This window comes from Mastigoproctus giganteus, chromosome 10 (genome assembly GCF_048544385.1).
Source record: "Mastigoproctus giganteus isolate SK-2022 chromosome 10, ASM4854438v1, whole genome shotgun sequence".
NCBI classification, from domain to species: domain Eukaryota; kingdom Metazoa; phylum Arthropoda; class Arachnida; order Uropygi; family Thelyphonidae; genus Mastigoproctus; species Mastigoproctus giganteus.
The window spans coordinates 98,341,944-99,495,376 of record NC_143584.1 but is presented as its reverse complement, the minus strand read 5'-3'; the positions used below and the strand labels follow the sequence as shown (position 1 = coordinate 99,495,376).

Here is a 1,153,433-nt window from a genome sequence, read left to right as displayed (position 1 = left end):
ACTACTCCTAAATTATGCTACCAAACAGTGGAACCCCTGAACTCATCCTGTATGGTCATATCACTTTGACTTGCAATAAAAAGCATTCTTTTTTTTTTTTTTTTTTGTTTAATAAGCTGTAAGCTCATATAAAATAAACCTGACATAATAAGGTGCCAAGAGCTAACGCAAGTTGGAATGTAGTAGTAGAAGAAGTGGCATGTGATGCAAGAAAGCAAGTGTATGAGCTTATGCAGCAGCATCACCCATAAAAAAAAAAAAAAAATCACACCATTCCCTCCAAATGCCTGTCCAGTTCCTCCTTAAATTTATTTAACCTATCAACTTCCACAATGATAGATGGAAGTTAGTTCCAGCAATTAACCACCCGCTGGCTAAAGGCAAATTTCCATACATCTATTATCTATTCTTCATCTGTCCTTTCTTAATTTGAATTTATGCCCCCTTAGGTTCGTAATCTGAACAAGTGGAAGGATCCCATCAGAATTCAGTGTGCTCAACCCATTCAAGGCCTTATACATCTCAATCAGATCACCACGCAGGTTCTTGGTCTCCAGCCACTGCAATTTGCAGAACTTAAGCCTCTCTTGGTAAGAGGATCCCTTCATTCCCCTCACCAATCTTGTTGCCCTTCTCTGTACACTCTCAAGCAAATCTACATCCTTCCTAAAATGAGGCCTCCAGACCTGTACGCAGTACTCAAGGCACGGCCTGACCATTGCCTTATACAGAGGGACAATCACCTCCTTCTCCCTGCTAGCAAAATTCCTATATATCATTGACAAAACCCCATGACCTACCCCGGCAGCCTGTCTGCATTGCTCAGAAAACTTCATATCTGACTGCACAATTACTCCCAGGTCTTTTTCATTTTATACCACCTTAAGTGTAGTACCACACAGTTGGTACGTTTCTCTGTGGTTACTTCTACCCATATGCAGTACTTTGCATTTGTTAAGGTTAAACTTCAGTTGCCACTTCTTAGCCCATCTACCCAAATTATCTAGATCCTGTTGCAGTAGCACACTGCCATTACTGTCATTAACAACCCTGCCAACCTTTGTATCATCTGCAAACTTCGACACTGAGCCTGATAAATATACAAATATCATTGTATATTTATCATTGATAAATATACAAAAACAACAGAGGACCCAACACCGAACCCTGTGGGACTCCACTAATAACATTAGTCCACGAAGACAGCACCCATTAATTACCACCCTCTGTCTTCTCCCACTCAACCATCCTTTTATCCATTGTAGCAACTTACCCTTAATACCATTCTGCTCCACTTTGTACAATAGTCTTCCATGCACAACAGTGTCAAAAGCTTTCCTGAAATCCAAATATATGATATCAAAATTATTTTTTGATATCATATATTTGCATCCAGTTCCTTTGTAACCACATCATAATATCCTATCATTGTCAGACAAGACTTTTCCTTAACAGACCCATGCTGTGTCTAAATTATTGCTGCAGTCTTGTCTAGATGATCCTGCAATGCATCTTTAACCAGTGACTCCAGGATATATATACAACTAGATATATTCCCAGAAATATCTGAACCAGATCCTCCATGCATTGTATCACCATCTTATAACTGTTTTTGTAAATGAGGAAAATAATTTGTATCAAATATGAATATCGAACAACTGAATGCAATACATGTAACACTAAATTCCTATTGTATCCAGATATATATTGATGGATCCAAAACAGATATGACTATATGTGCAGCAAGTCTTTCCTACTTTCATAATATGTACATCATTCCCAACAGAATGCAAGTAAATTAGTCCTAAATCATACCAGCGTTTTTCCTACTCTCCAGACAAATTTCCCACTTCCTATCCTATAATTAAAAAATCTGATCTTGAATTCAGCATAATGTGACTTGCCTAGCAGGGAAGTACTCGATTCAGAGCACAGAATTCCCAGAAATGATATAATGCAGATCAATCAGAAATGATATAATGCAGATCAATCAGAAATGATATAATGCGACTCATGGCAGAGAAGAAAAATGCCTGGGGTGCATATAAATTATCAGGCGACACAGAAGGTTATGATAGTCATAAGCTAGTCTGTAATCAAGTCACAAAGGAAGTTAGACAAGCAAAGGCAAATTACAAGAAACCTTTGGCAAACTATGCCAAAGGTTTCTTGTAATCTTTCTTGCAGCAAGGACTTCTTTAGTTTCTAGGGGCATTCAAAAAATAAGTTACACCTGCCGTCATCTCTTGATATAATTGCACAACAAATGTGGCACCTGTGCAAAATGGGCGCCTCCGTAGCCAGGTGGGAAGGAGCAGCAGTGCGTAGCACACGCTTCTTGATTAGACCGGGGTTCAAGCCCGTCACCACCAAATACGGAGGATGCAGAAAGGTCAGGGATTGACCACCGCATATCCCGGAGCAATATGGCCTTAGTTGCTAATGCTCCTAAAAACCAAATAACAAATAACCTGTACGAAATGGAGTTCATATCATGTGACCCCCTGGTAGGTGAGTTTCGTTGACGTAGCAGTAACAGTTGTGTAGGAGCAAGCGTTCATAATAGCATGTCATCTAGAATATTACTCCAAGTTTGAGGTACATGGAACCGTTTGATTTTTGTGGGTGAAATGTCTGAATTTCCAAGATTCATCGTGAAATAACAGCGGTGTGTGGGGGAAATGCAATGTTTCATCCAGCCATAGTGAAGTGGTGTCAGCAGTTTGAAAGTGGTCGCACAGATTTGACAGATGCTGATCGAAAAGGAAGGCCATCAACGTCAACCACTGCAGACAACATGATGCAGGTTGATGAAATGATTCACAATAATCGAAGACTGACAGTCGCAGAAATGGCAAAGGAGTTGGATATTTCGATAGGCAGTGTTCATTCCATTGTCCGCAAACATCTTGACTATCGCAAATTGTGTGCACGATGGGTTCCTCGTTCACTGACAGACGAACACAAAGGTCAACTTTTTTGTCTTCTCTAGCCTTCCTTCAATGCTCCTCTGTGGAAGGCCATGATTTCTCATTCTGCATCATCACTGGTGACGAAACGTGGGTGCACTATTTTACCCCAGAAATGAAGAGAGCATCTATTGAATGGAGAGACAACATCGCCTGTTCGGAAGAAATTCAGAGTTGCACCATCAGCAGGAAAGGTCATGGCCACTGTGTTTTTCGACTGTGAAGGAGATTTTTACTTGGAATTTATGGCAGAAGGCACAATAATTAATGCTGCCTCATACTACCAAACATTACTGTCTTTGTGAGCAGCCATGAAAAACAAGAAGCCTGGAAAGTTAAGCAAAGGTGTTGTTCTCATTCAGGACAACACCACGCCACACATTGCACGCAAAACACAGCACTTGCTCCAAAGTTTTCGATGGGAGGTATGGCAACATCTACCGTACATTCCTGATATTTCACCTTGTGAATATCACATCTTCAGCAAGCTGAAAGAACATCTAGAGGGACAACGACATGCAAAAGATGAGCATGTGCAAACAGCAGTTCGACAGTGGCTGAATGACCAAGGAGTGGATTTCTGTCATCAGGGAATTGAACGTTTAGTCACACGTTCCAAGAAGTGTTTACACCAACTCAGTGACTATGTGGAAAAGTAGTGCAAGGTATGTGTGCTTTCTATTGCATAATGTTACATACCTCAATAAATGTCTCTTGAGCTACAGTGGTCAAGTATAACTTATTATTTGAATTACCCTCATATTACTCTAGAAGGAAGGGGATGAATCAGATTGGTTCAATTCATATGAATGGGATTGACTGTAGATGATCATTCTCAGATAGCTGCCAAACTAAATGAGTATTTTGCGTCTACATTCACGCATCAGGAGTTATTCAAGGAGAAGAAGACCAGATGTTTATCAAACTCTAACAGGGAGATAAATATGATTTTATAATAACTGAGAGCAAAGTGGGGGAGAAATTGTGAAGTTAAACATAAGAAAGGCACCTGGAGTGGATAGGTTATCCACTCCAGTTATATTAAAGGAGGTGGCAAAAGAATTGAGCAAACCCCTAGCCATAATTATGAGAGCACCCTTGGACTCAGAGGAAGTCTCAATGGACTGGAGATGTGCAAATGTATCTCCAATTCACAAAGTTGTTTCAAAGTGTGACACAAATAATTACAGACCTCTTAGTTTGACTTCTGTTCCAGGGAAAATAATCGAGTCACTGGTTAAAGAAGCATTGTAGGATCATCTAGATACTGCAGTAATAATTCAGAAACTGCATGGGTTTCTTACGGGAAAGTCTTGTCTGGCAAATTTAATTGAATACTATGATGTGGTAACAAAGATACTGGATGCAAAAAAAATAATTTTGATATCATATACTGTACTTGGATTTCAGTAAACCTTTTGATACTGTTGCACATGGAAGACTACTGTACAATTTGGAGCAGTATGCCGTTAAGGGCAAGTTGCTAAAATGGACAAAAGGGAGAAAACAGACAGACAGTGGTAATCAGTGGACACTGCTCTTCCTGGACTAATGTTATTAGTGGTGTACCCCAGGATTGGGTGTTAGGCCCATTTTGGTTTTTTATATTTATCAATGATATTGGAGAGGGTATATCAAGCTTAATGTCAAAGTTTGCAGATGATATAAAAGTTGGCAGGGTTGTTAATAACAGTAATGACAGTATGCTGTTGCAACAGGGTCTGGAAAAGTTGGGCAGATGGGCTCAGAAGTGGCAACTGAAGTTTAATATTGACGAATGCAAAGTACTCCATATGAGTAGTAGTAGCCCTCAGAGAAATGTACCAACTGGTTGGTGTAATACTCAGGGTAATGGAGAATGAAAGAGACTGGGGGGAGGGTAATTGTGCAGTGAGATGTGAAGTTTTCTGAGCAGTGCAGACAGGCTGCCAGAGTAGGTCATGGGGTCTTGACCATATCAATGATATACAGGAATTTTGCTAGCAGGGAAAAGGAGGTGATTATCTCCTTGTATAAGGCACTCGTCAGGCCTCACCTTGACTAATGTGTACAGGTCTGGAACCTTCATTTTAGGAAGGTTGTAGAGTTGCTAGAACGAGTACACAGAAGGTTAACAATACTGGTGAGGGGAAGAAAGTGGTGCTCTTACAAAGAAAGGCTTAAGTTCTGCAAATTGCAGTATCTGGAAACTAGGCACTTGGAGGGTGGTCTGATTGACGTGTATAAGACCTCGAATGGATTGAGCAGGCTCAATGCTGATGGGATTTTTCCTCTTGCTCAGATTATAAACCTGAGGCATTATAAACTGAAATTGAAGAAAGGCAGTTGTCGAATAGATGTAGAATAGAATCGAATAGCGCGTAGTTGATTGCTGGAACAAACTTCCATCTGTTCTTGTGGAAGTTGATAGCTTAAATCAGCTTTTCCCAAAATTTTTTAGTCATGGTACACTTTTCATTTCACAATATATTTATGGAACACAAGTTTAGCGGGAGCCAAAGAACTCTTTGTTAATATTTTATTACATACGACGCACTGTGCATCAGGAGCATCTTTATTTCCAACACATGTAAAGCCAAAATTCAAAGAACTGTCATCATACTTTCATTTTGGTCTTTTATTAGTTGATTCCTGTTTTTTTCACTTCTGATTTTTGGGGACCAAATGGCTGCGATTGTTCATCCTCACTTTGACGTGTGACAATATTGTGTTCATTTTCATCGACCACAGTTTCACTAGTAGAATCTTGCTTCTCGTTTTAAAGTTTCAACCTCAATTTTTTAAACCACAATTCCATGGTCATTTATTTTAATAATAATATTTCAAAATACTAATAATTATCAAAAAAAATATTTATACAAGTAAGTTTAGTTATGCATTATGCGTTCTAGTTTTCCACACTACTACAGAACTAATCTCTTAATTGCGAAGATAGTCTGAACTGCACCACAAGCACTGTGGAAATGCAAAAACATATCAACGGAAGGCTACTTTGTTTCATCCACCCGAACGATGCATGATATCGGTTCGCTTCCCCCTCTCCCTCATCCTATGTACTCCAGGCTAAATTGCTTATGAATGGCATATTGGATCACTACTTTGCTACTTTTTCGTGGATGTCGTTATCTCTATGCATACTTCTGTATGCAAAAGCCCGCCAAAGTAAAGTTTTTCACAGTCTATCTGATTATTAGTCTATCCCAGTATATTAATAACCAAAAATAAAATAATGTTAAAAATTATAATGATACAAAAGTGGTGTACGCTACAAATATGCAAAATGTATTTATTTTTTTAATTATTAATTACAATTTTTCACATGATACTTGTCCACATGTCACGGAACACAGTTTGAGAAATGCTGGCTTAAATAAATTCAAGGAGGAAGTGGACAAACGTTTGGAGCAAATGGATGGGTGAAATTGGATTTTTTTTTTTTTTTTTTTTTTCTGGCTGATGCTGTAGATGTTTGCTTTCTTGCATCATATCCCTATACTAATGCTAAAAAAATCTGTTCACTTATGTGTTTACTTTTAATTAATCCCTATATCAGTTCTGTTAATAGCTTATGAACAAGTGCAATGCAATTTGGGTGTTGCAGCTAGGGTGACCAACTCTTGATCAGCCAATTTTGGGATATCAACCTTAAAAAATAGGGACACAACCAAAAAAATCAGGATTTTTTTCATTGGTACATCAGATTACAAAATACCTTGTAATATTAACATATGTACTTGTCCCTTCTTGGTTATTATACATATATAGGTATATCTTGACATATTAATTTTTAAAATAGGTAGGTTGAATAAATTAGATACACGTACTTAGGTAAGTAAAATGTGTATTCATTATTATGTCAACATCAAACAATCAACAGAACATAGCCTTCTATTATTTTTTAATATAAATAATCATTAGTCTAAAACTAGACTGATAAAATTCTTAAAATAAAATCAAAGATCAATCATCAACGGAACTTAAAAGTAATGGAAAACCAACGTAAAATCACACAAATAATACATAATAATAAAATTCTAGAGGTAATTATACCAAATTAAATTTGGCTGTGCAACATTAAAAAAATATGCAATCATGTTTAGAAAATTAAACAATTTCAATAAAAGAAACTAATATTTTTTTTTAATTACATAGGAACTAAAGTAATCACTTCTTTAATCAAATAGTAACTATAAAAATAGGTATATGAAATATTTCAAAGCTTGAAATTATATATTTTTTTGTGATTTTGCACATTTAAGCATATCCTTATTCTTTAGGACATATCAGTGGAATTTTTCGCAACTAAATGGATAATTTACCTTAACTTATAGTTCTGCCTTTACATTTTCTATAAGTAATCTATTTCTGTTATTGCTACACACATTATTTCAGAGTAGAAATACATGCTCTGCTGAAGCATTTGAAGCTGGAATTGAAGCTACAAATTGGAATACTTTGAGAAAGTTTTTTAAACCCTTGTTCTGTCTAAAAAGCTTGTGCCATTTTTTATACGAAAATTTTTCTTGGTTTTCAGAGTTTTCTTTTTCTGAAATCATAATATCCAAGACCTCTTTTACTCCAACAGTATTCTTCTTAAAGTTTGTCAACATCTATTATGCTATCAAGAGATAATTTAGTCAATGCTTCACGAAGTTCGTCAGAACTAAACATCTTTTTTAGGGAAAAAAATTTTCATTTTAGACAAAATGCTACCTTCAGAAAAATCAAAGCATTCTTCAATATACTTCAAAACATTTTTGTACCACATTAACTGGCTTTTAATAGAAGTTTGCTTGGATATCAGCAATCGTTTTAAAATATTTGAAGCTACAAAATCTATAAATTCGTTGGCAATCAGTTTGGTCTTTAAATTAGAAAGTATCGCAAATATTTCAGAACTTAGAATGTCTGCCTTTTCTAGTAACATTACAGGTTCATGAAACACTTTCAAAACATTGTGAAAGAAGGCTAGATAACATTTGGTTTTTTCAATTTCTGAAAAATATTTCAGCAAAGCGGTTGGACAGTTTTCTCCGAGTGACATAAAGTAAATTTTCAGAGCAGGAAGTCCCTTTAAAAGTCTTTCGATTTCTGGATGTAAAGAAAGCCAACATATAGTAATATGTCTAAGTATATTTTGATATTGTATATCAACTTTTCCACCCGCTTTGCTTGATAAGATAAATGACCATATACCTTCAAAACTAAATTTTTTATGTCAAAATTACATTTATCTATTGCAAATTTAATAAAATTATGAAGCATGTGTGCAGCACATTGAGAAGGATAGAGATTTACATTATCTTTCAATATTAGTTGATAAACAGAATCATGAATTCCAAAATTTACATTTGTATTATCCGCTGAATAGCTTGAAACGTTCTTTAAATCTAGCCCAATTTGTTCCAAGCAAGTTTTCAAATTTAAATGGATTGCTGTGGTGGTTTCATCAGGATCTTCATAGAAATTCAAAAGACAAATTTGTAATTCACGATCTGGCAAATAATACCATGCTAAAATCAGAAAAACTTTGACACATCTGTGATTTGTTGCATCAGATGATATACTAAAATATACACTGTTTCTCAAGCAGCTAATATGCTGTTCTAAAGAACTTGATCCCAACATGTTGTGTGCAATAGCTGCTGCTTTGGTTCTTCCAGTAGTAGTAGTTTTTACAGCAACCTTTGAATCTGAGAGTAAAATAGATGATAAATTTGCATGGCAGTCAAGAGATCTGTACGAAATCGTATGTTTCACAGCGTGATAAACTTGGATAATTTCAGCAACCACTACCTTTTCTTCTTCGGAAGTTAAAATATCTTTGTTCAAAAATTGTTGTAATGTCTGTTTTTTTTTTTTTTTTCTTTCAAGTTCCTCTCACAGCGTTGATTCTCTGATCCAACACAATGCTTTTTAACATCATTAAATCTACCATGAGAGATACTAAATGATTTCCTACACAAATTGCAATAATTTTTGTAACACGAGGAATCATCTTTCTTTATAAAATCGTATTTTTGCTACCATTCTTCTCTATAAACACACATTCTTTTCATTTTCTTTCTCTTTTTACCTTCATTGCTGCCAGACCTCTTCTTTCAACTTGAACAAATAAATAATTAATTAAATCAAAATAGCATCTTTTTAAATTTTACGATAACAATAAAACAAATAAATAACTTGAAAAAATTAAGCACAATCACTGTGTTCAAATATGCACATGCGCTTCTACCTTATGCTACTACTCATGTGACTAAGCTGACTGCTTTTGTTTCAATTCAACCCCTTCCCTCGCAGGCTACACCCAGACTACCACATTATCTGTACATGCCAGCGAACATATTTCATATATGTTGTTGTTTGGTTTTTAGGAGCATTAGCAACTAAGGCTATATTGCTCCGGGGATATGCGGTGGTCATTCCCTGACCTTTCCGCATCCTCCGTATTTGGTGGTCATGGGCTCAAACTCTGGTCTAATTTCAATCAAAGATAAGTATCCTGAAATTTCAAATCAAATTTTATTGAAGTTCTTCACTGCTTACTGTTGTGAGTTGGGATTCTCAACGTTAAAAAACTTTAAATCCAATAAAAGGAGAAAATTTATGTGCGCTGAAGATAGCACGAGAGTAGATTTATCATATTATTTAGCATACAGGAAATTTGTCAAAGCACTAAGCTCAAGTATCTCATTAAAATATTTCGGTGAAAACTTCCAATTTGTATATTTGGCAATTAAATAAAAAAATCTTAGGCTTTTGTTTTATTAAAATATAATGGTTCTTCCTTGATGGAATATATAGTATTATTTAGTTATAACCACACATAATTACGTATATTTGATAAAGTGTGCCACAAAATTCACATTATTTTACAAATGAGTCATAAGCCAAAAAAAAGGTTGAGAACCACTGCTTTATAGTACCTAATTACCACTTTCTCCAGCCTATATATTCAAAGTCTTTTTTTTTTCATATGGATACCCCTTGCCAATCTCATTTAGTGTATTGCACACTTTATGACCTTTCAAAAAAGCTTGATGACTTTGTTTAGGTGCAGTCCCCATACATGTATAACTTTATTAGTTATAACTTTGAATTTGAACAGTATTAGCATTAGTAGAGGCCTATGATGCAAGAAAGCAAGCTTATGCAGCATCAGCCAAAAAAAAAAAAAAAAACCTCCCATTTCACCCCTCCATTCGTTCCAAATGCCTGTCCAGCTCAGCCTTAAATTTATTTAGACTATCAACTTCCACAACAAAAAATGGAAGTCTGTCCACCAAACAACTACCCACTGGCTAAAGGCAAACTTTTGTGCATCCATTCTACAACTGTTTTTCCTCAATTTGAATCTGTGTCCCCTCAAGTTCTTAATCTGAGCAAGAGGAAGAATCCAAGGCTTTATACACCTCAATCAGATCACCTTTTAGGTGCATGCTCTCCAGGCACTGCAGTTTGTAGAACTTAAGCCTTTCTTGGCAAGAGCACCCCTTTGTTCTCCTCACCAATCTTGTTGCACTTCTTTGTACTCCTTCTAGCAACTCTACATTCTTCCTAAAATGAGGCCTCCAGACCTGTACACAGTACTCTAGGTGTGGCCTGACTATTGCCTTGTATAACGGGATAATCACCTCCCTGTCCCTGCTAGCAAAAAATTCCTATATATTATTGACAAGACTCCAAGACCTGCCCTGGCAGCCCGTCTACACTGTCAGCAAACTGCATATTTGACTGCACAATTCCCCCCAGGTCTTTTTCACTTTCCACTTCCCTGACTGTAGTACCACACAATTGGTGTGTTTCTCTTCGGTTATTGCTACCCATATGCAGTACTTTGCATTTGTCAATGTTAAACTTCAGTTGCCACTTCTCAGCCCATTTGCCCAACTTATTTAGATTCAGTTGGAGTGGCATACTGTCTTTACTGTTTTTAACAACCCTGCCAACCTTTGTATCATCTGCAGACTTGGATGTTAATCCTGACGTTAATCAATATCGTTGATGAATAGAAAAAACAATAATGGGCCCAGCACCGAACCGTGGGGAACTTCACTAATAACATTTGTCCATGAAGAGCAGTGTCCATTGATTACCACTCTGTCTTCTCCCACTCAACCAAGTCTTTTATCCATTGTAGCAACTTACCCTTAATGTTATACCTCTCCAATTTGTACAGCAGTCTTCCATGAAATCAAAGGATACGATATCAAAATTATTTTTGACAATTATTTGTGACCATATCATAGTATCCAATCAAATTGGTCAGACAAGATCTCCTATTAACAAACCCATGCTGTCTCTTAACTATTATTTCAGTCTTGTCTAGATGATACTGCAATGCTTCTTTAACCAGTGACTCCATTATTTTCCCCATTTAGACCTGTTAGTTTAACTTGTTTAACAAGTTAAACTAACAGGTCTATAGTTACTTGTGTCACCTTTTGAACCCCCTTTGAGAATTGGTGATACATTTGCACACCTCCAGTCCATGGTGACCTCCCATGAGTCCAAGTAAGCTCTTATAATTATGACTAAGGATTTGCTTACTTCCTTTGCTGCCTCCTTTAATATAACTGGATAGATCCCATCCACCCCAGGTGCCTTCCTTATGTTTAACTTCAACAATTTCTCCTACAGTTTGCTCTCAGTTATTACAAAATCACTTAGCTCCCTGTTAGAGTTTGATAAACTTCCTGCATTCCCCTCATTGAATAACTCCTCATGTGTGAATGTTGATGCAAAATACACCTTCAGTTTATCAGCTACCTGAGCATGATCATCAATAGTCAGCCCATCTATGTTAAGTGGTCCAATCTGATTCACCCCTTTCCTTCTAGAGTTTACATAAGTAAAGAACTCTTTGCTGTTTTTCTTCGCATCCTTTGCCAAAGATTTCTCATAATCCCCCTTCACCTGCCTAACCTCCTTTGTGACTTGATTACAGACAAGCTTATATCTGCAATAGGCTTCTGTGTCACCTGATAATTTATATGCATCCCATACATTTTTCTTCTCTGCCAACAGCCTCATTAATATTCCAGATGTGAGCTTGAGAATTGCTTTATACATTGGAATTATGACCTCTCTATCTCCACAAGGCAACCTTTGATAAATCAATATGACACAATTGTGCCCTAATTTCTGTTGGTCTATGGTAGAAATTTGTCTGACTGAATTGTAACATTTAAATTTTATTCTTCCTTTACCACTTATAATTTAATTCCTCCAAGTATATAAGTTACATTGGGATTATTGTTTCCCAAATGTAAGAGTGTTTATTGGGATATTTCTACCAATCCTTGAAGCCAGATATGTCATTATTAAGGAGTGCTACTTGGCAGATGATATTAGACTCAAGAGCCACTCTCTTGACTCTGATATCATCTGCAAATTTGACAACGTACCTTATATCCGTTAATTAGTGTAATTTACAAAAAATTAGAAACAATATTGATCCCAGTACTGATCCCTAATCAATCTTTACTTCTAACCTTAGCCTATGATTTAAAAGAAGAAAAAAAAAAAAAAAAATTTTTTTTTTTTTTTTTTTTTTTTTTTTGAACCAATAAACTTCACTCCATGTGTTTTTGTATTTCTCTTTAGCACTGCCTGGATTTTGGGAAGATGGATTTTTTGACCATGGTTCTTTTTTGGAAATCCTACAGCCTTGGGCACAGACAGTAATATGTGGCAGAGCAAGGTTAGGGGGCATACCTGTTGGAGTTATTGCTGTAGAAACTCGAACAGTAGAGATTGACATTCCTGCTGATCCAGCCAATCTGGACTCAGAAGCAAAGGTATATTTATGCCAGCTTTTTAATCTCTCTCTCTCTCTCTCTCTCTCTCTCTCACACACACACACACACGCAAAAAAATGGTGTCCAAGCATTTATTCTTTTTATCGAACTAAAATACAGTGGCCACCTTCAATAAGTAGATACAAAGAAGAGAGAACTGTAATTTTTCTTGAAATTGATTAGTATTATAAAGATTAACATTTAGTATTATAAAGTATTAGTATTATAAAGATTAAGTGGACAATTTAGTATTAACCTAAAATCTAAAATAATTATTGGTTTTTGGATTGTAATGGCATTTGTTATAAAAATTAATCAGTTTAGATAAATTAATTATTTATCACACAAGTATTACATATGACAGATTTTAAAAAATTCACCGTTTGACTATCTAGGAATTAAGATAGTGGTTTGAAATTTTATGTAATTAATATATGGAATGCCTGATAAATAACTTTGTTTTTATTTCAATATATATACCTCCTGAAACCAAAAAATAAATAAATAAATAAATAGTATCTTACTAATTAAAAGATTTTGTTGTTTTCCAGGTATAAAAATAGTTAATTGCTTAAACTATGTAATTAATATATGGAATGCCTGATAAATAACTTTGTTTTAATTTCAATATATATACCTCCTGAAACCAAAAAAATAATAATAATAATAATAAATAAATAGTATCTTACTAATTAAAAGATTTTGTTGTTTTCCAGGTATAAAGAATAGGTAATTGCTTAAATTTCAGGAATATGTGCAAGTTGCACAAGTTACAATGTAGGTGTTTGTTCATTAAAGTCCAAATGCTGGGGAGTTACATGGAAGATATAGTGTTGGACCTAAGAATAATTAAGAATTTTCATGCGAAGTTGTTAATCGTGTGCTCATTTAAAAATGGGAATAAATTCGGAAGGCCTTCACTCTCGTATATAGGAAACATGTTTTATCTGTTCATATCATGTTCACTCACAGTCCACGAAAATTTGCATGACAAGCTGCAAAAGAAGGTGGAACGACATACTGCACTAAAAAAAGAGCTATAATACCAAATATGAAAATCTCCTTATGTCCAAGAATTGTTTGCAGAAACTTCTGATAAGTACATGGAATTTAAAAGTTTCTGTTTATACTTCATGACAGCCACTTAATATCAGAGGAATTTACCAGATAGAGATTTTTACAATATTATCATATTTTGTACTATCATGTAGATTCAAACATGCATTGTACATAATGTTGTATGGGCAACCCTCATATAACTCAGTACTTCTACAACACAGTTTCGCTCTAACAAGATCGATAAATTGTGGCAATCCTCGCACAACACGGTACTTAAATAACATGGTTTAGAGAATTGCTGCAAACCTTGCATAACATAGTAATTTTGAGCTTTTGTGGAGGAGAAACCCTGCTATTATGTTGGTTGTAATTTTTAAACATTTCCGTTCTTTTTTGTGAATTCCCTCTTTTGACTCACTAGTTGTTATACAAAAAAAAAATTCTTTTGGGAAATCCCCATACTACGTTCTGTGCTATTGAACTTGTGCTTGTTTGAGACCATAAAAAATTGTGACTTTGAAGCAGCAGTTCATGACTTTTAAGATTTTTGTGAGGTTATTTTGGTTTTTATTTGATTGTTTATAAATTTTTTTGGGTATGTATTACTAAACTTTGTTCTTAAGAACTGTATTGGAATAATTTCATTGTTGTGAATTAAATTCCAGCTCTAAATTTTGCCTAAGGAAAGTAAACCTCCAATGGCATTGGAGGTAAACCAAACGCATCACTCAAAAGAAATTTTATTTCTCTAGAATCAGAGATACAAATTTTGGCTCATTTTAAAAAAGGGGAAAAGGTAACTTTAGTGACTCCATTATTTTCCCCAGAGCAGAAGTTAAACTAACTGACAGGTCTGTAATTACTTGTGTCCCCTTTGATTCTCCTTTGTGAATTGGAGATACATTTCAAAATCTGCCACCTCCTTTAATAACATCTACTTACATTAATAAAATATTTTATTTAACAGTGTGTTGAAATTCATATATTATTTCTAACTAAGAAAATGAAACATTGAATTATTACTGTTAACAGCCACATTAAATTAAAAGGAAAAAGTTCACAACTCTTGCACCTCAATGATTGTTTGTGAACAATATTTTATTTATAATATCAACGGATTCATTTACCCTAGGAGGAAAAAACATAATAGAAATATTCCATTTCAATCAGTTAAACTTTGGGTTGAAATATTGTTGCCACATGCAGCTAGTTATTTTTAAAAAAAGCCTTGTTTGTTGTTCTAAATAATTGAATCAACAGCACTTCGTAGTTGTCTGTATACACTGAGTGGACAGAAATCATGGAATACCTATCTAGTAATGGATAGGCCCACCTTTTGCCCGGATAAGGGCAATCACGTGGCAAGTCATTGACTCCACTAGTTCATGAAAGCATTCCACTGTTATTTCCATCCATGCTTGCAGCACCATTGTCCATAATTCTCTCACTTTCCTAGGTAGAGGATCCAAAGCTTGAACGGACCTTTCCACAATATTTCAAAGAAGCTCCACAGGGTTCATGTCCAGTGAACAGGGAGACCATTCCATGGTGGTAGAATCTGCAGAATGTTCTTTAAACCATGTTCTAGTCACCATGGCACAAATGTTGATGATGAGATGCATTGTCTATGACATCTATGATGAGATGCATTGTCCTGCTGGAAGAGTCCATTGCCCTGTGGGTGCACAATGACCATGAAGGGATGCAAATGGTCTGCAAGGATGGGCATGTAACCTGGACCATTCAGAGATGCGTCCACACATACCAGAGGTCCCAACATGTGCCAGTTGAACACATCCCAGACCATCCACCGTCCACCTGCCTGAACATTTCCTTGTTGATATAACAAGTGCATAGCTTCGTGCAGTTTCCGTCAGATACACATCCTCCCATCCTCTCAAAATAACTGGAAACTTGACTCATTGGACCAGGAGACCCATCTCCAATTATCCAATGTCCACAGCTGATGTTCTTTTGCTCAGTTGAGGCGTAGTCCTGTGTTGTGGTGTTAGCAATAGGACTCTGATGGGTCGGCGGCTCCCATAACCTTGCAGCTAATGATTGCCCGATGATCTTGGGGAGATGTTTCTGGCACCTTCCTCATTGAAGTAGGCAATGATTTGTGCCACTGTCGCTTTCCGGTTGGCTGAAACAATATGAGACACGTCGACAGCCACATTCATCAAACACCTTTCTCCCCCCCACAGCACTGTCCATGATGAGATGTTATTCTGGTAATGGGGAGAGAAAGGTGGTTGATGAATGTTATTGATGTGGAGGTGGTCCATTTCTGCCACCTCCCCGATAAAGTGGCCCATGCTTCGAGCACCCACTATCATCCCTCTTTCAAAGTCTGTTAACTCACAACATTTATCCATACTGACATCGAATTACCATCTACGTGAATGTAGTGATGCAGTGTACCTATATACCTGCCGTGGTGGTTCGTCCAATAGTGAGAGGGATGACAGTGTTCCGTTACCCAGGAACCAGGTAATCCATGAAGTCTGTACTTTCAGTGTAAAACCATATGTTTCTATCGGTGAAAAAAACATGTTTTTTCCCCTATTTTTTCTGCTTCTTCAGTGACCATAATCCTGCTGTTACACCATCACAAAAAATCAAAGACGAAACTAACAGCTATTGCCCTAACCTCTGATGGGTAGTATTAAATTTTTATTATACTATATTTAAATCGTATATAATCAGATTTTATCACTGAATTTATGATTTCAGTAATTACTTTTTAACTTAATGTAATTAGTTTTGAAATGGTTTATGATATTTTCATATTAGGTTATATCTCAAGCAGGCCAAGTATGGTTTCCTGATTCAGCATATAAAACAGCACAGGCTATTATGGACTTTAACAATGAAGAACTGCCACTGATTATTTTTGCAAACTGGAGGGGCTTTTCTGGAGGAATGAAAGGTCTGAGTTTTTTATATTATTATTATTATTATTATTATAAAAAAAAAAAAACTTTCTCCTTTATGGGATTTTTCCATCCTGTGATGGGTACTGGTACCAAGTGCATGGGGTGGTTGGTTGTGTCCGGTTACTATTATTATTGTTATTGTTTGTCAAGACTCTCTCTTATTATCGTACAGGCGTTCAGGATTGCAGCTTTCAGGATAAATGTTGTGAGTTCCATGTAAGTGTTCTCTGGGAGGTCTATTGTTTCTAGGTTCTTATGGAGGCTCTTTGGTGCCAAAGAGCCTCCATAAGAATCTATTGTTTCTAGGTTCTTATGGAGGCTCTTTGGCACCATGCTGTGATTAATGTGATGATCGGGATGATTGTTACCTGTTTCTTATGCCACATGTCCTTGACTTCCTGTTTTAGGTCTGAATAATTCCTGATATTTTCCTTATACGTTTTCTGGAGGTTGCTGGTGTTGGGCACTGCTATGTCAATCAGGTAGGTAGCTATTTCCTTCTTGTCGATGAGCATTATGTCTAGTCTGTTCTGCAGAATTGTCTTGTCCATCATTATGGAATAGTCCCAGTATAGTCTGTGAATAGAGAGGTCTGTAGTATGGCCTGAGGCTCGTACTTCTAATACTGTAAACTTTTTTTGATCAGCTGGTATTTTTGCAATGGCTTCTGATATATTATTATCTGGTCATGTCTGTGAGTGTAACCTGTCTGGGTCATCACCCTCCATCCTACAGTGATGTGCTGGATTATTTTTGGGGCTAGGTGGCATCGTCGACAAGTATCATCTGTTATTCTGGGGTCTTTAGTGATGTTTTTCCTGTACTTCCTAATGGTGATTGCCTGGTCTTGGATGGTGAAATGGATCCTTCGGTCTCGGGGGAATAGCCTTCTGTTCATGAGCCAAGCACAGCACTGGAAGCCATCTTATCCATGTAGTCTTGATGGAGGTCATTGTAGTGTCTTCTTCATCTATCTTTCTGTGTTTGTTTATTCTATATGTGTCAGTGTGGTCTCCTTATTGAGTTTGAGGGTTGTGTGCCATATGTCTCTATCTTATGGCTTTCTTGGTACTGTATTTTCCTGGAAGTAATCACACAGGTTCTTAATCCCATTCTTCTCTTGTTCAATGATTTCAGTCAGTCCCCTCCCTCCTCCTCCTTTATGGGCTATGGTCCCTTGACATGGGCACCTGTACATGGTAAGGGGACCTCCTAGTGATGCTGCTGGCCTTCCAGATTAGCATCACTGGGATCTAACACCCATACCTTGGTTCCAGGGTTGATTGCATCATTGAAATTCGGCATGTGCAGCCGTGCTCTGCAACCCATGGAAACTTGGAAAGGGTGATCTTGGTGGTTGAGGGGCCCCAGCCTTAATACACCACTTCGGGCCCCTGCTTCAACAAGACGGGCGGTCCTGGACTGGCCCGACTGGGATCAGTCAGCGGGTGGTTCTTACTGCTAAGGTCAATTGCATTCCAGGTCAACTTGATTCCATACCAGGACCAAAGTCAGGGAGGATAAATCTCCCTGACTTTGGTCCTGGTATGGGATCAAGGCTTATTGGAAACATGGGCAGGTGCTCCTAAGCAAATTGGTATCTCATTTGTGTATGCAGTACCTGCTAATTCCCGAGTGGGCATTCCCTCGTAGAGCTGTGTGGTGGGTGAGGTACTTAGGGCATCGGAAATTTTTATCTTAATCTATGAGTAATTTAATTCCTATTTCTTCTGCGGCCCCAACAAGACCCCTACCTAACCGATTAGATGAAAATGACACCAATTCTTTTAAAAGAGCCGGAACTGAGGATAAAACACCACTTTTCCTCATTCTCCATCCACCGGAGAGCAATTGGGAAAGTGTCACCCTTCTTCATCCAGAAAGGGTTAGAAGGGTTGGCAGGATCACCAAAATCCATAAAACAGCTGCATTCTAGTGACCTTTCATTTGAAGTTCCAAGGCAAGCAGAAAAATCCTGAAAGCTATATCCATAGAGCAAATACCAATCAGCGTAACACCCCACAAAACTCTCAACCCTTCACGAGGTGTGATATGAGTGGGACCTTCTTTGTGTCTCTGAAGAAGAGTTCTGCTCTGAATTGAAACACCAAGGAGTGACGACTGTCAAGAGAATATCGATGTGAAAGAATGGGAATCTCATCGCTACCCGAGTTCTCATCCTAACATTCAACACAACACACCCTCCAAGTTCCATCAAGGCAGGTAACTTAAACTGCCTGTCGTGGATTTACATACCAAACCCATTGAGATGATTTGAATGTAAAAAATACAGCCACTCACAAACAGCTTGTTGTGGTAATCTTGCCGTTGCTCAATGTGGTGCGAAAGACCATGAGAGCAAGTAATGTTCAGCTTCCAAACCGATCTGTGTAAATTGCCAAGGAGAGCACCCTGCCTACTCTAGAGTATGCCAGCGGTGGAAAGATGAAAAAGAAATCCAAAAATTAAAAATAGTGGGAAGCCTTCATGCACTCAGAAGGTTTCTGCGATGTGCACTATCAGTACACAAACTGAGATGACTATACCACCAAGAGAGTCATTCCTCTGATTGAACACTATTTATTGCATTCACATCCAAAGCCCACCCAAAAAACACAGTCAGCTGCCACTCCCATATCTGTACCTCCTAGTGCTCCACCACTACCAAAACCAAGTGCTAAAGAAAAGCCAAAAAGATCAGAAGAATCGCCAGTAATACTAGAAGCAATGGATATAGAGTATAAGGAGGTACCAGACAAATCAGTCTTGGAACTGTTTGCGGAAATGGACACAGGTCAGCATCCATACTTCGCCAAAAAATAAATCCAAGATTGACAAAAGTAAGCCCTCAGCACCACGGGAGCAGTCTGTTGGACCCAGACCCACCAAGCCAAAATAATGGCTAAATTCTTACAATGGAATTGTTGTGGATTCCGGTGAAATAGTTATGACATCAAGGCCCTTCTGGAAAAGCATGAGCCAGTTTGCTTTTTCTTGCAGGAGACTTACCTAAAAGCAAATTAAAACCCCACCATGCGTAACATCACAATTTTTCGTAAGGATAGAATTGCAGATGGTCCTGCTCATGCCAGTCCCCTCCCGCCTCCTTTACGGGTTGTGGTCCCTCCACGTGGGCACCCGTACGTGGAGTGGCTATCCTTGTGTGGCCCCAGGTGCCAAGCGTTATAGTGATCAAGCAATTTCCCTTGTGATTTCTAGAGCGTTTTCTCAAAGATATAGTTTCGTTTCAGTTATAAAAGTTTTCGTACTTTTCTATTATTAGGCAACTTAGTCTTACAAAATCGTAAGCAAGTTTAAGAAAGGAAAAACACCTTTTTTTCTTTTTTCCTTAAATTAATGTACTAACTTTTATACTGCTTGGTCACTCTAGCGGCACTGCTCCTGCCTCCCCATGGCGGGGCCAGTAACCTGGGAGAAGAAATCCACTCTTCCAGAGCTGAAAGGAGCAAAGATAGATAAAAATATGTATCCACTTTTAGAGCCATTGAGCTCAAGACGAGACAACATAAATGACAATGAAAATGATTTCTCTCAACCCAAGAGGCTGAGAACAACCCCTCAAGAGGAAATACCATCATTCCTCATTCTACACTCTCTCTCAGAGCAGCCTCTGAGTAAGTTATCACCATTCCTTATACAAAAATGTATTGAGTCTTCTGCAGGTTCACCGAAAACGGTAAGGCGACTTCAGTCCGGGGATATTCTTGTAGAGACCATTAAATCTCAACATTTTGCAAAGTTATTAAAGCTGACTACCTTTGGTGAACAACCAATAAAAGTCACTCCTCATGCCACCCTAAACTCCTCGAAAGGGATAATTGCAGAATGGGACTTATTAAATGTATCAGAAGAGGAAATAGTCCAAGAGCTTGGAGAACAAAAAGTAATCCAAGCAAGGAGAATCCTGACTCGGAAAGATGGTATTCTTGTTCCCACAAGGAGTATAATCCTCACTTTTAGCTCTCCTATCCTACCAACATCTGTTAAAGCAGGCTATCTTCATTTCTGTGTCTGTCCTTACATCCCGAATCCAATCAGGTGCTATAAGTGCCAAATTATGGACACTCCCAAACTGCATGTAGAGGTGAGGCAGTATGTCCAAATTGTGGATCAAAGGATCATAATCAATCTGAATGCACTGCTACTTCTCATTGCCCAAACTGTAAAGGTAATCACCCGGCTTTTTCCAAAATATGTGTGTTATGGAAACAAGGGTAAAAAAATCCAAACATATAAAGTCGAGAATAAAGTCACATACTCAGAGGCAAGAAGACAAATACTCAAAACAGAACCAAAGCATACATATGCCACTGCTGCTAAACAATTTCAGTCAGTAGGTATTCAAACAGATGTTACAGTTCCTCCAAATATATCCATCGCTGATTGGGCACGTTCCTTGCTCTCTGCTTCACAACAAAAAGCTGAACAAGCCAGTAACACCCCAATTACCATTCCAACCGACGTGCCTCAAACAGCAAAACCAAAAGTGGCAGAAACTAAAGTACTGAACCCACCAGTTTCAACGGGCATGGATGTTGACCAACGCAGTGAATCGGACGATGGTATATTAGAACTTCATTCGACTGATGAGATGGACGTCACACGTCCCTACTTTCCAAAGAAAGAGAAAGGGAAATTGGATCGATGCAAGCAAGTTTCAACTAAAAAGCAGTCAGAAACAAAAATAAACACCAAGACCACTTAATGGAAAGATTCCTCCAATAGAATTGTAGAGGCTTTCGCAATACAAAAGACGATTTATAATCTCATTGAATGGTATAATCTAGCAGGCATATCCCTACAGGAAACCTACTTAAATGCACGAGTGTGTCCACCATTAAGAATTACAGCATCTTCAGACGAGATAGGAGAATAGACTCGCCAGCCCGTGGAGGAGTGGCAGTTCTGGTTAGAAACAAGGTTCCATCGAAACATATTGCTCTTCAGACCCCTTTTGAAGCAGTGGCAGTGCGTATTGTAATTGGCATCACTCTTACAATAGCATCAATATATATTCCCCCTAATTTCTTATTCTCTTCAGACAACCTAGAAAATCTAATAGACCAGCTACCATCTCCGTTCTGCTTGCTTCAATGCACATCATTCGCTGTGGGGATCTCCAACAATTGACAAGAGAGGTAAGCTAATAGAATCCTTTCTTGATGCTTATCAACTCCCCATTCTAAATACTGGCGAGCCAACCAACATTCATTTTTCGACTGGATCCATAAGTTCAATAGATCTCTCGATCTGTTCTCCCTCCATATATACTATTATGGAGTGGTCTGTTCTTGAAAATCCATTGAACAGTGATCACCTGCCAATTCTCTACAAACTCCCCTTCACTACATCGCTCCATTTGGAAATTCCGTAGGGCACACTGGAGTGAATATGCCTCTCATGTTCAGTTAGATGATAAAATAATACAATCTCAGACCATAGAAAATGTCACAGAACACATTACTAGTCAAATATTACTAGTTGCTACCATTGCAATACCAAAATCTTTACCGGGGAAACGGAAACACAGTAACTGCTGGTGGAACCAAGATTGTATGCATGCAAAACAGGAAAAAAATAGATCTTGGAATTTATTTCGTAAATTCCCCACAACTAGTAACCTAATTAAATTCAAAAGACTGAAAGCCAAGTTCCGTAAAATAAGAAGAAATGCAAAGAAAGAAGCCTGGATTAGCTTTTCCTCATGTATAAATAAGGACACAGATAGTAGAATCATTTGGAGGAAAATTCAAATGCTCAATGGCAAATATGTTCAGTCCCCAACTACAATACTAAATTGGGAAGGGAAAGAGTTGTCATCACCGGGAGAAATAGCAAATGTCTTAGCGGAATCATTTTCCAGCATATCAGCAATATCCACCTTTAACCCAACCTTTCAACGAATTAAAGAATCTGCAGAAAAGCATAAGATTATTTTTTCTACGGCAGTTTCACACCCATACAACCAGCCATTCACATTAACAGAATTTCTAGGGGCACTCAATTAAACACCCAGTAGTGCTGCTGGGCCAGATGGGGTCTATTGTATAATGTTAAAACAACTTGACAACAGAGCAAAAAGAACATTGTTAAAATATTACAACCGTATTTTCTTACCTACCTTAGAAAATACCTACCCACTCTCCTGGCGGCACTCAATTGTTCTAGCCTTCCCGAAGCCAGGAAAGGATCGTACCTTTCCACATAACTATAGGCCGATTTCACTGACTAGTTGTTTAGGAAAAGTCCTGGAAAAAATGGTTCACAGGCGGCTAACATGGTTCCTGGAAACAAACAACTTACTAAACAGCAGCCAGTATGGATTTCAAAAGAACCGGTCCACACTAGATGTGATGATAAAAGCAGAGGCAAATATCTGAAATGCCTTCATACGAAGAGAACATCTAGTCATGATTAATCTCGATATTGAGAAAGCCTTCGAAACCCCTGGCGATATGGTGTACTAAATGGTGTACGATATGGTGTACGTCCTCGAGTCGAGGACAAGAGTTTCCTGTGCGGACGTGCCTTTCTGCCGCTCTTGTAACAGAGAAGTTTTTTCTGATTTATTTTCTGCTTTATTAGTTTAAATTGACATATTAACTTATTTCTAGAGTAGCTTTATATTCCTATTTACGGTACTTAAAGTTAAAGTAACTTAGATAGAGATTTGTAGGTATTACTTAGTATAAGAAAGGGTATCAAATCCACGTGTTTACCGTTCATAAACAGCCGCCATTGTTACGTGAAAATTAATCAGTAAAAGCTATTAATCTTGTCGAACTTCATTGGCAATTAAATTGTACTTTTAACTATACATATAACCACTTAGGTTACGGAACATAAATAATTAATACATAACTTGATACGGAAGTTATATAAAGGAATTTCGTAGATAACACTCGTTACTGAAACGCGATACAGCATATCCGGAATTCGATAGCATTAGCTTTGTATAGTATAGTGCATAATATAATATTGTCAATTAATCAGTAGATCTATTAATCTTGTTAAACTTCATTGTCAATTAAATTGTACTTTTAACTATATATATATATAACGACTTAGAGTACAAACGTAACAAATAATTAATACATACTTGATACGGAAGTTATATAAAGGGAACTCGTAGATAACACTCAATACTGAAAAATAAATATAGCTTTATAACTGTGTTAAGATACAAGTTTAAGGTTTTAATTTTGTTCTGAAATTGTAATTTTATTGACATTTAAATCGAAATCATGACTCTGACCAGAGCAGCAAAGCAAAAGGCTCAAGCTAATGGGAGTGCTGTGACTCAGGGGAGAACTGAGGGGGGCAGTTGCCCTCTGAATCACAGCCTTTTAAGATGCACTGTTTGCTTGATGTTTGCGGAGCAATCGGGTACGGGACATGATACTGCCATGGGGGATGTCTTTGTGTGTGCACGATGCAAGGAGTGCAAGGAAATTAGGCAACAACTCGGCGTTGTTATGGGCCTATATGAGACCTTGAAGGACAGGGTGGATGCCCTCGAAGGAAATAAATTGAGGGGCCCATCAAGCTCTCAGCTGCCCACATCAACGCCAGAGCTTGCACTTGGTCATCTTGCAACACAGAGGCAGCCCCCAAGGCAGAATGCGCTGGTCCCACAGGAACTAGTAGTTGTTGGTGACTCTATTGTCAGGGAAACGGGGAACATGCTTTGTAAAAAGGATAGGTGGAACAGGACCAGGGTATGTCTGCCAGGGGCAAAGGTTGATGACGTTGTAGAGCAGATATCATCTTTTAAGGGCACAAAAGGTGATATAATTGTACACGTTGGCACTAATGATATTAAGAGTAGGAGACCAGCGGAATTACTTAACAAGTACAGGTCACTGTTGAAAAAAAGCCATGAAGTAGGGTTGAATTTGAAAGTGTCTGCAATTCTGCCCAGACACGATAGGAGGGAGTATACGATGAGAGCCTTGTCGATCAATTCGGCCCTGGAAAGATTGTGCAAGGCTCAAGGGGTAGAATTTTTTTCAGCCTGGAATGTACTTGTTAACAGGAGAGATTGCTTCTACAGGGATGGGATACACTTAAATAGAAAGGGTGCAAGAATATTTGCTGATGCTATCGAGGCAGTGTTAGGTGGGTCGGAAAACTGCTAGCTTGGGGGGAGACAAAGACTAATGGATTAACAGTAGCCACTGGCAGAGGTGAAAGAGATTCTTGCACTGCTTCTATTGGAATAAGCAGAAGCCTGAAAAACAAGATGCAGGATATTTCAGAGACTGCTGGAAGTCATTGCGGTACAAGTAAACACATGGGTTGTGTTAGAGTAGCTAAGAATAGAAACAGGTGCATGTATACTTGCGTGTACACCAATGCTAGGAGTTTAGTAAATAAATTTGTTGAATTTGAGGTATTGCTCAAAACATCAAAGGCAGATATTGTTGGGATATCAGAGACGTGGTGTCACACAGATATAAGGAGTGCAGAACTGGAATTTGGGGAGTACAATGTGTATAGAAAGGATAGACAGGACAGGAGGGGAGGAGGGGTTATGCTATTAGTTAAAAAACACATAAAATCCAAGGAAGTGAAGCCAGTCGACATTGATGGACAGGGCAGTGTCGAGTCAGTTTGGTGTGACATAAGCATAGGTAAATCAAAATTGAGAGTAGGAATGTGCTATAGGCCTAATGACTCTGATGAGTATAATAAGATACTGTACAGGGAAATAGAATGGGCCAGTAAATCAGAGAGTCTTATAATGGGGGATTTTAATTTCCCAGATATTGACTGGAATTTGTGGGTTGGTCACTCACACACTAGCAAGGGTTTTGTGGAATTATTGGATGATTGCTTTCTACACCAGCATGTTCGGGAGGCAACTAGAGGGAGTAATACTCTTGATCTGATTATCAGTAGTGATTCATCATGCATTAGGAATCTGCAGATAAAGGAACCACTGGGTGGCAGTGATCACAGTGTGCTGAAGTGGGATTTACTCAAGGAGGTAACTACCATCAGAGGTAAAGGGAAGGGTTTTTGCTTTCGTAAAGGCGACTATGATGGTCTGAGACAGTATTTAATTTCTATACAGTGGAACCAACTGATGATGTTACCAACAGCAAATTCAAAATGGGAAGCATTCAAGGAACTAATCTTGGAGGATACCAGGCTTTACATACCAACCAAGAAATATTGTTCAAGGTTCAGGCCTAAATGGTTGTCAGATGAACTAATGAGACATATGGCAGAGAAGAAAAATGCATGGGATACATACAAATTAATGGGTGACATGGAAGCCTATGATAGATATAAGTTGGTCTGTAACCAAGTCACAAAGGAGATTAGGCAGGCAAAGGCAGATTATGAGAAATCCTTGGCAAAGGATGCAAAGAAAAACAGAAAAGAGTTCTTTACCTATTTAAACTCAAGAAGGAAAGGGATGAATCAGATTGGTCCACTGGATGTTGATGGTTCAACAGTTGAGGATCCAGCTCAGGTGGCTAACAATCTAAACGAGTATTTTGCATCTACATTCACACATGAGGAGTTATTCAGGAAGGGGAATTTCGTAGGTGAAGTAAACATTGGCATTGAGCTAGATGATTTTCTAATAACTGATAGGAAAGTGGAGGAGAAATTGTTGAGGATAAACATAAAAAAGGCACCCGGGGTGGATGGGATCTATCCAGTTATATTAAAGAAGGCAGCAAAGGAAGTAAGCAAACCCCTAGCCATAATTATGAGAGCTTCTTTGGACTCAGGGGAGGTACCCATGGACTGGAGATGTGCAAATGTAACCCCAATTCACAAAGGAGGATCAAAGGCTGACACAAGTAATTATAGACCTGTTAGTTTAACTTCTGTTCCAGGAAAATTAATGGAGGCACTGGTTAAAGAAGCACTGCAGGATCATCTGGACAAGAATTCAGTTATAGCTCAGACACAGCATAGTTTTGTTAAGGGCAGGTCTTGTCTGACCAATTTGATTGGATACTATGATGTAGTCACAAAAGAACTGGATGCAGGGAATAACTTTGATATTATATATTTGGATCTTAGAAAGGCTTTTGATACTGTTGCGCATGGAAGACTGCTGCACAAATTGGAGAAGTGTGGCATTGGAGGCAAATTGCTGCTATGGATAAAGGGATGGTTGAGTGGCAGAAGACAGAGAGTGGTAATCAATGGACACTGCTCAACATGGACTAATGTTATTAGTGGAGTTCCTCAGGGTTCGGTGTTGGGTCCATTGTTGTTTTCTGTATTTATAAATGATATTGATGATGGTGTATCAGGCTTAATGTCCAAGTTTGAAGACGATACCAAGGTTGGCAGGGTTGTTAAGGACACTACTGATACTATGCTGCTGCAACAGGATCTGGAAAGGTTGAGCAGATGGGCTGAGAGGTGGCAAATGAAGTTTAACATTGACAAATGTAAAGTACTACATATGGGAAACAGTAACCCCAGATCAACGTATCAACTCTGTGGTACTACGCTGACAGTGGTAGAGAATGAAAAGGACCTGGGGATAATTGTGCAGGCAGATATGAAGTTCTCTGAGCAGTGCAGACGAGCTGCAAGAGTAGCTCATAGTGTCTTGTCAATGATATACAGGAATTTTTCTAGCAGGGACAGGGATGTGATTATTCCCTTGTATAAGGCATTGGTCAGGCCACACCTTGAGTACTGTATACAGGTCTGGAGGCCTCATTTCAAGAAGGATGTAGAGCTGCTGGAACGAGTACAGAGAAGGGCAACAAGATTAGTGAATGGAACAAAGGATTGCTCTTACGAAGAAAGGCTTAAGTTTTGCAAATTACAGAGCCTGGAGACTAGGCATCGGCGAGGTGATCTGATAGAGGTGTATAAGGCTTTTAATGGCTTGAGCATGCTCAATGCTGATGGGATTCTTCCTCTTGCTCAGAATAATCACCTGAGAGGGCACAAATTCAAATTGAGGAAGGAAGGATGTCGGATAGATGTGCGGAAATTTGCCTTTAGTCAGCGGGCAGTTGGTTTGTGGAATAGACTCCTATCGCTTGTTGTTGAAGTTGATAGCCTAAACAAATTTAAGGCTCAGCTGGACAGGTATTTCGAACGAACGAGGGGTGAAATGGGAGTAGTGGTTGTTTTTTTTTTTTTTTTTTTTTTCTTGGCTGATGCTGAATAAGCTTGCTTTCTTGCATCATATGCCTCTACTAATGCTAATGCTAAAAGATCTCCATTCTTTCGGCTTGAGAGGTCAGTTACTGCAATTTATACAAACCTTTCTATGCAACAGAATGTTTCAGGTAAGGTATATGAACAATTTATCCAAATCATTTGAACAAGAGGAGGAGGAGGGTGTACCGCAGGATTCCATTCTAAGTCCAACATTATTTGCAGTAAGAATTACAAATATGACACGGGAAATACCAAATACAGTAGAATCGTACATGTTTGCCGATGACCTCATTATCTCTTGTCAATCCCAAACTATGAACACTATTGAAAGACAACTTCAAATTTCCATAGCTAAAATAGAATCGTGGACACTGCGGAATGGTTATTCTTTAGCAGAAAAAAAAAATCCACTGCAATTCACTTTTGTAAAAAACGCAGGCTCCACCCGGATCCAGAAATATTTTTAAAAAACAGTCTGATAACTGTCACTAACAATTTTCGTCTGTTGAGGTTACATTTAGATAATAAACTTAATTTTGCTTCCTATATATCTTACCTTCAAACTACATGTCTTAAAAAACTGAACATCCTAAGAGCCGTTTCCCCTATGTCCTGGGATGCTGACAGAAGCTCTCTTCTTCATCTCTATAGAGCTTTAATAAGATCACACTTAGATTATGGATCACCTGTCTATGACTCCGCTATTACGTTCGAACAGTTCGCTATTACGTCTGAACACCATACAGCTTAATGCCCTTAGGATAGCTATGGGAGCCTTCAGAACCCGATCCACAGCCTGTATATTGAGGCAAATGAACCTCCACTGCATCTAAGGAGAAAATCCTTATTATGTAACTATGCACTAAAGATTAAGAGTATTCCATCACATCCTAGCTGGCAGCACTTGTTTGACCCTCAAGCGAAATAGCAAATATGCTATATCAAAATCACTATATCACCATGCTATATCAAAATAAACCTAATGAGAATCACCCTGCAGGGCTTCGACTGCAAGAGCTCATGATCAGTTGGAACATTAATTTTTTAGAATGTCTTCCAAGACCTTGGTACTCCTGAACCTCCCTGGACTGAACTGAATTCGTACCTCTCTGTGACAATTTCTTTTGAAGATGGGAGAAGACATCCCTGGCTAATACAAATTTTCAACAGCTCCATAAATCGCATTCCTTGGAAAACTCAGGAGAAGTACATACCTATACTGATTGATGGCTCCAAAACAGATACAGCTGTAGGTGCTGCAGCAGTTTCTTCCACCTTCTCAGCCGTGTCTCTTTCCATTGAATGCAGTATCTATACTGCAGAATTATTCGCAATAAAACTGGCTCTAGATAATATAAACTACCATATCAAGGAATCTTTGATATATACAGACTCCTTAAGCGCAATCACTGCCATTCAGTCTAACTTTTCTCCTTCTCACCCCATTCTTAAAGAGATCCGATATAAGTTATTTCACTATAAAACAGTCAATCAGAAGGTTACCTTCTGCTGGATCCCTGGTCATATTGGCATCTCAGGTAATGAACATGCGGATGCTCCTGCAAAACATCCCGACTCTGGATCTTCCAGACAACTAAAAGTTCCCTACACCGATTACAAATCTGTCATTAAAACAACATGCAGGAAACAATGGTCTCTCCTTTGGAAAACTCAAACCAATAATAAACTGTTGCAGATAAAAAAAGAGCCACAACTGTGGACATCTAGTTCCAGGAGAAGCAGGCAACAAGAAGTGATTCTAGCAAGGCTCCGCATCGGTCATTCTCATCCAACTCACCTGTATTTGCTTATGGGAGAGAATCCTCCTCAGTGTTTCTTTTATCAGTTGCAGCTAACAATAAAACACATCCTCGTAGAATGTCCCCAACTTTCAACAGTCAGAAAATCAAGCTTTAGCTCGCTGTCCAATTTACAGGAACCCTTAACCTTATATCATATTCTTGGAAATGAAGCAAATTTCGAGGAACTATTTAATTATTTAAAACACATAAATCTGTATAATAGACTGTGATCATAGTGAGAAACAAATCATGAACAGGCACAATATGGCCCAAGAGGCCCTTGTGTCAAAAAAACCCAAATACAACAATAACAGCTGTCCTTGTGGGCAACCAGACCCCAGTTCAGCCTTTGCTACTTACAACCAGCATAGAGGCTGTTGCAATTCGCCTTACACTGGATTTTTTGCTAACCATCTGCTCTTTCTATTTGCCACCTGGGATTGACATCTCCCAGAAAGACCTTGATGACCTTGTAATGTAGCTGCCTTTTCCTTTTTTACTTATTGGGGATTTTAATGGACATAATATCCTATGGGGTGGTGCTAGCATCAATGGAAGGGGGACGAGTCATAGACCACATGGTCAATGACAATGATCTTTCCCTTCTAAATGTGGGAACAAACACCTTCTTCCATACTTTCCCATACACTTTCTGCCATTCATCTTTCTATCCGCTCCCCTTCTCTCACTTGGGAACTGGAGGATAACTCATATGGAAGTGATTACTTCCCTGTGACAACCTGCTTACAGAGTGGGATACTGTCTTCCTTTTAGGTTACCACAGTGGAAGTTTTGATCAGGCGGGCTGGAATGCCTTTCAGCATCAGGCAAATTTTAAAATCACTGCAGTCAATCAGAAGCCTATCACTGATGCAGTCATGTACATTGCAGAAAATATCATCCATGCAGCTGCAATTGCAATCCCAAAAACATCTGCCCGGTTTTCACCTTTTCCCAAATCACGTGGAATTCACAATGCAAAAAAGGCTCAAAACAAAGCTTGGGAGATATTCCGCTGATATCCTAACATGGCCAACCTTATAACTTTCAAACGGGCACAAGCCAAAGCACGCTACCAAACTAGTCTACCAGCACTAAAGGTGGTAAAGTAAAGTGTGTTAGTTGTCTGATGGCACCAGAGGTTCCCCCATCTCCACATTGTATTCTTTGTACAGATGACACAGAACTCTGTGGAGGCCAAAGATTTAAAAAGTGTGTGGGGGAGCAGTTTGTTGTATAGTGTTATTTCTGTTGTTTCTCTGACCATTTAGCTGTTGGGACCCACTGTTGCCCACACAGCTCTAAGGTGGTCTGCAATAAAATCCGGAAAATGAAGGAAAATATACACCTCACCCCTCATCAATCCTAGACTATAATGGATGCAGTATTGCAGAGCCAACTGCAATAGCCTATGCTCTTGGGGAAAATGTATATCTTTGGGATATCTTTTTATTCCCCAGAGTTTCTGGTCCTGAAATATAAAAGTGAAAAACAGGCACTAAATTTCACACTAATGGGCCTTTATCCCTACAATGGGCCATTACTGAACAGGAACTGAAAAGAGATTTTGTCATTTCTAAGGCAAATACTGTTGGACCAGATGGCATCCATTATGAAATGAATAAGCATCTTTCACTAACAGCTATGGATCACCTGCTCCTTTTATATAACAAAATCTATATTGAAAAGCAGTTTCTGGATTCTTGGCACATGGCAATCGTTCTTGCCTTTGCAAAGCCAGAAAGGATCGTAAAATCCCTACTACTTATCGTCCTATTGCTCTGACCAGCTGTCTATGCAAAATCCTGGAGAGAATGGTTAATTTTCATTTAATGTGGTATTTAGAATCAATCCGGCCTTCTCTCCAACATTCAGTGTGGCTTCCACAGAAACAGGTCCACTGGAAACATCCATCCTGGATGCTTTCCTAAAACATGAACATTTGGTGTCTGTATTCTTTGACATGGAGAAAGCATATGACATGACATAACTTGGAGATTTGGCATCTTAAAAGATTTGCATGACCTCCGTCTTAGAGGGCATCTCCCCATTTTTATTAAACACTTTCTAGCTAAATGGGCCTTCCAAGTTCATGCAGGATCCTCACTCTGTCATCCATTTTGCCAAGAGGAGGGAGTACCACAAGGATCAGTATTAAGTGTCACGCTTTTCGCCATCAAAGTAAATTCCATCACAGAAAACAACTTCCTCCAACAGTAAAGAGTGCCTTCTATGTTGATGACTTTAGCATATTTTCTCAGTCATGCAACGTGAGGGTTATTGAAAGACAACTGCAACAAGCTGTTGATCGTCTCTCTCTTCCCGGGCACTTGCTAATGGATTCAGGTTCTCGCTGCAGAAGACCGTTTGTATACACTTTTGTTGTAAGCGTAATATTTATCCTGAACCTGAATTTAAGCCTTGGAAAAAATGCTATTCCAGTAGTATCAGACACAAAATTCTTGGGACTCGTATTTGATGAAAAGTTGACCTTTCTAGGTCACATCTGTCAACTCTGTATAAAGTGCACAAGAGGCCTTGATATTCTTCACTCACTCACTCCAAATTAGACTACAGGTCCCAAGTTTTCAGATCAGCAGTGAACTTCGGTGGCTGGACTCTATCCATCATCAGGCTATCCTTATCGCTCCTGAAGCTTATCGAACATCTCCTGTACAGAGCCTATACGTTGAAGCAAATGAACCACCGTTATCGCTTCGACATAAGCAGTTGCCACTACAATATACTTTAAAACTGAAATCCCTGCCAGACCATTCTGCGTGGCCAACTGTTTTTGAGCCACAATAGGAAAGTTTGTACAACACCCATCAGATTGCCAGTTGTCCTTTTGGTATTCGTCTCCAAGAGCTACTCAAAGAGCTTAAAATCAAGGTAGACAAGGTTACTCAAACACCAAAGCAGCCCCTTCCATCCTGGCATGCTCACACGCCATCATGCGACTTTTCCCTTAAAACTGGGAAAAGTCAGACACTCCATCATCTGTCTACCTGCAGCTTTATTCAGCACACAGAACTGAACATTCTGACTTCATTCCAGTTTACACAGATGGCTCGAAGTCAGAATTACATGTAGGATCTGCTGTCTTTACAGACACCACCATCTCACAGCATATTCACTTCAGAGCTGCACGCTATAGAGTTAGCCTTGGATCACGTTGTAAATGTCAGCACCAACGGGTCTTTTTATATTCGGATTCTTTCAGCGGTGAGATATAATCCTCACCCAGTTCTATCTCAAGTTCAGCAGAAAATCCACTCTCTCCATGAACGTGAATACAATATCCGCTTCTGCTGGATTCCCAGCCACATTGGGATTAGAGGAAATGATTTGCCTGACACTGCAGCCAAATCAGCAATTCCCCCTAATAATTGTTGCCTGTCAGTCCTACAGGCCACAGACTACAGGCAAATAATACACCAAAGGATTCACTCCCAGTGGCATGATTCATGGAATAGACAGACTACCAATAAATTAAACCATGTAATTGAACCATGGCACTCTAATCTGTGCTGAAATTATAAGGAGGAAATTGTTCTTGCCCAGACCCACATAGGACAAAGTCATCTGACACATTCATATTTGCTGAGGACTGATGACCTTCCTATGTGTGAGTCCTGTGACATGGTTTTATCTATTACACTAGGGTTCCCAAATTTTTAGAGATTGCATGCCACGTATGAAATTTTGGAATATTTTGCAGGCTGGGGAAAATTCCTAATTACTGAAAAGTATATTCTCTGCATAACTTTGGTGTTATACAGAGAAACAAATTTCATACCTACCTATATCTACAGATTCAAAAATAAATCGATGGAAATGTAATATAAAATATACCAGTTTGTTTAAATCAAATTTTAATTATTATTTACTTATTGTGCTAATCACAAACATACAGTTAGTAATACAACAAAATTATAATTAATGCGATGAAAGCGATTGTAGAGTGCAACTTAAGTTTCATAATATCAGGTTTTAAAGTACTAGTTCCAATTCTTAAAAATTCATGTTAATGTGGATCAGTTAGATGTGATCGTATTTTTTAATTTTACATATTTCATTTTTAAAAAGGTCTGTTCACATATACATTTATTTCCAAAAACTAGTAGTAGTAGTGGCATGTGATACAAGAAAGCAAGTGTATGAGCTTATGCAGCATCAGCGAAAAAAAAAAAAAAAAATCACACCATTCCCTCCAAATGCCTGTCCAGTTCCTCCTTAAATTTATTCAACCTATCAACTTCCACAACGACAGATGGAAGTTTGTTCCAGCAATTAACCACCCGCTGGCTAAAGGCAAATTTCCGCACATCTATTCTACATCTGTCTTTTCTTAATTTGAATTTATTCAAATTAAGAAAAGATTAGGTTTATAATCTGAACAAGTGGAAGGATCCCATCAGAATTCAGCATGCTCAACTTGTTCAAGGCCTTATACCCCTCAATCAGATCACCGTGCAGGTGCCTAGTCTCCAGTCACTGCAATTTGCAGAACTTAAGCCTCTCTTGGTAAGAGGATCCCTTCATTACCCTCACCGATCTTGTTGCCCTTCTCTGTACACACTCAAGCAAATCTACATCCTTCCTAAAATGAGACCTCCAGACCTGTACGCAGTACTCAAGGTGGGGCCTGACCATTGCCTTATACAGAGGGACAATCACCTCCTTTTCCCTGCTAGCAAAATTCCTATATATCATTGACAAAACCCCATGACCTGCCCTGGCAGCCTGTCTGCATTGCTCAGAAAACTTCATATCTGCCTGCACAATTACTCCCAGGTCTTTTTCATTTTCTACCACCTTAAGTGTAGTACCACACAGTTGGTACGTTTCTCTGGGGTTACTTCTACCCATATGCAGTACTTTGCATTTGTCAAGGTTAAACTTCAGTTGCCACTTCTTAGCCCATCTGCCCAAATTTTCTAGATCCTGTTGCAGTAGCACACTGCCATTACTGTCATTAACAACCCTGCCAACCCTGGCTTGTATTTTCTCTCTTATCTTGTCGATTGCTATTGAAAATGCGTGAATTCACAATCTTTTTCTCCGAGTTGATTTTGAACATGACTCCGAAATATTAATTCTTCTTGATACAGTTGATGAAGATAAACTTACAGATGCAAAATTCTTTACTTTCTCAGGACATACTTCTGCATTTTACAAATTCTCCATCTGTAAAGACTCGTCCTTCTTCAGCAGTGATTTGGGAGGCTCGAAAACTAGCTCTAACTGCAGATAAATTTTGATGAGTAAAAGTTCTGATCTTCTGTTGTTAACTTTGAAAAGTTTGGGTTAGTTTTGGAGTTTTTTCTGCCCCAAAGCTCCTTGAAATTTATCATAATTTGAGACATGTTCTGTGGTGTAGTGACGTTTCACATTATATTGCTTGAACACCAACAAGGCTTCATTGCAAATAAGACACATGCAAGTATCCTTGAGCAGTGCAAAAAAGTAATTAATTGGCCACCGCTTATTAAAAATGCAACACTCAGCATCAAATTTTCTTTTTTAGGGTCCATAGTCTAACGAAGGACCCTTATAATGTCACTCTGTTGTCTGTCCATCTAACACAGCATTGTATCTCTGGAACCACTCAACCTATTGACTTGAAATTTGGCATGGGTTTGTACATCATGTGGGCCAACATAATGCCATCTTGATCATTGTTGACAAAAATTTGTCTGAGAAATGGGGGTAAAATGTGGGGGGATAAAAATATTTTCGACAACCTATAGCTTATTATACACCGTCGGAAAGAGCTTAACGAGTAGGTTTAAAATATAATTTTAAAATATTTTTTAAATTAAAAATGGCGGCACCAGACAGGAAAATGTGAGTAATTTTCGTGTCCCCCTCCCTATTTACGCTGCTAATGGAGCTAAAAATTTAAAAATCACATTAGCTATGCATTATTCATATATGCTTATCAAGGGAAAACTATTCCGATTGAAATCTATCATTTACTTTTTGTGTTAAAATTAAAAAACCTATTTTTTATTGCATTTCAATATCGCACTTCTTTGTACTAAGTAACTCTCCTTTTGGTGACGAAAAGGTTGCTAAATAGTTAGTTAATAATTTTATAAAGATCATTTATAAATTTTGCGAAAAAAAGTATTTTTTAACAATTTTCAAAGCTGGAGTTGTCCCAGCAAGGAAGTACTCAGAGAGCCAGTGTTGAGGCGGCGATGGTGGGGAGGTGTCTACACGGAGTCTTGCACGGCCTTCACCTGCCAGTCGCTTCTCCCCCAAGACTTTAATCACTTCTCCAGGAAAAAATTGGAGTCACTTCTCCCACCCTTGTTATTCACAACAACTGGGTGCCTGGCACTCATTAGTTGACCATTTATTTCACCATCAACTTTGCCGTGATTTTTATGTGGTCACTGGAATAAAAAAAATACTCATGAATATTGAAGTGAGCACTGATGTGTCTTAAAATTTTATGAAATATTTTAACATAAAGGTTATTATTTTATATCACTCTTATATCACATGAAATTAATCTTTATCTTCACCTTCTTCCCACGTTTATATGGGGTCGGCATTTCCGTCCTTACTTCTTTTCCTCCATTCCTCTCTCCTCCATCCTCTCTCTTTTAAATCCTCTGCCATTTTGTCCTTCCATCTCAGCTTAGGGCTCTTCCTCTTCCCTATTACCTCCAACTTTTCACACCTCTTCCCCACATACTCCTCACTTCTTTGTTCCGCATGTCCAAGCCACCTCAACCTAGATTCCTGCATTTTTTTTTTACTCAGAAGCCCACCTTAACCGTACCTCTGATGTAGTCAATTCTTATTCTGTCCTTCCTCGTCACACCACACATCCATCTTAGCATCCTCATCTCCGCCACTTCCATCTTCTTCTCCTGGGCCCTTGTAATCACCCATGTCTCAGCACTGTACATCAATGCGGGTCTAACCACAGTTTTATACACTCTTCCCTTCATTCTACAATTTACTTTCTCATCACACAGCACCCCAATCATCTTTCTCCAGTTCAACCATCCACATTGCACTCTATGCTCTCTTTCTGCGCTCAATCCTCCACCCCTCTCAATGTTCGATCCCAGATACCTAAATTTCGAAACTGATGGTAGCTTTTTCACCTGCAGTTTTATAAAACTCTCATCTTCTCCATTCAATCCCATATATTCTGTCTTTGTTCTACTTATCCTCATGCCTATCTCTCTTCCAACGCTTTCCTCCATTTCTCCAATTTCTTCTCTACCTTTCCTTGGGATAGTTCTCACAGTACGATATCATCCGCGAACAGCATACTCCATTGTGCTCTACTCTTCACTTCTCTCACCAACACATCCATTACCAGATCAAACAGATATGGGCTAAGAGCTGATCCCTGGTGCAGTCCAACTTCTACAGAGAACCCCTCAGTCATACCTACACTACTCTTAACCTGAGTCACCGCTCCCTCGTACATTTCCTTGACAAGCCTTACGTGCTTTTCTAATGCACCCTTCTCCCTCATGCATCTCCATACCTCTTGTCTGGGCACTCTATCATATGCTTTCTCCAGGTCTATGAAAACCATGTGCAACTCTACTTGCATCTCCCGGTATCTTTCCATCACCTGCCTTAAAGCAAAGACCGCATCTGTCATTCTTCTTCCCGGCATGAAACCAAACTGTTCCTCTCCTATTTCCATCTCCTGCCTTATCCTTCCTTCCACAATTCTTTCCCAGACCTTCATCGAATGAGACATTAACTTTATTCCCCTGTAGTTCCCACATGCGGCAGTGCATAGCACATGCTTCTTGATTAGACTGGGGTTCGAACCCATGACCACCAAATATGGAGGATGTGGAAAGGTCAGGGAATGACCAGCGCATATCCCCAGAGCAATATAGCCTTAGTTGCTAATGCTCCTAAAAACCAAATAACAACAACAACAACACATCACCCTTTCCTTTATAGATTGGCACATGTATACTTTCCCTTCACTCATCGGGTATCCTCTCCTGCTGCCACAGTTTTTCCATAAAGTCCCATAGAATATCGATCCCTTCTTCTCCCAGACTTCTCCATACTTCTACTGGTATCTGATCAACACCTACTGCTTTTCCCCCTCTTCATTTTTCTGAGTGCGCTCTCCACATCTTTCCTGCTTATGCCTTCCACTACTCTTTTATCCGTCTCTCTATCCTCGCATAATGCTCTTGGGGTTTCCTCATTTAATAACTTCTTAAAATAGTCTTTCCACTTTACCTTAACCTTCTCCTGGTCCTGTATAACCACTCTCCTCTCATCTTTTATCTGTTTTATTGATGAGAAGTCCTTTGTTGCCTTGTCCCTCGCTTTGGCTATTCTCACCGATTGCCTATCTCTATCTTTCCTTTCCAGTTCCCCATAGGCCTCGTCCACTGCCCTCGCCTTTGCTATTGCCACAGCCCTTTTTGCCTCCTTATTTTCTAATTTATATGCTTCTTTATCTTCCTGGCTACCTGTTAAATCCCATCTTTTCTTCATCTCCTTCTTTTGTTTTATCACCGATTGCACTTCCTCATTCCACCACCAAGCCTGCTTTCCTTCCAGCACCCCCTTTCCTGATGTTTTCCCCAACAACTCTTCTCTAACTTTCCTTATGATACAGCTATTTAACTTTCACCACTCTTGCACGTCTTCTGGTAACTTTATTCCTTTTAGCACCTTTTCCCTAAACTCCTTCCTCAAACCCTCCTTTTTCAATCTCCACCATTTTATCCTTTTCTCACCCTGTCTTGAATATTTCCTACTTTTGTCCACTGCAACCTCCCAATTGACCACAAGCAGTCTATGTTGTGCAGACACTTTCTCCATTTATCACCTTGCTGTTCCTCATTTCCTTTAGATGCCTCCTACAGCACATGATATACTCAATCTGGCTTGTCCTTACCCCACTCTTGTATGTTATCAGCTGGCTTTCTTTCTTTTCGAAGTAGGTGTTAACTATCGCTAGGTTGAATACCACTGTGTGTTCTACTACCCTCTCCCCTTCTCTATTTCTTTCCCCGATATACACTCTTTGTTCCTCTCTCTTGCTTCTTCCTAAATGTCCATTTAAATCGCCCCAACAATCAACCTCTTTTTCTCAGGTATTGCCATGACCACTTGATCCATTTCCATCCAAAAAATGTCCTTTTCTTCTTCCCCGCATCCTACTTGCGGGGCATACCCACATACTATTGTGGTCAAGTGTCCACCCACTTCCAGTTTGATGCTCATAATCCTATCATTCCTTCTGTTAACCTCACACACTTCATCTTTTAACTCCTTATCAACTACAATACCTACTCCATTTCTTCCTTTCTCATCCGCTCCCCTAAAGAACAACTTGTACCCTTCACCGAGCTTTTTTGCTTTATTTCCCTTCCACCTTGTCTCTTGTAGGCATAGGATCTTCACTCTTCTTCTTTGCATCAAATCCACAATCTTTCTACTCTTTCCATTCATCGTCCCAATGTTCAATGTTAATATTCTAACACTTTTCATCCTCTTCTTCTTCTCTTGCTGGACTGGCCACCTGTTAAATATCTATCATGAAATTAATAATATAGTTTAATAGGGTGGCATTTCGTATATCTTGCCAATGCCCATCATCAGACCATGCAGGGCAAGAACAGAAGGGGCTACAAATTTGAATATTTTAGGATATTATATTTACAATTTATATGCTTCTTTATCTTCAATAATACAATTGCAATTCCAATATTACAATTTGCAAATTGCAATTCTAAAGTATTAAGTTTTGAATTGCTATTACAATAGAAAACAAGAAAACTAAGGTAATACAAAGAGATTAAATTCATACCTGCTGACAGCCTCCTCTTGCCAATGCTGCCAGAAACTTTATGTGCATACAGGCTACCAGCAGTTAATTTATCCCAGAGGTATTAACTCCATTAACCAATAGGATAGTGACATGATTTTATCCTGGATCCAGGGTTCTTGTATAGTAAAAGCCAGAGGTGACCTTTGCTCCCATATTCTGACCATCAGGGCTCATGCGCAAGCTGGTTCAGGATCTTACCGATACCAATTATCAGTCCATGCTGCTGGTTCCAGGTTTTATCCTGATCTGGGATTCTTGTGTAGCGGAAGCATATGGTGACCTTTGCTTCCATACTCTGCACATCAGGGTTGGTGTGCAGGCTGGCAAGGGATTAGGAAATCCCTAATTACTGTGTCTAATGCCTATTGCTATTTAATGACAGGGTCAAAATTAATGGATTCTTTTAACAGTGTTTCAAAGAATATCTTTGAGTGGAAATAACAGAATTAATATCTAACAATACTAAGCTTAACAATACTAAGTTATAACGTAAGATCACTCATCAGTGAGTGATCTTACGTTATAACTTAGTATATTTGAGGATATACTCAACAGGATATTTGAGCTGGAAAAGGAAGTAGAAAATGTGAATTGGAATATCATCGGTATGGCTGAAACAAGAAGAAGAAATGAATCACTTATAAGTTTATCAAGTGGAAATCTGCTGTACACCAATGGATACAGTGAAAAGAGTGAAGGTGGAGTTGGGTTTCTGGTCCATAAAGATTTTAAAAACAACATTTTGGAATTCAAAAGTACATCACTAAGGGTGCAAGACTAATACTCAAGATTTCTAAGAGGTACAAGCTAAAGGTTATAATGATTTATGCACCAACATCAAGCCATGATGATGAAGAGGTTGAAGAAATGTACACCGAAATTGAGAGTCTTCTAGATGAGCAGAAAACCCACTACACTATTATTATGGGAGACTTCAATGCTAAGGTTGGAAAAAGACAAAACAGCACAGAAAGGGGAACTATAGGAAATTTTGGAATTGGTGAAAGAAATAAAAGAGGTGAAAGACTTGGGGAATTTTCAGAACCTCAAGGACTGTCAGTAATGAACACTTTTTTTCAAGAAAAGGGTGAACAAAAAGTGGACATGGAAGAGTCCAAATGGATTAACTACTAATGAAATCGACTTCACCCTCACTAACAGAAGATATATTGTGAATGATGTTACCGTCCTGAATAAGGTAAATGTTGGAAGTGATCACAGAATGGTAAGATGTACACTTGATATAGATGTAGGAAAGGAAAGGAAAAAACTGACTCGAGTAAATAATACAAAGGTCTTTCAGATAACAGAAAAGGAGAAAAAGCAGTATGTACTGGAACTTAAGAACAAGTTTGAGCTTCTGCAGACTGCTCTGACCAAGATATCAACGAGGACTATTACAACTTTCTGAAAGTGATAAAGTCCAAGAAACCTATAGGGAAAAAGAAATCCAAAGAAGAAAATATTAGTCAAGAAACACTTGTCATGATGAACTGAAGACGACAAATGAAAAGCAAGAAAAACACTGACAGGGAGAAAATTGAGTATACTGAGTTATGCAAAGCCATTAGAAAGTGACTCAGAGAGGACATAAGAAGATTTAACACAAGAAAAGTAGAACAAGCATTAAGGGAAAACAAAGGATTTAAATCAGCAGCCATGAGCAGTAATACAGAAAGACAAATGATACTGAAACTGAAGAATAGCGATGGTGTACTTATAAACAGCAGAGAAGGCATAATTCAGATAGCAGAAGACTACTATAGAGAATTATACAAGTAGCAGGGGAATGATGCCAGCAGTGGGGAAGATGGATTGCAAAGTAGCAACACATACGACATACCCGATATTCTTCCTGATGAGGTAGAACATGCATTGAAGAAAATGAAGAATCAGAAAGCCCCGGGGGAAGATGAAGTTACTGTAGAGTTGTTAAAGTTGGGAGGAAGAGACATAACACAAACTGGCAAGACTCTTCACAAAATACATTAGGAAAGGTGTGATGCCTAAGGAGTGGAATAATGCAATCATAATTTTTCTGCATAAGAAATAAGATAAATCAGAAATTGGAAATTATAGAACAATTAGCTTGTTGTCCCACATCTACAATTTGAGTTGTTCACAAGGGTCATTACTAATAGATTAGAAAGAATACTTGATGAGAATCAACCGAAAGAGCAAGCTGGCTTTAGGACAGGATTCTCAACTATGGATCACCTTCACGTAATATCGCAGCTAATGGAGAAAGCAAATGAATATAAAACACCATTATGCCTGGCATTTGTGGATTATGAAAAGGCATTTGACTCCATACAGCATAAGGCAATGTTTTGGGCACTGGAAAGACAAGGCATTGATACCCCATATATTATGATTTTGAAGAAAATATATGAGAGTGCTACCTCCTTTATTAGACTAGACAAAGACAGTAGGAAATTTATAATTGAGAAAGGATTTCGACAAGGAGACACAATCTCCTTGTCACAATCTCCGAAGCTGTTTACTGCTGCCCTTGAGGAAGCTTTCAGATTAGACTGGTCGCAGAAAGGAGTCAATGTGAACGGAGAGTACCTAAACCATTTACGATTTGCAGATGACATTGTGGTCATAAGCCACGATCCCAAAGAATTAGAGGAAAATCTTAATCAGTTATGCACAGCTAGTAAGGATTTTGGACTAGAGATGAATATGGCTAAAACAAAAGTAATTTTGAACAAGTATGCCACAGAAAAGGAAATAATGATTGAAGGAGCAGTAATTGAAGAGGTGGAGTCATATACTTATCTGGGACAAGTTATTAGCTGTAATAATGATAAATGGCTGGAAGTCAAGAGAAGAATAAATTTTGGATGGATAGCATTCAGGAAATATAGTCACATACTGAAGAGCAATATCCCAGTTTGTCTGAAACGTAAAATAATGAACCAATGTATACTCCCCACCATGACTTATGGAAGTGAAACTTGGGCACTCACCAAAAGAATGGAAGAGAAGATGAGAACTACACAACAAAAATGGAACGAATCATATTGGGAATCAGACTGTTAGATAAGAAGAGAAACACGTGGATTAGGCAGCAAACTCAAGTAAAGGACATTCTTATCAAAACTAAAGAACTAAAGTGGTCTTGGGCAGGACACATAGCTCGAAGACATGATGACAGATGGACTAAGAAAATAACAGAATGGTACCCAAGACGAGCTAGAAGAAAACCTGGAAGACAAAGGCGGAGATGGATAGATGAAATTCATGAGTTTGTGGGTAGTAAATGGATGGCCAGTGCTCAAAACAGAAGGAACTGGAAAGTTGCTGGAGAGGCCTTCATCCTGCAGTGGATTGAAAATGGCTGATGATGAATACTAAGCTGACGACACAGAGGCATCAACGCTATTAATCAACCGACGAATGTTAAAATAATCTGTAAAATGTGTTTTTCATAAATTTTATTGTGATAAACATTAATTTTTACAATCTAATTAAAATATCTGTGGGCCGGATCCAGCCCATGGGCCATAGTTTGAGGACCGCTGATTTAAAAATTAAAATATCTATTAGAGACATTAATATGAATTTTAGTCTTTTACAAATATTGTTTTTACTTTTGATATGCATTTCTCAATTTCTGGAAGTAATCCTTCACATTAGCTATCACTATCTTCTGTTGCTCAGTAAGATCTATCAGGCCCTTTCCTTCTTTTTTCCAAGCTATTGTCTCTCTCTCCCCATGGCTGACTTTGGGTACTTCTTTGGCAGCCCTTGGTCATCATTGTCCTTGTGTTTCTCTTGATATCCTCCAGCTGAATGTTAGTCCAATCTGTGATCCCGAAGGAGTATGTTAGTACTCGGACTGCATAGCGTTTATGGCTTTGACTGTGTTTCCTTTATTCAGCTTTGCTTTGAGCGGGCTTCTAAGTCTATGTTGTTATTTTTCGGTCAGGCATGCAGGCTTTGATCTCCTTGTGTTCTAACTGCTGAACCTGCATCATCCCCAGTTTGGGATTATTGGTAAGATTCTAAGATGGATTGCTGCATGGCTCCTGGGCAGAAGACAGAGGATTGAGATTAATGGATATTCTTCCGATTGGTATAACGTGAGGAGTGGAGTCCCTCAAGGATCAGTTCTTGGACTGCTGTTGTTTTTCATTTCCATAAATGACATCAACGAAAGGATAGAAGGCTTGATGTCAAAATTTGCAGTGACATAAAGATTGACAGAATTGTTATTGATCAGTGCCAGGCTCCTTCAGGATGACTTGAACAGACTTCAAACATGGCCAGAGAAGTGGCAGCTAAGTTTTAATTCTGAAAAATTCAAGGTCTTACACTTGGGGAATAGCAACCCACAAATAAATTATGCACTTGTTGGGGTTGAATTAAAAACAGTGGAGGAGGAAAGGGATCTGGGAATTACAATCCGGGCACATATTTCTGAACAGTGTAAACAGGCAGCCAGAAAAAGCCAATGGTGTCCTATCAATGATATATCGAATGCTATCCTGTAGAGATAAGGAAGGTCATGCTGTTGTTGAGCATGGTCGATAGCAGGTTGAGTGCTAGACAGAACCACAGTGTGCTCGGGGCATCTCCCTGAAAGATTTGATCGGATTTATCTGGTTGCGATATTCTCAACCTTGATGGTGGTACTCCATTTCACCATGATTGCTTCTAGGAAGTTTGTCACTGCTAGATTGACTTTGTAGATCTTCAGCATCTCTGTTAGCCAGTTGTGCAGCATGGAGTTGAAGGCCTTGCAATAATCAGTGTAGGCCGTGTACAGGTTCAGACTCTTCTTGTAGGCTTGCTCTATAACTGTGGCATCAATGGTTAATTGCTTCTTTGCACATCTGCTTGCATCCTTTCTGCTTTTCAGCCATGATATTCTGGCTCTCTAAGTGGTCTGATATCTTCTTGGTTATGCAGTTGGGCAGGATCTTGTACATCATTGAGAGACATGTGATCAGCCTGTATTTCGCCAGCTTTCTTGTATCTTCATCTGTAGCCTTCAGTTATGTGATTCCTTGAGTAAGAAACTCTGGGATTGTCTCTGGGTGACTTATCATTTGGGCGAACTGCTCCTGCTGAGTGCTTGTTTATGCAAGTGAGTTTCTTGTACCAGTAGTTGTGGACTTTATCTATTCCTGAGGTTTGCCTGCCAGTTGTGGGACTTCCTGATTGACCATTATACTTCTTCTTCTTCCAGAATTTCCCGTTCTCTCATCCCTTGCACTTCCTTTGTATTCTTCCATTCTACTTCTATCCAGGGGCTCAGCTGTTATGTCTTACTTCACTGCTCCCTATGTTGCCACAGAGCTCCTTGATTGTCTTCTGCTCAGGTGGTCCTTTTCTATCTTGTCCAATACTCCTATAGAAGCCTCTTTACTTTTCATCTATGATTCAGTTTATTTTCCTCTGGGAGTTCTTTTTGTATTGGTGAGTGCAAGGAGGTTCTGCTTCAGGATGTCTAAGTATTCTCCTATTTGGTTTTTGGTTTCGTGTTTGTTGTAGACTCTGTATCTCTTGAGGATGCTCTTCACTTTTCCAATCGGTTTCTTACTCCTGTTACCCCATTTGTACTTGGTCATTTGGCCCATCTTGATTCTTAATTCTTCTCTCTTCTGCTGAAGTCTTCTTTCACAATGGCAGTTCTATATATATATTTTTTTTGGTTCTTCTGCTGCTGGTCTCTCATTTCTTCCATTAATCCTAGTGGCTGCTATGCAGCACAATATACAGCTGTGTGAATGGCCTCCAGTGTTTCATCATTGTCGTTGAGGTAATATGGCATTATCTGCCAATTGAGGCGGTCTGTGACTCTCCACAGGATTCCATTGAGTCTCTTCTTTGGTATTGTGTGAGCGTTTGTGGGGTCCATTCCTTCCGATTCTGTTAAGGCCTTCTTCCACTCATTTTCTATTCTGGATATCATGACATCATCTCTCACTTAATCTGTATTTCTTCTTGCTCTTGCTGTTCTGGTTCCATGTCTGTATTCCTTGTAGCTGATCACTTACATCCTGCTTGATTTTTTCCAAGATTGCAGGAGGTATCAGATTCTTTGTGATGATGGTCTTTCTCTGGTCCACTTTTCACTGTTCCATGACCTGAATATCCGGGAATCGTTCCAGTCACTTGATATATAGTCTTGACTTGTACATTGTCACATCAGTCTCTAGCGTGCTTATTTCGTAGTATGTTTGCAGGATGAACCTATTCATTTTGATGCTCCCCTTAATGCATTGCCATTTTCTTCCTTTCTGGGTGCTCATTAGTGCAGTTGTACAGGAAGCACTTCTAGTTAGTTGAGCTGGATGATCTTGCTATTCTCTTGTGGTAGCCATACGTGTGACAGCACTTCTTGTTCCGCCATCTTCCTCGATAGACTGTATCCTACTTTTTGAACTGACCCCCCTCTGCCTAAGGCCTCAACAAAAGTGACTCTACCTTGCACCACACTCGATGCAGTATGATTATTACTTCTCTTTGACGTCATCATCCATCTATGCAGGTGGACCTGTTTAGCTTCAGGTTATATTCATTGATAGTGTTAGTTCTTGGGAGCAACATCAGATGGTGCCACTATCTGCTTCAGCCATCATTCCTTGGGGAAGGTAGTGCCGCTGAAGCGACTTTCATGTTGTTTATTATTATAATTTATCACTATTATTATACCAGTCTCTCATCGTGATGGCGACTCCTTCTCTTCCACCAGAGTGGGACTCGAGCCCGGGTCCATCAGGCTGGTAGTCCACTGGACCATTGCACCTCTTTATTATTATTATAATTATTTAGTGTACATACATGTGCTATTGTTTTCTGATACCGATGAGCGGTTATGGTTAAATTTGAAAGATTCAAGAGTGATAATCACCAAGAACTAGTAAGCATCCAAGGCAATGAGTACCATTACCAATAAAAATCACAGTTTATTATGATTTCTATTGGTAATGGTAATCATTGTCCCTGAAAACCATTATGAATTTTATGTTTGTGAAAAGATATTAGCTGCTTAGTAAACATTTGTGAAAGCAGTTGTTTAAATCTGCATTTATTATGTTGCATCACAAGGTATATATCACAATCTCAACACCACAATTTAATGCAGGAGCATACAACCCAAAGTCCACTGACTGCATATGGTCCGTTCTTTCACATTGTGCATCCCGCATCCATGTAAGTAACCTAAGTATTATGTGTCCCCTCGCGCCTCCATAGCCAGGTGGGAAGGAGCAGCAGTGCATAGCACATGCTTCTTGATTAGATCGGGGTTCGAGCCCATCACCACCAAATACGGAGGATGCAGAAAGGTCAGGGAATAACCACCGCATATCCCGGAGCAATATGGCCTTAGTTTCTAATGCTCCTAAAAACCAAATAACAAAAAACAACAACAAACATATGTCCCCTAAGTTTAAACTAGCATGTCACAAATTACATATTTTATACTTACCATATAATAAAAAGTTATTAGTGTAATGAATTAATTGCTGGATATTCCTGTTTAATTAATTATTAAATGTAAAAATAATTAACTGGGAATTTGTATATAAACACTGATGACAAAAGTTAACTTCCATTTTGAAAAACTGCATAATTCATGGAACTGTTTTTGCTGTCTGCAGCCCATGAGAACCTATGCAGACTGCAACCTTTGGCATTTGATCTGTTTTGGCTCTAGCTAAAGAAGGCTGAATGCTTCTGCCTTACTGTAATATGTATACTGCTATTTAGAAAGTAGAATATATTGGGCACCTTACAGTTATTTTCATACATATTTGTAAATTACCCTGTATATTGCCACTCCATTGCCATGTTAGTTATTGCTGTCCAGTACAAATTATTAAACTGAATAAACAAATAAATAATTTATGTTAGAATATTGAGAATTTATTTTTAGGTCACATTTCAACAAATGGTTTATTTATACAGTAGTGCTTTGCCACTGACTTCTCAAGATGAGAGTGCATGGTACATGAAAATTTCAAGGAATGAACTCAGTTTTAGTTAAGCTAGGTAGGCATCTTTGTGATAGGTAAATTATATGCAGTATAGCCACAGTTATTCAGTTCTTGGTTATTCCAGGTCTCATACTATGTGAGGTAAATGTTTGGGTATAGAAAAATTCTCATTAATAATAAAAATTATTTTGTTTTTACATTTAAATATCCATTTTGGACATTGTGCATAATATTTATGAATTTTTTATTGATTTTTAACTGTAAAAGTTTACTAACTTTTGTAGTGTTCAGCGAGACTTCAAAGTTAAACATAAAATATTGAATATGTAAGATATTCAATGACTGTGGCTCTGTAGTTGACATTGCCACTCATCATTCATTAGGAAAAGGTCTTAAGGTTTGCTTCCCATCATAAATTTGAATGGTTTTTATTAAAGTCTTTTCTTTTTGTAGTTAGGTAGTCTCATCCAGATACGTACGGTAAAACCTCACTAATTCAAACTTCAAAATTTCACAAATTTGAACCCTCTGTAATTTTGACTGCTTAATAGACATTTTATTGTTAGATAATGCACCAGTATAGCTTTCAGATGATATTTTATCAAGTGATGGAAATATCAAGTGCATTTTCTTACCTCTCAGTACCACAGCTCTGAGTTTCAGTTTACAGATCAGGGAGTCCATACACAGCTGTAAACATTTATTTACATTAAAGGAAAAAAATTGAAGAGCATTTATGAATTTGATTATATATTATTATTATTTATGGTTTTTTTTTTTTTTTTTTATAATCCTGACAGTAGCTAATATTAAAAAATTATAACATAAAATGCAAGTTGGAATGAAGTAAAATAAAAAGCTGTTAAATAATGACACTGTTCTTATTTATTTTCAATAGAATTAGGGGCAGACTAGCCTGGATGGTTTAAGCAGTAATTAGTGCCATTGCCAATAGTGTTTATAGTGTGTTGCTGCAAAAAAAAAAAAAAAAAAAAGGTCAGTTGGAAGTTGTGAGGCCAACTACAGTCAGTCTACCAATAATAGCCAAAAAGATATAAATTTGGATACTGTAAGAACATGACTGGAAGAAATTGAAATATCAGCAGCATTTCAAGGAGAAAAATCTGGAGATGAAGTGAAGAAAAAGAATATAGTAAAGAAGAAATGTCACTACTCTTATTAAATTAAGTAATTCTGATGGGAAATTCAAAAAATATTTCAGTGCTTTAAGAGAAATGAAGGGCAGTGATAATGAAACAGCATCTCAACAGAGAATTTTTGATTTTCATATAAAAGATAATACAGTTAGGAATGGACCATATATCTCCTGACTAAATATATAGTTATTAATATTTAACACAGTTAAAGTTTATTTTTTAAAAAAAATCATAGTATTTCTGTTATATTTTATTTGAACCCTTTAGATTCCATTCTGTTTTAATCATAAATGTTTTCATAAAATTATATCTGGGAATATAACATATGATGATAAATGTTAAATGCATTTGCTTGTTTCTATGACTTCAAAAATATTTAGGTAAAATTATATTTTGAGGTAGCTATTGTTTGTAACTCTATTATCAGGGATAGGGGGAACTGTATTGTGCAGTATGGATAGGTGGAATACCACCAGGGTATGTCTGCTAGGCAGCAAAACTCAAAAGACATTGTAGAACAGATATCATCTTTTAAAGGCACAAAAGGTGATATTGTTTTATATATTGGCACTAATGGCATTAAGAATAGGTCTGTGGACTTACTTAAAAAATGCAAGGCAATGTTGAAAAAAAAAACCTGTGAGTTATGGTTAAATTTGAAAGTGTCTGCAATTCTGCCTGGACATAATAGGAAAAAGTATATGAACAGAGTCTTGTCAATCAATTCGGCCCTGGAGAGATTGCACAAGGCTCATAGGATAGAATTTTTCCCCGCATGGTCTGTGCTTCTGGACCACTGCCAAACTTAACTGAAAGGTACTTAGAACCAAAGCAAGTTACATCTGGAAAAAGACTCCCTACCAATACAATTATAATTTTTTTTTATTCAAATATAAAGGAAAGCCATGCCTAACAAGAGAATTATAAAAAAAAAAAAAAAAACTTAAAAGGAATGTAAAAATAAAAGAATACAAACCTACAATAGCCATATTTTTGAGATAACATTGAAAAATAAAACGTATTAAAATATTCTGATCCCAGTAAGAGAAGGCTAAACTCAACTTAAGTCAATAGAATACTAAGACAAGCAATGAGTAAACTGAGTAAACTTCATCTTTAAACATAGGTAAACTTAAAAGTTATAATTTATACTTAAAGTTAAAGGAACGGCGGAAATGGATTTTGAATTAAAAGAAATGGTGGAAATGGATTTTATTTTAATAATACTAGAATAACCTGAACAAAAGAAATGTAGTAGATATTGCTATATTTTGAAAAGGAAGGAAAATATTAGTTTAGATATAATCTGCTAAATAAGAACCAATTTAGAAAAGAATATGTAATAATTACAGTAGTAAATTTCATACACCTCAAAAAGTATCAAACAATAATTGGAGCTTTGTAGACACAGAGAGAGAGAGAGAGAGAGAGAGAGAGAGAGAGAGAGAGAGAGAGAGTGTTCATGATTTTTCACTGAATTTTTATGGAGTGATAGATGAATGTTGGGTGCATCACTATGGTCGATAAATGGACAAACAATGAAAACATTCATCTTCAAACTCCCAGAAAAGCCAAGGTTTAGCCATTAGTCTTGATTCTAAAGATATATTCCTTCAGATTATCTCTCAAAAGCAACAGCATCACTGGAGAGTTCTACAGAAACTGCCTGGGAATGTTAAGAGAGGAAGTTGAAGAGATATGGGAAAAAGTGTCTGCCAACAATGCTCCTGCTCTCAGACTGATCTCACAGTGGACTTTGCAATCAGATATACCTTTGAAACTCTGCAGCACAACCTCTCACTTTCAGTTTTTTTCCCTCTTCTTATTCTTACAACCTCTCACTTTCAGATTTTTTCCTTCTTCCCTAAAATTTAGAAGCCATTATGGGTCAAAAGTACATCACCAAGGGTTTCAGGACTACTACCCAAGACTTCTAATAGATTCAAACTAAAGGTTGTAATGATATATGCACCAACATTGAGCCGTGATGATGAAGAGGTTGAAGAAATGTACACTGAAATTTAAGACTTCTAAATGAACAGAAAACTCACTACACCATTATTATGGTGGACTTCAATGCTGACTTTGGAAAACAGTAAAACAGCACAAAGTAGGAAATTTTGGAATTGGTGAAAGAGACTTGTGGAATTTGCAGACCCTCGAGGAATATCAATAATGAACACTTTTTTCACAATGTTACTGTCCTGAACAAGGTAAATGTTGGAAGTGATCACAGAATGATAAGATGTACACTTGATATAGATGTAAGAAAAGAAAGAAAGGAAAAAACTAAGACAAATAAATAATACAAAGGTTTTTGAGATAGCAGAAGGTGAGAAAAAGCATTATACTGGAACATAAGAACAAGTTTGAGCTTCTGAAGACCTTTCAGGACCAAGATATTGACGAGGAATGCAACAATTTTCTGAAAGTGATAAAGCCTGAGAAACCTATAGGTAAAAACAAATCCAAATAAAAAAAAAATTGGTGAAGAAACACTTGTCTTGATGAACGGAAGGTGAAAAATTAAGAGCAAGATAAACACTAACAAAATTGAGTACACTGAGTTATTATGCAAAGCCATTAGAAAGAGTCTCAGAAAGGACATAAGAAGATTTAACACAAGAAAAGTAGAACAAGCATTAAGGGAAAACAAAGGATTTAAACAGCAGCCATGAGCAGTAATACAGAAAGACAAATGATACTGAAACTGAAGAATAGCGATGGTGTACTTATAAACAGCAGAGAAGGCATAATTCAGATAGCAGAAGACTACTATAGAGAATTATACAAGGAGCAGGGGAATGATGCCAGCAGTGGGGAAGATGGATTGCAAAGTAGCAACACATACGACATACCCAATATTCTTCCTGATGAGGTAGAACATGCATTGAAGAAAATGAAGAATCAGAAAGCCCCAGGGGAAGATGAAGTTACTGTAGAGTTGTTAAAATTGGGAGGAAGAGACATAACACAAACTGGCAAGACTCTTCACAAAATACATTAGGAAAGGTGTGATGCCTAAGGAGTGGAATAATGCAATCATAATTTTTCTGCATAAGAAATAAGATAAATCAGAAATTGGAAATTATAGAACAATTAGCTTGTTGTCCCACATCTACAATTTGAGTTGTTCACAAGGGTCATTACTAATAGATTAGAAAGAATACTTGATGAGAATCAACCAAAAGAGCAAGCTAGCTTTAGGACAGAATTCTCACCTTCACATAATATTGCAAATATTATGTGAAGGTGAGAACACCATAATGCTTGGCATTTGTGGATTATGAAAAGGCATCTGACTCCATACAGCATAAGGTAATGTTTTGAGCACTGGAAAGACAAGGCATAGTTACCCCATACTTTATGATTTTGAAGAAAATATATAAGAATGCTACCTCCTTTATTTGACTAGATAAAGACAGCAGGAAACTCAAAATTGAGAAAGGAGACCCAATATCTTCGAAGTTGTTTACTGCTGCCATTGAAGAAGCTTTCAGAAGATTGAACTGGTTGCAGAAAGGAGTCAATGTGAATGGAGAGTACCTAAACAATTTACAATTTGCAGATGACATTGCTATCGTAATCCATGAGCCCAAAGAATTAGATGAAAATCTTAATCAGTTATGCAGAGTTAGTAAGGATTTCGGACTAAAGATGAATATAGCTAAAACAAAAGTAATGATAAACAAGTATGTCACAGAAAGGGATATAATGATTGAAATAGCAGTAATTGAAAAAGTGGATTCATATACTTATTTGAGACCAAGTCATTAGCTGTAATAATGATAAATGACTGAAGTCAAGAGAAGAATAAATTTCAGATGGATAGCATTTAGGAAATATAGTCACATACTGAGGAGCAATATCCCAGTTTGTCTGAAACATTAAATAATGAACCAATGTATACTCTCCCCATGACTTTGGAAGTAAAACTTGTGCACTCACCGAAAGAATGGAAGAGAAGCTGAAAACCACACATTGAAGAATGGAATGGAATGAATTATATTAGGAATCAGACTAAAACATCGATTAGGCAGGGCAAAGACAAATTAAGACATTCTTATCAAAATTAAAGAACTGAAATGGTCTTGGGCTGGACACATAGCTCGAAGATATGATGACAGATGGACTAAGAAGATAACAGAATTGTACCTAAGAGGAGCTAAAAGAAAACCCAGAAGACAACAACAGAAATGGACAGATGAAATTCCTGAGTTTGTGTAGTAAATGAATGGCCATTGAACAAAACAGAACAGAACAGAAGGAACTGGAAAGTTGCTAGAGAGGGCTTCATCCTGCAGTGGATTAAAAATGGCTGATGATGATGGGTTTGCAGGTTTCAGACTGATCAGGAGGTAATTAATGAAGTGGAAGCCTGGTTTTCTGCTCAAAGTGAGGAGTTCTGTTCAATATGACTGAAAAGAGCTTATCTATAGATGAGGAAAATGCATATCTCTAGAAGGTAGCTATATAGAGAAGTATAAAATTTCCAGCCAAATTTCAAATATCTAACAAATTTCTAGGGGAGAGTAAGTAATTATTAACTGCACCTCGTAATTTCTACTCTTGCTAGACACAGATTGCCCAAAACCACTTAAGCATCCTAAGTGGAAATCATAAACACAGTAAATAGGATCTCTGTACATGTTGTTAATATGAATGAGACCAGAACTTTCTGAAAGCATCATACTATGTAGGAAAATGTGCTAAGCATGAATACACTAATGAGATCCCACTACAAAAAGGGCTGTCATCTTGACCAGTTGCCTGTGCAAAAATCGTCAAAAAGATATCTTCAACTTGCACACTACCAAGGCTTTTGTGGATTTAATGGATGATTGTTTTCTGCAGCAGCATGTTCGAGAGGCAACTAGAGGGAGTATTACTCTTGATCTGATTATCATCAGTGATTCTTCAAGCTTTAAGAATAACCTCTTATAAAATAACCTCTTTGTTTTTTTCTGCACAATTTAGTATTCAGCAAATTAGACTAACCTTGGATATATTAGTAAGAATAGACCATTCAGAATGTATTATTTAGGTTGGAACTTCTTGTAACGGTTTGCTTTGTAAAGCATATGATTCCGGGCGCCTCCGTAGCCAGGTGGGAAGGAGCAGCAGTGCGTAACACACGCTTCTTGATTAGTCCGGGGTTCGAGCCCGTCACCACCAAATACAGAGGATGCGGAAAGATCCGGGAATGACCACTGCATATTCCCTGAGCCATATGGCCTGAGTTGCTAATGCTCTAAAAACCCAATAAACAAATAAACAATATGATTCCGTTTGGATTACATCACCATGGATTTTACATTCAAAGTATGTTGGGACTACCCCTGCACTTGGTGCTACCCTTTTAATGATTGTAAATAATACTATTATTTTTTATATAAACATGGGGTAGACGTTTTCTCGGCCTGGTCTGTGCTCGTTAACAGGAGAGAATTTTTATACAGGGATGGGTTACACTTAAATAGAAAGAGTGCAAGAATATTTCCAGATGCTACTGAGGCAGTGTTAGGTGGGTTGGAAAACTGCTAGCTTGGTGTATTCACGAACTAATAGATTAACAGTGGCTATAGGCAGAGGGGGAAGTGATCCTTGCATTGCTTCTATTGTAATGAGCAGCAGCCTGGAAAGCAAGATGCTGGAGATTTCCAGGATTGCTGGGAGTATCATGAAACAAGTAAATATATGGGCTGTGTTTAGATAACAAAGAGTAAGAATAGGTGCATGTATACTTGCATGTACACCAATGCTAGGAGTATAGTAAATAAATTTGATGAATTTGAGGTGTTGGAGAATTCATCGAAGGCAGATATTGTTGGGATATCAGAGATGTGGTGTCATACACAGATAAGGAATGCAGAATTGGAATTTGGGGAGAACAATGTGTACAGAAAGGATAGACAGGATAGAAAGGGAGGTGGGTCATGCTGTTAGTTAAGAAACATAAAAATCTAAGGAAGAATGTTCAGCTGACATGGGTGGACAGTGCAATGTTGAGTCAGTTTGGTGTGGCATAAGCACTGGGAAAGCAAAATTGAGAATAGGAGTGTGTTATAGGCCTAATGGCAGTGATGAGTACAATAAACAACTGTGCAGAGAAAATTGGTGGGGTAGTAAATCAGATTGTCTTATAATGAGAGATTTTAACTTCCACAATATTGACTAGAGCTTGTGAGATTAATCACTTGCACACTACCAAGGCTTTTGTGGATTTATTGGATGATTGTTTTCTACAGCAGCGTGTTCGAGAGGCAACTAGAGGAAGTATTACTCTTGATCTGATTATCAGCAGTGATTCTTCATGCTTTAAGAATATGCAGATAAAGAAACCACTAGTGGCAGTGACCACAGTGTGCTGATGTGGGATTTACTTAAAGATGTAATTACCATCAGGTGTAAAGGGAAGGGTTTTTGCTTTCATAAAGATAACTAAAGTGGTCTCAGACAGTTTCTAAATTCTTTATAATGGGTTCAATTGATGATATTACCAAAAAAATTCTAAATGGGAAGCATTCAAGGAAGTAATCTTGAAAGCTGCTAAGCTTTTTGTCCCAACTAAGAAATACTGTTCAAATTTTAGGTATAATTAGATGGCAGATGAACTAATGAGACTCGTGGCAGAGAAGAAAAATGCATATAAATTATAGGGTGACACAAGGCAAGATAATCTAGTCTGTAATCAAGTCACAAAGCAGGTGAGGCAAGCTAAGACCAATTATGAGAAATCTTTGGAAAAGGATGCAAAGTAAAACAGCAAAGATTTCTCTACTTGTGTAAACTCTGGAAGGAAGAGGATGAACCAGATTGGTCGACTTCATATCGAAAGTTCGATTGTTGATGAACCTGCTGAAGTAGCTGACAAACTGAGTATTTTGCATCTACATTCATTCATGAGGAAGTCAGTAGAGAAGTGGGAGCCAGAAGCTGATCAACCAGCAGGGAACTAATGATTTTGTAATAACTGGGAGCAAAGGGAGGAAGAGAAATTGTTGAAATGAAACATAAAAAAGGCACCTGGGGTGGATGGGATCTATCCAGTTATATTAAAGGAGGCAGCAAAGAAAGTAAGCAAACTCTTAACTGTAATTATGAAAGCTTCTATGGACTCAGGGAAGTTTCCTGTGGACTGGAGATGTGCAAATGTATCCTCAATTCATAAAGGGGATCAAAGGGTGAAATGAGTAATTACAGACCTGTTAGTTTAACTTCTGTTCCAGAGAAATTAATGGAGACAAGACTGCAGTTATAGTTCAGACACAGCATGGATTTGTTAAGAGAAAGTCTTGTCTGACAAATTTGATTGGATTCTCTGATATGGTTACAAAGGAACGGGATGCAAAAGATAATTTTGATATCTTATACTTGGATTTTAGGAATACTTTTGATACTGTTGCACATGGAAGACTACTGTACAAATTGGAGCAGTATGGCATTAAGGGCAAGTTGCTACAATGGATAAAAGGATGGTTGAGTGGGAGAAGACAGTGTGGCATTCAATGGACACTGCTCTTCGTGGACTAATGTTATTAGTGGAGTCTCCCGGGGGTTGGTGTTGGGCCCAGTGTTGTTTTCTGTATTTATCAGTGACATTGATGGAGGTATATGTCATTTATGTCTAAGTTTGCAGATGATACAAAGGTTGGCAGGATTGTTAATGACAGTAATGACAGTATAATACTGCAACAGGAACCATAAAGGTTGAGCAGATGGGCTGAGAGGTGGCAACTGAAGTTTAACATTGATAGTAAAGTACTGCATACGGGTAGCAAGAATCCCAGAGTAATGTACCAACTGCGTGGCACTACTTTGGGGTAGTAGAGAATGAAAAGGAACTGGGGAAATTTTGCACTGTATGAAGTCTTTTGAGCAGTGCAGACAGGCTGCAAGAGTAGCTCGCGATGTCTTGTCAATGATATACAGGAATTTTCCTAGCACAGATAGGGAGGTGATTGTCCCCTTGTATAAGACAATGGTCAGGCCACCCCTTGCGTAGTGCATACAGGTCTGGAGGCCTGATTTTCGGAAAGATGTAGAGTTGCTGGAATGAGTACAGAGAAGGGCAATGGGTTTGGTGAGTGGAACAAAGGGTTAATTAGCATTAGTAGAAGCATATGATGCAAGAAAGCAAGCTTGTGCAGCATCAGCCAAAAAAAAAAAAAAAACACTTCCATTTCACCCCTCCGTTCGTTCAAAATACCTGTCCAGCTAGCTGAGCCTTACATTTATTTAGGCTATCAACTTCCACAACAAGGGATGGAAGTCTGTTCCACCAACCAACTACCCACTGGCTAAAGGCAAATTTCCGCATATCTATCCTACATCTGTCTTTCCTCAATTTGAATTTATGCCCTCTCAGGTGATTATTCTGAGCAAGAGGAAGAATCCCATCAGCATTGAACATGCTCAAACCATTCAAGGCTTTATACACCTCTATCAGATCACCTCGCTGGTGCCTAGTCTCCAGACACTGTAATTTGCAAAACTTAAGCCTTTCTTCGTAAGAGCAACACTTTGTTCCATTCACTAATCTTGTTGCCCTTCTCTGTACTCGTTCCAGCAGCTCTACATCCTTCTTGAAATAAGGCCTCCAGACCTGTATACAGTACTCAATGTGTGGCCTGACCATTGCATTATACAAGGGAATAATCACCTCCTTATCCCTGCTCGAAAAATTCCTGTATATCATTGACAAAACACCATGAGCTACTCTTGCCGCACATCTGCACTGCTCAGAGAACTTCATATCTGCCTGCACAATTACCCCTAGGTCCATTTCATTCTCTACCACTGTCAGTATAGTACTACAGAGTTGATACGTTGCTCTGGGGTTGCTGTTTCCCATATGTAGTATTTACATTTGTCAATATCAAACTTCATTTGTCACCTCTCAGCACATCTGCGCAACCTTTCCAGATCCTGTTGCAGCAGCATAGCATCAGTAGTGTCCTTAACAACCCTGCCAACCTTTGTATCCTCTGCAAACTTGGACATTAAGCTTCATATACCATCATCAATATCATTTATAAATACAGAAAACCATAATGGACCCAACACTGAACCCTGAGGGACACCACTAATTAAATTAGTCCATCATGAGCAGTGTCCATTGATTACCACTCTCTGTCTTCTCCCCCTCAACCATCCCTTTATCCATAGCAGCAATTTCCCTCCAATGCCACAACGCTCCAATTTGTGCAGCAGTCTTTGATGTGCAACAGTATCAAAAGCCTTTCTAAGATCCAAATATATAATATCAAAATTATTCCCTGCATCCAGTTCTTTTGTGACTGCATCATAGTATCCAATCAAATTGGTCAGGCAAGACTTTCCCCTAACAAAACCATGCTGTGTCCGAGCTATAACTGAAGTCTTGTCTAGATGATCCTGCAGTGCTTCTTTAACCAGTGCCGCCATTAATTTTCTTGGAACAGAAGTTAAACTCACAGGTCTATAATTACTTTTGTCAGCCTTTGATCCTCCTTTGTGAATTGGGGTTACATTTGCACATCTCCAGTCTATGTGTACTTCCCCGATTCCAAAGAAGCTCTCATAATTATGGCTAAGGGTTTGCTTACTTCCTTTGCTGCTTCCTTTAATATAACTGGATAGATCCCATCCACCCTGGGTGCCTTTTTTATGTTTATCCTCAACAATTTCTCCTGCATTTTCCTCTCAGTTATCACAAAATAGTAGTAGTAGTAGTAGTGGCATGTGATGCAAGAAAGCAAGTGTATGAGATTATGCAGCATCAGCCAAAAAAAAAAAAAAAAAAAAAACACACCATTCCCTCCAAATGCCTGTCCAGTTCCTCCTTAAATTTATTCAACCTATCAACTTCCAAAACAACAGATGGAAGTTTGTTCCAGCAATTAACCACCCGCTGGCTAAAGGCAAATTTCCACACATCTATTCTACATCTGTCTTTTCTTAATTTGAATTTATTCCCCATTAGATGCATAATCTGAACAAGTGGAAGGATCCCATTCAAGGCCTTATACACCTCAATCAGCTCACCTCGCAGGTGCCTAGTCTCCGGCCACTGCAATTTGCAGAACTTAAGCCTCTCTTGGTAAGAGGATCCCTTCATTCCCCTCACCAATCTTGTTGCCCTTCTCTGTACACGCTCAAGCAAATCGACATCCTTCCTAAAATGAGGCCTCCAGACCTATACACAGTACTCAAGGTGTGGCCTGACCATTGCCTTATACAGAGGGACAGTCACCTCCTTTTCCTTGCCAGCCAGATTCCTATATATCATTGATAAAACCCCATGACCTGCCCTGGCAGCCTATCTGCATTGCTCAGAAAACTTCATATCTGACTGCACAATTACTCCCAGGTCTTTTTCATTTTCTACCACCTTAAGTGTAGTACCCCACAGTTGGTACTTTTCTCTCTGGTTACTTCTACCAATATGCAGTACTTTGCATTTGTCATGGTTAAACTTCAGTTGCCGCTTCTTAGCCAATCTGCCCAAATTATCTAGATCCTGTTGCAGTAGCACACTGCCATAAAATCATCTAGCTCACTGCCAGAGTTCACTTCACCTCTGGCATTCCCCTTCCTGAATAATTCCTCATGTGTGAATGTAGCTGCAAAATAGTTGTTTAGTTTGTTAGCCACCTGAGCAGGATCCTCAACTGTTGAACCATCAATATCCAGTGGACCAATCTGATTCATCCCTTTCCTTCTAAAATTTACATAGGTAAAGAACTCTTTTCTGTTTTTTTTGCATCCTTTGCCAAGGATTTCTCATAATCTGCTTTTGCCTGCCTAATCTCCTTTGTGACTTGGTTACAGACCAGCTTATATCTATCATAGGCTTCCATGTCACCCACTAATTTATATGTATCCCATGCATTTTTCTTCTCTGCCATATGTCTCATTGCGCCTCCGTAGCCAGGTGGGAAGGAGCAGCAGTGCGTAGCACACGCTTCTTGATTAGACCGGGGTTCGAGCCCATCACCACCAAATACGGATAATGTGGAAAGGTTAGGGAATGACCACTGCATATTCCCGGAGCAATATGGCCTTAATTGCTAATGCTCCTAAAAACCAAACAACAACAACAATATGTTTCATTAGTTCATCTGACATCCATTTAGGGATGTCAGATGAACTAAAACTTGAACAATATTTCTTAGTTGGTATGTAAAGCCTAATATCTTCCAAGATAAGTTCTTTGAATGCTTCCCATTTTGAAGTTGCTGTGTTTGTAACATCATTAGTTGGTCCCACTGTATAGAATTTAAATACTGTCTCAGACCATCGTAGTCGCCTTTACAAAAGCGAAAACCCTTCCATTCACCCCTGATGGTAGTTACCTCTTTGAGGAAATCCCACTTCAACACACTGATCACTGCCACCTAGTGGTTCCTTTATCTGCAGATTCCCTTAGGAGGGTTGCTCTTAAGAAGAAAGGCTTAATTTTGCAAAATTACAGTGCTGGAGACTAGGCACCTGCAAAATGATCTAATTGAGGTGTATAAGGCCTTGAATGATGTGAGTGAGCTCAATGCTGGTGAGATTCTTCCTCTTGCTTAGATTACTCACCTGAGGGGACATAAATTCAAATTGAGCAATGTCAATCAGTAGAATAGACGTACAGAAATTTTTATTTAGCAAGCAGGTGGTTGATAGTTGGAACAGACTTCCATCTATTGTAGTGGAAGTCGAAAACCTAAATAAGTTCAAGGCAGAAACTAGACAAGCATTTGGAGTGAATGGATGGGTGAAATGGCAAGTTTTTTTTTTTTTTTTTCTGGTGATGATATGTAAGCTTGCTTTCTTGCCTCTACTAATGCATGTGCTATTGACAAGAAACTTCCAAACACAACATCTGACCTCGGGGAAAACATTTGATTTGACCAAAAAATTTGATTAACGAGACCTTATAATTCTTGAATGCATAGTTGTATCTAATGGAATAAACAACAATATCTTTTTCACATGTGCACATTAACTTGTTATGTGCCAATCTAGTACAAAGCGACTTTGGCTGTATACTTATTTTTCTCATTTGTTGAGGTTACTGAAAATAATGATATTTGAACAATAGACAAACATTCAATTTTTGGATAAACTTAGAAGGTCAGCTACAAAATAAAATACTCATTACGTTCCATATTGATTCTATGAAGAAAAAAACAACTTTTAAACAAATTTATAGGTTTCATGAGGAAATTTTTTTCCTTGAAAATGAAGAGAGAACTAAAAAAGAAGTGTAATATCTCAAAACAATCAAAAATGCTGAACAATCATTCAATCAAATCAACAATTGACCCTTTCAGAAACTGCTGAGGAGACATCTCAGTTCAGGCCATTGAGACTGAGGAGTTGTATATGAGGTTAGTAAGCATCAAGTTTGTTCCCCACATTCTCTCTCTCGAGATCAAAGACAGCATTGAGTCCTCATTTCATCCAATTTGTTCAATAAGTTATGTTAGATCCTGCCTTTTTACATAGCATCATGTCATTTATGTTAAATGCAAAAATGCATTTTGGGACATTTAATTGGTGTAATTAATTACTATATGCAATACACTGCATCCCTTCGCTTGCATGTGCTGCATATTCTTTCACTCATTGGTTAATTATTAATCCAGTGCCTTTAGCCCACTACGTTGTTTTTAGGAGTGAGTGAGTTAGTGATTAACAATTCTCAAAATTTGACAATGCATTACTAGCTTATCTAATTGCAATCAGTTGTTTAAAAGTTACTTTATCCATGTATGTAAAATTATTTAGCTAATCTTTTTAAATTAGTTGTCTCTGTGTAATTTAAATTATACAGAAATATTATTTTTGTAATTCTTGAGATCCTTCATAAAGTTATTTATTAATACTTACTCTCCTAATAAGTAAAATATGCAAAAATCAGTGTAGATATTTTCATTTTGTATTTCTTTTTCCCTGCTTGGTATTTTTCTTAGATATGTACGATCAGGTTCTGAAATTTGGGGCACTCATTGTTGATGCATTACGAGAGTACAATCATCCTATTTTAGTTTACATTCCTCCATATGCTGAACTGAGAGGCGGTGCATGGGTTGTAGTTGATGCAACTATTAATGAAAAATATATGGAAATGTATGCTGATCCAGAAAGTCGGTAAGTATAGTTAAAATAGAATTTACATATTTTTATATTTTTTAATTGAGTAATATATTATCCATGTACGTCTACAGCTAGATTTATTGCAAATTATTACTGCTATTTTGCTTGCAGCGTTACTGCATCCATTTGCTTGCATTGTGCTACATATTTTTTCACTGATTTGATCACAATTAGCCCTGCCTCTGCATGAAGAGGACTGGAAATAAAGGTGGAAAGACCCTCCCAAGACTAAAGAACAAAATTATGAATAATGTAAACATTTCTGCGGGACCTCTTTGAGGACTCTACTCAACCAATCTGATGACACTGATGAAACAACCTCTGCTACAAAACAGAGGACTGATACTTATCCATCATTCCCACTTCCCTGCTGAACTTGATACATTCAGCAGGGAAGTAGGAAATTGGTAAGATGCTCACCCATCATCCAGAAAGAACTAGAAGGATTTACAAGACTCCCAAAGTCAGTGAAATGCTTATGTTCAGGACATATTTTCATATAGACCTATAATGTTAACATTCCAAATAGTTATTGAAAGAATACTACAGAATACCAAATATTATTACTCTGTACAAAATATATTATGAGCATATATACCAGAGCAGGAAGTTTGTATACCTTTTCTGTTGCTACGGGTCCTGTTCTATGGGTCCTATTGCTACACCTACTCAGACCCTTATCCTGAATTTTAACTTGCCACAGCCTCCTCCAGTTTTGAAATCTATCTCATGTTCATATTGCCATATATTATAAACTGCATTTGTAATTACTTGAAAATATATAAGACATAATAGAATTTACTGGAAGATTTCAAAACAATTCACAGACAGCACATTATTTGAAACTTAATTGAAACAACCTCAAAAAATGGATATATACATGCATATTCCTCAAAACCCACACACACAAAAAAAACCGGGTGTGTGTGTGTATATATATATATATATATATATATATATATATATATAAAAGTAAATTAGAATGATAATTAAAAAAATTAATAAAAAATAATGCCTGTAGTATGGCAAGAAAAAGAGCAAAATTGGTCAAAATTAAACATAACGATCAAACCAACAGGGAGGGAAGAGAAGGGTAACAAGAGTAAAAATATTGCTACAGAAACTCTCCAAGATAATTTTGAATGCCAATTAAATAGAAATTTAATGGCACCCCCTCTGATGGGCACCAAGTCCAAATTTATGTGAAATATCACCAGCAGAGGTGTAAACCAACTACAATAAAATAAAACAAAAATAGACTGACCATTATGCCCCATCTCAACAGAGGACCACAAGGCCAATAATGGTTAGGGAATCGCTGCATTTCAATCCCTATACAAATCGCCACAAAGGCTAGTCGATCAAAAGATCAGTCCACCATCTGATCCCCAGATCGAATTGTCAATGCAGAGGACTTGAATAGCGAAAATGCAGCGAAAATTAAAAATAGGACAGATACACACACTCCAATGCAAAGCCGCACCACTGAAAAAAAGTAATCTTAACCACATTATCATCATCATCATCATCATCCATTTTCAGTTCACTGCAGGATGAAGGCCTCTCCAGCAACTTTCCAGTTCCTTCTGTTTTGAGCACTGGCCATCCATTTACTACTCACAAACTCATGAATTTCATCTATCCATCTCCGCCTTTGTCTTCCAGGTTTTCTTCTAGCTCCTCTTGGATACCATTCTTTTATTTTCTTAGTCCATCTGTCATCATGTCTTCGAGCTATGTGTCCTGCCCAAGACCATTTTAGTTCTTTAGTTTTGATAAGAATGTCCTTTACTTGAGGTTGCTGCCTAATCCATGTGTTTCTCTTCTTATCTAACAGTCTGATTCCCAATATAACTTGTTCCATTCTTCGTTGTGTAGTTCTCAGCTTCTCTTCCATTCTTTTGGTGAGTGCCCAGGGTGGGCACTCACCAAAGTACACAGGGTGGTTGTTGTTATGTCTGGTGTTACTGTTGGTCGAGAAACTCTCTGATTATCCTACAGTTGTTCAGGATTGCAACTTTCTGGAGTTCCTTGTAGGTGATCGCTGAAAGACCTATTGCTGCTAGGCTGTTATGTAGGGGCTTTGGCACCATACCATTGGTTGACACGATGATCGGGATGGTCATTACTTGTTGAATATGCCACATTTCTTTGATCTCCTCTCTTAGGTCCGTGTACTTCTTGATTTTTACCTCATGGGTTTTTTGGAGGTTGCCAGCATTGGGTACCGCTATGTCAATCTGATAGGCAGCTTTTTTTCCTTCTTGTCCACAAGGGTTATGTTTGGTCCATTGTGCGGGATTGTTTTATCCATTATTATAGCTAAGTCCCAGTATAGTTTTTGGGTTGGGGTCTGTACTGCTGCCTGGGGTTTGTACTTGTAGTACTCTACACTTTCTTTGATCAACTGGTATTTCAGTGCTAGCTTTTGATGTATTATCCTGGTTCTGTCTACGAGAGTACACAGTCTGGGTGATCACCTTGCATGTCACGGTGGTGTGTTGGATCGCCTGTATCAGGCCAGGTAGCATTGTCGGCATGTGTCATTGGACACTCCGAGCTCATTGGCGATATTTATTATTATTATTATTATTAATATCCATATGATGCAAGGAAGCCTGAGGCTTATGCTACACCAGGAAAAAAAAAAAAAAAGTTCCCGAGTAACTTTAAGAGAGAGAGAGAGAGAGAGTCAAAAGTAGAAGGGAATCACCAAGAAAGAGAAGAATAATGATATCCAGCTCAGGACTCCGGGTGTGCCAAGCCCATACTCACCAGATGTGAGACCCCGGGGTTTTCTATAGTTTCTGGTGTTGATTACCTGGTCTTGAATGGCGAACACAAATTATTCAGTCTCGGGAAGAGTGTGCCGCTTGTGAGCCATGCATTGGAAGCAATTTTATCTATATGATTTTGATGGAGATCATTGTAATGTCTGCCATGGAATGGCTTCTTTGCCCATCTTTCTAGTTTCGTGTGTGCCTTTTGAATGGGAGGGAACTCGCTTAAGTTGAGTGGGGCGTATGCCGCTGGTCTACCTTCCTTATGGCCTGGTGGAGTGCTGCTGTGTGTTCCTGGAAGTAATTTATTATTATGATTATTATTAGCCATATGGTGCAAGGAAGCCTGAGGCTTATACTGCACGAGTCAAAAAAATTTTGAGTACCCTGAGAGAGAGAAATAGGAGGGAATCACAAAAAAAATAAGAATGGTGATATGCAGCTCAGGATCCTGGGTGTAAGCCCCTATGAAGATGGAATATCCCTTTCTACTAGATCTCTAGCCACATTGGGATTAGAGGAAATGATTTGGCTGATACTGCAGTGCTGACAAATAATCGTGACCTGTCAGTCCCCATGCAGACTATAGGCAAGTAATCATTGCATTCCCAGTGGCAAGATTTGTGGCATCAACTGTTTTGACATAGAAATTAGCAAGCCAAAAAAAAAAAAAAAAAAAACACCCCCCCCTTCTCATTTCACCCATCCACTCTCTCCAAATGTTTGTCTAGTCCTTTCTGCCTTGAATCTGTTTAAGCAATCAACCACCCACTGGCTAAAGGCAAACTTCTGCACATCTATCCTACAACTTTCTTTCTCAATTTGAATTTATAATCTCTCAGGCGATTATTCTAAGCAAGAGGAAGAATCCCATCAGCATTGAGAATGCTTAAACCATTCAAGGCTTTATACACCTCAATCAGATCACCTTGAAGGTGCCTAGTCTCCAGACACTGTAATTTGCAAAACTTAAGCTTTTTTTCGTAAAAGAAACCCTTTGTTCTATTCACTAATCTTGATGCCCTTCTCTGTACTCATTACAACAGCTCTACATCCTTCTTAAAATGAGGCTTCCAGACCTGTAGACAGTACTCAAGGTGTGGCCTGACCATTGCCTTCTTCAAGGGGATAATCACCTCCTTATCCCTGCTAGAAAAATTCCTGTATATCATTGACAAGACACCATGAGCTACTCTTGCAGACCATCTGACAGTTGATACGTTACTCTGGGGTTACTGCTTCCCATATGCAGTACATTTGTCAATGTTAAACTTCATTTGCCACCTCTCAGCCCATCTGCTCAACTTTTCTAGATCCTGTTGCAGCAGCATACTGTCATTAGTGTCATTAACAACCCTGCCAACCTTCGTATCGTCTGCAAACTTGGACATTATGCCTGATATATCATCATCAATATCATTAATGAATACAGAAAACAACAATGGACACAACACTGAACCTTGGGGGAATCCACTAATAACATTAGTCCACAAAGAGCAGTGTACATTGATTACCACTATGTCTTCTCCCACTCAGCCATCCCTTTATCCATAGCAGCAATTTGCCTCCAATGCCACACTGCTCCAATTTGTGCAGCAGTCTTCCATGTGCAACAGTATCAAAAGCCTTTCTAATATAATATCAAAATTATTCCCTGCATCCAGTTCTTTTGTGACTGCATAGTATCCAATCAAATTGGTCAGGCAAGACTTTCCCTTAACAAAACCATACTGTGTCCAAACAATACTGAAGTCTTGTCTAGATGATCCTGCAGTGCTTCTTTAACCAGTGCCTACATTAATTTTCCTGGAACAGAAGTTAAACTCACAGGTCTATAATTACTTGTGTCAGCCTTTGATCCTCCTTTGTGAATTGGGGTCACATTTGCACATCTCCAGTCTATGGGTACGTCCCCCGAGTCCAAGGAAGCTCTCATAATTATGGCTAAGGGTTTGCTTACTTCCTTTGCTGCCTCCTTTAATATAACTGGATAGATCCCATCCACACCAGGTGCCTTTCTTGTGTTTATCTTCAACAATTTCTCCGCCACTTTACTCTCAGTTATTACAAGATTTATCTAGCTTACTGCCAGAGTTGAATACACCTCTGGCATTCCCCTCGCTGAATAACTCCTCGTGTGTGAATGTCGATGCAAAATATTCATTTAGTTTGTTAGCTACCTGAGCAGGATCATCAACAGTTGAACGATTGATATCAAGCGGACCAATCTGATTCATCCCCTTCCTTCTAGAGTTTACAAAAGTAAAGAACTCTCTGCTCTTTTTCTTTGCATCACTTGCCAAAGATTTCTCGTAATCTGCCTTCGCATGCCTAACCTCCATTGTTACTTGGTTACAGATCAACTTATATCTATCATAGGCTTCTGTGTCAGTCACGTGTTAATTTATATGTATCCCATGCATTTTTATTCTCTGCCATATGTCTCATTAGTTCATCTGACATCCATTTAGGCCTAAACCTTGAACAATATTTCTTAATTGCTATGGAAAGCCTAATAGCTTCCAAGATAAGTTCTTTGAATGCTTCCCATTTTGAATTTGCTGTTGATAATGTCATCAGTTGGTCCCACCGTATAGAATTTAAATACTGTTCCAGACCACCGTTGTCACCTTTATGAAAGCAAAAACCCTTCCGTTTATCACTGATTTGTAGTTACCTCTTTGAGTAAATCTCACTTCAGCACACTGTGTTCACTTTCACCTTGTAGTTCCTTTATCTGCAGATTCTTAATGCATGAAGAATCACTACTGATAATCAGATCAAGAGTATTACTCTCTCTAGTTGCCTCCCGAATATGCTGCTGTAGAAAACAATCATCCAATAAATCCACAAAAGCCTTGCTAGTGTGAGTGGCCAACCCACAAATTCCAGTCAATCTCTGGGAAATTGAAATCCCCCATTATAAGACACTCTGATTTACTGGCCCACTCTATTTCGCTGCCCAATTGTTCATTGTACTCATCAGATTCATTAGGCCTGGGAATACTTTGGTGGTCGACGAAGTTGTCATCTGGTTGGGCGTCCAATCCATGTATCCTCAAAATAATCAACAACTTCTTGCGATTCTGGAGGAAAAACACCATTTTCACACAGTTGTTCAAAAACGACCATCACAATTGGAGTGGGCACAAATGCAATTTTTAAATATGCGAATTTTGCTGCCAAAATTCGCATATTTAAAACAAAATTAGCGTCAGTTTCATAACGTTGTTTCAATCCATTATTCTGAATGGAACAAAAAATACATTGTGAAAATTGGAAAAAGCAACTCCTTGCGAAGCATCAGGAAAAACTCTTCTGCAAGCATTCATCATCGCCGTCTCAAAATCTATAGTTATTGATTGCGGGGACATAGCCAGTTCCAATACTTTCAGCCGCTGTAGTATAGAGAGATACGTTTCCTCAGACTTGTTAGGCAATAATGCATAAACTAATGGAAGCGCTATTTTGTCCTTGAATCCATGTATCGTATACAGCTGATAAAAAAGTAAGGGAACAGTTTTGAAAGTCCCATCAGCATACCAGTGTTCAATTCGCGCTAACAACTGCAAATTTCTTTTCGTACTGAAAATTAACATACAATTGTCCTCGGGTCCAGAACCAAATTGTAGAAATAATTCTCCATTGCATGATGTTTTATATTCTTCGGTAAAAACTATGTCTCTACGATGCGTTGGAAGAACTGGGCCATCAAAATTTCGATTTCTTATATTTCAGATTGTTCGTTTCATTGTATCTACACTTGGAAGCTTAGGGGCTGCTGCTTGGCTACAGATTCTCGAAACATTTGAAATAATACTATGAGGCATATTATTTGTTGTTTCTGCATAAGTTCGAATGGTATTGAGAAGTTGTGCTGCCTCAACTCCTGCTGCGTCTCCACGATGATTGTGCTCCTTCCATGTTTTAACGATGGTGTTATCTACCATAGTAATTCGAGAGTCACATTTGGTTTTTCGGTAATTTTGACACTTCCAATGTATTTTTGTTTCATTTTGTCTGTCTTTATAAAACACATGTCCACTAAAGCACAATTTCGGTTTTCCTTTTTTCTGATTTCAAAAATTCCACCGACATGATGCATTCACAAACTAAAGGGATTAAGTAGGTACCTACCTAATTCCAATTTTTAAAAAATAACAGGCAATTAAATTAAAGCGCCTGCAATGGTATTTATTTCTATGAAATATATACCTAGCATATAACTTCCATTTTTAGCTGCACTTAATTCTTAAATAACACCTATAGAAACACGTTATTTTCAATTTAAAATGACCAATAAATTTATATAAATTATATGTATTGCCTGGCGATAAAATATGCTAGCCATCATTTGTAGGCTATAAATTGTTTATGCTATAAACTGACGTGGCGGTAAACTGCTAGCGATTAATTGCTGGCGGTGAATTGCAGGCGATAAACTTTCCTTGACTTAGTCTAGGAAACCGAAAAACCAAATGTGCCGCTCGAGTTACTACGGTAGATAACACATGGTTAAAACATGGAAGGAGCACAATCATTGTGGAGACGCAGTAGGAGTTGAGGCAGCACAACTTCTTGATACCATTCGAACTTATGCAGAAACAACAAATAATACCCCTCATAGTATTATTTCAAATGTTTAGAGAATCAGTAGGTAAGCAGCAGCCCCGAAGCTTCCAAGTGTATATACAATGAAACAAACGATCTGAAATGTAAGAAATCGAAATTTTGATGGCCCAGTTCTTCGAACGCATCGTAGAGACATAGTTTTTACAGAAGAATATAAAACATCATGCAATGGAGAATTGTTTCTACAATTTGATTCTGGACCCGAGGACAATCGTATGTTAATTTTCAGTATGAAAAGAAATTTGCAGTTGTTAGCACGAAGTGAACACTGGTATGCCGATGGGACTTTCAAAACTGTTCCCTTACTTTTTTATCAGCTGTATACGATACATGGATTCAAGGACAAAATATCGCTTCCATTAGTTTATGCATTATTGCCTAACAAGTCTGAGGAAACGTATCTCTCTCTACTACAGCAGCTGAAAGTATTGGAACCAGCTATGTCCCCGCAATCAATAACTATAGATTTTGAGACAGCGATGATGAATGTTATTTTGAAGAAGAGTTTTTCCTGACGCTTCACAACGGAGTTGTTTTTTTCACTTTTCACAATGTATTTTTCGTTCCATTCAGAATAATGGATTGAAACAACGTTATGAAACTGACGCTAATTTTACTTTAAATATGCGAATTTTGGCAGCAATTGCATTTGTGCCCACTCCAATTGTGACGGTCGTTTTTGAACAATTGTGTTGAAAATAGTGTTTTTCCTCCAGAATCGCAAGAAGTTGTTGATTATTTTGAGGATACATGGATTGGACACTCAACCAGACGACATCTTCGTCGACCCCCAAAGTATTCCCACGAAATGTGAAACATACGCCAGCTTGTTCTAGAAGGATTACCAAGAACGAATAATTCTGTTGAAGGGTGGCATAGAGGATTTGAGGAACAAGTCGCTGCTTATCATCCCAACATTTGGAAATTTATTGATGGCATTAAAAAAGAACAAAGTATTAATGAAATGTGCATTGAACAATATTTAAGTGGAAGTGATATGGGCAACAAAAAAAAGAAGTATCGCGATTGTGATGAACGAATTAAGAGGCTTGTTAGTGCATATGATGAACGGGGTGATATTGTTGATTATCTAAGAGGTATAACGCATAATATTTCTTATTAATAATTTACATACTGTGTTGTAAATATTAGTTTCTTAGTAATTAATTATCCCAATGTGACTGATTCTGAAGATTGCATAAACATTCATTTTGAATTTTTGCAGTGTACTATGACATACCTAATATTATAATTAGTTTAGTTTAAAATTAACCAATTGTTATATTGTTCAAATAATGGAGTTTTTGACTATTTTTGTGATACATGTAACTGCATAATCTACCTATTAAATTACATATTTCCATACAAGTGTTTTTTTTTTTTTATTTCCGTACTATTCCCTCACAGTTCATAGAATTCCAAAAATATGCTAATCATAGATTAAGGCAGAAACTTAAATAAAAAATAACTTTTCATGATTTGACCAAATACATCTCATTGCTTCTAGACGGTAAAACGCGATAAACTGACGCAGCGGTAAATTGCTGGCAGTAAATTTTTTATGCGATAAACTGATGCGGCGATCAATTTTGCGATAAACTGAAAATTTATCAGTTTCAGTTTATGCGATAAACTGAAAATTGGCGATCAATTTTCCTAGACTCATTTGGAACGAATGGAGGGGTGAAATGGGAGTGGGAGTTTCTTTTTTTTTTTTGGCTGATGCTGCATTAGCTTGCTTTCTTGCATCATATGCCTCTACTAATGCTAATGCATATAGCAATTGAAAATGCTGATGTGTGTTTAAGAGTTGCATTTTAAGCAGAGATTTATAATTTCATTTTTTCGTATAAAAGGAGACCAACTGATAATAATCAATAAACAATTTGATTATTATCAGCTAAAATGCTAAAACATAGTCACACATCTCTGGATGACAATTTACAACTTAGTGACTGACAGTTGTATTGACTGATTGCACGACATAGTATGTTGGTTTTGGCTATGTTCTTTCACGGCGGTCCTCAAAATAATCTGGATCTTACCCATGAATCTTACAGCCATGCATGTATGTATGCATATTGATATATCCACAAGGAGGAAATAAACCTTCTTCAAACTCACCATTTCAAACAGCTGGAAAATGGTTTCTTTTAATAGATAATAACTGATATCAAATTCTGAAGATGAATTGACCAAGTATTGACTGAGGGTGTCCTGCAATCACTATGAACCTGAGATTAAACATCAGCTAAAGGGAGACTTGAATTCTCTACATCTAAAATAGTTTAAAACACAGTTAAGCATCAATATTGAATGGTTGCTTGATATTCTAGAGAATTTATAGCCTGGAAGATTTTGAGCTGGTTGATTCTGAAAAAGTTCACACATTAATCTGACCATATATATATATATATATATTTGGAGTGAAAAGGGCTAGTGTCAAGTGTTAGCTTTCTGACGGCAACAGAGTTTCACCCATATCTATGCTGTATTCTTTGTACATGTGACACAGAACTCTGTGAAAGCCAGAGATTTAAAGGTGTATGGGGAATGGAATGATGTGCTAAATGGTCAGAGATACCATTGTATCTCTGACCATTTAGCCGTTGGGCACCTAGTGGGACCTAACATTGTCCACAATTTGCCACAGGGAGGCAGGTCAGGCACCCAGAGATTTTTAATAGTACTCTGGCAGGCCCTGCCACCTAGTTTCCTAAGATTTCAGTGCCTAGAGCCTATATAAAAAAAAATAAATAAATAAATGCTGAATATTTGGTTAAGGCCGAATTGGAGTTTAAAGTTAGGGTAGAGTTAAATTTAGACACTAAGTTAAGTTTAATTTAGATTAAGTGCAAGCATGGTGGTTGGGTAAGATAGAGTAAGGAAGAAGACTTGAAGGCTTGGGGGAACAGATAGAAGTATGGGGATGATAGGGAAGGCACCCCTATCATCCCCATACTTCTATCTGTTCAGTGGGCTGCTAGATTTTCAGTGCCACAGTTCCCAATGAGCAATGCATTTTTCATGGCAGTATACACCCTCAAACCCTTATCCCATCTTGTAACCATGCATAATAAACAGAACCATAACCACTCTGGTTATTTTAGAAATATTATGGTTCTTGCTGTTTTATGGGCATTCATTGAGAGATACTTGTGGATTTCCTGGAAACAGTCAACTCAAAATACTATAAGTAAGGTATTCCCAAGAATGGATATATAAACAATATACAACAGAACAAAATGCTAGTTCACACATATCAGCAAACATTAAAGCCACTCCAAAGATGGAGTCTGGTTTTTCTTCTTCAGTAGTTTGAATGTAATGAGGTCATGAAGGAAATTGTTTATCGCTAGATGCACGAACAAGTTGCAACTTTCTCTCACAATTAGCATAGTGAAACCGCTTCATTGTTGATACAAATGTGTAATACACAGTGCTTTTTTTGGGACGGTACACAACAGTACAGCGTACCGGCACCTTCAGGCAATTTAGGCAATTAGTGCTGCTGTATGTGTTAAGAGAGCTAAAGGATTTGCATTCTACAACTTAGTGATGCCTGGTAAAACCTGTCTGACCACCTGTCCCACATACGGAGGAGTCACGCTAGTCAAGAGTGAGCAGATCAAGGTGTATTCCCAATGGGCTCTGGTCCAAATTTTCCCGTACAGGGGCCATATTAAAAAAAAAAAAAATTCGAAGTTAGATTTCTTTATGCTGTTTTAGTTGATTTTCCGGGCAGGCCGTAGGTTGGACAATGCTGTGAATCAAATGTTAGTGCCCCGTTTGAGAATTAGGAGAGAGCGATTTTCTTTTACCCTGAAAAATAATCATCTGTTGTTTCACGGAAGTACATTATCAACATTTTTCTGTAAATTTTCCCTATCTCTAGTTTTTTTTTTTTTTTTTTATTAGTTGTTGGTACATTGGCTTCTGTGGCCATATTGTACCTGCTGAGGTTTTTGCATTTTTCTACTCTGATCCAAGCCCAAGGCAGGATTCGAACCTGCGACCTTTGGGTTTCCCGGCAGGCACTTTACCCACCCGGCTAGCCCAGTTGGCCTATCTCTATTTACATGGTCACGGTACCTGAATATCCGAATGATACTGACATTTTGGACAGTTTCAAAAAAAGAAAAAAGACAGAAAAGGAAAGAAAAAAAATTCAAATTTAAGAACTGATGACAAGGGAAGGAAAACGAGGACAACGAAGGTTGTCCTCGTTTAAACCTTCTAAATATGAATTGTCGCCATTTGATGAAAATGAAGTTAGAAAATTGCCAATTAGGTTACAGTTAAATGAAAGAGATAAAATTTTGGGGATTTCAGGAATGCCTAATTGAAAAATGGTTTCGGAAGAATTGAAGCATTTGATGGATGCTCTGAGTACGATACCAATTTCATCGAGTCAATGTGAACGAGGATTTTCACAAATGAATCTGATTGCCAGCCCAACAAGAGCTTCATTGAAAAATAGTTTCTTCACTTAAAATTGTAGGCCCACCGCTGACCCGCTTCGATCCAACAAAATATGTTGATTCGTGGCTGCTTCGGAAACATCATTCAGCAACAAAGACACAAAGAGGAAGAAAAGAAATCGAAACAGTGTGTCGGATGAGAACTTAATAAAATTTGGAATATGCTACAAAAACTTTATTGTGAAATTATTTTTATTTATTATTTTTAGGGTCCATAGTCTAATGAAAGACCCTTATAATGTCACTGGGTTGTCTGTCTATCCATCAGTCTGTTACAGCATTGTATCTCTGGAACCACTCAACCTATTAGGCGATTCCGTAGCCAGGTGGGAAGGAGCAGCAGTGCATAGCACACGCTTCTTGATTAGACCAGGGTTCGAGCCTGTCACCACCAAATATGGAGGATGTGGAAAGTTCAGGGAATGACCACCGCATATCCCGGAGCAATATGGCCTTAGTTGCTAATGCTCCTAAAAAAAAAAAAAAACCAAACTCAACCTACTGACTCGAAATTTTGCATGGGTTTGTACATCATGTGGGCCAACATAATGCTATTGATCGTTGTTGACAAAAATTTATCTTAGAAATTGAGGTGTAAAATGTGGGGAGACAAAAAAATATTGTTGACAACCTATATACACCGTTGGAAAGAGCTGAACGAGTAGGTTTAAAATATAATTTTAAAATATTTTTAAAATTAAAAATGGCAGCGCCAGACAGGAAAATGTGACTAATTTTCGTGTTCCCCCCTCTATTTCCCCTAAAAATTTAAAAATCACATTAGCTATGCGTTCTTTGATGCTTATCAAGGGAAAACTATTCCGATTGAAATCTATCATTTACTTTTTGTGTTAAAATTAAAAAAACAATTTTTTTATTGCACTTCGATAGTGCGCTTCTTTGTGCTAAGTAACTCTCCTTTTGGTGACAAAATTGTTGCTAAATAGTTAGTTAATAATTCTATAAAGGCCATTTATAAATTTTGTGACGATAAGTATTTTTTTTTTAATTTTCAAAGCTGGAGTTGTCCCGGCAAGTAGGTACTCAGAGAGCCAGTGTTTTGAGTCGTCAGTGGTGGGTAGGCATCTGCGCGGAGCTTTGCACGGCTCTCACCTGCCAGTCGCTTCTCCCCCAAGACTTTAAAAACTCAAATAGACAATTTTTTCGTTAGTTCCTCAGTTTTAGGTCAAGCTGGTGTACTAGAAACATTTTTCACTTACCATAAAGCTCTCTATTTGAGATACTACACTAAACCATTCATGACTACGGACCCCTCATCCTGAGTGCCGAACACTCAGTAGTTAACCGATTTATTTATTTATTTTACTTATTTTTTCATATACTTGAATAATAAATTTATGCTTAATAAACTGTGTTAAATACTAAATTTGTTGTTCTTAATCCAAAAACATTACTACTAAAGTAACAATATCTGGAAAAAAAATGTTTAGAGTACTTCATATCCTTTTAATTTTCAATTTTTCCTGATAGCAAAGAATGAGTACTGGCACCTTTTTTTTTTTTTTTTTACAAAAAAAGCACTGGTAATACATAATGGAAAAATAAGTGATTTTAGTATAGTATTAGTTTTTAGACACAGTATTAGTGACTTTAAACTAATACCACTAATACTAAAACTGACTAATACCTTGCTTCTTTCATTCCCTGAAAAAAAAGCATTTTTCAGAAAAAAAGTTAGAATCATTTTATGATTCTTATGATGTAAATTATATTTTATATAATTTATAATAATAATAAATGAATGAATCATTAATGATTTCTTAAATCAGCAGCAATGTTTTAGCTTCAAATGTTTTTTTATTATCTTGCAGTGGTGGCATTTTGGAACCAGAAGGTACAGTAGAAATAAGGTTTCGTAAAAAAGATTTAGTAAAGGCAATGCACCGAATTGATCTTATATGTCAAGAAGTTATAACACAGTTAAACCAATCAGAATTAACACAGAGTAGTAAAGCAGAGCTTGAAACATTACTTTGCCAGAGAGAGCAGCAGCTATTGCCTATATATCATCAAGTTGCTCTTACATTTGCAGATCTCCACGATACTCCAGTTCATATGTTAGAAAAAGGGGCTATACAGGTATGTGATATATATTATACCTGTCTTTCAAAGTTTAGTAAAAAATCCATTTCATTTGCTGGAATCATCTTTTTTTCTTTCTTTTTTTTTTTAATACCACTTCAGGGTTTGCAAGGTTTCCTCTCCAATCTACAAGAACCTCTATTGCAGTCCCAAGTCATGGACAGTAGTGCAAAATGTTCTGAATGAATTTTTTTTTCTTTCATTTAAAAAAGAAATGTATGACTGCTTGAGACTGATTTCTTTGCAGTCATCACCTCTTACTGCAGTTGCCCTGAAAGATACAATATGGCCTGGGTAGCCGTTGCATCCGTAAACCCCATAACAACAACAGGGTTTGCTGTGAAAGTATTCTTCAAATTATATAAATTTGAGATATACCATTTTTAAATACACTGAAAGGACAGAATTCATAGGATACCTCGTTTCTGAGCAACGCGACACTGTCACTCCTCTCACTAGTGGATGAACCCACCGCTTGGCAGGTATATAGGTACACTGTATCACTGCATTCACTAGACGGTGATTTGATGTCAGTATAAACGTTGTGAGTTAACCAGCTTTGAAAGAGGGATGATAGTGGGTCACTCTATTGTGGAGGATATTTCCATAATAACATCTCATCGTGGACAGCGCTGTGGCCGGAGAAAGGTGGTAGATGTATACATTGTTTCAGTCAACCAGAGAGTGACAGTGGTACAAATCACTGCTGACTTCAACGAGGAAGGTGCCAGAAACATCTCCACCAAGACCATCAGGCAAACATTAGCCACAAATAGGTTACAGGAGCCACCAACCCACTAGAGTCCCATTACTAACACCACGACACAGAACACTGCACCTCAACTGGGCAAAATAACATTGGCACTGGATCTTAGACAGTTGGAGATGGGTCTCCTGGTCCGACAAGTCCCATTTCCAGTTATTTTGAGCGGATGGGAGGGTGTGTATCTGGCGGAAACCACACAAAGCTATGCACCCATCATATCAAAAAGGAACTGTTCAGGCAGGTGGACGGTTGGTAATGGTCTGGAGCTTGTTCAACTGGCACACATTGGGACCTTTGCTATGTCTAAATGCATCTCTGAATGGTCCAGGTTACTTGTCCATCCTTGCAGACCATCTGCATCCTTCATGATCATTATGCACCCACAGGGCAATGGACTCTTCCAGCAGGACAATACAATGCGCCTCCCCACAGAGCCCCTCCACTCACTAGACATGAACCCTATGGAGCATCTTTGGGATGTTGTGGAAAGGTCCATTCGAGCTTTGGATCTTCTACCAGGAATGCAACGGAATTGTGAACAGTGGTGCAGCAAGCATGGATGGAAATAGCTGTGGAACGCTTTCATGAACTAGTGGATTCAATGCCTTGCCATGTGACTGCCCTTATCCCAGCATAAGGTGGGTCTACCCATTACTAGGTAGGTATCCATGATTTCTGTCCATTCAGTGTATACACAATTGTATTCTTAGGAAAATTTTGAAATATTTATGTGGTCTATGCTAAATCTGATTAGGACATGAAGCGTTTGGATTTTTTTCAGTTATGTATGCCCTTCTTTACATAGTAGACCGATGCTTTGGCTTTATCAAGCAAAATTAAGTAACTTTTTTTTTCCCAAGTTTAACCCTTAAGCATTTTTTTCATTTTGAGATGACATTGATTTTCATGTGTGGAACTATCCATCACAAAGGCATCTTGGTGTTCCTATCTTTGCCAACTGTATACCCTTCTATAGAAATGTAGGTTGCCATTTTTGTCTTGTACATTAAACCCCCGCTATTTGTGGGGGTTACGTTCCTGAGAAATGCTGCGAATACCGAAAATGCGAATACTGAGTTAAGGCTCCCATAGTAATAAAGGGGTTCCGTTCCAAAGTATGAAATATATAAGAAAAACTAGTCTAAAATTTTGTCTATGTATGTATTATATGACTTCATAATATGACTATGTACATAGACAGTACATAGTGAAATGCAAGCATATGGCATGGAAATGAAAATAAGAAACAGTTTAATATTAAATGTAATATTTATTAGAAATTTCAAACAAATCTTTCAAACCAGCGCCTTTGCTAGCTAAAAATCTTATCCTGCCAGTACTATCACCAGTTTCGCTAAAGTGTTGATAAAGGAGTTTTGCCTTTTCAAGAATAATGAGTGAACTTAACAGAATTTTATTTTGAGTTCGGTCTTATATCCACAGATTTAAAGCTTTTCCATTTTTTTCTAATTTAACATCATGAGTTACAGAGCATATTTTTGAAGCAATTAACGTGTTTTCACGGACACTACGGCGGATTTTTTCTTCTGATTTCTTGATTGATCGTACCATTGACTCATTGATTTTATAATGTTTTGCAACTGAGAAGACACTTTCACCATTAGAAATTTTGTCTAATAACTCAATTTTATTCGGTAATGTCATCACCTTCTTTGATATTTTCACATTTCTCTCGTTATTCATAGCCATAATTTTGTACAGGTTAGAAAGAACTTGTCCAAATAAAGTCACTTTCTTCCGTTAACACACTCGAAAAAGTCTGTTTTACACTGAAAAATGGTAGATTTATCAATTTTGTAAGCATATCAATTTATAAATTGATAAATTTATTCAATTTTAAAAGCATATAAATTAAAAACAAACGACGAAACCTTCCATGGCAAGCGCATAACACATACCGAGCGCTGTTTTGACCAGGAAAGATAATTTTAGCAACGCCCATGTTTTTTTATGGTGGAAAATGTTCACGGTGCTTTAAAATTCGCATTTTTTTAGGTTTCATTTTATGTTAAATCAGCGACCGCGAATACAGATACTGCAAATACCAAAAAAGCGGATTGGCAACGCTTCCTTGTGGAACTGTCCAGAAGGCTACCGAATGATGTTCCTCTACCGGCTTCACTCTCGCCAGATCACTGTGTACGCAATATTACTGCCATCATCAAAAGTGCCTGTGATCTGTCCATTCCGCGTAGGAGGCCATACCGCTATGCTGTCCCCTGGTGGAATACAGACCTTCGGGACTTAAGAAAGAGGGCACAACAAGCCAGGAAAACTTACCAATGTGCACGTGCTCATCTTCCCCCACATGAGGTTGAAGCTGCCCGGGAGGCATATCGGGTAGTTAGAAACATGTACACCAAGGAAATTCGTAAGTGTAAGAAGGAATCATGGCACACCCTGGTCTCTACTATTGGCAATGAAGACCCATGAGGCATCGTGTTCCGCATCGTCACCAACAGGCTGCCTAGAGGTGAGGTTCTTAGTACAACTCTCAAACCGGATGGCTCTTCAACCTTTACCTGGTCTGACTCAATAAACAATATTCTTGATTCCATTTACCCTACTGAATTTACAGCGATGTCACTGGAGCAACAGCAGTTCATCGACAGTAATCAAGCTTATCAGCCAGAGGCTACGGAACCGCCCTTCACTATGTTAGAGATGAATATGGCTCTGGCTAAAATGAAAGATGCCAAAACGCCAGGTGCTGACTTACTCGAAGTCGACGTAGTCAAGAAATTCGCTGAAGTCTATCCCACCACACTCTTGAGCCTCCTCAACAGGTGCCTTGCTGAAGGAACTTTCTCTGTACCCTGGAAGACTGCTACTCTCAAGCTGATCCTGAAAAATCCAGATAAACCACCCCAACTTCCTGCTTCCTACCGACCAATTGCTCTGCTCTCCGTTTTGGCCAAGCTTCTAGAACGACTTCTGCTGTATCGCCTTTCCATCTGCTATACCGATAAGCAACTCACCTCACCATGTCAGTTTGGATTCAAGACAGGCTCCAGCACTGAAGACGCTATACACAACTTGATTACCCAGGCCACACATACAACTTCAAAGTATACTCTAGCCATCATGGTGGACTTTGCTGGTGCCTTCGATCGACTGTGGTGGCCCAGTGTCCTTCGGAGGCTTCGGCAGGCAAACACATCCAAAAACCTATACAATAGTCTAAAATCCTATCTCAGCAATAGAAAATTACAAGTTGTAAACAAATATCAGACTATGACAAGATGCGTTCACCGGGGTTGCCCCCAGGGCTCTGTCCTTGGGCCATTCCTCTGGTCCATTGTTCTGGACGAGTTCCTGGGGTTTGACCTGGGTGGAGCCAGACCCTTAGCCTTCGCTGATGATCTTGTTCTGGTGATGCAAGGTGACACAAGAACGGCATTGGAAGTAAAAGCAAATACAGCTCTGGAAAAGTTCCAAAACTGGGCAGCACTCCACAACCTCTCAATTTCTGGTGAGAAAACAAAATCGATTCTCCTCAAAGGAAAGCTACAAATACGCAGGCCTCCAACAATGAAGTTAAATAACATCCCTATACGTCTCTACACAGAAGTCAAATACCTGGGAATCTACATTGACACCGGTCTTACCTTTCACTCTCATCTGAAGTACTTATCCACAAAAATCCAAAAGTATACGGCTATGATAAGAAGAGTCAGCAGAGCGGACTGGGGTTTGAAGCATAAAGCTTTGTCTCTCATCTATAAAGCGGCGTTTCTCCCAATTGTGTGTTATGGAGCCTCAGTTTGGTGTACAAAGGCTATCCTGGAAAAGAACAAGCGTAAACTTAACTCAATACAAAGATTCATGATGTTATCTATCTGCAGGGCATGTCGCACTGTCAGCACCCCTGCCCTACAGGTTATTACTGGATGCTTGCCACTCTATCTTGAGGTGATTAAAAGGGGACTTTACCATCGATTAAAGAAGGGAATTCCGACACAGTTGTTAAATCTTCAACTGCAACTTACCGATGACCTGAAACAAGAAAGAAAACGTATCTTCACACACCTTCAAGGAATTTGGCAGCATTCATGGGAAACCACGCCCAAAGGAGAAATTACCAGAAGATTCCTCCCATCCATTGACATGACTTTCCCGAAGTCTCCTTCCTGGTTTTCACCTGGTCTGCAAGTTACATTCCTGATCACAGGACATGGGCCCTTTCAACAAAAATTGACAGCAATGGGAATTGAAAGCAATCCATTCTGCCACTGTGGCGAAGAGGAGTCATGGGGGCATGTCATGTATGAGTGCCCTGCTTACGATGATTGTAGGCTCAAATTTTTTACTGAAATCCAGGAGAACCCTCGTAACCATGAAACATACCTGCTTCAGAATGAAACAACATACAAAGCCTTAACGAGTTACGCACAAGTTGTCTTTACCATCAGACGGGCAAAGTTTGCTGAACTTAGAGCTGCTCAGAACAACGACCTTCAAGTGCAAACACAAACTGGGGTCGGATAGCATTTTCCCAAACTGATAAAAGAGTAAGACTGAAGATTAAAATACTATGCTGGCATCATCATGGTTGGCACTCCTTGAAAAGCTGACTCCCAGAGAGTGCTTGGCCTTTGGCACTCGCACAGTGGCGCCTGCCCCTGTGACTTTTGATCCCTCTACCCATCCCCTATTTCTCCTTACTCGGGTGGACTGCCTTCTCTATCTGTCCACTTTAGCTTGTTCCTCACATTCAGATCCCTCTTCCTCTTGTTCCCCAGGCCTTCTCTTCTCTTCTTCTCTTTTTCTTTTTTTTTTTTTTTTTTTTAACTTGGTCTTCGTCCAGGATGCTCAGGCGACCCTGGCGGAGACCAGCCAGAGAATAATGGGCAGCCTGGCTACCTCCTAGCGGTGTGTGCGGGCAACGTGAGGTCCCACCAGGGGCCCTGCGGCCAAATGCCAGGACACCCAACAGAACCTAACGCAATATGTCATATACAACAGACAACACTTTTCTGGCATTTACAGTAGTTCTGTATTTCTTCACAGCGTACATATGGCGCAGATGTGAGAAATCACAGGTGGCGCCTGACCCTAACACTATGCACTAACACTATGTATTTTATATTCATAATAAAGTGATGTTATGTATACAGTGGATTCTGGTTATTTGGGACACATCTGGACTATTTCACTTTGGGCCGATTAAGCATCTGCCCCAATTATGCAAATTTTCACATAAATAGTTATAAATATATAAAAAAAGACAAATTACCATTTCACTGAGCAATAAATTATTATTCAAATAAATTTCAGAATATATTACAGCCAAATATTTATTATTTAATTATTCTTCATGCAGAACTTTCCATTTTCGCTCATCATCAATATCAACATCATTAATGACCTGACCAAGTCTAAGTATGTTGTCCTTATAGTCCTATCTACTCCTATTAAAGTGAAATACACAAAAATCAGAGAAAAATATTTGATATTTAAAAATTTAATATATATAACAAACATGGGCATACTTGCCCTTCAATTTTTAGTTCCTAATTGTCATTGATGGAGGAATTTATCCAGTATACCCTGCCACGTTATTTTGATTAACTGTGAGTGAACAAAATCAGCACAGACATCTAGTGCAGATAATGGACTGCCTTCCTGCATGAAATATCATCGTAACCCTTCAATGAATTCCTTGGCATCCTGTGCAGTCACTCGTTCAAGTTCAGGTGTGTCACCATCATCACTTTCCTCACCTTCTGATTCCTTGTCTTTGCGTTTTGGTAGAATGCTTTCAACGATTGCATCCTCACAATCTTCATTTTTGTTATAGCATTCAATATTATTGTTGATACCTTCAAATTCTTCATAGTTCCTAACTTTTTGCAGTTCTGAAATGGTTTTGCATTCACTTTTTACCGTTTTCGGCATCTTCAAGCTTGAAAGCTGAAAACTACAGTGAGAAAAACAGTTCTGAATGTCTTACTGCTTATTTCTCACCAACTATTGGCAACAAACTGTACCGCCTGGAGAAGGTTAACCTTTGCACCCACTTCCTTGGATGTGGAAGATGATGTCAGTATATTTTCTTCGATCACTTCTAGGATATGATTCACAAGCTTTCTGCAGTACAACGTCTTCCAATTTTTTATGATACCCATATCCATTGCCTGCACCAAAGATGTTTTGTTGGCAGGCAGAAATTCCAGCTTGATGTTTTTCAAAAACTCTGAACACTTAGGGTGTGCCCCACAATTGTCAAGAATCAGAAGAACTTTTCTCAAATTCCGTTGTAATTCCACATCCCATTTCGTTAAAAATTTCGGAAGTCATCCATGCATTGTTATTAGCGTAATACTCAACCGGTAAAGTGTCCATTCTTAGCCCCTTAAAGCATTGAGGCCGAGCACTTTTCCCAATAACCATCAGCTTCTTTTTATCAGTTCCTGACATGTTTGAACAACATAACACAGTTATGTGATCCATTGCTTTCTTTGAACCCAACATGTTAAATGACTGTAGCCCAGAGAACCATCTGGCACAGCATGATAAAACAGGCCGGTTTCATCTGCACAAAATTTCTGAAGTAAGATGTATAGTTTATTGGATTTCCATTCTTCTGGAAACTAAACACTTACATCATCGGCACTATCTGTCTCACCATGTGTTTGTTGAATTTAATCTCATGCCTACCTTTTCATCAAGACAACCAACCATTTGTTACTTTAAAATCTTCATGACCCAGCTTCTTAGCTAGCTCCTCTGCCTTCTTTTTCAACACTGAACCACTGACATGCACTCCTTGTCTGGTTATAATGGAGAACCATTGATTTAGGACATCTTCAACATCAGGATCGTTACCTTGGTTTTTACATTTTTGGGATGCTCCCTGTTTTCCGTACATCTATTCTTCTCCAGTTTATCTTGCTGGTATATCAAGCGTGCAGTTGTAGATTTTGGTACTCCAGTTATCTGTGCCAAACTACAATGACTGATATTGGGCTAATGGCATGGGCGCTGGCAGCAGTGGCATAGCCAGGCTAGGGTCAGCAGGTACATTGTACACCCCGATGCTGAAATCTGGTATTGTAGCACTTCTTTAGAAAGAAAATGCCACTTTTTGGTTGAACTGTCCATATCAAGTTGACCAATTTGTTATATCCCCTTCCTTCTAGTTTTTACATAGCTTTTAGCATTAGCATAAGTTAACGCATATGAAGCCAGAAAGCAAGCTTATACAGCCTCAGCCAAAAAAAAAAAAAAAAAAAAAACCTTCCCATTTCACCCATCCGGTCACTCCAAATGTTTGCCTAGTTCAGCCTTAAATTTATTTAAGGTATCAACTTCCACAACAACAACAGATGGAAGTCTGTTCCAGCAATCAACTACCCGCTGGCTGAAGGCAAAATTCTGCACATCTTTTCTGCAACTATCTTTCCTCGATTTGAATCTACCCCCCAGGTTCGTAAGCTGAGCAAGCTGAAGAATCCCATCAGCATTGAGCCTGCTCAAATTATTCAAGACTATATACACTTCAATCAGATCACCCTCGTAGGTGCCCAGTCTCCAGATGCTGCAACTTGCAGAACTTAAGCCTTTCTTGGTACGAGAACCCGTTTCCTCTCACTGATCTTATTGCCCTTCTTTGTACTCGTTCTAGCAACTCTACATACTTCCTAAAATGAGGCCCCCAGACAAGTCCTTGTCATTTTCCTTTGCATCTTTCACAACAGATTTCTTATAATATGTCTTTCCTAACTCCCTTTGTGACTTGATTACAGACTAGTTTATATCTATCACAGGCTTTTGTGTCAATTTATATATATCACATGCAATTTTCTTCTCTGCTACGAGGTTCATCAGTTCATCTGACATCCATTTAGTCCTATAACCTTGAAAAGAATTTTTAGTTGGTATGAAAAGCCTAGTAGCTTCTACAGTTCCATCCTTGAATGCTTCCCATTTACAATTTTCTGATGATAGCATCATCAGTTGGTCCCACTCAGGGCTGCCTTATCCATTAGGCACTATAGGCACAATGCCTAGGGCCTACGAAAACATGACTAACAAAACATTTTACAGGAATCGGGAAGAAGAAAAACAACATTTCAAAATAAAGATATTTTATATTTTCATACACAAAAATTGTAAACAAAAATTTTTAAAATAGAAATAGGTTTACTAAACAACAATCCTTGAAAACAAACAATCAAGAATCACATTTTCTAAAAAAACAAAAAAAAAAAAAAAAGAAACAATCACATTTGTTATATAAAAATCACATTAAACATATAAGATTGGTTATTAAGGTATATTTACTTTGCAGCATTTTTTATTCGCAAATTTTCTTATAATTTCATCAACTGGCAGTTGTTTTAATATTTTAGCAGTCTCTCCTGTTAACAATTGTTAAGAGGAGAGACTGCTTCTACAGGGATGGGATACACTTAAATAGAAAGGGAGCAAGAATACTAGCTGATGCTATCGAGGCATTGTTGGGTGGGTCGGAAAACTGCTAGATTGGGAAGGATTCAAAGACTAAAAGGTTCAAAGTAGCCGCAGGCGGAGGTGAAGGTGGTAGTAGTAGTAGTAGTAGTAGTAGTAGTAGTAGTGGTGGCATGTGATGCAAGAAAGCAAATGTATGAGCTTATGCAGCATCAGCCAAAAAAAAAAAAAAAAAAAAAAATCACACCATTCCCTCCAAATGCCTGTCCAGTTCCTCCTTAAATTTATTCAAGCTATCAACTTCCACAACGACAGATGGAAGTTTGTTCCAGCAATTAACCACCCGCTGGCTAAAGGCAAATTTCCGCACAAGTGTTCTACATCTGTCTTTTCTTAATTTGAATTTATGCCCCCTTAGGTTCGTAATCTGAACAAGTGGAAGGATCCCATCAGAATTCAGCGTGCTCAATCCATTCAAGGCCTTATATACCTCAATCAGATCACTGCGCAGGTGCCTAGTCTCCAGCCACTGCAATTTGCAGAACTTAAGCCTCTCTTCGTAAGAGGATCCCTTCATTCTCCTCACCAATCTTGTTGCCCTTCTCTGTACCCGCTCAAGTAAATCTACATCCTTCCTAAAATGAGGTTTCCAGACCTGTACGCAGTACTCAAGGCGTGGCCTGACCATTGTCTTATACAGAGGGATAATCACCTCCTTTTCCCTGCTAGCAAAATTCCTATATATCATTGACAAAACCCCATGACCTGCCCTGGCAGCCTGTCTACATTGCTCAGAGAACTTCATATCTGACTGCACAATTACTCCCAGGTCTTTTTCATTTTCTATCACCTTAAGTGTAGTACCACACAGTTGGTATGTTTCTCTGGGGTTATTTCTACCCATATGCAGTACTTTGCATTTGTCAAGGTTAAACTTCAGTTGCCACTTCTTAGCCCATCTGCCCAAATTATCTAGATCCTGTTGCAGTAGCAGACTGCTATTACTGTCATTAACAACCCTGCCAACCTTTGTATCATCTGCAAACTTCGACATTAAGCCTCATATACCTTCATCAATATCATTGATAAATATACAAAACAACAGTGGACCTAACACCGAACACTGTGGGACTCCACTAATAACATTAGTCCAAGAAGAGCAGCACCCATTGATTACCACCCTCTGTCTTCTCGCACTTAACCATCCTTTTATCCATTGTAGCAACTTACCCTTAATACCATTCTGCTCCAATTTGTACAATAGTCTTCCATGCGCAACAGTGTCAAAAGCTTTCCTGAAATCCAAATATATGATATCAAAATTGTTTTTTGCATCCAGTTCCTTTGTAACCACATCATAATATCCTATCAAATTTGTCAGACAAGACTTTCCCTTAACAAACCCATGCTGTGTCTGAATTATTGCTGCAGTCTTGTCTAGATGATCCTGCAATGCATCTTTAACCAGCGACTCCATTATTTTACCCGGAACAGAAGTTAAACTAACTGGTCTGTAATTACTCGTGTCACCCTTCGATCCCCTTTTGTGAATTGGGGATACATTTGCACATCTCCAGTCCATGGGAACCTCCCCTGAGTCCAAGGATGCTCTCATAATTATGGCTAAGGGTTTGCTTAGTTGCCTTGCCGCCTCCTTTAATATAACTGGATAGATCCCATCCACCCCAGGTGTTTTTCTTACGTTTAACTTCAACAATTTCTCTTCCACTTTGCTCTCAGTTATTACAAGATCATTAAGTATCCTGCTACAATTTGATAACCTTCTGCCATTTTCAAACCTTAATAATTCCTCACGTGTGAATGTAGATGCAAAATACTCATTCAGTTTGTTTGCTATCTGAGCAGGATCATCAACAGTCGAACCATCGATGTCAAGTGGACCAATCAGATTCATCCCCTTCCTTTTAGAGTTTATATAAGTAAAGAAATCCTTGCTGTTTTTCTTAGCATCTTTTGCCAAGGATTTCTCGTAATCTGCCTTCGCCTGCCGAACCTCCTTTGTGACCTGATTACAGATTAACTTATATCTGCCATAGGCTTCTGAGTCGCTTGATAATTTATATGCATCCCATGCATTTTTCTTCTCTGTTACGAGTCTCATTAGTTCATTTGACAACCATTTAGGCCTAAACCTTGAACAATATTTCTTAATAGGTATGAAACTTTTAGTAGCTTCCACGATTAATTCCTTGAATGCTTCCCACTTAGAATTTACTGTTGGTAACATCGTCAGTTGATCCCACTGTACAGAATTTAAAAACTGTCGGAGACCACTGTACTCGCCTTTACGGAAGCAAAAACACTTTCCTTTACCCCTGATCGTAATTAAATCTTTAAGTAAATCCCATGTCAGTACACTGTGCTCACTGCCACCTAGTGGTTCTTTTATCTGCAAATTCCTAATACATGAATGAATACTGCTGATAACCAGATCAAGAGTATTACTTTCTCTGGTTGCCTCTCGAACATGCTGCTGCAGAAAACAATCATCCAATAAATTCACAAAAGTCTGACTAGTGTGTGAGTGCCCAACCCACAAGTTCCAGTCAATATCTGGGAAGGTAAATCCCCCATTATAAGACATTCCGATTTACTAGCCCACTCCATTTCTCTGTACAATTGTTCATTGTGCTCATTTGAGACATTAGGCCTATAACACACTCCTACTCTAATTTTTGCTTTCACAGTGCTTATGTCACACCAAACTGACTCAAGAGTGCACTGTTCATCTATATCAACTGGATGCACTTCTTTTGATTTTATATTTTTCTTTATTAACAGCATAACACCTCCTCCCTTCCTATCCTGTCTATCCTTTCTGTACACATTGTACTCCCCAAATTCAGTTCGGCATTCCTTATATCTGGGTGACACAACGTCTCTGATATCCCAACAATATCCGCCTTTGATGTCTTGACCAACACTTCAAATTCATCAAATTTATTTACTATACTTCTAGCATTGGTATACATGCACCTATTCCTATTCCCAGCCACTCTAACACATCCCATATACCCACCTGTTTCACGATGACTGACATCCGTTCCTGAAACCCCCAACACCCCTCGCTCCAGGTCGCTACTTATTCTAATAGAAGTTGTGCAAGAATCACCTTCACCTCTGCCTACGGCTACTGTTAAACTATTAGTCCTTGTATCCCCCCAAGCTATCAGTTTTCCGACCCACCTAACACTGCCTCGATAGCATCAGCAAATATTCTTGCACCCTTTCTATTTAAGTGTATCCCGTCCCTGTAGAAGCAATCTCTCCTGTTAACAAGTACAGTCCAGGCTGAAAAAAATTCTACCCCTTGAGCCTTGCACAATCTTTCCAGAGCCGAATTGATCGACAAGGCTCTCATCATATACTGTTGTATATGATGGTGATTGTTGCACTACTTCTATTAGAATAAGCAGCGGCCTGGAGCCATGAGTGCTGGGAGTTTCAGGGACTGATGTCAGTCGTAATAAAAAGGTGGGTATATGGGGATGTGTTTGGGTAACTAAGAATAAGAATAGGTGCATGTATACCAATGCTAGAAGTATGGTAAATAAATTTGATGAATTTGAAGTGTTGGTCAAGACATCAAAGGTAGATATTGTTGGGATATCAGAGATGTGGTGTCACACAGATATTAGGAATGCAGAATTGGAATTTGGGGAGACAGGTGGACAGAAAGGATAGACAGGATTGGAAGGAAGGAGTGGTTATGCTGTTAATTAAGGAAAACATAAAATCAAAAGAAGTGCATCCAGTAGATATAGATGGGCAGTGTACTGTTGAGTCATTTTGGTGTGACATAAGCACTGTGAAAGCAAAAATAAGAGTAGGAGTGTGCTACAGGCCTAATAACTCGAATGAGTACAAAGAAAATTTGTACAGAGAAATAGAGTGGTGGGCTAGTAAATTAGAATGTCTTATAATGGGGGATTTTAACTTCCCAGATATTGACTGGAACTGGTGGGTTGGTCACACACACTATTCAGCCTTTTGTGGATTTATTGGATAATTGTTTTCTGCAGCAGCATGTTCGAGAGGCAACCAGAGAGAGTAATACTCTTGATGTGGTTATCAGCAGTGATCATTCGTGTATTAAGAAATTGCAGATAAAGGAATGACTAGGTGGCAATCATCACAATGAACTGATGTGGGATTTACTTAAAGATATGATTACCATCAAGGGTAAAGGAAAGAGTTTTTGCTTCCATAAAGGTGACTACAGTGGTCTCAGCCAATTTTTAAATTCTGTACAGTGGGACCAACTGACGATGTTACCAACAGCAAATTCTAAGTTGGAAGCATTCAAGTAATTAATCATGGAAGCAACTAAACGTTTCATATCTATTAAAAAGTATTGTTCAAGGTTTAGGCCTACATGGTTGTCAAATGAACTAATGAGAGAAGAAAAATGCATGGGATGCATATTAGTTATCAGTTGACAAAGAAGCCCATGGCAGATATAAGCTAATCTATAATGAAGTCACAAAGGAGGTTAGGCAGGCAAAGGCAGATTAGGAGAAATATTTGGCAAAGGCAGATTAGGAGAAATCTTTTGCAAAGGATGCTAAGAAAAACAGCAAGGATTTCTTTACTTATATAAACTCTAAAAGGAAGGGGATGAATCAGATTGGTCCACTTGATATTGATGGTTCGACTGTTGATGATCCTGCTCAAAGAGCAAACAAACTGAATGTGTATTTTGCATCTACATTCACAAATGAGGGGTACAAAGGGAAGGAAGGGAAGGATGGGGCTATGCTATTAGTTAAGAAACATAAAATCTAAGGAAGTACATCCAGTTAACATGGGTGGACATTGCAGTGTTGAGTCAGTTTGCTATGACATAAGCACTGGGAAAGGGAAAACGAGAGCAGGTGGTGTGTGTTTTAGGCCTAATGACTCTGATGAGTATAATGAATGGCTGTACAGAGAAATAGAAATATAAATATCAGATTTCCTTATAATGGGAGATTTTAATTTCCCAGATATTGACTGGAAGTTGTGGGTTGGTCATTTGCACACTAGTAAAGCTTTTGTGGATTTATTGGATGATTGTTTTCTATAGCAGCATGTTCGGGAGGCAACCAGAGGGAGTAGCACTCTTGATTTGATTATCAGTATTGATTCTTCATGCATTAAGAATCTGCAGATAAAACAGCCACTAGTAGCAGTGATCAGAGTGTGCTGATGTGGGATTTACTCAGAGGTAACTAACATCAGGGGTGAAGGGAAGGGTTTTTGCTTTCATAAAGGTGAACACGTTTGAGACAGTTTTTCAAGTCTATACACTGGGACCAACTGATAATGTTAAAAACAGCAAATTCTAAATTGGAAGCACTTGAAGAATTAATCTTGGAAGCTACTAGGCTTTTCATTTCAACTAACAAATATTGTTAAGGGTTTAGGCCTAAATGAATGTCAGATGAACTAATGAGACGTGGCAGAAAAGAAAACTGCATGGGATACATATAAATTAACAGATGACAGAGAAGCCTATGGAAGATATCAGCTGGTCTGTAATCAAGTCACAAAGGAGGTTAGGCAGGCAAAGGCAGATTACGAGAAGTCTTCGGCAAAGGATGTACAGAAAAACAGCAGAGTTCCTTACTTTTGTTAACTCTAGAAGGAAGGGGATGAATCAGATTGGTCCACCGGATATCAGTGTTTCCACTGTTGATGATCCTGCTCAGAAAGCTCCCAACCTAAATGAGTATATTGCGTCTACATTCACACACGAGGAGCTATTCAGGGAGGGGAATGCCGGAGGTGAATTAAACTCTGGCAGTGAGCTAGATGATTTTGTAATACTTGAGAGTCAAGTGGAGGAGAAATTGTTGAAGTTAAACATAAGAAAGCACCTGGGGTGGATGGGATCTATCCAGTTATATTAAAATATGCAACAAAGGAAGTAAGCAAACCCTTAGCTATAATTATGAGTGCTTCCTTGGACTCAGGGGAGGTACCCATGGACTGGAGATGTGCAAATGTGACCCCAATTCACAAAAGAGGACCAAAGGGCGACACAAATAATTACAGACCTGTTAGTCTAACTTCTGTTCCAGAGAAATTAATGGAGGCACTGGTTAAAGAAACACTGCAGGATCATCTGAACAAGACTTCAATTATAGCTCGGACACAGCATGGTTTTTTTAAAGGAAAGTATTGTCTGACCAATTTGATTGGATACTATGATGTGGTCACAAAGCAACTGGATGCTGGGAATAATTTTGATATCATATATTTGGATCTTAGAAAGCTTTTGATACTGTTGCACAAATTGGGGCATTGTGGCATTGGAGGCAAATTGTTGCTATGGATAAAGGGATGGCTGTGTGGGAGAAGACAGAGAGTGGTAATCAATGGACACTGCTTTTCATAGACTAATGTTATTAGTGGAGTCTCCTAGGGTTCTATGACGTGTCCACTGTTGTTTTCTGTATTTATTAATGATATTGATGAAGGTATATAAGGTTTATTGTCTAAGTTTTCAAGCAATACGAAGGTTGGCAGGGTTGTTAAGGACACTAATCACAGTACACTCCTCTAAGAGGAAGGATCTAGAAAAGTTGAGCAGATGGGCTGAGACGTGGCAACTGAAGTTTAACATTGACAAATGTAAGGTACTGCATATTAGCATTAGTTGAGGCATATGATGCAAGAAAGCAAGCTTATATAGCATCAGCCGAAGTCCGTTCCAGCAATCAACTACCCGCTGGCTAAAGGAAAACTTCCACACATCTATTCTACAACTCACTTTCCTCAGTTTGAATCTATGCCCTCGCAGGTTCTTAGTCTGAGCAAACAGAAGTATCCCGTCGGAATAGCCTGCTCAAACTATTCAAGGCTTTGCACATTTCAATAAGAGGTGCCTAGTCTCCAGATGCTGCAACTTGCAAAACTTAAGCCTTTCTTCATAAATGCACTCCTTTGTTCCTCTCACCTATCTTATTGCCTTCCTCTCTACTCATTCTAGCAACTCTACATTCTTCCTACAATGAGACTGCCAGACCTGTACACAGTACTCAAAATGTGGCCTGATCATTGCCTTATACAAAGGGATAATCAGCTCCACTCTGCTAGCAAAATTCCTATGTATCATTGAATAAACGCGGTGACCTGCTCTGGCATCCCATCTGCACTGCTCAGAGAACTTCATATATGACAGCACAATTACCCCCAGGTCTCTTTTAATTCTCCACCTCCCTGAGTGTAGTACCACACAGTTGATACATTTCTCTTGGGTTACTGCTATCCATGTGCAGTTCTTTGCATTTGTCAATGTTAAACCAGTTGTCAATTCTCAGGCCATCTGCCTAACTTTTCGATATCCTGTTGAACTTGCGTACTGTCCTTAGTGTCATTAACAACCTTGCCAACCTTTGTATCATCTGCAAACTTGGACATAAAGCCTGATATACCTTTATCAATATCATTGATAAAAAATATACAAAATAAAAATGGGCCCAGCACCGAATCCTAGTGTCCATTTATTACCACTCTCTGCCATCTCCAACTCAACCATCCCTTTATCCATTGCAGCAACTTGCCCTTAATGCCATACCACTCCAATTTGTACAGTAGTCTTCCACGTGCAACCGTATCAAAAGCTTTTCTGAAATCCAAGTCTGAACTATTATTGCAGTCTTGTCTAGGTGATCCTGTAATCACCTCTTTATCCAGTGACTCCATTAATTTCCCTGGTACAGAATTTAAACTAACAGGTCTATTAATTATTTGTGTCATCTTTTGAACCCCTTTGTGAATTGGGGAGACATTTGCATATCTCCAATCCATTGGGACCTCCCCTGAATCTAGATATGCTCTCATAATTATGCGAAGGGGGTTTATTTACTAACTTCCCACGCTGCCTTCTTCAATATATAACTGAATAGATTCCATCCACCTCATGTGACTTTTTTTTTTATGTTTTAACTTCAACAATTTCTGCTCTCGTTATTACAAAATCACTTATCTCCCTGTTAGAGTTTGATAAACTTCTGGCATTCCCCTCCTTGAATAACTCCTATTGTGTGAATGTGGATGCAAAATACATACTCATTCAATTTATCCGCTACTTGAACAGGTTCATCAATAGTCGCGCCATCTATGTTAAGTGGACCAATCTGATTTATCTCCTTCCTTCTAGAGTTTATATAAGTAAAGAACTCTTTCCTGTTTTTACTCTAGTCTGGGTCATGATTCCGTTTAAGTATAATTTTATTAACAATGAAACTTAATAAGATTAATAAATTTTACTGATTAATTGATAATACTATAGTAATCCAACAGATTTCTAATACAATTTTATGTTAAACCACACTCTATGAAGTTTGGGATTTACATTATGCTATTCCATATTGTATAACAATAATATGGGGGTAATTGTGCAGTCAGATTTTTCTGAGCAGTGCAGACAGTCTGCAAGAGTAGCTCGTTGTGTCTTGTCAATGAAATACAGGAATTTTTCTAACAGAGATAAGGAGGTGATTATCCCCCTTGTATAAGGCAGTGGTCAGGCCACACCTTGAGTGCTATATACAGGTATGCAGGCCTCATTTTAGGAAGAATGTAGAGCTGCTGGAACGAGTACAGAGAAGGGCTACAAGATTAGTGAATGGAACAATGGGTTGCTTGCTCTTAAAAAGAAAGGCTTAAGATTTGCAAATTACAGGGTCTTGTGACTAGGCACCTGTGAGGTGATCTGATCGAGGTGTATAAGGCCTTGAATGGTTTGAGAAAGCTTAATGCTGATGAGATTCTACCTCTTGCCCAGGGTTTGAGCCCATGATCACCAAATACGGAGGATGCGGAAAGGTCAGGGAATGACCACTGCATACCTCCGGAGCAATATGGTGTTAGTTGCTAATGCTCCTAAAAACAAAATAACAAAACAGATAAACCTCTTGTCCAGATTAATCGTGTGAGGTAGCATTAGCATTAGTAGAGGCATTTGATGCAAGAAAGCAAGCTTATGCAGCATCAGCCAAAAAAAAATAAAGTAAAATAAATAAATAAAAAATAACCACTTCCACTTCACCCCTCTGTTCGTTCGAAATACCTGTCCAGCTGAGCCTTAAACTTATTTAGGTTATCAACTTCCACGACAAGGGATGGAATTCTGTTCCACCTACCAACCACCTGCTGGCTAAAGGCAAATTTCCGCACATCTATCCTACATCTGTCTTTCCTAAATTTGAATTTATGCCCTCTCAGGTGATTATTCTGAGCAAGAGGAAGAATCCCATCAGCATCAGCAGGCTCAAACCATTCAAGGCTTTGTACACCTCTATCAGATCACCTCGCTGGTGCCTAGTCTCCAGACACTGTAATTTGCAAAACTTAAGCCTTTCTTCGTAAGAGCAACCCCTTTGTTCCTTTCACTAATCTTGTTGCCCTTCTCTGTACTCGTTCCAGCAGCTCTACATCCTTCTTGAAATGAGGCCTCCAGGCCTGTATACAGTACTCTACGTGTGGCCTGACCATTGCCTTATACAAGGGAATAATCACCTCCTTATCCCTGCTAGAAAAATTGCTATATATCATTGACAATACACCATGAGCTACTCTTGCTGCCCATCTGCACTGCTCAGAGAAACTTCATATCTGCCGGCACAACCACCCCCAGGTCCCTTTCATTCTCTACCACTGTCAGTGTAGTACCACAGAGTTGATACGTTGCTCTGGGGTTGCTGTTTCCCATATGTAGTACTTTACATTTGTCAATGTTAAACTTCATTTGCCACCTCTCAGCCCGTCTGCTCAACCTTTCCAGATCCTGTTGCAGCAGCATAGCGTCAGTAGCGTCCTTAACAACCCTGCCAACCTTTGTATCGTCTGCAAACTTGGACACTAAGTTTGATATACCATCATCAATATCATTTATAAATACAGAAAACAATAATGGACCCAATACTGAACCCTGAAGGACTCCACTAATAACATTAGTCCACGATGAACAGTGTCCATTGATTACCACTCTCTGTCTTTTCCCCCTCAACCACCCCTTTATCCATAGCAGCAATTTGCCTCCAATGCCACACTGCTCCAATTTGTGCAGCAGTCTTCCATGTGCAACAGTATCAAAATCTTTCTAAGATCCAAGTATATAATATCAAAGTTATTCCCTGCATCCAGTTCTTTTGTGACTGCATCATAGTATCCAATCAAATTGGTCAGGCAAGACTTCCCCTTAACAAAACCATGCTGTGTCCGAGTTATAACAGAAATCTTGTCTAGATGATCCTGCAGTGCTTCTTTAACCAGTGCCTCCATTAATTTTCTGGGAACAGAAGTTAAACTCACAGGTCTATAATTACTTGTGTCAGCCTTTGATCCTCCTTTGTGAATTGGGGTCACATTTGCACATCTCCAGTCCATGGGTACCTCCCCTGAGTCCAAGGAAGCTCTCATAATTATGGCTAAGAGTTTGCTGCCTCCTTTAATATAATTGGATAGATCCCATCCACCCCAGGTGCCTTTATTGTGTTTATCTTCAACAATTTCTCCTCCACTTTACTCTCAGTTATTATAACATTCTCTAGCTTACTGCCAGAGTTGAATACACCTCTGGCATTCCCCTCGCTGTATAACTCCTCATGTGTGAATGTCGATGCGAAATATTCATTTAGTTTGTTAGCTACCTGAGCAGGATCATCAACAGTTGACCCATCGATATCAAGTGGACCAATCTGATTCATCCCCTTCTTTCTAGAGTTTACATAAGTAAAGAACTCTTTTTGGCACCTCCGTAGCCAGGTGGGAAGGAGCAGCAGTGCGTAGCACACGCTTCTTGATTAGACCGGCGTTCGAGCCCGTCCCCACCAAATACGGAGGATGCGGAAAGGTCAGGGAATGACCACTGCATATCCCGGAGCAATATGGCCTTAGTTGCTAATGCTCCTAAAAAACTAAATAACAAACAAAGAACTCTTTGCTGTTTTTCTTCGCATCCCTTGCCAAGGATTTCTCGTAATCTGCCTTCGCCTGCCTAACCTCCTTTGTAACTTGGTTACAGATCAACTTGTATCTATCATAGGCTTCTGTGTCACGTGTTAATTTTGTATGTATCCCATGCATTTTTCTTCTCTGCCATATGCCTCATTAGTTCATCTGACATCCATTTAGGCCTAAACCTTGAACAATAGTTCTTAGTTAGTATGTAAAGCCTAGTAGCTTCGAAGATAAGTTCTTTGAATGCTTCCCATTTTGAATTTGCTGTTGGTAACATCATCAGTTTATCCCACTGTATAGAATTTAAATACTGTCTCAGTCCATCGTAGTCGCCTTTACGAAAGCAGAAACCCTTCCCTTTACCCCTAATGGTAGTTACCTCTTTGAGTAAATCCCACTTCAGAACACTGTGATCACTGCCGCCTAAGTGGTTCATTTATCTGCAGATTCTTAATACATGAAGAATCACTACTGATTCTCATGCATTAAGAATATTACTCCCTCTAGTTGCCTCCCGAACATGCTGATGTAGGAAACAATCATCGAATAAATCCACAAAAGCCTTGCTAGTGTGTATATGACCAGCCCCCAAATTCCAGTCAATGTCTTGGAAATGAAAATCCCCCATTATAAGACTCTCTGATTTACTGGCCCACTCTATTTCTCTGTACAGTTTCTTATTATACTCATCATAGTCATTAGGCCTATAGCACACTCCTACTCTCAATTTTGATCTCCCAATGCTTATGTCACACCAAACTGATTCGACACTTCACTGTCCAGCGATGTCGACTGGCTTCACTTCCTTGGATTTTATGTGTTTCTTAAGGACAGTTGTAGAATTGATGTGTGGAAGTTTGCCTTCAACCAGCACGTGGTTGATTGCTGGAACAAACTTCCATTGTTCTTGTAGAAGTTGATAGCTGAAATAAATTCAGGGCAGAACTAGACAAACATTTGGAGCGAATGGATGGATGAAATGGAAAGTTTTTTGTTTTTTTTTTTGACTGATCCTGTATAAGCTTGCTTTCTTGCATCATATGCCTCTACTAATGCTAATCCCATCGAGAACCCAAAAATTTGTTTGCATATTTTGTCTCGAGAGGTGATATGGTTGGCTTCAACTAAGAGTTTTTAATTAAGTGAAAAATTTCTTTAATAGGAAGCTACTTATAATTAATTGGTATACAGTGGCTGACGAAAAAACTGCATCCCCTTAAAAACAGTAATGTTGTAGTGAAAAGTATAAGATATTGTTTGATTATAGTCATTTTGTTTGTTGCAAAACAAAGGTATGGCATCAGATAACGCTTCCATTGCATCAGCCATTTCTATAAATACTGTGTTGGAAGGGTATACCCTCTCATTAGTATCCTGTTTTGAGGAGGTGTAAGCATGGCTCCGTATGTTCAGTTAACACCAAGGAAAAAAAGTATAGCTATTGCTCCGTCCCAGGAAGGGCTTTCTATGCATGATATCACTGATAAAATAGGCTGCTACCAGTCAACAGTATCCTGGGTCTGAAATTAGATCGTGAAACCAGTGATGTGAAGAGAAGACCTGGATCAGGCCGTAAGAGAGTAACTACTCCTTCCCAAGATCGATATTTGAAATGGCTATGCCTTCATAATCGTCATGCTAGGTATTGTGATCTAAAACTGGACTTTGAGATGGCCTCTGGTGTTGAAACAAGTGCACGAACTATCCAAAAATGGCTTTCGGAAGGTGGTCTGCATGCCTGTCAGCCCAAGAAATCTTTGTTGACCCAACAAATGAAGAAAAAGCAACTGCTTCGGCTAATATGCATGTTTCATGGACAACAGAGCAATGGGACACACCATCATCTTTTCTGACAAATCGAATTTCAACCTGCATGGCTCTGATGGGAAGAGATATGTCCGAAGATGAAAAAACTGCATTTTTCATCAGGACTCAGCATCTTGCCACACAGCAAAATTGGTACATTTTATGCTATTTAGATTTAATGATGATATTTTCTTCTTGTCTCACAAGGCTTAAAACATACTTATACACCAATGTTTTCCCTCGTTTTTTTCTCTCTTAAGGTGCAGTAATACCTCAAAAATTCTGGCATTACGTTGATGGACTGGCCCGGCAACAGTCTAGATTTGAACCCTTTTGAAAATAGCTGGTACATAATGTTGTCTAGAATTGCTCAGAAGTAGCCAACAAGTAATATTCACCTGCAGGAGAGCATTGTAAGGGTGTGGTACCACGAAATTGGGTAACCGCATATCAAGAAGTTGATTAATTCTATGCCAGTCGTTGCAAGGCTGTAATTGCAGCTCGAGGAGTAACAACAAAATATTAAGAACTTTTTTTGCTGATTTACAGTACATAATACTATTATGTTAACTTGCCATGACTTTCATCATCCGGTGAAATACCACCACTTTGCTTATTGGAGGCTTGAAGTGGTGAAACCCATGTTTAGTCTCTAGAGCAAAGTTTCCAGTACCCCCCCCCCCCCATACTTCTCTTTCAACCCATGCACGGTACTAAGTACTATAGGTTTTGATACCTTTCATGTTTGGGGTTTTTCATAAAAAAAAATTTCAGTTTGTACACGTAAATGCAATAAAATGTATATATGGTTGTCATGATTGCCATTTGCATTGTATAATTTTTCATATTTCCATTGATTATGCATTTTATCCTTTGGTAAGGTATTTATAGCAGTTAGGTATATCAGATGGAGTCTTTTTATTGGATTTCATTCACAGATATATATATATATCCCATCTAAAAAATGCATTTTGAACATTTCTTCAACCTACAATGCAGTGCAAAACACATTATTTATAAAATTCACAAGTGATGCAGTTTTTTGTCTGACACTTTAGATTTATTATTTAACATGTCCCAAGGAATAGAATGTGTGTTCAATGTTTACATTCATATATAATGAAGTACCATCTGGTGAGAATAAATTATCATTATTGCTGAATCTAGCATTATTAAGGTTATTAAATAATTTGTCATAGTTTTTTATCCTAAATTGTATCGCCTGTCTAAAGGGTTTTATAAAATTATATACATGTGTGGCTTAATATTAAAATGGCAAGTTTCTGTAAAAAACAATGGGCGAAATAGGAAATCTGATCTTATTCAGTTTTACCTGACCGAAAAGTGCAGGAATATTTTATGTTCTGGCCTTCAGTTCCTTTAACTGAGACATAGTAATGTAGTCATTTTTTTGATATGTTTTTAATGTTTTATTGTATTGATTGACCAAATTGGTAATAGTATTGAGTCTACTTCAAGATAAATGGAGGTATCTGATATAATTGGATCTAATTTATTTACAACAAAATTACAACTGTATCTCCTTTATCTGCCCTCAGAATATAATATTAATGCAAAATGATTACCGTAAAAAATAAATAAAGAACAATTAAAAAATCAATTGAACACAATTAAAAAATCAGTTGAAGACAAAAATTCATTAAAAACAATTAAAAACTGATTAAAAATTATTAAAAACTATAGTGTTAAACTTTTTTTAATAATTAATTTTTAATGTGTTCGATTGATTTTTTAATTGTTTTCAATTTATTTTTTTCAGTAATCATTTTGCATTATTGTTATATTCATTTTAATTTCTGCAGAGTATAATACAGAATTCTATATGTCATATTGAGGTAAATTTCTCTTATTCTTCTACAAATATTAAAATTAATATTGAACATATTGAGCATCATAGTTCTGGTTTATACTGTCAAATTCATATTTTAAACTCTTGTTGACTATTTCATTCACTTCCTTCCTCTCCAGGCATAACCTATCGTTCCACACAATTATGGGAGATTTTTGAAAATCTTGGTAAAAAATTATATTAGTTTACTACTAAGGTACTCACCCCAAATTTACCATATTTCTTTTCTAAAATATTGCCTTCAAAACAACATCATTCCGAAATTTGCCAGGGTCAATTTAAATCATAAAATTTCAGGCATAAAGCAACTACTAACACTTGCCACATCGCTTAACATAATTAAACTTGTCTTAAAATCTTGGTATTCTAACAAACAAAAATAACCTTTCCCATGTTAGGAACCTTTGCAACAAATTGAAAAATGAGGTCTGTATTGAAGACCTCCATAGATTTGCAACATTGAAGCACAGGCCACAGAAATAAAAAAACAGACACATTAACAAATTGAATACATTATCTCAGATATCAAGACAGGTTCATATGAGTTCAAACACATTCTCACGAGCTTTTTACCAAGTGCATACGAGTTCATTGACGACCCCCATCACATGTATACAATGCGCTAATGCACAATTAGAATGCTTCAGTTCTCGAACACCCCTTTGCCCTACATATCAGTCAACAGATTAAAAATCTTTCCTCATATATGCTATCGCAGAATCAGATTTCATTTTTATCCAACAATTAAATTATAATTTACCACCTTGCACGCTATGTAAAAAAACAGTTCATAGTAGATATTTTATTTGGAGTTCTTAATGTTCCACAAAAATATTTATTTATTCAACAAGTTAAGCAAATGGTGAATAACATAAAAGAAACGTGACTTCCTAAATTGAATCGACATGAAAGTTCAGCTTTGCATGAACTTTGGGAAAATAAAGATATTATTATTCAGAAGGCAGGTAAAGGAGATACAGTTGTAATTTTGTTGTAAATAAGTTAGATTCAATTTTATTCAAATTGTAAATGTTAGATTCAATTGCATCAGTTACCTCAACTTATCTTGAATAGACCAGATACAATTTTATTGTACTGATTTACCAGATACAGGTAAATCAGTACAATAAAACATTAACCACATCGAAAAAATGACTACATTACTAGGTCTCAGTTAAAGGAACTGAAGGCCAGACCATACAGTCCTTGAGGGTCCTTGAGGCTATCACAGACATTCTCTCAGATATGCCAAAAAAGCTGTACTTGCTACCTGGGAGTCTAAAACGCTGATGGAACTGATATTTGGGTGACACTCAAGTCAAGAGGACCTAATTTTGGCGAAGTCCGGACGGTCTGTGACAGCCAAATCCTCTGCTTGCAACTTCACGATGGTGAGACTGTTAGTAATCATGGGTATAACCTCCATGCACAAGTACATGGTGGGTGACCACCCAGGTATGAACCAACATAAGCAGGGGTCGAGGTGTGGCGCCCACACCACATGGAAGAACGCCTCCCCTCTATGTTACCAGGCAGTACTAGGTGGTAGATGACTCATCAACCGGTGCAGTACCACCACTTTGCTTATTGGAGGCTTGAAGTGGTGGAACCCATGTTTAGTCTCTAGAGCTAAGTTCCTGTCAACACTTCCCTATCTCTTCCATCATGCAGTATGATTGATGACTTTTGAGGTTATGATGAACATCATGGCGAGATCCAATATTCCTTACATTTCGAGGGTACAGCTCTAAAATGGTGTTCGCAGGCTGACCGCTAGTTCGTACACCGGACCGAACCTATTGGTAACTCTCTAGTAGGCTTCCGGATCAGCTAGTATATAAACGTGCTACCTCTACTCTGTCAGATAGTGACTGGAGGCAGTCTGAGTAGTGTGTATGCAGGGAGCATTGTCGAGGCCACGTTAATGTCAAGGATCTGAGTATATTCTTACCATGTGTACGCCATAACCAAAAATTTCATTACTTCATACAGCATGTCCCACCCACTTTTTTTTACTATTGAATACACCATGAATTGTCAAACTAATAGAGCAAGCTTATCTGTGAAAAGATCTAAATCTCCCAAACACTTCCTGATTCATTTCACAAATATATGTGGTCTCAATTCTAATCTCAATGATGTCCATTTCCACTTGCAGTCTGCCAAATCCCATGTACTTTTTCTGACAGAATCTCAGTTATCAGTTGATTTAACTACTGCTCATCTCAGATGCCCAAATTATTCGCTGTATGATTCCTTTCACCTCAAAGGTGGTACTTGTGCATATGTCCATTCTGATATTCCTTGTCAGAGACTTGGTAATTTGGAATCTCCTCTCTTCGATCTTCTCTGGCTTAAAATCTCTCTACCTCATTGTGTCAAATTCATCTGTTGCCTCTACCGTTCTCCCAACTCCACTAATCACTTGGAGCTCTTTGACTTCCTCTCTTTCCAACTTGACTTTCTCCAGTCCAACTTTCCTAACAGTGAGGTAATTTTCCATGGTGATTTTAATGTTCACAACTCCAGCTGGCTTCCGTTTTCTAGTCACACCGACCCAGCAGGCCGAGATGCTGAGGCTTTTGCAATTACTAATGACCTTGCACAGATTGTTCATTTACCTACAAGAATACTGGACAATCCTAACCATATAGCCAACACACTTGATCTTTTTCTCACAAACAACCCTTCTAAGTACACGGTCGAAGTGAGAGGTCCTTTAGGGGCTTCAGATCACAACTTGGTGATTGTCTCTTCTCCAATGGAGCCCTTTATCTCATGGCTATTCCCAACCTCATGTAGTTTGACATTACAAGAATGCAAAATGGGATGACCTGCGAGATTTCTTTTCTTCTTTTCCTTGGTTGTATTACTGTTTCAAAACTTCTGATATCAACGTCTGCTCAGATCGGGTCAGTGAAATTATTCTTCCAGTTATGGAATCCTTTATCCCACACTCCACTTTAAAATCTCATCTTTTATCTAAACCTTGGTTTTCCAATAAATGTGCTAAGGCTGTTCAAGGGAAGAGCGCCTCCGTAGCCAGGTGGGAAGGAGCAGTAGTGCGTATCACATGCTTCTTGATTAGACTGGGGTTCGAACCGTCTCCCACCAAATATGGAAGATGCGGAAAGGTCAGGGGATGACCACCGCATATCCCGGAGCAATGTGGCCTTAGTTGCTAATGCTCCTAAAAACCAACAACAACTGTTCAAGGGAAGAACGTTGCATATCTTAATTGGCTTGTTTCTAATTCTTCAGTTTCATTTTCTGCCTACACCAAAGGTTGCAACAATTGTAAAGCAATTATTAATCAGTCCAAACTACAGTTTGAACAGGCTAAGAGTAGAAAACTTGCTTCTTGCACTAATGGTAGCCGAGCATTCTGGTCTCTTGCCAAAGCTATTGGCCGCAACTTTTGCTCATCTCTGCTCCCACCTCTGTCCAAACCAAATGGTTCTATTGTCACTTCAGCCAAGGATAAAGCTGACCTGCTAGCATCCCATTTTTCTTCCAACTCGTATTAATGATTTTGATAAAACACCTCCCACCATTCCCAACACGCTCCATTCAATACCCCCTGTGGTCTTCCATCAAAAGGATGTCAGAAGAATTTTAACGAATCTTGATGCTAAGAAAGCTCCAGGTCCCGATGGTATTTCTCCACTTGTTCTCAAAACCTGTGCTCCTGAACTTACTCCTATTCTTTGCCGCCTTTTTTCACTGTCTTATTCCAAAGGTGTTTTTCCTTCTGTTGGAAATTTGCTCATATCCAGCCAGTTCCTAAAAAGGGTGACAAATCCCTCCCATTCAATTATCGTCCCATTGCAATTACTTCTACTCTTTCTAAAGTAATGGAGAAATCATTTAACCACCAACTTTTAAACTACCTAGAAACCTTCCATCTAATCAACATCTGCTCACTCTGTATAAATCACAAATCCACCCTACCATGGAATATTGTTCCCACATCTGGGGTTGGGCCCCCAAAACCTCTCTTAGGCTTCTTGATTCCATTCAGAAGAGGGCAGTTAGGTTAATTAATGATTCATTTCTAACAGAGTCTCTCCACTCGTTGCCTCATCAACATACTGTTTCTGCTGCATGCCTTTTCTACAGATACTTCCATGGGCACTGTTCTTCTGAATTGGCTTCTATAATTCCTGCTCTCTCTTTCAAAACAGTCCGAACACATGCAGCCAACATCCATTTACTGTCCAACTTCAAACTCACAGAACCAATTTTGAAAGAGAGAGTAGGAATTATAGAAACCAATTCAGAAGAACACAAGAGGTATTAGATTCTAATACCTCTTGTGTTTGGGGTTTACATTAAAAAAAAAAAAAAAAAAAAAACATTCCTGCCCTTTTCTGTCAAGTAAAACTCACCGAAATCCTTAGCCACATATGAATATAGTACAGGTCAACCATCACTAATCTTGCAGCGTTGGAACCTGTGGGGTGCCGGATTAGTGATTTGCCAGATCACTGATGGTTATTTTAGCAGATATATTTTACCCAACAGCTAACCACCTCCTTCTACCTTTAACACATTGACTGCCAAGACTGACAAAAAAATTCCCCAGGGGCCAAAAAATATATAGGGAATAATTTCATTAGTAATTCTAAAAATAAATATTGTAATGTCAGTGTTGTCATTTTTTTGCTTAAAATATATTAAAAAAAAAGTCTTTTTTTATGTCGCATAGATGCAAAATACCCATTTAGTTTGTTAGCCACCTGATCAGGATCCTCAACTGTTGAACCATCAATATCCAGTGAACCAATCTGATTCATCCCTTTCCTTCTATAGTTTTCATAGGTAACGAACTCTTTTCTGTTTTTCTTTGCATCCTTTTCCAAGGATTTCTCATAATCTGCCTTTGCCTGCCTAATCTCCTTTGTGACTTGGTTACCGACCAGCTTATATGTATCATAGGCTTCCATGTCACCCATTAATTTTTATGTATCCCATACATTTTTCTTCTCTGCCATATGTCTCATTAGTTCATCTGACATCCATTTAGGCCTAAACCTTCAACAATATTTCTTAGTTGGTATATAAAGCCTAGTAGCTTCCAAGATAAGTTCTTCGAATGCTTCCCATTTTGAATTTTCTGTTGGTAACATCATCAGTTGGTCCCACTGTATAAAATTTAAATACTGTCTCAGACCGTCGTAGTGACCTTTACAAAAGCAAAAACCCTTCCCTTAACCCCTGATGGTAGTTACCTCTTTGAGTAAATCCCACTTCAGCACACTGTGATCACTGCCGCCTAGTGGTTACTTTTTTCTGCAGATTCTTAATGCATGATGAATTACTACTGATAATCAGACCAAGAGTATTACTCCCTCTAGGTGCCTCCCGAACATGCTGGAAAGAACTAGACAAACTATTGAAGGGAATAGGCAGGTGAAATGGGAAGGTGTTTTTTTATTGGCATTTTCTGTATAAGCTTGCTTTCTTTCATCATTTGCCACTGCTAAAGCTAAACTTAAAAATGAACATGAGAGACCCTGGCCCTAGTGCCTTTGATTAAAAAATCCTGGGCATGTGTTTCTACATACACATGTGCATATTGTAGCAACACAAAACAGTTTTAGAACTACACATCATGTATAAATGGGTATTAAAAAAAAAAAAATTCCTGCCACACAACAGACACCAGCTGTCTTCTTTGATACAATTGTTTGTGTTTCCCTTCCCACTAAATGCAGCAGTTGCATGCCATTAAACTTGCCCCAGGAAATATATTCAATGTTCCATTTAAAAAAAAAAAAAAAAAAAAAAAAAAAAAAAAAAACAACAATCACAGAGCGCTTTTTTTTTTTTTTTTTTTGGAATGAAATGGGCACCTGTATACAATGAGAGAGATTTTCTCATTGTATACATCTAGACAAGACTGTCTACAGCAGCCTCTAGACAGTCTTGTCTAGAGGTTGCTGGTCCTCCTGATTAACATCAAACACCAGATTAAACTTCCAATTCCTATGTTCAGGCTAAATTAATAGGAATCCACTGTGATCCATAGAAATTCAGAAAGGGAATTTTGCTGGTTGAGAGCCCACTTTCAACACACCACTGGCCCCTGCTCCAACTAGATCGGACTTTCTTGGATGATTAGCCCAGGATAATAATAGAGGCATGTGATGCAAGAAAGCATGCATATGAGCTTATGTAGCATAAGCCAAAAAAAAAAAAAAATTCGCACAACCATTCTCTCTAAATGTTTGTCCAGTTCCTCCTTGAATTTATTTAAGCTTTCAACTTCCACAAATACAGATGGAAGTTTGTTCCAGCATTTAACCACCTGCTGGCTAAAGGAAAATTTCCACACATCTATTCTACAACTGTCTTTCCTCAATTTGATTTTATGCCCCCTTAGGTTCATAATCTGAGAAAACAGAAGAATCTCATCAGAATTCAACCCATTCAAGGCGTTATACACCTCATTCAGATCACCTCGCAGGTGCCTAGTCTCCAACTGCTGCAATTTACAGAACTTAAGCCTCTCTTGGTAAGAGGATCCCATCATTCCCCTCACGAATCTTGTTGCCCTTCTCTGTACACAATCGAGCAAATCTACATCTTTCCTAAAATGAGGCCTCCAGACCTGTACGGTACTCAAGCCATAGCCTGACCTTATACAAAGGGATAATCGCTTCCTTTTCCCTGCTAGCAAAATTCCTCTATCATTGACAAAACCACATGACCTGCTCTTGCAGTCTGTTCTACATTGCTCAGAAAACTTCATATCTGACTGCACAATCACTCTCAGGTCTTTTTCATTTACTACCACCCTAAGTCTAGTACCACAAAATTGGTACGTTCCTTTGGGGTTACTTCTACCCATATGCAGTACTTTGAATTTGACAATGTTAAACCTCAGTTGCCACTTCTCAGTCCATCTGCCCAAATTTTCTAGATCCTGTTGCAGTAGCACACTGCCATTACTGTCATTAACAACCCTGCCAACCATTGTATCATCTGCAAACTTCTACACTAAGCCTAATATACCTTCATCAATATCATTGAAATATACAAAACAACAGTGGGCTCAACACCGAACCCTTTGGGACTCCACTAATAACATTAGTCCACGAAGAGCAGCGTCCATTGATTACCACTCTCTGTCTTCTCCCACTCAACCACCCTTTAATACATTGTAGCAACTTACCCTTAATACCATTCTGCTCCAATTTGCAGTAGTCTTCCATGCGCAACAGTGTCAAAAGCTTTCCTGAAATCCAAATATATGATATCAAAATTATTTTTTGCGTTCCTTTGTAATCACATCATCGTATCCAATCAAATTTGTCAGACAAGACTTTCCCTTAAAAACCCATACTGTGTCTGAATTATTGCTGCATTCTTGTCTAGATGATCCTGCAATACATCTTTAACTAGTGACTCCATTATTTTACCCGGAATAGAAGTTAAACTAACTGGTCTGTAATTACTCGTGTCACCCTTCGATCCCGCTTTGTGGATTGGGGATACATTTGCACATCTCCAATCCCTGGGGACCTCCACTGAGTCCAAGGATGCTCTCATATTATGGCTAAGGGTTTGCTTAGTTCCTTTGCCGCCTCCTTTAATATAACTGGATAGATCCCATCCACCCCCATGTGCCTTTCTTATGTTTAACTTCAACAATTTCTCCTCCACTTTGCTCTCAGTTATTACAAAATTATTAAGCACCCTGTTATAATTTGTAAACTTCAATTGGATAGTGGGTTTGTGTGCAAGGGTGACAGTGTCAATGGCACACCCTTATGCTCTTGGTACAAAAGACACGATTTGGACTGGAGAAGGTGTAAGTATGACTGTATAGTCCTGGAATTCCACTCCCAAATGCATTTTTTTCTGCCAGTTAGTGAGTATCCCTGTGGGCTCTGCTTGCCTGCCAGCCTTAAACAAACTGAAGCTTACCGAAAACTATGAATCCTAATAATATAAATTCTTCTTAGTTCTCAGAAGGGTTCCTACCAGAAAATTATATCACTAACTCAGATATTGTCACCTCATCAAATATGGCCAGAACTAAAGACATATCAGGTTCACCTCAGTACCTGATAATACATTCCACTTGTGAAAAGCCTATGAGAAAAAACACCACCTTCATCGAAAAAGGTTCGGGAAGGACTGCCAAGCTTCCACAAAAAGGCTTCGCTTCATTCTGGTGATACCTTAGTTGAGACCAAAAATGATAATCATTCAGAACATCTCCTCTAAGCTGTTTATTGGGGAGGGGGAATACTAACCATAATAAAACCCCCCACAAGACACTTAATTTCTTCCTGAGGCATGATTTCCAAATACCATCTTCTGAGAGTGTCTGGAGGGGAAGTTTGTTCTGAATTGACAAAAACAAAATTTTGAGCTCTTTTAAATGGCTTTTGTTGATTTTGGTAAGTTAACTAAACATTTCTTTAGTGAATATGTGGAAAATTTTTATAAAGTTTTTAAAAAGTTTTCTTAAAAATAAAATTTAGAGATACTTTTTGTGCCAATAAGTACTGAGTGGGCCAAAAGTATGTGCACTGTACTGGTTGGGTCATGTTTAGTCTCTTAGATGCTCAAAATGTCCTCCATCAACCTTGCAACAATCCTGGAACCTGCCCCCGACACTGTGACACACACACACAAATTTTGGTTAGTACCAATGTCCATAAATGCTTGCAAGATGAACTCCTTCAGTTCATCCACTGTGTGGGGCTTCCTCTCAAAAAACCTTCTCCCAAAAACCTCTCTCAAAAAAGCCATTGTTCTCAATCTCTGTAAAATAAAAGAAATCATAATGAAAAATAAAATATCCTTCTTATGACCTGTAAACTAAAAAGAAACAATAATTAAAAATGAAATAAAAATGCCATGACCCGATCAGTACTGTATACCTACTATGACACTACAATTACCTTGATTACCTCTGCCAAAAATATTCCTTTGAGTAATGATATAGTTTCAAATTGAATTTATAAAATGGCAGATGTAATATTCAATGAATTATTAGGTAGAATCAGAAGTTGTGTATTTTTCTCACTGGCACTTGATGCATCGACTGATGTTTCAGGCATATCACAATTCATGTGCTTTGTTTGTTTTATTCAACATGATAGCAGTTGTGAAGAAGATTTTTGGATATTTTGCTGCTTACTGGTAATACAACTGGAAAAGATGTATATGACACACTTATGAAATTCCTCACAGTGCACAAAATTGATCTGAGTTAACTTGTATCAATTGTTTCCAATGGTGTGCCTTTCATGATTGGTAAAAATACAGGTCTTATTGCTTATCTTAATAGAGATGTGCATTATCACTGTTTGATTCATATTGAGGCCCTGTGTTCACAAATGAAAGATCAAAAAGAAATTAATTAAAGTTGTCAACCATTTTATTGCTAAATCCCTAAATAAGTGACTTCTAAAAATATTTTTGGAAGATCTTCGAGCACACATTCTGTCTTATTACCCATACAGAGGTTTGTTGACTCAGTCATCTGAAGGAGCTCTTCAGAATTTGGTAGGTGTTTGTAAATGCTTTTCTAATAGAGAGCAATGAAGAAAACCTGTTTAATGAAATTTTTACTGAAGATTTCAAGATTACACTTTCTTATATGATCTGAGTTGATATCTTCAGCCATTTAAATGAGTTAAATTTGAGGCTGCAGAGAAAAGATAAATGTGGTAGTTTTATATGAGGAGATTATTGCATTTGAGAATAAACTTCAAGTGTTTCAGAATCAAGTTTTAAAAGGAAATTTTCTTCATTTTCCTACTCTTAAAAAATGCCTGGAGGAAATTGTTGGGGAGTGCCCATTGTTTGTAATGAATGTAATCAAAGACCTTAGTGACCAGTTCCAAAAAAAGATTTGAATACTTGAAAGAGCACCTCTAGAAATTTGAATTGACAATAAATTACAGAAATTTTGAAATCGGTAACTTTGAACAAATTTTCAATCAAAATGAAGTAGCAGCTGTTGAGTTAGAACTTGCTGATATGCAGTCGTCTTTAGCTCTAAAATGTCTTTTCCAACACAAAACTATTTTAAAATTCTGGGATTCTTCCAACTGCAAAAAATTTCCTTTATTACAAAGAGACGCTTTCAAAGTACTTTCTATGTTTGGATCAACATGCACATGTGAAAGTGCTTTTTCATTAATGAACAGTATCAAAAACCAGAAAAGGATAAGATTTTTGACATCGCATTTGGAAGAAAATTTGTGATTATCTCTTCACAATGGAGAAATTGATTTCAAAGGTTTGGCATCATCTCTTCAAAGTCAAGGTCAACATTCCAATGTAGGAACAGATGACATTCAGTACGAATTGGTAAATGATTTTAAACTAAATCCTATGAATCATCTGCATTCTACTTTAAGAGAATCTTTCTTGAAGAATAGTTTCTATAAATTGCAACTAATTATCACCCTATTGCTCTCACTAGATGTTTATGCATATACTATAGAAAATGACCAACTTTAACTTAGAAGCAAACGACCAACGTATATGGTATTTAGAAGCAAATGACCACCGTCACAGCATGCAATGCAGCATCTTCTGAAACAGTTCAACTCTAGACTGATTTGAGTGAAAAAAAATCAGTCCAAGATGCTCTGGTGCCCTTCTTCAGTAGGGAAAAGCACATGACAACAACATAGAGATTTGGTATCTTAATAAACATTTCCCTGTCTTAGAGGTCACCTCATTTTTATTAGGAATTTTCTATCCTGTCAGTCTTTCCAAAGTTCATGTAGAATCAACCCCCATACTCCTACTTCTTCTTCTTCTTTGGTCCTTAGCTGGCAGCTGGGGGAGGCGGTTGGCCACGCAACCAGTATGCTGCTGTAGGTGCCGCAGGGTTTCGGACTTGCTCTGTGATGTTCTTCCATACCTTACGATCCATGGCTTCAGTCCTGGCCTGGTTAAGGTCGAGACGTCGGCTCTTCAAGTCATCTTCCACTTGCTTGGCCCACGTTTTCCTAAGCGCGGTCCGTTGGATGCTCCATTGGGTGGGTCGTTGTCTCCAAAGGAGTGTGGATGGTATTCTGTTCGTGCCCATTCTACATACGTGGCCAAACCATCTGAGCCTTCGCTTCTGGATTTGGTCGGCAATGGTTGGTTGCTGTTGGCATCTGGCGCGGATGGTATCATTAGTGATGCGGTCGCGAAGAGAGATGCCCAAGATCTGCCGCAGGCATCGCATTTGGAATACCTCAAGTTTGTTCAAATCTAACTTGAGACAAATCCATGTTTCCGATCCGTAAAGAAGAATGGGCAGGATCAAAGTCCGGAAGAGTCGGATTTTAGTCTTTGTGGAAATGTTGGTCCTCTTCCACAGACACCATTTGAGCGAGGCGAACGCAGTGGCCGCCTGTCCAATTCTGCTGTGAATTTCCATGGTGGATGCAACTTTCTTCTCCTGGACCAGCGACCCAAGGTATTTAAAGTCCTGCACTTGCTCGATCTGGACGCCTTCGAGATAGATGGTGGCTTGCGACCCATCTGTTGTCAGGGCCTTTGTCTTACCAGCATTGATCTTCAAACCGTATGGCTGGGCAATGCGGGCAATGTCGTAGAGGATTTCCGTGGCTTCAGCGTCGTTACCGGCAAGGATAGCACTATCATCAGCAAACATCAGGTCAGTCACATAGTGATCCTTGTCATATTGTATGCCCTGTCTGTTTCTGAATGCTTGCCTCATAATGGCATCGACCACGATGTTGAAAAGCAACGGGGAGGCTACATCCCCTTGGCGGACTCCAGTTTGGATGGTAAATTCCTCAGATAAATCGTTCTGGATGCGCACCTGGCTGGTTAAACCGTTGTATGCAGTTACTCCTACTACTAACTACTCTTAGTTCTTTTGCCTGGAGCAGGAGGTACTCCAAGGATTAGTTTTAAATGTAAGTTTTTTTTTCCATAAAAATGAATTCCATTACTGACCAACTTCCTCCAGCTATAAACAGTGTCTGTATCAATCACTTTAGCACATTTTCCAATCACATAACACGAGGATCAAACCTGAATTGAGGCTTGGGCAAAATGCTATTCATGCGGTACCCAAGACAAAATTTTTGGAATGCATATTGAATAAAAAGTTGCCCTTTCTTTAAAATATTCGTTAACCACACACACACACAAAAAATGAATGAGAGGATTAAACACCTTCCGTGCTTGCCTGTACTTTGTGGGGCGCACTGTACATCATATGTATTGCGTGCTTGTGCAACGAAAATTAGATTATAGATCCCAGGTATATGCATCTCGAAACAGTGTTCTTCAGTAGCCTAGATCCCATCCACCATCAGGCTTTTGTATTGTTGCTGAAGCATTTAGAATGCCTTCTGCCCAAAGCTTATATTTGGAAGCAAATGAACTGTGCTTATTGCTTAGACAAAAGCAGTTGTCTCTATAACTGCTCAACTGAAATCCTTCCAGAACACCCCACGTGAACATCTGGTTTTGAGCCACACATACTGGGAAAATCTGTAAAACACCTGACTGCCAACCATCCTTTAGCATTAGCATTAGTAGAGGCATTTGATGCAAGAAAGCAAGCTTATGCAGCATCAGCCAAAAAAAAAAAAAAACCCACTTCACCCCTCTGTTCGTTCAAAATACCTGTCCAGCTGAGCCTTAAACTTATTTAGGCTATCAACCTCCACTACAAGGGATGGAAGTCTGTTCCACCAACCAACCACCCGCTGGCTAAAGGCAAATTTCCGCACGTCTATTCTACATCTGTCTTTCCTCAATTTGAATTTATGCCCTCTCAGGTGATTATTCTGAGCTAGAGGAAGAATCCCATCAGCATTGAGCATGCTCAAACCATTCAAGGCTTTATACACCTCTATCAGATCACCTCGCTGGTGCCTAGTCTCCAGACACTGTAATTTGCAAAACTTAAGCCTTTCTTCGTAAGAGCACCCCTTTGTTCCATTCACTAATCTTGTTGCCCTTCTCTGTACTCGTTCCAGCAGCTCCACATCCTTCTTGAAATGAGGCCTCCAGACCTGTATACAGTACTCTAGGTGGGGCCTGACCATTGCCTTATACAAGGGAATAATCACCTCCTTATCCCTGCTGGAAAAATTCCTGTATATCATTGACAATACTCCATGAGCTACTCTTGCAGCCCGTCTGCACTGCTCAGAGAACTTCATATCTGCCTGCACAACCACCCCCCAAGTCCCTTTCATTCTCTACCACTGTCAGTGTAGTACCACAGAGTTGATACGTTGCTCTGGGGTTGCTGTTTCCCATGTGTAGTACTTTACATTTGTCAGTGTTAAACTTCATTTGCCACCTCTTAGCCCATCTGCTCAACCTTTCAGTATTTGCTTCCAAAAACTACTCAGAAATATACATATCATGGTAAATGAGGTTCTCCTGTTCAGAGCCTTTACACTGACGCTTATGATCCTCCACTATCTCATTCTACAGTGACAAATTTTACTGCTAAATTATGATGTCAAAATCAAAAGTCAACCCATGCATCCAGCTTGAAAACATCTGTTTACTCCAGATCGGAAGAACATGTATGCCATTTATCCATCAATAAATCTACTTACTGGCATAAGTTTTTGGGTTTTCTGTCCTGCAGCATGTGATCTGACTCTTCAAGAATGGAAAAAAAAATACTCTTTCTCCACAGAATATAAAACAGCTTCATAATTTCACTAACTGCAAAATATGAATCTTATACCAAAGTATACACATACATATTCAAAACTGCCCATCATGTCGATGCTGCTATACAATGGCAGTTAGCTGTGATAGTTGCTATTATATGTCCTCTTCTTAAAAGTGTTTATAAATATGGTTTTAAAGTGCTTACTTTAAATACTTTTGTGATACATGGATATGTTCTGATAAGGTCTATCCTGTTTGACAATTTTTGATCAAGGAAAGGTAATATTCAAGCTAGATTTACAATAAGTCTGTTTTGGCAGTTAGAGCATTCTCTGTTCTAACTGTCAGTTCCGGCTGTCTATGCTTTATTTAGCATAGCACTGGTATATCAAAATTTGAAGAGCTACTTTTTAAAATCTGCAAGGTATGGATGAAGGGGACTTCAAATAGGTGGAAGGGTATATCTGGCTGATTAGTTTCATCTCAGTTTGGAACAAAATATCTTAACAGAAAAGATATATAATTTTAAAGAATTTTATATTTTAATAGTAAAGGCCTATACAGCCATTGTTAACGAAGGAAGAAGGCTGGTAGTGCCTCCTATATGGTTATTAGTGTCCTCTCATAATAAAAAAATAAAAAATAAACTGTGTATCAAATGGAGTCAGATACACACAGGGTTGATCTCACATGTGAAAAAATTTGTGGCATTCAATTGAAAGAGGTTGCAAGTTCTACGAATCTTGAAAGTGGGGCTACAGAGACCACTAAGTCTGCAAATTTCAAACATAGATTAAGGAAGAATTGGAATTCTTCGCGTATGCTAGAATTTCAGGATCCAAGTATATCTTGAGGTAAATTTTCACTGAGTCAAAGAAAAGAATCTTCTGAGGTCTCTATCTCTGCAGGTGTAGGTGCAAAGATGTTGGAATAGGAGGAGGTTCTCTTAGGTAAAGCTATCACATTAGCAGAATTGGATAGTGAGGATAATAGGGATGATAAGGACATTGCACTTTTGACACCACGTCTTCTTCTTCAGTCACATAGTTCCCTGCGGAGCTGTTGTGGCCACCAACAAATTCCTTCAACTGCATTGATCATGAATAATATATAGAATATATACTATACGAATGGCATCACAAAATGTCACACCCAAAAGTTCACTGATCCCATCCTTTCACCTAGTTGCAGGTCTTTCTGCAAGTTGCAGTTGCCAGTTTTTGGAGTTGGTTTTGTTATGGTCTTTGTGGCATCAGATAATGTGGTGGTATGCCATTGCCTACCACATGGCCAATTTTGAAAGGGGCCGGCTTTAATCATCATGCATGCCACAAGATCCTCTTGAAGAGGAAAGGTGACTACAGCAGAGCCCCAATTAGTGCAGAAGACTGATTACAACTGGTTTTCGCCTGGTTTCCAGAGGTCGTCTATGTATGTAAACGGATATATATTATTCATTAGATTCACACAAGGTAGTTATTATATCTTCAGTCAATGAATTTATTCGTAAGGTGATGCTATTATCCCTCTTCTTCCTAATTCAATGTCTAATTAATGTCCAATATTTCCAACTAATTATATATTTTAAAATAATTTTCTCCCAAACCATAAAGCATGCAATGTTTCCTTACCATAAACATATTTCCATGCTGATTTGCACAGTCTTAACTCCCAATGAATACATTTCTTACATTTTAAATTATTTGTTCCTGTATTTCAAATTTACACTCCTTTCATATGACATTAACCACTGCATAATCTTCTGTATTCTTCGAACACAATAACCATTAAACTGTTATTTAATCTTAGAGCCTAAATATTTACCACACAGATATAACATATGTGTCTAATGAATCCTCTGTACCTCTTCTTCTGTATAGTAAGATGTTTTTAGTTTTTTATGCTTAAACCACCAAATTTTAATATAATTGAGAGCACATTTTTTAACACAGCCATTACATCATGTAGATCTGAATATTCCATCAAAATACATCGTCAAAAGTGGTTATGCTATGGTGATGAAGAAAGTTCAGTTGGATCACTGTGTTCATCATGCAGTAGGTCTCCCGTTTTAAGATGAAATAATAAGAGGAAAGTCGAGATCAATGCTCCTAAAAATTATTGGGATAACGAATTACGTAAAGTTAAGAAAAAATGTTCAGAGTGATACGGATTTGGCTGAGAAAAATGAAAATTCTTCAGCTAAAATTAAGATAGGGAACGACACTGAAGCAAGTATCTTGTCATTGTGTTCAAAAGAAATTAGGAATGAAAACATGAATTTTAATCCTGTTGTCCAAAACATGACTTCTTCGGGGAGAGAAACTGCCTCGCACAGATGGTGATTTTGGGGGAGATAATACTCATAGCTTTACAGAAATAACATTTAAATTACACAAAGATTTGGAAGATTTCCTTTTTGCCAAGGAATTTGGTATTAGCACCTATAGTACTTAGTACCATGCTTGGGTTGGAGGTTAAGAAGATGAAAGAAGATATTTGTTGACATTGGACTTGAACTTCTGTAGATTGTAATTTTCAGGAAATATGTATGAAGGAAGGTTGTTCCAGAAAACGGCAGTTGAATGAATAAATGAAGAAGATGAAAAGTTGGTTCTGTGGGTTTGAAGTTGGACAGTAAATGGATGTTGGCTGGTGGCGGCACATGTTCGGACTGTTTTGAAAGAGAGAGCGGGAATTATAGAAGCCAATTCAGAAGAACAGTGCCCGTGGAAGTATCTATAGAAGAGGCATGCAGCAGAAACAGTATGTCTATGAGAAAGCGAGATGAATCATTAATTAACCTAACTGCCTCTTCTGAATGGAATCAAGAAGCCTGAGAGAGGTTTTGGGGGCACCACCCCATATGTGGGAACAATATTCCATGGCAGGGCGGATTTGCGATTTATACAGAGTGAGCAGCTCTTTGGAAGAAAAGTAACACCGAGAGCGAAAGAGAAAAACCAAGTTTTTTAGATGCAGAGGAAGCAATATTTGAAATGTGCTTGTGCCAAGAGAGATTAGAAGTCGGGGTAATCGCAAAAAAAGAAATATATCATTTTGCCTAGAAATCGGAGTGTCACTAAAGATAAGCGTAGGAGCAGAAGAATCCTTTTTGTGAGATATAAGACAAGACTGAGTTTTAGAAGAGTTGAAATCAACTAAGTTGTCTTTGCCCCACTGGAGAATTACCTGAAGATCGGTATTTAAGGAATTGGTAGCAGATTTTCGAGAAGTTGAAGCTGATTGAGCAGGACAAGGTTTCTCAAAATGGAAAGTGGAATGAAATGTGCTATCATCTGCAAAACTATGGATAGGATTTCCAGTCAATGGAAGAAGGTCATTAATATACAAGAGTAAAAGAGTGGGGGAAAGAACTGAACCTTAGGGAACACCGGCATTAGTGGAGTAGTTAGAAGACAGAGAGCCATCTACCATCACCCTCAGTGAGCGACCAGAGAGAAAACTAGATAACCAATTACTAAAAACAGTTGGCAAACCATAAGATGGAATATTGTTTAGAAGAGCTTTATGCCAAACACGATCAAAAGCCTTTGAGATGTCAAGAGCAACTATTTGAGTTTCACCGAACCTTTCCATTGAATTAGTCCATAAATGGGTAACATAAGCCAGAATATCACCAGTGGATCAACACTGACGGAATCCATACTGGCGATCGTTGATCAGACAGAAGGTTTCTAGGTAGTTTAAGAGTTGGTGGTTAATTGATTTCTCCATTACTTTAGAAAGAGTAGAAGTAATTGAAATGGGACGATAATTGGATGGGAGGGATTTGTCACTCTTTTTAGGAACTGGCTGGATATGAGCAAATTTCCAAGCAGAAGGAAAAACACCTTTGGAATAAGAAAGTGAAAAAAGGCGTCAAAGAATAGGAGTAAGTTCAGGAGCACAGGTTTTGAGAACAAGTGGAGAAATACCATCAGGACCTGGAGCTTTCTTAGCATCAAGATTCATCAAAATCCTTCTGATATCTTTGACGGAAGACCACAGGGGGTATTGAATGGAGCGTGTTGGGAATGGTGGGAGGTGTTTTACCAAGATCATTAATACATGAGCTGGAAGAAAAATGGGATGCTAGCAGGTCAGCTTTATCCTTGGCTGAAGTGACAACAGAACCATCTTATTTGGACAGAGGTGGGAGCAGAGATGGGCAAAAGTTGCGGCCAATAGCTTTGGCAAGAGACCAGAATGCTCAGCTACCATTAGGGCAAGAAGCAAGTTTTCTACTCTTAGCCTGTTCAAACTCTAGTTTGAACAGGCTTTGGTTTAGGCAGAAAATGAAACTGAAGAATTAGAAACAAGCCAATTACGATATGCAACATTATTCTCTTGAATAGCCTTAGCACATTTATTGGAAAACCAAGGTTTAGATAAAGGACGAGATTTTAAAGTGGAGTGTGGGATAAAGGATTCCATTCCTGCAAGAATAATTTCACTGACACGATCTGAGCAAACGTTGACATCAGAAGTTTTGAAACAGTAACCCGACCAAGGAAAAGAAAAAAAGAAGTCTCGCAGGTCATCCCATTTTGCATTCTTGTAATGCCAAACAACACAAGGTTGGGAATAGTAGTAGTAGTAGTAGTAGTGGCATGTGATGCAAGAAAGCAACTGTATGAGCTTATGCAGCATCAGCCAAAAAAAAAAAAATAAATAAATAAATAAATCACACCATTCCCTCCAAATGCCTGTCCAGTTCCTCCTTAAATTTATTTAACCTGTCAACTTCCACGACAGATGGAAGTTTGTTCCAGCAATTAACCACCCGCTGGCTAAAGGCAAATTTCTGCACATCTATTCTACATCTGTCTTTTCTTCATTTGAATTTATGCACCCTTAGGTTTGTAATCTGAACAAGTGGAAGGATCCCATCAGAATTCAGCATGCTCAACCCATTCAAGGCCTCATATACCTCAATCAGATCACCGCGCAAGTGCCTAGTCTCCAGCCACTGCAATTTGCAGAACTTGAGCCTCTCTTGGTAAGAGGATCCCTTCATTCCCCTCACCAATCTTGTTGCCCTTCTCTGTACACGCTCAATTAAATCTACATCCTTCCTAAAATGAGGCCTCCAGACCTGTACGCATTATTCAAGGCGTGGCCTGACCATTGCCTTATACAGAGGGAGAATCACCTCCTTCTCCCTGCTAGCAAAATTCCTATATATCATTGACAAAACCCCATGACCTGCCCTGGCAGCCTGTCTGCATTGCTCAGAAAACTTCATATCTGACTGCACAATTACTCCCAGGTCTTTTTCATTTTCTACCACCTTAAGTGTAGTACCACACAGTTGGTATGTTTCTCTGGGGTTACTTCTACCCATATGCAGTACTTTGCATTTGTCATGGTTAAACTTCAGTTGCCACTTCTTAGCCCATCTGCCCAAATTATCTAGATCCTGTTGCAATAGCACACTGCCATTACTGTCATTAACAACCCTGCCAACCTTTGTATCATCTGCAAACTTCGACATTAAGCCTGATATACCTTCATCAATATCATTGATAAATATACAAAACAACAGTGGACCTAATACCGAACCCTGTGGGACTCCCCTAATAACATTAGTCCATGAAGAGCAGCACTCATTGATTACCACCCTCTGTCTTCTCCCACTTAACCATCCTTTTATCCATTGTAGCAACTTACCCTTAATACCATTCTGCTCCAATTTGTACAATAGTCTTCCAAGCGCAACAGTGTCAAAAGCTTTCCTGAAATCCAAATATATGATATCAAAATTATTTTTTGCATCCAGTTCCTTTGTAACCACATCATAATATCCTATCAAATTTGTCAGACAAGACTTTCCCTAAACAAACCCATGCTGTGTCTGAATTATTGCTGCAGTCTTGTCTAGATGATCCTGCAATGCATCTTTAACCAGCGACTCCATTATTTTACCCGGAACAGAAGTTAAACTAACTGGTCCGTAATTACTCGTGTCACCCTTCGATCCCCCTTTGTGAATTGGGGATACATTTGCACATCTCCAGTTCGTGGGAACCTCCCTTGAGTCCAAGGACGCTCTCATAATTATGGCTAAGGGTTTGCTTAGTTGCTTTGCAGCCTCCTTTAATATAACTGGATATATCCCATCCACCCCAATTGCTTTTCTTATGTTTAACTTCAACAATTTCTCCTCCACTTTGCTTTCAGTTATTACAAAATCATTAAGTATCCTGCTACAATTTGATAACCTTCTGCCATTTTCAAACCTTAATAATTCCTTACCCATCAGGTAAAGGTTCCATTGGAGAAGAGATAATCATCAAGTTGTGATCTGAAGTGCCTAAAGGACCTCTGACTTTGACCGTGTACTTAGAAGGGTTGTGTGTGAGAAAAAGATCAATTGTATTGGCTGTATGATTAGGATTGTTTGGTATTATTGTAGGTAAATGAACAATCTGTGCTAGGTCATCAGTAATTGCAAAAGCCTCAGCGTCTCGACCTGCTGGGTCGGTGTGACTAAAAAACGGAAGCCAACTGGAGTTGTGAACATTAAAATCACCAAGGAAAATTACCTCACTGTTAGGAAAGTTGGACTGGAGAAAGTCAAGTTGCAAAGAGAGGAAGTCAAAGAGCTCCAAGTGATTAGTGAAGTTGGGAGAATGGTAGAGACAACAGATGAATTTGACACAATGAGGTAAAGAGATTTTAAGCCAGAGAAGATCAAAGAGAGGAGATTCCAAATTGCCAAGTCTCTCACAGGGAATATCAGAACGGACATATGCACAAGTACCGCCTTTGAGGCGAAAGGAATCATACAGCGAATAATTTGGGCATCTGAGATGAGCAGTAGTTGAATCAACCGATAACTGAGATTCTGTCAGAAAAAGTACATGGGATTTGGCAGACTGCAAGTGGAAATGGACATCGTTGAGATTAGAATTGAGACCACGTATATTTGCGAAATGAATTAGGGAGTGCTTGGGATGTTTAGATCTTTTTGCAGAAAAGCTTGCTCTGTGGAATACAGAATGAGAAATTTAAGGAACAGATACAATGTATACATGAATCCGTTCAGAATTGGCAAGATACGGATAACCAACAAAATCTGAAACTTTATAGTGATGTAGTTAAGAGTTACATAACTTCTGTTGCAAAGGACGTGGGCTTGAAAGTGACTTCTTCAGATGATGAAATGGCTAAATCATATGATGATGAGCATGTTTTATTAATTCAAGCTAATGATGACTCTATACAGTGATGATGACTCTATACTTAAAATAGTGAAGATGTGCAAATTGCTGTGGATAAGGAAATGAGAAAATCATTGAGAGGGGTCAGGATATGGAAGGTAAGAAAAGTATTTAATCTTAGCATTGTTTTAGAGATTCAAACTAAAAAAGACATAGAAGAAATAAAAAAGTGCGAACAATTGACACGTCTTGGATTAGCTTTTGGATTTCCTAAAAGACCTGGAATGAAGGTAATCGTGTATGATGTTAGTAAGGAAGTTCAGAGCGATGATCTTGTATGTGACATGTATGAGAAAAATCTTTTGCATTTGGGATTGACGAAAGAGGAGATGGTTGCTGAGGTCACTGTTAGCTTTATAAGTAGAAACAGGAGTGATTCTGGGAATAACTGGATTTTGGAAGTTTCACAAAGAATTAGAATGTTTCTAATTTTTTTTTTTTTTTTTTTTTTTTTATGTGAACCCCAAACACGAGAGGTATTAGAACCTATAGTACTTAGTACCGTGCTTGGGTTGGAGGTTGAGAAGACGAAAGAAGATATTTGTTGACATTGGACTTGAACTTCTGTAGATTGTAATTTTCAGCAAATACGTATGAAGGAAGGTTGTTCCAGAAAACGGCAGTTGAATGAATAAATGAGGAAGATGAAAAGTTGGTTCTGTGGGTTTGAAGTTGGACAGTAAATGGATGTTGGCTGGTGGCGGCACGTGTTCGGACTGTTTTGAAAGAGAGAGCGGGAATTATAGAAGCCAATTCAGAAGAACAGTGCCCATGGAAATATCTGTAGAAGAGGCATGCAGCAGAAACAGTACGTCTATGAGAAAGCGAGTGGAGAGACTCTGTTAGAGATGAATCATTAACTAACCTAACTGCCCTCTTCTGAATGGAATCAAGAAGCCTGAGAGAGGTTTTGGGGGCACCACCCCAAATGTGGGAACAATATTCCATGGCAGGGCGAATTTGCGATTTATACAGAGTGAGCAGCTGTTTGGAAGAAAAGTAACGCCGAGAGCGAAAGAGAAAACCAAGTTTTTTAGATGCAGAGGAAGCAATATTTGTAATGTGCTTGTGCCAAGAGAGATTAGAAGTCAGGGTAATCCCCAAAAGAGATATATCCTTTTGCCTAGAAATTGGAGTGTCACTAAAGATAAGCATAGGAGCAGAAGAATCCTTTTTGCGAGATATAAGACAAGACTGAGTTTTAGAAGGGTTGAAATCAACTAAGTTGTCTTTGCCCCACTGGAGAATTACCTGAAGATCGGCATTTAAGGAATTGGTAGCAGATTTTCGAGAAGTTGAAGCTGATTGAGCAGGGCAAGGTTTCTCAAAATGGAAAGTTGAATGCAATGTGCTATCATCGGCAAAACTATGGATAGGATTTCCAGTCAATGGAAGAAGGTCATTGATATACAAGAGGAAAAGAGTGGGGGAAAGAACTGAACCTTGGGGGACACCGGCATTAGTGGAGAAGTTAGAAGACAGAGAGCCATCTACCATCACCCTCAGTGAGCGATCAGAGAGAAAACTGGATAACCAATTACTAAAAACAGTTGGCAAACCATAAGATGGAAGCTTGTTTAGAAGACCTTTATGCCAAACACGATCGAAAGCCTTTGAGATGTCAAGAGCAACTGCTTGTGTTTCACCGAACCTTTCCATTGAAATAGTCCATAAATGGGTAACATAAGCCAGAATATCACCAGTGGATCGACACCGACGGAATCCATACTGGCGATCGTTGATCAGACGGAAGGTTTCTAGGTAGTTTAAGAGTTGGCGGTTAATTGATTTCTCCATTACTTTAGAAAGAGTAGAAGTAATTGCAATGGGACGATAATTGGATGGGAGGGATTTGTCACCCTTTTTAGGAACTGGCTGGATATGAGCAAATTTCCAAGCAGAAGGAAAAACACCTTTGGAATAAGAAAGTGAAAAAAGGCGGCAAAGAATAGGAGTAAGTTCAGGAGCACAGATTTTGAGAACAAGTGGAGAAATACCATCAGGACCTGGAGCTTTCTTAGCATCAAGATTCATCAAAATCCTTCTGATATCCTTTTGACGGAAGACCACAGGAGGCATTGAATGGACCGTGTTGGGAATGGTGGGAGGTGTTTTACCAGGTTCATTAATACATGAGCTGGAAGAAAAATGGGATGCTAGCAGGTCAGCTTTATCCTTGGCTGAAGTGACAACAGAACCATCTGGTTTGGACAGAGGTGGAAGCAGAGATGGGCAAAAGTTGGGGCCAATAGCTTTGGCAAGAGACCAGAATGCTCGGCTACCATTAGGGCAAGAAGCAAGTTTTCTACTCTTAGCCTGTTCAAACTCTAGTTTGGACTGATTAATAACTGCTTTACAATTGTTGCGAGCTTTGGTGTAGGCAGAAAATGAAACTGAAGAATTAGAAACAAGCCAATTACGATATGCAACATTCTTCTCTTGAACAGCCTTAGCACATTTATTGGAAAACCAAGGTTTAGATAAAGGACGAGATTTTAAAGTGGAGTGTGGGATAAAGGATTCCATTCCTGCAAGAATAATTTCACTGACACGATCTGAGCAAACGTTGACATCAGGAGTTTTGAAACAGTAATCCGACCAAGGAAAAGAAGAAAAGAAGTCTCGCAGGTCATCCCATTTTGCATTCTTGTAATGCCAAACAACACGAGGTTGGGAATAGCCATGAGATAAAGGTTCCATTGGAGAAGAGACAATCACCAAGTTGTGATCTGAAGTGCCTAAAGGACCTCTCACTTCGACCGTGTACTTAGAAGGGTTGTTTGTGAGAAAAAGATCAAGCGTATTGGCTGTATGATTAGGATTGTCCGGTATTCTTGTAGGTAAATGAACAATCTGTGCTAGGTCATTAGTAATTGCAAAAGCCTCAGCATCTCGACCTGCTGGGTCGGTGTGACTAGAAAACGGAAGCCAGCTGGAGTTGTGAACATTAAAATCACCAAGGAAAATTACCTCACTGTTAGGAAAGTTGGACTGGAGAAAGTCAAGTTGCAACGAGAGGAAGTCAAAGAGCTCCAAGTGATTAGTGGAGTTGGGAGAACGGTAGAGACAACAGATGAATTTGACACAATGAGGTAGAGAGATTTTAAGCCAGAGAAGATCAAAGAGAGGAGATTCCAAATTGCCAAGTCTCTGACAGGGAATATCAGAACGGACATATGCACAAGTACCACCTTTGAGGCGAAAGGAATCATACAGCGAATAATTTGGGCATCTGAGATGAACAGTAGTTGAATCAACCGCTAACTGAGATTCTGTCAGAAAAAGTACATGGGGTTTGGCAGACTGCAAGTGGAAATGGACATCGTTGAGATTAGAATTGAGACCACGTATATTTGTGAAATGAATTAGGAAATCCTTGGGAGGTTTAGATCTTTTCGCAGATAAGCTTGTTCTATTAGTTTGACAATTCATGGTGTATTCAATAGTAAGAAAAAGTGGGTGGGACATGCTGTATGAAGTAATGAAATTTTTGGATATGGCGTACATGTGGGAAGAATATACCCAGATCCTTGACATTCTAATGCAACAGCAGCAGTGCTTGTTTGGTGGACTGATGTCATACAGGTTAAATGATTTCTATCTTGTGACTGTATGTTACAATTGTCAGGATTTTGGGTATACTACCAAAACATGTAGACAAAGAGATCCTATATGCAGCCATCGTGCTGGGAAAGGCCATACATATAAAAATTGCAAAGACATTAATAACAAAGAGGCTGCGTGTTCGAACTGTATTGCTAGAAGTCATGAGGGAGACTATTCTGTTCATGACAAAAAGTGTCCAGAATATCAAAGAGTACTGAAATTAATTAAACTACGTATGGTTGATTCCTTTCATAACTATGGCCAACAGTCCAAATTACTGTTAACTCAAATCAGTACACTCACAATATAAGTTCATTTAAAGGTTTGAAAATAATGCAGCTGAATGCACACCATTCTCGATCTGTTGTGGATGAAATAAAAATTGTATGTCAACTAGAAAATATCGATGTTGCTTGCATCCGGGAACCTTATTATGTGAATGATAAGATAGTTGGTTATCCCCGTTCCTGTAATAAGAGGGTCATATATAATCCTTGTCCAGAAGTGAGAGCTGCAATAATTGTTTTTTAAATTCTGATTTAGTATTAACCAAAATTGAATCCTTATGTAGCAGTCATGCAGTTTGTGTTAACATTCAGTCTACTGTTGGTGCATTTGTATTTGTTTCAATATATTTTAAATACAGCTCTGATATTTGGCCATATTTAGTTTATATGGATAATGTTCTTGATAATCTAGAAGATTTGCTTGTATTGTTTGCAATTTATTCTAATGCCAAGAGTTCACTTTGGTTCAATGGCACAACCGATCATAGATTTTCTTGGCGCAGTATAACCGTAGTCGTTTTTGTGCCAATAAAATCAAAATCAATCACCTGATCATAGAGGGAAGGCTTTAGATGATATGATAGTGGAGCGGAAGCTTATGGTTCACAATCAACCTGGGAAGGAGTTCACCTTTTGGACAGTAAATGGTGAATCAAACATAGACTTAACCCTTACAAATTCAATTGGCACTAGATTTGTCTTTGGATGAAAGTCAAATCTGACTGGTATTGTGATCATCATGCGATATTTTATGAAAATAATGTTGGCTTGAATCAATTACGGCGCTTTTCTTTTAAGCATGCGAACTGGGATAACTTTGAGAGAAGTCTTCAGTGGGCCATGATTGCAATCTCTGAGTTATCTAACATGACTGGTGATAACTCTGTGGGGTTTTTGTAAAAACTTATCTATGATGCAAGTGTAGTTGCTATGAAACAGAAACATATAAAACATAGACTAGTTAAATGATGGACACCTCAGCTTACTCTATTGAAAAAACAGGTTGTTATTAAGGCTAGGAAGCAATTTCAGAAGAGAAAACATAGGGAAAGTGCCTTGGAAGTTATTCGATTAAAGAAAGACTATAAAATTCATTGTAATAAATATGTCCATGCTATCGCTAAAAAGAAATCTGACTGCAGGAAAACTTTGGTGAAAACAACAGGAAATAATGACCCTTGGGGATTGGTTTATAAAATTTGTACTGGCAAATTCAAGAGCAGCTGCTGATGTTATATATTCTATTGGCAAGGGTGCCACTGAGACGTGTAGTTGGGAAGATTCCATGAGTGCAATCTTAATCACCTTATAGGTAATGATAACATTAGCATTAGTAGAGGCATTTGATGCAAGAAAGCAAGCTTATGCAGCATCAGCCAAAAAAAAAAAAATAAAGTAAAATAAATAAATAAAAAATAACCACTTCCACTTCACCCCTCTATTCGTTCGAAATACCTGTCCAGCTGAGCCTTAAACTTATTTAGGCTATCAACTTCCACGACAAGGGATGGAAGTCTGTTCCACCTACCAACCACCCGCTGGCTAAAGGCAAATTTCCGCACATCTATCCTACATCTGTCTTTCCTCAATTTGAATTTATGCCCTCTCAGGTGATTATTCTGAGCAAGAGGAAGAATCCCATCAGCATTGAGCATGCTCAAACCATTCAAGGTTTTGTACACCTCTATCAGATCACCTCGCTGGTGCCTAGTCTCCAGACACTGTAATTCGCAAAACTTAAGCCTTTCTTCGTAAGAGCACCCCTTAGTTCTATTCACATGGCTGATAACTCATGTGTTAATCTAGAATATCGTCATATGCAAGTGTTGGATGAGTTGTATGTAACGACATTGAAGAATTACCCTTTAGCATTAGCATTAGCATTAGTAGAGGCATATGATGCAAGAAAGCAAGCTTATTCAGCATCAGCCAAAAAAAAAAAAAAAACCCTCTCCCATTTCACCCCTCCGTTCGTTCGAAATACCTGTCCAGTTGAACTTTAAATTTGTTTAGGCTATCAACTTCAACAACAAGTGATGGAAGTCGGTTCCACCAACCAACCACCCGCTGGCCAAAGGCAAATTTCCGCACATCTATCCGACATCCGTCCTTCCTCAATTTGAATTTATGCCCTCTGAGGTGATTATTCTGAGAAAGATGAAGAATCCCATTGGCATTGAGCATGCTCAAACCATTCAAAGCCTTATACACCTCTATCAGATCACCTCGCCAGTGCCTAGTCTCCAGACTCTGTAATTTGCAAAACTTAAGCCTTTCTTCGTAAGAGCAACCCTTTGTTCCATTTACTAATCTTGTTGCCCTTCTCTGTACCCGTTCCAGCAGCTCTACATCCTTCTTGAAATGAGGCCTCCAGACCTGTATACAGTACTCAAGATGTGGCCTAACCATTGCCTTATACAAGGGAATAATCACCTCCTTATCCCTGCTAGAAAAATTCCTGTATATCATTGACAAAACACCATGAGCTACTCTTGCAGCTCGTCTGCACTGCTCAGAGAACTTCATATCTGCCTGCACAATTACCCCCAGGTCCTTTTCATTCTCCACCACTGTCAGTGTAGTACCGCAGAGTTGATACATTGCTCTGGGGTTACTGTTACCCATATGTAGTACTTTACATTTGTCAATGTTAAACTTCATTTGCCACCTCTCAGCCCATCTGTTCAACCTTTCCAGATCCTGTTGCAGCAGCATAGCGTCAGTAGTGTCCTTAACGACCCTGCCAACCTTTGTATCATCTGCAAACTTAGACATTAAACTTGATATCCCATCATCAATATCATTCATAAACACCGAAAACAACAATGGACCCAACACTGAACCTTGAGGAACTCCACTAATAACATTAGTCCACGTTGAGCAGTGTCCATTGATTACCACTCTCTGTCTTCTGCCACTCAACCATCCCCTTATCCATAGCAGCAATTTGCCTCCAATGCCACATTGCTCCAATTTGTGCAGCAGTCTTCCATGTGCAACAGTATCAAAAGCCTTTCTAAGATCCAAATATATAATATCAAAGTTATTCCCTGCATCCAGTTCTTTTGTGACTACATCATAGTATCCAATCAAATTGGTCAGGCAAGACCTGCCCTTAACAAAACCATGCTGCGTCTGCGCTATAACTGAATTCTTGTCTAGATGATCCTGCAGTGCTTCTTTAACCAGTGCCTCCATTAATTTACCTGGAACAGAAGTTAAACTAACAGGTCTATAATTACTTGTGTCAGCCTTTGATCCTCCTTTGTGAATTGGGGTTACATTTGCACATCTCCAGTCTATGGGTACCTCCCCTGAGTCCAAAGAAGCTCTCATAATTATGGCTAGGGGTTTGCATACTTCCTTTGCTGCCTCCTTTAATATAACTGGATAGATCCCATCCACCCCAGGTGCCCTTTTTATGTTTATCCTCAACAATCTCTCCTCCACTTTCCTCTCAGTTATTACAAAATCATCCAGCTCACTGCCAATGTTTACTTTACCTACATCATTCTCCTTCCTGAATAACTCCTCATGCGTGAATGTAGATGCAAAATACTCGTTTAGATTGTTAGCCACCTGAGCAGGATCCTCAACTGTTGAACCATCAATATCCAGTGGACCAATCTGATTCATCCCTATCCTTCTCGAGTTCAAGTATGTAAAGAACTCCTTTCTGTTTTTCTTTGCATCCTTTGCCAAGGATTTTTCGTAGTCTGCCTTTGCCTGCCTAATCTCCTTTGTGACTTGGTTACAGACCAACTTATATCTATCATAGGCTTCCACGTCACCCATTAATTTGTATGTATCCCATGCATTTTTCTTCTCTGCCACATGTCTCATTAGTCCATCTGACAACCATTTAGGCCTAAACCTTGAACAATATTTCTTAGTTGGTATGTAAAGCCTGGTAGCCACCAAGATTAGTTCCTTGAATGCTTCCCATTTTGAGTTTGCTGTTGGTAACATCATCAGTTGGTCCCACTGTATAGAATTTAAATACTGTCTCAGACCATCATAGTCGCCTTTACGAAAACAAAAACCCTTCCCTTTACCTCTGATGGTAGTTACCTCCTTGAGTAAATCCCACTTCAACACACTGTGATCACTGCCACCTAGTGGTTCATTTATCTGCAGGTTCTTAATGCATGAAGAATCACTACTGATAATCAGATCAAGAGTATTGCTCCCTCTTGTTGCCTCACGAACATGCTGATGTAGAAAACAATCATCCAATAAATCCACAAAAGCCTTGCTAGTGTGCGAGTGACCAACCCACAAATTCCAGTCAATATCTGGGAAATTAAAATCCCCCATTATAAGACTCTCCGATTTACTGGCCCACTCTATTTCCCTGTACAATATATTATTATACTCATCAGAGTCATTAGGCCTATAGCACACTCCTACTCTCAATTTTGATTTCCCTATGCTTATGTCACACCAAACTGACTCGACACTGCCCTGTCCATCGATGTCAACTGGCTTCACTTCCTTTGACTTTATGTGTTTCTTAATTAATAGCATAACCCCTCCTCCCTTTATGATGACCTTCTCACCATTGTTAAGTCCATTAAAAATAACAAATGTCCCGGTATGGACCTACTGAAGGGAGAGGTAATCAGAAAGTTCTCTAATCTTGATTGGAACGAATTGTTACAAGTTTTTAATAACTGTCTAAGAGATGGTGTATTTCCGTCTCTTTGGAAGTATGCACTGCTCAAGATTATCCTAATCTCCAACAAAGCCAACCAGTTTACCTGCTTCATATAGACCTATTGCATTGCTTACTGGTCTTGGTAAAGTTTATGAAAAGCTTTTAGCCATGCGGATTGCTATCTACCAAAGAAGTAATATTGGCATTTCTAACAAACAATATGGTTTCACTCCTGGTGTAGGTACTGAGGATGTACTTCACTCCTTAGTTCGCAATGTTCAGGAATTGAATTATAAATATACCTTGAGAATTTTTGTAGACTTTGCTGGTGCCTTTGATTCCATTAGTTGGGACAGTGTACTGATGATGTTGCACATGGCTAAATGTTCTTTTACTATTTTCTCTATAATTAAAGGTTACTTTAGGGATCGCACAGTAACAGTTAAGTCAAATTTTGAATCAATTACCCGTCGTGTGACTCGAGGCTGTCATAGTTCTGCACGGAAACACCAGAAAGGAGCTTGAAATGAGGTCTGATTATGCAAGTGGTGTAATTTACATTGGTTGACAATCTCTACATCCAAAACTAAAATCATGATGTTGAAGAGGTGGACAGGATGTTGGTACTCTATTTCCTTAATGAGTGGGTGTCCACTTCTGCTCCTGCCAATGCAGTTGGCAAGAAGCCTTAGTTGTTTTTCTTGGATTTGATCCTGCAATAACACCTTCTTCCAGCTTGGTTTTGCTGGTTAATATGAGTAACTTCTGTTGAGCTCTCTGGCTGCTGGTAGATGGCTGTTTGTTGAACTCTTTGTCTTTTGGAGAATACCGGTGATGATCAATCTCTAGAATATGATGCTTGTGCTTATTTGTGGACAGTGCCTCTTCATCGGTTTCTGCTGTAGCCTACTTTCCAGGTTGTTGTGCTGTATCTGAGGGGATGACCATTGCACAGTACAGTTGATTTGTAATGTGAATGTGAATTTGTATTGTAAATAATTGTATACTGTACTATACTATTTCTATATGTACGGTGGATTTTCCAGATTTTTTTGGCTAAGTGCCACTTTACTCAATAAATGAAAAAATGAATGAATGTTGTTCTTCTATCATCCATAACCTCCAGTCAGTTACCTCTAAAGGTAACTGACTGGAGTCATCTTTACTGCTATACAAATGTAGAAACTCTAAAACTGTACCAATTTACCCACAATGTTATTTTCACCAACTTCCTTAGTGCCCTTCTCACTTTACAGTAACAAAGAAATATCACAACTACCTACTTGGTAATATTCATAACTTGCTCACTGATCTAGCTAAGGACATGAAACTAGTAAAATTTTGCAGGGTTATTAGCCATGCCAGCATACATGACAATGAGAGTGCTCACCATTCAGGCCCCGGGTGCCAAGCGTTTCCGTGGCCAAGTGATTATTGTGCGTATATCGAGCGTTTTTCTTCCCAGCGACTAAGTTTTCCTTTGTTTTCTCTTGCATTTATTAAATTTTCTGTTAAGTAGCTTTAGTCTCTTATAAGAAATAAGAAGAGAGCCCAGAAAAAGGAAATCACCTTTTTCTTTAATTTAGATTTACTAACCGTACTAACTAACTCGACGCTTGGCCACAAAGCGGCACTGCTCCTGCCTCCCCGTGGCGGGGCCGGTAACCTGGGCGGTAAGGAGAAACCCCCAGGGCGAAAAGGAGCCAATATGGATAAAAATAATTATCCACCGTTAGAGCCTTCGAGCTCAAGAACAGACACTCATGACCCCAATCACGACTTAGAAAATGATCATCCAAAGAGACAGAAGACTAATCAGATGGAGCAACCCTGCCCATCCTTTTTAATTTTCCACTCGCTTACTAGTCAGCCAATGAGCAAACTGTCTCCCTTCGTAATACAAAAACATCTCGAAGGTATTGCAGGATCCCCTAAGACTGTCAAGAGATTACAATCAGGAGACCTGCTAGTGGAAACTACGAACCACAGGCATTCGGAGAAACTCTTACAGTTAACAAACTTTGCGGGCATTCCGGTAAAAGTATCTCCTCACGCAACCCTAAATTCATCTAAGGGTGTCATATCCAGTTGGGAACGGTTAAATGTCACAGAGGAAGAAATTACCCAAGAGCTGCAGGGACAAAATGTAATTCAAGCCAAACGTATAATGACAAAAAAAGATAATCAACTTATCCCAACCAGAAACATTATTCTCACGTTCAATACGCCCAACTTACCCTCCTCTGTAAAAGCAGGTTATTTACTTTGCCGTATCCACCCGTACATTCCCAATCCTTTAAGATGTTTTAAATGTCAAAAGTATGGCCACTCACAAACTGTATGCAGAGGAGTTCCTGTCTGCCCCAACTGTGGTTCCTCGGATCACATACAAAGTGACTGTACGACTACAAAAATGACCTGTCCAAATTGCAAAGGTGATCATCCTGCCTATTCCAGAACTTGTGAAAAATGGAAAACGGAGAAAAAAATTGTAAAATACAAGGTCGAGAACAAAGTGAGTTACCCAGAAGCAAGAAGACTAGTGGCACCTACTATTAATAAAAATATATCCTATGCTAATGCAGTTAAAAAATACCAAACAGTCTCTACTCAAACCAATGTAACAGTTCCTACTTATATTTCAATTTCAGATTGGGCTAGAACTGTCCTCTCTGAGGAAAAACCAAATGTACGTAAAAAAGAACCCAAACTCGCAGACCAAGCAAATAATACTCCTCTTACTATACCAGCGGAATCTCCTCCTTCAATGAGTCCTACCACACCATGTATTACTAATTCAAATATAATCAAAAATATTCGAGACACAACCATGGACATAGATGGCACATCTATAGAGAAAGATCCTCTTTTAGAGATCCATGCCGAAGAAGAGGAAATGGACACTGGTTGGCCAGTCTTCCAAAAAAAAGACAAACACAAATTGGAACGCCATAAACCAATCACTTTCAAAAAGCAGTCATAATCGGCTCCATCAACTAAACACAAATAATGCCTTGTATTTTACAATGGAACTGCAGAGGCTTTCGTTGCAATACAGTCGATATCCAAGATCTAATAAATCGATTTTCTCCAGTTGCCCTTAGTCTTCAGGAAACTTACTTAACTTTGCAAATTTCTCCTTCGATAAAGAACTATTGCCTTTATCGAAAGGATCGTAATACAGCAAATGCTGCCCATGGTGGTGCAGCAATCCTGATAAATTCAGTGATCCCAACTAAACATATTCCACTTCAAACTGAAATAGAAGCTGTTGCTGTGCGTATAACACTCCATATTGAAATAACTTTAGTATCAATCTACTTACAGCCAAACCGTACCTACTGTTTAAAAGATCTTGAAGATCTCCTTATACAGATACCTCCACCTCTCTGTATGTTAGGGGACTTCAACGGGCACCACCCCTTATGGGGCGATCCTAAATTAGATAGACGAGGTAGACTCATTGAGAGTCTAATAGAGGCAGCAAACCTCACTATACTCAATACTGGCACACACACTCACGTTCAGCTCCCAAATGGACATACCTCAGCCATAGATCTCTCCATTTGTTCTCCATTACTGGTCCCGACCATAGAGTGGTATGTTTTAAATGATATAATGGGTAGTGATCACTTCCCAATAGTATGCAACCTATTAATAGCACAGGCTCCTCCAGCTCAACCATGTAGAAAATGGAAATTTGCCCGAGCAAACTGGGCAAAATTCCGGTCATCAATATCTTTTGATGAGGAAAAAATCCGTCTCCAGCCTATTGATGATGTGACACAATACATCACGTCACATCTCCTAAATGTGGCTAAAGAAACAATACCACTATCGAATCCTTCGGTTCGTAAGCATTATAATTATTGGTGGAATGAGCAATGCACAAAAGCCAAAAAAGCAAAAAATAAAGCCTGGAATTTGTTTTGGCAATATCCAACAACACCCAATCTAATAAATTATAAGAAGTCAAAGGCAAAAGCACGCTTCATACAAAGGCAAGCCAAGAAAGAATCCTGGATCCGTTTTGCATCAAGCATTAACATTAACAAAATACACCAAAATAATATGGAAAAAAATTAGACAGCTTTCTGGTAAGTTTCCTACCGTACCTTCACCAATTCTGTCCTGTAATGGGCAAGATCTATCTAGTCCTTTAGATATCGCAAATGCTTTGGGCAACACATTTGCTAAAATCTCAGCGACAGAAGCTTATACTCCACTTTTCCAGAGAATTAAAAACACTGCAGAACAGCACTCTGTTAACTTCCAAACTGCTCTCCTTCTGCCGTATAACAAACCCCTACAATATTCCGAACTCTTGCATGCTATCAGAACAGCCCACAATGGTGCTGCCGGACCAGACGGAATCTATTACGTCATGCTACAACATCTTGATGACAGAGCTTTGCATCTCCTTCTGCTCTTTTACAATCGTATTTTTCTAGAAAATGTCTATCCAACTTCTTGGCATCATTCTACTGTTTTGGCATTCCTAAAACCTGGAAAAGATCCAACCAATCCCCATAGCAATAGACCAATATCCCTCTCAAGCTGCCTCAGCAAAATTCTAGAAAAAATTGTCCACTGTAGACTCGTCTGGATCATTGAGTCAGAACAGTTAATGAGCAATAGTCAGTATGGCTTTCGTCAAAACAGGTCATGCCTGGACCTTATGGTTAAGGCTGAATTTGCCATTTGTAATGCCTTTATTAAGCATGAACATCTAGTAATGGTTTCCATAGATATAGAGAAGGCTTTTGATACCACCTGGCGGCATGGCATACTAAGAGACCTTTACTCTCTTGGTCTGCGGGGCAACCTTCCTATATTTATAAAGCATTTTCTACACACTAGATCTTTTCAAGTTCGATACCAACATGCCCTCTCTGCAACTTACATTCAGGAAGAAGGTGTTCCACAGGGATCAGTACTGAGTGCCACTCTTTTTGCCCTAAGAATAGATTCTATCACTAAACAACTTCCAAATACTGTAGAAACTTACCTTTATGCGGACGACCTTGCTATCTCCTGTCATTCCCAAAATATGAGATCTATTGAACGACAGCTTCAGATATCATTAAATAAAATACAGCAATGGGCCAGCCTTAACGGCTATAGGCTATCACAACAGAAAACAGTTGCTATCCATTTTTGTAGACAACGCAAATTCCATCTGGAACCTGAACTTCACATCTCTAATATTTCCATCCCAGTCACTAGTAACATTAGATTTCTAGGTTTAATCATGGACAACAAGCTAAATTTTTTAGAGCACATTAAAAAAGTACGTACTGCCTGCTTAAAAAAGATAAACATACTCAGATCTTTATCTGCACAAACGTGGGGTGCAGACCGTACCTGCCTTCTTCAATTATACAGGGCATTAATTAGATCCCGTCTTGATTATGGAGCTCCCATTTATGACTCTGCCAGAAAGAGTGCTTTACGCTGGCTTGATCCAGTACAACACAGTGCACTGAGGATTGCACTTGGCGCATTCAGAACATCGCCAGCTCATAGCCTTTACATTGATGCTAATGAGCCGCCACTATCTTTACGTAGGAAATTGCTATCTAAAGTATTCTGTCAAGATACAAAGTTGTGCCTTGCATCCCATTCAGCCATATCTTTTCAATCCACCGTTAGAAAATCTGTACAGAAATAAACCTAGCATAGTAAAACCAGCTGGTCATCGCCTTCTTGAACTACTGCAGGTTTGGAATATATCCATCCATTCTGTACAACAAGTAGCCGCTTGTACCCAACCACCATGGGTTCAAACTCCTATACCAACCTGTGACACTTACCTCTGTCAGTGGGGAAAGAATATTTTGCAATCATCAAATATCAGACAAGTTCATGCTGTTCACACTCAAAAGTATATTGATTTTTTACCAATATACACAGATGGCTCTAAATCAAATTCAAAAGTTGGAGCAGCTGCAGTGTTTCCGAATACAATTGTATCAGCAGCCCTTCCTCCTGATTTCAGTATCTTCTCAGCTGAGTTATTCGCAATTAAACTAGCTTTAAAAAATCTCCCTCCTGACTGCTCATTAAAATCAGTTATTTACACGGATTCCCTCAGCTCAATCAACGCTTTGTGTAGTTCTTCAGATAAATTTCACCCTGTTATAATTGAAATTAGAAAATTATTACTAAATATTAAAGAACGTCACCAACTGGTCGCCTTCTGCTGGATACCAGCACATTCTGGTATTTTAGGCAATGAACAGGCTGATAAAGCTGCAAAAAACCCAACCAGCTTAGATTTCACCAATATCCCTGTCCCAGCCTCAGACTATGCGCTAATGATTCATGCTGCATGCCTAACAGAATGGACAGCACTATGGCACTCCCAAACGAATAATAAACTTTTGCAGATTAAACAGGTTCCGAAAATCTGGCCCTCCAGTGTCCGGACATCAAGACGAGAAGAAGTAATTCTTTCAAGAGTAAGAATAGGTCATACTTATCTAACCCATTTTCATTTACTCACAGGGGATGATCCACCACAATGTCCACATTGCTATATAAATATGACTGTTAAACACATTCTCATTGACTGCCCCCATTATAAACAAGACAGAATTTCCACCCTGCAATCCTTCAACAACCAATAACCCTAGAGAATTTGATAGGTGACAAGGCAAATATACCGGAATTCTTCCGTTTTCTGAAGCAAATTAGAATTTTTAATCTATTCTGATTAAGGACATTTCAGGCAGTACGATTCTTTCTCATAAATGAATAGGCGCATTATAGCCAAAGTTGCTTATGTGCCATGAAACCCCCACAACAACAACAGCTCACCATTCAGCCAAATTTACTGTGGAATTAGTTGATGCTTCTGTCAAAATCCCTTTCACTGACTATAAAAATCTTGTATTAAGCAGAAGTATAAATCACTGGCAAAACCAAGAAGGCAACAAACTCCTTAGCGCCTCCGTAGCCAGGTGGGAAGGAGCAGCAGTGCGTAGCACACGCTTCTTGATTAGACCGAGCCCGTCACCACCAAATACGGAGGATGCGGAAAGGTCAGGAATGACCACCGCATATCCTGGAGCAATATGGCCTTAGTTGCTAATGCTCCTAAAAACCAAATAACAAACAAACAAACTCCTTCAGATTAAACTGGATCTCCAATCTTGGACATCTAGCTTCCATTCGAATCAAAAGGAAGAAGTCACATCAGCAAGACTAAGAATAGGACATATACACCTTATTCACTTTTATCTTCTTTCTTCTTCAGCTCTGCCTTTCTGTCCAACCTGCCATGCTCAAGTCACAGTCCAACATCATAGTTCACTGCTCTGTGATAGAGTGGACATGTGTATATGTAAGGGCGGCACCTAGAACGTTTGTTCAACTCCGCCTCGTGCCTCTGTGAGGAACAGTAGCACTACAAATGGGCCAGATATGTGTGTGACGTATGTTTGTGTGCATTATGTGTGTGTTCTGTTGTTATGTTCTGGCCACTTGGCTACCCAGAAACATCAGTTGCCTGGACAGATGATTCTGGGTACTCGTCCACACCACGGGAAGGTGGGCCAGTGGTGTGGACGAGTACCCAGACCACGGGAAGGTGGGCCAGTCCCAGAAAAACACGTACTGTTTCAAGAGAGACTCTGACCCACCTAGTGTTGCCAGAAGGTGGAACAGATTCCTCTGGGGGCCCATTCCAGAGGGAGGAGATAAAGACAGAAGAGCCTAAAAAAAAAAAAAAAAAAAAACCACCCGTGGTGTAGTTAGGGGGGAAAAAAAAAAAGTAAAATAATAATAATAAATTAATTAATAAAATATATATATATATTAAATAATAATGATAAAACAAATAATAATAAAAAATAAAGAAATAATAATAATAAGAAGAAGAAAAAAACAATTTAAATAAATTGGCTGCACTAGAGTGGGAACTCAAGGCAGAACGTGTGAAAAAAAAAAAAAATAAAAAAATAATTAATTAAAAAAAAAAATAGGAATAAAAATAAAATAAAAAATAGAAATAAAAATAATAAAATAAAATAAATAAATAAATTGGCTGCACTAGAGTGGGATCTCAAGGCAGAGCGCATGAAGAACAAATTAAATAAATAAGAAAAATAATAATTAATTAATTTTTTCTTCACACACTCTGCCTTGAGATCCCACTCTAGCGCAGCCAATTTATTTACTTATTTTATTATTTTATATCTATGTTTTTTTTTCCACGCGCTCTGCTTCAAGTTCCCACTCTAGTGCAGCCAATTTATTTATTTATTTTATTTTATTATTTTTATTTCTATTTTTATTTTTTATTTTATTTTATTATTTTTATTCCTATTTTTTTTATTTTTTATAATTATATATATATTTTTTTTTTTATTAATTATTTTTATTATTTTTTTTTTCTGTGATAGAGTATGGCAAACCTCCTTTTTATCAAGGCATGCAGCCGAAATCACTCCTACTTTGCAACAAATTTTAGACAACAAATCTGACTTTAATGCAGATTTTGCTTCCCTAAAAAAAGATAAAATGCTATGACAGAATATAATGTTTAAATCCCACATAATACACATATCTCACTTTAACTAACACCTGTTATCCCCTACCATTGTTTGGTGCTTAATGGCCTTTAGCTGCCATTGTACTGTAAAACCTCCAATAACAATTAGTTGCTGATACTCCTAAAGCCCTACCACAACAACAACATCAGCCACCATGTATATTTTTTAGCAGACAGTTTTAACTTTTATTTGGCACACTCTTATGGCAACTATTAGCATTATATACTAGCTCAATAATAGTTTAGTGCTTTTCATGGATACCCACACTCGTAAATGCATCATCAGTTATTATACTTTCAAACCGACTTAATTATCTAAAATTCATATGTTTGCTAAAAAGCATAGCCTGTGGTAAACAGAATATTTTATGTTAAATTTTTTCTATTTTTTTAACAAAACTAACCTTGTTAAGAAAAATAATGTTTAAAAAAAAAAGAAAAAAAAAAAACAGAGCTATTCTCCATGATACGTTTCATAGTTTATAAATAAAAATCATGGTCATTTCAGATATGGAAATAAATTATATCATATTCAGTTTAATTCAGATAAAACTAAAAGTTATTTTTCAGTTTCATATATGCACTGTTCCTTTTGTTTATCTCATAGGATATTATACCCTGGGCAAAATCTCGTACACTTCTTTATTGGCGTTTGAGAAGACTCTTACTGCAGGATCGCATTAAAATGGAAATATTAGAAGTTAAACCAAATCTAAGTGATGGTGAAATTGAGTCAATGTTGCGTCGTTGGTTCGTAGAAGAACATGGTGCAGTAAATGTATGTATTTATCACTTGATGTTTAAATTTTTGATAGCCTACTGAGAATTTGTAAATCATTTATTCAGTACATGTTTTTAGGTTCACTACAGCAATTTTTCATTGGCATTAGATTTGAATTTTTTTTAAAAGTGACTCTCATGGATCATGTTTATTACTTTAACTTAATCTTAAATTTTCATCTAAAGTCACCACTATTTATTATGATCATCTGTTAAGAGTCAGTTTCACCACCGTGGGGGAAGGCAGAAATTCTTAACATCAACCTTGATCTAACTGGTGAAACATAGTACCTGTCATTTTCCTGGAACAGAAAAATGTCAGTATAGTGGGATGCAAAAACAAATGGTGCCATGAATATAAAATTTATCTCTCAAGTAATCTATGTAAACCAAGTAAAAACTGATAATTCTCCCAAAGGCACACGTGCTCACATCTGGTGAGTATGGGCTTGGCACACCCAGGGTCCTCAGCTAGATATCATCATTCTTCTCTTTCTTGGTGATTCCTTTCTACTTCTGAAAGGAATCACTAAGTAAATTATAAAGTATCACTTGGAGCTCTTTGACTTCCTCTCTTTGCAACTTGACTTTCTCCAGTCCAACTTTCCTAACAGTGAGGTAATTTTCCATGGTGATTTTAATGTTCACAACTCCAGCTGGCTTCCGTTTTCTAGTCACACCGACCCAGCAGGTCGAGATGCTGTGGCTTTTGCAATTACTAATGATCTAGCACAGATTGTTCATTTACCTACAAGAATACCGGACAATCCTAATCATACAGCCAATACGCTTGATCTTTTTCTCACAAAAAACCCTTCTAAGTACACGGTCGAAGTGAGAAGTCCTTTAGGCACTTCAGATCACAACTTGGTGATTGTCTCTTCTCCAATAGAACCTTTATCTCATGGCTGTTCCCAACCTCGTGCTGTTTGGCATTACAAGAATGCAAAATGGGATGACCTGCGAGACTTCTTTTCTTCTTTTCCATGGTCGGATTACTGTTTCAAAACTTCTGATGTCAACGTTTGCTCAGATCGTGTCAGTGAAATTATTCTTGCAGGTATGGAATCCTTTATCCCACACTCCACTTTAAAATCTCGTCCTTTATCTAAACCTTGGTTTTCCAATAAATGTGCTAAGGCTGTTCAAGAGAAGAATGTTGCATATCATAATTGGCATGTTTCTAATTCTTCAGTTTCATTTTCTGCCTACACCAAAGCTTGCAACAATTGTAAAGCAGTTATTAATCAGTCCAAACTAGAGTTTGAACAGACTAAGAGTAGAAAACTTGCTTCTTGCCCTAATGGTAGCCGAGCATTCTGGTCTCTTGCCAAAGCTATTGGCCGCAACTTTTGCCCATCTCTGCTCCCACCTCTGTCCAAACCAGATGATACTGTTGTCACTTCAGCCAAGGATAAAGTTGACCTGCTAGCATCCCATTTTTCTTCCAGCTCATGTATTAATGATCTTGGTAAAAACACTTCCCACCATTGGTAAAACAATGCCCCCTGTGGTCTCCGTCAAAAGGATATCAGAAGGATTTGGATGAATCTTGATGCTAAGAAAGCTCCAGGTCCTGATGGTATTTCTCCACTTGTTCTCAAAACCTATGCTCCTGAACTTCTATTCTTTGCCGCTTTTTTCACTTTCTTATTCCAAAGGTGTTTTTCCTTCTGCTTGGAAACTTGCTTATATCCAGCCAGTTCCTAAAAAGGGTGACAAATCCCTCCATTCCAATTATCGTCCCATTGCAATTACTTCTACTCTTTCTAACGTAATGGAGAAATCTATTAACTGCCAACTCTTAAACTACCTAGAAACCTTCCATCTGATCAATGATCACCAGTATGGATTCCGTCAGTGTCGATCCACTGGTGATATTCTGGCTTATGTTACCCATTTATGGACTAATTCAATGGAAAAGTTTGGTGAAACACAAGCAGTTGCGCTTGACATCTCAAAGGCTTTTGATGGTGTTTAGCATAAAGGTCTTCTAAACAAGCTTCCATCTTATGGTTTGCCAACTGTTTTTAGTAATTGGTTATCCAGTTTTCTCTCTGATCGCTCACTGAGGGTGATGGTAGATGGCTCTCTGTCTTCTAACTTCTCCACTAATGCCGGTGTCCCCCAAGGTTCAGTTCTTTCCCCCACTCTTTTCCTCTTGTATATTAATGACCTTCTTCCATTGATTGGACATCCTATCCATAGTTTTGCCGATGATAGCACATTGCATTCCAACTTCTCAAAAATCTGCTACCAATTCCTTAAATGCCAATGTTCAGGTAATTCTCCAGTGGGGCAAAGACAACTTAGTTGATTTCAACCCTTCTAAAACTCAGTCTTCTCTTATATCTAGCAAAAAGGATTCTTCTGCTCCTATGCTTATGTTTAGTAACACTCCGATTTCTAGGCAAAATGATATATCTGTTTTGGCGATTACCCTTACTTCTAATCTCTCTCTTGGCACAAGCACATTACAAATATTGCTTCCTCTGCATCTAAAAAACTTGGTTTTCTCTTTCGCTCTTGGCGTTACTTTTCTTCCAAACAGCTGCTCACTCTGTATAAATCGTAAATCCACACTGCCATGGAATATTGTTCCCGCATCTGGGATGGTGTCCCCAAAACCTCTCTCAGGCTTCTTGATTCCATTTAGAAGAGGGCAGTTAGGTTGATTAATGATTCATCTCTAACAGAATCTCTCCACTCGCTTTCTCATAGACGTACTGTTTCTGCTGCATGCCTCTTGTACAGATACTTCCATGGGCACTGTTCTTCTGAATTGGCTTCTATAATTCCCGCTCTCTCTTTCAAAACAGTTCGAACACGTGCCGCCACCAGCCAACATCCATTTACTGTCCAACTTCAAACCCACAGAACCAACTTTTCAGCTTCCTCATTTATTCATTCAACTTCCGTTTTCTGGAACAACCTTCCTTCATACGTATTTCCTGAAAATTACAATCTACTGAAGTTCAAGTCCAATGTCAACAAATATCTTCTTTCGTCTTCTCAACCTCCAACCCAAGCATGGTACTAAGTACTATAGGTTCTAATACCTCTCGTGTTTGGGGTTCACATAAAAAAAAAAAAAAAAAAATAGTAATGATCCCTGCCTATTAACAGGCCATAACTCAATGAATGCTAAGTCACTGATTTGGGGCTCTCCAACACACAGCTTGCCCCAGGTGCCAAGTGATTTTGTGATCAAGTGTCTTTGCCAGTGAATTTGCACTCTCTCTTTATTTAGCGTTACACCAAAAATCAATTAAATAAACCTCAGTAAAGAAATCACTTTACTTGATCAGGAGGAAAAGTAATCTTCTTTCTTCTTCCTTTTATTTGCATACTATTACTAATCCACTACTGCCTGGGTCACCTCCATAGCCAGGTGGGCAGGAGCAGCAGTGTGTAGCACAAGCTTCTTGATTAGACCGGGGTTCGAGTCTGTGCCCACCAAATACGGAGGATGTGGAAAGGTCAGGGAATAACCACCACATATCCCCGGAGCAATATGGCCTTAGTTGCTAATGCTTCTAAAAACCAAATAACAAAAAAAAAAAAAAAACTACTGCCTGGTCACAAAGGTGGCACTGCTCCTGCCTCCACATGGCAGGGCCAGCAACCTGGAGGGGAAAAGGTCTTCCTTCCAGGGTAAAATGGAGCAACCAGTTACCGAAACCCAGAAAACCACAGGGTTCACAGACGAACCCCGATAAGGCAACAAGAGAAGTCTGGTTCTGTCGTAGCAAAACATCAAAAGACTGATGTAGACAGAATCCGAACTCCAACTTTCCTGATTATACATTCAACTCAAGAACAACTAATTGGAAAACTCAATTCCTAGTGCAGAAATACCTAGAAAGCATAATAGGTACTTCCAAGCAGTTCGTCGATAAAGATCAGGAGACCTACTGGTTTGATTTGTCAACTACAACTACAAGTCTGAACAACTACAAAAACTAAAAACTTTTGATTACTGTTGTGCAACATGTTTCATTGAACATGTCATGAGGTGGAGTCATCAATGTAAGGCGAATTGTGACAAAGAAGGATGATATACTAATTCCTAAAATATTATCTGCACATTTGACAATCCCAAACCACCAACAGTGATCAAAACAGGTTACCTTAACTGCCAAGTTAAACCCTACATCCCAAACCCATTTTCCTGCTGAAAGTGCCAGAAGTTTGGTTACTCAAAGACAGTCTGCAGAGGAGCAGCTGCCCATGCCAAATGTGGATACACTGCACACACACTAGTACAGACTGCACAGTTGCAACACCAAACTATCTTAAGTGTGAAGAAAATCATTTGGCGTATTCAAAGGAGTGTCCCCTTTGGAAACACGAAAAAAAGATACAATGGTATAAAACTGAACATAATGTAACCTACCAAGAGACTAAAAAATCCATTTAAGTTCCAAATAATAACAATCCAACTTATGCTGAAATAACCACAAAACACATGCATCAATTACTACCCAAACAAAGGTAACTATACCACCAGCAAGCAAATCACTAGCCGAATGGCAAGGCATTGTCCCCAGCACCAACACACCAAATGAAAAGCAAACAAAGCAAATCTATAAATATGCCAATCATAGTTCAGCCAGATGCCATTCAACAGCAGAATACCACAATATCTACCACTCTTGACTTAAACCAAACAGACTACATGTATTCAGAAGATAATTTGCACCAAGATGAACAGGTTTTAGAACTGTTTACGGAGGATGGATACAGGAAAACCTTATTTCTCAAAGAAGGGGAAAGGTAAACTTGAGCAATGTAAACCCTCTGTCCCTCAAAAACAAATCAAGGGCTCCACTAAATCTAAATAATGCTTACTTTCTTACAGTGGAACTGTAGAGGCTATTGTAGTATTTTGACTGACATCCGCGATCTCCTTTCACAATATGACCCAATTGCCTTCTGTCTACAGGAAACCAATCTAACACCAAATGTAATTGTTTCCTTTTGGAAATACATAATACATCAGCAAGATCATGTTGCACACAATCCAAACAACCTTGTACATGGAGGTATAGCACTGATCATCAACTTCCAGATATTCTCAAAACCAATCCCACTAAAAACAAACCTTTTCAAATCAAGTTCTCATTTGAGAGTTATAAATATTTTAAATGAATCTAAAAAAGAACCTCTTACTACAGTGATTGATAAACTTACAGAAAAATAAATATTGCCATAACAAGCAAAATTTTAAACGTAGTTTACAGCTTAGTAAACTACATTGAAAATTAGAAACCAATCAATGTCAGATATAGAGGACAAAGTAGAGCTACAAATTAAGAATGAAATCAATTTAGGTAACAGCTTACATTCTAGATTTTCAGCCATTAAAGTCGTAGAACATATTGCTGAATTAATAAGAATACAAATTTTTAGTAAAATAATCGAAAATAATTCAAAGATTTTTATTATTATTGATAAAGCTGTTATATTATTATTATTATTATTATTATTATTATTATTAGCCATATGGTTCAAGGAAGCCTGAGGCTTATGCTGCACCAGCCAAAAAAAAAAAAAAAAAAAAAAAAAAAATTTCTGAATTACCGAGAGAGAGAGAGAGAGAGAGAGAGTCAGAAGTAGAAGGGGGAATCATCAAGAGAGAGAAGAATGATGATATCCAGCTCAGGACCCTGGGTGTGCCAAGCCCATACTCACCAAATATGAGCCCCTGGGGTTCACCAAGAAAAAGAAGAATGGTGATATCCAGCTCAGGACCTGGGTGTGCCATCTTCAAGTAAAATTGTGCTCGTAATTCTTATAAAATGTGAAAAAAATGTGAATTACAAGATTCTTCACCAATTTTTCTTGATTTAGTGGAATTAGAATGAACAAAAACAGAAATTATTTATAATGCTTTGAGTAATTTGTTAACTGATACAGGTTTTGACACAGAATATTTAAAGAAAAATTTAATCAGATTTTGTTATGGCACAAGCACCACGCTTAGACATAAATCTTGAGTTGCTACAAGCCTGATTCAAGATTTTCTAAATATTATAATTTGTTTGTTTGACTCATTGGCTACAACTGGCTTTAGATGATGCTATAAATGTTATCAATGAAATAAGCCATTTTAAAAAAAATTTCTAGAAGATTTATGCAATTTTTCATCAGTCAAATAAGTCTTAAAACTTAAGCAAGTTTCTGACATTGAAATCATTAAAATATGGCATGTGTTTGGTTCAAGATGGGCTTCTTGGCTTAGATCCATCAAAGTGGTCTGGAGAGCTTATCCAGCTCTTTATATTTACTTTTCAAAACATAAGAAATTTCCAGGAATAGGAAAAAGATTGAAAAACAAACAATTTTTAAAAGACCTGGCATTAATGATTGATATTTCAGATGAACTTGCATTATTATCAAGTGCACTGCAAGCGAGACTATTAAGTTTAGGAAAGGCAAATAAGCTAATCAAACAAAAAGAGTCATTTTTCCATACAATTAAAAAATAGTTTTGTTATTCACAAAAATAAAATTAATTAAATATTAGAAACTGATGCCTTTAAATGCATAGAGTTTAAAGATAAAGTAAGGTTTAAATCATTGCTACGAGACAAAGTCATAGATGGTATTACTGAAAAATTGAAGGCAAGGTTATTATATGAAAATCACAAGATTATTAAATAAAGAAGGTAATTTAGGTCATTCTAATGGGAAAACCACTAAGTTCCTAGAATCGAATATCATATGTTAAATCATGGAGGGAAGTCATCAATCTGCATTGGATAACAGAGTTTGTGTACCAACACTAAAGATTATGGAGAAGATCAAGAAGCTATTTGGAAGTTGCTATCTAATTATTAATAAAGTATATTTAAATGATCTTTAAAATAATAATTTCTTTCTTTCTTTCTACTTTTTTTCATTGTTATCTATTAAGTAATAAACAATGTACTTTAATATTCATTATTTTTTATTGCATTGTAGACTACAACATGATTACACTTGTTTAATAATTTAAATAGGTCATGTATAATATTTAATAATTCAAGGATGATAAGCATTTCTTTCTTAAACATTATTATGGTTTTCTTACATATGCATCTCTTTATGTTTTATTTCAAATGTACATATTTTAAATTTGTTTAATGAAGCAATATTTTTTTTATATTTTTATTGTTAAGTATGACTCCCAGTGGCTCAATGCATTGCCACTTCTTATGGAGAAAGGTATAAAAAATACATACTGTGTTTTCCCTTAAATCAGAACTTTTTATAGGGAACCAGTTGTTAAGATTTTGGCAGCTCATCTCAGCAACAGACCATTTACTATAGAAGAGCTAAAAAGAGTTTAGCCCTTACTAAGGTAAGTGCTGTTGGATCAAATGATGAAATGATTAACCATCTTTCACTGCAATGTGTGGATCACCTGCTTTTCCTGTATAACAAAATCTTTCTCATAGAGCAATTTACAGATGCCTGGTACAAAGCAACTGCCTTTGCTTTTACCAATGCAGGAAAGGATCCTAAAATTATTAGCAACTATTGACCTATCACACTGACCAGCTGTTTATACAAAATCCTGGGTCCCCAGATGCCAAGCAATTGTGACTGAGCAATTTCTCTGTATCAGTGTGAATTCCTAAAAGCGATATATAGTTCTTCTACATTCCTCTAATTAAGGCATCTATTTATTTAATTGCAGCTCCTGTTACAAAAATACTTATACAGAGCAAGAAAGGAAAAACACTTTTCTTTTTTCTCTTAGTTTTATTACTAATCCCTACTACTTTTTGCTTGGTCATACCAGGCACTGCTCCTGCCTCCCCGTGGTGGGACCGGTAACCTTGGCAGAAAAGTTCATCTGCCATGGACTAAAAGGAGCCAATATGCAACACAATACATTTCCATCTTTAGAGCTGACAAGCTGTCAGCCAGAGACAGAAAATGACCTTGATTCATCGCAACCAAAGAGGTTTAAAACCAATTCCTCGGCAACAGACTTACCTGCATTTTTAATAATGCACTCACTATCAGTAAGTTATTCCCCTTTCTAATCCAAAAACACCTGGAAAGTATTGCAGGGTCTCCCAAGGTGGTTAAGAGACTGCAATCAGGGAACTTACTTGTTGAAACTCTAAACTGCAGGTATTCTGAAAAGCTGCTCCAAATGACAAATTTTGCTGGAATTCCAGTGAAAGTAACTCCCCATTGCAACCCTAAATATATCAAAGGGCATTATATCTAGTTGGGACCTGATGAATGTGACAGAGGAAGAAATTAAAGAAGAGCTTCAGGAACAAAATGTAATTGCTGTAAAAAGAATTATGATCAAAAGTGACAAATATTCACACCTACCAGAAATATCATTGTCACCTTTAATAGTTCAAGCCTACCGTCATTAGTAAAAGCAGGATATTTACTTTGCCGCATTCATCCTTTCATTCCTAATCCATTGAGATGTTATTAATGCCAAAAGTATAACCACTCTCAAATGACATGCAGAGGGAACCCAGTTTTTCCCAACCGTAGATCCTCCGATCACATTCAAAGCAGTTGTTTGGCGAAAGAAATGATCTGTCCCAACTGCAAAGGCAACCATCCTGCTTACTCTAAGATATGTGAAAGTTGGAAAATGGAGAAAAAAATTGTGAAATATAAAGTTGAAAACAAAGTTGGTTATCGGGAAGCAAGAAAATTAATTTTACCCACTATACCTAAACCTATATTGCAAAATTGCAAAAAAATATCAAACAATAGCCACTCATACTGATGTTACCATTCCGTCAAACATACCAATTTCCTACTGGGCTCAGGCTGCCCTCTCTCTCAGCAACATTCAAATCCCCTTAAGCACTCAGACCAAGCAATTAATGCTCCTCTTATGATACCAGCGAAATCTCCTCCTCCACCAATGATTGCTGCTACTTCAAATAATCCTAGTTCAACTTCAAAAAAGATTATTCAGGACACATCGATGGGTGCAGAGTACTCATCCAAACAGGAAGATCCAAGTCTGGAAATATTTGTAAAAAACGATATGGACACACGGTCACACTGCTTTCCAAAAAGAGATAAACCGAAGCCTGAACACCATAAGACAGCCACGTCAGGTACAGCTTCTTCTAAATTCCACCGCAAAATATAAGTAATGCCTTATATTTTGCAGTGGAATTGTAGGGACTTTCGTGGCAACATTGACAACATTCAGTACTACTTAATTAACCACTACTCTCTGGAAACTGGTTGGTTTCTGCCTGCAAGAAACCTATTTAACTCCTCAAATGTCTGTTTCCATAAAAAACTACTTGATCTATAGAAGAAATTGGAATACATTCGATTCTGCTCATGGTGATGTAGCTATTTTGATTACCTTAAAGATTCCAGCTAGGCAAATCACTCTCCAAACCCAAATCTAAGCCATTGCTGTGCATCTAATTACTCAGATTGCTTTAACACTAGTTGCAGTCTATCTCCCACCAAATTATACTTACTCTTATAATGATCTTGAAGAACTTTTAATACAGCTACCCTCCCCTATCTGCCTACTAGGAGATTTCAATGGCCACCACCCTTTATGGGGATCATTTTAATTAGATAGACATGGCCAACTGCTTGAACCTTTACTGGAAAAACAAAACCTCACTCTTCTTAATAGTGGCTCACACACCCATATACAGCTACCTACTGGAAAGACTTCTGCAATTGACCTTTTGATTTGCTTGCCGATACTGCTTCCAGTCATGCAATGTTCTGCTCTGGATGATCCCATGGGCAGTGACCATTTTCCAATTGTTTGTAATCTGATGACTACGCAACCACCATTAGACCAACCCAGCAGGAAATGGAAATTCTCTAAAGCTAATTGGGACAAACTTCAGTCAGCAATCACTCTGGACAAAAAAATTATACAACTACAGCCCATAGATGAAGTTACCTATTATATCACATCCCACCTTTTATTTGCAGCTAAATGCTCAATTCCATTATCAAATCCCCAGATCCGATGGCGCTTCAACTATTGGTGGAACGAGGAATGCACAAAAGCATAGAAAGAAAAAAATAAAGCATGGAATTTATTTCGCTGAACTCCAACTACAGTTAATCTTATTAACTACAAGAAGCTAGGGGAAAAAGCTTGTCTCATTCAAAAACAAGCCAAGAAAGGTTCTTGGACTCAGTTTACATCAACTATCGATAAAAACACTAACCAAAGATTAATATGGAAGAAAATTAGGCAGCTTTCTGGGACGTTTCCAACTGCTCCTTCCCCAATTCTTTCCTGCAATGGGCAAGAACTCTCTGCTCCTCTGGATATAGCAAATACCTTGGGCAAAACCTTTGCTCAAGTCTCAGCTAGGTGGAAACCTACACTCCAGAATTCCACAAAACTAAGACCACCACAGAACAGAGACCCATCAAGTTTTGCACCTCACTGCTACTTCCATATTAGCATTAGCATGGGCACATGATGCAAGAAAGCAAGCTTATATAGCATCAGCCAAAAAAAAAAAAAAAAAACACCCCCTTCTCATTTCACCCATTCACTCACTCCAAATGTTGTCCAGTTCTGCCTTGAATCTGTCAACTTCTACAACGATAGATGGAAGTTTGTTCCAGCAATCAACCACCTACTGGCTAAAGGCAAACTTCTGCACATCTATCCAAAAGCTATCTTTCCTCAATTTGAATTTATGCCCTCTCAGGCGATTATTCTGAGCAAGAGGAAGCATCCCATCAGCATTGAGCATGTTCAAACCGTTCAAGACTTTATACACCTCAATCAGATCACCCCGCAGGTGCCTGGTGCCTAGTCTCCAGACACTGTAATTTGCAAAACTTTAGCCTTTCTTAGTAAGAGCAACCCTTTGTTCCATTCACTAATCTTGTTGTCCTTCTCTGTACTCATTCCAACAGCTCTACATCCTTCTTAAAATGACGCTTTCAGACCTGTATACAGTACTCGAGGTATGGCCTGACCATTGCCTTATACAAGGGGATAATTACCTTATTCCTACTAGAAATATTCCTGTATATCATTTACAATCAACCATGAGCTATACAGTTGATACGTTGATACACCACACAGTTGATACGTTGTTCTGGGGTTACTGCTTCCCATGTGGAGTTCTTTATATTTCTCAATGTTAAACTTCATTTGCCACCTCTCAACCCATCTACTCAGCTTTTCTAGATCGTTTTGCAGCAGCATTCTGTCATTAGTGTCATTAACAACCCTGCCGACCTTCGTATCATCTGCAAACTTGGATATTAAAAGGCTGTGATTCAGCGGACAACTTCCCCTCCCCCCAGTTCTCTCAGTGCTGCTCTGGTCTGAGTCATGATTTCGATTCAGTTTCAATACAAAATTATAACCTTAAACTTATATCCCAGTGCAGTTATAACACCATATAGATAATTTTTTTTTTTTTTCGGTATCGAGTATTATCTCCGAGTTTCATTATATAACTTCCGTATCTCCTATCAAGTAATATTTATTAATTAATAATATTATGTTTGTAAAATCTAAGTTGTTATATGTATTTAGTTAAAAAAGTACAATTTAATTGAGAATGAAGTTTAACAAATTAATAAATTTTACAGATTAATTGATAATACTATACTAAGCTAACAGATTTCTAATACCGCACTACATGTTTCGCTATTTAGTTTTACCTTAAACCTCACGCTATCTAGTTCAGGATATACGTTATATCATATAACAATGGAGGCAAGTTACGAATGGTAAATCTACGGACACCAAGTATTAATTAACTTTCAAAATAAACCAAGGAGCTTGACTAGGTCTATAAGCTACCTATAGAAAATAATTTAATATAACAATTAAGTCAATAAAACGGCTAAATATAAATAAAAACGTAGCATTCGCTGGAGCTGCAAAAACTTGTAAAACCTGTGAATTGGATACCCTTACCAATCATGTGAATTCTAATTCATGATCGCATGATCATGAATTAGAATGGAAATATCTATCCGAGATGCTTTCCTGAAACAAAAGTCTTAGTGTCTATTTTATTATAATATAGAATAAGTATATGACAATTTGGAGATTTTGTATTTTAAAAGACCTTTATAGCCTTGGTCTAAGAGGTTCCCCTTGCTGTTTTTATTCCATTGGTCCTTCCAAGTTCATGTAGCATCTCTCTCTCTCTCTCTCTCTCTCTCTCTCTCTCATACATTTTTCTAAGAGGAGGGAGACCTCTTAGAAAAAGGTCTCCCTCTTAGACACAAGGATCAGTTTTAAGTAGCAATCAAAGTAAATTCCATCATAAAACAGCTTTTTGGCAACATAGAAGAACTGTGTTGATGGCTTTGGCATATCAGTGAGAGTTATTTAAAGACAACTACCAAAAGCCAAATACTACCTTACTTCCTGGGCATTAGCCAATGTATTCAAATCCTCACCACTTTTATATATTTTTGTCATAAGCTTAATCTCCATTCTGAACTACACAAAGGACCATTTTGACTAAACTAGAGTGCTGATACAACTGGGTATGGGATGCTGAGATGCTATCACAGCATGGAATGTCTGCCAGAATACCTTGGCAGCACTGATTTGATGGGATCACAGGGAAACTTAGAGATAGATGAACCCTGAATGAATATAAAGGACAATAATGACTCTGTTTCAGGATTCAGACCCACTTGGCTAGTGAGAATAGTAAGTACCACTGGCCATCCAGGGTTAGACCACCAGGAGCCGCATGCCTATTGTCTAGAATGAATTGTTTAGTAGTTCTGGGCATCGTACTGGCATGGCCCCTGCCTTATTATCATATATGAGATGACTGAGGCACTGCAGACAGAAGCTGCAGAACACCCCTTAGGCCTGGAGATCTCCTTTGCTGGCCCATGTATTCCTAGGACCAGGATGTTAGTTTTTCTGGATGCTGCTGACACCCAACTGGGTGTGAGATATCCACATCCACATGGCAACCTCATGGGCTTTACCCATAACCTTTATTTCCCCTCTCCCCCAGGGGAAATGGCCTCCCAGATCCCCCTTCCCTATCTACCCTCCTTTTCAAATCCCTATGGTGGATTCTTCCACCTACATCCATCTCTTTGCCTCTACTTCCTCCCCCCCCCCAATTTTCACACCTCCTTTTCACTACTGTATGGATCCTTTACTCCCCCACAGGTCAACTCCCAAATCTCACTTTTCCCTGGTGGCTAGCTCACCATCACTTTAACTCCTTCCCTCTGCAGCAGGATGGGCTTCCTACTCCAGAGGTTCCCCCTATGGTCACCCTGTTTCAACCTGGCAGCCACCTTTGATACTGCCCCCGACTCTTCTCGCCCTCTTATATTCCCTACTCACACTATCTGTCCCATCATCCTTTCTTATTTTTTTTTTTTTTTTTTTCTGGGCTCTCTCTGGGAAGCTCAGGTGACCCCAAGGTTCACCTGGCCAGGTAACTTGGGGTTGGTGGTTTCCACAAGCCTCTAGGCTAAGAAGCTGGATTTTTTTTTTTTTTTTTTTTATGTGAACCCCAAACACGAGAGGTATTAGAACCTATAGTACTTATTACCGTGCTTGGGTTGGAGGTTGAGAAGACGAAGGAAGATATTTGTTGACATTGGACTTGAACTTCAGTAGATTGTAATTTTCAGGAAATACGTATGAAGGAAGGTTGTTCCAGAAAACGGAAGTTGAATGAATAAATGAGGAAGATGAAAAGTTGGTTCTGTGGGTTTGAAGTTGGACAGTAAATGGATGTTGGCTGGTGGCGGCACGTGTTTGGACTGTTTTGAAAGAGAGAGCGGGAATTATAGAAGGCAATTCAGAAGAACAGTGCCCATGGAAGTATCTGTAGAAGAGGCATGCAGCAGAAACAGTACATCTATGAGAAAGCGAGTGGAGAGACTCTGTTAGAGATGAATCATTAATTAACCTAACTGTCCTCTTCTGAATGGAATCAAGAAGCCTGAGAGAGGTTTTGGGGGCACTACCCGAGATGTGGGAACAATATTCCATGGCAGGGCGGATTTGCGATTTATACAGAGTGAACAGCTGTTTGGAAGAAAAGTAACGCCGAGAGCGAAAGAGAAAACCAAGTTTTTTAGATGCAGAGGAAGCAATATTTGTAATGTGCTTGTGCCAAGAGAGATTAGAAATCAGGGTAATCCCTAAAAAATATATATCATTTTGCCTAGAAATCGGAGTGTCACTAAAGATAAGCATAAGAGCAGAAGAATCCTTTTTGTGAGATATAAGACAAGACTGAGTTTTAGAAGGGTTGAAATCAACTAAGTTGTCTTTGCCCCACTGGAGAATTATCTGAAGATCGGTATTTAAGGAATTGGTAGCAGATTTTCTAGAAGTTGAAGCTGATTGAGCAGGACAAGGTTTCTCAAAATGGAAAGTGGAATGAAATGTGCTATCATCTGCAAAACTATGGATAGGATTTCCAGTCAATGGAAGAAGGTCATTAATATACAAGAGGAAAAGAGTGGGGGAAAGAACTGAACCTTAGGGGACACCGGCATTAGTGGAGTAGTTAGAAGACAGAGAGCCATCTACCATCACCCTCAGTGAGCGATCAGAGAGAAAACTGGATAACCAATTACTAAAAACAGTTGGAAAACCATAAGATGGAAGCTTGTTTAGAAGACCTTTATTCCAAACACAATCAAAAGCCTTTGAGATATCAAGAGCAACTACTTGAGTTTCACCGAACCTTTCCATTGAATTAGTCCATAAATGGGTAACATAAGCCAGAATATCACCAGTGGATCGACACTGACGGAATCCATACTGGTGATCGTTGATCAGACGTAAGGTTTCTAGTTAGTTAAAGAGTTGGCGGTTAATTAATTTCTCCATTACTTTAGAAAGAGTAGAAGTAATTGCAATGGGATGATAATTGGATGGGTAGGGATTTGTCACCCTTTTTAGGAACTGGCTGGATATGAGCAAATTTCCAAGCAGAAGGAAAAACACCTTGGAATAAGAAAGTGAAAAAAAGCGGCAAAGAATAGGAGTAAATTCAGGAGCACAGGTTTTGAGAACAAGTAGAGAAATACAATCAGGACCTGGAACTTTCTTAGCATCAAGATTCATCAAAATCCTTCTGATATCTGGCAAAAGTTGCGGCCAATAGCTTTGGCAAGAGACCAGAATGCTCGGCTACCATCAGGGCAAGAAGCAAGTTTTCTACCCTTAGCCTGTTCAAACTAAATTTTGGACTGATTAATAACTGCTTTACAATTGTCGTGAGCTTTGGTGTAGGCAGAAAATGAAACTGAAGAATTAGAAACAAGCCAATTACGATATGCAACATTATTCTCTTGAATAGCCTTAGCACATTTATTGGAAAACCAAGGTTTAGATAAAGGACGAGATTTTAAAGTGGAGTGTGGGATAAAGGATTCCATTCCTGCAAGAATAATTTCACTGACACGATCTGAGCAAACGTTGACATCAGAAGTTTTGAAACAGTAACCCGACCAAGGAAAAGAAAAAAAGAAGTCTCGCTGGTCATCCCATTTTGCATTCTTGTAATGCCAAACAACACGAGGTTGGGAATAGCCATGAGATAAAGGTTCCATTGAAGAAGAGGCAATCACCAAGTTGTGATCTGAAGTGCCTAAAGACCTCTCACTTCGACCGTGTACTTAGAAGGGTTGATTGTGAGAAAAAGATCAAGCGTGTTGGCTGTATGATTAGGATTGTCCGGTATTCTTGTAGGTAAATGAACAATTAGTAATTGCAAAAGCCTCAGCATCTCGACCTGCTGGATTGGTGTGACTAGAAAACGTAAACCAGCTGGAGTTGTGAACATTAAAATCACCAAGGAAAATTACCTCACTGTTAGGAAAGTTGGACTGGAGAAAGTCAAGTTGCAAAGACAGGAAGTCAAAGAGCTCCAAGTGATTAGTGGAGTTGGGAGAACGGCAGAGACAACAGATGAATTTGACACAATGAGGTAGAGAGATTTTAAACCAGAGAAGATCAAAGAGAGGAGATTCCAAATTGCCAAGTCTCTGACAGGGAATATCAGAACGGACATATGCACAAGTACCACCTTTGAGGCGAAAGAAATCATACAGCAAATAATTTGGGCATCTGAGATGAGCAGTAGTTGAATCAACCGATAACTGAGATGCTCTCAGAAAAAGTACATGGGGTTTGGCAGACTGCAAGTGGAAATGGACATCGTTGAGATTAGAATCGAGACCACGTATATTTGTGAAATGAATTAGTAAGTGCTTGGGAGGTTTAGATCTTTTCTAATCTTGGGAGGTTTAGATCTTTGGGTCCTTGTGGTTGTCACAGACATTCTCTCAGATATGCCAGACAAGCTATACTTGCTACCTGGGAGTTTAAAACGCTGATGGAACTGATATTCGGGTGACACTCAAGTCAAGTGGACCCAATTTCGGCGAAGTCCAGACGGTCTGTGACAGCCAAATCCTCTGCTTGCACCTTCACGATGGTGGGACTGTTAGTAATCCTGGGTATAACCTCCATGCACAAGTACATGGTGGGTGACCACCCAGGTGTGAACCAACGTAAGCAGGGGTTGAGGTGTGGCGCCCACACCACATGGAGGAATGCCGTCCCTCTATGTTACCAGGCAGTACTAGGTGGTAGATGACTCTCATCAACCGGTGAAATACCATCACTTTGCTTATTGGAGGCTTGAAGTGGTGCAACCCATGTTTAGTCTCTAGAGCTAAGTTCCGGCCAACCCTTCCCAATCTCTTCCATCATGCAGTATGATTGATGACTTTTGAGGTTATGATGAACATCGTGGCGAAATCCAATATTCCTTACATTTCGAGGGTACAGCTCTAAAACGGTGTTCGCAGGCCGGCCGCTAGTTAGTACACTGGACCGAACCTATTGGTAACTCTCTAGGAGGCTTCCGGATCAGCTAGTGTATAATCTTGCTACCTCTACTCTGCCAGATATTGACTGGAGGGAGTCCGAGTAGTGTGTGTGTGCGGGGAGCATTGTCGAGGCCACATTATGTCAAGGATCTGGATATATTCTTACCACGTGTACGCCATATTCAAAAATTTCATTACTTCATACAGCATGTCGCACCCACTTTTTCCTCAGTTTTTTCCACCTAGCTTTTCCTCAGTTTTTTTCCACCTAGCTTTTCCTCAGTGTCACACATTAGTTGAAACATATGCAAGAAAGCAAGCTTATGCAGCATTGGCCAAAAAAAACTCCCATTTCACGCATCCATTCACTCCAAATGCCTGTCTAGCGCAGCCTTAAATTTATTTAAGCTATCAACTTCCACAAGAGATGGAAGTCTGTTCCTCTGTTCCAGCAGTCAACTACCTGCTTGCTAAAGGAAAACTTCTGCACATCTATTCTACAACTGTCTTTCCTCAATTTGAATTTATATCATCTCAGGTGAGTAATCTGAGCAAGAGAAAGAATCCCATTAGCACACTGAGCTTGCTCAAACCATTCAAGGCCTTATACACCTTGCAAGTGCCTACTCTCCAGAAGCTGCCACTTCAACATGGGAAATTGTACATGGTGAGAGGACCTCCCAGTGATGGTCCTCCAGTTTAGCATCACTGGGATCCAATGCCCACAGCCTAGGTTCCAGGCTAGGATCAATGGAATTCGGCACATTTGCCGTTGGCTGCAACTCGTGGAAGTTCAGAAAGGGGAATCCTGGTGGTTGAGGGACCAAGCTTCAATACATCACTTTGGGCCCTGCTTCGACAAGACGGGTGGTCCTGGATGGCCCAGCTAGGATCAATCGGCTAGTAGGTTTGGCTGCAAGGGTCAATTGTGTCAATGCCATACCCTTATCCTCATCGTCCGAGGGATAGAATTTGGGCTGGTGGCTGTGTGGGTATAGTTTACCCAGACAGCCACCAGCTTAACCAAAAAGAGCCTGTTGTCCCACTACTGAGCCCTGGTGTCCCGCTCCTGAGCACATTTATTAGTGGGTGTGCCTTTGGGCTCCGTGATGGGTGGGGAGCCTAGACACTGAACCAATACAAAACATCCATGAATCCTAATAAACAGATTTGTTCCTGGTCCCTAACTGAAAATCAAACCAGTGAAAGGGACAATGCCAGCTTAACCAAAAAGAGCACGAACTGAAGAACCATCAGGTCCTACTCCAAGGTTCTTCATTATTCATTCACAAACTGAGAAACCTATTAGTAAAATGTTACCCTTCTTTTACAGAAGAAGAGTATAGAAGGGTAGCTGGTTCCCTTAAATCAGTTAAGAGGCTTCGTTCTGGGGACTTCTTAATTGAGACCAAAAACGACAGATACTCAGAGCAATTACTCCAAGCCACATCAATAGGAGGAATATCGATTACTGTGTCACCTCACAGAACACTAAACACTTCAAGAGGTGCCATCTCAGAGTGGGACTTACTTGAGGTTACTGAGAAGCAAGTCTGCACCGAGCTAAAGCCACAAGGGGTGGTAGCAGTTAAAAGAATTTCCATGCACAAGGATGGTAAGTCAGTACCCACTAGAAACATCATCCTTACATTTAGCTCTCCAAAATCTCTAATGAGATAAAAGCTGGGTATATCAACTGCAATGTAAGACCATTCATTCCAAATCCACTGTGATGTGTTTTAAATGCCAAAAATATGAGCATTTGCAGATGGCCTGCCATGGATCGCCTAAAGACCATATGAAAGCACTGCCTATACAGCCACTAAGCTCACCTGTGTCAACTGCGAAAGTGAATACCCTGCATACTCAAGGGCATGTCAGCAGTGAAAAGAAGAAAAAGAGATACAAAGGCTCAATCCAGAGCTGAACATATCCTATCAGGAGGCAAGGAAAACAGCCAAGCCAATAAATATCAAAAAGCCTACATATGCATAGAAAGTTGTAGGTAAACATTCTATTGCAACACAGACCAATATGTCTGTATTGCAATACAGACCAGTATGTCTATTCCATCAAGTGTCATTCACACCAATTGTGCGCTATTTATTGAGTTTTCAAAAACCCATGCTCAAAATCCAATCAGCTGCCATTCCAATATCAATACCTCCTAGTGCTCCCCCCCCCCCACTACTGAAACCAAGTGGGAAAGAAAAACCACAAAAATCTGAAGTGCCACCGATGATACAAGAAAAAATGGATGTCGAAGACAAGGAGGTATCAGGTGACTCAGTCCTGGAACTCTTTGCCAAAGAAGAATCAAATACCAGCCAACGCCCAGTCTTTCCAAAGAAAGACGAATCCAGGACTGAGAAAATAAAGCCCTCAGCCCTTCGGAAACCATCAGACAGACCACCAAAATCTAAATAATGAATACACAAAAATTTTTACAGTGGAATTGCCATGGACTCCATTGAAATTGTGAGGACATCAAGGCCCTCCTCTGTAAGCACTAGCCAACATGCTTTTGCTTACAGGAGACCTATTTAAAGGCAAATGAGGACCCTCACTTGCACAACAAAAGAGATGGACTGTCTACGGAGGAGTCGCTATCCTTGTGGGTAACTACATCCCCTTTCAAGCTACACCACTTATCACCAACTTAAAAGCTGTAGCAGTTCACCTCACTGTATTTTTCCTCTTAACTGTTTGCTCCATCTATTTGCCACCTGGGAATGACATCCCAGGCAGAACTTGATGATCTCATTAGGCAACTGCTGTCCCATTTTTTGTTACTAAGGGATTTTAATGGCACAATACTCTGTGGGGTAGTGCTGACATCAATGGAAGGGGCTGGCTCATGCTTGAAAACAATGATCTGGCCCTGCTAAATGTAGGACAAAACACTTTTTTCCACATGCCTACCTGTACATTTACTGCAATTTATCTGTCTATATGCTCCACCTCTTTCCTTCTTGTTTGTACATGGGAGGTTGAAGACAACCTTTACGGTAGTGATTGCAACCTTTGTGATGGGAGACCTTGCCACCCATCTAGGATACCACCCATCTAGGTGGAAGATTTGATCATGCTGACTGGAATGCCTTCAAAGATCTGGCATCATTTGATACCACTACAGTCAGCAAGGAGCCAGTTAATGAAACAGTAAAGCACATTACAGACACTGTTGTCCAAGCAGCAGCAATTACAATTCAAAGACCAACTCAGTTTCCGGCATTTCCAAAACCATGGTGGAACACTAAATGCACAGAGCAAGAAAGGCTCAAATCAAAGCGTGAGAGATATTTCACTGTTATTCCACCACAAATAACCTAATAGTTTTCCAACGTGCACATGCCAAAGTGCGTTACATAAGACATCAGAGTCAGAAGGAATCTTGGATCCACTTCATATCTTCCATCAACCAGTCTTCATCACCTAAGCTTGTGTGGGATAAAGTCCGCAAAATGAAGGGCAGTTACACATCACACCCTTCATCGATCCTGGAGAATCACAAATCCAACTGCAATTGCAAACACTCGGGGAGATATTGGCTAATGTGTCCGACAAAACATCTTATTCCCCGAGTTTCTGGCCCTTAAATAAAATGCTGAAAAGCAAAATTTGAAGTTGTCAAAAAATAACTGTGAAGAATGCAATCAACCCTTCGTGGAATGGGAAATGAAAGTGGCACTAGCACTATCCCAGGCAAGCGCCATCGGTCTAGACGACATCCATTATGCAATGATTAAACATCTTTCATCTGAATCCGTGGATTAGTTTCTCTGTTTGTACAAGAGAGTCTATCTTGAAGGTGAATTTCCGAACTCCTGGCATAAGGCAATCATTATTGCCTTTCTGAAACTTTCCAAATAATTGCCGTCCGATTGCTCTGACAAGTTGAATGTGTAAGATCCTGGAAAGGATGGTGAATGCCAGTCTTATGTGCTATTTAGAAGCAAATGACCTCCTTTCCAAAGTACAATGTGGTTTCCAAAGGAACAGGTCAACACTCAACCACCTTATAAGACTGGAAACATTTATCCGAAATGCTTTCCTCAAAAGTGAGCACCTGATGTCAATTTTTTTTGATATGGAAAAAGCATATGACATAGCTTGGAGATTTGGAATTTTAAAGGATATCTATGATCTAAGTCTTATGGCCATTTACCCCTTTTTATTAAAAACTTTTTAATGAACAGTTCATTCCAAGTTCATGTAGGTTCTGTCTCGATCTTTGTCAAGAGGAGGAAGTCCCCCAGGGATCAGTACTGAATGTTATGTTTTTTGCTATCAAAGTTAATTCTATTACTGAACAACTTCCTCCAGCTGTAAACAGTGCCCTCTTTGTTGATGACTTTACCATTTTTCTGTCAGTCATGCAACATGAGGGTTATCGAAAGATAATTGTAACACGCTGTTGATCGTGTCAAATCTTAGGACTTGGCTAACGGTTTCAGGTACTCGCCTCAGAAGATCATCTGCATACACTTTCGTCACAAATGGAAACTTCGTCCTGAACCAGAGCTCAAGCTCAGACAAAACATCATTCCAGTATCACCCGAGACGAAATTCTTGGGATTCGTATTCAATAGGAAGTTGACATTTTTACCACATATCTGTCAACTGCGGAAAAAGTGAATGAGGGATTGAACTCCTACGTACTTTCTCATCTGCTAAATGGAGTGCAGACCACTGCACTTTACTCCACCTTTATCGTGCACTTGTGCAATCTAAATTAGACTATGGGTCTCAAGTGTACACATCGACTAGAAACAGCGTACTGCTGTGGCTAGACCCACTTCACCATCAAGCCATCCATATTGCTACTGGGCCATTTAGAACTTCTCCTGTCCAGAGTTTATACGTCGATGCAGGTGAACCACCACTATCCATGTGACGAAAGCAGTTGTCACTAAAATATACTTTTAAATTGAAATCCCTGCCAGACAACCCTATGTAGACATCCATCTTCGAGCCACATTGGGAAACTCTTTATAACACCCATCAGACTGCGAACCGTTCCTTTGGTATCAGTGTCCAAGAGCTCAACATTATGGTAGAAAATGTTGCCCAGTCACCAATGCAACTACTTCCACCCTGACATGCTCGCCTACCATCATGCGACTTTTCCATCAAAAATTGGTGTAAGGCCACCACCCCACCATCTATCTACCTACAACTCTATGCTACCCACCATCCCCAGTACCTCGACTTCTTGCCTGTCTTTACTAATGGCCCAAAGTCAGAGTCATCTGCCAGATCTGCTGCCCTCTTCCCAGATCACACTATCAGGTAAGATTCCTCATGAATGCAGCATATATACAGCTGAGTTGTATGCCATACAATTAGCCTTGGACAACATTAAAATTCACAAGTATTAAAGGTGTATGGTGTGTATTGACTCTCTAAGTATACTGCAGGCTTTATTGGGGACAAGGTATAACCCTCATCCATTCCTGATCCGGATCCAGCATGTGTTACATTCTCCTTCTGAGCATTCTTTTGACCTTCGTTTCTGTTGGATACCAAGCCATATTGGGATCAGGGGTAATGAACTGGCAGATGCGGCGGCCAGATCACCAGAACCCCACAACACTCTTTGCCTGTTAGTCCCCTATGTAGACTACAGGCAGTTGATACACCTTACATTACACTCCCAATAGAAACAAACTTGGCATGGGCAGAATACAAACAAGCTTTATAAGGCAATGGTCAGGCTTTCAGGCCTGACTATTGCCTTATACAAGAGAGCAATCACCCCCGTATCCCTGCTAGCAAAAATTCCAGTATATCATTGACAAGACACCAAGACACCTTTCCAGATCCTGTTGCAGTAGTATACGATCATTATTGTCATTAACAACCCTGCCAACCTTCGTATCGTGTGCAAACTTAGACATTAACCATGATATACCTTCATCAATATCATTGATAAATATCGAAAACAACAATGGGCTCAACACCTAACCCTGGGGGACTTCATGGGCTAATGTCATTAGTGACATTAGCCCATGAAGAGCAGTGTCCATTGATAACCACTCTCTGTCTTCACCCTGTCCTTTTATTCGTTGTCCTTTTATTCGTTGTAGCAACTTGTCCTTAATGCCATACTGCTCTAATTTGTACAGTAGTCTTCCATGTGCCACAGTGTCAAAAGCTTTCCTAGTATATGATATAAAAATTATTTTTTTGCATCCAGTTACTTTGTGACCACATAGTATCCAATCAAATTTGTCAAACAAGAATTCCTTTTAACAAACCCATGCTGTGTCTGAATTGTAACTGGAGTCTTGTCTGGATGATCCTGCATCGCTTCCTTAACCAGTGACTCCATTATTTTCCCTGGAACAGAAGTTAGACTGACAGGTCTGTAATTACTTGTGTCACCCTTTGATCTGCCTTTGATCCGCCTGAATTGGGGACACATTGCACATTTCCAGTCCATGGAGACTGGAAATGTGCAATGTCTCCTGAGTCCAATGTAGCTTTCATAATTATGGCTAAGGGTTTGCTTACTTCTTTTGCAGCTTCCTTTAATATAACTGGATATAACCCATCCACCGCAGATGCCTTACTTATGTTCAATTTCAACAATTTCTCCTCCACTTTGCTTTCAGTTATTACGAAATAATTTAGCTGCCTGCCAGGGTTTGATAGCTTCTGCCCTCAACTTCCCTACATACCTCCTCCTGTGAATGTAGATGCAAAATACTCATTCAGTTTTTCAGCTACCTTAGCAGGTTCATCAACAATCGAACCGTCGATGTCAAGTGGACCTATCTGATTCATTCCCTTCCTTCCAGAGTTTACATAAATAAAGAAGTCTTTACTGTTTTTCTTTGCAATCTGTGATCACTGCCACCTGGTGGTTCCTTTATCAGCAGGTTCTTAATGCATGAAGAATCACTGCTGATAATCAGATCAAGAGTCTTACTCCCTCTGGTTGTCTCTCAAACATGCTGCAGTAGAAAACAATCATCCAATAAATCCACAAAAGTCTTGCTAGTGTACGAGTGACCAACCCATAGTTTCCAGTCTGTATCTGGGAATAGACAATCTGATTTACTGGTCCATTGTGTTTCCCTGTACAGTTGTTCATTGTACTCATCAGAATCATTAGGCCTATAACACACACTCCTACTCTCAACTTGGTTTTCCCAGTGCTTTTGTCACACCAAACTGACTCAACCTACGCTGTCCACCCGTGTGAACTGAATGCACTTCCTTCGATTTTACGTGTTTCTTAACTAACAGCATCAACTCTCCTCCCCTTTTATCCTGTTTATCCTTTCTGTACACATTGTATTCCCCAAATTCCAATTTTGCATTCCTTATCTCTGTGTAACACCATGTCTGATATCCCAACATCAGCCTTTGATGTCTTGACTAGTACCTCAAATTCATCAAATTTATTTACTATACTCCTAGCATATTTGTACATGCAAGAATACATGCACCTATTCTTACTCTTAGTTACTCTGACACAGCCCATGTATTTACTTGTTTCGTGATGACTCCCAGCAGCCCTTGAAATCTCCAGTACCTCGCTTTCCAGGCAGCTGCTCATTCCAATAGAAGCAGTGCAAGCATCCTTTCACCCCTGCCTGTGGCTAGCAGTTTTTGACCCACCTAACACTGCCTCGATAGCATCAGGAAATATTCTTCACCCTTTCTATTTAAGTGTATCCCATTCCTGTAGAAGTAATATCTCCTGTTAACAAGCACAGACCATGCTGAGAAAAATTCTACTCCATAAGCCTTGCACAATATATCAGTATACCAGTTAGTTTAACTTCTGTTCTTGGTAAAATAATGGAGTCACTGGTTAAAGATGCATTGCAGGATCATCTAGACAAGACTGCAGCAATAATTCAGACACAGCATGGGTTTGTTAAGGGAAAGTCTTGTCTGACAATTTTGATTGGTTATTATGATGTGGTTACAAAGGAACTGGATGCAAAAAATTATTTTGATATCATATACATGGATTTCAGGAAAGCTTTTGACACTGTTGTGCATGGAAGACTATTGTACAAATTGGAGCAGAATGGTATTAAGGGTAAGTTGCTACAATGGATAAAAGGATGGTTAAGTGCGAGAAGAAAGAGGGTGGTAATCAATGGGTGCTGCTCTTCATGGACTAATGTTATTAGTGGAGTCCCACATGGTTCGGTGTTGGGTCCACTGTTTTTTTGTATATTTATCAATAATATTGATGAAGGTACATCAGGCTTAATGTTGAAGTTTTCAGATGATACAAGGTTCGCAGGGTTAATGCCAGTAATGGCAGTGTGCTACTGCAACAGGATCTAGATAATTTGGGCAGATGGGCTAAGAAGTGGCAACTGAAATTTAACCTTGACAAATGCAAAGTACTGCATATGGGTAGAAGTAACCCGAGAGAAACGTACCAACTGTGTGGTACTACACTTAAGGTGGTAGAAAATGAAAAAGACCTGGGAGTAATTGTGCAGTCGGATATGAAGTTTTCTGAGCAATGCAGACAGGCTGCCAGGCAGGTCATGGGGTTTTGTCAATGATATATAGGAATTTTGCTAGCAGGGAGAAGGAGGTGATTGTCCCTCTGTATAAGGCAATGGTCAGGCCATGCCTTGAGTACTGCGTACTGGTCTGGAGGCCTCATTTTAGGAAGGATGTAGATTTACTTGAGCATGTACAGAGAAGGGCAACAAGATTGGTGAGGTGAATGAAGGGATCCTCTTACCAAGAGAGGCTTAAGTTCTGCAAATTGCAGTGGCTGGAGACTAGGCACCTGCGCAGTGATCTGATTAAGGCCTTGAATGGGTTGAGCACGCTGAATTCTGATGGGATCCTTCCACTTGTTCAGATTACGAACCTAAGGGGACATAAATTCAAATTAAGAAAAGATAGATGCAGAATAGATGTGCGGAAATTTGCCTTTAGCCAGCGGGTAGTTAATTGCTGGAACAAACTTCCATCTGTCGTTGTGGAAGTTGATAGGTTGAATAAATTTAAGAGGAACTGGACAGGCATTTGGAGGGAATGGTGTGTTTTTTTTTTTTTTTTTTTTTTGGCTGATGCTGCATAATCTCATACACTTGCTTTCTTGCATCACATGCCACTACTACTACTACAATCTCTCCAGGGCCGAATGTACTACAACAATGCAGTACATTTAGGACATTTTGATGTACATTCACTGGCCAAAAAATTAGAAACCTTAATTCAGTACTTGTAGGGCCACCTTTTGCCCGAACTATAGCCCATACACTTTGTAGTTTGGATTCCACTAAGTCTGTAAGGGAGTTTAGGCTCCGGCTTTGACCATTCTTCAATTAGGATATTTTTCTGCTGTTGTTTTATGGTTGGTAGAGAACTGCATACCTGAACTGCCTTTTCCGATATATCGCAGACATTCTCAATTAGATTCACATCTGAAGAACTGAGTGGCTAAAGTAGACATTGAAAATCTTGGCAATGGTTCTTTAAACATTGAGATACAGTTTTTGCACCGTGCATTGTAATCCAAGTAAAAATGAAGCATCAGGGTGATGTTGGTCCTATACAAGATATTCATTGGACCTTATAATGGTATGAGCTTATAATGACATGACCTTATAATGATATGAGCAGACCCATACCATAACAACAGAATATACCCCATACCATGAATAGCTCCTCCAGCTGCTTGAGGGGTAGATGCAGGACATTCTGGATGCATGGCTTCATGAGGTTCATGCCACTTTTCCCTACCATTGGTGTGCAAAAAAGTATAAATTGAGACTCATGAGACCACATGACCTTTTTTTTCTACTGTTCCACACTCCATTCTTGTTATTGGAAGCACCAATCTTTCTAATCTAATCTTTCGATATGACTACATATTTCACATAGCTATATGACTACCAAATCCAAAATTCTTCATTTTTCATAGATAGGTTGGAAATCCCTAAATTGAATTTTTGGATCATTTAGTGCATACTGGACTATCAATTCTGATGCCATTTAGTTTTCTCCTGCCAGGAAGTTTATGTGCTCCCTTTCCCTTTCATTAGGTGTTCTGGATTATTTCACTTTGTTAAACATACAAACCAGCAGCCTGGAGAATTGAGTGATATGGGCATTTACAGATATTATGTTATTCTGTGGGCTGTGAATAAATTATAAATAAAAATAAATTAAATATTTGGTACAAGCAGTAAATGTTATTAAATGTTCAAGAGAAGTTCATTTGCATTATATGTGAGAGAAGCAAACTGAAAGAGCAAAAAAATCCATTTTTTTCAGCTTAAAGAAGTGTTATGAAGATGATAAGCAGTAGTTTTGATAGTGTATATATGCTTATTTAGGGGACCAAAAATGTCTACCTATTTCTTTAAATAAAAATATACATACTGATAGTTCAGCTAAGCACTGCTTTAATCTCTGAATTTCACGTATGGTTTTTTTTGTTAGTATTTATTGTTTTTGTTAATATTCATATACTTAAAATTGATAACTTCATTTTTTTTATTTTTTTTATTGTATTTCAAATTTTCTACAGCAATACCTGTGGGATGACAATAAAGCAATAGTGGAATGGTTTACAACTCATTTAGATGCCTCAAGAGAACGTTCAGTCATTTTGGAAAATATTCATTGCCTCAAGCGGGACTCTGTTATATCTCAAATTCGCAGGTAATTTGTTCAGTGTGAAGCCTTTTAAAACTGCTATTGAATATGTGCATTAACATCTGGATATTTTATGTACATTTGATCTTATTTATTATTGCAAATGTTATTTAATCCAGGTGGAAATTAGGATCTAAAATATGAATAACATGTTTATAAATATTGTTCCATGATCAGTTGTACACATTTAATCTTCCCCACTTACCTTAAAGAAAATGCATACAGTAAAATGTTGTTTTAACCGTTATAATGAAATGTTCAGTTTAATGAATTTTTTGTAGTGTCGTCTCCCTGACTATACATCTTAGTATAAATGTTTCAGTTTAATGAGTTTAAGTTTATTTCAGTTTATTTCTCTAGCCAAGAAATAATGAAATTTTCAGTAATCATGAATGTTATTAGTAATACATTAATTTTAGTAATATATGGTGAGACTTCACAAGGCACAGTTACACTCCAACCCTTTTGTTTGTGTCTGTGATATTGACAGTACACTGTGCATTGTGCCTTTCTTCATTGTGCATTGTTCCTTTCTTCATTGTGCATTGTTCCTTTGCTGGAAATATAAATTTCTTTTTATTCATTTTTGTGGCCTTTGCGTAATGGATATAAAAAAAGAAACAGAAGCAATTTTCCCTAAAAGAAAAACACTTGATGAAATAGACAAAGGAATGAGAAAAGACAGTTTTGCAGAAAAAGTACGATATCAATTCATTGACACTGTCTACATTTCTCAGGGATAGAGAAAAAAATTATGAAAAATATTAATTCTGGTGCCAGTGGACCACAAAGAAGGAAAATCCGTACTGGTGAGATGGTTTATAGAGGTGCAATCAAAAAATTACTACTTAAGGCCCCATGTTATGTGAAAATGTTTGATTTTTGTCCATTCATTCTGCCTTGTGGAATTTGAAGGCAGTATGGATTGGAGTCACAGGCTGTGAGAATGCTATGGTATGGAACTTCTTGTGTAGAGCAGGGGTTTTTAACCTGTTGCTCCCAAGCACCATTATGCTCTTTAAAAAATAAATTTTACTCACAACCGATCCTAAAATGCGTGAGCACCTTTGCTTAAGCTAAAAAAATTATGTATAAATCTTTGTATTTAAAAAAAGTGCTTTCTGTTTCTCAACTTTCTGCAATATGTAAGAAAACTTTTTACAAAATACTTTGCTGAGAGTACGATCATTGTCGCCATAGTGTCACTGCAGACTGAAGATGTGATGTTATTCTCAGTTTCTGGTTTTAGCTCCTCATGTGATTCTCAATTTCTGGTTTTAACAGATTAGAACAGGTTTCCGCCAGGTTTTGCTCAGTTGCGCTGCTGTAATAGGTACCGTATATGTATAGTGCTGACTTTAAAGGTGATAAAAGTGTTATAGTAAGAAATCTTTTGATTTTGTGTGAAAATGCTTAATTGTATTTTCTTTTAACAGATTTAGCTAAAATTCCTAAAACCTTTTAAAATGGATACGTTTTTAAAAAGAAACCAAAACGAACATGATGAGTCAAAAAATGATGCATTAATACTACTTTGCAGTAGTCTGATTTAGACCTACACATTTCAAAAGCAAAGAAACAAAAAATTAAAAAGTATGCATTTTAGTCCTCTTAGGAATACAATTATTTGGTAATAGATAATAGTAGTGGCCTCCGTAACTGAGTGGTCAGGAGCGGGAGGGCAGTAGCACACGCTCTTTGAGTAGACCGGGGTTCAAGCCCCTGACTGCTAAATACGGCCGATCTACCAACCCACACTGGACCAGCGTGGCAGATTATGGTCCATTTCCCTCAGCATGAATTGTTGAGGAGGCTTCCATCCTGCAGTGGGTTGATAATGGCTGCAGTTTTAATAGTAGTGGAATTGGTGTAATTTGCTTACTATGTCAGGCGTGTTTGGCTGGCTATAGGAATTCGAATTGTGAACACACCATAGGAATTTTCATGAAGCTTTTCCCAAATTAGATATTAGAAAAGATAAACTTCAAGAAGAAAAAAAAGAAACTTGAAAGATAGAAAAATATTTAAAATTTAGGTCAAGCTAATGGTAGTAAAGTGTTAGCGAATGAAGTTTCGATTATTTTTATCAAATATAATTGCAAAGAATTCATTGCTTTACATTAGTGGTGAAATAATATAAAAAATTGTGTAGAGTCATCGTTAGAAGTGCTTGCTAGCGTCGTACCAGAAAAACAGAAAGCTACCTTGATTAGCTCAACCAAAAATATTCCTTTGAGTAATGATACAGTTTCAAATCGAGTTCATAAAATGGCAGATGTAATATTCAATGAATTATTAGGTAGAATCAAAAGTTGTGTATTTTTTTCACTGGCACTTGATCAGTCGACTGATGTTTTGGGCATATCACAACTCATGTGCTTTGTTCGTTTCATTCAACATGATGGCAGTTGCTTTGCCGCTTACTGGTGATACAACTGGAAAAGATGTATATGATGGCTGCTAGTTAGTACACTGGACCGAACCTATGGTAACCCTTTAGGAGGTTTCCGGATCAGCCAGTGTATAATCTTGCTACCTATACTCTGCCAGATAGTGACTGGAGGGAGTCTGAGTAGTGTGTATGTGGGGGACATTGTCAAGGCCACGTTATGTCAAGGATTTGGGTATGTTCTTACCATGTGTATGCCATATCCAATAATTTCATTACTACATACAGCATGTCCCCCCCCCCCACTTTTTCTTACTATTGAATATACCATGAATTGTCAAACTAATAGAGTAAACTTATCTGCAAAAAGATCTAAACCTCCCAAAAACTTCCTAGTTCATTTCACAAATATACGTGGTCTCAATTCTAATCTCAATGTTCATTTCCACTTGCAGTCTGCTGAATTCCATGTACTTTTTCTGACAGAATGTCAGTTATCGGTTGATTCAACTACTGCTCATCTCAGTTCCTGAAATTATTCGCTGCATGATTCCTTTCACCTCAAAGGTGGTATTTGCGCATATGTCTGTTCCGATATTCCCTGTCAGAGACTTGTTAATTTGGAATCTCCTCCTTTCGATCTTCTCTGGCTTAAAATCTCTCTACATCATTCTATCAAATTCATCTGTTTTCTCTACCGTTTTCCAACTCCACTAATCACTTGGAGCTCTTTGACTTCCTCTCTTTGCAACTTGACTTTCTCCAGTCCAACTTTCCTAACGGTGTAGTAATTTTCCTTGGTGATTTTAACAACTCCAGTTGGCTTCTGTTTTCTATTCACACCGATCCAGCCGGTCGAGATGCTGAGATTTTGCAATTACTAATGACCTTGCGCAAATTGTTCATTTACCTACAAGAATACTGGACAATCCTAACCATACAGCCAACACGCTTGATCTTTTTCTCACAAACAACCCTTCTAAGTACACAGTCGAAGTGAGTGGTCCTTTAGGCACCTCAGATTACAACTTGGTGACTGTCCCTTCTCCAATGGAGCATTTATCTCATGGCTATTCCCAACCTCGTATTATTTGGCATTATAAGAATGCAAAATGGGATGACCTGTGAGATTTCTTTTCTTCTTTTACTTCGTCGGATTACTGTTTCAAAACTTCTGATGTTAACGTTTGCTCAGATCGTGTCAGTGAAATTATTCTTGTAGGAATGGAATCCTTTATCCCATACTCCACTTTAAAATCTTGTCCTTTATCTAAACCTTGGTTTTCCAATAAATGTGCTAAGGCTGTTCAAGAGAAGAATGTTGCATGCATGCATGTCATAATTGGCTTGTTTCCAATTCTTAAATTTCATTTTCTGCCTACACTAAAGCTCGCAACAATTGTAAAGCAGTTATTAATCAGTCCAAACTAGATTTTGAATAGGCTAATGGTAGAAAACTTGCTTCTTGCCCTAATGGTAGCCGAGCATTCTGGTCTCTTGCCAAAGCTATTGGCCCCAACTTTTGCCCATCTTTGCTCCCACCTTTGTCAAAACCAGATGGTTCTGTTGTCACTTCAGCCAACGATAAATCTGACCTGCTAACATCCCATTTTTCTTCCAACTCATGTATTAATGATCTTGGTAAAACACCCCCCCACGATTCCCAACACGCTCCATTCAATGCCTCCTGTGGTCTTCCGTCAAAAGGATGTCAGAAATATTTTGACGAATCTTGATGCTAAGAAAGCTGCAGGTCCTGATGTTATTTCTCCACTTGTTCCAAAACCTGTGCTCCTGAACTTACTCCTATTCTTTGCTGCCTTTTTTCACTTTCTTATTCCAAAGGTGTTTTTCCTTCTGCTTGGAAATTTGCTCATATCCAGCCAGTTCCTAAAAACGGTGAGAAATCCCTCCCATCCCATTATCTTCCCATTGCAATTACTTCTACTCTTTCTAAAGTAATGGAGAAATCAATTAACTGCCAACTCTTAAACTACTTAGAAACCTTCCGTCTGATGAATGATTGCCAGTATATATTCCGTCAATGTCGGAATCCACAATGTCAGAATATCACCAGTGGAATCCACTGGTGATATTCTGGCTTATGTTATCCATTTATGGATAAATTCAATCGAAAAGTTCAGTGAAACACAAGCAGTTGCTCTCGACATCTCAAAGGCTTTTGATCGTGTTTGGCATAAAGGTCTTCTAAACAAGCTTCCATCTTATGGTTTGCCAATTGTTTTTTGTAATTGGTTATCCAGCTTTCTCTCTGACCACTCACTGAGTGTGATAGTAGATGGCTCTCTTTCTTCTAACTCTTCACTAATGCTGTGTCCCCCAAGGTTCAGTTCTTTCCCCCACTCTTTTCCTCTTGTGTATTAATGACCTTCTTCCATTGATTGGAAATGCTATGCATAGTTTTGCGATGATAGCACATTGCATTCCACTTTCCATTTTGAAAAACCTTGCCCTGCTCAATAAGCTTCAACTTTTCGAATATCCACTACCAATTCCTTAAATGCCGATCTCCAAATAATTCTCCAGTGGAGCAAAGACAACTTAGTTGATTTCAATCCTTCTAAAACTCAGTCTTGTCTTATATATCGCAAAAAGGATTCTTCCGCTCCTATGCTTAACTTTGGTGACACTCCAATTTCTAGGCATAAATGATATATCTCTTTTGGGGATTACCCTGACTTCTAATCTCTCTTAGCACAAGCACATTACTAATATTGCTTCCTCTTCATCTAAAAAACTTGGTTTTCTCTTTCGCTCTCGGCGTTACTTTTCTACCAAACAGCTGTTCACTCTGTACCTGTACAAATCGCAAATCCGGCTTACCATTGAATACTGTTCCTACAAACGGGGCGGTGCCCCCAAAACCTCTCTCAGGCTTCTAGATTTCATTCAGAAGAGGGCATTTAGGTTAATTAATGACTCCTCTCTAACAGAGTCTCTCCACTCACTGTCTCATAGACTTATTGTTTCTGCTGCATGTCTTTTCTACAGATACTTCCATGGGCACTGTTCTTCTGAATTGCCTTCTATAATTCCTGCTTTCTCTTTCAAAACAGTCCGACCATGTGCCACCACTAGCCAACATCCATTTACCGTCCAACTTCAAACTCGCAGAACCAACTTTTCATCTTCCCTCATTTATTCATTCAACTGCCGTTTTCTGGAACAACCTTCAGTCATATGTATTTCCTGCAAATTACAGTCTACAGAAGTTCAAGTCTAATGTCAACAAATATCTTCTTTCGTCTTCTGAACCTCCAACCCAAGCACGGTACTAAGTACTATAGGTTCTAATACCTCTTGTGTTTGGGGTTACCATAAAAAAAAATATATATATATATATATATATGATGCACTTATGAAATTCCTTACAGAGCACAAAATTGATCTGAGTAAACTCTTATCAGTTGGTACCAATGGATGGTGCACCGTCCATTAAAAAGCTTTTCTAACAAAAAGCAATAGAGAAATCCTTTTTAATGAAATTTTTACTGAAGATTTCAAGATTACTCTTTCATTCATGGTTGACATTTTCAGCCATTTAAATGAGTTAAATTTGAGGCTGTAGGTAAAAGATAAAATTTGTGGTAATTTTATACGAGAAGATTATTTCATTTGAGAAAAAACTTCAAGTGTTTCAGAATCAAGTTTTAAAAGGAAATTTTCTTAATTTTTCTACTCTTAAAAAATGTCTGGAGGAGACTGCTGGGTTCTGCCCATTGTTTGTAATGGATGTAGTCAAAGACCTTAGTGACCAATTCCAAGAAAGATTTGACTACTTGAAAAGGCGCCTCCGTAGCCAGGTGGGAAGGAGCACCAGTGTGTAGCACACGCTTCTTGATTAGACCGGGGTTCGAGCCCGTCACCACCAAATACGGAGGATGCGGAAAGGTCAGGGAATGACCACCGCACATCCCCGGAGCAATATGGCCTTAGTTGCTAATGCTCCTAAAAACCAAATAACAACAACAACTACTTGAAAGAACGCTTCCCAAAATTTGAATTAACGATAAATTACAGAAATTTTGAAATCAGTATCTTGGAACAAATTTTCAATCAAAATGAATGCTGAGTTAGAACTTGTTGATATATAGTCGTTTTTATCTCTGAAATGTCTTTTTGCAACACAAAGCTATTTTAAAATTCTGAGGTTCTTCCAAGGGCAAAAAATTTCCTTTATTACAAACAGAAGTATTCAAAGTACTTTCTATGTTTGTATCAACATACACATGTGAAAGTTCTTTTTCATTAATGAATGATATCAAAAACAAAAAAAAAGGAAAAGATTGTTGACATCACATTTGGAAGAAAATTTGCGATTCATAATGGAGAAATTCATTTCAAAGTTTTGGCCTCATATCTCTTCAAAGTCAAGGTTCACACTGACAAGCTAATAAATATTAGCACCCAAAATTTTAATTGAGAAATATAATTCTTGTATAATATGCCTAAAAAAATTCATTTTTAATCTTTAAGCAAAAAAATTTATATTTTAATATATAGTGTTCGCACGTATTATAAAATGCTGCAAAATCTTTCTTGCTTAAAGTAAAAGGTGTTGCTTCATCAAAAGCTGTGATATTATGGAGAGAAAAAAAAAAAGTTCATAATCAAAGCATATTCTCCACATGATATTCACAGTGCTGATGAAACTGCCTTATTTTATAAGTTAATACCAACCAAAACATTGAACTTTAAAGATGAAAAATATAAAGCAGCAAAAATTCAAGGTAAAGAATTACAATTCTGCTGTGTATGAATTCCACAGGTAGTGAAAAGTACTTCCATGAGTTATTCAAACACAAAAACACAGAGGTGTTTCAAAAATCTTCACATTTCCCTTGTACGTACTGAAACAATTCAAAAGCATGGTTGACTGGTAATATTTTTTATGATTGGATTTTGTCACTAGAACAGTGCCTGAAAGCTGATAAATGGAAAATATTACTACTGATCAACAGTTGTACCAATATAATCTTATTCCATGTCATTTGGAAAATATCAAAATTGAATTTCTGCTGCAAATTGAATTTCAGTGTATCATCCACTGGATCAAGGAATTATCAAAATTAAACAGATGGTAGGTAACATTTCCGTGAGTTGTGATACTAACATAAGTATTTTAGAGGCCATGTAAATGTTTAGTACAGCTTGGAATTCTGTAGGCACTTTACAATTATAAACTGTGTCTAATGTACAAGTTAGTCCATTTGCATCATTTCTAAACATAGCCAACTACATAAGTAGTTATGAATTGGCATCATTAAGTATATCTCATATTGTGAATACCTTCATGAGTTGCCATGATATTGCAGTACCTCAAATAAGTAATGCTTCACCATAGGAGAAGACTATTGTTATTTATTCTCAGCGGATGCCATCCTAAACTATACCGTAATCTAAATTACTCCACACCATCAGGCATCTCTTATATTGTGGATTTATACTTCGCAACTGGGTTATCATCATTGCAACACCAGGGTACCTGCCCACCTGACGAGAAGCCAATAAGCTCTGAAATGGTGCCATGTGGGTATAAGTAACATGAGAATAAGTAACAATAGTCTTCTCCTATGGTGAAGTGTTAATTATTCGAGGTAGTACAGTATCGTGGCAACTCGTTGTTGTTGTTATTTGGTTTTTAGGAGCATTAGCAACTAAGGCCATATTTCTCCGGGAATATGCGGTGGTCATTCCCTAACCTTTCACATCCTCCGTATTTGGTGGTGACGGGCTCGAACCCCGGTCTAATCAAGAAGCATGTGCTACGCACTGCTGCTCCTTCCCACCTGGCTACGGAGGCGCCTGGCAACTCGTTGTGAAGGTATTCACAATATGAGATATACATAATGATGCCAATTTATAACTACTTATGTAGTTGGCTATGTACAGAAATGCACTAACTTGTACCTTAGTTAAACTATTTACGTAACCCGAGGCTTCAGCCCTAAACTGTACTGTAATCTAAATTACTCCACACCATCAGGCATCTCTCATATTGTGGATTTATACTTTGCAACTGGGTTATCATCATTGCAACCCCAGGGTACATGCCCACCCACTGATGAGAAGCCAATCAGCTCCAAAACGGTGCCGTATGGGTGATGGTAGTTTAATCATGATGCCATTTGTGATGCCAATTTATAACTACTTATGTAGTTGACTATGTACAGAAATTATGGAAATGCACTAACTTGTACATTAAACTATTTATGTAACCTGAGACTTCAGCCCTAAACTATACCATAATCTAAATTGTTTTTTCAAAGTCATAATAGCACAATAGGACTAGCATGCAATAAAGTTTGATATTGACCATGTCATGGTCTATGACATGGTCAGTAACATATGCTATGACATAAAATGGCTAACATTTAATATCTGTGTCAAAAATTGAGTGTTGAAGTTCAGCTGGAAGAGTTTATCAATACTGATATAGTAGTGCAATACAATTACTTTTGAAGAGGACTCAGAAAAAGAAATTGTCTCAGAAATCATAAATGAAGGAAACAATGTGTCTGCAGAGGAAGTAAAAGAGGATAGTGAAGGGGATGATAATGACAATGAAGAAAATGTCATTACAATTTTAGAAGCAAATGACATGGTGCAGCATTTTTGGCAATTTTTAATGGCTGAACAAGACATTCCAAACATGAAAAAAAAATTTACTGGTTTATTTACAAAATAATTATAAATGTGTCTTTTAATTTTTTATACCATACTTCTTGAGTATTCCGGTATGTTCAGTTTAATGGAAATTTTATTATAACAAAAATATTTTTTTATTTGCCGTACATGTTCGTTATAATAACATTTCAATATATATGTTGAAATGCAAGTCAGCAAGAGAATGGACTAGCAATACAGTCTAAGTAACTTGAATGCATTGCATTCAGTTGACTTGGGTGACAAGTGCAATGTTGAATCAGTTTGGTGTAATATAAGCACTGGGAAAACAAAAGTGAGTAGGAGTGTGTTATAGACTTAATGACTGTGATGAGTATACCAAAAAGCTGTACATGGAAACTGATTGGACCAGCAAATCAGAATGGGAATTTTAATAGGGGATTTTAACTTTCCAGATGTTGACTGGAATTTGTGCATTGACCCACACAATAGCAAGACTTTTGCGGATTTCTTGAATGACTGCTTTCTACAGCAGCATGTTAGAGAGGTAATAACAAGAGGTTTAATGGCAATGTAATGTACCTCCTGGGTGGCAGCGATCACAGTGTACTAATGTGGGATTTAATTAAAGACATAAATACTGTCAAAGGTAAAGGGAAAGGCTTTTGTTTTCAGTAAGGATGACTACAGAGTTCTCAGACAGTTTTTAAATTGTGTGCAGTGAGACCAACTGATGATGTTACCAACACCAAAATAAGAAGTATTCAGGGAAGTAATCAAAGAAGCTACTAGTCTTTTGATACCAATAAAGAAATACTGTTTAAGGCTTAGAACTAAATGGTTGTCAGATGAACTATTGAGACACATGGCAGAGAATAAAGGTGCTTGGGATGCATATAAATTATCAGTTGATACAGAAGTCTGTGGTAGATATAAATTAGTCTATGAATCAAGTCACAAAGGAGGTTACGCAAGCTAAGGCAGATTATGAGAAGTCTTTAGCAAAGAGCATAAAGAAAAACAGCAAAGATTTCTGTGCTTATATTAACAATAGAAGGAAGGAAGAGGTTGAAACACATTGAGCCACTTGATGTTTATGGGTTAACTGCTCAGGTTGCAGACAAATTGGATAGGTATTTATAGGTATCTACATTCACACATGAAGAATTCTTTAGGGTAAGAGATGCCGGAAATTTATGAAACTCTAATGAGTAGTTAAATGACTTTGTGAACTAAAGGGAAAGGGAAGGAGAAGTTGGACATAAAAAAAGGCACCTGGGATGGATGAAATCTATCCAATTATATTAAGGGAGGTAGCAAAGGAGGTAAGCAAACTGTTAGCCATACTTATGAGAGCATCCTTGAATTCAGGGGAGGTCCGTATGGACTGGAGTAGTGTGAATATATCCCCAATTCTTAAAGGGGGGATCAAAAGGCAACATGAGTAATTACAGATCTGTTAGCTTAATGTTTGTTCCAATTTGAAATAATGGAATCAGGTTAAAGAAGTAATGCAGGACTATTTAGACATGCAATTATACTGCAATCACAGAATGGATTTGTAAAGGGGCAGTCTTGTCTAACCAATCTGATAGATTACTATGATGCAGTGACCAAGGAACTGAAAAATTATTTTGATATCATATAGATAAATTTGAGGAAGACTTTTAATACTGTTGCACATAAAAGATTTCTGTGCAAATTGGAGAAATGTGGCATTAAGGGAAAGTTGCTGCGTGGATAAAGGGATGATTAAGTAGAAGAATACAGAGAGTAGTTGTCAGTGGCAGTGTTCTTCATGTACTAATCTTATCAGTGGAGTTCCCCAGGGTTCAATGCTGGGTCCATTGTTGTTTTCAGTATTTATCAATGATAATGATGACGGTATATCAGGCTTAATATCTAAGTTTGCAGATATATACAAAGGTTGGCAGGTTGATTTTTTTTTTTTTTTAATACTCCAAAACAGCTTAAGCCTTACAGAGGAAGAACACTACATATTACAATCCATATACATTAAATATCAATAAAAAAAAGTATAAAATAGCATATATTAAAAATTGAATAAATTTGTATTTAAATTGGAGCACAAAGATTATAGAAAATAAATGATTTTCTAATATTACATTTGTTACCAATAGTCATCAGGGTGTGCTACTGCAACAAGATCTAGGAAAATTGGATCGATGAGCTGAGAAATGGCAGTTAAGGTTAACATTGACAGATGCAAGGTACTACACTCAGGGAAGTGGAGAATGAAAAAGACCTTGTGTGTTGATTGTGCAATCAGATGCGAAATTCTCTGAGCATTGCATACATGTTGCCATTGCTACTTATAGGGTTTTGTCCATGATATTCAGAAACTTTGTTAGCAGAGATAAGGAGGTTATTATCCTTTTGTATAAGACCATGGTTAGGCCACTTCCTGAATACCGTGTACATGTCTGGAGGCCTCACTTCAGGAAGGATGTGAATGTAGATTGGCTGGAATGGGTGCAGAGATGTGCAGCCAGATTGGTGAAGGGAACAAAAGGGGGAGGGGGGGTGCTTACCTAGAAAGACTTCAGCTCTTCTGCAAATTGCAGTGTCTCAAGACCAGGCGCCTGCATGGATATCTGATTGAGTAAGCTGAATGTTAATGGTATTCTTCAAGTTAAGGAGGATGGTTGCAGCATAGATGTGTGGAAGTTTGCCTTCAGCGGGTGTTTGATTGTTGGAACAGTCTTCCATTTGTTGTGGAAATGGATGGGTTGAATAAATTCAAGGGAGAATTAGACAAATACTTGGAGGGTACGGATTAGTGTACTGCTTTTGTTTTTTTGGCTGATGCTATATAAACTTGCTTTCTTGTATTATTTGCCATTACTACTACTACTATTATTACGTAATCGCAAGCCATAACGTTGTTGATTTTACTTTTTTTTTTTTTTTTTAACAATGGACAAGTTCCTCATAAGGAGTATTCCTTCCACGAGTGCAAGTCCTGAAAGTGACGAGCCTGAAAAAAAGAAACAAAAATTAGTGTGCAGGCAGTATAGTGATAATTATTTTTATTTATTTTTATTTTTTCTGGTGTGGTGTTAAAGCATGCCCAATCCCAGAGTGTATCGTGTGCAGAGAAAAACTGAGCAATGCTGCTGTGGTTCCCAGTAAACTGAAAAGACATTTCTCAACAAAACGTTCTTCTCTGGCATGCAAAGATATCAATTATTTTTGACAGTTGGTGCAACAAAACAAAAAACAGGCAAAGTTCATGACTTCATTGGTACGTGTTTTGGAAAAAGTACAGGAAGCTATCTATAAAGTAGCTGAACTTATCACAAAGGCCAAAAAGCAACACACAATAGCCAAAACTTTGTTAATGCCAGCTTATTGTAAAGAGATGGTGAAAATAGTCATGGACCCAGAAGCTCACCTTCCTTGAACATATAAAATTGCTCCAGATTTCCTGTCTTAAAAAGCTTAAAGTCTTAAGAGTTGCCTGAAGCAGATAACCTGAAGCAGAAGTTCAAGGATTATTTTGGAGAGAGCATTGAAGATTTTAACTGGGTTCGTGATCCCTTTGTTGCAGATGCAACATGGTACAACATGGGGACTGACCGTTACACACTAATATATCTGTACCATGCATTAATATGGTCACGCCTGGACTACGGTTCTGTAGTCTATAGCTCTGCTAGACCAAGTGCCTTATGTTGGTTTGATCCTGTATGCCACAGTGCTGTTCTTGCACTGGGGACATACTGCACATCACCGGTTCAGAGCCTATATGCCGAAGCGCATGAAACACCCTTGCAGATACACAGACAAATGCTTTTATTAAATTATGCAGCAAAACTCAAAGGGCATCCAAATCACCCCACCTGGAATGGACTTTTCTCTCCTAAATGGGAAAACCTTTATAGAGCTTACCCATCTATAAACCCATCTTACCCATCAACCGGTATATGTCTTTGCGCACTATAGACTGACTGGCAAATTGGCCTTAGTAAGATACAGCCTACTGCCTCTCATACAATCCCACTTGGATGTATCATATACCGCTGTGTGACCTTTCATTCACAGCCTGGAGAAAACACACTATGTCCCAACATAGTATACTACAAATACATGCCACATTGAGAACCCAGCACGGCCAGTATACACCAATCTATACAGATGGGTCTAAAACTGACAATCACGTTGGTGTAGCAGCAGCATTATTTCCCAACGTTGCCATATCCAAGCAGCTCCCCACCGAATGTAGCAGCTATACTGCAGAACTCTGTGCTATTCGTATAGCCTTAAATTGCATACTATCAACAGCCATAGTGCACAGTGTTATATACTCTGGCTCCATTAGTGCCATCCAAGCTATACAGTGGAATAAAAATCATGAAAACCCCTTACTCATACAGATCTGGAATACTCTGACTAATTTAAACCAGAAGAATCAACAAGTTCTCTTTTGTTGGATCCCTGGTCACTCTGGAATATCTGGAAATGAACATGCCGACCTATCTGCCAAAACTGCTATTGATCCTATAGACCAATCATTTACTACACCTGCATCTGACTACAAGTACATTATAAGGAAACGATGTCTTGAACAATGGCAACACATCTGGCAGAATCAAGGCAACAATAAGCTACTCGGTATAAAAAAAGATCTAAAACCTTGGAGCTCTAGCATATGGGAGCACCGACGTGAAGAAGTCGTGTTAGCCAGATTACGAATAGGCCACACGCATCTGGCCCATCTTTATCTTTTTGCGGCCACTGATCCCCCGCAGTGCACAAAGTGCAACGCTCAGCTCACTGTCCAACATCTACTTTTTGATTGCCCCAAATATAGTACTGAGCGACAAGCTATGTTTACCTCATTTTCCATGACAGACTGCCTCTTTCAGCAATTCTGACCTACTAGCATACATGCCACACGTGACCAAAATTTTGATTTCCTCAAACAAATAGAACTGTACAACACAGTATAAACTTAAATAACATCTATACAGATATAACTATGTATTTAACATCACCATAGTTAGGCACATTATGGCTTTGCTTCTCTTGCGCCATAAAGCCTACAACAACAGCACAGAAGCTGCTAATGAAATTTCAAAAATTCCACTCTCAGCTGATGCCATCAGTTGCTGAGTCAGTGATTTGTCCAGTGACATTGAAGACATTATGAAGGAGAAAATCAACAGCAGTCAGAAATTCTCACTTCAGATCAAGGAGTTCACAGATGTTAGGGGTCACGCTCAACTTCTTGCCAACATGCGGTTCATCGATGGAGATGTAATTGAAACAAATTTCTTTTTTGCAAAGTACTACCTGAGCTAGCCACCGGTGAAGAAATATTTTGTGTTACCAATGAATATATGCTCAAAATGAATTAAATTGGAAGTTATTGGATTGTGTTAGTGTTTGCACAGATGGAGCCACTTCTATGACAGGTCGAGTTAAAGGCTTTGTGGTTAAAGTGCACAAAGTTAATCCTGACATGCAATGGGACCATTGACTTATTCACCGTGAAGCTATTGTTGCCAAGTCTTTGTCATCAGATCTGAAAGTTGTGCTGGAAAAAGTAGTAAAAGTTATTAACTTCATCAAATCGCAGCCCCTCAATTCACTGCTTTTTTCTTTTTGTGTCAGGAAAATTAAATATGAACACACCACACTCCTACACTCCTGCCATATACAGAAGTACAGTGGTTTTCACCTGGTAAAGTGTTAATGCGCCTTTTTGAACTTAAGGAGGAGGTACAGACTTTTTTAACAGTTGAGGGGCATGAGTAAGTATGAAGATTTATTTGCAGATGATGAATGGGTGACCAAATTGGCATATCTTTTCGATATTTTCATTCACTTGAATGAGCTGAACCAAAAAATGCGAGGCAAGAACAAAAATCTTTATTCGAGTGTGGATAAGATTCAAGGCTTTCAGAATAAGCTGGATTTGTGGATACAAAGCATTGCAAATGGGTCGTTTGAGATGTTCCCAACTATATGGCTGCTTGCTGCTGGTAATAAAGTGGTGATGGACTTCATTAAAGAACATTTAGATAACCTGAATCAGAAGTTCAAGGATTATTTTGGAGAGAGCATTGAAGATTTTAACTGGGTTCATGATCCCTTTGTTGCAGATGCAACAAGAGGAACTAACAGATCTAATGGTGGACAGAACATTGCGATTAAAACATCTTGAAGTGCAGTTAGACACATTTTGGTTATCAATAAGGAAAGAATACCCGTCTAGCTCCGAGATGGCAATTAATATGTTATTATCATTTTCAACTACATATTTGTGTGAATTGGGTTTTTCGACCTTGACCGAAATTAAAACATCAAAGAGGGAGAGACTCAGACCCATTGAGGAAGAAGTGAGGCTTGCATTGTCAGTGATTCCACATGCATCAGCCATCTGTTTTCAGCAAAGCAGGCACAAATATCACATTGAATGTATGCATAGTTATTTGGTTTAGCATTAGCATTAGTAGAGGCATTTGATGCAAGAAAGCAAGCTTATGCAGCATCAGCCAAAAAAAAAAAAAAAAAAAAAAACCCACTTCCACTTCACCCCTCTGTTCGTTCAAAATACCTGTCCAGCTGAGCCTTAAACTTATTTAGGCTATCAACCTCCACCACAAGGGATGGAAGTCTGTTCCACCAACCAACCACCCGCTGGCTAAAGGCAAATTTCCGCACGTCTATCCTACATCTGTCTTTCCTCAATTTGAATTTATGCCCTCTCAGGTGATTTTTCTGAGCTAGAGGAAGAATCCCATCAGCATTGAGCATACTAATAAAATTTTCTTTTTTGGCTTTGCTTTTGTACAGTGATTTAGGGTTCATAAAATGTTAATATATGCATGAGCCAATTTCTGTTGAAACAATAATAATTGATTCTATTGTGACTTATAGCATATTTATATTAACATTGCCATAAACTATGCTTTTTGGGGATTAACATTTTGATGTGCCGTGTTGCAGAACTTTCGCCATAACTGAGGTGTACCACGAAGAGAAAAAGGTTGCAGAACACTGGCATTGGGTGTACCAACAACTAGAAAACATCCAACTAATGGCAGTCGTATGGTTGGATGTTTTCTGATTGTTGATGAAAGACTGATAGAGGGTGAAAAGAATTGTGCATCTAACAAATGAGCCACAGTTGGTAAAAATACAGCACTGTACAATGGGTTATATATCAGAACAAACTGTACTAGACTGTGTTACAGATGAGATATAATAACAAATAATGACCTTGCCAGGTTCCAATCTTGTCAACTAAAAATAACAGTAAGCTCAGGAACACTGATGCTGGATATTTCAGAAGTGGAAAAAGTTCAAAATCTGGTCTGAGGAATCCTGGTTTTGGTTGTACCATGATGATGGTAGAAGCAGAGTATGGAAACAGCATTGGATACATTGTGTCAGCTGTCAGTGGTGCTGCGTGGTGGCAGTGATAGTGTAATGGAATGTGAATTGTTTCTAGCACATAGTAGCCACTGTTGTTATGTTGTTAGCCACACTTACAATGATTGATCAGTGTCTAAAGGCCATAGCCTCCTTTAAGATTGTTGCAGACTAGGTGCATCCCTCCATTTTCACAGTGTATCCATCTGATCGTAGTTTCTTCCAGCAGAATAATGCACCAGGGGACAAATCACTGAGTGAATGGGGGGGGGAACAAGGGCGAGTTTTCTGTATTCTTTTGGCCTACTTACTCATTAGATCTCAACCTGACTCAGCATCTGTGGAATGTGGTGTAATAAGCTATTGGCAGCACGAATCTGTCCCCATTCAGTTTAAGGCAACTGCAGGATGTGATTCAGTCTGCATTGGCCAAAGTCCCTGTGGAGTTTTTCAGTACCTCATGTTGTCCATGCTCTGATGACTTTAGGTAGTCTAAGGTCTTAGAAAGTCTAGTCACTGCATAATTTTCATGGAATTTTAACTTCCTTATTGCATCATTCCTAAGTGGCACTTTGCAGGACATGAAAATAATGACAAATACAGTTGTATTTTATTAATATTATTTTTTTTTAACTTGATATATACTGGAGCAAATGTAAAAATCTGTAAAATCAGTGGTGTCATGCAATAATTCAATAGAACTGGCTGTTAAAGATTTAGAAAAACATTGATATTGATATATTTTGCTATCATATATCAAATGTTAAAACTTTGCTGCTTTCACAATAATTAATTATGCTATAGTTTACTGACCAGCTTGATCCCATTCAGTTTTTCTATACTGTACCAATGAAAAATATCCAAACCTTTCAGCTAATATAATATGTAATTCTGAGATAGAGAGAGTGTATATTAAATAATATAGTTAAAATTAGTGAAACAACAATTCAAGGCCAAATTAACCCTGTCTGGGAGTATCTATATAAGCCTCATGGTACTCAAAGAATAAATACATTACTGCCTGAGGAATGACATTTCTGAAAGAAGTTATAACAATGAAATATTACCTAGCTGGTTCATGTCCTGTGTTGTTCACCAGTCTACTTAATATAGGATTATTCACTCAAATAAAGATAATGACAATTAAATGATGTGCTCTGTTGGAATTATCTCTCATCACACAGGATCATCATCATTAACCATTTTCAATCCACTGCAGGATGAAGTTCTCTCCAGCAGCTTCCCACTCCTTTCTGTTTTGTGCAATGGCCATCCATTTACTACCCACAAATTTGTAAATTTCATCTGTCCATCTCCATTGTCTTCCAGGTTTTCTTTTAGTCCTCTTTGTTACCATTCTGTTATTTTCTTGGTCCATCTGTCATCATGTCTTCAAGCTATGTACCTTGCCCAAGTCCATTTCAGTTCTTTAGTTTTGATAAGAATGTCCTTTATTTGTGTTTGCTACCTAATCCATGTGTTTCTCTTCTTATATAACAGTCACAGTCTGATTCCTAATATAATTTGTTCCATTTTTCGCCGTATAGTTTTCAGCTTCTCTTCCATTCTTTTGGTGAGTGCCCAAGTTTCACTTCCATAAGCCGTGTGGGTAAAGTACCTGCCCGGCAACCCAAAGGTCGCGGGTTCGATTCCCGCCTCGGGCTTGGATCAAAGTACTGCAAAAACCTTGGGAGGTGAAATATGGCCACAGAAGCCGATGCGCCAACAACTACCAAAATCAAAAAAAAAAAAAAAAAAAATCACCATAAGTCGTGGTGGGGCATATACATTGGTTCATTATTTTATGTTTCAGACAAAAATTTGGGATATTGCTCCTTTCGGGATATTTGATTTTTTCCTGAATGCTATCCATCCAAAATTTATTTTTCTCTTGACTTCCAGCCATTTGCCATTATTACAGCTAATGACTTGTCCTGGAAAAATATATGAATCCATCTTTTCAATTACTGTTCCTTCAGTGATTATATCCTTTTTTGTGGCATACTTTTTCATCATTATTTTTGTTTTAGCCATATTCATCTTTAGTCTGAAATCCTTACTAACTCTGCATAACTGATTAAGATTTTCCTCTCATTCTTCAGGATCAATGCTTATGATCACAATGTCATCTGCAAATCATAAATGGTTTAGGTACTCTCCATTCACATTGACTCCTTTCTGCAACCAGTTTTATCTTTTGAAAGCTTCTTCAAGGGCAGCAGTAAACAACTTTGGAGAGATTGTGTCTTCTTGTCGAACTCCTTTCTCAATTTTAAATTTCCTACTGTCTTTGTCTAGTCAAATAAAGGAGGTAGTGTCTCATATACAGGGTGATTCACTACCAGTGCAACAAACTTGCAGGAGGTGTAGGAGGCACAAAGACGAATCGGAATCACATAGCATTGCAGGGTCCGAAATGCCTTCGTCATGCGGTAATACTTTTATACTTTTTTAAAATTTATACTTTTATATCTGAAAAAAAAGACAATAAGACAAAAAATATTATATACTAATAATTTAGTAGTAGTAATAGTAGTACTGCTATAATTAACGTGACGTATATTGTCATTTAAGAGAACATGCTACGGTAATCCATAGCATGTTCTTGTAGCATGCGAGCTGACCATGTCGTGAGTCATGGTCAGCTCACAAGTCGCAGCCAGCTCCAACCTGTCATGAATGGCATTCTGACGGAGCAATTCCAACTTGACTGAGCATGTGTAACACTCACTGTATCTGCCAGTCTATATGCTGGCAATGTACTATGTACTCACAGTAATTTATTTTTTTATTTTTCGTTTTCAGAAAGAATAAAAAACAATTTCCCGTCTACATAAGAATTTGATTATAAAAATAAAAGTAGATAGTTATAAAAACAATAATGGAAATAGGTAATTATTATTTTCAGATAATACATTTTGTACTGCCTGAAAATAATAATAATATGACTATATTTTGTGAATATTTGTAATAATTTGTATACATCACACATTGCAACTTATATGTTACCAATTAACATATGACACACTTGCCTTTCAATCGTAAGGTTAATTGGTAACACTGCAATGTGCAGTGTATACAAATTATTACAAATATATACAAATAATCACAAAATATAGTAATAATATATATATTTTTTTTCAGGCAATACAAAATGTATTATCTAAAAATAATAATTAAAAATTAATAATAATTTCCTATTTCCATTATTATTTTTACAACTATCTACTTTTATTTTTATAATCAAATTCTTATGTAGTCGGGAAATTGTTTTTTATTCTTTATGAAAACAAAAAAATAATAATAATAAAATAATAAATTACTGCGAGTACAGTACATAGTACATTGCCAGCATATACACCGGCAGATAGAGTGAGTGTTGTGCATGCTCAGTCAAGTCGGACCTGCTTGTCAGAATGCCATTCACAACAGGTTGGAGCTAGCAGTGACTTGCGAGCTGACCATGACTCACGACACTAAAGTGCAGGATTACCCATGCTACTACAGCTAATTTCAAGCAATGTAAACATCCACCAGCCAACGATAAAAGCCATTCCGATTTTTAATATTATATTAACATAAACTTTACCTTTTCATGATTCACATACAATATGTGATGCCTGATCTTTTGAATAGGCTTAGTCAAGCTGGCGATCATAGTTATCATCATTAGGCCACAAAAGTTAATAGATAAGCTATGAACTGTTGCAATAATGTGTAATATAGCAGTGCTTCCGAACCTTTTTCACGCCACGGCACACTTTGGAACTTATAATTTTTGTACGGCACACAGAGATAACCTGGAGCAGATTTTGGAGTGTCCATAAAGACTTTGTGAAAAAATGTATTACATTTGTTACATTATATGTAATTATGATAAGAAAAGTAAAATATAAATACTATGGAAGATATTAAATATTTAATGCTCAATTCATACAAAACTTCAAAATAAAATCTTTTCAAATTTTTGAAATCACAAAAAATAACTTTTTGAAATTCATATTTCATCTTTCTATAATCTCCAAATGATCCAGCAACAGGTTTTCAATAAAAAAAAATATTTAAACCAGAGTAACAACATTACAGATCATTCTGTGAAGTTGTAACAAAATGCAATGAATAGTAAAAAAAAAAAAAAAGAAATCTACAGCAATGAGTAACATTATTATCAAAACTGGACAACCTTTTGACTAATGCAGACATCAAGGATCATTCAACATTTATGAACAGAGGTGGACTGGGTCAAAAATTCTTACCGGGGAAAACTTTTAGCGGCCTCGCAACAGTGTTTATGGCCATGCAATTACACATTAGTCTCCAGCCTCTGACACCAGGGTTTCCCCGGTAAGTCAAATGGCCAGTCCACCTCTGTTTGTGAATTGTCCATCCTGTATAATCTAATGAAAACTGGAATAATAAATTTACTTACATTTTCAGCCTTTCTATCACAAGTTAGAAAAGAATGCTTGAATGGGTGAATTTTTTTCGTGCTCTGCTCTGAGAAACTCGAAAATGTAAAATCACTACACTTGACAATGCAGAATCTGCAGAAATTTCTTTCTGTGCCAATAAAGCAGAATGAAAATATCTGATTGACTGAATTTTATTGTTTCGTTTCCCACTACTATTCCACTACACTACTAGATACATCTACACCACTAGTTACTAGTGATATCTTACCACTAGTAACCTCATTGCTTTTGTCTTAACCATCACAAAAGACACTGATATATGGCTCATCTGGAAAAGGATACATGCTCTCAGTGGCAAATTTGCATGCTTGCCTCTCCAATTCTTCATTGCAAAGGGAAAGATGTGTCTACTCCTGAAGAAGTTGTTAAAATCCTGAGGCTGGATATCATCATTCTTCTCTTTCTTGGTGATTCCTTTCTACTTCTCTCTTGGTGCCTCCTTAGCCAGGTGGGCAGGAGCAGCAGTGCATAGCACACGCTTGATTAGACTGGGGTTAGAGTCCGTGACCACCAAATACAGAGGATGCGGAAAGGTCAGGGAATGACCACCGCATATCCCCAGAGCAATATGGCCTTAGTTGCTAATGCTCCTAAAAACCAAATAACAACAACAACTTCTCTCTCTCTCTCTCTCTCTCTCTCTCTCTCTCTCTCTCTCTCTCTCTCTCAGGGTAGCTTGGGAATTTTTTTTGAGAAACTCGGGAAACAAGAGTTTTCCGAGTTTCTCATTAAAGTAACTTTGCAACAAATTTTTCCACCCAAAGCGAAAACAGAACAGATACTTATAAAATGTATTAAAAGTGACGTCCAGTCTTGTTGGCGGTATAGAAAGAAAGCAATAGACAAGGTTACCAATGTTGTTGTGAAAATAGCAAATGGCCTCAAAACCATAAATTTAATGAAACTGCATGCTTTGGAGTGACATGTTGGACAAACAACTTGTGTGATCAAAACCAGCTAATTTTGGGGAGACTGAAGTAGACATTTTACTCTTCCTTGTTATTGTTTAATTTTCTCTCTGAACACCACGAATAAACACTAATTACATGAAGGGTTCCTCCCACTGCATCGGTCACTTACACAGAACATCATCAATATATGTGAGGATCAAAGGATCATCTGCAATTTAAATGTGACTCTACCTATAATAGTAATAACTTATTCATAGTCCTTGCAGTTTTTCATTTCAGATAAACAAAAAAATAGGAAAGAAAAAAAACAAATTTAAGGCACTAAAATGACAACACTAGCCATAGTTAGACTGTTACATGACAAAATTGTGTATTGTAAAATAAAACATATTGCCCAGCAACAACAACAACAGTCAGTGTACCCACACACACACAAAGAATGTAAAATAAATTCAGCACTAGAATAAAGTCAGATGTGATGTACATAATGTGTATATGTATATTTGGCACTGGTTTTGCTGAATATTTCACGACTGTCTTTTATTTGATACTATTTCTATAAGTGTGGCACAGTCAGAACAGTACTCATATGGCTAGTCACTATGATGATAAGAATGTGTTACATTTAATTCAAAAAAATTTTCGTTTATTAATGAAATTCATTAATTGCCTTAGAAATGAATCTGTCTTCTAAATTTAACAATCTCCTTTCAAGATAGTGCCCAAATGAAGCTACATTGGAATAGTTACGCCACTGAACAAAATCATTGGCGTACACTGAAAACCCCTTGAGAAAATAGAGAAGCAAAACGCTTCCTGCATTCTTTTTCTGTAATTTCGAATTTTTGTTGAAGGGAGGGCATATGCCCCCCTCTGCTCTCACTGAATACGCCTCTGTCCCTAACCTCTCGCAGCACATCAGTAATCTTTTTACGGCACACCAGTTGGGAATCTCTGTAATATAGGTTACAATTAATACTTTGGCTCCTGGGCCCAGGTACGATGTACTCCCTGCACACCCCCCCCCCTAGGCTCTGGCCGCATGTTCCAAAAGAAGCAGTGCAAAAGAATCACTTCACCTCTGCCTGCGGCTCTAGTTAATCTATTAGTCTGTGTGTCCTCCCCCCCCCCAAGCTAGCAGTTTTCCAACTCACCTATCACTGCCTCAATAGCATCAGCAAATATTCTTGAAACCCTTCTATTTAAGAGTATCCCACCCCTTCTATTTAAGTATAAAAACAGTCTCTCCTGTTAACAAGCACAGACCACGCTGAGAAAAATTCTACTCGCGAGCCTTGCACATTCTCTCTAGGGCTGAATTAAGTGACAAGGTTCTCAACATGTACTCCCTCCTATTACATCTGGACAGAATTGCAGACACTTTCAAATTCAGTCCTAACTTGCAATTTTTTTCCAACATTGCCCTGTACTTGTCCTCAGTTCTCCTACTCTTAATATCATTAATACCAATGTGTCAATATGACCTTTTGTATCCTTAAAAGATATTGGCTCTACAATGTCATCTATTTTTGCCCCTGGCAGACATACCCTGGTCCTATTCCATCTATTCTTCTTGCACGACATATTTCCCATTTTTCTAACAAAAGTCACTGACAATAACTAACTGCTGTGGGACCATTCTGCCTTGGAGATTGCCGCTGTGTTGCCTGATGGCCAGGTGTGAGCTCTTGCATTGAGTTAGGCAGCTGAAAGCTTGATGGGCCTCCACCCTACTGTTCAAGCCCTCATAAACACCCATCAAAATACTGAGTTTGCACCAATTTTCTTCACACTCTCTGCACTAGACACATACAAAAACATTCCCCTTGGCTGTATTGTATCCTGTTCCAGAAAGTTCAATAAACATTGCACAAGATACACCTTTTTTTAGGCCGTGATTAATAAGAGCATCATCCCTTTGGTTCTCCCTCGAGCCAGAACATTTCTGCTACTTTGTGCCTTTGCTTTTCTGCTGTAGTCTGAGGCATGATTTTCGTTTGAATACAATTTTATTGATTAACATTGGAAATTAATAAAATTAATCAATTTAATTGAGTAATTGACAATAATACACTAATCTAATAGATTCCTAAATGCAGTGATACATATTACACTATCAATTTTTACGATATACTTTACACTATCAGGTTCGAGATATACCATTATAATCACAGAGTTTTAATTAGATCCTTACTAAAAGTAAAATTTCTTAGCTAAAAACAAAAAAAAAAAAAAAAAATGCTTAACAAGCGATGAGATCTTTGTGCTACTTATTTATCAGAATTAAAACCCTACTATTCCACTACACTAGATACATCTACACTACTAGTTACTAGTGATATCATACCACTAGTAACCTCATTGCTTTTGCCTCAACCATCACAAATGACACTGACATATGGCTCATCTGGAAAAGGATGCATGCTCTCAATGGCAAATTTGTATGCCTGCCCTCTCCAATTCTTCATTGCAAAGGGAAAGATGTCTACTCCTGAAGAAGTTGTTAAAATCCTGAGGCTGGATATCATCATTCTTCTCTTCCTTGGTGATTTTTCTCTCTCTCTCTCTCTCTCTCTCTCTCTCTCTCTCTCTCTCAGGGTAACTTGAGAATTTTTTTGGCTGGTGCAGCATAAGCCTCCAGCTTCCTTGCACCATATGGCTAATAATAATAATGCACTAGCAGAAAGAATCGTTTGCTACAATCTCTGCCTCTGCTTCTTATGCATCATCCTTCCAGAGCATCAAAGCAGATGAAGAACAATATAAAATCATCATGCACCGCTTGTTCCCCTACAACCAACCCTTTACATTAACAGAACTGAAAGAATCATTAAATAGATCATCCAGTACTGCCGCAAGCCTAGATGGTATTTATTACCTTATGCTGAAGCATATACTTGAAAAGGACTTGTGTACCTTGTGGATTTTATTCAATCAGATCTTTTCTGAAAATGCCTATCCTTCTTCCCTGTGCCATTCTTTCATTATCTCCATACCAAACCCAGGCAGAGCTCTTTCCCTGGTTCAAAATTATAGGCCAATATCTCTCACAAGCTGTGTAGGTAAAATTTTTGAAATGATGATTCATCAAGGCTGACTTAGTTCCTTTAGTTACAGAATCTCCAGCCTAGACATGCTCGTCAAAGTCGAATCTCATATTAGCAATGCCCTTGTCATGAAACAACAACTAGCCATGGTCAACTTAGATCTTGAAAACGCATTTGATACTGCTTGGCTTTGTGGTATTATAGTGGATCTTTATCATCTAGGACTAAGGTGACAGTTGCCTGAAATAATTCAAAATTTTTTACGCTTGCGTTCTTTTCATGTCCAATACAAAAACATACTCTCTACATCTCACATTCAGGAGGATGGTGTACCACAGGGTTTAATGCTTAGTTCAACAATATTCACAATTCGAGTTAGCAGTATGACACAGGATATCCCAAAAACCGTCAAAATGTGCATCTCTTTTACCTTACAACCTTACCCCTTCCTGTCAGTCTAAAAGTATGAACACCATCAATTGGTAACTCCAAATAGCTATAACCAAAATAGAATTCCAAACTTCAAAGAATGATTATCGATTGTCATTCACTTCTGCAAGTTATGGGATCTCCATCCTGATCCTGAACTAGAAATAAACAAAACTCCAATCCCACTTGTTTATACGGTTTATACTTGTTTAAACTTCCAAGTTCACATCACCCATTTAAGAACTACTTGTCTATAACATTTGAATATACTTTGATGATTCTTGTCTGTGTTATGGGGAGCTGATCGGTATACCTTACTAAACCTCAACAAGTCTAATCCATTCACGCATGGATTATGGTTCTCCAGTCTACGACTCTGGTAGGATAAGCACATTAGAATGGCTAAACATTATGCAGCACAGTGCTGAGGACAACCCGGAAGCTTTCAAGACTTCTCCAGTCCATAGCCTTTACATTGAAGCACATGATCCCCCATTACAACATTGCAGATAAACATTGCTGTCTCACTATCCTGCTAAGATCTGAAGTCTCCCATCACATCCTGATTGGGAGTGTCTGTATAATACCCAGTGTGTTTCCTTTTATGAGAGTTAAGCCATATGAAAAGCAACCTTCAGACTTAAAGAACTTCATACTTGGAATGTTGATCTAAGTGACATTTCTGAGGATAACACATCTTCCATGATGACTACTTTTGGCAATGGGGGGAAGGATGTTTTTAACTTCTTCCAATATCAGACAGTTGCATGTGGCCCATACTAATCTCAACTGCAATGCCTGTACAATATACACTGACTGATTGAAAACTGACAACATGGTAGGTGCAACAGGTTTTACCTTCATTTAGAGTTACTGTCTCATTACCAGTGACATGCAGTATCTTCACTGCTGAGCTGTATGCCATAAAGCTAGCACTTGACCAGATTTTTGGACATCCCATTTCACTTGTCCTAATCTATACTGACTCTCTTAGTGCAGTGTTTGTTGTAACGGAGAATTTCTCTTCATATCATCCTACACAGAAAACTATTCACTATCAGTTACTCTCAGGTGGGTCGGAAAACTGCTAGCTTGGGGGAATACAAGGACAAATAGATTAACAGTAGCCACTGGCAGAGGTGAAAGTGATTCTTGCACTGCATTCTATTGGAATGAGCAGCAGCCTGGAAAACAAGATGCAGGATATTTCAGAGACTGCTGGGAGTCATTGCGGTACAAGTAAACACATGAGTTGTGTTAGGGTAGCTAAGAATAGGAACAGGTGCATGTATACTTGCGTATACACCAATACTAGGAGTTTGGTAAATAAATTTGATGAATTTGAGGTATTGCTCAAAACATCAAAGGCAGATATTCTTGGGATATCAGAGACGTGGTGTCACAAAGATATAAGAAATGCAGAACTGGAATTTGGGGAGTACAACATCTACAGAAAGGATAGACAGGATAGGAAAGGGGGAGGGGTTATGCTATTAGCTAAGAAACACATAAAATCCAAGGAAGTAAAGCCAGTCGACATCGCTGGACAGTGCAGTGTCGAGTCAGTTTGGTGTGACATAAGCATTGGGAGATCAAAATTGAGAGTAGGAGTGTGCTATAGGCCTAATGACTCTGATGAGTATAATAAGAAACTGTACAGGGAAATAGAGTGGGCCAGTAAATCAGAGAGTCTTATAATGGGGGATTTTAATTTCCCAGATATTGACTGGAATTTGGGGGCTGGTCACTCACTCACACACTAGCAAGGCTTTTGTGGATTTATTGGATGATTGTTTTCTACATCAGCATGTTCGGGAGGCAACTAGAGGGAGTAATACTCTTGATCTGATTATCAGTAGTGATTCTTCATGCATTAAGAATCTGCAGATAAAGGAACCACTAGGTGGCAGTGATCACAGTGTGCTGAAGTGGGATTTATTCAAAGAGGTAACTACCATCAGGGATAAATATAAGGATTTTTGCTTTTGTAAAGGCGACTACGATGGTCTGGGACAGTATTTAAATTCTATACAGTGGAACCAACAGCAAATTCAAAATGGGAAGCAATCAGAGAACTTACCTTGGAAGCTACTAGGCTTTACATACCAACTAAGAAATATTGTTCAAGGTTTAGGTAGGCCTAAATGGATGTCAGATGAACTAATGAGACATATGGCAGAGAAGAAAAATGCATGGGATACATATAAATTAATGGGTGACATGGAAGCCTATGATAGATATAAGCTGGTCTGTAACCAAGTCACAAAGGAGATTAGGCAGGCAAAGGCAGATTATGAGAAATCCTTGGCAAAGGATGCAAAGAAAAACAGAAAAGAGTTCTTTACTTATGTAAACTCTAGAAGGAAAGGGATGAATCAGATTGGTCCACTGGATATTGACTGGTTCATTCTGAGCATTGATGGTTCAACAGTTGAGGATCCTGCTCTGGTGGCTAACAAACTAAACGAGTATTTTGCATCTACATTCACACATGAGGAGTTATTCAGGAAGGGGAATGCCAGAGGTGAAGTAAACTCTGACAGTGAGCTAGATAATTTTGTAATAACTGGGAGGAAAGTGGAGGAGAAATTGTTCAGGATAAATATAAAAAAGGTATCTGGGGTGAATGGGATCTATCCAGTTATATTAAAGGAGGCAGCAAAGGAAGTAAGCAAACACTTAGCCATAATTATGAGAGCTTCTTTGGACTCAGGGGAGGTACCCATAGACTGGAGATGTGCAAATGTGATCCCAATTCACAAAGGAGGATCAAAGGCTGACACAAGTAATTATAGACCTGTGAGTTTAACTTCTGTTCCAGGAAAATTAATGGAGGCACTGGTTAAAGAAGCACTGCAAGATCATCTATACAAGACTTCATTTATAGCTCGGACACAGCATGGTTTGGTTTTGTTAAGGGAAAATCTTGCCTGACCAATTTGATTGGATACTATGATGCAGTCACAAAAGAACTGGATGCATGGATTAACTTTGATATTATACATTTGGATCTTAGAAAGACTTTTGATACTGTTGCACATGGAAGACTGCTGCACAAATTGGAGCAGTGTGGCATTGGAGGCAAATTGCTTCTATGGATAAAGGGATGGTTGAGAGGGAGAAGACAGAGAGTGGTAATCAATGGACACTGCTCATCGTGGACTAATGTTATTAGTGGAGTCCCTCAGGGTTCAGTGTTGGGTCCATTATTGTTTTCTGTATTTATAAATGATATTTATGATGGTATATCAAGCTTAATATCCAAGTTTGCAGACGATACAAAAGGTTGGCAGGGTTGTTAAGGACGCTACTGACGCTATGCTGCTGCAACAGGATCTGGAAAGGTTGAGCAGATGGGCTGAGAGGTGGCAAATGAAGTTTAACATTGACAAATGTAAAGTACTACATATGGGAAACAGCAACCCCAGAGCAACGTATCAACTCTGTGGTACTACACTGACAGTGGTAGAGAATGAAAAGGACGGGGGTAATTGTGCAGGCAGATATGAAGTTCTCTGAGCAGTGCAGACTGGCTGCAAGAGTAGCTCATGGTGTCTTGTCAATGATATACAGGAATTTTTCTAGCAGGGATAAGGAGGTGATTGCTCCCTTGTATAAGGCAATGGTCAGGCCACACCTTGAGTTCTGTATACAGATCTCGAGGCCTCATTTCAAGAAGGATGTAGAGCTGCTGGAATGAGTACAGAGAAGGGCAACAACAATAGTGAATGGAACAAAGGGTTGCTCTTACGAAGAAAGGCTTAAGTTTTGTAAATTACAGTGTCTAGAGACTAGGCACCGGCGAGGTGATCTGATAGAGGTGTATAAAGCCTTGAATGGTTTGAGCATGCTCAATGCCGATGGGATACTTCCTCTTGCTCAGAATAATCACCTGAGAGGGCATAAATTCAGATTGAGGAAAGACAGATGTAGGATAGATGTGTGGAAATTTGCCTTTAGCCAGCTGGTAGTTGGTTGGTGGAACAGACTTCCATCCCTTGTTGTGGAAGTTGATAGCCTAAATAAATTTAAGGCTCAGCTGGACAGGTATTTCGAACGAACGGAGGGGTGAAATGGAAGTGGGTTTTTTTTTTTGGCTGATGCTGCATAAGCTTGCTTTCTTGCATCATATGCCTCTACTTACTAATGCTAATGCTCTCTTGCAAAGAGTCCAATCAATCAGTAACATTTTTGTTGGATACCTGCACATTCTGGAATTCTGGGAAATGAGACTGCTAATCTTGCCACTAAACAACATCTTACCAGATTCTCATAAGTTCCTTATTTGGATTACCATCTTGTAATTCGCAAGGCTTGTTATGAAAACTGGCCACAGATCTGGAAAAGTAATACCAACAACAGACTTTACCAGATAAAGCAAGGTCCAGAGTTGTGGCTCTCTGGATTCAGATGAAACAGGCAAGAAGAAGTGGTATTGGCAAGACTGAGAATTGGGCTTACTCATATTACACACTTGTTTTTATTATTGGGAGAAGATCCACCACTTTCTTGTAGACTGTCCTCTTTATTTATCCATCCATTCTAGCACATTTTGGTCATTCAACAAATTTAACGAAGCCCAGATTTTATATAATTTTCTTGGAAATCATGCAAACATAGAACTCTTAACGTACTTAAATCATTTTGGTCTCTATGCATGTATATAATTCAGTTGTTAAAAGATATACAAAATTAACCATGAACTGACACAATTTGGCCTTAGTAGTCCTGGTGTCATTAAACCAACAACATCAACAACAGTTTATATGATGGCGCAAAGAATGAAAGGAATAAGTTGTTTTTGGGAGGCTTTGAATAGGGCACAATTATCTCATTCATTTATTCCTTTTTTTTCTGAGAGAGCTAATGATCAACAATATGCACCTGTTGTATGTTGCCTTAATAATACAGTATATAATAATAGACTGCCATTTTTGTTAATGGATACGGCGCCTCCGTAGCCAGGTGGGCAGAAGCCGCAGTGCGCAGCACACACTTCTTGATTAGACCGGGGTTCGAGCCCATGACCACCAAATACAGACGATGTGAAAAGGTCGGGGAATGACCACCACATATCCCCGAAGCAATATGGCCTTAGTTGCTAATGCTCCTAAAAAAAAAAAAACCAAAATCATCAATGGATGCCATAATCTTTTTACCACTTTTAGACACTGCTTGGAGACTTTGTTACTAGTCAGATATTAGCAATTAATAATGATAATATCCTAGACATCTTTTCCTTTCTATAAAGGAAAAATTTCTGATTTATCCTTTGTAGAAAGGAAAAGATGAAAACTAGATTAAATGGTTTTAAGTAAGTGATTGATATTATATTTAGCCTTTTACTTAATTTGTTTTTTTGTATCTTTCTTAGTCATATATCCTAATAGAATGTCTTTTACTTTAATTTCATGATGGAATTGTCTTATTGTGGCCTTAGCTGCCACAATAAAGCAACTCTAAAAAAGTGTTTGTAAAGTAAGACAACCAACTTTTCTTCAGTTTCAATTAATGCTGTTCTTTGTTCTTAAAATACTCTGCCAAACTACTAAATTTATTTTGTTCTGATTTTGGTTTGCTATATTTGTAGCCTGCTACAGAAGAACCCAGAAGTATCAATGGATTGTGTAGTTCATATTTTACAAAATATGACTCCCCAACAACATAGTGATGTTCTCAACACAATCAAAACTCTTGAAACTCAGTTACCAGAACAACCAGTAATGGATAAAGTTACTGTTTGATGATTATAAAGCATTTATTACTTGTAAATCATAATTAAAGACATTCATATTAATAATTTCCCATCCACACACACACACACACACACACACACACACACACACATATATATATATATATATAAAACTGTAAACTGTAAATGTATAAAATAATAAAATGAAGTCCAATAAGGTCTTATACAGTAAAAGGGAATAAATTCTCAAAAAATTGGAGAAAATGTGGAAACTGATTATTTTGTTAATATGATTGTAAAATTTTAATTTCAAATATATAAGACAAGCCAAGAGATATGAGTTAGCACTTACTTTTACTACTATTTTGCCAGTAGTTGAATATAAACTGTATCAGGTATAATGAACTCCCTTTCAACTATAACATTTAATATAAGCTGATTTAATATAAGGTTTATTTAATATAAGATTTAATATAAGATAACATTTAATATAAGGTTTATTATTCTACCAACTGTTGTTATTTTGTAACTATCATAAGGAAATTTGAAAAAAAAAAAAAATGTAAGGAAACCGATTAGATTCATTCTAGCATAAAATAGTTCAGCTAATTTTAAGAAAAGTAAGTTTCCATGATAAGATCATATCACCACATGATTTTATTGTATTAAAGTATAGCACTCAAAAATGTCATAATAAAAGGTCAATATTGATGCTGCCCTGTGAAGAATAGCAGATTCTCAAAAACTGTTAACATTAAATAGAATGCTTTTTTATCCCTGTGTCAATTTAATGTCACATAATCTAATTTTAACTAATAAACGAACAGTTCATTTGAATTGGTCACTCTTAAACCATAAGAAGCCAATAATGCTGAAACTATAACACATTACATATTTAGGTAACTATTTCTGTTACAGTAAAAAAAAAAAAAACTGACAAACAAAGTAACCAAATAAATTAAATTAAACAAACAAAATCCTACTTTCCCAATGTGAAGAGCCCCTCAGCTCTTTGTATGGTTGGCGTGATACTGCTGCCTTGTTATGCCAAAAAAAAAAAAAAAAGAAAAACTAATTAAATCCATTTCCAAAGACAAAAGCAGACTCCCAAATAAGAAATTAAATGAAGTCAAAAAAGAATAGGGACATCACAGACATGATTTCTTCTGGGGAGAATTTGCACCTGTCAACACCAAAATATTCATATTTCCATAGTGAACTGTTGAAAAGTAACCTAGCATTTACTGTGTCTCTGTACAATATAAGACAAAAGAAACTGAGAGAACTAACTACAAAAAACATGAACTCAAATATGGCTAGTCCCACTCTACAGGCTAACCTAAAACACCAAGCATATGAAATGTAAATTTTGAGTTGACCAAAGGTGACCAACAGAGCCAAAATAAGTGCTAAATAAAATTACCAAATCAAACTACTGAAAAAAAAAAATAAACTCAATAAAATAAACAATATCAGTTAATACCTGTTTGTAAACAACGTGTATAGACATTCTCTGGAAGAAATCATGCCTGGGGATACCACTGTTTTTTAAGATCCTTCTTATTATTTTTTGACTTTGGTTAATTTCTTATTTTGTGAGTCTGCTTTTGTCTTTGAGAATGGATTTTTGTAGGGTGTTTTTTTTTTTTTTTTGTTTTTTTTTTGCAGGACAACAACTTTGCAAAAGGATGAGGAGACCTTCTTGTGGAAAAGTAGGATTTAATTTGTTTAATTTGGTTACCTTGTTAATTAGGTTCCTTTTTTATAATACGGTAATAACAAAAGTAGTAATCTAAATATATAATGTACTGTAGTTTCAGCATTATTAATTTCACATGTTTTAAGAATGATTAATTCAACTGAACTGTTGCTCTGGTTAAATATATAATGTAAGTTTTTCTTTTCGTTTTTCAATTTGAAAGAATCTAATTTTTCTTTTGACATTTACATATAAATATTTGTCATTTATATGTTTTCCAGAAGTTATTGCTTAAATGATGTATAATTAATTAGGACAGAGCAAAGAGGTTGAACTGAGATGAATAAGATGAATATTATCATTCTTCTTTCTTTTAAAGCACTTTATTCCTTAAAGGTTAATGATCCCATTCAAAGCTTTCTTAAGAATTTGAGAAAATGTGCAACAGGAAGTTCTTTCTGTTGCACATTTTTCACCCTGACTTAAATTACCTTTCAATGTATTCTCGAGTGCATCATAAGTTTTAATATATCATGCATTTTATAGGAAGTTTAGAAATGAAGTTGCATTTATTGTGAAATGTCCATACATTCTTTTATTGCTGTTGGATTTTTTTATGAAAGCTCTAAATTTGTGATTTAGAGTTCACATGAGTATAATATGACCAGAACAAAATTCATAATAATAATAATAATAATAATAAGTTAGTTCATCTATAACAGGGCATGGTTCAGATGCATTAGCAAATAGTAATAATTCATGATTTATAACAAAAAAAAAAAAATAGGATCTAAAAACAGACTTTTGTACATGAACCAAGATCATTTCATTTTTATGCATCTTCTATATTGCCCATTCATTCTTCCAATTAGCATGATGCAACAAATGTAAAATCTAGTGCTTCTAGCATAAAATAGTTCAGCTAATTTTAAGAAAAGTAAGTTTCCATGATAAGATCATATCACCACATGATTTTATTGTATTAAAGTATAGCACTCAAAAATGTCATAATAAAAGGATAACCTTTTATTAAGGATAACCTGTGTAATTTGTACAAAAAAAATTGAATAATAATAATTGCTGGATTTCTTTTGTCCAATTTAATGAAATCTCTGAAAGCTCAGCAAATCATTTTAAAAAATCTCAATATAAAATTTCATGACACTTCATCCACTGAGCATCTGCTAATTACATGCAGATGGATGGATAAAGAAGTAATAATTTCCAGATTTTTATTGGTCTGATTTAAATGACATTTGGGATGGCTCAGCATATGTTTCCAAGAGAGCCAAATACAAAATTTCATGAAAATTCATCTACTGGGTGTTATTACATGTGGATGGACATACAAAGAAATATCAATTACCGAATTTCTTTTAGTCCAGTTTCAATGAAATTTGGAATGGCTTAACAAATCATTCATTTGAAAAGAACCAAATATAGAATTTTATGAAAATCCATCAATTAGGAGCCAAGTTACTACATGCAAATTTGATGGAGAGAAAGAAAGACATGTGAAGACAATAAGCACTTTACTCATATATGCTAATGTGCCTACAAAATTAACATAAATATATACCTGTGTTCAGAATTCTAATTAACATTGGCTAGTTGGAATAAATATACATTAAACTCATAAGATTTTAGATGTTTTAGAGAGGTATACCTCTAGATGTTGAGCAGTTTGCGGTACATTTCAGTAAACATTTGTAATGACTATCATGTTCTTTCATTTGTTTTTGCTGCCAAATAGGATTTAAACTGCACAGATAATACAATTGTCTAATTCCCACAGAAGGGCATATTTTCCTTTGTAACAAATTGCCCTGGTATCATGCTACTTTCAACAGATACCTATAGCTATATTCAGTGCTCTTTTTTTTTGTAAAAAAATAGGTGCCGGTACTCATTCTTTGCTATCAGGAAAAATTGAAAATGAAAAGGATATGTAAAGTACTGTACTCTAAAAATTTTTTTCCTGATATTGTTACTTTAATAGTAAAGTTTTTGGAATAAGAATAACAAATTAAGTATATTAACATACAGTTTATTAAGCATAAATTTATTATTTAAGTATATAAAAAAATAAATAAAATATGAGTAAAATATGTAATAAGTAAAAATAATTTCATAATAAAATTTTTATTAAGTTCTCATCCAACGCACCATGCTGACATTTTCTTGTTTGAATAACGTTTCCAAAGCCATGAATCGACATATTTGCTGAATCGAAGTGTGTCAGCAATGGGTCTACAATTTTAAGAAATAGGAGTGAAGAAATTGTTTTTGTCATCAACGAAGCTCTGGTTGGGCTGATGATCAGATTTGTTTGTGAAAATCCTCGTTCTATTCACTCGATGAAATTGGTATCGTACTCAGAGCTTTCATCAAATGCTTAAATTCTTCTGAAACCTTCTTTTCAATTAGGTATCCACGAATTGTATCTCTTTCCTTTAACTGAAGCGTAATTGACATTTTCTGACTTCATTTTCACCAATTACATTTCATGTTTAGAAGGTTTAATACCTTCATTGTCCTCATTTTCCTTCTCTCATCATCAATATTGTCACTAGTTGTTAAATTTGAATTTTTTTCTTTTTTTTTTTTTTTTTTGAAACTGTCCAAAGTGTTGGTGTCATTCGGATATTCAGGTACTGTGACCATGTAAACAGAGATAGCAAAAATTTACAGAAAAATGTGGATACAAAAAAAAAAAAAAAAAAAACGCAACTCCGCGAAACAACAGATGATTATTTTTCGACGTAAAAGAAAACCACTCTCTCTCTCTCTCTCCAGCGCCTCCGTAGCCAGGTGGGCAGGAGCAACAGTGCGTAGCACGCGCTTCTTGATTAGACCGGGGTTCCAGCCCATGACCACCAAATACGGAGGATGCGGAAAGGTCAGAGAATGACCACCGTATATCCCCAGAGCAATATGGCCTTAGTTGCTAATGCTCCTAAAAACCAAATGACAACGACTCTCTCTCCCTCTCCTAATTCTCAAACAGGGCACTTACAGTTGATTCACAGCAATGGCTGAGGACATTGAGACTGTCTTGTTCGATGCGGGTTGCACTTTACTTTACCAATGGCTCGCATGGAAAGTGAACTAAAACAGCATTTAAAATTTTTTTTATTATCCAAAAAATTCTCTCATTAAATATTGAATTGAATTTTGTTCAGTAAATGTAATTGTGAATTGTACTTAATAAAAATTTCCGAATATTTTAAATTTTTCTTTTACATGTAACAAGATATGGAAAAAGGAACACTAATTTTTCTCGAATCACTCCCGCAAAACAAATCTAACTTTGAACTTTTTTTTAATATGGCCACCAATACGGGAAAATTTAATTTTTGCGATCATCTGTACAATTTGATAGTTAAATGCAACTGTGATGATTATTGTTTTGCACCATAAATGTTTCAATAATGAAACATCACTCATAAGAAAGTTAGTGTGTAAGAATGCATATTAGAGCAACATTCCTCCAAAGAATAAACACAGAGACCTCTATATATATATATATATATATTTACATTTGTTTCAAGTGCTAAATTTCATTTACTCTGTCTGAATGTTAAACTATTTAATGTTGTGTATATTTGTAAAGTTATTTTGGCATATATGTGTAAAATAAAAATGGCTAAAGTTTGAAGTTTGTATATTTGCCTTTCTATTATTAAATAAAGATCACTTGCATACCTTTATTTTAAGAAGTTAGATTGACATTTTCTAAAAAATATATAGACATCCTAACCCTGGACAATCCAGTTTCTAATGTATTGTGAATTAACATGTTATGATATCACTAAGAAAACAAAAACACTGAGCAATACACTGAAAAATACTTTCTCTCTTACAGAGTATGGAGACAGCAATTTTTATTTTGCTGTGTAGACTTGTCTGCAGGAGTAGTGTGGGATGTAATTAAAGTCTGTTCTCCCCACTGGAAAAAGCAGGCTAATTTTTATGCATGTTTGGGTTTTTAGGAACATTTGACAACACACTCACATATGCATGCTGAAGATGCCCTCATATAACAGATCTGAAATATGCTCTTTCTCTCTGTAATATCTTATATAGAGTGGCACCAGAATGTTCAACTCCACCATGGTATTCTCTGTAAAATTTCCAGAAATGAATGTAGTGCTGTGTTTGCACAGAGTGTGTGCTGCTGTTATTTAGTTATTTCTGACCACTTTACTACTAGGAAGAAGCAATCACCAGGAATACTGCTTCCTCACCAACCATGGGTTTGTCAGCCACTGATTTAAAATAATGTGGTTTTGTATTTGTATACTAAAATTTTACAATACATATTTTGTTTTACAAATATGAGTTTGGTTTAGCTTCCTCCCTAGGTATGGCTCCAGGTGCCAAGTGATTGTGATCAAGTGATTTTGCTACTAAATTTGCACTCTTTCTTGAAAAGCTAAATCATTTCCTTATTTAAAGAATTAAAACTCAATTATATAGTGTGTAGTGATTCGTAATGCTAACCCACCACTGCTTGGTCACAAGGTGACATTGCTCCTACCTCCACACAGCTGGGACAGTAACCCGGAGGAGATAAAGTTCTCCCATCTAAGGCAAAATGAAACAAACAGATCCCAATTACCAGAAATCCACTGGGTTCACAGACCAGAATATAACAGTTCATTAATGAGGAGCCTGGTTCTGTCTCAGCAAAACGTCGAAAGACTGATGTAGACAGAATCCATGATCCAACCTTTCTCATAATCCATTCAACACATGATCAACCTATTGGAAAATCTCTCTTTTCTGGTGCAAAAATGTCTAGAAAGTGCGGTAGGGACTCTGAAAACAGTTGAGCACCTATGATCAGGAGACTAACTAGTCAGTTGCCACTGCTCAACAATCTGAGAAATTACAATAGCTCAGAACATTTGGTGGAACATATGTTACTGTTTTGCAACATGCCTTCTTGAATACTGAGTGGAACTTGATCAGTCTATCGGATGAATTACTAAGGCAATAATTGCAAGATCAGTAAGTAATTAATGTGAGACAAATCATGAAAAAACAAGATGGTAAGTTAGTTCATGTGTGGAACATATTTTTTACCTTTGATAATACAAGCTACAAACAATGATTAAGGCAGGCTACCTAAACTGTCAAGTTAAAGTTTATATTCCAAATCCCTTATGTTGCTACAAGAATCAGCAGTGTGTGCATACACAAGTAGTCTGCAGGGGAGCAGCTAAATGCCACATGTGAATCTAATGCACACATAACCTAACTGTACCACCACAAACCCCAAATGTCCTGCTTATTCCAAAGCGTGCCCCCCCCCTCTGGAAACAAGAAAAAAAGATACAGTACAGCAATACAAAACTGAGCATAACACAACTTATCAGGAAGCCAAAAGATCCCTACCAGCCCCAACCAGACAAACAAACTATTGCTAAAGCAACCATGAAAGGATATCAATTAATCAAATGGAAATAACCATCTCACCCAGTGAATTTCTAGCTCTGTGGGCTGGGTCAATATTGGTCACTATACCAATAAACCAAGCTTCAAGTAAAGCAGTAAATACACTGATAACCATACAACCAGCTGCCATTCCCCAGCTGGATACTATTGCACCCATGTCCCTGATACAAACTAAACAATATCAGGCAGTATGAATGTTGTTTGATTTGTATCATAAAAAAATGATATAAAGATTACCAGATTCTAGAACTATTTACCAAAGGGGAGATGGACTTTGGAAAACTGTACTTCCCCCCCAAAAGGGGGGGACTTAAAATTGAATGACATTGCCCCTCAGAAACAAACTGAGGTTTCTTCTAAATCTAAACCTAAATAATGCATACATTGAGCTCAGTGAACTGGGTCAATATTGATCACTGTGCCAGTAAACCAAACTCCAAGTAAACCCAGTAAAGCAGTAAATATACTAATAACCATACACCCAGTTGCTATTCCTTAGCTGGATACTGGTACACCCAATGTTCCTGTTTCAAACCAACAACATCAGGCAGTATGGAGGTTGAAGAAAAATCATATGAAGATGATCAAATTCTAGAACTATTTCCCGAAGAAGAAGAAGAGATGGACTCTGGAACTGAAGGTTTCTCCAAAACTAAACCTAAATATTGCATGCATTCTTGCAATGCAGCTGTAAACATTACCACAGTAACTTAAATGATCTTCAAGATCTCCTTGCATGTATGTCTCCATTGCTGTTTGCCTCTAGGAAACCAACATGACTCCAAAGGTTACCACCTCGCTCCAGTACTGTGTAATACATCAAGAAGATTATGCTGATGCATAACCTGAACAATATGGCACACAGAGTGGTAGAACTGATTATTAGCTATCTGATTCCCTCAAAACCAGTTGCACAAAAACACACCGAGGCCTCACAGCTCAATTCCTTAAAAAGAAAGGCTTGAAAGCCTTTTTTTTTTTAAGGAACTGAGATAATAAACAAATTCAGCATCAGAGATAATAAACAAGAAGTTATATTCTTACCAGACTACAGATAGGCCACACCCATCTAACTCATCTTCATCTGCTAGATGCCACTGATCCTCCAGAATGGCCAACCTGTAATACACAGCTCACAGTTTAGCATATGGCCCCAGGTACCAAGCAATTGTGACTGAGCAGTTTCTCTGTGCTATCAGTGCGATTTCCTAAAAGTGTATATATAGTTCTTTTATGTTCCTCTCATTAAGCCATCTATTTATTTAATAACAGACCTTGTTACAAAAGTACTTGTACAGAGCAAGAAAGGAAAGCTGCCTTTCTTTTTTCTCATAGTTTGATTACTAACCCCCTACTACTTTTTGCTTGGTCACACCAGGCACTGCTCCTGCCTCCCTGTTGTGGGGCCAGTAACCTGGGTGGTAAAGAGAGACACCCAGGATCAAAAGGAGCCAACATGGATAAAAACAATTATCCACCCTTCCAGCCTTCGAGCTCAAGATTAGAAACTTACATTGACCATGACTGCAGACACAATTCAGGAAATGATAATCCAGAGAGAGAGCGAGAAGACTGATCAGATGGAGCACCCCTCCCATCATTTTTACTTTTCCACTCCCCCACTGGTCAGCTAATGAGCAAATTGTATCCCTTTGTGATACAGAAACATCTGGAAGGTATTGCAGGGTCTGTTAAGAGACCTATTAGTGGAAACTACGAACCACAGACATTCAGAGAAACTTTTACAGCCTAAAAATTTGCTGGCATTCCAGTAAAAATATTCATCTAAGGGTGTCATATCCAGTTGGGACTTATTAAATGTCATGAAGAAAGAAATAAAGAGCTACAGGGACAAAATGTAATTGAAGCAAAACATATAATGACTAAAAAAAAAGACAATCAACTTACCTCTACCAGAAATATTATTCTCAACTTCAGTACTCCTAACTTAGAAATCTTTATTGCAATAATAATAATAGTAGTAGTAATACAATGGATACATTGCAATAAGCCCTTCACGGCCACAAGGCCAGGGGTTAACAGTGATATTACAATATGTAAGAAAGGAAATTAATAAATTAAATATAAAATACATATATGAACGAATCAAAAGTAAATAGAGCTCAACACTCAAAGTATAACACAATTATAAACATCACAATGTACAAAGAATATACAGGCGGAAAACTACAAGGTTGGTTGGTAAGCCATCTTCATGTCGCATTGCTGGATTGCGGCATTAAGGCGAGCTTCAAGGAGCAGAATCAGGGACGGGGCAGTACAATTTAAGGATGCGGCATCTATACTCCTTATCACTAGAAAACTTATTAAGGTCAGTATCCAAAGACTGGGCACATGAAAGTAGCTGATATGGCAGAAACCTGTCGGATAGGTGGAGACGGCTGAGATGTGGGCATAGAGTTGGAGTCGCTCTGAGGGAAGGCTGAGGGACTCTCCAAGAGCACAGGTCCCAGAATGATGGTGCCGAGATCTTTCCAGTGATCATTTTTACGGTTGGGGTAAGGTATTTCACCCTAATCAGCGTGGGAAGCCTGTGAATTTTTATCAAACTGGCCATTTCAGTTGTCCTTAACTGTGGAGGAAGTTTATGACCCATTTTAAAGCCAAAACTCAGTAGAAAAGAGTGGTCGAATTGTGCTAGGGGCGGCAGATGCCCATACTTCTGCAGCATATAGAAGCGGAGAGTATACCGTGCTTTTTATATATCTTCTGGTGGTCGTTACTTCATTAATATAATGCAAATGCTGTTTGACCATCCATCAGAGTCGAGCTGCCTGGGTGAGCAGCTTTTCCATGTGGTTACCAAAGCAGAGCTTAGGATCAAAAACAACCCCCAAATCAGTGTTTCTTGACAATGGGAATAGGGGAATTGCATAGTGTTGGATGAATATAGGAAGGCGTTTTCTTTAACGAGAATATCATAAATTCAGACTTTTCTGGATTTATTTTTAGTCCAAACTGGTTGAGGTAGTTTGCAAATTCCAGGAGTATATTGTTAATTGATGCTGTTATCACGATAAGACCATCATGTGGAGAAATCAATGTGAGGAGTTTCATATCATCAGCATAGCATAGAGTATCATGCCTGGACTCAACAAGCGGCGAGATGAGCGCTGTAAATAAGAGGCCAGATAAGACACCACCCTGTGGCACGCCTGAAGAGACACATCGCTCGTATGTTTGGCCGTGGACAGTAAGCCGGATTATTCTATTTTGAAGGAGTGAAGTGAGGAACTGTAGAGTGTCTCCCTTGATTTGATAATGGTCTGAAAGTAGCTTCAGCATTGCAGGAACATTTATTGAGTCAAATGCTGCTTCGAGGTCTACATAAGTGACTGCAAGCTCTGCATGAGATTCAAACGCAGAGAGGATAGAGCTGGTGGTGGCTAAGAGATTAGTCACAGTGGATCTATGAGGAAGACAGTAGTGAATTTGATGAGGCTGATGTGGAAGAAGTTTAGTTAAAATGGGGAGAAGTATCTTCTCTAGGAGTTTTAGAAGACCTGAGGCATTGGAGATTGTCCGGTAGTGCTTAAGAAGAGTAGGTGATTGAATTTTTGGTATAGGCTTCACAAGGTAGATGTTCCATTGCTGGGGAAAGAAATTACTTGACAAAATAGCATTAAAAATAGAAGGGGACCCAAAATGTATGGGCTAAGACATTTAATAATGAATTGGGGTATTTCATCTGCACCTGCCTTAGCAGAAGCCGGTATAGAATTTATGGCAGCAATAAGCTGTTCCCTGGAAATTGATACTGCAGAAAGCGTGTCATGAGGGGATTTCAGTTATTGGTGTCTCAAGATGAGCACATTGTTCCGAGTTCGAGGCAAATCTAGATATAAAGTCTAGCCACTGGTTAGGTTCAAGTTTTTGTGGGAAATCAGAAGGCCGTTCAAAGTAGGGAGTTTTTCCTCTACGAAGGGTGGTGTCCATATAATTCTTAATTGCTTGAGATTTCAGCCTGTTGAATGTTGCACGTGATCTAGAGTAGGCTATCCTGTCTTGAACACTTTGCGACTGCTTCCACATTTTGTGGAGTTGCTGTTTTAATTTGAAGCTCATATTAAGATGGGGAGTCCACCATGCTTTGGACCGAGGCATAATAGAAATTCTCTTTGATGCTGCAAATGTCGCAATCGTCTTAAGCCAATTAGTAAGCAGATTTACTGCAATTTCAAGATCACAGTTTTCTAGGACTGACCATGGGATGACAGAGGCAGCCTCAACACATTTACCAATGCTCAAAAATCTGGGACTAACTATTACTCTGGTGTTAATTGAATTCACAACATTGAAGTTTGGAGCAGGTATCTGTAAAAGAATAATTGGCTTGTGGTCCGAATTAAAATAAGTCTCTGACATGTAATCAGGTGTGCAAGGATGAGATCTAGTTGATTGTTACCTCTGGTTGGGAGGTCATTAATCATTTGTAACCCAGTACAAGATAGGTTTGACAGGAGCATTTGCTGAAAGTTAGCTAGTTGGGGAGGAAGATTAAAGTCTCCACAGACAAAGTGCAAAGCTGAAGGATGAATCTGGTTAATGATCCAGTTTGATATTTCATGGATGGCGTCATATGAAGGTGCTGGGGGTATATATATGGCAATTACATCTATAAGAACGCTATTGCAGCTGAGAGTAACAGCGAGAGCTTCATATGCTGTTGTTTTGCTAGATACTTGATGAACAAGTGAGGCCTGTGAGCTCTTAAAGAAAATGGCAACGCCGCCTCCTCTTTGGTCAACTCTGGAAGTAAACGCTGATTTATACCCAGCTGGAGTACAAGATGTGAAAAATTCTTGGTATTTATCAAGCCAGGTTTCTGTAACACAGAGAATATCGATATCACTAGCGAGCAGGATTTGATCAATGATATCCAGTTTGTTGCGGAGGCTTCTAACATTCTGGTACAAGACTCTGATTATGCAAGTTTTGTGGATCATTTTAAGGCATTTGTCTCTAGTATTTTTATTCAAGGCAGGCTTTCTAGTTTGTCGATTCGTGACCCATGGGATGAGCATTCCCGAACTGTTATTTATTGGTGGTTGAAGGCTGATGGTACCAATTTGATGATGCCGCTGTTTGTCACCACTTGTATAATTTTGAATTATACTGTGCACATTTTGAGAAATTGCCGGAATGTGGGGCATTCATGCTTGTTCCCTTGCAGCGTTGATTGCTATTGAGGAGGGTGAATTAGTTGAGGCTGTTGATGGGGGCTCTTTTTCTCAGAAAATGGTCTGATATATATACCTTGGGGCCAGGAGGCTGGATCTATAACTTTTTTATAGACAGCAGGAGAACACATTATAAGGAAAGAGGCATAGCGTGTTTGCCGGCTTTTAAGCTGTTTAACCTGAACTGAGAGGTTATGTTCTTCGTTAAACATTCTCATTATAGATTCAGATGTTCTAGGTCCAAATCTGGATGCAAAAATCTTGGCTTTGGTGGAAACTACCGAGATGTTATATTTCTCGGCCAGTGTCAGACGAGATTTAGAAGCTGTTACTAGGCGGGACAGGGAGATCTGGTTATGAATATTAGCGTGATGGGAAAGGCAATCAATATTGATATCAGAAAGGCATCCAGTGGAATTTGAGGCAGGGTTGGCTGTGGTAATTTCATTTTTTCATTTCATTTGAGTGAGCTTCCATCTCAGTTGCCACCCGGATTTTCATCCATATGCAACCAATTCTCATTTAGTATATCAGTCTCAACCTTAGTTGTAAAACCAATATATAAAGACCAAAATGGTCAACTCAAATCAAACAAACAAATTAACATTAATCGACCATTCAGCCTTGTGGTGGGGATGGGCAATCACACCTCTCACCACAAGTTACCATCCCCACCACGAGGAGGTAGGTCTCTACTACCACCCGGGCATCGCCCGGCAGCGACTATAAGCCAACTTAGAAAATCTTAAAAAAGAACAAAAGAATTCATAATTATCAAAAATATACATCAAATTAACTTCAGTGAGAGCCAGTGTCCCAAAGTCCAGCCTCGCTCTTAAATCCTCATATAGAGGACAATACAGCAAGATATGAAGGCCAGTCTCAGTCTCTCCACACTCACAGAACTCTGTAAGGGTCAACCCCAAACGAAACAGCCTTGACCTCAAGCCATGCCCAGTAATGACGGCAGCAGCTGCAAACCCAAATTGGAGCCAGGAGCATTGCTCCCTACTCACCATATGGACCAAGGGCATAAAGGTATACAAATGACGACCTTTCTCAGAGTTTGTCCATTGGAATTGCCATATGGTACTCAACTCATCATTGATTCGCCCCCGTTCCGCTGTTATATCAGGGAAACCAGCCAACCGCCCCACCGGGCACGACTGGACGCCAAAAATCACTCTGGTAATCCCCCGCTTAAGGGCATACCGTAAAGCAAACTGTGCCACAACCAACTCCGCAGGCATCTTCCCTGCAAGGACACACAAGGCATCTGTGGAAACAGTTCTGCAAGCCCTGGTTATACCTAAGAGAGCGAACCTCTGTGCCGAAGACAAGATCCTACGAACATGAGAATGTTCTATATACCCTCCCCAAGCCCCAGCAGCGTAAGTCAGAATCGGGATAAAGATGTTATCATAAAGTAAGTGGAGGGCACCACCCTTTATACCCCATTCAACACGCGTAACTCGCTGGAGCTTGGCATATAATCGTTTCACCTTATCTCGGACAAAGGCAGCATGAGCTACCATAGAAAGTCGCTCTCCCAGGACAACACCCAGGTACCTGGTCTTATTAACCACTCTAAGCGAGAGATCACCAGAACGACACAAAGGAGGGCGAGTTCCACTGAGGCGTCCCCTCAGAAGCACTGCTACAGATTTCTCTGCTGAGACCTCCAGCTTATGTTGAGCAGACCAATTCAACAATTGGCCTAGAGAAGCAGCTGTATGCTCCTCAAGCATCCGGCGGGACTCTCCACACACCAAGATGACTAAATCATCAGCATAAGCTATTCTGGTCGTACCTTCCACAGCTTGCATTTGTAGGAACTTATCGAGAACCCAATTCCAGAGAGTCGGCCCCAGAACCGAACCCTGTGGGCATCCTCTATAAACTCTTCTCTCACACTTCATGAAAGGAGTACAAATGAGCACATATCTCTCTCGGAGATAGTCCTCAAGAAGACGGTATAAATTTCCTGGACAGAGGGACGCCCTAGCCCTGCGTAGGACGCTGCCCCACCACAGAGCATCAAACGCCCCCCCTAAAGTCCATGAACAAGCCCAGGACATATCGACCAGGCAGCTCATTGACGCCTTTAATCAAATTGTAAATGGCATCCTCAGCAGAGGAACCAGCCTTAAAACCGTACTGATTGTTAGCCACCAGCCCCTGACCAGCATAATGAACCATCAGCCGACCAAGAACAAGCCGCTCCAACAACTTTCCGATAACTGACAAAAGAGCTATCGGGCGATATGAACGAGGCTCATCCACAGGCTTCTCAGGACTCTTGAGAATAACCCTCAAGTTAGCCGTCTTCCATACTGCCGGAAACACTCCTTCACGAAGACACGTGTTGAAAAGGTCTAGGTACACATCAGGACTCGCCTGACACGTTTTCCTCACCACAGCGGTATCAATATTGTCCAATCCCGGAGCACGACCTTCTCTGGTCTGCTGTAAAGCTAACTCGAGCTCAGCGGGAACAAAAGGAGACTCGCTCCCACTAGTAACATAATCTAAATTCTCCCGAACAATCTTACTCTGCAGCAAATTATCAGGAGAATCTTCAACTAAAATTGAATTGATCAATCAGGAGACAGAGTCAGCCCATCCCAAAGTCACTCTGTCCGTCGCCACAAACGTGGACATAATTTCACCACCACAGATTTTATCGGTGAATATTTTATACACAGAAGACCAAGGATCAGCCGACCCCCTCTCCTGCACATAATTTCCCCAAGAAGCCCGTTTTAATAACATAATCTTGTTCTTATATTCATTCCTTTTAATCTGATACTGCAACCGCAACTCAAATGATTCTTGAGAGTAACACCTCCTCTCATATTGATACTGCTTACGCGCATGTTGAAGATCTTTCCGCATACGCGTAAGTTCTGGTGTCCACCAAGGTACCGATCTTTGCGGCCTTCTCTTCTTTCGCAAACACTGTTTACATAGGTCCTGCAATACACTAGTTAATTTCCAGGCTTTCTCTGACGCAGTCAGATCATGCCACATCTCTAATTGATCAATTTTGGAATTCCATAGAGTGAGAAACCTGATCCAGTTCACACCACGCATAGAATATCTACCGACATCACTCCAGTGCCTCATTGGCTCCCCTGTAGTAATATCAAATGTGATCACTAGTTGTGAGACAATCCCGCACCCTCCAATTTTTAACCATCCTCAAGATGGATCTAGAACAAACAGTGACATCAATAAAGGACTCACCAATTACAGAGGAGAAAGTTGGCAATTGTTCTGAATCATTAATCACCTCCATGTCTGTAGTAGCCAAAAACTCTTCCAGCTCTATACCTCTGTCATCAGAGCTCTGGCCACCCCATAGAGTAGATCCAGCATTTGAATCCATACCAACAATTAAATGAACTGATCCAAGTGTACCTACAACCTGCTCAAGATATCTTATAAACACCGCCATAAATTCCGATGGTCTACAATACAAGGACACAAAATACACTCGACCAAATCCCCCTATAACCTCCGCACATACACCATATGATGTAATCAGAGTAGACACAACAGTTACTGTCAACTGTGGGTCAGCTATTATTATTGCAGCACAGGGAGATCTGGAAGCAGCCACAATTCTGTATCCTGATGGATAACAAACCACCTTATCTCGAAGCACATAAGGTTCTTGAAGTAACACTAAATCAGCTCGTTCCTCCTCTATAACTTGTGTCAACTGCGAGGCCACACTAATCGCTCTCTGACCATTTATCTGAATTATGGAGTAACTATTCTTACTCTCCATAATCTATTCTGCGTTTCAAAATATCTAAAGCCCTTGAATATTCTGGGCATATCTTATCAACAGCAGAATGGTCAGAGGGAAGTTTCCTCCTCCAGCAGTTAACACATTTCGGAGAGTCCCCTCGCTTGTCACAACTTCTAAAGGAGTGCCCCCTCTAAGAACAGTGACCACAGAACGACTCACCTTTACAATGTTTAGCAACATGGCCAAAAGCCATGCACTTATAACACTGCGTGGGAACAATAAGATCCCTCACCCTATGGACACTCCAATCCACAAAAATTCTTTCCCGGGCGATCAGAACTCGCCTGATCAAGCCCGAAGTTTCAATAATAAAATTATAGCCAGTTTTACCTCTGGCTTTATTTTTAGTCACTACAGCTGTCTCACTGCGAAACTGCTCCTCCGAAACCTCAAATCCACTAAAATTACGGGTCCAAATCTCCTGCAGGAGATGTTCTTGACTGACCTCCTGATCTAAGTCAAAAATAACAAGTTTCGGTCTGATCTTCAAAGATTTTTCCCCTACCAAGCCTAGTTCACCAAGCCGGGAGCACTCTTTGATCTTACGAATGTCTTGTTCTGTGGCCGCCTCCAAGGCAACTCGACGATCCCGAATAGGCCTCACACCTATCACTTTCGTGTCACTCAAAGCCGGACGGATAGTCTTCAGGAGCTCCAACTTCACGTCTTCACTGGTCCTGAATTTCTCCGTCGTAGCCTTAATGATCACAGTCTTTGTCGCTACTCTCTGTTCGGTAAAAGCCTTTACCGCATCAGAATATGTTCTTTCAGCTGATAGTCTACCAGCAGTCTTCTCTTTCAATAAAGCCTTCAGCACAGCGTTATCTACTAGAGTTCTTTGAACCACCTCTTCGAGGTGGTCCCAAAGCGTTAACATCTCATCTAACGCCGTTATCGGCACCTTATGCCGCAAAACTAAAGTTCGTAAGCTTTGCCTCGCTTGCTTGAGGTCCTCAAACCCATCACGGGGAGTACACTCTTGACTTTCTTCCTGAGTACCCACTTCCTCAGCTGTTTCTTTTCCTTTAGCCCGAGAGCGCAAGGATCTTGTGACACGAGATTCACTCACGTTTTCTTCATCCTGCACCTTTTTCTTAACCTTATGTTTTCGCTTTTTCTTAGGGACAACTCCCTCACTAGGCCCAGCAGCTTCTATCTGTTCTTCCTGAAGCTGAGATTTCATCATGAGTTCTTTCCGCTGTATAAAGTCACTTAATTCTTCATCACTATCACTATCAGAATCCCCACTATGGGGATCTGAAACTATTTTCTTTGAAGCCATAAAGATCAAACAAAACAAATGAAAACAACAATATAACTATATTAAACCTAAATTAATACTAAGACTAATCACTAAATGATATGAAAGCTCAAACAAGACTTAAACCAAAAACAAAAAACCAAAAACACGAAATTTTGAAATAAACCTAAAAAAGCTCACTCTGCCATCTGGGGAACCCCCCAGCTGCCCGGCCCAGACCACTTGGAGGTGGAGCTTCTTCAGAACAATTGAATAGCAGGGAAAAAGCAAGAAATAGTCGATTAAACAACCACAAAAAACACTCTAATCACCTTGCAAAAAACCAACTGCTATCAATAAACGCTCTGGCACCTGGGCTGTGGTAATGAGGGAACTTCGTTTATCTCCAGATGGGATGTAAGTATCGCTAGAAGGGCTGTTGATAAGCATACCAGCATATGACGTGGGGCTAGCCGGGTGGGTAAAGTACCTGCCTAGCAACCCAAAGGTCGCGGGTTCGAATCCCGCCCCGGGCTTGGATCAGAGTCTGCAAAAACCTTGGGAGGTTCATTATGGCCACAGATGCCGATGCGCCAACAACTACCAAAAAATATATATATATATATGACGTGGGCAGAGCTTGATGGGCGTTTATTGAATTACTGTTTAGTTCTGGGGCTTGTAGGGAGTGTTTACTATTTTCTGGTGGGTTCTCTGGTTGGGGTACTTCTTCATAAGATTGCAGCTGTGGTTGGTCACCAGCCTTCTGCTGAGGGCGTGATTGGGCCCTGCTAATGTGCTCAGTCAGAGTGTCTGGAGATCTATCTACTGATTGTCTCGAGTGAATTTGAACATGGGAGCCAGGCTTTATAAGGCTAGGAGGTTTGACAGTTTGTGTAGATTTTGTCCGTTTATTTATTATTGGTGGCTGAGATGTCAGCTTTCCATTTTCGCTCACCAAAGAGCAGAGGTCAGAGAGCATATGTGTGATATGTTTATTTTGGTTCCTCAGCGAGTAAACTTCATCCTTCAGATCCTCAATTTGGGATCTCAACTGGTGAATTAGGAGGACCAAGAAGTCTAAGCTGTCTGACTGTAGAGGAGGGGTCGACTGTAGCTTCGGCGTTAATTCTTGGAGATTCATCTTCACGTTGAAAAGTACCTGTTGTGACTAGCGTCTGGTTTGAGGTGGAGGACGCATTAACGACCGAGGCACAATTTTGATCATTAGTTTCCGGTGGAGACTTGGACTGATTAGCGCTGCATACATCGTGGTTGGCAATCCCGTCAGGTAGTGTTCCGTTGACCACTGTTTTGTCGCATGCGATGGTCATAAGTTCAGGCAAACCAGTATTTGAATGTTGAATGAGATCAGTTAACATCTGGTCGATAGAGCTAGTTTCAGTCTGGGATAGAGGAAGTTCAGATACTTCAGCGTCTTCTCTAAGGCATTTATCACATGCGAACCTTCTCCGACGTAGTTTAGAAAGATGTGCGATGTCTGTTTTAACTGAGTGGGCACAAAAGTTTAATTTGCATACATGACATCCAATGGTTGGTTCCTTCCCGTTGCGGCAGGCTAGGCAGACGAATTGTTGCAAGTTATTCTGTTTCTGTGATATGCCTGATTTCGGGTCTTTAAATTGCTTGGAAGTAGTGAACAATGTTCAGTTTTATTAGTTAGTTTTTAATTCCGAGTAGTTTGTTTGCTCTGGCACTATTAAGCTTGCAGCTTTTATATTCGCGTTTCCAAAAAGATTACTGAGAAAACACAAGAAAACATAAATGGTTGTGACAGGTGTGCTAAGCACAAAAGACAGAAGAGAGGGAGGATTTCCCTAGGGAACTTAGTAGTGGCGATGCTTTCTAACTTGGTCAAGGTTGACTCATTGTCCACTTAAGCCTTCAGGGTAGTGGGGCGTTTGCTAAATTCTTGAGGGCTAAAGCGCTGTGCATACATCGTAATGAAGAACTTCAAACGTGAGCAGAATAATCAAAAAATCAGAAATACCTGTTTATCATATCACGAAGATGATACCACATCAAGCTTGAGCAGAGGAAGAGGAATTCATTGGTAGGCGAATCATTTCATAACGTAAAGTATAACTAATCTAAAACTGAATTAATATGAGGAGCGTAAACGAACATCACATGCCACAATTCGCGCACGCGCACTACTTACCCACTTCTGTACAAGCAGATTATTTACTTTGCCACATTCACCCATATATTGCCAAAAGTATGGCCATACTCAAACGGTATACAGAGGAGACCCTGTCTGCCCCAACTGTGGGTCCTCGGATCACACTCCAAGTGACTGTTCAACTACAAAAATGACCTGCCCAAACTGCAAAGGGGACCATCCTGCATATTCCAAAACATGTGAAAAATGGAAAACTGAGAAAAAAATAGTAAGATACAAGGTCAAGAGTAAAGTCACTTACCAAGAAACGAGAAAACTAGTTCCACCTACTATAAACAAAAATATTACCAATGCTAATTGAATAAAAAAATACCAAACTGTTTCCACTCAAGCTGATGTCACAATTCTCACTAATAAATCAATTTCTGATTGGACCGTCCTCTCTGAGCAACAACCAAGTGTATGTAAACAACAACCCAAATTCTCAGACCAGGCAAATAATATTCCTCCTCCAATGAGTGCTACCACATCCCATATTACAAACTCAAATGCAATGAAAAATATCCAGGACACATGGCACATCTATACAGGCAGATCCTATTTTAGAAATTTATGCTGAAGAAGAAATGGAGACTGATCAGCCAGTATTCTCCAAAAAAGATAAACCAAAATTGGAACGTCATAAGCCAGTCAATTGGAACGTCAAAAAGCTCCATCAATTAAACAAAAATAATGCCTTGCATTTTACAATGGAACTGCATATGCTTTCATTGCAATGCAGTTGATAATAATGATCTAATTAACCGATAGATCCAGCTGCCCTTTGTCTTCAGGTAACTCACCTAACCTTGCAAATTTCCCCATCAATAAAAAACTATTGCCTTTATCGAAGAGATCATCATAATACATCAAATGCTGCCCATGATGGTGTAGCAATCATGGGCAGCATTTGATGTATTATGATCTCTTTGATAAAGGTATTATGATTTCTTCTGACAAATTCAAAGGTCCCAACTAAACATATCCCACTTCAAACTGAAATAGAAGGATGCTGTTCATATAACTCTACATATTGCAATAACACTAGTCTCAATCTACTTACAGCCAAACCATACTTATTGTTTAAAAGTTCTTGAAGATCTTCGTACAGATACCTCAACCTCTTTGTATATTAGGGGACTAATGAGGACCACCCCTTATGGGGTGCTCCTAAATTAGATGAGCCCCTGGTGTCAAACGAACTTCCTGTGACTTCTACTGCAATTACATTAGAGAGGTAAGTTTTTCTCTTTGAGTTTAGATGTTTTTTTCTTCTGTTATTCTAATATATAATAAGAGTATTCTTTCTTAAAGCATAAGGAAAAAGTTTCCAGAAAGGAAAGTAACCTTTTTTAATTTTTCTGTTTACTAACCTTATTTACTAGTTTGGTCATTTGGTTGCACTACTCCTACCTCCCCGTGGCAGGGCTGGATTTGGGCGAAAAGACACCACCCAGGACTAAAAGGAGTTTAAAATGGACCAAAAAACTAGCAACACACAATTGGAGAAAGTTAACTCAAATAAATGTGATGACTCATTATCAAGGCAGTCTTAGGTGGGTCAGAAAACTGCTAGCTTGGGGGGATTCACAGACTAAAAGGTTAAAAGCCGCAAGCAGAGGTGAAAGCGATTCTTGCACTACTTCTATTAGAATAAGCAGTGGCCTGGAGTGAGGGGAGCTGGGGTTTCAGGAACTGATGGCAGTCATTGTAAAACAGGTGGGTATATGGGATGTGTTAGGGTAACTAAGAATAAGAATAGGTGTTAGGGTAACTAAGAATAAGAATAGGTGCGTGTATACCAATGCTAGAAGTATAGTAAATAAATTTGAAGTGTTGGTCAAGACATCAAAGGAGGATAAGGTTGGGATATCACAGTCGTGGTGTCACACAGATATTAGGAAGGAAGAATTGGAATTTGGGGAGTACAATGTGTACAGAAAAGATAGACAGGATAAGAAGGGAGGAGGGGTTATGCTGTTAATTAAGAAAAACATAAAATCAAAAGTGCATCCAGTTGACATAGACAGTGCACTGTTTAGTCAGTTTGGTGTGACATAAGGCCTACTGACTCAAATGAGTACAACGAACAATTGTACAGAGAAATAGCGTGGGCTAGTAAATGAAAATGTTTTATAATGGGGGAGTTTAACTTCCCTAGATGTTTAACTACATCTACCCCTGAGACCAACTAACTCAGCCACAGAGTGAAAAAGGCCCACTAAAGTTCCTCGCATCATCGACGGGATTTGAATCCGGGCATTTTCCACCCAGTGTGGGGAGGACGGTGACGATACCACTGTGCTACCTGTGCAGACCATCCCCTGCATATAAAAACACTATTATTTTTAGGCCGCCCGAATAATTAAATTCATCTGCCGTGCTATGTGTCTTATGTCTGTTAATTGCGTGTGTTCTATGGTTGATTTGTCTGTTTTGCTTGACGAAAAATCCCAGTTTCTTGGGAAAAATCCTTGCTATCTATGCCTGACCGACTAACTCAGCCACGGAGTGAAAAAAACCATTAAAGTTCCTCGCGTTTCCCTGTCCTTTTCCACCCGGTGTAGGGAGATGTTGACAATACCACTGCGCTACCCATGCAGACAGCCTCTGTGTATATGTATGTATGTATGTATGTGCGTATGCTCCCTGTTTATGGCGGTCCCCAGGCATGTGCCCATCTCCACCTAATATCTCTGTGAAGCAAAAATCACTGTACAATCCTGAAATAGTATTAACACACTGCCGATAAATCTCTTCACAGCTGCATAAAAAGATACCTGAGTGGAAGAAGGGTCTTGATTCTGGCCCCCTGCTGCAAGGTCGAGCGCCAAGTACACCGGGGATGCCCACAGGGCTCTGTGTCGGAACTATGTGTTGGACGAGTTTCTCCACCTCGACCTAGGGGATGGACAAGCACTGGCGTATGCCGATGACCTTTCCGTGGTCCTAACTGCAGACTCAAGAGCTCAAATGGAAATTCGGGCAAACACAGTGCTAACCACACTCCGAGAATGGAAGGAAAGGCACCATCTCACAATTTCACCCACCAAAACTCAATCCGTCCTACTGAAGGGTTACCTAACAAAAATCAGACCACCACAGATTAGAATCCAAGACAGAACTATCACACTAATTACTGAATTGAAATACTTGGGAGTTATCTTACATCGGAAACGGTCGTTCACTCCACACCTAAAGTATGTGCAGAATAAGATTAAAAATTATGCAGCCATGCTTGCCAGAGTTACACGCCAAGACTGGGGGCTGAAAAGGCACACCCTGGTGATCCTCTATAAAGCAGCAATCAACCCGGCAATCACATATGCGTCTGGCGCATGGTTCCACAAGGCCTCAACCAGGGTAAATCGTCAACGGCTCAAAATTGTACATAGACCCATCTTATTGCGTGTCTCACCCGAGCATGCAAAACAGTGTCTACTCATGCACTCGTGCATACTGCAAGTGATTGCAGGGGCTCTCGATCTTGAGGTTACCCGAACAGGCATGCTGCAGCAGCTTGGATGGGGAAAGGATACAACACATCTGGACCACAGAACAGATCCGACAAGCAATTGAAAAGCAGAGAAGAACAAGCTTCAAATCTACCTGCAATTAATCTGGCAACATCGATAGACAAACTCTGACAAGGGTGGAAGTTACGCGAAAGTTCCTTCCAAATCTAGAGCAAGTGTACCCTATATTTCCGACATAGTTTTTCCCCGACTGCATGTCACCTACCTCCTTACAGGACATAGAGCGATCCATCACAAGCTTCATCTCATTGGAATCAAACACTACCTAGGAGTCTCAAACGCTGATGGAACTGAAATTCAGGTGACACTCAAGTAAAGTGGACCCAATTTCGGCGAAGTCCGGATGGTCTGTGACAGCCAAATCCTCTGCTTGCACCTTCACGATGGTGGGACTGTCAGTAATCCTGGGTATAACCTCCATGCACAAGTACATGGTGAGTGACCACCCAGGTGTGAATCAATGTAAGCAGGGGTCGAGGTGTGGCGCCCACACCACATGGCGGAACGCCGCCCTCTATGTTACCAGGCAGTAATAGGTGGTAGATGAGCCTCATCAACCGGTGATTATCACCACTTTGCTTATTGGAGGTTTGAAGTGGTGGAACCCATGTTTAGTCTCTAGAGCTAAGTTCCGGTCAACCCTTCCCTATCTGTTCCATCATACAGTATGATTGATGACTTTTCAGGTTATGATGGACATCGTGGCGAGATCCAATATTCCTTACATTTCGAGGGTACAGCTCTAAAACGGTGTTCACAGCCCGGCCGCTGGTTAGTACACCGGACCGAACCTATTGGTAACTCTCTAGGAGGCTTCCGGATCAGCTAGTGTATAATCTTGCCACCTCTACTCTGCCAGATAGTGACTGGAGGGAGTCCGAGTAGTGTGTATGCGGGGAGATTGTCGATGCCACGTTATGTCAAGGATCTGGGTATATTCTTACCACGTGTACGCCATATCCAAAAATTTCATTACTTCATACAGCATGTTCCACCCACTTTTTCTTACTATTGAATAAACCATGAATTGTCAAACTAATAGAGCAAGCTGATCTGGGAAAAGATCTAAACTTCCCAAGCACATCCTAATTCATTTCACAAATATACGTGGTCTCAATTCTAATCTCAACGATGTCCATTTCCACTTGCAGTCTGCCAAACCACATGTACGTTTTCTGACAGAATCTCAGTTATCGGTTGATTCAACTACTGCTCATCTCAGATGCCCAAGTTATTCGCTGTATGATTCCTTTCGCCTCAAAGGTGGTACTTGTGCATATGCCCGTTCTGATATTCCCTGTCAGAGACTTGGCAATTTGGAATCTCCTCTCTTTTGATCTTCTCTGGCTTAAAATCTCTCTACCTCATTGTGTCAAATTCATCTGTTGCCTCTGCCGTTCTCCCAATTCCACTAATCACTTGGAGCTCTTTGACTTCCTCTCTTTGCAACTTGACTTTCTCCAGTCCAACTTTCCTAACAGTGAGGTAATTTTCCTTGGTGATTTTAATGTTGACAACTCCAGCTGGCTTCCGTTTTCTAGTCACACCGACCCAGCAGGTCGAGCTGCTGAGGCTTTTGCAATTACTAATGACCTTGCACAGATTGTTCATTTACCTACAAGAATACCGGACAATCCTAATCATGCAGCCAATACGCTTGATCTTTTTCTCACAAACAACCCTTCTAAGTACACGGTCGAAGTGAGAAGTCCTTTAGGCACTTCAGATCACAACTTGGTGATTGTCTTTTCTCCAATGGAACCTTTATCTCATGGCTATTCCCAAACTCGTGTTGTTTGGCATTACAAGAAGGCAAAATGGGATGACCTGCGAGACTTCTTTTCTTCTTTTCCTTGGTCGGATTACTGTTTCAAAACTTCTGATGTCAACATTTGCTCAGATCGTGTCAGTAAAATTATTCTTGCAGGAATGGAATCCTTTATCCCACATTCCACTTTAAAATCTCGTCCTTTATCTAAACCTTGGTTTCCAATAAATGTGCTAAGGTTGTTCAAGAGAAGAATGTTGCATATCGTAATTGGCTTGTTTCTAATTCTTCAGTTTCATTTTCTGCCTACACAAAAGTTCACAAAAATTGTAAAGCAGTTATTAATCAGTCCAAACTAGAGTTTGAACAGGCTAAGAGTAGAAAACTTGCTTCTCGCCCTAATGGTAGCCGAGCATTCTGGTCTCTTGCCAAAGCTATTGGCCGCAACTTTTGCCCATCTCTGCTCCCACCTCTGTCCAAACCAGATGGTTCTGTTGTCACTTCATCCAAGGATAAAGCTGACCTGCAAGCATCCCATTTTTCTTCCAGCTCATGTATTAATGATCTTGGTAAAACACCTCCCACCATTCCCAACACGCTCCATTCAATGCCTCCTGTGGTCTTCCGTCAAAAGGATATTAGAAGGATTTTGATGAATCTTGATGCTAAGAAAGCTGCAGGTCCTGATGGTATTTCTCCACTTGTTCTCAAAACCTGTGCTCCTGAACTTACTCCTATTCTTTGACGCCTTTTTTCACTTTCTTATTCCAAAGGTGTTTTTCCTTCTGCTTGGAAATTTGCTCATATGCAGCCAGATCCTAAAAAAGGCGACAAATCCCTCCCATCCAATTATCGTCCCATTGCAATTACTTCTACTCTTTCTAAAGTAATGGAGAAATCAATTAACCGCCAACTCTTAAACTACCTAGAAACCTTCTGTCTGATCAACGATCGCCAGTATGGATTCCGTCTGTGTCGATCCACTGGTGATATTCTGGCTTATGTTACCCATTTATGGACTAATTCAATGGAAAGGTTCGGTGAAACTCAAGTAGTTGCTCTTGATATCTCAAAAGCTTTTGATTGTGTTTGGAATAAAGGTCTTCTAAACAAGCTTCCATCTTATGGTTTGCCAACTGTTTTTAGTAATTGGTTATCCAGTTTTCTCTCTGATCGCTCACTGAAGGTGATGGTAGATGGCTCTCTGTCTTCTAACTTCTCCACTAATGCCGGTGTCCCCCAAGGTTCAGTTCTCTCCCGAACTCTTTTCTTCTTGTATATTAATGACCTTCTTCCATTGACTGGAAATCCTCTCCATAGTTTTGCCGATGATAGCACATTTCATTCCACTTTCCATTTTGAGAAACCTTGTCCTGCTCAATCAGTTTCAACTTCTAGAAAATCTGCTACCAATTCCTTAAATACCGATCTTCAGGTAATTCTCCAGTGGGGCAAAGACAACTTAGTTAATTTCAACCCTTCTAAAACTCAGTCTTGTCTTATATCTCACAAAAAGGATTCTTCTGCTCTTATGCATATCTTTAGTGACACTCCGATTTCTAGGCAAAATGATATATATTTTTTGGGGATTACCCTGATTTCTAATCTCTCTTGGCACAAGCACATTACAAATATTGCTTCCTCCGCATCTAAAAAACTTGGTTTTCTCTTTCGCTCTTGGCGTTACTTTTCTTCCAAACAGCTGTTCACTCTGTATTAATCGCAAATCTGCCCTGCCATGGAATATTGTTCCCACATCTCGGGTAGTGCCCCCAAAACCTCTCTCAGGCTTCTTGATTCCATTCAGAAGAGGGCAGTTAGGTTAATTAATGATTCATCTCTAACAGAGTCTCTCCACTCGCTTTCTCATAGACGTACTGTTTCTGCTGCATGCCTCTTCTACAGATACTTCCATGGGTACTGTTCTTCTGAATTGCCTTCTATAATTCCCGCTCTCTCTTTCAAAACAGTCCGAACACGTGCCGCCACCAGCCAACATCCATTTACTCTCCAACTTCAAACCCACAGAACCAACTTTTCATCTTTCTCATTTATCCATTCAACTGCTGTTTTCTGGAACAACCTTCCTTCATACGTATTTCCTGAAAATTACAATCTACAGAAGTTCAAGTCCAATGTCAACAAATATCTTCCTTCGTCGTCTCAACCTCCAACCCAAGCACGGTACTAAGTACTATAGGTTCTAATACCTCTCGTGTTTGGGGTTCACATAGAGAAAAAAAAAAAACAACCCTGCATGTTATTGTGGTTACCCCGAGACCTGGGATCACCAGATGCACGAGTGTGAACTGTTTGATGACCTACGTGCCCAGCTGATCACACAAGTGCGTTGCAACCTTAAAGACCAGGAGCACCACCTGCTGGAGGAATGGGCAATCTACAAAACCTTAACTGAATTTGCTCAGAGCGTATACGCTAGATGACTAACCCTTCCACTTCCTGCAAACCATGAACTACTAGGACAAATTTAGTACTCCCCGCACTCTGAACCTGAAAGCTGTATGATTAGACGGAAACTTATAATTCCATCAATACCAGATTACTGGGGTAGGACCATTAAATATCCCAACTCATCACTAATTATAACCAAACGGAATACGTATCACAGGAAGAGTATGGGGAAGAAACCCCTGGCTTTTTGGCCATGAAGGGGGCATTAAAGATTCTCTCTCTCTCTCTCTCTCTCTCTCTCTCTCTCTCTCTCTCTCTCTCTCTAACCTCCGAATTCTACCCCAGTTGATAACGCTGGTTATCATGGCGGAACTGGAACTCACCTCGACCATACTCAATTCCTTTCCACCGCAAATTGACTCATGGATGGAACATGGCTCGCAATTCCCCTCCAAACAAAAAAGCAAGCACAGCCTCCGTCCACAATATACCACCCGGACTTGCATCTGCTTGACAGCTCCATTCTCCCAAACAACAACAGAATCTGCCCTAAGGCGAATAAATCCTACTCTTCCAAATATCCATGGACGGGACATGGGTCCCACGAGCGACTACTCAACAAATTCCTGCATTAACTGCACTGTATTGACTTGGACTTATAGAGCCTACATTTCCAGCATGAAATGGACTTGCTTCTTGAATACTCAATCCTGACCTACAGACTGAGTATACACCAAAAACGGCGAGCAGCCCTCTATACGTTATCCTATGGATGCTAAAGTATGTTCTATCTGGATGGGTCCCAGTTTCAATGAGCGAGCTCCAAACTTGGCTCACACAGACATCAGAGAAAAGGAGTTAAATCCTACAAGAGACTCAATCCTACTGTCTATACCAAATGTCACATGGACAAATTGCAGTCTGCATGCAGCGCTGTATTGGCAACCTGAGCCAGCTCCCTTGTCTGGCTCACCTTTTCCAGCCCTCCTCAGCAGGTGGGGGAAATGACGTTTCCGCCGTATTTCCTTGCATACAAGTGCCACCCCCATTCTTACTCTCTGGTGGGGTATGGGCATACCCCACTGTAAACTGGAGCTGTCTTCTCTATCGGCTCCATGTCTGCCTTCCCCCCCACTCTACCTGCACTGAAGTGAATGTGCCCAACACACAATCTAAATTAAACTATCTAAAATCACCGTTGCCCAGTACTTTTGGCCTCTCATTTCTAGCGCCTCCCTTTCATGAGTGCGCAAAAAGGGTATGTATGTATATATATATATACATATATATATTTTTTTTTTTTTTTTTTTTTTAGCTCCTAGCCACTGAAATCTCAGGAAATTAGGTGGCAGGACCTGCCAGAATAAATCTTAGTCTACTGGTGTTTCCTGGTCTGCTTCCACAGGGCGAAAGTGGGGCAACGTTGGGCCTCATTAGGGGTACAGCAGCTAAATGACCAGATGAACAATACGCGACACTACACATGTACATTATCCATACACTTTTGAATCTCTGGCATTTCCAGTAAACTGGCACACTCATCACAATGCAAGCAACGCAGAGATGGGGGAAACCCATGGTGCCGCTTGACACCAAACACACTTTACACTTTACCGCAGATCGGTACCCTCAGCCAAACTGAAGAGAGACAGGAAGAGGCCGAGGATCATAGACCATTTCCCAAAATAAAAAATAAAAATGGAACGATACCAAAATCTGACCGGAAAAACTACAGTGCCAATGAAATAAAGGATCAGCATGAACACCCAGGAGGGACATACGACCAACCCAAGCCATCAGAGAATACTAAACTCGATCCGACCCTATCAAAGGGAACCGTTCCAGAGCAAACATTACTGCTGCGAACGGCGTTAGAAAATCTGATGAAGGAAAACAGCAGTAGAATAACATCCCTACAAAGAGCAGAAATCGTACACCAATGGAATAAACTCGAAGCCATCTTAATGAACACATTCGGCCAACTACAGAAGGCAGAGGCAATACTGGAAGCACGAAACATGGATGGAGACAAACAATTGCTACAGTGCGCTCCATCATGTGCACAAGCATTGAGGACACCAGTAAGTAACTCGATAGTGGGCAGCTAAGCACCCGAACCGGAAAGATAGACCCTACCTAGACAATCACACTTAGTGGTCCTACAAGCAACAAAACCCGATGACATCCCGATGACAAATAATGACTAACCTGAACTAAGAATTTAAGGCAACAAGAATAAAGGCCGTAAGGAAAACAAGGAACGTTTTCCTTAGGCGTCAAGGAACGTCAGACTGTAGAGTGTAGAGTGTGTTTAGTCACTAAACTTTAGTGTCAAACGGAATCAGGGGTTTCCCCCATCTCCGCATAGTATACATTGTGGGTGTGGAACAGAACACTGTCAATGCAAGAGTTTTAAAAGTGTATGGGTTTTGTATGTGTAGTGTCATGTCCACACTCTGCCCCGTGGAGGCAGACCAGATACACCAGTATTATAGTTATTTACCTAATTTCCAGAGATTTCAGTGGCTAGGACCTAAAAAAAAAAAAAAACGCTACAGATAGGGGTTAGCCAAAAGAATTACTGATCATGCTACTAGACTTTATATACCGATTAAGAAATATCGTTCAATGTTTAGGCCTAAATGGTTATCAAATGAACTAATGAGACTCGTGACAGAGAAGAAAAATGCATGGGATGCATATAAATTATCAGGCGACGCAGAAGCCTGTGGCAGATATAAGCTAGTCTGTAATCAGGTCACAAAGGAGGTTCGGCAGGCGAAGGCGGATTACGAGAAATCTTTGGCAAAAGATGCTAAGAAAAACAGCAAGGATTTCTTTACTTATATAAACTCTAAAAGAAAAGGGATGAATATGATTGGTCCACTTGACATCGATGGTTCGACTGTTGATGATCCTGCTCAGATAGCAAACAAACTGAATGAGTATTTTAGCATTAGCATTAGCATTAGTAGAGGCATATGATGCAAGAAAGCAAGCTTATTCAGCATCAGCCAAAAAAAAAAAAAAAAACCACTACTCCCATTTCACCCCTCCGTTCGTTCGAAATACCTGTCCAGCTGAGCCTTAAATTTATTTAGGCTATCAATTTCAACAACAAGCGATGGGAGTCTATTCCACAAACCAACTGCCCGCTGGCTAAAGGCAAATTTCCGCACATCTATCCGACATCCGTCCTTCCTCAATTTGAATTTATGCCCTCTCAGGTGATTATTCTGAGCAAGAGGAAGAATCCCATCAGCATTGAGCATGCTCAAGCCATTCAAAGCCTTATACACCTCTATCAGATCACCTCGCCGATGCCTAGTCTCCAGGCTCTGTAATTTGCAAAACTTAAGCCTTTCTTCGTAAGAGCAACCCTTTGTTCCATTCACTAATCTTGTTGCCCTTCTCTGTACTCGTTCGAGCAGCTCTACATCCTTCTTGAAATGAGGCCTCCAGACCTGTATACAGTACTCAAGGTGTGGCCTGACCAATGCCTTATACAAGGGAATAATCACATCCTTATCCCTGCTAGAAAAATTCCTGTATATCATTGACAAGACACCATGAGCTACTCTTGCAGCTCGTCTGCACTGCTCAGAGAACTTCATATCTGCCTGCACAATTACCCCCAGGTCCTTTTCATTCTCTACCACTGTCAGCGTAGTACCACAGAGTTGATACGTTGATCTGGGGTTACTGTTTCCCATATGTAGTACTTTACATTTGTCAATGTTAAACTTCATTTGCCACCTCTCAGCCCATCTGCTCAACCTTTCCAGATCCTGTTGCAGCAGCATAGTATCAGTAGTGTCCTTAACAACCCTGCCAACCTTGGTATCGTCTGCAAACTTGGACATTAACTTGGCCACATCTTGAGTACTGTATACAGGTCTGGAGGCCTCATTTCAAGAAGGATGTAGAGCTGCTGGAACGGGTACAGAGAAGGGCAACAAGATTAGTAAATGGAACAAAGGGTTGCTCTTACGAAGAAAGGCTTAAGTTTTGCAAATTACAGAGTCTGGAGACTAGGCACCGGCGAGGTGATCTGATAGAGGTGTATAAGGCTTTGAATGGTTTGAGCATGCTCAATGCCAATGGGATTCTTCATCTTTCTCAGAATAATCACCTCAGAGGGCATAAATTCAAATTGAGGAAGGACGGATGTCGGATAGATGTGCGGAAATTTGCCTTTGGCCAGCGGGTGGTTGGTTGGTGGAACCGACTTCCATCACTGGTTGTTGAAGTTGATAGCCTAAACAAATTTAAAGCACAACTGGACAGGTATTTCGAACGAACGGAGGGGTGAAATGGGAGTGGGTTTTTTTTTTTTTTTTTTTTTTTGTTTTTTTTTTGGCTGATGCTGAATAAGCTTGCTTTCTTGCATCATATGCCTCTGCTAATGCTAATGCTAATGCTAATGCTAATTAAGCCTGATACACCATCATCAATATCATTTATAAATACAGAAAACAACAATGGACCCAACTCTGAACCCTGAGGAACTCCACTAATAACATTAGTCCACGTTGAGCAGTGTCCATTGATTACCACTCTCTGTCTTCTGCCACTCAACCATCCCTTTATCCATAGCAGCAATTTGCCTCCAATTCCACACTTCTCCAATTTGTGCAGCAGTCTTCCATGCGCAACAGTATCAAAAGCCTTTCTAAGATCCAAATATATAATATCAAAGTTATTCCCTGCATCCAGTTCTTTTGTGACTACATCATAGTATCCAATCAAATTGGTCAGACAAGACCTGCCCTTAACAAAACCATGCTGTGTCTGATCTATAACTGAATTCTTGTCCAGATGATCCTGCAGTGCTTCTTTAACCAGTGCCTCCATTAATTTTCCTGGAACCGAAGTTAAACTAACAGGTCTATAATTACTTGTGTCAGCCTTTGATCCTCCTTTGTGAATTGGGGTTACATTTGCACATCTCCAGTCCATGGGTACCTCCCCTGAGTCCAAAGAAGCTCTCATAATTATGGCTAGGGGTTTGCTTACTTCCTTTGCTGCCTCCTTTAATATAACTGGATAGATCCAATCCACCCCTGGTGCCTTTTTTATGTTTATCCTCAGCAATTTCTCCTCCACTTTCCTCTCAGTTATTAGAAAATAATCTAGCTCACTGCCAATGTTTACTTCACCTACGACATTCCCCTTCCTGAATAACTCCTCATGTGTGAATGTAGATGCAAAATACTCGTTTAGATTGTTAGCCACCTGAGCAGGATTCTCAACTGTGGAACCATCAACATCCAGTGGACCAATCTGATTCATCCCTTTCCTTCTTGAGTTTAAATAGGTAAAGAACTCTTTTCTGTTTTTCTTTGCGTCCTTTGCCAAGGATTTCTCATAATCTGCCTTTGCCTGCCTAATCTCCTTTGTGACTTGGTTACAGACCAACTTATATCTATCATAGGCTTCCATGTCACCCATTAATTTGTATGTATCCCATGCATTTTTCTTCTCTGCCATATGTCTCATTAGTTCATCTGACAACCATTTAGGCCTGAACCTTGAACAATATTTCTTGGTTGGTATGTAAAGCCTGGTAGCTTCCAAGATTAGTTCCTTGAATGCTTCCCATTTTGAATTTGCTGTTGGAATGTAATTTTGCATCTACATTCACACGTGAGGAATTATTACAGTTTGAAAATGGAAGAAGGTTATCAAATTGTAGCAGTGTGCTTAATGATTTTGTAATAACTGAGAGCAAAGTGGAGGAGAAATTGTTGAAGTTAAACATAAGAAAGGCACCTGCGGTGGATGGGATCTATCCAGTTATTTTAAAGGAGGCGGCAAAGCAACTAAGCAAACCTTTAGCCATAATTATGAGAGCATCCTTGGACTCAGGGGAGGTTCCCACGGACTGGAGATGTGCAAATGTGTCCCCAATTCACAAAGGTGGATCGAAGGGTGACACGAGTAATTACAGACCAGTTAGTTTAACTTTTGTTCCGGGTAAAATAATGGAGTCACTGGTTAAAGATGCATTGCAGGATCATCTAGACAAGACTGCAGCAATAATTCAAACACAGCATGGGTTTGTTAAGGGAAAGTCTTGTCTGACAAATTTGATTGGTTATTATGATGTGGTCACAAAGGAACTGGATGCAAAAAATAATTTTGATATCATATACTTGGATTTCAGGAAAGCTTTTGACACTGTTGCGCATGGAAGACTACTGTACAAATTGGAGCAGAATGGTATTAAGGGTAAGTTGCTACAATGGATAAAAGGATGGTTAAGTGGGAGAAGACAGAGGGTGGTAATCAATGGGTGCTGCTCTTCGTGGACTAATGTTATTAGTGGAGTCCCACAGGGTTCGGTGTTGGGTCCACTGCTGTTTTGTGTATTTATCAATGATATTGATGAAGGTATATCAGGCTTAATGTCGAAGTTTGCAGATGACACAAAGGTTGGCAGGGTTGTTAATGACAGTAATGGCAGTGTGCTACTGCAACAGGATCTAGATAATTTGTTCAGATGGGCTAAGAAGTGGCAACTGAAGTTCAACCTTGACAAATGCAAAGTACTGCATATGGGTAGAAGTAACCCCAGAGAAACGTACCAACTGTGTGGTACTACACTTAAGGTGGTAGAAAATGAAAAAGACCTGGGAGTAATTGTGCAGTCAGATATGAAGTTTTCTGAGCAATGCAGACAGGCTGCTAGGGCAGGTCATGGGGTTTTGTCAATGATATATAGGAATTTTGCTAGCAGGGAAAAGGAGGTGATTGTCCCTCTGTATAAGGCAATGGTCAGGCCGCGCCTTGAGTACTGCGTACAGGTCTGGAGGCCTCATTTTAGGAAGGATGTAGATTTGCTTGAGCGTGTACAGAGAAGAGCAACACGATTGGTGAGGGGAATGAAGGGATTCTCTTACCAAGAGAGGCTTACGTTCTGCAAATTGCAGTGGCTGGAGACTAGGCACCTGCGCGGTGATGTGATTGAGGTCTATAATGCCTTGAATGGGTTGAGCACGCTGAATTCTGATGGGATCCTTCCACTTGTTCAGATTACGAACCTACGGGGACATAAGTTCAAATTAAGAAAGGACAGATGTAGAATAGATGTGCGGAAATTTGCCTTTAGCCAGCGGGTGGTTAATTGCTGGAACAAACTTCCATCTGTCGTTGTGGAAGTTGATAGGTTAAATAAATTTAAGGAGGAACTGAACAGGCATTTGGCGGGAATGCTGTGATGTTTTTTTTTTTTTTGGCTGATGCTGCATAAGCTCCTACACTTGCTTTCTTGCATCATGTGCCACTACTACTACTACTACTACTACTACTACTACTACTATGCAACTGATGTTTTTATTAAGTTTTTGGGTGTAGGGCTCAGGCAATTTAGAAATGGTTCAGACGCTGGTTATAAGTTAGAGAAGGGGGAGGGAGACTGAAGGCTGTGGGGAAAAGACAGAGATAAGTGGTTCATATAGAAGATGATCCCCAAATCAGTGAAGAAGGCCCATGACCCACCAGGGGGAAAAAAAGGGATGGCGAGGGGGCAGGCATTCAGGGGTAACCTCCCCCCTGCCTGGTTGGTTTAGAAAAAGAACCACGCAAGGAAGTGTGGCAAAGTAAGCTTAATGGCAGCATCTGAGCTGCGCTTCGGAGTGTCATAGCTGGGACGAAGGTCCCTCCCATCTTGTCTTCTTTTTCAGAGTCTGACAAGGCTGTCACACTTGTGACTGTAAGTAATGTGTCCCGCCCGATGTATACTTTTCACTACGAGTTCGGAGCTTTCGTGTCTGGTCGTCAAGTCTGTGGTTATCACTAGACTGTGCTACTAATACGGGTCTCACCGCGGATTTGCCCTTTGTTAAGTCAAAATTAGAGCTGTATGTTCACTGCAGTCTGACTTAGGGGCAGTTTCAAGGCTTCTGTCCATTTGGTCACTGGAGCAGCAGAGCTGCCTAATATCATAATTTATAAAGAGTCTAAATCAGGAAGGTCCAAAACAGTGTTGTCATTCATGGAACAGAAGTTCCATTCCGATAAGGATGGTAGTCACTAACAGTCCAGCTTGAAATTGATTCAGCAGAGCTGCATAATATCACAGTTTGTAAAGACTCTAAATCAGCAAGGTCCAAAACTGTGTTGTCGTTCATGGAACAGAGGTCCCATCCCATTAACGATGGTGGTCGTTGACAGTCCAGCTTGAATTTGGGCAAGACGTGTTAATCAGGTGTACGTTCGTTCCAGCGGTAGGGAACTTCTTCTTGTGAAGAGCACCTGGCAGTATTGCGAAAAGGCCTTGTACTCTCTGTCGCTGTCCAACAAGTAATGCTCCTGGAGTTTTGAATTGAAGTTAATTCTGGTAATCAGAATGCAGCGAAGGTCCTCATACAAAGGGCAGTCATACATTAGGTGAGACCAACTCTCCAGCTCTCCACAATGGCAGAAGGGATCATCAATAATTCCAAGACTTGAGAGTTTGGCTCTGATGGATCTGTGACCTGTTAGCATGAAAGTTGTGTACAGGCCGGGAGAGAACCATGAAGGAGACTTGGGATATTCCTCGTTGATACGCGAAATAAATTTCCTACTGATATCTCCTTAAGTAGAGTTAGCCTATCTATCTTGCCATATCTGCTGTAAATGGAGGCTAAGGCGCTTCTTTTCAGCAATCAAGTTATTAGTGGGATCAATGGTACAGAGTACAGAGTACAGAGTATTTTTTGGGTCTAACGGCACCAGGGATTTACCCCATCTCCGCGTATGTTCTTTGTATCGAGGACAGTACGCTGTCAAGGCCAGAGGTTTAAAAGTGTGGGGATCATGTATTGTGTAATATGTTGTGCCCCTTGTTCCTCTGACTTGTTAGCCGCCAGGCCCCAGATGGGACCTGTAGTTTACGTACTCCGCCACGTGGAGGCCAGCCAGGTGTTCCCTTAAAGTTTGCTCTGGCAGGTCCTACCACATATTTTCCTGAGATTTCAGTGGCTAGGACCTTAAAAAAAAAAAAATAAATAAATTTTTAAAAAATAATAAAAAAAATAATAAAAAAAATAACAAAAAAAGATAATAACAAAAAAATAAAATAAAATAAAATAAATAAATAAAAAAAAAATTCTTCTTTTCTTTTGGGCACAGATGGTACATTACACGCAACTTAGAGGGGCTATAAGGGATAAGCGCTGGAGGTAATAATATTTCCTAATAGGTCGGGCATGAATTATGGTGTTTTAAATTTGGACGTGTGGGGGCAGGCGCTGTTGTAAAGAGAAAGAGATGGGAGGGGAGGTGGAAGACTGGGGGGGTTGGAAATTGGAAGTAAGGGGTTTATAGGGAAGATGACCCCTGTTGAAATAGTGGGGCATGCCCATGTCCCACCAGAGGAGAAAGAGGGGTGGCAGGAGGGGGAGGATTTTTTTTTTATTTTATTTTTTTTTTTTTTAATTTGGTAGTTGTTGGCGCATCGGCTTCTGTGGCCATATTGCACCTCCCAAGGTTTTTGCAGTACTTTGATCCAAGCCCGAGGCGGGAATCGAACCCGCGACCTTTGGGTTGCCGGGCAGGTACTTTACCCACTTGGCTAGCCCGGTCGGCGGAGGGGGAGGAGACAGCAGGGCGTCCCCTCCCCCCTGCTAGGGAAAGAGGAGTAAAAAGCAGGCTAGACAGAGCCGGGGCGCTATATGGCATCATAAGATGCAATCTTCAAGGTCCGAGTCCAAGTTTCAATCTTCGTCTTTGCATTAGTCCAGTGGAGGTCCAAGTCCAGTTTGTTACGTTCATGTGTTTTATCTGTTTCAGGTGGTCACTATTTCAGAGTTTCGCAGTCATCTCAGGTAGTTACGTCTGTTTTCATAGGTTAGTGATGATGTGGCATGGATCTTTGTCTTTCAAAGAGTTTGCGGGCAAAGATGGTGAAAGCCCGGTAATTATCTTCATCTTGCAATATTATTTCTTCTCGGTTTTTTAGCAAGGAGTTGATGCGTGTATATAGCTGACATCTGAGGTCCTCGTAGTTGTCACAGTCATGGATAAGATGTTCCCATGTTTCCTCCTGACCGCTATTACAGCTCGGGTTGTCAGAGATTCCCAGCTCATGGAGTTTTCCTCTGAAGGAGCCGTGTCCTGTAAGAAGGAAGGTGGTGTGCAAGCCAGGGGAAAACCAGGACGGGGAAATAGGATAAACCCTGCTGATATCGGGTATAAATTTTTTGGTGACTTGACCTTTTGTGGCAAGATTCCATCTATTTTGCCAGATAGATTGCAGGTGTTCCGTTAACCTCTTATTTTCTGAGGATTTGCTTTTCTATGGATCTGTTGTGCAGCCTAAATAAGTTGTGGTTCTTCCTTTTGAATGTGGGATCAATGGTATGAGGTATGAGGTATGAGGTATTGAGGGTCTAGCGGCTCCTGGGATTTCTCCCATCTCCGCGAATGTTCTATGTATCGGTGACAGTACCCTGTCAAAGCCAGAGATTTAGAAGTGTGTGGGTCATGAGTAGTGTTATATGTTGTGCCCATTGTTTATCCGGCTTATTGGCCGCCAGGCCCCTAATGGGACCAGACGTTGCCCATACCTCGCCACGTGGAGGCTAGCCGGGTGTTACCATTGAGTCAATTGTACTCTGGCAGGTCCTGCCACTTACTTTCCTGGGATTTTAGTGGCTAGGACCTAAAATAAAATTGGAACGACCACGGTTGATTTTAAATCACTTACATTAAAGCACTAATATGGGGTTTGACGCTGAAAGCCTGTTTCTAAAGTGCCTAAAAGGTTGGGCAAAATTTTTTGGTGTATTTTAAATTTGGACATGTAGGGCTATACGCTGTGCAAGAAAAAGTGCTGGGAGGGGAGAGTGAAGGCTGGGGGGTGAAATAGGAAGAAGAGGGTCGATAGGGTAGGTGACCCCCAATTTTTCAGTGAGGCATGCCCATGCCCCACCAGAGGGAAGAAATGGTGTGGCAGGGAAGAGAGGCGACAGCAAGCCGTCACCTCTCTCCCCTGCCGGGAGTGGGAGTAAAAGAATTGCACTGCACAAGAGAGTGCAGAGCATAGAGCCAATATGGCTCCGTTGAGGCAGCAACTTGGAGTTTCTCTATCTTCGTTGGTCTTCTCTGTCATTGATAGCCATATTTTTCCTCAGCTATGAACACTGGTCAGGTCCATTGTTGGTCTGTTAGCTATGGCTGTGGTTCTCTTCATCATGGGAAGATCCGCAGCTCCATGGGGTTATTCTTGCGATCGCTGGTTTTAGATGATTAGTAGTAAGCAGGTTCCTGGGCGAGGTTCTCCTTGAGTCCTCTCCACGCGTGTTCTGTGTCTCTTTTTTTTTTTTTTTTTTTATCTTCTTCTGTAGATGGCTATCAGTGTTTTACGCCTACCAAATTTTTTTTGGGCATATTCCTTTAGCTCCCTGTATTCCTCAAGTGAGTCCAATAGATGTGATTCCAAGTTCTTGGGGAGGTAGTGTATTGCAGTGATCAGTCTGCACCTGAGGTCCTCATAATGGGTGCAATCATACATAATGTGCTCCCAGCACTCAAGCTCCCCACAGGCACATCTCGGATCCACCTCAATCCCCAGCGCTGCCAGCTTGGCTTTAAAGGCCCCGTGACCAGTCAATAAATAGGTGGTGTATAAGCCAGGTTGAAACCATGTTGGGGGACTGGGGTACATCCTGTCGATGTTCGGAATGAATTTCCTGGTGATATTTCCCTTATTTGAGTTGGCCCAACGCTCCTGCCAAACTTGCATCAGGTGTTTTTACAGCCTTGTCTTTTCATTTTTTTGTGGTGCATTAACGTCCACAGTATAGCCATGGTATGTACAAGGTATTCCTTTCTCTATGTGGTAGTTCATTCCCCTACGCATGATCTCTAAGTCAAGGGGAAGAGCTCCGGCCAAGACCTGCAGCGCGTGGGTACTGGTTGTCCTACAAGCACGTGTAACTGTCAGTAGGATTGTTCTTTGCGTTGCATCAAGGATGCGTCGGTTTACTACAGTTCCTGTTTTGGAAAACCATATTGCTGAGGCGTAAGTGATGATCGGTAGGAAGGTTGTTTTATAAAACAATGACAGGGTGCGTTGGTTTAACCCCCAGTCCCGCCTGACGATCCTAGACACCAATCCAGAGTATCTTTTGATTTTGGCTCTGATATAAGTTAGATGGTGTTTAAAGGTAAGATTACCATCCAGTATAACTCCTAAATATTTTAACTGGGTCACTAATTTTATTGTGGTAGGTCCCACCTTTATTTGTGGCGGTCTACGTATATCAAGCTTGCCTTTTAGCAGGACGGAGGACGTCTTTGTTGTTGATATCGTCAGGCAGTGGGTTCTGGTCCAGTTTTGCAATATCAGCATTGCTTGATTGGCCTTTTCCTCTAGCTGGGCCCGGCTATCTGCAGCAATGGTGAGGACCAACTCATCAGCAAAGGCCTGGGAGCGCACATCACCGAGGTGCAAAGCCAAGAACCCATCCAAAACCATATTCCACAGGATCGGCCCCAGAACAGAACCCTGGGACAGCCCCTGTGGACATCACGATTCACTCTACCATAAGGTGCTTCCACGATGATGCGTCTCTCGGAGAGATATGACCTAATTATGGAGTATAAGTTGATCAGCACTTGTGCCAGCCTTAGTCTTGCCAGTACGCTCGGCCACCAAATGGTGTCGAACGCCCCAGCGAAGTCAACGGAGATGGCTAGAAGATATTTATTATTGCAGTTTGCTGCTAATTCCGATAGGCTACGCAAGGCTTCCACAGTAGACGAACCCTTCTTGAATCCGTATTGCGATGTCTCTGTGAGTTTCGCTGCCTGGTAATGCTGATGTATCCTTGTGCAGAGTAGTCTTTCAAGCAGTTTGCTTGCAACCGGCAGTAGGGCTATTGGCCGATAAGAGTTTGGCAGGTGGGGTGGTTTGTTCGAATTTTTGGCGATTAATTTTACCTTTGCTGTCTTCCATTTTTTGGGGAAGATGCCGTTAGCCAAGCAGCTGTTATATAAGTGTAAGAGGAGGTCTGGAACGATCTCCACGGTCTTCTTAATAATTTTGGGTTCTAAGTAGTCCAGGCCTGGACATTTATTATTTCTTATCAGGGTTGCCATTTGTTGTAGTTCATCCCGTGTGAAGGGTGGCTCCTGAGTGTCTGTTGAATAAACTTCATTATCTTGACAGATGATAAGTTGCTCTGGCAGTGTTGGCTCTATTGGTTTCGGGAAGATGGCATCCAATATATTGCTTATAGATTGTTGCCACGTGGTGGTATAATCACCTTGTGGTGTCTGGGTGGTTGAAATGACTTCCCCCCTGGGAAGTTTATTCGTCACTATCTTGTATACCACACCCCAGGGTTCGGTGTTCCCTGTTGTGCTAACAAAGGTCTCCCAGGCCTTGCGTTTGCTCTTGACGATCGCATTTGTGTAGCTGTTTCTGGCTTCTCTATATCTTTCCCTTAAAGCTTCAACCTCATGGGCCGGCCATGTGCGCCTTGCCCGTTGGAATTGTTTTCTTCTTTTAATTGTTTCCCGTCTGAGCTGTTGAATTTCCAGGGTCCACCACGGGACAGTCCCCCGGATCAGGCTTCTTCTTTTTATTGCTGCATTGCTGGCTTCTGTTATTATCTTGGTTACTTTAGTTTGGGTTTTATTGGGTTCCTAGAGCTGATTTGTCTCAGTTAGATGTTGGGCCGTTGCTGGTATTAGGATTTCCTTAAAACGTTCCCAATTTGCTTTGCGAATGGCATAGCGGCTTTGTATTTGCTTGGATATTGGGGCTCTGTCAAGTGACCTTGCTATCTGATAGGTAATCACTCTGTGATCGGACGTTGTCCACGAATCCCGAACAAGCCAATCCTTTATATAGCCTGCGACGTTCCTAGTGGACAGCGTGACATCGATCGTGGCCTCCCACAGTGTGTTACAGAACGTGGGCAGTTGGTGCGGCCGATTTAGTACCATGATCGGGGAGTTAGAAAGATATTCGTCTAGTATTTGCCCGTTCCGAGTTCCGCTTCTATCCGGAGTCAGGCTGTGCCAGGTGGCGGATCGGCAATTGACATCTCCCCCTATGATTATTTTCTCGTCCGGGAGCAAGTCTACCAAAACTTGAAGGTATTGTGTAGCTGGGGTAATGTCCTTCCCCGGTCTACAGTACAGTGCCACTATGTAGAACTGGCCTAGCGGCGTCAATACGTGGGCACAAGCTGCCCATGACGAGCATAGTTGTTTAACTTTCGTGACTGTGTAGTCTGGGTTGCGTACTACTACCGCCGCCCAAGGGGTATCTTCCTCTTCGTGTACTATCTTATATGTGATTGGGTATCCACATACCCGTTTAGAATGGGTGTACGGCTCCTGGAGTATGAGAATGTCTGCATTGATTTCGTCAGCTTTTATCCTTAGCTGTTCTGCCACTGCTCTGGCTCTTTGCGCATTTTGTTGGATGATCTCTATTTTGGATGTATTATATTTCTTATTGTTTGTCTCCATAGTCATTCTCTTTTGGTATTGACCCTTTGCTTTGATATAGACCGGGCAGTTTGGATCTCTGATCGAATGTGTGTATTCCATTTTGGCTGCTTTACAATTGGCACAGGTTGGATCCTGTTCCCTGTTGGGGAAAGTTTTGTACTCATGGCCCTTGCCAGAGCAATGGCCACAAGTAGGCGTTGTCTGAGTACAGGTGTGGGTTGTGTGTCCGAACTTGCAGCACCGAAAGCATTTCGGCACCGCTGCATGCTCCCGGAACCGGTGGGATCCCCATTCTATATATATTCTGTTGCATTTTTTCAGCTGTTGCCATGCAGATGGATCTAGTTCAACTACCCAGTTCCTATTGGTTCCCGATGTGGTACCGGTTGAATACCTTGGTGTTACCATGCATTTTTTTTGTGCGTCCTGGGCTAAATTCCTTAGATTTCTGGTGACAATTTCAGTTGCTAGTTGTTCAGGCGTTACGTCTTGGTCTACATTAAATATTATAATTGAAGGCCCACGCTTTTTTGGCGGCTCCGCTGTTAGCCCTAACTTGACAAGTTTTGGGTTTTCCATTATTGCCTGTATATCTTCCTTATTTTCTGTTTCTATTATTAATCCTGTGCTTCTTGTTTTTCTTATTGTTTTAATTCTAGTAGTCCTCAAGTCATCTTTCATCTCTTTCATAAATTTAACCTTCAGTTCTTCGCTGGATTTGACATTTTCAGTGTTTTCCAGGGTTGTCGGTCTGAGAACCACCAAGTTTGGTGTTTTCAAGAGTGGTTGCCTTTTTTTCTTGTTGCCCTTCTTCGTTTGGTTGTAACTGGTTTGAGCCATTCCTCAGCGCCTGGACATATGTGGGGGCACGCTGTTGCATTTGATTTGCCCCACATTGTTCGTACATTTGTATCTTCATGTTTGCCTTTCCATTTTCTAGGAAGGTCTCTATCAGCATGGCTTCCATCTTACTGAAAATGTTTGCAATCCGCGATCTAATACCTGTTGTAATTCTGTTTGATGGTTCTTTGAAAACATTCTCTAATGCCGTCTTCAAGGCTAGAGATTTTTCATACACTGTGCCTTCAGGCAAGGTAGGATCCAAGGGAACTTCTGTTGACTTCTCTTCTCCGGTGTCCTTTGTAGATGGCATACTCTCTGGTTGGTCCCTTGCTACAGTTTGGGAACATGTTCTCCCGCTCAGACTAGAGTCAATCTCAGAGCCTTCTGATGGACGAAAAATAACTATGTTATTAGTGTCAGACTGGAATTCAGGAGCCCCGCGAACAGAACTGCGAGCACTCTCACGATTCCCAACTGACTTCGATAAAACTGGTTCATCCTCTCCAATCAAACCACTTCCAACAACCTTTGCAAATGTTTTATATCTAGGATTCAAACTTCCTGACTCAGTCTGCGTCGTCAACAAATTACTAAAAAGTTCCGCACGAGTCTCATGCTCGGCTGAGCGTACCTTTAAGCGCTCATTGTCCACTAGTGGAGTCGTATTCACTGCTTCCACATCTGCCCAAAAGCCCAAGTTGCGACTAGCAGCAACAGCAGTAACCCCGCTGGATTCTGAAAACAAAAAATCTGTGAGGGCTTTTTTAGTCCTTGAAACCGCAGAACATATTCCAGAGACCTCCTGGACCTGTCCAGAAACGGGATCATCATCAAGTGGGGAGCTCAATATCGATTCCCATCTCTGTGTCACTTCTCTCCGATTCTTATCTGATACAAATGAACTGGAAGGATCAGACACGTCTACTTCCTCTAACTCCGTTAACGTGGATGAGTCCACAATTAGCTTAGGGGGACAAACTACATTATCTTTATCTATATTACTGATTATGTCCCTGTCTCCATGAGGCACCACCCTAGGGGTCAAAGGAACCTTACGACCTTTTAATGTTTTAAAAACCTCGGGAGATCTTAACGCTGATGACTCCGAGTCAGTAGAGGTACCTCCCTCAGATCGCGTTTACCTTTTTCCACATCAATAAAAACAGATTTTTTCCGTTTAGTTTTACTTTTATCACCCTTAGAACTTCCCTTGATTGATGTAACAACATTTTTACCCTTTTGTTTCTTACGGGGTTCTGGTTTATCCCCAGACTCGCCAGAGAACACCCCCTCTATATCCAAATCCCCAGCTATCTCCCTACTAGATTCTATATCCATAATGTATGTTTTGTTTAAAGAAAACTACCACGATTCTCCTTATCTCTAATAAGTCCTCTTCTTCCTGTAATAAAAGTTCTTTATTTATTTATTAAAGGAATCCACTTCTGCTTGACTGTCCTGTTATTCCTTACACTTACCTCTCACCTACAATAAAAATCTGGTTCAAAATATATATATTTTCCAAAGTTAACCAATGGGCAAAAATCAGCATAAAAGTTTTGATTTTGCCTAAACCTAGTTCCTGTATCTCAGCTCCTAATCACCAGATGGAGCTAGAAACAATCTTGAAAATAAGTAATTTCTTTAAGAACTCACCTACCAAAGATGAGAACCTCAATCCCAATAGTTAAGCAGATATTGAGTTTTAAATGTTTGCTAATTTTAGCCCAAAACCAGCCCACCATAAATCCTATGTTAACCTATGGGAAAAAGTCCATCCATAGGAAAACATTGAATTTTCAATTTTTAATAACAAAATTCCACCTGAAATTATATAACCACCACAGATAGGTGTCACTATCCCTGTCATAGTGTATCCCTGGACACTTAAAAAGAATTAAAGCCAGGCAGCCATCTTGTCCCATATAAACTCTATGGACCAATGCAACTTCTATGGGAAAATTCACTATAGGATTTCCACAATGCTTTTCCTATGGAGCAATGTTTCTCTATATGAAATGAAAGCACAAATTGTTGTAAAATTTAAATCAGTTATTTCTGTGTAAATATTCAACCCCAACTCCCAAAACTTAACCTCTAGACTCACCACCTCATATATTTTCACTGACACATATTTTTCCAGCTCAGGGGTTGCTAAAGACGCACAAACACATCCAAAAAGTAGGAGCACATTTTACTTGACTTCACACTAGTCGAGTGACCAACGGGGTATGAGGTATGAGGTATATTGAGGGTCTAGCGGCTCCTGGGATTTCTCCCATCTCCGCGAATGTTCTATGTATCGGTGACAGTACCCTGTCAAAGCCAGAGATTTAGAAGTGTGTGGGTCATGAGTAGTGTTATATGTTGTGCCCATTGTTTATCCGGCTTATTGGCCGCCAGGCCCCTAATGGGACCAGACGTTGTCCATACCTCGCCACGTGGAGGCTAGCCGGGTGTTACCATTGAGTCAATTGTACTCTGGCAGGTCCTGCCACTTACTTTCCTGGGCTTTTAGTGGCTAGGACCTAAAATAAAATTGGAACGACCGCGGTTGATTTTAAATCACTTACATTAAAGCACTAATATGGGGTTTGACGCTGAAAGCCTGTTTCTGAAGTGCCTAAAAGGTTGGGCGAAATTTTTTGGTGTATTTAAATTTGGACGTGTAGGGCTATACGCTGTGCAAGAAAAAGTGCTGGGAGGGGAGAATGAAGGCTGGTGGGTGAAATAGGAAGAAGAGGGTCGATAGGGTAGGTGACCCCCAATTTTTCAGTGAGGCATGCCCATGCCCCACCAGAGGGAAGAAATGGTGTGGCAGGGAAGAGAGGCGACAGCAAGCCGTCACCTCCCTCCCCTGCCGGGTGTGGGAGTAAAAGAATTGCACTGCACAAGAGAGTGCAGAGCATAGAGCCAATATGGCTCCGTTGAGGCAGCAACTTGGAGTTTCTCTATCTTCGTTGGTCTTCTCTGTCATTGGTAGCCATATTTTTCCTCAGCTATGAACACTGGTCAGGTCTATTGTTGGTCTGTTAGCTATGGCTGTGGTTCTCTTCATCATGGGAAGATCCGCAGCTCCATGGGGTTATTCTTGCGATCGCTGGTTTTAGATGATTAGTAGTAAGCAGGTTCCTGGGCGAGGTTCTCCTTGAGTCCTCTCCACGCATGTTCTGTGTTGTTTTTTTTTGCTCTCGGATATCCTTGTTTGAAACCATATTGGCTTGTAGAGGATATATTTGCTGCATTATAATGTACTGTAATTTTACAGTGTAGTAGGTATTCAAAAAGCTTGCTTAGCACTGATAACAAGGCAATCGGTCTATAAGAAGATCGGATTTCTGGAGGCTTGGTTGGGTTTTTCAGAATCAGGCATATGTTAGCTATCTTCCAATCGGAAGGGAAGACTCCTGTCTGCAGGCAGTGATTGAACAGGTCGAGGATGAGGTATGGGGAATGCTCCACAGTCTTCCTTATAGTCTCTGGTTCAAGTAATTCCAGTCCTGGACATTTATTGTTGCGGAGTCTGTCAGTTGCGGTGTGCAGCTCCTCAATAGTGAAGGGCGGCTCTTGATGTTCTTGACTGTATATACTGTTGTCCTGGCAGAGTTGTTGTTGTTGACTTGTACTAGGATCCATTGCTGGTTGGATATTTGTATCTAATATGTTATTGATGGATCTGTCCCATGAGGTTATTATGTTACCTTGAGGAGTTATTGTTGATGCCATTACCTCCCCTCTTAGAAGTTTGTTGGTTGTGATTTTATAGACTACACCCCAGGGATTGGTGTTTCCGGTTGTGGAAACTAGTTGTTCCCATGATGTTTGCTTGCATTTCCTGATAGAAGCCGTGTATATATTTCTAGTCTCTCTGTACACTAGAACTATATACACGGCTACTATCAGGACGGACCTGGCCACCTGCAGATCCCCTACCTCTGCAGCTGGCCAGGACCGTCGCGCTCGTTGGAAGGCTCTTGTTCTGAAGTTGATCTCCCTCCGGAGGCGCTGGAGTTCTGGGCACCACCACAGGACAGCACCAGGAATGGGTTTCTTCCTAGGAATGGCACAGTTGCTAGCTTCTATAATTATATTTGTGACTTTTCTTCTTCCGCTTCTCACCAGAAGCGGAAGACGAAAACATTGATGTAGTAATACTAAAAGAAATATATGTACATATGAAGGCTGTCAGGGGCTATCCCATAACATACAAAGTAGTCCAAACGGGGGATGACACCCCATGGGCAGCGATCTTGGTAAGAAACTCAGATATAACGGTGACCAAAATCACTCAGCTATGCACAACTTGGGCTGCATGTGCCTAGCTCACCACGGCCTTGGGAGCGTTTTATGTCCTAGCCCTTTACTGCCGTCCGGGTGAGGATATCGACTTCGCAGTAAGGTATCTAAGCCTGGAAATTGAGATGCTCACAAATGTAAAAATCATCGTGGGAGAAGACGTTAACTGCCGGTCGCCAATGTGGAACACCCATACCCCAAGTAGACAGGGTACGAGAAACGGGACCAGGTTGGAAGAGTTCCTGGCAACCTCAATATTACCTGTACTAAACTTACCCAACAATCTGCCTACATTCTGCAACACATTATGGGAGGCCACTATAGACGTCACCATGGCAACGAGAAATGCTGCCAACAACATTTACGATTGGACCGTCCGTGAAGCCTGGACAACGTCTGATCATAGCGCCATTAGGTTCAGTCTAAACAAATCACTGGCCACAGTACCTGTGAACAAACAAACCGCCCATAGATATGCTATAGCAACGGCAGACTGAAACTCTTCCAGACCACCCTACGGAATAGCATACAACAACGACAAAGAGAATTCCAACGTATCGAGGATCCAAGAATCCTACAAATTAAAACGACTGAAATCATAAAATATGCCAGTGACACAGCCATGAGGAAGAAATATCCGACACCAGAGGCAGTGACCTGGTGGAATCAAAACCTCCAGCAACTCAGGAAGGAGGTGCAGGAAAGAAGAAAGGCCTTTCAGCAAGCCAGGCGCTCCTGGCCGACGGTGGAAATTGAAACCCTACGATAGAGCTACAAAGAGGCGAGAAACACCTATACAGCACAAATTAGAGGAAGCAGAAACCAATCCTGGGAGCGCCTGGTCTCCACCACTGTAAACAAGGACCATTGGGGGCTTGAATACAAGTTTGTCACCAACAAACTCCCTAGAGAAGAATTAGTTGAAACTACTAAAACGCTACAAGGATACATGACCATCACTTTGGAACACACCATTAACAATATCTTTGACGCTGCCTTTCATCTACAGATACAAACAATGACAACAGAAAAGACACGAGTTTGCCAGGCCAACCAGACTCATCAAACAGCAACAAAAGGGCATCCTTTCACAATGGAAGAGATCAGCAATGCCGCAGCCGTAATAAAGGGAAATAGATGCCCTGGACCGGACCTTCTGGAACCCGAAATTATCAAAAAAAAAGGTACAGTACTCTCCGAACTTACTATTAAATCTATATAACCTCTTTCTCAGTGAAGGTACCTTCCCGACTTCCTGGAGGATGGCGAACGTTAAACTCATCCTAAAGAATCCAACAAAGCCACCACACCTTCTGGACACCTACCGGCCCATTGCACTTTTGACAGTTATCAATAAGCTATTTGAACGACAACTCTACACACGGATCCAACATTACTATGATGAGGTACTGGCCTCAGCTAACCAATTCAGCTTCAGGCAAGGAACCTCCGCTGTGGACGCCCTAACTCACCTCCTGACCAAGGTAAACAAATGTAATACAAAGTACTTCCTAGTGATAGCCGTGGACTTTGCTGGGATGTTCGACCCACTTTGGTGGCCAAGCATCCTGGCGAGGCTGCACGAAACCAACATTCCGGAAAACCTCTATAACACCATCAAAATTTACCTAAGCAAAAGAACCATCAAAGTCACCGCCCACTATGGTACAATCTCCAGGCATGTCCATCGGGGCTACCCTCAAGTTTCGGTCCATGGCCCACTACTGTGGAATATCGTTTTGGACACCTTTCTTAACATCGATCTCCATGAAGTACAATCTCAAGCATTTGCGGACAAACTCATTCTGACGATACAGGCAAACTCAAGAGCCGCGTTAGAGGTACTTGCAAATCAGATCACTGACTGACCACTCTCCAAGAATGGGAAAACCGAAACCAACTCAAAATGTCTCCGAGGAAAACAAACTCCATCTTACTAAAGGGACGCCTTGATCTTAGGCGGCTCCGCAAATAAAAATTGGGCAGGAAACAATCAAATTCTCCAACCAACTGAAATACCTAGGCGTGATATTGAACCAAAACCTGTCATTTCAGGACCATCTGAAATATCTTCGTGAAAAAATAAGAAGCTACGCAGCCATGGTTGCCAGGGTCACGTGTAAAGAATGGGGCTTGAAAAAGCGAGTCGTCCAACTTTTCTACAAAACTATCTTCACTCCGATTGCCACCTACGCATCCGGCGCATGGTTTCAAAAAACTACAACAGCAGTAAACAGACTTATCACAGACCAAATTCACAGATCCATCATCCTAACCATCACCTGCGCCTCCCACACGGTGAGCACCCATGCTCTGCAGGTGCTCGCCGGCATTCTCCCTCTGGACTTAGAAATCATACATCGCGGCCTACTGTACTACCTAGACAAAGGTGCCCCACAGACGTTTCTGGGTTCACTATTTACCTAACCAACAACAGAAATGTGGAAAAGAAGAGGATACAAACTTACCTGCAGCAGGTATGGCAGAAAAGTGGAGCAATTCTCGAAAGGGAGAGATCACAAAGAAGTTTCTACCCAATATTAAACAAAACTACCCAACCTCACCAAACTGGTTCTCCCCAGGTCTATAGGTAACTAACGTCTTAACTGGACATGAAGCGATTAATGCCAAGCTGTCTCTACTTGGGATCCAGGATGATCCAACTTGCACTTGCAGGGGACAGCTGGCCGCACCTCATGTATGACTGCCGGCTCTATGAAGACCTACGTAGTGTTTTATTCACCAGAATCCACTACTTACCACAGAGACAAGAATATCACCTCCTAGATGCGAAGGAGGATTATCAAGACTTCTCGGATTAGGCACAGGCACTGTTCACGAGGAGGAGAAACCAAATCGTCGTAGCCCACAACCCACTACCACTATAACCAAAGAACACCTGTTCTTCAGCTCCCTTGGACTGGGACACCAGAAATGACCCACCCCCCAAGAACTAGAAAACTCAGGAAAGAAACTATATCAAAGTACACTAACATGGACAGGACCCATGTCCCATGAATGACAAATGGAGATGACTACCAAACTTAGACACCCCACCAGCTGAGTCTATGTGAACAAGACATATTCCTGAGAACTGAAGGCTTAGGAAATAAACCACACCAAGGTAAAGGATTAACGAGGACGGGAATCGGTCCCACGGATGACAACTTGGACCCGAAACCAGATTGGACACGACACTTCAACCCTTCATCCTGAGTTCCCGGCAGTAGTTGACCGATTTATTTACTTATTTTACTCACATTTTACTTATCTTTTTATATATTTTAATAATAAATTTATGCTTAATAAATTGTGTTCATATACTAAATTTGTTGGTCTTATTCCAAAAACATTACTACTAAAGTAAAAATATCAATAAAAAAAATTTTTTTAGAGTAATTTTCATATCCTTTTAATTTCAATTTTTCCTGATAGCAAGGAATGAGTACCAGCACCTATTTTTTTTACAAAAAAAGCACAGACAGTTCTCTGAATATTAGCATTAGCATTACCATTACCATTAGTAGAGACATACGATGCAAGAAAGCAAGCTGATGCAGCATGAACCAAAAAAAAAAAAAAAAAAAAAAACGCTCCAATTTTCACCCCTCCATTCGTTCGAAATAACTGTCCAGCTCAGCGTTAAATTTATTTAGGCTATCAACTTCCACAACAAAAGATGGAAGTCTGTTCCACCAATCAATTACCCGCTGGCTAAAGGCAAATTTCCTGACATAAATCCTACAACTGTCTTTTCTCAATTTCAATTTCTGCCCTCTCAGATGATTATTCTGAGCTAGAGGAAAAATCCCATCAGCATTAACCATGCACAAATCATTCAAGGCTTTATACACCTCAATCAGATCACCTCGCAGGTACCTAGTCTCTAATCACTGTAATCTGCAAAATTTCAGCCTTTTTTCGTAAGAGCAACCCTTTGTTCCATTCATTAATCATATTACCCTTATCTGCACTCGTTCCAACAGCTCCACATCCTTCTTAAATCAGGCCTCTAAACCTGTATCCAGTACTCAAGGTGTGGCCTGACGATTGTCTTATACAAGGTGATAATCACCTCCTTATCACTGCTAGAAAAATCCCTGTTTATCATTGACAAGACACCATGAGCTACTCTTGCAGACCGCCTGCACTGCTCAGAAAAATTTCATATCTGCCTGCACAAATACTCCCAGCTCCTTTTCATTCTGAACCACTGTCAGTGTAGTACCATATAGTTTATTCGTTACTCTGGGGTTACTGCTTCCCATATGTAGTACTTTATTTTTGCCAATGATAAACTTCATTTGCACCTCTTAGCCCAACTGCTCAACTTTTCTACATCCTGTTGCAGCAGCGTACTGTCATTAGTGTCATTAACAACAATGCCAACGCTCGTATCCTCTGCAAACTTGGACATTAAGCCTGATATACCATTATCAATAACATTTATATACACAGAAAACAACAATGAACCCAACACTGAACCCTGAGGGACTCCACTAATAACATTAGCCAACGAAGAGCAGTGTCCATTGATTACCACTCTGTGTCTTCCCCACTCAACCATCCCTTTACCCATAGCAGCAAATTGCCTCCAATGCCACACTGCTCCAATTTGTGCAGCAGTCTTCCATGTGCAACAGTATCAAAGGCCTTTCTAAGATCCAAACATATGATATCGAAGTTATTCCCTGCTTCCAGTTGCTTCGTGAAGACATCATAATATCCAATCTTCTGGGAGGGTAGAACAGTGGTATCGTAACAGTCCACCCCACATCGGGTGAAAAAGCCCGGGTTCGAATGCCGTCGATGACCGGAGGAATTGTAATGGATTTGTTTCATACCGTGGCTGAGTTAATCGGTCTCATGTGTAAATTGCAAGGTTTTCCCCCAGAAACTGGGGTTTTTCGTCCAGAAAAACAGACAAATCGATCATCGAACACACGCAATCAAAAAACATAAAACACAGAGCAGGGCAGATGAATTTAAAACAGTATCTAATCAAATTGGTCAGTCCACCCCGTCCCCTTTAACAAAACCATACTGTGTCCGAGCTGTAAATGAAGTCTTGTCTGGATGATCATGCAGTGCTTCTTTAACCAGTACCTCCATTAATTTAACTGGAACAGAAGTTAAACTAACAGATCTATAATTACTTGTGTCGCCCTTTGATCCTCCTTTGTGAATTGGGGTCACATTTGCACATCTCCAGTCCTGAGTTCAAGGAAGCTCTCATAATTACGGCTACCGGTTTGCTTACTTATTTTGCTGCCTTTTTAAATATAACTGGATAGATCCCATCAAAAATGTTTATGAAGATAAACATTTTTTATGTTTATCTTCAATTTCTACTCCACTTTCCTCCCAGTTATTACAAAATCATGGAGCTCACTGCCAAAATTTAATTCACTTCTGGCATTCCACTCCCTGAATAACTCCTCATGTGTGAAGGTAGATGCAAAATACTCGTTTAGTTTGTTAGCCACCTGATCAGGATTATCAACAGTTGAATAACTGATATCCGGTGAACCAATCTGATTCATCCCTTTCTTTCTAGAGTTTACATAAGTAAAGAACTCTTTTCTGTTTTTCTTTGCATCCTTTGCCAAGGATTTCTCATGATCTGCCTTTGCCTGCCTAATCTCCTTTGTCACTTGGTTACAAACCAGCTTATTATAATAGGCTTCCATGTCACACATTAATTTCTATGAATCCCATGCTTTTTTCTTCTCTGCCATATGTCTCTTTGGTTCATCTGACATCCATTTAGGCCTAAACCTTGAAAATATTTCTTAATTGGTATGTAAAGCCGAGTAGCTTCCTAGGTAAATTCTTTGAATGCCTCCCATTTCGAATTTGCTGTTGGTAACATCATCAGGTGGTCCCACCGTAAAGAATTTAAATACTGTCTCAGAAAACCGCAGTCGCCTTTACGAAAGCAAAACCCTTCTCTTTACCGCTAATGGTAGTTACCTCTTTGAGTAAATTCCACTTGAGCACACTGTGAGCACTGCCAATTAGTGGTTCCTTTATCTTCCGATTCCTAATGCATGAAGAATCAATACTGATAATAAAATCAAGAATATTACTCCTTCTAGTTGCCTTCCGAAAATGCTGATGTAGAAAACAATCATCCAATAAATTCCCAAAAGCCTTGCTAGTGTGCGAGTGACCAACCACAAATTCCTGTCAATATGCGGGAAATTAAAATCACCCATTATAAGACTTTCTGATTAACTGGCCCACTTTATTTCCCTGTACAATTTTTTTTTATTATACTCATCAGATTCATTAGGCCTATAACACACTCCTACTCTCAATTTTTATCTCCCAATGCTTATGTCACACCAAACTGACTCAACACTGCAATGTCCAGCGATGTCGACTCGCTGCACTTCCTTGGATTTTATGTGTTTCTTAACTAATAGTATAAACCCTCCTCTCTTCCTATCCTGTCTACACTTCCTGTACACATTGTACTCCCCAAATTCCAGTTCTGTATTCCTTATATCTCTGTGACAAAACGTCTCCAATTTCCCAACAATAGCTGCCTTCGATATTTTTAGCAACACCTCAAATTCATGAAATTAGCATTAGTAGCATTAGCATTAGTAGAGGCATTTGATGCAAGAAAGCAAGCTTATGCAGCATCAGGCAAAAAAAAATAATAATAAATAAATAAAAAATAACCACTTCCACTTCACCCCTCTGTTCGTTGAAATACCTGTACAGCTGAGCCTTAAACTTATTTAGGCTTTCAACTTCCACGACAAGGGATGGAAGTCTGTTCCACCAACCAACCACCCGCTGGTTAAAGGCAAATTTCCTCACGTCTATCCTATATTCGTCTTTCCTCAATTTGAATTTATGCCCTTTCAGGTGATTATTCTGAGCAAGAGGAAGAATCCCATCAGCATTGAGCATGCTCAAACCATTCAAGGCTTTGTACACCTCTATCAGATCACCTCGCTGGTGCCTAGTCTCCAGACACTGTAATTCGCAAAAGTTAAGCCTTTCTTCGTAAGAGCACCCCTTTGTTCCATTCACTAATCTTGTTCCCCTTCTCTTTACTCGTTCCAGCAACTCTAATCCTTCTTGAAATGAGGCCTCCAGACCTGTATACAGTACTCTAGGTTTGGCCTGACCATTGCCTTATACAAGGGAATAATCACCTCCTTATCCCTGCTAGAAAAATTCCTATATATCATCGACAATACACCATGAGCTACCATTGCCGCCCGTCTGTACTGCTCAGAAAACTTCATATCTGCCTGCACAACCACACCCAGGTCCCTTTCATTCTCTACCACTGTCAGTGTAGTACCACAGATTTGATACGTTGCTCTGGGGTTGCTGTTTCCCATATGTAGTACTTTAAATTTGTCAATGTTAAACTTCATTTACCACCTCGAAGCCCATCTGCTCAACCTTTCCAGATCCTGTTGCAGCAGCATAGCGTCAGTAGCGTCCTTAACAACCCTGCCAACCTTTGTATCGTCTGCAAACTTGGACATTAAGCTTGATATACCATCATCAATATCATTTATAAATACAGAAAAGAATAATGGACCCAATACTGAACCCTAAGGGACTCCACTAATAACATTAGTCCACGATGAGCAGTGTCCATTGATTACCACTCTCTGTCTTCTCCCCCTCAACCACCCCTTTATCCATAGCAGCAATTTGCCTCCAATGCCACACTGCTCCAATTTGTGCAGCAGTCTTCCAGGTGCAACAGTATCAAAAGCCTTTCTAAGATCCAAGTATATAACATCAAAGTTATTCCCTGCATCCAGTTCTTTTGTGACTGCATCATAGTATCCAATCAAATTGGTCAGGCAAGAGACTTCCCCTTAACAAAACCATGCTGTGTCTGAGCTATAGCTGAAGTCTTGTCTAGATGATCCTGCAGTGCTTCTTTAACCAGTGCCTCCATTAATTTTCCGGGAACAGAAGTTAAACTAACAGGTCTATAATTACTTGTGTTGCCCTTTTATCCTCCTTTGTAAATTGGGGTCACATTTGCACATCTCCAGTCCATGGGTACTTCCCCTGAGTCCAAGGATGCTCTCATAATTATGGCTAAGGGTTTGCTTACTTCCTTTGCTGCCTCCTTTAATATAACTGGATAGATCCCATCCACCCCAGGTGCCTTTCTTGTATTTATCTTCAACAATTTCTCCTCCACTTTACTCTCAGTTATTACAAGATTCTCTAGCTTACTGCCAGAGTTGAATACACCTCTGGCATTCCCCTCGCTGAATAACTCCTCATGTGTGAATGTCGATGCAAAATATTCATTTAGTTTGTTAGCTACCTGAGCAGGATCATCAGCAGTTGACCCATCGATATCAAGTGGACCAATCTGATTCATCCCCTTCCTTCTAGAGTTTACATAAGTAAAGAACTCTTTACTGTTTTTCTTTGCATCCCTTGCCAAAAATTTCTCGTAATCTGCCTTCGCCTGCCTAACCTCCTTTGTACCTTGGTTACAGATCAACTTGTATCTATCATAGGCTTCTGTGTCACGTGTTAATTTGTATGTATCCCATGCATTTTTCTTCTCTGCCATATGTCTCATTAGTTTATCTGACATCCACTTAGGCCTAAACCTTGAACAATAAATTGATTTACCAAACTCCTAGCCTTGGTGTATACGCAAGTATACATGCCACTATTCCTATTCTTAGCTACCCTAACACAACCCATATGTTTACTTGTACCGCAATGTCTCCCAGCAGTCTCTGAAATAACCTGCATCTTCTTTTTCCAGGCTGCTGCTCATTCCAATAGAAGCAGTGTAAAAATCACTTTCGCCTCTGCCAGTGGCTACTGTTAATCTATTAGTCCTTGTATTCTCCCAATCTAGCAGTTTTCCGACCCTCCTAACCCTGCCTCTATAGCATCAGCAAATGTTCTTGCACCCTTTCTATTTAAGTGTATCCCATCCGTGTAGAAGCAATCTCTGCTGTTAACACGGATAGACCTGGCTGAAAAAAATTCTACCCCTTGAGCCTCGCACAATCTTTCCAGGGCCGAATTGATCGAAAAGGCTTTCATCATGTACTCCCTCCTATCGTGTCTGGGCAGAATTGTAGACACTTTCAAATTCAACCCTAATTTGCGGCTTTTTTTTTTCAACCGTGACCTGTACTTATTGACGTACATTATATTCTTTGGCACAGAGTAGTTATTTTACTACTCTGTGTTCTTGTGTATGATTTGTGCATGTTAGGCCGCCACAGCCACAGCCACCAGCCTTTTGCACTTATATTTAGGAATCAAGCTGACAGATAGAAATTTACAAAATACTTAATTTTTTTTTTTTAGTGGTAACCAACGTATAGATTATTTTTCAAAATATCAATACGCACATAAAATTATTTTCAGGTTTTACTAACATGCTGTCCTGTTTTTCACGTAGTTGAGGGAAATTTGCAACAAAATAAAAATTGTTTGAAATGTCTGTGGTTCACATACAGAGAGAAGCCTGGAATTGTCTGGTCAGTCAAGCCAATCACGTTGCGTTTTTCAGAACAACGACCCCACTGAAAAGAATTAATGTACTCCGATGATTCTTCTTCTCTTCTTCTTTGGTCCTTAGCTGGCAGCTGGGGGAGGCGGTTGGCCACGCAACCAGTATGCTGCTGTAGGTGCCGCAGGGTTTCGGACTTGCTCTGTGATGTTCTTCCATACCTTACGATCCATGGCTTCAGTCCTGGCCTGGTTAAGGTCGAGACGTCGGCTCTTCAAGTCATCTTCCACTTGCTTGGCCCACGTTTTCCTAGGCGCGGTCCGTTGGATGCTCCATTGGGTGGGTCGTTGTCTCCAAAGGAGTGTGGATGGTATTCTGTTCGTGCCCATTCTACATACGTGGCCAAACCATCTGAGCCTTCGCTTCTGGATTTGGTCGGCAATGGTTGGTTGCTGTTGGCATCTGGCGCGGATGGTATCATTAGTGATGCGGTCGCGAAGAGAGATGCCCAAGATCTGCCGCAGGCATCGCATTTGGAATACCTCAAGTTTGTTCAAATCTAACTTGAGACAAATCCATGTTTCCGATCCGTAAAGAAGAATGGGCAGGATCAAAGTCCGGAAGAGTCGGATTTTAGTCTTTGTGGAAATGTTGGTCCTCTTCCACAGACACCATTTGAGCGAGGCGAACGCAGTGGCCGCCTGTCCAATTCTGCTGTGGATTTCCATGGTGAATGCAACTTTCTTCTCCTGGACCAGCGACCCAAGGTATTTAAAGTCCTGCACTTGCTCGATCTGGACGCCTTCGAGATAGATGGTGGCTTGCGACCCATCTGTTGTCAGGGCCTTTGTCTTACCAGCATTGATCTTCAAACCGTATGGCCGGGCAATGCGGGCAATGTCGTAGAGGATGTCCGTGGCTTCAGCGTCGTTACCGGCAAGGATAGCACTATCATCAGCAAACATCAGGTCAGTCACATAGTGATCCTTGTCATATTGTATGCCCTGTCTGTTTCTGAATGCTTGCCTCATAATGGCGTCAACCACGATGTTGAAAAGCAACGGGGAGGCTACATCCCCTTGGCGGACTCCAGTTTGGATGGTAAATTCCTCTGATAAATCGTTCTGGATGCGCACCTGGCTGGTTAAACCGTTGTATGCAGTTTGGAGGAGTGTGATGACTTTTCGAGGTACATGTTCAACCTCAAGTAGTTTCCATAAGGCAGGCCGGTGGACACAGTCGAAAGCAGACTTAAAGTCAATGAAAACAATGACGGTTCGCTGTCCACACCGGATCCTCTCCTCCATCAGCTGACGAATGGCAAAGATTTTATCACAGCATCCTCGCCCGGGGCTAAATCCTGCCTGTTCTTCTCGACTGGTTTGCTCGCGATGTTTTTGCAGTCTTGACTGGATGATCTTCATAAAGACCTTTCCGATGATGGAAAGGAGGCTGATGCCACGGTAGTTCTTGCAGTCCCGGTTATCACCTTTCTTGTGGATCGGTACGATAATGGCTTTCCTCCATGTTAACGGAATTTGTTCAGTGCACCAGATGGTTTTGAGGAGTGAGTGTAGTCGGCGAAGCAGTACATCTCCCCCGGCTTTGATCGCTTCTGTGGTGACTTGGTCCACTCCTGGTGCCCTGCCATGCTTCAGGGATTGTATGGCTGCTTTCACTTCTTCTACTGTAGGCTCAACATTGACCATGGAGACCTCAGGGGGGTCGATCGAGAGTGCTGTTGCTGGCGGTCCCTGAGGTGGGTCGTGATTATACAAAGCTCTGAAGAATTCACTCCATCGTTGCAGGCGTTCGGATGGTGATCGCACGAAGGTCCCATCAGCATACTTGATGTTGTCACTAGTCAATTTGGTCTTTCCACTCAGACATCTGCGGGTGCGGTAGAGAGTGCGATACTCGTTTTTGGATGCCGCCACTTCAAGATCGTCTGCCACTTGGTTCCAGTATGCTTCTCTTTCTGCTGTCATTCTTTGTCGGACTTCTCGGTTTAGCTGCCGGTACCGTTCAAAGTCGACCAACTTTGCCTGTTTCCGTTTGTCCACGAGGTCGAGGCACTCGTCTGATATCCATGGTTGCGTTCGACGTCGGGCAGGTGGACATAGGGGCTTGGCACATTCCAGGATGGCATCAGAGATCTGCTTTTCTTCTTCATTTATATCCTCGGGCACGGCCAGCATCTCGAAGCGGTTGGATAGGGCGATCTGATATGCCTGTTTGTTGGCAGCATTCATTAGCTGCCTCCAGTCCAGCTTGGCTGACCGAGATGATCTTTTTGCATGCCGTAATTTGAGCTGCACCTTAGCCCGGATGAGGTAGTGATCAGATCCGCAATCAGGTCCCCTCATGGCACGAACGTCCATGAGTGATGAGCGAAATCTGGCATTGATCAAAATGTAGTCCAGGATTGCTGAGTCCTTGCCAGGTGGATTTCGCCACGTAAGTTGATGTTTTTGAGGGTGCTGGAAATGGCTGTTTCCAATGATCAGGTTGTTAGATGCGGCAAAGGACAACAAACGTAAGCCGTTGTCATTGATCTTCCCATGGCCAAACTTGCCCATTGTTGTTTCCCAACCAGATCTGTCCACGCCAATATGGGCATTAAAGTCCCCTGTGAGGATGATCACTTCTGTCTGCGGAATTGAATCCAGCGTATGTTGGAGCTGGTTGTAGAAGTCATTCTTGGTCGGGTCCAGGCTAGTCTCACTTGGCGCATAGGCGGAGATAATATGGGTCTTGATGGTGCCCTTGACAGTAAGGACTGCCAGGCGGTCCGATATTGGTTGGAAAGCGATCACACTACTGGTGGCCTGAGCATCGACCATAAAGCCCACTCCTGCTTCTCGTTTCTCACCACCAGAATAGAATAGCATAACGGCTTCATTAGGTGCTGGTGGTTGGATGATCATTGTTCCAGACCCGGTGAGCCTTAATTCGGATAATGCCGCGATTGATATCTTGCACCTAAGTAGTTCTTGGGGAATGATTTCCTTTTGTCCAACGTGGTGCCCCGTTCGAACATTCCATTCGCCAATGTTAATTGTCCTTTTTGGCGTAGTAAGCTTATTGCTGTGGCCAGTGATCCACTTCACACCAGCACCCTGGGTCCCCAGTGCTGGCGCATCGGCAACCCCGGATGCGGTAACATTGTTATAACAGCTTGTTCTGTGGCCAGTGGTCCACTTCACACCAGTACCCTGGGTCCCCAGTGCTGGCGCATCGGCTACCCCGGATGCGGTAACATTGTTGTAAGAGCTTGTTCCGAATTTCATGCGGTTTACCAGAAGAATATAACCAAGGGGGAAATCACCAGGAGATTCATCTCAGATGTTAGCAGAGTATATATCAAAAATCCCCAATATGGTTTTCTCCAGGCCTGTATGCCACGTATTTGCTTACAGGTTCAATAGAGGCAAAACTAACAACCTTTGGCCTAGAAGAGGACCCAACATGCACCTGTGGTGGAATTGAGGACTGGGATCACCTCATGCATGAGTGCCTCCTCTACGATGACCTCCGCTGCCAGCTTATCACAAAGCTGACTTATATACCAAAAGGCAAAGAAAACCACTTACTGGATACTAAAGGAAAAGTATCAAGCTCTCACCAACTACGCACAGCAGCTTTTCTTGAGGAGAAGACAACTAATTGAAGCAACATGATAACCCTCTACTAAATGAACCCAGGGACCCTGATGGTACTGGAACAAGGCAGCTAAACTTGACCAGCATTACCATTATTGGTATGAACTACCATACATTCTCCAAAATGTCACCCACCAAAAATAATTACCAAATAACTACCTTTGAATAGAGACAACCCACAAATTAAGACAATCTAAGAAAGACAAAAGGTTCTTATACTTCTGGACTTGACTCTCACGGATGTGACTAATAAGACAACCTCCTAGATAAAGACTGACAATGCCACCGGCGTGCCATTAGATGTCAACTGCTTTTCTTGGCCAACTAGCATTCCGAACCGGGTACCCTAACTTAGTTCACTTTAATACCCCATCCCCTGGTAGGGAGAGGGATGGGACGGGTTTCTGTCTCCTCCCCCTCCCTTCCACCCCCTTTTTTCTCCTGGTGGGGCCAGTCCCCACTGACCTTTCTGGGGTTGGCTTCCCTATCATCCCCACATTTCTATCTGTCCCCCTCTCTTCCTCAGTCTTCACCTGTACTCTAACTAAATATGCATTTTATTTTATTTTTATTTATTTATTTTTATTATTATTTTTCTTTATTTTTTATTTATTTTTTATTATTATTTTTATTTTTTTATTGATTTATTTTTTATTTATTTATTTATTTATTTATTTTTTATTTTATTTATTTATTATTTATTTTTTATTTTTTAAAAATTTTATTTATTTACTATTTTATTTTTATTTTTTATTTTATTTATTTATTATTTTATTTATTTATTATTTTATTTTTATTAATTTTTTATTTATTTATTATTTTATTTTTATTAATTTTTTATTTATTTATTATTTTATTTTTTTAAATTTTATTTATTTATTTTTTTTATTTTTTATTGATTTATTTATTTATTTTTATTATTTATTTATTTATTTATTATTTTATTTTCATTTTTTATTGATTTATTTATTTATTTTATTATTATTATTTTATTTATTTTATTTTTTTTTTAGGCCCTTGCCACTGAAATCTTAGGAAATTAGGTGGCAGGGCCTGCCAGAGTACTTACTTCTAATGCGATCCCTCTATGCCTGACCCTCCTCGGGGGCTAAGTGTGGGCAATGGGGGGGTCCCACTAGTGGGCCCAACGGCTAAAAGGTCAGAGGAACAACACAACATGACACTACATAACATAAACATGTACCTTACATCTACAGCCTGGACCTCAGCAGGAGGCCAGGAGTGCCTCGCTCTCTGGAAGGCTTTTCGGGCAGTGTGGACTTGCCGCCTTAGGTTTTCTAGTTCCCTGCACCACCTTACATAAACATCGACAACTTACCGGTACATTAAAGTAAAATATAAATAATTAAAGTAAAATATAAATAATTAAATAATCAATTTAACACAATTCAAAATCAATTCAAAACAATTAAAATTCAAATTAACGCAATTAAAAGAATCTAACGAAAATATTCAAAATATATTGAAAATCGTTTTGAATATTTTCGTTAGATTCTTTTAATTGCGTTAATTTGAATTTTAATTGTTTTGAATTGATTTTGAATTGTGTTAAATTGATTATTTAATTATTTATATTTTACTTTAATTATTTATATTTTACTTTAATGTACCGGTAAGTTGTCGATTTTTTCGTTTTTTCCGTTTTAATTTCTGGAGGGTATCATACGGAAGTGTTCCACGTACTATATTGAGGTAAACTCCTCTTATTAATTTACTAAGACATAATTATCATAGGGTGTCTTTGTTGGTTTTTAACAACTCGGGAATCTGGACTTTCGTACTTCGCTGTCCGGACTTAAAAGTCAGAATAGATTCACTTATTGTCTGTAGCTTAATTCTAAATGAACACCGCTCACACAGTAGGTTGAAATTGTCCAATCGACGTGATCGTGTTCACACAACGAATTTAATTCCATTTAACAGGTATATAGGTAATCGATAAAACTATGCTTTTGTAAATTTTATGTGTCTGTGTTTCTTTATTTTTAAGGATAAAAAGCGTTGACAGAATAAACTTTAGAATTAACTGCTAAACTTAACTGGTTTGGATAGATTCACAAAATAAACTTAGCTAGTTTGACTTTATAGCGATAACCAAGTTTGCACCGTGTATCTTGTGAACATGACAGTTGTTGCGAACTGATGATAGCATTCATTTACATAGTTTTCTTTAAATTTACATTTCTTAAAAATTATAATATCCACACCCGTGATGGCAAATTGTATAAAAATAATACTACAGTACTGCCTACAGTACAGATCTCCCGTTCAACGTCCTCTACCGCATGACGAAGGCATTTCGGACCCTGCAATGCTATGTGATTCCGATTCGTCTTTGTGCCCCCTACACCTCCTGCAAGTTTGTCGCACTGGTAGTGAATCACCCTGTATATACAGGGTGTTTCAGTTAAACGTTTCAGAACTTCTAAGAGGGGTAGGGTACATCCTGACAACTCGAAATCATATAGCAATGTGGGGTCGGAAATGCTTTCCTGAAGCGGTGTTGTACACAGAAGCACCATAAAGAAAAGAGACCGTAAGTGAGAAATCGTTTTAATAATACATGAAAAGAAGCAAAAGGTACATGGATTACCGTAGGTACATGGATTATCAAGTAGATAGGTCTAACCGGACCTATCTACTTGATCTTTCTGCAGCAAGTATTGCCACAACTTTTGAGAGATGAACAGATTTCTGCATCGACGCAACAGACAATGTGGTTCCAACACGATGGAGCCCCTGCCCATTATAGCGGAGATGTTCGTAACTACCTGGATGTCACATTTGGTCAACAGTGGATCGGACGTGGTGGTCCCGTGCGTTGGCCTGCTCGGTCACCTGACCTATCATGTCTTGATTTTTATTTCTGGGGTCATATGAAATCGCTAGTTTATGACACCCCTGTTGACAATGCTAAGGAGCTGGTTGCAAGAATCGCAGTAGCTGCCGAAGAAATTCGAAATTCGCCTGGAGTATTCCACAATGTTCGGATGTCCATGCGTCGGAGATGTGAGGCGTGCATTGTAGCCCGTGGAAGAAACTTCGAACACTTACTTTAATCCATGTACCTTTTGCTTCTTTTCATGTATTATTAAAACGATTTGTCACTTACGGTCTCTTTTCTTTATGGTGCTTCTGTGTACAACACCGCTTCAGGAAAGCATTTCCGACCCCACATTGCTATATGATTTCGAGTTGTCAGGATGTACCCAACCCCTCTTAGAAGTTCTGAAACGTTTAACTGAAACACCCTGTATATATAATTTTTCTTACTATTCTTTGCATTTTGTCTGCGCTTGTAGCACAGTGGTATCACCACTGTCCTCCCCACACTGGGTGGAAAAGGCCTGGGTTCGAATCCTGTCGATAATGCAAGGAACTTTAATTGGGCTTTTTTCACTCCATGGCTGAGTTAGTTGTTCTGAGGTATAGAGAGTATGGTTTTCCCCCAAAAAACTGGGGGTTTTCGTCCAGCAAAACAGATAAATCGACCATAGAACTCTTGCACATACCTCAAAAGTTCTTATCTGTTACCCCAACTGGACGTATTATCTAGATGTTCTGGGGGCACAAACGTTTCACGTGGGCGGGTAGCTAATGCCAGGGAAGAGAGCCTAAAAAACTTCAAGGGTTGTGTTAGGGTTGTTAAATATACAAGAACAGTAAATCTTAATTGTTTATACAGTAACGTTAGAAGTGTCGTCAATAAAATGAGCGAATTCGAACTGCTGGTTAAAACAAGTAACGCGGACATAATAGGGCTTACAGAGACGTGGTGCCACCCGGAAATTGGGGATGATGAGTTTCACTACGGCTTGTATAATGTATTTAGGAAGGATAGGTTAGATAGAAGGGGTGGTGGGGTAATGCTTCTTATCAGAAGCAGCCTGAGTGCGACGATAGCTTTCCCGGATTCAGACGTTTCACATGCTAGTATAGAGTCTGTATGGTGTGAGATAGTTGGAAACAAAGGTATAATGCGAGTAGGAGTAATCTACAGACCAGGTGATTGTGAAGATTATGACAAAAGCCTCTACATGCAAATGGAATGGGCAAGTAAGCGTCAATGCCTTATTATGGGTGATTTCAATCTGCCTCTAATTGATTGGAGTAAATGGGAAGGAAACTTGACATGGGGAACAAAATTTTTAAATCAACTAGATGACTGTTATTTGTATCAACATGTCAGGGAAAATACTAGAGAAAAGAATATCCTAGACCTCATCATCACACATGAATCAGATGACATAACAGGGATGAGAGTAGAGGAACCAGTAGCAGGAAGTGATCACGGAGTTCTACGGTGGATGATGACGAGAGAGGTAGCAGAAGTAAAAGGCAAAGGAATGGGTTTTAATTTCAGAAAAGGAAATTACGATGCCTTAAGGTACTACATGGCCTCTATTAACTGGGTAGATATCGCGCAGAGAATGAATACAATTGAACTGTGGTACGCTTTTAAAACATTAATCACAGATGCCTTGAATGCGTATATACCATTAAAAAAATACTCCACGAGGAGGGTTCCAAGTTGGATGACTAGTGAAGTTGCCGCATTACTTGAGCAGAAAAAGGTGGCATGGAAAGGTTACAGAACAATAAAAAGTACTGAAGCCTATAACAGCTACAAGGTGATGTGTAATAGAGCCACAGAAAAGATTCGACAGGCAAAGGCAGTTTATGAGAAATCACTAGCAAACAGAGCAAAGAGGGGGGATAAAGAATTCTTCACATATATAAATGCCAAGAAGAGCAGGACAAACCAGATCGGACCTTTATGTAAGGGAAAGGGGATAGTAATAAATACACCAGCTGCCGTTGCAGATGAACTCAACAGTTATTTTGCATCGATATTTACAAATGAAAAGCCTTTTGTGGCAAAGGGAAATTGTGGGAGCGAAGTTAAAAAATATGTAATTAATGATATTGAAATTTCCCAAGATTATTTAATGAAAAAACTTTCGAGCCTACAGACCAGTAAGGCTCCTGGAGTTGATGGAATATACCCTATAATCTTAAGAGAGGCGGCAAGCGAGTGCATTGAACCATTGAGGCTAATTATGCGAGCATCATTAGACTCTGGGGAGATTCCCTTGGATTGGAAAAGTGCAAATGTATCTCCCATACATAAGGGTAGCTCTAAAAGTGAAGTTGGAAATTATCGACCTGTCAGTCTGACTTCAGTAGTAGGGAAAATCATGGAGGCAATGATCAAGGGTGGAATTCAGGATCATTTGGATCGAATTGAAATTCTCAAGGATACTCAGCATGGTTTCGTAAAGGGAAAATCATGTTTAACAAATCTGGTTCGCTATTTCGAAAGGGTCACTCACGAGCTGGATTTAGGGAATAATTTCGACATTGTTTATTTAGATTTCAGCAAAGCTTTTGACTCAGTCCCACATGAGCGGTTGCTTTATAAGCTGGAACAGGTTGGAATCACTGGGAAAATCCTTAGATGGATAGAAGGATGGCTTCAGGGCAGGAGGCAGAGGGTTGTGATAAATGGCTATTCCTCAGATTGGGTTGATGTAAGAAGTGGGGTTCCCCAAGGATCAGTATTAGGACCACTGTTGTTTTTAATTTTCATAAACGACATTGATGAAGGGATAGAGGGCGTGATGTCTAAATTTGCAGATGATGTTAAAATTGGGAGAGTAGTTAATGATCACTGTCAAGCTGAGCTTCTTCAGAGAGACCTAGATAGACTTCAGGAATGGTCAGAAAAATGGCAGCTGTGCTTTAATCCAACAAAGTGTAAGGTATTACACCTGGGAAACAGTAATCCCAAAAAAACTTAATCACTTGGTGGAGTTCAACTAAAGCCAGTACTGGAGGAAAGGGACTTGGGTGTTACGATACGGTCGGACATGAAATTCTCTGAGCATTGTAAACAGGTTGCAAGGAAGGCCCATGGTGTCCTATCAATGATCTATCGAACTTTTGCAAGTAGAGATAGGGACGTGATAATCCCATTATATAAGGCTTATGTTAGACCACACTTGGAATACTGTGTTCAAGTATGGAGACCGCACCTAAAGAAAGACATCGAGCTTCTTGAAAGGGTGCAAAGAAGGGTAACTCGCCTGGTGAGATCGGCAAAAGGGCGTCCTTATGAAGAAAGACTTCGAATATGTGGGTTGCAGAGTTTGGAAACTAGACACCTTAGAGGAGATTTGATTGAGGTGTTTAAGGCTCTGAGAGGCATCAGTAAAATGAATGAGGACAAAATTTTCAAGATTATAAATGATGCTAGAACTAGGGGACATAAATTCAAGTTACGGGGGGAAATGTTTAGATTGGATTGCAGGAAGTTCTATTTTAGCCAGCGAGTTATAAATTACTGGAATAAGTTGCCTTCATGGGTGGTAGAGGCCGAGAGTTTGGGGAAATTCAAAGGTCATCTGGATAGTACTTTCGCGTAAGGGAAGCACATAGGATGATAGGTTTAATTTCCTTTTTATTATTTTTTATTTTATTAATTATTATTATTTAGTTATTTATTTTTATTTTTTTGTTTTTATCATTGTTTTGTTCGGATTTATTTTTTTATTTATTTTTTATTTTTTTTTGGCTGGTGCAGCATAAGCCATAGGCTTTCTTGCACCATGCGGCCGTTACTAATACTAATACTAATACTAATAGAACGTACGGGATTAACAGACATAAAACACAGATGAATTTAATTATTCGGGTGGCCTAATAAATATAGTGACATAGTGTGACATAGTGTTTTCTGACAAGCGGCACCGGTGCTTTCGCACAACTCCGCATTTGAATCTCTTGTGAAGTAAGACAGTACTGTCAAGGCCAAATATCATATGTTAGTGTATGTTCATGTTTGCTTAGTGCGGGTTATGTTGTTCATCTGGCCGCTTAGCCTAGGGTCTGTGGAACACCACAGACCGCTAGTTACCGTCACTGGCACTGGGAGCCGGACCAGGTATGTGGAAAGAGAACTCTGGCTGGCCGACCCTGGGGTTAGCCTGAGCTACCCAGGGAGGGCCGAAAAAAAAAAATAAATAAATAAAAAATAAAAAAATAATAAATAAAAAAAAAATTAAAAAAAAAATAATAAATAATATAAAATAAATAAAAAAAATAATAAAAAATAAAAAATTAATAATAAAAAAAAAAAAATAAATAAATAAAATTATAATTTTTTTTTTTTTGTTCTGCCATCACAAGGTTCTGCCATCTGAGTGAGGAGAAGAAAGAAGGTAAGCAGAAGAGAGAGGGTGAGGTAGGGTGGGCTCCCCCCAGGGGGAAGCCCACCCTACCTCACCGTTTCTCTTCTACCTGAGGTAGGGTGGGCTCCACCCAGGGGGGAGTCCACCCTACCTCAGGAAGAAGAGAAAAGGTTGTGAGGTCAAGTGACCCACAAAGTCAGATTGCCTAATAGCATGATCCTGCATTTGATAAGTCAAATGCCAGTCCCACTCCCAGAGGAGTATTTATATGAGTTCCTGCACAAGTAGGAAAATCAGATATTGTCATACACCTTGAAGAGAAGAGGTGCCAGCAAGTGAGTGGGTCCCACAATGGGCAAGGGGCCCAGGGTCAAGCAATTTAATCTTCATCCAAGGGTGACTTGTAGGCAATGAGCAGTGTCCCACACTGGGACTTGGATAATCTTCTCTTAGGGGATGAGAGGAGGCACATGGATTCGTGAAGCTCAAGGATTGCTTGGAGTTCTTGTGGCTATTGTAGAAAAGTCCTTTTTGGGTTCGTGGGTTTGTCAGATAGCTACCTTTGTGAACGTCGAGAGATTCCTGTTAGGTCATGACAAAGATCAATATTCTGTTTGTGTTTTCTTTGATTCCATTCAGGATATGTTCTGTGAATTGAGTTTTGGGTTCATTATAAGATGGGGGTGCGTTGAACAGTTTGCTGTAGGTGAATTTGACGCATTTCAAATACAGTCTGGGCAAAAGTAGTGAAGGCTTTGTAGTTGGTTTCGTCAATTATGTAGAGGTGTTCCTGCCCACTGGGTATATTTCCAGTTTTGGTGATTAGGAGACTTCTGGGTAAATCATAAAGAGGGCAATTATACATGAGGTGAATCCTCTCTGCACATGTCACCGCATGTGCAGAGAGGAGAATCGGTGAGACCCAGGGCATGCAGCTTGGCCCGAAACGATCCATGACCAGTGAGGAAGAAAGAAGGAGACGTGAAGGCCTGGTGAGTACCACGGAAGAGGTTTTGGTGCAGTTATCATAACTTGTGGAAGAAATCTTTTAGTTGTTTCACCTTTGGTTGTTTGCTCCCAAGATCTTTGCCAATGCTGGAAGAGCTTAGAGTAAATCTGTTTCATTTCGTTTTTTTGGATCGTTAGCTAGATCGAGTGTTATATCCAGAATGGTGGTGGGAATTCCTCTCTTTATGCGGTATGCAAGGCCACGACGAATAACTTCCAGGTCCAGAGGAAGAGTGCCTGCTAAGACCTGCAGGGCAGGATTACTGACTGTGCAGCATGCTCTAGTCACAGTGAGTAGGATATTGCGTTGAATTGTATGTAGATTTGCTTTATTACGTGCAATGATGGCACGAGGGAACCATATGGCTGCACCATAGCACACAGCTGGTAAGAAGATGGTTTTATAGAGTAGCATGAGAGTCCTCCTCTTCAAACCCCAGTCTGCTCTGCTAATTCTTACGATCATGGCAGTATAACGACGTATTTTATTGGAGAGGTAATTAAGATGAGGTAAGAATGTTAATCGGGAGTCGAAGGTTACTCCTAGATATTTTAGTTCTGTTTTGAGTTGCAATGTCTGCCCAGAGATTTTAATTTGGGGTGGTCTTCTTATGTCCAAGGATCCTTTGAGGAGGATAGTCTTCGTTTTTTCCCCAGAGATGACTAACTTGTGGTTGTTTGCCCAATTTTGGAGGATCGTTAAGGCAGGGGAGGCAATTTGCTCAAGCTGAGTTCTAGAATCAGCTTCGATAAGGAGGATGAGGTCATCTGCATAGGCCATGCAGTCCACAGGACCCAAATCCATAAGAAGAAATTCATCTAGTATCAAGTTCCAGAAGTAGTGCCCAAGAACCGAGCCCTGTGGACACCCTCTAACAACTGGTTGGGAGGTTTTCTGAAAATTTGTTTGAACAGTGACTGAGCGGTTGAAGAGGTAGTTCTGGAGACAGCGGTAGAGGTTGAGTGGAATATTGATTTGACGTAATCTCCTGACAATGCTGGGCCACCAGATGGAATCGAAGGCACCAGCAAAGTCAATGGAAATAGCCAGTAGATATTTTTCTGTGGTTGAGTTTGCTGTGTTGAGCAGATTGTTCATAGCATCTTCAGTGGAGCATCCTGGCTTAAAGCCATACTGCTTTGGAGAGTCTAAGTTGGCTGTCTGGTAGTAGGTGGATAATCTGGATTGAAGCAGCCGCTCCATTACCTTTCCCAAGACTGGGAGAAGAGCAATGGGGCGGTAAGATTTGGGTAGAGTAGGATCTTTATCTGGACCTTTTAGGATGAGTCGAAGCACTGCCTGTTTCCAAGAATCAGGGAAAATTCCTTTCGCAAGGCATTTGTTGAATAGTGCTAATAGGTGGTTTGGGAGATGTGTTGCTGCTTTCTTGATGACCTCAACCTCAATATTATCATGACCAGGGCATTTATTCATTTTTGTTCTATCAAGTGCTTTGTTCATTTCCTCAGAGGTGAAAGGAGGTTCTATTTTATTGTTGGAGAAGGCCTGGTTGTCTTGTTTAATTTGCTTTTGTTCATCATTGAGGGGACTCTCATCAGTCTGAAGTAGGGCATTCAGAATATTATTCATGGATTCAGCCCATGTGTGTGTTGGATTGCCATCAGGAGTCAGGGTTGCATTTAACATCTCGCCCCTGGGCAGCTTGTTCATAACAATGCGATAAACGACCCCCCAAGGATCTGCGTTACCAGTGGTTGTCACAAGGTTCTGCCAAGACACTTTCTTTTTCTGCCGAATAAGGCTTGTGTAGTCGTTACGATATCTTCTATATGCTTCCCGTAGAGCCTGGACCTCAGCAGGAGGCCAGGAGTGCCTCGCTCTCTGGAAGGCTTTTCGGGCAGTGTGGACTTGCCGCCTTAGGTTTTCTAGTTCCCTGCACCACCAAGGGACAGCTTTTAGGTGCTTCTGACGTTTTTTCATAGTTCTCTCACATGCTTGTTGGAGTGTGGTTGTTAGGAGGGAGAGGTGCTCCTGTGGATCGAGATGGTTTAGTTGGGATGTATCCATTTGTAGCTTTGATTTTATATTGTCCTTGAAGGCATTCCAGTCAGCTGTTTTGGTGGAGTATCTGATGATATCGTGGTAGGTGGGAGGAGTACTATCAAGTTGTCTAGATAGATGGAAGGAGATGGCCCTGTGGTCTGAGGTGGTCCAGGCCTCATGAACCATCCATGATGAGAACTTTTGTGCTATGGACCGTGTGGCGAGCGTAACGTCAATGTTGCTTTCCCACAGGGTATTGCTGAAAGTAGAAAGGTGATGTGGTTTGTTAAGGACTTCAAATGGGGAAGATGAAAGGAAATCTTCTAATTGCTGTCCATTCTGGGAAACTATGTGGCCATCCACATGGCTATGCCACAAGCGAGATCTACAATTGGCATTCATCGTTACTAGGATTTTGCTGGAAGGTAAGAGGGTTATGACTGACTGGAGATATTCAATATATGGTGCGATATCAGTTCGTGGTCGGCAGTACAACGAGACTACGTGGAGAGAGCCTTGTTGGCAGATAATGTGTGCACAAACACCAAAGGGGGTGCATAAGGAGTCGATCTTTGTGACTGTAATTGTAGTATTCCTAATAATGATGATGGCTGCCCATGGAGTATCTGTGGTTGTCTCAATGATCCTATAAGCGCGAGGGTAGCCCTGTACCCGTCCCTTGTGGGTATAGGGCTCTTGAACGCAAAGGATATCAATTTCTTCTTCATCCGTTTTCATTCTAATTTGTTCGACCACATTTCTGGCTCTTTGGGCATTCAGTTGGAGAATTTTGAGGACGTTGGTGGAATGGCGATTATGGTGTACAGCCATAGTCGGTTTTGTTATGGATGGTTCTCAATACCCTTAAATAGATTGGACATTTGACGTCCCGGACGGAGTGATTGGGATCCATTTTTGCTGCTTTGCAGTTGGCGCAGTTAGGGGCTCGATGTTTGTTTGGACAATTGTTGTAGGTGTGTCCGCGTTCAGCACAGTGGCCACAGGTGAAGTCTTGTCGGGCACAGACATGGGATGTTTGGACACACATCCCATCTCACAGACATGGGATGTGTGTCCAAATCGGAGACATTTAAAGCACTTGATGGTAGGTATGTGCTCCTTGAACCGGCAAGAGCTCCAGCCAATAAATATTCGTTGTTGTTGGGATAATATTTGCCATATCTTCGGGGAGAGTTCAACTACCCAGTTGCAACAATTACCCGATCTGGATTTGGTGGAGTACTTGACTTTAAGTTCACTTTGAGTTTCATGTCTAGTGATATAATCAGCAAGGTTCCTGTCATATATTTCCTCAAGGAGGTCATCTTTGGAAATTCCTTTTTCGACATCGAAGATTACAATAGATGGGCCTTTTGGTTTGGGTATCTCAGCGCTAAGACCCAGTTCATTTATCTGTGGGATTTGAATGATGTTTTCTGCATCTTTTTTGGAAGCAGTCTCAATGATGATTCCAGAATTGCGGATTTTTCTGAGGCTTTTATAAATATAATAGTTTTTTTTTATTGTCATCTAAAATGTCTGTGGACAGACTCATAACTAATTCCCACTGCATTTTCGATGAAATGAATTGTTGCACGTGTGTCACTCAGCACCAGCTGCTCAACCTTTGCAACCGTCTCACTGTCTGTGGATGTTGATGGCCTTCCTTCTCTTGGCTTGTCAAACGCACTTGAACTACTGCACTGGAACTCCAGTATCCAGTTTTTTTAGAGTGTCATAGGATGGACAATTCTGTCCATACACAGCTTTCATTTCTTCGTCAATTTCCTGAGCTTTCTTACCCTGTAAATGCAGGACCTTGATCACTGCTCGATACTCCAACTTGTCAACCACAGGGTCCTTTCTGAGATTCCGGGCACCACCTCTGGTGTACGATCACCTACGGGAATGAAATTTCAGATGTAGTTATTGAATATGTAAACAACGTATATTAAAAATGGAATCTTCCTACTGATGTTTTATCTTGGTCAGGGTACGAACATTTTGATACCACCCTCGTACTATTCTCATTTTTTGTGATTAATACGTATTCACAAGCTTTCCTAATATTCAAATAAAAATAATCAATAAAACATTATTTATGTGCGTGTATAAGTGTTCCTAGGTCTACCAAAAAAAAAAAAAAAAATTCAAATAACTCGTCGCCACGCCTGGTATGGCGACCATGCATGACCATAGCCATGCCTGCCCTTATGATGATACCTGGATACAGCAGTGACAACAGCATCAAACATCCAATGAAATAAATGGTGGGTTTGCCGAAGTACAGCGGAGCGGTTGTGCCCAGACACCCAAGGTTGAAATAATGCAATAACTCCTGGTACAGAGCCACTGAGACCTTATTTTTAGAAACTCCCAAAAATATGGTCAAATATGCATTGTGCTGCCACTTTATTAGGTACACCTACCTAGTAGTGTGTTGAGCCTCCTTTAGCCTTCAAAACAGACTGAATTCATCTAGGCATGGATTGAACAAGATGCTGAAAACGTTGTGCACGAATGGAGTACCATGCAGACATAAGTGTGTTACGCAGTTCCTTGAGATTCGACGGAGGTGTAGCCCTGCAGCGAATAGTCCTTTCCAGCTCATACCAAAGATATTCAATAGGATTGAGATCCGAGGAACTGAGCGGGCGACTGCAACAAAGAAAAGTCATTGTCATGTTCCTGGCACCATTCCATAGTGATTCGGGCTTTTATTTGTGCACTGGTGCATTATCCTGCTGGAAGTAACCATCTGACTGAGGATAAACTGTCAACATGAATGGATGCACTTGGTTAGCAGCGATGTTTAGATAAGATGTAGCATTCAGACGTGAATCTATGGGTATCGATGGACCCAAAGTTTGCCAAGAAAACATTCCCCACCATAACACTGCCCCCACCATCTTGCAGAGTAGTCGTCAGACATGACGGGTCCATGGATTCATGTTGTTTTCACCAAATTCTGAGCCTTTCATCAACATGATGCACCAGGAACTTCGACTCGACAGACCAAGCAACTGTTTTCTAATCCTTGATAGTCCAGTGCCAGTGTTTATGTGCCCACAGGGAGCGTGCTCTCCTGTTCTTCATTGATAATAAAGGTATGCGATTTGGCCGTCGGCTGTTGTAGCCGACGGCCAAATCGAGGGAATCGCAACGGACAACCAGATTAATTTTCTTAATCTCACTATTAATACAACAGACACAAATTTAAATACCAAGATTTTCAGAAAAAACACGCACACCGGTAAATATCTACATTTCACTTCAAACCATCCCCTTAGTACCAAAAAAGCCGTCCTACACAACCAAATCTACAACGCTATCATATTCACCTCTTCACAAAACGATTTACACAATGAACTTCAATACCTTACTGATAAATTCATAGCCAGGAGCTACCCACCTCAACTCATCCAACACAGTATATCCACCGTTAGAAACAGTATTAATAACACCACAGACACAGTCACAAGACAAATACTCGCATAGTTCTCCCTTACCATAGTGAACTCGGAGCACAATTCCGACGTACATTCAAAGATACCGACATCTCCCTCACCTTCTCCACTTACAATAAACTACGTTCCCTATTTAATTCTTATAAAGATACACACAAATATCCCATCAATTCCGAGCACAATTCCGACGTACATTCAAAGATACCGACATCTCCCTTACCTTCTCCACTTACAATAAACTAGGTTCCCTATTTATTCTTATAAAGATACATACAAATATTCAATCAATGATCTGAATAACATAATATATCTCATAAAATGCCAACCAAACTGCGACACCTGTTACATCGGCAGCACTACCACCAAATTCGGTTCCTCCACAACTTCCAATACCGCGCATAATACCACTTCAACAGTTTCAAGACAAGTCAATCCTACACTGAGTTAACAACCCAAGCTCAAACCCACAACCACACCCCCCTTGTTGACTCTGCCATCACTATTATTAAACTTAGATCGAGCTACAGAATTCTTCGATATGAAGCCCTCACCTTCGAATGGTACCGACACCATTCCGATCTCAACATTATTAACGCTAAACTTCCCTTCAACCTTTCACCGGTTTGGAACCTCTCGCGGCTAAAGTTCCCACGTGACAAAAATAGCATCATGGGAGTTTAGATAAACTTTAAATACAACACGCGCTCACTTCTCTTCCATTTTGCCAAATGATGACGGTTTACTCACGAAAGTCCCTCGTAACGACTATTGGCACCACCGGTCTTCTCTCTTTTTTTCATTTACGTCTTTTAACCTCTTTATGACAACCAAGGATTGGAGATCTGCATTTCTACTTCCTTGCGCTCATTTTAAAATCTGTTTAAAATATTTTCACCCCATTCCTTGCCTTAGTTCTTTTTAATGCTTCTTCCAACCTAAATTTAACCACCATCTACCAAAAAAAATTTATTGCAGATTTATACAAGGTGAGTACCGTTTTCTTAGCATTTGCAATTCATTTTTTAGTATGTTAATACAATATTTCAGACTCATGCAAGGTCAAATAACGTGAGAAAATACCTGAACCAATCACTCGTAGTAATCGGATCCAAAGAATGCGGTCAGGGAACATGATGCGTTCTCTTCATTACCCCAAATATTTTCTCTAGTTATTTACAATAATAATACAGATCAAATAGTAGTAAATATCTAATAGTAAAAGAATCATACTTAATTCATTTTTAATATTTGCCATGGATATTTTACATAAATTATTACCTCGTCCGCGATGCCCCTGGTAAATTATGGTGCCGCCCCTGAGCATCGCAATGCACAATTTGAGAACCATTGCTATAGAGTCTAGAAAAGCTCTAGCTAAAGCCGTTCTCACATATGACCTTCGTAAGTTCAGAACGCCTCCTTCAAGCAACCAATCTATTGACTTAATTTCCTACAACCTACAAGAGTTTTAATTAACGTTAACATCAGGAAGTACAAATCAGATCATGATCTGTTTTGTACTAGGAAGTGGTTTTCGAAAACTAGGAAGTGGTTTTCGAAAGGAAAACAGAACAGAACACAGGTTGATAAACGAGGAAAACTCAATTCCAAAACAAATGTTCTTGAAAAACAAAGAAAAAGTGAATTGAATTCCAGAACAGAAGGCACTTCGAAAAATGAGGAAAAGTCAATCCCAGAACAGAAAGTAGTTCAAAAAACAAGGGAAAATCACTCAAAATAATTCTATTCATAAAATCAGCCATAATTCTCAGACACCTCATGAGTTGTAACGGTTTCAATCAAAATCGATAGAAAAGCCTCAAATTGCCTCGCGGAAAAACTAGTGCAGGCAACTATCGTCCGAATCTCCCCAGCACTTCGGCAGAGTTGAATCCGATTGTGAAAACGGATTTAAAATAAAAAACAAAAAAGGGACCGTGTGGCCGCCCCGGCTATACATTGAGAATTTATTCATAAAATCACTTATTACAAAATCACTACAAAGTTGGAATTGCATTGCGCACATAAAGCAAATCAATGTATACTTCTCTATTCACAATGAATGCGTACCTGTGAAGGTACGCATTCACTGTTTACTGAGGGCAAAAGGAAAAAAAAAAAAAAAAAAGGTGCGGACAATAAAAATAACTTTTTGAAATTCATATTATATTTTTCTTTAATCTGTAAATGATCCTTCTACAGGTTTTCAATAAAAAAAAAATACTTACACCAGAGTAACAAAATTACAGATCGTTCTGATAATTTGTAACAAAATGCAAAGAATAGTAAGAAAAATAATAATAAATCTACAGCAATGAAACATTAGTATCAAAACTGGACAACCTTTGACAATCGTCAACATCACGGATCATTCAAAATTTGTGAATGGTCCATCATGTAAACTAATCAAAACTGGAATAATAAATTTCCTTACATTTTAAGCATTTCTATCATAGGTTAGAAAAGAATGGCTGTAATAGTAATGGGTTAATTTTTCTGAGAAACTTGAAAATGTAGAAACACAGAATAGTATATGATGTTTAATAATAGCTGCAGAACTTTCTTTCTCTGTCAATAAAGCAAAATGAAAATATTTGTGATTGGCCGAATTTTTTTGTTTTGTTTCCCATTCTCGTTTCCCCTTAAAGTAACTTTGCAACAAATTTTCGCACAACAAGCAAAAACAGCACAGATACTTATAAAATGGTTATGAAATGTATTAAAAGCGACAAAGTCCAGTCTTATTGGCTGTACAGAAAAAAAGCAATACATAAGGATAGAATTGCCATTTGTTGTGAAAATGGCAAATGACCTCAAAACCATAAATTTAATGAAACTGCATGTTTTGGAGTGACATGTTGGACAGACAACTTGTGTGATCGAGAGTTGCTAATTTTGGGGTGACTGAAGTAGATATTTTACTCTTCCTTGTTATTGTTTAATACGTTCTCTGAACACCACGGGATAAACGTTAATTACACGAAGTGTTCCTCCCAATGCAGTGGTCACTTACAGAACGTCATCGACATACGAGGGGATCAAAGGATTGAAAATTTAGCTGTGTCTCTGGTTGGCATAGTAATAACTCATTCATAGTCTTTGTAGTTTTCGTTTCAGATAAACATAAAAAAAAAAAAAAAAAAAAAAAAACAAGAAGCCAAATCTAGCGAAAGACGCAAAAACAATAACACTGGCCATAGCCAGACTGTTATGGGACAAATTTGTGTATTGCTCTCCGACAACAATCAGTGCACACACACACACACACACACACACACACACACATGTAAAATAAATTCACCAACACTATATTAAATCAGACGTGATGAGTATGGGCTTGCACACCCAGAGTCCTGAGCTGGATATCATCATTCTTCTCTTTCTTGGTGATTCCCCTCTCTCTCTCTCTCTCTCTCTGAGGGTAACTCGGGAATTTTTTTTGGATGGTGCGTCATAAACCTCAGACTTGCTTGCACCATGTGGCTAATAATAATAATATCTCTATTTGTTACTGGCTTTGCTGAATCACGACTATCTTTTATTTGTTAATACTGAACTGTACTTCTATAAGCGTGGCACAGTCAAAACAATACTCGGACGGCCAGTAGCTCTGCTCATAAGAATGTATTACTTTTATAATTTTAAAAAAATGCTCGTTTATTAATGAAATTCGTTGTCTTGAGAAATGAAACTGAATTCAAAATTCCACTGGCCCCTTTCATGCTCGGGCCCAAATGCAGCTGCATTGGCATTGTTATGCCACTAAACAAAGTCATTGGTTTTTATGGAGATTTTGTCTTTCAATTAGCTCTTAGTAGATTGAAACCCCTTGAGAGAATAGAGAAGAAGCGAAACGCCACCTGCGTTGTTTAATTTCGAATTTTTGGTTAAAGATTCGAATTTAAGGGAGGGCATATGCCCCATCTACCCCCTCCCGAATATGCCACTGCGCTGTGTTGACGTGTGATGCGATCCAGTGGGTATTCTAGCTGAGGCTCTTGGTAGATCAACCGGTCTGCTTGGCGAGTTGTTTTTCATCCAAGTTTCTTTTTGATAAACACTCAATGACTAAGGCTAAATAGTTACACAGTGGTTTTACGAGATGGCGTTTTGTTGTTTTTGTACATGTTGCGGAGGCAATGAGGTTTTATACGTGTGTTCGTTTCTTTTTATATGTTCATGGAGTAGTAAGATAGAGTAGTAAGTTATTACTACTCTGTGTTTCGTGTTATATGTAAGCAAAAATTTCAGCGTCATATCGCTTCAATAGTCATTTGTAATCTTATTTCGTACTGTAAGTTTCACTTCTATTCAAAATGAACTGTAAGCAGTACATGCGGTAAGAATTTTACATGTGATTTGTTTGTATTTCAGATCCTTTTCGTAATGCATTTGTCTTCTGGAAGATTAATAAAATATAGGTTTTTACATTGTGTTATACATTCTGCATTTAATAAGACTGAAATGGGTTTTTATTTTGTAGAATGGCATGAAATATAGAATTAACATAATGTCTACTTGAGGACAGTGCAATTTTACGCCTCCCTTTATCTAAATTATTTAAATACAAAAAAATTGTTTTATATAATATTAAAGAAAATTCAGAAAATAGCATTTTTATTATAAAAAATAAATGTAAAAATTCAGTTTCTGGTGCACCCTGCAAAATGACTCCGATTAAAAGAGGGGGAAAGCAGTGATTGGGGTGGAGATATCATCCAGTCACAGCTTTCCCCCTCTGGCATTTCTTTTGTGACTGCATCATAGTATCCAATTGAATTCGTCAGGCAAGACTTTCGCTTAATAAAACCATTCTGTGTACCAGCTATAACTGAAGTCTTGACTAAATAATCCTCCAGTGCTTCTTTAACCAGTGCCTCCATTAATTTTTCTGGAACAGAAGTTAAACTCACAAGTCTATAATTACTTGAATTATAGAGTTCTGTTCTGGGTAAAATAATGGAGTCACTGGTTAAAGATGCATTGCAGGATCATCTAGACAAGACTGCAGCATTAATTCAGACACAGCATGGGTTTGTCAAGGGAAAGTCTTGTCTGACAAATTTTTCAATGATATTGATGAAGGTATATCAGGCTTAATGTCGAAGTTTGCAGATGATACAAAGGTTGTCACGGAAGTTAATGACAGTAATGGCAGTGTGCTACTGCAACAGGATCTAGATAATTTGGGCAGATGGGCTAAGAAGTGGCAACTGAAGTTTAACCTTGACAAATGCAAAGTACTGCATATGGGTAGAAGTAACCCCAGAGAAACGTACAAACTGTGTGGTACTACACTTAAGGTGGTAGAAAATGAAAAAGACCTGGGAGTAATTGTGCAGTCAGATATGAAGTTTTCTGAGCAATGCTGCCAGGGCAGGTCGTGGGGTTTTGTCAATGATGATATATAGGAATTTTGCCAGCAGGGAAAAGGAGGTGATTATCCCTCTGTATAAGGCAATGGTCAGGCCACGCCTTGAGTACTGCATACAGCTCTGGAGGCCTCATTTTAGGAAGAATGTAGATTTACTTGAGCGTGTACAGAGAAGGGCAACAAGATTGGTGAGGGGAATGAAGGGATCCTCTTACCAAGAGAGGCGAAGTTCTGCAGATTGCAGTAGCTGGAGACTAGGCACCTGCGCGGTGATCTGATTAAGGTGTATAAGGCCTTGAATGGGTTCAGCGCTGAATTCTGGGATCCTTCCACTTGTTCAGATTATGAACCTAAGGGGGCATAAATTCAAATTAAGAAAGGGCAGATGTAGAATAGATGTGGGAAATTTGCCTTTAGCCTGCGGGTTGTTAATTGCTGGAGTAAACTTCCATCTGTCTTTGTGGAAGTTGATAGGTTGAATAAATTTAAGGAGGAACTGGACAGGCATTTGGAGGGAATGGTGTGATATGTTTTTTTTTGCTGCATAAGCTCATAGACTTGCTTTCTTGCATCACATGTCACCACCAACACTACTACTACTACTACTACTACTTGTGTCAGCCTTTGATCCTCCTTTGTGAATTGGGGTCACATTTGCACATCTCAAGTTGGTGGGTACCTCCCCTGAGTTCAAAGAAGCTCTTATAATTATGTCTAAGGGTTTGCTTACTTCCTTTCCTGCCTCCTTTAATATAACTGGATAGATCCCATCCACCAAGGGTGCCTTTTTTATGTTTATCCTCAACAATTTCTCCTCCACTTTCCTCTCAGTTATTACAAAATCATCCAGCTTACTGCCAGAGTTTACTTTACCTCTGGCATTCCCTTTCCTGAATAACTGCTCATGTGTGACTGTAGAAGAAAAACACTCGTTTAGTTTGTTAGCCAGCTGAGCAGGATCATCAGCAGTTAAAGCATCAATATCCAGTGAACCAATGTGATTCATCCCCCCCCTCCTTCTAGAGTTTAAATAGGTAAAGAACTCTTTTCCGTTTTTCTTTGCCTTTGCCAAGGATTTCTCATAGTCTCCCTTTGCCTGCCTAATCTCCTTTGTGACTTGGTTACAGACCGGCTTATATATATCATAGGCTTCCATGTCACCCATTGATTTATATGTATCCCATGCATTTTTCTTCTCTGCCATATGTCTCATTAGTTCATCTGACAACAGATGAACAGGAGAGATTGTTTACAGGAGAGACTGCTTCTACAGGGATGGGATACACTTAAATAGAAAGGGTGCAAGAATATTTGCTGATGCTGTCGAGGCAGTGTTAGGTGGGTCGGAAAACTGATAGCTTTGGGGGATTCACAGACTAAAAGGTTAAAAGTAGCTGCAGGCAGAGGTGAAGGTGGTCCTTGTACTGCTGCTATTAGAATAAGCAGCGGCGAGGGATGTTGGAGGTTTCAGGGACTGATGGCAGTGATCGTGAAACAGGTGGGTATATGTGATGTGTTAGGGTAACTGATAATAAGAATAGGTATATGTATACTTGCCTGTATACCAATGCTAGAAGTATAGTAAATAAATTTGATGAATTTGAAGTGTTGGTCAAGACATCAGAGGCGGATACTGTTGGGATATCAGAGACGTAGTGTCACACAGATATTTGGAATGCAGAATTTGAATTTGGGGAGTACAATGTGTACAGAAAGGTTAGACAGGATAGGAAGGAAGGAGGTGTTATGCTGTTAATTAAGAAAAACAAAATCGAAAGAAGTGTATCCAGTTGATATTGATGAACAGTGCATTGTTGAGTCAGTTTGGTCTGACATTAGCACTGCGAAAGCAAAAATAAGAGTAGGAGTGTGTTATAGGCCTAATGACTTGAATGAGTACAATGAACAATTGTACAGAGAAATAGATTGGGCTAGTAAATCAGAATGTCTTATAATGGGTGATTTGAACTTCTCAGATATTGACTGGAACTTGTGGGTTGGTCACTCACATACTAGTAAGACTTTTGTGGATTTATTGGGTGATTGTTTTCTGCAGCAGCATGTTCGAGACGCAACCAGAGAGGGTAATACTCTTGATCTAGTTATCAGCAGTGATTATTCGCGTATTAAAAATTTGCAGATAAAGGAACCACTAGGGGTGGTCTCAGACAGTTTTTAAATTCTCTACAGTGGGATCAACTGACGATGTTACCAACAGCAAATTCTAAGTGGTAAGCTTTCAAGGAATTAATCGTGGATGCTACTAAAAGTTTCATACCTATTAAGAAATATTGTTCAAGGTTTAGGCCTAATTGGTTATCAAATGAACTAATGAGACTCGTAACAGAGAAGAAAAATGCATGGGCTGCATATAAATTATCAATCGACTCAGAAGCCTGTGGCAGATATAAGCTTGTCTGTAATCAGGTCACAAAGGAGGTTAGGCAGGTGAAGGCAGATCACAAGAAATCTTTGGCAAAAGATGCTAAGAAAAACAGCAGGGATTTCTTTACTTATATAAACGCTAAAAAGAAGGGGTTGAATCTGATTGGTCCACTTGATATCGATGGTTTCACTGTTGATGATCCTGCTCAGATAGCAGACAAACTGAATGAGTATTTTGCATCTGCATTCATACATGAGGAGTTATTAAGGTTTGAAAATAGCAGAAGGTTATCAAATTGTAGCAGGGTGCTTAATGATTTTGTAATAACTGAGAGGCAAGGTAGAGGAGAAATTGTTGATGTTAAACCTAAGAAAGGCACCTGGTGTGGATGGAATATATCCAGTTTTGTTAAAGGAGGCGGCAAAGCAACTAAGCAAACCATTAGCCATAATTTTGAGAGCATCCTTGGACTCAGGGGAGGTACCCATAGACTGGAGATGTGGAAATGTGATCCCAATTCACAAAGTAGGATCAAAGGCTGACACAAGTAATTTTAGACCTGTGAGTTTAACTTCTGTTCCAAGAAATTTAATGGAGGCACTGATTAAAGAAGCACTGCAGGATCATCTAGACAAGATGTCAGTTATAGCTCGGACACAGCATAGTTTTGTTAAGGGAAAGTCTTGCCTGAGAATTTGATTGGATACTATGATGCAGTCACAAAAGAACTGAATGCAGGGAATAACTTTGATATTATATATTTGGATCATAGAAAGACTTTTGATACTGTTGCACATGGAAGACTGCCGCACAAATTGGAGCAGTGTGGCATTGGAGGCAAATTGCTGCTATGGATAAAGGGATGGTTGAGGGGGAGAAGACAGAGAGCGGTAATCAATGGACACTGCTCATCGTGAACTAATGTTATTAGTGGAGTCCCTCAGGGTTCAGTGTTGGGTCCATTATTGTTTTCTATATTTATAAATGATAGTGATGATGGTATATCAAGCTTAATGTCCAAGTTTGCAGACGATACAAAAGTTGTCAGGGTTGTTAAGGACACTATTGACGCTATGTTGCTGCAACAGGATCTGGAAAGGTTGAGCAGATGGGCTGAGAAGTGGCAAATTAAGTTTAACATTGACAAATGTAAAGTACTACATATGGGAAACAGAACCCTAGAACAACGTATCAACTCTGTGGTACTACAATGACAGTGGTAGAGAATGAAAGGGACTTGGCGGTGGTTGTGCAGGCAGATATGAAGTTCTCTGAGCAGTGCAGACGGACTACAAGAGTAGTTCACAGTGTCTTGTCAATGATATACAGGAATTTTTCCAGCAGGGATGAGGAGGTGATTATTCCCTTGTATAAGGCAATGGTCAGGCCACACCTTGAGTACTGTATTACAGGTCTGGAGGCCTCATTTCAAGAAGGATGTAGAGCTGCTGGAACGAGTACAGAGAAGGGCAAAGAGATTAGTGAATGGAACAAAGGGTTGCTCTTAAGAAGAAAGGCTTAAGTTTTGCAAATTACAGTGTCTGGAGACTTGGCACAGGCGAGGTTATCTGATAGAGGTGTATAAAACCTTGAATGGTTTGAGCATGCTCAATGCTGATGGGATTCTTCCTCTTGCTCAGAATAATCACCTGAGAAGGCATACATTCAGATTGAGGAAAGACAGATGTAGGATAGATGTGCAGAAATTTGCCTTTAGCCAGTGGGTAGTTGGTTGGTGGAACAGACTTCCATCCGTTGTTGTGGAAGTTGACAGCCTAAATAAATTTAAGGCTCAGCTGGACAGGTATATCGAATGAACGGAGGGGTGAAATGGAAGTCTTTTTTTGTTTCTCTTTTTTTTTTTTTTTTTGGTTGATTCTGCATAAGCTTGCTTTCTTGCATCACATGCCTCTACTAATGCTAAGTGTTTGGGAGGTTTTGATCTTTTTGCAGATAAGCTTGCTGTATTAGTTTGACAATTCATGGTGTATTCGATAGTAAGAAAAAGTGTGTGGGACAAGCTGTATGAAGTAATGAAATTTTTGGATATGGTGTACACATAGGTAAGAATATACCCAGATCCTTGACATAACGTGGCCTTGACAATGACCCCTGCATACACACTACTCGGACTGCCTCCACTATCTGGCAGAGTAGAGGTAACAAGATTATACACTACCTGATCCGGAAGCCTCCTAGAGAGAGTTACCAATAGGTTCGGTCCAGTGTACTAACTAGCAGCCGGCCTGTGAACACGGTTTTAGAGCTGTACCTTCGAAATGTGAGGAATAATGGATCTCGCCACGATGTTCATCATAACCTGAAAAGTCAGCAATCATTTTTCATTCAATTCATCAATCATTCTGCTCATTTTTATGAAATAATAGGGGTAAAATGCCCTAAAGGCAATAATTGCACAACCATTCACTACTGTATAAGATATCAGTCCTGCTAAAACATGTTGGTTGGCAGGGTTGCACAACATATGTGGTGCCTCGCCATACATATAGTTAATTTTCTAATAAACATGATTATCACCAATTGTGTAGACAGCCATGACAAACCATTTCTGGTCTGCATATCCAAAATTAGCTGAAACAAAAAGGTAAGAATTTCTTCATGGTATGGTATGGCATGGCATGGCATACCATGCAGAAATTGTTAAAATTTGATAAATAGTCTATTGATATTATAAAAGAAGTAAGAATAGTTGAAACTTAAAAGTGAATTTATGCATACCATTGGTTTGACCTTGCTTGTGGGGAGGGGGGGGGGTATGTTGTCCAGCACAAAACTCTACAACACATAATTGAGAGTTTCTTATACTTTGCTTAATATTAGGTTTAATTATTGAAACTAATTTAATCTAAATGAAAGCTGTGGTGGCATTGCATTTGCTTTTTAATTTTACTAAAACTACTTTAGCACTTTACAAATAAGTGTTTTGCTCTTTTAAACTAAGGAGTTTATTAAGGGGTTTAAATGGTAAATTGCATATGTTGATTTTTTTTCTGTTGCTTTTTTTTGTGTGTGTTTATATCATATGTCTTGTTGGAAATTACTAAGTTATATATTTTTTCTTGTTTTCTTTTATAGGTGCAGAACAGTTCCTGTGATTCTCAACAGAAAGTTTCTTTTTGAGAAGATTAAATTAAGTGATAATCATTCAGAACAAGTTATGAGTTTAATTTCTTTTCATTTAAAGAGGTCTTATCATTCTTATTTTAATCCAAGATTTAAAAATTTGTTAGTGCAAAGAAATGGCTGTGCATTGGAACTTTCCCAAGTACGTTCTATTGTTTTCATGTCACGTTTTCTTCGGAGTATATTGAAACTGAGGTACGTTATTTTGGGCTCAGCTGTTGGAAGTGGTGTTCACTTGTCTAAGGTTGGTATATTTTGCATTCAGTCTGAGACAATGGAAAAAATCATTTTAGACATTGGTTTCATAGTATATTTTTTATGTTTATGGTATAAGCAAATGCAAAATGACACTCTATAGTTAATATTAACTTCAAGGTGATAAATGTTTTTTCTTGAAAATGTTCCAGTGTTGTTAATATTTATTAAGAGTACTGATACTAAGATGTACAAAATTTATTAAGTTACTAAGATGTATTAAAGGCCTTATAAATATACAGGTATTCGGTAGCATTCTCAGTCAATCTCAAAGTGTTCTCTAAAGAGCTTTTGGACTGAATAGATTGTTTTGCTTCAAATACCATTTCACATATTTTTAACATTAGTTTCTTACTACAGAGGCCCGGAAAGGAAATTTACTTTTATTTTTCCTAACAATACTAACAAACTCAATTCAGCCATTTGGTTGGTCACTTAGTCACTTTTATGGTGCTGCATTGCCTCTTTTGAATTTATTTAAATTCACATTTATTACTGCTTCTTTTGAATTTATTTCAACTGTCAGCCTCAGCTACCTGTGAGGGCAACTCTTTCCAGCAATCAACAGCTTGCTAGATAAAAGAACTTCCTGCAATCTAATCTTAAACCTCAACCCCTGTAATTTGATTTTATGTCCCATATTTCTGGAATTCTTTATAACAGTGAAAATTCCACTTTCATTCATTTTACTAACCCCTCTGAGAGCCTTATAAATCTCAATGAGATCACCTCTCAGGTGCTGGGCTGCCAAGCTGTGTAGGCTAAATGATCGGAGTGTTTCCTCTTATGGTCACCCTTTTGCTGATTTCACTATGCGAGTTGCCTATCCTTGGATCCTTTCAAAAAGCTTAATGTCTTTTTTCAGAAAGGTCTACTTAAACACAGTATTTCAAATACGGTCTTACCTTATAGAGTGGGACTATCACCTCCATATCTCTACAGGATAATGCTCATGAGCTTTCCTTGCTGCCTGTTTACGCTGCTCAGAAAACTTCATATCTGCCCATATTATAACTCCCAAGATCCCTTTCTTCATCTACTATTTTTAATTCAACCCTATGAAGTGCATAATTTATTTTGGGGTTACTGTTCTCCAAGTGTAAAACTTTGCATTTTGCTACATAAAAGCAGCACAAAGCCAGAGCTGGAACTAGGGTGGGACAAGCGGGGAGTCAGCACCAGGTGCAGCATTTTAAGGGTGCATTCGACTAGTTATATATTTTAAAATTTTTAAATTTTTTATTTAATTACAGTCAGACCTGTGTTTAAAGAACTTCTTTATAGCGAATTTTTTGAATTCCGTTTGGTAATTACATTTAAAAGTTTTTGTAGAATGAAAAATTTCCATATTACAGGTTGTGAGAGACTTAACTTTGTATGCTTTGTTTTCTGGCCTTTAGGCATTTCAAGCAATTAGAAAGTGCAAATTAAGGTAAAGGGATTACCTAATCACAATGTAAGTGGAACGTAAAACATATGCAGCCACCTATCCCACATACCCAGAAGAAGTAGTAGTAGTGGCATGTGATGCAAGAAAGCAAGTGTATCAGCTTATGCAGCATCAGCCAAAAAAAAAATCACACCATTCCCTTCAAATGCCTGTCCAGTTCCTCCTTAAATTTATTTAACCTATCAACTTCCACAACGACAGATGGAAGTTTGTTCCAGCAATTAACCATCCGCTGGCTAAAGGCAAATTTCCGCACATCCATTCTACATCTGTCTTTTCTTAATTTGAATTTATGCCCCCTTAGGTTCGTAATCTGAAAAAGTGGAAGGATCCCATCAAATTCAGCGTGCTCAACCCATTCAAGGCCTTTACACCTCAATCAAATCACCGCGCAGGTGCCTAGTCTCCAGCCACTGCAATTTGCAGAACTTAAGCCTCTCTTGGTAAGAGGATCCCTTCATTCCCCCTCACCAATCTTGTTGCCCTTCTCTGTACACGCTCAAGCAAATCCACATCCTTCCTAAAATGAGGCCTCCAGACCTGTACGCAGTACTTAAGGCGTGGCCTGACCCATTGCCTTATACAGAGGGACAATCACCTCCTTTTTCCCTGCTAGCAAAGTTCCTATATATCATTGACAAAACCCCACGACCTGCCCTGGCAGCATTGCTCAGAAAACTTCATATCTGACTGCACAATTACTCCCAGGTCTTTTTCATTTTCTACCACCTTAAGTGTAGTACCACACAGTTGGTACGTTTCTCTGGGGTTACTTCTACCCATATGCAGTACTTTGCATTTGTCAAGGTTAAACTTCAGTTGCCACTAGTCAACTACTTCTTTCTGTAGCCAGTCAAAAGATTAAGGCATATTCCCGACATGGATAATAGCTTCTGATCAACTTGTCTTCTTTGTTTAAAATAAAAATAAAAATTTTATTAAAAGAAATACTGCATTATCTTTGTACGTTCTACTTATGATTCCAGAAATTTTTGTGAGAGTGAAAAAAAGGGATTTATAATCACTTATGGAAAAAAATATCAGGGAGGAATAGTGCGTTACAGATTTCGAAAATAACAGAGAAACTCCAATTACAAACTTTTGTAAAGTATGGCCCGTTTTGTGATGTCACACGTCTGAGCTTTTTGGTTTGTCCTCCAGTGCTAACCACTGGAGGACAAACAAAATTTTTCAAATATATCTGTTGATATTTCAATGGATATTTGAAAAATCATGTTTTATCAATTCTGCAGGATATAAAATCTGTAACCCCTTTACAACTTCACCAATTCGTTCATGAGTATTGTCTAATTGAATCTAATTATAGAAAAAGCGCTATGAATTTTTCTTACCCTGCCTGTAACAGTACTTTGACAGACCTTTCTTGTGAAAGGTCTTTCAAAGCAAGAAAAATTCAATTAAAATAATACACCATTCCTAATTTTAGTTTATGTTATAATGTTAAAAGTATTATATTTCGCAATAATTTGTTTCTATGATTTTATACTGGATATATAAACATAAACTATCTGGTTTTCTAATTTTTTTGTAGTTATATGTACTTTCTTTGTAGTTTATATAGAATTAAATTCTCTGTAGATATAAATGAATATTTGTAATTTTCTTTTTTTTTTAATATTTTTGTTTTGTTATATTCATTGTATTATTTAAATTATTTTACCATTTAAACTAATGGTTTGCTTCGATATCATTAAAGCTTATGATTCCCTGTGCAAGTATGGCATTCTCCGTGAATTTCATCACCATGGACTTCGAGGCCATCTGCCGATTTTCATACATAACTTCCTGTACCAAACGCACATTTCAGGTCCAATTTAAAACTTCCTTATTACAAGTATTTGTACAAGGAGGAGTTCCCCAAGGCTCTGTACTCGGCGCTACACTTTTTATAATTGCAATAAACACCATCGCTAAACAACTTCCAAAAACTATTGATACAGTACTATTTGTAGATGACCTTAGCATTTTGTGTCATGTGAAAAACATGAATACTGTTGAGAGATAGTTACAAGGGACAATAAATAAGATCAGTTCATGGACACAAACTAGTGGCTTTCAACTTTGTCCCCATCCATTTTTGCCCCAACATAAACTCCACCCACATCCGCAACTACTAGTGAATGGCCAATCAATAGCAGTTCGCCCCACCATATCGTTCTCAGGAATCACATTAGACCATAAACTTACCTTTTTAGAGCATCTTAAAAAACTAAGAACATCCTGTCAGCAAAAGCTAAATATCATCCGGGTTCTTTCAGCAACTAACTAGGGGAGCTGATCGTCTTACCTTGTTATGATTACATAGAGCCTTAAGATCGAAGCTAGACTGCGGAGCACCAGTGTATAGCTCAGCAAGACCTAGTGCCCTTTGCTGGCTTGACCCTATCCATCATAGTGGAATACGCATTGCCCTCAGAGCACGTTGCACATCTCCAGTACATAGTTTATATGCTAAAGCACATGAATCGCCTCTCTCAATCAGAAGACAACTGATACTATGCTATGCATATAAAATTAGATCTATGCCAGAACATCCAAATTGGCAGATACTTTTCACATCACAGCACACAGCACTGCAGGTTATACCAAAACTGCCCTACTGCTAACTGTCCTTTGGGTATGAGAATAAAACACCTCTTAGAAAAACTAAATTTAGCTTTAGACAATGTGGCGCATAACCTCCCATTCTCTCTTGCTCCTTGGAACATCACTCCACCTATATGTGACTTACACCTTCACGAATGGAATAAATCTACTTTACATAGGAAAAATTTCTTGCAACTATATTGTGCAGTAACTTGTCTTTAAATTAATTTAAAGTTTGTGTATGTTAAATCTCATCTAGTAGTGTTATGGTTACAAAACGTAAACTGATGGAATGGAGCCTGGAAATTAAACTGAAAATTAATCAAGAGGCTGATAGGACTTGAACTTAGCAAAATGGCCATTGCAGAGGAATACAGCATCCCTTTACCTACTTCATCTACAATACTGAAAAAAAAAACTTGAACTGGGTGACACTGGGCAAGAAAAAAAAACAAGGGAACGAATTCCTGTTTCAAAACACGGGGAGTTTAAAACAAAACGTTTCGAGTGGTACCAACAAATGCATGCATCTAATTTGCCAATATCAGGTCTAATTTTGCAAGAAAAGGCAAATTATCTGGCTCAGCAACATGGAATTAGCAACTTTAAATGCAGCAATGGCTGGCTCCAAAGATTTAAAGACAGGAATAACTTGGCTTCGCGTTTTGGGCGAGTCTGGATTGGTCGACAAGGAAAAGGCTACAGACTGGTTGTGGTCTGTATGGTCCATTTTTGAAAAATATGAGGCAAAGGATATTTTTAATCTTGATGAGGCAGATTTATTTTATAATTTGCTCTGCGTGGAGAGTCTTGTCATGGTGGAAAATTAAGTAAACAAAGACTCTATTCTGTTATTCTACAGTTCAAATGGCAATACAAAACTATGCCCACTGGTGATTGGTAAGTTTTCCAAGCCAAGATGTTAAAGAAGTTAACCAACTTCCCTGTGATTATGTGGCCAATAGAGGTGCTTGGCTTGCGGTCAAACGTTTTCATTCTTGGTTATCAAAAGTGGACAGAAGAATGGCTTCAGAAAAAAGGAACATTTGATGATTCTAGATCGTTGTACAGTACATTCTGCTAAGACACTTAAGTTGACAAATATACGGCTGTTGTTTTTAACTCCCCATTACCATCCGTAGCTGAGTGGTCAGGAGCGGAAGTGCAGTAGCACATGCTCTTTGAGTAGACTGGGGCTCAAGTTCCTGACTGCTAAATACGGTCGATCTGCCAACTCGCACTGGACCAGTGTAGCAGATTTTGGTCCATTTCTCTCAACATGAATTGTTGAGGAGGCTTCCATTCTGCAGTGGGTGATAATGGCTGCAGTTTACTTTACTTCTTTTTTTTCCCACCAGTTTTATGCAGCCACTGGATCAAGGCATTATTTATAACCACAAGGGAGCATATAGAAGGGAGGGAACAATTTGCAGCTAAATTGGAATTTCTTGGATTCTATCCAAAATCTTTTTATTGCTTGGGACAGTATTGCATCAACTGCTTCAGAAAGAGTGGCTTTGGAGAGAATATCATCAGAAAACATGGTCCAGCAGAGGAATGTGATAGCAACATTGAAGAATGGGGAAATTTGAAGGAGCTATGGATTTATTTTGCGAATTTGAAGAGTTTGTGAAGGTACATGTATTTTCTACCATAGCAATGCAACAACAGAAGACCTGTTAAGCACCAAGCAAAATGATGATGTTTTTGTTACCAGTGAAAGTGAAGAAGCACACACATTACCATCTAAAAAAAATGCCTAAAATGTATTGAGCATAATAGAGAATGTGTTGGCCTGCAGTAATGTTGATAAAGAAATAACTATTGCATTTTATAATGTCTGAGCTGTAGTTAAAAATGCATATAGGACAAAAATTGTGCAAACAACTTTGGATTATTTCTTTAAATTAGATTAATTTATCTAAAAGTTAATGGATTTTATGTCTCCTTTTATATTAAGATTAATTCTTTTACTGTAATATGAAAATATTGTATACATCAAAATATATATACTGCACAATATTTTCATTTCTGTTAATTCCTTTTCTCTTAGTTTATCTTAACAAATAAAATAAAATCTTTAAAAACTGTGATAAAAACTGTATTGTTAGACAAGGCTGTTGTTTTAATATTTTTTATTTTAATATTTTATTTTTTTCATTTATTTTTTTATTTATTTTTGATATTATTTATTATTATTCTTAGATGTATAGTATTGCCAAAAAAAAAAAAATAAAAAAATAAAGGTAAAATTAGCATTAGTAGAGGCATTTGATGCAAGAAAGAAAGCTTATGCCGTATCAGCCAAAAAAAAAAAAAAAAAAAAACCACTTCCACTCCACCCCTCTGTTCGTTCGAAATACCTGTCCAGCTGAGCCTTAAACTTATTTAGGCTATCAACTTCCACGACAAGGGATGGAAGTCTGTTCCACAAACCAACCACCTGCTGGCTAAAGGCAAATTTCCGCACGTCTATCCTTCATCTGTCTTTCCTCAATTTGAATTTATGCCCTCAGGTGATTATTCTGAGCAAGAGGAAGAATCCTGTCAGCATTGAGCATGCTCAAACCATTCAAGGCTTTATACACCTCTATCAGATCACCTCGCTGGTGCCTAGTCTCCAGATACTGTAATTTGCAAAACTTAAGTCGCTCTATGTAAGAGCACCCCTTTGTTCCATTCACTAATCTTGTTGCCCTTCTCTGTACTTGTTCCAGCAGCTCTACATCCTTCTTGAAATGAGGCCTCCAGACCTGTATACAGTACTCTAAGTGTGGCCTGACCATTGCCTTATACAAGGGAATAATCACCTCCTTATCCCTGCTAGAAAAATTCCTATATATCATTGACAATACACCATTAGCTACTCTTGCAGCCCGTATGCACTGCTCAGAGAACTTCATATCTGCCTGCACAACCACCTCCAGGTCCCTTTCATTCTCTACCACTGTCAGTGTAGTACCACAGATTGATACATTGCTCTGGGGTTGCTGTTTCCCATATGTAGTACTTTACATTTGTTAATGGTAAACTTCATTTGCCACCTCTCAACCCATCTGCTCAACCTTTTCAGATCCTGTTGCAGCAGCATAGTGTCAGTAGTGTCCTTGACTACCCTGACAACCTTCGTATCATCTGCAAACTTGGACATTAAGCTTGGGCATTAAATGATATTGATGATGGTATCATTTATAAATACAGAAAACAATAATGGACCCAACACTGAACCCTGAGGGACTCCAATAATAACATTAGTCCACGATGAGCAGTGTCCATTGATTACCACTCTCTGTCTTCTGCCCCTCAACCACCCCTTTATCCATAGCAGCAATTTGCCTCCAATGCCACACTGCTCCAATTTGTGCAGCAGTCTTCCATGTGCAACAGTATCAAAAGCCTTTCTAAGATCCAAGTATATAATATCAAAGTTATTCCCTGCATCCAGTTCTTTTGTGACTACATCATAGTATCCAATTAAATTGGTCAGGCAAGACTTCCCCTTAACATAACCATGCTGTGTCCGAGCTATAACTGAAGTCTTGTCTAGATGATCCTGCAGTGCTTCTTTAACCAGTGCCTCCATTAATTTTCCTTGAACAGAAGTTAAACTCGCAGGTCTATAATTACTTGTGTCAGCCTTTGATCCTCCTTTGTGAATTGGGGTCACATTTGCACATCTCCAGTCTGTGGGTACCTCCCCTGAGTCCAAGGAAGCTCTCATAATTGTGACTAAGGGTTTGCTTACTTCCTTTGCTGCCTCCTTTGATATAACTGGATAGATTCCATCCACTCCAGATGCCTTTCTTGTGTTTATCTTCAACAATTTCTTCTCCACTTTACTCTCAGTTATTACAAGATTCCCTAGCTTACTGCCAGAGTTGAATACACCCCTGGCATTCCCCTCGCTGAATAACTCCTCATGTGTGAATGTCGATGCAAAATATTCATTTAGTTTGTTAGCTACCTGAGCAGAATCATCAACAGTTGACCCATAGATATCAAGTGGAACAATCTGATTTATCCCCTTCCTTCTAGAGTTTACATAAGTAAAGAACTCTTTGCCGTTTTTCTTTGCATCCCTTGCCAAAGATTTCTCGTAATCTGCCTTCACCTGCCGAACCTCCTTTGTAACTTGGTTACAGACCAGCTTATATCTATCATAGGTGTCTGTGTCACCCATTAATTTATATGTATCCCATGCATTTTTCTTCTCTGCCATATGTCTCATTAGTTCATCTGGCATCCATTTAGGCCTAAACCTTCAACAATATTTCTTAGTTGGTATGTAAAGCCTAGTAGCTTCCAAGATAAGTTCTTTGAATGGTTCCCATTTTGAATTTGCTGTTGATAATATCATCAGTTGGTCCCACTGTATAGAATTTAAATACTGTCTCAGTCCATCATAGTCGCCTTTACGAAAGCAATACCCCTTCCCTTTACCCCTAATGGTAGTTACCTCTTTGAGTAAATCCCACTTCAGCACACTGTGATCACTGCCACCTAGTGGTTTCTTTATCTGCAGATTCTTAATGCATGAAGAATCACTACTGATAATCAAATCAAGAGTATTACTCCCTCTAGTTACCTCCCGAACATGCTGATGTAGAAAACAATCATCCAATAAATCCACAAAAGCCCTGCTAGTGTGTGAGTGACCAGCCCCAAAATTCTAGCCAATATCTGGGAAATTAAAATCCCCCATTATTAGACTCTCTGGTTTACTGGCCCATTCTGTTTCCGTGTAGTTTCTTATTATATTCATCAGAGTCATTAGGCCTATAGCACACTCCTACTCTCAATTTTGATCTCCCAATGCTTATGTTACACCAAACTGACTCGACACTGCACTGTCCAGCAATGTCGACTGGCTTCACTTCCTTGGATTTTGTGTTTCTTAACTTATAGCATAAACCCTCCTCCCTTCCTATCCTGTCTATCCTTTCTGTAGACGTACTCCCCAAATTCCAGTTCTGCATTCCTTATAACTGTGTGACACCACGTCTCTGATATACCTCAAATTCATAATTTATTTACTTAACTCCTAGCATTGGTGCACACGCAAGTATACATGCACCTGTTTCTTTTCTTAGCTACCCTAACACAACCCATGTCTTTACTTGTACTGCAATGACTCCCAGCAGTCTCTGAAATATCCTGCATCTTGTTTTTCAGGCTTCTGCTCATTGCAATAGAAGCAGTGCAAGAATCACTTTCACCTCTTCCAGTGGCTACTTTTAACCCAAGCTAGCAGTTTTCCGACCCACCTAGCACTGCCTCAGTAGCATCAGCAAATATTCTTGCACCCTTTCTATTTAAGTATATCCCATCCCTGTAAAAGCAGGCCCTCCTGTTAACAAGTATAGTGCAGGCCGAAAAAATTCTACCTGTCGCGCCTTGCACAATCTTTCCTATGCTGAATTGATTGACAAGGCTCTCTTCATATACTCCCTCCTGTCGTGTCTGGGCAGAATTGCAGACACTCTCAAATTCAACCCTAATTCAGGGCTTTTTTTTCAACAGTGACCCGTACTTCTTAAGTAATTCTGCCGGTCTCCTACTCTTGATATCATTAGTGCCAACATGTACAACTATATCACCTTTTGTGCCCTTAAAAAATGATATCTGCTATACAACGTAATAGCAGCAGTAGTAGTAGTAGTAGTGGTATGTGATGCAAGAAAGCAAATGAATGAGCTTATGCAGCATCAGCCAAAAAAAAAAAAAAAAATCACACCATTCCCTCCAAATGCCTGTCCAGTTCCTCCTTAAATTTATTTAACCTATCAACTTCCACAACGACCTTCAACTTCCTTAACCACCCGCTGGCTAAAGGCAAATTTCCGCACATCTATTCTACATCTGTCCTTTCTTAATTTGAATTTAAGCCCCCTTAGGTTCGTAATCTGAACAAGTGGAAGGATCCCATCAGAATTCAGCGTACTCAACCCATTCAAGGCCTTATACACCTCAATCAGATTACCGTGCAGGTGCCTAGTCTCCAGCCACTGCAGTTTGCAGAACTTAAGCCTCTCTTGGTAAGAGGATCCCTTCATTTCCCTCACCAATCTTGTTGCCCTTCTCTGTACACGCTCAAGTAAATATACATCCTTCATAAAATGAGGCCTCCAGACCTGTATGCAGTACTCAAGGCGTTACCTGGCCATTGTCTTATACAGAGGGACAATCACCTCCTTTTCCCTGCTAGCAAAATTCCTATATATCATTGACAAAACCCCATGACCTGCCCTGGCAGCCTGTCTGCATTGCTCAGAAAACTTCATATCTGACTGCACAATTACTCCCAGGTCTTTTTCATTTTCTACCACCTTAAGTGTAGTACCACACAGTTGGTACGTTTCTCTGGGGTTACTTCTACCCGTATGCATACTTTGCATTTGTCAAGGTTAAACTTCAGTTGCCACTTCTTAGCCCATCTGCCCAAATTATCTAGATCCTGTTGCAGTAGCACACTGCCATTATTGTCATTAACAACCCTGCCAACCTTTGTATCATCTGCAAACTTGGACATTAAGCCTGTTATACCTTCACCAATATCATTGATAAATATACAAAACAACAGTGGACCCAACACCGAACCCTGTGGGACTCCACTAATAACATTAGTCCACGAAGAGCAGCAGCCAGCACCCATTGATTACCACCCTCTGTCTTCTCCCACTTAACCATCCTTTTATCCATTGTAGCAACTTACCCTTAATACCATTCTGCTCCAATTTGTACAATAGTCTTCCATGCGCAACAGTGTCAAAAGCTTTCCTGAAATCCAAATATATGATATCAAAATTATTTTTTGCATCCAGTTCCTTTGTAACCACATAATATCCTATCAAATTTGTCAGACAAGACTTTCCCTTAAGAAACCCATTTTGTGTTTGAATTATTGATGCAGTCTTGTGTAGATGATCCTGCAATGCATCTTTAACCAGAGACTCCATTATTTTACCCGGAATAGAAGTTAAACTAACTGGTCTGCAATTAGTCGTGTCACCCTTCGATTCCCCTTTGTGAATTAGGGATACATTTGCACATCTCCAGTCCGTGGGAACCTCCCCTGAGTCCAAGGCTGCTCTCACAATTATGGCTAAGGGTTTGCTTAGTTGCTTTGCCGCCTCCTTTAATATACTGGATAGATCCCATCCCCAGGTGCTTTTCTTATGTTTAACTTCAACAATTTCTCCTCCACTTTGCTCTCAGTTATTACAAAATTATTAAGTTTCGTGCTACAATTTGATAACCTTTTGCATCTGGCAGACATACCCTGGTCTTGTTCCACGTATTCTTATTGATAGTATATTCCCCGTCTCCCTGACAGTAGTCACCAGCAAAAACTAGTTCCTGTGGGACCAGCTCATTCTGCCTTGGAGATTGCCTCTGTGTTGCCTGATGCCCAGGAGTGAGCTCTGTCTTTCAGCTGGGCAGCTGAGAGCTTGATGGGCCCCTCATTAATTTCTTCAAGGGGATTTACTGTACACCTCAAGCTCTCATAGACGTTCATCAGAATGTCGAGTTAGCACCTAATTTCTTGACACTCTAGACACCTAGCACATACAAAACATCCTCCTTGGCTAGATAATGTTCTATTTTAGAAAGGTCTGCAACATTTTACATTTTGCACATTTTTTTGAGACTGATGTGTTGGAGAATCATCCCTTTGTTTCTCCCCTGCGCCACAGCACTCTTGCCAGACTGTGAATGTTGCTTCGCAGCTCTAGTCTGGTTCATGATTTCCATTTAAATACAATTTAATTAACAATGAAATTTAATAATGTTAATAAATATATTTGATTAATTGATAATACTATACTAAGCTGACAGATTTCTAATAGTGTTTCTTATTATGCTATCTAATTTTACGTTATATATTACGCTATCAGTTCGAGATATATACATTACACTATTTTGTAATGTATTTATGTAATGTATTTAGCTGCCACGACTATGACGTGGCAACTAGTTCAACATTTATGGCAACACCTGTGAGTCGTAGCTTCCAAAAATCACTAGTTAATTCAAAAAAAGAAGGTAACTAATGCTACTAAATCTGTTTAATATCTTTATAAAACACAATGTAGTATGTTAATTAATGATGAATATAGTAAAAATATCAAAACTACTTATCCGTTTACAGCAGCCAAAAATCCACCGACTGTTCTCTTCCACGACTAGAGCGCCCTCCTTCCAACCAGTGTTCCCCATATTTGGCAGTTTTATGCATTTACAGCCCCATGAAGAGTGAAATGTGCCTCATCAGACCACAATCATTCGAGCCCATGTATCATCAAGTTTCATACGTGCCAGAAAACATAGAGCAGTGTATTCGTTGTTGCTGATCACAAGACTTTAGTTCTTGCATTATGTGAATCTTGTATGGGAACCAGCGTAAAATTATTTGAAGCACTTTATATACAGTAAACCAAAAAGTTTCAAGTCTCTTGACACACCTCTGACAGGCACTACTGACTGGTACTGTTTTGCAATCTGACCTGAAGACCATTGCAACTGCCATTTTATCCACTACTTCTGTTCCAATACATGGTCGTTCCCTGCCTGGAATTATGCCTAAACTCCCTGGTCGCTTCGTATTTATTTATTAGTTTTTGAAGCCCCACTGATGTCAAAGGTCCTTTATGCAATCCTTTAAGTTTCCGATATTCACGTAGTGCTGCATTAGTCTTACTGTTATTCTGTTAGAACAGGTTTACTAAAAGAGCACGTTCGTTTTTTGTAAAAGCCATAATGCTTTTTGATGGTGGCGACGTTGGGCTTTCTGCTTTTATCCAACATTGGATGCCATTTGCATAAGCTGTGTGTGTCTTGAAGTAAATAACTTTTACGTATGTGCGGCAACATTTTTTTCCCCTGATGATGGAAATTTGAACTAATTTTTTTTCTTCTACAAATCTCTTCCCCATACTTTAAATGACATACCCACAGATTTTCACAGCGCTAACTGTAACTGTTTTGACACTAGGGTCTGCTGAATAGAGAAACTCATTTTATAGCCACCAGGTGTATTAGTATTGTTATTTTTTTTATTTCATTGTTTTTAATCATATTTGATCCATTAGTAGAGGCCTATTGTAATATTTTTCCTTTGCATCCTGTCACGTAGAATATTAATGAAATTGTGTTGTATTTTAAATTTATTGTAGAAATATGATGAGTGGAAGGATCAATTACCCGACTTCAGTTGGTTGAAGAACATAGCACCATCTGCTGAACAGTTGGACGAATTTAGAGCATCGTTGTTAGATATTAAAGATAAGATCGGACTTCCAGAAAAGGGTTGGTTGAAGAAGAGCCTTAGTGGTGCTGGAGATAGAGTTCAGATGTTGGCTGAATGGTTTGAAAATGTTTCTGATGCCAAGTCCAGTGCATTGAAAGAAGGTGATTGAAAGTTTTCTTGTTGCATTCATCTTAGATTCTTGTTGAGTTTCTTCAGGTGAGAGAGACGTAGTATTTGTTGATGTTATGCATTAGCAATTTTGTGTCAATTATCGTGAATACTTTCAGGTTGCGGAATAAATTTAATTATTCAGCTTTGTGTATAATTTTTTAATTATACACTTCCATTTTAGTATTAATGTTAGCAGTGGCAAATGATGCAAGAAAACAAGCGTTTACAGCATCAGCCAGAAGACAACGCTTCCCATGTCACCTGTCCATCCACTCTAACATTCTTCTTTGAATTTATTCCAAAAGCCAGACTCATTTATGATGAGAGTTCAACTATTGTGAGGAAACAGAGAAGAGTTGATTGGAAATGGTGTATTTTATGAACAACATTTCATGGTTAACCCCTTCCCAGAACATTTTTTTCCGGAAAATGTGCTGTAACGGATCGACTTTTTTTTATTTACAGATTAAAAGTATGCATCATGCGAATACTCATTGTATAGTTTTTTTTTGTGTTTTTTATTAATTTTTCGTAGAAAATACATGGGAGTAATTAACCCATTTGGGCTATCCTGAGTTATCTTGTGTACACCAAAAAGTGTGCAAATTATACAGATTTTTTTAATAAATTAGCACTTGAGCTAAAAGAAAGGCACAGAAAAAAAGTCTTCATTACTCATTATATAAATAAATTTAAAAATTCAAGTGGAACACACAAGCAATAATTGCTAACTAACTACATTCTGACACACGGCCGCCACAAGTGGACAGGTGAAGTAAGCGTCGCTTACGGGTGGCAGTTCAAGAGGGTGCCGAAATATTTTTCGATATTGTTTTTGTGAATTATTTTTGTGGGTTCAGTATTCTACATTTAGGATGGCAAAGCCTTTCTGCTTTTATCTAACAGGATGTCATTTGCATAAGATGTGTGTACTGAAGTAAATAACAACCTTTATGTATGCACAGCAACATTTCTACAAATCCCCATACCCTTATTGGAGGCACAGGAACACATGCTACTGTTCTGACATTGTGTACAATTTAAGTAAAATGAAAACCAATCGTTTGCTGCCAGGCATAAGAAAATCCTGAGAAAACTCGGGATTTACCTGCCTAATGCAAAATTAGCCAGATAAATGCCAGAGAAAATACGTTTCAGTCCTAAATTTGGAAGTATTATTGTTTGCTTCGGGTATTATTGTTTGCTTCGGGTATTATTGTATCCCGAGATATTTCGTGTAGTTCCAAATAACTTTTAAAACTAAAAACAAGATCTCAGGATAATCCATGAAGCGGTTAAAACAATCATGGTAAGAGTTTCATGGGTATAACAAGCAAATCTTTCAGCTATTACAATAAGCAGTGGCTGAACTGCTGAATGAGGGACTAAGATCTATTATTGCATTGCCCTTTTATGACGTTTCTCTCCCCCCCACCCCTCATCACTTTCCACCTCCATGCCTGCCGACCGGGCTAGCCGGGTGGGTAAAGTGCTTGCCTGGCAACCCACAGGTCGCTGGTTCGATTCCCGCCTCGGGCTTGGATCAAAGTACTGCAAAAACCTTGGGAGGTGCATTATTGCCACAGAAGCCTATGCGCCAACAACTACCAAAAAAAAAAAAAAAACCTCCATGCCAATAACAATTTACGTATATATCTGCAAAAAGGCCTCTAAGGTTGGGGGTTATACATGCCACAAGTTTAGACAAATAAACCAACTGTTTAAATAAACTGATTTAATGATAAAATAATACTGAATAGTATACTGAGATGAAACAATAAAAACTGTAAAATAATAATTTACAAAAAACTATTTTACTTTAAAACAAATAAAAATGAATTGATGAATTTAAAATGCATTAAAAATTATAAATTTAAAAGCGATAAAACACCATTGAAGCTTTCGGGGGCATCCGCCTCCTTTTTCAACAATAATGAAGTTCAAGCGACACAACCTTAAATATCAGGCTCATGTTCAACACTCCCTTCACGTGTGCTGGAACCGGAAATGGTTTGGTAGCGTGGCAAATTAATTAAACATTCAGCCTCCAAAAGGGGGTGGAGCCGAACTCCCCATCTCTATTCATACTATTGTTACCAGATGACCCAATCCACAAACTCTCCAGCCATTTGCGGTCCCAGAATCTATGCACCCGGTCAAGGATGACAGTATTCTCAGAGGATACCTGATGTTGTTTTTCCCAATAGTGCTCAGCTATGGGGGACTTATTGAGTTCTACGGTCTGTATAGCTCTCGTATGTTCCCCCAGACGGTCCTTAAGTCATTGCCCTGTCTCCCCCATGTACCATTCCCCACAATCCGGGCATTTGATCTCATATACGACCCACCCCACTACTAGAGTCCCTAGTAATGGGGTCTTTGACCTGTGACACCGTGTGCAATCTGCGACCCGGGAGCTGCACACAGCGTGTCTGAAAGTCGTGAAGCATCCTCGCAATGCGATCTGACAAGTCCGGATAGTAGGGAATATAAACTGTGGTAAGTGGTGCAGGCAGAACTACCTGATTATGCTCCACTTCTCTATTATATTTATCAATGACCCCAGAGGGTCATTGATAAATATAATAGAGAAGTGGAGCATAATCACTTAGAAGCACAAGAAGTGGAGCATATTATATTTATCAATGACCCCCTCTGGGGTCATTGATAAATATAATAGAGAAGTAGTACCTCTGAGGAGGGAGAGAAAGAAATTAGGCAAGTTATGACGGATCTTATGAAATGTGGTTACCCCAGAGGGTCATTGATAAATATAATAGAGAAGTGGAGCATAATCAAGTAGTTCTGCCTGCATCGCTCACCACAGTTTACATTCCCTACTATCCGGGCTTGTCAGATCGCATTGCGAGGATGCTTCGCGACTTTCAGACACGCTGTGTGCATCTCCCGGGTCGGAGATTGCACACAGTGGTGTCACAGGTCAAAAACCCCATTACTAGGGACTCTAGTAGTGGGGTCGTATATGAGATCAATTCCCCAGTACGTGGGGAAGACAGGGCGACGACTTAAGGACCGTCTGGGGGAACATATGAGAGCTATACAGACCGCAGAACTCAATACATCCACCATAGCCAAGCCCTATTGGGAAAAACATCAGGTATCCCTTGAGAATGCTGTCATCCTTGACCGGGCGCATAGATTCTGGGACCGCAAGTGGCTGGAGAGTTTGTGGATTTGGTCGTCTGGTAACAATAGTATGAATAGAGATAGGGGAGTTCGGCTCCACCCCCTTTTGGAGGCTGTGGTCCTTGCCAGAGACAAACGTTTTAATTTTCCACGCTCCCAGACCATTTCCAGTTCCAGCACACGTGAAGGGAGAACAGAACATGCGCCTGGTCAGACACGTGTGCCGTGAGCCTGATATTTAAGGTTGTGTCGCTTGAACTTCCTTATTGTTGAGAAAGGAGGCGGATGTCCTTGAAAGCTTCAATGGTTTTTTATTGGTTTTAAATTTATAATTTTTAATGCATTTTAAATTCATCAATTCATTTTTATTTGTTGTAAATTTTTTTGAAAATTATTAAAAACAGTTTTTTGTAAATTATTATTTTACAGTTTTTATTGTATCATCTCAGTATACTATTCAGTATTATTTTATCATTAAATCAGTTTATTTAAACGGTTGGTGTATTTGTCTAAACTTGTGGAATTTACGTATAACCCTTTTAACAATCCTCAGAATCTTTTTAGTGCAGTACGTTACCACAAACAGCATAGGCCTTGCTCCAGTAGCATAGCACAAATCCCTGAACACCCTGTGTGATGGGGCTTGAAGGCGTATGGGAGTTCTAATGGTTACCTGTAGTGGGGGGGAACAGGATAGTTCCACTACACACTACCTCGTTTGAATAGAGCATGTTCCACTCTGTGGGTGCACATCCACATTTAGTGTTTTGTTTTCTTTCCCCAATCTCTTAATCCTCTTTTGTACTCTAATTTACAGAAAAATTTCATTGGAAGTTTTTTTTTTTATTGGTATGAAACATTCAGCTTTCAGATTCAGTTGATATGAAGAATTCAGTGAAGTTTTAGCCCTTTGTGTGAACGTGTCTCTTTTTAAATCTTGGGAGAAACATTTGGAATTTTTAAAAACAATTTTGGTTCTGTAGTTTAGGTTTTATTCTGCTGCATTAAATTCAGTTTTTTTTTTTTTTTATAACCTTTGGCAGGGGAATAAAAAAAAAAAATTTGACAATCAGCCAGCAAGAAAGTGAAATATATTTGTGACCGAGAATAGAACGAGCAATGCATCCATTTGCAAAAAGTTAAGACTGAACTCGTCAACATTTGGGATAGAATTGGTAGTGCTTTCAAAAAAAAACATCATTGCAAAAAAGTTGTGTGATAAAAGTGATCTGGATAAGGCCCTTTTGGTTTACATTGGGAAGAAATTATTCCTATTATTGTGGCCCTCTACTGAAACTACAAGCTGAAAAATTTGCTCATCAACTTGAATATGCAGATTTTGTTTGCAATAACTTGACAGGTTCAAAAAAAGAAATAATTTTGTTTATGGTAAGATAAGTGATGAATCTGGTAGTGTGAATGAAGAAGTGAGTAATGACTGGATTGAAAATGTGTGGCCAGATATAAGAAACTGTTTCTGTGAAAGCAATATTTTTAATGCTGATGAAGCTGCTGTGTTTTATAGATTGTCCCTTCCACATGACCCAGGTTAAAGGTGAAAAGTGTACAGGTAGAAAATTATCTGAAGAGTGGCTGACTGTTCTGATTTGTTCAAATATGAATGGAACTGAAAAAAGAAAACTCTTAATAATAGGTGAATCCAAGATGTTTTAAAAACATTAAATGCCATTTTAGAAAACTCTTAATGTTGGAAACTATACAATCTATTGAAAGAAAGGAAAAATTTCAAATTTCAGTTCTTGATCCCATCCGATTCATGAGTGAAGTATGGGATAAGGTCACATCACAGACTGTCAAAACTTTTAATGAGGGAGGACTAAGACCCATGGAAGTTGATGAAGACACTGAAGAAAATGATAACAATATGATTGAAGAAACATTACTTGGATACTGAGTTGGCATGTGTGCACGCTTATGAGACCATGCACAACAACCTCATGACTTGTGAAACATTGACAGATAAGGACATTCTTGAAGTTAGAGGGAAAAGGAGGTTTTTGAAGACGTTAGCAAGGGAGAGGATGGTGGTGAGTGTACAGTTAATGTAGTGTCGAGTTTGGAGGAAAACTGCTTTAAAAAATTCTTTTTTTTTTATGGAACTAATATCATTGATCCCAAATTTCAATTTTATCTCTGTATAATGAAAGACATTGCTCATAAATTTGTGAGCAATGTATTGTATGAACAAATATTTATGAACAGTATATTATATCAAAATTTTAATAATGAAATTATTTTCCTTGTGAATTATTTATATAGTTCTTCAAATATATCAAATAAATTGTTAATTGTGTAATCGTGAACAAGCTATGGTTATTCATTGTTATTTTTATTCCTTTTTCATAAGTATTGAATATATCTGTGTGTGATAAATGTAGTAAGTAACATATAGCTACAGTAATGGATATAATAAGTAATGGTAATAACAAGCAATGTTCTTTGGTTCCCTTATAACTGAGTTTGAATGTACTTACCTCTACAACATCAGATGGCCAGCTTGTTCCAACAGTCAACTGTCTGCTGGTTGAAGACAAATTTCTGGGCATCTATCCTGCAACCATCATTTCTCAGTTTGAATTTGTTCTCTCATATGCTCTGAACAAGAAGAATGATGCTATCGGCATTGAGCTTATTCTCTCTGTTCAGATCCTTAAACAACTCAATCAGATCTTGCAGGTGTCTACTCCTCAGATGTTACAATTTGTTGAACTGATGCCTTTCCTAGTAAGAGTATGCTTTTGTTCTCACTAATCTCGTTGCTCTCCTCTGCATCCGCGCTAATAGATCCACATCCTTCCACAAATGAGGCTTCCAGACATGTATGTTGTATTCAAGATAATGGTTGATAATCCTAACATTTCTTTATACAGGCAGTCCTCTCTTTGCATGGTTCCGATATGCACGAATTTGAGTTACCATGATTTAGTTAAATAACACCAGTCCCCCAACAACATGGTTCAAACTTCAGTTACCACGGTATATTAACTGTGAGTAATTTCATAAAGTAAGTAATTCCACAAATGACTAAATAATAGATGCGCATCATAATCAGTGACCAATCACGTCACCTCTTTCAAAGTCTGGTTGTCATCGATGATTGGTCACTGCGCATCTGTTATTCCATTCAAACACAGACATTAAAGTGTGTGTAGTTGTATTGCCTTCCTGTCTCCCAGTGATAAGCTCATGTGACATTTTACGAAAATGGATAATCGAAAGAGGGAATTGGCCAACAAAGATGAATGTGCAGCAAAGAAACGAAAAGTGATAATGCTGGAAGTGAAATTAGACGTGATTAGATGATTTGAAAATGGCGACAGCAAAGCAAAGATAGGATGAGATAGGATACGACAGCAAAGCAAAGATTTGGATTGAAGACTAATAAAAAAAAAATTCCAATCAATTTGGCTAGCATTCAGGCCAGAGCATTGAAGTTAGTTGCCGCATTGAAAGAAGACGGTAATTACACAGAGACTTAAGAAGAACCTTTTACTGCCAGTAAAGGCTGGTTTCATCATTTCAGAAGTTGGCATAAACTGATTAATGTTAAGCTGTCTAGTGAAGCTGCTAGCGCAGATAAGGATGCTGCTGTGAAAATTGCACCCAGATTCCAAGGATTAGTTAAGTCAGGTGGTTATGATGATTGTCAAATATTTAATGTTGATGAGATAGGTCTTTTTTGGAAGGCAACCCCATCAAGAACTTATGCGACGAAAGATGTAGGATCGCAAAGTGGCCATAAAGGAATTAAAGATAGATTAACTCTTTTATTAGGAGGCAATGCAGAGGGTGGCTTTAAATTAAAACTTATGCTTATCTATTGGTCTGAGAATCCCAGAGCATTAAAAACAAAGAATCCCAGAGCATCATAACAAAGCATCTCTACCAGTCATTTGGCATGCAAATAAAAGGTTTTAAAGCACTGCTACTGTTGGATAATGCTCCAGGTCACCCATGGTTCTCTTGGGGACTTGAATGAAAATGTGAAAATTTGCTTTTTACCACCAAACACAACTTCATTAATCCAACCAATGGACACGGGAGTTATTTCGACTTTTAAAGCATATTATCTGCAACTAGAGATCATGTAATTTCTTTAGCAGAGTTTTGGAAGAAGTATCCCATAAAGCATGCGATTAAATCCCAAAGGAAGTGAAGCCACAAAAAACTTCACATTAAAGGAATCTCTCAGAGATATTTCACGACATTGAAAGCGCAAAGGATAAAATGTTGAAAGCTGATCCAAACTTCGAAAAGAGTATGAAAATTCACCGAGGCATAGAAAAAAATGCTCACTCTGTATTGTAAATTATACGATGGGAAGAAGGCAAGCACTGCTCAAACTACTCTTGATAAGTTTTTTGGTCACTTCTTCAAAGAAATAAAACACTTTTAATTCTGAATTTTTATAATGTTTTAAATTAGTGTAATAAATAAATATTAGTTTTACTTCTTTTTTCATTTACTTTTTCATTTATAACCGACAGTAAGAGAGTTTTTAATGTTGTGACAAAAATTTTTAAAGGTCACGGAACAATTGTAATTTCTGCCATTGATTATTAAGATCGCTTTGCACAGTTTCAGCTTGCACAGTCATTTTTACGGTCCAGCACTACCGTGCAAAGTAAGGACTCTCTGTACAATAGGATAATCACCACCTTGTCCCTTCTGGTATGAGGAGGTGATTCAAATGATGCTCCAGTCCTTAATGCCACATGACCTGGCATGCCATGACCAGAGTAGTTGCTGCTCTTACAATTCTCACCTAAACAACCAATTAAAAGTTTGCCGGTGGGCCGCTAGTTAGTACACTGGACTGAACCAATTGGTAACTCTCTAGGAGGTTTCTGGATCAGTTAGTATATAGTCTTGCTGCCCCTATTCTGCCAGACAGTGACCAGAGGGTGTCCGAGTAGTGTGTATGCGTGGGGGGGGGAGGCATTGTCAAGGATCTGGGTATATTCTTACCATGTTTACGCCATATCCAAAAATTTAATTACTTCAGACAGCATGACCCCCCACCCATTTTTTCTTACTATTGACTACACCATGAATTATCAAACTAATAGAGCAAACTTATCTGCGAAAAGATCTAAACCTCCCAATCACTTCCTAGTTCATTTCACAAATATATGTGGTCTCAGTGATGTTCATTTCCACTTACAGTTTGCCAAACCCCATGTACTTTTTCAGACAGAACCTCAGTTATCAGTTATCGATTCAACCACTGCTCATCTCAGTTGTCCAAATTATTTGTGGTATGATTCCTTTCATCTCAAAGGTGCTACTTGTGCATATTCCCTGTCAGAGACTTGATAATTTGGAATCGTCTCTGGCTTAAAATCTCTCTGTCTCATTCTGTCTAATTCATCTGTTGCCTCTACCGTTCTCCCAACTCCACTAATCACTTGGAACTCTTTGACTTCCTCTCTTTGCAACTTGACTTTCTCCAACTTTCCTAACAGTGAGGTAATTTTCCTTGGTGATTTTAATGTTCACAACTCCTGCTGGCTTCTGTTTTCTACTCACACGGACCCAGCTTGTCGAGATGCTGAGGCTTTTGCAATTACTAATTAATGACCTCGCACAGATTTTTCATTTACCTACCAGAATACCGGACAATCCTAACCATACAGCTAACACGCTTGATTTTTTTCACACAAACAAGCCTTCTAAGTACACGGTCCAAGTGAGTAGTCCTTTAGGCACCTCAGATCACAATTTGGTGATTGTTTCTTCTCTAATGGAGCCTTTATCTCATGGCTATTCTCAACCTCATGTTGTTTGGTATTACAAGAATGCAAAATGGAATGAGCTGCGAGATTTTCTTTCTTCTTTTCCTTGGTGAATTATTGTTTAAAATTATCTGATTTCAATGTTTGCCCAGATCATGTCAGTGCAGTTATTCTTGTAGGAATGGACTCCTTTATTCCACACTCCACCTTAAAATCTCATCCTCTATCTAAACTTTGGTTTGTCAATAAATCTGCTAAGGCTATCAAGAAAAGAATGTTGCATATAGTAAATTGGCTTGTTTCCAATTCTTCAGTTTTATTTTCTGCTACACCAAAGCTCGCAACAATTGTAAAGCAGTTATTAATCAGTCGAAACTAGATTTTGAACAGGCTAAGAGTAGAAAACTTGTTTCTTGCCCTAATGGTAGCGCGAGCATTCTGGTCTCTTGCCAAAACTATTGTCCGCAACTTTTGACCCATCTCTGCTCCCACCTCTGTGAAAACCAGATGATTCTGTTGTGACTTCAACCAAGGATAAAGCTGACCTGCCAGCATCCCAGTTTTCTTCCAATTCTTACATTAATGATCTTGGTAAAACACCTCCCACCATTTCCAGCATGCTCCATTCAATACTTCCTGTGGTTTTCTCAAAAGGATGTTAGAAGGATTTTGACAAATCTTGATGCTAAGAAAGCTCAGATCCTGATGGCATTTCTTTGTTTGTTCTCAAAATCTGCACTCCTGAACTTGTTCTTTGAAGCTTTTTTTTTTCACTTTCTTATTCCAAAGGTGTTTTTTTCTTCTACTTGGAAATTTGCTCATATCTAGCAATCCCTCCCATCCGGTTATTATCCCATTGCAGTTACTTCTATTGTTTCTAAAGTAATGGAGAAATCAATTAACCGCCAAATCTTAAACTATCTAGAAACCTTCCATGTGATCAACTATTGCCATTATGGATTCTGTCAGTGTTGATCCACAGGTGATATTCTGGCTTTTGTTACCCATTTATGTACAGATTTAATGGAAAAGTTTGGTGAAACACAGCAGTTGCTCTTGACATCTCAAAGTCTTTCAGTCATGTTTGGCATAAAGGTCTTCTAAACAAGCTTCCATCTATGGTTTGTCAACTGCTCTTTTGTAATTGGTTATCCAGTTTTCTCTCTGACCGCTCACTGAGGGTGATGGTAGATGGCTCTCTGTCTTCTAACTTCTCCACTAATGCTGGTGTCCCCCAACGGTCAGTTCTTTCTCCCCACCCTTTTCCTCTTGTGTATTAATGACCTTTTTCCGTTGACAGGAAAATCCTATCCATTAGTGTTACTGATGATAGCACATTGCATACCACTTTCCAGTTTGAGAAACCTCGCCCTGCTCAATCAGCTTCAACTTCTTAAATATCTGCTAATAATTTAAGCCTGGAGATTGGCTTAAATGCCAATCTTCAGGTAATTCTGCAGTGGGGCAAAGGCAACTTAGTTGATTTCAATCCTTCTAAACACTCAGTCCGGTCTTATATCTCGCAAAAAGGAATCTTCTGCTCCTGTGCTTATCTTTAGTGACACTACGATTTCTAGACGGATGATATCTCTCTTTCGTGGATTACCCTGACTTCTAATTTCTCTTGGCATGAGCACATTACAAATATTGCATCCTCTGCATCTAAAAAACTTGGTTTTCTCTTTCCTCTCGGTGTTACTTTCCTTCCAAACAGCTGTTCACTCTGTGCAAATCGCACATCTGCCCTACCATGGGAATATTGTTCCCACATCTGGGGCGGTGCCCCCAAAACCTCTCTCGGGCTTCTAGATTCCATTTAGAAGAGGGCAGTTAGGTTAATTAATGACTCATCTCTAACAGACTTTCTCCACTCTGTCTCATAGACTAGTGTTTCTGCTGCATGCCTTTTCTACAGATATTTTCCATGGGCACTGTCGTTCTGAATTGGCTTCTATAATTCCTGCTATCTCTTTCAAAACAGGCCGAACTCGTGCCAGCACCAGTCAACATCCATTTACTGTCCAACTTCAAACTCACAGAGCCAACTTTTCATCTTCCTTGTTTATTCATTCAACTGCCATTTTCTGGAACAACCTTCCTTCATACGTATTTCCCGTATGATTCTACAGAAGTTCAACAAATATCTTCTTTCATTTTCTAAACCTCCAACCCATGTACGGTACTGAGTACTATAGGTTCTTCTATCTCTTGTGTTTGGGGTTTTCATAAAAAAAAAAAAAAAAAAAAATCATAGAGAAATTCTTGCTCATTTCCTATTCTGTGATTAAGAACCTTATTTATACTTAATTGATATTCAGTTTCACTTGATAATTATTATTTTCATTTAATTTCCTTTTCATTTAATAAGTAATTCAGTTTGTCATTTACTCACTTTCATCAATTTAGTTTGGTTTAGGCCTCTAATAACTCCCAAGTGTTAAGTGTGTGTTCAATAGGAAAGTGATGGACAGTCCCCTCAAAGGACAGACCATTATAAAAGTACAGTAAACCCCCGGTATTTGCGGTCGCTGATTTAATATAAAATGAAACCTAAGAAAAATGTGAATTTTAAAGCGCCGTGAACATTTTCTGCCATAAAAAAACATGGGTGTGGCTAAGATTATCTTTCCCGGTCAAAACAGTGCTCAAAACAGCATTGAATAGGCCCAATGCTGACGGGATACTTCTGCTTGCTCAGATTAAGAACCTGAGGGGACATAGATTCAAATTGAGGAAAGACAGTTGTAGAATAGATGTGTGGAAGTTTGCCTTTAGCCAGCAGGTAGTTGATTGCTGGAACAGATTTCCATCTGTTGTTGTGTAAGTTGATAGTTTAAATAAATTTAAGGCTGAACTAGACAAACATTTGGAGTGACTGGATGGGTGAAATGGGAAAGGTTTTTTTTTTTTTTGGCTGATGCTGTATTGCTTTCTTGCATCATATGCCTCAACTAATGCTAATGCATTAGCATTAGTAGAGGCATTTGATGCTATAAAGCAAGCTTATGCAGCATCAGCCAAAAAAAAAAAGTGATTGACAGTTGTATTGACTGATTGCATGACATAGTAAGTTGGTTTTGGCTATGTTCTTTCACGGCAGTCCTCAAAATAATTAGCATTAGCATTAGTAGAGGCATTTGATGCAAGAAAGCAAGCTTATGCAGCATCAGCCGAAAAAAAATAAATAAATTAAAAATAAATAAATAAATAAATAAAAAATAACCACTTCCACTTCACCCCTCTGTTCGTTTGAAATACCTGTCCAGCTGAGCTTTAAACTTATTTAGGCTATCAACTTCCACGACAAGGGATGGAAGTCTGTTCCACCAACCAACAACACGCTGGCTAAAGACAAATTTCTGCACATGTATCCTACATCTGTCTTTCTTCAATTTGAATTTATTCCCTCTCAGGTGATTATTCTGAGCAAGAGGAAGAATCCCATCAGCATTGAGCATACTCAAACCATTCAAGGCTTTATACACCTCTATCAGATCACCTCGCTGGTGCATAGTCTCCAGACACTGTAATTTGCAAAACTTAAGCCTTTCTTCGTAGGCGCCTCCGTAGCCAGGTGGGAAGGAGCAGCAGTGCGTAGCACACGCTTCTTGATTAGACCGGGGTTCGAGCCCGTCACCACCAAATACGGAGGATGCGGAAAGGTCAGGGAATGACCACCGCACCGGAGCAATATGGCCTTAGTTGCTAATGCTCCTAAAAACCAAAACAACAACAGCCTTTCTTCGTAAGAGCACCTCTTTGTTCCATTCACTAATCTTGTTGCCCTTCTCTGTACTCGTTCCAGCAGCTCTACATCCTTCTTGAAATGAGGCCTCCAGACCTGTATACAGTACTCTAGGTGTGGCCTGACCATTGCCTTATACAAGGAAATAATCACCTCCTTATCCCTGCTGGAAAAATTCCTGTATATCATTGACAATACTCCATGAGCTACTCTTGCAGCCCATCTGCACTGCTCAGAGAACTTCATATCTGCCTGCACAACCACCCCCAGGTCCCTTTCATTCTCTACCACTGTCAGTGTAGTACCACAGAGTTGATAGTTTGCTCTGGGGTTGCTGTTTCCCCATATGTAGTACTTTACATTTGTCAATGTTAAATTAATTTGCCACCTCTCAGCCCGTCTGCTCAACCTTTCCAGATCCTGTTGCAGCAGCAGCATAGTGTCAGTAGTGTCCCTGACAACCCTGCCAACCTTTGTATCGTCTTCAAACTTGGACATTAAGCTTGATATGCCATCATCAATATCATTTGTAAATACAAAACACAATAATGGACCCAACACTGAACCCTGAAGGACTCTACTGATAACATTAGTCCACGATGAGCAGTGTCCATTGATTACCACTCTGTCTTCTCCCCCTCAACCACCCCTTTATCCATAGCAGCAATTTGCCTCCAATGCCACACTGCTCCAATTTGTGCAGCAGTCTTCCATGTGCAACAGTATCAAAAGCCTTTCTAAGATCCAAATATATAATATCAAAGTTATTCCCTGCATCCAGTTCTTTTGTGACTGCATCATAGTATCCAATCAAATTGGTTTGGGTTTTATTGGCGCATCAGCAACTAAGGCTATAATGCGTCCCAATCAAATTGGTCAGGCAAGACTTCCCCTTAAGAAAACCATGCTGTGTCCGAGCTATAACTGAAGTCTTGTCTAGATGATCCTGCAGTGCTTCTTTAACCAGTGCCTCCATTAATTTTCCTGGAACAGAAGTTAAACTCCCAGGTCTATAATTACTTGTGTCAGCCTTTGATCCTCCTTTGTGAATTGGGGTCACATTTGCACATCTCCAGTCTGTGGGTACCTCCCCTGAGTCCAAGGAAGCTCTCATAATTATGGCTAAGGGTTTGCTTACTTCCTTTGCTGCCTCCTTTAATATAACTGGATAGATCCCATCCACGCCAGGTGCCTTTCTTGTCTTTATCTTCAACAATTTCTCCTTCTCTTTACTCTCAGTTATTACAAGATTCTCTAGATTACTGCCAGAGTTGAATACACCCCTGGCATTCCCCTCGCTGAAAAACTCCTCCTGTGTGAATGTCGATGCAAAATATTCGTTTAGTTTGTTAGCTACCTGAGCAGGATCATCAACAGTTGACCCATCGATATCAAGTGGACCAATCTGATTCAACCCCTTCCTTCTAGAGTTTACATAAGTAAAGAACTCTTTGCTATTTTTCTTTGCATCCCTTGTCAAAGATTTCTTGTAAAAGGCAGGCGAAGGCCTTCGCCTGCCTGAATTATTGCTGCCAGGACTGCAGCAATAATTCAGACACAGCATAGGTTTGTTAAGGGAAAGTCTTGTCTGACAAATTTGATAGGATATTATGATGTGGTTACAAAGGAACTGGATGCAAAAAATAATTTTGATATCATATATTTGGATTTCAGGAAAGCTTTTGACACTGTTGCGCATGGAAGACTATTGTACAAATTGGAGCAGAATGGTATTAAGGGTAAGTTGCTATAATGGATAAAAGGATGGTTGAGTGCGAGAAGACAAGAGGGTGATAATCAATGGGTGCTGCTCTTCTTGGACTAATGTTATTAGTGGAGTCCCACAGCATTCGGTGTTCGGTCCACTGTTGTTTTGTATATTTATCAATGATATTGATGAAGGTATATCAGGTTTAATGTTGAAGTTTGCAGATGATACAAAGGTTGGCAGAGTTGTTAATGACAGTAATGGCAGTGTGCTACTGCAACAAGATCTAGATAATTTGGGCAGATGGGCTAAGAAGTGGCAACTGAAGTTTAACCTTGACAAATCTTTTCGAAAAATTTCAATTTTTAGAAAAATTGAAAAGTTAGGATTAAATATTAAACACAACTGACTGTGCAAAAAATATGATTAGTAAAAACATTGGGCTTATGGGTAGAATAACCAAGAAAATGATGACATCAGAGCTCAGTCTTCGATTGGAATTCACTGCATGTGCATCAAGAAGCTCTCCATGGGGAAATATTGGATCTCCAAAATGTTATGAATGTGGTTATTTCAACTGTAAATTTTATAAGATCACATGGCCTTAATCACTATATGTTTCAACAGTTTATTTCAGAAATTGAAGCTGAATACGAAGATGTAATTTTACAGATTGCAGTGAGATGGCTTAGTTGTGGCAAAGTGTTATATCGTTTCTTTAAAACTGCATCATGAAATTGATATTTTTATGATAAAAAAAGGAAAACCAACAAAACAACTATCAATATGGAGTAGCTATTTCATCTTGCAATTATTACAGATGTTTTTCTAGTCATTTAAATTGTTGTTATCATTTAAATCCCAAATTGAGTAAAATATTAATAATTCACTTTGAATGTTGTACTGAGCTGAAAGAGAAACACATATTTCCAAAGAATCTTTGCCTCTTGTTATCACAATTACTTTTTGATGAGTTTGAATGTCAATTTTCTGATATAAGATCCAATGAAAGAAACATAAGCTTTTTTGAGAATCTGTTTACTTCTCTGACTGAAAACTACAATCCCAGCTTGCAACTTAAAATTGCTGACCTTCAAGCCAAAACATGGTTCAAAAATAAGTAAAAAAAAAATAAGGACTTTAAAAATAAACCACTTTAATTCTAAAAGGCTCTCCCATCTGAAAATTTTCTACTAATAAAAGATATATATTTTCAGGCTGTATGTTTTTATATATAGCCTGAAAATGAAAAACGGTAACATGAAAATAGAAACTTCATAGTGGAAAGAGTAAATACATGGGCTGTGTTAGGGTAACTAAGAGTAGAAACAGGTGCATGTACACCAGTGCTTGGAGTATAGTTAATAAATTCGATGAGCTTGAAGTGCTAGTCTAGACATCAAAAGCAGATATTGTTGGGATATCAGAGACATGGTGTCACACAGACATAAGCAGTGAAAAACTGGAATTTGGGGAGTACCATGTGTACAGAAAGGATAGAAGGACAGAAAGGGAGGAGGGGTTATGCTGTTAGTTAAGAAACACATAAAATCTAAGGAAGTGCATCCAATTGATGTTGGTGGACAATGCAATCTTGAGTCTGTTTGGTGTGACATAAGCATTGGGAAAGGAAAAATGAGAGTAGGTGTGTGTTATAGGCCTAATGAATCTGAGGAGTATAATGAGCAATTGTGCAGAGAAATAGTGATCCAGTAAATTAGAGTGTCTTATAATGGGGGATTTTAATTTCCCAGATATTGACTGGAATTTGTGGGTTGGTCACTCACACGCTAGCAAGGCTTTTGTGGATTTATTGGATGATTGTTTTCTACATCAGCATGTTCGGGAAGCAACTAGAGGGAGTAATACTCTTGATCTGGTTATCAGTAATGATTCTACATGCATCAAGAATCTGCAGATAAAGGAACCACTAGGTGGCAGTGATCACAGTGTGCTGAAGTGGAATTTACTCAAAGAGGTAACTACCATCAAGGGTAGAGGGAAGGGTTTTTTCTTTCGTAAAGGTGACTACAGTGGTTTGAGGCAGTATTTAAATTCTACACGGTGGAACCAACTGATGATGTTACCAACAGCAAATTCAAAATGGGAAGCATTCAAAGAATTAATCTTGGAAGCTACTAGGCTTTTCATACCAACAAAGAAAAATTGTTCAAGATTTAGCCCTAAATGGATGTCAGATGAACTAATTAGATATGTGACAGAGAAGAAAAATGCATGGGATATTTATAAATTAACATGTGACACAGAAGCCTATGATAGATATAAGCTGGTCTGTAACCAAGTTACAAAGGAGGTTAGGCAGGCGAAGGCAGATTACGAGAAATCTTTGGCAAAGGATGCAAAGAAAAACAGCAAAGAGTTCTTTACTTATGTAAACTCTAGAAGGAAGGGGATGAATCAGATTGGCCCACTTGATATCGATGGTTCAACTGTTGATTATCCTGCTCAGGTCGCTAACAAACTAAATGAATATTTTGCCTCAACATTCACACATGAGGAGTTATTCAGGGAGGGCAATGCCAGAGGTGTATTCAACTCTGGCAGTAGGCTAGGGAATCTTGTAATAACTGAGAGTAAAGTGGAGCAGAAATTATTGAAGATAAACACAAGAAAGGCACCTGGTGTGGATGGAATCTATCCAGTTATATTAAAGGAATCGGCAAAGGAAGTAAGCAAACCCTTAGCCACAATTATGAGAGCTTCCTTGGACTCAGGGGAGGTACTCATGGACTGGAGATGTGCAAATGTGACCCCAATCCATAAAAGAGGATCAAAGGGAGACACAGGTAATTACAGACCTGTTAGTTTACCTTCTGTTCCAGAGAAATTAATGGAGGCACTGGTTAAAGAAGCATTGCTGGATCATCTAGACAAGACTTCAGTTGTAGCTCGGACACAGCATGGGTTTGTTAAGGGGAAGTGTTGTCTGACTAATTTGATTGGATACTATGATGTAGTAGGTACACTATAGCCCCAGAAGCCTGCCCCATTAAACCTCCATAACACACACACACACACACACACACACACACACACACACACACACACACACACACACACACACACACACACACACACACACACACACACACACACACACAGTGATGTAGTCACAAAGGAACTGGATGCGAAGAATAACTTTGATGTCATATATCTGGATCTTAGAAAAGTCTTTGATACTGTTGCACAAATTGGAGCAGTGTGGCATTGGAGGCAAATTGCTGCTGTGGATAAAGGGATGGTTGAGTGGGAGAAGACAGTGAGTGGTAATCAATGGACACTGCTCTTTGTGGACTAATGTTATTATTGGAGTCCCTCAAGGTTCAGTGTTGGGTCCATTGTTGTTTTCTGTATTTATAAATGATATTGATGATGGTATATCAGGCTTAATGTTCAAGTTTGCAGATGATACAAAGGTTGGCAGGGTTGTTAGTGATACTAATGTCAGTACACTGCTGCAACAGGATCTAGAAAAGTTGGGCAGATGGGCTGAGAGGTGGCAAATGAAGTTTAACATTGACAAATGTAAAGTACTACATATGGGAAGCTGTAATCCCAGAGTAATGTATCAACTCTGTGGTACCACACTAACAGTGGTAGAGAATGAAAAGGACCTGGGGGTAATTGTGCAGGCAGATATGAAGTTTTCTGAGCAGTGCAGACGGTCTGCAAGAGTAGCTCATGGTGTCTTGTCAGTGATATACAGGAATTTTTCTAGCAGGGATAAGGAGGTGATTATCCCCTTGTATAAGGCAATGGTTAGACCACATTGAGTACTGTATACAGGTCTCATTTTAAGGATGTAGACCTGTTGGAAAGAGTGCAGAGAAGGGTAACAAGATTAGTGAATGGAACAAAGGGTTGCTCTTATGAAGAATGGCTTAAGTTTTGCAAATTACAGTTCTGGAGACTAGGGACTGGCGAGGTGATCTCATTGAGGTGTATAAAGCCTTGAATGGTTTGAGCATGCTCAATGCTGATGGGATTGTTCCTCTTGCTCAGAATAATTGCCTGAGAGGGCATACATTCAAATTGAGGAAAGACTGTTGTAGGATAGATGTGTGGAAGTTTGCGTTTACCCAGCTGGTGATTGATTGCTGGAACACACTTCCATCTGTCGTTGTAGAAGTTGATATCTTAAATAGATTCAAGGCATAACTTGACAAACATTTGGAGCGAGTGGATGGGTGAAATAAGGTTTTTTTTTTTTTTTTTTTGGCTGATGCTATATAAGCTTTCTTTCTTGCATCAAGTGCCTTTGCTAATGCTAACTTCCTTTTACATGTAACAAAATATGCAAAATATAACACACAAATTTTTCTCGAATCACTCATTGTGGCCCGAGAAACAAATCTTACTTTGAATATAGCCCCTGTTTGGGAAAAGGCTGGACACCACTGATCTAGACTATGAAATCTGTGAAGTCTCAAGGCTTCCCAAAATTTATGGGGAACCCTACAGATTTCTTGGAATAATGTTAGTTAAGAGTAAATATAATAAAATTAATCACTGGAATGCCACATCTCTGAAAGGCAGTGATAAAATCTTGAAGAGGATATTTTGATGAAAAATTAGTATAAATTTCTGGTTGCTTAATAAAAAATCTTAAAATACTTAAATTTTTTTTTTTTTTTTTTTTTTTTGTTTTAAACCTTAAATTGTCTTAGATTATTTCAAAAAAATTAATGAAAACTGTTGCCATACCCTGTGATTCAAAACTTTTAGACGGGAGTGTATATACTGCAGGTGATTTGTAAAACAACATAAGCAGAGATTAGCATTAGTAGAGGTATATGATGCAAGAAAGCAAGCACATATAGCACCAGCCAAAAAAAACTCTTCCCATTTCACCCATCCATTCCCTCCACTTGTTTGTCTAGTTCTGCCTTCAATTTATTTAAACTGTCAACTTCTACAACAACAGATGGAACTTTGTTTCAGCAATCAACCACCTGCTGGCTATAGGCAAATTTCCGCACATCTGTTCTACAACTGTCTTTCTGTGGTTTTTCCCCCTCAGGTGATTAATATGGGCAAGAGGAAGAATCCCATCAGCATTGAGCTTGCTCAGACCATTCAAGACCATATACACTTCAATCAGATTATCTTGCAGGTGCGTAGTCTTCAGACAGTAATTTGCAAAACTTAAGCCTTTCTTCTTAAGAGCTACCCTTTGTTTCATTCACTAATCTTGTTGCCCTTCTCTGTATTCGTTCCAGCAGCTCTACATCCTTCCTAAAATGAGGCCTCCAAACTTGTACAGTCAGTCCTCGTATAACACGTGTTTACACTGCATGAATTCGATCATACACGATTTATAAATAGGGGAACGATATCTTATATAACACGAACCGAATTCGCTTATGCACGATTCACCTTTGTGTTTACAAGAAATGGCAGTCGGATGCAGAATCCCCCAACTGAACGCAACACGATAGGAATGAAGAGAAGATTCTGAAAATGTATTTGTTTTTTATATCAGTGAAGGGGAAACACATTTCACCATAATAACGTAACAACCCACACAATTCCAGCTATCGGTATAATCGCAAATGCAATTAGATCGAGTTTACTACCAGTTTATAACAGATTCCACTAGCAGAAACGCAACTGGAAATTGTTTTTATTGTTTTATGGTAGTAACCCCTAGAAATGTGCTTCAGTAAAATGTGAGGTGTTAATAGTGTATCTCTGCCTTTATGGTGTTGTTTATTCAGTTGCTACACACGCGCAGCTTTGTTTATGTGTATCAAGCGTGCCTCCTCATTTTGTAATTGTGCTTTATTCCCTAAAAATGAGTAAAATACTTAAAAGGTGTGAAAAGGAAGCATCCTGGTGAAGACACTGCAGATTCAGAGAGAAAAAGAAAAGCAATATCGATAAACAGAGGCGGACTGGGTCAAAAATTCTTACCCGGGAAAATTTATAGTGTCCTCATACTATGGTTTATGGCCAAAATCACACCGGCCTCCGGCCCACCGTGGTTTCCCCGGTAAGGCTTATGGCCAGTCCACCTCTGTTGATAGAGAAAAAATATGAAATTGTGAAACGCTTTGAGCGAAATGAAAGACCGTGTGATATTGCACATGCTACAGGCCTAAATGAGGCAACCCCGAGAATTACAAAGAATGCAGAGAAAATAAAAACAATTTTTATAGCAGGAACAACTCAAAGTGTAATTAAAATCCATTAGATTAAGACACAAAGAATTGGAAGAGATGGAATGGCTGTCATTTGTTTGGATAAAAAATCAAACAAAAAACATTTGCTTACGGTAGAAGTAAAAGTATTAGCAATATTTTATTACGTAATAGTCATAATAAAATATGTAAGTAAATGTTTTGGTTACAAATGTGTGTTCAATCTTGGGTGGTCGGCACCTAACCCTATTTTTCCCATAGGGCCTGTTGTTCGTATTGCACGATTTTGCATTGCACGAGGGTTTCTAGGAACACAACTATCATGCTGTACGAGGACTGACTGTATATAGTACTCAAGGTGTAGCCTGACCATTGCCTTGTATAAGAAGATAATCACCTCTTTATCTGTGCTAGAAAAGTTTCTGTATATCATTGACAAGACACCATGAGTTACTCTTGCAGACCATCTGCACTGAAAACTTATCATCTGCTCAGAAAACTTCATATCTGACTGCACAATTACCCCCAGGTCCTTTTTTGTTCTCTACCACTGTTTAAGTGTAGTACCACACAGTTGATTCATTACTCTGGGGTTACTGCTATCCATATGCAGTATTTTACATTTGTCAATGTTAAACTTCAGTTGCCACCTCTCAGCCCATTTGGTCAACTTTTCTAGATCCTGATGGAGGTAGTATACTATCACTGCTATCATTAACAACCCTTACAACCTTTGTATCGTCTGCAAACTTTGGCATGAAGCCTGATATATTTTCATCAATATCATTAATAAATTCAGAAAACAACAATGGATCCAACGCTGAACCCTGGGGGACTCCACTAATAACATTAGTGGAGTCCTCAAGTGGGTGTTTAGACCAACCCAAGTATCGGGAACACTCGCCAATGAGGAAAAGCAATTTCTTAGACAGAATTTAAAATCTAAAATTTGTTCAAATTAAAATAGTAATATACTTAGGCCAAATCTGAGAATTTCATCAAATCCAAAAATTTCAGTTTAAATACAGCAAGAGAAGTCCAGGTGACAAATAACCTAAATTAAATATAAGTTAGATAGACTGTGGTCTATGTTGCTTATTTTCTGGTTTTAACTAAAACATCTTTTATTGAAAGGTATTTCAATTAAAGCACCATGTATATTAGCAATCAGTAAGAGGTTTGTAATAACCTAAAAATAAGTGAGATACAGCAGGCTCTTAATTTTCTGGGATTGGATTAACCAACACACTTCAAGACTGCAAAGTAAAAAAAAAAAAAAAAAATATATATATATATATATCCACCAGAAATCATAAAATTCAAGTAATAAATAGAAAGGTATAAACAGATGTTTTGCAAGGCATAAATAAGTGACAAAAAGCGGTGATTGGAAGATGAATTTACCTCTTATCTCGCAATCTATGCTATTTTCACACCTGCTGCTCAAAAAACAAAGGAAAGAGAACAAATTCTTAGTTAGGTTTAGTGCATTGCATGGATTGATGTGTTCTGTCACTCTGCAAAATGACAAATTTTGTTTTGTTATATGTGACAGGAGTGTCAATTTTTTTTATAGTAAATATTTTTTTTATTTAGAAATTGAACAAGAATTTTAAATTACTCAAAAGTTTGAAAACAGCATGGTCAGGTTTTACGTTTCTTTATCTGTCACCATATTTTTACGTATGTTGCCAAACATTTTACAATAATTTTTGAATTAACCAAGAAATTGATTATCCGGGATTTTATTTTTACTGTCTATTCCAGAAAATCGAGTCTTCTGTACTGTGATCTATGGCTTATTTTTAGGTTTTAACTAAAGCATCTTTTATTGAAAGGTGTTTCAATTAAAACAACATGTATATTAACAATCAGTAAGAGGTTTGTAATAACCTAATAATAAGCGAGATAGATTGAGCACACTAAGGTGCCACAGCATTCCAGGGTGCCATGTAATTTGGGTTTAAGTTAATTTTTTTTTTTTTTTTTGAAATTTATAAATTTATTTCTTTATAAAAAGCTGTACAGTATCCATTGTACCGTATCTTTTTAATTTTGTGGTGATCTATAATTGTTGGTATATAAAGAATAAAATTATTATATTAGTATATATAATTTGTATTATGAATTGTAATTTTGTTTATAATTATATTATTATAATAATAACTATCATATAACATTTTTTAAATAACACACAGAGAGAGAGAGAGAGAGAGAGAGAGAGAGAGAGAGAGAGAGAGAGAGAGAGAGAGAGAGAGAGAAAGAAAGAAAGAGAATCGGATTATTAAAAGGTCAAAAACCACTGTGTTAGCTACTTCTTTTGGCCTAGGGGCACCGTGAAAAAAGTTTGGGAACCTCTGGTTTATACTATGCTCAGAAAGAACAGCTTTTCCTCATACAGCTCCCGATGGAATGCATTACTTTGTGTTGAAACAACTTGGGTGAACATTCACTCAGATACTTCTCATGATTTTTAATTGAATTTTCATTGAAAATTGTTTCCCCAACAAGGCATAATAACACCGTGCTTTTGTCATGGCCTTATTAAAACCTAACAAGAACCCAAAGCAACTTACAGCATTACTGACCAATAGACCTTACCAGCTGCATAGAAAAAAAATCTTAGATCCATATCAAGCATATGCTTACCTAACCACAGAAAATCTTATTCATCCATCACGATGTGATTTCCATATCGATAAGCCAGTTGTAGACCCTAATAAAAACAGAAGTTGAAATCGGAGACATTTTTGTCAGTAAAAAACAGCTAGCCATAGTCTGTTTAGACATATAAAAATCTTTTGACAAAGCTTGGGTAACTTTATGAAAAATTGTTCTTTTGAGGTTTGAATCCAGAATTTGCTTTTCCATACTTTCATCCAAGAAGGAGGAGTTCTGTAGGGATTAGTTTTAGCAAAGCTTCAAAACCTGGTTTTACACTATCTGGAATGCAACATTAATCAAGATAAGAAATTCCACGTTCAATCCCACCAAACTAGTTATGCTCAGCTTGGATGAATGCTGAAGCTCAGTTTGGTCATTGACTATTTTTGGTTTATAGATGTATCTGGGAGTCACCGGTGTGCCATAATTTTAGTAGAGATAGTATAGCACTGACACAGATATGACTCTAGTTTTTTCCTGAAACAGAAATGTCCCATGCCCCTCAAGGATTTGTAGCTTTTAAAAACTGGCATTTTTAAAAGCTACAGGAACAAGATTGTAATTATCTCTTTACAGGATTGAGATTTTGTATTTTTATAATCTTTTAGTTAATAATAACAACCCTTAATTAAAACGTATAAATTCAAAGATCCGTAGGCACCATAATCTGGGATCACAGATGCAGTCACAAATATAACTTCTTGGGTAAGTAAACAAAATATTCAATATCCAACTTTAAGACTATTATATGGGAAATTTTCTTCTTAGTAATAAGCTTATGAAACAACAAGGCCAGTGGAAAATATTTTCAGCACTATTATCAATTTTCAGCATTACCATAATCGAGGCATTATTATTTCAGGATTAACATAATTCCTAAAATTCTAAAATACAGATAAATTTAAGGTGACATTGTTTACTGAAATTAATCAAGAAATGAAAATTAGGTTTAAAATGTTGTAGTATTTGAAATCTTTCTGTGACTGAAGATTGTTATTGTGGTGGAGGAGAAGCAGATTACAAGTGATTTTGGGAGGGAGGGAGGGAGGGAGGGAGGGAGGGAGAGAGAGAGAGAGAGAGAGAGAGAGAGAGAGAGAGAGAGAGAGAGAGAGAGACCTTTGATGAGAAGTCCACTCAGCAGCAGAGATTCAACACAGATGTATAGTTGAAGGGGAGTGGTGACATAGAAAACTAGTGGCTCAAATATGATTGGCAAGTTAGACTTAAATTTGAGCCCATTGCAGAACACTTCTAGAAATTTACATCTGGGATCAGTAAAAGCATGCCTAAGGATCTATTAGGCATACAATATCCCCTCCCCTCTCCTCATTTCTGGAAAATCTCCATGAAATTTCATATTATAGCTGTTTTAGAAGAACTGTTGAGCCAACCCAAATTTAACCAAAATCAGACAAATATATAGAAATATGGCAATTGTTATTTCTTTTATCTATACACATCATATAAAGGTTATCCATATATTGTGGTTGAAGCACTGGATATTGTTTGTTACTATGCCAATGAAACAGATGTCTCAAGCATTTTCACTTTTTTTTAAAATGTCTTATGTTGTATTACCTCCTTTAGGTAGTGATATCTTTATCACTGAACTATATAACTTACTAATTACCAATACTAATTACTTACTAATATGTATGCACTATGGGCTAGATTATTATTATTATTATGAGCCATATGGTGCAAGGAAGCCTGAGGCTTATGCTACACTAGCCAAAAAAAAAATTGAATATGAGAGAGAGAGAGAGAGAGAGAGAGAGAGAGAGAGAGAGAGAGAGAGAGAGAAGGAGGTAATCACCAAAAGAGAGAAGAATGATGATATCCAGTTCAGGACCCTGGGTGTGCCAAGCCCATACTCACCAGATGTGAGCCCCCATGCTGATGCACTCAAAAAATTCTCAAACAAACAAACCTATACACAAGTATAGGATGTGCAGAAAAGTAAACTTCTCGGTGCATATGTGTAAGGTGCCTCCGTAGCCAGGTGGGCAGGAGCAGCAGTGCGTAGCACATGCTTCTCGATTAGACCGGGGTTCGAGCCCGTGACCACCAAATACGGAGGATGCGGAAAGGTTAGAGAATGACCACCACACATCCCCAGAGCAATATGGCCTTAGTTGCTAATGCTCCTAAAAAAACCAAACAACAACAACAGCATGTGTGAGAAAGGTGTCTTTTTTTTTTTTGAATAGCTTGTTTTTTTATTGCTTTACTAATTATAAAATTATTATATTTTATTGCATAATTTTGAATTACTATGTGCTTATTATATTTATCACAGCAGAAATATGAAATGTATATTGTTTTTTATGAAAATCTTGGAAAAATTAAGTGCATTACAAAAATGTTGATTGCTTATTAAAACATGAGGTATGTGTTGCTCTTTGTTTATTTTACTAAATCACAGAAGAACCATCAAATATCGATTTCATTTAAACTTTTATTAAAGCTGGGAGGAATAAGTAAAATATTACAAAAAGTTGAGTGAAAGTTTTGTTATTGAGATAGTGCAATGAATTGAAAGAAATTACTTTTATAATTTCGAGAAACGCGTTAATCGAATATCATAACCAATAGGAAAAATTATAATTGGTCCTTGACCTTCTGGAATGTCCATAAAGAATTTTAAAAATACCTTTTAAATAACTTTTTAACTGTATATAATGTAAAAGATAATGAAAATAATTATGAAATTAAATGTTTATTGCATAAAACAGCGGTTCTTAAACTGTGCGCCACGGAATATTTTAAATTTTCAAGGGAAACACAGCGATACTCGACATCTGTCGGACACCGCGCGAACTACTAGCTCGAGGTAGTTCACAGTTTCAGAATTTCTTATTAAGTTGTTTGGACCTAACTACTAAACGAAACTGTTAGGTATTTCTTTTGATCTGGGTGCGCCTTGAAAAATTTACTGAGACATTAAAGCCGCCGTGAACCGAGAAACTTTGGGAACCTCTGACATAAAATACACAATGAAGAAATTACTGTTGCAGAAATATTTGAACAGTGTTGACTTTCTCTTTTCATCAATCAATTTCTGATAGCCGACAACAATCTTCTCTGGGCCCTGGCGAAATAAATATCGCACAGAACATCAAACCTTTTGTTTGAGGTTCTTTGTGATACGAAAGATTTCATCTAATTCTTTTACCGTTATCTCCTTTGCGGTAACATTTTTATCTGGCTCATTTAAAAATTTGAATTTTTAAATGCAAGTCTGCATTGACTTTATTAGCAGGAGACAAACACGCCTTCTTCCAATGGTTGATGGAACACACTGAGGCGGGCATCAGGCAAACGTTTGTTTATTGACCATACGACTCGCGGTAAGCTTAACGCACGATTCAAATCTTTTTCAACTATCGCATAAAAAAAAAAAATCGCGTTAACTGGAAATTTGCATTGTGTAAAGTGAAAAGTGGTATCATTTTTCAAAGAACATTAACTGAATATCGCGTTATGCGAGGCCTAGCTGTATATATAATACTTGATATATAATATCAAATCCCTATAATAATGAACTGACACTGTGGACATTCCTTATCAAATTCAAGTCCTCATCAAAAATGCTTGCACATGAACTAACAAATTTTGATAAATATCATATGTACATTATAGTCCAGCAGAGGGAAAAGGCAACCATATACAATTGATACCATTAGTGTTCTCAGTGCTTTTGGTAATATATGTTTTTTTCTTTTCTTTTTTTTTTTTTTAATAGTACTATAATATATTTCATTCTATTTTATTGCTAATATATTAGCTGTTTGGTTATGCATAATAAAACATGTAGCAGAAAATCCAACTAAATAATCCATAAGGCTCAATTATTTTTAAAATAAAAATAAAACGGATAAAAGTAATAAAATGTAATATAAATAAAACTATATGAAGTAAATGTTCTCTGATTTCAAATAAGTGTTACAAAATACTAGTTTTTAAATACATTGAAACTTAGGATCAGCAAAGGCAGCTGCCTCCATTAATTTGTAGGAATTATGAAAAATAGCTATTTATGCAGTGGTTAGAGGAAGTGAGATCATAATGCAGAATCAGAAACCAAAGAATCATGGGAACCCAAGCATTCACCTGTGCTTGCTCTCTTGAAATTGAAAGGAATGTATATGTTGCTAGTAGTCATGCTACTTGAGAACTACAGCCTCAAAATGGAATCAAGGCAGCAAGACCTATCTCAATTAATATAATTATTTACAATGTAAATCTTTGTGCTTAAATAATTTCAGTGCTGATATCCTTTAAATAATAATTTTAAGCTGTAGCAAGATCCAGGGATGGCTTTCCCAGTAGATGCCATGAGAACCATTTGCCGAATGCATCATAAATAATCAAACTAATTGAACATATTTATCTGTGAAAATATTTAAACCTCTGAAAAATTTCCCCATTCATTTCACAAATGTAAGTGGTCTCCTGATGACCTCACAAAGATTATTCATTTACCTACCATCATCATCATCCTTCTACTTTTCCGTTTGGCATGGGTTAAGTCCTATTTGAATAACAACCTCCACTGTTCGATAGCTCTGAATGCCTATATTCTCCTTTAGACATTGAAGCCATTCTCTTTTGGGTCTTCCTGTTACTTATTTCCAATTCTTCCTGCCTTACCTACCATAATACCAGATAATCCTGATTGCATGCCCAACATTCTGGGAATTTTTCTCACCTACAGCTTTAAATATGGTCAGTATTAACATTTGTAAAATAATAAGAGAAGTTTACCTCAGTATAGTACGTAGAACACTTCCGTATGATGCTCTAAAAAAATAATTAAAAATCAGTTTAACACAATAAAAATCAATTTAACGCAATTAAAAATAAGAAAATTAATTAAAAGAATTTAACGAAAAAAATTGCAAAACTGTTTTCTTTCCTGAAGCTGACAATGCTTTTCGACCATATGTCGTGATCACAGGAATGAAAATTACCGAATAGGGGTGAGTATGAAACTTAAATAGGGATTATTTGTCTTCGTGCATGCACGTAAAAGCCCACGAATTGGAGATGAGATATGGCCGATGAACATTAACCGAATTTTCGTGTAATTTAATTTCTACGGTTTCTGCAATTAATAGTCGTGTATAATTATGTTGGACACTAAGTATTTTGGCCTCGTTAAATAAAAAAGTATGTTTTTCGTTAACGGCATGAAAGGCTAATTCTGACACTGCTGAACAAGAAGCATGAACTGAGGCCGCATGTTGATTAACACGAATATTCAAAGGAAAATGCGTCAAACCCTGGTAAGACGAGTGTCACAATATCACCGCAAGAAATGTTGTATACCAGGTCATTAATTTGTGTTACGAACGAGGAAAGGACTGAGCGATTGTTCAGTATAGTGTATAATTTCCATATTGGTCTGGCCACAATTTTAAATTCGGTATCTTTAAAGAATCTGTTAAGCTGTTTGTGCCACTGTTCAACATATGGGACAGAAATAAAGTATTTTTTGATATTACTATTGTTGGTTGGTGTAGTATTTTGTGTCCTGTCTTTAGCTTGTACCCTAATTCGGTTTATTGTAGCAAGGGGATAACCCCTGTTTAAAAACCTGCTGGTTAATATCTGTATTTCTGAGCCCAGGGCAGATTCCGTCATTGAATATTTATAGGCATTTAGAAATTGATTAAAGATAATCGATCTTTTGTAGGTGAACGGGTGATAGCTGTTATAATGTAGAAGCATACTGGTGTTTGTAAGTTTTTGACAGATGATAAATTGGATTTTATTTGAGTCCTGAGTAAGCGGAAATTTAGAAAATTTAATGACTTTGTATCCGTATCCTCCCTTTCCAGTGTAAATTTGAGCCTATCTCTCAATGATTGAGCATATACATTTGATGCCTTTTCAACCCCGTATCACATACTATGGGAGGTATTTAGATGATGTTCTAGTTATTACTGATAGTAGTACTATCCAAGACATTTTACATTCGTTTAATAATATTCATTCTAGGCTCAAATTTACATTGGAAAGGGAGGATACGGATTCAAAGTCATTAAATTTTCTAAATTTCACGCTTACTCGGGACATGTATTTACAGCCATGTATTTACTCTTTCCTCTATGAAGTTTCTATTTTCATGTTACTGTTTTTCCATTTTCAGGCTATATATAAAAACCTATAGCCTGAAAATATATATCTTTTATTAGTGGAAAATTTTCAGATGGGAATCTGCTTTGGGCTCAGAAATACAAATATTAACCAGTAGATTCTTAAACAGGGGTTATCCCCTTGCTACAATAAACTGAATTAGGGTTCAAGCTAAGGATAGGATACAAAATACTACACCAACCAACAATAGTAATATCAAAAAATACTTTATTTCTGTCCCATATGTTTGAGTGGCACAAACAGCTTAACAGATTCTTTAAAGATACCGAATTTAAAATTGTGGCCAGGCCAATATGGAAATTACACACTATACTAAACCATCGCTCAGTCTTTCCTCATTCGCAACACAAATTAATGACCTGGTATACAACATTTCTTGCGGTGATATTGTGACACTCGTCTTACCAGGGTTCGATGTGTTTTACTTTGAATATTCATGTTAATCAACATGCGGCCTTAGTTCATGCTTCTCGCTTATCAGCGTCAGAATTAGCCTTTCACGCTGTTAAGGAAAAACATACTTTTTTTATTTAACGAGGCCAAAATACTTAGTGTCCAACATAATTATATGCGACTATTAATTGGAGAAACTAGAAATTAAATTTCACGAAAATTTGGTTAATGTTCGTCAGCCATATCTCATCTCTGATTCATGGGCTTTTACGTGTATGTGCAAAGACAAATAATCCCTATTTAAGTTTCATACTCACCCCTATTCGGTAATTTTCATTCCTGTGATCATGATATACAGTCAAAGCATTGTGAGCTTCAGGAAGGAAAATCATTTTGCAATTTTTTTCGTTAAATTCTTTTAATTAATTTTCTGATTTTTAATTGTGTTAAATTGATTTTTAATTATTTTTTTAAATTATTTGTTACTCTAATGTAAGTTTTTCGATTTTTTTCATTTTAATTTCTGGAGAGTATCATACAGAAGTGTTCTACGTACTATATTGAGGTAAACTTCTCTGATTATTTTACAAATATTGATATCAACGTAGAACGTATTGAGCGTTACAGCTGTGGTTCATACTATCTAGGTCAGTATTAACATTTCCCTGAGCACCTCTGATCGCAACCTAGTGATTATCTCATCTCCAATAAGCCTATGTCTCATGGCCACTTGTAGCCTCTTGTCATTCGGCATTACAGGAATACGAAACGGGTTGATCTGCATTCTTCAAATTCTTTTTCTTTGGTTTTGTTTACTGTTTTAAATTTTCTGTTCTGAATGTTTGCTGAGGTTGCATCAGTGAAATTATTCTTATAGGGATGAAATCCTTTATTCCACATTCTACTTTAAAATATAGTCCTTTACCTAAACCTTGGTAAATGTTCAGTAAAGTTTTTTTTTTTTTTTTTCCCCAGTAAATGTACTAAGGCTGTTCAAGATAAGAATGTTGCCTGTTGTGATTAGCTGGCATCCAAATCTCCAGGTTCATCTAAATCTGCCTCTGCTATAGCTCACAACAATTGTAAAACAGTTATTAATTAATCCAAACTTTATTTTGAATAGGTTAAGAGAAACTTGCTTTTATCCATATGACATTGATCATTCTGGTTGTTTGCCAAAAGCTGTTAGCCACAACTTTGTGTTTGTACATCTACATCTGTTAAAACCTGATGATTCTATTGCGAACTCATCCAAATTTTTTTGGACACTTAAGTTTTTGGATAACCCCCACTATTGTTTATTGTGAATAGATTACTTAAATTTTGATACTATAATGTGTAGTTTCAAACCTGGAAACTGTATACACCGTACCTTCCTGATAGGAGCAGAGTATTCTTGAAGTTTCTCCTATGATTCATGGGTACCCCTGGTAATGTCATCATCATTATCAGCCGTTTTCAATCTACTGCAGGATGAAGGCCTCTCCAGCAACTTTCCAGTTCCTTCTGTTTTGTGCAATGGACATTTATTTGCTGCCCATGAACTCTTGAATTTCATCTGCCCATCTCTGTCGTGTTCCTGGTTTTCTTTTAGCTTCTCTTGCATACCATTCTGTTATTTTCTTATTCCATCTGTCATTATGTTTTTTTTTTTTTTTATGAGAACTCCAAACACGAAAGGTATCAAAACCTATAGTACTTAGTACCGTGCATGGGTTGAAGGAGAAGTATGGGGAGAGGGGAGGGGAGGGGGATGCCGGAAACTTTGCTCTAGAGACTAAACATGGGTTTCACCACTTCAAGCTTCCAATAAGCAAAGTGGTGGTATTTCACCGGTTGATGAAAGTCATCTACCACCTTCGAGCTATGTGTCCTGCCCCAGTCCATTTCAATTCTTTAGTTTTGATAAGAATGTCCTTTACTTCTGTTTGCTGCCTAATCCATTTGTTTCTCTTCTTATCTAAGAAGTAACAGTCTGATTCCTAATATAATTTGTTCCATTCTTTGCTGTGTGGTTTTCAGCTTCTCTTCCATTCTTTTGGTGAGTGCCCAAGTTTCACTTCCATAAGTCTTAGTGGGGAGTTTATATTGGTTCATTATTTTATGCCCCTTGATGTGGGCACCTGTACGTGGTGAGGGGACCTCCCAGTGATGCTGCTGGTCCATCAGATTAGCATCATTGGGATCTAATGCCTGCAGCCTAGGTTCCAGGCTAAAAACATCAATGGAATCTGGCATGTTTGCCATATGTTGCGACCCGTGGTTGAGAGGCCCAGCCTCAACACATCACTTTTGCCCCTGCTTCAACAAGACAGATGGTTCTAGATGGCCCAGCTAGGATCAATTGGCTAGTGGGTTCATCTGCAAAGGGTGAACCGTGTCAATGCCATGCCTCTACCCTCATGGTCCTTCAGGGACATGATTCAGGCTGGCAGCAGTGCGGGTATGGTGTCCGGGTATCCCTGGAACCCCACTCCTGAGCGCATTTATTACTTGTCGGGCAGTGGGCATCTCTTTGGGCTCCATGTTTCATGGTGTTATATATTACAGATGTTCCATATTACAGTGCCTCTAGTGCCAGAAATATGGACACTTGCAATTAGCCTGCTGTGGAGCCCTTGCCTGTGCTCAGTGTGCTGCAAAGGACCACGAAATAGCATCATGTTCATCTACAAAACCCACCTGTATTAACAGGTGTGTTTTATAGCTGAACATATTTCAAGAGGCGAGAAAAGCAGTGAAATCTATAGATATAAACAAATCTACATTCTACAGAAGGTAGAAGGGAGATGTTCTTTCAGAACACAAACTGAAATGGCCATCCCTCCAAAAGAGTCATTCACTCACATCGCATGTTACCTCTTAAGCTCACAAAGATCAAATCAACCACCACTTCCATATCAGTACCCCCAATTTGCTCCATCAGTAACAAAAGCAAGTGCTGGAGAAAAGAATAAAAAGCCTGAAGTATTGCCTAGATTGCAAGAAAATATGGATATTGAAGGGAAGGAGGTACAAGATGATTCAGTCTTGCAACTCTTTGCGGAGGAAGAAATGGACACAGGACAGCGTCCTGTGTATATTTTATTTGCTCCCCAAAAAAGATAAATCCAAGATTGATAAAAGTAAGCCCTCAGCACCTTGTAAGCTGCCCGATGGACCCACCAACCCAAAATAATGGCTAAATTCTTACAGTGGAATTGCTGTGGATTCTGGCAAAATACTGATGACATCAAGGCCTTCTTGCAAAAGCGTTGGCCAGTTTGCTTTTGCTTTTAGGAAACATATTTGAAGGCAGATGAAAACCCATCATTTAATAATATTACAATCATACATAAGGACAGAATGGGAGATGGACCTGCCCATGGTAGAGGAATAGCAATCCTTGTGGGCAACCAGACCCCATTCCAATCTATGTCGCTTTCCACTAATTTAAAAGTGGTAGCAATTTGCCTTATGGCTGGGTTTTTATTAACAGTCTGTTTGATTTATTTGTCGCCTGGGGATGACATCCCAGAGAGAGAGAGAGAGAGAGAGAGAGAGAGAGACCCCTTGATGATCTCATTGTGCAGCTGCCTTCCCCTGTCCTTATTCTTGGGGATTTCAATGGTAGGGCTAGCAACAGTGGAAGGGGACAAGTCGTAGAGTATATGTCCACGGACAATGACCTCTCTCTCTCTTCTGACTGTGGGAACTAACACCTTCCACATGCCTACCAGTACATCTTCTGCCATTGATCTTTTTAATTGCTCCCCTTCTGTCCTCCCTTCACTTACCTGGGAGGTAGAAGAAAACCCATATGGAAGCGATTGCTTCCCTGTGATAACCTGCTTACATAGTGGGAGACCTTGCCTTCCTTTTAGGTTACCACAATGATCAGGCTGATTGAAATGCTTTTCAACATCTGGCCAATTTTGACATAAGCACAGTCAGTCAGGAGCCTATCAATGATGCAGTTACGTACATCACAGAAAGTATCATCCATGTTGCTGCAATTGCCATTCCAAAAACATCCATCCGGTTTCCACCATTTCCCAAACCATGGTGAATTTCAGAATGCACAGCAGAAAAAAAAAAAAAAATTAAAGGTGCAAAACAAAGCCTGGGAGATATTCTGGTGATATCCCACCACTACTAATCTTATAGCTTTTAAACACGCGTGGGCTAATGCACATCTTACCCAATGCCAGAGTCAAAGGGAGTCCTGGATCTGTTTTGCATCTTCTATTGCTTAGGCGACCAGCTCTAAAGTAGTGTGGGACAAAATCTGGAAAATACAGCACACCCCTCTTTGGTATTGGAATATAATGGATGCACTATTGCAGACCCAACTGCAATAACCAATGCTCTTGGGGAGTCTTTATCTAACATCTCAGCAGTATCATCTTATTACCCAGAGTTCCTGGTCATTAAACATTAAGCTGAAAAAGAAGCTTTACATCCAAGAGTGTTTACCTGTACAATGTGACATTTACCATCCATTATGCAATGATTATACTTCCATCACAATCCATGGACCAGCTGCTCTTCCTATACAGTAGAATCTTCCCTGAAGAACAGTTTCCAGACAACTGGCACAAGTCAACCAACTATTCTTGCTTTTGCCGAGCCAGACAAGGATCCTAAATTTCCAAAAAATTGTAGGCCAATTGCTCTGACTGTCTGCACAAAAATTTGGAGATGTTCAACACTCACATTTTATGGTACTTGGAATCAGATGATCTCTCCCACATTCAATGTGGCTTCCAAAGGAACAGGTCGACTTTGGACTACTTAATTAGACTGGAAACATCTATTTGAGATTCTTTCCTAAAAGGAGAACACCTGGTGTCCATATTTTTTTTTTACTTGTGGAAAGCGTACGACACAATTTGGAAATTTTGCATTTTAAGAGACCTTTGCAAACTCAGCCTAAGGGATCACCTTTCCATTTAACCTGTTGCCTGTTCCAAGTCAGAGTAGGAGCTACCTCCTCTTAAACCTTTTGCCAAGAGGAGGGTGTACCACAATCTACCTAACTTTTCTAGATCCTGTTGCAGTAGCATACTGTCATTACTATCATTAACAACCCTGCCAACCTCTGTATCATTTGCAAACTTGGACATTAAGCTTGGTATACCTTCATCGACAATATCTTTAATAAATGCACAAAACAACGAGCCCAGCACCGAACCCTGGAGGACTCCACTAATAACATTAGTCCACGTAGAGCAGTGTCCATTTATTACCACTCTTTGCTGTCTCCCCCTCAACCATCCCTTTATCCATTGCAGCAACTTGCTCCTAATGCCATACTGCTCAAGTTTGTACAACAGTCTTCCACATGCAACAGTATCAAAAGCTTTCTTGAAATCCAAGTATACGATATCAAAATTATTTCTTGCATCCAGTTCCTTTTTGACCACGTTGTAGTTTTTTTTTTTTTTTTTTTTTGTTAGTTGTTGGCACATCAGCTTCTGTGGCCATACATCGTAGTATCCAGTCTAATTGGTCAGACATGACTTCCCCTTAACAAACCCATGCTGTGTCTGAACTATTACTGTAGTGTTGTCTAGGTGATCCTGCATCACTTCTTTAATCAGGGTTTCCCAATCCTTTTTAGTCACAGAACACTTTTCATCTCACAATTTATTTGTGGAACACTTGTATATTTACGGAACACAAGTTCAGCGGAAGCCAAGCGCCTCCGTAACCAGGTGGGAAGGAGCAGCAGTGCGTAGCACACCCTTCTTGATTAGACCGGGGTTCGAGCCCGTCACCACCAAATATGGAGGATGCGGAAAGGTCAGGGAATGACCACCGCATATCCCGGAGCAATATGGCCTTAGTTGCTAATGCTCCTAAAAACCAAATAACAACAACAACAACAACAGCCAAAGAACTGTTTGTTAATATTTTATTACATACGACGCACTGTGCATTAAGAGCATCTTTATTTCCAAAACATGTAAAGCAGAGATTCAAATAACTGTCATCATACTATCGTTTTGGTCTCTTATTAGTTGGTTCCCATTATTTCACTTTGGATTTTTGGGGAAGAAAAGGCTGCGATTGTTCATCCTCACTATGAAGTGTGTTCGTTTTCATCGACCACAGTTGCAATACTAGAAGTACTTGCCTTGTTTTAAAGTTCCTTTTTTAAACCACAAATCCATGGTCATTTCTTTTAATGATATTTCGAAATACTGATAATTATCAAAAAAATATTTATACAAGCATGCGACTTTAGTTATGCTTACTAGTTTTCTGCACTACTACAGAACTAATCTTGTAATTGCGAAGACAGTCCGAACCGCACCACCAGCACTGTGTAAACATGAAAGAATGTGTCAGCTGAAGGCTACTTTTCATCCACCCAACGATGCATGATATAGGTTCGATACCCCTTCTCCCTCAACCCATGCAAAAGGTAAACTGCAGCCATTATCAACCCACTGCAGGATGGAAGCCGCCGCATCAATTCACGTTGGGGGAAATGAATTGATGCGGAGTTTCTTAACTAACAGCATAACCCCTCCTCCCTTCCTATCCTGTCTATCCTTTCTGTACACATTGTAATTCCCAAAATTCCAATTCTGCACTGCTTATATCTGTGTGACAGCATGTCTCTGATATCTCAACAGTATCTGCCTTTGATGTCTTGATCAGCTTACAGATTCATCAAATTTATTTACTATACTTTTAGCATTGGTGTATATGCAAGTATACATGCGCCTCATCTTACTCTTAGTTACCCTAACACAGCCCATGTATTTACTTGTTCTGTGATGACTTCCAGCAGCTCTTGAAATCTCCCGCAACTTTCTTTATGTTGCTGTGCATTACAATAGAAGCAGTGCTTTCACTCTGCTTGCTTTTAATCTGTGAATTCCCCCAAGCCAGCAGTTTTTTGACCCACCTAACACTGCCTCGATAGCATCAACAATTATTCTTGCACCCTTTCTATTTAAGTGTATCCCATCCCTGTAGAAGCAGTTTCTCCTGTTAGCAAGCACAGACCATGCTGAAAAAAATTCTACACCGTGAGCCTTACTTAGTCTTTCCAATGGCCGAATTGATCGACAAGGCTTTCATCATATAAGCCCTTCTATCATGTCTAAACAGAATTGCAGACACTTTCAAATTCAACCCTATCTTGTGACTTTTTTTCAACATTGACCTGTATTTCTTAATGAAATCTGCAGATCTCTTACTCTTAAGGTCATTGGTTCCAACGTGTACAACAATATTACCTTTTGTGCCTTTAAAAGATGATATCTTCCATACAAGGTAATAACTTTTGCCCTTGGGAAACATACCCTGGTCCTGTTCTACCTATCCTTTTTGCATAATATATTCCCCATCTCATGACAATAGTCACCAACAATAACTAGTTTCTGTGGGGTGTATTCTGCCTTGGAGATTGCCACTGTGTTGCCTGATGCCCAGGAGTGAGCTGTGGCATTGAGTTAGGCAGCTGAGAGTGTGATGGGCCCCTCTTATTAAATTCTTCAAGGGCATTTACCCCACACCTCAAACTCTCATAGATGCCCATCGGAATGCTGAGTTGGTGCCTAATTTCTCACAGTCTCTGCACCTAGCACACGCAGACACATCCTCCTTGGCTGGATCATGTCCTGTTCTAGACAGTTCTGCAAACGTTTCACATTTCACGCTTTTTTTTTTTTTTTAGACTGTGATGCATTGGAGAATCGCTCCCTTCAGATCTTCCCTGAGCCACAGCACTCTGGCTAATCTTTGAGCGTTGCGTTGCTTTGCTGCTCTAGTCTGGGTTATGATTCCATTTAAGTACAACTTAATTGACAGTGAAATTTAATAAGATTAATGAATTTTACTGATTAATTGATGATATTATACTATAGTAAGCTCATGGATTTCTAATACAGTGCTACGTGTTTTGCTATCTAGTTTTACATTAAATCTTATACTACCTACTTCAGGATATACGTTATATCATATAACAGTGGCGTCAAGTTATGAACGGTAAATCTACGGACACTAAGTATTAACTTTCAAAATCGCTATCTGAATTAAAAATAAACCAAGGAGCTTGACTAGGACTATAAGCTACTTATAAAAATAATTTAATATTACAATTAAGTCAATAAATTGGCTAAATATAATTAAAAAATTAGCGTTTGCCGGAGCTGCAAAATCTTGTCCAGCTCATAGATACCCTTACCAAACACTTACATATACACTTACATATACCCTTACATATATGTTATGAAAATAGCTTATATGAGATTAAGCCTGTAATTGAATATTGGCCGTCTAATCTGCACAGAGACCATAAAGAGGAAGTTGTTCTAGCTTGGCTCTGCATAGGGCACAGTCATCTGATGCATGCTTTTCTGCTGAAAGCTGATGACTCTCCTCTGTGCGAGCTTTGTGACACCATTTTAAATGTAAAATGTTAACTTTACTGAGGTCCTAGATTTTTAAATGCTTGCCTTTTATGTTTTAGCACTTTTAACCATATGACTTAGCTTTATTCACTGTCATATTTTAACTGACAAAGACAATATGTCCGCTTAACTTTTTAAAAATCACAAACCTGTATACACGTATATAAATGTTTTTATACACATCTGGTATATTTCTTTTTACCTCAATTTCTTTTTATCTAAATCTACTTGTCTTTCCATTTGTATATACTGATATATCATTTTTAAGTTACTTGTGTCCAATTATTTTTAAATAGTGCATTTAGTGCATCATAGCCTTAGTTATCCTTGAACCATAAAAACCAAAATCAAATCAAATTATTTTACATTACAGATAAATTGGGATCAAATTGTCTCAGTATGTGACTATATCCATCCAAGATTTATTCTTCTCTTGACTTCCATTCATTTATCATTATTATAGCTAATGACTTGTTCAAGAAAAGTATATGAATCCACCTTTTCTTTCTGCTCCTTCAATGATTATATCATTTCCTGTGGTATACTTGTTCATCATTACCTTTGTTTTAACCGTATTCGTCTTTAGTCAGAAATCCTTGCTAACTGCATAACTGATTAAGATTTTCTTTTAATTTTCAGGATTATGGCTTATGATCATAATTTCATCTGCAAATCATAAATGGTTTAGGTACTCACCATTCACATTAACTCCTTTGTGGCTAGTGCAGTCTTCTGAAAGCTTCTTCAAGACCAGCAGTAAACAACTTTGGAGATAGTGTCTCCTTGTCAAACTCCTTTCTCAATTTTAAATTTGCTACTCTCTTCGTTTAGTCTAATAAAGGAAATAGCAAATTTAAAATTGAGAAAGGAGTTTGACAAGGAGACACTATCTCCAAAGTTGAGAATCCTGTCCTAAAGCCAGCTTGCTTTTTTGGCTGATTGCATCAAGTATTCTTTCTAATCTGTTTATAATGATCCTTGTGAACAACTTGATGTATGGCAACAAGCCTAATTGGTCTTTAATTTCTGATTTTTCTCCCTTCTTATGCAGCAAAATTATGATTGCTTTATTCCATTCCTTAAGCGTCATGCCTTTCTTAATTTATTTTGTGAATAGGCTTGCTAGTTTCTGTACCATGTGTCTTCCTCCTAATTTTAACAGCTCTGCAGAAACTTCATCTTCACCTGAGGATTTTTGATTCTTAGTTTTCTTCAGTGCATATTCTACTCATCAGGAAGGATATTGAGTATGTTGTATGTGTTGCTAATCCATCTTCTCCACTGCCGGCATCATTCCCTTGCTCCTGTATAATACTTTATAGTAGTCTTCTGTTATTTGAATTATGCCTTCTCTGCTATTTATAAGTACACCATCACTGTTCTTTAGTTCAGTATCATTTGTCTTTCTGTATTACTGCTCATGACTGCTGATTTAAGTCCTTTGTTTTCCCTTAATGCTTGTTTTACTTTTCTTGTGTTAAATCTTCTTATGCCCTCTCTGAGCCTTTCTAATGGCTTTGTATAACTCAGTATACTCAATTTTCTCCTTGTTAGTGTTTATCTTGATCTTCATTTGTCGTTTTTGGCTCATCATGACAAGTGTTTCTTTACTTTGCATTTCTTTTTACCTATAGGTTTTTTTGGCTTTATAGGTTTCTTGGGCTTTTAGGAAGTTGTATTCGTCATCAATATTTTGGTCCTGAAAGGCTGCAGAATCTTTAACTTGTTTCTAAGTTCCATTATATACTGCTTTTTTTCCTCTTCTGTTATCCCAAAGACTTTCATATTATTTACTGGAGTTAGTTTTTTCCTTTCCTTTCTTTTCTTACCTCTATATCCTGGGAATATTTCAAATGGTAATTAGTGTAAACACCATGTTATTTCCATCCCTTCTTCTTTCCTCTTTGAGCTCCAGGTATCAGTTAAATTTGTGATCAGTTAACTTTCTCAATGAATTTGTTCTCTTTCTTGAAGAATTGGTTGTGGGATAGTATCTGTAAAATTGGGTGGGGGGGGAGATAATGTAAGGTCTAATATGTAAAGAATCCAGCCATAATAGTTGTTTTTTTTTATTTTTTTATTAGATAACTTGAAATATAGTAAACAAAATATGAGGAAGTCCTACCAAGAATAGACAAAGCTATGCATACTCTACATAATGTAATAACTGCAAAAGAAAAGCATAGCAAGTGAACAGGAACCTTACCTTCTTCTTCCTGCACCAACATATATTATTCCTGCACTTGGGCCTGCTTCTGCTCTACGTATTCTTTCTGTTCATTATGTTTCTTCTTTATTATGCTTTTTCATTTTCTGTAGCTGCTCTTCTTGTTCTGCTTTACTTTATACCAGGACTCCACCTTACAGGATGAGCTCCTGGTATCTCTGAGATCTATTGCTAAATACTATAACTCTTACCTTTATACTTTGCTTTCTGTTTCTAACTTTTTATACCCCATCCTCTATTAGAAATTGGGGTACTATTTCTATCAGTAATTTGCTATCAGCTTATAACACCCCCACTTAACCTTCCCCACCCTTGCTTTGTATAGAATTTGGTTGGCATTTATTTGTATATAATTGTTTTGGTTACTATCAGTTGGGCTAACTGTTAGGTCTATAACTGGTAGATAATAATCAGAAACAGATAGCTACTACTAATTATTTTTTGGATATACTGAATGGTGCTAGCCCTTGATAATATACCATTCAAAGTATTCTGTTATTAAGAATTGGCTGAAATGCATTTAATTTGTATATATATAATTCATCAGTTTTATTATATAGGGCTTAGCATGTTGCTTTGGCTCACAGCACACTTACCATTTCTCCTTTTGTTTAATTTATGAAACTACTTTTGCTCTTATAGGAGCTTACTCATTTTAAGGGCTGTTTTGTCTCATATAAAGCTTATTTCAATCTTTTACCTCCCATAGTACATCACATGCATTTATTTTCTAATGTCACATGTATATATTCCTATATATGTGTAGCATTAGATACGTTATATACATACATATGTGTATGCAGAGGCAGACTGGGTCAAAAATTCTTACTGGGGACAACTTGTAACGGCCTTATACTAGTGTTTATGCCATATGGCCAAAATCACACCGACCTCCATCGGCCTCTGACCCACCATGGTTCCCCCGGTAAGTCTTATGGCCAGTCTGCCACTGTGTGTATTTATGTGTGTGTATATATAAAGTTTTTAATGCAAACTTCTTTTATTCTCTTTAATTATTAGGTTTCTTTGCTGTATATGGAGCATATCCTATTACCCCTGAAATAGGTGCGTTATTTTTTCTTTGTGTTTTTCTGCCACCCTTGGTATTTTAGTTGCTATTATAACATTTACTTTAATAAATTATTACGCATTACGTAACTAAATAGAAATCAGAGAATGGCTATTTAGTTAGATATGTGACCATATTGACAACAAAAGTATGTTTATTATGATATCAGTTGTTCAAAAAAGGACATCACCTGAAATAATGCGAAGTCCAAAAGTATTAATCTGAAGTACGAATAACACTAATTAACCCAGAAGTTGTCATACTCCACTGTAACAAACAAACAAGGTCATACGGCATCTGACAAGAGCCAAATTTCTTTTTCCCATTTTTTTTGATTTTTTTTTTAATCATGCTTGCCGTATACTAGTGTTTGACCTTTTGGTTGATGATTCCATTATTTATAATAACTATCGCACATTGCAATAAAACATTGCACATTATGTTCAGAGTTTTATTTTTTTTATTAAAAATTTGAAAATTTAAATATCTTGGATTCATTATTTTCAATGAAACGAAACAAAACATATATACACACATATTGTGTTCTTACTATAAAAATGATATTTGGTAAAGTTGACCGTATTAGGTAGGGAATTAGGTGTTATACACCTAATTCCCTACAGATAGATACCATTAAATAAAATTGACTAATATATATATATATATATATATATATATATATGAACAATCAGGGGTTTTTAAAAAACCAACTTTCTAAAAATGGAAAATCAAATGCAGGATAAATTTGTATTTATGCGAGTAGATAAAGCTAAAAATAACTGCCATAATTTATGAAACATTTTACACAGATATGCTAATAGATGAAATATCCAAAAATTTCTTGGAGCTGTCAGCTCCAAGAAATAAATTTTTGAAAAATTTGGTGTTTCATTATTATTATTATTATTATTATTAGCTATATAGTGCAAGGAAGCCTGAGGCTGATGCTGCACCAGCCAAAAAAAAAAAAAAAAATTCTAAATTACCCTGAGAGTTATTTGGTTTTTAGGAGCATTAGCAACTAAGGCCATATTGCTCTGCAGGGGATATGTGGTGGTCATTCCCTGACCTTTCCGCATCCTTGGTCCTTGAGGTTGTCACAGACATTCTCTCAGATATGCCAGACAAGCTGTTCTTGCTACCTGAGAGTCTAAAACACTGATGGAACTGATATTCGGGTGACACTCAAGTCAAAGTGGACCCAATTTCGGCGAAGTCCGGATGGTCTATGACAGCCAAATCCTCTGCTTGCACCTTCACGATGGTGGGACTGTTAGTAATCCTGGGTATAACCTTCATGCACAAGTACATGGTGGGTGACCACCCAGGTGTGAACCAACGTAAGCAGGGGTCGAGGTGTGGCGCCCACACCACATGGAGGAACGCCGCCCCTCTATGTTACCAGGCAGTACTAGGTGGTAGATGACTCTCATCAACCGGTGAAATACCACCACTTTGCTTATTTTGGAGGCTTGAAGTGGTGGAACCCATGTTTAGTCTCTAGAGCTAAGTTCCGGCCAACCCTTCCCTATCTCTTCCATCATGCAGTATGATTGATGATTTTTGAGGTTATGATGAATGTCGTGGCGCGATCCAATATTCCTTACGTTTCGAGGATACAGCTCTAAAACGGTGTTTGCAGGCCGGCTGCTAGTTAGTACACCGGACTGAACCTATTGGTAACTCTCTAGGAAGCTTCCGGATCAGCTAGTGTATAATCTTGCTATCTCTACTCTGCCAGATAGTGACTGGAGGGAGTCCGAGTAGTGTGTATGCGGGGAGCATTGTCGAGGCCACGTTATGTCAAGGATCTGGGTATATTCTTACCACATGTACGCCATATACAAAAATTTCATTACTTCATACAGCATGTCCCACCCACTTTTTCTTACTATTGAATACACCATAAATTGTCAAAATAATAGAGCAAGCTTATCTGCGAAAAGATCTAAACCTCCCAAGGACTTCCTAATTCATTTCACAAATATACGTGGTCTCAATTCTAATCTCAACGATGTCCATTTCCACTTGCAGTCTTCCAAACCCCATGTACGTTTTCTGACTGAATCTCAGTTATCAGTTGATTCAACTACTGCTCATCTCAGATGGTCAAATTATTTGCTGTATGATTCCTTTCGCCTCAAAGGTGGTACTTGTGCATATGTCCGTTCTGATATTCCCTGTCAGAGACTTGGCAATTTGGAATCTCCTCTCTTTGATCTTCTCTGGCTTAAAATCTTTCTACCTCATTGTGTAAAATTCATCTGTTGTCTCTACCGTTCTCCCAACTCCACTAATCACATGGAGCTCTTTGACTTCCTCTCTTTGCAACTTGACTTTCTCCAGTCCAACTTTCCTAACAGTGAGGTAATTTTCCTTGGTGATTTTAATGTTGACAACTCCAGCTGGCTTCCGTTTTCTAGTCACACCGACCCAGCAGGTCGAGATGCTGAGGCTTTTGCAATTACTAATGACCTAGCACAGATTGTTCATTTACCTACAAGAATACCGGACAATCCTAATCATACAGCCAATACGCTTGATCTTTTTCTCACAAACAACCCTTCTAAGTACACGGTTGAAGTGAGAGGTCCTTTAGGCACTTCAGATCACAACTTAGTGATTGTCTCTTCTTCTCCAATGGAACCTTTATCTCATGGCTATTCCCAACCTCGTGTTGTTTGGCATTACAAGAATGCAAAATGGGATGACCTACGAGACTTCTTTTCCTTGGTCGGATTACTGTTTCAAAACTTCTGATGTGAATGTTTGCTCAGATCGTGTCAGTGAAATTATTCTTGCAGGAATGGAATCCTTTATCTCTCACTCCACTTTAAAATCTCGTCCTTTATCTAAACCTTGGTTTTTCAATAAATGTGCTAAGGTTGTTCAAGAGAAGAATGTTGCATATCGTAATTGGCTTGTTTCTAATTCTTCAATTTCATTTTCTGCCTACACCAAAGCTCGCAACAATTGTAAAGCAGTTATTAATCAGTCCAAACTAGAGTTTGAACAGGCTAAGAGTAGAAAACTTGCTTCTTGCCCTAATGGTAGCCAAGCATTTTGGTCTCTTGCCAAAGCTATTGGCCGCAACTTTTGCCAATCTCTGCTCCCACCTCTGTCCAAACCAGATGGTTCTGTTGTCACTTTAGCCAAGGATAAAGCTGACCTGCTAGCATCCCATTTTTCTTCCAGCTCATGTATTAATGATCTTGGTAAAACACCTTCCACCATTCCCAACATGATCCATTCAATGCATGCTGTGGTCTTCCGTCAAAAGGATATTAGAAAGATTTTAATGAATCTTGATGCTAAGAAAGCTCCAGATCCTGATGGTATTTCTTCACTTGTTCTCAAAACCTGTGCTCCTGAACTTACTCATATCTTTGCCGCCTTTTTTCACTTTCTTATTATAAAGGTGTTTTTCCTTCTGCTTGGAAATTTGCTCATATGCAGCCAGTTCCTAAAAAGGGTGACAAATCCCTCCCATCCAATTATCGTCCCATTGCAATTACTTCTACTCTTTCTAAAGCAATGGAGAAATCAATTAACCGCCAACTCTTAAACTACCCAGAAACCTTCCATCTGATCAACGATCGCCAGTATGGATTCCGTCGATCCACTGGTAATATTCTGGCTTATGTTACCCATTTATGGACTAATTCAATGGAAAGGTTTGGTGAAACACAAGTAGTTGCTCTTGACATCTCAAAGGCTTTTGATCGTGTTTGGCATAAAGGTCTTCTAAACAAGCTTCCATCTTATGGTTTGCCAACTGTTTTTAGTAATTGGTTATCCAGTTTTCTCTCTGATCGCTCACTGAGGGTGATGGTAGATGGCTCTCTGTCTTCTAACTTCTCCACTAATGCCGGTGTCCCCCAAGGGTCAGTTCTTTCCCCCACTCTTTTCCTCTTGTATATTAATGACCTTCTTCCATTGACCGGAAATCCTATCCATAGTTTTGCCGATGATAGCACATTCCATTCCACTTTCCATTTTTAGAAACCTTGTCCTGCTCAATCAGCTTCAACCTCTTGAAAATCTGCTACCAATTCCTTAAATGCTGATCTTCAGGTAATTCTCCAGTGGGGCAAAGACAACTTAGTTGATTTCAACCCTTCTAAAACTCAGTCTTGTCTTATATCTCGCAAAAAGGATTCTTCTCCTCCAATGCTTATCTTTAGTGACACTCCGATTTCTAGGCAAAATGATATCTCTCTTTTGGGGATTACCTTGACTTCCAATCTCTCTTGGCACAAGCACATTAAAAATATTGCTTCCTCTGCATCTAAAAAACATGGTTTTCTTTTTCGCTCTTGGCGTTACTTTTCTTCCAAACAGCTGCTCACTCTGTATAAATCGCAAATCCACCCTGCCATGGAATTTTGTTCCCACATCTGGGGTGGTGCCCCCAAAACCTCTCTCAGGCTTCTTGATTCCATTCAGAAGAGGGCAGTTAGGTTAATTAATGATTCATCTCTAACAGAGTCTCTCCACTTGCTTTCTCATAGACGTACTGTTTCTGCTGCATTCCTCTTCTATAGATACTTCCATGGGCACTGTTCTTCTGAATTGGCTTCTATAATTCCTGCTCTCTCTTTCAAAACAGTCCGAACACGTGCCGCCACTAGCCAACATCCATTTACTGTCAAACTTCAAACCCACAGAAGCAACTTTTCATCTTCCTCATTTATTCTTTCAACAGCCGTTTTCCGGAACAACCTTCCTTCATATGTATTTCCTGAAAATTACAATCTACAGAAGTTCAAGTCCAATGTCAACAAATATCTTCTTTCGTCTTCTCAATCTCCAACCCAAGCACGGTACTAAGTTCTATAGGTTATAATACCTCTCGTGTTTGGGGTTCTCATAAAAAAAAAAAAAAAAAAAAAAAATCCTCCGTATATGGTGGTGACGGGCTCGAACCCCGGTTCGAGCCCGTTTGAAGCGTGTGCTACACACTGCTGCTCCTTCCCACCTGGCTACGGAGGCGTCTACCCTGAGAGAGAGGAAGGAATCACCAAGGAAGAGAAGAATGATGATATCCAACTCAGGACCCTGAGTGTGCCAAGCCCATACTCACCATATGTGAGCCCCTTGGGTTAATTGACCTAATTGTCATTTAAATTGTAATCCCTTAGTAGCTTTATAATCCTAGTCATTAGTTTATTTTTAATTTAGCTAGAGATTTTGTAGGTTACTACTTAATATACATAGAACCTTTCTATCGTTCGCATCTTACTGCCATTCTTAAAGCATTATAGATCGAGTGGTCATGAAATTCTATTTTAATTGTAGTAAATAGGTAGCTCTAAAGTTGAAATTATGTAGATTGGTATTAGTTGGATAATTTTGTTATATATTATAATTAACTTAATTTTCAAACGTAATGGTATAGGCTAATACATATAATGCAAACCGTGGCGTCGTAGCTGGTGAATGGAGTAGGATTGTTATTGCATTTAACTTTTTATTTATAATTGGAAGTGCAGTTATTATTTGTGATTCTCTGAGTACATTGGTGAATTTGTTACTTATCATTTATAATTGCTTAAGGAACCACATTTGACTTCTGCCACCATTTTTTTGCATAGATAAGAACATTTGAATTTTAATTACATATAATTAACATAAACTTCATAGCATAACTGGTGCATAGTTTTCTTACTGCATTAGGTATATTTGATTATTTTTAATTATAGTGAATTTCAACAAAACTCATGTCTTAGACCAGAACAGCAAAGCAAAGGGCTTAAGCCGGTGGGAGTGCCACGGCTCTGGGGAGAACTGAGGTGGGTGCGGTTGTCCTCCCAATCATGGACTTATGAAATGTATGGCTTGTTTGATGATTGCGGATCTATCTGGAACGAGACATGATATTGCCAAGGGGGGATGTCTGTGTGTTGGTTTGAGGATATTAGATGGCAACTCAGCATTGTCATGGGCCTTTATAAGTTCTTGAAACACAGGGTGTATGCCCTCAAAAGATTTAAATTAGGGAGGACCCCCATCAAGCTCTGAGTTGCCACATCAATGCCAGAGTTTGCACTTGATCATCAGGCAACACAGGCAACTCCCAAGGCAGATTGTACTGGTCCCACAGGAACTAGTTGTCAGTGACTGTCATCAGGGAAATAGGAAATATATTGTGCAAAAAGGATAGGTGGAATCGGACCAGGGTATGACTGCCAGAGGAAAAAATAGTTGATGTCATAGAAGAGATATCATATTTTAAGGACATAAAAGATGATACTGTTGCACAAGTTGGCACTAATACTTTAATAGTAGGAGATCTGCAGACTTACTTAACAAGTACAGGGCAATGTTAAAAAAAAAAAAAAAAAAACGTTAAATTTGAAAGTGTCTGCAATTCTGCCCAGACATGATAAGAGGGTGTATATGATGAGAGCCTTGTCAGTCAATTTGGGCCTGGAGAGTGAGAGATTGTGCAAGGCTCATGTGATAGAAATTTTCTCATAATGGTTTGCTTACTAACAGGAGAGACTGCTTCTACAGGGATAGGGGATACACTTAAATAGAAGGGGTAAAAGAATATTTGCTTATGCTACAGAGGCAGTATTAGGTGGTTTAGAAAACTACTAGCTTAGGGGAATACACAGACTAAAATATTAACAATAGATGCAGGCAGAGGTGAAAGTGATTCTTGCACTGCTTCAATTGGAAAGAACAGCAGCCTTGAAACAATGTACAATAAATTTCAAGGTCTGTTGGGCGTCATCATGAAACAAGTAAATACAGTCTGCTTTAGGGTAACTAAGAGTAAGAACAGGTACATGTATACTTGTATGAACACCAGTGCTAGAAGCATAGTAAATAAATTTGATGAATTTTAAGTGTTGGTAAAGACATAAAATGCAGACACTTTTGGGATATCAGAAACGTGATGTTATTCATATATAACTGATGCAGAATGCAATGTATACAGAAAGGACAGACAGGATGGGGAGGGGAGTGGCTGTGCTCTTAGTTAAGAAGCAATGTCGAGTCAGTTTGATGTGACATAAGCACAGGGAAACAAAAAATTAGGGCAGAACAAAGAACGACTTGACTTAAATAGTAGGCCATTAAATCAGAATGTCTAATAATGAGGGATATTATGTTTACAGATATTGACTGGAATTTGTAGGTTGGTCGCTGACAGACTAACAAGATTTTTGTGGATGTCTTGGATGACATGCTTTTTTCAGTAGCATGTTAGACAGGCATTTTTTTTTTCATTATCTGCAAGCCAATTAGTACTGCAAGAGCCAAAGCTTATCCATGCTTTATTGCTCTTGCAGTGGAAAATATTACGTATCAATCTTTAGCTGCACCTTCCCCTCTGAAAAGTCAGACATAGCAGGGCACATTACTGCCCCTGTCCCATGGAGGCGAAAGGGTGTCTCCATGTAAAAGAGTTATGTAAACTTTAACTCTCTTTTTTAAACTTTTAATGTAAAGCATTTGAATCTTAAAATCATCATGAATTCAATGCAATTACAACTCATTGAGACAATTTGTTTCTTAGATTAAAAAAAAAAAAAAAAAAACCCTATAAAACTTACAACTCTATAAAACTCAATATTTTTGTATATTTAAAAATTTTTATAATATTTTTGTATATGTAAAATTTTATATATATATTTTTGTATATCTATATAATAGACCGGGGTTCAAGCCCGTCACCACGAAATACGGAGGATGCGGAAAGGTTAGGGAATGATCACCGCATATCCTGCAGCAATATGGCCTTAGTTGCTAATGCTCCTAAAAACCAAACAAACAACAACAATATCTATGTAAATACACCATAGTTTACCCACAAGTTGAACTACATACGTAGTGTAATGGCATCTTTTAGATTTTATCTCATATTAGCATTAGTAGAGGCATACGAGGCAAGAAAGCAAGCTTATGCAGCATGAGCCTAAAAAACTCTCCCATTTCACCCCTTCATTTGTTCCAAATGTCTGTCCAGCTCAGCCTTAAATTTATTTAGCCTATTAGCTTCCACAACAGATGGAAGCCTGTTCCACCAGTCAACTACATGCTGGCTAAAAGCAAATTTCCACACCACTATTCTACAACTATCTTTCCTCAATTTGAAACGGTGCCCCTTCAGGTTCTTAGTTTCAGCAAGGGAAAGAATTCTATCAGCATTCAGCTTGCTCAACCCATTCAAGGCCTTATACACATCAGTCAGATCACCTTGTAGGTGCCTACTCTCCAGGCACTCCAATTTGCAGAACTTAAGCCTTTCTTGGTAAGAGCACCCCTTTGTTCCCCTCATTAGTCTTGTTACCCTTCCTTGTACGTTCTAGCAACTCTACATCCTTCCTAAAATGAAGTGTCCAGACCTGTACACAGTGCTCTAGGTGTGGCTGACCATTGCCTTTGTATAATTTGATAATCACTTCCCTGTCCCTACTAGTAAAATTCCTGTATATCATTGACAAGATTCCATGAACTGCTCTGGCAACCCATCAACACTACTCAGCAAACTTCATATTTGACTGCACAATTAACCCCCCCCCCGATCTTTTTCACTTTCCATCTCCCTGAGTGTAGTCCCACACAGTTGATAAGTTTCTCTTTGGTTATTGCTATCTATATGCAGTACTTTGCATTTGTCAATGTTACTCTGGCAGTGAGCTAGATGATTTTGTAATAACTGAGAGGAAAGTGGAAGAGAAATTGTTGCACATAAACATAAAAAAGGCACCCGGGGTGGATGGGATCTATCCAGTTATATTAAAGGAGGCAGCAAAGGAAGTAAGCAAACCCTTAGCCATGATTATGAGAGCTTCTTTGGACTCAGGGGAGGTACCCATGGACTGGAGATGTGCAAATGTAACCCCAATTCACAAAGGAGAATCAAAGGCTGACACAAGTAATTATAGACCTGTGAGTTTAACTTCTGTTCCAGGAAAATTAATGGAGGCACTGGTTAAAGAAGCACTGCAGGATCATCTAGACGAGACTTCAGTTACAGCTCGGACAGAGCATGTGTTTGTTAAGGGAAAGTGTTGTCTGACCAATTTGATTGGATACTATGAGGTAGTCACAAAGGAACTGGATGCAAAGAATAATTTTGATATCATATTTTTTGATCTTAGAAAGGCTTTTGATACTGTTGTACATGGAAGACTGCTGCACAGATTGGAACAGTGTGGCATTGGAGGCCAATTGCTGCTGCTGTGGATAAAGGTATGGTTGAGTGGGAGAAGACAGAGGGGGGTAATCAGTGAACACTGCTCTTCGTGGACTAATGTTATTAGTGGAGTCCCTCAGGGTTCAGTGTTAGGTCCATTGTTGTTTTCTATATTCATTAATGATATTGATGATGGTCAAAGGCTCAAAAGGTAGAATTTTGTTCATCCTGGTCTGCTTGTCAACAGGAGAGACTGTTTCTACAGGGATGGGATACACTTAAAGGGTGCAAGAATATTTGCTGATGCTATCGAGGCAGTGTTAGGTGGGTCGGAAAACTGCTAGCTTGGGGAGATACAAGGACTAATAGATTAACAGTAGCCACTGGCAGAGGTGAAAGAGATTCTTGCACTGCTTCTATTGGAATGAGCGGCAGCCTGGAAAACAAGATGCAGGATTTTTCAGAGACTGCTGGGAGTCATTGCAGTACAAGTAAACACACGGGTTGTTTTACGGTAGCTAAGAATAGGAACAGGTGCATGTATACTTGCGTGTACACCAATGCTAGGAGTTTGGTAAATAAATTTGATGGATTTGAGGTATTGTTCAAAACATCAAAGGCAGATTGTTGGGATATCAGACACGTGGTGTCACACAGATATAAGGAATGCAGAACTGGAATTTGGTGAGTACAATGTGTACAGAAAGGATCGGAAGGGAGGAGGGGTTATACTATTAGTTAAGAAATATATAAAATCCAAGGAAGTGAAGCCAATCGATCGACATCGCTGGACAGTGCAGTGTTGAGTCAGTTTGATGTGACATAACCATTGGGAGATCAAAATTGAGAGTAGTAGTGTGCTATAGGCCTAATGACTCTGATGAGTATAATAAGAAACTGTACAGGGAAATAGAGTGGGCCAGTAAATCAGAGAGTCTTATAATGTGGGATTTTAATTTCCCAGATACTGACTGGAATTTGTGGGTTGGTCACTCACACACTAGCAAGGCTTTTGTGGATTTATTGGATGATTGTTTTCTACATCAGCATGTTCGGGAGGCAACTAGAGGGAGTAATACTCTTAATCTGATTATCAGTAGTGATTCTTCATGCATTAAGAATCTGCAGATAAAGGAACCACTAGGTGGCAGTGATCACATTGTGCTGCAGTGGGATTTACTCAGAGGTAACTACCATCAGGGGTAAAGTGAAGGGTTTTTGCTTTCGTAAAGGCGACTACGTGGTCTGAGACAGTATTTAAATTCTGTACAGTGGCACCAACTGATGATGTTACCAACAGCAAATTCAAAATGGGAAGCATCCAAAGAACTTATCTTGGAAGATACTAGGCTTTACATACCAACTAAGAAATATTGTTCAAGGTTTAGGCCTAAATGGAGGTCAGATGAACTAATGAGACATATGGCAGGGATGAAAAATGCACGGGATACATATAAATTAATGGGTGACAGGGAAGCCTATGATAAATATGAGCTGTTTGTTTGTTGGTTGTTTGGTTTTTAGGAGCATTAGCAACTAAGGCCATATTGCTCCGGGATATGTGGTGGTCATTCCCTGACCTTTCTTCATCCTCGGTATTTGGTGGTGACGGGCTCGAAACCCGGTCTAATCAAGAAGTGTGTGCTACTCACTGCTGCTCCTTCCCACCTGGCTACGGAGGCGCCAGAGAGAGAGAGAGATATAATCTGGTCTGTAACCAAGTCACAAAGGAGATTAGGCAGGCAAAGGCCGATTATGAGAAATCCTTGGCAAAGGATGCAAAGAAAAACAGAAAAGAGTTCTTTATCTATTTAAACTCTAAAAGGAAAGGGATGAATCAGATTGGTCCACTGGATATTGATGGTTCAACAGTTGAGGATCCTGCTCAGGTGGCTAACAAACTAAACGAGTATTTTGCATCTACATTCAGACATGAGGAGTTATTCAGGAAGGGGAATGCCAGAGGTGAAGTAAACTCTGGCAGTGAGCTAGATGATTTTGTAATAACTGAGAGGAAAGGGAGGAGAAATTGTTGAGGATAAACATAAAGGCATCTGGGGTGAATGGGATCTATCCAGTTATATTCAAGGAGGCAGCAAAGGAAGTAAGCAAACCCTTAACCATAATTATGAGAGCTTCTTGGGACTCAGTGAAGGTACCTATAGACTGGAGATGTGCAAATGTGACCCCCAATTCACAAAGGAGGATCAAAGGTTACACAAGTAATTATAGACCTATGAGTTTTACTTCTGTTCCAGGAAAATTAATGGATGCACTGGTTAAAGAAGCACTGCAGGATCATCTAGACAAGACTTCAGTTATAGCTCGGACACAGCATGTTAAAGGAAAGTCTTGCCTGACCAATTTGATTGGATAAAAGCTAATGCTAAAAGCTAATGCTAAATGTTACTTACTCTGAAATAGGCACCATCACCCTATGATGCAGTCACAAAAGAACTGGATGCAGGGAATAACTTTGATAATATATATTTGGATCTTAGAAAGACTTTTGATACTGTTGCATATGGAAGACTGCTGTACAAATTGGCGCCATGTGGCATTGGAGGAAAATTGCTGCTGTGTATAAAGGGAACGTTGAGTGGGAGAAGACAGAGTGGTAATCAATGGACACTGCTCATCGTGGACTAATGTTATTAGTGGAGTCCCTCAGGATTCAGTGTTGGGTCCATTATTGTTTTCTGTATTTATAAATGATATTGATGATGATATATCAAGCTTAATGTCCAAGTTTGCAGACGATACAAAGGTTGGCAGGGTTGTTAAGAACACTACTGACGCTATGCTGCTGCAACAGGATCTGGAAAGGTTGAGGAGATGGGCTGAGAGGTGGCAAATGAAGTTTAACATTGACAAATGTAAAGTACTAAATATGGGAAACAGCAACCTCAGAACAACGTATGAACTCTTTGGTACTACACTGACAGTGTTAGAATATGAAAAGGACCTTCATATCTGCAGGCAGATATGAAGTTCTCTGAGCAGTGCAGACGGGCTGCAAGAGTAGCTCATGGTGTCTTGTCAATGATATACAGGAATTTTTCTAGCAGGGATAAGGAGGTGATTATTCCCTTGTATAAGGCAATGGTCAGGGCACACCTTGAGTGCTGTATACAGGTCTGGAGGCCTTATTTCAAGAAGGATGTAGAGCTGCTGGAACGAGTACAGAGAAGGGCAGCAAGATTAGTGAATGGAACAAAGGGTTGCTCTTACGAAGAAAGGCTTAAGTTTTGCAAATTACAGTGTTTGGAGACTAGGCACCAGCGAGTTTCTCTGATAGAAGTGTAGAAAGCCTTAAATGGTTTGAGCATGCTTAATACCGATGGGATTCTTCCTTTTGCTCAAAATAATCACCTGAGAGGACACAATCACTCAATATCTCAGATTGAGGAAAGATAGATGTGTGGAAATTTGCCTTTAGCCAGCGTGTAGTTGGTTTGTGGAACGGACTTCTATGCCTTGTTGTGGAAGTTCATAGCCTAAATAAATTTAAGGCTCAGCTGGACAGGTATTTCTAACGAATGGAGGGGTGAAATGGAAGTGGTTTTTTTTTTTTTTTCTTTAGTCTGATGCTGCATAAGCTTGCTTTCTTGCATCATATGCCTCTACTAATGCTAAAAGCTAATGCTAAATGTTACTTACTCTGAAATAGGCACCATCACCCAATTGGCACTGTTTCGAAGCTGTTTGGTCTCATCGGTGGGTGGGTAGGTATCCTGTTGCAATAGTGAGAACCCAATCATGAAGTATAACTCCACAATATTAGAGATGCTTGTGGTGTGCATAATTTAATCTAAATATATTTCTTGACGAAATGTCAGAGTATGAAAAAGGTTGTTTAAGCATGGGTAATGCATCTCCATCATTTCTACTACCCTAGTAGTGCAATACCTCTACAACTTGTTAGTGGAAAAGATGTGCGTAGTAGAAATGCTGGAGATGCATTACCCATGCTTAAGCAGCCTGTTGCATATCTCTATGTTAATTGCAGAATCCAATTTTCGGGTGAAGTTGTTTCTAATGCAGTCGTTATGAAGTAGTTTCATGTTACATTGATCCACTTGTAGCATTTCTCCTTCCCTGCATAGTTGGTTGCCCACTCTTATTTTCTTAATCCAGTTCCACCTCAGTGTTGTTTTAACAAGAAAATGCAAATGATCAAATCCACATTTGGCTCCTCTGTAAATTCTGACATATTTCAATATGTATGTCCTTGAATATTTTGAAATAATGTAATCTATAACTGATCTAATTTGCCTTGTCTCCTGCGACCAAGTATATTTATGGATATCCTTGTGTTGGAAAAATGTGTTGTTTATTCTCAAGTTGAACTGTTCACTAAGATTGAATATATCTGTGTTGTCGTTCCTCTCCGAATCTTCCAATAACTTTGCTATTTTGCTCAGTTCCTACTCTTGCATTGAAATCCCCAATTAAAAATTTTTTTTTTCTGTTTCTACTCAACACAACAACTAAGTCAGTTGAGTTTGCAATAAATCGTCAATACAAATATTTATCGTAATTAGTAGTCACGGGCCTGAACCCCGGTCCACTTAAGGAACGTGTGCTATGCACTCTCGCTCCTGACCACTGGGCTACGTCAGGCCATTCTTTGTTCTTAGAGATTTTTTTCTGTTAGTTCTCTCAGATCCTCCCAAAATTCATCCTTCAAGGTTTCAGTGGTGTCATTAGTCGGGCATATATTCCCAAAATACATATTTCTCTCCCATGGCGAATTCAATGTGATCATTCTTTCATTATTAAATTGTCAGTTTTTGATGTTATGTCTCAAATTATTTTTAACTGCAATAGAAACTCTTGCTCTTTCACTGTTATCGACTCCGCTCCAAAAATGGTAGTATTTTTCCATTATTTCTCCTCCACATCCCTTTTTCTTTGTCTCTGATAACATAATGATGTCTAAATTGAATTTTTGCAGTTCATCTGGAAGAAAGTTTCTTTTAGTTGAAAGACCTTGAATATCCCAGCATCCCAAAATCAATGTCCTTTTCTGTTTGCCGAGTTGTTTCTGAAAGTGCAGTCCGTTTTCATTTCCACTTGTAGGTTTAGCATCAGTGCATTTTTTACACTGAATGAGGAGCTAGCCCATTGCAGCAACCCCCCCAACCTGGAGGACCAGGATATCTCTCTTAGTCTGGCACCTACCCTTTGACCTGTCTGGCTTGGGAGGCCCCAGCAGCTAAGCTACTGCCGACTTAGCTCTCCGGGTCATTGGGACACGCAAGCCCCCCACCACGACAAGGTGGACTATACCATTGGGGGAGGATGAGAATAACCAAATCAAATAAAATGTAGAATGCCTCTGATAATAGAGAATAGGAAATAAGTTGAAATACTGATATTGACCAGAATAAAATATTAGAATTGAGAAAATCCATGAAGGACATAATAATGGGAAATAAAATGTGATACTATATATTGAAGGTGGAACAAGACATGTGGAAGTTTCCCAAAACACTAGGGTCTCAATTGATAATGTCACTTTCACAACACTTGCATCCAAGAACTCAGTTTGACATTACTGGTTGAAGGGTAGCAGGTTATGGAAGAATTTGTGAGAAGATGAGGCTAACTTCCAACACAGTGCAAATATAGATGCAACAGGGACTTTTCTTCTCATCCTGTGTAATCTTAATATTTTTTTTTTTTGGTTAATGATACAATATTTTTATTGCCTGCTGGCACAATGGAGAATAGCATGATCAGTAATCAAGTAGCACTATTTGTTTATAAGCTATTATTTCATAATCCTTACAGGTAGTATGAACCCTTGTGCAGTGTGTTTTTTTTTTTTCCCTCTCTCTTCTAAACTGGTGGGTATTTCAACTTTAAACAGTTGTTTTTTTTTTTTTTTTTCCCACATAGCTTGGCATTTTTTTGATGGAGGGACACTAAGGTTTACTGATTTTAATCCTCTGCACTAAGTGCCCCATGGAGGCTGAATAATTGCAGTAAATAATCAAGGAAACTGCTTTTATTCACTTTATTTAACATCCCAGCCTTGTGAGGAAATTCTGTGAGAGCCTGAAAGTAAATTTTTTCTGGAAAACAAAAATGAAGGTTGATTTTACAAAAAACAAAACAAAAAAACAGCTTGCTATTTAGATCAAGTTCAATAGTGTTATTAGTGAACAAACAACTAACATTTTCAAGGAATATTGAATGGCCAACCATAAGCACTAAAATATATGTGGGCTGAGCTGTCTTGCAGTCCCATATGACTGTTTAAGGTTTACTCTTTTGCATTAATAATTTTTTGTCATAGTTGTAGTTATTTTTATTGTAAAACTAGGGAATGAAATCAGTGCTTTTTTTTTTATTAATATTAATTGCATTAATTGCATTCTTTTTCAGATGCTGCACAACTAGAAGGTGATATGGTAACAGCATTTAGTGCTATGTCGGCACGAGATAGTTCATCTGGAATAAATGAGAAGCAGAGTAGGTTAGAAAAACTTCAGGATGAACTAATTTCAGTTCAGGTAGGTGATGCGTGTGTATGTATATATACATATATATATATATTTGTGTATATGTATATATGTATAATGAGTAATGGAAATGAGTATAATGAGTAATATGGAAAGAAACATTAATAAATTGTAACTAACAAACGTGGCATAACAATATTCAGCAAATACAAACATTTGACTTTAACAGTTTATTCACTAGTATCAATCTCAACAATTTAAAAGAAGTGCTCTACAAGCTATATTTGGGACATAAAAATGCCATAAACTTTGATTCAACCTGCTGGGATACTCTAATAAACTTATGTAATTTTTAATAATTATGTATGTGACGGAACTTTGTTATACAGCAGACTCTTGATTTACTGGGATCAAATTAACCAGGACACTTCAAGACTCGAAATAAAAAAAAAAAAAATCAACCAGAAATCATAAAATTCAAGTAATAACTAGAATGGGTATAAACAGATGTTTTGCAAGTTGGAGAAGAAGAAATGTTTAGTTTGTTTCGTTATTTAGTATCAGGGATGTTAAAATTTTTCTTATAGTAAATATTTTTTTTGTCTAGAAATCACAAAAATGATGGGTAAATGCAAAAGCATTGCACTTTTAGTTAAACAAAAACTTGGAAATTATTCAAATGTTTGAAATGTCCATCCTAATCTCTAATTAAAATGGTGCATTCAATCTCTAATGAACCATTATACTGTTGGTGACCAAACCATATGCGTCATTGTAAAAAATAAAGGGAATCATCATATTGGACACACGAGTAAGTTTTTTCATTTATCTATCACCATACTTTTTACGTAGGTTGCTAACATTTTTTGGTACAGTAAGTCCCCGACTTACGTAGCTTCGAACTTTAGTTACATTATTTATATTTTTTTTATACGACTGATGATTTCGGTGAAGGGGACACACATTTCACTATAATAACTTAAAAACCAGCAGAATTCCAGCTATCAGTATTCTCACAAATGCAATAAGATCGAGTTTACTACCCGTTTATAATTAGATGCACTAACAGGGAAAGTGCAAATTGTTTTTATTGTTTTATGGCAGTGACCTCCAGAAATGTGCTTTAGTAAAATGTGAGCTTATGTGGGGTGATAATAGTGAGTTTTCGCCTTAACCCTGTGAAGTTCTTTTCAGAAAATTTAATTTTGACTGTTATCATGGTGCTGCCTAAGAGAATAAGTGACAGCGGTACTAATAAATCTATCAAAAAAATGAAAGCTATTGAGTTGGATCAGAAAATTAAAATAATAAGAATTTATGAAAATGGCCAAACATTAACAAGTATCGTGCGGAATTCAGATTTGTCAGTGGCAACGGTGAACACAATAAAGGAGAAAGATAGAATACGAGAAGTGGTGAAGGGATTGGCACCAATGAAGTCAACTATAATAACCAAGGCTAAGAAACATATCAGTTTTTACAGTATTGACATTCGTTTTTTCTTCCTTTTATGTTTTCTTTTCTTATGTGCCACTCTGGCTACTTCACCACCATTCCCAGATAAAGTTTTTAATTGAACTAATTAAAAATATATAATTATTTTTCTTCATTCTTCTGAGGATATGTGGTTTTTGTAATTTTGTCATATCAGGGATATAGTAGCAATATTCTCTCTTACGTATGTCAGGGACTTGCTGTATTTTTGGATTAACCGGGAAATCGATTATCCAAGAATTTTTTTTTACCATTTATCCCGGAAAATCGAGAGTCTACTGTACTTGCAAGTGAATGGCACCCCTATGGGAAGTCCAGCATCCTGCATAATTGCAAACATCTATCTATATTTAACAGAAAATGTGTGTTTAATTGTCCATATTTCATTCATGATTACAGCACATTATATCCAGATGAACTTGCATTGGAAAAAACTAATAGTTCTGATACTATAGCAAATTACCTGGACCTTTATATAAACATATTCCATAATACTATAGATATAAACATATATAATAAAAGAGACATTTAATTTCAATGTAGTCTGCCTTACAAACTGGAAATTTAATATATTGAAATCAGTGCATGCAAATATCATTTTATCCCAATGCCTCAGGATTGCTTCCATTTGCAATAAAAATACATGTGCAGTAGACATAATAGCATTGTACAATAAGTTGATCATAATTTCCCTATCACTTACTTGAAATACCACTTCACAAAGGCGATAAATATAATTAATTTCAAAAAATTATTTCCATAACCCATTGCTCCAATATAATTACCATAATTTACATAGGATACGCTTTGCTTTCTTGGTGACTTACGTCTTAGAAAACCTGTACCTACCGGCCTGCAAATTATAGTGTGTCATTTATTTTATTTTATGTTATTTTACTTTTTATAATAACACTGTATATACTTAAATTCACACTAGGGTGACATTCAAATTCAGCTTAGGGTCCTACTATAGGAATGGGTTTGCTATCCTGGGCTTACCTGAGCTACAACTTATACCTTGCATCATCTTTAAGCTGTCCTACACTCTTTGTTCTTATTTCTCCGAAATTATTAGGGTAATCCTGGGATGTAGGAGAAACTACATCTTATTTGTACTACTATATTTTTGCATTCATAGAGTTCAGGTACTATTATTTCTACTCATTTAGTTTTTATTCATCTTACTATCTGCATGTTTCTCTTTGCATTAAATTTTTTTAAACTAATTTGCTATTTACAGGCGTTTTACCACTTCCATCACATAGGGGTCACCACATGCACATTAACTCTCACTAGAGGGATTTACATTTCTTTCATGATGACTACTGTATCCAAGTATCCCTGTATCCTTATCTACTGTATCCATGTATCCTTATGCCTCACATTTCTTCTTATTTTAATTAATAAATTGTTCCCTGTCAGGTCAACAATGTTCAATATGTGCTTGTATTATTACTTTATATTATCTTTCATTTGATTCTAAATTTTTAACTACCTTTTATGGTTTAGATTCAAATTATTTAATCTATAAATTTATTGCTATTATTATTTTGTATAATTTAGCAGATATTGATCATTACAGAAACAGAACTTCTTGTTGTTTTTTTTGCCTTCAGTCTGGGTGGTTGGCCCCAGGGGAAGTCGCCTAGCTTGTGGGTAAATAGCGATAAGTTTTGTATATATTTTAATTTATATTCTCTTCTTTCCCCCTTTTTTTGTATATTTCTCATCCTTCTACTAACCTTACATTTTATATAAATCTATCTATCTATACCTTACCAAGCCCGACTGGACAGATACTACATCCCAAAACACACCATCCCCCTGGTCAGAAGCATCACACATTTGCCATCTTATATCTCAGATCACTCCTTTATCAAATTACAGCTCTCTTTCTCACCCAATCATTACAAAAGTGGAGGTGCTTATTGGATGTTCAACAATAGCCTTCTTCAAGACAGGGAATTCATCTCTAAGCTGCAAGACCTGATATCCAACCTTGCCCAATCCCAAGACAGATTGGAGCCAATGAACACATAGTGGCCTAGATTTAAAAGTAAACTGAAATCATTCTCGCAAACCTACAGCCATCAGAAAAGTCAACAAAAGTGTAATAACCTCTATCAACTTGAGCAAAGGCTGAAAAATCTCCCATCTGATAGTCAGACCTATCAGTCAACCCTATAAGCCATACAAACCCACTTAGACCACTCTGCAAAAGGCACCCTGCTCAGATCGAGACACACCCACATAAATCTATCCGATGGCCCCTACCAAATATTTTTCTCATTAGAAAGCAGACATCGCAAAGCAACCACCATCACTGCCATTCAGCTGCAAGATGGAAACATCACTGAAGACCCAGAGGAAACCTTCTCTGAAGTAACAAGAGTTTATAGAGAAATTTACAGTTCTCGAGAAACCTCTACAAAGGCAACGGAGGAAATCATTTCAGGACTTAAAAAAATCTCCCATACGTCCCAGTGCAGTATGGAAAAACCAATCATCCTACAAGAACTAACAGCAGCATGCAAAGCCCTTTCCAAAAATAAATCACCAGGTCTGGATGGACTGACTTCTGAATTCTTCCAAACGTTTTGGGATCAACTCTGAGTGCTACGCTTTGGAATGCTTGAAGAAGCTCAGTCCCATGAACTACCAGCTTTGGTTACCACCTGTGTCGCTCGACTGATTCCCAAGAAAGGGGATTGCACCAATTTACAAATCTGGCGCCCGATTTCCTTAATGAATACGGACTGTAAAATCATTTCCAAAGCCATCGCCAATAGATTAAAAGCCACTCTCCCTGATATCATCGATCACCAACAAACACTCTGTACCTGGAAGATCGATTCATGACAACCTGCATCTGATCCGAGACCTCCTCTCCGCTGCAAACAGCCAAAGAGAATTCCTAGCACTAATTAGCCTTGACAAGAAAACGGCATTCGACAGCGTCGAACACAGCTACCTATTTCAAACCTTGAAAACCTTTGGATATGGACTTTACATCATCGGAACAATCCATCTGCTATACAAGGAAGCCAAATTCTGCCTGAAACTCAACAACCAGCTCACCTGCCACTTTCCGTATTCCAGAGGGATAAAACAAGGCTGCCCACTCTCTGGACAACTGTACGCAATTGCCATAGAACCATTCCTTAATAAAATTGCCACCAGTATACAATCTCGACGAACGCTGCTACCAGAACCCCACCTAAATTTAACCCACTCAGCATACGCAGATGACGTTACAATTGCAATATGCCACGAGAGCGAATTTGAAGTCATTCAAAAGGCTCATGATCTCTATGCTCAAGCATCAGGCGCAAAACTCAACCACTGTAAGACCAGCGGCCTGTGGGCTAGCAACTGGAAAACTAGAACCGACTCCCCCATCCAAGGCACATGGTCCAGCGAAGGACAGAAATACCTAGGTGTGTACCTCGTCAATACCCTCCTTTTCTCCCAGAAGAACTGGCCCGAATTGCTGAGTCGTTTCAACAAAGTACTCGGGAAATGGGGAAGCGTTTGTGCAACATCTTCGCTGAGAGGGAGAGTGCTTGTGGTCAATCATATGGCAGCAAGCGTTCTCTGGCACACCTTCAAAATTCTCACTCCACCTGTTGACTTCCTCCACCAAATCCAGGCATCTGTCCGAAGCTTCCTTTGGAACAAAACCAACTGGATGTCCTGCTCCAAACTTAGCCAACCACTTACTCACGGAGGTCATGGGTTGGTCTCTCTTGACGACAAAATCACAGCATTCCGGATCACCTTTCTTCTTAAGACGCTGCAAACAAAATACCCACATTCCAACACTATGGATAAATTACTAGCAACAGCCACTAGAGGACTATCCCTTTCAACAATATTGAGAATGGATATGGCACCAGCACCACTCAAACTACCGCCGTTTTATAAAGACGCACTATACTGCTGGAAAAAGCTAAACCCTCACCATAATCTTGAGAGAACATTCCTTCCCGGAATACTTTCAGAACCGCTCTTCTACAATAAAAGAATAATAGACCCTGCAAATGATGATATTCTCTTCTTCCCTACGTGGAATTGGGCAGAAATAAGAACCATAGGCGACCTCCTGACACCAAGCCTTGAATGGAAAGGATCAGAAGATTTGCCCATTAAAACCATAAATGCAAAGCAGCAACACATACATCTAAAATCAACGATCACACAAGCTCTTCCAGACATCACTACAACTAAAGGGATTGGAAATATCACTGGATCCTCGCCTACACCAACCTTCGTCATCACATCACCAGAAGACACGGTACCTCTGTCTCCTGCACCCTCCAAAAAAGTCTATCAGCTAATCATGTCTCGCCATACAACCACGATTTTCCCGTCATCCACCTTCCAAGCTGTCCCTACACTCCTCGCCACAAGCCACCATCAAACTTTCAGTGGCACCTTCCGTACAGGACGAAATGTTCCAGATCGGACACAGACATCCAGTGGAGACTGTGGCACAACATCCTTCCCACCCCAGTCAAGCTACAAATCTTCGGGTTACACTCCTCAAACTACTGCCTCTTCTGCGCCACCCCAGGTACCCTGGAATACATATACCTGGCATGCCCTGTGAACAAGGAACTCGTCAAATACGCTTTGGATGCAGCAAAGCTTGCCTGCAACCACGCCCATACTCTGGTGGACTACTGGTACCTACTTCACTCTGAGCAGACAGCACACACCACCTGCAACTTCCTATTCATTGCGGCCAAGGCCGTCATTTACAACTTCTACTTGAAGCACACAAGAAGCAGTGACGACGTGCCTCCTGTCGACACATCAGCGCAACATCTGAAGTGGAGCCTACGGAGGAAGTTGCAGAGCAGACTTCTACTCGAATTCAACAACAAAAAACCAGAAACTGTGGATCATCTGAACAGCGAATGGAACAGTGGCGGTCACCTCTTCACCATCACTGAACAGTCCATCACCTTCAACGTGTGACACTTAATATGAGAATGATCCAACGCCAAGAAACTGTTTTCTTAATTCCCGAAATTAAAATGTTGAAACTTTTGTATTTCATTCTAAAAAGCTTTCCTTATCTTTTCCCTTTTTTGCTTTGTACATAGAATGTAAATAGTTGTTGTTGAAAATGTATCTACTGTTCACGTTTTAAATAAAAAAAAATAAATAAATAAAAAAAAAATATCTATTTATCTATCTTCCCTTTAATCTTTAATGACGTGATATTTTAGTCTCTGAGGATTTAGCTATGATTTTGTGTTTTAAGCCATTCTCCCCAGTTCTAAAGTATATCTCCCTGAAGAATTTAATTTGGTGAATTCGATGACGCCTTTTTCTGGTCTGACAGTGAAGGAGTAGCACTCTGCTAACTGATTCAAAATTCGATAATTTCTACCGTTATTTCGTTACCATTAATGGCTGCTGATTAGTATTGGCTCCATCACTGTCAGAGTTAATTTTTTGAGAGTGGCCTTTGACCCTCTTTTATAGGGGTGTCAAAGGTTTTGTTAACCTTTTGGTACCCTAGGGTGGCTGATGGTGGCACAGGGGACTTGGTGATAATATTTAAAAGTGCCAGTAGCCAGCCATAAAAAAAAAAAACGATGTTCTTTGGCTTTGCCTATAATAAATAGTTTTAGTTTTGGAATAGCTGCCATACTGTCTTCTCCAATTAACCAGCCAATAGACTTCGTGGGTGCGAAAAATTGGAGGGAAAAGTAAATTTTGGGCGCCGCCTTTTTATGACAACGTCAGGACATTAGTGTATGAAGAGTTGTATATATAGTGTTTAAAAGGTTACAGTGTTGGTGTGTTATAAATATATATATTTATTGTGTTGCCATGGGGATCTCTGCTTAGTGACGATAGCTATATTTCTTATGTATATACCAGGTACTATAAGTTAAGGCTTAAAAAGAGACTTGCCGTTGCTTGACTGCCTCGCTGTATGTTACATTCACATCGATACGAATTGAGTTAATCGCCTGCTTATTAGTCACGTTTTGGTATTCACCTTTTATTAGTGTTTGTAAGTAGAAGCCTTTTGTGCATCTTGGCTAAAATAATAAGACATCCAGAGCTGACCATCAGGATATCTGTGGGCCCAAGTACAGTATGTGCTCTATACGCGGATCGGACATGTGCTTTTGAGCTCCCGCCCCTTTGTCCTTTTGACGTTTGTCTGCGAGAACCCCTAGTCAAGACTTGTATGTTTCGATTCCTCTTCGGAAGAGCTTTCGATTAATAATAAATTTGTGTGTGCAGATTGAGTGGAGTTTGAGTTAGGTTAGAATTTTAATTTTAACTTTAGCCATGGAAAGCTGCACTTTCCAGTAATGGCTTATTCCACCCCCCCACCCACCCATCCCATCTATTGCCTCCAGCTGTGGCCAAACAACCGCAGCATTGAAACCTACAGCTACTGCCAACAGTGACCAAGACACCGGAAGCCACACCCTGCGACAACAGGTGAATACCTCAAGGTCCAAAAGGTCAGTAACTGTTAATACTTATGCTAATACCGTATCTAATGGATTATTCTTCACGGCAGCAAAAACCGCTCTCTCGCGACCAACAATACTACACATGCGGTCGAACAACGCTCTTACAAATGAAGCAACCGCTATTACTTCCCGGGAAAATGGAATAGTAATTTTTGCTACCAAGGAAAACACTCCCTTAGAGCAGTACCTTACAGCGATCGCAGAGAAAGTCCCGCCGAAAAATATTACCCACGTATCCTGTGTGGCGGGAACTGTGCAGGTGTATTTCAGCCACCCCTCATGGGTGCAGACTATCCTGCAAAATGGAATAGACATCGGTCTTCATCACCTAGAAGCGGTGCCAATTGCCTTAGCACCAAAGAAAGTTACAATTTCAAACGTCCCATCTGAAATCCCTCATTAATTTCTGAGAGGAATTTTATCCAAATACGGATCAGTTACTGGGAAAATACGCACACTCTCTGCAACAACCACAAAACCTAAATTTTCGCATATAAAAAGCTTCTGCAGGCAAGCGCTTATGCACTTCACCAACAGTGGCGCAGCAAACATCCCAAAACTCATCAATGCCGATCTAAACAGAATAATTTACACCTTCTATACCTCCATTTCCTCACAATGTTTCTTCTGCCACGAAGAGGGTCACATCAAGAAAAACTGCCCGCATATCTCTAACTCTTCTGAAAGTAATACCGAAATTCAGGCGGCACCAACCTGGGTCAAGCCAGATGCACAAAGCGAGCTGACTGTTGGAGATAATGAGGATGCTGAAGAAACTGTCAGTCTGAGATGCCTCCCACAACAAACTCTTCAGAAAAAGAAAATTCAAAGACCACAGAAGACCAGGATGCAATCTCTTCAGGAGACTGACCAACCGAAACAAGAGTTTTATCTCGGAACCAACCCCCAAGGCATACCATGTCCAAAGCCACAAAACAGAAGAAGACAACGCACACGGCGGCAGGAAAAGATCAAACTGCTAACAAAAACAACAGGGACGACGAAAATAAATGCAGAACACCACAGAAGACAAATGGTTAGATCTCAAATAAGTCCATCACACCACCAAGTATGGAAATAAATAAACAGCTACAAACCACTCACGATCCAAATGAAGAAGAACCCGAATTTCTGGGCACTGAAGAAGAGACCAACTGTGATTCTCATGATTCAAGTGCTTCGGAGGACGAGGAAAACGATTTCCCCTACACTAAAGGTCCTTTAACTGTGGAAAAACTACGCTCCTTTCTATGGGAAGTACGCGGCTCCCCACAGAAGCTGGTAACAGCTCTGAAGTTCACCTCTAACATAACCGAGCTGCTCTCACAACTTACGGGTCTGCGTTCCAAACTAAAAGGAAAGAAGGACAGGGCAGATGTGAATAGATTCATGCGCCTGTACTACTGATTAACGGGCTTAAACAGCAATACCATCAATGAGGATGTTAACTGGATGTTAAAACTTGTAAAACCCTTACCTTTATTCCTGCAGATAATGTTGACATTTAGCATGCTATCACTTAATTCAAGAGGATGCACCTCTGCATTGCGCAATAAGCTGGCCCTTCACCAGGTCCAATGACATCATTCCGACCTACTCTTCCTGCAAGAAACAAATATTCAAGCAGACACAAGGCCATCCTTGAAATGGGCAGAGTGGCCAGATGTATTCCATCATTCTCCAACCCAACAACATCATGGAGCAGGAGTGAGTATCAGCCTTCATCATAAGTCTTCCTCTAAGCTCAATGTGATAGCAGAGATCGCCAGCTACACAATTTATGTGCTCTTGGATACACCCCAGAGTGAAACCCTGTATCTTATTAACATTTACATGCCAGAGCAGGAGAGACTTGCTATTCAAATAATCAACTTCATACAAAGCCATCTCTCTACTGTAGATCAGGAACACATCATTCTTGCTGGTGACTTCCACTGCACCCTTGACCCAGAAATGGACAGAATGCGATGCACTGAGCACTGCACAACATTAATCAACAACCCGCAGACCTTGATAAACAGCAATGAACGGTTGATGTATTTAGACACCAGCACCCAGAAGAAATCCTTCATCTGGAGATCAGCAAATACAGTATCTGGAAGACTAATTTATCAAGCCTGACTGGACAGATACTACATCCCAAAACACACGATCCCCCTGGTCAGAAGCATCACACATTTGCCATCTTATATCTCAGATCACTCGTTTATCAAATTACAGCTCTCCTGCTCACCCAATCAATTTAAAAGTGGAGGTGCGTATTGGATGTTCAACAACAGCCTTCTTCAAGACAGGGAATACATCTCTAAGCTACAAGACCTGATATCCAACCTTGCCCAATTCAAAGACAGATTTGAGCCCATGAACACATGATGGACTAGATTTAAAAGTCAACTGAAATCATTCTCGCAAACCTACAGCCATCAGAAAAGTCAACAAAAGCGTAATAACCTCTATCAACTTGAGCAAAGACTGAAAAATCTCCCATCTAATAGTCAGGCCAATTAGTCAACACTACAAGCCATACAAACCCCTTAGAACACTCCTCTGCAAAAGGCATCCTACTCAGATCGAGATACATCCACATAAATATTTGATGCCCCAACCAAATACTTTTTCTCATTAGAATGCAGACATCGCAAAGCAACCACCATCACTGCCATTCAGCTGCAAGATGGAAACATCACTGAAGATTCAGAGGAAATCTTCTCTGAAGTAACAAGATTTTATAGAGAAATTTACAGTTCTCAAGAAATCTCTACAAAGGCAACCGAGGAAATCCTTGTAGGACTTAAAAAAATCTCCCATACGGCCCAATGCAGCATGACGAAACCAAACCCTACAAGAACTAACATCAGCATGCAAAGCCCTTTCCAAAAATAAATCACCGGGTCTGGATGGACTGACCTCTGAATTCTTCCAAAAGTTTTGGGAACAACGTGGAGTGGTACTGTTTCGAATGCTTGAAGAAGCCCAGTCCCATGGACTACCAGGTTCGGTCACCATCTCTGTCACTTGACTGATTCTCAAGAAAGGGGATTGCACCAATCTACAAAACTACAATACGGACTGTAAAATCATTTCCAATAGATCCACTCTCCCTGATATCATCGATTACCAACAAACATACTCAGTACCTGAAAGAAAGACAATCTACATCTGATCTGTGACCTCTTCTCTACTGCAAACAGCCAAAGAGAATTCTGAGCACTAATTAGACCTGACCAGTAAAAGGCTTTCAACAGCATTGAGCACACACTTCTTGATTAGACCAGGGTTCTAGCCTGTCACCACCAAATACGGAGGATGTGGAAAGGTCAGGGAATGACTACCGCATATCCCGGAGCAATATGGCCTTAGTTGCTAATGCTCCTAAAAACTAAATAACAACAATAGCGTTGAACACAGCTACCTTTTTCAAACTTTGAAAGCTTTTGGATATGGACCCTACATCATCGGAAACAATCCATATGCTATACAAGGAAGCCAAATTCTGCCTGAAACTGAACAACCAGCTCACCTGCCACTTCCCATATTCCAGAGGGATAAAACAAGGCTGCCCACTCTCTGGAAAACTCTACACAATTGCCATAGAACCATTCCTTAATAAAATTGTCACCAGTCTGCAATCCTGACGAAAGCTGCTACCAGAACCTCACCTAAAGATAACCTACTCAGCATACGCAGATGACGTTACAATTGCAATATGCCACAAAAGCGAATTTGAAAAATTTTAAAAGGCTCAAGATCTCTACGCTCAAGGATCAGGTGCAAAACTCAACCACTGAAAGACCAGTGGCTGTGGCTTGGCAACTGGAAAACCATAACCGACTCCCCTATCCAATGCACATGGTCCAGCGAGGGACAGAAATACCTAGGTGTGTACCTCGGCAATACCCTCCTTCTCCCAGAAGAACTGGCTCGAATTGCTGAGTCGTTTCAACAAAATACTTGGGAAACGGAGAAGCGTGTGCACCACATCTTCGCCGAGAGGGAGAGTGCTTGTGGTCAATCAGATGGTGGCAAGCATTCTCTGGCACACCTTCAAAATTTTCATTCCACCTGTTGACTTCCTCCATCAAATCCAGGAATCTGTCTGAAGCTTCCTTTGGAACAAAACCAAGTGGATGTCCTGTTCCAAACTCAGCCAGCCATTTACTCACGAGGGTCAAGGGTTGGTCTCCCTTGATGACAAAATCACAGCATTCTCGATCACCTTTCTTCTTAAGACGCTGCAAACGAAATACCCACATACTGATCTTAAGGACAAACTACTAGCAACAGACACCATTCATCTATCTTTCTATCGAGGCAGCGAGAATCGGACACATGCTTTTGAGCTCCTGCCTTTTCGCCTTTCGTCTACGAGAACCCCATTTAAGAGTTATATTGTTCGTTTCTTCTTCGGGAGAGCATTTGAGTTGTAATAATTCTGATTGTGTATATTTAGCGGAGTTTGAGCTAGGTTAGTTTTTTAATTTTTTCAACTTTTAGTCATGGAAGGCTGGTTATTCCAGTAATGGCTTATTGCACCGACCCCAGCAATTGCCTCCAGTTATGGCCAGCGAAGGTCAAACAACCACAGCAACGGAGACTACAGCCACTGCCAGCAGTGACCCTGACACCGAAAGCCACACCCTGTGGCAACAGGAGGATACCCCAAAGTCCAAGAGTTCAGTAATGCTGTATCGAACAGATTATACGTGACACCTGCAAAAACCCCACTTTTGCTACACACAATAGTACACACGTGATTGAACAACGCTCCAACAAATGAAACAACTGCTATTACTTCCTGGGAAAATGGAATAGTAATCTTTGCTACCAAGGAAAACGCCCCTTTAGAGCAGTACCTTACAGCGATTGCGGAGAAAGTACCACTGAAAAATATCACTTGCACCTCCCGTGTAGCGGGAACTGTGCAGGTGTATTTCCGCCACTCCTTGTGCGTGCAAACTATCCTGCAAAACGGAATAGACATTGATCTTCATCACATGGAGGCGGGCTCCAATTGCCTTAGCACCAACGAAAGTTTCGATATCAAACGTCCCACCTGAAATTCCTCATCAATTCTTCAGAGAAATTTTATCCAGACATGGATCCGTTACTGAAAAAAATATGCACACTTTGTGCAGCAATGAAACTGGAATTTTCGCATATAAAAAGTTTCCGCAGGCAAGCACTTATGAACTTCGCCAACAACGCAGCAAACAACATCCCTAAACTCATCAACGCTGATTTAAACGGAATCATTTACACGTTTTATACCTCCATTTCCTCACAATGTTTCTTCTGCCATGAAGAGGGCCACCAGGAAAAATGGCTAACATATCTCCAACCCTTCTGAAAGTAATACCGAAATTCAGGCGTCACTAACCAGGGCCAGGCCAGATGCACAAAGCGAGCTGACCATTGAAGAAAATGGGGATACTGAAGAAACTATCAAACAGTGTGAGATGCTTCGCATACCAAACTCGTCAGAAAAAGAAAATTCAACAACCACAGAAGACCAGGACGCATTATCTTTAGAAGGCCCACCAACTGAAACAAGAGGTTTTTCTCGGCATCAACCCCAAAGGCTGTCCATATCCAAAGTAACAAAACACAAGCTCTTTTCCTACTAGCACATGCTAGTAGGAAAAGAGCCAGCCGCTTACAAAAACAACAGGATCGATGAAAAGAAGTATGGAATGCCACAGAAGTCAAATGGTCAGATCCCAAATAAGCCCATCAAGTACAGAAATAAATAAGCAGGTAGAAACCACCCACCACTCAAATGAAGAAGAACTTGAATTTCTGGAGGCAGAAGAAGAGAACAAACGTGATTCCCACTAAAGGCCCTTTAACTGTGGAAAAACTACATTCCTTTCTAAGGGAAGTCCTCCATTAACATACGAGAACTCATCTCACAACTTAAAGATCTATGTTCTAAACTAAAAGCAAAAAAGGACAGGGCAGACGTGAATAGATCTAAGCATCTGTTCTACTTAATTAATAGGCTGGAACAACAATACCATCAATCAGAATGCTAACCGCTCTCAAAAATTTGCAAAACCTTTACCATTATTCCTGTAGATAATGACGATGTTTAGCATGTTGTCACTTAATGAAAGAGGATGCTCCTCTTCATTGCACAATAAACTGGCCCTTGACCAGGTGGAATGACATCATGCCGACCTACTCCTGCAAGAAACAAACATTAAAGCAGACACAAGCCCATCTTTGAAATGGGCAGACTGGCCATATGTATTCCATCATTCTCCTACCCAACAACATCATGGAGCAGGAGTGAGTATCAGCCTTCGTCGTAAGTCTGCCTGTAAATTCAATCTGTGATAGCAGAGATCGCTGGCAATGCAATTTATGCCACCCTGAATACACCCCAAAAGGAAACCCTGCATATCTTTAACCTCTATATGCCACAGCAGGACCAACTTACTATTCAAATAACCAACTTCATACAGAGCCATCTCTCTTTGCAATAGACCAGGAACACACAATTCTTGCTGGCAATTTCAACTGCACTCTTGACCCATAAATGGACAAAGTGCGATGCACTGAGCATCACACAATGTTAATCAACAACCTGCAGGCCTTGGTAAACAACAATGAACTGGTCGACACCCAGAAGAAAAGTCCTACACCTGGAGATCAGCAAATACAGCATCAGGAAGACTGCCTTACCAAGCCTGATTGGACAGATACTACATCCCAAAACACAAATCATCCCCCTGGTCAGAAACATTACACACATCCCATCTTGTATCTCAGATCACTCCTTTGTCAAACTACAACTCTCATTCTCACCCAATTACTTCAAAAGTGGAGGTGCTTATTGGACGTTCAAAAATAGCCTTCTTCAAGACAGAGAATATATCTCTAAATTATAAGACCTGATATCTAGGGCTTACAATACCAATCACAATCTTAATACCAGTATTTCGGTATTATTAATTTATGAAACCGGGATACTGATATTAGTACCGGTATTCCAAAAACAAACGTTTTTCTCAATAAATTTTGATGAGAATTAGGTGCAATGAAGTAAGGGAAAAAAACAAGTACTGTAATTACTTGAATTCATGTTTTAAATAACCTTTTATTGAAATAATATATATTCTGAAAAAAATCATTAAAAATACAGTTATTCTAAAAACAAAAAAATATATATTGTTACACCCCAAAAGGAAACCCTGCATATCTTTAACCTCTATATGCCACAGCAGGACCAACTTACTATTCAAATAACCAACTTCATACAGAGCCATCTCTCTTTGCAATAGACCAGGAACACATAATTCTTGCTGGCAATTTCAACTGCACTCTTGACCCATAAATGGACAAAGTGCGATGCACTGAGCATCACACAATGTTAATCAACAACCTGCAGGCCTTGGTAAACAACAATGAACTGGTCGACACATTTAGACAACAGCACCCAGAAGAAAAGTCCTACACCTGGAGATCAGCAAATACAGCATCAGGAAGACTGCCTTACCAAGCCTGATTGGACAGATACTACATCCCAAAACACAAATCATCCCCCTGGTCAGAAACATTACACACATCCCATCTTGTATCTCAGATCACTCCTTTGTCAAACTACAACTCTCATTCTCACCCAATTACTTCAAAAGTGGAGGTGCTTATTGGACGTTCAAAAATAGCCTTCTTCAAGACAGAGAATATATCTCTAAATTATAAGACCTGATATCTAGGGCTTACAATACCAATCACAATCTTAATACCAGTATTTCGGTATTATTAATTTATGAAACCGGGATACTGATATTAGTACCGGTATTCCAAAAACAAACGTTTTTCTCAATAAATTTTGATGAGAATTAGGTGCAATGAAGTAAGGGAAAAAAACAAGTACTGTAATTACTTGAATTCATGTTTTAAATAACCTTTTATTGAAATAATATATATTCTGAAAAAAATCATTAAAAATACAGTTATTCTAAAAACAAAAAAATATATATTGTTACTGCAAAGTTTAGTTATGTTTAAGCATCCACACCACTTGTCCGAATAAAGTGAGCTCTTAAGAAACATAAGCAATTGATAGCATGATCAATTAAAATGGATCTAATTTTGGTACATATTTGATTAGCGGCAGAAAATGCCCTTTCGGATTCTATTCTGGTACTGAGATAATCGTAGACGATCTTGGTCCATATTTTCTGGGCTTTGAACTTTTTTAGCAAAAATAGTTAAAAGTATTTCATTAATTTTTGACTCAAGTTCATCATTTAAAATCTCATTGGAGTCGGACAATTCTTCTGTTCCATGTTGGTCTTCCATGGTTGAATTATGTTCATCATTTTCTGAAGGAGAAAGAAGTTTTATTAAGTGAAGTATAATTTTCACTATAGTATCTTTACTAAGTCTGGGGGAGAGTAAAGAGTGATTATAAGGAATAAGAAGAGAGCAAAGAGTGCAGTTAAGGAATTCTTCACAAATATAAATGCAAAGAACAGAAGGACAAATCTGATTGGACCCTTATGTAATGGATGTGGGATAGTATTAGATACCCCAACTGATGTTGCAGATGAACTCGACAGTTACTTTGCATCGATATTTACAGAAGAAAAACCCTTCATGTCAATGAGAAATTATGGGAGTGAAGTTGAAAAAATATTTAATTAATGATGAAATTTCACATGTTGATTTAATGAGAACACTTTCGTGCCCACAGGCGAGTAAGGCTCCTGTGGTTGATGGCATATACCCTATAATCTTAAAGGAGGTGGCAAGTGAGTGCATTGAACCATTAAGGCTAGTTATGAGAGCATCACCGGACTCGGGAGAGATTCCGTTCGATTGGTGTAAATTGGAACATGAAGGCAGTTCTAGGAGTGTAACGGGAAATCACCAACCGGCCAGTCTAACTTCAGTAGTAGGGAAAATCATGGAGGCAATGATCAAGGGTGGAATTCAGGATCATTTAGACGGAAATGGAATTCTGTAGGATACACAGCATGGTTTTGTAAAGGGAAAATAATGTTTAAGAAATCTGGTTAGCCATTTTGACAGGTCACTCGTGAGCTGGATTTAGAGAATAATTTCGACATTATTTATTTAGATATCAGTAAAGTATTTGACTCGGTCCCACATGAGTGGTTACTTTATAAGTTGGAGCAGGCTGGAATCATAGGGAAAATCCTTAGACAGATAGCACAATGTCTTGAGGGCACCAGGCAGGGGGGTTGTGATAAATGGTTATTCCTCAGATTGGGTTAATTTAAGAAGCGGGGTTCCCCAAGGATCAGTATTGGGAACACTGTTGTTTTTGATTTTTTTTTTTATGTTATTGTTAGGGTGGCTCCTAGAACGTTAGTTCAAATCCGTCTCGTATTACTGTGGGTTTTAGCAGACTATAAGCTAGGCCAGACTTGGTGTTTGTGTATTTTATGTATGTTGTGTTGTGTGATGTGCTGGCCTCTTGGCTATCTAGAAGCAGTGATTGCCAGGAAGGCTGCATGAAGTTGTTTTTGATTTTCATAGATGACATCTATGAAGGGCTTTAGGGTGCGATGTCTAAATGCAGATGATCTAAAGATCAGTAGAGTAGTTAATGATCGCCGGCAAGCAGAGCTTCAGAGTGACCTAAATAGACTTCCGGGATGGTCAGAAAAGTGGCAGCTATATGCTTTAATTCAGCAAAATGCAAGATCTTACACCTGGGGAACAGCAATCCCAAAATAACGTATACACTTGGTGGTGTTGAACTAAAGTCGGTAGTGGAGAAACGGGACTTGGGAGTTACGATATGTTTAGACACGAAGTTGTCCGCGAATTGTGGACAGGTTGCAATGTTGCATGGTGTCCTATCGATGATTTAATAGGCTGGAATATCTCTACTTTTACTAGTAGAGATAACAATTTCATAATCACATAAAGGTGATTTTATAACCTTTATGTGATTAAATTATAAACTATTTTTTTTTTTTTTAAATTAGTAACAAAAAACCGGTATTTGAATACCGGAAAAAAATGACCGGTATTCAGGATCCCAGTATTGTAAGCCCTACCTGTACTCCTCTCCACTCACCACAAGCCATCATCTAACTTTTAGTGGAACCTTCCGTACAGGACGAAATGTTCCAAATCAGGCGCAGACATCCAATGGAGACCATGGCACAACATCCTTCCCACCCCAGTCAAGCTACAAATCTTCGGGTTATGCACCTCAAACTACTGAATCTTCTGCGTCACTCCAGGTACCCTGGAACACACATATCTGGCATGCCCGGTGAACAAGGAACTGATCAAATATGCCCTAGATGCAGAAAAGCTTGCCTGCAACCAAGCCCACACTCCGGAGGACTCCTGGTACCTGCTCCACTCTGAGCAGACAGCACACACACACACCACCTGCAACTTCTTATTCGTTGCCGCCAAGGCTGTCATTTACAACTTCTACTTGAAGCACACAAGGAGCAGTGATGACATGCCTTCTGTCGACATGTCAGTGTGAAATTTAAGTGGAGTCTATGGAGGAAGTTGCAGAGCAGACTTCTACTCGAATTCCACTGCAAAAGACCAATAACTCTGGATCATCTTAACAGCGAATGGAACAGTGGCAGTCACCTCTTCACCATCACTGAAGAGTCCACTTTCAACGTGTGAAATATGAGACTGACCCAATGCCAAGAAACTGTGTTCTTAATTCCGTGAAATTGAAATGTTGATACGTTTGTATTTCTTTCCAAAAAGTTTCTTTATTTTTTCATTTTTGCTTTGTACATAGAATGTAAATAGTTGTTGTTGAAAAATGTATCTACTCTTCATGTTTAAATTAAAAAAAAAAAAATATATATATATATATATACAGCGCTTTTTTTGTAGAAAAATAGGATATGAAAAGTACTCTAAAAGTTTTTTTTTTTTTCTGATATTGTTACTTTCGTAGTAATGTTTTTGGAATAAGAACAACAAATTTGATATATTAACACAGTTGATTAAGCATAAATTTATTCAAGTATATAAAAAAATAAGTAAAATGTGAGTAAAATAAGTAAATAAATCGGTCAACTACTGAGTGCTGGGCACTCAGGATGAAGGGTTCGTAGTCATGAATGGTCGTTAGTGTAGTATCTCAAATAGAGGGCTTTATGGTAACTGAAAAATATGTCTAGTACACCAGCTTGGCCTAAAACTGAGGAACTAACGAAAACATTGTCTATTTGAGTCTTTGCAGTTGTTGTGAATGACAAGTGTGGAAGAAGCGACTCCGACTTCTCCCTAGGGAAGCGATGAAAGCCTTGTGGGGAAAGCTACTGGCAGGTGAGGGCCGTGCAAGACTCCCCACCACAGCCCCCTCAACACTGGCTCTTGGAGTACCACCTTGCCTGGACAACTCCAACTTTGAAAATCTAAAAAATACTTCTCTTCCCAAAATTTTTAAATGACCTTTGTAGAATTTTTAACTAACTACAGTATTTAGCAACCTTTTTTTGTCAACAAAAGGAGAGTTACTTAACACAAAGAAGCGCGCTTTCGAAGTGAATAAAATTTTGTTTTTTTTTTTAATTTTAACACAAAGGAAGTAATAGATTTCAATCGGAATATAGTTTTCCCTTGATAAGCATCGAATAATGCATGGTTAATGTGATTTTTAAATTTTTTGCTCCATTAGCGACGGAAATAAGGGGGGGACACAAAAATTAGTCACATTTTCCTGTCTGGCACCGCCATTTTTAATTTTAAAAATATTTTAAATTAAATTTTAAACTTACTCGTTGAGCTCTTTCCAACGGTGTATAATAAGCTATAGGTTGTTGAAAACATTTTTGTACCCCCACATTTTGCCTTCCCCTCCGTTCTCCATAGACATTTTTTGTCAACAGCGATCAATATGGCTTTACGTTGGCCCGCATGATGTACAAACCAATGCAAAAATTCGAGTCAATAAGTTGAGTGGTTCCAGAAATAAAATGCTGTGACAGACGGACGGACGGACGGACAGACAGACAACCGAGTGACATTATAAGGGTCCTTCATTAGACTACGGCCCCTAATAAGTAAAAATAATTTCTTAATAAAGTTTTCGTAGAATATTCCAAATTTTTATTCTCATCCGACGCAAAATGCCGACTTCTTTTCTTCCTCTTTGTGTGTCTCTTTGCTTAATGATGTTTTCGGAGCAGCCACGAAGCGACATATTTTGCTGTATCGAAGCGGGTCAGCGGTAGGCCTACAATTTTAAGAAACAGTGAAGAAATTGCTTTTGTCATCAGTGGAACTCTGGTTGGGCTGACAATCACATTCACTTAATGACATTGGTATCGTACTCAGAGCGTCCATCAAATTTTCGAATATTTTCAAATTTACTTTTATGCAACAAGATATGGAAAAAAGGAACACACTAAAGAAATCTAACTTCGAATTTTTTTTTAATATGGCCCCTGGGGACACCACTGCAGCAGAAGGTGGGCCAGAGCCCATTGGGAATACCCCTTCATCTGCTCACTGCTGACCAGCGCGACTTCGCCATACGTGGGACAGTTGGTCGGAAAGGTTTTATCAGGTACCACTAAGTAGTAGAATGCTTTCGCTCTCTTAATTCTCGCAGCAGCACTAATAGCCTAAATTGCCTGAAGGCCAGAAATGCGAACGGGTGTACAGAGTTAATTCTCTCCTAATCCGTTCGCTATGAAAATTTTCTTGCTCAATGGAAACTATTTAAAATGTAACTTAACTTCCAAGGGGAATTCAAAATAATTCACTATAAAAGGACTTCGTTAAACAGAGGCCTGACTGAGTAATTTAGAATAATAAAAATGGTTATACAATTTTATATTGAAAATATCTTAAAACAGTGAAAAATGCAAATTTAGTTAAATAATTTTAAGCTTATTTGAATAGCAAATTTAAGGAATGCCGGTATGCCGTACCGTTCCGTACTGTCCCAAAAAAAGCACTGGATATATATATATATATATATATATATATATATATATATTTCATTTTCTTCTGAATTCTAGTTAGGTTTGTGTTTTTCCTAAATAAGTTTGGACTTTTCCTTGTAACTGTAGGTATTATGGTATTTTAATAGCTATATGCTAGGTATTTTTTTTTAATAATTGTACGTATTATGTCTTTCTAATAGCTGTATATGTTATGTTTTTCAGGACATACCTACCAAATATATCTCAAAGTCGTCATTAGGTTGCTGTGAGCTCTGTTCATATTTAGCACAGAGAAAAGCAAAAATGTGATCTGTTGAGATAATTTGCTTGGTTTATGTTATGATTTTGGTTTCATTGCGTTAGTTAGACAGCAGTGGCATCTTCCATGTTTTCTGTGATTAATTTTTTTCAGTTGTAAACTTACCTTTTTTTTTTTTTAAAATATTTTTGGTTAATCTTAAATTTCTCTTGAAAAAAATACAGAATATGCAGCTGCTTATGGATTGATTTATTTTTTTTGAGTATTTTCTTTTAAAATGAATTAGGTTTCAGATAGTTCTTCCGTAAAAAAAAAAAAAAAAAAAAAAAATTCGGCAAAGGTAAAGAGAGCCAACACGAGAACCATGGGAAACTTTTAGCAGTCAAATGCATTTCCTGGTACCGCAACTTCTCCCTGCATTCTCGGTAAACAGATGGTGTGTGTTATCGGTAATGGCAGTAGAAGTTGATAATGATGTATTGATTAGTTTTTTTCTCATTATTAAAATCAGATTATTGGAGTTCATGAGTGTTAATGCCTTCGCAGCTGAAATTTACTTATGGGTACGCCCTCCAGACGGCCTCAGTCTTAGGGTGTTTATCCTTCTTTCCCACAGTTTTAACCCGATAGGAAAACAACTTCTTCTGCAGCTGCCGTGTACATGTACTGTCTGTAGAAGTCATTTGCATATCGGGCTAAAGCAGCTGGTGGGGGGGGGGAGAAAAACACCCTAAGACTGAGGCAGTCTGGAGGGTGTACCCATAAGTAAATTTCAGCCCACTCATGAACTCCGATAATCTGCTTTTAATAATAAGAACAAAAACTAATCAATACATCCTTATTGACTTCTACTGCCACTACTGATAACATGCATCATCGGTTTACCGAGAATGCAGGGAGAAGCTGCGGTACTGGGAAACGCTTTTGACCGGTAAAAGTTTGCCGAAGTTTCCCATGTTTCTCGTGTTGGCTTTCTTTACCCTAGCCAAAAACTCTTCTAATTTGTGCATGCATATAGTGTTATGAGTCATATGAAATTAGTGATTTTGTAATTAGAGATGAGTGTTTATTAGAAAATCTTTCGAGCATAATGCAAGTAAAGGTGGAAGCACACTATTATCATCTCACATGTAAACATGTCAAATGTGTGAGAGCTATAGTTCCCATTTAGTTGAAAGCCTCAAGCAGATTACAAATTATTACATGTTTCGTATAATTCTGATAATAAGTTCTACATGTGTTGTATGATTTAGTAACAAGTGTTATATACTGTAAAATTGTATATAATATTTTCTGTTGCATAATAGAATATGTATCTACACCCCCTAGTCAATAGCTGTAATCAGGTGTCACCTAGAAAAAATTGGCGCCTCCGTAGCCAGGTGGGAAGGAGCAGCAGTGCGTAGCACACGCTTCTTGATTAGACCGGGGTTCGAGCCCGTCACCACCAAATACGGAGGATGCGGAAAGGTCAGGAAATGACCACCGCATATATCGGAGCAATATGGCCTTAGTTGCTAATGCTCCTAAAAACCAAATAACAAACAAACAAAGAAGAAAAAAAAATAATAATAAAAATAAAGAAAAAAAAAAAAAAAAACCTAAAAAGTCAAGTTGCAAAGAGAGGAAGTCAAAGAGCTCCAAGTGATTAGTGGAGTTGGGAGAATGATAGAGACAACAGATGAATTTGACACAATGAGGTAGAGAGATTTTAAGCCAGAGAAGATCAAAGAGAGGAGATTCCAAATTGCCAAGTCTCTGACAGGGAATATCAGAACGGACATATGCACAAGTACCACCTTTGAGGCGAAAGGAATCATACAGCGAATAATTCGGGTACTGAGATAAGCAGTAGTTGAATCAACCGATAACTGAGATTCTGTCAGAAAAAGTACATGGGGTTTGGCAGACTGCAAGTGGAAATTGACATCGTTGAGATTAGAATTGAGACCACGTATATTTGTGAAATGAATTAGGAAGTGCTTGTGAGGTTTAGATCTTTTCGCAGATAAGCTTGCTCTATTAGTTTGACAATTCATGGTGTATTCAATAGTAAGAAAAAGTAGGTGGGACATGCTGTATGAAGTAATGAAATTTTTGGATATGGCGTACACGTGGTAAGAATATACCCAGATCCTTGACATAACGTGGCCTCGTCAATGCTCTCCGCATACACACTACTTGGACTCCCTTCAGTCACTATCTGGCAGTGTAGAGGTAGCAAGATTATACACTAGCTGATCTGGAAGCCTCCTAGAGAGTTACCAATAGGTTCGGTCCAGTGTACTAACTAGCGGCCGGCCTGCGGACCACCGTTTTAGAGCTGTAACCTCGAAATGTAAGGAATATTGGATCTCGCCACGACATTCATCATAACCTCAAACGTCATCAAACATACTGCATGATGGAAGAGATAGGGAAGGGTTGGCCGGAACTTAGCTCTAGAGACTAAACATGGGTTCCACCACTTCAAGCCTCCAATAAGCAAGGTGGTTCGTGGTATTTCACTGGTTGATGAGAGTCATCTACCACCTAGTACTGCCTGGTAACATAGAGGGGCGGCGTTCCTCCATGTGGTGTGGGCGCCACACCTCGACCCCTGCTTACGTTGGTTCACACCTGGGTGGTCACCCACCATGTACTTGTGCATGGAGGTTATACCCAGGATTACTAACAGTCACACCATCGTGAAGGTGCAAGCAGAGGATTTGGCTGTCACAGACCATCCGGACCTCGCCGAAATTGGGTCCACTTGACTTGAGTGTCACCCGAATATCAGTTCCATCAGCGTTTTAGACTCCCAGGTAGCAAGTACTGCTTGTCTGGCATATCCGAGAGAATGTCTGTGACAACCTCAAGTTATGAGTTTATTTGGATTTTAACAAGCCATTTGATGCAGTCCCTCATGAGAGGTTATTGTATAAGTTGGTTCATGTTAGGATTACTGTAAAAATTCTAAGAAGGATTGATGGGTGGCTGCAGGGCAGAAGGCAGCCATTTCCGCTTCCGGTTCTGCCCATGTGCCGATAGAACCACGTGTGGAGGTACCGTGAGCCTGCTATATAAAGAGATGTTGAGGAAGTCTTATTACTGTTGAAGAAGGGAGCTGACGCTCTCGAAAGTTTCAGGTTTTTTAACGTTTAGCGCTTTTAATTTTTATATTTTAGCATATTTTATAATAAATGATTTTTATTACAGTTTTTAGCATTCCGTAATATACAACCATTAGTTTATTGTAAATAATTTATTTATTTATTTATTTTTGATATATTTGTAAAAAACTTTAGTTACAGTAAAACTTTATGTAATGGTCGGTGTATGAGTTTATTTATTTCCTAGACATGAATCTTCCCGACCTCAGAGTCCTCTTTCAGGATATAGTTACTCCTTATGCCACCCTAAACTCCTCAAAGGGAGTAATTTCCAAATGGGATTTATTAACAGTATTAGAGGAGGAAATCGTGAAAGAGCTAGGTGAACAAAGAGTCATCTAAGCAAGGAGGATCATGACTCAGAAAGGTGCTATTCTTGTTCCAACTAGGAGCATAATCCTCACTTTTAGCTTGTCCATCCTACGAACATCTGTCAAAGTAGGATATCTCCATTACCGTGTCTGTCCTTATATCCGAAATTCCATCAGATGCTATAAGTGTCAAAAATATGGACACTCCAAACTGCTTGTCGAGGTGAGGCAGTATGTCCTAATTGTGGATCAAAGGAACACAATCAATCCGAATGCACTGCTCCCACTTATCATTGCCCAAACTGTAAGGGCAAACTGTAATCACCCAGCTTTCTCCAAAACATACGATCTATGGAAGCAAGGGAAAAAATCCAAAAATATAAAGTGGAGAACAAAGTTACATATTTGGAGGCGAGAAGACAAATAATAAAAACAGAGCCAAAGCGTAAGTATGCCACAGCTGCTCAACAATTTCAGTCCGTAGCTATTCAAACAGATATTTCAGTTTCTCCAAATATCTCCATCTATATTTGGGCACATTCCATACTCTCTCCTTCCAAACAGTATCCTCTGCAGCGAGAAACCGAACAAGCCAGTAACACCCCAATTACCATTCCAGCTGATGTTCCTCCAACATCAAAATCAAAAATGACAAATTGCAAAACCACAACCTCTGATTTCAATCAGAATGGATATTGATCAACAGAATGAAGCCGATGATGAAATTCTGGAACTTCATGTCCTTTCACAATATGTCCTTTCTTTCCTAAGAAAGAAAAGGAAAAATAGATAGATACAAACAAGCTACAGCTAAAAAGCAGTCAGAAACAAAAACAACCGACAAAACCACTTAATGGAAAGAATACTTCAATGGAATTGCTTTCACAACACAAAAGATGATTTATATGATCTTATTGAACACTATGAACCAGCAGGCATATCCCATCAGGAAGCATATTTAAATTTACAAGTGTGTCCTACCATAAAAAATTACACTATTTTTAGATGAGACAAGTGACTTGCCAGCTCGTGGAGGTGTGGCGGTTCTTATTAGAAACAATGGTCCGTTGAAACACCTTGCTCTTCAAACTCTTTTTGAAGTAGTGGCAGTGCGCACTGTAATTGGGACCACTCTTACAATAGCATCTATATATCCCTCCTAATTTCTCATTCTTTTCAGTTGATCTAGAAAATCTAATAGACCAACTACCACATCCGTTCTGCTTGCTTGGAGATTTCAATGCACATCATTCCGTGGGGATCTCTAAAAATTAACAAGAGAGCTAAACTAATAGAATCACTTCTTGATTTTTGTCAACTTACTCTTTTGAACACTGGCAAACCTACCTACATTCATTTTTCTACAGGATCTATGAGTGCAGTAGATCTATCAATCTGTTCTCTTTCTATATATACCAATATGGAGTGATTTGTTCTTGAAAATCCGATGAGAGTAGTGATCATCTACTGATCCTCTGTAGGCTGCAAACACGGGTAAATCCCCCTTCACTGCATTGCTCCACTTGGAAATTATGTAGGGCACATTGGAACAAATATGCCTCTCATAACCAATTTAACAGTGAAATAATCCATTCCCAGCCCATAGATAATGTCACAGAATACATAACTAACCAAATATTGCAAGCTGCTAATTCTGCAATACCAAAATCTTTGAAGGGAAAGTGCAAACACAGTAATTCCTGGTGGAATCAGGATTTTACACATGCTAAACAGGAAAAAAACAAAGTTTGGAACTGGTTTTGCAAATTCCCCACAACTAGTAACTTAATCACCTGGAAAAGGATGAAAGCCAAATTCTGCAAAATAAGATGAAAAGAAAAAAAAATAAGATACCTGTGTTAGCTTTTCCTCAAGTATAAACAAGGATATGGACAGCAGAATCATCTGGAGGAAAATACAAATGCTTTGGCAAATATGTTCAGTCCCCAGCTGAACATATTTGCCATTCTACAATATTAAATTTGGGAAAGGAAGGAGTTGTCATTACTGGTAGAAATAGCAAATGCTTTATCTGAATCATTTGCCAGTACATTAGCAATATTCACCTACAACCCAACCTTTCAACGAATTAAAGAATCTCCAGTACAGCAAAAGATCATTTTTTTTCTACGATAGGTTCAAATCCATACAATCAACCATTCACATTATCAGAACTTTTAGGGGCACTCAATAAAACATCCAGTAGTGCGGCTGGTATCTGCTACATAATGTTAAAAAACTTGACAACAGAGCCAAGAGAACATTGTTAAAATATTACAACAGAATATTCTTTGAAAATACCTACCCAATCTGCTGGCATCACTCATTTGTTCTACTGAAGTTGGACAGTACTGAAGTCTTCAGTACTGTCCGATTTCACTGACTAGTTGTTTAGGCAAAGTCTTAGAAAAAATGGTTCACAGGCAGCTAACGTGATTCCTGGAAACAAACAACTTACTAAACAGTATAGATTTTGGAAGAATCTGTCCACGCTAGATATGATGATAAAAGCAGAGGCAAACATCCATAATGCTTTCATAAGAGGACAACATCTAGTCATGATCAATCTCGATATTGAGAAAGCGTTCGATACCACCTGGCAATACAGTGTTCTTCGAGATCTTCATTCTTTCGGCTTGAGAGGGCAGTTACCTCAATTTATTCAAAACTTCCTATGCCACAGAACATTTCAGGTTAGATACATGAACAATTTATCCAAATCATTTGAACAGGAGGAGGGTATACTGCAGGATTCCATTCTCAGTGCAACATTATTTTCAATAAGAATTACAAACATGACATGGAATGTACCAAATACAGTAGAATCGTACATGTTTGTTGATGATCTCATTATCTCTTGTAAATCCCAAACTATGAATGGCATTGAAAGGCAGCTTTAAATTTCAATAGCTAAAAGAGAATCATGGGGATTACAGAATGGTTTCTCTCTAGCAGAAAAGAAATCCACTGCAATTCATTTTTGTAAAAAATGCAAACTACATCCAAATACAGAAATATGTTTAAAAAAATGCCTGATTCCAATTACCAAGTTGTTTATTGGGGTTATAATTAGACAACAAATTTAATTTGGTTCTCATATAGCTTTTCTTTGGACAACTTGTCTTAAAAAACGTGCCGATAGAAGCTCTCTCCTACATCTCTATAGTGCTTTAATAAGATCATGCTTGGATTATGGATCATTGGTCTATGACTCCGCAAGGAAAAGTTCCCTATTACATCTGGACACCATCCAGCATAGTGCCCTTAGGATAGTTGTGGGAACCTTCAGAACATCTCGAGTTCATAGCCTGTACATTGAGGCAAATGAACCTCCTCTTCATATCAGGAGAAAAACTTTATTGTATAACTATGCAGCAAAGATTAAATGTAATCCATCCCACCCCAGCTGGCAGTACTTGTTTGTCCCTCGGTTCACCTTGCTATATCACAACAAACCCAATGAAATTTGGTTCTCAAATTTCATTGGGTTCTCACCTCTCTGTGACAATTTATTTTTAAGATGGGAAAAATCCTCCCTGGCAAATATCACCTTTCAACAGCTGCACAAATCGCATTCCTTGGCAACCTTAGAGAAAGTACACATTTATACTGATGGCTCTAAAACAGATGTGGGTGTAAGTGCTGCAGCAGTTTCTTCCACCTTCTCAGTAGCTGTATCTCTTCCTGCTGAATGCAGTATCTATACCGCAGAATTATTTGCAATAAAACTGGCTCTAGATAACATAAACAACTTCCATATTGAGCAATCTCTTATATATACAGATTCCTTATGCACAACCACTGCCATTCACTCTACCTTTTCTCCCTCTCACCCCATTCTTACAGAGATCAGGTCTAAATTATTTTACTATCAAACAGACAACCAGAAAGTTACCTTCTGCTGGATCCCCCTGGCCATGTCGGCATCCCAGGTAACGAACCTGCGGATGCTGCTTCTAAACATCCCAACTCTAGATTTTCCACTCAACTGAAAGTGCCCTACACTGACTACAAATCCATTATAAAAAAATACATGTAGAAAACAACTCTAGCAAACTCAAATCAATAATAAACTGTTGCAGGTTAAAAAGAGCCACAACAGTGGTTATCTAGTTTCAGGAGAAGCAGACAACAAGAAGTGATTTTGGCAAGACTTTGCATCGGTCATTCGCATCCAACTCATCTGTATTTGCTTCTGAGAGAGAATTCTCCTCAGTGTTTCTTTTGCCAGTCGCACCTAACAATAAAACAATATTTTCATTGAATGTCCTGAACTTTCATCTGTCTGAAAATCCAGCTTTAGCTCCCTATCCAACTTACAGAAACCTTTAATCTTGTCACATATTCTCGGTAATAAAGCAAATTTGGAGGTACTGTTTCAGTATTTAAAACGCATAAACTTGTATTGTTATATCTAATCATAATAACGTGAAATTAGTAATAACTAAATCACGAACAGGTACAATATGGCCCAAGAGGCCCTTGTGCCAAAAAACCTCAAATGCTACTACTACTCTGGCAACCTCTCTGCACTGCTCAGAAAATTTCATATCTGACTGCACAACTACCCCCAGGTCTCTTTCATTCTCCACTACCTGAGTGTAACACCACCCAGTTGGTACATTTCTCTGGGGTTACTTTTACCCATATGTAGTAGTTTGCATTTTTCAATGTTAAACTTCAATTGCCACTTCTCAGCCCATCTGCCCAACTTTTACAGATCCTATTGCAGCAGCATACTGTCATTACTGTTATTAAAAACACTGCCAACCTTTGTATCATCTGCAAACTTTGACATTAAGCGTAATATACCTTCATCAATATCATTGATAAATATACAAAACAACAATGGGCCCAACACCAAATCCTGAGGGACACCACTAATAGCATTAGTCCCCCTAGACCAGTATCCATTGATTACCACTCTGTCTTCTCTCACTCAATCATCCTTTTATCCATTGTAGCAACTTGCCCTTAATGGCATACTGCTCCAATTTAGTAGTATAGTAGTCTTCCCTGTGCAACAGTATCAAAAGCTTTCCTGAAATCCAAGTATATGGTATCAAAATTATTTTTTGCATCCAGTTTCTTTGTGATCACATCATAGTATTCAATCAAATTAGTCAAACAAGACTTCCGCTTAACAAACCCATGCTATGAACTGAATTATTACTGCTGTCTTGTCTAGATGATCCTGCATTTCTTCTTTAACTAGTGACTCCATTATTTTCCCTAGAACAGAAGTGAAAGTAACAGGTATATAATTACTTGAGTCACCCTTTGATCCCTCTTTGTGATAAGGAGATACATTTGCACGTCTCCAGTCTGTGGGGACTTCCTGAGTCCAAGAATGCTCTCATAATTATGGCTAAGGGTTTGCTTACTTCCTTTGCTGCTTCCTCTAATATTACTGGATAGAGCCCATCTATGCTGGTGCCTTTCTCATGTTTAACTTCAAGAAATTCTCTGCTTTGCTCTCAGTTATTACCATGGTGACCATATTTTTAAAATTGGTAAGCGGGACAACTTGAAACGAAATGTGTAGCACAGCATTTTTTTGCTTCGAAAAGTAAAAGTAAAATATAAAATTACAATTAAAATACTTTTTTTTTTATCAGTCAATCATAGTATTTATTTGTTATATGATTGTTATTAATATGTATTTGTCATATATAAACTGTAATATTATTCTTAACAGTTATTTTAAAAATGGCGAGGAAGACTACTTTTACTTTATATATTTTTCTTTAGATTTTCGCTAGTTTTAAAATTTCTTCTCCTTCCGAAGATTTTAATGTTTTTAAATTCTGAACAAGACATGTTCAACTTCTAAATTTTCTAATAAAAGACGGTTTCTCTCTTTCTGTCAAGCAGTTTTCATTAAGCTCTTTCTGATGAAGCATTTGAATACGAAAAGCTTAATATGGAGCTTACAATTTGAGACAAATTATTTGCCTCCGGAAATTGAGAAAAATTTACACCAATTTTTTTTTTTTTTTTTTTTATATCAACGTGCATTTTCTTTTCTTCATTATTTAGTGACGAACAAAATGCCTTTAGAATGTAAAGGCATTTTGTTTAGATTAAGAATTAGAATTAATAAAACATTAAAATTAATTTTTAAAATCCATTAGATTCCAATAAGAATTAATTACAAATATGTAAAATCAATAAATTAAGTTTTTTCCTCACTTATTGGGAAAATGATGGTATTATCGGGAAGTTGGAGTTGAAAAATTTTTTATCAGGACAATCCAAGCCATATTGGTATAGGTGGCCACCCTGGTTATTACAAAATCATTTAATTCCCTGTAAGAGTTGGTGCCTCCGTAGCCAGGTGGGCAGGAGCAACAGTGTGTAGCACACACACTTCTTGATTAGACTGGGGTTCGATCCCGTGACCACCAAATACGGAGGATGCGGAAAGGTCAGGGAATGACCACCACATATCCCCCGCGGAGCAATATGGCCTTAGTTGCTAATGCTCCTAAAAACAATATAACATTATTACAACCTGTAAGAGTTTGATGAACATCTGGCTCTCTCCTCCTTGAATAAATCCTGATGTGTGAATGTAGTTGCAAAATACTCACTTAGTTTCGCAGCTATATGAGAATGATCATCTACAGTTAACCCATTTATATCAAGTGGGCCAATCTGATTCATCCCCTTCCTTTTAGAGTTTATATAAGTAAAGAAGTGTGCTGTTTTTATTTGCATCCTTTGTGAAAGATTTCTCATTATCTGCCTTCGCTTGCCTCTCCTACTTTGTGACTTGATTATAGACTATCTTTGTATCTACCATAGGCTTCTGTGTCGCCTAACAATTTAGGTGCATCCCATGCATTTTTCTTCTCTGCCACGAGTCTGATTAGTTCATCTGATATCCATTTGGGCCTAAACCTAGAACAGCATTTCTTAGTTGGAACAAAAAGCCTAATAGCTTCCAAAATTACTTCCTTGACTCTTCCCATTTAGAATTTGCTGTTGGTAACATCATCAGTTGGTTCCACTGTATAGAACTTAAAAAATCTCTGAGACCACTGTAGTCACCTTTATGAAGCAAAAACTCTTCCCTTTACCCTGATGGTAATTACATCTTTAAGTAAATCCCACATCAGTACACTGATCACTGCCACCTAGTCGTTTCTTTATCTATACATTCTTAATGCTTGAATAATCACTGCTGATAATCAGATCAAGAGTGTTACTCCCTCTTTCTGCCTCTCTAACATGCTGCTGTAGAAAACAATAATTCAATAAATCCACAAAAGCTTTGCTAGTGTGTGAGTGACCAACCCACAAGTTCCAATCTGTATCTGGGCAGTTAAAATCACTCATTATAAGACAAACTGATTTATTGCCCCTCTCTATTTCTCTATACAGCTGTTCTTTGCACTCATCAGTCATTAGACCTACAAACTCCTACCATCATTTTTGCGTTCTTAGTGCTTAATGTCACATTGCACTGTCCATCTATGTCAACTGGATGCACTTCCTTAGATTGTGTTTCTTAACTAACATCCTTCCTTCCTATCCTGTCTATCCTTTCTACACACATTGTACTCTCCAAATTCCAATATTGCATTTCTTATTTCTGTGTGACACCAGATCTGTGATAACTCCAGAATATCTGCCTTTGATGTCTTAACCAGCACTTCAAATTCATGAACTTTATTTACTGTATTCCTAGCATTGGTGTACATGCAAGTATATATGTACCTGTTCGTACTCTTCTTAGTTACCCTAACACAACCCATGTATTTACTTGTTCCATGATGACTCCCATCAGTTGCTGAAATCCCCAGCAACTTGCTTTCCGAGCTGCTGCCCATTCCAATAGAAGCAGTGCAAGAATCATTTCCACCTCTGCCTGAGGCTGCCGTTAATCTATTAGTCTGTGAATCCCCCTCCCCCAAGCTAGCAGTTTTTCTGGCTCACCCAACATTGCCTCGATAGCATCAGCAAATATTCTTGCACCCTTTTTCTTTAAGTGTATCCCATCCCTGTAGAAGCAATCTCTCCTGTTAAAAAGCACAGACCTCACTGAGAAAAATTCTACTTCATGAGCCCTGCACGATCTCTCCAAGGCCGAATTGATTGACAAGGCTCTCATCATATACTCCCTCCTATTGTGTCTGTGCAGGATTGCAGACACTTTCAAATTTAACCCTAACTTGCAAATTTTTTTTAATATTGACCTTTACTTGCTAAGTAAATGCACAGATCTCCTACACTTAATGTCATTAGTGCTAATGTGTACAACGATATCACCTTTTGTGCCCTTAAAAGATTTGCTTTACAACATCATCAACTTCTGCTCCTGGCAGACATACCCTGGTCCTATTCCACCTATTGTTTTTGCACAATATATTTCCCGTTTCCCTGACAATTGAGTTCCCAACAATAACTAACTCCTGAGGAACCAGCGCATTCTGCCGCGAAGATTGCCTCTGTGTTGCTTGGTGCACAAGAGTGAGCTTTGGCTTGATGGCTTTCCCATTTTAATTCCTTCAAGGGCATCTACCTGACACTTCAAGCTCCCATAGATGCCCATCAAAACGCTGAGTGGTGTCTAATTTCATTCTCTGCACCTATTGCACACAAAGACATCCACCATTGGCTAGAACATGTCTTGTTCGAGAAAGATCCACAAATATGTCACATTTTGCACATTTTTTTAGACTGATGCGCTGGAGAATCGCCCCTTCCGTTCTTTATCCTAATCACAGCACTTTTGCTACATTGCACACGTTGCTTTGCTGTTCTTGTCTGGGGCATGATTTCCATTTAAATACAATTTAATTAACAATAAAAATTAAAAAAGATTTATAAATTTAATTGATTAATTGCTAATGCTGTACTCAGCTAATGTATTCCCGCTACAGTGCTACGTATTGCGCTATCTAGTTTTACGTTATACCTTTACACTATCAAGTTTGAGATATATGTTACACTATTCCCTATGGATACTACAGCAATGGCAGCAAGTTTTGAATAGTTCAAGTTTTACCGATACTAAGTAATAACCTACAAAATCTCTATCTAAATTCAAAATAAAATGAATGTCATAACTAGGAATATAAAGCTACTTCTAGAAAATAAATTAATATACCAATTAAATCAATGAAATGGTAAAAATTTAAGAAAGACTTCTCTATTAGCCGGAGCCCTAAAAACTTTACTGCGCAGAGCTAATCTCCTTCCCAACTCTAATATAAGGAAAGACTACAGAGCTTGGAAATAAGATACTTTAGAAGTGACCTGATTGAGGTTTATAAGGCTCTGAGAGGGGTTAGTAAAATGAACAAAGATGGAATTTTCACTGTTATAGAGAATTACAGAACTCATGGGCATAAATTGAAATTGCAGGGTTTAGACTAGATGGTAGGGAGTTTACTTTAGCTAGCAAGTCGTCGATCACTGCAATAGGTTGTCTTCATCACAGGTAGTTGAGGCTGACAACAGAAAAATGAAAAACTGCAATAGCCAATGCTTTTGGGAAAACATTTTCTAACATCTCTGCAACTCCATCTTATTCCTCTGATTTTCTGTTCTAGAAAGAGAAAGTTTAAAAAGTAACTTTAAATCAAAGGGTTTTCATGCTTATAATTTTCCATTCACTGTAGGAGAGTTAAAAATTGCTTTGACTCTTAACAAAACAAGCGATATTGGACAAAATGACAATCATTATGAAATGATTAAATGTCTTCCATCAGAATTTGTGGGTAACCTCAACCTCCTTCTGTTTAGCAGAATCTTTCTAGAAGAGCAGTTACTAGACACCTGGCATATGGCAACTGCTCTTGCCTCCTCTAAGCCAGGAAAGGATCTTGAAGTTTTAACCTATTGCCTTATTGCTCTGACTAGCTGTTTCTGCAGTATCTTGGAAAGAATGGTCACCATTCATCTTATGTGATAATTAAAATCAAGTAACCTCATTTTCGAAATCAGTATGATTTACAAAGAAACGGATCCACTTTGAACCATTTAATTAAATTGGACACATTTAAAGTAGTAGTAATAATGGCAAATTGTGCAAGAAAGCATACTTATATCAGCCAAAAAATACCACCAGTTCACCCATCCCTACCCTCTAAGAATTTGTCTAGTTCTTCCTTGAATTTATTCAACCCATCCAGTTCCACAACAGCCGGTGGAAGCCTGTTCCAAACCTACTGACTGAAGGCAAACTTCTGCACATCTGTCCTACAACCATTCTTCCTCAACTTGAATTTATGCCCCCTCACGTGCGTAGTCTCAGCAACTGAAAGAATACCATTGACATTCAGCATACTCAATCAGATCTCCTCACAGGGGCCTCTTCTCAAGACGCTGCAATTTGCAGAACTGAAGCCTTTCTAGATAGGAGCACCTTTATGTTTCCTTCACCGGTCTGGTTGTCCTTCTCTGCACCATTCTAAGAACTTCTTAATAGGCCTCCAGCCCTGTATAGAGTACTCAATATTTGGCATAACCATTGCCTTATACAAAAGGATAATCACCTCCTTATCTCTGCTAGTAAAGTTTCTGTATATCATTTACAAAACTCCATTAGCTGTCCTAGTAGCATATCTGCACTACTCAGAGAATTTCATGTCTGACCCAGTTACCCAGGTCTTCCACTACCCTGAGTGTAGTAACACACACACTGGGGTTACTGCTACCCATCTGAGTACCTTGCATTTGCCAATGTTAAACTTCAACTGGCAGTAAAGTTTCTGTTTCTGTAAAGTTGCTCAGCCCATTGACCCAATTTTTCTAGATCTTGTTGCAGTAGCTCACCTGATGACCATTGTTAACCACTTTGCCAACCTTTGTATCATCTGCAAACATCAGATGCAGATGTAAGAGCACCTTTAAGCCTGATATGCATTCATCAATATCATTGATAAATATTGAAAACAACAATGGACTCAACACTGAAACATGGGAAACTCCACTAATATCATTAGTCAACAACAACAAGCAATGCCCATTAATAACCACTCTCTGTATTCTTCCACTTAACCATCCCTTTATCCATTGCAGTAACTTGCCCCATGCCACATTGGTTCCAGTTTATATAGAGCAGTCTTTTATGTGCAATAGTACCAAAAGCCTTCCTCAAATTTAAGTATATGATGTCAAAATTATTTTTTGTATCCAGTTCCTTGGTCACTACATCCTAGTAAGCTATCAGATTGGTTAAACAAGACTGCCCCTTTTCAAATCCGCGATGAGATTGTAGTATAGTTGCATGCCAGTCCAAATGGTCCTGCATTGCTTCTTTAACCAGTGATTCCATTATTTTCCCTGGAACAGACGGTAAGCTAACAGATCTGTAAATTACTCATGTTGCCTTTTGATACCCCTTTATGAATTGGAGATATATTTGCACATATCCAGTCCATAGGGATCTCCCCTGAATCCAAGGATGTTCCATAATTATGGCTAAGGGTTTGCTTACATCCTAAATATAATTGGATAGATTCCTCAACAATTTCTCCTCCACTTTCTTTTCAGTTATCACGAAGTCACATAGCTCATCTTTAAAGTTTGATAAACTTCTGGCATCCCCTTCCCTAAAGAATTCCTCCTCTGTGAATGTAGTTGCAAAATACCTATTCAATTTTTCTGCAGCCTGAGCAGGGTCATAAACTGTTAACCCGCTTAACACCAATATGATTCAACCCCCTTCCTTCTACCGTTAATATAAGCATAGAATTCTTTGCTGTTTTTCTTTGCATTTTTTTTGCCAGACTTCTCATAATCTGTCTTAGTTTGCCTAATTTCTTTTGTGACTTGATTATAGCAGGGATAAGGAGGTGATTATCCCCTTGTATAAGGCAATGGTCAGGCCACACCTTGAGTACTGTATAAAGGTCTGGAGGCCTCATTTTAAGAAGGATGTAGAGCTGTTGGAACGAGTACAGAGAAGGGCAACAGGATTAGTGAATGGAATGAAGGGTTGCTCTTATGAAGAAAGGCTTAAGTTTTGCAGATTACAGTGTCTGGAGACTAGGCACCTGCAAGGTGACCTGATTGAGGTGTATAAAGCCTTGAATGGTTTGAGCAAGCTCAATGCTGATGGGATTCTTCCTATTGCTCAGAATAATCACCTGAGAGGGCATAAATTCAAATTGAGTAAAGACAGTTGTAGGATAGATGTGTGGAAGTTCACCTTTAGCCAGCGGGTAGTTGGTTGGTGGAACAGACTTCCATCTTTTGTTGTGGAGGTTGATAGCCTAAATAAATTTAAGGTTGAGCTGGACAGGTATTTGGAATGAATGGAGGGGTGAAATGGGAGCAGTTTTTTTTTTTTTTTTTTTGGCTGATGCTGCATAAGTTTGCTTTCTTGCATCATATGCCTCTGCTAATGCTATAGAGTAATATATATCTACCATAAGCTTCTGCATCACTTGAGAATTTATATGCATACCATGAACTTTTCTTCTCTGCTTCATGTCTGAATAGTTCATCTGACATTCATTTTGTTTTTAGCATTGAACAGTATTTATATTTTTGGTATGAAAATCCTAGTAGCTTCTTTGATTAATTCCCCAAATACTTCCCATGTAAAATTTGCTGTTGGTAACATCATCAGTTAGTCCTACTGCACACAAAAACTGTCTGAGACTTCTGTGTTCACCCTTACGAAGGCAAAAGCTTTTCCTTTACTCTTGACATTAGTCATGTCTTTAATTTAATCCCACATTAGTAAGCTATGATTGCTGCCACCTAGTGGGTTTTTTTACCTGCAGATTCTTACTGCCTGAAGAGTCCCTGTGATAATCAGATCGAGAGTATTGCTTCCTCTTGTTGCCTGTCTAGAAAACAGTCATCCAAGAAATCTACAAAACTCTTGCTTTTATTTGTGTGACCAACCCACAAATTCAAGTCAACAAATTCAATTTCAGGCCCTGCTGTGAGTCATCTAGAAACAAATGAATACATGGGTTGTGTTAGGGTAACTAAGAGTAAGAATACATGCATGTATACTTGCATATACACTAATGCTAGGAGCATTGTAATTAAATTTGATGAATTTGAAGTACTGATTAAGTCGCTGAATGCTAAGAAAAATATTAAATCTAAGGCAGTGCATCCAGTTGACTTGGGTGACAAGTGCAATGTTGAGTCAATTTGGTGTGATATAAGTACAGGAAAAACAAAACTTTATACCAAACAGGTATGCAGGGAAATCAAATCAGAGTGGGCCATCAAATCAGAATGTCTCATAATGGGGAATTTTAACTTTACAGAATGCAAACATGCCATCGTGGTTTTGAAGTTAATTTCACAATATGAGAGATGCCAAATGGTGAAGATAATGACAACATTTTGAAGACAATGCATAATGTGTTGTGGATTGAAATTAACTATATGATATGAAACGATGCCTTTACGTTACTCAAGTAGTTAAATTTATGTGTAAACTATGGTGTATTTACGTTGATATTATACAGTTAATTTCAATCCATAACACATTATGCCTTGTGCATTTAGGCTTCAAAATGTTATCATTATCTTCAACCTTTTGACTCATATTGTGGAATTAACTTCACAACCACAAATTAGCATTATCAGGGTATCTGCCTGCCCACTGATGAGTGAGCCAACAAGCTCCGAAATGGTGCCCTCTGGGTGGTGGTGCCCACTGAGAATAAATAATAGTAGCCTCCTCTACTAGAGAAGCATTATTTATTCAAAGTAGTGCGATACCTGGTATCTTGTTGTGAAGGTAGCCACAATATGAGATAAAATCAAACTATACCTTTACACTACTCAGTTAAATTTGTGGGTAAACTTTGGTGTATTTACACCGATATTATATAGTAGTTTACAATGAATCAATCATACAAATGTTTATCGTATTTAGCAGTCAGGGATTTGAACCCTGGTCCGTTCAAAGAGTGTGTGCTAATGCACTCTCACTCCTGACCACTCGGCTACATCAGGCCTAAGCCTATCTTTCCAAAAATGAGATCACCTCTCCATGTTCTTTGACATGAAAAAGGTTTATGATATAACTTCGAGATTTGGTATTTTAAAAGACCTTTATAGCATTGGCCTTAAGATCACCTCTCTAGTTTTGTTAAGAATTTTTTATCCTGTTGGTTTATCCAACATGGTGTATGCATTATCCTCTCTAATTCTTTTTGTCAAGAGGAGGGGGGAAGTATCTCAAGGATCGTTTTAAGTATTATACTGTTTGCCATTTAAGTGAATTCCATTACTGAGCAACTTCCTCTAACTGTATATAGTGCCTCTATGTAGATGACCTAATCATATTTTTCCAATTGGTCAACTTGAGGAATATTGAATGATAACTGCTATAAGCCATTAATCCTCTCAACTCATGAGCAGTGGCAATAATTTCAGGTTCTCACTCCCAGGTAAATCATTTTTGTATATTTTTTTTTTATTGGTATAGTATTTTGTCTGAAGTTCAATTCAGGTTCTGGATTACACAAGCATAAGGCTTGCTTGGACAAAATATTGTACCAGTAGTACTGAAGGCAAAATTATTTGGGATTCATTAAATAAAAAGTTTACCTTTCCTTATTATATTTGTAAGCTGTACACAAAGTACAGCTTACAAATGTTGATGACCCTGCTCAGGTAGCTAAAAAACTAAATGAATATTTTGCATCGACATTCACACATGAGGAGTTATTCAGCGAGGGGAATGCCAGGGGTGTATTCAACTCTAGCAGTAAGCTACAGAATCTTGAAATAACTGGGAGTAAAGTGGAGGAGAAACTGTTGAAGATAAACACAAGAAAGGCACCTGGGGTGGATGGGATCTATCCAGTTATATTAAAGGAGGCAGCAAAGGAAGTAAGCAAACCCTTAGCCATAATTATGAGAGCTTCCTTGGACTCAGGGGAGGTACCCATAGACTGGAAATGTGCAAATGTGACCCCAATTCACAAAGGAGGATCAAAGACTGACACAAGTAATTATAGACCTGTGAGCTTAACTTCTGTTCCAGGAAAATTAATGGAGGCACTGGTTAAAGAAGCACTGCAGGATCATTTAGACAAGACTTCAGTTATAGCTCGGACACAGCATGGTTTTGTTAAGGGGAAGTCTTGCCTGACCAATTTGATTGGATATTATGATGCAGTCACAAAAGAACTGGATGCAGGGAATAGCTTTGATATTATATACTTGGATCTTAGAAAGGCTTTTGATACTGTTGCACATGGAAGACTTCTACACAAATTGGAGCAGTGTGACATTGGAGGCAAATTGCTGCTATGGATAAAGGGGTGGTTGAGGGGGAGAAGACAGAGTGGTAATCAATGGACACTGCTCATCGTGGACTAATGTTATTAGTGGAGTCCCTCAGGGCTCAGCGTTGGGTCCATTATTGTTTTCTGTATTTATAAATGATATTGATGATGGTATATCGAGCTTAATGTCCAAGTTTGCAGATGATACAAAGGTTGGCAGGGTTGTCAAGGACACTACTGACACTATGCTGCTGCAACAGGATCTGGAAAGGTTGAGCAGATGGGCTGAGAGGTGGCAAATGAAGTTTAACATTGACAAATGTAAAGTACTACACATGGGAAACAGCAACCCCAGAGCAACGTATCAACTCTGTGGTACTACACTGACAGTGGTAGAGAATGAAAGGGACTTGGGGGTGGTTGTGCAGGCAGATATGAAGTTCTCTGAGCAGTGCAGACGGGCTGCAAGAGTAGCTCATGGAGTATTGTCAATGATATACAGGAATTTTTCCAGCAGGGATAAGGAGGTGATTATTCCCTTGTATAAGGCAATGGTCAGACCACACCTAGAGTACTGTATACAGGTCTGGAGGCCTCATTTCAAGAAGGATGTAGAGCTGTGGAACGAGTACAGAGAAGGGCAACAAGATTAGTGAATGGAACAAAGGGGTGCTCTTACGAAGAAAGGCTTAAGTTTTGCAAATTACAGTGTCTGGAGACTAGGCACCAGCGAGGTGATCTGATAGAGGTGTATAAAGCCTTGAATGGTTTGAGCATGCTCAATGCTGATGGGATTCTTCCTCTAGCTCAGAATAATCACCTGAGAGGGCATAAATACAAATTGAGGAAAGACAGATGTAGGATAGACGTGCGGAAATTTGCCTTTAGCCAGCAGGTGGTTGGTTGGTGGAATAGACTTCCATCCCTTGTAGTGGAGGTTGATAGCCTAAATAAGTTTAAGGCTCAACTGGACAGGTATTTTGAACGAACAGAGGGGTGAAGTGGAAGTGGGTTTTTTTTTTTGGCTGATGCTGCATAAGCTTGCTTTCTTGCATCAAATGCCTCTACTAATGCTAATGCTAATGTGCATGACAGGGTCAAATATCCTCCATTTCTTGTGGAAACAAATGAACTGTCCTTATTGCTTCAATGAGAGTGGTTACTACAGTTTGCTTTTAAACTGAAATCCCTGCTAGAAGAGGTTGACATATTATCAAGGCAAACTTCTGCTTGACATTCTCATTTTCCACTTGTGGCTTCTCCTTTAAAATTTTGGAGAAGGCAATGCTTCATTGTCTGTCTACCTGAAACTCTATTCCACCCACCCAAATTGGGTCTTATACAGCAAAAACCTCGATAAGTGATTTGGAGGTCCAAAAGTAAGTAAGTAACCATTTAAAACCTGTAGTGCCAAAATAACAAACTCTCCATCTCATCCTTGCTGGGTATACCTCAGCAAACCTCTTTGGTTTGCTGAGGTATACCACTTTACGAAGCCAAGCCTAATGAACCCAGACCTGCTGGAACACGTCTTCAAGAAGTAATACAGAAGTAGAAAATTGATCTCAATAAAATTGTGGAAAGTACAAATCTGCCTTTACCTCCATGGAATAGATATGATATAGACATTGATCTATACTTCGCTGAGTGGTCAAAAAATACCATTTCGTCACTTAACATCCGACAGTTACGTGCCAACTATATTTCGGAACACACTGGGAAACTCATAAAATATACAGATGGCTCTAAGTCCCCTCTCACATATATGTGCAATAGCTGTATTCCCTTCACACGTAATCTCAAAATCCGTTCCAGTTGAGTGCAGTATACTTTCTGCAGAACTGTATGCTATACAGCTTGCATTAAGTGAAATATGTCAACAGTCGTCTCTCTCTGTCCTAATATATTCTGATTCACTCAGTGCTGTTTTAGCCATACAAGGTAAACAACATTCTCACCATCCTCTTCTACAAGAAATTGGCCTTCTTATCAACCAATGTAAAAAAAAAAACCCTGAAATAACTCTTTGCTGGATTCCAGGACATTCTGGAATAGAAGGCAATGAAAAAGCAGACAGTGCAGCCAAGTCGGCATCAGAATTGCCAAACAAAACAATAATAGTACCATACACTGATTTTAGGCCAATTATTATTAGAGCAAGTGAAGGTGAATGGGCCTAGATATGCAGAAATCAAACCAATTATAAACTCCAAGAAATTAAACTGAATCCAGAAATATGGAACTCAAGTATCAGAAAAAGTCGCAGAGAAGTAATGTTTACCAGACTACGAATTGGCCACACTCACTTTACGCATCATATCCTAGCTAATGAGTACAGTACTAAATACCATAGGTTCTAATACCTCTCGTGCCTTGGGGTTTTCATTAAAATTGTTTTTTTTTTTTGTTTTTTTTTTCACTGCAGGCAGTGGATGAAGTGGGAATCACCCAAACAATCCACAGTAATATCAGCCTTCTCAAAGGTGTGGTGAATGATAAATGTAGTGCTGCTGAAAAGGAGAACAGACCATGTAACATCTTTGGAAAGTTTCCGACAACAGGAAATCTCATCCGTTTTAAACAGGCAAGGGGAAAGGCAAAATGTGTTATGCCGACCAGCAAACAATATCAGCCAAAATACAGCAAATATGCAAAACACCCATGAATCACTGTCCCATGTGCACTGTCTGTGGTATGATTCTACAAAACCAGAGGAGATTGCAAATACTCTGGTAGATTGTTCCTGGAAATCTCAGCTACTTCATCATATACTGCACATTTTCAGGCATACAAGGGACAAGCTGATGAACACTTACTCAATTTTGAAACAGCATCCAGTGCAATATACAATGTCCCTTTCAAAATGTCAGAATTGCACCGTTCTCTAGCCTCTACCAAACTCAGTGTGGTTGGGTCAGATGGAATACATTTTACCATGATAGCAGAACATACTGAGCCGACCCTCAAGACACTATTACTTCTCCATAACAGAATATTCAAAGAAAACACTTCTAAAGAAATGGCATCATGCATATGGTTTGGCATTTCCAAAACCAGGCAAAGATGCTAAGGCACATTATAGCCAAAGTAGCTGATGCGCCTTCAAATCCTCATAACAACAGCAAAGATCCTATAAAGCCGCAACATTATTGACCTATTGCACTCACAGTCATGGACATGTATGAGCAGAGTCATGGAAACAATTATCAACACCCGGCTATCCTGGTTTCTAGCTCGAAATGACCTCCGAATTCCAGTGCAATGCAGCTTCCTTGAACGAAGATCCACTCTCGACTTTTTGATTAGGACAGAAGGACCTGTGATACCTTTGTACGGACAGAACACATGGATGTGGTCTTCTTTGATATTGAAAAAAGCTTGTGTGTACCCTGTACTCATGAAAGATGTTTTATGTGAAAACATCTTTGACTAAAATGTGAAACGGAAATTATGTAAATTATGTCACTTCCTAAATGTCGTCAATGCTGTCACTAACATTGATTCAGTAGAGTAAGTAGAGGGCATTAGCCGGCTGTTTACTGGTGGAAGATCAAAGATGTTATTACCAATTCTGGCCCGTTTGAACTTGTATCTCATCATCCTCTTCTCTTACTTATCAAACTAATTCTCTTTCCAAATGTCAGTAGAATCGTCACCCATGTTTTCCCATTTCGTTTCTTCGTTCTGTTTTCTGTTATGCTGTCGCTCGATTAGTGACACGGTAGGTATATAAGTTACAACTGAACTTTTGGACGTCATTTGACGAAGCAAAATATCAAGCAGCCATTTGACTAGTAATTTCAACAGAGATGAGCATGTCAATGCTTAATTTTCTTTTAATTTCAATGATGCCAAATTCAGGATGCACGTTCCTAATTTCAATAATTAGGAACGATTTATGTTGTAAATTGCTAATCCTGTGATTGGTTTTATTTACATATTCGACGACTGACATAAGCAGCACAAGAATATTCTTCCGTGATGAATTGAACGTCCATATTAGATTTTAAAAAGCTAAACACAAAAGGATTGAAGGGGTTAGTTACGCCACTTTTGATGAGGTTCTCGTTTCAGAAAGCCTTTTGGCCAAGTAATACCAGCTCTAAGTAAATCAATATAATATGATTCTGAATGAATGCGCTTTTATTTAAAGAAGTGATCGATGCTAGTATATGCCCGTAGCCAGGTGGGAAAAAGCAGCAGTGCATAGCACACGCTTCTTGATTAAACCGAGGTTTGAGCCCGTCACTACCAAATATGGAGGATGCGGAAAGGTCAGTGAATGACCACTGCATATCCCGGAGCAATATGGCCTTAGTTGCTAATGCTCCTAAAAACCCAATAACAAACAAACTAACAAACTAGTATATGCCAGCGGGTAGTTGATTGGTGGAACAGACTTCCATCTTTTGTTCTGGAAGTTGATAGCCTAAATAAATTTAAGGTTGAGCTGGACAGGCATTTTGAACGAATGGGAGGGGTGAAATGGGAGGGTTTTTTTTTTTTTTTTTGCTGATGCTGCATAAGCTTGCTTTCTTGCCTCGTATACTAATGCTAACATGTGCGTAAAATTGGTCTTGTCATCTGTTTTACTATATAAGTACAAAAAAGTTAACTCACTGTAAGCACTTAGAATTCGAGTGTAGAGGTTTACTTGTAGTAAAATGGGGGGGGGGATACAAAAAATAAGAACGTGGTTCTTTGGGGCGAACAAGAAAAAAGTTGAGAAACATTGCTGCAGAGAATGTGAAGGCTTGTGGGGGTGGAATTTTTCTCTGTGTGGTGTGCTTTTAAAAGGAATGTTTTTACACGGATGGAATAGAAGGGTGCATGGGCTTAAATAGAGGGGTGCAAGAATATTTATTGATTCTATTGGGGCAATGTTAGGTGAGTCAGAAAACTGCTAGCTGTGGAGGGGCAATTCACAAACTAAAATTATTGTAGAATAGATGTGCAGAAATTTGGCTTTAGCCAGTGGGTGGTTGATAGTTGGAACTAACTTCCATCTGTTGTAATGGAGGTGAACAACTTAAATAAGTTCAAGGCAGAACTAGAGAAACATTTGAAGTGAATGGATGGGTGAAGTGGTTTTTTTTTTTTTTTTGGCTGATGCTATATAAGCTTGCTTTCTTGCATCATATGCCTCTACTAATGCTAATACTAATATTCGTTGGCCTCTTAGATTCTTCCATAATTTCTTGTATTCACCATTATATTTGATTTGTAGAGTGTCTGCTTTTGGCATGGGAATTAAAATCATTATAGATCTTAATGGCATAAATGGAGCTTCAAAACTCCTAACTCATAAACAAGTGAAAGTATGTTTATGAGTTTGGAGTTAGCATTAGTAGAGGCATACGATGCAAGAAAGAAAGCTTATGTCACACATTGAGAACTCAGTACAGCAAGTACACACCAATCTACACTGAGATATCTAAAACTGACAGCCATGTTAGTGCATCAGCAGCATTATTTCTCAATATTATTGTAGTAAAGAAACTCCCTACTGAATGTAGCAGCTATATACTGCAGAACTCTGCAGGTTTCTTTTAAGGCTATCCACATAGCCTTAAATTACACAGTGTCAACAATCATATTGCACAGTGTTATATATACAGATTCCATTAGCACTATCCATGCTACACAACTGAATGCGAAGAATGATATAACCCCTTACTTAGACATATCTGGAATACTCTGATTAAGTTAAAGCAGAAGAAGAAACGACAAGTTCACTTTTGTTGGATCCCTGCTCATGCTGGAAATGAATATGCTGACCTAGGTTCAAAAGCTGCTACTGATCCTATAGACCAATCCTTTATTGCACTTGCATCAGACTACAAGTTCATTATAAAGAAACAGTGTCTTGAATAATGGCAACCCATCTGGCAGAGTCAACCCAATAACAAGCTACTTAGTATAAAAAAACTCAAACTATGGAAATCCAGTATATGAGACACCCAACATGAAGTCATGATAGCCCGAGTACGGCTAGGCCACACGCACGCACACACACACACACACACACACACACACACACACACACACACACACACACACACACACACACACACACACACACACACAAGACACATCTTTATTTGCTTGCAGCCACTCATCCACCACAGTGCACAAACTGCGATACCCATCTTACTGTCCAACATATACTCATTGATTGCCCCATTTACAACAGTGAGCGAGAAACTCTCTTTGCCTCATTTTCAGCAGTGAACACTGTATATTGTTCACCTCCTGGCAGATACACCAAACATGGACAAAATCTTTACTTGCCTTGGATACAACTGTATAATGCACTATAAACTTGATCCACAATTCATATATGATAAAAAATTGAAATTTACCATAGTTAGGCACATTCTGACTGTGTTGCACTTGTGCTGTAAACCCCACAAACAAACAAACAAACAGCTACTCATGTTGCAATGTCCTTTGGTAATATTATCATGTTGCAGAATGTGTCCAGTAATGCCCACTGATTGTCAGGGGCTTCCCCATAATAACCTGCTTACACAGTTGGAGACTGTGTCTTCCTTTTAGGTACCATGGTGGAAGGTTGATCAAGCTGACTGGGATGCCTTCCAAGATCTGGCAAATTTTGACATCACTACAGTCAGTCTGGAGCCTATCAATGATGCAGTCATGTACATCACAGAAAGTATCGTCCAATCAGCTGCATTCGTAATTCCAAAAACATCTATCTGGTTTTCATCATTTCCCAATTCATAATGCACAGCAGCAGAAAAAAGGTGCAAAACAAAGCATGGGGGATATTCTGCTGATATCTTATCATAAGATATTGTGTCAATTTTATGCAGTCAGTTTTTGCTGTTATTTTTGAGTAATGCTTAATAAAATAGAACCTCTGTTTTTCTTTTAAAATATTATAGATGAAATATCAAAAGGAAATAGAAAGACTAGAGAAAGAAAATAAAGAACTACGCAAGCAGCTGATGATAAAGTCTGGCAAGTCCTTACCAACACGCAAAATGAAGGTAACAATGATTTAAATTTTATTTTTTATATTACAGTGGATTCCGGTTATTTGGGCCACCGGTTAATCGGGGCAGCCGTTTATTTGGGGCAAATCTTAAAAAACAAAAAAAAATAATCAAGAAAATAGCCATAGTTTATTCGCTTAATTGGGACAAAATGCCGTTTAATCGGGGTAGGAGACCTCAGCACTGGAGATTACCCCACGATTGTCTCCGACGGTACCACGTGGTTCGGTCGAAATTCTGGAGGTCACAACCATAAAACAATAAAAACAATTAGCAGTCACCCGTTTATTGGGCTTTTCTGTTAGTGAAATCTATCATAAACGAATAGTAAACTCGATCTTACTGAATTTTCGATAATGCCGACAGCTGGAATTCTGTGGGTTATTATGGTAAAATGTGTTTACACTTCTATGGAATCTTCAATCATATAAAAAAAATAAATTTTCAGATCTCTTTATTCGTATTTTTAAAGCTTTGTAACTCGTTACTTGGTTCTCACTTGCACGTATCGTGTTACTTGCAATTTGTGTGTGCCGTGTTCTTTGTTATTGATTGCTTATCTTTTTACTGTTTTAAATTTTAATCCCTACCCACAAATGTCAGTGAACAGAAATGTCAACTAGTTCGTATGTACTTATTACAGTACGTATTAATTATTCCGATTATCACGTATATTCTTCCGATTTTCACATATCATTTAATTTTTCAATTGGTAAGGTAATAAAGGGTAAATTTGTGCTTAATATATCTTTGCTTTTATAGCCTGTGGATAATATTCCTCCTATTTTCGCTAATTAGAATCGCTGTTTAATAAAATTTAAATTCAATTCACAAACATGATCACAATGACCAGCACTTACTGTACATCGTATAGTGAATGGTACTTTACTATGTTGAGTTCGTCGTAACGTGATTTGATTGTACAAAGTGTAAAGTGTTCATTGTCTAACGACCCCAGGGGTTTCCCCTCATCTCCGTGTTGTGTACTCTGTTTGTGAAACGCAGAACACTGTGAAGGCCAGAGATTTTAAAAAGTGTAAGGTTTATGTTGTGTTGTTCCTCTGACCTTTTAGCTGTTGGGTCCCTAGTGGGACCCCCCATTGCCCACACTTAACCCTGAGGAGGCAGGTCAGGCATAGCGGGATCGCATTAGAAGTACTCTAGCAGGCCCTGCCACCTAATTTCCTCAGATTTCAGTGGCAGGGGCCTAAAAAAAAAAAAAAATAATAATAATAAAAAATAAAAAATAAAAAAGATAAAAAAATAATAATAAAAATAGTAATTAATTGAATTTGATTGTACAGTGAACTAATTGTGAAAAGGGGGGGGGGTACGTTGTATTTTTAACTATTTACGTGAAATTTCGGATAATTAGGGCAGCCGCTTAATCGGGCCAAAATGCACTAGTCCCGATGTGTCCCAAATAACCGGAATGGACTGTATTTATGCTAATCTGCGATACTTTACTACTGTTTTTTTTTTTTTTGTAAAATGCTTAAGAAAAACTGTCTTGATATGATAATTATTTTTTGTATTATTCTCTGGAGTTACAGAAAAATTCCCTTGAATATAGTTTTCTTTATCTCCAAATGGTTGGGGGAGAGGCTATCAGGATCCAACTCCTGAACTTGAGAGACTCCAAAAATTTGTAGATAAGGAGATGAGTTATTTAAAAAGGTTAGGCATATATTTACCTGTCCTTGCCATTACATCTGGATCACCACGAGGCCTGTTAAGCTTGGATCTCTTTGTATTGTGTTCAATTCAGTTGAATAAGGCTTGGTTGAATAGTTTTAGGGCTTTAGTATTTTACACCAGTTGCAAGATTTCGTAAATATTGTATATTTGGTGTTCAGCTTTTGCTAAACACTTTTTAAAAACAGATTTATGTTTTATTTATTTAATTTATTAATGTTTTAGTGTGTTAAAAGAAACTGGGTACTGCAACTTTATTGGATCTTAGAGCCGAAATAAGTAGAGAGAATGAGATATGGACCATGAAATATTTAGCCAAGTTGAAGTGTTTATATGATAACTCAAGTCATTTTAAAAAATGTGGAAAAGAAGTGGAATATGATATTGAAGAAATTGATAGAGCAACTTCTGTTTGAGAAATTCTAAATGTGGTCATACTAATTTGCTTAAAGGAAAGGTGTTGTAAGAACTTGGCCAGGTTTTAGGGGAAAACATTATCAACAACTTCTAAAAGAAAGTTCAAAGGCAAATAGATATTATTATGAAGAAAAATTGATTCAGAAAAATTCCCTTTTTCTGAAGCTGATATTGACTTTGGTGGCATTTTGACTTTGAGAAGAGAATTTTACAACTTTTTCACCAATAATGATTTGAATAGAATTATCAGAAATGCTTTGTTTTATTATAAATAAGTGGGAAAAGTTGCCATAAGAATATTATTGATATATGAACTGCAAGGCCAGTTAGAAGAAGATAAAGATGTGTTTATGAACAGATGGAACTTACAAATCAAACGTGAAAGATGAGACAAGTCTTAAATGTAATTGTAATATTCTGGATTCTGTTTCTTCAATATCATATTCTAGATCAAGAATAACAGAATAATAAAGATGGAATAATAAGAGGCAAATTTAATAACATCAAAAGGACAAGGGACAAGTATTTTAATTGAAATTGAATCTGACAAAGGTATTAAAATAATCCAGGATTTTAAAAAGTTTAAGAACTAGAGTTGAATATTGTAACTCCTAGGCGAGATTATCTAAAAATGATAGTATGATAGATTGGGAGATAAATCAAGAAGAAGTTGTATTATAGAAAATTTTTGGAGATAGGTTTGGACATGAACAATTGAAGGACAATATTAGAGTGAGATCTATTAGATCAAAAATTAAGAAATATAATTACTGCTTGGTCACCAGGTGTTATTATTGGGATATGGATTTGCAAATAGTTTTTCTGGAGAACAGATATGTGGTTAGTCTGCTAATAAAGGATATGGATATATCAAATGTCTCAGTAAAGATCATTCTCCTATTTATATAAACTGTGTTAATTTGAAAGGAGTTAGCAATACAGTCGGTCCTCGTATAACACGTGTTCGCATTACACGAATTCGATCATACACGATTTATAAATAGGGGAACGTTATCTTATATAACACAAACCGAATTCGCTTATGCACGATTCGCCTTTGTGTTTACAAGAAATGGCAGTCGAACGCGGAATCACCCCAACCGAACGCAACACGATAGGAATGAAGAAGATTCTGAAAATGTATTTGTGTTTTATATCAGTGAAGGGGAAACACAATTCACCATAATAACGTAAAAACCAACACAATTCCAGCTATCGATATAATCACAAATGCAATTAGATGGAGTTTACTACCAGTTTATAACAGGTTCCACTAGCAGAAACGCAACTGGAAATTGTTTTTATTGTTTTATGGTAATAACCCCCAGAAATGTGCTTTAGTAAAATGCGAGGTGTTAATTAATAGTGTATCTCGGCCTTTACGGTCTTCTTTATTCAGTTGCTACACGCGCGCAGCTTTGTTTATGTGTATCAAGCGTGCCTCCTCGTTTTGTAATTGTGCTTTATTCCCTAAAAATTAGTAAAATACTTTTTATTAGTAATTAGTAAAATAAAAAGGTGTGAAAAGGAAGCATCCTGGCTAAGACACTGCAGATTCAGAGAGAAGAAAAAAAAAAAGAAAGCAATAACGATAAACAGAGGCGGACTGGGTCAAAAATTCTTACCCGGAAAAATTTATAGTGGCCTCATACTACGGTTTATGGCCAAAATCACACCGGCCCACCGTGGTTTCCCCCGTAAGGCTTATGGCCAGTCCGCTTCTGTCAATAGAGAAAAAATATGAAATTGTGAAACGCTTTGAGCGAAATGAAAGACCATGTGATATTGCACGTGCTACAGACCTAAATGAGGCAACGCCGAGAATTACAAAGAATGCAGAGAAAATAAAAACAACTTTCATAGCGGAAACAACTCAGTGTAATTAAAATCCATTAGATTAAGACACAAAGAATTGGAAGAGATGGAACGGCTGTCATCTCTTTGGATAGAAAATCAAACAAAAAGCAAGTTTGCTTACGATAGAAGCAAAAGCATTAGCAATATTTTATTACGACTTACGTATTATAATTTATACTTACGTATTATAAAATACGACTATTTTATTTAATATAATAAATTTTTTACGAATAAAATACGTATTTTATTCGTAAAAAATACTTTTTTAGTATTAAAAAATACTAAAAATACTTTATTATAATATAATATTATTTTTATTACGTATTTTAATCGTTATAAAATACATATTTTATAACGATTAAAATTACCCGATTATTTATTGTGTTTGGTAATGTTTTGGTTCCAAATGTGTGTTCAATCTTGGGTGGTCGGCACCTAACCCTACTTTTCCCATAGGGCCTGTTGTTTATATTGCACGATTTTGCATTGCACGAGGATTTCTAGGAACGCAACTATCGTGCTATACGAGGACAGACTGTACTGAGCATACCTTGTCATTCACACTTGTGAATGACAAGGTATGCTCAGATTACAAAACAATGCAAGATCTCATTAACAGTAAAATTGATTATGGATAGTATTCAGACACAAAGTAGGAAAAATTTAATAACAGTTCACTAAAATAATGCAGAAAGAGATAGATATTACTTTGCTACAAGGAACTATATTAGTATTTAGAATTAGTAGTGCGAATTATGCAAGAAAGCTAGCATATGCAGTCAGCCAAAAAAAAACAAAAAAAAAAAAAAATCCATTTCATCTACTCATCCCTACAATAATTTGTCTAGTTTTTCTTTGAATTTATTCAAGCTTATTCCACAAAAATAGATGAAAGTTTGTTCCACATTTATTCTGCCACTATCAATTTGAATTTGTGCCTCCTCATGTGCATTGCTAAGCAAGAGGAAGAATCCAATCAGCATTGAGTTTGCTCAAGCCATTCAAAGCCTTAAACACCTCAGTCAGATCACCTCACAACTGTCTAGTCTCCAGACACCTGCAGTTTGCAGAACTGAAGCCTTTCTTGGTAATAGCATCCATTTGTTGCCCTTGCCAATCTCATTGCCCTTCTGTATCCTTTCTAGATGCTCTCCATCCTTAAAATGAGGCCTCCAGACCTGTATACAGCACTCAAGATGAGGCCTGATCATTGCTGTATACAATAGGATAGTCACATACTTATCCCTGCTAGTAAAATTTGCGTATACCATTGACAAAAGCCCATGAGCTGTCCTGGAAGAGCTCATCTGAAGAATATCTGACCACATAATTACCCCCCAGATAATTCTCATTTTCCATTACCCTGAGTGTAGTACCACACAATGGTATATTATTCTGGGGTTACTGCTACCCATATGCAGTACTTTGCATTTTTCAATGCTAAACTTTGATTGCCATTTCTGTGTCCGTCTGCCTAATTTTTCTAGATCTGGTTCAGTAGCATACTGTCATTACTGCCACTAATCCCCCCTGCCAACTTTTGTATCATATGCAAACTTAGACATTCAGCTTGATATTCCTTCATCAATATCATTAATAAATACAGAAAAAAAAACAATGGGCCCAACTGAACCCTGGTGGACTCCATTAATAACATTACTCCATGAAGAGCAGTGTATAGTGAACCTCTCTCTGTCTTCTCACACACAACCATCCCTTTATCCAAAGTATCTTGCCCTTAATGCCACACTGCTATGATTTGCACTCTTATGTGTAACAGTATCAAACGTCTTCCTGAAATCTAAGTATATCATATCAAAATAATTTTTTTGCATCCAGTTCCTTTGTGACTGCATCATAGTATCCAATCAAATTGGTCAATCAACATTTCCCTCTTGATAAACCCTTGCTGTGACTGAAGTATAATTGTACTTCTGTCTGAATTGACTTACATTACTTCTTTAACCATGACTCCATTATTATTTTTCCCCGAAACAGAAGTTAATCTAATTACTTAAATTAACTTAATTCAAGGTTGTTCTCATAATTTTGGCTAAGGGTTTACTTATCTGCTTTGCTACCTCCCTTAATATAATTGGATAGATCCCATTCATCCCAGGTGCCTTTCTTATGTTTAACTTCAACCATTTCTCTCCCACTTTTCTCTCAGTTATTACAAAATCATTTAGATCCTTATTATAGTTTGATAAAATTCAGGCATCCACTTCTCCAAAGAATTTATCATGTGTGAATGTAGATGCAAAATACTTATTTAGTTTGTGAGGAACCTGAGCAGAATCATCAACAGTAGAATCATGAATACGAAGTGGACCAATTCGATTCATTCCTTCCATCTAGTGCTTACACACGAAAAGGTGCCTTTGCCGTTTTTATTTTCATCCTTTGGCAAATAATTCTTACAATCTTACCTGATCTTTATGATCTGATTATAGGCTAGTTTATATCTACCCTAGGCTTCTGTATCACCTGATAATTTATATTCACCCAGTGCATTTTTCTTCTCATTTTTCTTCATCTGACATCCATTTATATCTAAGCCTTGAACAGTATTTCTTAGTTGTGAAACAGTTAGTAGCTTCTATGATTATTTCTTTGAATGCTACCCATTTACAATTTGCTGATGGTAACATCATCAGTTGGTCCCACAGTAATCGAATTTAAAAACTGTCTAAGACCACTTTAGTCACTTTTATATAAGCAAAACCCATCCCTTGGTAGTTAAATCTCTAAGTAAATCTCACATCAGTACTGTGATCACTGCCACCCAGTAGTTCTTTTATTTGCATATTCTTAATGCATGAATAATCACTGTTGATAATCAGATAAAATCACTAGTATTAGAGCTACCCCCCCGACTTATGTAAGGATTGTGTTTCATGGAACTCTGCGCATAGTACGAGTCGAATTTTACGTATGTAAAATTCGACTCGTACTATGCGCAGAGTAAAATTCGTATGTAAAATTCGACTCGTAGTATTTGATTTGGGATATTTCTCTAAATGCTTATGCAGCACTCGCAGCTATGCTCGCTGAATTTGATTTAAGCAAAAAAAAAGTGTTCGACCAACACATAAATAGAATTATTTATTCAAGTTTTTTATCTTGTGTGCAGGAAAAATGACAAAAGTGTACAAAACTTCAAAATTATAAAATTACAAAAAAGGAGAGGAGACAGGCAATAACTTCAGCAAGTTTTAATTCTTGAGCATCATTACCAGAATCAACGTCTTCAGATGATAAGTACACTGCTGTATCTTCGTAGATACTTCTTGCTTTTTGTTTGAACGGCCATTAGACTCAGGGACACTCGTTTCTGAATCTGATTTTCCATTCATATTATTAATAGCTTTTCCATCTTTGATATAGCACCTGAACTCTGTTTTGTGATACTGTTCATCTTAATTGCTTTGATCCTTTAACATGTTCTTTTGTATACACGCAGTGTCCTTTAATATAGTATTCACTGTTGAAGAAGCGAGACCTAATTCCTGTGTAATAGATGACAAACTTTGTTCTACTTCTTAATCTTTCTCATCTTCATTTCTAAATCAGTTTTGTTTTGTTTCCTAGCACTGCCACTACTTGCACTGTCCATTGGTTGTTTTCTCTTCATCATTGTAATTAGTAAATAGGAATGAAGAGAAGATTTTGAAAATTTATTTATTAATTTTTTTTTTTTTTTTTTTTATAATTGAAGATTTTAGTGATGGGGACAGATTTCACCATAAAAATGTACACAATTCCAGTTATTGGTGTTATTGCAAATGCAATAAGATCGAGTTTACTACTTGTTTATAATAGATTGCACTAACAGAAAAGCCCAATAAACTGGAAAGTGCAAATTGTTTTTATTGTTTTATGGTTGTGACCTCTTTGCTTTTTCTAAATATGCTTTAGAAAAATATCACGAAGGTGTTCCAAATTGATTTTATAACAGAACATATGATAATGATGAAAACGATAGAGCATTTTCCTGCCGGGCCTTGTAGCATTGCCTCTTCCTCTGAACCAATAGTAGTGGTTGTAAATGTGTTGGCTGTGTGTTTTGTTTTTGCATCCTTTAGTTAAAAATGATTTTAGTGTAGTGCTTATTTGACATAAATTTATATAAAACTAATAAAATTTCCATTATAAAAATTACCTTTTATAGTGATAAACAGCTTGGTTATACAGCGAAATTTTCAACTTCCAAGGTCTTGGAATGAATTACCAAAAAAAACAATGTGTTATTGGGTTCACATTACAATATTTTCACAATACCTCCATTTATTCCTACGGGATGCATAATGTTTCCATATTTCTTTCAGTTTGCACCAGCCGGAAAAAGCTTATGTAAAGTCAAATATATGTAAGTCAAGTATTACGTAAGTCAGGGAGTGCCTGTACTTCCTCTTATTGCCTTTTTAACATGCTACTGTAGAAAACAGTCATCCATTAAATCCACAAAAGCCTAATGTGACCAACCCAAAAGTTCCAATCTATATCTGGAAAGTTGAAATCCCACATTATAAGATATTCCGATGTACTGGCCTACTCTATATCTCTGTACAGTTGTTTGTTATATTCATCAGAGTTATTAGGCCTATAACACACTCCCACTCCCATTTTCATTTTTGTTTTCCCAGTGCTTATGTGACACCAAATTTATTAAATATTGCACTGGCTGTCCATGTCAACTGGATGCACTGACTTAAATTTTATGTACTTCTTAACTAAGAGCATGCCCCCTCTCTTTCCCATCTTGTCTGTCCTTTCTATACACATTGTACTTGCCATATTTGAATTCTTCATCCCTTATATCTGAGTAACACCACATCTCTGATATCCCCACAAAGTCTGCATTTGATGACTTAATTAGCACTTCAAATTCATCAAATTTATTCACTATGCTCCTTGCAATGGTCTTCATGCACCTGTTCATACTTTTAGTTACCCTAACACAGCCCATGCATATGCTTGTTCTGTGATAACTCACAGCAGTTGCAGTAGCTTTGAAATCTCCAACACCTTGCTTTCCAAGCTGCTGAACCTTCCAATTTGAAACACTGCAAGAATCACATTCACCTCTGCCTGCAGCTATAGTTAATCCATTAATCCGTGAAACTCCCCATCCAAGCCCAAGCTGGCATTTTATTCTTGTAATGATAAATAAACGGATATCCAGTTGGATCCTGTATAATTTATGTATGCATTAATACACCTAATGTACATCAGGTTAACGTACATCCAATGATACATAGATTCCATACTGATACTGTTTGTGTGGTATATATATATCCATAGTTACCTATAGTTATGCATATTTGGTGCCCTGTGATATCCTAGTAAATGACAGGGCAGGAAAGAAGCAAAACTGTTTCCTGTAATCATCCAGTGTAAGGAAAGAAAATTAATTAATTTATTTATGAGATTAAAGTTTTGTATAAATCAAAAAGTGAAACAAAAAACTAAAACAAAGGTTTGATTTTTCTTTCTGTATTGTTTCGGCAATCTCAAGCACATTGATGTCCTCGTTTAATAGTTTTGGTGGAAGAATAACTTTTAGAAGTAGTTTTTATCATATAGTTCAAATCAGTGGAAGGAGTAAACAAAGTGAGAGTGCCCCTGGAATTCCTGTGCGGAAAAAGAAAAGATTATGTATCAAGGGCCATTTCAGCTTTGAGCAGTATTATTTCAGAAGAATCAGGGCTCAGAGTATTCCTGCTACTGAGGGGAAGGAAGCAACAATTCTTATGCAGTTCTGGAAAGGAGTATAACAGTTTTACCCATGGGAATGCTATACTTCTTTCCAGAACATTACTGCAAGTCAGAAAGATATCGTGTAATTGGAATGAGGCATTGTTGGAGAAAACTTGCCTGCAGTTTGTCCGTGACTGTGAAGATTCCAAAAAAAAAAAAAAAAAAAAGTCGCAAGGAAAAACACCTTAAACTTGGAAGTGGATACTAAAGATGCAAATGAGTTGCTGTAGTCTCATAGACAAGACCTTAAACCCAACAATTTCTTTGAGTTGCAGGCACAGATGCAAGGGGATAATGACAGTGATCATAAAATCCCTAGTACCCCTTGAAAGAGCTGAACTTCAAACATTTAAGAGAAATCATGTTGAAGGAAGATACATTAGGAGTCACAGAGGATTTTGAAATAAGCTGTGATGTTACTATTTGCTTTATGACGAAAAGAAATGAATTTTTTAAACAGAATTACTTATGATTACTTATGTATTGTAATTACAGTAGAACGTTGGTTATCTGGAATAATTTGAAAGACTGATTTTTTTTTTTTTTTTTTTTTTAATGTTAGTATTTAGACAAATGTTTGTTATGAGAGTATTTCTATTTGATTTTTCCTTTGTATATCTGGTGAAATGTTGGATTAGTAAACCAAGAGTGATAGAGTTTAGTCATTCACTTCCGTGAACCCAGTTTTCCAATGCATATTTCATCCTCTTCATTTCAGATTATGTTTTATTTAGCTCCAAACTCGGTAAGAATAATATAAGCCCGAAACTGTGTATTTTATTATTTTTCTCAGTTTTTTACAGTAAAATGCAAGGCGAAGGCAGATTACGAGAAATCCTTGGCAAGGGATGCAAAGAAAAACAGCAAAGAGTTCTTTACTTATGTAAACTCTAGAAGGAAGGGGATGAATCAGATTGGTCCACTTGATATTGATGGGTCAACTGTTGATGATCCTGCTCAGGTAGCTAACAAACTAAATGAATATTTTGCGAAGGCGCCTCCGTAGCCAGGTGGGAAGGAGCAGCAGTGCGTAGCACACGCTTCTTGATTAGACCGGGGTTCGAGCCCGTCACCACCAATTATGGAGGATGCGGAAAGGTCAGGGAATGACCACCGCATATCCCGGAGTAATATGGCCTTAGTTGCTAATGCTCCTAACAAAACAAAAAAAAAAAAAAAATATTTTGCATCGACATTCACACATGAGGAGTTATTCAGCAAGGGGAATGCCAGAGGTGTATTCAACTCTAGCAGTAAGCTACAGAATCTTGAAATAACTGGGAGTAAAGTGGAGGAGAAACTGTTGAAGATAAACACAAGAAAGGCACCCGGGGTGGATGGGATCTATCCAGTTATATTAAAGGAGGCAGCAAATGGAGTAAGCAAACCCTTAGCCATAATTATGAGAGCTTCCTTGGACTCAGGGGAGGTACCCACAGACTAGAAATGTGCAAATGTGACCCCAATTCACAAAGGAGGATCAAAGGCTGACACAAGTAATTATAGACCTGTGAGCTTAACTTCTGTTCCAGGAAAATTAATGGAGGCACTGGTTAAAGAAGCACTGCAGGATCATTTAGACAAGACTTCAGTTATAGCTCAGACACAGCATGGTTTTGTTAAGGGGAAGTCTTGCCTGACCAACTTGATTGGATACTATGATGCAGTCACAAAAGAACTGGATGCAGGGAATAACTTTGATATTATATACTTGGATCTTAGAAAGGCTTTTGATACTGTTGCACATGGAAGACTGCTACACAAATTGGAGCAGTGTGACATTGGAGGCAAATTGCTGCTATGGATAAAGGGGTGGTTGAGGGAGAGAAGACAGAGAGTGGTAATCAATGGACACTGCTCATCGTGGACTAATGTTATTAGTGGAGTCCCTCAGGGCTCAGTGTTGGGTCCATTATTGTTTTCTGTATTTATAAATGATATTGATGATGGTATATCGAGCTTAATGTCCAAGTTTGCAGATGATACAAAGGTTGGCAGGGTTGTCAAGGACACTACTGACACTATGCTGCTGCAACAGGATCTGGAAAGGTTGAGCAGATGGGCTGAGAGGTGGCAAATGAAGTTTAACATTGACAAATGTAAAGTACTACACATGGGAAACAGCAACCCCAGAGCAACGTATCAACTCTGTGGTACTACACCGAAAGTGGTAGAGAATGAAAGGGACTTGAGGGTGGTTGTGCAGCAGATATGAAGTTCTCTGAGCAGTGCAGACGGGCTGCAAGAGTAGCTCATGGAGTATTGTCAATGATATACAGGAATTTTTCCAGCAGGGATAAGGAGGTGATTATTCCCTTGTATAAGGCAATGGTCAGACCACACCTAGAGTACTGTATACAGGTCTGGAGGCCTCATTTCAAGAAGGATGTAGAGCTGCTGGAACGAGTACAGAGAAGGGCAACAAGATTAGTGAATGGAACAAAGGGGTGCTCTTACGAAGAAAGGCTTAAGTTTTGCAAATTACAGTGTCTGGAGACTAGGCACCAGCGAGGTGATCTGATAGAGGTGTATAAAGCTTGAATGGTTTAAGCATGCTCAATGCTGATGGGATTCTTCCTCTAGCTCAGAAAAATCACCTGAGAGGGCATAAATTCAAATTGAGGAAAGACAGATGTAGGATAGACGTGCGGAAATTTGCCTTTAGCCAGCGGGTGGTTGGTTGGTGGAACAGACTTCCATCCCTTGTGGTGGAGGTTGATAGCCTAAATAAGTTTAAGGCTCAACTGGACAGGTATTTTGAACGAACAGAGGGGTGAAGTGGAAGTGGGGTTTTTTTTTTTTTTTTGGCTGATGCTGCATAAGCTTGCTTTCTTGCATCAAATGCCTCTACTAATGCTAATGCTAGATGTCAATGAAAAGAAACAGCACTAAAATGGGTTTAAAAACAGGAAGAAAGCGGTATAATCAAAGTGATATTGTTAAGGAACTTGAGATTCAGTGGTAAAAAAAAAAGTCACAAAAAACGATCTAACATTATTTTAAAAAAAGTACTTTAAATTTTTTTTCTGCATAAAATTTGCAGTAAAATTACCTATTAGAATATACGTATTATGTAAATGGCCAAATTTTTATGTATAAGTTATTATTATTATTTTTTAAAATTAAATAAATTTTTTTTTCATGATATTTATTTAAAGTTTCTTTTCTTTTACCTTAATACATTATAATATAATTTATTTAATCTTGCCTTACGTTCGATTATCCGGAAAATTTGGCTATTCGGAAGAGGTCATTAATTATTCCGGATAATTAACGCTCTACTGTATTCATATTTCACGTAAATATATATCTATATATAGTTGAACTGGGTTATAATGAGCATGGAAATAACGAGATCACAGCTGTAATGATGAAAAGCCATAATGATTTTAATTCACGTGTATTCCCATACAGTCTCTCATTATTATAACGAGCATACTACACAGATATACCTTACAAATTTTGCTAACTGTGTAAACGTTCTTAATTGTTCGGGTAGTTGAAAAAACCCAATTCTTGGAATAGACAAAAATGAAAGGGGTGACTTAGCTTTTATGACCATTCGCATCGGATTAGGGGATTGGATCAGATTTGTAGTGCACTGGTGTTCCTCTTGTAATTTCTATGGTCGTATTATGTTTTCAGATTGTCTTGTATTCACTGAACCGTAAATTTATTTTGGAACCTCTAGGAATTTTGAAAACGATAATTGTATTCTGGTCGCTTTACTGCCATTTTAAAGTAATATTAGTTAGAAACGAATCCTTCCTTCTGAAACATTTCTACTAACTAAAGAAAGCGTCTCTCGATTCATGAAAAAGTCTAAATTATTTGTGAGTTAGAACATGGTGCAAAATGTTGAAGTGTGTAAAAAGTTTTCTTTGTCCTCTTCAACAGTATCGACATTGGGGAAGAATAAACATGTTTACGTTTCAGCACTGGAAAAGAACATAACCGGAAAAAAATAAATAAATTTTAGAAAGTGTGAGGTTACAAACATCGATGAAGCATTGCTTCAGTGGTTCACTACATAAAAGTGCTTGATTTTCAATAGGCAGTCCGATCTTAAAGGGTCAAGTGAAAAAATTTTACTAGGCAATTTGGACACGTTGATTTTGTATGTAATAGTGAATGGCGGGATCGATTTAAAAACTGAATATTAGTAATACAAATAATATGTAAGTATATACTAATATTATTTTTTTTCTCTAATATTTCTTTTACCTTTTGAATCTATCTTTTTATCAAGTAATTGAGAATTAAAAAAAATAGGGGGTAAATTTAACTCATCACTGATATACAGAGTAATGGTTATAACGAGGAAATTTTGTCTGTCCCTTGATGCTCATTACAACCAAGTTCAACTGTATGTGCAAATCAGGCTACATCTTGCCAAGTTACATGAGTTAATATGGGAATTTAATGTTTGGTTAGCATAACTTTGGCTAACATACAGTTTTCCAATAATGCATTGTATACATTAACTGAGGGTTAGGTGCACTTGCTAAAATCTGCAGTTGTCAGAAATAGGAATCTCACAGTAAGTGCATATTTAGTATGGTATATGTGAGATAGGAAAAATTATTGGAAAATTTTATGTAGTGTGACAGTTTTCTGTTAGTGTGGAGATCCTGTTATTCTGTATATTGAAGAGGTGACTAGGATATTGAAAACTGTACAATTTTAAGATTCTCTTTTTTACGCACTCTAATGCAAGCTGTCTCTTATGATATGAAAATTAATTTGATAAGAAGGTGAGTTTTTGAATCCTTAACTTCAACTGGGATATTTGAAGTTAACACAAATACCATATTAATAACATTATAATTTTTTAATGATTTTGATATTATATACAGTCAGTTCTGTTTTAACATGGTACAGTCAGTCCTCATATAACACGTGTTTACACTACACGAATTCGATCATACACGATGTATAAATAGGAGAACGATATCTCATGTAACACGAACTGAATTCGCTTATGCAAGATTCGCCTTTGTGTTTACAAGAAATGGCAGTCGAACGCAGAATCACCCCCAACCGAACGCAACACGATAGGAATGAAGAGAAGATTCTGAAAATGTATTTGTTTTTTATATCAGTGAAGGGGAAACACATTTCACCATAATAACGTAAAAACCGACACAATTCCAGCTATCGGTATAATCGCAAATGCAATTAGATCGAGTTTACTACCAGTTTATAACTTATTCCACTAGCAGAAACGCAACTGGAAATTGTTTTTATTGTTTTATGGAAGTAACCTCTAGAAATGTGCTTTAGTAAAATGTGAGGTGTTAATAGTGTATCTCTGCCTTTACGGTGTTGTTTATTCAGTTGCTACACGCGTGCGCAGCTTTGTTTATGTGTATCAAGCGTGCTTCCTCGTTTTGTAATTGTGCTTTATTCCCCAAAAATGAGTGAAATACTTAAAAGGTGTGAAAAGGAAGCATTCTAGTGAAGACACTACAGATTCAGAGAGAAAAAGGAAAGCAATATCGATAAACAGAGGCGGACTGGGTCAAAAATTCTTACCTGGGAAAATTTATAGTGGCCCCATACTATGGTTTATGGCCAAAATCACACCGGCCTCTGGCCCACTGGGGTTTCCCCGGTAAGGCTTATGGCCAGTCCGCCTCTGTCGATAGAGAAAAAATATGAAATTGTGAAACGCTTTGAGCGAAATGAAAGACCATGTGATATTGCACGTGCTACAGACCTAAATGAGGCAACGCCGAGAATTACAAAGAATGCAGAGAAAATAAAAACAACTTTCATAGCAGGAACAACTCAAAGTGTAATTAAAATCCATTAGATTAAGACACAAAGAATTGGAAGAGATGGAGCGGCTGTCATCTGTTTGGATAGAAAATCAAACAAAAAACAAGTTTGCTTATGATAGAAGCAAAAGCATTAGCCATATTTTATTATGTAATAGTTGTAATAAAATAATTACATATTTTATCACGATTATTTATTGTGTTTGGTAATGTTTTTGTTACAAATGTGTGTTCAATCTTGGGTGGTCGGCACCTAACCCTATTTTTCCTATAGGGCCTGTTGTTTATATTGCACGATTTTGCATTGCATGAGGGTTTCTAGGAACACAACTATTGTGCTATATGAGGACTGACTGTACATGTCTTCCTAAAAATTACTGCGTTATAGTATTTCGTGCATTAAAAACAACATGGCTTATGGGAAAAAATAGATTGGGCAGTACTCAAAAGAAAAAAAAAAAAAAAAAAATTGCCTGGTAAGTAATACACTAAAAAAATTTAGAAACTCAATAAAATAGCTAACATAGGTTTAAACATCTTAAATTTCTAATAAATAAATAAATCTTACAGTAAATATAGCACTTTACCTTGACAAGATATGAAGTTTGCTTGTTGGAAGTAGATGTATGAAGGGTTGTAGCTGGTGAGTTTTAGTGAAGAGGTAGAAGGAAGGTTATCATTCTTGGAACAAAATGTTGTTACCTGATGTGGAAGAGTGTCCTGTTTTTCTTTCTTCTGCACTGGCTTAAAATAGCTGTCTAGTTTTTGTTGCTTTTCTGACTCCTCCTTTCATACAGGAGTTGCCTGTATGGTTCCAAATGGGCCAAATGCCACGGAAGTGCTGTCCTACTGTGTTCAGCGTTATAATCATTATCTTCAATCCACTACAGGTGGTTTTTCAATTTCACTTAAAGCAGCTGATAACTCTTCTGTTTTAAGTTCTTGTGGGGCAGCCTGCTGGACTTTGTCATCAACCTCACCTTGACTTTCCACTTGGCTGGTTGCAACAAGTTGTTGTGTCAGTAGATAGATCCTCGTTGTGAGACTCTGGAAGGTCTTCATTTTCTACTTTCTCAAAACCAACTTCTTTTGCAAGAGCAACACAACTTGCTTTGATTTGTTTTAGTTGCTGTGAAGGTTCAAAGCCTTCAAAATCGCAAATTAAATGAGGGATAAGTTTCTGCCACATCATTCCAGGCTTCTACAATCCTGTCAGTGCAACTTTGATGTTAAATTGCTTTCAAAATTCTGTATAACAGTTTGTTAAATTCTATTCTATATAACAAAATTCTATATAACAGTTTGTCAATTCCAGCAGCAGCAATTAACATCTTGAACGTTTGCCTTAAAATGTAACCCTTAAATGCTGCTATCAAGGGGCTGTAGTAGCGAGTTTATGTTCGGAGGTAAATAGGTGTCTTTCATATTCTCAGATTTCAGCAACCATCTGAGGATGGTTTGGTGCATTATAAGGAATTATAAGACTTTTAAAATCAGTTCTTTTTGCAGTAATTCTTGAAAATGTCATGGTAAGCTTCACCTGAAATATCAGTAAAGATCTACCCAGTCACCCAACCTTTCTTGCTTGACCTATAGTGAACACCAAGCACCAAGGCTGGATTTCACAATTTCTTTTATAGCTCGCGTGTTGGCAGAGTGATAAACCACTACTGGTTTTAACTTCAACTCTCTGCTGGTGTAGCAGCCAACATCACAATTAAGCAATCTTTTGCAGACTTAAATCCTGAGGCATGTGCTTCTGCCTTAGAGATGTAGGTCTTTAAAGACATACGTTTCCAATAGAGTCCTGTTTCATCAAAATTGAAAATCTGATCCAATGAATTAATTTCTGTACCTCATGTGGAAATGCCTTTGTGGCTTCCTCATCTGCACTTGTGGTTTCACCAGACAGCTTAACATAGTAAAAAGAGTAGCAGTATTTGAAGCCACTACAGCAGAAACTACTACCATTAAAAGGAGCCACTTTTGCAGGATTTGGTGATTTATTTTTAAGGTCTTCATTATACAGGGTGTCCCAGGAGGAAAGGTCAATATTCCAGAACGTGAAAGGATAGGTCATTTTAAGCAAAAAAAGTTCATGTGAACATGTGCCCTATCCTGAATGGTTTCCGAGATAGAGCTACTTTAATGTACATTTGTTTTGAAATTGGTGTGCAATATTTTCTTGATAGATTTACTTTTCGTTTTCTTGATAAATTTACTAGTACCGCTGTCACTTATTCTCTTAGGTGGCATCGTGATAACAGTCAAAATTAAATTTTCTGAAAAGAACTTCACATGGTTAAGGCGAAAACTCACTATTATCACCCCACGTGAGCTCACATTTTACTAAAGCACATTTCTGGAGGTCACTGCCATAAAATAATAAAAACAATTTGGACCTTTCCAGGTTGCTGGGCTTTTCTGTTAGTGCAATTCATTATAAACAGGTAGTAAACTCGATCTTATTGCATTTGCGATAATACTGATAGTTGGAATTCTGTAGGTTTTTAAGTTATTATAGTGAAATGTGTGTCCCCTTCACTGGAACATAAAAAATATATAAATAATGTAATGTAAGTTTGAAGCTGCGTAAGTCAGGGACTTACTATATCGAAAAATCTTCAGCAACTATGTAAAAAGTATGGTGATAGATAAAAAAACAAAAAAACAAAAAAAACCTTACCACATATTACTCGCATGTCCAATATAATGCTTCCCTTTATTTTTTACACTGTCGATTTTAAATATAATAGCTTCCCTTTATTTTTTATAATGACGCATTTGGTTTGGTCACCAACTTTATAAATGGTTCTTTAAAGATTTAATGGATGCACTGTTTTCAAATTTTTGAATAATTTCAAGTTTTTGTTTAGTTGAAAGCACAACTCTTGCTTTTGCCCATCATTTTTGCGATTTATAAAAAAAAAAAAAAAAAAAAAGTTACTATAAAAAAATTTCTGACATCCCTGATATAAATAACGAAACAAAATCTGTCCTTTTGCGGTGCGATTGAACACAACAATCGACGCAACACAGTAAAACAAACTACACATTTGGTCTCTCTCTCTTTCTCTTTTTTTTTTTTTAGCTGCAGGTGTGAAGACAGTGGGCGTTACAAGTTAATAGGCACACTAATCTCCCAGTGAGGACTTATAACGCCACTTCTTGTCGTGTATTTACGACATACAAAACATCTGTTTATACCTATTATTACTTGAATTTTTTTTTTTTTTTTTGGAGTCTTGAAGTGTCCCAGTTAATCTGCTTCCTAGTAAATTGAGAGTCTGCTGTATAAGGCCTTGAATGGTTTGAGCAGGCTCAATGCTGATAGAATTCTTCTGCCTGCTCAGATTGCAAACCTGAGGGGGGCATAGATTCAAATTGAGAAAAGACAGTGGCAGAGTAGATGGGCAGAAATTTGCCTTTATATAGCAGGTAGTTGATTGCTGGAACAAACTTCCATCTGTCATTGTAGAAGTTGATAGTCTAAATAAATTTAAGTAAGAAGTGGACAAACGTTTTGAGTGAATGGCTAGGTGAAATGGGAAGTTTTGTTTTTTTTTGGCTTATGCTGCTGTAAAAGCTTGCTTTCTTATATCATATGCCTTTGCTCATGCTAATATTGAAAAATGAAAATGATTTTGCCTTCTGTAATAGTGAAAGTCTTTGAGATAATGAACTTGGCTCAATTTAAATTGTTCCATGATACTGTAGATTGAAGTCTGACAAAAAAAAAAAAAAAAAACACATTGTTTTAAAAGTGGTAAAAGCAGAGATGCCATTGTGCAGGCTTAAACAAACTTAACAGATAAGGATATAAAATCCTTTAAGTTTAATACATATTTGGTTTTAATGTTAATTTCAACATGAGAGCTAAGTATAGTGCAATTTTTTTGTATTCTACATCTTGTGAACTCCTTTGACCATGTGGTTGTTTCATCATATAAACCTTTGACCATGTAGTTGTTTCAGCATATAATTTACTTACTTCATTTTTATTTTTAGTAATCCCACCAAGTTTAGTATCACAGCTTTTTTTAATATCATTATACCTTAATATAATTATAAATTGAAATGGTGTTATCACATTCTTTTTAAAATGGTTAGACCATAGGATCCTGTAATGGAACCCTATGGGCTGGCAGTGCTGTGATGTCAGGGTCTTAGTTATTTGTTCTAAACAAATATCTATCGAAGGCCTTTCAGAATTATTTTAGCAAAAATTTAGTAATTAAAAATTAATACATTTTTATTGCAAATGCAATTATATAACCAAGTGTTTACATTGAGAAAAAACATTTCTTTTCAACCTTTCGAATTGACAGAATTCAAAACGTTGAAAACAAAAAGTGCACAGGAGGCTCCATTTTTGAATCTATGCTTGAAATTGTGTATTCAATGAATTACTTTGAACAAGTTTTCCAATTGTTTTTATATAATATAAGCTGATGATTGAACAGTAATATGCAAAGAAAACACAAGAAAAGAATTATGGAACTGGCAAAAGGATTAGAATGTTTGCTTTGAGTTGCTTCCAATAAGTTGGTTACATTATCTTCTAGGTCTGTTGCTATCTTGAAGGGGGGGGGTCCGTGGGGCAGACAAGAATTGGACCCTTTCATCAACATAGCAGCACTTTATTGACACCTGTGCTACATGTCAGTAGTTTTGATGCAAAGTTTACATTCTTACCTCATGAAGTATTTGAAAGATAAAGTTAAGAAAATAATTTTAAATTGAAGAATAATTTGACAAAATTGGCAGCAAAATCCTGTCTTCCTTGCACTATAGGGCTATTACTCTTACTATAAAATTCATCTATATGTATTTAACAGAGACCACACGTAAAAAAGTAGTATAATGTACACTGATGACACAAAACATTGACCAGAGAGTCGTTAAGCAAATCAAAGCAACTACAGGTGAACTACGGTACGTGCATGGGTCAGGATGCAGTATAAAAAAACACCTGATACTGAGCTCCATTAATCAGTGTTATTCTTGTTCTTCAGATGTTCTTAAGTTTATTTGACAAAGGCCAAATTGTAATGGTCAGTCAACTGGGTCAGACCATATCCGAAATGGCATGGCTGGTGGGGTGCTCACAGTCAGCCATGTTTAGTACCTACTGAAAGTGGTCCAAGGAGGGGGAACTCACGAACTTCCGGCGAGATGTTGGACGACCACGGCTCATCAGTGCTCGAGGTGAGCGAAGGCTCACCTCGAGCACCAGATGGTACGTGGCAGCAGAAGGGCGACTGTGGCACAACTCGCCGGTAATTGGAATGTTGGTGGCAGGAGTGTGTCGCAACACACAGTACATTGAATCCTGCTGAAAATGGGGCTGTATAGCCCAAGGCCACTTTGAGTGCCGATGCTAACCACGGTTCATTGGATACAGTGCCCACAATGGGCACACGAGCATCAAAACTGAACCTTGAGTGATTGGAAGAAGGTTGTCTAGTCTGGTGAATCCCATTTCCTGTTACACCATGTGGACGGCCAGATACGGGTGCGTCGTTTACTTGGGGAAATGGGTGCCTGGATGCATTGTGGGATGAAAACAAGCCTTGGTGGTGGTGTCATGCTTTGGGCAATGTTCTGCTGGGATACTCCGGGTCCAGTCATTCATGTGCCAGGCACTCTGACATCTTCCACCTACCTAAACATCATTCTGACCAAGTACACCCTTTCATGGCAACGGTCTTCCCCTCTGGCAGTGCCGTCTTTCTTTCAGCAGGATAATGCACCATGCCACATTTCCCAGATTATTCAAAACTGGTTCGCAGAACATGAGGAAGACTTCCAGGTATTGCTGTGGCCTCCAAATTCCCCAGACATCAATCCCATTGAGCATATGTGGTTCGTGTTGGAACAGCAACTCCGATCTGCGGCGTCTCAACCATGGACCTTACAGGAGTTAAAGGATCTGTTGGTTATGTGTTGGTACCAGATACCACAAGACACATTTAGAAATCTTGTAGCGTCCATGCCTCTCCGGCATGGACGCTACAAGATTTCTAAATGTGTCTTGTGGTACGAGCTGTTTTGGCTGCATGTGGAGGACCAACATTACATTAGGTAGGTGGTCATAATGTTTTGGCTCACCTGTGTATATAATAATAATATAACATATACATAATATATTATTACTCGTGAATGAATTAAAGAGAGGAATTCAGACCTTTGTGAGGAAATGCAAAATGTTTCTACAGGTTTGAATTTGTGCTCACGAGAAGACATATTGCTGTATTACTTTTGACAAAAAAAGTGTAGTCTGTCATCTCTGTTGTAAGCCCTCTGTTTTTCTTAGTTTATTTTCTTTTCCAGTTGCACATACTTTCCATTATTAAGAGTGTGAAAATTTTAGTAAAACTTCCACAGTTGCACAAGCAACTCTCAATCTACCAATTCTGAAATATAATTAAGCTCTCTGCTTCGAGGATATGAGTCTGATCAGTTGCATGGCACTAAGAGCATCATGTAGTAAATGAACTGTAATTATCAGTCATCTTGATTCAAAGAATTAAGGTGACTTACAGCAAGTTTGTCAGACATGCTTTTATGTGGCTCATTTAAGTGAGTAGATCTTTTTCCCCTCTACTCCTGGAGAATTCAATTCAATGTAACTGAAATCTCAGCATATATAAAATAGGAATGAATATACATGATTCTATTTGTTTCTCTCCTTCCTTATGGATAAATTTAGTGAAGTTTTCTATTTATTTCATGCTGAAATAATTTTTGATATTTATTGTACAGAATGAGGAAATAGTTTTGAATTTTAAATCTTATAAATGTTGGTAGTACAGTAGAAACTTGATTATCTGGATTTCACAGGACAAATGTTATGTTTTATTAATACAGAATAATATTTTATGTATTAGGACAAAATATATTGCAGATATTGTGTTACATAATGCACATGGTGAAACAGTATGTATGCCATACTGGCTGTACACGTGCCAGTATGGCATGTAGCGATTCTGCATTTGAAAACACTTCTCTCCTGAGCACAGCTAACCAATGCACTTATTTGCCTCGTGAGTGGGTATTTTTTCGACTGTGAATTATAAAAAAATTCTTCCCAAGATAGAAGACGTGCATGCTAATATTAAAGGACAAAATGGCAATAATCGAGGCTTTGAAAAGGGGTTAATCAGGACATTTTTTGTCTGCGATATACGGAATTGCCATGTAAAACATTTCGGATATAAGGAAAAATAGTAAAAGCATTATAAAATTGTGTAATCTATTCTGTAATGAATGAGGATGCAATTTAGTTTATAAAGTTATGAGAAAAGCTCAAAATGAAGAATTCAGAGACCGTCTACCTATGGTTTATTCAAAAGCGATCTTCTGGGCAGCCAATGTCTAGTTCTTTATCATGTGGAAAAAGCAGTATCTTTTAATACAAAATTAAACAGAGACCTGAACTTCAAAGCAAGTTCCCATTGGCTCAGAAAATTTAAAGGTGCAACATGGTATTAGAACTTGAAATTCATGGAGAAAAGATTTTTATCAACGTAATTGTTCAAGTTGGTTGTAGAGGAAGAAGGATAGGATGAAGACTTGCCGATACTGATTGCTGCCGTTTCTTATCGGGTTAGTCAAAAAAAAAAAAAAAAATCCTTGATGCTTCAAAAATGTAAGAAGTGTCCCAGTTATGTCTGATAATCAGAATTAAGCATGGATGAATGATGAAATTTTGAAAAAAAAAAAAGAAAAAAAAAGTTCATTCCAGAAGTGAAGGAATAACAAAAATCAATTGGTAAAGAAGGAAAAACATTATTATTCCTCAAAAACACACACATCTGTTGATAGAATGCTTAAATCAGATTTATGATTATGGTTAAATTTCTTCTGCCAAATGTTATCTCTGAACAATTAAAACGCCTATATCAAAAACAACTACTTTGATGGCTCTTATTAGCTGACGATAACGATGAGGTATCTATTATAAATTTCTTAAAAAATATCAACTTAAAGGATTGTTGATACATGTTAGTGGAAGGTAGGAATTCTATAAAAATGCTAACAACATTGAAAAAAATCGGGGAACGAAATCTTTAAAAGGCTTTTGGGAACACAAGTGAAAACATTATAAAAGAAGGCACAGAAACATTAAAACAAATTTCAGTATGTAGAGAATCCAATGAATAAGTTGTCAGTGCATGGTTCAGTTGTGATTTTAATGATCCTAAATTACAAAATTTGAACGATGATGAAATAGAGTCCGTGTTGAAACATGGAAGAAGAGGAACAGGACCAAGAAGATGATGAGGAGGAAACATTGAAAAGCTTCAGAATGTTCCTTAACATTCTGAAGCTTTTCAATGTTTAGAGGCTGTTATGAAGTGGTTTGAGAGACAGGAAGAATGTGACCCAAGACAACTTATGTTTTAAAAACCTGAGATTTGGTGGCTATGAAAATAGAGCAACTTTTAAACTGATGTAAATATGTGTTTTTGAAGACAATTTTCTTTATGTACGTATGTATTACTCTTAAATAATTATATATTTAAGAGGTAATACATTTTATTATGTAGTTTGAATATTTTTTAATAAAATATTGTATGTATTGAAATTACATGCAAAACATTTTTTTTCTTTTTCTTGTTTTTTGATTATTTGGATTTTTAGTTATTTAGACATCTTACATCCCCATTAAATCTGGATAATCGAGTTTCTACTGTGTTATAAATCAGAAAAGTACGGTATATATACAAGGCAGCTAAAACTTTAAAGTAGCCATGATCTTCAAAGAGATGCATGTATAGAGTTGTCATTTGGCTGCTGTTGGTATTTATTGTTTAGCTGTTTAACCTAGTTATAATGGTAATAATTTTAAAATTTATTGACAATATCATATAATGTACATATAATATCTTATAATGTGCTAATAATATCAATATAACAATATTCAAATTATAACAGTAGCATGAAAATATTCTTATATGATTAATATATTTCACTGATCTTATTTTCAGAAATCATTAATTGATATGTATTCTGAAGTTCTGGATGAACTGAGTGACTATGATACCAATTACAATACATACGATCACTTGCCAAGGGTATGTTATAAATATCTGTATATTAATTTTGTTATATAATGCAGTGATATTTACATGATGATTTTATACAAATAAACGTCCCATGATTATAAATTATAAAATAGCTAAATATTAAAATAGTCGCGTATTTCATTTCTCATTCCCAACATAATTCATTGAGAAAAGTCAGGGAAAATCGACAGCCATCATTTACTTCCAAAACCAACCAGTATTGCATGTTAACATGAAAACTGAAAAACAGTTGTCGAATAACCATCTTAAGAAATGCAAAATAAATGTACGTTGAATTACAAAAATCTTAAACTTTAAAACTGTCAAATACTTCTTTTAAGGGACCAACTTATTCGGGCAGTTTCCATGTTCACAAGAAGTAAAATACCGTTCTCGAATGATATCCCCCTTTTTTATATAAACCTATCGAATACCTGACACGAGAATATTTATACTAACCAATGTATGAATTACCGTTCATACATGCGCGTGAGAGTCCACGAGTCCAAAATAGTGTAAGGCCTACGTACATTAATAGAATTTGCATTTAATCTCGTTTCCAGTGTTTTTGCAATTAACAATTTAATATATTCCTGCTGCGTATTTAACACCTTTGCTTCATTAAAAAGGAACACATGCCTATCATTGATAGCATGAAGAGTAAGTTCTAAGGCACATGTCCTTTTTGTCTTAACCAATGCATGTTGATTTATCCTCATTGAAAGATAATTCTGGGTTGAGCCAATATACATGGAATTGCACTCACCACAAGGAATTTTATAAACAACATTGTGTGCCTCCATGGTTGAAACTGTACCGACTGCTCTATGCTTGAAAACATCATGGAGTTTACAAGTGAGTTAGGCTATAATCTGAAATTCAGTGTTCTTAAAAATGTTAATAAATTGTTAACATTTCTCCAATGGAGCCTTTATCTCATGGCTATTCCCCTACCACGTATTGTTTGGCATTGCAAGAATGTAAAATGGGTTGAGCTGCGAGATTTCTTTTCTTCTTTTCCTTGGTCGGATTACTGTTTCAAAACTTCTGATGTCAACATTTGCTCAGATCATGCCAGTGAAATTATTATTGTTTAATATCTCGTCCTTTATCTAAACCTTGGTTTTCCAATAAATGTGCTAAGGGTGTTCAAGAGAAGAACTTTGCATATCAAAATTGGCTTGTTTCCAATTCTTCAGTTTCATTTTCTGCCTACACCAAATCTTGCACCAATTGTAAAGCAGTCATTAATCTGTCTAAACTGATTTTTTCAGGAGGGGACACATGAAACAACTCCACATTCCTAGAAATCTTGACTGACCAAATCTAAAGTGAAAATGAAGATCGTGTGTTTTTTTGATTATTGATGCATCATTCACGAAGAGTTTCTGCCACAGGAACAAACAAAGAACCAAAATTACTACAGGGAAATTCTTGAGTAGTCACAGAAAAGAATGCATCGTGTGCAACCAGAGATCAGTCAAAATTGGACCCTCCACCACAACAATGGACCATCGCATCCTGCCTCCTCCATTACAGAATTTCTGGCACAGAAGAGCAATTCTGTCCTCTCACAACTCCGTATTCACTGGATCTCTCTCTCTCTCTCTCTCTCTCTCTCTCTCTCTCTCTCTCTCTCTCTCTCTCTCTCTCTCTCTCATCTCTCTCTCTCTCTCTCTCAACACTGAGAAAGAAACTAAAAGGAATTCATTGAGTGAATAGAGACAATTCCAAACAGATGAAGACTACCAATTTTGTTGACTGGAAATGCTGTTGGAGACATTGTGTAGCTGCAGAGGAAAGTTATGTCCTTTGAGCCTGATCGGTGCCCCCCCCCCATCCTGACTGCAGTGAGGGTAGTCCACCTGGGTATCCCCAGAATAGGGCCAGGATGCTCTAAGACTTTATTCAGGGCTTTCCTCCTTCCTCCCCCCAACATTTTTTGCTGTGGGCTTTCCCACCCTAAACACTCTCTACTGTTCTTAACAGCCCTCCCTGTGGATGGTGGATTGTGTCTACAAGGGTGGTTCTCTGATCCTTTAACTTCCTGATTCCACCAAGGATCAGGAAGAATCCACCAGGGGTTATTCCAGGAAAGAAAAGAAATTGTAGAACCAAGGCTCCCTGTGGCCAGATGAACAACATACCAGCATAACCCAACACTACGCTGCACAAATTATGTAATAAGTAACATACACTGTCTGGCTTTAAGATGTTTGTATTGCATCACAAAAGCCAAATTGCAGAGTTGGGGTGGGGTGGAGTGGGGATAACTCCCGGAACTGCATGAGAGGTTAACCCTACACATCTCTCTCTCTCTCTCTCTCTCTCTCTCTCTCTCTCTCTCTCTCTGTGGGGGGTTTAATAACTGAACATGTAACTTAATTAAACAAAATGAAAAATATACAAATCATCTTCATCATAGAAAACAAAACAGATCATAATGTTACAGATACCAAGATGCAAATCAATAATGCTTGACATACAGATGGAAGTGCTATGTTAAAAAGAACTCATTTAATTAAACTCAAATTAAATGGTGAAAAACATACATGATTTGTATTGAAAGTCATTTTTGTATGTCCACAGACTCATATAAAACTTGGAATGGTCAGTGATAAATGTGATTTGGTCAGCACTGTTTTAAAACCACTGACAGGATCCAAGCATGCGATGCTCCCAAGGATAATTAGTGAGTGTCATGCCTATCATCATTATCTTTTGAATCAAAAGGTGATTTCATTTTTCAATATCGTTTTGCTATTTTGGAGTAAAATATGAATTTCACTTTGAACTGCTTTTCAAAACTTATGAATCAGTATTTTGTCAAGTTCACAAATGTATAATAGAATACCTAAAGATTTAACAAGTCTTGATTTTAGACAAAAAAAAATTTTTTTTTTTCAAATGCTATTCCTCTTCTTTCTTTATAATTTCTTTTTAAATCATTTATACTTAGGTGGTCGTTGTTGGAGATCAAAGCTCTGGAAAGACCTCGGTGTTAGAAATGGTAGCACAAGCAAGGATTTTTCCCAGGTAGGGAAGAATATGAATATATGTAAAAAAGTAACTAGTATAGATTGGCCATCTAGTGAAGCATAATGCCATATAATTAAAATTTTGTTCCACAAATCTCATTACAGATATTATTGTGGTATTATGGTATTCAGATATATTATTATGGTATTACTATGGTATTCAGTTAGGAGTTTAAAATGCAGATGGAGCTGATATGCTGGTCCCATTTGTGATTAAGGCAGGTTGAATTTCAGCCTGGTCCATTCTCTCTCTCTCTCTCTGTGACAATTAGAACCTCTACTTGCATCTTAGATTTTTAATAATTCTGGGTATATCCCCAGTATATTGGACATGACCAACCAAGTGTGAATCAGTTTAAGCAGGTGTCAAGATGTGGGGATCCTTATCACATAGAATCATTGGCTGACCCCTCTGTCCAATTCATTCAATAAGCAAAGTGGTTGTATTACAGTGCACGATAAACGTCATCCAGTCTACTGTTGCCTAGTGAAGTCTAAGTAGCCATGTTTGCTCTTAACAGCAAAACTCCAGCATCTGTCCACATATTTCTGTCGTGTTTGGATCATGCCACAAAAGAATTATGGTGAGATCTAATAGTCTTTACATTTTGAGGGTACAGCTTTAAAACAGTTTTTGCAGGAAGCCACTATCTAGTGGTTGCCTTCAAAAGTTACCAATAGATTTGGTCCCTTGGTTTGAACCTAGTAGTAACTCTAGGAGGCATCCAGATCAGCTAGTATATACTCTCTCTACCAGCTCATTACTAGAGGAGTTTGAGTACTATGTACGTAGGTCACTGCCTTGGCTACTTTGTCAAGGAATTGTCTTTCTGGTTGTATGCCATATTCAAAAATTTTATTAACACATGCCCCCCCCCCCACCCCTTTAAATTTTGTTGTTACATCAGTGTATCGTGACTATTCAAATTAATGGAATGAACTTATCCTGGAAAAGATTGAACCCTTCCAAAATTCATTTCAAAATGTGCACCTCAGAATGCATCTTTTTCATTTTTCATCGATTTACATTACTACTATAATCTGTCTAGGGATCCTCTTACAGTTTTTCTGACAGTATCTCAATTATCAGTTGTCCTAATCACCTTCACCTATTTCCTAATTATTCTCTCATTGATTCCTTTAATTTTATAAGTGATACTATTTATATGGCTGCTGTGAAACTCTTATCAGAGACCTCCTAAACTGGAACCTTGTCTGGAGTAAAATCTTGTTATCCCATTTTGTTTAATTCATCTGCTCTACAGGCTTTTTTAGCCCTGAGACACAATATCATCCAGTCCCCTTCCCCCCCCCCCTCCCTCTCAGCTCTCAAGACCACTCAGAACTGATAGTGATTTTAATGTTCACTAGTCCAGCCAGCTTTAATTTTCTATTGTTGGTTCACAGCTTCTTCATTTTACTTATCAGAATATTGGACTATCCCAACCACACCCAACACTCCTGATCTTTTACTCGCCACCAATCCTTCAGAGTACGCAATTAATGTTAGTGGTCATCTAGGTAGGGTCACTAAAACACTTGTGGGCACAGGTGTATGCAAGAAATTTTGCTACCACCCTTCCCCCACAAAAAAAAAGTTGGTTTGGAATTTTTGGTGTATTGATTGTAATCCTGCATTGACAAGGTCTTGATATTATCAGCATTGCCTTGGCAAGGGACTGGTTCATTTAAAATTACTTTTACTCTTCTTTGAAGCAAATATAATTATTAATATTGTAAAATTTCTTTAAATAGTCTCTAGAATAGCAAGTTGTTGTTATTATTGTTATTTGGTTTTTTTTAGGAGCATTAGCAACTAAGGCCATATTGCTCCGGTGCGGTGGTCATTCCCTGACCTTTACGCATGCTCCATATTTGGTGGTGACGGGCTCAAACCCCGGTCTAATCAAGAAGCGTGTGCTACGCACTGCTGCTGCTCCTTCCCACCTGGCTATGGAGGCGCCTTGTAGCAAGTCATTGTGATAATAATGTCAAGCAAACGGATATATCCAAAGTGAAATAACTTTTGAAAAGGCTTCGGCAGAAAATTAAAATGCATTATTACTCTATATTTTGCAGATGATACAAGGGTTGGCAAGGTTGTTAACAGTGCCGGCTTGTGACTCTGATGTATGGGGGGGGGGTGCTTCTTAAAGTTATATTAAATTGCCTTGGTCTTAAGACATGTAGACAGAGATGGTAATAATAATAATAATAAGCAAGTTAAAAATACTACAAAACATTAACTGGACATTTACCATTAACAGACCTGGTCAATCTCAAAATTGTATTTAAAAATAAAATCCATTCTTTGGTTTTTGTGTGTTGAAAATAGATTAATAACTTTTTCATTCAAGTTTGGTGCAGTGTTCAAATTGGCACTGCAAAGGATCCACAGTTCCTTTGACTTATTTTATCACTTCTAAAAAAAATGCGTATTGGCAACCCGTCAACTAGGCATTGACTAGTTGGCAGGTAGCGCACATTTCCACCTATGGTTAAACTTCAAAGTCAAACTATTTCGTGTTTTTATTTGTTTAATATTGAAATGATTATTGGAAATAGAGGATGAGTATACTATATGCGGGATCTGTTAATAAAAATATTCAGTGCATTGTGTTGACTTTATATTTAGATTTAAAAAGCTGGGGGTGCTGCAGTTCTGCAGTGCCTACCAACGAGCCACCCCTGGTTGTTAATGACAGTTAACACAGTATGCTACTGCAACAAGATCTAGGAAAGCTAGGCAGATGAGCTGAGAAGTGGAAACTGAAGTTTAACATTAACAAATCAAAGTACTGCATACGGGTAGGAATGGGGCCACGTTAACACTACAGCAAAACTGACCATGGCTGGAGACCTCACCTGAAGAGGGGCCTTATTTTCTAAAGTAGTGATAAAAAATATTTTCTAAACCAAGAAAATGTGTAATATAAAAGCATACTTAAACTTAACTTGTTAAGTGTTTAAATTTTATTCTTATACCTTTTTATTGTACAGTAAATAAGTTATGTTTCATTAAAATTGTTTTTATTATAACTTTATCTTTCAAGTGAAAAAACATGACATTTTTGACCTCCTTATTTTGCATTTTTATCAAGGAATTATTATTCACAATATGAATATAAAAACCTATGTAGTATTTGTATTCATATATATATATAGTCAAACTTGGTTATAATGAGCACGGAAATAACACGATCATGGCTGTAATGAGCAAAAAACCATAATGATTTTAATTTACACGTATTCCCATACAATCACTCATTGTTATAACAAGTATACTACATGGATATACTGAACAAATTTTGGTAACTATGAAAACATTCTTAATTGCTTGGGTAGTCGAAAAAATGCAATTGTTGGAATAGACGAAAATGAAAAGGGCGACTTAGCTTTATGACCACCTGCATCAGATTAGTGTTCGGTTTATGACCTTGTCCTTCCAGTAATGGGGGCTATACAATAGTGCTGCGTTCCACTTGTCGCATTACCCTATTTTCAGATTGTCTTGTGTTCACTGAACCATAAATTTATTTCGGGACTTCTAAGAATTTTGGAAACGGGACTTCTAAGAACTTTGTATGCATTTTGGGACTTATAATCACCTTGTATGTAGATCACTTTATCATTATCTTATAAACAGTTAGAAACGAACTCTTCCTTCTGAAACGTGTCTACTAACATAAGAAAGTGTCTCTTGATTCCCAAAAAAGTCTAAATTATTTGTGAGTTAGAACGTGGTGCAAAAAATGTTGAAGTGTGTAAAAAGTTTTCTTTGCCTTCTTCAACAGTATCGACATTGGGGAAGAATAAACACATTTACGTATCAGCACTGGAAAAGAACATAACTGGGGAGAAAATATTTTTTTTTTAGAATGTGTGAGGTTACAAACGTCAATGAAGCATTGCTTCAATAGTTCACTACACAAAGAAGTGCTAGATTTTCAATAGTTGGTCTGATCTTAAAGGCTCAAGTGGAAAAATTTGCTAGCCAATTTGGACACAATGATTTTGTATGTAACAACGGTTGGCGGGATCAATTTAAAAACTGAATACAAGCATATTAATACAAATAATATGTAAGAATATACTAATATTATTTTTTCTCTAATATTTCTTTTGCTTTTTGAATCTATCTTTTTATCAAGTTATTGAGAATTAAAAAAAAACAATAGTGTGTCGATTTAACTCATCACTGATATATAGTGAGTAATGGTTATAACGAAAAAATTTTGTTGGTCCCTTGATGCTCGTTATAACCAAGTTCAACTGTATTTGCATATCAGGCTGCATTTTTTCAAGTTACATGGGTTAATATGGGAATTTAATGTTTGGTTAGCATAATTTTGGCTAACATACAGTTTTCCAAGAATGCATTGTGTACATTAACTGAGGGTTAGGCGCACTTGCTAAAATCTGGCACTGGAAAAGAACATAATCAAAAAAAAAATTTTAGAAAGTATGAGGTTACAAGCATTAAGGAAGCAGTGCTTCAATGGTTCACCACACAAAGAAGTGCTGGATTTTCAACAGACAGTCCGATCTTGAAGGCTCAAGCAGAAAAATTTGCTAAACAATTGGATGTGATGATTTTATGTGTAACAACGGTTTGCTGAATTTATTTAAAAACCGACATAACATCATTTATGCAAAAATTAGTAGAGAAGCTCTATCTGCAAATCCAATGATGGCAAATAAATAGATAGATTGATCGTGTTTGGGCAGAAATCAAGAAAGATTTAAATGACAAAGACATCTGCCGTAGCCTAGTGGTCAGGCGTGCGGGTGCATAAGTACACGTGCCTTGAATGACCGGAGGTTCAAGCCCGTGACTGCTGAACATGGTGCTGTTTCTTGTATTCTGTCTATCTTGTGAACTCCTCTGACCGTTTGGTCGTCCCGGAGTGTAAACAGAAAATTTATTTATTTATTTATTTATCTACAACTCTGACGAAACAGGACTTTTTTATAATTTGACACCTGACAATACAGGTAGTTCTCGACTTTACGAGTTAATTCGTTCCTAATGCGCCCTCATAAAGTGAAAACTCGTAAAGAGAGAATTTATTTCCCATAGACCTGAGGTTTAAAATAGCGGTTAATTAGTTTGTTTAAACAATGGGTTAATTAGTTTGTTTAAACAATGATTGATTTATACAAAGAAATGAAAACGTAGCCTGTTTTGGCTAACATACAGTTTTCCAAGAATGTTTGAATGTTTATTCTTCATCAACTAAATGCACATGCGTTGATCACTCATTACTGGCTCGGCACTCATTGGTTTGTTGCACAAGGAGTCATCTTCTTCAGAAATGCTTTTAGAGGTGTTTGTTTCCAAGATAATCTTCTCTTTTCTTTATAAATTTCAATAGCATGCATAAGCATTTTTTAACGGAACGCACAAATTGCAACTAACACGATTTGCGCGAAGTAACAAGTTTATGAAATTTAAAAAAAAAAAAGTAATGAAAAGAAGATTCTGAAAATTTATGTTTTTTATACGATTGAAGATTTCAGTAAAGGGGAAACACATATCACCATAATAACGTAAAAAGCCACACATATGATAAAGATAAAAACATATGATAAAGATGAAAGTGTAGTGCATTTTAATGATTTGAATTGGTAACTAATACAATTTACAAACCATGCTCATGACCTTTTATATGAAAAGGCCTTATACCCCTCAATCAAATCACCTCACAGGTGCCTAGTCTCCAGCCACTGCAATTTGCAGAACTTAAGCCTCTCTTGGTAAGAGGATCCCTTCATTCCCCTCACCAATCTATCTTGTTGCCCTTCTCTGTACATGCTCAAGCAAATCTATATCCTTCCTAAAATGAGGCCTCCAGACCTGTACGCAGTACTCAAGGCATGGCCTGACCATTGCCTTATACAGACACACAATCACCTCCTTTTCCCTGCTAGCAAAATTATTGTATATCATTGACAAAACCCCATGACCTGCCCTGGCAGCCTGTCTGCATTGCTCAGAAAACTTCATATCTGACTGCACAATTACTCCCAGGTCTTTTTCATTTTTTACCACCTTAAGTGTAGTACCACACAGTTGGTATGTTCCTCAGGGTTACTTCTACCCATATGTTGACATTGACAAATGCAAAACTTCAGTTGCCACGTCTCAGCCCATCTTCCCAAATTTTCTAGATCCTGTTGCAGTAGCACACTGCCATTACTGTCATTAACAACCCTGCCAACCTTTGTATCATCTGCAAACTTCAACACTAAGCCTGATATACCTTCATCAATTATCACTGATAAATATACAAAACAACAGTGGGCCAAACATAAACCCTGTGGGTCTTCACAAATAACATTAGTCCATGAAGAGCAGTGCCCATTGATTACCACCCTCTGTCTTCTCCCGCTCAACCACCCTTTTATCCATTATAGCAACTTAACCTTAATACTATTCTGCTCCAATTTGTACAATAGTCTTCTATGCGCAACAGTGTCAAAAGCTTTCCTGAAATCCAAGTATATGATATCAAAATTATTTTTTGCATTCAGTTCCTTTGTAACCACATCATAATATCTAATCAATTTGTCAGACAAGACTTTCCCTTAACAAACCCATGCTATGTCTGAATTATTGCTGCAGTCTTGTCTAGATGATCCTGCAATGCATCTTTAACCAGTGACTCCATTATTTTACCCGGAACAGAAGTTAAACTAACTGGTCTGTAATTGCTCGTGTCACCCTTTGATCCCGCCTTTGTGAATTGGGGATACATTCGGTCTGTGGGGACTTCCCCTGAGTTCAAGGATGCTCTCATAATTATGGCTAAGGGTTTGCTTAGTTCCCTTGCCGCCTCCTTTAATATAACTGGATAGATCCCATACACTAGAAATGTGCCTTTCTTATGTTTATCTTCAACAATTTTCCCTCCACTTTTCTCTCAGTTATTACAAAATCATTAAGCACCCTGTTACAATTTGATAAACGTCTTGCATTTTCCTTGCTTAATAACTCTTCATGTGTGAATGTAGATGCAAAATACTCATTCAGTTTGTTTGCTATCTGAGCAGGATCATCAACAGTCAAACCAGCGATATCAAGTGGACCAATCTGATACATTCCCTTTCTGTTAGAGTTTATATAAATCCTTGCTGTTTTTCTTGGCATCCTTTGCCAAACATTTCTCATAATCCGCCTTTGCATGCCTAATCTCCTTTGTAACTTGATTACAGATTATGCTCTCATAATCATGGGACATGATAACCATTTATTTCACCTCTGATTGTTGCTAACAACATGTAGAAGAGTGTGGCAAACATGGAGGCTTCAACTCCAGAAACGTTATATCTGCTATAGGCTTCTGTGTCACCTGATAATTTATATGCATCCCATGCATTTTTCTTCTCCATCACAAGTCTCATTAGCTCATTTCACAACCATTTAGGCCTAAACCTTGAACAATATTTCTTAATTGGTATGAAAAGTCTAGTAGCTTTCACGATTAATTCCTTGAATGCTTCCCACTTAGAATTTGCTGTTGGTAACACCATCAGTTGGTCCCACTCTACAGAATTTAAAAATTGTCTGAGATTACGTTTCTCGTGGGGTTAACAAGTTACCATCTTTTCTGATCATGATTCTTTTTGCATGTGAGATGTGTGCTCTTTAACTCCTGGATGATTTCTTACTCAGAACTGTTTAATAGATCCCATTCCATGATCACTCCCTTGGAAGAATTCAGTGTGTTATGTGGGGTGATTTGAATCGCAATTCCACTTAAACAAGTTAGCTGTAATAACAACTCAATGCCTTCAGTGAGATGTTGCTATTAGTAAATCTCTTGATTGGAGATGTTTAACCATTTTTGGTGAACCTGCGGCATTTTCTAAGCATCTCTGGATGATGAAAGGAGAGGGCTTGCTCACAGGTTGGCATGACAAAGAATGCACTATGAGGAACATTGGAGATTCTTGCTTCCTTGTGTCTTTTTTAAGTCTCTTTAAAAGAGAGAAGTCATGGTCGGTGTCATTGTCATGTTGAGAGCTCTGGCTCTAAATGTTGAAATATATTAGTTTACATTTCTGCTCCTGCTCCTTTTAACCCTGAGGGATAGATTTTCCCCCAGATTGCTGGCACCGCCACTTGGAGGCAGGTGCTGTGCCGCTAGTGACCAAGTGGTTATTGAAGTTAGTAGAGTGGTTAGTATTTGATATATAGACTAGAAAAAAGAAAGGCGAATTCCCTTTTTGGGTTCTAACTTCTGACTTTGCAAGTACAGAACCACTTGAAGTAAATGAACGAATAGAATATCACACAAGAAAAGAAATAAAACTATATTGTTTTCTAAGAGCACTCTATAAATTGCATAGAGAAAATTGCTTGATAAACGTCTAAACTGTACGATTTGAGGGCTTTGCATTGGAGTATGAGCACACCAACTTCCAACATCTGGTTGCCTGTGATAAATTTTCAGTAGAAGAAATGCTACATGTAGTCGCCAATCACCGATCTTCCAAGTGTATCATGATCAATGGCAAAAATGCTCTCATAATCATGGGACATGGTAACCATTTATTTCACCTTTGATTGTTGCTAACAACATGTAGAAGGGTATGGCAAACATGGAGGCTTCCACTGCATTGACTGCAACTTAAGTAGAGGTTCAAAGTAGCTTGTTCATGTCTCATCGATGATAACACATAAACAAGCATATTTTAACAAGAATTCCAGTAAGTGCTATAAGCTTCTACAAATTGTGCCCTCACTGCAATATTAAGACCATTTTAGGTGATCTAGCAGTACTTTTCACATCTCTATTCTACCAAAGGAGAGATTTTGTTCAATGGTTGATTAGTTAATGAATGTATTATGAAAAAAGGTAGGATATTCAGGTTGCTGGTTGCCTTTTTTTAAGCACTAAAGCTTGGTAATATGTTTTTTCAGAAACATACCAGTCTATGATTTTCAAGCCTGAAAGCCCTAATGGCAAATATGTTTCTTTATCCATTTCAATGAAATGGCCATTAAGCTGCACTGCAACTTAGGGGACAATGTAGGTGATTAGTATAGCTACTAGAACTAAATGAAAATTAAAGGAAAAGGTTTTATTTTTTCCCCTGGGATCTTTTCTTAGTGCTTTCAAAAAATTTGCATTAATATGAATATATTTGTTAATGTGAAACAAGTATAGAAACGCAATCTATGATACATGATCAGGCGTAGTCCCCTGATGAAATACCTGATTATGTATCAATATTTACTTTTAGGTACCATCAATTTTAATTTCATAATTTCTCTACCTCCTTTTTGGACCTATATCCAAAATTACCCAGCCATATCTGATTCTGGCTACTACTCCTTATATTAATTTAATCATTTTATTTAATAATTTTTGCTTTATAGTTTCTTGCTATCTAATTGGTTTTGTAATTCAGCCTATAATTTTGTTTAACTCATCATATCACATAGGCTATTCATATTCTCTCTCTCTCTCTCTCTCTCTCTCTCTCTCTCTCTCTCTCTCTCTCTCACACACACACACACACATAATATCTCCTATTTCTGCTATCATTCTCCTATTAGTAATGGCATTTTATGTAATTTACGCATCCATCTGAGCACTTTTAAATAGACTTATCAATTCTACCTCACACATAATCTTTTGTATCCTTTGCTGCTGCTTTGCAAATTCAGGTACAGGTTTCATGTCATCTTTATATTTATTTCAACCATTATTTTTATCTCTCTGTTACCATTGCACTTTTCAACCCATTATTTTACCTATTTCATATACAAGTCGAACTTGGTTATAATGAGCATCAAGGGACTGACAAAATTTCGTCGTTATAACCATTACTCGCTATATCAGTGATAGTGTAGATGGGGAAATCCCTGGGGCCATTAAACAACGAACACTTTTGAATCATTGATGAGTTAACTCTACCTCCGATTTCTTTTTTAAATTCTCAATAACATGATAAAAAGATAGATTCAAAAAACAAAAGAAATATTAGAGAGAAAAAAAAAATAAGTACATACCTTCATATTATTTGTATTAATATGCTTGTATAAATTACAATACACTTAATATTAAACACAATTTATTTGTCTGTAATTTTAAAACCATACACTTAATAGCAAACAATTTATTTCTCTGTAATTAAAAACAATACTATTTAATAATAAACATGATTTCAATTAGTCTTTATTTATGAATTTTAAAATTCATGTTTGTTTTAAAGATTTCACTTTGATATTTCTTGTTTCCCCTTAAAACACTCAAAGCATTAAAAGTCTCATTACTTGCCTCAGTTTCTTCAAAAAAATTGACTAATGTATCCATTGCACCTTGGGCTTATGAGATTGTTGGAACTGACTTTAATTCACTTTCAATTGTCATCATATCATCATCACAATCACTGTCTTTACCATCATCATTATCGTCTTTGTTGAGCACAGCATCTACATTGTCACTCTCTGTAGGAAGACCAATAGTTAATAAGTTGTCATCGACTTGTACAAATTCATCAATGGTATCTGTATTAAAACCTACACCGTTGTTGGGGAGTAACTATTTGGATAATGGTAAGTTGTTTTCTTGGTTTCCATCTTCTTCATCTACAACTGAAATTTCATTTGAATTTAATTTCGATTTCTTGAAGCAATTCAATATGATTGTCGAAGTAACATATTTCCACGCATCATTCAATAAATTTGTAGACACGTAGAATAGATGTTCAGAAATTTGCCTTTAGCCAGCGTGTGGTTAATTGCTGGAACAAACTTCCATCTATCGTTGTGGAAGTTGATAGGTTAAATAAATTTAAGGAGGAACTGGACAAACATTTAGAGGGAATGGTTGTGTTAATTTTTTTTTTTTTTTTTTTTGGCTGATGCTACATAAGCTCATATGCTTGCTTTCTTGCATCACATGCCAAGATTACTATTACTGTTCCTTGCTCTTGTGATCTTTAGCAACAGAGAGCACAGGCAGGGGAGCCACGACATGCTGCTTGATAGCTTAAATAAATTCAAGGAAGAACTGGACAAACTTTAGAGGGAATATTTTTATTTTATTTATTTGTTTTATTTTATTATTTTATTTTATTTTTTGGCTGATGTTACATAAGCTCATATGCTTGCTTTCTTACACCACAAGCATCTATTACTATTTCTTTCAGCACACCAAATTTACCTGGTTCTGTAAAAGCAGGTTACTTGAACTGCCACGTTAGGCCTTATATCCCAAATCTGTTTAGATGGTATAAACACCAAGGGTCCTGAGCTGGATATCACCATTCTTCTCTTTCTTGGTGATTCCCTTCTCTCTCTCTCTCTCTCTCTCTCTCTCTCTCTCAGGGGTAACTCAGAAAATTTTTTTTCCTTTTAGTTGGTGCAGCAAAAGCCTCAGGCTTCCTTGAAACACAAGGGCTAATTATTATAATAATAATAATATCAAAAATTTGGCCATTCTCAGACAGCATTCATGGAGATGGGGGGAACCCTCCCCCAGTGCCGTCAGGCAACTAATACAACACAGCGTGTATGGAGATGCTACATGTCTTAACTGTGGATGCAAGGCAACTACACCACAGTGTCCTCATTGTTGTGGCAACCATCCAGCTTACTCCATAGATTGTGAACTCTGGAAGTTAGGGAAAAAAATACAAAAATATGAAATCAAAAATAAAGTATTTTACCAAGAAGCGAGAAAACAGGTCAATTTAAGTATACCAAAATGCACTTATGCTTCTGCTATCCACAACCATGAATCAGTGGCATGTCAGACAGGAGTGTCCATCTCCAAAAATATCAGACTGGCCTCGATCAGTCCTCTCGATCCAGCATCCATCTAAACTGAACTCAGTAGACCAAAGCAATAATACGCAACTCACAATTCCATCCCAGAGTCCACATTGTCAAGTGGAAAAAAATTTTGAAAAATCATATCCTATTGACACGAAGCAATCATGCCTAACAAACATGGAAAAAGAAACTAATGGCCAAGATTAACTGCTTTGAATACACGCAGAACATTATATGGATGATAGCAACTAATCAAGATGTCCCACATTTCCCAGAAAAGAAAAATCAAAACCGGACCAGTATAAACAATCCATTCACAAAATGCAGACATATACATCTTCCACATCCAGAACCAAATAATGAAACACATCATTCAATGGAATTGCAGGGTTTTCACAGCAACATCAATGATATTCATGAACTAATTCACTGCTTCAATCCTATTGCCATGTGCCTACAAGAAACCAACTTGACACCCCAAGCTTACCCTGCAATCAAAAATGCAATCACTAATAGTGCTCATGGAGGAGCAGCCATACTTCTGGACTCAAAGATTTCCCTCCATTGCAAACTTCCTTAGAAGCCGCTGCTGCACATGTAGTAGTTGGTATCTCTGTTACTTTGGTCTCAATTTATCTTCCACCTAATCGTACATATACTGTTCAGGAAATCAAAGATCCTATCCTGCAACTACCACCTCCCTTCTGTCTACTAGGTGACTTTAATGCACACCACCCATTATGGGGTTCCTCCAGGTTAGACAGGCATGGAAAGCTTATTGAAATGCTGATTGTCAGACAGAATTTAACATTATTAAATACTGGCTCCCCTACCTATATTTGTTTTCCTACTGGAAAAACCTCTGCAATAGACCTTTCTATTTGTTCTGCAGTACTCTACCCAAGTATTGATTGGGAACTGTTAACGATCCTCACAACAGTGACCACTATCCAATAATATGTAAAATTCAAACTTCCTGTTCCTTAGCAACAGATAATCTAGTAAAACGGAAATTTCCAAAAGCTGACTGAATAAAGTACAGCAAGCTTGCCACATTCGACGTCCATATCATCGCGTCCTCTTCCGTCAACCCTGTTATTGAACACAACAAATCAAATGCTAGCAGCTGCAATCACTGCCATTCCACAATACCAAGTCAGGATAAGACAAAAATTAGATTACTGGTGGGACGAAAATTGCAACAATGCAGAAAAAGAGAAAAGCAAAGCATGGAATCTATTCTGTAAACTTCCAACCACTTCCAATCTTATTAATTATAAGCGACTTAGAGTAAAAGCCCGTTATATCAGATGGAGAGCAAAAAAAGAATCTTGGGTTAAATTCACTTCTTCAGTAAATAAAAATACAGGTATCAGACTGATCTAGAGAAAAATAAAACTGTTATATGGTAAATTTCTCCCACTACCTAACTGGAATGGACAGGAAATCTCTACAACTACAGAAATCGCAGATGCACTAGCAACCACATTTTCTTAGTTGTCCTCTTCAACCACCTATGACCAATCATTTCAAAAAATTAAACATGTAACTGAGAAATCCAAACTGAATTTTGCTGACATGTGTGCATTACCTTATAATCAACCATTCACCATGTTAGAATTTCAGCACTCTTACCTACTCAAGGAATAGTGCTACTGGCCCTGATGGGATATTTTATGTAATGCTATGAAATTTAGCATTACATTTCAGTACTGATCTTTTCCAATCGAATCTTTACCGAATATGCATTTCCAAGCGGCACCTCCGTAGCCAGGTGGGAAGGAGCAGCAGTGTGTAGCACATGCTTCTTGATTAGACCGGGGTTCAAGCCCATCACCACCAAATACGGAGGATGCAGAAAGGTCAGGGAATGACCACTGCATATCCTGGAGCAATATGGCCTTAGTTGCTAATGCTCCTAAAAACCAAATAACTAACTAAGCATTTCCAATTTCTCTTGCCACCTGTCTGAGCAAAACCCTCGAAAAAATGATCCATCATCATCTAACTTGGTATTCTAGAGTCTCAAAACTTGATTAACAACAACCGATTTGGATTCTGGAAAAATCGATCATCATTAGATCTCATGATTAAAGCTGAAACAAACATCAGAAATGCTTTCATCAAAAAGGAAAATCTTGTCATGATCTGTCTGGACATTGAGAAAGCCTTTAACACCACATGCCGTTTTGGCATCTTGAAGGATCTTGGCCTGAGAGGCAATTTGTCATATTTCATTCAAAATTTCATACAACAAAGGTCCTTCAAAGTTTGTTATCGAAGAACTCTGTCTAAAAACTTTGACCAAGAAGAAGGCATCCCATAAGAGACTGTTCTTAGTGCCACTCCATTCACAGTTATAATGAATCACATAACTGAACTCATTCCGAAAACAATGGGTACATACCTTAATGCCGATGACCTCACAATTTCCTGTCACTCTCAAAACGTGAACTACATTGAGAGACAATTGCAGATATCAATAAATTGGATCCAGATTTGGATGGTACAAAATGTTACAGACTTTCCAGCCAGAAATCTACTGCCATTGACTTCTGTACCATACGTAAAATGCATCCTAATCCCGAACTCCAATTAGATAATGATCCTGTTCCAGTAGCAAATAGTATTCGCCTGCTTGGCTTAATTTTTGACAGCAAGTTAAATTATCAAAAACACATTGAACATCTCCAGATTGCTTGTCAAAAAAAGATGAACATACTCAGAACCTTATCAGCAACAACCTGGGGAGCAGGTCATTACAGCTTTCACCACGGTGCACCTGTCTTCAGTTATACTAGGGAGAGTGCTTTATCTCACCTCAACCCTATTCAACACTCAGCCCTAAGAATAGTACTAGGAGCTTTCAGAACATCTCCAGTGTAAAGTCTGTATGCTGAAGCCTATGAAGCTCCTCTAAATATCAGGGAAAGATGATATTACTAAACTATGCAACAAAGGTCCAAAGCCAGTCGACCCATCCTAATTGGTCAATATTTATTGAGCTACAGTTCACAACCTTTTATAGAAACAAACCACAGGCAACTCGGCCTGCAGGTATTAGGTTAATGGAATTAGCAGAATATTGGAATACGTACTTCAGTAAAGTCCTACAAGATCCAGAGATCACGACCCACCATGGTCTGTCATCATGCCGTCGTGACAATTATTTCCATCAATGGGGAAAACACTCTTTAACCGACATTCACATCCAACAGTTACACTTTGTTCACATACACACAACAATGCTATCCTGACTTCGCTAAAATATATACTGATGGACAAAGTCAGAGCCTGGAATGGATGCAGCAGTGGTATTCCATGACACTACCATTTCTGTATCACTTCCAACAGAATGCAATAGTTACACCACCAAATTATACACCATAAAGCTTGCTCTGGAAAATATTTTTTTATATCTCCCAAAAGAGCATTATATACACAGACTCAAAGTGCCTTATTAGCCATGCAAAACATTTCCCCACCTACTCATCAAATTACTAAAGCTCATCAGAACAGAGTTTATTTGTGTTGGAGAGCATCGGCAAAAAGTTGTCTTCTGCTGGATCCCAGGCCATATTGGAATACCAGGAAATTAAATTGAAGATAATGGTGCCAAGCATCCATCCAGCACAGCTCCAGTGAATTTTCTTGTACCTATCAGTGATTACAAAATGCATATAAGAAATATCTGTAAAGGTCAATGGCAAATGCCATTGACCTTTACAGATATTTCAGTGGCAAATGCATATACATAACAAACTCCTTGAAATTAAACCTGTTCCACAATTATGGGCTTCCGTACAAACAGACAAGAAGTGGTAGTCCTGGTCAGAGCCCAAATAGGCCACACTCATCTGTTCCTATTATCAGATCATGATCCTCCACAGTGTGCGAGGTGCCTCCATAACCAGGTGGGAAGGAGCAGCAGTGCGTAGCACACGCTTCTTGATTAGACCGGGGTTCGAGCCCGTCACCCCAAATATTTAGGATGCGGAAAGGTCAGGGAATGACCATCGCATATTCCCGGAGCAATATGGCCTTAGTTGCTAATGCTCCTAAAAACCAAATAACAAACAAACAACAACACAGTGTACGTACTGACACAGACCACTCATAATAAAACATATACTTGTTGAATGTGCCTTGTATAACAATTCCCATCTAATTTCATTCACATCCGTTTCAAACTTACAGGAATTGTAACTTGGCCATATCATAGGCAAAAAATCAAACCTTACAGAATATTTTTATTTTCTGAAACAAACAGGTTTATATGATCGTTTCTAACTTCATCCATAGATGCCAACACAAATAATATTAAGTTCATTGATAGGTGCAATATGGTCCAAGTAGCCATTCCACCAGAAAAAAAAAAAAAAAGTACAATAACACATATAAGCACACTAAGAGTTACCTCCCTCTTATAGCATTGACAAGTTAGGGTGATGAAATGCATCTTTCCTTCCCCTTTTCTGTTATTTCTTATAAGAAATTCATATCAAGAAGGAAAAAAAAAATAATAATAACAACAACAACAACGAAAAAAAACACATTAGTGCAAGTTTGCACACTGTAAACTACTGAGGTGATTTGTATGACAGTATATGATCCACTTAAGTGTTGCTATTACAAATATTTAATACACTCATAGTGGAAGTAGTCTGTCTTGGTTTCTTTATGACACTTGAAAGTCTGCTGGCTCAAAACAGAACTCATAGATAGCATCTTGTCCAACTGGGTTATTGAAAGCATTAAGTTAAATATATATATATTTTTTTTATCCGCGCTATTTGTCCCAGTTAAGGGTCAACAACATGGATGGAACACTTGTCATTCCTCCATGGTGATGTCCATCCAAATTTTTACAAGCTCAATGGCCAGGCCTGACGCTATTGGTTTTTCCTTCACCCAACATCAATGCAAACGTTTATCGTATTTGGAGAACCAAATTAAAAATTAAAATTGTAAACAATATCTGTAGAACTAGTTTTTTGTACCAAAACAAAAGGAATCAAGTTTCGCAAAAAAAAAAAAAAAAAAGTTTCTGATACTTATCAAAACCATTGGAGGTAAAGAAAGAGATATTTTAAAGATGTGTTGGATGCTATTATGAAAGAAGAAGGGATTGATTTACAGTGGTCCTCCAAATAAAGTTTTGTTTCCACCACTCCATATCAAACTGGGGCTCATGAAAAATTTCGTTAAAGCTTTGGAACTGAATGGTCCTGCGTTCATATATTTGCAAGAGAAATTCCGAAAACTCAGTGCATGTATGTAGACATGTATATTATCTAGTGTAGGACAGCACCTGAACGTCAGTTCATCTCTGCCTTGGTTATGGATACAGGACTCTATAAAAGGCTAGAAATTTGTGTAGTGTTATGTTTGTGCACTGTGTGTGTTATATTGTTTAGTTGTTTCTGGCCTCTTTGTCACCAGGAAGGCGATCACCTGGAAAACCTGCCCAATGTCCGTCTACACCACGGGAAGGTTGGCCACAACTGCACATGTAATGTGGCGGACCTCAACTAGTTCTTCTGTTTACTGTTCCCTATGTGTACTGTATTGCACATATCCTGCACCCACCAGAGGAAGTGCTATACCAGTGGGTGTTCCAAGACACTTTCATTTTGGTCCACAAATAAGGCAACTTTTCAAAGAAGAACAGTTCGAATGTGTCCTTTGTGATAGTGAGAAATCAGCATGGAAAGCCTTTTGAAATATTTTGGCTAGTTTTCTAGGAAATATTAAAGTTGAGAACTACAGGCAGCTTGCGGAAGATCTCATTATTTCTTATGAAGTAATGAGACATGTTACTTACGAAAATCTGGGGTGCAACATGCCATTGAAGATGCATTTCTTGCACCCACACCTGGATTTCTTGCTGCCAAACTGTAGTGCCATCAGCAACGAACATGGTGAGTTCTTCCATCAAGACCACACTGATGGTCTTGATGGAAAGATAATAAAAGCAAATGGAGTGCCGCCATGATAGCTGCTTATTGTTGTATACAAGTGAAAGGTGGAAAGGTCCCATGTTTGATACAGATATGTTCGTAGCTACATCATACTGCCATATAAATAAAAATACCTTGTATAAATTAAAAAAAAATACTTTTTTTGAAAGTAAGAGCCAATCTGTCATTTTAAGCACTATTTCCATGTTTAGCACCCCAAAATCTATACAGTAAACTTACTTTCATGCCCGTAACAAGATATGACCAAAAATTTATTGTTCAATGTTATTTGCAACCTCAGAACTGTGGGGATTAGGATAACGACTACTCTGATACCGGGGGCCCCTGTACAAACCGTGTACTAAAGCATTACTTTAGTAGCAGATTGGTCGTTTCAAAAATAGTATGAAAACAAATTTCATTTTAGGTAAAATTCATAAAATGAGTTTTTGAAATTACTGTGAATATATTTCACTTGTATTTTTTAATTTCAATGATTCTCTTATTAAATTAGAATAGATGATACATTATAAGTAGCTTTATCAACTTGAATTATATTTTTTGGTAGAGGTGCTGGGGAAATGATGACTAGAGCTCCTGTGAAAGTTACCCTTAGTGAAGGACCATATCATATTGCCTGCTTTAAGGATAGTTCACGCGAGTTTGATCTTTCTAAGGATAGTGAGGTAAATTTTGCAGAATAGTTCAATACATGCAGTTTCCCATATATTGGGATTACTGCCGTTTTGCAATTTTTATATGTGCTTCTCCTGGCAGACTGAACAGAACCACTTCCCTCTTCATTAATTTTTTTCTCTTTATATTTTGAGAAAAATTTCTAACCACCCATAAATGACTCTTCATTATCTGAATATTTGAAATAACATGATTTATAGAGTGCTTTTTATGAGAGATCTTTGCCATTATAGGAAAATCTTTCTTTATTAATGTAAGAAAGTTGCGTCACATACAGGTAGTAAAAGCAATTATCATCCAGCCTGCATGAAGATTAAGGCAATGCAGTTATCAAAACATCCTGTCAACCTAGGGAAAAACAGTGCACAACGATAGTAAAACATCATTGTGCACTGTATTTAATGTATTCAAAAGAACAACAACTAATTACTGTACAGTACTATTAGTTAATTTGAGAAAATCCTAAACACTTGCATGTTAAACAACAGCCGTTGATGCAGTTCGCTGCATCTTTACACCTCTGGCCTGTGGTCATGAACTGATTATTGCTTATTATAATGTGTAAAATTATAATGTATTGAGCAACAAAGTTTTATCAGTAAGGTGGCACTACCACTAGAGTGACATGATTCTGATGCTCCCCACAACAATAACTAATTGTTTGTTGTCAGGTGAATAGAGTTATGCACACTGGCCAACTTGTTTTTTAATCAGTCATGTTTAAAATGTCTGCCACGGATGATGATATTGCTATGTTTCCACTTTCAAATTCTAATAAAAATAAAAATTGTGGGCTTCATCCATATCCGTTAAACTGCAAAGCATTTATTGCTACTAATGCTCTTTCGTAAGATGAGCAGAAATTTCAATCATTTTACCAAATGTATAGAAAAATAAAAACCTTAGTTAATTTGGAAAAATTGAATACACACGGAAAACAGAGCATCCACTTCTGCCAATATGTGAGAATGAAGAATGACTGTTAATTAATTATATAAAAGTACTTTATTAAGTTTATTTATTGCAACTTGATTGTGTTCATTACTTAATATTTTTTTTTTTTTTTTATGAAAACCCCAAACACGAAAGGTATCAAAACCTATAGTACTTAGTACCGTGCATGGGTTGAAGGAGAAGTATGGGGGGGGATGCTGGAAACTTTGCTCTAGGGACCAAACATGGGTTTCACCACTTCAAGCCTCCAATAAGCAAAGTGGTGGTATTTCACCGGTTGATGAAAGTCATCTACTACCTACATTAATGCAAATTAATAACCCATTTCTTCTTGCACTGAAGTGCTAAAAATATGAGTATAAAATATAAATAACCAGTAGTAGCAAACAAGTACATTATGATACTGATTCTGTGTACTCTTGATAAATATATGATGAAGTGAGACAAGGATGGATTGGTCTATCCATCCTTGGTCTATCTGGAGGATTGGAAAAATATTTAGGAGAGCTGGTGGACCATAACCACTGCTGAAGTTGTAGTCAAATTAGCCGATATATATAATAGTTGGATAATTTAGTATTCAAAATTTTTGAAATAAAAAGGAGTGTGAATTAAGATTTTTCCTTAATAATTCGTTTTGGTGTTCTTCACCCTTATTTGTAGGGTATTTTTTCTAGAAACACACCCAATTCAGCATTTCTGTGAACATATATTTAAAAATATATATTGGTTTTGTGTGTATATATATATATATATATATATATATATATATTAAAACATATATACGCAAAACCAGTAAAAACAAAGGGCGTCAGTTGGAAAGTGTAACTCACCAAAACAAGACTCAAATCTCAGAGAATGTAAATAAATATAAGGAAAATATTGATGCACACACAGACACAAAATAAACCTATACAGCCGTGGCACAGACAAAGCATAGTTATGCCAAGATATTAAAAAGGGATATGGCAATGACAAGGGAAATTGCAGTGACAAGGCAGAAGCAGATAATACAGCCAAAATTGAAAAACATGTACTTAGCAGTAAAAAAAACTGGAATCTGAGTTCTCAGCTACTAATTGTGGCTTCAAAAAACGAAAAGCTTAAAAGTTATTCCAAAGCTCAAGGCTATATTTGTTTCAAGGTTGGCCCCAGATACAACTGAAAGAGAATTACAAGAATACATTAACAGCTTTTGTAACTCAAATGTTCAGTTAACCAAACTGAAAGCAAGGTTTACACAGGAGTAATCATCCTTTAAAGTTTAATATAGTGAGAACAATGAAGCAAGAATTCTGGACACTAATAACTGGACCGAAGGGACACTGATATTGCCTTTTTGCAAGAATGTAAGTACAAGGACAAAATAAATAAACCCATCCTCACCTACAAATGTGGAAAACAGAAATAAATAGCAACTACAGGCAATCAAGAAAATACAGGAAAATAGGATTCCAGTTTGGCAAAATAAGAATAATTTACAAGATAATTTGCTATGTTATTATCAAAAGTGCAATGTCTAAACAATACCAACCAACTATAAAGACACTTTTTCCCTTATATTAAAAGAAGACTACGACATCTACTTTTTAGTGGAAATATGGCTCACTCAGGATGTTAAGGACAGTGAATTGGTCCCACCAGGCTTTGTTGTTATTCATAGGGATAGACTAGGTAAGAGAGGCAGTGGCCTCATGATCATTTGCCAAAAGGAGATTCCTATCTCAAAAATCAAAGTCTTGGTTAACATTGAAGGTATTTTCCTCCAACTGGGCAGTGGCCCTTATACCTGCTATTTTATGCTTGTCTATCTTCCACCACCTGTAGATAACAATCTTACAATGGAATTTGAGAACAGTATTGACCAAAATCTTGATCAACATCTGGGAATAGACCATTTAATTGTTTTAGGGGACTTTAATATGCCACATGCCTACTATGGATGTAATGCCAATCCAACTAATGTTTGGACACTTAAAGGTAGATTTCAAAAAAATTTTCATCTCTTTAAAACTGAATCAGATCTGTGAATTTCCAACTATAAATGAAAACTACTTGGATTTAGTCTTCGCCAACTTTCCTTTGGTGGTCTTTAATCCAACTAATCTTTTCCAGCCAGATCACATTTCCATGACTTTTTTTCCATCAAGAAGAGATCAGTTAAAGATACTGATTTAGAACAAAAACAGAAGCTCAATTTCAATAAAGTGAAATGGCCTGATATGAATTATGCGTTTAAAAACTGAAATTGTGAATTACTATTAAAAATCAGTGATCCACAAGAAGCACTGGACTGCTTTTACCAAATCATTAACGAAGTTACAAACAACCTGATCCAAATTACCCGCACTGGTTTTCTAAGGAACTAAAATCCCTACTGGCAAAAAAACGAAAAATGCATAATAGGTTTAAGATAAATAAGGAAATATGCCTTTACAATAAATATTCTTCCTTAAGAAGACAGGTTAAGAAGACATTAAAACAGGACTACAACAAATACTTGGGCTTCATTGAAAGAGGTGTCTTCGAGTCAAAAGATATGAAGCCTATATTCAGCTATTTCAAGGCAAAAAATCAAAATGTGGCTGTAAACATGCTAGATATTCCCAATGATTTGTCATCTTTGTCTGAGGCAGACTACCTTGCCAGGAGCTTTGAAGAAATTTACAAAACAGATACAGCAGATGATGGGATGGAAGGTGAAGAAAATTTTCCTCTCAACTACATCAATGCACTAACAGTATTTGAAATCAACCAAGTGGAATTGTTGAGCACAATCCACAGTATGGAAAAGGACCTCACACGAGGCCTGGATGGTATGCCTACTGTTTTATGGAAAAAATGCGGAACCACACTTGTAAATCCATTACTTCACTTAATAAAATTGTTCTTTGAGAGTGGAATCTATCCAGCTCAACTGAAAAAGGCCTTCGTTACCCCTCAAAAAAAAAAAAAAAAAACCCATCCTCACCCAACAACTGCAGACCAGTTTGTAAATTAAATACACTCTCAAAGATAATTGAATCCATTGTAATGAAGCAGCTATTTAACTTTATGAAACTTAATTTGTCGTATTACTCTTGCGGGTTTATCAAGGGTCGTTCCCAGGCACTTGACAAAGATAAGTCGACTCCATCTTCCTTGATTCAAGCAAAGCCTTCGACAAGGTAGTCCATCAGAGACTAATCAATAAACTGCATCGCTAAGGTCTCAGAGGACAGGCACTAAACTGGATTGCAAACTACTTGGAAGGTAGAGAAATGTCGGTGACATTTAAAAGTAAAATCTCATATCCTTTCAAGCCTGAAATTGGTGTCCCACTGGGTTCATCCTTAGGTCCGCTATTATTTCTTATCTAAGGTCCGCTATTATTTCTTATCTACATCAACTACGTGCCAAGTACCCTTGGAGACTACCAAATCAAAATCAACATATTTGCAGATGACATAAATTTATAAAGCAATTCACAATGGCAATGACTGCATCATCCTAAACGAAGCTCTTCAATGAGTTATTCAGTGGCTGATGAAGAACAAAATGGTAATCAATGAAAATAAGTGTGAGCTGATGAGCTTTGCTAATGCACACAAAAAAAATAAACTTAATTTTTCTTATTGTATCAACAACAAGACAATCAAAAAAGTTAGTACAGCCAAAAATTTAGATATCTTTATTAAGGAATCATTTTCCTTTGATGTCCATATCTCAAACATTGTGAGGGCAACTAGCAAAAAACTAGGCTTCCTGAAAAGAATTAACTGAGACTTCAATCAATTTTTACTTTTCATCTTTCTCTACAAAAGCTAAGCCAAAACACTCAGAAATATTATTGAAACTGACATTTGGTGGAATTCAGATGAAAATAATGCCCCATGCTACTCTGAATACCCCCAAAAGAGTTATAGCAGAGTGGGACCTCATTAACATCTCAGAGGATAAAATTGTGCAAGAATTGGCAGATCAAAGAGTAATACATGCAAGAAGAATATTAATCTGGAAAGATGGAGAATTAAAGCCTACATGAAACATAATACTGGCCTTTAGTACTCCAAACTTTCCAACAATGGTTAAAGCAGGTCATGTAAATTGTCGTATACGTCCATATATACCGAATCCCATCAAGTGTTATAAGTGCCAGAAATATGCCAGTATGCCGTGGCACTATGATTTGCCCAAACTGCGGTTCAACTGAACACACTCAAGCTGATTGTACCATAACCACCTTCACCTGTTCCAATTGCAAAGGTAACCATCCAGCATATTCAAAAAATTGTGAAATGTGGAAAGTGGGGAAAACAATACAAAAATACAAAACAGAAAACAAAGTAACGTACCAGGAAGCCAAAAAGCATATTATGCAGTTTATGCTGAAACGCACACATGCACAAGGAACCCAACACAGCCTTTCCATTGCTACTCCAACTGACATTACCGTCCCTCCAAACATTTCGCTTTCTGATTGGGCCAGATCCGTGCTTAATGCTAAGCTGCAACCTGCCAAACACTATCAACTGGAGCAAGGAATTAATACTTCAATTTCAGTACCACCCAATATGCCTGAAACTACTAAAAAAGCAGACAAAACAATACCAACAGACCATGCTAAGACCAAGAAACAATTCCCTATACATATGGATGTGGACAATAAAACTGACCCAGAAGAAACTATATTAGAACTTCATGCGGAAGAACACACGGATACAGAGCGACCTGTCTTCCCCAAAAAGGATAGAAATAAAACAGATTGTTACAAACAAACTGCTCCAAAAATACAGACTGATCAAACCATAACTCCTAAGACCAAGTAATGCAGCACATACTCCAATGGAACTGCAGGGGAATGCAAACCAATATTGATGACTTATATGACCTAATCAATAAGTATAATCCAGTGAGTGTTTGTTTGCAAGAAACTAATTTAACAAGACAGGTAACTCTCTCAATTAAAAACTATACAATTTTCAGAAAAGACAGGAATACTGCAAAATCCGCACATGGAGGGGTAGCGATATTAGTTAACCCTAAAATCCCCGCTCGACATATGTCTCTACAAACTGACTTAAAGCCATTGCTGTGCATGTTGCACTTGGAATAACCCTAACTCTCATTTCAATGTACCTTCCATCAAACAGTACCATCATGCTAAAAGAACTAGAAGATCTAACACCTTTCTGCCTCTTAGGAGATTTCAATGGTCATCACCCATTATGGGGATCTTCTGACATTAATCAAAGAGGACAACTGATTGAGATCTTACTGAACTAACAACAGTTAATCATACTAAATACTGGCCATCACACTTACTTACATTTTCCCACTGGATCCACCTCAGAAATTGATCTCTAATCTGTTCTCCAATTTTATTTCCCAGTATGGAGTGGACAATCCTAAATGATCTGCACAACAGCGATCACTATCCAATTATATGCAAATTCAAACAAAACAATCTCACTGTCCAAATTACAGAGTAAAATGGAAGTTCTCAAAAGCAAATTGGGCAAAATACTCAGCCAGTGTCTCTTTTGATGATCAATTTATTAAAACACAACCAATAGACAATGCCACTGAGCACATTTCCACACAAATTTTGACAGCAGCATCTGAAGCAATCCCTCAGTCATCTGCAGATCAACACAGACATGTAAAACACTGGTGGAATGAGGCTTGTAACAGTGCCAAAAAGGAAAAAAATATAAAGCCTGGAATCTATTTCGTAGGTTTCCCACAACTGCCAACCTCATATTATATAAAAAGCAAAAGGCAAGAGCACGACAAATCAGAAGACAAGCCAAAAAGAATCCTGGATAAGATTTGCCAGTACCATCACAAAGAACACTAGTAGTCGGTTAATATGGAAGAAAATTCAACAATTAAATAATAAATGCATTCCTTTTTCTGCTCTGATCTTAATTAAAATGGACAAGAACTGTCCTCTCCTAAGGAAATAGGCGAATTTCTTGGAGAGACTCAGTCAAATATCGGCAGCATCTGCATATGACAAATCTTTCCTGAAAATCAAAACCTCGGCAGAAAAATATAAAATAAATTTTAATACCATCCAATCTCTTCCTTATAACCAGCATTTCATCTTAACTGAACTCCAAGAAGCTCTGAACAAAACAGCAAACAGTGCAGCAGGACCAGACGGAATCTACTGTATAATGCTCACACATCTAAACAACACAGCCTTAAATCTATTATTAGTTTTCTATAATTGAATTTTTCTTGAATGTGTTTATCCTTCCTCATGGCGTCACTCTATCATTCTTGCTTTTCCAAAATCAGGAAAGGACCAATCACTTGCAGAAAACTATCGGCCCATTTCTCTCACTAGATGTCTGGGTAAAACACTAGAAAAAATGATACCCAGCAGACTAAAATGGATCCTTGAAAGTGAAATGCTGTTAAATATCAATCAATACGGTTTCCGAAAAAACAGATCCTGCTTGGACCTAATGATAAGAGCCAAAACTAACATTCGCAATGCATATGTTAAAAACAAACATCTAGTAATGGTCAGTCTAGATATTGAAAAGGCATTCGATACCACATGGTGGCATGGCATTCTTCGAGAGCTCCATTCCTAGGGGTTGAGAGGACACTTACCTCAATTCATTCAGAATTTTCTTAAGCACAGAACCTTTCAAGTCTGTCACCAGAATGTACTTTCACAGTATTTTATCCAAGAAGAAAGGGTGCCTCAAGGATTTATCCTTAGTGCCACCCTCTTCGCAATTAGGCTAAACACCATAACGCAAAATATTCCCAAAACTGTAGAAATATATTTGTATGCTGACGATCTTGCCATATCATGCCATTAACCAAACATTATCAGCATAGAGAGACAGTTACAACTTTCCATAAATAAGTTGGAGATGTGGACCCTACAAAATGGTTATCTCCTGGCAGAACAAAAGACGATCGCGATTAACTTTTGTAAAAAGCACAAATTACATCTAGAGCCTGAACTTAAATTAAGAAATTGACCACCTGAACTTAAATTAAGAAATCGACCAATCCCTCTTGTCAGCAATATACGTTTTTTAGGTTTAACACTAGATACTAAACTCAATTTTGCAATGCATATAAGTTACCTCAGAACCATCTGCTTGAAAAAACTCAATATACTCAGAGCCATCTCAGATATAGCATGGGAAGCAGATAAATGCACTCTCTTGCATTTGTATCAATCTCTCATCATGTAACGTCTAGACTTGGTGCAATAGTCTGACTCATCTAGGAAAACTGTACTTTCAAGACTGAATATCACACAACACAGTGCTCTTCGTACAGTTCTTGGTGCTTATCAAACATCCCCGGTCCTAAGTCTCTATATTGAAGCAAACAAACCACCACTCCATCTAAGAAGAAAAATGTTTATTGTTATATAAAAATAATTTTATATAACAATAAACCCACTGAAAATAAACCAACTGGTATTAGACTACAAGAATTGATTCAATGTTGGAATGTACAACTTGAAAACACACTTAAAGAAACCAGAATACCTGATCCACCCTGGTCAACAGACTCAACTTACTGTGACACCTATTTCCAACAATGTGGGAAAAAGTACCTGGAAAATTGTAATGTAAAACAACTGCGCGCAAGACATGCTTCTAGCAATGCGCAGAGCTGCATAATCTATACCGATGGCTCAAAATCAGATGTCGCTGTAGGTGCTGCAGCAGTCTTTCCCTGCTATAGATAATATCAATATCTGTCTTGCCCCAGCAGTTTAATATATAGACTCCATGAGTGCGCTGTGTTGTCCACAATAAGTAATAAAATCTCAACCCCACATTGTATAGTAAAAGAAATCCGGTCTTGTCTAAATCATTTGCAGGATAGGAATCATGCTGTAAGTTTCTGTTGGATTCCATGGCACTCTGGCATCACAAGTAATGAAACAGCAGACCTGGCAGCCAAGCACCCAGAGAGCAGTGCACCAACAACTTACCAAGTACCCTACATAGACCTTGTAAAACATATCCGACATATCTGTAGAGACCAGTGGTTAAACCTTTGGGAGACACAGACAAACAATAAGTTATTTGAAATTAAACAAGAACCACAAATATGGAACTCCAGCTTCAGAAAAAACAGACCCGAAGAGGTAATATTGGCAAGATTGCGCATAGCGCACACACACACACACGCTTGACCCACCTGTATATTTTCATTGTTTATCACAACTGACAGTTTGCCAAATCCTCTTAGACTGTTCTTTTTACTCTCACATCAGAAATACTACCTTCTGCTCTCTGGTCCAAATTCAAGAAACCTTGTCACTAACCCATCTGTTGGGAAACGATGCTAATCTAGATGAACTTTTCACCTATCTCAAAAAAACCAGACTGTGAACATCTCTAATATCAAATAAAGCAATTTCCAGCATCTATCCAAACACTGGATTAGGCACTTTTTGGCCCAAGTTGCCCTTGCACCGTTAAACTTCTATACCAACCAACCAACCTACAAAATCTATGTTAGGCCAACCCTAGAATTTGCCTTACAGATCTGGTCCTCATATGCAGCTTACCAAAAATTAGAAATGGAAAATATTCAAAAAAGAGCAATACAGTGCATTTGCTTTAAAAGTGGCCTTGAATAGAACGAGAAATCCTACTAAGAGTGGTTGTATTCTTTGGACTTGAAACGCTGGAAGAAAGAAGAGATAAAGCCAAATAAATTTGGCTTTATCGTCTCACAAATAAATTTCAACACACCGACAAGAGCTTTAAGAAATCATCCTTTGCGAGAACAAATTATGGATACTACAACTTCTATAACAGGACTGCAAGATCAATCAACAAAGCAAATCTGGAGATATTTGACACCCCTGGACATTTCAAGAGGCGACTGAAATTGCTAACCTCATCCATTACCTGAACCTTAAAATTGACTATTCTTGCATGTTCCAAGACTGATTGTGTAATGTGGAAATGTATACTCCAAGTGTATACTTTGGAAATGTATACTCCAAGCTTCTGCTTTGGAGCTGTGTAATAATGCTTTGTAGCTACACCCTCAGGCACATTTGCTTGCAGTTTTGTAGCTGTTAACAACAATAATAATAATAATAATATTCAAATAAAAATAAATACATAAATAAATACCCCAGCTAGTTAGGATAGTCCAGGTCCCACCTCAACAGAATATAATTGAATAATAATGAACTAAATATAAATGATAATAATAAAATAAATGAATATAAAAGAATAATAAATAAAATCATTTGTAATTTTTTTAAATATACGGCTTTGCTTATCATTATAATATTTTTAGGTATTTGACAATAAATTCAGTTTTTTTTTGGTTTGGAAGTGAGAAGGGGGGGGGGGGGGTGGAATGGCCATGGAAGTATTTGTTGAAAACGCAGGTAGCAGAAATAGAAGATCTATGAGACAGAGTTGGAAGACCTTGTAACAGATGGGTCATTAATTAACCAAACAGGTCCTTAATTAACCTAACTGTCTCTTTTGAAAGAAGCCTGAGAAAGTTTGTGGACACTGTCCCAGATGTGGGAGCAATATTCCACAATAGGGCAGATATTAGATTTGTACAGAATAAGTGGCTCGGGTGCCAAGCAGTCTGTGGCCAAGCGATTTCTAATGCATTTTGAAAAGCATTTTCTACAAGGAGCATTTGAGCGAACATATTCTACTTTTTGTTTCAAAACACATTTCCTTGATTTGATTTGTATATCAGATTAGCACTTTTGCTCTACAAGAAGTAGGCAGAGGCCCAGAAAGGAAATCCACCTTTCTGTTTATTTTTTTAAATAAGTACTAATTTATTAACTCAGCCACTTTGTCACCTTGTGGCACTGCTCCTGCCTCCCCGTGGCAGGGCCAGTAACCTGGGCAGTAAAGCTAAACCCCCGGGGGCAGAAGGAATATCCAGAAGGAATCTAAGAATATTTGCTGATGTTATCGAGGCAGTGTTAGGTGGGTCAGAAAACTGGTAGCTTGGAGGGATACACAGACTAAAAGGTTAACAGAGGCCGCAAGCAGAAGTGATTCTTGCACTGCTTCTATTAGAATGAGCAGCAGCCTGGAAAGCAAGGTAATGGAGATTTCCAGGACTCCTGGGAGTCATAGTGGAACAAGTAAATACACGGGCTGTGTTAGGGTAACTTAGAGTAGGAACACGTCCATGTACACTTGCATGTACATCAACGCTAGGAGTATAGTTACTAAATTTGATGCGCTTGAAGTGCTAGTCAAGACATCAAAGGCAGATATTGTTGTGATATCAGAGACGTGGTCTCATATAGATATAAGCAGTGCAGAATTGGAATTTGGGGAGTAGAGGAAGTGTACATTGAGGATACACGGGACAGGAAGGGAGGAGGGGTTATACTTTTAGTTAAAAAACACATAAAATTTAAGGAAGTGCATCCAGTTGATGTTGGTGGACAATGCAGTATTGAGTCTGGTGTGAATTATTATTATTAGCTACATGGTGCAAGGAAGCCTGAGGCTTATGCTGCACCAGCCAAAAAAAAATAATTCACCACGTTATTCTGAGAGAGAGAGAGAGAGAGAGAGAGAGAGAGAGAGAGAGAGAGAGAATCACCAAGAAAGAGAAGAATGATGATATCCAGCTCAGAAATCTAGGTGTGCCAAGCCCATACTCACCAGATGTGAGCCCCTGGGGTTAAGCACTGGGAAAGGAAAAATGAGAGTAGGTGTGTGTCCGTAGCCGAGTGGGCAGGAGCGGGAGTGCAGTAGCACACGCTCTTTGAGTAGACCGGGGTTCAAGCCCCTGACTGCTGAATACGGTCGATCTGCCAACCCGCATTGGACCAGCGTGGCAGATTATGGTCCATTTCCCTCAGCATGAATTGTTGAGGAGGCTTCCATCCTGCAGTGGGTTGATAATGGCTGCACTTTACTTTTTTACTTTATAGGCCTAATTAATCTGATGAGTATAATGAGCAGTTGTGCAGAGAAATAGTGTGGGCCAGTAAATCAGAATGTCTTATAATCGAGAATTTTAACTTTCCAGATATTGACTGGAACTTGTGGATTGGTCACTCGCACACTAGCAAGACCTTTGTGGTTTTATTGGATCACATTTTCTACAGCAACCTGTTTGATCACGTTTTCTACAGCAACCTGTTTTAATGCATGAATAATCACTGCTGATTATCAGCAGTGATTATTCATGCATTAAGAATTTGCAGATAAAGGAACCAGTGCATGACAGTGAACACAATGTACTGATGTAGGAATTACTTAAAGATGTAACTACCATCATGAAGGGAAGGGGTTTTGCTTTTGTAAAGGTGACTACAGAGGTCTCAGACAGTTTTTAAATTCTGTACAGTGGGATAAACTGATGATGTTACCAACATTGAATTCTAAATGGGAAGCCTTGAGGGACTTAATTTTGGAGGCTACTAGGCTTTTCATTCAAAATAAGAAATACTGTTCAAGGTTTAGGCCTAAATGGATGTGAGATGAATTAATGAGGCTCGTGGCAGAGAAGAAGAATGAATGGGATGCATATAAAGTATCAGGTGACACAGCATTTTATAATTTCCACAGAAGTCTATGGAAGGTATAAACTACTCTGTATTCAAGTCATAAAGGAGGTTAGGCAGACGAAGGCAGATTATGAGAAATCTTTGGCAAAGGATGCAAAGAGTTCTTTACTTATGTAAACTCTAGAAGGAAAGGGATGAATCAGTTTGGCCCACTTAACATAGATGGGTTGACTATTGATGATTATGTTCAGGTAGCTGATAAACTGAATGAGTATTTTACATCTACATTCACACATGAGGAGTCATTCAATGAGGGGAGTGCCAGAAGTTTATCAAATGCTAACAGGGAGCTAAGTGATTTTGTAATAACTGAGAGCAAAGTGGAGGAGAAATTGTTGAAGTTAAACCAGTCCTCCTGGGTTGGATAGGATCTGTCCAGTTATATTAAAGGAGGCAGCAAAGGAAGTAAGCAAACCAGAGCTTCCTTGGACTCGGAAGGTCCCATGGATTTGGAGGTGTGCAAATGTATAGCCAATTCACAAAGGGGGGGGGGGTTCAAGAGGTCACACAAGTAACTACAGACCTGTTAGTTTAACTTGTGTTCCAGGGAAAATAATGGAATCACTGGTTAAAGAAGCATTGCAGGAGTAGTTAAGACACAGCATGGGTTTGTTAAAGGGAGGTCTTGTCTGACCAATTTGATTGGATACTATGTTGTGGTCACAAGGAACTGAATGCCAAAAATAATTTTGATATCATATACTTGGATTTCAGGGAAGCTTTTGATGCTGTTTCACATGGAAGACTGCTGTACAAATTGGAGAGGTATGGCATTAAGGGTAAGTTGCTACAATAGATAAAGGGATGGTTGAGTGGGAGATGACAGAGAGTGGTAATCGTGGACAAATGTTATTAGTGGAGTTCCCCAGCGTTCGGTGTTGGGCCCATTTTTTTTTTTTTTTTTTTTTTTTGTTTATTTATCAATGATATTGATGAAGGTATATCAGGTTTAATGTTGAAGTTTGTAGATGATACAAAAGTTGGCAGAGTTGTTAATGACAGTAAAGACAGTATGCTACTCCAACTGGATCTAGATAAGTTGGGAAAATGGGCTGAAAAGTTGCAACTGAAGTTTAACATTGACAAATTCAAAGTACTGTATATGCGTAGCAATAACTGAAGAGAAACGTACCAACTGTGTGGTACTATACTCAGGGAGGTGGAAAGTGAAAAAGACATAGGGGTAATTGTGCAGTCAAATCTGAAGTTCGCTGAGCAGTGCAGACGGGTTGCCAGGGCACATCATGGAGATATAGGAATTTTGCTAGCAGGGACAGGGAGGAGATTATCCCGTTATACAAGGCAATGGTCAGGCCACACTTAGAACACTGTGTACAGGTCTGGAGGTCTTGTTTTAGGAAGACTAGAACGAGTACAAAGAAAGGCAACAAGATTGGTGAGGGGAACAAAGGGGTGCTCTTACGAAGAAAGGCTTAAATTCTGCAAATTGCAGCCACCGGAGAGTAGGCACCTGCAAGGCGATCTGATTGAGGTGTATAAGGCCTTGAATGGATTGAGCAAGCTGAATGCTGATGGGATTCTTTCTCTTGCTCAGTCTAAGAACCTGAGGGGGCACAGTTTAAAAATTGAGGAAAGATAGTTGTAGAATAGAGGTGCAGAAATTATCGCCAAGTTATCCAAGTATAAATGGCAAGTTATCGCCATTTATGATTCAAAGAATCTGGAATCTCTTGGAGGATCACCAAAATTTGTGAAGTGATTACAATCCGGAGATCTGATTGAAACAGCCACCTCCAAACATTCGGAGTAGCTATTAAAGACAACATTTGGTGGGTTGCCAGTATCTGTTTCTCCTCGTAATAACTTAAATTCATAAAAGGCAACATCACAGAATGGGACTTAATTACGGTGTCTGAGGAGGAATTAGTTTCAAGAACTTAGCCATCAAAAGGTAATCAGTGCTAAAAGAATAATGCAAAAAAAGATGAAAATCTCATTCTAACTCGTTCCATCATTTTAACTTTTAATACTCCTGATTTGCCATCCTCCGTAAAAGCTGAATATTTAAACAGCCAAATTCACCCATACATCCAGAATCCTCTTCGCTGTTTTAAATGCCAGAAATATGGCCATTCACAGCAGGCAGATTGCAAGCAAATTGCCCAGCCGCAACTGCCCTTTCTAGGTTATGTGGAAGATGGGTAGGAAAATCCAAAAATACAAAGTAGAACATAAAGTCACATCCTGAGGCATGCAGACTAATAATGTTGACAATGCCTAAACAGAAGGAACTGGAAAGTTGCTGAAGAGGCCTTCATCCTACAGTGGATTGAAAATGGCTGATGATGATAAGTCCATTTTATGCCTCTTGCGCCCGAAGTTTTCATACTACTGCAGTTCAAACAGATGTGTCAATACCACCCAACATCTTGCTAGCTGACAATCTCGAATCACACAGAAAAATCAAAACCTACTAAAGACTGTAAGAAAACTGAACCACCCACCAACACTATGGAAGTGGATATACACCCAGATTTTGAAGAACCTATCCTAGAACCCATGCCAACAACACTGGAAATCGGACACCCCTTATTCGCAAAAAAAGACTGGAAAAAATGCCCTGCATTCAAAAAACAGTTGGATGAATCATCCTCAGCCAAACCAAAATAATGCCTAACATCATACAGTGGAACTGCAGAGGACTAAGCAGCCATTCTGATGACTTCAGGGATTTAATCTCTCAATTAAATCCCATAGGTATATGCTTACAGGGAACATTCTTGTCACCCCAAGTTTTGCCGAAATTCTCAATTTATATTTTATGTTTAGATGAGATAGGAACCCAGAGTCTCCTGTCCGTGGAGGAGTTGCCATTCTTGTAAATTCTAACATACCACCCAGACCGATCAATTAAGAACCACCCTAGAAGCTGGCGCCTCCATAGCCAGGTGGGCAGGAACAGCAGTGCGTAGCATACGCTTCTCGATTAGACCGGGGTTCGAGCCCGTGACCACCAAATGCGGAAAGGTCAGGGAATGACCACTGCATATCCCTGGAGCAATATGGCCTTAGTTGCTAATGCTCCTAAAAACCAAATAACAAACAAACAACAACCCTAGAAGCTGTGGCAGCTCGGATTGCAGTTGGTATTTCAGTTACCATTGTTTCCATTTATATTCCATCATCTCTACCACTTCCCCATTCAGAACTTGACAACCCCATTACACAACTCCAATTTGTCTTTTCAATGACTTTAAGGGACACCATCCATTGTGGGGGATCAGCTAGAATAGACGGAAGAGGCAAGTTGATCGAGGAATTTATGAATAATAATGATCTGAATTTATTAAACTCTGGATCTCCTACCTACCCACAGGATCTACTTCTGAAATTTACTTGTTAATTTGCTCACCATCCATCTTTCCAATCATGACATGGTCTGTATTAACTGATCCTTTAACAGTGATCACTTTCTGATTATTTGCTCTCTACAAACAGGGGTAATTCCAAATCCTGATCAACGATCCACTTGGAAGTTTAAAAAAAGGCAAACTGGGATGGCTATTCTGCTCAAATACTTCTAGACAGACTTTATGTTCAAAAAGAACCTATTGATAATGTAAATACTTACATCACCATTCAGATTCTGACTGCGGCTAATACTGACATTCAAAAATCCAAGACATATTACAATCACTGAAATCACTGGTGGAATACAGATTGCTTCATTGCCAAACAGGAAAAAACTGAGCTTGGAATAATTTCCGTAAGAATCCTACCAGGAGTAACCTCGTTGCTTATAAAAGGCTAGGGTTTGGCGCATTATAGCCATAGCTGCTGATGCGCCAATAAAAACTCAATCAAACAAACAAACAAACAAATTATAAAAGGCTTAAAGCAAAAGCAAGGCAAATTAGATGGAAAGTGAAACGAGAGTTGTGGATTGCTTCTGCCTCAATCATTACAAAAGATACTGACATCCTCATCTGGAAAAGAATACAGGCACTAAATGGAAAATTCACTTGTCTGTCCTCTCCAATACTTCATTGGAAAGGGAAAGACGTATCTGCAGCTGAAGAAGTTGCTAATGCACTTGCAGAATCATTTGCTACAATCTTTGCTTCTGCCTCCTGTGTGTCCATCTTTCAGAACATTAAAGCTGGTGTTGAAAGATATAAAATCAACTTTTTCACGAACCGCTCATTCCCGTACAACCAACCCTTTAAAATAATAGAACTTCAAGAATCGTTAAACAGACCTTCAGATAGTGCCGCAGGTCTATCTTCTTTAGCACATTACATTATGCTGAAGCATTTACTTGAAGAGGATTGAGTACTATGTTAATCTTTTATAATCGGACGTTCTCTGAAAGTGCTTATCCTTCTTCCTGTCATCATTCTTTCATTATTGCCTTACCAAAACCAGGAAAATATCATTCCTTTGTTTAAAATTACAGGCCAATATCTCTTACGAGGTGCATGGGTAAAATTTTAGAAAGGATGGTTCAACTAGGCTCACTTACATCCTGGAGTTACAGAATCTTCTTCTAGATCATCAATATGGCTTTCGGAAGAATAGATCAATGCTGGACGTGCTATGAAAGCTGAATCTCATATCTGCAATGCCTTTGTCATAAAACATCTAGTCATGGTCAACTTAGATCTTGAAAAAGCATTTGACATTACATGGTGTCATGGGATTATTACGGACCTTTACCACCTGGGGCTTAGGGGCCATTTGCCGAAAATAACTAAAATTTTCTGCAGTTGCATTCTTTTCAGGTCTGATTTAAAAACTTACTCTCTACATCTCACATTCAGGAAGAAGGAGCCCTGCAGGCGATACTTAGTCCAACACTATTTTCAATCAGAGTTAGCAGCATGACACGAGATATCCCAAAAACTGTTGAGACTTATATGTACACAGATGATACCATTTCCTATCAATCTCAAAGTATAAATGGAATGGCATTGAACGGCAGCTCCAACTTGCCATTACCAAACTAGAATCCTGGACTTTACAGAATGGCTACCAACTATCAGAAAAGAAATGCACTGTCACTCACTTTTGCGAGAAACGAGCTCTCCATCCTGATCCTGAACTGGGAATAAACAATATTGCAATCCCGCTTGTTAGTACCATTAAATTTTTTGGATTGATATTAGACAGCAAGCTGAACTTCCAAGCTCACATCTCTCATTTAAGAAATAAGTGTCTAAAGCATCTGAATATACTGCGATCATTCTCTGCTATGTCATGGGGCACTGATCGGTATACTCTACTGCATCTCTATAGAACTTCAATCCTTTTCTGGCTAGATTATTGTTGTCCGGTTTATGACTCTGCCTGGAGCACTACTTTACAAGGTCTAAATGTTATCCAGCACAGTTCTCTCAGGACTGTGTTAGGCTCTTTCAGGACTTCTGCAATCTAAAGTCTTTAAATCGAAGCACATGATGCTCCATTACATATTTGTAGGAAATCATTATTGCTCCACTACACTGCTAAGATCCAGAGTCTTCCATCACACCCCAGTTGGGAGTGTCTTTATAATACTCAGTGGGATTTGTCCTATGAGAGCAAGCCAAATGAAAATAGACCTGCTTCCCTCAGGATTAAAGAGCTTTCTCAGAGTTGGAATATCAATTTAAGCGATATTTTTCAGGACACAACTGCTGTTCCACCTTGGACACATGTTTCTGCCTCTCATGATACACATTTTCTGAAGTGGGGGAAGAATACTGTACCTCCCTTTAATATCAGGCAGTTGCACTTAGCTCACACTACTCTGATTTCCCATGCCTGTAAAATCTATACGGATCCAAAACAGCCAGTGTGGTTGGTGCTGCAGCAGTTTTTCTTTCTCTTATGGCTACAGCCTCCCTACCATTAGTCTGCAGCGTCTTCAGAGATGAATTATATGCCATCAAATTAGCACTTAGTAAAATTATTGAACTTTCCATCTCACCTGCCATAATTTATACTGACTCCCTCAATTCTGTTTCTGTCCTAAGGAAGAATTTCTCATCTTCTCACCAATCAATCAAGTTTTTGGTTGATCCCTGGCCATTCTGGCTTTCCGATGAAATGAAAGTGCAGACCTCGTAGCTAAACGTCCTCAACCCGCTGTCTCACAGCATCCTCAGGTTCCTTACACTGATTATAAGCCTGTTACTTGCAAAGCAAGTTATGACAACTGGTCACAGATCTGGAAAAGCAATATTAACAGCAAATTCAGATGTGATTTTCCTTGGTGATTTTAATGTTCACAGCTCCAATGAATGTTTTCTAGTCACACCGACCCAGCTGGTCGAGATGCTGAAGCTTTTGCAATTACTAATGACGCTGCACAGATTGTTCATTTACCTACAAGAATACCGGACAATCCTAACTATACAGCCAACACGCTTGATTTTTTTTTCTCACAAACAACCCTTCTAAGTACACGGTCGAAGTGAGTGGTCTTTTAGGCACCTCAGATCACAATTTGGTGATTGTCTATTCTCCAATGGAGCCTTTATCTCATGGCTGTTCCCAGCCTCTTGTTGTTTGGCATTACAAGAATGCAAAATGGGATGACCTGCGAGATTTCTTTTCTTCTTTTCCTTGGTTGGAATACTGTTTCAAAATTTCTGATGTCAGCGTTTACTCAGATCGTGTCAGTTAAAATATACTTGTAGGAATGGAATCCTTTATCCCACATTCCACATTAAAATCTCGTCCTTTATCTAAACCTTGGTTTTCCAATAAATGTGCTAGGCCGTTCAGGAAAAGAATGTTCAGGAAAAGAATGAAAAGAATTTTTGGTTGATCCCTGGCCATTCTGGCTTTCCGATGAAATGAAAGTGCAGACCTCGTAGCTAAACGTCCTCAACCCGTCCTCAACAATTGCCTTGTTTCCAATTCTTCAGTTTAATTTTGGCTACACAAAAGCTCACAACAATTGTAAAGCAGTTATTAATCAGTTTAAACTAGATATTGAACACGCTAAGATTAGAAAACTTGCTGTAATGGTAGCCGAGCATTCTGGTCTCTTGCCAAAGCTATTGGCCACAACTTTTGCCCATCCCTGCTCCCACCTCTCTCAAAACCAGGTGGCTCTGTTGTCACTTCGGCCAAGGATAAAGCTGACCTTCTAGCATCCCAGTTTTCTTCCAACTCCTGCATTAATGATCTTGGTAAAACACCTCCCACCATTTCCAGCACGCTCCATTCAATGCATCCTGTGGTCTTCTGCCAAAAGAATGTCAGAAGGATTTTGACAAATCTGGATGCTAAAAAAAAGCTCTGGATCCTGATGGTATTTCTCTGTTTGTTCTCAAAACCTGTATTTGTAAAATAATAAGAGAAGTTTACCTCAATATAGTACATAAACACTTCCGTGTGATACTTTCCTGTGTTCACGACATACGGTCGAAAAGCGTTGTCAGCTCCAGGAAGGAAAATCGTTTTGCAATTTTTTTTCGTTAAATTATTTTAACTAATTTCTTATTTTTAATTGCATTAAATTGATTTTTAATTGTGCTAAATTGAGTTTTATTGGATTAAATTGATTTTTAATTATTTGTTACTCTAATGTAAGTTTTTCCGTTTTAATTTCTGGAGAGTATCATACAGAAGTGTTCTACGTGCTATATTGAGGTAAAATTCTCTTATTATTTTACAAATATTGATATTAACATAGAACGTATTGAGCATTACAGCTCTGGTTCATACTATCTAGTTCTCAAAAAATGTGCTCCTGAATTAACTCTTGTTCTTTGCCGGATTTTTTTACTTCTTATTCCAAAGGTGTTTTTCCTTCTGCTTGGAAATTTGCTCATATCCATCCAGTTCCTAAAAAGGGTGACAAATCCCTCCCATCCAGTTATCATCCCATTGCCGTTACTTTTACTCTTTCTAAAGTAATAAAGAAATCAATTAACCGCCAACTCGTAAACTACCTAGAAACCTTCCGTCTGGTCAACCGCCAGTATGGATTCCGTCAGTGTTGCTTCACTGGTGATATTCTGGCTTATGTTACCCATTTATGGACAAATTCAATGGAAAAGTTTGGTGAAACACAGGCAGTTGCTCTTGACATCTCAAAGGCTTTCAATCGTGTTTGGTTTAAAGGTCTTCTAAATAAGCTTCCATCTTATGGTTTGACAGCTGTTTTTTGTATTTGGTTATCCAGTTTTCTCTCTGATTGCTCACTGAGGGTGATGGTAGATGGTTCTCGTCTTCTAACTTCTCCACTAATGCTGGTGTCCCCCAAGGTTCAGTTCTTTCCCCCACTCTTTTCCTCTTTTATATTAATGATCTTCTTCTATTGACTGGAAATCATATCCATAGTTTTGCCGAGGATAGCACATTACATTCCACTTTCCATTTTGAGAAACCTTGCCCTGCTCAATCAGCTTCAACTTCTCGAATATCAGCTACCAATTCCTTAAATGCTGATCTCCAGGTAATTCTCCAGTGGGGCAAAGACAACTTGGTTGATTTCAATCCTTCTAAAACTCAGTCTTGTCTTATATCTTGCAGAATGGATTCTTCTGCTCCTATGCTTATACCTCTTTTGGGTATTACCCTGACTTCTAATCTCGCTTGGCACAAGCACATTACAAATATGACATCCTCTGCATCTAAAAAACTTGGTTCTCTCTCTCTTTCACTTTCGGCATTATTTTTCTTCCAAACAGCTGTTCACTCAGTGCAAATTGCATATCTGCCCTGTCATGGAATATTGTTCCCAGATCTGGGGGCGGTGCCCCCAAAACCTCTCTCAGGCTTCTAGATTCTATTCAGAAGAGGGCAGTTAGGTTAATTAATGACTCATCTCTAACCGACTCTCCACTCGCTGTCTCATAGACGTGCTGTTTTTGCTGTGTGCCTTTTCTACAGATACTTCCATGGATGCTGTTCTTCTGAATTGACTTCTATAATTCCTGCTCTCTCTCTCTCTCTCTCTCTCTCTTTCAAAATAGTGTGAACACGTGCCGCCACCAGCCGACATCCATTGACTGTCCAACTTCAAACTCACAGAACCGACTTTTCATCTTCCTCGTTTATTCATTCAACTGCCGTTTTCTGGAACAACCTTCCTTCATATGTCTTTCCTGAAAATTGCAGTCTACAGAAGTTCAAGTCTAATATCAACAAATATCTTCTCTCGACTTCTCAACCCCCAACTCAAGCAGTACTAAGTACTATCGGTTCTAATACCTCTTGTTTGGAGTTTTCCTTAAAAAAATAAAATAAAATACTTACCAGATAAAACAAGAACCAAAGCTATGGTTCTCAGGCTTTTGACGAAACAGACAAGAGTAAGTGGTACTGGTAATCTACTTAAAATGTATTTACCTATACAGGAGTATTTAATTTAAAATCTACAGTGGTATTTTCCAAGTAAATAAACTATGAGCAGACACAATTTGGCTTCAGTAACCCTTGTGTCGTTAAGCCAAATACCGACAACAGAATAAGTAGCTGTTTAGAAGAACTGCTAATGCTGCTGGGCTTACAGATTAGCATCACTGTGATCCTGCCCATACGTTCCAGAGTTACATCATTGGAACTTAGTGAGTTCAGAACTGGTTATTTATGTTTTATGCCACGATCTATGGAGACTCAGAAACGGGAGATACTGGTGTTTGAGAGGGCCCTGCTGTAATACAATCCTTTGGCTCCATCCTCAACAAAGTAGAAGGTGCTGGACTGGTATGACAGAGATCAATTGGCTGGTGATTCTTAGAGCTAGGTTAACTGCATTCTAGTAGCTTCCCTTTGTGAGTTCAAGATTTATTGAAATTTTATTAAAAACTAAGCACAAAATTGCCATTTTGTGCTTAGTTTTTAGTAAAATATTTATCAGTGAATTGCAAAATTTTACTTATTTTACTGTGTGTTTATTTCTGATGCCCTAGAATTTATTGTGTTTTGAGAAAACTAATTCAAAAACAAACTGTCTGGCCTATCATGGTGCCAAAGTGAAGTCATGTGATTTCAAAAAATCACTTGTCAGTTCACGCATATTTTTGTCTAGTTTATCCCTTACCAGTTTTTGCTATCCTAAGTGTAACTTCTAGTCGACGAAAGGATATCATTTGCTGTTGTTTTCAAAAATTTACTTTCTAACTAGTGTTTCTAACTAGGCACTGCACTTGATGATTTATTCTGGAGAGGAATATGGCTACATATTCCTCTCCGAAATAAATCCATGGATTCCATGGTGCATTGGATCACTGATCTTGTCTACGAGATAGTGGAATACAATTAATCGATTTGTATAGTTATCCAACTACGGAGAGTATCAGCACCGAAGTGTTCTGCAAGTCTTAGAACTTAGAATTTACTTATAACTTAGAACTTATTGAACCATTGCTGCTCTGTTATCCATTAATTAAATACAGTAGCATTATACTTTTCTCAAGTACACCAACTCTATATATATATACATTATACATTATATCTCACACAATGTTATAGGTGCCATAACATGCCTAAACATGCAGTATAACCTAACTCACAAGGAGTTAGGTTATACTGCATTTCCTCCTATTCATGGGAAAAAATCACTATATCCTAATTGCAGAGCAGTGGTCTATAAAAAGCATACTGCAAGGCTCTGATCCAGTAAACTAAAAAACCTCTCATGTGCATAATAATTGAAAGAAATCCAAAAGTATAAAATTGAACACAATAGAAACTATGTAACTCTGTGACATACCATGTCACAGAGATACATATCAAGAAAGAGGTGAAAGACAAATGCCAGATATTAGCATTATCATTAGCAAAGGCATACGATGCAAGAAACCAAGCTTATGCAGCATTAGGGGAAAAAAAACCCCCTCCCATTTCAACCCTTCATTTGTTCCAAATGCCTGTCCAGCTCAGCCTTAAATTTATTTAGGCTATCAACTTCCACAACAAAAGATGGAAGTTTTCTGCACATCTATTCTTCAACTACCTTTGCTCAATTTGAAACTGTGCCCACTCGGGTTCTTAATCTGAGCAAGAGGAAGAATCCCATCAGCATTCAGCTTGCTCAACCCATTCAAGGCCTTATACACATCAATCAGATCACCTCGCAGGTGCCTACTCTTCAGACACTGCAATTTGCATAACTTAAGCCTTTCTTGGTAAGAGCACCCCTTTGTTCCCCTCACCAATCTTGTTGCCCTTCTTTGTACTCGTTCCAACAGTTCTACATTCTTCTTAAAAGAGGCCTCCAGACCTGAATACAGTACTCAAGGTGTGGCCTAACCTTTGCCTTGTATAACGGGATAATCTCCTCCCTCTCTATGCTAGCAAAATTGCTATATATCATTGACATGACTCCATGACCTGCCCTGGCAGCCCATCTGCACTGCTCTGCAAACATCATATTTCACTGCAAAATTAACCCAAGGTCTTTTCCACTTCCCTAAGTGTAGTACCACATAGTAGCTATGTTTCTCCTCTGTTATTGCTGCCCATATGCAGTACTTTGCATTTGTCAATGTTAAACTTCAGTTGCCACTTCTCAGCCCATTTGCCCAACTTATCAAGATTCAGTTGGAGTAGCATACTGTTTTTACTGTCGTTAACAACCCTGCCAACCTTTGTATCATCTGCAAACTTGGACATTAAACCTGATATACATTCGTCAATATCATCGATAAATATACAAAACAACAATGAGCCCAACACCAAACCATGGGGAAACACCACTAATAACATTTGTCCACGATTACCACTCTCTGTCACCTCCCACTCAACCATCCCTTTATCCATTGTAGCAACTTACCCTTAGTGCCATACCTTTCCAATTTGTACAGCAGTCTTCCATGTGCATCAGTATCAAAAATAGGCTATCAAAATTATTTTTGGCATTCAGTTCCTTTGTGACCACATCATAGTATCCAATCAAATTGGTCAGACAAGACCTCCCTTTAACAAACCCATGCTGTGTCTTAATTATTACTGCAGCCTTGTCCAGATGATCCTGCAATGCTTCTTTAACCAGTGATTCCATTATTTTCTTCAGAACACAAGTTATACTAACAGTTTATAGCTACTTGTGTCACCTTTTGAACCCCCCCCCCCTTGTGAATTGGTGATGCATTTGCACACTTCCAGTCCATGGGATTCTCCCTTGAGTGCAAGGAAGCTCTCATAATTATGGCTAAGAGTTTGCTTACTTCCTTTGCTGCCTTCTTTTATGTAACTGGATAGATCCTGTCCACCCCAGATGCCTTCCTCCACTTTGCTCTCAATTTCTCCTCCACTTTGCTCTCAGTTATTACAAAATCACTTAGCTCCCTGTAGAGTTTGATAAACTTCTGGCATTCCCCTCATTGAATAACTCCTCATGTGTGAATGTAGATGCAAAATACTCATTCAGTTTATCAGCTACCTGAGCATGATCATCAATAGTCAACCCATCTATGTTAAGTTGTCCAATCTGATTCATCCCTTTCCTTCTAGAATTTACATAAGAACTCTTTGCTGTTTTTCTTTGCATCCTTTGCCAAAGATTTCTTGTAATCTGCCTTCGTCTGCCTAACTTCATTTCTGACTTGATTACAGACTGGTTTATATCTTCCTTATGCTTCTGTGTCACCTGATACTTTATATGCATCTCATACATTTTTCTTCTCTGCCATGTGCCACATTAATTTATCTGACATCCATTTAGGCTTAAACCTTGAACAGTATTTCTTAGTTGGAATGAAAAGCCTAGTAGTCTCCAAAATTAAGTCGCTGACGGCTTCCCATTTAGAATTCAATGTTGGTAACATCATCAGTTGATCCCACTGCACAGAATTTAAAAACTGTCTGAGACTTCTGTAGTCACCTTTACGAAACAAAAGCCCTTCCCTTTAGCCTTGATGGTAGTTACATTTTTAAGTCATTTCCAGATAGTACATTGTGATCACTGTTACCCAGTGGTTCCTTTATCTGCAAATTTTTAATGCATGAACATTCACTACTGATAATCAGATCAAGAGTATTACTCCCTCTGGTTGCCTATCGGACATGTTACTGTAGAAAACTGTCATCCAATAAATCCACAAAAGTCTTGCTATTGTGTGAGTGAGCAACTTGCAAGTTCCAGTCAATATCTGGAAAGTTAAAATTCCCGATTATAAGACATTCTGATTTACTCGCCCACTATTTCTCTGCACAATTGCTCATTATACTCATCAAATTCATTAGGCCTATAACACACACCTACTCTCATTTTTCCTTTCCTAGTGCTTATGTCACGCCAAACAAACTCAACATTGCATTGTCCACCAACATTAATTGGATGCACTTCCTTAGATTATGTGTTTCTTAACTAAAAGCATAATCCCTCCTGTCTTCCTGTCCTGTCTATTCTTTCTGTATACATTGTACTCCCCAAATTCCAATTCTGCACTTCTTATAATCTGTGACACCACGTCTCTGATGTGCTAACAGTATCTGCCTTTGATGTCTTGACTAGCATTTCAAGCTCATTAAATTTATTAACTATATTCCTAGCATTGGTGTACATGCAAGTTTACATGCATCTGTTCCTACTCTTAGTTAACCTAACACAGCCCATGTATTTACTTGTTCCACTATGACTCCCAGCAGTTCTGGTAATCTCCATTACCTTGCTTTCCAGGCTGTTGCTCATTCTAATATAAGCAGTGCAAGAATCACTTTTGCCTCGCCTGCAGCCACTGTTAACCTTTTATTCTCTATATTCCTTAAGCTAGTAGTTTTCCGACCCACCTTGATAGCATCAGCAAATATTCTTGCACTCTCTGTATTTAAGAGTACTCTATCCATGTAGAAGCAGTTTCTCCTTCAATAAACACACATCAAGCTGGCAAAAATTCTACCCCTTGAGCCTTGCACGGTCTCTCCAGGGCCAAATTGATTGACAAGGCTCTCATCATATACTCCCTCCTGTCGTGTCTCGGCAGAATTGCAGACACTTTCAAATTCAGCCCTAACTCATGACTTTTTTTCTACCTTGACCTGTACAGTCAGTTCTCGTATAACACGTGTTTACACTACACGATTTATAAATAGGGGAACGATATCGTATATAACACAAACCGAATTCGCTTATGCACGATTTGGCTTTGTGTTTACAAGAAATGGCAGTCGAATGCGGAATCACCCCAACTGAACACAACAAGATAGCGATGAAGAGAAGATTCTTAAAATTTATTTGTTTTTTTTATCAGTGAAGGGGAAACACTTTTCGCCATAATAACGTAAAAACCCACACAATTCCAGCTATCGGTATTATCGCAAATGCAATTAGATTGAGTTCCCTACCAGTTTATAACAGATTTCACTAGCAGAAACACAGCTGGAAATAATTTTAATTGTTTTATGGTAGTAACCCCCCAGAAATGTGCTTTAGTAAAATGTGAGCTAGGTGTTCATAGTGTGTCTCTGCCTTCGATGTTGTTTATTCAGTTGCTACACTTGCGCAGCTTTGTTTATGTGTATCAAGCGTGCCTCCTCGTTTTGTAATTATGCTTTATTCCCTAAAAATGAGTAAAATACTTAAAAGGTCTGAAAAGGAAGCATCCTGGTGAAGACACTACAGATTCAGAAAGAAAAAGAAAAGCAATATCGATAAACAGAGGCGGACTGGGTCAAAAATTCTTACCCGGGAAAATTTGTAGCAGCCTCATACTAACGTTTATGGCCAAAATCACACCGGCCCACCGGGGTTTCCCCGGTAAGGCTTATGGCCAGTCCGCTTCTGTTGATAGAGAAAAAATATGAAATTGTGAAAAACTTTGAGCGAAATTAAGACCATGTGATATTGCACGTGCTACTGGCCTAAATGAGGCAACGCCGAGAATTAGAAAGAATGCAGAGAAAATAAAAACAACTTTCATAGCAACAACAACTCAAAGTGTATTTAAAATCCATTAGATCAAGACCCAAATAATTGGAAGAGATGGAACGGCTGTCATCTGTTTGGATAGAAAATCAAACAAAAAAACAAGTTTGCTTACGATATAAACAAAAGCATTAGCAATATTTTATTATGATAATTTATTGTGTTTGGTAATGTTTTGGTTACAAATGTGTGTTCAATCTTGGGTGGTCAGCACTTAACCCTATTTTTCCCATAGGGCCTCTTATTTATATTGCACAAGGATTTCTAGGAACACAACTATCGTGCTATACGAGGACTGACTGTACTTGTTTAGTAAATCTGCAGATCTCTTACTCCTAAAGTCATTAATGCCAATGTTTACAACAGTATCACCTTTGTGCTCTTATAAGATCATATCTGCTCTACAATGTCATCAGCTTTTGCCCCTGGTCCTGTTCCACCTATCCTTCCTGCACAGAATTCTGGTTTGAGATTGCCTCCAAGGCAGAATGCGCTGGTCCCAAAGGAACTTTATTGTGTATATCAGTGTTATTATGCATTGGTTACCCAAAAACATGAAACCATAGTAATATAAACTGAGACAACAATTATCTCCAAAAAAAAGGTACTTTGCTGAATGGGTGAAATCTTTGTTAATAGACATACAAAAGGGGGACATTGGATCAGGTTAATAACAGCCTGAACCTAGTCCCACCAGCTACCTCAGGGTATCAAAAAGTACAGAAGCAGAGAGAATAGAACCTTGTTAAAACAAAAAACCTCTTCAACATAGATAGACATCAAAGCTAAATAAGCTAGAATGAGCTATTAGAGATATATGCTCTGAAGCTGATGTGGATACAGAATGACCTGTTTCCAAGAAAAGAGAAATCGAAAAGTAACTGATATGCCAATTTATTAATAACCAAAAAAAAAAAAAAAAAATGTTAATTGTAATTACATAAAAGTGGTGTACACTACAAATATGCAAAATTTATTTTAATTTTTTTTTTTAATATTATTAATTATGATTTTTCACTTTTTTTTTTTTAACACTTGTTCACATCTCATGAAGCACTGTTTGGGAAACACTGGTATAATATGTGACTACACTCAGCGTCATTTGATGTTCCATTGTAATGTTTTTTTTTTTTTATATATATTAATGTCAGCTGATGAAGGAACCCATCATCCCGACATAGTACAGGTATGATTGTAAATAATTTAGATTTTTGTAAATATTTGTATAGTTTTTATAGTATTGTATAATGCTATTACAAAGGGTACTAGGAAAGTTTTGCAATATGACGCAACAATGAATCACAGGAAGTTGCTTGTTGCTGCATGTTGAGACATGTTCATACGTGCATAGTAGCCGCCGCTCCAAGTCGATGGGCTCAGTTATTCATTAGTAGTGAGAGTGTAAAGTGCTTGCGATGGCATCGTGGTCACGAAATGATATAAGGACAGTTTTGCGGTATAATTTCGTGCGTGGTTTAACCATAGACCAGTGCTTAGAAGAAATGACTCTTGCACTAGATGATGATTGTCCACATCGTACAACGATATTCAGGTGGTATAGAGAATTCCAAAGGGGAAATTTCACTCTGGAGGATTCTGAGAGGCCGGGAAGGCCAACGTCAGTTACGGAGGAAAACGTTACTGCTGTGAGGAAAATGCTTGACGAAAACAGGCGAGTGACCTACCAACAGATAGAGGATACTTTGGGCCTAAATGCACCAGCAATTCGTTCGATTCTGCAAGATCATTTGCACGTGAAGAAACTTTGTTCTCTCTGGGTGCCGCATCAACTGACTGAAGAGCAGATGACACGACGTGTGACTTGGTGCCGAGAGATGTTAAAAAAGTTTGATAAGGGACAATCTCGTTATGTGAACAACATTGTGACAGGTGACGAGACTTGGCTGTACTATTACGATCTGCCGACCAAGGCCCAAAACAAAGTTTGGGTCTTTGATGATGACGACACACCCGTAATTGTCAGAAAATCCCGATCTGTAAAGAAGAAAATGATAGCTGTATTTTTCAAATCGAGTGGAATTGTGGAACGTGTCGTTTTGGACACGCAGAAGACAGTCACAGCTAAGTGGTATACTGAACAATGCCTGCCTAAAGTCATTGGATCTATGAAGAACCTGTGGCCAAAGTCAAGAATGGACACCTGGTACCTCCATCACGATAATGCTGCAGCTCACCGCGCCAAAGCCTGCACCGAATATTTGACCACGACAGGACTGAAACTTCTCGAGCACCCTCCCTACAGTCCAGACCTTGCTCCCTGCGACTTTGCACTGTTCCCGCATGTGAAAATGAAGCTAAAAGGGAGGCGGTTTTCCAGTGATGAGGACCTTCTGCGGGCTTGGGACAACGAGTGTGCTTTACTCCCTAGTGAAACTTGGCAGAACTGGTTTAAAGATTGGTTTCGGAGGATGGAGAGGTGTATTGAATGTAGAGGAAATTACTTTGAAAAAATTAAATAAACAAAGCTGTATTGCAAAACTTTTCTATACCCTTTGTATTTATGTAATAATAACATTATACTAATATACTAATATACTAGCATTATAACTCACTGATCGAAATATAATCAGGAAATGACCCATGTAATTATTTACCTGAGCATTTGTAGTGACCTAATTGCCCCAGCCTCTTCTCCCATTGGCTTGAATAAATATCACTAGATGGGAAAACATTTTTTTAATGTATATATATATTTATTATTTTTTATAATAAATTTATAATTTATATACCCTTTACTGGCAAGATAGAGATTCAACAAATACATCCCATGAAGGTGTTGCCATTTTCACGGAATCCAGCTTTTCCTCCAAACACATCTGTGTAATTTTGCTGAGGCATTTTTGATGCACATTGCACTCACTGTCACATTTACTCTTGTCTTTATGTATCTCCCACCAAATCACACATATACCAAAGGAAACTGAACGTACCAACTGTATTCTGTCTAACAGGTGATTTTAATGAATGCCACCCATTTTGGGGATCACCTCAAAGGTTCTCTTCAGTATGTTAATTTTCCTACAGGTTCAACCTCTGCTGTTGATATTTCTATCTGTACTCCTGTATTATTTTCAGTTATCTTTGATTGGTTGGTGTTCATTGATGACTTCATCAGTAAATAAGCACCAGTAATGGCAAATGATGCAAGAAAGCAAGCTTAAGAAGCATCAGCACAAAATAAAACACTTCTCATGTCACGTCACATGTCCATTCCCTCCAATAGAGTGTGTAGTTCCTCTTTGTATTTATTCAAACTACTCGCTTTCACAACAACAACAACAACAACAACAGATGGAAGTTTGTTCCGACAATCTACCACCCTGGTTGAAGGCATCCTTCTGCACTTTTTCTTGTAACCATCCTTCCTCAATTTGAATTTATGCTGCCTCATGCGTAGAGTCTGAGCAAGAATAAGAATGCCATCCATTCAAAGCCAACATCTCAATCAGAACATCCTGCAATTGCCTAGTCTCCAGGTCCTGCAGTTTCCAGAGCTGAAGCTGTTTTTGTAAGACCATCCCTTTTGTTCCCCTTACCAGTCTCATTGCCCTTCTTTACAACTGTTCCAGTAGATATACAAATTTGTACATCCTTCCTACCATACCTATCAAGTCCATTATGAAAGTATGCTCTCCTATTCTTTCATCCAAGAGGAGGATGTCACAAAAAGGCTATGTCCTCTGAGCCACACTCTGCCATCACAAGAAATCAATGATAAAACATTTCTGCTACTCCTGAAACATACCCATATTCTTGATGATCTGCGGAATACTCTTCAAACCATGTAAAATCTGCATAAAATTCCATAAAATCTTTGAAATACTCTTCAAACCATGTTCTAATCACCACAGCTGTGTGGAGAAGCGCATTGTCCTGCCGGAAGAGTCCATTGCCCTATGGGTGCATGATAACCATGAAGGGATGCAGATGGTCTGCAAGGATAGACATATAACCTCAAACATTCAGAGATGCATCTAGATGTACCAGAGGTCCTGATGTGTGCCAGTTGAATATGCCCCCCGAGATCGTTACCGATTGTTCACCTGCCTGAACAGTTCCTTGTTGATGTCACGGGTGCATAGCTTTGTGCGGTTTCTGCCAGATACGCACCCTCCCATCCACTCGAAATAACCAGAAACGGGGCTTATCGGACCAGGAAACCTGTCTCCAATCATCCAAAGTCCAGTGCCAATGTTCTTTCTCCCAGTTGAGATGTAGTCCTATGTTGTGGTGTTAGCAATGGATCTCTGATGGGTCGGCGGCTCCCATAACCTATTGCGGCTAATGATCACCTGATGGTCTTGGTGGAGATGTTTCTGGCACCTCCCTCATTTGTGTCACTGTTACTCTCCTATTGGCTGAAACAATGTGAGACAGACGTTGACGGCCACATTCATCCACCACCTTTCTCCGCCCACAGCACTGTCCACGATGAGATGTTATTCCGGAAATGGCGTATTACTAATACACTCTTGATACTGTCAAATGGGGATAATGCAATTTCTGTACTAACTCCACGATAGAGTGACCCATGCATCAGGCACTCACCATCATCCCTCCTTCAAAGTCAGTTCACTCACAACATTTATCCATACTCTCATCGAATTACTGTCTACTGAAAATGTACCTATATACCTGCCATGCGGTGGGTTTGTCCACTAGCGAGAGGGGGGGTGACAGTGTCGCATTGCCTAGGAACTAGGTATCTCATGGGTTCTGTCCTTTCAGTGTACTACGTTATGTTACCCCTCAAAACATGAGCCACATTGAATGGCAACTTTAGTATTTAATTGATAACATAAGCTGTGGAGATCACAATATGGTTAACACCTTTCCCAGTTAAATACCCATAGCACCTAACATATAACCTAACTGTGTGCCTGAAAAAAAGATAAATATACTTAAATCTCAGCCATGACATAGGGTGCTGACTAATACACCCTATTTCTCTTGGATCACACACTTATCAGATCTTGATTGGCTTATAACTTCCCCATTTAACCCAAGCATGGTACTAAGTACTATAGGTTCTACTACCTCTTGTATTTGGGGTTTTCATAAAAAAAAAAAATATATATATATATATATATATATATGACATTCTACTAGAAAGCATGCCTTTGCATCACTCAATCCAGTCCATCATTGTTATGGATATCCCTTGGTGCTTTCCTAACGTCCACTACTCAAGGTTTATATTTGGATGCAAATGAACCACCTCTTCATCTCAGGAGAAAATTGCTATTCCTGAATTATACTTGTAAAATACACAATCTACCAACTCATCCATATGGTCTTATCTTTTTGACCCATAATGGAAAATTAGTAAGAAGCATAAAGAACATAGACCTTTAGGAATAAGGCTATGTTCTTTATCAACATGTCAAGTTTTTCTTTTATTTCTTGCAAGAGCTAGTGCCGGCAAAGGGTTTCATGCACCCTAGGTGAGACTTAAAATTTTGTCTCATCTTCCCGACCTTTTCTGTTAATATTTTCGAAAAATATTACATTTTGTTGGAATGCACCCCTAGGCGACTGCCCAGGTTCACCTAATGCAGTGGTTTTCAACCTTTTTTTAATAACGGCACCCCTAAGTAATTTATTTTATTTTGCGGCACCCCTACTCAATTTTCTGCCTGTTAGATCTGATTCTCTCTCTCTCTCTCTCTCTCTCTCTCTCTGTATATATATATATTAAAAATATATATGTTATATGATATTTATTACAATAATATAATTATAAAAATTACATTTCATAATACAAATTATATATATACAGTATATAATTTTATTCTTTATATAGAGGTACTAAGTAAACATCAATTATAGATCACCACAAAATTAAAAAGATACTGTACACATTTTTATAATGAAATAAACATATAAATTAAAAAATAATAAGTTTCAGTAACTGAAACCTAAATTACGTGGCACCCCTGGAATGTTGTTGCGGTATCCCGGTTGAAAACCACTGACCTAATGGATGGGCTGGCTCTGACAAGAGATAATGCGCTATTGGAATGTACACTTTGGAAATATACTCCAAGATTCTTGTGAACTAAATTCTACACTTGCTCTATATTTACCATCTTGCTGTAACCACTTTTGTATTTGGATACAATGGGAATTTGATGATACATATGTATCAGCAAATTCCCATTTTATCCAAATATTTGCTGATAGATCCAAAACTTATACTACTGTAGGTATATAGTGTTACAAATCTTGTGTCCCCCAGCAGTTTTCCCAACTCTGCAGTGAACTTTTGTGAAGCAATACAGACTCTGTAAAGGCTGGAAAAGTGTAGATTGTAGTGTAGTCTGCATTGTGTAGTGTTGGGATGTGTTGATGCCATTGGCCCTCGCAAAGGCCAAGGTCCCACTGCTGCCCAGCCTTCACCACATGGAGATGGGCCAGGCAGTAGGGTCTTGTTAGTCTGGTAGGGTGAACACTATAAATGCTTAGGCTTGCCAGGGAGGGTTCAAAAGTCAAAAAGAGCAAAAAGAAAAAATGAAGAAGATTTTATTGGAAAGGAACATAGGGGTGACAGTTCCAGGTTTGGAGAAAAAAGGAGGAGAAAGGGGTGGATGATAGGGAGGCTTCCAGCAGGAAATTGAAGAATAGGGGATAGAGGGAAAGGTGTGGACCTGGAGAGGCAACCATGCTCTTTGGATTGGGGGATGTTAAGAGCAGTGATAGCATTTAGAGTGGTAGAGCCTGCCAAGTGAGGGGAGTTTATTCTTCTGTTCTCTCACCTAAGGGCTCCAAGAATGGAAGAATAAAAGTCATAGGTGCAGGGTGCCCTAAGTGGGGGTGGTTGCTATCCTGTTATCAATGAATAGACCCACACTGACTACACCAGTTGGAGCCAATGGCACAATCCCATGCAGTGCCCTCAAGGTGAGTTAGCATGATATGGGTAGTGGCAGCGGGCCCTCCTTGATAGGTTGCCTCCACTGAAGTCAGTCTGAGGTATAGGGCACCTGCCCACCACAAGGTCAAATTTGGGCATATTCTTAATATATTCCCACATTCCAACGTACCAACATGTAGAGTTCACTACGCATAAATATTTTTTTGTTTTTTTGTACAAATTCAAATGCATGAACAAGGGACAGTGTATTTAGCATCCACCCATCATTTGTCCATCAGCTCTCACTCTTGCATACAGACCATATACAGTCTGTCCCCAACATACTTAAGAGATACGTTCCAGAACTTCATACATAAGTCGATTTTTATGTAACTGGGGAATAACAAATAAAATATTAGCTACTATATCCTTGATATGCCCAAATTACAAAAATCACATAATATCCTCAGAAGAATGAAGAAAAACAGTTATATACCATAACAATTAAACTTTATCTGGTAACAGTGGTGAAGTAGCCAGAGTAGCACATAAGAGAACAAAAGGAAAGGGGTGGGGAATGCATGTTATTGTACGGTAAAAACTGATACATATTTTGTATGCCGTATAGGCTTTATAAGGGCTACTAAGGGTATCAAAACCAAAGCGTACATTTGATGAATTAGCCGGAGTGGCACATAAGAAAAGAAAACATAAAAGGAAAAGAAAAAGGAAAAAAAAAAAAAAAAACGCTATTGTAGAGTAAAAACTGATATGTATATCGTACGCTGTATAGGCATTATAAGGGCTATTAAGGGAATCAAAATCAAAGTGTACATTAAGTCTAAACCTGTAGGTTGAGTAGAGGTCAGGGAGTTAGTGTGTGATATGAACTCTTCATCTGTTTCTTATGCTTTTTTTCCTCTTCATAAATTTTGCAATAAGCAGATAAGCAATCTTGAACTTTTCTTTCAATTTTCAAGAAACGTTCAGTTTTCATCCATTACATCAAACATAGAGAGACCTTCCTGAATTTTCTGAAACGCTTCTGCCATTTCCTTTAATTTGAACTGCATCTGGGTTGCTCAGATTCCTTAATGGATTTGGCTCTTCCTTGCTTCTCAACTCTTTTGTGTTCAACAGGGCTAGGTCTACTGTTTTTAAATCTTCACCTCATTCATCCACAAGCTCGACTCTTCCTCCAGGACCAGAAGACATTAGCTCATTTTTGTTGAAGCCTTTGTGTTAAGCTTGAAATGTTTTAGAAGTTTTTTCCAAACTCCACTCATACAAGTTGTCACATCATTCCAGGCTCTTGAAATGTTGCATCTTCCAAAATTTCCGCAGATTCATCTTCCCTTGCTCTGTTCCAGTTACAGCCTCAGAAAATGTTGTCTGTGTGTAATAAGCTTGGAATGTGCAGATAACCCCCTGATCCATTGGTTGAGTCAAAGCTGCTGTATTTGAGGGAAGTATGCCACCTTAATGTTGTCATGCAGGTCATCTAGATGTTTAGGACCGAGAGTTTTGTCAAGGAGCATTAATATCTTAAAAGGCACTGGCATTTGTAAGAAATATTTTTCAACTTCAGGACAAACAGAATTAGAAACCATTCTTCAAACATGGTTATTTATAACTCTCTATGTTATCCTCCCCCTCACTCTATGTTATCCTCCCCCTCACTTGTCTTTGGCAGCTAGTTAAATATTTGTTGTGGCAAATAACCATGACTTCTTATAGGCTCATCCAATTTGTCCTTGAATTTTTGGTAGCCTCACCATCTGCGCCTGCTGTTTTGCAACTTATGGCAACGTTATGATATTCGCTTCACTTACAGAACTATCAAACCATCCACAACTCGCAACAATGACAGTTTCAGTATCATCAGTCTTCTTCTTAAGATCCTCAAAAATGGTAGTTTGGCGCAAAGTCATTGAAAATGGTAGGACAATGTGAATTTCATCTTTACAATAGCCTGACATGTAACACATATTACATATAAAATGCAAATAAAAGCTCTCACTTCACTCTCAAGTGAAACTGAACTGACTCTACAATCCAGAAAGAACGGAGGAAGGAAAGGATGTCAAGACAAAGGGCTAGAGTGTAATTCTCGAAAGGAATATCCGATGGAACAGTGCACATAGCTTGAACATTGGGGGGTTTCTCTGAAGTGCTTTGACATAGTTCACCTGTCTCAAACACATTGAATAGTTCTTCAGAATTTTTAAAGCAGAAAATGAAATGTTAGCTCTAGTTATTTATATAGATTCTCGTTAGGCCACAAGTTATTATCTAGCATATTTTGTATGGGAACAAAAATAAAAAACTTATACTTATTGTTAATTTGTTCGACTTAACTCTTAAAAATTATACAGAAAGTATCTTTACGATTTTATCAAAAAAATTTACGCAAGTCAGGGACTAACTGTACAAGATAGCACCTGAATGGATGTTACACTTTTTTTTTTTTTTTTTTTTTTGTGGATGTTGTACATAGGATTCACTGGAAATCACAAGTTTACACACACACACCCCTGACATTCACTGAACAGATACACATCTTGGCCTGCCAAAATACTATTTATTATTATTATTATTACTGGACATGTATTCAGATGGAACATTAAAAATCTACTAAGTAGGACAATCTTCTGAATAAAGATAGACATTTTTCTCCCCAGGCTACTTACAATAGTTATGGGAGCCCACCCAGGGTGAGGATCATCCCAACCCAAGGAAAAGCCCCAGAACAGATAGGAGTGGGGAGACCACATATAAAAATGGGTTCGGTCTAATGGAGATCTATTTTCATAGTTTTTGGTTTTGGTAGACCGCCACCAGTTTCCAATCCCAGTCTCGTTGGAGAGGACCATCCAGTATAACCATAGTCAGTTGCCAGGAGTGAGTTGGGAGGGGGGGCACCTTTATGGGTCTGATTAGAGTGGAAGCTCCTTCCCAGGAGGTGAAGGCAATTTGGTTCCCCCTGATCAGGCAGCCTCACAAGGCACCCCAAATATTTTGCATTCCAGGGGGAACACAAGGGTTCCCCTAACCATAAGAAGAGGACTGTATTTCCAAAAATGTTCTGGCAAGTGGGCCCCATCCAGGTGAAGGCAAAGGCACCAAGCAAAGCTGGTCAAGCACAAACACCCTCAACAGCACATCTATACATATAAACTTGGGGTTCCTTGAACACACACACACATACACACAGTCACCTGTTTCCTGTCACTTATGCATAGCTGACAGAAGGCATACTGCCATCCAGTCACACACATATATGGGCTCTGTCATCAGTCAGCAAGTATGCGCATCCCTGAGCATTATGCATCCAGCAATCGGACAGGGCTCCCAGGTGCCAGATTGGGGGTTGAAGTGAGGTAGTCAAAGCTGGGAAGAATCAGCTTGGAGTAACCTCCAAGATGTATTAGCATGTTGCAACTGCCCAAGGAATGGCCTTATGGTATGGGGGAGGATAGCTGAGGTGCTATGCCTTAGTGTCTGTCTCTCCAATTCAAAGACAGTTTACGCAAACTTGGTTAGAGCTTTATAATACTCTGTTTCTGTGAGCAAAAGTTCTTGGTTTTGAGATAATGGGCTAATTCTTCTAATAAGTAGATTGGACTTTGAGGATTAGTAAGTACTACTAATCTTTAGGAGCACCACAGGTGCAAAGTAGGCCATTAGTGAGGCCAGGTTCATGCAGCTTATCCTTGAAGGACCCATGTCTAGTTCAAGAAAAAATGGTCACAAACAGTCCTGGGCCAAGCCAGGGAGATAGATGGTTTTGCGAAGACCAGGGCCACACTGGGGAGAAATGTCTGTCACCTGATCATTGGCTGACTGGTCCATAACTGTTTGCCAATGCTGAATAAGCAATGGCAATTCATTTCCTCTCTCTACTAATTTGGTTGGCTAAATTGAGTGTTATACTCTGATATTCTGTGAGTAGGACCTTTCTAAATCTGTAGTATGGGCCTCATACTATATCTAAATCCAGTGGGAGAGTACCTGTCAAGCCTGGTAAGGTAGGGTACTCAGTATTTGCCAAGCTCTGGTGATGGCCAGTAGGTTGACTCTCTGAATGCACTCTAGTTTTCTTTTATTTCTTGCGATTGTTGTCCTATGGAACCAGATGCCAGCTTTATAGGTGACTGGGATACATACTTCTTTATAGATTAAGCTCAGTGTTTTTTTATTTAGACCCCAGTCGGCATGGCTGATCCTCCTGGCAATCAAGGCAGTATAGTTTCTGATTGTCTTGGCTATGTGGTCTGTATGGGGTGCATACAGGGTATGTCCAAATTATGTTAACACTTATATGGAAAAAACGTTTATTGTAATCAGCATTAATAAACATTTATTGTATTGTATATGTGGAATATTATTTATTATTGTATATGTGGAATATTATTTTTTATTGTATATGTGGAATATTATTACTTTTTCCATATAAGGTTAACATCTAAGTGTTAAAATCAGTTTTTTGGTTGTGACCTCCAGAAATCTGACCGCACCACGTGGTGTGGTCGGAGACGATCATAGGGTAATCTCCAGTGTTGCAGTCTCCTGCCCTGATTAAATGGCATGTTGTCCCAATTAAGCGAAGTAAACCCTGTCTGTTTTCTCGATAGGGTTCTCGATCTGTTTTTAGCATTAGCATTAGTAGAGGCATATGATGCAAGAAAGCAAGCTTAAGGAAGCTTAAGCAATCCTTCCGTAAAAGGAAGGATTTATCAGATTTATATCATGCTTAGTATAAAGGACAGATTGTGGGAGCTCGATTTCCGAAACGGCTGAACTGTAGGAGTGTTTGAGAGCCACCATTGTTAAAAATGTACCAGGACTGGCGTTAAAATGGTCAAACAACGACCTGACGGCAAAACTGCAAAGGTCAGCAAAAGGTTGATGTTAGAGGTGAGTGCCGGGTCTGACGACTCATATGTGCGAACAGGCATATATATATATTATATATATATTTTTATATATATGCAGCACTGTTGAAGAGTTGACTACCCAATGCAACATGGGCCAACCCAGAACAATATCTGGCATGACCATGCGTTGCATGTATGGGCTATACCGGCAGGCGACCCCTATAGCATCCTCTCCTAACCAAGGTTCATCGGCGTAAAAGACTCGCCTGGTGCAAAGAGCATGCGAGTTGGACGTTAGAAGACTGGAAGATGAGCTGGTCGAATGAGTCATATTATATACTCCACACCATGGATGGTTGTATATGGATTTGGCGTCAACCACATGAGGCTCTTGATCCATCATGCATGGTATCAAAAGTGCAGGCCGGTGGAGGCAGTTGTATGGTGTGGGGCATGTTTCACTGGCAGGAACTTGGACTCCTGGTGTATGCGGAACAACGTATCAATGGCCTGTGCTATCATCAGCTGCTTGCTGACCTTGTACACCCCACTATGTTACACTTTTTCCCTAATGGCAATGGTGTCTTTGAAGATGACAATGTGCCGAGCCATCTGGCACTTGTTGTTCAGGAATGGTTTGAGGAACACAGTTCTGACTTCCAGCATATCAACTGCCCCCCCCCCCATATCATAAAGCACTTGTGGGACACTATAGAAAGGCATATCAGGTGTCTGGATACACCAATCACCTTTATACCTGCATTGCTAGCCACATTACACACAGCTTGGTTGACCTTACCTCCCGAACTCTTCCGACTTATTGAATAAATGCCACGTCGGATAGCTACTGTAGTGAGGGCAAAAGGAGGACCTATGAAGTATTAGGTAGGTGGTCATAATTCAGTGATCACTCAGTGTATATATCTATACTAGTGGTTTTCAAACTTTTTTTAATAACGGCACCCGAGTAATTTATTTTATTTTGCTGCACCCCTACTCAATTTTCTGCTTGTTAGATCTGATTCTCTCTCTGTATGTGTGTGTGTGTGTATATATATATATATATATATATATAATATTAAAAATATATATTTTATATGAGTTATTACAATAATATAATTATAAAAATTACATTTCATGATACAAATTATATATATACAGTATATAATAATTTTATTCTTTATATAGAGGTACTAAGTAAACATCAATTATAGATCACCACAAAATTAAAAAAATACTGTACACCTTTTTATAATGAAATAAACATAAATTTTAAAAAATAATCTAATCTAATATATAAAAGAAAATAGAAAGTGTAAGAAAAAACCATAAAAAGTAAAATTGTGTGAATGTCCTAGCTAGCATGGTGTGGGATGCTGACACTGGCCATTATAGTAAGCCCCAGGCCAGTGTGGGACAGAGCTGCAAAAAAATATGCTCCACTCTTTCCATATTTTCTTTTATTTCTATCACCTGGGATGGTTGAGTCTCCTTCCCCCACCCTGGGTGGCCCCTATCCCCCTTTGGCATGGTGGCTCACCCCCACCACTCACTTTCAATCCCCCACCCTCTGGACCAGGATAGGCAACCTGTACCAAGGGTACCCATACTGTCTCCCCTTTCAAATAGTGCCTCAATTATTGCCCCCTGTGTTCTCTGCACCTTTCATCCCACCCTCTTCCTATCTCCCCATTATCTCCTTTCCAATATTTTTTTTTTTATTATTATTTATTTTTTTTTTTTTTGGGCTCTCCTTGGATGCCTAGGCTACACCAGAATTTGCCCTGATAGAGCTTTCTTCTCTCCTAATGTGTCATGGCCTGCCTCTCTGGGGCAGTGATGGAAACCGGGGATGTTAGTGGCTCTCCACAGGTCCCCAGGCTAAGTAGCCAGAGGAACAACATAACCCACAATAATACTTCACAAAACACACATTAACATACACCCTGGACTTATGCAGAGTATTGTGATGTAAATAGAGTAAAAACGTGTACTTGGAGAGATCCTCAGTGCCGCCAGACAAAAAACACTGTCACTATGGTCACTATCTAATTAGGAAATGACCTATGTAATTATTTACCTGTGCATTTGTAGTGCGTGGAATCCTCAAGGTGGAATAAATATCACAAAGTAATTATTTACCTGCATTTGAATAGGTCACTCAGGAAAAGGCCTTTTGCTTCGAGTTTCATAACACGAGCAATATTGTAGGCGCCTCCGTAGCCAGGTGGGAAGGAGCAGCAGTGCGTAGCACATGTTTCTTGATTAGACCGGGGTTTGAGCCCGTCACCACCAAATACGGAGGATGCGGAAAGGTCAGGAAATGACCACCGCATATCCCGGAGCAATATGGCCTTAGTTGCTAATGCTCCTAAAAACCAAATAACAACAACAACAACGAGCAATATTGTTGCATCCCAAAGAGCATGACTAAAATATTTCACTGAAATATTTACAAACTATACAAATTTTTAAAATATTTACAAAATACTAAATTGCTGTATTTACAAATATAAAATTTCATTAATATACAAAAAATGTTACAATGGAACGTCAAATGTTAGACAGGGAAGCACGTGCACGAGGTTGGTGAATGTTATGGAGGCAGTTGTCAGTAATTATGTAGAAAAGATTTTATGTCGAAAAGATTTTACTTACTCCGTCCTACCTCTACATATTACATAAGAAAGCATGCGTGGGGGTTGGCGAGCAAAACAAGCTGGGGCAAACCCCCTAGTATAATATTAAAAAAATATGTTATGTGATAGCTATTATAATAATATAACTATAAACAAAATTGAAATTCATAATACAAATTAAGTATACTTATATAATAATTTTATTCTTTATATAGAGGTACTAAATAAACGTCAATTATAGATCACCACAAAATTGGCATTGTAATTGTAATTGGCATTATCCTAAATTTTGTATAGTTTTTGTTAATTGGATTTAAAGTTCGAAATTATACAAGGGTTTCTGGGCTACTATTTATGTCTATTCTTTCTTTTTGTTCGTTTGTTTATTTGGGTTATTTTTATGTTAATTTTCGCTCTACAGTTTATGCCATACTACTTGCTTATGTTTTATTTTATTTAATTTAAAAAAAAAAAAAAATATATATATATATATATATATACAGTAAACCCCCGCAATTCGCGGTATCTGTAATATAAAATGAAACCTAAAAAAATGTGAATTTTAAAGCGCCATGAACATTTTCCACCATAAAAAAACGTGGGCGTGGCTAAAATTATCTTTCCCGGTCAAAACAGCGCTCAGTAGGTGGGGTGAGGGGTGACAAAATCGCTAACATGGATGTTTCTCTCTAATCCTTGTTCAGTATGTGTTATGCGCTTGTCATGGAAGGTTTCGTCGTTTGCTTTTAATTTATATGCTTATAAATTGAATAAATTTATCAATTTATAAATTGATATGCTTACATTTATCAAACGGTAGATTTATCAAAAGTGATAAATCTACCGTTTTGCGGTGTAAAACACTTTTTCGATTGTGTTAACGGAACAAAGTGACTTATTGTGGATAAGTTCTTTCTAACCCGTACAAAAATATGGCTACGAATAACAAGGGAAATGTGAAGAGATCAAAGAAGGCGATGACATTAGCGAATAAAATTGAGTTATTAGACAAAATTTCTAATGGTGAAAGTGTTTCCTCAGTGGCAAAACATTATAAAATCAATGAGTGAACGGTACGATCAATCAAAAAATTGGAAGAAAAAATCAGCCGTAGTGTCCGTGAAAACGTGCTGATTGCTTCAAAAATTTGCTCTGTAACTCGTGATGTTAAATTATAAAAAATCAAAAAAGCTTTAAATCTGTGGATAGAAGACTGAACTCAAAATAAAATTCCGTTAAGTTCATTCATCATTCGTGAAAAGGCAAAACACCTTTATCAACACTTTAGAGAAACTGGTGATAGCACTGGCGGGATAAGTTTTTTAGCTAGCAAAGACGCTGGTTTGAAAGATTTGTTTGAAATTTCTAATAAATATTACATTTAATATTAAATTGTTTCTTATTTTCATTTCGATGCCATATGCTTGCATTTCACTATGTACTGTCTATGTACATAGTCATATTTTGAAGGTACGTACAATATATACATAGACAAAATTTTAGACTAGTTTTTCTTATATATTCATACTTTGGAACGGAACCCCTTTATTACTATGGGAGCCATAACTCAGTATTCGCGTTTTCGGTATTCGCAGCACTTCCCAGGAACGTAACCCCCGCGAATAGCGAGGGTTTACTGTATATATATATATATATTTTTTTTTTTGTTGTTGTTGTTATTTGGTTTTTAGGAGCATTAGCAACTAAGGCCATATTGCTCCGGTGCGGTGGTCATTCCCTGACCTTTCCGCATGCTCCATATTTGGTGGTGACGGGCTCGAATCCCGGTCTAATCAAGAAGCATGTGCTACGCACTGCTGCTCCTTCCCACCTGGCTACGGAGGCACGCACCATGATATGGATAGCATATGCAATTTTAAGATATTTTATTTTCTTTATTTTTTTTTTTTTGTTTGCTATTGACATGGTATTCACTTTCACCACACAACCAAATCATACATACTATAATTATACATCTTAGCACACAGTAGGATTTTCTTATTTTTCATTCACTCAGTTTCTCTCATCACAGCACTATAGAGGGGAAGACAAATTTTTTATTTTGCAGGCTGAGGTCATGAAGACTCAGCAATCACACATAAGGGTCTGAGCAGGAAGAGGTGGTTATCCTAACTTTCCAGACATCCTGAGACATTTGCACCAGCATACTTGCTCTGTTTTTTTATCTTCCTTACCAGGCAGGTGCCATGGATTTGCATGGAAACTAGTGGATGCATATTGGAAGTAGGAGAGAGGAAGGTTGGGTCTTAATTTTGAATTTGGAATCTAAATCAAGAGTAAAAGTTGTCTCTGTCTGTATTTTTGAGTATGTTCTGTGTTCGTCCCATCCAGAACCAAGCAAGGGCCTCCATCCAGAATAACATTAGGTTAGTATGGAACTGGTGGGGGTGTTTATTATATCATTTCTTGGCAGTTTTGGACACAATCCAGTAGACCACACCCCAAGGGTCAGTGTTTCCAGATGTCTCAACCAGAGGCTTCCAGTATTTTTTTATTTTATTTTATTATTTTTTTTTACTAATCAAGGAGGTGTACTAGTTCCTGAGAGTTTTGTATTGCCCTCTCACTGACTTCATTCTGGGGATTAGTTTGTGCTGATTCTTTGAAGGTCTTTTCAAATCCTGTACCCTTTACTGGTTTTCAATCTCGGTACGCCACCAGGGGGATAGTATCGAGTCTGTGTTGCTTTTTTCTTCATACTACTATCATCAGTTAATATCTGAGTGATTGTTTCCTTGTAGGTAATCATATACGCTTGATTAATGTTACATGATTGAATAGTGTTGCAATGGCCCTTCACGGCCAGTAGGCCAGGGGTTTGACACTTATAGAGATGATAACAATCAGATGGTCCTGAGTGCCAAGCAATTTCTCTGAGATATATATATATAGAGTGCTCTTTCTAAGTGACAGTTTAATATCCTTTCTAGTGCCTTTTTCTCTTTTGTTTGTCTCAAGTGGTTCTGTGCTTCAAGTGTTAAAACAAGAACACAGAAAGGAAAACTACCTTTCCTTATTCAGTGTATGTAATTATTTATTAAAAGTTTACTAACTTCTACAACTGCTTGGTCACTGGTGGCACCACTCCTGTCTCCACGTGGCTGGGCCGGTAATCTGGGAGAAGAAAGTCCTTTTCCTTTCTTCCAGTTGATCCTCGATGCTCGTGTTTAAAAATAAATGACAGTGACCATGACACGTCACAGTCGAAAAGACTGAGGACTGATAAAGAGCAATAGGAATTCCCGTCTTTCCTTCTCTTCCACTCCTTGTCAAACAAATCCGTGAGTACGTACTCCCCATTTATGATATAGAAATGCTTGGAAACCTCAGCAGGTTTGCCTAAAATGGTGAAAAGACTTAGATCTGGAGATTTGCTAATAGAAAGTGCAAGTCATAAGCCATTAGAGACTGCTGAAAACTTTGGTGGTTTTCCCGTGCAAGTTACCCCACATGCAATACTAAATACCTCCAAAGAGGTAATTGCTGAGTGGGACTTGATCAGCGTCACAGAAGATGAACTAGTCCAAGAGTTAAAAGAACAAAAAGTCTCACAAGCTAAGTGGATTGTGATCAGGAAAGATGGTCAGCTTGTTCCCACGCGGAACATCATCCTAACATTTGGCGCACAAAATTTACCATTGAGTGTTAAAGCCAGCTATCTCAATTGCTGTATAAGACCCTACATTCCTAATCCCATCAGGTGTTGAGTGTCAAAAGCTTTGGCACTCTCAGCCCATCTGTCGAAGGGATGCAGTATGCTCAAACTGTGGTTCAAAATCCCACACACAAATGGAATGTGATGCTGAAACACCACATTGTCCATATTGTAAGGCCAGCACCCCACATATTCAAGGTCCTGTGAACTGTGGAAAACAGGAAAAAAGATCCAAAAATACAGAGAGTGAAAAGTGGCTCACCAGAAGGCAAATAAGCATATTATGCTTAGTACCCCAAAATATACCTATGCTGCAGCAGCAAAGAAATATCAATCAGCAGCCACTCAAACTGATGTGTCAGTTTCCCCAACCATGTCTATTGCAGATTTGGCCTGAGAAATGCTCTCAACCACAACTTAATGGTTTAGAGTATTTCTGGTGGTACTCTAATTGGTGTGTTGTTGTGCCAGCAACACACCAATTACAGTACCCCCAACTGAATCACAGTCTTCCTCAGAAATCATAAAAACTAAAACAGCAGTCCCAATGCAGAAAAGTCGACCAAATTTAACAAATGTGGATACAGATGAAAACATCAACCCGGATGAGCCAATCTTAAATCTGTATGCAGAAGATGACGTGGACCCAGGGATCCTATCTTCTCGAAAAAAGAAAGAATAAAATTGAAGAAACAAAAACAGACTGGACCTAAAAAGCAGATTGAATCAAACTCAACTGCTAAAAAAAAAAATAATGGATCACATCATACAGTGGAACTGTAGAGGCCTACATAGCAATATCAATGATATCTATGACCTAATTTAACAGTATAGTCCAGTAAGCACATATTTACAAGAAACTAATCTACCACCACAAGTAATTCCAAAAATCAAGAACTATACTGTATATCAGCATAATAGAAATAACAACAACACTACATGGCGGTGTGGCCATTCTTGTAAACTCAAGAATCCCTACTAAACACTGCAGACCTCCTTTGAAGCAGTAGCAGTACGTGTCTCCTTAGGAATCATGTTAACAATAGTTTGTCTACCTATCACCAAACAAAGAATATACTTATAATGACCTAGAAGAACTTCTGTTGCAGATCCCTCCTCCCTTTTGTTTATTTGGGGATTATAATGGACACCACCCACTCTGGGGCTCCCCATAGCCAGACGAGGAAAACTTCTGGAATCACTGCTTGACAAACAATCTAATATTGTTGAATACTGGTGCAGATTGTTGCATTCATTTCGCCACTAGAACAACTACAGCTATAGACTTAACAGTCTACTCTCCAACATTGTATCCACTCATCTGCTGATCAACTCTGGACAATCTGCTAAACAGTGACTATTATCCGATAATTTGTGAAATCCAAACAACTAGAATCCCTCAAGCATATAATTCCTGCCTTAAATGGAAATTTTCCAAGGCTGATTGGAAATTGTTTGCTTCTAATATCGCTTTCAGTGATGAAATTATCAAACTTCAATCCATCAGTGATGCCACACAACACATCACAACTAAGATTCTAAATGCCGCAGCCATTTAGAATCTTAGTTGAAAACTCCATACTGGTTCTTGTAAACATGCCGATCTGTGGTGGAGTGATGTGTGTCAGCTTGCCAAAAAAGAGAAAAACTGGGCATGGAACCTGTTTCATAAACACCCGACAACGGAGAACCTTGTAAATTTCAAAAAACTTAAAGCAACAGCACGATTTGTAAGGAAAAAAGCTAAGAAAGATTCTTGGATCCCGTTTGCTTCTACTATAATGAAGAATACCAATAGCAGAATAATCTGGAATAAAATAAAAAAACTGAATGGTAGATTTCTACCAGCATCCTCGACAATACTGAGATTTAATGGGCAAGACTTATCTCCAATTAAAATAGCTAATGCTTTGGCAGAAAATTTTGCACAAATCACAAATCTCAGATGCATCTGCATACACTCTTTGCTCTTAGAATAAACAGTTTAGCGCAGAATGTTTCAGGTAGCGTAGACATCTATCTTTATGCGGATGACCTTGCAATATCTTGCCATTCACAGAATGTGTTCCATTGAAAGACAACTACAACTCGCAATAAACAAAATAGTGTCATGGACTTCACATAATAGTTATCGTCTATCAGCAACCTATACTACAGCTTATCCCTTTTGTAAAAAATGTCAGCTACATCCAGAACCCAAATTGTCATTAGGAAATCAACCAGTCATCAGCAATATCCAATTCTTGGGCATGACATACACCAAACTGACATTCCAGAAACATATAATACAAGCACAAAAACTGTCTGTATGAAAAAGCTGAATATACTTAGTCATCTCATCTATGACATGGAGAGCTGATCGTTCTATTTTACTCCACCTATACTGCGCTTTAATCAGATCTAGATAAGATTATGGCGCTCCAGTTTATGACTCTGCTATCATGTCTCAACACAGTACAACATATTACACTCAGGATTTCTCCTGGGCCATTCGGGACTTCGCCAGTCGAAAGCCTATATGCAGAAGCCAATAAACCTCCGCTCCACCTTCGGAGAAAGATGCTGCTCCTCTACTAAAATGAATAGCCTCCTGGTCATCCTATCTGGTCGCACGTCTATGCTCCTCAATGGGTAAACCTTTTTATAAATAAATCCCACGAAAACAGGAATTAATTCAGCAGTGGAATATGCATTTGACAAATTCTCATCAAGACAGAGAAATTGTGCAACTTCCATGGAAAGCGTGCATACCTTCATGTGATAATTACTTCCAACATTGGGGAAAACACTCCCCGAATAATCAAACCTTTCAGAAACTGCATGCAGTCCACTCCTTGGCAGATGCACAAACTCTGCAAATTTATACTGATGGCTCCAAAAGTGACACAGCTGTGGTTCTACCAACATTAACAGTCTCTGTCGCATTACCACAGGAATGCAGTGTTTTCACTGCAGAACGCTATACCATTAAGATGGGTTTGACCTTTCTTGCTAATGACTTTACTCCGAAAAGTATTATCTACACAGACTCTTTGAATGCAGTGACAGCCATCTGTTGCAATTATCACCCTCCACATCCATTTGTAAATCAAATATCGGAACTTCATAACAATAGGCGAACCGTCACCTTTTGTTGTCTCCAAGGACACGATGGAATATCAGGAAATGAGTGTGCAGATAAAGCAGCAAGAAATCCCACTGACAACAACAAAATCCAGATTCCTTACCCGAGTCATATTATTGGGGACAACTTCAATTTAACTGAGTTTTTCTATGTTGTTTAAATTGAGGATCACGATTTTGTTTCCCATTTTAAATAACTCTTTAGCTGTTTTCTCAATTGTCACGTGGCCTTCAAATTTTTTTTTTTTTTTTTTTTGTACAGCTCTGTCATTAATTCTTGGGTGAGATAGACTTTTCTACTTCAAGCCACTTGTGAAATGTGAACATATCCTTATATACTATGCAGATTACCAGACTGAGAGGATTGCAGCTGCAGTCTTTGTACCTTTTTCAAAAAAATCTGAGCCATTAGTACTGTATCGCATCACACAAAATTAATGCCATCTTGATTGAGTTATTCATTTACTTGAAAAATTCTCTGTACAATCACTTTTAATTAATCCTTAAAACCCTTTGCTTTCAGAACATATGAGCAGGTGTGCAGTATGGTCATAGCATATTTTGTTGCATTAAACTTCTCTTCTAACTACAACTTTGAACTTCATTGTGGGCAACTACACTGAGGTAGTCACTCGCAATGAAGACATTTGGGGAAGATGTTCCCTAGTCTTCCACTTGCATAAATATGGATAATTGTTCAATCTGAAGACCATGTAGTATGACTTGTTACTCACTAGAACCTGTTTCTACAGTTTCATGGTTCAAGCAACATGGGCTAGGCACCTGCAACTGATGCCTGGTATTTGTTGTGTGGTGTAGGGCTTGTTTTTGTTTTCCATCTTTTTACTGCATCAGCTGTGGTGGAGATTGAAAGGTTCAAACACGCGGCATTTTACATAAAAATGACAAAATGTTGATATGCCATTTTATGATAAAGCTCTGAAATTTTGTTAGAATTTTGCCTTGATTCATTTTGCTTATTTATGATATTTTACTGTTTTTGTACACCCTTTTAAACCTATTCCTGCTTTTCACAATCATTTTGTTTTTGCCATTCATTGCATTATGATGGGTAGTGTTTGTTTTTGTATGTGATCCTCTCATTAAAATTTCATATAACATCTTTCCTGATGCAATGTTATGTTCAGCTTGCAGACTTGAGAAGAGAAGTAGAGTTGCGAATGAAGAATAGTGTAGCAAGTGGGAAAACAGTTAGTAATGAGGTAAGAATAGATTTTCTGATATGTGACTTTGAATATTCATTGTAATATATCATATCCTGACTATTCAGCTTGTTTCCACTTTTTCAGCTGAGGAATGTACAACCATACGTTGCGGCTACTGTATTTTTAAAAATTCAGTAATTTTCCATATTTTTTATTAATTTCATTTTCCTAGAAATCATCCTTTTGTCTGTTTAGTCCTTGAGATTTGTTGTAGACATCATTGTTGATGATAATTAATGTTCTCACTTGGAAACTTGAAATGCTGATGGGGGCTGATACTGAACTCTGTCAGTATCACTTGTTATCAAATGTAGTCGCATCGTTCTGCAGCAGGTAATTTAAAAATATGTAATCTCCCCTGGATTTAGTATAATGGAATTTTATTTCTGGCAGCCAGGCACCTCTGTGAAAAGCAACTTATTTACAAGCTGAATTTAATCTTAAATGTTAGTTTCAGTTTGTAAGGTCTAGTGGTAGGTCGTGGTGTTTTAAAGTTCCGTTTTGACCTCTCGTGAAATGGAGCGAAAACAGCGTGCATACATTAATTCACCAAACAGTTTTTGCTGTTTGTGGATAGTTTACGGTGAAGTCGCAATGTCGATCAATCACAGACATGGCGAAACAAGCTTCTTATTTTTATTTTGATTGTCCCGTGGGTGATCAGGATAAAAGGTGGACACCTTTTATCCTGATCACCCACGATCTGGATAAAAGGTGTTCCAATGATCTGGCGAGAAACCTCGAAGATTGTTATTTCTGCCTCACAAATACTAAGGGGGTTTCCAAGGAAAAATAGTGTTAAAATAAAATATCCAAACCTTCCGTCCACAGTAAGACCAGTGCTCCGCACGTGTGCACACACACACACACACACACACACACACACACACACACACACACACACACACACACACACACACACACACACACACACACACACACACACACACACACCGGGACTCCCTATTCCTCCACTAGTTGTGAAGTAATCACTATTCCAGAAGAGATAAGAAAGGATCACTAGGGCCCATACTGCCCCCTCAACATCTGCCAATCTTAGTTACAATCCTGAAAATGACAAAATCCCCACTCTTAATTGAGCAAAGTGAACTTAATGATTTGGTTAGGGATTTAAATCTTTCAAAGCAACAGGCTGAGCTATTAGGATCTAGGTGGAATTTGCTGGCAAAAACCACGAGGATTTCTGTGTTTAGAAACCGAAATGAAAAGTTTGTGGATTATTATCAAATAGAAAGGTTCTCTTTATCTGCAAATATGTAAATGGATTGATGGATGAACTAGGGTTTTAACATGATCCCGAAGAATGGAGATTATTCATTGATTCTTCAAAACTCAGTTTAAAAGCAGTTTTGCTACACAATGGTAATAGCAAACCATTGGTCCCAGTGGCTCATTTGGCCCCAAGTGATAGTGACCTAGCAATCTTTTGTGCCATATATACTGTGCTCTTTGACAGCGAATAAGTTATATTTATTTTCCAGTGTCTCTTCTTCCTGTTTTCTCAAGTGATTCTATACTTAAAAGGTTTCAAGTTAAAATCCAGAAAGGAAATTCATCTTTCTATATAATCCATACTAACCAAACTAACTTTTTCAACTGCTTGGTCATTGGTGGCATTGCTCCTGTCTCCACGTGGCCGGGCCAGTAATCTGGGAGAAGAAAGTTACACTCCCAGGGCTACAAGGAGCAAACATGGACATAAATAATTTTTCTCCTTTAGAGCTATCAAGCTCAAGGTCAGAAATGCCCAATGAAAATAATTCAAATCAAACTAAAAGACTTCGAAGAGAAGCAGTGTCCTAACCTCCCTAACTTTCTGGTGATGCACTCTGTCTCTTCTACCCCAGGGGCTCATATCTGGTGAGTATAGATCCATCATTTTAACCCATTTATAGATCTTGATCCATCATTTTAACCCATTTAAACCCAGAGTCCTGAGCTGGATATCATCATTCTTCTCTTTCTTGCTTTCTTGGTGATTCCTTTCTATTTCTGACTCTCACTCTCTCAGGAGTAAGATGGGAATTTTTTTTTTTTTGGCTGTGCAGCATAAGCCTCAGGCTTCCTTGCACCATATGGCTAATAATAATAATAATACTCAGCCTGTGAGCAAATTATCACCATTTATGATCCAAAAATATTTGGAATCTATTGCAGGATCACCAAAAATGGTGAAGAGACTACAATCAGGAGACCTGGTTAAAACAGCCACTAAACATTCTGAGTGGCTATTGAAGACAAAAACATTTGGTTGCCAGTATCTGTTACTCCCCACAATACTTTAAATTTATTGAAAAGCATCATCACAAAATTTGACCTTCTTTCAGTGTATGAGGCAGAATTAGTCCAAGAACTTAGTAATCAGAAGGTAATCAGTGCAAAGCCCATAATGATTAAAAAACAACTTGATCCATCATTTTAACCTTCAGCACTCCATAAAAACTGGCTTTTTAATCTGCCGAATTCAGCTGTATATCCCGAATCCTCTTTGCTGTTTTTAATGCCAGAAATATGGCCTTTTTTAGCAGGCATGCAGAGGTGATGCTATATGCTGCTCTAAGGGCCACACAAGAAGACTGCTCAGCCTTAACCCCTGTGTGTTCCCACTGCAAAGGAAGTCATCCTGCGTTTTCTAAATCGTGTGATATGTCAAAAACTGGAAAGAAAATTCAAAGATACAAAATAGAACATAAAGTAACATATCCAAAGCACACAGACAAATTATGTTCACCATGCCCAGTCTATCCTATGCGTCTTGAACCCGAAGCTATCTTTCAAATGCACCTCAAACAGATGTGTCAATACCACCGAGCGCCTCCTTGGCAAATTTGATAAAGAAACCTTATCGGCCTCCAGAAAAGATACCCCTAAAACTAAAACCAGTGAAGCCCCAAACACTCCAATTAGTATCCCAACTGGTATTTCAAGTCTTGCACTGAAAGAATGAAAACTACTGAAGATTGTAAGAAAGCAGAACCACAAACCAACAGTATGGAGGGAGATGTACATCCAGTTTATGAGGAGTCCATCCTAGAATTGCATGCCAATGACACTATGGATACTGGTCGCCCATCATTCCCAAAAAAAAAAAAAAAAAAAAAAAAAAAAAAAAAGACTGGAAAAAGTGCCCCACATACAAAAAACAGCCGTGAATCATCCACAGGTAAACCTAAATAATGCTTAACATCATAAGTAGAATTGCAGAGGACTAAGCAGTCATTCTTGATGACTTAAGGGATTTAATAGTTCAATTCAATCCCATAACTGTATGCCTACAGGAAACATTCTTGTCACCAGTTTTTGCCAAAATTCTTCAATTATGTGATGTACAGCCGATCGGGTTAGCCAGATGGGTAAAGTGCCTGCCTGGCAACCCAAAGGTTGTGGGTTTGAATCCTGCCTTGGGCTTGGATCAGAGTATAAAATGCAAAAACCTTGGGAGGTGCAATGTGGTCACAGAAGCCGATGCGCGGCGCCTCCGTAGCCAGGTGGGAAGGAGCAGCAGTGCGCAGCACACGCTTCTCAATTAGACCGGGGTTCGAGCTCGTGACCACCAAATACGGAGGATGCGGAAAGGTCAGGGAATGACCACTGCATATTCACGGAGCAATATGGCCTTAGTTGCTAATGCCCCTAAAAACCAAATAACAAACAAACAAACAACTAACAAAAAAAAAAAGAAAGAAAAAAAAAATGATGTACAGACGAGATAGAAACTCAGTCTCCTGCATGTGGAGGAGTAGCCATTCTGGTTAATTCTAACATGCCCTCCAAGCCGAACCAGTTAAGAACCAGTCTAGAAGTTGTAGCTACTCGTATTGCAGTTGGTACATCAGTTACCAGTTCTACAATTGACAGAAAAGGCAAATTAATTGAAGAATTTATGAATAATGGTGATCTTAATTTACTAAACTCTGGATCTCCTACTTACATCCACCTACCTACAGGATCTACTTCTGCAGTTGACTTGTCAATTTGCTCTCCGTCTATCGTTCCAATCCTGACATGGTCAGTATTATCCGATCCCTTTAAAAGTGACCACTTTCCAATTCTTTGCTCAATACAAATGGCAGTAACTCAAAAGCTTGATCCAATTGAAAGTTTAGTAAGGTGAACTGGGTTGGCTGTTTTGCCCAAATGCTTTTAGATAGAATGTATGTCCAATAGAAACATATTGCTGATGTAATTACTTACATCACCAATCAGATGCTGATTATCACAAATGCTTTAAATCCAAAATCCAAGACATATTGCACTGGTGGAATGCAGAGTGCTCTGTTGCCAAACAAGAGAAAAACCATGCATGGAAAAATTTCCGGAAGGGCCCTACTACCACTAACTTAATTGCTTATAAAAGGCTTAAAGCAAAAGCAAGGCAGATTAGAAGGAAAGCAAAATGCGATTCACGGATTGCTTTTGCATCAACCATCACAAAAGACACTGACATATGGATCATCTGGAGAAGGATACAGGCACTAAATCGCATATTTGTTCGGCTGCTTTCTCCAATACTTCACTGGAAAGGGAAAGACATGTCTACTCCTGAAGAAGTTGCCAATGTGTTAGCAGAATCTTTTGCCACCATCTCTGCTTCTGCCTCCTATGCATCCTCCTTCCAGAGCATTAAAGATGGTGCAGAATGGTATAAATTTAACTTCTCAACATGCCAATCCTTTCCGTATAACCAACCCTTTACATTAATAGAACTGAATGAATCCTTAAATAGATCTCCCAACAGTGCTTATGGACCAGATTGTGTTCGTTACATTATGTTGAAGCATTTACATGAAGAGGACTTGTGCACCCTGTTGATTTTCTACAATCTGAAAATTCCTATCCTTCTTGGCACCATTCATTCATTATTGCCATACCAAAACCAGGCAAAGATCCTTCCCTAGTTCAAAATTATAGGCCAATATCTCTTACGAGCTGCATAGGGGAAAGTTTCGAAAGGATGGTTCATGCAAGACTCGTTTACATCCTGGAGTCACAGAATCTCCTTTCAGACCATCAGTGTGGAATTCGGAAGAACAGATCAACACTAGACGTGTTTATCAAAGCTGAATTTCACATTCGCAATGCCTCCTTCATGAGACAACATCTAATCATGGTCAGCTTAGATCTTGAAAAGGCATTCAACACTACTTGGCATCATGGTGTTATAATGGATATTTATCATCTAGGTCTAAGGGGACAGTTGTCTGAAATAATTCAAGATTTCTTGCGACTTCAGTATTTTCAGATTCTATATAAAATGTGCTCTTTTCATCTCACATTCAAGATGAAGGCGTACCAAATGGTTTGATACTTAGTCCAAAGCTATTGCAATTTGAGTTAGCAATATGACACGGAACATCTCAAAAACCATTGAAAGTTACATGTATGTATGCAGACAACCTTACCATTTCCTGTCAGTCCAAAAGTATGAACACCATTGAATGGCAGCTCCAACTAGCCATAACCAAAATAGAATCCTGGACTTCACGGAATGGTTATCGACTGTCAGAAAATACATGCACTGCCACTCACTTTTGCAAGAAACGAGCTCTCCATCCTGATCCTGAATTAGAAATAAACAAAACTCCAATCCCAGTTGTTAATACCGTTAGATTTCTTGGACTGATATTGGACAGCAAGCTAAACTTCCAAGCTCGCATCACTCATTTAAGAACTACTTGTCTAAAGCATTTGAATATACTTCAATCAGTCTCGTCCATGTCATAGGGAGCTGATCGGTATACCTTACAACACCTGTACAAGTCCCTAATCCGTTCACTCTTGGATTACAGTTATCCAGTATATGACTGTGCTAGAGTAAGCACATTAGAATGGCTGAATGTCATACAGAATGGTGCTCTGAGGGCACAGCCCTAGGAGCTTTCAGGACTTCTCCAGTCCAATGCCTTTACGTTGAGACACATGATCCTCCATTACATATTCACAGAAAAATGTTGCTGTCTCAATATGCTGCTGAGATCTGAAGTCTCCCATCCCATCCTATTATTAGCATTAGTTGAGGCATATGATGCATGGAAGCAAGCTTATACAGCATCAGCCAAAAAAAAAAAAAAAAAAAACCTTCCCATTTTGTCCATCCGGTCACTCCAGATGATTGTCTAGTTCAGCCTTAAATTTATTTAAGCTATCAACTTCCACAACAAATCGAAGTCTGTTCGAACAATCAACTACCCACTGGCTAAAGGCAAACTTCTGCACATCTATTCTTCAACTGTCTTTCCCCATTTTGAATCCATGCCCCCATCGGGTTCTTAGTCTGAGCAAGCGGAAGTATCCCATCAGTATTGAGCATGCTGAAACCATTCAAGGCCTTATTACACCTCAATCAGATCACCTCGCATGTGCCTAGTCTCCAGATGCTGCAACTTTCAGAACTTAAGCCTTTCTTCATAAGCACACCCCCTTTGTTCCTCTCACCAATCTTGTTGCCCTTCTCTGTACTTATTCTAGCAACTCTACATCCTTCCTAAAATGAGGCCTCCAGACCTGTACGCAATACTCAAAATGTGGCCTGATCATTACCTTATATAAAGGGATAATCATCTCCTTGACCTGCTCTGGCAGCCTGTCTGCACTGCTTAGAGAACTTCATACCTGGTGGAATTCCTTTTATGAGAGTAAGCCACACTTGCTTCACTCAGACTTAAAGAACTTCTTCATATTTGGAATGTTGATCTGAGTGACATTTCCGAGGACACCACTCTTCCTATACCACCTTGGTTATGTTTTCATGCCTCTCATGATGACTACTTTTTCTGATGGAGAAAAGATGTTTTAGTTTCTGCCAATATCAGACAGTTGCAGCCAACCTCAAATGAAATTCCTGTGCAGTATACACTGATGGATCAAAAAATTAAAACGCTGTAGATGCTGTAGCAGTTTTCCCGTCATTTACTGTTCCAGCCACATGCAGTATCTTCACTGCTGAGCTGTATGCCATAAAGCTTGCACTTGAATAGATTGTTGAATGCTCCATTTCACCAGTCCTGATCTATACTGATTCTCTCAGTGCTGTCTTTGCCATAAGAGAGAATTTCTCTGCCTGGTATCCTACATTGAAAACTATTCACTATCAGTTACTCTCGTGCAAAGAGTCCAGTCAATCAGTAGTATTTTATTGGGTTGTTGTTGTTATTTGGTTTTTAGGAGCATTAGCAACTAAGCCCATATTGCTCCGCGGTTATGCTGTGGTCATTCCCTGACCTTTCCGCATCCTCCGTATTTGGAGGTCACGGGCTCGAACCCCGGTCTAATCAAGAAGTGTTTGCTACACACTGCCGCTCCTGCCGACCTGGCTATGGAGGCGCCTATTTTATTGGGTATTCTGGACATTCGGGAATTCTGGGAAATGAGTCTGCTGATCTTGCCACTAATCAACCTCTTACCACATTCTCACAGTGCTTTCAGATTCCTTATACCGATTACAAGCTGGTAATTCGCAAGGCATGTTTTGGAAACTGGTCACAAATGTGGCAAAGTAATACCAACAACAAACTTTACAAGATCAAACAAAAACCAGAGTTGTGGCTGTCTGGATTCAGACGAAACCGACGAAGTGGTATTGGCAAGACTGAGAATTGGGCAAACTTGCATTACATACCTGTTTTTATTATTGGGAGAAGATCCACCCCAGTGCACATAAGTTGGGTCTGACATCCTGTCAGACTCGCCTTTCGGTCATTCAGCAATTTAAATGCCCAGATTTTATCCCATTTTCTTGGAATCATTCAAACATACAAGGACTGTTAACCTACTTATATTGTTAAAAGGTATAGGATATAAGAAATAAACTGACACAATTTGGCCTTAGTACCCTTGTGTTGTTAAACTAACAGCAGCAATGACGACAACAACCACTGACTCTATGATGGCATGTCATTGCTATTAAATGCCTTAAACTATAAGAAATATTATTGGAAAATCTGTGGTGATTTTAAAGTAATCACTTTGTTGTTTGGACTACAGGGTGGTTTTACGAAGTATCGCAGTTTCCTGTGCTTATAGAATAGTCGAGCAGTAGAACATCATTATGATGTCAAGGAATGGCCCATCAGAGAAGAATACTTTCCCGGGAAACTCAACATCAAATTCACGCAACCTGAAATGGTGTTTCTCCCGCCTTTGCACATTAATTTGGGTCTCATGAAAAATTTTGTAAAAGCTCTGGACAAAAATAGTGATGGTTTCGAGTACTTAAAAATTAGTGATGCAAATGTGAAGGAGGGTATATTCGTAGGCCCACAAATTAGATGGCTTTTAAAGGATGAAGTCTTTGAAACTAAGCTTAATGCCGCTGAATTAGCTGCACGGAAATCCTTCACAGCTGTTCATGCATTTTTAAGGAATAAAAAGTAAAAGTAGAGAACTATAAATAGTTGAAAGAAGAATTGTTGCATAACTATCAAAAGTTAGGATGCCAAATGTCACTGAAGATACACTTTCTACATTTATCAATGATATTGATGAAGGTATATCACGCTTAGTGTCAAAGTTTGCAGATGATACAAAGGTTGGCAGGGTTGTTAATGACAGTAATGGCAGTGTGTTACTGCAACAGGATCTAGAAAATTTGGGAAGATGGGTTGAGAAGTGGCAACTGAAGTTTAACTTTGACAAATGCAAAGTACTGCATATGGGTAGAAGCAACCCCGAGGAACATACCAACTGTGTGGTACTACACTTAAGGTGGTAGAAAATGAAAAAGACCTGGGAGTAATTGTGCAGGCAGATATGAAGTTTTCTGAGCAATGCAGACAGGTTGCCAGGGCAGGTCATGGGGTTTTGTCAATGATATACAGGAATTTTGCTAGCAGGAAAAAGGAGGTGATTGTCTCTCTGTATAAGGCAATGGTCAGGCCATGCCTTGAGTACTGCGTACAGGTCTGGAGGCCTCATTTTAGGAAGGATGTAGATTTGCTTGAGTGTGTACAGAGAAGGGCAACAAGATAGATTGGTGAAGGGAATGAAGGGATCCTCTTACCAAGACAGGCTTAAGTTCTGCAAATTGCAGCGGCTGGAGACTAGGCACCTGTGAGGTGATCTGATTGATGTGTATAAGGCCTTGAATGGGTTGAGTACGCTGAATTCTGATGGGATTCTTCCACTTGCTCAGATTATGAACCTAAGTGGTCATAAATTCAAATTTTATGAAAGACAGCTGTAGAATAGATGTTCAGAAATTTGCCTTTAACCAGCGGGTGGTTAATTGCTGGAACAAACTTCCACCTGTCGTTGTGGAAGTTGATAGGTTAAATAAATTTAAGGAGGAACTGGACAAGTATTTAGAGGGAATGGTTGTGTGAATTTTTTTTTTTTTTTTTTGGCTGTTGCTGCATACACTCATACTCTTGCATCATGCCACTATTACTACTACTACATTTGCACCTGGACTTCTTTCTGGGCAACTTGGGATCTGTCAGTGATGAGCAGGGGGGATGATTCCACCAAGATATCCACATTCTGGAGCAGAGGTATCAAGGACGATGGAATCCAGCAGTGATGGGTGACTATTGCTGGTTTCTGATAAGGGATGACCATTCTGCTCATTAGAGGAAAAAATAACTGTAAGTACTATGATTTCCTATTTTTGTCTCCACTCTTGTGGGTTAATTATTTAATCCAAATAGGTGTTTATAAAATTTAAACATGTTATTTTTTATCCATTTGGAATGTTCACTGGTCATTTCTGCAGTTAATTTACAAGAAAAGTAGTCAAGCTTAGTTAAGTAAAAATCCACAATTTTTGGGAAAAAGGAACCCATAAAAACGTGACATGGTAAAGCTTTCTACTGTCATTTTCAGCACAAGCAATTAATCAAAATCAGTTGATTTCATTCATTTTATCAAAAAAAAAAGTTTAAAATTGGTGGCTAGTGTTATTTTTATTTGCGGTCTTCTAGTATCATTCATTCTGCATCTACTTTGAGGCTGAATCAAGACTTTTGGTTGGAATACCATTTCCCTCTGAAGTGACAAGTAATCCTTATTACTTTGTGATGGACATGATGCCACCCAAGTTTCTCCTTTGGTCACCAGTAGTCTGATTGACTTGTTTGAAACTTGATCAGGTTTTGCAAGAATTATCTTTTCACATTTTCTGCTTTTTTTTTTTTTTTTTTTCTCTTTTGGTAACCATATTATAAAAACTTTTTCATTCTGCATGTTTTGTGGAGTGTATGATGCGACTCATTCAGAGAATATTTCTGTAGCTGACAGTCACAGAGCTGGTAGAATTGTCCAGGCCTGGGTCCATCTATCTCGACTCCAGTACACCCTTTTGAATTCTGAAATGCATTTCTTATTGGTACTCTGTGATTGGACAATCATTGTGTAATGTCATTATTCTCCTGGATTTTTGTGTGGGAAGCAAAAAAGACACTTTCAAAGAAAGGTATTATTTTATTCCTGCTTGTCAACTTTTTTTGTATTATTATTATAATTTTTTTTATTTTATTTATTTATTATTTTTTATTTCTGAAATTGCTATTTTTGGTGGTCATGACATGTTAAACCTTAAGAAGATATTTAAAATTTTATTCTAAATATTTTTTGTGTGCATGTAAAGCATTTACATTATTCTGCTTATTTTCTTTTCAAATAATGAAACTTAAATATGGTAGGCCAGAAACTTTTCTATTTCCCTTTTTACATCTCTTTCTCTCTTAATAATTCCCTTAATACTAAACTGTTTCAATGTAGAAATGTGAAAGTAGATAAAGCATAAACACTAGTATCAGTTTATAATTAAAAATAAAGTTAGTTTCTCTATCCTGCCTGTAAAGGAAGGAGGTGAATATCATCTATTCCCACTTGAGTCTTTGTAAAAATAAAATATTAATAAATAATATTTTTTTTTATTAATATAAAATATCACTTATTTAAGAATTTGAACTTAATTTGTTGTGTTGAAGTAACAAGCAAAGACTTATCTCTCACACACACACACACACACACACACACACACACACACACACACACACACACACACACACACACACACACACACACACACACACACACACACACACACACACAGTCTTTTAAGAATCTTAGTTGACTCTTAGTCTGTTTTTAAATCCTTTTTTTTTTTTTTTGTGGCTACAGGAGTTAAACTGTATAGATCAGCAATTGTCTTAATTTTCACAGTAGGACAAACTTGTCTTTGCAAAGGCTTGCCTTGGTTTTGCACTGCTTTCAAGCAGATGGCTTTGCCAAAAAGTTCATTTGCCATTTGTTTTCAAAAGATCAGCCTACTGTTAAAGCCTTTTTTTTTTTTTTGTACCAACTTGTTCATTGGGTAGCAGATGGCCTCTGATCATAAACATGCAAACAAAGCTATTTTATTTTAAAAGAGTTGTAAAGAATTTGTTCGACATGTGGTGCCAGATGGCATACAAAATAAATTTTTTGAAGTTATAACTGAAGCTAGTTGAAAGTAGTACAATAAGGGCAACTTGTTACAGTGGCAAGTTCATTCTTGTAGTCACAAAATCAGATTAAAGGACAAGACTCATTATAAATATTCTCACAAATGAAAATAAGTTCCGACTGCTTTCGACTGTGTCCACCGGCCTGCCTTATGGAAACTACTAGAGGTTGAACATGTACCTCGAAAAGTCATCACACTCCTCCAAACTGCATACAACGGTTTAACCAGTCAGGTGCGCATCCAGAACGATTTATCTGAGGAATTTACCATCCAAACTGGAGTCCGCCAAGGGGATGTAGCCTCCCCGTTGCTTTTCAACATTGTGGTCGACGCCATTATGAGGCAAGCATTCAGAAACAGACAGGGCATACAATATGACAAGGATCACTATGTGACTGACCTGATGTTTGCTGATGATAGTGCTATCCTTGCCAGTAACGACGCTGAAGCCACGGACATCCTCTACGACATTGCCCGCATTGCCCGGCCATACGGTTTGAAGATCAATGCTGGTAAGACACAGGCCCTGACAACAGATGGGTTGCAAGCCACCATCTATCTCGAAGGCGTCCAGATCGAGCAAGTGCAGGACTTTAAATACCTTGGGTCGCTGGTCCAGGAGAAGAAAGTTGCATCCACTATGGAAATCCACAGCAGAATTGGACAGGCGGCCACTGCGTTCGCCTCGCTCAAATGGTGTCTGTGGAAGAGGACCAACATTTCCACAAAGACTAAAATCCGACTCTTCCGGACTTTGATTCTGCCCATTCTTCTTTACGGATCGGAAACATGGATTTGTCTCAAGTTAGATTTGAACAAACTTGAGGTATTCCAAATGCGATGCCTGCGGCAGATCTTGGGCATCTCTCTTCGCGACCGCATCATTAATGATACCATCCGCGCCAGATGCCAACAGCAACCAACCATTGCCGACCAAATCCAGAAGCGAAGGCTTAGATGGTTTGGCCACGTATGTAGAATGGGCACGAACAGAATACCATCCACACTCCTTTGGAGACAACGACCCACCCAATGGAGCATCCAACGGACCGCGCCTAGGAAAACGTGGGCCAAGCAAGTGGAAAATGACTTGAAGAGCCGACGTCTCGACCTTAACCAGGCCAGGACTGACGCCATTGATCGTAAGGTATGGAAGAACATCACAGAGCAAGTCCGAAACCTGGCGGCACCTACAGCAGCATACTGGTTGCGTGGCCAACCGCCTCCCCCAGCTGCCAGCTAAGGACCAAAGAAGAAGAAGAAGAAGAAGAAATAAGTTCCATTGTTTGTACTTAATATGTATTGAAATGTGCTCCTCTAAGACTGCTCAACTACTAGGTATGCCCTGGAAAATGTTAAAATTTGACACTTCTTAATCCCTGAGAGGGGGTGGATTTTAAAGAGTTTACAGTGTAGACATACACACAAATTTGGTTTACTTTGTAATAAATGCAATTATAAAAAAAACATAGCGAGTTTTTGTCATATCAGTTTGGGAAATCATTACCTCTAGAAATTACAGAGATAATTTTTGATGTGAAACATCCTTGGGGCACCTATAACTGAGTAAATCTGATTGGTCATGAAAAATGCATCACAGAAGTGACTTTGTCTGTGGTGCTTGCCAGAGGTGCAAGACTCAAGACAATAGCCTAATTGCCTATTTGATTGTAGCCATTTGTTAAACAGTGTGATGTCACAATCATAATTCCTGCAATAATAACTACAGGAAGTATGAATGCAACAATACAAGTATTTGTCAAAAATTTATTTTTTCATCTTTTATTTTTGTTTGCCTGCCTAATCTCCTTTGTGATGTGGTTACAGACCAGCTTATATCTACCATAGGCTTCCATGTCACCCATTAATTTATATTTTATATGTATCCCATACATTTTTCTTCTCTGCCATATGTCATTAGTTCATCTGACATCCATTTAGGCCTAAACCTTGAACAATATTTCTTAGTTGGTATGTAAAGCCTAGTAGCTTCCAAGATAAATTCTTTGAATGCTTCCCATTTTGAATTTGCTGTTGGTAACATCATCAGTTGGTCCCACTGTATAGAATTTAAATACTGTCTCAGTCCATTGTAGTCGCCTTTACGGAAGCAATAACCCTTCCCTTTACCCCTAATGGTAGTTACCTCTTTGAGTAAATCCCACTTCAGCACACTGTGATCCCTGCCACCTAGTGGTTCCTTAATCTGCAGATTCTTAATACATGAAGAATCACTACTGATAATCAGATCAAGAGTACTACTCCCTCTAGTTGCCTCCCGAACATGCTGATGTAGAAAACAGTCATCCAATAAATCCACAAAAGCCTTGCTAGTGTGTGAGTGACCAACTCACAAATTCCAGTCAATATCTGGGAAATTAAAATCCCCCATTATAAGACTCTCTGATTTACTGGCCCACTCTATTTCCCTGTGCAGTTTCTTATTATACTCATCAGAGTCATTAGGCCTATAACACATTCCTACTCTCAATTTTGATCTCCCAATGCTTATGTCACACCAAACTGACTCGACACTGCACTGTCCAGCGATGTCGACTGGCTTCACTTCCTTGGATTTTGTGTTTCTTAACTAATAGCATAACCCCCCCCCCTCCTTCTTTCATATCCTGTCTATCCTACCTATACACATTGTACTCCCCAAATTCCAGTTCTGCATTCTTTATATCTGTGTGACACTACATCTCTGATATCCCAACAATATCTGCCTTTGATGTTTTGAGCAATACCTCAAATTCATCAAATTTATTTACCAACCCCCCAGCATTGGTGTATACGCAAGTATACATGCACCTGTTCCTATTCTTAGCTACCCTAACACAACCCATGTGTTTACTTGTGCTGCAATGACTCCCAGTAGTCTCTGAAATACCCTGCATCTTGTTTTCTAGGCTGCTGCTCATTCCAATAGAAGCAGTGCAAGAATCACTTTCACCTCTGCCAGTGGCTACTGTTAATCTATTAGTCCTTGTATCTCCCCAAGCTAGCAGTTTTCCGACCCACCTAACACTGCCTCGATAGCATCAGCAAATATTCTTGCACCCTTTAAGTGTATCCCATCCCTGTAGAAACAGTCTCTCCTGTTGACAAGCAGACCAGGATGAAAAAAATTCTACCTTTTGAGCCTTACACAATCTTTCCAGGATTATTATGCTATTAGTGTTATCATTGCCTTTAACTATATCACTTTAGTGTAGTATTCTCAATTAAATTGAATTTGAACGGAAACCGTGCCACAGAGCAGCAAAGCAGAGTGCCCAATTTAGTGGGAGTGTTGTGGCATGGTGGAAAACTGGGGGAGGGGGATGGTTGAACTCTGAGTCAGCTTCATGAAATGTACTACTTGCCTATTGTTTGTGGACTATCTGGAATAGGCATGTCATACAGCTAAGGGGATGATGTGTATGTTTTATGTAAAGAGTGTGAGGATATTAGGCATCACCTCAGCATTCCAATGGGCATTTATGAGAATTTGATGAATAGGATTTGAAGATATTAATTTGGGGCTCATTGAGCTCTCAGCTGCTAGCCTCAATGCCACTGATTGCACTTGCACATCAAACAACATAGTGGCAACCCCAAAGCAAAATGCACGGCCCCACAGGATGTAGCTGTTGTCAGGGAATCACAAAATATGTTGTGACAAAAAGGATAGGTGGTATAGAATCAGGATATGTCTGCCAGTTTGATGAGTTAGAGCAAATATCTTTTAACGGCACAAAAGGTGATAGCATTGTACACATTGGAACTAATGACATTAAGAGCAGAAGATCTGAGGACTTTGTTAAAAAGTACAGGACAATGTTGAGAAAAAAGTTTTGAGTTAGGGGTAAATTTGAAAGTGTCTGCAATTCTTCACAGACTATAGGTGAGAGTACATGTTGAGAGGCTTGTCAATTAATTTGACCCTGGAGGGAATGTGCAAAGTTCATTGGGATAGAATTTTTCTCATTATGGTCTATGCTTGTTACCAGGAGAGACGGTTTTTACATAGAGGATGGGATACACTTAAATCGAATTGGTGCAAGAATATTTGCTGATTCTATCGAGGCAGTGGTAGGTAGTTCGGATAGGTTGTGGGGGAATATACAAAGTTGCAGGCAGAAGTGAAAGTGATCCTTGCACTTCTTTTATTGGAACATGCATCAACCTGGAAAGCAAGATGCCAGAGATTTTAAGGCCTGCTGTGAGTCATCAAGGAATAAGTAAATACCTAGGCTGTATTGGGGTAACTAGAGTAAGATCAGGTGAATGTATTCTTGCATGTACACCAATGCTGGGAGCATAGTATATAAATTTAATGAATTTGAAGCACTTGTCAATTCATTAGATGCAAACGTTGTGAGGATATTGGAGATGTAGTGTCACTCAGATATAAGGGAATCAGAATTTGAATATAGGGGGCACAATGTATGAAAAAATACATGTGGTAGTAGTAATGGAGGCATGTGATGCAAGAAAGCAAGCATATGAGCTTTTGTAGCATCAGCCAAAAAAAAAAAAAAAAAAATTTCACACATCCATTCGTAATAAAAGTTTGTCTAGTTCCTCCTTGAATTTATATAAGATATCAACTTCCATAAAAACAATTGGAAGTTTGTTCCAGGAATAAACCACTGGCTGGCTAAAGGCAAATTTCTGCACCACACTTCTGCAAACTGTCTCTTTCCTCAATTTGAATTTATGACCCCCCCCCTCAAGTATGTAATCTGAGCAAGAGGGTGAACCCCACCAGCATTGCACTTGCTCAAACCATTTAAAGCCTTAAAACACCTCAATCAGATCACCTCACAGGTGCCTAGTCTCCAGATGCTGGAATTTACAGAACAAGCTTTTCTTGGTAAGATCATCCTTTCTTCCCCTCACCAACATCATTGCCCTTCTATGTATCCATTCCAGCAGCTCTACATCCTTTCTAAAATGAGGCCTCCAGAACTGTATGCAGTACTCAAGGTGTAGCCTGACCATTGCATTATACCTAATGCAGTGGTCAGGCAAAGTTCCTATATATCATTGACAAGACCCCCATGAGCTGCTCTGGCAGCCAGTCTGCACTGCTCTGAAAACTTCATACCTTCAACAAAGTTGTAGAAAACTTCAACAAAGTTGCATTATCACTGTAGTAAAAACAGTTAAATTAATTATTCAAACTTATTAATTTGAAAAATTCTGAAGGAAATTATGAAGCTAAAATTGAGAGCATGTTGAAGTCAAAAGAATTTGAAGGAATCAAAATCGAAAGTAAGAACATATTTAAAAAAATTACCTCATGACATTTTTAAACTGCATTGTTTTATCCTTAAAGGATCGGTTATTAATGCAACAGAGGAGTAATTTTAAATTAAATAAAGAAAATAATGGTATCATTGACAATGAGGAATTGAAAGAAATTTTTAACATATGCTACCCAGAATCGTGGATTATGGAAGAATTTTTGTCTCCATGGCAAGAGGCATGAAATACAAATAAATTCGTTTTCTAATAAAATACGAAATAAAAATTAATGATTTTAGAGATTTTGTCAAAGACAGTTTATCTTTAAAATTGAGTGAAATTCTGTTTTTCAATTAAAAAAGCCAAAAATATCCTTGAAACCATTGCGATTAGCAGTGCTGAATCTGAGCGAGCTTTCAGTGTAATGAATAATATTGTAACAATAAAAAAAGAACATCTTTGAGAATTAAACATGTTGCAGATGTGGCGGATTCAGGGTAGGGATGCCGGGGCATGTGTCCCCCTCTGTCGTTTTTCGGAGAATATACATCAATCATTTAAATTCCCTTTAGCTATAAAAAAACATTTTTTTTTTTCATTGTTAACATAAGATTTTATCTATTTTTGCATTGTGACTCATCAATTTTCAACTGGCTACAGTTGGCAACACTGATGCTGATGTAATCTCCATTCTAATTCAAGGCATCACGCAGTTTGGTCTTGCATGATGGTTACTTCAAAGTAATTCAGACTTTAGCTGTGTGCCTTGTTTCTGCTAGTTACATTATATCTGAGTGTCATATTTGTTTTGTTCTGTGCATTATTTTGTACCTTGTTTGTGCACAAACATGGCACAAAATGGTGCCTCCCCTCCACCCTCATCACAAATGGTACCCCTCCTGTCATTTTTTTCTGGATCCAGTTGGTTGCAGATATGATGACCATACATCTAAATGGTAAACCATTGCTTCAGTTTGATCCTGTTCATTAAGTCAAATCTTTCTTCCATAATCATCGCTCAGCTATTGAGCAAAGCAGAAGATCGACAACAAATATTATTAAAGAAGTAAATTCTATATGACAATTTTTAGATTAAAATTTTCTTGAATATTTGTGTATTAATTTTTTTTCATGTAATCTGTGATTTTTTTTTTTGTACATTTTCTAAAATAGTAATGTAATATTTGTTTTTATATTGTACAATGTTTTGTGATTGTTTTATGTTATTTGTGAAATGGGTAATATTTCATATTATTTTCTATTCGCAATATTAAAATTATCGTGAAAAAAAATGCATCCATTAATTTCCCTAGTTGTAAAAAAAAGAGAAAAATAAAAAAGTGGCACTTGTGCCAAGTATGCATGGTAGATGGTTCTATATGAAACATCCTTCACATTTCTTTTAGGTATTTTGATTTATATATATTGATTACGAAATAAAAGAGATTTTGTATTGTAAATATTTTATTCATCATTCACAAATTTCCATAATTTCTGGAATAAAAGATACAATGGGTTTATGATAACTAAATGGAGAGACGGAATACTTGCGACTGCAACTTATCTAAATGTCTCTGGAAAACAGCGTCGATTGAGGTACCCAATCTTGTTGAAAAGATATACACAGCTGTTGAATGCACCTAATAATGAAATGTAACAAAAATACAAGACAAAAAAATAAACTGTTGACAAATATTTGTATTGTTGCAATCATATTTACTGCAGGAAGTATGATTGTGATGTCATACTATTCAAAAATTCTAAAAAGTTAGAACTTGAGATGCCATGCTGGTCATGAAAAATGCGCTGTGCGCTCTAATCACACTACTAGTGAGTGCTTGGCACAGACTACTGGTGTGAGCATGGGAAGTGCCTCTGGCAGAAGTTACAGGGTGACATCATTCATTGTGACTGATCAGGTTTACTAGGTAGGTACCCCAAGGATGTTTCACATCAAAAAGTCAGAAAAACTGCGAACCTATTGTTAAAATATTCGCAGCTCACCACTGCCATCATTATTTTCACTAATAACCCTGTCAACCTTTGTGTATCATCTGCAAACTGGGACATTAAGCCTGTTATACCCTCATCAGTATCGTTGATAAAGAGAGAAAACAACAATGGTCCCAACACAGAACCCTGGGGAATCCACTAATAATATTAGTCCACAACAAGCAGTGTTCATTGATTACAACTGTCTGTCTTCTCCCACAAAACCGTCCTTTTATCAATAGCAGCAACTTTCCATTTCTTCATCTATTGAAGTGTATCCACTGAAAAGAAAATAACTTCATCAATCCAATATAATCTGGTTACTGGGAGCACAAAATAAAGCATCGACCAATCCATACAAGTTTGATTTAGCTGATTTCAAAAATGATGCATTGCCAATTTATGAAATTTGTGCTTCCTTGGCACTATAAGAACATCGTTTTCAATGAGAACTTGCTCACTATGTAGTCACATACAGCAGTAAAGTACTTCCTCAGTGAAGAACAGAATCTCTTATTTCTTTTTCAGTCCTACTTTCATGACCTTTGCAGTAAAAATAACGAAACCATTCTTCCAGTTCTGTCTAGTTAAATAATCTACTTCAAAATGGAGTGGAATGTTTTTGGAAAAACCATTACAGGTTTTTTGCAATTAGACCATTAGCATTCTTTGCCAGAATGAATTTGATCTTGATATATTAAGGTGGGGTTGTTATTAAGTATTATATTATTGATAACTATATTGTTAAAAGAATTTCATTAGGGCTGACCTAGTCGAAGCAATAATGCTACATATACATAAAAATACTCTTCATTTTTTATACTTTTTTGCCAATAATAATAATATTAATAATAATAAAAAAAAATGATCATGGAGTATATGATCATCCATGGAGTATATGGATGATCATATACTCCATGCCATTGAAATTGAAGGAGCAGGAATACAGAGAGGATACAATGCCCAGGAGTTAGACACATGGTAAAAGTTGCAGATGGTGTGTGTGTCCGCGCTTGCCTGCCTGCCTACAAAATGATGCTTAATGATCAGCACAATGTAAATTCACCATATTTGCAGATACACTGCTGTGCAAAATTTAAAGACCAGTCAGGTTTTCACTTGTAGCTTCTCATAGGAGTGGCCTGGATATGGGAAAAGCATACCAAAGGAACCTTGTGAGGTACAGACATGAAGGAAACAACGCCGACACAACACAGGTGCCTCCGTAGCCAGGCGGGAAGGAGCAGCAGTGCGTAGCACATGCTTCTTGATTAGACCGGGGTTTGAGCCCGTCACCACCAAAAACGGAGGATGCGGAAAGGTCAAGGGAATGACCACTGCATATTGCCGGAGCAATGTGGCCTTAGTTGCTAATGCTCCTAAAAACCAAACAACAACAACAGCCGATACAACAACAGAAATAAAACGGTAAAGATGGAACAAAGGGAAGAGGTGGTCCTCAGTAGGAGATATGGTCACTCTTAATGTCGATGCAGGCTTTGCACTGCCTGTCCATACTCAGAACAATGTTGTCGATAAGTTCTTGCGGTAACATCATCCATTCCTATGTCAGTGCCATCTTCGGCTGGTGAACTTTTTCTTGTGGGTGTGGACGTGCCACTAGGCATCTCCCCAGAGTGTCCCATATGTGTTCAATGGGATTTAGATCGGCGGAACGGGCATGCCAATCCATACGAACAATGTTCCATCTATATCATTCAATTGATATAGATGAACAGTGCACTGTTGAGTCAGTTTGGTGTGACATAAGCACTGCGAAAGCAAAAATAAGAGTAGGAGTGTGTTATAGGCCTAATGACTCAAATGAGTACAATGAACAATTGTATAGAGAAATAGTGGGCTAGTAAATCAGAATGTCTTATAATGGGGGATTTTAACTTCCCAGATATTGACTGGAATTTGTGGGTTGGTCACTCGCATACTAGTAAGACTTTTGTGGATTTATTGGATGATTGTTTACTGCAGCAGCAGCATGTTGGAGAGGCAACCAGAGAGGGTAATACTCCTGATCTGGTTATCTTTAAGTAAATCCCATCTCATATGGGATTTACTTAAAGATATAATTACCATCAGGGCTTCCGTAAAGGTGACTACAGTGGTCTCACACAGTTTTTCAATTCTGTACAGTGGGATCAACTGATGATGTTACCTACAGCAAATTCTAAGTTGGAAGCATTCAAGGAATTAATCGTGGAAGCTACTAAATGTTTCATACCTATTAAGAAATATTGTTCAAGGTTTTGGCCTAAATGGTTGTCAAATGAACTAATGAGACTCGTGGCAGAGAAGAAAAATGCATGGGATGCATATAAATTATCAGGTGACACAGAAGCCTATGGAAGATATAAGCTAGTCTGTAATCAAGTCACAAAGGAGGCTAGGCAGGCGAAGGCAGATTACGAGATATCTTTGACAAAGGATACTAAGAAAAACAGCAAGGATTTCTTTACTTATATAAACCCTAAAAGGAATGGGATTAATCTGATTGGTCCACTTGATATCGATGGTTCGACTGTTGATGATCCTGCTCGGATAGCAAACAAACTGAATGAATATTTTGCATCTACATTCACAGATGAGGAGTTAAGGATTGAAAATGGCAGAAGGTTATCAAATTGTAGCAGGGTACTTAATGATTTTGTAATAACTGAGATCAAAGTGGAGGAGAAATTGTTGACATTAAACATGAGAAAGGCACTTGGGGTGGGTGGGATCTATCCAGTTATATTAAAGGAGGTGGCAAAGGAGGTAAGCAAACCCTTAGCCATAATTATGAGAGCATCCTTTTACTCAGGGGAGGTCCCCACAGACTGGAGATGTGCAAATGTATCCCCAGTTCACAAAGGGGGATTGAAGGGTGACACGAGTAATTACAGACTAGTTACTTTAACTTCTGTTCCAGGTAAAATAATGGAGTCACTGGTTAAAGATGCATTGCAGAATCATCTAGACCAGACTGCAGCAATAATTCAGATGCAGCATGGATTTGTTAAGGGAAAGTCTTGTCTGACAAATTTGATTGGATATTATGATGTGGTTACAAAGGAACTGGATGCAAAAACTAATTTTGATATCATATACTTGGATTTCAGGAAAGCTTTTGACATTGTTGTGCATGGAAGACTACTGTAAAAATTGGAGCGAAATGGTATTAATGGTAAGTTGCTACAATGGATAAAGGGTAAATCCTGCAAATTGCAGTGGCTGGAGGCTAGGCAACAACCACATACACAACACATAAGTGTTGTGTATGTGGTTGTTGTCCTGCTGAAAAATGGCATCAGCCACCCAGTAAGTAAAGGGTTCTAGAATCTTGGCGTAGTGGCAAGCAGTCAGATTGCCATTGATAAACACCACAAGTGACTATCAAAATCGATTGCTTCCCACATCATAATTCCAGCAGGTTGTGTAGTACAATTTTCAACAATAGCTTTAGGATCATTGCATTCAGCACGTTGTTGTCACATGTGTATGCTGCAATCATCGAACACCAAGCAGAAATGGGATTCATTGCCAAAGACCACTTGATGCCATTCTTTAACTCAGGTGTCCATGTATGGATCCATTGCTGTTGACAATGTCAGAGATAATTGTTGCGATGTTTGGGATGCACAGTCTCCCTTCTGCTAGTTGGTTTGCCGTAGTTGATGATGTCACAGCTCCTTGGATGGTAGCCAGTGACTCTAGGTGCAGTGTAAACCTCTTGGTGGATAATGCCAAACCCCATTCTCTAGTCCTTCATGCTGTATGATCTCTTCATTTTTATATTGGCCGAAGCTTCTGCCCAGTTGGTCTCATATATTAATCATTTGTATATCTTGGTGCAGTTCATCCACCTGCTGATTTGCATGCACTTCTGATCTTGTGCTGCAATTTTATTTTTACAGTGTGTATTTCTGTTGCCTCTTGAAAATTACAAAATTATCCCAGAGTTCTACAATTTATTTATTTATTTTTTTTTTGTGTAGCATGCAATTAAAGATAATTTCTTGTTATTTTTTAGGTTATATCTATGACTGTGAAAGGTCCAGGACTGCAAAGAATGGTTTTAGTAGATCTACCAGGTGTTATTAGTGTAAGTTGATCATGTATTGCTATGAATTTTAAGGTAATTTTTATATTTCATTGATAATTAATGATTCATTGTTATAATTTTCTTTTTAATAAATAGACAGTTACAACTGATATGGCTGATGGCACCAGAGAATCAATTAGAGAAATGACCCACATGTATATGAGTAATCCCAATGCCATTATACTCTGCATTCAAGGTATGCCTGATTGAAATTAAGTATGGACTTAAATATTGTTCTGTTTTTAAATTTGAAAGGTTGTACTTTTGTATCAGACTACAGAATTATCCTACATAAAATATATATAATGTGTATTTACATGGGAAATTAGTAAAATGATCAGGTTTTTTATATAAAATAAACTAAGAATTTATTTAAAATTTTAAGTTAAATATTTAATAGTGAATAATTTGAGTATACAGCAATCCCTTTCCAACCATGGACTTGTCAACTATGGATTACATAATGCAGTTTTATTTATTTATAGACTGAAAACAATTCATGTTTTTTTTTCCCTCTCTTTTTAACTTATACAGTAGACCCTTGATTTTCCGGATGGATGGTAAAAAGAATTTCCTGGTTAATCCAGAAATACAGTAAGTCCCCGACATACATAAGAGATACTTTTCAGGTCTTCTTACATAACTCTGGAATGGCTAATAAAATATTGCTGCTATATCCCTAATATGCCAAAATTACAAAAACCACATAATGTCCTCAAATTGTTTGTTATTTGGAGCATTAGCAACTAAGGCCATATTGCTCCGGGATATGCGGTGGTCATTCCCTGACCTTTCCACATCCTCCATATTTGGTGGGCACGGGCTCGAACCCCGATCTAATCAAGAAGCATGTGCTGCGCATTGCTGCTCCTGGCTACGGAGGCAATGTCCTCAGAAGAATGAAGAAAAATAGTTATATATTTTTCATTAGTTCAATTAAAAACTTTATCTGGGGACAGCAGTGAAGTAGCCAGAGTGGCACATAAGAAAAGAAAACATAAAAGGAAGAAAAAATGCATGTTATTGTACTTTAAAATCTGATATAAATCTGATATCTTAAAGCGGATCAACACACAATCTGGAGAAAGATCACTGCAGGAGTTCCCCAAGGCGGAGTTCTCTCCGGAGCATTATTCACCGCAGTCATTCTTCCGTTTGTGCAACAGAGAGAAGACATACTCTGCTATGCCAATGATATTAAGATATTTACTCAGATTAACCTCGGCGAACATCTCTCAAACGTCAATAAAAAGATCTGTGAAAAGTTACGTAACTTAGGATCCTATCTCCGTCAATTTGGCCTCCTCATTAACCCTGCCAAATCAGCACAAATTGTCTTTTCTCTGAAGCGCCAACCCACTGAAATCCAAGCCTCTCTAGACGGCATTCCCTTCCCAGTGGTCAAGATGCATACAGACTTGGGAGTCATCTTCGACTATAAACTGAGCTTCAACCCCCACATTGACAAGCTCACAGCAAAATTCTGTAAAATGCGCTGGACCACAAAACAACAACTGCTCCACGTTAGGGATCTAGATGTGACTCGTCGATACGTATACACCTCAGTATACTCCGTCGTACTGTATGCCTCGGAAATTTGGGGGTCCGCGGCCCCTACCAACATCAAACGCGTGTACTCCGCCGAATACTGGCTCCTTCGTTGGATCACGCAAAAACATCGTCGTCCACCCCAGCAAAGAACAACTGCGATGGCGAACTCACTTAATTTTGCCCGACTTCCAGATCTTGTATTTGAAAAACGCCTCGTTCTCACTGTCAAGATGACAACCGGAATGGTCTCGGAGCCAAGCATCTGGGAACTATGTGGCTGGAGAATCCCTCTACCCGGACTGAGGTCAGCTCCCACGCTCACAGCTGACTATAACAGACTATCGCTCAGTGACCGCTTTCTCCCCAGGGAGATGCTCCCCACAATTGTTTCAATTGACGGCGACCTCTGTAGGTTTGTGAAGGATCGGAGGTACCGAAGACAGATCCTTAAGAGCCTGACCTTGGCCAGGCAAAGTGCACATTGATAAGGGCAGCATAATAATAATGCCCAATATATCGTAAATATTGTTCAAAGCACGATGTCTTTATGAATACGTTGTAAATAAAGTCAACAATATCTTTATGAATATAAATATTAATATAACATAATGTAAATATGAATACCTTTATTATTTCATTGTAAATACTGTCAAAAGCATATATTCTGTAAATAATCTGACATTGATTCTATTTTATTGTTGGCACTGGGGGATTAGCCCGAACTTCGATGTGGGCTCCCTTCCCCCAAAGCTATTGTCCACCAACCAATGTAAAACCCCTGGCATTGCTGCTGTGAAGGGTCTATTGTATATACCATGTTTGTATACAATAAAGATTAAAGATTAAAGATATGTATTTCGTAGCCTTTGTTATTATAGTTGACCTTTATTGGTGCCGACTGCTTCTCGTATTCTCTCTTTCTCCTTTATTGTGTTCACCGTTGCCACTGACAAATCTGAATTCCATGCAATACTTGTTAATATTTGGCCATTTTCATACATCGTTATTATTTTAATTTTCTGATCCGACTCGATCGTTTTCATTTTCTTGATAAATTTACTAGTACCGCTGTTGCTTATTTTCTTAGTCGGCACCATGATAACAGTCAAAATTAAATTTTCTGAAAAGAACTTCACAAGGTTATCACCCCACGCAAGCTCACATTTTACCAAAGCACATTTCTGGAGATCACTGCCAAAAAACAATTTGCACTTTCTGGTTTATTGGGCTTGTCTGGAGTGTAACCAATTTTAAACGGGTAGTAAACTCGATCTTATTTGATTTGCTATAGTTACCGATAGCCTAAATTCTGTGGGTTTTTATGTTATGGTGAAATATGTTTCCCCTTCACCGAAATCTTCAGCCATGTAAGTCCGAATCTACATAAGTCGGGGACTTACTGTATCGAAAAATGTTCAGCAACCTATGTAAAATGTATGGCGATAGATAAAAAATTAAAAAACTCACCACGCACTACTTGCGTGTCCAAATACACGAGTAGTGCGTATTGGGTACACATTTATGTTTTACGATGTCGATTTTAAATCTTAATAGCTTCACTTTATTTTTTACAATGTCGTGTATGGTTTGGTCACCAACATTATGATGCTTCTTTAGAGATTTAACGGATGCACCGTTTTCAAAATTTTGAATAATTTCAAGTTTTTGTTTAATTGAAAGCACAACTCTTGCATTTTCCCATTATTTTTGTGATTTCTAAAAAAAAAAAAAAAAAAAGTTACTATAAAAAAAAAATTCTGATATCTCTGACATAAATAACGAAACAAAATATTTCCTTTTATTGTGCTACGAAACACCACAATTGATGTGGCACACTAAATCAAACTAAACATTTGGTTGGTTTTTTTTTTTTTTTTTTTTTTTGAATGGTGTGTGTGAAGACGATGAGGATTTCAAGATAATAGGTACACTAATCTCCTAGGCCCCGGGTGCCAAGCGATTGTGACTGAGCGATTTCTCTGTGCTATTACTGCGATTTCTCAAAAGTGATTTATAGTTATTTTGAGTTCTTCACGTTAATAAATCTATTCATTTAAAAACAGCTCTTGTAACAAAAACACTTGTACAGAGCAAGAAAGGAAAGGCACCTTTCTTTATTTCTTCTAGTTTACTACTAACCACTTACTACTTTTCGCTTGGTCACACCAGGCACTGCTCCTGCCTCCCCGTGGCGGGGCCGGTAACCTTGGCAGAAAAGTTCATCTGCCAGGGGCTAAGAGGAGCCAACATGGAACAAAATATGTTTCCAACTCTAGAGCCGTCGAGCTGTCGGCCAAACACTGAAAATGACCATGATTCGTCGCAAGCAAAGAGGTTGAAAACCAATCCCTCGGCGACAGACTTACCTGCATTCTTAATCATGCACTCGCTATCTGACCAGCCTCTCAGTAAGCTATCCCCTTTTTTAATCCAAAAACATCTGGAAAGTATTGCAGGGTCTCCCAAGACGGTTAAGAGACTGCAATCAGGGGACTTACTTATTGAAACTATAAATGGCAAACACTCTGAAAAATTACTTAAAAAGACAACTTTCGCTGGTATTCCAGTGAAAGTAACTCCACATGCAACCCTAAATACATCAAAGGGTGTAATATCTAGTTGGGACCTGATGAATGTGACGGAGGAAGAAATTAAAGAAGAGCTTCAGGAACAAAATGTAATAGCTGTAAAAAGAATTATGATAAAAAAAGACAATATTCTCACACCTACCAGAAATATCATTCTTACATTCAACAGTCCAAGCCTACCCACATCAATAAAAGCTGGATATCTACTTTGCCGCACTCGTCCTTTCATACCCAATCCATTGAGATGTTATAAATGCCAGAAGTATGGCCACTCTCAAACAACGTGCAGAAGCAACCCAGTTTGTCCCAACTGTGGATCCTCCGATCACATTCAAAGTGATTGTTCGGTGAAAGAAATGATCTGTCCCAACTGCAAAGGCAACCATCTGGCCTACTCTAAGACATGTGAGAGGTGGAAAACAGAGAAAAAAATTGTGAAATATAAAGTTGAAAACAGAGTTAGTTATCAGGAGGCTAGAAAATTAATTGCACCGAGTATACCTAACCGTACCTATGCCAATATTACAAAAAAATATCAAACCATTGCCACACAAACCGATGTTACCGTACCTTCAAACACTTCCATCTCTGACTGGGCTCGGGCTGTTCTCTCTCAGCAACAGTCCAGTGCCGTTAAGCACTCAGACCAAGCAAATAATACGCCTCTCACAATACCAGCAAAATCTCAATCTCCGCCAGTGAATGCCACTACAAATAATAATAGTTCGTCTTCGAAAAAGATTATCCAAGACAAATCGATGGAGGCAGAGTATCCATCCAAACAGGAAGATCCAATTCTGGAAATATTTGCTGAAGAAGAGATGGACACTGGTCGCCCTTCCTTTCCGAAAAGAGAAAAACCAAAGCCAGAACGCCATAAGACAGCCACGTCAGGTATAGCTTCTTCCTCTAAATTCAAATAATGTCTAATATCTTGCAATGGAATTGCAGAGGCTTTCGTGGAAACATTGATGACATTCGTTATTTAATTAATCGCTACTCTCCAGTTGGTTTCTGCCTGCAAGAAACCTATTTAACTCCTCAAATTTCCATTTCCATCAAAAACTACTCGATCTATAGACGCGATCGGAACACATCCGATTCTGCTAGAGGTGGTGTAGCAATTTTAATTAGTACAAGGATTCCAGCTAAGCAAATTACTCTCCAAACCCAAATCGAAGCTGTCGCTGTGCGTCTGATTACTCAAACTGCATTAACTCTAGTCTCACTTTATCTCCCACCAAACCATGCTTACTCTTATAATGATCTTAAAGAACTTTTATTGCAGCTACCCTCCCCTATCTGCCTGCTAGGGGACTTCAACGGCCACCACCCTTTATGGGGTTCATCTAAATTAGACAGACGCGGCCGACTGATTGAAACTTTACTGGAAAAAGAAAACCTCACTCTTCTTAACAGTGGCTCGCACACCCATATACAGTTACCCAATGGACAGACTTCTGCCATTGACCTATCGATTTGCTCCCCAATACTGTTTTCAGCTATGCAATGGTCCACCCTGGATGATCCCATGGGTAGTGATCACTTTCCAATTGTTTGTAATCTGTTGACTACCCAACCACAATTACAACATCCCTGCAGGAAATGGAAATTCTCTAAAGCCAATTGGGTGAAATTTCAATCAGCAATCACTCTTGACAAAAAAACTATTCAACTACAGCCCATTGATGAAGTTACTGATTATATTACATCCCGCCTTTTAGTTGCAACTAAGTACACAACTCCGTTATCAAATCCCCCGTCCCGACGGCATTTCAACTACTGGTGGAACGAAGAGTGCACAAGGGCAAAGAAGGAAAAAAATAAAGCATTTAATTTATTCCGTCGATCTCCAACCACAGCTAATCTAATTAGCTACAAGAAACTAAGGGCAAAAGCGCGTTACATTCAAAAGCAGGCCAAGAAAGATTCTTGGACTAGGTTCGCATCAACTATCAATAGGAACACTGACTCCAGACTAATATGGAAAAAAATTAGGCAGCTTTCTGGGAAGTTTCCAACTGTTCCTTCCCCAATTCTCTCCTGCAATGGGCAAGAACTCTCTGCTCCTATAGATATAGCCAATGCCTTGGGCAAAACTTTTGCTGAAATATCGGCTGCATCAAACTACACTCCAAAATTCCAGAAAATCAAGACTGCCAAAGAACAGAGACCTATCAACTTTCGAACCTCACTGTCACTTCCATATAATCAGCCTCTGCAATATTGTGAACTTTTACAGGCCATCAGAACAACACGAAACAGTGCCTCTGGGCCAGATGGCATATATTATGTCATGCTGCAGCATCTCGATGAGAAAAACTTACAAATTATTCTAATCTTTTTTAACCGGATCTTCCTGGAAAATATCTATCCAACCTCTTGGCACCACGCTACAGTTTTGGCATTTTTGAAACCTGGAAAAGATCCATCCAGTTCTAATAGTTACAGACCAATATCACTGTCAAGTTGCCTTGGTAAAATTCTCGAAAAAATGATCCATAGTCGACTCACTTGGATCATTGAAACTCAACATCTGCTGCAGCATCTCGATGAGAAAAACTTACAAATTATTCTAATCTTTTTTAACCGGATCTTCCTGGAAAATATCTATCCAACCTCTTGGCACCACGCTACAGTTTTGGCATTTTTGAAACCTGGAAAAGATCCATCCAGTTCTAATAGTTACAGACCAATATCACTGTCAAGTTGCCTTGGTAAAATTCTCGAAAAAATGATCCATAGTCGACTCACTTGGATCATTGAAACTCAACATCTACTGAGTAGCCGACCGGGCTAGCCGAGTGGGTAAAGTACCTGCCCGGCAACCCAAAGGTCGCGGGTTCGATTCCCGCCTCGGGCTTGGATCAAAGTACTGCAAAAACCTTGGGAGGTGCAATATGGCCACAGAAGCCTATGCGCCAACAACTACCAAATCAAAAAAAAAAAAAAAAAAAAAATCTACTGAGTAATTGTCAACATGGCTTTCGCAAAAACAGGTCATCCCTAGATCTGATGATCAAGGCGGAATCTGAAATTCGCAATGCCTTTGTGAAAAACGAACACCTTGTCATGGTCTCCATTGATATAGAGAAGGCATTTGATACTACCTGGCGGTATGGCATTCTCAGCGACCTGTATAATCTTGGTCTACGAGGCAACCTACCCATTTTATTAGGAACTTCTTGAAGAGCCGATCTTTCCAGGTGAGATACCAAAATTCCCTTTCTGCTACATTCTCGCAGGAAGAAGGAGTACCACAAGGATCAGTTTTGAGTGCAACCTTGTTTGCCCTGAAAATTGATTCCATTACAAAAGTACTCCCAAATACTGTAGAGGCTTACCTTTACGCTGACGATCTCGCTATTTCTTGCCATTCTCAGAACATGAGATCTGTCGAAAGGCAATTGCAGATGTCCCTCAATAAAGTTCAAAAGTGGGCTGAGCTCAATGGATATCGTCTTTCCCCACAGAAAACAGTTGCGATCCACTTTTGCTGTCAACGCAAATTGCATGCAGATCCTGAACTTCGGATTTCAAATTCCACCATTCCGATTGCCAGCAATATGAAATTCTTATGACTAATCCTGGACAGTAAGCTCAACTTCTTAGATCATGTTAAATTAATACGTACTGCCTGTCTTAAAAAGATCAACATGCTAAGAGCTTTATCTGCCCTCTCTTGGGGAGCAGATCGTACAACTTTGCTGCTCTTATATAGAGCACTGATTAGATCCCGTTTAGACTATGGTGCTCCAGTTTATGATTCTGCCCGAAGGAGTGTGCTACGCTGGCTGGATCCTATTCAACATAATGCATTGCGGATTGCAATTGGTGCATACAGGACATCTCCAACTCAGAGTCTATACATTGAAGCTAATGAGCCCCCTTTGCATCTTCGTAGAAAAATGTTACTACTTAAATATGCAGCCAAAATACAGACTTGCCCTTTGCATCCTATTCAGCCATACCTTTTTAATCAACCACTAGTTAATCTCTATAGAAATAAACCAAGTAAAATCCAACCGGCTGGCCTACGGCTCCTTGAAATATCGCAGAACTGGAATGTTCCTCTCCACAATAGGCAACAGATAAAGAATTACTCTCATCCACCATGGACCACCTTTCCTCAACTGACCTCTGATTCCTATTTCCTTCAATGGGGAAAGAATTGCCTACCGGCAGTGACTGTGCAACAACTCCATGCTAGCCATATTCAAACCTATGCCGACTTCTTACCGATATATACGGATGGTTCCAAATCTCTGTCAACTGTTGGAGCAGCAGCAGTGTTTCCCTCTGCTATCATATCAGCTTCTCTTCCACCTGAGTATAGCAACTTTTCAGCAGAACTGTATGCAATACAGTTAGCTCTACAAAATTTGAATTTACATCCATCTGCAAAATATATAGTTTATACTGACTCTCTCAGCTCAATCAAAGCAATGCAGAATACATCTCAAAAGAATCACCATATTGTAATGAAAATCAGGAGTTTGTTATTGCAGATTTATGATCGTCAACAACTAGTAAAGTTTTGCTGGATTCCAGCACATTCAGGCATAAAAGGGAATGAAGTGGCTGATATATCTGCCAAAAGTCCAAATTCAGACCTAACTTCTGTCCCTATTCTAGCGCCCGATTATAATACCTTAATTCAAGCAGCATGCCATGCACAGTGGACAGAATTATGGCATAACCAAACGAATAACAAACTTTTCCGGCTGAAACAAAACCCAAAGTTCTGGCATTCCAGCAATCAGACAGTGCGGCGGGAAGAAGTGGTACTCACACGAATGAGAATAGGACACACCCATCTGACTCACCTCCACCTACTAATGGGCGATGATCCTCCTCAATGTCCACACTGCTTAGAACATCTAACAGTCAAACACATTCTGATTGACTGTCCGCAGTATCAACAACATCGAGATGCAATACTTCAAAATATGGATAATCATTCAGAAACATTGACATTACATCATATCATTGGAGAGGATGCAAATGTTAACAAACTTTTCTGCTTTTTAAAACAAATCGGAGTGTATCATCTTTTATAAATAGGCTACAGAACTGAAACTAATTTAAACTGGATTATTTTTTAATATTCCTAATAACAGGCGCACTATAGCCATAGCAGCTAATGCGCCAATAAACACCCATACCACACACACACTAATCTCCTAATGATGACTTATAATGCCACTTCTTGTTGCTTATTTACGACTTGCAAAATATCTGTTTATACCTATTCTAGTTATTACTTGAATTTTATGATTTCTTATTGATTTTTTTTTTTTTTTTTTTTTTTTTTGGAGACTTGAAGTGTCCCGGTTAATCCAATCCCGGTAAATCGAGAGTCTGATGTATATGGTTTAGTCTCTTTAAACAAAGAAACATGACAGTTATTGCACCACTTTCTGGAGATTGTGTGGGCAGGTCTAACGGGCAGTAAGGGTGTGCGTGCATATGTGTTAACCCCCACAGCAACTAAAGCTGTGGGCTGTATTTTGTATCTATATTTTTAAGTTGGCTTAATGTTGATTGAAGGAAAACTTTTTTTCCCTGGAGAAAAAGCATATGACCCTTGCTTGAGACTGACTACCTCAACACTGTGTTGTTTAAAAAGCCCATAACAATTAGTATTATGATTATTATTTGTTTCTTGATCAACTGCCCCTGTGTAGAAATTTATCTGAAAGTATGATATACTTATGTCCATCAGTACTTAATAAAAAAAAAAAAAATTATAATAATGAACAACCATATGTAATTTTTATACATGCAGTTATATACATTATCATCATTGATCATTTGACTGGGAATTAAATCATCATTTGTACAGTCTTTTATCCTTTCAAACCCTTTTTAACTGTCTTAAAACATTATTCTGTTAAGTTTATGGGAGTGTAGATTTTGTTCTCCTTTTCTTCTTCCTCTTTCTTCATTAAATATGGAGTTTGGTGTATTTCAGTTGCAGTAAGATTCCTTAAGTGTAATATGGAAACCTGAATGACTACATTCAGGTTTGCATATAATATAGTTCTTGTTATTGTAAAGGGATTCCGGCAGTCTCATTCATCCACCAGAACACCTACTGTTCTAGGCTCCAAAGCACTTGAATAGGTGTTTGGGTGCAGAAGACCAAATTATTGAGGCATATAAGGAAATGGGAATGAGAAATTTCTAGATGATTCGGTCCCTAGCATTTTGGTTCCAAATTCCTGATAATCTTTTTTTTTTTTTTTTTTTTTTTTTTCAGCCAATGTGTAGTCAAGCTAAGCTTTTGTTCTAATGCCTTGAAAGTATTGAAATGTGAAGTTGCTGTCCTGCATCACTCTTAATAATAAATCTATTTGATTTTTTTTTTTTTTTTTTTTTTTGGTAGTTGTTGGTGCATAGGCTTCTGTGGCCATAATGCACCTCCCAAGGTTTTTGTAGTACTTTGATCCAAGCCAGAGGCGGGAATCGAACCCGCGACCTTTGGTTTGCCAGGCAGGCACTTTACCCACCCAGCTAGCCCGGTCGGCATCTATTTGATTGCTTCTCTTCTTTTTAGTTATGGTCAGATATGCTAACATCAGAGTTTAGCTGTAAACCTATTACTAGTAACTATGATTATAAATAACACAGTTGGGTATTGGCAAATGTATTGTTGTCAGATGTGAGAGCTCTAGTGTCAACTGCATATTTTATGTCATTGGCATAAGATGTAAAATCATGATGCCATGCTAGAAAATATTCAATGGCTGCTGCAAACAGCATAGCTGAAAAAACATCTTCTCACCCCCAAGTGAGGGCATATTTAGTTCTTGGTTCTAGTTGTATTAATCATGTCATCAAAATAGCCTTGATAATCTGTGGTGTTTTGCCCATCATTCTGAAAAGGGTGCCTCCGTAGCCAGGAGCAGCAGTGCGTAGGACACACTTCTTGATTAGACCGGGGTTTGAGCCCGTGACCACCAAATACGGAGGATGTGGAAAGGTCAGGGAATGACCACCGCATATCCCCGGAGCAATATGGCCTTAGTTGCTAATGCTCCTAAAAACCAAATAACAAAAAACAACAAACATTTTGTCTTTAATGGTTAACTTGTAGCTGAACTTTGTATTTTTGTAATTGGTCACTTGTATAGTGAATGTTTTGTAAGATTTCTCTGGTTATCTATGCAGGGAATCAAAAATGTATACCAGTTAATTTATTAAAGAATTTTATAATTATTATTATTATTATTATTAAAATACAAATAAAAATTCAATTCTATGTACAATTTTTCTTATAATCAACATTTAAACATGTTAAACCTTAGACTCACACTTACTAATTGAAGAAACAGTGTTACAAGTCCTGATTGAATCTGCTATTACGTGATCAAAAGCTTACTTAAAGACTCACTGTGTTATTGTAGTTATGTAATAGAATAATTATAGAAACTCCAAATATTTATTTTTCTTTATCTACTAACATCTATTCTATTGTTTGAACCTTTCCAAAACCAAGAAAACACCATACTGTATGAGCTCTACAAATTTCCTTCCTATGGCTCTTGCTGGAAAAGCTAATCAAATTTTGGTTACATGGTTTCTTGGAGCACCACTCAACATGGGCACCTGTTCAACTCTCCCAGTGACTTAATGTCCATAGCATGTGTTACTGCCTAACATCATAGGTTTCCAGCATGTTTGCTGACCTGTGGAAATTCAGAAAGGGGGGGATGTGGTGGTTGAGGTGGAGGCTGTGATTAAATGCGCAACTTTCACCCCTTGCTTTGACACGATAGGTCAACCATGTTGATTGATTCCATGACTCTTCTTTCACAGTCCTTTGGATAATATTCAGGCTTGTTGCTTTCCAGCTAGTTCAGACCCCAGGCAGTGAACCAATTGAAAAATATCTGTGAATCGTGATAATATATATCATTCTTTTAGGACCCCAACATGGTCCCTATCAGAAAATAATGTTAGATGTGAGCATACTACCACCACAGCAGAAGCCCGGGACTAAAGACATATTATGTCCCAGATTCCTGATAATGAATTCTGTTTGTGAGAACTCCTTATAGAAAATGCCATCCTTCTTTGAAGATAAAAAAAGCACTCAAAACCTTTGTTGATGTTATTATGTTGATTTCCAAATTGGAAATGTGTACATAATGGTTCAAACTTTTTTGTGGTATTTTCTTACCACTTCTTCAGTGATGATAGCTATCTTTGCAGTATCACTGTTACAAAAGATCACTTCGGCCACAAGAACTTATAAAACAAGTTCTTGTGACCAAAGTGATCTTTTGTGACAGTGATATAGTAAAGACAATGACAGCTGTCTTGGTAATATCACAAAATGTTTGATCCCATTATGTACATATTTCTAATTTGGAAATAAACAATAATACCAATGTAAGTTTTGAGTGCTTTATCATCTTCAAAGAACACATTTTACCTGCACATCATGCTACTCAAGGAATATCTAAAATCGTCCTTCTTTATCCAGAAGGTTTGCAAGGCTCCCCTGAATCTGTTAAAAAGGCTGCGGTATTCCCAGCCTTTTGACATTTTTAGGGTTGCACCCTGAGATTTGGGGTTAGGTTTTGCAGACATTCTCATTGAAACAAAATGTGATGAATACTCAAAACAGCTCCTTTGAGTCACCTCTTTTGTTTAGAGGGGTGATGTCAATCTCAATAGCCCACTCATGAGTCACTCAATTTGTAATGTAATCCTTGAATGGGATCTCTTGATGTGTCTAAAGAGAATCTGTTTTGAATTAAGATCACAAGGAATGAAAACCACAAAACAAATATCCATTTGTAAGGAATATTTTCCATACTAAACTAATCCTTACATTCAGTTTACCACAATTTCCAAATTTTTAATGGGGGGGGGTTGTTTGTCATGGTACACATGCATGCATGCACTCATGTAGCCTACGTATTAACTATCAAGGAGAGCACTCTGCATGTAGAGCATGCCATAGTGAAAAGTCGAAAAAAAGATAAAGATTAAAAGCAGCACTGAGCATATTATATCAGGAGCCAACAAGAGTGGGGGGAACCTATAAAATAAACCATCGTATGCTTAGAAGGTTGCAGGAATAGTTTCCTTTTGAACCCAAATTAAATGACTATTCCACAAAAAGAGTCATTTATTCCCAATACATGCTTATTCATTGAAATCACAAAAACCTGCACAGGAAGAATAGTAGTTGCTATTATTATATCATTACCTCCTACTGCACCCTCCTCTACTGAAACCAATGGAAAATGAACTAACAAAGCATGAAATACCCACTGTAAAAAAAAAAATAATAAATAAATAAAAAAATAAATTTAAAAAAAAAAAAAAAACCCAACAAGTCAGCTCTGGAACCCTTTGAAAAAGAAGAAATGGATGCAGACAAAATTCATGGCCCAAGTACCAAGTTATAGTGATCAAGCAATTTTCTGAATGATTCATAGAGCGTTTACTCCAAGCCACAGTTCTTCTTCAGTTTGAAAGGTTATTTACATTTTCTTTAATCAGTAACAAATTTAGTATTGCAAATTGTAAGCAAGTTTCAGAAAGGAAAACCACCTTTCTTTATATCGCTTGGTCACTCTAGCAGCACTGCTCCTGCATCCCCTGGGGTATGCAGGAGCAGTGCTGCTAGAGTGACCACTACAAAAATAGACTGACCATTATGCCCCATCTCGACAGAGGACCACGAGGCCAATAATGGTCAGGGAATCACTGCATTTCGAACGCTAAACAAATCGCCGCAAAGGAGAATCGATCGTAAGATCAGTCCGCCACACCGATCCCCAAATCGAACCGCCAATGCAGGGAATTGAACAGCGGTGGTCCTGATGCAGCGAAAATCAAAAATAGAACAGACATGAGCACTCCAGTGCAAAGCCACACTACTGACAAAAGTAAACGTAACCCTTTTATATAAACGAATAATAAACTATAGATGGCAGTACAGGCACAGCGTTAGCAATTCGCCCAATGCTATCATGTGACATAATTATACATATATTTAAATAATGTTGAAATAGTTGGAAAACAGAATATTTCATAATAAAAATAAAAAGAACAGCATACACAGGGGCAGCAAAAAGCATATTCCTCTACATGATGCTTGAAATATAATCATATAAATTAGAATAAGGTTTAAAATAAAAATAAAATAATGCCAGCAGTACGGCAAGACAAGAGCGAAAAGACAAAATTAAACCTAAATTCAAATCAAGCAGGGAGGGAAGAGATGGGTAACAAGAGTAAAAATGCGGCAGAAACTAAATTAATTTAGAAAATCTAAATGTTCGAATAATAATTCTTTGAAATTTAAAAGCGAATTAAATAGAAATTTAACAGTGCCCCCTCTGACAGGCACCAGGTCCAAATTTATATGAAATATCACCAGAGATTTAAACCATTACAATAAAACAAAAAAAAAATAGACAAAAATAGACTGACCATTATGCCCCATCTCGACAGAGGACCACAAAAAAAAAAAAAAAAAAAAAAGAAAGAAAGAAAGAAAGAAAGAAAAAAAAATAAATAAATATATATATATATATATATTTCTTTTTTTTTTTTTTTTTTTTTTTGATGATTATAAGTTTTGTTTCTTTCATCATTTGCTACTACTAATGGTATTAAGGCTTCAGTCTTGAGAGGTATCAGAATGAAAATTCTTTATAAAAGCGCCGACCGGGCTAGCTGGGTGGGTAAAGTGCCTGTCTGGCAACCCAAAGGTCGCGCGTTCGAATCTTGCCTCAGGCTTGGATCAGAGTAGAAAATGCAAAAACCGTGGGAAGAGCAATATAGCCACAGAAGCCGATGCGCTAACAACAACAAAAAAAAAAAAAAAAAAACTTTATAAAAGTAAGTTTATCAGCAATATCATTAGGTGATATTGTTTTATAAGTTTTTAAATTTATACATTTAATGTGAGAAAGAAGGATATTTTAAGAAAGAGTTATTTTTTGAAATTTGTTTGGGTGTTTCTGTCATGATTTTTTTTTAAGGTATTCTAAATAATCAATTCTAAAATTTTCAGATGGTTCAGTTGATGCAGAACGTAGTATAGTCACAGATTTAGTTAGCCAGGTGGATCCTCAAGGCAGACGAACAATTTTTGTTTTAACTAAAGTTGATTTGGCTGAACAAAATATGACTGATCCATCAAGGGTAAGTTTGTAAATTGTAAACTAAAATGACTTTAAGAATTTGGGAAAACTTAGATTAATTGAATTAAAATAATATATGTTAATAGAGTTACATTACCAAAATGAGTTTTTGAACATTATTTAGTAATACAGTAGAATCCCATTAATACAGACTTCAGTTTAAATTTTCTGTTTTGTAATAAAGAGGTTTGTAGTAATTGGGTCTGCCAAAAGTGTCAAAATTAAATTACAGTTAACTCCCGATTATTTGGGGGCAATTGAACCAGGTTGAAGGTTAACTGCTAGCTTGGAGGATTCACAGACTAATAGATTAATAGTAGCCGCAGGTAGACATGAAAGTGATTCTTGCAATGCTTCTATTGGAATGAGCAGCAGCGTGGAAAGCGAGGTGCTGGGAACTTCAAGGAGACTGTTGGGAGTCATCATGGAACAAGGAAGTACATGGATTGCGTTAGGGTAGCTAAGAATAGGAACAGGTGCATATATACTTGCGTGTGTACCAATGCTAGGAATTTGGTAAATAAATTTGATCAATTTGAGGTGTTGGTCAAAACATCAAAGGCAGATATTGTTGGGATATCAGAGACATGGTGTCACACAGATATAAAGAATGCAGAATTGAAATTTGGGAAGTATAATGTGTACAGATAGGATAAAAAGGGAAAAGTGGTCATGGACAGTGCAGAGTTGAGTCTGTTTGGTGTGACATAAGCACTGGGAAAGCAGAGTTGAGAGTAGGAGTGTGTTATACACCTAATTACTCTGAGTACAACAAACAGCTGTACAGAGAAATAGAGGGGGCCAATAAATCAGTTTGTCTTATAATGGGGGATTTTAACTTCCCAGATATAGATTGGAACTTGTTAGTTGGTCACTCATACACTAGCAAGACTTTTGTGGATTTATTGGATGATTGTTTTCTACAGCAGAGGGAATAATACTCTTAATCTGATTATTCATGCATTAAGAATCTACAGATTCTTAAGGAACTATTACGCTGTTACATTATTACACTGTGATCACTGCGACCTAGTGGTCAGTGCTCACAGTGTAATGTCCACAGTAATGATCACAATATATCCACCTACCTACCAGATCGAACTCTGCTCTTGACCTGTCCATATGTTCCTCATCCATTTACCTAGCCTTGAGTGGACAGTATGACCTTCACAACAGTGATCACTTTCCCATAATTTGCAAAATACAGAGAGATACAAACTATGCCTCCAGCCAACGAATTACGTGGAATTTTCACCGAGCAAACTGGGAACAGTTTTCTAATACCATCCAATTTGATAGCCATTTGATACTTACTACATCTATTAACAATGCTGCTAGGCATATAGTCAAACTACTTGGAGCTGCTGCCACTGCAATACTGAAATCAAATACAGCCACTCCCGACTTACATAAGGGTTGCAGGCGCCTCCGTAGCCAGGTGGGAAGGAGCAGCAGTGCGTAGCACACGCTTCTTGATTAGACCGGGGTTCGAGCCCGTCATCACCAAATATGGAGGATGCGGAAAGGTCAGGGAATGACCACCGCATATCCCGGAGCAATATGGCCTTAGTTGCTAATGCTCCTAAAAACCAAATAACATAACATAACGTAACATAACATAAGGGTTGCATTCTGCGGCACCCTATGTAAGTTGTAATTTCCCTAAATGCTTATGCAGCACTCGAACTATGAACGCTGAATTTGATTGAAGCAAAAAAGAAAAGTTCAACGAACATGTAAATAGAATTATTTATTCAATTTTTTTATCTCATGCATAGGAAAAATTACAGAAGTTTACAAAATTGCAAAAATTTAAAAATTATAAAATTGCAAAAAGAGAGAGGAGACAGGCATAACGTCAGCAAGTTTTACCTTTCAAGCATCATTGCCAGAATTGACTCTCCAACTGATAAGCACATTGCTGCGGAATTTGAGGGCTTTGGAGATTTAGAAGGTTTTTTTTCAACACATCACAAAAATTTTCTCTGCAGCTGCAGAATCGGCACTGGCCACTTCACCACATACTTTAATGTTTTGGAAACCAGTGCGATGCTTGAACCTATTAAACCACCCATTGCTTGTCATAAACTTGGCTTGGGATTTGCCCTACTTATCCTTAATATCTTCATAAATACTTCTTGCTTTTGCTTGAATGGCCATTGGACTCAGGGGCACTTGCTTTTGAATCTGATTTTCCATCCATATTATTAATAGCTTTCCATCTTCAATATAGCACGTGAACGCTGTTTTGTGATTACTGTTGTTCTTAAATGCATTGATCCTTTAACATATTTTTTTATGTGTGCACTGTCCCTTAAAATAGTATTCACTATTTTAAGGGACAGGGCACACAAAGTTTTCATCAATAGATGAAAACTTTGTCCTGCTTCATACTTCTTAATTAATCATCTTCATTTCTAAATCAATTTTGTTTCATTTCATAGCACTGTGCCAGCACTCTTACTTTCCATTGGTCCATTTCCCTTCACCATTGTAATAAGTAAATAGGAATGAAGAGAAGATTCTGAAAATTTATTTGGTTTTTATATGATTGAAAATTTTGGTGAAGGGAAACCATCATTTCGCCCTAATACCGTAATGTAAAAACTCACAGAATTCCAGCTATCGGTATTATCACAAATGCAATAAGATTGAGTTTACTACCCATTTATAAAAGTGTGCGCTAACAGAAAAGCAAATAAACCGGAAATTGCAAGTTGTTTTTATTGTTTTATGGTAGTGAAATCCAGAAATGTTATTGGGTTCACATTGCATTGTTTTTGCAATGCCTCCATTTATTCCTATGGGATGCAAAATACATTTCCACAATTTTTTTAAGTTTGCACCGCCCGGCCAAAAACTTACATGAAGTTGAATTTCCGTAAGTCGAGTATTACGTAAGCCAGGGAGTGCCTGTATTACCAAACAAAGTTATAATGGTTGGCAGACAAGAGATTACTTTCATACCAAAATAAAACAAAATAAAGCCTGGAACATTTTTCGCCGAAATTCTACAACCGAGAACCTTATAAATTTTAAATAACTGAAAGCTGAAGCATGTGGAATTCGTAGGAAAGCAAAACAGGATGCATGGATTCGATTCACTTCTACCATCTACAGAAGCACTCACCCCAGAATAATCTGGAGAAAGATCTGTATCCTCAGTGGAAAGTTTCAACAAACTTCGGCCCCAATCCTGTCTTGGAAAGGAATGGATATTTCTTCTCCGACTGATATTGCAGAGGCATCAGCTGAAACATTCGCTGCCACTTCATCCTCTCTGTCCTATGAAGACTCAAATTTAGATGCAAAAAAAGTCTGTGGAAAAGTATAAAATTAACTTCAAGACAAACCAATCATATTCTTATAAACCTGTTCACTATTACTGAACTCAATGAAGTTCTTCAGAATTCTCGAAATAGTTCTGCTGGACCAGATGGTATTTTCTACAAAATGCTTTGCCACCTAAACTCAAAATCTACACTACTGAAATTTTATAACAGAATCTTTGAAGAGAATGTTTACCCTGATACATGGCATCAGTCAATAGTGGTAGCCATAAAAAACCAGTGAAAGATGCTTCCTTTTCCAATAGTTATCAGCCTGTGTTTAGGAAAGATATTTGACCAGCTGTTTAGGAAAGATACTAGAAAAGATGGTTCACAGGAGACTTGTCTGGATTATTGAAGATCGAGATGCTGTAACACCTCACCAATTTGGTTTCCTCCGTAACAGTTCTACAACTGATGTCCACATCAAAGTCGAAGCTCATATTTGAAACACTTTTGTCAAAAAACAGCACATGGTAATGATAACTTTTGATATTACCAAAGCATTCGACAAACACTAGAGAAATGGAATCCTCCAAGACTTATACCACCTTGTACTGAGAGGCAACCTGCCTAGATTCATTTAGAATTTTCTTCATCTCAGGACCTTTCAAGTAAGATTCCAGAATGAGCTGTCCGAAATTCACACGCAAGAAGAAGGGGTACCTCAGGGATCGATTTTAAGCACAACACTTTTTGCATTGCCTACCAGTAGCATTACTCGAGACATCCCAGCTATGGTGGAAACTTATATGTACATAGACGATCTTCCTATTTCCTGTCAATCATCAAACATGACTACATGACTACAGCTATCAATTAACTGAGAGGAAAACAGCAGCAGTACATTTCTGTAAATTACGATTGCTTCATCCGGAACCTGTATTAAAACCAAAAGGCACAGAAATTCCGATGACAGACTCCATAAGAGTATTTGGTTTAATTTTAGACACCAAACTTAATTTCTTAAGCATATAACCTACCTGCGAACTATGTGCCTTCAGAAATTAAACATCCTTTGTGCAGTATCCTCAACTTCTTGGAGGTGCTAACAGGCAGTCAGTGCTGAATTTATATCATACTCTAATCCGGTCACGATTAGATTATGGAGCTACAGTATATGCTTCAGCTTAAAACAGCATCCTACGGTCTCTGAACACCATCCAACACAGTGTCCTTTGATCCGCACTAGGTGCCTACAGAAACTTTCTTGTACATAGAAGCACATGACCCGCCGCTTTATCTTAGAAGGCAATGCCTACACTGCCAAAATAAGAAGCTTTCCAACTCACCCCTGTTGGGTATACCTCAATGAACCTAGTCCTGCTGGGTTACACATTCAAGGAGTAATACAGAAGTGGAAAATCGATCTCGATAAAATTGCAGAAAGTAGAAATATGCCTTTCCTCCATGGGATAGACGTGATATAGACATTGATCTTTACATCGCTCAGTGTTCAAAAAATACCATTCCACCACTTAATATCAGACAGTTAAATGCCAACTATTCTTTGGCACACATTGGGAAAACTCATAGTCTATATGGATGGCTCCAAATCCCAATCACATGTAGTGGCAGCAGCTGTATTCCCTTCACATATAATCACAAAATCCCTTCCAATTGAGTGCAGCATACTTTCTGCAGAACTATATGCTATCCAGCTTGCATTAAAGGAAATATATCCATATTTTTCACTCTAATATATTCCAATTCATCTCATCCATACTGGGTAAACAACATTCTCTTCATCCTCTCCTACAAGAAATTGCCTTTCTGATCAACCTCTGTGAAAAGGAACGCTCTGAAATAACTCTTTGCTGGATCCCAGGACACTGCAGAATAGAAGGCATTGAAAAATCAGACAATGCAGCTAAGTCAGAACTGCATTGTCTGATTTTAACGTAGAACTGCCAAACAAAACAATGATAGTACCACACACTGATTTTAAGCCAGTCATTATTAGAGAAAGTGAAAATGAATGGGCTCCAGATAGGGAAAAATCAAATCAACAATAAACTACCTGAAATAAAACCTAATGCTGTTGTTGTTGTTATTTGGTTTTTAGGAGCATTAGCAACTAAGGCCATATTGCTCCGGGGATATGCGGTGGATATTCCCTGACCTTCCCGCATTCTCCGTATTTGGTAGTCATAGGCTTGAACCCCGGTCTGATCAAGAAGCGTGTGCTACGCACTGCTGTTCCTGCTTAAAACAGCATCCTACGGTCTCTGAACACCATCCAACACAGTGGTCTTCGATCTGCACTAGGTGCCTACAGAACATTTTTATCATACTTATATCATACCCCTCCCTCTCTGTGTTCAATGCCAAGTTCAGCTTTCATTAAGACACATTCTTTTGGTATGCCCTTGATTCAGAAATTCCAGAGTTTTCAGAGTTTAGGCAATAACCAGAATCCACTTACCCTTCAACAGATCTTAGGTAATTCTGCAAATATAGATGAACTGTTTATTTGGCAAATCCAATTTGATAAACAAATCTAAAAAAATGTTTGATTTACATTAAAAACTTGGAAAGACACATCTTTGTTATTGATGCCCTTGAGTCTTAAAACCCTCAAACAACAACAGCTTCTATATATCTCCCTCCTAATTTCTCTTTCTCCTCAGATGACTTAGAAAACCTAGTAGATCAGCTGCTATCTCCATTCTGCTTACTGGGTGACTTCAATGCTCATTATTCGCTATGGGGATCTCCAAAATTGACAAAAGGGGTAAAATAATAGAATCGCTGCTTGATGCTCATAACCTTATCCTGTTAAACACTGGTGAACCCACCCGTATCCATTTTTCTACTGGATCCATGACTGCAGTAGACCTTTCAATCTGTTCTCTCTCCATATATGCCAATACGGAGTGGTCAGTTCTTGATAACCCACTAAACAGTGATCATCTACCAATTCTTTGCAATATTCAAATATAAGTAGTTCCCACTGCAGCGATCCACTTGGAAATTCCGTAAGACAAGCTGGCATGAATATGCCTCCTAATCCAGTTTGATGATTAGACAGTTCAGATGATTAGTTTGTTATCAATCATATAACAAATCAAAAAAAACTACAAGCTGCAAATTCTGCAATACCTAAATTGTTGCCTGGGAAATGCAAACTCAGCAGATACTGGGTGGAATCAGAAATGCACACAGGCTAAACAGACAAAAAATTGAGAGTGAAATTTGTTTCACAAATTCCCCACAAATGCTATTCTTATTAACTTTAAAAGACTCAAGGCCAAATTCCACCAAATAAGAAGAAAAGCAAAGAAAGCTGCCTGGATAAGTTTTGCTTCCACCATAAATAAACAAAGACATGGACAACACTCATCTGGAAGAAAATCCAAGCACTTAATGGTAAATTGGTGCAGTCTCCAGCCTCAATCCTAAACTGGAAAGGGCAAGAATTGTCTGCTCCAACAGAAATAGCAAACGCGTTAGCTGCATCATTTGCCAGTATATCAGCAGTGTCCACATACAGCCAAACCCTCCAAAAAATTAAGGCATCTGCAGAACAATATAAAATAAACTTTTCTGCTAAGGTATCTCATCCGTACAATCAGCCATTCACTCTAAAGGAACTTTTGGAGTCCCTAAATAAAACCTCTAGTACTGCTGCCAGTCCAGATAGAGTTTGCTATATAATGTTAAAAAAGTTAAATAACAAAGCAATAATTTCCCTGTTGAAATTCTACAACCGAATATATTTAGAAAGTACTTATCTGTACTCCTGGTGTCACTCGGTTGTACTGGCTTTTCCAAAGCCAGATAAGGATTATACCATACTGCATAATTACAGGCTGATATCACTGACTGACTGTTTAGGCAATGTCTAAGAAAAAATGGGCCACAGGCAGCTAACGTGGCTTCTGGAAACAAACAATCTGCTAAACAGAAACCAGTTTGATTTCGGGAAAACCGCTCAACCTTAGATGTCATGATCAAAGTAGAAGCAAACATCCGCAATGCTTTCATAAGGAGATGCCATCTGGTTATGGTCAATCTTGATTTTAAGAAAGCCTTCGATACCACTTGGTGATATGGTATCCTCCAGGTCCTTCGTTTTTTTGGTGTGAGGAGGCAGTTACCCCAATGTTACAAAACTTCCTACACCACAGAACGTTTCAGGTCAGATATAGGAACAGTGTATCCAAATCGTATGAACAAGAGGAGGGTGTACCGCAGGGTTCCACTTCACAATAAGAATTACAAATATGACATGAGGCATACCAAAAACAGTTGAATCGTACATGTTTGCTGACTACCTCATTATCTCTTATCAGTCACAAACTATAAATGCCAGTGAAAGGCAGCTTCAACTATCCGTAGTCACTATAGAATCGCAGGTGCAATGGAATGGCTGTTCCTTAGCAGAAAATAAGTCTACTGCAATTCATTTTCATAAAATACAAAAATTACATCCAGATTCTGAAATATATTTAAAAAACAACCTGATTCCTCTTACTAATAATTTTTGTGTATTGGTTCTCTACCTAGACAATAAACTTAGCTTTTCCAATCATATAGCCTACCTTAGAACAGCCTGTCTAAAGAAAATATACATCTTAAGAGCTGTCTCCTCTAACTGCTGTGGTGCTGTTAGACACTCCCTCTTACATCTTTATGATACTTTAATCCAGTCCCGCTTAGATTGCGGATCACCTATCTATCACTCTGCAAGAAACAGTTCCTTGTTACGTCTGAATGCTATTCAACATAGTGCCCTAAGGATAGCCACGGAAGCCTTCAGAACATCTCTAGTCCACAGCCTGTATATTGAGGCAAATGAATCCCCATTGCACCTCAGACGAAAATCCTTACTATGTAGCTGTGCTGCAAAAATTAAAAGTGTTCCATCTCATGCTAGCTGGGAATACCTGTTTGATCCTCAATATGTAATGCTATACCATAATAAACCTAATGAAAACTGCCCTGTGGGTATTAGATTGCAAGAACTGATGCTTAGTGGAAATATGAACTTCCAGCATATCCTCAAAGACGTTGCTCCTCGTGAGCTTCCCTGGGTTCAGTACTCACCTCTTTGTGATAATTTCTTTCTTAGCTGGAGAAAAGGGGCTACCCATCAAACAACAACTTCCAGCAGCTCCATGAAGTCCATGCCTAAGAAAACTCAGAGAAACTTCATATTTATATAGATGACTGCAAAACAGATGAAGCTGTGGGTGCTGCAGCAATTTGTTCTGCTTTTCAATAGCTGTCTCCTCTAACATAATGCATTATCTATACTGCAGAATTGTATGCAATAAAACTAGCTCTAGATAATATAACCTAGCAGCAATTCAAGCAAGTTCTTATATACACAGACTCCCTAACTGCAGTCACTGCCATTCAATCTACTACTTCTTTCCCACATCCCATTCTGAAACAGATACGGTCTCAATTATACAAAGGGTACTAGGAAAGTTTTGCAATACAGCTTTGTTTATTTAATTTTTTCGAAGTAATTTCCTCTACATTCAATACACCTCTCCATCCTCCGAAACCAATCTTTAAACCAGTTCTGCCAAGTTTCACTAGGGAGTAAAGCACACTCGTTGTCCCAAGCCCGTAGAAGGTCCTCATCACTGGAAAACCGCCTCCCTTTTAGCTTCATTTATCAAATAATCTAATATAAATATTAGATAAATCTTCATTTATCTAATATCAAACATCTAACCAGTTTGTCATCCTTCTGGATCCCTGGGCATGTAGTCTTCCCAGGAATTGAAAGTGCAGATAGTACTGCTAAACATCCTAACAGTGAATCATTCTGCCATCTAAAATCCCATACATTGATTATAAACAGCATGTAGGCTTCAATGGTCTGAACTGTGGCAAACACAAGTCAATAATAAACTATTTCACCTTAAAAAGGACCGTCAAATGTGGACTTATAGTTTCAGGAAAAGCAGGCGAGGAGAAGTAATTTTGGCAAGACTCCGTATTGGTCATTCTTTTACAATTCATCTGTTCTTGCTTATGGGAGAAAACTCACCTTAATGTCCCTTCTGTCAAACCCAGTAACAATCAAACATATCCTAATAGAATGCTCTAAATACTCAAGTAACTGGAAATCCAATTTTTATTCTCTATCCAATTTGCAGAAACCTTTAACTTTACTACGCATACTTGGCAATAATGCAAATTTTGAAGCACTGTTTAAATACTTGAAAAGCATAAATATATATAATTGCCTCTTATAACCATAATATTAGACTCAGTCCTAAGTTAATAATGAAAAGGCACAATATGGCCCAGGAGGCCCTTATGCCAAAAAACCCACAACAGCAACTGAAATTTAACATTGACAAATGCAAAGTGTTGCATATGGGTAGTTACTACTACCCATATGCAACCCATATGTTACCCCAGAGTAACATATCGATTGTGTGGTATGTTACTCTGGGGTTACTCAGGGTAGTGGAGAATGAAAAAGATCTGGTGGTAATTTTGCAGTCGGAAATGAAGTTTTTCTGAACAGTGCAGACAGGCTGCAAGAGTAGCTCTTGGGGTCTTGTCAATGATATATAGGAATTTTGCTAGCAGAGATAATGAGTTGATTATCTCTTTGTGTATAAGGCAATGGTTTTGCCAGACTTTGAGTACTGCATACAGGTCAGGAGGCGTCATTTTAGAAAGGATGCAGAGTTATTTGAGCATGTACAGAGAAGGGCAGCAAGATTGGTGAGGGGGAACGAAGGGGGTTCTCTTACCAAGAAATGCTTAAGTTCTCAAAATGAAGCATCTGGAGACGAGGCACCTGTGAAGTGATGATTGAGGTGTATAAGGCCTTGAATGGTTTGATCAAGCTCATTGCTGATAGGATTCTTCCTCTTTCTCAGATAGGCGCCTCTGTAGCCAGGTGGGAAGGAGCAGCAGTGCGCAGCACACGCTTCTTGATTAGACCGGGGTTCGAGCCCGTCACCACCAAATACGGAGGATGCGGAAAGGTCAGGGAATGACCACCGCATATCCCGGAGCAATATGGCCTTAGTTGCTAATGCTCCTAAAAACCAAATAACAACAACAACAACTTTCTCAGATTCTGCACCTGAGGGGGGGGGGGTAACTTCAAATTGAGGAAAAACAGTTATAGAATAGATGTGTGGAAATTTGCCCTTAGCCAGGGAGTGGTTGATTGCTGGGACAAACTTCCATTTGTCGTTGTGGAAGTCGATAGCTTTAATAAATTCAAGGCTGGACTGGGCAAACTTTTAGAGTTAACGGATGGGCAAAATGGGAAGTTTTTTTTTTTTTTTTTGGCTAATGCTATATAAGCTTGCTTTTTTGCATCATATGCCTCTACTAATGCAGTAATGCTTGCAGTGTATCTTGCACTCACCTCGAGAATTGTTGTTTGTTGTCACAACAGCCGATGTTGACAAGATGTTCTGAGGGTAGCAACACTTTTCAAATGAACAGGATGAGAAAGATAGGGAAACAAGCCTAAATAATTTCAAGGTTTGTCAGTGCTATAAACTATACAAGAGACACTTAGTTTTAACTGAGTGGTATCATGGGTGTTGTCAATAAAATGGCTGAATTTGAACTCATTAGGAAAGCTAATGCTGACATAATAAGGCTAACAGAAATGTCGTCCCACCCAGAAATTGGGGATTTTGCAAGAAATTTCTCTCTCTCTTCTTCATGGCTGTAGTTAAAATAAATTCTATGAAGAATTAGGCAAATTATATGAGGGGATGAACACTTGCGGAGGGGTTTGGAGGGGGGGGGGATGCTTTATTAGCCTGCTTTTTTGCATCATATGCCACTACTACTAATAGTATACTATTAGTAATATACTAATTAGTATATACAAATAAATATACAAATTAGTAAGTTTTTTGTCCCTTAGAAAGTGAAGGGTAATTTAAATAACCTCTACTACTACTAACATGAGTGAGATCTGAGAGGATTTTGCACTGACTTGTTGTTTTTACTTAATTGTTAATTGTTAATTAGATTTGTAATGTGATCAGTATTACAAGTGTAATTAGCATTAAATTTTAATGCTAAAAACAGTATATATATATATATAAATCCAATGTTGAGGCTAGATGGTGATGTGAAGGTGGATAATTATCAGCCTTTAGCAAGATACTATAACAAAATCTAGCCAAATTATTTATGTGGCCTGAAAATAGCAATTATTAGTAATGGAAAAATAATGCAAAGACCAAGCTTATGTAGAATCAGGGGGGGAAAAAAACCCTTTTTGTCCAGCCCTACTAATAATTTTTTTACCTTTCCTTAAATTTATTCAAATTACTCACTACTTCCACAACATCAGATGGAAATTTGTTTCAGAGCCAATTACTTGAAGTAACTTTTTGCACACCTATCCTGCAAATATCCATTTACGTTATTGTTCCTGAATGTATGTGTCTCATCCTAGAAATAATAAGGCTGCCATCAGCATTTAGTTCACTCAATCTGTTTACAGCCTTAAACACTTTTAGTCAAAACAGTCTTCATGCAAGTGCTTATATTCCAGAACTGTAATTTACATAAATCTCCTTAATAAATAAATCTCATAAAAGTCTTTCCTGGTAAAAGTATCCTTTTTTTGCCCCTTGGCTAATAGTAGTAGTGGCATGTGATGCAAGAAAGCAAGTGTATGAGCTTATGCAGCATCAGTCCAAAAAAAAAAAAAAAAATTTACACCATTCCCTCCAAATGCCTGTCCAGTTCCTCCTTAAGTTTATTTAACCTATCAACTTCCACAACGACAGATGGAAGTTTGTTCCAGCAATTAACCAAACCACCCGCTGGCTAAAGGCAAATTTCCGCATATCTATTCTACAGCTGTCTTTTCTTAATTTGAATTTATGCCCCCTTGGGTTCGTAATCTGAACAAGTGGAAGGATCCCATCAGAACTCGTGTGCTCAACACATTCAAGGCCTTATACACCTCAATCAGATCACCATGCAGGTGCCTAGTCTCCAGCCACTGCAATTTGCAGAACTTAAGCCTTTTTTCGTAAGAGCACCCCTTTGTTCCATTCACTAATCTTGTTGCCCTTCTCTGTACTCGTTCCAGCATCTCTCCATCCTTCTTGAAATGAGGCCTCCAGAACTGTATACAGTACTCTAGGTGTGGTCTGACACAAGTTGATACAAGGGAATAATCACCTCCTTCTCCCTGCTAGCAAAATTCCTATATGTCATTGACAAAACCCATGACCTGCCCTGGCAGCCTGTCTGCATTGCTCAGAAAACTTCATATCTGACTGCACAATTACTCCCAGGTCTTTTTCATGTTTACCACTTTAAGTGTAGTACCACACAGTTGGTACATTTCTCTGGGGTTACTTCTACCCATATGCAGTACTTTACATTTGTCAAGGTTAAACTTCAGTTGCCACTTCTTAGCCCATCTGCCCAAATTATCTAGATCCTTTTGCAGTAGCACACTGCCATTACTGTCATTAAAAACCCTGCCAACCTTTGTATCATCTGCAAACTTCGACACGAAGCCTGATATACCTTCATCAATATCATTGATAAATATACAAAACAACAGTGGACCTAACGCTGAACCCTGTGGGACTCCACTAATAACCAAGAAGAGCAGCACCCATTAATTACCACCCTCTGTCTTCTCCCACTCAACCATCCTTTTATCCATTGTAGCAACTTACCCTTAATACCATTCTGCTCCAATTTGTACAATAGTCTTCCATGCACAATAGTAATCTTGTTACTCTTTTCTGCACTCATTTCAACAGACCCACATCTTTCCTAAATTTAGGCTTTCAGACCTGTATGCAATACTTAAGGTGAAGCCTGACTACTTCCTTGTATATAGTGTTAATTGTAATGCGGCTCCGGGGTGATATCCTTTAACTCTGCTAATGGGATGATGACCTCCTTGCCACTGTTGGAAATTTTTTTTTTATCATTGATGCACACCATGAACTGCACTAGCAGCCCATCTGCACTGCTAACACAACTTTATGACTTTGTTTACCAATAGGTATATTTAATTCGTCATCACCTTGAGTTTGATACTTCCCAATTTATATGTTATTCTGGGATTATTGCCACTCCAATGCAATCTTTCATGTTCATGTATCAATTTTAAACCTCAGTTGCCCTTTTCATTTCCTCTATAAGTTTATCTGGTTCTTTTTAGAACAGCATACACCTTGCAAACTTTTGTGTCATCAGCAAATTTAGATATTAAACCTTTTCTTTTTTTCTTTCATAATTAAAACCCAAAACACTAATGGTATTAAAATCTATATTACTTAATATACTATGAATGGGTTAAAGGCTGATAAGATAAGGTTAATTGTTAATATTAGACTGCCCCCTCCTTGTTCCAGAAGCTCTATACCCTTCCTAAAAGGAGGCCTCCAGACCTGTATGCAGTACTCAAGATGTGGCCTGACCATTTCCTTATACAATAGGATAATCCCTGCTAGCAAAGTTTCTGTATATCATTGGCAAGACCCCGTGAGCTGTCCTGGCAGCCTGTCTGCACTGCAATTATCGCCATGTCTTTTTCATTTTTCACTACCTTCAGTGTAGTATCACACAGTTGCATTATTCTGGGATAACTACAAAGGGTACTAGGAAAGTTTTGCAATACAGCTTTGTTTATTTAATTTTTTCAAAGTAATTTCCTCTACATTCAATACACCTCACCATCCTCCGAAACCAATCTTTAAACCAGTTCTGCCAAGTTTCACTAGGGAGTAAAGCACACTCGTTGTCCCAAGCCCGTAGAAGGTCCTGATCACTGGAAAACCGCCTCCCTTTTAGCTTCATTTTCACATGCGGGAACAGTGCAGAGTCGCAGGGAGCAAGGTCTGGACTGTAGGGAGGGTGCTCGAGAAGTTTCAGTCCTGTCGTGGTCAAATATTCGGTGCAGGCTTTGGCGCGGTGAGCTGCAGCATTATCGTGATGGAGGTACCAGGTGTCCATTCTTGACTTTGGCCGCAGGTTCTTCATAGATCCAATGACTTTAGGCATTGTTCAGTATACCACTTAGCTGTGACTGTCTTCTGCATGTCCAAAACGACACATTCCACAATTCCACTCGATTTGAAAAATACAGCTATCATTTTCTTCTTTACAGATTGGGATTTTCTGACAATTATGGGTGTCGTCATCATCAAAGACCCAAACTTTGTTTTGAGCCTTGGTCGGCAGATCGTAATAGTACAGCCAAGTCTCGTCACCTGTCACGATGTTGTTCACATACCGAGATTGTCCCTTATCAAACTTTTTTAACATCTCCCAGCACCAAGTCACACGTCGTGTCATCTGCTCTTCAGTCAGTTGATGCGGCACCCAGAGAGAACAAAGTTTCTTCACGTGCAAATGATCTTGCAGAAACGAACAAATTGCTGGTGCATTTAGGCCCAAAGTATCCTCTATCTGTTGGTAGGTCACTCGCCTGTTTTCGTCAAGCATTTTCCTCACAACAGTAACGTTTTCCTCCGTAACTGACGTTCGTGGCCTTCCCGGCCTCTCAGAATCCTCCAGAGTGAAATTTCCCCTTTGGAATTCTCTATACCACCTGAATATCGTTGTACGATGTGGACAATCATCATCTAGTGCAAGAGTCATTTCTTCTAAGCACTGGTCTATGGTTAAACCACGCACGAAATTATGCTACCGCAAAACTGTCCTTATCTCATTTCGTGACCACGATGCCATCGCAAGCACTTTACACTCTCACTACTAATGAATAACTGAGCCCATCGACTTGGCGCGGCGGCTACTATGCATGTATGAACATGTCTCAACATGCAGCTTCCTGTGATTCATTGTTGCGTCATATTGCAAAACTTTCCTAGTACCCTTTGTACTACCCATATGCAATTCCTTGCATTTGTAAATGTTAAGCCTTCAGTTGTCATTTCTCAGCCCATCTGCTTAATTTATCTATATCTTTTGCAGCAGTATACTTTCATTAACCACCTTTTGTATCCTCTCCAAAAGTACACATTAAGCCTGATATGACCTCATCAATATCATTAATAAATACAGAAACAATGGGCCAACCACCGAACCCAGGGGGACTTCACTAACGACATTAGTCCACAAAGAACAGTGTCCATTGATAACCATTTGGCTTCTACTCAGCCATCCCTTTTTATGATGTGTTTAGGCTGAGAGAGAGAGAAAGAGAGAGAGATAGGAGGAGGTTATGGTGATCCCAGTAAACATGCATGACATTGTCTTGAAATCTGAGTTCACTTGAAGATGATTATGGCAACAATAAAGTCTTCTTTGTGTGCAATTATACAGTATTATTAGAGTTTTAGAATGATTAAGTTTAGTTTTCTTCTCACATCAGAAAGTTACTTGGATATTGTTATTATTTAAGGAATTGGTGGTGGTTATTCGAGAAGTTTACTCTTAATGCACAGCAAGGTTTTTTTTTTTTTTTTTTTCAAACTGAAAGGTAGAGTGCTGTTATCAGCAAACTGTGAACAGCATTTTCATTTATTAGAACAAAATTTGTTACTCTATGAAAGTAATAACTTTCTGATAATGGTCGGCACCTCTGTGGACAGGTGGGCAGGAGCAGCAGTGTTTAGCACACACTTCTTGATTAGACCGTGGTTCAAGCCCATGACCACAAAATACGGAGGATACGGAAAGGTCAGGGAATGACCACCGCATATCCCCTGAGAAATATGGCCTTAGTTGCTAATAGTAGTAGTAGTGTCATGTGATGCAAGAAAGCAAGTGTATGAGCTTATGCAGCATTAGCCAAAAAAAAAAAAAAAAAAATCACACCATTCCCTCCAAATGCCTGTCCAGTTCCTCCTTAAATTTATTTAACCTATCAACTTCCACAACAACAGATGAAAGTTTGTTTAAGCAGTTAACCACCCACTGGCTAAAGGCAAATTTCCGCACATCTATTCTACCTCTGTCTTTTCTTAATTTGAATTTATGCCCCCTTAGGTTCGTAATCTGAACAAGTGGAGGGATCCCATCAGAATTCAGCATGCTCAACCCATTCAAGACCTTATACACCTCAATCAGATCACCGCGTGGGTGCCTAGTCTCCAGCCTCTGCAATTTGCAGAACTTAAGCCTCTCTTGGTAAGAGGATATCTTCATTCCCCTCACCAATCTTGTTGCTCTTCTCTGTACATGCTCAAGCAAATCTACATCCTTCCTAAAATGAGGCCTCCAGACCTGTACGCAGTACTCAAGGCGTGGCCTGACCATTGCCTTATACAGAGGGACAATCACCTCCTTTTCCCTGCTAGCAAAATTCCTATATATCATTGACCAAACCCCATGACCTGCCCTGGCAGCCTGTCTGCACTGCCCAGAAAACTTCATATCTGACTGCACAATTACTCCCAGGTTTTTTTCATTTTTTACCACCTTAAGGGTAGTACCACACTGTTGGTAGTACATTTCTGTGAGGTTACTTCTACCCCTATTGCAGTATGGGTAGAAGACTTTGCATTTGTCAAGGTTAAACTACAGTTGCCACTTCTTAGTCCATCTGCCCAGTCCGTGGGGACCTCCCATGAGTCCAAGGATGCTCTCATAAATATGGCTAAGGGTTTGCTTAGTTGCTTTGCCGCCTCCTTTAATATAACTGGATAGATCCCATCCACCCCAGGTGCCTTTCTTATGTTTAACTTTAACAATTTCTCCTCCACTTTGCTCTCAGTTATTACAAAATCATTAAGGACCCTGCTACAATTTGATAACCTTCTGCCATTTTCAAACCTTAATAACTCCTCATGTGTGAATGTAGATGCAAAATACTCATTCAGTTTGCTTGCTATCTGAGCAGGATTATCAACAGTTGAACCATCGATATCAAGCGGACCAATCAGATTCATCCCCTTCCTTTTAGAGTTTATATAAGTAAAGAAATCCTTGCTGTTTTTCTTAGCAACTTTTCCCAAAGATTTCTCGTAATCTGCCTTCGCCTGCCTAACCTCCTTTGTGACCTGATTACAGACTAGCTTATATCTGCCATAGGCTTCTGAGTCGCTTGATAATTTATATGCATCCCATGCATTTTTCTTCCCTGTCACGAGTCTCATTAGTTCATTTGATAACCATTTAGGCCTAAACCTTGAACAATATTTCTTAATAGGTATGAAACTTTTAGTAGCATCCACGATTAATTCCTTGAATGTTTCCCACTTAGAATTTACTGTTGGTAACATTATTAGTTGATCCCACTACAGAATTTAAAAACAGTCTGAGACCACTGTACTCACCTTTATGGAAGCAAAAAAACCCTTTCCTTTACCCCTGATGGTAATTATATCTTTAAGTAAATCCCACATCAGTATACTGTGATCACTGCCACCTAGTGGTTCCTTTATATGCAAATTCTTAATACTTAAATAATAACTGCCGATAACCAGATCAAGAGTATTACTCTCTCTTGAACATGCTGCTGCAGAAAACAATCATCCAACAAATCCTCAAAAGTCTTACTAGTGTGTGAGTGACCAACCCACAAGTTCCAGTCAATATCTGGGAAGTTAAAATCCCCCATTATAAGACATTCTGATTTACTAGCCCACTCTATTTCTCTGTACAATTGTTCATTGTACTCATTTGAGTCATTAGGCCTATAAAACACTCCTACTCTTATTTTTGCTTTCGCAGTGCTTATATCACACCAAACTGACTCAACAGTGCACTGTTCCTCTATAGCAACTGGATGCACTTCTCCCTTCCTATCTTGTCTATACTTTCTGTACACATTGTACTCCCCAAATTCCAGTTCTGCATTCCTTATACCTGTGTGACACCACGTCTCTGCTATCCCAACAATATCCGCCTTTGATGTCTTGACCAACACTTCAAATTCATCAAATTTATTTACTATACTTCTAGCATTGGTATACATGCAAGTATACATGTACCTATCCTTATTATTAGTTACCCTAACACATCCCATATACCCACCTGTTTCACAATGACTGCCATCGGTCCCTGTAACCCCCCAGCACCCCTCGCTCCAGGTCGCTACTTATTCTAATAGAAGTTGTGCAAGAATCACCTTCACCTCTGCCTTTGGCTACTTTTAACCTTTTAGTCTTGTGAATCCCCCCCCCAAGCTAGCAGTTTTCTGACCCATCTAACACTACCTCAATAGCATCAGCAAATATTCTTGCACCCTTTCTATTTAAGTGTATCCCATCCCTGTAGAAGCAGTCTCTCCTGTTAACAAGCACAGACCATGCTGAAAAAAATTCTACCCTTGAGCCTTGCACATTCCCTCCTATCGTGTCTGTGCAGAATTGCAGACACTTTCAAATTTAACCCTGACCCATGACTTTTTTGCAACACTGACCCGTACTTGTTAAGTAAATCTGCAGGTCTCCTACTCTTAATGTCATTGGTGCCAACGTGTATATCACCTTTTGTGCCCTTAAAAGATGATATATGCTTTACAACATCATCAACTTTTGTCCCTTGCAGACATACCCTAGTCCTGTTCCATCTATCCTTTTTACACAATAACTAGTTCCTTTGGGACCAGTGCATTCTGCCTTGGAGATTGCCGCTTTGTTACCTGATGCCCAGGAGTGAGTTCTGGCGTTGAGTTGGGCAGCTGAGAGCTTGACGGGCCCCTCATATTAATTTCTTCAAGGGCATCTAGCCTACACCTCAAGCTCTCATAGACGCCCAGTAGAACGCTGAGTTGATCCCTAATTTCTAAACACTCTCTGCACCTGGCACACACAAAGACATCCTCCTTGGCTAGATCATGTTCTGTTCCAGAGAGTTCAGCAAACATTTCACAAGTTGCACATTTTTTTAGGCTGTGATGCATTGGAGAATTTTCCCCCTCAGTTCTCTCCCGAGTCACAGCACTCCTGCCACTTTGTGCCCTTTGCTTTGCTGCTCTAGTCTATGGAATGATATTTTAAATTAATAAGATCAATAAATTTAATTAATTAATTGTCTATGCTACGCTATCTAATAGAATCCTAAATGCAGTGATGTGTATTACACTTTATAATTATGTTAGAGCTGCCTAGTTACCACAATTAAAAATTTGAATTCCCTACTACTCTATACAAAAACAATGGCTGCAAGATTCGAACGAAATAACAGTTTTTACGTATATTACGTAGTAATCTACAAAAACTCTATCTAAATTAAAAATAAAAATAACCAGCATAACAATAACTGTAAGACTACTTATATAGTACAATACAAAATAACAATTAGGTAAATGAAAAGGCAAACATTTATTGCTTTTTCGGAGCCTGTAATTCACAGCTGTAGTTTTTAAAGAGAGTCAGTGCCCTCTCTCCTAATGCTCCTAAAAACCAAATAACAAACAAACAAACTGATAATGGTGTCAGATACTTTCTAATAATGGCCAACACCATTGTAGTCACCTTTATGAAAGCAATAGCCCTTCCCCTTTGTCCTTGACAGTAATTACATTATTCAGTAAATTCACATCAGTACACTGTGTCGCTACCACCTAGGGATGCTTTTAAGAATCAAATCAAGAGTCTTGCTTGCTTTCTCTTGATGCTTCTCTAGCATGCTATGGAAAACAGTAATCCAGAAAATTCACAAATGCTTTGCTATTGTGTGCCTGACCAACCTACAAAGTTCCAGTGAACATCTCAAAAATTAAATACAATATGATTTTCTGGCTTGCTATATTTTATCTGTACGTTTACTGGTTCGGTATATTCATTATTAGGCCCATAATACACTCCTACCATCATTTTTGTTTTCTCAGAGCTTGTGTCACACCAAACTGACTCATCATTGCATTGGTGGCCACTCATGTCATCTAGATGCACTGCCCTAATTAAATTTTGTGCTTATTAACTAAGAGCATTACCTCCCCTTCCTGTCCTGTTTTCTTGTAAACATGTGTTCTCTGTAAACAGAGAGCACAATATCAGTAAAGCTCATATCCTCCATATATAATACATTCAAATTTACTGGCTCACTCTAGAAGGAATTCCTAAAGAATGCAATGAAAAGCAGCAAAGACTTCCTTCCTTCCCTTCTACTGTTTTCTTACGTAAACAGTAGAAGGGAAGGGAATCAAATTGGTCCGCTAGATATGGATTGATTAAATGTTGATGATCCTGCTTAGGTTGCAGACAAACTGATTGGCTATTTTGCATTGGCACTTACACCTGAGAAGTTTTTTAGTGATGGAGATGGTTGAAACAAGAAATTCTGCTAGGGAGCTGAATTATTATATGATAACTGAAAGTTAAGTTGAGGAGATATTAAAGTAAATATAAAAAGGGAAGAGTAGTATCAGTGGATACTACTCTTCTTGGACCAATCTTATTAAGTGCTCCCCAAGGTTCAGTATTGTGCCCACTGTTGTTTTCTATTTATTAACAATGTTGAAAGCACATTGGGCTTAATGTCTAAGGTTGCAGATGGTACGAAGAAAAATAATGAGAAAGACCTAGGTGTAATTATGCAGAGAGATATGAAGAGTTCTCTGTGTAGTGCCGATATGCTCCCACGACAACTCGTGGTTTTATCGGTGATATTTGCCATTGTACAAGGCTGTTAGGCCATGTCTTGAGTACTGCATACAGATCTGGAAGCCTTATTTTAGGAAGAATGTGAATCCACTGGAACAGGTGCAGATAAATATAACAAGATTGGTGAGGACGAAAAGGGTGCTTGTTCTTAATCAAGAATGGCTTCAATTTTGCAAATTGCAGCAGGCTGAAAACCGGGCACTTGCAATAGTATCTGATTGATGTTTAAGGCCTTGAATGGATTGCGTAAACATGATGCCGATGGCATCTTTCTTCCTGCTCAGGGTACCCACACGGAGGGACATAAATTCAAATTGAGGAATGATGGTTGCTGGCCAGATGTGTTAAAATTTCCTTCAGCCAGAGGGTGATTGGTGAAAGTCAAGAAACTCCCATCTGATTTTGTAGAGGTGGATATTTTGAATAAATTCAAGGAAGAACTAGATAAACTGTTAGAGAGGTTGGACAGATGAAATTAGAAGTGTAGTTGGTGTTTTTTTTTTTTTTTGGCTGATCCTGTTTAAGTTTTTGTCGCATCACTTGCCACTGCTCCTACCTTATGTCTGTACAGTTTTTCGTTATGCATTTCAGTTGTACTTTTTTTCTCTTAATGGCCTTTCTGACTGCACCCTGTAAGTTTTTAAAAATAGACTAGCGAATGGGCTGGAGTATTGTTTAGGTTAGTTGCTAGCAACGTATGATCCACAGGTCAGAAGGTGACCTGCCATCATGGTTTGGTCGATCCTTAGCCCAACATTTTAATTCTTTAAAAAAAATTAAAAATCATTAATGCAATTTCAATTCGAGCAACTTGCAGGCATGGTTGTAGAATGCAGCAGTTCTATCTGCATTTCATTTTTCCTATATGTGCAAACAAATATTTTCTCAAATGAAATATGTGTTAAATCTATTGCAAGCAGGCCAACAAGAGACAATTCAAAATTATAAAAGTAAAAAAAATACCAACGAGATTCAGGAAACCTTTCTAAGAAATTCAGCATCAAGAAAGCTATTAAAAATTCTTACACTTCATTACTAAAAATTATATTTATAAATGTATTTAGAATTGAGTTTAAAAATAAAAAAATATTCAAAAAGCAAGATGTGACCCACTGTAGAAAAAGTTTTCAACCACTGGATTTGAGAATAGGCTGGGAGTTGTTTATAAAATATTCTGGGGTATTGTTTGTTAAAATAGACTGGACTATTGTTTATGGTTCATCCAATTTTCATTTGCAGGTGTAAGTCCACTGTTGTGAAGATTGCTGAAGAACTTTAATATCACAATTTCATCTGTGTCAATCTAAAAATGACATGTGGTTGCTTCTGTTTTGTAGTTTGTAATGAAAGTCACATTTTACACGAGTCACTGAATTTGATTTTGCAAGTTGCTTGACTTGATTCATTTTCTCTAGAAGTGGCTGTTTTAATGATATAAGTATTCCTTGTAGACATGACAGAAATTACATTTCTAGGAGAGATTTTCAAAAAAAAAAAACTTTCTTTTTCATTTTGCAAATGAGAATTTATAATCATATTCTTGGTTATGATTATAACCAAGAATATGAATATGTGAAATTATTCTTTATTAATATGTGTTTTCTATTTTTTTATATTTATTTTTAGATAAAAAGGATTTTGGAAGGAAAGTTATTTCCTATGAAAGCTTTAGGTTATTTTGCTGTTGTAACTGGAAGAGGTAAGGTGTGTGCTTGTGTGTGCGCATGTGTGTGTGTGTGTGTGCGCGCATGTGTGTGTGTGTGTGTGACTGGAATATCAATTTTGAACTTAACCAAAAATGTGGTGTTTTGCTTTTATATAATGAGATGAAAATTGATAACTGCACTTGTTTTCTGTGAGAGGAGGTACAGGGATTTTCTACAGCAATTGGGCTTTCTTTTATTTTTATCCATTATTGATGGAAAGTGATTTCATATTCTCAGTTTTTTAGAATGCTGTTTTTGAATCTCAGAAAAGATCTGTAGAAGGTTTTTTTTTTTTTTTTTTTTATTATTATGAACAGTTAATATTTGCATCATGTGAGGAATCATTATAACATATTACACCTTTTTACTTTTATATTATGTATACATAAATAATTAGTTATTTATATGCACACAATATAATTAATTAAATAATCATTTAATTCCAATGTAGGCCTTTGGCTGTGACAGAACGGTTGCAACTTTACCCATACTCTACATTGTATTACTTGCAATAAAGTCTCTCTCTCTCTCTCTCTCTGTCTCTCTCTCTCTCTCTCTATATATATAAATTAACTTCATTGACTGAACTAATAGTTGTGGTATATTATGAAGAAAGCTGAGGATGAAACAAGTTGTTGGTGATCTTATATTGAGTGGGAACTTACTTTTCTTTGTACTGCTGTCAAAGAAACTTTGGCGCCTCCATAGCCAGGTGGGCAGGAGCAGCAGTGCTGTTTAGCACACACTTCTTGATTAGACTGGGGTTCAAGCCCGTGACCACCAAATACGGAGGATGCAGAAAGGTCAGGGAATGACCACCGCATATCCCCGGAACAATATGGTCTTAGTTTCTAATGCTCCTAAAAACCAAATAACAACAACAACAAAGAAACTTCCTGATGTCTATTATAAAAATACATATTCATAAAAATGGAAACTAATATGATACTATAAGAATTTTAAAAAGTGGGTAACTTCAGGTAGTTTCATTATTTCATCTTTCAGTGGAGGTTTTGAAATTAAAATGAGAATGACAGCCTTTTGCAATACGAATTCATTATCTTGCTCTTGATTTTTCAGCCCCGGGTGCCAAGCAATTGTGAAGTGTTTTCTCTGTGATTAAAGTGCGATTGTATAAAAGCGATTTATAGTTCTTTTAAGTTCCTGTCCTTAAGAAATTTATTTAATAACAGCTCCTGTTACAAAAGTACTTGTACAGAGCAAGAAATGAAGGCCACCTTTCTTTATTTCTTATATTGTTATTACTAACACCTACTTCTGACTTGGTCACACCAGGCACTGCTCCTGCCTCCCCGTGGTGGAGCCGGAAACCTTGGCGGAACAGTTAATCTGCCAAGGGCCAAAAGAAGCAGTTATGGAACACAATGGGTTTCCTCCTCTAGAGCCAACAAGCTCTTGGCCAGTCATAGAAACTGAACTTGATATGTCTCAACCCAAGAGGTTTAAGACCAGCTCCTCAGCAATAGATTTTCCTGTATTTCTCATAATCCACTCTTTTACAGATCAGCCTCTCAACAAATTGTCTCCGTTTCTTATCCAGAAACACCTTGAAAGTCTTGGAGGATCTCCTAAAACAGTCAAGCGACTGCAATCAGCGGTTTGTTTGTTTGTTATTTGGTTTTTAGGAGCATTAGCAACTTATTTTGTCTCCAACTTAGGCCATATTGCTCTGGGGGTATGCAGTGGTGATTCTCTGACTTTTCCGCATCCTCCGTATTTTGGTGGTTACGGGCTCGAACCCCGGTTTAATCAAGAAGCGTGTGTTACGCACTGCTGCTCTTGCCCACCTGGCTACGGAGGCGGCCCTGCAATCAGGGGACCTACTAGTAGGAATAAAATAATCAGCAGGAAACATTCGTCTACTGAAAGTTACAAATTTTGCTGGAATTTCAGTAAAAGTTTCTCCCCGTGGTACCCTAAACACATCTAAGGGTGTTACATCCAGCTGGGACCTATTGAATGCCTCGGGGGGAAGAAATAAGTCAAGAGCTTCAGGAGCAAAATGCAATTGCAGTAAAAAGAATCGTGATTAAAAAGGACAATACACTCACACCTACAAGGAATATTATACTCACTTTTAATATCCCAAACCTACCTTCGTCCATAAAAGCAGGTTATCTTTTTTGCCGCATTCAGCCCTACATACCTAATCCATTGAGATGTTATAAGAGCCAAAAATATGGCCACTCTCAAACGGCATGCAGAGTAAACTCAGTTTGTCTCCAACTGTGGGTCCTCCGATCACACTCAAAGCGATTGTTCAGCAACAGAAATGACCTGCCCTAATTGTAAAGGCAACCATCCTGCTTATTCTAGGACATGCGACAATTGAAAAACTGAAAGGAAAATAGTGAAATATAAGATTGAAAATAAAGTAAGCTTTCAAGGAGCAAGGAAATTAATTACTCCCAATATTTCTAAATGTACATACTCCAGTGTGGTGCAAAAATATCAATCAGTGGCCACCCAAACTGATGTTACAGTCCCTTCCAACACTTCAATCTCTGACTGGGCTCAGACTGTCCTCTCTCTCAGCAACAGTTCAGTATCCCCAAGCAGTTAAACCAGGCAAGCAATACTGCTCTTACAGTACCTGCGAAATCTCCTTCTCCTCCTCCTCTAATGATTGATGCTACATCAAATAACTGAGTCTCAATCATAAAAAAGGATATTTAGGACACATCCATGGATACAATTGACTCATCCAGACAGAAAGACCTGATCTTAGAAATATATGTGGAAGAAGAAATGGACACCGGTCTGCCATTCTTCTACAAAAAAGACAAACTGAAGCCTGAATGCCATAAACCAGTCACATCAAAAAAAAAAAAAAAAAACGGTCAGATACAGTTTCTTCTTCTGAACACCAATAATATCTTATATTCTACAATGGAATTGTAGAGGATTTCGTAGCAACTTTAATGATATTCAGGACTTAATTAACCACTACTCGCTCGCCAGTTGGTTTCTGTCTACAGGAAACATTTCTAATTCCTCAAATTTCTACCACCATAAAGAACTATCTATTGACAAGATCATAATACTTCAAATGCTGCCCATGGAGGTGTGGCCATCTTGGTTAGCTCAAAGATCCTAACCAAGCAAATTGTTCCACAAACTGAAATTGAAGTTGTTGTCATACATTTGATAGCCCAGATTGCATTAACACTAGTATCAATCTATCTCCCACCAAGATATACCTTCTCTTACCAAGATCTTGAAAACCTGCTAATACAGTTGCTTTCACCTGTTTGTCTCTTTTTTTTCTTTTTTTTATTTTTATTATTAGCTGTATGGTGCAAGGAAGCCTGAGGCTTATGCTGCACCAGCCAAAAAAAAAAAAAATCCTGAGTTACCCTGTGTGTATGAGAGAGAGAGAGAGAAGTAGAATTGGCCGATTTCAATAGCCACCACCCCTTATGGGGATCGACTAAATTAGATAGACATAGTCAACTAATTGAAACCTTTCTGGATAAGCAAAACCTTACTGTTCTTAATACTGGTCTACCCACAATTAGCTACTCACACGATTAACTACTGGATAAACTTCTGCAGTCGATCTCTTGATATGCTCCCTGATTCTGTTTCCAATTGGAATGGTCTGTTATGTACAACCCCTACGGGCAGTGACCATTTTCCGATTATTTGTGATCTGCTCACTGCACAACCACCATTACCCCAACCCTGCAGGAAATGGAAGTTCTTTCCAGCCAAGTAGGTCAATTTTAGATGAGAATTTCTCATCTGAAATTCATTCAAATTCGTATAAAATTCATTTGAATAAAATTTCAAATGAATTTTATACGATAGATGATGCCACAGATTATATCACTTCACACCTACTATCTGCAGCTAAATGTTCAATTCCATTGTCAAATCCCCAGTCCCGACGGCACCTGAACTATTGGTGGAATGAAGAATGCACAAATGCAAAGAAGTTAAAAAATAAAGCATGGAATTATTTCATAGATCCCCAACCACTGCTAATCTTATCAACTACAAGAAGTTAAGGACAAAGCACGTCTCATTCAAAGGCAAGCCAAGAAGAATTCTTGGATTCAGTTCACATCTACCATAAATAGAAACACTAACTCCAGATTAATATGGAAAAAAATTAGGCAGATTTCCAACTGCCCCTTCGCCAATTCTTTCATGGAATGGGCTCTGTGGAACTCTCTGCTCATAAGGACATAGCAAATGCCCATGTCCTTAGGAGCTTAGATTTTTACAGAGCTATGATTTTGATGTTATATGAAGGTGAGCCCAATTGTTTGCCCACTTCAGGACCCAGAATTCTAGGCCCCAAAGTGTCTTCAGGCTGGACAAAGGAGCTGCGAACCAGACTTAAATACCATAACCGATGATGAGCTGAAATAGTAGAAGAGAAATTTCTGACTGTTTCTTTATTGTGCGATCTGCAGAGGTCAAGTTTCATGCCGCAGAAGGCCCATAGTGCTTTTGAGCGCAGTTGCTGGATTTGATCCTTATAAGTCAGATTTTCATCCATTATCACCTCTAAGAATTTAACTGAATGAGTGGCGATGAGAAGATTCCCTGCAATTGAGAGCTCCAGAGAGACTCCTGGATTGAGATCTGCTTGTGCTCTCGGTGAGAAGATGATGTACTTACTACTTCTACAGTGATAGGATCCACTTAAATTGAAGGGGTACAAGAGTATTTTTTGATGCTATTGAGGCAGTGTTAGGTGGGTTGACTGCTAGCTTGAGGGAATACACAGACTAATAGATTAACAATAGCTGCAGGCAGAAGTTGATCCTTACACTAAGCTTCTATGGGAACATGCAGCAGCCCAGAAAGCACAGACCTGGGATTTTAAAGCCTGCTGTGGGTCATCACGGAACATGGAAAAAATGGGCTGTGCTGGGTAACTAAGAGCAAGAACAGGTGTATATATATACTTTCGTATACACCAGTGCATGGTAGAAGCATAGTAAATAAATTTGCTTAATTTGTAGTGCTGGTCAAGCCATTAAATGCGGACATTGTGGAGATATCAGAGATGTGGTGTCACTTGGATATAAAGAAGGCAGAATTTGAATAGGTGGAGTATAATGTATACAGAAAGGTCTTTGTGTACTTTGTTGCAGGTTCCAGGGTTCCTTCTACACTGCCGAGTTGTCTGTTCTTGGACTAAGCCAAAATGCTGGCTGTGTAGATGTAGTTTTGTGTAGAGTGGTGAGATGTTCGAGGCAGTGTTAGGTGGGTCGGAAAACTGCTAGCTTGGGGGGAGACAAAGACCAATAGATTGACAGTAGCCACTGGCAGAGGTGAAAGAGATTCTTGCACTGCTTCTATTAGAATGAGCAGAAGCCTGAAAAACAAGATGCATGGTATTTCAGAGACTGCTGGGAGCCATTGCGGCACAAGTAAACACATGGGTTGTGTTAGGGTAGCTAAGAATAGAAACAGGTGCAGGTATACTTGCGTGTACACCAATGCTAGGAGTTTAGTAAATAAATTTGATGAATTTGAGGTATTGCTCAAAACATCGAAGGCAGATATTGTTGGGATATCAGAGACGTGGCGTCACACAGATATAAGGGATGCGGAACTGCAATTTGGGGAGTACAACGTCTACAGAAAGGATAGACAGGATAGGAAGGGGGGAGGTGTTATGCTATTAGTTAAGAAACACATAAAAACCAAGGAAGTGAAGCCAGTCGACATCGCTGGACAGTGCAGTGTGGAGTCAGTTTGGTGTGACATAAACATTGGGAGATCAAAATTGAGAGAAGGAGTGTGCTATAGGCCTAATGACTCTGATGAGTATAATAAGGAACTGTACAGGGAAATAGAGTGGGCCAGTAAATCAGAGTGTCTTATAATGGGAGATTTTAATTTCCCAGATATTGACTGGATTTTGGGGGCTGGTTACTCACACACTAGCAGGGCTTTTGTGGATTTATTGGATGATTGTTTTCTACATCAGCATGTTCGGGAGGCAACTAGAGGGAGTAATACTCTTGATTTGATTATCAGCAGTGATTCTTCATGCATTAAGAATCTGCAGATAAATGAACCACTAGGTGGCAGTGATCACAGTGTGCTGAAGTGGGATTTACTCAAAGAGGTAACTACCATTAGGGGTAAAGGGAAGGGTTATTGCTTCCGTAAAGGCGACTACGATGGACTGAGACAGTATTTAAATTCTATCAGTGGGACCAACTGATGATGTTACCAACAGCAAATTCAAAATGGGAAGCATTCAAAGAACTTATCTTGGAAGCTACTAGGCTTTACATACCAACTAAGAAATATTGTTCAAGGTTTAGGCCAAAATGGATGTCAGATGAACTAATGAGGCATATGGCAGAGAAGAAAAATGCATGGGATACATACAAATTAACACATGACACAGAAGCCTATGATAGATACAAGTTGATATGCAACCAAGTTACAAAGGAGGTTAGGCAGGCGAAGGCAGATTACGAGAAATCCTTGGCAAGGGATGCAAAGAAAAACAGCAAAGAGTTCTTTACTTATGTAAACTCTAGAAGGAAGGGGATGAATCAGATTGGTCCACTTGATATTGATGGGTCAAGTGTTGATGATCCTGCTCAGGTAGCTAACAAACTAAATGAATATTTTGCATCGACATTCACACATGAGGAGTTATTCAGCGAGGGGAATGCCAGAGGTGTATTCAACTCTAGCAGTAAGCTACAGAATCTTGAAATAACTGGGAGTAAAGTGGAGGAGAAACTGTTGAAGATAATCACAAGAAAGGCACCCGGGGTGGATGGGATCTATCCAGTTATATTAAAGGAGGCAGCAAAGGAAGTAAGCAAACCCTTAGCCATAATTATGAGAGCTTCCTTGGACTCAGGGGAGGTACCCATAGACTGGAAATGTGCAAATGTGACCCCAATTCACAAAGGAGGATCAAAGGCTGACACAAGTAACTATAGACCTGTGAGCTTAACTTCTGTTCCAGGAAAATTAATGGAGGCACTGGTTAAAGAAGCACTGCAGGGTCATTTAGACAAGACTTCAGTTATAGCTCAGACACAGCATGGTTTTGTTAAGGGGAAGTCTTGCCTGACCAACTTGATTGGATACTATGATGCAGTCACAAAAGAACTGGATGCAGGGAATAACTTTGATATTATATACTTGGATCTTAGAAAGGCTTTTGATACTGTTGCACATGGAAGACTGCTACACAAATTGGAGCATTGTGACATTGGAGGCAAATTGCTGCTATGGATAAAGGGGTGGTTGAGGGGGAGAAGACAGAGAGTGGTAATCAATGGACACTGCTCATCGTGGACTGATGTTATTAGTGGAGTCCCTCAGGGCTCAGTGTTGGGTCCATTATTGTTTTCTGTATTTATAAATGATATTGATGATGGTATATCGGGCTTAATGTCCAAGTTTGCAGACGATACAAAGGTTGGCAGGGTTGTCAAGGACACTACTGACACTATGCTGCTGCAACAGGATCTGGAAAGGTTGAGCAGATGGGTGGGCTGAGAGGTGGCAAATGAAGTTTAACATTGACAAATGTAAAGTACTACACATGGGAAACAGCAACCCCAGAGCAACGTATCAACTCTGTGGTACAACACTGACAGTGGTAGAGAATGAAAGGGACTTGGGGGTGGTTGCGCAGGCAGATATGAAGTTCTCTGAGCAGTGCAGACGGGCTGCAAGAGTAGCTCATGGAGTATTGTCAATGATATACAGGAATTTTTCCAGCAGGGATAAGGAGGTGATTATTCCATTGTATAAGGCGATGGTCAGGCCACACCTAGAGTACTGTATACAGGTCTGGAGGCCTCCTTTCAAGAAGGATGTAGAGCTGCTGGAACGAGTACAGAGAAGGGCAACAAGATTAGTGAATGGAACAAAGGGATGCTCTTACGAAGAAAGGCTTAAGTTTTGCAAATTACAGTGTCTGGAGACTAGGCACCAGCGAGGTGATCTGATAGAGGTGTATAAAGCTTGAATGGTTTAAGCATGCTCAATGCTGATGGGATTCTTCCTCTAGCTCAGAAAAATCACCTGAGAGGGCATAAATTTAAATTGAGGAAAGACAGATGTAGGATAGACGTGCGGAAATTTGCCTTTAGCCAGCGGCTGGTTGGTTGGTGGAACAGACTTCCATCCCTTGTGGTGGAGGTTGATAGCCTAAATAAGTTTAAGGCTCAGCTGGACAGGTATTTTGAACGAACAGAGGGGTGAAGTGGAAGTGGTTTTTTTTTTTTTTTTGGCTGATGCTGCATAAGCTTGCTTTCTTGCATCAAATGCCTCTACTAATGCTAATGCTAATGTTCTGTTGGACTGCTGTTGGCTGGCAAGTGGTTGTTCACAGCCTGGTGGTTAGAGACACCTTGTTGATTGAATGAGTAGCCACATGAAGAGTAGCCACATCCTTAGCCACATGAAGGCATGCAAGGTTTTTTTCCTGTCAGGGAGCCCTTACTGAGTTTCCAGAGAATTCTGGAAGAACCCGGATGAGAATTGAGGAAAGGTATAGTGGGAGTAGGTTAAGAGAGATATAAATATTTATATCTCTCTTAACCTAAAGATATTATAAATATCTCTCTAGAGAGATATTTATAATAGATATAAATCGATAGATGAGAATGAAAGCAACAAAGCGGTCAGAAGATATAAGGTAAAGAGTTAAGAGATGGACATTGGTGCTCAAATTCTCCTCCCCCCCACAAAGGGGCCAGCAGTTAAAGCTGGGCAACAAGTCTATGAGTGTCATAGAGGCAATGCTGTCCTAGAAGTCACTAAGCAAAGTGGAAGCTTGCAGAGGATAGTTATATCCAGAGAAAACCTAACACCTACTGCTTATCTCCCATAGGGGACCAGCAGTAGGTGTTAGGTTGTTACTCCAAGAAGCACCTGGAACTATATAAATATCATATTCGAATTTGATTGCAGTTGACTGCTAAGTTGTCAAGTGATGGTCCTGATTTGGACCTAAAGAGTCTCTATTTTGAAACTATAACTAGAAACACAGCAATGTCATGGCCAGGTTTCGTCACAGGTAGTGCGTGGAGTCCAGCAGGTAGATGTGAATTCCAGGAGTAAGGTCCATTCTTGGGCTTCAGGAGTCTCTGGAGTAGATATAGTACAGGCTTTAAAATAGGGAATACACAAGAGGTCTTATTATGAACACCTTATCTGCAGAGGAGGAGAATTCCAGAAAGTTTTCTTCAGATTCCAGCAAAAGTGGCACCTGACTGGAGTTACCTCAGGAGAGGTAACTCCAGTCAGGAGTTATAGATCATTTTGGATATCCAGGTTATGGGCAATCAAAGATGATATGATGTGCATTTTCATGACTTTCACAAGGTCATAGAGGGGGGGGGGGACAAGTCCTGGGGGAAACAATTTTTCCATTAAGACTGCCATGTTCAGTACCAGAAAAGAAGCGAATAAGCCTCGGATGAGCCATCTGAGCTTTCTTTATTGAATTTCTTAACAGTGGGGTTTGGTTTTGCAAAAGTTGTTCTTTTGAGGATGTTATTATTCCATGGCTGTTGCCAGAGTGTTACTAATTCCATTCTAATTCTGTTCTTCTCCGCTGAGATCTGATAGGATAGATAGAATGATATGCCATCATCGGTGCACAGAAGATTTCTCCCAAGGTGATATTTTAGGGGATGGTAGGACACCTCAAGGTCAACCAGTAGTTTCCCTCAGAGGACCTGAAGGGCCAGGGTTGAGACTGTCCTGCAGGCTTTGAAAATCATTAGTAAAATTGTTCCCCGAGCCTGAGTGAAATGTTTTTCTACTGTCATATTCTGAATACAATGTCTCTGGGCACCAGAACCATATGTAATGACTGGAAGGAAAATACTGTTGGAGCATATGCTTAAAGTTTAAGTATATGTTTCTTAAAGCCCCAATCCCTGTGGGTAACCCTAAGAATTATGCTTGCCTGCATAACTCGTGACCTTTTCTTTGATGAATTTAGAATGGGAAAAAGAGTTTGTCATCCAGGAGCACACCTAAATACTTGTATGCACTCTTATATTCTCTCTGTATTTGATCTGTGGTGGTCTTCAAACATTTAGACTTCCCTTAAGAAGCATTTGTCTGGTTTAAGGTACAGAAACTGAGAGCTTATTGTTGGACCACAATTCAGAGAGATCATTCAGAATATCATTGGCTGTTTTGATATATGGGATTTGACACCCCAGCCTCTTGGAGGCTCTCCAGGATACTCTTCCACCAAAGGGTGTCAACAGCCACTCTGAAGCCACCGAGGGCATATTTCCTGTTAGTAACACTAGCACCAATCACAAACTTGATAGCATCTTCAGCATTTTTGCCTCTCTTGAAACCATATTGGTTGAGGCAGTGAAGATTTCTAGATTGGTATGCAGTCATAAATCTGGCTGCAATAAGTTTGTCCAGATTTTTAGGATGATCTTTATCTGCATTATTTTCCAGAAGGAGGGCAGTGCTCCATCACGAAAAATTGAAAAGATCGATTATGATTTCAGGAGAGATTTCTGTTTGATACCATCAGCTTCCATAATAATGTCCAATCAGTCTCAATAATAATACCCTTATTCTTGATCATAACTTAATGGTTTGATTTTTTGCTTGTTTCAATTCTGGTTTAAGTTTTGAAATTAGCTTGAGCTTCACTTCATTTGTTTTTTGGTACACTATTATCTGTAGAATGTATTATAATGACATGGTTTGTTTTCTTCTGTTCTAGTTCTCTGGTATTCAAAGTAGATGGGAATTGATTTAGAGCAGTAACTTGTGTGAACGTAGCAGCTTGTCTGACCAGTATCAGAGAATGCAGATGGTTTTACTTGAAATTTAGCTTTTAATTTCTCATTTTCTATTGTAAGGTCAAGTTACCAGTTTCTCTAACACTCCCCAACTTTCTGTAATTTTTATAATCATTGGAGCAGTCACCTTAGCTCCTTGCTTCAGAGTATCCAGTAAGTTTATCTTTGGTGCTCAGTTTCCTCATTCATTATGCTATCAGTAGCATTCTGACCATCTTAATCTGAAGAGACATCCTTTTGCAGGGGAAGTTCTTTCCAACTGTCTCGACCAGCTTTTGAATAGGTTCCTGGAGTTCTAGGTTATTCTCCTGAGTGAGGCCTAGCAAGGATATTGTGTATATCAGGGGTGGCCAGCAAGTTGATCGGGGCTTTAATTTCAATCAATCGTGATGAATTTTCAATATACAGGAACTCCCCGACTTATATAAGGGTTGTGTTCCACGGAATGCTACGTAAGTTGGATTTTATGTAAGTCGGAATTTCCCCCATGCTTGTGCAGCATTTGCAACTGTGCTCGCTGAATTGATTGAATCAAAAAAGAAATATTCAATGAACATGTAGAATTATTTATTGTATTTATTCAATTTTTATATCATGTTCAGGAAAAATTACAAAAGTGTGCAATTTAAAAAATTTTCAACATTATAAAATTACAAAAAAAGAGAGAAGACAGGCATAATGTCAGTAAGTTTTAACTCTCGAGTTGCCAGAATTGACATCTTCAGCTGATAAGTATGCCACTGTGGAGATTTAGAAGGGGTCGGCCGCTCAACCGTACGAAAGAACATATTAAAGGATGACTGGACGATGGCTTTTTTTCTTTTCATCATAGATTTCTCTGTAGTAAGCAAGCCTATCATTCACCCCCTCTTAACTTTTAAGAATCATTCGCTGTCAAGATCCATCTTATGAAACCTCGCCATTGCCGATGCAATTTCACGAAATGCCATTTCCATCTTTCTGGTGATGAAGCATCTCAGCTCCTCATTTGATTCATCTCAAGCTTCGTCAACATTTTCTTCTTTCACTATCTCTGCCTGCAAGCCAATGAGTTTTTCTTTAGATAATTCCTTCTCTTCTTCCTCTGTTAACTCCTCTACGTCTTTGGCATCAACCTCCAACTGAAGTAGCTCTGCAATCTTTATAATCTTATCTGTAACCTCTTTATATGATTCGTCTTTTTCAAATGCTTCAAAGCCTTTTACGTGCCGTGGGCATATTTTCTTCCACGTGCCATTTAGACAACTTTTAGTAATTTCTGCCCAGGCCTTATTAATGTTTAAGACGGCGTGGTAAATATTGTAAGATTTCCAAAAGTCTCTTAACGTAAAATTTTTCTCATCCTCTACTGCAGACAATACCTGAGCAAATGTTGTGTGTAAATAGTATGCTTTCAAATTCTAAATAACGCTCTGATCTTTGGATGGTTGGATGAGTGAAGTCGTTTTTGGCAGTAGAAATATGACTCTCACGTTTGAATTGATATATAGATGCGTAGGATGTTCAAGAGCATTATCTAATAGAAACAAAATCTTGAAAGGAATGTCGTTGTCTTTACAATCTTTTTCAACCTCGGGAATGAAGCAGCATTTAAACCAATCCTCAAAGAGAGATATTGTTATTCATGCTCTCTGGTTCAGTCGGAAATGCACAGGTAGGGTGGCTTTATTGATGCTGGTAAATGCACTAGGATTTCCTGAATGGTACACAAACTGTGGTTTTAATCCATAATCTCCCGCTGCATTAGCCCCAAGCAAGAGCGTGGCCTTATCTTTTGATGCCTTGAAACCTGACATTGTATTTTCCTCTTTGGCAATATATGTTCAATCTGGATTTTTTTCCAATACAGAGCATTCTAGTCAATGTTAAAAATTTGCTGCGTTGACTAGCTGCCTTCATCAATAATTTTTTCCAACACATCACAAAATTTCTCTGCAGTTGCAGAATCGGCACTGGCGACTTTACCGCATACTTTAACTTTGTGGAAACCAGCATGATGCTTGAACCTATTAAACCACCCGTTGCTTGCCACGAACTTCGGTTGGGCTTCGCCGTACTTATCCTTAATTTCCTTATAAATACTTGTTGCTTTTGCTTGAATGGTCATTAGACTCAAGGGGGCACTTGCTTCTGAATATGATTTTCCATCCACATTATTAACAGCTGTTCCATCTTCGATATAGCACCTGAACGCTGTTTTGTGATCACTGTTGATCTTAAGTGCATTGATCCTTTGACATGTTCTTTTATATGTGCACTGTCCTTTAAAATACTATTCACTGTTGAAGGCAGTGAGACCTAATTCCCTTGCATTAGATGACAAACTTTGTCCTGCTTCGTACTATTTAATCATTTTTTAAATTCTGTACAGTGGGATCAACTTACGATGTTACCAACAGTAAATTCTAAGTGGGAAGCATTCAAGGAATTAATCGTGGCAGCTACTAAAAGTTTCATACCTATTAAGAAATATTGTTCAAGGTTTAGGCCTAAATGGTTATCAAATGAACTAATGAGACTCGTAACAGGGAAAAAAAATGCATGGGATGCATAAAAATTATCAAGCGACTCAGAAGCCTATGGAAGATATAAGCTAGTCTGTAATCAGGTCACAAAGGAGGTTAGGCAGGCAAAGGCAGATTACGAGAAATCCTTGGCAAAAGATGCTAAGAAAAACAGCAAGGATTTCTTTACTTATATAAACCCTAAAAGGAAGGGGATGAATCTGATTGGTCCACTTGATATCGATGGTTCGACTGTTGATGATCCTGCTCGGATAGCAAACAAACTGAATGAAATTTTGCCTCTACATTCACACATGAGGAGTTAAGGATTGAAAATGGCAGAAGGTTATCAAATTGTAGCAGGGTGCTTAATGATTTTGTAATAACTGAGAGCAAAGTGGAGGAGAAATTGTTTAAGTTAAACATAAGAAAAGCACCTGGGTGAATGGGATCTATCCAGTTATATTAAAGGAGGCATCAAAGCAACTAAGCAAACCTTTAGCCATAATTATGAGAGTATCCTTCGACTCAGGGGAGGTTCCCACGGACTGGAGATGTGAAAATGTATCCCCAATTCACAAAGGGGGATCGAAGGGTGACATGAGTAATTACAGACCAGTTAGTTTAACTTCTGTTCCAGGTAATATAATGGAGTCACTGGTTAAAGATGCATTGCAGGATCATCTGCAGAAGACTGCAGCAATAATTCAGACACAGCATGGGTTTGTTAAGGGAAAGTCTTATCTGACAAATTTGATAAGATATTATGATGTGGTTACAAAGGAACTGAACAAAAAAAAAATTTTGATATCATATATTTGGATTTCAGGAAAGCTTTTGACACTGTTGTGCATGAAAGACTATTGTACAAATTGGAGCAGAATGGTATTAAGGGTAAGTTGCTACAGTGGTTAAAGGATGGTTAAGTGGGAGAAGACAGAGGGTGGTAATCAGTGGGTGCTCCTCTTGGTGGACTAATGTTATTAGTGGAGTCCCACAGGGTTCGGTGTTACGTCCTCTGTTGTTTTGTATATTTATCAATGATATTGATGAAGGTATATCAGGTTTCGTGTCGAAGTTTGCAGATAACACAAAGGTTGGCAGGTTTGTTAATGACAGTAATGGCAGTGTGCTACTGCAACAGGATCTAGATAATTTGGGCAGATGGGCTAAGAAGTGGCAACTGAAGTTTAACCTTGACAAATGCAAAGTACTGCATATGGGTAGAAGTAACCCCAGAGAAATGTACCAACTGTGTGGTACTACACTTATGGTGGTAGAAAATGAAAAAGACCTGAGAGTAATTGTGCAGTCAGATATGAAGTTTCCTGGGCAATGCAGACAGACTGCCAGGGAAGGTCATGGGGTTTTGTCAATGATATATAGGAATTTTGCTAGCAGGGAAAAGGAGGTGATTATCCCTCTGTATAAGGCAATGGTCAGGCCACGGCTTGAGTACTGCGTACAGGTCTGGAGGTCTCATTTTAGGAAGGATATAGATTTACTTGAGCGTGTACAGAGAAGGGCAACAAGATTGGTGAGGGGAATGAAGGGATCCTCTTACCAAGAGAGGCTTAAGTTCTGCAAATTGCAGGGCTGGAGACTAGGCACCTGCGCGGCGATCTGATTGAGGTATATAAGGCCGTGAGTGGGTTGAGCACGCTGAATTCTGATGGGATCCTTCCACTTGTTCAGATTACGAACCTAAGGGGGCATAAATTCAAATTAAGAAAGGACAGATGTAGAATAGATGTGCGGAAATTTGCCTTTAGCCAGGGGTGGTTAATTGCTGGAACAAACTTCCATCTGTCGTTGTGGAAGTTGATAGGTAGAATAAATTTAAGGAGAAACTGGACAGGCATTTGGAGGGAATGGGGTGATTTTTTTTTTTTTTGGCTGATACTGCATAAGCTCATACAATCGCTTTCTTGCATCACATGCCACTTCTACTACTACTACTACTATTTTCATCCTAATTTCTAAATCAATTTTGTTTTGTTTCATTACCACCACTTGCGCTTTCTGTTGATCGCTTTCCCTTCATCATTGTAATACGTAAGTAAGAATGAAGAGAAATTTTCTGAAAATTTGTTTTTTATATGTTTGAAGATTTCAGTGAAGGGGAACACATTTCACCATAATAGCATAAAAACCGACACAATTGCAGTTATCGGTATAATCGCAAATGCAATAAGATCGAGTTTACTACCCATTTATAATTAGATGAACTAACAGAAAAGCCCAAAAAACCAGAAAATGCAAATTGTTTTTGTCATTGTATGCTCGTGATCTCCAAAAACGTTCTTTAGAAAAATATCACAGAGCCGTTCAAAATTGATTCTTAGAATGGGAACATATGATAATGATGAAAGGGTAGTGCAATTTCCATTATAAATATGACCTTTTAGAGAGAGATAAATAGCTTAGTAATATGGCGAATTTTCAACTTCCAAGGACTTGGAACGAATTACAAAAAAAAAAAAAAAGTGTTATTGGGTTCACACTACGATATTTTCATGATACCCCAATTTATACCTACGGGATCCAAAATATGTTTCCACGATTTTTTAAGTTTGCACCGGCCAGCAAAAACTTGCGTAAAGTTGAATATCCATGTCGAGTATTACATACATCGGGGAGTTCCTATATATAAAAAGTAGATTAGTCAAAATCTAAATTTTATTATTATTATGTGCGTCACTGCATAAGCTTATTACAAATCTTTTGAACCACATGACTACTCTTGTTGCTTGGCTTGTCTAGTGAAAATTCACCTAGTCACGTTGTGGAGAGCATAATGTGTGTGTCGAATTCTTATATAGCTTAGTTAAAACTGGACAGTCCTTATACTTTAATTTATTGCCCTTTGATTTAAAATGAATACTACAAAAAAAAGTAAAACATCATTTTCATCAAGAGTGGGAACTAGAATACTTTTTTGTATTATGTAATGATAAAAGAAAAATGTTGTTTGATTTGCAATGTTTTTCCGGCGGGCTATACCCAAAAAAGGAAATTTAGAAAGGCACTTCAACACACTCCATAGTAAATACCAATCGGATATTCCACCTAATAGTGACCTTAGAAAAAATAAATTAAAATAACATGAATCCAGATTATTTACACAACAAAATTTCTTCATGACACCTAATTTACAATCTAAAGCAGTAACTGTAGCATAATTTAAAGTGGGTCATCTTCATGAAAACTATTTTCTGATGGTTAATTCATCAAAGATGCATTTTCAGAAATAACAGATTCTCTTTTTGAAAATTTAAAGACAAAAATTAAATTAAAAGTGCTCTTCAAGATCTACAATTATCTCAAAATACTGTGATGCGACGCATCGAAAAAATGAGTAAAAATGTGAGCAAACAATTGCATGTTCATATTGCTAACTGTGTGTCCTTTTCTTTACAACTGGATGGATCTACAGATGTCAGTGATACAGCTCAATTGCTCATTTTTATTTATATGGTTTTTGATAATTCTGCCACTAGAGAAGAACTGCTGGGTATGGTTTTGTTAAAAGAAGAACTTGGGGGCGGGGGGGGGGGAGTCTTGATACATTTAACATATTCAAAAATTTTATTGAAAAATTAAATTACCACTATTTAAGCTTGTATCAATAACAACAGATGGAGCTAAAGCAAATGGGGTTCCTTAATGGATTCATTGCATTGTGCCAAAAAGATGATGGATTCCCAGATTTTTTGAGTTACCACTATCTCATCCACCAACAAGTGTTAGCCAGCAAAAGATTAAATACTAAAAGTGTTATGGACATATCTTTCAAAATCGTGAATTCCATCAGAGGACAATCTGTTCATTGGAGACTTTTCAAAATGCAACTCGATGAAAATGAACCAGATCTGATATTACACACACAGATGTGAGGTGGCTGAGATGGAGTAACTTTCTTCAGAGATTTTGAAATTTACTGAATGAAATTTAAAAAAATGTTAATCAAAGGGGGAGATGATTATTAGCAGCTACAAGATATGGAGTTGTTGTGTGATCTGGCTTTTTTGCCAGATTTTACCAGTAAATTAAGTGATATGATGGAATTACAAGGAAAAATATAAAAATGTGGGTGACATGATTAGTACTATTTCTGCATAAAAATATCAATTTTTGGCAATCACTAAGGATCTCAAAGAAAAAAAAAATCCGATAATTTTGCAAATATGCAAGATCATTTGCAAAAATATCCTGTTTATGAATTTCATAATGAGAAATATGTTTCTGAAATTGAGAAGGTTGTGGATGATTTTGAAACGAGATTCAGTGATTTTAAAACAATTGAAGACATTGTTCAATATATTTCTTATCCATTTAATGTCGACATCGATACGAAAGAAATTGCTGAAAAAATCGCTGAGATTTTTCACATGGAGAAAATGAAATTATTACATTGTGAAAAGATATCCTCCTAAAAGCAAGATCATCAGAAAAATACTTTTGGAAATATGTTTGCCGAGAAAAGTATCCAAATGTAAAAAAATGCAGTGAACTTTTAAATTTCTGTTTTGGTTCCACCTATCTATTTGAAATGGCCTTTTCATATTTGACACAAACAAAGATCAAGAATTGCTCTACTGTTACGGCTCGTGTACAGAGAATTCTTTACCGTTGACCTTATCATACATGAATTTAAAATAAAAATTCTGAATTGTATTTAATTTTAAAATTTATAAACAACATTTTGCAATATGTGTCGATTAACTTTTTTTAACCACATGCAATGAAAATCTTGATGGTAGATCATGCACATTTTGAAGGAAAAAAAAGTAGATCCCATCACAAATTAAGTTGGTCACCTCTGGTGTATATTGTCAAGCAGCACAGGAGTTTCTCCGCAAACTGCGCATTACTCGTTGTACAAACAAACTCTGCAAATGCCAGAGATAGTTTTAGTGTTAGTTTACAATAAAACTAATGCCCCTCCTTCGGCATTTAGATGGGGGGGCGTCATGTTGCCTGTTGTTGCCACAGGGAGGCAGCCAGGTGTAGTTACATGTAGAAACCTCTCTGGCAAGGGGAGAACCCTGGACTGTGCCGGAGCTTGCCAGGGAGGGCCCTAGGCAAAAAAAAAAAAAAAAAATCTGCTAGAAGAGGAAAATGTGAACAATCTGTCCACCTGGAAATAGGAAGTTAAAGGGATAGAAGGGCACCCCTGTGGGAGGTGCCCTTCTATCCCATTCTCACATAGGCAGGGGACTGTTAAGGAAAAATAAAAGATTTGTGGTGGTAGGATCCATCAGGCGAAAAGTGAGGATGGGAGTTAGGGAAAGAAAGTCATAGGGTCAGAGTGCTCTCTGTGGGGGGGGGGGGAAACTCTGTGGATACACAGTGCAACTTGGCATGAAATCACACACTGGTCACACTAGCTGTGCCCAGGAAGGACAGAAAGCATTGGTTGGTAGGGAGTTATACTCTTAGTTAAGAAGCACAATGTCTAAACCAGTGCAGAGTCAGTTTGGTGTGACAAGTACTAGGAAAGCAAAAAGAAGAGTAGGAATGCATTATAGGCCAAATGGCTGTGATAATAAATAACTCTGCAGAGAAATAGAGTGGGCCAATAAATCAGAATGTCTTATAATGTGAGATTTTAACCTTCCAGATATTATGACACTTGTAATTTGGTCACTCACACATTAGCAAGACTCTTGTGGATTTATTGATAACTGTTTTCTACAGCAGCAGCATGTTAGAGAGGCAGCAAGGAAGACCCTTGAGCTGGTTATCAGCAGTGATTCTACATGCATTAAGAATCACAGATAATAGAACCACTAGGTGGCACTGGTTATAGTATTTAGAAGAAAAACTGGTATATGGGATTTACTTAAAGATGCAACTACCATCAAGGGTAAAGGGAAAGGTTTTTGCTTTCATAAATGAGAATACCCAAGTTTAAAGGCTGTGTGATAGGTGTCAGACAGCCTTTAAATTCTATGCAGTGGAACTAACTAGTGTTGTTACAAGAACAAATACCTGTATCTTATTTAAATATTGGACTTGGCACATCACGGTGTTAGTCGCCCATGTACCATAAAAAACAAACAACAACAAATTGTAAATGAGAAGCATTCAGGGAAATAATCATAGAAGCTACAAGGCTTTTCATACCACCTAAGAAATACAGTTCAACGATTAGACCTAAATGGATGTCAGATGAACTATTGAGAGACACACATGGCAGAGAGAGAAAAAAAAAAAAAAAAGCATGAGTTTCATATAAATTATCAGGTGATACAGAAGTCTGTGGTAGATATAAACTAGTCAAGCCACAAAAGAGGTTAGGAAGTCAAGACAGATTATGAGAGGTCCCTTGCAAAGAATTCCATGAAAAGCAGCAAAGACTTATTTACTTAGATTAACAATAGAAAGAAGGCTTGAATCATATTGTTCCACTTTATCAATGGTTTAACTGTTGATGATTCTGTTGAGATTACCGACAGGCTGAATAGGTATATTGCATCTCTATATTCATGAGAGCATCTTTGGATTCAGTGGAGGTCTCTGTTGACTGAAGATGTGCAAATGTACCCCCAGTTGTTCACAAAGGGGAATCAAATGGCGATATAAATAATCAAATTGTTTGGTGTGACATAAGCACTGCGAAAGCAAAAATAAGAGTAGGAGTGTTTTTTAGGCCTAATGACTCGAATGAGTACAATGAACAATTATACAGAGAAATAGAGTGGACTAGTAAATCGGAATGTCTTATAATGGGGGATTTTAACTTCCCAGATATTGACTGGAACTTGTGGATTGGTCACTCACACACTAGTCAGACTTTTGTGGATTTATTGGATGATTGTTTTCTGCAGCAGCATGTTCGAGAGGCAACCAGAGAAAGTAATACTCTTGATCTGGTTATCAGCAGTGATTATTCATGTATTAAAATTTTGCGGATAAAAGAACCACTAGGTGGCAGTGATCACAGTGTATTGATGTGGGATTTACTTAAAGATTTAATTACCATCAGGGGTAAAGGAAAGGGTTTTTGCTTCCGTATAAGTGAGTACAGTGGTCTTCGACAGTTTTTAAATTCTGTACAGTGGGATAAACTGACTATGTTACCAACAGTAAATTCTAAGTGGGAAGCATTCAAGGAATTAATCGTGGATGCTACTAAAAGTTTCATACCTATTAAGAAATATTGTTCAAGGTTTAGGCCTAAATGGTTATCTAATGAACTAATGAGACTCGTAACAGGGAAAAAAAATGCATGGGATGCATAAAAATTATCAAGCGACTCAGAAGCCTATGGCAGATATAAGCTAGTCTGTAATCAGGTCACAAAGGAGGTAAGGCAGGCGAAGGCAGATTACGAGAAATCCTTGGCAAAAGATGCTAAGAAAAACAGCAAGGATTTCTTTACTTATATAAACTCTAAAAGGAAGGGGATGAATCTGATTGGTCCACTTGACATCGATGGTTCGACTGTTGATGATCCTGCTCAGATAGCAAACAAACTGAATGAGTATTTTGCATCTACATTCACATGAGGAATTATTAAGGTTTGAAAATGGCAGAAGGTTATCAAATTGTAGCAGGATACTTAATGATTTTGTAATAACTGAAAGCAAAGTGGAGGAGAAATTGTCGAAGTTAAACATAAGAAAGGCACCTGGGGTGGATGGGATCTATCCAGTTATATTAAAGGAGGCGGCAAAGCAACTAAGCAAACACTTAGCCATAATTATGAGAGCATCCTTGGACTCAGGGGAGGTTCCCATTGACTGGAGATGTGCAAATCTATCCCTAATTCACAAAGGGGGATCGAAGGGTGACAAGAGTAATTACAGACCAGTTAGTTTAACTTCTGTTCCAGGTAAAATAATGGAGTCATTGGTTAAAGATGCATTGCAGGATCATCTAGACAAGACTGCAGCAATAATTCAGACACAGCATGGGTTTGTTAAGGGAAAGTCTTGTCTGACAAATTTGATAGGATATTATGATGTGGTTACAAAGGAACTGGACACAAAAAATAATTTTGATATCATATATTTGGATTTCAGGAAAGCTTTTGAAATCCTTTAGAATGGTATTAAGGGTAAGTTGCTACAATGGATAAAAGGATGGTTAAGTGGGAGAAGACAGAGGGTGGTAATCAATGGGTGTTGCTCTTCGTGGACTAATGTTAGTGGTGTCCCACAGGGTTCGGTATTAGGTTCACTGTTGTTTTGTATATTTATCAATGATATTGATGAAGGTATATCAGGCTTAATGTCAAAGTTTGCAGATGATACAAAGGTTGGCAGGGTTGTTAATGACAGTAATGGCAGTGTACTACTGCAACAGGATCTAGATAATTTGGGCAGATGGGCTAATGAGGCCTCTTGAAATGAGGCCTCCAGACCTGTATACAGTACTCTAGGTGTGGCCTGACCATTGCCTTATACAATGGAATAATCACCTCCTTATCCCTGCTGGAAAAATTCCTGTATATCATTGACAATACTCCATGAGCTACTCTTGCAGCCCGTCTGCACTGCTCAGAGAACTTCATATCTGCCTACACAATCACCCCCAAGTCCCTTTCATTCTCTACCACTGTCAGTGTAGTACCACAGAGTTGATACGTTGCTCTGGGGTTGCTGTTTCCCATGTGTAGTACTTTACATTTGTCAATGTTAAACTTCATTTGCCACCTCTCAGCCCATCTGCTCAACCTTTCCAGATCCTGTTGCAGCAGCATAGTGTCAGTAGTGTCCTTGACAACCCTGCCAACCTTTGTATCATCTGCAAACTTGGACATTAAGCTTGATATACCATCATCAATATCATTTATAAATACAGAAAACAATAATGGACCCAACACTGAGCCCTGAGGGACTCCACTAATAACATTAGTCCACGATGAGCAGTGTCCATTGATTACCACTCTCTGTCTTCTCCCACTCAACCACCCCTTTATCCATAGTAGCAATTTGCCTCCAATGTCACACTGCTCCAATTTGTGTAGCAGTCTTCCATGTGCAACAGTATCAAAAGCCTTTCTAAGATCCAAGTATATAATATCAAAGTTATTCCCTGCATCCAGTTCTTTTGTGACTGCATCATAGTATCCAATCAAGTTGGTCAGGCAAGACTTCCCCTTAACAAAACCATGCTGTGTCTGAGCTATAACTGAAGTCTTGTCTAAATGATCCTGCAGTGCTTCTTTAAACAGTGCCTCCATTAATTTTCCTGGAACAGAAGTTAAGCTCACAGGTCTATAGTTACTTGTGTCAGCCTTTGATCCTCCTTTGTGAATTGGGGTCACATTTGCACATTTCCAGTCTATGGGTACCTCCCCTGAGTCCAAGGAAGCTCTCATAATTATGGCTAAGGGTTTGCTTACTTCCTTTGCTGCCTCCTTTAATATAACTGGATAGATCCCATCCACCCCGGGTGCCTTTCTTGTGTTTATCTTCAACAGTTTCTCCTCCACTTTACTCCCAGTTATTCCAAGAATCTGTAGCTTACTGCTAGAGTTGAATACACCTCTGGCATTCCCCTTGCTGAATAACTCCTCATGTGTGAATGTCGATGCAAAATATTCATTTAGTTTGTTAGCTACCTGAGCAGGATCATCAACAGTTGACCCATCAATATCAAGTGGACCAATCTGATTCATCCCCTTCCTTCTAGAGTTTACATAAGTAAAGAACTCTTTGCTGTTTTTCTTTGCATCCCTTGCCAAGGATTTCTCGTAATCTGCCTTCGCCTGCCTAACCTCCTTTGTAACTTGGTTGCATATCAACTTGTATCTATCATAGGCTTCTGTGTCATGTGTTAATTTGTAAGTATCCCATGCATGTTTCTTCTCTGCCATATGCCTCATTAGTTCATCTGACATCCATTTTGGCCTAAACCTTGAACAATATTTCTTAGTTGGTATGTAAAGCCTAGTAGCTTCCAAGATAAGTTCTTTGAATGCTTCCCATTTTGAATTTGCTGTTGGTAACATCATCATTTGGTCCCACTGTATAGAATTTAAATACTGTCTCAGTCCATCGTAGTCGCCTTTACAGAAGCAATAACCCTTCCCTTTACCCCTAATGGTAGTTGCCTCTTTCAGTAAATCCCACTTCAGCACACTGTGATCACTGCCACCTAGTGGTTCATTTATCTGCAGATTCTTAATGCATGAAGAATCACTGCTGATAATCAAATCAAGAGTATTACTCCCTCTAGTTGCCTCCTGAACATGCTGATGTAGAAAACAATCATCCAATAAATCCACAAAAGCCCTGCTAGTGTGTGAGTAACCAGCCCCCAAATTCCAGTCAATATCTGGGAAATTAAAATCTCCCATTATAAGACTCTCTGATTTACTGGCCCACTCTATTTCCCTGTACAGTTCCTTATTATACTCATCAGAGTCATTAGGCCTATAGCACACTCCTACTCTCAATTTTGATCTCCCAATGCTTATGTCACACCAAACTGACTCAACACTGCACTGTCCAGCGATGTCGACTGGCTTCACTTCCTTGGTTTTTATGTGTTTCTTAACTAATAGCATAACCCCTCCCCCCCTTCCTATCCTGTCTATCCTTTCTGTAGACGTTGTACTCCCCAAATTGCAGTTCTGCATCCCTTATAACTGTGTGACACCACGTCTCTGATATCCCAACAATATCTGCCTTTGATGTTTTGAGCAATACCTCAAATTCATCAAATTTATTTACTAAACTCCTAGCATTGGTGTACACGCAAGTATACCTGCACCTGTTTCTATTCTTAGCTACCCTAACACAACCCAAGTCTTTATTTGTACCGCAATGGCTCCCAGCAGTCTCTGAAATACCATGCATCTTGTTTTTCAGGCTTCTGCTCATTCTAATAGAAGCAGTGCAAGAATCTCTTTCACCTCTGCCAGTGGCTACTGTCAATCTATTGGTCTTTGTCTCCCCCCAAGCTAGCAGTTTTCCGACCCACCTAACACTGCCTCGATAGCATCAGCAAATATTCTTGCACCCTTTCTATTTAAGTGTATCCCATCCCTGTAGAAGCAATCTCTCCTGTTAACAAGTACAGTCCAGGCTGAAAAAAATTCCACCCCTTGAGCCTTGCAGAATCTTTCCAGGGCCGAATTGATCGACAAGGCTCTCATCCATCCATCAAGGCTCTCCCATATAAGGCCTTGAATGGGTTCAGCACGCTGAATTCTGATGGGATCCTTCCACTTGTTCAGATTACGAACCTAAGGGGGCATAAATTCAAATTAAGAAAAGAACAGATGTAGTATAGATGTGCGGAAATTTGCGTTTAGCCAGCGAGTGGTTAATTGCTGGAACAAACTTCCATCTGTCGTTGTGGAAGTTGATAGGTTAAATAAATTTAAGGAGGAACTGGACAGGCATTTGGAGGGAATGGTGTGATTTTTTACACTCATTCACTTGCTTTCTTGCATCACATGCCACTACTATTACTATCACAGACCTGTTAGCTTAACTTCTGTTCCAAGGAACGTAATGGAGTCACTAGTTAAAGAAGTAATGCAGGACAATCTAGACAGGAGTAGTTATACTTCAGTCTCAGCATAGGTGTCTTGTCTGAACAATTTGATTGGATACTATAAAGCATTGACAAAGGAACTGCAAAAAATAATTTGATATCGTATATTTTCAGGAAAGCTTTTGATACTGCACATAAAAGACTGCTAAACAAATAGGAGCAGTGTTAAGGGAATTTTACTGCTATGGATAAAGAGATGGTTGAGTGGGGGAAAACAGTGTTGCTACCAATGGAAACTGCCATTCGTGGGCTAATGTTATTAGTGAAGTTCCACAGGGTTCTATGCTGGGTCTATAGTTGTTTTCTGTATTTATTAATGGTATTAGTGAGGTTTATATTAGGCCAGACATCTAAGTTTGATGATGATGTAGTTTGAAATTATGAAGTTTGATATGAAGTTCTCTGAGCAGAGCGGAGAGGCTGCCAGGACAGCTCATGCAGTTTTGTAACTGGTATACAGGAATTTTGCTGTCAGGAATAAGGAAATGATTATTCCATCATATAAGGCAATGATCAATCCTGGTTACTGCATGCAGGTCTGGAGACTTCATTTTTGGAAGGAAAATGAGGTTGCTGGATCAACAAGGACAATCAGATTGGTGAGGGAATAGAGTGGTGCGCTCATCAATTCAGGTCTGCAAGTTGCAGCATCTGGAGACCAGGCATCCACGAGGTGATCTGATTGAGGTGTTTAAGGCTTTGAATAGCTTGAGCAAACTCAGTGCTGATGGGATTCTTGCCATTGCTCAGATTAAGCACATGAGGGGCATAAATTTAAATTGAGGATTTGATGGTTGTAGAATAGCTGTGCAGAAATTTGCCTTCGGCCAACAGTTGGAACAAGCTTCCATCTGTTGTTGTGAAAATGGATAGTTTGAATAAATTCCAGGGAGAATTAGACAAACTATTAGAGGAAATATATAGGTGAAATGCGATTTTTTTTATTTATTTATTTATTTATTTATTTTTATTATTTTTTTTTTATCTGAATGGGCCATACACCATTGGTTAGATTTTATTTGATAATTAACATAGTACCAGCTGCATTAAATTTTTAAAACTTATAATCTTCTATATATACATATAAAATAGAACAGTTTGTCACTTTCCCTAAATTTATCTGGACCTTGTTTAAAGTAATACAGCCTGATTGCTTTAATTAAATCCTTGGTATCATCAGCATCTCATATTAATCTTTTCTGAATCGGGGTGGGGAGATCAAAGATGGATCTTTATGACTGCTTTGTGTAATTTTCTAAATTTTGAGTAGTGAACAAGAGACGTACCTGTTTGTTTTAATATATGCCATAACTAAGGGAAAATATATATGTTATATTTTATATGCTTGGCTTACCAGAATTGAGTGTTCATTTAGTTGAGCTGTACCTCACATTTTTAGGAAATGGTAGAGGATATGAATCAACTCCAGGATACTGTGCAGTTGGTTGTTTAGTTTGAATTTATACTTTATTGACAAGGAAAATTAAATTGTTGTATATAACCATAACTTGAGCTCCTGACAGTTATGATTGATGACTGGGTGAATAATTCTAAGTTTATTCATATATAGAAAGCCTCTATTTATATTGTGATATTGGCATTTTCTGTCTTCACTAGGTAACAAAGATGATAGCATTCAGACTATTAAAGGATATGAAGAGGAATTTTTTCGACGTTCAAAACTCTGTAGGTGAGTTAGAGTCCTATACTTTTTTTTCTTGTAAATATATATATGTACTTATCATAAGCAGCACCTTGTAAGGAAAAGCATTTTATATAACCAAAAGTTTTATTGAAAAGTTGCAACCATTTCATAAAAGTAATGAAAAGATGAGTTCTTTCACTGTAATGATCAGATATTGCCTTTATGACCACCCTTTAATTTATAAAAATAATTTAAATAAATAAATAAATTTTCTGTTTATACTCCGGCACGACAACCAAGTCAGTAGAGTTTACAATAAATCATCAATACAAATATTTATCGTATTTAGTAGTCACGGGCTTGACCCCCGGTCCACTCAAGGAACGCGTGCTATGCACTGTCGCTCCTGACCACTGGGCTACGCTGCAAGGATAGTAGAAATGTCAAATTTTGTATGCTGTTCAGTGTTAGACCTTATGTCAAAAAGTTGAACTTACATAAAATTGCATATTTAAACACCTGCTTTGAGTTACACTTCCTAATAGGTCAGTTGTGTGTTTCTCTCAGACTGTTTGCACAAGTAGGGTTATTTATTATTGTAATTGCAATATATAATTTAATTAAATATAATGTAAATTAATGAAATATGAATGAAAAACTCTGTTTTCTGAAAAATTCTCTCGTGTAAAATAGTTGGATGCTCATGAAAAGACTAATAAAGATGAGAGTTAAAAAAAAAAAAAAATCATGAAGGATTTTGCACCCTGTTTGTTTCACAGGGATCATTAGATCATTTCTCCACTTCAAAGAAACCAAAATTAAAGATAATAGAAAATGCATTATGGCTGCAGTTTATGCAAGACAGAAAAGAAACATGGAACTGCATCCAGCAGACCCACAAAAGCAACATAAGAAAAATGGTTTGCTATTACATCAACAAATTGATGCTGGAGAAAGTTTAATAGCTAGTGACAGATAGCTCTGACATTAGAAAAAATGCTATGGTATTATGGATTGAGACATTATTCAGATTAGTGGGAAAGATTGTTTCCAGAACATATCACTTCATACATTCCTACTAATACTAAAGTATTAAAGATAGAAGACAGATTAATACATTTAAAGCTCTTTATAATGACTCTTTGTAATGTCCCAGTATGTAATAACAACCATGCAATAGGACCCAGCCAAATTCTCTTGAATCTAATGCTATTTAACATTCATTATAATAACCTTGAATGATGAAAGAATTCTCTCAGAAACCAAAAATTTCTACTATTCTACCTGTTTTTACTTTTTTTTTTCTTTTTTTAAAAATAGTATATGAAAAAGATTGAGGGTGCCAAGAAAGCAAGATTAGTATGTTATACCCATTTCATATTAACCATTTCTTCATAAAGACTACAATATATTCATTATAATAACATTGCTGATACACACTATATATATGAGTGTGTATCAAAAAGTTTGTACCCTGACCTAGATAAAACATCAGCAGGAAGATGATATAAGCTGTCTACATATTCAATAATTAACATGAGAAATCCGAGGTGGAGCCCGGAATCTGAAGGACACTATGGTTGACAAACTAATATTAAATCGAGCAGTGATCAAATTCGTGCATTTCCAGGGCAAGGAAGCTCAAGAAATTGACGAGGAAATGAAAGCTGTGTATGGGTAGAGTTGTGCATTCTACGACACTCTAAAAAAGTGGAAATTGGAGTTCCAGTGCAGTCATACAAGTGTCTTTGACAAGTCAAGAGAAGGAAGGCCATCAACATCCACAGACAGTGAGACGGTTGCAAAGGTTGAGCAGCTGGTGCTGAGTGACAGACATGTAACAATTCATTTCATTGCAAATGCGGTAGGAATTAGTTATAGTGTAAAATACCCACAGCATTTTACATGCCTAAGGTCTCTGCATGACGGGTTCAAAGATTGCTGATGCCTTATGTCAAAGAGTTGAATATACATAAAATTGCATATTTAAACACCTGCTTTGAGTTACACTTCCTAATAGGTCAGTTGTGTGTTTCTGCAAAGTCGAATGCAGTGTTCTTGCCAACTGTTGGATTTGTGTAATATGAATATTGAGAACTTTTTTTGATCGGTTGGTGACAAATGATGAATGCTGGGTGTACTAGTATGATCCGAAGAATAAAGACATGTCAAAGCAGTGGAAGCACACCTCCACAGGAAGTCATCAATGAAGTGGAATCGTGGTTTCAGGCAAAAAGTGCAGACTTCTAGGATCAAGACATTAAACATATGATATAGTAGCACATTTCTCCCATAGATGGGAGAAATGTGTTACTATACCTGACAGTGTTCTCCCTAGAAAATTTTGCCAGCCAGGTGGGGAAGTGTAATACTTTGCATAGTATGTTCAAATTAATATTGATCGAGATCAGTGAGTAATACCATACAGTATCACGAAAATCACTTGAGTTTTAGCCAAGCGGTCAGTTAAATTCACCAGTGCACCCATTCGATAGGTCCTGGGGAGAACACTGCATGGAGAGTACATAGAAGAGGATTAAAGTTCCTGTTAAATTTCACCTTTCTAGGGCTATTATTTGTAGGTAAGGGTACGAACATTTTGATATCCCCTCGTGTATATATTTATTATTTTTATTACAGTAGAACGTCAGTTGTCTGAAATAATTTGAAAGCCAGATCTTACTCCTTTTTTTTTTTTTTTTTTTTTTTTTTTTTTTAATTAACGGTAGTATAGTAAGCTCCAGTTATAGTGATCATGTTTGCAAATTGAATTTTGATTAATAATAAGCAAAAGATCGAGTTTACTACCTGTTTATAACAGATTGTACAAACAAAAACCCCAATAAACCGAAAACTGCAAATTGTTTTATGGTCGTGACCCCTAGAATTCTATGTGACCTTCAGAAATGTGTTGTAGAAAAAATCACAGAAACTACTGGGTATTCTTGGAAACCATGAGTGAATTTTAGATTAGTTTAGCTCCAGATTCGGTGAGAATAATATCAGCCCGAAACTGTGCGATTTATTATTTTTCTCATTTTTTTACGGTAAAATGTGAACAAAAAGAAAATTCGTAGTTTTAACATTGCAACAAAAAACAGAAATTATTAATAGAATTAGAATAGGTGAAAATTTAGGAAATCACTTCAAAGAGTTTAATGTGGGGACTTCAACAATTTACAACATCAAGAAAAATTCCAGTGCTATAACAGAATTTGTGTCGATTATGGATAGTGAAGGAGGATCTAGCAGGAAAAAGATGATGTTGAAACCTGAAAATGCCACTTTAGCGAGTACACTCATTTTATTTTTTTTGTTTTCTTCAGAGCGAAGTTTAGTTGAACTAGTGTCTGGGCCCAATGTTGTGTGAAAAGCATTGGATTTTAATCAAAAATTAATAGGTAATGAAGATTTTAAGGCTAGCACAGGTTGGCTGAAAAATTTTAAACTATGACACGGTATACGTGAACTTAGATATTCAAGGGGAGAAACTTTCTGCAGATGAATTGGCAGTGGTGTCCTTTGAAAAGTAAGTCTGTTTCAGTTATAGTAAATTATGAGAAAGAAAACATTTATAATGTTGATGAGATGGGCTTATTATGGAAAGCATTACCAAGATAACCCTAGCCACTAAAAGAGAAATGCCCACATCAAGTTTTAAGATGAGAAAAGAGCGAGTTACAATTGTTATGTGCAAATACCACTGGGACCACAGATTATCCAATGCACGTTATCAGTAAGTCGAAAAAACTGAGAGCATTTATAAATCTTTCTAATTTTCCTGTTTTGTATAAAAATCATAAAAATGCCTGGATGTTTCTGTTTTACTAAGATTGGTTTATAATTTTTTTTATTTAATCTTACTGGAAGAAGAAGAAGGCCGTGAGAGGCAAGTCAGCAAAATGGCCTGATTTAGAGAGGGGATTGAAGATATGGATTGAAGAGCAAAGGGCAATTGGAATTCCTGTGTCCACAAAGATGGTTCAACGTGAGGCGAGAAGAATTGCTGATGAAAGAGAAGTTACTGATTTCAAAGGAGGACACAATTGGTGCTTCAGATTCGTGAAACAGAATGGACTAAGCATGCGTATACACACCAGACTTGCCCAAAAGATGCCTGAAAGCTATGAGCAGAAGGTCCTTGAATTTCATCATTTTGTCATTCAATGTCGGAAGACACATCAGTTTGAGTTGGGACAGATTGCAAATATGGACGAAGTTCCCCTTCAATTTGATGTCCCAAGTAACAGAACTGTTGATAAGAAGGGGGTGAAAACTGTAACTGTGAAGACAAGTGGACATGAAAAGAGCCATTATACAGTTGTTCTTGTTGTGCCAACAGAACCAAGATCTGCCAAAATCTGCTCCTATGCTGATTTTCAAACGCAAAACAATGCCAAAAGAAGACATTCCCCAAGGAGTGATTGTCCATGTTCATGACAAGGGTTGGATGGATCAGGATGGGATTGAAGATCTGGTTTGAGAAAGTTTGGAGCAGGAGACTGGGTGGGCTCTTACGCAAACCTGCCCTATTGGTGCTTGATCAGTTCAGGGCACACATAACAAAAAACACAAAGAAGATTGCTGCAGAGCAAAAAACAAAACTTTCCATCATACCTGGAGGCTTGACATCCCAGCTCCAACCACTTGATGTCAGCATTAACAAACCCTTCGAAGCTGCCATGAGACACGAATGGAATCAATGGATGAAGTCTTCTGGGGACAATTTGACACCAGCAGGAAGAGTGAAGAAACCAACTATAGGAGAAGTTTGTACCTGGGTGAAAAGATCCTGGGATAATATCAAGATTGAGATCATTGTGAAGTCATTAAAGAAGTGTGGCATTTCAAATGCCATAGATGGAACTGAGGACGAGGCAATATATGAAGACAGTGATTCGTCATCAGACGCAGATAAGGACAAGCTAATGGATGGGAGTTTTGACAGTAATAAGGAGTTGTATGAATTTTATGAAGAATAAAACTTGAGTTCAATAACTTTATGTAATACAAATTTTTTTTTTTCAAATTTCGGGCCCCAAAATATGGGGAAATATGGTAATTACATACGTATGTAATGCAGAACATTTTATATGTACAAATATTTCTATATTAAATATTTTGACCGACATTTGTGCATCTGTTCACTACCGTTCATTATTGATTAGGAAATATCCTATGGCACCGACCGCAACTTACAAATACATATGTTACCTTATGGGAATGCGGCACTCGGTTAGCACGGATTCACTTAGCACTCTGTTTTTTCCTGAACGAATTATCAGTGTTAAGCAGGGGTCACCTGTATCTGCATCATCATGCTTTAGCTGCAGTAGCATGTGTATCTTGTAAGGATAGTATCGCAACACCTGACACATTACTAGCCTTACAATGGAATACAACATGTCGACTTAACGAGAAACAGCTGGCACACTTGCACTGCCACATAGAGATTGACTTGATAAATCCACGACAGCCATAGTCACATCTTCAACACGAGAGGAGTGCACTCATTTTCGACCTCTACCTGGTTGAACACCAAGATATCCTGTCGCTTTAAATTTTGCAATCATTTTGCGGACAGCATAAACAGTCGTAGGTCCATGCCTTATGCGCTTCTGACACCGAAATTCTCTGAGAGCCGCAGCTGCATTGTTGCTGTTCTGATAGTACAGCTTCACTAATAGCGCCTTTTCCTGCAACGTTGTTGGCATTGCTGCTGTACTGCGGGCAAACATCTACTCTATGGTTTTGAAGAGACTGCTTTGCTTTTATACAATATAGTAAAGCTGAGTAGTGGCGCCGTGACAATAATTTATGTTTATGCAAATAACTTATGTTATTTGCATAATTGTAACTAAGATAGTTACGCACCATACAGTGACAAATTTTGTAACAATTTTTTTTCCAATAAATGGTGAGCGCGTTCTTTATTGTACCTGTTGTTGAAATTTCTCTTCAGTAAGAGCCTTAGCCTCTACATAGGGATACTTTAATTTTAACAACTCTGTACATTAAAATATTATTGGATCTAAAGACATGGTCAGATGGACTATATGATGAAAGCCTTGTTGGCTAACTTGAGAATTGGTGGCTTTGCAAAACATATGGAAAAGCCTCTACTTCCTGTTGTAGTTATTAGAAGGAATTTATTTTGTAAGGATAGAATTTACTTGAACAAAAGAGGTGCACGAGTCTTTACTGATGTCAGTGAGTAGGACTTAAGGTTTCAGGGGAACTTGGGGAAGGCGCTGACTCTCTTTACAAATTCCATCTGTGAATTACATGCTCCAAATAGGTGATAAGTGTTTCCCGTTTTATTTACTTAATTATTATTAGCATTAGCATTAGTAGAGCCATATGATGCAAGAAAGCAAGCTTGTGCAGCATCAGCCAAAAAAAAAAAAAAAAACCCTCCCATTTCACCCCTCCGTTCGTTCGAAATACCTGTCCAGCTGAACCTTAAATTTATTTAGGCTATCAACTTCCACAACAAGAGATCGAAGTCTGTTCCACCAACCAACTACCCGCTGGCTAAAGGCAAATTTCTGCACATCTATTCTACGTCTGTCTTTTCTCAATTTTAATTTATGCCCTCTCAAATGATTATTCTGAGCAAGAGGAAGAATTCCATCACCATTCAAAGCTTTATACACCTCAATCAGATCACCTCGCAGGTGCCTAGTCTCCAGACACTATAATTTGCAAAATTTAAGCCTTTCTTCATAAGAGCAACCCTTTGTTCCATTCACTAATCTTGTTGCCCTTCTCTGTACTCGTTCCAGTAGCTCTACATCCATCTTGAAATGAGGCCTCCAGATCTGTATACAGTACTCAAGGTGTGGCCTTACCATTGCCTTATACAAGGGAATAATCAATTCCTTATACCTGCTAGAAAAATTCCTGTATATCATTGACAAGACACCATGAGCTACTCTTGCAGCTCGTCTGCACTGCTCAGAGAACTTCATATCTGCCTGCACAATTACCCCCAGGTCCTTTTCATTCTCTACCACTGTCAGTGTAGTACCACAGAGTTGATATGTTACTCTGGGGTTACTGTTTCCCATATGTAGCACTTTACATTTGTGAATGGTAAGCGTCATTTGCCACATCTCAGCCCATCTCCTCAACCTTTCCAGATCCTGTTGCAGCAGCATACTGTCAGTAGTGTCCTTAACAACCCTGCCAACCTTTGTTTCATCTGTAAACTTGGACATTAAGCTTGATATACCATCATTAATATCATTTATAAATACAGAAACAACAATGGACCCAACATTGAATCCTGAGGAACTCCACTAATAACATTAGTCCGCGATGAGCAGTGTCCATTGATTACCGCTCTCTGTCTTCTCCCCCTGAACCATCCCTTTATCCATAGCAGCAGTTTGTTTCCAATGCCACACTGCTCCAATTTGTGCAACAGTATCAAAAGCCTTTCTAAGATCCAAATATATAATATCCTCCCTTCCTATCCTGTCTCCTTTCTGTACACATTGTACTCCACAAATTCCAGCTCTGCATTCCTTATATCTGTGTGACACCATGTCTCTGATATCCCAACAATATCTGCCTTTGATGTTGAGCAATACCTCCAATTCATCAAATTTATTTACTAAACTCCTAGCATTGCTATACAGGCACCTGTTCCTATTCTTAGCTACCCTAACACAACCCATGTGTTTACTTGTACCGCAATGACTCCCAGCAGTCTCTGAAATATCCTGCATCTTATTTTCCAGGCTGCTGCTCATTCCATTAGAAGCAGTGCAAGAATCACTCTCACCTCTGCCAGTGTCTACTGTTAATCTATTAGTCCTTGCATCCCCCCAAGCTAGCAGTTTTGCGACCCACCTAACACTGCCTCTATAGCATCGTCAAATATTTTTGCATCCTTTCCAATTACGTGTATCCCTTCCCTGTAGAAGCAGTCTCTGCTGTTAACAAGTACAGACCAGGCTGAAAAAAATTCTAGCCCTTGAGCCGTGCACAATCTTTCCAGGGCCGAATTGATTGACAAGGCTCTCATCATATAATCCCTCCTATCGTGTCTGAGCAGAATTGCAGACACTTTCAAATTTAGCCCTAATTCATGGCTTTTTTCACCTGTACTTGTTAAGTAATTCTGCCGGTCTTCTACTCTTAATATCATTAGTGCCAACGTGTACAACTATATCACGTTTTGTGTCCTTAAAAGATGATATCTACTCTTCAACGTCATCAACCTTTGCCCCTGGCAGACATACCCTGGTCCTATTCCACCTATCCTTTTTACAAAGCATGGTCCGCTTTTTCCTGTCAATAGAGTCACCAATAACTACTAGTTCCTGTGGGACCGGCACATTCTGCCTTGGGGGTTGCCAATGTGTTGCGTGATGACCAAGTGCAAGCTGTGGCGTTGATGTGGGCAGCTGAGAGATTGTGGGTCCCTCAATTTAGATCCTTCGAGGGCAGCCACCCTGTCCTTCAAGCTCTCATATAGGCCCATAACAACTCTGAGTTGTCGCCTGATTCTGCATCTTGTTTCCCAGGCTGCTGTTCATTCCAATAGAAGCAGTGCAAGAATCACTTTCACCTCTGCCTTACATTTCCTTACACTCCTTACATTGTGCACACACAAAGACATCCCCCATGGCAATATCATGTCCCGTACCTGATTGCTCCACAAATATCATGCAAGCAGTACATTTTAAAAGGCTGTGATTCAGAGGGCAACTGCCCCCCCCCCCCTCAGTTCTCCCCTGAGCCACAGCACTCCCATTAGCTTGAGCCTTTTTCTTTGCTGCTCTGGTCTGAGTCATGATTTCAATTTAATTTCAATAAAATTTCAATTTCAGTACAAAATTATAACCGTAAACTTGTATCCCAACACAGTTATAACGCTATATATATTTTTCAGTATCGAGTACTATCTACGAGTTCTGTTTATATAACTTCCGTATCAAGTTATGTATTAATTAATTATGTTACGTTTTTAATCTAAGTTGTTATATGTATTTAGTTAAAAAGTACAATTTAATTGACAGATTAATAAATTTTATTGATTAATTGACAATATTATATTATATACTATACTATACTAGGCTTATGCTATCTAGTTCGAGATATAACGTTGTATTGTATAATAATGGCGGCAAGTTACGAAAGGTAAATCTACGGACACTTAAGTATTAATTAACTTACAAATCTCGCTGTCTCAATTCAGAATAAACTAAGGATCCTGACTAGGTCTATAAGCTACTTATAGAAAATAATTTGATATAACAATTGGTAAGTAAAGCGGCTAAAAGGCGCCTCCGTAGCCAGGTGGGCAGGAGCAGCAGTGCATAGCACACGCTTCTTGATTAGACCGGGGTTCGAGCCCGTGACCACCAAATACGGAGGATGCGGAAAGGTCAGGGAATGACCACCGCATATCCCCGGAGCAATATGGCCTTAGTTGCTAATGTTCCTAAAAACCAGATAACAACAACAAGCGGCTAAATATAGCTAAATAACTTCTCATTCAGCGGAGCTGCAACTTGTAACGCTGGATTTGATACCCTTACCGATTCTAAGTAATACCTACAAAATCTCTATCTAAGTTCAACTTTAAACTATGTATCGTAACTAGGAATATAAAACTACTCTAGAAAATAGCTTAATATGCCAATTTAAGCTAATAAAACAGCAAAAACCTCTCTATTCCAGGAGCAGTAAAAAAGTTTGCCTACACAAGGCTACTCTCGTTCTCGTTCAGTTGTGTCAGCTGGTTACTTCTATCCTCTGCCCATTCAGCACAAGGAACACCACTAGGTAAATGGAAAGTCCAGATTATGTTAGAAAGAAGTCAGCTGATCCCCACTCTATATAAATTTCATAGAATTATAGTCAAGATAAACCTATTCTAGATGTTTATGCTGAAGATGACATGAATATACCTTGAATTTTCCCAAAAAATGAAAAAAATAAAAATTAATTGCCACAAGTAGAACACTACTAAAAAGTAGACAGATTCAGCTTCTAATTCTACAACTAAACAATGAACAACATTGCCAAATGGAATTCCAAAGACTTTCACAGCAGTATACTTTACATCTATGAGTTAATTATCATCATCCTGTTGGTATCTGCTTTCAAGAGACAAATTTAACACCTTGGCTATTCCCTTTAGTTAAATATTGTACTCTATTTCAGAAAGACAGTTCTCTCACAAGAAGTACTCATGGCAGTTTAACCATACTCATAGACTGTAAAGTTTCTTGCAAATGGATTCCTCTTCAAACCTCCTTAGAAAGTGTTGCAGCACATATGGTGATTGACATTGCTATAAACATAGTTTCCATTTATTTTTTGCCTAATCATTCAAGTACAATTCAAGAACTGGGAAACTTTGTTTTGCAATTACTGTCTACTGTCTGTTTAATGGAAATCATTCTGGTATTCTCCCGGCTCTGTCAGATGATCACAGCTCATTGAAATGCTACTCAACAGACAGAATTTAACACTTAAATACAGGCTCACTCGTGTTGATTTTCCTAGTGGGTCAATCCTCTGTAACACATACAGTCAGTCCTTGTATAGCATGATAGTTGTGTTCCTAGAAACCCTCGTTCAATGCAAAATCGGGCAATATAAACAACAGGCCATATGGGAAAAATAGGGTTAGGTGCCGACCACCCAAGATTGAGCACACATTTGTAACCAAAACATTAGCAAACACAATAAATTATCTTAATAAAATACTTACGTATTTTATTACGTCTATTACGTAATAAAATATTGCTAATGCTTTTGCTTCTGTCGTAAGCAAACTTGTTTTTTGTTTGATTTTCTATCCAAACAGATGACAGCCGTTCCATCTCTTCCAATTCTTTGTGTCTTGATCTAATGGATTTTAATTACACTTTGAGTTGTTCCTGCTTTGAAAGTTGTTTTTATGCATCTTTCTAATTCTCGGCATTGCCTCATTTAGGGCTGTAGCACGTGCAATATCACATGGTCTTTCATTTCGCTCAAAGCGTTTCACAATTTCATATTTTTTTCTCTATCGACAGAGGCTGACTGGCCATAAGCCTTACAGGGGAAACCCCGGAGGCCAGTATGATTTTGACCATAAACCATAGTATGAGGCCACTACAAATTTTCCCGGGTAAGAATTTTTGATCCAGTCCGCCTCTGTTTATCGATATTGCTTTTCTTTTTCTCTCTGAATCCGCAGTGTCTTCACCAGGATGCTTCCTTTTCACACCTTTTAAGTATTTTACTCATTTTTAGGGAATAAAGCACAATTACAAAATGAGGAGGCACACTTGATACACATACACAAAGCTGCATGCGTGTAGCAACTGAATAAACAACACCGTAAAGGCAGAGATACACTATTAACACCTCAAATTTTACTAAAGCACATTTCTGGGGATTACTACTATAAAACAATAAAAACAATTTCCAGTTGCGTTTCTGCTAGTGGAATCTGTAGTAAACTCGATCTAATTGCATTTGCGATAATACCGATAGCTGGAATTGTGTTGGTTTTTACCTTATTATGGTGAAATGTGTTTCTTCTTCACTGATATAAAAAAACATAAATACATTTTCAGAATTTTCTCTTCATTCCTATCCTGTTGCGTTCAATTGGGGTGATTCCACGCTCAACTGCCATTTCTTGTAAATTTGTTTGTTTGTTTAGATTTTAGTGGCGCATTAGCATCTAAGGCTATAATGCGCCAAGACCAGGTAATATATAAAAATTTAAAAATTTATCCTTTCAGTGACCTAAGTAATTAGGTCACCAGGTCCAGATATATAATAAAAGCTTATCAATAAAAGAAATAACAATAACGAATAAATTTTAAATATGTGTAAAAACCTTTATTGATTTAAAAAAGCTAAAAACAGCAGACACATTGTCATTGTCAGATAAAATCTGACTGAGTGTATACGGCTCAGTCAGATGGTTAAAAGCGGTAAAATGGATATTGCTAAAATCTGGACATTCAATTAAAAGGTGTCTGATCGATAAAATTGTGCCACAGGACACACACATAGGAGGGTCATCAGCCCTCAGCAAAAACGAATGAGTTAAATGACTGTGTCCTATGCGGGTCCGGGCAAGAACAACTTCCTCCTTACGATTCCTGCGCAGACTAGACTGCCACGGTTCAATTACAGGCTTTATACGATATAATTTATTCGCAGTCTGTCTATTCCACGAATCCTGCCATTGGGAATGTACCTTTTGATGTACTATTTGCCTGTAGTCTGTATAGGGGACTAACAGGCAGCGGTTATTATTGGGAATTGCTGATTTGGCTGCGGCGTCAGCCAAATCATTTCCCCTAATCCCAATGTGGCTGGGAATCCAGCAGAAGCGGATGTCATATTCGCGTTCACGGAGAACGTGAATCTTCTGCTGAATGCTAGACAGGACTGGATGAGGATTATACCTCACAGATATTAAAGCCTGTAACATGCTAAGAGAGTCGGAATATAAAATGAACCGTTGGTATTGGCATTTACTAATATGATCCAAGGCTAACTCTACGGCGTGCAGCTCTGCAGTAAATATGCTGCATTCAGAGGGGATCTGCTCCGATGTAGTGCTGTCTGTAAAGACAGCAGCAGATCCCACATGTGATTCTGACTTCGAGCCGTCTGTGTAGACTGGCGCGAAGTCAGAATATTCAGTTCGGTGTGCTGAATGAAGCTGCAGGTAGACCGATGATGGAGTGTCCCACTTTCCCCAATTTCTAAGGGACAAGTCACATGCCGGGACACGATCATGCCAGGGTGGAAGCGGTTGCTTTGATGTTTGGGCAACCTTGTCTACCTTGATATTGAGTTCGTTGAGTAGCTCTTGGACACGAATACCAAAAGGACGGTTGGCAGTCTTACGGGTGTTGTACAAGTTTTCCCATCGTGGCTCAAAAACGAAGGGCCACGTAGGATGGTCTGGCAGGGATTTCAGTTTTAAAGCGTACTTTAAAGACAACTGCTTACGTCGAAACGATAACGGTGGTTCGTTTGCTTTGACGTATAAACTCTGGACAGGAGATGTTCGAAATGCTCCAGTAGCAATACGTATAGCCTGATGATGGACAGGATCCAGCCATCGAAGTACACTGTCTCTGGCTGAAGAATATACTTGGGACCCATAATCTAATTTGGATCGCACAAGTGCACGGTAAAGCCGTAAAAGGGTGCATCGGTCTGCACCCCAGGATAAGGAAGACAGCGAGCGGAACATATTAAGGGCTCTTGTGCACTTTGTGCGGAGTTGGCGAATGTGATCCAAAAAGGTCAATTTTTTATCGAATATGAGTCCCAAGAATTTTGTGTTCGCTGCTACTGGAATAGCATTTTGTCCGAGCCTTAATTCAGGTTCAGGATGAAGATTACGCTTGCGACAAAAGTGTACGCAAACGGTCTTCTCCGGCGAGAACCTGAAGCCATTAGCAAGTGCCCAGGAATTCAAACTATCGATGGCTTTCTGCAGTTGTCTTTCAATAACCCTCATGTTGCATGACTGGAAAAAAATGCTAAAGTCATCAACATAGAGGGCACTGTTTACAGTTGGAGGAAGTTGTTCTGTGATGGAATTTATTTTGATGGCAAAAAGCGTGACACTTAATACTGATCCTTGTGGTACTCCCTCCTCTTGGTTAAAGGAGCGAGAGAGTGAGGATCCCACACGAACTTGGAACAATCGTTTGGCGAGAAAGTTTTGAATAAAAAAAGGGGAGATGCCCTCTAAGGCCTAGGTTATGTAAATCTTTTAAAATGCCAAATCTCCAAGTTGTGTCATACGCTTTTTCCAAGTCAAAGAACACCGACACCAAGTGTTCGCGTTTTAGGAAAGCATCCCGGATGGATGCTTCCATTCTAATAAGATGATCCAAAGTGGATCGGTTTCTTCGGAAGCCGCACTGGATGTTGGAGAGAAGGTCATTTGTTTCTAGATACCAAATTAAACGAGAATTAACCATTCTCTCCAGGATTTTGCACAGACAGCTAGTCAGAGCAATAGGACGATAATTGGTGGTGACTTTTTGGATCCTTTCCTGGCTTAGGAAAGGCAAGAACGATAGCCTTTCGCCAGGAGTCCGGAAACTGCCCTTCAGTAAAGATTCTGTTATACAGAAGGAGCAGACAATCCATAGATTTTGATGAAAGATGTTTAATCATTTCATAATGGATGCCATCTGGTCCAACGGCACTTGCTTTGGAAAGAGCAAGGGCCCTTTTCAGTTCCAGAATAGTGAAATCCCCGTTGTAGGGATGAATGCTCTTAGATTTAAAACTAAGTGCCTGTTTTTCGATTTTATATTTCAGGACCAGAAACTCTGGGGAATACGAAGATGTTGCAGAGATCTTGGAGAATGTTTCCCCAAGAGAATTAGCTATTGCAGTTGGATCTGCAATAGCGCATCCATTATAATCTAGGATTGAAGAAGGGTGGGATGTATATTTTCCCTTCATTTTCCGGATTTTATCCCAGACTAGCCTAGAGTTGGTAGACTGGTTAATAGATGATGTAAAACGGATCCACGATTCCTTTTGACTCTGACGACGGATATAGCGTGCTTTGGCTCGTGCACGTTTGAAGGCTATAAGGTTGTTCGTGGTAGGATATCGGCGAAATATCCCCCACGCTTTGTTTTGAGCCTTTTTTGCTGCTGTGCATTGTGAATTCTACCAAGGTTTAGGAAATGGTGGAAACCGGGCTGATGTTTTTGGGACAGCATTAGCAGCTGCTTGGACAATATTTTCTGTGATGTACTGAACTGCATCATTGATAGGCTCTTGACTGACTGTACTAAGATCAAAATTTGCCTGGTGTTGGAAGGCAGTCCAGTCAGCCTGATCAATCTTCCACCGTGGTAACCTGAAGGGAAGACATGGTCTCCCACTGTGTAGCAAGGTTATCACGGGGAAGTGATCACTACCGTATGGATTCTCCTCCACTTCCCAGGTGAGTGAAGGGAGTAGAGAAGGGGAGCAGATAAGAGAGATCAATGGCAGAAAAAGTACGGGTAGGCATGTGGAAAAAGGTGTTTGTTCCAGTATTTAGAAGGGAAAGGTCATTGTCATTGAGCATACGCTCTATGACTCGTCCCCTTCCATTGATGTTAGCACTACCCCACAGGGTGTTATGTCCATTAAAATCCCCAAGAAGTAAGAAAGGGGGAGGCAGCTGCGTTAGAAGATCATCAAGGTCTGCCTGGGAGATGTCAGTCCCAGGTGGCAAATAAATAGAGCATACAGTTAATAAGAATCCCACTGAAAGGCGATTTGCAACAGCCTCTATGCCGGTTGTAATTAGCAAGGGCTGCACTGGGGTATGGTTACCCACAAGGATAGCCACTCCCCCATGTACAGAGCCATCCGCAATTCTATCCTTTCGAAAAACTGTGATGTTGTGCATGGTGGGATCATCATTTGCCTTTAGATATGTCTCCTGCAAGCAAAAGCAAACTGGCTCGTGCTTTTGCAGGAGGGCCTTGATGTCATCGATGGAATCCACGACAATTCCATTGTAGGAATTTAGCCATTATTTTGGCTTGGTGGGTCCATCAGGCGGCTTCCGAGGTGCTGAGGGCTTACTTTTATCAGTCTTGGATTTATCTTTTTTGGGGAAGAAAGGACGCTGTCCCGTGTCCATTTCCTCCTCCGCAAAGAGTTCCAAGACTGAATCATCGGGTACCTCCTTCTGCTCTACATCCATCTTTTCTTGGGTACTAGGGGGGACTTCCCCTTTCTTATTCTTTTCTTTCATAATTCCCTTTGGAACTTGTGGAGCATTAGGAGGTACCGATATAGGAGTGGCAGCTGATTGGTCCTTTTGTGCAGGTTTTTGAGAGCTTAAGAGATACCGCGCGATGGGAGTGAAAGACTCCTTTGGAGGAATGGTCATGTCCGTCTGAGTTTCGACGGAACATCTCCCTGCTACCTTCTGGGCGTAGGTAGGTTTGTTGATATTCAGGGGTTTGACCGATTTCCTTGCCTCCTGGTATGATATATTTAGCTCTGCCTTCAGCCGTTGAATTTCTTTTTCTTCTTTCCACCTCTGGCATGCGCGTGAATAGGCCGGGTGTTCGCCTTCACAGTTAATACAGGTGGGTTTTGCAGCTGAACATGCTGTTGTTTCGTGGTCCTTTGCACCGCATCGAGCGCATGCAAGGACTCCACGGCAGGCCATTTGAGAATGTCCATACTTCTGGCATTTGAAACACCGTAAAGGGTTCGGAATGTATGGACGCACTGAACAGTTGATGTATCCAGCTTTAATCTCATCAGGAGGTTTAGGAGTATTAAAAGTCAGGATAACGCTCCTGGTTTTAACAATTTTTCCATCCCTTCGTGCAGTGATTCTCTTGACGGCAATGACTCCCTGTGGTTTTAATTCTGAGCAGATTTCCTCCTCGTATACGTCGAGAAGGTCCCACTCCGAAATGACACCTCTAGATGAATTGAGTGTTCTGTGTGGTGTCACTGTTATAGGGATTCCTCCGATTGATGTTGTTCGGAGTAGGTGTTCGGATTGCCTGTCATTTTTAGTTTCAATTAAGAGGTCTCCAGAGCGGAGCCTCTTAACTGATTTGAGTGAACCTACTAACCCATCTAACCCTTTCTGTATAAAGAAAGGTGACATTTTTCCAATCGGTTTTTCATTGGTGGAGTGCATGATTAAAAACCGCGGGATAGGACATGATGGTAATTCAGTCCGCTGCCTCTTTGAAGCAATATTGCTGTCAGTGTCTGTGTTTTCAGATAGGGACCGGGTTGGGGCCCCTGAAGAAGTAAGTTTATCAGGATTCATAGAGTTTATTTTATCGTTCAATGCCCGGGCTCCCCACCCACCACGGAGCCCAAAGGGACGCCCACTACCCGGCATGCAATATATGCGCTCGGGAGTGGGACGCCAGGGCTACCCAGACACTATACCCGCACCGCCGCCAGCCTGAATCCTGTCCCTCGGACCATGAGGGTAGGGGTGTGGCATTTGCACAGTTGACCCTCGCAGGCGAGCCTACTAGCCGATTGATCCTAGCCGGGCCTTCCAGGACCACCCGTCTTGTCGAAGCAGGGGCCAAAGTGGTGTATTGAAGCTGGGCCCCTCAACCACCAGGATCCCCCTTTCCGAATTTCCACGGGTCGCAGCGCACGGCAAACATGCCGGATTCCATTGATGTAAGCCTGGAACCTGGGCTGTGGGCGTTGGATCCCAGTGATGCTAGTCTGGAAGTCCAGCAGCGTCACTGGGAGGTCCCCTCACCACGTACAGGTGCCCACGTCGAGGGGCCATTTCTTGTAAACACAAAGGCGAATCGTGCATAGGCGAATTCGGTTCGTGTTATATACGATATTGTTCCCCTATTTATAAATCGTGTATAATCAAATTTGTGTAGTGTAAACACGTGTTATACGAGGACTGACTGTACCTCCATCTTCTCTCTGATCCTCTTCTCCAGCAGGGAGTGGACAGTGTTTGATAATCCTCTCAACAGCGATCACTATCTTCTAATGTGTGAATTCATATTTCCTGCTCCAAAACAACAGAAATCCGAACAAAATCAAAATTTTCCAAAGCAGATCGACTAGAATATACTAACTACGTCTCTTTTGATGGTCACATCATTGATCATATCACAACTCAAATATACTAACAGTTGTAACAACTGCCATTCCACAGTCTCGAATAAGAAACTTTAGACATCTCGACTACTCGGGCAACAAAAATTGTAACAAAGTGAATAGGTGAAAAACATAGCAAGAAACCGCTTCCACAAATCTCTCACCGATGTCAACTTTATTAACTGCAAGAGACTTAGAGCCAAAGTGATACATATGATGGAAGGTTAAAAAAGACTCCTGGGTAAAATTTACTTCATCAGTTAACTAAGGTACTGATGCCAAAATAATTTGGAAAAAAAAGAAAGCAGTTAAATTTTAAATATGCATGTTACCCTCTTCACTTCCAAAACTGGATTGGGAAGGAGTTTGCAAATGTCTTAGGAACCACATTCTCTACCTCTCGATGTGGATATCTCTATGTGGTGAGAGAATCTTCCAGTGATGCTGCTGGGCTTCAAGTTTATCATCACTGAGATCCTGCTCCCAATGGTTAGTTACAGGGTTACACCATTGGAATCTGGTGTGTGCGTCCATAACCCATGGAAACGTTGAAAAGAGGATCCTGGTGGATGAGGGGGCGGGGTCCAGCACTATTACACCACTCTGGTCCTGTTTTAACAAGACAGAAGGTCCCAGACTTACCTGACTGGGATCAAGCTCTAAGCAAATTTGGTATCCTCTTCAGTTCTGCAGTACCTACTAGTTTGTGAGCCAGTGTTCCCTTTTAGGACTCTGTAGTGAGACGCATAGGAAATCAGAAATTTTATTTTACTCATACGAGTAATTTAAATCCCAATAGGGCTCCAACAAGGCCCCTACCTAATTGATCAGATGATACAGACAATACCTCTATAAAAAGATCTAGACTTAAAAATGAGGATACACCACCATCAATGACTAATTTTCCTGATTCTCCATTCAACCAGAGTGAAGGAAATCGGGGAAATGTGACCATTCTTCATCCAGAAAGGATTAGAATGGTTTGCAAGATCTCCAAAATCTGTAAAAAAAAAAACAAAAAAAAAAAAACTGTGTTCTGGAGACCTAGAGAATATATTTTGGACATGAACTGGAGAAGTTTCATGTCAAAAATATGCACTGTGAATCCTGAGAGCCACATCAATAAGGAGGAATACCTATCACCATAACCTCACATAAAACTTTGAACTCTTCACATGGTGCCATATCAGAGTGGGATCTTGTCTTTGAAGAAGAGATCTTCACTGAATTAAAAGATCAGAGTGACAGCTGTCAAGTGAATATCAATGCAAAAGGATGGGTATCTCATTCCTACTGCAGTTCACATCCTTCCATTCACACTCCATGGCCACCAATTTCCATCAAATCAAACAACTTAAACGGCCCAGTAAGGAGTTACATTCCAAATCTGCTGAGATGTTTTATGTCCCAAAAGTACAACCACTCACAAACTACCCATCGTGGTAACCCTGCTTGTGCTGAGTGTGGTGCCAAAAACCACGGGAGCAAAGAACGTTCAGCTGCAAATCCAATTTGTACAAATTGCCAAGAAGTCTGCCTGCATGGTCTGAAGCATGGCAATTTTGGAAAGAAGAGAAAGAAATTCAAAAACTGAAAACAATGCTGAACATTTCTTATTAAGAGGCCAGGAAACCCATCCAACCAGTAAATAGCTACAGGTCTCATATGTCAAGTAGGTGACTGGGAAATGTACCATAGGGATACAAATAGGGATGACCATACCATCAAAGTCCTTTACTCCCATTGCCCACTATTTTTTAAGCTTGCAAAACCAGCTCAGAAGGATCAGTCAGCTGCCACTCCTATATCTATGGCTCCTAATGCTCCACCCTGGTAACAAAAAAACTTAAGGTACAACTTTTCTTTGAATTAATCAACCAAAATGTAGTCCATGCAGAAAGAATTGTTATCAAAAAAGCTGGTGAGCCTGTCCCTGCTTGGACAGTCATACTGACGTTTAAATCACCAGATCTCCCCACAACGATAACAGCTAGATACCAGATGCCATTTTCGACCATACATTCCCAACCCAGTCCGGTGCTTAAAGTGCCAAAAATTCTGTCATTCGCAAACTGTGTGCAGAGGTGTAGTCACTTGTGGTTCAAAAGAACACTGACATGCAGACTGAAACCCAAAACTGTCCTAATTTCCATTGTAATCATTCTGCCTTCTATAAGGACTGCATCCAATGGAAAAGAGAGAACATTCAGAAAAGATGGAGAACAAAGTGTCATATCAAGAGGAAATGAAACACTTTGCAATTCCTAGTAAATCATCTACGAATGCCTCAGTTACTCAACAGCTAAGTTCAGTATCAACTCAGACTGACTGCTTGGTCCCTCCAAATATTTTTATATCTGGTTGGGTGATATCAGTAATTTCTTCTTCAAATGAACAATCTCCCTCAAAGTATGCAACTCGTACAAATGCAAATCAATGAAGTGAATACATTGGTGACAGTACCTCCAGATAAGAATCCCAATCAGCAACCGAAAGTACAAACCAAGAACTCTGAAAGAACTAATGCATACAAATTCAGATCTGATACCATGGACATCGATGAAAAAGCAGTCATAGATGACGCAGTTTTTGAAATTCACCAGTTTTCTCAAAGAAGGAAAAAGGAAAAATACAGCCATAAGCAAACTAGCTCACAGAAGTTAGTAGACACCAGTTAAAACAAAACAATGGTTACAGTTATTCAGTGGAATTGTTGTGGGTTCCGTGCTAACTTTGATGACTTTTATGATATCATATCTAAATATAAGCCTGTTCCAGTATGCATTCAAGGAACAAATCTCACAAATACAGTATCTGTGCAATTAAACATTATAGTAGGTATAGAAAAGATAGAAACTTTGTAATAGTAGTAGTAGTAGTAGTGGCACTTGATGCAAGTAAGCAAGTGTAGGAGCTTATGCAGCATCAGCCAAAAAAAAAAAAATAAATAAAAAAAATAAAAAAATCACGCCATACCCTCCAAATGCCTGTCCAGTTCCTCCTTAAATTTATTTAACCTATTAACTTCCACAACGACAGATGGAAGTTTGTTCCAGCAATTAACCACCCGCTGGCTAACGGCAAATTTCCGCACATCTATTCTACATCTATCCTTTCTTAATTTGAACTTATGTCCCCGTAGGTTCGTATTCTGAACAAGTGGGAGGATCCCATCAGAATTCAGCGTGCTCAACCCATTCAAGGCCTTATAGACCTCAATCAGATCACCGCGCAGGTGCCTAGTCTCCAGCCACTGCAATTTGCAGAACTTAAGCCTCTCTTGGTAAGAGGATCCCTTCATTCCCCTCACCAATCGTGTTGCTCTTCTCTGTACACGCTCAAGCAAATCTACATCCTTCCTAAAATGAGGCCTCCAGACCTGTACGCAGTACTCAAGACGTGGCCTGACCATTGCCTTATACAGAGGGACAATCACCTCCTTTTCCCTGCTAGCAAAATTCCTATATATCATTGACAAAACCCCATGACCTGCCCTAGCAGCCTGTCTACATTGCTCAGAAAACTTCATATCTGACTGCACAATTACTCCCAGGTCTTTTTCATTTTCTACCACCTTAAGTGTAGTACCACACAGTTGGTACGTTTCTCTGGGGTTACTTCTACCCATATGCAGTACTTTGCATTTGTCAAGGTTAAACTTCAGTTGCCACTTCTTAGCCCATCTGCCCAAATTATCTAGATCCTGTTGCAGTAGCACACTGCCATTACTGTCATTAACAACCCTGCCAACCTTCGTGTCATCTGCAAACTTCGACATTAAGCCTGATATACCTTCATCAATATCATTGATAAATATACAAAACAACAGTGGACCCAACACCGAACCCTGTGGGACTCCACTAATAACATTAGTCCACGAAGAGCAGCACCCATTGATTACCACCCTCTGTCTTCTCCCACTTAACCATCCTTTTATCCATTGTAGCAACTTACCCTTAATACCATTCTGCTCCAATTTGTACAGTAGTCTTCCATGCGCAACAGTGTCAAAAGCTTTCCTGAAATCCAAGTATATGATATCAAAATTATTTTTTGCATCCAGTTCCTTTGTGACCACATCATAATAACCAATCAAATTTGTCAGACAAGACTTTCCCTTAAAAAACCCATGCTGTGTCTGAATTATTGCTGCAGTCTTGTCTAGATGATCTTGCAATGCATCTTTAACCAGTGACTCCATTATTTTACCCGGAACAGAAGTTAAACTAACTGGTCTGTAATTAATTTAGCACATGGAGGAGTAGCACTCATAGTGAACTCTCTGGTGCCCTCTAGACCTATCTCCCTGCAAACATCTTTAGAGGCAGTTGCAGTCTGTGTCACCTTTGGTATCACAATAACATTAGTTTTGTATTTATCACCAAATCATACAAATGTTCTTTACATCCTGATCCAGACCTTCGGTTAGATTCTCACCACATTACTTTCCAGCCTAGTATTAGATTTCTTGCTTTAATACTTGATAAAAATTAAACTTCCTAGAACGTATAAAACATATTTGTACAAGTTGTCTTAGAAAACTATATCTTCTGAGTCATTTCTTCTATGTCATGGGGTGGAACTCGTTACATTTTGTTACATCTATACCGCTCACTGATCAGATCCCAGTTAGACTATGGGTCTCCTGTATATGACTCAGCCAGGCCAAGCGTTCTGAAGTGGCTTGATCTCATACATCATAGTGCACTACAAGTTGCACTGGAAGCTTTTCACACATCACCAATTTTATGCCTCTATACCGAAGCCTATGAACTGCCACTACACCGACATATTCTGCTACTAAATTATGCAGCCAAAATCAGCAGTCTCCCACATCATCCCATATTGCAATATCTCTTCATGCCAAAATGGAGAGACCTCTATGAATGTAAACCATGACTCAACAAACCATCTGGCATTAGGCTTCAAGCTCTAATCACAAACTGGGGCCTGAATTTCACTAACACACTTCAGGATACTAGCACGGAAACCCAGCCATGGAAAATGCCCCAGATACATATTAATAGACATTTTAAGCAATGGAGAAAGAATATCCTTCCAGATCTCTACATTAGGCAAGTACGCACAGCTCACTCCACTGAATTTAGAAGTTTCTTTCAAATATATACAGATGGATCCAAGACTAGTAGTAAAGTTGGTATAGCTATAGTACTACCAAATGCCACCATCTCCAGATAGCTCCCATCAGAATGCAGTACTTATTGGGCTAGTAGAATACCATATAATTCTGAGGTATAAACCTCGGAGTTATATGGTATTCTACTAGCCCTAGAGAATATAAAAGAAGTCTTGAATGCTCAATCCATCATATATACTGACTCGTTGAGTGTTGTTGATGCTCTACAGTGTAAATCCTTCCCTGGTCATCCTCTGATACAGAAAGTTTTGGCACAAGTATTAGAACTTCATGGACATGGGCAGCTCGTAATATTTTGTTGGATCCCTGGACATGTTGGGATCCCAGGAAACGAGCAGACAGATTTAGCAGCTAAATTTGCTACAGATGTGATGCCATTTAATTTCAGGACTCCTTATACTAATCATAAATCCATTATCAAACAGATATATAAAGAACAGTGGACATGTATGTGGAAAGATCAAACAAATAATGTTCTTGAAGTCAATAGAGAACCCAAACAGTGGCAATCCAGCCTGAGACTGGATTGCCACTGTGCTTTCTCCTCTCATTTTCATAAATGCAACCAGTTATCATTACAGTGTGTTCTAGGAGATTGCAAAAACATGGATGCCATTTTTCTCTTTCTAAAATTGATTAATAAATATCACATTATCTAAACCATATCACTTGTAAGACAAAGGAAAAAAGATATTAGACAGTAATTAGTGCATTATAGCCTAATCTGCTGATGCACCAACAAATCTAAAACCAACAATTCCCTAAACATCTACACAGTTTCTACCATTTTTGCAAAAAATTGGTAGACACCAGTGTTTAATAGAATTTAATATCCTTTAAATGTGTGTGTGCCAAAACATGTGCTGTATCCAACCGTCAGAACCAAAGCAAATCTTGGATCTGTTTTTACCTCCTCTGTAACCTAGGTTACGGAGGAGATAAAAATCCTGACTCAGAATTAAGGCCTGGACAAAACAACATCCCAGGGGTAGCTTTACTTGATTTTATACAACATAATTGTCAGCTAGGACAGAGTATGCCAAAGGGCTTAACATCCCTCATGCCCTTTTGTAAACTTCCTGGGTTGCAGATCGCTATACCCTACTCTGTCTACTAGGCTCTTCTCCATCCTAAACTAGTTGTATGCTTCCTGCTTCCCTAGTTGCATGCTTCTGCTACAGATAGTGCACTTCAATGTTTAGATTCAGTCTATTACCAGGTATCCATGCTACTGCTGCTGGAGCATTCTATTCATCTCCTTTCCAAAGCCTCTACATTGAAACAAATGAACCACCTTTTTTTGTTCAACAAGAGCAGTGTACTTTCAAAATAAAATCCCTGCCCGATCATCTCACGTGAACATCATTTTTTGAGCCACAATGGGAAAAATTAACTGATCTGTACTCATCTTTTGACTTGACTTCTCCATCAAAAGATGGGAGAAGGCTGCCACACCACCAGCTTTCTATTAGCACCAGCTTTCTGTTAGCACTCTTTGCACCACATTGAGTTCAGTATTCTTACTTCCTACAACTCTGCACAGATGGCTTAAAGTCAGAATCATATGTGGGATCAAATGTTGTCCTCCCACACAAAACAGTATTATTCAACAAAATTCCAATAAAAACTAGCATATGTATAGTGCAGAGATGCATGCAATAGAAATAGCCCATGAAAACATTAAAAATAATGATTACCAAAATTAGCCAGGTGGGCAATGTGCCTGCTTGGCAACCCAAAGGACATGGGTTCGAATCCCACCTCAGGCTTGGATCACAGTAAAATGCAAAAACCTTGGGAGGTGCATTATGACCACAGAAGCTGATGCGCCAACAACTAACAAAAAAAAAAAAAAAAAAAAAAGATTACCAAAGAGGTAATGTATACCGATTCTTCAAGCATGTTACAGGCACTATTATCAGTGAGGTATAAACCTCATCTGGAATAAAAGTAGACAAATCTCAGGCAACTATTCAATAGCTCCTAAGCCAATAATGAGCTGGAAAAGTCATGACATATCTGAGCCAGAAAAAATTGCAATCCTACTAGGAGAATCCCTTGAGGAATTGTCGGCAACATCATAGGGCGCCTCCGTAGCCTGGTGGGAAGGGGCAGCAGTGCGTAGCACACGCTTCTTGATTAGATCGGGGTTCGAGCCCATCACCACCAAATACGGAGGATGTGGAAAGGTCAGGGAATGACCACCGCGTATCCCCAGAGCAATATGGCCTTAGTTGCTAATGCTCCTAAAAACCAAATAACAAACAAACAAACAGCAACATCATCATACAGACCAATCTTTCAAAAATATAAATTTCAAATGGAAGAATACAAAATTAATTTCCACACAACTCATGAGATTCCTTACAACTAACCCTATATTATAAATGAATTGCATAAACCCTTAGACAAATCAAAACAAAGTGCAGCAAATTTGGAATCTAATCCATTTCTAAATGATTAAACATCTCACCAAAAATTCTTTATGCATACTCTTACTGCTTTATAATAGGATATACTTTGAGGACACATATCCTTTGTCAGCATTTGTTTGTGCTGGCTTTTCCAAAACCAAGGAAGGAACACTCAAATCCAAATAATTATTGCCCTAAAAAAAATGGTGAATGAGTAGTTAACTTGACTTGCACAATCTCCTTAGTCTGAGCCAATATGTCTTTTTGAAAAACATATCAAAAATTGACAGAAGCCAAACTAATATACACATTGTTTTCTCATTGTTATAAAATCTTGACATTGAAAAGGCTTTCATACTACCCAGAGATATGGTATCCTACACAAATTAGGACTGTGAAGCCATCTACCAAAGTTCATTCAGAACTTTGTACGGAAGAACTTTCTAAGTCTGCTACCATCATATTCTGTTTCAAATATACAAAGCAGGGGATACCACACAGCTCAGTCCTTAGTGCAACCCTATTCACAATTAGAATCAATCCTATCACAAAAGTTATTCCAGAAACAGTAGAAACATATCTATATGCTGAGAGACAACTCCAATGTGCTATAAATAAAATAGTTGTGTCCCATCTATAATGGATGTCGACTCTAATTGTAAAAGACAGCAGCAATACACTTCTGCAGAAAATGAAATATGAATCCTGATCCAGAATTAAGAAAAAACAATCAACAAATCCCACTGAAACATAGTATCTGACTTCTAGGACTAATCATGGGTGACAAATTAAATTTCCTGGAACACAAAATATCTACTATGACATGGGGAGCTGATCATTATTCACTTTTATATATTTATCATGCAACGATAAGATCTAAATTAGATTATTGTTCTCCCATCTACTACCTAGCTAGGAAAAATGTCTTAAATTGGCTAGATTCATAGACAAGTTCTGCTGAACTATGCTGCAAAAATTCAAAGCTTTCCCAGACATTCAACGTGGCAATATCTGTATAATCCAAAATGGAAAACGTTATATGAGAACAAACCTAGCACAGCCAAACCAGCAGGTATCCAACTAAAAGAATTACTTTAGCAATGGAACTTTAAGTATGAATAAAATCTAACAAGATACCCCTTCCCACATCCCTTCAGCCATAGGAAATCAATTCAGTCAACTGTGACATGGACCTCACAGAATGGAAACAAAATGACACCCCAAATCAACATATGAAACAACTACATTCTTCTCTCAGTCCCTTCCAATAGAATGCTGTATATATAGTACCAAATTGCAATAAGTCTCACACTGCATCACATTGGCAAAACTTCCCTTGTAAAAAGTATAATCTTTACAGAATCAGTGCAATGTATGCCTTATAGCTAGAAGTTCATCCGCCCCCATCCACATCTAATAAAAATTCTTTCCTGCTTATTACATCTCAGGACAAAAAAAAAAAAAAAAAGAAACACAAAGAATTAGATTCATTTGGATTCCTAGACATTGTAGAATACTGGGTAGTGAATGTGTGGATCAAGCTGAAAAACATCCTTCAAATAATTTCCACACAGTGACTTTACCCATGTCATTTGAAAATATACGGACACAATCCTGGCAATCTCAAAGAAGCAATTTGAGATTGCCAGGTTTGTGTTCTGAAAATCGAGTTTTTGTTCAAACACACATGAAGAGGTTATCCACACCTGGCTTCTCGTTAGACACACATTTAACTTACTCTTATCTACTAGTGAAAGATGATCCTCCACAATGCCCTCAGTGGCTGACCATACTTACAGTAAAGCATGCTAACATAGAATACCCACCTTACCAAATTGCCTGCCAATTAGCTTTCAAATCACATGATAATTAACCATTAATATTACCCATAGCTTATTATGGGTAATAACAAAACTTTAACAGGCACAATATAGCTGAAACAGCATTTGCACCATAAAACCACAAACAACAACAGATCTTACCATATTCTGTCATTCCCAGAATGTGAGCGACATTGAGAGGCATCTACAAATCTGAATAATAGTATTGAACTGTTGATGGCACAAAATGGACACAGACTATGAAACCAAAAATCTACAGAAATACCTTTCTGACACAAATGCAAGATGCATCCTGAATCTGAGTTAGACTTAGCCAATTGTGTACAGCATTAGGCTTCTAGATCTGATTTTTTTTTTTTTTAATAACAAGCTAAACTTCCAAGATTGCATTAAACATATTCAAACTACATGAATTAAGAAAATGAATATACTTTGCATCATCTCTAGTAATCATGGGGTGCAGATCGTTATACCCTCCTCCACTTATATAGGTCCATGATTAGATCATGGCTAGACTATGGAGCACATGCTTTGATCCTACTATGGAGAAAACCTTAGCATGTCTTGCCCACATCCAATGGTCTGCTCTTAGGATTGCCCATAGTGCACACAGAACTTCTCCGATTCAAAGTCTATATGTTGAGGATCACGAACCTTCACTTAGTATCAGAAGAAAGATGTTACTGATTAACTGTGCTTAGCTAAAATTAGAAGCCTCCCGACCCATCCTGTCTGGCGACTATTGTATGATCTGCAGTGGGCAACCCACTATAGAAACAAAGCTAAAACAAATTGGCCTACAATGAGTATCAGATTACAGAACCTAACAGAATGCTGGACTGTCTGTTTTCAAAAAATTCTCAGAGACCTAAGAGATTCGGATTTTTTTGTGATGATTACGTTGAGCAATAGAGAAATGGTTCTCTAGAAAATATTAACATCCAATAACTATATCTTGTTCACATACCCCCTCCACATGGGCAGCTGTACATGGTGAGGGGGACCTACCATTAGTGCTGCTGGGCTTCCAGATTATCATTGTTGGGATCTGGCATGTGAAGCTATGACATGGGCCCAGCCCTAATACACCACTTTGGCTCTTGCTTTGACAAGACAGGAGGTCCCAGACTGGCCCAAGTGGGATTGATCCCACATTTCCAATATGTCCTTCCCTTTGATCCTAAGATGGGTTCAAGATTTATTGGAAATGTGGGTATGATGGTCTAAGCTTTTGCATGCCAGTTGTGCATGTAGTGCCACTAGAGGGACTTAGGGCAATCCAAATTTTTATTTTCTGGGGGCCCCAACAAGACCTACCTTATTGAACAAATGATCCTGACAACACTTTTGCAAAAAGAGCCAGAACTGAGGATGCACCACCATCAGTGACGCTGCTTTTCCTCATTCCCCAGTCCACCGGAGGTCAGGAACTCGGGGAAAATGCCACCCATCTTCATATAGAAAGGATTAGAAGGGTTGGAAAATCAGTGAAGAGGCTATGTTCTAGAGGCAATTTAGTTGAAGCTGCAAGTCATAAACCAGTATAGCAAATTCTGAAAGCCCACATCTATATAGGGAATACCTATCATCATAACCCCTCATAAAACTTTCAACTCTCCATGTGGTGTCATACCCAAGTTGGATCTTTTTCATGTCTCCAAAGAAGAGATCTGCTCTGAATTGAAAAATCTAGGTGTGTGACAGGCATACAGGAAATATCGATGCGGAAGAATGGGAATCTTGTTCCCATTCAAGTTCTCACCCTAACCTTCATGATCACAAGTTTTCCAAGGTCAATCAAGGCAGACTACTTAAACTGTTCAGTAAAGATTTATATTCCAAATCCTCTGAGGTGTTTAAAGTGCCAAAAATACAGCCATTCACGAACAGCCTGTAGTGGCTCCACTGCCTGTGCTCATTGTGGTGCTAAAGACCACTAAAGCAAACAGTGTTCAGCTTAAAAGGGAATTTGTACAAATGTGCAATGAGACCATCCTGCATACTCTAAATGCTAGTAGTGGAAGGAAGAAACAAAATTTCAAAATCTAGAAGCAGAGCTGAACATCTATCAGAAGGCCAGAAAATGCACCTAATTAATAAATAGCAGCAAGCCTTCATATACTCAGAAGGTTCCTGCAGACTGAGATGACCATATGTAGACATGTATAGTATCTTATGTAGAACGGCACCTGAATGAAAGTTCAACTCCGTCTTTGTACACTGTGATGGTTACAGAGCACTGTAACAGGCCAGAAATGTGTTTAACGATATATGTTCGTGCAGTGTGTGTGTGTGTTGTTTTGTTGTTTCTGGCTGTTTTGTCACCAGGCCGGCGATCACCTGGAAAGCCTGCCCAGTGTCCGTCTACACCACGGGGGTAGGCCTCAACTGCGCAAGAACCATGGCCTACCTCAACAGTCACGTACTGAATGTCCAAAGAGGGTTTGGAGCCATTCAAAAGAACCCCGTGCCAGCAAGCTGGCAACAGTGCACGCACACACACACGCGCGCGCACACACACACACACACACACACACGCGCACACACACACACGCGCGCACACACACACACGCGCGCACACACACACACACGCGCACACACACACACACGCGCACACACACACACACACACACACACACACACACACACACATTGACAGGACAGCAGAAGACGAAGAAATTAGGATGAGAATAGCATAAAGTAAAAAAAATAAATAAATAAATAAAATAAAATCTTTATCCATTTCTTGCCCACGTCTTTATGCAGTGCTGCCCAAAGTGGTCCACAAAGAGAAAAGGTGTATTGTCAAGCAGAAGTAGTAATGTCATTCAAACATGATCGGCAGGAACAAGTTCTAGATATAATTCTGAATTCTGTTAATCTGGAGTGGTGTCAGAAGTCTCTGGTCGATGACGGTATCACTGAGCAGAGGAAGGATTTAGTTGAAGAGAGTCTTGATAAAGGATGAGTTAGAAAAGTGCAGCATCTGTTAAAATCTTTGCATGTTCTTGAAAACCACAACAATTTTGTATATGATGTCATCAGGACGACGAGGCAGCGCACAGTTGTATTATGATTTATGATGTGTTTTCAGTTTGATTTCTTGAATTAACATTGAGGTTGAGAGCCTTCCTGCGATTAAAAGCAGCATTGCAGAAGGTTTGAAGGGCCTGGAAATTGTTGATAGAAATGAGTATCTTCTCACCTCTGGGACACAAGTTTGGTACTGTTGCCTTAAGAGCCGATCTTAGATCATCGTAAATGGATCATTCAAAAAGTACGTGAGGAGAGTTTTCCGGTAGCCCACATCGACAGGAGACTGTATTGGAAAGTTTGAATTGGTAGAGTTTTGCGTTAAGCGAACCATACCCAGTTAGTATGTAGGAGGTAAACAGTGAGGGTGAAAACAATTTTCTGGTGGATGATGAGAGTAGTGCAGTTACATATTCCAAATCCTCTGAACGAAGAGGATTTGGAATATGTAACTTCGGGAACAAAGTTTTTGGTGATAGCTCCTTTTTCGGTAGAATTCCATCTATTCTGCCAGGTGTTCACTAACAATTTCCAGCATCTGGTTCGCTCAGTTTTGGGATCAGCCTGAGGGTTAACAATGATTCCCTGAAATTCCGCAGAAATGCCTCTGTGGATGTAAAAGCAAAGCCCTCTAAACACAAGGTGCAGGTCAAGTGGTATGGTGCCTGCAAGAGTCTGTAAAGCTGGAGTTGATACTGTTCGGTAAACGTGAAGTAGGCTGAGGAGAAAACAACGTTGAATAGTGGATAACTTAGTTTGTACAGTTTTAAGTGCAGTACGTCTAAACCAAAGGCCGGCAGAATAGGTTGTATTGGGATTATGGTAGCATTATAAAATAAATGTAGGGTTTTAGTGTTCAATCCCCAGTCTTGTCTGGTAATTTGGAGCAGCGTTGCAGTAAAACTCTTAACTTTGACGGACAGATGTTGAATATGCTCAGTAAAGGAAAAGCGGTCGTCGATGATGACTCCTAAAAATTTGGTGCTTTGGGCAAGTGGAAGTGATTTCTTGTCAAGTTTTACAACTGGTGGTCTGCGATAGTCTAATTTGTGTTTAAAAATCATGATCTTCGATTTGGTTGGGGATAATTTTAATTTGTTCTTAGAGGACCAGGACGATAATTCAAAGAGTACTTGAATTAGAGTTCTAATAGGAATAGAATTGGAATAGAGTTCTAATTCAGATCTTGAGTTTCCATTCACTAAAATGATAATGTCATCTGCATATGCAAGTTGTTGCACATTTTGAAATTCAGTCGTCCTAAGCAGCCAATCATCAAGAACTAGGTTCAAAATCAAGGGACCCAAAATTGATCCTTGGGGGCAACCACAGGAGACAGATCTGTGAATCTTCGTGCTTTTAGTGATGATGGTGACGGTGCAATCGGCAAAGTAGTTTCTAACAAGTTTATAAAGCTGAAGAGAGCAGTGATTCGAACAGAGTCTACTGAGGGCACTCTCCCACCATAAAGTATCAAAAGCGCCCTCAAAATCGATAAAGATTGCCATAACATACTTGGAAGTGGAGCAGTCAATGAGGTGGTGGAGTTCTAATAAGGCGTCTTTGCATCCAAGCCCTTGCCTAAATCCATATTGAAGAGAGGATGTGGAGCTTGTGGCTCCCTGCAGTGTGGTTATTTTATTGGTGATTAATCTCTCTAACACTTTTCCCAGGTGAGAGAGCAAGGCTATGGGGCGGTAGGATCTGGCATTATCTAGTGGCTTACCAGGTTTATGTAAAATCTTAAGAATGGCGTGTTTCCATGGTTTAGGAAACGTTCCAGTTATTTGGTTTTTCTTTTAGGAGCATTAGCAACTAAGGCCATATTGCTCCGGGATATGTGGTGGTCATTCCCTGACCTTTCCACATCCTCCGTATTTGGTGGAGACGGGCTCGAACCCCGGTCTAATCAAGAAGCATGTGCAACGCACTGCTGCTCCTTCCCACCTGGCTACGGAGGCGCCTCTTCTAGTATTTAAGCAGTTGTTGAATAATTTAAGTAGAGCCTTTTTTTGGGCCTTAGGTAATAAAAGTGTTTGATAAATATATTGTCAATCAGGTCATTGCCAGGACATTTGTTTGACTGAATTTTATTCAAGATTCAAGTAAATTCTTCTGCAGTGAATGGACTTGTTTCTTCTAAAGGAAGGTATTTTTGGTTTAAATCTTGAATAGATAGATGGTGTGAAGTGTCAATAGTGAGATCATCATTAGGCAGCAGTTGGTCCAAGATGGCATTTATGGAGTCTGTTAGTGTAATAGTTTCCATACTGTTGGAGGTAATGGAGTTAAAAATGTCACCCAAGATCATTTTATTTTTAGAAATTTTATAGATGACGCCCCAAGGATTATTATTCTCAGACGTACGGACAAAATTGTGCCAGGATTGCAATTTTCTTTCATAAATCAATTTTACGTATTTTCTTTTGAGAGTTTTGTATTCTTCATGTAATCTGTTGACTTCTTCTTGAGGCCAAGTATGCCGTTTGCACTGAAAATTTCTTCTGGCTTTATGTACAAGTTTCCGAGTAGAAGAAAGTTCGTTATTCCACCAAGGTGTGCAGTTAGTTTTTAGTTTCTTTTTATGTGTAGATTTCTGAATTGCAGTGATGATAATGTTTTGAATCTGTAGTGCTAGTTGTTTGGTAGTAAGAGAATTAAAATTTTCTAGGTTGTCTTCAGGCAACTGAGAGAAAACGGAATGATTAAAACGTTCCCATTTTATGTTTCTAAGAGAGTAACGTATGAGATTACGAAGAGGTTGTTGAATAGGAAGAGTTGATCCCAGCAGCAAGACGATAGAGCGGTGGTCACTTGTTGTTAGGTCCGTTTCGACGTGCCAGTCAGTAATATAAGGAGCAATATGGGCTGTGGCCAGAGAGATGTCTATATTTGATTCACCCAGGGAATTAGAAAAGGTACATGGCTGGTTTGGTTGATTCAAGACAGTAAGCTGATGGAAGAAGATGGTATCCTCAAGCAGTAATCCCCATGCATCTGTGAAAGAACTATGCCACAATGTAGACTTGGAGTTTGAGTCGAGTAAAATTAACAGAGGAATAGGGCCTAATAAACTGAATATGGAATCGATATAGTGTAAGTGAGGAATCAAGTCAGATGACGGGGGGCAATACATTGAGATAACATAAGTCGAGTGATTAGGACTCAAGACTTGAATGCAAATGGCATGCTGTGATGTTAAACAGGACAAGAGTAAAACGTCAACATTTTTATTAAATATTACAATGGCTACCTTAGGATCTGTATGAGTCGGTTGTAAAATCCGAAAAGAGCAAGAATATCCGACGATTTGTCCTTTACTATGATATGGTTCTTGAAGAATGAGAATGTCAATAAGTTCTTCCTCAGATACACGACTTAGTTCTTCTGCCATGGTGTGTGAATGGTAAGCATTGGCTTGCAGAAATTTTAAATTGACAGTCGAGATATTTGGCTGGGAAGCGCTTGAACTCGATAAGACTGTGATATTAGAAGGGAATTGTTTGTTACCTTACTGTGTCTTATGCCTTTATGTATTCAGGACAGTTGATATCTCTGACCGAATGATTAACTTCATGTTTGTGCCTCTTTCAATTAATGCAGACAGGCAGTTGATCCTTGCTGGGGCACTCAGCAAAGATATGGCCTAGTTTGCCACAATGTCCACAAGAAGGTCTTTCTTGTTTACACATACTTGAAGTGTGTCCGAAAGCAAGACAACATTAGCACTTCATCACAACAATGAACGGCTTAAATCGGTGAGCAGTCCACCCAATAAATAACCTGTCTAAAGTAGAGATAGCTGAAAAAATACGTGGGGTAAAGTCAAACACCCAATTAGAAGTGTTCTTTGATTTGGAGATAATTTTAAATCGGAAAGTGATCTCTTGTGAGATTTCTTCACGTGTGAATTTAAATTCTTTCAGGTTTTTGAAGTAGAAATCATCAAGTATTTCCTCTTTGGTTAAATGATTATCAATATTGTATGCCAATAAGGTTGGATTCAATTTCTTAAGTATCTCAGGGGTGATTCCAATATCAGACAGGATTTTTGAGGAAGAGATGGTATCCAAATCTTTACGTGAATCAGTTTCTAAAATTATGCCTTTGTTTTTAATGAGACGGAGAGCTTTAACTTTGACTTCTTTCAAGTCTTGCTTTAAGGTTTTAACTACACGTTCTTTAATATCAGTGCTTGTAATAAGAGTAGAAATCTCAGATGCCTTTAGGAGTAATAAATGTGATTTTCTGGTTGAAGTAGTTTTAACATTAGCCAATTGCAGACTGTCTGTTTGGTTAATTGAAATTTTTGCAAGGGATTGTGCAGTAGCCTCAGAGAAGTTTTCAGGAGAAACTACGTTCAAAGAAGTATCAAGTAATTCTGTAGAAATTGAAGATTTTGCCACAGAAGCATATGAGAGAGGTGTGTGCATAGTTTTTGAGTCATCACTTCTTATCTGCCACATCTTTATTTTCATCTTAAGAGCTTTGTTTTGTGTAATCAAGCCATTCACGACTAATTCAAGACTGCTCCAAGAATGAAGAATAGCTTTGATGGCAGTTTTTGTAACCTTACTATTGTCGTTTAATAAGTAAGTTTCAATTTCTTCTTGCAGGAAAGTAAGTGCATCGACAGGGGAAAGATCTAAAAGTAAGACAGTCCCGACGTTTGGTATTTTAATTTTCCTGGCAGTTGAAGTAGCAGCCCTAGTCAACATGTCAGGACTAAAATGTTTTATTTGAGAAGAATCAGTAGCGACATTTATGGTTGTAGAAATTGGTACTCTACTTGAAAATTCAAGATGTTCTGATTTAGCCTTAGGAGCAATTACACTTGTAGTTTCCCTTGTCTTACTTTGTTCCTGTGAAGAAACTAGAGGTGGAAACTCATCGGTGTTTACCAACAAATTAGTGGCGCCTGTATTTTCTTCCATGTTGGGGGTTTGTTCTTGGGAGGGATCCAGTATGGAGAAGTCTCCTTTGTCACAGGGCAAGTTAATAGCTTCACTAATAGCCTCTGTCATCCTGAAACTATACAATTTTTAGTGACAAGAGGCAATTCTGTAACCTGCAATTCTCTAAAAACCCTTCAATTCTGAAGGGTTTTTACCCTTGAGGTATTTATCTCAGATGGTTAAATAGGCATACGGCGAGGAGTGGCAGGGAGGAAGCGGTGAAAGTATCGCCCCAATGTGTGCTAACTTGACCTTGGGGTAGCTTAATTGGCCCTTCTTGTACGAGCTGAACCACTTGTGTTGGAAAATCTTTTGTCAGTAAGGTTGTTTATGCAGATCTAAAATTAATAAAATAACTTTACCTGATGACTCCAGAATATTTAGTCTCCAAAATGAGTGTATCGGCTTCTTTCAGAAGCCGATACACTTATGGAGACTAAATATTCCTCTTCCCGATGATACCAAATACCACTGCTATTAACTGTTCAGGCAATTAAATTAAGACCAAATTAGTAGAGCACTTTTTCACTCGACTGACGTGCTGCGCGAGCATGCGCTGTTCCTGAGACAGGGGAATGAGATGACCATACCAACATAAGAGTCATTCACACTTCTTACCTGCCATTTATTGAGTTAATTAAAACCAACTCAAAAGAGCCAATCAGTTGCCACAGCCAGCCCATATCAATATCTCCTGCTACACCAGCTTCTTCAAAAGAGAACGACAAGGAAAGGCAGTCAAAACAGTCACCACTTCAACCACAAGAACAAATAGATGTAGAGCAGAAGGAGGAGACAGAAGACTCAGTCTTGGATCTTTTTTGCAGAGGAAGAAATGTACACAGGATAGCATCCATATTTCTCCAAAAAACAAATCCATCAGTGAGATAAATAAGCCCTCACTAATTTATAAGCGATTGTTGGATCTAACAAGTAATGTCTGAATTCCTACAGTCGAACTGTCGTGAATTCCGACGAAATACTAATGACATCCACGTAGTCCTGCAAAAGCATGAGCTAGTTTGCTTTTTTTTTCTTTCTTTCTTTTTTTTTTTTTTTATATCATCGTATGATGTTAGCAATACACAAAGGAACCAGTTTTTTCCTGCTTCCTTCGTGTATCTTGGCTGATAGGTCCCACCAGAAAGTACAGCACCATCGTAATATCCAAGCCTGGGTCGGGATTCGAACCCGCAACCTTTGGGTTGCCAGGCAGGCATTTTGCCCACCTGGCTAGCCCGGTCGGCTTTTGCCTGCTGGAGACATTTGAGGGCAATGGGAATCCTTCCTTTGACAATGCTACTGTCATACTTTAGGACATAACTTGGGATGGACCTGCCCACGGATGTGTTGCTCTCCTTGTAGGAATCCAGATCCCATTTCAACATGTGCCACTTTTCAGCATTATAGAAGTGGTAGCAATTTGCCTTATGGTGGAGTTTTTATTAACAGTCTGCTCGATGTATTTGCCACCTGGGGGCTGACATCAACTGAGAGAACTATTCTGCCTCAGTCATAGAGATAACTTCCCTGCTTTTATTAATAACTTTTTATCCATTTGGTGTTTCCAAGTTCGTGTACAAAACACTGTGTTGAGACCTATCGTTATGTGGACAATCTCTTCATTTCTTGCCACTCTCAGAATATGAGATCCATTGAACAGCAATTGCAGATATCCCTGGAATAAAGTCCAAAGGTGGGCAGGGCACGATTGCTATCGTCTATCACACCAAAAAACTGTTGCAATCCACTTTTGTAATCTATGAAAAATGCATATACAGATCCTGAACTTCAGACGTCAAACTTTATTATTCCAGTGACTAACACTATCAGTTTCTTGGGATTAATCCTTGACAGGAAATTAAATTTCTTTGAGTACATTAAATTTGTGCCTACTTCCTGCCTTAAAAAGCTGAACATACTAAGAGCTTTATCTGCCCTGTCTTGGTGAGCTGACCATACATCTTTGCTGCTCTTATATAGAGCATTGATCAGATCCTGTTTGGATTATGGTACTCCAATCTAAGATTCCACCTGAAAGAATACGCTACACTGGTTGGATCCTCTATAGCATAGTGCATTGCAGATTGCACTTGGTGCTTTCAGGACATCTCCAACCCATAGTTTATATATTGAAGCCCATTGGCCCCCCTCTTTACCTTCCCATAAAAACGTTACTACTTAAGTACACAGCTAAAATACAAAGTTGCTGTCAGCATCCTATTGAGCCATACCTCTTTAATCCACCACCAAAATCTCTATAGAAATAAACCCACCGAAATAAGACCAGCAGGCTTATGCTTTATTGAATTAACACAGAGTTGGAATCTTCCTATTTTCAACAAGCAAAAAGTAATGAATTTCTCCCAACCACCTTGGAGTCTGCCTCCTCAATTAACTTTCAATACTTATCTTCACAAGTGGAGAAAGGATTGTCTGCTGACACGTGAAACAACTCCAATCAAGCCATATTCAGAAATTGCTTTGATTTTTTGCCAGTATATACTGATGGCCCCATATCACATTCACCCATTGGAGCAGCGGCAGTGTTTCGCTCTACTATCATTTTGCTGCCCTTCCACCTGAGTATAGTAGCTTCTCTACGGAACTTCATGCAATAAAATTAGCTTTAGATAGCCTGAATCTCTACCATCTCCAAAATGCATAATATATACGGACTCTCTCTCTCTCAGCTCAATTACAGCCATGCAAAACTCCTTCTACAAGGTTCACCCTGTATTTAATCAAATCAGAAGTCTTCTATTACAAATTGAAGAATGTCATCAATCAGTGATCTTTTGCTGGATCCCAACACATTCAGGGATAAAGGGGAACGAACTTGCTGATCAAACTGCTAAAAATCCATCAACTTTTGATTTAACCTCCGTTCCAGTTCCAGCATCTGACTACAGTCGCATCATAAAAACAGTATGTCTCGCACGGTGGAAAGAGCCATGGCACACCCAAACCAATAATAAACTCTACGTTGAAACACGATCCAAAGCTTTGGCACTCTAGCAACAAAACAGTGTGAAGAGAAGTGGTACTTACACAGGCACTAATGGACATACATATCTGACTCACCTCCATCTACCCGCAGGTGAAGATCCTCCTCAGTGTCCATACTGTTCAGCAAATTTAACAGTCAAACATTCTGATTGACTGCCATCACTATCACCAGGACAGATCATCTGACCTGTTTTCCCTGAGAAATCTACAAGAACTGATGACATTACAACATATTATTGGTGGTGATGCAAAAGTGAACGAGTTTTTCTCTTATCTGAAAATAATTGGACTGTATGATAAATTCTAAAATATCTCTGTAAACAAAATCAAGTGGTTATGCCTTCATTTTGTTTTTAGCATTTTCCTGTGAATAGGCGCATTATAGCCACAGCAGCTTATGCGCCATTAAAACCCCATAACACACATGCAATCCACCATCTTTTGTCCTTGGTAAAACGGGACTGTTCTCCCTTTATACCAGTTAACTGCAAAATTTAAACCCACCTAATTTAGCTTTATGTATTTTTACACCCCAAATTTTATTTAAGTGTATTCATGCTTTATTTGTTATCCTATTTGAAATTTACTGGTATCAGGCTCTTAGAACCAGATAGTTTTGATGGCTAATTACCTTTCACATACAGCCGTATAACACAGTACTTCTACAAACTGTTTCACTCTAATACGATTGATAAATTGCAGCAATCCTCGCACAACATGGTACTTCTACAACAAGGTTTCGCTCTAACACAGTTTGAGAATTGCTGGAAATCTTGCATAACACTATTTTTTCGCTTTTGTGCTGGGAAAACTCTTCTATTGTGTTGGATGTAATTTTTCAACATTTCCATTTCCATTCCTTTTTTTTTGAATCTCCACTGTTGACTCGCTAGTTGTTATCGCCTTCATGGTATTTTTCTAAAGCGCATTTCTAGAGGTCGCTACTATAAAACAAAAATAATTTGCAGTTTCTGTTTTATTGGTCTTTTCTGTTAGTGCAATCAATTATAAATGGGTAGTAAACTCAATCTTCTTGTATTTGCCATAGTACCGATAGCTGGAATTCTGTGGGTTTTCACGTTATTATGGTGAAATGTGTTTCCCCTTTCATGAAATATTCAATCATATATAAATCGTAAATAAATTTTCAGAAACTCTTTACTCCATATCGTGTTTGTTGCAACTTGTACTTGCCGTGTTCTTTATTATTAATTGCTTATCGTTTTTACTGTTTTAAATTTTGCAACAAAAACACAGACAGTGAACAGAAATATCAATTAGTATGTACATATTACAGTATGAATTAATTAAGCTATGTACGTAAGTGTAAATTTATTTTTATTTTGCTAACTGTGGAAAGTATTCTTCCAATTTTCGCGTATCATTTAAAGTAGGGGTCCACTGTATTTTGTTGGGAAATCCCTAGGTTAGGTTCTGTACTATTGAACTTGCGCCTGTTTGAGACCATAAAAAATAATTGTGACTTCGAAGAGTGCAGTTTGTGACTTTTAAGGAAAGCAGAAGGTACACGCCGACCGGGCTAGCCGAGTGGGTAAAGTACCTGCCCGGCAACCCAAAGGTCGCGGGTTCGATTCCTGCCTCGGGCTTGGATCAAAGTACTGCAAAAACCTTGGGAGGTGCAATATGGCCACAGAAGCCGATGCGCCAACAACTACCAAATCAAAAAAAAAAAAAAAAAAAAAGAAGGTACACGATCTAGATTCTGCCGAAGAGATTGTGCTTAGCAGCGATGAAGAGAAAGAAAATTAGATGAACATACATTATCTCACATATAACTATCATAGTTTGTAAGGTAAGACGTTTGATCAGTTATTACTACTATAAAAATTAAGTTTCTGGTATTTATTTAAAAAAATGGCATATTTTTGTTAGCTTTTGGTACATAATCCTCCTTTTTTTGTACTGGTTCTTGGTCCTGTATAACGCAGTTTCGCATTACAAAAGATTTTGTAGGAACTAAACTACCTTGTTATATGAGGGTTACATGTACATCTATGGGTGTTGGTCCCTGTTGACAGCCTATTGGTGTATACAGGCATTAATTAGTATTTTTCCTTTCCTTGTACATACTTATTTGATTATATTTCATTTTCATACTTTATCATTTTTAACACATTATTAATAACTTTTGAAGCTTGCTTTCTAAAACAGCATGGCTTTAGACCCTGGTCGAGAGTATTTAGTTATATAATAGTACAGGAATACCTTGCATAGCGCTGTAAATTCGTGCCAAAAAGATACCATGCTAGGCGAAACCGCGCTGATCAAGGTATTATTAGTACGTATTTTAATGTAATGCAATCCAACAATTTGATTATATGGGTCGAGTTGCAAAAATATATGTGTTTGTTTACGATAAATTGATGCACACTAAGTTCTTGCAAAAAAAAAATTAAAATGATAAAAATGAAAAATACTAGTAAGTACAATAGAAATCATTTTATTGCAGTATGTGCATACCAAAAGAATATCAGTGAAGTATGTACTGTATTTTTATTTTGAAAAATAAATGATCAGCTTAGTTTGCACAGTTTTTTCTTCTTTTTATCTGCATACATCTCTTTATAACATCGAATGTCATTTCGCAATGCCTGCCTTACTTTCATACCTCGTTCGATGTTTGGATCTAGAAGAACACTCAGCGCCATTACATTTCTTCTTTCCACTCGTATTTGTGTATAAGGTGTAACATTTTTAAAAAATAATCTTTAATAAAAATACACGGCGAAAAATATTTGTACAGCTTACACACAATCAACGACCTCAACGCTTGGAGTCTAGAGTGTTTACTAATGTATGAATGCTAGCAGAGTCCATATATAATGGGACTTTCGACAACAGTCAGAATGGCCTTGAATCCATAACGTATTGGCCTATGAGCTGGAATTATAATAAATACATACATACATATCAAATGTATTGGTGTGTAACGCAGCTAATTTTTTTTCAATGCGAGGTATTCCTGTATACATACAAAAACTTCTATGTTGCATGTGATTTGCATACTGATATTCATTTCATATTATAAAGGCACCTCCATAGCCAGGTGGGAAGGAGCAGCAGTGCGTAGCACACGCTTCTTGATTAGACCGGGGTTCGAGCCCATCACCACCAAATACGGAGGATGCGGTAAGGTCAAGGGAATGACCACCGCATATTTTCGGAGCAATATGGCCTTAGTTGCCAATGCTCCTAAAAACCAAATAACAAACAAACAACAACATATTATAAATTGTTATTATTTATATTTCTATATATGCTTTGAATATATATGTATGTGTATATATATATATACACTGAGTGGACATACATCAGGGATACCTACCTTGTATCCGGTTGGAATATGGGCCTTATAGGCCCATATTCCACCCGGATAAGGGCAGTCACGTGGCGAAGCATTGAGTCCACTAGTTCATGAAAGCATTCCACGGGTATTTCCATCCATGCTTGCTGCACCGCTGTCCATAATTCCATTGCATTCTTGGGTGGAGCATCCAAAGCTCGAACAGACCCTTCCATAGCATCCCAAAGATGCTCCATAGGGTTCATATCTGATGAACAGGAAGGCCATTCCTTGGTGGTAAAATCTGCAGAATACTCTTCAAACCATGTTCTCATCACCACAGCTCTGTGGGAAGGTGCATTGTCCTGTTGGAAGAGTTCATTGTCCTGTGGTGCATGATGACCATGAAGGGATGCAGATGATCTGCAAGGATGGACAGATAACCTGGACCATTCAGAGATGCATCTAGGTGTACCAGAGGTCCCAACATGTGCCAGTTGAACATGTCCCAGACCATTACTGACCATCCACCTGCCCGAACAGTTCCTTGTTGACATGACAGGTGCATAGCTTCGTGCGGTTTCTGCCAGATACGCATCTTCCCGTCAGCTCGAAATAACCAGAAAGGGACTCATCGGACCAGGAGACCAGTCTCCAATTATCCAAAGTCAAGTGCTGATGTTCTTTCACCCAGTTGAGGTTTAGTGTCCTGTCATGATGTTAGCAATGGGACTCTGGTCAGTCGGCAGTTCCCATAACCTGTTGCGGCTCATCACCTGATTAGTCTTGGTGGAGACATTTCTGGCATCTCCCTCATTGAAGCCAGCAGTGATTAGTGCCATTGTCAGCGCCTCCGTAGCCAGGTGGGAAGGAGCAGCAGTGTGTAGCACACACTTCTTGATTAGAACGGGGTTCGAGCCCGTCACCACCAAATACGGAGGATGCGGAAAGGTCAGGGAATGACCACCGCATATCCCGGAGCAATATGGCCTTAATTGCTAATGCTCCTAAAAACCAACAACAACACAACAGCAGCAGTAGTGCCACTGTCTCTCTCCGAATGGCTAAAACAGTACGAGACAGACATCAACAGCCACATTCTTCCAACAATTTTCTCCGCCGTATTGTCTACAATGAAACGCTATTCCAGAAATGGCATATTCCCGATACTGTCAAATGGGGGTAGTGCAATTGCTGTACCACCTCCGCACTAGAGTGACCCATGCGTCGGGCACCCACTATCATCCCTCTTTCAAAGTCGGCTAACTCACGACGTTAATCATTACTGATATCGAATTACCATTTATGTGAATGCCATGAAGGTAGTGTACCTATATACCTGCCAAGCGATGGGTTCATCCACTAACGAGAGGCATGACAGTGTCGCGTTGCCCAGGAACCAGGTATCTGATGAATTCTGTCCTTTCAGTGTGTGTGTATATACAGGGTGTCTCAAAAACATTGGTACAAACTTTTAGGGGAGGTAGGTAACATCTATAGGAATGTGAATCGCATAGGAACCCATAACCAGAAACGTCAGCGTAATCGGGATACGGTGCTGTTCATCAGTTCGCGAGAGGGAAAATTTCTGGTTTACTCATTCAAGCAGCAGTCGCCGCACAAAGAGCATGCATCGATATATGAACGGTGAGCTGGCAGACATGCACCTAGCGTATGGATTAGCAGAGGGCAATGGATGAGCCGCTCAACAAATTTATGGAGAATGCTTCCCAGACAGACATGTACCGGACCACCACTTGTTTGCACGTGTGCATCAAAATTTGTGCGATTATAGCTCATTTAGAGGTAACAGGAGTAGTGCGGGCAGACCACATTCGACGCGAAGTCCCGCCATGGTAGAAAGTGTGTTGGATGCTGTCCAGAATAATCCTACTACCAGAACACGTGCCATTGCCTCTGCCTTAGGAGTGTCTCATTGCAGTGTATAGCATGTCTGGCACGATGATTCCTTACACCCCCCCTTTCATCTCCAAAGGGTTCAGTTACTGCTCCCCCAAGATCATCCTGCACATGTGGCTTTTGCGCAGTGGAAGAAAGTGTTCAAGACTTGAATTTTCCAGCCTATGTTTTGGTCACGGATGAGGCTTATTTCACTCGGGAAGGCTTATTCAATTGGCACAATGCTCATGTGTGGGCTCGTGACAACCCACATGGTGTGAGCCCCCATGCGGCACAATATCGCTTCGCAATAAATGTGGGCAGGTATGGTCTGTGACTGCTTAGTCAGCCCATACCTTTTACCATCCCGCATGAACTCCGCTAAATATCGGATCTTTCTTGAACAAGTTCTACCAGGTTACTTGATGATGTTCCAACAAATGTGAGATGCAACATTTCAACAACGGGGTGCTTGACCATTATGGAAGGTGTGTTCGTGACCATTTGAACAGGCATTTTGGGCGTCGATGGATTGACCGTGGTGGACCCGTTGCCTGGCCCCACACTCACCTGATCTATTGAGCCTTGATTTGTTTCTGTGGGGCCCTCAAATCTATCGTGTATGAATCGCCTGTGGAAACGGAAATGGATCTCGTGGTGAGACTTGTCTGTGCTGCTGCTACTGTCAAAGAAACTCCAGGTGTGTTCGACCATGTCCACCAATCCATGCTGCGTTGGTGTCACGCATGCATCGCATCTCATGGTGGAACCTTTGTGCATCTGTTGTAACATCTTGAAATGCATCCATCTCGTACTCCATTGTTAATATTATGTGAAATAAATGTTTGCCACTAATTACTGTCTTGTGTCATTTCTGCTTCTTGTGCCTCTGCTACTACTTTCCCGTGAAGTTTCCGGTTATGGGTTCCTATACGATTCACATTCCTTTAGATGTTACCTACCTCCCCTAAATGTTTGTGCCAATAGTTTTGAGACACCCTGTATATGTATGTATGTATGTATATTTATTTATTTTTATTTTTTTATTGGAATAGAGAAGGTGTGTTGAACTTGTCACAGTGCACAACACAAAATTTGAGTTTTGCTGTTTCTGACTGCTTCTGGAAGATGGTAAAGGCTTCTGTGGAACAACAAGCTGATGCTTTTAAAGGTTATTGTTAATATTTATTTTTTCAGACTTACAATTAAACCATTAAATTATTGCTGAAGTGCAAGGTATACCCTTATTTCTGATTTTAAACAGTAAATGGTGTTTAAATAATTAAATAATGCTTCTACAAATAAAAGGTCAAAAGGGTTCCCAACAGAGAAAGAGGATATAAAAATAGCACCATATTTAGTAAACATGCGGGCTTGAACCATGGTCACTCAAAGCATGTGTACTTCTGTACAATCCCCTAACACCTGGCCACTCGGCTACATGAACCTAAATTGGTGTTAAATGATATTTTCACTATTTCAGTGTAATATTCCATATGTGCTTGTCATTAAGAAAACCTTTACATTTTTTTAATATTTGAAGTTCTTCATAACCCTATACTCCTTGTTTTACATCGTTAGCTCTTAATTGCAAAACTGTTTTAGTTCTGTCAGGAAGTTGATTAAACATAAGTCTTGACTAATAAAACATTTTATGCTGGATACAATTTTTTTTTTTTTTTTTTTTTTTAATCTTTTTATCTGGTTATAGATATTTCAGATTTTGTGAGAGGTGATACACAGGCCATTCCTGCTTTATGAGTTCTTTTCTTCAAGTATCAAAAAATCGAAAATATGAACATTAATTGCAATATATAAATGCTAAACATTCATAAATACAGCATTTTAAGCCACATGCGTAGCTATACAATATTGCAGTACTACTGTAGCATTGTATAGCAACATGTACTACTGTGCATTTGTTTGTTTGTTCAGGCAGATCAGAGCATCTCACTGACTCACATAACATAAAGCAGTTACCACACTGACGTTACAAAGAGTGGTTGTGTTGCTCTTCATTTTCACTGTCTTGTCTTATTTGAAATTTATCCTTATTAATAATGTACAGTATGCTGAAACGAAGTAATACTACAGAGAGTGATATTAATAAAAGGAACCAGCAAAGAGAAATAACATTCAAAACAAAATATGAGATCATAAGCAAATGTGATTTCATTATTCTTCATCATCAACAGTTGATCATCATGAAGAGTAAATATACTTCAGTGTTTGTATGGCATAAATAATTTCTTTATTATTGTAAGTTGTTTGATTTTAAAGGCTGTGATCTTATTTCTTTGGATAAATAAATCGTTGTTTAAGCATAAACTATTCTTTTGCTTGAAAACAGGGATAAACTTATCCCTGTTTTCAGCATCATTAGCATTAATAAAGCATAAGATGCAAGAAAGCAAGCTTATACAGCATCAGCAAAAAAAAAAAAAAAAAAAAGGCTCCCATTTCACCCCTCCATTCGCTCCAAATGCCTGTCCAGCTCAGCCTTAAATTTATTTAGGCTATTAGCTTCCGCAACAAAAGATGGAAGCCTGTTCCCCCAATCAACTACTTGCTGGCTAAAGGCAAATTTCCACACATCTATTCTACAACTACCTTTCCGCAGTTTGAAACTGTGTCCCCTCAGCGTTCTTAGTCTGAGCAAGAGCAAGAATCCCATCACAATTCAGCTTGCTCAACCCATTCAAGGCCTTGTACACCTCAATCAGATCACCTTGCAGGTGCCGACCAGGCTAGCCAGGTGGGTAAAGTGCCTGTCTGGCAACGCAAATATCACGGGTACGATTCGCGCCTCGAGCTTGGATCAAAGTACTGCAAAAATCTTCGGAGGTGCATTATGGCCACAGAAGCCTATGCGCCAACAACTACCAAAAAAAACCTCGCAGGTGCCTACTTCAGGGTGCTGCAATTTGCAGAACTTAAGCCTTTCTTGGTAAGAGCACCCCTTTGTTCCCCTCACCAATCTTGTTTGCCTTGTATAACGGGATAATCACCTCCCGTCCCTGCTAGCAAAATTCCTATGTATCATTGACAAGACTCCATGACCTGCCCTGGCTGCCCGCCTGCACTGCTCAGGGAACTTCATATTTGACTGCACAATTACCCTAGGTCTTTTTCACTTTCCACTTCATTGAGTGTAGTACCACACAGTTAGTATGTTTCTCTTTGATTATCACTAACCATATGCAGTACTTTGCATTTGTCAATGTTAAACTTCAGTTGCCTCTTCTCGGCCCATTTTCCCAACTTATCTAGATCTAGTTGGAGTAGCATACTGTCTTTACTGTCATTAACAACCCTGCCAACCTTTGTATCACCTGCAAAATTGGACATTAAACCTGATATACCTTTATCAATATCATTGATAAATACAAAAAACAACAATGGGCCCAACACTGAACCCTGGGGAACTCCACTAACATTTGTCCACAAAGAGCAGTATCCATTGATTACCACTCTCTGTCGTCTCCCAATCAACCATCCCTTTATCCATTGTAGCAACTTACCCTTAAGGCCATACCTATCCAATTTATACAGCAGTCTTCCATGTGCAACAGTATCAAAGTTTTCCTGAAATCCAAGTATATGATATCAAAATTATTTTTGGCATTCAGTTCCTTTGTGACCACATCATAGTATCCAATAAAATTGGTCAGAAAAGACCTCCCTTTAACAAACCCATGCTGTGTCTTAACTATTACTGTAGTCTTGTCTAGATGATTCTGCAATGCTTCTTTAACCAGTGATTCCATTATTTTCCCCGGAACACAAGTTAAACTAACAGTCTGTAGTTACTTTTGTCACCTTTTGAACCCCCTTTGTGAATTGGTGATACATTTGCACACCTCCAGTCCATGGGGACCTCCCCTGAATCCTCATAATTATAGCTAAGAGTTTGCTTACTTCCTTTGCTGCCTCCTTTAATATAACTGGATAGATCCCGTCCACCCCAGGTGCCTTCCTTATGTTTAACTAAAACAATTTCTCCTCCACTTTGCTCTCAATTATTACAAAATCACTTAGCTCCCTGTTGCCATTTTATAAACTTCTGGCACTCCCCTCATTGAATGACTCCTCATATTTGAATGTAGATGCAGAGTACTCATTCAGTTTGTCAGCTACCTGAGCATGATCATCAATAGTCAACCCATCTATGTTAAGTGGTCCAATGTGGTCATCCCTTTCCTTCTAGAGTTTACATAAGTAAAGAACTCTTCTGTTTTTCTTTGCATCCTTTGCCAAAGATTTCTCATAATCTGCCTTCGCCTGCCTAACCTCCTTTGTGACTTGATTACAGCACAATACCTGCCATAGGCTTCTGTGTCACCTGATACTTTTTATGCATCCCATACATTCTTCTTCTCTACCACGAGCCTTATTAATTCATCTGATATCCATTTAGGTCTAAACCTTGAACAGTATTTCTTAGTTGGAATGAAAAGCCTAGTAGCCTCCAAAATTAAGTCCCTGAAGGCGGCTTCCCATTTCAATGTTGGTAACATCATCAGTTGAGCCCATTGTACAGAATTTAAAACCTGTCTGAGACCACTGTAGTCACCTTTACGAAAACAAAGCCCTTCCCTTTAGCCTTGATGGTAGTTACATCTTTAAGTAATTCCCAAATCAGTATATTGTGATCACTGTCACCCAGTGGTTCTTTTATCTGCAAATTCTTAATGCATGAATAATCACTGCTGATAATCACGTTCAGAGTATTACTCCCTGTGGTTGCCTCTTGAACATGTTGCTATAGAAAACAGTCATCCAATAAATTCACAAAAGTCTTGCTATTTTGCGAGTAACCAATCCACAAGTTCCAGTCAATATCTGGAAAGTTAAAATCCGCCATTATAAGACATTCTGATTTACTGGCCCACTCTATTTCTCTGCACAATTGCTCATTATAGTTATCAGATTCATTAGGCCTATAACACACATCTACTCTCATTTTTCCTTTCCCAGTGCTTATTTCACACCAAACAGACTCAACACTGCGTTGTCCACCAACATCAATTGGATGTTGAATGTGTTGCTTGTCCACGTCTGCTTTTGATGTCTTGACTAGCACTTCAAGCTCATAAAATTTATTAACTATACTCCTAGCATTGGCGTACATGCAAGTATACATGCACCATATACATTTACATATAAATTATACATATTATACATTTACATTATACATATGTTTATACATATACATTTATGAGACTTACTGACCATTTATGCTCTTTCTCTTTAATACAACATTAGCATAGTTTAGTTGCTGCTGTTTCATGCTCATGGCCTATACTTTAATTTATAATTCTATTTTAATTCATTTTACACTTTTGGACTTTAAAAAGTGCTATGGCACTTTTTTATCTTCACAGCTAGCACTTTTTGAAGGGTATGAATATGTAAAATTAATCAATTAATATAAAATTGTTTGAAAGCCATAAGAATTTCAGCTTCTGAGTCCCCTTCTTCTTTTGAACTTATATAGGCTCGGTGACCCCAGGTGCCAAGCGAATCTTAAAGCCAAGCAATCTTCCCTGTGATTACGTTAGATAGACAAGTTTTGCCCTTTGAGTTCAGGTGTTTTCCTTCTGTTAACCATTCTTTTGTGTGTTTTTTTTTTTTTCCCCCCTTACTTACTAACCTTCTGTTTTACTTGCTTGGTCACTTGGTGGCACTACTCCTGCCTCTCCATGGCAGGGCTGGACATGGGTGAAAAAGACATCACCCAGGACTAAAAGGAGTTTAAAATGGACCAAACTAAAAATATAATATTGGATAAAGTTAACTCCAATATAGCTGAGACACACAGCCGAATATGTCTCAGTTTAAAAGAATGAAAAACAAATGCCTCTTAGCCAACTGTACCTTCCTTTTTAGTGATGCATTCGTTAACAACACAATCTGTTGGGAAATTATTCCCATTCTTAGTCCAGGAGATTATTGAGTCTATGATTGGCTCACCAAAAATGATAAAACAATTACAATCAGGGGATCTCTTAGTAGAAACTAAGAGATCCCCAGTTGAAATTATCCCACATGACTCCCTGAATACATCAAAGGGTGTTATTACAGAATGGGATCTTTTAACTGTGTCAGAGGAAATGTTGCTATGTGAGCCAGCAGATCAACAAGCGATACATGTTAGAAGGATAATGATGAAGAAAGACAGCATTTTCACTCCAACTCGATCTGTCATTCTTACTTTTAACAGTCCTTCTCTTCCCCATTTAGTTAAAGCAGGATATTTAAATTGCAAAATCCACCCATTATATACTGAACCAAATAAGGTGTTACAAGTGTCAGCATTATGGACACTCTCAGGCGATATGTTGGAGTGATCCCATCTGTCCACTCTGTGGATCAAAAAGAACACAATCAAGCAAACTGCACATCTCCTTCACCACTCTATCCAAACTGTCATGGAAATCACCATGCTGTTTTGAAGAGACATGCGAAATGTGGATATTGGGAAAACAAATACAGAAATACAAGGTAGAAAATAGTGTCTTATCTGGAAGCAAGAAACCAGATACTTGTAACCAAACCTTTATGCTCCTGTGCTTCAGCTGTGAAATGACAGCAAACTGTAGCCACTCGAATGGAGGTGGCAGTATCTCCAAACCAAATGGTAGACTGGAGTAAAATACTGTTAATGGCAAGGTTGGCAATGACACTGATGACAGTACACTGCCGCAACAGGATCTAGAAAAGTTGAGCAGGTGTGTTGAGAGGTGGCAAATGAAGTTTAACATTAACAAATGTAAAGTACTACATATGGGAATCAGTAATCCCAGGGCAACGTATCAACTCTGTGTACCACACTGACAGTGGTAGAGAATGAAAAGGACCTGGGGGTAATTGTGCAGGCAGATATGAAGATTTCTGAGCAGTGCAGACGGTCTGCAAGAGTAGCTCATGGTGCTTGTCAATGATATACAGGAATTTTTCTAGCAGGGATAAGGAGGTGATTTTATCCACTTGGATAAGGCAATGGTCAGACCACACCTTGAATACTGTATACAGGTCTGGAGGCCTCGTTTTAAGAAGGATATAGAGCTGTTGGAACAAGTACAGAGAAGGGCAACAAGATTAGTGAATGGAACAAAGGGTTGCTCTTATGAAGAAAGGCTTAAGTTTTGCAAATTACAGTGTCTGGAGACTAGGCACCTGCGAGGTGATCTGATTGAAGTGTATAAAGCCTTGAATAGTTTGAGCATGCTCAACGCTGATGGGATTCTTCCTCTTGCTCAGAATAATCGCCTGAGAGGGCATAAATTCAAATTGAGGAAAGACGGTTGTACAATAGATGTGCGGAAGTTTGCCTTTAGCCAGTGGGTGGTTGATTGCCAGGACAAACTTCCATCTGTCGTAGAAGTTGATAGCTTAAATAGATTCAAGGCAGAACTTGACAAACATTTGGACCAAGTGGATGGGTGAAATAAGGGGTTTTTTTTTTTTTTTTTTTTTGGCTAATGCTATGTAAGCTTGCTTTCTTGCATCTTGTGCCTATGCTAATTCCTTTCTGCCAGAACATTTCAGGATTTTTTTTTTTTCTTTTCTATCCTATCTACAATACATATACAACAGGAAGGAGTCCCCAAAGCTCAGTATTAAGTGCAACCCTGTTTGCCCTTAGGGTGAACAATATCACAAAGTTATACCGTCTTCACTGGAAACGTATGTGTATGCAGACAATCTTTCCATTTTATTTCAATCACAAAGCATGAACCCGATTGAGCGACAGCTCCACTTATTCATCCATAAACAAAATAGAAGCATGGACAAAGAATAATGGATAGAGAATATCTGAAAAAATATTGGCCGTTATTCACTTATGTAAAATCTGTAGTCTTAGTCCTGAACCAGTTTTATATTTAAATAATTTCTCTCCACCTGTTGTTCAAAATTTCTCTTTTTTAATCTTAACACTAGATAGGAAACTAAACTTTCATGAAATATGTTGAGACTTCGAACCAGCTGCCTCTCAAAACTTAACATCTTGGTTTCACTCTAGTTAGTTGTGACAATTTTTTGATAGATTTTCTGGGGCTATCTAAAATTCTTTTTTGAATGTTCAATACAGCCTCTGGAGTCCTAACAGAGGGTAGATGATTTCTCGGTGTAATTACAACAGAACCTGTTGTCCACCATTTTGCACGTAAGTACTGAATAGTACTCTTAGCTGGGATGATTGCAATAGGAAATTTCTCAGAAAACAATTCCTGTGTTTCCTTTAAAAAGCCAGTATATACATAGGCTTCCAATATACAAATCCTTTCTTGCACAGAATATGACATCTTGATGTTACTCTCACACACCTATCACTTATGAGCACCAAATGGCGACTGTATGTTGAGCAATACAAACTGAAATGATTTGGCCAAAGTTCATTGTTTGAACTACTTCGTGTGGGAGTTGTTCAAAAATGAATATCACACCAGTATGAGGCAGGCCAGTTTTACGTGGAACACCCTGTATATGATATCAAAACTATTTTTTGTATCCAGTTTCTTTGTAACCACATCAGTGTCCAATCAAATTTTTCAGACAAGACTTTCCCTTTAAAAACCCATACTGTGTCTGAATTATTACTGCAGTCTTGTCTAAATGATCCTGCAATGCATCTTTAACCAGTGACTCCATGATTTTCCCCCTGGAACAGAAGTTAAACTAACTGGTCTGTAATTAGTCGTGTTACACTTAGATCCCCCTTTGTAAATTGGGAATACATTTGCACATCTCCAGTCCGTGAGGATTTCCCCTGAGTCCAAGGATGCTCTCATAATTGTGGCTAAGGGTTTGCTTACTTCCTTTGCCACCTCCTAACTGGATAGATCCAATCCATTCCAAGTGCCTTTCTTATGAATAAATTTGACAATTTCTCCTCCACTTTGCTCTCAGTTTTTACAAAATCATTAAGCACCCTGTTATAGTTTGTTAAACTTCCAGCATTTTCCTCCCTTAATAACTCCTCATGTGTGAATGTAGATGCAAAATACTCATTCAGATAATCTGCTACTGTTCAAATGTTCATGATCCTGCTGAGCAGGATCATCAACAGTTGAACCATCAGTATCAAGTGGACCAATCTGATTGATCCCCTTCCTTCTTGAGTTTATATAAGTAAAAGAAGTCCTTGCTGTTTTTCTTAGCATCCTTTGCCACACATTTCTCGTAATCTGCCTTTGCTTGCCTAATCTCCTTTCGGACTTGATTACAGACTAGTTTATATCTGCCATAGGCTTCTGCGTTGCCTGATAATTTATATGCATCCCATGCAATTTTCTTCTCTACCATGAGGTTCATTAGTTCCTCTTACATCCATTTAGGCTTAAACCTTGAACTATATTTCTTAATTGGTATGAAAAGCCTAGTAACTTTCACGATTAGTTCCTTGAATGCTTCTCATGTAGAATTTGCTGTTGGTAACATCATCAGTTGGTCCCACTGTACAGAATTTAAAAACTGTCCGAGACCATTGTAGTCACCTTTACGAAAGCAAAAACCCTTCCGTTTACCTCTTTAAGTAAATCCCACATCAGTGCACTGTGATCACTGTGACCTAGTGATTCCTTTATCTGCAAATTCTTAATGCACGAATATCAATGGTATTTTATTGATTTGTTTTAGTGTTACAGACAGTTCTCACTTTACGAGTTCTCGGGTTTAAGAGTTTTTCCCCCCCAAGTATCAAAACAAAATCGAAAATATGAACATTAATTGCAAAAAATGAATGTTAAACATTCATAAATACCACATTCCAAACCATATGCATAGCTATACAATACACTGTACCCTGCTTTACGATATTAATCTGTTCCAGAGACACCATTGTGTTGTTAAAATATCATAATGTGAACCCAATAACACATTGTGTTTTGGTAATTCATTTCAAGATCTCGGAAGTTGAAATTTTCGCTGTATAACTAAGCTATTTATCTCTCTAAAATGTCATTTTTAAGGTCACGAGCATGACCAAGTTAACAAATGCAGACAGGAGAAATATCAGAAACATAGTGCCACTAAATGATGCATAATTTGAATATGGTTGAGTACAATGTGCAGAGGGTAGATGATTTCTCGGTGCATTTACAACAGAACCTGTTGTCCACCATTTTGCAAGTAAGTACTGAATAGTATTCTTAGCTGGGAAGATAGCAATAGGAAATTTCTCAGAAAACAATTCCTGTGTTTCCTTTAAAAAGTCAGTATATACTTAGGCTTCCACTATACAATGGAATGTGTGTGTGTGTGTGTGTGTGTGTGTGTGTGTGTGTGTGTGTGTGTGTGTGTGTGTGTGTGTGTGTGTGTGTGTGTGTGTGTGTGTGTGTGTGTGTGTGTGTGTGTGTGTATTGGTCAAGGCAGCACTGGAAATTTCCTTCAATTCCTCTTAATATCTGTAGTATTGATACAGAATTCTATAGAATCAGAGTTATGTCAGTGTGTAGTATAGCGTGTTGTTATACTGGTATGTTATAAGGCTGGCTTCTTAGCTATCAGGAAGCAGTGATCACAGAAAGCATGGTGATAGCTGCTATCTGGTACCCATCTTTTCCACAAAAAGGCAGGCTAAATTTTATATGTAGAGCTCAGGTGGTGTATTATTATTATTATTATTAGCTATATGGTGCAAGGAAGCCTGAGGCTTATGCTGTACCAGCCAAAAAAAAAAATTCCCATGTTACCCTGAGAGAGAGAGAGAAAGACAAAAGTAGAAGGGAATCACCAAGAAAGAGAAGAATGAGGATATTTTTCTCTCTGAATCTGCAGTGTCTTCACCAGGACGCTTCCTTTTCACACCTTTTAAGTATTTTACTCATTTTTAGGGAATAAAGCAATTACAAAACGAGGAGGCATGCTTAATACACATAAACAAAGCTGCGCGTGTGTAGCAACTGAATAAACAACACCATAAAGGCAGAGATACACTATTAACACCTCACATTTTACTCAAGCACATTTCTAGGGGTTACTACCATAAAACAATAAAAACAATTTCCAGTTGCGTTTCTGCTAGTGGAATCTGTTATAAACTGGTAGTAAACTCGATCTAATTGCATTTGCGATTATACCAATAGCTGGAATTGTGTGGGTTTTTACATTATTATGGTGAAATGTGTTTCACCTTCACTGATATAAAAAAACAAATACATTTTCAGAATCTTCATTCCTATCGTGTTGCGTTCGGTTGGGGTGATTCCGCGTTCGACTGCCATTTCTTGTAAACACAAAGGCGAATCGTGCATAAGCGAATTCGGTTTGTGTTATATAAGATATCGTTCCCCTATTTATAAATCGTGTATGATCAAATTCGTGTAATATAAACATGTGTTATACGAGGACTGACTGTACCCTGAAGGAAAAGAAAAACTGTCTCTTATCTAGATGAGATAAGGGGCTCGCCATTCGTGATGTGAAAGAAATTTCAGTCACGGGAGAGTGTTGGAGAGTATGAAGGTATAGAGTCACCTCCCAGCATGTCCCTAGCACGCGGAGTACTTATGGCATGACACACCCCAGATTACCAGGGCTAATTCAAGAGGTGGTTTTTAAGTAACCAGAGGATATTATAACTTTTTTTTTTTTTTTTTTTTATGAGAACCCCAAACACGAGAGGTATTATAACCTATAGTACTTAGTACCGTGCTTGGGTTGGAGGTTGAGAAGACGAAAGAAGATATTTGTTGATATTGGACTTGAACTTCTGTAGATTGTAATTTTCAGGAAATACGTATGAAGGAAGGTTGTTCCAGAAAACGGCAGTTGAATCAATAAATGAGGAAGATGAAAAGTTGGTTCTGTGGGTTTGAAGTTGGACAGTAAATGGATGTTGGCTGGTGGCGGCACGTGTTCGGACTGTTTTGAAAGAGAGAGCGGGAATTATAGAAGCCAATTCAGAAGAACAGTGCCCATGGAAGTATCTGTAGAAGAGGCATGCAGCAGAAACAGTGCGTCTATGAGAAAGCAAGTGGAGAGACTCTGTTAGAGATGAATCATTAATTAACCTAACTGCCCTCTTCTGAATGGAATCAAGAAGCCTGAGAGAGGTTTTGGGGGCTCCACCCCAGATGTGGGAACAATATTCCATGGCAGGGCGGATTTGCGATTTATACAGAGTGAGCAGCTGTTAGGAAGAAAAGTAACGCCAAGAGCGAAAGAGAAAACCAACTTTTTTTAGTTGCAGAGGAAGCAATATTTGTAATGTGCTTGTGCCAAGAGAGATTAGAAGTCAGGGTAATCCCTAAAAGAGATATATCATTTTGCCTAGAAATCGGAGTGTCACTAAAGATAAGCATAGGAGCAAAAGAATCCTTTTTGCGAGATATAAGACAAGATTGAGTTTTAGAAGGGTTGAAATCAACTAAGTTGTCTTTGCCCCACTGGAGAATTACCTGAAGATCGGCATTTAAGGAATTGGCAGCAGATTTTCGAGAACTTGAAGCTGATTGAGCTGGACAAGGTTTCTCAAAATGGAAAGTGGAATGCAATGTGCTATCATCGGCAAAACTATGGATAGGATTTCCAGTCAATGGAAGAAGGTCCTTGATATACAAGAGGAAAAGAGTGGGGGAAAGAACTGAACCTTGGGGGACACCGGCATTAGTGGAGAAGTTACAGGCGTCTCCGTAGCCAGGTGGGAAGGAGCAGCAGTTCGTAGCACACGCTTCTTGATTAAACCGGGGTTCGAGCCCGTCACCACCAAATGCGGAGGATGCGGAAAGGTCAGGGAATGACCACCGCATGACCCGGAGCAATATGGCCTTAGTTGCTAATGCTCCTTAAAAAAAAAAAAAAAAAAAAAGAGAGAAGTTACAAGACAGAGAGCCATCTACCATCACCCTCAGTGAGCGATCAGAGAGAAAACTGGATAACCAATTACTAAAAACAGTTGGCAAACCATAAGATGGAAGCTTGTTTAGAAGACCTTTATGCCAAACACGATCAAAAGCCTTTGAGATGTCAAGAGCAACTACTTGTGTTTCACCGAACCTTTCCATTGAATTAGTCCATAAATGGGTAACATAAGCCAGAATATCACCAGTGAATCGACACTGACGGAATCCATACTGGCGATCGTTGATCAGACGGAAGGTTTCTAGGTAGTTTAAGAGTTGGCGGTTAATTGATTTCTCCATTACTTTAGAAAGAGTAGAAGTAATTGCAATGGGATGATAATTGGATGGGAGGGATTTGTCACCCTTTTTAGGAACTGGCTGGATATGAGCAAATTTCCAAGCAGAAGGAAAAACACCTTTGGAAAGTGAAAAAAGGCGGCAAAGAATAGGAGTAAGTTCAGGAGCACAGGTTTTGAGAACAAGTGGAGAAATACCATCAGGACCTGGAGCTTTCTTAGCATCAAGATTCATCAAAATCCTTCTGATATCCTTTTGACGGAAGACCACAGGAGACATTGAATGGAGCATGTTAGGAATGGTGGGAGGTGTTTTACCAAGATCATTAATACATGAGCTCGAAGAAAAATGGGATGCTAGCAGGTCAGCTTTATCCTTGGCTGAAGTGACAACAGAACCATCTGGTTTGGACAGAGGTGGGAGCAGAGATGGGCAAAAGTTGCGGCCAATAGCTTTGGCAAGAGACCAGAATGCTCGGCTACCATTAGGGCAAGAAGCAAGTTTTCTTCTCTTAGCCTGTTCAAACTCTAGTTTGGACTGATTAATAACTGCTTTACAATTGTTGCGAGCTTTGGTGTAGGCAGAAAATGAAACTGAAGAATTAGAAACAAGCCAATTACGATATGCAACGTTCTTCTCTTGGACAGCCTTAGCACATTTATTGGAAAACAAAGGTTTAGATAAAGGACGAGATTTTAAAGTGGAGTGTGGGATAAAGGATTCCATTCCTGCAAGAATAATTTAACTGACACGATCTGAACAAACGTTGACATCAGAAGTTTTGAAACAGTAATCCGACCAAGGAAAAGAAGAAAAGAAGTCTCGGAGGTCATCCCATTTTGCATTCTTGTAATGCCAAACAACACGAGGTTGGGAATAGCCATGAGATAAAGGTTCCATTGGAGAAGAGACAATCACCAAGTTGTGATCTGAAGTTCCTCAAGGACCTCTCACTTCGACCTTGTACTTAGAAGGGTTGTTTGTGAGAACAAGATCAAGCGTATTGGCTGTATGATTAGGATTGTCCGGTATTCTTGTAGGTAAATGAACAATCTGTGCTAGGTCATTAGTAATTGCAAAAGCCTCAGCATCTCGACCTGCTGGGTCGGTGTGACTAGAAAACGGAAGCCAGCTGGAGTTGTGAACGTTAAAATCACCAAGGAAAATTACCTCTCTGTTAGGAAAGTTGGACTGGAGAAAGTCAAATTGCAAAGAGAGGAAGTCAAAGAGCTCCAAGTGATTAGTAGAGTTGGGAGAACGGTAGAGACAACAGATGAATTTTACACAATGAGGTAGAGAGATTTTAAGCCAGAGAAGATCAAAGAGAGGAGATTCCAAATTGCCAAGTCTCTGACAGGGAATATCAGAATGGACATATGCACAAGTACCACCTTTGAGGTGAAAGGAATCATACAGCAAATAATTTGGACATCTGAGATGAGCAGTAGTGGAATCAACTGATAACTGAGATTCAGTCAGAAAAAGTACATGGGGTTTGGAAGACTGCAAGTGGAAATGGACATCGTTGAGATTAGAATTGAGACCACGTATATTTGTGAAATGAATTAGGAAGTCCTTGGGAGGTTTAGATCTTTTCGCAGATAAGCTTGCTCTATTATTTTGACAATTCATGGTGTATTCAATAGTAAGAAAAAGTGGGTGGGACATGCTGTATGAAGTAATGAAATTTTTGGATATGGCGTACATGTGGTAAGAATATACCCAGATCCTTGACATAACGTGGCCTCGACAATGCTCCCCGCATACACATACTCGGACTCCCTCCAGTCACTATCTGGCAGAGTAGAGGTAGCAAGATTATACACTAGCTGATCCGGAAGCTTCCTAGAGAGTTACCAATAGGTTCAGTCCGGTGTACTAACTAGCGGCTGGCCTGCGAACACCGTTTTAGAGCTGTACCCTCGAAATGTAAGGAATATTGGATCTCGCCACGACATTCATCATAACCTCAAAAATCATCAATCATACTGCATGATGGAAGAGATAGGGGAGGGTTGGTGTCCATAGTCTGGATCATCTAAGGGTGAAAGCTTTAGTGGCTTGGTCTCTTTGTCTTCTATAATGATGTTAGTTAGTAGTAGGAGTATAGCTTCCTGTTTGGGGATCCATGGCCAGTAATCTGGAAAGTAGCCTGGGTGTCTTCTTTACTGTCATAACATCTGAGATGAATCGCTTGGTCATGGCCTTCCCTCCTTGGAGTTGTCCCACCTTGCCTATGAGACTCTCAAGGCAGAAACACACTATTATCACATCACGTGAATCTCTTCATATCCCTGTCACAGAGTAGTAGTACTCTGTGGTCCCTGTTTAGTGTAAACTGCGAAGTCAGTCGGAGAAGAAGCCTCGTCACTGTAATGTACGGTGGCCACATTAAAAATTTTATCTCAAGGTACTCGTGCTTATGTTTGGGGCATTCATTCCTCGTTTAGGGGTACTCGCATTATATCTTAAGAAAACCAAACAATTTAAATAAAATTAACTGAATTATAGCCCATGCTTTAATTCGGAAAATTTTATTGCAAAAGTTATAAACACTAAAGGAAACTTTTATAAATATTAACATCAGATGTTTTACATAATTGTTTACAATACACATTCAATAAACCTGATTTATTTTATCAAAAAGAAAATATTTACCTAGCAATACTTTTCATTTGAGCGAATTTTCTTTAACAGTTTTAGTACATAATGCGTAAAATTCTTTGCATGACATATTATGATTGGTTTTCTGCAATAGTTCTCCTTCAACATTCTTTAGGGCTAATTTATTTCTATCCTTTTTCCATGCATTAAACATTGAGCTAAATACTCGCTCACTCATTGCATTTGAGTGAGGCAAAGCAAAAACAAAATTAATGTTTTTTTCTGTATTACATACTTTGTACACATTTAAAATTTTTATCCAAACATCTGTGGTATTTTTGAGGTCTTTTGTCTCAATATTTCGACAGAATGATTTCAACAGAACATATTCTTCATATAGCAAATCGATATTGATATTGAGAATTTTAAATAAAAAAAGTTTGTTGCCTGAGCCTTAAACCATTACAACGAAATAAAAAAGAAGTCAAGTGGAATGTAAAAGGTTACAAAGTAAGCATAATATGAATATTCTACAACCCTCTTTGTAAATAGGATAGAATGTCGTATTTGAGTCTTTAATTAAGGATGTATTTCAACAACAACAACTTTATCGTCAGTTAATTCTTTCTTAATAAATAATCATCTCAACAGGGTGTTTTATGATTTCTGCTTTTTTCATATGTTAAAAAAGGAGTATAGAGAATATCTTGGAAATTTTATTATACTTCCAAAAGGGGTACATCTGGCAACCTGTAACATTGTATATGTGTCATTTCCTTTGAGGAAAGCTGAAGCGAAATGAATTGCCACAGTTCATCCTCCTCTTCAGATTTTGAAGAAGATTTAGAAAATGCATGCGCTTTTCTTATAGCCGAGAAAACAATAGAGTATGCAATGGATACACGACATCAACTGGAAGAGAACAGAAAAGGACGAATTCCATCATTTACTGCAGGACTTAGAAGAAGATGGGAATCGTTTCACGATGTACTTACGGATGAATAAAGAAGAATATAATTTCCTATATAATCCAATTAAGAATGACATTCAAAGTCAAAATACGCAATTTTGAAATTCAATCAGCACTAAGGAAAAATTGGTTATACGTTAAAGGAAATTTAAAATACTGCAAGTTTAATTTTGAATAAGGACTTATTCGGTCAAAATACGAAACAAAAATTTTTAATGAAATTTAATAACAACAAAACCTACTTCTCAACCCTGAAAATTGAACTTGTAACAAATAGTTATGAGTTGTGCAAATTGAAATGATTGACTTGTTCGTCCTCTCAATTTGTAATTCTGTTGGTGTATTTTCCTCCTTTGGCCATTTTTGAGTGTCCCTGTGTCTGGACATTTGCAGTGAGTATGTGGAGTCGCTGGTCGAAGTGGAGAGTGCTTCGGAATAGGCACAGGAGCAACGTCCTTGATGTTGTTATTTGTTTTCAGATATTCTTACTTGTGCACTCAAAACAGATTATTTACTTCTAATTTAATTTTCTATTAGCATTTTCTTCATTTTCCTCTTGTCGCGCCTAACAAAATTTCTGTTTGAACCGAAAAATCTGACTTCCTGACAATGTCATTCAGCCTTGAAGCCTGACGTGTTATCTTGTGAATACAGCCAATGAGAACAGTGCTCCGAGCAATAAAATAATGCTCCCCTCACATTTGACATTAGATATGTATACGAGTAAAGTCTCGTGACATATCTAACTCTTTCTCTTTTCACATCATTAGCTAGGTCTATATTGATACCTAAGATTAGCAGGTATCCCTTTGTGCAGACAGTAAGTGAAGACCCAATAGATTATTTCAAAGTCAAGAAGTTTGTAAAATAATAAGAGAAGTTTACCTCAATATAGTACGTAGAACGTATTATTTTACAAATATTGATATCAACGCAGAACGTATTGAGCATTACAGCTCTGGTTCATACTATCAAAGTCAAGAAGTATAGCACCAGAAATTACCTGTGACAGAGGTAGTTGATACTCTCCTTCAGGCTCTGGTGGTGGTCAGAAAGATTAGCCTTTGCAGGAATCCAGGCAATGAATTCTGATGGCCCTGTCAGTGTGCCAGAACCAGACTCCAGCACCATTGACAAAAATATGGATCTAGTGATTCTCGATTAGCACATCATAATTTTTCTTCATATTTTCTTAATATAGGCAATACGTGGTAGTAAAGTAAGTTTACTGTATATTACAGCTACCAGATGATGCCATTCATAGACATGGAATCCAAGTCATTTGGCCTGTCCATTGTTTTTCTGGCTGGCTGTGCTGAGATTTCCTCTGGTAAGTATGGTCCTGGATTTAGTTGATGAAATTTTCAATTTATAGATTGAGACCATTGATAGAATTTTCTAGGGTCTGATCAGCAAAGGCTGCTGTGTCCACAACATCAAGCTCCTTAGAAAACCACTCATCCAGGACAATGCTACAGAGGAAAGATCCAAGGACAACCCATGTGGATAACACATGGGAACATTTTTGGTAGTTTTGTATTTTTTTGCGTACTGTCACCATGCATTCTGAGAGGAAACTGCACTGATCTGGTAGAGGTTTACTTCCTTTCGAAGTGCCTGAGTACACTGTCCCACCAAATGGTGTCAAAAGTCCTTCAAAATGACATGACCCTGATCAGGCACTTGCTTGCTTGATTACTGTTGTGCAGTGTTGATTAGTTTATTTATTGCATCTTCTGTACACAGGCTGGGGTTAGAACTATACTGATGATAAATGGTAGATTAGGCTTTTCAAGAGTTATACCATTACTGTGAATAGGGCTGTGGATTAGAGTTGAAGGATAGAAGTTTTCCGGGTATAACGGAAATACCTGCTGCCAAACATGAGTTGTACGGGAAAAAGAATATCTGGGTAGAGTTTCCAGAATTTTTTAATGATTTCTAGTCAGGTAAGACAGGAGGAGGAGTGATAATGCTCTCAGTTAAGAAGCACACTGAATCTAAGTCAGTGCACCCAGATGATGTGGGTGGGCAGTGCCATGTTTTGTCAGTTTGGTGGGACGTAAGCATTGGAAAAACTAAAATAAAAATTAGCAGTCTGCTATAGGCCAAATGACTGTGATGAGTATACAGGTGACACCCGCTTAACACTGATAATTCATTCCGGAAAAACAAAGCTCTAAGTGAATCAGCACTATGCGAATGCCATATTCCTGTAATGTAACATACGTATTTCTAAGTCGTGGTCTATACCACCATGACTCACAAATAATAAACGGTAGTGAAAAGATGCCAAATGTTGGTCAAAATATTTAATATTAAAAATCTGTACATATAAAATATTCTCCATTACATACATATATAATTATGTGGTAAGTTGCTACATTACATATCAAAATTAAACTTAAAATGCCAATTAAAATCATGAATTTATTAGTCCGATGGCCCTGTGCTGTCAAGTTTTCGTATCTTTGATCGATTTTGGTGTACTTTTAGTGTACTTTGGCTCTCTTCCTAGTACACTAAAAGGGGGTTTACTTGAAATTCGGCCTGCCACGTTACCACTCAACAATAAAGTCAGCCGATCCTTCGCTGCTTTGAAGCCTGGCATGTTTTTTTCTTCTTTCGATATAAAACTTCTTTTAGGAATTAGTTTCCAAAAAAGTCCTGTTTCATCTATGTTAAAAACTTGTTGAGAAGTATAACACCTCTCTTCAATAATTTTAAGAAGTCCTTTTTATGAAAGTTTCGTCTCCTTGATCTGCACTTACGGTTTCTCCCTGAATTTCAAATCTATTGAACCAGCCCTTACTAGCTTTAAATGGTTCCACATTTTTTTTTTAGGTGAGCTTTCTTCAGATCATCATATGGGCTAATCGCTTTTTATTTAATAAAATTTGACTTAATGGAATTGTGCATTGGATATTACTTAAATAAAATTATTTAGAAGTCTCTCTATTTCAATTATAATAGCCAGCCTAGCCATAACTAATTTAGTTGTTTGCAGTGGAACAGCTATCTTTCCCACTGCTAAAATTAATTCTTTATTTTTTATAATTGTTCTTACAATTGAATCTGCCAGTCCTAAATGGTTGCACACATCTACCTGTCGTTGAATGGAATTTATTCGCTTCAAAATGTATAATTTAATTTTCAAATTCGGTCTTTTTCTTACCTTAGTAGGCTTTGTACCACGTCCAGACGTTGTTGCTTTTTAATTCTTATCTGCCATTATTCATCTTTGAAAATGTAACTGCATTGCATTAATTATTATACAATGTTCAAGTAACTGTCCTTTATCTAACACTGTACTGAGTGATGACTAGGTTTTGGATTAAATTTTATTTTTTTTTTTTCAAGTATATTGCTTGTAATATTTGCATATAATGCAAATATTATAAACAATATACTTGATCATTTTTTAAAATGTTGATCTCAGAACTACGTAACAATCACTGCACTGCAATTAAATTAGCATGGGAGAAAATTTCACTGATGTGGAAAAATTTCGCAGATCGGTGTGCGAAACTTTTTAATGCTGTTTTGCTATTCATTTTCAAGCTATTGACTACATCAGATGAAACGTTTTTGTTAAACATGCCAAAAATTTAATCTGTATGCTGGTAAAAGAGTTTTATAGTAAGTTGTGATAGCATTAGAGTGAGATATGGGTTGTAATATAAGAACAGTGTTATAGCAAATCAGCGTAGAGTAAACTGTGTTATAATGAGGGCCTGCTGTAATGAACAGCTGCACAAGCAGGTAGACTAGGCTTTTAAATCAGAATGTCTTGTAAGGTGAATTTAACTTTTCAGATATTGACTTTGTACTTGTGGGTTGGTCACTCACATAGTAGGTACTACTGGATCTGATTTATTGGATGACCATTTTCAAGAGCAACATATTACAGAGGCAACAAGAGAAAGCAATACTCTTGATCTGATTATCAGCAGTTCCTCATAATACATCAAGAATATTTAGATAAAGGATTCACTTGGTAGTAGTGATTGAAATATATTGACGAGGGATAAAATTAAACATACAGCTACTGTAAAAGGTAAAATGAAAGGATTTTGCTTTTGTAAGGACAACTACAATAATAGTCTTAGACAGTTTTTAAATTCCCTTTCCTTCAGTGAGATGAACTTATGATGTTACTGCATTCTAAGTGGACAGCATTCGGGGAGAGTTTATGACATCTCTTAGGTTGTACAGTTGGGATGCAAATGACTCTTCAGTGACTGACTGACTGCCTGTTTGTGTTCCAAGTAGTGAATGTATAAAATTCCCTCAGCATCCCAAAAAATAGTGGCCATAATATTGCCAGCTGAAAGTTATGTCCGAAAATTTTTGAGTGGGGAGAACACTTGTGTTTCCATTGCATTGATTCTTGCTTGGTGTCAGGATTCCAGTGATGAACCCATGTTTCATCACCCATAACAGTTCTGGAGATGAAAATTTCAGGATCCCTTCCCTAAAGCTGTAAATTATCCTCACAACACCGTACTTTGAATTGCTTCTGCACAGGGGTCAGAAATCTGGGCACCCACTTTGCACTGACCTTAGTCGTCCCAAATGTTTGCGGAGGATGGCTATACCTGTTCCCTCAGATGTGTCGCATTCCCTAGAAATTTGGGACACCTTTAAACATCTGTCATTTAGCACATTTTTGGAGTGGTCGCTGCCACGAGCCTTCCTGGACATGGATCATCTTCGATGGACTCTCTACCCCCACTTGAATTGTTTTGATCATAATTTCACCTGGTATTCTGAAGGTGCACTGTTGCCATTCACAGCAACCGTCCTTTCATGAATGGCCTTTGGCCCATTTCCTTCTTTGGTGAGAAATTTGATGACTGAACAGTAAATCCATGATTTGATAAAGGTGTCTTCCTTCTTTATCTTACAGCAGCACGACCTAAAACATGTAGGATCAAAATTGAATGTCCCTCGTACCACAAATAAAGTCAGGTGGGCCAGTGGTGCATATGAAAAAGCATTGGCAAAGAAAGCATATCATGGGGACAAGGAATTTTTTTATGTATGTGAATACAACAGAGAAGAAAACTGATCAGGTCTTAGTTAACTCAGTGGATGTTATGGTTTTTGCCAAGCACTCACATGGCAAAACCACACCACTGACAAAACAACTGTTGAACTAAAATATATAGAAATAAATTAGGCTATAGAGGGCAGTACGGACACAGCGTTAGCAATTCGTCATGCTGCTACCATATATTTTATATATTTTATTTCTCTATATAATTTAGTTCAACAGTTGTTTTGTCAGTGGTGTGGTTTTGCCATGCGAGTGCTTGGCTTTCTGTTTTATTATTTTTCCCCTGCATAAGGACCACCATTCCCTATCCATTGTATTGGCAGCTCAATCTTTGGATCGTTTTGTCATTGCATGGATTTATCTAACATTCGAAATGCAGTGATTCCCTGACCATTATTGGCCTTGTGGTCCTCTGTTGAAATGAGCAATAATGGTCACTCTGTTTTATTATTTTTAGTTCATTTGGTCCTGTATTGTTGGCAGTCTAAGTCTCCATCTTTTGTGATATTTCACACAATTTGAACTTTGGCCATCAAGGAGTGCCATTAAATTTTAATTAATAGCATTCAAATTCTAAATGATATTAGGAGTGTTCCTTCCACAGTACTCTCTTCTTGACTACTTCCCCTCCCCTTTTTCTTTTGTATTGTTTCACTGGTTTAGTTTATCATTTTGCTCTACTGGTTTGCTATGTTCCTGGCATACATTTTGTTTTAGTTTTTTAATTTATATATATTTATATATAAATTAAATATATATATTTAATTTATATATACTTAAGGTGGCAGAAAATGAAAAAGACCTGGGAGTAATTGTGCAGTCAGATATGAAGTTCTCTGAGCAATGCAGACAGGCTGCCAGGGCAGGTCATGGGGTTTGGTCAATGATATGTAGGAATTTTGCTAGCAGGGAAAAGGAGGTGATTATTCCTCTGTATAAGGCGATGGTCAGGCCACGCCTTGAGTACTGCGTGCAGGTCTGGAGGCCTCATTTTAGGAAGGATGTAGATTTACTTGAGCGTGTACAGAGAAGGGCAACAAGATTGGTGAGGGGGAATGAAGGGATCCTCTTACCAAGAGAGGCTTAAGTTCTGAAAATTGCAGTGGCTGGAGACTAGGCACCTGCGCAGTAATCTGATTGAGGTATATTCAGCACGCTGAATTCTGATGGGATCCTTCCACTTGTTCAGATTACGAACCTAAAGGGGCATAAATTCAAATTAAGAAAAGACAGATGTAGAATAGATGTGCGGAAATTTGCCTTTAGCCAGCGGATGGTTAATTGCTGGAACAAACTTCCATCTGTCGTTGTGGAAGTTGATAGGTTGAATAAATTTAAGGAGGAACTGGACAGGCATTTGGAGGGAATGGTGTGATTTTTTTTTTTTTTTTTTTTGGCTGATGCTGCATAAGCTCATACATTTGCTTTCTTGCATCACATGCCACTACTACTACTACTACTACTACTATATACAGCAGACTCTCGATTTACGAGGATCAGATTAACCAGGACACTCAAGATTTCAAATTAAAAAAATAAATAAACAACCAGAAATCATAAAATTCAATTAACATCTAGAATAGGTAAAAAAAGATGTTTTGCAAGTCATAAATAAGTGATAAGAAGTGGCATTATAAGTCGTCATTGGGAGATTAATGTACCTTTTGCAACCTGCTATTGTCTTCACACCCAGCGCTAAAAAAAAAAAAAGAGAAAAAGTGTTTAGTTTGTTTTAGTGCATCGCTTCGATTGTTGTGTTCCATCACACTGCAAAAAGACAAGTGTTGTTTCATTATTTATGTCAAGGATGTCAATTTTTAAAATTTTTTTTTTGTTTAGAAATCATGAAAATGATTTCTAAACAAAACACAATTTCAATTAATTTCAGTAAATACTTGAAATTATTAAAAAGATTTGAAACAGTGCATCTTTTAAATCTTTAATGAGCCATTATATTGTTGGTAGAGTGTAGAGCGTGTTTAGTGTGAAATGGCACCAGAGGTTCCCCCATTTCCTCATAGTATACATTGTGGGTGTGAAACAGAACACTGTCAATGCCAGTGGTTTAAAAATGTATGGATTTTGTACATTTGTAGTGTCGTTTACCATTGTTCCTCTGGTCATTTAGCTGCTGGGCCCCTAATGGGACCCAACGTTGACCACACTCCGCCTTGTGGAGGCAGACCAGGTACACCACTATTATAGTTATTTACTCTGGCAGGTCCTGCCACCTAATTTCCTGAGATTTCAGTGGCTAGGACCTAATAAAAAAAAAAAAAAAAAAACCGTTATAGATATGGGTCAGCCAAAAGGAGTACTATTTATGCGAATAGATGTTATTAAGTTTTGGGTGTAGGGCTCAAGCAATTTAACAATGGTTCAGACACTAGTAATTGTAAGTTAGACAGAGGGGTGGGAAGATTAAGTGGAACAGGACCAGGGTATGTCTTCCAGGGGCAAAGGTTGATGACGTTGTAGAGCGGATATCATCTTTTAAGGGCACAAAAGGTGATATAGTTGTACACGTTGGCACTAATGATATTAAGAGTAGGAGACCGGTGGAATTACTTGACAAGTACAGGTCACTGACGAAAAAAAGCCGTGGATTAGGGTTGAATTTGAAAGTGTCTGCAATTCTGCCCATACATGATAGGAGGGAGTATATGATGAGAGCCCTGTCGATCAATTCGGCCCTGGAAAGATTGTGCAGGGCTCAGGGGGTAGAATTTTTTTCAGCCTGGTCTGTACTTGTTAACAGGAGAGACTGCTTCCACAGGGATGGGATACACTTAAATAAAAAGGGTGCAAGAATGTTTGCTGATGCTATCGAGGCAGTGTTAGGTGGGTCGGAAAACTGCTAGATTGGGGGGATACAAGGACTAATAGATTAACAGTAGCCACTGGCAGAGGTGGAAGTGATTCTTGCACTGCTTCTATTGGAATGAGCAGCAGCCTGGAAAATAAGATGCAGGATATTTCAGAGACTGCTGGGAATCATTGGGGTACAAGTAAACACATGGGTTGTGTTAGGCTAGCTAAGAACAGATGCATGTATACTTGCGTGTACACCAATGCTAGGAGTTTAGTAAATAAATTTGATGAATTTGAGGTATTGCTCAAAACATCAAAGGCAGATATTGTGGGGATTTCAGAGACGTGGTGTCACACAGATATAAGGAATGCAGAACTGGAATTTGGGGAGTACAATGTCTACAGAAAGGATAGACAGGATAGGAAGGGAGGAGGGGTTATGCTATTAGTTAAAAAACATAAAATCCAAGGAAGTGAAGCCAGTCGACATCGCTGGACAGTGCAGTGTCGAGTCAGTTTGGTGTGACATAAGCATTAGGAGATCAAAATTGAGAGTAGGAGTGTGCTTTAGGCCTAATGACTCTGATGAGTATAATAAGAAACTGTACGGGGAAATAGAGTGGGCCAGTAAATCAGAGAGTCTTATAATGGGGGATTTTAATTTCCCAGATATTGACTGGAATTTGGGGGCTGGTCACTCACACAGTAGCAAGGCTTTTGTGGATTTATTGGATGATTGTTTTCTACATCAGCATGTTCAGGAGGCAACTGAGGTAGTAATACTCTTGATTTGATTATCAGTAGTGATTCTTCATGCATTAAGAATCTGCAGATAAATGAACCACTAGGTGGCAGTGATCACAGTGTTTTGAAGTGGGAGTTACTCAAAGAGGTAACTACCATTAAAGGTAAAGGGAAGGGGTATTGCTTTCGTAAAGGCGACTACAATGGACTGAGACAGTATTTAAATTCTATACAGTGGGATCAACTGATGATATTGCCAACAGCAAATTCAAAATGGCAAGCATTCAAAGAACTTATCTTGGAAGCTACTAGGCTTTACATACCAACTAAGAAATATTGTTCAAGGTTTAGGCCTAAATGGATGTCAGATGAACTAATGAGGCATATGGCAGAGAAGAAAATTGCATGGGATACATACAAATTAACACGTGACACAGAAGCCTATGATAGATACAAGTTAATCTGTAACCAAGTTACAAAGGAGGTTAGGCAGGCGAAGGCAGATTACGAGAGATCCTTGGCAAGGGATGCGAAGAAAAACAGCAAAGAGTTCTTTACTTATGTAAACTCTAGAAGGAAGGGGATGAATCAGATTGGTCCACTTGATATCGATGGGTCAACTGTTGATGACCCTGCTCAGGTAGCTAACAAACTAAATGAATATTTTGCATCGATATTCACACATGAGGAGTTATTCAGTGAGGGGAATGCCAGAGGTGTATTCAACTCTAGCAGTAAGCTAGAGAATCTTGTAATAACTGAGAGCAGAGTGGAGAGAAATTGTTGAAGATAAACACCAGAAAGGCACCTGGGGTGGATTGGATCTATCCAGTTATATTAAAGGAGGCAGCAAAGGAAGTAAGCAAACCCTTAGCCATAATTATGAGAGCATCCTTGGACTCAGGGGAGGTACCCATGGACTGGAGATGTGCAAATGTGACCCCAATTCACAAAGGAGGATCAAAGGCTGACACAAGTAATTATAGACCTGTGAGATTAACTTCTGTTCCCGGAAAATTAATGGAGGCACTGGTTAAAGAAGCACTGCAGGATCATCTAGACAAGACTTCATTTATAGCTAGGACACAGCATGGTTTTGTTAAGGGGAAGTCTTGCCTGACCAACTTGATTGGATACTATGATGCAGTCACAAAAGAACTGGATGTGGGGAATAACTTTGATATTATATAATTGGATCTTAGAAAGGCTTTTGATACTGTTGCACATGGAAGACTGCTGCACAAACTGGAGCAGTGTGGCACTGGAGGCAAATTGCTGCTATGGATAAAGGGGTGGTTGAGGGGGAGAAGACAGAGAGTGGTAATCAATGGACACTGCTCATCGTGGACAAATATTATTAGTGGAGTCCCTCGGGGTTCAGTATTGGGTCCTTTATTGTTTTCTGTATTTATAAATGATATTGATGATGGTATATCAGGCTTAATGTCCAAGTTTCCAGACGATACGAAGGTTGGCAGGGTTGTCAAGGACACTACTGACACTATGCTGCTGCAACAAGATTTGGAAAGGTTGAGCAGATGGGCTTCGAGGTGGCAAAGGAAGTTTAACATTGACAAATTTAAAGTACTACATATGGGAAACAGCAACCCCAGAGCAACGTATTAACTCTGTGGTACTACACTGACAGTGGTAGAGAATGAAAGGGACCTGGGGGTGGTTGTGCAGGCAGATATGAAGTTCTTTGAGCAGTGCAGACGGGATGCAAGAGTAGCTCATGGTGTATTGTCAATGATATATAGGAATTTTTCTAGCAGGGATAAGGAGGTGATTATTCCCTTGTATAAGGCAATGGTCAGGCCACACCTAGAGTACTGTATACAGGCCTGGAGGCCTCATTTCAAGAAGGAGTTAGAGCTGCTGGAACGAGTGAAAAGGGCAACAAGATTGATGGGACAAAGGGGTGCTCTTACGAATGGGACAAAGGGGTGCTCTTACGAAGAAAGGCTTAAGTTTTGCGAATTAGTGTCTGGAAACTAGGCACCAGCGAGGTGATCTGATAGAGGTGTACAAAGCCTTGAGTGGTTTGAGCATGCTCAATGCTGATGGGATTCTTCCTCTTGCTCAGAATAATCACCTGAGAGGTCATAAATTCAAATTGAGGAAAGACAGATGTAGGATAGATGTGCGGAAATTTGCCTTTAGCCAGCGGGTGGTTGGTAGGTGGAACAGACTTCCATCCCTTGTCGTGGAAGTTGATAGCCTAAATAAGTTTAAGGCTCAGCTGGACAGGTATTTCGAACGAACAGGGGGGGGGGGGTGAAGTGGAAGTGGTTATTTTTTATTTATTTATGTTACTTTTTTTTTTTTTTTTTGGCTGATGCTGCATAAGCTTGCTTTCTTGCATCAAATGCCTCTACTAACTCGACCTTGGCAGTGTTGAGTCAGTTTGGTGTGACATAAGCATAGGGAAATCAAAATTGAGAGTAGGAGTGTGCTATAGGCCTAATGACTCTGATGAGAATAATAAGATATTGTACAGGGAAATAGAGTGGGCCAGTAAATCAGAGAGTCTTATAATGGGGGATTTTAATTTCCCAGATATTGACTGGAATTTGTGGGTTGGTCACTCGCACACTAGCAAGGCTTTTGTGGATTTATTGGATGATTGTTTTCTACATCAGCATGTTCGTGAGGCAACAAGAGGGAACAATACTCTTGATCTGATTATCAGTAGTGATTCTTCATGCATTAAGAATCTGCAGATAAATGAACCACTAGGTGGCAGTGATCACAGTGTGTTGAAGTGGGATTTACTCAAGGAGGTAACTACCATCAGAGGTAAAGGGAAGGGTTTTTGTTTTCGTAAAGACGACTATGATGGTCTGAGACAGTATTTAAATTCTATACAGTGGGACCAACTGATGATGTTACCAACAGCAAACTCAAAATGGGAAGCATTCAAGGAACTAATCTTGGAGGCTACGAGGCTTTACATACCAACTAAGAAATATTGTTCAAGGTTTAGGCCTAAATGGTTTCAGATGAACTAATGAGACATGTGGCAGAGAAGAAAAATGCATGGGATACATACAAATTAATGGAAGCCTATGATAGATATAAGTTGGTCTGTAACCAAGTCACAGAGGAGATTAGGCAGGCAAAGGCAGACTACGAAAAATCCTTGGCAAAGGATGCAAAGAAAAACAGAAAAGAGTTCTTTACATATTTAAACTCAAGAAGGAAAGGGATGAATCAGATTGGTCCACTGGATATTGATGGTTCAACAGTTGAGGATCCTGCTCAGGTGGCTAACAATCTAAACGAATATTTTGCATCTACATTCACGCATGAGGAGTTATTCAGGAAGGAGAATGATGTAGGTAAAGTAAACATTGGCAGTGAGCTGGATGATTTTGTAATAACTGAGAGGGAAGTGGAGGAGAGATTGTTGAGGATAAACACAAGAAAGGCACCCGGGATGGATGGGATCTATCCAGTTATATTAAAGGAGGCAGCAAAGGAAGTAAGCAAACCCCTAGCCATAATTATGAGAGCTTCGTTAGACTCAGGGGAGGTACCCATAGACTGGAGATGTGCAAATGTAACCCCAATTCACAAAGGAGGATCAAAGGCTGACACAAGTAATTATAGACCTGTTAGTTTAACTTCTGTTCCAGGTAAATTAATGGAGGCACCGGTTAAAGATGCACTGCAGGATCATCTAGACAAGAATTCAGTTATAGCTCAGGCGCAGCATGGTTTTGTTAAGGGCAGGTCTTGCCTGACGAACTTGATTGGATACTATGATGTAGTCACAAAAGAACTGGATGCAGGGAATAACTTTGATATTATATATTTGGATCTTAGAAAGGCTTTTGATACTGTTGCACATGGAAGGCTGCTGCACAAGTTGGAGCAGTGTGGCATTGGAGGCAAATTGCTGCTGTGGATAAGGGGATGGTTGAGTGGCAGAAGACAGGGAGTGGTAATCAATGGACACTGCTCAACATGGACTAATGTTATTAGTGGAGTTCCTCAGGGTTCAGTGTTGGGTCCGTTGTTGTTTTCGGTGTTTATGAATGATATTGATGATGGGATATCAAGTTTACTGTCCAAGTTTGCAGATGATACAAAGGTTGGCAGGGTCGTTAAGGACACTACTGATGCTATGCTGCTGCAACAGGATCTGGAAAGGTTGGACAGATGGGCTGAGAGGTGGCAAATGAAGTTTAACATTGACAAATGTAAAGTACTACGTATGGGGAAACAGTAACCCCAGAGCAACGTATCAACTCTGTGGTACTACACTGACAATGGTGGAGAATGAAAAGGACCTGGGGATAATTGTGCAGGCAGATATGAAGTTCTCTGAGCAGTGCAGACGAGCTGCAAGAGTAGCTCATGGTGTCTTGTCAATGATATACAGGAATTTTTCTAGCAGGGATAAGGAGGTGATTATTCCCTTGTATAAGGCAATGGTTAGGCCACATCTTGAGTACTGCATACAGGTCTGGAGGCCTCATTTCAAGAATGATTTAGAGCTGCTGGAATGGGTACAGAGAAGGGAAACAAGATTAGTGAATGGAACAAAGGGTTGCTCTTACGAAGAAAGGCTTAAGTTTTGCAAATTACAGAGTCTGGAGACTAGGCACCGGCGCGGTGATCTGATAGAGGTGTATAAGGCTTTGAATGGTTTGAGCATGCTCAATGCCAATGGGTTTCTTCATCTTGCTCAGAATAATCACCTCAGAGGGCATAAATTCAAATTGAGGAAGGACGGATGTCGGATAGATGTGCGGAAATTTGCCTTTGGCCAGCGGGTGGTTGGTTGGTGGAACCGACTTCCATCACTTGTTGTTGAAGTTGATAGCCTAAACAAATTTAAAGCTCAACTGGACAGGTATTTCGAACGATTGGAGGGGTGAAATGGGAGTGGTGTGTGTTTTTTTTTTTTTTTTTTTTTTTTTTGGCTGATGCTGAATAAGCTTGCTGTCTTGCATCATATGCCTCTACTAATGCTAATTCTAATGCTAATGCTAAGAATGAAGGCTGGGGGGAAAAGACAGAGATATAAGGGTCCATAGAGAAGATGATTTCCAAATCAGTGGAGTAGGCCCATGCCCCCACCAGAGGCAAGAGAGGAGGGAGGAGACCAGAAGTCACCTCCCCTCCCGCCTGGGGAGTGAAGGCAAAGGGCCACACAAGGGGGTGTGGCTAGAAAGGATGGCAGAGGAGGGAGTGGAAAAAAGTCTCCTCCCCCTACCAGGAGTTTGGTAATTAAAAGTGAATAGGGTTAAAGCACCCTATTCAGATTGCCAAATAGCATTTGGCAGCAGTGGTGCGATCTGTCCGGTTGTCCCAGTCTGATCCCAGCAGGGATCAGACCAATTATAAGGTCATTCCTGGGATAAATCCCATCCATGCAGTCTGGTGTTTGGAGTCCGTCTGTCGTTTGCCAGGTCCGTGGCATTAATCTTGAGCGGGTTCCTTCGCTCCCTTGGGTTGGATCCTGCAACCTCTATACCCCTCTTGCGAGTCCAACGGGTTTGATTCCCTGTCACGAGGGAAGTAAGTCAGTTTTGTCATCAGGAGGCAGCAGAGATCCTCATAGTGTTCACAGTTGTACATTATGTGAGACCATGTCTCCACTTCCCCACAGACACAGCGGGGATCATTCACTAATTTAAAACTGTTTAGTTTGGCATTCAGGGCCCCATTACCTGTTAAAAGATACACTGTGTACAGTCCAGGGTGAAACCATGATGGTACTTTTGGGTATAATCTTCTGACATTAGGCATTTAGTGGCCCAGGAAGGTGCAGGGAAGCCCTTTTGTGAGATGCTGCATCATGGCACAATGCACCACCTCAAGGTCAAGGGGGAGTGCTCCCACCAGAACATGTATAGCATGTGTACTCACAGTGCAGCAGGCCCGAGTAATAGAGAAGAGTATTGCCCGCTGGATGGGGTCTACTGTTCATCTGTTAACTGCAGTAGTTCCTTTCTGGAACCAGATGGGTGACACATAAGTTATGGCTGGTAAAATGTCGTTTTGTAATACAGTCCCAAGGTGTGCCTCTTGAGTCCCCAATCCCTTTTAGCTGTTCTTGCGACGAGGGCAGAATATCTCCTGATTTTCTCCCGGATATGTTTCAAGTGTGGATTGAAAGATTGGTTCCTGTCCAGTATGACTCCTAGGTTCCTGTCCAGTATAACTCCAGGACCAGGGAATGTCTGCCAGGGGCAAAGGTTAATGACATTGTAGAGCGGATATCATCTTTTAAGGGCACAAAAGGTGATATAGTTGTACATGTTGGCACTAATGATATTAAGAGTAGGAGAATTACTTAACAAGTACAGGTCATTGTTGAAAAAAAGCCGTGAATTAGGGGTGAATTTGAAAGTGTCTGCAATTCTGCCCAGACACGATAGGAGGAAGTATATGATGAGAGCCCTGTCGATCAGTTCGGCCCTGGAAAGATTGTTCAAGGCTCAAGGGGTAGAATTTTTTTCAGCCTGGTCTGTACTTGTTAACAGGAGAGACTGCTTCTACAGGAATGGGATACATTTAAATAGAAAGGGTACGAGAATGTTTGCTGATGCTATCGAGGCAGTGTTAGGTGGGTTGGAAAACTGCTAAATAGGGGGGATACAAGGACTAATAGATTAACAGTAGCCACTGGCAGAGGTGAAAGTGATTCTTGCACTGCTTCTATTGGAATGAGCAGCAGCCTGGAAAATAAGATGCAGGATATTTCAGAGACTGCTGGGAATCATTGTTGTACAAGTAAACACATGGGTTGTGTTAGGGTAGCTAAGAAAAAGAACAGATGCATGTATACTTGCATGTACACCAATGCTAGGAGTTGAGTAAATAAATTTGATGAATTTGAGGTATTGCTCAAAACATCAAAGGCAGATATTGTGAGGATTTCAGAGACGTGGTGTCACACAGATATAAGGAATGCAGAACTGGAATTTGGGGAGTACAATGTCTACAGAAAGGATAGACAGGATAGGAAGGGAGGAGGGGTTATGCTATTAGTTAAAAAACATAAAATCCAAGGAAGTGAAGCCAGTCGACATCGCTGGACAGTGCAGTGTTGAGTCAGTTTGGTGTGACATAAGCATTAGGAGATCAAAATTGAGAGTAGGAGTGTGCTTTAGGCCTAATGACTCTGATGAGTATAATAAGAAACTGTACGGGGAAATAGAGTGGGCCAGTAAATCAGAGAGTCTTATAATGGGGGATTTTAATTTCCCAGATATTGACTGGAATTTGGGGTCTGGTCACTCAGAATAGCAAGGCTTTTAGGGATTTATTGGATGATTGTTTTCTACATCAGCATGTTTGGGAGGCAACTAGAGGGAGTAATACTCTTGATTTGATTATCAGTAGTGATTCTTCATGCATTAAGAATCTGCAGGTAAATGAACAACTAGGTGGCAGTGATCACAATGTGCTGAAGTGGATTTACTCAGAGGTAACTACCATTAGGGGTAAAGGGAAGGGTTATTGCTTTCGTAAAGGCGACTACGATGGACTGAGACAGTATTTAAATTCTATACAGTGGGACCAACTGATGATGTTACCAACAGCAAATTCAAAATGGGAAGCATTCAAAGAATTTATCTTGGAAGCTACTAGGCTTTACATACCAACTAAGAAATATTGTTCAAGGTTTAGGCCTAAGTGGATGTCAGATGAACTAATGAGACATATGGCAGAGAAGAAAAATGCATGGAATACATACAAATTAACACGTGACACAGAAGCCATGATAGATACAACTTGATCTGTAACCAAGTTACAAAGGAGGTTAGGCAAGAGAAGGCAGGTTACAAGAAATCTTTGGCAAGGGATGCAAAGAAAAGCAGCGAAGAGTTCTTTACTTATGTAAACTCTAGAAGGAAGGGGATGAATCAGATTGTTCCACTTGATATCAATGGGTCAACTGTTGATGATCCTGCTCAGGTAGCTAACAAACTAAATGAATATTTTGCATCAACATTCATACATGAGGAGTTATTCAGCCAGGGGAATGCCAGAGGTGTATTCAACTCTGGCAGTAAGCTAGAGAATCTTGTAATAACTGAGAGTAAAGTGGAGGAGAAATTGTTGAAGATAAATACAAGAAAGGCACCTGGGGTGGATGGGGTCTATCCAGTTATATTAAAGGAGGCAGCAAAGGAAGTAAGCAAACCCTTAGCCATAATTATGAGAGCTTCTTTGGTCTCAGGGGAGATACCCATGGACTGGAGATGTGCAAATGTAACCCCAATTCACAAAGGAGGATCAAAGGGCAACACAAGTAATTATAGACCTGTTAGTTTAACTTCTGTTCAGGAAAATTAATGGAGGCACTGGTTAAAGAAGCACTGCAGGATCATCTAGACAAGAATTCAGTTATAGCTCAGGCGCCGCATGGTTTTGTTAAGGGCAGGTCTTGCCTGACGAACTTGATTGGATACTGTGATGTAGTCACAAAAGAACTGGATGCAGGGAATAACTTTGATATTATGTATTTGGATCTTAGAAAGGCTTTTGATACTGTTGCACATGGAAGACTGCTGCACAAATTGGAGCAGTGTGGCATTGGAGGCAAATTGCTGCTGTGGATAAAGGGATGGTTGAGTGGCAGAAGACAGAGAGTGGTAATCAATGTACACTGCCTCATCGTGGACTAATGTTATTAGTGGAGTCCTCAGGGTTCAGTATTGGGTCCATTATTGTTTTCTGTATTTATAAATTATATTGATGATGGTATATCAAGCTTAATGTCCAAGTTTGCAGACGATACAAAAGTTGGCAGGGTTGTCAAGGACACTACTGACACTATGCTACTGCAACAGGATCTGGAAAGGTTGAGCAGATGGGCTGAGAGGTGGCAAATGAAGTTTAACATTGACAAATGTTATGACAAATGTAATACTACATATGGGAAACAGCAACCCCAGAGCAATGTATCGATTCTGTGGTACTACACTGACAGTGGTAGAGAATGAAAGGGACCTGGGGGTCGTTGTGCAGGCAGATATGAAGTTTTCTGAGCAGTGCAGACGGGCTGCAAGAGTAGCTCATGGTGTATTGTCGATGATATATAGGAATTTTGCTAGCAGGGATAAGGAGGTGATTATTCCCTTGTATCAACTTGTGTCAGACCACACCTAGAGTACTGTATACAGTTCTGGAGGCCTCATTTCAAGAAGGATGGAGAGATGCTGGAACGAGTACAGAGAAGGGCAACAAGATTAGTGAATGGAACAAAGGGGTGCTCTTACGAAAAAAGGCTTAAGTTTTGCAAATTACAGAGTCTGGAGACTAGGCACCAGCGAGGTGATCTGATAGAGGTGTATAAAGCCTTGAATGGTTTGAGCATGCTCAATGCGGATGGGATTCTTCCTCTTGCTCAGAATAATCACCTGAGAGGGCATAAATTCAAATTGAGGAAAGACAGATTTAGGATAGACATGAAGAAATTTGCCTTTAGCCAGCGGGTGGTTGGTTGGTGGTACAGACTTCCATCCCTTGTCGTGGAAGTTGATGGCCTGAATAAGTTTAAGGCTCAGCTGGACAGGTATTTCGAACGAACAGAGGGGTGAAGTGGAAGTGGTTATTTTTTATTTATTTATTTTTTTTTTTTGCTGATGCTGCATAAGTTTGCTTTCTTGCATCAAATGCCTCTACTAATGCTAATGCTATTTCATCTCACTGAATAGTTTGATAGTTGTATTTTCTATTTTAATTTGTGGTGGTCTACGGAGATTTAATGTTCCTTTCAGTAGCATTGAGGAGGTTTTTCCCAGTGAGATCTTAAGAAAATGCATCTTCATACAGTCTTGTAGAATTTGAATTACTCGATTTGCCTGGGTTTACAATTGAAGTCGGTTGTCTGCGGCAACATTCTGTATCAGGTCATTTGCGAATGCCTGTGAATGGACTTTCACCTGGTTGAAGGCCAGAAACTCATCCAATACAATACTCTAGAGAAGTGGTCCAAGTACCAAGCCCTGGGGGCAGCCCCTATAAACGGGCATGGTCAGTTTCTTATGCGCAGTAACTACTTGTATTTTTCTTTTGGGATAAATATGACTTCATTATTTTGTAAAGGATGATGGGTGTTTTTTCCTTCCTCAGTCTAGCCAGCATGCTCAGCCACCAGATGTTATTGGTAACCAAACCATACGCGACATAGTAAAATGTAAAGAGAAGTATTGTATTAGACGTGCGAGTAGTGTGTCGTAAGTTTTTTTTTTATCTAGTGCCATATTTTTTACATAGGTTGCTAAACATTTTTCAATACAATAAGTCCCCAACTTATGTAACTTCAGGCTTACAAATTTTTTTCACTCAAATTTTTTTTTTTTTTTTCCAATTTGTGCAATTGTAAAACGCACAAATTGCACAATTGATATATATGGAGTAACAAGCTTAAAAATCGGAATGAAGAGAAGATTTTTAAAGTTTGTTTAATTTTTTTTTTATATGACTTTAGATTTCAGTGAAGGGTGACACACATTTCACCATAATAGCGTAAAAAATTTCCATCTATCGGTATTATCGCAAATGCAATAAAATCGAGTTTACTACCCGTTTATTGCACTAACAGAAAAGCCCAATAAACCAGAAACTGCAAATTGTCTTTACTGTTTTATTGTAGTTACCTCCAAAAATGTGCTTAATAAAATGTGAGCTCGTGTGGGGTGATATAGTGACTTTTCACCTTAACCCTGTGAAGTTCTTTACAGAAATTTTCGCCGACCGGGCTAGCCGAGTGGGTAAAGTACCTGCCCGGCAACCCAAAGGTCGCGGGTTCGATTCCCGCCTCGGGCTTGGATCAAAGTACTGCAAAAACCTTGGGAGGTGCAATATGGCCACAGAAGCCGATGCGCCAACAACTATCAAAAAAAAAAAAAAAAAAAAACAGAAATTTTCATTTTGACCATCATCATGGTGCCGACTAAGAGAATAAGTGACAGTGGTACTGGTAAATGTACCAAGAAAAGGAAAGCGATAGAGTTGAATCAGAAAATTAAAATAATAAGGATGTATGAAAATGGTCAAAGGTTTACAAGTATCGTGCGGAATTCAGATTTGTCAGTGTCAACTGTGAACACATTAATAAAGGACAAAGCAGAATACAAGAAGCAGTGAAGGGATCGGCACCAATGAACTCAACTATAATAACCGAAGCTACAAAATACATACAGTATCAGTTTTTACAGTACAATAACATGCGTATTTTTTTTCTTCTTTTTATATGCCACTTTGGCTACTTCATCGCTGTCCCCAGATAAAGATTTTTATTGAACTAATTAAAAATATATAACTATTTTTCTATATATATAACTAATATATAAAAATATACAACTATTTTTCTATATATATAACTAATATATAAAAATATACAACTAATTAATTAAAAAATATATAACTATTTTTCTTTATTCTTCTGAGGATATTATATGGATTTTATAATTTTGGCCTATCAGGGATATAGTAGCAATATTTTATTAGTCATTCCCAAGTTACATAAAACTCGACTTACGGAAGCAGTACTGGATCGAATCTCTTATGTATGTTGGGCACACCATATTTTTGGATTAACCAGGATATCAATTATCTGGGATTTTTTATTAGCATTTATCCTGGAAAATCGAGATTGTTTGATGCAAATATGGCTAACAATAAATTTAGACTGCCACCACCACCACCACCACTTGACCACACAGGGGCCAAAATTTTTAAATATCACTAAAATGATACAGAAAAACCAACCACAAAAGAAAAATAGATATAACACAAACAAAGCAAAAACAAAAAATTCACACAAGCATGTTGTTACTTGCTTTGTTTGTCTTATATCTATCGCAGTAGTTGTTTATTCCTTCGTAGCCCTGAAACAAAATAAATAATAAAGTTTTTAAATATATATATAATTGCTGTAGTAAGAGTATATAATTGGAATTTTTTTTTTTTTTTTTAGGAGCATTAGCAACTAAGGCCGCATTGCTCCGGGATATGCGGTGGTCATTCCCTGACCTTTCCGCATTCTCCGTATTTGGTGGTGACGGGCTCGAACCCCGGTCTAATCAAGAAGCGTGTGCTACGCACTGCTGCTCCTTCCCACCTGTCTACGGAGGCACCATAATTGGTTCTATGTAGGTATTCAAAGTGTATTAAAACATAGGCATAAAAGTTAACACGAGAGGCTGCTTCTACAGGGATGGGATACACTTAGATAGAAAGTGTGCAAGAATATTTGCTGATGCTATCGAGGCAATGTTAGGTGGGTCGGAAAACTGCTAGCTTGGGGGGATACAAGGACTAATAGATTAACAGTAGCCACTGGCAGGGGTGAAAGTGATTCTTGCACTGCTTCTATTGGAATGAGCAGCAGCCTGGAAAACAAGATGCAGGGTACTTCGAGCCTGCTGGGAGTCATTGCGGTACAAGTAAACACATGAGTTATGTTAGGATAGCTAAGACTAGGAACAGGTGCATGTATACTTGCATGTACACCAATGCTAGGAGTTTGGTAAATAAATTTGATGAATTTGAGGTATTGCTCAGAACATCAAAGGCAGATGTTGTTGGGATATCAGAGACGTGGTGTCACACAGATATAAGGAATGCAGAACAGGAATTTGGGGAGTACAATGTGTACAGGAAAGATAGACAAGATAGTAAGGGAGGAGGGGTTATACTATTAGTTAAGAAACACATAAAATCTAAGGAAGTGAAGCCAGCGCAGTGTCGAGTCAGTTTGGTGTGACATAAGCATTGGGAGATCAAAATTGAGAATAGGAGTGTGTTATAGGCCTAATGACTGATGAATATAATAAGGAACTGTACAGGGAAATAGTGTGCCAGATAGGTGGCAGTGATCACAGTGTGCTGGAGTGGGATTTACTCAAAGAGGTAACTACCATCAGGGATAAAGGGAAGGGTTATTGCTTCCATAAAGGCAACTACGATGGTCTGAGACAGTATTTAAATTCTATGCAGTGGGTCTAACTGATGATGTTACCAAGAGCAAATTCGAAATGAGAAGCATTCAAAGAATTTATTTTGGCAGCTATTATTTTGGCTTTACATACCAACTAAGAAATATTGTTCAAGGTTTCGGCCTAAATGGATGTCAGATGAACTAATGAGACATGTGGCAGAGAAGAAAAATGCATGGAATACATATAAATTAATGGGTGACATGGAAGCCTATGATAGATATAAGCTGGTCTGTAACTAAGTCGCAAAGGAGATTAGGCAGGCAAAGGCAGATTATGAGAAATCCTTGGCAAAGGATGCAAAGAAAAACAACAAAGAATTCTTTACCTATGTAAAATATAGAAGGAAAGGGATGAATCAGATTGGTCCACTGGATATTGATGGTTCAACTGTTGATGATCCTGCTCAGGTGGCTAACAAACTAAATGAGTATTTTGCATCTACATTCACCCATGAGGAGTTATTCAGGGAGGGGAATGCCAGAGGTGAGTTAAACCCTGGCAGTGAGCTGGATGATTTTGTAATAACTGAGAGGAAAGTGGAGGAGAAATTGTTGAAGATAAACATAAAAAGGGAACCGGGGTGGATGGGATCTATCCAGTTATATTAAAGGAGGCAGCAAAGGAAGTAAGCAAACCCTTAGCCATAATTACGAGAGCTTCTTTGGACTCAGGGGAGATACCCATGGACTGGAAATGTGCAAATGTGACCCCAATTCACAAAGGAGGATCAAAGGGCAACGCAAGTAATTATAGACCTGTTAGTTTAACTTCTGTTCCAGGAAAATTAATGGAAGTACTGCAGGATCATCTAGGCAAGACTTCAGTTATAGCTCGGACAGAGCATGCTTTTGTTAAGGGAAAATCTTGCCTGACCAATTTGATTGGATACTATGATGTGGTCACAAAGGAACTGGATGCAGGGAATAACTTTGATATCAAATATTTGGATCTTAGAAAGGCCTTTGATACTGTTGCACAAACTGAAACAGTGTGGCATTGGAGGCAAATTGCTGCTATGGATAAAGGGAAGGTTGAGTGCGAGAAGACAGAGTGGTAATCAATGGACACTGCTCATCGTTGACTAATGTTACTAGTGGAGTCCCTCAGGGTTCAGTATTGGGTCCATTGTTGTTTTCTGTATTTATAAATGATATTGAGGATGGTATATCAAGTTTAATGTCCAAGTTTGCAGACGATACGAAGATTGGCAGGGTTGTTAAGGACACTAATGACAGTATGCTGCTGCAACAGGATCTAGAAAAGTTGTGCAGATGGGCTGAGAGGTGGCAAATGAAGTTTTACATTAGCAAATGTAAAGTACAGTCAGTCCTCGTATAACACATGTTTACATTACAAGAATTCGATCATACACGATTTATAAATAGGGGAACGATATCTTATATAACACAAACCGAATTCGCTTATGCACGATTCGCCTTTGTGTTTACAAGAAATGGCAGTCGAATGCAACACGATAGGAATGAAGAGAAGATTCTGAAAATGTATTTATGTTTTTTATATCGGTGAAGGAGAAAAACATTTCACCATAATAACGTAAAAACCAACAATTCCAGCTATCGGTATAATCGCAAATGCAATTAGATCGCGTTTACTACCAGTTCATTAACAGATTCCACTAGCAGAAACGCAACTGGAAATTGGTTTTATTGTTTTATGGTAGTAACCCCTAGAAATGTGCTTTAGTAAAATGTGAGGTGTTCATAGTGTATCTCTGCCTTTACGGTGTTGTTTATTCAGTTGCTACATGCGTGCAGCTTTGTTTGTGCATCAAGCGTGCCTCGTTTTGTAATTGTGCTTTATTCCCTAAAAATGAGTAAAGTACTAAAAGGTGTGAAAAGGAAGCGTCCTGGTGACGACACTGCAGATTCAGAGAGAAAAAGAAAAGCAATATCGATAAACAGAGGTGGACTAGGTCAAAAATTCATACCCGGGAAAATTTATAGTGGCCTCATACTGCGGCTGATGGCCAAAATCACACCGGCTACCGGGGTTTCGCCGGTAAGGCTTATGGCCAGTCCGCCACTGTCGATAGCGAAAAAATATGAAATTGTGAAACGCTTTGAGCAAAATGAAAGACCATGTGATATTTCATGTGCTACAGCCCTAAATGAGGCAACGCCGGGAATTACAAAGAATGCAGAGAAAATAAAAAAAAAACTTTCATAGCAGGAACAATTCAAAGTGTAATCAAAATCCATTAGATTAAGACACAAAGAATTGGAAGAGATGCAACGGCTGTCAACTGTTTGGATAGAAAATCAAACAAAAAACAAGTTTGTTTACGATAGAAGCAAAAGCATTAGCAATATTTTATTACGTAATAGTTGTAATAAAATACTTATGTATTTTATTACGATTATTTATTGTGTTTGGTAATGTTTTGGTTACAAATTGTGTTCAATCTTGGGTGGTTGGTACCTAACCCTATTTTTCCCATAGGGCCTGTTGTTTATATTGCACGATTTTGCATTGCACGGTTGTTTCTAGGAACACTACTATCGTGCTATACGAGGACTGACTGTACTACATATGGGAAGCAACAACCCCAGAGTGACGTATCAACTCTATGGTATTACACTGACATTGGTAGAGAACGAAAAGGACCTGGGGATAATTGTGCAGGTAGATATGAAGTTTTCTGAGCAGTGCAGACGGTCTGCAAGAGTAGCTCGTAGTGTATTTTCAATGATATACAGGAATTTTTCTAGCCAGGATAAGGAGATGATTATCCCCTTATATAAGGCAATGGTCAGACCACACCTTGAGTACTGTATACAGGTCTGGAGGCTTCATTTTAAGAAGGATGTTGAGCTGTTGGAACGAGTACAGAGAAGGGCAACAAAGTGAATGGAACAAAGGGTTGCTCTTGCGAAGAAAGGCTTAAATTTTGTAAATTACAGTGTCTGGCGACTAGGCACGTGCGAGGTGATCTGATTGCGGTGTATAAAGCTTTGAATGGTGATGGAATTCTTCCTCCTGCTCAGAATAATCATTTGAGAGGGCATAAATTCAAATTGAGAAAAGACAGATGTAGGATAGATGTGCGGAAGTTTGCCTTTAGCCAGCGGTGGTTGGTTGGTGGAACAGACTTCCATACTTTGTTGTGGAAGTTGATAGCCTAAATAAATTTAAGGCTGAGCTGGACAGGTACTTGGAACAAACGGAGCGGTGAAATGGGAGCGTGTGTGTTTTTTTTTTTTGACTGATGCTGCATAAGCTTGCTTTCTTACATCATATGCCAATATAATGCTGAAGTACTCTGCGAGTCATAAGGCCAAAAGGACCTATAAAGAATAAGATAGTCTGTCCTGGTCTACATTGCTATACCCTAGAAATAAACATATAATTAACAGTGTTATATAAAATAGAATAAAAAAATGATTATATAGCTAATTATTGATATTCGGATACACTGAATGGAACTTTTTCGAAGTTTAACCCTATTCAATATATCCCAACAATAATTATCAAGGCTCTCTCTGATTGTTATCTGCCTGTTTAACTAGATCTAAATAATAAACATAAAGCCGTTTTTTGCTCGACTTTAAATTTAACAACAAACAGGCAAGATAGCTTTGAAACGTATATCCAGAATATAATACAGAAAAAAGAGTGCCAACCATAATTTTCATTTCAGTTGTGATGGTTTTTTTTTTATTTTATACATGTGCAAAAGAAAGCTTATGCCGACATAAGGAGAAAGGAGGTAAGAATAAATATAGTAGTAGTAGTACCTCAAATGCCCTCTAATTACTCTAATAGATCTTGAGGTATAAAATTTTAGGGTTAGAAAGTAACAAGTGAAAAGCAAAGAAAAAGGTTTTTATAATGCTACTTAGGGTCTATTGGGAGCTTAACTGCCCGACCCTTTAGTAAGGGATCCTGGTATAACTATAAGGGGTTAAAGGCAGGTATTTAATGGACAAATACAGGATTACAATAATGAAGAAATATAGAATAACAGTTGCAGATGATAATAATAATAAGGAAATTGATAGGACTATCCAGCTTACCATACTGTTCTGTACTAATATTTGTTAAATAATAAGAGTTTACCTCAATATACTAAGTTCTCTACTAAGTAAAAAGAATGAATTAATTGAGCACATGTTACCTACTATAAAACAAATAGTGACAACAGTGCCCTCTCAGTTCAGATAATTTCAAGACAAGCTAAATAAATTAAATAATTATTAACCAAAGAAATGAAAATTATGATTGGCACTCTTTTTTTCCGTATTATATTCTGTATATTCGTTTCAGAGCTATCTGTCGGGCTAGCTGTTATCTTGCCTGCTTGCTGTTAAATTTAGTCCAGCAAAAAATGCCTTTATGTTTATTATTTGGACCTAGTTAAACAGACAGATAACAATCAGAAACTGATAGCCTTCCTAATTATTGTTGGGATATATTGAATGGGGTTAACCCTTGAAAAAAGTTCCATTCAATGTATCCAAATATCAATAATTAGCTTTATAATCATATCATTATTTTATATAATATTGCTAATTATATGTTTATTTCTAGAGTACAGTAATACCCCGACTTACGCGAACTCGGAGTTACGCGGTTCTTGATTTTTTTCGTTTGGCAACGCTGCCGCCCACTATCTTCAAGGTCGTTTTTCATATATTATCGATATACGGTGCGACGGCGGAGAATGAGAGCGAAAGATGAACAAAATTCAACTTTGCTGCTTTTATGTTTTTTATATCAGTGAAGGGGAAACACATTTCACCATAATAACGTAAAAACCAACACAATTCCAGCTATCGATATAATCGCAAATGCAATTAGATGGAGTTTACTACCAGTTTATAACAGATTTCACTAGTAGAAACCCAACTGGATTTTTATTGTTTTATGGTAGTAACCCCTAGAAATGTGAGGTGTTATTATAGTGTATCTCTGCCTTTATGGTGTTGTTTATTCAGTTGCTACATGCGCGCAGCTTTGTTTATGCATATCAAGCGTGCCTCCTCGTTTTGTAATTGTGCTTTATTCCCTAAAAATGAGTAAAATACTTAATTAAAAGGTGTGAAAAGGAAGCGTCCTGGTGAAGACACTGCAGATTCAGAGAGAAAAAGAAAAGCAATTATCGAGCAAAAGCAAAATTCTTACCCGGGAAAATTTATAGTGGCCTCATACTATGGTTTATGGCCAAAATCACACCGGCCCACCGGGGTTTCCCCGGTAAGGCTTATGGCCAGTCCACCTCTGTCGATAGAGAAAAAATATGAAATTGTGAAACGCTTTGAGCGAAATGAAAGACCATGTGATATTGCACGTGCTACAGGCCTAAATGAAGCAACGGCGAAAAGCACATGACAAATGCAAACTTGACAGGTTGAAAATTGAAAACGGCTCAATTGTAAAGGGCTTAAAAATTTTAGAAAACATAGACTCCAACGAAGAACGCGTTATAGCTACAAAGCAAGGAATAAAAAAATTATTAGCTTGCTACGAAGAAATTCTGCATGAAAAAAAGAACGCGCTGTGTCGTCAGACGAATTTGTTAGATTTTATGAAGCCATCGACATCGAAATAACTTTTTTACGTAAGTCATTTGTTTTTTTTTAATACATATTTTGTATTAATATGTATAAAGAACTGCAATTTTATTAATATTTTTCTTCTAAACTAGTGTTTTTGTTAGTCCTTGGTCCCAATTAAGCAAAATTTATATGTATTTATATGCAAAGTTGTACCCCGACTTACGCGAATTCGACTTACGCGATTTTCGTCGGACCCACCTATCGCGTAACTTCGGGGTATTACTGTATAGCAATGTAGATTGGCACAGGCTATCTTATTCTTTATAGGTTCTTTTGGCCTTATAGCCTGCAGAGTACTTTTATGCCTATGTTTTAATACACTTTGAATACCTACACAGTACCAATTATACTCTTACTATAGTAATTGGATTACAGACTGATGTAATGTTCAATCTACAACTGATGGCATTAATCTGATCTGATATACATTTTACATCTATTCCAAAATTTCATAATAGATTAAATATATATATATATCCAATATTTTAAAATTAAATAAAATTAAATAAAAAATAAAACATAAGCCAGTAGTATGGCAAAAACTGTAGAGCATAAAAAAAGCATAAAAATAAAACTGTAGAGCATAAAATTAACATAAAAATAGCCCAAAATAAAACAAACGGAAAAAGGAGAGTAAAGGTAAGACATAAACAGTAGCCGAGAAACCCTTATATAATTTTGCACTTTAAATCCAATTAATAAGACCGATATAAATTTAAAATAATGCCAATTACATAATAATTTAGTGGTCCCCCCCCCGAGAGGTACCAGTTCCGAAAGACATGAAATATCATCAGAAAGGGTTAAAGGAACTACTAAAAGATAACAAAATCAAAAAAAATAGACTGACCATTATGCCCCATATCGACAGAGGACCACGAGGCCAATAATGGTCATGGAATCGCTGCATTTCAATCACTATACAAAACGTTGCAAAGGCGAAAAGATCAAAGTACCAATACACCCTTTCCCCTCCGAACGATCCATCAATGCAGAGGATTTGCACAGCAGTGGGCCTTATGCAGCAAAAAATAAATTATAGAACAGACAACACTCTAAAGCAGTGCCACAACACTGACATAATGTAAGCTGAACCAGCTTATATAGAAGAGAAAGGAAAATTGATGGCGGCACAGGTGCTGCATAATTAGCATATCAACCCATTACTACCATTGAATTATATTTGAATAATGACAAAAGTTAAAATAAATAAATATTGTCATTATTCAAATATATATATATATATATATATATATATATATATATATATTTCAAAAATGATGGTCAATAATTTAAAGGTGAAAAGTACAAACTAAAATAAGCAAAAAAAAGTCCCAGTGAACATCGCACCGCAAATTAACCATTTTCGAGATAATGCACATTTTCTGTTAAGATCCACCACTGGCTATGGGAACACTAGTTTAGCAAAAAGCTGTCTGTGAATCCTTTGCTAAGGGTGGTTTTAATAAACATAAGAAAATACATTTTTAATATTGGGTTTCAACACCACAGGCTTTTACAGATGTTACAAGTTACAGGATGTTCTTTCTAACACCCTTTCCTCAACATCAGGTGTTATGCTTCTGGGCCTACTTGCTCGTACTCCATGTGCGAAGTGCCCATATTCTCCAAGGTGTTGATGTACCTTGATGAATGTGCACCTGTTGTGCTACCTTCGGCAGGGAAATGCTTCTTGATACAAACATGCAGCCTTGAGTGCACTGCTGTCAGTTTTACCATACATGAAGTGCATGTCCGCATATTGCCTTCATTGCCATAACCTCTTTCCATGCTGACTATCCTTTGACAAGTACTAGTATACCTGTTGCATCTCAGAGCATCGTGTGAGAGAGAGAGAGAGAGAGAGAGAGAGAGAGAGGGGGGGGTGGGGAGAATGGAGAGAATGAGCATATAACCTAACCTAAACAAATGAGTTAGTGGTGGATCCCAACTAAAAATGTGTAATATCTTGAAAATGATTCACTTAAGGACCCATGTTTACTAGGCTTTTTTTGCATATTGTAGTCTGTACAGTTCACTTTTAAATTATTGACCATCACTTTTGAAACACCTTGTATATATATTTCCCTCTTCTCCTCCTCCCCAAATTCTGTGTAACAACTCCTGATGAAATATACATATATGAAAATTGCTACTTTCTTAATTTATGTGTGAATTTGTATGAATGCCTTTCGTTTTCCTTTTAACAATGCAGTACCTAACAGTTTTCTCTGAATTCAATATTTCTGTTTGTTTTCAACAAATATATCTTGCAAGGATGATGAGAGAGGGGGGGGGAAATGGAGAGAATGATAATGATACTGATACCTCGTCACCTCTAGCAGTATTATTCCCTAATTATATACAATATTTTCTACAGGTTATTCCACAAGAAATTGGGAATTTTTTGCATTACTTTATTCAATTCTTCTCTGTTAATTATATCTTTTTTTTTTTTTTTTTTAGCAGCCCGTTTTAACCTGGAAACTGAATGGAAAAACAACTTTCCAAGAATGAGAGAATTGGATAGGGTAAGCAGTCATCTTTTTGATTTTGTGTTAATGACCATCATTAATTGACTCTGGCCATAATTGAGGTAACCTTTACTTTTTTCTATGCAGTCGGCTTCTAAGCAGAAATAAGTGTGATGTTTTGAAAGGTTCTTGCTTTATCAAAGGCACAGTACACAGTTAAAAGATATAATTATCTCATCCTGATCGTATTCTGGAGACCTCGACATTATATGAACCAATAGGATAACTATTGGTTCATATAAAATAGTTATCCTATTTTATAGATAGATTGGACAATATCTTTCTGATGGGATAAAGGGTGATGAACTTCTAATGGTGATTCTCCTTTACTGCTTGTATACTACTTCTCATTAATAGTAGAATTTATTTCCATGTTAAATTGAAATATGTTTGATTATTAAACTGCTCCAGTTTGTTTAATGACAGCATATTTCTTGAATACGCTGACTCCCCACCCAGTGCCCTCTAAAGGGTATAATATAACATTTAATAATATTTCTTTTTACATTTTTATATAGTTTAAAAACAAATGTCTTTTTAAATCCCTTTCATACGAAATTGAAGTAAGCTGGTATTCGGTTGTTTTCTTCAGAAACATATAATTAAAAAAAAACCAGCCTAAGAGGGAAGTCGTATTTGCTAGATTGCAGATTGGACCTACCTACCTAACTCCTAGTTGCCTACCTACACGGGATGATCCTCCACTATGCAGCAAACTGTCAAACTCTCAACTTACTGTAAAACACCTTATCATTGAATGCCCATTATACTTGAGAGAACAACAAATAGCTTTTTCATCCTATCTATGGTCCTCTACTCACCTTTACAGCAAATCTTAATGATCTTTTTATTTTCCTGAAAACAATAAACAAATACTGTGATAGGTGCATTGTGGCCTTAGTACCCTGAAGCTGGACAGATTAGATAGAAAGTTGATGACCATCGACCCTTGGGTGACTTTTGCCTCTATTATTGTGAAAAATACTAACTCACCATGCCTGTATGAAAATACAAGCTTTGAATGGCGAATTTATACCACTACAATCTCCAATACTACAGTTGAATGATTGTGATATATCATCTTCATCCTATGTGCTTTCATTTCAGTTCATTAAACTGGTGAAGAGTGTTACAAAGTTAATTTTCTTTGTCTCCAAAGAACTGTTATTGGGTTATTGTTAGACTACAGATCTCCAGTATATGAAATAGTTTTTACATTATTTAGTTGTATTGCATAACTTCTGCACTACAAGAACTAGGCAGAGTTCTAGAAAGGAAACTCACCTTCTGTTTCTTTAGTAGTACTAACTGAACCGCTTGGTTACCCTTGTGGCACTGCTCTTGCCTCCCCATGGCAGGGCCGGTAACCTGGAAATAAAAGTTCTTTCCAGGGCGAAAAGGAGCAAAATGATCTCCCCTACAGGACCTAAGGATCCTAAAATGGCTGCTCATGAGATAGAAGACTAACTCATGCAGTGCCAAAAGACAAAAAACTGATACTATTAAGAGAAGAGCTCCATTGCATCTTGTATTGCACTCTACTTAAGAACAGTCTCTAGGTAGTTCCTCACCTTTTAAAATACAGAAACACCTAGAAAATCTAATAGGATTGCCAAAAACAACCCAGCATCTTAGATATGGTGGCCTGCTTGTTGAGGTCTCAGATGAACAGCAGTCACAACAGCTCCAAAAACTAACATCCTTTGGAGGATTATCCATCACTGCTTCTTCCCCTAATGCTACTCTAAACACCTCTAGGAGTGTGATAGCTGAGTGGGACCTCATAAATCTCTCAGAAGAAGAGCTGAAAAATGAATTACAAGACCAAGGAATTGTGCATGTAAAGTGCATGTATACCAAACGAGACAATGCTCTAGTTCCGACTCGGAACATAATATTAACATTTGATAGCCCCAAACCTCCAACATCCATCAAAGCAGGGTATCTCAATTGTCAAATAAAACTGTACGTTCCTAAAACCCAACACGCTGTTTTAAATTCCAAAAATTGGGCATTCCCAAAACATGTGCAGAGGTTTAGCCCCTTGTGTTAATTGCGGTTCACGCAAGCACATTCACTCAGAATGTAAATCAGAACAGCACAAGTGCTCAAATTGTAATAGCTGACATGCTGTCCCTTCTAGAGATTGTCCTATTTGGGAAAAGGGAAAAAAAAAACATTCAACAGGTCAAAGCCAAACAAAACATCATGTACCAAAAAGGCAAAAAGTCGGTACAGCTCAATTCAACAAGCAGCCCACTTTCACTCAAGTAGTTCAAAAGCCAACTGCACAGTAAGCAGTACTGTGCAAAGAGTATCAACGACTGGTACTCAAACAAAAGTTACATTTCCCCCAAACACATCAATGTCAGACTGGGCTTGGTCAATTTTAGCAGCTGTGCCCTTATCTAGCAAACCATCTAAGACAAGCAAGGCTATTAATACACCAATCACTGTTCCGCATACTAATAATAATCCACAATATTCAAAAAGTGATGATTCTACTAAAACTGACTCAATAGAAATGGAAGGGAACACTGACCAAGAAGAACCAGTTCTCGACCTCTTCCCAGAGATGGAGATGGGAAGACCATACTTTTCGAAAAATCTGTTCACCATAAGCCAACAGCTCCTCGGACAGAAACTGAGGACCCCACTACATCCAAATAATGTCCAGTTTCCTTTAATGGAATTGTAGAGGATATCACAGTAACTTTAATGACATTCAGAATCTTCAGTATAACCCAGTTGCCTTTTGCCTTCAAGAACTAATTTAATCGCTGTTACTGCCTCACTGAAATATCACGTCACCTACATAAACGATCGAGTTTCTCATATAACCAATTCAGCTCATGGAGGGGTTGCAGTTGTAGTCAGCTCCAATATCCTTTCCCGACCATTAATGCTACAAACAAATCTTGAAGCAGTAGCGCTCGAATATCCTTTCGTTTTGCTCTTATCGTTGTCTCCTATATCTTCCCCCTAACCAAGACATATCGTACAGTGATCTTCAAACCCTTGTATCTCAGCTCCCTCCCCCCTTTTGGATCATGGGGGATTTTAATGCACATAATCCTTTATGGGGTGATAAGATATATGATAAATATATGATGCAACAGCAAATATTGTGGAGTACCGATAAATATCTTAGAATTGCCCTGAGGAAACTGAACAATATGCAGAGATTACTGTTTGATAAGCATGCAGAGGAACTGCCCTTTCCCGGGTGCCAAGTGTTCCATGACCAAGTGATTCTAGTGCGTCTCTAAAGAGCATTTCAATGAATAGATTCTACTTTTTTTTTTCAACAATCCTTTTTCTTGATTTCTCTATCAAAGTAGCTATTTCGCACTACAAGAAGTAGACAAAGACCCAGAAAGGAAAACCACCTTTCTGTTTCTTATTCTGTTAGTACTAACTCAGCCGCTTGGTCACCTTGTCGTACTGCTCCTACCTCCCTGTGGTGGGGACCAGAAACCTAGGTGGTAAAGCCCCAAGGCCAAAAGGTGCAGAACATGGATTTTTGTAACTTCCCCCCAATTCAGACAGCAAATCCAAATTCAAAGGATTTGCACCAACTGAATGATGACAATATCAACTGAAAGAGACTGAAGACAGATGCTTCCCTAATAGAACATCCAAGTTTCCTGATACTGCATTCCTTAATGAACCAGGTCCTAGGCAGTCTATCGCCATTCCTCATACAAACATTTCTGGAAAAATGTAGCAGGTTCCCCGAAAATGGTGCGCTGTCTTAAATCTGTGGACCTATTGATTGAGACTACAAGCTCCAAACACCCTTTTAAAACTCACCACATTCAGCGGAATTCCAGTTTAGGTGTAACCACATGCTACCCTCAGTACCTCCAATTGTGTCATTTCAGAATGGGACCAAATGAATGTCTCAGAAGAGGAAATTGGCAACGAATTGCAGGATCAGAAAGTCACACAAGCAAAGAGAATTATGATGAAGAAAGACGGCGAACTTATTCCATCTCGCAGCATCATACTAATATTTAGCTCACCAAACCTACCTTCAATAGTGAAAGCCGGGTATTTGAACTGCCTCATTCGCCCGTATATCCCCAACCCCCTAGGGTGTTATAAATGCAGAAATTTGGACACTCCCAAATGGTTTGTCGAGGTGGTGCAGTATGCCCTAACTGTGGATCGAAGGAATATGCCCAAGCTGATGGTAAATCGCAGCCTCACTTTTTCCTAATTGTAAAGGCAATCACCCAGTCTTCTCTATATGAGGTAAAAAAATCCAAAAATACAAAATAGAAAAGAAAGTCTCATTTTCTGAAGCTAGAAAACAATAACAGCAACAGATGCCAAGACGTACTTATGCTGACGCTGCTAAAATTATTACATTCAATATCAGTTCAAACAGATACATCAATCCCGCCAATCATCTCTATTTCTGAATGGGCTCAATCTTTACTCTCCTCTGTACCTCAGTCCTCAAAGCAACAGACTTCAAATAGATCTAGTAGCACCCCAGTCACGATACCACCTGTTACTCGTACAACTCCTGTAAGATCTAGTCAAACAGAAAACTCTGATCTCGGTAACAAAACAGCATGCTGAATCTTTCCTTATGGACACAAATGAGAATTGCCCTCGAGAAGAAACGGAAACCATTCTGAATATCCATCGAGAAAACAAAATAGATACCAGACTAATATTTTCAAGGAGAGACAAAATGAAAATTGACTGACTGAAAGAGACTTCCAAAAAGTAGACAGACACAACTTCTTCATTTATATCCAAATAATGAAAAACATCATCCAATGGAACTGCAGCGGCGTTTGCAGCAATATCGACAACATCCACAAGATAATTATGTGTCATAAACCAATTGTAATCAGTTTACAAGAGACATAAGAGGGGGTTTTGATAAGTTTCCGGCCTGACAAGGAAAAAATTTGAATAGATGATAATCCTTTTAATATGTTGTTACCCAATGTCTCATAACATGTGCAATACAGGTCTGAAGTGACCATGCAACACAAAGTGTGAGTTTTTCCAAAGTTGAGAAGAGAGGCTCATCAAGTACCTCTTCTCCAAGAAAATGGCAACCAAAGAAATTTATGATGACTTGAAATAAGTAATGGCCAAGGAGTGCCCTTTATACGGCACAATGAAATCATGGGTGGTGGATTTCAGGAGGGGGAGAACAAGCACAAAGATGAGGAAAGACAGGAAGACCCAGACCCAGGACCGTAGTGACTATGGAAATTGTCGATAGTGTCCACGACTTGATCCTTGCAGACAGGAGGACGGGTCTGCAACGTGTACCAGACACCCTACGCATCAGTTGGGAGTGGGTGCATTACATTGTGCATGAAGAATTGTGTATGAGAAAACTGTCTGCCAAGTGGGTTCCCAAACTCTTGACAGCTGATGACAGGAGAAAAAGAAGGGACTGTGCAAATGCACTTTTGGACTGTTTTTCAAGTAGTGCAAGCAATGTTATTCAATGAATAGTGACAGTTGATGAAACACCATTGACAGTTGATGAAACACCATTGTTATATATCCCTATAACACGGGTATGATTCTGAGACCAAAAAATCAATCCATGCAGTGGTGCCATGATGGACCAATACGACCCAAAAAATTTCGCAGACAGAAATCTTCATGGAAAGTGATGGGTGTGATATTTTGGGATTGTGAGGAGATAATACTCAGAGAATACCTGGGAAAAGGCACCACCTTGAATGCTGAATGTTATGTGGTCATGTTGGACAAATTGCATGCTGTTTTGAAGGAAAAGAGGTGGGGAAAGTTGTCAAAACACATCCTTTTCCTCCAAGACAAAGCTCCCTACCACAAGGCCAGAATTGCAATGGAGAAAATTCATGACGCAGTATGTAATCATTGAACATCCCCCTTATTCCCAAGACCTTCCCCCCTCTGACTATTACTGTTCCCCAACCTCAAAATGCACCTCAAAGGTACTACATTTAGGGACACAAGAGACGTTATATCAGCAGTAGATGGGTGGTTTGCAGACAAAGACTGTTATTACCATGGAATAGAATTGCTGCAGGAATGTTGTGCCAAGTGTATCAACCTGGAAGGGAACTATGTTGAATAAAATGACATTCATTTGCCACTGTCACCATGTTTTCTTTCTGAGGCCGGAAACTTATCAAAACCCCCTCATAACACCCCAGGTGTCTACCCTCAATAAAAAATTATACTCTCTTTCAGCAAAACAGACCTGCTACCACTAATGCTCACGGAGGGGTAGCCATACTTATAAATGCAAGAGTACCACGCAAATAGCGATTGCCGTTACCCTAACACTTGCATTGATCTACCTGCCGCCCAGTCACCCTTGTACCCTACATGAACTTGAAGATCTCATTCAGCATTTGCCAACCCCCTTTCTGTTTATCAGGTGACTTCAATGGACATCATCCAGTGTGAGGTTCTCCCAATACAGACGGACAAGGACAACTCATTAAAGTGCTTATCGACAGACAAAATCTAACCATATTAAATACCGGCTCACCAACTTACCTCCACCTCCTAACAGAAACATTCTCTTCAATAGATCTCTCTATTGAAGAGACTGTTCCTTTTCCCTAGTATTGAGTATACAGTTCTGGGTGAATCCGCTCAACAGTGACCAGGCGCCTCCGTAGCCAGGTGGGAAGGAACAGCACATGCTTCTTAATTAGACCGGGGTTTCGAGCCCATCACCACCAAATACGGAGGATGCGGAAACGTCAGGAATGACCACCGCATATTCCCGGAGCAATATGGCCTTAGTTGCTAATGCTTCTAAAAACCAAATAACAACATCAACAGTGACCACTACCCTATAATATGTAAAATTCAAATGTCACGCTGCATACCATGCGAAACTCTCACCAAATGGAAATTTTCCAAGGCAGATTGGGCCAAGTACACATCTCACGTATCTTTCAACAATCAGATCATCAAATCTCATCCAATTGACACAGTTGCCAATCATATTACAAAACAGATTCTAGCAGCTGCATCTGCTGCCATCCCAAAATCACAATCAAGCATCCGTAGAACCACAAATTATTGGTGAAAGAATGTAAAAAAAGAAAAAGGAAAAACCGTGCATGGAATTTATTACGCAAACATCCTACCACCGCCAATCTTATAAACTACAAGAAAATTAGGGCTAAAGCCTGTCATATTAGGAAGAAAGCAAAGAGAGACTCTTGGGTTCGATTATAGATCTTCATTAGCATTAGCATTAGCATTAGTAGAGGCATATGATGCAAGAAAGCAAGCTTATTCAGCATCAGCCAAAAAAAAAAAAAAAAAAACCCTCTCCCACTTCACCCCTCCGTTCGTTCGAAATACCTGTCCAGTTGAGCTTTAAATTTGTTTAGGCTATCAACTTCAACAACAAGTGATGGAAGTCGGTTCCACCAACCAACCACCCGCTGGCCAAAGGCAAATTTCCGCACATCTATCCGACATCCGTCCTTCCTCAATTTGAATTTATGCCCTCTGAGGTGATTATTCTGAGAAAGATGAAGAATCCCATTGGCATTGAGCATGCTCAAACCATTCAAAGCCTTATACACCTCTATCAGATCACCTCGCCGGTGCCTAGTCTCCAGACTCTGTAATTTGCAAAACTTAAGCCTTTCTTCGTAAGAGCAACCCTTTGTTCCATTTACTAATCTTGTTGCCCTTCTCTGTACCCGTTCCAGCAGCTCTACATCCTTCTTGAAATGAGGCCTCCAGACCTGTATACAGTACTCAAGATGTGGCCTAACCATTGCCTTATACAAGGGAATAATCACCTCCTTATCCCTGCTAGAAAAATTCATGTATATCATTGACAAGACACCATGAGCTACTCTTGCAGCTCGTCTGCACTGCTCAGAGAACTTCATATCTGCCTGCACAATTACCCCCAGGTCCTTTTCATTCTCCACCACTGTCAGTGTAGTACCGCAGAGTTGATACATTGCTCTGGGATTACTGTTACCCATATGTAGTACTTTACATTTGTCAATGTTAAACTTCATTTGCCACCTCTCAGCCCATCTGTTCAACCTTTCCAGATCCTGTTGCAGCAGCATAGCGTCAGTAGTGTCCTTAACAACCCTGCCGACCTTTGTATCATCTGCAAACTTAGACATTAAACTTGATATCCCATCATCAATATCATTCATAAACACCGAAAACAACAATGGACCCAACACTGAACCTTGAGGAACTCCACTAATAACATTAGTCCACGTTGAGCAGTGTCCATTGATTACCACTCTCTGTCTTCTGCCACTCAACCATCCCCTTATCCATAGCAGCAATTTGCCTCCAATGCCACACTGCTCCAATTTGTGCAGCAGTCTTCCATGTGCAACAGTATCAAAAGCCTTTCTAAGATCCAAATATATAATATCAAAGTTATTCCCTGCATCCAGTTCTTTTGTGACTACATCATAGTATCCAATCAAATTGGTCAGGCAAGACCTGCCCTTAACAAAACCATGCTGCGTCTGAGCTATAACTGAATTCTTGTCTAGATGATCCTGCAGTGCTTCTTTAACCAGTGCCTCCATTAATTTACCTGGAACAGAAGTTAAACTAACAGGTCTATAATTACTTGTGTCAGCCTTTGATCCTCCTTTGTGAATTGGGGTTACATTTGCACATCTCCAGTCTATGGGTACCTCCCCTGAGTCCAAAGAAGCTCTCATAATTATGGCTAGGGGTTTGCATACTTCCTTTGCTGCCTCCTTTAATATAACTGGATAGATCCCATCCACCCCAGGTGCCTTTTTTATGTTTATCCTCAACAATCTCTCCTCCACTTTCCTCTCAGTTATTACAAAATCATCCAGCTCACTGCCAATGTTTACTTTACCTACATCATTCTCCTTCCTGAATAACTCCTCATGCGTTCCCAATACTGTCAATTCATACCTTTATGCTGATGATCTGACTGTCTCTTGCAGTTCCCAAAACATGAGCTTTATTGAGAGGCAACTGCAAACCTCAATTAATAATATTGAGCTATGGATGACACAGAATGGTTACCGACTATCCTATGAGAAATCAAGAGTAATTCACTTTTGTAATAAACAAAAGATACATCCAGATCCAGACTTAAGAAATCTCCCTATCACTGCTGTGAACAGCGTTCGTCTTCTTGGTGTGATTTTTGATAATAAATTAAACTTTTCAGAATACATCAAACATCTACGGACTGTTTGCCAGAAAAAAATGAACTTACTAAGAGTTATCCCTTCTACAACATGGGGTGCAGATCGTTACACCTTACTTCACTTGTACAGAGCCCTAATCGGATCTTGCCTCGATTATTGTGCCACGATTTAAGATTCTGCTTGGGAAAGCATGCTACCACGTCTTGCCCCTATTCAGCATTCTGCCCTCAGGATTGCTGTACATTGCCAATACAAAGTCTATATATGGAAGCCCATGAACCTCTGCTCAGCCTCAGGAGAAAGATGTTACTTCTGAATTATGCAGCCAAAATTCAAAATCTACCTACTCACCCCATTAGGCCAATCCTTAATGATCCACAATTCACAATGTACTACAGAAATAAAACCCATAGCAGTTCAGTCTACTGGCATCAGATTGTAGGCATTATCACAAGCTTGGAATATACATCTGGACAAAATCCTCCAAGATGCCAACAGTTCAGATCCTCCATGGTCTTCTGTTAAACCATCCTGTGGCAGCTATTTCCTAAACTGGGGAAATCATTCGCTTTCAAATACCAATATACAGCAACTCCATACTGCTCACACACAAAATTACCCAAATTTTACACAAGTACAAACTTTTTTTGTACAAACTTTTTTTGTTACAAACTTGTGTAACAAATTTTACACAAGTACAAAAAAAATTTGTATATACTAATGGATCCAATGTCTGGGAGTGCAGTCGGTGCTGCAACTGTCTTTCCCTATAACACCATCTGTTTCACTTCCCACCGAATGCAGCAGTTATACAGCTGAATTATGTGCCATCAAGCTTGCCGTAGAAAACATTCTACATCTGTCCATCCAAAAAATTTGTAATATATACTGACTCACAGAGTTCACTTTTAGCCTTGCAAATTTGCTCCTCACCGACGCATCCTTTAATAAAATCTATAAAAACTCAGCTGACACATATCCATGATCACCAGCAAGTAGTCATCTTTTGCTGGATCCCAGGCCACACTGGGATATCGGGGAATGAAAAAGCAGACTATGCAGCCAAACATTCATCCAACATAGCATATCCATGATCACCAGCAAGTAGTCATCTTTTGCTGGATCCCAGGCCACACTGGGATATCGGGGAATGAAAAAGCAGACTATGCAGCCAAACATTCATCCAACATAGCATTGCCAGATTACTGTGTTCCATATGTGGACTACAGATCCCATATAAGAAATACATGTAAGGAACAATGGAAACTTCTATGACAAGTTCAACTGTTTAACCAGCTCCATGAAATAAAACCTGAACCACAGTTATGGGTCTCTATTTTTTGTGTAAACAGGAAGGAAGAAGTCATCCTGGCCAAAGCACGAATAAGGCACAGTCAGCTCACCCATATTTTTCTTCTTACAGGAAATGATCCTCTGCAACTCTCTTCTTACAATAAAGCACATTCTCGTAGAATGTATACCTTATCCACTGAAGCCCAAAAATCCTCATTCAGTTTTCTTCAAAATCTTCAAGAACTCTGCTGACACTCTGCCAGCTCATAGGTAATGATGCAAATCTCTCGGAATTTTTCTGCTTTTTAAAATGGATACATCTGTATAATTGTTTCTAACTGTTCATACAGACACCACGTGACCTTCATCTCGTTTATATGCACAGTATGGCCTAAGTAGCCCTTGTGCGAGAAATAACAATACCAATACCCTTTCCCAGCATTTATCTTTGACAATTCAGAACATTCAGAAAGAATTTACATATGACTCCATTCAGGATGACAACGATCGAGCTCAGACGATCTGACCGATGCGGTGTTATTCCATATGACATAATGAGATTGAGAACTAGAGACTCTTTGACAGTGGCTTTCAGATACATAGGTAAAGATACTAAACTAACCTGTGAGCAAGCTCAGTCCAAAGAATATATTAACAGTTTTTTTTTTTTTTTTATTTATTTGGCCTTCAATTTAGTCTTCCTAAGGACAATTCCAAACTTGACCTACTGCTGGGCCCAACGTAAGCACAATTTATTCACTATGATTAGACAGTTCGGTAAACCTACAGTGTTCATGATTCTGAGTGCCAATGAAATTGGTTGGCCACACTTGCTTCAGCTATTGTACAAGTTACAGAATAACAGATACAATATTAGTGAGGACGACGCAATGGACTTCATGCAGAAGCCAACACTAGTGAACAGAGTTGCTGTAACTTGTGCGATATACTTCAAGAATATTGTGGACATAATTATGAACACATACCAGTCGAAAAGTTATAGCCCGTTTGGTCAATTTTACAATTTTAAAGTGCATGGAATTTCATCATCACAGTAGTCCACACATTTTTCTGTGGCTAAATAATGCTCCCAGACACTTTGGGCAAGAACAAAGAAGACACCATCGCAATGATAGACAAGTTTGTGATTGTCTCCTGTAGCAAGTCTCTGGGGAGCATTAAGCTTCAAACTGACAAACAATCATTCACGTGTTACAAGAAAATAATGCTGGATAAATGACAGCCGTGTCGATTTGAAGCACCATTCATGCCTTGCTGCTCGACCACTATATTAGTGCCCATGCTTAGGAGATGGATACAAAGTAAAATGTGCTGCCCACTACAAGATGCAGCAAAATCTACAGGATAACAATTGTGCCGACATTGATATTCCTCCTTCAGGGCAAACAATGTAAACGCCTAGGACTATTACTTGGATGTGCTAAGAGCTGGCATAAATTAGCCCAAGGCACAATCCGTTTGTCTGTAACATTTTAAAATCAAAAAGTGACATCCAATTCATTATGGGGAATATACTTGTGCTGCATATGTCACTGCGTACGTGAACAAGACAAAATGAGGGATCAGCAATTTACAGTGGCGGATCATTACAGTCACAAACGAGAGTTTGAGATTGTTGAAATAGCAAAAAAACTATCCATCGACATGCTCACCAGCATCGAGATCATGAGTAAAGAAGCCATCTGGTACTTGTTACGTCAGCTAGCTCCCCAGTGGTAGTTTACATTCCCACTATTTGGCCGACTGAGAGACAGAAAGTGAGGAAAACCAACATAGAAATGAACGACGAGAAATTTGCAGAGGATTCGTGACATATGGAAAGAGAATTGGTTCAACAAATACGAGAAGAGACCAGACCACTTGGATCGTGTTGCTCTGTCATGCTTTGTTGCAAATTACACATGCAGCACTAATGGAATCTGCAAGAAACAGTGGTATCCATGCTTATTACACTATCAAATATGTGACATGGCTCGAGATCTCAACGAGTACAAGTGCGAGATGGTAATGCTCATGTGCCATTTAACAATGAGGAAACAGATACTCTCAGAGAAGGTATATGTCAAAATCTATCATGACAAAAAAGAACTCTTACTAGAAAAACGTAAATTGTATGAATCTGATGCGGACATTTGCAAAACGATGGAAATTTGTAAAGTGATGTGCGAAGACAATGAAGCGACCCAGTCAAAACGTGGTAATAACCTGCATAGCCTTGTTACGTGACTGCAAGAAGAAGACGCCTTTCAAGACTTTTACGATCATCCAGACAGTGAGATGAATGAGGATCTAAAGCTCACCATGCTCAATCGACTCAGTGCAATTGCAAAGAAACACAAAAACTTAATGACCAAATAGGACTTTTGTGAATAATGAGAATGGCTAACAAGAAGCAAAAGATTCTACTTGTGCATGTAATTTGGAGTCGTCTAGTTATTGGTTATCTCCCAATCATGAATCGATTCATATATTCTTGACCTATGGTTGCTGAAAAATGTTTGTTATTCTCCTCTTGATGGAAATATACAATCACTTCAGCAATACAGATGAATGTGGTAATGCCTACATCACATGCGCTTCAACTGGTAAGCTCGAAAATCTCTTTTGGCCTTTCCAAATTCTAGTGTTCACTCCCCACCCCCTTTTTTTTATATACAGTAAACCCCCGCTATTCGCGGGGGTTACTGAGAAATGTCGCGAATACCGAAAACGCGAATACTGAGTTATGGCTCCCATAGTAATAAAGGTGTTCCGTTCCAAAGTATGAAATATTTAAGAAAAACTAGTCTAAAATTTTGTCTATGTATGTATGTATTATATAGTATGAATCAGAGCTGTAAAACTCAATATGTTCTACGTTGATAATAATATTAGTAAATTAATAAGAGGAGTTTACCTCAATATAGTACGTGGAACACTTCCGTATGATACCCTCCAGAAATTAAAACGGAAAAAACGAAAAAATCGACAACTTACCGGTACATTAAAGTAAAATATAAATAATTAAAGTAAAATATAAATAATTAAATAATCAATTTAACACAATTCAAAATCAATTCAAAACAATTAAAATTCAAATTAACGCAATTAAAAGAATCTAACGAAAATATTCAAAACTATTTTCCTTCCTCGTTTTGAATATTTTCGTTAGATTCTTTTAATTGTGTTAATTTGAATTTTAATTGTTTTGAATTGATTTTGAATTGTGTTAAATTGATTATTTAATTATTTATATTTTACTTTAATTATTTATATTTTACTTTAATGTACCGGTAAGTTGTCGATTTTTTTCGTTTTTTCCGTTTTAATTTCTGGAGGGTATCATACGGAAGTGTTCCACGTACTATATTGAGGTAAACTCCTCTTATTAATTTACTAGTATGTATTATATGTACCTTCATAATAGACAGTACATAGTGAAATGCAAGCATATGGCATCGAAATGAAAATAAGAAACAATTTAATATTAAATGTAATATTTATTAGAAATTTCAAACAAATCTTTCAAATCAGCGCCTTTGCTTGCTAGCAAAAAAAACATCCCGCCAGTGCTATCACCAGTTTCGCTAAAGTGTTGATAAAGGCGTTTTGCCTTTTCACGAATGATGAGTGAACTTAACAGAATTTTATTTTGAGTTCAGTCTTCTATCCACAGATTTAAAGCCTTTTCCATTTTTTCTAATTTAACATCACGAGTTACAGAGCAAATTTTTTAAACAATTAGCACGTTTTCACGGACACTACGGCGGATTTTTTATTCCGATTTTTTGATTGATCTTACCATTGACTCATTGATTTTATAATGTTTTGCCACCGAGGAGACACTTTCATCATTAGAAATTTTGTCTAATAACTCAATTTTATTCGCTAATGTCATCACCTTCTTTGATATTTTCACATTTCCCTTGTTATTCGTAGCCATATTTTTATACGGGTTAGAAAGAACTTGTCCACAATAAAGTCACTTTCTTCTGTTAACACACTCGAAAAAGTCTGTTTTATACTGCAAAACGGTAGATTTATCATTTTTGTAAGCATATCAATTTATAAATTGATAAATTTATTCCATTTATAAACATATAAATTAAAAGCAAACGACGAAACCTTCCATGACAAACGCATAACATACTGAACAAGGATTAGCGAGAAACATCCACGCTCGCGATTTTGTCACCCCTCTCCCCTCACCCACTGAGCGCTGTTTTTACCGGGAAAGATAATTTTAGCCACTCCCATGTTTTTTTATGGCGGAAAATATTCACGGCGCTTTAAAATTCACATTTTTTAGGTTTTATTTTATATTAAATCGGCGATCGCGAATACGCGAAACCGCGAATACAGATACCGCGAATAGCGGGGGTTTACTGTATATATAAATAGGCCTTGTCATTGAAATCCTTGGAAATTAGGTGGCAGGGCCTGCCAGAGAACTTAAATAATCTACTGGGTACCTGACCTGCCTCCTCATGGTAAATGGTCAGAGAAACAACAGAACATAACACTACACGACATTCCACTCCCCACACACTTTTTAAATCTCTGGCTTCCACAGAGTTCTGTATCACAAAAACAGAGTACACAATGCAGAGATGGGGGAACTCCTGGTGCCATCGGACAATTAACACACTTTATACTATATCCATTGATCTACAAAATGAGTTTGCTAGGCTCCCAACTAATCGGCTACAAACAAGATAGGACAGTTTGCTTGAATTCATCCACAGTAGGAAGGAACTCTCAGTTTTCTCACTCAACTGCCAAAGCTTATTGGGGCATCATGCCAACCTCACCAACGCTGTTACATGGCAATGCCAAATCTTGCTGCTATCTGAGATTTGGTTAGACAATAATGAAAGTGTCAGAATCCCGAACTTCGATTGTGTGGTTCAATTCAGGCGTGAAACCAAACAGACAGCTGGAATCGCAATATATCACAACAAGATGGACGAGGTAAACATTGTTATGCCATACTTAGATGTCAACAAATAACTGGTTCAACAATCAATGGTTGGCCTTGGTGATGTACGTGCAACAGAGGGCTTCTTTCCCAGCGGCCAAGTGATACTTACAGTGGTTGTCTATATTTCTCCTGACAGTGACATACAAGATGGAATTGACTTCATTAATTTCATTTTGCTACCATACTCAATTCAAGGTGAAGTGCTGTTAAAGAAAGATTTACATAAAATACCCATGATGAATGAGCATCAATTTCAACATTAACTTCAGATTGGAAGAAACTAAACCATTGATTACTTCCCTGAAAGATACATCTAATCTAACTCTAAATGCTAATCCCTCAATTTCAATATCAGGTGCCTCAATCAATGCTGTTTTCTAGAGGCATTTGAGTACATTGCAATCACAAATATACGTCTCTTACCTTAATTATAATAAATCCATTGTATCTTGACTTTCAGCTGAAATTTGTGAAGGATCAATAAAACAAATAATAAGTACAAAAGCTCTTTTATTTTATAATTGGTATATACAAATCAAAATACCTAGAAAAACGCGGACGTTTCACACAAAACAATCGACCGCATGTGCTCGGCACATGCGCCATTTTTGTTACAGCATACCTTTATTAATCATCTGTATTATGATCATCCTTTTTAAAGTAGACCCCATTTGATGAAATGCACTTACTCCAACATTTCTTTCATTCTTAAAATACATGGTGGAAGCAGTTTTTTTTTTTTTTGACAAGAGTTTGATAATTGCCTCCGATGTCTTTACAACTTCTGACAACTAGAAAGATTTTCCTCACAGCTTCTTTAACTTTGGAAATTAAAAAAAAAAAAAAACAATGTGTGTACCTTGTATGCATGAAAGATGTTTTATTTTATACAAAAATATGGAATCCGTGTTTAGTTTCCAGAGCTAAGTTCCAGTAAACTCTTCCCCATCTCTTCCATCATGCAGTATGTCTGATGACTTTTGAGGTTATGATGGACATCCTGGCAAGATTCAGTCTTCCTTACATTTCGAGGGCTCTAAAACGGTGTTTGCAGGCCACCGCTAGTTAGTACACCGGACCGAACCTATTGGTAACTCTTTAGGAGGCTTACGGATCAGCTAGTGTATAATCTTTCTACCTGTACTCTGCCAGATAGTGACTGAAGGGAGTCCGAGTAGTGTGTATGCGGGGTGGCATTGCTGATGGCACGTTATCTCAAGGATCTGGGTATATTCTTACGAAGTGTACGCCAAATCCAAAAATTTCATTACTTCATACAGCATGTTCCCCCACTTTTTCTTATCATCGAATACACCACGAATTGTCAAACTAATAGAGTAAACTTATCTGCGAAAAGATCTAAACCTCCCAAACACTTCCTAGTTCTTTTCACAAATATACGTGTTCTCAATTCTAATCTCAACGATGTCCATTTCCACTTGCAGTCTGCCAAACCCAATGTACTTTTTCTGACAGAATCTCAGTTATCAGTTGATTCAACTGCTGCTCATCTCAGTTGCCCAAATTATTCGCTGTATGATTCCTTTCACCTGAAAGGTGGTACTTGTGCATATGTCCGTTCTGATATGCCCTGTCAGAGACTTGGTAATTTGTAATCTCCTCTTTTCGATCTTCTCTGACTTAAAATCTCTCTACCTCATTGTGTCAAATTCTTCTGTTGTCTCTACCGTTCTCCCAACTCCACTAATCACTTGGAGCTCTTAGACTTCCTCTCTTTGCAACTTTACTTTCTCCAGTCCAACTTTTCTAACAGTGAGGTAATTTTCCTTGGTAATTTTAATGTTCACAACTCCAGCTGGCTTCCGTTTTCTAGTCACACCGATGTTTGTTTGTTATTTGGTTTGTAGGAGCATTAGCAACTAAGGCCATATTGCTCAGGGGATATGCGGTGGTCATTCCCTGATGAAAGGTCAGGTAATGAAATGATGGTCATTTCCTGACCATCATCCATATTTGGTGGTCGCGGGCTCAAACCCCGGTTTAATCAAGAAGCGTGTGCTACGCACTGCTGCTCCTACCCATCTGGCTGCGGAGGCGCCAGTCATACCGACCCAGCTGGTCGAGATGCTGAGGCTTTTCCAATTACTAATGACCTTGCACAGATTGTTCATTTACCTACAAGAATACCAGACAATCCTAACCATACAGCCAACAGGCTTGATCTTTTTCTCACAAACAACCCTTCTAGGTACACGGTCGAAGTGAGTGGTCCTTTAGACACCTCAGATCACAACTTGGTGATTGTCTCTTCTCCAGTGGAACCTTTATCTCATGCTATTCCCAACCTTGTGTTGTTGGGCATTACAAGAATGCAAAATGGGATGACCTGCGAGATTTCTTTTCCTTGTTCGGACTACTGTTTCAAAACTTCGGATGTTAACGTTTGCTCAGATCGTGTCAGTGAAATTATTCTTGTAGGAATGGAATCCTATATCCGACGCTTCACTTTAAATTCTCGTCCTTTATCTAAACCTTGGTTTCCGATAAATGTGCTAAGGCCATTCAGGAGAAGAATGTTGCATATTGTAGTTGGCTTGTTTCCAATTCTTCAGTTTCATTTTCTGCCTACACCAAAGCTCACAACAATTGTAAAGCAGTTATTAATCAGTCCAAACTAGATTTTGAACAGGTTAAGAGTAGAAAACTTGCTTCTTGCCCTAATGGTAGCCGCGCATTCTGGTCTCTTGGCAAAGCTATTGTCCTCAACTTTTGCCCATCTCTGTCAAAACCAGATGGTTCTATTGTCTCTTCGGCCAAAGGATAAAGTTGACCTTCTAGCATCCCACTCTTGGTAAAACTCCTCCCTCCATTCCCAACGTGCTCCATTCAATGCCTCATGTGGTCTTCCGTCAAAAGAATGTCAGAAGAATTTTGACAAATCTTGATTCTAAGAAAGCTCCAGGTCCTGATGATATTTCTCCACTTGTTCTCAAAACCTGTGCTCCTCAACTTACTCCTGTTCTTTTCCGCCTTTTTTCACTTTCTTATTCCAAATGTGTTTTTCCTTTTGCTTGGAAATTTGCTCATATCCAGCCAGTTCCTAAAAAGGGCGACAAATCCCTCCCATCCAATTACCTCTACTCTTTCTAAAGTAATGGAGAAATCAATTAACTGCCAACTCTTAAACTACCACAAGAAGTTGCTCTTGACATCTCAATGGCTTTCGAACGTGTTTGGCATAAAGGTCTCCTAAACAAGCTCCAATCTTATGGTTTGCGAACTGTTTTTTGTAATTGGTTATCCAGTTTTCTCTCTGATTGCTCCCTGAGGGTAATGGTAGATGGCTCTCTGTCTTCTAACTTCTCCACTAATGCTGGTCTCCCCCAAGGTTCAGTTCTTTCCCCCCACTCTTTTCCTCTTGTATATTAATGACCTTCTTCCATGGACTGGAAATCCTATCCATAGTTTTGCCGATGATAGCACATTGCATTCCACTTTCCATTTTGAGAAACCTTGCCCTGCTCAATCAGCTTCAACTTCTCGAATATAAGCTACCAATTCCTTAAATGCCGATCTTCAGGTAATTCTCCAGTGGGGCAAAGACAACTTAGTTGATTTCAATCCTTCTAAAACTCAGTCTTGTCTTATATCTCACAAAAAAAGGATTCTTCTGCTCCTATCCTTACCTTTGGTGACACTTCGATTTCTTGGCAAGTTGATTTATCTCTTTTGGGGGATTACTCTGACTTCTATCTCTCTTGGCACGAGATTATTAAAAATATTGCTTCCTCTGCATCTAAAAAACTTGGTTTTCTCTTTCCCTCTGTGCTGTTTTTCTTTCAAACAGCTGTTCACTCTGGACAAATCTCTAATCCTCCGTACCATGGAATATTGTTCCCACATCTGGGCTGGTGCCCCCAAAACCTCTCTCAGGCTTCTAGATTCCATTCAGAAGAGGGCAGTTAGTTTAATTAATGACTCATCTCTAACAGAGTCTCTCCACTAGCTGTCTCATAAACAGACTGTTTTCTGCTACATGCCTTTTCTACAGATACTTCCATGGTCACTGTTCTTCTGAATTGGCTTCTATAATTCCCACTCTCTCTTTAAAAACAGTCCGAACACATGCCACCACTAGCCAACATCCATTTACTGTCCAACTGCAAACTCACAGAATCAACTTTTCCTCTTCCTCGTTTATTCATTCAACTGCTGTTTTCTGGAACAACCTTCCTTTATATGTCTTTCCTGAAAATTACTATCAGAAGTTCAAGTCTACTGTCAACAATATCTTCTCTCGTCTTCTCAACCTCCAACCAAGCATGGTACTAAGTACTACAGGTTCTAATACCTCTTGTGTTTGGTATTTCCATAAAAAAAAAATAATAATAATAAAAAAGAAAACATCCTTGGCTTGGACAAGATTAAATGGTTTTAGAAATGAAAAGAATCTGAACACTTTTAACATTTAAAAACATTTATTATTTTTTTTGTCAATTTGCTGCGCGATAAGCTGTCTACAGGGAACTTATCAAGAGCTTATCGCTTAGCTAATAGCCTTAGTAAAATCCATTTGTGGAGTAATATAACATCACAATCAAGTTGATATGAACTTGATTATGACATTCACAATCAAATCAACAATACAAATATTTCATTACTGCAGGAAGTGAAATATTTGTATTGTTGCATTCCTCAACAATAACTCTGCATTTCATTTTAAAACCAAAGTGATGAACGTTGTAGTGTTTTATGCTCGTGCCCACTGCTTACCAAAAATGTTTTCACGTTAAAAAAATTACAGAGTGCAAGATAGGGTTGTAGAGTGTAAGATAAACACGTTTGATATTAATGCTGCTTAAGTACTTGATGAGAGCATGAGAAATGTGGGGTCTCACATTGTTGTGATGCAAGCTGTGGTCGTTTGCAGTGAATGTGGTCCCACACAGTGTGTAGTACAATTCAGTGTGCAGTAGTAAGGTCTCATAACAGTCATATGGTGTGGCACAACATGCAACAAACCATTTCTTGAATGTCAAAAATAGAGATGACCATAACCTTTCTCGCAAAAGCCACAACTTTTGCTTTTTTTTTTTTCAGGTCTCACGATTATGTAGACTGCCAAACAGAGCTTTGTTGCATACCCTCTGGGTTTAAATGATGAAGCCACGTCTAAACTGCTGCTGTTGCTTACATGCGAGTAGTCCTGGAACGCACTATGCAGAAACATATAATATAACATGTTTGTGCATGTATGGTGCATCCAAGTACACATGGTCATGTCGTGTGCTTCCTACTGATATACTCAACATTTCTGCCAGTTGCCTTACTGTTATATAATGATCTTCTCTCACAATTATAGAAGCACTGTCAATGGTTTTAGTGGTAAAAGCAGTGGTTGGAGCTCCAAGACTGCCAGTTTTGTGATTGAATTCCATCCATCGTTAAACATTCTATACCACATGCAAACTGGCCATATGGAAGTGTAGATTCGAAATAAGCCTCTTTTGACAGTTCATATGCTTCAGCTGATGTTTTTTTGAGACAGAAACAAATTTGAGAGTGGCATACTATTCCTCTTGTGTCATATTCTTTGTTACATAGGTGAAACTGAACAGGTATCAACTTGACTGAACATGAAGTTCACACCATGCACAATTGCTATGTGATTCTGCTTGGTTCGGTCTTAAATTATGTAGCTCAGCTAGAAATAGCAAGCAATATGGTAGTTCATGAAAAATTATGATTATTCTTTTATTTAACAGCCCTCATAATATAAAATTTATATTTTGCCAGTGAAATTTAGGTTGCATGTTTGATTTAAACTAATTTAAACCAAACATGCAATGTGGACTTTAAATCTCCTTTTTTATGGGATGCACTCGTTCATTTTCCAAAAAAAAAAAAAAAAAACCTGTTTTTCCTTTGTTTTGGGCCCAAAAACTTTATTTTCTGCCTGCTTACAAATGTCTGATCTCCAGCTTTTTGAAATTCTAAAGTTGGCAACTATAACTATTACTGAAATAAATTTAGGGTGAAGACCGCGTGCCATGAGAACTATAGAACTTTATTGTACAGCAGTAGCAATATCCTCATTTTATAAATAGATTTGAGAAAACCAAATTGTCTGTGAAATTCATTACTATTATAATGTGAGGGCAGTTCACGGTGGTTTTAGTTCAATATTGCATTTACATTGTTATTTATTTGAAAGGCATGCCATCACCAAAGCACCTTAACATATAATGGAACTCATTTCACATAAATAGCAATATACTTCTCTATTTATATCACTGCAGAGTATCAAATCAGAGCTCTCAAAAAAATTTTTATTTTAATAAACTTAATTTTTTTTATAAAATACCTATTACAATGTGTATTTCATTTTAAAAAATGACAAAAGGAACATCATAAAGGAAACCTTGGGACCCCTTTGAGAAGATTCTACTCTTTCATTATAAAAGCACTCTTCCCTGTGAAGGTCATATTTTGCTTGATAAGAATAGTGCCGTAATTGAGAACTTATGGTGAAATGTCTCTATCATGCTAGATTGATGCATTTTATAGCTAACATTAATTAGCTCCTGGCTACATGCAAAAGGTTGCACAAGAATAAACTCTGAGTATTTCTCCCATCATAGGCCTCCGTATCCGAGTGGTCAGGAGCGATAGTGCAGTAGCACACGCTCTTTGAGTTGACCGGGGTTCAAGCCCCCTGACTGCTGAATACGGTCGATCTGCCAACCCGCATTGGACCAGCGTGGCAGATTATGGTCCATTTCCCTCAACATCAATTGTTGAGGAGGCTTCCATCCTGCAGTGGGTTGATAATGGCTGCACTATACCTCTTTTTTTTTTTCTTTTTTTTTTAACATGCAAAACTGGTGCTGCTACCCTACCTATACAGTGATTGGCTATTGCATAAATTATTTTCAGTCATACTTTTGTTTTATTAGCATTATACAGAAGTAACATGGGTGAAATTGACTTTTCTTTTCTTCATTCCTAATGCCTTATATGAGTGTAATTGTGATTTTGTTATATTCTTGTGACAGCTTTTTGCTCTTACTGTTAAGTATTAAACGTGCTTATTTCTTTGAGGAAAATGGGGGGAAATTTAAGAAGGAAAATAATTCAAGAGATATTCAGGCAAACAAAATTTCAGATAACCAGATTTTGGTTAACTGGAATTCTGCTGTTTATACAACACAAAAGTATATCTTCCTTTTGTTACCTAAATCAACCCAAATTGTGGCACCTGCTGAGTAGTGCAATTAATAAAAAAAAAAAAAATATCCAGCTGGCATCTGACTGCAACAGGATATCTGGCTGTATATAGCATGGTTTGCTTTCGCCATCACTTTCTTTTGTATAGTCTTTGGTTCTGTTGATCAGTAGCTTTGTCAGACTTTTTTCTCTTGGCTGATAGCTTTTTTTTTTTTTTTCAAAGAAATTACAAATAAATCAGTGTAATCTTTTTTAATAAGCACAAAGAAAACGATCAAACTTTTACAAAAAGAGTTGTTTTATATTATACTTATGATTGAGCTATCTGTATCAGGCTGGAATTGCTATGGTAGGTTGCTTTCTAGAAAACTACAATGTTTGCATGCCTTAAGTCAAAAATTATAGAAATAATGGAGCTGGGCCATGACAGAGTCTTATATATAAGTTTTTATAATTCAAAGGGTGTATTTAATCAACTATCAGTCATATGAAATATGTAATTACCATAATTACTTTAAAAATTCAATCTAATTTAGTGTTATTTTGTTTTTCAGTTAAAATGTAATGGCCATTCTGCTACATTTCTTTTCAGAACCCATTATACAGGCACTGAACCTTCCTTTAATTAGCCATATTTTCATCAAAGTGACACTATGAATCAGTGTCGTAACTAGAAAAAGTGGGCCCCAATACAAAGTGTAGTGTAGGACCCCCTGAAAGTATTTGTTTTGGTAAAAATAAAAAATCCTTAAAAATTGCCCTGGAATCAGCAGCTATGCTAATACAATTTCACCTCTATTAACTGCAGTGTCCCTTATGCTGTGCAGCTAGCTAACAATAAATATGCTTTGTGTGAAAAAAATTATTGTTCATAGACAGTAAAATTTTATCATAAGCATAACTAAAAGACTTAAATTTTTACTCATAAATATTTTTATGTTTTGGGCAGGAGGACAATGCACCACATTGGCATAGTTACGCCACTGCTATGAATAGCAATAGAAGCAATAGAATGTTTCAAGAAGAAAATTGACTGACTTGTTGATGTGTATATGTTCCCCCCCCCTTTTCATATACAGTCGGTCCTCGTATAACACGTGTTTGCATTACACGAATTCGATCATACACGATTTATAAATAGGGGAACGTTATCTTATATAACACGAACCGAATTCGCTTATACACGATTCGCCTTTGTGTTTACAAGAAATGGCAGTCGAACGCGGAATCACCCCAACTGAACGCAACACGATAGGAATGAAGGAGATTCTGAAAATGTATTTATGTGTTTTATATCAGTGAAGGGGAAACACATTTCACCATAATAACGTAAAAACCAACACAATTCCAGCTATCGATATAATCACAAATGCAATTAGGTCGAGTTTACTACCAGTTTATAACAGATTCCACTAGTAGAAACGCAACTGGAAAATGTTTTTATTGTTTTATGGTAGTAACCCCTAGAAATGTGCTTTAGTAAAATGTGAGGTGTTAATAGTGCATCTCGGGCTTTACAGTGTTGTTTATTCAGTTGCTACACGCGCGCCGCTTTGTTTATGTGTATCAAGCGTGCCGCCTCGTTTTGTAATTGTGCTTTATTCCCTAAAAATTAGTAAAATACTTAAAAGGTGTGAAAAGGAAGCGTCCTGGCGAAGACACTACAGATTCAGAGAGAGAAAAAAAAGCAATATCAATAAACAGAGGCGGACTGGCTCAAAAATTCTTACCCGGGAAAATTTATATTGGCCTCATACTACGGTTTATGGCCAAAATCACACCGGCCTCCGGCCCACCGTGGTTTCCCCCGTAAGGCTTATGGCCAGTCCGCTTCTGTCGATAGAGAAAAAATATGAAATTGTGAAACGCTTTGAGCGAAATGAAAGACCATGTGATATTGCACGTGCTACAGACCTAAATGAGGCAACGCCGAGAATTACAAAGAATGCGGAGAAAATAAAAACAACTTTCATAGCGGGAACAACTCAAAGTGTAATTAAAATCCATTAGATTAAGACACAAAGAATTGGAAGAGATGGAACGGCTGTCATCTCTTTGGATAGAAAATCAAACAAAAAGCAAGTTTGCTTACGATAGAAGCAAAAGCATTAGCAATATTTTATTACGACTTACGTATTATAAAATACGTAAGTAGTTTATTACGACTATTTTATTTAATATAATAAATTTTTTACGAATAAAATGCGTATTTTATTCGTATAAAATACTTTTTTAGTATTAAAAATACTAAAAATACTTTATTATAATATAATATTATTTTTATTACGTATTTTAATCGTTATAAAATACGTAAGTATTTTATAACGATTAAAATTACCCGATTATTTATTGTGTTTGGTAATGTTTTGGTTCCAAATGTGTGTTCAATCTTGGGTGGTCGGCACCTAACCCCACTTTTCCCATAGGGCCTGTTGTTTATATTGCACGATTTTGCATTGCACGAGGTTTTCTAGGAACGCAACTATCGTGCTATACGAGGACAGACTGTATATATATATATATATACATACAAAAGGGGAAAGCAGAACTCAGTCAATTTTGTGTTGGGTGTAAGGCAGATTGTGTGTAATTTTACACACTTTTTTATTTTATTTTTTTTTTGTGTATTAACAGTGTTTTGATTTGATTTTCTAGTAAGATGTGTAATATCTTGTTACATTATTTTAGGATGAATTATTTGAAAAAGCACGGGGTGAGATTCTAGATGAAATTATTAATCTTAGCCAGTTAACTCCACAACACTGGTAAGTTTTCATTAAGTGTTGATATATGTCTAGAGAAATTTTTAGCTCACTGCATTATCTTGTACTTAATTACATACAAAAATGTCGACAATTGGGATGGCAAGCAAAAGTGCACTCAGTTCATGCCTCTGATCCTAAGAGCACTGTTAAATATCTCAGCAGAATTATCCATCCTTCAATCCTGTATGAGATTGAAATTTGCTCCCTCCCAAGAAAGGTGGCTTGCTACAAAAGGCAAGCCACCTTTCTTTTTTCATATTCTTATTACTAACCCCCTACTACTTCTCGCTTGGTCACACCAGGCACTGCTCCTGCCTCCCCGTGGCGGGGCCGGAAACCTTGGCAGAAAAGCTCATCTGCCAAGGGCGAAAAGGAGCAAAGATGGAGCAAAATGATTATCCATCTTTAGAGCCGACAAGCTCTCGGCCACATACTGAAATTGATCATGACATTTCACAACCCAAGAGGTTGAAAACAAATTCAACAACCAAAGAGTTTCCTTCCTTTTTAATTTTACATTCACTTTCAGAACAACCTCTCAGCAAATTATCTCCTTTCCTCATCCAGAAACACCTGGAGAGTATTGCAGGATCTTCTCTGTGAGAAGGCTGCAATCTGGAGACCTTCTTTTAGAAACAACAAAAAGTAGACATTCAGAGAAACTCTTACAACTTTCAAATTTTGCTGGGATACCAATTAAAGTATCTCCCCATGCTACCTTAAATACATCCAAAGGTGTGATTTCTAGTTGGGATTTGTTGAACGTGACAGAGGATGAATTAACCCAAGAACTTCAGGATCAAAATGTTATTGCATCAAGAAGAATCATGACTAAAAAAGACAATAACCTTATGCCTACCAGGAATATCATTCTTACATTTAATTCCCCAAACCTACCATCAACAGTAAAAGCTGGCTATCTACTTTGCCGTGTTCGCCCGTATATACCCAATCCCTTGAGATGCTACAAGTGCCAAAAGTATGGTCACTCTCAGACAACATGTAGAGGAAACCCAGTTTGTCCAAACTGTGGATCTTCCGATCATACTCAGTCTGAATGTTTGGCGACAGAAAAGACATGTCCCAACTGTAAAGGTAACCATCTTGCATATTCTAGAACTTGTGAGAGATGGAAAACTGAGAAACAAATTGTTAAATATAAGGTTGAGAACAAGGTAAGCTTTCAAGAAGCAAGGAAAATAATTGCTCCTACCATGCCCAAACGTACCTATGCAAATGTTGCACAAAAACAACAAACAGTATCCACCCAAACTGAAGTTACCGTCCCCTCAAACATATCAATCTCTGACTGGGCTCGAGCTGTCCTCTCTCAGCAACAGTCCAGTAACCCCAAGCATTCAGATCAGGCAAGTAACACTCCTCTTACAATACCAGCGACATCTCCTACTCTACCGGAAGATCCAATATTAGAAATTCATGCCGAAGAAGAAGAAATGGACACTGGTCGGCCAGTTTTCCTAAAAAAAGACAAACAAAAATTGGAACGTCATAAACCAATCACCTTCAAAAAGCAGTCAGGTACATCTCAAACAATTAAACACAAATAATGGCCTTCATTGTACAATGGAACTGCAGAAGCTTTCGTTGCAACACAGATGATATCCATAATCTAATTAACCAGTATTCTCCAGTTGCTCTCTGTCTCCAAGAAACTTACTTAACCTCGCAAATTTCTCCATCGATAAAGAACTACTGCCTTTATCGAAGAGATCGCAATACAGCAAATACTGCCCACGGTGGTGTAGCAATCCTGATAAATTCAAAGATCCCAACTAAGCATATCCCACTTCGAACGGAAATAGAAGCTGTTGCGGTTCGTATAACTCTCCATATTGCAATAACACTAGTCTCAATCTATTAGCCAAACCATACTTATTGTTTAAAAGAACTTGAAGACCTCCTCATACAAATACCTCCACCTCTCTGTATATTAGGGGACTTTAATGGGCACAATCCCCTATGGGGTGCTTCTAAATTGGATACACATGGTCGACTCATTGAAAGACTTTTAGATGCACTAAACCTCACCATACTGAATACTGGCACGCACACTCACATTCAGCTCCCAACTGGACATACTTCAGCAATAGATCTTTCCATTTGTTCTCCAGTACTGGTCCCGACCATAGAGTGGTATGTTATAAACGATCCTATGGGCAGTGATCACTTCCCAATCGTATGCAAGGTATTGATAGCACAGACTCCTTTAACTAAACCCTGCAGGAAATGGAAATTTACGAGAGCAAACTGGGCAAAATTTCAGTCATCAATCTCTTTCGATGAGAAAAAAATCCGTCTCCACCGTATTGATGATGTGACAGATTACATCACGTCGCATCTCTTAAACGTGGCTAAAGATACAATACCATTATCAAATCCACGGGTCGAAAGCACTAATTATTGGTGGAATGAGGAATGCACCAAAGCAAAAAAAGCAAAAAATAAATAAAGCGTGGAATTTGTTTCGGCAATATCCAATCACAGCCAATCTGATAAATTATAAGAAAGTAAGGGCAAAAGCACGCTTCATACAGAGGCAAGCCAAAAAAGAATCCTGGACCCGTTTTGCATCAACAATTAACAGAAATACTGACAGCAAATTAATCTGGAAAAAAATTAGACAGCTTTCTGGTAAGTTTCCAACCATACCCTCTCCAGTCCTCTCCTGGAATGGGCGAGATTTAACTAGTCCCTCGGATATAGCTAACGCTTTGGGCAATACTTTTGCTGAGATCTCAGCAACATCAGCTTATACTACATCTTTCCAACGAATTAAAAACAGTCCAGAACGGTATCCTATTAACTTCCAAACTGCCCTCATTCTGCCATATAACAAACCTCTACAATATTCTGAATTATTGCATGCCATTAAAACAGCTCGTAATGGTGCCGCCGGACCAGATGGGATCTATTATATCATGCTGCAACATCTTGATGACAAAGCTTTGCACCTCCTCCTGGTCTTTTACAACCGTATTTTTTTAGAAAAAACTTATCCAGCTTCTTGGCACCACTCTATTGTTTTGGCGTTCCTGAAGCCTGGAAAAGATCCAACCAATCCCCATAACTATAGACCTATATCTCTGTCAAGCTGCCTCAGCAAAATCCTTGAGAAAATTGTCCACAATAGATTCGTCTGGATCATAGAGTCACAACATCTAATGAGCAATAGTCAGCATGGCTTTCGACAAAACAGATCATGCTTAGATCTCATGATCAAGGCTGAATTTGCATTTCATTCGCAATGCGTTCGTTAAACACGAGCATCTGGTAATGGTTACTATAGATATACAGAAAGCCTTTGACACCACTTGGCGACATGGCATACTTAGTGATCTTTATTCTCTCGGTCTACGGGGAAACCTTCCCATATTTGTACAGAACTTCCTATACACTAGATCGTTTCAAGTAAAATACCAAAATGACCTCTCTACAGCTTTCATTCAGGAAGAAGGTGTTCCTCAGGGATCTGTGCTGAGTGCCACTCTTTTTGCTCTTAGAATCGATTCCATCACTAAACAGCTTCCAAACACAGTTGAGTCATATCTTTACGCGGATGACCTTTCCATTTCCTGTCATTCCAAAAGCATGAGATCAATTGAAAGGCAGCTTCAGATATCACTGAATAAAATACAACAATGGGCCAACCTTAACGCCTATCGACTCTCACAACAGAAAACAGTTGCTATCCATTTTTGTCGACAACGCAAACTCCATCTGGATCCTGAACTCCAAATTTCCAACTTCTCCATCCCAGTCAATAGTAACATCAGATTTCTAGGATTAATCCTTGACAACAAATTAAATTTCTTAGATCATATTAAAAATGTACGTACTTCCTGTTTAAAAAAGTTAAATATACTCAGAACTTTATCCGCACTAACATGGGGTGCAGATCGCACCTCCTTACTTCGGCTATACAGGGCATTAATCCGATCCCGTCTTGATTATGGTGCTCCTGTCTATGATTCTGCCAGAGCAAGTGTTTTGCGCTGGCTTGATCCAGTTCAACACAGTGCTTTGAGGATTGCACTTGGAGCTTTCAGAACATCACCAGCACATAGCCTCTACATTGACGCTCATGAGCCACCGTTAACACTACGTAGGAAAACACTGCTACTGAAGTATGCTGTCAAAATACAAAGTTGTGCCTCACATCCAATTCAGTCATACTTATTTAATCCACCATTAGAAAACCTCTACAGAAGTAAGCCTAATATAGTAAAACCAGCTGGTCTTCGCCTTCTTGAACTGATGCAAGTTTGGAAAGTTTCCATTCATTCTGTACAAGAAGTAGTAACATGCATTCAACCACCATGGACTCTTACTCCTCTACCCACCTGTGACACTTACCTTTGCCAGTGGGGAAAAAATGTTCTTCAAGCATCAAATGTGAAACAGCTTCATGCAACTCACACTCACAAATATTTTGACTTTTCTCCAATTTATACAGATGGCTCTAAATCTAACTCAAATGTTGGAGCAGCAGCAGTGTTCCTAAATACCACTATTTCAGCAGCCCTTCCACCTGAATTCAGTATATTCTCAGCAGAATTATATGCAATTAAACTAGCCTTAGAAAATCTCTGTTCTGACTGCTCATTAAAATTTGTTATTTACACTGATTCCCTCAGCTCAATTATGGCATTATCTAACTCCACAGATAAAGTTCACCCTTTTCTAAATGAAATTAGAAGATTATTACTGCAGATTGAAGAGCGCCATCAGATGATCACCTTCTGCTGGATTCCAGCACATTCTGGAATTTCTGGTAATGAACTGGCCGATAAAGCGGCAAAAAATCCATCTACCTTAGATTTAACCACTATCCCTGTTCCAGCATCAGACTACCCACAAATCATTTGTGATGCATGCCTAACAGAATGGACAGCACTCTGGCACTCTCAAACACATAACAAACTTTTTCAATTGAAACAGGATCCTAGAATTTGGCGTTCCAGTGTCCGTTCATCAAGACGAGAAGAGGTACTCCTTTCAAGATCAAGACTAGGCCATACACATTTGACTCACCTTCATTTACTCACAGGAGATGATCCACCACAGTGTCCGCATTGTTTTCTAAATCTGACTGTGAAACACATTCTCATTGAATGCCCACACTATAATCAAGACAGAAATACAACCCTGCTATCTTTGGTTAACCTTCGCAAACCAATAACTCTAGAGAATGTCATTGGTGACAATGCAAATATCCCTGAATTTTTTAACTTTCTGAAGAAAATTGGAGTTTTTAGTCATTTCTGATTTTTGCCTCTTCTAACATAACAAGAAATTCTTATATATTATATATATTATTACAATAAAGGAATAGGCGCATTATAGCCAAAGCAGCTTATGCGCCAGAAAACCCCCACAACAACAACAATCTTCATTAATAAATATAGAAAACAAAAATAGACTCAAAGCACTGCACTCTGGAATCTCTACTAATAAGAGCGAGAGTGCATAGCACGTGTTCTTTGAGTGGACCGGGGTTCAAGCCCTTGACTACTAAATACGATAAATATTTGTATTGATGATTTATTGTAAACTCTATTGACTTGGTTGTCGTGCTGGAGTATAAACAGAAAAAAAAAAAAAATTATATATATATATATATATATATATATATATATATATATATTAGTCCATGAAGAGCAGTATCCATTAATAATCACCTTCTCTTTACTCCTACTCAGCCATCTTTTATGTGCGATAATATCAAAAACTGTCCAAAATCCAAGTATATGATATCAGAATAATTTTTTTTAATCCACTTTCTTTGTTGCTGCATCATATGATCCAATCAGGTTGGTCAGACATGATTGCCACTGAACAAATCCATGCTGTACTGCAGAATAACAGCACTCGTCTTAAATCCTTCATTATTTCTTTACTTAATGACTTCTTTTGTTTTCCTTCTATGGAATAGAAGTTAAGCTAACACGTCTGTAACCACTCATCTCACCTTAGCATAAGCATTAGTACAGGCATATGATAAAGAAAAGCAAGCTTATACAGCATCAGCAAAAAAAAAAAAAAAAAAAACTCTTCCCATTTCACCCATCCGTTCTCTCCAAAACTTTGTTTAGTTCTTCCATGAATTTATTTAAGCTATCAGCTTCCGCAACAGATGGAAATTTGTTCGAGCAATCAACTACCCGCTGGTTAAGGGCAAATTTCTACACATCTATTTTACAACTGCCTTTCTTATGGCCCCCTCAGATTCATAATCTGAGGGAACATAAATTCAAATAATTGAATAGTTTGACATAATTGAATGGTTTGAGCCTGCTCAAACCATTCAAGGCCTTCTACAAATCAATCCGATCACCTTGCAGGGGCCTAGTCTCCAGACACTGCAATTTGCCCCTCTTGGTAAGAGCAGCCCTTTGCCTTCTCTGTACTGGTTCCAACAGCTCAATGTCCTTCCTAAAATGAGGCCTAAAATCTATTCTTGTAGGCTGCAAGAGTAGATCATGGGGTCTTAATCACTGCTCAGAACCCCAAGTCTTTTTCATTCTCCACTACCCTGAGTGTAGTACTGCAGAGTTGTTACATTACTCTGGGGTTACTGCTACCAATACGCAGTACTTTGCATTTGTCAATGTTAAACTTCAGTTGTCACCAGTCAGCCCATCTGCTTAACTTTTCTAGATCCTGTTGCAATAGTATACTGTCATTAACAACCCTCTTCTTCTTTCAGTTACATAGCTCCCTGAGGAGCTGTTATGGCCACCAACAAATTCCTCCAACTGCATCGATCGTGCACTATATGAGCAGCATCGCAAAGTGTCATGCCCAGAAGTTTACTGATCCCATCCTTCCACCTAGTTGCAGGTCTTCCTCTGCACCTCTTCCCCTCGGTTTTTTCCTCCATTATAATTCTTCGACAGAAAGTTTTCCCTTCTTACTATATGACAAAAAAACGTGAGTTTTTTTTTTTTTTTTTGTTGATGATGCTATGAAGAAGAATTTTAGGCCTGCCAATTTTATTCGAGACCCACTCATTTGTTATTCGATCCAAGTAAGAAATATGCAGTATTCTCCTGTAACATCACACTTGAAATGCCTCAAATTTTCTTCCTATCAACTCTTTTCAGATTCAATCCTTCACATCCATAAGTGGCAACTGGAAAAATGAAAGAATCAGTGATTCTCAGTTTCGTTTTTAGGGGCAGATCATGATCTCTCCATAATTTTATCAGATCAGCGACCAATGTTTTAGCAGTTGCCTGTTGTCTCTTTACATTGTTTGAATAGTCACTATTTTTATTTATTCTTGACCCTAAGTAATCAAATTCATCAACTTATTCGATATCTTGCCCATTAACCTTCACTTTACTGGAACCAAGATTATCACCAATCACCATAATTTTAGTTTTACACACACACACACACACACACACACACACACACACACACACACACACACACACACACACACACACACACTCAGAAACAATCCTTTTTTCTTACTTGCTTCACATACTCTCCTCAGAGTTTCTTTAAGACGATCCTTAGAATTACAAATTAGCACAGTATCATCTGCATAATGAAGGTTGTTTATCTTCAGTCCTCCATTCCAGTCTCTAAATCTTCCAAAGCTTCACTCATGATATCTTCGGCATAAAGATTAAAAGGGTGAGGTGACAAAATACAGCCCTGCCTCACACCGTTACCTATTGTCAAAAAGTCCATGTTTCCCATGTTCGTTCTCACAGTTCGTTCCAGTTCCTGGTTCAGTAGCTTAATCAGCTGAATTATGTGGATTGGGAAACCTATAATAGTCATTGTTTCCCATAGTTTCTCATGTTGAACACAATCAAATGCTTTTGCATAATCTATAAAACACAAAACAACTGGAATTCTTTGCATTTTTTAATAATCAGTCATAGACTTAAGATCTGATCTCTGGTTCCTCAACCCCCTTCTGAATCCTGCTTGCTCTTCTGGCATTTCTTCTTCAAGTTTTCTTGAGTTTCTGTTTAATATGATTTTAAGAAGAATCTTGCTAGCTTGAGAAATTAGGCTAATGGTCCTGTAATTTCAGCAAATTTTCAGATCTCCTTTTTTTTTTTTTTTTTTTGGTAAGGGGATGAAAATTGATTTCATTCAATCTGGTGGTCACCATTCCGTTTCCCAAATTTTTACAATCATTTTATGAAAAAACTCGGCGCCCTTCACAACTGTAGCTTTAATCAATTCCACTGGGATTTCATCCATTCCAGGTGGCTTGCCACATGTTAGTTCTCTGATGGCTTTTTCAACTTCTTCCTTCACTAGTACTGGTTCATGATCACACTCTTGAATAGGGGGGGGGGTGGCCCATCATTACTGTCAGGTGCTCAGAAGAGCTGCTCACAGTATTCTTTCCACCTTCCTTTGATTGTGTTTTCCTCTGTTAAAATTTCCCCTTTGGAGTCCTTAATTAACAACCCTGCCAACCTTCATATTGTCTGCAAACTTTGACATTAAGCATGATGTTCCTTCATTAATATCATTGATAAATACAGAAAACAACAATGGGCCCAACACCAACCCCTGGGGAACTCCACTAATAACATTAATGCAATACTGCTCCAATTTGTACAGTTATGTTCCATGTGCAAAGTATCAAAAGTTTACCTTAAATCCAAGTATATGATATCAAAATTATTTTTTGCATCCAGTTCTTTTGTGACCACATCATAGTATCCCATCAAATTGATCAGACAAGCCTTCCCCTTAACAAAACCCATGCTGTGTCTGAATTATTACTGCAGTCTTATCTACATGATCCTGCAATGCTTCTTTAACCAGTGATTCCATTCTCTTCCCCAGAACAGAAATTAAACTAACAGGTCTGTAATTACTTGTGTCACCTTTGATCCTCTTTGTTAATTGGGGATACATTTGCACATCTCCAGTCTGTGGGTACCTTCTGTGAGTCCAAGGAGTCTCCCATAATTATGGGAGACTTCTTGGACTCACAGAAGGTATCCACAGACTGGAGATCAAACATGTCATTAACACGTCTAGTTATTAGCTTTCAAAGGGAAAGAATGAATCCACAGCTAACCAACCTTCAAGTTTGAAGCTCATATCAAGCCATCATTAACAAGGGCTGTGCAGGCCACAAAGGGCACACGTCTCACAGGTTGGTGACCCCTGCTTTAATTCCTATTAAAAATGTGAGCTGTTTATGTTAAATCCTCTGTATATACAATAAATGAGATACAGGTCGACCATCAATAATCCGGTTCCACCGCTAATTCGGACATAGTTTCCACGAACGTAATTTCAAATTTCCCAGGTTGATGCACTGACCTGCCACTACTGTTTTGGTGGCGTTGGTTGCAGCATCAGCTGTTGGCACGAACTCGTAAACCCTGGCAAGCCATTCCCACTTGTTTTTCTGCATTTATTATTATAACCTGCTCACATTTAGCCCCAGCCATGGTTCAAATGCATAAAGGAAGTGGCTCTCATGGTGTAAAGCGCAAACACCATACATTGTCCATAACAGATAAAGTTGAACTTCTGAAAAAAACTCAACAGTGGTGTGTCTGTGAAGTTTAACTCTGCTTAATTGTACATTCCAGCAATTTCTCTCAGTTCCTCTTATCTCAGTAATTTTCTTTTTAGCCGTTCCTTTTTAGATTTTTTTTTTACTACACACTTATACAAATTTATGACTCAGACCAGAGCAGCAAAGCAAAAGGCTCAAGCTAATGGAAGTGCTGTGGCTCAGAGCAGAACTGAGGGGGGGCAGTTGTCCTCTGACTCACAGCCTTATAAAATGCACTGTTTGCTTGATGTTTGCAGAGCAATCGGGTACGGGACATGATACTGCCAAGGGGGATGTCTTTGTGTGTGCGCGATGCAAGGAGTGTATCGATATCAGGCAACAACTCGGCGTTCTTTTGGGCCTATATGAGAGCTTGAAGGACAGGGTGGATGCCCTCGAAGAAACTAAATTGAGGGGCCCATCAAGCTCTCAGCTGCCCACATCAACGCCAGAGCTTGCACTTGGGCATCGCGTGACACAGAGACAACCCCCAAGGCAGAATGCGCTGGTCCCGAAGGAACTAGTAGTTGTTGGTGACTCTATTGTCAGGGAAACGGGGAACATGCTTTGTAAAAAAGATAGGTGGAACAGGACCAGGGTATGTCTGCCAGGGGCAAAGGTTGATGACGTTGTAGAGCGAATATCGTCTTTTAAGGGCACAAAAGGTGATATAGTTGTACACGTTGGCACTAATAATATTAAGAGTAGGAGACCGGCAGAATTACTTAACAAGTACAGGTCACTGTTGAACAAAAGCCGAGAATTAGGGTTGAATTTGAAAGTGTCTGCAATTCTGCCCAGACACGATAGGAGGGAGTATATGATGAGAGCCTTGTCGATCAATTCGGCCCTGGAAAGATTGTGCAAGGCTCAAGGGGTAGATTTTTTTCAGCCTGGACTGTACTTGTTAACAGGAGAGATTGCTTCTACAGGGATGGGATACACTTAAATAGAAAGGGTGCAAGAATATTTGCTGATGCTATCGAGGCAGTGTTAGGTGGGTCGGAAAACTGCTAGCTTGGGGGGAGACAAAGACCAATAGATTGACAGTAGCCACTGGCAGAGGTGAAAGAGATTCTTGCACTGCTTCTATTAGAATGAGCAGAAGCCTGAAAAACAAGATGCATGGTATTTCAGAGACTGCTGGGAGCCATTGTGGTACAAGTAAACACATGGGTTGTGTTAGGGTAGCTAAGAATAGAAACAGGTGCAGGTATACTTGCGTGTACACCAATGCTAGGAGTTTAGTAAATAAATTTGATGAATTTGAGGTATTGCTCAAAACATCGAAGGCAGATATTGTTGGGATATCAGAGACGTGGTGTCACACAGATATAAGGGATGCGGAACTGCAATTTGGGGAGTACAACGTCTACAGAAAGGATAGACAGGATAGGAAGGGGGGAGGTGTTATGCTATTAGTTAAGAAACACATAAAAACCAAGGAAGTGAAGCCAGTCGACATCGCTGGACAGTGCAGTGTGGAGTCAGTTTGGTGTGACATAAGCATTGGGAGATCAAAATTGAGAGTAGGAGTGTGCTATAGGCCTAATGACTCTGATGAGTATAATAAGGAACTGTACAGGGAAATAGAGTGGGCCAGTAAATCAGAGTGTCTTATAATGGGAGATTTTAATTTCCCAGATATTGACTGGAATTTGGGGGCTGGATACTCACCGACTAGCAGGGCTTTTGTGGATTTATTGGATGATTGGTTTCTACATCAGCATGTTCGGGAGGCAACTAGAGGGAGTAATACTCTTGATTTGATTATCAGCAGTGATTCTTCATGCATTAAGAATCTGCAGATAAATGAACCACTAGGTGGCAGTGATCACAGTGTGCTGAAGTGGGATACTCACAGACTAGCAGGGCTTTTGTGGATTTATTGGATGATTGTTTTCTACATCAGCATGTTCGGGAGGCAACTAGAGGGAGTAATACTCTTGATTTGATTATCAGCAGTGATTCTTCATGCATTAAGAATCTGCAGATAAATGAACCACTAGGTGGCAGTGATCACAGTGTGCTGAAGTGGGATTTACTGAAAGAGGTAACTACCATTAGGGGTGAAGGGAAGGGTTATTGCTTCCGTAAAGGCGACTACGATGGACTGAGACAGTATTTAAATTCTATACAGTGGGACCAACTGATGATGTTACCAACAGCAAATTCAAAATGGGAAGCATTCAAAGAACTTATCTTGGAAGCTACTAGGCTTTACATACCAACTAAGAAATATTGTTCAAGGTTTAGGCCAAAATGGATGTCAGATGAACTAATGAGGCATATGGCAGAGAAGAAAAATGCATGGGATACTTACAAATTAACACATGACACAGAAGCCTATGATAGATACAAGTTGATATGCAACCAAGTTACAAAGGAGGTTAGGCAGGCAAAGGCAGATTACGAGAAATCCTTGGCAAGGGATGCAAAGAAAAACAGCAAAGAGTTCTTTACTTATGTAAATTCTAGAAGGAAACGGATGAATCAGATTGGTCCACTTGATATTGATGGGTCAAGTGTTGATGATCCTGCTCAGGTGGCTAACAAACTAAATGAATATTTTGCATCGACATTCACACATGAGGAGTTATTCAGCAAGGGGAATGCCAGAGGTGTATTCAACTCTAGCAGTAAGTTACAGAATCTTGAAATAACTGGGAGTAAAGTGGAGGAGAAACTGTTGAAGATAAACACAAGAAAGGCACCCGGGGTGGATGGGATCTATCCAGTTATATTAAAGGAGGCAGCAAAGGAAGTAAGCAAACCCTTAGCCATAATTATGAGAGCTTCCTTGGACTCAGGGGAGGTACCCATAGACTGGAAATGTGCAAATGTGACCTCAATTCACAAAGGAGGATCAAAGGCTGACACAAGTAATTATAGACCTGTGAGCTTAACTTCTGTTCCAGGAAAATTAATGGAGGCACTGGTTAAAGATGCACTGCAGGATCATTTAGACAAGACTTCAGTTATAGCTCAGACACAGCATGGTTTTGTTAAGGGGAAGTCTTGCCTGACCAACTTGATTGGATACTATGATGCAGTCACAAAAGAACTGGATGCAGGGAATAACTTTGATATTATATACTTGGATCTTAGAAAGGCTTTTGATACTGTTGCACATGGAAGACTGCTACACAAATTGGAGCAGTGTGACATTGGAGGCAAATTGCTGCTATGGATAAAGGGGTGGTTGAGGGGGAGAAGACAGAGAGTGGTAATCAATGGACACTGCTCATCGTGGACTGATGTTATTAGTGGAGTCCCTCAGGGCTCAGTGTTGGGTCCATTATTGTTTTCTGTATTTATAAATGATATTGATGATGGTATATCGGGAATAATGTCCAAGTTTGCAGACGATACAAAGGTTGGCAGGGTTGTCAAGGACACTACTGACACTATGCTGCTGCAACAGGATCTGGAAAGGTTGAGCAGATGGGCTGAGAGGTGGCAAATGAAGTTTAACATTGACAAATGTAAAGTACTACACATGGGAAACAGCAACCCCAGAGCAACGTATCAACTCTGTGGTACAACACTGACAGTGGTAGAGAATGAAAGGGACTTGGGGGTGGTTGTGCAGGCAGATATGAAGTTCTCTGAGCAGTGCAGACGGGCTGCAAGAGTAGCTCATGGAGTATTGTCAGTGATATACAGGAATTTTTCCAGCAGGGATAAGGAGGTGATTATTCCATTGTATAAGGCGATGGTCAGGCCACACCTAGAGTACTGTATACAGGTCTGGAGGCCTCATTTCAAGAAGGATGTAGAGCTGCTGGAACGAGTACAGAGAAGGGCAACAAGATTAGTGAATGGAACAAAGGGGTGCTCTTACGAAGAAAGGCTTAAGTTTTGCAAATTACAGTGTCTGGAGACTAGGCACCAGCGAGGTGATCTGATAGAGGTGTATAAAGCCTTGAATGGTTTAAGCATGCTCAATGCTGATGGGATTCTTCCTCTAGCTCAGAATAATCACCTGAGAGGGCATAAATTCAAATTGAGGAAAGACAGATGTAGGATAGACGTGCGGAAATTTGTCTTTAGCCAGCGGGCGGTTGGTTGGTGGAACAGACTTCCATCCCTTGTGGTGGAGGTTGATAGCCTAAATAAGTTTAAGGCTCAGCTGGACAGGTATTTTGAACGAACAGAGGGGTGAAGTGGAAGTGGTTTTTTTTTTTTTTTTTTTTTGGCTGATGCTGCATAAGCTTGCTTTCTTGCATCAAATGCCTCAACTAATGCTAATGCTAATGCTAATTTGCAGAAAAACACAACACAGTATGATGGATAACACCACGCACTAACGAACTTGTTTTCACAAAATCTCTAACAATACTGACAAACTTATTGCGATGTTTGAGAGTTTATTTTATTGTAATGAGTTTTATTGCAGCACTCGCCACACGTGCAATAAACTAATCACAAACGACCTTCATATGTATGCCGTAATAGCATCACATATATGTTGGCGACATGGCTTCTCAAGAAATAAAGTAACCAACATATGTGGCCATGTTGGCCATATATATGCAACATAAAAAAAAGACTTTTTCTTTTTTTCTGTTTTAAGCGAAAAAACGACAACACTGACATTACAATATTTATTTTAGAATTACTAATCAAATTATTTCCTAAATAATTTTTGGCCGCTGGAGAATTTTTTTCTTAAACTAGCTTGCATTTGGACTTCTTTATTGTACCCTATAAATAAACACATATGATAAAATAAAATAAAATGAAATAGTAAAATTAAAATGATAATATAGCTAATTATAGATATATGGATACATTGAGTGGAACATCAACTAGGGCTAGCTCCACTCAATATATCCCATCAATAATTAGCTGAGGCTATCTGTTTGCCATTTGTCAGTTTTTCTGTGTTCAAATATACTGAGAATTTACTGTGAATATATAATCAAATTGGCTTAATTACTTTAATATACCTTAAATTTAGCAGAAAACTGGCAGAATAACCGCTAGCCCGACAGTTAGTAGTGAAAATTAATAATAATGGAAGTGAATAATGAAAAATATATGTGAGTACCAACTATTTATTTATGTAGTGGAAAGGAAGGCTTATGCCTAAAATTAAGGTGAATATGAAGAGGAATAAGGATAGTAATAGACCTCAATCTCCCTTGAATTGCTCTAATAGATTTTGAGGTATAAAAAATTAGTTAGCTAGCAAAAGCATAGAAACAGCATTTTATATAGATACTTGGGATTTACTGCGAGTGTAACTGCCCAACCTTTAGTAAGGATCCTGGTATTATAGTATGTAGTGATATTAGATGTAATTAGAAGAAATTTTAGAATACCCAATGTATCATAAATCCAATAATGATTAGAAAATTATCTGATATATTAGAAAATATATAGATAAGATAAAAATATAGAAGCTATATATATTCTTCATTCCACATCTGTTATATACTTTTACTGTTATTTTCTGCTAGTATTTTTCCAACATTTTCGTTTGGTACAAACTCTAGCATTTTTCTATCATTATCTTCCATGGAAATAATTGTTTAATTATTTATTCAAGTTGGTATTAAAGTAACTAATGTATATTAAAGTAATTAAGCCAGTTTGATTATATATTCACAGTAAATTCTCAGTATATTTGAACATAGAAAAATTGGCAAATAGCAAACAGAAACAGATAGCCTCAGCTAATTATTGATGGGATATATTGAGTGGAGCTAGCCCTAGTTAATGTTCCATTCAATATATCCATATATCTATAATTAGCTATATTATCATTTTAATTTTACTATTTCATTTTATTTTTATTTTATTTTATTTTATTATGTGTTTATTTATAGGGTACAACAAAGAAGTCCAACTTAGGTTACCTAACTTGGCAGCCCTGAGTGCCAAGCATTTTCCAAGTGATAAAGTGATTTAAAGCGATTCTAGAGTGCGCTTCTCAATTATATTTAGTGTATTATATTTATAGTTATCTTTATTTTTCAGAACTTCATAAGTAAGTTTTGTTAAAAGGATCTAGCAAACTATCAGAAAGGAAAGTCACCTTCGTTTTTTTCTCCTATCTCAAACTAACCACCAACCCTACTAATTTATAGCCACTGCTTGGTCACTTGGTGGCACTGCTCTTGCCTCCTCATGGCGGGGCCAGAAAAGAGCAAAACATGAGTTTTGCTCTTTTCTGGCCCCTCCCCGCTCCCAGGACTAAAAAAGAGCAAAACACGAGTGGTAAAGTCACTGGTTCCCAAGGAACTTCAGAGAAGATCCCACTAAATCGACTTGCTGAAGAATCAGAAAATACTGTCAAAAGGCAAAGGACAGAGAGTTCCAAACCATCACCGACGCCTTTATTCCTAATCATTCACTCCACTGGAGAGGAGACATTAGGAAAGAAATTCCCATTTTTCATCCAAAAAGTCTTGGAAGGACTAGCCGGAACACCAAAAATGGTTAGGCGACTCCGATTTGGGGATTTGTTAGTTGAAACGTCCAGTGCCAGACATTCAGAAAAGTTACTGAATGTATCGAACTTTGGAGGTATACCAGTAGTGGTCACCCACTACTGGTATACCTCCCTAACAACTTACTCTTTGCAGGGAGTAATCTCCGAATGGGATCCCTTGCACGTTACTGAAGAGGGAATCGGCAACGAACTCCAAAATCAAAGAGTAACAAATATAAGACGGATTTCTATTCGGAGAGACGGAAATATAATACCAACCAAAACCCTAATTCTGACCTTTAATACACCAAAAGTACCACCAACTGTAAAAGCAGGATATTTCAACTGCCAAGTAAAAGCATATATCCCAAATCCCTTGCACTGTTTCAAATGTCAAAAATATGGACACACATAGACTGCATGTAGAAATACACTGACATGTGCCAAATGTGGATCCAAAGACCATCAGATTGAAGACTGCCAAGCCCCAGCTCCAAAGTGTCCAAATTGTAAAGGAGAACATCCTGCCTACTCCAGAACATGTGAAAGATGGAAAAAAGAAAACGAAATACAACAATACAAAACAGACCACAATATTACATCCCAAGAAGCAAGAAAAATGGTCCAACCAACTGTAACCAGTAGACCAATGTATGCTCAAGTAGCAACTAGATTTAAATCAGTTGAATGTCAAACTGAAATCTCAGTTTCCCCAAATGAATCTTTCTCGCCACAAGTCAAACACTTACTCCAAGAAAAACAAGATAAACGTGAGAAAACTGTAAACACACCGATCTCAATCCCCTCAGATCGTCCAATCTTGCAACAGTGTAAGAGTAATGAAGGACAACATAATCACGAACCTACTTCCAAATTTATGGAATTTGAGAAAACAGAAAAGTTAGATTGAGGAAGTATTGGAAATCCATGCCGAAGAAGAAGATATGGATACCGGAAAACCAGTCTTTCCCAAAAAAGATAGATTAAGGACAGTAAAACAAAAGACAACCACCCAAAGAAAACAGCTCGAGGGGCTGAGCAAACATAAATAATGGATAAAATTATTCAGTGGAACTGTCGAGGATTACGAACTAATTTTGATGATGTCCAGTATCTCATACAAATTTCAATCTCACACAGTACACACCAATCTGTATCTGTCTCCAGGAAACATACCTTAAATAGCAAGATACTCTCAATACTAAGAAGCCGACCGGGCTAGCCGAGTGGGTAAAGTACCTGCCCGGCAACCCAAAGGTCGCGGGTTCGATTCCCGCCTCGAGCTTGGATCAAAGTACTGCAAAAACCTTGGGAGGTGCAATATGGCCACAGAAGCCGATGCGCCAACAACTACCAAATCAAAAAAAAAAAAAAAAAAAAAAAAAATCAATACTAAGAACTATTCAATGCATAGAAGAGACCAAATAACTGATGATATAGCCATGGAGGAGTTGCTATTTTAATAAATGACAGAATATCAACAGAAAAATTGCATGTAAATAGCCGATTAGAGGTGGTAGCAGCTAGATCCCTATTAACCATATGTTCAGTATACGTTCCACCAAGAGCAGATGTCTCTTATGAAGACTTAGATGCATTAATACAACAACTACCTCCCCTTCTCTGTTTGATCGGAGATATGAATGGTCACAATCCCTTGTGGGGTTGTTTAGACTAAAATAGAAGAGGACACATGATCGAACAATTACTGGATAACCACAACCTCTTGCTTCTTAACAGGGACAACCACACTTACTTCCACTTTCCAATTCAGACCACTACAGCAATAGACCTCAGCATATGTATGCCTACGCTTTACACAAAATTTAATTGGGAAGTATTTGACAAAGAAGAAAAATGCATGGGATGCATATAAATTATCAAGCGACTCAGAAGCCTATGGCAGATATAAGCTAGTCTGTAATCAGGTCACAAAGGAGGTTAGGCAGGCGAAGGCAGATTACGAGAAATCTTTGGCAAAGGATGCTAAGAAAAACAGCAAGGATTTCTTTACTTATATAAACTCTAAAAGAAAGGGGATGAATCTGATTGGTCCATTTGATATTGATGGTTTGACTGTTGATAATCTTGCTCATATAGCAAACAAACAAACTGAATGAGTATTTTGGAACTACATTCACACATGAGGAGTTATTAAGGATTGAAAATGCCAGAAGGTTATCAAATTGTAGCAGGGTGCTTAATGATTTTGTAATAACTGAGAGCAAAGTGGAGGAGAAATTGTTGAAGTTAAACATTTAATATAACTGGATAGATCCCATCCTGGAGTGGATGGGATCTATCCAGTTATATTAAAGGAGGCAGCAAAGCAACTAAGCAAACCCTTAGCCATAATTATGAGAGCATCCTTGGACTCAGGGGAGATTCCCATGGACTGGAGATGTGCAAATGTATCCTCAATTCACAAAGGGGGATCAAAGGGTGACACGAGTAATTACAGACCAGTTAGTTTAACTTCTGTTCCGGGTAAAATAATGGATCGCTGGTTAAAGATGCATTGCAGGATCATCTAGACAAGACTACAGCAATAATTCAGACACAGCATGGGTTTGTTAAGGGAAAGTCTTGTCTGACAAATTTGATAGGATATTATGACGTGGTTACAAGGGAACTGGATGCAAAAAATAATTTTGATATCATATATTTGGATTTCAGGAAAGCTTTTGACACTGTTGCGCGTGGAAGACTATTGTACAAATTGGAGCAGAATGGTATTAAGGGTAAGTTGCTACAATGGATAAAAGGATGGTTGAGTGGGAGAAGACAGAGGGTGGTAATCAATGGATGCTGCTCTTTGTGGACTAATGTTATTAATGGAGTCCCACAGGGTTCAGCGTTGGGTCCACTGTTGTTTTGTATATTTATCAATGATATTGAAGAAGGTATATCAGGCTTAATGTTGAAGTTTGCAGATGATACAAAGGTTGGCAGGGTTGTTAATGACAGTAATGGCAGTGTGCTACTGCAACAGGATCTAGATAATTTGGGCAGATAGGCTAAGAAGTGGCAACTGAAGTTTAACCTTCACAAATGCAAAGTACTGCATATGGGTAGAAGTAACCCCAGAGAAACGTACGAACTGCGTGGTACTACACTTAAGGTGGTAGAAAATGAAAAAGACCTGGGAGTAATTGTGCAGTCAGATATGAAGTTTTCTGAGCAATGCAGACAGGTGGCCAGGGCAGGTCATGGGGTTTTGTCAATGATTAATAGGAATTTTGCTAGCAGGGAAAAGGAGGTGATTGTCCCTCTGTATAAGGAAATGGCCTTGAGTACTGCATACAGGTCTGGAGGCCTCATTTTAGGAAGGATGTAGATTTACTTGAGCGTGTACAGAGAAGGGAAACAAGATTGGTGAGGGGAATGAAGGGATCCTCTTACCAAGAGAGGCTTAAGTTCTGCAAATTACAGTGGCTGGAGACTAGGCACCTGCGCAGTGATCTGATTGAGGTGTATAAGGCCTTGAATGGGTTGATCACGCTGAAGGGGAAGGTTCAGATTACCAAATTAAGTGGGCATAAATTCAAATTAAGAAAAGACAGATGTAGAATTGATGTGCAGAAATTTGCCTTTAGCCAGTGGGTGGTTAATTGCTGGAACAAACTTCCATCTGTCATAGAAGTTGATAGGTTAAATAAATTTAAGGAGGAACTGGACAGGCATTTGGAGGGAATGTTGTTATTATTTATTTATTTATTTTTTTTTTTGACTGATGCTGCATAAGCTCATACACTTGCTTTCTTGCATCACATGCCACCACCACCACCACTACTAGAGCATGGAATCGATTCCGTAGATATCTAACTACAGAGAATCTGATTCAGTACAAAAGAATGTGAGCTATAGCATGATCCACTAGGAAACAGTCGAAGAACAGCATGGATCCAGTTCACATCTACAATAAACAAGTCAACAAATGATCATGTAGTCTGGAATAAAATAAGAAAAATGACAGGTAAATATAGAAATAGGCCATCGCCAGTACTAGTCTGCGATGGAATTAGTCTGACTGACCCTGCCATTATAGCAAATACATTAGGTGAAACCCTTGCAAAAGTATCAGCATTTCTGATAAAAAAAAAAAAAGGAAAAGCAGAAAAAAATAAAATCAATTTTAAATCAAAGGGAAACGAGTCCTGCATGAAGTTTTGTCCCTAACCAGACCAAGTGCAGTAGGACCAGATGATATACATTATGATATGATCAAGCACCTTAACAAGACTGAATTAGAAAATCTGTTGAAACTGTATATCAGAATATTTCAAGAAATGCATTTCCAAACACATGGTGCATGCGATAGTACTAGCCTTCCCCAAACCTGACAAAGACTTAACAATTCCGTGCAACTATCGACCAATAGCTCTCACCAGTTGTCTACGAAAATTATTAGAAAAAATGATAACTAAGGTATTTAGATAAATGATAATGGAATGGTATTTAGAGAAAAATAACATCTACACAAACATGCAATGTGGTTTTAGGCATCACAGTCTACACTAGACCACCTGGTTAAGATAGAAGCCAACATCAGAAATGCATTCATAAGATCACAACATATGGCAACCTTATTTTTTTGACATCGAAGAAGCATATGATACTACATGGAGATATGGGATCCTGAGAGGCATGCACTATGTCTCGCAGGAGGGTAATCTGAGATTACCCTCCTGTGAGAATCAGAGGTAATCTTTCTATGTTTATCCAGAATTTCCTTATGAACAGAACCTTCCAAGTCAAAATGCAAACATCTTTCTCCAAAATCAACCAACAAGAAGAAGGCATCCCGCAGGGCTCAGTCTTAAGTGCCACTTTGTTTGCCATAAAGATTAATTCAATCACAAACCATCTCCCTCCTTCAGTGTCACATGCACTTTATGTCGACGACTTTAGTATCTCTAGTCAGTCCCAGAACATGAGAGAGCAATCGAGAGGCAGTTACAATGCGCAATCAGCAACATAAGTAAGTGGGCACTAGATAATGGATTCGGACTATCAACACAAAATAAACCTATACAAAGCATTAATTAGATCAAAGTTGAACTACGGAGCCCCAGTGTACGATTCAGCACGGAAAACAGCTCTGAAATGGCTGGACCCAGTTCATCACAATGCATTGCATATAGCCACTGGTGCCTATTGCACCTCTCCCATATATAGTCTATGCCGAAGCCAATGAACCATCCCTAACACTTAGATGACAACAACTGGCAATGGATTGTGCATTTAAAATAAAATCTATGCCCAGACATCCCACTTGTAAGATGCTCTTTGATCCACGTTGCAGAATTATTTATCAAAATCGTCAACAAGCAAATTGACCCCTAGGAATCAGAATGGAAGAATTGTTAGGAGCACGTAACCTTAATATAGACAGGGTCTGAACTGGTGCACTTGCCAGTTTGCACCTCTCCGCCATGGGATTTGCATATCCCAGTATGTGATTTCTCCTTACAGAAATGGAATAAAAATGTATCATCTGCAACAATCTTTCAACAGTTACATCCAGTGCACAGACTTCAATTTTCTGACTATATTCCAATATACACACAGATGGCTCAAAAACAGACACTTTAGTGGGAGCAGCAGCTGTCTTTCCAGATATTACATTAACACAGCAACTACCAAAAGAGTGCAGCGTATACACGGCAGAATTGTATGCACAAAAAATAGCCTTAGCTCGTATACAAAATGCGTTACAAAAGAAGTGTAATATACACAGATTCCTTAAGTTCATTATAAGCCATGCAGAGCAGAGGTATACCCAATCCTCTGGCAAATACTGACTGACTGTGCCATAAATGAAAGGAGATACATTTTTGTTGGATCCCAGGACATACAAGGATTGCTGGAAATGAAGCAGCAGATCAGCAAAAGAAGTTATACTGCAGACAGGAGAAGAGATCTCAGTCTCCTATTTCGATTACAAACCTGTGATATGGCGTACTTGTCTGATGCAATGGTAAGAAACTTGGGGTCTACAAACTGAACACAAATTGTACCAAATAAAGCAGAAAATTGAAAACTGGATTTCTAGCACATGAAAGTCAAGAAAAGAAGAAACAGTACTGGCCAGACTAAGAATCAGGCATACCCATCTTACACATTCTTTCATATTGCGAGCAGAAGAACCACCACGATGTCAGACTTGTGATAGTATGCAGACAGTAAAATATATATTAATAGACTGTCCTAAATATGCAAATGAGCACAAACAAGCTTTCAAAAATCTTTATAGAACACGTCACACCATTACCCTAGCAGATCTCTTGAATGATAGAGATGACCTTACAGATGTTTTTACCTCCTTAAAGATATTAATTTATATCATCTCCTCTAAGAAAGAAAGCACAAGCAACAGAAATTCAAAGTAAGCACTTCGGAAACACATCATACTCTATGAACTAGCGCATTATGACCAACATAGTCCATGCACCATTAAACCCTAACACAACCAACCAGCTTAACTTGGCCCTTTGAACTAATGAGTATACTTCTCACCCCTAATACTTTTATGCTAAATTCTCCAATTTATCTAGTTGTATTATAATTAACTAAAAAATTGTTATATACAGACAGATGTAAATGTACAATCATAAATTTGATGGCATTAATCTGTTCTGCCACTCTCTCTCTTTTTCTATTTCTTATATTCTTTTACATAACTTTATTTATATATATATACAGGAAGGCCCTGCTTTAAGACTATTTATTTTACGGTTTCACATTAACGCTTTTTTAAAATAACAATGAAAAAAAAAATAAAAATAAAAAAAAATATATATATATAAAGAAAATTTGAAAATGCAAGCATGAACACAGCACAGGAAGTGCGTACCTAGGCGGCATTAGTGTCAACGTCCACTGCTTTCTCCTCCTTTGCCAGTGTGCATGTGCTGTGTGAGCCGTGCCTTAAATTTTAATAATATTCTGTGTTCATTAGTGCCTTATTATTTTAAATAAATTGTGGAACCATGTCTTCTAAGCATAGTATTGAATCTGTGCCTGCACATGTTAAAAAAAAAGCTACAAATCTCTAATGATTGAAGTGAAAATGGACATTATTCTTCGTATGTAATCTGGTGAGCAGTGTTCGGAGGTGTGCAAGTCCTTAAACTTAGCACCTTCTACTGTTATGACCATTATGAATAATGCTGAGAAGATCAAGCAGTGAGATAATGGCTGTACTGGAAGAAGATGCCTGGTAGGATGTACATAGCCTGTGAAGAGATGTCTGCAAAAGATCATCTTACATTACTTTTGGGTGTTAATGTATCAAGCACTTTTAAGTTAAAGCCAACATTGGTGTAGCATTCAGAGAATCCACCTGTTAAGAAGGGCATTGTGAAGATTCATCTTCCTCTTTTCTGGGACTCTAATAAGGTGTGAGTGACCCAGGCCCTTTTTAGTGAGTGGTACACTTCATACTTTTGTCCATAGGTGGCCGAATTTTGTGCAGCAAACAACTTTCCCAAAAAACATTGTTTTAGTCCTTGACAATGCTCCTGGACATCCGGCCAACCACGAAGATATGATATCCCTAACGAGTTCTGAATGTGAAAGTCTTTTATTTGCCACCCAACACTACCTCACTGTTGCAGCCAATGGATCAGGGTGTTATTGCAACTTTCAAGGCATACTATTTATATATGACCTACAAAAGGATTGTCGAGGCAGTGCGGACATCTAACTCAGTGACTGTGAGGGACTACTGGTGGTTCTATAACATCCTTAAGGCAAGTAACATTGCTGCAGCCTGGAAAGAAGTGTTGCAATCATGCATGAATTTCATTTGGAGGAAATTGTGGTCTGATGCAGTGCTGAGGATGTTGCCGTTGATGATGTCAGTGAGTTGCTGCAAAGCCATGGTAAACCTCTTTCAAAGTGGGACATAGAGGAGCTGGCTGCATGACTGGCTAAACACGATTCTGAGGAGGAAGAGGAAGAGCAGGAGATTGTGCCAATTAGGACCCTCACCACAAAGACACTTGAATCAGCTTTGGCACAAATACAAACAGGCTGTGAAACTATGTGATAATGATCCAAACTGGGAATACAGATCTTCTATCCAATGAGCTGTTACTAACATACTGATATATTGAAGCAGTTCTTTTCTAAAGCCAAAGAACCTGCTGAACTGGTCAACCTTCCATCAGTGCCATCCCATTAATGCCGGCCCATTACGCCACTGTCAAAGAACAATAAGTGGGCAGATTTAGTAATACTCCAAAGATGGCTCTATGGGAACATAGTACTAAGTTAAATTTTTATTTTATTACTTATATTTGATCTATAAATATTTATATCTCTCAATTATAAAATCACCACAGATATTTAATATAAAATACACTCATATTAACTCTTATGGTTCAATTTTGGTAGTGAAGGAACCTATCTCATTTAAATACATTATAATTCTTCCTCGATTTACGCCACTTCGGTGACGACCCTCGGGAGGTGGAATGCAACCCCAGTATAAATTTGGACCTACCTGTATACATACACATACTTAAATAATTGAAATGTTAAAACTGTCTAGTTAGAAATAAAAGTATGCTAAAACCAACTAAAGCTTTTGACAGTTAGATTCAATCTTCTCTGCTAAAATATGAACTGTAGTATCCTGTTATAACATAGATCACAAAACAGGTACAGCCAGTGTAATTTGTTTGGCGAAGGTAAAGAAAGCCCACACAAGAAGCAGGCAGAAGTTCGATAAATTTACCAGTAAAAGTACTTTGCCATAATGCCATTTGTATTGTTGCTCCCTCAGTAATCATACAGTGGTTGTTATCAGTCAGAATAGAAATTGAATCCCGTGGGAGATTAAAACCCTCCCGAAGTGGAGGGGGTAACCTGACCTTTTTTCTTTAGAATCACTGGTGGACTAGTGGATAAACTGTTTATTAAGAAAAAAAAGGGCAAAGGTAAAGAAAGCCCACACAAGAAGCACTGTAAATTTCGAAAAAGTTTACTGGTGAAACTACGTTACGAACATTTTTTATGACACCAGAACTTCCAATATGACTCTGTTCGTGATTGAATTAGTTAATTCAATTAGTGATTCTAAAGAAAAGAGTTACGGTTACTGCCCCCCCCTCCACTTCAGGAGGGTTTCAAGCTCTAGTGGGATTCAATTTCTACTCCAGACCGATAACACCCACCGTCTGTTTACCAAGCAAGCAACAATACAAATTCCGTTGGGCTCCTCCGTACCCAGGTGGGAAGGAGCACCAGTGCGTACCGCACGCTTCTTGATTAAACCGGGTTTCGAGCCCATCACCACCAAATACGGAGGATGCGGAAAGGTCAGGGAATGACCACCACATATTCCCGGAGCAATATGGCCTTAGTTGCTAATGCTCCTAAAAACCAAATAACAACAACAAATTCTGTTACGGCAAACTACTTTTACCAATAAATTTCATCGAACTTTTGCATGCTTCTCGTGTTGGCTTTCTTTACCTTAGCCATTTGTTTATTAATTTATTACAAATACCGTAATATTACTAAACACAATTCATATTGTAATATGAATTAATTAAAGTACATTTTACTTCTCAGTGTGGTTAATGTTTTATTGGAGTTACTATGTATCCTATTCATGATTTATTCAGATAATTTTTCATGAAAAGCAGAAATTACTAGTATTCTAGAAAATTACAATAAAACAAAATTTCAGGACAGTGAAATGATTCATGTTTCCGAGTTCATTGTAATGGGACCTTACAGTACCAAACTACCACAACCACCACTGTTTTGTGATTTTTTTTTTTTTTTTTTGTATTTGTTCTGTTTTCAATGAAAAACAGAAATTAATAGTTCTGAATTCTAAAAAAGGGCCACCAACATTTTTCAAAAAACTGGTATTTATTGGAATAAATTAAAAAGCATTTTGGCCCAGCTTTAGCTGTACTCAGGAAATCATGGGATACCTACTAGGTAAGTATCCCATGATTTCTGTCCACTCAGTGTATAAATATAATCAGAAAAAAACAATTATACCGATCTGTTTAAACAAAAACGTTGCAATACTGTGAAATATAAAGAAGGTACCAAACTAAACTCTGTGTCGCAACAGAGTTTAATTGCGACACAGAGAAACTATCAGTTGTCCAATTAAAATAGTTTCCATAGAACAATTCCGAGGCGCTAAGCTTTTGCAGGGCCCCTTTAAAGGTACCAGAGTCCAAAAAAAAAAAAAAAAACTTGCGTATACACTGAAAGGACAGGATTCATGGGATACCTGGTTCCTGGGCAATGTGATGCTGTCACCCCTCTCCCTAGTGGACGAACCCACTGCTTCGCAGGTGTATAGGTACACTGCATTCACGTAAACGGTACTTCGATGTCAGTATGGATAAACATTGTGAGTTAACCGACTTTGAAAGAGGGATGATAGTGGGCATCCAATGCATGGGCCACTGTATTGCAGAGGTGGTACAGAAATTGCACTATTCCCATTCAACCGTATCAAGAGTGTATCAGGAATACGCCATTTCTGGAATAACATCTCATCATGGACAACACTGTAGGCTGAGAAAAGTGGTAGATGAACGTGACACCTGTCTTGCATTGTTTCAGTCAACCCAGAAAGAGATAGTGGCGAAAATCACCATTGACTTCAATGAGGGAGGTGCCAGAAATGGCTCCACCAAGACCATCAGGCTATCATAAGTCGCAATAGGTTATGGGAGCCGCCAACCCACCAGAGTCCCATTGCTAACACTACAACAGAGGACTCGGTGCCTCAACTGGGAGAAAGGACATTCAGCACTGGACATTGGTTGATTGGAGGTGGTCTCTTGGTCTGATGAATCCTGTTTCCAGTTATTTAGAGCATTCCACAGATTTTGCCACCATGGAATGGCCTCCCTGCTCACCAGACATGAACCCTTTGGAGCATCTTTTGGATGTTGTGGAAAGGTCCGTTTGAGCTTTTAATGCTCCACCCATCAATGCAACGGAATTATGGACAGTGGTGCAGCAAGCATGGGTGCCTCCGTAGCCAGGTGGGAAGGAGCAGCAGTGAGTAACACACGCTTCTTGATTAGACCGGGGTTCAAGCCCGTGACCACCAAATACGGAGGATGTTTGTTTGTTTGTTTGTTTATTTGGTTTTTAGGAGCATTAGCAACTAAGGCCATATTGCTCCGGGGATATGCGGTGGTCATTCCCTGACCTTTCCGCATCCTCCGTATTTGGTGGTGACGGGCTCGAACCCCGGTCTAATCAAGAAGCGTGTGCTACGCACTGCTGCTCCTTCCCACCTGGCTACGGAGGCGCCCACGGAGGATGTGGAAAGGTCAGGGAATGACCACCGCATATCCCTGGAGCAATATGGCCTTAGTTGCTAATGCTCCTAAAAACCAAAACAACAACAGCAGCAAGCATGGATGGAAGTACCTGTGGGAATGCTTTTGTGAACTAGTGGACTTAATGCTTTGCCAGGTGAAGGGTGGGCTTACCCGTTACTAGGTAGGTATCCCATGATTTCTGTACACTCAGTGTATAAATATAATCAGAAAAAAACAATTATACCAATCTGTTTAAACACAAACGTTGCAATACTGTGAAATATAAAGAACGGTACCAAACTAAACTCTGTGTCGCAACAGAGTTTAATTGCGACACAGAGAAACTATCGGTTGTCCAATTAAAATAGTTTCCATAGAACAATTCCGAGGCACTAAGCTTTTGCAGGGCCCCTTTAAAGGTACCAGAGTCCAAAAAAAAAAAACTTGCGTATACACTGCAAGGACAGGATTCATGGGATACCTGGTTCCTGGGCAATGTGATGCTGTCACCCCTCTCCCTAGTGGACGAACCCACTGCTTGGCAGGTGTATAGGTACACTGCATTCACGTAAACAGTAATTCGATGTCAGTATGGATAAACATTGTGAGTTAACTGACTTTGAAAGAGGGATGATAGTGGGCATCCAATGCATGGGCCACTGTATTGCAGAGGTGGTACAGAAATTGCACTATTCCATTCAACCGTATCAAGAGTGTATCAGGAATACGCCATTTCTGGAATAACATCTCATCATGGACAACGCTGTAGGCTGAGAAAAGTGGTGGATGAACGTGACACCTGTCTTGCATTGTTTCAGTCAACCCAGAAAGAGACAGTGGCGTAAATCACCATCGACTTCAATGAGGGAGGTGCCAGAAATGGCTCCACCAATACCATCAGGCTGTCATAAGCCGCAATAGGTTATGGGAGCCGCCAACCCACCAGAGTCCCATTGCTCACACTGCAACACAGGACTTGGAGCCTCAACTGGGAGAAAGAACATTCGGCACTGGACCTTGGGTGATTGGAGGTGGTCTCTTGGTCTGATGAATCCTGTTTCCAGTTATTTAGAGCATTCCACAGATTTTGCCACCATTGAATGGCCTCCCTGCTCACCAGACATGAACCCTTTGGAGCATCTTTCGGATGTTGTGGAAAGGTCCATTTGAGCTTTTAATGCTCCACCGATCAATGCTATGGAATTATGGACAGCGGTGCAGCAAGCATGGGCGCCTCCATAGCCAGGTGGGAAGGAGCAGCAGTGAGTAACACACGCTTCTTGTTTAAACCGGAGTTCAAGCCCGTGACCACCAAATACAGAGGATGTGGAAAGGTCAAGGAATGACCACCGCATATCCCTGGAGCAATATGGCTTTAGTTGCTAATGCTCCTAAAAACCAAAACAGCAACAGCAACAAGCATGGATGGAAGTACCTGTGGGAACGCTTTTGTGAACTAGTGGACTTAATGCCTTGCCATGTGACTGCCCTTATCCAGGTGAAGGGTGGGCTTACCCGTTACTAGGTAGGTATCCCATGATTTCTGTCCACTCAGTTTATAAATATAATCAGAAAAAAACAATTATACCGATCTGTTTAAACACAAACGTTGCAATACTGTGAAATATAAAGAAAAGTACCAAACTATACTCTATGTCACAACAGAGTTTAATTGCGACACAGAGAAACTATCAGTTGTCCAATTAAAATAGTTTCCATACAACAATTAAAATTCCATATAATGAACTCATTTCGTGAGACCCGAGTACGCATTGTTTGCACCTCTGGCCTTTAGGCAATAGAGTTGCTGCTGTAGAATGCATGAATTTAGAACTAAAGAGACATTTCTCAATTTAGTAGTGTTCGTAATACATTTACAACTGACTACAACATATACTGTATTGAGAAGTTGCATTTATAAACTGCTTTCTTGTGTTCACAGTGGTCAACCTGTGTTCTATTGTTACCCCCCTTTTAGAGAATTAGGAGAGTGGGATTATCCTTTATTCTGGAATTAATTTCTTCTTTTGCAGAAATAAGTCATCCACACATTCATTAAATATTACCTGTCTCTGTTTACATGGTAGGTACACGTAGTAGTAGTAGTGGTGGCATGTGATGCAAGAAAGCAAATGTATGAGCTTATGCAGCATCAGCCAAAAAAAAAAAAAAAAAAAAAAATCACACCATTCCCTCCAAATACCTGTCCAGTTCCTCCTTAAATTTATTCAACCTATCAACTTCCACAACGACAGATGGAAGTTTATTCGCAATTAACCACCCGCTCGCTAAAGGCAAATTTCCGCAGATCTATTCTACATCTGTCTTTTCTTAATTTGAATTTATGCCCCCTTAGGTTCGTAATCTGAACAAGTGGAAGGATCCCATCAGAATTCAGCGTGCCCAACCCATTCAAGGCCTTATATACCTCAATCAGATCACCGCACAGGTGCCTACTCTCCAGCCACTGCAATTTGCAGAACTTAAGCCTCTCTTGGTAAGAGGATCCCTTCATTCCCCTCACCAATCTCTTTGCCCTTCTCTGTACACGCTCAAGTAAATCTACATCCTCCCTAAAATGAGGCCTCCAGACCTGTACGCAGTACTCCAGGCGTGCCTGACCATTGCCTTATACAGAGGGATAATCACCTCCTTTTCCCTGCTAGCAAAATTCCTATATATCATTGACAAAACCCCATGACCTTCCCTGGCAGCCTGTCTGCATTGCTCAGAGAACTTCATTTCTGACTGCACAATTACTCCCAGGTCTTTTTCATTTTCTACCACCTTAAGTGTAGTACCACACAGTTGGTATGTTTCTCTGGGGTTACTTCTACCCATATGCAGTACTTTGCATTTGTCAAGGTTAAACTTCAGTTGCCACTTCTTAGCCCATCTGCCCAAATTATCTAGATCCTGTTGCAGTAGCACACTGCCATTACTGTCATTAACAACCCTGCCAACCTTTGTATCATCTGCAAACTTCGACATTAAGCCTGATATACCTTCATTAATATCATTGATAAATATACAAAGCAACAGTGGACCTTACACCGAACCCTGTGGGACTCCACTAATAACATTAGTCCAAGAAGAGCAGCACCCATTGATTACCACCCTCTGTCTTCTCGTACTTAACCATCCTTTTATCCATTGTAGCAACTTACCCTTAATACCATTCTGCTCCAATTTGTACAATAGTCTTCCATGAGCAACAATGTCAAAAGCTTTCCTGAAATCCAAATATATGATATCAAAATTATTTTTTGCATCCAGTTCCTTTGTAACCACATCATAATATCCTATCAAATTTGTCAGACCAGACTTTCCCTTAACAAACCCATGCTGTGTCTGAATTATTGCTGCAGTCTTGTCTAGATGATCCTGCAATGCATCTTTAACCAGCGACTCCATTATTTTACCCGGAACAGAAGTTAAACTAACTGGTCTGTAATTACTCGTGTCACCCTTCGATCCCCCTTTGTGAATTGGGGATACATTTGCACATCTCCAGTCCGTGGGAACCTCCCCTGAGTCCAAGGATGCTCTCATAATTATGGCTAAGGGTTTGCTTAGTTGCTTTGCCGCCTCCTTTAATATAACTGGATAGATCCCATCCACCCCAGGTGCTTTTCTTACGTTTAACTTCAACAATTTCTCTTCCACTTTGCTCTCAGTTATTACAAGATCATTACGTGGGCCCTAGTTTAGATGAGGGTGTTAAAAAAAGAAATCGCTTTAAAAATTAGAGATTACAGATGCCATTCGAGCTCCCCCCTCCTCTATGATGAGGCCAGAAGCACTGGCCTCAGGCCTCATCATATAGGAGGGAGCTCGAATGGTGGCACTCTTTCTTGAAATAGAAATTGTTTCCTTATTAAAGTCTTCAACCATACACGATTATATAATATATAGTAAAGAAAGAAACTTTACTAAATCAAGAAGGAAAGTAACCTTTTCTTTTCTTGTATGTATACAGTGAAACTTCTCCTAACGGACACCTCTCGTTAACGGACATTTTCAAATTCCCCAACTCATCTCCATTGGTTTTAAAGTGTTTTCAGCTTCTGTCTAGCGGACATTCTCTGTAACGGACGCGGACAGGCAATCTGCACTGTTTCGTTTAGATCAGCACTTAATTTGATCTCCCCATAACGGACAGCGGGCGAGCTCACCGCCCTTTTTTCTAGGAACGTTTCTTCCACGTATTGCCTCAATCATGTGTTTATTTTCTATTTCTGATTTTCTGAATTTTATCAAGGTTTACGTCGCGGTTCTAAACCCTTTTTCAAGAATTTTAAGGCATGTGTAAAACTTCTGATGAATTCGTTGTGTGCAGGGGGGGGGAAATTTGGTCGTCTTTTCAGTTTCAGTTTTCAGTTTTGTTCAGTGTCGTGTGAAGTGCACAATGTCTTCTCTTAAACATTTAACTTTAAAAGATAAAATCGAACTCATTAATGCGTATGATCGGCAAAAAAATTGTGTTCGCAATCTCGCTGCAAAATTCAAAATCGGAAAGACGCAGGTAAGCGACATCCTAAAGAAAAAAAATGAACTGCTCAAACAATTTTGGCAACACGGAAATGATCAGGTTCAAAAATCATTCCCGAAAACTGTTGGACTTCAAATTGACAATGTTACATATCAGTGGTTTTGTCGCGAATGTGCTAAAAAAATTCCCATTAATGGGCCTATTATTAGGGAAAAGGTTTTGGAGGTTGCGAAATCTATGGGAGTAAATGAGTTCAAAGCTTCTGTGGGATGGCTAGACAAGTTCAAAACTCGGCATAAAATTTCTTGGAAAACCGTAAGTGGTGAAGGTGGATCTGTTGATACTGGGGTTGTAACAGAGTGGACCGTCAAACTGGAAGATTTATGTCGTGATTTTGAAGCTAAGGATATTTACGACTGTGATGAAACAGGTTTGTTTTTTAAAGCTCTTCCTGAAAAAACAATGAGTCTAAAAAACGAAAAGTGCCAGGGTGGAAAAATTTCTAAGGAATGCTTGACTGTACTATTGTGTACAAATATGCTGGGAGACTTTGAACAACCTCTTGTTATAGGAAAACCACAAAATCCTCGTTGTTTCAAGGGCATAAAGTTGAATCTTTTGAATGTTGACTGGAAGTCTAATAAAAAAGCAATGGATGACACGAGATATCATGAGCGACTGGATAAGTCACTTTAACCAAAACTTGATTCGTCAAAACAGAAAAATTATTCTTTTCATGGATAATGCTGATCTCACTCGCACATTGAATTGTCCAACAATCAAATCGTTTTTCTGCCACCAAACACATCTGGCAGAGTGTCAGCCCTTGAATCAAGGATAATAAAAAATTTTAAACCTCACTACAGAAAAAGTGTTTTAAGACATCTCATTGCAAACATGAACGATGTAACATGTGCGAGTGACCTTGCAAAGAAAATCAGCATCCTAGATGCGATTCAGTGGATTTCCTCTTCAGTAAACGCAATTAGAAAACAAACTGTCGTGAACTGTTTTGTAAAGTCTGGCTTCTCAAACGCAAAAAATTGTAGTTGTGAACAGCAATGTGGAGCACCAAGAAGAACAAGAACTTCAACATCTATGACAATGTAAGATACTTCAGCTACAAGTGACCCTGGCTACAAAGATATAGACTCGAACCTCACTACAGAAGATGGTGCTCTATATATCAACGACATTATCATCGATATTTTTCAAGAAGTTCCTCATGAGGATGAAGAAACGGAAGGAGGTCATTCTGTCGAAGAACATATTAACTACGAACCACCGATGAAAATAGAAGAAGCACTCATACAAATCAATCGTTTAAAAATGTTTTTCGCCACTGAAGAAGATACTGAAGGACTTTCGATGGTTTCTTCACTCCAAACAAATGTTAAAAACAAAATTATCAGCCGGAAGAAGGTGCAGAAGAAATAAGTGATTACTGTTTGTATTTTTCTTAAGATAAAGTCATAATATGCATAGCACAATTGTACAAAGGGTACTAGAAATGTTTTGCTAATACAGCTTTTGTTTATTTAATTTTTTCAAAGTAATTTCCTCTACATTCAATACACCCTCTCCATCCTCCCGAAACCAATCTTTAAACCAGTTCTGCCAAGTTTCACTAGGGAGTAAAGCATACTCGTTGTCCCAAGCCCGTAGAAGGTCCTCATCACTGAAAACCGCCTCCCTTTTTAGCTTCATTTTCACATGCGGGAACAGTGCAAAGTCGCAGGGAGCAAGGTCTGGACTGTAGGGAGGGTGCTCGAGAAGTTTCAGTCCTGTCGTGGTCAAATATTCGGTGCAGGCTTTGGCGCGGTGAGCTGCAGCATTATCGTGATGGAGGTACCAGGTGTCCATTCTTGACTTTGGCCGCAGGTTCTTCATAGATCCAATGACTTTAGGCAGGCATTGTTCAGTATACCACTTAGCTGTGACTGTCTTCTCGCGTGTCCAAAACAACACGTTCCACAATTCCACTCGATTTGAAAAATACAGCTATCATTTCTTCTTTACAGATCGGGATTTTCTGACAATTACGGGTGTGTCGTCATCATCAAAGACCCAAACTTTGTTTTGAGCCTTGGTCGGCAGATCGTAATAGTACAGCCAAGTCATCGTCACCTGTCACGATGTTGTTCACATACCGAGATTGTCCCTTATCAAACTTTAACATCTCCCGGCACCAAGTCACAGGTCGTGTCATCTGCTCTTCAGTCAGTTGATGCGGCACCCAGAGAGAACAAAGTTTCTTCACGTGCAAATGATCTTGCAGAATCGAATGAATTGCTGGTGCATTTAGGCCCAAAGTATCCTCTATCTGTCGGTAGGTCACTCGCCTGTTTTCGTCAAGCATTTTCCTCACAGCAGTAACGTTTTCCTCCGTAACTGACGTACGTGGCCTTCCCGGCCTCTCAGAATCCTCCAGAGTGAAATTTCCCCTTTGGAATTCTCTATACCACCTGAATATCGTTGTACTATGCGGACAATCATCATCTAGTGCAAGAGTTATTTCTTCTAAGCACTGGTCTATAGTTAAACCACGCACGAAATTATACCACAAAACTGTCCTTATCTCATTTCGTGACTATGATGCCATCGCAAGCACTTTACACTCTCACTACTAATGAATAACTGAGCCCATCGACTTGGCGCGGCGGCTACTATGCACATATGAACATGTCTCAACATGCAGCAACAAGCAGCTTCCTGTGATTCATTGTTGCGTCATATTGCAAAACTTTCCTAGTACCCTTTGTATGTATATTATTTACAAAAATATTGTGCAAAATCTGTATATAATTTAATTTAATTTTACATTAAACGTTTGACGAATTTACTTTATCTCTTGTGTATGTAATTGTATATTATTTACAAAAATATTGTTCAAAATCTGTATATATTTTAATTTAATTTTACATTAAACGTTTAACGATTTTTCTTTCTTTCTTTTTTTTTTTTCTCCCTCAGACTTCTTGTTAGCGGACACTTCTCTCTAACGGACACATTTTCGTTCCCCATGGCTGTCTGTTAAAGGGAAGTTTCACTGTATATTAATTACTAACTGCCTAGTGCTTGATCACTGGTTGTCACTGCTCCTGCCTCCATGTGGCGGGGCCGGTAACCTGGAGGGGAAAAGCTCTCCCTTTCAGGGCAAAATGGAGTGAACTGACTCCAATACCCAGGAATTCACTGGGTCAATGGAACCAAATAGAACTGATCCAAGATAAGAGGAATCTAATTCTTTCACCACTACTTCTAAAGCAACTAGAAAAGGCAATAGAAATTACTGGTTCCACAGAGATTAAAAACCGATGCTAAAGCTTTAAATTCCCCAACATATATTATTATATATTCAAACACTGAGAAAGCAGTAGGCCAATTTTCTACCCTTTCTCATACAAAAGACTTGAGTTGTGTCGACCCACCAAAAAACGTTAAAAGACTAAAATCAGGTGATATTTTGGTAGAAACAGCCAATGTTAAACACTCCGAGCGAGTGTTACAAATGACAACCTTTGCAGGAATGCCAATAACGGTATCCCCACACAACACAACACATTAAATGCAGGTGACCCCCGCTTAACGCTGATAATTCGTTCCGGAAAAACAGAGCGCTACATGAATCTGCGCTAAGCGAACACCGCATTCCCATAAGGTAACATATGTATTTGTGAGTTGCGGTTGGTGCCATAGGATATTTCCTAATCAATAATAAACGGTAGTGAAAAGATGCACAAATGTCGATCAAAATATTTAATATTCAAATATTTGTACGTATAAAATATTCTGCATTACACACGTATATAATTATGTGGTAACTACTTACGTATCAAGCTTAAAATTCCAATTAAAATCATGAATTTAATTCATCTAAATTGATTTAATTTAATTGATGAATTTAATCATGAAAAATGTGTCGATTTTGAGTTGAACTTTGGCCCTCTTCAAAATAAACTAAAAGGGGTATTAATTTTAAATCCCCCCAGCAGTACCACCTGGCATGGTTTTTTCTTCTTTCAATATTAAACTTATTTTAGGCATTTGTTTCCATAAAAGTCCTACTTCATCTATGTTAAAAACTTGTTGAGAAGTATAATAAATAATACCCCTCTTCAATAATTTTAACAAGTTCTTTTTTGAAAGTTTCGGCTCCTTGATCTGCATTTGAGGCTTCTCCCTAGATTTTAAATCTATTCAACCAGCCCTTACCAGTTTTAAATGGCACCACTTTTTTTTTTTTTTTTTTTTTTGGTGAGTTTTCTTCAAATCATCATATTAGCTAATCTCTCTCTCTCTCTCTTTTTTTTATTATATTTAACTTAACTGAATTCTGCATTGGATATTATCTTTAATAAAATTAGTTACTCTTTCCATTTCAATCCTAATAGCCAGCCTAGCCCTAGTTGCTTGCAGTGGAAGAGCTATCTTTCCCTCTGCTAAAATTAATTCTTTATTTTTTTATAATTGTTCTTACAGTTAAACTTGCAAGTCCTAAATTATGGTACACATCCGCTTGTCATTGACCTGAATCGATTCGCTTCAAAACGTCTAATTTAATTTTAAAATTCAATCTTTTTCTTACATTTACAGTCTTCGTATTGTAACTGCATTGGTTGCATTAATTACGATACAATGTTCGAGTAAACTGTCCGTTACGCACAATGTCTAATACTGTACTGCAGTGATGACTAGACTTCGGATAAATGCATATAATGCAAATATATTACAAGCAATATACTTGATATTTTTTTTTAAATGTTGATCTCGGAACTACATAACAAGTCACTATACTGCATTAAATCAGTGTGCGAGAAAATTTCACTGAGCATGGGGAAAATTTCTCAAGTCAGCGTGGGAAACATTTTAATGCTGTTTTGCTATTCATTTTCAAGCTATTGACTCCATCAAATGAAGTGATTTTGTTAAATATGCCAAAAATGCAATCTGTAAAAGAATGTTATAGTGATCTGTGTTAGCATTATAGTCAGAAATGGGTTATAATATAAGAACAGCATTATAGCGAATCAGCGTAAAGCGAACCGCGTTATAACGGGGGCCTGTTGTACCTCAAAAGGTGTCATTACAGAGTGGGACCTTCTAAATGTGCCCGAAAAGGAAATCCAAATTGAACTTCAGGAAAAAGGAGTTATCAGTGTTAAAAGAATTACAGTTAAAAAAGAAGGGATAATCACCCCCCCCCCCCCAGGTATCTGATACTCACTTTTAACACACCGAAGCCACCCAGATCAATAAAAGTATGATATCAACACTTCAATGTAAGACTGTATATTCCGAATCCTCTCCAATATTTCAATTGTCAGAAGTTTGGTCACTCGCAGACAGTATGTAGAGGAAAATTAACGTGTTCAAACTGTGGTTCTCAAGAAACATGCCACTTCTACTCAAACAGATGGAAGCCATAAATGCGTGAATTGTAAATGGGAACATACTGCATACTCAAGAGAGTGTGAAATTTGGAACAAAGAAAAAAAGAATACAAAAATACAAAGCAGAAAATGGAGTTTCATATCAAGAAGCTAAAAAGGCAATTGCAATAAACATAGCAGACAAACCTTCTTATGCACAGATTACCACAATCAAAAAAGACTCCGGAAATGAAACTCCCTAATTCAAAATGTTGTGGCACACAAACAGATGTTACAATTCCCCCAGCAGAATCCATCTTAGAATGGGTTCATGAGTTTTACACACCATCTCCATCACAAAAACAACAAGAAAAAATTATCAATATGCCTTTTTATTTCCCACCAGGTAATGCAGAAAGTGTAAGAAGAAAAACAAACAAAGAAAGGATAGGTAGTACAGGAAAAAAGATTGCAGAACAAATAAGACACAGAGGTAAGAAACCACGGAGAGGAACCGGTTCTCGAAATTTTCGTTGAAGAATAAATGGATACTGATAGACATATTTTTCAAAGAAAGACAAAACCAAGCCAGACAAAGCGAAAACAATCCAAGGGACCATCCAACCCCAAATGACAGACACGATTATCCAGTGGAAATGTTGAGGTTTTTGCCCAAACATTAATGATATTATAGACCTCATTACCCAGTACCATCCACTAAGTATGTGCTTGCAAGAAACCTATTTAAGACCACAGGACAATAGTACAATCAAAAATTATACTACATATAGAAAAGATCGCATGTCAGATGGAACAACGTGAGAAGTTGCAATATTAGTTAACAGACTTGCCTTCCCAAGCAATAGGCTTCAACATTACCATAACATCAATATATCTACCCAGTCAAGAATTTCCATCGAAAGATTTCGAAGAGCTGATTGCTCAACTACCATCTCTGTTTTGCATTTTAGGTGACCTAATGGACATACCCACTGTGGGGCAATCCCAGAATATACCAGAAGGGTAAGCAAATTGAAAAATTAATAGTGGAGAACAACCTGATGATTTTGAATGATGGTACACACACATATTTTCACCTTCCATCCAAAAGCAGCTCTGCAATAGACTTATCAATCTGTTCCCCAACACTGTTCCCGATGATACAGTGGAGTGTGTGCAAGAATCCATTAAGCAGCGACCACTATTCCATTATTTTGATAATCATGTGAAGAAAACCCCATGCCAAGCCAGTAGGCACCCCAGATGGAAAATATATGATGCAGATTGGAAAACATTCAGGATACTAGCCAAGTTAGACCGCAACATCATTAAACAAGGAACAGTACAAGGATCAGTGGCTTATGACACAGATAACATTCTTCAAGTAGGAGAAAAGGCAATACCAAAAACATCTTCTAATATTAGAATATATCCAAAACCATGGTGGAACAAAGAATGCCAGGAAGCTAAAAAAAAAAAAAAAAGAGCAAAATAGAGCTTGATATCTCTTTCGCAAAAATCCAACAACACAAAATCTGATACAATTCAAGAGAGTCAGAGCTAAGGTCAGGAAAGTTCAAAAAACCAGCAAAAAAGTAACTTGGATGAAATTCGCATCTACTATATAACCAGTACCACACCGGCTAAACTTATCTAGAAAAAGATCAGAAAGATAACAGACAATTCTCAAATAAACCCCTCTCCATTGCTAAATTGGAAAGGACAGTTGGTTACAAATACCTTAGATATAGTCAATGTGCTTGGTGAAAATTTTGCCAATACATCTGTCAATTGTTCATACTCAACTGCTTTCAAAAATTACAAGACTGAGGCAGAAAAAATAAAACTAAACTTTTCCAGTAAACACTGCGAACAATACAACTTGCTGCTCACAGAAGCAGAACTAAGACAAACTCTGCTACAGATGAAACACAGTGCAGTTGGCCAATGTGAAGTACATTATGCAATGATACAACAATTAGACAAACAATCCCAATTAGCCCTGTTAGATCTATTCAACAAATATACCTCGAAAATACTTTTCCAGACAAGCACCACGTAATAATACTAGCATTTCCAAAACAGGGAAAAGGCCTATCTGATCCCAAGAACTATCGTCCTATAGCTTTGACTAGCTGTTTAGGCAAAATCTTAGAGAAAATGGTCAACAATAGACTAACATGGTATCTATAAAATAACGATCTTCTCAACCCAGCACAATATGGCTTTCGAAAAACTCGTTCTACCTTAGATTTACTTGTACAACTGAAAAATCAGGTTAGAACGCTTTTCTCAGAAAACAGCATCAAGTCATGGTTAATTTTGATACCGAGAAAGCATATGATACCACCTGGAGCTATGGTATACTTAAAAGATTACATCAGCTTGGCCTTAGAGAACATCTACCCCTCGACATAGGTAATTTCCTTAAGAATTGGACTTTCCAAGTTCAAATAAACAACACACTTTCTAAAACATACCATCAGGAAGGAGTCCCTCAAGAATCTGTGCTAAGTGCCACACTTTTTGCAGTCCACTTCAGTACAATAATAGAACAAATACCAAACAACATCTTCACAACTGTCTATGCTGATGATTTCAGCATTTTTTAACAAGCGCAGCATATCAGGACAATAGAACAACAATTACAAGTAGCTATAAACAAAGTCATAAAATGGACAGAAAGAAATAGATATAGAATTTCAGAACAAAAGACCACATGTATTGCAGAAAAAGGAATCTCCACCCGGATCCAGAACTCAGGTTGAAAGAACAGGTAATCCCAGTTAGAAAATAGTGTCCGTTTCTTAGGACTTTTTTTTTTTTTTTTTTTGACAAAAAATTGACGTTCTTAGAGCATATCAGTCACATAAGAGTCCACTGTCTGAAGAAAATTAATTTAAAAGTCCTATCTGCCATATCCTGAGGAGCAGATAGAACACTACTATTCTGTTTATTTTGCTTATTCATTCGGTCTAAGTTAGACTATGGTACCCCAGTCTATGACTTGGCAAGATCTAGTGTTGCAAGGCGGCTCAACCCAATACGTCACTGTGCACTTCGAATAGCTCTTGGAGCTTTCTGTGCCTCACCTGTGCAGAGCCTGTATGCTGAGGCCCAAGAACCTCCTTCACGAATTAGAAGACACAACTAATTATTTTCTTATGGAGCTAAAATAAAATCCCTACCAGGTCAACCCCCCCCCCCAAGAAAACTCTTTTACATCAGAACGGAACAACATTATCAACAACAACAACAACAAAGAATCAATAAGAAACATGCAAGCATAAGATTAAAAAACCTTCTCCTCAGTAGAGATCTTCATCTAGATTTGATTACTCCACTAACGAAGCAGTATACACCACCATGGATAATCAAATAGCCTACATACGACTTCTTTCCACTTTGGGACAAACAAGCACTTCAATGTATCAACATCTGCATGCTGCTTACAAGTCACAATTTTTAGATCATTGCATCCTATATACAGATGGCTCAAAAACTGAATCTCAAGTGGGAGCAGCAGTTTATTCTTCAGATATCACATTGGCCCAATGACTCAAAATATTGCAGCATTTATACTGCAGAACTGCAAGCCGTTATGTTAGCCTTAAATCAAATTGAACTTTCAAGGCTCTCAAAACAGCATCATTTTCACAGACTCCCTTAGTTCCATGATAGCTATAGAAAATGTCAGTTCTAATAAACATCCACTCCTGCAACAAATCCCATGCTGAATATCAAAGCTCATTGAACAAGGTCATAACATTAGACTTTGCTGGATCCCAAGTCATGTCGGAACATATGGCAATGAACAAGCAGACAAAGCTGCTGAAGAAGCCAATGGCAACATATCTGCATCCGAATACATTCCTTTCTCAGACTACAAACTAGTTATCCATCATAGCGGGACACATCACTGGCAGTAACAATGGCAAGTTCTAACCAATAACAAATTGCACCAAATTAAAAGTTTACTCCAACCATGGCGATCCAGCATACAACAAAAACAGACATGACGAAGTGATACTTGCAAGGTTAAGAATAGGACACTTTCATTTTAGCCACTGTCATCCCTTGCGACTCGAGGATCCTCCCCAATGTCCTATCTGCCACACACACACACACAACAAACAGTAGAACACATACTAATTACTTGTTCAAGCTTTTGAAGCCGAATGCCGAAACTGCTTTAAGGAGTTAATAACCAAGCATCACTCCCTCACTCTCAAAATCATATTGGAAGACAGGCATAATATAGCAGATGTTTTTCAGTTCCTCAAGGGAATAAAGTTCTGTAATCAAATATTTACTCAAATATCTGTGCAGTAAGTTATAGACACTCTGTGACCCTTGGAAATCATTCCCAATAAAATATAAACATGAACAGAATTGCCGTATAAAACCCTCCAGGTGCATTTTAGCCACAGCAGCTCTTGCTCCAAGAATACTCAAATCAAATCAAAAACTAGCACCTCATGCACCTCTTTGGCCCTGGCTGTACTACTACTTCAATATATTGTGGAAACTACTAATTTCTGCTGGTGATATTGTGTTCCACTGATCCTTAAAAGTATTTGTTAGCTCCACTAACAAAAGCGCTGCCTTACGTGCCCTAATTCTCCATTCTGGTCCAAAGATGCTTGGGTATGTTGGGATCAAGGCTCTTTACTAGCCACTATAGTGTTTCCATATTATTCCCTACAAATCATGGATTCACAGTCATTGATTTGTGACATGGGGAGTTAAAATTTTGGAAGGTGTTTAATAAATTGGAATAATATAGAACACACAGTTGTCCAAAATGTTGGATATGGCATTCAGGGTTACACGGCGATCAGTGAACCTATTCCATACTATGAAAAGTATTCTGTTCCATGATACTTACTGCATCATATTCAAACTTGCATTTATTCGGTATAATTTATGTACAAACATTTCCCCACAACATTTAACCGTTATCCCCCCCCTTTTGAATTCCAACTATCAAATGACTTTTGGTAGTATGTTGTGTATTATATATATATAAATTAAGTGTTAACTAGAATTTTTTCTCCTTTGTTCTTTTAGGGAAGAAGTTTTAACTAAAACCTTGTGGGAGAAGGTGTCTCTTCATATGTTTGAAAATATCTATCTCATGGCAGCTTATACGCACAGTTCTGGGTAAGAGATGATTATGTGCACATGACTAGAGTAGTTAAAACAAAGTGAACACAGCTGTTTGTTTAAAAAATAAATTGGAGTCAGGAGCTCTACTTTTAGTTCTAGATAAGGTGATGAGTTTTTGATGAATTGCAGGTTTTTCAGGGTTTTTTTTTTTTTTTTTTTGGAAATTAACATTTTCTTTTGTTTTTCTGCCTTCAATAAAGACAGAAAAACTTCACATAAATAGCGTTAAGTAGGGATACTTCTAATAGTTTGGGGATACTTTTTTTCCCTCCAGCTTGAACTTGCACTTTTTAAAAACATATATGTTTATTGAAGTGAGGCCAAAAATTACTGACCTAATTGACACTATCTTTTGTCTGATGAAACCAAATAAATTTTCCAAAACAGATCCCATAACAGTGCCTTTCATATTTTAATGAATATGGGATTCATTTCTTGGTAATATTCTTCAATTTAAAATGATGTTAGTAAATTTACGGCCCCAGGTGCCAAGCGATTTATTAGTGACTAAGCGATTCCCAGCGATATATAGAGTGTTCTAAAAAATATACAAGTTTCTTTAATTTTCATTGTTAAATTCCCTTTATTTTTTGTGAAACAGCTCTTTATCTTACAATCAGTAAGTGAAGACACAGAAAGGAAACTCACCTTTCTTATTTTTTCTCTTATTCTCACTTTTACTAATCTAACTTACGCAGCCACTTGGTCACTAAGAGGCACTGCTCTTGCCTCCACGTGGCGGGGCTGGTAACCTGGGAGAGGAAAGTAACACTCCTAAGGCCAAAAGAGCAAACATAAGTAGTAAAATAACTACTAGTACTATAGGGCTTCAAGAGAAAGCTCTACCAAGTAGTGAAACAGAAGACAGATATGGACCCACCAAAAATACCAACATTCATTGTCATATATACGACAGGAGATCAGACATTAGGACGTATGTCTCCGTTTGTTATTCAGAAAACATTAGAGGGTCTAGTAGGATCTCCCAAGTCAGTTCGACGGCTGAGATCTGGAGACATACTAATGGAAACAGAAAATCCCAAACACTCCGAGAAGTTACTTTCAACAACAATTTTTGGAAGAATGCCAGTAGTTGTAACACCACACAACACACTGAATTTTTCCAGAGGGGTGATCTCAGAGTGGGACCTCTTAAATGTGTCAGAGGAAAAGCTCACAGAAGAATTAAGAAGCCAAGGAGTTACAGGAGTGAAGAGAATTAATATCCGAAGGGATGGAAATATAATTCCAACAAGAACCCTTATCATAACATTTAATACTCCAAAACCTCCAGCAACAATCAAAGCACGATATCTGAACTGCCAAGTACGACAATACATACCAAATCCACTGCATTGTTACAAATGTCAGAAATTTGGACATTCACAAATGGCATGCAGAAACTCAGCAACCTGTGCAAAATATGATTCTAAAGAACACGAGACTACAGTTTGCTCTGCCAACATCTTGAAATGTACAAACTGTAAAGGGGAACACCCAGCCTACTCAAAAACATGTGAAAAATGGAAACAAGAGAAACTAATTCAGAAATACAAAACAAAACACAACACAACGTACCAAGAAGCAAGGAGAATAATACAGCCACGGCCTACAAACAAGCCAACGTATGCACAAGCAGTAATCCAATATAAATCAGTAGAAGTTCAAACCGAAATTTCCATGATGCCAAAAGAATCATCTACTGGATTGAAGGCACAGAAACAGGAGAAAACAGTGAATACCTCAATTTCTCTTCACACAGAACAGATATCCACAAATCAGCATCACAACGAAACCAGTATTAGAAATTTTCACAGAAGATATGGACATGGACCGGCCAAACTATCCTAAAAAAGATAAGACAAGGCATAAGAATGCTCCATTTCAGAAGCAACCCGGAAGCCCTAGAAAAACCAAATAATGGATCAGTTCATCCAGTGGAACTGTAGAGGACTATGTGCCAATTACGACGATGTCCAGTATTTAATAACACAACATATGCCAATATGCTTTTGTCTGCAAGAGACATACCTTAGACAACAAGACACCCTTTCAGTGAAAAATTATAGAATGTATAGGAAAGACAGATTAAGAGAAAGGTCAACACATGGAGGAGTAGCCATCTTAGTCCATAACCACATCCCAACCGAACACATTCCTTTAAACAGCAATATAGAAGCGATAGCGGTAAGAATAACACTGAAATTTAGGGTAACCCTCTGTTCAGTGTACCTTCCACCAAGACCAGATATACCATTTGAGGAAATAGACCAACTAATCTCCCGACTCCCATCACCTTTCTGTATAATGGGAGACCTGAATGGGCATAGTCAACTGTGGGGAAACACTGAAATCAACAGACGAGGACAGATAATAGAAAGAATAATAGCCCATCATAACCTTTCTCTACTCAATAATGGCAAACATACGTATTTTCACTTTCCTAGTCGTACAACCTCAGCAGTAGATCTAACTATATGCATGCCTTCCCTTCTACAGGAATTAAAGTGGCAAGTAATAGAAAACCCATACAGCAGTGACCACTACCCAGTAATCACAGTACTGACCAGAAACCCTTCTTGCCATCCAAACAGACCACCCCACTGGAAAATAGAAAAAGGTAACTGGGAAAAATTTAGAGAACTGGCAATATTTAATCCACAAATCATCCAAGAAACATCGGTCGATGACGCTCTGAAGCACGTCACAGATACCTTAATACAAGCAGCCGAACAAACAGTACCCACAACCTCAACTCGTTTTCCATTGCACCCAAAATCCTGGTGGGACGAGGATTGCATGAAAACAAGAAGACAACAAAACAAAGTTTGGAATAAGTTCCTGAGATATCCTACAACGGATAATCTGATAAAATTTAAGCAAGCACGAGCGCTAGCTAGGTATACATGGAAACAAGCCAGAAAAACTTCCTGGATCCAGTTTACTTCCTCTATAAATAGAACAACAAACACAAAAATAATATGGAATAAAATAGGAAAAATGAATGGGAAGTATCACTAGTATTACATTGGAATGGAGAAAGCATTACCGAACCATTAGAGATAGCTAATATATTAGGTGAAACGTTTGCTAAAGTATCGTCAAAACAATCCTACACTACTGAATTTTTGACCTATAAGGAGAAAACGGGAAAAAACAGAATTAATTTTGATACTAAAAGGATTGAACCCTACAACCAACCAATTACAATACATGAATTACGTCAAGCAGTATCACAAACAAAACCAAGTGCAGTTGGACCAGACAACATACACTATGATATGCTTGAACACCTAAAGCAGGAAGAGATAGAAAACCTCCTTCAACTGTACAACCGCATATTTCTAGAAAACCAATATCCTGAAGCGTGGCATCATGCAATAGTATTAACTTTCCAAAAACCCAATAAAGATCAGAAGGACCCAAACAACTATCATCCGATAGCCCTCACAAGCTGCTTAAGCAAAGTACTAGAGAAGATCATCAACAAAAGATTAGTCTGGTTTTTTGAAACAACTAACTGGTTCACCAATATGCAGTGTGGGTTTAGACACAATCGATCCACATTAGATCACCTTGTATGAATAGAAGCAGATATAAGAGATGCATTTATAACCTCAAAGCATATGGTTACTGTATTTTTTGATATAGAAAAGGTCTTATGACACAGCATGGAGACACGGTATATTACAAGATATCCACGATGCAGGACTCGGAGGACATTTACCACTATTCATTCAAAATTTCATGAAAAATAGAACATTTCAAGTTAGAGTACCAAACACCATGTCAAAATCATATAAACAAGAAGGAGTTCCCCAAGGGTCTGTCCTGAGTGCCATACTATTCTCCATAAAAATAAATAGCATAGCATAGCATCACAAAACAACTACAACCCACATTGTCATATACACTATATGTAGATGACTTCAGTATTTCAAATCAAGCACAGAACATGGGAACAATAGAAAGACAACTACAATGTGCAACGTCAGTCATTGGGCCCAGAAAAACGGGTTTAGAATATCAAAAGAAAAAACAGTCTGCGTACATTTCTGTAGAAAACGAAATGTACACCCTGAACCTGAACTAATATTGCAAGGTAACACAATACCAGTTAAACAAAGTGTAAAATTTCTTGGACTTATTCTTTCTAGACAAGTTGACCTTTGAAGAACATGTAAAAGAACTACGAATAAAATGTATGAAACAACTTAATATTCTTAAAGTCTTAACAACAACATCTTGGGGGGTAGACCGTTATACCCTGCTGCTCAACTTGTATAAAGCACTAGTAAGGTCAAAAATAGATCATGGAACACCGGCTTATGCATCAGCAAGAAAGAGAGCCCTCAAGTGGCTAGTCCGATTCACCATAGTGCAATGCGAATAGCAACAGGAGCTTTCCGCACATCCCCTATATACAGTCTCTATACAGAGGCTAATGAATCACCACTGTTCCTGAGGAGAGAACAGTTGTCACTGCTGTATGCTTACAGGATAAGACCCATAAAAGACCATCCGACTTGGACAACTTTATTCTCGCCAAAATGGGAAAACATATATAGGAACCGCAAAATAGCAAACCAGGCATCAGGCTGCAGGAGCTACTGATAACACATGATCTCAAAATAGATAACGTTGCAAACCAAGAAGGACATATAGATCCACCATGGATAAACCATACCACAGCTTATGAACTCCTCACACAAAACTGGAATAATAATACTTTATCAGACAGCAACTTTCAACAACTGCATGCAGCACATAGAATGCAATATCCCAATCACATACCAATATATACAGACGGATCAAAATCAGAGAACCATGTAGGAGCAGCAGCAGTATTCCCAGATGTTACACTGTCACGCCAACTCCCAAAAGAATGCAGTGTCTATACTGCAGAATTAGTAGCAGTTCAGATAGCCCTGGAGCAGTTCAGAACCACCTACCACTTGAGAACAGTAATATACTGTGATTCATTAAGTGTAATCCAAGCCATACAAAACACAAGCAATATAACCCATCCAGTATGCTGGCAAATTAAACAGATACTAACAGGCTTCACAAATAAAAAACAAGAGATACTTTTCTGCTGGATACCAGGACACAAAGGGATAAAAGGAAAGGAAGAAGCGGATAGAATTGCAAAATCAACCACTAACCTTCAAGAACAATATTTCACAGTTCCACATAAGGACTACAAGCCAATCATTAAAAATCGCTGTCTAACCCAATGGCAAAAACTCTGGCAAAAAAAAACATGGAATAAATTATATGAAATAAAACCAAAAGTTGAGCACAAGGAAATCAAGGAGAGAAGAAGTTGTTCTGACCAGACTGCGAATAGGCCATACACATTTCACAAATGGTTATCTATTACATGCAGAAGAACCCCCAAGATGCCAAGTATGCAATACTATCCAAACAGTTAAATATATACTTATAGAATGCCCAACATATGAAAATGATTGATATCGAATTTTTTCATCATTATATAAAGGAAACCAAAACATCACCCTTAAAGATCTTATAGGTGACAAAGAACACGTGTCAGATATTTTTATATTCATACAAACAATCAACATATACCATCTGCTGTAAATAATAGTACAATACCACAGAAACAGTTAACCTTTTACATTCGAACAAAATTTATATAAAGAGAACATTGTATAACAAATGAACTGGCACACTATGATATCCGTTGTTGATGCGCCAATAAACACCAAAACAACAACAACAACAACAAGTAAATTTAGATTGACTCAGATATGGATAAATGTATCTTCCCAGGTTTTGTCACTTACTGTGGGGGGAAAGGGCAGAGGGAGCCCGAGACTGTAAAGAAGACAAGTGTAGCATTATTTTCTATAACTATTTTGCTACCTGTGTTGAAATAGTGCCCTGCACCTTTGCTAAACTGCTGCATTGCACCAATGGTATTTAGTAATTGGGACTATATTATGCACATAACAAAAGTTATATAGTGATGCTTTACTGTAGACAGTTTTCATCTGTACACATTTTGACTTGTTTTGATTCAATATATTTATTCACCACTGAACATGAGGTCATTAATTGAGAGTACTTGTCTGATGACAGAACCAGATAATTTTAAAACTGTTCATAATGGTGCCTTACAGTTTTTAAAAAATAATGAATTTACCTTGATGATCGTTATTCAATTTAAAACAGTAGTAAATTTAGGTAAACTCTTGGATATACATAGTTATTTGTAAATATCATAAGACCAAGTTCTGTCACAGAAGGAACAGTATTTAAATGGGACTGAAATAGGTAAATAAAGCAATCAGTCAGTTTATCAACAAGAACACAGTGGCTCGCTGTGACAGCCAGTTCAAAGTGGGTTACATTAAAAAAAAATTAAATTGGAAAAGATACAATATTAGCATAGCAAACTAAGCAAAAAAAACCAAGTTTCAATAAAAGCACTAAAAATACTGAAAATGCAGTGTAAAATCGATCTGGTCCAGAGAGATTAGTTATTGTGACTTGAAGAGGACACTAAAGGCTTTGTGTTAAAAAACTACACCCAACTGTTAGTGAGAAACTGGGTGCAGTTTTGCATTTTAGAAGTATATAAATAGAAAGTGTTCACTTCTCAAGTGGAGGACTTGGCAGAATTTAGTGCACGTTATACAGAGAAAAGGGGTCTACAGCAGGTATTAAACTCAGTAGAAATGGTAGAACGGTGCTTTGTTGATAAACAGCAACATAGTGCACTTGAAATGATGAACAAAGTTTGTTATTTGGTTTTTAGGAGCATTAGCAACTAAGGCCATATTGCTCTGGGTTATGCGGTGGTCATTCCCTGACCTTTCCGCATCCTCCGTATTTGGTGATGACGGGCTCGAACCCCAGTCTAATCAAGGAAGCATGTGCTACGCACTGCTGCCCTTCCCACCTGGCTGCGGAGGCGCCTGATGATGATGAACGAAGCATACATTCTTAGATATAATAAAAGCGATAACTGCATATTATATTAAATGTTTAGGAAAAAGAGCCAAGAGAATAATTACTAAAATTAAGAACTAATAGAACTGTAACAATAACGTCACTCTGACAATCAGAAAAACAAAAATAACACAAATATAAAACACTATATACTGGTGAGAGAACAATGGAAGCTAACCACATCTGCACTAAAATGCCCTCATAAATAGGTTAAATATGTCAAAGAGCTAAATTTGCATTCCTTTCTTTAATGCTCTATTTAAATATATCTTTTTATTTAAACTTTTTTTCTTTTTTTGTAAACTGATGAGATAGGATTCTAATATAGAATACAGAATGGCCAACATACAAGATAATTCAAAGGGTAGTGTCAATGGTAGAGAAAAGATTTCTTTTGTGGGCCCCTCTAATGCTAAAAATTGCAATTGGGAAATGTTCAAAGAAATAATATGGGGTAACTAAGCTTCTTATGTGTCCCCCTCTATTTATTCTCATCCCATGCATTTTTCTTCTCTACTACTAAGAAGAGTAATAAATTGAGGGGACAATAAGTAAAAATTAGTCCGGAGTTACTTGGAGGGGGCAGCTAATGCAGATTGTGAGAAGACTTTGATTAAGGGTGCAAAGAAAGTAGCAAGGAATTCTTTGTGTATTTTAACACTAGAAGAACATCATCATCATCATCATCATCATCAGCCATTTTCAATCCACTGCAGGATGAAGGCCTCTCCAGCAACTTTCCAGTTCCTTCTGTTTTGAGCACTGGCCATCCATTTACTACTCAAAAACTCATGAATTTCATCTATCCATCTCCGCCTTTGTCTTCCAGGTTTTCTTCTAGCTCCTCTTGGGTACCATTCTGTTATTTTCTTAGTCCATCTGTCATCATGTCTTCGAGCTATGTGTCCTGCCCAAGACCATTTTAGTTCTTTAGTTTTGATAAGAATGTCCTTTACTTGAGTTTGCTGTCTAATCCATGTGTTTCTCTTCTTATCTAACAGTCTGATTCCCAATATAATTCGTTCCATTCTTCGCTGTGTAGTTCTTAGCTTCTCCTCCATTCTTTTGGTGAGTGCCCAAGTTTCACTTCCATAAGTCATGGTGGGGAGTATACATTGATTCATTATTTTACGTTTCAGACAGACTGGGATATTGCTCTTCAGTATGTGACTATATTTCCTGAATGCTATCCATCCAAAATTTATTCTTCTCTTGACTTCCAGCCATTTATCATTATTACAGCTAATAACTTGTCCCAGATAAGTATATGACTCCACCTTTTCAATTACTGCTCCTTCAATCATTATTTCCCTTTCCGTGGCATACTTGTTCATCATTACTTTTGTTTTAGCCATATTCATCTTTAGTCCAAAATCCTTACTAACTGTGCATAACTGATTAAGATTTTCCTCTAATTCTTTGGGATCGTGGCTTATGACCACAATGTCATCTGCAAATCGTAAATGGTTTAGGTACTCTCCGTTCACATTGACTCCTTTCTGCGACCAGTCTAATCTTCTGAAAGCTTCCTCAAGGGCAGCAGTAAACAGCTTCGGAGATATTGTGTCTCCTTGTCGAACTCCTTTCTCGATTTTAAATTTGCTACTGTCTTTGTCTAGTCTAATAAAGGATGTAGCACTCTCATATATTTTCTTCAAAATCATAATATATGGAGTATCTATGCCTTGTCTTTCCAGTGCCCAGAACATTGCCTTATGCTGTATGGAGTCAAACGCCTTTTCATAATCCACCAACGCCAGGCATAATGGTGTTTTATATTCATTTGCTTTCTCCATTAGCTGTGATATTACATGAAGTGATCCATAGTTGAGAATCCTGTCCTAAAGCCAGCTTGCTCTTTCGGTTGATTCTCATCAAGTATTCTTTCTAATCTGTTAGTGATGACCCTTGTGAACAACTTGTAGATATGGGATAACAAGCTAATTGGTCTATAATTTCCAATTTCTGATTTATCTCCTTTCTTATGCAGCAAAACTATGATTGCATTATTCCACTGCTTAGGCATCACACCTTTTCTAATGCACTTTGTGAAGAGCCTTGCCAGTTTTAGTGTGATGTCTCTTCCTCCCAATTTTAACAACTCTACAGTAACTTCATCTTCCCCTGGGGCTTTCCGATTCTTCATTTTCTTCAATGCATGTTCTACCTCATCAGGAAGAATATCGGGTATGTCGTATGTGTTGCTACTTTGCAATCCATGTTCCCCACTGCTGGTATCATTCCATCGCTCCTTGTATAATTCTCTATAGTAGTCTTCTGCTATTTGAATTATGCCTTCTCTGCTGTTTATAAGTACACCATCGCTATTCTTCAGTTTCAGTATCATTTGTCTTTCTGTATTACTGCTCATGGCTGCTGATTTAAATCCTTTGTTTTCCCTTAATGCTTGTTCTACTTTTCTTGTGTTAAATCTTCTTATGTCCTCTCTGAGTCTCTTTCTAATGGCTTTGCATAACTCAGTATACTCAATTTTCTCCCTGTCAGTGTTTTTCTTGCTCTTCATTTGTCGTCTTTGGTTCATCATGACAAGTGTTTCTTGACTAATTTTTTCTTCTTTGGATTTCTGTTTCCCTATAGGTTTCTTGGGCTTGATCACTTTCAGAAAGTTGTAATATTCCTCGTCAATATCTTGGTCCTGAGCAGTCTGCAGAAGCTCAAACTTGTTCTTAAGTTCCAGTACATACTGCTTTTTCTCCTCCTCTGTTATTTCAAAGACCTTTGTATTATTTACTCGAGTCAGTTTTTTCCTTTCCTTTCCTACATCTATATCAAGTGTACATCTTACCATTCTGTGATCACTTCCAACATTTACCTTATTCAGGACGGTAACATCATTCACAATATATCTTCTGTTAGTGAGGATGAAGTCGATTTCATTAGTTGTTAATCCATTTGGACTCTTCCATGTCCACTTTCTGTTCACCCTTTTCTTGAAAAAAGTGTTCATTACTGACAGTCCTTGAGATTCTGCAAATTCCACAAGTCTTTCACCTCTTTTATTTCTTTCACCAATTCCAAAATTTCCTATAGTTCCTCTTTCTGTGCTGTTTTGCCTTTTTCCAACCTTAGCATTGAAGTCCCCCATAATAATAGTGTAGTGGGTTTTCTGCTCATCTAGAAGACTCTCAATTTCAGTGTACATTTCTTCAACCTCTTCATCATCATGGCTCGATGTTGGTGCATAAATCATTATAATCTTTAGCTTGTACCTCTTAGAAATCTTGAATATTAGTCTTGACACCCTTGGTGATGTACTTTTGAATTCCAAAATGTTGTTTTTAAAATCTTTATGGACCAGAAACCCAACTCCACCTTCACTCCTTTCACTGTTTCCATTGGTGTACAGCAGATTTCCACTTGATAAACTTATAAGTGATTCATTTCTTCTTCTTGTTTCAGCCAAACCGATGATATTCCAATTCACATTTTCTAATTCCTTTTCCAGCTCTAATATCCTGTCTTCACCGATGAGTGATCGTACGTTATAACAGGCCAAGTTCAATTTCCGTGCATGGCAGCCTGGTCGTACCCAGAGATTCTTAGCACCCTCTGCTTCCACTCTGATCCTCTCGCTGCCGTAAGAGGGAGAGTGAAAGCTGCTGGGGACTGAGGGCCATTTGTATTGTTGTGCTCTCATTGCTGGAGGGTTTGGTCTTTTCCTCTTCACGCTGACCAGGCGTCTTGAAGAGAACCACTCTACACGTTCGTTGCCACCTAAGTGACGTAACAGGGCTTACCATCGAGAAGGTGTGCATGAGTGGATTTTAGGGAGGCAGGCCAACCGGACTTCTCCTAAATCTTCTGTAATAGAGATATATTGGATCCATCAGTGTTTTAGGCTGAGTGTCTGATAACACACAGGATACCTGTTCCCCTCTAAGCCCCCTAGTCCACTGGATGAGTTGCTTAACTATTGATAATCCTAAACATCAGTGGTTTTCAACCTTTCTAATTTGGCAACACACCATGAAATAAAAGTAAATTTTTTTAGTTAAAACATAATGAGAATACTTAATATGCTTTATTTAATAATATTGCATCACAAGTATAGCAAAATATAACAACAAAATTTTATTTATTAACATCAAATGATTAATGATATTACTTTAGTATGACCAAGGATCAGTTTATTTCAGAGTAAGTAACACAAAATCTACTTAAAATAAGTTAAATGAAATTGCCAACTCGCAAAGATAAGATTTGGGGAAAAGGCCTGTTATTTTATCAAAAAAGTGTCAATTTATCGGTTATTATTGTATAACTTCATTATTAAAATTTGTTTTTTGAGTTAAAGGGAATATACCTAAATTGTTTTCAATAATTTGTCTTTTTCACTCATTAATTATGGCCTTAAATGTACATAACCTATCAGCTGTAGTACACATCTCAAAATGTTTTCCTGTTTTCCATGTATGCATCAAGATGTTCGAATGTAGCAGCAAGAAATATTAGTTTTGAGCACAAAACGTCATCACTCCATTAATCAGAAAATTCCAATTCTTATATTGAAAAGCCCGTCCCACAATTCGAAAAAACATGACAGTATTCACCCTTTAAAGAGCCATCGTATTTCAATGTGAAATGACTGGAAGTGATAGCTTCACTAATTTAGAAAATAAACACATTTTCAAAGGTCTACTTTTGATATAATTTACAAATTTTACTGCTCAAACAAGCACTATTTGTAAATCATTTGGAATACTCTTCACAACTAATTTCCTCATTTAAAAAGCAGTGTATGACAATAATGATTGGGTTGTGTTGCCTGACAATGGTGAGAAACTCTTTTACCGACCCTGTCATAGACATCACTATGATTGATGTACAGGTACTGATACATGACATCCACTATATTTTACATTTTTCTATATATTATTGATGACCTTAAAAGTAACTTGACCAGTTGTTGTTTTGAACAGTTCTTTGCAGAAAAAATTGACTAATCATATTTTCATTCACAATAATTTTTCTTCTAATGGGATGTTTTCCGCCCTGTGACAGGTGTTGGTACCGAGTTCATGGGTGTGCATTTACTGTTATTAGTATTATTGCTGTTGATCAAGGAACTCTACGACTATCCTACATTCAGGATTTTGGCTTTCTGGAGTTCCATGTAAGTGTTCCTTGCTAGGCCAATTGCTGCCAAGGTCTTATGGAGGCTCTTTGGACCATACTAGTGGTTGACGTGATTGCGATGGTCATTGCAGATGGTTTTCTGGAGATTGCTATGCCGATCAAGTAGAAAATCATTTCCTTCTTGTCAATGAGAGTTTGTCTGGTCTGTTGTGCAAGGTCATCTTTTCCGTTATTATGGTGTCGTCCTTGTATAGTTTGTAAATAGGTCTCTAATACAGCCTGGAGTTTGTACTTGTAATATGGTACACTTTCTTTGATCAAACTGGTATTTTTACACTAGCTTCTGATGTATACTTCTGGCAACCTAATCATGTCTGTGAGTGTACTCTAGCTGAGTGCACATTCCTTGGAAATCTCAGAGAAAGTACATATCTATACTGATGGCTCCAAAAGAGATTCAGCTGTAGGTGCTGCAGCTTCCACCTTCTCAGTAACTCTCTTCCTATTGAATGCTATATCTATACTGCAGAATTGTTTCTAATAAAACTAACTCTATATGACGTAAACAACCACCTATAAAGCAATCCCTGATATGCACAAACTTCTTAAGTGAACTGTAGTAAACACTGCCATTCAATCTACTTTTTCTCTTTCTCAACCCATTCTTAAAGAGATCTGATCTAAAATTATGTCACTATCAAACAGCTAGCCAGAAGGTTACCTTCTGCTGGATCTCTTGTCATGTTGGTATTATAGGTAATGAATGAGTGGATGATGCTTGTTCATTACCTGGGATGAACAAGCAGATGATGCTGCTAAACATCCCAACACTGGATTTTACTATCAATTTTAAGTGCCCTACACTTGACTGAAAATCCAGTATTAAAACAACATGTAGTAAACAATGATTTCAACTCTGGCAAACCTAAAATAAAATAATGCAGATTAAAAAAAAAAAAAAAAAAAAAAAGCACCATGGCTTTGGACATCTAGTTTCAGGAGAAATAGACGAGAAGAAGTGATTCTGACAAGACTCTGGATCAGTTATTCCCATTCAACTCATCTGTATTTGCTTATGGGAGAGCGAACTCTCTTCAGTGGTGGTTTTTTTTTTTTTTTTGCCCCCAGTCACTGCTAACGAAAAAGCGTATTCTAAATGAATGTCCCCAACAATCAACTTCGAAAATTCATCTTTAGCCCCCCCTGGCCAATTTGCAGGAACCCTTAAATTTGTAACATATTCTTGGCAGTGATGCAAATCTCAAAGAACTTTTTAACTATTTTAAACACATAACTTTGTATTAATTGACTCTGATCATAATAACATGTAGAATTAAGACCTTCAAAATCTTGAAGAGGACACAGTTTGCCCAAGAGGCCCTTGAGCCAAAACCCCCAGATACAACAACAGCCAAAAGTCTTTTTGAAGTAAACAGTTGTTTTCATTGAAAGGGTTTAATGCTTTGTTGCAAAATTGCATTCCAGCTTGTTTAGAACCAATGACACTCTCTCTCTCTCTCTCTCTCTCTCTCTCTCTCTCTCTCTCTCTCTCTCTCTCTCTCTCTCACTCACTCACTCACTCACTCACACACTGGTGCTGGACAGTCCTTCTTGCCAACCCAAGAAAAACCCATTATTAAATAATTTTCATTATGTTTATGGTAATAAGAGTTTTGCTTTCTTAGGAACATTTTCTAAATCAGATTTGTAGCTATTGCTGGGGGCTGCATCTGTAGGAACAGAACCTGAAACTCCTTTACTTATCACTGATTCTGCTGCTCTGTTTTCATCTTTTACTGCTTGATTTGCTTGTATTTTGGTTTTTAATTTTGTTTTTGTTTACTTAAAAAAAATCAGGAAAATCAAACAAAATTAACTGGAAAGTAATTATTTCACATAAGTTTGCATTTTAAATAAATTAAATATATAGTAGTCAGTTGCAGTTTAATTATACAACTGGCATCACACTGACACCAATTTAAATTTTAAAACTGAAATGTCATAAACATGATACAAAAAATTGTTCCACCAATTTACTCCCCATCTGGCAAGAGAGTGCTTTTCTTTTGAGGACACTGAAATATGATAACCATGACAGGAACACAGCAGTCTCTGTGTTCCTTTTTGGATCTTGATGGGCATGCACAATTTGAAATTACTTAACTGCCACAAGCTTGTCAAACGGTCATGGACATATTGAAACTGATGCACACAACCTACTTTTGTTGTATATCTCAGATGCAAAATAAGAAAAAAAAGGGGGGGGGGGTTGAAAACAGTTGTGCTTATATATGAGCCGACCGGGCTAGCCGAGTGGGTGAAGTACCTGCCCGGCAACCCAAAGGTCGCGGGTTCGATTCCCGCCTCAGGCTTGGATCAAAGTACTGCAAAAACCTTGGGAGGTGCAATATGGCCACAGAAGCTGATGCGCCAACAACTACCAAATCAAAATCAAAATCAAAGCTTATATATGTATCCAGTTCTTCATACGACAGTTTGTGAAAGGCCAATTTCTGAGAGAGACTAAGGATTGTTTCTTTGACACTGAGGTGTATCAAAAAACATTTTCATATCTTTTCTACGTTAATTTTTTCTAATTTTCCAAACAAAGCTTGACCTTTTCTCTAAATTCTGGTGACATGCTTGGACTTTTTCTGTGACACGCTACTGAGTCATTGCACGTCAGTTGAAAATCACTGCTGTGCAGGTTGCTAATAAACTGAATAATATTTTACATTTTGTGTATGTGTATACAGGGTGTCTCAAAAATACATGACATAACTTCAGGAATGAGATCCTCATATGTAGACAATAAAAATATTTTATATCAACATAGTTCCGGAAATGCTTGGTTCCCGAGTTATTAACCGGAATGCCTTATCTCCCACATGTGATTTCCTTCATCACAAGTTACTGACAGAATCTGGTGATTTTCCATTCCGAAATCTGGAACTGAAATCAGGAGCAATCATGGATAGGTAGAGGTGGACCAACTGCCTGACCTCCACACCACGCTCACTGATTTAAACCCACTAGATTTCTTCTTGAGGGGCCATTTAAAGTTATTGGTGTATTCGACTCTGGTATCTGATGTGGAAACTCTGTGCAATCGAATTGTGGCAGTTTGTGAGACAATACGAAACATGCCAGGAATTTGGCATCGTCTTCAAGAGTCCATGAGACGTCGATGTGAGGCCTGTATTCAGGCAGAAGGTGAACATTTTGAACAATTACTATAAGGTGATTTGAACAGTTAAGTGTCATAGACAGACCTTCAAAACTCGGAAACCAAACATTTCTGGAACTATGTTGATATAAAATATTTTTATTGTCTATATATGAGGAACTCATTCCTGAGGTTATGTCGTGTATTTTTGAGACACCCTGTATATATATATATATATATATATATATATATATATATATATACACACACACACACACACACACACATTTTTTTTTTTTTTTTTGTGAAAAACCCCTCACACGAAAGTTATTAGCATCTATAGTAATTAGTACCGTGCATGCGTCGAAAGTTGAGAAGATGAAAGAAGATACTTGTTGACATTAGACTCGAACTTCTGTAGATCGTGATTTTCAAGAAATATGTATGAAGGAAGGTTATTCCAGAAAATAGAAGTAGAATTTATAAATGAGGAAGAAGAAAAGTTAGTTCCGTGAGTTTGAAGTTGGACAGTAAAAGAATTTGACTGGTTGCGACTCGTCTTCATACTGCTTTGGTAGTGAGAGAGCAGGAATTATAGAAGTCAATTTAGAATAACGGTATCCATGGAAGTATCTACAGAAAAGCGATGCAGCAGAAACGAATGTCTATGAGACATAGAATGGAAAGACTCTGTTAGAGATGAGGCATTAATTAACCTAACTGCCCTTTTTTGAATAGAATCTAGAAGCCTGAGAGCAATTTGGTGGCACTCCAGCCATGAAAACAATATTCCATGGTAGGGTGGATTTGTAGTTTGTACAGAGTGAACAGCTGTTTGGCAGAAAAGTAATGCTGAGAGCAAAAGAGAAAACCCAGTTTTTTAGATGCAGAGGAAGCAACATTTGTAATGTGCTTGTGCCAAGAGTGATTAGAAGTGAGGGTAATTCCCAATAGAGATATATGATCTTGCATAGAAAAAACAAGTGTCATTGAAGATAAGCATAGGAGAATCCTTTTTTGCGAAATATAAGACGTCTGAATTTTAAAAGGATTGAAATCAACTAAGTTATTTTTGCCCTGCTGGAGAATTACCTAGAGATCAGCAATTTAAGGAATTCATAGTGGATATTCGAGAAGTTGAAATCTGTTTATGCAGAGAGAGGTTTCTTTAATTGGAACGTGGAATGCAATGTGCTATCATCTGCAAAACCAAGGATAGGACTTCTGATTGATGGAAGAAGGTCTTTAATATATACAAGAAGAAAAAAGTGGAGAAAGAACTGAACCAGTGGGAATATACAGTGGCGAAGTTAGAAGGCAGAGAGCCATCTACCATCACCCACATTGAGTGGTCAGAGAGAAAACTGGATACCCAATTACAAAAATTAGTTGGCAAACCATAAAAGCTTATTAGCATTAGCATTAGGCGACGCAGAAGCCTGTAGCAGATATAAGCTAGTCTGTAATCAGGTCACAAAGGAGGTTCGGCAGGCAAAGGCGGATTACGAGAAATCTTTGGCAAAAGATGCTAAGAAAAACAGCAAGGATTTCTTTACTTATATAAATTCTAAAAGGAAGGGACTGAATATGATTGGTCCACTTGACATCGATGGTTCGACTGTTGATGATCCTGCTCAGATAGCAAACAAACTGAATGAGTATTTTGCATCTACATTCACACGTGAGGAATCATTACAGTTTGAAAATGGAAGAAGGTTATCAAATTGTAGCAGTGTGCTTAATGATTTTGTAATAACTGAGAGCAAAGTGGAGGAGAAATTGTTGAAGTTAAACATAAGAAAGGCACCTGGGGCGGATGGGATCTATCCAGTTATATTAAAGGAGGCGGCAAAGCAACTAAGCAAACCCTTAGCCATAATTATGAGAGCATCCTTGGACTCAGGAGAGGTTCCCACGGACTGGAGATGTGCAAATGTATCCCCAATTCACAAAGGAGGTTCGAAGGGTGACACGAATAATTACAGACCAGTTAGTTTAACTTCTGTTCCGGGTAAAATAATGGAGTCACTGGTTAAAGATGCATTGCAGGATCATCTAGACAAGACTGCAGCAATAATTCAGACACAGCATGGGTTTGTTAAGGGAAAGTCTTGTCTGACAAATTTGATTGGTTATTATGATGTGGTCACAAAGGAACTGGATGCAAAAAATAATTTTGATATCATATACTTGGATTTCAGGAAAGCTTTTGACACTGTTGCGCATGGAAGACTACTGTACAAATTGGAGCAGAATGGTATTAAGGGTAAGTTGCTGCAATGGATAAAAGGATGGTTAAGTGGGAGAAGACAGAGGGTGGTAATCAATGGGTGCTGCTCTTCGTGGACTAATGTTATTAGTGGAGTCCCACAGGGTTCGGTGTTGGGGCCACTGTTGTTTTGTATATTTATCAATGATATTGATGAAGGTATATCAGGCTTAATGTCGAAGTTTGCAGATGACACGAAGGTTGGCAGGGTTGTTAATGACAGTAATGGCAGTGTGCTACTGCAACAGGATCTAGATAATTTGGGCAGATGGGCTAAGAAGTGGCAACTGAAGTTTAACCTTGACAAATGCAAAGTACTGCATATGGGTAGAAGTAACCCCAGAGAAACGTACCAACTGTGTGGTACTACACTTAAGGTGGTAGAAAATGAAAAAGACCTGGGAGTAATTGTGCAGTCAGATATGAAGTTTTCTGAGCAATGTAGACAGGCTGCTAGGGCAGGTCATGGGGTTTTGTCAATGATATATAGGAATTTTGCTAGCAGGGAAAAGGAGGTGATTGTCCCTCTGTATAAGGCAATGGTCAGGCCACGCCTTGAGTACTGCGTACAGGTCTGGAGGCCTCATTTTAGGAAGGATGTAGATTTGCTTGAGCGTGTACAGAGAAGAGCAACACGATTGGTGAGGGGAATGAAGGGATCCTCTTACCAAGAGAGGCTTAAGTTCTGCAAATTGCAGTGGCTGGAGACTAGGCACCTGCGCGGTGATCTGATTGAGGTCTATAAGGCCTTGAATGGGTTGAGCACGCTGAATTCTGATGGGATCCTCCCACTTGTTCAGAATACGAACCTACGGGGACATAAGTTCAAATTAAGAAAGGATAGATGTAGAATAGATGTGCGGAAATTTGCCTTTAGCCAGCGGGTGGTTAATTGCTGGAACAAACTTCCATCTGTCGTTGTGGAAGTTGATAGGTTAAATAAATTTAAGGAGGAACTGGACAGGCAATTGGAGGGTATGGTGTGATTTTTTTTTTTTTTTTTTTTTGGCTGATGCTGCATAAGCTCCTACACTGCTTTCTTGCATCAAGTGCCACTACTACTACTACTACTACTACTACTATTAGCATTAGTAGAGGCATATGATGCAAGAAAGCAAGCTTATTCAGCATCAGCCAAAAAAAAAAAAAAAAAAAAACCCTCTCCCATTTCACCCCTCCGTTCGTTCGAAATACCTGTCCAGTTGAGCTTTAAATTTGTTTAGGCTATCAACTTCAACAACAAGTGATGGAAGTCGGTTCCACCAACCAACCACCCGCTGGCCAAAGGCAAATTTCCGCACATCTATCCGACATCCGTCCTTCCTCAATTTGAATTTATGCCCTCTGAGGTGATTATTCTGAGAAAGATGAAGAATCCCATTGGCATTGAGCATGCTCAAACCATTCAAAGCCTTATACACCTCTATCAGATCACCTCGCCGGTGCCTAGTCTCCAGACTCTGTAATTTGCAAAACTTAAGCCTTTCTTCGTAAGAGCAACCCTTTGTTCCATTTACTAATCTTGTTGCCCTTCTCTGTACCCGTTCCAGCAGCTCTACATCCTTCTTGAAATGAGGCCTCCAGACCTGTATACAGTACTCAAGATGTGGCCTAACCATTGCCTTATACAAGGGAATAATCACCTCCTTATCCCTGCTAGAAAAATTCCTGTATATCATTGACAAGACACCATGAGCTACTCTTGCAGCTCGTCTGCACTGCTCAGAGAACTTCATATCTGCCTGCACAATTACCCCCAGGTCCTTTTCATTCTCCACCACTGTCAGTGTAGTACCGCAGAGTTGATACATTGCTCTGGGGTTACTGTTACCCATATGTAGTACTTTACATTTGTCAATGTTAAACTTCATTTGCCACCTCTCAGCCCATCTGTTCAACCTTTCCAGATCCTGTTGCAGCAGCATAGCGTCAGTAGAGTCCTTAATGACCCTGCCAACCTTTGTATCATCATTAAGAAGACAAGACCATTATGCCAAACACGTTCAAAAGCTTTTGAAATGTCAAGAACAATTGCTTGAGTTTCTCCAAACTTATCTGCTGAATTTTCCATAGATGGGCAGTGGCATAGCTAGGATTTTTTGTCAGCAGGTACATTCACAAAAAAAGTTGCCAATTTCCTAATGATAAAAAGTGCCACAAAACCAGATTTTGGCATCAGGGGGTAGAATGTACCTGCTGACCCTACCTTGGCTACACCACTGTAGATGGGTAACATAAGCCAGAATATCACCAGTGGATCGACACTGTCGAAATCCACACTGGTCAACTCTTAATCTGTCTAGAAACCTTCCATTTGATTGTTGATCAGATGGAAGGTTTCTAGATAGCTTAAGAGTTGGCAGTGAATTGATTTCTCCATTACTTTAGAAAGAGTAGAAGTAAGTGCAATGGGACAATAATTGGATGGGAGGGATTTGTCACCCTTTTTTAGGAACTGGCTGGATATGAGCAAATTTCCAAGCAGAAGGAAAAACACCTTTGGAATCAGAAAGCAAAAAAAAAAAAAAAAAAAAAAATCGGCAAAGAACAGGTGTCAGTTCAGGAACACAGGTTTTTGGACCAAGTGGAGAAATGCCATCAGGACCTTGAGCTTTCTTAGTATCAAGATTGATCAAAATTCTTCTGACATCCTTTTACCGGAAGAGCACAGGAGGCACTGAATGGAGTGTACTGGGAATGGTGGAGGTTGTATACCAAGATCATCACTACATGAGTTGGAAGAAAAATAGAATGCTAGCAGGTCACCTTTATCTTTGGCTGAAATAGCAATATTACCATTTGGTTTTGATAGAGGTGGGCAAAAGCTGTCAATAGCTTTGGCAAGCGACCAGAATGCTTGGCTGCCATTTGGACAAGAAGCAAGTTTTCTACCCTTAGCCTGTTTGAAATCTAGTTTGGACTGATTAATAACTGCTTTACAAATGTTGCGAGCTTTGGTATAGGCAGAAAATGAACATGGAGATTTGAAATCAAGCCAATTACAATATTACTGTAATTGTTAACAGGACTGTACTTGTTAACAGGAGAGATTGCTTCTACAGGGATGGGATACACTTAAATAGAAAGGGTGCAAGAATATTTGCTGATGCTATCGAGGCAGTGTTAGGTGGGTCGGAAAACTGCTAGCTTGGGGGGAGACAAAGACCAATAGATTGACAGTAGCCACTGGCAGAGGTGAAAGAGATTCTTGCACTGCTTCTATTAGAATGAGCAGAAGCCTGAAAAACAAGATGCATGGTATTTCAGAGACTGCTGGGAGCCATTGCGGTACAAGTAAACACATGGGTTGTGTTAGGGTAGCTAAGAATAGAAACAGGTGCAGGTATACTTGCGTGTACACCAATGCCAGGAGTTTAGTAAATAAATTTGATGAATTTGAGGTATTGCTCAAAACATCGAAGGCAGATATTGTTGGGATATCAGAAGCGTGGTGTCACACAGATATAAGGGATGCAGAACTGCAATTTGGGGAGTACGTCTACAGAAAGGATAGACAGGATAGGAAGGGGGGAGGGGTTATGCTATTAGTTAAGAAACACATAAAAACCAAGGAAATGAAGCCAGTGGACATCGCTGGACAGTGCAGTGTGGAGTCAGTTTGGAGTGACATAACCATTGGGAGATCAAAATTGAGAGTAGGAGTGTGCTATAGGCCTAATGACTCTGATGAGTATAATAAGGAACTGTACAGGGAAATAGAGTGGGCCAGTAAATCAGAGTGTCTTATAATGGGAGATTTTAATTTCCCAGATATTGACTGGAATTTGGGGGCTGGTTATTCACACACTAGCAGGGCCTTTGTGGATTTATTGGATGATTGTTTTCTACATCAGCATGTTCGGGAGGCAACTAGAGGGAGTAATACTCTTGATTTGATTATCAGCAGTGATTCTTCATGCATTAAGAATCTGCAGATAAATGAACCACTAGGTGGCAGTGATCACAGTGTGCTGAAGTGGGATTTACTCAAAGAGGTAACTACCATTAGGGGTAAAGGGAAGGGTTATTGCTTCCGTAAAGGCGACTACGATGGACTGAGACAGTATTTAAATTCTATACAGTGGGACCAACTGATGATGTTACCAACAGCAAATTCAAAATGGGAAGCATTCAAAGAACTTATCTTGGAAGCTACTAGGCTTTACATACCAACTAAGAAATATTGTTCACGGTTTAGGCCTAAATGGATGTCAGATGAACTAATGAGGCATATGGCAGAGAAGAAAAATGCATGGGATACATACAAATTAACACATGACACAGAAGCCTATGATAGATACAAGTTGATATGCAACCAAGTTACAAAGGAGGTTAGGCAGGCGAAGGCAGATTACGAGAAATCCTTGGCTAGGGATGCAAAGAAAAACAGCAAAGAGTTCTTTACTTATGTAAACTCTAGAAGGAAGGGGATGAATCAGATTGGTCCACTTGATATTGATGGGTCAAGTGTTGATGATCCTGCTCAGGTAGCTAACAAACTAAATGAATATTTTGCATCGACATTCACACATGAGGAGTTATTCAGCGAGGGGAATGCCAGAGGTGTATTCAACTCTAGCAGTAAGCTACAGAATCTTGAAATAACTGGGAGTAAAGTGGAGGAGAAACTGTTGAAGATAAACACAAGAAAGACACCCGGGGTGGATGGGATCTATCCAGTTATATTAAAGGAGGCAGCAAAGGAAGTAAGCAAACCTTTAACCATAATTATGAGAGCTTCCTTGGACTCAGGGGAGGTACCCATAGACTGGAAATGTGCAAATGTGACCCCAATTCACAAAGGAGGATCAAAGGCTGACACAAGTAATTATAGACCTGTGAGCTTAACTTCTGTTCCGGGAAAATTAATGGAGGCACTGGTTAAAGAAGCACTGCAGGATCATTTAGACAAGACTTCAGTTATAGCTCAGACACAGCATGGTTTTGTTAAGGGGAAGTCTTGCCTGACCAACTTGATTGGATACTATGATGCAGTCACAAAAGAACTGGATGCAGGGAATAACTTTGATATTATATACTTGGATCTTAGAAAGGCTTTTGATACTGTTGCACATGGAAGACTGCTACACAAATTGGAGCAGTGTGACATTGGAGGCAAATTGCTGCTATGGATAAAGGGGTGGTTGAGGGGGAGAAGACAGAGAGTGGTAATCAATGGACACTGCTCATCGTGGACTGATGTTATTAGTGGAGTCCCTCAGGGCTCAGTGTTGGGTCCATTATTGTTTTCTGTATTTATAAATGATATTGATGATGGTATATCGGGCTTAATGTCCAAGTTTGCAGATGATACAAAGGTTGGCAGGGTTGTCAAGGACACTACTGACACTATGCTGCTGCAACAGGATCTGGAAAGGTTGAGCAGATGGGCTGAGAGGTGGCAAATGAAGTTTAACATTGACAAATGTAAAGTACTACACATGGGAAACAGCAACCCCAGAGCAACGTATCAACTCTGTGGTACTACACTGACAGTGGTAGAGAATGAAAGGGACTTGGGGGTGGTTGTGCAGGCAGATTTGAAGTTCTCTGAGCAGTGCAGATGGGCTGCAAGAGTAGCTCATGGAGTATTGTCAATGATATACAGGAATTTTTCCATCAGGGATAAGGAGGTGATTATTCAATTGTATAAGGCGATGGTCAGGCCACACCTAGAGTACTGTATACAGGTCTTGAGGCCTCATTTCAAGAAGGATGTAGAGCTGCTGGAACGAGTACAGAGAAGGGCAACAAGATTAGTGAATGGAACAAAGGGGTGCTCTTACGAAGAAAGGCTTAAGTTTTGCAAATTACAGTGTCTGGAGACTAGGCACCAGCGAGGTGATCTGATAGAGGTGTATAAAGCCTTGAATGGTTTAAGCATGCTCAATGCTGATGGGATTCTTCCTCTAGCTCAGAAAAATCACCTGAGAGGGCATAAATTTAAATTGAGGAAAGACAGATGTAGGATAGACGTGCGGAAATTTGCCTTTAGCCAGCGGGTGGTTGGTTGGTGGAACAGACTTCCATCCCTTGTGGTGGAGGTTGATAGCCTAAATAAGTTTAAGGCTCAGTTGGACAGGTATTTTGAACGAACAGAGGGATGAAGTGGAGGTGGTTTTTTTTTTTTTTTTTTTTTTGGCTGATGCTGCATAAGCTTGCTTTCTTGCATCAAATGCATCTGCTAATGCTAATGCTAATTAAGCATTCTTCTCTTGAACAGCCTTAGTACATTTATTGGACAACCAAGTTTTAGATCAGTGTTTCCCAAACTGTGCTCCATGAAAAAGTTTAATTAATAAAATAAAAGAAATAAATTTTGCATATTTGTAGCGTACACCACTTTTGTATCATTATAATTTTTAACTTTTTTTTTTTTTTTTTTTTTTTTTTGTTATTAATATACTGGCATAGACTTGTAACCAAATAGACCACTAAACACTTTATTTTGGTGGGCTTTTGCAAAGAGAAATATGTTCAGAGGTAATGAAATCTGCAAAAAAGTAGCAATATAATGATCTAATATGCCATTTTTATGTGATTTGGCCCGGAGTACATAGGTTGAAGGAGAGGATGAAGCGAACCAAAATCATAACTAAAATCACGTCCTTGTTAAATTTTTTTTGATAATTATCAGTATTTCGAAATATTATTATTAAAATAAATGACCATGGATTTGTGGTTGAATAAAGGAACTTTAAAACAAGAGGCAAGTACTTCTAGTATTTCAACTGTGGTCAATGAAATCGAACACAGTATTGTCACACTTCAAGGTGAGGATGAACAATTGCTGCCTTTTGTTCCCCAAAAATCCAAAGTGAAAAAACAGGAACCAGCTAATAAAAGACCAAAACAGAAGTAGAATGACAGTTATTTGAATTTCGGCTTTACATGTATTGGAAATAAAGATGGTCCTGATACACAGTGCATCGTATGTAATAAAATATTAGCAAACAGTTCTTTGACTCTTGCTAAACTTGTGTTTCATAAGTGTTCCATAAATGTATTGTGAGATGAAAAGTGTTCCATGACTAAAAAAGTTTGGGAAACACTGGTTTAGATAAAGGAAAAGATTTTAAGGTGGAGTGTGGAATATAGGATTCCAGCCCTACAAGAATAATTTCACTGACATGATCTAAGCATACATTGACATCAGAAAGTTTGAAACAGTAATCTGACCAAAGAAAAGAAGAGAAGTCTCATTTTGCATTCTTATAATACCAAGCAGTACAAGGTTGAGAATGACCTTGACAGAAAAGCTCCATTGGAGAAGAGATCACCAATTTGTGATCTGAGGTGCCTAGGAAATTACCGCACTGTTAGAAAAGTTGGACTGGAGAAAGTCACGTTTCAAAGGGAGGAAGTTAGAGTTCCAATATTTTGATGGTAGAAGATTCTCCTTCAATTTCATGAACTCCATCACCATGCCGCCACCATTGAAACAAGTTGTCCGGTGTAAGTTAAATTAAAATAACCATTCTTGTTTTTTAATGTTTATAATTATTGTTTTAAACAACATTGGGGGTGGTAAGTAAAAATATGGCACCATCAGCATTTTTTATCTTTTTTCCTTTTTAAATTTGTACTGTATCATGTTTTAATGTTTATTCCAGTGTATAAGATGCACCATAATTTTACAGTGACTTTTTTCAGATAAAAGGTGAGTGGTATGCAATGGAAAATACTGTATTCAGTATTCTATATAAAACTGATGCAATTTCCATTATAAAAATTACCTTTTAGAGAGATGAATAGTTTAATTATATAGTGAAAATTTCAACTTCTGAGTAAAAAAAAAAAAGGAAAAAAAAGTTTATACTCCGGCACAACCAGGTCAATGGAGTTTACAATAAATCATCGATACAAATGTTAATTGTATTTAGTAGTCACGGTCTTGAACCCCAGGCCACTCAAAGAGCACGTGCTACTGCACTCATGCCCCTGACCACTCGGCTACCCCAGGCCTAATACTAATAATTCATTTCCTCTTAACAGGCCAAAGAATTTATAGCTACCTCAGTATGACTCATAAAAATAAGTTAGGTTATGGTTTGTACTCTAACTTCGTTTGGATCAGTAGCAACAGAGCAGCAGTAAATCCTTGGCTTAATAACAGGATTCCAGAGACAAAACTAGAATTTTACCTTTATATATCAATAAGACAAGGACTATGAAACTTGGATTATGAGAAAAAAGGATGAAAGCAGAATGCAGGGGGCAGAAATGAGATTTGTGAGGAGCATAGCCAGAAAGACAAGACATGACAAAATCAGAAATGTTGTGATTGGGGAGAGAATTCAGGTTGAAAAATTCCAGAATGCTAAGAAGAATGTTTGATTTACAATTAAGGGACAAAAGACCAAGGGGGAGACCAAGAATGAGTAGCAGGACATGATAAAGACTGATCTCATTAAGAAAGGAGGAAACTGAAATGAAATCAACAATGGTGAGAAGTACACAGACAGGGCATGATGGCAAGGCTTCATACTTCGACCAGTGGAATAGCAGAACAATGACAGTTGATGATGATACCAATAAGACAATTTGGTTGTGCCACTTTTTTTTTTTTTTTTGCCTTTGATGGAAGAACTGGAAGTTCTTCCTACTGCCACTTCATAATTAGTAAGCCCGAGTAAAATATATTATGTAACCACAGTGTTCTCCCAAGGAAATTTTGCCAGCCATTATAAAGTAGCTAGGCAGGGAAGTGTAATACTTTTCAATATTATAAAATTTTCTGTTATTTATAAATGTAACTTAGCAATTCAGAGCAAAAATTAATTGCATAATTTAACATTATATGTTCCTGTCACATTTATCTCAAACGCATAGTATGTATGAATTAATATTAATTGAGATCAGTGAGCAGTACCATATGGTACCACGAGAATTGCTTAAATTTTAGTTGGACGATCAGTTAAATTGACCGAGCAGTGCACCCATTCAGTAGATCCTGGGGAGAACACTGAGGCAAATTAAGCTTTTATTTCATAATTATAGTAAATTTTCCCATATTATATTTCTCAATGCAATTTTGTTATCTTGTGAACCCTTTGTTTTTTGCTTCTTTTATTTTCTTTTCTGTCCTGCTTTGTTCTTTATTTTTTTTTTCTTTGCAGATAATATTTTAACATTATTACTATTCTAATTTTCTACTTACAGAACTTTCAATACTACTGTTGATATAAAATTGAAACACTGGGCTGACAAGACTTTACCTAATAAGTCTGTTGAGGTAAGATTTTATGAATCAGTGCTATATAAATTTTTTACTAGCAACTGAAATTTCAAAATAGAAAATTTACAATTCATTTACTGTTTCCATGTTCAATTAGAATCTGTACAAATACTGTGAGGTTAAAACAATTTAAATTGTTAAGGAAACTTTCATCTTTTGGATTTGCATTTAGTTCTCTGAACTTAAATCATACAAAGAGCCTGTCTTTTCATGGCTTATAGAATGGACTTTGCTTTATGGTCTCACCAGATTTCAATTGTAATTATTATGACAAATGCCTAGTAATTCAGGCTCCTCTATAACTTATATCATGGTCACTTTTATAATGGTGGAGTGAGATTTTATACATTGTTAAACTCCTTGATACCTTAATCTTGATACCTGAACTAACATGAATTGTGTCCATCTTTAATTTAAAAAGAAAAGGATAGGAAGTTGCTGTACAAACCTTGCTGTTGTTTTTATCCCTCAATTACATGAGCATTAGTAGTAAAGAATATTATTCTTACTGCTATTGCTCACATTATATTGCCACGAGGAATTCATGATACATAAATGATAATGGTTCATATTCTTACACTGAAATTTGTTTCTAATTAAAATTGATTGAGGAATGAAAAAGAATTGAAAGGAAGAATTACACAGATGATGTACAAGCTTGCTTCCTTGAATCATTTGTGCTGTTAATACTAATAATAATTTACCTGAAAAATGCTTGTCAAGAAAAGAAAATCACAAACCAAACTTGGACATAGTATCAACCCAATAAAAAAGAGTTAAATCTCTATGCTGTCTTCATCATGGAGGAGATAAAATGTTTGGCATTAGCATTAGTTGCAACATGTGCCGCAAAAAGGTGATATAGTTGTACACGTTGACACTAGTGATATCAAGAGTAGGAGACCGGCAGAATTGCTTAACAAATACAGGTCACTGTTAAAAAAAAAGCCGTGAAATAGGGTTGAATTTGAAAGTGTCTGCAATTCTGCCCAGACACGATAGGAGGGAGTATATGATGAGAGCCTTGTTGATCAATTCGGCCCTGGAAAGATTGTGCAAGGCTCAAGGGGTAGAATTTTTTTCAGCCTGGACTGTACTTGTTAACAGGAGAGATTGCTTCTACAGGGATGGGATACACTTAAATAGAAAGGGTGCAAGAATATTTGCTGATGCTATCGAGGCAGTGTTAGGTGGGTCGGAAAACTGTTGGCTTGGGGGGAGACAAAGACGAATAGATTAACAGTAGCCACTGGCAGAGGTGAAAGAGATTCTTGCACTGCTTCTATTGGAATGAGCAGAAGCCTGAAAAACAAGATGCAGGATATTTCAGAGACTGCCGGGAGTCATTGCGGTACAAGTAAACACATGGGTTGTGTTAGGGTAGCTAAGAATAGGAACAGGTGCCTGTATAGCAATGCTAGGAGTTTGGTAAATAAATTTGATGAATTTGAGGTATTGCTCAACATCAAAGGCAGATATTGTTGGGATATCAGAGATGTGGTGTCACACAGATATAAGGAATGCAGAACTGGAATTTGGGGAGTACAACGTCTACAGAAAGGATAGACTGGATAGGAAGGGAGGAGGGGTTATGCTATTAGTTAAGAAATACATAAAATCCAAGGAAATGAAGCCAGTGGACATCGCTGGACAGTGCAGTGTCGAGTCAGTTTGGTGTGACATAAGCATTGGGAGATCAAAATTGAGAGTAGGAGTGTGCTATAGGCCTAATGACTCTGATGAGTATAATAAGAAACTGTACAGGGTAATTGAGTGGGCCAGTAAATCAGAGAGTCTTATAATGGGAGATTTTAATTTCCCAGATATTGACTGGAATTTGGGGGCTGGTCACTCACACACTAGCAAGGCTTTTGTGGATTTATTGGATGATTGTTTTCTACATCAGCATGTTCGGGAGGCAACTAGAGGGAGGAATACTCTTGATTTGATTATCAGCAGTGATTCTTCATGCATTAAGAATCTGCAGATAAATGAACCACTAGGTGGCAGTGATCAGTGTGCTGAAGTGGGATTTACTCAAAGAGGTAACTACCATTAGGGGTAAAGGGAAGGGTTATTGCTTTCGTAAAGGCGACTATGATGGACTGAGACAGTATTTAAATTCTATACAGTGGGACCAACTGATGATGTTACCAACAGCAAATGCAAAATGGGAAGCATTCAAAGAACTTATCTTGGAAGCTACTAGGCTTTACATACCAACTAAGAAATATTGTTCAAGGTTTAGGCCTAAATGGATGTCAGATGAACCGATGAGGCATATGGCAAAGAAGAAACATGCATGGGATACATACAAATTAACACATGACACAGAAGCCTATGATAGATACAAGTTGATCTGTAACCAAGTTACAAAGGAGGTTAGGCAGGCGAAGGCAGATTACGAGAAATCTTTGGCAAGGGATGCAAAGAAAAACTCTAGAAGGAAGGGGATGAATCAGATTGGTCCACTTGATATCGATGGGTCAACTGTTGATGATCCTGCTCAGGTAGCTAACAAACTAAATGAATATTTTGCATCGAAATTCACACATGAGGAGTTATTTAGCGAGGGGAAAGCCAGAGGTGTATTCAACTCTTGAGAGAAAGTGGAGGAGAAATTGTTGAAGATAAACACAAGAAAGGCACCCGGGGTGGATGGGATCTATCCAGTTATATTAAAGGAGGCAGCAAAGGAAGTAAGCAAACCCTTAGCCATAATTATGAGAGCTTCCTTGGACTCAGGGGAGGTACCCACAGACTGGAGATGTGCAAATGTCACCCCAATTCACAAAGGAGGATCAAAGGCTGACACAAGTAATTATAGACCTGTGAGTTTAACTTCTGTTCCAGGAAAATTAATGGAGGCACTAGTTAAAGAAGCACTGCAGGATCATTTAGACAACACCTATAGCTTGGACGCAGCATTGTTTTGTTAAGGGGAAGTCATGCCTGACCAATTTGATTGGATACTATGATGCAGTCACAAAGGAACTGGATGCAGGGAATAACTTTGATATTATATACTTGGATCTTAGAAAGGCTTTTGATACTGTTGCACATGGAAGACTGCTGCACAAATTGGAGCAGTGTGGCATTGGAGGCAAATTGCTGCTGTGGATAAAGGGGTGGTGAGGGGGAGAAGACAGAGAGTGGTAATCAATGGACACTGCTCACTGGGTCCATTATTGTTTTCTGTATTCATAAATGATATTGATGAGGGTATATCAAGCTTAATGTCAAAGTTTGCAGACGATACAAAGGTAGGCAGGGTTGTCAAGGACACTACTGACACTATGCTGTTGCAACAGGATCTGGAAAGTTTGAGCAGATGGGCTGAGAGGGGGCAAATGAAGTTTAACATTGACAAATGTAAAGTACTACACATCGGAAACAGCAACCCCAGAGCAACGTATCAACTCTGTGGTACTACACTGACAGTGGTAAAGAATGAAAGGGACCTGGGGGTGGTTGTGCAGGCAGATATGAAGTTCTCTGAGCAGTGCAGACAGGCTGCAAGAGTAGCTCATGGTGTATTGTCAATGATATATAGGAATTTTTCTAGCAGGGATAAGGAGGTGATTATTCCCTTGTATAAGGCAATGGTCAGGCCACACCTAGAGTACTGTATACAGGTCTGGAGGCCTCGTTTCAAGAAGGATGTAGAGCTGCTGGAACGAGTACAGAGAAGGGTAACAAGATTAGTGAATGGAACAAAGGGGTGCTCTTACGAAGAAAGGCTTAAGTTTTGCAAATTACAGTGTCTGGAGACTAGGCACCAGCGAGGTGATCTGATAGATTTGTATAAGGCCTTGAATGGTTTGAGCATGCTCAATGCTGATGGGATTCTTCCTCTCGCTCAGAATAATCACCTGAGAGGGCATAAATTCAAATTGAGGAAAGACAGATGTAGGACAGACGTGCGGAAATTTGCCTTTAGCCAGCGGGTGGTTGATTTCTGGAACAGACTTCCATCTGTTGTGGAAGTTGATAGCTTAAATATATTTAAGGCTGAACTAGACAAACATTTGGAGTGACCTGATGGGTGATATATTTTTTTTTTGGCTGATGCTGTATAAGCTTGATTTCTTGCATCATGTGCCTCAACTAATGCTAATATGTTTAGTTTGTCTTGCAAAAAGCAAGATTATAGAGCATCAGCAAAAAAAAAACCTAAACTTTCCCATTTCACCCATCCGGTCACTCCAGATGTTTGTGTAGTTCACCCATAAATTTATTTAAGCTATCAACTTCCACAAGGACAGATGGAAGTCTGTTCCAGCAGACAGCTACCTGCTGATTAAATTCTTAATCTGAGCAAGCAGAAATATCCCATCAACATTGAGCCTGCTCAAACAATTCAAGGCCTTGCACCTCAATCAGATCACCTCACAGGGGCCTAGTTGCCAGATGCTGCAACTTACAGAGTTTAAGCCTCTCCTGGTAAGAGAATCCCTTTGTTCCTCTCACTTGTTGCACTTCTCTGCATCCTTCCTAAAATGAGGCCTCCAGACCTGTATGAATTACTCAAGATGTGGCCTGACCATTGCCTTATACAAAGGTATAATCACCTCCTTGTCTCTGCTAGCAAAATTCCTATATATTGTTGACAAAACTCCATGACCTGCTCTGGCAGCCCATCTGCACTGCTCAGAGAACTTCATATTCAAATGCACGATTACCCCGAGGTCTTTTTGCATTCTCCACCTCCCTGAGTGTTGTACCACACAATTGAGTAGTGTCCATTTATTACCACTCTCTGCCATCTCCCACTCAACCATTCCTTTATCCATTGCAGCAACTTGCCCTTAATGCCATACTGCTCCAATTTTTACAGCCAATTTGTCTTCCATGTGCAACAGTATCAAAAGCTTTCCTGAAATTCAATTATATGATATCAAAATTATTTTTTGCATACAGTTCCTTTGTGACCACATCGAAGTATCCAATCAAATTGGTCAGACACGACTTTCAGTTAAAAAATCCTTGCTGTTTCTGAACTATTACTGCAGTCTTGTGTAGATGATTCTGCAATACTTCTTTAACTAGTGACTCCATTATTTTCCCCAGAACAGAAGTTAAACTAACAGGTCTATAATTATTTGCATCACCCTTTGTGAACCCCCTTTGTGAATTGGGGATACATTTGCATCTCCAGTCCATGGGGACCTCCACTGAATATAAGGATGCTCTCATAATTATAGCTAAGAGTTTGCTTACTTCCCTCTCTACCTCCTTCAATATAACTGGTTAGATTCTATCTGGCCCACGTGCCGTTTTTTTTATGTTTAATTTCAACAATTTCTCCTCCACTTTGCTCTCCATTATTACAAAATCATTTAGCTCCCTGTTAGAGTTTAGTAAACCTGTGTCCTCCCATTCCTTACAGAATTTCTTGTGTGTGAGTGTAAATGCAAAATACTCATTCAATTTGTCAGCTATCTGAGCAGGATCATCAACAGTCGAACCAGAACATCAAGTGGACCAATCTGTTTCATCCCCTTCCTTCTAGAGTTTACATAAGTAAAGAACTCTGCTGTTTTTCTTTGCATCCTTTGCCAAAGATTTCTCATAATTTGCCTTCGCCTGCTTAACCTCCTTTGTGACTTGATTACAGACTATATTATATCCCATAGGCTTCTGTGTCACATGATAATTTATATGCATCCCACGAATTCTTCTTCTCTGCCACGAGCCTCATTAGTTCATCTGATCCATTTAGGTCTAAATCTTGAACAGTATTTCTTAGTTGGTATAAAAAGCCTAGTAGCTTCCAAGATTAAATCCTTGAAAGCTTCCCATTTAGAATTCAATGTTTTTTAACATCATTAGTTGTTGATGCCACTGTAAAGAATTTCAAAACTGTCAGAGACCACTGTAGTCACCTTTACGAAAACGAAAACCATTCTATTTACCCTGAATGGTAGTTACAACCTGTGATCATTGTCACCTTGTGGTTCCTTTATCTGCAAATCCTAATGCATGAATTGTCACTGCTGATATTCAGATCAAGAGTATTACTTCCTCTGGTTACCCCTCGAACATGTTGCTATAGAAAACAATCCTCCAATAAATCCACAAAAGTCTTGCTAGACTTTTGCCAGTGACCAAACCACAAGTTCCAGTCAATATCTGGTGAGTTAAAAGGCCCCCATTACATAGACATTCTTTTTTACCGGCCCACTCTATTTCTGTGCACAATTGTTTGTTGTACTCATCAGAGTCATTAGGACTACAACACACTCCTGCTTTCATTTTCCCTTTACCAGTGTTTACGTCACACCAAACTGACTCAACATTGCACTGTCCACCCATGAAAACTGGATGTACTTCCTTAGATTTTGTGTTTCTTAACTAACAATATAACCCTTCTTACCCTGTCGATCCTTTCTGTACACATTGTACTCCCTAAATTCCAATTCTGTACTGCTTATATCTGTGTGACACCGTCTCTGATATCCCAACAATATCTGCATTTGATACCTGCCTTGATCAGCACTTCAAATTCATCAAATTTATTTATTATACTTCTAGCATTGGTGTACATGCAAGTATACATGCACCTGTTTTTACTCTTAGTTACCCTAACACAGCCCATGTATTTACTTGTTCCATGATGACTCCAAGCAGCCCTTGAAATTCCCACCAATGTGGGTCTCTATGCTGCTACTCATTACAATAGAAGCAGTGCAGGAATCGCTTTCGCCTCTGCCTGCAGCTACTCTTAATCTTTTAGTCTGTGAATCCCCCGAAGTTGGCAGATTTCTCACCCACCTGACACTGCCTCAATAGCATCAGCAAATATTCTTTCACACTTTCTATTTAAGTGTATCCATCCCTGTAGAAACATCGAAGAAGGGTCAAATAGCCCTGAAACGGTGCCATCTGGGTGGTGGTATCTATCTGAGAATAAGTAACATTAGTCTTCTCCTCAGGTGAAGCGTTACTTATTCGAAGTAGTGCAATATCATGGCAACTCATTGAGAAGGTATTCACAATGTGAGATATAACTTAAAACGATGCCGATTTGCTAATATTCTGTTCATTGAGATTTGGCTATGTATTATTGATGCTTTCGCACTATACTTATACATAGTACTAGTTTATCTAATTTACTGTGTAATGACTGGATTGTGGTTCAGTTTTAAAGCTATACCTGCAAAATGAAGGCTTTTTAGATCTTACAAAGATTCCTCTCATATTCTTCTATGAAATCATTTATATTGCATGATATAAGCATTGAAAAAAGGGTGGAAAATTTTGCAACATTGCTCTGGGGTCAAGTCACTTTGATCTCATTAATCACACAAATTATGAAAGTCATCTTCTATCTTTTATTGTCTCATGCACAAAAACTGACCCTTTCTATGTAGAATGTGCTTACTATGAGTTTTCACTGGAATCATCTTGACTGGATTCGAACCCAGACCTTTTGTTTTTAATGACACTGACTTAAGGAACATGCCCAGGATTACTGACATTTGGTTATTTGGTTTTTTTTTTTAGGAGCATTAACAACTAGGGCCATATTGCTCCTGGATATGCGGTGGTCATTCCCTGACCTTTCCGCATCCTCCGTATTTGGTGGTTATGGGCTCGAACCCCGGTCTAATCAAGAAGCATGTGCTACGCACTGCTGCTCCTTCCCACCTGGCTACGGAGGCCCCCAATTACTGACATAATATGCATAAACACACAATTTGCTGCTCCACTATGACACCATACATGAATCCCAGTTCCTTATCAGAGACTTAGTAATTTGGAATCTCCTCTATTCATTCTTCTCTGGCTTAAAATCTCTCTACCACATTCTCTAAAATTCATCTGTTGCATCTATTGTTCTCCCAACTTCACTAGTCACTTTTAAATCTTTCACTTCCTCTCTTTGAAATGACTTTCTCCAGTCCAACTTTCCTAACAGTGAGATAATTTTCATTGATGATTTTAATGTTCACTAGCTGGCTTCTGTTTTCTTGTCAAACAGATGCAGCTGAGCCTTTTTGCTATTACTAATGACCTCACACAGATTGTTCATTTACCTACCAGAATACCACATAAACTTAACCATGCAGCCAGCATGCTTGATTTTTTTTCTCACAAACAACTCTTATAAGTACATGGTCGGAGTGATGGTCTTTTCTTCAGTGGATCCCTTTCTCTCGTGGCCATTCTCAACCAAGATTTCTTTTCTTTGTTCAGATTAATTTTCAAATTTCAGGTTTTGTCAGTGAAATTATTCTTGTAGGGATGAAATTCTTTATTTCACACTTCACCTTAAAATCTAATCCATTATCTAAACCTTGGTTTTCCAATAAATGTGATAAGGCTGTTCAAGAGAAGAATGTTTTGTGTTATATATTTTGTATATTTATCAGTGATATTGATGAAAGTATATCAGGCTTAATGTATAAGTTTGCAAATGACACAGAGGCTAGCAGAGTTGTTAATGACAGTAATAACAGTATACTTGGTTGAGTGGGAGAAGACAGAGAGTGGTAATCAATGGACACTGCAATTTGTAGAATACCATATTAATGGAATCCTTCTGTATTTATCGATGATACTGATGAAGGTATATTAAGCTTAATGTCCAAGGTTGCAGATGATAAAAAGGTTGGCGGTAGGCTACTGCGATAGGATCTAGAAATGTTGAGCAGATGGGCTTGAGAGGTGGCAACTGAAGTTTAATATTGATGATAATAATAGTTTAATAATACTGCATATGGGTAGCCTTAATTCCAAAGAAAATGTGCCAACTGTGTGGTACTACACTCAGTGTGGTGGAGAATGAAAAATACCTGGGAGTAATTGTGCAGTCACATATGAAATTTTCTGAGCAGTGCAGCCAGACTGCCCGAGAAAGTCAGTGATATATGGAAATCTTGCTAGCATGAATAAGGAGGTGATTATCTCTTTGTATAAGGCAATGGTCAGGCCACACCTTGAGTACTGCATACAGGTCTGGAGGCCTCATTTTAGGAAGGATGTAGAGTTGCTAGAATGAGTACAGTGGAGGTCATCAAGATTGGTGAGATGGAACAAATTTGCAGAACTTAAGCCTTTCTCTTACGAAGAAAAGCTTAAGTTCTGCAAATTGCAGCATCTGAAGACTCAGCATCTGCAAGGTGATCTGATTGAGGTGTGTAGTGTAAGGCTTTGAATGGTTTCAGCAAGCTCAATGCTGATGGGGTTTTTCCTCTTGCTCGGATTACAAACCTGAGGGGGCATAAATTTGCCTTTAGTCTGTTGTTGTGGAAGTTTATAGCATAAATAAATTCAAGGAAGAACTGGACAAACTTTTGGAGGAAGTGGATGGGTGAAATAGGAAGTTTTTTTTTTTTTTTGTGGCTGATGCTGCATAAGTTTGCTTTCTTCCTTATGCCTCTATTAATGCTAATTGTAATTGGCTTGTTTCCAAACCTCCAAGTTTATTTTCTGCCTACACCATAGCTTGCAACAATTGTAAAACAGTTATTAATCAGTCCAAACTAAATTTTGAAGGGGCTAAGAGTAGAAAACTTGCTTCTTGAACAAATAGTAGCTGAACATTCTGGTCTCTTGCCAAAGCTATTGGCTGCAACTTTTTGGCCATCTCTGTTCCCAATTCTGTCAAAACCAGATGGTCTATTGCCACTTCAGCCAAAGATAAAGCTGACTTGCTAGTCCTATTTTTCTTTCAACTCATGTATTGATAATCTTGGTAAATCACCTCCCACCATTCCCAGTACACTCCATTCAGTTCCTCCTGTGGTCTTCCATCAGAAGGATTTTGATCAATCTTGATGCTATGAAAGCTCCAGGTCCTGATAGTATTTCTCCACTTGTTCTCAAAACCTTTGATCCTGTACTTAATTCTGTTCTGTGTCTGCTTTTTTTCACTTTCTTATTCCAAACATATTTTTCCTAATTCGAAATTTGCTCATATCCAGCCAGTTTCTAAAAAAGGGTGACAAATCAATCCCATCCATTTATTGTCCCATTGCAATTACTTCTACTCTTTCTAAAGTAATTGAGAAATAACCAATTAACAGGTAATTCTTAAACTGTCTAGAGCCCTTCCGTCTGATCAATGATCATCAGTATGGATTCCATCGGCATTGATCTGCTGGTGATATTCTGGCTTTGTTACCCATCTATGGACAAATTCATTGGAAAATTTTGTGAAACTCAGGCATTTGCTCTTGGCATTTCAATGGCTTTTGATCATGTTTGGCATTAATGTGTTCTGAATAAGCTTCCATCTTATTCCAGTTTTTTATTATTATGTATCCAGTTTCCTCTCTGACTGCTCACTGTGGGTGAAACTGAAGCTGGTGTTCCCCAAGCTTCAGTTCTTTCTCTTACTCTTTTTTTTTTCTCTTGTATATTAATGACCTTCTTCTATCGACCTTCTTCTATCCATAGTTTTGATGATGATAGCTCATTGCATTCCACCTTCCACTTTGAGAAACCTTGCCCTGCACACACACGTGTTCAACTTCTCAAATATCCATTACCATTCCTTAAATGTTGATATCCAAGTAATTCTCCAGTAGGGCAAAAATAACTTGTTTGATTTCAAACCTTCTAAAAACTCAGTCCTGTCTTATATATCACAGAACGATTCTTCTGTTACTATGCTTATCTTCGTTGACACTCCTAATCTCTCTTGTGACATAAGCACATTACAAATATTGCTTCCTCTGCATATGAAAAACTGGGTTTTCTCTGTCACTCAAGGTGTTACTCTTCCAAACAGCTGTTTTACTCAGTACCAATTGTAAATCTGTCCTACCATGGAATGCTGTTGCCATATCTGGGTCAGTGCCTCCAAAATCTCTCTCAGGCATCTAGATTCCATTCAAAAGAGGGCAGATTGGTTAATTAATGACTCATCTCTAACAGAACCTTTCCACTCTGTCTCATAGACATTCTGTTTCTATTGTATGCCTTTTCAATAGATACATCCATAGGCACTGTTCTTCTGAATTGACTTATGTTGTAATATGTGCCACATCCAGTCAACATCTTTTTACTGTCCAACTTCAGAGTCAAAGAACCAACTTTTCTTCTTCCTCATTTATTCATTCAACTTCCATTCTCTGGAACAACCTTTCTTTGTGCGTATTTCCTGAAAATTACAATTTACAGAAGTTCAAGTCTAATGTCAATAAATATCTTCTTTCATCTTCTCAACCTTCAACTCATGCACAGTATTAAACAGGTTCTAATACCTCTCATGTTTGGGGTTTTCATATAAAAAAAAAACAACTCTACAAGAATTCTGCAAGAATGCTGCTATATTTGTCATATATGCATTCACAGGTGTAGTCTGGGTAATATAACAGCATTTCACTCTCAGGTGTGATAAGCATAGACCAACTCAAATGATAAAGTGAATATAAGGGGTTTTTTTTTGTACAAATATTTTCCTAAAGCAATTACCATGGATGACTTTCAGGTCACAGATCTGTAAATTTCACTTGGAAAATTTTAGAATTATCACACCCAAAGTCAGATTTTTAGCTTTCATATTTGTTTCATTTATGAAATAAAAAATTTCAACAGGTGACAATGTAAAGTAAAAAAAATTAGTTTATTTCCTTTTTCTTTCTTTATTGTTGCTAATTTGTGTTTTTACAGTGTTGTAATTGTTTTTGTAGGTAGGATGGGAAACGTTGCAGCAAGAATTTAGGAAATTCATAGAAAAAGAAAAAAATTCTAGAGATCATGATGATATTTTTGATCATTTGAAAATTTCTGTGATAGATGAAGCAATTCGGCAGCATCACTGGGAAGACAAGGCTTCTGACATGCTGGTATTAATTTTTTTAATAAGTTTAAATAAAATTTTAAAATAATAAACACTCCATAGATAGCATAACTGTAGGCACAGCTAACTGCATTCAGTGGCATTTACTTACCAATGTGGATCAAATTGCCCACATTGGTATAATAGTGAGTTAATTCAGGGTATTGAATCAAAGGATTTCTATAGGAAGAAGTAAAAGCAATCAGGTAAAAGATAACTCCATAATTTGGATGGCATCTGTAATCATGAATTTCACCTTGCTCAAGAATTTGACAAACATATTCGAAGGATACAAAACTAATGTTACAGAGTAAGTGGTTTGTTTCTTCTGAGTTTATACCAGAAAGAAATTATCCTTGTCTACACTGCTCAGAGAACTTCATATCTGACTGCACAATTACTCCCAGGTCTTTTTTTTTTGTTGTTTTTCGATAGCCTGAGTGTAGTACTGTACGGTAAATTTCTTTTTTTCAAAAAAAAAAAAAGGTCTCTTTTTTTTTTTTTTTTTTTGTTTTTCGATAGCCTGAGTGTAGTACTGTATGGTAAATTTCTCTGGGGTCAGTGCTATCCATATGCACAGTACCTTGCTTTTGTTAGCGTTAAACTTCAATTGCCATTTCTCAGCCCATCTGACTAATTTCTCTAGATCCAGTTGCAGTAGTATACTGTCATTACTGTCAAACTCTTTGCAGCACACCAAGTTGGATACCCTGACTTCTTGCCAGTTACATATAGATGACTTGAAGCCTGACATGACTGTGGGATATGCTTGTGTTTTCTCCAGCAGCACTATCTGTAATTGGATTCCATAAATATGTAGTATATATGCGGCAAATTTATATGCAATAGAACTGGCCTTGGATCACATCAAATCCCACCAGAACCTTTAATACCAGTGTGATTTGATACAAACTGTATACATGATGGCAAGAATCTTTGCACGTGTGCACACCGCCAACAAGCTAAACCAAACCAAGCCAATATTATCAATTATAACTACTTAGATTTTACAAATGTAATTTTTTAACTGAATACATCTAACTACTTAGACTTTACAAACATAACATTATAAATTAACTCGTATAACTTGATAGGAGAAATGAAATTCATATAACGTAACTCGGAGATGATAATGATATATATATATATATATGCAGTAGATTCTCAATTTTCTGGGATAGATGATAAAAAACAAATCTCAGATAATTGATTTCCCGGTTAATCCAAAAATACAAAAGTCCCCGACATACGTAAGGGATACGCTCCAGGACTTCTTACTTCATCGAGTTTTACATAACTCGGGAATAACTAATAACATATTGCTGCTATATTATTATTGACAAATATGAATTCAGCACGATACTTATTAATGTCTGACCATTTTCAAACATAACATTATAAATGAACTCATATAACTTGATAGGAGAAAAGAAATTCTTATAACGTAACTCGGAGATAATACTCAATACTGATATATATATATATATGTGTGTGAAGTTGATTCTCGATTTTCTGGGATAGATGGTAAAAAACAAATCCCAGATAATCGATTTCCCGGTTAATCCAAAAATACAAAAGTCCCCGACATACGTAAGGGATACACTCCAGGACTTCTTACTTCGTCGAGTTTTACGTAACTCGGGAATAACTAATAACATATTGCTACTATATTATTATTGACAAATATGAATTCAGCACGATACTTATTAATGTCTGACTATTTTCATACATTCTTATTAGTTTAATTTTTTGATCCAAATGGATCGCTTTGCTTTTCTTGGTAGATTTACTAGTAGTGCTGTCACTTATTCTCTTAGTCGGCACCATGATAACGGTCAAAACGAAAATTTTCTGAAAAGAACTTCACATTGTTATGGGGAAAACACATTATTACCACCTCGCGCGAACTCACATTTTACTAAAGCACATTTCTGGAGGTCACTGCATTTAAACAATTTGCACCTTCCAGGTTAATCGGATTTTCTCTTCGTGCATCTAATTATAAATGGGTAGTAAACTCGATCTTATTGCATTTGTGATAATACCAATAGCTGGAATTGTGTCGGTTTTTACGTTATTATGATGAAATGTGTCCGTCCCCTTCACTGAAATATTCAGCATTATAAAAAAAAAAAAAAAAACATAAATAAATTGTAAGAATATCCTTCTATTTTTTTGCTTGTTGCTCCTTATCTCACTTGTGCAATTTCTGCGTGCCATGATCGTCGTTATTGATTGCTTATTTTATTTATTTATTTTTTTTATTTTTATTTATTTTTTTCAATTTTACAATCCTTAAAAAAAAAACTGAGCGGAAAAAAAATTTATGTAAATCCCTAGTTGGGTAAGTCGGGGACTTACTGTATCGAAAAATATTCAGCAACCTACGTAAAAAATATGACGATAGATAAAAAATGAAAAAAAACTTACCATGCACTACTTGCGTATCCAGTACGATGCTTCCCTTTATTTTTTACGATGTTGCATATGGTTTGGTAACCAACATCCTAATAGTTCTTTAGAGATTTAATGGATGCACCGTTTTCGAACTTTTGAATAATTTCAAGTTTTTATTCAACTGAAAACGCAACTGTTTTGTGTTTACCCATCATTTTTGCAATTTCTAAACAAAAAAAAAATACTATAAAAAAAATTACGACACCCCCTGACATAAATAACGAAACAAAATTTGACCTTTTGCGGGGCAACAAAACACAACAATCGACACAACGCACTAAAACAAACTATTTTTTTTTTTTTTTTTTTTTTGGAGTCTTGAAGTGTTCCGGTTAATCTGCTTCCCAGTTAATCCGATCCCGGTTAATCGAGAGTCTTCTGTATATAGTGTTATAACTACGTTGGGATATAAGTTTAGGGTTATATTTTTGTATTGAAATTGAATCGAAATCATGACTCAGAGCAGCAAAGCAAAAGGCTCAAGCTTAATGGGAGTGCTGCGTCTCAGGGGAGATGAGGTTGTCCTCTGAATCACAGCCTTTTGAAATGAACTGCTTGTTTGATGTTTGTTTGTTTGGAGCAATCAGGAACTGGACATAATATTGCCAAGGGGGACTGTCTTTGTGGATGTGTGCACAATGTAAGGAGTGTGAGGAAATTGGGCGCCAACTCAGCATTGTTATGGGCCTATATTGAGAGCTTGAAGGACATGGTAGATGCCCTCGAAGGATTTAAATTCAGGGCCCATCAAGCTCTCAACTGCCCACATCAATGCCAGAGCTTGCACTTGAACATCACGCAACACAGTGGCAACCCCCAAGGCAGAATGTTGTAGTGCCACAGGAACTAGTTGTTGTCGGTGACTCTTTTGTCAGGGAAATGGGAAATATATTGTGCAAAAAGGATAGGTGGAACAGGACCAGAGTATGTCTGTCAGGAGAAAAAAATTGATGACATTGTAGAGCAGATATCATCTTTTAAGAGCACAAAAGCTAATATTGTTGTAAATGTTGGCACTAATGATATTAAGAGTAGGAGACCAGCGGAATTACTTAACAAGTACAGGTCAATGCTGAAAAAATGCTGTGAGTTAGGGTTGAATTTGAAAGTGTCTGCAATTCTGTTCAGGCACGAGAGGAGGGAGTATATGATGAGAGCTTTGTCGATCAATTCAGCCCTGGAGAGATTGTTCAAGGCTCATGGGGTAGAATTTTTCTCAGCCTGGTCTGTGCTTGTTAACAGGAGAAACTGCTTCTACGTGGATGGGATACACTTAAATATAAAGGGTGCAAGAATATTTGGTGATTCTCTCGAGGCAGTATTGGGTGGGATGGAAAATAGCTTTGGGGATGTACAGACTAATAGATTAACACTAGCCGCTGGCAGAGGTGAAAGTGATTCTTGCGCTGCTTCTATTGAAGGGAGCAGAAGCCTGGAAAACAAGGTGCAGGTAATTTCGGGGACTGTTGGGAGTCATTGCATATACTTGTGTGTACAATGCTAGGTGTTTGGTAAATAAATTTGATGAATTTGAGGTGTTAGTTAAAACATCAAGGGCAGATATTGTTGGGATATCAGAGATGTGGTGTCACACAGATATAAGGAATGCAGAAGTGGAACTGTGGGAGTACAATATGTACAGGAAGGATAGAAAGGGAGGATGGGTTATGCTATTAGTTAAGAAACACAAAAAAATCCTCGACACTGCTCTGCCCACTCAACATGAGTGGACAGAGCAGTGTTGAGTCAGTTTGGTGTAACATAAGCACTGGGAAAGCAAAATTGAGAGTAGGAGTGTGTTATAGACCTAATGACTATGATGAGTATAATAAGCAACTGTACAGAGAAATATTGGGCTATTAAATGTCTTATGGAATTTGTGGATTGTTCACTCACACACTAGCACAGATTTTGTGGATTAATTCGATGATTGTTTTCTACAGCAGCATGTTCAGGAGGCAACTAGAGGGAGTAATACTTGAGTAAATACCCCTCCAAATGGAAGGGTTTTTGCTTTTGTAAAGGTGATGTCGGTGGTCCGAGACAGTATTTAAATTCTGTACGGTGGGACCAACTGATGATCTTACCAAAAGAAAATTCAAAATGGGAAGTATTCAAAGAAATAATCTTGGAAGCTACTAGGCTTTTCATACCAACTAAGAAATATTGTTCAAGATTTAGGCCTAAATGGATATCAGATATGATAGATATGAGCTGGTCTGTAACCAAGTCACAAAGGAGGTTAGGCAGGCAAAGGCAGATTACAAGAAAACCTTATTAAGGGATGGAAAGAAAAACAGCAAAGAGCTCTTTACTTATGTAAACTGTAGAAGGAAGGAATGAATCTGATTGGTCCACTTGATATTTATGATTCAACTGTTGATGATCCTCCTCACGTAGCTAACAAACTAAATGAGTATTTTGCATCTACATTCACACTTGAGGAGTTATTCAGGGAGGGGAATGCCAGAGGTGTATTCAACTCTGGCAGTAAGCTAGATAATCTTGTAATAACTGAGAGCAAAGTGTAGGAGAAATTGTTGAAGATAAACATAAGAAAGGCCCTGGGATGGATGAGATCTATCCAGTTATATTAAAGGAGGCAGCAAAGGAAGTAAGCAAACCCTTAGCCACAATTATGAGAGCCTCCTTGGACTCGGGGCAGGTACCCATGGACTTAAGATGTGCAAATGTTACCCCAATTCACAGAGGATCAAAGGGTAACACAAGTAATTACAGACCTGTTAGTTTAACTTCTGTTTTGGGGAAATTAATGGGGACACTGGTGAAAGAAACACTGCAGGATCATCTAGACAAGACTTGAGTTATAGCTTGGACAGAGCATGGGTTTGTTAAGGGGAAGTCTTGCCTGACCAGTTTGATTGACTACTGTGATGTAGTGATAAAGAAACTGGATGCAAAAAATACTTTTGATATCATATATTTGGATCTTAGAAAGGCTTTTGATTCTGTTGCACATGGAACACTGCTGCACAAATTGGAGCAGTGTGGCATTGGTAATTGATGATGGTATATCAGGCTTAACGTCTAAGTTTCAGATGATACGAAGGTCGGCATTCTGCCGCAACAGGATCTAAGAAAGTTGAGCAGATGGGCTGAATTGTGGCAACTGAAGTTGAACATTGACAAATGTAAAGTACTGCATATAGGAAGCAGTAATCCCAGAGTAACATATCAACTGGATGGTACTACACTTAGGGTAGTGGTGAATGAAAATGACTTGGGGGTATTTGCGTAGTCAGATATGAAGTTTTCTGTGCAGTGCAGATAGGTGCAAGAGTAGCTCATGGTGTGTTGTCAGTGATATACAAGAATTTTGCTAGCAAGGATAAGGAGGTGATTGTCCCCTTGTATAAGTCAATGGTCAGGTCACACCTGGAGTACTGTGTACTGGTCTGGAGGCCTCATTTTAGAAAGTATTTAGAGTTGCTTGAGCCTTTACAGAGAAGGGCAACAAGATGGTGAGGGGAACGAAGAGGTCCTCTTACCGAGAAAGGCTTAAGATCTACAAATTGCAGCGGCCGAAGACTAGGCACCTGCGAGGTGATCTGATTGAGGTGTATAAGGCCTTGAATGGGTTGAGCACTCTGAATTCTGATGGGATTCTTTCGCTTGCTCAGATTATGAACAGCGGGCACGAATTCAAATTGAGGAAAGGTAGTTGTAGAATAAATGTGCAGAAGTTTGGCTTTTGGCCAGCGGATGGTTGATTTCTGGAAAAACTTCCATCTGTCATTGTGGAGGTTGATAGCTTAAATAAATTTAAGGAGGAACTGGACAAACCTTTAGAGGGAATGGTTGTGTAAAATTTTTTTTTTTTTTTTTTTTTTTTGGGCTGATGTTGCATAAGCCTGAAGACTTGCTTTCTTGCATCGCATGCCTCTAGTACTACTACTACTACTATACTATTTCCATAAGATGTTACAAATGTCAATTTATTCCCAATGCATAACATAATCTTAACCTTCACTGTACCAAATTGCCAGATTCACTCAAACCAGGTTTCTTAAATTTCCATGTTCAACTATTCTTCCTGGACTCCATGAGATATTACAAATGCCATGAATTTGGTGTTTCTCTGACAGCATGCTGTGGCAAAACATCAAAATTATGGCTGTGAAAAAGATACATATAATATGGATTCACCTAGAAAACTTAGTCATGTCATGTCATGCCAAGTGATATCATACCTGATGGTAGAATTGTTAGTGCCGATTCTCTTGTAAATTAGAATCTTTCTTGCACTCATTGCATGTATGCTGAGCTTTCTCTAGCTAATAGCAAGTCTTTTTTATGCAGGATGTTGGGGCTGAAACGAAGTAAATTTAATTTACGTAATGTCAGTTGTGATTCAATTTCTGAAGAGGTGAGTTGATTTCCTGGAACAAATTCATTCTGGCGGCTGGGCTCGTCACACACACAATGTTTACAGAATGCTTTGGTTTTGCAGGAGGCAATATTAACTGGAGACTCATTTACAAGGGAAAACAAAGATTATTCTATAAGAAAGCCAAATGGATAGAACCAAAGTACGTCTACCAAGTAGTACAAAAACTGACAGTTTATCAGCTCGTAATGGTTCTAGTAGGTGCATGGTAATACAAAAAAGTGTTGTAGGATAGTACAAAATGTCCTTTTGTCTGCAATTCTGCCCTGACGTTACAATAGAGATTTTTGTCATGAAAGCCTTGTCAGTTTTAAGGGACTCTGCAAGGTTTATGGTAGGATTTTTCCCAGCAAGGCTGGCTTTAGTTGATAGACAAAATCTATGTTGTGAAGACAGCATTCATTTAAATAGAAGTGGTACAATGGTTTTTTATAATGCCATTCATGGAGACTTTAAGGAATTGTGGAGGTTAATAACTATATTCTTCATTATCTTCTAAGATTTAGTAAATGTTGAACTTGGAATTTCATTCGATACTAGTGCTATGCTATGCACACATCTTTGATGTCAGTGACATTTAATGATCTGTAAGACTATTCAAGTCTTCTATTTTTCCAAAATTAAACTCAAAAACTTTTGCCTATGTGGTCGTCTCTTTAGACATTCTAGAACCCCTTGATCCATAGGCTGGATTAAGGATATCACATTTTTGATAAAAACATGGCCTTTATGTTCCCCTTCTTTGAGGTCCTCATAATTGAGATGTGAAGCAGTAGTATCCAGAAAGAGAAGCCTTTTTAGGTAATTTTTTTTTTTTCTCTCTCTCTCTTTTCTTCAAATGTTTCTTTACAGAATGTACAAATTCATTAAAAATAAATAATTAAATAAAAACATCTTTGAATAATGCGGAGACAATCTATGCTCATTTTTGTGAGAATGATAATAAATGAGTAGATTGGATGAAGAATGTATATATATATAATAACAAGAAAAAGCAGTAACTCTAGTTGTGCTGCCACAGATGGCTGTTGTGACTCTTTCTTTGGATTTTACTTTCATCCGTATTGCAGAGTTGTTCTGCGGTAAGTTTTTCTCTGGTTATAGATTACCATAAATCTGTAAATTTTTCAGCAACAGGCTGATCAGCGGATAATCTCTCCTCACTATATTCTTAATACTTGGTCTTTTGATGAAAAACAAAGGCCTTTTCTTTGCTACTTTTATGGGTCTACTAATTGGAGTTTTGTGTTATAGTAGCAGTAATAGCCAGACAGTGTAGTAGTAGTAGTAGTGGCATGTGATGCAAGAAAGCAAGTGTATGAGCTTATGCAGCATCAGCCAAAAAAAAAAAAAAAAAAAATCACACCATTTCCTCCAAATGCCTGTCCAGTTCCTCCTTAAATTTATTCAACCTATCAACTTCCACAACGACAGATGGAAGTTTGTTCCAGCAATTAACCACCCGCTGGCTAAAGGCAAATTTCCGCACATCTATTCTACATCTGTCTTTTCTTAATTTGAATTTATGCTCCTTTAGGTTCATAATCTGAACAAGTGGAAGGATCTCATCAGAATTTAGCGTGCTCAACCCATTCAAGGCCTTATACACCTCAATCAGATCACCGCGCAGGTGCCTAGTCTCCAGCCACTGCAATTTGCAGAACTTAAGCCTCTCTTGGTAAGAGGATCCCTTCATTCCCCTTACCAATCTTGTTGCCCTTCTCTGTACACGCTCAAATCTACATCCTTCCTAAAATGAGGCCTCCAGACCTGTATGCAGTACTCAAGGCGTGGCCTGACCATTGCCTTATACAGAGGGACAATCACCTCCTTCTCCCTGCTAGCAAAATTCCTATATATCATTGACAAAACCCCATGACCTGCCCTGGCAGCCTGTCTGCATTGCTCAGAAAACTTCATATCTGACTGCACAATTACTCCCAGGTCTTTCATTTTCTACCACCTTAAGTGTAGTACCACACAGTTGGTACGTTTCTCTGGGGTTATTTCTACCCATATGCAGTGCTTTGCATTTGTGAAGGTTAAACTTCAGTTGCCACTTCTTAGCCCATCTGGCCAAATTATCTAGATCCTGTTGCAGTAGCACACTGCCATTACTGTCATTAACAACCCTGCCAACCTTTGTATCATCTGCAAACTTCGACATTAGGCCTGATATACCTTCATCAATATCATTGATAAATATACAAAACAACAGTGGACCTAACACCGAACCCTGTGGGACACCACTAATAACATTAGTCCACGAAGAGCAGCACCCATTGATTACCACCCTCTGTCTTCTCCCACTTAACCATCCTTTTATCCATTGTAGTACCTCTTAATACCCTTAAACTCCAAAAGGAAGGGGATGAATCTGATTGGTCCACTTGACATCGATGGTTCGACTGTTGATGATCCTGCTCAGATAGCAAACAAACTGAATGAGTATTTTGCATCTACATTCACACATGAGGAATTATTAAGGTTTGAAAATGGCAGAAGGTTATCAAATTGTAGCAGGATACCTAATGATTTTTTTTGCATATACACCAGCCATATTTGTAAAAGAATAAGAGTTTACCTCAATGTTTGATAGACAAAATCTATGCTGTGGTTCATAGAACACTTCCGTATGATACTCTCCCGAAATTAAAACAAAAACAATTAAAAAATCGAAAATCTTACATTATAGTAAGGAATAATTAACAATAATTAAAAATCAAATGAACACGATTAAAAATCAGATGAGCACAATTAAAAATCAATTTAACAAAATTAAAAATTAAGTCAAAAATTAATTTAACAAAAAAAATTGCAAAACGAAAAAGGAAGGAGGAAGAAAATCGTTTTGCAATTTTTTTCGTTAAATTAATTTTTGACTTAATTTTTAATTGTTAAATTGGTTTTTGTGTTCATTTGATTTTTAATTATTGTTAATTATTTCTTACTAAGATTTTCGATTTTTTAATTGTTTTCATTTTAATTTCTGGAGAGTATCATACAAAAGTGTTCTACATATCATATTGAGGTAAACTCTTATTCTTTTACAAATATCGATATCAACGTAAACGTATTAAGCATTATAGCTCTGGTTTATATATCACACCAGTTATAATAGTTTCTATCTCCAGGTTTTGATGTCTTTAAATTGCAACGAGAATTAAAAGACCCTTGTGAAACAAATTGAATGCTAAATCCTTCTAGATTTTTATGATTTTTTTTCCAGTATTTATATAAAAATGGGGGGGCAACAACTTGACAGGTTGATGCTGATTAAAAGGAAGAGGGGGGATCACCTGTGAGGTGCCCTACCACTATTGTTGGGTTAAATATAATTGTATTAGTTATTAATTTTTCATCTAACAGTTGTAACTAGAGGAAAAGCTTTGTGCTATTGGAGAAGGGCTGAATCTTAAAAATGTCCAGTTTTTCGACTGCCGGATTTCAGATATTTTAGCTGACAAATAAACCAGAAACCATAATTATGGAAATACAACTTCCAACAGAATAGGCATAATGAGGTTCTACTGGTCACACTCACTTAACGCACCACTTTGTTTTTTATTGCTTGGAGATATATCCTGCATATTATTTACATTGTTGCTAGCACAAAGCTTTTCCTTCAGGGACAGGAATCTACAATAACAATTGAAAACTCTATATATCAACTTCTAGCTTTTCAATCATTCTTTATAGTTATTTGTCGATCATCCAATGAAGAAGGTATCAGCATAGATAAGTTGATATTGATGTTAATTGTCTGTTGGCCATATTCATTATTGGAGTCATAAAACTATAAATAATGTTTAAAAATCATTTTTAGCAGTTGAATATATATAGTTTTCATTTATTATTGTCAATTTGTGAAGATATTGGCCTGAATATCAGTGTCTGTTATAATCTTTTAAACATTGGGTTGTTCTTCAGTGCCCCTCTCCCCACCCTATTTTTTAGAACAATTCTCTCTATCTTTCCCTTGAAGTGTTGGCTGAATAAAATCAGCAAGTAGCTTAAATGAGCTACTTGCTGATTTTATTTTTCATTATGTCATGAAATTATATTGGTATAAACATTATTGGAATAAGAAGCTCCTATGTTAAGCAGAATACTAATATGTACTTTAAGATTTTTTTTTTGGTATGTATAATATCTTATAAATCATGATTTTTTTTTTTTTTTTTTTTTGTGAATTTGGATTTAATTCTTTATTGTCCATCACAATTTCTGAAGCGTGTAATCCAATTGAATGCTTTAGAAGATAGATCTATCCATGACAAGCAACAGTGGGATGCAGCTCTCAAGTTCTTGGAGGCTAGCCTTAAAGTACGATTACAGAATAGTGAGTTGACTATTTATATGTTATCTTAAAATCTATATAATATTTGTGTGAATGCACCATAGATCACTCTTAAAGGCAAAAAACTATGTTTGTAGTGTAAAAGGGCATCATTTTATCTGTATCTCATATTGTGCTCCTCCTTCACAACTAGTTGTCATGTATTGCACTACCTCGAATAAGTAACGCTTCACTAAAAGATAAGACTATTGTTACTTATTCTCATTGGGCACCATTACCCAGACGGCACCGTTTCAAGGCTTGTGCTTGTTGGCCTTTCATCGGTGGGTGGGCAGATACCCTAGTACAGCACAATATGAGATACAGATAAAATTATGCCCTTTTGCACTACAAACGTAGTTTTTTTGCCTTTAAGGATGATCTAAGGAAGCCCATGATGCCTTGTTGCATTGAGTTTAACTTATACGTTATCTTAAAAACAAAATTGCATTATGCCCTTTGATTTAATGACGATTCTACAGTAATGTTGTCTTTTGCGGATATTTTACGTTAAACTGAATTTAAGTTGGAAATTCATGATGTTCTACTAGCATAGATATTGAAAATGTGAGATTTTGGTTATAAAGATGAATACTGTTTGTATCCGGTAGTTGGCTGTGCAAATTGTGCATTCTGTGTGACATTCAAAACTATGGTGTTATGATTGTCTTATTATCTGCCTTCGTGGAGAAACAAAATTTTCCTATATTGTATAATTAAAAAAATAATAATGAAAAATAAATAAATAAAAAAGAACAGTTATTCAAAAATCAGGTGCCTTTTGGACATTTAAAAAGGGCACTTAATATTAATATCTGCATGAAAAGGGGGAGAAGAAGATGGACTAATCTAGGACATTCAACTGTAGGCAAGTAGAGAGTAGATGCTTTTTAAGACTCTGGAATGCTACCTGAAGGGGATTAACATCAGCTGTCTTGTAGACAAAATGGTATATATAATGTATTTAGGAAAGACAGGAAAAATAGAAGCGGTGGTATGGTCATGCTTCTTATTAAAAGCAGCCTGAGCACAAAAAGAGCTTTTGCTGAGTCAGAAGTTACATCTGCCAGCATAGAATCTGTGTTGTGTGAGTTAGTTGGAAGCAGTGGTATAATGTGAGTGGGAGTAAATTGCATGGAAACAGAATGGGCAAGCAAATGTGAATGTCTTATTATGGGTGACTTCGATCTGCGTCTAATTGATTGCAATATGTGGTAGAGACACCTACCATGGGAAACAAAATTTTTGAATAAACTAGATGATTATTATTTGTACCAGCATGTTAGAGAAAACACTAGGGATAAGTATATTGACCTCATCATTACTCACAAATCATTTGATGTCACCAGACTTAAATTACTGGAACCGTTAGCAGGCAATGATCACACAAACTTTAGTTGGAAGATGAAGAAATATGTTGTAGTAGTTAAAGTAAAGACGTGTGTTTTAATTTCAGAAGAGAGGACTATCAGAGTTTAAGATGCAATGTAGCATCTGTTAATTGGGCAGATTACAGAGGAAGGGCAAATACATTTGAATTGAGAAAGCCTTTATAAAGTAAAGATCATAGAAGCTATGAACACATATAGACCATTAAGAAAATTTTGCATGAGGGGATGCTGAAATAGATGAATATGAAGGTGCTTTTATAGTAGGTCAGAAAAAAGTGATGAAAAGTAAAAGTAGGGAAGCCTAAAACATTACAAGCTGATTTGCAACAGTATCAAATAACGATGGGGAGGTGAAGGCTAAGTATGTCAAAGCACCAACTGAGAGAGCAAAGAATGGGGATAAGGAATTTTTCATGTGAGTACATAGAAGAAAAAACAAATCGGATCAAACCCTTGTGGACTGGGTGTGGGAAGCCTTAGATAACCCAGCTGATGTTACTGATGAGTTGAATAGGTACTTGGCATCTTTCTTTACTGAGGAAAGACCCTGAAGAGAGAGGCTATGTGATTAAGGCTGCCCCATATGAAATTAGTGATTTCAAAATTACTGATGACTGTTTATTAGAAAAACTTTTGAGCATAAAAGCAACTAAGGCTCCCAGAGTTGATGGCATATACCCATAATTTTGAGGGAGTTGGCCAAAGAGTGTATTGAACCAGTGAGGGGTGATTATGAGTGTATCATTGGACTGAGGAAATATTCCTTTAGATTAGAGAGATGCCAACATATTGCCAATACATAAAGATTGTTCTAAGAGTGAAGTCAGTAACTATACACCAGTTAGTCTGACTTCACTGGTAGAGAAAGTCTTAGAGGCAGTGTTTAAGAGTGCTTGTTGTTATATGGTTTTTAGGAGCATTAGCAACTAAGGCCATATTGCTCCGGGAATATGCGGTGGTCATTCCCTGACCTTTCCGCATCCTCCGTATTTGGTGGTGTTTAAGAGTGCAATCCAGAAACATTTAGAAAGAAATTGCATTCTGAAGGCCACGTGACATGGTTTTGTTAAGGGAAAATCATGTTTAACTAATCTATTAAACTATTTTTACACCATGATCTGACTGTAGGGAACAATTTTCAAAATAGTTTATTTGGATCAGTCCTTCATGAGAGATTACTGGAAAGATTCTAAAGTGGATCGCAGGGTGGCTGCAGAGCCAAAGACAGATGGTTGTGATCAGTGGATATTCTTCAGATTGGTGTAACATCAGAAGTGGAGTCTCCCAAGGATTGGTTCTGGACCACTGTTGTTTTTAATTTTCATAAGAAACAAAGACGAAGGGATAAAGGGCATGATATCAAAATTTGCAGATGACATAAAGATTGGGAGAGTCATTAATGATCAATGCCAAGCAGCACTCCTTCATTGTGACTTGAACAGGCTTCAAGGATGGTCAGAAAAGTGGCAGCTATGTTTTAATGCAGCAAAATACAAGGTGAAATACACTCAGGGGAATAGCAACCCAAAAATAAATTATACCCTTAGTGAAGTTGAATTAAAAACAGGAAGAAAGGGATCTGGAAGCTACAGTACTGGCAGATATGAAGTTTTCTGAGCAGTGTAAACAGCCAACCAGGAAAGCCTGTGATGTCCTAGCAATGATATATCAGAAAATATCCGGTAGAAATAGGGAGGTTATAATGCCACTGTATATAAGACTGCATTTGTAATACTGTGTCCAAGTATGGAGACCTCATATAAAAAGAGTTTGAAAGGGTCCAAAGACATGTAGCTTGCATGGGGAGATCTGCAAAAGGACAACTGTATGACAACCATAGAAGGAAAGACAGACTATGTGCACTAGTGTTTGGCAACCAGGCACTTTAGAGGGGGACCTGATTGAGGTTTATAAGGCTCTGAGAGGGATTAATAAAATGAATGAAGGATGGAATTTTCTGTTATAAAGAATACCAGAACTAACAGCCATGAATTCAAATTAGATGGGAAGAGGTTTAGACTATATTGTAGGAAGTTTTCTGGTAGACAGCAATTCAGTGATTACTGGAACAAGTTGCCTCCGCATGTAGTGGAGGCAGACAGTTGAAGAAATTCAAAGGTTAACCGGGTATTTAAGTATACGTGGGGAGATAAATAAATCTTTTTTTTTTTTCCCCTGCTACAGCAAAACCCTGTTGTGCTATATGGCTATTCTAATACTAATCAAGGTAAAACAATTCCTCAGATGTTTCCAAATTGGATTAACTGTGTTCTCAGGTTGTTGTTGTTATTTTTGGCGCAAGGGCTGCTCAGGCCATATTGCACCTATCAGCGATGTGGACGATACTCATGACTGTTTTGCAAACAGTCAGAACTGATCATATAAGTTTATCTGTTTGATAAATGAGAAAAATTCTGTGGGGTTGGCATCGTTACCTATGATATAACAGAGGTTCAAAGATTCTTTAAGATTAGGAAGAAAACTGAATGAGAGTTGCCAGGCATGCGAGTATAAGGTGCATTCAACAAGAATGTGCTTCATTGTGAGTGTGTTCTCAGGTTTGAAAATTAATGGTATTCTTCCTTTCCTATAGGCGCCTCCGTAGCCAGGTGGGCAGGAGCAGTAGTGCGTAGCACAAGCTTCTTGATTAGACCGGGGTTCGAGCCCGTGACCACCAAATACGGAGGATGTGGAAAGGTCAGGGAATAACCACGGCATATCCCCGGAGCAATATGGCCTTAGTTGCTAATGCTCCAAAAAACCAAATAAACAAAAAAAAAAATCCTTTCCTAACCATGGTTGAATGAATGATGCCTTAGTGACAAATTGTTTTAATTGCATTACTGATTTATTATTTATCAAAATAATGAACTCTTTTCCTTTATAATCCACAGCCAGTGTAACTTCATCCTTATTTTTGCTGTTTACATTGCAAAATTTTCATCAGCAATACTTTTTAACACTGACTGTTTTCTCTAAAGCTAGTATATGTACATGTTGGTTGAGGTATAAAGTTTTTACAGTACCTTTTCCATCCCCCCCCCCCCCATACACACAATCCTCTCTCACATTAGACGTTTTCTCCTCTGTGGAGGTATGGAAAATTTTTATTTTTATTTGAAGAAAATTCAGTATTTCTTTCTTATATTATGCTTTAGCTGTTTAAAACACAAGGCCCAACATACCTTAAACTAAGTAACTGAATTTACTTGTGGACTTGTGGACAATACATACACATTATAATTACTTTAGTTTTCATGATTTCTAGCACTAAGGAAATTACTTAGCTTTAATCCCACCCAAACCAACAAATGGCACCCACCCACTTTTCATGGAAGAATATTGAAATGTATAACCAATATCTTGAACAAAATGCAAAAAGACAGGTCAAATAAACTGATCTTAGCCCTAAGCTGAACAGGGCTTTCCAACAAACATGTTGCATTCATGGGTAACTTTAGAGTTAAGGTACTTTATCATTTTATTTGACTTATCTTTTGACATCTTATTTGAGATTAGTTATACATGTCCATATTTTCAGGTGGATGGGTGCTGTTTCATTGGTTTGAGTTGGAGCATGAAATGGAATGAATCCTGACCACTAATATTCATGGACATAAATAATTTTAGTGTGTATGTACTGTCCAAGCAGGATCTTGAAAAAAAAAAAAAAAAATTCCTTCTTACATTCAAATTATGCTTTACCAGAAGATTCACCATCAGATTTATTTATTCTTATTCAATAACACACAGAGCAGACCAATAAATCAAATGACTTAATGACTTCAGACTTTTCGTATTCAATTTAAATGAAAATATTATTTTCTGATCTTCTACTAAAACCTTGATTGAGATATGTCCTTATGCGACAATGGATTTTGCAAACCAGGTTTCCTGGATCCCCAGACCAGACTGAATGTCATCATTCAAATTATGCTTTACTAGAGAGTTTGCCATCAGATTATTATTATTTTTTTAATAACACACTGAGTGCACACTAATAAATCAAATGACTTAGCATTAGCATTGGTAGAGGCATACGATGCAAGAAAGCAAGCTTATGCAGCATCAGCCAAAAAAAAACCTCCCATTTCACCCCACCATTCATTCCAAATGCCTGCAGCCTTAAATTTATTTAGGATATCAACTTCCACAACAAGAGATGGAAGTCTGTTCCAGCAATCATGTGTACAGGTCTGGAGGCCTCATTTTAGGAAGGATGTAGAGGTGCTAGAACAAGTACAAAGAAGGGCAACAAGATTGGTGAAGGGAACAAAGGGGTTCATTCCACCTGCTGGCTAAAGGCAAATTTTCGCACATCTATTCTAAGCCCAATCAGGTTCTTAATCTGAGCAAGAGGAAGAATCCCATCAGCATTCAGCTTGCTCAACCCATTCAAGATCACCTCGCATGTGCCTACTCTCCAGCCACTGCATTTGCAGAACTTAAGCCTTTGTTGGTGAGAGAACCCCTTTGTTCCCTTCACCAATCTTGTTGCCCTTCTTTGTACTTGTTCTAGCACCATGAGGCCTCCAGACCTGTACACAGTACTTAAGGTGTGGCTTGACCATTGCCTTGTACAATGGGATAACCATCTCCCTGTCCCTGCTAGCAAAATTCCTATATATCATTGACAAGACTCTGACCTGCCCATTTGCACTGCTCAGAGAACTTCATATCTGACTGCACAATTATCCCCGGGTCTTTTTCACTTTCCACTTCCCTGAGTGTAGTACCACACAGTTGGTACATTTCCTTTGGGTTATTGCTACCCATATGCAGTGCTTTGCATTTGTCAGTGTTAAACTCCATTTGCCCAACTTATCTAGACCCAGTTGGAGTAGCATACTGTCTTTACTGTCGTTAACAATCCTGCCAACCTTTGTATCATCTGCAAACTTGGACATTAAGCTTGATATACCTTCTTCAATATCATTGATGAATACGCAAAGCAACAATGGGCCTAGCACTGAACCCTGGGGAACTCCACCTTTGTCCACGAAGAGCGTTTACGTGGACATTTGTCCATGAAGAGCAGTGTCCATTGATTACCACTCTCTGTCATCTCCCATTGAACCATCCCTTTATCCATTGTAGCAACTTACCCTTAATACCATACCGCTCCAATTTGTACAGCAGTCTTCCATGTGCAACAGTATCAAAAGATTTCAGCTTTCCTGAAATCCAAATATATGATATCAAAACTATTTTTTGCATCCAATTCCTTTGTGACCACATCATAGTATCCAATCAAATTTGTCAGGCAAGACCTCCCTTTAATAAAACCCATGCTGAGTCTTAACTATTACTACAGTCTTGTCTGGATGATCCTGCAGTGCTTCTTTAACCAGTAACTCCATTATTTTAACACAAGTTAAACTAACAGATCTATAGTTACTTGTGTCACTTTTTGAACCCCCTTTGAATTGGTGATACATTTGCACAAGTAAACCAATAAATCAAATGACTTATTTCCTTCTTACATTCAAAATACAGTAAGTCTCCAACATATGTAAGAGATACGTTCCAGGACTTCTTACGTAAGTTGAGTTTTATGTAACTTGGGAATTACTAATCAATTATTGCTGCTATATCCGTGGTATGCCAAAATTACAAAAATCGCATATCCTCAGAAGAAGGAAGAAAAATAGTTATATATTTTTAATTGGTTCAATTAAAAACTTTATCTGGGGACAGCGGTGAAGTAGCTGGAGTGGAGCATAAGAAAAGAAAACACAAAAGGAAGAAAAAACGCATGTTATTGTACTGTAAAAACTGATATGTATTTTGTAGCGTTGGTTGTTATAGTTGACTTCATTGCCAGCCCTGCACTGCTTCTTGTATTCTGCCATTTTCCTTTATTATTGTGTTCACTGTTGACTCTCTGACAAATCTCAATTCCGTGCGATACTTTTTAATGTTTGACCATTTTCACACATCCTTATTATATTAATTTTCTGATCCAAATCGATCGCTTTCCTTTTCTTGGTAGATTTACTAGTACCTCTGTCACTTATTCTCTTAGTCGGCAGTCAAAATCAAATTTTCTGTAAAGAATTTCACAGGGTTAAGGCAGAAACACACTATTATCACCTGACACAAGCTCACATTTTACTAAAGCACATTTCTGGAGGTCACTACCACAAAACAATATAAAAACAATTTGCAGTTTCTGGTTTATTGGGCTTTTCTGTTAGTGCAATCTATTATTATAAATGGGTAGTAAACTTGATCTATGTTTCATTTGCGATAATACTGATAGCCGGAATTCTGTGAGTTTTTATGTTATTATGGTGAAATGTGTGACCCCTTCACTGAAATCTTCAGTCACATAAAAAAAAAGAAATAAATTTTCACAATCTTCTCTTCATTCCTATTTTTCAAGCTTGTTACTCCATATCTCACTTGTGCAATTTGTGTACCATGTTCGTCATTATTGGTTACTTTTTTTTGTTTTTTCTAATGATGAATGAAGTTCACAAACTTGATGATGCCCAAACTGCAAAGGAGACCACCCTGCTTTTCCCAGAGATTGCAGTATACAGAAAAGAGAGAAGCAAAGTCAGAGAAAGAAAACTGAATGTTAGTTCACGTATCAAAAAGCTTAACAAAAAAAAAAAAGGAAGGAAGATGCCTTTACCCCAACAATGAAAACATAAGCAGCAGCAATGACAGTAGAGATCAAAAAAATAACTGTACCACAAACTAACATCTCAGTTCTCCTAATAGCTCAATAACAGACTAGACACAGCTCTTTGAAGTGAAACAAAATGTTGTCCACGTGAATAACACACCCATGATTATTTCACCAGGTGCTGAAGATTCAACACCACAACAGGCAATTCAAAATGCACCAAACCCGTACACAAAAAACAGAAAAATGCTAACTCTATGGAAATTTAACAAGAAGATGAAACAGTTATGGCAATTTGTGCAAGAAATGATATGGATGACATGCTGGTAGACCAACTTTTCATAAAAAAGAAAAATTTAAATATTGATAGTGTTGTCACTTATGTCACAAACTAAATAATCTCTGCAGCAAATATTGCAACACCAAAGACATGTTTATGGTATTGACTGGGTCGATACTATAAACATTGCAAACAGTGGTGGAATAAAGAATGCTATAAGGCAAAGGAAGAAAAAAATTGCTTGAAAAAAAAGAAAGAAAAGGCTTGGAATAAATTCCAAAAGTTCCCCACCACTTTGTCTCATAAAATATAAGAAAGTCAGAACAAAGGCCTGTTATGTATAGTGGAAAGCCAGAAAGAGTCCTAGATATCTTTTGCCAGCAAAATTAATGGAAACATAGATACTAGAGTCATCTGGAATAAGATTAGACAAATCACTAGCAAATATGCACCACCCCTGTGCTGATAATGAACTGGAAAGAGATCATGACATAATTGAGCCAGAGAAAATTGCCAGCCTATTGGGAGAAATCTTTGCAGGTTTGTTAGCAGCATCATCATACAGTCCAATCTTTCAAAAATATAAAACTCAAATCAAAAAATACAAAATTAATTTCCATACAACTCATGAGACACCATGAATGCGAGGCATTCCTAGTTAGGCCATCTAGTAAAGTTTGTCTAAATCCTCTCAAGATCATTACCATTATCTGAAATATACAGTCAAGAAAAGGGAGTGCCCCTAAGCTCAGTCCTCAGTGCAGCCCTATTTACAATCATAATTACTCCTATAAAAAGTTATTCCAGAAACATTTGAAATATATCCAGAAACATTTGAAATATATCTATACCTCACCATTTCGTGTCACTCACAGAATGCGCACACAGTGGAGAAAAATGCTCCAGGGTGCTATAGATGCATCCTGATCTAGAACTAAGAATAAGCAATGAATAAATTCCATTCAAACATAGTATCAGACTCCTTGGATAAATTTTCTAGAATGCATTAAATATCTAAATACAGTGTATCTAAATAAATTAAACATTCTACGAGCATTATCTGCTATGACATGCTCAGCTGATCACTTCTGCACATTTATCATTCAATAATAATGTCCAGATTAGATAATGGTTGCCCATCCTATTCATCATAGCATTTAACTTGTTGTTTCAAGATAATCCTACACATCCATATACAGTAAACCCTTGCTATTCGCGGGGGTTACGTTTCTGAGAAAAGCCACAAATACTGAGTTATGGCTCCCATTGTAATAAAGGGGTTCTGTTCCAAAGTATGAAATAAATAAGAAAAACCAGTCTAAAATTTTTTGTCTATGTATGTATTATATGTACCTTCATAATACAGTCAGTCCTCGTATAGCACGATAGTTGTGTTCCTAGAAACCCTTGTGCAATGCAAAATCGTGCAATATAAACAACAGGCCCTATGGGAAAAATAGGTTAGGTGCCGACCACCCAAGATTGAACACACATTTGTAACCAAAACACAATAAATAATCGTAATAAAATACGTAAGTATTTTATTACGACTATTACATAATAAAATATTGCTAATGCTTTTGCTTCTATCATAAGCAAACTTGTTTTTTGTTTGATTTTCTATCCAAACAGATGACAGCCGTTCCATCTCTTCCAATTCTTTTTGTCTTAATTTAATGGATTTTAATTACACTTTGAGTTGTTCCTGCTATGAAAGTTGTTTTTATTTTCTCTGCATTCTTTGTAATTCTCTGCGTTGCCTCATTTAGGCCTGTAGCACGTGCAATATCACATGGTCTTTCATTTCGCTCAAAGGTTTCACAATTTCATATTTTTTCTCTATCGACAGAGGTGGACTGGCCATAAGCCTTACCGGAGGCTGGTGTGATTTTGGCCATAAACGCTAGTATGAGGCCACTACAAATTTTCCCGGGTAAGAATTTTTGATCCAGTCCGCCTCTGTTTATTGATATTGCTTTTCTTTTTCTCTCTGAATCTGTAGTGTCTTCACCAGGACACTTCCTTTTCACACCTTTTAAGTATTTTACTCATTTTTAGGGAATAAAGTACAATTACAAAACGAAGAGGCACGCTTGATACACATAAACAAAGCTGCGCGTGTGTAGCAACTGAATAAACAACACCGTAAAGGCAGAGATACACTATTAACACCTCACATTTTACTAAAGCATATTTCTAGGGGTTACTACCATAAAACAATAAAGATAATTTCCAGTTGCGTTTCTGCTAGTGGAATCTTTTATAAACTGGTAGTAAACTATCTAATTGCATTTGCGATTATACCGATAGCTGGAATTGTGTTGGTTTTTACATTATTATGGTGAAATGTGTTTCCCCTTCACTGATATAAAAAACAAAAATACATTTTCAGAATCTTCTCTTCATTCCTATCGTGTTACGTTTGGTTGGGGTGATTCTGCGTTCTACTGCCATTTCTTGTACAAAGGCGAATCGTGCATAAGCGAATTCAGATCGTGTTATATAAGATATTGTTCCCCTATTTATAAATCGTGTATGATCGAATTTGTGTAGTGTAAACATGTGTTATACGAGGACTGACTGTATGACTATGTACATAGTGAAATGCAAGCATAAGGCAAATGAAAATAAGAAACAATTTAGTATTAAATGTAATATTTATTAGAAATTTCAAACAAACCTTTTAATTCAGTGCCTTTGCTATAGCTAAAAAACTTATCCCGACAGTGCTATCACCAGTTTCACTAAAGTGTTGATAAAGGTGTTTTGCCTTTTCACAAATAATGAGTGAACTTAAGGGAATTTTATTTTGAGTTCAGTCTTCTATCCACAGATTTAAAGCTTTTCCATTTTTTTCTAATTTAACATCACGAGTTACAGAGCAAATTTTTGAAGCAATTAGCTCGTTTTCACGAACACTACAGTGGATTTTTTCTTCCGATTTCTTGATTGATAGTACCGTTGACTTATTGATTTTATAATGTTTTGCCACTGACGAGACACTTTCACCATTAGAAATTTTGTCTAATAACTGAATTTTACTCGCTAATGTCATCACCTTCTTTGATCTTTTCACAATTCCCTTGTTATTCGTAGCTATATTTTTGTAGGAGTTAGAAAATAATTTGTCCACAATAAAGTCACTTTCTTCCGTTAACACACTCAAAAAAGTCTGTTTACACTAACACACTGCAAAACGGTAGATCTTTCACATTTGTAAGCATATAAATTAAAAGCAAATGACAAAACCTTCCATGACAAGCGCATGGCACATACTGAACAAGGATTAGCGAGAAACATCCATGCTCGCGATTTTGTCACCCCACCCACCCACTGATCTCTGTTTTGACCGGGAAAGATGATGTTAGCCACGCCTATGTTTTTTTTATTGGGGGAAAATGTTCGCAGCAATTTAAAATTCACATTTTTTAAGGTTTCATTTTATATTAAATCAGCGACCGCGAATACAGATACCGAAAATAGCGGGGGTTTACTATATAATAATAAAATAAAATTTTTATTGCTTAACTCACTTCAGGAAAAAACAACAAGGAGAGTTATATTCGCTTGGATTCCTGGACAATTCTGATATACTGGGCAGTGAATATACTGATCAAACTGTGAAACATCCATCAAATGTAATCTCTCTTATGCATAAAGTCTAATATGGCAACTTTATCCCTGTCATTAGAAAAGCCTCTGAAAACATATAGACCCCTGGTAAATTTGTTTCTTGTTTGAAATATAATCTCAAACAAGCAACAAATTATACCAGATCAAGTATCAGCAGAAATGCTGAAAATCAAGTTTACAATCAAATAGACACAAAGACAGACTCACCCAGCTTTGTATCAGATACACAAATTTAACACACTCTTACCTCCTAATGAAAGACAATCCTCCACAGTGACCTCACTGTAGTTACCAAACGACCTGCCAATCAGTTTCTGTATCACATGCATACGAACCACTACCCCTTCAAATCATGGGAGACCAAACAAACATAATTGAGCTCTTTACCTTCCTTAGGTTAACATCAATAACAACTGGTAATAGCAAAACCTGAACAGAAACAGCTTTTGTACCATAAAACCACAAACAACAACAAAAAACAACTATTAGTAGTGATCATAATATATTGATGTGGGATACTTAAAGAGAGAACTCTAACAAGATAAAAGGGAAGAAATTTTGCTTCTACAAAGGTGACTATAGTCGTTTAGAGAACTTTTAGATTCCTTTCAGTGGGACCAACTGATAAGTTGTTCCCAATGAAAGGAATCTAAAATTACCCCAAATTCTAAATGAGGTTAGTATCATATCAGTTAGAGATGTAATCATAGAATCTGCTAAGCTTTTTGTATCAATTAATAGATCGATTTCAAGGTTTGGACTTAAATAGATGTCAGATGAACTGTTGAGACTAGAGGCAGAGAAGAAAAATGCACATGGGATGATTATAAGTTAGCAGGGGACATGGAATCCAGCAGTAAGTATATTCTGCAATGATGAGGAATGCCTTAGCTCAGAATGCAAAAAAATTCTTTTCTTATATTAATGCTAGAAGGAAAGGAATGAACATATACTCACTTGATATGAATGGCATAACTTATTGATGATCCCATTGAGGTTGCTGAAAGCTGAAATATTTTGCATGTACATTCACACGTCACCATGATTATGAGAAGAACATCCTTGGATTTGGAGGTGACTCCTGTAGATTGGATATGTGTAAGTGGGTCTCTTTTTCATAAATGGGTGATCAAAGGGTGACGGGAACAATTATCGACCTGTAAGCTTGACTTCACCTCCAGGAAAAATAACTGGTTAAAGAAGTAATGTAGGATCATCTAGATTAAAATGTAGTTACAAAGGGTACTAGGAAAGTTTTGCAATACAGCTTTGTTTATTTAATTTTTTCAAAGTAATTTCCTCTACATTCAATACACCTCTCCATCCTCCGAAACCAATCTTTAAACCAGTTCTGCCAAGTTTCACTAGGGAGTAAAGCACACTCATTGTCCCAAGCCCGTAGAAGGTCCTCATCACTGGAAAACCACCTCCCTTTTAGCTTCATTTTCACATGCGGGAACAGTGCAAAGTCGCAGGGAGCAAGGTCTGGACTGTAGGGAGGGTGCTCGAGAAGTTTCAGTCCTGTCGTGGTCAAATATTCGGTGCAGGCTTTGGCGCGGTGAGCTGCAGCATTATCGTGATGGAGGTACCAGGTGTCCATTCTTGACTTTGGCCGCAGGTTCTTCATAGATCCAATGATGTGACTGTCTTCTGCGTGTCCAAAACGACACGTTCCACAATTCCACTCGATTTGAAAAATACAGCTATCATTTTCTTCTTTACAGATCGGGATTTTCTGACAATTACGGGTGTGTCGTCATCATCAAAGACCCAAACTTTGTTTTGAGTCTTGGTCGGCAGATCGTAATAGTACAGCCAAGTCTCGTCACCTGTCACGATGTTGTTCACATACCGAGATTGTCCCTTATCAAACTTTTTTAACATCTCCCGGCACCAAGTCACACGTCGTGTCATCTGCTCTTCAGTCAGTTGATGCGGCACCCAGAGAGAACAAAGTTTCTTCACGTGCAAATGATCTTGCAGAATCGAACGAATTGCTGGTGCATTTAGGCCCAAAGTATCCTCTATCTGTTGGTAGGTCACTCGCCTGTTTTCGTCAAGCATTTTCCTCACAGCAGTAACGTTTTCCTCCGTAACTGATGTTCGTGGCCTTCCCAGCCTCTCAGAATCCTCCAGAGTGAAATTTCCCCTTTGGAATTCTCTATACCACCTGAATATCGTTGTACGATGTGGACAATCATCATCTAGTGCAAGAGTTATTTCTTCTAAGCACTGGTCTATGGTTAAACCACGCACGAAATTATACCGCAAAACTGTCCTTATCTCATTTCGTGACCACGGTGCCATCGCAAGCACTTTACACTCTCACTACTAATGAATAACTGAGCCCATCGACTTAGCGCGGCACCTACTATGCACGTATGAACATGTCTCAATATGCAGCAACAAGCAGCTTCCTGTGATTCATTGTTGCGTCATATTGCAAAACTTTCCTAGTACCCTTTGTATATTATGTGTTAGTTGTAGCATGGATTTGTTATGGGGCACTCTTTTCTTAACAATCTGATTAGATACTATGATGCAGTAACTGGATGAAAGTAATAATTTTGACATCATATACTTAGATTTTAGAAAAGCTTTTGATGCTATTCCACAAAAAAGATTGCTGTACAACTTGGAGCAATGTAGTGTTAAGGGCAAGTTACTTCTATGAATAAAGGGTTGGTTGAGTGGGAGAACACAGAGTTGTTATAAATGGGCACTACTCCTTTTGGACTAATAACATTAGTTGAGTCTCTCAAGATTCATTGCTGGGCCCTTACTGTTTACCTTATTTATTGATGATTACTGATGAATGCATATGAAGCTTAATGTCTAAATTTGCAGATGATAAAATGATTTTTAAAAGAGAAATAGCAATTGATGTCGGCCCGGTGCCAAGCGATTGTGACCGAGCGATTTCTCTATGCTTTCACTACGATTTTCTAAAAGGTGAAGTCTAGTTCTCTTCTACATTCCTCTCCTTAAGAAATCCTTTTATTTAATAGCAGCTCTTATATCAAAAAGTACTGGTAGAGAGCAAGGAAGGACAAGTAACCTTTCTTTATTTTTCATATTTTGTAGACAAACTCCTAATAATTTCACTTTGTCACACCAGGCACTGCTCCTGCCTCCCCATGATCAGGCCGGTAACCTTGGCAAAAAGGTTCATCTGCCAAGGACTAAAAGGAGCCAACTTGGAACACAATATGTTTACATCTTTACAGCGGACAAGCTGCCGACCAGAGACAGAAAATGGCCATATTCGTCACAACCAAAGAGGTTGAAAACCAATCCCACGGCGACAGACTTAACTGCATTTTTAATATTGCACTCACTATCAGAACAGCCTCTCAGTAAGCAATTCCCCTTTCTAATACAAAAAACACCTGGAAAGGGTCTCCCAAGACAGTTAAGAGACTGCAATCAGGGGACTTACTTTTTTGAAACTCTAAACCACAGGCATTCTGAAAAACTGATACAAATGACAAATTTTGCTGGAATTCCAGGGAAAGTAACTCCCCGTGCAACCCTAAATACCTCAAAGGGTGTAATATCTAGTTGGGACCTGATGAATGTGATGGCTGAAGAAATTAAAAAGAGCTTCAGAAACAAAATGTAATTGCTGTAAAAAGAATTATAATCAAAAGAGACAATATACTCACACTTACCAGAAATATCATTCTCACCTGTAACAGTCCAAACCTACCCTCATCAGTAAAAGCAGAATATGTACTTTGCCACACTCATCCTTTCATTCTTACTCTATTGAGATATTATAAATGTCAAAAGTATGGCCATTCTCAAATGACATGCAAAGAGAACCAAGTTTGTCTCAACTTTGAATGTGGATCCTCCGATCACATTCAAATTGATTATTCAGCAAAAGAAATGATCTGTCCCAACTGCAAAGGCAACCATACTTCCTACTCTAAGACATGTGAGAGGTGGAAAACGGAGAAAAAAAATTGTGAAATATAATCAAAGTTAGTTATCAGCATTCTTAGCATTAGCATTAGTAGAGGCATTTGATGCAAGAAAGCAAGCTTATGCAGCATCAGCCAAAAAAAAAAAAAAAAAAAAAAAAACACCCACTTCCACTTCACCCCTCTGTTCGTTCAAAATACCTGTCCAGCTGAGCCTTAAACTTATTTAGGCTATCAACCTCCACCACAAGGGATGGCAGTCTGTTCCACCAACCAACCACCCGCTGGCTAAAGGCAAATTTCCGCACGTCTATCCTACATCTGTCTTTCCTCAATTTGAATTTATGCCCTCTCAGGTGATTTTTCTGAGCTAGAGGAAGAATCCCATCAGCATTGAGCATGCTTAAACCATTCAAGGCTTTATACACCTCTATCAGATCACCTTGCTGGTGCCTAGTCTCCAGACACTGTAATTTGCAAAACTTAAGCCTTTCTTCGTAAGAGCACCCCTCAAGAAAATTAATTGTACCCACTCTACCTAACCTACCTAAGCCAATATTGCAAAAAAATATCAAACAATAGCCATTCAAACTGATGTTACTGTTCCATCCAATATATCAATCTCTGACTGGGCTCGGGCTATCCTCTGTCAGCAACATTTCAATCCCCTTAAGCACTCAGACCAAGCAAGAAATACGCCTCTTACGATACCAGCGAAATCTCCTCCTCCGCCAGTGATTGCTACTACTTCAAATAATCCTAGTTAGATGTCAAAAAGATTATTCAGAACACATGGATGGATGCAAAGTACTCATCCAAACAGGATCCGATTCTGGAAATGTTTGCAGAAGAAGAAGAAGAGATGGACACCAGTTGTCCTGCCTTTCTAAAAAGAGACAAATCGAAGCCTGAATGCCATAAGACATCCATGTCAGGTACAACTTCTAAATTCAAGTAATTCCTTTTTTTTTTTTTGTGCAGTGGAATTGCAGAGGCTTTCGTGGCAACATTGATGACATTCAGTAATTAACCGCTATTCTCCAGTTGATTTCTGCCTGCAAGAAACCAATTTAACTCCTCAAATTTCCGTTTCCATAAACAACTACTTAATCTATAGATAAGAGCAGAATAATCCGATTCTGCTCGTATAGGTATAGCTATTTTTATTAACTCAGATTCTGGCTAGGTAAATCGCTCTCCAAACACCCAAATCGAAGCCATCACTGTACATCTGGTTACTCAGATTATTCTAACACTAGTCTCAGTCTATCTCCCAACAAATCATACCTACTCTTATAATGATCTTGAAGAACTTTTAATACAGCTACCCTCCCCTATCTGCCTGCTAGGGGATTTCAATGGCCACCACCCTTTATAGGGATCGTCTAAATTAGACAGACGGCAGACTGATTAAAATTTTACTGGAAAAAAAAACCCCCACTTTTCTTGATAGTGGCTCGCACACCCATATACAGTTACCTACTGGACAGACTTCTGCAATTGACCTATCAATTTGCTCCCCAATACTGTTTTCAGTCATGCATTGGTCTGCTCTCGATGATCACATGGGCAGCAACCATTTTCCAATTGTTTGTAATCTGATGAGTACACAATCACCATTGGACGAACAATGCAGGAAATAGAAATTCTCTAAAGCTAAACGGGACAAATTTCAGTCAGCAATCACTCTGGACAAAAAAATTATACAGCTACAGCCCATAGATGAAGTTATCGATTATATCAAATTCCCAGACCCGACACCACTTCAACTATTGGTGGAATGACGAATGCACAAAAGTGAAGAAAGAAAAAAAAAATAATGGGTGGAATTTCTTTCATCAAACTGCAACTATAGTTAATCTTATTAACTACAAGAGGCTAAGGGAAAAAGTGCATCTCATTCAAAGACAAGCCAATAAAGATTCTTGGACTTGGTTTGCGTCAACTATCAATAGAAACACTAACCCAAGATTAATATGGAAGAAAATTAAGAAGTTTCCAACTGTTCCTTCTCTAATTCTTTCCTGCAATGGGCTAGAACTCTCTGCTCCTCTAGATATAGCAAAAGCCTTGGGCAAAACCTTTCCTCAAGTCTCAGCTGCTTCCACATACACTCTGGAATTTCAGAAAACTATCAGAACAGAGACCCATCAACTTTCGAACTCCACTGTTACATCCATATAACCAGCCTCGCCAATACCATGAACTTTTGCAAGCCATCAGAACGTGCAACAGTGCCACTGGGCCAGATGGGATATGTTATGTTACAGCACCTTGATGAGAAAAACTTACAACTGCTACTAGTCTTCTTTAATCGAATATTTCTGGAAAATGTTTATCCAGCTTCTTGACACCGTGCTACAATTCTGGCATTTTTGAAACCTGGAAAAGATCCCACCAGTCCTAATAGTTAGACCAATATCTCTATCAAGTTGCCTTGCTAAAATTCTTGAAAAAATGATCGACAGTCGACTCACTTGGATCATTGAAAGCGAACACCTACTAAGTAATGGTCAGCATGGCTTTCGCCAAAACAAGCCCTCCTTTGATCTGATGATCAAGGCTGAATCTGAAATTCACAATGCCTTTGTGAAAATTGAACACCTAGTTATGGTCTCCATAGATATAGAGAAGGCATTTGATACTACCTGGCATTATGGCATTCTCCATGACCTCCATAACCATAGTCTATGAGGCAACCTGCCTATATTTATTAGGAACTTCCTCAAGAGCCGCTCTTTCCAGGTCTGATATCAAAATTCCCTTTCTGCTACATTCTCTCAGGAAGAAGGAGTACCACAAGGGTCAGCATTGAGTGCAACCCTGTTTGCCCTTAGAATTGATTCCATTACAAAAGAAATCCCAAATACTGTAGAGGCATACCTTTACGCTGACAATCTCTCTATTTCTTGCCATTCTCATAACATGAGATCTATCAAAGGGCACACTACAATTGCCCTTTGATAGATCTCATGTTCTGAGAATGGCAAGAAATAAAGTACAAAAGTGGGCTGAGCTCAATGGATATAGTCTTTCCCAACGGAAAACAGTTGCAATCCACTTTTGCAGTCAACACAAATTGCATAGAGATCCTGAACTTCAGATATCAAATTTCACCATTCCCACTGCCAGCAATATCAGGACTAATCCTGGACAGTAAGATCAACATGCTAAGAGCTTTATCTGCCCTGTCTTGGGGAGCAGATCTTATGACTTTGCTGCTTTTATATAGAGCACTGATTAGATCCCATTTGGATTATGGTGCTCCAGTCTATGATTCTGCTCAAAGGAGTGAACTACACTGGCTGGATCCTATTCAACATAATGCATTGCGGATTGCACTTGGTGCAAATAGGACATCTCCAACTCATAGTCTATACATTGAAGCTCATGAGCCCCCTTTGTACCTCCACAGAAAAATGCTATTACTTAAATGTGCAGCCAAAATACAGATTTGCTCTTCGCATCCTATTGAGCCATACCTTTTTAATCAACCACTACTCCATCTCTATAGAAATAAACCAAGTAAAATATGACCAGCAGGCCTACTGCTCCTTGAAATATCACAGAATTGGAATGTTCCTGTCCACAACAGGCAATAGATAAAGAATTACTCTCATCCACCATAGACCCCCCCTTTCCTCAGCTACCTGTGATACTTATTTTCTCCAGTGGAGAAAGAATCATCTACCGACACTGAATGTGCAACAACTCCATGCTAGCCATATTCAAAACTGTGCTGACTTCCTGCTGATATATACGGATGGTTCCAAATCTCATTTTACTGTTGGAGCAGCAGCAGTGTTTCCCTCTGCTATCATATCAACTTCTCTTCCACCTTAGTACAGCAACTTTTCAGTGGAACTACATGCAATTAAAGTAGCTCTAGAAAATTTGACTCTTCATCCATCTGCAAAATATATGGTTTACACTGACTCTCTCTCAGCTCAATTAGAATAATTCAGAATCCCTCTTATAAGAATCACCATATTTTAATTAATATCATGAGTGTGTTCTTTCAAATTGAAGATCTTCGACAACTAGTGAAGTTTTGCTTGATTCCAGCAACTTCAGGCATAAAATAAAATAAAATGAAATGAACTGGCTGATATACTGCAAGAAATCCGCCAACCATAGACCTAACCTCTCTCACTATTCCAGCACCTGATTATAATGTCTTAATTCAAGCAGCATTCCTTGCACAGTGGACAGAGCTATAGCCTAACCAAACGAATAACATCTTTTCCAGTTGAAACAAAACCCAAATTTCTGGCCCTCGAGCAATTAGACCAGTGGTTTTCAATGTTTTTTTAATAACGGCACCCCTAAGTAATTTATTTTATTATGTGGCACCCCTACTCAATTTTCTCTCTCTCTCTCTCTCTCTCTCTCTCTATATATATATATATATATATATATATTAGAATAAGGATTAAAATAAAAATAAAATAATGCCAGCAGTATGGCAAGACCAGAGCGAAAAAGGAAATTAAACCTAAATTAATTCAAATCAAACAGGGAGGGAAGAGAGGGGTAACAAGAGTAAAAATATTGCAGCAGAAACTCTAAATTAATTTAGAAAATCTAAATGTACGAATAATAATTCTTTGAAATTTAAAAGCCAAATAAATAGAAATTTAACGGTGCCCCCTCTGACAGGCACCAGGTCCAAATTTATGTGAAATATACCCAAACAGAGATATAAACCACTACAATAGAACAAAAGTAAGCAAAATAAAAAATAAAAAATTTTATAGTTCATCCATAGTTCATTTTTCGTTTATATAAACGGGTTAAGATTACTTTTGTCAGTAGTGTGGCTTTGCACTGGAGTGCTTGTGCCTGTTCTATTTTTGATTTTCGCTGCATCAGGACCACCGCTGTTCAATTCCCTGCATTGGCGGTTCGATCTGAGGATTGGTGTGGTGGACTGATCTTTGGATTGATTTTCCTTTGCGGCGATTTGTCTAGGGTTTGAAATGCAGCGATTTCCTGACCATTATTGGCCTTGTGGTCCTCTGTCGAGATGGGGCATAATGGTCAGTCTATTTTTTATTTTGCTTACTTTTGTTCTATTGTAGTGGTTTATATCTCTGTTTGGTGATATTTCACATAAATTTGGACCTAGTGCCCATCAGAGGGGCACTGTTAAATTTCTATTTAATTGGCTTTTAAATTTCAAAGAATTATTATTCGTACATTTAGATTTTCTAAATTAATTTAGAGTTTCTGTTGCAATATTTTTACTCTTGTTACCCCTCTCTTCCCTCCCTGTTTGATTTGAATTAATTTAGGTTTAATTTCCTTTTTCGCTCTGGTCTTGCCATACTGCTGGCATTATTTTATTTTTATTTTAATACTTATTCTAATTTATATAGTTATATTTCAAGCATCATGTAGAGGAATATGCTTTTTGCTGCCTCTGATGTATGCTATTTTATGATATATTCCGTTTCCAACTATTTCAACATTATTTAAATATTTGTATGATTATATGTATATATAATATTAAAAAATATATATGTTATATAATATTTATATTACAATAATATAATTATAAAAATTATATTACAATAATATAATTATACAAATTATATATACTGATATAATAATTTTATTCTTTATATAGAGGTACTAAGTAAACATCAATTATAGATCACTACAAAATTAAAAAGATACCGTATACCTTTTTATAATGAAATAAACATATAAATTAAAAAATAATAAGTTTAAGTAACTTAAACCCAAATTACATGGCATCCCTGGAATGTTGTTGTTGCGGCACCCCGGTTGAAAACCACTGAATTAGTCAGCGCATCGGGAAGAAGTTGTACTTGCACGGATAAGAATAGGATGTACCCATCTGACTCACCTCCATCTACTCATGGTCAATGATCCTCCTCAGTGTCCACACTGCTCAGAACATCTAACAGTTAAACATATTTTGATTGACTGTTCAAACTGTCAACAACATCAAACTTCAATTCTTCAAAATCTGGCTTAGCTTCAAGAACCATTGAAACGACATCATATTATTGGAGAGGAGGCAAATATTAATGAACTTTTCTGCTTTTTGAAACAAATTGGAGTGTATAATCTTTTATTAATAGGTTTCTGAACTGAAATGAAATTGAGCTGGCTTCATTCTTAATTATTTTCTGATATTCCTATGAATACGCGCACTATAGCCATAGCAGCTAATGTGCCAATAAACAACACCACCCACCTACACACACACACACACACACACACACACACACACACACACACACAATTGATGTTTGGCATTGGTAAATACAATGCATACTGCATATGGGCAGCAGTAATCCTAAAATAACATACGAATGAAGAGGTAGTACACTGGTGGTGGTGGTGAATAACAAAAGAGATGTGGGGATAATTATACATTCCTACATAAAATTCTCTGATCAGTGTAAATAGGCTACTGAAACAGCTTATGAAGCTCTGTTCTTATGAAGTTCCTGTATATCTGTCAGTGATATACAGGAACCGTGTCAGCAGGAACAATGAGGTGATTATCCCATTGTATAAAGCAATAGTTAGGCCACATATTGTACTGTACAGCATGGAAGCCATGTTTTAAAAAAGATGTGGATCTCTTTGGATCTGTGTAGAGAAAAGATAAGTCAATAACACAATGGTGTACTGTTTCCACACAAAAAACCTTTAGTTTTTGCAAATTGCAGAGCTTGGAAACCAGGTAATTGCAAGGAGACTTAATTGAAATTGACTCAATGCTGAAAAAAAGGTGAGAGTTAGGATTGAACTTGAAAGTGTCTGCAATTTTGCCCAGACACAATAGGAGGGAGTATATTATGAGAGCCTTGTCGATCAATTCGGTATTGGAGAGATTGTGCAAGGCTCAAGGGTAGAATTTTTCTCAGCCTGGTCTGTGCTTGCTAACAGGAGAGACTGTTCTACAGGGATGGGATACACTTAAATAGAAAGGGTGCAAGAATATTTGCTGATGCCATCGAGGCAGAGTTAGATGGGTTGGAAAACTGCTAGCTTGGGGGGATACACGGACTTATAGATTAACAGTAGCCGCTGGCAGAGGTAAAAGTGATTCTTGCACTACTTCTATTGAAATGCAATTGAGCAGCAGTCTGAAAAGCAAAGCAGTCGGGATTTCCAGGACTGCTGGGAGTCATAGTGGAACAAGTAAATACATGGGCTGTGTTACAGTAACTAATAGTAGAAACAGGTGCATGTATACTTGCATGTACACCAATGCTAGGAGTATAGTTAATAAATTCAATGAGCTTGAAGTGCTAGTCATGACATCAACAATACCTGCCTTTGATGTCTTGAAGTGCTAGTCAAGACATCAAAGGCAGGTATTGTTGGGATATTAGAGACATGGTGTCACACACAGACATAAGCAGTGCAGAATTGGAATTTGGGGAGTACAAAGTGTACAGAAAGGATAGACAGGAAAGAAGGGGAAGAGGGGTTATGCTGTTAGTTAAGAAACACATAAAATCTAAGGAAGTGCATCCAATTGATGTTGGTGGACAATGCAATCTTGAGTCTGTTTGGTGTGACATAAGCACTGCGAAAGGAAAAATGGGAGTACCACATTCGGTGTAATAAGGTTATTTAAATTGTATATGTAGTTCTCTTTATAAACTTTTTTTCATTTCTCTACAATACTGGTATGTAAGTGTATCACAGTTCTAAATTTTATATAAGAACATAAATAATACTGCCCTCATATCTTGCAGGTGAAAATATATATCCATTATAAATGGTTTGTTTAGGCTGTCCTGCCATAACTTATTCATTTATAGCAAATATGGTAGGGGAGAGTAGTACTTCTTCCTTATGCCCTTGTATAAAAGTCTGGAATCATGATTCACCATTCAACAGTATCATAAGGCAAGGCAATTGTAGCTCCCAACCTATTCATGTACTTTGTGGGGGGGGGGATTTCATACTTCACCTTGTCATTCTATATAATGCCAGTATTCTACACTGTTCTGGTAACCTATATAATAAGCTGCCACCACAGAGAAATCCCAGCCTACCCTCTAATAATCTGGTTGATTTTTAGAGGGTAGGATGGGATTACTGGGCTTCTCTAATTGACCAGTCAGGGGTCAGTTGCTCTCTTATGATATCAAATCCCTTTTCTTATTTTCCTGAACCTCCTGATCACTGAGATGAGTGGTACCTGTGACTAAGGAACTGGCAGAGGTTCCAGAACATAATGGCGGTATTATATATAAGATCATCATTAGATGATCTTATATATAATACCACTGAGTTATTATTTTCATTGTTTACCTCTAAATATAATTACATTTTCAATGGAGGTGAAATTGGATTTAAAATAAGCATTTTGATCTTTATTAATTTGCATTTACTATGATCATTTCCTAGTTAAAACACAATTTGAATTGATCTTTCCACATATGTTTATTTATGTATTAATTTTTTTTTTCATTTTTAGCTGAGAATAATCTTAAAGACCTGCTTGGTCCAGTATACTGGGAAAGCTGGGTTTACTGGAAGCATCAAAGTAATGAACAAAAATTGAGATGTGCTATTAAATCGGAACTGGAAAAACTCCTTAATTCTGACTATTTCTTGGTAAGGAAAATGTACTGTTTGAAAATAATCTTTCAAATCATATATAGGAAAATATATATTTTTTTTTCATATTAGATAAACTGAAGAGGTATGGAATAAACTAAAATCATTACTGTTCCTCAGGCAGTAAAATAAAGCTTTTTCTAATTTGAAAATGGTATGCATTTCTGTATTCATTTTCAACTTCTGGAACTTTGCCTATACCCATCAGTGCATGGGAATATGCTTACATTACCGATTACACCATTATGCAGAGTTGTCCAAAATTACTAATATTGTTTCATACAATAACTACCAAAATTTTGAATCTGATGTTTCCTAAAACTCAGGAAACACTGTCTGGACTGCTGGTTCATCTGATGGGATACATTCTGTTCTCTCATCAGATGAAGGTTGATCCTATTAGCAGACTTATATGGTGTAGTTATATATCACCTCAACAAAAATAATATTCTCCTCTTTCCCCCTACCCCCAGATTTATGCCAGCTTAAAAGCAGGTTATTAGCGAGCTGTGATTCCCTGTATGTGTTTCTTTGGGAGAGGAGAATTTAAATTTGCTTTTCACTTGTAACATTTTACTTGTCACAGGATGCTAGTCCTGCTTACAGGGTACTGTAACCCCAATTGTAACATACTGCATTTTCTCATACTTGTTTAGTCACAGGTCGCATTGCTCCTACTTCCATGTGGCAAGGCTGGAAATCTGTGGGGTAGAGACAACCCCAGGGCTAAAGGAACTACTGTGGACAAGAACAATTTCCACCTTTGTAGAATTCATTCAAGGACTTAATCATTTCACATGTACCAAACTTCAAAAAGCTTCAAACAGAAACACACAGCCATGATGCACCAACTTTCTGATGATATACAGGCATATCCCCCTTTAAGACGATCTGCTTTATGATGATCCATATTTACGACACTTTTTAATTATACCCTGTGCTCCATTCCTGAGACACCAGATCCCCAGTATCAACATGGCACCAATGAGAACTCAACCAACACGCACTCCATGCAGCAGACTCAGTTTGTATTTGGCATCGTTGCGTGCTGTTTATTTGTGTTTCAGTGTTGATTACAACTTTTATGTATTATAATACTGTATATATATATATATATATATATATATATATATATATGTAGTATATATATATATATATTTTTATATATATATTTTTTTATATATATATATATATATATATATATATATATATATACTTACATAAAATAATAAGTATACTGTACATTAATAATGGTAGATAATATTAAAAGTAAAAAGGAGAAGAGCCAAGCTGTCAGTCCCTCACATTAGATACCAAGAGTAAAATTATTAAATTGAATGATGATAGTGTATCACACATTGAGATAGGTCATAGGCTAAGCTTACCTCACACTACAGTTATTACTGTTCTTAAAAACAAAGAGAAAATTCTAAGTGTAGTAAGAAGTGCTACACCAGTCAGTACAACAATAATTCATAAATGTGACAATATTATTGCCGATATGGAAAAACGTTTAATAGTGTGGATAGATAAAACTAGCCAGTGTGCTCCCTTAAGCCAAGCAAACTTCCAGAATAAGGCCCTGAGTCTCTTTTCTGACATGAAATTAATCATTTCACATTGATTTCTCATTAATTCAGCTAAGGATGCTGAATTTTCTGCCGGTAGAGGCTGGTTTGATAGATTTAAGCATAGGAACAACCTCCCTAACATTAAAGTTCAAGGTGAAGCAGCCAGTGCAGATACAGAAGCTGCAGCTATTTTTTCCTGATGAGCTAGCCAAGATCATTGATGAGGGAGATTATTCTGAAATGCAGATTTTTAATGTTGATGAAACTGGCCTCAACTGGAAAAAAAATGCTTTTGAGAACATTTATAGCAAAAGAAGATAAGTCAATGCCAGGATTTAAAGTAGCAGATGATAGGCTAAACCTTTTGTTAGGTTATAATGCTGCAGGTGATTTTAAATTGGAGCCTATGCTAATTTATCATTCAAAAAACCCAAGAGCTTTAAAGAATTATGCAAAATCCAGTTTTCCTATTTACTGGAAAGCAAATTCAAAAGTATGAATTACTGCATCACTTTTTTGAAGAGTGGTTTTCAAATTACTTTGTGCCTGCAGTTAAGGAATACTGTACAGAAAAGAAAATTCCCTTCAAAATTTTACTTATTTTGGCTAACACACCTGCTCACCTGAAATCATTAGATGACCTTTACCCAAATGTTCAAATAATTTTTCTCCCTGCAAATACTACTTCATTGCTTTAACCAATGGGCCAAAGTATTTTCTAATGCTTTAGTTACAATAAACAGTGAACCTGAAATAATGCCTAGAGCAAATGTAGTAAAAGAATTCTGGAAAGGCTTCATGATCTTGGTGGCATCAAGTCTATTAAGGATTCATAGAATGAAGTGAAATAGTCAACACTTAAAGGTGTTTGGAGGAAGTTGTGCCCCCAGTTTACTACTGATGATGTTGAAGGATTTGAAAATCATTTTGAAGAAGCTACTACAAATATTATAGATATTGCAAGGTAGTTAGAGCTAGAAGTGTAGCTTGAAGAAGTTACTGAACTGCTTGGGTCACATTCACACCCCTTAAGTAATGAAGAACTTGAAGGAGGAATGAAGAGGATTGGATTCTCATCCTGAGGTTGTAATAAATCCCATTCCTAAAGAACTAACTTGCAAGAAACTTTCAAAAGCATTCAGGCTTTTAGAAGGAGCTGTGTCCGTTTTTGGAAAGGCAGATCCCAATTTTGAAAGAAATTAAGTTTCCTATCGTGTTAATGGTAAGTGCTATTTTTTGCAACTTTCGAGCATCACATGCATCTGCAAGTTAAAAAAGGTAGCAATCCACTTTACACTCTGTCCAGCCAACCTGTGAGAAAGTTGTCACCCTTGATACTAAAGTACCTGGAATCTGTTGCTGGATTGTTGAAAATGCCAAAACTCCTACCAGGAAGTTTTATCTCTTACATTCTTACATTCATTCTCTTACATATGCTCCAGATTCTTCCAGTTACTTCCCCCCACCACAAGCTATGATGACCCTTTTACGATCATCTTGGAGGGGGGGCATTCAGTATCATTACACATTCCAGCTGTGAAAAGTAGCTTTATAGTCTTAGATACGTTCATTTTTATTTTTAATTTAGATAGAGATTTTGTAGGTTATTACTTAATATACATAAAAATGTTGTTTTGTTCAAATCTTGCCGCCATTGTTATAGTATAGAGTGAGTGGTCGGGAATTCGAATTTTTAATTGTGGTAAATAGTTAGCTCTAGCGTAAAACTAGATAGTGTAATACTGCATTTAGGAATCTATTAGGTAGTGTAGTATTGATAATTAATTAAATTTATTAATCTTATTAATTTTCATTGTTAATAGTATTCAATATCATGCCACAGGTTAGAGCAGCAAAGCAACGGGCGCAAAGTAGCAGGAGTGCTGTGACACGGGGGGGGGGATTCTCCAACACACCACATCTTTAAAAAATGTGCAACTTGTGAAACGTTTGCAGATCTTTCTGAAACGGGACACGATCTAGTCAAGGAGGATTTCTTTGTGTGTGTGTGTGCTAGGTGCAGAGATTGTCAAGAAATTAGGCATCAGCATTCTGATGGGTGCTTATGAGAGTTTGAAGAGTTGGGTAGATACCCTCAAAGCAATTAAAGTGGGGGACCCATCAAGCTTTCATCTGCCCAACTCAATGCCAGAGCTCACTCTTGTGCATCAGGCAACGGAGCAGCAGAATGCACTGTGGTGCCTGAGGCACAGCACATTCTAAGGCAGAATCTGCTGGTCCCAGAGGAGTAAGTCATTGCCGGTGACCCTATTGTCAGGGAGACGGGTAATATATTGTGTAAAAAGGATAGGTGGAATATGACCAAGGTATGTCTGCCAGGAACGAAAGTTGATGATGTTGTAGAGCAGATATCATCTATTGAGGGCACAAAGGGTGATTTGTTGCACATGTTGGCAGTAATGACATTAAGAGTAGGATATCTGCAGATTTACTTAACAAGTGCAGGTCAATGTTGAAAAAAAAGTAGTGAATTAGAGTTAAATACGAAGGTGTCTGCAATTCTGCCCAGACACAATAGGAGGGAGTACATAATGAGAGCATTGTCAATCAGTGCGGCCCTGGAGAGATTGCACAAGGCTCATGAGATAGAATTTTTCTCGGTGTGGTCTGTGCTTGTTAAGAGGAGAGAGTGCAAGGGTGTTTGCTGATGCTATCAAGGCAGATGGGTCGGAACACTTCTAGTTTGGGGGTGGATGGATTCACAGACTAAAGGATTAACAGTAGCCACAGGCAGAGGTGAAAGTGATTCTTGCACTGCTTCTATTAGAATGAGCAGCGGTCTGGAGGGTGGGATGTTCTGTTGGAAATCATCATCATGAAACAAATAAATACATGGGCTGTGTAAGGGTAACTAAGAGTAGCAGGAGTGCTGTGGTAGAGAAATTTGATTATAGTAGAGAAATTTGATGAATTTGAAGTGCTCAAGACATCAAAGGCAGATATTGTTGGGATATCAGAGACATGGTCTCACACAGATCATCCCTTCCTTCTAGAGTTTAAATAAGTAAAGAAGTCTTTGTTCTTTTTCTTTGCATCCTTTGCCAAGGATTTCTTATAATCAGCCCTTGCTTGCCTAACCTGCTTTGTGACTTGATTACAGACTAGCTTGTATCTGCCATAGGCATCTGTGTAAACTGCTAATTTATATGCATCCTACGCATTTTTCTTCTCTGCCACCAGACTCATTAGTTCATCTGACATCCATTTAAGCCTAAATCTTGAACAGTATTTCTTAGTTGGTATGAAAAGCCTAGTATCTTCCAAGATTAATTCCCTGAACGCATCCCATTTAGAATTCACTGTTTTTAATATCATCAGTTGATCCCACTATATAGCATTCAACAATTGCCTAAGACCACTGTAGTCACCTTTAGGGAAACAAAAACCCTTCCCTTTATCCTTGATGGTAGTTACATCTTTAAGTAAATCTCACATCAGTAGACTGTGATCGCTGTCACATAGTGGTTCCTTTATCTGCAAATTCCAAACGAATGCGTCATCACTGCTGATAATCAGATCAAGAGTATTACCCCCTCTGGTTGTCCCTTGAACATGCTGATGCTGTAGAAACCAATCCTCCAATAAATCCACAAAAGTCTTGCTAGTGTGCAAGTGACGAACCCACAAGTTCCAGTCAATATTTGGAAAGTTAAAATCCCCCATTACAAGACATTCTGATTTACTGGCCCGCTCTATTTCTCTGCACAATTGTTCGTTGTACTCATCAGAGTCAATAGGCCTATTACACACACACTCCTACCCTCCTCTTCCTCCTCCTCCTTCCCTACCCTGTCTATCCTTTCTGTACACATTATACTCCCCAAATTCCAATTCTGTACTGCTTATATCTGTGTGACACCATGTCTCTGATATCCCAACAAAATCTGCCTTTGATGCCTTGATCAGAACTTCAAATTCATAAAATTTTTTTAGTATACTTCTAGCATTTGTGTACATTTACCTGTTCTTACTCTTAGTTACCTTAAAATAGCTCGTGTTTTTATTTCTTCCATGATGACGACCTCCACCAGCTCCTGAGGTCCCGAGCAACTTGCTCTCTAGGCTGCTGCTTGTTACAATAGAAGTAGTGCAAGAATCGCTTTTGCCTCTGCCTACTGTTAATCTTTTAGTCTGTGAATTCCCCCCCCCCCAAGTTAGCAGTTTTCTGACTCACCTAACACTGCCTCAATAGCATCAGCAAATATTCTTGCACCCTTTCTATTTAAGTGTATCCCATCCCTGTAGAAGCAGTCCCTCCTGTTAGCAAGCACAGACCATGCTGAAAAAAATTCTACCCCATGAGCCTTGCACAATCTCTCCAGAGCCAAATTGATTGACAAGGCTCTCATCATATACTCCCTCCTATCCGTGTCTGGGCAGAACTGCAGATACTTCCAAATTCAACTCTAGTTTGTGACTTTTTTTTCGACAGTGACCTGTACTTGTTAAATAAATCTGCAGATCTCTTACTGTTAAGGTCATTAGTTGCAATGTATTCAACAATAACACCTTTTCTGCCCTTAAAAGGTGATATCTGCTCTACAACGTCGATCAACTTTTGCACCTGGCAGACATACCCTGGTCCTATTCCACCTATCCTTTTTGCATATTATATTCCCTGTCGGACCAGCGTATTCTGCCTTGGAGATTGCCGCTGTGTTGTTGTCTGATGCACAGGAGTGAGCTCTGGCATTGAGTTCATCAGCTAAGAGCTTGATGGGGCCCCTCTTATTAATTTCCTCAAGGGCATTCACCGTACACCTCAAACTCTCATAGGCGCCCATCAGAATGCTGAGTTGGCACCTAATTTCTCACAGTCTCTACACCAGCACACACACACAAAGACATCCTTCTTTGCTAGGTCATGTCCTTTTTTCACATTTTGCAAATTTTTTTAGACTGTGATGCATTTTAGAATCACCTCATTTGGTTCTCCCGTGAGCCACAGTACTACTGCTACTTTATGCTCACTGCTTTGCTGTGTCATGATTGCATTTAAGTATAATGTAATTGACAATGAAATTTAATAAGATTAATAAATTTTACTGATTAATTGATAATTCTATACTAAGCTAACAGATTTCTACTACAGTGCTTTGTGTTTTGCTATCTAGTTTTACATTAAACCTTATGCTATCTAGTTCGGGATATACGTTGTATCATATAACAATGGCGGCAAGTTTCGAACGGTAAATCTACAGACACTAAGTATTAACTTTCAAAATCGCTATCTAAATTTAAAATAAACCAAGGAGCTTGACTAGGACTATAAACTACTTATAAAAAATAATTTAATATAACAATTAAGTCAATAAAACAGCTAAATATAATTAAAAGCTTAGCATCCGCTGGAGCTACAAAATCTTGTCCAACACGTGGATTGGATACCCTTACCAATAAGTAATAACCTACAAAATCTCTATCTTCTAAATTCAAAATAAACTAAGTATCGTAACTAGGAATATAAAGCTACTTCTAGAAAATAAATTAATATGCCAATTTAAGAAAAACTTCTCTATTAGCTGGTGCTGTAAAAATTTCACCCGCACGGAGCTACTCTCGTTCCCACTCCAGGTGGTTTTGGTGTATTATAGCCTTCATTGTTAATGTACCAATAAAATTCAAACCAAACAAAATAATTCCTCTTGGTTTATTATGGGCAAAATAATTATTTTTTTATATTTTTATTTTTTACTACATGTGAGTAAATACCTCTTATAAATTGAACTTTAAATAAGGGAACAATAAACTTCATCTAAGTTCTGGAAGCAAAACAAAAAATAACCTAAATGTAGTGACACCTTTATGATAATTACATTACATTGTAACAACAATATTATTATCTTACTTAAATGCATGACACTAATAAAGTCAAAGTTTTTATCATTCAATAGTGAAAATAAAAGTCCATTTCTTTTCCCAGGCACAAATTCTCTTTTTAAACAGTTTGATGCAGTGCTGAAAAAAAATATCCATAACTCTATGCTAAACTCTCAAATTTTTTTATATTTTTTTATCTTTATATTTTATCTAAAAATAATAATAATGTCCCTAACTCTTTGTTAAGATCAAAGCATATTTCTTTACAGCAGTGAAAAGAGTGTTGGCTCCAATCAAAATTCATAATTAGCAAGTTACTAATTAAATTTTCAGAAGCATTAACTTAATTTAAATTATTTAGCTATGTGAACAAGTTTTATGAAGCAAATTGAAAAAAGAAAAAAAAAAAAGTTTCCAGTACTTTAAATTACCACTGAAGATAAGGAATTAGATATTTCACAGTATAAGCTCTGTCAGTTTCAGTGTGAGATTGGTACAGACACTATTATGAAAGAAGAAATAATTATGTAGCCCTTGATTGGAGAACTGACAAGTCCGCAAGGAAGCTTGAAATATAATAAATCATTCCAAGTTATGCTTCCATTTTAACATTTCATTATAGCAGTGCAGAATGTGAGAAAATATTCACCCAAATGGGGGGGGGGGAACCTGAGTTTAGACATCTCTTTCTGACAAAGATTTGAAAATGTTCATGATCAAAAAGTATAAACAGTAGTGCAGTTGAAAAAAAGCTAGGCGAGCTAATGTTTGAAAGCGTACTATAATGTATTGTAACTGTCCTAAGGCCGTATTTCAATATAAAATGTGTATGTTGTCAGTGAAATTTAATTTATTGTGCAGTGGTTTTAAAAATCTTTCTTTCTTTTTTTTTCTGTTTCTTTTTGCTTATTGTGACTGAAAAAACTAGCCTCTTTTTTTTCTGCTTGCAGTTACCTAGTGTTTCAAAAGTTAGCAGCTATATAGATATGATGACCTTAGCAGTGTGTTCTGACATGTAGTATTCATTATATACTTAAATTGCCTTTACTTTTTGATTTATATATATATATATATATATATATATATATATATATATATATATATATATATATACAGTGGAACTTCTATATTACGAATTTTTTCGCGAAACATTGCACCTTGAAACGAAATTACATGTAAAATTAACCCCATATAACGAAGTGTTGGTCTCTCTATAACGAATTTTTAAAAAAATTAGTAAAAGCATTTTTGAAGATTTTCAAGCATTTACTGCTAAACAGCTGCTCAAATATACTGGCTCCTTCCTTCCAAAATTGGCATCTGGAATTAAATAATCATCCTTTCAGTGAGCACTTGTAGCCATTGGCGCCTGTAGGAGGGTCTTTGTTTCATTTTTGTTACAGTTATTAAACCAAATGGGTTTTCTTAATTGTGGTCGTAAAGTATTTATTGTAAATTTTTATTGTAAAATTACAAATCTACCCTATTTATTGTAAACTTTATTTACAATAAATAGGGTAGATTTTTAAATTGATGTTGGCTCAGGGGAAAACGAAATTCGCTGCAGTAAACCTTTAGCATGCTGCGGCAGCAATACATAGAATGCTACCATAGTTGGTTTTTAGTAATGCCTACTGAGTGACATTCGCTTCTCCCCTCAATTGTACCACATGACCTTCCTGTCAATCATTATATGATATGTCCGTTCTCATCTAACTGGACTCCCAGTAGATGGTTTTCATGAATTTTTTTTTTTTTTTTTTAATTTTGTTCTTTTAGAACAATTTGTCATCAATCACATAGGCTATATATGCTTGTGTTTTTTTTTTTTTTTCTGAAAAGTAACATACAGCATACATTAATCATAAATTTTCTTTTGTGTATATATGAATGAAAGCAGAATAAAAGAAATTCATAAAGCCGTATATTTCTTCAAATTGAGTGATACTGTTGAATTGGCAAGCGAACGTCATTGAGTAGGTGGTACTAACAATTCACTATATGGCCAGCGCAACGAAGTTTGCGGTGTATGTATCGGCAAGAGCTGCAGTCCAGTAATTTTTACAATTGCGAAAACAATGTCGAAGAGAAAGTGTTTAAGTATTAATGATAAAGCAAAAATTGTTATGATATTGACCAGGGTTTTAAGAAAAAAGATGTTGTGGAGAAATATGGCATATCTGCAGTTTATCTACGATTTTAAAAAAATCGAGAATTAATTTTAAATGCAATTGAAGGAGGAACAGACATGAAGCGAATTAAGTTGTGTATATACGAAGATGTTGATAAAGCTGTTCTAAAATGGGTGCAAATGATACGTGAAAAGAATATCCCAATTTCTGGCCTAATAATTAAGCAATAAGCTCTGAAATTCTCACAATCCCTTGGACATACAGAATTTAATGTGAGCACTGGGTGGCTAAATAAATTTAAGAAGTGCCACAGAATTGTGGAAATGGTTATTTGTGGAGAAAGTGTTAATGTAAGCGAAGAAGATTGCAACAGTTGGAGAAACAATACCTTAAAGAAGATTTCGGAAGAATATGAGCGTAAGGATGTTTTTAATGCTGACGAAATGGGTTTATTCTTTAAATGTTTACCGAATAGAACACTTGCTTTTAAAGTTGATAAATGTTTTGGCGAAAACAAAGCAAAGAAAGAATCGCTGTGCTAGTTGGAGCAAATATGACAGGAAGGGAAAAATTAAGACTTTTAGTCATCAGAATATCAAAAAACCCAAGATGTTTTAGAGGCACAAAATCTTTGGAAGTTGACTACACCTTTTAATAAAAAAGCATGGATGACAAGTGATATTTTTGAAGAATGGATATTAAAACTAGACAAGCATATAACAAAAGAAAAAAGGAAAATCATGTTGGTAACTGACAACTGTCCGGCACATCCTGCCAGTATTTTTGCCAAACGTAAAAGTGCGACCAAACCTAACATCAAAACTCCAGCCAATGGACCAAGGCATTATTAAAAATTTTAAATTTCATTATCGAAAGAGAATAATAATGAAGATTGTCAATGTGTTATCAGAAAATAGAAACTTGGAGGTTACAATTAACCTTAGAGATTGCATCTCTAAACTGGCAAAAGTTTGGATAAACGATGTCACTGAATATACTATTCAAAATGGACGAACAAAATGAACTGCCCCTTTCACAAAAAACTTTTGGACATTATTAGAATCATCCGGAAACATCGAAAATGAAATAACACTGGATAGTTATGTTTATGTAGATCACAGCAGAACATCCAAATGAAGATGAAATACTGCTGAACAATGGTGCATCAGAACAACCCATAGAAAAACCAACTTGCGAAGAAATGATCAACGCTTCATATGAGTCTACAGTTTTGTGGAGATGTTCCTGATAATGTTTATAATGCTCTGAACAAATGTGAGGTTTTCTTTGAGAATCAAGACATTTTTTTAATTGTACTGTGCAAACGAAAATTACAGATTTTTTTTAATTTGTAATACTTACCGGCGAAAATTGTGTAAACGTAATTTAAATAAGTATGTTTTTGAAATAAAATACACTAAAAATAAATGTAGATTCGTTTTCATTTTCTAATTAGATAACAATTTCTAATAAAAAAGATATTCTCTGTATAAGGAAATTTCTCTATAACGAATTTTTTCACTGGATTTATCGAATTCATTATAGGGAAGTTTGACTGTGTGTGTGTGTGTGTATATATATATATATATATATATATATATATAACTCAGTTTTCTTTCTTTTCAGAATCATAGCCCACATCTTGCTTTTGATGAACTTACGACAATTCGAAAAAACCTTCAGACCCAAAGCATTGAAGTAGATAATGATTTTGTAAGTTAAAATTTGATATAATTATATATACATATGTAAAGTATGCATTGATTTAAATTACGATTTATATAGTTAAGTAAATTAATTTGATGTGGCAAGCCACCAACCAAAAACTAAATATACCAGGTGCACAGAGTGCAAGACTACCACATGTTCACATTTAACATATATTAGTATTTTGCTCAAGTGTGCCATATTTTTAATTTTATGCAACTGTCACACTCTGCCTTGATTAGTCACGCATTCTCAAGGACCAAAATGCTTTTGAATGTATATTTGACAAAATTTTGACATCACCACACTCAATCAGCAAATGCAATTTGGTGCTGCTAGAACATCAAATATGCATTAACAAAAAAGCATAAAAAAATGCTTTGAAGATATTCCAGTGGTACCCCACTACAAATAATCTCTTAGCCTTTAAACATGCACATCCCAGTGCATCAGAGCCAAAAGAAATCTTGATCCAATTTCACATTTTTCCTTCACCTGCTTGAACAGCTCCATATTTATCTGTGACAAAATACGAAAAATTAAGAGCAAATATACACTATACCCTTCATCAAACCTGGAACATAATGGATGTGAACTGCATTATAGCTGTATTTGCAACTTCACTTCCAAAGTGTTCAGTTGCAAATACAGCTGTAAAAGAAACATTTGCTAAAATCTCTCCAAAAGCAGCCTATTCTCAACCCCCAAGAGAAAGATAAAAAGAAGGCAACAAATTTGTTCGCTCGTAGATCGCTAACCTTTACAAACCACCCATTTACACTGAACTAATTGAAAACAACACTTTCCCCCTAACAAGAGTTTTGAGCCATGTGACATCCATTAAGAAATAAATAAATGCCTTTCATCAGTCTGTTGAGCACCTGCTCCACCCTTTCTATATAAAAGAACCTTTCTTGAAGAGCAATTTCCATTCTATTAGTACAAGGCAGTCTGCATGCTCCACCCTTTCTATATAAAAGAATCTTTCTTGAAGAGCAATTTCCATTCTGCCAGTACAAGGCAGATTGCATGTCCTTCCTCAGTCAGGCAGGAATTTAATTTCTAACTATCGTCCTATAGTCTCTAATTATAGCTTATGCAAAATCCTGAAAAGAATGGTCAGTGCTCACTTTATCACTCCCATTGTGAAGTAGATTTCAATTTTAGGATCTGATCAGTTAAGAATAAGTAATTTTTGGATGTTTCAAAATAATAAAAAAGATGTATGTGTACCCTGTCTTTCTTGTGTACCCTTCAAGAAAGATGTTTCTTACATGCAGGGTACACAAGAAAGATGTTTTGTGTGAAAACATCCTTGGAAGAAGATTCATCAGGAAGAAGGCATTCACTGCACATTCTCCAACAGGTTGAAGACTTACTGATGTTCCAACAGTTTGTTGATAAAATCACTTCCATATGAGATTTATCAAAAAAAAAATTTCCATTTGAGTTTATCAAAAGAAAAAAAAATCATGAGTATAATTTTCTCTCTTTTTGATAAACTGCTACACCATCAGCTTGATAAGCTTCTCATTTGAATTGAATGACACAATCGAAGTTAGGTATACTTACTTCTTCATCATGGATGTAGCATTTCTCAGTCCATGATAAAATTTCTTTTCTCCATTTTCAGAATTAATATGAAGACCATTGATATCGGTAACTCAAAATTTTGCCATTTTTGATGAGGTTCTCATTTCAGAAAGACTTCACCGAGTAATGCCAGCTCAGAGTAAATCAGCATAATATGATTCCAGATGAATGCTATTTTCTTTAAAGAAGAGATCAATGCTAGTATATTCATTTTCTTCTAGATTCTTCCACAGTTTCTTGTATTCGGCATTATATTTGACTCGTTGGGTATCTGCTTTTGGCATAGGAATTAAAATCACTCTAAATGAAGCTTCAAAATAACTTGTCAGTCGCTTGGATCTTCTTGTAACAAGTAAAAGTATGCTTATGAGTTTGGAGTTTGATATTACCAGAGGCCTTTACAGTGGAAACGGATGAGCTCGTTTATCATCGGTTCTTTAGGAGCATTGTCAAACCTCAAAAGAATGTGAGCAGGTGGACTGCCATGATGTTGAAGTTTAATATAGTTGAAAACTTAATATTGTCAAAATGGACTGAAATGCAACGATACACAAAAGGGTTTTTTGTTGTGCACCTAAACTTTCTTCAATAGGTACAGCTTCACTCATTTCATCACATGTAGGAGCATCATCACATTCCATGTCTTCATCGAAGAATGCTTCATCAATGTTGATATCGTACAGATAATACAAATGAGTCATCTCCTTTGCATCTTCTGTATTAAGCTATTGGCTTGGATTTTGCCAAAGATGTTTTCAAATCAAAAACACTGAAACGGGTCTCTAACCTGTGGAACTTCAATCTCAGTGACTATGTATGCCTTGAAAGAGGTTAGTGAACTCAATGTCAATAGCTTAATTAGCCATTTGATTGTAACCATTTGTTGAATAGTATGATAAAAAAAACATGATTCAGTCTTGGAACTCTCTGAGAGGAAAAATGAACACAGGATAACATACATACTTTCTTAAAAAAGATAAATCAAAGACTGAGAAAAGTACACCCTCAGCACTTTGTAATCCAACCGATGTATCCACCAAGCCAAAATGATGGCTAAATTCCTACAATGGAATTGTGTGGATTCTGGCAAAATACTGATGGCATCAAGACCCTCCTGAAAAAGCATGAACCAGTTTGCTTTTGCTTGCAGGAGACATTTAAAGGCAAATGAAAACCCTTCCTTGCATAATACATACTATCATATGTAAGGACAGAACTAGGGATGGATCTGCCCATGGAGGAGTTGCAATACTTGAGCAACCTGACCCCATTCAACCTGTGCTGCTTTCCTCCAACATAGAAGCTGTAGCAATTTGCATTGCAGTAGGTTTCTGTTAATAGTTTGTTCAGTTTATTTGCCACATGGGACTGGCTCTTCCCAGACAGACCTTGATGATTTCATTGTGCAACTACTCATAAAAGACAAGAAGAAGGAATGCTGGAGGCACTTGGTTGGAACTACTGGAAAGAATGACCCTTGGGGAGTTGTCTACAGAATACTGACCAACAAGCTGCCATGAGGACAGATGCCTTAGAAACCACTGTAAAGTCAAATGGAACCCCAAACTTAGGTGAATTTTGTAAATAACATCCTAGACGGTATTATTCAGATGAAACTGGGGATCATTCCCCCACCTAGCTGGATATTATAAAAGAAAACATTGAATATGGCAATACCATATTCAATATTGAACCTCTGTTTAATATAAAAGACTTAGAAATAGCACTATCTAAAACCAAAAACAATAGATGCCCAGGTTTTGACCTCATAAAGTTTGAGATTATCAAAAAAATTAGTGGAAATAGCACCAGGCAAATTAATGGCACTATATAATAACTGTATGAAAGAAAGTATATTCCTAAAAATACGGAAAAAAGCTGTGTTAAGATTATTTCTCAAAAACCCTGAGGAACCCCCCCCCCCCACTGATCCCAAGTTGCCCTGTTTAAAACCATACTGATTGTTGAAATGTAAACCTGCTTCAATATTACACAGAAGCAGGTTTACATTCCAACAATCAGTATGGTTTTAAACAGGGCAACTCTATAGATGATGCCATGCACCACCTACTGACAACAGTTAAAAACTCAGAGGAGAAATATATGCTGGCAATCTCTATTGACTTTGCTGGGGCAGTTGACTCACTCTGGTGGCCTAGTGTCCTTAGGAGACTCTGCCGGGCAAATGCCCCACAAAATCTCTATAAGGTAATAAACAGCTACCTTACATACAGAAGTGTCTCAGTACGTGCAGGGTTCAATCCTTGGTACTTTCTTCAGGAATATTGTTCTGGATGATTTTCTGGCCTTGGATCTGGGCCCTGTGGATAGCCTGGCCTTTGCAAATGACATGATTTTCCTTGTAAAAGATAACACGCAAATGGTTGTAGAGCGAAGATCAAATGCTGCTTCTGGCAGCTGCAGAAGTGGGCACAAATGCACGTACTCAAAATATTGCTTGAAAAAGCAATATTTTTTTGAGTATGTTCATTTGTTCAAAAAAAAAAAGTTCTAAATGGCAATTTGGCATTAGAAGTCATCCACGAATCAAAATTAACACTACTATTAAAATGGTAACAGAACTAAAATATTTTGGAGGGGCCTTTTGATTCAAAATTAATTTTTTATTCCCATTTGACCTGCTTGGTGAAGAAAGTGAGAAATTATGCAGGTATGATATGATTGCCAGGATCAGTCGAGCAGGCTGGGGGCTCAATTAACCTGGAGCTGGTGCGTGGTTCACTGACTCAACCATAATAAGAAACAGGAATAAATTAGAATCAATTCACAGAACAATATTTCTCACTATTACCAGAGCATGTTGCACAGTTAGCACACCTGTGTTGCAGGTGTTGCCCACTTTACCTGGAAGTAGTCAAAAAAGAGTTGTATCCCAAGGGCTATCCCCAGAAAATCTGGGGATAGCCCTTGACACAGCAAACACCATCAAGGCTGAAAGAAAAAGAATAGCCACAAAGTTACATGAGCTAAGGCAAACAAATTGGGAGCAAGAAACAAGAGGTCTGGTTACCAAAAGGTTTCTTTCGTGGGTGGCAATGGTTAATTCAAAGCCACCTAAATGGTATGCCCCTGGACATTTTACATTTATATTGACAGGTCATGGCTCCCTAAATTCAAAACTATAACCTCCTTAGGGCTGATTTATGATCCAAACTGCACCTGTGGCAAGAGTGAAGGCTGGGCACACATTCTATATGAATGTATAATTTATGAAATCCCTAGAACACAGCTAATAGCACAGATTGGCCCCTTCCCAAGGGAGAAGAACATCTGTTCGTTATGGAAGAGGAAAATTATAAAGCCTTTTCAACCTTCACACAGAAAGTATTCGAAATGTGCAGAACTATCCAAAGGGCAATTCAGCCCTCCCAGCAATTAAACAATAATTAATAGCTAAATTGCCCATGTCTCACACCACACCCGGGCGATGACTTGAGAACTGTCAGGATAGCAATATTCTGCGCCCTCACATGACAAAACCGAATTGACCGGGGCCCCACACCAAATAAGTAACCATGTGAGGGAATGTACAGGCAGCAAGCCAATGCAATGTAGAAGGAAAGAAGAATGAATGGGCTGAGCACTGAGTGAAAGAATGAATTAGGAATTATGGTAAAAGGGAATAAATGTCAGTTTTGGTGAAAGAAAGAGTGACCCATCATGAGGGAAAGAGAGAGTGAATGAGTATTATGATGAGTGGGAATGAGTGAAAGAGCAAATGTAATTGGTCGAAAGAATACAAAGTTAATAATAACTTACATTAGTTTATATATATACACACAAACATTTACTAACAACACAAACACTATGACTGCATTCTCCCCTGGCCTGCAAAAAAAACTTGTGGCTAGGCCTGCACCACAACTGAAGAATAATAGTAAGGTGAGGTGCCCACAGTGCAGTGCAGAAAGCAAGAGTAGAACAAATGAACTGAAAGCCAGAAGAATGAATGAGACTGTAAGTATGTGAGAGAAAGAACAGAAACCATAAATTTTACAGTTAAGTACACGCTAACCCGAGTTTTAATCTTTTATATTCTTACTTATTTAGCTTAATTATTATGCATTAGTATTTAAATTTACATTACACACCATTGCATTCCCTCCAGTGTGTGTGTGTGTGTGTGTGTGTGTGTGTGTGTGTGTGTGTGTGTGTGTGTGTGTGTGTGTGTGTGTGTGTATGAGAGAGAGAGAGAGAGAGAGAGAGAGAGAGAGAGAGAAGATTAATGTGGGGGGGTATATATATCTGCGCGCACACACACACACACACACACACACACACATTGAATGGACAGAAATCATGGGATACCTACCTAGTAATGGGTCGGCCCACCTTTCACCCAGATAAGGGCAGTCACACAGCGAGGCATTGAGTCCACTAGTTCACAAGGCCCCGGGTGCCAAGTGATTGTGACTGAGCGATTTCTCTGTGCTTTCACTATGATTTTCTAAAAGGAGAATTCTATTTCTCTTTTATGTTCCTCTCCTTAAGAAATCCTTTTATTTAATAGCAGCTCTTATATCAAAAAGCTGGTAGAGAGCAAGGAAGGGAAGTAACCTTTCTTTATTTTTCATATTTTGTAGACTAACTCCTACTAATTTCACTTTGTCACAACAGGCACTGTTCCTGTCTCCCCATGATCAGGCCGGTAACCTTGGCAAAAAGGTTCATCTGCCAAGGACTAAAAGGAGCCAACTTGGAACACAATATGTTTACATCTTTACAGCCAACAAGCTGTCGGCCAGAGACAGTAAATGGCTATATTCGTCACAACCAAAGAGGTTGAAAACCAATCCCACGGCGACAGACTTAACTGCATTTTTAATAGTGCACTCACTATCAGAACAGCCTCTCAGTAAGCAATTCCCCTTTCTAATACAAAAAACACCTGGAAAGGGTCTCCCAAGACGGTTAAGAGACTGCAATCAGGGGACTTACTTTTTTGACTCTAAACCACAGGCATTCTGAAAAACTGATACAAATGACAAATTTTGCTGGAATTCCAGTGAAAGTAACTCCCCATGTAACCCTAAATACCTTAAAGGGTATAATATCTAGTTGGGACCTGATGGATGTGATGGCGGAAGAAATTAAAGAGCTTCAGGAACAAAATGTAATTGCTGTAAAAAGAATTATAATCAAAAGAGACAATATACTCACACTTACCAGAAATATCATTCTCACCTTTAACAGTCCAAACCTACCGTCATCAGTAAAAGCAGGATATGTAGTTTGCCGCACTCATCCTTTCATTCCTAATCCATTGAGATATTATAAATGCCAAAAGTATGACCACTCTCAAATGACATGCAGAGGGAACCCAGTTTGTCCCAACTGTGGCTCCTCCGATCACAAGCAAAGTGATTGTCCAGCAAAAGAAATGATCTGTCCCAACTGCAAAGGCAACCATTCTGCCTACTCTAAGACATGTTAGAAGTGGAAAACAGAGAAAAAAATTGTGAAATATAAAGTTGAAAACAAAGTTAATTATCAGGAAGCAAGAAAATTAATTGTACCTACCTAAGCCAATATTGAAAAAAAAAATCAAACAATAGTCACTCACCCAGTTTGTCCCAACTGTGGATCCACTTAAGCACCCAGACCAAGCAAGTAATACGCCTCTTACGATACCAGCGAAATCTCCTTCTCCGCCAGTGATTGCTGCTACTTCAAATAATCCTAGTTCGACATCAAAAAAGATTATTCAGGACACATTGATGGATGCAGAGTACTCATCCACACAGGAAGATCCGATTCTGGAAATATTTGCATAAGAAGAGATGGGCACCGGTCACTCTTCTAAATTCAAGTAATTCCTTATATTTTGCAGTGAAATTGCAGGGGCTTTCGTGGCAACATTGACAACATTCAATACTTAATCAACTGCTACTCTCCAGTTGATTTCTGCCTGCAAGAAACCTATTTAACTCCTTAAATTTCCATTTCTGTAAACAATTACTCAGTCTGTAGACAAGAGCAAAATACACCCGATTCTGTTCATGGAGTTGTAGCTATTTTGATTAACTCAAAGATTCCAGACAGGCAAATCGTGCTCCAAACCCAAATTGAAGCCGTCACTGTACGTCTGATTACTCAGATTACTCTAACACTAGTCTCAGTCTATCTCCCACCAAATCATCTTATAATGATCTTGAAGAACTTCAAGATCATTAATACAGCTACCCTCCCCTATCTGCTTGCTAGGGGATTTCAATGGTCACCACCCTTTATGGAGTCTAAATTAGACAGATACGGCCGACTGAATGTAACTTTACTGAAAAAACAAAACCTCACTCTTCTTAACAGTGGCACACACACACTCATATACAGACTTCTGCAAATTACCTATCGATTTGCTCTCCAATACTGTTTTCAGTCATGCAATGGTCCGCTCTGGATGATCCCATGGGCAGCAACCATTTTCCAATTTGTAATCTGATGACTACACAACCACTATTATATGAACCCTGCAGGAAATGGAAATTCTCTAAAGCTAAACGGGACAAATTTCAGTCAGCAATCACTATGGACAAAAAAATTATACAGCTACAGCCCATAGATGAAGTTACCGATTATATCGCATCCAGCCTTTTATTTGCAGCTAAATGCTTAATTCCATTATCGAATTCCTAGACCTGATGCCACTTCAACTATTGGTGAAATGAGGAATGCACGAAAGCGAAGGAAACAAAAAAAATAAAGGACAGAATTTATTTTATCGAACTCCACTTCAGTTAATCTTATTAACTACAAGAAGCTAAGGGGAAAAAGTGCATCTCATTCAAAGACAAGCCAAGAAAGATTCTTGGACTCGGTATGCATCAATTATCAATAGAAACACTAACCCAAGATTAATATGGAAGAAAATTAGGAATTTCTGGGAAGTTTCCAACTGTTCCTTCTCTAATTCTTTCCTGCAATGGACTAGAACTCTCTGCTCCTCTGGATATAGCAAATGCCATGGGCAAAACCTTTGCTCAAGTCTCAGCTCCGGAATGTCAGAAAATTATCAAAACAGAGACCCATCAACTTTCGAACTCCACTTTTACTTTCATATAACCAGCCTCTCCAATACTGTGAACTTTTGCAAGCCATCAGAACACTCAACGGTGCTGCTGGGCCAGATGGGATATATTATGTTATGTTACAGCACTTTGATGAGAAAAACTTACAACTGCTACTAGTCTTCTTTAATCAAATATTCCTGGAAAAGATCCCTCCAGTCCTAATAGTTACAGACCAATATCTGTCAACTTGCCTCGGTAAAATTCTAGAAAAAATGATCCACAGTTGACTCACTTGGATCATTGAAAGCGAACATTTGCTAAGGAATAGTCAGCATGGCTTTCACCAAAACAGGGCTCCTTTGATCTGATGATCAAGGTTGAATCTGAAATTCACAATGCCTTTGTGAAAAACAAACACCTAGTTATGGTCTCCATAGCTATAGAGAAAGCATTTGATAATACCTGCCGTTATGGCATTCTCCGTGACCTCCAAGTTGTCTACGAGGCAACCTGCCTAAATTTATTACTTCCTGAAGAACTGCTCTTTCCAGGTCCGACATAACATCGTGCTCACGAGCAAGAGTACAGTATCACACACTCTTGCTCGTGAGCACTAGCAAGAGTACAGTATCACACACTCTTTGGGTGGACTAGGGTTGAAGCCCGTGACTACTAAATATGATTAACATTTGTATTGATTGATTTATTGTAAACTCCACTGACCTGGTGGTCGTGCTGGAGTATAAACAAGAACTATATAAAATTCCCTTTTTAGTACATCCTTGCAGGAAGTAGTAGTACTGCAATAGTCAGTATTGAGTGCAACCCTGTTTGCCCTTAGAATTGATTTCATTACAAAAGAACTCCCAAATACTGTAGCCTTTACACTAACAATGTCTCTATTTCTTGCCATTCTCAGAACATGAGATCTATTGAAAGGCAATTGCAGATGTGCCTTGATAAAGTACAAAAGTGGGCTGAGCTCAATGGATATCGTCTTTCCCAACAGAAAACAGTTGCGATTCACTTTCACAGTCAACACAAATTGCATAAAGATCCTGAACTTTGGATATCAAATTTCACCATTCCCGTTTGCCAGCAATATCAGATTCTTGGGACTAATCCAGGACAGTAAGCTAAACTTCTTTGAGTATGTTAAATTAATACACTGTTGGTTATTGGTTATTTGGGGTGTTTTTTTTTTTTTTTTTTTAGGAGCATTAGCAACTAAGGCCATATTGCTCCGGAGATATGTGGTCATTCCCTGACCTTTAGGCATTCTCCGTATTTGGTGGTCACGGGCTCGAACCCCGGTTTAATCAAGAAGCGTGTGCTACGCACTGCTGCTCCTGCCTACGGAGGCACCAAAAAATTAATACGCACTACTGGTCTAAAAAGGATCGACATGCTAAAAGCTTTATCAGCTCCCTTGTTGAGCAGATTGTATGACTTTGCTGCTCTTATATAGAGCACGATTAGATCCCATTTGGATTATGGTGCTCCAATCTGTGATTCTGCCCAAAGGACTGTACTATGCTGGCTGGATCCTATTCAACATAATGCATTGCAGATTGCACTTGGTGCATATAGGACATCTCCAACATCTCTATACATTGAAGCTCATGAGCCCCCTCAGTATCTCTGCAGAAAAATGCTATTACTTAAATAGCAGCTAAAATATAGACTTTCACTTCGCATCCTATTCAGCCATACCTTTTAAATCAACCACTACTCAATCTCTATAGAAATAAACCAAATAAAATATGACCAGCAGGCCTACTGATACTTGAAATATCACAGAATTGGAATGTTCCTATTTTCAACAGGGAAAAGTAATGATAGGCAACAGATAAAGAAATACTCTCATCCATCATAGACCCCCCCTTTCTTCAACTGACCCTGTGATACTTATTTTCTCCAGTAAGGAAAGCGCAATTTGGCCATAGCAGCCCTTGTGCCAATAAATCCCACTACAACAACAACTGATGGGGAAATAATCGTCTACCGACACTGAATGTGTAAAAATTCCATGCTAGCCATATTCAAAACTATGCTGACTTCTTGTATTTATATATAAGTAGTATATAAATACAATATATATATGGATGGTTCCAAATTGCATTCAACCTTTGGAGCAGCAGCAGCAGCAGCACTGTTTCCCTCTGCTATCATATCAGCTTCTCTTCCATCTGAGTACAGCAACTTTTCAGTGGAACTACATGCAATTAAACTAGCTCTAGAGAATTTGACTCTTCATCCATCTACAAAATATTTAGTTTACACAGACTCTCAGTTGAATTACGGTATTGTAAATCAAATCAGGAGTTTGTTATTGCAACTAGTGAAGTTTTGCTGGATTCCAGCAAAACCTCTAGTTGCTCATGGGCAATGATCCTCCTCAATGTCTGCTCAGAACATATAACAGTTAAACATATTTTGATTGAATGCTGTAGAATTCAATCAAAACTCACCATTGAGTTTGCCCTAGAAAATATTCTCCGTTTGTCCATCAAAAAAAAGAGTATAATATATACGGATTCACAGAATACACTTTTAACCTTACAAAACAGCCCCTTCCCAACTAGGGCTTACAATACCGAGATTCCAGGATCCTGGTCCTTTTATTTAGGATTTGAAATCCCAATATTTATACAAAAATACCGGTTTTTGCGGTACTAATTTAAAAAATACTTGTTTATGATTTATTCACATAAAGGTTATAAAATCGACAACAATAAATCATTAATTAATATTGCTGAATTTGCAAATGAGAGATTATTATACACAATGGAAATGCAACGGAAACTTGAAAATGTCATGAAACTGTAAGACAGACATAAAATCTTACAAATATATTTCTCGTAGTAAGTATAGTGTGTGTGAAAGTAAAGCACTTAAGGAATAACAAAAACATCATTACGGAAATATTTCCGTTAGTGGGAGTAGGCCTGGTAGGGCACTTAAAGAATATGGTGAACAGTGGTATGGCAGGTGTGGAAGGTTTAAAATTAAAAGCTTCTGAACAATAGTTTAATCCCTCTATTGCACCACTACTTGAGAATGCGACACTTGGTTCATTTTGGGAAAAGGTGTCGGTATGGAGCAGTTCAAAGATATTGTGAACAAGTTATCTGGAGGTAAAAGATGAAAGCATTTCGTTATGTGGGGAAAATATTCTGTTTTTGTCATCAAAGAAAGAAGAGTGAGTTTAAAGAATAACAGCATGACTGAGTTAGGTTTAAATTAGATATGGTGAGATACGTAAATGCGTGCAAACCCCTCTGGGGTTTACACATAAGCTTCTGTGGAATCTCCATAGCACAGGCTTCTTGATTAGACTGGGATTCGAGCCTATGACCACCAAATACAGAGGATGCGGAAAGGTGAGGGAATGACCTCACCATATCCCCTGAGAAATATGGCCTTAGTTGCTAATGCTCCTAAAAACCAAACAACAACAACATAAGCTTCCGTATAAAAAAGTAGTACGAGGGGCGATTGTAACTTGCAGTTAACTGAATAAATAAATGAGAAGGAAATAAATGAAGTGCTCGTGCCAAAAGAGGAGTTTGGAGGTGTTGCAGACTTGCAGTGGTAGTTCTGGGAGTGTCCAGCTATATAGTGAAGAGTTCTGCCAGGCAAGTTCCTGTGCTAGAAGTTATTCTGGAAGCTGAGTAACGAGCCAGTCAGATAGTGCCCTGGCTTCTACTACTACTGCTGTGGTAATTTCCTTCAGTATTAACAGAGAACTGTTCCTGAAATAAGACAGTACTGGAAGAGCTATATGGCAGAGATGCAGAGTTCAACCAAGGAGAGACAGAGACATCACTGCACTCGGTGGAAGGAATCTGCCCAAAGGAATCCCACCATGTAAGAGAAAGAAGGTAAGTCCTCTGAACTGTGTTGTATTGGAAATGGTACTTAGATAAAGTGGGAGATTATTTTAGAGTAAGGTTGAAGTTGAAGAAATATGAGAAATAAGGAAATGTTTCTGTATGTCATTTAACAAAACCTCATGAGCTGCCCTAGCAGCATGTCTGAACTGCTCAGAGATTTCATATCTGACTAAACAATTACCCCCAGATCTTTTTCATTTTCCACTACCCTGAGTTGATAAGTTACTCTGGGATTACTGCTACCCACATGCAGTGCTTTGTATTTGGGTTTCATTAATCCCACTTTACATTTATCAATGTTAAATGCTGCCATTTATCAGCCTGTTGGCCTAATTTTTCTAAATCTTGTTGCAGTATATACAGTTATTACTCTTGTTACTGTCAAACTTTATATCATCCACCCTGTCAAACTTTATATCATCTGCAATTTAGACATTAAGCCTGCTATACCTTCATCGATATCATTTATAAATATAGAAAACAACAATGGGCCCAGCACTGAAACCTAGGGGACTCGATTAATAACACTAGTCTGCAAAGCGCATTGATAACCACTCCTGTCTTCTACTTAACCATCCCTTTATCTATAGCAGTAACTTGTCCTTACTGCCACAGTGCTTCAGTTTGTACAGCAGTCTTTTATGTTCAGCGGTATCAAGTCTTCCTGAAATCCATGTATATGATATCAAAATTATTTTTTACATCTGGTTTCTTGGTCAATGCATCATAGTAACTTATCGGAGTGGTTAGACAAGATGACCCTTTAACAAATCCATGCTGTGACTGCAGTATAATTGTATTCCTCTCCAGATGGTTCTGTATTATTCTTTAACCACACACACTCCATTATTTTCCCTGGAAAAGACATTAAGCTAACAGATCTATAATTACTCTTGTCATCTTTTGATTTCCCCTTTATGAATTGGAGATAGATTTGCACATCTCCAGTCCATAGGTTCCTCCCCAGAAACAAAGGATGCTCTCATAATTATGGATAAGGGTTTGGTCCTTTGCTGACTCCCTTAATATAATTGGATAGATTCCATCCACCCCAAGCACCTGTTTTTTATGATCAATTTCAACAATTTTCCTTCCACTCTCCTTTCAGTTATCACAAAGTAATTTAGCTCTGTTTGATTATGATGAACTTCTGGCATCCCCTAAAGAATTTCTCATGTGTTTAATGTTCAAATTTAAAAGGTGTATAAATAAGAATAATAATATATACAAAAAGGGGGGAAAAACATAAAATACACCACAGGAGCCAGTTGCTGGGTACAGGCTTTCTACAATGTACACCACAATGACAAGGTGTATGAGATGGGGGGGGGGGATTAAGTTAACTGAAAAACCTGGCATGCTTGAAATATAACAGCTATTACCCAACAGGCTAAAAGCCCATAAAGTTGTACAAAATTCAAAAGGTCATGGAAGCTAGCTAGAAATTTAATTTATATAAATATAATGAGGTAGTAATTTTTTTTAAAATTGATAATATTGCAAGGGTCTTATGAAAGTAATATACTGCAGATAAGGGAGTGAGGTTGTTAATATATTTAAGTTACAATTTTCTGATGCTAGTAATTGCTATGTATATTGAGAAAGGATGATATTGAAATGATTGCTTTTTGAAATAATTAGATAGCCAATGTGAGAAATTAACCACTTTAAAATTAAACACAACACATTTATTATAAAGATTAATAATTGCATTCCTATTATAATTATTAATAACCAGATCTAAATAATTGGCTTTTATAGTTGCTAAAATTAGTTTTTTCCAGTTTCTGGGAGATATTGATGACAAAAATTGTCACGAAAATTTGGACAATTGAGCACATACAAATTGTCAACAAATCTAAATAAAAAGAGATTTCGGACCAATGGGGATATAAGTTAGCAATGAAACATGAGGCAGCAGGAACTGCCAATTGGTGTTCCTTGAATTTGCTGGTAAACCATATTATCATCAATGACAAAATTATTGAAAACACGCAGATTGACAAGATTATTCCAGTATGCGAAATAGCATTTAATTGCACTTTTATATTCATGGTATATTTCCTGTAGAACTGTTTTTAAATTTTTCAGATTATAATACTGGTGAAAAGACTGAAAATAAAATGTTTGTATGTATAATGTTACAGGTATATAAGGCATCCAAAACAGCTGGATAATTATTAATAAGTATTATGCTATTAATACAGTGGATTCCGGTGATTTTTTAGGGCCACCGGTTAATCAAGGCAGCCGTTTATTTGGGGCAAATCTAAAAAACAGAAACCAATCGAGAAAATAGCCAGGGTTTACTTCACTTAATTGGGACAGCATGCCGTTTAATCGGGGCAGGAGACCGCAGCACTGGAGATTACTCTACGATTGTTTCCGACGGTACTACGTGGTTCAGTCGAAATTCTGGAGGTCATAACCATAAAACAATAAAAACAATTAGCAGTCACCTGTTTATTGGGCTTTTCTGTTAGTGAAATCTATCAGAAATGGACAGTAAACTCGATCTTGCTGAATTTGCGATAATACCGACAGCTGGAATTCTGTGGGTTATTATGGTGAAATGTGTTTACACTTCCATGAAATATTCAATCATATAAAAAAAAGTAATTTTCAGATCTTCTCTTCATTCCTATTTTCAAAGCTTTGTAACTCGTTAAGGCGTTCTCACTTGCGCGTGTTACTTGCAATTTGTGTGTGCCATGTTCTTTGTTATTGATTGCTTATCTTTTTACTGTTTTAAATTTTAACCCACACCCACAGATGTCAGTGAGCAGAAATGTCAACTAGTTCGTATGTACATATTAATTATTCCGATTATCACGTATATTCTTCCGATTTTAACGTATCATTTAATTTTTTAATTAGTAAGGTAATAAAGGGTAAATTTGTGCTTAATATATCTTTACTTTTATAGCCTGTAGATAATATTCGACCTATTTTCTCTAATTAGAATCGCTGTTTAATAGAATTAAAATTCAATTCCCAAACGTGATCACTATGACCGGCACTTACTACACATCGTATAGTGAACGGTACTTTACTATGGTGAGTTCGTCGTAACAGGATTTGATTGTACAGTGAACTAATTGTAAAGGGGGATACATTGTATTTTTAACTATTTAAGTGAAACTTCAGATAATTGGGGCAGCCGCTTAATCAGGCCAAAATGCACTAGTCCCGATGTGTCCCAAATAACCGGAATGAACTATATATACTATTTAATATAATATGCTATAAAATAATGAAATATTATTTTATTATTAGAAAAAATTCCCAGAATAGGTTGTTGTAATGTTTTTCTGGATATCTGGCATTACTTCCTCTATAAACTTGAAACTTACAGGTGTTTTGTGAAATTTGGGAATAAAATATACACAAAGAAAATTATATATATATATTCATTATTGGCTTGTAAATTTATGGTATGTTTGTCTTTTATTTAAGATATTCAAAATTTAAATTTTTGATGCGTATTCTCTCCACTCTCAATTTTTTTTCCCTCCTTTCATCCCTTACTTTTGTGGGGTTTATTTTTAAATTGGTTTTAGTTGTATTTTCTTTTTGCAGTGCTTTTCTACTTATGGCCTTACTTTAACTTACATTTTGTTGGACATGCTAATGCTGCCTCTTATGTTTCCATTATTTTTTTATTTTTGCTCTTGCTTAATTTTACATTTAATTTATTTAAATTATATATATATATATATGCATATTTATTTTTATTTAGCTTTATAATATTGAATATACACATCAGAAATCATATTGCAGATTAAAGAACTTTGGCATCCTCTGTACAGACAACATTTCTTGAAAAGGGCCATAACAAAGTGTCAAGAATGCAAAAAAGGATTTTACTTATATCATCAAGGATTGGAATCTGAGGTGAGATACCTTTTAACATGAGCATTTTGTATGAGAACTAAATATGCAACATTATGGAATAAGTAGCATAGTTTATCTTATAAAAGTAGTAGTAGTAGTGGCATGTGATGCAAGAAAGCAAGTGTATGAGCATCAGCCCAAAAAAAAAAAAAAATCACACCATTCCCTCCAAATGCCTGTCCAGTTGCTCCTTAAATTTATTCAACCTATCAACTTACACAACAACAGATGGAAGTTTGTTCCAGCAATTAACCACCCGCTGGCTAAAGGCATATTTCCGCACATCTATTCTACATCTGTCCTTCCTTCATTTGAATTGATGCCCCCTTAGGTTCGTTATCTGAACAAGTGGTAGGATCCCATCAGAATTCAGCGTGCTCAACCCATTCAAGGCCTTATACATCTCAATCAGATCACCACGCAGGTGCCTAGTCTCCAGCCACTGCAATTTGCAGAACTTAAGCCTCTCTTGGTAAGAGGATCCCTTCATTCACCTCACCAATCTTGTTGCCCTTCTCTGTACATGCTCAAGTAAATCTACATCCTTCCTAAAATGAGATCTCCAGACCTGTACCCAGTACTCAAGGCGTGGCCTGACCATTGCCTTATACAGAGGGACAATCACCTCCTTTTCCCTGCTAGCAAAATTCCTATATATCATTGAGAAAACCCCATGACCTGCCCTGGCAGCCTGTCTGCATTGCTCAGAAAACTTCATATCTGACTGCACAATTACTCCCAGGTCTTTTTCATTTTCTACCACCTTAAGTGTAGTACCACACAGTTGGTACGTTTCTCTGGGGTTACTTCTACCCATATGCAGTACTTTACATTTGTCAAGGTTAAACTTCAGTTGCCACTTCTTAGCCCATCTGCCCAAATTATCTAGATCCTGTTGCAGTAGCACACTGCCATTACTGTCATTAACAACCCTGCCAACCTTTGTATCATCTGCAAACTTCGACATTAAGCCTGATATACCTTCATCAATATCATTGATAAATATACAAAACAACAGTGGACCCAACACCGAACCCTGTGGGACTCCACTAATAACATTAGTCCACAAAGAGCAGCACCCATTGGTTACCACCCTCTGTCTTCTTGCACTTAACCATCCTTTTATCCATTGTAGCAACTTACCCTTAATACCATTCTGCTCCAATTTGTACAATAGTCTTTCATGCGCAACAGTGTCAAAAGCTTTCCTGAAATCCAAATATATGATATCAAAATTATTTTTTGCATCCAGTTCCTTTGTAACCACATCATAATATCCTATCAAATTTGTCAGACAAGACTTTAAGTTGAGTACTACTCTAGAAACTGTGCCTAAGAAGGAAAAAAATAGAGGTGGTTATATAGCAGTTTTTGAGTAATATTTCCTTTACTTGTTGATTATCGGTGATAATAACAGAACAGGATACCAAATACAAATGCCAGATTGAATGAAGAAAGTTTAATAAACACATATCCATATTCCTTTGTTTCCAAGTTATGGCCTATTTTGTTTTCCAGCAGTTATGCACCTTCCCTTTAAAGGAAGTGCCCAGAATGACAACCTTGCATTTGAAATACAGGCTTGAATGTGCCTTGCCCAAACTGTGTGGTGCATTCAAAAATTCCCAGTTTTGTTGAGATGTTTTTCATGTTAGCAAAACATTCGAGCATTGTCAGTAGGCGTTATTTAGGTGTTATATAAATGATGAATTTTCGATAATCCCACTCAAATAAAAATCAAGTCAATTCAAATCTGGTGAATGAGCACACCATACAGTGACGCATCCACAGCTTATTTCTCTGGGAAATGTTGAACCAAATAATCCCTGGCTGCTCAATTAAAATTAGGCTGATGTCAGTCATACATTATTATTAGTAGTAGCAGCAGTAATAGTGGGAAATGATACGAACTATCCATTCTCCTCCAACAGTTTATCTAGTTCTTCCTTGAATTTGTTCAAATTACCCACCTCCACAACACCATATGTGAGTTTGTTCTAACAATCAACCACCCTCTGGCTGAGGGCAATTTGTGCACATCCGATCTGCAACTATCCTTCCTCAATTCCAATTTATGCTCCCGTGTGTATGGGGGGGAGGGGCAAGAGGAAGAATTCCATCAGCATTGAACTTACTCAATCCATTCAAGGCCATTAATGCATAAATTAGATCTTGCAGGTGCCCTGTCTCCAGATGCTGCAATTTGCAAATCACCCTTTTGCTCCCCCTCACCAATCTTGTTGCTCTTCTCTTCATCTTTTCCAACAGATCCACATCCTCATTTTAAATAAATTTAAATTAAATAAATACAGTTCTAGAATCCTCATTTTAATGAGAATTCTAGAACTGTATTTACTATTCAAGATGTGTACAAGTAGCTATGTGCATATCATCCTTGTACTAATGTCAGCTCCTGTGCTCTCTCTGAACTCCTGGTTGATTATTCAATGTAAACCAATGGGCACCACTCTTCTGTGTGCGCTATAATCTTTTTTCATTAGTTTTTTAGTGTACCAGAACATTTCCATTTATAGTAGGACCATGGTGTTGCTCTCTAGTGGTTACATCAACTGCAAGAGATCTGGGGTTTGGCAGGTTTACTGCAATGGCAGAAACAAATTGATATGGCATCCATGTGATGATTATGATGATCTGCTTGCTGCTTAAATGGATGCTGAGTATGTTTCTTTTTTCCCCATATCTCAGAGGTGTCCAAATACTATTGACAATAGAGTGTATATAAATTTACCTACAAGAGAAATTTATTTTTATGTACAAACTTAATTTTATGTTATTTTAAAACAAGAAGAAAAGATAAAATTAACTTACAAGAACTAACGATTTTTGATTGTTTTCCTGTTTAAATTATTTTTTGTATATTGGTTCTAAGTTTCCCTAAGTATAAAGTTACATGTTTACATTTAGTCATTTTATAATGAAAAGATCCTAATAAAGCATTGAACATAGAAAAACATTGCCGAGTTACTGCCATTTCAACTAAAACAATGTTAACATTAGTAGATGCATATGATGCAAGAAAGCAAGCTTATACAGCTCATACGGTCAAAAAAAAAAAAAAAAAAAAACCTTCCGATTTCACTGATCCATTCATTCCAAATATTTGTCTAGTTCTGCCTTGAATTTATTTAAACTATCAACTTCCACAACAGATAGAAGTTTGTTCCAGCAATCAACTACCCACCGGCTAAAGGCAAATTTACTCACATCTCTTCTATAACTGCCTTTCCTCAGTTTGAATCTATGCCCTCTCAGGTTTGTAATCTGAGCAATAGGAAGAATCCCATCAGCATTAAGCCTGCTCAATCCATTCAAGGCCTTATACACCTCAATCAGATCGCCTCGCAGGTACCTAGTCTCCAACCGCAGCAATTTGCAGAACTTAAGCTTCTGTTGGTAAGAGGATCCCTTCATTCCCCTCACCAATCTTGTTGCCCTTTTTTTGTACTTGTTCTAGCAATTCTACATCCTTCCTAAAATGAGACTAATAGACCTGTATGCAGTACTCAAGGTGTGGCCTGACCATTGCCTTATACAAGAGGATAATCACCTCCTTATCCCTGTCCCCAAAATTCCTGTATATCATTGACAAGACCCCATGACCTACTCTGGCAGCCTGTCTGCACTGCCCAGAAAACATATCTGACTGCACAATTACCCCCAGATCTCTTTCATTCTCTACTACCCTGAGTGTAACACCACCCAGTTGGTACATTTCTGGGGTTACTGCTACCCATATGCAGTACTTTGCATTTGTCAATGTTAAACTTCAGTTGCCACTTCTCAGCCCATCTGCCCAACTTTTCCAGATCCTGTTGCAGCGACCCTGAGTGCCAAGCGATATTAGTGACCACAGCACCTTTTCATAGTAATTATCTGGTACACTTAACTGTAAATATGTTTCGCCTGAGTTTTGCAAGTCCGTTACCTCCTGAGTAATTAAATAATCTATTCAAATACAATAACTTAGAAAGGAAAGCCACCTTTCTTTAATCCCTCTTTTATTTTTAGTTAATACTAACCCTCCTCTTCGCTTGGGTAACTAGGTGGCACCACTCTTGCCTCCATGTGGTGGGGCTGGTAACCTGGGAGAAAAAGACAATCTCCCAGGTGAAAAAAAACATATCATTAGTAATATCAAACTGAGACTTATCTGGGGTGCCAGATGCATCCCAGAAATCTAAAAAGAAAGATAGTTCCACAGCAGGAACTGCAAAACGCCAAAAAACTGAGTCATAGACCTATCCAATTACAACTTTTTTGATCATCCACTCAACTGCTGAGAATGCAGTTGGCAAACTTTCACCATTTAGAGTTCAAAAGGAATTGGAAAGTAGAGCTGGATCACCGAAATCCGTAAAAAGACTCAGGTCAGGAACATTCTCATTGAGACCTCTAATGCCAAACATTGAGTGACTTCTGAAAATTAATTTCTTCGCAGGACTACCAGTAACTGTAATGCCCTACAGATCACTGAACACCTCTAAAGGAGTGATCTCAGACTGGGACTTACTAGATGTATCTGAAGAGTAGATGCTAGAAGAACTTAAAGACCAAGGAGTTATTCATGTCAAGAGAATCTCCACCAGAAAAGATGTCAATCTGATCTTGACCTTTAACACACCGAATCGTCCAACATCCATTAAGGCCAGAAATCTGGTATGCAATGTCAGACCATATATCCCAAACCTGCTACGATGTTTCTGGTGTCAGAAGTACGGACATTCCCAGACAGCCAAGGAACCCCTACATGCACAAAGTGTGGTTCAGTAGAGCACAATTGTGAAACCCGTAATGCTCTTCAACCAGTATGTCCAAACTGCAAAAAGATCATCCCGCTTATGCTAGAACATGTGAGCGCTGGAAAAGTGAGAAACTTATCCAGAAATATAAAACCAACCACAATGTGTCTTAACAAGAAGCAAAGAGAATCATCTCACCACCAACTCATGCAAACAGACCTAAGTATGCCCTAAACCACCAAAAAATTCCAATCAACCACATCTCAGACTGAACTAACAATACCCTCAAAAGAGTCTTTCTCGAACTACGTAAAATCACTGATATCTATGGTGTCATACAGATATAAGGAATGCAGAACTGGAATTTGGGGAGTACAATGTGTACAGTAAGATAGACAGGATAGGAAGGGAGGAGGTGTTATGCTGTTAATTAAGAAAAACATAAAATCAAAAGCAGTGCATCCAGTTGATATAGATGAACAGTGCACTGTTGAATCCGTTTGGTGTGACATAAGCACTGCGAAAGCAAAAATAAGAGTAGGAGTGTGTTATAGGCCTAATTCACTGTACTCGAATGAGTACAGTGAACAATTGTACAGGGAAATAGAGTGGGCTAGTAAATCACAATGTCTTATAATGGGGGATTTTAACTTCCCAGATATTGACTGGAACTTGTGGGTTGGTCACTCACACACTGGTAACACTTTTGTGGATTTATTGGATGATTGTTTTCTGCAGCAGCATGTTCAAGAGGCAACCAGAGAGGGTAATACTCTTGATCTGGTTATCAGCAGTGATCATTCGTGTATTAAGAATTTGCAGATAAAGGAACCACTAGGTGGCAGTGATCACAGTGTACTGATGTGTTATTTACTTAAAGATATAATTACCATCAGAGGTAAAGGAAAGGGTTTTTGCTTCCGTAAAGGTGAGTACAGTGGTCTCAGACAGTTTTAAAATTCTGTACAGTGGGATAAACTGACGATGTTATCAACAGTAAATTCTAAGTGGAAAGAATTCAAGGAATTAATCGTGGATGCTACTAAAAGTTTCATACCTATTAAGAAATATTGTTCAAGGTTTAGGCCTAAATGGTTATCAAATGAACTAATGAGACTCATGACAGAGAAGAAAAATGCATGGGATGCATATAAATTATCAAGGAACTCAGAAGCCTATGGGAGATATAAGCTAGTCTGTAATTAGGTCACAGAGTAGGTTAGGCAGGCGAAGGTAGATTACGAGAAATCTTTGGCAAAAGATGCTAAGAAAAACAGCAAGGATTTCTTTACTTATATAAACGCTAAAAATAAGGGGATAAATCTGATTGGTCCACTTGATATCGATGGTTCGACTGTTGATGATCCTGCTCAGATAGCAAACAAACTGAATGAGTATTTTGCATCTACATTCACACATGAGGAGTTATTAAGTTTTGAAAATGGCAGAAGGTTATCAAATTGTAGCAGGGTGCTTAATGATTTTGTAATAACTGAGAGCAAAGTGCAAGAGAAATTGTTGAAGTTAAACATAATAAAGGCACTTGGGGTGGATGGGATCTATCCAGTTATATTAAAGGAGGCAGCAAAGGAAGTAAGCAAACCCTTAGCCATAATTATGAGAGCATCCTTGGACTCAGGGGAGGTCCCCATGGACTGGAGATGTGCAAATGTATCCCCAATTCACAAAGGGGGATCGAAGGGTGACACAAGTAATTACAGACCAGTTAGTTTAACTTCTGTTCCGGGTAAAATAATGGAGTCACTGGTTAAAGATGCATTGCAGGATCATCTAGACAAGATTGTAGCAATAATTCAGACACAGCATGGGTTTGTTAAGGGAAAGTCTTGTCTGACAAATTTGATAGGATATTATGATGTGGTTACAAAGGAACTGGATGCAAAAAATAATTTTGATATCATATATTTCGATTTCAGGAAAGCTTTTGACACTGTTGCGCGTGGAAGACTATTGTATAAATTGGAGCAGAATGGTATTAAAGGTAAGTTGCTACAATGGATAAAAGGGTGGTTGAGTGGGAGAAGACATAGGCTGGTAATTAATGGGTGCTGCTCTTCGTGGACTAATGTTATTAGTGGAGTCCCACAGGGTTCGGTGTTGGGTCCTCTGTTGTTTTGTATATTTATCAATGATATTGATGAAGGTATATCGGACTTAGTGTCGAAGTTTGCAGATGATACAAAGGTTGGCAGGGTTGTTAATGACAGTAATGGCAGTGTGCTACTGCAACAGGATCTAGATAATTTGGGCAGATGGGCTAAGAAGTGGCAACTGAATTTTAACCTTGACAAATGCAAAGTACTGCATGTGTGTAGAAGTAATTGAGAGTAGGAGTGTGTTATAGGCCTAATTACTCTGATGAGTATAATAAGGAACTGTACAGGGAAATAGAGTGGGCCAGTAAATCAGAGAGTCTTATAATGGGAGATTTTAATTTCCCAGATATTGACTGGAATTTGGGGGCTGGTTACTCACACACTAGCAGGGCTTTTGTGGATTTATTGGATGATTGTTTTCTACATCAGCATGTTCGGGAGGCAACTAGAGGGAGTAATACTCTTGATTTGATTATCAGCAGTGATTCTTCACGCATTAAGAATCTGCAGATAAATGAACCACTAGGTGGCAGTGATCACAGTGTGCTGAAGTGGGATTTACTCAAAGAGGTAACTACCATTAGGGGTAAAGGGAAGGGTTATTGCTTCCGTAAAGGCGACTACGATGGACTGAGACAGTATTTAAATTCTATACAGTGGGACCAACTGATGATGTTACCAACAGCAAATTCAAAATGGGAAACATTCAAAGAACTTATCTTGGAAGCTACTAGGCTTTACATACCAACTAAGAAATATTGTTCAAGGTTTAGGCCAAAATGGATGTCAGATGAACTAATGAGACATATGGCAGAGAAGAAAAATGCATGGGATACTTACAAATTAACACATGACACAGAAGCCTATGATAGATACAAGTTGATATGCAACCAAGTTACAAAGGAGGTTAGGCAGGCGAAGGCAGATTACGAGAAATCCTTGGCAAGGGATGCAAAGAAAAACAGCAAAGAGTTCTTTACTTATGTAAACTCTAGAAGGAAGGGGATGAATCAAATTGGTCCACTTGATATCGATGGGTGAACTGTTGATGATCCTGCTCAGGTAGCTAACAAACTAAATGAATATTTAGCATCGACATTCACACATGAGGAGTTATTCAGCAAGGGGAATGCCAGAGGTGTATTCAACTCTAGCAGTAAGCTGCAGAATCTTGAAATAACTGGGAGTAAAGTGGAGGAGAAACTGTTGAAGATAAACACAAGAAAGGCACCCGGGGTGGATGGGATCTATCCAGTTATATTAAAGGAGGCAGCAAAGGAAGTAAGCAAACCCTTAGCCATAATTATGAGAGCTTCCTTGGACTCAGGGGAGGTACCCATAGACTGGAAATGTGCAAATGTGACCCCAATTCACAAAGGAGGATCAAAGGCAGACACAAGTAATTATAGACCTGTGAGTTTAACTTCTGTTCCAGGAAAATTAATGGAGGCACTAGTTAAAGAAGCACTGCAGGATCATTTAGACAAGAATTCAGTTATAGCTCAGACACAGCATGGTTTTGTTAAGGGGAAGTCTTGCCTGACCAACTTGATTGGATACTATGATGCAGTCACAAAAGAACTGGATGCAGGGAATAACTTTGATATTATATACTTGGATCTTAGAAAGGCTTTTGATACTGTTGCACATGGAAGACTGCTACACAAATTGGAGCAGTGTGACATTGGAGGCAAATTGCTGCTGTGGATAAAGGGGTGGTTGAGGGGGAGAAGACAGAGAGTGGTAATCAATGGACACTGCTCATCGTGGACTAATGTTATTAGTGAAGTCCCTCAGGGCTCAGTGTTGGGTCCATTATTGTTTTCTGTATTTATAAATGATATTGATGATGGTATATCAAGCTTAATGTCCAAGTTTGCAGACGATACAAAGGTTGGCAGGGTTGTCAAGGACACTACTGACACTATGCTGCTGCAATAGGATCTGGAAAGGTTGAGCAGATGGGCTGAGAGGTGGCAAATGAAATTTAACATTGACAAATGTAAAGTACTACAGATGGGAAACAGCAACCCCAGAGCAACGTATCAACTCTGTGGTACTACACTGACAGTGGTAGAGAATGAAAGGGACTTGGGGGTGGATGTGCAGGCAGATATGAAGTTCTCTGAGCAGTGCAGACGGGCGGCAAGAGTAGCTCATGGAGTATTGTCAATGATGTACAGGAATTTTTCCAGCAGGGATAAGGAGGTGATTATTCCATTGTATAAGGCAATGGTCAGGCCACACCTAGAGTACTGTATACAGGTCTGGAGGCCTCATTTCAAGAATGATGTAGAGATGCAGACAGGCTGCCAGGGCAGGTCATGGAGTTTTGTCAATGATATATAGGAATTTTGCTAGCAGGGAAAAGGAGGTGATTGTCCCTCTGTATAAGGCAATGGTCAGGCCACGTCTTGAGTACTGCGTGCAAGTCTGTAGGCCTCATTTTAGGAAGGATGTAGATTTGCTTGAGCGTGTACAGAGAAGGGCAACAAGATTGGTGAGGGGAATGAAGGGATCCTCTTACCAAGAGAGGCTTAAGTTCTGCAAATTACAGTGGCTGGAGACTAGGCACCTGCATGGTGATCTGATTGAGGTGTATAAGGCCTTGAATGGGTTGAGCATGCTGAATTCTGATGGGATGCTTCCACTTGTTCAGATTACGAACCTAAGGGGGCATAAATTGAAATTAAGAAAAGACAGATGTAGAATAGATGTGCGTAAATTTGCCTTTAGCCAGCGAGTGATTAATTGCTGGAACAAGCTTCCATCTGTCATTGTGGAAGTTGATAAGTTAAATAAATTTGAGGAAGTGGACAGGCATTTGGAGGGAATGGTGTGATTTTTTTTTTTTTTTTTTTTTTGGCTGATGCTGCATAAGCTCATACAAGGTTTCTTGCATCACATACTACTGTACAGGGCAACTCAAACCCAAGCAATCAATACACCAATTTCCATACCACTTGAAAATCTCCACACCCCGGATCAAGGATGCAAGGAAAATCATATTCTAACTTCTAGCCACCAACAAGAAATGGACACTAAAGAAAAACCAGCAGATGATCCTATCCTTCAAATTTTTTTGAAGAAGACATGGACACAGAAAGGCCTTCCTTCCCAAAAAAAAAAAAAAAAAAAAAAAAAACATGAAAAACATGCTTGGAAAGTCTAACAAGAGATAAATAATGAACAGAATAATACAGTTGAACTGTCGTGGTTTCCATGCCAATATAGATGACCTATACGATCTTACCTCTAAATACTCACCAATATGTCTCTGCCTTCAAGAGATGTATTTAAACCCCAAGATACACCAAAACTGTCTCAGTATAATTTGTTTAGAAAAGACAGAACCCATCAGAATATTGCACACGGTAGTGTAGATGTTTTAACAAACCCACGTATCCCTACCAACCAGGTCTTACTGAACTCTTCCCTCGAGGCAATAGCAGTCCGTATAGCTGCTGACATCCATATTACAGTCTGCTCCTTATATATCCCACCAAGCTATACTTTCCAACAAAATGATCTGAACAATCAATCTTATAGCTCAACTCCCCACCCCTTTCCTCATTCTGGGAGACTTAAATGGTCATCACACTCTATGGGGTAACAACAACATCAATCAAAGAGGAAAACTAATTGAACAGTGTTTAGACAATAACCACCTCCTCCTTCTAAATGGCGGTTCATCTACATTCGTTCACCTTCCTTCTGGAACAAATACTGCAATAGACTTGTCTATCTGTTCAGCAACCTTGTATCCTACTCTTAGGTGGATGATAAACAATGATCCATTACATAGTGATCATGTCCCCATAACAATTGTACTAAATAAGCCCTCTCATCATCCTATTAAAATTCCACAGTGGCTCACTGATAAAGCAGATTGGCAGACCTATAAAAAATTAACTAAATTTGACCCTGAAATAATCCAAAAACTGACAACTGATGAAGCAGTTGACTATGTCACAAAACCGATATTACATGCAGCAGAAAAAAACATACGGAAATCCTCTTCAAAATTACCAATACATCCAAAAAATCTGGTGGAGTGATGAATGCCTTGTAGCTAAAAAAAAGAGCAAAATAAAGCTTGGAATATTTTTTGCCGGAGTCCAACTACAGCCAATCTGAGATGTTAGACTCTGCAATAAAAAGGCTGCTTGGATCCGCTTTACTTCAACCATCAATCATGCAACTCCTACACACAAAATTTGGAAAGCAACCAGAAAAATGAGTGGCAAATATCAAACAACACCTCTGCCTATCATAGAATGGAAGGGGCAGAATGTAAATGATCCTGCTGCATTTGCCAATATACTAGGAGAAACCTTTACCAAAACATCAGCAACAGAAAGTTACACAACGACCTTCAGAAGATTCAAAACAAATTCAGAAAAACAGAAGTTAAACTTTTCTTCAAAAGGAGATGAACAATACAACTTACCTTTTACCATCCGTGAACTGCATAGAGTCTTATCAACATCTAGATGCATTGCTGTAGAACCAGATAATATTCATTATTCGATGATACAGGAACTAAGGGCTGAATCATTGTAGTCACTTCATCTATTCAATAGACTCTACCTGGAAGATAAATTCCCTAAACAATGGCATCATGCCTTCCTTGCCTTCCCCAAACCAGGTAAAGACAGGTCTATAATAAGTGGTAACAAATCCCACTTATTATAGACCTGTCGCCTTGACCAGTTGCATTTGTGAAATTCTTGAAAAGATGGTGAACCGTTGACTGATCTGGTACCTTGAAAATTTCAATCTGCTACATTCTGCACAATTCTGTGTTTGACAAAACAGATCAACACTAGGTATACTAGTAAGACTAGAGAATTCCATTTGGAACGCATTCCTTAGATCTGAACACCATGTATTGGTCTGCTTTGATATCAGTAAGGCCTATGATTCCAAATGGAAGTATGAAATACTCCATGAATTATATTGCCATGGACTTCGGGGTCACCTCCCAACTTTCATACAGAACTTCCTATACAAGCATACATTCCAGGTTCAATTTAAAACTTCACTGTCCCAAGTATTTTCACAAGAAGAAGGAGTTCCTCAGGGCTCTGTACTCAGTGCTTCACTTTTTATATTGCAGTACTGAACAACTTCCATTGCTGAGCAACTTCCAAACACTATTGATAAAGCACTCTTTGTAGACGACCTTAGTATTTGGTGACACGTGAAAAACATGAATACTGCTGAGAGACAGTTGCAAGGGGGATATTCATGTGTTGCTGAGGTGAAGCCCAGAGATTCCTCCAATAGCAGCAGCTGTTGTGCATCTTGTGTAGAAGCTTATGCCAAAACTGGTCATTTTTAAGTAGTGTGTTGGATATGTAAGTGTAGTGATATGGTGTGTTATGTTTTTGGCCAGTACCTGACTCTTAGCTGATGGGAAGTAGCAATGCCTGTTCACCACATCCCGCCATGTGGAGGCGGTCAGGATCTACTATCACCTGCTGGACTAACCCAGGGCAAAAAAACCCGAGTGAGCCCAAATTAGGATGAAATGAAAATGCTATAGAAGGAGAAGTTTGGGAGCTGGAAAGGTAGGCAAGAATAGAAGAGAGGGGGATCAAACAGAAGAACCCTACAATAGTTAGAAAGTAGAAGAAATAAAGCAAGACTAAAGGAAATAGAGGTGGAGAAGTGGACTGACTTCTCATGCTATAGGAAATAATCCCATGGAGGAGCCCATCATAGAAGCAAGATTTTTTGAGATATAATTATATGTAACCTCTTGTAGACATTGTTCTGTGCACTTCCTTGGAGAAACAAGGTTTTTTATTTAATTTATTTATATATTTTTAACCCAATCACACTATAAACTGGTTCCCTGTCTTCAGAAGAACACCAAGAATTTACACTGTAAACAGGAACACGTTCAATGTCCAGCAGGGTATATTTGGTTACAATGAGTATCCAATCATCATCAGCTCCTGATAAAATTATCCCAAATTAGCTAGTCTAAGCTCCTCTCTTCTTTTAAAAGCACGTGAGGCAAACGTGTTCAGTGCAAGGGGCAATAACTAAGATCTATTCATGGACACAAATTAATGGATTTCAACTTTGTCCACAAAAAAACATTGTGCATCCATTTTTGCCGCCAACGTAAACTTCACCCCAGTTCAGAACCACAACTGAATCACCAACCAGTATACAATAGCAGTTCATCCAGCATACAGTTCTTGGGAATCATTTTAGATCATAAACTCGCCTTCCTAGAGCATATCAAAAGACTAAGAACATCCTGTCAACAAAAACTAAATATCAACCGGGTTCTCTCAGCAACTAAGTGGGGAGCTGATCGCCTAACTTTATTACAGTTATATAGAGCCTTAATAAGATCGAAGCTTGACTGCGGAGCACCAGTGTATAGCTCAGCAAGACCTATTGTCTTTGGGTGGCTTGACCTTATCCATCATAGTGGAATATGCATTGCTTTAGGAGCATATTGCACGTCTCCAATACATGGTTTATATGCTTAAGCACATAACCCCCCCCCCCCTCAGTCAGATGACAACTGATACTATGCTATGCGTATAAAATTAGATCTATGCCAGAACACCCAAACTGCAGATACTTTTCACATCACAGCACAGCAGGTTATACCAGATTCGTCCTACTGCTAATCATCCTTTGGGTATGAGAATAAAAATCCTCTTAGAAGAACTAAATTTAACCTTAGACAATGTGGCACATACCCTCCCATTCTCTCTCTCTCTCTCTCTCTCTCTCTCTCTCTCTCTCTCTCTCTCTCCCCCTCCTTGAAACATCACTCCCCCTTCATGCGACTTACACCTACATGAATGGAATAAATCTACATTACATAGAGAAAACTTCTTGCAACTATACCATGCAGTAGTGGACCAGTTTCTCAACTTCGTCATAGTACAAACTGATGGATCAAAGAATGATACCCACGTTGGAATCGCCACAGTTTTTCCAAACATCACATTAACCTATCAGTTGTCATGTGAGTTCAGTATATTCTCCACCAAACACCAGCAATTCAGTTGCACTGAATTACATTGAGTCCTTTGATACTAACAGCAGCATAATTTTTGCAGATTCTTTAAGTGCACTTCAAGCACTGAAAAACACCATGAACATCACCTACCCAGTTGTGAAAGGAATAATGACCTCTTTGCATATCTTATCAGAAGTTGGGAAAAACATATACTTCTGCTGGGTCCCAGGACGTGGGAATTCCTTGAAATGAACTAGCGGACAACGCTGCCAAATCGGCTCACCTACCACCCGACAACAAGTGGACAGTACCTCATGAAGACTATAGACCAATAATGCAGAAAAAATGCATGTGCCAGTGCCAGTTATGGGAAATTCAACCTAACAAGCTTCGAAGTATCAAGCCAAACCTTGAGCGACGCCTTCAGCTTCAATTAAATCTGACAACAGGAGGTGCTATTGGCTCGTCTGTGAATAGGCAAAATAGGTCAAATATCACTCATAGTTATCTTTTAAGAGGGGAGATACCCCCTCAATGTCATCATTGTAACACTGTGCGTTCATTGAAACATTCTTGTTGAATGCACAAAATATACAAGAGAATGCCAGAATCTTTACACTCCAGCCACAACAGAAGACCCTCTTACACTTACTTCACTTTTGAATAATAAAACAAATGTCTCAAGCATTTTTACCTTTATCAAAATGATTAAAGTAATCATTTTGTTAGCAGAAAGTTAGTTAAAAACTAACTTTCTTGTACTATTTTTTGCAAATATCTCTATATGACAAGAAATAGCATGCATACATACATACAAATATACCATATGTATGGCACACTGTGGCCATAGTTGCTGATGTGCCTAATAAATCCCCAAACAAACAAACAACCCTGCCAATCTTTGTATCATCTGCCAACTTTGGCATTAAGCTTGATATACATTCATCAATATCATTGATAAATATACAAAATAACAATGGGCCCAACACCGAACGCTGAGGGACACCACTAATAGTCCACGTAGAGCAGTATCCATTGATTACCACTCTGTCTTCTCCCACTGAACCATCCTTTTATCCATTGTAGCAACTTGCCCTTAATGCCATACTGTTCCAATTTGTACAGTAGTCTTCCATGTATCAACAGTATCAAAAGCTTTTCTGAAATCTAAGTACAGTATATGATATCAAAATTATTTTTTGCATCCAGTTCATTTGTGACCACGTCATAGTAGCCAATCAATTGGTCAGACAAGACTTTTCCTAAACAAACCCATGCTGTGTCTGAATTATTACTGCTGTCTTTTCTAGATGATCCTGCAATTAACCAGTGACTCCATTATTTTCCCTGGAACAGAAGTCAAACTAACAGGTCTGTAATTACTCGTGTCACCCTTTGACCCTCCCCCTTTGTGAATTGGAGATACATTTGCACATCTCCAGTCAGTCGGAGCCCCTGGGTGCCAAGCGAATCTTGGGGGCCAAGTGATCTACTGTGCTATTTCTACTGCGATTCATAGAGAAATTTTTCTAGAATGAGTTTTTTCTTGTTTAGTTTGTTGTAAAAGTCTTTCTGTTAATTAGCTCTACTTTTTAAAAGTATAGAAAGAGAGCCAGGAAAAGGAAAGTACTTTTTTCTTTATTGTATACTAACCCCTATGCTTGGCTACAAGTGGCACTGCTCCTGCCTACCCGTGGCTGGGACAGTAACCTGGGTGAAAAAGCTAATTCCCCAGGGCAAAAAGGAGCTGACATGGATAAAGAAAATTATCCAGCCTTAGAGCCTTCGAGCTCAAATACCATAGATTGGTATAATTCTGATGAAGGTAATGCTCAACATAAGCGCTTAGAAAAAGACAATCACCAACCTGAGTATTCAACTTTCCTGATTATCCATTCCTTAACCAGTCAAACAGTGAGCAAACTCTCTCCATTTATAATACAGAGATATTTATAAAATGCTGCTGGATCACCTAAAAGGGTCAAAAGGTTACAGTCGGGGGATTTGCTTGTGAAAACTACAGTCTAAACATTCAGAATTGTTATTAAAGGTGACAACATTTGATGGAATTCCTGTTAAAATCTCTCCCCACACAACCCTAAATAGTTCCAAAGGTGTTATCTCTGAGTGGGATCTATTGAATGTAACACAAGAATTAAAAGATCATACAAGCTAAGAGAATTCTGACTCGTAGAGATGGCAATCTCATTCCAACCCGTAGTGTAATACTCACGTTCAGTACTCCACACTTACCAAATACTATTAAAGCTGCTTATCTGAATTGCCATATTCGCCCCTATATACCAAATCCAATACGGTGTTAAGTGTCAGAAGTTCGGACAACATGTTGAGGAAACACAATATGCTCAAAATGTGGATCCCAGGATCACACTCAAACAGACTGCAATGCTTTTAAGTGGCTATTAGATAGCCACTTAAAAGAATAAATTAAGATAAATAATAAATACTTATGTCACCGATATGAAACATAGCAGTACATATTAACAAATTACACTGCATAAGCAGAGAGTAAAATATACAATATTTACAAAATAGGTAATTAAAATCTTAGCTGAAAAACCAGTCAACCAAGAAATTAACAAAAATAGTCAACCAGAAGAAATGCAAAAACATATATACAAAACACAAAGAGACAATTAATTACAAGCAACAATAATCCAACAAACAAAACTCACCCAAGTCAAAGATATGCCAAAGGCAAAACCAATAAATACTGTACAAATAAATTAGTTAACTGAATCAAAAGCAATTCTAAATTTAAATCTAAGTATAACAAATCAAAATAATAAGTTAACTATTAAACAATAATTAATGAATATGCAGAGAAAATGTCTCTGCAAAAAGTAATCTAATCTATATACATATGTACATAACCAGCAAGTGCAAAGCTGCTACACAAGCTGCGAAAAACAAAACTATCTCAAATAACAAGACATGCAGTATTAACAATAATGCATAGATAAACATTAAAAAACAACTCAACCTGCAGGGCTGGTTGAGTGGTTGGCATAAAAGATTCAACTTTATGCCCTTGAAACAACGAGGATTTTGTGGTTTTCCTATAACAAGAGGTTGTTCAAAGTCTCCCAGCATATTTGTACACAATAGTACAGTCAAGCATTCCTTAGAAATTTTTCGGCCCAATTTCGTTTTTTAGACTCATTGTTTTTTCAGGAAGAGCTTTAAAAAACAACCCTGTTTCGTCACAGTTGTAAATATCCTTAGCTTCAAAATCACGACATAAATCTTCCAATTTGACGGTCCACTCTGTTACAACCCCAGTATCCCCAGATCCACCTTCACCACTTACAGTTTTCCAAGAAATTTTATGCCGAGTTTTGAACTTGTCTAGCCATCCCACAGAAGCTTTGAACTCATTTACTCCCATAGATTTCGCAACCTCCAAAGCCTTTTCCCTAATAATAGGTCCATTAATGGGAATGTTTTTAGCACGTGCGCGACAAAACCACTCATACGTAACATTGTCAATTTGAAGTCCAATAGTTTTCGGGAATGATTTTTGAACCTGATCATTTCCATGTTGCCAAAATTGTTTGAGCAGTTCATTTTTTTTCTTTAGGATGTCGCTTACCTGCGTGTTCCCGAATTTGAATTTTGCAGCGAGATTATGAACACTATTTTTTTGCTGGTCATATGCATTAGTGAGTTCGACTTTATCTTTTAAAGTTAAATGTTTACGAGAAGACATTGTGCACTTCACACGACACTGAACAAAACTGAAACTCAAAAGACGAAAGGCCGACCAAATCCCTCCCCCCTCCGCACACACTGAATTCATCAGAAGTTTTACACGTGCCTGAAAATTCTTGAAAAAGGGTTTAGAACCGCGACGTAAACCTTGATAAAATTCAGAGAATCGGAAATAGAAAATAAACACACGATTGAGGCAATACGTGGAAGAAAAGTTCCTAGAAAAGGGCCATGAGCTCTCCCACAGTCCGTTATGGGGAGATCAAATTAAGTGCTAATCTAAAAGAAACAGTGCAGATTGCCTGTCCACGCCGTTACAGAGAATGTCCGCTAGACAGAAGCTGAAAACACGTTAAAACCAATGGAGGTGAGTTGGGGTATTTGAAAATGTCCATTAAAGAGAGGTGTCCGTTAGGAGAAGTTTCACTTTATATATAAATATTGAGAACAAAAATTTACAGAACAAATAACAAAATCAAGGGTTATTCCTTGATAAAGCCGCTCTTCTCCGGAAGACACTATTAGCAAAAGAAGAGAAGGCAGAAAGAGTCCACCGACCCAACCAGGTGCCAAAAATCATCTAAATTATATACATTTGTACAGATAGACTATTGTTGTCTTAAATCCACATATAAATTACAATGTAGGACAATATGTTCAAATGTCTCCTCACAGACATAAACAGAATTTTTTTAACAGAATTTTTCAAGAGCATGTTTATCCTCACTCTTGGAGACATTCACTTATATTAGTCATCCCTAAACTAGGAAAAGATCTCTGTGATCCAGTAAATTATTGTCCAATTTCCTTAACTAGTTGTTTAGAGAAAACGCTGGAGAAACTGGTCCTCAAGTGCCTCACCTGATTTTTGGAGTCACGTAACATCTTGCATAAAAATCAGTATGGCTTTCGGCAAAATAGATCTGCATTGGATATGATGGCTAAAGCAGAATCGAACATCAGAAATGCTTTTGTCTGAAAGGACCACCTAGTTATGGTAAGTTTGGATTTAGAAAAGGCATTTGATACAACATGGCATTTGGTATTTTATGGGATCTTCACACCTTTGGACTACAAGACAGGCTTCTCTTGTTTATTCAGAACTTTTTCCAGTGCAGAACGTTTCAGGTTAGTCATCTAAATATTCTTTCTAGAATCCATATACAGGAGGAGGGGGTCCCTCAGGGATATGTTTTGAGTCCCATGCTATTTTTAATAAGAATAAGCAGTCTCATCCACAATATTCCAAGTACAGTAGAATTATATCATTATTCAGATGACCTCATGGTCTCATGCCAAGGGAAAAATATGAATTCTATTGAGAGGCAGCGTCAGATCTCAATTAACAAAATAGCTGTGGATGCCTCGCAACGGCTACCGCTTATCAGCACAAAAATCCAACTGTATTCATGTCTGTAAAAGACGTAACATCCACCATGAGCCTGAATTACAACTTTAAAATTTCACCATACCTCTTTCCAATAGTATCAAATTTCTTGGCCTAATCCTGGACAATAAATTAAATATCCTCAGAGTACTATCTTCGTCAACGTAGGGTGCTGACCCAATACACTCTGCTTCAACTATATCGGGTATTAATCAGATCTCGCTTGGATTATGGATCACCAATCTATGATTAGGCTAGGAAGAGTGCACTAATTCGGCTAGACACTATCCATCACAGTGCCCTAAGGATTGCCTCAGGGGCATTCAGAACATCCCTTGTACACGAACCTCCACTCCATCTTCAGAGGAAAATGTTGCTACTCAACTATACAGAAAAAATATGGAGCCTTCCTTTCATCCTATTTGGCCATACTTATTTGAGCCCCAGTGGACCACCTTTTATGACAACAAACCTAATGAAAACAAGCCAATTGGAATAAGGCTACTACAGTTAATAGAATGCTGGAATTTAGATATGGATAATATCTTTCAGGACATAAGCGCTTATGACCCTCCATGGTCTACTTATGTATGTGATCTCTCTTTCCAACAATGGGGGAAAAAAATAAGCAGCAGATCTCACTATCAGGAAACTCCATGCTGCACACGTAGCTAACCATTCTCAGTTGTTTCATATATATATATATATATATTTTTTTTTTTTTTTTTTATGTGAACCCCAAACACGAGAGGTATTAGAACCTATAGTACTTAGTACCGTGCTTGGGTTTGAGGTTAAGAATACGAAAGAAGATATTTGTTGACATTGGACTTGAACTTCTGTAGATTGTAATTTTCAGGAAATACGTATGAAGGAAGGTTGTTCCAGAAAACGGCAGTTGAATGAATAAATGAGGAAGATGAAAAGTTGGTTTTGTGGGTTTGAAGTTGGACAGTAAATGGATATTGGCTGGTGGCGGCACGTGTTCGGACTGTTTTGAAAGAGAGAGCAGGAATCATAGAAGCCAATTCAGAAGAACAGTGCCCATGGAAGTATCTGTAGAAGAGGCATGCAGCAGAAACAGTGCATCTATGAGAAAGAGAGTGGAGAGACTGTTAGAGATGAATCATTAATTAATCTAACTGCCCTCTTCTGAATGGAATCAAGAAGGCTGAGAGAGGTTTTGGGGACACCACCCCAGATGTGGGAACAATATTCCATGGCAGGGCAAATTTGCGATTTATACAGAGTGAGCAGCTGTTTGGAAGAAATGTAACGGTGAGAGCAAAAGAGAAAACCAAGTTTTTTAGATGCAGAGGAAGCAATATTTGTAATGTGCTTGTGCCAAGAGAGATTAGAAGTCAGGGTAATCCCCAAAAGAGATATATCATTTTGCCTAGAAATCGGAGTGTCACTAAAGATAAGCATAGGAGTAGAGGAATCCTTTTTGCGAGATATAAGACAAGACTGAGTTTTAGAAGGGTTGAAATCAACTAAGTTGTCATTGCCCCACTGGAGAATTACCTGAAGATCGGCATTTAAGGAATTGGTAGCAGATTTTCGAGAAGTTGAAGCTGATTGAACAGGACAAGGTTTCTCAAAATGGAAAGTTGAATGCAATGTGCTATCATCAGCAAAACTATGGATAGGATTTCCAGTCAGTGGAAGAAGGTCATTGATATACAAGAGGAAAAGAGTGGGGGAAAGAACTGAACCTTGGGGGACACCGGCATTAGTGGAGAAGTTAGAAGACAGAGAGCCATCTACCATCACCCTCAGTGAGCGATCAGAGAGAAAACTGGATAACCAATTACTAAAAACAGTTGGCAAACCATAAGATGGAAGCTTGTTTAGAAGACCTTTATGCCAAACACGATCAAAAGCCTTTGAGATGTCAAGAGCAACTACTTGTGTTTCACAGAACCTTTCCATTGAATTAGTCCATAAATGGGTAACATAAGCCAGAATATCTCCAGTGGATCGACACTGATGGAATCCATACTGGTGATCATTGATCAGACAGAAGGTTTTTTCTAGGTAGTTTAAGAGTTGGCGGTTAATTGATTTCTCCATTACTTTAGAAAGAGTAGAAGTAATTGCAATGGGACGATAATTGGATGGGAGGGATTTGTCACCCTTTTTAAGAACTGGCTGGATATGAGCAAATTTCCAAGCAGAAGGAAAAACACCTTTGGAATAAGAAAGTGAAAAAAGGTGGCAAAGAATAGGAGTAAGTTCAGGAGCACAGGTTTTGAGAACAAGTGGAGAAATACCATCAGGACCTGGAGCTTTCTTAGCATCAAGATTCATCAAAATCCTTCTGATATCCTTTTGATGGAAGACCACAGGAGGCATTGAATGGAGCGTGTTGGGAATGGTAGGAGGTGTTTTACCAAGATCATTAATACATGAGCTGGAAGAAAAATGGGATGCTAGCAGGTCAGCTTTATCCTTGGCTGAAGTAGCAACAGAACCATCTGGTTTGGACAGAGGTGGGAGCAAAGATGGGCAAAAGTTGCAGCCAATAGCTTTGGCAAGAGACCAGAATGCTCGGCTACCATTAGGGCAAGAAGCAAGTTTTCTACTCTTAGCCTGTTCAAAATCTAGTTTGGACTGATTAGTAACTGCTTTACAATTGTTGCGAGCTTTGGTGTAGGCAGAAAATGAAATTGAAGAATTAGAAACAAGCCAATTACGATATGCAACATTCTTCTCTTGAACAGCCTTAGCACATTTATTGGAAAACCAAGGTTTAGATAAAGGACGAGATTTTAAAGTGGGATGTGGGATAAGGGATTCCATTCCTGCAAGAATAATTTCACTGACATGATCTGAGCAAACGTTGACATCAGAAGTTTTGAAACAGTAATCCGACCAAGGAAAGAAGTCTCTCAGGTCATCCCATTTTCCATTCTTGTAATGCCAAACAACACATGGTTGGGAATAGCCATGAGATAAAGTTTCCATTGGAGAAGAGACAATCACCAAGTTGTGATCTGAAGTGCCTAAAGGACCTCTCACTTCGACCGTGTACTTAGAAGGGTTGTTTGTGAGAAAAAGATCAAGCGTATTGGCTGTATGATTAGGATTGTCCGGTATTCTTGTAGGTAAATGAACAATCTGTGCTAGGTCATTAGTAATTGCAAAAGCCTCAGCATCTCGACCTGCTAGGTCGGTGTGACTAGAAAACGGAAGCTAGCTGGAGTTGTGAACATTAAAATCACCAAGGAAAATTACTTCACTGTTAGGAAAGTTGGACTGGAGAAAGTCAAGTTGCAAAGAGAGGAAGTCAAAGAGCTCCAAGTGATTAGTGGAGTTGGGAGAACGGTAGAGACAACAGATGAATTTGACACAATGAGGTAGAGAGATTTTAAGCCAGAGAAGATCAAAGAGAGGAGATTCCAGATTGCCAAGTCTCTGACAGGGAATATCAGAACGGACATATGCACAAGTACCACCTTTGAGGCGAAAGGAATCATACAGCGAATAATTTGGGCATCTGAGATGAGCAGTAGATGAATCAACCAATAACTGAGATTCTGTCAGAAAAAGTACATGGGGTTTGGCAGACTGCAAGTGGAAATGGACATCGTTGAGATTAGAATTGAGACCACGTATATTTGTGAAATGAATTAGGAAGTCCTTGGGAGGTTTAGATCTTTTCGCAGATAAGCTTGCTCTATTAGTTTGACAATTCATGGTGTATTCAATAGTAAGAAAAAATAGGTGGGACATGCTGTATGAAGTAATGAAATTTTTGGATATAGCGTACATGTGGTAAGAATATACCCAGATCCTTGACATAACGTGGCCTCGACAATGCTCCCCGCATACACACTACTCGGACTCCCTCCAGTCACTATCTGGCAGAGTTGAGGTAGCAAGAGAACTTTTTGCGATAAAGATAGCTCTAGATCATTTGAGTGATCTGTCCAAAAAGCAAACAATGATCTATTCTGACTCTTTGAGTGCAATAACAGCATTAAAAAATACATCCAAGCCAATCCACCCAGTCTTGAAGCAAATGAGATCACAGATAAATGCGTTATCTGCTGCTAACCAATCAGTTACTTTATGTTGGATACCAGGTCATGTAGGCATCAAAGAAAAGCAGATCAAGCCACTAAACATCCGATCACTGCAAGCTCTCCTAACTACCAAGTGCCGTATACCAGACGTCATAAAAAATGTGTGTGAAGAGCAATGGTTGCAAATCTGGCAGGCTCAGGGTGGCAATAAGCTGCTTCAATTTAAACAGGAACCTAAGTTGTGGCCAGTCAAGCATGCGATGAAATAAGCAAGAGGAGGTGATCCTGGCTAGGATGCATATTGGGCACACGCATCTAACCCATATTTATCTACTCGCGAGGAAGATCTGCCTATTTATACATTTTGTCAGTCTACACTTACCATGCGGCATTTCTAATAAATTGCAACCATTATAATAATTATCGAAACACAATTTTCACATCTGCAAGAACTTTTAACATTACCTCATCTGATTGCAGACCATGCAAATCTAGACAAGTTCTTTGTTTTCTTGAAACAAATAGGATTATTTAACAGATTTTAACTGGTAATTGCATTATGGAATAGAATCAGGCACAATATGGACTTAGCAGCCAAAAGTCAAAAGTTGCTCTCATAATTGTGGCTAAGGGTTGGGTTACTTCCTTTACCACCACCTTTAATATAACTGGATAGATCCCATCTCCACCAGGTGCCTTTCTTATGTTTAACTTCAACAATTTCTCCTCCACTTTGCTCTCAGCTATTACAAAGTCATTTAACGCCCTGTTAGAGTTTGGAAACATCTGGCCCTCTCCACATTGAATAACTCCTCATGTGTGAATGTAGATGCAAAATACTCATTTAGTTTGGCAGCTAAATGTGTATTAAAAACGTTGCTGTTTTTCTTTGCATCTTTTGCCAAAGATTTCTCATAATCTGCCTTCACTTGCCTAACTTCCTTTGTGACTTGTTTACAGACTAGCTTGTGTCTTCCATAGGCTTCTGTGTCACCTGACAATTTATATGCAAGCATAAACATCCGTTTATGCCTAATCCTTGAACAGTATTTCTTGTTGGAACAAAAAACCTAGTAGCTTCCAAAATTACTTCCTTGAATGCTTCCCATTTAGAATTTGCTGTTGGTAACATCATCAGTTGGTCCCACTGTATAGAACTTAAAAAAATCTCTGAGACCACTGTAGTCACCTTTACGAAAGCAGACATCCTTCCCTTTATCTCTAATGGTAGTTACATCTTTAAGTAAATCCCACATCAGTACACGGTGATCACTCTCACCTAGTGGTTCCTTTATCTGTAGATTCCTAATGCATGAATAATCACTGATGATAATCAGATCAAGAGTGTTACTCCCTCATGTTGCCTCTCTAAAATGCTGCTGTAGAAAAGAATCATCCAATAAACCCACAAAAGCCTTGCTAGTGTGCAAGTGACCAACTCAAAAGTTCCAGTGTATATCTGGGAAGTTAAAATCCTCAATTATAAGACACTGATTTACTGGCCCACTCTATTTCTCTCTCTTTAATTGTTCATTGTACTTATCAGAGTCATTAGACCTATTCCAAACTCCTGCCCTCATTTTTGCATTCCCAGTGTTTGTCACACCAAACTGACTCAACATTGCACTGTCCATCTGTGTTAGTTGGATGCACTTCCTGAGATTTTGTGTTTCTTAACTAACAGCATAGCCCGTCCTCCCTATCCTGTTAACCTTTCTGTACACATTGTACTCCCCAAATTACAATTCTGCATCCCTTTAATCTTGGTGACACCATGTCTCTGATATCCCAACAATTGGATGGATATCAGAGACACCCATCTTGGATGTCTTAACCAGCACTTAAAATTCATCAAATTTATTTACTGTACTCCTAGCATTAGTGTACATGCAAGAATACATGCACCTGTTCTTACTCTTAGTTACTGTAACACAGCCCATATATTTACTTGTTTCATGATTCCAGCAGTCCCAGAAATCCCCATCAACTTTTGCTTACCAGGTTGCTGCTCATCCCAATAGAAGCAGTGCTAGAATCATTTCTACCTCTGCCTGCAGCTACTGTTAATCTATTAGTCTGTCAACCCCCCCCCAAGCTAACAGTTTTCTGACCCACCTAACATTACCTCAATAGTATCAGCAAATATTTTTGCACCCTTTCTATTTAAATATATCCCATCCCTGTAGAAGCATATCTGTCCTATTAACAAGCACAGACCACGCTGAGAAAAATTCTACCCCACGAGCTCTGCACAACCTCTCCAGGGCTGAATTGATTGACAAGGCTATCTTCTTATACTCCCTCCTATCGTTTCTGGGCAGGATTACAAACACTTTCAAATTTAACCCTAACTCACGAGTTTTTTTTCAACGTTGATCTATACTTGCTAAGTAAATCTGCAGATCTCCTACACTTAATGCCTTTAGTGCCAACATGTACAGCGATATCACCTTTTTGTGTTCCTAAAAGATGATATCTACTCTACAACTTCAATTTTTGCCCATGGCAGACATACCCTGGTCCTATTCCACCTATCCTTTTTGCACAATATATTTCCCATTTCCCTGACAATTGAGTCACCGACAATAACTAGCTCCAATGGGACAGACCATGCTCTGAAGATTGCCACTGTGTTGCCTGGTGCACAATAGTGGGGTGTGGCGTTGAGTTGGGCAGCTGAGAACTTGATGGGCCCCCATTTTAATTCCTTCAAGGGCATCTACCCGATTCTTCAAGCTCTCATAGACACCCATCAGAACGCTGAGTTGGCGCCTAATTTCTTCACATTCTCTGCACTTAGCACACACACACAAAGGCATCCTATGTGGCTAGATCATGTCCTGTTCGAGAGAGATCCGCAGAGATATCGCATTTTGCACATTTTTTTAGGCTGTAATGCATCGGAGAATTGTGCCCCCTTCGGTTCTATTATTGCCAATAATATACTAAGCTCACAGATTCCTACTACTGTGCTACATATAATGCTATCTAGTTTTACATTATACCTTATGCCAGTGGTTCCCAAACTGCTGAGATCTGTGGACCCCTATATATAACGTGTGTGTGTGTGTGTGATCGACCACCATTTCGCAGACCCCCCCCCCGGAACTGGTCTACGTTTGTTTGAGAGAGATCCGCAGAGATATTGCATTTTGCACATTTTTTTAGGCTGTAATGCATCGGAGAATTGTGCCCCCTTCGGTTCTCTCCCGAACCACAGCACTTTCGCTACTTTGTGCACTTTGCTTTTCTTTGCTGCTCTTGTCTGTGGCATGATTTCCATTTAAATACAATTTAATTAACAATAAAAATTTAAAGAATTTATATATTTAATTGATTAATTGCCAATAATATACTAAGCTCACAGATTCCTACTGCTGTGCTACATATAATGCTATCTAGTTTTACATTATACCTTATGCCAGTGGTTCCCAAACTACTGAGATCTGTGGACCCCTATATATAACGTGTGCGTGTGTGTGGTCGACCACCATTTCGCAGATCTCCCCCCCCCCCCCCCGGAACTGGTCTACGTTTGTTCGAGAGAGATCCACAGAGATATTGCATTTTGCACATTTTTTTAGGCTGTAATGCATCGGAGAATTGTGCCCCCTTCGGTTCTCTCCCGAACCACAGCCCTTTCGCTACTTTGTGCACGTTGCTTTGCTGCTCTTGTCTGTGGCATGATTTCCATTTAAATACAATTTAATTAACAATAAAAATTTAAAGAATTTATATATTTAATTGATTAATTGCCAGTAATATACTAAGCTCACAGATTCCTACTACTGTGCTACATATAATGCTATCTAGTTTTACATTATACCTTATGCCAGTGGTTCCCAAACTACTGAGATCTGTGGACCCCTATATATAATGTGTGCGTGTGTGTGGTCGACCACCATTTCGCAGACCCCCCCGGAACTGGTCTACGTTTGGGAAATGCTGTCTTACACTATGGATCGAGATATACATTACGCTATTCCGTATCGATACTACACAATGGCGGGAAGTTTCGAACAGTACAAGTTTTACCAATTCTATGTAATAACCTACAAAATCTCTATCTAAGTATCATAACTAGGAATATAAAGCTACTTCTAGAAAATAAATTAATATGCCAGTCAATAAAATGGTAAAAATTTAAGAAAACTTCTATATTGGCTGGAGCCATAAATACTTCACCCGCACCAAGCTAGTCTCGTTCCAGCTTCCTTAGAGATATAAGAAGTTCATACTTTGTGTACCCATGGATGCAAATACAAACAAATAAATAAATCTCTATTATTTTCCACTTTATGACAAGTGTATATATTTGACTATCTACTATCTTTCGAGGTATCTATCTACAATTTTGAGGCAAAAAAAGAAAACAGTCCTCACTTAGATAATGAAATGTAAAGCCTCTGTTTTATAAGATTTTTAAAATATATGTTGAAAAAATGTCTTCAAAAAAGTGAAAGTTTTCCAGAATGTTTTGATTTTTATTTTACTAATGTGGATATAGTATTACTCATCCTTATCTCTCGGTGTCACCTGTATTTGGTAAGATCCCAGTGATGCTTCTGCCCCTCTACATTAGCATTGCTTGGAACAAATCCCACAGCCTCTATTCCTGACTAACATCATAGGAATCTGACATGTGTGCTGTTACCTTAGGAACCACAGAAAGGGAGATCCTGTTGCTTGAGGACCAAGCTGAAAGGTGGCATGGCAGTGTAAGCAGTGTTTATTTCTCTCCGATTTCTTCTAATAAAACTTGTCTGGAAGTTAATTGTTCTGAGAACAATGGTACTATGCATTGTTATTGTTATTATTAGCCATATGGTGCAAGGAAGCCTGAAGCTTATGCTGCACCAGCAAAAAAAAAATTCCTGAGTTACCCTGAGAGAGAGAGAGAGAGAGAGAGAGAGAGAGAGAGAGAGAAAGAGAGAATCAAAAGTAGAAAGGACTCATCAAGAAAGAGAAGAATAATGATATCCAGCTCAGGACCCTGGGTGTTGTGATACTATTAAAATTTGGAAGTGATTAAATCAACTTAAAGCTGCAACATCTGTAGGCAGTATATGTGGAAGGTAAACACTAATGAAGAATTTGATAATAACCCTATGTTTCTTCCTGTGACAAGTACATGTTTTTACTGTTTAAATATTAAAACTGATTTAATAGCTTGCTTGGTTAAGATCATAAATTTCTAATTTTGAAACTTTTAATTTGTAACTTATTTAGAGGGCAGACCAGTTACTTTGAATCCGAAGCCTTGAAATCAAAGCTTGATATGGATAAAAAAATTAACTTCAATTGAAAATGGAAACAACTTTTTAACTTATCAGGCCATTATGCTCAGTAATCTTTTGAAAAAGCTTACTAATAAGGACTTTCTCAGAAACCAAATTTTCCTACTTCAAGAAGAGCTAAATAAATTTGCTGAAAACAATGATTCTGTATTTGCAAATGTCGAAAATGTTCATTTTTCCTTTGCTAACTTTGACTAGAAACTAATTAACTTTCTCTTGGATTAGGAGAGGTCCTCATGGACTGGAGATGTGAAAATATATTCCCAATTCACAAAAGCGGATCAAAGGGTGCCACAATTAATTACAGACCTGTTAGTTTAACTTCTATTCCAGGGAAAATAATGGAGTCACTGGTTAAAGCAGCATTGCAGGACCATCTAGACAAGACTGCAATTATAGTTTAGACACAGCATGGATATGTTGAGGGGAAGTCTTGCTGACCAATTTGATTGGATACTACGATGTGGTCACAAAGGAACTGGATGAAAAATATCATATACATACATGGATCTTAGGAAAGCTTTTGATACTGTTGCACATGGAAGACTACTATACAAATTGGAGCAGTATGACATAAGAGCAAGTTGGTGCTATGGATAAAGGGGATGGTTGAGTGGGAGAAGACAGAGAGTGGTAATCAATGGACACTGCTCTTTGTGGACTAATGTTATTGGTGGATTCCTGCAGGGTTCAGTGTTGGGCCAATTGTTGTTTTCTATATTTATCAGTGATATTGGTGAAGATATATCAGGCTTAATGTTCAAGTTTGCAGACGATATGAAGGTTGACAGGGTTGTTAATGACAGTATGCTACTGCAACAATATCTAGAAAAGTTGGGCAGATGGGCTGAGAAGTGATAACTGAAGTTTAACATTGACAAATGCAAAGTAGTGCATATGGTAGTAACGTAACAACTGTGCAGTATTACACTCAGAGTAGTGGTGAATGAAAAAGACCTGGGGGTAATTGTGCAGACAGGCTGCCAGAGCAGCTCGTGGGGTCTTGTCAATGATATACAGGAACTTTACTACCAGGGATAAGGAAATGAATATCCCCTAGTATAAGGCAATGGTCAAGCCACACCTTAAGTACTGCATACAGGTCTGGAGGCTTCATTTTAAGAAGAATGTGGAGCTGCTGGAACGAGTAAAGAGAAGGGCAATGAGATTGGTGAGAGAGACAACGGGTTGTTGTTACCAAGAGAAGCTTAAGTTCTGCAAATTGCAGCATCTGGAGCCTAGGCACCTGCAAGGTGATCTGATTGAGGTATATAAGGCCTTGAATGGTTTCAGCAAGGTCAATGCCCTTGGGATTCTTCCTCTTGCTCAGATTACGCATCAGCATAAATTCAAAATGAGAAAAGACAGTTGTAAAATAGATGTGCCGAAATTTGCCTTTCGCCACGCGTGATCGATTGCTGGAACAAAATTTCATCTGTGGAGTGGAAGTTGATAGCTTGAATAAATTGAAGGAAGAACTGGACAAAGGTAGGGGTTTTTTTTTTTTTTTTTTTTTTGGCTGATACTACATAAGCTTGCTTTCTTGCATCACTATGCTATTGTGCTAACTATAACAAATTAAAGACTTGCTGGATAATAAATTAAAGCACATTAGCCAAGAAATCTAAGCAATCAGTGTATGGAAATTTTTAAAATGAATGATTTGTTATGTGAAGTTCTAGCTAAACTACAAAATTCAAAAAACCTCATGACTAACAAAAGTGATTCACTTTCCTGTTTTCATAATGATTACTTGAATATGCCTCACTCTTGTGCTGGAATAGAACTTTTATTAAATCAGAAGGAATATCACAAGTACTAATACTGGTGATTTTAGTTTTATAGACAAATATACTCTCAATCAAACTCAGCCAAAATATTACTTAAATCAAAAGTAATATCACAAGTATTAATACTGATGATTTTAGCTCTAAAACTAATATACTCTCAATCAATCAATCTCAGCCAAAACAGTCCTTCAATCATCACATCAACAAAGGAACCCCGACTGCACTGGAACTGACCCTTGGAGCCATCACTAAACTTAAAAAGATTGACTAAACAGTTAATAACAAAATTAATGATACTACACTCCCTAATCTGGATTTAGACTCATGGCATTTCATCACAGAATGCAAAGCATATTTCTTTAAATAAAGACCAAGACTCCTATTCTGATATTGTTTAAAAAGGTTCTGTTCAGTTTGATAGATCTCTGACCTACTCAACACAACCCAAATCTAGATTCTTATATTATCTCAACACAGAATACAAACCATATTTCTTCAAGCAAACCAAGAGACTTATTCTGAAATTGTAGATAAAAGTTCAACTCAGTCTCTGACTTGATTCAATACTCCTACCTCTGAAGTTAGACTCTCATAAAATTCCAACACAGAACACAAAGTATATTTCTGCTAGTAAAAATCAAGATACCTCTGCTGAAATTGTTAAAAAAGTATTGTTAAAAAAGTTCTACTTGGTATGACAAATCAATGACTAATTCATGTAATCCTAATCCACATTCTAACTATAATGGTAATAGGAATTATAAAATGAAAATAAAACCTGCAGGGGGTAAACCAGATCATGAACCCCAGAATCTGCCCTATAAAAGTGATAATATTGATTTTATTGTAAAGGAAGAAAGAGGAAATTTAATTGTGGTATCCAAAAAGATTTATTAGTTTGTTTCTAGGCTGGCACCCCCCCCCCCCCCAGCATGGAGGAGGCTGATTTAGTGCAATATTTCAAAAATAAGTTACACATTGATATTAAAGAAATTCTAAAAAAAAAAAAAAAAATTAATTCCTTACATCCAGAGGTTTAACTCTTCCTTACTATAAATATTCTAATAACTGTTCAGAGTTTAATGAATCTATAACCCAAAATAAAGAATTCATTACTATGTGCATTCAAAATTGCTGGAGTATTGTTAACTCCTTAAATACACTTAGACTATAAGGTCAGTCAGTATGATTTTGACCTCTGGGCACTTTCTGAGACATGGCTGTCTTTTGATATTCTGGATTCAGAGATTTGCCCAGCTTACAGCAGCTTACAGTTGGCTGTAAGCTGCTTGGAAAAGACAGAAAGGATAAGATAAATGGATTGACTCTTCTAATACATGATAAGTTTAATATTTATAATGATATAGGTGTACACATGAAGATAAAAATAGACAATGCCATCCTTCATTTGGTTTTAATTTATTTATCTCCCTCAGTTAATAAGGCATTGCTTCAAAGGCTGGAACAACAGTTGCAATTTCTTCTTATCTCCTCCAATTTGCAGGCATAAAATTTTAGCCCTGGGAGATTTTAATGTATAATTGGAATATGGTATTAGCAAAGACTCAGTACCCTGTAGTAATTCATCTTTGTCTAAACAGCTAAAATATATATTCCATAGACTCAATTAAAAACAAAAATGTAATCTACCAACTAGAAACAATGCACTACTAGACTTAATCTTTAACAATTTTGATATAAATGTAACACAGTACTAACTTCTTTTATATTGACCATCAAGCAGTGCAATTACAATTTAATCTTACACAACAATATCAAACAGTTCAAGCTATGAATTTGCATATAATTTTAATAAAGCCTCATGTGATAACTTAAGAAAAAAAAAATTATAGCAAGCTTATTCCGGCCCCGGGTGCCAACCGTTTCGGGACCAAGCGATTTCTGTGCATATTTCAAAGTGTTATCTCCCAAAGAGCCTTCAAGTGATAGATTATATTTTGTTTCAACAACTGTTTTCTTTATTTATTAATTAGTGTAGCTCTTTTGCACTAGAAGAAGTAGGCAAAGTCCCAGAAAGGGAAGTTACCTTTGTTTTTTTTTATTTCTAATAGTACTAACTAACCAACTTAGCCTCTTGGTCACCTTGTGGCACTACTCCTGCCTCCCCATGGCAGGACCGGAAATCTGGGTGGTAAAACCAACCCCCAGGGCCAAAAGGAGCAAAACATGAACTGTGACAATTTTCCACCTATTAGGACTGCAAATCCAAATTCATTGGATTTGCACATACACCCGATAATGACTCATCCAATCCAAAGAGACTGAGGACGGATGCTTCCTGAATGGAAAACCCAAGTTTTCTGATTCTGCATTCGCTAACTAACCAATCCTTAGGTAGTTTATCACCATTCCTCATTCAAAAATGTCTTGAGAGCATAGCTGGCTCCCCGAAAATGGTATAAACTACTGAAATATGGTGACCTGCTTGTTGAGACCACCAACTCCAAACACTCTGAGTCTCTACTCAGACTCACCTCATTTGGTGGAGTTCCAGTTAAGGTGTCCCCACATGCCACACTTAATTCATCCAAAGGGTGAATGAGATACATACATTAGGTCTCATTTCTGAATGAGACCTAATGTTTGTCTCAGAAGAAGAAATTGTTCAGGAACTGCAGGATCAGAAAGTCACACAGGCAAAACGAATTATCATGAAAAAAGATAGAAAACTCCTTCCAACTCGCAGCATAATTTTGACAATTCAGCTCACCTAACTTACCTTCATCAGTAAAAGCAGGGTATTTGCATTGTCGCATTCGCCCATATATTCCCAACCCAATAAGATGTTATAAGTGTCAGAAATTCGAACACTCACAAACAGTCTGTTGAGGAGAGACTGTATGTCCTAACTTTAGTTCAAAAGATAATTCCCAGGCTGACTGCCCCAATTGTAAAGGTAATCATCCAGCCTTTTCTAAAAATTGTGAACAATGGAAATATGAGAAAAAAATCCAGAAATATAAAACAGAAAAGAAAGTTTCATTCCCAGAAGCAAGAAAGCAAATACAACTAATGACACCTATATGCACATATGCCGAAGCCTCTAAAAAGTTTCATTCAGTATCAGTCCAGACTAATACATCAATTGCTCCAAATATCTCTATTTCAGAATGGGCGCGTTCGCTGCTCAGCTCTGTACCTTAACCTTCAAAGCAACAGATTTCTAGCAGAGCAAACAACACACCACTCACGATACCACCTTCTGCTGATGCAGCTCCCGTAAGATCCGGCCAAACAGATTCTAATCAAAAACAGACATTTGACTCCTCCCTTATGGATACTAATGAAATTTCCATTCAAGATGATACCGAAACCATTCTGGAGATCCATCCAGAGGATGAAATAGACACAAGACCTGTTTCTCAAAAAGAGATGATTAAAATTGACCGTGTCAAACAGGTTTCCAAAAAAAGCAGTCAGATTCAGTTCCTTCATCTAAATTGAAACAATGAACAACATTGTCCAATGGAATTGTAGAGGCTTTAGGAGCAATATTGATGACATATATGACATAATTAAGCAGCATAATCCAGTAGGCATCTGCTTACAGGAGAGATATCTGACGCCTCGGGTATCTCCCTTGATAAAAAACTATACTCTTTTCAGACAAGATAGACATGTTGCAAATAATGTTCGTGGTGGAGTAGCCATTCTCATAGATTCGCGAGTCCCATGCAGACACGTTTCTTTACAAACCTCTATAGAAGCCATTGCTAACCGAATAGCAATTGGCATCACTCTGACTCATGTTTCGATCTATCTATCACCCAATCATCCTTGTACTATTCATGAACTTGAAGATCTTATCCTGCAGTTGCCAACCCCTTTCTGTTTATTGGGCGACTTCAGTGGACACCATCCATTGTGGGGTTCTCCCAATGCAGGTGGACGAGGGCAACTCATTGAAATGCTCACTGACAGATAAAACTTAACCATCTTAAATACTGGTTCACCAACTTACATCCATCTCCCAACAGGATCAGTGTCTGCAATAGATCTATCTATGTGCTCTCTGATCCTCTTTCCTAATATTGAGTGGACAGCTCTAGATAATCCACTAAACAGTGACCACTACCCATTAATCTGTAAAATTCAAACATCACACCCTTCAACTGCAAAAAACCACATAAAATGGAAATTTTCCAAGGCAGATTGGGCCAAGTGTACCTCTCATGTTTCATTTGATAAACAGATCATCGAATCTTTCCCAATTGACACAGTCAGTGATCATATCACCAAACAAATTCTAGCAGCTGCATCTATTGCCATCCTACAATCACAGTTAGACATCTGTAGACCCATAAACTATCGGTGGAATGAGGAATGTAAGAATGCCAAAAAAGAAAAAAACCAAGCGTGGAATGTATTCTGCAAATACCCTACTACCAGTAATCTTATAAATTATAAGAAACTCAGAGCCAAGGCCAGACACATCAGAAAGAAATCTAAAAGAAACTCTTGGATCCGATTTGCAACTTTAATAAATAAAAATACTGATGTAAGAATAATATGGAAAAAAATAAGATAACTAAATGGCAAATTTCCTCCATTATCCTCGCCAATATTCAACTGGAATTGGCAGGAGCTCTCTGCTCCTGTAGAGATTGTGAATACTCTGGGGACTGTATTCTCCCAGTTGTCTGCCTCAACCTCATGTGATCCATCATTTCAGAAGATCAAAGCTTCAGCCGAAAAATCAAAATTTAACTTAAAAACCACTGCTTCTCTACCCAATCAGACACTTACTATGATCGAACTTCAAGAAGCTATATATTCCTCAAAGAACAGCGCTGCTGGTCCCGACGGAGTATATTACATAATGCTTCAACACTTAGACAACAAATCGTTATCCTTGCTGCTGACCTTTTACAACCGTATATTTATTGAACATTCATTCCCCACTCGCTGGCTTCACTCCTATGTACTGGCAATTCCCAAACCAAAGAAAGATCATTCTATCCCTCACAACTATAGACCCATTTCTCTTACCAGTTGCTTGAGTAAACTTTAGAAAAAATTATACACCGCCGATTAACGTGGTATATGGATTCAAAACATCTAATCTCTGATAACCAGTTTGGTTTCAGAAAATATCGGTCATCCCTGGATCTTATGGTCAAAGCTGAAACAAATATCAGGAATGCATTTATCCGAAATTAACATCTTGTCATGGTCTGGCTTGACATAGAGAAGGCCTTTGACACCACCTGGCGTTTTGGTATCTTGAAAGATCTTCATTCCCTTGACCTGAGAGGCCACTTACCATGCTACATACAAAACTTCCTTCAGTATAGATCTTTTCAAGTTCACTATCGACAGGTCTTCTCGCAAATCTATATACAAGAGGAAGGAGTCCCACAGGGCTCAGTTCTCAGTGCTACCTTATTTGCATTGAGAATGAATCATATTACCAAACAGTATTCCTGACACTGTGAACTCATACCTCTATGCTGATGATCTGACTGTTTCCTGCAGTTCGCTGAATATGAACTTCATTGAAAGGCAACTACAAATCTTACTAAACAATATTGAACTATGGATGACACAGAATGGTTACTCATCAAATGACTATCTCATCAAAAATCTAGTGCCATTCACTTTTGTAACAAACGAGGGATGCATCCTGACCCGGAGCTATACCTGAAAATCATTCTATCTCAGTTATGAGTAGCATTTACCTCCTCGGTCTAATTTTTGAGAGTGTGATAGTACGGCTTGCTCCTATTCAACATTCTGCCCTCAGGATTGCTACAGGGCTTATAGAACATCGCCAGTACATAGTCTCTACGCTGAAGCCCATGAAGTTCCACTCTGCCTCAGAAGAAAGGTGTTACTTCTGAATTATGCTGCTAAAATTGAAAGCATCCCATTTGGCTTATACTTAGTGATCCATAGTTTAAAATGTTCTACAGAAATAAACCCAGAGCAGTTCAACCTGCTGGTATCAGATTGCAGGCTCTATGAGAAAGTTGGAATGTACACCTTGAAAAAGTCTTCCAAGATCCAAACACTTCAGTTCCCCCATGGTCCTGTATTAATCCATCCTGTGACAATTATTTCCTAAACTGGGAAAAAGATTCCCTTGCAAATATTAACATGTGACAACTTCATACTGCTCACACACAAAATTATCTGCACTTCACGAAAATATACATGGATGGGTCAAAGTCTGATAGTGGAGTAGGTGCTGCAGCAGATTTCTCTTTTAACACTATCTCTGCATCTCTGCCTACAGAATTCAGCAGTTATACAGCTGAGTTATTTGCCATCAAGCTTGCCCTAGAAAATATTGTCCATCGCTCCGTTAAAAAAAGTATAATATATACGGTCTCGCAGAGTACACTAGTAGCCTTACAAAACACCTCCTCACCAACCAATCCTTTAATAAAAACCATAAGAAGTAAGATGATTCTTATTCAGGAACACCAGCAAGTAGTCATCTTCTGCTGGATCCCAGGCCACAATGAGATCCCAGGAAACGAATTCGCAGTCTATGCCACAAAACATCCATCTAACCCAGCATCTTCAGATTTTTGCGTTCCATATGTTGATTACAGACCTATGATACAAAGGATATGTAAGGAACAATGGACACTTCTATGGCAAGCTCAAACGGATAATAAGTTATTGCAAATAAAACCAGAACCACAGTTATGGACCTCTAGTTTCCGTACTAACAGAAATGAAGTAATCTTAGCCAGAGCACGAATCAATCACAGCTAGTTTATTCACCTATTTCTCCTCACAGTAAATGATCCTCTACAGTGTTTTCAATGCAACTGTCAGCTCACACTGAAGCACATTCTTGTTGAATGCACTTTGTACAAACATGCTCGGCAGTGCTCATTCAGCTTCCTTCCAAATCTAAAAGAACCTTTAAAAACTCTCTCATATCATAGGCAGCGATTCTAATCCCTTAGAGTTATTCTGCTTTCTTAAACGAATAAAATTATATGATCGTCTCTGACTGTTTCCATAACAGTCACCATTGATAACTTTCATATCACTAAGAGGTGCAATGTGGTCTAAACAGCCCTTGCACCAAAAATAACAACAAGCTTATTCCAATTTACAAGATCCTACCATCTTGTGACACTTGTATGATCATGTTCACCAGATTATTAAAAGTATTGTTCCCACTAAATCAATCACTAAACACTCAAATAAATATCCAGTGTGGTTCAGTGAAGGCATATTATTAATTAAAAAGAAAAAAAAATATGAAACATATAAAAGCTCAATCAACTTATCCTTCTATGTAGTTTATTCCATCCTTAGAAAACAGGTAACATGAAGTTAAAGGTTGCTTACACTAAAATACATAAATAATATACTGGATGCTATACTATATAGGAATTGAGAAAAGACATAAGGAAAAGAAAGATATATGTACTTTTTGTGAAATATGGCAATAGCGAAAAAACCAAAAACCATCTACAGATTTTGATAATATAAGGGTTGAGGAATTTAATAAACATTACTCTAAACTCTATGCTTATGATTAGAAACAAAATATAATCTTAAATTATACTTCATTGGACTCTTCTAATGACTTCTTCTGGCATTATAATCCGGGGTGGGTCTTAGCCTTCTCGACGATCGTCCACCAATAAGCCCTCCAAGAAGTCAAATTTCTCCAACTTATTCTCATGATCTTTAAGTTCTCTTCTACATTATCCATCCATCTTTTCTGCAGTCTTCCTTTCAGCCTCCTCCTGGTAGGTTTCCATTTCATTATATCTTAGTTGTTATGCTGTCATCCATTCTCATAACATGTCCCAACCAGGCAAGTCTCTGGCTCTTCACAAATCTGACGATGTCAGCACCCTGAATGAGATTGTCAGGTTCATCGTTCATTCTGATCCTCCAGGATCCATCAACTACGGGGAAAAAACTTTTCACATAATTCTACACTTGAATTCTCAACAACTGCTTATCTTTACTTGTTAATGTCCAAGCTTCACAACTGATGACTCTTCAATCATAATTGAGAGTACATTTGTCTATAAAGCTAAAATCATCAGTATTGGTGCTTGTGATATTCCTTTTGATTTAAGTGATATTTTGGCCTCACTACTCTTCAAATGACTTACTTTCCTGTTTTGAAATTGATTGTAACACTTTACTAGACTACAATGAACAGTTTCTCTCTAAATTCTCAAAGTATAGATGGAATTCCGTTGGCCTTTTGGAAACATTGCTGCTTGTTATTTCATCAGCAATTACTACATCTAATAAAAGTTATCTTTAATCATGGAATATTTCCATCCAAATTAAAAATGACAACTATCACTCCTCTTCTAAAAGAAGGGAAAAATTTTGTCCCATCTTATAGACCAATTCACAAAGCAAACCCCCCTTTATAAGATCATTGAAAATATAATATACACACAGATAAGAAAATTCACGAATAATAAAATTGGATCTTTACACCTTTACGCACTTCATAACCTCTGTCTTCAAAAAACCTACTGAAAATACACCAGCTGGTATTAAACTGTAAAAGTTGCTGCATGCCCTGGAACTTTCATTTTAACAATATACTTCAAGAGACTTATGTACCTGACACAACCCGGTCCATAAATTTCCCCCTCTGCTGAAACTTATTTTCAGCAGTGGGGAAAGAAATCCCTGGCACATGAATCCCTGGCAATTGCATAAAGGCCATGTTCTCAACACTTCTCAAAGTTATCTAATATGTATTTGACATGATATTGCCAAGGGGAATGTCTTTGTGTGTGTGTGCGATGAAAGGAGTGTGAGGAAATCGGGTGACAATGCAGCTATGTTATGGGCCTATATGAGAGCTTGAAGGACAGGGTGGATGCCCTGGAAGGATCTAAATTGAGGGGTCCATCAAGCTCTCAGCTGCCCACATCAATGCCAGAGCTTGCACTTGATTATCACGCAACACAGCAGCAACCCCCAAAGCAGAATGTGCTGGTCCCACAGGAACTAGTAGTTGTTGGTGACTCTATTGTCAGAGAAACGTGGAACATGGTGTGTAAAAAAGATAGGTGGAACAGAACCAGCGTATATCTGCCAGGGGCAAAGGTTGATGACATTGTAGAGCAGATATCATCTTTTAAGGGCACAAAAGGTGATATTGTTGTGCACGTTGGCACTAATGATATTAAGAGTAGGAGAGCGGAAGTAGTTTTTCAACAGTGACCTGTACTTAACAAGTACAGGTCACTGTTGAAAAAAGCCATGAATTAGGGTTGAATTTGAAAGTGTCTGCAATTCTGCCCAAACACGATAGGAGGGAGTATATATGATGAGAGCCTTATCAATCAATTTGGCCCTGGAAAGATTGTGCAAGGCTCAAGGGGTAGAATTTTTTTCAGCCTGATGCATACTTGTTAACAGGAGAGACTGCTTCTACAGGGATGGGATACATTTAAATAGAAAGGGTGCAAGAATATTTGCTGATGCTATCGAGGCAGTGTTAGGCGAGTTGGAAAACAGCTAGCTTGAGGGGAAGGATACAAGGACTAACAGATTAACAATAGCCGCTGGCAGAGATGAAAGTGATTCTTGCACTGCGTCTATTGGAATGAGCAGCAGCCTGGAAAACAAGATGCAGGGTATTTCCGAGACTGCTGGGAGTCATTGCAATACAAGAAAACACATGGGTTGTGTTAGGATAGCTAAGAATAGAACAGGTGCCTGTATACTTGCTTATACACCAATGCTTGGAGTTTGGTAAATAAATTTAATGAATTTGAGGTGTTGGTCAAAACATCAAAGGTAGATGTTGTTGAGATATCACAAACGTGGTGTCACACAGATATAACGAATGCAGAGCTGGAATTTGGGGAGTACAATGTGTACAGAAAGGATAGACAGGATAGGAAGGGACGAGGGGTTATGCTATTAGTTAAGAAACACAAAATCCAAGGAAGTGTAGCCAGTCGACATCGTTGGACAGTGCAGCATCGAGTCAGTTTGGTGTGACATAAGCACTGGGAGATCAAAATTGAGAGTAGGATTGTGTTATAAGGCCTAATGACTCTGATGAGTATAATAAAAAACTGTACAGAGAAATAGAGTGGGCAAGTAAATCAAAGAGTCTTATAATGGGGGATTTTAATTTCCTGGATATTGACTGGAATTTCTGAGTTTGTCACTCGCACACTAGCAAGGCAACTAGAGGGAGTAATTTCAGGAGGCAACTAGAGGGAGTACTCTTGATCTGTGATTCTTTATGCATTAAGAATCTGCAGATAAAGGAACCGCTAGGTGGCAGTGATTACAGTGTGCGGAAGTGGGATTTACTCAAAGTGATAACTACCATCAGGGATAAAGGGAGGGGGGTTTACTTTCGTAAAGGCGACCACGGGAGTCTGAGACAGTATTTCAATTCTATACAGTGGGACCAACTGATGATGTTCCCAACAGCAAATTCAAAATGGGAAGCATTCAAAGAATTAATCTTGGAAGCTACTAGGCTTTACATACCAACTAAGAAATGTTGTTCGAAGTTTAGGCCTAAATGGATGTCAGATGAAATAATGAGACAAGTGGTGGAGAAGAAAATGCATGGGATACATATAAATTAATGGGTGACATGGAAGCCTATGATAGATATACGCTGGTCTGTAACCAAGTCACAAAGGAGATTAGGCAAGCAAAGGCAGATTATGAGAAATCTTTGGCAAGGGATGCAAAGAGTTTTTTACCTATGTAAACTCAAGAAAGAAAGGGATGAATCAGTTTGGTCCGCTGGATATTGATGGTTCAACTGTCGATGAATCCATAGCCAGGTGGGAAGGAGCAGCAGTGCATAGCACACGCTTCTTGATTAGACCAGGGTTCGAGCCCGTGACCACCAAATATGGAGGATGCGGAAAGGTCTGGGAATGACCACCGCTATTTCCCGGAGCAATATGGCCTTAGTTGATAATGCTCCTTAAAAAAAAAAAAAAGTGTTGATGATTCTGCTCAGGTGACTAACAAACTAAATGAGTATTTTGCATCTACATACACACATGAGGAGTTATTCAGGAGGGGAATGCCACAGGCGAATTAAACTCTGGCAATGAGTTAGATGATTTTGTAATAACTGAGAGGAAAGTGGAGGAGAAATTGTTGAAGATAAACAAAAGGCACCCGAGGTGGATGGGATCTGTCCAGTTATATTAAAGGAGGCAGCAAAAGAAGTAAGCAAACCCTTAGCCATAATTATGAGCACTTCCTTGGACTAAGGGGAAGTACCCTTGGACTGGTGATGTGCAAATGTGATCCCAATTCACAAAGGAAGATCAAAGGGCAACACAAGTAATTATAGACCTGTTAGGTTAACTTCTGTTCCAGGGAAATTAATGGAGGCACTGGTTAAAGAAGCACTGCAGGATCATCTAGACAAGGCTTCAGTTATAGCTCAGACACAGCATGGTTTTGTTAAGGGGAAGTCTTGTCTGACCAATTTGATTGGATACTCTGATGTGGTCACAGAGGAACTGGATGCAGGGTATAACTTTGATATAATATATTTGGATCTTAGAAAGGCTTTTGATACTGTTGCACATGGAAGACTGCTGCACAAATTGGAGCAGTGTGGCATTTGGAGGCAAATTGCTGCTATGGATAAAGGGATGGTTGAGTGGGAGAAGACAGAGTGGTAATCAATGGACACTGCTCTTCGTGGTCTAACATTATTAGTGGAGTACCTCAGGGTTCAGTGTTGTGTCCATTGTTGTTTTCTGTATTTATAAATGATATTGATGATGGTATATCAGGCTTAATGTCCAAGTTACAGACGATACAAAGGTTGGCAGGGTTGTTAAGGGTACTAATGACAGTACAGTCATTCCTCGTGTAATACGTGTTTACACTACACGAATTCGATCATACACGATTTATAAATAGGGGAACGGTATCTTAAATAACACGAACCGAATTCGCTTATGCACGATTCACCTTTGTGTTTACAAGAAATGGCAGTCGAACGCAGAATCACCCCAACCAAATGCAACACTATAGGAATGAAGAGAAGATTCTGAAAATGTATCTATGTTTTGTATATCAGTGAAGGGGAAACACATTTCACCATAATAACATAAAACCCAACACAATTCCAGTTATCGGTATAATCGCAAATGCAATTGGATCGAGTTTATTACCAGTTTATAACAGATTCCACTAGCAGAAACACAACTGGAAATTGTTTTTGTTTTATGGTAGTAACCCCTAGAAATGTGCTTTAGTAAAATTTGAGGTGTTAATAGTGTATCTCAGCCTTTACGGTGTTGTTTATTCAGTTGCTACACACGCGCAGCTTTGTTTATGTGTATCAAGCTGCCTCCTCATTTTGTAATTGTGCTTTGTTCCCTAAAAATGAGTAAAACACTTAAAGGGTGTGAAAAGGAAGCGTACTGGTGAAGATACTGCAGATTCAGAGAGAAAAAGAAAAGCAATATCGATAAACAGAGGCGAACTGTGTCAAAAATTCTTACCCGGGAAAATTTATAGTGGTCTCATACTAGCGTTTATGGCCAAAATCACACCGGCCCCCGGCCCATCCGGGTTTCCCCGGTAAGGCTTATGGCCAGTCCGCCTCTGTCGATAGAGAAAAAATATGAAATTGTGAAACGCTTTGAGCGAAATGAAAGACAATGTGATATTGTACGTGCTACAGACCTAAATGAGGCAATGCCGACAATTACAAAGAATGCAGAGAAAATAAAAACAACTTTCATAGCAGGAACAACTCAAAGTGTAATTAAAATCCATTAGATTAAGACACAAAGAATTGGAAGAGATGGAACGCCTGTCATCTGTTTGGATAGAAAATCAAACAAAAAACAAGTTTGCTTACGATAGAAGTAAAAGCATTAGCAATATTTTATTACAATTATTTATTGTGTTTGGTAATGTTTTGGTTACAAATGTGTGTTCAATCTTGGGTGGTCGGCACCTAATCCCATTTTTCCCATAGGGCCTGTTGTTTATATTGCACGATTTTGCATTGCACGAGGGTTTCTAGGAACGCAACTATCGTGCTGTACGAGGACTGACTGTACGATGCTGCAGCAGAATCTAGAAAAGTGATATTGGAATGCCCTGGAATCCAGCAAAATATCACTGAATGATTTTTATTCCGTAGATGGTGTAAACAGTATTAATGGTTCCCACACTAGCATTGTGGGAAGCATTTAATATTGTCTAAGGCTAAAATTGCTTATAATGCTGCCGTATAACTGCTGCATTCAACTGGTAGTGCACGGAGACTGTAAAAGAAGAGAAGACTGCTGTGGCACCAAAAGGAGAGTGTTTTTGAACTGTCTGTATGCATTAGTAGAGGCATACGATACAAGAAAGCAAGCTTATGCAGCATCAGCCAAAAAAAAAAAATAAAAAAAAAAAATTGCTCCTATTTCATCCCCTCCGTTTATTCCAAATACCTGTCCAGCTCTGCCTTAAATTTATTTAGGCTAACAACTTCCATAACAAAAGATGGAAGTTCGTTCCACCAATCAACTACTCGCTGGCTAAAGGCAAAGTTTCACACATCTAACGTGCAACTGTCTTTCCTCAATTTGAATTTATGCTCTCTCAGGTGATTATTCTGAGCAAGAGGAAGAATCCCATCAGCATTGAGCATGCTCAAACCATTCAAGGCTTTATACACCTCGATCAGATCACCTCACAGGTGCCTAGTCTCCAGATACTGTAATCTGCAAAACTTAAGCCTTTCTTCGTAAGAGCAATCGTTCGATCCATTCACTAATCTTGTTGCCCTTCTCTGTACTTGTTCCAACAGCTCTACATCCTTCTTAAAATGAGGCCTCCAGACCTGTATACAGTACTCAAGGTGTGGCCTGACTATTGCCTTATACAAGGGGACAATCACCTCCTTATCCCTGCTAGAAAAATTCCTCTATATCATTGACAAGACAAGATGAGCTACTCTTGCAGACCGCTTGCACAATTACCCCCAGGTCCTTTTCATTCTCTACCTCTGTCATTGTAGTACCACAGAGTTGATATGTTACTCTGGGGTAATGAGAGAGCAGATCAGGAGAATGATCTGCTCTCTCATTACCTGTGGCCGTCCTGTTCACTCATTACCCCAGCACCAGCAAATTATCCAGTTATGTATATTGATTTTTTGAGGATTACAAAACAAATCTGTATATTTCGGTATTCTACCACTTCAGAAATCTGGAAGGCACAAATGGGCAACAAATTGCTCCAAATCAAAACTAGCATTATGGAATTCTAGCCTCGGGCAGAAGAGACAGGAAGGAGTTGTGCTAGTGAGATTACACACGGGCATACACAGCCAACCCATATGGTTCTCCCAGTGGAGAACAACCCTTTTCTATTCATGCATTGTTCATCACTGCTCACTGTCAAACTTATACTTTTAAATATTGCATTATTCTTACTATTCCCGTTTTAGAAAAAATAGTTTTCACTCTATCACAAATGCAAGAACCCTTATCACTTACACTAAATTTGAGAACAGTACAAATCTAGATGAACTGTTTATCTTCCTTAAGCAAATACATATATTATTGACTTTTATGCCAGAAGGAACCAAATTATTATATAGAATCAGAATATAGGAATAGGCAGATTTTGGCCGCAGCTGTCCCCTAAACATCCATGCCACTACCACTACAAAATTCAGGAGTACCTTTAATTCATAAGGTTTGGTAAAATTCTATTGTGACAGTCTAGTGTTACTCTGCCTGCTGTCTATCAGATCATAGTGGACTCACAATCAGTTTTTCATGAAATTTTATAGACTGGTATGCTTTTTGATAAAGGATGTGTCATTATTTCATATTACATTTCATGATAAAAGATGTTTCATATTACTGACACATGTACATACACACACCATGCATGATATACTGCAGCATAAACCTTGTTAAAAAAATTTCTACAACATCTAACAAAATTAAACGTATGAACCAGAATATAAACCATGAATTTTGTGCACTATAGGTATTGTAGGTGGTGCACTGGTAAAATTATTATTTATTTTATTATTATTATTATTATTAGCCATACGGTGCAATGAAGCCTGAGGCTTATGCTGCACCAGCCAAAAAAATTTTAAAAAATCTGAATCACCCTGAGAAGACAGACAAGAGTCAGAAGTAGAAGGGCATCACTACGAAAGAGAAGAATGATGATATCCAGCTCACGACCCTGGGTGTGCCAAGCCCATACTCACCAGATGTGAGCCCCTGGGGTTTACCTATCATCCCCATACTTCTGTCCGTTTCTCCCCACCTTCTTCAGTCTTTACCCCTACTCTAACTCATCGTGATTTTTTTTTTTTTTTTAATGTACCATAGGCCCTTGCCACTGAAATCTTTTTGGAAACTAGGTTGCAGGGCCTGCCGAGTACTAATGCAATCCCTCCATGCCTGGACTTTTAGCCATTGGGTCCCACTTGGGGACCCAATGACACCTGTTACACTTTTTGAAAACCTTTAGCCTTCAAAGAGTTCTATGGTACACAGAGTACACAATGTGGATATGGGGGGAACCCTCTGGGGCCATCAGAAATTAAATACTTTACACTTACTACTGTACTTATACTGATGCATACCCATTGGGCTTTGGGCCCAAATCCCAGTTTTCTGTAAATACCAATCTAAAGTAAATTTAAATTTAATTTTCAGTCACATTTTATTATAATTAGAATATACAAAACTAAAAATGGATAATTTATTTTGAAAACTGTTATTGGGACTACAGAAACAGGTATTTGTGAGACATTCATTTAATATGGCTATCTGTCCGCTCAAAGCTCCTGACGAAGTAGTAGAGGGATGGGAAGTGGTATGAATGTAATTTTTTTCCTTCTTCTCTAATTCGTTTTCCCTCTCCTCTTACTTTTTATTCCTTTCTGTATTCCTTTTTCAAATTGTTTTTATAATCTTTGGCTTTATCTTATATTAATTTTTCCATTTCCTTTAACCTTTTATATTCCTTTTTAAATTGCTTTTTTAATTTAATTTAATTTTATAACATAGATCTTTAGGCAAACTAGGCATCTACTAGCACACCAAATTGCTAGGCAGCACTGTTAGGCCTTAATGCTTGAAATGCCTTCCATCCAAAATAAATTCCACAACATACACAAACCCATAAATAAATAGGATCATGCCCTAATTCAAACAATGTGTGTATAACTTTTACAATAGCATTCACGCCACATATCTACAACCACAATACAACTGAAAGTTTATTCCTTTAAAGAAGATAAAACATAAAATTAGTAATTAAGTGTGTGTGTGTGTGTGTGTGTGTGTGTGTGTGTGTGTGTGTGTGTGTGTGTGTGTGTGTGTGTGTGTGTGTGTGTGTGTGTGTGTGAGTGTGTGTGTGTGTAAATATATCAAATATAGTACCAATGAGTTAAAAACAGTGTAAATAAAGGAGGAAAAAAAATTATATATATATGTATATATATATATATATATATTAGCAGGGGGCACATGATGCAAGAACGAAAGCTTATATTGCATCAACCACAAAAAAAAAAAAAAAAACCCCTTATTTCACCCATCCCTTCACTCCAAATGTTTGTCAAGTTGTGCCTTGAATCTATTTAAGCTATCAACTTCTACAATGACAGGTGGAAGTTTGTTCCAGCAATTCAACCAAACTTACGCCCACATCTATCCTACAACCGTCTTTCCTCAATTTGAATTTATGCCCTCTCAGGCGATTATTCTGAGCAAGAGGAAGAATCCCATTAGCATTGAGCATGCTCAAACCATCAAGGCTTTATACACCTCAATCAGATCACCGAACAGGTGCCTAGTCTCCAGTACACTATAATTTGCAAAACTTAGGCTTTTCTTCGTAAAAGCAATCCTTTGTTCTGTTCACTAATCTTGCCTTCTCTGTACGCGTTCCAACAGCTCTAAATCCTTCTTAAAATGAGGCTCCAGATCTGTTATACAGTACTCAAGGTGTGGCTTGACCATTGCCTTATACAAGGGGATAATCACCTTCTTATCCATGCTAGAAAAATCCTGTATATCATTGACAAGACACCATGAGCTACTCTTGCAGAGCGTCTATACTGCTCAGAAAACTTCATATCTGCCTGCACAATTATCCCGAGGTCCTTTTCATTCTCTACCACTGTCAGTGTGGTACCACAGAGTTGATATGTTACTCTCGGATTACTGCTTCCCATAGCAGCACTTTACATTTGTCAATGTTAAACTCCATTTGCCACCTCTCAGCCCATCTGCTCAACTTTTCTAGATCCTGTTGCAGCAATGTACTGTCATTATGTCATTAACAACCCTGCCAATCTTCGTATCGTCTGCAAACTTGGACATTAAGCCTGATATACCATCATCAATATCATTTATAAATACAGAAAACAACAATGGACCCAACACTGAACCCTGAGAGACTCCACTAATAACATTAGTCCACAAAGAGCAGTGTCCATTGATTACCACTCTGTCTTCTTCCACTCAACCATCCCTTTATCCATAGTAGCACATTTGCACATCTCTAGTCGCATGGGTACCTCCTCTGAGTCCAGGGAAGCTCTTATAATTATCGCTAAGGGTTTGTTTACTTCCTTTGCACCTCCTTTAATATAACTGGATAGATTCCATCCACCCCAGGTGCCTTTCTTATGTTTATCTTCAACAATTTCTCCTCCACTTTACTCTCAGTTATTACAAGATTATCTAGCTTACTACCACAGTTGAATACACCTCTGGCATACCTCTCCCTGAATAACTCCTCATGTGTGAATGTAGATGCAAAATATTCATTTAGTTTGTTAGCTACCTGAACAGGATCATCAACAGTTGAACCATCGATATCAAGTGGACCAATCTGATTCATCTCCTTCCTTCTAGAGTTTACATAAGTAAAGAACTCTTTGCTGTTCTTCTTTGCATCCTTTGCGAAAGATTTCTTGTAATCTGCCTTCGCCTGCCTAACCTCCTTTGTAACTTGGTTATAAATTTAAACAAACAAACCATCACTGATCTCAGTTAGAATCACTGAGTGAGCATCCTGAAAGGAAAATGGTGTCACTTCATTGAAAGAAAAAGAAGGATCAAACAACAGCAATCAGAGTCAACAGTTGCAATATATTATAGAGCAATTTGGTTGTCCATTTGCTCTGTAACGTATGGTAAGTTGCTTACAGTAAAAAAAAAAAAAAATTTGTGCGATATTTCATGTCTTTTGATCATTACTATCTTCTCCCTTCCTTCATTGAAATAAAGATGAGTCTGAGAGCAAGTGCTCATCCTTCAGAACAATTTCCATCAAAAGCTGCGATGTCACACAGCAGTTACAGTGCAGCCTTGATATTCTACTGTCATTGTATATATGGTCTGTGTACCATGGTCTAACACCAAAAATTAAATACCTAATATAACCAACTGCACCAACCCTGTTTAACTTTACCGGCTTAACACATTCGCTACCATCTATATTTAAGAAGCCCATTCAGTGTGCCATAAGTTTCAGAATGTTGAGAAATAAAATTCCAAAATCCTCAAATGTCCTGAAAATTTATAATTGTTGAAAAGTAAAAGTCTAGAATTCATAGCTAAAAGAAAATGGTTACCTTTGAGCTGAGCTAAAATTTAGTGCTATAAATCAGAGCACTATAATTTTGAAATTTTATTCTCTGTACTAACCTCAACAGAAGCAAAAAAATAATAATAATAAAATTTCTACCAAGTATAAATAAAAACAAATTACTGGTGATAATAGCTCTGAGTTCAATCAGTGTGCTGATCCAGTCGAGCAGTTCATTTCATGTGCTTTACTTTTATGCCACTTGTATACCAACCATTTAAGAAAGTCCGCCTACATGGCTGGCATATGAAATTCTGAATATGCAACCTAAAAATTGAAGCTACAAAAAAAAAAAAAAAAAAAAAAACACCTGTGATTATGATTACAATATTTTAATGTTGCCAGAGCCTGTGATATAAAAATTTTGAGATAGGTGATTTTTAGCTCTATGTCACCTCTTAAGAGTAAAAATGTGGACCCTGTGCAGATTAATGATCTATGCTAACTTTTATTTCACGAGTACTTTATTTTTTTGCATTGCATTCTTTGTCCTTGTTGCTCTACCTGATGGTGAATCCTTAGACACCTTATGTTTCTTATATGTGTACAATACTTCACATACTAGTATTTGCACTAGTATATTACTTGTATTTCTACAAATAGTAATATACAATAGTATATTACTGTTTGTAGAAAAATAAGAGAAATTTGCCCCAATGTGATATGTAGAACACTTCCATTCTTGGTATATGCTTCAGAAATTAAAACGAATAAAAGATTAATGCGAAATGATTATAGTAAAAAATCAATTGAAAAAATAAAAAATAAAAAAATAAATAAGTTTAACGTAAATTTTGAAAAACGATTTTCCTTCCTGAAGCTGACAGTGCTTTTTGACCGTATTTCATGATCACAGGAATGGAAATTATGGAGTGTGTGAGCTTGAATTGTAAATAGAGAGATTATTTGTCCTCGTGCATGCACATGAAAGGCCATGATTATTTGTTTTCATGCATAGGTGCAAAAGACCACAAATTGGAGATTAGATATGGACAGCGAATGTTAATAGAATTCTCATGTAATTTAATTTCAGTGGTTTTTGCAATTAATAGTCCCGTGTAATTACATTGGACACTAAGTATTTTTGCCTTGTTAAATAAAAATGAATGGTTTTCGTTAATGGTATGCAAGGTTAATTCTGATTCTGCTGAATGAGAAGCATGTACTGAGAAGGAATTAGGGCACAAGCTAAGGATAGGATACAAAAAACTACACCAGCCAACAATAGTAACATCAAAAAAATACTTTATTTCTGTCCCATACGTTGAACAGTGGTACAAGCAGCTTAACACATTCTTTAAAGATACCGAATTTAAAATTGTGGCCAGACCAACGTGGAAATTACATGCTATACTGAACAACTGCTAAGTCCTTTCCTCTTTTGCAACACAAATAAATGACTTGGTATACAACATTTCTTGCAGTGATTGCAACTCACCTTACCAAGGAGCAACGCGATTGCCACTAAATATTCGAGTAAAACAGCACTCGTCCTCCGTACATGCTTCTCGTTCAGCAGGGTCAGTAGTCTTGCATGCCGCTAACAAAAACCATACATTTTTATTTAACAAGGCCAAAATACTTAGCATCCAGTGTAATTACTCGAGACTATTAATTGCAAAAACCATCAAAATTAAATTACATGAGAATTCTATTAACATTTGCTGTCCATATCTAATCTCCAATTCGGGATCTTTCACACGCATGCACGAGAACAAATAATCTCTCTATTTAAGATTCAAGCTCACATACTCCATAATTTCCATTTCTGTGATCACGAGATATGATCGAGAAGAACTGTCAGTTTCAGGAAGGAAAATGGTTTTTCAAAATTTACATTAAACTTTTTTAATTAATTTTATTTAATTTTTTTATTGTTTTTTGATTTTTTATTGTAATCATTTTATTGTAATCTTTTATTCATTTTAATTTCTGGAGAGTATCATACAGAAGTGTGTATGTATCATATTGAGGTAAATTTATTTTATTTTTCTACAAATATTGATATCAACATAGAACATATTGAGCATCATAGCTCTGTTATATATTATCAAATAGTATATTACTTATATTATTTTACTTTACTCTAAAGTTAATATTTATTAAATATTTTAATCATATTTGACTGAATAGTAATATGGATATTGTATGTAAATTAAAAATTTTTTTTCTGTTTTATAATAGATAGACTGTAATGATGTAGTGCTCTTCTGGCGGATACAGAGAATGTTAAATTGCACTTCAAATGCTATACGACAGCAAATAATGAACAGAGAAGGTATAATATCGTGTATTTTTTATTCTAGAATGTGATAAGATATGTATTGCTTTAATTTCATGAGGAATATTATTTAATATGTACGGAAGATTGAAATATCTAATTTTTCTTGTTTTACTGGATGGTAAGCTTTGGCAGAAACGAACATATCGCTGTTATTCCTCTTATGAATTGACAACTGTTTATATAACCATTAAAGCAATATCAGATTTACACATAGTTTAATTTTTTTATTTTTTTTAACCCAGCAATTAAAATAAAATGCTCCATTGCTACTGGAGCATTTTATTTTCAGACATCCTGTCTGTATTTGGAAGCACCTGTCTTGTCGTCTGTACAATTTGCTTTTAAGCTGAAATCTCTGCCAGACTACCCTGTGTATTTGTTCCTGAGCCAAAGTAGGACAATCTTTATGATACCTTTCAGACTGCCAGCCATCAATTTGCTAATTGTAGCCAAGAAATACTGGGAGATTTATATGTCACAATAGATATGGTTGCCCAGTACAAAGGCAATTGCTTTTCCTGGCATGCTCATTTACCAATGTTATGGCCTCTCCCTTTATAACTGGTAGAAGGCTGATTTTCCATTTACCTGCCATTCTGCACAAATGAATCCAAGTGAGAATTGTCTGTAAAACCTTTCCATGTTCAAAGGTTAATTTGTCCTCATGAATACCCCTCAGCGTGTGTATTCATGGGGACAAATTAACCACCTGTACATGGAGAGGGGTCCTCCCAGTGATGCTGCTGGGTTCCAGCATTACATCACTGGAATCCGATGTGTGCAGCCATGTGCCGTGATGCATGGAAACACTGAGCGTTCCGTTTAGCCCTTGGAGCTTTCCATACCTCACCTGTGTAGAGCCTGTATGCTGAGGCCCAAGAACCTCCTTTGCAAATCAGAAGACAAAAATCAATTAGTTTCTTATGCAGCTAAAATAAAATTCTTACCAGGTCACCAGAAAACTTTTTACATCTGAATGGGAACAACAACAAAGAATCAATAAACCTGCCAGCATGAGATTAAAAAACGTTCTCCTCAGTAGAGATCTTAACCTGGATAATATAACTCTGCTGACAAAGCAGCCTACACCACCATGGATAATCAAACAGCCTACACGTAACTTCTCCTTCCACTTTTGGAGCAAACAAACCCTTTCTCATATAAACTATAAACATCTGCATGCTTCTGACAAGGCACAAGTTTCAGATCATTGCTTTCTGTATACAGATGGCTCTAAAACTGAATCTCATATGGGAGCGGCAGTTTACTTTTCTGACATTACATTGGCCCAGAAACTCCCGAAAGACTGTAGCATTTATACTGCAGAACTGCAGGCCGTTATGTTAGCACTAAACCAAATCGAACATTCAAGTTCCCAAAACAGTATCATTTTCACTGACTTCCTTAGCTCCATGATGGCAATATAAAATATCAACTCTAACAAACATCCACTACAACAGCAAATTCAATACAGAGTATCAAAACTCCTTGAACAATGTCACAACATTAGATTTTGCTAGATTCCAAGTCGTCAGAATACACGGTAACGAACAAGCAGACAGAGCTGTAAAGAAGAAGCCAAAAACAACGTTTCTGCATCAGAATATATCCCTTTCTCAGACTACAAACAAGTTATTCATCATAGTGGGATACATCACTGGCAACAGCAATGGCAAGTACTAACCAATAATGAATTGCACCAAATTAAAAGTTTACTCCAACCATGGAAATGAAGCATACAGCAAAATAGATAAGGCAAAATGATACTTGCAAGGTTAAGAATAGGACACATACATTTCAGCCACTCATCTTTTGTGAGGAGAGGACCCCCCCTCTATGTCCTACCTGTCACACACAGTAAGCAGAAGAACATGTACTAATTACAAGGTCGCGGGTTCGATTCCCGCCTCGGGCTTGGATCAAAGTACTGCAAAAAACCTTGGGAGGTGCAATATGGCCACAGAAGCCGATGCGCCAACAACTACCAAAAAAAAAAAAAAAAAAAAAACTAATTACATGTCCAGCTTTTACAGCCAAGTGCCAAAACTGCTTCACATATTTGATTACCAAACATCAGTTCCTCAAGGAAATAAATTACTATAATCAAATATGAAACCAGATATCTTTACAGAAAGCTATAGTCATTCCGTGACTCTTGGAAACCTTCCCTTTGGTCCTGGGACATGGTCAAGACTTATGGAAAATATAGGTATGCTCACTTCCAATAAGATGAAAACTTGGTGTCCCATTCGTGTACATAGCACCTACTAGTTTGCAAGTGGGTGAGGTATATGGTTTACGGAAAAGTGCCCCCCCCCCGCATTTCGCCTCCCACAGTTCGCCCCCAGTAGATAATAAGTAGGCTACAGAAATGTAAATACTGTACAGTCAACTCTCGATAACTTGAATTTTTATTGAAGTCCCAGCCCCTTTAGTGGAGATTCCGTGTTAAACTCTCTCAATTACTCGAACTGAACTTTCGATAACTAACTTTTCCGAACAAATTTTCAAAATTACATTCGTGTACAAATTGTCACGTGGCTTTTAAACTAATTTCTCCCCTTTTGTATGTCTTCAGGGTTCTCTTTCCATTATGAAAGGATTAACTAGAACTGTTAATCCTTTCACAATGGAAAGAATACATACTTGACCACGAGGGCGATAGTCACGTGGTTAGTGACGGACATGGGGGAGAGAACAGTGACTAATCTTATTAACAGTGACTTAAGGAGGCTTTTCAGTAACAAGTGAATCTTGTTCTGATTTGTCTAAATTCAAACAATAAAAGTTCCTGCATCTGGCTCTCCTCACATTTCGTGGCGCAGTCAACAGCGCACGCTTGCTGTTTTCGCCGCCACCGCCACAGAGAAGTAAGATACAGAGTGGACTCTTGCTCAATTCAAAAACGTTCCACCTGCAAAGGGCATGTTTGGAAGGCCCAGTTGTGAAAGGCGTAACTAAACATAACCATGCAGCTCAACCTGCAAGGTCGGAAGCATTGCAATTGATTGGTCAAATAGGGCAACATGCAACAACCACGAACGAACGGCCACAGCAAATTGTTGCATCAGTTATTGCAGAGGCTCATAGCAATGTCACGGTATTACTTCCTAAAAAGGATTCACTTAAACGAACCATTCATCATGTTCGATGCAACAATGGTACTCCTGCTTTACCGAGCAATCTCCAGGACTTAATAATTCCACAAAATTATCAAGAAATTATTATCGATGGCAATGTACAACAGTTTTTAATTATATTATAAATCAACAGGGATTACCTTTATTTTAGATATAGGAAGCTTCTTTTCCAACTCTCCTAGTCCAACTCACTAATAATTCTTGAGGATGGCGATATCAATGATTAATTGCGAGTTGCTCTATTCCTGTGAACATGACACCCGAAAAGTTCTAGTCCGACTTAAGGAATGTAGAGAATAATCCCCCCCATATCTAATTTTATTAGACCCCTAAATTTAACTGTAAGTCCAGCTACAGGACCAAAAGAAATAATCGGTCCATATTTATTAAACAGTTTAGACCTTCAAAAATCTAATTTTATGCCAATCCATGTAATGGTTTCCTTGCTGCCAGAGGTATGGTGTTTGAAGACAGAAATCTTGAGCGCTCATTGTTGAGACCACACGGTCTGAACACCACGGTTCTGACAGTGGGGAAGATGTCCCACCTGTTTTGCAAAATTGATATCGCCATCCTCAAGAATTATTACCGAGTTGGAAAAGAAGCTTCCTATATCTAAAGTAAAGGTAATCCCTGTTGATTTATAATATAATAGAATATAGCAATTATCGAGCACTTAATAGCTTTCAATTATCAAATCTATTAAACAGTTTTTAATGTATGATTCTCAGGACGAACTGCTCCCGGGTCGCATGCTTATTTTTTCCACTAGTAACAATCTTCAGTTATTGGCGCATAGCCAGGAGTTTTCTAATGGAACAACAAGAAGTATGCTGCAATTTCTGTTAGAATCAAAAGAATAGTTCAAGATTTTCAAAATCGTAATGTGATTGATTATCTTAGAGGCATTGCATAAACTTCAAGTTTTAAACAGTAATAATGTACATTTATTCTATGATTGATTACCTTTGATTTGATTACTTTTACCTTTGATTGATTCATTCTATTAAAACAAAATAAATTAGAATTAATAAAAAAATAGATGTATTATTTACATTTCTATAGCCTATTCATTATCTACTGGGGGCGAAATGTGGGAGACGAAATGTGGGGGGAAACTTTTCCGGATCCTGAGGTATATAGGGCATCAGAAATTTTTATTTTACTCTTATGAGTAATTTAAATCCATTTACTTCTTCTTCTACCCCCTCCCCAATAAGACACCTACATAATAAATCAGATGGTTCAGACAACACACCTCTGTCAAAAGACCCAGAAATTGAGGATGCAGTGACACCATTTTTCCTCATTCTCCATTCCACCAAAGAGCAGACAATCGGGAAAATGTCACCCTTCTTCTTCCAGAAAGGATTAAAAGGGTTGGCAGGATCTCCAAAATCTGCAAAAAGGGTGCATTCTATAGTTTAGGCTTCATGTTCAAAACATGCCTAGCAAATTTATGTCTCTGAAGAAAAGATCTGCTGTTAATTGAAAGATCAAGGAATGACAGCTCATGCAAATATCACTGTGAATGGATGGAAATCTCGTTCCTCCTCATGTTCTCATCCTTACATCCAACACCTCATGTCCTCCATGTTCCATCAAGGCAGGCTACTTTAAACTGCCCAGGAAGGACTAATATTCCAAATCTACTGAGAAATTTTAAATGCTAAAAATATGGCCACTCTCAAACAGCCTGTTGTGGAAACCCTGCTTATGCTTTATGTGGTCAAAGATCATGAGAACAAGGAATGTTTTGCTCCAAAGTCTCCTTTGACTTGGCAGGGTGTGCTCCTGCCAAGGAGCACACCCTGCATTGCCACAAGCATACCAGCAGTGAAAGAGGAGGAAAAAACCTGAAAACAGAGCTGAACATTTCTTACCAAGAGGCCAGGAAATGCACAACCAGTAAATAACAGAACAGAAGGCCCTCTTACACTCAGAAGAGGGGCCGTCTGAAGGTTTCTGGAAAGTGCATACAGACAAAAACAAGCATGATCATATTACCATCAGAATCATTTTCTCCCATGGCCTACTATTACTAAGCTCACAAAACCTGGACTGGAAGGACAGATCAGCTACCATTCCTATATCTGTGCTTCCTAGTACTCCACTGGTAATAAAAAGGGATAGAGATAAGATCAAAAAACTGTAGCACAGGAAAACATGGACATTGAACTAAAGGAGACACGAGATAATTCGATCTTGGAATGCTTTTCTGGTCAGAAATGGACACAGGACAGTATCCATACCTCTCCAAAAAAGATAAATCCAAGACTGAAAAAAATTAAGCTCTCAGTACTTTGGAAGCCATCTGATTTCCAAAGGTGACATCTTTCTGTAAGGCCATGAGTGCACAACGTACCCCATGGTTAATTGGAATACATGTAAACAGAGATGTCACATCAAAAGATATCATGAAACCATGATATCTTTTGATGTGACTCATGGCCTTACAGAAATGGTTTCATGATATCTTTTGATGTGACATCTCTGTTTACATGTATTCCAATTAACCATGGGGTACGTTGTGCACTCATGGCCTTACAGAAAGATGTCACCTTAGGTAGTAGGACCCAACTAGACATGGAGGACATGTAAAGGTATAGAATTATGTCTATCAAGCACCACTATGGTATTTTGTAACACTATGTATAAGCAGGTTCACGGGGCTGCAATGGGCTACCCATTAGTGCGATTATTGCTAATTTGGCGATGGAGGAGCTCGAGGATAGAATACAGTGAAACTTCTAACAGACATCTCTCTACAACGGACATTTTCAAATTCCCCAACTCTCCTCTATTGGTTTTAACGTGTTTTCACCTTCTGTCTAGCAGACATTCTCTGTAACGGACGCGGACAGGCAATCTGCACTGTTTCGTTTAGATTAGCACTTAATTTGATCTCCCCATAACGGACAGCAGGTGAGCTCACGACCCTTTTGCCTCAATTGCCCTCTATTGCCTCAATCGTGTGTTTATTTTCTGTTTCCGATTCTCTGAATTTTATCAAGGTTTACGTCGCGGTTCTGAACCCTTTTTCAAGAATTTTAAGGCATGTGTAAAACTTGTGATGAATTCGGTGTGTGTGCAGGGGGGGCAGAATTTTGTCGGCCTTTTGACTTTTGAGTTTCAGTTTTCAGTTTTGTTCAGTGTCGCGTGAAGTGCACAATGTCTTCTCATAAACATTTAACTTTAAAAGATAAAGTCGAACTCATTAATGTGTATGATCGGCAAAAAAACAGTTTTCGCAATCTCGTTGCAAAATTCAAAATCGGGAAGAGGCAGGTAAGTGACATCCTAAAGAAAAAAAATGAACTGCTCAAACAATTTTGGCAACACTTAAATGATCAGGTTCAAAAATCATTCCCGAAAACTGTTGGACTTCAAATTGACAATGTTACGTATGGGTGGTTTTTTCGCGCACGTGCTAAAAAAATTCCCATTAATGGGCCTATTATTGGGGAAAAGACTTTGGAGGTTGCGAAATCTGTGGGAGTAAATGAGTTCAAAGCTTCTGTGGGATGGCTAGACAAGTTCAAAACTTGGCATAAAATTTCTTGGAAAACCGTAAATGGCGAAGGTGGATCTGTTGATACTGGGGTCGTAACAGAGTGGACCGTCAAATTGGAAGATTTATGTCGTGATTTTGAAGCTAAGGATATTTACAACTGTGACGATATCGCAGGGTTGTTTTTTTAAAGCTCTTCCTGAAAAAACAATGAGTCTAAAAAACGAAAAGTGCCAGGGTGGAAAAATTTCTAAGGAACGCTTGACTGTACTATTGTGTACAGTCAAGCATTGTGTATGCTGGGAGACTTTGAACAACCTCTTGTTATAGGAAACCACAAAATACTCGTTGTTTCAAGGGCATAAAGTTGAATCTTTTGAATGTTGACTGGAAGTCTAATAAAAAAGCGTGGATGACACGAGATATCATGAGCGAATGGATAAGTCACTTTAACCAAAACATGATTCGTCAAAACAGAAAAATTATTCTTTTCATGGATAATGCTGCATCTCACCCGCACATTGAATTGTCCAACATTCAAATCATTTTTCTACCACCAAACACATCTGCAAAGTGTCAGCCCTTGGATCAAGGGATAATAAAAAATTTTAAACTTCACTACAGAAAAAGTGTTTTACGACATCTCATTGCAAACATGAACGATGTAACATGTGCGAGTGACCTTGCAAAGAAACTCAGCATCCTAGATGCGATGCAATGGATTTCCTCTTCAGTAAACGCAATTAGAAAACAAACTGTCGTGAACTTTTGTAAAGTCTGGCTTCTTAAACGCAAAAATTGAAGTTGTGAACAGCAATCTGGAGCACCAAGAAGAACAAGAACTTCAACATCTATTGATAATGTACGATACTTCCGCTACACGTGACCCTGGCTACAAAGATATAGACTCAAACCTCACTACAGAAGATGGTGCTCTAGATATCAACGACATTATCATCGATATTTTTCAAGAAGTTCCTCATGAGGAAGAAATTGAAGGTCATTCTGTCAAAGAACATATTAACAACGAACCACCGATGAAAATAGAAGCGCTCATACAAATCAATCGTTTAAAAATGTTTTTCGCCGCTGAAGAAGATACTGAAGGACTTTCGATGGTTTCTTCACTCCAAACAAATGTTGAAAACAAAATTATCAGCCGGAAGAAGGTGCAGAAGAAAATAAGTGATTACTGTATGTATATTTCTTAAGATAAAGTCATAATATGCATAGCACAATTGTATGTATATTATTTACAAAAATATTGTGCAAAATCTGTATATAATTTAATTTAATTTTACATTAAACGTTTAACGTTTTTTCTTTATCTCTTGTGTATGTTATTGTATATTATTTACAAAAATATTGTTCAAAATCTGTATATATTTTAATTTAATTTTACATTAAACGTTTAACGATTTTTCTTTCTTCCTTTTTTTTTTTTCTCCCTCAGACTTCTTGTTAGCGGACACTTCTCTCTAACGGACAAATTTTCGTTCCCCATGGCTGTCTGTTAAAGGGAGGTTTCACTGTATTTAGTGATATGGTTCTCAATTATTCGAAAAGGAAATGAAGATGAGGTTTTGAATTTATACATTTTACCTCAGAGGTGGAAGAAGGAGGGGTTATACCGTTCTTGGATGTGTTGGTCTACAGAGAAGGCCTGTGTTTAAAAACTAGGGTTTACAGAAAACCTATGTGTAAAGGTCATTATTCACACTATAATTCAGCTCAGGCCAACGATCACAAGAACAGTGTGATTAAACTAATAGACAGGGCTAAATCACATTGTAGCACCTACGAGGATAAAAGGAGTTTGAGCACGTCACGGTGGATCTCCTGAGATGTGACTACTCCCAGAGGATCATAAATAAGTATATTTATTGGTCCTTGAGGTTGTCACAGACATTCTCTCAGATATGCCAGACAAGCTGTACTTGCTACCTGGGAGTCTAAAACACTGATGGAACTGATATTCGAGTGACACTTAAGTCAAGTGGACCCAATTTCGGCAAAGTTCGGACTGTCTGTGACAGCCAAATCCTCTGCTTGTACCTTCACGATGGTGAGACTGTTAGTAATCCTGGGTATGACCTCCATGCACAAGTACATGGTGGGTGACCACCCAGGTGTGAACCAACGTAAGCAGGGGTCAAGGTGTGGTGCCCAGACCACATGGAGGAACGCCGCCCTCTACGTTACCAGGCAGTACTAGGTGGTAGATGACGCTCATCAACCGGTGCAATACCACCACTTTGCTTATTGGAGGCTTGAAGTTGTGGTACCCATGTTTAGTGTCTAGAGCTAAGTTCTGGTCAACCCTTCCCTATCTCTTCCATCATGCAGTATGATTGATGACTTTTGAGGTTATGATGAACATCGTGGCGAGATCCAATATTCCTTACATTTCGAGGGTACAGCTCTAAAACGGTGTTCGCAGGCCGGTCGCTAGTTAGTACACCGGACCGAACCTATTGGTAACTCTCTAGGAGGCTTCCGGATCTGCTAGTGTATAATCTTGCTACCTCTACTCTGCCAGATAGTGACTGGAGGGAGTCCGAGTAGTATGTATGCGGGGAGCATTGTCGAGACCATGTTATGTCAAGGATCTGGGTATATTCTTACCATGTGTACGCCATATCCAAAAATTTCATTACTTCATACAGCATGTCCCACCCACTTTTTCTTACTGTTGAATACACCATGCATTGTCAAACTAATAGAGCAAACTTATCTGTGAAAATATCTAAACCTCCGAAGCATTTCCTAATTCATTTCACAAATATACTTGGTCTCAATTCCAATCTCATCGATGTCCATTTCCACTTGCAGTCTGCCAAACCCCATGTACTTTTTCTGACAGAATCTAAGTTAACTGTTGATTCAACTACTGCTCATCTCAGATGCCAAAATTATTTGCTGTATGATTCCTTTCACCTCAAAGGTGGTACTTGTGCATATGTCCGTTCTGATATTCCCTGTCAGAGACTTGGCAATTTGGAATCTCCTCTCGTTGATCTTCTCTGGCTTAAAATCTCTCTACCTCATTGTGTCAAATTCATCTGTTGTCTCTAGCGTTCTCCCAACTTCACTAATCACTTGGAGCTCTTTGACTTCCTCTCTTTACAACTTGACTTTCTCCAGTCCAACTTCCCTAACAGTGAGGTAATTTTCCTTGGTGATTTTAATGTTCACAACTCCAGCTGGCTCCTGTTTTCTAGTCACACCGACCCAACAGGTCGAGATGCTGAGGCTTTTGCAATTACTAATGATCTGGCACAGATTGTTCATTTACCTACGAGAATACCAGACAATCCTAATCATACAGCCAATACACTTGATCTTTTTCAAAACTGACAAAACTGACTCAGTATTGCACTATCCACCCATGTCAACTGAAGGCACTTCCTTAGATTTTACGTGCTTGTTAACTAACAGCATAACTCCTCCTCTCTTTCTATCCTGTCTCTCCTTGCTGTGCACATTGTACTTCCACAAATTCCAATTCTGCATTGGAATTTGTGTGACACCACGTCTCTGATATTCCAACAAAATCTGCCTTTGATGTCTTCACTAGCCATTCAAATTTATTTACTATACTCCTAGCATTGGTGTAAATGTGAGTATACATTCACCTGTTCTTACTCTTAGTTATCCTAACTCAAAAACAATAAATACACCAAGTATTTATTTGTTCCATGATGATTCCCAGCAGTCATTGAAATCCTCCACACTTTGCTTTCCAGGCTCTTGCACATTCCAATATAAGCAATGCAAGAACCACTTTCACCTTTGCCTGCAGCTACTGTTAATCTGTTATAGTGTGTAAATCCCTGCAAGCTAGCAGTTTTCCAATCTTGGTTGCATCAGTTTCTGCCTCGATAGCATTAGCAAATATTCTTGCACCCTTTCTACTTAATCATCATTTGGCACTACCACTAATAGAACAGAAATTTTGAGCCTTATCACATCACTCTAGGTGCATCACTTAAATCGTGTTCAGCCGTGACTGTTTATGAACCATCCTTTCAACTGCATAAAACCCAGACAGCAAAGACCAAAATTGAACTTTAATACCTCCTGCCACCTTCTGTATATAATCATCCCTCTTAGCATGGCTGAACTGTACAAGGTGCTTTCACAGTCAAAAAAAAGTGCCTCAGGCCCTGGTTGAATTTATTATTCCACAGTTGTTCCTCTAAATGAGGATTTTCTAACTGCACTTTTAAGCATGTATAACCAGATTTTTTCATAGAATCATTATTCTATGGGCTGGTGCTATTCTATTTTGTTCCCAAAGCCAGGTAAAAATCACACACTGACCTCAAAAACAATTATCACCCTATTGCCCTAACTAAAGATAATCAATGCCAGACCAGATTAATGAGGCGCCTCCGTAGCCAGGTGGGAAGGAGCAGCAGTGCGTAGCACACGCTTCTTGATTAGACCGAGGTTCAAGCTCGTCACCACCAAATACGGAGGATGCAGAAAGGTCAGGGAATGCCCACCACATATAAAATAAATAAATTTTCTGTTTATACTCCGGCACGACAACCAAGTCAGTAGAGTTTACAATAAATCGTCAATACAAATATTTATCATATTTAGTAGTCACGGGCTTGAACCCCGGTCCACTCAAGGAATGCGTGCTATGCACTCTCGCTCCTGACCACTGGGCTACGTCAGGCCTCCCGGAGCAATATGGCCTTAGTTGCTAATGCTCCAAATAACAAACAAACAAAAACAAACAAAAAAAAAACCAGATTGATGTAGTTCCTAGAGACTGAAAATATAATAAGTCCAAATCAGTATGGCTTCTGAAAGAGTAGGTCAATGTTTGATATTATGATCAAAGCTGAGGCAAATATTCAAGTTGTTTCCTCAGGAATTGAACACTTAGTCATGATATGGGTTCCTTCAAGATCTACACAAATCTGGCCTTTGAGGTAATGTCCCAAACTTTATCCATAACTTTTTTACTAATAGATGATCATTTCAGGTGTTTCTTTTCTGCCCTCATCCATCCATACATACATTACTGGAATAAGATACCTACGTGGGTGGTAAAGGCTGACAGTCTTGGGAAATTCAAAAGTCAGCTGGATAATTACCTAAGGGAGGAGGGAAATGCATAGATTGTCCATTTCCTTTTCTATTTTTATTATTTATTTTATTATTTTTTTAAATTTTTCTTCTTATTATTAATTTGTTTTTATTCTTATTATTTTATTTTATTATGATTTATTTTATATATATATATATTTTTTTTTTTAAATTATTTATTTATTTATTTATTTTTTTTTTTTTGGCTGGTGAGCATAAGCCATAGGCTTCCTTGTACCATGTGGCCATTACTAATACTCCTCTGACAATACCAGCTGCATCTCCTCCAAAGAGTGCTACTAATACAAGGTGTTCCTGAAGGCTCTGTGTGCCACTGTACTCAATCATGATCAATTCTGTAACTAAATGTATTTATAAAATAAATTTGACTCGTGCCTGGGTCTTATTCGCCACCGTCACTTTCGAAGTAGTTAGTCCCCTTTAGAGTGTAAACACTGATCCCAGCGCTTGTCCCATGATTTTAATGCATCCTGAAAGTCCTTCTTCGTCATAGTGTTCAGCACTGCCTGCGACTCGGTTTGCATATCCTCTACGCTGTCAAATCTTCGACCCTTCAGCTTGATTTTTATTCTTGGGAAAAGGAAGAAGTTGCATTGGGCTAAGTCTGGTAAAAAGGGGGGGGGGGAGATTGTCATTTAGTTGGATGCCAAAAACTGTGCCACAATGAGAGATGTATGGGCCCACACGTTGTCATGATGAAGGACCCAATTCTTTGTGTGCCACTTCTCTGGTTTCCTCCTGACAGCTTCCCTTACCCACCTCAGGACATCACAGTAGAACTTTGTGTTGACGGTCCGTCCAGGAGGAATGAATTCCTTATGAATAATCCCGGCAATGTCTAAAAAACAGATCAGCATGGACTTCACATTGCTCCTCACTTGTTAGGCTTTCTTTGTTCGGGGAAAAGATGAGCTCTTCCACTGGGATGATTGTTGCTTGGTTTCTGGGTCATACCAATATACCCAACTCTCATCAACAGTGACTACCATAGAAAGGAAGTTTTGATCACTCTTGGTCCATTCTTGCTAACTGCCATGTGATGCTGCTTTTGATCTTCGCTCAGTAACTGTGGCACGAACTTGACCACAATCCTTCTCGTGTTCAACTCGTCTGACAAAATACGCTGACACACATGCCATGCAATAGTCCTGCAACGCCACAAATGTCATGGATAGCCTGCCTGCGATCTTCACGGATCACCGCCTGAACTTTTGCAACATTTTCTGGGGTGTTGCTCGATAATGGACGCCCAGAGCAATCGTCATCATCATCATCAACCAACATTCGACTGCTTTTAAAACGGTTAAAGCAGTAGTAGAACTGCACTGGGCCTAATGCATTGTCACCAAAAGCTTGTTTCTGCTGCTGTATCGTTAAGAAGGAAACAAAACGATGCAAGCACGTTGCTCTCTCACATCAGCCATTGCAACAATCGCAAACTACGCAAAACACATCATCAAAGAACTGCACATAAATAGTCAATGACTCTTTATCCAGCCCAATGCTACGTGGCACACTGGCACCTCTGTAGCCAGGTGGGCAGGAGCAGCGGTGCGTAGCACACGCTTCTTGATTAGACCGGGGTTCAAGCCCGTGCCCACCAAATACGGAGGATGTGGAAAGGTCAGGGAATGACCACCGCATATCCCCGGAGCAATTTGGCCTTAGTTGCTAATGCTCCTAAAAACCAAATAACAACAACAACGTGGAACAGTGATTCACAAAGGATGCATGCAGTGTTACCTAGTGCCACAAGTCCATACTAGACGTAGTTCCCTCGCAACATTCAAATTTCGGGAACATTTAGGTAGCACCTTGTATTTTTACACAGATGACTTTGCCAGCCATCTCCTAACATTCTCAAAATGTACATCTAATTCAAAGACATCTACAAAGAACTATAAACAGATTCATTTCTTGGGCAAGAAATAATGGCTATTAACTTTTTAAGCAAAAAAAAACTGCAAAATATTTTTGCCATAGTGTACTTTACATCCTGAGCCAAACCTCCAAATAGATTCCCATCAAATTACTTTGCAGCATCTGATTAGATTTCTAGATCTAATACTTGACAAAAAAAAATTTATTTTCTTGAGCATATCAAACATCTCTGCACATACTGTCTAAAGAAATTTAACCTCTTCTGGGTAATTTTTGCTGTGTCTTTGGTTGTAGATGGCCACATGTTGCTACATCTGTACAAGTCTCTTATTAGATCTCATTTGAATTATGGATCTCCAGTTTATGCCAAAACAGATTAGAGAAAGTCATATTAGCACATTTGTGCATTTGGCCTCGCATCTTACCCATCTTCATTTACTTATGTGCAAAGGCGCCATGCATTTCATCTACAACCCAGCTCACTACCACACCTATCTTAACTGCCTGTACTGTTACTCAAATATCAGATATAGCACTTTTCACACTCTGAAAACCTACAGGACCCTCCAATAATGCAGCAGTTACTTGAAAGAATGACAGCAAATCAGCAAATTTTGCAGAACTTTTTTCTTTCTTAGACTGATAAAATTTTATGCCTGCATTTAATTCACGCTGCCGCTTCTGATAATCTTGATTTCCAAGCAGATCGTACAAACACAAATTTAAGCCTTAACTGCCCTTGTGTCATTAGGCTTCAATCACAAAAACATTTTAATTTCTTTTGATTTTGGTTAGAGTCAGTCTGCAGCTGAAACTAAATGGCAAAAATGTTTTCAGGGAAGTTGAATTTGATGTAATACTACACCCCAGAGTAGACAACTTGAAGGTCAAGAAGTAGGCAGCTGGTCAACCTGGAGCACTGGTGTAGAAAGAGTCCTGCAAGCGTGGGAGGTCTGTGGGAAGAATGGCCTTTTGAGTTTGATTGAGAAGCTTATTGATGGCTACCTTGTCAGCACAGTAAATCCAGTTACAATGCTGTATGTTACTATTGGGAGGAATTCTGCCTTGTATAATAGATGTAGGGTGGATCCTTATAGGCCCCAGTCTCAATGGGTGACTCTTCAGAGGGACGACAACATCTGAATAATTCCTTTTAGGCTCTTTGGCTACCTGTGCATATGTACGAGTTGCAAAATGCTGCACAGTTACAAACACATGATGCATGTGAGAAAATAGCATTTTGCTTCCTCCATAAACAAAACACTAATGTCACCAAACCTGCATATAACAACCATTTTAAGCATAACTTGGCTGTTATGCTTAAAATATCATTCTTCTGATACCATCTTTTGATGAAAAAGAAAGTTACAGAATTTTCCTGCACATATACAGCCACTTAAACTTTGTGGTTGCATGACATCTCAGTTTTTGAAATTTTTAGTATAAAACAAATATCTAAATATTTGTTTAAATAAAAAAATGTACTCCAGGAACTTTTTGATTCAATCTTGCATATGATGGCATTCATAGTATTATTTTGAGTAATGTTTGTTTGTTTGTTTGTTATTTGGTTTTTAGGAGCATTAGCAACTAAGGCCATATTGCTCCGGGAATATGCGGTGGTCATTCACTGACCTTTCCGCATCCTCCGTATTTGGTGGTGACGGGCTCGAACCCCGGTCTAATCAAGAAGCGTGTGCTACGCACTGCTGCTCCTTCCCACCTGGTTACGGAGACGCCATTTTGAGTAATATTTTAATTAATTTTTCATTATATATAAAAGTGAAGTTATAATTTTGCATATTATGCTTTACATAAAATTGTCTATGTATTTTAGCTAAAAGATTAGAAAAAAAAATCAAAGAAGTGTTAGAAGAATACAGTCGAAACGAAGAAAAGAAAATGCAGTTACTTACAGGCAAGAGAGTTCAGCTTGCTGAAGAACTAAGTAAGTGGATTGAACAAAAGTGTATTATTCAGTCTCTCTCTCTCTCTCTCTCTCTCTCTCTCTCTCTCTCTCTCTCTCTCTCTCATGCTGACATGCATACCTTCCAACGTTCCAGATACAGAGAGAAAGTTGGCACGAATCCATATTTTTTTCACTCATTTTGACTGTAATCGCCATCTCACTATCATTAGTTTTTCTCTCCCCCCCCAAAAAAGCAAAACTATGGCTTTTTCATTAATCTATTTATAGTTTAGTAACCTATTTATAGGCTACTGATGTTATATATATATTTAAGTGTTGGACTTGGCACATCATGGACTTAGCTTCTCATGTACCAAAAAAAAAGATCACTCACTCAAGAAGGTGAAGTTGTTTGTACTGGGCACATTTTCTTGGACTTCAAGGTAGTGTGATATCATTAGAAAACTGTGAACAGGATTTGCAGTCAGTGGAAGAAAGTCATTGATGTACTAGAAGCAGAGAGCAGGAGTTTCTAGTAATCTGAAACATGAGTAGTTTCTACAAGAAGTGAATAACTTTTATTTGCAGTCTTGATTCAGAATCATTGTGAGTGTTTTAATACAGGTCAATTATTGTTTGTTTAACAGATGTCCTCTGAATACCCCCTTTTTTTAAGTGCTTCAGAAACCTTTACAATCAGACTGGCTTGTACAGTGGATTTTGGTTATTTGGGCCACCGGTTAATCGGGGCAGCCATTTATTTGGGACAAATCTTTAAAAAACAGAACCCAATCGAGAAAATAGCCAGGGTTTGCTTCACTTAATTGGGACAAAATGCCGTTTAATCGGGGCAGGAGACCGCAGCACTCGAGATTACCCTACGATTGTCTCCGACCGTACCACGTAGTTCAGTCGGATTTCTGGAGGTCACAACCATAAAACAATAAAAACAATTAGCAGTCACCTGTTTATTGGGCTTTTCTGTTAGTGCAATCTATCATAAATGGATAGTAAACTCGATCTTATTGAATTTGGAATAATACTGACAGCTGGAATTCTGTGGGTTATTATGGTAAAATCTGTTTACACTTCCATGGAATCTTCAATCATATAAAAAAAAATTTTCAGAATCTTCTCTTCATTCTTATTTTTAAAGCTTTGTAACTCGTTACTCCATTCTCACTTGGGCATATTGTGTTACTTGCAATTTGTGTGTGCCGTGTTTTTTGTTATTGATTGCTTATCTTTTTACAGTTTTAAATTTTAACCCCCACCCACAAATATCAGTGAACAGAAATGTCAACTAGTTTAGTTAGTATGTACATATTACAGTACGTATTAATTATTCCGATTATCACGTATATTCTTCCGAATTGCACGTATCATTTAATTTTTTAATTGGTAAGGTGAGGTAATAAAGGGTAAATTTGTGCTTAATATATCTTTGCTTTTATAGCCTGTGGATAATATTCCTTTTATTTTTCGCTAATTAGAATCGCTGTTTAATAGAATTAAAATTCAATTCACAAACTTGATCACAATGACCGGCGCTTACTACACATCGTATAGTGAACGGTACTTTACTATGGTGAGTTTGTCGTAACGTGATTTGATGGTAGAGTGAACTAATTGTAAAGGGGGGGGTACATTATATTTTTAACTATTTACATGAAACTTCAGATAATTGGGGCAGCCGCTTAATTGGGCCAAAATGCATTAGTCCCGATGTGTCCCAAATAACCGGAATCGACTGTATTAACTTTGTTAATGTCCTCTCTTTCTTCTTCTTCAGTCAAGTTAGACACAATTCTCTTTCTCTTAAGGCAGTATTTCCCAGAAGATCAACTTCTCCTTCATTCATTTATTTGATTAGTCGAATCGATTGAATCAAATCTACACATGGTAAAAGTACCTGTTTTCCTTTAGCTTCTGTTATTATTTCTAGATCTAAATAATTCTGATGCATAACTTTGACTATAAGTCTCTTACCATTGATCATTCCTGAAATAGCCATATTCCACAGTAAAATAAAATGATCTCCGACTTTTATGCACTTAAAATGTAAGGCTTGACAATAAACACTCCTTTCACTAAGTAAGCCAATACTGTGACATTAAATCTTTCAGATCCTTAAATGCACATTTCAGACTGATCCTGAATGCATTTGCAGAAACACGAAAACATGTTTCTTCATTGCTGCAAGGTAATGAAGAAACCACATTCAACACGACCAGGCAGAGTAGCATGCCACCAGACACATCTTCTGTGTTCTGACTGTGACATACTTCTAAATCCTTAAATTACTTACTTTAAATAACGTCAAAACAAAAAATAAACTCAAAGTTGATAATAAAATGATGAGTTCTAAATGTATTAAACGTAACGAATGGCAATGAGCTTGCGTGTGCAACGTGAGGACATATAGTGAGCAGTGCAATGGAATCCTAATGATTAGTTCTTTCTTTCAAGGTAGGCAGTGCTAGTAGAGAATAATTTTTTTTTTTGGTTCCATGGTTTTAGATCTTTTTTTATACCAAGATCAAGCCAACTTAAAGTATAAACGCTTTACGTTAGCTTGATTACAAGGACTAATAGATTAACAGTAGCCACTGGCAGAGGTGAAAGTGATTCTTGCACTGCTTCTAATGAAATGAGCAGCAGCCTGGAAAACAAGATGCAGGATATTTCAGAGACTGCTGGGAGTCATTGCGGTACAAGTAAACACATGGGTTGTGTTAGGGTAGCTAAGAATAGGAACAGATGCATGTATACTTGCGTGTACACCAATGCTAGGAGTTTGGTAAATAAATTTGATGAATTTGCGGTATTGCTCAAATTCATCAAATTTATCCCAACAAAGGCAGATATTGTTGGGATATCAGAAACGTGGTGTCACACAGATGTAAGGAATGTAGAACTGGAATTTGGGGAGTACAATGTGTACAGAAAGGATAGACAGGATTGGAAGGTAGGAGGGGTTATGCTATTATTTAAGAAACACATAAAATCCAAGGAATTGAAGCCAGTCGACATCGCTGGACAGTGCAGTGTCAAGTCAGTTTGGTGTGACATAAGCATTGGGAGATCAAAGTTGACAGTAGGAGTGTGCTATAGGCCTAATGACTGATGAGCATAATAAGAAACTGTACAGGGAAATTGAGTGGACCAATAAATCAGAGAGTCTTATAGTGGGGGATTTTAATTTCCCAGATATTAACTGGAATTTGTGGGTTGGTCACTCACACACTAGCATGGCTTTTGTGGATTTATTGGATGATTGTTTTCTACATCAGCATGTTCGGAAGGCAACTAGAGGGAGTGATACTCTTGATCTGATTATCAGTAGTGATTCTTCATGCATTAAGAATCTGCAGATAAAGGAACCACTAGGTGGCAGTGATCACAGTGTGCGGAAGTGGAATTTACTCAAAGAGGTAACTACCATCAGGGGTAAAGGGAAGGCTTTTTGCTTTCGTAAAGGCGACTACGATGGTCTGAGACAGTATTTAAATTCTATACAGTGGGACCAACTGATGATGTTACCAACAGCAAATTAAAAATGGGAAGCATTCAAAGAACTTATCTTGGAAGCAACTAGGCTTTACATACCAACTAAGAAATATTGTTCAAGGTTTAGGCCCAAATGGATGTCAGATGAACTAATGAGACATATGGCAGAGAAGAAAAATGCAGGGGATACATATAAATTAATGGGTGACATGGAAGCCTATGATAGATATAAGATCGTCTGTAACCAAGTCACGAAGGAGATTAGGCAGACAAAGGCATATTATGAGAAATCCTTGGCAAGGGATGCAAAGAAAAACAGAAAGGAGTTCTTTGCCTATGTAAACTTTAGAAGGAAAGGGATGAATCAGATTGGTCCACTGGATATTGATGGTTCAACAGTTGAGGATCCTGTTCAGGTGGCTAACAAACTAAACGAGTATTTTGCATCTACATTCACACATGAGGAGTTATTCAGGAAGGGGAATGCCAGAGGTGGAGGAGAAATTGTTGAAGATAAACATAAAAAAGGCATCTGGGGTGGATGGGATCTATCCAGTTATATTAAAGGAAAGGAAGTAAGCAAACCCTTAGCCACAAATATGAGAGCTTCTTTGGACTCAGGGGAGGTTTGTTTGTTTGTTGTTTGATTTTTAGGAGCATAAGCAACTAAGGCCATATTGCTCCGGGAATATGCGATGGTCATTCCATGACCTTTCCGCATCCTCCGTATTTGGTGGTGACGGGCTCGAACCCCGGTCTAATCAAAAAGCGTGTGCTACGCACTGTTGCTCCTTCCCACCTGGCTACGGAGGTGCCCTCAGGGGAGGTACGCATAGACTGGAGATGTGCACATGTGACCACAATTCACAAAGGAGGATCAAAGGCTGACACAAGTAATTATAGACCTGTGAGTTTAACTTCTGTTCCAGGAAAATTAATGGAGGCACTGGTTAAAGAAGCACTGCAGGCTCATCTAGACAAGACTTCAGTTATAGCTTGGACACAGCATGGTTTTGTTAAGGGAAAGCCTTGCATGACCAATTTGACTGGATACTATGATGCAGTCACAAAAGAACTGGATGCAGGGAATAACTTTGATATTATATATTTGGATCTTAGAAAGGCTTTTGATACTGTTGCAAATGGAAGACTGCTGCACAAATTCTTTTATACAGAGTACAGTGTGTCAATCCCTGATAGGACAGGTCACTATCTTTACATGATATATGATAAACTAATTCATTTTTTTGAAACTTGACAGAAGATTGGAGAGAATAATTGTGTAATATAGTCTGTAATTTTCACGTAGGTTTAGAAATAATTTTAAATTCTGTGTCTCTAAAAAGTTAATTAAGTTATTTATGCCATTGTTGAATATGAGGTACAGAAATAAAAGATTTTTTCTTATTACTATTATTGTTAAGAGCAATTTGGTTCAACCTGATCCTTGAAGGTTGTCACTGACATTCTCTCAGATATGCCAGACAAACTATGCTTGCTACCTGGAAGTCTAAAACGCTGATGGAACTGATATTCGGATGACATTCAAGTCAAGTAGACCCAATTTCGGCGAAGTCCGGACTGTCTGTGACAGCCAAATCCTCTGTTTGCACCTTCACGATGGTGGGACTGTTAGTAATCCTGGGTATAACCCCCATGCGCAAGCACACTGTGGGTGACCACTCAGGTGTGAACCAACATAAGCAGGGATTGAGGTATGGCACCCACACCACATGGAGGAATGCCACCCTCTGTGTTACTAAGCAATACTAGGTGGTAGATGGCTCTCATCAACCAGTGCAATACCACCACTTTGCTTATTGGAGGCTTGAAGTCGTGGAACCCATATTAAGTCTCCAGAGCTAAGTTCTGTTCAGCCCTTCTCCATCTCTTCCATCATGCAGTATGGCTGATGCCGTTTGAGGTTATGATGAACACCATGGCAAGATCCAAACTTCCTTACATTTCGAGGGAACTGTTGTAAAATGGTGTTTGCAGGCCGGCCGCTAGTTCGTACACCAGACCAAACCAAGTGGTAACCTCTAGGAGGCTTCTGGATCAACCAGTGTATAATCTTGCTACCTCTACTCTGCTGGATAGTGATTGGAGGGAGTCCGAGTAGTGTGCATACGGGGGACATTGTCGAGGGTCTGGATATAATCTTACCATGTGTATGCTATATCCAAAAATTTCATTACTTCATAGAGCATGCCCCCCCCCCACACACACACACACCCTTTTTCTTACTATTGAATACACCATGAATTGTCAAACTAATAGACAAGCTTATCTGAGAAAATATCTAAACCTCCCAAATACTTTCTAATTCATTTCACAAATATACATGGTCTCACTTCTAATCCCAATGATGTCCATTTCAACTTACAGTCTGCCAAACCCCATGTACCTTTTCTGACAGAATCTCAGTTATCGGTTGATTCAACCACTGCTCATTGATCATGTCAGTTGCCCAAATTATTCGCTGTATGATTCCTTTCGCCTCAAAGGTGGTACTTGTGCATAGGTCCTTTCCAGCATTCCCTGTGAGAGACTAGATAATTTAGAATCTATAATTTTGGATCTTCTCTGGCTTAAAATCTCTCTAGCTCATTCTGTCAAATTCATCTGTTGTATCTGCCGTTCTCTCAACTCCACTAATCACATAGAACTCTTTGACTTTCTCGAGTTCAACTTTCCTAATAGCGAGGTAATTTTCCTTGGTGATGTTAATGTTCACAACTCCAGATGGTCGAGATGATGAGGCTTTTGCAAATTACTAATTACCTCGCACAGATTGTTCATTTACCTACCAGAATACTGGACAATCCAAACCATACAGCCAACATGCTTGATCTTTTTCTCACAAACAACCCTTCTAAGTAAACGGTTGAAATGAGTGGTCCTTTAGGCACCTCAGATCACAACTTGGTGATTGTCTCTTCTCCAGTGGAGCCTTAACTCATGGCTATTCCCAACCTCATGTTGTTTGGCATTACAAGAATGCAAAATAGGATGACCTGCGAGATTTCTTTTCCTTCATCGGATTACTGTTTCAAAACTTCTGATGTCAATGTTTGCTCAGATCATGTCAGTGAAATTATTATTATAGGAATGGAATCCTTTATTCCACACTCCACTAAAATCTCATCCTTAATCTAAACCCTGGTTTTTCAATAAATGTGCTAAGGCTGTTCAAGAGAAGAATGTTGCATATCGTAATTGGCTTGTTTCCAATTCTTCGATTTCATTTTCTACCTATACCAAAGATCACAACAATTGTGAGACAGTTATTAATCAATCGATCAGTCCAAACTAGATTTTGAATAGGCTAAGAGTAGAAAACTTGCTTCTTGCCCTAATGATAGCCGAGAATTCTGATCTTCATGTTACATTCAATCCCTCCTGTGGTCTTCCAAAAGGATGTCAGAAGGATTTTATTATTATTATTAGCCGTATGGTGCAAGGAAGCCTGAGGCTTATGCTGCACCAGCCAAAAAAAATTTTTGAATTACCCTGAGAGAGAGAGAGGTAGAAGGGAATCACCAAGAAAAAGAAGAATGATGATATCCAGCTTAGGACCCTTGGATTTTTGATGAATCTTGATGCTAAGAAAGCTCGTCCTGATGATATTTCTCCACTTGTTCTCAAAACCTGTGCTCCTGAACTTAGACCTATTCTTTGCTGCCTGTGTTTTTCCGTCTGCTTGGAAATTTGCTCATATCCAGCCAGTTCCTAAAAAGGGTGACAAATCCCTCCCGTCCAATTGCACTTTCTTCTACTCTTTCTAAAGTAATGGAGAAATCAATTAACTGGCAACTCTTAAACTACCTAGATACCTTCCATCTGATCAACGATCGCCAGTATGGATTTCGTCAGTGTCAATCGACTAGTGATGTTCTGGCTTATGTTACAATTTATGGAAAAATTCAATGGAAAAGTTTGGTGAAACACAAGCAGTTGCTCTTGACATCTCAAAGGCTTTCGATTTTGTTTGGCATAAAGGTCTTCTACACAAGCTTCCAACAATTGGTTTGCGAACTGTTTTTTGTAATTGGTTATCCAGTTTGTTTTCTCTCTGATCGCTCACTGAGGGTAATGGTAGATGGCTCTCTGTCTTCTAACTTCTCCACTAATGCTGGTGTCCCCCAAGGTTCAGTTCTTTCCTCCACTCTTTTCTCTTGTATATTAATGACCTTCTTCCATTGAACGCAAATCCTGTCCATAGTTTTGTGAACTTCAATAACATTTATATACATAAACTGTGTAGTTAACATCACCATAGTTAGGCGCATTATGGCCTTGCTGCCCTTGCACCGTGAAGCTCATATACAAACAAACACCTAAATCTGGGGTGGTGCCCCCCAAAACTTCGCTCAGGTTCTAGATTCCGTTCAGAAGAGGGCAATTAGGTTAATTAATGACTTGTCTCTAACAGAATCTCTCCACTGTGTCTCATAGACGTACTATTTTTGATGCATGCTTTTTCTATAATACTTCCATGAGCGGTGTTCTTCTGATTTGGCTTCTATAATTCCCGCTCTCTCTTTCAAAACAGTCCGAACACATGCCAATACCAGCCAACATCCATTTACTGTCCAACTTCAAACTCACAGAACCAACTTTTCATCTTCCTCGTTTATTCATTCAACTGCCATTTTCTGGAACAACCTTCCTTCATACATATTTCTTGAAAATTACAGTTACAGAAGTTCAAGTCTAATGTCAACAAATATCTTCTTTCATCTTCTCAACTTCCAAGCCATGCACTTTACTAAGTACTATAGGTTCTACTACCTGTCGTGTTTGGCGTTTTCATAATAATAATAATAAAAAAATAATAATAATAATAATAAAAAACCTATTTTCCGCTTGTACTTTGATATGTCTAATTAGAGACAGTAGATAGCCACGATTTCAAAATCTGTTTGCTTGTCAGAATTTCTATTTTCGGTGTTTAAGGCTGATTCAGATGAAGAATATTTAAATGTGTTAAGGAATTGATTTAACACAATTGATCTTTTATATGTGAAAGAATGGTAGCTGTCATAGTGAAAAACATTTTGAACAGAATATATTTTGAACAGATTGTCATTTATCTTACGGGTAAGGGTACAATTTAATGATTTATTGTCCATGTTCTCAGTTTCTAAAATAAACTGTAGTCTAGGGTGGATATTATTGAAAGTATCTAAGATTTGTATATAAGTACATTCACACCTTAGGAGTTATTCAGAGAGGGGAATGCCAGAGGTGAATTAAACTCTGGCAATGAGCTAGATGATTTTCTAATAACTGAGAACAAAGTGGAGGAGAAATTGTTTACGATAAACATAAGAAAGGCAACCGGGGTGGATGGGATCTGTCCAGTTATATTAAAGGAGGCGGCAAAGGAAGTAAGCAAACTCTTAGCCATAATTATGAGAGCTTCCTTGGACTCAGGGGGAGGAACCCATGGACTGGAGATGTGACAAAGGAGGATCAAAGGGTGACACAACTAATTACAGACCTGTTAGTTTAACTTCTGTTCCAGGGAAATTAATGGAGCACTGGTTAAAGAAGCACTGCAGGATCATCTAGACAAGGCTTCCGTTATAGCTTCAGTTAATGACAGTGCGCTGATGCAACAAGATCTAGAAAAGTTGAGCAGATAGGCTGAGAATGGCAACTGAAGTTTATCATTGACAATTGTAAAGTACTGCATATGGTAAGCAGTAACCCCAGAGTAACGTATCAACTGTGTGGTATTACACTGACAGTGGTAGGTCAGTGTAAAAGACCTGGGGTAATTGTGCAGGCAGATATGAAGTTTTCTGAGCAGTGCATATGATCTGCAAGAGTAGCTCATGGTATCTTGTCAATGATATACAGGAATTTTTCTAGCATGGATAAGGAGGTGATTATCCCCTTGTATAAGGCAATGGTCGGGCCACACCTTGAGTACTGTATATAGGTCTGGAGGCCTCATTTTAGGAAGGATGTAGAGCTGCTGGAGCAAGTGCAAAGAAGTTCAACAAAATTAGTGAATCAAAGGGTTGCTCTTGTGGAGACTAGGCTCGTGCGAGGTGATCTGATTGAGGTGTATAAAGCCTTGAATGGTTTGAGCATGCTCAATGCTGATGGGATTCTTCCTCTTGCTCAGAATAATCACCTGAAACGGCATAAATTCAAATTGAGGAAAGACAGTTGTAGGATAGATGTGCGGAAGTTTGCCTTTAGCCAGCGTGTGGTTGATTGCTGGAACAAACTTCCATATATTGTTGTAGAAGTTGATAGCTTAAATAAATTCAAGGCAGAACTAGACAAACATTTTTATAGCGAGTGGATGGGTGAAATTGATTTTTTTTAATTTTTTATTTATTTATTTTTTTCTTGGCTGATGCTATATAGCAGGGGTGGCCAACAAGTCTATCACCGTCTACCAGTCGATTGCGGTTTTAATTTTGATTGATCATGATGAATTTTAAATATATATAAAAAATATATTAGTCAAAATCTAAATGTTTAATAAAAAAAATCACTTTTATAAACAACGTATTTTAAGATCCTCTGGCTTTCTGTGTAAGGAATCACTGTTGTATTCAATTTATGTTAATAAAAAATATTATTATTATTATATGCCCCACTGCATATGCTTATTGAAATCTGTTGAACCACATAACTACTCTTGTTGCCGCACAGCCGCTTGTCTAGTGAAAATTCACGGTTATGTTGTGGAGAGCATAGTGTATGTGTCGAATTCTTATTTAGCTTACTTGATATTAATAACTGGACAGTACTTATGTTAATTTAATTTGATTCATCAAGAGTGGGAACTAGAATACTTTTTTCTAATGATAAAAGAAAAATATTGTTTAATTTGCAATGCTTCTGTGGTTATACCTAAAAAAGGAAATTTAGAAGGGCACTCCATGGCAAATGCCAATCGGATTTTCTGCCTAATAGTGACGTTAGAAAAAAATAAATTAAAAATACTTAAATCCAGATTATTCACACAACAAAATTTCTTTGTGACACCTAATTTACAATCTAAAGTAGTAACTGTAGCATCATTTAAAGTGAACCATTTTCTGATGGTCAATTCATCAAAGACGCATTTTTAGAAATAACAGATTTTCTTTTTGAAAATTTTAAGAACAAAAATGAAATTAAAAGTGCTCTTCAAGATCTGCAATTATCTTGAAATACCGTGATGCTATGCATTGAAAAAATTATTAAAAATGTGAGTGAACAATTGCATGCTCATATTGCTAATTGTGTGTCCTTTTATTTACAACTGGATGAATCTACAGATGTCAGTGATAAAGCTCAATTGCTCGTTTTCATTCATATGGTTTTCAATGATTCCACTAGAGAAGAACTGCTGGGTATGGTTTCATTAAAAGAAAGAACTAGAGGTCTGATATATTTAACGCATTCAAAATTTTTGTTGAAAAAATTAAATTACCACTATTTAAGCTCGTATCAATAACAACAGATGGAGCTAAAGCAATGATGGGGTTCCTTAATGGATTCATTGCATTGTGCCAAAAGGATGATGAACTCCCAGATCTTTTTGAGCTACCACTGTATCATCCACCAACAAGTGTTAGCCACCAAAAGATTAAATTCTAAAAGTGTTATGGACATAGCTTTCAAAATCGTGAATTCCATCAGAGGACAATCTGTTCATTGGAGACATTTCAAAATGCACCTTGATGAAAATGAACCAGATCTGATATTACACACAGATGTGAGGTGGCTGAGTCGGAGTAAGTTTCTACAGAGATTTCAAAATTTGCTGAATGAAATTAAAAAAAATTGTTGGTCAAAGGGGAGATGATTATCAGCAGCTACAAGATGTGGAGTGGTTGTGTGATCTGGCTTTTTTTGGCAGATTTTACCAGTAAATTAAGTGATCTGAATTTAGAATTGCAAGGAAAAAATAAAAATGTGGGTGACACGATTAGTAATATTTCTGCATATAAATATCAATTTTTGGCAATGGCTAAGGATCTCAAAGGGAAAAATTTGATCATTTTGCAAATATGCAAGATCAGTTGCAAAAAATCCTGTTTTTGAATTTAATAGTGAGAAATATATTTCCAAAATTGAGAAAGTTCTGGATGATTTTAAAACCAGATTCAGCAATTTGAAGACATTATTCAACATATTTCTTATCCATTTAATGTCGACTTAGATACGAAACAAATTGCAGGAAAAAATCGTTAGGATTTTTCACATGGAGAAAACATTACTTGAAAATGAAATTATTACATTGTGAAACATATCTTCCTAAAAGCCAAATCATCAGAAAAAGACTTTTGGAAATATGTTTGCCAAGAAAAGTACTCAAATGTAAAAAAAAAATGCAGTAAACTTTGAAATTCCTGTTTTGGTTCCACATATCTGTGTGAATTGGCATTTTCCTATTTGAAACAAACAAAGACGAAGAGGTGCTCTACTCTTACTGACTTGCATACAGAAGATTCTTTACAGTTGGCCTTATCATAGTATATCCCCGATTTTGAAAGCTTGGCAGATGGCAGAAGACACAAACTTGACATAAATTAAAAATTTAAGTTCATATGAATTTAAAATAAGAATTCTGAATTGTATTTAATTTTAAAATTTATAAACAACATTTTTCAATGTGTGTTAACTTTTTTTAACCATGTACAACGGAATTTTTGAGATGGTAGATCGCGGCACATTTTGAAGAAAAAAAAGTAGATTGCATCAAAAATTAAGTTGAGCACCCCTGCTATATAGGCTTGCTTTCTTGCATCATGTGCCTTTACTAATGCTATTGCTAATCTTATATAGTAGTTGAATCTGTAATACAAATACATCCTCTAGATTTCTACCATAATATGTGATCCTAGGAAGTAAAGGTGATAAATATAACTGTTCAATTTTTGACAGATAAATTTCTGCCACGAGGTCACTGTGATTTAGACCCATCAATCCAAAAATCTATTTTTAAACCTTGTTTTGGAATGTGATGTAGTTTGCTTCAATTACAAAAATTTGATCAAATCAAACATTGCTTTAATAGGAAATGTATGGTTTATTGGGAAGGAATTTTTACTCAACATTTCCCATATGATATCTAGTGTGTACTCTACATTCACATTGGTGTATAGTGAGGTGACATCAAGAGAATGTAACAGATCATTCTCTTTTAACTGTATATCTTTTTTAACCAAAATTTATAGCTTGTCGAAATGGTTTTATTATATTATATCGATGAGTGGCTAAGGACACGAAAGCTGAGTGCTTGTACGAGATGATTGGAGAGATGGGGTAATTTGCTTTATGTAGCTTAATTTTACTGAAAAGTGTAGGAATATTATATGTTCTAGCTTTTAAATCTTTGAGTTGGGCCATAGAAATGTAATCCTCCTTTCGGTATAAAGTCAGCGATTTGTTATATTGATTTACCAGATTCGAAAACATTTCCTATGCTGATTTTGACAAAAATAGCTACAATTGTGCAATAAAGAAAATCAAATAAAAGATCTAAGAACTACATTTTAATCAAACTTTAAATTTAAAAATCATATTAATATAATATCAAGAAAAGGTTATCAGTTTTTAGGTCTTATAAAATGTTTTTTGTACAGTCGAAAATCATGTCACTTAGTCAGAAAACTATATTCAACTATGGTAATTCCTATTTTGGAATATAGATCCCTATATCAAAAAATATATATAGAACAGTTAGAAACAGGAAAAAAAAAAGAACTCAAAAACATTTAAGAAAAAAAAGAACTTACTTTAAAGGATAACACCTTAGACTCTTATTGCTCAGATTACTGCAATTACTTAAATGACCCAAATCTGAATGCATTATAACATGAAGGAACTATTATTGGAATTTATATATATTAAGTTTTAAATATTATTTCATTGATCCACAGACAGATAGGACATAAGTCCTATCTGTTTGTGGTTAAATTTATTGAATACTAACAAAAATATTGATCTATTTATACCATATAATAATGACTTTAAAATCAGTGGAATTACTGTTTATATTAATGTATTGGACAATAAAATATTAATGGGCAATAAAATATTATCCTCACTGCATGGAGAAATCCAGACTACGAGGTTCTTGTGGAATGGACTTGAACTTGAATTGCATTTAGCAGTATTAGAAAATTCATGCCACATGTTCAGGGTGTCCTCCATGTTTATCAATAAGGTATTGCAGCCAGCGTGTAAAGCTGTCAAGAACATTCTTCAATGAGTCCTCTGACAAAAAAATTGCTCCTTCAATTTCTTCAGTGTAGAATGGTTTGTAGATTCTTGTGAAACACTAATTTCAGGTGATCACAGAGATAAAATTCACATGGGTTAAAATCAAGTAACATTGATAGCTATTGCAGTCCTTTACCAGACACCTCAAGGTAGTGGTTAGAAACCACCCTGTTATCAAAAATTCCATAATTCCATCCAGGAACTACAGGACAACTACTGCAGTATTCACTGTTGCCAACTAAACTCCATACCCCCCCCCCTACAGAGTAATGACCTTGGTGTGAAAAATTTGAAGCTTGCAAAACTGCAAAGAATAGAAATGGTATGATGAATAAAAATCATCCTATAAATAAACATTAACAAATGTCTCAAAATGGACCTCATTGAAGATGCAGCAATTAAGAGTCTCCACGGGATGAAACCACAGGTGCTGTTACTGCTATATAATAGGTGTTTAGCAGAGAACCATTATGCATCCATCCAAGCCCTTCAGAAAATAACTGACAGCAGACAAGGAAAAAAGGAAACCAATCCACGTTCGTTACACTCTTTTCAATTGTGAAAATAAACAAAACAACCTCTTTACCAGTTCTGCTTCAGGAAAGGCAGGTACTGAAGATGCCCTTTATCTGGTAGTTACACTAGCAAAAAGCACCCACCACAAATTTGTGCCTTAGCTCTTTATGGTTACCAAGGTGCATTTGACAGGCTGATGGTAAAGCATTTTCATGTGTAACTGCTCCTAGCTAATCTATAGCACAATCAGAAGTTAATTCGCTAATAGAGCACCAGAGGTGTATTGCTAAAAAAAATAGTACCAGAACACTTGTTCTCCAGAAGACTATATGATAATGCCACATCAGACTCAGACTCATGGTTCATAGAACAACCAGTTCTAGCGTTCAGCTCATGGCGAATCAAAATGCAGCGCTCGCACGTATCACAGTATATCTCATTTGTTGGATCTCTTTATCTAACACATTGTACTTTAGTAAAAAGCATTCAAGTTTCATTGCAAAATTTATATTTTTGTTTTTAAATAATTTTTTAAAGAAATCTATTAATTTAAAGATTACTATTAATATATATTTTTAGTATCAATGGGTAAAATAGATATTTCTCCCTCCCCTTTGATTATGCCATTGTTTCATAATATTAGGTGTATAAATTTAATGATTTTCTATTATGATATTTAGAAAAAAGTATCAGAACGTCGTTCTGGCCCGAATACAACACTGTAGAGCACCTACTGTAAAAACAATATATCACAAGATTGAGAAAACCATAACTAAAGGGTTGCCTCAGAAATAGCCATGCTAAGAAATAAAGTAAGAAGGCTAAGAACTTCAGTGAGCCAAGACCCATGGGGACTAGTGTACAAACCCACAACAAACAAAATCATGCCAGGAGAAATATACAGTAACCTTCAACCAGAGAACAGGCATATGGCAATCCTCCATGGAGAGAATCTTAGGGAAAGTGAATGCACAGAATGACATAAGTAACAAAACCAAGGAAAACTAGGAAGACAGTGAGAACTATGTTGCAGTTACAGACGAATCAGATATTAACCCAAGTGAGGCTGAAAGCAGTCAGGCAGGTGACCTTTACCAAATGTTCGAGAATGGACTTCACTGAAGGTGGGGCCACTTAATTGCCCCACCAATCCTATTATGCATATATATTATTTTATTATTAGCTATATGATGCAAGGAAGCCTGAGGCTTTTGCTGCACCAGCTGAAAAAAAAAAAAAATTTCTGAGTTACCCAGAGAGAGAGAGGGCGAGAACAGTAGAAGTGAATCACCAAGAAAGAGAAAAATGATTATATCCAGCTCAAGACCCTGGGTGTGCCAAGCCCATACTCACGAGATATATAATAAATGTTCAGAAGAGGGCCAATAATCTATCTGGAAAGAATTGACAAAAGAAAGAAATCCAGGTCCATACTACTCAATTGCATTCCTTCTCTGTGCTGGAAAACATACATTAAAAAATAATTGTAACCAGAATTAATACAATCATGTAAATCGACAGAGCACAATCACCTAACAATTCAGCTTCAGGAAAGAGCAGGTTATTGAGGGCATGCTTTTTGGACTCTGGTGGCAGAGCATACTTAGAGTCAATAATTGCTCCCATCAAATCTGTAACACAATGAGAAGCTACCTCACTAATAGAACAGCTACTGTAAAAACAATATATCACAAGATGGAGAAACTGTAATAAAGGGGGCCCTCCCCCACACCTCTTTGCTGAATCCACATCTATTGAGCATAATTCTCAATGATTAGGAATCAGTTTGAAAATGGCTCCATGACTGCATATTCAGACAACTTAGATAATGTTGGCATGAAAAATTTGAACCTTGCAAAATGAAGTGCTAGATAGGAGCTGGAAAAAATATTTCCATTTGGCAATCAACAAATTGGCCACATGGTGCAAGACATATAAGCTTACAATGTCTCCCACTAAAACAAAAATAATGTATATGGAATATAAAAATAGACTACCAAAAATCAAGTTTGGAACTTATTCCATGCCACATACATAGCCAAAATAAGTGAAAAATTTTCATATCCATGGTAATTGGTATAAGAAGGATATTGAAGATGTTGCTATACCCAACTTACTCTTAACCCTATGCTCTGTCTGTAGTTTCTTCTGGAAATGTAAAACCTTTTTTTTGTCAGACTAAATATCCAGTACATTCCTTAGATAATGCAAGGAAACTCTAAATCTGTACTGGCAGCTTAAGAACAAAGAACTGTGTGATCTGCAATTACTTCCTCCATTTGGTTGGAGGAAGTATATATCTCTCTACCCCACAAAATTGTGTGCACTCAGACCATAAGATAGCTGAATGCGCCATGTCATGGAAGCTTTAATACAGACTTATTCCTTAAGTGCAGTTACTGCCATTCAATCTATTTTCTCCTCTTCTCATCATATTCTGAAGCAGATTCATTCTAAGACAGGTTAAACTAGATAGCGTAATATGAAGTACTGTATTAGGAATCTATTAGCTTATTATAGTATTATCAATTAATTAAAAATATTATTAATTTTATTAAAATTCATTGTTAATTAAATTGTATTTAAATGGAAATCATGACCCAGACTACAGCTGCGAAGCAAAAAATCAGAGACTAGCAAGTGCTGTGGCTCGGGAGAGAAATGAAGGGGACGATTCTCCAACACATCACAGTCTCAAAAAATGTGCGAAGTGTGAAATGTTTGCCGACCTTTCTAAAACAGGACATGATCTAGCCAAGGAGGATGCCTTCGTGTGTGCTAGATGTCTGGAGTGTCAAGAAATTAGGTGCCAACTCAGCATTCTGATGGGTGTCTATGAGAGCTTGAGGTGTAGGGTAAATGCCGTCAAAGAAATTAATATGAGGGGCCCATCAGGCTCTCAGCTGCCCAACTCAATGACAGAGCTCACTCCTGTGCATCAGGCAACACAGAGCCAATCTCCAAGGCGGAATGCACTGGTCCCAAAGAAACTAGTTTTTGTTGGTGACTCTATTGTCGGGGAGATGGGGAATACACTATGTAAGAAGGATAGGTGGAACAGGATCAGAGTATGTCTGCCAGGGGCAAAAGTTCATGACGGTAGAGCAGATATCTTTTCAGGGTACAAAAGGTGATATTGTTGTACACATTGGCACAAATGACATTAAGAGTAAGAGATCTGCAGATTTACTCAACAAACAGGTCAATATTGAAAAAAAAAATGGCAAGTTAGGGTTGAATGTGAAAGTGTCTGCAATTCTGCCCAGACACGATAGGAGGGAGTATATGATGAGAGCTTTGTCAATCAATTCAGCCCTGGAGAGATTGTGCAAGGCTCAAGGGGTAGAATTTTTTTCAGCCTGGTCTGTGCTTGTTGACAGGAGAGACTACTTCTACAGGGATGGGATACACTTAAATAGAAAGGGTGCAAGAATATTTGCTGATGCTATCGAGGCAGTGTTAGGTGGGTTGGAAAACTCCTAGCGTGGGGGGATACACAGACTAAAAGGTTGTCAGTGGCCGCAGGCAGAGGCAAAAGTGATTATTTTGCCTCTCCAGTCCATGGAGTAGGTCCCCATGGACTGGAGGTGTGCAAATGTATCACCAATTCACAAAGGAGGTTCAAAAGATGACACAAGTAACACAGACCTTTTTTGTTTAACCTATGTTCCAGGGAAAATAATGGAATCACTGGTTAAAGAAGCATTGCAGGATCATCTAGACAAGTCTGCAGTAATAGTTAAGACACAGCATGGGTTTGTCTGACCAATTTGATTGATTACTATGATGCGGTCACAAAGGAACTGAATGCCAAAAATAATTTTGATATCATATACTTGGATTTCAGGAAAGCTTTTGATACTGTCGCACATGGAAGACTGCTGTATAAATTGGAGAGGTATGGCATCAAGGGTAAGCTGCTACAATGGATAAACGGATGGTTGAGTGAGAGACAACGCAACAGAGAGTGGTAATCAATGGACACTGCTCTTCGTGGACAAATGTTATTAGTGGAGTTCCCAGGGTTCGGTGTTGGGCCCATTGTTTTCAATATTTATCAATGATATTGCTGAAGGTATATCAGGTTTAATGTCCAAGTTTTCAGATGATACAAAGGTTGGCAGGGTTGTTAACGACAGTAATGACAGTACGCTACTCCAACTGGATCTAGATAAGTTGGGAAAATGGGCTGAGAAGTGGCAACTGGAGTTTAACATTGACAAATGCAAAGTACTGCATATGGGTAGCGATAACCGAAGAGAAACGTACCAACTGGGTGGTACTACACTCAGAAAAGTGGAGAGTGAAAAAGACCTTGAGGGTAATTGTGCAGCCAAATATGAAGTTTGCTGAGCAGTGCAGATGGGCTGCTAGGGCAGGTCATGGAGTCTTGTCAATGATAAATAGGAATTTTGCTAGCAGGGACAGGGAGGTGATAGTCCCGTTATACAAGGCAATGGTCAGGCCACACCTAGAGTACTGTGTACAGGTGTGGAGGCCTCATTTTAGGAAGGATGTAGAGTTGCTAGAACGAGTACAAAGAAGGGCAACAAGATTGGTGAGGGGAACAAAGGGGTTCTCTTACCAAGAAAGGCTTAAGTTCTACAAATTGCAGCACCTGGAGAGTAGGCACCTGCGAGGTGATCTGATTGAGGTGTATAAGGCCTTGAATGGGTTGAGCAAGCTGATTGCTGATGGGATTCTTCGTCTTGCTCAGACTAAGAACCTGAGGGGGCACAGTTTCAAATTGAGGAAAGATAGTTGCAGAATAGATGTACGGAAATTTACCTTTAGCCAGCGGGCAGTTGATTGGTTGAGCAGGCTTCCATGTATTGTTGTGGAAGCTAATAGCCTAAATAAATTTAAGGCTGAGCTGGACAGGCATTTGGAACAAATGGAGGGATGAAATGGGAGGGTGTGTTGTTTTTTTTTTTTTTTTGGCTGATGCTGCTTAAGCTTGCTTTCTTGTATCATATGCCTCTGCTAATGCCAATTTCCAAACATGCACTTATCATTCTGCTGGATACCAGATAATGTCAGCATTCCAGGAAATGAACTTGTGGAATAATGCAACAAAACAACTGGACACTGTTACCTCCCCAGTTTTTTCTAATTCACTACACTGACTGCCAAAAACTTATATAAAAAGTATGCAGAGCTAACCAGTTCAATTATGGCTAGAAAACAAATAATAAAAAGTGTACAACAAGCTGCAACCTATCAACATCTGCCTTCATACAAAACAGGTAAAAAGTGATTCTGTCTAGACTTCATATTGGCCATTACCTCCAACACACCTTATTTTACTTAAGGAGAAAGTCTGCCTCAGATCAAGTACAGCTATCAATTAAACACATTGTCACTGAGCATGGCCAGCATTCTTCAATCTGCAAAACTACTTTGAAGTCTCCTGTTAATTTGAAAAAAACTGTTTGATCTTTTGCACAAAACTTGGAAACCTTCATGAAATGAAGAAAATCATCCAAATATATGAACACAATATGACCAGAGAGACCATATCATGATCAGAAAGTAATACAACAGAAATTGTATTCCCAGCAGTAATATTTATGGCATGGACAGGCTAAAAAACAAGGTATATCAAATTAAGGCTGTAACTTTGACATCTAGTCTGTGAAGTAATCTTAAAGAGAAGTTGTTTTTACCCAGTTCCACAGTGTCACAAATTAGGATTAGATTTAAAAGTATCTACATTTCTGCTCAGATGTGATAGGAGGGAGTATGTGATGAGAGCCTTGTCAATCAATTCAGCCCTGGAGGGATTGTGCAAGGCTCTTGCAGAATTTTTCTCAGCATAGTCTGTGCTTGTTCAGAGAGACTGCTTCTACAGGAATGGGATATAAATAGAAAGGGTGCAAGAATATTTGCTGATGCTATCAAAGCAGTGTTAGATGGATTGGAAAACTGATAGATTGGGGGGGGGGTACACATACTAATAGATTAACAATAGCCTCAGCAGAGGTGAAGATGATTCTTGCACAGCTTCTATTGGAATGAGCAGCAGCAGCCTTGAAATCAAGTTGCTGGGAATATCAAGGACTGCTGGAAGTCATCATAAAACAAGTAAATACGTGGGCTGCATTGAGTAACTAAGAGTAAGAACAGGTGCATATATACTTGCACGTACACCAATGCTAGGAGCATAGTAAATAAATTTGATGAATTTGAAGTGATGGTCAAGACATCAAATGCAGATATTGTTGGGATGTCAGAGAAGTCCAATATAAGGGATGCAGAATTTGAATGTGGAGAGTATGTGTACAGAAAGGACAAAAAAAAAATATATCAAGCTGTTATATTAGGGCGACCCGAGAATTCCTTACTTATACCTGTATTTGTGTCTGTAAATTGTGTGTTCTCTGGTCTATTTGCCCGTTTTGCTGTACAAAAAAACTCCAGTTTCTGGAGGGGGGAATCTTGCTGTCTACTCCTGAGACCGACTAACTCAGCCAAGGAGTGAAAAAGTCTATTAAAGTTCCTCACTTCATTAACAGGGTTCAAACTCAGACCCTTTTCACTTGGCGTAGGGATGACGGCAACAATACCACTGTATTACTCGGGCAGACTGTACAGACAGGATAGAAGGAGTGATGCTGTTAGTTAAGAAACACACAAAATCTAAAGAAATGCATCCAGTTTACATGTGTGGATAGTGCAGTTTTGAGTCAATTTGGTGTGACATAAGCACTGGGAAAGCAAAGTTGAGAGTAGGGGTGTATTATAGGCTCTGATGACTCTCATGAATACAGTGAACAACTGTACAAGGAAACAGAGTGGGCTCGGAAATCAGAATGTCTTATAATAGGGGATTTTAACTTTCCAGATATTTCCGCGAATTTGTGGGTTGGTCACTCACACACTAGTATAGCTTTTGTTGAGTTATGAGTGTTTTCCGCAACAGCACATTAGAGAGTCAACAAGAGGGATTAATACTCTTGATCTAATTATCAGCAGTGATTATTAATATATCAGTAATCTGCAGATAAAAGAACCCCTAGGTGGCAGTGATCACAGTGTATTGATTTGGGATTTACTTAAAGATGTAACTACTATCAAGGGTAAAGAAAAGGGCTTTTGTTTTCGTAAAGGTGACTACAGTGGTCTCAGACAGTTTTTAAATTCTATACAGTGGGATCAACTGATGATATTACCATCAGCAAATTCTAAGTGGGAAGCATTCAAGGAATTAATTACAAAAGACTCTTCAAGATATAGGCCTAAATGCATGTTAGATGAACTAATGAGACTTGTGGCAGAGGAGAAAACTGCATGGTAAGCATATAAATTATCAGGTGACACAGAAGTCTATGGTAGATACAAACTATTATTTTTTCTGTTTATACTCCGGCATGACAACCAAGTCAGTAGAGTTTACAATAAATCATCAATACAAATATTTATCGTATTTAGTAGTCACGGGCTTGAACCCCGGTTCACTCAAGGAATGCGTGCTATGCACTCTCACTCCTGACCACTCGGCTACGTCAGGCCTAGTCTGTAATCAAGTCACAAAGGAGGTTAGGCAAGCGAAGGCAGATTACAAGAAATATTTGGCAAAGGATGCAATCACTGGTAAAAGAAGTAATGCAGGATCATTTAGACAAGGCTGCAATTATACTTCAGACACAGCATGGGTTTGTTAAGGAGAAATCTTGTCTGACTAATTTGATTGGATACTATGATTGAGCAAGATCAATGCTGGTGGGATTCTTCCTCTTGCTCGGACTACAAACATGAGTGGGGCACAAATTCAAATTGAGGGAGGACATTTGTAGAATAGATGTGCAGAAGTTTTCCTTTAGTTAGTGGGTGGTTGATTGCTGGAACAAGCTTCCATCTATTGCTGTGGAGGTTTGATAGCTTAAATTAAAGGCAGAACTAGACAAACTGTTGGAGGTAATGAATAGGTGAAATGGGATGGGGGTTTTTTTTTTGGCTGATTCTGTATAAGTTTGCTTTTCACACTTCGGTGAGTGAGATATCTATTTATCTATTAATACCTTATGAGTAAGTCAAAATGTATACATGTACTTACGTTTCAGAACGAGTTCGCCAAGTCCAGGAAAAATTAGAAGACTTCATTGCAGCCTTGATTGCAGAAAAATGACTTTTAAAAAGAGATTTGTAGAAAGCATGTAGAAATGTAAGTGTGGAATCCTGATGCATTTAATGTATTTGTATAATATAATAATGTATTTAATGAAAATAAATCCTCCATTCACATATGAGTTCAGTTTTAATATTATTTATGTATTTGGATTAGTTTTATTACAAAATCAACTAATTTGTCCGTTTACATTAATATTGAAGATTTTTTTCTACACAAAATACTTGTATAATAAAGTTTGTATCGAACTAACATTGTGAACTGTAAAAAAAAAACAATTCAATTACTTTATATCATTTATTTTTACACTTTTTTTTTTTTTTATTGTGACAAAAGTACAGTGGATCCCACTTTACAATTGGTTCACTGTACTATGAAATCACTTTATGATGGACACTTCATAATAAAATACTGTTCACTACAGGATATATGGTAAGCACTGGTCATTGTGATCACATTTGCAAATTGAATTTTAATTCTATTAACTGGCGATTCTAATAAGCAAAAATAGGAAGAATATTATCCACAGGCTATAAAAGTAAAGATATAAAGCACAAATTTACACTTCATTACCTTAACAATTAACAAAATTAAATGATATGTGAAAATTGGAAGAATATTTTCCACAGGTTAGCAAAATAAAAATAAATTTATGCTTGCATGCATAGCTTAATTAATACTGTTATATGTACCAGCTAACTGATATTTCTGTTCACTGACTTTTTTTGGTTGTAAAATTTAAAACAGTAAAAAAGATAAGCAATCAATAACAAAGAACATGGCGCACACAAATTGCAACTAACATGATACGTGCAAATGAGATACAGAGTAACAAATTTATTTATGAAGCTTAAAAATTGGAATGAAGAGAAGATTCTGAAATTTTATTTGTTTTTTATATGATTGAAGATTTCATGGAAGGGGAAACACATTTCATCATAATAATGTAAAAACCCACAGAATTCCAGCTATCGGTATTATCAAAAATGCAATTAGATCAATTTTATAATTTCCATTATAAAAATCACCTTTTAGAGAGATAAATAGCTTGGAATGAATTACCAAGAAACAATGTGTTATTGGGTTCGCATTACGATATTTTCATAATACAATGGTGTCTCTGGAATGGATTAATATCGTAAAGCAGGGTCCACTATATGAGAATATCACTGTAATTCCTAGTAACGGCGGCATCTCCATAGCCAGGTGGGAAGGAGCAGCAGTGCATAGCACACACTTCTTGATTAGACCGGGGTTCGAGCCCGTCACCACCAAATACGGAGGATGCGGAAAGGTCAAGGGAATGACCACTGCATATTCCCGGAGCAATATGGCCTTAGTTGCTAATGCTCCTAAAAACCAAATAACAAATAACCTAGTAACGGCCAGCAGATTGATTTAAATTAAACTTTATTAAAATAAAATAAAATATGATATAAGAAATACATAAATAAAGCAATAAAATCTAAGCTTTCAGGGCAAGGTGTCCCTTTGTCAGCTAGATAGCGTATGGTGCACTGAGTATGTATACACTGGATAAAATAACAAAAGATGGACTGGGCACAATTGTAAAATCACAACTCCGATGCCAGTAATGCAATATTATGAATGCGTATGGAATGCTAGTGCTCATTGCACTTTAGAATGGCCGACTACATAATGGGGTGTATATGAACTCCCCTATTACGAATCATAGTACGGCTACAGCTGACTATGAGGAGAACCTCGAGCCATGAGTGCTGGCAGTGGTGAGCTGTGAATATTTTAACAATGGGCTCGCAGTTTTTCCAACCTTCTGAGTAAATTTGATTGGTCACGGAAGTGACGTCATCCACGGCTTCCACCAGAGGTGCTTCCCACGCTTGCACTACTGGTAGTGTGATTAGAGCACGTGGCATGTTTTGTGTGACCAGTATGATATCTCGAGTCGAGGGCGGATTCAGGGGATGGACAGATGGGACTTATTACCCCCTTAACCATGCGTATAAGTATAATGTTCCTAGGTCTATCTAAAAAAAAACTTAAAAACCTGGTCATCATTCCTCCCCTTACAATGATACCTGGATACAATAGTGTCTGGAGTTCTAAATTTTTAGAATTTTTGAATAGTATGATGCCACAGTCATACTTCCTGAAGTTACTACTGCAGTAAGTATGATTGCAAAAATACAAGTATTTGTCATATGACTGAGACAATACAAGTGTTTATCATATGACTGCAACAATACAAATATTTGTCAACAATTTTTTTTTCGTCTCACATTTTTATTACATTCCATCCCATCATTGGATGCCCCTAACATCTGCATATGTCACTTCAACAAGTGATGCTATTTTCCAGAGACATTTAGATACGTTGCAATCGCAAGTATATATATCTCTTACTTTAGTTATCATAAATCCATTGTATCTTGTCTTCCAGAAATTATGAAAATTTGTGAATGATCAATAAAATATTTATAATAAAAAAAAGCTCCTATTTCGAAATCAAAATACCTAAAAGAAACGAGAAGGATGTTTCGCATAAACCATCTACCACACATGCTCGGCACGTGTGCAGCTTTTTTATTCGTCTTTTTTTTAACATCTAGGGAAATATAATGGATACTTTTTTTCATGATAAAATTTTAATATTGCAAATAAAAAATAACATAAAAACTATTCACAAAACATTCCACAATATAAAAACAAATATTACATAAAAAAAAAAAAAAAAACTATTCCAGAAAGGGTACACAAAAATCACAGATTACATGAAAAAAAATTATTTCACAAAATATTCAAGAAAAATTTATTCTAAAAATTGCCATATAGAATTTACTTCTTTATTAATATTTGTTGTTGATCTTCTGCTTTGCTCAATAGCTGAGCGAAGATTACAGAGGAATGATTTGACGTAATGATCCGGATCAAATTGAAGCAATGGTTTCCACATAGATGTATGGTCATCATAATCTGCAACATGTTTAATTGTCAACATTATTCATTCATAAATATTATTTATTACGCTGAAAGCTCGCTCAGCTTCAGCATTACTAATCGCAATGGTTTCAAAGATATTTCTGGCTTTCTTAATTTAAAAAGGAATTTCACTCGATTTTAAAGATAAACTGTCTTTGACAAAATCTCTAAAATCATTAATTTTTATTCCATATTTTATCAGAAAACTTAAATTTCATATTCAGTTTTCAATGTCTTGCCACCGAGACAAAAGTTCTTTCATATTCCACGATTTCATATGTTTCAAATTTCTTTCATTGTAGCATATGTTTCAAATTTCTTTCAATGGTGTCATTATTTTCTTTATTTAATTTAAAATCACTCTGTTGCATTAATAACTTGGCACGAGGTAATTTTTTAAATGTGTTCTTACTTTCGATTTTGATTCCTTCAGAATTTTTCAAATTAGCAATAGCATTGATAGTTCAAAGTAATGTATCTGCTTTTACCATAGTGATTCTGTAAAGCTTCTGAAAGGTAAGAGAGCTCCTGCAGGATGTCGATCATTAGTGCTAAATGGTTAAGAAATTACAGATTTAAAAGTTGATTTAATAATCAGGAACATTTAACTTCTGATTCAAAATGTTTGCACAAGGCGGGATAAATCCTCCAACCCACAATTGCTGTCCGCAAGCTGCTCATCGTTGCCGAAAACAAGACCAATCTTTATAGTTTCCACATCAAGTTCTTTAACAATCATCCTTAATTCACACTGGTTTGTTGGAGATTGGTGATATAATACATAGTGTTTTTGTTTTGTTTTTTTAATTATTGCCTGCATTCCATTATATTTTAGAACATTTTCTACACAGTGAAAGCCTCAAAGTTTCAAAATCTGCTAACATTTCATCTTCGTAAATTTTATAATATCTTAGTTGCCTCAATCCCCTCCCCCCCTACTTTTCTACTGTCACTAGTTCTTTGAATACTGTGCAAAATGTTGGAATCACACAGATATTCAGCTACTGTGACCATGTAAATATAGACATTATTATTATTATGTCTAAGGTGGCACCTATACTTCCATCTATCTCCACCTGATAAAGTTGACTTTGTGCAGAACCTCTGCAAAATAGACCTCTATGGAAGGTCTCTTCGCCATCAGGGAGAAGCTGTCACCTGCACAGCCGCTCCCCGTTGGCAAATAGACCCTAATGGCCGCCCATATTCACTTGGTGCTGGGCCTGGTCTTCTATTTTAAGTGCCTCATGCACAAAAATCCCACTCCCAGGCTGCCCACACCTGAGAGCCAGCAAAAAAATAAAATAAAATAAATAAATAAAATACATATATATGCACATAATATAAACAAACTAAAAGAAAAAAAAAAAAAAAAACTCAAATAATCAAAATGTATATAACCAAATCTTAATTAGTAATCATTAGATTATTCCAATGTCTTCTCCATTGAAAAACAGTTACACAGAACTCTTACAGTGCTTGAAATTTATCCTGATTAGCAATAAGATCACTTTCACAGCCTCTAACTAAATTACCAATCTTCACTTTTAGCCTTTCTCTAAGTTGAACATACAAACTACAATCATATAATAAATGACTTAGGGATAAGGAGGTGATTATTCCCTTGTATAAGGCAATGGTCAGGCCACACCTAGAGTACTATATACAGGTCTGGAGGCCTCATTTCAAGAAGGATGTAGAGCTGCTGGAACGAGTACAGAGAAGGGCAACAAGATTAGTAAATGGAACAAAGGGGTGCTCTTATGAAGAAAGGCTTAAGTTTTGCAAATTACAGTGTCTGGAGACTAGGCACCAGCGAGGTGATCTGATAGAGGTGTATAAAGCCTTGAATGGTTTGAGCATGCTCAATGCTGATGGGATTCTTCCTCTTGCTCAGAATAATCACCTGAGAGGGCATAAATTCAAATTGAGGAAAGACAGATGTAAGATAGACGTGCGGAAATTTGCCTTTAGCCAGCGGGTGGTTGGTTGGTTGGTGGAACAGACTTCCATCCCTTGTCGTGGAAGTTGATAGCCTAAATAAGTTTAAGGCTCAGCTGGACAGATATTTTGAACGAACAGACGGGTGAAGTGGAAGTGGTTTTTTTTTTTTTTTTTTTTTTTTTTGGCTGATGCTGCATAAGCTTGCTTTCTTGCATCAAATGCCTCTACTAATGCTAATGCTAATGACTCCAAGTCTCAGGTTGACCGCAAGTGCATAAAGGAGAGCTGACTAGACCAAAGTAATGTAGTTTAAAATTTAATGAGCCATGGCCAGTTAAAATAAACGATGTTACCATAGAAGGAAAAAACCATTTGTTGTTACTATCATAAGTAAATTTAACTGTTGGAATAAACAATCTAGTCACCTCCCCAGTTGCACTAAGATCCCATCTCTGTTGCCACATACCAATCAACTGTGTTAGAACATTTTTCTTAGCTTTAGCTATCTCTATAGTGACATCAGATGTAATATTCATAAAAGAAACCACTATGCCTTTTTTTAAGTAATAACAAAGGGCCCGATACACAATGTACAAGTCTAGAGGCAAATGCCCAGCCAAAATCTGCATAGCATTCGTTGAGACTGTTCTGCACAAATTAGAAATAACATAAAGCATTGAGCGCTGAATCGATAACAATTTCTGTTTAAATTTAACGTTATTAACTCTGAAGTACCACGCTGATGCTCCGTACGCAACTATAGGTAAGAAGACTGCCTTGTAGTATAAATTTAAAACTTTCCTTTTCAACCCCCAATCTGACCATGTTAATCGAATTATTGCTGCATTAAATTTTTTAATTTTTTCATGTAAGTAATTTAAATGTGGGAAAAATGATAATCTATCATCAATTCTTATACCTAGATATTTCACCTCAGATACTAGGGGAATCTGCCTCCCCTTAATTAAAGCTTTTGGTGGTCGCGCATAATTTAGTTTCCCCTTAAGAAGCATCATAATAGTTTGTGCAGATCAGCCCACAACACTAGACTTTCTAATACCTGGGCCACTCTTATTTCAAGCACAGCCCTGGATTTACCAGTAACACATAAAACCAAATCATCTGCATAAGCAATCTTATGCAGATTTTCAATTGATTGTTCTAGCCATAAATTAAGTACTAAGTTCCAAAAAAGTGGGCCCAATACAGACCCCTGAGGACACCCTCTCGAAAGATTCCTATTAAACTGTAGAAGCTTAGCTTTCAGTATAATTTTCCTACAATACAAATAACTCTGTATCGTCCTATACAATAAGTCTGGACATTGCATACCCCTTAATGCAGACAGAATACTCTCATGACACACCATGTCAAAAGCTCCAGTAAAATCTATAAAGATGTCTAACACATACTTATCCTCTGCCTGGTTGGTGAAATTCATGAGATCATTAATGGCATCCTCCGTAGAATGCCCTCTCTCGAAACCATACTGATAAGGCAGGGTCAAACTATTTTTATCCATGACTTGGTTCAATCTTGAATTTTCTTGTTCAATTTTCTTTTTATTCCTATAACATGCATGATAAAATTGAGCCTCATTCGGCCCCCACCGCCTATACCTCTGATATGCCTTCCTACATAAAAATACTTCTTTCCTTAACCTGGATAATTCCGCATTCCACCAATTAACAACTTGCCTTTTAACTCGTTGTCTTCTTGAGGCACAACTGAGGGCTCTAAGCAATGAAGACTGAACGAAAGCAGCATACTCACAAGCATTTAAAAAATTCAAATTAACCATATTGTCTCTGAAAAATCTAAAGCCACTGACCGTGCAAAACTAGACCAGTTAATCTTCTTATAAGTAAATCTAGTTAATTCAAAATTATCAAAATCTAAAGAAGTATTTAAATCAGCCAAATTAATATGAAAAACCAAAGATCTATGATCACTATTCGTATAGTCCGTTTTCACAAGCCAATGACAGATTCGTCTAGATAACCCCTGAGTAACTAAAGTCAAATCAATATTCGACCTGCCATGAACATTATTAAAAGTATAAGGCTGACCTGATATATTGACTACACACAAATTATTCATTAAAATAAAGTCCTCCATTAAGCGACCTCTCCGATCAGTCATGCCGCTAAACCATAAGTTAGACTTTGCATTGGAATCCAATGCAATAATTAAATTACTACAACCAATTTCACTGAAAACAGTTTCCATATAATGGATAGAATTAACAATTTCGTGACTTGGAGGACAATAAAGAGATATTAAATTAAAAGTCAACCTAGGAGTACTAATGTAAATATAGACAGGAGAAATTTACTGGACGGCATGGATCACTCACTTCTCTGAATATGCCTGTTTGTCAGAGTAAAGGGGAACCACAACACAGGTTGGCCAGAGGCTATTATCTGTGTTGGGAAGAATCTTCTAAATCCTCTGACTGGCTTTGGAAAGCATATTGACTAGCACAACTTCTTGGTATGTGACTGCATGGGTTTTACGAACACCACTAAAATTGTGAAACGGTAATCCCTTTCACCCTTTATTCACACTTTCTAATTACCTAAATTGGCTAAAGGCAGGAGGTAAGAACAATGCATACAAAGTTGTCTCTCCTAATCCGTTCATTATATGCAAATTTTCTTCGTTCAGTGGATACTATTTTAAATGTAATTACCAAAGGGAATTCAAAAAAAATTCATTACAAAGAAGTTGGGTAAACAGAGGTCTGACTGTAATTAAATCAAAAATCAAGCAATTTTAAAATACATAACTGATCAATTGCACCATTAAAATGCTGGGGGTGGAGCCCCACTTGCCCCAACATAGTTTCGGCTCTGGATACTGAATAATTGCATTCAGAATTTCATTTGTAAAAAAAAATGATCGTCTCAACAATGGGCTCTCGCAAGCCCACTATAGGTGATTATCAACCAGCACTGAGTTTTTAGGAGCATTAGCAACTAAGGCCATATTGCTCTGGGGATATGCGGTGGTCATTCCCTGACCTTTCTGCATCCTTCGTATTTGGTGGCTCAAACCCCGGGCTAATCAAGAAGCATGTGCTATGCACTGCTGCTCCTGCCCACCTGGCTTCGGAGGTGCAGCTTTCAGGGTGAGGTGTTCCTTCATCAGCTAAATAGTGTACAGTGCACTGAGTATATATACACTGGATAAAATAACCGATGATGACTGGGCACGTTAGTAAAATCATTGTAATGCAATATTATGCATGCATATGGAATGCCAAACCAGTGCCCATCACACTTTTTTCTTTTTTTTTTCGTAGTTGTTGGCGCATCAGCTTCTGTGGCCATAATGCACCTCCCACGGTTTTTGCAGTACTTTGATCCGAGGCAGGATTCGAACCCGCGAACTTTGGGTTGCCAGAGAGGCACTTTACCCACCTGGCTAGCCCGGTTGGCCTCATCACACTGTAGAATTGCAGACTCGATAATGGGGTGTATTTGAATCCTCTCTATTACAATTGACATGTGGAGAGCCTCAAGCCATGAGTGTTGGTGGTAATCATGGGAATTGTCGACGGTTTCAATGTTGTGTGCTGTTGCTGGGCATTACTGAGTCAAGCAACATACCTTGATCCATGATGCAACATTGAAACTGCCGACTATTCCCGTGATTATCAACGGTGATTGGACAGGCTTCATAAGAGACTGGTCATCAATTAACCTGAGTACCCTGTTCTGAATAGTCTTAAGAGCTTGAGAGAGGTTTGGAGGCATCACTCCAGATGTGGGAACGGTATTCCAATTTAGGGTGGAATATAATATTTGAGATTTGTACAGTCAGTAGCTGTAGGGAGAAAAACAAGTATTAAAATATCAGAATTTATTCTTCATGCATTAATAATCTGCAGTTAAAAGAACCACTAGGAGGCAGTGATCAGTGTATCGATGTGGGATTTATTAAAGATGTAACTACCATCAAGGGTAAAGGGAAGTGCTTTTGTAAAGGTAACTTACAGTGGGACCAACCGACAGATTACGAAGAGCAAATTCTAAATGGGAAGCATTCGAGGAGATAATCATAGAAGTTACTAAGATTTTTGTACCAATTAAGAAATATTGTTTAAGACTTAGACCTAGATTAGTCAAATGAACTAATGAGACTTGTAGCAGAGAAGATAAATATGTGAGGTGCATATACGTTGTCAGGTGATATAGACGCCTATAGTAGATATAAACTAATCTGCAACCAGGTCACAAAGGTGGCTAGGCAAGCTAAGGCGGATTATGAAAAGTCTTTGGCAAAGGATGCAAAGAAAAACAGCAGGCACTCCTTTGTAACGCTAGAAGGAAGGGGACTAGTCACATTGGTTCACTTGATATTAACAGTTTAACTGTTGATGATCCTGCTGAAGTTTGCCAACAAAGTGAATTTTTCATCTTAATTTACACATGATGAATTCTTTAGGGAAGGGGATGCCAGAAGTTTATCAAACACTAAAAGGCAGCTAAATAATTCTGTAATAACTGAGAAGAAAGTGGAAGAGAAATTGTTGAAGCTAAACATAAAAAAAGACACCTGGGGTAGATGGGATCTATCCAATTTATTAAAGGAGGCAGAAAAGTAGGTAAGCAAACCCATAGCCATAATTATGAGAGCACCTTTGGATTCAGGGAAATCTCAGGGGAATTTGCATATCTCCAGCCCACAGGGAAATCCCTGTGGGCTGAAGATATGCAAATGTATTTGCAATTCACAAAGGTCGATTAAAGGGTGAAATGAATAATTACAGGCCTGTAACTTAACTTCTGTTCTAGGTAAAATAATGGATTCACTAGAATTAAAGAACTTATGCAGGGCCATCTAGTCAAGAGGGCAGTTATGCACCTTTGTCACAGCATGGATTTGTCAAGGGGCAGTCTTGTCTGACCATTTTAATTGGATACTGTGATGCCAGTTCAGAGGAATTGAATATCAAAAATATTCATGCATGTCAGGAAAGCTTTTGATACTGTTACACATAAAAGACTGCTGTAAAAATTGGAGCACTGTGGCATTAAGGGCAAGTTAGTGTTACAGATAAAGCTAACTGGACTGTTGTTAAAGGTATGGTTGTGTGGGAGAAGAAGAGAGTGTTTATCAATGGACACTGCACTTTGTGGACTGTTGTTATTAGTGCAGTCCCAAAGTGTTTGGTTCTGGGACTATTGTTGTTTTCTGTATTTATTAATGATATTGATGAAGGCATGTCGGGCTTAATGTCTAAGTTTTCATAATACAAAGGTTGATAGTGTGGTTAATGACAATAATCAAGGTATGCTACTAGAACACCTAGAAAAATAAGATGTGCTGAAAATGACAATTGAAGTTTAACATTGACAAATGCCAAGTACTGCACGTTGGCAACAGTGTTAATATTCATATTAGCCACAGGCTGTTCCTGCACCAGCCAAAAATTAAGGAAAAATAAAAAATTATATAAGAAAATACAAATTATGCACTTCTCTTCCCACATAGGTAATTATTCAGTTCACCTTTGAATTTCTTCAAACTGTCAACATCAACTACCTACCGAGGCAACTTATTACAGTAATCAATAACTCATTAGTTAAAAGAAAACTTCCTACAATCTAGCCTAAACCACTTCCGCTGTAAGTTTAATTTGTGGCCTCTAGTTTTGGAATTCTTTATAACAGTAAAAATTTCCTCGTACAGTTGCACTTTTGCCCATCTTTGAACCCTTTCAAGAGCCCAATCTCTTTTTTTTTTTTTTTTTCAGATGAGGTCTCCATACTTGCACACAGTATTCCAAATGCAGTCTTCAAAATACATTGGGATTATGAACCCTCTATCTGTACAGGATATTGTTCAATAATCATCATTGGCACCAATGAGCTTTCCTGGCTGCCTGTATACACTGCTAAAAAAAAAAAAAAAAGTATCATGACTCCCAGATCCCTTTCTTCCCCAACTGTTTTTAATTCAACCTCAACAAGTGGATAATTTGTTTTTTGTTGCTGTTCCCAAAGTGTTAAGACTTTGAATTCTATTGCATTAAAACATAGCTACCAATTTTCTGACCATTCGTGAAGCCTGTACAAGTCATCATGAAACGGTGCTGATTGGCACAGAACATTAATAAGTATCTCAATGTTTGTCATCTGCAAATTTCGACTAGGCACCTGTGAGGTGTTTAAGGCTTTTATTGGATTTAGCAATAAAAGCCTCTTGCTCAGACTATGCACATTGGGGGGGGGGGGCCATAAATTCAAATTGAAAAAGTATGGTTGCAGAATATATGTGCAGAAGTTTGTCTTCGGCCAGCAGGTGGTTGATTGTTGGAAGAAAATTCAATCACTTGTTGTGGAAGTGGATAGTCTGAAATTCAAGGAAGAACTAGTAAAACTATTAAAGGGGATGGGTAGACTGTTTGTGTGAAAAGAATTTTCTTTTTTTGTGGCTGATGCTGAATAAGCTTGCATTCTTGCATCATTACCATTTCTAATACAGGCACTCCCCGGCTTACGTAATACTCTATTTACGGAAATTCGACTTTATGTAAGTTTTTGCCAGCCGGTACAAACTTTAAAAAAATATTGAAAATGTATTTTGCATCCTATAGGAATAAATGTCGTGAAAATATGTGAACCCAATAACACTTTTTTTTTTTTTTTTTTGGTAAAGATATACGAGCTCCTTGTACATCTTGATCTGACAGACCTCAGAAGTTGAAATTTTCGGTTTATATCTAAGCTATTTATCTCTCTAAAAGGTCGTTTTTAAAATGGAAATTGCACTACACTTTCATTGTTATCATATGTTCCATTGTAAGAATCAATTTTGAATGCCTTTGTGATATTTTTCTAAAGCATATTTCTGGAGGTCGCTACCATAAAACAAAAACAATATGCACTTTCTGGTTTATTGGGCTTTTCTGTTAGTGCAATCAATTATAAAAGGGTAGTAAACTTGATCTTATTGCATTTGCGATAATATCAGTAAATGGAATTGTGTGGACTTTTACGGTATTGTGGTGAAATGACTTCCCTTTCACTGATATCTTCAATCATATAAAAAACATAAATTTTCAGAATCTTCCCTTCATTTCTGTTTACTTATTACCATGGTAAAGGGAAAGGGACATACAGAAAGTGCAAGTGATGGCAGTGCTAGGAAACAAAACAAAATTGATTTGAAGATGAAATACAAACCAGGACAAAGTTTGTCATCAATTGCACAGCAATTAGGTTCTCGCTGCTTCAACAATGAATACTATTTTAAAGGATAGTGCGTGTATAAAAGATCAATATATTTAAGAGCCTTGTCTATCAATTTCGCTCTAGAAAGATTGTGCAAGGCTCAAGGGAATTTTTTTCAGCCTGGTCTGTACTTGTTAACAGGAGAGACTGCTTCTACAGGGATGGGATACACTTAAATAGAAAGGGTGCAAGAATGTTTGCTGATGCTATCGAGGCAGTGTTAGGTAGGTCGGAAAACTGCTCGATTGGGGGGATACAAGAACTAATAGATTAACAGTAGCCACTGGCAGAGGTGAAAGTGATTCTTGCACTGCTTCTATGAATGAGCAGCAGCCTGGAAAATAAGATGCAGGATATTTCAGAGACTGCTGGGAATCATTGGGGTACAAGTAAACACATGGGTAGTGTTAGGGTAGCTAAGAAAAAGAACAGGTGCATGTATACTTGCGTGTACACCAATGCTAGGAGTTTAGTAAATAAATTTGATGAACTTGAGGTATTGCTCAAAACATCAAAGGCAGATATTGTGGGGATTTCAGAGACGTGGTGTCACACAGATATAAGGAACGCAGAACTGGAATTTGGGGAGTACAATGTCTACAGAAAGGATAGACAGGATAGGAAGGGAGGAGGGGTTATGCTATTAGTTAAAAAAGACATAAAATCCAAGGAAGTGAAGCCAGTCGACATCACTGGATAGTGCAGTGTCGAGTCAATTTGGTGTGACATAAGCATTGGGAGATCAAAATTGAGAGTGGGAGTGTGCTATAGACCTAATGACTCTGATGAGTATAATAAGAAACTGTACAGGGAAATAAAGTGGGCCAGTAAATCAGAGAGTCTTATAATGGGGGATTTTAATTTCCCAGATATTGACTGGAATTTGAGGGGGTGGTCACTCACACACTAGCAAGGCTTTTGTGGATTTATTGGATGATTGTTTTCAACATAAGCATGTTCGGGAGGCAACTAGAGGGAGTAATACTCTTGATTTGATTATCAGTAGTGATTCTTCATGCATTAAGAATCTGCAGATAAATGAACCACTAGGTGGCAGTGATCACAGTGTTCTGAAGTGGGATTTCCTCAAAGAGGTAACTACCATTAGGGGTAAAGAGAAGGATTATTGCTTTCGTAAAGGCGACTACGATGGACTGAGACAGTATTTAAATTCTATACGGTGGGACCAACTGATGATGTTACCAACTGCAAATTCAAAATGGGAGGCATTCAGAGAATTAATCTTGGAAGCTACTAGGCTTTACATACCAACTAAGAAATATTGTTCAAGATTTAGGCCTAAATGGATTGTCAGATGAACTAATGAGACATGTGGCAGAGAAGAAAAATGCATGGGATACATATAAATTAATGGGTGACATGGAAGCCTATAATAGATATAAGATAGTCTGTAACCAAGTCACAAAGGAGATTAGTCAGGCAAAAGCAGATTATGAGAAACCTTTGGCAAAGGATGAAAAGCAAAATAGGAAAGAGTTCTTTACCTATGTAAACTCTAGAAGGAAAGGGAAGAATCACATTGGTCCACTCGATATTGATGGTTCAGCCTTTGATGATCCTGCTCAGGTGGCTAACAAACTAAATGAGTATTTTGCATCTACATTCACATATGAGGAGTCATTCAGGGAGGGGAATGCCAGATTTGAATTAAACTCTGACAATGAGCTAGATGATTTTGTAATAACTGAGAGAAAAGTGGAAGAGAAATTGTTGAAGATAAACATAAAAAAGCACCCAGGGTGGATGGAATCTATCCAGTTATATCAAAGAAAGCAGCAAAGGAAGTAAGCAAACCCTTAGCCATAATTATGAGTGCTTCCTTGGACTCGGGAGGTACCCATAGACTAGAGATGTGCAAATGTGACCCAAATTCACAAAGGAGGATCAAAGGGCAACACAAGTAATTATAGACCTGTTAGTTTAACTTCTGTTCCAGGAAGTTAATGGAGGCAGTGGTGAAAGAAACACTGCAGGATCATCTGGTCAAGACTTCAGTTATAGCTCGGACACAACATGGTTTTGTTAAACAGAAGTCTTGTCTGACAAATTTGATTGGATAATATGATGTGGTCACAAAGGAACCGGATGCAGGGAATAACTTTGATGATATATTTTTGGATCTTGGAAAAGCTTTTGATACTGTTGCACATGGAAGACAGATGCACAAATTGCAGCATAGTGTTTGGGTAAGGTGCCACCTCTGGTTTCCCACATCTGCGCCATCAGTACTCTTGTGATGTATACAGAACTGTAAAAGCCAGAAAAAGTGTAGTGTGTTGTATGTGAAGAGTTTTGTGTTGGGTTCTGTTGTAATGTTCTGGCTTCTTAGCCGTAAGAAGTAAGCAACCCTGAACCGTGGGGACTCCACATTGCCCGCCACCACCACTGGGCGGTGAGCCAGACTTCCACAGTACTCTGGCTGCTCTTCGTCAGGGGCAGCCCCGAGCTTCCTGACAGAGAACAAAATGATAAAATAATAATAATATAAATAAATAAAATAAAATATAAATAAAATAAATTAAAAAAAGGGAACAAGGAGGATGAGGAAGGAAGGTGTCCGACAGCTGAGCAAAGAGGTGAGAATGAGAAGTGGGAATCACCCTGGCATTGGGAGCCCACCCCATTGCCAGGGAAGAACACAGTTTGCAGAACAAGGGAGGTCTGCAAAGGAGAGCGCCATCTTGTCATACCACATCTGGCAAGCCACATTTCAGCTGCACCCGACAAACCCAAAGGTATTCAGGTGCAAAAAAAAAAAAAAAGAAAAGAAAAGTGCGAAGAATTAGTGTCATCAGTTGGGTTGTTCTGGAATTGATAATATGTGCCGCACGTGGGTAGTATGCCTTCTCTGAAATACATCTTGAGCGAATTCAGTGAGAGCTATATAAAAGTTTTCTTCCGTGAGAAAAGCTACTCAGAATTTCGGGGATTTTCTTGTATCTTTGTGAATAGTTTAGTCCGGTAGTCGTCATACTGCGGACAGAGCTACATGACATGTTCCCAGTTTTCTTCATGGCCACAGACACAGAATGGGTTTTCTTCAATTCCAAGTGTGGTTAATTTATGTCTAAATGGGCCATGCCCTGTAAGCAGGAAGGTGACTTGGACATCCGGAGCAAACCAGGGAGGATTTGGGTATGTCAGTGATACAGTTGGGATAAATTTTTTGGTAACAGTACCTTTTGTTGTCGAATCCCAGTGATCGTGCCATATTTCACGCAGTTTTTCTGCTGTCCTTGTCTTTTTGTGTTTTGCGTCATTTGCCATATGACCCAAAACACGAAAAGACAAGGATAGCAGAAAAGCTGCGTGAAATATGGCAAGATCACAAATTGGAGCAGTGTGGCATTGGAGGCAAATTGCTGCTATGGATAAAGGGATGGTTGAGTGCGAAAAGGCAGAGTGGTAATCAATGGACCTTTAGCCAGCAGGTAGGTAGTTGATTGGTGGAATGGACTCCCATCTTTTGTTGTGGAAGTTGATAGCCTAAATTAATTTAAGGCTGATCTGGACAGGTACAGTCAGTCCTCGTATAGCACAATAGTTGTGTTCCTAGAAACCTTCCTGCTTTCAGGGCATGGCCCATTTAGACATAAATTAACCACACTTGGAATTGAAGAAAACCCATTCTGTGTCTGTGGCCATGAAGAAAACTGGGACCATGTCATGTACCTCTGTCCGCAGTATGAAGACTACTGGACTAGACTATTCACGAAGATACCAGAAAATCCCAGCAATTCTGAGCACCTTTTTCTCTCGGAAGAAAACTTCTATACAGCTCTCACTGAATTCGCTCAAGATGTATTCCAGAGAGGGCATTCTACCCACGTGCGGCACATATTATCAATTCCAGAACAACCCAACTGATGACACTAATTCTTCGCACTTTTCTTTTCTTTTTTTTTTTTTTGCACCTGAATACCTTTGGGTTGGTTGGGTGCAACTGAAATCTGGCTTGCCAGATGTGGTATGATGACAACATGGCACTCTCCTTTGCAGACCTCCCTTGTTCTGCAAACTGTCTTTACCCTGGCAATGGGTGGGCTCCTAATGCCAGTAGTGATTCCTGCTTCTCCTTCTCACCTCTTTGCTCCACTGGAGTATACCTTCCTTCCTCATCCTCCTCTTTTTTGTAATTTCTCCTGCGCATTAGATAAAAAAAATTGAATAAATAATTCTATTTACATGTTTGTCAGACATTTCTTTTTTGCTTCAATCAAATTCAGGGCGCATAGTTGTGAGTGCTGCATAACATTTAGGGAAATTCCGACTTATGTAGAATTCTGTGTAAGTCTACGAAAAATGTTCTGTGACTAAAAAAGTTTGGGAAACGCTGTTATAAACAGTACATTACAGGTAAACTGTATGTTCTCAACAGGAAGATACTTCAGTGACTTGGCAACCAGACCAAACCATTTTGCAAAAGGGTAAGAAGCAGTACATATGAGTGTACTGGTACGTACAACCGGACAACACCTACAGCAGGGCCAAAAAGTTCTTCACAGAGAAGGGAAAAATATACCGTAGTAGACAGTTTTTTTTTTTTTTTTTAAATGAGTGCAAGAAATATAAACGCTTTATTCCAAACTCTATGCTTATATATAAAGCTAAAAACAACTGGTGACGACCATGGTGAAAGCAACAACTACTGCCAAATATTCAGGCAGGTTTTTATTATTATTATTAGCCATATGGTGCAAGGAAGCCTGAGGCTTACCTAATCATACAGAAAGATTACTATTATTTAACCTCCAGAAAGATTACTGTTGCTCCAAAGTTTCAGCATTTCACCAGACAAGTTTCACGGGGCTGCCCTCAGGGCTCTGTCCTGTGACCATTCTTCTGGTTCATTGTCCTGGACAAGTTCCTGGGGATGGACCTCGAGCCTCCTCTATGGCATAATCCAACGCTCTATGCTTTTAACCATCACAAGAGCTTGTTGCACCATAAGCATCCCCCGCTCTCCAGATCCTGGCTGGATGTTTGCCCCTCCACCTTGAAGTCATCAAGAGCGATCTACATCATAAACTCAGAAAAGGGATCCCTTGCACAGTCGCTGGCATTCAGCTTGCTACGGCAAATGACCCAAAACACAAAAAGAGAAGGATAGCAGACAAACTGCATGAAATATGGCAAGATCACTAGGATTCGACAACAAAAGGTGCTGTTACCAAAAAATTTATTCCAACTGTATCACTGATAAACCAAAATCCTCCTCCCTGGTTTGCTCCAAGTCACCTTCCTGCTTTCAGGGCATGGCCCATTTAGACATAAATTAACCACACTTGGAATTGAAGAAAACCCAAACACTATGCACCAGCCAAAAAAAATTCCCATATTACCCTGAGAGAGAGAGAGTCAGAAGTTTGTTTGTTATTTGGTTTTTAGAAGTATTAGCAACTAAGGCCATATTGCTCCGAGATATGCGGTGGTCATTCCCTGACCTTTCCACATCCTCCGTATTTGGTGGTGATGGGCTCGAACCCAGGTCTAATCAAGAAGCGTGTGCTACGCACTGCTGCTCCTGCCCACCTGGCTACGGAGGCGCCAGAGTCAGAAGTATAAGGGAATCACCAAGAAAGCAAGAAAGAGAAGAATGATGATATCCAGCTTAGGACCCTGGGTTTGCCAAGCCCATACTCACCAGATGTGAGCCCCCTAGGTTCTGTTGCAATTTTCAATAATGCACCGTATCATAGTATTCAACAAGACAGCCCTCCAAACACTTATTATTATTATTAGCCATGTGGTGCAAGGAAGCCTGAGACTTATGTTGCACCAGCCAAAAAAAAAGCAAGATATAGTGGTTAGTTGAGATACAATCATTTCATTTCAGCCTAGTATACACAAACTGGATAGAATGTCATATTGAGATCTTAATATGACACATCTAATTGAATACATGAGACAAGGAATAGCTAGCATAAATCAACAAAGATTGAAAAGTTGCTGTCAACGTTTTCAAAATAGATAAGAAGACACGTAGACATTATAGTATCGTAGGGCGTCACCCGAATGTTAGTTCAACTGCGCCTGGGTGCACTGTGATGAAAAAGAATAGATCTCTGTAAATGTCAGAAATGTTTGTACTATGCGTGTTCTGTATTTAGAAAGCGATCAACTGGAAAGCCCACCCAGTGTCCGTCCTAACAACAGAGCAAAAATAAATAAAAGCATGTGTGCCAAGCACGCATAGTGGAAGTTAAGTGAAACTTCTTTAGAATCTTTTGAAACATTTATTATTTCAATGTTACAGTAGTTTAATAACAGATCTCTCCTTTGTACTCAGTGGAGGTGGTCGCATTGCACGTATATACATGCTCTATAGGCCTTACAATGCTCACTATTAGTCTTCATCATGTTGAATTATAAATTTTTTTCCATCGAAATTTTTTATGAAATACGGTAGAGAATGATGAAAGAAATATTTTGGTTTTTAAATCGAACTGCTAGAAGCTGAGATATAGCGATTTAAAATATAAAAGCGACACACCTGCGAGTTAGACCGTGGCCGCGCTGTAGGGATGCTGGTTGCATCATGCGTCACTCATGCCTGGTACGAAGTGGTACAATGGTGGGTGAGTTTGTCAATTCGCAGATGCAAATTACTGCCTCGGGCACACCTAAAGAAGTTTCACTTGAAAAATCCAGTATCAACTTTAGGAAGTGTACATGATTTTTTTTTTTTTGTTTCTCATTTGATAGGATAGCAAGAGCTGCAAAACAGAAGTTTTCAGTTTTAGTATCAATTTATCCATTCGAATGTATTCCAAGTAACTGAAATCTGCACTAACGGCATGTTATATGTTGGCTATTTTTTCAAGAGGGGCTTTTCTATTAAAGCCTGGAATTAAACAACGTGGTATAATAGAAGATGAGTGCAAAAATGCATACAGCTCCAAGAAATTTCAAAAAGAAAAGTGGAACAAATTGTCTGGGACTGGGTACTGATGACTTACGTCCCCACTTCCATTACCCACAAGTTAACGATTGCATTTGTTGTCGGCGCCTCCGTGGGCAGGAGTAGCAGTGCGTAGCACACACTTCTTGATTAGACCAGGGTTCGAGCCCGTGACCACCAAATACAGAGGATGCGGAAAGGTCAGGGAATGACCACCGCATATTCCCAGAGCAATATGGCTTTAGTTGCTAATGCTCCTAAAAAACCAAAATAACAGCATTAGTTGTCAAAATGATTAATTTTGAACTCACCTGACCTAGTTATCACATATAGGCCTGAAGAAAACTGGGAACATTTGAAAAATGTATATTCTAAACTTCTATGGTTTTAATAGAGTGGCCAGATAGTCTATACTAAGTAAATTATAAAGAAATCTTTCTTTTTTTCTAATTTATAAATTACTCTCTGACGCGTTCATACTATTTCTGGATGTAAACAAGTTCAATGATCAAAAGGTAATGTAGTTAAATATCTGAGTGAAACATGCCGGCGTGGGTTAGTTCCTTAGCGGTACCTTGAAAGTTCAACACCCCAAAACCAAGGCATTGAAATTTCAAGAAACGTGAAGTGTGTAGCGGTCTGTAACTTTGTGTGTTCTACAGTCGATTTTATGTCTGTGAGTAAACCTGACTCCACAGCCTGAGATCGACTAGCTCAGCACTGATTGGAAGAAGGCAGGAAAATTTTCTGAATACCTTCTGCTAGATTCGAACCCAGGCACTTCCACACGGCGAAAAACCACACTATAACTGTGCTACCGCAAACCATATGTACGTACTCATTTATTCAAGTTATATCTTTATGGAAGAATTGTTTGCTGATAGTTTATTACATACGATGCACTGTGCATCAGGAGCATCTTTATTTTCAACACATGTAAAGCTGAAATTTAAATAACTGTCATCATTCTTTTATTTTGGGGAACAAAAGGCTGCGATTGTTCATCCTCACTTTGAAGTGTGATAATATTGTGTTCATTGTCATCGACCACAGTTGCAATACTAGAAGTACTTGCGTCTCGTTTTAAAGTTCCTTTTTTCAACCACAAATCCATGGTCATTTATTTTAATAATAATATTTCGAAACACTGAAAAATATCAAACAAAAAAAAAAATTATACAAGGAAGTGAGTTTAGTTATATCGGTTCGCTTCCCCCAGGCTAAATCACATATAAATTCCATATTAGTGGCGGACAAAAAGCATCACTTGTGAATTTTGCAAATAATGTTTTGCGCTGCATTGTTTGTTGTACAAATGTTCAAAATACATTTGTTAAATGGGATATAGCCAAAACATCATGACCAGCGTGTCGTTATCCAAATCGAAGCAACAGCATGTGAACTACGGCGCGTGCATGGGTTGGGACACGATATAAAACAAACCTGATACTGAGCTCTGTTAATCAGTGTTACTCTTGTTCTTCAGATGGGAATGGCAGCGGACTTAAGCGAGTTTGACAAAGGCCAAATTGTAAATGGCCAGATGACTGGGTCAGAGCATATCTGAAACGGCACGGCTGGTGGGATGCTAATGGTCAGCCGTGGATAGTACTACCGAAAGTGGTCCGAGGAGGGGAAACCCACGAACTGCCGGTGAGGTGTTGGACGACCACTGATGCTTGAGGTGAGCGAAGGCACTCTTGGATGGTATGTGGCAACTGTGGCGCAACTCACAGGTAATTGGAATGCTAATGACGGGAGTAATGTGTCACAACACACATTACATCAAACCTTGCTAAAAATGGGGCTGCGTAGCCGCAGGCTGCTCTGAGTGCCCATGCCAGTGTTTCTCAACCTGTGTGCTGCAGAAAATTCAAAAAAATAAAAAAAATTAATAAATCCAAGTTTCATAATAAAAATTAATTCAAATAAAAAATTTGTTTATTTACGCTGCATCGCTCCCAGCCCCCGCCGGCAGTCAATATGACGTCATATTTTGATTTTGATTCCTAGTGCTTGATCTGTTCACCTTTATTCGGCCATTCTTATCACTTGAAGGTCTCTCCCAGGCACCCTGCAGTTGTATAAGCACAACTTGTAAGCAGCATGATAAGAAATTTCCTTTGTGTTTTCAAAGTATGCTTCATATGTGCAGGCAGATATGAAGTTTTCTGATCAGTGCAGATGGTCTACAAGAGTAGATCATAGTGTCTTGTCAATGATATACAGGAATTTTTCTAGCAGAGATAAGGAGGTGATTATTCCCTTGTATTTTTTTTTTTTTTTTTTTGTTATTTTGATTTTTTTTTTTAGGAGCATCAGCAACTAAGGCCATATTGCTCCGGGAATATGCGGTGGTCATTCCCTGACCTTTCCGCATCCTCCGTATTTGGTGGTGACGGGCTCGAACCCCGGTCTAATCAAGAAGCGTGTGCTACGCACTGCTGTTCCTTCCCACCTGGCTACGGAGACGCCCCATTCCCTTGTATAAGGCAATGTTCAGGCCACACCTTGAGTACTGTATACAGGTCTGGAGGCCTCATTTTAAGAAGGATGTAGATCTATTGGAACGAGTACAGAGAAGGGCAACAAGATTAGTGAATGGAACAAAGGGTTGCTCTTAAGAAGAAAGGCTTAAGTTTTGCAAATTACAGTGTCTGGAGACTAGGCACCGTCAAGGTGATCTGATAGAGGTGTATAGAGCCTTGAATGGTTTGAGCATGCTCAATGCTGATGGGATTCTTCCTCTTGCTCAGAATAATATCCTGAGGGGGCATAAATTCAAATTGAGTAAAGACAGATGTAGGATAGACGTGCGGAAATTTGCCTTTAGCCAGCGGGTGGTTGGTTGGTGGAACAGACTTCCATCCCTTGTGGAGGTTGATAGCCTAAATAAGTTTAAGGCTCAGCTGGACAGGTATTTTGAACGAACAGAGGGGTGAAGTGGAAGTGGTTTTTTTTTTTTTTTTTGGGCTGATGCTGCATCAGCTTGCTTTATTGCATCAAATGCCTCTACTAATGCTAATGCTAACATCCAAAAAATGGAGAAGAGGAGACTTCAAGCACACATGTAGGGTGTGGCAGGACCGCTGGACAAATTCAAACAAGGGGAACATCACCAGGAGGTTCATCTCAGATATTAACAGAGTCTATCCAAAATATCCCCAACATGGTTTTCTCCAGGCCTGCATGCCACGTGTTTGCTTATTGGCCATGGTGCAATAAAGGCAAAACTAATAACCTTTGGCCTAGAAGAGGACCTAACGTGCTCCTGTGGAGGAACTGAAGACTGGGATCACCTCATGAACGAGTGCCCCCTCTACGACGACCTCCACTGCCAGCTTATCACAACACTGACATATACCAAAAGGCAAAGAAAACCACCTACTGAATACTAAGGAAGAGTATCAAGCTCTCACCAACTATGCACAGCAGCTTTTCTTGAGGAGAAGACAACTAATAGCGGCAACGTGATAACCCTCTACTAATTGAGCCCTGGGACCCTGATGGTACGGGAAAGGCAGCAAAACTTAACCAGCATTGCCATAATTAATGTTAACTACCATATATGCTCTAAAGATAAGTACCAAGTGAAGAACAACTTGCCGAGGAACCACCACCGGAATGTTCGAAAACCTTTGAATAGATACAACCCATGAATTAAGACAACCTACGAAAGAAAAAAGGTGCGTATGCTACTGGACTTGACTCTCACAGATGTGAATAATAAGACAATCACCTAGATAAAGACTGACAATGCCACTAAATGTCAACTGCTGTTCTTGGCCACCTGGCATTCTGAACCATGTGCCCTAACTCGGTTCACTTTAAACCCCCTGGTAGGAAGAGGACAGGTTTCTATCTCCTCCCCCTCCCTGCCACCTCTTTCTCCTGGTGGGGCCAGTCCCCACTCACCTTTCTGGGGTTGCCTTCCCTATCATTCTCATACTTCTATCTGTTCCCCCCACTCTAACTGAATATGCGCTTTTTTTTTAAGGCCCTTGCCACTGAAATCTTAGGAAATTAGGTACTTGCTTCTAATGCGATCCCTCTATGCCGAACCTGCCTCCTCACTAGGGATCCCCCCATTGTGGGCAATGGGGGGTCCCACTAGGGGCCCAACGGCTAAAAGGTCAGAGGAACAACACAACCTGTCTCTCTACACAACATAAACATATACCTTACACTTTTTAAATTCTCTGGCCTTCGCAGCGTTCTGTGTTTCACAAACGGTACACAACACGGAGATGGGGAAAACCCCTGGGGCCATTAGACAATGAACACTACGCTTTTACCTAAACATCATTGCTGATTAAGTACACCCTTTCATGGCAACGGTCTTACCCTCTGGTGGTGCCGTCTTTCAGTAGGATAATCCGCCATGCCACACCACCCGGATTGTTCGAGACTGGTTTGCAGAACATGAGGAAGACTTCTAGGTATTGCCCTGGCCCCCAAATTCTGAGACATCAATCCCATCGAGCATCTTTGTTTTGTGTTGGAACAGCGTCTCAAATACGGACCTTACAGGAATTAAATAATCTGCTGGTTACATGTTGGTACCAGATACCACATTTAGAAATCTTGTAACATTCGTGCCTCGCCGGCTACGAGCTGTTCTGGCTGCACATGGAGGACCAACATCATATTAGTAGGTAGTCATAATGTTTTGGCTCATCGGTGTATATCTCTGAATGAAATCCAAGAAAAAGACTCCACCTGATATAAATTTCCATAAATATCTTCCCAAAGGGTAAAATTCATAATTAATGGAAATACAGTATGAGAAATCATGGAAATGGCAATCATGACAACCAAACATACATTTTATTGCATTTACAGTACAAACTGAAATGACAAGTTAACGTAATAGTATTATCTACTGTAAGTCAGCAAAATAAGTCCTCGATATTTTGTTATTCCTCCTTGAACTGCACTTACAGCCTTGCAACGATCTGGCAAATAGTTAATCAACTTCTGGATGTACGATTGCCCAATTTCGGGGTACCACACCCTTACAATGCTCTTTTGTAGCTGAATCTTATTTGTTGCATTCTCATAAATTTTAGACGACATTACCTACATTTTCAATTCTCAATAAGGTTTAAATCTGCACTGATGCCAGCATTTCTGAGGTATGACTGCACCTTATGGGAGAAAAACGAGGGAAAACATTGGTGTAAGTATGCTTTAAGCCTTGTAGGACAAGAAGACAAACTCATCATTAAATCTAAATAGCATAACACTTGCCAATTAATAACCGAAAAAAAAAAAAGTTAAACATTATTATTTTTTTTTTTAGGTTTGTTTTTTTTGGAGCATTAGCAACTAAGGCCATATTGCTCCGGGATATGCGGTGGTCATTCCCTGACCTTTCCGCATCCTCCGTATTTGGTGGTGACGGGCTCGAATCCCGGTCTAATCAAGAAGCGTGTGCTACGCACTGCTGCTCCTTCCCACCTGGCTACGGAAGCGCATTAAACATTATAATGGCACAAAAGTGGTGTATGCTACAAACATGCAAAATTTATTTTATTTATTTAATTATTAATTACGATTTTTCACGAAACACAGTTTGGGAAACTCTGGTATAAATACACACACACAATCCAATCAGGGCCAGATTTCCCATTAGGTACCATAGGCACATTGCCTAGGGCCTACGAAGGAAGAGAAAAATTAAAAAAAAAAAAAAAAAAACAGTTCACCCTTTTCACAGTGACTAACGAAAAATGAGCTGAGAAAACATGTGCGCAATCGACTCTAAGAGCTTCAATTCAATACGCAACCTAGCAACTGTTCTCGAAACTAGAAGAATCGAAGTCATGGTTGCTCCGTCAATTGAGATGGATTATCATTTATTATAGTTGAAACTTGAGTCACGTTAATTGACGTGATTGGTAGTCAAAGTGTTAAAATAGAAGAAACGTTTATTCCCCCCCCTTCTTTAAGGACATTTCGGAATAAAAGTGCCTAGGGCCTACGAACACCAAAATCCAGCACAATCAACCTGGAAATAAGAAAAAGCATATCCGATTCAGAATGGTCAGGATGCTGTCGGTACTTAAATTTTAAAAACTGGCTATTGAGTTATTATTATTAGCCATATGGTGCAAGGAAGCCTAAGGCTTATGCTGCACCAGCCAAAAAAAAAAAAAAAAAAAAATTTAGAGTATTCTGAGAGAGAGGGAGAGTAGCAGGGAATCACCAAAAAAAAAAAAAAAGAGAGAAGAATGATGACATCCAGCCCAGTTTTCAGTGTTAAAAATAATAAATAACAATTAAGGAATCAGACATGTTTATATTAACTTTAAGTCCCCAAAATACACATATAATGTGTATATAACATTATATAATGTGAACATTATACAATCTAACATTATATAATGTGAACCAGAGCTATAATGCTCAATACGTTCTACGTTGATGTCAATATTTGTAAAAGAATAACAATAACTAAAAATCAAATGAACACAATTAAAAATCAGTTTAACCCAAATTTTTTCGTTAAATTAATTTTTGACTTAATTTTTAATTGTGTTCATTTAGTTTTTAATTATCGTTAATTATTTCTTACTGTATTGTAAGATTTTCGATTTTTTAATTGTTTTCATACTGAAGTGTTCTACGTATCATATTGAGGTAAACTTCTCTTGTTCTTTTACAAATAATGTATTTAAACAGAGAACACAATTTTCATAGTGAATTTTTGTACAAATTGAAGTTAGACACAAAAACAAAAAAAAAAGTAACTAAAAAAAAACAGTTATTTCCAAAATCAACGTTAATGAGTCAGTGAATTCAGATACAAATTAAGCACTATAATCTTCAGTGAGTGGAAAACAACACAGCAGCAACCATGACAGGAACTAAATTATTTCTGCAGTGACCTAGGGGCAGAGCATTCTGTGTGGTCTCTGCTTGGTGCAACATCTCATGTGGGTACAAGCATGGCAGCAAGTGATCCCACAGCTAAAAGCATTCTCTGCTTGCTGTGCAGTACCTACCTGAGCCCAGGGAAGAACATTTTTGCTCTACAGTATCAACTCTTGCTCAAGATTTTCACTGGAACAATGCCACTGGATTTGGATATTGCACTAATGTTGGAAATTTGGCAAGAATGATAGGCTTCTACTGAAAAAGGCAATAAGTAAAAAATTACTCATATTGTTATTTCAGTTTGAAAAATCAATAATAAAACAGGTTTCTTGAATGATCTGAACTCCATTTATATTGACTGGATATGGTTTGCTAAATGCAAAGCTATTTCAATTTAAATTATCTAATACAGTGGGGCCTCAACTTACGATGACACCGACATCCGATATTCTCAGGAACCGATATACACTGTGCTGCCACTTTATTAGGTACACCTACCTAGTAGCGTGTTGAGCCTCCTTTAGTCTTCAAAACGGACTGAATTCGTCTAGGCATGGATTGAACAAGATGCTGAAAACGTAGTGCAGGAATGGAGTACCGTGCAAACATGAGTGTGTCACGCAGTTCCTTGAGTTTCGACGGAGGTGTAGGCCTGCAGCGAAGAGCCCTTATAGTTCATCTCAAAGACGTTCAGTAGGATTGAGATCCACGGACTGAGCGGGCCACTGCAGCAAAGAAGAGTCATTGTCATGTTAATGGAACCATTCATAGTGATTCAGGCTTTGTGCACCGGTGCAATATCCTGCTGGAAGTAACCATCTGACTGAGGATAAACTGTCAACATGAACGGATGCACTTGGTTAGCAATGATGTGGCATTCAGACATGAATCTATGGGTATCAATGGACCCATAACACTGCCTTCACCATCTTGCACAGTAGACGTCAGACATGACGGATCCATGGATTCATGTTGTTTTTGCCAATTTCTGAGCGTTCCATCAACATGATGCGCCAGGAACTTCGACTCGTCAGACCAAGCAACTGTTTTCCAATGCTGGTGTTGTTGTGCCCACAGGAGGCATGCTCTCTTGTTCTTCATTGATAACAAAGGTACGCGATGTGGCCGTCGGCTGTTTATCCATTCGCGACAAAGTGCGACTAGTGGTCGGTTGCGATATTTTGTTTTGCAAACCAAGGTTGTATTCTGACGTGATGTGCGACATTGTGGCCCATCTGTTTGCTTGCACAATTCTAGTCATCCTCCTGACCTTTCTAATCAATAAGCGATTTTCTTCCACAAGAGTTCCGTTGAGGATGTTTGCTGTTCGTTGCACCATTCTCGATACACCCCAAAACTGTGGCGTGTGAAAAGTTCAGACCTCACGTTTCAGAGATGCTTTGTCCAGTACGTCTTGCACCTATTACCATGCCATGTTCGAACTCCTTTAGATCACTCTCCTTTTCCCCATTCTTGCTACGGTTTGTACGCTTAACTGATACTAGATTGTTCTGTTGCATTTATATCCACAACTGTGGTCGTGTGATTTGCAACGTGGGCCAAACGTGTGCAGAGCTGGGGTGTACCTAATAAAAGTGCCAGCAGTTCCGTAGGATCATTTATTTTAAGGACCGATGATATTTGCAGGTACCGATATAGCTCGAACAATACATGGGTGGAAATTTTCAGATGCTTGGCGCACGGAACATCACTCATACGATTGTTCTCCACCAATTAGCATCTTTTTTAATGTTCAAGCCATGCCGCACGGAACATCACTAGTACGATTATTTCAGATCTATGAAGATCTGAAACTTAAAGCTCCATCAACCAGTTGCAGTGCTTGTACGCTTTGAAGACTTTAAAGCCAGCAGAGGCTCGTTTGAGCACTTCAAAAAAAGGGGCGAATGTCAAGTGTTGAAAGGCATGGGGAGGCATACAGTACTGATAAAAAAGCAGCTAAGGCCTTTAAAATTGAATTCCAAAGGTTTGTTGATCAAGAGGATTATCTTACCCACCAGGTTTTTAACATTAATGAAACTGGACTCTTCTGGAAGTGAATGCCCAGCACTGAGGATGAGGCTAGTTTACTTGGGAATGAGCCTATGAAAGACAGGCTCTCTCCTGTTGTGTGCCAATGCCTCTTGGATTTTATGCTGAAGCCTTTACTTGTGTATCACTCTAATACCCCCAGAGTATTTAAACAACAAAAGGTTGACAAAGGCATGTTGGGAGTGTTTTGGTGCAGTAACAAGGTCTGGGTTACGGGATATAACATTGAACATTGAATGGAAGCTTAAAGTTTTCTGTCCTTCAGTGAAGAGTTATCTTGAGAAAAATAAGCTTCCTGTGAAGGCACTGCTCCTGCTGGATAATGCGCCAGTCTATGATCCCAATCCTGTTCAATCTCGACGCATAATTTGACTTTGTTCAAGTCAAATTTTTGCCACTCAACGCCACTCTTCTTCTTCAACCAATAGACCAGAAAGTGATTGCAAACTTCAGGAAAACCTACACCACGAAAATGCTGTCACCCTCAAAGATTTTTGGAGATTGGAGTTCAACATGCTGGATTGTAAGTTCTTGCAATGATGTTTCCACCAGGTGCTTAAATTCAGCCTTTAAAAACATCTGGCCATGAATTATCTATAACGTTAATGGATTTGAAGATGGTGCTTCGACAAATGATACTGTCGCTCTTGAAAAATCAATGGGTCTGCAAGCTGGCAGAGAGGATGTGGAGGACGTTATTGACACTCATTGGTTGATCTAACAAGCAGGGCCGGTTCTGGTAGGTGAGCAGTGCGTGCATGCACGCAGGCGGCTAAATCCCTAGGACAGCCGATAGTGCACTTTGAAGAAAAAATTAAAATATAATTTAATATTTTAATATAGTGGTCGGCGATGAAATAGCTAACGCGGCATTGTTAATAAATAATATTGTATTCTCTAAAGACCCATTCACAATGAAAATTAAATATAAAAATAACATAACGTTACCGTAAAATGAAGTCATGCCATCATTCACAATGGGAATATAAACATGACCGTAAACATATTTGGTAACCATGGAAACATGACGTGCTCTTCTTTCATACCTCAAAAAATTAATGTTGAACATAAACATGACTGTAAACATATTTGGTAACCATGGAAACACAACGTGCTGTTCTTTCATACTTCAAAAAATTGATGTTTGCATGATAGCAGTTTATGGTTATAAATAAAGCCGAAGCATATGTTAAGTGTTTTCCATCAAAAAACTTAGAACTGCAAGCACAGGCGATGGTGGGTTCATCCAATGAACTATAGAAGTAAAAATGTCATTTTACTTTTCATTTGAGGGCTGTCACCGCACCAAGTCACCCTATACTCTTGCCACTACTGTATTTGTAGGGTAATATTTACTTCGTATAGAAGGCTGTTTCCTTTTTTTGCGTCCGGTCGTTGACGCCGTGCTAGGGAAAACAGCAGTTGAAACTCTATTCCATCGTTATGAGTCCGGATGGTTCACAGCAACAGATCGTCACTCGATCGGATCGGACGAACATCCTGGATGTAGTATTTATAAAACGGTGAGAAAGTATATGACTTTCGTTGGAGAAAAGTGAGTAATGTCAATTAATGAACACACTTTAGGGTGAAATCTGAACCTGATAACTATGGGGTGATTGTAGTCTGGTAATTCCTTGTGTAGGAATGAACGGACTTTAAATCTAGTGACTCCTGCTGTGTAGTCTGAAAATGCCACCCCATGCAGATGTGAAGTTCCTCTTTCTCCTCATAAATTCCATCTTTTATTGTGTCAGGTCTCCAAAATAACACCCCCTGGGATTTTCTTTTCCCAAGAAATTAGCCTGTTGACCCATAGAAGCATTGGGAACTCAAAAGGGGGGGACATATATATATGCAGATGGGAGACAGAGAGGGGGTTAGAGCGCGGACGCAGACAGAGAGAGACAGGACGGAAAATGAGGAGAAATCTAGAGAGAGAGAAAAAGAGACGAAGAGAGCCGAACCCCGAGTAAGCTTCTTTTTTTTTTCTTGAGGCTGTTTCACCAAAAAGGACGTCTTGAGAGTCTTGTGCCTGCTCTTAATCATCAAGTTCTGAACATACCAAAGTTTATTCTGGTAAGTTTCACCCTATGTTTGCAACACGATAGCTAACAGAATGAAAGTGTCGAGCGTTATAACTTAATTCCTTATTTACTAAAGTCCATTGACAAACAACCCTCCTCCTAGGAACACATTATTGTAGCATCTGTTATACCACACTTAGAAATTAGAGTTTAAGGTTAACAAGATCCATTTGTATTAATGGAACATCATCAGTTATGATTGTTAAACTGATATGGCACCCTTACACTTGTATCCAGATACTCGAATAGCGAGATGATTGTTGGCTCCATAGAGAACGAGCAGCAGTGCTAATTAAAGATTACATGAAGAACACAGACAAGCTTGTACATATGCATTATTATCCGATTAATCTATTGTTTATTCATTAATAAGAGGTAAAGAGTTTTTATTTTACTATACGAAAGATGCAACAATTTGATTCTTATGTCTATCTGTATGCTATGATTAATAAACCCTGTTTTGTTTGATCTTCCTTGCCTCTACCATTTTCTTGCTACACGTTATCCACAGCACGAGTTTTATATTAAAAGAACCATGTTATGCGGCATTTTGAGGTCTAACTAATAGAAAGATTTCAGAATGAATAAACACAACGCCGATTTTGATGTTGCGAGTCTATTCTCCACGATTCAGAATAGATCTTGAGAACACAAGATTGTTGTCCTAAAATATAAACCATTAGTCGATCATAAAAAACAATCGTTTTCTGGAACATCAACACCCGAATGAACTTGCCTGGAAACCTTACTGTATGCATTGAATATTGAATAATAGTAAGAGTTGATTGTCTTAATTCCCATTTAATGAATGATATCCAGCAGAACCCCTGTGGAACAGAAGGCTTCAACAATGGAACTTCCATAACCTCTACGATTGTCTTGTTTTAAACCAAGTAAACAATAGCATAAAAGCTTGGAGTTTCCAAACTTCCATGTTAACGTTTTATCATTAAGTTTAATTGTAACCTTAAACTAAATCATAAGACTTAAGGTTACACCCAGTCCCGAATTAAGACCCGTGACTGAGCAGGCCACTGCAGCAAAGAAAAGTCATTGTCATGTTCCTAGAACAATTCCATAGCAATTTGGGTTTTGTGCACGGGCGCATTATCCTGCTGGATGTAACCATCTGATTGAGGATAAACTGCCGACATGAACGGATGCACTTGGTCAGCAACGATGTGACATTCAGACGTGAATCTATCGGTATCAACGGACCCAACATGTGCCAAGAAAACATTCCCCACACCATAACACTGCCCCCACCACCTTATAAAGTAGTCGTCAGACACGACGGATCCATGTTGGTTTAGCCAAATTCTGAGCCTCAATCAATATGATGCACCAGGAACTTCGACTCATCAGACCAAGCAACTATTTTCCAATCCTCGATAGTCCAGTGCTGGTGTTGATGTGCCCACAGGAGGCGTGCTCTTGTTCTTCATTGATAACAAAGGTACGCGATGTGTGGCCGTCGGCTGTTGTAGCCCATTCGTGACAAAGTACGACTAGTGGTCCGTTGCGATATTTTGTTCTGCACACCAAGGTTGTATTTCTGATGTGATGTGCGACATTGTGGCCCGTCTGTTTGTTTGCACAATTCTAGCCATCCTCTGACCTCCTCATCAACAAGCAATTTTCTTCCATAGGAGTGCCGTTGAGAGGATATTTTCTGTTCGTTGCACCATTATCGATACACCCTTGAAACTGGTGCGTGAAAAGTTCAGAACTGACATTTCAGAGATGCTTTGTCCAGCACGTCTTGTACCTACTAGCATGCTACGTTTGAAGTCCGTTAGATTATTCCTTTTCCCCATTCTTGCTACGGTTTATACGCTTAACTGATACTAGAAAGGTTGTTCTGCTGCATTTTTATCCACAACTGTGGTCATGTGACTTGAAATGTTGTGGGACGAACCATTTGTGCACAGCAGGGGTGTACCCAATAAAGTGCCAGCACAGTTTATATGGAACTGTCATAAAAACATACTAGTAGGTTTCCATGAGTTGGTTTAGGTTATGAATCTACTCGCGATCCGAATTTATAGGGCATCAAAATAACTCTAGCACGCAGGCGGTTAACAGCCCAAAGCCAGCAAAGCTAAAGGCTCAAGCTAACGGGAGTGCTCAGAGAGGAACTGAGGGGGGGGCAGTTGCCCTCTGAATCACAGCCTATTAAAATGCACTGCTTGATGTTTGTGGACCAGTCGGGTACGGGACATGATACTGCCATGGGGGATGTCTTTGTATGTGCGCGATGCAAGGAGTGTAAGGAAATCAGGCGACAACTCAGCGTTGTTATGGGCCTATATGAGAGCTTGAAGGACAGGGTGGATGCCTCGAAGGATTAAAAGTGAGGGGCCCATCAAGCTCTCAGCTGCCCACACTAATGCCAGAGCTTGCAATTGGTCATCACGCGACACAACGGCAGCCCTCAAGGCAGAATGCGCTTGTCCCAAAGGAACTAGTAGTTGTTGGTGACTATTGTCAGGGACACATGCTTTGTAAAAAGGATAGGTGGAACAGGACCAGGCTATGTCTGCCAGGGGCAAAGTTTGTTGACGTTGTAGACCGGATATCATCTTTTAAGGGCACAAAAGGTGATATAGTTGTACACGTTGGCACTAATGATATTAAGAGTAGGAGACCGGCGGAATTACTTGACAAGTACAGGTCACTGTTGAAAAAAAAGCCGTGAATTAGGGTTGAATTTGAAAGTGTCTGCAATTCTGCCCAGACACAATAAGAGAGATTATATAATGAGAGCCTTGTCGATCAATTCGGCCCTGGAAAGATTGTGCAAGGCTCAAGGGGTAGAATTTTTTTCAGCCTGGACTGTACTTGTTAACAGGAGAGATTGCTTCTACAGGGATGGGATACACTTAAATAGAAAGGGTGCAAGAATATTTGCTGATGCTATCGAGGCATTGTTAGGTGGGTCGGAAAACTGCTAGATTGGGGGGATTCAAGGACTAATAGATTAACAGTAGCCACTCGCAGAGGTGAAAGTGATTCTTGCACTGCTTCTACTGGAATGAGCCACAGCCTGGAAAATAAGCTGCAGGATATTTCAGAGACTGCTGGGAATCATTGGGTTACAAGTAAACACATAGGTTGTGTTAGGGTAGCTAAGAAAAAGAACAGGTGCATGTATACTTGCGTGTACACCAATGCTAGGAGTTTAGTAAATAAATTTGATGAACTTGAGGTATTGCTCAAAACATCAAAGGCAGATATTGTGGGGATTTCAGAGACGTGGTGTCACACAGATAAGGAATGCAGAACTGGAATTTGGGGAGTACAATGTCTACAGAAAGGATAGACAGGATAGGAAGGGAGGAGGGGTTATGCTATTCGTTAAGAAATACATAAAATCCAAGGAAGTGAAACCAGTCGACATTGCTGGACAGTGCAGTGTCGAGTCAGTTTGGTGTGACATAAGCATTGGGAGATCAAAATTGAGAGTAGGAGTGTGCTATAGGCCTAATGACTCTGATGAGTATAATAAGAAACTGTACAGGGAAATAGGGTGGCCAGTAAATCAGAGAGTCTTATAATGGGGGAACTCACACACTATGATGAGGATTTATTGGATGATTGTTTTCTACATCAGCATGTTCAGGAGGCAACTAGAGGGAGTAATACTCTTGATTTGATTATCAGTAGTGATTCTTCATGCATTAAGAATCTGCAGGTAAATGAACCACTAGGTGGCAGTGATCACAATGTGCTGAAGTGGATTTACTCAAAGAGGTAACTACCATTAGGGGTAAAGGGAAGGGTTATTGCTTTCGTAAAGGCGACTACGATGGACTGAGACAGTATTTAAATTCTATACAGTGGGACCAACTGATGATGTTACCAACAGCAAATTCAAAATGGGAAGCATTCAAAGAACTTATCTTGGAAGCTACTAGGCTTTACATACCAACTAAGAAATATTGTTCAAGGGTTTAGGCCTAAGTGGATGTCAGATGAACTAATGATAATGAGACATATGGCAGAGAAGAAAAATGCATGGGATACATACAATTTAACACGTGACACAGAAGCCTATGATAGATACAAGTTGATCTGTAACCAAGTTACAAAGGAGGTTAGGCAGGCGAAGGCAGATTACGAGAAATCTTTGGCAAGGGATGCAAAGAAAAACAGCAAAGAGTTCTTTACTTATGTAAACTCTAGAAGGAAGGGGATGAATCAGATTGGTCCACTTGATATCGATGGGTGAACTGTTGATGATCCTGCTCAGGTAGCTAACAAACTAAATGAATATTTTGCATCGACATTCACACATGAGGAGTTATTCAGCGAGGGGAATGCCAGAGGTGTATTCATCTCTGGCAGTAAGCTAGAGAATCTCGTAATAACTGAGAGTAAAGTGGAGGAGAAATTGTTGAAGATAAATCCAAGAAAGGCACCTGGGGTGGATGGGATCTATCCAGTTATATTAAAAGAGGCAGCAAAGGAAGTAAGCAAACCCTTAGCCATAATTATGAGAGCTTCCTTGGACTCAGGGGAAGTACCCATGGACTGGAGATGTGCAAATGTGACCCCAATTTACAAAGGAGGATCAAAGGGCAACACAAGTAATTATAGACCTGTTAGTTTGACTTCTGTTCCCGGAAAATTAATGGAGGCAGTGGTTAAAGAAGCACTGCAGGATCATCTAGACAAGACTCAGTTATAGCTCAGACATAGCATGGTTTTGTTAAGGGGAAGTCTTGCCTGACCAATTTGATTGGATACTATGATGCAGTCACAAAAGAACTGGATGCAGGGAATAACTTTGATATTATATACTTGGATCTTAGAAAGGCTTTTGATACTGTTGCACATGGAAGACTGTTGCACAAATTGGAACAGTGTGGCATTGGAGGCAAATTGCTGCTATGGATAAAGCGGTGGTTGAGGGGGAGAAGACAGAGAGTGGTAATCAATGGACACAGCTTATCGTGGACTAATGTTATTAGTGGAGTCCCTCAGGGTTCAGTATTGGGTCCATTATTGTTTTCTGTATTTATAAATGATATTGATGATGGTATATCAAGCTTAATGTCCAAGTTTGCAGACGATACGAAGGTTGGCAGAGTTGTCAAGGACACTACTGACACTATGCTACTGCAACAGGATCTGGAAAGGTTGAGCAGATGGGCTGAGAGGTGGAAAATGAAGTTTAACATTGACAAATGTAAAGTACTACATATGGGAAACAGCAACCCCAGAGCAACGTATCAGCTCTGTGGTACTACACTGACAGTGGTAGAGAATGAAAGGGACCTGGGGGTGGTTGTGCAGGCAGATATGAAGTTTTCTGAGCAGTGCAGACGGGCTGCAAGAGTAGCTCATGGTGTATTGTCGATGATATATAGGAATTTTTCTAGCAGGGATAAGGAGGTGATTATTCCCTTGTATAAGGCAATGGTCAGGCCACACCTAGAATACTGTATACAGGTCTGGAGGCCTCAATTCAAGAAGGATGTAGAGATGCTGGAACGAGCACAGAGAAGGGCAACAAGATTAGTGAATGGAACAAAGGGGTGCTCTTACGAAGAAAGGCTTAAGTTTTGCAAATTACAGTGTCTGGAGACTAGGCACCAGCGAGGTGATCTGATAGAGGTGTATAAAGCCTTGAATGGTTTCAGCATGCTCAATGCTGTTGGGATTCTTCCTCTTGCTCAGAATAATCACCTGAGAGGGCATAAATTCAAATTGAGGAAAGACGGATGTAGGATAGACGTGAGGAAATTTGCCTTAGCCAGCGTGTGGTTGGTTGGTGGAACAGACTTCCATCCCTTGTCATGGAAGTTGAGAGCCTAAATAAGTTTTAAGGCTCAGCTGGACAGGTATTTCGAACGAACAGAGGGGTGAAGTGGAAGTGGTTATTTTTTATTTATTTTTTTTGCTGATGCTGCATAAGCTTGCTTTCTTGCATCAAATGCCTCTACTAATGCTAATGCTAAAACCGGCCCTGCGAACAAGAGGAGCTACAAAAGTTGGAAAAAATTAAGGAATGACACTAGAGAGGAAGAAAAAGACACCGAAAAAGTGTCAGCTGAAGATTGTCATTTCCTGTTGTTAAGAGAAGTGAGAAAAACACCCCGACATTGAAAATACTGAACTCATGACATGCAAAATGGAGGACAATGTCATTTCTTACTTCAGAAAGCTACAAAAGTCATAAGAAACAGTCCACTTTGGACCGTTTCTTTACCAGTAGCAACAAAAGACACATTACGCTTGATATAGAGTCCCATCACCACTACGCCACCACCGATTTCATCAGCTCTGCACTTCAAGTCGAAGGTAAATGCTAATTTTTTTATTTTTTATTTTAAGATGTTTCTATCTTTTGTTCCTGTAGTTGTCTGGAAGATTCTACATGTTCTGTGTGACTGCCCTAATTATTCCTTGCTAGTAGTCATTGATTATAACCATCAATCTAAAGACGAGGCAGAAAAGGCCCAGGTTTGAATCCAGTCAATTGACTAGAGGAACTTTTGGGAATTTTTTTCCAATATGTGAAAAAAATTCACAAGGATAGCAAGGTTTTTATATTTGTCCAAGGCACACCAGTTTCTCACCCAGAAGAAAGGGCAAACAGAGACCATATCGAATTTATGGACATAATATATACAGATGGATGAGGTTTGTTTCCTAATATTACTCAACCTCTCTCTCTCTCTCTCTCTCTTTTTGACTGCCCCAATTGGGCCAATCTTCAAGAAATACTCAATCCCAGTATTGGATCTCTCTCCTGGATTAGAAAACCATCTTATGTAAAGAAAACTTTCAAGTTTTTCAAACCCTTTTTTATGCTGCATGTCATAGCACCAGACGTCGGAAACCTTTTTTGGCTGCGGGTAAAAATCAATCAAAATGTGACTATTATGTTAGGGTCAATGGGTATTTTAATTTTAAAACAGTCCGTTAGTGAATAATAATATAAATTTTATTGAGAAAACTATTACAATATGCTTTTAAACTAAACATAAAAAAAAAACAAAATTATAATTCTAATTATTATAAAAACAAATATAATTGTCAAGTTTTAGTTCATTAATAATTTATGAACTTTATTTATAAGCGTTCTCTTCGTTATCAATGGCTCCCCGATGCTGAATTTGTGACGTCAATTTAGTCAAGTCTGATTCATACTTAGTCACCTTAAATTTCATGTGTGAAAATATTTGCTCATATTTATAAGTAGAACCGAACTCGGACAAAATGGCAAAGCCAATTTTTTTTCAAAGATGAAAACTTCATACGATGATATCACGAAAAGATGATTATCTTCCGTGTTTTCTAAATCTTTCCGCAATGTCTTGAATTTGTCCGTCCACAACGTTGAACTTTTAAAATCAATCATTTCTAAACTTAAATTGTCAATTTTAAGATATTCAAAATACTGCAAATCTAAAACATTTTCCTCTATTTCGTCAGGCTGTATTATAAATGTAAACATTTCGCCGTGCTTCTTAAAACTTTGAAATCTACTTTCAAATTCAATTTTTAATGTTCAAAATACAAATTTCGAACATATTTAGATTGCTTTCATCGATATTTTCTTTCTCATGTTGGCTTTTTAGTAAGGAAAAGAAAAGAAATATTTTAGTTTTTATGTCGGTTTCAAATAATATTAATTTCAAACAAAAAAAAAAAACTCTTCCATTCCTCGTACATTTTCAAAATTGTGTGGTTATTTCCTTGGAGTTACGTTGAAATCATTATAATGGTTCATTATGTCTGTTAAGAACAAGTCTAAAAAACCATTGTTTCTTATTGAGTTCGAGATTATTTTCACCGATTTCGTAAAGAAATATTTGTACATCATCAAAGCACTCTACAAATCTATTAACAACTTTGCCTCGACTTAACCATCGTACTTCAACATGTAACAGCAAATCTCTATATTTCTATTGAATTTCCTCCAAAAAAGCTTTGAAGTGCTTGTGTGTTAATGCAGATCGTGCTACTATTATGTTTACAATCTTAACAACCTTTTCCATTACATCCTTAATAATAATAATTAAATATCATCCAGCTGTGCAACCAGACTGCACAGTTGGCTGGCTTAGAGAATGTTTTCATGGACATCACAGGACCCCCTCATTGTTTCGGACCAAGTTTTGCCCTACGTGGTGACGGTATATCGTGATAGCATTGGATGCTTTAAATAAGAGAACATATCACAAGGACCACATTTTTTGTACTCCCTTGGCCACCAAATTCTACCGACAACAACCCCATCGAACGTTTGTGGGATGCCGTAGGACGCATCATTAGTCAGTGCCCTGCTCCATTGCTGAACTTCGAGACGTCCGGCTAGCCCAGGATAGATGAGAACACCGGGTGCAAGCGGTTATCACGACGAAAGGTGGCGTAACACTTTTAGGCAGGTCGTCATTATATTTTGGCTCATGATTTAATCTTGCTTCCCTGCATCATTTGCCACTACTAATCCATCCTGCCATCAGAAGCAAGTTGACACTCTTGGGAATTACCAACAATCCACTGTGTGCCTATGCTTCTCAAGAATCCTAGGAGCACTTGATGCACAACTGCCCTCCCTATGACGACATCAGAGGTATCATGAACACCCGGCTCCATTTCGTGAGCATACATTTTCCAAGAATGCTCAGGGCCTGTGCTCCAGACGCAAGATCCTTCTGTCACCACCGGACCCAACTTAGTATTGTCCTAAGAGCAACAGTATCTCTATCGAAATTACTCTATGAACACTAGAGATGGGACAACTATCGCATGAGTGACCGGACTGTAACCACTATCATATGAGACTTTGGCAGAGATGTAAGTTTACAGCGAAGATCTTAAATAAAAGAAAGCCTTGTGATTTTATTCTTCTCTTCCTACTTTTTCTGGTATATTGATGATAAAGCGGTCTTCAATTTAGAATACTAAACCAAATTTCGGCGCAACAGCATCTTCCCTAACACGTTCTGAGACTCCAAATTGCGGGAATTTATTTTATTATAGCTTTGCGTTAGAATTTGTTTTTATGCCATTCTCACTAATCCAATTCACCAGAACATAAGGTATCATTCCTTAAAACGAATAAGTAATCATTTTTTTTTTCAACCGAATAATGCATTTAGGTTTCTTCTCATATACAGTGTATATGATTTTTTTTAAATTTAGTTTTTGGTGAGAGTCAGCACTTTCAATAAACGCGCGGTTCCATGCCTTTAGCCATCAGTAGCATCACGAAACTGACTGGTAAATCCCTCTATTCAGCCTACAGAAAAGAACTGATATTTAATGGTAATGGTGGTCTTCTTGCGTTTAGTTAGTGGGATCACACCCTGAATTCTCTCTCTGTTAAAGCACTTCCAAATTTCTCGAAACATGTTAACAAGTAGTAAAGTAAAAATCAACTAAATTGCTACTAGTTATTAACTTTTAACCAAAACAAGGATTCGCATTCATAAAATTGTACGTTGCTTCCTTTTGTTGATTCTAATTCTTGTAAAAATTCCAGCGTGTGCATTTTCCTCAATTCCCTTCAAATTCATATATATTTGTTTAATGTTATTGGCGAAAGATGGCGCCACTAAATGCCCTGAGGCTTTTATATTGCCCCTCCTTTGCAATATAAAAGCCTCAGGCCATTCTGCATACAATAAAAAAAATGAATTGGAACGGACTGGATCGCCTTTCCCTTTTGTCACAAGTATCGGTAATGTTATGTGACTACATTTTTACAGAATGTCTAAATGTTTGTAGAAGATTTAAAAGGTGGAACAGGAATTTCGGCTTTAAACAAGACTTTGATAAAGCGAGAAAAAAAATGTACCAAGCACGGTGGAAAATAAACTAAGAAATCATAGGATTAATCAGACTGCATCTTATTATTCCAAGTATAGCCGAATGTCTGAACGCCCCTTATAGCTGTTAAACTGACATTCACCAAATTAATTACAGGAGAAAGAGTGTACGAGATCTTGAGAACAAATGCAAATGACCAGCTTAGAGTGGAAGTTCCATAAACTCAATCGAATGAGATCGTGCGCATTTCTGGTCAATTATTGTACAGTTTGCTCTTTGTTATAAAATTAATGTGAAGCGATGCTGTAATGACAAGCATTTCAAAAATCAAATCCAGGACCATAAAAGTCGACTCTCGCACAATAAGTATTTTTGTTCTTTGAATGTCCGTAAGACAAGATAAGATTTTCCTAGCCGATTTCACAAAAAAAAAAAAAAAAAAATTAGCAACAGCTTTTGCTCATAATTTAGTTATGCATGGGAAAGTTGTCGATGTCCAGACCCATTTTCTGTTTCCTTTGTTTAGTTGACAGAGAACAGCGGGTGATTATAGAGTTCCCAACAATTATAAACTGAAATAAAGAGTGGACCGATCGACGAAAGAGAAGCGAAGAAAATATAAACATTAGTGATAACCGAGTACCACGATAGCGTAATATTCAAATCTGTAACTATAAATGCATCTTCGTAAATTCACAGCCCCATAAAACACCCGAAAAATGGCGCAGAGTCACAGAACAGTCTGGCAATAAACACCACACGATAAGAATTTCCTAGACAAAACTTGTACAGCACCCTTGCCGAATGTTGATATTCATAAGTATGCGTCACTGGGCTTCGCTTTATAATATCGATTTACTCCGCTTGACGAATAACCGGTTAAGTGCTGAATAAGTAAATACATATTGCTGAATATGTAGTGCACAAAATGAAGATGATTCAAAATTCCAAGAGACTTCACTCTGGCAGGCTGCTTCAATGAAAGAAATGCAGACCCCTACTAACGAATCATGCAGTAAACTCAAACATTATACAAAATAGTACAAGAAGATCCTCATAAATAGTTTTATCGGCATATATGTAAATATAAAAGGATAGTTGTTGTTGTTTTTTTGAAGCATTAGCAACTAAGGCCATATTGCTCCGGGAAATGCGGTGGTCATTCCCTGACCTTTCCGCATCCTCCATATTTGTGGTGACGGGCTCGAACCCCGGTCTAATCAAGAAGCGTGTGCTATGCACTGCTGCTCCTTCCCACCTGGCTACGGAGTCGCCCCAAAGGGATAGTGTTTAGGGCAGAACGCCACCCGTGGGCTCCCACAACTGCGCAAATATAAAGGGATTTAAAAAGTAAACCTTGAATTTATTTATGGTTAAAATTAACCATCAATGAAATGTATTTATTTTTTATTTCTACCTTAAAAAAACTGCGCCAAGATTGAGCACAGCTAGAATTCTTTTTAAAATGCCGAAAGACAAAACTTCCTAAATCTATAGATGGATAAATCATGCTTTGCCGAAAGAAACCTTTATGAATGGATACAAGGAATTTTTCTATGACCTGACGTGAACATGCTGGCAAATAGTGAGATAAGAGTGTAAACGTCTGGAGTGAATTTTTAATAAACTAAACGTATAAATTTGCAGAGAAATGTCAAAAGTCAAAGTGTGATGCGAAAAACTGTACATTAATTTCTTTAACTAGATGGGCAACATTATTTATCATTAGTAGAGGCGTATGATGCAAGAAAGCAAGCTTATGCAGCATCAGCCAAAAAAAAATTTCCACTTCACCTCTCCGTTCGTTCGAAATATCTGTCCAGCTGAGCCTTAAATTTATTTAGGCTATCAACTTCGAGAATAAGGGATGGAAGTCTGTTCCACCAACCAACTACCCGCTGGCTAAAGGCAAATTTCCGCACGTCTATCCTACATCTGTCTTTCCTCAATTTGGATTTAGGCCCTCTCAGGTGATTATTCTGAGCAAGAGGAAGAATCCCATCGGCATTGAGCATGCTGAAACCATTCAAGGCTTTATACACCTCTATCAGATCACCTCGCCGGTGCTTAGTCTCCAGACACTAATTTTGCAAAACTTAAGCCTTTCATCGTAAGAGCAACTCTTTGTTCCATTCACCAATCTTGCTACCCGTCTCTGTACTCGTTCCTGCAGCTCTACATTCCTTCTTGAAATGAGGCCTCCAGACCTGTATACAGTACTTAAGGTGTGGCCTGACCATTGCCTTATACAAGGGAATAATCACCTCCTTATCCCTTCTAGAATAATTCCTGTATATCATTGACAAGACACCATGAGCTACTCTTGTCGACCGTCTGCACTGCTCAGAGAACTTCATATCTGCCTGCACAATTACCCCCAGGTCCTTTTCATTCTCCACCACTGCCAGTGTAGTACCACAGAGTTGATAGGTTGCTCTGGGGTTGCTGTTTCCCATATGTAGTACTTTAAATTTGTCAATGTTAAACTTCATTTGACACCTTTCCAGATCCTGTTGCAGCAGCATAGCGTCAGTAGTGTCCTTAACAACCCTGCCAACCTTTGTATCGTCTGAAAACTTGGACATTAAGCTTGATATACCATCATCAATATTATTTATAAATACAGAAAAAAATAATGGACCCAACTGCGAACCCTGAATGACTCCACTAATAACATTAGTCCACGATGAGCAGTGTCCATTGATTACCACTCTCTGTCTTCTCCCCCTCAACCTTTATCCATAGCAGCAATTGGCCTCCAATGCCACACTGCTCCAATTTTTTCAGCAGTCTTCCACGTGCAACAGCCTTTCTAAGATCCATGTATATAATATCAAATTTATTTCCTGCATCACAGTATCCAATGAAATTGGTCAGGCAAGACTTCCCCTTAATAAAACCATGCTGTGTCCGAGCTTTAACTGAAGTCTTGTCTAGATGACCCTGCAATGCTTTTTTAACCAGTGCATCCATTAATTTTCCTGGAACAGAAGTTCAAATCACAGGTCTATAATTACTTGTCAGCCTTTGATTCTCCTTTGTGAATTGGGGTGACATTTGCGCATCTCCAGTCTATGGGTACATCCCCTGAGTCCGAGGAAGCTCTCATAATTATGGCTAAGGGTTTGCTTACTCCCTATGCTGCCTCCTTTAATACATTGGTATAACTGGATAGATCCCATCCACCCCAGGTGCCTTTCTTGTGTTTATCTTCAACAATTTCTCCTCCACTTTACTCTCAGTTATTACAATATTATCGAACTTACTGCCAGAGTCGAATACACCTCTGGCTTTCCCCTCGCTGAGTAACTCCTCATGATTCATTCCCTTCCTTCTAGAGTTTACATAAGTAAAGAAATCTTTGCTGTTTTTCTTTGCATCATTTGCCAAAGATTTCTCATAATCTGCCTTTGCCTGCCTGACCCGCTTATATCTATCATAGGCGTCTGTGTCACGTGTTAATTTATATGTATCTCATGCATTTTTCTTCTCTGCCATGTGTCCCATTAGTCCATCTGACATCCATTTAGGCCTAAACCTTGAACCATATTTTTTAGTTGGTATGTAAAGCCTAGTAGCTTCCAAGATAAGTTCTTTGAATGCTTCCCATTTTGAATTTGCTGTTGGTAACATCATCAGTTGGTCCCACTGTATAGAATTTGAATACTGTCTCAAACCATCGTAGTCGCCTTTATGAAAGCAATATACCTTCCCTTTACTCCTGATGGCAGTTACCTCTTTGAGAAAATCCCACTTCAGCACACTGTGATCACTGCCACCTAGTCGTTCCTCTATCTGCAGATTCTTAATGCATGAAGAATCACTACTGATAATGAGATCAAGAGTATTGCTCCCTCTAGTTGCCTCCCGAACATGCTGAATTAGAAAACAATCATCCAATAAATCCCCAAAAGTCTTGCTAGTGTGTGAGTGACCAATCCACATATTCCAGTCAATATCTGCGAAATTAAAATCCCCCATTATAAGACTCTCTGGATTTACTGGCCCACTCTATTCCCCTGTACAGTTTCTTATTATACTCATCAGAGTCATTAGGACTAAAGCACACTCCTACTCTCAATTTTGATCTCCCAATGCTTATGTCACACCACACTGACTCGACACTGCACTGCCCAGCAATGTCGACTGGCTTCACTTCCTTGGAGTTTATGTTTCTTAACTAATAGCATAACCCCTCCTCCTTTCTGTAGACGTTGTACTCCCCAAATTCCAATTCTGCATTCCTTACATCTGTGTGACACCACGTCTCTGATATCCCAACAATATCTGCCTTTTGTGTTTTGAGCAATACCGAAAATTCATCAAATTTATTTACCAAACCCCTAGCATTGGTGTACACGCAAGTATGCATGCACCTGTTCTTTTTCTTAGCTGTCCTAACCCAACCCATGTGTTTACTTGTACCGCAATGACTCCCAGCAGCCTCTGGAATCCCCTGCATCTTGTTTTCCAGGCTGCTTCTGATTCCAATAGAAGCAGTGCAAGAATCACCTTCACCTCTGCCTGCTGCTACTTTTAAACTTTTAGTCTGTGAATCACCCCAAGATAGCAGTTTTCCGACCCACCTAACACTGCCTCAATAGCATCAGCAAATAATCTTGCACCCTTTTTAAGTGTATCCCATCCCTGTAGAAGCAGTCTCTCTTGTTAACAAGTACAGACCAGGCTGGAAAAAATTCTACCCCTTGAGCCTTGCACAATCTTTCCAGGGCCGAAGCCCCGCGGGCCAAGCGATGTCAGTGCGTTTTTCAAAGCGAGCTATCTAAAGAGCTTTTTCCATTGTATATATTCTGTTTATTTCTAAATACCCTTTTTCACATTTTATATTTAAGTAGCTCTTTCGTTCTACAAGAAGTATGCAAAGGCCCAGAAAGGAAAGAAACCTTTCTGTTTCGTTTTCTTTATTATTAAAACAACTAATAGCCTCTTGGTTACCTCGTGGCGGGGCCGGTAACCTGGGTGGTAAAGATAAATCCCCAGGGTCAAAAGGAGCCGACATGGATATAAGTAACTATCCACTGTTAGAGCCCTCGAGCTCAAGGTCAGAAATTCCTAACATTGACCATGACTCAAAACGTCCAAAGCGACTAAGGACGGAAAATCAGAATAAAGATGTGCCGGCATTTCTTATAATGCATTCATTATTCACGCAACCTGTTGGCAAACTATCGCCTTTTCTTATACAGAAATGTTTAGAATCGGTTTGTGGACCTCCTAAAATGGTTAATCGTCTCCAATCTGGAGACCTTCTAATTGAAACTTCTAAGACAACTCAAAGATTCTGCTAAAGCATTTGCGATGTCAGTAGGAGAGGACAGGTCCTGCCCATTCCACTGTATTATTGGAGACTATAACGGTAAAAATTTTACATTGAGAGCTTGTATTTTTTCCCAGATAATCCGAGTGTCAGTATTTTTGTTAATAGTTGAGGCAAAGTTAATCCAGGACTCACGTTTTGCTTTTTTCCTAATTTGTCTTGCTTTGGCTCTCAGTTTTTTGAAAACTATAAGGTTGGCAGTAGTGGGGAATTTGTGAAATTGGTTCCAAGCACGGTTTTTTTCTATTTTCGCTATGGTACAATCTTGATTCCACCACTGGCTTTGGTGTACCCGCTTGCTCTGGTTGGATCTTGGAATAGAAATTTCGGCTGATAATATATGGCTGGTAATGTGTTCGGTTACGTCATTAATATGTTGTTGCTGTAGATACTGTTTGTTTGTTTAGTAGGACACAAGTAGAGTAGTTTTTCCAGTCTGCTTTGTGGAAATTCCAAGATATACGGGCTTTAGGGCATGATACGACCTGTGTTCGAATTGAGCTGATAATGGGAAAATGGTCACTGTGGAATGGATCATTCAACACCAACCATTCCATACTTGGAAAAGGAGATGCTGAACAGATGGATAAGTCTATGGCAGATGTACCTGTAGGTAATTGAACATGAGTTGGAGAGCCAGTGTTTAATACAGTCAGATTATGATTATCTAGGAAAGTTTCAATTAATTGACCTCTCTTATCCATAGTGGAGGATCCCCACAATGGATGGTGACCGTTGAAATCACCGAGTAAACAGACAGGAGGTGGCAGTTGTGTTAAAAGGTTGTCAAGTTCAGTCTGGGAACAAGGATAATTAGGTGGGATATAAATGGATGCAAGGGTTAACGATATTTCCATTGCTATCCGAACCGCTACAACTTCTTGGGAGGTTTCTAGTTGGAGATGTCTTGATGGTATGGTAGTTTTGACAAGAATACCTACCCTACCACGAGAAGAAGAGTCAGAATCCCTGTCTCGCCTAAACATAGTCTAGTTTTTGAATTTGAGTGAAACTTTTGGTGATAAAAATGTTTCCTGTAAGCATACTCCTAATGCATTAGTTTGCATGAGTAAATCATTCAGGTCATCTATATTACTGCGTAATCCTCTGCAGTTCCATTGTAGGAATTTGTTCATTGATTGGGTTTATTTGAAGATTGATCTGACTGTTTTTTCTGAGGTTTCTGTCTATTTTGTTTTGATTTTTCATTTCTGGGAAAGGTTGGGCGTCCTGTGTCCATGGTATCATTGGCATGTAATTCTAGTTCCGTCTTAGTCCCCTGACTGAACCTCCATTTCCATGTTGCTATGGCGTGGTTTCATTGTCTTTTTATTTTCAACACTAACAGATTTTGTTCTTTCGGGAAAGGTTGAGATGGCATCAGTTGGGTTACTTATTGGCGTGTTGCTGGTTTCATTATCTGTAGATTTTTTATTGCACGTTAGCATAGTTTTGGCCCAGGTGGCAAATGAAATGTTTGGTTCTATGGAGACGTCTGTTTGAGTTGCAACTGACTGATGCGTACGATCGGCTAGGCATGGTTAACAGTATTTGCTTCCTTGCTTCAGGGTATGTGACTTTATGCTCCACCTTATATTTGTGGATTTGTTTGCCTGTTTTCCAAAGTTCACATGCTTTAGAAAAGACAGGATGGCTTCCTTTACAGTTAGGGCAAGTAGGAGTGGAAGCTGTACAGTCTCCTTGGGAATGCTCCTTAGAGTCACAAACAGGACACACAGCATCGCCTCGGCATGCCGTCTGAGAATGGCCATGCTTCTGGCACGTAAAGCAGCGAATGGGATTTGGGATGTAGGGCCGAATCCTGCAGTTTAAATAACCTGCTTTAACAGAAGATGGAAGAGTCGGAGTACTAAATTACAAAATGATGGACCTGGTTGGTAGTAGGTTGCCATCTTTTTTGGTCATTATTTTTCGCGCATGAGTCCCTTTTTGTTCCCTGAGTTCTTGCATTATCTCTTCTTCTGACGCGGATAGCAAGTCCCATTCGCTGATAACGCCTCTAGAGGTGTTATGGGGCGTAACTGACACTGGAATACTGTTAAATGATGCTAACTTTAACAGCTTCTCTGATATCTTTCTATAATACCTCCGCCTCTACCACTTATGTGACTGCTTTTCAGAGAATTAAAACTAATGAAGAACGTAAAAAATTGAATTTTTCAACTAATCTCCCACTTCCATATAACCAGCCTTTTACTATAGCTGAACTCAAAGAATCCTTGAGCAAATCTCCAAACAGTGCAGCAGGACCAGACGGCATTCACTACAGAATGCTTAAACATCTGTGTGAAGCTGATCTGTACACACTATTGCTATTTTATAACAGGATCTTCTCAGAAAACACATATCCTCTCTCATGGCGTCATTCCTATATTTGTGCAATACAAAACCGGGAAAAGATACCTCTCAAGGTAAAAATTACAGACCAATATCATTGACAAGCTGTTTGGGCAAGGTCTTCGAAAGGATGGTGCATAAGAGGCTCACCTGGATTCTAGACGCCCAAAATCTGCTTTCTCATCACCAATATGGCTTCCGCAACAGGTCCACCCTAGACTTACTTGTCAAAATTGAATCCAACGTACGTAACGACTTCATCAGGAGACAACATTTAGTCATGGTCAACCTGGATATTCAGAAAGCATTCGACACCACATGGCGTCATGGAATTATCAAAGATATGCATCAGTTAGTGTTGAGAGGTTAGCTCCCTCAAATTATACAGAACTTTTTAAAGTTACGTACCTTTCAAGTCAGATATCAAAACTTCCTATCAACATCTCACATTCGAGAAGAGGGTGTCCCACAGGGTTCCATACTGAGTCCAACCCTATTTGCAATTAAGGTCAACAATATATTGGAAGATCTTCCAAAAACTATTATGTATGTAATATATATGTATGCAGATGACCTCACCATATCGTGCCACTCACAAAATATGAATTCTATCGAAAGACAGTTACAAATTACTCTAAACAGAATAGAATCGTGGACTTTACCCGCAATGGATACTATCTTGCTGAACAAAAATCCACTACCACTCATTTCTGCAAATTCTGGTCATTTCATCCTGATCCTGAGTTAAAGATAAAAACTGTGTCGGTTCCTCTGGTTAACACTGTCCGCTTTCTTGGCCTGATACTAGATAGAAAACTGAACTTTCAAGCAGATGTGGCCTATCTCCGAACCATCTGCTTGAAGAAATTGAATATTCTTCGGGGTGTGTCATCCATGTCATGGGGGCGCTGATCGGCATATGCTTATCCATATTTATAGTGCTCTCATCAGGTCCCGTTTGGTCTACGGTTCTCCAGTGTATGACTCTGCGAAGAAGAGTACTTTAGAGAGATTAAATACCATCCAACACAGTGCCATTCGAGTTTCTCTAGGGGCTTTCAGAACCTCCCCAGTCCAGAGCCTTTACATTGAAGCCCACGAACCTCCCTTAAAAACCTTCGGAGGAAAACATTGCTTTTGATATATGGGGCAAAAATCCGCAGTCTTCCCTCTCACTCTAATTGGAGATGTTTGTACAATGCCGAATGGGACTCATTTTACAACAGTAAACCAAATGAAAACAGACCTGCTGCACTTAGACGTAAAGAACTAACTCAGACGTGGAATATTGAAATCGGCAATATATATCAGGACATGACACCGCCTGATCCACCGTGGACAAATATCCCTGCAATTTACGAGGATTATTTCCAGCAATGGGGAAAGAACACCTTGTCTCCCTTCAATATCGCACAGTTACATGAAACTCACCCTGCTTCTAATTCACAGGCCTGTAATATCTATACAGACGGATCAAAAACTGAGACCCAAGTAGGAGCTGCGGCGATCTTTCCAAATTTTCACCACTCCTGTCTTATTACCTGTAGAATGCAGTATCTTCACTGCTGAGCTTTATGCTATTAACTTGGCTCTAGATCACGTTACTCAACTTCTAATTTCATTTGCCTTAATATACACTGACTCGCTCAGTGCTGTCTCTGCAATAAATAGTAATGCTAACTCCTCTCACCCTGTAATAAAACAAATCCATTCTAAATTACTTATGTGTAATGAGTCAAACCAAACTGTGACATTCTGCTGGATTCCAGGTCATTCTGGGATAGCAGGAAATGAAAGAGCAGATCTTGCAGCAAAATACTACTCTTTTGCAGACTTTTCAAACCCCATATACTGATTATAAATATATTATCCGTAAAGCATGTTACAATAGCAGGTCACTAATCTGGAGAGGTCATCCAGGAAACAAACTATACCAAATAAAACCGGAACCAAAGCTGTGGCTCCCCAGTTTCCAAAAAAGCAGACGAGAAGAAACAATTTTAGGAAGGCTCAGGATTGGACATACTCATCACACTCACCGGTATTTATTAACAGGGCCGCCGTAGCCTAGTAGTCAGGCGCGCGGGTGCGTAAGTACACGTGCTTTGAGTGACCGGGGTTCAAGCCCGTGACTGCTGAATACGGTGCTGTTTCTTGTATTCTGTGTATCTTGTAAAACTCCTCTAACCGTTTGGTCGTCCCGGAGTATAAACAGAAAATTTATTATTTTTTTTAACTAATGACAGCGCTCCCCAATGTACAGCATGTCAAGTACAACTGACCATTCGCCATTTGTTAGTGGATTGTCCCCATTTTCAAAACATCCGCTTAGACACTTTTAAATTAATTACTAATATGCAGACATCAATAAATTTAAAGCAGATCCTGGGAGTTGATCCTAATAAAAAAAGAACTATTTACTTTCTTAAACCAGATAGGAATATATCATAAAATATAGTTATTATTTCATATTCACAATTAGGAAGGCACAATATGGCCCAAGTCGCCTTTGTGTCGTTAAATCCAACAACAACAACAATCCAGGGCCGAATTGATCGACAAGGCTCTCATCACATACTCCCTGCTATCGTGTTTGGGCAGAATTTCAGACACTTTCAAATTCAACCCTAATTCACGGCTTTTGTTCAACAGTGACCTGTACTTGTTTAGTAATTCTGCCGGTCTCCATTTCGGCAAGCCTAGCAGATAACACTGCTGCCATCATCTTCGGGCTTTTCTTTCATGGATAACGGCCGCTAAGAAGGCTTTGGCCTACTCGGTTTCTTTTTATGGGGAGGGATGCCGTGCATTAAAATGATCCTCATTCAGAGGAAGAACTACAGGCTGTCGTAATTTAATGCATAGTTAATGCCATATCAAACACTACGAGCGTTCCATAACATGATTTGTCGTGTACAGTCACGAGGAAAATAAATGGCCCCCAATTTCAGCAAATTTACGCACTAGGGTTTGTTTCACGGAATTTTATTATTTTTTTTTTCTTTTTCAAAATTATGTGAAAGTACAGCAGGGCAGGAAAATGTTAATTTTAGATTACAAAATTCGTTAGAACAGTTTATTGGCAATGCCCGAACAATTTTTAGAAATAAGATCAGCAGCTGCCAAAGCCTTAATTGACATTAAAAAGCAACTTCTAACTAATGAACAGTTTGATGCCCTTCACGATATTGTGCAATTCCTGCAACCAGTAAAAACTATGAAACCGGGGGTGCAACTTTGCTAACTGCTGAGGGTGTATTTGCTCTAATAATTGATGAGCTAAAGTCAACAAAAATCAGGATTTTCCAAGAAAATAAAGAACTCTTCAATTCAGAGGATTAGGGAAAAATATGACAATTGTGCAGCTCCTCTTGGCTTGTTCACTTTACCGAATAAGAATTAATTATTTGAATCTGTAAAAATGATATTGCCAATGGAGGCAAATCGCAATCTCGGTCTTCACATTCAGAAGAAAAGGAAGTCAAGAAATTGCACAATCCACGACATTAGATGTACACCTAGCAGACAAATTTGAGCAGCAATACAATCAAAGACAAAAGCTATGCATTGTTCAACGTGTCTAAAACAAGTATTTGAAGCAAGAACCGTTTTTCATTCGAGAGAATAGGGAAGAGAGCTGCAAACATCACGAATTCATTTAATGCACTGAAACTATTCTGCGAACTTCTGTTGAATCAGAAAGAGCCTTTTCTGTAGAGGGTTATTTAAATCCAAGCTGTTTTAGTGAGAGAAGTATAAGTTGTTCATGTTTTTTTAGAAATTATTTTTATTTAAATAATCTTTAATTTGCAAATTGTAATTTTAATCGTAATTAAAGGAATATAATATTTTAGTCTTTTATTTATCCTTGCATGATAAAAATTATGTTTAATAAATAACCACCACTGATGATGAATACAATTCAAGTGTTACAGTGTATAATTGGTAATCTAGGCATAAGTAATTAATTTTCCCAATTACAAAAAGGTTGTCTCATCACCGTTCTTTTAATATACCGCCATTTCCCGGGATGAAAAATGCTGCCTACAAATAGAAACCTATTTTGTACTATATACGAAGTAAAGTTATGATCACTTCCAAGTTTATCATGTTTCTTTTTTAATAAAATTAAAAAGATTTGGATTCTGTCAGTGAATCATGAATAAAAACGCGTTCACTTCTTGTTTATAATACGTTACTAAAATCACGTTTATAACTGACGATTATTTTCCTTTCAGGCGAAGTGCGATAATCGAAGTACTGCAGCCTTCAGGTTGATATAGAGTAGTGGGCGTTGGAGTTTCAAAGCATTTCATTTCACTTCCGGAGATGTTTCACGTTGACCGGAAACACCTCTGTTGTAAGAGGATGTCACCTGAAATGCAATATCAATGAGTGGCGTTCAAAGAGAGAAATGTTCTTAATTAAAAGTGAAGCGGCTTCAAAGAAGGTCGACAATTTGGGTTGTTGAAATTGAAAAGTGCATTTAGTGTCAAACAGCAACAGAGGTTCCCCCATTTCCGCGTTGCTTTCATTGTGGGTGTAACAATTCACTGCAAAGGCCAGAGATTTAACAGTGTGTGGATTGTGTATACGTTTATCGTCGTTTATCTGGCCGTTTAGCCACTGGACCCCTGCTGAAGCCCAACGTTGCCCACACTTGGCCTCGTAGTGGCAGACCAGGTACCCAGCAGTTTGAAGTTTTTACTCTGGCAGGCCCTGCCCACCTAGATTGCTGACCTTTCAGTGGCTAGGGCCTAAAAAAATAAAAACTCGGTAAGGGTGAGCGCTGGAATTAGAAAAGCGTATTACGCCGAGTAGGGGGAAGGCTGAAGGCTGCGGGGAAAATACAGAAGTATGGGAACGATAGAGAAGGCGACACAATGAGGCAGGCCCGTGCCGCACCAGGAGAATAATAAGGGTTGGCAGAAGAAGGGGAGGAGACAAGACTGTCTCCTCCTCCCCGCCAGGGAAAATCTGTATTACACTCACTAGACGTGTGGCCAGGAGACAGATGTCATTGTACGCACACAGAATGAGAAGGCAGGAAAGCAAGGAGTAATATTAGGAGCACAATGCTTATAATACCTCAATAAATACACGGATATAAGAGTGTGTCGCACGTTTCAATTGATATCCTGTGTATGTATATAAGGGAGGGTGGTGGGTGGACAGAATGACGCATTACAGTCAGTGTTTGGAGCAGACAACACAGTGACCTTCGGCGTTCTGGTCTAAACAAAACTGAATTAGAGAAACAGAGTTACGGTAGACGATTTATATGTAATTTCATATACAGTATTAAACTTCTATTACGATGAAAGTCCTGCAGTGGCGCGTCGTCCTATGGTGATGAAGTTGCACCAGCCCCTGAACCGGGGGAGGGGAACCAAAATATAAATATAAATTTAACCTGTAATGGCGCTCAATCTCAAAAAGGTTTCATCATCCTTGAACAATTAAATGAATCATTACTGCTCATTGTCTTGGTGGCAACTTCAGTATTAAATCCAATACGGTGATTCCCGCATAAGAAATTTAAGTTTGTACCAGAGAAATGTCCCAAAGTTTAAAGCATTTTGCCAAGCAGCATTTGCTACATATTCATAACACCAATCTGATAAGAACGTATATCAGGATGATGATGATCTTCGGAGGTATACTGTATGGGGTAAAATTGTGGGGCTCGGCCGCAGACACAACTATCAAACTATTGACTGCCGCGGAATACTGGAAGAATCTCAGCGCCCAACATATGGGACACCGTGTGCTGGAGAATCCCTCAACCAGCCCTCCCAAGCTTCTTGCCCTTCCTTCGAGGTTACATTTTAAAGATCGGTTGCTCCCTTATCAGAAGCTCCATCTAGCTCAGTCCTTGGACGACGACCTGTGCAAAATCGTCGATGACAAAGATTACAGACGGCGCATCCTGGATCTGCACGTGTGTGTGTCACAACCATCAACTGATGTGAGATCGCTCCGGCTCGGCAAGAATTTCAAAGAAACTTGAATTAAAGAAATTGTCATGTGTAATTTTAATCTGATGTATTATTTTATTTTTAACTAAATTCAATCTGCTGTATGCTATTTATTTATCCTATTATGTATTTATTACATTTCCGGCGCGATGATATCTCTACCGCTTGTTAACCCCTGGCTTAGTGCCGTGAAGGGTTTGTAAAGGTAGGTTACCTGTGTGTACCTAGGAACCTTACAATAAAGATCATATATATATATATATATATATATATATATATATATATATATATATATATATATATATATATTTTTTTTTTTTTTTTTTTTAAATGTGTCATTTACATGAATATCCGTCTGAGGGTTCATTTTGATCATTGCATAATGGACAATTTTACCCGCATTAATTGCCGAACTGTCTGAATCGATCACTGCTGTATTGTCAAGACTGATACTGGTTGATTAACTAATTCATTTGATATGTCCTACCTCTCAGTGAATAACAGTCGAAGACTGAACAAGTTCTTTTAGTACTCTAATTTTCAAAACCAAGTTTTGTTTATTAGAAAAGAAGAAAAAGAAATGTTGTTGTTTTGGGAGCATAAGCGACCAGGCCACATTGCTCCGTGTATAATATTTGTAATTTGCGTGTGTTCTGAGGTCGATTTTCTGTTTTCTGGATGAAAAACCCCAGTATCCAGGAGAAAACCACTCTACCCTCGCCTGAAACCGACTAACTCTGCCACATTGTGCAAAAGACCATAAAATACCTCCCGTCATCGGCGGGACTCGAACTCAGGTCTTTTCCAAGCGGTGTGGGAAGGACGGCGATCCCACCAACGTGCTACACACGAGGGAAGAAAAAGAAATGTCAGAGCTCTCATACCAAACAGTATCACCTTCGCGAATCGTCTCAGAATTATTGTCATTTATCGAATGCAGGGCTACCTAATTGTAATAAATTAAATATAAATACAGTGGGCATGTTGAGCCCACTGTATGTATTATTTTTTAACATATAATATACACAGCAGGCATTGGCCCAGTTAAAGTGTATAACAGAGCAAAGGTTGTACAAAAACATAAAAATAAATGGTGGACTAATATACTTTGTACAATGGAAGTTAATTCCAACGGGAAAAGTCCAATTCCAAAAATAAAAAAAAAAGATATTCATGACGTCAAGTCCAGTGCTATGTAAACTCGCAGAAAGCAGTTTGCTGCAGGAGATATCATCACACACACACGAATTAATGAGGACATCTTTAGCCCAGAACTCATCCGTCAACCTACTCCAAATAGTTCTGAGAAATTGTTTCTTGTTCACAGCCATATCCAAGTCAAACTTGTTCGTGAGTGCCAATGTTCTTTTGAAGAAGGAGTTCCTGGATATCTCTAATCTGGAGTTACCGATGTGGAATGTAGTCTTCTGTCTAGTAGCCACCACTGGAGCGTGAAGGTCAAAATGGCACAGAAGATCCGGCAGGTAGGTTGAACCAGCGAAGATGTGGTACAACAGTTTTAAATCAAGAACAGTTCGCCGAGTTTCCAGAGATTGAAGCTTGAAATTGAACAGAGATTCCGGTAGAAGATTCTGTGGTAAAACATGGGGTTACGTCTGGAAAGATAGTGGATAAATTTCTTCTGGAGCGATTCTATTTGCTGAATCAAGTATGCATAGTGTGGGTTTGACATAGGAGAAACAAACTCCACTATAGGGAGTATAGTTCGAGTCCCGGACTCGAACCCCGGTCTAATAAAGAAGCGTGTGCTATGCACTGAACACCAATTTTTGTAAGAGGGACAAATACTCAAAATGATGAATGATATCATCATATGCAGCGACTCTGGAATGTCTATATGGTACTCCTGGTACTGCAGAAGCAATAAACACAGGACTCAAATGTTTAAGCCGTAAGAGTAACTCTGATATTTTAAAAACTTTCTTCTGTGCATTAGTTTGAGCTTGACATTATGGATGACTATACCTTCTGAGGTATTTATATACATAGACATAGCTTGGAAACATTTTTTGCTTAAATTCTTATTGATATTTATGAAAACTCTCATCAGCAGCATTAGATGCATAAGACCTTCGTTGTTCACCTGGTCACCAGTTTATTTCTGAACTGTTTGACTTCAGATTATTGCAACCAATGAAAGTAGAAGTGGTCTGACTCAGATTAAGATGTTCTTTTAACAGCATGGTGCACAGGTAAATCAAGAAATGGAAATTAGTGAGAAAATAAGCACCGCAACCTACACAGAGTATAATTTGTCTTTAATTTCTTAAAGGTTACAGATTATTCTCATATGTTTCGTGGTACTCCCTGTACCATTTCTTCAGTGACTGTGAAAAACAGCAGAACAGGTAATTGTGGTAATTAACTGCACATAGTATGTAATTTAATTATACATTTCTTACTTTTAATATTTAAGATTCTTTATTATTTTCCTATATAGGGAATTAGTTATTAATCTGTTTTCAAGAGTGTTGCAAGATTAGAGATACTAATAGGATCTAGGATATAATAGTATCTCCAATTCTGCAACACGCTCAAAACCAAGTTAATAATTAATTCCCTGTCCCTACTTAACCTCAGGGTAAGCCTAACCTCTGACCTTATCCTTGAATTTAATTTTTAAATAATTTGACATTACGCTAGTTTGAGTTTATGTTATCCTGCATAAAAAGAGAACTAATTTGTTAACCCAGCATTTCTCAAACTGTAGCATGCAACTTCCTCCCCCTACCCGGGTGTTGCAAGCATCTTAGAGGCTGAGGGAGGGAGGTTGCAGCTGGATACCGTTGAATGTGTAACGTATAAAAGGTCATCTTCATTCATAGTAAAAATGAGGGTTAAAAATTTCCGATATGTTATTAACGCTCACTGCATTAACCAAATCATGAGACACAAGCCCCTTTTCCCACTCACATGCTATTTATGCTGTTACATTTTGTTACTATTTTTTATCAGTGTTCGCAAGCGTAGTCATGGTAAAAAAAATCACAGGTTAATGAAGTTTTATTTGATGTCTGTTCATTCCATTTAACCTTATTTATATTTCTTACTATAGGATTCCAAATTTGTTATGTTTTGTTTATTTATAATAAAATATTAGCTATCAAAGTAACTGGGATATTTATTTATTGCCCAATTTTAACCTCAATGTAATCATTAGTTTTACTCCCGGAGGAAGGGGTGGGGTCGTGCAAATTCATTTGGCATTTTTTAGGGGTCGCAGTATTGCAAAATTTGAGAACCCCAGTGTTAACCAGTCTCTTGGTGTGACAGGGACAATATTTCAAACATGTAAGTATACATTATTATTTGTTAATTAATTTTGTTGTTAATTTTATTTCTTACTAATAATGGACCAAGTTATCCAAAGTACAGTTCTGTTATTGAACTATTAGCACTGTCTACTATTATGTTAAAATTATAATGGAATTAATATCGAATTACTGTGGAACAGAGCGAAACGGAGACAGAACAAGTTATGATAAGTTTAATAAAGGAAACACACACACACATATATATATATATATATATATTAGATTAGATACATACAAAAGCTTTCGGCTGTTTTGTCAACCTTCCTCTGTTAAACTGATAGTTAAGAATGGAACATGAGGGCATGTACTGCCAATCATGTACGTGATTCATTGTTATATGTTGAAGTCTGTGCTGTGATGCATGCGGACGTTGCCAACATTTGTCATTAGTAAAAATTGTTATTTCGATGATAGAGTGGACCCGACATCCACTGCTCCTGTTGAAGGAGGTATTGGAGCATGTGATGTTGAACGACTCCAACCAGGCGCTTTGTCGATAGTGGCGGGACCTATCCACAATAACGACATCGCGGTGTGGGTCAATGTCATGGTGGGTTGCCAAAACGTGTTCGGCAATAGCTGAGTGCTCCACAATCCGCTGAGCGGATTGTACAGAAAGGCGTTTTTCGAGCCGTCTCCCAGTTTCCCCAATGTATCAGCTAGTGCAGTCGCGGCAAGAGATGCGGTAGAATAATCTGCTTTGTAGTAAGTTGGGGACCGGTGTTTTCACTTTAGAGATGAGGGGTCGTAACTTTCTACCTGGGAGTTGTACGCATTTTATCCCATGTGATTTTAAGACCCTAGAAACCTGTTGCGATAGGTTTGGGTAGTATGGGATAAAGGCACTCGCGGTTGAGTCATTACCTTGGATGTTTCTGTTGTTCGCTACGTGGCCATGTGTCTGTAGGTCACACCTGTCAAGGGTATTGATGGATAGCCACACATCGTAAGATCCGCCTTGACTTTAGCAATTTCGGTGTGCCTTTCATCTACAGAACTAGAGTGGGTCCCGGCACGAGTTAGCAATGTTCGTGCAGTGGCAAGAAGATGGCTACACGTGTGTGCTGACCGGAAGTGACCGGTAAATTGCTAAGCCCACATTGGTTTACGATGGACAGTTGTCTTCAAGCACATGCCCTCGCGTCGGACAAGGGTGTCTAAGTATGGTATGGTGTTGTCCGATTCTAGCTCGATGGTGAATTTTATGAAAGGCGACAGAGAATTGAGGTCGTCTACGAGACGGTCACCCGAGTTTCTGGGGATAATCACAAACACATCATCACCGTAGCGACACGAAGAGGTAATGGGATCTGATACATTCGTAAATGCACGACCCTCTAATTCCTCAGTTACGATATTTGCCTTGACTGAAATAACCGAGGAACCCGTGGCTGTGCCGTGCACCTGTCGATAAATGGAGTCGTTGAACATGATTGCACTGTCTGTTAAACACAGTCCGAGAGCGGTGGAGATATCGTCTGGTGTTAGTTGTCTTCTATTTATAAGTAGGGGAACGATCGTGTATGATCGAATTCGTGTAGTGTAAACACGAGTTATACGAGGACTGACTGTATCTATATACATTATGTACTAATGTAACTACATTGTGATAAATCAACGTCTTGGATATTGAATGATGACAAGCGAGACGAAAACCCCGGACCTATTGTTATACATCTATTCAAGGGACACGGAGAAGAATAATGCGATTCGTTTATTAATTAGTCTGATCCTTTTGCATTCCATATAAGATATTATTAGTTGCTAGATATAAAGGACGTTTTTTTGACTGATGTTCACAGTTCTCAAATAAACTTTATAAATAGCTTTAATGTTTTTTGTCTGTCTTCAGAAAATACTGGGTTTTAACTAAATAACAGATTCGAAAATAGTAGTTCAGGCATTCCCAGCTTTAATGAAAAAAACATTTTTCCCTATTATCCTTAAGTGGGTGAAAAATAATAGCAAGCTAAAGGGGGGAGCCTCTCAGACACACAGAACAATAGGTTCATCGATCTGGATAAAATCGTTGTAAAGGTATATCGAGGTGTATATATGCATACACTCCCCATGAATGAAACAATGGGCCGTTGCAAAACCCATTTTGATTGGGAAAGCACTGAAAAGTGGAGAAACCCGAGGAAAATGAGCATGCACTTAAAAATTTCATGGGCCTGATTAAGGGAATCTCGAGTCACAAAGATCTGGAAACTTCTAGCCTTCCGGTTATCCTTCTGGAACTATCGAGAAAATTCTGGACGCTGGAAGTCCTGGCAACAAGTAGGAGGTCAAGACAATAGGATGGGAATGAGCAAATTAGAAAGGAGTTAACACAGGCGAAATAGCTAATGATTGGTGGAAAATAAAAGTATGGGGTAGAGAACGAAAGGCCATGCGACCCGAAGCGAGTGTTTTTTTTTTTTTTTTTTTGAGGAGGGAGGGTGCGAGGGCGAGTGATGAGGAAGGCCTCAAGAAGTGAATCGTGGCAGAGAAAATTTGGAAGCTAAAGGGGGAAGGGGGTGAAATGTTCAATGAGTTAAGGAAATGTATAATGGGTAGTGGCTAAGTGAAATTCTAATAGAAGTGATAAGGGAGCTGAAAAGTTACCGCATGGAAGTATAGGCGAGCAGCCTACATAGGAAAAATACTGCCGTCGTCCATTTACTAGGCGATGAGTTCTAGGGAGTTATGGTCATTACTCTACATATGAACGATGGCAGAAGCCACAAGTGCCGAGATGAACGCCTGGTAAGAAGTTCCAAATCGACAGTATAAGTAAGTGCTAAGACACGCAAAATACTCTATAGACAAATTAAAAGGGACCTTAGAGAACGTGTAAAATGCCCCAACTGGGAAAGTGTTCCACATAAATATATGTGGCGCCTCCGTAGCCAGGTGGGAAGGATCAGCAGTGCGTACCACACGCTTCTTGATTAGACCGGGGTTCGAGCCCGTCACTACCAAATACGGAGGATGCGGAAAGGTAAGGGAATGACCACTGCATATCCCGGAGCAATATGGCCTTAGTTGCTAATGCTCCTAAAAACCAACAACAACATAAATATATGTAATAAGAAATATAAGGGAGAAATGGAATGTTGATATAAGTCTAAAAAATAAAATATCGAACAGTAGGGATATACATATATATACAGGGCTTTCTTTGTGACGGTACACAACGGTAAAAAAGGGGTACCCGTTTCTGAATCTCGACCAAAATTTCATTATGAAATTTTTTTACTTATTTTTTTAATTGGTTCTTACCGTATTTTTCCATTTTACTTATTATTTATTAAATAAGACTCACATTTGACTTATTGTTTATATACTTGTATAATAAATTTATGCTCAATAAACTGTGTTAAGAAAATTAATGGTCGAAATTCATTATCGGATTCAGCGTTCCGACTGCTAGCGATACGGCCGTGATTGACGGGTGCTGACTCCGCCCAGTGTCACGTGATCTCCTTAAAAGACGGAACCAGCTGGCATGGCTGACACCTACAGCGTGCCAGCCATGTATAATATCCTTATATATGTTTAGATATATATATATATATATAAGGATATGATATATGAGATATTTGAGGATTAAATGAACAGGACAGGGTTTGGTTAGTTTGCAGCTATCGGTCTGACCTCATGTAATTTCTCGCTGCCATTTTCAGGTACAATTGTTTTATCTGACAGCTTTTAATTTCACTTCACTAAATTTTACTTGAATCTTCTCTTTAAAAAACTGTGTAGGGACTACTTTGTCCGTACTATATAAGAGTTATCTTTCCGTTTAATTTAACTTTAAAAAAAATTTTTCTCTTGCATTGCTATTGACTAGTATGGAAACGCAGTTCGTTGATGCATGGTTAGGTGTAGTCCCCTGATGGAATAATTGTTCACGTATCAATTTTCGTTTTGCCGTCATCAGACCTTAATTTAATTGCATATTTGCTTTTCTTCTCCTTTCTTGAAGTTTTCTGCAAACTTTTTTCCTGCCTTTATCAAATGTAGGCTGCCACTAATTTCTTAAGGTTATTATATTTCTACATTTTCGGCTATCTTCCTTCTGGCTTTCCGGACGTTACTTTCTACCATTATTTTTATTTATTTTTTGTTGTCGCATTTCTTATAAAATCCTTATATACATATATTGTGTTTTTTATTAATTCTTATATGATTATTACTTCTTTATCACTTGCTACGTTAATGCTATTGTCGTGTGGAAATTTGACATTATACGTGCTTGATATATTACTGATTTTTTTTTTTTTTAATTTGGTAGTTGTTGGCGCATCGGCTTCTATGGCCATATTGCACCTCCCAAGGTTTTTGCAGTACTTTGATCCAAGCCCGAGCCGGGAATCGAACCCGCGACCTTGGGTTGCCGGGCAGGTACTTTACCCACTCGGCTAGCCCGGTCGGCGATATATTACTGGTTAATTGAATAAATTGCTTCGATTTAGTAGATTCAATCTATTTTCTGTTATTTATTTAGGTATTTAAGTGTATATGGAACAGGTAAAATGGTTAGCATGTGTAGGCCAAATTCTTCCTGGGGGGTCTGTACATGCAATGGTAATAATACATTAAGATAATATTATATATATTTCCAAACAAACATCAAATCAAAATCAATTAACATTCTTTTACCTGGTCAACTATCCGCTACTTCATCGGGGACTTTGAGCGGCTCGATAGCCAGACTAAAGGAAAGTCCCATACCGACCCGTTTCTGTTATCCCTTTATCAGTTTTGCCTTTATAGTGATATTTTTGTACTTAATTATTTAATTAATTTTAGATTATCATTAAAAAAAAAAATCGAATTCTAGGGGTATATATGTGTGTGCGTCTGTGTACAAGATAGATTTATATGGTGTGTTTAGGTCAGAAGTTGCTAATTAACTATGTTTTGGAAAGGGGTTAATAACTGAAAAGTTATTAAGAGGAACTCTCTTAAACTTAATCGTAAAGATATATATATCTATATACATTATGCACTATGTTACTAGATTGTGAGAAATGAACGGCTTGGATACGGATTGGTGGCAAGTGAGGCTAAACCCTGGACCTCATGATCTCTACCAATCTAAGAGACATAAGAGAAAACTTGAACTCCATATCAATGTTTGCGTGTACTAAGAGGTATAGGAGAGAAAGAGAACGTTCGTCTAAGTCGAAAAAAAAAAACTCTCATTTAAAACATTGATATTTTATTCACATTCAATAGTGTTGAAACATTATGTAGCGTTGAAAATATTTTGTATAATATATATTTTCTTAATTTAAATTGTTTTCATTTTTATTTTTTTTTTGACCGCGAAGGGATCCCTTTCATTGAACGGGGCCCTGGGCTGAGCCCATAAAGACCATGCCTAAATCCGCCCCTGCTTGAACTTTGTATTAACGAATTAGACTGTATAATGTAAATGGATTATATACAACTGTCGTGCTAAGAAACGCATCAGTCCTTCATTCAGGAATCGCGATGGTTGCTGGCAAACATGCACTATACGCGTCATTTCGAAGAAACGCTTATTGGCAAGTACACACCCAAATACATCTTCACCCTACACAAATATCCTGCAGATAAAAGACAAAGAAAGAGTTGTGAAATTCAAAATGTACGCAATAACAGCCCACCCACCCTCGCCACGAATTTCCACATGCAGAAAAGCCCCGCCACGCCACCCTTCTCCGAATTCCGCAGAACTCAGTTGTCGTTTGTAGGTGAGCATAGCAAATGACACCATATTATTCCGGGGGTATGCGGTGATCATTCTCTGACCTCTCCTTTGGTGGTCACGGGCTCGAACCCCGGTGTAATCAAGAAGCGTGTGCTACGCACTGCCGCTCCTGCCCAACTGGATACGGAGCGCCGTCCCGAATTCCTCACCTCACTTCCACCTCGGTACCATACTAGACTTAAGTGCTGTGACTCCCGTACAATGATCTGCTCCACCCTCCCCACATGATATTGCTATGACAAATCTTTGGTCGATTTGTCTCTTTTGCTAGACGAAAACCCCCAGTTTCTGGGGAAAAAGAACTTACTATCTACGCCTCAGACCCAGCCACGGAGTGAAAAAAAGCCCATTTTAAAGTTCCTCGCTTCACCTCTTTCACTCCGCTGGATATCGTTTGCAGCCTCTGACCTCTCCATTCGTGGTCAATATCGAGGAGCAAGGCAAGGAAACACCCAACACCCACAGTATATATACCTTAGAGCAGTGACGTACATATTATGCCAGATATACATTCCATTGTTAACTGAATAATTCAACCAAATCCCTTATTATTGTTCAAAGGCAACAGATTCTCATTGTAAGTCACTTCTATTGTTTACTTTACTCCAAAATTTGAGCATAGGTTAAAATATTGAGCCTATCCGAACATGAACAACCCTTGGCACTCACCACAACATATCCGTGGACATGAAACATCGAATCCTTAAAAGATTGAACAGCGTTGCACAAAGGTCTTTCCCCATGTGAAGTGTCACACATTGTGAGCCAATATAATCTTACCCTCTGGAACAGCGAATATTAAGAAACTTTCAGATTCTCACTCAGATCATTAGTAGAAATTTCATGTAAAAATGCCCCCTCCAAACCAGAAAATGGCGTCACCTCGCACATACGTGGAGATAATGAAAGCGCACAATTACCTTTGCGGTTTCGATGAGGGATATTACTTTCCTACATTAGTCCTTATTGTACGAAAATCATGGGACTTTGGGAAAATTGTCTCAAGGTTATCCTTCAAGAAATTAGATGGGTTCTGCCCTTTCTGCTCCAACTCTATTTACTCCATCGCAGTTTCCAAGAAGTAAGTCTTGACTACCAGTTACAACCAATTTATGAAGAGAGGGTTTTTACCGCTTTTAAAGCTTTGCAGTACCTCCTCTTACACACACACCCTATCTGATAGAAATTTAGCAGTGACACATTTCCTGATGTAAATTAATTGAATTTATAAATAAATGATCTGATACGAGATGATGAAATTTGCTTGTCAACTTATGACCTTTGTAGTGCAAATCCAAAATTCAATGTCTGGTGGAGATAACACGTTACAAAGTCGGTGTCCTCGTGCGGAGCACGGTTCGGAGGTTCGCCCTCCTTCCCACCCAGAAGGGCTATGAAAAGATCTGAGGTTGCGTCCAGTCGTTATTTATTATTATTATTTTATTTTTTAATGCCCATATACAACCTGTTGAAGATAACGAACCTTAAGTCAATATCATTGAAAAATGTCTGTGGGATTGTCCTGAATGTAAGAGACGCCCGGCGAATAAATTTTTATTGAGCTTACACTGAAAGGAGAGATCGTGATACACCAGGTTGCTGGGAGAAGACAACTCTTCGTTGTCTTCTCCCCTGACAGTATTTTTATGGATGTGCTACTCTTTGTTCCCCAAGACCCTACACTAAACCACCTCCCCTTCGGCAGGAGTACATACCGATTAAGAATTACTGTTCAAGGTTTAGGCCTAAATGTATGTCAGATGAACTAATCAGACTCGTGGCAGAGAAAAAAAAAAATGCATGGGATGCATATAAATTATCAGGCGACACAGAAGCCTATGGTAGATACTATATAAGCTAGTCTGTAATCAAGTCACAAAGGAGGCTAGGCAAGCGAAGGTAAATTATGAGAAATCTTTGGCAATGGATGTAAAGAAAAACAGAAAAGACTTCTTTAGTTATATAAACTCTAGAAGAATTGCGTTCAATCAGGGTGGTCCACTTGATATCAGTGATTTGACTGTAGATGATCATTCTCAGATAGCTGCCAAACCAAAATGCGTATTTTACATCTACATTCACACATGAACAGTTATTCAGGGAGGAGAGGGCCAGATGTTTATCAAACTCTAACAGGGAGTTAAATGATTTTGTAACAGCTGAGAGAATTGTTGAAGTTAAACATAAGAAAAGCACTTGGAGTGGATGGGATCTATCCAGTTATATTAAAGGAAGTAAGCAAACCCTTAGCCATGTTTAGGAGACAATACTTGGACTGAGGGAAAGTCCCCTCAGTCCAAGTTTTTTTTTTTTTTTCCTACAGACTGGAGATGTGCAAATGTATCCTCAATTCGTGACACAATAAATTACAGACCTGTTAGTTTAATTTCTGTTCCGGGTAAAATAATGTGTCAGACTAATTTGATTTGGATACTATGTCGTGGTTAAAAAGGAACTGGATGCAAAAAATAATTGTGATATCATATATTTGGATTTCAGGAAAGGCTACTGTACAAATTGGAGCAGTATGGCATTAAGGGCAAGTTGCTACAAGGGAGGTAATCAGTGAACGCTGCTCTTCGTGGACTAATTTTGTTAGTAGTATCTCTCAGTGTTCGGCCCACTGTTGTTTTACATATTTATCAATGATATTGATGAAGGTACATCAGGTTTAATATCCAAGTTTACAGATGATACTAAGGTTGGCAGGGTTGTTAATGACAGTGTGCTACTGCAACAGGATCTAGAAAAGTTGGGCAGATGGGCTGAGAAGTGGCAACTGAAGTTTAATATTGACAAATGCAAAGTACTGCATATGGGTAGAAGTAACCTCAGAGGAACGTACCAACTGCGTCGTAGAAAATGAAAGACCTGGAAGTAATTGTGCAGTCAGATATGAAGTTTTCTGAGCAATGCATACAGGCTGCCAGAGCAGGTCACGGGGTATTGTTAATGATATACAGGAATTTTGCTAGCAGGGAAAAGGAGGTGATTATCCCTTTGTATAAGGTAATGGTCAGGCACGCCGTGAGTACTGCGTTCAGGTCTGGAGGCCTCGTTTTAGGAAGTACTGTATGTAGATTTGCTTGAGCGAATACAAACAAGGGCTACAAGCTTAATGAGGAGAACGAAGGGTTCTTTTACCAAGAAAGGCTTAAGTTATGCAAATTTCAGCGTCAGGAGACTAGGCACCTGCGAGATGATCTGATTCAAGCGGAAGAATTGAGCCGGCTCAATTTTGATGGGATTCTTAGTCTTGCTCAGATTACGAACCTGAGGGGGCATAAATTAATTCCAACTGAGGAAAGACTGTTGTAGAATAGATGTGTCGAAATTTGGGTTTGGTATTAGTATTGGCCGCATGATGCAAAAAAGCCTATGGCTTATGCTGCACCAGCCAAAAAAAAAAGAAAAATCCGAACAAGATAATGATAAAAACAAAAAAAAATAATAATAATTAATAAAAAAAGGAAATTAAACCTATCACCCTATACGCTTCCGTGACCCCAAGGTACTATCCAGATGACCTTTGAATTTCCCCAAATTGTCAGCCTCCACCACTCATGTAGGCAACTTATTCCAGTAATTTATACCTCGCTGGCTAAAATAAAACTTCCTGCAGTCCAATCTAAACATTTCCCCCCGTAACTTGAAATTATGTCCCCTAATTCTAGCATCATTTATAATCTTGAAAATTTCGTCCTCATTCATTTTACTGATGCCTCTGAGAGCCTTAAATACCTCAATCAAATCTCCTCTAAGGTGTCTAGTTTCCAAACTCTGCAACCCACATATTCGAAGTCTTTCTTCATAAGGACGCCCTTTTGCCGATCTCACCAGGCGAGTCACCCATCTTTGCACCCTTTCAAGAAGTTCCAAGTTTAGCCAGCGGACAGTTGATTGCTGGAACAAACTTTCATCTGTCGCTGTGGAAGTTGATAGGTTAATTAAATTCAAGTAGTAACTGTACAAACGTTTAGAGGGAATTGATGCGTGAAAAGTTTTTTTTATTTAGCTAATGTACATAAGCTTGCTTTCTTGCCTTACATGGCATCGTAGTACATGTACATGGTGCAGCTGCATAAATTATTATTATTATTTTTTTTTTTTTTAGAATAATGATCAGATGGGCCGAGAAGTCAGGTAGGTATAGGCTATATGCTATTAGAATTTTCGTTTGAAGAGAGAAATTGGTTGAGATATAATTTGGAATATTGCCAGCGGAGAAACTTCCAGAGTTTTTAAGACTGCATTGTGGAGATTTCCTTGGTGTATAGCTAAAAGTTAAATTCAATGGTTGATTTGGGTTTAAAACAAGTAAGACTATGGGACATCTTAAATTGCGACCATTCCATGGCTGGTTTGCTGGACAAAAAGCTTGAGTTTCCTACGAGTGAGAGAGTCGTGAAACCCTCGCCCGAAACCGATTACTTCAGGCAAAATGGGAAGAAAGGCCATAAAAATTCCATTGTGTCTTGATGGATTCGAACCGAAGCCTTTTCCGCACGGTGTGGAAAGGCAGCAATAGTAAACGCAGTTCTACATGTGAGGTTAAATCCAAGGGTAAGACGCATTAATGATTCATCCACTTTTCCTATTTTTAAACGAGGACATATTCTGACTACCCTACCCACAAAAGGCGTGGTGATATTTTTTTCAGCATACTTTTTCCAAGAATGCTCAGGACCTGTTCTATTTTATTTTTAGACTGTGGTCCCCCCTCCCCCCCAGTTTCTTATCATAATCAGTTTTAGGATTATTATCTCTCCCCGAAATATGAAAGAAAATATTTCAGCTGAGCCTGTGTACGGTATTTGAAGTCCGGCGTGCAACGGTTTTCTGTAATATAAAAGTACTGTAGTAAGGACATTCATCAACAATGTTTGTCTCATTTTGATAATCATACGCGATTCGTACAAAACCACATCTTTGGCAACGCTATCTATCTGCGCATGCAGAGCAGTGGTTGTAAGGGTACACTTACACAAGCTCAAACTCATCTTACACAAACTCATCCAAAATAGCATAAATAGAAACGCAAATGTCAAAGCGGAATTTCGAGCAAATATAAAGATTCACTGGAACCAAACAAATAAACAAAGAATTTCACGATTATTAACCCGTTTTCGTGAAATAGATTTGAGTTCGTGACGCACACAAAACATATCATCGAATATGATGAAAAGATCGCATGCATGTATTCAAGATGTTTGACATTCAGTGCTTTTTAAATTTTTTTGTAATTACATAATCTAATAGTAAAAGAATTTACACATTTTAATTAATGATATTCGAGTTTCGCAATTTTAAATTGCTTGTGGCATCGCGACCTGAATGTTTCGCTTACTTAAAACGATCCCACCATTGCGGGGAAACTGTAAATAAAACTTGACTGGCGCTCGCTGTTCGTGCGGTCCACGGTGGCACAATTGTAGCGTGTTGTTCGCCGAGTTGAAGGGCCTGGGTCCGAATCCAGCAGAAGGTATTTAGGAAGTTTCCCGCCTTCTTTCACTCGGTGCCGAGTTGTCGATCTCGGGCCGTGGAGTGAGGTTTTCTCCGGGTACTCCGGTTTCCCCTCACAGACCTAAAATCGACAGTCGGTCACACACCACCACACTTCGCGTTTCTTGAAATTTCAATGCCCCGTTTTGGGATGTTGAACTTTGAAGGTTCTCCTAAGGGAGCTACCTCCGCCCGGGGAGAGGGTATCTCCTTGCACCCCCCATAATATGTTTATTCTTGATTCAAACATTTGTTGAATAGTATGATTGCAGCAATATAAGTATTTGTGAACAATTTCTTGCATTTTCGTGACTATTCCAAAGGGTCTTAATTCAGTACAAAAACTGGAGGTACCGCCAAAGATCTTTTCACATCAAAAACTGCCATAATCTCTTTTCTCTCAGTATTAATATTATCCCCGATTTAGAGTAATTACTAAATACTGTGCAGAGACAACTTTCCTGGGACTTCATCAATTATGTATAACCTCTAATAGTTTTGTTTACAAGCGTAAACAAAACTGTTTATTGCTTTTCTTATGCTTCGATGTGATGCAGAAATTAAATTTCTTTTGTATTTACCACTTTCCATTCATTACCCTACTCCCAGAAGCCGATGTGTCGAAACCAGTTAAGGTGAACTTTTTGAATCAAGATTTACAAAGTAGGTGGCAGTATTTTAGCTCTGTTTAAGGTGTCATTTCTTCCGTTTCAAAGCAATTTTCTTACAGCGTGCTGGCCAATCACATTACTTGACAGACTTCCAAATTCCCAATATTCGATTAGTGGCCAGTTCATGACGTCAGTTGTCACACACAGAAGACCGGCAATAAACCTATCTGTTTCGTACCAATATGGCTTCCGCAAAAACAAGTCCACCCTAGATTTACTTGTCAAAATTGAATCCAACATACGTAACGCCTTCATCAGGAGACAACATTTAGTCAACCTGGATATTCAGAAAGCATTCGACACCACATGGCGTCATGGAATTATCAAAGATATGCATCAGTTAGTGTTGAGAGGTTAGCTCCCTCAAATTATACAGAACTTTTTAAAGTTATGTACCTTTCAAGTCAGATATCAAAACTTCCTATCAATATCTCAGATTCCAGAAGAGGGTGTCCCACAGGGTTCCATATTGAGTCCAACCCTATTTGCAATTAAGGTCAACAATATATTGAAATATCTTCCAAAAAGCTATTATGTATGTAATATATATGTGTGCAGATGACCTCACCATATCGTGCCACTCACAAAATATGAATTCTATCGAAAGACAGTTACAAATTACTCTAAACAGAATAGAATCGTGGACTTTACCCGCAATGGATACTATCTTGCTGAACAAAAATCCACTACCACTCATTTCTGCAAACTCTGGTCATTTCATCCTGATCCTGAGTTAAAGATAAAAAAATGTGTCGGTTCCTCTGGTTAACACTGTCCGCTTTCTTGGCCTGATACTAGATAGAAAACTGAACTTTCAAGCACATGTGGCCTATCTTCGAACCATCTGCTTGAAGAAATTGAATATCCTTCGGTGTGTGTCATCCATGTCATGGGGGGCGCTGATCGGCATATGCTTATTTACGCACTAGGGTTTGTTTCACGGAATTTTAATTTTTTTTTTTTCTTTTTCCAAAATTATGTGTAAGTAGAGCAGGGTCATGAGAATGTTAATTTTAGATTACAAAATTCGTTAGAAGAGTTTATTGGTAATGCCTGAACAATTTTTAGAAATAAGATCAGCAGCTGCCAAAGCCTTAATTGACATTAAAAAACAACTTCTAACTAATGAACAATTTGATGCCCTTCACGATATTGTGCAATTCCTGCAACCAGTAAAAACTATGTAACCGGGGTGCAACTTTGCTAACTGCTGAGGGTGTATTTGCTCTAATAATTGATGAGCTAAGGTCAACAAACGTCAGGAGTTTCCAAGAAAATAAAGAACTCTTCAATTCAGAGGATTAGGGGAAAATATGACAATTGCGCAGCTACTCTTGGCTTGCTCACTTTACCGAATAAGAATTAATTATTTGAATCTGTAAAAATGATGTTGCCAATGGAGGCAAATCGCAATCTAGGTCTTCACATTCACAAGACAAGAAAGTCAAGAAATTGCGCAATCCACGACACTAGATGTACACCTAGCAGACAAATTTGAGCAGCAATACAATCAAAGACCAAAGCTATGCATTGTTCAACGTGTCAGACTCAGAGTTTAAAACAAGTATTTGAAGCAAGAACTGTTTTCATTCGAGACAATAGGGAAGAGAGCTGCAAACATCACGAATTGATTTAATGCACTGAAACTACTCTGCGAACTTCTGTTGAATCAGAAAGAGCCTTTTCTGTAGAGGGTTATTTATATCCAAGCTGTTTTAGGGAGAGAAGTATAAGTTGTTCATGTTTTTTTAGAAATTATTTTTATTTAAATAATCTTTAATTTGCAAATTGTAATTTTAATCGTAATTAAAGGAATATAATATTTTAGTCTTTTATTTATCCTTGCATGATAAAAATTATGTTTAATAAATAACCACCACTGATGATGAATACAATTCAAGTGTTACAGTGTATAATTGGTAATCTAGGCATAAGTAATTAATTTTCCCAATTACAAAAAGGTTGTCTCATCACCGTTCTTTTAATATACCGCCATTTCCCGGGATGAAAAATGCTGCCTACAAATAGAAACCTATTTTGTACTATATACGAAGTAAAGTTATGATCACTTCCAAGTTTATCATGTTTCTTTTTTAATAAAATTAAAAAGATTTGGATTCTGTCAGTGAATCATGAATAAAAACGCGTTCACTTCTTGTTTATAATACGTTACTAAAATCACGTTTATAACTGACGATTATTTTCCTTTCAGGCGAAGTGCGATAATCGAAGTACTGCAGCCTTCAGGTTGATATAGAGTAGTGGGCGGTGGAGATTCAAATCATTTAATTTCATTTCCGGAGTTGTTTCACGTTGACCGGAAACACCTCTGTTGTAAGAGGATGTCACCTGAAATGCAATATTAATGAGTGGCGTTCAAAGAGAGAAATGTTCTTAATTAAAAGTGAAGCGGCTTCAAAGAAGGTCGACAATTTGGGTTGTTGAAATTGAAAAGTGCATTTAGTGTCAAACAGCAACAGAGATTCCCCCACCTCCGCGTTGCTTTCATTGTGGGTGTAACAATTCACTGCAAAGACCAGTGATTTAACAGCGTGTAGATTGTGTATACGTTTATCTGGCTGTTTAGCCACTGGACCCCTGCTGAAGCCCAACGTTGCCCACACTTGGCCTCGTAGAGGCAGACCAGGTACCCAGCAGTTTGAAGTTTTTACTCTGGCAGGCCCTGCCCACCTAGATTCCTGAGCTTTCAGTGGCTAGGGCCTAAAAAAAGAAAAACTCGGTAAGGGTGAGCGCTGGAATTAGAAAAGCGTATTACGCAGAGTAGGGGGGGGAGGCTGAAGGCTGGGGGGGAAAATACAGAAGTATGGGAACGATAGAGAAGGCGACCCCAGGATGTTCAATGAGGCAGGCCCGTGCCGCACCAGGAGAATAATAAGGGTTGGCAGAAGAAGGGGAGGAGACAAGACTGTCTCCTCCTCCCCGCCAGGGGAAAATCTGCATTACACTCACTAGACGTGTTGCCAGGAGACAGACATCATTGTACGCACACAGAATGAGAAGGCAGGAAAGCAAGGAGTAATATTAGGAGCACAATGCTTATAATACCTCAATAAATACACGGATATAAGAGTGTATCGCACGTTTCAATTGATATCCTGTGTATGTATATAAGGGAGGGTGGTGGGTGGAGAGAATGACGCATTACAGCCAGTGTTTGGAGCAAGCAACACAGTGACCTTCGGCGTTCTGGTCCAAACAAAACTGAATTAGAGAAACAGAGTTACGGTAGACGATTTATATGTAATTTCATATACAGTATTAAACTTCTATTACGATGAAAGTCCTGCAGTGGCGCGTTGTCCTATGGTGATGAAGTTGCACCAGCCCCTGAACCGGGGGGGGGGGACCAAAATATAAATATAAATTTAACCTGTAATGGCGCTCAATCTCAAAAAGGTTTCATCATCCTTGGACAATTAAATGAATCATTACTGCTTATTGTCTTGGTGGCAACTTCAGTATTAAATCCAATACCGTAATTCCCGCATAAGAAATTTAAGTTTGTACCAGAGAAATGTCCCAAAGTTTAAAGCAATTTGCCAAGCAGCATTTGCTACATATTCATAACACCAATCTGATAAGAACGTATATCAGGATGATGATCTTCGGAGGTATACTGTATGGAGTAAAATTGTGGGGCTCGGCCGCAGACACAACAATCAAACCATTGACCGCCGCGGAATACTGGAAGAATCTCAGCGCCCAACTTATGGGACATCGTGTGCTGGAGAATCCCTCAACCAGCACTCCCAAGCTTCTTGCTCTTCCGTCGAGGTTACATTTGAAAGATCGGTTCCTCCCTTATCAGAAGCTCCATCTAGCTCAGTCCTTGGACGCCGACCTGTGCAAAATCGTCGATGACAAAAAGTACAGACGGCGCATCCTGGATCTGCACGTGTGTGTGTCACAACCATCAACTGATGTGAGATCGCTCCGGCTCGGCAAGAATTTCAGAGAAACTTCAATTAAAGAAACTGTCATGTGTTATTTTAATCTGATGTATTATTGTTATTATATTTTATTTTTAACTAAATTCAATCTGCTGTATGCTATTTATTTATCGTATTATGTATTTTTTACATTTCCGGCTCGATGATATCTCTGCCGCTTGTTAACCCCTGGCTTAGTGCCGTGAAGGGTTTGTAAAGGTAGGGTACCTGTGTGTACCTACCTAGGAACCTTACAATAAAGATCATATATATATATATATATATATTTTTTTTAAATGTGTCATTTACATGAATATCCGTCTGAGGGTTCATTTTGATCATTGCATAATGGACAATTTTACCCTCATTAAATGCCGAACTGTCTGAATCGATCATTGCTGTATTGTCAACACTGGTACTGGTTGATTAACTAATTCATTTGATATGTCCTACATCTCAGTGAATAACAGTCGAAGATTGAACAAGTTCTTTTCCTACTCTAATTTTAAAAACCAAGTTTTGTTTATTAGAAAAGAAGAAAAAAAATGTTGTTGTTTTGGGAGCATAAGCGACCAGGCCACATTGCTCCGTGTATAATGTCTGTAATTTGCGTGTGTTCTGAGGTCGATTTTCTGTTTTCTGGATGAAAAACCCCAGTATCCAGGAGAAAACCACGCTACCTTCGCTAAAAACCGATTAACTCTGCCACATTGTGAAAAAGACCATAAAATCCCTCCCGTCATCGGGGGGACTCGAACTCAGGCCTTTTCCAAGTGGTGTGGGAAGGACGGTGGTCTCACCAACGTGCTACACACGAGGGAAGAAAAAGAAATGTCAGAGCTCTCATACCAAAGAGTATCACCTTCGCGAATCGTCTCAGAATTATTGTCATTTATCTAATGCAGGGCTACCTAATTGTAATCAATTAAATATAAATGCAGTGGGCATGTTGAGCCCACTGTATTTATTATTTTTAACATATAATATACACAACAGGCATTCGTCCAGTTAAAGTGTATAACAGAGCAAAGGTTGCACAAAACATAAAAATAAATGGTAGACTAATATACTTTGTACAATGGAAGTGAATTCCAACGGGAAAAGTCCAATTCACAAAAATAAAAAAAAGATATTCATGACGTCAAGTCCAGTGCTATGTAAACTCGCAGAAAGCAGTTTGCGGCAGGAGACATCATCACACACACACACACACACGAATTAATGAGGATAACTTTAGCCCAGAACTCATCCGTCAATCGGTCAACATACTCCAAATAGTTCTGTGAAATTGTTTCTTGTTCACAGCCATATCCAAGTCAAACTTGTTCGTGAGTGCCAATGTTCTTTTGAAGAAGGAGTTCCTTGATATCTCTAATCTGGAGTTACCGATGTGGTATGTAGTCTTCTGTCTAGTATCCACCACTGGAGCGTGAAGGTCAAAATGGCACAGAAGATCCGGCAGGTAGGTTGAACCAGCGAAGATGTGGTACAACGGTTTTAAATCAAGAACAGTTCGCCGAGTTTCCAGAGATTGAAGCTTGAAATAGGAACAGAGGTTCCGGTAGAAGATTCTGTGGTAAAACATGGGGTTACGTCCGGAATGATAGTGGATAAATTTCATCTGGAGCGATTCTATTTGCTGAATCAAGTATGCATAGTGTGAGTTCCACATAGGAGAAGCAAACTCCACTATAGGGAGTATAGTCGTCTTAAATAGGAGCACAGAGAACTGAGGACCTTCAAATCTGTACATCTGCCGTTTAATGAAGCCAATTTGTTTTCTCGCTTGGTTTAATATATTCTTAACATGTTTATCAAACCCACATGTAGCGGTAAAAGTAACTCCCAGATGTTTAACTTCGTCAACTCTGGAAATCGGCATCTCCTTGATGTAATATTCATTAACTAAAATTTTAGTTTTCCTTGTAGCTGCAAAGGAAATAGTGCTGCATTTCCTAGTATTAACCTCCAAACCATTCGAAGCAACCCAATCAGCAAAAGAGTTGAGAGCAGCCTGAAGGCAAACATTAGTATCTTGATACCACCTCTCTCAACAAATTACGGTAGATCGTTGATAAAGATGGTGAATAAAAGAGGCCCAAGAGATGATCCCTGTGGTACTCCTCTCGATGGAAAAAATTCCCTTGAGACTTCCTGTCCGATGATCACGCTATGTTTTCGATATGAGATATCTCATCAACCAGGATAATAAAGGGTCAAGTTTTTATTTATATTTATTATTTTAGTTTGTTTGTTATCTGGTTTTTAGGAGCATTAGCAACTAAAGCCATATTGCTCCGGGGATATGCGGTGGTCATTCTCAGACCTTTCCGCATCCTCCGTATTTGGTGGTCCCGGGCTCGAACCCCGGTCTAATAAAGAAGCGTGTGCTACGCACTGAACACCAATTTTTGTAAGAGGGACAAATACTCAAAATGATGAATGATATCATCATATGCAGCGACTCTGGAATGTCTATAGGGTACACCTGGTATTGCAGAAGCAATAAACACAGGACTCAAATGTTTAAGCCGTAAGAGTAACTCTGATATTTTAAAAACTTTCTTATGTGCATTAGTTTGAGTTTGACATTATGGATGACTATACCTTCTGAGGTATTTATATACATAGACATAGCTTGGAAACATTTTTGCTTAAATTCTTATTGATATTTATGAAAACTCTCATCAGCAGCATTAGATGCATAAGACCTTCGTTGTTCACCTGGTCACCAGTTTATTTCTGAACTGTTTGACTTCAGATTATTGCAACCAATGAAAGTAGAAGTGGTCTGACTCAGATTAAGATGTTCTTTTAACAGCATGGTGCACAGGTAAATCAAGAAATGGAAATTAGTGAGAAAATAAGCACCGCAACCTACACAGAGTATAATCTGTCTTTAATTTCTTAAATGGTTACAGATTATTCTCATATGTTTCGTGGTACTCCCTGTACCATTTCTTCAGTGACTGTGAAAAACAGCAGAACAGGTAATTGTGGTAATTAACTGCACATAGTATGTAATTTAATTATACATTTCTTACTTTTAATATTTAAGATTCTTTATTATTTCCCTATATAGGGAGTTAGTTATTAACCTGTTTTCAAGAGTGTTGCAAGATTAGAGATACTAATAGGATCTAGGATATAATAGTATCTCCAATTCGTCAACACGCTCAAAACCAAGTTAATAATTAATTCCCTATGCCTACTTAACCTCAGGGTAAACCTAACCTCTGACCTTATACTTCAATTTAATTTTTAAATCATTTTAAGATTACGCTAGTTTGAGTTTATATTATCCTGCATAAAAAGAGAACTAATTTGTTAACCCAGCATTTCTCAAACTGTAGCATGCAAGCATCTTAGAAGCTGAGGGAGGTAGGTTGCAGCTGGATACCATTGAATGTGTAACGTATAAAAGTCATCTTCATTCATAGTAAAAATGAGGGTTAAATCTCCGATATGTTATTAACACTCACTACATTAACCAAATCATGAGACACAAGCCCCTTTTCCCACTCACATGCTATTTATGCTGTTACATTTTGTTTCTATTTTTATCAGTGTTCGCAAGCCTAGTCATGGTAAACAAAATCTAAGGTTAATGAAGTTTTATTTGATGACTGTTCATTCGGTTTAACCTTATTTATATTTCTTACTATAGGATTCCAAATTTGATATGTTTTGTTTATTTATAATAAAATATTAGCTATCAAAGTAACTGGGATATTTATTTATTGCCCAATTTTAACCTCAATGTAATCATTAGTTTTACTCACGGCGGAAGGGGTGGGGGTCGTGCAAATTCATTTGGCATTTTTGGGGGTCGCAGTATTGCAAAATTTGAGAACCCTAGTGTTAACCAGTCTCTTGGTGTGTGAAGCTGATGGTGTAACAGGGACAATATTTCAAACGTGTAAGCATACATTATTATTTGTTATTTAATTTTGTTGTTAATTTTATTTCTTACTAATAATGGACCAAGTTATCCAAAGTACAGTTCTGTTATTGAACTATTAGCACTGTCTATTATGTTAAAATTATAATGGAATTAATATCGAATTACTGTGGCACAGAGTGAAACGGAGACAGAACAAGTGATGATAAGTTTAATAATGGAAACACACATATATATATATATATTAGATTTGATACATACAAAAGCTTTCGGCTGTTTTGTCAACCTCCCTCTGTTAAACTGATAGTTAAGAATGGAACATGAGGGCATGTACTGCTAATCATGTACGTGAAGTGCGTGATTAATTGTTATATGTTGAAATCTGTGGCTGTGATGCATGCGGACGTTGCCAGCGTTTGTCATTAGTAAAAATTGTTATTTCGATGATTGAGTGGACCCGACATCCACTGCTCCTGTTGAAGGAGGTATTGGAGCATGTGATGTTGAACGACTCCAACCAGGCGCTTTGTCGATAGTGGCGGGACCTATCCACAATAACGACATTGCGGTGTGGGTCAATGTCATGGTGGGTTGCCAAAACGTGTTCGGCAATAGCTGAGTGCTCCACAATCCGCTGAGCGGATTGCTCTTTCGTGTTCAGAAAGGCGTTTTTCGAGCCGTCTCCCAGTTTCCCCAATGTATCAACTAGTGCAGTCGCGGCAAGAGATGCGGTAGAATAATCTGCTTTGTAGTAAGTTGGGGACCGGTGTTTTCACTTTAGAGATGAGGGGTCGTAACTTTCTGCCTGGGAGTTGTACGCATTTTATCCCATGTGATTTTCAGACCCTAGAAACCTGTTGCGATAGGTTTGGGTAGTATGGGATAAAGGCACTGGCGGTCGAGTCATTACCTTGGATGTTTCTGTTGGTCGCTACGTGGCCATGTGCCTGTAGGTCACACCTGTCAAGGGTATTGATGGGATAGCCACACATCGTAAGATCCGCCTTGACTTTAGCAATTTCGGTGTGCCTTTCATCTACAGAACTAGAGTGGGTCTCGGCACGAGTTAGCAATGTTCGTGCAGTGGCAAGAAGATGGCTACACGTGTGTGCTGACCGGAAGTGACCGGTAAATTGCTAAGCCCACATTGGTTTACGATGGACAGTTGTCTTCAAGCACATGCCCTCGCGTCGGACAAGGGTGTCTAAGTATGGTATGGTGTTGTCCGATTCTAGCTCGATGGTGAATTTTATGAAAGGCGACAGAGAATTGAGGTCGTCTACGAGACGGTCACCCGAGTTTCTGGGGATAATCACAAACACATCATCACCGTAGCGAAACCAAGAGGTAATGGGATCTGATACATTCGTAAATGCACGACCCTCTAATTCCTCAGTCACGATATTTGCCTTGACTGAAATAACCGAGGAACCCGTGGCTCTGCCGTGCACCTGTCAGTAAATGGAGTCGTTGGACATGATTGCACTGTCTGTTAAACACAGTCCGAGAGCGGTGGAGATATCGTCTGGTGTTAGCTGTCTTCTATTTATAAGTAGGGGAACGATCGTGTATGATCGAATTCGTGTAGTGTAAACACGAGTTATACGAGGACTGACTGTATCTATATACATTATGTACTCATGTAACTACATTGTGAGAAATCAAGGGCTTGGATATTGAACGAAACCCCGGACCTATTGTTACACATCTATTCAAGGGACACGGAGAAGAGTAATGCGATTCATTTATTAATTAGTCTGATCCTTTTGCATTCCATATAAAGATATTATTAGTTGCTAGATATAAAGGATTTTTTTTTGATTGATGTTCACAGTTCTCAAATAAACTTTATAAATAGCTTTAATGAACAAATTTGTATATAGGTCATACTAGTTGTGTCAGTCATTTTGAATGCAGAGCCAACAGTCCGTGCGAGGAATACATTAATACTGGAACCTTCTAGGAGCCAACAAGTCAGGTGCAAAGGTGGGGGGGGGGAGCTTTGCTGAGAACAGAGAAGGCTTAAATAATAATGAATACTAAGATTAAAAGAACGGGAAAATAAAAGCGCCCACCCCCACAAATGGGGAACCACAGCCAGGATAATTCCTTGCAACGGAAGGCTGTGTTCCAAATGACAAAAATACAAGTAACCGAGTTGCTGAAATTGAAAAAAAAAAAAAAATTCAGCTGGGTGGCGAGGAATAGGAAATATTGTGGGAATAATAAGTTGAGTATTTCGAATCGTCCAAGTGTTATTAGTAGAATGATTAGAATTCACAATTAGCAATTAAAGTGGAATTAAATTGTTATTTTTAATTAACCCTCCCCCCCCAAAGACAAGCAATGGCCACAAGGAGAGCTACGGATTGAGAAAGAGTAGAAAGTAATAATGGGAGGGAGGCATCGGTAGAAACTATTTGCCATGTAGAGAAAGATAGTGGGGCAGGGCGCTTAGATTAAGTAAGTTTTTAAAGGCATTCAGGGGTGAGCCATCGGAAAGTGGAGAATATTTTCTACGGAGGCTACAAGTGATTAAAGAAAAGGAATGGCTGTCAGAACCGGAAATATTCATGATGGCAGAATTTAAGCTGGAGGGCAGGGCCCAGACAAATTATTTTTCAGGAAACCCAAGAGATAGGAGTGGAAACCCTAGACCAATAGGAAAAAATATTAACAAAGCTATTCTCCCCAAAAAATTCCTTTCTAGAAGGGATAGGTATATTAAGTAACTACTCTCAGACAAGTCGGGAAACAGTAGAAGATATGACTTTAATTTTATATGCGCAAAAACGACTCCGGTTATACTGCACCAAGAAAAGATTAAAATATTAACCAAGATAAATTCTGGTAACCGTTAAAAAGATTACCTCGTCAAATTGTTATATATATATATATATATATATATATATAAGGCAGTATAAGTTTAAAAGTAAATTTTCCAATTTATATATGTTTATATATATTAATAGCTTGTAAAAACTTAAAAACTGCTGACACATGGTCATTGTCTGATAAAATCTGACTGAGTGTATAAGGCTCAGTCCGATGAGTAAAAGCGGTAAAATGTATATTGCGAACATTGGTAAAATTAATGCAATCAATTAAAATATGCTTTCTTGATAAAATGGTGTTGCAAGACTCGCACATAGGAGGGTCATCTGCCCTCAGCAGAAACGAATGTGTCGGATGATTGTGTCCTATGCGGAGTCGAGCAAGAACAACTTCCTAGCTCCAATTCCTGCGCAGACTGGACTGCCATGTTTATAGGCTTTATCTGGTATAATTTGTTTGTTCTATCTCTATGCCATAGTTCCTGCCATTGGGAATATATCTTATTGCGTATTATTTGTCTGTAGTCTGAATAGAGGTCTGACAGGCAACGATTATTAGTGGGAGCTGCTGATTTGGCTGCAGTGTCAGCCAAATCATTTACCGTGATCCCAATGTGGCTAGGAATCCAGAACAGTAGAGGAATATCATAAAAGATTCTTGAATGTAAAATTAACGACTGAAGTATCTGATAAGGAGAGCGGCGCATTTGATAAAATCTTAATGAGACAATTCATAGCAGGGATAAAGGACAGGTATAGTTGGGAAAACCAAAATCCTTAAAGGAGGCCTTAAAACTAGCCGCACAGGAAGAAAAATTAGATTTCCCCGTTCGGGGAACATTAGAAAAGACATAAATATACTACTAACAGGAGAAGAGACAAAACCGGGACGTAATAAAGGAAAACAGGGGACCAATAAGTTAGAGAGTCTCAAGAGACAGACAGCGAGATGAGAGCTAAATTAAATAAATCGTTGGGAGAATTAAACACGCGCTAGACGAAAATAATAGACAGAGGGGTGAAAACGCTCAAACGGGGCAGGGAACAAGATGTAGATACGATGACACAAGGGGGTGGAAAGGGGAAGCGAGGGAAGATAGGCAGGATGGGCAGAGGAGGTGCTACCAATGAATGGGAGAGGTACACCTGACCAGACACTGTCCACTTAGGAATAGGTGGGGAAGGTACCAGAGAAGTGACGACTACCCCAACAAACACTACACTGGACGGCAAGTTCAAACCCTTAGGGTAACTCGCAGCGACAGGCTAGAAAGGGACAAAATGGTAAATAACAACGGGCAAAGGGGATGGAAAATAATGAAAAAAAAACCATATTAACTAGGAACTCGGGGGATAAGAATTTGAACTAAACAGGTCTCTCAAGAGCGCCCGCCTAGAGAGACCAGTACCTGAAGCAAGTTTGGTTAAGACGTGTGAAAATTTGTTTAAAGCATTAAATGACACACACAAGACAGGCGGCTGATATATAAAAAGGGGAAGCCATGAGAAATAAAAGGCACATTTCTTGCGGACACAGGGGGCTTCTCGCTCCATTATGATGTGGCTTTTTTTACAACACTATAAGACAGAAAAAGGGGAGAAAATTAGGAAGTTTTCACCGAGGGAGTGGGTGCAGGGGAAATTCGCACAGATTACGTAGTTAAGGACGAAATTAGATAGGAGAGGTGCAAGAAAGGGGTTCCACATTCTGATCTAGTGTCTGAAAGGATAGATAGCTGTATGACCGATGCCATCCTAGGGATAGGCCTGCTTAAGACAATAGGCATCACGATCGACGTGAGAAAGGGCAGCCTTCGTTTCGCCAAGGAGATTTTAGCTAATCCAGAGGCAGATTGGGACTCAGAGGAGGAGGACGATAGCATAAAGGATTGGGAAGTGGAATATGGGATTAACGCGATGGAAATGGTGGAGGAACCACAATTAAAAGAAGTAATAGGGCAATACACGAAGGTATTTGCAAGGAGAATAACGGATCTGCGATGCACTGAAGTAGTAGAGCGTGAAGTGCACGTCAATCAAGAAATACCCATCTACACTCCTCAATAACAGATTCCCCAATCACAACTACTTGCGTTGAGGGAAGATATCAGGGAGCTGGAAGAGGCAGGCATTATCGAAAGGTCGGTCTCCGAATGGAACAGCACCTTACTGATGGTTAAGAAAGGCAATGGATCTTTCAGCGTAATGCTGGCCTTGCGAAAAGTGAATGACTTCGACTTGCCTAATATAACAGAATTACTATGCAGCCTGAAGGGAGCCAGGTATTTATCGAAACTGGACTTGCACTCGTGGTATTTTCAAATTCCTCTGAGGAAAGACAGGAAGTATTTTGCATTTTCCACTCCTTTCGGCAAATATAATATGAGTAGGATGCCGCAAGGAGCCAGGAACTCGACAGCTTCTTTCCAATGCCTTATGGATACCATTCGGGCCGACCTACTGGAGAAAGGGGTGTTCTGTTCTTTAGATGATATTCTGGTATACTCACGAACATTGGAAGAACACTTAGAACAGCTGGAGGATATTTTCCAGAAACTAGCTGAGGCTAATCTGACGCTAAAGAGCTCGAAATGCAGGTTCCTTATGGCAGAAGTAGAGTACTTAAGACACGTGATATCCGAGAGGGGGATAACACCTAATGCAAAGAACACCGAAGCCATCAGTACACTTAAACCCCCGACGAATGTAAGAGAAGTGCGTAGGTTATTAGGAATGGTGAATTATTATAAGAGGTTCACAAAGGATAGGGCTCGACGAATGATGAAACCCCTAAATTCTTACTAAAAAAGACAAGAAATTCCAATGGATGGAGGAGGCAGGCGGGGCCTTCACCTCACTGAAACAAGTAATGATTAGTAAACCCCTATGAAGGCACCCAGGTGGAGGGCAGCCTTTTCTTCTGACGTGTGACGGGTCGGCGGAGTTTATTGCGGCTGTTCTGGAACAAGGAGAAATCGTGGAGAGAGGGACCATAGGCTACTGTAGCAAGCCCCTAAACCTTCACGAAAAGAACTACTTCACTATAGAGCGAGAGGCATTAGCCATAATCTTTGCCTTGGAACAATTCAAATACCTAGTTTATGGCAGGAAAACTGTAGTCCTGTCGGACCACCAACCTCTGCAGATAGTTAGGAACATTAAGGACAGGAACTGTAGGTTAATTAGGTGGAGCCTGGAAGTGAAGGAATATGATATAAAAGTGCGCTACCTTCCAGGGAGAAAAAACACTGTGGCTGACTACCTTAGTTGGGCTCGTTATGAGACAATCCAAGTGGAAATCGACTCGACAAGTGTGGGTACGGTGGTAGAAGTCTGCGTAGCTGCCACTGTGGACAGGGAATTAACCAGGCAGGAAGAGGTAAGGAAGGCTCAGGAAATGGATCCAGAATACAGTGGTATTATGCTAGCCCAAAAAAAAAGAGAGCCGGGGCCAGCCAAGCTGATGGAAAGGGGTATGTGTTAAATGACAGGGAGATACTAGTGCAGGAGTACAGGGAGGAGAATTGGGGCAAGGACCAAGAAAGTGTGGTCTTACCAAAGGAAATGTTCCCCGAGATATTATGTGCCTTTTGTGCTAGCAGAATAGCCGGGCACATGGGGTATAAGAAAACGATGCAGAGGATCGCAGAGGGGGAGGTATAATTGGAAGGGGATGAGGAAGGACATAGAACGGTTTTGCAAGACTTGCCATGAATGCCAGACGAGGACCACGCATCTAGGTAAAGCTCCAATGCAACAACATTTAGACCCAAGACGACGTTTTGAGGCAATTGCTCTAGACATTATAGGTCCCTTACCCACAACTCCAAGGGGAAATAGGTACATCCTATCTGTAATAGAGATGTTCACTAAGTTCCCCGAGGCTTTCCCTTTAAGGGACCAATCGGCTGCGGCAATAGCGGAAAAAGCCTATCTGAAGGCAGTAGTATGGAGGTACGGATGCAGTAAGTGTATGTTAATGGACAATGGGGCCAACTTCCAGTCCGAGTTAATGTTGCACTTATGTGAGATGCTGCAGGTAAAAAACTGAATGCTGTGAGTACAAACCCGAATCAAACGGACTATGTGAGCGGTTTAACCGTACATTGACGGGGGTTCTCTCCACTTTTCGGACACCTCTGCTAAGGATTGGGACGAGAAATCGCCCTACGCCTTGTATGCGATAAGGACCTGCATTCATAAGAGTATAAAGGCTACTGCAGCCTACCTGTTGATGGGTTTCGACCCGACGTTTCCGACGGATTAAAGCCTAATGGATAACAGGGAGGAGTTCCCTGATATCACAGAATTTAAAGGGAGGGTCATTAGTAATTTTGAGGAGACACGGCTAGATGCAAGGAAAGCGAGTTTAGAGGCGAGCAATAGGAACAGGACACGTCTAAATATCGGCCGGAATTACAAGACGCTTGAAGTGGGAGATTGGGTGGTGCTGAAAACCCACGGGAAAAGCAACTGAAAATGGAATAACCTATCAATGGGGCCCTGTCCGGATAACATAAAAGCTGTCTACGGTTAATTATAGGATAAAGCTAACACAGCAGCCAGACACCATTAGGATTGAGCATCAGAAGCATCTGCGACAATACCACCTCAGAGGAGGAGAGTACGGGAATGACCTGCCTCCAAGGGATTTGAGAACCGGGACGATGCAGGCGACAATACGTCAAACCAGAAATCGGAGCATAGGTAAGGAACACCCAAGTCAGGGAGAGAGGCTGAGGGAAAGAAATAGTGGATTACCAAGGACTAAATAGAGGTAGTTTTTGCGTAACGGCAGGGAAAACAAGTCATGGGGTGTTTAGAGACTGATTAAAACGGGGGGGGGGGATAAGATGTTGTTAACAGCTAGGCCATGGAAGAAGAAAATACACTAGCTGTGAACCTGCAGAAATTTTATAGGTAGTATATAAATTTTTACGTGGGCGGCAAGGATTGTAACAATCTGTTCTTACAACCGTTATTATAGTCATTTTGTTCAATTTTGGAGAATTATTTGTGATGTTTTTTGTCCGTCTTCAGAAAATACTGGGTTTTAACTAAATAACAGATTCGAAAATAGTAGTTCAGGCATTCCCAGCTTTAATGAAAAAAAAAAATTTTTCCCTATCATCCTTAAGTGGGTGAAAAATAATAGCACGCTAAAGAGGGGAGCCTCTCAGACACACAGAACAATAGGTTCATCGATCTGGATAAAATCGTAGTAAAGGTATATCGAGGGGAGTATATGCAATACACTCCCCATGAATGAAACAATGGGCCGTTGCAAAATCCATTTTGATTGGGAAAGCACTGAAAAGAGGAGAAACCCGAGGGAAAATGAGCATGCACTTAAAAATGTCATGGGCCTGATTAAGGGAATCTGGAGTCAAAAAGATCTGGAAACTTCTAGCCTTCCGGTTATCCTTCTGGAACTATCGAGAAAATTCTGGACGCTGGAAGTCCTGGCAACAAGTAGGAGGTCAAGACAATAGGATGGGAATGAGCAAATGAGAAAGGAGATAACACAGGCGAAATAGCTAATGATTGGTGGAAAATAAAAGTATGGGGTAGAGAACGAAAGGCCATGCGACCCGAAGCGAGTGTTTTTTTTTTTTTTTTGAGGAGGGAGGGTGCAAGGGCGAGTGATGAGGAAGGCCTCAAGAAGCGAATTGTGGCAGAGAAAATTTGGAAGCTAAAGGGGGAAGGGGGTGAAAAGTTCAATGAGTTAAGGAAATGTATAGTGGGTAGTGGCTAAGTGAAATTCTAATAGAAGTGATGAGGGAGCTTAAAAATTACCGCATGGAAGTATAGGCGAGCAGCCTACATAGGAAAAATACTGCCATCATCCATTTACTAGGCGATGAGTTCTAGGGAGTTATGGTCATTACTGTACATATGAACGATGGCAGAAGCCACAAGTGCCGAGATGAACGCCTGGCAGGAAGTTCCAAATCGACAGTATAAGTGCTAAGACACGCAAAATACTCTATAGACAAATTAAAAGGGACCTTAGAGAACGTGTAAAATGCCCCAACTGGGAAAGTGTTCCACATAAATATATGTGGCGCCTCCGTAGCCAGGTGGGAAGGAGCAGAAGTGCGTACCACACGCTTCTTGATTAGACCGGGGTTCAAGCCCGTCAACACCAAATACGGAGGATGTGGAAAGGTCAGGGAATGACCACCGCATATCCCGGAGCAATATGGCCTTAGTTGCTAATGCTACTAAAAACCAACAACAATATAAATATATGTAATAAGAAATATAAGGGAGAAATGGAATGTTGATATAAGTCTAAAAATAAAATATCGAACAGTAGCGATATACATATATATACAGGGCTTTCTTTGTGACGGTACACAACGGTAAAAAGGGGTACCCGTTTCTGAATCTCGACCAAAACTTCATTATGAAATTCCTTTTACTTATTTTTTTAATTGGTTCTTACCGTATTTTTACATTTTACTTATTATTTATTAAATAAGACTCACATTTGACTTATTTTTTATATACTTGTATAATAAATTTTTGCTCAATAAACTGTGTTAATAAAATTAATGGTCGAAATTCATTATCGGATTCAGCGTTCCGACTGCTAGCGATACGGCCGTGATTGACGGGTGCTGACTCCGCCCAGTGTCACGTGATCTCCTTAAAAGACGGAACCAGCTGGCATGGCTGACACCTACAGCGTGCCAGCCGTGTATTATATCCTTATATATATTTATATATATATATAAGGATATAATATATGAGATATTTGAGGATTAAATAAACAGGACAGGGTTTGGTTAGATTGCATCTATCGGTCTGACCTCATGTAATTTCTCACTGCCATTTTCAGGTACAATTGTTTTATCTGACAGCTTTTAATTTCACTTCACTAAATTTTACTTGAATCTTCTCTTTAAAAAACTGAGTAGGGACTACTTTGTCCGTACTATATAAGAGTTATCTTTCCGTTTAATTTAACTTTTAAAAAAAATTTTTCTCTTGCATTGCTATTGACTAGTATGGAAACGCAGTTCTTTGATGCATGGTTAGGTGTAGTCCCCTGATGGAATAATTGTTCACGTATCAATTTTCATTTTGCCGTCATCAGACCTTAATTTTATTGCATATTTGCTTTTCTTTCCCTTTCTTGAAGTTTTCTGCAAACTTTTTTCCTGCCTTTATCAAATGTAGGCTGCCACTAATTTTTTAAGGTTATTATATTTCTACATTTTCGGCTATCTTCCTTCTGGCTTTCCGGACGTTACTTTCTACCATTATTTTTATTTATTTTTTGTTGTCGCATTTCTTATAAAATCCTTATATACATATATTGTGTTTTTTATTAATTCTTATATGATTATTACTTCTTTATCACTTGCTACGTTAATGCTATTGTCGTGTGGAAATTTGACATTATACGTGCTTGATATATTACTGATTTTTTTTTTTGATTTGGTAGTTGTTGGCGCGTCGGCTTCTATGGCCATATTGCACCTCCCAAGGTTTTTGCAGTACTTTGATCCAAGCCCGAGCCGGGAATCGAACCCGCGACCTTGGGTTGCCGGGCAGGTACTTTACCCACTCGGCTAGCCCGGTCGGCGATATATTACTGGTTAACTGAATAAATTGCTTCGATTTAGTAGATTCAATCTATTTTCTGTTATTTATTTAGGTATTTATTTAAGTGTATATGGAACAGGTAAAATGGTTAGCATGTGTAGGCCAACTTCTTCCTGGGGGGTCTGTACATGCAATGGTAATAATACATTAAGATAATATTATATATATTTCCAAACAAACATCAAATCAAAATCAATTAACATTCTTTTACCTGGTCAACTATCCGCTACTTCATCGGGGGTTTTGGGCGGCTCGATAGCCAGACTAAAGGAAAGTCTCATACCGACCATTTTCTGTTACCGCTTTATCAGTTTTGCCTTTATAGTGATATTTTTGTACTTAATTATTTAATTAATTTTAGATTATCATTAAAAAAAAAAAATCGAATTCTAGGGATATATATGTGTGTGCGTCTGTGTACAAGATAGATTTATATGGTGTGTTTAGTTCAGAAGTTGCTAATTAACTATGTTTTGGAAAGGGGTTAATACGAAGGGTACTAGGAAAGTTTTGCAATACAGCTTTGTTTATTTAATTTTTTCAAAGTAATTTCCTCTACATGCAATACACCTCTCCATCCTCCGAAACCAATCTTTAAACCAGTTCTGCCAAGTTTCACTAGGGAGTAAAGCACACTCGTTGTCCCAGGCCCGTAGAAGGTCCTAATCACTGGAAAACCGCCTGCCTTTTAGCTTCATTTTCACATGCGGGAACAGTGCAAAGTCGCAGGGAGCAAGGTCTGAACTGTAGGGAGGGTGCTCGAGAAGTTTCAGTCCTGTCGTGGTCAAATATTCGGTGCAGGCTTTGGCGCGGTGACCTGGAGTATTATCATGATGGAGGTACCAGGTGTCCATTCTTGACTTTGGCCGCAGGTTCTTCATAGATCCAATGACTTTAGGCAGACATTGTTCAGTATACCACTTAGCTGTGACTGTCTTCTGCGTGTCCAAAACGACACGTTCCACAATTCCACTAGATTTGAAAAATACAGCTATCATTTTCTTCTTTACAGATCGGGATTTTCTGACAATTACGGGTGTGTCGTCATCATCATAGACCCAAACTTTGTTTTGAGCCTTGGTCGGCAGATCGTAATAGTACAGCCAAGTCTCGTCACCTGTCACGATGTTGTTCACATACCGAGATTGTCCCTTATCAAACTTTTTTAACATCTCCCGGCACCAAGTCACACGTCGTGTCATCTGCTCTTCAGTCAGTTGATGCGGCACCCAGAGAGAACAAAGTTTCTTCACGTGCAAATGATCTTGCAGAATCGAACGAATTGCCGGTGCATTTAGGCCCAAAGTATCCTCTATCTGTTGGTAGGTCACTCGCCTGTTTTCGTCAAGCATTTTCCTCACAGCAGTAACGTTTTCCTCCGTAACTGACGTTCGTGGCCTTCCCGGCCTCTCAGAATCCTCCAGAGTGAAATTTCCCCTTTGGAATTCTCTATACCACCTGAATATCGTTGTACGATGTGGACAATCATCATCTAGTGCAAGAGTCATTTCTTCTAAGCACTTGTCTATGGTTAAACCACGCACGAAATTATACCGCAAAACTGTCCATATCTCATTTCGTGACCACGATGCCATCCCAAGCACTTTACACTCTCACTACTAATGAATAACTGAGCCCATCAACTTGGCGCGGCGGCTACTATGCACGTATGAACATGTCTCAACATGGAGCAAAAAGCAGCTTCCTGTGATTCACTGTTGCGTAATATTGCAAAACGTTCCTAGTACCCTTTGTAACTGAAAAGTTATTAAGAGGAACTCTCTTAAACTTAATCATAAAGATATATATATCTATATACATTATGCACTATGTTACTAGATTGTGAGAAATGAACGGCTTGGATACTGATTGGTGGCAAGTGAGGCTAAACCCTGGACCTCATGATCTGTACCAATCTAAGAGACTTAAGAGAAAACGTGAACTCCATATAAATGTTTGCGTGTACTGAGAGATATAGGAGAGAAATAGAACGTTCGTCTAAGTCGAAAAAAAAAAAAAAAAAAACTCTCATTTAAAACATTGATATTTAATCAAATTCAATAGTGTTGAAACATTATGTAGCGACGAAAATATTTTGTATAATATATATTTTCTTAATTTAAATTGTTTCCATTTTTATTTTTTTTTGACCGCGAAGGGATCCCTTTCATTGAACGGGGCCCTGGGGCTGCAGCCCATAAAGACCATGCCTAAATCCGCCCCTGCTTGAACTTTGTATTAACGAATTCGACTGTGTAATGTAAATGGATTATATACAACTGTCGTGCTAAGAAACGCATCAGTCCTTCATTCAAGAATCGCGATGGTTGCTGGCAAACATGCACTATACGCGTCATTTCGAAGAAACGCTTATTGGCAAGTACACACCCAAATACATCTTCACCCTACACAAATATCCTGCAGATAAAACACAAAGAAAGAGTTGTGAAATTCAAAATGTACGCAATAACAGCCCACCCACCCTCGCCACGAATTTCCACATGCAGAAAAGCCCTGCCACGCCACCCTTCTCCGAATTCCGCAGAATTTAGTTGTCGTTTGTAGGTGAGCATAGCAAGTAAGGCCATATTATTCCGGAGGTATGCGGTGGTCATTCTCTGACCTTTCCGTTGGTGGTCACGGGCTCGAACCCCGGTGTAATCAAGAAGCGTGTGCTACGCACTGCCGCTCCTGCCCAACTGGCTACGGAGGCGCCGTCCCGAATTCCTCACCTCACTTCCACCTCGGTACCATACTAGACTTAAGTGCTGTGACTCCTGTACAATGATCTGCTCCATCCTCCTCACATGATATTGCTATGACAAATCACCTCAAACGTTCTAAGATTAGAAGGTTATACCACTCATTAAACTTATAATTTTGAATGTAGGCTTACAAATACAGTGATGTGCAAATCTTAAGGACCCATGGATTACCGTGGCACCTCGGAACAGAGGCACATGGGGAAGGCTTACCTCAGTACAGTAGCGTGCATCGGTTAGAGTACCGCCTTCCAGTATCTGGAGTTTTGTACGTCCATCCAAGTTAACGCCTCCCCAGACGAGAACCGCCATATCGACCCCTTTCAGTGATGTTTGCGAGGTGATACCGTGTGCCAACCTCTCTCCAGATTAGCTGACGTCCACAATCGCTGCTGAGACTGGATATACCCTCATCAGTAACGAGTACCTTAAGTAAAGATTTTGTGGTTGTAACGTTTAGAAATAGTGTCGGTCCTTAAGTTTTGTACATCAGTGTAGTATGAAAAACTAGCAGATTTACATTATTCAACCAAATTTCATCACCTGTTTAACTCCAAAAAAAAACTATTACTTTTAGGCCAACCGAAATAATTAAATTCATCTGCCGTGCTGTGTGTCTTATGTCTGTGAATTGAGTGTGTTCTTTGGTCGATTTGTCTCTTTTGCTAGACGAAAACCCCCAGTTTCTGGGGAAAAAGAACTTATTATCTACGCCTCAGACCCAGCCACGGAGTGAAAAAAAGCCCATTTTAAAGTTCCTCGCTTCACCTCTTTCACTCCGCTGGATACCATTCGCTACTCTGTATCGAGTAGCAAGGCAAGGATACACCCGACCCCCACAGTATATATACCTTAGAGCAGTGACGTACATATTATGCCAGATATGCCTTCCATTGTTAACTGAATAATTCAACCAAATCCCTTATTATTGTTCAAAGGAAACAGATTCTCATTGTAAGTCACTTCTATTGTTTACTTTACTCCAAAATTTAAGCATAGGTTAAAATATTGAGCCTATCGTAACATGAACAACCCTTGGCACTCACCACAACATATCCGTGGACATGAAACATCGGATCCTTAAAAGATTGAACAGCGTTGCACAAAGGTCTTTCCCCATGTGAAGTGTCACACATTGTGAGCCAATATAATCTTACCCTCTGGAACAGAGAATATTAAGAAACTTTCAGATTCTCGCTCAGATCATTAGTAGAAATTTCATGTAAAAATGCCCCCTCCAAACCAGAAAATGGCGTCACCTCGCACATACGTGGAGATAATGAAAGCGCACAATTACCTTTGCGGTTTCGATGAGGGATATTACTTTCCTACATTAGTCCTTATTGTACGAAAATCATGGGACTTTGGGAAAATTGTCTCAAGGTTATGCTTCAAGAAATTAGATGGGTTCTGCCCTTTCTGCTCCAACTCTATTTACTCCATCGCAGTTTCCAAGAAGTAAGTCTTGACTACCAGTTACAACCAATTTATGAAGAGAGGGTTTTTACCGCTTTTAAAGCTTTGCAGTACCTCCTCTTACACACACACCCTATCTGATAGAAATTTAGCAGTGACACATTTTCTGATGTAAATTAATTGAATTTATAAATAAATGATCTGATACGAGATGATGAAATTTGCTTGTCAACTTACGACTTTTGTAGATTTACATTATTCAACCAAATTTCATCACCTGTTTAAGCCATGTTTAGGAGAGAATACTTGGACTGAGGAAAGGTCCCCACAGTCCAAGTTTTTTTTTTTTTCCCAAGGACTGGAGATGTGCAAATGTATCCTCAATTCGTGACACAAGTAATTACAGACCTGTTAGTTTAATTTCTGTTCCGGGTAAAATAATTTGTCAGACTAATTTGATTTGGATACTATGTCGTGGTTAAAAAGGAACTGGATGCAAAAAATAATTCTGATATCATATATTTGGATTTCAGGAAAGGCTACTGTACAAATTGGAGCAGTATGGCATTGAGGGCAAGTTGCTACAAGGGAGGTAATCAGTGAACGCTGCTCTTCGTGGACTAATTTTGTTAGTAGTATCTGTCAGTGTCGGCCCACTGTTGTTTTACATATTTATCAATGATATTGATGAAGGTACATCAGGTTTAATATCCAAGTTTGCAGATGATACTAAGGTTGGCAGGGTTGTTAATGATAGTGTGCTACTGCAACAGGATCTAGAAAAGTTGGGCAGATGGGCTGAGAAGTGGCAACTGAAGTTTAATATTGACAAATGCAAAGTACTGCATATGGGTAGAAGTAACCTCAGAGGAACGTACCAACTGCGTGGTAGAAAATGAAAGACCTGGGAGTAATTGTGCAGTCAGATATGAAGTTTTCTGAGATATGCATACAGGCTGCCAGAGCAGGTCACGGGGTATTGTTAATGATATACAGAAATTTTGCTAGCAGGGAAAAGGAGGTGATTATCCCTTTGTATAAGGTAATGGTCAGGCACGCCGTGAGTACTGCGTTCAGGTCTGGAGGCCTCGTTTTAGGAAGGATGTAGATTTGCTTGAGCGATTACAAACAAGGGCTACAAGCTTAACGAGGAGAACGAAGGGTTCTTTTACCAAGAAAGGCTTAAGTTATGCAAATTTCAGCGTCAGGAGGCTAGGCACCTGCGAGATGATCTGATTCAAGCGGAACAATCTCCTCAGAATTGAGCTGGCTGGGATTCTTAGTCTTGCTCAGATTACGGACCTGAGGGGGCATAAATTAATTCCAACTGAGGAAAGACTGTTGTAGCATAGATGTGCCGAAATTTGCGTTTGGTATTAGTATTGGCCGCATGGTGCAAGAAAGCCTATGGCTTATGCTGCACCAGCCAAAAAAAAAAAAAAAAAACCGAACAAAACAATGATAAAACCAAAAAAAAAAATAAATAAAATAATAATAATTAATAAAAAATGGAAATTAAACCTATCACCCTATACGCTTCCCTGACCCCAAGGTACTATCCAGATGACCTTTGAATTTCCCCAAAATGTCAGCCTCCACCACTCATGTAGGCAACTTATTCCAGTAATTTATAACTCGCTGGCTAAAATAAAACTTCTTGCAGTCCAATCTAAACATTTCCCCCCATAACTTGAAATTATGTCCCCTAGTTCTAGCATCATTTATAATCTTGAAAATTTCGTCCTCATTCATTTTACTGATGCCTCTGAGAGCCTTAAACACCTTAATCAAAGCTCCTCTAAGGTGTCTAGTTTCCAAACTCTGCAACCCACATATTCGAAGTCTTTCTTCATAAGGACGCGCTTTTGTCGATCTCACCAGGCGAGTCACCCATCTTTGCACCCTTTCAAGAAGTTCCAAGTTTAGCCAGCGGACAGTTGATTGCTGGAACAAACTTTCATCTGTCGTTGTGGAAGCTGATAGGTAAATTAACTTCAAGTAGTAAGTATACAAACTTTTAGGGGGAATTGATGTGTGGAAAGTTTTTTTTATTTAGCTAATGTACATAAGCTTGCTTTCTTGCCTCACATGCCTCTACTTACATGGCATCGTAGTACATGTACATGGTGCAGCTGCATAAATTATTATTATTATTTTTTTTTTTTAGAATAATAATCATATGGGCTGAGAAGTCAGGTACGTATAGCCTATATTCTATTAGAATTTTCGTTTGAAGAGAGAAATTGGTTGAGATATAATTTGGAATATTGCCAGCGGAAAAACTTCCAGAGTTTTTAAGACTGCATTGTGGAGATTTCCTTGGTGTATAGCAAAAAGTTAAATTCAATGGTTGATTTGGGTTTAAAACAAATAAGACTATGGGACATCTTAAATTGCGACCATTCCATGGCTGGTTTGCTGGACAAAAAGCTTGAGTTTCCTACGAGTGAGAGAATGTCGTGAAACCCTCGCCCGAAACCGATTACTTCAGCCACAATGGGAAGAAAGGCCATAAAAATTCAATTGTGTCTTGACGGATTCGAACCGAAGCCTTTTCCACACGGTGTGGAAAGGCAGCAATAGTAAACGCAGTGCTACACGTAATGTTAAATCCAAGGGTAAGACGAACAAATGGAAATGGATTTTCCGCAAACAATTGGGTCTCAAATATATTAACACAGTACATCATGAAGACATATCAAATAGCAACAAATTAAAAATCAGAACTCAAAACGGGATGAAAAACCCAGGAGTTTTTTGACTGTGAAGCTGGAGAAATATGACAGGTAGGGTACTTGAGATGAATTGAAGGAGACACCAACAAAAACTAAAAACAGATTTAGAAATCAAGCTTTCCATGTGATTATCATTTTCAGTTTTATATGAAAACGAAGTTTGTAAAGTGATAAAGATTCTCTGTGTGTATGTATTCTCAGGTTTAAAAGAATAAAAGTTCAGGACAGAACTTTAATCTGTCCCTCATTATGCAAGTTATATAAATATAATGAGGATATATTTCTGCTCAATTACATAAGACAAGTATATTTATTTATTTATTTTTTTTTTTTTTTACCAATTGAGGTTGGCTATCTTCATGCCAGTATAAAATATTTAATAAACTAAGTTATCATCAAACGCCATTAGATAATTCGAAATAAATTCATCTTCATTCTTATTATTTTTACCTGTCTTGTTTTTTTTTTTGTGTGTGTGTGTGCGCGCGCGCTCTAGCATGCCGATTCGGGTGTTTGCTGATTCCCACTTCCTCCTTGCTAAGTGGCCAGTTGACAACGCATTACCACGACTGGTTTTAAGGTTTCTGTTTCAGCACCGGTGGAGGTGAACTCCTGTTCAGATGCAGCCCTAAATTAGATGAAATTTCAATTGAATGTATGTAATTAAAATAACTTTGTAAAGAAATATTATCGACTTATCTTACATCTAGCTGCTGTTTGTTCGTTAATTGGTTTTTAGGAGCATTAGCAACTAAGGCCATATTACTCCGGGATATGCGGTGGTCATTCCCTGACCTTTCGACATCCTCCGTATTTGGTGGTCTAATCAAGAAGCGTGTGCTACGGACTGCTGCTCTATCCTTCCTGGCTACGGAGGCGCCCTTACATCTAGTGGTAATCATATTGGATTAAATATCATTTTTCTGTTGTTTAATGTGTAATGCACCTCTTTGATTATCTCTATTATTTTTGTGTTAAGATTATTTAAACTTTTTACTCATCGAGACTTTAAAGCTAATAATATGTTCCTAATGCATCAATTTCCAAAACGAAAAAAAAAAAAAAAGCTTCGTGTGTACTTTGTACGCGCGAAAGATGTTTTATTTTATCTGAAAACATCTTGGCTTGGAAGAGATTAGCGAAATCCATGCTAATTGCCGATTTGGATTTTTTTTATGAAAACCAATAGTACTCAGAACCGTGCATGCGTTGAAGGAGGTGGCAGGTATGGGATACCGGAAACTTTGCTCTGGTGAATAAACATAGGTTTCACCATTTCAAGTCTCCAATAAGCAAAGTGGTAGTATTGCACCGGTTGATGAGAGTCATCTACCACCTAGTGTTAGTATTTTATTATTAGTAGTAACGTGCATGGATTGAAGGAGGATGCCGGAAACTTTGCTCTAGATAGTAAAACATGGGTTTCACCATTTCAAGCCTCCAATAAGCAAAGTGGTGGTATTGCACCGATCGATGAGAGTCATCTGCCAGCTAGTATTATATTGTATTGTATTATTAGTGTTATTTTATATTAGTAATAGTCACTACATATATAGGCGCCTCTGTAGCCAGGTGGGCAAGAGCTGCAGAGAGTAGCACACGCTTCTTGATTAGGCCGGGGTTCGAGCCCATCACCACCCAATACGGAGGATGGGGAAAGGTTAGGGAATGACCACCGCATATCCCCGGAGCAATATGGCCTTAGTTGCTAATGCTCCTAAAAACCAAATAAAAACAAAACTACATATATATAAAATTTTCTAAACATGTAGTTCTCGGAGTTGATGATAAAGCATAAACTGTTCCTTGCAGCAAAACTTACTGAACTTTTACTCTTGGAATAATATATATTTCATTTAATATTATTATATCTTTCGCGGCTCTTCTGAAATGTAGCTTTCTTTAAGCTGTTGCGTAGATGTCTTTGCAAATAAATTTTCATGTATGATACAGTGGAACGATAAAAGTGGGCGGCCAAGTTCTTTTTCCATTAGTTTCACAAATCGAACATTTTTTCCTCTTATAGCTGCACCATCATAGAGCACCATCAGTTGTTATGGAAAACAATTTACTTTTTAAATCTAATATTTTCCATTTTTGAAATTTGTAAAACTCTTGTACTTGATGCAAAATATCAATGCCTTTGGTCGTCACTCATTGAAGCAAGAACGCATAGTTCTTCATTGACGCTTGAAATTATTGATGCAAATCTAATAATTGCCAGCCTAGCCATACTATTTACATCGGTACTTTCATCGAGTGCAATGCTAATTACATCACTAGATAACAAATCATTTTTGACCTGTGCGTCAATATTTTTTGCCATATCTTCAATGCGACGCTGAACTGTTCTGGCCGACAATGGCATTTCTTTAATTCTCTCAATTATTTGTTTTTTTATTTGCGAAGTCATTGAATAAGTGTTCGGAACAATTTATGAATGCGTTTTTCAAAAATTCGCCATCTCTAAACGGTTTTCCGTTGGTACCAATACTAAGAGCTGCAACAAAGCTGGCAGATGTAGCATAATTGTGGCTGGTAACAAATCTCTTCAAAAATTTATTTTGTTTACAAGTGTCGCTCAATATTGTAAGTCCTGGCGGTAATTATATCTGTACATAAAGTACATATCAATTTGTCACCATTTTCCATACCTTTCAAGTCCACACATCTTGAAATAATCTTTTTTGCTGTTTGTTTGTCCATGGTAATAAAAATAATAATTATTTCGCTTAGGTAACTGTTCTCACGCTTCTGAACTCAACTACTGTTTATTCACGTTAAAGACGAAGTAAACGTAAACAAGAGTAGATGCGTGATCAGCAGGTGGGCAGGGCTCCTATTGGTCAGCTGCAGGTGGCACGCAGTCAGAGCGCTCAGCCGACCAATGATGAGATTCGTTTGGACAATGTCGCTGTATTCCGCCTATGTTCATTTCTGCAACTTTGTAATCAAACCAAAATGTTAATCTTATTATTTATATTTTCTCAAAGTGTTTGTTTCATGTTTATATTTTATAATTTATTTTTATATATTATACTTTATTTGTGGAACTCAAGTGGGTCACTTGGTGACCCGTGGGTCATAGGTTGCCGACGCCTGACCTACACCAACAGCCACCCATGGTACTAATTATCCTCTGCACTTCTGAATCAATATCTCTTAATATAATTCTGACTCATCTTCTATATTCTGTTTCTCAAGTTTCAACATCATCAGTTTTAATTAAGTACATTTAGTCATTTCCTTTTACTTGTCTCAGCTACAAGTCACTACAAACTAGCTCTGTGGCCTAACCAGGGATTTGACTGTAACTTAGGCTGGGACTTCAGGAACCTTGAATTAACATAACCTTTTGTTAACTCACTCTCTCTCTCTTCTTCCCTCATCCTTTTTCTTTTCTCTTGCTAGCCTCAAAATTGCACTACTAATTTTGTTTAAAATTAGTAATGTAATTGTGTTTTTACTTGGCGTTTGAAATTGATTCCTGAATATTAACCTCTGCTGGAATGAACCACGAGTGGAAGTGGATGCCCACCCCAATAAGCAGATTACCTGAACAATTCAACCAGCCTCAAAGACAGAAAATAGCAGCTTTAAAATATATATGATTTTGTGATGTTAAATACAATGTTAAAGCACCTAAATGAGAACTCTTTTTTCATGATCCTTTTCAACTGAATTTTTTTTTATCACATTATTTTCCCAATTCCTGGCATCAGTGAATAATTCTACCTATTCCCAAGCTAGGAAAAAAATAACAAAAAAACAATCAAATCCATGTAACAACATGCCAATCTGACTTAATAACAGCTTAAGACCTTGGAAAAAATGACATATGGTTTCCTCAAACAGTATCTGGAAACTCAAACCACAGTGAGCCAAGATCAAATTGGTTTTCAGGAGAACAGATTCACCCTATGCTTGATGATAACTATCTGAAATTCTGTAGAGAATTCAGCTTGGTTCTCATCAGGGTGTGCATTCCGTGACTCACAGAATGTGTTTAATTGAGGGGTAATTCCCAGTATCATTAAATAAAATAGAATTATGGATATTATATAACTACTGCTGTACACTTTTTGTAAGAAATGCAGAATGTACCCTGGCTTGTATTGCATTTAGGGAATCATATTATACTACTCAATGACAATATACAATTCTTCCTAGATTTAATTTTAGATAAGAAACTAAACTTGTTAAAACATACATTATACACAAACTGCTGGTCTGAAGAAAATGAATATCCTTGGGTACTCTTCTTCACCTGTACAGAACCACAATTTAATCTTAAGTAGACTACAGTGCACTAGCATATGATAGTCAAATTCAGAATTGCAGTAACTCAGTACAGTTCAACATAATACCCCTAGAATAACTCTGTGCTTTCTAAGCATCACTAGTTTGAAGTTTATAAACAGATCACACAAACCTCCTTTATCTCTTCAGAGATGATGTTTCTATACATATGCAGCCAAATTCCACAGTCATACCTTCATCCTATTTGGTTTTTCACTCTTTCAGTAAATCATTATAAACAAACCTATTGGAACATCCCTCTGGACAATATCCACCCAGATAATGAATCAATAGAGGTGCCATAGAAACATACAGACTGTAATGCAACAATCATTTTTGGGAATAGGGAAACATGCACTGGTAACGTCAACCAAAATATACAGCAGCTACAAGCAGCTCATACATCAACAAATTTCCAGTCACCAAATAAAATTATAGGTGCTGCAGTGGTTCTACCTGCCTACATATTTTTCATTTAGTTGTGGTGCTTAATATTCAAACTTTGCACCATCAATATTAACATGTCAGCAACATACCTAACCAGGATATTAATATATACAGAATAACTGAGTGCATTAACTGCATAACTACAAATATTCCTCCTCTCACCCTAATTTGAAAGAAATCAAAACACAGTTGATAAATCTTACAGAACATGGAAAAATGGCAAGGTTCTATTGGAATCTTGAGAAATAAAATGGCAGATCGAGCAGCCAAAAATCAAAATCCCATGTCTTCATCCACTCTGATCTCATATATGGACTTCAAACCCATTATATGGAAGGTATGTTTACCAATGGACATCAGTACAAGACCAAACTCATAAGATCCTGAAAATTAAGCAAACCCCACAACTCTGCCACTCCAGTTTCCACAAACAGAGAGGTTGTTGTTAAGAGAGACCCATTTCAGCCACCTTCACTTGTTGATTGGTCAGTAACAATTTCTCACTGTCCTGCCATACTGAAAGTAAAAGACATCCTCCTTAACTGTTCCTATAATCACGCTCAATTCAACTTTTTAATCTCACATTCGGAATGGAGCCACATTCTTGGAGATACAGTAAATCTGACACAAACATAATTTATGCTCAAAATGAATGATGGAATCCAATTAATTACTATCAGAGGAATGATCTTGACTTGGTTGCCCTTTTTCCATAAAATCCCAAATCAGCAACACCATCCCTTTTCACGAAAAAGGAGCAGTCATTCAGTAACAGCAACGTATGTTTACACTATGTGATATAAAGCAACTGTCAGATACATAGGGTCTGTGTATGTGCAATTCAGTGTACGAATGCAAGATTTAAAGTAACTTTGCATATGGCACAGTAGTTGGCACCAGATCACCAATTATAAGTATCTCAGAAACTGCAACACTCCTGAGACTGTCTTGGATGTATTAAGTTTGCCCAAATTCAGCCAGTGGCAATTCTGTCGTCAGAAACAGCTTGTTGATGCAAGAAGCCAAGTGATTGCATCACTAGTGCAGAGTAACAGAAAGAGTGCAGCTGGTCAAATAAACAACAAGGCATTTCAGAGGGCAAAGCACATTGTACTTTGTCACAGATGGGGTACTGCAATGACAACTAAACCAGTTTCCATTCCTGTTAGCAATAAAAAGAAGGCATGGGCATCACAGTGGCTTAAGAACACAAATGCTGGCCAGTGTATGATTGGAAAAATATTGCTTGGTCTGACAAATCCTGGTTCCTGCTGTTTTACGCTAATGGGAGGGCCAAAATATGGTAAAAACAACAGCATGTTCGAGAGGCAACCAGAGATGCTAATACTCTTGATCTGGTTATCAGCAGTGATTATTTGTGCATTAAGAATTTGCAGATAAAGGAACCACCAGGTGGTAGTGATCACAGTGTACTGATGTGGGATTTATTTAAAGATATAATTACCATCAGGGATAAAGGGAAGGGTTTTTATTTCCGTAAAGATGACTAGTGATCTCAAGGCAGTTTTTAAATTCTGCACAGTGAGACCAACTGATGATGTTACTGACAGCAAATTCAGAGTGGGGAGCATTCAAGGAATTAATTGTGCAAGCTACTAGGCTTTTCATACCGATTAAGAAATATTGTTCAAGATGTAGCCTAAATGGATGTCAGCTTAACTAATGAGACTCTGGGAAGAGAAGAAAAATGCATGGGATGCATATAAATTATCAGGCAACACAGAAGCCTATGGCAGATATAAGCTTGTCTGCAATCGAGTCACAAAGGAGATTAGGAAATCGAAGGCAAATTACAAGAAATCTTTGGCAAAGGATGCTAAGAAAAACAACAAAGACTTCTTTATTATATAAAGTCTAAAAGGAAGGGGATGAATCAGATTGATCCACTTGATATTGATGGTTCAACAGTTGATGATCCTGCTCATATACTGATAATCTGAATGAGTATTTTGCATCTACATTCACACATGGGGAGCTAAGGGAGGAAAATGCCACAAGTTTATCAAACTGTAACAGGGTGCTTAATGTTTTGTAATAAATAAGAGCAAAGTGGAAGAGAAATTTTTGAAATTAAACATAAGAAAGGCACCTGGGGTGGACGGGATCTATCCAGTTATATTAAAGGAGGCAGCAAAGGAACTAAGCAAACCCTTAGCTATAATTATGAGAGCATCTTTGGACTCAGGGGAAGTCTTCGTGGACGGGAGATGTGCAAATGTATCCCCAATTCACAAAGGGGGATCTAAGGGTGACATCAATAATTACAGACCAGTCAGTTTAACTTCTGTTATGGGTAAAATAATAGAGCCACTAGTTAAAGATGCATTGCAGGATCATCTAGACAAGACTGCAGCAATAATTCACAACAGGGGTTTGTGAAGAGAAAGTCTTGATGTGGTTACAAAGGAACTGGATGCAAAAAATAATTTTGATATAATATACTGAACTTTGATTTTAGGAAAGATTTTGACACTACTGCACATGGAAGACTACTGTACAAATTGGAGCAGTGTGACATTAAGGGCAAGTTGCTACAATGGATAAAAGGATGGCTGGGTGGGAGAAGACAGAGTGGTAATCAATGTACAGTGCTCTTCGTGAACTAATGTTATTAGTGGAGTCCCCAGGATTCGGTGTTCGACCCATTGTTCTTTTCTGTATTTATAAATGATAGTGATGATGGTATATCAAGCTTAATGTCCAAGTTAGCAGACGATACGAAGGTTGGCAGGGTTGTCAAGGACACTACTGACACTGTGCTACTGCAACAGGATCTGGAAAGGTTGAGCAGATGGGCTGAGAGGTGGCAAATGAAGTTTAACATTGACAAATGTAAAGTACTACATATGGGAAACAGCAACCCCAGAGCAACGTATCAACTCAGTACTACACTGACAGTGGTAGAGAATGAAAGGGACCTGGGGGTGGTTGTGCAGACAGATATGAATTTTTCTGAGCAGTGCAGACGGGCTGCAAGAGTAGCTAATGGTGTCTTGTCAATGATATACAGGAATTTTGTTAGCAGGGATAAAGAGGTGATTGTTCCCTTGTATAAGTCAATGGTCAGGCCACACCTGGTGTACTGTACACAGGTCTGGAGGCCTCATTTTAGGAAAGATGTAGAGCTGCTGAAACGAGTACAGAGAAGGGCAACAAGATTGTTGAGTGGAACAAAGGGTTACTGTTACCAAGAAAGGCTTAAGTTCTGCAAATTGCAACTTCTGGAGACTAGGCACCTGCGAGGTGATCTAATTGAGATGTATAAGGCCTTGAATGGTTTGAGCTAGCTCAATGCTGATGGGAGTCTTCCTCTTGCTCAGATTACTCACCTGGGGGGATATAAATTCAAATCGAGGAAAGACAATTGTAGAATAGATGTGTGGACATTTGCCTTTAGCCAGTGGGTGGTTGATAGTTGGAACAAACGTCCGTCTGTTGTAGTGGAGGTCAACAACTTAAATAAGTTCAAGGCAGAATTAAATAAACATTTCGAGTGAAATGGGAAGGTTTTTTTTGGCTGATGCTCTATAAGCTTTCTTTCTTGCATCATATGCTTTTACTAATGCTACTTAAGACACTGAACTACTATTACAGATCTATAAGCGGAATTCTGATTTATCACGCCCCCCCCCACACAACACACTGAATTCTTCCAAGGAAGTGATCACCAAATGGGATCTATTAAATGTTTCTGAAGAAGATATAGTCCAGGAACTAAATGATCAAAACATCACTCAAGCAAAAAGAACCATGATCAGAAAATACAGCAACTTAGTGCCTACCAGGAACATAATCTTAACTTTCAGCAAACCAAAATCTACCAGTTGCTGTCCAAGCAGGTTATTTGAATTGCCACATTTGGCCACTCCCAGACAGAATGCTGTGGAGAGTGTGTCTGTTTGTGTGTAAGTTTTACACACAAACAGAATGTAAGGCACCTACACTGCAGTGTCCTAATTGCAGGGACAGCCATCCAGCGTACTCCAAAGATTGTGAACTGTGGAAGTTAGGGAAAAAAATACAAAAATATAGAATTGAAAATAAAAAGTCTCTTAGCAAGAAGCAAGAAAACAAGTTTACTTAAGTATGCCAAAACACACTTCTGCTACCCACAGTCAGCAATCAGTGGCATGTCAAATAGAAGTGTCTGTGCCTCTAGACACAGCGATCTTAGACTCGGCTTGATCAGTACTCTAGGTCCATCTAAACCAAACTTTGTACATTAGCACAATAATAATCATTCACAATTTCATCCCAACGCCTTTTCCATCGCAAAGTACAGAAAAATTGCAAAAATCAGATCCTGTGGAGGTGAAGCCACCATACCCAACAAGAATGGATACTGATGATACTAATAGTCAGGAACTGCTTGAAATACATGCAGATAATGATATGGATGATAGAAATGACAAAGGAGAACCCATTTTTTCTAGAAAAGAAAAACCAAAACATGACTGTTATAAACAATCCTCTCACAAAAAGCAACAGATTCATTTTCCACTTACATCATCAAATAATGGAATTGCAGAGGTTAACATCAATGATATCCATGAAATAATTCATTACTTTGATTCTGTTGCCATGTGCTTACAGGAAACCAATTTGACACCCCCAAGTTTCCCCCCTCAACCAAAAATTACACTATGTTCAGGCAAGACAGATCGGACACTTAACAGTGCTCATGAAGGAGTGGCCATACTGTTGGACTCAAGAGTTGCCTTGAGATGTATTCTATTGCAAACTTCCTTAGATGCCATTGCCACATATACAGTAATTGGTATCACTGTGACTTTGGTCTCAATTTATCTCCCACCTAATTGTCCATGTACTATTCAGGAAATTGAAGATCTTGTTTTGCAATTACCATCTCCATTCTGTTTACTAGGTAACTTTAATGCACATTACCCATTATAGGGTTCCTCCACCTCATACAGACATGAAAAGCTTATTGAAATGCTGATCAACACACAGAATTTAACGTTACTGAATACTGGCTCTCCTACCTATATTTATTTCTCTACCGAACTGACCTCTACAGTAGATCTTTCCATTTGCTCTCCAATCCTCTACTCAGGTATTGATTGGGTAACTCTTAACGATCCTCACAACAGTGATCATTACCAGCTAATATGTAAAATTAAAACATTCTATTCCTTACCAATAGATAATCCAGTAAAATGGAAATTTTCAAAGACTGACTGGTTAAAATACAGCAGGCACATCTCATTCAACAACCATATCATCCAGTCCTGCTCCATCAACCATGTTACTGATCACATAAGAAATCAAATGCTGCTAACAGATGTGATGGCTGCCATTAAGCAAATCAAGTCAGAAATCATCAAAAATTAAATTACTGGGAAAATAAAGATTGCAAAAAAAAAAAAAGGTAAAACAAAACATGGAATCTATTCCACAAACATCCAACTACTCCGATCTTATTAATTATAAGAGACTTAGATCTAGAGCTCATTATATGAGATGTAAAGTAAAAAAAAGAATTAAATTTGCTTCTTCTATTAATAAAAATACATATCAGACAGATCTGACCTGAAATATTAAATTTCCCCTAACATCTACTCCACTACTTAATTAAAATGGATAGGAGCTCTCTACTCCTACAGAAATCTCGAATGCACTAGGAACCACATTTTATCAGTTGTCCTCCTCAACCACTTGTAACCAATCATTTTAAAAAATTAGAAGTGCAACTGAAAAATAAAAACTGGATTTTACTGACACCTGTGCTTTACTTTATAATCAACCATTTACCTACAGCAATCTCTTACCAACTGAAGAAACCGTGCTGAACAGCCTTGACGTGGGATATATTATATCAGGCCCGGGCAAACTATGGCCCGCGGGCCGCATGCGGCCCGCCGCACATTTGTGTGCGGCCCGCGAGCTTTAATTGTATTTTCGAAAAAAGTTTACTTATTTTATGCCCTTTGCGACGCCTTTTTGAAAAATAAATTTGTACAGTCCATTCCGGTTATTTGGGACACATCGGGACTAGTGCATTTTGGCTTGATTAAGCGGCTTCCCCAATTATCCGAAGTTTCACGTAAATAGTTAAAAATGCAATGTACTCCCCCTTTACAATTGTTTCACTGTACAATCAAATCACATTACGATGGAGTCAGCATCGTAATGTGATTTGATAGGTAGCATGTAAAGTACCGTTCACTATTACAATGTGCAGTAAGCGCCGGTCATTGTGATCACGTTTGTGAATTGAATTTTAATTCTATTAAACAGCGATTCTAATTAGCGAAAATAGGAGGAATATTATCCACAGGTTATAAAAGTAAAGTTATATTAAACAGCACAAATTTACCCTTTATTACCTTACTAATTAAAAAATTAAATGATACGTGAAAATCGGAAGAATATACGTGATAATCGGAAGAATTAATACGTACTGTAATATGTACATACGAACTAGTTGACATTTCTGTTCACTGACATTTGTGGGTGGGGGTTAAAATTTAAAACAGTAAAAAGATAAGCAATCAATAACAAAGAACACGGTACACACAAATTGCAAGTAACAGGATACGCGCAAGTGAGAACGGAGTAACGAGTTACAAAGATTTAAAAATAGGAATGAAGAGAAGATCTGAAAATTAATTTTTTTATATGATTGAAGATTTCATGGAAGTGTAAACACATTTCACCATAATAACCCACAGAATTCCAGCTGTCGTTATTATCGCAAATTCAATAAGATCGAGTTTACTGTCCGTTTATGATAGATTTCACTAACAGAAAAGCCCAATACACAGGTGACTGCTAATTGTTTTTATTGTTTTATGGTTGTGACCTCCAGAATTTCGACCAAACCATGTGGTACCGTCGGAGACAATCGTAGGGTAATCTCCAGTGCTGGGGTCTGCTGCCCCGATTAAACGGCATGCTGTCCCAATTCCAACGGGCCCTTTTATAACAATATAATTTGCGATTATAAACTAACCGCGCGAAACTACAGTAACAGACAACTGGTGATGACGACAACAGCTTTGCTGAGGTGGCGGAGTAATAGGATAGAACTGCTGACTGCCCTCAGTTCCAGTCTGTTTTCTCTGACGGTCATCCCGCAGTTAGTTTTTTGCGTTATCTTCGGTTATCATCTTTGGTGCCAGTAGCGATAAAAATATTTACGTCCTTTTAAAAATGAATAAAAAACGAAAAATTCAACAAGAGCATCGTGTCTTCAATGAAGAGTGGAGCACAAAATATTTTTTTGCTAACATAAATAATAAGCCTATTTGTCTCATCTGCCGGGAGAGTGTCTCAGTGTTGAAAGAGTACAACATTAAAAGACATTTCACTACTAAACATTCCGAATCTGGTGCCAATTTAACTCCGGAAGCGAGAAAGAAAACTGCTGATGGATTGATTCAAAATTTATCTAGACAACAAAATGTGTTTACGCGGGTAACTAAGGAACAAGAAGCTACTGTAGAGGCAAGTTTTGTTATTTCTCATATAATTGCAAAAAGCAACAAGCCTTTTTCTGATGGAGACTATATTAAAGAATGTATGACTGAAGCTTGTGGAATTATATGTCCTGACATTAAACACAAATTTGAGAATATAAGTTTATCTCGGCGAACCATAGTAAGAAGAATTGAATGTATCGATACAAATTTGAATGAACAATTATTATCAGTATTAGAATCCATAACATGGTACTCGATAGCTCTCGACGAAAGTAACGACCAAAAGAATACTGCGCAGTTATTAATTTTCATACGTGGATGTACCTCTAATTTTGAAATTATTGAAGAGCTTCTTTCGATGGAATCTCTTAAAGACCAAACAACGGGAGCAGATATATTTGAAAAAGTTGAAAAATGCTTAACAAGATATAATCTACAATGGAACAAAATGGTAAGCGTAACAACTGACGGAGCACCAAGTTTGACAGGTAAAAATGTTGGAGCGTTAAAGAAAATTCAGGATAAAATTTGTGAAAATTATCCTGATTATAATTTAATTACAATTCATTGTATTATACATCAACAAGTATTATGTAAAAATGTGTTAAAAGTTGAACATGTCACATCTTGTATTATTAAACTAGTAAATTTAATACGATCGAGGGGCCTGAAACACAGACAATTCATTAATTTTCTTCAAGATATTGAATCCGAGTACACAGATATTCCTTATCATAGCCAAATTCGATGGCTTAGCTTAGGAAAAGTTCTTCGGCGAGTATGGGATCTTAAAGATGACATCATTTTATTTTTAAAACTGAAAAATATTATGGACTTTCCCGAATTAACTGATAATAACTGGATTTGTGATTTTGCGTTTACCCTGGACATCGTGACACACTTAAATACTTTCAACACCGTGTTACAAGGGAAAAATTTATACGCCCATGATATGGTAAAAAGTTTGAATGGATTTCAATTAAAACTCCAGTTGTTCCTTCGACATTTATTAATTAACAAGGTAGACCACTTTCCAACCATGAAGTTGCTGAAGATTCCAGAAAATAAATTTGAAAAATATTGTGAAATTATCAGCGCTTTGAATGACGACTTTTCACGAAGATTTGGCGACTTCCGAAAAATTGAGACAAGTTTGGCAATAGTGCGCGACCCATTTTCAATAGAAATTGATAGTGCACCGAGTGAACTACAGCTTCAGATTATAGATCTGCAGTGTGATACCGATCTGAGAGAATTGCACCGTCGTGAGGAAATCTGTAAATTTTACAATACTCTTAATTCGGACAAATTCGACGAACTTAAAGATTTTGCCCGAAAAATGTTGGTTATTTTTGGATCAACTTACATATGTGAACAAACATTTTCCATCATGAATCTAAATAAAAATTGTTTACGATCAAGCATCACCGATGAACATTTACAAGCAGTTTTAAGAATCTCAACTACAAAATTAACACCCGAAATTAAAAAAATGGTAAAAGATGTAAAACAGTTCCATTCATCTCATTAAATTCTTGGTTGTTAGAGAATAATTTTTTTATGTAAAAGATGTAAAACAGTTCCATTCATCTCATTAAATTCTTGGTTGTTAGAGAATAATTTTTTGTTGTATTTCTTCTTCATGATAACAAATAATATATGTATATCTAAAAATAGGAATTTACGTGCGGCCCGGCCTTCTTTGTGAATTTGTAATGTGGCCCTTCAGCCAAAAAGTTTGCCCAGGCCTGTATTATATAATACTTTAATATTTAGATCAAAAATCGCTTTCTTCACTGCTGATATTTTTCAGTCAAATCTTCACTGAACATACATTCCCAAGTTTTTGGTGTCATTCCTATATACTGGCAGTCCCAAGACCTAGTAAATACCATTCCATTCTTCACAACTACAGACTGATTTCTCTTACCAGCTGTCCTAGCAAACCCATAAAAAAAAAATCCATTGCTATCTCACTTGGTATCTTGAGTCCCTAAACTTGATTAACAACAATCAATTTGGATTCTGAAAAAAATCAATATCACTGGATCTCAGAGATCCAGTGATAAAACCCAAAGCAAGTCTCTCCATATTTGGAGAGACTTGCTTTGGGTTTTGATCTGTCTCTTGACATTGAAAGAGCCTCTGACCACACAGCATTTCAGCATCTTAAAAGATTTATATTCTCTTGGTCTGAGAAGCCATTTACTATATTTCATCCTAAATTTCCTTCAACAAAGATCCTTCCAAGTTCATCATTGACAAACTCTCTCTAAAAACTTTGTCCAAGAAGAAGGAATCCCACAAGGGTCTGTTCTCAGTGCCACTTTATTTGCAATTAGAATGAAATATAATCAAATAATTTAAATTCTATAATCAAACTCATTCTGAAAACAAGATTCATACCTTTAGGCTGATGATCTCACAGTTTCCTGTCATTCCCGAAAACATGAACTACATAGAGTGAGGCGCCTCCGTAGCCAGGTGGGAAGGAGCACATGCTTCTTGATTAGACCGGGGTTCGAGCCCGTCACCACCAAATATGGAGGATGCGGAAAGGTCAGGGAATGACCACCGCATACCCCGGAGCAATATGGCCTTAGTTGCTAATGCTCCTAAAATCCAAATAACAACAACATTGAGCGACAAATGCAAATATCAATAAACTGCATCCAAATATGGATGACACAAAATGGTCATAAATTATCCAGCCAGAAATCTACTACCATTAATTTCTGTACCATACGTACAATGCATCCTGAACCCCATCCTCTTCCAAAAGCAAATAGTATTCATCTATTGGGCTTAATTTCTGACAGCAAGTTAATCTTATCAAAAGCACATTGAACGTCTTTGGACTGCTTGTCAAAAAAAAAAAAAAAAACCTCAGCCTTATCAGGAACAATCTGGGAAACAGATAGATTACACCTTGCTTCACTTATATAGATCCATAATCAGATCACACCTGAACTAGGGTGCACATGTCTTCAATTCCACTAGGGAAAGTGCTTATCCTGAATCAGCCCTATTTGAAACACTTCTAAATATCAGTAGAAAGCTGTTATTACTGAACTAAGCAACCAAAATCCAAAGCCAGTCAATCCATCCTAATCGGTAATTACTTAATGATCCACAGTGTACGACCTTTTATAGAATCGAACCGCAGGCAAATTGGCCTGCTGGTATTAGGTTAAAGGAACTAACAGAAAATTGGAATACACACTTCAATAAAGTTCTCCAAGATCCTACAGATCCTGACCCTCCAGTCTGCCATCTTGTGAAAATTATTTCCACCAATGGGGTAAACACTCTCTAAACGGACATTAACATCTAAGCTTCGCATTACTCATGTGTTATTCCAACTTCGCCAAAAACATATACTGTACTATGGATTGAAATCTGAAAGTGGAACAGGTGCAGCAGTGATACTCACTAACACCACCATTTCTGTATCACTTCCCACAGAATGTAGTAGCTATAACACAGAATTATATGCCATAAAGCTTGCTCTATAAAATATTTGGATATAAAATATCCAAAAAGCATAATATACTCAGATTTGCAAAGTACTCTATTAGCCATACAAAACACTTCCCCATCTACACACATGTTACTAAAACTCATCAGAAAACAGTTGATTCATCTTGGAGAACATTAACAAAGGTTGTCTTCTGCTGGATCCCAGGCCATACTGGAATATCAGGAAATGAAATCACAAATGATGCCAAATAGCTATCCAGCATAGCCCCAATGAATTTTCTAGTACTGTTCACTGATTACAAAATATATATGTAAAGGATATTTCGGTGGAAAACACAAATACATAATGAACTCCTACAAATTAAACCTGTACCTCAATTATGGCCTTCCAGCTTCCGTTTAAACAGACAAAAGTAATCCTAACCAGAACTTGAATAGGCTATACTCATCTATTCCTATTGTCAGGTAAAGACCCTCCACAGTGTATGCACTGCCACATACAACTCACAGTAAAACATATACTCCTGGAATAATGCCTGTGTATTGTCATTCAGCTCCCTCTCGAACTTACAGGAATTTGCAGTTGGCCATATCACAGGTGAAAAATCAAATCTTACAGAATTTTTCTCTTTCCGAAATGAACAGAATTTTATGACAGCTTCTAACTGCTTCCACGTTAGCCAACACAAGTAGTATGAACCACGCTGATAGGGGCAATATGGTCTAAGTTGCCATTGCACCAGAAAATCCAACAACCAATAGAATATTTTATATCATTTCTTCTTTTCCCACTGCTGCATAGTATGTTCTCTTGTACAACTGTTCCACAAATGTAGAAAGCAACAGCATTTTATGAAACCTCCACGTAAACCAGCAAGTAATCCAATTACATTAAGATTACCACAGAGATTCCAAGCAAAGTCGTGGTAGTTTATTGCATATAGGATCTTGGACATATTTTTATATTTTGGTAGAGGAAATATGAAAATATATACTTCCATATGAGAGTACAGGAACTGATGGGAATTCATTACTGTTGTGTAGAAAAACTGCTTTTAAACTTAATATTGAGGCATAAATAAATAGTGGAGGACAAAAAAACTGCATCCATCCATAAAAAAGTAACATTTGTAGTGAAATGTATAAGATACTGCGTCAGATAACACTTCTATTGCATCAGACGTTTCTATAAATACGGCATTGGAAGGGTATACACGCTCATTAGTATCTTGTTTTGTGGAGGTGTAAGCATGGCTTCATATGTTCAGTTGACTTTCTACAGCTTCTTTCTGCTATTGATATGATAAAATAGGCCACCAGTCAAGAGCATCCTGGGTGCTGAAATTAAAGTGTGAAATCGGTGATGTGAAGAGAAGACCTGAATCAGGCCATAAGAGAGTGACTACGCCTTCCCAAGATCGATATTTGAAATGGCTATGCCTTCGTAATCGCAGTGCTAGTGCTCCTGATCTAAAACTGAACTTTGAGATGGCCTCTGGTGTCGAAACAAGTGCATGAACTATCCAAAGACTAATTTCGGAATGTGGTCTGCATGCCTATTGGCCCAAGAAGAAGCCTTGTTGACCCAACAATTGAGGAAGAAGCAAATTGCTTGAGCTAAAATGCATGTTTCATGGATAAAAGAGCAATGGGACAATGCCATCTTTTCTGACGAATCAAAATTCAACCTGCATGGCTTGGATGGAAAGTGACAAGTCAGAAGACGAAAATCGGAGGCATACCATCCTGACTGCATAACATCAACTGTAAAGTTTCCCGCCGGTCAGATGGTCTGGGGATGCATAAGAAGCAAAGGTATGGGGCAAATTAAGTTTATTAACGGAACGGTGAATGCAGAAACCTACACTGCTATCTTGGAGGAGTGCCTGAAACCCGTTATTAGGCATCACCACACAGAAGTCCAAAACTGCATTTTTCAACAGAACTCAGCACCTTGCCACACAGCAACATTCGCAAGTTTTATGCTATTTAGATTTAATGATGAGTTTGTTTTCTTGTCTCACAAGGCTTAAAACATTTACACCAACGTTTTCCTCCCTTAAGGTGCAATCATACCTCAGAAATGCTGGCCCGGCCCAGCTGGCATCAGTGCAGATTTGAACCCTATTGAAAATTGCTGGTACATAATGTCATCTACAATTGCTCAGAAGAACCCAACAAGTAAGATTCAGCTGCAGGAGAGCATTGTAATGGTGTGGTACCACGAAATTGGGCAATCATATATCCAGAAGTTGATTAACTCTATGCCAGATCGGTGCAAGGCTGTAATTGCAGCTCGAGGAGAAACAGCAAAATATTGGGGACTTATTTTGCTGATTTACAGTACATAATACTATTATGTTAACTTGTCATTTTAGTTTGTACACATAAATGCAATAAAATGTATGTTTGGTTGTCATGATTGCCATTTGCATGAAATACCTTTCCAAAGGGTAAAATGCGTAATGGAAATACAGTACACATTTTACCCTTTGGGAAGATATTTATGGCAATTAGGTATATCAGGTGGAGTCTTTTTATTGGATTTCATTCACAGAGATATATAAAAGTTTGCAAAGTTTCCCTCAGGATAGCTGGCGCTCAAGAGAAAATTATTACAATCTCTAGTCTCCATTTAACTCTCCACCTGTTTTTTTGCAAGTGTCCTTTAATATTTTCCACTGTTCAGCCTTCAAAGTAATGACCAGTTCAACATTATTTGGAGTAGTCTCTTCGTATGCACCAGATAATCCATTTCATCCCTCTATATGATTGAGGTCAGGGCTCTGGGTTGGCCAGTCCTTTTCGATACTCATGTCCTCAAACCAATCTGTCTCCCTATCATCATGACATGGAGAGTTGTATTGCTGATAAAGATATGGGCTTTCTCCAACATGCTGCCACAATGTAGGTAACATATTATTGTCCAGGACATTTAAGCAGACTTCAGCATTCATGGTTTGTCAAAAACAACTAATAATTCCAGGCCAAACCATGAAAACAGACCGATACCATCATGTTGCCTCCACAAAACTATTTCACTTTTGGAATGATGTAGCCCAGCAAGTAGCTTTCTCAGGACGTCCGCCACACCCACGCATGACCATCATACCATGTACTATGATCCGTTACTCCAAAGCATAGCTTTCCATTGGTCTACAGTCCAAGGATGATGGATGGGGGGCCTTACACAAAGCTGGATGGTGTCTAGCTTGATGTAATGTCACATCACAAAATAGTTTCAGCACCAGTGTGCTTCTATTTTCAGATTACATCATCAATCATTGACCTGGGGATCTTCGGTACTGTTGAAATATCACATACACTGACTGCTTATGTGGTACCTATTATCATTCTGTGCTGGAAGTCTGTTAACTCTGCTGATTGCAGCATCTTGCATTCACAATCATACTAATCTCCTTGGAGGCCTGCAAGCATATTTTTAGTTATTTCTGACATGTAGTGCTTGGGTAGGATGTGATCTAGTACCTAATTCACCCTAAAATAAAATATCTGGACACCTTTCCATTCAGGAAGGGTGTCCAGTTATTTTGGTTTGGTTTTTTTTTTTTTTAGGAGCATTAGCAACTAAGGCCATATTGCTCCGAGAATATGCGGTGGTCATTCCCTAACCTTTCCACATCCTCCGTATTTGGTGGTGACTGGCTCGAACCCCGGTCTAATCAAGAAGCGTGTGCTACGCACTGCTGCTCCTTCCCACCTGGCTACGGAGGCGCCTAGGATGTCCAAAAAACCCTGAAGGGATTTTAGAGTTTCCTGGTTCTTTAGGGTGTTTAGGTCCCCCCCCCTTTGAAGCAAGCATTATTCCTGCATATTCTGAATATGCTGGCATAACCATTTTAACAACTAAGAATGAGTATCCAGAAGAGGACAATTTCCTATAAAAACAGATAGCATCCAGCATGAACCTTTTGAACACCAATTTCTCACATTAGTTTTAGTTTTTTTATGCCCTATTCACTGTGTTGTTTTTCCATGAAATAGCATAAACTAAGGTCAGAAACAGGGCTTTTAATAATTAGTAGTTATAATAAATCAGAAAAACAAAATTAAAGTAATTATTTATTTCTTATAACATGATGAATTCAGAACAATAAATGTTTTTGTACAATTACAAAAGTTATTCCAAGGTCGTTTTTACAATTGTTTGCCACTTTCTGTGCAACATACTAAATATGATGAAAGATAACTTTTTGGTCCACTCTCTCTTTAAGGACTGTAAGATGAAAGGAAAAACTATTATTAAATTCTGAAACATGAATGCATATTTGAATATGCAGTCAAATATTAATAAAAATACAGAAACTCTGTAAATTCCAACACTTTACCACCGAGAATTCTTTAAAATTTGGTACACTGGGTAAAAATATTTTTCATTTTATGATCCAGAAATATTAAAAAAAGTAACATGGCACTCATATCTACAATCACATTTGCCTTTAAAAATCCATTCATAAGTTTCTCTTTTAGTGCCACTGCTTATTCAGTAAAATTTGTAAGAGCAGTTTGCAGCTAACAAATCTGCAAATTGCTCTTACAAATTATAGCTTGTATGTCCAGTATGAGGTCACTTTAAAACAGCTGAAAGTGAAGAGAGATAAAAAATGCATAGTGTGAGTACAGTGTAAAGTGGCACCAGGGGTCTCCCCATCTCCGCATTGTATTCTTTGTAAGTGACACAGAACCCTGTGGAGGCCAGAGATTTAAAAAGTGTGTGGGGAGTGGCTTGTTGTGTAGTGTTATGTTCTGTTGTTTTCTCTGACCATTTAGCCATTCGGCCCCACTATTGTCCACACTTTGTCACGATAAGGCAGGTCAGGCACCCAGTAGATTATTTAAGTACTCTGGCAGGGCTCCACCACCTAATTTCCATTTCCAAGGATTTCAGTGGCAAGACCTATATATATATATATATACACAGGTGACCCCCGCTTAATGCTGATCATTCGTTCCGGAAAAACAGAGCGCTAAGTGAATCCGCGCTAAGCGAGCACCGCTTTCCCATAAGGTAACATATGTATTTGTGAGCTGCGGTCGGTGCCATAGGATATTTCCTAATCAATAATAAACGGTAATGAAAAGATGCACAAATGTCGGTCAAAATATTTAATATTCAAATATTTGCACATATAAAATATTCTGCATTACATACGTATAATTATGTGGTAGCTACTTGCGTCTCAAAAGTAAACAAAATTCCAATTAAAATAATGAATTTAATTGATTTAATTTAATGGATGAATTTAATCATGAAAAATGTGTGGATTTTGAGTCGAACTTTGGCCCTCTTCCAAATAAACTAAAAGGGGTATTAATTTTAAATGGCCCGCAGCATTACCACCCAACAATAAAGTCAACCGATCCTTCGCCGCTTTGAAACTTGGCATGTTTTTTGTTCTTTCAATATGAAACTTCTTTTAGGCATTCGTTTCCACAAAAGTCCTGCTTCATCTATGTTAAAAACTTGTTGAGAAGTATAACACATAATACCCCTCTTCAATAATTTTAACAAGTTCTTTTTTGAAAGTTTCGGCTCCTTAATCTGCACTAGCGGCTTCTCCCGGGATTTTAAATCTATTCTACCAGTTTTAAATGGTTCCACATTTTTTTTTTTTTTTAGGCAAGTTTTCTTCAGATCATCGTATTGTCTAATCTCTCTCTCTCTCTCTCTCTCTCTCTCTCTCTCTCTCTCTTTTAATATTTAACTTAACTGAATTCTGCATTGGAATATTATCTTCAAAAAAATTAGTCTTTCCATTTCAATCGTAATAGCCGGTCTAGTCCTAGTTGCTTGCAGTGGAACAGCTATCTTTCCCGCTGCTAAAATTAATTCTTTATTTTTTCATAATTGTTCTTACAGTTAAATTTGCGAGTCCTAAATTATGGCACACATCCGCTTGTCGTTGACCGGAATCAATTTGCTTCAAAACGTCTAATTTAATTTTCAAATTCAGTCTTTTTCTTACATTTATAGTCTTCGTACTGCGCCCAGACGTTGTTGCATTTTCATTCCTGTCGGTCATTATTAGCTCTTAGAAAATATAACTGCGTTGGTTGAATTAATTATGATACAATGTTCAAGTAAACTGTCCGTTACGCACGATGTCTAATACTGTACTGAGTGATGACTAACTAGACTTCGGATAAATGCATATAACGCAAATATTACAAGCAATATATTTGATCATTTTTTTAAAATGTTGATCTCGGAACTACGTAACAAGTGACTGTACTTAAATTAGCGTGAGAGAAAATTTCACTGAGCGTGGGAAAATTGCTCAAGACGGCGTGGGAAACGTTTTAATGCTGTTTTGCTATTCATTTTCAAGCTATCGACTCCATCAAATGAAACGATTTCGTTAAATATGTCAAAAATGTAATCTGTAAAAGAGCGTTATAGTCAGATACGGGTTATAATATAAGAACAGCGTTATAGCGAATCAGCGTAAAGCGAACCGCGTTATAACGGGGGCCTGCTGTATATATATACACACACAGGGTGATTCACTACCAGTGCGACAAACTTGCAGGAGGTGTAGAGGGCGCAAAGACGAATCGGAATCACATAGCATTGCAGGGTCGAAAATGCCTTCGTCATGCGGTAGAGGACGTTGAACGGGAGGTCGCGGTGAACAGCGATCCCGCTGGAAGTCAGCATTTGTGAACCGTTTCTGTTGAAGAAACCAAGTAGCAAAAGTCCTCCGGAGTGGATAATCCGCAGGCTCCAATGATTGGACACGTTGCAGATGGTATGAACTCATTTGGTTTGTTGACAGTATCCTCCATACAGTGGATTGGGAAATACCCAATCGTTGGCCTACTGCTCGAGTACTCATACTCTGATTGCCTTCTGGTGAGTATGGGCTTGGCACACCCAGGGTCCTGAGCTGGATATCATCATTCTTCTCTTTCTTGGTGATTCCCTTTTGACTCTCTCTCTCTCTCTCTCTCTCTCTCTCGTCTCTCTCTCTCTCTCTCTCTCTCTCTCTCTCTCTCTCTCTCTCTCTCTCTCTCTCTTTTGGGGTAATTCGGTAATTTTTTTTTTTTTGGCTGGTGCTGCATAAGCCTCAGGCTTCCTTGCACCATATAGCTAATAATAATAATAATACGACGTAGGACATTCTCCTCATTGTCTGGCGTCCTCGTCATTTGCTCTCGATTCATGGTACCTCTCGTGAAACAACCAGTCTCATGTAACCTTCTGTGCACACGTGCGAAAATCGTATGATGAGGAGCATGCCTGTGGGGGAAACGTTCCTGGTACAAGCGCAGAGCGGCGCGCCCGTTACAGTCCGCAGCTCCGTACGCAACGTGCATGTCGGCCAGTTCAACGTTTGAATACTCGCCCATCCTACTGCCTCGGGAACCAGTTCGCAAATGCTGACTTCCAGCGGGATCGCTGTTCACGCAACCTCCCTTTCAACATCCTCTACCGCATGACGAAGGCATTTCGGACCCTGCAATGCTATGTGATTCTGATTCTTCTTTGTGCCCTCTACACCTCCTGCAAGTTTGTCGCACTGGTAGTGAATCACCCTATATACATATAGGGGAGGGGATTAACACTCTAATTTGGAAAGGCCAAAAGAGGTTTATGAGAAAGCAGTTGAATTTTTGATGCGGATTTGAATTTGGTGGCATTGTTAGGGGGAGTACTCAGTCGTTTTAGTCAGAGTGGGGGAACAGGTAGAAGGATGGGGAAATAGGCATCCCCAAAAAGGTCAGTGGGGCAAACCTCACCAGGGGAAGTATAGGGGAGGCAGGGAGGAGAGGCGACAGAGATCCGTCTCCTCCTTCCCCTGTCTGAGGATGGGGTTTTAAAGGGAACTGGGTTAGAGTACCCAGTTCAGATCGCCAAATGGCATGTTGGCAGCAAAGCTGCAGTATGTCTTTATCAGTGATGGTTGTCAAGTCTATGTCTTGTCAAATCTGGTAGGAAGTTCAAACTGCCCATCCCCCTTTGTGGGTGGAATATGTTAGATGGCAATGGGGAACCCACCAGGGAAGGGGGGTGGTGAGAGAGACACATTTTTTTCATTCATAATCCACATTTTAACTCTACTTGTATTCTATTTTTATACTTTAGAATATATATATATATATTTATTTTTATTTTTTTTTTTTCTGTTAGGTTATATATATATATATTTTTTTTTCACTCACTCACTCAACTCTTTCTTCCACACCAGGGGGGGGGGGTTGCAGTGGTGTGTAATGTAATTTAAATACTAATGCTTAATAATTAAGCTAAATAAGAAAGAATATAAAAGATTAAAAATAGGGTTAGTGTGAACTTAACTGTATAACATTTATGGTTTGTGTTCTTTTTCTCACATACTTACTCTTATTCATTCTTCTCGCTTTCATTTCATTTGTTCGACTCTTGCTTTCTGCACTGCACTCTCTGGGCACCTCAACTTACTACTATTCTTCAGTTGTGGTGCAGGCCTAGCTGCAAGTTTTTTGCAGGCCAGGGGAGAATGCAGTGATAGTGTTTGTGTTGTTAGTAAATGTTTGTTAGTATATATAAAGTAGTGTAAGTTATTATTGACTTTGTATTCTTTCAGCCAATTACATTTGCTCTTCCACTCATTCCCATTCACCATAACACTCATTCACTCTCTTTCCCTCGTGCTGGGTCCATCTTACTTTCACCAAAACTGAAATTTATTTCCTTTTACCATAATTCCTAATTCACTCTTTCACTCAGTGACCAGCCTAAGTCTGCTTCCCTGGCTGCCTGTACATCCCCCCCAACATGGTTATTTATTTGGTGTGGGACCCAGGTTCCTACTAATGGCAGGGTATCCTGGGGGTACCCAGGTCAATCCGGTTTTGTCATTGTCAGGGTGCAGAATACTGCTGTCCTGACAGTTATTAGGTCATCACCTGGGTGTGGTTGGAGATGTGGGAGATTTTAACTAATGATTTCAACTAATGATTATTATTTAATTGCTGGGGAGCTGAATTGCAATTCTTTGGATAGTTCTGTGCATTTCGAATACTTTCTGCTTGAAGGTTGTAAAGGCTTTATAATTTTCCTCTTCTATAATGAATAGATGTTCTCCCCTTGGAATGGGGGCCAATCTGTGCTATTACCTGGGTTCTGGGGATGTCATAAATTATTACATTCATATAGAATGTGTGCCCAGTCTTCACTCTCACCACAAGTGCAATTTGGGTAATCAGTCAGCCCAAGGAGGTTGGTTTTGCCTTTAGGGAGCCATGACCTGTCAATATGAATGTTATGAAAAGTCCACGGGCATATCACTTAGACGGCTTTGGGCTGACCATTGCCACCCATGGCAGAAACCTTTTGGTAACTAGACTTCTGGTTTCCTGCTCCCATTTTGTTTGCCATAGTTCATGGAGCTTTGTGGCTATTCTTTTTCTTTCAGCCTTGATGGCGTTGGTGTGTCAAGAGCTATCCCCAGAAAATCTGTGGGTATGCCCTTTTTAAGTCTATAATATAAGCCATCTTTGGCTACTTCCAGCAACTGTAGCACAAGTGTGCAACATGCTCTGATAATAGTGAGAAGTATTGTCCTTTGTATCGATTCTAATTTATTCCTGTTTCTTACTATGGCTGAGGGAGAACCACGCACCAGCTCAATAGGTGATAAGAGGTAGGAACATTGCACAGTATATGATTGCAAGGGTCTTTCTTTTGAGCCCCCCCAGTCTGATCGACTGATCCTGGCAATCATACCTGCATAATTTCTCACTTTCTTCGCCAAATAGGTATAAAAAGTTAATTTAGAATCAAAGACCACACCAAGATATTTTAGTTCTGTAATTATTTTTATAGTAGTTGTGCTAATTTGTGGTCATCTTATGTCCAAATTGCCTTTTAGAAGTATTTGTTTGGTTTTTTTCAGGTGATATTTTGAGCATGTGCATTTGTGCCCACTCCTGCAGCTGCAAGAGATCGGCATTTGATCTACAACCATTTGCATGTTACCTTTTACAAGGAAAATCATGTCATAGCGTGAGTACATCTAGAAAAATGTATGATTCATTAAATCTATGATTAATCTCATCACCAGCAACTTACTAATATGAAAAAACAAGATTTAGCTGCACACAACCAAGAATTTTTCTGCCTTTATAACTAGTCACATAGCTTGTTAGTTGCATGACAAATTATATTTATACAGAGACAGCAGTGAGCCCAATTACATTTGTATAGGAAACACTGTTTAAAATGATGCATTTAAACATTCAGTTAAAATAAACCTATATTAATAAATTAAGAAGGATAAAATATTAGTTTAATATTAAAAAAATAATAATGCATTTTAAAAATGCACTGTCAGTAAAAATGAACTGAATGATCTTTGTATAAGACATTAATTGAAAAGACTGTACATAACTCAATATAATTATTCCTTAGAGAAGATTCCTATAAAGTCCATATTCTGTTATAATCTGTATACGTTTGCTGAGGAAGAGATCCATTTGCTCTGAAAAGCTTCATTCTTTGTCATTACAATTCTAATTACTGGATATACAGAGTGTCTCAAAAATAAACGGCATAACTTCAGGAATGAGTTCCTCATATGTAGACAATAAAAATATTTTATATCAACATAGTTCCGGAAATGTTTGGTTTCCGAGTTTTGAAGGTCTGTCTATGACACTTAACTATTCACATCACCTTATAGTAATTGTTCAAAATGTCCACCACCTGCCTGAATACAGGCCTCACACTGACGTCTCAGATTCCTGGCATGTTTCATTTTGTCTCACAACCTGCCACAATTTGATTGCGGAGAGTTTCCACATCAGCTACTACCAGAGTCGAATATACCAATGCCTTTAAATGACCCCACAAGAAGAAATCTAGTGGGTTTAAATCAGTGAGCGTGGAGGCCAGGCAGCTGGTCCACCCCATTACTTCAGGAGATCTTGGTCGTCCTCTGTTGGCAGCATGAGGTGTAAAGGTCCCATGTTCACAAAGGCGGCGATGGATACCTTCAAACGTTTTCCTGTCTGGACATCTTCGTTCTGGGAACCTTTTGTGGTACAAATGATGAGCCTCCAGAGCATTGCCATCCACCAAACCGTACATAAAGTCATATCCGCTTCCTCCTGATTTGAGTACATGGTCGGAATGGAAAACCACCAGATTCTGTCAGTACCTTGTGATGAAGGAAATCACCTGCGGGAGATAAGACATTCCGGTTAATAACTCAGGAACCAAGCATTTCCGGAACTATGTTGATATAAAATATTTTTATTGTCTACATATGAGGAACTCATTCCTGAAGTTATGCCATGTATTTTTGAGACACCCTGTATATAATGTATTATTTTCTTCTCTAAGTCATGGAATCCAGTAATTATAATTATTCCTTTAGGAAGAATAGTTCTTTTTTTTTTTTTTTTTTAAATTCTTTAATATGAAACTAATTTTCTCTGAAACACATTAACTGATACACTCTCTCTCTCCGTGCATATTTTGTTGTTAGGGATAGTATTCATTAAAATGTGCTTCTTGAAAACTGCTCAACCACTAGGTATACCATACATAGGTATGTACCTACCTAATTAAGAGCTTCAAATAAAAATTTTATTTTTATTTTCAGATTTGAAATGATTATAGATGCTTTTCCAAAGGCAATGGTTATGGCTTACCAATGTGCTGAAGCTTGTTTCTCTGCAATTTACTCCAGATATAACCCCAGAGAAATGTACCAACTGTGTGGTACTACACTCAGGGTAGTGAAGAATGAAAAAGACCTGGGGGTAATTGTACAGTCATATATGAAATTCTCTGAGCAGTGCAGATGGGCTGCCAGAGCAGGTAATGGGGTCTTGTCAATGATATACAGGAATTTTTCTAGTAGGGATAAGGAGGTGATTATGCCCATGTATAAGGCAATGGTCAGGCCACACCTTGAGCTGCATACAGGTCTGGAGCCCTCATTTTAGAAAAGATGTAGAGCTGCTGGAACGAGTTAGTGAATGGAACAAAGGGTTGCTCTTACGAAGAAAGGCTTAAGTTATGCATATTATAGTGTCTGGAAACTAGGCACCTGTGAGGTGATCTGATTGAGGTGTATAAGGCCCTGAATGGTTTGAGCAAGCTCAATGCTGATGGGATTCTTCCTCTTGTCCAGATTAATCGTCTGAGGGGACATAACTTCAAATTGAGGAAAGACAGTTGTAGAATATGTGTGGAAATTTGCCTTTAGCCAGCGGGTGGTTGATTTCTGGAACAAACTTCCACCTGTTGTTGTAGAAGTGGAAAGCTTAAATAAATTCAAGGCAGAACTAGACAAACTTTGGGAGTGAATGGATGGGCGAAATGGGAAGGGTGTTTTTTTTTTTTTTGGCTGATGTTGTATAAGCTTGCTTTCTTGCATCATATGCCTCTACTAATGCTTTCAACGATTTTTAGGATTATTAAAATGGTGTATAATAAAAAAAAATTGTCATAAACAGTTTTATGTTATTTATTATAATATTTATACATACACATACATAAAATTAATTTTATTAATAAGAAAAACCCTGTGGGACACCTTCCTCCTGAACATGAGGTTACTCACATTGTAACAATGCCTTTTGTGGATTTATTGAATGGCTGTTTTCTACATCAGCATGTTACAGAGGTAATGAGAGAAATCAATAATCTTGATCCAAGTATCTACAGAGTTGCTTAGTGGATTAAGAATTTGTAGATAAAAGAGTGAACAACAGTAGCAGTGGTCACAGTATCAATGTGGGATTCAATTAAAAATCTTTAATTGATTTTTAGATAGTCTTTAAATTCTATGCACTGGGACCAAATGAAGTTACCAGCTGGGAAGCAATGTAATCATAGAGGTGATATTGTTTAATGATTAGAGTTAAATGAACTAAAGAGACTCGAATCAGAGAAGAAAAATGCAGAGATGTATAAAATTATCAGCTGATGCTGATACAATATTTATAAATTAGTCTGCAATCAAGTCACAAAGAGAATTAGGCAAGCTAAGGCAGATTACAAGAAGTCTCTGGCAAAGAATGCTTTACTTATGTAAAGAAGACATAAGGATGACAGACAGGTATTTTGCATCAACATTCACACATGAAAAATTTCTTTTGAGGATGAGGATGCCAGAAGTTTATGCAATTCTAACAGGGAGCTAAATAGTTTTGTGATAACTAAGAGGAACATGGAAGAGAAATTGAAGCTAAAATTAAAAAGGGCACCAAGGAAGGGAGGGGGGGATGGAACATCCAGTTATATTAAGGGAGGCAGAAAAGGATATAAGCAAACCTTTAGCCATAATTATGAAAGCTTCCAAGGATTTGGGGGAAGTCCCTATGGACTAAAGATATGTTAATGTATCCCCAATTCACAAAGGGTGACATAAGTAATTACACACTTGTTAGCTTAACTTTTGTTCCAAGGACAATAATGGCGTCACTAGTTAAAAACATAATGCAGGACCATCTGAGTAGGACTGCAGTTATACTGCAGTCTGAGCATGGATTTACCAGGGGCAATCTTGCCTGACCAATCTGAATGGACACCATGACAAACAGTAACAAAGGAATTGGATACAAAAAATAACTTTGATATTGTATACTTGGATTTCAGAAAAGCTTAAAACATAAAACACTGCTGTACAAACGGGGGCAGTGTAGCTTTAATAGCAAGGTTTTTGCCATGGATAAAGGGATGGTTAAGTGGGAGAACAGAGAGTAGTCATCAATGGGCACTACTCTTAATAGAGTTTCACAGTGTTCAGTGCTAGGTACATTGTTGTTTTCTGTGTTTATTAATGATACTGATGAAGCCATATCAGGTTTTATGTCTAAGTTTGCAGATGCTACAAAGGTTGGCAGGGTTACTGCAACAAGATCTAGAAAAATTAGAGTGGCTGAAAAGTGGCAATTGAAAAATACAAATTACTACATATGGGTGGCAGCAATCACAGCTTAACCTACTGACTTTGTAGTACCACATTCAGGTAACAGAGAATGAAAAAAAAGACCTGGGGTCGGGGATTGTGCAGGCAGATATGAAGTCTCCGAGCAGTGCAGCCAGAACAGCCCATGGGGTTTTGTCAACGACGTACAGGAATTTTGCGAACAGAGTAAGGAGGTGATTATCCCTGTATAAGGCAATGATTAAGCCATATCTCATTTTAGCAAGGATATGGAGCAGTTGAAACATGTGAAAAGAAGAGCAATGAGATTAGGAAGGGGAGAAAAGTGCTCTTACCAGGAAAGTGCTTATGTTTTTGCAAACTGCAGCACCTAAAGAATAGGTAGGCACCAGCAAGGAAATCTGACTGAGGTGTTTAAAGCTTTGAATATGCTCAGTGCCAATGGAATACTCTCTCTCACTCACTCACTCACACACTCACACACACACACACAGGTTAGTTGCAGGATTGATGTGTAAATATTTGCTTTCAGCCAGCAGGTAGTTGATTGACAGAACAAGCTTTCATCTGGTGTAGCAGAAGAGAGTAGCGGAAATAAATTCAAACAACCAGACAAGCTATTAAAGGGGATGGACAGGTGATATTAGGAAGTAGTGTTTTTGGCTGATACTCCATTCTTGTATTATTGCCACTAGTATCATTCTTGCTGATGCTTGCTTTCTTATATCACTGCCACTATTAACACTAAAATATGCTAATAAAACAGTTCAATTGACATGTTCTTACACACAAGCTCTGTACAAAATTCTCTGTACTTAAATTTAAAAAAAGAAGAAAAAAAAAAAGCACTTCAGAAACTAATGCAGCATCCGGCACTACATTTAGGAACATAGAAAATTTTCAGATTTTTAATCATTTGATTAATGATTAACGTGGGAAGGTGATTTTTGCAGGTCATCTGTCAGGTGACCTGCAACTACTGATGGGTTAATGAAGTTTTTGTGTATGGCACACACACAGCAAGAACATACCCAGCTCCTTGACATAACATGGCCTTGACAGTGCCTCTGCATATAACACTACTTGGTCTCCCTCCAGGCATTGGCTGGCAGAGTAGAGAAAGGAGAACATACAATAGCTGATCCAGATGCCACCTAGAGGTTACCAACAGGTTAGGTCTGGTTGAATGCCCAGTGACCAGCCTGTCAAATCAGTTTTAGAGTAATGCCCAGTTGTGTCTCAAAATTTAAAGAATACTGAATTTTGCCAAAATGTTCATCACAACCTCAATTATAACTGCATGATGGAAGAGATAGATGGGGTAGTTGGTGCTTTCCTCTGTTAGAGGAACTAAGAATAAGAACAGGTTCATGCATATTTGCATGTACACTAATGCTAGAAGCATTGAAAATAAATTTGATGACTGAAATACTGATTAAGTCATCAAATGCAGACATTGTGAGAATATCAGGGACATAGTGTCACTCCGACATAAGCAATGATGAATTTGAATATGGGAGTATAATTTTTACAGGAAGGACAGACAGGACTGGGGAAGGGATTATGCTCTTAGTGAAGAAACATTAAATTTAAGCAATGTTGAGTCAGTTTGGTGTGATATAAAAACTGGGAAAATGAAAATGAGAGTAGGAGTGTGCTATAGGCCCAATGACTGTGATGAGAATACCAAACAACTATATAGAGAAATTGAGTGGACCAGTAAATCACAATATCTTATAATGGGAGAATTTTAACTTTCCATATGTTGATTGGTTACTTGCACATTAGCAAGACTTTTGTGACTGGATGACTGTTTTCTATGGCAGCATGTTCTAATGATTTAATTATCAGAATCAATTCTTCATGCATAAAGAATCTGCAAGTAAAAGACTAACTGTGTGGCAGTGGTCATAGTGTAAGGATGGGATTTCCTTAAAGACAAACTACTGCCAAGTGTAAAGGGAAAGGCTTTTGCTTTCGTAAGGGTGACAATGTCTCAGAGAGTTTTTAAATTCTAGGTAGTAGGACCAACTGATGATGTTACAAGAGCATATTCTAAATGGGAAGCATTCAAAAAAATAATGATAGAAGCTACTAGGCTTTTTAGGCAAACTAAGAAATACTGTTCAAGGCTTACACTGAAATAGATTTCATATTATCTAATGACACGTGGCATTGAAGAAAAAGGCATGGGATGCTTATAATTACCAGATGATATGGACACCTTTGGTAGATATAAACTAGTCTGTAATCACGTCACAAAGGAGGTTAGGTGAGCTAAGGCAGATTACAAGAAGTCTCTGGAAATAATGCAAAGAGCTGCAGCAAAGACTTCTATGCATATATTAACTGTAAAAGGAAGGGATTGAATCACAATGGGCCACTTGATGTGTCAATAAGTTCACTATTTGTGACCGTGCTAAGGTTGCTGACAAACTAATTAGGCTTTCGCATCTACATTCAGACATAAGGAATTCTTTAGGGAAGGGTATGCAGGAAATTTATCAAACATTTTAAAGGCGTGCTAAGCAGTTTTGTGAAAGCTCACCCTCCAGGGGCTCACATCACATCTTTCTTTACTTATGTAAACTCTAGAAGGAAGGAGATGAATCAGATTGGTCCACTTGATATCGATGGTTCAACTGTTGATGATCCTGCTCAGGTAGCTAACAAACTAAATGAATATTTTGCATCGCCATTCACATATGAGGAGTTATTCAGCGAGGGGAATGCCAGAGATGTATTCAACTCTGGCAGTAAGCTAGATAATCTTGTAATAACTGAGAGTAAAGTGGAGGAGAAATTGTTGAAGATAAACACAAGAAAGGCACCTGGGATGGATAGGATCTATCCAGTTATATTAAAGGAGGCAGCAAAGGAAGTAAGCAAACCCTTAGCCATAATTATGAGAGCTTCCTTGGACTCAGGGGAGGTACCCATGGATTGGAGATGTGCAAATGTGACCCCAATTCACAAAGGAGGATCAAAGGGCGACACAAGTAATTATAGACCTATGAGTTTAACTTCTGTTCCAAGAAAATTAATGGAGGCACTGGTTAAAGAAGCACTACAGGATCATCTAGACTAGACTTCAGTTATAGCTCGGACACAGCATGGTTTTGTTAAGGGAAAGTCTTGCTTGACCAATTTGATTGGATACTATGATGCAGTCACAAAAGAACTGGATGCAGGGAATAACTTTGATATTGTATATTTGGATCTTAGAAAGGCTTTTGATACTATTGCACATGGAAGACTGCTGCACAAATTGGAGCAGTGAGGCATTGGAGGCAAACTGCTGCTATGGATAAAGGGATGGTTGAGGGGAAGAAGACAGAGAGTGGTAATCAATGAACACTGCTCATCGTGGACTAATGTTATTAGAGGAGTCCCTCAGGGTTCAGTGTTAGGTCCATTATTGTTTTCTGTATTTATAAATGATATTGATGATGGTATATCAAGCTTAATGTCCAAGTTTGCAGATGATACAAAGGTTGGCGGGTTGTTAAGGACACTACTGACGCTATGCTGCTGGAACAGGATCTGGAAAGGTTGAGCAGAAGGGCTGAGAGGTGGCAAATGAAGTTTAACATTGACAAATGTAAAGTACTACATATGGGAAACAGCAACCCCAGAGCAACGTATCAATTCTGTGGTACTACACTGAGAGTGGTAGAGAATGAAAAGGACCTGAGGGTAATTGTCCAGGCAGATATGAAGTTCTCTGAGAAGTGCAGACGGGCTGCAAGACTAGCTCATGGTGTCTTGTCAATGATATACAGAAATGTTTCTAAGAGGGATAAGGAGGTGATTATTCCCTTGTATAAGGCAATGGTCAGGCCACACCTGGAGTACTGTATACAGGTCTGGAGGCCTCATTTCAAGAAAGATGTAGAGCTGCTGGAATGAGTACAGAGAAGGGCAACAAGATTAGTGAATGGAACAAAGGGTTGCTCTTACGAAGAAAGGCTTAAGTTTTGCAAATTACAGTGTCTGGAGACTAGGCACCGGCGAGGTGATCTGATAGAGGTGTATAAAGCCTTGAATGGTTTGAGCATGCTCAATGCTGATGGGATTCATCCTCTTGCTCAGAATAATCACCTGAGAGGGCATAAATTCAGATTGAGGAAAGACAGATGTAGGATAGATGTGTGGAAATTTGCCTTTAGCTAGCGGGTAGTTGGTTGGTGGAACAGACTTTCATCCCTTGTTGTGGAAGTTGATAGCCTAAATAAATTTAAGGCTCAGCCGGACAGGTATTTCGAACGAACGGAGAGAGGTGAAATGGAAGTGGTTTTTTTTTTTTTTTTTTGGGCTGATGCTGCATAAGCTTGCTTTCTTGCATCATATGCTTCTTCTAATGCTAATGGGCTTGGCACACCCAGGGTCCTGAGCTGGATATCATCATTCTCTATCTTGGCGATTCCTTTCTACTTTCTCTCTCAGGGTATCTCGGGAATTTTTTTTTGGCTGGTGCAGCATAAGCCTCAGGCTTCCTTGCACTACATGGTTAATAATAATAATAATAACTAAAAGGAAATTGGAAAACAAATTGATGAAGCTAAACATAAAAAGGGCACTTGGGGTGGATGGGATCTCACCAATTATATTAAAGAAGGCAAGAAAGGTGGTAACCTTTAGCCTCAAAATTATGAGAGCTTTCTTGTATTCAGGGGAAGACCCTATGGACTGCAGAAGTGAAAATGTACCCCCAATTCACACATGGGGATCAAAAGGTCACATGAGTAATTACAGACCTGTTAACTGAACATCTGTTCAAGAAAAAAATAATGAAGTCTGTTTAAAGAAGTAATGCAGGACCATCCAGACATAGCATGGATTTGTTAAAAGGTAGTCTTGTCTGACCAATCATTGAATACTATGATTCAGTAACAAAAGGAACTGGATGCAAAAAATAATTTCGATATCATATACTTGGATTTCGGGAACACTTTTGATACTGTTGCACACAAAAGACTATTATACAAATTGGAGCAATGCCATAATGGGCAAATAGCTGCCATGGATAAAAGGATGGTTGAGTGGAAGACAGAGTGGTTATCAACAGGCACTGCTCTTCATAAAATAATGTCATTAGTGGAGTCCCATGGAGTTTGGTACTGAGCTCGTTTTCAACATTTATCATTGATACTTATGGATGTACAGAAATCATGTGATACTTACCTAGTAATGGGTAGGCCCACCTTTCACCCGTATAAGGGCAGTCACATTGCGAGACAGTTCACGAAAGCATTGCAGAGGTATTTCCATCCATGCTTGCTGCACCTCTGTCCATAACTGCTTCGCATTCCTGGGTGGAGGATCCAAAGCTCGACTGGACCTCTCCACAGCATCCCAAAGATGCTCCACAGAGTTCATGAACGGTGAATAGGAAGGCTATTCCGTAGTGGTAAAATTTGCGGAATACTCTTCGAATCATGTTCTAGTCACCACTCTATGGGGAGGCACATTGTCCTGCTGGAAGAGTCCATTGCCCTGTGGGTGCATGATAACCATGAAGGGATGCAGATGGTCTGCAAGGATGGACACATAACCTGGACCATTCAGAGATGTGTCTAGGCGTATCAGAGGTCCCAACACGTGCCAGTTGAACACTTCCCAGACCATTACCATCTGCCTGAACAGTTCCTTGTTGACATGACGGGTGCATAGCTTCGTGCATTGCCACCAGATAAACACCCTCCTTTCCGCTCGAAATAACTGGAAACGGGGCTCATCGGACTGGCAGACTCATCTCCAATCATCCAAAGTCCAGTGCTGATGTTCTTTCAACCAGTTGAGGTGTAAACTTGTGTCATGGTATTAGCAATAGGACACTGGTGGGTTGACAGCTCCCATAACCTATTGCAGCTAATGATCCTGGTGGAGACTTTTCTGGCACCTCCCTTGTTGAAGTCTGCAGTGATTTGTGCCACTGTCACTCTCCGGTTGGCCGAAACAATGCAAGACAGACATCGATGGCCATGTTCACCCACCATCTTTCTCCGCCCACAGTGCTGTACACGATGAGATGTTATTCCAGAAATGGCATATTCCCGATACACTCCTAATATTGTTGAATGGGAATAGCGCAATTTCAGTACCAACTCCGCAACAGAGTGACCCATGCATCAGGCACCCACTATTATCCTTGTTGTTGTTGTTGTTTTGGTTTTTAGGAGCATTAGCAACTAAGGCCATATTGCTCCGGGGATATGCGGTGGTCATTCCCTGACCTTTCCGCATCCTCCGTATTTGGTGGTGACGGGCTCGAACCCCGGTCTAATCAAGAAGCGTGTGCTACGCACTGCTGCTCCTTCCCACCTGGCTATGGAGGCGCCACTATTATCCTTCTTTCAAAGTCTGTTAACTCATGATGTTTATCCATACTGACATTGAATTACCGTCTACGTGAATGCAGTGTACCCATATGCCTGTAAGCAGTGGATTTGCCCACTAGTGAGAGGGGTGACAGCATTGCGTTGCCCAGGAACCCCATAAATTCTGTCCTTTCAGTGTATATCAGGCTCAATGCCAGTAATCACGATAAGTTGCTGCAATCTATAAAAATTAAGCAAATGGGCTGGGAAATGGCAATTGAAGCTTAACACTGACAAATGCAAGGTACTGCATATGAATATCAGTAATCCCAGATTAACATACCAACAGTGTGATATAACACTCTGTGTAGTGGAAAATGAAAAAAAAAAAAAAAAAAAAACAGGGCAATTGTGCAGTCAGATATGAAGTTCTCTGAGCAGCATAAACAGACTGCCAGGAGAGCTCATTGGTTACGTCAATGATATTTGCTAGCAGATATAAGGAAGTTATTATCCCCTTATACAAGGCAATAGTCGGGCCACTTCTTGATTACTGCATTATTTTAGGAAGGATATAGATCTGCTGGAATGGGTGCAGAGAAAGGCAACCTGATTAATGAATGGAACAAAAGGGTGCTTTTACCAAGAAAGGCTTCAATTCTGCAAACTGCGATGTTTAGTGACCAGGCACCTGTGAAGTGATCTGATTGAGGTTTGCTTTTGGTTTTTTTTTTAGGAGCATTAGCAACTAAGGCCATATTGCTCCGGGATATGGGGTGGTCATTCCCTGACCTTTCTGCATCCTCCGTATTTGGTGGTGATGGGTTCGAACCCTGGTCTAATCAACAAGTGTGTGCTACGCACTGCTCCTTCCCACCTGGCTACGGAGGCGCCGCCTGATTGAGGTGTTTAAGGCTTCAGCAAACTCAATGCTGTTGGGATTCTTCCTCTTGCTCAGAGGAAGGTATACGTATTCAAATCGAGAAAGGATGGTTGAAGGTTAGATGTGTGGAAGTTTGCCTTCAGCCAGCAAGTGATTGTTTGTTGGAACAAACTTCTATCAGTTGTTGTGGAAGTAGGTAGTTTGAATAAATAGGGAAAAACTAGACAAATTGTTGGAGGGAATGAAATTTTTTCTTTTGTCTGGTGCTCTATAACTTGCTTTCCTACATCATTTTCCACTCCTAATATCAAAACAAAATTTATTGTTAGTATTGGTAACATAATACAAAAAATAAAATTTATACAGCATCAGCAAAATATAAAAATGAACCACTATATTTGCCTAAACCTTCTTTAAATTTATTTATACTACCTGCTTCCACAATACTAATTACTATTACTGTCTAGATTACTATCTGGATGAATGCAAATTTCCACACATCCAACCAACCTTTTTTCAATTTAAATTTATATTCCCCTGTGTTTCATCTCAGAAAGAAAAAGATGACATTGTTTAGTTCACCTTTAAAACCTTATACATTTCAATCAGGTTACCACGACACTGACTGTTTCCACAAACTGAAATTTACAGAACTCAATTCTTTCATGCCTCCAACTAATCTTGTTTTCTCTGCCACCTTTCCTATATTTTTATGTCCTGCCTAAAATGAGATTTTCAAACCTCTATGCAGTATTCCAAATTTGGCCTAACCACTACCTTATACAATTTAATTTTAAAAAATTGGCAGCTCTAAGCAACTACCTGTGCCTAAGGTCAGCTCTGCTGACATATTGATTTTATCAAGAATTTGTGGATGAGTGGTACTGGTAGACAGGAGTATAAGTCATGTATTAACTTATTGCTTCAACTAGCGCCCTTCATATGGTAGCTTAATCAACATTGTTGCCTGGCACTCAACTTGATTAAACTCCCATTATTGATTAGAGGAATTTCTTTAGTTCTTTTCAATTGAGGTTATAGCCAGCTGATTTCAGATGAAGGAAATAGGGTAACCCCATGATTTATTCCAGGTTTTCCTGCCTGCACAACATTTAAATCAGCTCATGAACATGAAATTCAATATTAGCAACAAACTTCAGTGCCATTAGAACAGTAATTTGAATTTGATTTATCTGGTTTAGCTGGTCTGTAGAATAAGGTTGTGTGTCCAATTGCCATGCAATCAAAGCAAAGCCTAATCTAATCCAATATTAATTTATTACTTGTGTGGTCATCAATTTCTGTTTTTGGATAACTCAAGCAAAAGTAGCTGTGACACTGGTTTGAGATTAATCCCCACCCCCAATGATATTAAAAAATATAGTCAACCCAAAAAGAGTTTTTTTTTTTTTTTTTTTTTTGAAGGGGGAAAGATCCCTAAAATAGGTGAAGCATTTTCTATCATGATTTGGACATTTCAGTTGGTCTGTCATTTAGTCTGCATGAGTGTATTCATGTGAATGTCATGCAGAATAAATGATTGAACCTCAGCAATAATTTTGGGAGTGACCATACTTTTGGCATTTAACAATGAGTTTTACAAATGCATGTAGGCTTATTGGGACAAGTTTTCTAATTGCAAGACTCTGTGAAGCGAGTTTTTTCATGGAACTTTGAAGGGTTATAAAAAAAATTTATGTACATTAATTTTGAACAAAATATTAATTTTGTTCTTATGTTGAGTTGAATGTTTCAAAAGAATGAAATTATTATCAAAATCATATAAGAATATAAAGAAAAGAAAAAAAAAAACCGTTAAAAATCACACTTTTTTTTGATGTAATAAGCATCACCTACATTTATTTATGTATCACTTGATTCAATTCAAGCAACTTCTGGATCCAAATCACAGAAAATTCTGGCTTTAGTACACCCAAGCTGGACAAAAATGACTAACAGGCATCCTCTCTTCCTTCTCCTCATTTTCAAAATTACTTGTGTGCTATTATTAGACACTACAAGTATTTTTGTAATTTAAAGGGTGGGAGTGTATTTAAAAATCTGCATACACGGCAGCTTTCATTTTGCCAAATATGAGACTTGATTTTCACATTACAGGCAAACTCCGAGTTATTCAACCCAGCAGGTTTGTGGGTGCAGGAGTCCACGTATTCTTTTCCTTTCAGGTTATTAGTCTCACCCCAAGAAGGAGGGAGCCAGAGGGTGTCCAAGTACATTAGTGAAGAGCAAGAAAACTGAATTTTCTTTTGAAGCTAGTAAAAAGTCCCTTTCTTTAAAAATAATTGTAAACATTTGACATATGAAAGCTTTTCAATTACATGCACAGTCATTTATAGAAATGCTGATTGAGCACTAAAAATTCACTTGACACTTTATTGCCTGGTACCTAGAGGTATTTAAAAAATACATATTCTTTTTTTGAGAGAATACAATTAAACATCGACATTCCTGCTAAATAAGAGAAATTAAAAAGGATGTATATTTCACAATGGAGACCATCATGTAATATACATGAGCAGAATGAGTAATTATATAGGTTTTTAAAAATTAGAATACTAATGTACTTGGTTATCAAAAATAAATACCAGTTTATAAAGCAAGAAAATACTACTCATTCCAATTTTATTATCCAATTTAATATACCATTCTATAAAAAAAAACTTTAATGTCTTACCTGTTATTAGGATTAAACGTAGATACCAACCCACAGAAGAAGAAAAAGAATTCCAAATCCTAGAAATACTGCTGCTACTAGTGATATTAAAAGTTCTTTGAACAACTCTCTTGTAAATTTGGTTGATGTTACTTCGTAACTGAATGTTGTTAAGGAATCAATAGAAGTGGAAATAATAATGAGGCACAATTACAGACAAAAAAACGTTACCTTCTATATCCCCAAGTAATCGCCAAATTCCCATTAAATATAATCAAATAACTAAGTAAAACATTTTCTTTAATTTGTCATTTTCAGCATGGAAATAAAATTACACCTTAGAGCAAAAAATATTACATAAAAAAAAAAAAAAAAAGATTTACAGTCCCATTGTAAAGTAAACTCCAGTAAACTTAAGAAAATTCTAAGGTTTAGCAACTGTGAACAGAGCCACATTCCAAATGCTCTTGGCAGTTTTATACCCCATGCCTTCATTCACAGAATTTGGGAATAGGGTCAGTTATAGTTCCTACAATACAGTAAATATTTAGGCAAGTAGTAGATGTGCTCGACACCTCTCAACAGCACGACCACTTGGAAGGGGAGGATGAAGAAAATAAAGAACTATGGGATATTTTGATTTCTTGCCACAGTGAAACATTACACTTTGCTACTAGGGAAAATAATTAGAAGAATAGGAAAATGATATCTACTAAAAATATTCACCAAAAACAGTGAGTCGTTTCAAAATCTGTTAACTCTAATGGCAATTTATTTTTAAATTAGCCAATATTAATGGCCAGTATACATGTTTCATTGAAAATTATTCACACACAATAGACTTATGAGCTTCTCAAGGATGTTTGTAAAAAACCGCATGCATGACACTTATACAGTAAGTTAACCAGAGGTTACTATGACCTTTAACTATAGTGATGTGCAATGATAAACAATAAACAAAAACTGAGTTATGAGTAAATGCAAAGTGCAATATAAAAAATATAGGTTGAGTGCCAGGGCTGAACAATGAATAAGAAAAACATTTTCTTTTATTTCATAACCTAGAATGTCTACAATTTTTTTTATAAGTGGAATTTCAGCAGTCTGTTGTTGATGGTAATTTTTTTTTTACAATTTACTATCTCAACAAATATCTAGAAAATTGTGCTTTTGTTGAAGAAATTGACCTCAGACTGTATAAATAACTGAAGCATATAGCACAAAAGCTTTATCAAAAAAGTAGGATGCTTATGTGGTATAGGCACTTCAAAGGTGGATATGATCAACGGGGATTATAGGCTTGGCACATCCGAGGACCTGAGCTGGATATCATCATTCTCTCTCTCTCTCTCTCTCTCTCTCTCTCTCTCTCTCTCTCTCTCTCTCTCTCTCTCTCTCTCTCTCGGGAATTTTTTTTTTTTTTTTTTTTGTTTTTTTTGCTGGTGCAGCAAAGCATCAGGCTTGCACCATATAGCTAATGATAATAATAAATGACAGGCTTATCTCCTGCACAGAACATTATTTGATCAATTGTCAGATAATTATTGAAAAGACAGCCTTCAAATTAGAACATAAAATGGTAGTTTTCAAGCCACCACGGCTGATATTTTAAATGTGAAAATATTACACAACTTTTTTTTTTTTTTTTGTTTCCCAATTTTTTAAAAGCAGATTACATCAAAAATAACCCAGGCTCACATCTGGTGAGTATGGGCTTGGCCCACCCAGGGTCCCGAGCTGGATATCACCATTCTTCTCTTTCTTGGCGATTCCCTTCTACTTCTCTCTCTCTCTCTCTCTCTCTCTCTCTCTCTCTCTCTCTCTCTCTCTCTCTCTCTCTCTCTCTCTTTCTGAAATTTTTTTCTTTTTGGCTGGTGCAGCATAAGGCTCTGGCTTCTTTGCACCATATGGCTAATAATAATAATAAAAACAAGCGTAAAAATTTCAAAAGAACTGGTTGAAATCTGTGATCGCAAGCCAGGATTTCTAAAAACAATAGTAACAGGGAATGAAAGATAGTATTATCTTTAAGATTGACAAACAACACATCAATCTTCTGAATGCAAGACTCCAAAGAATTAAAAATTTGGATCGACAGATTTAAAGTTATGTTATGATTATTTTTTAATACTGTAAACTATCATTTTATAACAGGAGGTCATACTGTTAATAACAGCATGAAAAGGTGTTTGAAATGATTAATTTTAAACTTTTTCAAAACTGCCTCACAACATCCTCATTCAATTTAACTTTGTGCCATGTGATTTTCATCTTTTTCCTCACCTACAGAACTCATTAAACAGTATTATATTTATTCAAAAATTCGTTCCTGATACTTTTTTTTTTTTTTTTATATTACTCTGTTACATAAACTATCAACTCTGACTGCCTTGGGTTTTGCATTATATTTCTGATTTTCCAGCATACAGATTGAATTTTTTGAATTGAATTCTTTTACAGATTGAATTTTTGGAATGTTTAACGAAAATGTTTCATCTGATGTAGTCGACAGCATGACAATGAATAGCAAAACAGCATTAAAATGTTTCCCACATTGACTTCAGAAATTTTCCCACACTGATTTAATTGCAGTACAGTGACTTGTTATGTAGTTCGTAGATCAACATTTGAAAAAATTATCAAGTTAAGGAATATGCAGTATTGCTTGTAATATTTGTGTTATATGCATTTATCTGATGTCTAGCCATCACTCAGTACAGTGTTACACAATGTCCTTAACAGACAGTTTACTTGAACATTGTATCACAATTAATGCAACTCAGTTACATTTTTGAAGAGTTAATAACGGCAGATAATAAAAAAAGCAATGTCTGTACGCGGTATGAAGACTACAAAGGTAAGAAAAAGATTGAATTTGAAAATTAAATTAGATGTTTTGAAGTGAATCGATTCCGGTCAACCACAAGTGGATGTGTGCACAATAACACTGAACAACAAATTTTGGGTCATATCTTGTTATGGGCATGAGAGTAAGTTTACTTTATAGATTTTGGGGTGCTAAACATGGAAATAGTGCTTAAAATGGCAGTTGGCTCTTGTTTTCAAAAAAGTAGTTTTTTATATTTATATGGCAGTAAGATGTAACTACGAATATATCTGTATCAAACATGGGACCTTTTTGCCTTTAGCAGTATTCAGCTTTGGGAGCATCCCCTTTCACCATCCAACTATAATCAGCTAATATGGCAGCACTCCATTTGCTTTTGTATCTTTGTTCCATTGCTGCAATGTCTTGATGGAAGCACTCACCATGTTGGTCGCTGAAGGCACACCAGTTTGGCAGGAAGAAATGCACCTTCTTCCACAAGCTGCCTATAGGTGCCAGCTTTAACATTTCCTAGAAAACCAGTTGAAACATTTTGAAAGGCTTTCTACGCTGATTTCTCACTATCGCTAAGGACACATTTGAACTGTTTGTCTTTGAAAAGTTGCATTATTTGTGGACCAATGAAAATGCCTGCCTTATTCTTCTCTATACTTAACCCCAGGGGCTTACATCTGGTCAGTATGGGCTTGGCATACCCAGGTTCTGGAGCTGTGGATTGTTCTTCTCTTTCTTAATGATTTCCCTTCTACTTCTGAATCTGGGTAACTCAGCATTTTTTTTTTTTTTTTTGGCTGATGTAACAAAAGCCTCAAGCTAATAATAATATACTAAGTCTTGGCAATTTCTCTTGCAAGTATGTGAATGCAGAACTGTTCATTTCCAAAGCCTTCAAGAAATTTTTTACGAGCACCAGTTTGATGTGTAGTGGTGGAAGCAAAACTTTATTTGGATCTACCAGAGGTTCAAATGCTACGTTCTTCATTCCAGATATTAATGATTTTCATTGAGGCCAGCTCCTCTTCTCGTAGTGCATATCCTTGGCATGACTATCCCACTTACAGGGAAAGCAACAATACTTATTGTAACCCTTTTGTGGTCCTAATAAAATCACGATTACTACATATCTGCCACTTATATTTCTGATAGCGTATACTTAAGAGGATGTTCTCCATGTTTGTGCATGTTTCTTTTTTGTGGATGGCATCCGCAAGAGGTATTGAAGGTAGCATATTTCCATTGTGTAATAACACAGACTTAAGGTTAACTTTAGAAGCGTCTATAAATAGTTGCTATTCTTCAGGAATGTGCCTCTTGTTCATTGCTGCCATTAGACCATCAACATCCTTACAAACACTAGAGTTCACCTTCTGTTTGATAGAATTTATCATAGTCTTTATCTCAGGTACAAAATGTTGTCACTTTCACAGAATGATCTAGAAGATACTACTGTTGTAGCCTTGAGGTCAAAAGCTCTACTTTATTCTTTGGCAGTTCAAGATCCCTGATGAGGTCATTAAGCTCACTTTGTGATCATATGTGGTTGGGACAAAATGGTGGATCCCTTGATGTAGACAGCTGCTGTACTTCTTTGTGTATATCAAGTTGATGTTAATCAGTCTTCATCTTCATCAGAGTCTACAAAGAAATGGTTGGGTAGTTCAGGAATAGGTAGTACTTCACCGTGAGACACAGGATGAATTGCAGGTAGTATATTTGAGTATGTCACTGTCTACTTTTCTTCATTGTCATCCCTTTTCTAATAGGAGACACCATACAGAAGTAACAGTCTGTGACGTGATTTTTTAGTTGGCTCCCTCCATATCATGAGCACAAAACGATTCACCCACATGTTGAGTTTTGATGAACAGGTAGTGCAGCATATGTGTGGAGCCCAGTGGAACATAAAGTACAAGAAAAGTAAGCCAAGAAAAGTGCAGCATATGTGTGGAGCCCAGTGGAACATAAAGTACAAGAAAAGTAAGCCTTTTTTATGGCTCGAGTTAAGGGACACTTTCTTGAAGCTATCGTGACTTCTCCACATATGTAACAGACTAATGCTAAAGTCATCCAGACTATTCACACCATTAAGGAGCATATTAACCTTACATGAAACAAATCACCCAGTACCTAACCGTATTCGAGGATGCACTTGGGGTGACAACTACTTACCACACAATGCAGGACGAAGCGACAATTGTCAATCACGTGATAAGAGTGTTGTGGTACTGAAACTGAAGAGTTGCCGAGAGCTGTAGTTAATAATGTAGAGTAACTTGCTAATACGATACTGTAATTCAAAAACAATTCAACTGTAATTCAAAAACAAGAGCCAATCAACAAATTTTAATGTCACTTTCATGTTCAGCAGCACAAAATTAGTCAAGATTGGGTATTTTCATTTTCGTAACATTTTACGTGTTGACTAGTGTAATTTAGGACTGGCAGGTTCAACTGTAAGAACAATTATAAAAAGCAAAGAATTAATTTTGGCAACAGTAAAGTCAGCTATTCCATCATTTATTAGGAAATATCCTATGGCACACACTGCCACTCACAAATACATGTTACCTTATGGGAATACAGCACTGACACAGTTATTTAAGCTTGCTTCCCTGGCATTAGCTACCCGCTCATTTGAAACATTTCTGCCCTCAGAACATCTTGCTAACATGTTCTGTTGCAGTAGCAAACAAGAAATCTTGTTTTTTTTTGTTAGTTGTTGGCGCATCGGCTTCTGTGGCCATAATGCACCTCCCAAAGTTTTTGCATTTACTCTGATCCAAGCCTGAGGCAGGATTCAAACCCACGACCATTGGGTTGCCAGGCAGGCAGGCAGGCAGGCACTTTACCCACCCGGCTAGCCCAGTCGGCAACTCTTGAGGTACTTTCATCACTTTGCTTTGCAGTTCTAATCTGAAGCATGATTTTAGCCTTCATTTAATTTAAAACAACACATGAAGCTAAGAATTACCAAATAATAATGCTACACTAATCTGCTTATTTGATGGCAGTACAAACTACACTATTTTAGATTACATTACATACTACAGTTATGTTATAAAATCAATTTTTTATTGCTAGAAATTTATAGTTTAAAGACCAAATAACAATACATCTGATATCAATTACATTCTTACAAAACTACACAGAAAACCTCCAAGTAGCAGCTTTATTAATAATATGACAATGTGGCTGAAGAGAGAGGGGTTTACATCAGATCACAAGGATAGTGAATAAAAAAAAAAAAAAAATGAGGTTTATTTACATCAGGTAAATAAATCAAATAAAATAAGGAACATACACGTGGCAACAGATTCTTTGAGGAAACAGTGATCTACGGAGAATAGGAATACATCAACATTAAGAAATTGAATAAGTTGCGAGTAAAAAAGAACCTAACCTAATAAGAGAAATGATTCAATAAAAAGAGAGGAATTAAAATTAATGGCAGCAAGTCTAGTTCTCCTGGGGGGGGGGGGATTGTGCCAGCCAACCCTATCCCAAATAGAAAGGGTCTGCCTAACATTTGAGAAGAGTTTTTAAAATGCCAGGCAGGCCCTTTATACTGCGTTTCTATCTTAAATTGGGTTTTACTCAAGAAATGAAACCAATTTAAGTTTTCTGTCATTGTACTACAGGAGATGGTGTGCTTGTGGCCAGTTTTTAGGTTAGCACATGTTAATAGGTGATACTTGATCAAGAGGAGACTCAATGTGAAAGGATACCACAGCTGACTAGATTTCAGCTGCATATATGATAGAAAAAAAGAAGGCAGGTTTTTATATACGTAGTGGAGAATGATAACTGGGTTAAAGACAAAGCAGCTGTTGCCTCAACATTCATACCTCAGAGACAGAGCTTTAAGAAAGTTAATATGAGAATGAAAAATAAGTTTAGTATCAGAATACCCGAAGATTTTATTAGTACAGTCATAACACGCATTTTAGCAATGCGACTGATATATTAGGGAACAATGCAAGTATAACGCAATTTTCGCATTGGCTCATGGTGATTTCATCTGTTAGTAACACCAGGTGAACGCAAAAGCTGGCAATAAGCTGAACATAGCGAGCTGTACAACAATACATACAAGTTTATAAAGCTTAAAAAATGTGAAATGTGTGAGAGCTATATTACCCATTTAATGTAGTTGTATTGGTCGGAGACACATTGTTGTTCTTCACTGTATTCACAAGATAACATGGAATATTGTAAGCTGACACTATTAAAAGCATCTCAATGCAGGAGCTCACATTTTTCTGTTTGAACAGAAATTTCAGGTGGTGGGATAGCGTGAGCGGAGGAGCACATTTCTGGAGGTCACTACCATAAAACAAAAACAATTTGCAGTTCCCAGTTTATTGGAGTTTTCTGCTAATGCAATATAATTATAAATGGTGTAAACTCGATCTTACTACATTTGCAATAATACTTATAGCTGTAATTCTGTGGGTTTTTACATTATTATGGTGAAATGTGTTTCCCCTTCCATGAAATCTTCAATCATATAAAAAATAAATTTTCAGAATCTTCTCATCATTCCTATTTTTTAAGCTTCATAAACTTGTCTCACTTGTGCATCCCATGTTTGTCATGTCCTTTTTTACTGTTTTGTATTTCCCAATCCAAAAAAATAAAAGAAGTCAGTGAACAGAAATATCAATTAATATGTAAATATTACAGTGTTTTTATATATTTACTGTAATATTTATTTATTTATTAGAAATTTAAGGTGTTTAAACTTGTGTTAACAATTTTACTGAGTTTCTACCCTTTTTTTTTTTGTGTTTTACTTACAGGCTGAACGTTTTTTTTTTTTTTTGAGTGCTTTATCCTACCCCTATTTTTCACATAAGCCCCGTTGTTTTTAATGTTCGAAATACCATAATACGGAGATTTTTAGAATCACATGTACATTGCGTTATAGGCGAACTGACTGTGTTAGCCATACGGTGCAAGGAAGCCACAGGCTTTTGTGATGCACCAACCAAAAATAAATAAAAAATAAGAAAATACAAATTATGCACTTCCCTCCTCACATATGACCTTTTGCCAATGCAGTTGACCTTTAAATTTTTTTCAAAGTGTCAGCCCTAACTACCTGCAGAGGCAATTTGTTCCAGTAATCAACTCGCTGACTACAAGAAAAATTCTACAATCTAAACCTCTTCCCCTGTAATTTGAATTTATGGCAAATAGTTCTGGAATTCTTTATAACAAATTGTTCCCTACATCTGGTTTAAAAGTAACTGTATCAAAATAGCTTAGGTTAGTTAAACATAACTTTCACTAACAAAACCATGTTACGTGTCCTTCAGAATACCATTTCTATCTAAAATGTCCTTGGTTTGCACTTTTCTTCACTGCCTCTAAGATTTTCCATATCACTGAAGTACGACTAAGCAGCCTGTGGTTAGCAACTTCAATATTAAAAACATCTTTATGTACTGGCAATACAGGAACTCCAACTTATGGAAATTCGACTTTACGCAGGTTTTTGCCGGCCGGTGCAAACTTTAAAAAATTGTGGAAGTGTATTTTGCATCCTATAGGAATAAATGGAGGTACAGTCAGTCCTCGTATATCACGATAGTTTTGTTCCTAGAAACCCTTGTCCAATGCAAAATCATGCAATATAAAAAACATTCCCTGTGGGAAAAATAGGGTTAGGTGCCGACCACCCAAGATTGAACACACATTTGTAACCAAATAATTACCAAACAATAAATAATCGTAATAAAATACGTATTTTATTAGACTATTTTCTCTGCATTCTTTCTAATTCTTGGTGTTGCCTCATTTAGGCCTGTAGCACGTGCAATATCACATGTTCTTTCATTTCGCTCAGTGTTTCACAATCTCTAACAGAGGCAAACTGGCCAGAAGTGTGATTTTAGCCATAAATGCTAGTATGAGGCTGCTACAAATTTTTTCGGGTAAGAATTTTTGACCCAGTCCGCCTCTGTCTATCGATATTGCTTTTCTTTTTCTCTCTGAACTTGTAGTGTATTCACCAGGGCACTTCCTTTTCACAACTTTTACTCATTTTTAAGGAATAAAACACAATTACAAAATGAGGAGGCATGCTTGATAAACGTAAACAAAGCTTACGTTTATCAAGCAAAGTTTATTCAGTTACGTTTAATAAGCAAAGTTTATTCAGTTGCTGCATTTGTTGCACAAATGCAGCAACTGAATAAACAACACCATAAAGGCAGAGACACCATTAACACCTCACATTTGACTAAAGCACATTTCTGGGGGGTTACTACCATAAACAATAAAAACAAATTTCCAGTTGCATTTCTGCTGGTGGAATCTGTTATAAACTGGTAGTAAACTTGATCTAATTGCATTTGCAATAATATTGATAGCTGGAATTGTGTAGGTTTTTACGTTATTAGGGTGAAATGTGTTTCCCTTCACTGATATAAAAAACAAATACATTTTCAGAATATTCTCTTCATTCCTATCATTTTGCGTTAAGTTAGGGTGATTCTGCGTTCGAATGCCATTTCTTGTAAACAAAGGCGAATTCGGTTTGTGTTATATACGATATCGTTCCCCTATTTATAAATCGTGTATGATCAAATTTGTGTAGTGTAAATACGTGTTATACGGGGACTGACTGTATCTTGAAAATATTGTAATGTGAACCCAATAGCACATTGTTTTTCTTTTTTTTTGGTTTTTTTCGTAATTTGTTTTAAGTCCTTGGAAGTTGAAAATTTCGCTATACAGTAAACCCCCGCTATTCGCGGTATCTGTATTCGTGATCGCTGATTTAATATAAAATGAAACCTAAAAAATGTGAATTTTAAAGCGCCGTGAATATTTTCTGCCATAAAAAAAAACATGGGCGTGGCTAAAATTATCTTTCCCGGTCAAAACAGCATTCAGTGGGTAGTGGGAGAGGGGTGACAAAATCACGAGCGTGGATGTTTCTCGCTAATCCTTGTTCAGTATATGTTATGCGCTTGTCATGGAAGGTTTGGTCGTTGGCTTTTAATTTATATGCTTATAAATTGAATAAATTTATCAATTTATAAATTGATATGCTTACAAAAGTGATAAATCTACCGTTTTGCAGTGTAAAACAGACTTTTTCGAGTGTGTTAATGGAAGAAAGTGCCCTTATTGTGGACAAGTTCTTTTTTACCCGTACAAAAATATGGCTACGAATAACAAGGGAAATGTGAAAATCAAAGAAGGTGATGACATTAGCGAATAAAATTGAGTTATTAGACAAAATTTCTAATGGTGAAAGTGTCTCTTCAGTGGCAAAACATTATAAAATCAATGAGTCAACGGTACGATCAATCAAAAAAATCAGAAGAAAAAATCTGCAGTAGTGTCCGTGAAAACGCGCTAATTGCTTCAAAAATTTGCTCTGTAACTCGTGATGTTAAATTAGAAAAAAATGGAAAAGGCTTTAAATCTGTGGAGAGAAGACCGAACTCAAAATATAATTCCGTTAAGTTCACTCATCATTCGTGAAAAGGCAAAACTCCTTTATCAACACTTTAGCGAAACTGGTGATAGCACTGGCGGGATAATTTTTTTTGCTACCAAAGGCGCTGGTTTGAAAGATTTGTTTGAAATTTCTAATAAATATTACATTTAATATTAAATTGTTTCTTATTTTCATTTCGATGCCATATGCTTGCATTTCACTATGTACTGTCTATATACATAGTCATATTTGAAGGTACATATAATACATACATACACAAAAATTTTAGACTAGTTTTTCTTATATATATTTCATACTTTGGAACGGAACTCCTTTATTACTATGGGAGCCATAACTAAGTATTCGCGTTTTCGGTATTCGCGACATTTCTCAGGAACGTAACCCCGCGAATAGCGGGGGTTTACTGTATTACTAAGTTATTCATCTCTCTAAAAGGTCATATTTATAATGGAAATTGCACTACACTTTCATCGTCATCATATGTTCCCATTATAAGAATCAATTCAAATGCCTTTGTGATATTTTTCTAAAAACACATTTCTGAAGGTCACTACCACAAAACAATAAAAACAATTTGCACTCTCCAGTTTATTGGACTTTTCTGTTAGTACATCTAATTATAAACGGACAGTAAACTCTATCTCATTGCATTTGTGATAATACCAATAACTGCAATTGTGTGGGTTTTTATGCTATTATGGTGAAATGTGTTCCCCTTCATTGAAATCTTCAACCATATAAAAAAACAAATTTTCAGAAACTTCTCTTCATTCCTATTTACGTATTACAATGATGAAGGTAAAGCAACCAACGAAAAGTGCAAGTGGTGGTAGTGCCAGAAAACAAAACAAAATTGATTCAGAAATGAAGATGAAAATAGTTAAGAAGTACAAAGCAGGACAAAGTTTGTCATGTATTGCAAGGGAATTAGGTCTCGCTGCTTCAACAGTGAATATTATTTTAAAAGACAGTGCATGTATAAAAGAACATGTCAAAGGATCAATGCACTTAAGATCAACAGTGATCACAAAACAACGTTCAGGTGCTATATCGAAGATGGAACAGCTGTTAATAATATGGATGGAAAATCAGATTCAGAAGTGAGTGTTCCCGAGTCTAATGACCATTCAAGCAAAAGCAACAAGTATTTATAAAGATATTAAGGATAAATACTGTGAACACAAACTCAAGTTCGTGACATACAACGGGTGGTTTAATAGGTTCAAGCATCATGCTGGTTTCCACAACGTTAAAGTATGCGGTGTGGTCGCCAGTGCCAATTCTGCAGCTGTAGGGAAATTTTGTGATGTGTTCGAAAAAATTCAACACAGCAAATTTTTAACATTGACGAGACTGCTCTGTATTGGAAAAAAAAATGCCAAATCAAATATACATTGCCAAAAGATAGGGCCACGCTCTTGCTTGGGGCTAATGCAGCGGGAGATTACAGATTAAAACCACTGCTTGTGTACCATTCTGGAAATCCTTGTGCATTTAAGGGCATCAATAAAGCCACCCTACCCATGCATTTCTGATCGAACCAGAGAGCATGGGTAACAATATCTCTCTTTGAGGATTGGTTTAAATGCTGCTTCATTCCCAAGGTTGAAAATTATTGGGAAGACAACGACGTTCCTTTCAAAATTTTGCTTTTATTAGATAATGCTCCTGGACATCCTATGCATCTAGATTATTTCAATTCGAACGCGAGAGTCATATTTCTACCATCAAACTCGACTTCACTCATCCAACCTATGGATCAGGGTGTTATTTCGAATTTAAAAGCATACTATTTATTGCACATTTGCTCAGGCATTGTCTGCAGTAGACGATGAGAAAAATTTTATGTTAAGAGATTTTTGGAAATCTTACAATATTTACCACGCCATCTTAAACATTAATAAGGCCTGGGAGGAAATTACTAAAAGTTGTTTAAATGGCACATGGAAGAAAATATGCCCACGGCACGTAAAAGGCTTCGAAGGATTTGAAAAAGACGAATCATATGAAGAGGTTACAGATAAGATTGTAAAGGTTGCAGAACTGCTTCAGTTGGAGGTTGATGCCAAAGACGTGGAGGAGTTAGATGAAGAAGAGAAAGAATTATCTAATGAAGAACTTATTGACTTGCAGGCAGCGACAGTGAAAGAAGAAAATGCTGACGAAGCTCAAGATGAACCAAATGAAGAACCGAGACGATTCATCACCAGAGAGATGGCAATGGCATGTTGTGAAATTGCATCGACAATGGCAAGGTTTGAGAAGATGGATCCTGACAGCGAATGATTCTTAAAAGTTAACAGAGGGGTGAATGATATGCTTGCTTGCTACAAAGAAATCTATGATGAAAAGAAAAAAAGCCATTAATATGTTCTTTCGTAAGGTTCAGTGGCCTACCCCTTCTAAATCTCCACAGCCCTCAACCCTCCGCAGCAGCATACTTATCAGCTGAAGACGTCAATTCTGGCACCGATGCTCGAGAGGTAAAACTTACTGATGGTATGCCTGTCTCCTCTCTTTTTTTTTGTAATTTTATAAATTTTTTTAAATTGCACGCTTTTGTAATTTTTTCTGCACATGAGATAAAAAATTGAATAAATACAATAAATAATTCTATTTACACGTTCGAACTTTTTTTTTTTTTTGATTCAATGAATTCAGCAGGCACAGTTGTGAGTGCTGCACAAGCATGGGGGAAATTCCGACTTGCGTAGAGTTCCCCGGAACGCAACCCTTACGTAAGTCGGGGAGTTCCTGTACATTGGCAGTTCTCCAATCAGAAATCTCACCCAAGTCCAAAAATTCCCTCAAATAACCTCAATGGTTCAATACACTCTCTGGCTGCCTCTATTACACAAAGAAACCGTTGTTTCCCTACTCACAGATCAGAGAGATAGAGCTTTAAGAAAGTTAATATAAGAATGAAAAATAAGTTGAATATCAGAGTACTCAAAGATCTTTAAAAAAAAGAGATCTAAATATTTAACTGGCTGAGATCCAATAAGAGGGTTAAGATTAAAATGAGAGGTTTTCTTGGAGAATGCAAGGTGGGCACACTTATCAGGATTAGTATAAAGGATAAAAAGCCAAAAATATCAAATAACATAACAGCAGCAACAACTTCATTAATAAGTGAAGTGTTTTGCCATGCCTTCTAAAATGAGGTGAAAACAGCCAAGATTAATGGTAAAGGAAGGGTGTTTTAATTATATAACTAAATTAAAATAATTTATTTTCTGAGACTTCATTAAATGAGAACTGCTTTATAATCATTTTAAATGACTGGTCATTTCTAAATACGTAGCAACACTTCATCATATAGTTTACTGTCTTACATATATACATTTAAATACAGTTGTTCCCAGTTTTTTTTTTTTTTTTTAAATTTCTGTTTCTGAAATACTTAAGGATACACAAAAAACCATGCCATAAAGAACACTCCAATGCCAAGTAGAACCAGAGTGAGATGAGGATACACTGCTGGATTGACAGAACTAACGTAACGATTCATGTGCTCAATATCCATCTACAAATGTAACAAAAAAATAATACCTCACTAGAATTAAACAGTAATTTTTTAAATTACTATTTTTAAAAGTATCAAAACTATTTCAAAAACTATTTTTAAAAGTATCAAATACAGCAATATCAGAAAAAAAAAAAAAAAACCACCCCCCCACACGATGGAATGAATGAAATTTAATATACAGTAGAAATCTGATAATCCAGCAATCTGTCATTTCAACATATGTAGAAGGCTAAATAATTTGGGATCCACAGTACAGTGGCTATGCTAAATTATCCACGTGGGAGGCTTTTTTTTTTATGGTTCTGGCATGGGATAGCAATTTCACTGAGAGCCATAAAAATCCACAAGCGTTCCAGAAAATGAACACATAGTTCACTTTGTAGGGCAGTATTGGCAGATGACACATAGTAATCTGCAATGTTTATGGTGTATAATTACATTTATGGCATGGGAAATTTGTTTAAAAGTCACAAAGTTCTCATTCTCTTGCTATTTGTGAGCAAGTTTAGTGACTCGCACTAAACTTACTCACATAATAATAAGTAATGGAGAACCCAAAATGATTTCTCAGAAGTATGTCCCCTGGTTCTTAACATTAGGTTGACATAAGCCCCTCCAAACTGAAACCAGTGATTAATTATGATTTGCTACACTCAATTAAAAATTACCATATAAAAATAAATGGCAGAAATCAATAATAATAAAGTTTTTATCTTATTTTTTAGAATTTAAGGTAAATGATTCCCGGATCAAAACACAAATACTCACATGGCATCTGGCGAATACAATGTGAACATCTGTACTTTCGTCAGCTGTTTGCATTTAGCCAGCAAAACCATACTTCTATAGCAAAATTAAGCATCTTTTGCTGGCATCTCACAAATGCCACATGGAAATAAGAATATTGGTAGGCAAAGACACACAGGAGGATCTGTCACAACATACTAGCAGCGGAAGGTTAATGCAAAAAGTTTTATCCAGAAGTTGGGGAGGGTTGTCTTTTCTTTCATATGTTTTTGCAGCCAAACTGTCTAGCTAATAACAACTGTCCCGTTGTTCACAGCAGAACAAAAATAGGAAGAACATAAATCTGCTTACACCGACTGGGGAAATAACTGCATTTTTATTTAAATAATTTTTTTTTTTTTTTTTTTTTTTTTTTATCTACCATTACTTTTATAAAATATTCACATATAGCTTTATAGTTTTAATCTGATAATGCATCATTATATCAGCATATATTTTATTTAGTTAATTGGTTGTTTAGGTACCAATATTCCATTTGCAAAAATTGAGATATGTGTCAACATTCAATATTGATACATACCAAAGAAGAAATAGGATATATTTAAAAAAAAAAAAAAAAAAAATGAAATACAGAACCATAGATCAGTACCATGTTTTGACTTCCTGGACAAGATTTCATAATTTTTGGATCTAATGTATAAGCTTCACCAGCTTGTCTTTATGGAAAGCTCATTTATATTGACTTCTTTTTTTTTTTTTTTTTTTCCTCATTTTATCACGTATCAACATTAGTCCAGCATTTGGAAATCACTAATTTAAGACTCATTTTAAATAGAACAGGGCCTCTGAAAGTGCAAGCAATGATGCGTTCCACACTTCGGTCTGCTCTCATCAATTCAATAGAAGAATGTCAAAGGAAATTAAGGAGATTGTCAGAGGAAATTATTTGTTGCCCTTCTCTGTACTCAAGCAACTCCACCTTTGACTCAGGAAGCACCAGGGCCAATTTGGTACATGCACACATGCCTATGAAGCGAATTGAAATTTTGTATTTCAGCAAGCTTTCCACTCATCAGATGACAGTTTATCCTGAGCATGACTGGCCCTAGGAATTGTTGTTGTTTGGTTTTTTTTTAAGGAGCATTAGCAACTAAGGCCATATTGCTCCGGGTTATGCGGTGGTCATTCCCTGACCTTTCCGCATCCTCCGTATTTGGTGGTGACGGGCTCGAACCCCGGTTTAATCAAGAAGCATGTGCTACGCACTGCTGCTCCTTCCCACCTGGATACGGAGGCGCCGTCCCTAGGAATTAGTCTAGTGAAAAATAATTGTATGGGACTGGTATCAGTATTTAAAGAATCTTTTCATATAAAACAAATTAATAAAAATAACACAATATCTGATATCATTACAGAAACAAGAGCATGAGGAATAATCACAAACATGATATTTTCAATTCTTTTAATACATGGTATATATAAGATGTGTGTAATGCAGACAGAGGCAATCAGATATAATGTGATAATTATTTTATTATATCATTAATTTGATTATAATCAAAGGATAAATGCTTCATGTACAGGCAAAGTAGTAGTAACAGCAGCAGAGGCATGTGATACAAGAAACCAAGCTTATGTAGCATCAGCCAAAAAAAAAACATTTATCTAAAAGTTTACCCAGTTCCTCCTTGAATTTATTCAAGCTATCAACTTCCACAACAACAGATGTAAGTTTGTTCCAGCAATCAACTACCCACATCTATTCTATAACTGTCTTTCCCCAATTTGAATTTATCCCCCCTCACGTTCATAATCTGAGCAAGAGGAAGAATCCCATCAGAATTGAGCCTGCTCAACCCATTCAAGGCCTTATACACCTCAATTAGATCACCTCACTAGTCTCCAGATGCTGCAATTTGCAGAACTTAAGTTTCTTGGTAAGAGACTCTTCGTTCACTTTAACCACTTCGTTCCCCTCAAATCTTGTTGCTCTTCTCTGTACTCGGCCAAGCAACTCTACATCCTTCCTAAAATTAAGCCTCCAGACCTGTATACACAGTACTCAAAGCATGGCCTGACCATTGCCTTATACAAAGGGATAATCACGTCGATTTGCCTACTACCAATATATCTCTATATCATGCTCTCACAGCTTGTCTGCACTGTTCAAAAAATTTCATATATTATTGCACTTCCAAATCTTTGTTTTCTACCACCCGAAGTGGAGTGCCACACAATTGGAACGTTTCTTTGGGATTCCTTCTACCCATATGCAATACTTTGCATTTGTCAAGGTTAAACTTCAGTTGCCACTTCTCAGCCCATCTTTTATAGATCCTGTCGCAGTAGCACACTGCCATCAACAACATTGCCAACCTTTTTACCATCTCCAAACTTCAACATTAAGCCTGATATACCTTCATCAATATCATTGATAAATATACAAAACAACAGTGGGCCAAACACTGAACCATGGGGGACTCTATTATTAACATTAGTCCACGAAGAGCACGTCCATTGATTACCATTGTCTGCCTTCTCCCACTCACCCACCCTTTTATCCACTGTAGCAACTTACCCTTAATACCATTCGGCTCCAATTTGTACAATAGTCTTCCATGCTCAACAGTAATCTTGTTACTCTTTTCTGCACTCATTGCAACTGACCCACATCTTTCCTAAATTTAGGCTTTCAGACCTGTATGCAATACTTAAGGCGAAGCCTGACTACTTCCTTGTATATAGTGTTAATTGTAATGCAGCTCCATTGTTGTTTTCTGTATTTATTAATGATACTGATGATGGTATATCAGGCTTAATGTCCAAGTTTGCAGAAGTTATGAAGGTCAGCAGGGTTCTAAATGACACTAATGACAGTACGTTGCTGCGACAGGATCTAGAAAAGTTGAGCAGGTGGGCTGAGAGGTGGCAACTGAAGTTTAACATTGAAAAATGTTAAACTTCAGAAGAGTAACATATCAACTGTGTGGTACTACGCTGACAGTGGTAGAGAGTGAAAAGGACCTCAGGGTAATTATGCAGGCAGATACGAAGTTTTCTGAGCAGTACAGACATTCTGCAAGAGTAACTCACGGTGTCTTGTCAATGATATACAGGAATTTTTCTAGAAGGGATAAGGAGGTGATTATCCCCTTGTATAAGGCAATGGTCTGGCCACACCTTGAGTACTGTATACAGGTCTGGAGGCCGCATTTTAGGAAAGATGTAGAGCTGCTGAAACGAGTACAGAGAAGGGCAACAAGATTAGTGAATGAAACAAATGGTTGCTCTTACGAAGAAAGGCTTAAATTTTGCAAATTAGTGTCTGTACACTAGGCACCTGCGAGGTAATCTGATTGAGGTGTACTAGGCCTTGAATGGTTTGATCAGACTCAATGCTGGAGGGATACTTCCACTTGCTCAGATTAAGAACCTGAGGGGGCATAGATTCAAATTGAGGAAAGACAGTTGTAGAATAGATGTGCGGAATTTTGCCTTTAGCCAGCGGGTAGTTGATTGCCGGAACAGACTTCCATCTGTTGTTGTGGAAGTTGATAGCTTAAATAAATTTAATGCTGAACTAGACAAACGCTTGGAGTAACCGGACAGGTGAAATAGGAAGGTTATTTTTTTTTTTTTTTTTTGGCTGATGCTCTATAAGCTTTCTTTCTTGCATCATATGCTGTTACTAATGCTACTTAGGTCTGAAGGTGATCTGACTGAGGTGTATAAAGCATTGAATGGTTTGAGAATGCTCAATGCTGATGGGATTCTTCCTCTTGTTCAAAATAATCGCCTGAGAAGGCATAAATTCAAATTGAGGAAAGCCAGTTATAGGATAGATGTGCGGAAGTTTGCCTTTAGCCAGCGGGTGGTTGATTTCTGGAACAAACTTCCATCTGTCGTTGTAGACGTTGATAGCTTATATAGATTCAAGGCAGAACTAGAGAAACATTTGGAGCAAGTGGATGGGTGAAACGAGAAGGGTGTGTGTGTGTTTTTTTTTTGGCTGATGCTACATAGGCTTGCTTTCTTGCATCATGTGCCTTTGCTAATGCTATATATCTGCTCGACAACTTCATCAACTTTTGCCCCTGGCAGACATACCCTGGTCCTATTCCACATATCCTTTTTGCAGAATATATTTTCTGTTTCCCTGACAATGGAGTCACCGCCAATAAGTATCTCCTGTGGGACCAGTGCATTCTGCCTTGGAGATTGCCGACGTAACCTGAAGAAAAAGAGATTGAGCTTGGCAATAGAGCTTGATAGGTCTCCCACATTAATACCTTAGAGGGCATCTGCTTAACTCTTATAGGCACCCATCAGAATGTTGAGTTGGTGCCTAATTTGTTGACACTCTCTGCACCTAGAATATTTGAAGACATCCTCCCTGTGTTATTTGTTTTGTTGTTATTATGGAAGTTTGATGGCGCATAAGCTACTTTGGCAGGTATGTTTGAGCTTAAAAGCAAACTGTCTATGTTTTAATTACAAGCATGAGCCATCCCAAAGTGAGGTGCTAATGGGTGCAGCACTTTCACCTGCCTAGAGTCTAAGGCTATATATACTATTGCTAATTTTATATATACACTGATGAGCCAAAACATTATGACCACCTACCTAATATGATGTTGGTCCTCCGTGTGCAGCCAAAACAGCTCGTACCCAGCAAGCCATGGCCACTACAAGATTTCTAAATGTCTTGTGGTATCTGGTACCAACACGTAACCAGCAGACCCTTTAACTCCTCTAAGGTCCGTGGTAGAGATACCGCAGATCGAAGTTGCTGTTCCAACACAAACCACAGATGCTTGATGGGATTGATGTCTAGAGAATTTAGAGGCCAGGGCAATAACTGGAAGTCTTCCTCATGTTCTGCAAACTAGTCTGGAACAATCTGGGTTGGGTGGCATGGCAGATTATCCTGCTGAAAGACGGCACTGCCAGAGGGGAAGACTGTTGTTTAGTCAGCCTAGTCAGCAATGATGTTTAGGTAGGTGGTAGATGTCAGAGTGCCCGGCACATGGATGACTGGACCCAGGGTATCCCAACAGAACATCACCCAAAGCATGACACTGTCGCCACCAGCTTGTTTTCATCCCACAGTGCATCCAGGCGCCATAACTTCCCCGGGTAAACGATGCATATGTACCCAGCTGTCCTCTTGGTGCAACAAGAAATGTGATTCATCGGGCCAGATGACCTTCTTCCAATCACTCAAGGTCCAGTTTCGATGCTCACATGCTCATTGTAGGCACTGGCGCCGGTGAACCGTGCTTAGCATGAGCACTCTGAGCAGCTTAAGGCCACGCAGCCCCATTTTCAGCAGGGTTTGATATACTGTGTGTTGTGATGCGTTACTCCTGTCACCAGCCATTCCAATTACCGGTGAGTTGCGGCATAGTCGCCCTTTGTTACCACATACCATGTGGAAAAGCCTTCGCTCACCTCCAGCGTCGATGAGCCGTGGTCGTCCAACACCTTGCCAGCGGTTTGTGGGTTTCCCTCCTCTGACCAATTTTGGCAAGTACTAAACACGACTGATCGTGAGCACCCCACCAGCTGTGCCGTTTCAGATATGCTGACCCAGTCGTCTGGCCATTACAATTTGGCCTTTGTCAAACTCACTCAAGTCTGCTGCCTTTCCCACCTGAAGAACAAGAGTAACCCTGATTAACGGAGCTCAGTATCATGTGTTTTTTATACAGTGTCTCAACCCAAACACGTGCCATAATGCACCTGCAGTTGCTTCAGTTTGCATAACGACCTGCTGGTCATAATGTTTTGGCTCATCAGTGTGTGTGCGTATATATATTACATAAAAAATGAATTATGGAAAGCAAATTGTGACTATCTGTTTTCAAGGGACACGGCATAGCCAAGTTTTGATTCTAATCACAAATTCCAAAAATCCACATTTGCATACCAATAATAATATCATGCTTCTACTAATTAACAATTCATCAATTGAATTGTGTAGCATGAGCCCCTTAATTTTTATCTGGTTCTGTAAGAGCTTCCACAAACAAATGTCCATTCCATTTATTAACAACCAAAAACTGGACTATGCTACTGTAAGTTCTTCTTTGTCACAAGTGAGTCAATGTGCTTGCATGGAGTAATTACTCAGACTAGACAACACTTGCAGTGAGGTCAAAATGTCTTCGACAAATACAAGCTTTGATCATCATCCGATCAGATTGGAACCTATTGAAGAAAATATCCATCTTAAAAAACCAATAAACTATTTAATTCTACCCAAAGTATGAAATTTGTTGAGTGACATTAAAATTTAATACTTTAAAAGATTAGCGCTACTACCCGCAATATATCTTTCACATATGATTTGATAATAACCAGTCCAAGTAAAAGAGAATAAATCTCTTTTAAGTTTACGATGTTATTTGTTATTGTTTGTTATTTGGTTTTTAGGAGCATTAGCAACTAAGGCCATATTGCTCTGGGAATGTGCGGTGGTCATTCCCTGACCTTTCCGCATCCTCTGTATTTGGTGGTGACGGGCTCGAACCCCGGTCTAATCAAGAAGCGTGTGCTACGCACTACTGCTCCTTCCCACCTGGCTACGGAGGCGCCTTTTAATTTAAGTTTATGAAACAGAAAGGAAATTATGTAATCTAATAGTAATATTCAATACAATTTTTTTCATTAGGGAAAAATTTGGTGCCTGCAAGAGTAGCTGAATGGATGATATTGAGGAAAATGTAAAAAAAAAAAAAAAATAGTTTTCACCAAGTACAGACTGTACAGAAGGGTATAGGTACTACTGAGGATTTTCCCTCCCCATCCAGTCTGCTACAAGTGAAGAATGCTGTTTTAGCCATCTGCTAGAGCAGGGTCACTCACTAGGCCTCTTCTTAGTGTTAGTATAGCAAGGGGATCCAATCAAGTTCTATAGTTATAAATATAGCAAAATCTTTAAAATCTGCACCCTGAAGGATTGAGTCTGCTCAACTGTTAGGTATACCTCACTCAGAGTCAAGTTTTTCTAGACTTTAGAGATGTACACTCAGTGGTTGAGTAGTTTGGGAGAAGCACATTTTAATGAATATTAACACTAAGAACTGAGCTTATTCCATCCATAAACTAAAATTTGGTGCTAGTAGTCACAACAAATTTTGTCAGATGCTGTGATGTCAGTTTTAATTGCATGCCAAGTACTATATCAGAAAGACTATCGATAAAGTACATTAGAGAAAAAAAAACACTGTATTTATTGGGGCATAAAAAATTAATGTTCTTCTTAATGAATAATCATAGCAAGGCTATGATTATTCATTTGTTATATAATATTTCTTGTGGAGAAATTCAAATTTATTTCTTTCGGTAACAAAGATCACCAAATTTCATTTTTGCTGTCATTATAACTTGTTATGCAGCTGACAATTTAATGACAAATTTACTGATAAATTATATAGCAAGTTAAATTATGCTATCAGCAAGTTGCTATTTATGGAAGAGATTAACCAGATATTTAGCAAAACATATGTTCAGAGCTGTATTCACACGGGATATTTTAACCTCTCTTTGCTCTCAGCAGTTCTTAAATAGTGTGACTGGCCACCAGCTCACACGAGCACTGTATGACCAGGCAGATTACGAGAAATCCTTGACAAAAGATGCTAAGAAAAACAGCAAGGATTTCTTTACTTATATAAACTCTAAAAGGAAGGGGCTGAATCTGATTGGTCCACTTGACATCGATGGTTCGAGTGTTGATGATCCTGCTCAGGTAGCAAACAAACTGAATGAGTATTTTGCATCTACATTGACACATGAGGTGTGAATGTAGATGCAAAATTATTAAGGTTTGAAAATGGCAGAAGGTTATCAAACTGTAGCAGGATACTTAATGATTTTGTAATAACTGAAAGCAAAGTGGAGGAGAAATTGTTGAAGTTAAACATAAGAAAAGCGCCTGGGGAGGATGGGATCTATCCAGTTATATTAAAGGAGGCGGCAAAGCAACTAAGCAAACCCTTAGCCATAATTACGAGAGCATCAGTGGACTCAGGGGAGGTTCCCACGGACTGGAGATGTGCAAATGTATCCCCAATTCACAAAGGGGGATCGAAGGGCGACACGAGTAATTACGGACCAGTTAGTTTAACTTCTGTTCCGGGTAAAATAATGGAGTCATTGGTTAAAGATGCATTGCAGGATCATCTAGACAAGACTGCAGCAATAATTCAGACACAGCATGGGTTTGTTAAGGGAAAGTCTTGTCTGACAAATTTGATAGGATATTATGATGTGGTTACAAAGGAACTGGATGCAAAAAAATAATTTTGATATCATATATTTGGATTTCAGGAAAGCTTTTGACACTGTTGCGCATGGAACACTATTGTACAAATTGGAGCAGAATGGTATTAAGAGCAAGTTGCTACAATGGATAAAAGGATGGTTAAGTGGGAGAAGACAGAGGGTGGTAAATGGGTGCTGCTCTTCGTGGACTAAAGTTATTAGTGGAGTCCCACAGGGTTCGGTGTTAGGTCCACTGTTGTTTTGTATATTTATCAATGATATTGATGAAGGTATATCAGGCTTAATGTCGAAGTTTGCAGATGATACAAAGGTTGGCAGGGTTGTTAATGACAGTAATGGCAGTGTGCTACTGCAAGAGGATCTAGATAAGGTAAAGATTCAATATCGGGTACAGCCACCAAAAATGGCGGAGAGGAGAGGAGGGGGGGGAAGCAATGATTGACGGATTGTGACTCTGCCCACTCACTGCATTCCCTCTCCTCTCCTCGCCCGGTGGATTTAAAATGACATGCAGACGGCACTTGGCACAGCAACAAATATGGCGGCTGAAAACAAATGAAAAAAAAGCAATTTTTAAAAAACCAAAAAACGAAAATTCACACGGAATGCAATCACTGATTCTTCTCGCTCGTACATAACTAGACTATTTCGCGAGCATTAACAACGATAATTTCTGATGCCAGTGAACACATAAATGCTTCTTTTTTTTTTGCGAGTGAACACATTAGCATTAGTAGAGGCATTTGATGCAAGAAAGCAAGCTTATGCAGCATCAGCCAAAAAAAAAAAAATAAAGTAAAATAAATAAATAAAAAATAACCACTTCCACTTCAGCCCTCTGTTCGTTTGAAATACCTGTCCAGCTGAGCCTTAAACTTATTTAGGCTATCAACTTCCACGACAAGGGATGGAAGTCTGTTCCACCTACCAACCACCCGCTGGCTAAAGGCAAATTTCCGCACATCTATCCTACATCTGTCTTTCCTCAATTTGAATTTGTGCCCTCTCAGGTGATTATTCTGAGCAAGAGGAAGAATCCCATCAGCATTGAGCATGCTCAAACCATTCAAGGCTTTGTACACCTCTATCAGATCACCTCGCTGGTGCCTAGTCTCCAGACACTAATTCGCAAAACTTAAGCCTTTCTTCGTAAGAGCACCCCTTTGTTCCATTCACTAATCTTGTTGCCTTTCTCTGTACTCGTTCCAGCAGCTCTACATCCTTCTTGAAATGAGGCCTCCAGACCTGTATACAGTACTCTAGGTGTGGCCTGACCATTGCCTTATACAAGGGAATAATCACCTCCTTATCCCTGCTAGAAAAATTCCTATATATCATTGACAATACACCATGAGCTACTCTTGCAGCCCGTCTGCACTGCTCAGAGAACTTCATATCTGCCTGCACAACCACCCAGAAAACAATAATGGACCCAATACTGAACCCCGAGGGACTCCACTAATAATATTAGTCCATGATGAGCAGCCACTGATTACCACTCTCTGTCTTCTCCCCCTCAACCACCCCTTTATCCATAGCAGCAATTTGCCTCCAATTCCATACTGCTCCAATTTGTGCAGCAGTCTTCCATGTGCAACAGTATCAAAAGCCTTTCTAAAATCCAAGTATATAATATCAAAGTTATTCCCTGCATCCAGTTCTTTTGTGACTGCATCATAGTATCCAATCAAATTGGTCAGGCAAGACTTCCCCTTAACAAAACCATGCTGTGTCCGAGCTATAATTGAAGTCTTGTCTAGATGATCCTGCAGTGCTTCTTTAACCAGTGCCTCCATTAATTTTCCGGGAACAGAAGATAAACTCACAGGTCTATAATTGCTTGTGTCAGCCTTTGATCCTCCTTTGTGAATTGGGGTCACATTTGCACATTTCCAGTCCATGGGTACCTCCCCTGAGTCCAAGGAAGCTCTCATAATTATGGCTAAGGGTTTGCTTACTTCCTTAGCTGCCTCCTTTAATATAACTGGATAGATCCCATCCACCCCAGGTGCCTTTCTTGTGTTTATCTTCAACAATTTCTCCTCCACTTTACTCTCAGTTATTACAAAATTCTCTAGCTTACTGCCAAAGTTGAATACACCTCTGGCATTCGCTGAATAACTCCTCATGTGTGAATGCCGATGCAAAATATTCATTTAGTTTGTTAGCTACCTGAGAAGATCATCAACAGTTGACCCATCGATATCAAGTGGACCAATCTGATTCATCCCCTTCCTTCTAGAGTTCACATAAGTAAAGAACTCTTTGCTGTTTTTCTTCGCATCCCTTACCAAGGATTTCTCGTAATCTGCCTTCGCCTGCCTAACCTCCTTTGTAACTTTGTTACAGATCAACTTGTATCTATCATAGGCTTCTATGTCACGTGTTAATTTGTATGTATCCTATGCATTTTTCTTCTCTGCCATATGCCTCATTAGGTCATCTGACATCCATTTAGGCCTAAACCTTGAACAATATTTCTTAGTTGGTATGTAAAGCCTAGTAGCTTCCAAGATAAGTTCTTTGAATGCTTCCCATTTTGAATTTGCTGTTGGTAATATGATCAGTTGATCCCACTGTATAGAATTTAAATACTGTCTCAGTCCATCGTAGTCACCTTTACGAAAGCAATACCCCTTTCCTTTACCCCTAATGGTAGTTACCTCTTTGAGTAAATCCCACTTCAGCACACTGTGATCACTGCCACCTAGTGGTTCATTTACCTGCAGATTCTTAATGCATGAAGAATCACTACTGATAATCAAATCAAGAGTATTACTCCCTCTAGTTGCCTCCCGAACATGCTGATGAAGAAACCAATCATCCAATAAATCCACAAAAGCCTTGCTAATGTGAGTGACCAGCCCCCAAATTCCAGTCAATATCTGGGAAATTAAAATCCCCCATTATAAGACTCTCTGATTTACTGGCCCACTCTATTTCTCTCTACAGTTTCTTATTATACTCACCAGAGTCATTAGGCCTATAGCACACTCCTACTCTCATTTTGATCTCCCAATGCTTATGTGACACCAAACTGATTTGACACTGCACTGTCCAGCGATGTCGACTGGCTTCGCTTCCTTGGATTTTCTGTGTTTCTTAACTAACAGCATAACCCCTCCTCCCTTCCTATCCTGTCTATCCTTTCTGTAGACATTGTACTCCCCAAATTCCAGTTCTGCATTCCTTATATCTGTGTGACACCACGTCTCTGAAATCCCAACAATATCTGCCTTTGATGTTTTGAGCAATACCTCAAATTCATCAAATTTATTTACTAAACTCCTAGCATTGGTGTACACGCAAGTATACATGCACCTGCTCTTCCTCTTAGCCACCCTAACACAACCCATGTGTTTTCTTGTATCCCAATGATTCCCGGCAGTCTCTGAAATATCCTGCATCTTATTTTCCAGGCTGCTGCTCATTCCAATAGAAGCAGTGCAAGAATCACTTTCTCCTCTGCCAGTGGCTACTGTTAATCTATTAGTCCTTGTATCCCCCCAATCTAGCAGTTTTCCGAACCACCTAACACTGCCTCGATAGCATCAGCAAACGTTCTTGCACCCTTTCTATTTAAGTGTATCCCATCCCTGTAGAAGCAGTCTCTCCTGTTAACAAGTACAGACCAGGCTGAAAAAAATTCTACCCCTTGAGCCCTGCACAATCTTTCCAGGGCCGAATTGATTGACAGGGCTCTCATCATATACTCCCTCCTATCATGTCTGGGCAGAATTGCAGACACTTTCAAATTCAACCCTAATTCATGGCTTTTTTCACATAAATGCTTCTTTTTTGTTTTGCGAGTGAACATATAAATGCTTCTTTTTTTTTTAATTTTCGGTGGGGGCTGCCACCTCCTAACCAACACTATTTCCTCCTCCCCACAAAATTGGAGCTGAAAAAGAAAAGGTAATTTAAGGGTAAATAGAAGGGAAATTTTACAAAACAGAAATGCACGTTTTTCTATGCTATTTCTATGAAAAACAATCAGATTGAACTGAGACAATGAAAAACCACTCACCTCATCGGTTGGGTGTCCTCGTTCAATCCTCGGTTTCAGGTTTATACGCTAAGCTCACAGCTTTTAAAAATTCCATAGTTAAATCGCTGCTGCCGGAATGTTTCCTTCACCACATATACTCTTCGAGGTAGGAGTCGAACTGATCATTTACTTTGCTTAATGACAGTTGCCGTTTAATAGCACTCCATGTTCCCTCGATTTTGTTAGTGTTTGCCCATTTCCTGCGAAAAATACCTGTGACAAAGGAGATTTCATGGCAGCAAGCAACAGGCACCCGCACAAATCAAGAACTGATCAAAATGTGATTACGCAAACGTAATCAGCCAATCACAGAGTTACTTTATTTAAAGTTACTTTATTTTTTTAAAAAAATTTAATTTTTATTATTGTTTTTTTCCTTTTTCTGGGGGCTCCAGCCCCCACACACCCCCGCAATTATTCAGCCGAGAACAATACCAATAAACAATAGTTCATTTTTTTTAATTTTTAGGTTTCGTAACCCAGAAAAACCTCAGCGTGCCTCGTGTTGCCTTTCATCAGTCGACATTTCAAAATTAATTATTATTATTTTTTTTTTCTGGGGGCTCTGCCTCCTCACCCACTAGTTTAATTTCATCTTTAAATTCGGATAAGTATGATTTTTTTTTTAATTACGAATGTAATTAAGACCGATGATTAAACCGCAACCACGTGATATCAAAACACCACAAGTAACAGGTGCAGAACAAGGTGACACGCACTGCGTGGCACCTGTGTCAGTTGTGATCGTCTAGACGTAAGTTGACTCTGCCCACTGGGTGGAGCCGGCTGAACTGTTCTCATTGGCTGTACCCGATACTGAATCTCGACCCTAGATAATTTGGGCAGATGGGCTAAGAAGTGGAGTTTAACCTTGACAAACGCAAAGTATGGGTAGAAGTAACCCCAGAGAAATGTACCAACTGTGTGGTACTACGCTTAAGGTGGTAGAAAATGAAAAAGACCTGGGAGTAATTGTGCAGTCAGATATGAAGTTTTCTGAGCAATGCAGACAGGCTGCCAGGGCAGGTCAAGGGGTTTTGTCAATGATATATAGGAATTTTGCTAGCAGGGAGAAGGAGGTGATTGTCCCTCTGTATAAGGCAATGGTCAGGCCACGCCTTTAGTACTGCATACAGGTCTGGAGGCCTCATTTTAGGAAGGATGTAGATTTACTTGAGCGTGTACAGAGAAGGGCAACAAGATTGGTGAGGGGAATGAAGGGATCCTCTTACCAAGAGAGGCTTAAGTCTGCAAATTGCTCTGGCTGGAGACTAGGCACCTGCGCGGTGATCTGATTGAGGTGTATAAGGCCTTGAATGGGTTGAGCACACTGAATTCTAATGGGATCCTTCCACTTGTTCAGATTACAAACCTAAGGGGGCATAAATTCAAATTAAGAAAAGACAGATGTAGAATAGATGTGCAGAAATTTGCCTTTAGCCAGCAGGTGGTTAATTGCTGGAACAAACTTCCATCTGTCGTTGTGGAAGTTGATAGGTTGAATAAATTTGAGGAGGAACTGGACAGGCATTTGGAGGGAATGGTGTGATTTTTTTTTTTGGCTGATGCTGCATAAGGCTCATACACTTGCTTTCTTGCATCACATGCCACTACTACATCTATATATTTAATACAGAAGCCGTTTTCTTTACTCTGTCAGTATGAACAATAAGTTTAACCGATTGGGCTGGAAGTGGTCTCAAATTGAAGCTATTTCTTCCTAGGTGTGCACAAAGTTATTAAAATTTAAAAGTTCCAAATAGTTTTATTTTACGGAACAGGCTAATTTTACAAACAAGAATAGTTCAACATTCATTTCATAGATGGAGCCACAGGAAGATGTTAACTGTTAAACAGTTGTCTAAGTTGATAAGGCATTTTTTTCTGATTAATAATTTGCACATTCGCACAATCTTGTCCTTTGTTCCGAAAAAAAATAAATAAATAATAATAATAACAAATAACAATAATTCTCTACTAGCGCTGCCTACCTTAAAAGGAAGAACTAATCCATTGCTTAGCTCGCTCACCATGTCGCACACACAACCTCATACACTCATTGTCATTCAGAACTCATTATCGTTATCAACTAATAGTCAGAAATTGTTTAAAATATTCTCATTTCTGGAATTCTTTCAAAATTCACCATTTACAGCAAATCACGAGGGCTAATATCTCTGATCTCTCTCTCTCCCTGATATCTCGCTAAAATCTCACTGAGGGTGATGGTAGATGGCTCTCTGTCTTCTAACTTCTCCACTAATGCTGGTGTCCCCCAAGATTCAGTTCTTTCCATCACTCTTTTCCTCTTGTATATTAATGACCTTTTTCCATTGACTGGAAATTCTATCCATAGTTTTGCCGATGATAGCACATTGCATTCCACTTTCCATTTTGAAAAACCTTGCCCTGCTCAATCAGCTTCAACTTCTCGAATATCTGCTACCAATTCCTTAAATGCAGATCTCCAGGTAATTCTCCAGTGGGGCAAAGACAACTTAGTTGATTTCAATCCTTCTAAAACTCAGTCTTGTCTTATATCTTGCAAAAAGGATTCTTCTGCTCCTATGCTTATCTTTGGTGACACTCCAATTTCTAGGCAAAATGATACACAGTAAAATCTTGTTAATACAAACTTGGTTCATACAAAGTACTCATTTATATGAAGCACATATTCTCCTGCAAAAGGATAGGCTTTTCTATGTAAATATATTCCTTTATTACAAAATTCGTTTAATATGTATTACAAAGTTCTTTTTCACCCCGTGAGACAGAAATATTGTCATTTTGTATGTTTAATACAAATCTTGACAGAGTGATCCGATTATTGCCCCCGGCCACCTGGCTCCCTACTTCCCAGTGGATGTACACCGACTTGTTAGAAATTAGTTTTGTGTAAACAAAAGCAGTTTATGGTAGCTACAATGTCAAGTGCACTCTGAAAAACATCTTTCTGAAGAAAGAGTTGTTAAATTAACAAAAGAATAAAAAAAAATTTTTCTAAGTTGTTTACAATTTTATAATTTGCTGCCAAACAAAACATTTTCTGTTCAAGGAGAGTCTCGTCATGGTGGAAAATTAATTAAACAAAGACTCTCTGTTCTGTTATGCTGCAATTCAGATGGCAGTACAAAACTACACCCACTTGTGATTGGTAAGTTTTCCAAGCCAAAATGTTTTAAAACAATTAACCAACTTCCCTGTGATTATAAGGCCAATAGAAGTGCTTGGCTTACAGTCAAAATTTTTCAGTCTTGGTTATCAAAATTGGACAGAAGAATGGCTTCAGAAAAAAGGAACAATTTGATGATTCTAGACCATTGTACAGCACATTCTGCCAAGATATTTAAGTTGACAAATATACGGCTGATGTTTTTACCCCCCAATACCACCAGTTTAATGCAACCACTAGATCAAGGCATTATTTATAACCTCAAGAGAGCATATAGAGCCTGCCTGATAAGGTACTTGATCCACAACATAGGAGGGAACTGTGGGGGAGGGTTTATTATTTTTCTCTTTATCAATATTATAGAGGCATTAATTGGAGCTCTACTGATTTAAGCTATAAAAGTTCCCCTCCTTTCTCCTATCCCCACTACGCTATCTGACTGCAGGATTCTGAGATAGTTCAGAGATTCCTGGCTCGAGGAGGGCTAAGTATTCCCCCCTCAGATTTAATGCAATCTGTTTATAGCAGCAAGCGTCAGTATCTATGAACAGCAATAAATAGCAATGAATTTGATAAAAAACAATTTTAATACAAATTAATGAATAATTACAATGTAAATACATATCTATATACACATTCGACAATTTCATAGGATCTCACACAATTGAAGGGTTAAGGTTAATCAATTACCAACAACAGTATAGCAGTAACTATATATTCGTTAATTAGACATTCTCTTCTGAATTATCAATGTTCAGTCTCACTTGGTTGACTCATAACATGCACAGTACATAGCATATTATGTATACAATTAACATTTTGTATAATGGTAAGTATACATTACTATATTCAGTCAGGTGACCTTTAATCAAAACAATTAATCTGTTTCACAAAGAACTTCCTTATAGGAATCATATGCTTTTAATTAGTCATAAACTTGGTTAGTTCTAATATTATCTTACTTCTCATTTATTTCCTGATACCCACTGTAAGTTAAGCCATACTTCATAAGTTACATTATTTCTCTGTCTTAGAATGCAGCAATTATTCTCATTTATTACACAACTCCTTTAGGGGGTATAAGCAAAGCTTACTTAGAGGTTTAGAGTCATTACACTTACTTGGGATACCCTTCCATTCTTGTTGGAATTTCAACTGGCAGTTCCTTCTGAAGTTTTAGAGATGTTCTCATGTAGCAAGAGTTCTGGATTTCAGGACGATTAATCATTGGCATGGGTGGCTTACATCCTGGTGAAGCTATACACATTCGATGAAACGGCCACTACCGGCATATATGAACTGGATTTCTTGATTCCCTAAACAGCTTTGTTATAATCCAACGATTTTCTCCTTATAGGCAAATATTTACCATTATCCTTCCACTCTAATGCTCTTTATCATTTTGTTTCATTAGGGCCTTGATTACACTAAAAAAAAAAAACTCCCCTTCTCCATAACTGTATTTTTCTACTGCACTCCTTGCTAAAAAAACTTTCCCAACTGCCCTCCTTGCTAAAACTTTTCAGACTGCACGCCCATTCCCTCTCTTTTACTTTCTTTAAGCTCTCTACCAATCAGAGGACTTACCGCAAAATTCTCCATACCGTTTTTTGGAATTTGATCTCCTTTTTCTTTAAGAATTACTCTCCCTTTCACATTCATAATTAGTTATGCTCTATATTAGGAAGTGATCAACAACGTATTTGATGGAAAACTTCACCAGCGTACTGCACTGCTACATTCCTGGTGTATGAATCAGCATACCCTCAGGCATGACCAAGATTATCTTCCCCACTAGCCCGGATTTTGTTGCTTTTGTGAGATACAAACAATTAAAATTGATTTGCATTAATTTACTCATTTAATTCAATTATTACCTTTATCTCTCTTTAATTTTTTTTTTATTTTGTTTTATTTTTTTCATAGGTCGTACTGCAACTGTATATAAATTTCCCCCTCCCCTCTTTTCATAGTCCAATGTTTCCATCTAATTCTCTAACAGTAACATGCAATAAACGTAAAAGTAATATGCAATGCAATAAACTAATCACAAATGACACTTCATATGTATGCCGTAACAGCATCACACGTACATGGCCGACACGGCTTCTCCAGAAATAAAGTAACCAAAATATGTGGCCACATATATGCAACATAAAAAAATACTTTTTTTTAAAAAGTATTTTAAGTGAAAAAAAACGACAACACTGACATTACAATATTTATTTTAGAATTACTAATCAAAATATTTGCTAAATATTTTTTGCCCCTTTGGAATTTTTTTCTTAAACTAGCTTGGCAGTCAACGTGCTAAAGGTAGGAGGTGGTTAGCTGTTGGGTAAACTGTATGTGCTAAAATAACCACTGGTGATCCGGCAAACTCACAGGTCCCAATGCTGCCGGATTAGTGATGGTCGACCTGTACTATACAATATTTTCATTTCTGTTAATATTGCTTTTCTGATAGTTTATCTTTCAAATAAAATAAAATCTTAAAAAAAAAAAAAAAAAAAAGTTATTCCTATTACTGTATCGTTAGACAAGGCTTTTGTTTTTATTTTATTAAGTTATTTTTGGTATTATTATTAATTATTACTGTTCTTAGATATACAGTATGTACCAAAAAAAAACAAAAAAAAAAAAAAAAAAACAGTAAAACCTTGACTCTTTTGGGGTACCTCTTTACTACAAACCTCGTTATTACACGTGAAAATTTAGGTCCCTTCAACTTTGCATTAACAAGATTCCACTGTATCTCTTTTGGGGATTACCTTGACTTCTAATCTCTCTTGCCACAAGTCCATTACAAATATTGCTTCCTCTGCATCTAAAAAACTTGGTTTTCTCTTTCGCTCTCGGCGTTACTTTTCTTCCAAACAGCTGCTCTCTGTACAAATCGCAAATCCGCCCTACCATGGAATATTGTTACCACATCTGAGGTGGTGCCCCCAAAACCTCTCTCAGGCTTCTAGATTCCATTCAGAAGAGGGCAATTAGGTTAATTAATGACTCATCGCTAACAGTCTCTCCATTCTCTGTCTCATAGACATACTGTTTCTGCTGCATGCCTTTTCTACAGATACTTTCATGGGCACTGTTCTTCTGAATTGGCTTCATTAATTACCACTCTCTCTTTCAAAACAGTCCGAACACGTGCTGCCACCAGCCAACATCTATTTACTGTCCAACTTCAAACTCACAGAACCAACTTTTCATCTTCCTAGTTTATTCATTCAACCGCTGCTTTCTGGAACAACCTTCCTTCATATGTCTTTCCTGAAAATTACTGTCTATAGAAGTTCAAGTCTAACGTCAACAAATATCTTCTTTCGTCTTCTCAACCTCCCACCCAAGCATGGTACTAAGTACTATAGGTTCTAATACCTCTCGTGTCTGGGGTTTTCATAAAAAAAAATAAATAAATAAAATAAAGATAAAATAGAATTTGCTACTTTCCTGGTTGCAGTCAGAAATGGAACATATCCCACAGCGCCTGGAACTTTGGACGAAATTGAATTAAATCCTAATCTAATAGTTCGTGACAGTTTGATTCCATTTGTTTTTGGCTACAACCTTACTTACGTAAATGCTGTTTCATCGCGTGTTATTCTTGCTACAGAAAATGACGAGTGTGAAAGTATCAATTTAGAAATTTTACAAATGATGCCTGGTGATTCATTAAAATATAAGAGTGTTAACACAATTATATCTGAAGACACTGAATGAAGAACTTTTGCGATATCCAACCGAATTCCTGGACAGCCTCAGTTCAAGTAGTTTACCACCAAACATTGTAATTTAGAATTGAAGGGTTTTTTTTTTTTTTTCTTTTTTTCATAAAAACCCCAAACACAAGAGGTATTAGAACCTATAGTACTTAGTACCATGCTTGGGTTGGAGGTTGAGAAGATATTAGTTGACATTAGACTTGAACTTCTGTAGACTGTAATTTTCAGGAAAGACATATGAAGGACGGTTGTTCCAGAAAACAGCACTTGAATGAATAAACGAGGAAGATGAAAAGTTGGTTCTCTGAGTTTGAAGTTGGACAGTAAATGGATGTTGGCTGGTGGCGGAACGTGTTTGGACTGTTTTGAAAGAGAGAGAATTAATGAAGCCAATTCAGAAGAACAGTGCCCATGGAAGTATCTGTAGAAAAGGCATGCGGCAGAAACAGTACATCTATGAGACAGCAAGTGGAGACTCGGTTAGAGACGAGTCATTAATTAACCTAACTGTCCCTCTTCTGAATGGAATCCAGAAGCCTGAGAGAGGCTTTGGGTGCACCACCTCAGATGTGGGAACAATATTCCATGGTAGGGCAGATTTGAGATTTGTACAGAGTGAACAGCTGTTTGGAAGAAAAGTAACACCGAGAGCGAAAGATAAAAACAAGTTCTTTAGATGCAGAGGAAGCAATATTTGTAATGTGCTTGTGGCAAGAGAGATTAGAAGTCAGGGTAATCCCAAAAAGAGATATATCAACTTTCCTATAAATTGGAGTGCCACCAAAGATAAGCATAGGAGCAGAAATCCTTTTTGCGAGATATAAGACAAGACTGAATTTTAGAAGGAAGGTAGGAGTAGTTGTTATTTTACTGTGGAATATGGCAATTTCAAAAGGATTGATCAATGGTACGAGACTTATAGTCAAAGTTATGCATCAGAATTGTTTGAATCTAGAAATAATAACAGGAGAAGCTAAAGGAAAACAGGTACTCTTACCTCATGTAGATTTGACTCCATCCGATTCGACTCTGCCATTCTTATTTAAGAGACAGCAGCTTCCTATTCGGATGGCTTTTGCAATGACTATAAATAAAAGTCAAGGGCAAACATTCGATACAGTTGGAATTTTGCTTACTAACCCTGTATTTAGTCAAGGTGAATTGTATGTAGCAAATTCTCAGGTTAGATCATTTCAGCATGTTAAGATAAGGTTACCAGAAGGTATACACGAGAATACAAAAAATGTTGTTTTCAAAGAAGTATTATAGAGAGACTGCACTACGTTTTAAGAAGTTGGACCGCAACATGAGTGTCACAGTACATTTTTATGCTTCCACATTGAGTTTTCCCAGAAAATTGAGGAAGTGTAGGTAAAGAACAGTGAGAGGTTTTACCAGGATATTAAGGACATGGAGATGAGGTATCAGAGGAGGTGATCAGTTTTTAAAATGAAAGGTGAATTTTTAGTGGACTTTTTACTATTCTGCCCTTTTTAGTAGTGTTTTGAAGATGCTTTTGCAAATTATAGCTACTAGTAGTACCCATTGTGAAAATTTTGCAATTTTCACAATGGGTACTGCTAGTAGCTTTAATTTGCAAAAGCAAGTCATGTATTGTTCCTGAACAAGCAACACTAAAACAAAGAAATGTTGTCCCTTTCTGCACAGATTCTTAAAAGACAAAAGAGAAGATAAGTACTAATATGAGTGCCTTTTTTTAATAATTCTGGATCATCTTTTTATAAAATGTGCCAGATTTGAAAGAATCCAGATCATGTTGGATTTTGGCCAAGTGGCAAGCTTCTTGAGATATATACAATGATTCTGAACAATAGTAAAGTATAGCAAACCCTTGATTTAACAGACATCGACATAACGGATTTCACGGACCGGACAAATAATAATACAGTAATATTATCTCGACCATATTATTTTTTTTTAGGTTATACACAAAAAACTTCAGTGATCATTATTAATTAAATTAATAATAATTATCTATTTCCTTTATTGTTTTGTTATTTACTTACTTTTATTTTTATAATCAAATTCAGGAAATTGTTTTTATTCTTTCTGAAAACGTGTTCAAATAGCTATTTTCCCAGATTACAGATATGAGCAGGCGGTGACTTGAGAATGAATGCGACTCGGGACACTAAACTGCAGATCTACCGACTCTCTTTGTTTTGGTCTCAGATTGCCTCAAGCTATCGTGCAGTCAGGTTGTATATAGTGTTTCTGTGATTTCTGAATTGTGACTAATTATTAAATAATTTTGCAATCCTTACAATTTAAAATGGCATCAAGTGATAGAGGAGTTAAAAGAAAGCGTGTGAACTTAAGTGTAGCACAGAAATTAAAACTAATTGAGAAATTAGAACAAGACATCTCAGTAGCACGTGTTTGTGAAATTTAGGGCATAAAAAACAAAAACTGTTTCTGATATCTGTAAATCAAAGGCCAAATTGCAACATTTTATATTTACAACAAAATATTACATATTCTTTATTATAATTTTATATTGTACAGTACTGTATATTGTACAAAGGGTACTAGGAAAGTTTTGCAATACAGCTTTGTTTATTTAATTTTTTCAAAGTAATTTCTCTACATTCAATACACCTCTCCATCCTCCGAAACCAATCTTTAAACCAGTTCTGCCAAGTTTCACTAGGGAGTAAAGCATACTCGTTGTCCCAAGCCCGTAGAAGGTCCTCATCACTGGAAAACCGCCTCCCTTTTAGCTTCATTTTCACATGCGGGAACAGTGCAAAGTCGCAGGGAGCAAGGTCTGGACTGTAGGGAGGGTGCTCGAGAAGTTTCAGTCCTGTCGTGGTCAAATATTCGGTGCAGGCTTTGGCGCGGTGAGCTGCAGCATTATCGTGATGGAGGTACCAGGTGTCCATTCTTGACTTTGGCCGCAGGTTCTTCATAGATCCAATGACTTTAGGCAGGCATTCTTCAGTATACCACTTAGCTGTGACTGTCTTCTGCGTGTCCAAAACGACACGTTCCACAATTCCACTCGATTTGAAAAATACAGCTATCATTTTCTTCTTTACAGATCGGGATTTTCTGACAATTACGGGTGTGTCGTCATCATCAAAGACCCAAACTTTGTTTTGAGCCTTGGTCGGCAGATTGTAATAGTACAGCCAAGTCTCGTCACCTGTCACGATGTTGTTCACATACCGAGATTGTCCCTTATCAAACTTTTTTAACATCTCCCGGCACCAAGTCACACGTCGTGTCATCTGCTCTTCAGTCAGTTGATGCGGCACCCAGAGAGAACAAAGTTTCTTCACGTGCAAATGATCTTGCAGAATCGAACGAATTGCCGGTGCATTTAGGCCCAAAGTATCCTCTATCTGTTGGTAGGTCACTCGCCTGTTTTCGTCAAGCATTTTCCTCACAGCAGTAACGTTTTCCTCCGTAACTGACGTTCGTGGCCTTCCCGGCCTCTCAGAATCCTCCAGAGTGAAATTTCCCTTTTGGAATTCTCTATACCACCTGAATATCGTTGTACGATGTGGACAATCATCATCTAGTGCAAGAGTCATTTCTTCTAAGCACTGGTCTATGGTTAAACCACGCACGAAATTATACCGCAAAACTGTCCTTATCTCATTTTGTGACCACGATGCCATCGCAAGCACTTTACACTCTCACTACTAATGAATAACTGAGCCCATCGACTTGGCGCGGCGGCTACTATGCACGTATGAACATGTCTCAACATGCAGCAACAAGCAGCTTCCTGTTATTCATTGTTGCGTCATATTGCAAAACTTTCCTAGTACCCTTTGTATTAAAGCTTTTTTTTTTTTTTTTTTAAATTAAGAACAATAAAAAATACCTCCCCAGGTTACATTCGATCTAACGGACTTTCGGCATTACTGGACACCCCCTTCTCCCCTATTAGTCCGTTAAATCGAGGGTTTACTGTATACTATCATGACTATTACAAATCTTTTAATTTAAAAATATCCATCCGATAAATCCATGTTAAATCCAAGCAGAAGTGGGCATTAAACATTGATTACAAATTCATGAGACATTCATGCCTCATTCGCAGAGGATCACTTTCATAAAATCATATGCTCTTCTCCTGCTATTCATTAAGTCTGATATGAAATGTATGCATAACTGCAGTAATTCTGCTTGTTTAGAATGAACTGTTTTGACAGTTTCTGGGTGGTATGTAAGTTCATACCACATTTTATGTAAATTGCTACTAATTGCTGCTGAATTTGAGATTCTGCCTAGTACACGCTCAACTTATCTGGCAACAGGAAGAACAAACCCCTTAAAGCAGTAAGAAATAAAAAGTGTGAGTTATCCAGATATAGACCAAAATGTATTAGTAGCTTTTTCAATGGGAAAAGAAAAGAACAATTTCTTAAGTGAGAAATTCATGGAAAGGCAAAAACAGTAGCAAGAAAGAACGCCAGTAAATTTTCAAAAAAAAAAAAAATACAAAATTAAAAATACCATTTTTCAAAACATTTGTGGACAAAGTTCAAATGTTCATGATCAGGACTGTAATAAATGGCCCAAATGTTTATTAGCATGGGCACATGATGCAAGAAAGCAAGCTTATATAGCATCAGCCAAAAAAAAAAAAAAAAAACAACACGTTTATTTTACACATCCCCTTGCTCCAAATCTTTGTCAAGTTCTGCCTTGAATCTATTTAAGCTATCAACTTCTACAACGACAGAAGGAAGTTTGTTCCACCAATCAACCACCCACTGGCTAAAAGCAAACTTGCGCGCATCTATCCTACAACCGCCTTTGCTCAATTTGAATTTATGCCCTCTCAGGGGATTATTCTGAACATGAGGAAGAATCCCATCAGCATTGAGCATGCTCAAACCATTCAACCCTTTATATACCTCAATCAGATCACCTTGCATGTGCCTAGTCTAAAGACACTAATTTGCAAAACTTAAGCCTTTCTTCGTAAAAGCAACCCTTTGTTTTGTTCACTAATCTTGTCCTTCTCTGTATGCGTTCCAACAGCTCTACATCCTTCTTAAAATGAGGCCTCCAGACCTGTATACAGTACTCAAGGTGTGGTCTGACCATTGCCTTATACAAGGGATAATCACCTCCTTATCCCTGCTAGAAAGATTCCTGTATATCACTGACAAGACACCATGAGCTACTCTTGCAGACCATCTGCACTGCGCAGAAAACTTCATATCTGCCTGCACAATTACCTCCAGGTCCTTTTCATTCTCTACCAATGTCAGTGTGGTACCACAGAGTCGATAAGTTATGCTCGGATTACTGCTTTCCATATGCAGCACTTTACATTTCTCAATGTTAAACTTCATTTGCCACCTCTCAGCCCATCTGCTCAACTTTTCTAAATCCTGTTGCAGCAGTGTACTGTCATTAGTGTCATTAACAATTGTCTGCCAGGGGCAAAGGTTGATGACGTAGAGCGGATATCATCTTTTAAGGGCACAAAAGGTGATATAGTTGTACACGTTGGCACTAATGATATTAAGAGTAGGAGACCGGCGGAATTACTTAACAAGTACAGGTCACTGTTGAAAAAAAGCCGTGAATTAGGGTTGAATTTGAAAGTGTCTGCAATTCTGCCCAGACACGATAGGAGGGAGTATATGATGAGAGCCTTGTCGATCAATTTGGCCCTGGAAGGATTGTGCAAGGCTCAAGGGGTAGAATTTTTTTCAGCCTGGTCTGTACTTGTTAACAGGAGAGACTGCTTCTACAGGGATGGGATACACTTAAATAGAAAGGGTGCAAGAATGTTTGCTGATGCTATCGAGGCAGTGTTAGGTGGGTCGGAAAACTGCTAGATTGCGGGGGATACAAGGACTAATAGACTAACAGTAGCCACTGGCAGAGGTGAAAGTGATTCTTGCACTGCTTCTATTGGAATGAGCCACAGCCTGGAAAATAAGATGCAGGATATTTCAGAGACTGCTGGGAATCATTGGGGCACAAATAAACACATAGGTTGTGTTTGGGTAGCTAAGAAAAAGAACAGGTGCATGTATACTTGCGTGCACGCCAATGCTAGGAGTTCAGTAAATAAATTTGATGAATTTGAGGTATTGCTCAAAACATCAAAGGTAGATATTGTGGGGATTTCAGAGACGTGGTGTCACACAGATATAAGGAATGCAGAACTGGAATTTGGGGAGTACAATGTCTACAGAAAGGATAGACAGGGTAGGAAGGGAGGAGGGGTTATGCTATTAGTTAAGAAATACATAAAATCCAAGGAAGTGAAGCCAGTCGACATTGCTGGACAGTGCAGTGTCGAGTCAGTTTGGTGTGACATAAGCATTGGGAGATCAAAATTAAGAGTAGGAGTGTGCTATAGGCCTAATGACTCTGATGAGTATAATAAGAAACTGTACGGGGAAATAGAGTGGACCAGTAAATCAGAGAGTCTTATAATGGGGGATTTTAATTTCCCAGATAATGACTGCAATTTGGGGGCTGGTCACTCACACACTAGCAAGGCTTTTGTGGATTAATTGGATGATTGTTTTCTACATCAGCATGTTCGGGAGGCAACTAGAGGGAGTAATACTCTTGATTTGATTATCAGTAGTGATTCTTCATGCATTAAGAATCTGCAGGTAAATGAACCACTAGATGGCAGTGATCACAGTGTGCTGAAGTGGGATTTACTCAAAGAGGTAACTACCATTAGGGGTAAAGGGAAGGGTTATTGCTTTCGTAAGGGTGACTACGATGGACTGAGACAGTATTTAAATTCTATACAGTGGGACCAACTGATGATGTTACCAACAGCAAATTCAAAATGGGAAGCATTCAAAGAACTTATCTTGGAAGCTACTAGGCTTGACATACCAACTAAGAAATATTGTTCAAGGTTTAGGCCTAAGTGGATGTCAGATGAACTAATGAGACATATGGCAGAGAAGAAAAATGCATGGGATACATACAAATTAACAGGTGACACCGAAGCCTATGATAGATACAAGTTGATCTGTAACCAAGTTACAAAGGAGGTTAGGCAGGCGAAGGCAGATTACGAGAAATATTTGGCAAGGGATGCAAAGAAAAACAGCAAAGAGTTCTTTACTTATGTAAACTCTAGAAGGAAGGGGATGAATCAGATTGGTCCACTTGATATCGATGGGTCAACTGTTGATGATCCAGCTCAGGTAGCTAACAAACTGAATGAATATTTTTCATCGACATTCACACATGAGGAGTTATTTAGTGAAGGGAATGCCAGAGGTGTATTCAACTCTGGCAGTAAGCTAGAGAATCTTGTAATAACTCAGAGTAAAGTGGAGGAGAAATTGTTGAAGATAAATACAAGAAAGGCACCTGGGGTGGATGGGATCTATCCAGTTATATTAAAGGAGGCAGCAAAGGAAGTAGGCAAACCCTTAGCCATAATTATGAGAGCTTCCTTGGACTCAGGGGAAGTACCCATGGACTCGGACACAGCATGGATTTATTAAGGGGAAGTCTTGTCTGACTAATTTGATTGGATACTATGATGCAGTCACAAAAGAACTGGATGCAGGGAATAACTTTGATATTATATACTTGGATCTTAGAAAGGCTTTTGATACTGTTGCATATGGAAGACTGCTGCACAAATTGGAGCAGTGTGGCATTGGAGGCAAATTGCTGCTATGGATAAAGGGGTGGTTGAGGGGGAGAAGACAGAGTGGTAATCAATGGACACTTCTCATCGTGGACTAACGTTATTAGTGGAGTCCCTCGGGGTTCAGTATTGGGTCCATTATTGTTTTCTGTATTTATAAATGATATTGATGATGGTATATCAAGCTTAATGTCCAAGTTTGCAGACTATACGAAGGTTGGCAGGGTTGTCAAGGACACTACTGACACTATGCTACTGCAACAGGATCTGGAAAGGTTGAGCAGATGGGCTGAGAGGTGGCAAATGAAGTTTAACATTGAGAAATGTAAAGTACTACATATGGGAAACAGCACCCCCAGAGCAACGTATCAACTCTGTGGTACTACACTGACAGTGGTAGAAAATGAAAGGGACCTGGGGGTGGTTGTGCAGGCAGATATGAATTTTTCTGAGCAGTGCAGATGGGCTGCAAGAGTAGTTCATGGTGTATTGTCGATGATATATAGGAATTTTGCTAGCAGGGATAAGGAGGTGATTATTCCCTTATATAAGACAATGGTCAGACCACACCTAGAGTACTGTATACAGGTCTGGAGGCCTCATTTCAAGAAGGATGTAGAGATGCTGGAACGAGTACAGAGAAGGGCAACAAGGTTAGTGTACGGAACGAAGGGTTGCTCTTACGAAGAAAGGCTTAAGTTTTGCAAATTACAGTGTCTGGAGACTAGGCACCTGCGAGGTGATCTGATAGAGGTGTATAAAGCCTTGAATGGTTTGAGCATGCTCAATGCTGATGGGATTCTTCCTCTTGCTCAGAATAATCACCTGAGAGGGCATAAATTCAAATTGAGAAAAGACAGATGTAGGATAGACTTGAGGAAATTTGCCTTTAGCCAGCGGGTGGTTGGTTGGTGGAATAGACTTCCATCCCTTGGCTGATGCTGCATAAGCTTGCTTTCTTGCATCAAATGCCTCTACTAATGTTAATGCTAACAACCCTGCCAACCTTCATATTGTCTGCAAACTTGGACATTAAGCCTGATATACCATCATCAATATCAACAATGGACCCAACACTGAACCCTGAGGGTCTCCACTAATAACATTAGTCCACAAAGAACAGTGTCCATTGATTACCACTCTCTGTTTTCTTCCACTCAACCATCCCTTTATCCATAGTAGCAATTTGCCTCCAATGCCACACTTCTCCAATTTGTGCAACAGTATCAAAGGCCTTTCTAAGATCCAAATATATGATATCAAAGTTATTCTTTGCATCCAGTTCCTTTGTGACTACATCATAGTATCCAATCAAATTAGTCAGACAAGACTTCCCCTTAATAAATCCATGCTGTGTCCGAGCTATAACTGAAATCTTGTATAGATGATCCTGCAATGCTTCTTTAACCAGTGCCTCCATTAATTTCCCTGGAACAGAAGTTAAACTCACAGGTCTATAATTACTTATCTCCCCCTTTGTGGATTGAGGTCACATTTGCACATCTCCAGTCCATGGGTACATCCCTTGAGTCCAGGGAAGCCTTCATAATTATGGATAAGGATTTGCTGACTTCCTCTGCCGCCTCCTTTAATATAACTGGATAGATTCCATCCACCCCAGGTACCTTTCTTATGTTTATCTTCAACAATTTCTCCTCCACTTTACTCTCAGTTATTACAAGATTATCTAGACAACCTGCACTGGACCAGTATGGCAGATTATGGTCCATTTCCCTCAACATGAATTGTTGAGGAGGCTTCCATCCTGCAGTGGGTTGATAATGGCTGAAGTTTTTATCTAGCTTACTGCCAGAGTTGAATACACTTTTGGCATACCCCTCCCTGAATAACTCCTCATGTGTGAATGTAGATGCAAAATATTCATTTAGTTTGATAGTTAAATATTCATCAACAGTTGAACCATCGATATCAAGTGGACTAATGTGATTCATCCCCTTCCTTCTAGAGTTTACATAAGTAAAGAACTCTTTGCTGTTTTTCTTTGCATCCCTTGCCAAAGATTTCTCGTAATCTGCCTTCGCCTGCCTAACCTCCTTTGTAACTTGGTTACAGACCAGCTTATATCTATCATAGCCTTCTGTGTCACATGTTAATTTATATGTATCCCATGCATTTTTCTTCTCTGTCACATGTCTGATTAGTTCATCCAACATCCATTTAGGCCTAAATCTTGAAAAATATTTCTTTGTTGGTATGAAAAGCCTAGTAGCTTCCAAGATTAATTCTTTGAATGCTTACCATTTTGAATTTGCTGTTGGTAACATCATCAGTTAGTCCCACCGTATAGAATTTAAATACTGTCTCTGCCCACCGTAGTCACCTTTACAAAAGTAAAAACCCTTCCCTTTACCCTTCATTGTAGTTACCTCAAAGAGGTAACTACCATCAACCACACTGTGATCACTGCCACCTAGTGGTTCCTTTATCTGCAGATTCTTGATGCATGAAGAATCACTACTGATAATTAGATAAAGAGTATTACTCCTTCTAGTTGCCTCCCGAACATGCTGCTGTAGAAAACAAACATCCAATAAATCCACAAAAGCCTTGCTAGTGTGCGAGTGACCAACCCACAAATTCCAGTCAATCTCTGGGAATTAAAATTTCCCCATTATAAGACACACTGATTTACTGGCTCACTCTATTTCTCTGCACAATTTCTCATTATATTCATCAGATTAATTTGGCCTATAACACACACCTACTCTTGTTTTTCCTTTCCCAGTTCTTATGTCACACCAAACAGACTCAACATTACATTATCCACCAACATCAATTGGATGCAGTTCCTTAGATTTTGTGTGTTTCTTAACTAACAGCATAACCTCTCCTCCCTTTCTGTCCTGTCTATACACATTGTACTCCCCAAATTCCAGTTCTGCACTGCTTATGTCTGTGTGGCACCATGTCTCTGATGTCCCAACAATGCCTTTGATGTCTTGACTAGCACTTCAAGCTCATCGAATTTAACTATGCTCCTAGCATTGGTGTACATGCAAGTATACATGCACCTGTTTCTACTCTTAGTTACCCTAACACAGCCCATGTATTTACTTGTTCCACTATGACTCCCAGCAGTCCTGGAAATCCCCATTGCCTTGCTTTCCAGGCTGCTACTCAATTGTATTTCAATAGAAGTAGTGCAAGAATCACTTTCACCTCTGCCAGCGGCTACTGTTAATCTATTAGTCCATGTACCCCCCCCAAGCTAGCTAGCAGTTTTCCAACCAAACTAACTCTGCCTGGATAGCATCAGCAAATATTCTTGCACCCTTTCTATTTAAGTGTATCCCATCCCTGTAGAAGCTGTCTCTCCTGTTAACAAGCACAGACGAGGCTGAGAAAAATTCTACCCCTTGAGCCTTGCACAATCTCTCCAGGGCCAAATTTATCGACAAGGCTCTCATCATATACTCCCTCCTATTGTGTCTCGGCAGAATTGCAGTGGCGCACTATGGCCATAGACACCCATGCACCAAAAAAATCCCCAAACAAACAGAATTGTAGACACTTTCAAATTCAACCCTAACTCACTGCTTTTTTTCAGCATTGACTTGTACTTGTTAAATAATTCCGCCGGTGTCATACTCTTAATATCATTAGTAAATTTTCAATACTGATGGGATCCTTCCACTTGTTCAGATTACGAACTTAAGAGGGCATAAATTCAAATTGAGGAAAGCCAGATGTAGAACAGATGTGCGGAAATTTGCCTTTAGCCAGTGGGTGGTTAATTTCTGGAACAAACTTCCATCTGTCGTTGTGGAAGTTGGTAGGTTAAATAAATTTAAGGGGTAACTGGACAAACATTTTGAGGGATTTGTTTTGTATTTTTTTTTTTTTTTTCGCTGATGATGCATAAGCTCATACACTTGCTTTCTTGCATCACATGCCGCTACTACTACTACCTATTATCTTGCAGCCTCCGCTGTCTTCACACCTAGCGCTCAAAACAAAACAAAAAAAAAGAGACCAAGTGTTTAGTTTGATTTAAGCGAAGAGAATGGCACCAAAAGGTGAGAGCTCGTAATGAAAACCAAACCCACTCCCAAAAATGGAATAAGTTGAAGTTACAAGATGAAGTGTACTTTTTTTTTTTATACTTTCGGTAATCTTTAACTTTAGCGTCGTGGCATCACAGCAACGGAGCACTTCAGCTCTGACCTGTGATTCCAAACTGTTATCTGATAGAGCATGCGTGCTGCTCACTGTTTGCATGCTCTATATCGAGAATTTATAACGAAATTCAGAAAGAATTAAAATTTCTTAAATAATAAATTTTTAAATAATTTTTAATGAAGGTTTAAGACACGCACCTTTCAATACTAAGGTTCTTCTGCAGGAAAAACATACTTCGCAAAGAACACTAACCACGGAATCTACGACTGGCTAATACAGAACTGGCTCAACATAGGGTCTTCAAGCAGATTATACTTTCATTACACATACACGTCCCTTTCTACTTATTTTGTAAATCTTTCTGAATTACTGACGAAATCCCACCATAGAGACGGACATATATTGAACGAAACAAACGCTCCATCGGAATATTCAAATGGTCAAAGCGGAAGCGCGCCGATGCTAAAGTAAAGGATTACCGTACTTTGCATAATAATAATTAACAATGATGGTTAATTATAATCATCATTGTTGGTAAAATTAAGAAAAAAAATTTTATTTCGCAGGAGAAACTCAGGATAGATACGAAACCGACGCACACTTACAAAACGATTCATGGAAATTACATATTCATGAGTGATGCCACGTGTAGAAAAAGATCACCATGGCGGATTGCACATGTAATTTTGGCTGTAAATCAACACGTAATCTCAATCGAATATATATATATATATATATATTAACTAGTTTTATTATAAACAAGGACGCTCGATAACGAAAAAATAAAGCATACCACAATATCATAAGTCATGATGACTCGATCTGCCGTATTACTTCCACACGCCAAACGATCAATACCCACAACTACTGTTGCTAGGGGTGAGAATAATCGACTGAAAACTTGAGTTGAGCGATGAAATCACAACCTGTGATTTTATCACTACCACTACCATGTCGCTGTTCCACAATTCTTGCAGTGCTGTTCACAAAGCTTGAGAACGCAAGATAACGAACCGCTATATTAGATTATCCTGATAGTTGTTAGGTGTATGTTAAGTATCAAAATATCTAAGGCATCGGTATGTTGTGTCTTTTAATTCAGTGCATCCTTCGGTTTGGTTTACTGGACAAAAACCGGACTTTATGAGAGAAAAACCATGGTACCCTCGGAACTCATAGAAGTGCAAAAATGCCATAAAAGTTCCTCCCGTCAATGACGGAATTCAAACTCACGCCATTTCCACCCGGTTGGGAAGGACAATGATTTATATTCACCGCAGCGCATGAAAAGGCAGGCGTACCCGTGTGATTTTTTCATGTTGGCACCCTCCCAGAGCTGCCGCAAGTGGGTAGGCGCGGTAAGCGTCGCTCACAGGCGGCAGTTCGGGAGGGCGTCAAAAAGCCTTTTGACATGTACAAGTCGGACCTCTGTTTAACGAACTTCTTTATGGATAAATTTGATATTTAGAGATTTTATTAAATTCCCCTGGGTAATTACATTTATAATAGTTTCAGTAGAACAAAGAAAATTTCCATATAATGGACGGATTACGAGAGACATTACTGGGAATGCATTGTTTGCACCATTGAGTCAATTAGTGCTGCTGCTAAGCACAAATTAAGAGCCAAAGGGATTACCATTCTGCAACTTAGCGTTACTCTTAAAAAAACCTATCCAACCGCTTGTCCCATATACCTAGAAGTCCCGTTGGTCATCTGATTGGTTTTATACAATCAGATGATCAGTGCGACGTCCATCATTTACCAGTATTCAACATGGCAGGCAAATAATTCATTTGAAATAAAAACAGTACATGAAATTTCAGACACATTAATTTGCTTATATGAATATGTGGTTCATATTTATATTTTGTAGTTATAAAACCTTCTTTTCTTCAAGTTCTCTGCCCTCAGGCAGGTTCAGGGCTTCATTGATGCCATGCTTCTCTATCTTGTGCTATACTTTTAATTCTTGCGTAATTTCCTCTTACCGTCCAATCCGCCTTCTCCCAACAGTTCTCTTCCCACGCATCTATCCCTCAATCCCTTTCCTCAGCATGCTTTCTCTTCTAAATACATGTCCTATAAAGTTATTTTGTCTCCTTCTTAATTCTATACAAACGTTCTCTCCGCAAAAGCTCATTCTCACTCTGTCTACCTATTTCACCCTTTCCATTCTCTTCCACACCCACATCTAGAAAGCTTCTAGGCGCCTGACCTCCTCTTTCCCAGTATCCATGTCTCGGAGCCACATAGTACAACAGTCCATATTAATGTTTTCATCATTTGCTTTCTTAATTCTCCTTGAAATTGCTTTTCAATAGTTCTTTTCTATTACTAAATGATTCTTTCCCATTGCAATTCTTGTTTTTATTTCTTCCAGGCTTTTTGCTTCCATTATGCTTCCCAAGTATCTGTACTTGTCCACCTGTTCCAATATTATTCCATTTAATGTTGTATTGCTTCTTCTTCCTGGTTACTTTGACATTAACATTACCTTGGTTTTATTGCTGTTAACCTTCATATTTTAATCCTTTGTTGTGCTATTCAAGATGTCCTAGGAGCTCTGTAATTCTTCATTATTAGCAATCAATATCTAGCCATCTGCAAATCTTATTGTCTTTATCTTCCCCCTCCTACTTTTTACACCTCTTTCTGCTCTTCTTTGAACTCTTTCATCAGTGCTTCTGCGTATAAATCAAATAGTGTGGGGAACATGGAACATCCTTGCCTTACACCACTACCAATGGGGGTGTAAGGCAATAATATTTTCAAGAAAACAGAACAGAGGAAGAAGCGTTCCAAAAAATTCTCGATTCGGCTAACAATATGGCTACTATCATTGGCATTGCAGCTTCGTTTCCAGAAGTAAGCACTGTAAGAGAAAGATTGAAAAGACGTCATTTCGATTATAAACATAGACAGGAAGCTGTTCAGGAACCGCAACAAAATTTCAAAATTAATTTTTTCTTTCAAATTATAGACACAACAATTTTCTCGTTAACTGAAAGGTTTAGAAATATAAAAGAATTAGTAGAAATATTTAAAATATTTTATAATATTTCTGAATTACAAAAAAAAAAAGATAATATAACGATTTTTTTAAATCTTTGCAAAGAATTACGTAATAAATGAAGAGACATTGATCATAACGAGTCTGATATTGATGGTTTAGCATTATTTGAACAACTTAGAGTACTCCAAATTTATATTAAAGACAATATTACTCCATTTGGAAGTTCTACAATATATTTTTAAAACCAATCTTACAGATACTTTTTCAAATGTAGCAGTTGTATTAAATATTTATGCAAATGAGAGGAACAAAGGGGTGTTCTCACCAAGAAAGGCTTAAGTCCTGCAAATTGCAGCTTCTGGAGACTAGTCTCCTACAAGGTGATCTGATTGAGGTGTATAAGGCCTTGAATGGGTTGAGCAGGTTCAATGTTGGGATTCTTCCCCTTTGCTCAGATTACGCACTTGCAAGAGCATAAATTCAAATTGAAGAAAGGCAGTTGAAGAACAGATGTTCGGAATTTTGCATTTAGCTAGCGAGTGGTTGAATGTGGAATAAACTTCCATCTGTTGTTGTGGACGTTGATAGTTTAAAAATACATTCAAGCAAGAACTGGACAAACTTTTGGAGCGGATGGGGAGGTGAATGGAAAATGGGTTTTTTCCCTTTTTTTGGCTGATGCTGTATAAGCTTGCTTTCTTGCATCATGTGCCACTATTAATGCTAATGCCAATTTTTCTGACTTTAGACAATATTTTCAGTTTCAGTTGCCTCAGGTCAATGGAGTTTTTCAAAATGAAAATTAATGAAAAATTATTTACGATCGACAATGGGTCAACAATGACTCTCTAATTTGGCAATAATTTCAATGAAAAATGATCGTTTGGAACAAATAAAAATGAAACAAATAATTAATAAATTCGCATGGTCCTTGAGGTTGTCACAGACATTCTCTCAGATATGCCAGACAAGCTGTTCTTGCTACCTGGGAGTCTAAAACGCTGATCGAACTGATATTCGGGTGACACTCAAGTCAAAGTGGACCCAATTTCGGCGACGTCCGGACGGTCTATGACAGCCAAATCCTCTGCTTGCACCTTCACGATGGTGGGACTGTTAGTAATCCTGGGTATAACCTTCATGCACAAGTACATGGTGGGTGACCACCCAGGTGTGAACCAACGTAAGCAGGGGTCGAGGTGTGGTGCCCACACCACATGGAGGAACGCCGCCCCTCTATGTTACCAGGCAGTACTAGGTGGTAGATGACTCTCATCAACCGGTGAAATACCACCACTTTGCTTATTGGAGGCTTGAAGTGGTGGAACCCATGTTTAGTCTCTAGAGCTAAGTTCCGGCCAACCCTTCCCTATCTCTTCCATCATGCAGTATGATTGATGATTTTTGAGGTTATGATGAATGTCGTGGCGAGATCCAATATTCCTTACATTTCGAGGGTACAGCTCTAAAACGGTGTTCGCAGGCCGGCCGCTAGTTAGTACACCGGACTGAACCTATTGGCAACTCTCTAGGAAGCTTCCGGATCAGCTAGTGTATAATCTTGCTACCTTCACTTTGCCAGATAGTGACTGGAGGGAGTCCGAGTAGTGTGTATGCGGGGAGCATTGTCGAGGCCACGTTATGTCAAGGATCTGGGTATATTCTTACCATATGTACGCCATATCCAAAAATTTCATTACTTCATACAGCATGTCCCATTCACTTTTTCTTACTATTGAATACACCATGAATTGTCAAAATAATAGAGCAAGCTTATCTGCGAAAAGATCTAAACCTCCCAAGGACTTCCTAATTCATTTCACAAATATATGTGGTCTCAATTCTAATCTCAACGATGTCCATTTCCACTTGCAGTCTTCCAAACCCCATGTACTTTTTCTGACTGAATCTCAGTTATCAGTTGATTCAACTACTGCTCATCTCAGATGTCCAAATTATTTGCTGCATGATTCCTTTCGCCTCAAAGGTGGTACTTGTGCATATGTCCGTTCTGATATTCCCTGTCAGAGACTTGGCAATTTGGAATCTCCTCTCTTTGATCTTCTCTGGCTTAAAATCTCTCTACCTCATTGTGTAAAATTCATCTGTTGTCTCTACCGTTCTCCCAACTCCACTAATCACTTGGAGCTCTTTGACTTCCTCTCTTTGCAACTTGACTTTCTCCAGTCCAACTTTCCTAACAGTGAGGTAATTTTCCATGGTGATTTTAACGTTCACAACTCCAGCTGGCTTCCGTTTTCTAGTCACACCGACCCAGCAGGTCGAGATGCTGAGGCTTTTGCAATTACTAATGACCTAGCACAGATTGTTCATTTACCTACAAGAATACCGGCCAATCCTAATCATACAGCCAATACGCTTGATCTTTTTCTCACAAACAACCCTTCTAAGTACAAGGTTGAAGTGAGAGGTCCCTTAGGCACTTCAGATCACAACTTGGTGATTGTCTCTTCTCCAATGGAACCTTTATCTCATGGCTATTCCCAACCTCGTATTGTTTGGCATTACAAGAATGCAAAATGGGATGACCTGCGAGAATTCTTTTCTTCTTTTCCTTGGTCTGATTACTGTTTCAAAACTTCTGATGTCAACGTTTGCTCAGATCGTGTCAGTGAAATTATTCTTGCAGGAATGGAATCCTTTATCCCACACTCCACTTTAAAATCTCGTCCTTTATCTAAACCTTGGTTTTCCAATAAATGTGCTAAGGCTGTCCAAGAGAAGAACGTTGCATATCGTAATTGGCTTGTTTCTAATTCTTCAGTTTCATTATCTGCCTACACCAAAGCTCGCAACAATTGTAAAGCAGTTATTAATCAGTCCAAACTAGAGTTTGGACTGATTAATAACTGCTTTAGTTATTAATCTGATTAATAACTGTTTGGACTGATTAATAACTGCTTTAGTAATTAGACTGATTAATAACTGTTTGGACTGATTAATAATTTCTACTCTTAGCCAAACTAGAGTTTGGCTAAGAGTAGAAAACTTGCTTCTTGCCCTAATGGTAGCCGAGCATTCTGGTCTCTTGCCAAAGCTATTGGCCGCAACTTTTGCCCATCTCTGCTCCCACCTCTGTCCAAACCAGATGGTTCTGTTGTCACTTCAGCCAAGGATAAAGCTGACCTGCTAGCATCCCATTTTTCTTCGAGCTCATGTATTAGTGATCTTGGTAAAACACCTCTCACCATTCCTAACATGCTCCATTCAATGCTTCCTGTGGTCTTCCGTCAAAAGGATATCAGAAGGACTTTGATGAATCTTGATGCTAAGAAAGCTCCAGGTCCTGATGGTATTTCTCCAGTTGTTCTCAAAACCTGTGCTCCTGAACTTACTCCTATTCTTTGCCGCCTTTTTTCACTTTCTTATTCCAAAGGTGTTGTTCCTTCTGCTTGGAAATTTGCTCATATACAGCTAGTTCCTAAAAAGGGTGACAAATCCCTCCCATCCAATTATCGTCCCATTGCAATTACTTCTACTCTTTCTAAAGTAATGGAGAAATCAATTAACCGCCAACTCTTAAACTACCTAGAAACCTTCCGTCTGATCAACGATCGCCAGTATGGATTCCGTCAGTGTCGATCCACTGGTGATATTCTGGCTTATGTTACCCATTTATGGACTAATTCAATGGAAAGGTTTGGTGAAACACAAGTAGTTGCTCTTGACATCTCAAAGGCTTTTGATCGTGTTTGGCATAAAGGTCTTCTAAACAAGCTTCCATCTTATGGTTTGCCAACTGTTTTTAGTAATTGGTTATCCAGTTTTCTCTCTGATCGCTCACTGAGGGTGATGATAGATGGCTCTCTGTCTTCTAACTTCTCCACTAATGCCGGTGTCCCCCAAGGTTCAGTTCTTTCCCCCACTCTTTTCCTCTTGTATATCAATGACCTTCTTCCATTGACTGGAAATCCTATCCATAGTTTTGCCGATGATAGCACATTGCATTCAACTTTCCATTTTGAGAAACCTTGTCCAGCTCAATCAGTTTCAAGTTCTCGGAAAATCTGCTACCAATTCCTTAAATGCCGATCTTCAGGTAATTCTCCAGTGGGGCAAAGACAACTTAGTTGATTTCAACCCTTCTAAAACTCAATCTTGTCTTATATCTCGCAAAAAGGATTCTTCTGCTCCCATGCTTATCTTTAGTGACACTCCGATTTCTAGGCAAAGTGATATATCTCTTTTGGGGATTACCCTGACTTCTAATCTCTCTTGGCACAAGCACATTACAAATATTGCTTCCTCTGTATCTAAAAAACTTGGTTTTCTCTTTCGCTCTCGGCGTTACTTTTCTCCCAAACAGCTGCTCACTATGTATAAATCGCAAATCCGCCCTGCCATGGAATATTGTTCCCACATCTTGGGTGGTGCCCCCAAAACCTCTCTCAGGCTTCTTGATTCCATTCAGAACAGGGCAGTTAGGTTAATTAATGATTCATCTCTAACAGAGTCTCTCCACTCGCTTTCTCATAGACGTACTGTTTCTGCTGCATGCCTCTTCTACAGATACTTCCATGGGCACTGTTCTTCTGAATTGGCTTCTATAATTCCCGCTCTCTCTTTCAAAACAGTCCGAACACGTGCCGCCACCAGCCAACATCCATTTACTGTCCAAGTTCAAACCCACAGAACCAACTTTTCATCTTCCTCATTTATTCATTCAACTGCCGTTTTCTGGAACAACCTTCCTTCATACGTATTTCCTGAAAATTACAATCTACAGAAGTTCAAGTCCAATATCAACAAATATCTTCTTTCATCTTCTCAACCTCCAACCCAAGCACGGTACTAAGTACTATAGGTTATAATACCTCTCGTGTTTGGGGTTCTCATAAAAAAAAAAAAAAAAAAAATCTCTTAAAGTAAGGAAAGAGATTTGTAGAATTTTTTTAACATTATTATAATTTTCATTTTATATTATTATTGTGATAGAGTATAATTACTGTGATTTAGAATTTGAAGTTTATTTCCAGAATTTTAGAATGATTTTGTTATTTTTGTTTGTTGTTTCATTATATTATATGCGAGATATGTAATTATTTTCTTTTTCAATAAATTAATAATAAATATTTACGTCTTATTTTACTTTTTAATCGAAATATTTTGGAGCAGCAAATTGGATTTCGCTTACTGATTCACATAGGGTCACAGCAGCCCTGAGTACCCTTCCCTTTTTTTTTGATAATCGGTAATGATATATATATAAGTTTATAGTTATATAATATCGGTGTAGATACAACATAGACAACTCTTAAAGAAAAACTACGGCAGTAATGTGAAAGGCATCATCTCATATTGTGCTCATCCTTCACAACAATTGTTTATAGAGTTGTCTACGGTGAATGTACACCGATATTATATAGCTATAAAAAAAATTCTAAAATATTATGCCTAGTTGCATTTAGTTTTATTTAAATAAGTTTATAGTATGCATTTCAATTCTCAAATTAATTTTTATATTTTTTTCTAATTATTAAACATCGAAATACTAAACAATCGCATAAATAAAACAAACAAAATTATGAAATAGCAATATAGTATACAAACAAATAAAAAAACCAAAAAAAAAACCAGTATTATTATTTCTACAAAGTGGTTTTTCGAGCTTCCATTGATGCAAATGTTGAAATGATATCATGCATGTTAATTCTATCTAAAACATAATTTTTGACACAAATTAATGCAAGATTAGTAACCATTCCTGGAGCATACTGGAACGACGGCAAATTTTAATAATTTTCTATTTCGAAAATGAGCGCTTTACTGATGCTACAGAAACGGGAAGCTAGTAAGTTTCTTAACACTACAGCAGTGGCGTGGCTACCATATAGGCAGACAAGGCAATTACCTCCGGGCCCGCGCCTTTTAGGGTCCCGGCGTCTTTGGCTGTCTCCTGTTTTTGCAATTTTCATTAATTAAGTAGGGGCCCGAACATGTTCTTTGCCTCCGGGCCCAAAAAAAGGGTAGCTACGCTACTGTACTACAGTAAAATCTCGTTAATGCAAACTCAGTTTATACAAAGTACTCGTTTATATGAAGCACATACCATTACTATGCGAAACAGGGCTTTTCTATGTAAATATATTCGTTTATCACAAAATTCGGTTAATATATATTACAAATTTCATTTTCACCCTGTGAGAAATAAATATTGTTATTCTGCATGTTTAATACAAATCTTGGCGCAGTTGTCTGATTAGTGCCCTTAATATTGCCTCTGGCCACCCCGTTCCCTGCTTCCTGAAGGATGCCACTGACTTCTTAGAATTTAGTTTTGTATAAACAAAACCATATCTTGAAACAGGCCTATGGGGCTGGGAATTTCCATACTATAATAATTAATGATACACACCAGCCAGGAATTAAACTAAAATTTACTATACAATGAAATAATATACAATGAAATGTGATGCAAAGAAAATAAAAACACTGATTAAATAAAATAAAAACACTGATTAAATTTAAAATATAGTTAAAAACATAGTATGTTTTAACTATATTTTAAATTTAACTTTAAAATATAGTTAAAAACATAGTATGTTTTTAACTATATTTTAAAATTCTATATTTTTAATTATATTTAAAACTATATTTTAACTATATTTTAAAGTTAAAAAAATATAGTATGCTGTTGAAGAAGGAGACGGTAGTTCTCCGAAAGCTCCAGGTTTCATTGTTTTATCGCTTTTAACCTAGTTTATTTTAATTAATTTTATTGTTTTTAACTATATTTTAACTATAATTTAATCAGTGTTTTTATTTTTTATTTTATTTGCATCACATTTCATTGTATAGTAAATTTTTAGTTTAATTCCTGGCTGGTGTGTATCATTAATTATTATAGTATGGAAATTCCCAGCCCCATAGGCCTGTTTCAAGATAGTGAATAATTATGGCCATTTGATGCTTCGACACATCCGCGAGTACCAGAAAATTAGCATAGCTGAAGCTAAACAGAAGCAACATCTGAGATTTGCTCATAGGTGCAAAACACATGAGCTGGTTCCACATGGCTTTCGGGTGAGAATGCTTTTCAATGATGACCATCTGGGGAGAGTTACTAAAATCTATCAAAGAAAAGTTCTAAGTATTTGGATTTCTAAATTACATAATGATCTGAGAGGTATTACAAGTCATATTGGACTGAAGTTGGAATACATCAATACCAATTTAACCCCAGTGCATGGTGCGTTGGTCTTGAGAGTAGTGGCAGATAAAGCAACTAGGGTTGCTGGGGTTTACAAGCGCAGGCAAATCAATAAATTCAATAGATTGTTAGAGGAATCCGTGGTGGTGCGTAACAGGGATACTGGCAACTTTATTCATAATCTTAGTGGCAAACAATTTGCTAGAGAACAGGAGGAAGTATTGAGCCTGGGTCCAAAGTTTGCTTTGGTTCCTGCCAGACCTCCCATTGCAGAGATAGCTATTGGAGTGGAAAAAGCCATCAACAAGTTACCTGTTACCCAAGCTGATGAGATACGGGTTAGGGTTGCGGCTATTTTGAGTCAGACCAGGACAGCACATTCTAATCTCAGTCATAAACATGAAAGAGCATTAAGACAACTCAGAAAAGATGAGGATATCATAATGTTACCTGCCGACAAAGGTAGATCCACAGTGGTACTGAATAAGGATGATTATTGTGCAAAAGCTCTGGATCTTTTACAGGATAGCAACATATATAAAGTTACACATCGAAATCCGTTAGCTGGTTTGGAGAGACAAGTCAACAACATTATACAGGGATGGCATAAGGCTGGTAAAAAGAACCAAAGAAGTTTATTGGTCTCTTCATGCCTCAGGTTGTCGATTACCTCGGTTTTATGGCCTCCCAAAGACGCACAAGGTGGGCATTCCGTTGAGACCTATAGTATCATTTGTGGGTAGTCCCACTTATGCTTTATCTGGATTTTTAGCTGGAGTCATCTCTCCTATAGTGGGACGCTCCAGTTTAGTAATCAGGAACAGCAAGGAATTTGTGAACTTTATAAGAAGCCAATCTATAGGTGAAGACGAACTCATGATTTCATTTGATGTGGTATCCTTGTTCACATGTATCCCCATTGAACATGGGGTGCATTGTGTAAGATCGGCCTTGGAACGAGATGATTGCTTTAGTGCTAGATCTTTACTAAGCATTGATGATATTTGTAAAGGTGTGGAATTTTGCCTCGCAAGCACTACCATGGTGTTTCAAAAAAGTTGTGAATAAGCAGGTCCATGGCACGGCCATGGGTTCCCCCATCAGTGCCATTGTGGCCAATTTGGCAATGGAGGAACTGGAAACTAGGGTGTTTCATCAGTTGCATTTCCCCATGCGCGAGTGGAGGAGATACGTGGACGATACCTTCACTATTTTAAAAAAAGGGAAAGGAAGATGAGGTGCTCAATTTGCTCAACAGCTTTTCCACATTTATACAAATTACCTCGGAGGTGGAAGAAGCTGGGTCCCTCCCGTTTCTGGATGTCTTGGTGAGCAGAGATGGATCTAGATTAAAAACAACGATCTATAGAAAGCCTATGTGCCGTGGCCAATTTGTTCATTATAGCTCAGCACAGGCTTGTCATCATAAGAACAGTGTAGCCAGGGCATTGTTGAATAGGGTGGGGACCCACTGTAGACTGTAGTACCCCTGAAGAAAAGGAAATAGAAATTTGCAAAGTCACGGCAGACCTCAGGAAATGTGGATACCCCCAGAGGATCTTGGACAAATATATTCATAGGAGAGACAAGTCAACAACATTATACAGGGATGGCATAAGGCTGGTAAAAATAACCAAAGAAGTTTATTGGTCTCTTCATGCCTCAGGGTTGAGTCCAATCGTAGGGAGTGGCCTGCCCCTGTGGCTACTGCATACATTCCTTACTATCCGGGCCTTTCAGAACGTATTGTACGGGCATTGCGGGAGTGCCAGACTCGTTCGTGCAACTTCCGGGTCGGAGGTTGCACACAGTGATATCCCAAGTTAAAGATCCCATAGCCCAGGACCATACTAGCAACGTGGTCTACGAGATTAAGTGCCCGGATTATGAGGAGTGTTATGTGGGGGAAACGGGCCGACGTTTAAAGGACGGTCTGGGGGAACACACGACCGCTATCAAGACTGCTAACTATGCGAGGTCTGCTGTGGCAGAGCATTTCTGGGAAAAGCAGCATCGGATCTCCCCTGAAGACGCGGTCATTACCGACCGCGCCCATGGATTTTGGGAATGCAAGTGGCTCGAGAGCTTGCGAATCGGTTCATCCAGTCACAATACTATTAATAGGGACAGGGGGATCCGTTTACACCCCCTGTTTGAGGCAGTTGTCCTCAGAAGGGATGACCGTTTCTGCTTGACACGCTCCCGAGCCACTTCCATTTCCGATACGCGCATGGAGAATGTAGATCATGTGTCTGATGATCACGTGCATGAGTGCCATGGACCGGCTACTTAAGGATGTGTCTTAGCACTAGTAGTATGATGTAAGAAGGAGACGGTAGTTCTCCGAAAGCTCCAGGTTTCATTGTTTTATCCTAGTTTATTTTAATTAATTTTATTGTTTTTAACTATATTTTAACTATAATTTAATCAGTGTTTTTATTTTTTATTTTATTTGCATCACATTTCATTGTATATTATTTCATTGTATAGTAAATTTTTAGTTTAATTCCTGGATGGTGTGTATCATTAATTATTATAGTATAAACAAAACCAGTTTATGTTTGTTTGTTTGTTTGTTTGTTATTTAGTTTTTAGGAGCATTAGCAACTAAGGCCATATTGCTCCGGGGGTATGCGGTGGTCATTCCCTGACCTTTCCGCATCCTCCGTATTTGGTGGGCACGGGCTCGAACCCCGGTCTAATCAAGAAGCGTGTGCTACACACTGCTGCTCCTGCCCACCTGGCTACGGAGGCGCCTACCAGTTTATGGTAGCTACAGCATAAGTGCACCCTGAAAAACAGCATTGTGTGAAGGATGAGTTGTTAAATTAACAAAAGAATAAAAACAGTTTTTCTAAATTGTTTACATGCACTCCCTCGCTCTCTACGGGATTAAGGTCAGTTGCAATTGTTATGCCAATTCAAAGAGCCTTTTCTACACCTGATCCACCTTGGACATATGTGTCTGCCTCTAAAGATTTACACTTTCTCCAGGGAAGGAAAACATTATACCTCCCTGCAATATCAGACAGTTACACATGGCTCATGATACTATGAACAACCATGCAGGTAAAATTTATATAGATGGTTCCAAAACTGACAGTATGGTAGGTCTTGCGGCAGTTTTCCCTTTATGTACAATTTCAGCCACACTACCGCTAGCTTGCAGCGTTTTCACAGCTGAATTATATGCCATTAAGTTAGCGCTTCGTAAGATTATTGAGCTTTCCATCTAACCTACCATAATTTACACCGACTCCCTCAGTGCTGTCTCTGTCATAAGGAAGAATTTATCATATTCTCATCCTATCTTGAAACAGATTCATTCGCAGCTATTCTCCTATAGTATGTCCTATTCTCCTGTAGTGTGTCAATCCGTTTTTAACTTGATCCCACACAATTCTGGCATTCCGGGAAATGAAAGTACTGACTTTCCCGGTAAACATCCTCAACCGGCTCTCTCACAACACACTCAAGTTCCTTTCAAGGACTATAAGTCGGTCATATGCAAAGCGTGATACGTAAATGGTCACAGATCTGGAAAAGTAACACCAACAGTAAACTTTACCAGATAAAGCAAGACCCAACGCTGTGGCTCTTTGGCTTCCAACAAAACAGATGAGAGGAAGTGTATTGGCAAGACTCATAATTGGACACACTAATTTCTATCTGTTATTGGGGGGAAACCCACTTCAATGCTCATCCTGTCACAGAGTTGTCTGTCACAGACAACTTGCAGTCCACTATTTTCTGGTTGATTGTCCCTTACAATAAGCTTCATCAACCATCCGATCTAACACTTTTCAATCACTTTCCACGTTGAACATCTCACATAATTTATCTCACTTCTTAGGAAAGTAAGCAAATATATAACTTTTGTTGTATCTAAAATATATTGGCCTGTACAGGAATACATAAATTAACATCTCTATCAGCATGATGCCAATAAGTAAACTATTAGCATTAGCATTAGCATTAGTAAAGGCATATGATGCAAGAAAGCAAGCTTATTCAGCATCAGCCAAAAAAAAAAAAAAAAAAAAAAAAACACACACCACTCCCATTTCACCCTTCCGTTCGTTCGAAATACCTGTCCAGTTGAGCTTTAAATTTGTTTAGGCTATCAACTTCAACAACAAGTGATGGAAGTCGGTTCCACCAACCAACCACCCGCTGGCCAAAGGCAAATTTCCACACATCTATCCGACACCCGTCCTTCCTCAATTTGAGTTTATGCCCTCTGAGGTGATTATTCTGAGCAAGATGAAGAATCCCATTGGCATTGAGCATGCTTAAACCATTCAAAGCCTTATACACCTCTATCAGATCACCTCGCCGGTGCCTAGTCTCCAGACTCTGTAATTTGCAAAACTTAAGCCTTTTTTCGTAAGAGCAACCCTTTGTTCCATTCACCAATCTTGTTGCCCTTCTCTGTACCCGCTCCAGCAGCTCTACATCCTTCTTGAAATGAGGCCTCCAGACCTGTATACAGTACTCAAGATGTGGCCTAACCATTGCCTTATACAAGGGAATAATCACCTCCTTATCCCTGCTAGAAAAATTCCTGTATATCATTGACAAGACACCATGAGCTACTCTTGCAGCTCGTCTGCACTGCTCAGAGAACTTCATATCTGCCTGCACAATTACCCCCAGGTCCTTTTCATTCTCCACCACTGTCAGTGTAGTTCCGCAGAGTTGATACGTTGCTCTGGGGTTACTGTTTCCCATATGTAGTACTTTACATTTGTCAATGTTAAACTTCATTTGCCACCTCTCAGCCCATCTGTTCAACCTTTCCAGATCCTGTTGCAGCAGCATAGCGTCAGTAGTGTCCTTAACAACCCTGCCAACCTTTGTATCATCTGCAAACTTGGACATTAAACTTGATATCCTATCATCAATATCATTCATAAACACCGAAAACAACAACGGACCCAACACTGAACCCTGAGGAACTCCACTAATAACATTAGTCCACGTTGAGCAGTGTCCATTGATTACCACTCTCTGTCTTCTGCCACTCAACCATCCCCTTATCCATAGCAGCAATTTGCCTCCAATGCCACACTGCTCCAATTTGTGCAGCAGTCTTCCAGGTGCAACAGTATCAAAAGCCTTTCTAAGATCCAAATATATAATATCAAAGTTATTCCCTGCATCCAGTTCTTTTGTGACTACATCATAGTATCCAATCAAATCGGTCAGGCAAGACCTGCCCTTAACAAAACCATGCTGCGTCTGAGCTATAACTGAATTCTTGTCTAGATGATCCTGCAGTGCTTCTTTAACCAGTGCCTCTATTAATTTACCTGGAACAGAAGTTAAACTAACAGGTCTATAATTACTTGTGTCAGCCTTTGATCCTCCTTTGTGAATTGGGGTTACATTTGCACATCTCCAGTCTATGGGTACCTCCCCTGAGTCCAAAGAAGCTCTCATAATTATGGCTAGGGGTTTGCTTACTTCCTTTGCTGCCTCCTTTAATATAACTGGATAGATCCCATCCACCCCAGGTGCCTTTTTTATGTTTATCCTCAACAATCTCTCCTCCACTTTCGTCTCAGTTATTACAAAATCATCCAGCTCACTGCCAATGTTTACTTCACCTACATCATTCTCCTTCCTGAATAACTCCTCATGCGTGAATGTAGATGCAAAATACTCGTTTAGATTGTTAGCCACCTGAGAAGGATCCTCAATTGTTGAACCATCAATATCCAGTGGACCAATCTGATTCATTCCTTTCCTTCTTGAGTTTAAATATGTAAAGAACTCTTTTCGGTTTTTCTTTGCATCCTTTGCCAAGGATTTTTCGTAGTCTGCCTTTGCCTGCCTAATCTCCTTTGTTACTTGGTTACAGACCAACTTATATCTATCATAGGCTTCCATGTCACCCATTAATTTGTATGTATCCCATGCATTTTTCTTCTCTGCCACATGTCTCATTAGTTCATCTGACAACCATTTAGGCCTAAACCTTGAACAATATTTCTTAGTTGGTATGTACAGCCTGGTAGCTTCCAAGATTAGTTCCTTGAATGCTTCCCATTTTGAGTTTGCTGTTGGTAACATCATCAGTTGGTCCCACTGTATAGAATTTAAATACTGTCTCAGACCATCATAGTCACCTTTACGAAAACAAAAACCCTTCCCTTTACCTCTGATGGTAGTTACCTCCTTGAGTAAATCCCACTTCAACACACTGTGATCACTGCCACCTAGTGGTTCATTTATCTGCAGATTCTTAATGCATGAAGAATCACTACTGATAATCAGATCAAGAGTATTGCTCCCTCTTGTTGCCTCACGAACATGCTGATGTATAAAACAATCATCCAATAAATCCACAAGAGCCTTGCTAGTGTGCGAGTGACCAACCCACAAATTCCAGTCAATATCTGGGAAATTAAAATCCCCCATTATAAGACTCTCTGATTTACTGGCCCACTCTATTTCCCTGTACAATATCTTATTATACTCATCAGAGTCATTAGGCCTATAGCACACTCATACTCTCAATTTTGATTTCGCTATGCTTATGTCACACCAAACTGACTCGACACTGCCCTGTCCATCTATGTCGATGGACAGGGCAGTGCAGTACTGACTTTCCCGGTAAACATCCTCAACCGGCTCTCTCACAACACACTCAAGTTCCTTTCAAGGACTATAAGTCGGTCATATGCAAAGCGTGATACGATAAATGGTCACAGATCTGGAAAAGTAACACCAACAGTAAACTTTACCAGATAAAGCAAGACCCAACGCTGTGGCTCTTTGGCTTCCAACAAAACAGATGAGAGGAAGTGTATTGGCAAGACTCAGAATTGGACACACTAATTTCTATCTGTTATTGGGGGGAAACCCACTTCAATGCTCATCCTGTCACAGAGTTGTCTGTCACAGACAACTTTCAGTCCACTATTTTCTGGTTGATTGTCCCTTACAATAAGCTTCATCAACCATCCGATCTAACACTTTTCAATCACTTTCCACGTTGAACATCTCACATAATTTATCTCACTTCTTAGGAAAGTAAGCAAATATATAACTTTTGTTGTATTTAAAATATATTGGCCTGTACAGGAATACATAAATTAACATCTCTATCAGCATGATGCCAATAAGTAAACTATGAGCAGACACAGTTTGGCCTCAGTAGCCCTGGTGTCGTTAAGCCCAAAACTAACAACAAGAAGACAGTACAGAAGAAGTACGTGACACTGGAACAACAATAAAAAAAAAACAGTAAACGAATTCATGGTGCAAAAAATGAAACAAAACTTTTACGGGCCTGAAGAGATTGTACAAGGCTCAAGGGATAGAATTTTTTCAGCCTGTTCTGTGATTGTTGAAAGGAGAGACCGCGTCTACAGGAATAGGGTACACTTAAATAGAAAGGGTGCAAGAATATTTGCTGATGCTATCGAGGCGGTGTTAGGGGTTCGGAAAACTGCTAGCTTGGGGGGGTGGATACACAGAGAAAAAAGGTTAACAGTGGCCGCACGCAGAGGCAAAAGTGATTTTTGCGCTGCTTCTATTAGAATGAGAAGGAGCCTGTAAAGCAATGTAAGTGAGATTTCCATTACTGTTGGGAGTCATAGTGGAACAGAAAATACATGGGTTGTGTTAGGGTAACTAAGAGTAGGAACATGGGCATGTAGACTTGCAGGTACACCAATGCTAGGGGTATAGTTAATAAATTTGATGAGCTTGAAGTACTAGTCAAGACATCAAAGGCAGACATCGCTGGGATATCAGAGACATGGTGTCGCACAAACATAAGCAGGGCAGAATTGAAATTTGGGGATTAAAATGTGTATAGAAAGGATAGACAGGACAGGAAGGAGGGATTATGATGTTAGTTAAGAAACATAAAATCTAAGGAAGTGCATCCAATTGATTTTGGTGGAAAACGCAATGTTCGGTCTGTTTAGTGTGACATAAGCACTAGGAAAGGAAAAATGACAGTAGGTGTGTTTTATAGGCATAATGAATCCGCCGAGTATAATGAGCAATTGTGCAGAGAAATAGAATGGGTCAGTAAATCAGAATGGCTTATAATGGGGGATTTTAACTTTCCAGATATTGACTGGAACTTGTACTTTGGTCACTGGCACACTAGCAGGACTTTTGTGGATTTATTTGATGACGGTTTTCTACAGCAACATGTTCGAGAGGCAACCAGAGGGAATAATACTGTTGATCTGATTATCAGCAGTGATTATTCATGCATTAAGAATTTTCAGATAAAGGAACTATTGGGTGACAGTGATCACAATGTACCGATATGCGAATTACTTAAAGATGTAACTATCAACAAGTCTTAAGGGAAGGGCTTTTGCTTTCGTAAAGGTGATTACAGAGGTCTCAGACAGTTTTTAAATTCTGTACAGTGGGATCAACTGATGATGTTACCAACGTTGAATTCTAAACGGGAAACCTTCAGGGACTTAATTTTGGAGGCTACTAGGCTTTTCATTCCAACTAAGAAATACTGCTCAAGGTTTAGGCCTAAATGAATGCCAGATGAATTAATGAGGCTCGTAACAGAGAAGAAAAATGTATGGGATGCGAGTAGAGGAGGTTGGGGTTCTAACCGAGACCGGCTCTATGAATTTTGGCGTCAATTTTCGTGCGTGCTGCCGCCTCGGTCGTTTGTTTTGCCGTTTCGGTTTTGAGCGTGCTCCGGTGAGGCGAGCCGATGTTTAGGTTTAGCTGTTGCGCCGAGGCTTAGTTGTCGCTTCGGAGGAAAAATATATTTTAGTTCTTAACTCGCCCGCTAGATGGCGCCACTTATTTTCGACATTAAATTAAAATTATTTTTTTACTTTACCCAGGCTCGAACCCAAGTCATTGCTACTGATGGTCCGGTGCTTAACCCCACGGCTACCCTTTCAGTTGTAAGAATATGTGTAAATGTAGCTGTTATAGTTAAGAGTGGTGTGAGTGTGACGTAGGAAGTTGTATTTCGCCTTGTTCTGATTGGAGGGGGATACGAACCGATGTTCTGATTGGTCTGGGGGTATAAACCGACTACGTCTGTGACTTTGCCTGTGATTTCTGGCCGGTTGATGCCGTCTGTTTTTACCGCGTTGGTTTTCAAGCTACCGTGTTCGCAATGAATTGTGGGTTTGCGCACGCACACACACACACACACACACACACACATGCACGGAGATTGCCACGACATCGTAACTACCAGGAAACTGTGTCGCCATCTAGCGTGTCATTCTGAACGCTGAAATTAATGATTTTATTTAAGATGTTTAAATAAATATATATTTTTTTCCCCACATACTTGGGGACCACATGCACTGAGATTACCACGACAAAGTAAGACCTAGAAAACTGTGTCGCCATCTAGCGTGTCATTCTGAAAGCTGAAATTAATGATTTTTATTTAAGATGTTTAAATATATATATTTTTTTCTCACATACTTCTTGAACGGAGATTGCCACGACATCGTAACTACCAAGAAACGGTGTCGCCATCTCTGGAAGCATTCTGAAAGCTGAAATTAAAGATTTTATTTAAGATGTTTAAATATATATATATTTTTTTTTTCCCCACATACTTGGGGACCAAAACAGTTTGTGCACTGAGATTACCACGACAAAGTAAGACCTAGAAAAACTGTGTCGCCATCTAGCGTGTCATTCTGAAAGCTGAAATTAATGATTTTTATTTAAGATGTTTAAATATATATATTTTTTTCTAACATACTTCTTGAACGGAGATTGCCACGACATCGTAACTACCAAGAAACGGTGTCGCCATCTCTGGAAGCATTCTGAAAGCTGAAATTAAAGATTTTATTTAAGATGTTTAAATATATATATATTTTTTTTTCCCACATACTTGGGACCACATGCACGGAGATTGCCATGACAATGGAAGACCTAGAAAACTGTGTCGGCATCTAGCGTGTCATTCTGAAAGCTGAAAAATCTGAAATTAAGGAATTTATTTCATTTTATGTCCTTTTTATGGTTAAATTTATATGTATATATTTTTTTTTTACCCATAGCTATTTGTGATGGTTCCTCTGGAATTTGTATTCTACTGTTTACCATCTATGGGAAAAAAAAAAACTTAAGTTGCTTTTGATATTTACCAAAAAAGAAACTTTGGCTCCATCTAGTGAATAATTCTGAAAGCTGAAAAATCTGAAATTAAGGAATTAATTTCATTTATATCCTTTTATGGTTAAATTTATATGTATATATTTTTACCCATAATTATTTATGATGTTTCCATTTTTTCTCTGCAAGTTGACTTTCTATTCTGATGCTTTCGAAACAGGAAAAAAAAAAAAAAACCTGAAAAGTAAAATGTGTTTATATTTATTTACCGTCTTCGTGAAGCACTGGCGCCATCTTCTGTTTCTGTCTGCAAGTTCGATTTTTTTTTTTTAATATATATATTTGAAATCATTTTCTTTCCTAAAAAAGGTTATTGATTAATGGAAAATTAAAACTTATTTTCTTCTTTCTTTTTTAATATATATTTGAAATTATTTTCTTTTCTAAAAGTAACTTCTCAATTTTAAAAAGGTTATTGATTAATGGAAACTTATTTTCTACTTTCTAAGAAAAAAGACAGACAATATCTTTTTCAAATAGACATACTTTTATTTGTAAGTTTTACAGACGTAGTTACTAATCACAAAATCAACACTTACATATATACATTGCTTTGATCAGAACGGATACTTCGTATATTTCGTCGTGTAAGCAGTTTGAAGTTCTTCGATCATCGAAACTACAGCATTGTACAAAGCATAAGCGTTGAACTCAGTAACTACCCCTTCTTTCGAACACTTAGCAATAAAAATTTTAACACTTGTAGATGGTTCAGCGTTTCTTACGTAGTATGCATAGACGTCGTTAAAGGAAACATCGATAGAACCAGTAAACACGTCGTTCTTTATACGTTCTCTAACACAATCAAGATGTTCTAGTATAACTGACTGCATTAACAGAAATGCGGGTTTTTCGTCTTCTAGACGTTGAAGAAAAGAATCTATGTCTATGATTCTATTAGATATAGCTTCAAGTTCAGAAAGGTGGAGAGTCATTCGTCGTTCTCCTGATAGCGAGAATTGTTTCCAATAGAAATCACAAACACCACCATCTGTATTGATTCGGATCCCCGGTAGATGGATTTCATCTTTAGATCTGGCTCTTACGGAAAGCAAGATATCATTCATTTTGCTTTTGAATTCTTCCCACTGGTTTCTGGACAGCATCATGTGCGCATTAGATGTCTCGATCGTAATATGTGGCTCGAATTCGTGACAATAAGCACGAACTGTGCTGCTGTGGCTTAGACGTCTGTAGAAAGTTACGTTTGGTCGTCTTATTTCATCAAACATTTCGTGCCGTGACATTTTTGTGGGAAAACAGCAGTGGAAAAAAAATTACAACCGCACTGAGAAAGTTCCAAACTGCAAATGTGGTCTATTGGATTATAACATCAGATGCTTAGAAGCTACTAGTCTTGTTATTGGTTCATAACATCTGATGCTTAGAATCTGCTAGCCTTGTTATTGGCTCATAAACTCGTAACGTGCCAGGAGCAAGTAGGTACATGTTGTGAAGGAGACGTCTGTCCCAAGATAACTCATCTTCAAATGTTGTTTGTGACATGTCGTACAAAGGACATATAATCCCCCATAACTAGCGTTGGTATCGTTCCCAAAGACTTTGTTCAGTATGAAAAAAAAAAATAATAATAACTTATCTTCAAATGTGGGAGACATTGAGTCCGCTAGTTCACGAAAGCATTCCACAGGTATTTCCTTCAATGCAAACTGCACAGATGTTCACAATTCTATAACATTCCTGAGTGGATGGGAAAAAAAAAAAAAAGATAACTTGCCTTCAAATGCTGTTGTTGTTGTTTGTGACATGTCGTACAAAGGACATATAATCCCCCATAACTAACGTTGGTATCGTTCCCAAAGACTTTGTTCAGTATGAAAAAAAAAAGCAAAAAAAGATAACTTATCTTCAAATGTGGGAGACATTGAGTCCGCTAGTTCATGAAAGTATACCCACAGGTATTTCCTTCAATGCAAGCTGCACAGATGTTCACAATTCTATAGCATTCCTGAGTGGATGGGAAAAAAAAAAAAAAAAAAAAAGATAGCTCACTGTCAAATGTGTCTGTTTGTGACATGTCATACAACAAAAAGATAACTTGCCTTCAAATGTTGCTGTTGTTGTTTGTGACATGTCGTACAAAGGACATATAATCCCACCATAACTAACGTTGGTAGTCCCCAAAGCTTTTCTTCAAATTTGGTATTAAAAAAAAAAGATAACTTATCTTCAAATGTGGTTGTTTGGGTGACATTGAGTCCGCTAGTTCACGAAAACATTCCCACAGGTATTTCCTTCAATGTCTTTTGCATTTCACCCTCATACCGTAGTGATTTCCTATAGGCTGTGACTTTAACTCTCATACTGTAGTAATTTCCTATTGGCTGTGACTCTTGAATCTAAGCACTGATTGGTTGTCGTCAAATGTCGTTTCAATCCACGAGTTTGCTTTAAAAGGGGGTCAATACGACCACATATCACACCTGCTTACAAGCTATCATTATGAACATGGAAGAAGTGTTTCCAGCATTGGATGACGATTCATCATTCCTAAATGATGTTATGAAGATGGAAAAAGAATACGAGGAAACTGAAATGATGAAGGCGGAAATTGACTACTGTCAAAGCTTAGTGTACACTAGTGTGAGTATTTCTTTTTTCATTACTGAAAAATTTTTATTTGATTTTTTTAAAAAAAAAAAAAAAAATGTTTATAGAATTATTGTTTAGTAACTGTGTTTTCTTTACGCTACTCTTTCAGAATGCCGAGTTCTTTAATAATACCACCACTACTACTACTACTACTACTGATAAGCCCGGATGCTCTAGTTTAGAAGGTGCTGGTGCTGGTAAAGATGAAACTGAGCTCGATAGTTCATCTTTACTGTCTGCTGCTGCTGCTACTACTACTACTACTACTACTACTACTACTACTACTACTACTACTACTGATAAGCCCGGATGCTCTAGTTTAGAAGGTGCTGGTGCTGGTAAAGATGAAACTGAGCTCGATAGTTCATCTTTACTATCTGCTGCTACTACTACTACTACTACTACTACTACTGAGGCTCGACCCGGATGCTCTAGTTTAGAAGGTGCCGGTAAAGATGAAACTGAGCTCGATAGTTCATCTTTACTGTGTTTTAACGCCGAGGATGATGATGATGATGTAAGTATGTCTATAGATTTTTTTTTTTTTTTTTTTTTTTCACGAAAACAAATCCCTAAATCTTATGCGACACTTTTTTTAAATTTTAGATGGAAGAAAGAGAAGCAGACTTCCAGAACAACAACAACTACCAGATACAGGATGGGGTAGTTCGTTTTTCACAAAAATATCGGACCTTGTTTAAATCTTACGAGGTCCGATTTAGAAACTTGGCAGATTTAGCAGACGGGGATCTGTTTTTTTCGAACTTTCGACGGATGCTAGAGGAAATAATCGCCAATTTAAACAGTCAAGGCGATTATTCCCACGTTAGATTGTGTTTAGACGCACCTAGCCTAAAAAACCCCATAAATTTACCTTTTATGCCCCTAACGGATCTAACGTTTGACCGTGTGATGGCAGCTTTTATAGCAGTCGATCAATCAAATAGTGAATTTATGATAACGGACGACTTGAGTCTGGACGTAATTCTTATTAATATCACGAATAGGGGGGAGGGCGGTAATCGTTCTGAGAATATAAAAAAAAGGGCAATGTTGAATTTGAATGATTTTTTAAAAAAAAAAAAAGCTGTCATTCAAATCAACAATACCGATAGTTTATGCCTCGCCCGAGCTATTGCAGTCGGTATTTCTGCCCATCAGGACGATGCTAAAACATACAGACAGGTGCGAGAGGATAAATGTAACATGCAAACTATCAGGGCTACAAATTTACATGGAATTGCAGGGGTTGATTTAGAAAGTTGTGGCTTGAATGAAGTTGAACTGTTTCAGTGTGCGATTCCCGATTATCAACTTGTTGTAATTTCCGCTGAGTGCGGTTTTGAAGTTGCGTATCGGGGCCCCGCTGCTGATAAACAGATATTTCTACTCAGTCACGACAAACATTATGATCTTGTGCGATCTTTGAAAGCTCTGTTTGGCAGTGATTATTATTGTCCCCTCTGCCTTAAAGTCTTACCTACTCGCGAGAGACTAAACACACACAATTGCCCTTTCAAGTGCAATAGATGCAGAGCTGTCGACGTTCATAATGAAGACAACCTTCTCCTGTGTAATTTGTGTAATCGATTTTTCCAAGGCGAAGCATGCATTAATGCTCACAGGGCAAACAAAACCTGCTCTGAAGTGCATCGCTGTAGCATTTGTATGTGCACTTTTCTTACCAATACAGCACACAAATGCATCCACCCCGACTTTTGCAGCCATTGTAAAACTGTGCACAAAACACAACATTGTTTTGTTAAAAAACCTGAGGACCCAAAGCACGATGTTTCTGTTGTCTACTTTGACACAGAAACAGTCTTGCTGGATGGCGAACATGTGGCTGTGCTCTGCGTTGCTTCTTTTGACAACCAAGAACACGTTTACTGGGGCCGAAATTGCATGGCTGAGTTTTTGGATGAATTGTTAGGAGTCCGAGAGACCTTGAAACGAGGTAGTGATGGCCGAAAACTTCGACGCACAGAGCCAAAATATAGGAATGTGCGAGTAATCGCCCACAACCTTCGCGGTTTTGACGGTTACTTTGTGCTTTCTTATATTTTTGCGAAACACATAGTTCCTCGCACTATCTATGATGGGTCAAAGATTTTGGCCATCTTTCTGTCATCGCTAAACATAGTCTTCTTGGACTCTTATTCCTATCTAGCAGTTCCACTCCGAAAACTGCCAGCTATGTTCGAGCTGCCAGAGGTGCGTAAGGGCTTCTTCCCTCACGAATTCCACAAGATAGATACATTAGATTATGTGGGAGCTTTGCCCGACCAAAAATATTTTAAACCGGAATTCATGAGCGAAGAAACCCATACGGAATTCGTGTTATGGTACCAAGAGAAGTCACGAGATACCTACAACCTGAAATGTGAACTTTTGGCCTATGCCTTAGACGACGTGAGGGTATTGCGAGATTCCTGCAATAAGTTCCGTTCTCTCTTCATAGCAGTCTCGCAAGTTGATCCTTTCTGTCAGGATGTTACTATAGCCGGTGCTTGTAGCAGGATCTTTGCCAGAAACTATTTAGAACCAAACACAATGGCTATCCTGCCACCTGGCGGTTACATAGGGAGTAACACACAGAGTAGGAAGGCGTTGGCTTGGCTTTCGTGGCTGGAACAACAGAACAACATTAAAATTCAACACGCTCGGTCGCAGGGCGGGGAAGTTAGAGTAGGTCCTTTTTTTTTAGATGGGGTGTGTGATAGAACCGCTTACGAATTCTATGGTTGTTACTATCACGGGTGCAAGAAGTGTTTTCGATCTAGCACTATACAGACACAGAGATACAAACCTATGGGCGCCCTATACGCTGAAACCATGGACCGTGAGGCCTTCATTAGGGCTCAGGGATATGATGTGGTTTCCGTATGGGAATGCCAGTTTGACAACCAACAGAAAAACGACCCTGCCATGAAAGAATTTGTTGCAGCATTCATAACGCACGAATCGATTACCCCTCGTAGTGCTCTCAGAGGTGGTAGAGTTGACTGTTTTAAACTTTACCACAAGGTGGCGGATAACGAGGAGATTCACTATGTGGATTTCTGTTCGTTGTATCCGTGGGTTTGCAAATACGGCGTATTTCCTCGCGGTCACCCTGAAGTCATTCTTAGCGACTTTGACTATAGTCACAATGCATACTTTGGTATAATCCATGCTAGGGTGACAGCGCCCGAAAAGGAGTTCTTACCCGTCCTCCCAATAAACTCCAATGGCAAGCTAGTGTTCCCGCTATGCGGTGCTTGTGCCGAGCAGATGTCGCCCACTTGTAATCACGAGGATCGGAGCTTTTCGGGAATCTGGTGCACGCCTGAGTTTTACCTGGCTGTTGAGAGCGGTTATAAAATTGATAACATCTACGAAGTTTGGCATTTCAAAGAGAGCCATAAGTCGTTATTTGGTGGCTACATAGACACCTTCTTGAAGATCAAACAGGAGGCGTCGGGCTGGCCCGAAGGGGTTGAACCCGATGCATACATTTCCGATTTTAAAAGTAGGGAAGGTATTTCTATGGACAGGCACGAAATAAAGGCGAACCCCGCTAAGCGTGCACTTGCAAAACTATGTCTCAATAGTCTCTGGGGACGGCTCGCAATGAGAACTAATAGGGTGAGCACTGTAGTATGTAACACTTACGAAAGCGTTGTAAAGCTTTTCATGGATGATACAAAAATCATCCACGACGCCATGTTAGTGTCTGAAGAAATAATGCAAGTTGCATTTGCCCCGATTGACGGAACGGAAGAACCATACCGTCGGGGCAATGCAGTCATTGGCTCTTTCGTCGCTTCCTATGGCCGAATAAAGCTCTACAAAGCTATGGCCCCTCTACGCCAATCTCTTATTTATTGCGATACCGACTCGATGGTGTTCATCCAAAAACAGGGTGACGAACGTCCACCCATCGGTCACTCGCTGGGTCAGCTCACAGACGAATTGTCTGGGGACTACATTGTCGAGTTTGCCTCGTCCGGTCCCAAATCTTACTCCTTCCGCACCCAAGGGGGTAAAACAGTGACCAAATGCAAGGGTGTGACTCTTAATGCCAAAAACGCGAAGCTGATCAACATGAACGTTATGACTGCTGCTGCAAAAGGCCAACATGTTGATGTTTCTGTCGAGGTACCGTTTTCTGTCCGGAGAGACAAACGTACTTCTCGTCTCCTTGAGTCCTCAGTAACAAAAAGGTTTGGCTTTACTTTCGCTAAACGTGTGGTAGGAGACGACACACGCACTTACCCTTATGGATATTTCCAAGACACATAGCGAAAGCTAACCACCTAATCATCATACTTTCAACATTAAAAAAAAAAACCCAGTGAAATCCCCATGTTTTTGACACTAAGCAGTTTTTCAATGGCTACCTCTGGTGACGTCTCCTTTTTTTTCAGGATGTCGGCGAAGTCGATCGGGCACGTCTTCCCCATCCTATTCCCACCGACGTCACATTCGTGACGGCACTCGGTTGGGAATCGCGGGGCGCCGGGGCGTGGGGGGATCGCGGCACCCCTCCCACCCATCACGTTGTGATGGGCGCGCGCACGGGGGGATCGCGGCACCCCTCCCACCCGTCACGAAGTGACGGGCGCGCTTAGATGAAGGGGGAACACCTTTTTTCATAACTCACAGTTTTTTTTTTTTTTTTTAAAAAAAAAGGGGACAATGTTTCGTTTTTCTGGAGACGTCACCTTCTGTCTTTTACCGTTACTAGTCCTGCCTCTCGCATCGGCGCGCGCGAACACACATAAATACATGGTCCAGACTTGCGCGCGATCATTTACATAATGTTTCATCATCCCTTCACAGCGATAGTCTCGGGAGCGACACAGAGCGGCAAGACAACATTTGTGTTGTCTCTATTAGAAAATAGTGAACATTTAATTTCGCCACCGCCTCAAAGAATCGTCTATTGCTATTCAGAGCGTCAAGATAAGTTTCAGTGTTACCCGCAAATCGAGTTCGTGGATGGTTTAAACATCCCCGAATTCGATCCAAAAGTAAACAATTTACTTGTTTTAGATGATCTCATCAGCCAAGTAAAAGATAGTATTGTTGTGTCAGAGATATTTATTAAAGGATCGCATCACAGAAATCTGAGTGTAATATTATTAACGCAAAATTTGTTCTCCCAAGGTACACAGTTTCGTACAATTAGCTTGAATTCACACTACTTGATTGTTTTTAAAAACCCTCGCGACTCGCGACAAATCTCGCATCTAGCTAGCCAAGTGTTTCCCGGAAGGACACGAGTTTTAGTCGACATATATAAAGATGCCACACGCGATCCGCATTCATATTTGCTGTTTGATTTTCGTCAGGAAACTGCAGATATACTAAGGCTGCGCTCACACGTATTGCCAAACGAGGGATCTACTATAATCTATGTACCCTCATGGCTAAGCGTCTAAAAAACAACGCTAATTTCATAAAGTATTTGGCGGAAGCTCGACCAAAACAAGCATCCACTCTGCTAAAGAGCTCAGATCCCGCGCAAATAAATTCGCTCTGTGAAATCTGCAAAAATATAATCAAAAGCTGTATTCCTTTGCCTGACAGAGTGAAAAACAAGTTACAGCGCAAAAAACGTCTGCTCAGAACACTAGCAGATAAAAAAGTGGCATTTAAAACCAGACGGAAGTTAATAATTCAACAAGGAGGTGCTCTGTTCCCATTATTGGCCAGCATCGTAGCCCCACTAATTGCAAGTTTGATTCGAAGATGAACGAGTCTTTCCGCAAATTCTTGCTTGTAGCTGCACCGCCAGAACAAAAACAGATGCTCTCTTTAGACGAGCAAATGTCTCAAATCTTAAAAAGGCAGGATTTACCGCCAGAGTCAAAAGTTAAGATGTACCTTCAGATACTGCAAACATATTTAGGTCTGAAAAATAATGCCGCAAAACAGCCGTCTCCGACGGCATTGAATGACATCGAGGGTACCGTATCAGCAGCCACCGCCGCCGCCGCACTACCCAGAATTCCCGATTCTGAAGCGCAGCAACAACAGCCCGAGGGCGGAGTGAAAAAAAATCCCGTAAGCATGTCAAACGCCAATATACTGCTCTGATATCACCGCGTCGTTTGAGAAGAAAACACACTTGGATATCGTTGTGGTAAGTTTTTTTTTCAATAAAACAGACACTTTTAAAATAAAATAAAATTTTATTTTGCATGTAAGTGTTGAAGTACATGTAATGTGGCTAAAACATCATTTGCCCACAAATCTTTACAATAATATTTGTTTACAATCTTTGACATAGAAATATTTCTACATCTCTGTATTAGGAAAAAAATACAGTGTAGTCCACAAGCTATAGATTCTGGATGTTGAATCACCACTTTGTTATAAGTCCATTTCTTGCTGTTTTGGTTAAGGAACTCTGCAATGTCCTGTGTCGGCGGTCTTGCAAAGCTGTCGAAATATTGACTGCTGTTTTTTCCCAGGAAGATGCAAATCCAGTGAGTGCCTGGCATGTGGGAAAAGTCCGTATTGATGACCAACAATGCTGGTTTTCTCGCTATTCTTGACGGTAACTCGTCCCTGGCACAGACACCGATCAGATGTTTTCTCGATTCACTGTCCGCTTCTAAAACATTCAAAATCTGATCAGTGTTCATAATTCACGAGGATCGAACGGTCCTTAGTCACAGAAAGAATGTTTTCGAATTCGGCATACAAGATCACTGTTACGTTTTCGGGTAGAGGTTCTGCGAATTTCAGTTCGAGCCGAACTCCACCTCGCCGTAAAGAACTAATATGTGAGCCCACCGCATTACTGTCTGGAGTTAGGTCGAAACCGTAAAGCACGTTCCCTTCTGTATAATCCAAGACTGATATGTCGTTACCGCAGTCGGAATTCCATTTATTTAGCGATGTAAACAGTGATAGGTAGGACCGCGTATAATGTCCATTCTTATAATCGGGCGTTAGCGGAATGGAAGGGTACTGCACACCATCAGCAGTCAGAAGTAAATAGCACAGGTTGTAGTGACCAAAATTGAATGGGTTGGTTTTGAGGGAGCCGTTGAAACTATCACTGGACACAATACCGACTATTAAACGAGCGGGGATCTGTCCTAGATATATATTATCTCTAGTAGAGTCTGACATGCCTTTTGGAATTGAATAGTAACTTACATCAACTCTATTAATAGGATATACAAGGGGATGTTTTTCAAGAACACTCATGTGCGCTAACTGTATGCTGGGGTTAAGTTTAACTTTACGCACAAAAAGACACGCCTCGCGTATATGAATTTTAGCAGTATTGTCGAGAGACATCAGACAGAACTCGGGCGAACTGCGAACCATTCTAAGACGGATCGATACGCTGTTAATAATATATTTGGCCTGATGACACAAATCTATTCTGAGACGACCCAAAAGTTCCACAGTTTTGGTTTTCGAAAAAAACTTCATACGTTGATTCATACCGCTGTCGGCCTGAGAAAACATTTGCGGAACATCGGGAACATTGTCTTTTACGAACAGTTCTGTAGTGAGCTGGGATTTTTTTGCTCCTCTGTCAAAATTCAAAAGCGTTTCTAAATAAGCTCTATATGGATATGTGTCGCTGCTTGGATTAATTAATTTGTCTTGAACGAAAAGATCCACATGTTTAAACATGGAGTGAAAAAAGTTATTGACAACGCCGACACTCGATGTTAGTTCTTTTCCATCGCTTTGAGTTAACTGTACTTTGAGTCGCAAATAAGTTTTTCCCAGGTCCAGATATTCTTCAGATGTACCGGGTATGGAAAATTCTATTGGTCCCGGCGTGTCCACACTTGCTAAAGGCAAGAATGTAACGTATGAAGATCGTTCGATGCATAGATTCGTAGCAGGCTGTGCAAACAGGTCTAGTTCTGACATCATAAGCTCGCCCATCATTGAAAGATGTCCTGATATTTTTTTTTTTTTCGAAGCTTGCCTCCACTCTGACTACGGACTTTTTGCTTAATGGCCTGTCCTACTTCAGAAGCTCGATTTATAAATGATCGCTTCACGGGTGCCCCCGAAATGACATCATCGATCATATTACGACCTGCCGACAACACTTGGCGACCTATGAATTTGGCAGCGGGTTTTAAAAGTGGAGAAAGAAATGTAAATGCAGATCTGAATATACTGCCTAAACCCTGGCCCCTCTGGATCGCTGCTCCTGCAAAGTAGGGATTTCCCCCCGCCTGCACTTTGTAGTATTCGACGTACGCGTTCATTGAGGCCGAAAATGCAACTTAATTAGAGTTTTACCACCTCTGAAAGGAAATAACTGACCGGTGTCTGTGCGAATTTGAATAGAAACGGACTGAATGCTTGAGAGAAGCACAGGGTAATAATCCAAATGTAAGAATTCACCACTGCTTCCGAACGGTACTACTCGCAACAGAGGCGCTCTAGTATCGCCTACAAACTGGTCCTCAATCAAGGCACTATAAACGAAATAAGACCCGACCCCTCTATTTATATCACCCGGAAATTTCGATCTCACCGTTCCTTCGAAACCATTGGGCATACGTTCAAAACCGAGTAAATCGCCGAGTCCAGTCTCAGGGAAGCGAAGACGCACACTGCTTTCTATTTCGAAAGAAACAAAACCATGTGCATTAACAGAACCTTTAATTTCGGGGGCTATAAAAGTCATAACCTTTAGAATTTCGGAGACGCTATTGTAACGACCATAAGGAATTTTATGCTCGCGAACATCACGAGTCGGCGGTTGTACGAACACAAGCTTCCTGTCAACAGACTCACTGTCAGTTTTTATTGATGGTATCACAATTTTACCTTTAGGTATCCACTTTCCGATGTGCTCTCCTTTGAAATTTCTATATTTGTCAACAATATCACCCCTCACTGCTACCTTGTGGGCTAGTCCTAGAATTCGAGCTGTTCGTAAAGGCATACGCAACTCACAACCATTTTTAACACGAATTGTGAATCTCTCTTTGAATTCTGTCTCTTCTACTTTAAACTCTAAATTGGCATTAAGACCATACATATGCTCAATCAATTTAGTCGAATTTTCGTACTCGTCGTGCAACATGTAAACCTCGGGGTTCCTAATTGTCGGTTCTTTCTGTAGAATTGCAAACTCGGCCCAACCTTCGGAAATATTGTCCCAGGACTTAGGTACGTGTATTTCTGCAAGTGCTACCTCCCATTTGCCTTTCAGCGATATAGTGTCGGGTAAGACGATTGTAAAATTAGATTGCGTATTCTGGGGATGGAAAGCCATACAGGCATTACTAGGCAGTGTTAGGAAGAACATCTTTAGCCGAAATCCAACTATTGTAGGAAGCTGGAAATCCTAGCCACTTAACACGCAATTGACGCTCTCCTCCCACACGTCGCTCCTTAAGTACTTTTTCAATAAGATACACGTCGATTGGTAACGAGTCGTGAATATTAACAAGCTGAAGCTGTTGTTCGTAAAAGGTACCTTCGATAGTATCGCCTGTTTTGTCTTGTACTCTGTACACAACTGGTTTTCTTCGTTTCAATACTTGAGATATAGTAAAAACCTCACGCGTCCAATTGCCCCAGAATCCTTTGCGGAATGGATGTGAACCTGTACTTAGAACGACACGATCCCCCAGTTTAAATTTAGGAATCTGTTCTTTGGTTTTTTTCAAGTACAATTTCCTGTAGACGTCTTCTTCATTATGCAAAGTGACATCGGCAGGTGGCATTCCTATAGCTCGATGTGGGGTTCGATTATAAGTAGCTACAATGTCGGGAAGAACATGCACATATTTCTTACTTTCAGAATAAGTTATCCATTTAAATATTTTTTCTTTCAGAGTTCGAATAAAACGTTCAGCGATTGCAGCCTTTTTCTCCGATCTAGTAGTATAAAAATTAATGTTGAGAGATTTAAATAGGGCCCTCACATCTTTGTTGATAAACTCTCTGCCTCTGTCGCTGTTAAGACTGAATGGCGTTTCTTGCTTGAAAATTGATTTGAATGCTTTTACCATCTGCTTCGATGTTTTATTTCTAAGTGTTCTCACCCAGGCGTATCTAGAAAAAGCGTCTATACAGACGAGTAAATAACGCACTCCGCCATTAGCATCAGACAGATTGGAAACCTCTGCTAAGTCACACTGAAACGTATGGTGTAATCCAGGAACTATTATTTGGTTTCTAGGAAAATTAACTCTTTGAGGTTTGTGTCTGACATAAGCAGGCTGAGATGACAAATACTCTTTCACGATACGCCGGGGTAATTTTGTATGCTTTTGTAATGCATTAATACCACTAAAACTCCCAACGACGCGCGGATCGTTGTAATCTTCTAACATTTCTTTTTTTTTTTTTCCAGACGGTGTTCTACGAAAACCAGGAACACTTATGGAACGACCCAAGTTTCTTGGCATCTTATATGGATGCTTTGGATGCTAATGACCCCACTATGATGTAAACCCACTAAGTTGTAATTTTTATTTTTTATTATGTATATATGTAAGTGTTGATTTTGTGATTAGTAACTACATCTGTAAAAAACTTACAAATAAAAGTATGTCTATTTGAAAAAGATATTGTCTGTCTTTTTTCTTAGAAAGTAGAAAATAAGTTTCCATTAATCAATAACCTTTTTAAAATTGAGAAGTTACTTTTAGAAAAGAAAATAATTTCAAATATATATTAAAAAAGAAAGAAGAAAATAAGTTTTAATTTTCCATTAATCAATAACCTTTTTTAGGAAAGAAAATGATTTCAAATATATATATTAAAAAAAAAAATCGAACTTGCAGACAGAAACAGAAGATGGCGCCAGTGCTTCACGAAGACGGTAAATAAATATAAACACATTTTACTTTTCAGGTTTTTTTTTTTTTTCCTGTTTAGAAAGCATCAGAATAGAAAGTCAACTTGCAGAGAAAAAATGGAAACATCATAAATAATTATGGGTAAAAATATATACATATAAATTTAACCATAAAAGGATATAAATGAAATTAATTCCTTAATTTCAGATTTTTCAGCTTTCAGAATTATTCACTAGATGGAGCCAAAGTTTCTTTTTTGGTAAATATCAAAAGCAACTTAAGTTTTTTTTTTTCCCATAGATGGTAAACAGTAGAATACAAATTCCAGAGGAACCATCACAAATAGCTATGGGTAAAAAAAAAATATATACATATAAATTTAACCATAAAAAGGACATAAAATGAAATAAATTCCTTAATTTCAGATTTTTCAGCTTTCAGAATGACACGCTAGATGCCGACACAGTTTTCTAGGTCTTCCATTGTCATGGCAATCTCCGTGCATGTGGTCCCAAGTATGTGGGAAAAAAAAATATATATATATTTAAACATCTTAAATAAAATCTTTAATTTCAGCTTTCAGAATGCTTCCAGAGATGGCGACATCGTTTCTTGGTAGTTACGATGTCGTGGCAATCTCCGTTCAAGAAGTATGTTAGAAAAAAATATATATATTTAAACATCTTAAATAAAAATCATTAATTTCAGCTTTCAGAATGACACGCTAGATGGCGACACAGTTTTTCTAGGTCTTACTTTGTCGTGGTAATCTCAGTGCACAAACTGTTTTGGTCCCCAAGTATGTGGGGAAAAAAAAAATATATATATATTTAAACATCTTAAATAAAATCTTTAATTTCAGCTTTCAGAATGCTTCCAGAGATGGCGACACCGTTTCTTGGTAGTTACGATGTCGTGGCAATCTCCGTTCAAGAAGTATGTGAGAAAAAAAAATATATATTTAAACATCTTAAATAAAAATCATTAATTTCAGCTTTCAGAATGACACGCTAGATGGCGACACAGTTTTCTAGGTCTTACTTTGTCGTGGTAATCTCAGTGCATGTGGTCCCCAAGTATGTGGGGAAAAAAATATATATTTATTTAAACATCTTAAATAAAATCATTAATTTCAGCTTTCAGAATGACACGCTAGATGGCGACACAGTTTCCTGGTAGTTACGATGTCGTGGCAATCTCCGTGCATGTGTGTGTGTGTGTGTGTGTGTGCGTGCGCGAACCCACAATTCATTGCGAACACGGTAGCTTGAAAACCAACGCGGTAAAAACAGACGGCATCAACCGGCCAGAAATCACAGGCAAAGTCACAGACGTAGTCGGTTTATACCCCCAGACCAATCAGAACATCGGTTCGTATCCCCCTCCAATCAGAACAAGGCGAAATACAACTTCCTACGTCACACTCACACCACTCTTAACTATAACAGCTACATTTACACATATTCTTATAACTGAAAGGGTAGCCGTGGGGTTAAGCACCGGACCATCAGTAGCAATGACTTGGGTTCGAGCCTGGGTAAAGTAAAAAAATAATTTTAATTTAATGTCGAAAATAAGTGGCGCCATCTAGCGGGCGAGTTAAGAACTAAAATATATTTTTCCTCCGAATCGACAACTAAGCCTCGGCGCAACAGCTAAACCTAAACATCGGCTCGCCTCACCGGAGCACGCTTAAAACCGAAACGGCAAAACAAACGACCGAGGCGGCAGCACGCACGAAAATTGACGCCAAAATTCATAGAGCCGGTCTCGGTTAGAACCCCAACCTCCTCTACTGATGCGTATAAAGTATCAGGTGACGCAGAAGCCCATGGCAGATATAAACAAGTCTGTAATCAAGATCTGCTTGATTACGAATTTCTCGTAATCAAGCAGATTACGAGAAATCTTTGGTAAAGAATGCAAAGAAAAATAGCAAAGAGTTCTTTATTTATGTAAACTCTAGAAGGAAATGGATGAATCGGATTGGACCACTTAACATAGATGGCTTGACTATTGGTGATCATGCTCAGGTAGGTGATAAACTGTAAAAATGTCTTCATTTGTACTTTTTGTTCGCCTCTGAGAGCAGTTCCTCTATACTTTTGTCACTGCTATACTTGTAGAACAACATTCACATCCTGCAGGAGACGGCTTTCCTTTCATTCTAGCACGCGCTCGTTCACGCCGCACTAGGGAAAGCAGCGGTTGAAACATTATTTCACCGTAATTTGTCCGACTGGGTTACAGCAAGAGGTCATTATTAAGTATGCGACTTTTGTCGGGAAAGAAGAGTACCGCTAGAAAGAAACACCCTTTTAGTGTAATCTGAACCAGGTAACAACGGGATGTTTGTTGTTTGGAGATGTCTTGTGTAGGAGTGGGCGAACTTTATGTCTGGTAACCTCTGCCAGGCAGTCTGGAGAAACAACCCGATACAAATATGAGGTTCCCCTTACCCCTCATAAATCCCCATGTTGGGCTGTGTCAAGTCTCCTGGATGACAGTCCCTGGCTTTTTACTCCTCCCGCAGAGCTGACCTGCAAAACGATACAAATTCAGGAGAACAGAAAAGGGGGACCTATATATATATATATATAGAGGGGAAAAGAAAAGAGGTGGGGGGTTGCTGATGGGAGTCTTCCTCTTGCTCAGAATAATCGCTTGAGAGGACATAAATTCAAATTGAGGAAAGACCGTTGTAGGATAGATGTGCGGAAGTTTGCCTTTAGCTAGCGGTTAGTTAATTGATGGAACAGACTTCCGTCTTTTGTTGTGGAAGTTGATAGCCTAAATTAATTTCAGGCTGAGCTGGACAGGTATTTGGAACGAACGGAGGAGTGAAATGGGAGCGGGTTTTTTGGCTGCTGCTGCATAAGCTTGCTTTCTTGCATCGTATGCCTCTACTAATGTTAATGCTAATGCTAATCTGCAAACTGTGACACTAAGCCTGATATAATTTCGTCATTATCAGATAAATATACAAGACAACAGTGGGCCCAAAACCAAACCCTGGGGGTCTCCACTAATTACATTAGTCCACGAATGGCAGTATCCATTGATTACCACTCTGTCGTCTCCCTCAACCATCCTCTTATCCATTGTAGCAACGCCCTTAATGCCCTACTACTCTGATTTGTACAGTTGTCTTCCATGTGAAACAGTATCAAAAACTTTCCTGAAATCCAAGTATATTATATCAAAATTATTTTTTGCATCCAGTCCCTTTGTGACCACATCACAGTATCTAAAAGCTCATTATAGCCAAAGCAGCTTATGCGCCATCAAACCCCATAACAACGACATAGTATCCAATCAAATTGGTCATACAAGACTTCCCTTTAATAGACCCGTGCTGTGTCTGAATTATGACAGCTGTCTTGTCTAGACGATCGTGCATTGCTTCTTTAACCAGTGACTCCATTATTTTCCCTGGAACAGAAGTCAAACTAACAGGTCTGTAATTACTGGTGTCATCCTTTGATCCCCCCTTTGTAAATTGGAGATACATTTGCACATGTCCAGTCTGTGGGGACTTCTCCTGAGTCCAAGGACGCTCTCATAATTATGCTTTCTTCCTTTGCCACCTCTTTTAATTGGATCTAACTGGATAGATCCCATCCATCCTAGCCACCTTTCTTGTTTTGACTTTTTATCAAAATATAATAATATTAAAATACATAAATTTTAATTGAAATAATATATTTGTGTATATTTCCTCTGTGTCAAGTTGATAATAATATTTAATGACTGTTATAGGTGATTATTTTGACTATTTATCAAAACATAAAAATATTATATTTTACATAATTACAAATAATTAAATTAAAATAATTTAATTAAATAATTATATTTTATATAATTATAAAGATATAATTATATTTTAATACTATTAAAATAATTTTAATATTTAATACTTAATAAATATATTCTCCATTTAATATTTTTTTTGTCTTATCATAAATAAACGGGGCCCCTTAACCACTTTTGCATTGGGTCCCTAAATACCTTTGCACAGCCCTGATCATCCTACGACGTTCTATCCAGATTCAGAAATCTTCTACAATATTCCATCAGATTCAGCAGTCTTCTACTTCTACATCTTTGTGTAATATTCTTGAATATTCTAGAAATTTCTCAAATAACTTACGTATTTTGCTTTTTATACATAACAGAGAATATTTTAATAAAAATCGGTAAAGAATTTAGTTCTTTTTAATAAAAACTTTGAAAATTATGAAAAATTAAAGGGGATCCCAAACTTTTAAGAGGGAGTGTATTTGTGATATTTCCTCAACCAGTTACAGTGTTAGAAAAAAAACAGAGTGTCAATAATACCAACAAAGATTTCTTGCAACAACTGACAAAAGTGTTAGAGAAAAGTTCAATGAAATATTATGGATACAAAAAATAAAAGTTTTCGCAGCTAGCACAGTGCATATAAGCAACGTGCTTCTCTCACAGGGTGGAAAAGGTCCCCAGCTGATACGACACCAGCGTGTTTTTCTCCGGGAAATTAGGAGTTTTTTGGTCCAGCAAACAGGCAAATCAACCACAGAACACACGCAATTTATGGACATAATACACATGGGCATATAAATTAGTTCTTGAGTTACCCTAATATGACAATATTTTTATACCTGTTTTGTCTGATAGTAATGATTTTACAGCTGCTCCAAAATTTCCAGATTCTACCATATTTTATGATTTAGCAAAAGTGTCCAGTAAATAGGATATTTTAGATTTATTTTATACAAAACTTGTTTGACTATGGCTTCACACTTGAAGACATTGAATGAGAGACGTTAATTGTAGCTTCTCTATCAAGGCCGACAATAAAAACTGTGTGTATTTGGTTCTGGGAGTTGTCTTCCCATATATATATATATATATATATATATATCAAGTAATATCAATTTATATCTTTGATGGTTCTTACACGATGTTTTCATTGTCTTGGGTCTCCGCATACTTCCAAGATATGTAGACAGCATACTGCTTGCTACTTGTGGCCACTTTTCTCCAAGAGGGCATAAGTTCAATGATTGTCCTGATAAACCAAATCCTCAAGTCTATGAATTGTCACTTAAGGACTCTGAACACCCAGACCAAGACATTAAAAGCCCAAAGTTTCTGTGTGTGCAAGATCTAATAACAACAAGAACTGATTGTGGCTTATAATACTGCTCCAGTGTCTTCTGCCAAAACATCATTTAACTCTGTCAGTTTAACTCTGCCAAACTGAGGTCCACAGTTCAGTTGATTAATTTCAATTTGATGTTGTGGCATTTGAAGAGCCTTATCACTCTGGAGCAAGGTTTTAGGTTATATTTCTTGCAAAATAATACAAGGTGTCCCAAAAAGGTGCAACCAATTTTAAATGTTTGTAACAAATGTAATTTTAATGATAGAAACACAAAACCTGCGCTAAATATGAGAAAAACAGTTGAAGTTTTTACTGACATTCAACATGTTCGCCAAGTGTCACATGAACAATATCTAATCGGTAATAAAGTTCATCTCATGTTTTTTCAAGGATGTCACGCTTAATCATGGTAATTGCATTTGTAATCCTGCACTTTAAGTCTGCGATGTCTGCAACAGGGGTCTTGTAGACTGTCTTTGATGAATCCCCATAAGAAGAAATCACAAGGGTGAACGTGGTGGCCACGCAATTGGACCATCACGCCCAATCCAACTGCCAGAAAACTTCTCATCAAGAGACATCCTCACACTCAAAGCCCAATGTGGCGGCGCTCCATCCTGTTGGAAAATAACCCCATTTGGCAGTTCATCCAATTGAGGATACACATAAAGCTCAAGCATGTCCTGATAATTATCCGCTCTCACAATCACTTCTTGAAAGAAAAAGGGTCCAATAACACGATCAACCATGATTCCACACCACACATTCATCTTTGGTTACACCTTTTTGTTCGTGTGACAAGTGGTGCACGTGTTGAAAGTCAGTAAAAACTTCACTGTTTTTCTCACATTTAGCGCAGGTTTTGTGTTTCTATCATTAAAATTACATTTGTTACAAACATTTAAAATTGGTTACACCTTTTTGGGACATCGTGTACAACTTGATTTTGCTGATCTCCTCTCTGCTATTGTTATTCCCGGCAGCAGTTTGGGGTAGTTGTCAAAATTGATAGCTTAGTCAATCAGTTTGCTTTGGTGTTCATGTTTCTGGTGGGTGGGGCTCAGTATTTCATGTCTCGCTATATTGTCCTCCCACTTTAGATATCACATTACCATTGGATCTGCTCGTTTTATCCTCACGATAGATATTAATGGTAAATCTCGTTTTGGTTTTCGGATGTCACAGACAATAGAGTTAATCTTGTCGAGGACTTCCTACTTACTAATTATCTTGTTGTTGTTGTTAATAAACCTGATCTGTCATATGCTTCAAAGCAACGCAACTAAAACACTTGGTAGAATGGCCGTCCTCCCCACACAGGGTGTATCCCATCAATGAGTGAGCAATTTTTATGGTCCATTTTCACAATGGTTTCAGGCGAGAACAGCGCATTTCCCTCCAGCCTGGAAATTCTGGTCTTTAGTTCAGCAAACAGGCAAATCGACCACATACTGCACGCATTTTATGGATATAATATATACAATGGAAGCTGGATATCATCATTCTTCTCTTTCATTGGTGATTCCCTTCTACTCTTGTCTCTCTCTCTCTCTCTTAGGATAACTCGGGGAATTTTTTTTTTTTGGTTGGTGAAGCATAAGCCTCAGGCTTTCTTGCACCATATATCTAATAATAATAATAATAATAATAATAATAATAATAATAATATATCGCTGATGTGCCTAAAACAAACAACAGCAACCATTAACCAATAACCGCTGCTCTGTCCACACGGGAGCATGGTAGTTACAATCACTGTCCTCGCGACAATGGGAGGTAAAGCCTGGATCTGTTATTATTGGGTTTTAGGAGCATCGGTGACTAAGACCATGCTACTCCCTGTATATTCTGAAAATTGCATGTCCTGAGGTCGATTTTCTGTCTGCTGGACGAAAAAAACCATGCTGCCCTTGTCTGAGACCATCTCAGCCACATTGTGAAAAAGATCCATAAAAATTCCTCCCGTCATCGACTCTTCCAAACAGTGTGGAGAGGGCAGCAATCATACTAACTCCTGTGGTAATCACGAGGGCACCTGGATCTGAACCCGGAGGCTAAGTCAATCGGATACTTATGTATTTTAATTTATATTTTCATAATAAAATATTCTCTGTTATGTAACAGAGAATATTTTAATAAAAATCGTTAAAGAAATTGGTTCTTTTTAATAAAAACTTTGAAAATTAAGAAAAATTAAACATGATTCCAAACCAGACTGAAAGGTTATTTCCTCACAGAAACTAGGAGTTTCTTACGGAAAACAGACAAAAATAAAAGAGAACACATAATTTATGGACATAATACAGCTAGGCCTCGCATAACGAGAGTTCGATTAACGCGATATTCAGTAACGCTATTTGAAAAATGATACCACTTTTCACTTTACACGATGCAAATTTCCAGTTAACGCGATCTTTTTTTTTTTATGCGATAGTTGAAAAACATTTGAATCGCGCGTTAAGCTTATCGCTAGTCGTACGGTCAATAAACAAACGTTTGCTTGCTGCCCGCCTTGGTGTGTTCCATCAACCATCGGAAGAAGACGTGTTTGTCTCCTGCTAATAAAGTCAATGCAGACTTGCATTTAAAAATTCAAATTTTTAAATGAGCCAGATGAAAATGTTACCGCGAAGGAGATAACGGTAAAAGAATTAGATGAAATCTTTCGTATCGCATAGAACCTCAAACAAAAGGTTTGAGGTTCTCTGCGATATTTATTTCGCCAGGGCCCAGAGAAGATTGTTGTCGGCTATCGGAAATTGATTGATGAAAAGAGAAAGTCAACACTGTTCAAATATTTCCGCAACAGTCATTTCTTCATTGTGTATTTTATGTCAGTGGTTCCCGAAGTTTCTCGGTTCACGGCGCCTTTAATGTCTCAGTAATTTTTTCAAGGCGCACCCAGATCAAAAGATATACCTAATAGTTTCGTTTAGTAGTTAGGTCCAAACAACTTAATAAGAAATCCTGAAACTGTGAACTACCTCGAGCTAGTAGTTCGCGCGGTGTCCGACAGATGTCGAGTATCGCTGTGTTTCCCTCGAAAATTTAAAATATTCCGCGGCGCACAGTTTAAGAACCGCTGTTTTATGCAATAAACATTTAATTCCATAATTATTTACATTATCTTTTACATTATAGACAGTTAAAAAAAGTTATTTAAAAGGTATATTTAAAATTCTTTATGGACATTCCAGAAGGTCAAGGACCTATTATAATTTTTCCTATTGGTTATTATATTCGATTAACGCGTTTTCGTTTTGCGCGATGCGCTCGCGCGACGAGTTAATCGAGGCCCGCCTCTACACGGGACGGGGGGGGGGAGATGTGACTGATCTTGTATAACTGAAATATGAAAATTGATTAAAAAAAAGAAATAGCACCATTCATTTTTGATAGCACGTTGACAAGATATTACAGGAACTCCCCGACTTACGTAAGGGTTGCGTTCCGCGGAACGATATGTAAATCGGAATTTCTCCTATGCTTGTACACCACTCGCAGCTGTGCTCCCTGAATTGATTGAATCAAAAAAAAAATGTTCAACGAACATGTAAATAGCATTATTTATTGTGTTTATTCAATTTTTTATCTCTGCACAGGAAAAATAACAAAAGCATGCAATTGAAAAAAAATTCAAAATTAGAAAATTACAAAAAAAGAGAGGAGACAGTCATAACGTCAGTAAGTTTTACCTCTCAAGCATCGTTGCCAGAATCGAAGTCTTCAGCTGATAAGTACACTGCTGTGGAGGGTTGAGGGCTGTGGAGATTTGGAATGGGGTCAGCCGCTCAACCTTATGACAGAATATATTAATGGATGACTGGACAGTGGTTTTTTTTCTTTTCACCGTAGATTTCTGTAGCAAGCAAGCATATCATTCATCCCTCTGTTAACTTTTAAGAATCGTTCGCTGTCAGGATCCATCTTCTCAAACCTCACCATTGTCGATGCAATTTCATGAAATGCCATTGCCATCTCTCTGGTGATGAAGCGCCTCAGCTCCTCATTTGGTTCATCATCAGCATTTTCTTCTTTCACTATTGCTGCCTGCAAGTCAATAGGTTCTTCGTTAGATAATTCCTTCTCTTCTTCCTCTATTAATTCCTCCACGTCTTTTTATTATTATTATTATTATTATTATTAGCTGTATGGTGCAAGGAAGCCCGAGGCTTATGCTGCACCAGCCAAAAAAAAAAAAAAAATCCCTGAGTTACCCTGAGAGAGAGAGAGAGAGAGAGAGAGATGTAGAAGGGAATCACCAAGAGAGAGAAGAACGATGATATCCAGCTCAGGACCCTGGGTGTGCCAAGCCCATACTCACCAGATGTGAGCCCCTGGTCTTGGGCACCAACCTCCAACTGAAGAAGCTCTGAAACCTTTACAATCTTATCATATGATTCGTCTTTTTCAAATCCTTCGAAGCCTTTCACGTGCCATGGGCATATTTTCTTCCATTCCCCATTTAAACAACTTTTAGTAATTTTCTCTCAGACCCTATTAATGTTTAAGATGGCGTGGTAAATATTGTAAGATTTCCAAAAATCTCTTAACATAAAATTTTTCTCATCGTCTACTGCAGACAATGCCTGAGCAAATGTGCATAAATAGTATGCTTTTAAATTCGAAATAACACCCTGATCCATAGGTTGGATGAGTGAAGTCGTGTTTGATGGTAGAAATATGACTTTCACGTTCGAATTGAAATCATCTAGATGCGTAGGATGTCCAGGAGCATTATCTAATAGAAGCAAAAATTTTAAAGGAACGTCGTTTTCTTTACAATATTTTTCAACCTTGGGAATGAAGCAGCATTTAAACCAATCCCCAAAGAGATATTGTTATCCATGCTCTTTGGTTCGATCGGAAATGCATGGGTAGGGTGGCTTTATTGATGCCGTTAAATACACAAGCAGCTGTTTTAATCTGTAATCTCCCGCTGCATGAGCCCCAAGCAAGAGCGTGGCCCTATCTTTTGAAGCCTTGAAATCTGGCATTGTATTTTCCTCTTTGGTAATGTATGTTCAATCCGGTATTTTTTTCCGATACAGGCAGTCTTGTAAAAGTTAAAAATTTGCT

At 38.5% G+C, this 1,153,433-nt stretch overlaps 4 protein-coding genes across 9 annotated transcripts in view; 3 read left to right on the top strand and 1 right to left on the bottom strand.

Moving 5' to 3' along the window:
* Positions 1–197,023, top strand: part of ACC (acetyl-CoA carboxylase) — a 1,497,654-nt gene extending 1,300,631 nt beyond the window's left edge. For both annotated transcript variants that reach the window (XM_090383551.1, XM_090383552.1), the window contains 7 exons: positions 12,576–12,769; positions 16,625–16,760; positions 61,645–61,822; positions 75,554–75,821; positions 138,246–138,416; positions 165,783–165,916; positions 196,798–197,023. In XM_090383551.1, the coding sequence (XP_090239677.1) occupies positions 12,576–12,769; positions 16,625–16,760; positions 61,645–61,822; positions 75,554–75,821; positions 138,246–138,416; positions 165,783–165,916; positions 196,798–196,951 (1,235 nt within the window). In that variant the 3' untranslated portion in view covers positions 196,952–197,023. The remainder of the gene's footprint in view (positions 1–12,575; positions 12,770–16,624; positions 16,761–61,644; positions 61,823–75,553; positions 75,822–138,245; positions 138,417–165,782; positions 165,917–196,797) is intronic.
* An 84,651-nt stretch (positions 197,024–281,674) lies between these two features.
* On the top strand, positions 281,675–930,435 carry Opa1 (Opa1 mitochondrial dynamin like GTPase). Of its 4 annotated transcripts, XM_090383386.1 has the most exons (27): positions 281,675–281,789; positions 295,031–295,265; positions 336,667–336,711; positions 352,260–352,387; positions 399,105–399,209; positions 423,718–423,804; positions 426,755–426,831; positions 445,150–445,267; positions 494,950–495,024; positions 517,743–517,814; positions 517,911–518,010; positions 532,995–533,125; positions 555,584–555,656; positions 582,110–582,182; positions 626,425–626,540; positions 671,716–671,780; positions 697,107–697,183; positions 739,443–739,535; positions 766,214–766,286; positions 777,932–778,087; positions 789,179–789,287; positions 813,622–813,761; positions 824,935–825,021; positions 841,313–841,426; positions 892,328–892,421; positions 907,921–908,031; positions 930,324–930,435. In XM_090383386.1, the coding sequence occupies exons 1-27, from the start codon at positions 281,706–281,708 to the stop codon at positions 930,386–930,388; spliced, it is 2,703 nt and encodes a 900-aa protein (XP_090239512.1). In that variant the 5' UTR covers positions 281,675–281,705; the 3' UTR covers positions 930,389–930,435. The 4 variants fall into 4 exon arrangements, with proteins under 4 accessions (XP_090239512.1, XP_090239513.1, XP_090239515.1 ...); XM_090383387.1 differs by lacking the exon at positions 336,667–336,711; XM_090383388.1 differs by lacking the exon at positions 281,675–281,789 and having other exon boundaries at positions 295,228–295,320.
* A 113,721-nt stretch (positions 930,436–1,044,156) lies between these two features.
* On the bottom strand, positions 1,044,157–1,110,351 carry kud (oligosaccharyltransferase subunit 5 kud). Of its 2 annotated transcripts, none has more exons than XM_090382700.1 (4): positions 1,110,263–1,110,351; positions 1,077,603–1,077,715; positions 1,063,889–1,064,027; positions 1,044,157–1,044,323 (listed from the first exon to the last, which is right to left on the bottom strand). In XM_090382700.1, the coding sequence occupies exons 1-3, from the start codon at positions 1,110,278–1,110,280 to the stop codon at positions 1,063,901–1,063,903; spliced, it is 258 nt and encodes an 85-aa protein (XP_090238826.1). In that variant the 5' UTR covers positions 1,110,281–1,110,351; the 3' UTR covers positions 1,044,157–1,044,323; positions 1,063,889–1,063,900. The 2 variants fall into 2 exon arrangements, with proteins under 2 accessions (XP_090238826.1, XP_090238827.1); XM_090382701.1 differs by lacking the exon at positions 1,110,263–1,110,351 and adding an exon at positions 1,109,667–1,109,903.
* A 9,061-nt stretch (positions 1,110,352–1,119,412) lies between these two features.
* On the top strand, positions 1,119,413–1,120,399 carry LOC150079185 (uncharacterized). The gene has a single exon (XM_090382987.1). The coding sequence runs from the start codon at positions 1,119,413–1,119,415 to the stop codon at positions 1,120,397–1,120,399; it is 987 nt and encodes a 328-aa protein (XP_090239113.1).
* The last annotated feature ends 33,034 nt before the right edge of the window (positions 1,120,400–1,153,433 follow it).

What these genes read in the sequence shown, in the direction of transcription:
- Opa1 (XM_090383386.1), top strand. Translation starts at nt 281,706, where the DNA reads ATGTCACGTTTTCTTCGGAGTATATTGAAACTGAGGTACGTTATTTTG. An exon ending in CATTATACTCTGCATTCAAG is followed by an intron (nt 518,011 to 532,994) that starts GTATGCCTGATT and finishes TAAAATTTTCAG; the next exon opens with ATGGTTCAGTTGATGCAGAA. An exon ending in CAGTTAACTCCACAACACTG is followed by an intron (nt 697,184 to 739,442) that starts GTAAGTTTTCAT and finishes TTGTTCTTTTAG; the next exon opens with GGAAGAAGTTTTAACTAAAA.
- kud (XM_090382700.1), bottom strand. An exon ending in TTTATGGCATGGTTTTTTGT is followed by an intron (nt 1,064,028 to 1,077,602) that starts GTATCCTTAAGT and finishes AACAACATTCAG; the next exon opens with TTACGAAGTAACATCAACCA.
- LOC150079185 (XM_090382987.1), top strand. Translation starts at nt 1,119,413, where the DNA reads ATGCTTCGACACATCCGCGAGTACCAGAAAATTAGCATAGCTGAAGCT.